Source organism: Excalfactoria chinensis, chromosome 3, assembly GCF_039878825.1.
Source record: "Excalfactoria chinensis isolate bCotChi1 chromosome 3, bCotChi1.hap2, whole genome shotgun sequence".
Classification (NCBI taxonomy): Eukaryota; Metazoa; Chordata; class Aves; order Galliformes; family Phasianidae; genus Excalfactoria; species Excalfactoria chinensis.
The window spans coordinates 18,120,788-19,274,220 of NC_092827.1; the positions used below are offsets into that span (position 1 = coordinate 18,120,788).

The 1,153,433-nt window shown below is 39.2% G+C and overlaps 10 protein-coding genes and 1 long non-coding RNA gene across 49 annotated transcripts; 8 read left to right on the top strand and 3 right to left on the bottom strand.

Annotated features, from left to right (window-relative positions):
• Positions 1 to 1,615: 1,615 nt before the first annotated feature.
• Positions 1,616 to 7,222, top strand: FAM110C (family with sequence similarity 110 member C). Its single transcript, XM_072332380.1, has 2 exons — positions 1,616 to 2,920; positions 6,200 to 7,222. The coding sequence occupies exon 1, from the start codon at positions 1,780 to 1,782 to the stop codon at positions 2,878 to 2,880; it is 1,101 nt and encodes a 366-aa protein (XP_072188481.1). The 5' UTR covers positions 1,616 to 1,779; the 3' UTR covers positions 2,881 to 2,920; positions 6,200 to 7,222.
• An 86,528-nt stretch (positions 7,223 to 93,750) lies between these two features.
• FBXO25 (F-box protein 25) lies at positions 93,751 to 120,662 on the top strand. 2 transcript variants are annotated; one of them, XM_072333031.1, is made up of 11 exons: positions 93,751 to 93,860; positions 97,953 to 98,096; positions 103,577 to 103,683; positions 104,934 to 104,983; positions 105,807 to 105,899; positions 109,440 to 109,533; positions 110,146 to 110,330; positions 112,067 to 112,249; positions 113,546 to 113,689; positions 116,892 to 116,918; positions 119,516 to 120,662. In XM_072333031.1, exons 2-11 carry the CDS (start codon positions 97,960 to 97,962, stop codon positions 119,603 to 119,605), a joined length of 1,110 nt encoding a protein of 369 aa, XP_072189132.1. In that variant the 5' UTR covers positions 93,751 to 93,860; positions 97,953 to 97,959; the 3' UTR covers positions 119,606 to 120,662. The 2 variants fall into 2 exon arrangements, with proteins under 2 accessions (XP_072189132.1, XP_072189133.1); XM_072333032.1 differs by lacking the exon at positions 116,892 to 116,918.
• Positions 120,663 to 129,152: 8,490 nt separating this feature from the next.
• TDRP (testis development related protein) lies at positions 129,153 to 151,676 on the bottom strand. Of its 2 annotated transcripts, XM_072333451.1 has the most exons (4): positions 151,426 to 151,676; positions 140,408 to 140,467; positions 132,074 to 132,177; positions 129,153 to 129,552 (listed from the first exon to the last, which is right to left on the bottom strand). In XM_072333451.1, exons 1-4 carry the CDS (start codon positions 151,534 to 151,536, stop codon positions 129,207 to 129,209), a joined length of 621 nt encoding a protein of 206 aa, XP_072189552.1. In that variant the 5' UTR covers positions 151,537 to 151,676; the 3' UTR covers positions 129,153 to 129,206. The 2 variants fall into 2 exon arrangements, with proteins under 2 accessions (XP_072189552.1, XP_072189553.1); XM_072333452.1 differs by lacking the exon at positions 140,408 to 140,467.
• Positions 151,677 to 198,293: 46,617 nt separating this feature from the next.
• ERICH1 (glutamate rich 1) lies at positions 198,294 to 289,574 on the bottom strand. 3 transcript variants are annotated; one of them, XR_011903102.1, is made up of 8 exons: positions 289,467 to 289,574; positions 272,891 to 273,082; positions 254,402 to 254,536; positions 231,659 to 232,036; positions 229,703 to 229,894; positions 225,671 to 225,852; positions 201,040 to 201,120; positions 199,201 to 199,233 (listed from the first exon to the last, which is right to left on the bottom strand). XR_011903102.1 is itself a non-coding variant. In XM_072332424.1 (7 exons), exons 1-7 carry the CDS (start codon positions 289,486 to 289,488, stop codon positions 199,070 to 199,072), a joined length of 1,164 nt encoding a protein of 387 aa, XP_072188525.1. In that variant the 5' UTR covers positions 289,489 to 289,574; the 3' UTR covers positions 198,294 to 199,069. The 3 variants fall into 3 exon arrangements, 2 of the variants coding, with proteins under 2 accessions (XP_072188525.1, XP_072188524.1); XM_072332424.1 differs by lacking the exon at positions 225,671 to 225,852 and having other exon boundaries at positions 198,294 to 199,233; XM_072332423.1 differs by lacking the exons at positions 199,201 to 199,233; positions 201,040 to 201,120 and having other exon boundaries at positions 225,329 to 225,852.
• A 105-nt stretch (positions 289,575 to 289,679) lies between these two features.
• DLGAP2 (DLG associated protein 2) lies at positions 289,680 to 738,488 on the top strand. Of its 27 annotated transcripts, none has more exons than XM_072333744.1 (17): positions 289,693 to 289,817; positions 325,594 to 325,703; positions 366,561 to 366,615; positions 506,710 to 506,742; positions 581,785 to 581,817; positions 637,352 to 637,417; positions 652,736 to 653,805; positions 670,494 to 670,705; positions 685,178 to 685,325; positions 689,166 to 689,385; positions 707,882 to 708,225; positions 717,480 to 717,565; positions 718,813 to 719,228; positions 728,424 to 728,515; positions 733,751 to 733,903; positions 734,761 to 734,778; positions 736,263 to 737,457. In XM_072333744.1, the coding sequence occupies exons 2-17, from the start codon at positions 325,689 to 325,691 to the stop codon at positions 736,479 to 736,481; spliced, it is 3,180 nt and encodes a 1,059-aa protein (XP_072189845.1). In that variant the 5' UTR covers positions 289,693 to 289,817; positions 325,594 to 325,688; the 3' UTR covers positions 736,482 to 737,457. The 27 variants fall into 27 exon arrangements, with proteins under 27 accessions (XP_072189844.1, XP_072189846.1, XP_072189850.1 ...); XM_072333747.1 differs by lacking the exon at positions 289,693 to 289,817 and adding an exon at positions 292,275 to 292,390; XM_072333743.1 differs by lacking the exon at positions 325,594 to 325,703 and having other exon boundaries at positions 289,680 to 289,817.
• A 34,896-nt stretch (positions 738,489 to 773,384) lies between these two features.
• CLN8 (CLN8 transmembrane ER and ERGIC protein) lies at positions 773,385 to 780,127 on the top strand. The gene is made up of 3 exons (XM_072333441.1): positions 773,385 to 773,600; positions 775,059 to 775,751; positions 776,153 to 780,127. Exons 2-3 carry the CDS (start codon positions 775,209 to 775,211, stop codon positions 776,465 to 776,467), a joined length of 858 nt encoding a protein of 285 aa, XP_072189542.1. The 5' UTR covers positions 773,385 to 773,600; positions 775,059 to 775,208; the 3' UTR covers positions 776,468 to 780,127.
• Positions 780,128 to 783,935: 3,808 nt separating this feature from the next.
• LOC140250760 (uncharacterized) lies at positions 783,936 to 787,448 on the top strand. The gene is made up of 2 exons (XM_072333719.1): positions 783,936 to 786,889; positions 786,951 to 787,448. The coding sequence occupies exon 1, from the start codon at positions 784,516 to 784,518 to the stop codon at positions 786,394 to 786,396; it is 1,881 nt and encodes a 626-aa protein (XP_072189820.1). The 5' UTR covers positions 783,936 to 784,515; the 3' UTR covers positions 786,397 to 786,889; positions 786,951 to 787,448.
• Positions 787,449 to 788,426: 978 nt separating this feature from the next.
• On the top strand, positions 788,427 to 898,049 carry ARHGEF10 (Rho guanine nucleotide exchange factor 10). 9 transcript variants are annotated; one of them, XM_072333184.1, is made up of 29 exons: positions 788,427 to 788,560; positions 799,424 to 799,499; positions 816,417 to 816,587; positions 818,963 to 819,259; positions 820,517 to 820,583; positions 821,512 to 821,591; positions 822,785 to 822,841; positions 824,214 to 824,377; positions 827,516 to 827,632; positions 828,784 to 828,898; positions 830,735 to 830,847; positions 834,307 to 834,384; positions 834,605 to 834,784; positions 836,074 to 836,190; positions 837,891 to 837,983; positions 839,264 to 839,434; positions 840,408 to 840,553; positions 843,002 to 843,177; positions 859,174 to 859,289; positions 860,937 to 861,064; positions 861,578 to 861,678; positions 862,900 to 863,021; positions 865,840 to 865,926; positions 867,183 to 867,406; positions 868,538 to 868,695; positions 877,861 to 878,003; positions 884,757 to 884,931; positions 892,077 to 892,199; positions 893,936 to 898,049. In XM_072333184.1, exons 2-29 carry the CDS (start codon positions 799,463 to 799,465, stop codon positions 894,436 to 894,438), a joined length of 4,059 nt encoding a protein of 1,352 aa, XP_072189285.1. In that variant the 5' UTR covers positions 788,427 to 788,560; positions 799,424 to 799,462; the 3' UTR covers positions 894,439 to 898,049. The 9 variants fall into 9 exon arrangements, with proteins under 9 accessions (XP_072189285.1, XP_072189289.1, XP_072189290.1 ...); XM_072333188.1 differs by having other exon boundaries at positions 862,903 to 863,021; XM_072333189.1 differs by having other exon boundaries at positions 837,894 to 837,983.
• LOC140250464 (uncharacterized) lies at positions 893,156 to 903,651 on the bottom strand. The gene is made up of 4 exons (XR_011903178.1): positions 903,409 to 903,651; positions 899,039 to 899,208; positions 896,402 to 896,455; positions 893,156 to 894,213 (listed from the first exon to the last, which is right to left on the bottom strand). It is a non-coding gene; the product is annotated as an uncharacterized lncRNA (long non-coding RNA).
• On the top strand, positions 902,950 to 924,771 carry KBTBD11 (kelch repeat and BTB domain containing 11). Its single transcript, XM_072333194.1, has 2 exons — positions 902,950 to 903,088; positions 917,101 to 924,771. Exon 2 carries the CDS (start codon positions 917,603 to 917,605, stop codon positions 919,385 to 919,387), a length of 1,785 nt encoding a protein of 594 aa, XP_072189295.1. The 5' UTR covers positions 902,950 to 903,088; positions 917,101 to 917,602; the 3' UTR covers positions 919,388 to 924,771.
• Positions 924,772 to 963,559: 38,788 nt separating this feature from the next.
• MYOM2 (myomesin 2) lies at positions 963,560 to 1,031,041 on the top strand. Its single transcript, XM_072332528.1, has 37 exons — positions 963,560 to 963,666; positions 964,761 to 964,880; positions 967,332 to 967,470; positions 967,668 to 967,825; positions 968,679 to 968,771; positions 978,960 to 979,048; positions 979,126 to 979,176; positions 979,450 to 979,614; positions 982,532 to 982,693; positions 984,776 to 984,917; positions 986,502 to 986,701; positions 987,913 to 987,966; positions 990,589 to 990,716; positions 994,274 to 994,457; positions 996,000 to 996,174; positions 998,477 to 998,598; positions 999,377 to 999,397; positions 1,000,042 to 1,000,229; positions 1,003,139 to 1,003,265; positions 1,006,015 to 1,006,193; positions 1,006,369 to 1,006,483; positions 1,007,079 to 1,007,235; positions 1,007,345 to 1,007,451; positions 1,009,222 to 1,009,266; positions 1,009,655 to 1,009,791; positions 1,013,577 to 1,013,721; positions 1,013,833 to 1,013,892; positions 1,015,555 to 1,015,622; positions 1,020,038 to 1,020,151; positions 1,021,552 to 1,021,639; positions 1,022,728 to 1,022,766; positions 1,023,466 to 1,023,571; positions 1,026,095 to 1,026,258; positions 1,026,561 to 1,026,597; positions 1,026,727 to 1,026,749; positions 1,027,610 to 1,027,665; positions 1,030,619 to 1,031,041. Exons 1-37 carry the CDS (start codon positions 963,560 to 963,562, stop codon positions 1,030,916 to 1,030,918), a joined length of 4,365 nt encoding a protein of 1,454 aa, XP_072188629.1. The 3' UTR covers positions 1,030,919 to 1,031,041.
• Positions 1,031,042 to 1,153,433: the final 122,392 nt, after the last annotated feature.

Below are 1,153,433 nucleotides of genomic sequence, written 5' to 3' on the forward strand. Positions count from 1 at the left end.
TGATCTGCCTTAAAAGTGAGGGACTCCTTAGGCATCAACTGCACTTACGCCTTTATAACTATCTCTTACTTCCCTGAGAACATTAATTTTTAGGTAAGCTGGTATGTTTGCCAGCTTTACCTTTTTGTGCCCATTCTATATGTACACAAGAACTGCAGTCAAAGGGAAGTCAAAGTATGACATGGGTTTCAGTCATGATTAAGGAAAGCATGTCCTCTGGTATTGCTGCTAGGAATAGGCAGAAGTACATGAAGGGCTTCTTGAGTTCAGACCTACAAGTCGAGGGGCAAAAAGGATGTAAAATTAAGGACCAAGCTAGATGGTGAACCGTGTTGGAAAGTGAATTTTCTGCCTATGGGTATCAGGTGGGTCTTCACTGAAGGGTTCACTTCTTAACCCTTCCCTTGACACAGTGAGAATGTCTCACCCAAGTCTTCTGGGCTCATCTAGGACAGTGAGCTAAAATATGGTCCATACCTTCAGAACACTGGGAGACCCCTGGCTTTGCACAGAGGGCGCTGGTGAAACCACCCCACTCATAACAGCCAAATATAACCACATATTTCCTGCAACATACTTCCCACCCTATGCTTAAGTGGTGCCCAGACTGCCGCCATCCGCTCACATATGATGCGGGGTAGGATCCATACCCAGCACTTGACCTATGCTTTCTTGGCACAAATGATGCCTGGTATATGTTTTTGTGTGTGTTCCATCTTTCTCTTTGTAAACATGTTTGCTACAATCCAGTGACTGTAAATACTGAGTGAGTCGATCATCACAAAAGCATTCTGTTATTATAAACCCCACTGAAATTGCAGACATGTTGGAAAACAAACAGAATGAAAGAGCTAAGAGGGGAAAAACCTCACAGATGTAAGCTGGCTTTTGTTTTCTCTGTTCGGAATATAAAGCTCTCCACTTTGCTCTTAGTGACCACAAGGCAGACGCATCTCCCATAGATGATGTGAGTAAATGCTCAGTGCAACACTGCGTGCCCGGACCTTCCCAGGTGACGGCTGTGACTCAGGTGTTTAATGTCGGGCATTTGAAGCACGGGAAGTGGCTGTGTGCAGGGCTGCTCACAACTCCAGCCCCACAGGAGCCCTGCCCCTTTGGAAGCGTGCCCTACGACTCTGCAGGGCAAAGATTTACCCAGTGCAGTTCGATTTGAAGCCATTCCGTGACGTTTTGCAAGCGCGCATCCACTGCACAGCTGTTGGCAATGAGCAGACACCTTGCTAGCGTTGCTGGTGCCTCAAGGAGGGCATGAGGGTCTCTCATGCTCTTTTTAAGCGAGACGATTGTGGGGCCCGGGCACAGGCTCCCCAGGACAGTGACACGGCCCCAAGCTGCCGGAGTTCAAGCAGCGTTTGGACAACGCGTTCAGACATAGGGTCTGAATTCGGGGTGGTCCCGCGCGGAGCCGGGTGATCCCTGCGGCGAGGCCCTCCCGCGGCTGGGCTCAGGGCACGGGACCGCCCGGGGCCTCGTCAGCGACGCTCCCTCCGTGACGGGCGCGGGGCGGGGCAGGCCGGGCCGCGGGGCCGGGCGCAGCGCGAGTGGGTGCGCGGCGGCGTGGGGCGGCGCGGGGCGGGCGCGCAAGACACGGGCACAGACACGGGCACGGCACGCAGCGCGGCTCCCCGCCGCCTTAGGAGTGCGGGCTGCGTTTGGGGCTGTTTATTCGCTTTTTTTGTTGTTTTTTTCTTTTTTTCTTTTTTTCTTTTTTTTTAATCTCCCAGGACTGGAAGCGGGAGCCGCGGAGCTGAAGCTGCTATGCCCACTGAAATCAGCCGGGCCGTGAAAATGCACGCGATTTCCGACCTGCACTCGTCCCTCAGCGTGCGGCTGCTCAACAAGGGGCCGGAGTACCTCCGCCGGCAGCTGGGGGCCGGCACCCCCGGCCGGAGGAGCGCGGCGGAGAGGCTGGCAGCCGATAAGGCCAAGTATGTGAAAAGTCAGCAGGTAATCAGCACCAAGCAGGAGCCCGTCATCGTGCTCAGCTCGGCCTCGGAGTGCAGCAGCGAGAGCTGCTCTGTGGAGAGCACCAAAACCAGCAGGGACTTGGGCAGAGGGAAGGGCGCGAAGCCGCTGGAGCGGGCGAAGGCGGGCTGCGCCTGGCGGGGCCCCCTGCAGCACGGCCCCCCCATCGCCCGGCGCAGCACCCCCAGGAGGCAGGGCCGGCCCGACTCCCTGGTGATCTACCGCCAGAAGTGCGAGCTGGGTAGAGGGCAGAGCCAGGACGGCTCGCGAGGCAGCTTGGTGAGGAGGTTCTTTCAAGGGCCTGGTAAGGAGAAGCAGTTGGCTTCCCCTGGGGTGCCCGGAGTCATTATGGAGGACAGCACGGCCGCCGAGAGCAAAGAGCCTCACCCGGATGAACTCCCTGTCCGTGAGCCCGGCAGCTGTGAAGCTGAGCAAGCCATCACAGTGAGCACCAAAGAACCGGGCGTTTGTACAACAGAGCTTGAGAAGCCCTCTACATTGCCTGCACCTCCTGAAGAGGTCAAGGAGGTAAAGAGGAGAGGACTCCATCGCTCTCAGTCAGACATCAGCTCTCGCTACTCCAAGTCTTTCTCTGAGTTTGACACGTTCTTCAAGTTCTGTGGCCTGGAACAGGACGTCATCGAGGACTTGGGGAGAGAGAACTTCTCGGTGGTATCCGACAACGTCTCCTTCAAGATCCGCAGCATCAGTGTGGCCACGTCCGAGAGCGATTTCACGCGGCACAGTGGGGACGAGGGGCTGCTGGAGGATGAGCTCACAGAGCAGGTCCCTAGCAGCACCTCGGTGATCGAGCGTAACGCCCGCATCATCAAGTGGCTGTACACCTGTAAGAAAGCCAAGGAGAGCAGCAAGGCGATCCAGGAACTGGCTTGAAGGCTTCCTGCAGCGTGTGCTGCAGCCTGGCAAATGCAAGGTGCGTGCAGAGACTCGCCCTGCTGATTTATGTATTTCTCTTTCCTCTTTAGCAAGCAGTAGACTTTGCGTAGTTTCTTTAAGTCTTTTAATGAAAGGTGACAGGAGCGTTTATTTTATTTGGTGGTTGTCATAGTACTGCATTTTTCAAAGCAGAAGTCTGGGCACTGCAAAGAACAAAGTGCAAACAAACAAATGAGTGCAGCTTGCCAGAGTGCAATCAGACCCCCTACAAGAAATCAAAGTGTCGGTGTCTACAAGGGATGTCTGCTCACTGCCCGCTTTGTAAATAGCCTGGTTTCTGCAGCTTCTGCTATACTAAGTGCTGAGAAAAAGCTTAGAAAAGTATTCAGTCCATAATTACAGTGGCTTCAATGACAGACTGAACTGAAACTATTAATAATTAGGAGTACATGGCATTTGTACAATACTTCTGCAGCGTTCTCCTTCCTTTCTCTCATTCTCTCCCTGTTCCTCTCTGTTACTTAAATATGGGCACCCCCAGTTATCAAGTATCAAAGCTGAGCTATTAGCACTGCTACCAGCCTTATTGCCCCCACCAGCTTGCTGTTGTAGGGACCATAAAAGTTTGCTCCATGTGATCCCCTAGCATGTGTTATCTGTTCCTTTTTTCTGAAGTGGGTTTTACCGTGCAGCGTGGTCCCGGTGGCTAGAAATTACTTGTGTGGTTTCCCTTGTGTAGAGAGATAACTCGCTGTGTTATACTGAGATAAATGGTACAAATGTGCAGCATCTAGTTACAAAACCAATCCGTTCACATGCAGAAGGAGAACAAATTCAGTGCTGGTGAAATCTGATATCCTGGCTTTAACAAAAGCTGCGCTTATTTTGTATCTGATCTCTTCAAAAGAACTATTCCTGAGGCCTTTGGTACTGATGGTTTCATAGATACAGTATTTTGTTGAAGAGCTTAGTGTGTAAGCACCGCAGCTCACAGTGAGGTCTTTAAAAATTGCATGAACGGTTACGGTTCTTGATATGAAGGATTAGGTATATGTGTTCTGACAGCTCGGAATTGGTGCGTGAGAAGAACACCATTTGGTGTAGGTACAGCGGTCGATAGTGGGCCCTGTGAATGTGGAGAAATGTAAGACCCGAGCCTCCTTTTTATCTGGGTGCGGGGCTGTCGCTCCCGATACCTTTTATCTCTGTCATGCAAAAATCAATTCACTTGCTTAAAATTGTTTTAATTATGTGAAATGTGGATAATTTTTAAAATGACTCTCCACAAGACATTTGTGTCTTACAGGTAGAGGGAGGAGGAAGGGAGAGAGAAACGTTTTCACACAAATATTTCAAGCCATTGTAGATGAGAGTGCTGTTATGTGACAGATCCGTTCCCAAATTATGCCAGAGAGAAAAGACTCAGCTGACCATTTCTCCATATCCCTCTATAATAAAGGGCAAGGGAGATACACACCGAAAAAATGGTGCAGGTGGCCAGATGAGAACCTTGTTGAGGATGGAAGGCAGAGCTTGTTCCCTTCCACCGCAAGCAGGAACTTCATAAAAAACAAACAAACCAAAAACAAACAAAAACAATAAATAAATAAATAAATAAATAAAATACCAACCCAACCACAGTTCCATGAAGTGAAGCAAAATAGAAGCCAGTCAGTTCCCATGTCAGTTGGCCAGGGATAGGTTGCAGGGCCGAGGCGGCATTTGTCATGGCAGGACATGAGAGCCTGCTGAGGAAGGTGTAGTTGGACCTTCTGCCATCCACGTGCATATGGTGCTGAGCATGTCCAGTGCTGATGAGATGGTGATGCTGGGGACTGCTCCAAAGAACACACAGACTGTGGAGGCTAAGGGCTTCAGTGACAGGTGCTTCATGGGGGCAAAGGCAGGGCAAGGAGGGAAGAGCTCTTCTGCAGGAGTTCACACGGGCTCAGTCAGTGTGTTTTTGAACATCAAGGACAAAATGTCTGTTCAGAAAGGATGCTACCTGTAGCCCATAGCCTAGCAATATGGTGAAAAGACTCCATGAAATTCATGTGGCATATGTGGTCATTCTACAGTAACTTTATTATCTAAAAACGACACGTGTTAGGATTGTTTTTCCTTTAGCTCTTCTGTACCCATAGAAATAGCGCAGTCTCCCACTTAAATTGAAATCAGAGTAGAGCACAAGAGAACGCTTTGCACTGGCAGCAATTTTCTTTGGCATCAGAATTTGGCAGTCTAGGAAACACTTATTCACAATGTTCATATTATAAACTTGATTTCAAACATACTCAGTGTCAGCTGATACACCTCAGTAGTGGGGCTATGATTGTTTCCAGGCTAATTTCTAAAAACAAAGAAAGTGCTTCAATTTAGGTCACAGCGCAGAAGTTCAGAGAAGTCAGCTGAAAGTGCCAGTGCACAACACCCAGAATAAGGACAGGAGCCATCAAGTAAGTTAAATAAATGGTCACCAGGCAGAATTTAAGCTGAGAGTGGTTATCATCACATGCTCTTGTGTTCAGTTCTGTAGTTATGGTATTTATGTTAATGTATACCCAAGTGTTCATCTTTTCCATCAACTCTACACTTTCTCTGGCAAAACAGCATCAAGTTAGATAACTTAAATCTTTTCTTTATGTTTATAATATTTGACTTTGTAGGACTGAGGCACATTCTTGAAGACACCTTGTTTTACACAGAGGCTTGAAAATTGTTTCACCTTCTTTGGAAACAGAAGCAAAAGCCTCTTTTTATTACGTGTAAAATACCTTCTGAGAAGAACATAGCTTTTATGGGCTGCTGATCATCTCTTTCATATTTTACGTTCTTTTTAATTTTTCATGAGCTCTCTGGGCCCTGCTGGGTATGCTGTGTAAATAAAACAGGTACTCGGATCAGATTACCTGACACATCTCATCAGAGTGATGAGTGTGGAAACTAAGTGTGGGCTTCAAAACACAGAAGTCCTCTGTGAGATGGGCATTGCTATTTCATGGTAGAATGTCACCTGAATTCACCTCTGCAGTTCAGTACTGCTGGCTCCTCTTGCTGTCAGTCCTGCCCAACTCCAAGAAGGGGATTCACTCGGCACTCTCCTTCCTGGCTTCCTGGCTTCAAGCAGGGTTATTTGTCCATGAGTTTCAGCAGTATTCTTACAAGAATGTTTGTTGTTCAAGTGGAGATCTCATGGAAGCAGAACTTACTGCATTGGCAATAGCTACAAGCAGCTGAGTAAAAGCCTTAAAATATCACCTAATGCTTGTTTGATACGATAAATAATAAATTACACTTTTTTTTCCTCTTTCATCAGAATCCTTCACTTGGAAATTGAACAAGACCAGACACAGAAAGAAACTCTTCCCTCATCTGGCTCGTGACTACTTTGTCCAAGTTCAGTATTCTTGCCTCTTTCCCTTGTCCTCGTCCCCTGGCAGCCTCACACATGTCACAAGTACAGAGATATCCAAGAGAGTGATGACAACTGGAGATCGTGAACTGTACTGCAGCAAGGCAGCGGGAAATGAAAAGTCCTGGGCATGCAAAGCGTGCCATTAACGGGGATATCCAGCATCAGGTCACTGCCCCAGGATGTCACTCCAGGCTGTGGCAGAAGGTCCATGTCATGCGCCCATCTCTTTCCAGTAATGTTTGTGAGTAAGGATGGGAGGAGAAGGTAGGAATGAAGTGGCAATGGCCCCTGGACAAGGCATCACCCTGCAGGCAAGCTGGCTCCACCCAGCTTTTTAAAGGCCCAGTCCCATGAGAGCTGTTTGACAGAGGCTCATCGTGGCACCACTAAATGTTTGCCAGGCTGGTGAGGACTGCCTGGTGAGAACCATCTGTGGAGGCTTTACCCGGGACATTCTGCAAACACATTGTAAGCTAAATCTCTTGTCAAGCCTCTCCTTCTCTTATGGTGTTCAAGCCACATTGTACTGCCTTGTGTCTGTCTAGCTTGCTCTGTCTTACGCTGTGCTCAAACAGTGGGGAGGGATAGTTCTAAAAACACTGTCCAAAATCTTTTCAACAGCACAATTCCAAGGAACAGGTAATAAAAAATTAGGGTCACCTTGTTGCATGGTGGTCTAATTCACATTTATGCAGTCTCCTCCACTGTGCTTGCAACATCTCTGACTACCGGAGTGGATTTCATTACAGTGTTTTGCACTTCATGGCTCCACACCTTGCATTTTATGCACCATGAGTGAGCAGTTGGTATTGGGAAACTGTATACCAGGCTATGCAAGATCAAACTTCCCTAGTGTGGGCCTGGAGTAATGTTGTGCTTTGGATGGACAGGCTGGCATCCCTGCACCATGGGCCAGAGAACCTGTTAGGGTAGATGTCTTAGTGGGATGAGATCCAGTGTATGCAGCACCTTGCTCAATATTACCAGTAGAATGCTTCATTTAAAGTGGCCAAACAAAACATGCTTCAGAAGTACTTTGGATAACTAGTGTAGTGAGTGGGGCCTCTACAATAACTTATGGGCCTAGCTGGCCATACCCCAGGTACCTCAGTCTGTCATTACTTACTAGAAAGTGTCTGAGACCAAAAGATCTTTTTGGATGTTAAAAGATACACACAAAGATGTGAAATAAAAAACAATCAAAGACATTCCCCTTTTGGCCATATCAAGGCCAATCAGCAACAGCTGTGCATCTAGGATTCCAGCTGGGCCTCCTGCAGAGGTTAGGCATGAGCTCTGTGTTGCCATGGGCTTGGCTTCATTTTCAGGGCTGGCCTTCTGCTGTCCCTCAGGCCTGGGATGTGGGAAGTCCAGAAAAAGGAGCTTTCATTCTCCACATTCCTGCTTGGTAGCGCAGACCTCTTTGGGCCTCTTCTGTTCAAAACAGCCACCAGAGCAACCAGGTGGAAGTAGAGCTCAAATGAGCACTTGGGCTGCATTTTTAAAGTGTTTGTTGCTCTTGATAAATAAACCTGTTGGTGTGGGAAGGGCAAAAGAGAGTAGTGGCACTCCTAGAAAACACCTATCGTGGGAGGCCCAGTTTCCCATTTGAACTTACACAAATAATGGGGCATGCTGAGAGAGTTGAGCTTGAAGAACTATTGAGTGCTGCAATTGGCAGCGGTTAAATTCATGGCAAAATGGCCAGTTTGCATTTCCATGTGTCTAAAATATGCTTGTCGGTCACTTGGAGGGTAGTTTGCAATTACATCAACTGTTTGAGAATGCCGGGCATTTGCCTTCATTTTCTAGTGTCACATACTAAGGTCTACGTGTCTGAAATTGTCTAGGTAGATAACACTTCCTGATAAAGTAATTGTTGAACCTGTTTCAAAGTTAAGAGAAAACCAAATAGTTTGCGTGAGTGAACCTCTGCCAACTTACAGGGAAGCTTGTATGTGGAGATATCTTTGTTCAATAAATTCCATGTGCATTTGTTACATTATTTCCATAGGATGGTTCTTAGAAAACTACAACTCAAGATGCTGCTAATATGATTTATGCAATTAAGGTGCAGTTTTTAAAGGTACAAAGACTTGATTTATTAGTCAGGAACACAACCTACTGTATCTGTTGTTTTCATGCTCACTGTGTGAGGTAGTGTACTATACAAGTATTTAAGAGCTTTTGTCAGAGGCTGGTGACTACTTTTCTTTGCAAATATGAATTGCCTGCAGACAGTTCAGAGTCCAGGTAAAGTCGTTTGTGTTAGCAGTCAGTGCCCCGCTATGATACCAGAGAGCTGCTTTGCATCTGGGGAAGATTATTTGTTTTGTTTTCAAACTTTCCATTTGTTTTGGCTTTTTAAGTTGAGCAGCTCTCAACTTTCAAGTTGAGATGATAATGCTAAGGGGGGAAAAAGCAAGATGCATTGGTAGTGTGTTTTCAGTGGTTGGAAGGAATATGTTTAATTGACTTGAAGGTAATGAATGCCAGCCTTTGATAAAAACAATGAAGATTTTATGAAAGAGATCGGGGAAACCAGAACTGGAATATTTTTAATTCCCTCTTAATATCTTTTTCAACAGTTTAACACGATGGTGGTGACATTCTGCACTGATGTACAGCAAATTTTCCTTGGCTTTGTTCAAGTTTTGATAGGAGCCGTGAGTGCTCAAGGTATCATCAAAGTGTGGACCTAACATCATCCCCTGATAAGCTTTAAATTCATTTGTTCAAAAATACCTTCTGGGTAAGCTGATATATAATTATATAAGAATACTACTACTACTACTAATACTTTTCCCAGCATGCCTGGAAAGGCAATAGATGGACAATCCTTTTTCTGTACCTCTAGAGGATGGATGATTTGGTGCTTAATCCAAAGCTCAGTGCTTCACTCAGCTCCTGTTATTGTTACACGCTGTGGCTTTTCCTTTCTTCTGATGGGTGCTTCAGTCATATCTCAAAATAAGAAGAGTTTGCTAGTTGTTAGTCACTGCCTGTCTTTCCCCAAAAGGTGTTCTCAAGGTGCTTTTACTACTTCATTATAAAAGACTTGGAAAGGTTGGTTTTATTCAGCTTTAGTGCTAAACTGAGGTAGAGCAGGCTGTAGAGGTAAAGCAGACACTTCAGCAATGGAAATGGATTGCCATTCTTTTGGGAAACCTCAGACTGAGGCAGAGGGCAAAGACAAGTCATAAATCGAATGATTTTGTTGAACTGTGTAAACTAAAGATAGTCGAACGGAGTTTTACACCAGGTGTTTCAAAGTGCTCCAACCCTGTGACAGGGGGCAATGTCTGTGGCTGTAACATAACATGTAAAAGGTACAAAGTCCAATTTTTATTGCCTAGAAGCTATTATTTGCAATAAAGACAAAGAGACTGTAACCCTTGCAACATATTGTAAATATTACTGTACAGAAATCTCCTAAGTTACAAATAAAGATTGTTCTATGATACACGTATTACTTTTCTAAAGGAGGTAAATCGTCGTGTTTGGTGAAATGGGACATACATCAATGGGCATTAAGCAGGAACTTTCTCTTAGGAGAAGGCTGTCCTGTCGTTGCCTCCTGTGAAGTTTCTTACATCTTCTTTTGAAGCCTGTAAAATGGAGTACTGGTTAGATCTGCTATGCAGCTTTCTAAGTTGTTGTGTATCTATATCCATATAAAAAGAAGCGTTTACTATTGAGTGCACACAAATAAAAATAAGACACTGAGAATTCATGCTTTTTTTTCTTGAAAAAGTAACCTTTTATTTTTCTGTTTCCATTATTGTCATTTAAAGCTTGAACCCCACTGCCCAATTACTTCCTCTCGGTAAAGCTGCAATACACTGGCCTTACCCAGCCCCCTGGATGAGAGGTTTTTAGTAAATCTGAAATATATGAGGCCAGGGTTGTTTCACAGTATTTTAATATTTTCATTCCAGAACATGGCTGAAAAGATGCTCAGTTCATTTTTTATACCAGAATTTGATATAGTCGATTTTACTCACTGTCAAAGGCTACTGTGTGCTGCAAGCAGTATTACATAAATCGCCAGCAAAAGGCAGAGTCCAAAGACTCAGTGAACCTGGAGCTCTGCTTAGAAAAACCCAGACTCCAGAATCTTATGAACAAGATGTCATCTGACTGGATTCCATCGGAAGAATTCAGTGTATGTGATGTTAATTCATTGTGTAAGCATTTTGTGAAGGAGGCTTCAGAAATCATGATTGCATACAGTGAGATCTATACACTCCGGATGCATAATTACCATTTTGGCATGGTCTAACCTGCTCATAGGAAGTGTTACATTGACAAGCATTGAATGCAACTGGAGGGCTAACTGATGCTCACTGTACAGGTAAAGCACTTCTACCAAAATAATATTAATAAAAATAATAAAAGTGAAAGCAACTTTCTCATCCTTGACACGTGGCCTGCCCTGGCTGACCTGCGTCAATGCAGGCTATAAAACAAGTCTGGAAAGGGGAAACAGGTTGGGCCTACCTCTTGCTATGCACATAAATCTTTATAGCAAGCCTTAGCCAGTATTGTCGCCTGTGAGAGAAAGGTGCAGTTGTAGCCCATGAATATCATAGAAATCATAGAATAGCTTGGGTTGGGAGGGACCACCAGATTGATCAGTTAGCCTTGCTGACTGTCTCAGATCACCTGCTCATCCCTCATGTGCCTTAACACGTATTCTAGGAGGATCTGTTCCATTATTTTTCCAGGCATAAAGGTGAGGCTCACTTGCCTGTAGTTCTATAGATCTCTTTTTTTCCCTTTCTTATAAATGGGAGAGACGTTTCCCCTTTTCCGGTCACCTGAAACTGAAGTTCACATGACAGCCACAACTTTTCAAATACAATGGAGGGTGGCTGAGCAACCACCTTAGGACCCTGAGATACATGTTGTATAGCCCCATAGAATCATAGAACCAGGATTGGATAAGACCTCCAGGATCATCCAGTCCAACTGTCCACCTATCACCAATATTTCCCACTAAACCATGTCCCTCATTACAACATCTAAAAGTTTTTTTAACACCTCCAGGGACAATGACTCCACCACCTCCCTAGGCAGCCTGTTCTAGCACCTACCCACTCTTTCAGAATAAGTCTTTCCTAACATCCATGAACCTCCACCTGGCCCAACTTGAGGCCATTCCCTCTACTTCTATTCCTAGTTACAGGGCAGAAGAGACCAACCCCCACTTTGCCACAACCTCCCTTCAGGTATTTGTAGAGAACAATGAGGTCTCCCCTGAGCTTCCTCCAGACTAAACCAGCTCCCTCAGCTGCTTCTCACAAGACTTGTGCTCCGAATCCCTCATGACCTTTGTTGTCCTTCTCTGAATACGTTCCGGGGCCTCAATGTCTTTCTTGAACACAGTACTCTAAGTGTGGCCTCACCAGTACTGAGTACAGAAGGAATTTCTGGACATTTGGTCTCATGAGGTGATTTCAGACTTGTTCTTCCCTCACAGTGTGGGGGAAGTTTGCTCCCCTAGTTGCCACCTAGAGGTTTAGGAATGTGAGGTTTAGCGATGTGATGTTTAGGGATATGAGAAATATGAGAATCCTGGCTTCCAGTGAAGACTAAGACAAAGAACTCACTGGGTACCTCAACCTTCACCACACCTATTTTAGCCAGTTCTTCTTTCTCATCTATCAGAGGAGGTACACTCTCTTTGGCATGTCTTTTCTGACCAATGTACCTCTAGAACCCCTTCTTGTTGTATTTAACATCCCTTGCCAAGGGGGATGCAACACTTCTTGCAGGTGAATCAAGAAAGCCTCCTCAGCAGGATCCCCTTGATCAATAGGCCTGTATTAGATTCCAACCACCAGCTGTCCTTCATTGGTCTCATCTCTAATTTTAACTCACAGGCTCTCAAACTGTTCCTGATCAATTCTTAGAGGGAGCTTCTTGTAGTCTATTTGCTTTTAACATAAAGGGCAGCATCCCCATTCCTCCTACCTTGCTCATCCTTTCTAAAAACTGATAGCTCTCAATGGTGATGTTCCAGTTATGCAAATCATCCTACTGTGTTTATTTGATGGCAATAAGATCATAGTTTTCCAAATGCACCATGGTTTCTTAGTCTCCTTGCTTATTCCCCATGCTGCATGCATTGGTGTGGAGACACTTCAGCTGGGCTTTCAGACAAATCACCTTCCTAGAGGAGCCCTCCCATAAACCTCCAGGACAAATCTGAAGTTTTCTCCTGCTCCTTCCTAAAGTGGCAGTGTTCCCTGGCTCTCTGTCACTCAGCAGTACACCCGATTCCACAGCAGCTTTAATTTAAAGCCCAGCTTGCTGCCTCTCCTGGTCAGTTACATCTCATCCTACATCAGCATTCTTGGTTTGTCCCAGTCTCCAACCAAGATGACTGAGAAGAACGCTGCTTTCACTCCTGATCCCTTCAACATTTTCCCAAGGGATATTAAGTCTTCTTTGGTATTTTTTTAAACTTCCTGATTGCAGCCACATGCAACCCAGCTTGAAAGACCAGAAGGGGATAGCAGTCATCTGACTATATCACATCTGATATCCTCTTCTTGATGTCCTGAATGCAGGCCCCAGTGCAGGCCCTGGTCAGCCTGATCTAGTAGAAGGTGTCCCTCCTCAAGGTGTGGGGGTTGAAACTAGATTGTCTTGAAGATCCCTTCCAACCCAATTTATTCTATGATTTCTGTGCTATTCATGGGCTATGACATCTCCTTTCTCTCAAGGGCAGCAATACTGTTGAAAACTTGATAATCACCTCCCTTGCCAGACTGGCTTCCCCTCTCCTGATGCAGCTCAGGATATGTTTGGCTGCTGGCTCATGTATCCTCTTTTTTATCTATGAGTACTGGTATCCTTGTGATACAGATCAGATTAGCATTTATGATCATTCCTACATTGAGACCCCTCCTACAGTCTGTTCTTTACATTTTATGAAGCCCAGCGGATTTCTTCCAGAAACAAGGACATTCAAACTCTTCTTCTTGGACTGGTTGGGATAAGCAGCTTTTTAAACTCCACAGTTTGCTGACTCACTGCATCTCATCTCTCAGTAGTAAGCAAGTGTTAGAAAGTCTCTAAAAACAGACACATAGTGATTGGGAAAAGGCCTTTCTATGTGGTTTGTAGATTTTGCTGCATTCAGAACAAAGAATTGTAGAAGTATCAAAAAGCTTTTGGCAAAGACCTGTCATTGTCAGTGACAGCCAAGCAAGTAAATACAGTGCACACCATTACTCTTAAAGAGACACCTCTAAATACTAGAGATTTTTGGTGACTGGGTCATATTTATTGTAGATTTTTCCTGATGGACTAAAAGGGAATAGACCAACCGACCTAAGTAGAACATTGTAAAAAGGAATTAGGGCCATCCTGCTTGTTCACAGGCAACAGTATAACAGCGTAGTCTAGGGAGGTCTCTATGAAAAAGGATATTGTTGCCAGTAAAACTGGCGATATACCACAATAACAGCGTCAGAAACAAAATAGCCTCTGGATGAAAGTGACTCATAAATACCCATATCCAGAAATCAGTTCCTCAAGGAACATAAATTCCTGTGAAATTAGTTTGCACAATTGTGGAGGAGTTTGATTGCCTAAACACTTCATTTGGTTTGAAAACTAAGAGCTTTGATTGTTTGGATTTCACAGCTTGATCCCCAGTCAACAGCCCCACAGGAGTACTAGTTTCATATTCTTTTTCATTGGCTGCAGTAAGAAGAGGAAGGCAGTAATCACTGACAGTTACCTATGAAAACATGGGGTTATGCATTAGATGAACTGACCAGAGGCAAGATGTAGTCTCACATGTGAAGAAGCAGGCACAACTGAGCAAGCTGATGGGAATGTTTGCCTTGCTCCTTTCTGTTAGCCCAACCTCTTCTTGCATCACTATTTTTCTCACTGATGAGAAGGAGTCTGAGCCACTTCCACTGTTACTCATCAGTTTGAATTGCTCATCGTGTGTCCTCCATGACAGTACTCTTCTGTGTTTACCTCTGTAGTGAGCTCATCTATGTGCTGATTAGGTTACACAAGGCACTGCTCATTCCTGTAGTCATTTTTTCCCCCTGAATAATGTTTCCAAATACATCTTCCTGTTTAGTCTTTACCTGCCTCCACCCCAAGGAGACTAAAAATTAAACATGCAAACAGACAAAAATGAAAGAGGTGCACAGTTAAGCAGAAGCTTACTATATATCTTAGAGATTGACTGTGCAGTTCATGTTCATGTACAGCTGTTTCTGCATAACTTAGCATGTCCTTTTCCATTATTTGGTCTCTCACCATCTTTGATATCTATAACATCATCCTTGGTTTGTCTTCAGCTCACTTAAATTACAAGTTTCTTAGAGCTATTGTTCAGCATTTTACTGCAAAGAGCTCGGAGTGTAACCTGTGGAAAAGCAAATGGCAAATTACAGATCTTAAAATACAATCTGAACCTTCAAGGAACTTCAGGGTGGCCAAATAAAAAGAACTTTAGTTCAGTTCTGGCAGACTGGGCAGGCATTGCAGGATCAGGACTGAAAAAAGAAACACACTTGGAGTGGGTTCAATGTGGGACTCAGCTGCAAGATACCTCCTGAGCTTGCTGGAAAGATGCAGCTTGCTGCTCATCTCTATGGGACAAGTCCCCAATCACTATATAGTTTTTGCATGAAAGCAATTTTAAGAATTGGAAATTTTATCACACACATATTCAGTAAACATTAAACAGTAATGTTAGTCTATTAGGTTCATCTGCAAACACAGACTGAAATGGCTCTCCAGGTGCACACAGGTTTTCAGAGAGGGGATCTCACATGCAAGGAGCCTCATTTACCTGACTTTATTCCATTCTAGCTTTGTCTGTTTACCTATTAGAAATACTTGTTTTTTCTTACTTTCACATTTTGATGTATAACTCCTAAATTCCTACTTCCAGATCAAAAATATTTAGAATTGTTCAGATAGAACCAAATATTTAGGATTGTTCAGATACTGAATTTTGGTGTGAAACAGAAGGACCCTATAAAGTCCTGCACTTTATATTTTCCTTCATGCATGTCCTTCATCCAAGCTCATGTTTCAGTAGAGGAGGCAGGAGTACTTGAAGGGACTTGGGGTACACAGTGTGCCTGGCCATGGGCAAGTGCTGTATTTTGTTGTAGGTGTATACAGTATGTAGTATGATAAGGTCCTGGGTATGACTGCAAGACATAAACATTGCCCAGTACAAGTATTTCTTATTACCAAGAATCCATGATGTTTATTTCCTGAAGCTGTCATGGCTTTCCCTTGTGCTTCTTCTTGTTGTGACTGAACTCAAAGATACAGCTGGTGACAAACTGATGGTGGATGAGCAATCAGGGTTACAACTTTGCTTGTATGATCAAGAATGAAACATAAAGTGAAGAAATATTCAATCGCCAGAACAGGAAGTAAACACAGACAATTCTGAGTGAAATCAATTGGAGAGAAAGAAGACAAACAGGAAGCAAAATATTTAATCAAATGGCTGCAGTCCACTGGGAGAAGTGTTCTGCGTAGGAACAAATCTGTCAGAAGCAAGAGATAAGCCATTGTAGCTGCACAAGGAAGTGAAAAAGAAAACTGTTCAAAAACATTGTCAAACAATTAAAAACACAAAGAATGAGATGAACTAGAAAGCTCCCAGACTGTGGAAAGAATAAGGCGTAGCTGTGGTGATGGGATTTTCACTTGTGTGGTGATACGAGAAAAATGCATCAGGGATAAAGTGAAAGATCACCAGGACTCCTTGAATTCAGTATAGATAGTCAGAATGGGTCCAGTATTGTGTGTGCTGGGAAGATATTGCCTTTATATGTTTGGCCTTTTAGGCCACATGATACTGTGGCCAAGAGGAGGGCTGCTAAGATATTTGGTAATAACTCTAGCTATTTGAAATGGTGTAACATTTCAAAATCATCCGCAACCTTGAAGAGCCATAACTCTCTTTATCAGAAGTTTCTCAAAGACAGTTTTACAAACAGATGCTGGTTCTATGGGTTCAGCCACATAATAAGGCTGTAGCAGTGCAACGTGCCAGCTCTTGTCCTTGAGCTGCTTTGTGACTATCCAGGTGCGTGCTCTCACCCTGCTACCATTAAGAAGTGATGCAGCCCAGCCTTTAGGCAGTTTACAGCCAAGGCGTGTTGCTTTATTACCAGGACAGGTCATATCCATATCCATACCATACACATACAGCACAACACATCTCACCTGACTTTAACCCCCATCCCAGGCTCGATGTCCCTGTCAATGACCTATGCCATCTTTAGACAGATTTGGTTAAGAGGTATGAATTACTGCTGGGTCTAGATATCTAGATTAAGCTGGACTACTAACCTCTGGCAAGTTAAAGGTAGACAAGAGGAATCCTACCCTCCAGTGACATTCATAACACAATAAGTCATCATGAATTCAGTGTTTGAAGCCATAACACCATGAGTATTTTTAGGAAGGGACTGTGATTTTTTTCAGTCTTTAATTGAGACTACTGTTTCAAAAAATCCCCATTAATGCATTACTAGAAGGAACTTTGGTTTGTTGAGACCAAAATATTTAAAATTCAGAGATCCCCCAAGGAAACACCAACAGAACGAATATAGTCATTGGTGGAATATTCCTGTGTGGAGAAGAGGTTGAGTATCCCCAGGCTAGATGAAGCTAAGGAAATGTGGTGTAACAGTGGTATGCTGGCATGGAGACGAGGTGTGAAACATATACATTACACTTCTTTAGGAACAGACAGGTTAGTTAAAGTTAAACTGAACATTTGGCGTGTTAATTAACTTAAAGAGAGAGTGGCTGTCTAGAACAAGTTCTTCATTGTCTGCTGTTTTCATTCATCTTTCTTAAGGTTGTTTTAAAATCCCAACCTGCAGTCTGAAGCAGCACTAACTGAGCCGTGGTGACATGTGGTATATATCCCTTTGATAGGGCGCAACATAGGAGACAAATCTGAAAGATCAAAGAGTTTGCTACTATCTCAGAAAAGACCTGGGCCTTAAGCCAAAAAAAGAATAAAAAAATAAAAAATGAAGCAATTGTTGGAAAGGCGAGGATTGATTACAACCACCTTTGTAGTTTTGAGACCGAAAAGGAAAGAGGTGTTTCTAAAAACAATAGTGAATGTGTTGAACGGGGGAAGGACGTGTGAGTCATTAGTGTACATAAACCCAGATAGCTAAACTGTAGAACTGGTCAAAAAAAATTCCAACAAATGTATCTCACAGGAAAACATGGATTTCATTGACTTTGTGTTTTTACAAAAGTTCCAAATAAATTTTCTCACTAAAGCTTTTGTCTCTGCACCCAATTCACAGATTATTTATGCAAATCAATGGGTCTTTACTCCAGCGAAGGAACCACATGTCAAAGCAAAACATCACAGCACATGGCAGAGGAAGCTGTACACCCAGAACATGAGGCCCACAGACAAATAGGCTCAGTTTCAGTTTAAAGCAAACATAGAAAAATTCCACAAAAAAGCTGAATAAAATTATTACTTGTTGAAGTGAACAGTAAAGATGGAGAAATATTTTGAAAAGACATCCAGTGCATAGCAATTTTTTTCTTATGTGTACAGGCCGGAAGTGCTGTGAGAAGGGTTTTGGAGAGCTCTCGTTTTACCATTAGAGCACAACATTCTGTACTACTGAGTGAAGGCACTGTGTCCCCTTACTCTTAAAGCCTCAGCATATGAATATGCTTTCTGTAGTCTAATCATATTAAAATTTAATATCTGTTAGCGTTCCAGTCAGAGAAATACTTTATAAGCTATTACAGTGCTATAAAAAGATTCATTGATTTTTCTCCTGAAAAGTTGTGTAGTGGTAATTTCAGTGGAAATGCTCTGATAAAGAAGCTTTCATACTAAGTGTAAGATTGGATAATATCTTACTATGTGAATGTACAACTAGGCAGCTGTTAATGTGTGACTCAGTGAAAGACACTTTGGAACAACCATTTGTTTACAGTTTTCAAAATCATACTATGGTCAAAAAAAGGGGGTGGAGGGGGAAGAACAGGCCTTAGAATTTACACGTACCATGATAGAACACGTTTAAAACAGTTTGCATCGTACAAGGAAGTAAAGACAATTACATCTATAAATATACTTTTTTAAAAAGAAACAGGTATAAGTTCTCTCCCCAGATACTGCTTTATTCCTGCTTTCCAATATACAAGTCTGTCTTGAAACACTATGAAGTAACCCAGGAACTTTTCACACACACCCCCAAATTGCTAAGAAATACTATCTTTATTTCCAAATGGAAAAGTGAGACAAAAAGAATCTGAAACTACATCAAAATGGAGAGATCACATACTGATGTTAAAGGGCAAGCCTTTGTCTCTTTAAGCAAACTGTAAGAAAAAACAGGAAGAAAGAAACAAACAAACAAAAAAAGGGGGGTGGGGGGAAAGTGGAGCAATATAGAAATTCTGTTCAATATCAGTCTGAAATAAAATTGTATGGGAAATAAAAATCTGCAACGTACTTTTGGATCCTGAAGGAGTAATTTGATGTGGTTTCCAAGCGCTTTCCATTGTATTTGAAAAGTCATGGCCATCAGACACATTCTATGGTGACTGGAAAAAGGAAACATCATTCCCATTTTTAGGAATGGGAGAAAAAATGTCCGGAGAACTACAGTCTGGTGAGCCTCACCTCTGTGCCTGGCAAGATCATGGAATGGATCCTCCTGGAAGATATATTAAGTCACATGTGCAATGAGGAGGTGATCTGAGAAAACCAGCATGGCTCCACCAACTGCAGATCATGCCTGACCAATCTGGTGGCCTTCTATGATGGAGTGATGGCATCAGTGGACAAAGGGAAAGCAGATAATACCCCTCTGTTAAGATTTCTTAGAGTCTTACGTACATAATTTTCATAAACTGTTCATGAATAAGTAACTTTATATTCTGCTCCTGAATTTGTCCTTCCCCAGCAATCTTCCCCCTTGGAGTTTTCACTAGGCTTATGAAAATAAAGCTGTTTGCATTATTATGCAATGCTCCCCATGGCATATGCTGGGCGCACCTGAAAGTCACGCACTGTATTTGCCTGAGGTATTAGCTGCTCCTCCCATAAAGGAAAAGAGATTGTATCTGTTTGCAGATGAAATCTGTATTATTGATTTCTAGCCATCAAGGTTTATGGAGAAGCTGTTTGTTGAAACCTCAAGGTAAAGTATAAACTGCAGCACCAGAGAGTCACCAAACAATTTTCCTTGCTTCTGCCACTTCCTTGCACTAGCATATATATCATTTTATTTGACTTTCTGCTTTGGAGATACATCTACGTTGTATTTCATATAAATATGTTTTGTATCCTGAGATTTCTCTTGCTCTTCTCCATGCGCTAGCCCTCCTTACTGTAGCATTCTGTCAAAGATGATCAAAGACGGAGCTGAGAGGAGATATTTTAAAAGGGAATTGCTGATCAAAGGAGTAGAAAAAACATTTTGACTGAAGATATGTGATGTTGTCATGTAAGAAATTATAGGGACAGAATAACAGTTTATTTTTTTTATAGAAACAAAGGTTTATAATAATAATAGGTTATTTAAAAAGACTCTTATTAATGTCTAATAAAAATAAAGCAGTGTCCTTCTGAGAGTTGTTCAGCTCCTTTCTTCAGCTCTTTGACCCAAGAGCTCTTCTCTTTTTAGTATGAATTTAATTCTTTTCCAGAAGCCTCATGAAGTGGTTACTTTTGAAGATAAGATGCTGGGCTAAATGGATCAGTAGTTTTATTTTATCGGCTTTAGAAAATCCACACGCTTTCTGAGGAAGAAAAATCAGCAATTATTTAGTTGATTTTCTTTTCTCTAGGCAAAGACCTGAAGCTGTGAAGGGCATAACTTGTAACTGGGACAAATTTTAATACTTGTGGGAATCAAGCAGGCAGCTGTTATGTTGTGCAGTAAACACATCCAGAAAGTTCAGATTGCACCCAAGGCTGTAGGACGGTGCTTTCCACACCGTGGGCATCATGTCCCAAAGTGCACATGCTGTCTGGCACCACATGAACATGAACCAAAAATACTTCTACAGTGAAAGCAGTTTGCATTCTGCAAGATATAAAGAAATGACAGATAGCTGTGGAAAAGCCAAAAAGTACAAACATTTAGAGGAAGCCAGCATTCTCAAAATACTGCTAGATAACTTAATCTCTAATTGGGCAACATTATTACTCAACCACAGTCCTCATTAAAGACACGAGCAGTTGTGAAAGTTCTTCCAGTTCTGCAGAGAAGAGGAGCCACATTTCAGTGCCAACGTGAGTAGGACCAACATTTGCAAAAGTAAGGAAGTATTTAAATAGATACAATGGGGAAAGGCCAGTTTGAGAGGCAGTTTTGCAGAAATGCAGGATAAGATCTTCTCTTCTGGTACTCTGTCTCCTGAAGGCGATGATTCAAAAATCTGAGGTTTTGGGTTTGGATTTCTGATTTTAAATACCATATTTGAAAATATAAGCTCAACATTCCTTCAGTATTTTATATTCTGAGCAGGCTTTCCCTATTCTTTTAATGCTTCTGTATGAGCAGTGCTGGAGGGAAAGTACATTAGATCACCAAATGATCGTCTGGATTTGAAGCTAGCTTTAAAAAAAAAAAATCAATAGGAGCAAAGTTCACAAAGAGAAATATTTCCATTCTCCTTTTGGTAAAAGTCATTCTCTCCAAACATGCAGCAGGATTACAAAGTGCCGTGCATCAACACTGCTCCTTTTTTATTACCTTTTGTTTATTTTTGTTATTTATGTATTATTATTTTTTTTTTGCAGGCTCATATGAAAACACATGTCCCTCATCCAGTTTGTGATCTAAGAACCAATAGAAAGTTCATGCAATCTAAAAATACCATTCATTAAGAGCCCTGAACACAAAGCAAAGCCACATGCAAACTCCCTTCCTTTCTACAGACTTAGAAAACCCTGGCACTTTTCTGCAAAGCAATACAGGCCTGTTAAAGACTGTGTGGGTTCACAAATAGAGACGAAGGCAGGTATTACTAAAACTTGACACATCTTCTAAATCATTAAATGATGATTTTATCATGACTTTACCATATCTCTATCCACTCTGTTGTATGTTTAGCCCATCGGGAGCAATTTATCTTCAGAATCCCGCAGTCACTTTCCTAGGAGATTTTCACCACCATGGGAGAAAAGTAGACAGAGAATTGCTGTATTGTGGATTTCCCTTCATTAACACTGCTAAGTTGGCAATTCAAATGAATATTGTGAACACAAATAGTTGTGGCGTTTGCAGAAATGAATGATTTAATAATCACTGTGATATGTATATCTGCTTCCACGTGTTTATATAACAGAAGCACCAAAGCCTGTTGATGTAGAAACAGATCAGAAGCATGTTCCTAATTAGGCAGTGAGCCAAAGAGAAAGGTCACACTGATAAACTCTTCACAGTATTTGGATTCCTCTTAAATAGTAAATAATCACAGAAGTGCTAACTATTGACATGGAATACATCACACTGGCAAGACAGTCAAAACATATTTTAGAACTATCAGAAAATGACACATTCATCTCAGGAAAACTTCCAGCACGGAAATTCAGGCAGTCCTGAATATAAACGGACTTCATTTTATTTATGTACAAAGTCAAAACTAGAAATGCTGAAATGCTCTGTCTCAGTGAGTTTGGAAAATCTGACCACTATCTGCAGCCACTGAGGCATCTGACTGCACATCATTTCAGTGACAGGAGAAGTAAAACTGCACCTTGATTTTTTTCCAAGAGGAATAAAAACAAACATGAAAACCATTCTTTGTAAGGGACAAGAACAACCACAGTTAGGAAACAGAATATCGGGTCTGACATTGCAGGGACCCCTCATTGTTCCATGAATCCAAATGAACGTTACACATTCATAGAACATTTTCTGTGTCCTGATCTGGGCTCCCCAGTTCAAAAAAGACAGGGATCTCATAGAAGAAATCCAGTGGAGGGCCACAAACATGATAAAGGGCCTGCAGCATCTCTTGTATGAGGAAAGGATGAGAAATTGGGGTGGTCTGTTCAGCCTGAGGAAAAGAAGACTGAGAGGGGTTCTGATCAAGGTTTATAAATATCTGAAGGGATGTGGGAGGCAAATAAATGAGGCCAGGCTCTTCTCAGTGGTGCACAGAGATAGGACAAGGAGTAATGGCCTAAAACGTGAATGTAGGAAGTTCCATACTAACATGCAGAAGAACTTCTTTTTGGTGAAGGTGATGGAACACTGGAACAGATTGCTCAGAGAGGTAATGGAATCTCCTTCTATGAAGATATTCAAGACCCACATGAATGCCTACCTGTGATACCTACTATAGGGTACCTTCTTTAGCGGGGGGCTGGACTCAATGATCTCTTGAGGTCCCCTCCAACTCCTGCAACCCTGTGAGTCTGTGATAAGGCAAGGTGTAGGAAAAAAATGTTTGTAGTTCTTCTCTAGAGTCACACACATAATTGGCCTGAATGGACTGCTCTTCTGAGGACAACTGGTTTTGCTACAGTTGAACTTAGTTAGCAATACAAATGGATGCTGTCTCAAAAATAAATACATAAATAAATTAATTAAATTTGGTAAGAAATGAACCTTTTATTTCACCACTCCATTAGCTTCATGATTCCCAAAATGAAGAGTTTATCCAGCCCTTAATCTTTGCTTGAGGCAGGAAATGTGAAATGGGGATACAGCCTATTAACTCCATGGTTATTCGGTTGACAACTTCCCTGATCACTGGAAGATGATGGGCTCTGAGATTTGACATACCCTTATCATAGTAAAAAATGGTAACTCCCCAGCATAATAGGAAAAATGACTAAATATATCTGAGAATTTTGGTTTGACTTTCTCTGGTACATTCTAAAATCTCTTCCTCTCCCCCTTCAGTATCTCAAAATGATGATTTGAAAGTTCCCTTTTACTCCCTGGTACTTTGCTTAACCAATTAAAGTCCTCGTATGTGCATTACTGTGAAAAAGAAAAACAAGTGCTGAAAAAACCTAGGTGCAAAGCCATGCAGAACTTGCTTAGTATGTTAGATGCAATCTTCTTTTCTTTTTATTTCTGAGGTATTATTATAAGATCCACTGATCTTATTGGAAGTCACTAATTGGCATCCCTTGGGCACAGAAAATACTTCTGAAAATCTGAAATATGCTGATCCATCATATTATCAGTAAAAGTTCAGGATGCCCAGAGCTTTTCTGGCTGTTCTTTCAGTGCAGCTGCTCTGCTCACAGTGGAACATCTGTGGCTGGTGTACCTGGACTAGGTGACAACAGTTATTGCAAGTCCTTCAGTATGAAACCATTGAGAAAATATCCATTGGCAGAGGGGAAACAAGACAAGGAAACATTTCCTTCAGCAAGATGATGAAGTTCTTGCCCAATACCAGTCCTCTTAATATTCAGTGAAGTAGCCATTCAGAGAAAGAAATCTTTTTCCACTGCACAAATATGTAACTCACCACACCCCAGGTCAAACCTAGAGTCTGAATTGTTTGGCTAGAGCCATTTTTAGCTACCATAAGGGAAAGCATGGTTGCATAATACCATCACTTATTCACACTCTCTTAGCAGCCAAAGCTCATAGGATGATTTAGGTCACCTGGATAACTACACTCAAATCTCTCTACCAGCAGCAGCAGGGCTGGCTTTTGAGAACTGCTTGCTGTTAATCATGCTATGATACAGGTATCTGTGTGTTACAGTGCAGTCAGTGCAGTAAACAAACATGTTTAAACTAACCATGGCAAAATAATCAGAGACGAGTGATGTAGTTAAGCAATAAAATGCAAGGTATTCAAGGGAGATCAGTGATATTTTGGGGTGTTTTGTAGTATTTGGAAAACGAGCCTTGAATAAAACGTAGAGTGCAAAACTATGCACAGATTGCATAGATAAGTCATCTTCCATATCTTTGACAGAAAGGGTTAGATATGTGTAAAACTTGCTGCCATGGTTATACAGCTGTAGTGATCTTAGCGGAGCCCCCACAGATCAACTGAGACCCATAGGGACCCTGTGCTACAAGAAGCACAACCCACCCAGCTCAGTAAGGATCCAAAGCTTTGTTCTCCACACAATCCAAAGCCTGAGAATGGGGCAGAACACCTCATATTACCACCCCTGTGCCACACCAGTCTGCATAAAGCACGTCACTTGGTGTGGTGGCACACACACACTGATGAGGATAAATCACTTCATCCAGGGCACAAAGGACATACCCAAGACATGTATGACTCAGAAGGGCATGCAGGCCTGTGAGTAGAAGGGCAAACTTGTGAGAACCAGTACCCCTGTAAAAGCCACACTGCAGCAGCATTGGTTCACCAAGGACCTGGCACTTGTGCTCAGTTCTGGAATCCAGGCAAGGCAATCTACACAATCAGAAACTTGTTTCCACATGAGAAATATGTCCAGTCAATGTTATGCATTAAGTGAGGAAATCAACTGATTTCAGATATGAAGAGAGGACGGAGAAGCTGAAAACTTCTGGACAGCTAAGAAAAGTGATTTGAAAGAAGTTGGAAAAGAAAGGTAAGAAGAGACTACTGAGTCTCAAGACCATTCAACAATACTGGTGTTAACAGGTTGAACACAGTGTCTTTTGTCTTGGATGTGAAGGAAGCAAGGTGACTTCTGTGATATGTATAGCACTGGTTGTAACTCATAGTAGACCATTTTATGTCCATCTCTTGCAGCAGTCAGTTTGGAAAACCTCCCCAGCATCCTGAGAGGGATTTCAATTGCAGAGCATGATTTATACGCCCTATGCTAGGCAGAGAACCAGCTGTACATCTGCATCCGCTTCCACAGACAATCCCAGCATCCAATATGAGTTTATATTTGGAAATTTGCCTTTTTTAGGTTCTCATGCAGATCGCACACAGGGCTGCATAGAATGATTAAATTGATCCCACAAGGAAGAGCCTCCAGAATTTCCAATGTGCTTTCAGTGTATCGGTGTTTTTCTCTGACATAAGGACTGTAATATTCCTGAGATAAGAGATTTGTCTGTTCCCTACCTAAGGGTCTTCAGGACACCTGTGCCATGTCTCACCCTTTCCCAGCATTGTCAAGTTCCTACCACGTAGGGCACTTTGTGAAGCAAACAGCTGGGGCATAAGGCCAGTGCCAGAACTATCTGCTGGAAGTGCCACAGTGGCTTTGGGAGAAAGGTGGGGGAAAGTCCTGCCAGTCCTCAATAAACTCAAGTGTAACAAGAAAGCGAATAGGTAGAAGAAGGGGCAGGTAGCTTAAAGATGCTTCTGGAGCACGCAGAGGTGGTGTTAGGAAAGCCAAAGCCCACTGAGATATGATCTTTTGGGTGGTATACAAGGCAACAAAGTATTCTACAGGCTGCAACAGTATGAAAAATTTGGGCTGCCTGCTGAATGGGGCAGAGAATCAAGTGAAAGGGCAAGATAGTAAGACGAGGTACTGAATTCAGTCTTTGAATTCTCTTTGGTCTTTACTGGTATCACCTTTCAGCAGTCCCGGGGCCAGAGACTGGAGGGAAAGACTAGGACAAGAATGACTTTTCCTTGCAGAGAGAGGATCATTTAGGAAACATGTATACACACTAAATAGATACAGTTCCATGGGCTCTGATAGGACGCACACATGACGCCAGTGTCTATTTTCAATTATCTTTCAAATATCATATCAGGATTGCAAAAAGGGCAATTGTCACTGCCTTTAAGAGGAATGATCTGGCGAACTACAGCCAATAAAGTCTTGATGGTGATGGGGAAAATAATCAAGGAAAACATTTCCAAATACATGAAGAGCATGAAAGTGACTGGGATAATCCACATGGATTTGCAAAGGGTTTGAGGGTTTGTCATCAGATTCAGGCATAAAGATCAGAAAAATGTGTTTGGATCACAGTTCTCAGCGAAGTAATGCCTATCACTTCATCTTTCTCAGGTCTTCCATCCGCTGTAATGGGAATGACACCGTGAAGTGGGTGTGGCTATAAAACGCGGTGTTGTGGTGCTCTGCATGGAAGAAAACAGAATTTTGAAATATAATCTTGCTGAGAAGGTGTTATAATAATTTTGAAGATCCTTTAATGGGAAAGACATTTGTAGAGAATGACAAAGAGTAGCTAAAAATGCTCAAGTAGAGACATGTTGTCCCACTCTGGTAGTTATCACCTTTGTCATCAGGTACATTATTTTACACTCTGAAGGTCAGACTTCAAAGTCTTGCTCTAAGTTCTTTCATTGGCTCAAAAGTGCCTGGTCTCTGTGCCCACTGCAGACGTTTCATTAAGCATTCATGAAACGTATATTTGGACTGTGATGTTTCTTTTCTAAAGCTGGAGGAGATGTGAAACTTATCCAGTTTTAATTAGTACTTTAAAAATGGGTCATATCTGAAATATCTGAATGAGGTTCTTGCAGCTGGCACATCTCAGAGGGTGGTGTACTCAGCCTTACATAACGTGGTTACAATGGTTGCAAGAGGTGTAGCACGGAATGCTGCATTAGATGAGAACTCCCTGGGAAGACCATACAGAGAAAGTGCCCGTCACATCCACACAATACAAAATGCTTACGTTTCTTTGCTAAGTATACAGGGTGTCAATGAATGGTAAATAAATATGTGGGCAGAGACTTGGACTGGTGCCTCACAACAGAGGCTGGAACGGAGCTTCATTGCCCTCCTCTGCAGCCACTGGGCAAGGAAAAGTGGAGTCTTTCCAGCCTGATGGTGACACACACCCAAACCCCAGCCACCTCCTTGTAACTCACTGGCAAGCAGTAGCAGTCAGCTGTGTGGAAAGCCTAAAGCAAGCAGCCCTAACAGCCTTTTCATGTTCTTCCTGCACATCTACATGTGGTTTTCCTCTACTCCTTTTGGCCTTTTCATGGTGTTTGGTCTTTCTCTCCTTCCTGTTCTGTATAGAGGAGTAATGTTTGATGTCAGCCTTTCCTGAGAATTGGACTCTTTAATAACTTTAATAACACCAAGGATTAAACAAACAGCATTAAGTCAGATGATTATGCTTTCCTGTCATATCCTGCAGTGTCTGTTTAGAGAGCTAGATCCAGGCACTTTTCTTTTTTCACCAACACGGGATCCCATCTCTGCAGTCAAGAAAGGTTAAAAAGGAAGTGGAGTACTCAGAAATGGTGCTGCTTGACTTCTGCCAGGCCAATTGACTAAATGAACTGCATATGATCCCCTAATAGTCTTACAATATTCTTCAAAGAACAAATAATTTTTACCCATGAGAACTTATCTCATGTTTAGTTACTGGGTGGCCACCTCCAATATAATAAGTAAGTTGCCCCTGATAACACAGGCCAGCAAGGCTGCATACAGACAAGAGTAAATAGCCTGCTTAGAACAGTCCCCTGCAGCTCTTTGATAAAAGGAAATGTGAGCAGAGCTGCACCTTGACCAGCTGGAAGCTCACAATGTGTTTACAGGAGCTCAGGTTGCAGCCAGTATAAAAGCTTTTCTTGTGTGGTAGTTAGATCAAGCGCCACTGGCTGCTGTTCACTGGTGCATGGGAAATTAGAGCTAGTGACAGGTTAAAAAAAAAGAGAGAGAGAATGGGAAGAAGAGAAAACACATGGGACAGAACAAGGAACAAGGGGTCTGTTGATGTTATCACTCAGCTGGCAAATAGCAGGACTGGGAGGGGAGGTGCTTGTCCTGGTTGATTCAAAGAGTCTGCTGTCATTTTAACTCCAGTTCCCAGAACAGAGAAACAAGGAAGAAAAACAAATGGAAGAAAATTAGAGGTGAGCAAGACAAATAAAACACAGCAATGGCAGAGCGTCCTAAGTGAGCAAGGGGAACCAGAAAAGCTGTTTTTACTCAAAACAGATGGTTCGTTTTCTGTCCTGAACACCAATTACCTGTTTCTTTCAAAGCAAGTTTAGTAGCATTCATGTTAGGCGTGGTATCACCTTTAGCTTTTGCTATATTTACCTGCTTTAGAACATAAAAGACTAAATAGTAATTAAGATTTCAGTCCTGAATACAGCAAAAAACTGAAACACAGTCTGAAGCTGAGGTGTATGTTAGTCCCATGGCAATATACAAGCCATTGATTTGATTAAAATTTAACAGGTATGTGAATGCACTGAACTGAGACCTCCCAGACACTTTTATTTACTAATTCCCCAAAGTGCTTAACAACTCCTGCACCATGTCCTCCTCCCAGGCAATGTCTGCCTGCTGATCCATGTCCAGGCTCACATAACCTGCACACGTCATCACTGAAACACGTCTTCACCTGTGGGCTATTGCCCTCTCACATCATGCTCATGAGAGCTCTTCTCTACCTATCACAGCTAAAATGAGCCAGGGTTGAGCCAAGTGGCTTAAACACAGCACAGACTTTGCTAAACCAGCTCACTTTGGCTGATGGAGGTCAAGGAGTCTGCACTACTGGGGAGGATGGCAGCTTCTGTCTTGGCAAAGGTGCTGGAAGTGGCAGCATCCTCATATCATGGGGCTGAGCCAGCAGAGAGGAGCCCCAGGGAGGGGCATGTGAGCTGCCAAACTGAAACATCTCCAGAAAGCTTTAACGCATGTTTGATCTGAAGTTCATGGGAATAAAACACAGATCATTCTTTCTCTAGGGCTGAGAGTGCTTTCACTCCACTCTATAATTTGCTTTGTGTCAAAAATTGGCAGTAGCTCCTAAAAGGCAGAGAGAGGATGTGGGCACCCGCATCTGCAGGTATAAATGCAGGGAAAGATCTTCCTTGTCAGAAGCCTCCTGTTTGGAACTGAGCCATGAAACTGAACCATTCTTCCTCTCTTTCTGAGGTATTTCAATGCTCACATGTACTGCAAAACAGGAACATTTCTCAACCACAAGAAAACTGTTGTAGGTGTGGACAGAGCCCGTAAGCCCCAATAATTCCCAAGACTGCCTATATAAAACTAATAAAGTTGTACAATCCCCTTAAGCTATGGGTGTCCTGAGCTTCAAAGCACATACAAGATGCGCACCTACAAAAAAAAAAAAAAAACACATGGATTTCTGAAGCCTCAGGTTAAATATGTATTACATGGCTTATTGACTTGGCTTATTATGCTCAGTCTAGTAATTCTGTACCATGATGTGCAATTAAAAATGTCAAGCTGATGGGGGAAGTTTCAACTATCCTCAAAGAAGTACTCATACTGTGACTCAGAATTGGCTTTGGGCACTGGTAAAGTAGGAGAGAGAATTGCTGGGGAGGCAGATTAGTCGTAGTTTAGCTGTGTCTATACCATAGCCTTGAAAAATCCTTAAACAAGGGCTGACTTTAAATTGTTTGGCTAGAATGGATGAATCCCATTTCACAGCAGATGCTGTAATTACACATCTCCAGGGACTGTAATGGAGCTGGAGTCTGGCACTCCGGGCAAATCTCTCAGTCTCTGCAGAACTCAGGCACTACAAATTGCACTGCCCATGCCTGTCTTGTAGACTGTGAAAATGGCTGTTGTGAGTGTGAGGCTGCGGTAAGTCATTTTAGTAACTCTTTTTACAAGCTAGCAATCAAACAGGGAAAAAAAATCTGTGGTTTGCTAGGGAACTGTTGAGAAAAGCTGAATTGTTTCTTTCTTTAGCCATTAAACTTGATTAGTATGGTTAAGCAGAAGCAAATACAGCAGTGAAGTGTTTAAAAAGTACCATTCTTCTCTGTAATTTTCCAAATTGCTTTCTTCCTTTCTGACTGTACCACTCTTTAGACTGTATTTCAGAGACCACCAATCAGTCTAAGTGCCTGCGGTTTGCCAGGAGGGGAGAGGTTCAGGGAGCACACATTGCACAGTCCCATGTTAACAATGAGATGAGGGATGTTCCAGGTGGGAGCACCTCCAGAGCTCCTTGATGGAAAAGTGCACACATTTCTTGACGCACTTATTTCAGTGCGCTCACACCAGGCTCTCTGGTAGGCAGGAAAGGCAGCCCTGGAGCTGCATTTCATCTCTCATGGCTGTTACATCATAAGCCAGGCATGGCTAGGATTAGAGGTAGAACTGAGGAAAGAAAAAAAGGGAAGCATCTTTGCCCACCAACCCCCTGTCTTCTAACCTCCCTGTTGCTGTCATACCATAGTAGAGATGGGTCAAGGCTGTACAGAAGTGCAAATAATGACAGCTTCTTTAGTTTTTTCTTGCAAGTCACATCATGATCCAAGTTATTTCAAAGCAAACGTACATAGAAAGAAGGGTGACCTTCAGCCAGATGCTGCTCAGCCCTGTGTTTGCAGAAACAAATGCAATGAGGGCTGGCTCGATGCTAGTTGTTTGCTTATACAGGAGCTGTCAAGAACTGTTTGGACTGCCCTGTCCTATTGAAGTAGCCGTGTGCCCTGCGGGGTGAAATAATATTAATCTTCAGCACTTCTTGGGTGTTTAACGTTTTACTGGGGCTTCACAAATTTGAACTGAGCTGCCGTCATAACACTGAGATGTGAAGTAGCGAGGTAAGATAGCCAACGCTGCCTCCCCCTTTATACAGATTGATAGCACACACTCCCTCAGAAACGACGGTGTCAGAACGAGTCTCCCTGATCGTAAATCTTCACAGTGGTCTGAATGGAGTGCAACGGTGCTTTTCCACTGGTAAAAGTCCCTTGGGAAGAACAACAGAAACATGATTTTCTGTGGGTAAAATGACCTTGAAAAACAGAAGACCAATGGATGCAGAGGAATATATCTCTCAAAGTGCTTGCAGGAACAAATCAGCCACAGAGCGGCAACAAATGAAAGAGAATGGAACGGCAGAGAGGGTCGTAATGGTAGAGTTACACTGAGAGGTTCAGTTCTGCAAAGATATACAGCTGCAGAACTCTGCAGAGGGGACTACAGATGGCATTAACCAGACCCTGTAGGTCCTGCATGGCAGTCCGCCGATTGGGTACAGTTGTCAAAGCAGGCACAGAGGTGGACCTGAAGTCCAGGACGGGTGTAGGAAGCTGAATATGTACATGGCAAAGGCTGAAAGATTAGGTGAAAGAAACACCCTTCTGGAGGGGTTAATTGGGACAGACAGTGTAAGCTGCGTCTTTCAGCCCTCTCTCTGTACTTTCACACCTACAGAAAAAGCATATCCCAAAATTCACACTGGTGATAATTGTCAGTTAAGTGTATTGGTAAAATGTCTCAAAGCCTGTAGAAAACAGCGATAGCTCTCTGGGGTGAGAGAGTTTCTGCTTTTCTGATCTAGTCCATAGTAGTTATGCCCAGGATCAACCTATCGGATGTAAAGGCACAAATGAAGTTTGATTACAAATATAGCTATTCAATCATTGTCTTAGAATTGAATTCTTGTCCTTACAATTCTTGTCCTAATTTTAAGTGTCTACAATCTTCAAAGCATTGCTGTGAGATCATCTGAATAAGGTATTTCCAGCAGTTCTGAAGAACCCACAGTAGATGTGTGAATGTTACTGAAGTGCATCGTTAACATTCTTTCATTAACTGTGATAGTGAAAACTGCTGCAAGAACAGAGTATTTAACTGTTGCTGGGTGTAAGAAAAGTGATGCTGATCAGTAACACAGGCTGCCTATCCATCAGTGACTGGAAAGGGAGCATCTACATTTTGCTAGAATGGAAGTTTGATCTCGCTTCTCTCAGAACATCCAAGTCAGCTCCTTTTAAATTGTTTGCAGTGAAAATGGAATATTCTTACTCAATTAATCCTTCTATAAGTAAATTTAGGATTCATCAAGGATTCAACAGGATCTGGAAGCCATCAGGTCCCATATCAGGATCCTTAGGAAATTAATCCCTGGTTCCTGAGGAGTTTCCAGTCAGGAGTTTGCTTCTGTTTTCTTTCACAGCAAAGTTGGGCTGATACGGAGAAGACAGACACGAGTTCTTTATCTAAATCACATTACTGCTGCACCAGCATGCAAGGGACCACCATTTGCTCCCATCAGACAAGTGGACCAATTAAACTGGCAGATTTTCCTGTTTGGAAAAAGCTGTTACCAAAATTGTTTCTCTAAGGCTGTGTGCTAAATGAGATAAGTCCATTGAGGCAGTGGGACTGGTGCCTTGTTGAGATATCGATATGTTGCTGCTGTGAGACCATGGGACCCTTTTCAGCTCATTTGTCCCCTTGCCAGTTCCCTTACACATAAGGCCACTTCACTTTGCTTGCTGGAGCATGCACTAGCTCTCTTGTGAAGGAGACAGCATTATCAGATAGCAAAAGCTGTACCATTATATTTAATGCCGTGCTTAAAAACCTGATTCTCAAGTTAAGTGACTGTGTGGAAATCTCAGCCCACTTATAACTATTAGCTTTATCAGCCTCCACTCCAAAAAAGAAAGTCTCTAAAAAAGCCCCAAAACTCACAAACCAAGAAAGAAGCCAAAATAACTCCATCTGCTCCTGCTTGTGTTTTCTGAAAGAATATGAAACAAAATCCAAATGTCCATAATGAGGTTGCACACTCTAATTTCATTTGTGCTTTCTTTCATTTTTGAACAAACCTCTTGAAATGCAGAGGTGACTGTGCTTGAAAAGTGGCAGCACTCTTTTAATTGCAAACTAGTAAGACTGTCAAGTTTTCTTACACTAATAATGCTACTTTTTATGAAGGGGTGAAGTGTTGCACCCAGCAAAAACAAATATCCATCAACACTTTTAACATTTTATTTTTCATTTTAAGACTTAAAAAAAAAAAAAAAAAAAAAAAAAAAAAAAATTAAAAAAAAATTAAAAATAAAAAAAATCAGTTTTGTTTCTGCATATCTATAGATTTTGTTTTTACAATATTCAGTAAATTATCTCTCTTTATTCTGTAAAGGCCTTTCGCTATTTAGGACTATTTTAAGATAATCAGAGGACTGAAGCACCTCCCCTAGGAAGACAGGATGAGAGAGCTGGGGCTCTTCAGCCTAGGGAAGAGAAGCCTCTGGGAAACCTTATAGCAGCAATCCAGTACCTGAAGGCAGGGAGGGATTTTTTGCAAGGACATGTAGCAACAGCATAAGAGGAAATGGTTTTAAACTGGTAGAGGGTAGATTTAGACTAGATAATAAGAAGAAATTCTTCATTGGGAGGGCGTGAGACACTGGAACAGGTTGCCCAATGAGGTTGTGGATGGGCCGACATTGCAGGCCTTCAACGCCAGGCAGATTGGGGCTTTGAGTAACCTGGTCTAGAGGGAGGTGTCCCTGCCTATAGCAGGGGGTTGGATCTAGGTGACCTTCACTGTTCCTTCCAACCCAAACCATTCTATGAATCTATGATTCTTCTTGACGTGCTACATTTTTCTCCAGTCTCTGCCTGACTTAACTCTGTAAACCTTCACATTTGTTTCCCTTTGTTTCTTCCAGTTCAATCACCAAGTACTTTTCAGGTTTGCATCTCCCAGCCACAGCTATCATCTCAGTTCATTGGGCCCATTATGAGACTTTAATTTACCATGGCCAAACTAGCTTCTTTGTAGCCTGAGGAGCTCTCATGGACATGTGGAGAGGGAAGCAGCAATCTTCTACTTGTGTTAAACCCTTGATTAGCTATTTAGCCAGTTATTTGTGTGTAAGGAGCCAGGGATGTATATTGCCATCAGTCTTCCACAGCAAGTATCTTGAGAAAAATATACTTTGGAGCTTCTTTCAAAACTGCCTACATTTTGAAGAATACTAAAGGTAATTTAAATTATTACATTTGTTCTATGTGGACATTGTACCAAGGAGTTTTTTTTTTCCTTACAACCACAGGCAACAAGTCAGCTCCAGAACTTGGTGACAACAGAACATCATCTGTAAATGAAAGCTGAATCACTGGGCTGAAAAGACAACAACAAAAAGACAGATGAAAAAATGGCATATGGTCGTCTGGGACGATCTCCTGTTACTTCCTGCTTAGTCGCTCATATGCTTGTCCCTGCAGCAGGCTAATATCTCTACATACCTCAACCAAAGCAAAATATGGGACATCTCGCTGGGCACCTCATCCTGAAAAAGGTAGACTGTCTTCAGGTAAGTTTCTCAAAGCAAATATCGGGACTGGCTTTAAATAAAACTTCAGTGAAAAAGAACTCTTTCACTGAGTTTCTCCCTCTGAAAATGTGCAGACAGTCTCTCATGGCTTCACTTTGGTCCCACCTCTTGCCACTCTTCCACATTTATTCTTCCCATGAGTTTCTTTTGCTTTCTCACTTTTCCAATTCAGAAATGTCACCTGGGAAGAACATGAGCATTCTCTGCTTTTATCCATGACTTCTGTCTTTCCAGCATCCAGAAATCATGAAGAGAGAGGAAGATTGCTGTGCAGCATACATTCAAAAGTCTGTTTCTTTGGGTTGATACATTTGATACTTCTCAGATGTATTAAGCCCATTAGGTACACACTGTACTGAAGCCTGCAGATATTTCTGTCAAGAAATCCATATGTCACAGCAGGCCCTAAAATGACCTTTCCCAAAAGTCAGTGTCCAAAAACTGACTAATTTTTTGCTACCTTCCTAAGAGTATGTATGAAGAGATATGAGGTGTGAATCATAGAATCACAGAATGGCCTGGGTTGAAAAGGACCACAGTGACCATCTAGTTTCAAACCCGCTGCTGTGTGCAGGATCACCAACCACTAGACCAGGCTGCCCAGAGCCACATCCAGCCTGGCCTTGAATGCCTCCAGGGATGGGGCATCCACAACCTCCTTGGGCAACCAGATCCAGTGCATCACCACCTTCTGTGTGAAAAACTTCCTCCTGATATCTAACCTAGACCTCCCCTGTCTCAGTTTAAAACCATTCCCCCTTGTCCTATCACTATCCACCTTTGTAAAAAGCTGTTCTCCCTCCTGTTTATATTCTCCCTTCAAGTACTGGAAGGCCACAATGAGAGCTTTAAATGAAGCTCAGTTGAATCCCAAATGCATCATCACATCTCAGGTCTGGTTAGAGAAATTAACTGCTGGAGCATTAAGCTTGGTCACTTTCTCTTCTCTCCCCTGTGCTCCCTATTTGCCCTGCCATACAGTGAGCATATTGCCACAGCAGAACAGTGTGTGAAAGTGGCTCCTTTCTTTTTCAAGAACAGCCCTGCTTGACATGAAATAGTATTTCTTGCCTTTGTCATTAGAAATGACACAGTCCACATTATCACCAATCACATTTTTGCTAGCAGGCGGCCAACCGTTTCTAATTTGCAAAGTATCCAAGAATTTTTCTACCACTAGATCTATTTCAAATTTTCATACTCAAACTCCATCACTTCTAGAGATTTTAAGGGCAGAGAAAACATCTGACAGTCTCAGGGCTGAATAAAAGACTTTGCCACATCCTGATTCAATCCTGTGTGCTTTCCCCAAGGGTGGGAAGGACTATTACGATAGAGTTGTCTGTTTTCACTCCATTTGACTCCCAGTGGCCCCAATAAATCTCATAAGCTGGGCTCATTTCCTTGTCACCATTTCACAGAGACAAGGCTAAAGTTCTGCAACATGGCCCTTCTCCCTCTCCTGGTCCATGTGCTCAGTAGTGGTGGACATTGGTGAGCAAACAGAGTCATGGGGTTACACAGGGTAGGTGCCACATTCAAGATACCCCAGCCAGAAGACATGTTTCCCAGCCTTGCATCACAACACTTTCCCTGGCACAGCACACTTTCTCACCTGAGGTCTCACCTGAAGTCAGAAGAAAAGTCACCTGAGAAAGCTGCCTCTGTGGGAAGAGATGCTCCAGGATTCATCATGAAGCTTAATACCAGTACACAGTGGGAGGTGAGAAGTTCTCCAAAGGCCACATTGTCCCAGCAGCATTCAGCAAACAGGCACAGGTGGACAAAGGAAAAAAAGCAGTTTTATTCAGATACTCTCCTGAACAGCTTCATGAGATGCTGTGTCATTTTTTCATCCAAGGGCTGGAACACCTCTCCATGAGGACAGGCTGAGAGAGCTGGGGCCATTCAGCCTGGAGAAGAGAAGGCTTCAGGGAGACCTGAGAGTGGACTTTCAATGTCTAAAGGGGAGCTGTAAGAAAGAAGAAGACAGACTCTTTAGCAGGATGTGTTGTGGTAGAGCAAGGGGAAATGGTTTCAAACTAAAATAAGGGTGGTTTAAACTGGATGTAAGGAAGAAGTTTTTTACAATAAGGATAGTGAAACACTGTCACAGGTCACCCAGGGAGGTGGTGGATGCCCCATCCCTGGAGACATTCAAAAACAGGCTGGATGGGGTCTCTGAGCACCTGATCTGGCTGTAGGTGTCCCTGTTCGTTGCAGGGAGGCTGGATTGGATGGTCTTTGAGAGTCCCTTCTGAACTATATGATTCTATGATTCTGTGATTTTTAGCTACCAAAACAAACCCAGCTGACCACAGTGAGGTCTCTGTAAAGATAAAAAAAAAAGAAGAGCAGACAAAAGCCCTTGGTTCTGGAGAGGTGATTAAATTGCATGCACTGTAAGCTCATATTGTTATAAGCACTTTTGATGTTCCGTGAAGCACTCATATGCCTTTCATCCCTACCTCTGTCTGTTATTTGTAGTTGAAGAGCAAGTGGCATTTACTGTGGGCTAAAAGACAGCTTTGTTCCAGACCAGATGTCTCATTCACTGTCCACATGTCATCCTCCAGGTGCTATAGTAGACTCAAGAAACATCAAGTTCTGTGGCAGTTTTCAAATAACAAGGTAATGCCAAGACATTACTTAGACAAAACACTTTCTGTGCTTCAATCATAGCTTTTTTTTTTCCCACGCAGACACTGGAGATTGTATTTTCTCTTATGTTATTATAACAGAACAACTCCCCTGACTTCCAAAGAAACTTTCCTATCCATGGTAGTAAGAGCGAAAGTTCAAAGCAGTACGTATATATGCTGTGTATCTGCAGGGCTTGGCTTGTTTAACACTCTGATTCCACAGCGACTTGGCTTCAGACTTGCCTGTCTCTGCTATAGTGAAAGCAAATCCAGGCTTTCAGTGAATAATTTATTGATTTCAGCATCTAGGGGACAAAGTTTACCCCAAGGCTTCATGTCAACATTATATTAGCTAGATGTAAGCAGCAGAAAGTGTTTTTCCATGGTTAATCCAGCTATTAAACCTCATACAGAATTATTCTCCTCCATAACCTACAAGGTAAATATTGTTCCAAGAGTCTGTTCTTAATTCTCCTAATGAGAAATTCTTAGAAGGCATTTTCTCAGACAAAATGTTTGTGGTTATTTTGAGGGAGAGAAAGGAAAGAAAGAAAGAAAAAAGAAAAAAGAAAGAAAGAAAAACAAACAAACAAAAAAAAAAAAAACAGGTATTACATTTTCTGAAAATTTTGCTTGTTTTGAGGACAAAATGGGACCCAGAGGGATGAAGACTGTCTCACTACAGTTGTCCCTTAATCTGTCCATTGTCACTAGGAAAAGCAGTAGGGTGCTGGACCTGTATGTTCAAACAGCTCAGGAATGCCTACAATAACAACTACACTGGCTTCTGATCTACTGCAACACATGAATTAAATGAAAAAGGAGAGCCTGTGGGACCAGATCTTTGAGTGTGAGTCAACCTAGGAGATGCAAGTGCTAGAGGCAGAGAAGTAATCACAAAAGTTTGCCATAGAATGTTGGTATAAGAATATATCTAACAAAATTTGGTGGAGATTTCTCCTGCAAATGTTATGATGTTCGTTCATTACCCTTGGCTCAGAGTTTGGGCAAGATACACGTTTTCCTTAACAAAGATTAAGTTGTTCAGCCAATACATGCCTGTGTTTTGCCTTGGTTATATGTGTAATTTTTAGACACCCATAATTAAAAAATATGGAAAACTCAACATCAGTGAACTGATGGTCACAAACAGGGTCCTATGTTCAAAATGCTATTTTCAAATCCCTGACTGAGATGACAAATTTTAAGCAAGCTTGGACATACAGTAAATCTTACAGAGAATTATTTAGCTCTATTCTATACTTCAGTAAATGTCAGCTTCTCATTGGCACAAGTGATTAGAGAGTACCCAATGACCTACATATATAACTGTCAATCAGGTCACCTCATATTACCAAGTGACCAGGACTTGAAGACCTGCTGAGCTTGAAAGGCTGTAAGGATCTGCTTTGTATATTTTCCCGTTCACCTATCACAAAGGCACAGTAACATCTTCCTCCTTGCTGTTTTGCATTCATGATGGTATTTTTTTAGCAGCGACAGGTTGCCATCATTGCAAAAATGGGTCTTAAATGTAAACCACGAGTAAGTCACTTGAGTTTCTTCAGAAGTGGACACTGTAAAAGCCATTGGTTGAGTATCTGAGGTGCAATTTTGGAGCTGTGCTTCTGGCCCTGTGTTAGATGGAAATAAGGATTTCTCATTAAAAAGTTGCATCTCCTCAATATCTGTATCAGAATCAAAAGGTAAAAGAAATTCTTAGACAACACCACTCACCCTCAAAACTATAAAAGCTCAAAAACAAGACAAAACTAAAAAAAACAACCCTGAAGAAGATATATATATAGTACTACATATATATATAAAATATATATATAGTACTATCTTCTCTAAAAGGTCCTGCTCTTGGTACAGAAGAGTAAACTTCTAGTACTGGGTAATAAATCCCACTCACAAACAGCTTTTATGAGTTTTTCTTTGGTTTCTAATGTTTCCACAGTACATATGTGAAAGAAGCAGATAAAACATTTTTAAGAAAGCTCAAAAAAATATTGCCTTTGTTCTTTAAGCCTTTAAGAAACAAATGGACCTCGTGTTTTGCTTCTGTGTGTGCTTGTTTTATTTTTTTTATTTCACTCTATTTTATCTTTGCCTACAGTTTCAGTGAGCACACTGTGTTTGAAAATTTAAGCCAAAAGAAATTCACGATGTGATGCCCAGCACACAAAATCTTGAGCCCAAGAAGAGTCTACAGGCCAAGCTGAAGGAGAGTTTATTTTTGATGTTGTACAAATAGTTTTACTTCATACATTAAAATGAGCAGAAACATTGAAGTTTGAGTGCAAGCATGTAATTTATAAGTGGTTTGCTTTCCCAAAGTACATGTGTGGAGCTGGGGTCTGCTGCCAGAGTGGGGCAGATCTTTCTGCCTCTGGTTCCCTTCACTGGAAAGCAAGAACATGCTCAACTATACAACTTTGTCCATAACTTTGAGCTTTGACACATGAAAGAGAAGCTATTTGTCACAGTGCAGGGTAGATATACTTGTGTTTCCTTTTTGCTAGATATCAGAGGAAGGCAGCAATACAGCCATCAAAAGAATTAAGGATCAAAGTATGTCATTTTCAGTGCCCATGGATGGCTTACAGTTTGTTTGCTAACCTGTATCACGTTTTTACAGGTATCTTTTTTTTCTGCTAGTGAGATAACTTCAGTGTGGATTCTTGTAATCTAGACTGTCACCTCTATGTGCTATCTGATAGCCATAGCACATAATGGCACGTGCAGAATTAAGTCTTTGCTGAATTAACACATCTTGCATGCATCCACTGGTCTACCTAACTGAGTGTCTGTTCTTGCTGTATACTACATGTTGGAATTTTTGTTTTAAAACTGTGACTTTATAAGGTTTTGTTGTTTTGTTTTGTTTTGTTTTGTTTTTTAAGATGGGAACAATTTCAGAAGCTCATGACTGCTATTTAGAGAAAAGCAACAAAGGCTTTGAGTTACCTCTAGGTAGTGTAAAGGAGACTTTCTATTCACCACTGTGGGTTAATAGAATACATAATTCAAGAAATAAATACACACAGTTTAGGGCATTCTAATCATTCCCCATATTGTCAGTATTATGCACAGTCTGATAATCAGACTATTTCTTATTTCCAGGATTCTGTTTACAGTGGTACTTGCTCAAAAATGGATGTAAGATTGTTCATAAAGGGTAACTGCTTTATATTTTGGAGACCAAATGCTTTTCAGTAAATTTCTTCCTGCTTTTAAGTACTTTATTTTCCTTTTCTCAGGAAACCGATTGAAAATTGCAAAGATGCAGAATGGATGGGTAAGCATTCAAAATGATGCAGGAATGTTAAGAGTGTTTCTTAGAAAACATGACCTTCTATTAACAATCCAGGATATCCACCTCTCTGTTGTCCATGCACTGGTATAGATGAGCATCAGTTGGACTACTGGTCTCATCCCCAACCTTGGCATGCTATCCTTCGGTTCATCTCTAGAGAGCCTGGTTTTTAACCCTAACTCCTTTAAACCTAGTTTAAAGCCCTCTCAATGCACCCTGCCAATTACTGGACTAGAATCATTTTCCTCCAGATAGGTGAACCTTATCTGTCACCAGCAAGCCTGGCGCTGTACAAACTGCTCCATGACTTAAAAAAAATGAGTTCCACTGATGGTTCCAGTCTCTTAGCCATGTGTTGATCAGGTGAGGTTTCCTGTTCCTTTCAGTATTTTTACCTGCTACTCAGGGGACTGAGGAGCTCTTTGCTCCTTCAACAAATATCTCCAAATAATCAGTGGGACATTACTAAGAGAGAAAGTGAGCGTTGGAGTACACTGATGAAAACTGACACACAGTTTTTTATCTTTTCAACTTGGAAATGCACATAGTGGGTTTATGCCCACCGAGTATCAGCAATGATACTGTAAGTAAATAGAACACAACTGAGACTGTGTCAGCATCACATCTGGAGCAGCCTGCACTTTGAATTTCACTACTGAATTCCCTCATTCACCTGTGCCTGAGTCTACTGCTGTCTTCTGTACTCTCTGGTTTCTGGACCACAAATCATGAAACCAGGGATGAAAATGAACTCAGGTTTCTTCACATATAACCAAAGAATCCCTTCAGGATCATTTAACATTTAACGGAATGCATTTTACAGAAACTTAATTAACTTCTGTGAGGACTGCTTTCATCAGCTGTGTTACTAATAATCACCTGGAGTACTGAGATGCAAAGAAGTTATTTTGATTTCTCCTTTATGAAGAAGATACCTCAGGGGTTGTTTCACCATGCTTTGCTTTTGTCTCCTCTGGATCTTTTCAGAAGTTGCAACCATAGCCGATTTGAAAATGCTTAAGTGTAAAGACTTCTAATTGCTATTCTGACCACAGAATAATTTCATCCATCCTGAGTTACAGACACTAACTTATTACTGGTTATTACTCATCGTCATGAAACAATTATTAACATTTCAAAACCAGGGCTCAATATAACGTTGGTTAGGTGGCAGTTACACTACATGTTCTTGTGAGAATAATTCTGGAGAGATGAAGAAAAAAGATTAGAACATAGGAGAAACTACTTCATCTTTGGAGAGCAAGCTGGAAAAACGGGTGCAGGAAGGCTTTGAAAGCATTTCAAGTGCTGGAGAACTCTAATGATGCCGGTATTTCTAAAACCATGGTATGGCATGGCACCCTTTCATTTGAATGCAGCATAAATATTTGAAAGTGCTTATGTTCTTGGAAAGGGAATAAGATGTACTGCACCCATTTTATTAACACAGTCCCACCAGTGTTTGAATATGGTTTTCTAGACATCTAACCAGGCAACTGTCTTGGTCAGCTGAGGTACCTCTTGACTCTTAGAGAAATAAAGTCTTGCAATAGTGGAAGGAGACAAGTACTTATCCACCACCAACGCTAGGTAAGATGAGATCATCATTGTCTGAATATCCTTATTTTTCCTTGTTGACTTAAGGAGAGCTTGATTTTCCAGAGTACATAGTTCTCTCCAATGACTATAAATGAAGCCTAGCTGGCCAGCTGAGGTAGAGATGGTTGCATGGTGTGAAGTTTCATCTTTTCGTGCAAATCCTGGCTTCTGTGCCCCATATCAGACCTACACAACTGAGCTATCTGAGCATGACCTGATGATATTCTTCATCTATTGCCCAATCCATTTCCTGATAAGTGTTGCAGTGCCATAGAAATTCTTACCAGTATTGGCCCAAATCATTCTTTCTACTGTAATTTTCAGTGCTGTTTCCCAGATATTATTTCTGCTGCAATATCTAACCCTAGGGAAAATTTTCCTGTGACTGTCTCATCTGTACCACCAGGCTTGCAGCCATTATAGAGCAACTGTCCTACTCTTGCCAGAATTGTTCAAGGAGAGTGAGAGCTTGTGAAAAATTTCAGAGGTCATCAAACAGTTTACAGTCAAATATTCGATTGTGTTTAAATGCTTAAGCTTTAAAACAACCAGCTTTGTATTTTTTCTTCTGCGTTTCCAGATCCAAAGTATTTTCTCAATGCACTCTTTCCAGAGGTCTCTCGTTAGATCATTTGGACAAGTTTCATTCTGTATGTTCAACTTTGAGCAGGCAACAGCTGTTCTTTTGTTTAATTTTCATCAAACCTGGCTTTATATCTGTAAGAGAAAGACAGATTGACTGTATCATAAAATATTATTGCGACCACAAATTTCATTATTTCAATCTGTGCGTATATCGCCAAATTTATAGTTAAATGTCCTTGACAAACAATTAATTACCATATAGCCAACCACAAAAATCAAGCCATCGACGTAAAACAATCTGTACTATTACAGTTAAACTGTGCAGCAGCTGGAAATGAAGGCAATTTAGGTTGCTTAACAAATGGGCAAATGTAATTAGTGCAATCGCAGTAGAGTAAGTCTTCAAAAAACAAAACAAAACAAAGGCAACAACTGCAACAACAAAGCAGTTGTAACTCTTTCCATAAACAATTCACATTAAAGACAGTCTACTCAGAAGTTTAGCTTTTCTTTATGTAGAGCTCTTTTATAGCCTTTTGTTCATTGCAGGTAGGCAGTGCCAGCTATAAGGCTTAGATTTGTGAAGCGCCAAGCATCCCCAGATTTCAGTGAAACCTGTACAGGGCTCATGAAGTAGTGCAGCTTAAATTTCCCCTTAACTGCAACACACACAGGCACTTGGTCTGCTGTGGAGAAGAGACAGAACATATTTCACTCTCCAGTAACCAAGAAGAACAGAATAATATCTGCTGGGTTGTGCATTCACAGTCGGGGAGAGAAACCACAGCAGGACAAATTGCAAAACATTTCAGTGCACAGACAGGACGTAGCAATGGCAGCATGAAATGCAGCATGTGGAGACGTAGCTGAAAGCCATCCAGGCTGATTTATAAAGCGATGGAACGACAAATCAGCACCATTCGAATCTACAAGTGAAGGGACAGGGGGCAAAAGAAAGTCTAAAACCAGTTTACCCTTTTGTTTAAAAGATCAAACACAGGAATCAGTTCTCTAATTTGTACACAGAGCAAAGTCAGGCTGTGGGCTTTTGGGTTTGTTTTTTTTTGACCTTGTTCTGCTGATGTCGGTGGTTACTGAAGGGATTGATTCATGAAGAGGCTTTAGCTAAGTTTGGACCCCTTGAAAGCAGCTCATTAGCTGTGCTCATCCCTCACTGTGAATTCCCAAGGCACAAAGAAAACCATTCTGCTAAATTTCAAAGGAGTTAAGGATAATCCAGCCAGCCTAAGAGGTATTTTCTTTCCAAAGGATAAAACAGTGCCATATAGCTTTTGTTGCTGTGCAATTTATGGTAAAGCTACAGACTGACTCTGACTGCAAGGGACGCCCTTTTGTAGCCATTATTGCTTTACCCAGGAAGTGCTGTACCTGCAGCACTCAAAGCAAGGTAGCAGTTCCTTAGAAAGGGTGTTGGCTTTCCACAGAGCTTCTGGAAGAAGAGGCATCACCCAGTTCCAGAGTAAAACAGCACATAAGCCTAAGGACTTGTTACAAGAGAGACCTCTAAAATCTGAAGCTACAAAATCTCTTGGGCAGCTATGTTGTTAGAGTACCAAGGCTAAGGAATCCTACCAATGCTCTTGTTTCTCGGGTTGTACGAGGAGAAGGAATCATACGTTCAGCTTATCCAGCGTCAGAGAGTGAGTTAGATGGGCCCTGAGGCTAACTGGCAGGGCACACCCTGCATCCTTCACTCATACTGTTCTTAGGAGCAGTCCCTGGCAGATGCTGTCCTTCAGACTGTGCCTTGGCATTCCCTGGGGGAGTGCTAGTTGTTACATGCCAAAGCCATGCCATGAATTATGCAAACAGCAAGTTTGGGCAGCCTTATGCCACTGCTGGAACCTATGCCCTGGCCCTGTTTAATTTACTGTTAAAACCTTAGTCTCTGTTTCTCCCTGCCAACTCTGTAACTGTCAGTGCACTTCCCCCCTCTAAAAGGGATGAACACTTTAGCAGATGGAAGAGAGTGGTTGCAGGGTACCATGCCAGTCTTGTGACTAAACAAAGTAATAGCAGATCTCACATAAGTGCCAGGGAAGAGAGGGCATGATCTCCAAATGCAGAAGGAGGCCTCTGCGTCCTCGGCTAGAACACAACCATAGAAGGGCCAAACTTAGCTGACTACTTCCAAGTCTGCTCTTCAGAAAGGGCCAGTCATAACTTTCTGGAAGCAATTGCAAAGCTCTCTCCCTATCAGAGGTTTAATTTCTGCAGGCACTTAGGCAGAGGAGTGACAGCGAAGGAGTCAGTGCAGTGGGACTCTCTGGGGCTGGTAGCTGCCAGGGCAATGCAAACACAAGGCAACTGTTGTACCACTGAGTTGTCACTTCTCCAAATCAGATCTTTCAGTGGAAAAAAAAAACTTTCTTTGAAATCAGAATAGCACCTCTCAAACAAGTCCCTAGCTACCGACACTTGAATACTCTTTTGTGAATAAGAAATCTCTTTATTGTCCAAATAAAACCACGGCTCAGTTGTTCCTTTTTGAACATCCAAGAACATGAGCTGAAGCAAGTTAGAACAGCTCACTGACTGAGGTTTAATCACTTCAGTCTGCAATTACTTAAATGAGGGGATCACACCACTCTCCTCCTCACAGCAGCATGTCACAGCAATTAGTTCAGAGCTCAGAAAGGCTGGGACTGCTGTTACTGTTACCCCAGGGTTCTCAGCATTTTACAGTGCTGCCATCTGAGGGACAGATCCCATGTAGAACCCCAAGTCTAGTTTGTTGCAGGTCCTAACAGATTCAGCCATACCCTACTTGGCAGATTTTGCCCCATTCACTGACAAAAAGGATAATTCTGAGGTCTTCAGGTCTAATGATGTTTAATCCTGAAGGCTGCCTTGTGCTGCTAAACAGAGGACCAAGCCTGAGGGCAGCAACCATGCAGATGTTAGGAGCAGAGCTCAGATACTCCATCCCCAGCAGCAGAGCATTGAGGACCCACAGAGAGACATTGTTTGCCATGTGAACAACATCTTGGAGCATATTATCCTTCAGTAGGAAACTTCACTGCTGTGTCATTCAAAGGCTGACAGCAATGCACACGGGGTCGCTTGCCCTGCTCTCAGCCATGTATACTCATCATCATCCAGCTGCCCAAGTCTGCTTCCCAAACTTGACCTTCAGGGCTGTGAAGTGGCCACATGTGCTATCCAAATCCAGAGTTCATCTTCCCAGCTGAAAATCTCCCATTGCAACATCTTGAACCTCTGATTTTTTTAGCATCTACCTGTATGTTACTGCTGTGTCAGCCCTGTCCTGCAGCTGAGCCATTTCATAATCATAGAATCATAAAATCATGCAGGTTGGAAAAGACTCTAAGACCATCTAGTCCAACCACTGACCCATCACTACCATGTCTCTAAGTACCACATCTCCTCTTTGCTTGACAACCTCCAGAAATGGTGACTCCTACAGCTCTCTGGGCAGCCTGCTCCAATGCTTCACCACAAAGGCAGTTCTGTCCATTTGGCTTATGAATTATTACCTTTGCATCCTTTCTGGCACAATACAAGCATTTGGAGCATGCTCTAGTAACAAAGCAGCAATCAATCCTCAGAAAATCCCACCACTAATATTTCTGTATGCCTGATTTAAGTTGCTGCAAACATATATAGCCATTAAAAAGAAACGGCCTGCTTTTCAGTGTTGCTCAGTTCAATTATGGAAGTGCCTTTGCAAGATATGATTTACAAGGCTGTGCTGTAAAGCTTGTTTGCTGTTAGAAGAATGATCTAACCTTACAGGAAAAGAGTTTTGCAGAAAGACCACCTCAGAGGAGAAATATTTTATATGAGCATACACTGAAATTATATGGAGAAATGTAATTGGACTATGAGCCATGGTTTGGAGTCCTATATAATGTTTCTACTGACCAGACAGATTGATAAAGATGTCAGACACTTGTATGTGGTCCCATTTGTTCTCAACAACAACAAAAATGCAGGCAGCCTTCACAACCCTGGAACTAGAAGAGAAACTAACAGACATGCAGTTCTGTTTCCAGCAGCCCCTCATAGTAAAACATGACCTCTCCCCCTGAGCTTTTCATCTACCTTGGAGCCCCATGTGTGAGGAGAGCAAAGATTCCTTCTCCTGGGCACCAACCCCTTTTCCTGCCCTCTTCATACACCTCCTTATTTCTTAGCACCCTGCAACATATGCCTATTTCTTGTCTGTTTTTGCTGGATCTCCTGCTTTTGTCTCATGCAAGTATGCCCTGGCATGTACCCTTCTTTTTTTCTTCTTTTTCTGGAGACCAGTTGTTTCCACTCACTCTGCCCTCAGTGCAGAATTATTTGCTGTCTGAAATGAGTGGTGCCTGTGCTGTCTTCAATTGTTCATGCAGAAGTCAGTAGAAAGGTTCTCATAGGCTTCACTGTGACCTCTACCCAGACTCTTCTTTTTTGAAATGCTCTTCTCCTATAGAACTGGGAAAAATAGAGAAATCATTCATAACTTCCACTTTGGGCCAACTCTCTAAAACGGTAGGGAAGGTTACAAAAATTATGTCTTGAGTTGGACATTTATTTCTTCTTAATAACAAGGTGCAGAGACTGATGCTGGTTTTGTGATAAGGGAAGCTCAACAAAATAACAAAGTGATGAGTTACTGTTCATTACTGTACTTGCACGCATTTCAAATTTTTGTTTATTCCAGTGAGTAGATAGAATATAATTTATTCTTCCCATGAGATGGAAAATGAGCAAAGACAGCCAGCAAGCTCTGTTCTTTTAATTCATTAATCTAGTAATCTATATTCCACATTTTTGCAAATCAAATTTATCCTGCATAGTAAATACATCCTGGCAAGACTTCACTTGAGTGTATGTGCTTTTACTAATCTCCTTTCAGAAATCCTTGACCACTGTGCTTTTTTGCAGACATCAAAGCAGAGATCATGGAAATTGTCTTTTTTCTTTTATTAGGCTGGAACCGAAACCTCTCATGAGTATAAACTCTGAAATAGAGATACCGATTTTACAGATTCTGAGATCTTGTAGCCAATGGAAATCTGGCGGCTCATGCTGGACCGGTACTTCAGATCTCTCTCAAAGCCTACTTTTGGGTGTAAAATGAGCAAATGCTCCGTACATATCCTGTATTAATTTTGCCTTTTTAAAATTATTTTTACTTCCTTCAAGTCCCCTCTACAGTCATGCCTCATAAAAGTGCTTCTATTTCAGGTGAAAGCTCCACTTGTCTGGGTGCACACTGAAAGTGCTGCATGTTTTCATATGTAGTCAACTAGGGAATATCTTCATGTAGATTGGTAGCTGATTATAATTAACCAGCTATTTCTAATATATTGCACTCAGTTCTTTAATCTTGCTATTGCACCTATGTTTAGATTAGTAGCAAACACAGAGAATAAAGAACTTATTTTGTAAGCCAAGATGACTTCTCAGTCAATTAAGGCATTTCAAAGAGCTCACTCATATAGTCAGAGGAAGCTGTTTGCAGTGTCAAAAGCTGAAATCAATGTGGGCTGCTACTCTTGTCTACAGTCAATAATTAATTCAAACTTCAGGGAGAAGAACCACTTGAGAGTAGCCCTGCTAAGGACTGAGGGGTTCTCGATGATGAAAAACTGAACACGAGCCAGCAATGTGCCCTTGCAGCGCTTCAGGGCCAATGGTATCCTGGGTTTCATCAGAAAAGGGGTGGTCAGCAGGGACAGGGAGGTGATTGTCCCCATCTGTTCTGCCCTCATGAGACACTAGTTGGAGTTCTGTGTCCAAGTCTGGGGCCCCCATCACAGGAAAGATGAGAAGATTTTGAAGAGGACCAAGAGGATGGCTACTCATCCAGATGCCTCTTGAACACTGCCAGGGATGGTGACTCCACCACCTCTCTGGGCAGCCATTCCAGTGCCTGACTACTCTCTGAGAGTGCTTATCAGTGGAAAGGTAAGCCTCACAAAACTATTAAAACAAGTCAACTCAACTAGGTTCTGTATTAGGAAAGTGTAGGAAATTACAATTTCTGGATGTATCTTCAGAACCAGGCAAAGGCAAAAAACAAATTATGCTTCAGCCAGTGTTTAACTTCCGCACATTTATCATCTCTAGAGCCCTCCATACCTAAACTGAATTTGGATTCTTATGTGAATGTGAGTAGTTCTATGCTTAGCACATCTGAGATTTGTGGAAATTATTTATAGTGGTGTGATAAAGTTATATCAATGCAATAAGTAAAAAAAAAATCTGCAAAATTCAAGACTTCCTTCTCACTTTGTACTAGGAAATCTATTAATTTTCTCATTTGTGAAATTTCTTGATGACTTTTCTTTATCATTGGATATATGCATAAGTGCAAATGTCGTGTCTTTATTTCAGATCCTGATCTGCATTCAGCTTATTCCTAATCATATGTATAGAAATGAAAAGGCTCACAAGGACTGGTCTTTTTCAGACCTTACAGCAGATCAATGAAGGCAGCGCATGCATGTAAATAGATAAAGAGTAACTCAAAAAGCAGCATACCTGGGCTGGAACATGTTGGCATTACTGTGTCCCACACTGAGGCATCACAGCAGCAGACTCTTCCTGAAGGTCAAACTGGACAACAAACTGGGATAGAATACATTCAGAATATTAAGCAAGAACTGGATGAAAGGAAGGAAAAATTAAAGAGCCTAAAAAAGAAACCATGGTAACTTGGGCAAGGCAGGTACCTGAGATATTTCTGGCTTTTTTCATATGGATGTGGAGATCAAAATAAGTCTCAGTTGATAGATTATTCCAAATAATGTCATGAAGTAGTCAGAACACTTCAAAACTTGCAGAGAAGCTGTACTTCTTAAAGGTCCTCCTGTCTTTCCAGCTCTCTTATCTATTATTCCTTTCCTTTCACTGCCATTCTTCTCCTTCCACATCATATTCAGCTTGGGGCACAGATTAAGGCCCCAGTTAACTTCTGCTCATCAAATACAGAAAATGAGCAAATCTGTGCCCTTTATTAGTCCCCATTTGTATGAAGATACCTTCCTGATTTAGGAGTGCAAATCCCTTGTGGAAATAGCTATGCTCATGTGAAGCTACTTCAGGAAGAATTAGCATTAGCTACATTGGTATAAGCAGTTTTAAATGAGATCAGTCCTTATTTGGACAAAATTACTGCAGTGGTACAGAACTAAGGTGAGGAAACTTATTTATTTCAGTGGTATCATTTACATGAATAAGCTGCTAAATGTGAAAACAGTTGAGCTATCTGTTGTTCAAAGTTGAACTTCTTCCTTTTGCATAAGAAGAGATGGCTGTGAGTAACAGAGTAATCGCATTCTCAAGCTGTCCTAATTTTTAAGATCTCGTCAAAGAGTCCTTAAAAATCATATATCATCATAGTATCATAGTATCGTGCGAGTTGGAAGGGACCTTAGAGATCATCGAGTCCAACTCCCGGGATTCAAGCCCTTCTGTGTAGCAGAGCAGCATTTCTGCCACTTGCGCCACAGGGGGGATTCGAACCCCGGGCCTCTGGTGTTGCAAGCAGCAATTCTACCACTGCCAGTGCTCCTTCTTCACAACTGGACAAACACCTGGTTCTCTGTCGTGCTCTAACCACTTGTAGTTCTAAATTAATACAGTAATAATAGCCTACACAACAGCTATGTTTTCTCATGTTCCTAGAAGTCAGCACAGTTCGCTCTGAAAATGTGTGACTGAAGAGAATAAAAATATTTATGGAGGAGGGGATCGAATTTAACTGGATTTCCACTGTTTTAAGAAATAGTTGTATTTCCAGAAGTATTGTAAGTGGTAGCTTATAACAAAAAAATCACAATAGCTGTATGATGGACAATGCCACTGTGTATAAAACAGGCCAAAGAGGAAGTACTGACAAATTTCATGCCACTAATGAAAGAAATTTCTAGTTTATCTTCTGCTAATTTGGGATGTAAGACTTTTTGATTAATGAATACAAAGCTCTATAATGTTACACACAAGCAGATACAGTGTTATATATTAAGTTTCAGTATGCAAAGCTTGTTAGAATCATGGAACAATTTGGGCTGGAAAAGACCTTGAACATCATCTAGCTCCAACACATGTTCCGTAAGGACATTTATCTTATAGAGTGCTCATCCTGTTTAGGTTAGGAATCTGGTGTTTGATTTTTGAAAGATCATTTCAACAGAGTTGTAAAAGCTCCCTACCATTTGTTCTCATAACATTGTGCTTCTTGCCCGCAAATCCTGGGATCATTCTTTATAGATAAGAGGACTCTGGATTATTGCACAGGAAAGAGAGTTCTTCATCTGTTCATAATTTATTCTAGTCCCACTGCTGGCTTTGGCAGTTCAGCTGTTAGACACAGTCAGACAATAAAAGCTCACAGCACGGTGCGTATCTGTAGAGTTTTGCTCTGTTTTTGCAATCTAGCCAACAATATTTTTTGTTAAGTAGGGGCAAAATTCTGCTCACTGTGAAACATCGATTTAAATCAGCTATGTGTATCACTCACTGTGGAGACAAATGTAAGCCATATATAAGCAATGACAATCTGTTTTACCTCCAAAGATTTTTATTCTTACTTGTCTTCAGAACGCTGTTCAGATAATAAGCAAAGCAAAAAGCAAATTTTAGAGGATGAAAGATCTTCTCCTGTATTTTATCCCTTTATCCTTGTAATTGTAGCTACAAGCCCAGAAGAAAATAACTTTGTTAACAGGCACACTGACTAGAAGCTGACAGAGACTGCTGGTTAACAGACATTAGCACATCCGCACAGTGGTTAATATCACGCTGTGGTTGTGTATTCTCTGCTTCTCCGGTTCCTTTTCAAGCAGATAATTTACTGGGAAGTTATAACAGTTTGGCCACATATTCTCCTCTGTGTAGGTAGCTTTCCCTGTTCCTTCACTGGCGAACACTGTATGTGACTCCTGGAACCACCCAGCCTGACATACACCATGAGACTTTGGAGACCTTGATCCATCTATCTCGTTGATTTGAGGGACAATATTGGTTCTGGGGACTACCCGTTATCCTTGAAAGATACAAAGCACTTTAAACAATAAATGGGAAACACAACTTCTCTTCAGTTTTTGGACATAATTTAAAGTGCTCTAGAAATGCAGAATGCACAGGAAGGCTTGCAAAATGCACTGGACACTCATATGTAACTTTTCCCAAAGGGAAAGAGTTATCATTATTGTTGGGATTTCTGTTAAGCAAGGTTAATCCCAATGTGATGAACTGAAATATCAGGGAGAAAAAATCAATTTAGGCATTAGAGAAAACTCATTAATGACAGGTGTATTGAAGCTCTGGTTGGATTGTCCAGAAACATTGCCTATCAATGCTTGTGAACCTCTGATAAACAAAGCTATTTCTAAGGCTAATGACGCCTTGGGGCAGGCAACCATAATAGGCAATCTTTTGAGGTTACCTTTAAGATCTTCTGTCTCTCAGCTTACTATGAGGACTATCAGCAGAACAGGTTCTCTCAGCCTGGCTTAAGCACATCAATTACATCTGACACTGTGCAGTGGGCAGCAGCACAAAACAGACTGCAGTGGCAATTGAGGTGACCCATAGGATCCTGAATTAGTCATGCAGAAGGAGCTGCACCCAAATAAGCATGAGGCACAAAGTAGAGGGACACACACAGTTAAAAGTAGAATAATAATGGGACAGTCTTTCTCCTTTCTCAATATCAAAAGAGGAATGATAGACTGCAGGTTTTTTAAGAAAGCCACTTACATATAGTTATTAAACACACTTTCATTCTACATTTTCTGCAGAGTTGCTGTGGATGACAACTTTAGGCTTTGGGTCTTTATGCCACCAAATCCTTGCTGGCTTTATTCCAAAAGGATTGTAGCATTAAAAGGGTGAGAAACATCTATTAAGACTAAAGAGCTGAGCTGACAAGTGAGAAAAGCTTCACAGGATGCCATTAATGAGTGGGAAATCTGCATGTCCTGCATGTTCTTCAAAACAGTGTTCAGAAAGTGCTTATTACATTCAAATATAAGAGTGAGGTTCTTAATTCAACACCTTTAGATAAACTACAGGTAACAAGTGGCCATTCTCAACTAGTTGGGAATATTTGGTCCTCTTTATGAATTGAAAAACTGTGCACAGTTCTTGCTATCTATGTATTCACGGCCTGAATAGATACATTCCTTACCAGTCTAATTCATAATCTCAGCCAGAAGGGAAAGATATGAAGGAACTGAGAAAAATGAAATACTAGGCCAAGTGAGTACTACTGGAGGTTTTTGTCATTTCTACTCAAAGTATAATAATAGGGGATGAAAAAGCTGGAGTATATATCAAAGGGAATGAAAAAGAGAGAAGAAGAAATAATGCCTTTTCCACTTACTGCTGCAAAAGAGAGACAGACAGGGAGAAATAGCAAATTTACATCAGAATCATAGAATTATAGAATCATAGAATTTCTCTTGTTGGACAAGGCCTTTATCAACCTAATCATACCACCCTAACTCTAAAAACCCACTGCTAAACCATGTCTCTGAGCAACACATCCATCATTACCTAGACAAATAAATACTTCAGCAAACCATTTGATGCAGAACTCAAAATGTTCTAATCCCATTTAGGCATCTAGTGTCTAAAGGAATTACATATAAACACATTCAGTTTTGAATAGTGTTTGGTTCAGAGTATGGCAGGCACAGAAGGGATTTTACAGTTTCTTTTCCAAGACAGGATTTCTGACCTGTCCAAAGGCTGATCCCAGGATAAAGGACTGGTGGAGGGACCAGAGTTACATTCCATGAAAAGTGACGGAATTCTCAACACCAACATCTTCAGTGACCAGGGCAGCAATACAGATGCCCATTGAACGGCTCGGTAGTGTATAAATAGCCAAGGAATGTGTCTTTTCCTTTTGCTACTTGTACCAGTAAATGAGCTTTAAAAATGCAGAAAATAAACAGCTTTCAGTGTACTATATTCACCTTGGGAGGCCGGTAACCTTCCTATCTTCAAGGTCAGCAGTCTCATTAGCTTTGCAGTATCTGAGCTGTAGTGAATAGTCAATTTTACAAAGCCCTCTGAAACAGGAGCTGGTTGCAGTACTTCAACACCCCCCCAAAAAAAAGAAAGAAGAAAAAAACCCACGTTGATAGAAGTTGATCAATAATGACTTCTCCCACAGCAAGAGTGCCGTGAGTTATTTTAGACTGGAGTACACTCAAAAGAAACACTTAGTTTTCCTGTGCCCCTTTTGAAGTTCCTAGATCTTGGGTACCTCTTCTGCTATAATTTGTTCTTGCAATCTATACAGGTGCAAACTTCATGACTTCACGTCTATGAAGTTCTTACTAGAATACTTTTTTTTTACATCACAATTTTTTGTCATCATTTTCGTCGTGTTTTGTTTTTTTGATTTGTTTTGTATTTTTAATGTTCAGTATTAATAACCATAGTCAGATAGCTTTCTGAACTTACACTCCAAACTTATTATTCATGTAAATTGTTATGTCCCTCTACTAATAATCAAGCAAATGAAAGTCAACTTTAGCTTCCTTATCTTATGCTTTCTCCTTTTTCTCCCATCCTGGTTAGGTCTGCCTCCAAGATTTCTCTTTGCCTGGGTAAGGGCTGAGTCTGACCTCCAGCTCCATGGCAGAGTGAGCTGGAAGAGCAGTTGTTTTTCTCTGCAGACCCTCTGCACTGCACTTGCACTTATGCTGATTCAGCAGATATTTCTGCATGCTTAGGCTACAAAAATTAAAATTCAAAAGAATATATTAATTCACAACAACATTTTAATGAGTTTTAGAGCTAGGCTAATAAACCAAGCTCCTAATAAAATGGCTAGAGATGAAAGGACAAAACTACAATATTCAGAAGTTATATTTAAATTCACCATTTAAACTTGTGATCATTTATCTGCTGTGATAATATATTAGATCTTTCCTGTTCTTATTTCATGTACTTTCTCGATGGCAGTGATTATTGTCTGTCATTATATGTGTACATAGAAATGAACAGAGAAGGCATTTTCTCCTTTTTTCAGTTTGAGTCTTAAAGCTTGCAGAGCCCAAAGTATTCCCAAGACAATTTTTGCCACCTCTAGCAGTAAGCATTCCTATCAGAAAAAGCTCAGAAATTGGGGGATGGAGTTACCTCTTAAAGTCAGACCAACTTTTACAGGTAGAACCCATTAGTCTGGGACATAAGAAAGAATTGCTATTTAACACTCACAGACAGGAATGTGGGTCAAACTTTTAAACACAGTTCCATCATGAAGTGGAGGAGGAGAAGAATGACCTAGAAGACAAGGAGCAGTTCTATGGGAGACACCTGACTGTGCTTCCCAGAATCTAGCTGCATATTGTCAGACTGTATCTCCACGTCAGCCATGAAGAGCTGCAATATCCTGCTAGAACTGAAGAGAGATTCTCTGAGAGTCAGGAATTTCCTCCTTGCTGAGCCCCACGGGTTTAGTGGAAAGGACAGCTGTGGACACTAGAAGTGGTGCAAGAGCATTGCATTCTTAAAGTACTGTAGAGAATTTGTATGAGCTTCTACCAAGAAAAAATTTCCCTTCTTTCCATTCTCCACCCTCAGCATGAGATCACTGGATACATGGCACAGAATCCTGATAAAATCTCATTGATTTGTTGTGTGCTAAGTTTTGCCAAGCACTAACCTGCAAATGTGGGACAGATTTCATTACTTCTGCCAAAACATCTAGTCTAAATGCTGCTATAATTCAAAGAAGAAAATGTGAATTTGAAGGTTGCCTAGAAAAAGGATACCTATAAATATTTATTCCATTAATCAGAGAGATAACAATATGACAAAGTTATTCCAATAAAAACCTGCCAGTTGTGCAACCGTATTTTCTCGTCATGGAATAAGAAGAAAAATCCTCCCAGCTGAAATTGGAACATTGTGTTAGAAAATATGAAATGCTTAATTATAAAATTCCTCCTCTAGTGGTTGGTTGAAATTATTCAGGGACTTTTTTGAACTTCAGTTGTTTTCTTTGGCATGTAACCTGGATCTGGAGGTATTATACTCCCTGATAAAAGTCGTTGAAATCAGGGCAGAAGTAAATGAGGACTCAAGCACACGAGCTGTGGCAGGTTTTTTATTATTCCAGTGAAAACTGAAAGGGAGAGGAAGGGAATATTTTATGAGTAATCTGCTTCTCATGTTTTGGAATTAAAAAAATACTAGAAATGTGGTAGAAAACACTATGAAGGATCACATCAGAACTGTGAAAGCTACACAGTGTTCTGTTCTGCAACGTAAGTGAAAAGGTTCAGCTGGAAAAAAAGGAAACACTGAGAAAATTGGGTCCAGTGTCCCAGTGTCTAAAAACACAACACAGAATGTCTGCTTGTAGTAGCAGACAATACTTGGTTTCTGAAGCCTGAGGGGCGCATGCAGCTCCCCAGGGCTATGCACACTTTTTCAGTGCCACTCAGTGTTCCATGAGCATTCACAGAAGCTGTGAGACAAATACATCTCTACTCCTGCAAGGACTCTGGATGTGCCCTGGTCACAAAGTTTCTGATTCCTGTTTTATCTTTGATGTCCTGATTGTGATCCTGCCCATACGCTGCCTCTGTCACAAGGATGGAAGATACTCACTCTCTCCTTTTGCTTGTCTCTACTTCCCAGCATCATCTCTCCCAAATGGAAATTTGAGCACTGTTCTGAGAAGAGGAGCCATAGCTCAGAAATACCTCAGAAGTATTTCTCATCTGGCTGGGGCACAGAACCCACCACATCTCTCAACAGCTACCTTTCAACAGGAGGAAACCTCAAACCTATGGTCATTCACCCTGTTTGAGAGGCCTTCAGTACATAACTTGTGCCTGGGCAGCAGCCAGAGATGCACCTTCTGAGCAATGGCTGCTCTTAGATCAACCTGTTTCCTGAAGTCAGAAGCTCCTGGAGCCATGTTAGCAGATCCATTTCTTAGGAATAATGTTTTGGGTTTTTCTCCTGCAGACAGATGGCTTTGTTGGAAGCACACCCTTTGCTGAATGCAAGGTGACAAAATCCAAAGGCCAAGTTCACATGCCCCTGTTTGAGAATAAGGAAATCATTAACTGGGTGCACATCCTGACAGTGCTTGTGAGGAACAGAAATATCACCCAGAGATGGATGGGGAGTCCAGCCCACACACCCAACTATAGCCAGGGAAGGAGACGTTTAGTGGTCTGTGCCTTCTGCAAAGCATCTCTTCACAGTCATGGAGATGAGCACATGAAAAGAGAATAAGGAATAGGAGGAGAATGGAGCACTATCAGGTCCTGGTACCCTGTAAGGACATCCAGCGTTATCTTCACATTGTCTATACTGGCTGCCACCAGAATCCCTCAGAAACACGAGTTTAGCAATCTCCACCAAGACTAAGTACAATAAAGAGACTTTCTGCTGTTTTCCACTCTGTTAACCAATCCTGTACAAAATAAAGCTGTAAACAAGTAGCTGTGTATTCTCCTCCTTGAACATCAGCTTCTACCATAATTGCTCTTGCTACAAAGTCTGCAGTTTTAAGAGGCTCTATTCACTGTGCATTGTAGAGGTCAAACCTGACCCCAAATGATTTTCTTACCACTTTGTCAAAACCACTACTCTTCAATTCCCTTTACAGACTTGTGCTTTTATTGAAGACAAAGAAAACTTTCATTTTCAGAGTGACAACAGAACAATTTTCCACCCATTTTTGTAGTACTAACCTGGAGAAACTATTGACATCAATAATACTGAACATCAAAATAGAAGAAAATCAAGCCCCAGTGGTTCACAAAGGGTTTAAAAGGATCATTGGTTCAGAAAATGAACAACGCAGCTTTCTGTGTCACCAACATTTTTACCTTCATGCCAGCAAAGCAAGATTCTTTTTCAAGTCTGTTTTTCAAAACGTCTATAAAAGGTCGGCATGCTCTATGCTCAGCCGTCTCCTAGTGAGGGTAAGTTAGTACGTACTGTGGGTCAAGCAAAAGATGTAAGAGGAATTATTTTGTCTTCTTATCTTCAACATGAAGAAAGGTCATCCAATTAAAATCCAACTCATGAGGTTCTGAGCAATCTGTAGACCACCAAACATGCAATTCTTTAGTCTCATTTTTTGTGAGAAATCCTAACAATGGATTTCTCGTACTTAAGCCAAACCAGTTTGCTGGAACATTGTTTTAACTACTGTTCATACATAGAGGTATTTTATGAGGAATAAAAGTGAGTTTTCTGGTTCACAGAGTGCGTTTGAACTCTGTACTGAACTGCAGACTTCTCAGTAAATACTGCCCTGAAACAGAAAAAAACCCCAACAGGTCCAGCGTGAGCAACAGGATGAAACAAACCCAGAATTTCAAGAGCTAACTTTACTTGTGTGTACTGTGAAGAGCTGTCAGATAAATCATTCCAAATCTTTGGTCTTTAATCCCACATTTTTTTCCTTTGCAGTTAATACTTCTGACCTTTGTTTAAATTCCCTATAATTAAATCATACAAACACGTCTTCTGTCTTCTCAAAGCCCGTAAATTTCATGGCCTCTTGTTTCACATCTCAGCTGCCATGCCATCACTTCATTTAACTTAATTCAGCCAATACCACACCGCATAAGAAATTTATGACCGCTAAAGCTGTCTTAAGTTTTCTGTTGGAAGTGATATGTTAACTATGCGCCAAAAAAATCTGATCACAATTTTTTATCAATTAAAAAACCACACATTTATTTTTTGGAAGAACTTACCTTTAAAAAACCTATTAAAAGAACTTCTAATCTACTGGTCATTCACTGACAATTTATTTTGAATATTTGATAAATATTATTCATATTAAAATATCATGTCCATGACTTCCATTGTGATTAATGGTTTTGTGTCAGGGTGGAGGCCAGTCACAAGCAGTGTCCCTCAGGGGTCGGTCTTGTGACTGGTGCTCTTCAGCATCTTCATCAATGACACAGACGATGGCATCGAGTGCACCCTCTGCAAGTTTGCAGATGACACCAAGCTGAGCAGTGCAGTCAATGCACTGGAAGGAAGGGAAGCCATCCAGAGTGACCTGGACAGGCTGGAGAAGTGAGCCAATGAAAACCTAATGAGGTTCAATAAGGCCAAGTGCAGGGTGCTGCACCTGGGTCAGGGCAATGCCAGGTATTTGTACAAACTGGGGGAAGATCTGCTTGAGGGCAGCCCTGTGGAGAAGGACTTGGGGGTCCTTGTGGACAAGAAGCTGGACATGAGCCAGCTGTGTGCACTTGAAGCCTGGAAGGCCAACTGTGCTCTGGGCTGCATTAAAAAAGGGGTGGCCAGCAGAGAGAGAGAGATGACTGTCCCCCTCTATTCAGCTCTTGTGAAGCCCCATCTGCAGTACTGTGTCCAAGTCTGGGGTCACCAGTACAGGAAGGACGTGCAGCTCTTGGAGCAGGTCCAGAGGAGGGCCAGTAAGATGATCAGAGAGCTGGAACATCTCTTCTATGAGGAAAGGTTGAGGGAACCAGGCATGTTTAGCTTGGAAAAGAAAAGGCTCCAGGGAGACCTCACTGTGGCCTTCCAGTACTTGAAGGAAACAGCGGGGGTGGGGGACAGCTGTTTACAAAGGTGGATAGTGATAAGAGAAGAGGGAATGGTTTTAAACTGTGACAAGGGAGGTTTAGGTTAGATACTAAGAGGACATTTTTCACACAGAGGGTGGTGACGCACTGGAACAGGTTGCCCAAGGAGGTTGTGGATGCCCCATCCCTGGAGGTGTTCAGCCTGGCCTGGTGGTTGGTGATCCTGCACACAGCAGAGGGATTGAATCTAGGTGATCAGTGTGGTCCTTTTCAATGCAGGCCATTCTATGATTCTATGAAACCTTCAGCTCAGAGTATTGATACTAAAGCTATCAGCTTCATTGTGTCTTTATAACTAAACTGGCCAAATATACCTAGAGTATGAGACCTACGCTCTCTTGACATACATTTTGGGGAATGTCTTTAATCTCAATTGTAATCAACAATGTTGGTAGCATAGACCTGCAAACCAAAGTAGAAATTTGCAGACCTCTCTCTCTAACAGGCCAGTTCACATCAGACATTACATAAAAAAGGACATTCTAGCAGAGTTTCAGTTTTATTTTTGGCACCATGCTCAACTCAGAGAAGTCAGGTCCCTTTGGTTTCTGTATATTTAACATCAGAATTTAGCTACTAATGCACAGAGAAAACAAAACAAAACAAAACAAAACAAAACAAAACAAAACAAAACAAAACCAATTTTATCTTCCATGACTGTAACTATCCTGAATTGTACAAAAAATACTCAGGCTACCTCAAGGCTATGCCAAAAAATTAAGTACTTTAGCTCTACAAAGAGCACAGAACTAATTACATGGGTATTTTCATTCTGTGGGGGATTTCAGTAGTCACTGTGTTAGGACAAAAAGTATCTATATCTATTCACATACAAACTTGCTTGATTCTGCCAAAGTTGTGCAGAAATAGCCAGTTGCTTAAGAATGAAAACAAGTAATAGTAATAATAAAAAGAAAAACCTGCCTTAACAACAGAGGGGAATGAGCCTAACACATTGTTTTCCTTGACAGCTTTGAGCAGAAGTCATAAAACACAGACATGTAGGTGTTCAGTCTGCAGTAAGGCTTCCACGACAGTCACTAAGGCCAGTGGACTCCAGCAAGCACTTGAAACTGAGCAGCCCCTAAGACTGTATTTGTAATACTCTACAGCATCCCAGATCCCCGCATAGGACTGGTGGACATGACACAGGTTTTGCATATGATCTGTGCATCTCTGGGGCAATAACAAGTGCTCAGCCAGGACACAATTTGACTTTTAAGATAACGCTAATTGCACTTTCACAAAATTCATACAAAACTCTACACAAACTGTTTTGAGGTTAGACAAGCCATCCATTGGGCTCTGCTGGCTGCATTGACTTGATCTATGCCGACTATACTGTAAATGATAGAGACTTTGTGATTTTGTGTATATCTACAGATAGATAGATTCTTGTATGCATATGCCGTACAATCTGAACCAAATCCCAGTGTGAAATCCTAGGTATAAAGTTTTGAGGCAAAGTAATCCCGTTATTAATTCAATTTTTACCACCAAGGCCACTGGCAGAAGTAGAACTTACCTTAAATTACTTTATTTTTGAAAAGTGTTTTGGGAAGTTTTGAAAGTGTATAAAGAAATGCAGAACACTTCTTGCTTTAATTGCTGGAGAAAAAAAGATACAAACCTAAGGAAATAAATGAATATCCACGCCAAAAGTAAAGAATTCACCCTACCTTTCTAAGACATCCATGTTAAGATAATAAACCAAGATATGTTCTTTGTTCAAAAACAGTTATTAGAAAATGGACAGACTTCCTATCTTCTGTGTCTGAGCCACAAGAAGTTACCTGTGTACATTGAGCTCATTCCCTGAAACAGAGGGGTTGTTGTTTGTCATTGCTCCACCTGCTTGAGGACGGCAACCTCCCTTGTCCCTCCCTTCCAAATGGTGCCTGAGATGGTGATGACAAGTCAGGCTGCATCTTGCATACTCTCTGCCTTACATCTTTCCTGACAAATCCAATTAAAGACCAAGCCCCAGCTTGTCTGTGAAACTCAAAATGAAAAGCTTCACTCCATTTGGGCAGGAACTGCAGCTGCTCTTTATTAGGGAGCAAATCAGCCAAGAGAGATAGCTTTTAGACCTGTGTTTACATGTGAATTCTAGTGGGTGACACCAGAGAAGCCAGTCCTTACCTACTGCATATATATGCCTAGTGAGAGCCCCGGCATTCAGATCTGATCCATCTGGCAGAAAGCATCCCATAAGAGGATCATTTTCTTCTGGGAATTTGCATCTTCTTTCCTTACACAAGTTGATCAAAGGAACCATGATCCGCATAAGATTTGTTCCACTGTAAATAGAACCAAAGCCACAAACACAAACACATTTGCTGTTTAGCAGAATGTAACTTATATCCCTGCTTTTCCTGCTTAGTGCATCATTGGAGTCATGTATATTTGCACTGCCACAAGGTTTATGAAAATACAGGTGTTGGAACGTGACCTGCATGGTACACAAGGTTTTCTGGTAGCTTTACAAGATGTCAAAGTATCGGCTCACATTTGTAGAAGATATAGGCCTAATAAGCAGAAATACAATTGTATAAGTGTTGGTGGCTGGTGTAGGCATGCTCTCATTTCACTACAAGCACTTCTTGTACTGTCATCTCATGAAAGTAAACATTTCCCCTCTTTTATTTGAAGGACAGCTTCAAGCAGCCAAGTATCTAAGCAAAAAAGAAACAAAGAAAGTTGTTACCACATCAGCATTCCATAAATAGGACTGATCTGTTAGCAGGCCTTACATTTCAATCACAGAATCCAAGGTGTGAAGTAGAAAATACTGCCAGGCAGAAGCTTCAGTTCTATGCCTACAGTCATGGCACTACTGCTGCCACTTTCTTATGTAATATAGGAACAGCAGGGCAGCACTTGTTGAACATACGGAGAAAATAATGTCCATGGCCCTGCAGAAATCCATTGGTTGAAGTGGTAATTAAGTTGTAGGGAGGACCTCTTGATTTTGGAAGTTACTCCAACCAGGCATTAAGTAATACAACTTCCATCCTCTTTTTTTACTTAGATCTAATCATTATTAATTCTTTAGAAAAAATGGAATGCCACAATTAATCAGTATGCTAATTAACTGAAAAGACACAATTAAGCAAAGCCTTTAGAGTGTCAACAAGAAATGCAGGAAAGTATCACAATGAGTTTTAGACGAAATAAAGGCTATGGTAAAGTCTTCAAAAGTGTGCAAGCCTAACAGATATGTACAGGAGACTTTATAGGGACAATCAGCAATTGTAAGTGCAGTTCCTAAAGTTATAAATGGCATCTTCCCATCCTCAAAGAGATATGATGCAACATCAAGTCACTATGCTGGTCTTTAGCAAAGGGCAAATGAAAATAGGTTAGAATTCAGCACTTCAGGGATCATTTCAATGAGTACTATAATTTATTGCTTCACTGTAGAAAACAGCAATTTATGAAATTATGATCTATAAAAAACTAAGAATTGATTCAAAAAGAATGTCTTAAAATAAAATCAAGTTATTTCAAAAGCCATCTGAATGGATGCAGTTGGAAAGAGGCAGAATGGTGTACATGTGAAGAACCAGAGTACTTTCTCCACTTTTAGTTACCAGGAGTGCCCATAAGGGACAAACACTAAAATCATCAGACTTCATCAGTCCTACCTAACAACCTGGAAAAATTGTCTAAAAAAGCTCTAGTCTTTCTGATATTATTTTTCAATGAATCTTAGAACTCTGGACAAATTTCTGACAACTGAATGCCAACAGGAGTCAGGTACAAAAAAGGATTGATGAGGAAAGACAGTTTGTAGACTGCTGCTCCAGACTAACAGATCATTGGCATGGTGATTTTTAATCAACACTTTTAAGCATATAGTCGAGCTTTTCCGGTAAGTTTTAATATTTCTAGAATTTGTTGATCCCCCTTTTCCATTCCATTTAGAATATCAACATCTTCATATCTGCAATGATTAAAAAGAAAGTCAACAAAACAAACTTTGCAAACATAGGTTTGGCGTTGACAGTGATGAAGATAAATCAATTTAGGCAGCTACCTGGGGCAGCATTTAATTAATTCACTCTGGCAAAGGGAAAAATGATCTGTCTGAATCTCATCACACATATGTAAGTTTATCATGGTGCTTCTACTCTCTGAAAACCAAATCTGGGAGAGGGATCTCATCACAAACATACTCTCAGTCCTAACCTGCTTGGTTGTCATCACTTTCAGACTCTGTCAATAGCTAGTAATAAGGAGATTTCGTAATTCTCCTTTCCATGTTTATACAAAACATATTTCTGATGTACACTGTATAAAGGTTTATGCACTGAGGTTTATACCACTCCTTGACAGTCTGCGAAGAACATTTAATTATCAACAGGTAAATGGTGTGTTTATTGTCAATTATCAAGCTACTGATTAGATGTTGTCTCTAACAAATGTTTTGTCTGGCCAAATGCTTCCTCTGTTTGATATGCCCTTGGGACATCAACATTTTTAACTTGCCCTGAAATCTACAGCTTTTTGGAAGGTGCCTTAGAACTGTTGGTCTGCTTGTTAGAAGACAATGGTGGGAATACATTCAGTTTTGAATGGATTCCCCAGAGAAAAGGGTGAAAACAAAAAGAAATGATATCAGACAGCATTCTGATACGGCAGATGTGATCACAATGCTACATGACGAAAAATGTCTGTGTCCTGATGGCAGAGCTGTGTGACCATCAATTGCTTTCTGGCTAATGGACCAGAGAATACCTTCAAGTTGCTAATCAATGCATCAGTAATTGGAAACACACCAGGTGGTCTTCTGTACTCCTAATTCAAATACAGTAGGCACTTTAATAAATGATATATTTTAGCATGACAATCAGTGCATTTTGCTCTTACTTAAGTTTCAAAACATTATCTACAGGGCACCTGATAGGTCACAGAGATTGTACTTGTGGTAGAGACTGAGAAATGGGAATGGCCTTTCCCATGTAGCATTTCTTACTTGTACTCTCTTCATGTTGGTAACAACTTAATGACAGAAAAAAAGAGATGTTGATATCCTTTAATTTCCAACAGACAAAAAGATTTTGATGTTTGGATGTTTATCCCCAGCTACTTAAAGTCACAAGAACTATGATGAAGTATTTGGGTGAGGAGCTTTAATGTGACATTTTCTAAATAGTGATTTGTTTCTCATTTTGTTGCATTTGCTGTCTGAGTTTTGAAACTTGAGACAAGTAATTCAAGTATTTGGAACATTTTCCCTGCAAAACCTAGAGACATGCTCCCTTCAGTGTCACGCAATCATGTAAATACAAGTTCTGAGCTGGTGTTTTAAAGGACAAACATTAAAACAGAAATAGCGAGGTTTGAGGTTTCTTTATTTGTTTGTTTTGTTTGTTTTCTGGTTGATTTTTGGTTCTGTTTTTGAAAGCTTCAAGCAGATTCTCTGTGAAAAACTTTCTCCCTGTTCCAAATCTTCTCACTGAATGGATGTCTACCTAAAATTAATATTGTTCAGTGGTGCCATTAAATATTTGGAGTGTTCTGAGAACTTTCAACCCTTCCTTTTTTCAAAGTTCTTATGTATAGCATAAATATAAGAAAAGCCTAACACATCTTTTCCACCTACAAAGTGCTGTTTCTTCCTTTGTACCAAGCTTTGTTTTCTTCTGCATGTAATAAAAGAGATGTTCTTGCTACAGTCTCTGGTAGAGCTTTTATTTTCTTTCTTGTTTCTTTTCTTAATTGAAATTAAAGAAGACATGGCCTGCAAGAGGATGATTTCTTCCTGGTGCAACAAAACATTATGCCCTTCTAGATTATCTCAGTGGGGAACGCTATAACTGCAATGCACCAAAAACATTCTGAAAGTAAAAGTAAATAAACCAGCTGGTTTCATGTTAAACAAAACAATGGAAAAATTCCCATTAATGTAAAATAGAGAGCTTGTAGGAAATGTATGTTCTTTGTTCTTTGCCAAACTCCCCACTTGGTTTCCCACTGTTCAGCAGGTAAAGTAGCGCTGTGCTACTTTTTCCTAATCAGTTACCATCTTATCAAAATGATTCTTTCCTACCATCAAAAAAATGTTACAAACTTAGAAAATTGGTAATATTACAGCTGCTCCTTGCCATTGCCTTCATATCAGAGCACAACTCTATTAACCACATAAAAGCCTCAGTGCTGCAGAATGCATTGCACTAGCCTGAAATCATTACAATTAGTTCCCTGCTAAAAGAGGTAATTTCATCTCCCACATCTGAACTCATTGTGATCACTGACTGTGGCCATTGAAATGATCATCGATCACCTCAAATTCAGCTATAAACCTTTGGTAACAGAAATAAGCTAGTATATTCTATTTGCCTTCCAAGTGCCCATATGGACATCACAAACATAATTCAGGATATTTTTTACAGAAATGATTATCTCTATCTCTTCTTCTAAATTCCTCTTTTGAGTATAGATAATACTTAGTCACAACAAATTACTGGATGGCTATCTGTGCACTGCATTTGACTCTCTCTAAATTGTCTAATTATACAATTGTGACAGAAAACTACACCTGTTCGGAAGAGAAAGCACCTAAGGTAGAAGTTTAATGCTTAAAGATTTTATTTGAATTCCTACCATTCGACTGGTGATTGCTTAGTATCATAGAGCCATAAAATCATAGAATATCCCATGTTGGAAGAGACCCATAAGGACAATCAAGTCCAACTCTACACACAGCTACCTATAAATCAGAACATATGTCCGAGAGTGTTGTCCAGATGCTTCTTTAACTCTGTAAGCTTGGGGCCATGACCATTGGGGAACCTGTTCCATTGACTGACAATGCTCTGGTGGAGAACATTTTCCTGATATCCAACCTGAACCTGCCCTATCACAGTTTCATGTCACTTCCACAGATTCTATCACTGGTCATCAGAGAGAGCACTTCCTTTTGTTAGTGCAAGAAATAGTGCAAACATGCACCCTTCCTGGAAGCATTAGTGGTCAGCTTGGACTAAGCCCTGGGTTGGAAATGTGTGAGAGCTTTGAGGTTCTTTGCAGTTCAAACCATTCTACATGATTCTTGTTCACTAAGAACCTGGTCTTGAATTGTACTGTGTACTGACTTCAACAGGATAAGACTAGAGATTACAGTAAAACAGACTGCAAAATTGTTTTCTTTAACTCAGAAATCTCAAATTCTCAAGAAATGCCCATTAGAGCAATCAATATTAACTCATTTTACATCGCACATACTTCTCCTCAGCTGAACTGAGTGTCCACCTTAATTTTTTATGTTCCACCTCTAGTCATATTAAAAATAGCAATAAATAAATAAATAATGCAGTTCCTTTGAATTCTATTTCTGACACAAAGCAGCTTTCTTTATCATTCTGCTTCCTGAATGAGCAGACTTCTGATGGCTTTTCTTTGTCCTGGACTTTGAAGCACCCTTGATACCTGAGACAGGGATAAGAGGCTCCACATTATTACCTTTTGTTGTGTGGACCTTTGGCAGCTTACAGAGAGAATTAGCAACAAAGAAGTGTCAGAGCACTGATTGTCTCTCTCCACTGTACCGTCTTGAGCAAGCCCATTCACTACTCCATGCTGCAGTGTACAGATTCAAACAAAGAAGAGAACCATACCATGTTGTTACATGAGTGCACATATTGCTGGCTTCAAATCTTCAGTAATGTCGTAAATTTCATTCAGCCGCAGCCAACTAGTTCAATAAAGGACAACTCAGCTACTGAAAAGGAAACATATCTACAGTGTGTTTGAGATGGAAATAGAGAGGAGTATCAAGCTCTTTTCATGTGAAGAGGAATTGCCTGAGCTGTTCTCTCTTTGTTGGGAGTTTATGGATGCTCAGCATTTTCCATTTTTTTGTTCATCAATATCATGAAGCGTATAAGTACAGTTCAGCATCATGCACATATCTTCTCTTCTTTGTGGCTGAACATCTCATGCAGTGGAACCAGTGAACTCTCTGAATAAGCATGGTGCCATATATACTCATTTTTCTTTTTCCTCTTTCTTAATATTTAAATTGGCATAATAAAAGGGCAGGCTCTCCCTGCACACTGTTACTTTTGCTAAACCATTAGTAGTTACAGACTCAGAATAGTAATTCTTTTATCTCCATACATTTCTACAGAAAAATTATTATTATTATTATTATTATTATTATTATTTTAATAAACAATTTCTGCCTTAAAATTCTCCAAAGCTACTCTGTTCCTATCTGTCTTTTTAAAAAGATGCACTTGGCACTATGCTCTAGAGGCCAAAACTCTTGGGTACTTTGGACCAAGAAGCTTTTCTGCTCACAAAATCCTGATCCAGTAGTGCAATAATGACATGAATGCTCCTACTGATGTTGGCCAGACCCTCACCATTGTCTTATGTAAACTGTGCCCACCTGAGTTAGAGGAATCAGTTACTAAACAGTAGCTATTTTAAACCCCCAGCAAAGAAGGGTATTTAACAGAAAGACAACAATCCTTTAAGCTAGCAAGTACATGATGGCCATCATTTGTTCGTTCTTTGGAATGATGAATGTGAAGGGAACGACTTCAAAGTAGTAAGCAGAAAGGCTCATACCCTCCCTATTTCTTAATGTATCTGTATACGTGTATTGGCAGATGAATGGATATGAGGAAAAGCTGCAACCTTGCCCACACACAAATTAGATACCTTATTGCCTGCTCAGTGAATCCCCATGCTCAGTCACACAGGGGAATTACTAGAATGCCTTTCAGAATGCCTGAGCTTAATTGTGTCCACATTCAGCCTTGAATTATTTCCACTCCTGCATACATAAATCAAATTCAGCCACATACTGGACTATATTAGCAGGAGTATGGTCAGCAGGTCAAGGGAAGCAGTTATTCTCTTGCACTCAGCATGTGTGCAGCTGCCTCCAGAGTACTGTGTTTTTTGTCCCCAGAACAATAAGGACAACTTGAAGTTCACTAGCAGTCTACCAAAAGGCTAAAGCTCTGGAACATGTGATGTACAGAGGGATGCTGAAGGAATGACATTTATTTGCTTGGAGAGAAGGCTGCAGGGTGACAGGTAGTAACAGTTCTCTATTTCTTCCACGTCTAAAAGGGAGTTTTCAGAGAAGATGGAACTAGACTCTTCTCAGAGATGCAGAGAGGAAGGACAAGAAGCGATGTAAACTGAAGTAAAGGAAATTCATATTAGATATGGAACAAAGAATGCATGCAGTGTAACTGGAGCAGGTACCAGGGAAAGAGTGAAATCTCCGTCCCTGGAGATTCTCAGACTTCAGAGTCCTGAACAAACCTGATCTACCTTCAGACATAGCTGTGCTTTGTACAGAAGTCTGAACCAGGTAACCTGCCAGTCTCCCTTGCAAAATGTGTCTTTCCATGAGTCTCTGATTCTAAGCATTTCCCATGGAAGCAGGTACATGTGAGCTTATTTACCCATTCAGTTTCAAAGCAGCCACTATGGCAGAGCATGGATATTGATGCGTAGAGACAGAATAGAACTTCAGGGGTGAGATCCCTCATGTGACTCAGAAACCAGTACTGTCTGTTTTAGATATTAAAACTTTGTGAGTCAGTCATAACTACTAATAACAGTCTAATTTTGCTGAGTTACTATGCAAAATACCTGCAGTAGCAGCAGAAGTCCTTAAAGTTAATGAGGACAGAAGATTTAAAAATAATAATAATAAAATAAAATAAAATAAAATAAAATAAAATAAAATAAAAACTGAGACAATAAGGGCAGAGAAATTCAGTTGGGGAGCAGTAAGACATGAGGCTGGTCTCCAAAGAAAGCAAAGCCAAGAGCCAAACATAACTGCACATCAAGCAGTGCCCTTGCTGACCAGCACATATCATCAGACAGTCATGGACAGTCCTGGGCAAGGCGAGGAGACCAGTCAGATCTAGGTCCATCCAGGGACCACTGGGAGATGTCAGCAGAGATGGTACTGAAAATAAGACCATAGCAGAAGTCCAAGATTCACCTAGGATCAGGGCCACCAAAGCCTATTAGTGCATTCAGATCACTGGCAAATTCATGCAGTAAAGATACAGCTTGCCTAAACCTACATGGCACATGCCTGAAGTTATCAAATCAAGGTAAGAAAAAACATGCTTTCTGACTTGACCATTTTCCATTCTCAACAGGAAAAAGACTAAATGTGATTCAATTAAACAAACTTTCCTACTGGTTAATAATGCATCAAACCCTCACGTCTAGGTTTGCCAAGATTCCTAAATTCCTCAGAATTAAAGATTCATAGAAAAATCGAATCAGTAAGTTTGGAAGAGACCTGTAAGATCATCCAGTCCAACCAACCACCAGTATTGCCCACTAAATCATGTTGTTAAGTACTACCTCCATCCTTTCCTTAAACACCTCCAGGGACAGTGACTTCACCTCATTCCTGGGCAGTCTGTTCCAATCTGTTAGTATCTCTGTTAGCATCATGTCTTCTGCGTCAGTAGAGATATCTCACAAGTCAAACATTCTCACTACAATATTAGAAACTGTTTGACATCCTGACTTAATTTTTTTCCATTCCAGTTTGTACATTGCAGTCACATCTCGAGAGAAGCTGTAAATGCTGTCTGAGCAAGATGCATTTCAGGGAAGTACAGATAGCATAAATCTGACCAGCTGTCACAGAATTTTCAACTTATTTTAGAATAACATCAATAATGTTAAATAAGCTCCCTCAGAAATCGGAAGCCAATTTTTTATACTTAATACCAATAGATTAAATGCTGAGCACCAGCTTTGGAACTGTTTGGAAATGTGACTCTTAGTGTATTCCCTACACACGTCAGGAGATATGTTACCTATATTAAAGGCATCATTCCTAGTTGTGCAAATTTCCTCCTGCCCCTCCATACAATACATAGATTTTCATAATAACTGGGTACTTGAATCCAATCTTCCAACGTGCAAAGCACTCCTCACTTTTCATTCACACCCCTGAAATTCATGCATGCTATGAATTTCCATGAAGCAGGCCTAAACCTCTATCTTTATGGATGGTTCCTTGGTATGAAATCCACGATGGCATCTTCGCATGACGTCCTGAAGAAATGAAAATGCGTTTGAGACTACGCAGAACCCTTGCCATGAAAATAAAGCAATGCTCCCCATCATAAGATGAAGTTATTGCCAATACGGATGAACATATGGGTAACAAGCTCAGAGCTGCTTGAAGTCTCTGCTTGCATTTTAGCAACAGCTTTTGTATCATTTTCTTTCAGCAAAGCTCACAAGGTGAGCCGAGTCTTCCACGATCTCAGCAAATAGGAAAACCAGTTTGTCTCTTCCGACCTCCCCAGAGCTCCACTCCGCTGACTGCCGTTATTGTTGTTATTAGCGCCCCGCGGAGCCGCATGACACACCGCTGTTTTCCATCTCAAAGGCGGTTATAGTACTGCTCTAGGGAGAGGAGAAGCCTACATTCACAGTGCGAGCCGGTGTTCCTGCTGGGATTCCTCAGGTACTGCAGAGTGCACCGGTTCCAGAGCCCGCGTGTCACCACTGCATGAGATCATCCATCATCTGTCTGAAGCGCTGTGCCTCCATGCCGGGAAGGACATTGCTGATGGCGAGGCAGGGCTTCCAGCCCCGTGGATCTCAGCATCTGGCTGAAGCTGTGGCAGAAGCTCTGCCTCCATACAGAGTACTGTGTGCTGGTGCCCCTGCTGCTTTTCCTTCTGGGCTCCCAGTACATCGATGTGTTATTCGCTCACTAAAACACAGACGGCTGGCAGAAGTGCTGCACAAGTCAAGCTGGCCTTTAATCTTTACATTTCTTGTGGAGTGAGATCACCATCTTTTATCACTCATGCTCCCTTCAGGGCATATACTACCATTTGGCTGTTGTAAGGTACTGATATCCTCAATTATTGGTATGCATACCTACTTGCAAGAACCCTCACATTTTCCTAAGATCAGAATCCAAAGATAAATGACCAGTGAATGAATCACTGTCCTCTGTAACCTGGTTTAAACAACACAGCTCTTTCCAAAGGGAGATTTGTCCCTCTATGGAGGTGCTATATGCCTGTGTTCAGGCCTTTTACCCTACATACAAAGGCGGGAGCTACTATTTGATTTAATTCCATACAAAATACATAATTATCTCAGTGTTATACAGTCTTCTGAGTTTCCGTCCTGGTTCCTTAGAAAAAGCTTTGTGAAATTTAAGTATTTTTGCCATTACCTTAAAAATTTTGGCATATCCCTTAGAGAATTTTCTGCTGTTAGTATCAGGAACTGCCTGAAAAACACAGTTAAAATCCACAAAAATCAAACTAAAGCATTATTATTTTTACTGTTCTCATAGTTTCATAGAAACTACAAAAGATCCTAAGTTCCTTTCTTCCACCATCCCAAACCATAGCACATCTACTTGTACTGTTCATGATAGGCAACTCTTTAACCTGTTCTTGAAGTTCTTTCATAGCTTCATATCATATCATAGTATCATAGTATCATAGTATCATAGTATCATATAGATAATCATAGGATCATAGAATCCTTACAGTTGGAAGGGACCTCTAAAGGTCATCTAGTCCAGCTTCCTTGTAATAATAAGGATACCTACAGCCAGATCAGGGTACTCAGAACCCCACTCAGTCTGACCCATCCAGGGATGGGGCTTTCACTACATCTCTGGGCAACATGTTCTAGTACCTCACCACTTTTACTCTAAAAACTTATTCCTTATATCCAACCTAAATTTCCCCACTTCAAATTTGAAACAATTTACCTTTGTTTCTTGAAAAAACTTCACTGAGAAAAGAATAAGAGTTACTTCCTACATCTTGCAAGTTGTATTTCATCTTCATCTGAATGATACATATGATATACTTAGGTACTATCTGTGCATGCAAGCAAATAATAAGATATCAGGACACCCCACTGATTTTCTTTAATTAATTCTTTCTTAGTCAGAGGTTTTTCCAACATTCCTGCATCTGAATTATGACAGAAAAACAGAGTGATGCCTTGGACAAATTCCAATAAATATAACACAAATTGTAGCACTTGATCTTAATATGGTTGTTAATAATCATTCTAAAGCCAATGTTAAGGAGATATGAAGATGTCTGAGTTACAAAGATACATCCATAACTACAGTTTTTGGCTTGAAAATGTATGAAATTTAAGTTTTAAAGGTCCCTGTTTTCTTTGGTGCCTCTTCTCTTCTGGCTCTGTGAGAGCTGCATGCATGCAGATCTGTTGGGGAGGTACTGAATCATTGCGGCTCCAAACAAAATTTAGTGGACTCTGTACCTGGCCTTGGTCCTTCATTGCAGTTCATAAGAAGAAGAGTTACCTGAACACATCACTCTCACGTGTCTAGAAGAATAACACTTGGGACCAGAAGAAATATTACTAATGGGACTAAATAACCAACAGTAATGACAAGAATTTTGGCAGTAGTTGAATGCAATTTGCAAAATGAATGTTACAGAAAGACATGTCCTCTGCTACTTTTGCCAACTTTTTAATTAAAAATATGAGTAATACTTCATGTAAACGTACTTTCTAGTTTTACTGATTCATTGGATTCAGTGTGAAAGAAAAGAAACCCATTATCTTAAAGGTTCACAGACTTTCACGCACTGAACTAAGGCCTGTGGGCAAGACTTGACAATGGATGCTCCAGCCTAAACATCTGATGACAGGTTCTAGAAATGGGAACTCATATTTTAAATTAAAGTTCTTTATGAAAAGGGCTAAATGTTTATAAAGAGGATTTAAAACCAAATGTCATTGCCCATAGACAGACAGATTTTTACAATTTTTTCCCCTCTTCTGCAATTGAATCCTTAACTGAGAACTGCACGGCTGGCATGGCAGTGATCCGTGGCTCATTACCATCTCCTAAGCATAAGTATCATTGTTTTTCAACTACAGGGGCAATATTTACCAGGCAGTATTCTTTCAAATGAAAATCAAAGGAGGGGGAAATCTCCACAGAGTCCAACTATCAAGAGAGCAAGTAGAGCTCGCACAGTGATAGTCCTACACGCACCAGTGTTAGCAGCAAGGACTCATTCTCTCTTTTTCCAAGTGCCTTTAATCACTGATTGAAGAAAATGTCTTTCTTTAGTCTGAGAAAGCTATTCCCAATTCTGGGGTGCAAGCTATTCTCCACAGAAAAGAATATAAAAATGTGTATTGTTTGTCAGTGTCAACTTACAATCATTAATTTAATGTAGCTTGGGCCCTGTTTGTCTGAACACAACAGGTCCAACAATTAATCTAAGAGATTAAGATTAATATAAGAGATTTGATTAATCTAGGAGATTGTTGTGACTTAGATTGTAAATTGCTTTGACTTTTCATCATAGGTGAAGGACATGTATTTTGTGTGCTGGAATCAGAGATTTACCATGACATAGGCAGCTACATGATATCTTTCTACTGCTCTGAAAAACTTCCAGCTAATTGTCATCCATCTTTCAAGTTATTTGTTAGAGGATTTTAAATGCCAAACCTAAAACAGAATTCATGGAACTTTGATTTAGACTTAAATCTGAGTACTGGGGGTAGTCCTAAATTATCCTATGCAGGAAAAGGGAACTGGTGCTTTTCTCAGAGTACAGAATCAAAAGTGGCCCTGAGAGATGCCTTTCACAGAGACCTTTCAATGAAAAGGTAAAGATTTTTTCCTGGGATATTGAAGCATGATAATCATCCGATGATATTGCATCTGTCTTCTCCCTAAGTGTAAAAATGTCAGTAGAGGTTATAATTTTTTAAAAATAAGAATCTAAAATATTACATTCATACCGGAATGCAAAATGGGTTCTGGTAAATGTGTGTTTGTCCCCACATATTTTCAAGAAAAGAAAATAATCTCAAGTAAAAATAACAAATATATCTATTACAGTATTACTTCTGATTTTAACTGTGATCTCCTTTTATGAAGATGACCGTCTTTTTTACGGTGGAAAAATAGATTATAAACCAATATGCAATCACCAGAAATACCAGATACAGCTTAAATAATTGGCTAAAATACTGAAATTGTGAGAAAATGTTATAGTACAGAGGAAGCAAAATTGGCTACGGGATAGTAAATGTGGTGATAAGGAACTGTATAAAGACTCTAGAAATTAATATTTTGAAGTTAGCTTTGTTATTGCCTTGGTGTAACTTTCAGCAAGTCATTTAATCTTTTCTGTTTACATTTCATTGGTAAAAAAAAAAGATAATAAAGTTTCCTTACTTCATAGGCGTATTAGTGAGGATCACATGCTGGTGAATAAGGCTATTATATTAAAAAAAGACATGGAAAATTCTTGAGGTAATTAAAAGAATTTACATTTATTTTCTTCCTTTCAGCTAATACTTAATAGTTCAGTTGTCAGCAACTGAATATTTATCAAAACAGGAGATAAGGACCTAGGAACCAGATGAGAGAAATAGCTTAGAATCCATACTCTGTCCCTGCTTTTTCATACTTTAAACTCTATAGTGTCTTGGCCAAGTAAACATGGCCAAGTAAATTTATGATTGGCAATTGATACATTATGTAGCCAGTGATATTTTATTGAATGTCTAAATTAAAAGCTGACAGATATTCACTGTGACTCCTATGAATGAACTCACCAGAAACTTGGCTGCTGGACCACCACATTCTCTAAGATGTACCACTTGGTTTTTGCTTTCCCCATCTTTATTAGTAATGGCAGGAAGCCCTCAGCGAACGGGTAGATCTTTCAGCCTGCTTCAGAGGCATTCACACAGCCTAATCTCTTTTTGCTTCCTTGTCTGATAGAATCAAAGTGCAAGGAGATTTATAAAAATACACAGAAAACATTCTACCACATGTTGACAGTTACAGCAAGAAAATGCTCAGCAGTGCAAACAGCCCAGAGAAAACAAGTTGACCCCAACCCAATGCTTTTGTGATGCATCTGGTTTTGTAAGAGCAAGGAAGGGAGTAAAGCCTCTTTTGAAGTTGTAGGATTTTTCCACAATGGAACAGCTTGTGTGCACCAAGATGAAACTGCTCTGAACATCAGAGTAAGTCTGCTCATCAGAATTAAAAACCTTGCAGTAATCCAACTGTTTCAGCACTAGGACTTGATTTCATAGAATACAGTACTGGTCATAGCAAATTTTACCAGGGGTAACAAAACCAGTACTAACAGACTGAGATATCTGCTTCCATACCAGGTGGATAAGGTTATCAAGCTCCATTTCACCATATGCAGCTCTTTCCAAGCTGTGCTGGGGACCAAAATGAGGGCAGAATGCTGGAGTAGACTCTTATCTGAAGCAGCCTCATTTCCTGAGGGATCAGGTCTCCAGTGAATGAGGCAGGGTACTGGAACAGAAATCTGGTCTTTTGTTTTCTCTTTTTGCTTCCAGCCTCCCCTCAATTGTTTTCCCTCTCTGTTTTTTTCTGCAGAGCTCCAGTGTGATGCCAGACTCCTTTCAGGTAAGTATTTTTCAGATGATCACTATGTTCTTGTTTTCTGACTATTTTTTTTGAGTGCTGGAGGCCTGACAAAAGTGCTAAGTGCTCCTTTCTAATGTCCCTGCCAACCAATTCAGAAGATCTGCCTCGAAGACATGATAACTTTATACTTTTCAGACAAAGGAAAATGGTTGTCAGTGTCATTTACCCGGGGTAAAGTATGGTACTTCTCTTTTATCACATTCTTTGTAAAAGGTCTCTTTGTTTCCAATGAAAATTTCCAAACAAACATAAAACAGCAGGAAGCCAAACACCTTACACTTAGGCTATGACCATCTCTGGAAATGAAAAACTGATGGAGCATTGATTATCCTGATCTAACTTCCTTATTTCTTGGGGGACTTTTTCAGATGGCATTTTGATGAAGGAGTTTTGTATCTTTTTGATCAAAGCACTCTGGCATCAGGTCACTCTTTTCTATTTCCTTTGCATATTTAAGAAGTGAAACATATAAATTTGTGTAAGTAGAGTAGTTTGAAGTCTGCCTTCTAACAAACATATCATCTGAAGTGCTGTGGATGATTTACATTGATTCCAAATATATAGTTCTATACTAGTGTTATTAGAAGGATTTAATCCACCAAATGACAGTAAAGCCATATATATTTGTATTAAGAACTTTCTTAAGCCCCTTTCTGAAACATCTGCCATTTAGACATGGTAATAACAGGACAGCAGATCTAACAGTGTTTAAGCATTGTAATTCCTGTGTTGCTGTTCTTAATACATGAACTCTATTGACCTATCACAATAAAAATACCACACACCTAAACAGCACATATCTCTGTGGAGGGCGGCTGAACATTTTCGAACTATCGATCATTATTCACTATAGACAAAAAGGTTTTCTGGAATTGCCTCCAGCATTTGCTCAATGGCAACAGCTCATGTCAGTCTGAGTCAGAAAATAAAGAGTATCGTACTATTCAAAACAGGCAACGTATTCGGGATGAAGTCAATGGAATCAAGACCCCAAACCAGTCCTTGCAACTACTATGTCAGTATTTTCAGAAAAGGACTATTTCACTTGTGAAATTATTTAGGATCACACTTTTTATCTGCTGTTCACTTTCACTGGCACAACAGCCTTCCTCTCATTTTGGAGTTCTCATCCCTTGCTAATTCCTGGGCTATATTATCACTCCTGGGTTGGAGAATACTCAAAACTAATACCTGTATAAATGGCTGGTGGAGTTGCACTATTGCCTATTTCATGGGGTGAACAGCAGGATCAGACTTACTCAATTATCAGTACAATATACAAGACTGGTTTCTTCTCAATGTTTTGGATGGATGTAAACAAACCACTTGCTTGTTGGGATATGTTAAGAACACAGAAGGAAGTGACTTGTAGGAGCAACAAAGTTACTGATAATGATAGCTTACGTTATTTTTAAATTAAAGTTTAAGCCTCTTAATGAAAACTCCTGAAGAGTCTAAAATACTAGGCAGATTCCATTACTTTAATATGTTTATGGGCAGATTTTATTATGTGTGCAAGAAGTGACATTGCTAAGAATGCAGATATGTGAGTTATTCCAGAGAAAAGGTAGCATTAAAGCTGAATGTCTGTGCTAGACCAACCCATGCGGAACCTCAACTAATTTAACCAAGGAAAATCAGAGAAATAATGGCAAAATGAAGAAGAAATCATGGCGTTCTATGCTTTGTATATACGATGAATTTGAACAGTGATACTTTTAAGGAAGTTAGTTAAGGAGTTAACTAAACACAAGCACTTGATTAAGGAAAATTGGTGCATTAGTGAAAGTGGACCTGGGATATGGCAGACAGTTTTATTGAAAGGTCTATGAATTAATTTATGATTTTTTTTTTAATAAATGCATTTCATTAAAAATGGTTTTCTGAGGACACTAAGCTAAAGAGCCGTGGCATTTATTTGCACACAAACAAGCCTCTTGGATTTTTTTGTTAAATACCTGCATGAGCTCATGTCTGAAAGTCAAATGAAAAGCCACTAGCAACACCAAAATACCTTTTTATTTTCCAGCTGAGAGAACATGATGGGATTTTTGTCTGAGACATCAGTCACCACATCAAATAATGGCGTCATTTCAAAGCTTCCCGAATCTGGATGACATTTTATTAGATTTCTTTCATGTTTGGTGCTTGTTTGTGAATGAGGATCTGTGCAACTTTTTATACTGTTTCTTTCTTAAAGTAAATTTAGTTTATTTCCCATTCAAGTAAGTGGATGTCCTCCATAACCTATAAAACTTCAGCCCTGATTCTACAAGACCTGAATCTTTATAGCAACAATCCACATTGTGGCTGATGGAAAGCAAAAGACAACATCACAGTCTTGTAAACTTTCCAGTTCCAGATCAGACTTTGATATGTCTCTGAGCCAATTCGTGCTATCTGATTTTGACTACTGGGGACTATTTTTGACTTGAGAGTTACCAGAATGCAAACGGCCCCCATCACATCTCATAAACATTGGAAACTTGTGCTTTAATTTAGCACTGCCAAGAAGTTTATGGTATTCAGAGGGAGTGGGAGGCCCCAGTTATTTAGCAGACTACAAGAATACTTTCTGAAACTCAACTGAAATCATCAGCTCAGCCAGGTAAGTGAGCTCAATTGCCAAGCTTGAGAGCAGATGTTGCATTTTGTTCCCCCTGCACAGGCTGGCCCTCTCAACAGCAAACCCTCTACTCTGGGACAGTTGAATCTGTGCATGGAAGCAGTCTTTGAAGGACATCAGTAGTATTTTCACAACAGAAATGCTCTTTATCTCAGACCTTCTCAGTTTGGAATTTAACACCCATTATTGGTTTCTTGGCGTGATGTGATGTATTTGATTCCATTATATATTTAATTAGATAATTTGACATTAAGATGGTACTTCATCTTCTTGCTTCTCAACATAGCTCATTAGGTAAAGTATGATGTGTTTGCTTCTGCCTCTATTTTACTTCCAAATCATCCTATTTTAAGCTTTAATCAGATGTGTTAAAAAATACTTGTTACAGTGCCAAAATATTTTCCTCTTGTTTCACCATAAATACTATAGTCCAAGTCCTCAGGTCCCAGTACACAGCCTTGGGAAGCCAGTTATATCCTGCAGGTTCTGGGAACTGGAATATTCTCTGCAAGTTGCAGAGCAGCCTTAAAATAATCATACTACTACTTAACTGAAGGCTTCAAATACAGCAGCTATATAAGTTAGCATTTGCTAAAAGCCCACTGGCATCTGAGGTATTTGCATGTGTTTTATGCTTTGCATGTGTTCTGTTGAGTCATTGACCTCTGAGATACACTAGCCTAAGAGTTAATGTGCCGCCTACAACAAAGAAGAGAGTAGCTCATGTAGACATGCATTCAACATGTCTGCCCTTGCTCAACCTGAAAATCCCTTCTGTAGAGACACAGAAAGAGGTCCTGGAAAATAACTTCACAGTGCTCAGGAGAGTCTTTCTACTCTTCCCAAGCATCCTAGATTTTCTACCTTTCCTAGGGAAGGGATCATTTGAGCTTTACTACAAGCCTTCTGATCTAACTGACTGTTTCAGGAGAGGTGACTGGGTAGAATCTCTCTCACATACAAATTATTCTACAAGAAAATTGCTCATATCTGAAAGAAGACAGAAAATAAGCAGATGTTATCATTCAGAATGAAACGGAGATATATCCTGAAATACACAGGATTGAGTTAGGATGTTTTCTCTCTTTTTGTGCTCTGTTACTATCAAAAAACTTACCGTGTCTTATAAATACCTCTTAAGGATAGAAAAAAAGGGTCAGTCTAAGGAACCTGATATGACTGCAAGATAATTTTCACAAGCTTTGGAAAGTACATTTTACAAAATAATGATAATAATAGGATTTTTTTATTTTATTTTATTTTTTAGATAAGAGCACATCCAAGGACACTCCTGGGAAGGCAGGGTCAGCACAATACAGTTTTACTGGATTTAGACTTTAAGTGGTTTGAACATGAATAAATGCTTATATGAGTTAAGGATGATTATTTCTGCACATTCATAAAAAAAAGTCCCTTCTTTCTCAACAATACTAATAGCATCTGCAGTGCTGAGACTCATAAAGCATTACTGTTGGCTTTTAGGATGATTTATAGGACTATTGTAACAGAGAGAGGTATCTTAGCATAGCTCTGGGAGTCAGCAATTCCTCTCTTCTGATCTAGGCTCTGATACAAAATTTTCTTTATAGCCTTGAGCTGTTCACTTAATCTTTCTGCCTTGTATCCCACATCCATGAATTATGAAGTTACCATATTCACCTAACAGTAAGGAAAGGTCATTGTTTCTCTCCTCCAAAAATATTTCCCTTAGGACAAACCTCACCTCACAGTCACACAAGAACTGGAATTTGTTCTGTGGACTTCAAGCCTTTGGCTTAGAAGTTTGCCTGTTCTCGGTGATAAAGAGTTTCTCTCCCCAGAATTATCCACTGACAAGCCCAAAAACCTGAATCCTGGGTACACGTACTATCTGATCATAGCATAGACCTGAACAGAGATAAAGTGGATTCTTAGTGAGCTCTTGCTTGAGAGTAGATGAAAGAGAACACTTAAAAGACAATACAGATGTGGCTCTTGCTGTTTCAGAGACACCCTCACTGCCTAAATTCTAGATCTCTACTCTGCTGCATAGTTTTATAAGAAAATATGTAAGTAGCTCACACACACATAAGAAGGATAGATATGTACACATATTTAAGGATCTTTTTACATTCTTTTACTGTAAATTCTTTTACTCATGATTATTGTTCTGGTTTTAGGACTGCAGAAAACTGCAGCATGCTGGTGTAGTCAGTGCCCACTTTGTTTAGCAGGAAAATCATCTACAGCTCAAAAGGACATTCTACAAAAGAAATAGGATGTTTTTTTCTTTCCTTTCAAAACAGTAGCAGTATTAAAAGGGTATATTTGTGTGTAGACTAGATGTACTCCATCCACATTTTGGTAATCCTTACACAGTTGTTTATTCTAATCCATACTATTCCTAAATTCCCACTTACTGTAAGGATGGGACTGCGGTATCACAAAACTATCACTCTCAGCACTCATGTAATATTGACAGTTATGGGATGCTCTGCAAACATCACAGCTGGGAGACTCCAATGGCAGTGTAGCTGAGAAGGAGAACTTCATCATAGAAGTCATCACAATGAGAATGACAGATAAATTATCCTTAAACCAATGAGAAGTGAGTAACAGGGAAGTTTCCCTGAGTAGCTGTGAATTCCCATACAGACACAGCTATGCTACCTGCTTTATGTACAAGCCATGCTACCCACCCTCAAGTGCATCAGGACAGAAAAAGATGCTGCCAGTACCAAAAAATCATGCATTCACTTAATTAATCAGGCATAAAAGGAGTAGATATACTAATACAACAGAGACTTTAGCATTCAGACCCTCTTTACTTACCCAGTCAGGAAAAGTTACCCGTAACTTTTGAGTAGACTGGTGAATCTCTGAAAAATGTTTCTTTATGGGAGGGCACATTCTAACTGAATGTAACAATAAGCTCTTCAAAAATAGATTCAGATGAGAGTTTCTTAAGGTTCTGTATCTCGCTAGAGGAAATGTAGGTTATTCTACATATGGTTTGACTTTTTTTTTTCAATTTCATGTGAAAATATTCTCTATTATTCTCTTTAGTGTACTCATTTTGATCATTCCTTAAGTTATGTTTATTTTTGCAATTGGAGAAATATTTATTTCTAATGTGTAGTGTTGCCATCTAGTGTCAAAAAACAGCAGTGTATTTAAAGTTCCACTTTCCTTTTACATGTGGTTAGGTAGGGCATATATCTTCAAATGCTTCTACTAATATTGTTTTTTTCAAGGTCAGCTAGGAAACAATATTTGTGATTGGCCACTTAGTCATGGTACACCATTTGGGAGCTATGCTGAGGACAGAAATTGTTCCTCAGGAGCTGGGGTGAATAAAGGATCTCCTGCAGATGATCACAGAGGGATTAAACACCACCTAATTATGTATATTTACCACACAGACATTTACCTCTTAGGTTCCTTTCCTACCTATTGGAAAGATGTTGAGTACTTTCAGTTGATCTCATCCTGAAGTAAAGACGTAAAACAGGTCAAATATTGATATGCCTTTAAATTACCTATTTCGCCCTAACTGAGTACATAAACAGCAATAGGCAGTAATCTCATACAAGCACAAACATCACCCATAAGCATGCCTGAGTCCAACCCCTGGCTCCACACAGGACTACCCAAGATTCAAATCCTATGTCTGAGAGCATTGTCCAATGGTTTGTTGAACTCCAGCAGCTTGAGGCCTATTCTAGCACCTAGGACTGAGTGAAGATATTTACAGTGGAAATGGCTAAATGAAATGAGACAAATGCTACCTTAACTCACTCTCATGGTGTCCGGAAAAAAAATTACTAACAGCCTAAACTGGGACTTGGGCCTCTCGTTAAAGTAGTCTTGTCCTGAATATTCCTTATAAATGGTAATGAGATTTGGAGTTATATGCTCACTGAGGGCACGTAGTATCTTCTAAATCTTTTCTAATCACTCCAAGAGAGATCTGCAGAACACTGGAGGAGCAAGGACAATTTGATTACATAATTGATTAAAGTGAAGATACAGCAAAGCTGCCAAGACAATCCCATTAGGTCTGGAACCCTGGAGCACAATCTAACCCAACAATTAATTATAACAGCAAATGGCTAGAGAAAAGGGATACAGTTGTGGCATTTTCCTGTATTAAGAAAAAGAGCAGGCAGTTTTTTGTGTGTGCGTGTGTTGTTTTTTTTTTAAGCCAGCATTTTCATAGAACCGAATCCACATTAAAAGAAATTTTTTTGGCATGCCATATTCCACTGGCATCTTGCCATTGATTTCAGTGAGTTCAGAATTAACATGCATTACCCACGTTACTGCTTCTTACTCTATCAAGTAGTTAAATCTTATAGAACACAGTGATACATGAAGGAGCATATGAGGTGAAAGCTTAAGCCAAAAAAGAAAGTGCCTTGGAAAAAGTAAGATTCAAGGAATGTGCAACTTTTTCCTCTTTTCGTGCGGTGTTCCTCTCTGGATATTAACTCTACACTCCCAGGTCTCACGATTCCTCTGACTCTATTGTATGCGTGTAAACTTCTGTACCACTGTTATTGTGCTTACATATGGAACAGCACGGCACTTAGTTGCTATGATTAACTATAAGGATTTGCTGAGAAGATAAATGGAAAGGCATGCTTTCCGCTGAAGCAATTTGTTTGTGAAATAGTGCAAGCCATATGTATCTCTGTCCTCTTCCAAATATTTGTGCTGATGTTGCTAAAAGGCAATTTCATCCAAGGAAAAGAAGATGCATGATAGATTATGCTGTGAAAGTATATAGCACTTGAATAATGTGTTTCCATCCTCTGAACTCCGTGCTTTAGTCACTGAAGTACTGCTGCCACTAGAATTCATCAGTCTAACCTTTCCTTCCACTTCCAGCACTGCCAGTACTTGCCTCTTTCTTGCTTTGCTGGAAGCTGTGCAGGTTGTGTTATCATCTCTCGTGATGCTCAAAGTACATGTGTGTTAAAGATAAATAAATAAAACACTGAAAATCAAATCAAATCAAAACAAAACAAACCAAACAAACAAACAAACAAGCAATTCAGTACCGCTACTACAGTAAGTTACACTGATAGAATCAAGTAAGGTTCAAACCGAATTTGGTTCATTAACTTTTCTGATGCAAAAATAAAACAAGTTCTCCAGCCTGGTACAGACACAGTTGAAAAACCCTGTCTTTATCTCTTTTTAATGAACCTGCTTTCTCACCTACTACTACAGCTAAATTGGCTACGATACAATGAAAAGGAGGTAAGCATTTAGAGGTTTTAAGTGGTGAGAATAAGAACAGTAGAGTGTGCTTTACCCTGCCTCATTCCTTCTTCACCCAGAGAAAAATTCCACTAACTTCTAGATCTGTGCCATAAGCAAATATGCAAGTAGTTCAACTCTTTCACCATTCAAGAAAGCTGTTAGACCAGAACATGATAAGCACCTGGTTTTGCACCATGATGATCATACCATTTTGCTAGTCATGTTGATTACACAGGGTAAAACTACAGATGGAAACATTCTCATAGGAGAGGCAGTGAACTTCAGGCAGTTTTGTCAATGATAATTTACCTTCTATGATCCTATAAACAGCACTTAGCAACAGCTGTTGTAGGAGTGTGAGTGACTGTGCATTGGCTTGGGTTGTCCATAAAGTCGTAGTCACCTTCCTTGGAGATCTTCAAAAGCCACCGGAGTGTGACCTGGAGACTTTGCTCTGGGTGTCCCTGTTTTAGCAGGGATTGCATCAGGAGGACCCAGAGGTCCTTCCCAACTTTGGCCAGTCTGTGACTTTGTGGAACTCTGACATGCAGCTACTGTAGGAAGCATGGGATGTGACTGATGATGATTTCACAAGCCAATGGGAGCTGCTTAAAAATACACTGGCTAAATCCCGTTGTCCCCATATCAATAAATACTGGGATTAATAACTTGGGATTTTTACTGATACTGGGTGCAGATATTTTGGCAAACACCTTTTCCGATGTGATAGAACCAGTGTTATGGAATAACAGCCTGTATCCAAGAGATGATGCAGATCCTACTTATTATATTGCAGAATAAAGCACCTCGGAGCCAGTCTTTACCCTGCCAAATTCTGATCAAAGTTACTGAGGCCAGTTCACCTCAGCAATATCACTTTTTTCCAGTTAGGACTTCACACTCTCTGACATAGGTAGTGCAAATGTTCTTTTGCATTTTTTTTTTCTTTTTTTATTTAATAAAATACATAAAATATAAATCTGTGCTGAAAAATAATCACACAAAATAGTAAATGGCATTAATTTGCATTTTAGAACTGTCAGTAAGTTTAATCAGGAAACGATCTCTTTAATATAGATGAATGCAGGAAAGTGATTAACTTTTTTAATTTAGCAACAACAAATTTTAATATCTTCCAGACATGTAAATCAGAATGATGTGATAACTCCATTGATCAATAGGTAACCTCTGCCTCCTCACAAAGCTGAAGAAATAATGTAAGCGTAGAGGTTAACAGCAGTAATTAATTACCAGTGCAATCACAATGCATAGCACAAATGCATGTATGCCCATGTGATGAAGATCACCTGAAAAAGAATCCTAAAATGTGCCATCCTTTTGCATGTAGTGTAAGATCCACACAACAGGTGATGGGCTCCACAGGATGCTTTAAGTGTTGTATCTACCAAAGCTTCTGCTACTACTGAGCAGATACTAAGCAGATACTATTGACACACACTGGAGAAAACCTGAGATACTTGTTACATTACTCTGATTTAAAATTATGCCACTTTGTCCTGATTTTCCATGATGCTGCAGATAAAAATGTGAATGAAGCCAATCTGTACAATTTTATTATTGTTGTTGATAATAATAATAATGTGAGGGAGGTTGTGGAGTCACTGTAGGTAGAGGTTTTCAAGAAAAGGGTAAATGTGAAACTGAGAAACAGGGTTAGGTGGGCATGGTGCAGATGGGCTGACAGTTGGACTAGATGATCTGAGTCTTTTTCAACCTTAATGATTCTATGATTCCATTCGTATTTTCAAAGGATCCATGGGATGATTCAGATTCTATGATTCTATGATTCTATTCATATTTTCAAAGGATCCATGGGATGATTCAGATGCTAAATACCTTATTTTCAAAAAGAAAAGCAAGAAAACAAACAAACAAACAAAAACAACTGGAGAATGACCACATTCCAGGGGCACAATATTGGTCTGGGAAAGTATTTTCTCAGGTCAAAATTGGGAAGAGTAAAAGTCTTCACAGAACCCCAAAGCTCACTGAAAGAAGTTAGGCTACCAGCCCACAGTTGTCTACTGCGTGGTGTATGGAAGCCCTTTGTTTTTTATTAAGAAGTAGTGTGGGAGGTACAGTGTCTGAAACCCAGAAACTCAGGATAGGAAGAAAGAAGCAGAAGAAGCAAAGAAAAAAAAAAAAAGAGAATCAAGGGACCGTGGCTTCTGCTCCTTTCTTGGAACTTTACATTCATTAATTTATCCTTTGTGTACAAACAGCTGATCAGTAAATGTTACACTCATATAACTTGGGTGCTTGCATGGGAAAAATACATAAGCAATTCTTGGCTTTAGATGATAGGATAAGTATACACCTAACTATGCAAAGTTAGTCTAAATAGCATGTCTGATGCTATCAGCAGGATTATTCACTTTGTTTATTGGTACTTGCTAGTATAAATTTCCAACCTGAAAGGTACATTGCTCACTTCCTGCTGCTTCTCTAGTCTAATATGGGTTTTCATGAATCAATTTATCTTAATAGGCTTGTGAAAAGATTTAATTATTTCAATATTGCTTATGTTTCAAATAACAAATGAAATCTACGTGTCTTCCAGCTCTATCTTCTCTAAAAAGATTTTTGCTGTGCACAAGACCTTTGACATCCTTATGCCTTCCCATAGATTCTACATCTAATATGCCATAATAACATAATCAAAATCTCCAACAAGCAAATGAAGAAATGTATACTCAGAATCGATAGCTCTAAACCTTGCTGACAACTGGATAAAATGACAGCCAAGGAGTCCTGCACCGTGTAGTAGAATAGTTCCAAGGGCTATGCAGAAATCTATTTGTGACTCCAAACAGAATGTTGGTTTTACTTCTTCATTCTTGCAAGGCAAAAGAAGACGTAAACTAACCTAAGATTTGTCTAGATCTTTCACAACTGTTTCTAGTGCTAGACTGGCTCTGAATTCAGCTATAAATTTACAGCTGCTCTGGCATACATCTCATTCCTTTTCTCCTGCATAAACAAGCCTGATTCGTTTTCTGTGAAATAAAGATCAGAATCCTCCTTGACTCCCCTGAGGTTTGGATGGTACTTAAGAAAGGTTGTCATACAAAGTGGTGTTCACATGAATATAGTAAACAAAGAACAAATAACCAAATGCAGTAAGTTCAACCCATAAAGCCTTACTGGGCAAACTCACAATAACACTAAAAAGCTAGCATTTCAGATTCTTCAGTGGGCAATTTGAATTTAGGGACTATAATTAACTGGTGAACAAGGCTGTGAATAAGGACCATAAATGTATATTGTGCTCCATTTTCACAAGATATATTACTTTATAAGGCTTTTGCTGTTTAGCGCTGCCAAAGGAATCTCTTTACAACCACAGATTATTAGGACTACTAGTCCTGAGGACTGCTAGTGATGAGGTTTAAAATTACTGGTCATATACTAATCTCTGCTAGACTAAAGAATAGTTAAATTACCTGCATTTGCAGCAAACTATAGCAATCAACCTTCAGGTTTTACTTTTATTCACTAGAATCATTCATCTTCACATCTTTCCAGGAAGGGCTAAAATTACTCTGAAATCCATCACTGTAATATGCTACCAGCTATGGATTTTGTCAGCTTGTTTGCTGCTTCATCTCTGGCTTGGGCTGGTAGTCCTTTGGTGCCACCCTCTTTTAGAAAAACTGCAAATCACTCTTAACAGAAACAAGTGACAATATGTAAATCATAACCATCATTTATTTCTCATAAAACTCTAACAGGAGGGCTTACATGTGCACAAGGACTAAGAAAAAAAAGAACCTCAAAACCAACTAATTGACAGCTGCTGTGAGGAGGTGATGAACTTTAAACATGACAGCGACTCCCTCTAGCTACATCCAGAAATGGCCTTGAGCTCAAGAATGAACAGTGTTTTTGAAGATAAAGCCATCATAACTCAAAGGAGAGAATGAATAATGGGAGGTTTCAGAGGCATAACAGGACACCTGAAAGGGATGAAAGCATAAACTGTATCCATCTATCTGTCACCATTAATGGCAGCAATAACACATCTGAAAGAAAGAAGCCATTAAAAACCAATTTGATACACAAAGAGTCTCTGATGACTCAGTGCCCCAAAGCCACCAAAACATCATTTCTTGTCAAAAAAGTCACATAATTTTGTTCTTGTTTTAAATCCTAGAATGAGGTAATAAACATAACTCAGGGCACTAACTACCTTTGTAGTAAAAAATGAGCATCAGGACAAAGCATGCATTCCACAGAAGCAGACATACTCACCAGGAGAATTTACAGTGCTCCAATGTTCAACACCTGATTATCCCCAAACCCTAATTCTCTTGTTTACCTCTATAGAAATAACTGTTTTTATCTTGGAAACTCTGTTTTTCCTTTTGTACCCATCTTTTTCTAGGCTCCTCCCCTCATTTACCTTGTCAAAATTACAAGAACAACATACACAAAGGGCTTGGAAAATGTTCCCTTTAAGGATCGACTGAGGGAACTGGGGCTATTTAGTCTGGAGAGAAGGAGGCTGAGGGGTGACCTTATTGCTCTCTTCCAATATCTGAAAGGTGAAGTGAGAGCGGGGCAGGTCTCTTCTCACTGGTGACAAGTGACAGGACAAGGAGAAATGGCCTAAAGTTGCCCCAAGGTAAGCTTAGGCTGGATATTAGGAAACACTTCTTTACAGAAAGGGTAGTTAAACACTGGAATAGGCTCCCCAGGGAGGTGGTTGAGTCACCATCCCTGGATGTGTTTAAAAACTGTTTGGATGTGGTGCTCAGAGACATGATTTAGTGAAGTGGAGTAGTTGTTAGAGTTAGGGTAGTATGATTAGGTTGTAGTTAGATTCAATGATTTTTAAGGTCTTTTCCAACCTGAGTGATTCTATGATTCCATGATAGAAATGGAAAACTACTAAGAAGTCAAGAAATTAAGCCACGTTCAACATGCAAAATTTCCCAGAGAAAATCTCCATTAAGGGTGGAATAATCTCCAGTTCTGAAAAATGACATAGGTATAGAATCAAAGTAATTGCAGTAAGAAATTGTTTAGCTCATTTCAGAAGTAAATCTGGAGTCTATTTGTGTCCATGGAAAGACACAATTGTACAAGATTTCAAACACAGTTTTTATTGTACAATACATTTTCTCTTTCTTTACCATGCACGTGCAGTTCAGTAAACTTGAAGCAGGACATTTATGAAACTAGAACCTCATTTCATTGATACTTGTAAGCTAAAGCACAATAAGTGAGTGGATGTGTAAATGAAGAATATATTTAGTTTTACCTTTGCTTGCTCAAAGTTTGAATTCTGCATCTCATGTAGATGAAATACTTAGTTTAAATGTTTGTGGGCTTTCATTACATTTTTTGATAAACCAGTCAGCCTGATTCTGTTCTCATGCTACCATGATTAAGGCAATGTAAGTTGACTACCACAATTATTACACCTGTTGTGTGGCCAGGCCAATTGGTTTTATAAGTTTAGCATTTCCCCTTTTCCTATATTTCCCCAATCCTCCTCATTTTCTGCTTAGTTGCTAGTGTGAGCAATGTTATGATTCTGTTTGAGACTGCTTACTGTGTGTGAACCTATTTGTCAGGTTCAGTCAAACTGATAAGAATCTAATTTCTTTACAAACTCTCCAGTTACCTTTTTCCCTTTCCTTTTTTTCTCTCTTCCTCAGCAAATATACCCTTAGCAGTTAGCAGTTCTGTTAGCCATCTCCTTTAATTGAACACTGAAACACCAGAACGTATCACATTGTAGAACCATAAAGCACAATTTTTCTTAGCCTGTCTCTTATCTCTACTAGTTTTCGCTCACTTCCCTGCAGTCAGACTCAACTATATCACAAAGCCTCTCCAATACACCGATTAAGCTTCTCTTTGAAATTAATTAGATATCAGATCGTTTCAATCCCTCCTATGGGAAAACCTGAAAGAGAGAGGAAAAAAAGGGAGAACATCTCCTCTATACAGATTAGATATCTCCACATTTCTAGATTAATTTTATGTCTATTTCAATTATTCGAGCATTGGCTTTAGTTCTGATTTGCATCCTCTGTCAGCTGTATATACCCCTAGTTTTTGCAGTAGTAGTCACTTTCACTTATGAACACGTTCAAAACCACTAATATAAAAGAAACCACTGGTTCTGTGGATGCATACAAATACAGAAAAAACAGCTGGTAACATACCAGTGCAGTAAGTCTCCTAAAAATTCATTTAGCTCTGTTTGATTTGGATTTCTGAATAAAGGCTTCATGTAGAAGGTTAGAAAATCCCTCACCAATCTTCTTGAGCACAAAAGCAACGATCTTCAATTTAGAAGTCATTTCTTACCGACCCCTATAGTCTGAACAACTACAAAAATCTATCCCATGCAGCAATTTCCTTAACTACTTTATTTCTGCTCTTACTTATCTCACTTATATAAACAAAGCTCATATCTGAAAAATGAAAATTTCCTCTCTGAATCTCAGTCTTGATCTCAGATTTCACCCACCACGAATGACTTAGCTGCAGTATCCAACCTATCATTGATCAAACGGTGTAATTTCTGTTGGTGTCCCAGTGCTTTCAATTAAAGATTTGTTTTGAGATACGGTACATGCTGTTTTTCAGATTGTTTCTCTGCAGTTTAACTAAAATCTTGTTCTTCATTGTGACACTGAAACTTTTATTTTTCCCTGAGTGTTATTTCCTAGTAAACTGCTACCATTTTTTTCCCTTGGAATAATTGTTAGTTTTCAAAATACTTTGCCCTATATCGAATACTGTTCCTTCCAATCAGAATATTTTTACAATTAGCCGTGAATTACTATACAATAAACATCCTTTATGCTACTATTTGACATTCAACATTGATTGGTGAATGTCTGATAAAAAAATAATCAACATTTGAATGCAATTATTAACCTACAGAAAAAAGAATAAAAAATCCATATATGTGAATTCAGTTGCTCACCAAGCTTGCATGAGACATTTCTTACTTCCATTCCCTGCAGCCTGGGCAGGCAGAAACTTAGGGGGAGGCCAGAGACAAGATGGCAGGCTCACAAGCAGTGTGGCCAAGTCCAACCAGACCATCAGGTCCATGGTCAGGCCAGGCAGCCTGCAGGCTGATGTCAGGTCCTGGCCTCAGCAAGGTACGTGGACAGGCCAAACTGCTTCCCACAGCACTGACCCCTGCTTCCAGAGGCTACATCACCCAGAGCTGGATCTGAGACCCCGCAGACAAACATATGGAGGAGGATGCTCTCTTACACACCTACACTCATCCTTATATATTCATTTTCTTGTAGTCTAGGGTGAATAATGAAGACAATTACCTCTTCTTTTGGCAATACTGGTGACAAATATTTGGAAAAAACTGATGCCAGCCACAAAAGAAGCTCAGGAGAACTATGTAATACCCTGGAAATCACACATTAAATAACAGTCAGGACAAAAAGGTTTTTATCCAAGCTTTGCTATTTTTTCACTAGTTGGAAGCCTTCCTGAAAAATGAAATTATAAGCAACTGACTCCTTGGAAAAAATGTAACTGCTTGGATTATGTGTTCTTTTCCAGTTTGGGTTTACCTATAAAATGCTCTGACTTCTGCCTTCCTTACCATTTTAAGCTCCCTTCTGCTGTCTGATGACATTATGGCATTCACAACACTTTCCCCTTTCTTTTCTTTTTAGCATGAAATGCTCCTAAGTAACTGAATCAGGCTCTGGTATTATTTGCCACAACTATTCTGTTCTTTGAAATATGTACAGTGATTACTCAGCAAATTGAAAATGCTTCTCCCAAAGGCAGAAAAGCCATTTGCATCCACGACAACCCTCATCCTCAGATGATTTCTCAGAAATATCGGAATCCATTAGACGTGATGCATATTTGCAAACCGTGTGTTTCAAGTAACAAGAACACAGATGAAAAACTGCTTCACCTTCTCCAGGAGGTTATTCTAAGCCACTCTACATAACACGGTTTCTTTTACTTTTAATCGTATCTCAGTTCTTACAAGTGAAACAACTTAGTATCAAATGCCTTGGCTTTCTATCGGTACAAGCTATTAGAGAATTAGCTTATTTAGAGAATTCACCTTCACTGTGGCTTATTAGATAGAAATCATAACTTAAGTAGCTTAGCAGGAAATGATGGAATTTGCCATTTTATTTAGTTCTCCTAAATTTACGTTAACATGAAGACGATCCAGAGGGCATCATCTATACCATTCATACGGACCTGCTACCATTACCATGGTAATTACCCAAACTGTAAAACCAGAGACCATCTGGAATTAATGCAATCTTCGTTTTTACTCTTCTGAAATAATCAAAATTACAGTCAAACTGCAGACCAGTTTGTCCAATTTCCAGAACAAAAGTTTCAAACTGCTTTACAATTAGTAAATCACAATAGAGAAGGCCCAGATGAGGGCTGTGACACTAGGAAGGAAAAATTCACATGGAATTCTACGAAGAATGTCTGAGGCACATATGTGTGAGTGTCAAATATTACTGAGTTACTCAAGAATCAATTGCTCATCACTGAGTGGATTTGTCTTCAGTGTCTCCAAGTTTCATTGTTATTTAAATGTTTGAAATCCCCCTAAAACAATATTTTCTTTTCTCCTATGTTGAGGAGTAAGGAGAGCTAAAATTACATTTCCATTAGAGAGGACGATTCAGCACTACAGGCAATAAACACTGCATATTCTTGTCAAATTAGCACAAGATCTTGATAAGAGTTGGAGTAGATCCAGATATAAATAAAATCGATAAGTTATTGCAAGTGATTTTGTGCCAAATTAATTTTTTAAAGCATCACTTTGTTGCAGCTCTCTCTAATGTACAGTTTATATAAATACACCGAAACCATCAGGAAAAATACAACAACAACTGGAGAATATTCAGGAAACAGAGCAATTGTCATGGCAAACCCAATTACTTATATGTCCCAGCTATTACAGTAAATTTGCAGCTACCCAAGCTGGGAGGACACGTTTGTCCTTACTCTGCTTGTACCCATAAAATAGAAAACAAACAAACAAAAAAGGTACAAAAAACCCCATGTCACTGCAGCCTCTGCTCCCTCCTTTCACACTGTGTGCTTTCTAAGACATGAGACATTGGGTGGGCTGGATGATAAAGGCTGTGAGTACCAGCTCTGTGCATGCCACATGAAAAATATGGCTTACAAACTGCTTGCATGTCCACCTGTCTGTAAGTTTCTTTAGCCCCCAAAGGCTCTGTAAAGTAACACAGTTCACTGTTTGGGCAATATTTAAGGAAATCCTTCTCCATGTTGAAGTGTCGTGCAAGGGTATTGGAAGGAGACAGGCTTCTATACAGCAAAGTTTGCTTCTGTTTCCTGTTCCTATAGTGACCATTGTGACATCAATCTACTAGCTCTGAGATGAGGGCAGGACAAACGCCTGAGGGTGTCCCTTACCATCTTGCTTACTTTCTTTAATGGACAATAGTATCTGAGTGCTCTCTGCCCTGAAAGCTTACTCTCTTTCAGAGCTTTAACACTGCCTCATCCTCAGCTGAATACAAGCGTACCACACCACGTTTTTGAACCCTGTTACCCTGGGATTAGATGGCCAGCTCATGATGTTCCACTAGTCAAAACCCACCTGTCCTAAAAGATTGGAGCCGTAAGGTAACTGTGCTCTTGTTTTACCTTCACATTTCATATGACTCCTGAACAGGCATAGAGAAAGCAGGGAAGAAACCTGCAGGCAAAATGATTTCTTTCCTTAATAGGAAGGAGTTTGTTAGACCAATATCCAAAGGTGCAAGAAAAGGTCTTTAATGCAATACAGTAGGTTACTGGCAGTTAGGATATAGTGTGGCCTACAGTCTTCTTCCATGAGGATCTGCTGCCTTTGCCATGGCTGTATTTGCATTTAGAACTGGACATGTGGTTGCCTTATGGTCTTGAGCGGGCTTCCACACTGCTTAGCTGTGCTTTAGCGTTCAGCTCAGGGAGATAAAAGCCTTTCGTTGTCTCTGCTGAGTGCTTTGCTTCTTGGGCTCTGTACTCCCAGAGCTTATTAGAAGCTAAGGGTTGTCATGAAGTCGCTATGTTGTCATTTGTGACATACAGCCCCACCCCCGCAGACACCCAAGCTCACGGCTGTGCCTACCTATGGGCTTCCACCTACAACACCGGGTCGCCGGCAGGAAGCGGCTCTTGCCGGCAGCCCCGCCCCCCGCCCGTGTCCCCATCACAACACTGACACGTGCGCCCCGCTTCCCGCTCCCGCCCGGCCCCCGCCCGCCTCTGACGTCACCTCCCCGCGCTACCAATAGAAGAGGGCGCTGCCGGGTAGCAACAAGCGCCGCAGCCGGCGGCCAATCAGCGCGGCGCGGGGGTGGGGTCAGCGCGGCCCCATGTTACTTCCGTCAATAGTGCCGCGGCCTGCGTTCAGCGCGCTGCCGAGAGCCGTGCTGCCGCCGGCAGGTATGGGGGTAGGGGAAGGGATCGTGTGCGGAGTAGGAGGCAGCTGGGGCTGCTTGTGAGGGTCTCGCCAACTCGGTGGTTGCTGGGTGTGGGCAGACGTGGCGGGAGGGGGTTGAGAGAGGAGCTGCGGTGGCATGAAGTGGGGGGAATGGGCCGGTGTTGGGCATGAGGGGACGGAGTGCGGGAGGGTGGATGGGAGCCTGTGTGGGGGACTGGAGTGAGGGTGTATCGGGGGCTGCAGGAGGGTGAGAGAGCTGAGGTGAGCAAAGGATGGCAGCAAGGAAGAGGGGAGAAGCTTCAGGTAGGGAGTCTAATGAAAGGGAGGAGCATTTATCTGTGCTTCTTGGAAAATGGGTCTTGTACAGGCTGGGTGTCTTTAAATGGTTTTGGATAAGTAAGAGGTGCAGTTGGGGTGGGCGAGAGGAGAAGCTGAGTGGCTGAGTCAGTATTTTGCACTATAAGGTTTGATTTGAGGCAACCACTTGACGTGAAGAAATGTGGGCTGGGGATGAAGGCAAATCAGACTCTGACCTCTGAGTCATAGAGGCTGATAGGGCTGGAAGAACATCACCTGTCTGTAGCGTGAGTGTGAAGGTCCAGTTCCTACTGAAGATTGAGCTCCTGAAAAGGTAATGTTAGTGTTACAAGGAAGGGTGTGCTGTTGCACTGCTGGGAAACATGAGAGCATTGACTTGGTCCATCTGAGAATGACTTGGGTAGAAAGACTTTAAGATCCTATGGTCTTACTGTGAAATAACAAGAATGGTTTGACTCGTAATTATATGTTCTGGAGTATAGGGATATATACACAGAAGAGCCTTTCTCTAGTAGAGTGGCATAGTAATAGGATGTATTGCCACAATCATAAATGTCTTTGTAGTAGTGTTTACTTTTGTGATAAGTTGCCAATCTCATATTAAACAGAGCTCCTTTACAAGTGGATGGGTGTCTAGGGCAGTTAATCTCATGCTATACACAGGCTTCTGTGCTTTTCTTTCCATGCTTCTTTAGTGCGGCTCTTGTCTCCACTGTCCTTTTTGCCACCCACATGGGGGGAGGCTGTGTGTTGCAAAATGAAGGATTCTTGCTCCTCTTTGGCTTTAGGTGCAAGTTAAATGCAAGTAGTGTCTTCTGTTAAGCCCTTGTTGTTGAATGATGACAGTAGAATCATCTAGGTTGGAAAAGATCTTCAGGGTCATCAAGTCCAGTCATCAACCTGACCTACAGAGTTCTGTCACTAAACCATGTTTAGGTCAATAAGACCAGGTTATGCTCCATTAACTCCTTATGCAGTCTCAGATTATTTTTTTTTCTCCACACTAGTTGCTGTGGGAAGTTGAACAAATAGCTCAGTATCAGAACAGAAGTCCTTTTGAGTGTTAAAGAACCCCAAACCCTTATCCATACGAGCACCGTTTGAGAACTGCTCCTCAAGGGATACACTCTTGGTTTGTGTGATAGTGAGGCTGTGTCTTGGGCTAAGAATATCTGTGTTTTGGGGGGACACATCAATAGGTCAGTGTGTATGAGCCTCACAGAGACTGTCATCTTCCACAAAGTTCTTAAGTATAATCTGATCTTTTTAATAGCTTTTACTTTTGACTCTTAAAAAGATAATGTACTCAACATACTAGACGGTACTAGATAACAACCTTGACTTGTGTTGGGGAGGTTCAAGGTGGATACTGGGGAAAACAGTGGTAGTGCATTGGAACAGGCTGGGAATGGAAGTGGTGGAGCCACCATCACTAGAGGTTTTTGAGAGGTGTTTGTTGGTGTTGCACTGAATGGTGTGATTTAGCGGCATCATCATGGTGGGTGGATGGTTGGACTAGATGATCTTAGCGGTTTTTTTTCATCTGTTAATGTTTTTTGTGTGGAAAAATTACACGTATCTCCTTGAATCTATCTTAAGTACAGCTTTCCAAGACTTCTGGAGCAGGCGTTGGTGGTCTTTGTGGGTGTTCTTGTGGCTGCCACTCCTTTGAAAGCGCTTAATATCATTATTTGAAACACAGATGATAAAGAGATTTTACTCTGTGTTGAAACCTTCCGAAAGAAGACCATCCGTTTTCCAAATCATTCTAAAGGTCTGGAAAGTAGCACGTGTGCTGAAGCTTGTTATTTTAAATGCCTGTATGGCTCCACAGGAGGGAGTTTTATGTAGCACTCCTAAAACTACCTTTTACCAAGATTCAAGACTTTTTAAAGCCTACTAACAAGTCTGTTCTGGAAATCATGATTAGCTTTGGATTCCTGCTGCTGCCATCCTTTAGAACCAAGCTTTCTGTGTCTTCTTGTGGTGTTTTCAGGAAGCTTTTCCTTTTTATTTCTCTTACCCCATGAGCTAGTAAGAATATGCATTCTACCTTGCTGCAAGCATATCTTCTAAGTGTTTATTTCATTTTCCCAACAATTATTTCTTAGCTATTCTTAAAAAGATGTAGTTTTTTTTTCCTTCAACCTGTGTATATATATATACTATAGTTCTGAGTTCATTCTAGTTTTTAACTTGTTGGGGGTGATGAGGTATACCTATACCTGCTGACTAGAAATAGTTCATGTATCTCTAGACATAGTTCAAAATACTGTTTCTTCTGCTGCTGTTTTCTTAGTATCTTTCTGTTAGTTTTCTCTATTTCCATTTAAAAAAAAACAACAGTTGCTAATGTTGCTGGGTGTTGAAGTGCCTTAAGCGTCTTATTTTGCAATGTACTCATGAACACCCGCTATTCAAACAGTCATTGTAGAGACAAAAAGGTCTTAATTTCAGCCTAAAAGCGAGGTGTTCTAAACTAGTGGAAGAAAAACAAGTTTTTTTGAAGCCTATTGTGATTCCTAAATCACCAACAAGGTAGGGAAACAAATGCAGGTATGAATAGAGTTTGTGGTGGTTGGAGGGAAGGATCTGGTAAGCTTTGGAAACGATTCCTGTCAGGTTCAGAGGAAGGCTGGGATACAGATAGCAGGAAGACTTCTGTCAGTGTCAGCGGTGACAGCACACTTCATTTTCTGTATTATGTTGTGGGATGTTTCTTTTAATTAAAGAAAAAGGTCTCTCAGCTTGTATTTCATGAGGTTTTTTTCATCCTTCTGTTTCTTCTCCTACTCTAATTAATGTGTTGGATAGATGCTGGTCAAGAGTGTGAATGGATATGTAAGTACACAGTGATGTTTGACCAATCTGCCCTAATGTATTTCAAGTTGAGGTGCTAGAAAATGCATTATTATTATGAATGAAGCTGTTGGTGTTATATTTGAAACATGTTAACAGACAATGCTTGTTGCTCTGTGCGGTCTGCACATGAAATCTCTACCCAAACCAAGGATGGGATGTGTGCAGTGAATGGGAAGGAGATGGCAAAAAGCTGTAAGTTCAGGTTCTTTAAAGTGTTGAAGAATGCTTTCTTCAAATTCTTAGCATTTACATGTTAAAAGTGACCCTCTTTTTGGGGAAGAGCACTGCACTATGGCAGACCTGTGCTGACTTGCATCTGTTTCTAGGAAATTCAGTCATTAACAACTGATGTTATTCTGCAGTCTCCATTTGTCCTGTGTATGCAGGTAATAGCCTAGCTAGGGAGATGACCCTCAAAATATCCATTTGCCAAAATATATATATATAATATATATTTATGTACTGAAACATCATAGTATACAGTGTAGTGCATCTTGGTATTTAGAAGGCTTACCAGAGAAAAAAAGAATAAGTGGAGAAACATTGGTTTGAGCTCATTAGACATGAACAACCATTTAATTCAGACCTCAAAAATCAGTGGAGCCCCCTGCAATCTGCTCTGCCATGGTTAATTTTGCTTGGTTATCACCTCTTTTCGTGGACTACAGAAACTATTTCCCTTAAAGAGACTATGCAGCCTACTTCAGTCTGAGAAAAGCTGAAGTATAAGAGGAATGAGGTTAGGGAATCCAAAATGTACTTGAAATGTTGAATATGTTTAACAGCATGTTCTATAGAGAACTTTATTTCCACAATGTGACCGCTGCAGGTTTTTCAAAGTTAGAGAGCTGACATAACAAACTTTGCAGGTTTTATTAATGTTAAATACTACACCATCTTCTTGCTCCTTATAGAGAAACCATGCCATTTTTGGGCCAGGACTGGAGATCCCCTGGATGGAGGTGGGTTAAAACAGAAGATGGATGGAAGCGATTTGAACCTTTTGGAGCTGCACTTCAGGGTGGAAACAGTCAGCTTAATGACATCAGTCACGCTGTGTAAGTTATTGACTAATAATTCATGCAGAACGTTATTTTTACTTAATAGCAGGTGGGAAGGCAGCAATTGACTGAACTTGTGGTAGGTGATTTCTTTATGTGCGTGAAGCTTACAGATGCAGCTGTTTGCTTTGTTCATTTCTCCTATGGAGACTGTCCATCTTTCTGCTGTTACTTCAAGAGTTGCTTACTTTAGGCAGCTGAATCTTAATCTTAAGGAAAAAAAGAGCTACATAACATAAAGTGGTATCTGTAAGCTGAAGATGCAGCAAATGTGTTGAAACGTTACCTTGAAATGAACAAAGCATTTCTGTTGATTGTGTACTGGATCGGACCCATTTATGGTAGTCATATACTGCCTTTGTTCTAAAAGCATGACTCATTGTATTTTTATGACAGTTACCTAGTGCTCTATTTGTCCATATATGCCTCTGCAGAATGAGTGGTAACCATATTAGGTTGATTTAGAGGGAAATAAAGTAATATTGGTGGCAGGTGCCCACACACTGGTGTGATACAAATGGCTTTATCCAAACAGATTCCTGCTTTGTGTCTTTGCCAAGAAGTATTTTTTAGGGATAACGTTCTTGGTTATAAATTCCAGCTTAATGTGATCATAATGAGAAAAGCGAACATTCTGTGTTTTACTGTTAGTCCAGTAAATGATAGAGAAAGTAATCTGATCTAGTGGGAATTTACTGGCAAGCCAGAACTTGCTCTACTCATACTCCTGTGTTTTCTAAATTTGTGAAATGAACCTCAAGTGTAATCAAGCAGTGAAGAATTGCTATTGAGTTTGTCTCACAGAATCACAGAGAGATGAGATTGAGGAGACCACCTGGTATCAACTAATCCAACCCTGCGTGCTTCAGGCAAGGTCACTGAGAGCACGTTGCCCAGGATCACATCCAGGTGGCTTTTGGATTTATCTCCAGAGCAGGAGATGAGACCACAGCCTCTCTGGGCAGTCTCTCAAGATTTCTTTATGCCTTTACTTCCTGTGTTCATCTGTTACTGATGCCATTTGGGCTTTTTTCCCCCACACAGTCTGGCTGCCGTGGATATGAAAAACATTGGAAGAACTTTCAGTGTATATCTGAAGAAAAAGTTGCCTTAAATACTCTAGGAATAATTTTTCTTCTTTTGTAAATCTTTTATTGGCAGATGGAGTCTAGTTTTGATGTTTACTCGCACAGCTAATAAAGCTTTGTATTTAGTAGATTGCTTTAAAGAATATTTGGCAAGTATGACAGCAGTGATAATCATTTCTGTGAATATCACTGTAAACGAAGACTTTTTGCTTTTCTGATCCTAATAGTATGTTGATTTTTATTTTTTGGTCAATGTGTGCCAGTATATTTAGTGTCTACTGGTCTGTTTTCAGTAGTGCGTGGGGACAGGACTAGGGGCAATGGGCTGAAACTTCAGCATAGGAAGTTCCGCACGAATGTGCACAAGAACTTCTTTACGGTGAGGGTGACGGAGCACTGGAACAGGCTGCACAGGGAGGTGGTGGAGTCTCCTTCTCTGGAGATATTCAAGACCCGCCTGGACGCCTACCTGTGCGACGTGGTGTAGGGAGCCTGCTTTGGCAGGGGGGTTGGACTCGATGATCTCTAGAGGTCCCTTCCAACCCCTATAATTCTGTGATTCTGTGTGTATATATACATACATATGTGGAATCTTTTCTCTGAAGAACAAAATTAGACTGCTTTCACTGTTTCTTCAAGCAGAAGTATTCCATTTTTTCCTTAGTTTTGAGGGATCTTACTGTTGAACTCTCTGGGAATTGTATTGCTAGGAATGGATTTAAATAAAGTGCTTGAGAAGAGACCTGGTTAAGAATTAGGAAAAGAACATACATTTGGAAGGACCGGTCATGAAATGCTCTGGATAAAAAAAGTGTGGTATTGGGGATGTTGTGTAATTGGAATTTCTTAGGCTTGCTTGCCATCTTGTCAGAATCCTGAACTTGAGAATCACCCTGTTCTGCAACAGATGGCCTCATCTGTAGTAATTCCTCAGTTTTTCCATCTTATGTCTTCTACTTAGCAAAGAAAACCACACCATATCCCCTAGTCTTGTTTCTTTGTTGCTTCAGTATGTGCAGCTTTAAATGTATATTGTGTAAAACTAAACCGTGGTGTTCAAGTTGGTGGTACTTGGCATAATAGCATGACTTTGGAGTAATTTCACTACAGCTTGAGAACTCTGGATCTGTGAGTTAACTTTTGTTGCGAAACAATGATTGATGTCTATGCAAAATACTGGATAATTTAGGTAGGAAAGGACTTCTGGAAGCCATCTGGTCCAAAGACCCAACCCAAAGCAGGGGCAGCTGAGATTGGATTGGGCTGGCAGGGTAGTCATTTGTGCCTGTGGTGTCTTTCATCTGATTATCTAAGCAAACTGTGGTGTTAACAGAAGTTCTGTGAGCATTCGATAGGAGTCGTCAGATCTCAGCCAGCCTCAGGTAATTTTAGCATTTGACAAAGATATTGTAACTTTGTTTGGTACAGGCACTAAACTCAGGAGTTTTCTATATCTAGGTAGAGTACGTCTCCATAGGTAAAAACACCCATCCTTTGTCCGTGAGGAAGGAAGCAAGGGGCTGAAGAAGAATAGCTGCAGTTAAGATAGCCCTGCAAAGGCTTCTGGCCCAGAAGGCTGTTAAAATAATGTCATGAAACTACATTTTTGATAGAGTTGAAATTCTGGCATATTTTTTTTATTTAATGTGGAATATTGTAGTTTAAGCTGCATGTAGGACACGAGATCTTCTGTTTTTTAGAAGCTACAGAGCAATTTCTATGAAAAAGCTCTTCAAGACTTGAACGTAAGAACAGCTGCACACTGGCAGTATTAAGTATGTGTTAGAACCTTTCAGGTGCAGTTAGATGTTAGGTGTGGTGCTATGGTAACAACTGAAGTTATCATACGTGTAATGGCATAGGTAGCACTTAGCGTCCTTGACTTTGTTTAGCTGTATCTTGGCGGTTGGAGAGGTAGGAGTTGGTACTGGGAGTGGTGGCTTTGTTGCTGAACAGCCAGCCCTTCAAAGCAAGGAATAAAGAAAGGCAAATATTTGCTGGAGACCCGCCTGTAGTTCTGTCCTGTTCTTTCTGATAGCTGTGGGACCCTTACTTCCTTTCCAGTACGAGTCTGGAAACATGTGAACCCCTCACATTTTGCCTAGAATAGTGATAATTACTGATGCATAGGGAAGGACTCCACACAGAGTGAACAGTGAATTCCTCCTTCACAAGGAGATGAAGCCTCACGTGAGAAAATCCTCAAAGACAGTCAAAGTTTTGTCTCTGAAATGACACGAATTCCTGGGATGTCATGGCTGAACTTGGATATCAGACAAACCTACTTGAAATAGCCCTCTTTGCACTTCTTTATGTTAATTGACTGTTCTTATTAGGCTGCCTTGCTTGTTTGTCTGATACTAGAGGAAATGTCTGGGAAGGAGAGAGGCTTTAAATAACTTCAGATAGGTTACTGCTCTAAATTGCTTTCCAGGGGCTCTTTCTCTCCAGGAACTAAAGTAGGAATTGTGCCAGATAAACCTTCCTGTTCTAAAGATGGCCTTTCTCAATGCTTCCTGCCCTGCCTGGCTCATTGCTCTGGGTTTGTGTGTGTATTTCTGTTCTGCCTGAACTGTAGGCAGAACATCAGCCTGGATCTCAGTGACTTGTATCTGACGTTAGGGTGATAAAGCTGGAGGCTTTACCAGAGAGTGCTGGGCTCTATTTCCAATTTTGCAACAACTTTTCATGGGATGTGGTGATATAGTTAATGTTAAAATGTAATTGTTTGAGTGAACTTAAAGATTTCTGTTAGGAAGGCTTCTTTGGGCAGGGGGGGTAACCTACCACAGAGCACCAAAACTAAAAACAAATAAACTGGAAGGTTAGAACACAACATAATCCAAATAAGTTGTCAGTGTTCTACTTTCATTGGTTGCCAGTGTCTTTTCTCTGGACTCTTTTGCAGTCTGACTAGATGTGATATGTGACAGTGTTGCATAAAATATGGAAGTACTGGTGTCTATGCTTTAAATACGTTCAGTCATAATTTCATGCTGAGGGCTTAGTTTAAGCTTTACCTTAATTAGAGGTGTGTTGCTTTCTTGTTTTTTGTTTTGTTTTTTTATTTTTCAGGGTTTAAACTTCAGGGGAAAATTCCTATTTCTGAGTCTTCTAAACTCATCAGTATCATTAAGCTGAGCTCATTAGAGCAATTAAACTTTTTGTGCAGTGTTTAATCATTCTTCTTAAAAGATGGCTCAGATATGAGAACTGCAACTTTGTAAGCTAGTAGCAGTAGACTAACATGGTTTTTGCCATTTAATCCCTTACTACAGGTTACTTTTGCATAAACCACTGACCTTCAGTTTTAGCATTAGGGTTTTGCTGGTACAATTTGAACCTCAAACTGATGTTGCTAAATAGATTCAACAGGCAAATCCAGATCTTAAGAAAAGTGATGAATGGAAAAAGTGTTGTATGCTGCTTTCTTGTTAAAAATGATGATGTAGAAATAAGTCTTATAGTTAAATTTCACTATGCTATACCCTGAGTTATTCTAGTTATCAGCATTTAGTTATCATAGTTATCTAGTTATCAGCTATTGCCTCTATGTAAAATATGCGCTCATTATCTGGATTGCTGTGTGTTCATTATCTGAATTGCTGTTCCTTACAGTTTTCTCTGAAAATGGAAAGTGAAACCTTATCTGTATGTAGCACAAGTAGAGTTTTTACATTCTAATGTTCATCTACATTAAACTTATATGAAAAATATCATTGGTACAGTCAATTTTCACTGTCAGGTTATGTAATTCTCTCTCAGAAGTGACAAAGCTATAGCTGGTTGTCCCCTGGAAGAGCTAGGGGTCACTGCATGGTTCTGGATGCCCTGTGATATCTGCTAACACAGTATGATAACGCCTAGGTCGTGGGCAATGATGTGATTTATGCATTTAAGAGATTTTCCTTATTTTTTTCTCACTAAAATTGTTAGTGGTTAGAAGAAAGAGGCCTTTTTGCTGTTTCTTTTTTTTCCCCACCCTTGTGTGGTTGTCCAGTAATTTTGTGCTGATTTTCACCTGTGTGCTGCAGTTTTGTGTCCATTTTAAATTGTGACTTTTGTATCGTGGGACTTAGCAGATAGCCAATCATTCAGCTACTACTGTCTCCGTAATAGTCTGTCTTAAATATCACTAATGACTTAGGTCATTAGCTACTGAGAAAATACATGTATCAAAGTGATTAAATGCATATGAAATTCAGCACTCTGTGGAGAAAAGAACATAGCAGCATTTATTGTGAGAGAGGCTGCTTTCTACCTTCAGGTAGACAGCCAACATTTTAAAAACACTTTTTTCTTCTACCAGGCTTTTTAATGTGGAGAATTATAAGCTCTATGCGGCTAAGGTGCTTAATTACTGCTGTTCTAATTATGTCTTTATTTTAGTATCTTAACTGGTGATGGTGATGATGAAATGTACGCTTCTGAGGATTGTGAATCTGCAGCCAAGAAAAGGAAGAAAGATCATTGTAGGAACAACACGGATTCACAGTGTAAGTCTGAGTTATTTCCCTTTAGACTGTTGTAGGTTCAAAGAAAAATAGCCATTCATATATAGGATAGTCTTCTAAATTATGTCCATCTCTGTACTGGCATCAAGTCCTAATGTCAGGAGTGATGTATATTATTTGAACTGTAGCATTGGTCATCTACTGTGAGATTTACAAAGGTTCAAAGGTAATTCAATTAAGAACAGCAATTCCCAATTAATAAGTATTGAATGCAAACTGCTGTTCTGCTTTGTGGTCTATTTTTAGATGAAATTCTTCTGGCTGCTTAGGAAAAGTCATTGCTTACTGAAGCAGCAGTTTTATTTTCAATTGTTTCTATGTCTGCTTACAGAAATACCCCTGGAATTAGTTCAGGAGTAAAAATATTTTGTCATAATGCTTTTAGTGAAGGCTTTGTATTGAATTTCCTGAAAAATATCTTTATTGGAATATCAAATCTATTCCTGTTGATTGCTGTTTATAAAAGAGGACCTGTGTTTTAGGTTGCAACTGTGTGTCAGCAAGTAAAGTACTTGAAATAGAGAGGTTGGTAGAGTGAGTAGAAGGAAAAAAAAGTTGATAGCAAACCATGGAGGCTCCTGGTGCATTGATCTCAAAATGATTTTTGTCATTTGTACCTTCTGAAATTAACAGATTGTCATAAAGGAAGCTTAAAGCATCCTCCAGCTTGCCTGGGTTTAGAAAGTATTTCAATATACTGAAGCAGTTGTATGTAAGAGAATGTTCACTTGACAATGTATTTAGACTGTTGAAAGGTCGATGTAGAAATTGCCATTATGGATCTTGCATAGTTGGCTTTCCTGCAGGAATCTTAAAAAACAATAGGTTAGAGAATTAGAACCTTCAATGATAAAAGGCTGTGCATTTCTATTCCCTCCTGTGCTAAGAAGCCTCATGGACTGAAAAGTATCGGGGCTTGTAAGAGAAACTGACTGGTTTTTTTTGGTACACAGTTAAAAATAAATAAATAAAAGAAAAAAAGCTGTGCTACATCTGCTGGTGGTCCCAGTTCCTGTTTGATGTGTAATGTTGTTTAACTTGAGTGTTTTAAAGTATGTCACTTCTGAACATTTGAAGCTGTTCTTTTCAGCTCTGAAAAGCTTGCCTCACCAAAATTGTTCCATCTCCTCTCTTATTAAGCATTTTATTGAGGATGGTCTGTTTTCTTCCAAGTCTTCCTGGAATGTACTATCTCAAACAGAAGTCTAAAAGTACTTTTGTTTCTATTTCAGGTTTTTATCGTGAAAATTGGATCTATGTTCATAAGGAAAGCACCAGAGAAGTAAGTCCTGCATACTCTGGGTCATCAGTTTGTATAGTCTTTGTGTTTTAATGGCAACTCTCATATTAAAAAATATATATGTATGTATGTGCATTTTCAGTTGTACTTAATGCTTTCTTCATTGGTAGCTGAAGTGAGACAAGGAAGCAGGTAGCAAAGTCACTTTTGTGTATGCAGGTTCTTCTGCTAAAGAAGTGGGAACTTGGGTGTAGGTTTAGGGTCACTTATGCCAAAACACACTGCCTAAAACCACTCATTGCTATCCCTCATAAGGTGTATGTTGGGACAATTTTTCCTCCCCTCCCCACTTGTACAGAAGTTAGTTGTACTTTTGATATTTGACTATTTGCTTGTATTTCTTGCCAGTTCCCGGAGTGGACAAAATATTTTGTTGTTTGAATTAACTTGTTCTTGTCTTCTGATAATTGACTCTCCTCTTTACCTGTTTTCCTTTGGTTCTTTTAAAAGGGATGATTTCTTATAGTCATTCTTGAGTCCTATGCACAAAAAATTAGTGGCATAGTAGCCCTAGACTTTATCAGCTTTGTGACCATATAGGGACATAATAGATTCTCAAAACACTTTGTACCAGCGTGGGCAATGATTATGAATTTCTGGTCTTGCTATCAAGCAATATTACCAAGGTACTTGATAGATCCAAATAACCCATCTGTTTTCATATACCATGTGGTATAGGTACACTTATGTTGTGTGGCAGTGTTTTTTTTCATAGACCATGTTGTTTGATGGGGGGGGGGGGGGGGGAGAGGTTGTTCTGTTCTGTTTGCTTTTTTCTACTTCCAGCGTTTATTCCTTTTCTCAGAGACATGGCTATTGCACCTTGGGAGAAGCTTTTAATCGCCTAGATTTTTCAAGTGCAATTCAGGATATCAGAAGGTTCAATTACGTGGTGAAAGTAAGCTCCTTTATTTTTTATACTTTTGTTGACAGATGTGTTTGTTGATATGCCCATGTGTAAAAAAAACTTGCACTGACAGGCATGTGTAAAATATCCTGTGTATATATGTTTTTTGAGTGTTAGACAATTCACCTATGTTAAAATCCCGTGTGACCAAAATGTATTCCAGCAGTTTTATTGGAAGTTGCCTTTTACAAATAATTTAGTGGGTTGAAGTCTATAGGAACACTTACTTACATTGTGTTAATGCCATGATTCTTTCCCCTTGCACAGGCCTTTTCTCTGTTTTAACTGTTTTTTGTGGGGACAGATCTAGTCTTGAGAGCAGGGGGTCTGCAACTATGAGTGTAGACAAGTCCTATCATCACTGAACTTCCTAGATGCCTGCCTACTTGAAAATGTTTATTCTGTGAGATTTTGATCTGTCCTAAGCCTCAATTTCTTTCATTTGACTTGAGATAATGAAGCATCTCACATTTTGAGTTTCCTTAAGAGCTGGGTCAGACATCAGAACAGAATTCAGCTCAGAGGTGAGGCTTGCAAAAAAAAAAAGGTAGTATTCAGAACTTGAAAACACATAAACCACCATTAAATGAGCCTATCAGGAGGACACCTTAACTACTGGATCATAGAGTATTTTGAGAGAAAGCACATTTTCCACCTAACTTTGTAAAAATGATTGTATTACGCCTCCAGAAAAACATAAGGTGTGGAACCAGAGGAAATAATGCAAAAACAATCTCCTTCTAGGCTAGTGGTTAGGATACTTGCCTGTTTTATTCCCCTCCAGTTTAAGGCCACTGTACTTTAATGTTGCTCTGCGAGTAAAGACAAGAACCTTTCTTTCCCAGCATTTTCAGTAGCACAGATAGGAAGAAAGGAGGTGGGGAAACTAGACATGAACCATGTTATAAATGGTGTCTACCTTGAGTGTCGCATGTGAATGATAAGGTTCATAGAGTCTCAGAATTGAAGAGGCTGGAAGGGACCCCCAGAGATAGAGTCCAACCCCCCTGCAGAGCAGGCCCCCTGCAGCAGGCTGCACAGGTAGGTATCCAGGTGGGTTTTGAATATCTCCAGAGAAAGAGACTCCACAAACCCCCTGGGCAGCCCATTTCAGTGCTCAGTCACCCTCACTATGAAGAAATTCCTTCACATATTGGTGTAGAACTTCCTACACTCCAGTTTATGGCTGCTTCCCCTTGTCCTGTCCCCACAGACTGCTGAAAAGAGCTTGGCCATGTCCCTTTGACTCCTACACTTAAGATATTTACAAACATGAATAAGATTGCCTCTGAGTCATCTTCTTTCAAGGCTGAGCAGACACAGGTGTCTCAGCCTTTCCTCATAGGGGAGATGCTTCAGGCCCTTTATCATCTCTGTGGCCTTCTGCTAGACTCCCTCCAGTAGATCCCTCTCTTTTTTGTACTGGGGAGCCCAGGACTAAATGTAGTACTCTAGGTGAGGCCTGTCCAGGGCAGAATAGAGTGGGAGGAACACCTCCTTTGTCCTGCTGGTTATGTTCCTTTTAATGCACCCCAGGATCCCATTGACCTTCTTGGCCACCAGGACTCACAGCTTGATTAACATGCTGGCTATGCATGAACACAGTGACGACCAGATTTCTGTGTGGTGGTCTGCTTTTTGCATTCAAGACAGAAAGATAAAGTTGTATTTTTGTTTTAATTTGTTACATACCAGCTCATACTGAGTATCTCTGCTTGGATCCCAGATTGTCAAGGTCATCCATTTTGAAGCTCCAGCAAGTAACCACCTTCAACCATTGTCTAAAGTTAATACAGGTGTTTGTTCAAGACCCTGTTAGTCTCGGTGGAGAGAGGAGTTTTTCCTGTACTTGTTATGCTGTAATAGTTTTTTAGCTTTCAAATGATTGATGTGGATGGCCTTATCAGAAAATGTTTCTATTTGGATAAACAGCTAATCCATTTGACATTATGATCTTGAGACAATGTAAGACGCAGCTATGCACGTATCACAAGAGTTAACTTGTTAGTTCCTTGTCCTCATGCACCTGCTAAAATCACCTGAATCCTTGTATATTAACTTTCACTGAAAATATCTTCATTGATATCAGCTGGGTGGAATTTTTCTTGGATTTGATCTGCAAATGTGACTTCTTTTAAATAAGAGAAATGTGCATACTTGCTTGCATGGGTAAACTGCCAGAGACATCTAGGTGTTCTCTAACCTGTTAATCGAATTTAAAGGCCCTGAAAATACCGTGAGAGAGGTCCTGACATCTAGTCTCAAAAACTATAAAAATAGATTAATTGTATTTAAATAAATCAGGAGTTGCTTTTTCCTTCCGCAGCACATAATGCTTTGTCAGGGAGCATGTGGAGAAGCCAGAAGGAGCGTTATTAAATCAGGGAGATAGCAGGTGTATTCTCTCCCCCTCCAAAGGAAGAATTAATGTTGAGTGTAGAGTCAAATCAGTGTTTTGAAAATTTAGATACAACATATTCTTTGGCAGGTTTAGTCTTTGTTCACCCTCTGTGCCAGTAGTTGATGCTCTCCTACAAAGCATAGCTGTGCAAGCTCGTGTTTAGAGTACTCGGTGGGGAATTGCAGTTTCTACTCCCTGCTTTCCATTCCTGATGTATTGAGAACTTTGAGCAATGTTATGAATTGCAGTTGCAGAACTTAGTGGTAAACTTTTAAACATTGCAATACTATTCTAATATTGAGACCTTTTGATCCTTAGATGTTGTTGTTGTTGAAGGGGCAATCCTTATCAGTTTCTAAACCAAATCAGCAGAGATGTAAGGATGGAAAAGGGCCTGCTTCTAGGAGTTAGAGCTTGATATTCGTGTGTGGCAAGAACTTCATCCACTCTGGTTTCTTTCCTGTAGACTATTCCCACTGTTCTTAATATTCTTCTGACTGCAGCATTTCCAGAAAGAAACTGTTTATGTTAAGGAAAGTTACCAATGCAATATATGAATATTGTTCATTCTTAAATTACTGTGGTTTCCTTTACTAGGAACTTGAATGTAGGAGGGATACAGCAGCTTCACCTTTCCCTTTAGGTGAGATAGCACGTTTACCTCTGCGAGCAGGAAGTAGCATATTAGGATATCATGCCTGAGTTTAGCCAGTGTGATGGTTGACTCAAACTGGAAGTCTGGTATCTGAAATCAGTTCAGAGGAATGTTCCTGACCACTGAATCTGTCAGGAGAATCAGTACTCAACTGCATTGTTTTGCAAGTTCACAAGTACAAATTTTCTCCATTGTTTCATTACAGTTTACAAAGATCAGATCTCATGTGCTCTATGGTAGAGACGTATGCTTGTATTTGTATAATGTTTTGAAAATACACCTCTCAGTGAGCTGGTCACAGAATGCAAGTACTAATGCCTAAAGCTTCCTGCATTTATCCTACTTTTGTTTTCTCAATTTCATAGTTCCATTTTTGTGAAATACAATTGCTCAAGGTTGTTAGGAGTGAATGCATGTTCTGAATGTGCCTGATCTTTTATTCTAAAGTCTGCTGTCTTTTAATTCTCTGTCACAGCTTTTGCAGCTAATTGCGAAATCCCAGCTAACATCACTGAGCGGTGCAGCACAGAAGAACTACTTCAGCATTTTAGACAAAATTGTGCGGAAAGGTAAACTGATATTCTGGTTGTTCAGATGCCGTAGAAGTACCTACCATCCAGTTTGAATGACGTGGTTTCTCTGTTATTGAATTATGTGTTGAAACAGATGAGTGAAGTCAAAGGCCAGCTAAATTCTGCACAGAAACAAACTATTGTCTGCTATTAAATTATAGTCTTTATGAAATGTGTCATTTGTTAGATGAAACAGCTGTCATAAGCTTGAAAAACAATCATATTACTAATGTGCCTGATGTACTGAGGTCTGAAGTACATAGCTGACTATGTATAGTTTATTTTAAAAAGTTATCCCATAATACTTAGCAGGTTTTTGTGGTAACCACACAAAGTGGCAATATCGTACTGTCAGCTATGAACAGAAGGAGTTTGAATCTATAAGTTATGTGGTGTTGAATTTGCTGAATGCATAGTATGTAGTTTTAATCAAGTTTTCTTGTGATTTTTTTTTCATTATTTACGTTGCTTTTATGGAACAGCATTAATGAATGTCAGAGAGAGGATGAGGGCAGCTATTTTCACACAAGCAGTTATCTTGAGTTAGCTTAAGCTAATTCTATTGGCTTGGTAACTGAGATAACAAAAAATTGTACTTTGTTTTTCTAGTCATGGAAGACCATCATAATCCACGATTAATCAAAGATCTTCTACAAGATTTGAGTTCCACTCTCTGTATACTGATCAGGGGAGTAGGAAAGTCTGTGCTGGTAGGGAACATTAATATTTGGATGTGCCGATTGGAAACTATCCGCTTGTGGCAACAGCAGCTAAAAAACCTTCAGATGAACAAGGTATGTTGTTAAGTGATGCCTGTAGAGGAGAGAGGAGATGAGGGGAGAAAGTACATTAAACATGGATGTATGAATTTAAGTGAACAATACTTCAAATACATCATAAAAAGATGAGCTCAGCAGAAAGCAGAAATTTCTCTAGCAAGTAGCTTGAAGTGATGAGGTAAAATGAGTCACTAACGCTTTGAGAGACAGAAGGCCCACTTCACATCATTGTTGTTTTTTCCTTAGTTTTGGAGAAGTAATGATTACTAAAATGGAAAGAGTTCCTAGTATTTTAATAGGTTTTTCTCTGATGAGGGCTGGTATAATGGCTATACTACTGTTTTCTGGCTACTGTATAGCTGTAATTCTTTTCCTCATCCAGAGAATGTTAAAGATGTTTCTTTAGATATTCAGGTAGAGCTGACAAAATCTAAGTTTTTGATTCCTAAGTAAATGTTCTAGCACTAAAAATGCAAACCTAAAGTGAGTTTTTGATATGGACCAGGAAGAGACAAAGCAGAACATAGAAGTAACAGTTCTATGGCTTTATTTGTTAGCACAGTTGCTTTTTGTGAGGAAAGGATAATGATTTTAGCATCTGGACTGTGATCATGCAGCTTTGAATCAAGTATGTGGTATAAACTCTTCCAAGTTTTTGTTGGGTTTTTTTGTGTGTTGTTTGTGGGAACTTCTGAAGATAAGCAGGAGACTTGTGTTTTCAGGCTTGACCTTCACTTCCATGAGAAATGCTCCAAGATGTTGCATGTAACAGCTTTCATCTTTGAAGCTGCTGCATGTGCTGGGCATCTGAATAAGTCAGCAACTTTAGAGCAGGAAGAAAAGAAATGAGGAGCCTGATCTCAGCAGTTCTCTTGTGCCAAGCAACCAAATCAGAGTTTGAGATGCTACAGTACTGTTACTACTTTCCAGCGTGCCACTTCCATCTGAGCTGTTCTACAGCGGTTGAAATAACTGTTAAGAGATCTTGCATTTGCAGTGCTCACATACTCCTGAGCACAATGGTAGCCCCAGGGATGTTTATAATAGATGACAGTGTGGAAAGCTCCATCTGTAAGTGAGATGAATGGTTGTGAAGTAAACAGATGTAAACTAGAGGTTGCTGGAGTTCAGTTGCAGTGGGGCCAGCACTCCCTGGTAGGGCAGCTCCACCAGGTGGGGCCAGCAGCCTCCATCCTTCGCAGGGCCTCCAGTGCTCTCTAGTAATATCGGTTCCAGGGAAAACAGTGTTCTGTCATTTTTTGTCAAGAAGCTCATCCCTTAGATTCAGTCATGCATGAATTATGCTTACCCTGTAGAAGAGAACTTTTAGCAGAGGTGTAGGCTATTATGGAGAACCTTCTCAGTGCTCTGATCTGTCTCTTCTTACAGAACTGCTTGTTTGTGTTATCAAGAGAGCTATCTCCAGACTTGAGAAATGAACTTAGATTATGAAGATAGATGCAGAAGAAAGCTTTCTTCTGTTTTTCTACTCTTCAGTCCTATATTTTGTACAGTGTTCTGTATTCCTCTTAAGAGAAACTGACATGCTGTTTCCTAATAAAAATGGCAAAACTTATTATCCTATAATTACTTCAAACCTTTTAAATCTAGTAACCAAGTTATCACATGACTAATCTTAGATGCTGCTCAATGGTATTGTACAAGTAAGAGCTGAGGTATCTCTAAGGATTTTATTTGTACCTTTTATTGTCAAGTTTGTTTTTTGCTAAGTTTTCAACTCTTAATTCTAGCAAGTCAACGATGGTCTTACACTCAGTGATCTTCCTCTACATATGCTGAGTAACATCTTACACAGATTTTCTGATGGCTGGGACATTATTACATTGGGTCAAGTGACACCAACTTTGTACATGCTCAGCGAAGACAGGCAGTTGTGGAAAAAACTGTGCCAGTACCATTTTGCAGAAAAGCAGGTAATAATCATCTGCACCTTTGCTGTGTGATATACATGCGAAGTGTGACTGAAGTATGAGAGCATGTGGAAATACTGCTTGTTTTCTGTTTGTTTCTTTAATGTGATTGGTCTGAAAATTTGTTCTCAACATGTCTGAATTTAGGGTAGCTATTCACTCTATCCCAAGTCTTTTTTTCTATCCAGTCCCAATAAATGTGGTAGAGGTGTTGCCCTGCTATTTTCAGTACTTAGAGTAGAATTTGTTTTACTTAATCAAGGTAGGCAGACAGAACTGATTGCTTGGATGTGAAAATATTGTCTCTTATAGATTGTATATCGTCTCTTATAGTGTAATAGATTGAATTGTTACCATGTGGTCAGTGACTGGCAAATTAATTACAAGTATAGTAGAAAAGGTACTGATACAAACTCTTACAGTTCACCCTAGTAAGAGTTTTAGGAAGAAGAGAAACTTTAGGGTGAGCATAATGGAAAATGTGGTCAAAGGCCAACTGAGGGGGTGGGGGGTGAATTCAGGCTGAATGTAACAGTTTGATGTATTTTGAGGTTAGGTGAAGTAAGGTGTTTTGAACAGTGACTATAGTAGTTGGGAGAGGAACCTGTCACACTAAGGTAACACTGGGGAAAAAAAAATCATATAAGCATGTCAGCATAATGAACACTTCTGCACAGCGTTGTCAGTGCATTCCTAAATATTTTATGTTACTAATACAATAGGGGAGGGGAAAAAAACAACTTTGAATCAAATGCTGCTTTCTCTGAGGATTGTGGTACCTTAATAGCTACAGGGTAGTGTTAGTGGAACAGACTGCTCAGGGAGGTGGTATTGTTGTTGCTGACCCTGAGGATGTTTAGGTACATCTACCCTTTCCTTGAGGACAGTTGGTGTGGTGGCCTTTATTGGCGTGAGTGGACAGTTGAATTAGATGATCTTAGGTGTCTCTTTTAACCTTCATGCTCCTTTGATTCTCATTCCTGAAGTGTTTTTAAAGAAAGTATGAGATGAATTTATGCCTCTAAATACTGTTTTTATTATGCACTTATTGACAATTAGAACCATTACTGAGTTAAATCAGCTGTGTGTGACCTACTTTTTCTTTGCAAATGTCTATTCCTATTTTTAGCTTCAACTTCTTTGTGACTCGGTATCTTGCTACTTTTCAGAGACATATGATGTCAGATCATTGACTTCAAAGAATTCCAATTATAACACTTCAGCTTCTTTTCTTAGTCCTTTACCTGATGTGACTGTTCTTTTAACTATTTTAAAGGAGTGTATTAATTTCATGTTCAGTTTTGTAGGCATTTGATTCTGTCAGAGAAGGGTCACATTGACTGGAAGCTGATGTACTTTGCACTACAGAAATACTACCCAAAAAAGGAACAGTATGGAGACACCTTGCATTTCTGTCGACACTGTAGTATTCTGTTTTGGAAGGTAAGATCTTTGAAATACATAAGCAAAAATAGATTCAAACAGTTCCTGATGATTGCCTGAAAAGGAAAATAAGATCACCTTATCAAGTTCCTCATATGAAATGTGATCAGCCAATTCATGTGTAACTTCAAGTAACACATAAAGCTTTGATATGAAACTGGTATTGAATTCCAGACTTGTTCTTTATTTAGCATTTTTTTTATGATATCTGATAGCCTTAATGATCAAAAATTACAAGGGAGACCATCATGTGGAAAGAGCTGCGGTCTGTATTGCCCTGTATGTAATATTATGCAAAGCTGCTGAAAACTTGTATGGTGTGACATTCTGTTTCCTAGTGATGCCGTGGTAGTCAATGGAAGTGTGCAATAACTTAATCCTGTAGCATTCTTGACACACTGGTATAAAACCGAGTATCTTTGTAGTCTTGCTTCTGTCCCATATGTAACCCTGAGGAATGTTTGAAATCTGAAGTGCATTTTAAGTTGATCTTGGTGATGACTGTGAAGCATGTTCTGTCTTGCAGGATAATTTTTGTGTTGTAGGGCACTTTCCTATTTTGCTCTTGTGTGAACTGATAGTTCTGCTTTTACTTCCTGTATATGTACCATTATTGAGCCTTAGGCAGGTGTCTTTAATTTTGCAGCTCAGAGGCCACATACAGGTAGTGCAAGTGAGTGGGGGAAAATAAGAGTAAGAAACAGTTCAGTCTTGAAATATTCATCTTCTGATTCACAGGAATTAGTTACTTTTGTCCCCTTTCTGTAATTTTGTTGCATGTCGGTGTTAAGCTTTATTTTCTGTATAAATAATGAGGCTGCTGAACAGGATAAGCTACATAGTAATAGCATGGTACTATGTTATTTTATATTTGAGTACTCTTGATACCATGGGAGCCCTCCCAGTAGGTCTTAACGTTGCTCAATATTGTAGGGCATGGGTGCCCAATCTTTTGTCTTGCCTAGGCTGTGCTAACATCAGAGACCTCATAATAGTAAGAAGCAGTGAATCTCTGCAGACAGATCTGTTTTCCTTGACTGTTCCAGTTCATTGCTGGCACAGTAGCATTTTCTCTGTGGGTTTATATTTTTAATGAAACAACAGAATGAGCTGTTAAAGGTACTTTGGTTTGAGAAGTACCTGATTATTGACTGCCTTTGCAGTACTGACTGAGAGATCTGGAGACAAGTCCTGGAGGTCTGGATAAGTCTTAGGTACTGTGTGGCTACAGATTGATTTTTTGGATGGTTCTGGAACAGGTGGTTTGGGACTGAATTATTACACTAAATATGGAAAGCAAATAGCTTTCTTTGTGAGATTCATTGATCTGATTCATCAGCCTCTTAGAGGAGGCATTGAAGAGGGCTGGGACAAATGGTTTGGGTGGCTTAAGGATGTGCCATGTGAGGAGAGGGTGGAGAACACCACTTCAGAAGAACATGAGAGCCTGCCACAAGGACAGCCAAGCAAGGGAGTGATTTGTCCAAAGAAGTTGTGCAGTTTCCATCCTGGAACATTCTGAAGACTTGACTGGATAAAAGAACAAGCTGGTCAGATAGCAGAGCTGACCCTGCTTTGAGAAGACTGAACTGGAAACCTCCAGGCCCAATTATTCTCTGAGCATGCATTTGGTTTTTGCTTCCCTACGTCTCAGGTTCTAAGCCTTGTCTTGAAAGCAATACTTGAACAGGCTGAAAGATGGTTGAAAGAACTGATTTCTGCACAGTTGGTACATTTATTGGCAGAGATGATGAAAGGTTAAACCACTGGTCTGAAAAGCCATTCTTTGAACATGAATGGAAAGCCAAGTGCAGAGGCACGATGATGACATGAATGGACTTCTATCAGTTCTAGCCAAATTCTGTGCTAGGTGACATTATTTCTGGCTTTACCAAATCATTTAAGCTTTAGTATCATGCTTTATTAAGCAGACTATAAAATGAACTACATCAGCTGCTCATATGCACTGCTGTAATGTACACACTTGTTTTCAGCTGAAGCTTTTATTCTTAAATACTACTGGATGTATAACGAAAGAAAAACCTTAAAAGAACAAGCCCTTTTGAAAGAGGGGAAAGTAGCAAGCTTTGAATCTTGAATCAAGTGAAAACTACATTATTCAGGTAACTTATAATGTAAAATCTTAGGTTTTTTTTCTTTGTTTCACTTGAAATCAGACAGCTTTTGCTTTCAAGGGCATTCAGAGGAACGTCAGGCAATCCTTCTCAGGACTGCAATTGCTTTCCCTCTCCCCCACCCCCCTCAGTCAAGAACAAAGCAAAACACTGGAGTTGTTGCAGAGGAAAATCCTGCAGGATGAAGATGATTAGAATTTCTTTCCACTTGAACGTATTAAAGCTAAGCAGGAATATGACTGCTCTCCATGAAGTCCTAGAGACAGAAGGGGTGAATAAATATTGCTCCACCGGGAGGTTATTTAAGCTAAGGGGCAGCATTGATATAAAGTTGAAGAAACCAGCCACAGGTGAGCTTATTCTTGAGGGCTAAGTTTCTAAGATCCAAAGCAGCAAGGTTGTAAGATAGCCGTAGGTAGGCTTGTGCTTTGTTGCTGAGAAGAATTATTCATCAGTTTATGACATTGATAATATAATACAGATTCTGACAACAAGAGAAGGCTAATTAAGTTCAACCCAGGATATTCTTCTTGTCTTTCATTTTGTGTCCTTTGAAAGAAAGCCTTGTGGGGGAAAAGGGGACTGAAGACTAGTGAACTGAATTGGCAAGCAGTTGGAGTAGGGAAGCTGCAGAACTATGAACAAACTAATTAAGACTGATACTGTGCTTTTTATGTATAGTATTTATATGGATGCTATTATATATACTATTGTGCTATTTCTTCTTCAGTTTCACCAGGTAACTTTGCCATTGTGAGTAATGTTATCTTCTTAGCCAACCCAGTTTATTGTAGCCATCTCTGGGGTAGCTGTAGAAGTTGGAATACCTTTTGTTTTTTAAATACTTCCAGCTTTGTGTAACAGTGTAATTGTTTTCTGTAAGTGATGTTTCATGCTTGGTTTCAGTCTTCCTTAGGGTTTGTGCTGATTTTTAGCTTCCTTAACTGCTTGTGATTTGCCACAAGACAAGTTTTAAGTGGTACATAAACCTTAGCCTTGGTAAACCTTAACTCTGCTTCTTTTACTTTATGGCTCTCCTTCCTGCTTCCTTGTTCACGATCTCAAAGGACTACCATCTTGCTTTGTTACTCAAGGTATTTCTTTCATGTCCCATCTGTTTTCAGTGCTCACTGGTCTGTAATGCAAATACCATGTTCATTTCTATTTGTTTTGTATTTATTTCTGTTTACCGGGAATGCTTTCTTCATGTCCCTATTAGATAAGGCAGTGCTGACTTTCATTCTGTTTCTTTGTAATCTTTATTTTTTATCACTGCTGTATTTACTGCTATTGCCATTAAAACTGAGGACTGTTACTCAACATCTAACGGAAGTGCCATGTGTTACTGAGATTCACTAAGAAACAGTCTCTCACCGTTGATTTTTGTTTGTGTTCCCTTATGCATTTAATTCAGTATTGAAATCTGAAAGCAGTAACACAAACCTCAGAAGGTTCCTTTAAACAAAGGTACTAACATAGAATAGAATCCACGTGGAATGCTGTAGTTACACATACTCTTATGAAAGAGTCTCTCTGAAAAGAAATTCCCAAGACAGGACACACAGGACTGGAGAAGGTGAGGGAAGCAATTAATAATGTTTTCTCATTGAAGAGATGGTGGAAATAATTACTCAGAAAAGGAGTAGCTTTGAAGTTGTCATGGGAGCTTCATGATTTGCAGTTGTGATTAAAATCAGAGGAAGAAAACAATTACACTCCTCAGTAAACGTTCTTCCTGGTGAATACTTCTGTTACAGCTAGAACTGAATTCTAAACTAAGCAGATATATTGAAAGTCAATCTGACTTCAACACTGATAACAATAATTAGTAAACATAATTTCAAAGGAAAGAGCTTTTTGGAGAGAGAAATGCACGTGAAGACGAGATGCTTATGATCCTTCTTTTCCATCCACATCGCTTTGCTTCTGTAGAGTTGCGGTTTCCATTTTTAATAACCTACTTTGGTTCTTTGTGTTTGTTTTTTTTAATGGATATTACTATCGGATCTAGATAGATAGATCTTATGGTAGAAACCAGGGGATTCTAGTCCTACCCATGACAAGATACCAGATCTCATTGTTAGAGCAGGAGACATTGGCAACTACCATTGGGAATCTTTCTGCCACAGCATCTCCCTTCTGTGCAGATCTTATCTCAAGATGAGCAGAATTAGTGCTACCTTTCTCATCAGTATCTTCCCTACATGGGCAGACCCAGCTGGAGTCTGGAGATCTATTGTTGGAGATCTACTGGAGATCTATTTGTTTTCTTTTTCTTCTTTCCTCCATTAATCAAGTGAGCAGCTGGCTCTTAAATGATACCAAAGCAAGTATTAAGAGAAGTGGAAGGATGAGGAGATATTGCATGGTATTTTCACATAGTCAGCTATGTTTTAATGAAAAAGCACAGATAATAAATGGATGTATGGAGTAACCATCTCCATTGGAAAAGCGGAGGGCTTTTTTGAATGTATACTTGGCCTACTGCACTGCAGTGTTGCAAAGCCTGTGGAAGGGAGCATGGCATCTTTAACAGAAACTTACGTGAGGAAAATACTACACAAATGTTCAATTTCCAGGTTCTTTCCTTCTGTTAGCAAAATTGTATGTAATTTCGTTTCCCATGGAAATAGAAGAAACGAAGATTTCAGAGGTCTTTGATCTCCTTACTGTAGCTTTCTGGCCCTATGTGGTAAATTTATCAACACTGGAAAAGGGGGAAAAGCCTCTAAAAACCTGGAATGGCAATTTCTGAGCCTTACAATGTCAAGATATTTGTTTAATCTCTATCTAACTTTGAACTGTGTGGGAACATCTCATTACAACTCAATTTCATTTCTGTAGAGGGTTCCATCTAAGGTGCAAAACTGAATATTCCATTATGAATTATGATGGAAAAATAGACAATTGTGTTGGGTTTAAGTTTCCAAAGTATCAAAGGAAACACAAGGTTTGGTGAACTTGTATTGAGAAAGCCTTCCCATTTGACACTGCCATTTGAAAAACCAGTGAAGAGGAAAACTGCCCTTTCACTGTGCTACAGAACACAATCTCTAGCCTTAAACTAATGGCTGTACCTTTCCCAGGCTGTATAAGAAAGCTGTAGTTTAAGTCATCATACCTCAGGTTGAAGCTGACCCAACTGCTTGTGAACTCAGCCTTCCATAGGGCAGCTCTCTTCTTTTTTTATTGTATGAGATTCCACGTCTTTCCTTTACCCTTCTTTAAGGGGGCTGTTGCCCTTCACTTAGAAATCAAGGAGTGATTTCCCTTGAAGTAGTGGCTGATTTCAGATTAGAGTCAGATTAGGTTCACAGAAGCGACTAGGTCTCTAAATAGCATTTAATAAAGTGTATTCTTTTTCCTACTCCAAGAGCTCTGACTCAAGCTCTGTTTTTGAAGGGAGGAGAGTGGGGGTTTTTTCTTCCTGAAACCTGAAGTTGTCTCATAATACCACAGTCAAATGGGAAAGGCCTGTTTTCATAAGAGTTGAGTGTAAAAGTTGTGTGCATGCGTGTATATATCTTTTCAAAGAGCGAGTTACTGAGAAAGCAAGCCCCTGTCGCTTTGTGTACGGTGTGAATAGCTGCACGTTGCTAAATGTGACTTTTTGCTTTCCTTTTTATAATATAAAAGAACGGAGGGATCGTGGGTATGAAGAGAGCTCATGTGTTCTCCTTCATTTTTGCAGGATTCGGGACACCCCTGCACAGCCAGTGACCCAAACACCTGCCTCACGCCGGTGTCTCCTCAGCATTTCATTGACCTCTTCAAGTTTTGAGATGCTCAGTAACTGCTCTCCTGCGTTGTGGTCTTTCTTTTGGGTTATGTTTCCTTTCTGTGAGGAGCTGGGCAGGATGTGTTGCGCTCTTTATGCAGTGTGTTTGTTTTGTTGTGGCTCTGATAAAGGTGGGGAGCTTATCAGGCAGGTGTGCTTGGAGTGTTGTTCTGCAGCAGAAAAGAGCTGAGGAGACGACATGGGGGGAAAAAAATCTTTGAGAAAATCTATTGGTGGTTCTAATCTTGATTTTTAAATCCATTTTGATGCCTTAATAATTGGTTAATACGATGTGAGGGAATTGTGAAGATATCATGGAGTTAAACTATACTTACAGGACCAAATGACTTCTGTTGTTGCTAATTCTTCTTCCTTTAAGCCACCGTTTTCAAAACTCCTCCATATAATTTGCGCCATTATAAAAAGTAGGCTAATAATTCTCTTGGACTCGAACCAGTTACCAACAAGGCATTAATCATTGTGAGCTAGTGAATAAAATGTAGCTGTTGTTGGACATATAAATAGAGGGAATTGACCAATTTTTATATCTGCGTTATGCAAAAAAATATTTATTTTTCTTAAGAGGACTTTATTAAATATGTAACCTATCTCAGCATACTCCATAACTGAAAACAGATGGGGCTACTGGAAAACGACTTCTGTGCTTGTTGCTACAGCCTTCCTTTATACTGCTCAGTACGTCTACAAACGCAACTGCATCGATTCATCTTCTAAGAAGAAGACGGCATTACTGGAACCTAATGAGAATGGGGTTGTCCATTCCTAGGCTGCGGCAGGACACGGTGTGACAAACTGAGGCTTTAACCTGACTTTGCAAGCTGTGGGAAGTCCTGGAAGCCAGTTGGAGCAGGAGCACCTTCTGCTGGGTTAATCAGGGAAGAAATTCCCCAGGAAGCATCTTGTTCTAGTCTGTAGTGCAAAAGGAATTGCTGAGCTCAGAGAGGGACAGGAAAAAGAATTGCAGGAGTTTTGGTTTTCTTGATGAAATTTAACCAATAAAAGGAAACGTACGGAAAAATAAAATGTATTCTATTCTGCAGTTGCTTGTTCTGAATCCAGTTTTGCACGGTGTAATAAATCGTGGCTTTTTATTACTTCAAATCTGTCTTGCATAGAGATGAACCCATTTGAATTTAATAGTAAGACTTTCCTATATTCTGCTCCTGGTAGTAATTGGTAATGGAATGAGAATGAAATGCAAGTAGTTCAAGTACTGCTGCTTTCCAGTGACGATTGTATCAGCATTTGTTCAGCTAATGGGATGGACAGATTGTTATTAGGCTGAGCAAGGAGAAGAGAATATTTATATTCTTGGGAGATAGTTTTATTCACTGAAATTTCAGGTGTAGATCACTCCTAGCTACTGAGTTTGCTGATATGGGAGATATGTAGTTTATTTTCTTCCTGTTGAGCTGTTTGCTGTGGTTACTGTAACTTTAAATTGTGCCATCCATTCATAAGAGTGCTGCAGGCCTTGCAGCTGTTCAACCTGCTAAGAGGAAGCTGCAGCTCCTATTTGCTCTTACAAACAGCTTTCCTGCCAATGGACGGATATGTGCACCCTTGCAGTGGTTGGTGACTGCTATTCATTGATTATTTCTTTAAGATGGGTAAGGTCCATACAACCGCTATGTGCTCACAAGAAAGGTCCTCTGTTACTGCATGGAAATGGTCCTGGTGTTTAGAGGGAACCTTCTGTGCTCCAGTTTGTGCTTCTGACATCTTGGCCTGGCACTGGGCACCACTGGAAAGAGCCTGGCTCCATCTTTTACATCCTTTTTTCTTCTGGTTTTTACGTGCATTGAAAGATTCCAGTCTTTCAGAAGTCTTCTTTTTCCCATTGTTGGGCTCTTTCCATTATGTCCATGCTTCTCTTATATGGAGGAGCCCAGAACAGGACCCAGCAGTTCAGTGTGGTCTCACCAGTGCTGAATGAGGGCAGGGTCAACCTGCTGGTTGGCTTAATGCAGCCTGGGTCACGTTAGCATGCTGCTGTCCATGGGGTGCCTCAGATCCAGAAGCCAGTAAGATGGCTTTTCAAACCTTCTCTTTTGTAAATGAATACATTCTTACATGTTAAACTCAGAAAATGGAGATGTGCAGACATCCCAGGATGGGTGTTTAAAGATAGGGCATTAAAAGCTTTTAACACAGCAAAAGTGAGCTCTGGAAGTAGTTCCACAATCTAATTAAATACCTCATGAATTGTTTCTTAGACTGGGTGAGTTATCATGGAGCCTGGTTAAAAGTACACGGTGTGAATTCATTAGCTGTAGGAGAAGATACATTTTCATGGTGCCACTTAAGTAAAAGGCTATGGCAGTGGTTTTGATCAATAAAGTGCTTTACAAGGAGCTTTATCTAAAGCTCTTCATGAGATGGTAGGACTTCACCTTCAGGATAATGATCTTGTTAATCCCTCACCTGTAGTAAAGAATGTATTTTGACAACCTGAGTTCATCTCATTGTCCTTCCCACCGCCACTTAATCACGTAACCTTAAGCACTGTAGCCCAGGAGAAGCATTATGCTTTAAAATAAAACCTTGACTACTCTTGGTCCTCCTTACCTGCTGCAGCTGAGCTCAGCAGCGAAGGGTCTGGGTGTTCTGGTGGGCAGCAGGTTGGCCATGAGCAAGCAGTGTGTCCTTGTGGCCAAGAAGGCCAATAATATCTTGGGCTGCATTAAAAAGAGCATGGCCAACTCCTTCTGGGAGCTTGCCTCCTGCATGCTTACGTGAATTAGTTGAAGAGCTCACGTCTCACTAAGTAAATGAGAGTTCCTATTCTACCCCAACTCTTCATGGCTAAAACATCACTTTTTTTCCAGTTGCTTTAGTCTGGAAGTTGCATTTGAGACGTGCCAGCAGAACAAATCAATGCCATGTTCCACGTCACCCCATTCTCAGGGATCACTCCCCACCTTCCCTGAGCCTGGGCCTGAGCTGCCCCACTCACCCTCCCTGGCCTCGTCCCATGGTGGCACCCACACAGCTGCAGAGCCAGGCAGTTCAGGGCGCTGAGCCAGTGAGAAATCACTGCTATATGGGATAGTGTTGATGGAACCATCTTTCCTCAGCTTTTCTGAGTCTACTCCACTTGCAGAGAGTAATTCATTTTCTCCAGCCCGCACTCAGTTATTGGAAGGGTCACAGCACCGTGACTAACACAGCAGCAGGATCCAGTGCACACCCAGTGCGACCAAGAGTGCACACCCCAGTGTGTCACTAAGGGAAGGGGCTGGGCTTCATATCCACTTAAGGCAGGCAATTTAATATAAAGAAAGGTATCAGCATTAAATAAAGAAATCCATACCTGATGCTTGGAACTAGTTGCTAAATTGCAGCTCGGAATATTCAGGTATTAGCCAACTATGCTATTTGCTTTTGCCCACTGTGCTTTCAGCTGCAATGTCCAGGTCCTGCTCCTCAGAAGATGGGAAAGTAAATCCCACCCTTCTGCAGATTTCAGCAGGAGAAAGGTGACGTTCACAGCTTTTAGCACTGTACCTGAGGACAGGAAGGGTTCAGAACGTGGCAGAGGTCAGCACCATTGAGCCGGGGCTGCCTTTGATTCTCGTGGCCCTTTGCCTCCCTGGCACTAAGCTGACAATGCTTGCTTCCTGCAGGTTTATGTGCCCATTCCTCTGCATATATGAATAAAACATGTTCAGCTTTTCACTTGTTGTACTTGATGGGTCGTCATTGTGCCTTCAGCTCAAAGCCTTCCTTACAATTTCCAGGGCATACAGAAAGAGCTGCTACTTAATTCTAAGTTCACTTCTTAAATACTTCAGCTTCAATTTTCAGATGTGCTTTCCACCTGAAGGCTGTTTTTCTATAGTTTATAACAAAGTAATAAAGGAAGAATAATTCACTCGCTAAAGCTTGAGGCACTTCCCTCCCTCCAGTGTCAGACTCCATTTGTTCTCAGACAAGGCGCAGTTCTCCTTGGACCATTTACAACCAGAGACTTTTCAAGCTGTAACCTGTAGTCCATTTCTTAACTTGACAGTATTCCTTTAAAACTTGCCTAATTTATCAAAGTAATCTTTTGGCAAAGGTCCCTAAAAATAGATATGCTTCAATATAACAACAAGGCTCCAAAGCTGTGTGTAGCTGCTTATCAATACTTATGAAATAGCTGAAGAGTAAGAGCCAAATGTATGAGGCCAGACCCATACAGATAGTGCCCACTGCCTCTCATCCTTGACACTGGGCATAAGTAAAAAGAGCCTGGTTCCATCCTCTTTGCACTCTCCCCTATGGGCACTGATGGGATCCCTGGAGCTTCCTCTCCTCCAGGTTGGACAGTCCCAGCTCTCCCAGCCTCTCCCCATAGCACTCCAGCTCCCTGATCACCTTGTTAGTACTCTGTTGGACAAAGTAAGTCTCATTTATAGACATGGTAACGCAGATTGAACCTGGACAAGTTCTTGCCATGTGTTATGCAGCACTAATCTTCAAGGCCTCTCCACCCCTCTACCTCAGTAAAGGCCTGTGACCACACAAAGGACATTATATATATATGTGTGTGTGTGTGTCAGACAGTAGAATTAGTTGCACCTTAGTCAAGCAGTGGTAAGTTTAGAAACTGAATAAAAACTAAAATAAATCTAATCTTCAAACGAATCCTACGTAAAGCATAACTAAGTGCATCTGCACTGTGACTTCTGGCAGGTTTGGGGATCTTGTGCTTCATCCTATCAAACAATAGTTTGCTTCCTAATGGGAAGTGATGCTTGATTTGTTTTCCTTTGTTTGTCCTGTCAAACGTTGGCTGCCAAGTTTCTGCCCAAATGTTCAGAAGATAAACTGTGTGCAGGCATCCAGCTTGAGTGCAAGTCTGCTACAAATGGGTGCCCATCAGGAGAGAAGCAGCAGTGATCAGCTCTGCACAATCACAGCGCTCTTGGCATGTGTGACAAAGAAAGCCTTAGTGGCCAGTGAAGGACAAGCACAAAAACAAAGCAAGGAATGGTTAATATTATCATATGCATCTATTTGAACTCAGCATAAACAAGACTACCTTCCCATCTCCAGAAAAGACATTTTCCTGTCTTTCCAATACCAGGAGCATTTGGCACTGTGAGGTACCAGAAAGCAAAATACCACCATCATTTTCAGCAGTGGACAAACGAGCCTTGCAGAACACACTCATTTCTCTCTGCAAAGAGTAATGCTTTTCTTTTTTCCTTCCCCTCCAATTGCAAGCTCACATTTCAAAATGCATTATTAAGCTTTCGTTAGTGTTATTTAGTTCTCTGGAGCACAAAAATGTCAGGTGCTAGCCAAACTTTCACTAGATGTTAATGTAAAGAATACAGTAGCTTTCTAGTAGCTTTCTAGTAAGCACTGCAAACAGAAGAGGATTTTCTTCCCACATACAGCACAAGTATCCCTTTACCAGTCAGAAGCTGAGAAAGCTGCCAGGCAGAATTCACCGGGGCTGTGCTAACAATTTGGGAGCTTCCTTGTCCCACCACAGCCTGGAAACGTACATCCTCTTCTGAGCCCCCACAACAAGTTGGCTGCAGGTACTGATGGGTACTGGTGGTGACGCACTGGAACAGGTTGCCCAAGGAGGCTGTGGATGCCCCATCCCTGGAGGCATTCAAGGCTCTGGGCAGCCTGGTCTGCTGGTTGGTGACCCTGCACACAGCAGGAAGGTTGAAACCAGATGATCAGTGTGGTCTTTTTCAACCCAGGCCATTCTATGATCCTTCTCTTCCCTCTCCCTGCCCAAATGTGCAGTTGACCTACCTGCATACTGAGGTATCCCTATGGAAGGATTTTATTCTCCAAGAATGCAATCTGAATGAATAAAATCTTCTCTTTCAGCTACTTCACCCACCTTGGTAAGAAGTGACAGGACAAGAGGTAATGGCCTTAAGTTACGCCAGGGCAGGTTCAGGTTGGATATTAGGAAAGATTTCTCCTCAGAAAGAGCAGTGAGGCAGTGGCACAGGCTGCCCAGGGAGGTGATGGACTCACCGTCCCTGGAGGTGTTCAAGAAATGTGTAGATGTGGCACTGAGGGCCACAGTTAGTGGGCATGGTGGGGATGGGCTGGTGGTTGGACTAGATGGACTTAGAGGTCTTTTCCACCCTTAGTGATTCTATGACTCTATAAGCACTTTGCCTCAACAATCCCTGCTAGGTCTGATTAGATGACGCTAACTTTGTAAACTGGACTGGAAGAATGAGGAGTTGATAATAGGCTTTCAGTACCTACCAACTGGTATCAGCAGCTGTACTTAACTCTTGTCACAGTGTAGGATGTCTGGGTCTCACCTCGTTACAGAGCCAGCATACGCACAAGCACTTCGGGTCCTCCAGTTTACAAGTGGATAGTGAAATATTTAGGGAAAATCCTGCTCTGCCCAAGCTTTGATAGCAGCCAATAAACTAAAAAGAAATAAATAAACAAACGACTCTTTTAAACCAATAAACACAGTTAAGCAAAATATTTTCTTTTTGTCAAAACTACCGAATTCTTCCCGTTGTGAAACCAACGGGTGATGCTTTAAATGCGGGATGCTGTCTCTTTTTCAATGGTATGACTCACTGCTTTACACAAAGGTAGCTGTTCCTTCCTTGGCCACATCCTACAGCAACGTAACTCACAGCCGCGCAGATGGCAACAAGTCCGTTTGACAGAATGGAACAGAAGATAAAAGCGTAAGGCATTTCAGTTCAAACTAAATCTTTATTCATATGGAAAATACTATTTTTCTTTCTGCAAATGATGCTAATAAATAAAAATACTCCGAAAACTTTGCTTAGAGTTAAGTGACTACTTACAGCCACACAAAGCTTTTAATTCCCGTTAAAACCACGCCAACGATCATGCAGATTGGCTACGAGAAAGCAATATAAACTATATTTTGTGCAATCTTATTATACAATCTCAATGCTATCTTCTTCTAAACCATTTCACATAGACTGAAACGCCATTTCAAAACAAGTGTGAAGGGACGTATCCCACACTTATTCCACATATGGAGCCGCGTATTGTTTAAGCCCATAAATGTAAATGTAGTTAAGCATCTAAAGAAGGTAAAAGAAAAGACGATCCCATTCTGAGACAAGTTTAAAAACACAAGAAAAGAAAAGCTCACATCAGTGAGTTCTCAAGACAAATAACATTATCAAATCATAACAATAAATTATATTAAATTTAATAACGTTCATCCTTAAGACGCTTTTTTGTTTGTTGTTGTTTTTTTTTTTCTGAGGAAACATCCGTTAGAAAGCACACCAAACCTTCCATCAATAAGTCATACCTGAAGTTTACATATCTCGATTTCCCCACTCAGATACAGTTTTGTTTTCTACCAGACCTCAGCTTCACGCACACAGTCTTTATCATAAATTGAAAAACAAATCAAAATATTCTGCAGTTAAGCTGTGCATCAAACACATCATCGAGGTGAGAAACAGGCACTTGACAGTATAATGTGCAAGGCAAAATCTTGACTGGTCACAGTATAAATAGTTTCTTCAGGAGAGAAATTAAAAGCTCTCAGCCCACCTTGGAGCGTAAAATACCAAGGGCTGCCAGCGGATCTCCTTCTGGTCTTTTAAGTCAGCACCAACAACCAAACTAAACACCAGCTCATGCCTTTGGCTTAGAGGGTATTCCATTAACTATAAAATGCAGCATACTTTACCCCAGAACCCTAATGCTTTCCTATAATTAACCTCAGCATATGCACTTGCCGAAGGCAAACACTGAGTTTATTCACAGACTAAATAACTCAATATAAATGCTAACTCTTTCTCCTCTGTATTTTTTTAACATATAATGCCAATTGATAATACATTTGCCAATTGCAAGATCCTGTTTTGTAGCACAAAACACTGATGTTCTTCTATACAAAATGAAGAACAAAATCTTTTAACACCCTATTAAACTCAACCAAAAAAGAAAAAAAGACAAAAATCCATTTTGCAACATCTCCCAAGTTGCACCTCAACAGGAAACTCCAAAGAATACCTATGCAGGAGCCATAAGACAGAAAACTGTTACATGAATTGGAAGAGAGAGGAGAAAGAGAGCACTAAGAAAGGAATAATGTGGCAGCAAGAGAAATGAGGTACAAGCTTAGAAGAAAATTGCATGCATCCCTTTTCATAAGCATAAGCTTCTTGCAAAAATATGTTTACAGGATATCTATTAAATATAAAGGTATACATTTCCTTGTAAAAATGCTGATTTTCTCTCCAATACCAATCTGATCTTCCTATTATACCGGCCACATTGCTAGGCAGTTGACACAGGTTTTCAGTTCAGTTATACCAGTTTTACAGACAGGAGAGAAAAGGCTTCTGTTCATGTCTGCCACGAAACTTTTGGTTTGATCTGTTTTCCATGGATGTTAAAAGTAGCATTTACATAGGTCATAGAAATGAAATGGAAACCAACTTTGGATCTGACATTGGCCGCACTGCTGATGAGAGACAATATGCTAGAAAGAGGCACTTTAAGTATTCTATGTACATTTCAAATCTCCAGTTTAACACTTCGCCCTCTTTTACCAAAACTGAAAGTATCAGTAGCAAGTAAGACAGAGCTTTGTAACAAACGTGCTTCAGAAACTGTGTGTGAACAACCTTGTAATGGCTCAGTTATCTTGAAAATGCCAGTCTACTTCAATCACTGCTTATGGAGAGAAGGGTGAGGGGCGATCAACAAATTGTACAAAACAAAAGTTGCCTGTTCAACAGGGACCAGCTATTGTAAAAAGTTGATCCTTCCATAAGAAGAGACTTCTCCATAGGTTGAGGACTACACATACTGAATACTGAGTTCTTACACTCTACCCAATGCCACATTCCAAATTTACAATCATTTCTACCTTTGGCACGACCAGCATCTTAAAAACTGACAAGTTCAGCTTTGTCCAACAACATTCAGTATGAAAAGCTCTGGATGACCCATTTGACCTGACTACTGGTGAAGTTCCCGTGACGGAAGGAATTACACTGGAGTCGTATTTTCCCATTTCACACACAGTACGTTGTGACAGTTGAGCATCTTGTGTGCACAAGCTGAAGCATATGCTGAGGCTGAAGATTTGGAAAACAGTCTACTAAGTATAAGCATTCTTCCTGCAAGCTACACGTCAGTATTCTTATTTTAACAGAGACAGCATCAAAACTAAACTCTTGAGTGACCCTCAAATACCAGGAAAAAAAACAGGACCTCAAGCTAATGGAAGTTCCTACGTAAGGCAGTCAAATGTACAACCAGTGCATACATTCACTGAGGAATTACTCTCTTGTTGTGTCTTTTTTTTTTTGTAAAACCAACAATCAAACAAACCTCAAGAGTCTGAATGTGAAATATAGGCACAAAATAGATTCTCTACTTCTTTTTCTTTTTTCATAGTGTGGAAAATGTAGCTATTTAACAATGCTATAAGAAAATTTACTATCAGGTGAGCAAAAATTTGTAACAATCGGAATAAAACAAAGTACTGTATAAAGGTGCAATATTGAGCAGATTTGATTTTGGTTTAAACATACAAGTAAATCATGGAACCTTTCTCTTCTTACCTACAAAGCATTTCACATCACCAGCATCATTCCAGTTCTTCCCAGTTGTCAGTAAGGTTACCTTTGCTCTGACGTCTAATACTAACCAGCTTTCCAGCTGATTTGATACTCCACCTGGAACTGTTTCCTGAGCTGGTCAGGTTTGTGTATTTTGTGGAGCCTTTGGTTTCATCTTCCCAGCCTGACCAGGCTGAATAGTCACTTAAAGCAGTTGCTGCATCACTGGCAGAGTCAGCAGCAGTAATCTGTGGTGGTTCCCAGCCCTCAATCTCATCTGGTTTCCTAGACTGGACGTTCTGCTTTATCACCAAACTGTCCCAAAAACCTGGCTTCTTTTCTGACTTCATCTCTTCCTTTAATTTCAGGTTTGTTCTAGAAAATAACAATGATTAGGTGATTAATTTCTTCATTTAACAATGCGCATAACAGTTATTAATAACATTCAATTAAATAATTATGTTTTATAGGACTTAATGCTTTTATTCAACGGGAGCGAAGCATCTTGAATTTTACCCAAAGCCAGCTCTGCATCTTCACTATGAAGTCAGTTGTTCTATGACAGCACATCCATAATTGTTATCTTCAGGAAGAACACCCTCCTATAGGTATAAGGCTAAGCACAGTAGACTCTTGCAGTGGGAAAACAGAACTGGATTGAGTATCACAATTTATTATAATAGAACTCCCCACCCCTAACACAGGAGCACGGGCCTTATGGGTGCATGAGCACAGAGAACTGGGCTTGTTCAGTGTGGAGAAGAGAAGGCTCATGGGAGACCTCATCACTCTCCAGAACTACCTGAAAGGAGGTTGTGGTGAAGTAGGGATCGGCCTCTTCTCCCATGTAACTACCAAAAGGACTCGAGGGAATGGCCTGAAGTTGTGCCAGGGGAGATTCAGATTGGATATCAGGAAAAGAGCGGTCAGGTGCTGGAATGGGCTGCCCATGGTGGTTGAGTCACCATCCCATGAGGTATTCAAGAAACATTTAGATGTTGTACTGTGGGACATGGGTCAGTGGGGAAATACTGGTGGTTGGTGGATGGCTGGACTCGATGATCTTGGAGGTCTTTTCTAACCTTGGTGATTCCACAGTTCTATGAGTTACACATAAGTGCCTCTGGAAATGTATGGAGCATTTAGAATAATTTAGGACATCAATCAAAACAAATCCCAAACCCAGCACTAGGACAGCAGAAGTATTACGAAGGTATTTTGTCTACCTCTAGCTTTAAACACCCACTCAGTACTTTCCTGTTTCATATTCCTGTTACCACCTTTGCAGTTATACATTATATCCTAAAATATTTTATGTACAGTATTAGGACTTCATTATTAGAGACCAGTACTCTTTTTTCCCCTCAAAGACATGCACAGTGCTTTGAAAACAGTTGTTTCATTTTTCTGAGAAGAAATTCCAAAGTTCCCCTCACAAAAAATGAGAAAAAACAACCTTAGTGTGTAACACATAATCTCTCTTTCAGAGACATTTTAAAGGCTACTTACACTAATAAATTTCTTATCTCGTATTAAGAAGAATTATTTTGTATATGCAGTGAGTCATATGTTCATGAGTAAGTTTATGTACAGGGTTATAGGTGTAACCAAAAAACAGAACAAAAAGGGCTGAATACCGGTGGTGAAACACACAATCTTCATGGTTCAACGAGCTAAGCAGAAAACTGAAAGCATTATCTACTACTAGCATACGAATTAGCCACAAATAAAACACCCACTGAAATACTATGAATATTTCTATTAAAAGAATTCTTCCCCATGAACAAAAGCTTAGCATCAGGAGCTTGATGCTATCGTATTTTAGAGGAAGTAACAGAACCGATACCTCTAAACGGGCTTTTCCTTCAGTAATCTTAGCACTTGCAGAAATGCCATCTTGTTAAGGCCAGGCTCAGACTCCAACCACTATTCTTATATTTTGTGCCTATAGCACTTGAATATTTACTGTAACTCAGTCTTCATACTGTCCCCACTCTCTTCTCTGGTTTATTTCATTCCTACTTTTCGCATACCTTGCACAGGATCCTTGAAGCAACCTTAGCATCTTAATACCAAGAAAACTGTACAGAAAGTACAGCTAGGAACTTTTATCAAACAGGCTCAAAATGACATGAAAATATATATATTTTAAGTATGCGTATATATATATACACATGTATGCATTTAGATGCACATAAATACACAAACATACTGAAATGCATCTATTTAAATGTCAACTGGAAACAAAACGTACAATGACAAGTCTTAGCAAAACTTTTACATGGCTGGAGCCGAAGAGTGGCACACTTCTTCCTGTTTGTGACCAACATAAGTAGGCAATAAGTAGGTAAACCCTACGTGTGCTGTAAGAGCGAAACAGTCAGCCCTGGAAAGAGGTCTGTCTGTTCAGACAAGGGCCGCAGCCACAACACAGTACAGAACTGCCCTGTGAGCATTTCAGCTCCAAAAGGGAAGATCTGCAAAACCTGACACAGCTAAATCGCTTGGCCTTTTCAGGTGTAGGCAAGACTTCAAAAAAGGAAGTAAAGCAAGTTAAAGAAGGCATTGCTGAGCTCAACTGCAAATTAATCAGTAAGAGGAAAGAGGGTCACGATGACTCTTCTACTCAGAAACCTTTACACAGCTGAATTCCCTCTTCTTCCTGACATGTCTAAATAGGTTATCAACAATACCATCCTTTCCTAGCACAGCATGTTTTACGAGTGTTTAACTTACAATGAATAGTTCTGAAATGCACATAAACCTTTCTCTGTGATTTAACTTCCAGGAGCTGAACACTACTGCTTTTCAGCCTCTTCCTCCAGTGTTTTGCAGAGCTATTTTCTGTTCCAGTTTGTGTATTTTTACAGCAGATAGAACAATCAGATTAACTCACCCTTTGGATTTTGGAGACTTGCATCCGGCCAGCAATTGCTGCTCATCATCTTTATTGAACATAGATGTCACTTCCTTCCAACCCCGGAAACTTGCGCCTTGAACCTATGCAGAGAAGTAAACATACTCATAAACATGCATGACAGAATTTAAGCAGAGAGTGCGTGCCAGCACTGACTGCCTGGGTGGCTGATGGGCAGCCACAGTCCCACTTCTCTCATGCCGTGCAGCTGGGAGCACAGAGGCTCTCTCCTTTTGAAAAGACTAGATTGGGTGACTGCAGAAAGAGCTTTTTCCTGCTGAGTAAAGAATACAAAACCTCGCTGGTCTGCAGGAGCTGACAACTGATGTTGCAGAGTGCAGCTGGGCTCCTGGATGCTATCCTGCAGCCAAGAGCTGCTGGCTGCATGTTCATCTATTACACATAAAAAGGGTGACATAGGGAATCCAGGCAGGGAGACGCAGGGAATCTAGGCAGCTGAGCAAACACTTCAAGGAGTTTCAGTAGACAGAACTGAAATGAACAGTCATTTCTAAGAGGCCACAACAGGCAGGACAGCAAGCTGAATCATGAAACTCTTTAGATTTTACCTGCTTTGCACAATCGTTCCTGTTTTTAGACTCACCCAGACTATGTCTTACAGAAGGGGTATGTGCATTGGTTCGGCAGTGAGATGTGTCACAGGCACCACTGGGTGCATTACGGTGCTCTCACTACATTTATGCCGTAAATTTGACCATCCCAGCAAAAAGATTTCCAATACTATTAAAGGTTTAAATCACTCTCCCTCAAATGAAAAGTTGCTGCTTGTTTTTCTTTAGATAATACATTTAGAGACTATAAAATGCAAGCACATGAGCCTAACAGAACATAGAAGTTGCTTGCCATTTTTTGCAGTCTATTAAGAATGGCACAGTCTATTATTGATAACCTGATTACATTAAAAAATACAACAATACATCATGAAATACATAAACAATCAAAAGAAAATTGTAGTTGTCAACACAAGTGAAGGCTAATTCATCACCTATTATTAAGCTTCATTCTTTCTGAAGAACTCACTGGTACAAACCAGAATAAGTTTGACATTTTAAGCAATTACAGATGATAGCTGGTATGCCCACATAGGTGTTAAAAGATGCATGAGAATATCACCTATGAATTGAGTGCAAACCAGGTAGGAAAACACAGATACTGACAATTCCTCTGCCTGCAGAAACTTCCACAGTTCAGGAGAGTAAATCAGTGTCCTCCCTGCTGTATGGCAGCCAAAGAGCATTTCCAGCTTTTGATCTCCTGTCCATCTGTGCTTCTTACACACCTCCATACTCACTCCTGAACAATCTCAGATAGTAAGGGCCAGCAGACAGAGCAGGCCCACTTGAGGTTTAGCACGAAGGTTTCATCTAGACCTTCCCACCACTCCATTTCATTTTGCTGGGATCCAAACAAGGATCCAGATTTAAGTACAGCTCAGGGGACCTCTGAAAACACAAGACTGAGCAAGAAGGGGACAGACTCTTTATCAGGGTCTGTGGAGACAGAATAAGGGGAAATAGCTTCAAGCTTAAAGGAGGGTAGATTTAGGTTACGTATGGAGGAAAAATTCTTTTACAATGAGGGTGGTGAGGCACTGAAACACGTTGCCAAGAGATGTGGTTGTTGCCCAATCCATGAAGACTTTCAAGGCGAGGCTGGATCAGGCCCTGAGCAACCTGATCTACTTGTGGTGTCCCCATTCACTGCAGAGCAGTCAGACTTGTTGGTCTTTCAGAGGTCCCTTCCAACTCTAAGGATTCTATGGCTCTATGAATTCCTAGCTCTCACTCATGGGATATGGACACAGCAGGCACAGGAACATTGTGTTCACCATAATCCAGTGCTCTGCTACTACTCTGCCCACCTCTTCCCAAACCCACACATGATCTTACAGAAAACCACAGCCTTCCTCACAGCTCCATAAGGAAAGCAACTGCTTCTATATACGTATTTTTTTCCACTATTAGAGCAAAGTGAGTACAGGTTATAAGAAAACTCTCATACACAAACACGTGCTATTTTTAATTATGTTAAAAATACAGACAGCTAACTTCAGCTTTCTATCCCTGTGATACATTAGCTCTACATATGCTGCCAACAACTGGCACTGGCAATAGCTTCAGGCAAAACCAGGCAAGCTGTGGATGGTGCCTTCAGATACCGTACCTCCATGCCAAGTCCTTGCACTGAAGCTAGGAGCCTCTCCAAGCAATATTTAATGCTTGGAAATGCCATGGTATAAATAGAGGTCTAATATTCAGTCCTAGCCTTTAAAGGCCCAGCCCTGTCGATTTCTGTTGTTCTGTTAAATGCATTAACAAGTTTTAAATGAGGATTTTGTTACTGTGTTTTGGATTCCTGTCACTGCAACACTGCTCATCTACAATAAATACACAGAAAATGGGAATCTCCAAGATGTTAGACCTTGAAGTAGCCTTCATCTTCTGCTACCTTACTCAGGCTCTCCCATTTCAAGCCTCAGCAGGCAGGAGCCTTTGCTAACAACTCTTACTGCCTTAATCCTTTAGGCATGATAAAAGGCCCAATAGCCCTCAGTGGTCTAACTTAGACATAAGCTTACCTATCTTAAAAATAACGGTTCATCTAACATAATAAACCTGCAGATGAAACAATGAAAATCAAAGAACCATCTCATTACAGTTTTCAGATAGAAATCTAATACAGAGACAGGCAACTGGACTAACAAATTGTATGTGCCTTTAAAGAATGGCGTTACAAAAGGCCATCTGGAGGGAAACATCTATGCATGCCTACGTTTAATGTAGAAAGGGTATACCTTTATACACACCCCTCTTCTTTTAATCTACAAAATTATGCCATATCGGTATATTCCATATATATTCGTTCTTCCTGCATATATCAATATGGTCTTTGAGCATCAAGCCACTTGCAGAAGTACTGTATTTCATTTTTATGGTGTAACAGTCTACACAAAGCTCAAAAGTACTACTCCTAAAGTCTCTGAATAAGTCCACGTTGATAACTGACTAGTTCATATTCACAAACTTTTAAAGTACTTTTTTTCCATGCACCAATGGAAAAAGAAATAATTCAGCATCCAAAGTTCAAAGAATCATAGAGTCCATGTGGCTGGAAGAGACCTTTGGAGACATCAACCCACCCGCACTGCTCAAAGCCGGCACACTCAGTTGCCCAGGACCATGTCCAGCTGGAACCACGACGTCTCCACAGGTGGTGACTCTGCAGTCTCTCTGGACATCCTGCTCCAGGACATCACCACACTCATGGTGAAAAGATATTCTGTTCTCTTTAAATGGAATTTCATCCAGCTTGCTTTGAGCCCATTGCCTCCTGCTCATTCACTGGTTACCACTGATAAGACTCAAGTTCATCTTTGCAATATCCTCTATGCCTCTGAGGTACCTGCAGAAGCCTTTCACTGTTGCTCTCTATTTCCCCCACCAGATTTAACTCTAAGTGGGTTCTGTCTTTCCTAACTCCATCCCTGCACGCTCAGAGTGTCTTTATGTTGGACTGGATGATCTTTCAGGTCTTTTCCAACCTTGGTGATTCTATGATTTTATGTTCCCCTTCCATCACTTGGCCCTGCTTTCCCCTCCCATATGTTTCTATTGCATGCTTTTTTTCTTTTTGCTTTTCAGAAGTACCATGCTCATCCACACAGGCCTCCCGCCACCTCTGCCTGCTTCTCTGGTTGGCAGGACAGACTATTCTTGAGCTCAGAAGAGATCACTGAAAATCAAAGCTGACAATGCTAGAAAAGAACTGGGTATACCATCAAAACTCCAGGTTTAAAACCAAATAAGAACTTAAAAACAAAAGTCAAGTGAAGTGCCCAAGAGGGGACTGGTAAGAAAACAGATTACAACTAAGGACTAGTATTGTAACTTCTGATGTTAGAAAGGCTAAGCCTTTAGAAGACCAAGTTGGATGTCGCAGTTCACTGTTTGTCAAAAATGCCCACAAGAAGCAAAGTAGAAACCACTCAGAAGGTCATTTCAGCACTGTGTGAAAAAGGATCATGGGCTGCTCTCATCCTATCTTGACTGTTGAGTATGGAGCACTCCTATCTTAACAGCCATAACAAACTTTCCCCCTAGCATCCATTTTAGGTCTTGAAAATCTGCATCACAATGTTCTGTGCAGTCACCTAAAAGGATCAGTAGAAGTGAAATGTAGATGTGATTTAATCTATCAACAGGCAGACTACAGGAAAGCCATCATTTTTTTCCCCTGCATTCAACAGTGTTAATTCCACCTTATGAAGGACTCTCTCTACGCTGAGAAAGCTGCCATTTAATGAGTGTATCTTCTGATGCTGGGAGTGCAAGCAGCCACTTCCAGAACATCATGTAAAGGATGCAGTCTGTCCATCCCTAGTCCAACTGCCTGCAATGTTCTCCCTCTCACTGCTATTCCTTCCGCTTTGCCAAACCTTTAGTATTGGTGCCCATCTGTCAGACAGATTCCTGGAGAGAACTTTCACAAGATGGCAGATCTGGTTTATCAGACACTGCTGCTGAAAAGGGCAGACCCAATTCATTACCTACTGGCATTTACACCACCTTCCTTATGCCATGGTCTTGTACCTCTGTCTTATTGTGGAAGATCAGATGAAATTACTAAGCAGAACTCTAAGCCATTTGTTTTTTGCATTCTTTTGGTTAACCATAAGAATCAGCTCAGCAAAAGATGTCAGAGTCAGATAGTCACTAAACAACATGGAGGTTAGGGGTAACAGAACATTTTTTGCAGCAGAAGTTACTATATGAATTCTAGCAATAAAAATTGCATCCATCTTTCTTCCATAGAGCCTTGTAGGTACAGCGTGGTTTCCCAGAACTCACCCCCCTAATCTCAACCCTTATAGGAAGGTTTGTCTGTTTTGCTGCCCATATTGATCCAAGCAAGTTAGCTATATATAAACTACATATGCTGACCAGATTTTTTTTCCATCTTTAGACAAAAAAAAGAAGCAAAACAAAAAAACACAAAAAACCAGGGAACAAATATCTATCAACAGCTAACTTGATAGTAAAGTATACCAGAAAGGGTCAGGTCCTCTTAGTCTCCTATAAACTTGAGAAGTATCACTACGAATAAAACACTTTAAACATACCAGTTTTCACCACACCAACAAATTCAGATGATTGACGTGACCCTTGGCTTCCCATACTAAGTAGAAGGGCAATGAGTAATAAATGAGCCATCAGAGTCTACTGGGAAACAGTAAAGCATCACTAAGATGACTTTTCAGTTAATTTTACTGTCACAGGTACATAATTCATAATTAGAACTCCACATAATGTTAAAAAGGTACATGAAAAATTAGGGTAAAAGGTGACAAATGAGGAACACTAGCAGTTTTATACTAAAGAAGTAGAACACTCCTAAAAGTAAACAGTAGGTTGCAGAAATATATAGATGCACATCTAGATGAACACATACTAAAAAGGATGACTACACTTAACTGAAAATAGTTAATTGTACATGAATGCTGCATTACGGTGGGGAGGGGATAAGCGTAGTCTCAATCAAGTCTTAGAACAATAGTAAGGATTTGGGACATACGATAGAGGAGTATTATAAATAGTTAATATTTCAACGTGAATGATTCAAGTATGTTTGAACAACACTCTGACTAAAACAGTACTGCTTCATGAATGGGTAGTAGTACTTGCAATATATTCTCGTTAGACTTTTCTACTTCTTGACTGCTAACCAGCAGGGCTCCGGGGAACAGAAGTCACTCTCTGTGGGCTACAAGAAACCACATAGCAAGAGTCTTAGCAACCAAAAAGAGCAATTTTGTGCTCAGTATACCTGCAGTGAGAATCAGCATGTTCAGTGCTGTTGTGTAGTTAAGCAGCTAATCCCTAAAAAGCCTCAACTCAGCATGTCTGAAATGAGATTTCTAGAAATGTACGTTTTGGCCAAGTTTGAGCAGACCATCACAAGTGTTTTCATACTGGATTGACAACTGGTGAATCAAAATCCTCCCGCAACGTAGAAGCACTCCATGAAAAGCGTGCACAATTTTCTTTCTTAAACGGGAAAAAAAAAAGGATTTTCCTCTCAAACCTGACTGAGAAGAAACAACTGTTTGTTCCGCAGCTTTCCTCCCTCCACTGCCACCCTGGCAAAATGAGGCTAAAATAAAAAGCCAGGGAAGAATTTTTCCATATATAAGTACTTTGCAGGTCAATAAAGTTACAACTAAGTGTTTTATAATCAAAAACGTCAATCAGTTTTAACTAAAGAAGTGCTGTTCCCACATTATAGGAAGCCTATTCATAGCATGCAAGAAGCCAAACAACAAAGAATTGTAAACAAAAAAAAACAATCCCCCTCCAAATTTATTTCCCAGATATCAAAGCATTTCTATGGAGAAATTGCTCAACTTTCTTGGTGTGCAGACCAACAATTACTCCGTCCATGAGTGAAAGTCCAGCATTTGGCCCTACTGGATTTCCCAGCATCACTAGTACCATTATTCACATAATGTATCTTGTTTCTCCAAACTATATGTCTCTTTTCAAAAGCTGGCCTGGTAACAATTGCAGGTGATGCCTCTGCTGTGCTTCTAACACTGCAGTTCAGCGCTGGGGTCAGTCCACTGAGATGAGCTGAGCTGAGGCCAAAGAGGGATGTGCAATGGGCTCCAGCTTCTGCCTTTTCCAGTGTACCACTGGGAATTTCACATGGCTTTCTGACCAGCTGTACCTGCCTTCCAGGTGAAACAGGAAGAGGGAACCAGAAAACTCTAGCACTGAAGTCAGCATGCCCTCACTGCAGGGTGGACAACTTGTTGCATGAGCACAATGTAAGCTCATTTTGCAGCCTATGGCTCCAGCCACTGGGACCAGCTCCTGCTTGGGCACCTTCAAATCCAGGTCAAAGGCTTTTCTGTCAGACTGGGAATAAGGACTGGCCTAAAACCTGGGCTTTAAGGGCTACCTATAAAGGCTATCTCCCTAAAGGGCATGCATACCAAATTTGGATCCATTTTCTTCAAGAACTTCATTGTTCTTCATTATACTGTTTCTACATGGAGACTCATTCATGAAATGCACCCACTGAAAAGGCCACACGTATAAAAAGCCTTCTATATTAAGGACTTTGGAACTCATGGGATACCACTTTACTGACAGCTTCTAAGACAGAAGAACCAAATAAAACTCAGAAGTGCTTTCAGAAACAGCAGTAAAGAAAAATAAGATGAGAAGGATAAGGAGTGGTTTTAGTGAATACATTTTTAAGACAAGGGGATTTTACTTTACAACAGAAAAATACCACATCTCTGTGGTTTGCCCTGGGGCCTTTTTTTCCCCTGAAACCAAAACACACACTTAGCAAGTCTTCCTGAATGACTAAGAAATGGATAAAAAAGCTCCAGTATAAAAGAAATTGATGTCAAGGTTCTTTTCCTAAACATTTATCATCTGACGTAAAAAAAAACATAGCAGTTTACATCTCCAGAAGGAGGAATATGTTTTTTTCTTCCAAAAAGCAGAGAGATATAGCACAATTGCACTTCTATTTTCAGTGAAAATCGTGCTGCATCTCAAGTAGAACAAAAAAGAGTAACAGAGGCAGATGTTCAGTTTATACATGTTAATGTGAAGTATTCTATTACGCTAATGACACCGTTTTAAAATGCTTTTCTCTGTACCTATGGAATTTCAAAACAAGCTCTAGCATATCATAGCCACTTCCAGTTCTTTCATCTTCTATCAGTGTAGTTTAAGAACGTTAACAAAAAAATTCTTGGACACATATCAAGGTAAAAAAATATATAACTCAAATGCCGACTTTCCTGAAAGAGATGTAAGATAAAGTCCTTGAGGTCACAGAGCCGGCTGAGTTACATATATATATACATAATGTATATACATAACACAAAAACATCTCCTACTGATCGTATTTTCAGTACAGGTAATATTTAGTTCTTCTGTACTTTAGGTTTCACTTCAGTTAATTCCTGTGGATTCTTATTTTCATCTTAACATATACATGTTTTCATGAAAGAATAAAAATAAAGGACCTTTTCTTTCAAAAACTAATTTGCATGCTGCCTACTTCCTTGCAACTACTACACTGCTTATATCACTTCAATGAAAAATCCATGACAGTATGAGGATGGGCCATAACTATAAGATCAACAATAAACTACATAAATATCCTCCTTAACTCAGGCCGCACACGATAAACAGCAGAGTTCCTAACACACACTGAGTGAAGTGTATATATATGATATAAAACATGCTACACTTCCAAAGAGCAGGTATTTACCTTTGTTGCAAGTTGAGACACTGAAGATGGAACTTCATCATGAAGAGACTGGTCTTTATTCTCCAAAAAGAAAAGAATAAAGATAAAAAAAAAAGGCTCATGGTCAGTTCAGTTTGACAATCAGCAGCAACATTTTAGAATGCTCAGAAATGCTTTTATTCTACTCGAAACATCACGACAGACAACTGACAAAACGTGGTCACACTGCAGAACTGAGCAAACATCACAGCTAATGCTGCACCAGAAGCAAAAACACAAAATCAAATCCCTACAAAACCAAAAGCCCCACACTGACCAAAAAGAGCCCAAGAACTCCTGTGCCAGAAGGGTTTTCACACAACTATAATCTATAATTCTAACTTTAATCTTAAATTAACAGTTATGTCTGCAGTTGTTTTCTGTAGATGTTGCTCTATGCAGTGTCCATAGCCTGGAGTAGGCAATGTCCAAAGATTCCCTCTTCTTCCACATCAAAAAGTACTACACTTCCCCTCCATTACAGACTTTTGCCTGCATTCCTTTCTCTTCTATTTTCAAGATCTCTGATGAAAACCAGAGTACTGAGGATGCTAGCAAAGGTAATTTAATAGGGCAGCATTTCTGTCCATCTCTGAATCAAGTTGGTATCCCTGTGCACTCAAGCAAGCTACCAGCAGGCCCCCCCAAGACAGAACAAGATCAGTACCAGGAATAGTTTACAGGCCAAAGAAAGATAACAGGGAGAGGTGAGAAAGCTTATGAGAGAAGTATTAGGTATATCTAGTCATGGGGGACCCAGGAAATATCAGTCTCCTCTTGGAGAGGCCACCTTCTCATCCCATGCATCCTTTCTTAATTATATTTATTGTAACTTCCTAGTAATGTTTCCATGTATAGGCAATCCTTCATATTGTACAAGGGATGAGGAGCATTTCTAGAACCAGTACGAAGAACATCCCACTGTACTTCAGCAACAACTGTATGTTGGAACCGGGAATTTGCAGATAGAGAGGAGTACTTGCTGGGGCAGAATACAAAGCCAGGAACTCCTATCATCACCACAAATGAGACTATTGCTTCCTGAGGATCTCAATGAGTTACTGAACTTCTGCTTTGGGTCAACTGCCTTAACACAGGGTATCATTGCAGATGGGATACTAAAAATTACAAAGTTAACATTTGTGCAATACTCCAGACTGAAATTTAGTTACTTTTTTTCACCCCCAGTAACAACTGCAAAATCACTGGCAATATCTTAAGCAGAAAAGCCATAGAGAATTCCAGCTGGAGAAATCCTACCCATTTGTCCAAATTTTTTACCCAAATGAAAAAAATATATATATCCAAATACTACAAAAGCTGCCAGGAACAACATGGTAAGAGGAAAAGTAATTTCAGCCATCCAAAGCTGTCAGAGCCACCAGGTACAACAAGCACAATGCTACCTCCAGAACAAACAAGGCACCACTGGTACCTCCCAGAGGAACAACACCTCTCGCTTTCATTCTTTCAGCTTTCCAAACACATTAGGAGGGACTATAAAAATATGACAATGAATAAAGAAAAGATGGAAGGAAGAAGGCATACAGCCTCCATCAAGCCAGAGCATACAGAAACAAAAGTGCAAAACAACTTTCACAGTGCAAGGTTTTAGGGAAAAGCTGAGAGCTGCAGGGTTGGGAAGCCAGATTACAGGCAGAGGAAAACTGGAACACCATCTTTGATAAAAGATGTCACTCACAATGAACATTTAAAAAGTAATAATAAAGCCCAACCTTTTTGACCAACCGTGATAAGCAGGGTTGTGTTGTTGTTAACATATCCACATGTTACTACTTGCAGACACAAAGTGATCCTTATAACAAATGGGCAGTAGCTCCCAGGAACATGATCACACAGAGCAGGACTGGCAGTTCAAAGGCAACACAAAGTGAAAAGATACAAAGTACAACCACAAAGAGACATTAATCCCTCAGAAAAGCAACTGGGGAGAATCCATTGCTCCAAACACATTCTACAGGAGTCGAAGACCTATCAAGAAGTCAAAAGCCCCTGTGCAGGATAGGGCTCTCTGGAGAACTCATAGTGATAGGACAAGGGGGAACAGTTTTAAACTAGCAGAGGGGACATTTAGGTTAGATGTTAGAGAGATATTATTTACTCAGAGGGTGGTGAGGCACTGGCACAGCTGCCCAGAGAAGCTGTGGATGTCCCACCCCTGGAGGTGCTCAAGGCCAGATGGGGTCTTGAGCAGCCTGAGCTGGTGGATGGGAACCCAGCCCATAGCAGGGGGATTGGAACTGTGTGGTCTTTAAGGCCTCTTCCAACCCAAAACATTCTAAGAGATCTAAGAGAAGAAGAGTTGGTTAACTGTGATGTGTGTCTGACATGCATCCGTACATCCTACGTGCTTTCAGTAACAGGTGACTGACACCAAGGAGTTTTCAACCAACCAACACCAGCAGGTTTAAACCTATCAGTTTCAGGCAGACATGATTTCTACATATTTGCTGGAAAACCTATGGCTAGGGAGAGCAGAGGAAAGCAAGAAAAGCAAGTAGAGGAAAGCAAGGCAGGAAAAAACATGCTCCACAGCATGCACTGACTCACATGGCCCAGGGAGGGACCTGCCCACTGGGTGACAAGGAAAGCGACAGGGGCTGGAGCACGATGAGGAAAGTCCAGAAAGAGACAGGAAGGCACATTCAACCCATCTTCACCTGTTACCTGGGGAATCACTTTTTTCCTTTCTTCTCATAGATACAGTCTACTTTCATCATTGATCAGAGAGCAAAGAACCTACAACTTCATTTTTCTTCTTTTATTCTCCTCTAAGGGGGCAAACTACCACACAGCTATTTGTGAAGATACGCTTGCTTTATCACACTGCACAAGAGACACCAACATTTACACATTATCTCAGTTTACTTTAGTCTAAGTGGTTTACGGTTACTTTAACTTAAAAGAAAAATGTGGAGTACGTTATAGCATTTAGTAATGAAACAGGCAAATAAATGCTAAGGCAAGTGGGAAATGCTGATCAACATGAATAGCCTTTCAGTTCTGGCATGGGAATGCTGGTATGCACAGTGTGTTTTCGTAAGGAAACAAGTGCCCTTTTGTTGGACACACTGCAAACCATAGGGTACTCAAGGGATTAATTCAACTAGCACATAAAACTTTTTGTACAGAGATCAAAACTGTAATCTACTTCCCTCAGCTTCCTTTGTGGTAAAGTAATTAATTAGTCCCTTTAGATCATTCAGTCCGTGATGAGAAACACCGGACACCAAAGAGTTAAGACAAATACTAGCATCATCTCGCCCTGCATGTCTTTCTCCTGCTCTAGTACATTAAATGGTATGTTATTGATTTCCTCTACTCGGTTATGGAGCCTTCCCATCACACACACACTGGTTGTCAAAGTAGAGCACATGTAAGAAAAACTGGTTATTTTAGGAATAGGTCTTCTTGGTACAAATTACTGCCCTTCCACTGACCTGTTACATCTCCTCTGCCTACTGCCATGCCTCATCAAGGACTAAGTGGAATTTAACGTCTAGGTCATCATGCCTGGAAGTGCAAATTAGTTTATGAACCACGAACGAATAACTCAAGTGGAACAAAAAACAACCACCACCACCTGAGGAGACATTTGCTGTGCAGAACTTGAAGACAACTCCCAGTCCTCCACAAAGCCCCGAAGTAAGGCAGAGATAGGAGATGGAGAAGAAAAAAAGTAAAAATCACTCAGAAGATTGTAGACCTGAAAGTTAACCTCTGAAGCTGGAAAGATTCCCAAAGCACTGATTACAAACCAAACAGGAGAACGACTCTATATACACAGCCTGACCGGAGACAGCCAGCTCATGCTCAGACGAGATCCCGCTGTCAGATCATTATCTTCAACCTGCACTAACAAAAGAACCTGCTTCCTTCGGTTTGAGCAGGACTTTGCTATAACATCAAATGAAAGAAATAAAGACTACAACAGATTAATAAAGCAAAAGTCACTCTGCTTATCTGGTTTTTGATCTGAAACAAGACCAGAGCGAAACACACTCCTCACTGGAGTAAGGAGAAAGTTAGCAGCAGGTAGCTTTGGTCTTAGGCCTTGCATTCTTGATCACACACACATACAGTTGGAAAATTCCATGTGTGGATAGAAATATGCTTTCCAAATCATCAGCCTGAAGCAACTGTGATCAAATGTAGATGGGCACAGCTGGAAATAAAACAGAACTGTACCTAATGCTGATGCAAAATTGAACGTGCCCTTCGAGGACACAAGGCCTGCAGGCTGAACAGACAAGGAGTGCATTGCTTGCTCACACAGCTTGCTTTCATGCAAGGCCAGGTGTCCAACAGATGCAACTCCATGTTGAACTGCACATTTCCCTTCTCCTTGATGGCAGAGAAGGTCTAGATTAAGTCCAAGACCATTTCTAGTCTTGTCCATACTTCATCTACTGCTAGATCTCAGTCTTTCAGTGCTGTCTCCATGCCCCTAAAACAACTGAAAAAAAACAAACTAACCATCAGAACAGCTGATGTACACTGAAAACTTATTAATATCACCAGTGAAAAATATCAAACTAGGTACTTCCAAAGTCTTTTCACGCTCAAGAGTTGTTTGGCATTTTAAACTGGTTTGTCAAAAACTATATAAAGAACATTCTAGTACTCTAAATTGCTCACTAACGTTACAAAAGCATTTCCATTATAACAATAACCCAGTTCAGATGCCACTGTGACTGAACAGTGACAGTGACTGCCACCCTGGCAGCCTCCTCTGCCACTCTGCGGCAAAATGGAAAATACTCTGTTCACAAAGAAAAGCTTAAATATGAATTATGTTAAAGAATGTACTTTCCTCTTTTAACCTTATTCTTTCATCTTACAATTCACCAGACCATGTGCAGAAGAGCTTGCTGTACCCTGCTGCCTTTGAGAAGCCCAGGTGACTATCTGAGATACAGCCGACAACCCACCCAATGCATTCAAAACTGCTTTCATCTTCTAGGCCCCCACATTCTGCAATTAACCATTATTCTCCAGACTGACCGGATGATGAAAAACAGTTTTCCTATCTTTTCACCCTTTAAAATATTACTAAGGCTGAATAAATCAAAACAAAGATGATGTTCTTTTTTTTTCCCCATCAGCATTCACAGCTGTCAAAAAACTTGTTTAGCATTTTGACAAACTGTTTCATTCAACCGCTTCTCCTTCAGTTATTGCTTTGCGTTCTTTTACACTTTAAAACAGAATATCTAAATTATTTCCCTATTTTTACTGTCAATCGATACAAATGGCAAGAGTTACCGGAGAAGATTAATTTCCAAATGTAAGCATTTACACAAGAATACTTTTGTAGTTCCGCATTTTATTGGCACCACAAGAAGAACTATCAGAGCAGCAGATCCCGATGCTGTGTTCCCTCGTCACTAGAGCAGGTTGTTTTATTAATATGCCTGCCTGTAATAAGTCATTATAATATATCTTACTCAGATTTTGCCTCACATAATATGTTTGGAAGAATGTTACTTAACACCTTAAAAATAACTTTTAAAACTGAGCTCATGAAGAATATGCTTTTTGCCTGATTTTTACTATCTAAAGTATACTCCAACAACTGGAAACAACTACATGGAGAGGGAAATAATATCAACGTCCACGCTGGCAATATGATCAGGTAACCAATTTGACTTGTATTGCCACAATAATGTAAATACTCCAATGAAGTTTTTTTTATTCTGATGATGTTCCTGATTGAAAATGTCTCCGATGTAATGACTTACCCCCACCAGAAAAATGATGATAGTTCAAAAGACAGTATCTGACTTAGGATTGTTTTTATTCAGTCACGCACGGCATTTCAAATTAAATTCCACATCCCCCAGAAAAAAAACCTCTTGCATGAGTAATGGTAATATTTTCGTAGAATAGCTTCTGCAAAACAGGTTGAACACTTTATTTTTGGTTACGGCGTTCAACAGCAAACACACCACTTCCTTTTGAGGTGCTGCTTTCATCTCCACGTGCAGTGCTACATTCACAGCCCAGCCTGGCCCCTTGCAATGAGCTGGAAGAATCAGAGCATTGCTCAGGTTGGAAAAGATCTTCAAGATCATCAACCTCATCACAATACCCTTACTAACAACCCTCCACTAAATCATGTCCCTGATGATGTCAGGACTGAAAACTGCTCTACCTGGCAAGGGATCCATCTAACTGCTAATAACTCTACACCTGTTATGGCTGCATTTATGCAATCGAACAAAAAGTTTCAGTAGTAAAGAATTAAGCACATAAAAAACATTAATTCTTTCTCAAAAGGTACTATGTACTAGTTTGTTCATATATTAATGGTATGCAATCTCCACGTTGCTAGGAAAGTATGCTTCTATTAACTTGACAAAAGCACATCACAGAAAGGTAGAATGGCTTAGACTAGAAGACCAACCTGTTCCAACCCTTGTACCGTGGGCAGGGCTGCCACCCACAAGACCAGCCTGTCCAGGGCTCCATCTAAGCAAGCCCTGAGCACCTCCAGGGATGGAGCACCCACAGCTTATCTGGGCAGCTTGTGCCAGTGCCCCACCACCCTCTGAGTAAGAACTTCCTTCCGCTTAAAATTTAACCTCAGTCATCTCCCCCCTTTTAGTTTAAAACCATTCCTTCTTATCTTATCACCATATGCCTGTGTAAATAGTCAGTCTACCCCTACAAAGATACAGCAAAGAGATTAGGGATGATGGATCTCCAGAAACGATTTGGAGAAGAATGGGATTTAGAATAGGATCCTGGATCAGCCAAAGGGAATAATTCTGTATGGCGCTTTCAGGGATGCAGACAGACAGGGCAGAGGACAGAGGCTGTCACAGCTAGCAAAGCAGAACTGGCACCAGAAAAGATGCAACAAGTGTTAGAAGTGACAAATGGGCAAGAGGAAGGGGATGTACTGAGAAAAACCTTGAAAGCAAGGCTAGAAATCTGAATGTAAATGTCCTGAAACAAAGGGAAGCCAGCTGAAGAAACTGAACCGGGAAGATAAGGACAACTTAAGCTTTATGCCATAAACAATAACAGTAATATCAGCGAAAAGACACCTCAAGACACCATCAATCAGCTCTCTGCAGGGCTCCATGAAGGCTGAGAAAGAAAAAGGATCCACTCATGAAGCTGCTGCAGGATGCATGTGATGAAAAAGAAAAAACAGGAAAGGCAAGTCAGTGGAAGCTTCAGGAGAGTTTTGCTGTCAGTCCTCCCAGTCTGATGTTGAGGAACGACGGCAGAATACAGGTGATGGATGTTAGCCAGGAAAATGTCACAAAATGTCACAAGAACTACTTTGATGAAAAACCAGGCTAGAACAGAGGGGTATGTATAAAGGAATGATAAAAGTACCGCATGCAAAGCCTGAGACACATTTAAATGGTTAGAAAGTGAAGGAAAGACGTTACCCGGATTAACATTTACTACTTTTTTTTTAATTAAAAAATAATCTCATTCAGTGCACTAGCAGAGCGTACAAAATGCTGCACGGCTCCCACCCATTCCTTCAGGGCCCGTCTGAGTTCAGCTCAGCTGAAGATGAAAGCTAGTCCCAAAATTGTACCGGAGATTTAAACATCTTAATTAAAACAGATAACTAAAAATCTGTATGCCCAACTTGAAATACATTCAGTGTGCGAGTCTAAACAAAACTCAGCATTAAACATGTTTTTGCACATAGTCCCCATGAATATAACAAAAAATACCATCAGAGGGGAACAGGTCAAACAACAGGAGGGATCTGGAGCTTTTCACATGAAAGACAAAGTTGCAAAATATAATACAATTTAGCTGGATACTCATCAGCTGCCCTGATATATAGGCGGATTCCAAAGCTGAGCACCATTTTACGTAAGAGTTGCATGAAATATTGACACATCATTGACATCTCCGAGGCCTGATTAGATTACAGCAGACTTTAATCAAGGAGAATACCGAGTGACTGCCAAAACACTGCCCTGCCGAAGTCAAAACCAAACATTTTTCCCATTCCAAAAATACAACTCCGGTTTGAAACATAATGAGTATATTACAGACTGAATGCAGGTTTGGCAAGCATCACTGTATGTTTCAAGCATATTTTGAGAGAGAAACACAAGAAGACATTAATTTCATGTTACACACTTGCACTGTTCACATGTATTAAGTTGCCTTCACGCATTAATTGCAGCTCCAGCCAATAAGGAACCTTCACTGCATAAACGTAAAATATTTATGCTTTGAAGAGTAAACTAAAACTAACCTTTATAATTCGGCCTGAAACTGTCTGATCTAAAAAAATAACAACATACAACAATTGTACACACGTACACAAATTGTTTCAGCATTTACTTGTCCGTCTTATCTCAGGAAACAGCTTACTATTTGAAATAAGTGTTAACAATTCAATACGCTTCAACGTATGCAGAAACTTTTGCTAAAGAGTGGCTAAGTGCTGTCAGTTCCCTCCCACTGCCATTCTCATGCTTTGAAATGTGGCTTTTTTCTGCCTGGGAAAAAAACAACAACGACAACAAACCACTCTCCACAAAAAACAGAACCATCACAATTCTGGGTTTAGATAAAACTAAGCTTTTCTATTTAAGCAAGTGAGACCATGAACCTCTGCAAACCCAAACGTCGGCTTGTGCAAACCCAGATCAGCCTTCTGTATCTAAATAGGATGATTAAAATTTCTGTAGAGCCACAAAGGTTTTTTTCTTCTTTAATTCCAGCAGCCTAATTCTTTGTTGCTGTCTGCTCCTGAATGTCCTAATTACCAGGTTCTACAGCGAGAACTCCTTCACTCTTTCCCAGCTTTGAAGAAACCACATACAGTGGCATAAATCAAAGGCGATGATGACAGTGAATCTTCCATTTTAGCAACTGGTGCATCAGGAAAGAACCTAGAGGAAATGAAATCTAACAGCGAACTTCTGCCCCAAATCCAATGATGGGCTTTTTTAATCTACTAAAGATCATTACCATCAATTATTTAGAGCTTAGTCCTCAAGACAGAAAATGAGGGGAGCTCTGGATTCTTTTCTTCTTGATAAGAACATTCTTCATCCACAGTTCAGACATTCTGCCCATGACAACTCCAACACAGCAGAGGCAAAATGAGCTTCTCCTGCTCAGCTACCACACAGGAACCACATCTCCTCCAATCCATGGCCCTCCCGCAGCTTAGGACTCAGCTACATAGCACAGCTCCCTGCTGAACCCCCCCTGCACACTGCTGCACTCCACTACCTCGTGACCCTACTATTAGGAGCAAATGCGGGTTCTGACGAAATGTCATAAATCACAAAGGCCCTTGAGCCTTATCAGATCTAACAAGCTGAACAAGTGCATTACGTTACCTCCCACTTTCTCCTTGAGGGCCACGTCTCAGAAACACTTGTACCTATGGCTGACCTGGGTACATCTTTGAGACATTTGATTAATGTTTGTGCAAGAAAACGATCACGGTTCTCCAGTAGTCCGTCATTCCTTAAAGCTTAAATAGAATCTAAAGTAACCACTTTAAAAACAGTTTGTCTCAGATTTAAAGACCAAGAAGACTCGACACAGACCAAACAACTGTAACTGCCTCCACACCAGTTTCTGGGCTAACCTACACTAGAGCCCTGTTAACTTCCCTAAGCCACTTGTCTTCAAGAATATTTTGTCTAGGGTTTTGGAATGATTTATTCTTCCTCTGCCATCTCCTACACCAAAACGTGTATTTTATCCCAGTTGACGTGTGGAGAGAAGAAGAGCAGGGAATGGTCCCTGCAAAGCATGTGGTGACTCTGGATGTTCGTGGTGGGTTTCAGGAGGTAAGTAAACCTACGAGGGCTGTGGGCAGCTTAGTGAAAACAAAAGTTTCCAAGCATCTGAGGGCAGAAACCATGGAAGTAGATGCTACGTGTGGTATAAGAAGCTGCAGGAGACATCTGGGGCTTCCTCCAACTCCACAATCCCCTTCATCCCTTGAAAGACTCTTCAAAATAAGTATCCGTTCCTCCTCTTAAAGAAGATGCCATTTATCCACAGGCATTTTCACACCTGGGGACAGGGCTCTTGTGGTCACAGGGCAGAAGAAAAGCCAAGGCAAGGCTGTTCTGGAGCCCAGAGCAGTGATTTTGGCTACTGGGAGAGGGAGGGAATATCTGCTGTGACTAGGGAGGTTGTTCGTCAGCAGCAGCCACATGTTGACAATCCATCGCAGCTACCAACCAGAAACTCAAGCAGAGGTAGGCTGTCCAGATTCATGCCAGCTCTTCCAGTAAGGCAGGTAGGAGGCACAGGGCAAGCAGTGGGGTGGGTGTTCATACCTGACCTCAAATACAAATCCCACCAGTCCACAGTTCTGGACAGCCACCTGCTTGGGCTATGCCTAATCCCAGCTCGATGGCAATGGAAGATCAGATATGCAAGAAAGCTGAACAGGCTGCTGAGCTGGGCTGATGCCGAATCCCTATCAAGTTCTTGAAAGCAGTCAGCAAACATTCTTGTAGTTGTTTTGCCTGGAGCTCAACCGATGCCCTTCCTTTCCAATCGTGTTTGTTTGACGACAGTTCATTGGGAAGGTCGCTGCTGGCACGCAACTTACTATTTAATAGCGAGAGCCTTCAATAAGATCGCAGCTATTTACAGATAACCAACCACTACGACCAGAAACTCCAGCAGAAGCCACCCTGACAGAACTTAGCACCGCGCACAAACGCACAGCCATCGGCAGACGCAGGCTGCTCGCCTAAGGATGGCCGCGTAATTCATCGCGCCGGGCGCCGCGCTGCCCAGGGCCGGGGCTGAGGCACGGGAAGGAAGGCAGAGCCGGGCAGGAAGGAGAGGAGAAGAGAGACGGCGAACGAGGACCCCAACCCGCTGACAGCCGCACGCGCGGCACCGACACCTTCGCCCATCGCGGCGCGCATCCCGGCGTGGAAAACTGATTACTCATGTCGCCGGCAGGAGAGGAGGGGAGCGAGCCCCGCGGCCCCCGGCCCCGCTCTTACCTGGGGGGCCGCGAAGGCGGCGGCGGGCGGCAGCGGGCCGCGGGGCCGCGTCTCCTCCTCCTCGGGGGAGTCGTCCAGGAGAACTTTGCTGCTCTTGTTGAGCTTCCACATGGCGGGCGCGGGAAAGCGGCTGTCGCCTCGCTGGCGGCGAGCGGGCCGAGGCCGGGCAGGGCGGCTGGGCTGGGCTCGGCTGGGCTGTCACCCCGCCGGGGGCTCCCGGGGCGGGAGGGAGGAGCGCTGCCTGCCGGGGCCGGGAGCCCGCCCCCCGCGCCCGCCTCGCCTCGCCTCTCCCGCCGGCCTGCGGCGGCCCCAGCCCGCGGGGCCCGAGCTGAGCCGCCGCCCCGGCCCCTCCGCCGCCACGCCTGAGCGGAGCCGGGTGCCGAGCGCGGCGCGCCGCCCGCCCGGCACGGCTGGCTGCGTCCGGGACCGGGGCGACACCTCCCCGCCGCCCCTCCTCACCTGCCGCCGCTCCCCGCCGGAGCCGACCGCGGCCGCCGCGCCGCCGCTGCCATGTTTGCGGGGGCGGGGGCGCGGGCTTTCCCGTCACCGCGGCAACCGGCGCGGCGCCGGCCGGGCCCTGACAGCGCCCGCAGCGCGCGGCTCTCGGCCCGGGGGAGCGTGCGGACCCGGCCGGGCCCACTGCCGCAGCGGCCGTCTCGCTGCTCCGCGGCCGTGTCCCCGCCACACGAGAGCCTCGTCTGCCCGGGGAATGCCGCTGCCCTCAGAGCACGAGGCCGGTGTGTCCGGCTGAGCAGCCCCAGCCCCAGCAGCTTTGCTTGGTGCCCGCGTGGCCCTCTGCGTGTAACGCTGTCTGTGTTACCTACAGTCCTCGTTTTATTTTCACACGGACATGCCTGTCTGTAAAAATCCCTGCCCAAGCACTCATTTTTCCATCATTCTGATCTATGAGCTGTGGTCAGGTGTCCAAAGAACCATGAATGTGGTTGAAGAAGCCTTTTTTTTTTTTTTCTTTGCTGCTGCTCCTCCAGCAGAAGTCTGTAATGCTGATGGATTCCTCATGTATCACTGAAAGACCTGTAAGTCTGCCTGTGGCTGCCTGAGCTTTTCATAGTACCATATAATTAATCATCGGAGTCACAAAGATCACTAAGATGACCTAGCCCAACCATCAGCCCATGCCTGTGAGCACCCTAGAACATGTCCCACAGTGGGGCAAAGTGGCAGTAACTGAGCAATAGCAGTGTGTTTTGGGCTGCAATGCACTCATACCTGCTGGGCTGGAACAGGGCTGGCCCCGGGGTGCACTGGCTGTTCGGGACTGGTTGCTCCACATGCTCTGCATGCTAAGGGAACGCACCTCTACTTCATCCAGGTGCTGTGCCCGCACCTGTAGAGCCAAAGTTCATATAGCATTGAAATAGCGTTGCTTCTTCCACCACAGGCATCCTTACCAGTGCTGTAACTTCAGAAGCGTCATCTTTGATCAGTGCACAAGTGAGCTTACAGTGCTGACAAAGGATTCCTGTAATGACTTAGGAATGCTGTAATGCTAACTCAGATTTATTACTTAACCACACAAAAGACACATTCGCTTCCCTTGAACCTGAAGCCGTAGAACTTACACCAGTGCTGCTCTAGCCCTCTCTACTGAAAATGAATTTAGTAAAGCAGTATTTGCATTTGTAAAGCAAGTGCACAAATGTTGGAAGGGCTGGGAAAACTGGGAAGTTTTACAGTGCATTTCCAAACAAAATCTTTATCTCATTTCATTCCCTAATTTTGCAAGATGAACAGTTTTTAAAAGCAAAGCCCTAAAATTCCATTGCCCATCTTGCGTTAATATTAACCAAATCTCAAGGGAATAGGAGACAAAACACGTTCCCAGTTATTAAAGACAGATCAGGCTTAGCATGAGTTTCCTCTAGAAGGCCAGTTCTTTATCTGCTTACTCCTTGTTCAAATTCATAAACAAAAATACCGAGAAGGCAAAGTGCAGTATTTCTAATTTACATTGACTCATATTTGGGCAAGCTTAAGTAGTAAAAAAGCTATTCCTTTTATTTGAGTTCTGCGTTTAGACTCTTAAAAAGATCACATAAGTTATCAGTCACCACATGACCCTAATATTTTAATCCATTGCCTTCCGTATGCTGTTTTTCTTATCCTTATCTGAAACATCAGCTCTACCATTAAGCTTAATCCTCCAATTACTTATGACCGTGCTCAGTTTTGGGCTCATGAAGAAATACATGGACAGCCTGGTTTAGTATTAGATATGGAGGTTGGCAGCCCTGCCTGTGGAAGGGGTCTTGGAGTTTGATGATCCTTGAGATCCCTTCCAACCCAAGCCATTCATCTGTTTCTACGATTCTTTTAAGCTCTCAGACATTGGTGTGGAATTGTGGCTTTAATTGGGTCACTGAAAATAGGCCCAGTTGACTTTGAGGGAGCACTAGTCCAGATTTTTCTGTTTGTCTTTGAGATACCAAGGCAGAGTTGAGCACTAAAACGATCTTCGATCTTTTTTCTGCTGATCTGTTCTACAGACGTCATGCTCACAAATTTATTATTTCCTTCTAAAGCAATTATGTACATCTGATCAAATTTTCCAGAGTAAAAAGTTGACATCCACAAAACTGCCCAGGACAAAAAAAACACCCTCAAAAAACAACAAAACAAACAAAAAAAAAAAACCAAACCAAGCCACACAAATAGGAAGTTTCTTCCTCTATGCAGCTGCTTTGCCATGTTTTCTCAAGCTGTATGGAGGGGAGGGCTGTGAAATCCTGTTTGAGAATCTTCTTGGATGGTATTTGACATGCTACAAACATCTTTATTGATGTAATTATGAGGAAGATTTGATTATTTTGCTTCTGAGCTCTTCCCGTCTTCCTTGAGGGAAACAAATAGGAAAGAAAACTACAACAAAAAAAACCCAACGCGAGAGAAGTAATAGAAAATGCAACCTTTGACTCTTGTAGAAGCCAGAGCTGTTTTGAAAGCAAAAGCTAGACAACATGGCTTTAGCAGCTATTTCATCAGCTGGAAAAATATTATGCCACTGGAAATGTCATTTCTCCTGTGCTCTTTTCATCCAGGCTCGCACCCTGTGAAGGACTGGGTGGAGCTGCCGACTGAACCAGGCTCTCAGGAGACAGAAAGCAAAAATGAGAAAGGCAAGAAATAGGGAGGTGACCTGCCATGTCATACCATGGTAACCACTGGAGACTATTGCCACCAAAGTAAGTTTCATGAGTCTCAGAAACTTCCTCCTGTCATACTTGGCCATTTCATGGCGAAAGCTGTGTTCGCAGCTCTCTGCCAGTGCATAGCACAGGCTCTAGACTATCCATATAACCATTCCTGGGTTCTTGTTCCACTTTAGCAGCAAGTGTTTTTTTGCTTTCTGGAAGGTGGTTTTGCCAGAGTCCTAGGCTGGAGATCATCTCATGAAATTTTGAATATCCAGATGTGTAATCTGATATTCTCCATTTCTAATCAGTGTGGAGAAATCCTGCTTATTTTTGCCATTCTTACCTTACTTTTCTTAGCTGTTTACTGTAGGTATCTAGCTATAAGCACAGCAAAGCTCATAAAAGTGAGCCTTGCCAGTGTTACGTGCTCAGAACAGTAGGGGAGGTAAGTTCAGCAACTAGTGGGAACAGCTTGGGGATGGCAAGACTTACTTCATGTTTTCCCCCATACACTTACGAGTGGTTCCCTAGCAATATTTTAAGCTAAAACATATGTAATATGTATGAGAGAATACATATTGTGGTACAATACAGTTTTCTGGATGATTACAGTACTTGAGTTCTGCAAGTCATCACAGTGTCCAATCTTATTGAAATAAAATATTTATGTTGCACTCTCCTGTACACACATATTAGTCACATCTATCATGCATAAACTGTTCCAAAACAGATTGCCAATGACTGCATCTTTAATTTTTTGGAACTGAAGTGTAATTCCTAATTAAAGCAACTTGTAAAATACGTGCCAGAAAACCACCTAAAATGGTCTAGCTTTATTTTTTACACTCTTACATGTCTATTTTAAGCCTTTTCATTTTGCAAGTGAGGTCCAGCCCTACAAGGGACAAGAAGAAATCTTCAGTTTTATCCAGACTCAGTTCTTATTGATAGAAACAACACTTGGGAAGAAAACCAATTCAATTTAAAATACCGACATGTAAAGGAAAGCTGTTTGTGGCTTGGCACATTACTTATTCAGTCTGGCCCTTTGTCCAAAGAAGAAAATGTGTGAGGGGAAAAAAGCAAATGCTTCTGAAATATCCACTTATTAAAAACAAAAAAACAAAAAACAACAAAACATTGACAGCTAGTTGAAGTACCAAAAGTTTTACAGGAAGCAGATTCAGCACATGGAAATGCACACTAAATTAATTTATGCTCTTTCATTGCAATTTATTATTGAGATGTTGTGTCCCCAGGGGTGGCAAAGCAAAACCAGAAGACTAGAATTGATGACAAAAACTGTTTGGCATGGAAATGCACTCTTATGAAGATAGATCAATACTATACTTTAAAATGGAAATAAATAAGAGGAAATTAAATAAATACATGCAGAAAAATACTGAAAAGGTACTGAAATAGAATTGCCTTTTCTCACCAGAAATAAACAAGTAAACATCCATCTAATCAAAAGATAACGCATTTATAACTCACAAAAGGAAACAGGTATTTTTCAGCTGTGTAAATGCACACTGTGTGAACTCACTTCCAAAGAACGTCATTCCTTCCAGAAACAGGAAGTTTGTGAGGGTAACAGGAACATCAGGTAACACAAGTAGAAACAAAAAGATCTAACATGATGCATAAACTTTGTATGTCGGGGAATATGCCGCTTTTAAAAAGCTATATGGCAATAAGAGTGTTTTCGTATGAAAGTATACTCCATTATTTTCTACTGCAGAATTTCCTGCTGCAATGTAAATCAAGTTGACACTAACCTCTATTGGAAATAAGATATTAGGGTATAGACTAATTAAGTATATGACTGCCTGACCTCACTGTTACTCTTTCCGAAAGGTTTTCCTAAGCACAAAAGAGATAGCATATAATAACCTGAAATAGTTCTCTGCGGTATGTGCAGAGGATAGAAAGTACACTCAGAGGACTGCAAATGCTAAAATTTCATTGTCTACAGGAAACAAACGTCATAACCTTAAAAGGACACACTTAATCATTTGTGAGAATCATAGAATCATAGAATTACCCAGGTCGGAAAAGACCCTGAAGATCATCAAGTCCAACCTCAGCCTAACCAGTACCCTAACTCTAAAAACCCTCCACTCGATCATATCCCTGAGCACCACATCCAAACGGCTCTTAAACACATCCAGGGATGGTGATTCAACCACCTCCCTGGGGTATTGTGAGGCATTGTATTCTTGTGTTGTTTCATTCAGAAAGAGCTTTCCATAAAATCTAGTTCGTTTGCAATTTTGAATTATTGAAAGCTGTTGAGGAGGGAAAATTGTAAGACTAACTCTCAAATAATGAAGCCATGGAGTACAGTACTTTTAAGAGGTAATATTCAGACTCACACCACAATAGCAAAAATAATCAGACATGCATCATCCTCTGAATGTCTCAGATAAGTCTGCAACAGAATTAGTAGATTTAAAGAAACTTCCCCAGCCCATTATTTAGTTGACAGTAAAACTTTGGTTATAGAGCTAGGCCTGTTGATTTTCACTGATATCACAGAATCATAGATATACCAGCAGTCCAAACAGGCAAGGTACTCTCTGACTAAGAGCTTCCCACCATTATGTGACAAAACAAGGCACACTATGGTAAAAAGGGGCTCCGATTTCCCTACACACAGCTGTTTACCAACACAGCTGCTTTGTCCAGAATTGACATCTCCACATTATGGGGCTACGCTAAGATACAGAGTCATGGAATTATAGCACCATTTAGGTTGGAATGATTACCTTAAGGTCATGGCATTGAACCATTGACCTGACACTACCATTACTGAACCATGTCACTTAGCATCATATCCACATGTTTCTTAAATATTTCCATGCATAATGATTCTACCACCTCCCTGGGCAACACTTTGAGTGCCACATACAAAGGGATGATCCCTTCACTCATTCTGCTGGCCACACCACTTCAGATGCAGGCCAGTATTCCATTGGCCTCCTCAGCCACCACTTGCTCGCTGGCTCATGTTCAGCCGGCTGTCAGCTGACACCCCCCAGGTCCTTTTCTACTAGGCATCTTTCCATCACTCTTCTCCAAGCCTATAGGGCTGCTTATGATCCATATGGCAGAGGTGACCTCTGCTTTCTTTGGAGAACAAAATTTTTGCTACACAGTTGGTCCAAATCAGAGGCATAAGGCCTCCGACGAATGTAGAGTTCACCTCCACTTTCTCTCCTTGTTTGTGAATATTATGAGGCCAGTTCTCAAAAAATATCTGAAAAAACAGACAGAACAAAAGCGATTGGCAAAGAATAGTACTCCAGAAATATTGCAGTTCAACATTTCTTGTGCCAATTGACATCAGCAAGGATAACAAAGAAAGCTACTCTTTGTAGAGGGAGAATCTCAAGGCACCTCTATATGACTCTCCTGGGGCCAATTATTCTGCAAGTATTTCTCAGTGATGCAGTGAGCATAAAAGTTCTCACTAGGCCATGCAGGAAGGAGCTAGATTTTTTTTAATTAAGTCCTGCTTAAACTCTGGTAGCTGTCATTCTGCCTTTTAGAGCCAGGGGCTAACCCAACTGTAACCAAACCTTCAAGCCATCTAAGCAGAGAAAGGGCTAAGGGAAACAAACAAACAAGCAGACAAAAGTGTGAGAATAAAAAGCTAATGCAGGGGACAAGAAAGGTTACAGACTCAAAAAGAAACAGGGCAGCAGAGCAGAGCACCTCTCATCATCCATCATTCCTGGAATGTGCTTGGGCAAGCAATGGGTGCTGCTCACAAGATCTTTCCCTGTTGACGTAAGAAGATGGGGGACTGGAAGCAGATGATAGAGTTGTCAGGGTTCCCTCCACTGTGCTTGTTTTTCCTGGTGTCTTGAATGGCCACTTTGCAGAGGAGACTGGTGAATAGTCCTGTGCTTGCTGTCCCTTGTATTACAAACATCTCAGGTAATCATTAATGAAAATATGGTTGAAGAGTACATATTCTTTTAGCTAGGAGGGACTGAAATGCTGTTGTGCATCAAGAAGGCCTGCTTTTTTTTCTATCAAATGTGATTTAATGCAGAATTTTGTTTACTTTTAACTTCTGTTTTTTTCCTGGCATTTCAAATGTTCCTTATTCACTGTAGTAATAATGGGTTTCTGATGTGAGAAAACAAATTACATGCTTCCTTTGTAGAGCAACTTCAGTGAGATGATCTGAAAGTACTCATGTATATTAGTGAATTAATCCCGACAATGTATTTCTCAAATGACATCTTCATAACTGGAAAGTGCATCTTATCTCTTTTACTTCTTTTGCAAACTTTACTATTACTGGAGTCAAACAACAAATCATGATTAGTAATAGAATTCTATATATGTTGGAAGCCAAAATACACAGATTTTTTTTTCCCAGCAAGCTTTGTCAAATCATTTACAAAACAAACAGAAATTTCCTGACTTTGCATTCTTGCTGTTTATTTACTAACCTACTTTCTTTTTCAATACTGCATCTACACTTGCAAGTATTGTTTCCAAACTGTCAATAAGTAGTCATGGATTGTATATCCAATCTGGAAATACATTTACTTCAGTGACTGAAAACACAAGTTATTCCCACAACGCAACTTCCCTCAGTCATTGAAGCTTTTATGCAGCCTACAGCAGAGGAGGAGCATGACATTGTCTCATTTATGTTTACCCTAACAGCCTCCCTGTTCCACAATGTCCTGTTCCTTTGAAGCAATTGTCCCCTTGGATCAGTGTGATACAAAACCTTCATATTTGAGAAATCCTTACTTTCTCCAGTCCTAGTCCAGACTGCAGGCAGGCAGACATTATGGGCATTGCCTCTCATAAATTGAGAAGACACTTAAATACTGTGCTTCTGTCTGGAAGGAAAGATAGAGCATGAATCTCCTCACCCTGGAGAGTAGGGAATGTGTAAGGCTGTTTATGGTGCATCTGTAGGAATAACCACATTTATGAGCAAAATAGAATAGATGCAGACCTAGGGAATTAGAAGCAATATTGCTGAAAGACAAACATCTTTCTTGAACTGTTTAGGGATACTTACATTATGAGGACTGAGTCAGGACAAAAGTCCATTTGTCCCAGCATCCTGTCTCTGACAAATGTGTTTACGAAAAGAAACAAGGCACAGAACAAGTTCAAGGTGATACTTCCCCTGGCATATCCTGCCAGCATCAACTTCCTATGCTGGTGGCCATACCAGCATCTTTAGTTCTAGTAAAATCTGGTGGTTTTTTTTCTTTTATTGTTGTATTTAACTTCATACAGCAACGTATAAGAAATTGTTTTGTTTTGGTTTTTTAGTTATTTATTTACTTTTTAACTAATGGGGGAAAAATAACAACGCAAAAGATTGAGCAACAGAACAAATAAAATGATGGGAAAGATAATATGGGACAGTAATACCTAACGAATATCTAGTCACATCCTATCGGTGGTGTAATGCCATCTGCTGCCAACAAGTCCCACTGTGTTGCTGCAGACAACCTTCCAGATTCCTCTGAGCTGTGCACGTATCTGGAGTGCTCAGCACTCAGGTGTGCCTTTGCTCTGTCTTCATAACAAGGCTTTCAGAGGAGGAGATTTAACTTCCTATTATTATCAAAGGATGAAAGTCTAGCCCAAACTCTATTAAGCATTTTACATTTTATTATCATTGTAAAATAGGGGTAGGTAATCCCTTTTCCTTTAAACACTCAGTAGTCTGTGAGTATGAGAATGCCAGAGGAATATCAAGTCCAGAATCAGAGATAAATACTCAGTTTCTAATTTATGGCAGTATAGAATTATGCACAGTATTGCAGCATATATGGAGGTATAGAAGTTTTGTTAAATAAAACAATGTAATGAAAAATGATTGAGAAAAAAGAATACATTGGAAAATGGTACAAAATACTAGCTAAGCAACAACACTCAGGCAGTTGCATGACAGATGGAGTTACAGATATGGCTTATAAAACTATACCCATAAAATTTTCATTTCATTCTGTAACATAAGACTTGTCACTCATCACAGTTCAAAATTCAGAATCATTTTAAAGCAAGTTATCATAACCTCAGTAAAACCACACGTGAATCTCCTATTCTGAATCAAGCATTAAAATTAGTTTTGCTTACTATACTTCAAAAGTCTTTGAAAAGTAGATTAAATTATACTTGCCCGCAGATGGATAGGCTTACTATTAATTTGACTTTATTTACTTCTCTCTATTTCCAAAGAAAACTATGAAAAATTAAATTAAAGAGTACTTGAAAGGAAGTAAGAGCACAGGAGTAAAGGGAGTTTTATTAATGCACTTCGAAGACACACCTGTAGTTAATTCAGATCACTTTCCTCAGTACTCCTACATAATCAAGGCTGGAGTGACACCCAAATGTGGGAAACTACTATAGCCTTAGATAACTATAGAGTAAGGAAGAGTTATAAATATTTCCATAGAAGTTATTATTCCATTGTATTACTACTTATTAATTAGTTTTCTAATAAAGTATGTAGGAACTGATGGTGTTTTCCTGTATTTTCCTAGAGTAAATGCCATTCCTATTTTCTTCTCTTCCTAGTGGACTAGCATGAAATTGTATGTTACCATGCACAGATAGGGACTATTTTGATTTCTGTGCTTAGACCAATCTATTGAAATCTTGGCCTCATTGAAATGGTTGATAAAAGTTTTCACTGACTGTAGCAGAGGTTTGTTTCATTTCACAATAACATGATACAGAAGGGAGACTTAAAAAGCCCTACACTTCTACAGCCTGGGAACGTCAACTTAATCTAAACAGATATTTCAGCAGATCAGCTCTTGGTAAAATTTTCCTTGCGGATAGATCAAGTTGTGTTTAATTTGAGGTTTCCTAATCTGTTAATAAAAATACTGATGATGGATCCAAGTATTTTTATTGTCCTTTATATTTTTGAGATCAACATTAAAAGTGAGTTCTTGTTATTCAGAGTTCACAATGGGAAGATTCACTTCATCTGCTTCAAAAACTACTTAAAAGGAGTAGATACATAATATGAAAGATAAAAAAAGATAATATGAAAGAAGACCTGGCTTTTGTCCCGTTTCTTCTGGCAGTCATACCTAAAGTGGTTTTGAATGAATAATTGAAATGAAGGACATTGAATTCAACAGGTGTCAGGCCAGGTGACTACATTCTGATTCTAAAATCCAGGTTATTTGGGTTTATGTCCACTTGAACAACTGAAAAGACTCTCCAATGGGAGAGGAGGGGTAATGAAAAAAAGCCTGTCCAAGCTCTGAGGCGCCTTTACTTGATCACAAATTGAGTCCCAAAGCTGGAGCTCCAGTCCTCTGAAAAGTCCTGGTCCAGTCTGCCTGGTGGATTTGGGTTTTCTGCATGGTGCCATGGATGTGAAAAGCAGTCAGGCATAGAGTTTGAAGCAGAACATTCTAGCCACAACATTTTCATTACAGTTAGTCCTTGGAGACCAGTTTATACAAGGAATTCAATCAATTTTCTGCATACTTAATCCAACTGTGCAGATAATCTACACTTAGGAAATTAGATGGCAGTTTACGTGGCTTAATCCTGGCAGATTTGTCGGCCTCTAAGTTGATCTTCATTGAAAATAGTTTTCTTATGGTTTAATTTTTCCAAAGCCAGGACTCAAATTCAAGGTGCTTCCAAAAGTTTGTTTTTCAGCAGTTGCTATCCGTCACTGTTCTCAGTGCACCAGCATGTAAATCAAGCGCAGATCACCAAGGAAACTGGAAGGCTGATTCCTTACACCTTTCTTAGTATATCTCCAGCGAGACGTAAATCTACAAAAATCCTGATCTTCTGCTTTTTTATGTCACCTAAAATATTAGCTCCAAATAAATTTTCCCCCAAGTGCTGCCACAGTTAAAATAAAGGTCTGCTCTAAGGTTGGTGCATACAGGTGAGCTGTAGTTATGTTCTAAAGGATTACAGTGGTTTGTGTGACTGTCTTACTCTGAATGTAGGTCAGGCAAAACAGACAGCTTTCCTTATGTTTAGAGGTAAGGGAATATAAAGCTTGCTTCATACGCAAAGGTTTATTCCAGTCAATGAATTCAGTTTAGGCTAAAGCTGGAGAGATCCATGCCAGCTGAGAATTTGCTTATGCATAAGAATCACAGAATCACAGAATTGTAGGGGTTGGAAGGGACCTCTAGAGATCATTGAGTCCAACCCCCCTGCCAAAGCAGGTTCCCTACACCACGTCTCACAGGCGGGTCTTGAATATCTCCAGAGAAGGAGACTCCACCACCTCCCTGGGCAGCCTATTTTGATTTTGAGAGCTCAGAGACTTTAGTGAATGCTTCAATTAGAAATGTTTATCTTCTGTGGAGAAATTTACATACTGGTACTTCCTTCTCATAAGGATTTTGAAACATAAATTTGCATACTTTTCATTAAACTTCAAATCATGTAACTCTTTAGTGGATTTCCCATTCCTTCCAATGTTGATGAATCTATGTATTCACGTTACACTTTAACGTAAAATCGCTTGATTCTGTGAAATCCTTCTGTATTCTTCTCCTGGCTTTAGTAGTCCCAGTGCATACTTGGCATATCACAGAATCACAGAATCACAGAATTATAGGGGTTGGAAGGGACCTCTAGAGATCATCGAGTCCAACCCCCCTGCCAAAGCAGGTTCCCTACACCACGTCGCACAGGTAGGCGTCCAGGCGGGTCTTGAATATCTCCAGAGAAGGAGACTCCACCACCTCCCTGGGCAGCCTGTTCCAGTGCTCCGTCACCCTCACCGTAAAGAAGTTCTTGCGCACATTCGTGCGGAACTTCCTATGCTGAAGTTTCAGCCCATTGCCCCTAGTCCTGTCCCCACGCACTACTGAAAAGAGACCATATGACCCTTTGCTTTTAAAGTCATGATAATTTACCACAATTTTCAATTGGTCAATAACTTTCATCTACTCTTAGCGAAAAAAGAAAAGCAAAAGACCTGTCAGTTACTTGGGACCGAGACATTCAAATACTTCAGAGAATTGTAGATCGATATAAAAACTAGTAAGCTTACATTTCCTATGTTTCGATGTACAAATGTCATTGTAAATAATTCCCCATTGTCTGTGGTGCTACTGCATAGTGCTGATCTCATAATCCTGCTTCTGCAAGCATGTTTTTAAATCTTCATGCTAGATTTGGTGGTTGGTCTGTTGGTCTTGAGGGTAAGCAACATGGTCAGTCATACTGCATTTTACTCTTAAGAAAAACGCACTAAGTAAAGTTTCCTTTGAATTTCAAACCAAATAACATCTGGTTTAGTCATCCTGTGTAAGGATGAGTTCAGCAGCACAGGAGCCTGCACTTGATCAATTCTGCCACTGGCTTTAAAGGCAAATATTGAACTGTTTCAGATGGTGTAGGATAACTCAGCTATCGAGTCACCAAATTAATCAATTTATACATAATAGATCATAACACTCTTCTTTTGCTTTATTCTTAAAGAAGGGCTTGGCACTTTAATGTAATACTGCACCACATCCTTCTTGTGTAAGCTGATGAAGCCCAGCAGTGAGGTCATTTCAACGAGATCGAGCACATCTCAGTGTCTTACATTGCAAGCTGCATACCTGTTGCACAGCTGAAACGTAGTGTACGATCCAGAAGATCATATACTTTAAGCACTGAACTCCATATGCACAGGACCTGGAAGTTCCCTGTGCTGCAGGCATCCCACTTCCCTGGATCTGACAGCTGCTGGATGAGGGGAGGTGCAGCAGCCAGGCGCTGTGAAGGAAATAATCTTATTTATTTCTGTTAAGCTTCCTCAAAAAAGCTTTGGCTGTCTGGCCCACAGAGAGGTTTCTGTGTCTGAGATCCTGGGCCTGGAGCAGGCTGCAGATAGCCTTGGGCTTCTTGCTGAAGCAGGACATAAATGAGCTGGAAGGAGGGCAGCTGGAGGACAAACAGGAAGGGCCTGGCTCAGCAAGAGGCTTCCTAAAGAATTATTCTGGAGGGATGCTCCTTCAGGACCATTGCAGCTATTCATTCATGTAAAGAGCAACTATATTCCAGAAAGCTGGGTCTGGAGACCAAATTCTCTCCCTTTCCATTATCAGTGAGGCATTTTTTTCCTGTGGAAGTGCATAAAAGGACCTGTCTGAAAAAAGCTCTGTCTGATGCTCAGCAGAAGTCATGCAGCCTCTGTTTTAGCCACAGCTGCAGGAAAGAAGAAAGAAGGATTAAGGGGCACGTACCCAGACATATACTGCTGCATATTTGTCTTTAATTACTTGAGTCTTGTGTTCTGCAGAGAGATGCATAACTTTACTGTGAAATGTTTGAAAACTTCCCCATCACACTAACTAAGGCAATCAGTAGAACAGTAACTAGGCAAACAAAACTGATATTTTTAACCTAATTACAAAGAAGTGCAAAGAAACTCAGCTAGTCATACGTATATGCAGACATTTTCTCCATTAAGCAAGCCCATGGGGGAATGCCTGAGTAAACAACTGAAGTATGCTAGCATGTAAATCAATAGACCTAGTCAATAAAAACAGCCATCCCAGCGCTGACCCCCCTCTATGAAAAAAGTCACTGGTGTTTCTCCTGCGGGTCTGTGGAAAAATTAATATAACATCAGTAAAACACAGGTTTTGTCTTTCATAGACCCAGCCCAAGCAGGGTCTATGAAGCATGATGGCGTGAGACAGGGAATAGGTCACAGAAACCTCATGCTTAAAATTTATTCTTTTTTGGTTGATTGGTTTTATTTTTTATTCCAATTTTATTTATATATTTATTTATTTATTTACTTTCAGAAGGCAGGATCTGTTCATAGTGTTCCGCAGCCTTCGCATCGTGTCTAAATTGTGCTAATGCAGCTGGAGGGTGACTCACTACCACTCCTTACCCACCCATGTTGGCAGGGTAGTGACATTTCTAATGGGTTATTGCTGAACATGCCTACTAGGGATGTAAATTATGTGCTGAAGTACGTTCTAGAAAGACAGTATGGTCTAAATGAATATTAGCTCCTCATGGTCCCAGGGCCTGTGTGATGTCTGTATGGAGCTGTTTCTTGCTCTTCCAGTGGAATTATATCACAGCAAGCACAACAAGTTTCTTGGCTTGAAGTCATTTGCTCTTGAAGCAACACTAGTGCAATCAGCAATGAAAAGATCTTTATTGTAGGATAAGTGCAATAGGAAAAGAACAGCAGTCGCTTTGCCACTGAATGTGCTTACATTGTTAAAGCAGCACATGGCAGCTTTGCCTTGTGCAAAGATGAGACACTCCAGTTTTGTTTGCTAGTCCATTTCTGCAACTGCAGGATAGTGAAGGAGAGCCATTGTGGCAACCATCTATAATTTCAGTCTCAGAATGAACAAAACTACTCTCCACAGCAAAAAGAATGCACATTTTATGTGTAATGGAACATTTATTTCCTTTCTACGCGTATGTCAAAACCACAGAATAGCTTAGGTTAGGACCTTAAAGAACTCAAACCCTCTGCCATGGGAGGGGGAGTGATTGTTTGAGTGCTGTTGTACAATAAATTTGTAGATTGTCGAAATTTGACTGTACAAAATCTGTCCTGTTTCATAGTATCGATCACACTTTCTGTTATCTGCTCTCTTATAATTCCCATCTGTGAGTGATTAGACATCTCTGAGTAGGTAATGTTACAAGATGCAGAAATATTCCAAGAAAATGTGGATTATTTGTATTGTGTCATACTGTCATATTTGTCTCCTATAAAATCAAAGTGAGTGTTTTAACTGTGGCCTGGAAGAATGGACTGCAGCACTGCAAAAAATGTAGATAATGGAGATGCTCTTTACCAGAGACAAGCACTGGCATTCAAAACGTTGTTGCTCATGTTTTGATTTTTATGAGGTCGGTAATGCCTCTGTATTGGTTCAAATGTAAAAAAGAACACTGTAATGTTACACTGCACTTACCTCTCAACAAAGAGACAGAGAGCGCAGTGCATATGCTTTGCCATCAGAAACAGCAGAACCCCTTAGAATCTAGCACAAGCAGAAAGCAAGCTCTTCAGTACCATTTGCTCTTCAGTACCATTTGCTCTTCAGTTAATCCATATCTTGTGTGGTTGGAGGTGCCCCATGACCCTACAGTAAAATTTATTTCTCTTGCTTGTTACAGTGGTCAGTAGCTATTTCATTTTAAGCTATTGTATAGAAATCTAAAGCATGCGACTTAGCACTACCAGTGCCTGTGGGGATGTTATGAGGCTGCTGCAAACATAACATTTGAGTCCTTTAGGGACGAGATGTGTCTTGAAGCTATTAAGCTGTGAATGAAAACTGCAGTGAAGCTTTGTGTGTTCTGATTGAACTGGCATTGCTGAAAAGCTGTTGGATGATAATAATTTAACCTGTAGTATATTAACACAAAAAATAGGTGCATGTTTTATTCAGGTTACAGCATAAGTTGAAGAAAGCAAGAAAAAAGAAGTGGAAAGGTACATTTTATACTCAGTCCAAAACTGCTGTGTGTGATGTACAGTGTGACATCCGAAGTTGCTTAACATAACTCAGTATTTGCCATATCCCAGTTTAATGCAGCAGAGCAAAGCAGAAATGTCCAATGTGTAGACTCTACAGATTTGTGTGGCCCTGTATTTAGTGGAGTGTGGATCTGGGTATGGACTAGATGCAGTTATAGGGACACAAAGAAACATTAAAAAAAAACACCACCCAAACAAGCCAATCTTCTATGTATTTTTAAAAGGATTACTCTATTAGTAAAAATACATTTTCCAGTGGTAAATACTGCTTCATTGGTCTGATTGTTGCCTTCCTTTTAATAAATACTAGGAGAACAGAAAATGTGGCTTCTCCAAAAGTCCGCTAGGCTACATCTGTGTAGCAGAGCTGCCACCTACAACTTTGTAGAGGTCCTGAGCCAAGCCCCAAGCTTTAAGCCAGTAAACCCTTGACACAGGGGGAATCCGCTCCCTGGGATGTGCACTGAGGGCACTGCCAGCGCATGGCGGCTTGGCCTTCCAGGGAAGCAGGAGTGCAACACAAGTGGGGGGTGAAAGAAGGAGAAAAACAAAGGTGCTGAAAAGACCGAGTAATTAATATCAAAGGCAGGGAAAAGCAGCATGAGAAAAAAGCTGGGTATTACACAGCACCTCCTTCTGGTCTCTACAAATCTACCTGGAAAAGCCAGTACAACCAGTTTTCTCAGTCTGTGAGAATCCTTGCCTTAGGCAGACAGAAGAAAGCAGATCAAATAAACACGTGAGAGAATGAAGAGTTCAGATGACAAAGACACGATGGAAAACATCTACTTGTTCGTTGTCACTGCAGCCAGTTTATCTCCAGTTTAAATTCTGTTTCTGTTCTGTGCCTCTTGGCTCATTCACTTGACACACCGGTTTCCCATTTACCTGGCAGGAGCTCCATGACTATCACTAACCGGGTTCTCCTGTCACCTCTGACCATCACCTCTGGTTCTGCTGGGCTCAGTGTTTCGGAAGGGTTTGCTGAGATTCCTGAGGAAGAGACACAGGAGAACTATGAAATGTTGTTATTACTCTGGGCTTTAGTGAGGTCACGTATTAAGGACCTGACATAATGGAAATAATGACAGTGACCCACTCCTATCACATTCAGTTTTTCTGACGTGGGAAGAGTTTTGACTGAAACCTTGCAGTGCTCTACCATAAATGTAAGCATAAGGGAGGAATGTGTTAGCACATTTGAGGAGGGAAAGAAAGCATTAAAAGTATCTTAAAATCTGAATGCTTGGATATTTCTTTTAAATCTATGTTTAGGCACTTAGGGATGGAATTTAAAGCTGGTGAGCAATTCCAGATGTAACCACCTTCAAAAAGCACTGGAAATACTGCAGCCCCCTCAAGCCCCAGTGGAGAACCGGTCTGATATTTAGCTATGCATTCAAGTAACCTCAGACATCCAGCTCAGAAGATGCTGTCTGAAAACTGAATATTTGAAAAATCAACTAAAAAAAAATTCCAGATCCTCTGTTAACAGCAGTTAGCCTTCTCCAAACATCGGGAGATCTATGGGACAGCTTGCCATAAATACTAGCAAAAACATGAGGAAACCGGTTTCTTCTTTCTGATGAAATAACTTTCTAAATCTTATTCCTTAGACCAATAGTTGGCAATGCTCTCTCAGAGTTACTGCTCACTGCCAGCATAAAAATGCTGGGGCTGATTCAGCAGCCATAGCACACTGTAAATATTGAAGCTCGTGGAAAGGAGTGCAGCGTGGGAGTAACCTTTTCCTCCCTTCTGCATACTTCCAGCCGCTTTATGCCCTTTTGCACAGTTGTGAGCTCTCAAACTTGAAGCAGAGAGCTGCTGGAGGCTCTGGAGGAGTGCTGGAGGGGGAGCTGGGCAGGTGCTGTTGTTTGCTGTGCTGCCAAGAGGTTCAAAGGTGCTTTCCTTCAGCTGCAGTGTGTGGAGTGGCGCCTGGTGAGACCCTTGCTTGTGCTGCCCAGGGCTGAGCTTTAGGTGATGGGAGGCGGAGATTTTTCCACTCTGAAGAAATCCTACAGCCCAGGGACAGTGAAGGCTCAGGGATGCATCCCTTCTGGGACAGGCAGAGGCATTCGAGCTACTTGGCAGCGAATCTTTTGTGCAGGTGCAGAGAGCAAAACAGACTTTCCTTGAGATTTATACATCAATGAGCATAAAATATCTTCCTGCCTTGCATGAGTGTCTGAGCTTTGGGCCTTCCTTTCAAGGCTTAATATTCACTGGAGAACAAGGGAGGTAGTGAAATGTTTCCTCTGTAGTGCCTGCTGGCTGGTGTCTGAAGTAGAAAATACCACCCAAATGAGTGTGTTGTATCCCTGCTCACAGACCACTGAATTAACAGCGGTGATGATACATTACAGGCACTCATTTCCTGTCTGCTCGATGAGGAAATTACATGCATTCGATGTAGATTGAAATACCACAGCAAGAAGTAAGCCAAGCCAAACGCATCACTAAATTCACTAGAACACCTCCAAAATGTACTCGTGTGACATCAGGTCCCCCTGGTTTTAGCCTGGCCCCGGTCTTGTGGGTTTTGTTGATAGAACTTGTGCCATTTTCCACAGCTGTGAAATGGTGAAAACAGACAGAAGTGTCATGTTTTGTGTCAGTATAATTCGGTGCTATAGCTGTGCAGATCTTAAAAATGGCGCTCTTGGCCAACACTTCTACAGTACCGCATTTTCCAGGCCCAGGTTTAGCATTTTGGAATGTTAAACTGATAAATGACAATGGCTTTAAGCACACTGGCATTTCAGCTGCTCCGCCTGAGGTTTTCCCACAGGAAAGAGGCGCCTTTCCCATCACAGGACCAAGCACCAGAACAGCTCTAGTGAATTTCAAGATGTATGGACAGGGGATACGAATTCCAAAGTGAACATGTTTGGTGACATGAACCGATCGGGTACAGCCACTGCTGCAGGACAGGAACTGACTGGCAAAAAGGAGAGGAATGTTAGCAATTTGTATCTGAATTGCATTAAAGCCTGAAAGAGCACCCTGCTTCAGCATGAAGGGTTTGGTTACATCCAGGAATAAAGAAAGTACTTCTACTTTATTTACAAGTTAGAGTGTTTTTTCTTGTGTTTTGTTGTTGTTATTTGTTTGGCTTTGTTTTTGGGTGGTTTTTTGTTGGTTTTGGTTTTTTTTTGGTAAAGGTCCACCTGATATTCTCCAGAGAAAATAAAAGCCAGAGTGTGCAGAGCCTGCCTGTGGTTTTAGAACTGGAAACGTTCAGAGCATGCTAATCATTAGTGCTCAACAGGAGAGAGCAGAAGTAGATTTATTTATGCAGTATAAAATGCAATCTGTGTTTGTGTTGTTGTAGCAGAGCTCGCTCAGACTCCCTCCATCACCAGAGCCTGACCCTGTCCCAAAGGAACAGGCACCTCGGCCCATGGAGAGGGGCTTACAGCACAGAGCGCCCACTGTGCCAACGCAGACGCAGGACTCTGCAGTCACAGCTCTGAGCAGACAAGACCAAGGACCAAAGGCACAACTGCCCCATGTCCAAGGGAAGCCCCAACTAGGAACGCGTGTCTGTTCATGGGGCGGCTGCATGTAGTTTGAGTAACCAAGGTCACTGAGTTGGACCCAAGCCCCAGTGATTGCAGTCCTTGCCCTTCTCTGAAAGGAAGTAGCAGCCATCCCAGGCACTTACAGGACTCTTTCCTCTCTCAGTTCCCCACCATATATAAAAAACATGCTTTTGTGGCTAGGAAGACACCTTCTGTTCTTCTGGAAAAACAAATAATAATAATAATAATAATAAAAGATTAAAAAAACCAAACATGCATACAACCTTTCATATCCATTATCTCCAAGGCAGACTGCGTGAAGCACCATGCTGGCTCTCATCGCAATTTCAAGCAGTAACTGAGTCATATTTCATCACGTAAATGCACATTTAAAGGCACTTTATCAAAGCTCTTATTGTTTCTGCACAGTTTTATCTCTATGCTATCACTGTATTGCTTTGGTGGGTGCATTTAATGCGAGGGAATCCCCACCTCTATGACTGTGCTATCATCTTGTGTTTTCAAAATAGCGCTTAGTTATGCCTCACATGAAGCATAGTGTGAAATCCCCGTGAAAAGATAGCTATTTGCAAGAGCAACAGAATGCGGAGGAGAAAACAAAAAGGGGAGGAGAGCCATGGTTTGCTGATGTGAGACTGCTGGGTGCTTTGGGGCTTACATCTTTTTGCTAGCCAGTGTATCCTTCCTTCCTGCTGTATCCACTGTCTGCAGCCCTCAGGATCAGGTGGAGGCCTGGAAAACTTGGCCTTGTAAGCATAAACTCCGAAGAAGAATTCTAATACTTTTTGTATTAAACATTTCTTTATTAAACTTGAAATGTATGAAACTTGTAACAAAACTTGGATGATTGTACCATATGCTCCGAGATTCTCTTTTTTCAGACATTATAATTTGTACAATATCAGCAGCAGGGCAAATTGTACTCCACAGTGTCACCCGGAGCCCCTCTGGCTAAAGGATAAAGAATGTATTTCTTCTCACTGTAGTTAGTATGCTTTAACTTTTGGTTAGCCCTGAAGAGCTCAGGCAGTTGGACTAGATATCGACTGGTCCCTTCCAATCGAGCCATTCCATTCCATTCTGTGCCATTCTATCATTTGATTAGACTCTACTGTTCGAACTTTCAATGCATTCCTCAAGTTATTATTTACAGTTATTCTGAGTGTATTTCTCTTTAGTGATCCTGGGTTACAGAATACGACAAAAAAATCTTTAAAATGTTTCTCTGGGAGATTTACACGGATGCCATCGAAAAGCAGGTTGTTGGGTTTTTCTTGTCTATAGTGGTAGCTGTGGTGATTCAGACAGGAGGTCTGACCTTGTGCTGTCTCAAAGCAGACGTTAGCTGCTCCTCAAGGGAAAAGGGTTACAGGAGAGAGTGGTATTTCTCTAAATGCACTTTCCTTTAGGTTTCTGCAATCTCTGACATAGGGAAAATAATAACCCTTGAAAAAATATCTTCCTGCAAACGTGTCCAGTAACTCCTTGAAGTTATGTGGACAACACCACAACCACCTGTTTTAATGTCCCATTTTCCAATGGTAAATGGTTTATGACAGGTACCTGCAGGTGCTGTAAGAGTTACTGAGTATTGGGAAATACTTGAAGTAGCTACAAGTTGACCAGAACCACACTGTTAATTTATACATCTTTATACACTGTTAATAGATATATCATACGTTGTATAATTGTGTTAGCTAATCAAAAAGACTTCTACACATCCTTAGGAAATATGTACACTTTTATTTTGGACTATGACAAATACAGTTTATACTGCATTTATAGTTATGAGGCATGTGAAGTTACATACACACTGTACTTGAACATATATATCCACAATAGGAAATAATGGAAGCAATATAAACAATGCATGGCTATTATTGACTCACTGGCAAAAGTCATGATTGCGTATGTAAATAGACAGCACTTCAATTGAGGAAGAAAAGTGTATTTCTATAAAAGAAACCAGGAAAATGAATACGCAAACGTTTTGCATCTTCATTTATAAATTTATTACGCAGTTCAAATGTTTCACTGCTCCATCTTAGCAAATTGTTTCACAGGGAAGTTTTGTTTCAATTTTTCTTCAGATCTCGGGGGCAGGTGAGGAAAGATAATGGGAAAAGATAAACACGCTTCCTCTGAGGTCTGACTTCATGTTACGGGTCTGTGTGGGACATCCCCCTTACTGACATTTCAGAAGAATAAAACACAAGAAGACTCTGGAGTGGATAGCACTGATATGAGGACCTTCCCCACCCTTCCTGCTGCCACCTCCATGAGATCACACAGCCAAGAGTGCCTTCAGGGTTCCTCTTCTCCTCCCTGGGCTGTCAGCACCATGATGCAAACCTGGCCACCCCAGTGCTGCTGGAAGACCTCAGACTGCCTGCCCCAAGGCACTTGGAGAGCCTCTGAAATAGCTATTGCAGAGCGCTCTTTGGGCACGCATCCTCTCTGGATGCTGCTGTTTCAGAACAGGAGGGCTGTAATCCATCTTCAGAGGTAATTCAGTAACGGAGCGGCTGCACGGAGACTTAAACCAAAATAGCGATTCAAAAATAATTGCTCTGGAATAATAATTAGAACGCTCATTTCTGCAACAGACATCCAGGAATACCTCTTCCATTGTATTTCCACATGGAGACAGGCCCTGAGCATTCTGCCATCTGTGTTTTCCTCAGTCGAGTGAGGAAAAATTCTTTAGCCAAAGCCTTGGGAAATAAACTGAAAACCACTGAAAAATAAAAAGCTGCTCTTGACTGCAGCTGTTTTGACAACAAATCAGTCAAAGGTATCACACTTTATTTTTGGTGCCCGAAGAGATGAATTCAGAAGCTGTAGCTCCTGTTGCGTCACTGAGTTACTCATTGCTTTGAGATTAAATAAAGATGATTCATGGGCAAATTAATTGCAAGGAAGAGAAATGTCATTTAGGATTCTGAAGTAATAGAATTGTTTATTTATTCGGCATTGTATTTCAGTCTGGGCTTTACAGATATTGATTTGTCCTAGTGGGGCCAAACCAAAAAGTCCTGGCTGTTCAGACTCTGGTCAGCCGGCACCTTACTGCAAGCTGAGTGGAGAGACAGGCAGCAGGCAAGGCCTGGCTCAAACCTGGATTCCCCAGAAGGCAGGATGGGCACAACCAGCTTAAAGCACATGGCTCATGCTGAAGCAGAGCTTGCTGAGCATCTACAAGGGGTGGGCAGGGTGGGCAGAGTAAGTCCTGTACCCTTGGGCGGGGGGCTGCCCAGGTGGTACACATGGCTGGCATTCTGCACTGGTGAAGTTCAGGGAGGTGCCAGCTGGAGCAGAAATGGCACAGGGCTGAAGGAGCCAGTGAGTTGTAGTTACATAGCAGCTAGGAGCACTGTCAATTGAGTACTACTTCTAGTAATAAAATGTACTGATGGGTGTCAGAAACCATGAGGGGAATGGTATCTGTGCTTTGAGCAGCGATAATGCTGCTTCTGCAACAAGGATCCTTTAGGGAGAGGGAAGACTGCCTTGCTCTCAGGTGGGCTCACAGTCTGTGGTGCTGAAGGCTCTCCTGACTTCACAGAATCATTGAAACACAGTATGGCTTGGGCTAGAAGGGACCTTAAAGATCATCCAGTTTCAACATTCCTGCCATGAGCAGAGTTCTCATCCACAGTCTACCCAAGGCCCCATCCAACCTGGCCTTGAGAACCTCTAAGGACGGGGCACCCACAGCCTCTCTGGGCAGTCTATGCCAGTGCCTCACCATCCTCTGAGTACTGAATCCTAACATCCAACCTACATTTCCCCTCTTCTAGTTTAAAGCCATTCCCTGTTGTTCTATCACTATCAGACTGTGTACAAAGTCAGTCACACTCCTGCTTATAAGCTCCCTTCAATACCTGAAGGCCACAATGTGGTCTCTCCAGAGCCTTCTCCAATCTAAACAAGACTTCCCTGACTGTGATCAAGAACAGTATACAGCAAAGCCAAGGAGACCTTTGTGTCTGGACTGAAAGAGAAGGGGTTGTGACCATCAGAAGGCTGATGCCAGGCTGTTGTGTCCAGTAGTCACTGCTACAAGACCAAAGCATAGCAAACAAACACTGAAGCATTCTGCTAATTCCTTACTAGTGCTGGCTAAAAATAGGCCTCTGCTATTTTGCAGCAAAGAGATAAATACGGGATGAGTACCAATGCATAAATTACTGTTATGAATTATAAGTTAATGGGTGTTGAAAATGAATAAATTATAGATATTAAATAATTATGCAAATTATATTCTTTCATCTGATCATTCATTTTGTGGAAACACACACAGTGTCTTTGCAGACAGACACGGTGGCAGGAACTGTCCTGTTGATGTACAACCTGTAAGCACTAGAAGTAAACAAACTTCTGTTATAAATGACACAGCCTTCCTTCTTGCAGGAACCTCAGAGCTTTTCCTACTGTTAAAATAACTTCTTAAGGTTGCCCCACAGGAATATCAGAGCCATAGAAAGATTGAAGTTGGAAGGAATCTCTGGAGGACACCTCCATCCATATATGAAGGCAGCTCCAAAAGTATAGAATTGTAGAATCATAGAATGGCCTGGGTTGAAAAGGACCACAATAATCATCTAGTTTCAACCCCCCTACTTTGTGCACGATTGCCAACCAGCAGACTAGGCTGTCCAGAGCCACATCCAGCCTGGCTTTGAATGCCTCCAGGGATGGGGCATCCACAACCTCCTTGGGCAACATGTTACAGTGCGTCACCACTCTCTGCATGAGTAATGCCTTCTGTATTATTATGTTGGCCCATGATGTCAGAGGTGAATGTTGGAATGGAAGTAGGAGTTGAACCTTCCTGACAATATTCCATTACATTTTGTTGCCATGCAACAGATGGTAGAAGAGGAGCAGTCCGACAAAATGGCATCTGTTGTGGAAGTGCATATGAAGCAAAGGTATGGCACTGAAATTCTCCATGTGGAAAAAATTGCACCTGTTGACATTCATTGAAGCTTGCTGAACATTTATGGAGACCAAACAGTGGATGTGAGCACACTGAAGTGGTGCATTTCAGCATTGGTGATGCTAAGAAAGACAAGCCATGTTCTGGACAGCCGTGCAGAATTTTACAAGCACAGCATGCAAGCTCTTGCTCATCACCAGCAAAAATTTGTAGCTAATGGTGGTGATTATGTTGAAAAATAGCATTTTATAACTGAGAATTTACTCTATCAAATAGTGTCATTAAGCTCTTTATACCTGTTGTTGCATCCGTGGAATTAAATAGGAGGCATTACTTTCAAAGCAAACTACAGATATAGACACACAGTATGAGGCAAAGAACTGGCAATGCAAATACGAGATTCAAAACCTCCCTTAAGTTTCATGCGCCAGTTTTGCTGGTGGTAGCAATGCATGGCTTCATGCATTCTCATGCTCGGCTGAAAAAATAGCTTACTTTTTTTGTTATTACACAATTAGGGGCATCTTGTTCCTTCCAGCTGCTGTAGGCTCTGTGGTGCAGAGGACTTTTGGTCTCTGCATGGGAGACTCCTTGTGTCTTGCTGTGGTACAGGGAGACAGTGGTCCTGTTCCCAATACTCTGCTGAAGCACTTCTTTGCAGGAGACTGGGTGCAATCCAGCACATCTATCTTTGTTTTTCAAGCTGGTCACATACAATCGTCCCTGGGTTTTATGGTTGTTCTGGCTGCTTTTTATTCAGATTAAATGAGCAAACAATTAAATATCCTGCTGTTCAGTCAGACCTAAAACAATGGTGGTGGCTGCCAAAGGCTAGACTGAATGTAAACACTAACACTGGGAATTAATTAGTTCAGGGGTTGTGTATGTGTGTGTCTGCATTATAGGAAGCAAGAGCAGGCGGAATTTCAGCACAAAAATGCACAAACAGGATAAGTTGCATTTGTTAAGTCAGGAAGAAAAAGAGGATACCACTTTTTGAACAGAATGCCAGTTGGAGGACAGATTTGGAAGTATGGAAAGGAAAATGGTAACTGTGATCTTTGTGCTCATGAGGGTATTATTTACCAATAAACATGATTGCACCCATGGAGGAGGAGACTATTATAATTTTCTCCTATTGACAAGAAAGAACAAGTCATAGAATCACAGAATTATTTATGTTGGGAGGGACCTTAAGATCATCCCATTCCAACCCTCTGCTATGGACAGGGTTGCCACCCCCCAGTCAGGCTGCCCAGGGCCCCATGGAACCTGGCCTTGAGCACCTCTAGTGACGGGGCATTCACAGCTTCTCCAGAAAGCTTGTGCCAGTGCCTCACTGCTCTCTGAGGAAAGAATTTCTTCATAGCACCTAACTTAAATCTCTCCTCATTTAGTTTAAAGCCATTCCTCATTCTATCACTTTTAGATTGTGTAAAAAGACAGTCATCCTCCTGTTCACAAGCTCCCTTCAAGTAATGTACGAGCATCTTCCATTCTCCAAGCTAAACAAGCCCGGTTCCTTCAATTGATCTTCATAATAGATGTGCTCCAGCCCTCTAGTCACCTTTGCGGCCCTTCTCTGGATCCACTTCAACAGGTTTGCATTCTTCTTGTGCTGGGAGCTCCTGACCTGGACACAGCACTCCAGGTGGAGCCTCACAAGGGCAAAGCAGAGGGGGACAATCACCTTCCTCTCCCTGATGGCCACCCATCTTCTGATGCAGCCCAGAATAGAGTTGGCCTCCCAGGCTGCACACTGCTGGCTCACGTCCAGCTTTTTGTCCATCAGGACTCCTACTCCTCAGGGCTGCTCTTATTGAGTTCTTCTCTCAATCTGTACAAGTACCTGGGATTGTCCTGATTCAAGAGCAATACCTTGCACTTGGTCTCGTTGAATCTCATTATGTTCATGGTTCTATGGCCACTGTTTAACCCTCCCCAGGTCCCTTTGGATGGCATTTTTTCCTTCTGTTGTACCAGCTGCACCACTCATCTTGTTGTCATCAGCAACCTTGCTAAGGGTGCACTCGATCCCACTGCATCACTGAAAAAGATGTTGAAGAGGACTGGCCCCAAGGTGGACCCCTGTGTCCAGCACATGTGACTGGCCTCCACCTGGGCATAGATCCATTGACCACAAGCTGCTATAAATTAATCTGATGCTCTTGATAAAAATAATTATGTTGTCTCTTAATTAGAAATAAGAAACGTATTGATATCTCTTCTATGAGGACTGCTGAAGACATCTCTTGCACTGCTGGAGCCTTGCTGCACAGACACAGCACTGACTGTAGCACAGCTCAGTGCACCAATTTATTAATCACTCAGCTGTGCACAGCAGAAACTTTTAAACTCCTCTTTTGCTGATAGCGGCGATGGTGAAGAATCTTCTGCTGATATCTGAGATTTTTAGCAGTATTGCTTGCTTGTTGAAATGAAACTGCTGCTGATACAAAAACCTTTCAGATGAGGCAACTCGAAAGTAAGATTTCTTCATCTTACCAGGTGTCCCACCTATACCTGTAACACACTAGTCATGTGCAGCTAATGGGACTTAAAACGTAGACAGCAGGAGCCAACCCCACCTCCTGAAGGAAAGCTGAAGGAACCATCCATCCAGACCCTCTCTCCTCACCAAGAAGAGCAATGACCAGCCCATGATTGTTTGATTCAGGAGCAGATGTGTGAATCATCACTGTGAGATTGTCAAATCACCAGTTAGTATATTTTGGTTACTATATTTTGTTATGCTAGTGTGCAAATCATGCTCATTATGAGAGACTTTGAGTATCCTGGCCTCTGTCATCCACAGCCATCTTTACTTCATAAAATGGCAGCCCTCCTGGCAGCAACTTCTTCCCTGCAGGGCCAAGCTGAGGTTAATTACTAGTTGTAAGCTTATTGAGTTTCAGTGGGTTAAATAGCTTCTGGTAGTTACTGTTTTTCAGCTTCAAAATGGATCAGCTGTTTGAGTGTACTCCAAAACAAGGGACCGCTCACTATTATGAATACATAACTGTAACTTCAAGTAGTAATGATGGCTGGATTGTTATTACTGAAATGTAATGAAAAACAGAGGATGAGTTTCAAGAGGAGACAATACACAATAAATCCTAAAGTAATCACTGGAACAAGAATTACCGTATAGAACCTTTCATTTTCTCTTCCATATTCCCAAATCTAATTACACTTTGCTAATTCCTCTCATTTTCCACATTCCTGCTCTGTTTTCTTTCCTTCTTGTTTCTGCTCGAAACTTTCTGCATCCGTGCACATCTCTTTGTAATAAACAGGAAGGAAATACCGTGGTCCTTCATTTTACTGCATTTAGTTATTTACTGCATTTTACTTCATGGTGAAATTGGGAGAAAATACAGAAGAGAGGAAATAAGGAGACCCGCTTCAATTTTTGCTAACTTACTGCATGTCTTAGGTTCTCTTTTGGCTGATGTTCAGAATTACTCTGTGTTCATGCTACTGAATGTCTGACTTTTATGTTTCTGTTTGATTCACGCGCATTCCAATTAATATAAATAATAAAGGAGTGAACTCAGGCATGAAGCTACAGGAGTTTACAAGTTGCTTTCAAATGTTTATTACTTTACTAAAGCCTGGATGCTGTAATCAGCTTCACAGATCATTCCTTGCATTCATAATGCTCCACTGACAATAAAATGTGAAAGAACTGCCAGAATGGAAGAGGTATTGTCTATGGAGAAGATCCCAATGTTAACATATGCCTGTATTCCTGTTGTTGGTGAAGATAAAGAAGCAATACTGCAAGCCTCAAATGAGCAGTTTTTCTGCAAGTTGAAAACATCTTGCTGATCAAAAATTGTATGGGGCTGTATCTAAGGAGCACATCGTCCCACAGTAACTAATTGTTGCATGCAGTACCCAGAATTATCAACCACTGAAGTGATTTAATCTAGCAATCACTCAACTTCAAAAAAACAAAAAATAAAGTGTATAGTTAGTCATAAAAAGAACTAGCAGCTTTATATGAGGAAAAACAAACAAACACTGTATGTAGTATTACAGTATGAAACGACAGTGAAGAAGAGCTTTCCTGCTGCCCACAACATGGTACGGGATCTGTAAGGAGGATCCACTTGAAACGTAAGGAAGAGGAAACTTCGCTGCCTGATATTTCCCTCCTTCAATTGAACAAATTATTTTGTCTCTTACTCTTGCATAAATTGGATTCAGAAGGCCTGTTTATTAGTCTGTAGCTTTTGATCCATAAGATTGTTTTTTCTCTCACTTCCATATTACCCAGCAGATGGCCAAGGGAAGTCTCTACTGGTTGTAGCAAGCTCACAGTACTTTCATGTCTCTTCTCAACACACTGGATCTCCAGAGACTGACAAGCAGGCATCCCCATAAGGACAAGAACTCTACTTTTCCTAGCTAACTTGCAGATTAAGGATAGATCTTGCCCCTGAGTGTACCCTACATGCCCTTCCTGAGCCGGCCCTCAATTAAACACATATAAAAAACACGTGTCTTGTATCAGTTCCATGCAGGTCATCAAACTTTTTTCTGTCTTTACCAGTTCATACCACAATCAGAATTTCTGGAATAAGTAAACACTCCTCAATCATTTCCAGCTGTAAAAAAATTGGTCTCAGAAGGATATGATCATTTATTCCAAGTTCTTGAGCCCTGAGCAACAAGTTTAATTTGTTTCATGTTACACTAGATTGCAAAGCAACCTAAGCTTTCATACAGAATTCCATAGTAAGAAGAAGTTATATGTATTCAGATCAAAACATCTTCAGCCTGCCATTCAGTCAGGGAAGGCAATACCTATTTTTCATATTCTGATATCAGTTCAGAAGGCCATTGCATAATGGACAGAAATACAGGTAGAATCTGCTTTCCTATCACCACAAGTCATCAGCAATGACAAGTCCAGTGACAGACAATTCAAGTATTCTCTTAAGTCTTCCATCCTCAGGCCAATAATTCACTGCTTCAGTGTACCTACTTCATTGGTAGTATGAAATATCCAGGGACACTTTACAATTTTGTTCAAAAAGTGGTCCCAGCATAGACTTAAAGCAACTTTCCCATACAGTTGGAGCAGTATCTCAAGACTATGTCTTTTCACTGACCTTCGTTCTTCCCAAAGCCAATCTTATCCTAACAGCTCCTTATTGGTAAGGGTGACACCAGGTAACGTAGCTTCTCTAATCCAACTTGCATGTTGCTTCAGCACTGCAGAACTGTGCTTCAAATGGAGTGCCAGGTCTTCTTGCAGAGCTGGTGGTCTTCTCATGGTCAGCCCAGTGCTGGTTCAGGGGAAAGCTCCATCAGAAATCATCCCCCAAAAATTCTATTGCAAGGTGAAACTTCTGACTTCTTCCTCTAACTGGAAGAGGATTTCAGCCTTGGCCTTTCAGAACAGATTTCACCTGGGTAATTTTCATGTCAAATGTGCCATGTTGTGTTCCAGTCTTAGAATTTTCTTGGGTTTTATGCAGTTCTGTGGTTGCAGGTATTTTAACAAATTACCCTCCAGGGGAGACTTCCTTTTGGAGTGCCACAATCAAAACATCAGAGTGTAGGCCAAAGGAAGACTTAAGCAGGAATTAATTTAGGTAGAACAGTATTTGGAGCTAATCCCAAATACAGGAACTTGGTTATTTAATTGTAGCACAGCTGTTCACATCAACGCGCCAGAAAGAAAAAAACATCAAGGAGTCTGGAAGAGCAAGAGAGTGTGGTCTCAAGGGGTAGCATAAGGAAAAGATGTACTTGGAAATAGCCTATAGGAGTTTGTAATGGTCACAGCATTTAATCAATCCAAAATATACTCAGTTTTTAAGGAGAAGTCTCCAAAAGTCACATGGGTGGTATGCATCCCTCATTCTATATGTTCTCATTGGAAACCCTCCTCAAAATTTTCAGCTTCCAGTTCACACCCCAACAATAAGGCCTGTCCTGGAGCAACAACAGTTTTCTTTAAGACAATAAGATACAAGTGCCTCACTTCTAGTCAAAGCACACCATCAAAAGACAGATATCACCTGTTACCCTCAAGGGAGCTAGCCCTTATAAACACTAACTAAATGAGGGCATCAACACATCAGTGATTAACATGCTACTTTCATTCAGCTGCTTAACAGTAATTGCCCAATGACATTTCTCAAACCCAAAGGGAAATACAGGATAATTCTAGGTAGCTTGCTTGCTTTCCCCTTAAAACTTGAACAACATCGTATTTGTCATGGAGTAAAACTGTCCAGATTAGCAGCTGCTCTGCCATAACTAACACATGGTAAGTTTACAGGACATTGTACTTCCAGTTCCATAATCCTGAGAGCATCATCATCATCATGATGAAACAATAGGAACAGGTTATTCAACAGCTGAATTTAATTAAGATTCCAATCAGAGTGGAACAAGGGAAATAAGCAACTAATAATCTTATGCTAAGTAATCAGGATAATTAAGTTAACATTTGTATTTATATTTAGAAACTATGTGCAGCTGTGTCAGATGACGAGGTTATTTTCTTTCCTGCTAGCTACCCTCTCCATTCTGCTTTTTGAACTTATTTTGTGGTCCAAGAGCTGTTGGATGGCCTCCTCCTGGGACTGGTATCTTCATTAGAGTGAATAGGAGTCAGCCAGGACACTTGGAATAACATCCTTGCTAACATGCTCCCCGACTGAGAGGAGCTGGGGGCAGGGAGCTAGCAGAGTGGACTTGTCTAGGGAGTGGTAGATGGGAAGTCTTTCACCTTCTAGCTAACTACAAGAATAGTGTACTTCTCCTCAAATATCCTGGAATAGAAATCTCAAGAAGAAAGGGGATGTTCTTTAGGGCCATTTTAGGAAGGTCATGTGTCTGGATAGGGAATATTGGACGTAGCTCTTGGTTTTCCTTGTTCCCCTTTTTTCTTGCTCCCTTGTTCCTCTTTTTCTGCTTGGTAGTGGAAAATCTCCTGTATTTGGTAGAAATCAAGATGTGAGGTGATAATGAGTGCTTGCAGCTCAGAAAGCCAGCTGTATCCCAAGATACATTAAAAGAAATATGGCCAGCAGGTTGAGGAAGCAACTGTTTCCCTGTACTCTGCTCTTATGAGACACCACCTGGAGTACTGCATTCTGCTCTTGGGGCCCCAGCAAAATAAGGTGGTTTAGATTAGGCAGAGGGAACAAATGCTTCACAGTGTAGTGGTGAGGCACTGGAATGGATTGCTCAGAAAGAGTAAGGATTCTCCATCCCAGGGGGGTGTTCAAAGCAAAGTTGGGTGGGGCTTTGGTGGACCTCATCTAGTGGAATGAGTCCATTATTTGTTTTGTCACTTTTTCCTCATGCTGGCACGTTACTGTATTTCTTCTCCTGCTCTGAAGCCAGACCCTGTGGTCTTTGGGCCATTACACAGGTGGTGGATGGAGGCTGGGCTGACACGAAGAGGTGTGTGCTGGAGCAGCAGGAAGTTTCCTTGTCTTTAGTTTCAGGCTTCAAGTGCTGTGATCAGAATCAGTAGTAAAGCATGTATACTTCTTGGTTTTATCTTTCTTCTCCTTCCTCTTGAATCTTCTAACATCTAAGCTGAAAACACATTATTGCTCTCTTTCAAGTTTTCCCTTGTTTTTCATCTTCTTGGTGTTGTAGTGTTTGTTTTTTTCCTCTTTCCTCCACATTGCCTTCTTCCAGACCTATTGAAAATGCATTTCATCCAGGGGCTGAGTGCCACAGTACAACCGATCATACTCTACATGGGGTCCTCCCAATGGTGTCCTCTCTTTCCTGAACTAGTTAATCCAAGAAAATTCATATTTTAGAAGATTTTTATTTATTTTTTCCTGCATAGGTAGATCAATTTACGGTTCAATCAGGTGACTTTTTTCCTGCTGATAGGAAGAATTATGGAGCAAACACCCGTGCACAGGGCTCCCTGCTTCTTTCCCTGCCAGGGTGCCAATGAAAAGCTTTATTTCCCCTTCTCAGGGTCATGTTCTAGTTCCTGCTTTGGCCTCAGTTTCTCTAGGCTTTCTGCTCCGCTGTTTTTTTCCTGTTTCCCCTCATAAAGTAGCAGCTCAGACTTCATCTGAGCATGCCTTCCCCAGACGTTTGTCATGGGTCTGCACTCAGGGTGCTTTTTTTTCTGCTGCACCATCCCACAAAATGCCTTTGCCATTTCTTGTTACTACTTTAAACACAAAAGAGCTGTGGCTTTGGCACATTATAATGAAGCAGGATCTCAATATGCCTTTGGGAGACTGGATTTTTGTTGGCACTCTTTGGTAGGTCCAAGTCTTCATCACGTGGCAGTTGGAATGCCTTTTTGGTGACGGTGTTAGCAAGAAAACTCTTCCATTTTGAGTTCATGTGTGATCATAAAAATATCTGAATGTATATAAAACAGAGGGATGTGATCTGAGAAGTTTTCTTTGTGTACATAAGACCCGCTGGTTTGACAGCAAAGACATGGATGGTGACTGGGAGGAGAATTAAAATACCGGTGATCTTGGAGCACGCGGGCTTGCTGACCTGTAACCCTTCTGTCTTGGTGCACAGTGGCTCTGTTGTAGCAGTGCCTTAAGGAAGGATGCACTGTTCATGATTAAAAGGAAGGTGCAAGTTGCTATCTTCACTTTGGTTACTTTTGACAGGAGTGCTATTTACGGTAGATGAAACAGCTGGAGAGGAGGTTACACATGAAAGAACCTTTTCTTATTGTTAGTTGGATTTGAAGATAGTGACAGGCCTCCTTTCATTGGCTTATGCCAACTGTATGTCTAGAGGCAGGTACTGAATATCCAGATTAACCTGAGACAAAAAAGTGGATAACAACAAATATCACTGACTAGTGAAAGACAATTTCCAAAACTTTAAATAGCAACTTATAAAGTCTTGATTCTTCTAGCACTGTGATGGGAGCTCAAAGACTCTAATTTTAATGCAGAGGTTCCCCAGTGTCCCCTTATAAAGCTCTTAGAAAACTTCAAATTGGGAAATGAGATTGTGGTATCCAGCCCCTGCTTTTCTTCATCGTAATACTGTTTTTCACTGATAACATCTACTTTGGTGGTGATTAGAGCTCCATGTAGGACTTATTTTAATGTTACCCTACCAGAGAGGGATATCCCTGCCTCAACGCTTTTGTCCAGACACTTATCATTTTGTTTTTAGGGATCACATTTGATTCCCAGGAAATAACTTGGACAAAAGTATTGTATGAAGATGGGCTCCTTCAGTGGGAACAATGACTGGATGGAAGTTTCCATGGGAGTGATGAGATTTATGTCCTGGGGAGGTTATCATGCACGCCTTGCAACAGCACTATGAAGCTGCCTCAGAAAAAACATTTGGAGAGCTATTTACCTAAAGAGCTTGCGAAGTATTTCCTGAGCAGAAAGTGCTTTTTCTGCACCTTCAAAGCAATGCTTATCACTGCATTTGCTTCTTACTGAAGCAAAATACTCAGAGTTCTCTAGAAAAAAAAAGCAGCTAATAATTATTACACAAAAAATCTTGCAGTGGTTGCGGAGACTTGAGATTGGAATTTTGAGAAATAGCTTTGGGTGACTCAGCTCAGGCAAAAATGTGTTCAGACAGCCAGCAGCAGTGATTGATTTCCCATTTTCCAGCCACGCTGACACTTATCTGATCAGACCAGTCATACGTAAATATATATTTTTAAGTTTTCCTCTCTGGCCTTCCACAGAGCTGCTTTCAGTTAACTTTTATGGCGGAATTTGTAGTTCATTCATTTAAGTTGACAGGCATCCTTACATTTTTGTTTTTTCTTCAGGAATTACTTTGAAAATTTGTAATCTGACAAGGTAAAAGGCATTAACTACGTACAAAATGTTACTACACACTGTATCTAATTCTTATTCTTTATTGGTCTTCCAGAAACAATCATAGTAATAATAAAGTCAGTCTGGAGAATTCAAGGGTTAAGCACCATTTTTTGGGTGATATTTATTGGATAGCAGTTTTGCATGAATTTAGATCTGAATCCATACCCAACAAAGTTAACACAAGTACCATCTGCAGCAGCAGGCCTTCCCTGCTCTCTGTGGAGTGTTGTCTCAGTGGCCAGTGTGTTACAACTAGTGGGAAATGGTTGCCTTTTCTTATCATATCTAAGTGCAGCCATAACACTTAGTAGTCAGAAGCCATTCTGTTGGTAGACCAAGTCAGATAGTAACAGAAAACAGGAAAACAGCTTTTTCCCACTCAGTTCAGCTCTCACAAAGTCAGGTGAGTGGAAACCGTTGTTCTCTGCCTGAGCCCAAGGTGAAATTCAAAGAGTAAAATGATTTATAATTAAGAATACATCTCATAACACCAACCCCTCTTGCTATTAGGAATCAAATGCAGTGCTGTGAACTGTTGCACCAGCGTGACTGAGGAGGCAGGCAAATGAAGTGCAAAGGCAAGGCTGAGCAGATAGGACGGAGTGCAAGCAAAGGGAAAAAATTAAATCAATTTTGGTTTTAAAGGATTGCCTTGTCACATCATTTCCTCTGGTAACGGTGCTGAGTGCTACTGAATGCAGTGGAGTTGAATCCATGTGAGCAAACTCTGAATTTCTGCAGAGTGGAGGAGCATTGCTGGAGCTATTTAAGACCAGGATGTTTTGAGATACCTGGTAGCATTTGTTCTGTGAGCTGAGCTGCCTCCCACTTCAGACTTTGCAATGTCAGTCAGCTCTGTCTCCATCAGAGAGATGTGTTTTAGCACCCTCAAAACTTACCACATTTCATGGAGCCACGATTCACTTGAGTAGCACTTTGCCAGAACCATATCCTAAAGAGCAATTTCTCTTCTGCTTGTAGATTAATTACAGAGAGCTCCCCATTCCCCAAGGTATACCGTTAAGTAGTGGATGATATACATAACTATAGACTCAGTATATTGCTACGTAGTCTACATACTGAGGAGTGTGCAGCTGGCCCAGTAGCAGGATCTGCTGAGCAGCTCAGTGGGTTGCACCAGTGTGCGTGCGGGGCCAGTGGCAGCCAGTCTACTGCTGGTGTAAGTGTATGTGCACCCATCTCAATCAGGGCTGAGATATATATACCCAATGCACATGTCCAGAACTGGACTGAGGGCTCAGAATTAAGAAAAAAGGAAAACCAACCCACCCCTCTTTGTACACTGAAGAGCTTCAGGTGAAAATCTACTCCAGAAATCCCCTCTCACAATCATTATGTGAAGTACAGTGGTTGGACTTGATGATCCTCAGGGTGTTTTCCAGCCTAAATAATTCTATGATTGTAAATAGTCTTTCAACTACAGCATTTGTGTATGGGTGGTATTTTAAACGTTGCCTGCCACACCTCTAGCCTTGTCATTTCTGTTTCAAGATATTGCAGTACAAACAGCCTACCCCCTGCATTTAGTCCCAGGGCATTTCCTACTGCAGCGATAACCCTGTGTATTTCATTGCATGCTCTTTGCAAATGTACAACAGGCAGGAGGAACCGCCGTGAATTAAACCAGAGTGGGTGACCACAGCACAACAGAAAGAACCTCACCCAGCTGCTTTTGCATCCAGATGACATCTTCTGGCTCCTTTGCAGATAGGTGGAGCTCTTTTGAAGTGACATTTGTTCCCAGCACAGTGTTCCATGGGGTTAGGTGGTCTTTTGGCAGTGACAGCAAGGATGATTTAGTTGTTTAAACCACTCAGCCTGGTTATACACTCAGCTGGTTAACAGAATCACACCCAGGTCTATGCTCACAGACTCCCAAAGAAGAAAATATCACTTGCGAGAAGGAGGAAAAATTAAACTTGCTAACATTACAATTTTCATGGTACTTAAAATAATCAGCAGCCGGGGTTAGGGATTGATTTGTTTTCCTTCTCAAAACTCTGGTCCCTTCTGCTTCTTTCTTTATCTTTTAAGCACAGATGCAGGGGGTTGGCTGAATCTTTACTTGTTCCTGCTTTGTGAAAGTTTCCTGCTTTGGCAAAAAATGATTGGGCATCCAAAACAAAAACAAAAGCAAAAAACAAAAGAAAAGAAAATTCTATTTTCTTACATTTGCAAATGCAAGAGTTTGCGTGGTTTGGTTTATGGACATGCCCATGTTACAGGCATGCTTCAAGGATCTCATCTGGATATTTGCCCAGATACCTTGCAGTAATGGATATTCAGACAGTTATTTCAAAGAGCAAGTCTACGAGGCATCGGAGATTACTTAAAATGAAACATGTACATCATTTTTATGGAGCAGCCTCAGCAGGCACAGAAAAATGATGTACAGTGAATCAAATCAGATCCGTTTGCTGTGAGTCCTAAAGGTGTGCAAGCCCTGGACACACTACATGCCTGACATGCCGCCAGCTGTGGGGCTGCTGCAGGGTGGGAAAATCCCACTTTGACCTACAGCTCAGAGGGGGCTTACATGGGCATCTCCATCTCCAGCAGGGAAAGGCTGTTGATTTATACAGCTACAATGAAATTATGCCCGTTTTGAGACTGAATGTTTACATTCAAACTCTTCCACCTGCAAAAGGTGGCCAACATTTCAGGCCATTGCTAAAAGCGGTTTGAGCCTGGTGTTGGCCCAAGTTCACAGCATCTCAGAATTGTAGAGGGTGGGACTTTTGGAGACCATCAAGTCCAATGGCCTGCTAAAGAAGGTGCTCTACAGTAGGTCACACAGGTAGGCGTCCAGGTGGGTCTTGAGTTTCTCCAGAGAAGGAGACTCCACAACCTCTCTGGGCAGTTTGTTGCAGTGCTCCATCATCCTCACAGTAAAGTTCTTCCTTTCTATTCTTTGAGTTGTCCTTGAGCTGGTTGAACGAAGAGATAGATTTTAACAAGAGGTTACCAGGGAGGTGTAATTTTTCACTGAGTATTTTCATACTACATTTCTTAAAGAAATATCTTTCCTCTTCTCTCTTGGTCTTCATGCTTCACCCACAGTAGTGCTATGTGAGCAGATCAGAGCTAGAAAGGAAGCCCACGGTGACATTTTGTGTCTCAATCAGTAGCATGTGAAATAAAAGCTGTTATTAAAAATTAACATAAATGCCTGCAGCCACATTAACTTGACTTTACCTTAGGCATCTAAGCTACTATTTGGGTGACATGATATTGATATTAAAAAACCACCAGCAAAATAGCAGTGGAGTAATGAATTGGGCCATGTGCAGCAATGACAGTAACAAGAACAGTTGTGTGTATTGAAAAAGTCAAAAGTTAGAAACAGGGCATAAGGTGGATAAAATGCTAAATCTGCACAAAGACTCCAAACTGAAACTGGGCTCCTGCACTAAGGCTGGTCCCAAAATATGTCTCATGGTCATGAGTGCGAAAGTGGAGGCTCACAGAGAGCCTCAGGAGGGCTTTGCACTGTGGATATGCAGCTGTGGCTGGTGAGGTCAGATGTCCAACCTGAGATGTCTAACCATTGTGATCCAGTGGCCCCATACTGGAAAGGGAAGGTGAGGATAGAGATGATTAATTCACCTCTATTTGCCTTTGAGCAAAGGGGCCACCTGACCTATTGTATTCTTTATGGGATTCACTTGAGGCTGTTCTTTGTTTCTCTGGAGATGACTATGGTTGTTTACTATTTGCAAACAGAGCACAGACAGAACCGTGGTTCTGTCTCAGTTTATAATGTAAGTAAGAGCTAGTGAAACAGACTGGGTTACTTATATGGAAGTTCAGCCAGTCCGGTTTTGTGTCTAATCACATTTGTTTTGGGAGCAAGCAGAGCACCAGGAGAGCTGTGGCATGAAGGTTTCATACTGTGGCTGTTGGACTACTGTTCTGATGCTACTCACCTCTACCCCTCTCTCCTGCAGCGGACACTGGTCTCCTCCCCATGCCTACTTAAGAGGGCATGTCATGAGGCTGCCAGCAGAGCTCCTGGTACCACTTTGAACACCCACCCTGGAACAGGAGCTTTGACCGCTGGCCTGCCAGGTCTTATAGCACTGAAGAGGGCTCTGATTTCAGACTGGTATTTTGGAATAGCTGCCCTTTGATGCCATGTGCATCAAACTGCTGCAAGAAAAGCTCTGAGATTACTCAGACCCTGCTTGGATGTTAGGTGGCACCTTCTCTTTGGTGACACTCCAGAATGAAGTGTTGGTTGTTGTGTTGGCCACTTCCAGGTTTGTTGAACCCCGTATCCAAACCAGATTTATACAGATGTAGCACAGCATATGGAACTCTTTTATGTGTCCAATAAAACATCACCAAGAAGGGCAGCATTAGCTTTGCCAGGGTGCTGTAACACATTGTATAGGGCAGGTGAATGAACAAGACACAACTTGGTGTGAGCCCTGCTTGGGATGTCCTCCGGATGCCTCCCACCCCCACCACACGGCAGGGTGAGTGTTGTGATTCACCCCATGGATCTTGTGTTCCTCCTCATCCTGTGTTTGTACAGCTGATGCTTTTACCCAGGCCTCAGGCTTTTTGCACTTCTTCTTGAACCGCGCTTCCAATTTGAGATCACTTTCCAGATTTTAGATCATTGTGAATTCTGCTTCAGCCTTTAGGCACTTGCAGTCCTTCCTGGGTTGATGTTTTATGCATACCCACTTTCGTAATATGAGTCATTAGTAAAAATATCAGTCAGCCCCCGTTCATAGCAGCGTGCAGCAACCCATTCTGTACTTTTCTTCCCAGACACTCAAAGCAAACCGTTCATTCCTTGTACTTCTTAGACAAGATCTCATTACAGAAGCTCATTTAAGAGTGCTTTTCCCCAGCTTGCTTATGAGAATCTTTTGTGACCATCTTACTGATACTAATATGCCATATAGCACAGTGTTTGCCCACTTGCTTGTTAGCTTGTCTAAGGAAATGGGGTTGGTTCCACATGACTTATTCCTGGTAAACATGTTAGCTGCTTTTGATCATCTTAATTTTCTGTAGGTTTGCAGATAGCTCTGATTATTTGTTGAGCGCTGCTGAGTGTTTGTTGAGTGCTGTGGAGTTGCAGACTGACCCTGGGCTTTTTGGGATATTTACCCTATTTCAGTCTTCTGGGAGCTCACCCATCCTTCATGCACTTCAGATGCAATCACTAATCACTAACGGCTCCGAGTGCTTCAGCCAGATCCCAAAGTACTTCAGTCTGAATTTTCTCAGGTCCACCTGGCAATAGTATAATTATTATTAAGTGAATAATAATAATAATAATAATAATGCTCTCTGGTAGCAGCACCTCTCGGGTAATAAAAGCAAATGGATCCTCTGTCTAAAATATTACTCACACACATACTGATCATAATAATCAGGTATCACAATTAAGAGTACAGTTTCAGATTTGGCATGTACAGAGCATCTGAGACATTGGCATAAATCCCTTCTGGCATTACCTGGTATGGCACAGACGTTTTCAGCAAGGTTGATGGTCTGAGTGATTCAGTTATTGCCTTGTTCTCACTGTGCAAGGAAACTGATGTTCTTCCCACACCTTGTTAGGAGCTTGTGGCAAATAACAGAGGAAAAACTCCATTGCTCCCCTTTGCGTTTTTACAACCAGTAACAGGTTGTCAGGGCGACCTGTCAAACTTTGCATCCTGCTCATTTGCATGGAAAGCCATTGAGGATAATACGTTTAGCTCATTTGCACATGCCTAACACAACAGGGACATCCTGGGGGCCTCCAGGAGCAATTGAAACAGCAGTAGTAAACATCCATTCATTAAGGACTGATATCATCCCTGGCTTTAAGATACTTAACAAGCTACTTATGCAGCTGGAGGAATGGAAGACTGCTGAGTCAGTTGCAGATGGATGCGGAGCCAGATGACTTAAGATCTTGGCAGGCTTGGAACTTCTCTCAGGAGGACCCCAAGCACCAGGAGGCCATTGTTTCTATCCATGATTTTTAAATTTATTTTATTTTTATGTTTTTTTTTTTTTTTTATGACAGAGACCATTAATTTCACTGCTTTCACCTATGGCAGCAGCTCATATCTCCCCCAGCAAATCACAGAGTCATTGAATAGCTTAGGTTGAAAGGGATCTTAAACACCATCCAATTCCAATCCCTCTGCCACGGGCAGTGTTTCCACCCACCCAATCAGGCTGCCCAGGGCCCCATCTAACCTGGCCTTGAATGCTTCTAGGGATGGAGCACCTACAGCTTCCCTGGGCAGCTTGTGCCAGTGCCTCACTGCCCTCTGAGGAAAGAATTTCTTCCTAGCATCTAACGTAAATTTCTCCTCTTACAGTTGAAAACCACTCCCCCTTATCCCATCATTATCAGACTGTGTAAAAAGTCAGACCCCGTCCTGCTTATAAGCTCCCTTCAAGTACCAGAAGGCTGAAATGGAGTCTCCCCGAAGCCTTCTTTGCTCCAGACCGAACAAGCCCAACTCCCTCAGCCAGTCTCTGTAGGATAGGTGTCCCAAAGACAGAGGCTCTCTGGTGCTCTGCCTGGAGGTGCTGGGAAGCAGCTGCCATTGGTGGGGCAGAGGCGTGAGGGCAGAGCAGGACAGGGCAGCTGCTGCCCCACACAGACGTGCAGAGCTCCACAGCTCTCTCTGCTCTCTCCTGCAGCAAAGCCGATGATTTCAGGTTCTTGGCACCACCTCTGCTCATGCAGCACGGAGCACACACAGCACTTTATTTACAGTGCAGTGTGGGTCTGCAGATAATTCACCCTCAGCAGTATTACACAATTACTTATGGGTGTCTGTGTTGAAAGTAAATGAAAATTATTATTTATTGAGAACTTCTCAGTAGTCCCTGGGAGTAAAGAATATAATAACCGGTAACATTTTATACCAAACATTGTGTTAACAGAAAGAATACTATTGTATAGGTATCGACATAATAATATTTCTTTTCTGCTGGACTACAGAGGTATACGCAGCCCTGCTTTCAACCCTGCTTTGTGTGCATTGTGTGGTGCATCAGGATGATGATCATCATAAAGCATCTCTGACTCGGGCAAAAGCTGTGCCCAGAGCCTCACCTGGCCCTCCTGGTGGTGCAGGACAGGTGGCACAGCACAAAGCATCTGTGTGCTGCTGCAGCACAGGGCCTGGCTCTGCTGCAGCCTGTGCCTCACACCCCAGGCCTGGCCTGGGCTGCAGTAGCACTGGGCTGCACCCAGAACTTCAGGTACCTGCAGCCTCACAACTCTCAGCAGCAGCAGTGCCATAACCCCACTGCGATGGGGGCTCTTTCCCTGCAGTTCACACTCACCGACTTGTTATTCTGTGCTCCTTCCAGTTTCTGCGGGAGACAGGAGGGAAAACAGCATGAGGGCACTGCGTTCACATCATTGCTTCCACTTTGCTGCACTCTGCTGCAGCCAGGTGCTGGCTTTGGATAGAAAGAGCTTGCTCAGTATCCATTGGTATCTCCAGTGTAAACTTACTCTTATTCAGCACTGCTCCAGGTGCGTCTGGTCTGCACCCAGCCTCTGCTTTCTGCAGCTGAGCTGCTGTCTCTTTGAAAGTCCTACCCAGGTCCTGGCAACCATGTCTTCTGATTTGCTGATTGTCTCCATATCTCTGAGTCTTGGATGTGAAATGGCTCTTATTGGCAGCTATTTTATAGAGATAGGGACAATTCATCTCAGCTCCCGTGGGCTTTCTAAAAGCGAGGTGCCAGGTCCGAGTGAAATCTCCATGTCAGCAAGGAGTGAGGCATGTGCCTGGCGGGGAGGACATGGCCCTCCTCTTCTGGGCACCCAAAGGGGATGAGCTGCTCTGCAGAGTGCTGAGTTTTTGTGCTGGCTATGTAGAAAACCTATGGAAATGCTTAGGAATCCTACTTCAGGGTCAATATCCTTAAGAATACGCTGGGTTTTTTAATGTGCTACGCAGTGAAGAAATAAGTTTTGCTTTAGTGTGGGAGGGCAGTTATAAAGCATAAGTCAGCCTGTATGATTTAAAAGAAAGAAAAAAGGCAAAAAAAACCCAGCAACTTGTTTATGACCCAGTATGAGTTGGTCGGTTTACATTCATCCCCCTTGTCCTTTTGATGCAAACTTGTACTGAGATGCTAGTTGCAGAGTTAAACCACAGCTAATGGTACACAGAGCTTAAATGAGCCCCAGCTTTGCTAAATGGCTGCAGAGCACTGGCTCACTGAAGCTGCCCCAGGCGCTAATGGATTCTGGGCTCACTGAATAGCCTGGGGGATCAGATTTTCACCTCCTCTCCTCTGGCTGGAGGGTGTTCTGCTCCTCTTGCTCTTGTGCAATTATGCCCATCCTTCCATTGCACACTGTTCTGCAGGATGAGGTCATCTGAGGCCACACTGCCTTTCTGCCTGGCAAAGAAAAGACAAGAGAGATGCGGGGACATGAATACAAAGAGTAGAGCTGTTTTTTTTTACTGAAGAAAAAAAATGACCACAGAGAGTAAAAAAACACTGCAGGTATCTTTTGACAGCCAACACCACCAGCGTTTTTATAGTTCCTCCACTTAGTACAAACATTACGGTATTCACAGTCTAATTCCAGCAGGGGATGAAACATTACAAATAGCCTCTTAGGTGAACTCCAGGGCTAATGCACAGGGTATAACCCAGCAAGTGGATGAGAGAGGGACTCTTGAGTTACCCAGTAAAAGAAACCTTAGCAGAGCTGTGTGGCAAAGACCAAGACTCAGAGGGACACTGCACTGTACTCAGTGATGAGGCAGGACTAGGGCAGTGGCATCCCTTCTTGCACCTCATCACTCACCTCACTCTGTAGCCTGAGGGTAAACCAAGGCTTCTGCACTGTCCCTACACCCTTTCTTTCCCCATCTACAGTGAGGATCTACCACAGTGCTGTTGAGCACAGAGCACAGTCCTACACACACACACACACACACACACACACATATATATATATTCTTTTTTCCTTGGGACAAAGCTTGCTTTTTTAAAAGAAATATGGCTCAGTTATGACAGGAGAGCCACACATTGCTTGAGTTATTCCCAGGCAGTGATGATTCTGTTCAAGCTTTTATGCATTCTGACTTCATGTGCCACCATCCCTTTTGGGCTGAGAGTTTCAAGTTCCTGCAATTCATTACTGAAGAACACACAGTGAAGGACAAACCAGTTTGTTATCTGCAATGTTTTTTAAAGATTCGAGATATTTATCAGCAGCAGGGTCACTTTCCATTGGTATTTCTTCCCTACTGTGGTTTAAATCACAGCAACGAGATACACCCCTTTTCCCCAGTCAGGAAAATCACAGAAAACAGCCCCCTAACAGAAAGTACCTGCATGAGTAAAGAAACCATCCACATACCTTCATCTCCCTTCATGTCCTCCTGAAGTCCCTCCAGGCAGCTGCCATGTCACAGGCTGGAGGTCACTCCCAGACCTGTCTTCACTGTCTGCAGAGGGAGCTGATTGGATTCCACTTGTAAATGGAGATAAATCCCACACGCAGTTTCTGAATGGAAGCCTAACAAAGCAACTATTGGGAATTAATTCGCCCCCCCTCTCAGTTTGCCATCCTTTAACCAACCTGCTGCAAACTTTTCACTTGCATTTTATCAATGGGGTGCTGTGGGTTATATGAAATTCCTACAAGCTTTGGAAAAGGTGTGGAGCACTTGAAATGGTCGTTCACAGAAATGTTACTACGGAGGTGGAGAAGCATCTATTTCTGGGCCTTTTTGGATGACATTTATATGTACAAACGCTTGCTGCAAAGACAGAGGAACTCTGATTAAAAGTCAGTGCCATGCCGTAGCTCATGATTACATGCTCAGTTAAAACCTGAAGTGAACATAGCTCCAGGAGTCATATTAATCTACCGTTTGATTAAACTACATAAGCTACCTTATTAAATTGCTATCTTTGTAGAACAGTAACAAGAAAGTCAAATGAAAGGCAAGACAGATCTATTTTATGTACGTTGTCACTGGCTACTCGTAACTAAGGGGGAAAGGCAAAGATAAGCGTTAGTATCCTTCTTGTTTGGTTGATTTATCATTGGTGGGAAGTATAATTAGTAATTGAAAAGGTGATGTGGGCACAGAACATACTTAAAATGACCCCATTTAAAAGGATTACCATCACAGTTGTGCCAAAAATCCATATGTCTGGCATGAGCAGGGTACAAAATGAAGCATTTATCAGTAAGGTGCCACTCCCCAGCCTGTGCCATATCCCTGCTGGGGGGATGCTGCCAAAACAGCAGTGAGCTGCCAGCAGCTACAACCAGGGCTGGGGTTGAGGCTCTTCATCTGGGAGCCCATTCTGCCCTATAGGAATCTTCAGGGTGGCTGTAGGGTAGGAAACAGCCCATTACCAGAGACCGGCTGCTACAGACCGCGGCGCAGCTACTGTATAAACAGATGTGTTCATAATTCAGGGATAGAAGAACTCTGGGTTTGGTTCCATTCTGTCTTTGATATGTGGATTAAAGGCTCAGAGTCACAATCACATAATCACAGTGGAATAAGTGACCAAGTGACTGCTGGTTGGTAAATACTCAATTTCTTGGTCTGTGGCGTCTCTGGAAATGCAGAGCCTGCAGCTCCACAAAGCCAGAGATCAGCTTTATAGATAGAAATGCTTTAGAGTGGGAACTTTGATGCAGAAACACAATTTCCAGAAGATCTGTGAAAAGACATCAGAGACGTTGCATGCATTTTATACTCTTCTCAGTAGAGCGTAACCTTGAATAGCTGTCCTGGGCTGTGGGTCCCGGTGTGAAGAAGACAGAAATTCTGCTTTGGACAACTGAGTATCCATGTGTGAAAGTTTTTCATAAAACATGCCATTTCAAGTGACTGTAATGGACTTTATTAGCACAGAAGGTCAAGCTTGAATGATCTGCATCAGCAATGCCATTTCTCTCAAAAACCTTTCCAGTCTGTGCTACGTCTGCTTGCAAAGAATAACAAAGATGTTTGATTTTCTGATTACTTGATACTTTCATTTCACCTGACTTCGGGAGGTGGACACACAAACCCAGCAGTTACAAAATCCCCTAGGACTCCTTCTCAAGGAACAAAGTAATTAGCTCGATGCACCAAGACATAATTCAAAGTAGAGAGACTACTGCTGAGAGAAATGGATTTGTTTAGTTAAAACTTTTGGCATCAGGAGATATTAACAGACATCCGTCCAATTTTTGAGGTAAAACTAGTAAAGTACCTTTTATGAAACTACTTATAAAGAGCATTTGTGAAGAAGGTCTGATATTTACTTGCTTAAACAGTACTTCTGTTACAATATTTTTACAAGCTAGCAAAAGTGAAAACTATTTCCTGAAGCATAATCTCACAAACATAACAACTTATGTGCCAAAGGAAATCCATTGCTGGTGTTTCTTAAAAGCTTCACAAAACTGAGTGAGCAGCATCATCCTCCCCAAGCTCACCAGGCTCCCAACCTTCATCAGCCTCCAGTCGCTAAGGACTTGCCAACGGTTTTTGAGGTAAAATGCATATAAACAAAAGTACAAATGTGTTTAAAATGTAAATGCTTTTTGGGGTAGATAAAGGAAGAGATTAAATACCACAGTTTGGCAAAGGATAGAAGGATGCCCCTTGAACGCCCCATTGACTTCAACAGAATGTAAACATATGTGTGAAGTTTGGTACGCTCAGATCTGGAAGGACTAAGTTTGCTGCCAGGTTTGGGAGCTGCAATATGGAGCAGTGTCCTGCCCAGCTTTTAGGAGCCGTGCCTCATATGGGAATCCACAGGCTGTAATCAGGTGCCTGTAACAGTGGCAAACTAAGGTAGGGTCCAAGAACAGAAGGTGGTGCACTGGGAAAGGAGGAGTTCTTAGTGAATATGCAACTAGAAGGAAAGCAGCTTTAGTTTGTCAAAGTTCTGAGTTAAGACCCCTTCCTGTAGTGGATGCACAGCTCTGACATTCATATGAACCTCGTGTAGGACCAGGAATCCACAGGACCGTGCCAGTTCTGCCAAGAAAAACATCTCAAGAAGAAAGTACCGCTGGATGGAGTCTGAGTTTTTCACCTAAAGATGATTTTTAGTCCAGATCTAAATCACCATCATCAAGCATAAATGTATTCATTGTATAACTAATTCCTATTACAGCCTCCTGCCTGTTCCTGAGGCTCCTGAGTCCCACACCTCTTCTGACTTCTCTATGGTCCAATTCACCTGTTGCCAGGGATGTTCTTCTGTCTGTCATTTTCATCGCTCTCAAGTAAAATCTCCAAAACTATTCAAAGCAGTTCTCGTGGTAAAAGAAATACGTGGTCCTCATGAGCTCCGTTTTCATGATGCGGTAAAATGAGAATGCGTCTCTGGTCAAGTTATCAACTCTTTTATTTTGGTCTAGTATAATTACAGTAGAATTTTCAGAAGATATATTTAAAGACTGCATCATGGTATTTTATACTTAGCTTTTATCTAACAGAACAGTTCATAATGCTCAGCAATACGATTCAGCAGAGGGTTGTTAGAGTACTATGGTTAGGCTGTAGTTGTACTTGATGATCTTTGAGGTCTTTTCCAATCTGAGTAATTCTATGATTCTATATTAGCATAGTAATGGAACTGATTAAATATAAACAGAAGGGTATAGAAGATGGAGATATTTTGTGTCTCATTAAACTGTAGAAAAATATCCTTTTCTAATCTTCTTCACTGTAACCACAGTGGTAGGAGAAAGACAGACAGACAGACAGACATCTCTTGGAGGGGGTGACAATAGGAAACAGGAGCCAGAACAATTCTGAAGTGGACAGGTAAGAACTTCAACCTGATTCCATTTGTGGTTTAATGTTGCGCTGAACAATCTGAAGACTTCAGAACATTCAGCTGTGAAGGATGCCCCTTAGTGGTTGAATACAAATACTGTTGACAGAAGAAACAAATTTAATCACTGAAAAAAATACATTCGCATTTATTAAGTGAGAACAAAGGATTTCAAACAGTAACATATGCATGGAAGAGTCTACAAAGCCACGTTTACACGGAGCATTGGAAACAGTTGGAAAAATGCTAACTGACAGTAACAGAACATTCCTGAATAAGCTATTATATTGAGTAATAAGAACAAGAAAATGGGAAAAGGAAGGAAGGCTGATCTCTATTTTAACCAGCATGTATATTTTGAGATGAGGGGGTTCTGCAGAGGAATACAATCAGATGGTTAACTCTACAACAAAACTCAACCCAAACTTTTTACTGATCCTTTCTAGAGTAGAGGGTTTCTGTACAGGATTACAAAGTCATTCGGACTGCTGTCATGGCTCCTTTCCTGCAGTGTACTGATGGTGGAGCCTTCAGCTGTCTCTGCTGTCGCACAAAGAAATCAGCATGTGCTACAACACACACACATTTCTATATAAAAGGCTTTAAAAAAGTTGATTTCGAAGGGACCTCATGAGACCACCGAGATCCACTGTATTTACAAGTTCTTGGAAATCTGATTCCCATTAATCATGATCCTTTTTTCTTCCCTGAAGAAGTCTGCAGCCTTTCATCTTTTTAACTCTGCATGTAGAAGTTGAGGCTGTAACGTGTCTCATTACCTCCACACCAGCAATGGAGACAGAGAAGCTACTCGTCAGCATTACTGACACAAGCATTTACTTCTCAGGTCACATCCCAGCACAGCTTAAAGGGTCATGGAAAGTCTCTTCTGTTGAGCCAGCTGGTGCGTGCTGTAGCTGGAGAGACTGATCCCAAACACGCCCAGGAGCAAGGCTGCCCGTTGCAGCACTACGTCCGATGAGTTGATAACTATTTTTCCTGCAGCTTGAGTCTATAGGGAGAACAGGGCAAGTTATTGTGCTGATTTCAACAGAAAAGCTCCTAATTCAATCATGCTCCCTAAAACGATCATTATAAATCCAAGAAAGTAAAGCTAAAAGGGATCAGTAACGTCTTTCATTAGCTCCATAGGTAGCACTGGACCAAACAGACAAGCTTTAACACAAACTCTTCTTCAAGTCTGACAAAGCATCAGGAAATGCCAATCTTACTTTGATTTTGACAAAAAACTTCATTATTTACCAATTCTCGGAATAACAATAAGAAATTAATTGCCCAGTGGAAGTATAGGATACACCAATCAAGAAGATTAAATATAATTGCATGGATTCTCTATGAAGCAAAACAATTTCTTACACATATTGACACTGTGAATTAAAACATTCTGTGCATCTTTCTATTGTGGCATTTCTTACACAAAGCCTTCATTCTTTAAGCTTTCCTTTGCACTCAGCAGATGGAAACCACTGACGGCACCACTGAAATGATTCACATTTCAAGGAACCTAAGATTCACTTCCAGATTCTGTGATGTTTTCTGTCTGAGATTAAATAACCAGAGCTCAGTGCTCAACTGTGCTTAACAGTGTGGCTACTTTAGCAAGGGCATAAGTACAAACAAAAGGAATTCCAGATAACACCATTGTGTAAGTTGGTATCAAAAGATACACAGAGAGGAGTGAAAGTTGATTGCTAGGACTGAAACACAGTATCTTCACCTCAGCTATATCATCTCCCAACCACTACAGACATGATTTTGAATACAGATAACATTGCTCAACAGCTGTGAGACTACCCAACAAAAGAATACAAGCACTGTAAATATAAGAATGTGGCGTACAATAAGGAATACACCCTACTTTATAATATCTTTTCTATGAGTGTTTTAATTATTTAGTTGATTTCAAGTGTTCTCTGTCTTATTTTTTCTTCATTTAGTAATGAATACTCATGTCCCTCAGCATTTCAAAGGTCATAGAATCAACAGTGTTGGAAAAGACCTCCAAGATTATCCAGCACAACCATTCACATACCACCAATATTTCCCAACTAGGCCATGTCCCTTACTACAACATCTAAACATTGCTTGAACATTTCCACATATGGAGAGCCCACCACCGCCCTGGGCAGATCAATACCATCGGAGATTTCTTTATCATCCTTATGTCCTTATACATAAGGAAGGAATTCCTCACTCTGAGTAGTGAAGCACTGGCTGCTCAGAGAAGGTGTGCATACTCTATTATTGGAGGTGTTCAGGGCTAGGTTGGATGGGGTTTTGGGCAATCTGATCTAATGAAAGGTGTCCCTGCCCATGGGAGGGAGGGGCTGGAACTAGATGGTCTTAAAAATCTGTTCCAAGCCAAACCATTTTATGATTCTTTGACCACAATCATAGGAGTTTGTTGAACTGTTTTACTGAGAACTTACTGCAAGTTCTTCAGAACCCCACCATTCTCATTCCTAATAACGTTTCCCTGCTGCCCCAAACACACAATCTAAAATGATAGAGAAGTAGTTTTAGTTTAAGCACTGCAGAAACACAAACTCCTTCCAAGTACCCTGCACTTGGTCTTCCAGCATGATACCAATTATCAAGAATTACCATAATTCATTTACTTTCCATCAGAGGCTTAATTAAGACCTCTTTGAGTTTTTATGAATGTTAACCCAATAGAAGCCAAGGTTCCCTCAGGCTGGTCAGGCAATAATTTGAAACAAAATCCACCTGAGCAAGAAACATAATGGTGTTCCAAAAATCTAATTAAAAGCAGAAAAAAAGGTTGGAATTTTCATACCTGCAGCAACCTTATATACCCAGGTGTCATTCTCCGCAGAGGGATAACCATTATTTCTAAGTCTTTGTTGAATTTCAGTCCCTGCAATTTTAGAACACAGAAAACATTACTAATTCACAAGGATTTTTTTACATTGATCTCCAAATGAAACAGAAGACTAAATTGAATATGCTTTACTTAGAGTGCCAGAGTTCTCCAAGAAGCAACATATGCAAACATCTTCCCCTTACCTGGAGCTCTTTTCTCTGTAAGTTCCTTAAGTGCCAACATCAAACTCGTATATAAAGCCCAGCTGAGTTGCATAACCTGTCACATGTGATCCGTCTACAAAGCTTAGGTGCTGGCAGAGGCTGCAAGTGTCTTGCCTGGGGCTAGGTATGTCTGCAGTATTAGAAAGCTCTCTGGGAATGTCTGAAGCTCATTAAGGAAGCAAAGCAATGGCTGACCTCTTTAAGAACAAAAAGGCCTAAGCCTGTCTTATAGATAGCATTGGACTTAAAAAAAGAGGTCATTACAGCATTTTGTATCATAGACTGACAATGCAAATAGGATTGGATTGCTTTTATGTGACTTAGGGTATACGTTTATAGCTATAGGACAACCTGTGTAGGAAGCTTAATTCAGCCACGACCCAAGTTAAAAGGATGTGTTAATAATATAACGGGGCTATTTGGAGGCACATTTAAAAATAAGCTCCTTCTTTTCTGGGCAGTGATCTCCTTTACCTGGTATTATGCATGTTCTTGCCTCCCTTTTCAACTGCTGAAGCTTTACCTCTAGAAAATATCTAATCTAATATTTATTTTTACTATCAGTACTACTTTCCCTTAACTGTGATTCCTCTGCAGTGAGCCTGGACTCGGTTCAGCTCCTGGGGTGGTAAAATCTGATCTACAAAATCAATTTCTCTTTAGTTAAGAAGCTTCCATGGATAGACTGTAATGAGAAAACTCTTCTTACTCGCCATCAATATATGCAACCTTGAGTAAGGATAGAAAGGCACAATTCAGCTCCAGTTATAGTCACACTTCTAAATATGGGGGGTAAATCTTCAGCAGATGTCAACCAGCACAGAACCAGTGTGCTCTGTGAGTCCACATCAGCACTCATCATAAGTGCCTGGCAGAACAGCGCTGATTTACACCCCTCCAGGCTCTTTACTATGACATTCCAAAGCTCTAGGAGTAATGTTCCTGCTGTAAACCAGCAGAAAAATGGAAGGTTTCCACTTGGAGAAATATTCTACATTAGGCATTCCGCAATGATACCAGTTATTAAGAATTATCCTAACTCATTTACTTTTCAGCAGGTGCTTAATTAACGTTACAGAAAGGAGTGATGCTACTATATTCTGAGGCTCTGGCTTGTGGGTAGATTTCACCTTTCTCTTGCCACGCCACATTTATACCATATGAACTCTGTTAGAATCAGTGAAGTTATATCTTATCTCTGAAAAGCTAAGGTAAGCTGCTCTAGTTCTATGGCATAAATCTAAATATTAAGCAGGAGACTGGGAAATTGCTAATCCGGGCCTTTTAAAATATGCACTTGAACAGTGGCCCCGTGCTAAATGTTAACTGTTGCATATGTCAGTTGTAGGAAATATTGCATTAATGAAAAATGGTCAGCATAAAATGGGGAGCTCACTGAAGTTCATGGAAAGACTTCTTTCCGATTTGGTTTCATACTATCATAACAGGAGACCCCACTGAAGCACCCTGCATTAGTGAGTGTAAGTCACTGTGTCTGTATAAACAAGTTTGAGATTAAAATCTACACTGGAAAAAGGCAAAGCCTTTTCTTCTTGTTTCTGTTTCTTGCAGTATGCCAAATGTTATCCTTTCTGTACAAGAAAAGCACCCAGGATTGCTGCCCAGAGCAGGTTTCTAAAGCCTCAGGGTCTACATTTGCATGGAAATGCGAGGAACGCAGATTTTTTCCTTTAAATTTCCCATCTTGCTCATATTAAAGCAGTATCACAATTTCAGTAGAGTTCCGAATGCATTATTAATCATGTTTGTGCCTGTGTGTGTGATTTGTTTTCAGTTCAGAGAATGGCAGTGGAGAGGAGGGCTTCCTGGGGCGCAGTGTTCAGACAGGGAGAACCTCCCATCCAGCATCTCTCTGCTAAAAACAAAAGGGAAGCAGGATGCCTTGAATGCCACGGATCTTTTAAAAGTTATTTCTTGGCTGTGCTCAATGTAATTAAACAGAAGAATGTTTTCTGTAATTGAAGGTGTTACCAAAATCTGTATGACTTTCCCAAGGCCTCTAAAAGAACCACATGCCTGGCTTCTCTGTTGTTTCGGTTCTTTGAACAAACAGAAGTCTGCTTCAGTTCCTTTGGAAGTTTACATCCCAGAAGGGAACCACAATTGCCACATCAGCCAGAAGTTCTGCAGAGCTGCACATCCCCTCCACAGTCACTTCTGGGTTGGGCTGAGGGAGCAAGACAACCACATGCAGCTCTCCTGTTACAAGAGAGATTTGCTCCCTTGGCAAATACATGAGGATCCTGCCAGCAGAGCAGACTGCTCACCTCATTCATCTACTGGCACCTTTGCTGCTTGACAGACAGTTTTCTAATAGGCAACAAGCAGGCACAAATGCAAATTAAATGCTGACATCCTTCCTTCCCTCTCCATCCCAGAGTTCAAGGTGAAGAATTCTTTGATCCAACCCACCTGTATCTACAATCTTGTGTTCTATTTCCATTAACAGGAGAAATCAATGATGAAATTAAATGTTTCTTGCTGTAAACCCACACCTCCAGGGTGAGCATGTGCTGCTTTCCCAAATGCTATAGAAATCAACCAAGAAGAACAACTTATTTGAACATAATTGGAGACTGGAAGGAACCTCAAAGGCCAACTAGTTCCAACCCCCCTAGTGTGGGTAGAGACTTCTTCCACTAGACCAGGTTGCCCAGGGCCCCATCCAGCCTGTGCCAGTGCCTCACCACATCTTTAGCCATCCTGAAGCAGAGGGAGAGAAGAGCAATGCAAGCTGGTAGTGTGCAAGAGACAGAGCACAGGGAACAGCAGCTGGTAAGAGCAGCTTCTTTCACCCACAGAGCTGCAGCCGCACACAGCTGCACTGCAAAGGATGCTAAGTTGGGTTCACGTACATAAAGATTCATCAGTTCAGTCTGCAGCTGCCAGCAAACCCCAAGTCTAATGCGGAGGGTAAAAATGCAAACCAGATAGGAAGGGGAAGAAGTGAAAAGAAAAATAAAATAGGGAAAAGTGAAATCTGCTCGTTAGCCTTTGGGAAGAGAAGTGATGGGACCCAAGCAAGCAGCTTTCCCAGGGCCTCTCTCCAGTGCCACAGATCCCCCCATACCGCTCTCCTAAAGAAATGACACAGGTTTAACTGGGACCTGCTCAAACTCCTGATGGTGGTTTTCGCTCATGCTGCTGCTGCTGCTGAGTGCTATGTGCTGTTGAGTCTGGTGCTGCGTCCTCACCTGTCGCTAAACCCTCTGAAGGCAAACTATTAGGGTCCCAGACAATGGCAATAAAAGGGGGCAAAGACGTGATGGCAGCAGTCACCTCCCACAAGAACCCACCACTGCCATTTTGAAAGTAACTTTTCAAAATTCATCATCCTTACATAGGCCCAGATGGAGGAATATGGCTAGGATTCTGAACTCACAGATGGCTTCCACTTCACTTCTATGTATAGGATGGGAGTAAATACAAAATACTGTCTCTGTGCACAAATGAATTACATGAAGAAAACAACTCAATGAAGTTGCCCCTATATGCAACCATATGACTATCTGGGGGCCTTTTTTTCTTATTTAACCAGGAATTAGATCTGAGAGTACTTCCTCACAAATCATTCTATGTGTTGTTTAAAACTTAAAGGAATTTTGCCTTAAACAGATGTAACTAAAAACACCAGCTCTTCAGTGGCAATGGGATTAGGCCCCACTAGCTCATTGAAGAAGGCCGTGGTCCTGCTCCAAAGAGCTTATAATCCATTCAGAAACAGGTGGGTGCCAACAGATGGAGGAGCTCTGGGAAACAAAGAGAATACAGTGCTTGGCATGCGAGAAAATGTTCTCAGCTCACTCACAGTCAGACTGTTTCCAAATTTTTGTGGGTGTTGCAGCAAAGCACAGCGGTAAGGAGGGATCTGAAGGTGGTTAATGAATTTTAAGATGATGAGATAGGAAAGGAACAGGAACAACGTTAGTCATAGTGTTGTATCACACAGTAATATCTTTGTGGAGCACAAAATGAGGGAGCTGCAGTGGAATATGTTGCTGGTGGAAATAGGAAATGCTGTCAATAAAAGAAGAGTGGAATATTATGTGGATGAACTGAGGCTTACATCGGCAACTGTAAACAGTTCGGTCCTCAAAGTCATCTAAGGTTATGGATAGACAGTAGCAAGAGACTGTTGCTGAGGCTTAAGGAGTTACCAATGAAACAGCATAAACTACTCATTTATTTCATGCTGTGAATTGACTAGTTCACTTCCCACAGCTCCAGTGCCAAGTGGTTACTTCTGTATTTGCAGCCTGCCTACCCACACTGCTTTGATGACATCAAAGGACAGAATAATAGAAACAGACAGAAATTTACCAGCAAAAACCCCCCACATAATAGCAGAAAATCACACTAATTTCTGCTATGGAGAAAGGAGAACTTCTGCTGTGAAAGAAAATTGTATGTTAGAAATTACTGCAGACTGTACCTGATAGAAATTGCATTAAAAAAAAACCAAAAACCAACAAACAACAAAAAAAGGTGAAGAATTGTCTCAAAGGACTTCTAAGAGACCTTACTAAGATGCCATTATGGAAACGTGGCTGTCGCTGGCAGTAGCATAGATATAGCACAAACACATAAACCCTCTGCCATGTGTTTCTGGGCTGGATTCCTTTCTGCTAACTTAGACCTGTATAGCACAGATGCCTGTCTCTGAACTAGCTGCTCTAAACAGCCACTGCAATTTACCTATTTTACATATTAGTGTCATAAACAAAAAGAAGTGATGATGGATAATACAGTGAGATGATGCAGCAAGCTCCAATGTAGACATTTACAGTGTAAAAGCAGTCACATAGATTGTTCTCCATTGATTAAAATAAGAGAGTTCAAAGTAAACCTGATATGAAGGGTGGCGTATTACCTGAAGAAATTATACAAGATCACCTTGTTCAGCCTTGCAAAAGGAAGACTGGGAGGCATTCGATGACTTCCTATAAATACAAAGGAAACAAGCACCAGAGAAAGCGGAATGCTGCTTAGGCCAAAGGGTAATACAGCACTAACGAACAAATACAGCCATGAGGAGATTCAGTATAGAAAGAAGGCAGATAAAATATTTTTAACACGTAATTTGGCTTTTCTTCTGTACCCCAAGAGCTTATGGTACAAATTGGAAAGCTGGTGTACTGTAACAAAGCAGGTGCATAAATCTGTAGTAGATACCTGATTCATTATTAGCTGTGTTAAATCACAGACACTGGGGACCATATGACAAAAGCAGATTCTTTGGAACGCTGCTACTCCTACTGCAGTGCCTAGCAGCAAAAAGCCAACAGTTTTATGGCAGTGTAAAAGCATTCAGAAAAATTACTCTTAGATTCATAATAATACAAGACGTAGTAACAAAATGACTCATCCTCATTCTTCTTTATATCATGCTGAACTTCTACAGCATGGCATTCAACTGAGATAGTTCACGAAGGGTTACATGCACACTGTAGTTAGCTGCCTTCCTACGAAGTTTTTCTTAGGGCACAGGAACTCTCCAACCCCAGGTAAAGGAAGTAAGGAAAGGAAGGCAAGAGACAGGCATGGCTGAATGGGGAGCTGCTGGTCAAACTGGAGAGTAAGAAGAAAATGCACAGGCAATGTAATCAGGGACAGGTAAGCTGGGAGGAGTATAGGGATGCTGCTAGGCTGTGTAAAGGTGGAGTCAGGAAGGTCAAGGCCCAACTGGAACTGAGCTTGACAAGAGGTGCAAATAAAGGCTTCTATGGGTGTGACCCTCCCTAGTGAGCAACAGCTAAGACTAGTAACAGCAAGCAAGGAAGAGGCTGATGTATTCAACATGTTTTTTTTGCCTAAGCCTTCACTAGTGACTGCTCTACACACAGACCTTGAGTGTATGGTTCAGAAGCTGGGAGTTGGGGGAGTGAAGCCCCTACCACTGTAAGCAAATATCACGTTTTCAACTGTCCGAGGAACCGGAACATCCACACATTACAATAAGTTACAATGAGATGCATCCCAGAGTCCTGAAGAAATTGGCTGATATAGTCACCAAGCAACTCTTGATGAAATTTGGTAAGCCACAGTGGTCAGGTGAAGTCCCAGATGACTGAACAAAAGGCAACACAGCACCTATATTTTAAAGAAGGATATAAGGGATGACCCAGGGAACTACCAACCTTTTCAACCTCATCTCCTTGCCAGGGAAGATCATGGAGCAGATCCTCCTGGAAGCTGTGCATATTGTGTACCTTGGGGTACCGCTGGATGGCAAACTGGACACGAACCAGAAATGTGCCCTTGCAGCCCAGAAAGCCAACTCTGTCTGCATCAAAAGAAGTGTGGCCAGAAGGTCCAGGGAAGTGATCCTGCTCCTCTGCTCTGTGCTGGTGATACCTCACCTGGAGCGTATACCTCACCACCAGATGTGGAGTCCTCTGTATGGGAGATATGCGATTATGTTGGAGTGTGTCCATAGGAGGGTCAGAAAAATGATCCAAGAGCTGGAACACCTCTCCTATGAAGACAGGCTGAGAGATCTGGGGCTGTTTAGCCTGGAGAAGAGAAGGCTGTGGGGAGATCTGATAGTGGCCTTTCAATATCTAAAGAGGGGACTATGAGAAAGAAGGGGACAAACTCTTTAGTGGAACTCTTCAAAGAGGGAGAGCAACACTGAGGTTCATGGAATGTCCCTCTACACATAGAAAAGTCAATTAATGAGGACTGAATGTAAAGGCTTGCAGGAAGAGGTATACAATGTGACACAAAGCGCAAGCAAAGCATCTTTGGGGCTCCCATCTCCCAAGCTCCATTAGACAGCCACTGCCCTACAGAATGTGGTTGGTTCTGTATAATGTTTGAGTGAATAAACTTATTGCCTGTTTTTCTGTAGCTAACATGTACAGTAGTACAGAAATATTTACTCATTTTACAACTGAAGATCAAAAGCACTTAGCCAAAATGAAGGGGAAAAAAAAAAAAGTACCAGAAAACCCAAAACCAATAAAATAAGCAAAAGGCAGAGAGAAGACTTGGAATCTTGAAGCTCTGAAGTCCTTAACGAAAATTAACACATATCAAAAAGGTGCTGCAGTGCTCACAGCACTGGTAACTCTGATATTTGGCTCTACTGTAGCCATTCATACAACTCTGCAGAAACTGGGGGTTGGTCTGCAACTGGAAACTGAACTAGCAGATAGAGACATGGTGACAAAAGAGGGTAGAAGCTTGTCCACCTCTTCTGTGCAAGTGATACTGCAGCACAAGCACTTCCCTGTTGTGTTTTCTGCTTTAAATCCACTCCTTAAAACCCGTGGTGGAATAATGGCTATCTTTTTTAACAAGAGCTTTATGGCTTGCTGCCTTTTAAATTACCAGAGATGCTGGACTGGGAACTACATGAGTGTTAACATTTATCTACATCCATTATTTTGGGAAGGTTCTTATCTGGAATAAGTCAACAAACTTCCAAGGGAGTTCCTGGAGGTCCCAGATAACCCTGGAACGAGCCCTGTAATGCACTGTCTTGCAGCAGTCCCACTATTTAGAGCATGTGCAAAATCTTCAGCAGGGCAGTGTAATGGAAGCACATATAATGCAAAGCTGACAGTTAGTGAACAAGGTGGGTACATTCATATGCTGTAATGCCATTCTTCAACTTCCGTCTCACTGCTGATCTGGCTAGGGAAACTTAAGGCAGACCTACGGATCTATCTGGCAGCACTCACAAGACACTTCATTACTCAAGAACACAGCGAGGAACAAGGCATTAGGATCTTTCCCGTGAAGTGCTTGAAACATCCACTTAGAAAAGGTGGTGCAAAGAGGGGGGAGCTTGTTAAGGAACAAGGCATGTCCCCTCACTCTGCTCTCCTTCCCAAAGTCCACTAGACTCCATCTACCTCAAGCCACCCACCACATACTGGCTCATGTACCAGGCTGAACAGGTGCTCCTGGCTAGTCAGTGCTCAGTGGGTGTTTGTCACTGTGAGAAACAATATGAGAAAATTTATTACAATCTGTGATAAGAACTCTTCATGTTGCTTTGTTCTCTCTGTGGCTGATGCGATAGAAAGCTTGACTGACAGATTCCATGGTCTCACAGACCTCCCTCGCTCCATCTGCAGAGGGTCTCAGATTATGAGTGGCTCCATCACATAGTTTTCCAGCTCTCTTATGCAGCTTGATACACAGCAAACAGCTATACAGACCTGCTGGGTTGTTACTTATCCAACGCATGTATACATACAGCCTAGAGCCAGTGGAATTCGAAACATTTGTAAGAAGCTGGACAGATAATTCCTACCAGTTCTATACTGCTGCTGAGACCTTTTCTCACAGTAAATCTGCATATATGAGCAGATGCAATTGCAGCTACTGAGCAGGGCTCTTTTTCCTCCTCCTCTACATCCCACACTGACATCCTATTACACATATGTCGAGTTTTAAAGTGAACCACACAAATGAGAAATCTTAAGAAATAGCCTTCTGGCATGTAATTCCAGAAGTGCGGGTATTTGGGTGTGTTAGCTGAGGTTTAGAAGGCCATGAGATCTTCTGTGATGCCTGCAAATGGAGGCTTGTGAAGAACTGTTATATTTTACATATGAGAAAGACCCCTCATAGACACTAAGTCCTTTACTTAGTCCATACCCTGCCATCTGTAACTTGCTTTTCTGTTGCTAGGGACAGTATCTACAGTAAGGATGTTTGGGGTACTAGGACTCTTGAGTGGAAAAGGTTTTGTTCCAGGATAATATGGATACATTCAAATCATGACCATAATTTTAGTTCTGCTTCTAAAGCACCGATTTACAACAGAAGTACACAACTCCAGCTAACCATTACACTGGTACATCTCTGTTCTTTTCAAACACTATTCTCAGATACCCTAAATGTGTGGGGTTGTTGTATTCCATATGGTTTTATAAATTGAGTCATAAATCCGAAAAAGACAGTTCGTGCTTTTTCTTCATTGTTCTTTGTTTTTCTTCAAACTCAAACTCCAAAGCACCTGACCTACCTGCTAAAACCTGAAGAATATCCTTCTGAAAGGGGCATTCTATCACAGTAACACTGAATCTTGAGCTATTCTAAAATGCAGAACTTTACCATTACTGTGTAAAGAAATGCATGAGAACATCAGTAAGTTCTAAATCATACATGCCCATCCCATCTTGCCCTCTTTTTAGAATGTTTTAATAACAAAATAATTTTAAAAGGACATTTTGTTACTTACATAAGCTGCACTATATTTCATACACAGCGTAAGACAATTCCTTACTCAGCGTGGCCCAGACAAGCAAAAAGGTTGGACGCACATTGACCCACGTATCTAAACTATTTGTCTAACATTTTCCTTAGTGGCCTGTTAGGAATGTCCTTTACATTTGGTAATAATGGATATCTAGATCTGTATCACTCATATAGTTTCTAATTTGGAAAATGTAAATACTTTGATTCATTCTGGTAGATATGAAAGCCTGGATGCTGTATATTTCCATGCTGCATATTTCCAATGCAACAGGCTAATGAATTAGTCTACATAAAATATAAAAAGGCTGTAAATTGTCCTGTAAAACTTAAAACTGCATTATAGTAAGATAAAAATTACTGTAGCCTTCCAAGAGTGACAGGAAATGCTTCAAAGTTGTAATTACATGGATTTAGTGGAAACTTTTTGAGTTGAATTTATGTTCCCATGCACTTTCCCTTGTTTTGTTTCCTTGTAATTGTTTTCACATTGCCAATACATACAGTTTCCATCCATGGCTATCTGTATTCCTATTTAAATGCTCTAATCCCTTAATAGGACTTCTATTATTTCTGGAATGGCATTATGCCAGCACAGTCGTGGCTACTTAGCATGATCAGTAATCTATTTGCAGGCATAATCCTGAGTAAAGGTGCACTCCTTTTGTTATGAACTCTCTAGATGAACACTGGAAGATTCTTTCATCAGCATCAGTAGAGTGTAAAACAATCTATGCAGGAGGCAAAGCATGAAAAAATCATTAATCAAAGGAGTAGCATTTCTATAATGTTTATTTCTTCACTATGCAGGCTTTATTCTGATTAAGTGTTGTGGCTGTCTGTCTGTGAGGCCAAACAGAAATGATTAAAACAGAATCTAAATTACCTAGAGGTGGAAAGCAAAACAAGAGGGGAACAGCAGCGAACGCCTGCATTTAAACATGACACAATGGACTTAGGACTGACTGCTCTCTTCAGAGACTGTATCTCCCACGACACGATGCTAAGGATCACTAGGACCAGAAAGCATTCACCTAACAGCTCTAAGCTAACTGAAGGATGAAATAACACAACTGCTAGCTGCACTGTGCAACCTCTGGGAACTGTCAGTATCAGAGGCCTTCATGGTGGTAAAATGGACCATTTTAACAAAGGGATCCAGAGGTGGTCTGAGGAACTATGGGCACAGAATGCCAATGGGTCCAAGGAAGGGTCTTTCTCTTTGTGGTCCTATAGGGAACCAGGTATTGGGCATGATGACCTTTGTGGGTCCCTTCCAACTCATGATTCCATGGTTCTATGAGACCAGCACACCTGATGTCTTTGTTCAGCAAATCAGTAGTAACCAATGCAAGGAAAAGAATGAGCAGACACATGCAAAAATATATTGGGCAACAGTCCATAAAACTTCTGCAAAGGGAAGATATATTTCACAAGCCTTTATAATAAGGGGTTAAGCTGTGTACTAAGCTGGACTTTTAAAAATTGAAACAAACAGAGAAACAAAAAAAACAACTTGTAAAAGGAGGTCACATGGGCTAAGAAGATCCTCATTTGTATGAATAAGCAACTAAAAGCAAAAGCAGGAATGCAAGAGTCCCACTGGAAGGAAATCACCAATGCAATCCTATGGGACTTCGTGCCAAGATCTGTGCAGCTCAGCAAAGTCCCAAATGACCTGAAAAAGGTGATGAATAATGGGAGAACGAAGACTGCTGATTCCACTATGTATATTAGAGTGACTACAACTGAAAGCTGACTGTGCAGAGCTGCAGAAGCACAGCTTGATCATGAACAACTTGTGACAAAATGGCAGACGAAATTGTATGTAAGGCATAGCAAAGCTGTGCACACAGCTACATAGGCTAATTAAGAACATTAGGAAATGAAAGAGAGTTCCTATGAAAATGCCAGCTCAGTAAGGGGTCAAGAAAACAACCAAATCATTTGAAAAGGACTGCAGAACAAATACAGAACCAGTTCAAACATAAATGGTGAATCTGTGTTTTTAATAACAAGCACCAACCACTAGTTGGTGCAACCAACCTCCACACTCATGAGCACTAGGTCCAGTAAGACTTCACCTCTGCTTGGTCTGACCAATACCAGGACCAGTAAGTTATCCGCAACTTTTATACAAAAGTCCTTTGATAGAAGAGACTGCTTTTTAAACTGCCCTATAAGAAGTGTTCAATTTATACTGCTTTGCAGAATCCTCCTGTGCTTGATTTCCTTCATTTTGAAGCATGGATCTTGGATCTTAGTGTCCTGTGTTTTTGTGAGCATCAAAAGCTCAGTGAAGCTTACTTACTCACAGTGCAGTATTTGGGGGAAAAAGTATCACAATAAAAAAGCAAAGCAAGCAAGAAAGGATGCATTAATTTCAGATAGACAGCTGTAAAATTGCTTAGTAGAGACAGTTAGAACTTTTTGTTTGTATTTCTTTCCAATTGCAATACAGAGTTGAATGACTATGGACTGACAGCCATCTGTCTTGTGGGTGCCTGGAGGAAGCTTCTACACCAAAGCAACACTGACAGTTATACAGTAATATTCTGCTGCACGATGCTCTTGAACTGAGCTGGCATGCTGTTATTTCCACCGTGTGAGGGCACTGCACAGAACAGAATGCTCAGCTACAATGACTCTTGCTTACTCACAAGTACACACTGCCAGACTGGGAATGAAAGGAAATAATCCTGCAGGGCATAACGGACGGCAATGCAAGCACATGATTCCATGCACTGAGATAACATCCAGGTCCACAGATTTAGATTTAATATCAGAGAAGGAACAGAAACTGTATGTAAAATGCCTTTATTGGGTAGGTTTTCAGATGACTTATCCTGTATACTCACAACAACAAACAGAGGGACTCAGAAAAAAAGAAGGTAACAAGGACTTCTTGACTTCAAACAGAAAAATTCCTATTCAAAAGCCTGAAGTACAAAGCATCAATAATTTGTGGATAACTAAATCCATGATGATTTGGATCAGCCTTGGACAACTGGCTCTGCATTAAGGTTGAGGAAGGACTCTTAGTTGTTATCCAGAAGACTGTCCTCCTAGAGACACTTGCTCAACGCCATCTCAACTTTGTGACTTTCACCTTCCATGTTTCTTGCCACTCTCATCTGAAAGTACAAGTCTTAGGTAGCATTGCTAAACAGAACAAAACAGATCTGGGAATCACTGCCTACAGGGGAAATACCAGATTCAAACATGCATAGCTCCATTTCTGCTTCTATCCCATCTACCTCACCTTGGTAAGTCATTGTTTCCAGCTGCTGCCCAGGACCTGGCCACACTCAGACTTCCATCATACAGTACATGCCAAGTAGTTTGAGACTGCTTTTCATTCTGCAGAACAGGGCTGAGCTACCTTACACATCCAGTAGAGGAGAAGCCTCGCAAATTATTGAGAAAGTGGACTGGACACATAGAAACACAGTAGTCAGCTAAGCGTTTGTATCCCAGGTGCCCTGGGGATGGGCACTTGAAGTGATGGGGACACTTGAAATATTCTTGGCTTGGCATTTAACTTCAATAGCTTTTGCTTATGCATGAGGGAACCGGACTGAAAGAATGGATGTTTCCAGGGCAGGTTTTTTTTTTTTTTTTTTTTTTTTTCTTCTTTTATTTTATTCTCCCTAAAAAGTATAGGGGAGAATTAAAGAATTAAAGGACCTTTTGGATCTCTAAAAGCCAGGTTTGTGTTAGCACAGAGTCAGAATTTGGGAGCAGAAGGCTACACTCCACCTGCTTGTTCTTGAGGGGTTTCTACAGCCATAGGTCAGATTCTGTTTGGGGCAACTAGCTGCTGTAGCAGCTTGATTCACATAATTAAAATAAGCCAATGGATTGCTCTGAATGTCTCTTTTCTTTGGCTGCTTTTCGTTGTTGTTTTTCCTTTTTCCAGTTTCAGTTACAAAACATTTCAGTTCTCTCTTCCGTGTTCTAACTGCAGGCTCCTGCAGCTGGTGTAGGAGTGGTACTTCTAGTTACAAGTTGTTTTAAAATCCTTTTCCTTTCACGCTTAGTTCCTACGCTAATTGGATGTACTGTGACTTTGCTGGTTGCTGCACTGTTATCCTGTTATTACTCCTTTGTGTTTCCATTGTGCAGCTTTGGGGACAGGTTGTGATACAGCCTTGACTAAAGAGAGCTGTGAGAGCATAGAACCACTGCATACAAGTGGGAATCCCACAGGCAGCTTGGTCTCATATAAAGATCCTCCTGAGAATCTGCTCCTGCTTACTTCTGGATTGTGATAGCTCTGGGCAGAGTAAATGGGGCTTCTCTATAACATTTCTAGCTCCAGCAGAAAACGTTAGCACAGTTTGCTTTTTGGTTCCTCATACCACCTGCCTCTTCTCTGTAGCTTGGCACTCCATGAGCAGCAGTTGAAGTTAGATGAATATCTCTGACAAATCCTCACACTTGTATCCAACAATGAATCAGGGTGTAGATGTTTAGGTAGTTAACACTCATACTGAGAGTTAATAGATTAGTGCTATATCCCTGGAAATCTGCTTACAGAACTGCTTCTGTAAAAAATCTGCACACCCCTCCAGAAAACTGTGAGCGCGACTTCCTACACAAATTTCTAAGTCTCAAAACTGTATTTTTCATCAGTAGTTAATGCACTTATTGCAGGGATCTTTCTTTAATAACCAGCTGGAAGAAATGCAGCATGACTGATAACGCACACATTAGGCAGCACCACAGGATTGTCTTGTTGAACACAGAGAATACTGGAAACGTGGTGACAGAACTCAAGCTACAGATCACATTTTGCAGGAAAAGAAACAACTCTGAATTTCCCTTTGATGTTTTTTTTATAAAAGGGAATCTTTCAGAATAAACATTCTTAACCAACACAAACGATTCCCTGCAGAGCAACCAATTCAAAATAAATATACAAGACAAAGCTGAAAGGGTATTTACTGTGACTGCTTTTCAGCTTCTCTGCTTCCCCTTAAACATACTTTAATAACAGTTTTACATTTTTGTTGTTTTTTTGTTTTTTTGTTTTGCTTTGTTTTATCTTTTTGTGTGCCTTTTGTTTGGCCTCCTATCCTCATCTAAGACAAATAATGCTTGTTCTTGCAGAAAGAGGAAGAAATGCAGTCATTATTACACTTTGCGCTATTTAGGTTCCTGGGAAGTTACCCAGTGCCATGTGACTTTCTGATCAAAGGGAGAAAAAGCATAAAAAGACAATAAAGTGCAGAATAAATACATCTGAAATCATCTAGATGATCTCAGCACTCCATCTTCAAAAAGGAGGTAGAAACAGGGAGTCATTATATTGTTTCTCTTTGGATCCATGAAGACTAGATTCAATAGCGTTCAGCATTTTTATTAATGAACTATAGGAAAATGTACAATCATTGCTGTTAAGATTTGCAGATGACAGCAGGGTTAGCAGATAGCAGATAGCAAGCAGTTATTAATGAAAGCAGCATAGGCATGTGAAACAATCCATCATTTCCTGACCCCAACACAGTAAAAGAACATCAGTATTAATACTGTCAAACAAAAGCTCAGACACTTAAGAACAAGAAGGACAGAACCAGGGACTATACGCTGGAAAGCTATAAATGTCAAGATTAATTACAGGTAATTGTATCACATATAATTCAACATGGCGTCTCTACACAATCCTATGGCAAAAAGTAAATATGAACAATGGTGTGAGAATGAAAGTGCTGAGATTTTAAAATGAAGTTTGTGTGCAGATTGTGGGCTCTTGTTCTCCAAAGGTGTAAAAAAAAACCTAAAAAATAAAAGACAGAAAATAGAAGAGAGTCATAAAAACAGTTTGAAGACTGTAGAAAACGCCTTAAAGCAAATAATTTAGAGAGAATTCTTAGGATACCAAGAAGGAGGGTGCACTGCAGCTTAATTATGGTGTTCAAATGCTTTCACAGACAGAAAATACTGGCCAGTGAGGGACTTGTTTAATCTGGTGAAGAGAAGCAAACTGAAAACGAATGGTTTTAAGTTAAACCTAGTCAAACCAAAATTAAAAATAATGCAAGTTTCTAACAGTGAAAGTGACTGAGTACTGCAATAAATGAGCAGTGAAGGGGCTAAGTCCTCATTTCTTGATGTCTTTAAATCAAGCTTGCCTGTCTCCAAAGAAGACTTCAGCAAAAACCCCAAACCAACAAATTGTGCTTTTGTCAGTTTCAAGTTACTGATCCTCACCCTGAAGTACAAGGGAAATTTATGACCTGATATTTAGATGGGGTTATAGAAGATAATCCTGTGTCCTTTCCAGCCTTAACCTCCATGAATCTATCAATTTACAGGGAAAAAAAAAAAGCTTGAGTGACTTTTGCCATCTGTAGAACAATGTGATTCACAGCAGATTGCAAATCACCCAGTAATAAGTATATGTCAGAAACTATCAAGATGAATATATCCTTGCATTGCCTTCTAATTTAAAAGTTCAGAGTTATTTAATATTTTACAGATTAATTTTATACTGGGTAATTGAATTAATGTGAAAGGGTTAAGAAGACAGGCTAATGAAACACAGTGCCATGTACTTAGCTTAATGCGGCTGGAAAAATCAATGCACTTTGGTCTGTCAGTTAGCAGTGAGAGATTTAATTGAATAACATGTCAAGTATTTTAACTGTTTATCAATGTAAATAGAATCCAGCACTATAGTAATGGTAATAGGCAAAGATGCTTTCCATGAATTCAAATCAGATTTGAACATGACCTTCATTTTAAGCCCCTAACATGCCAGATTTAGATCAAACCTGCTTTCGTTACATCTACAGAGCTTGGTGACCACTGCTGTGAATCAACTCTATATTCAACACTGGTTCACTCTCTAAAACATAGGCAATGGGTAATCAGTTTGCTATAATTAGCAATGGTTATTTTGTTGTGCTTTTATATTCACTTCCACTTTACTGTTGTTACTGGGAGGAGAACTAAATTACACACCCATCTTTTACTGAGTCTACATGGTAGGTAGAAGACCACCTTGTGCATGAGTACATAAAGAGAAAAAGGGAATGAGAGGAAAAGCAAAAGCCTCTCCACAGCACGTTCCAAGAACAGCTGTATATAACTATTTACTCTTCTCCCTTTTAACATTCCTGGGCACTGGTTTCCCTGTAGAAGAAGCAAGAAAGGGAGATATGGCTCTGTCCAAGTTGAAGGAGTTTGTTGCTACCAGACTAGCACCTTGAATGGTGATGCTTTGGTAATGCAATGTGTACCTTCCTGTTTTTTTTTTTTTCACCTGCAACAAATTGCATTTGTTTTCAGTAAGATCCAGATGTCTGCAATGCAGATGTTTCCTGCCTGTCTATGCTCTCATAGCAGCCAATCTGAAGACATAAATTAATTCTCTTTGTGCCCCTGCTATCATCCTAAAAGTGATATCTAGAAACAATCAGATATACAGGGTTGTACAGGGATTTATTTCATCTGAGCAATTATAAAGGTTCTCAGATGGTAATACTGACACAACTGACATCAGAAGTTAGGAAAAATGAATCCCACCTCCAAACTTTCCTCAGCAAGCTACAGATGGATACTGCCCTAAAGGTAGAGGGTACTTCGTACTTTTAGCAGACAGATCATGTGTGTAATTGACAATTATTATACCATTTTTAACCTTGCTTACAAAATCTTCTAGCACTTTCTTGATAACGCTTTAGCCTGTTACACTACTAACACACTGTTACCTCAGATATAACAGAAATTCACTGCGCTGATGCTTTACAAACCCACAGTCATAGAACCACAGAATCATAGAATGGCTTGTGTTGAGAAGGATTACAGTGACAATCTAGTTTCACCCCCCCTGCTGTTTGCAGGGTCGCCAACTACCAGACCAGGCTGCCCAGAGACACATCCAGCCTGGCCTTGAATGCCTCCAGGGATGGGGCATCCACGACCTCCCTGGGCAACCTGTTCCAGTGTGTGACCACCCTGTGTGTGAAAAACTTCCTCCTAATATCTAACCTAAACCTCCCCTGTCTCAGTTCAAGAACATTCCCCCTTGTTCTTATCACTATCCACCCTCATAAACAACTGTTCCCCCTCCTGTTAATACACTCCCTTCAAGTACTGGAAGGCCACAAGAAGGTCTCCCCAGAACCTTCTCTTCTCCGAGCTAAACAAGACCAGTTCCCTTGACCTTTCCTCACAGGAGACGTGTTCCAGCCCTCTGCTTATCTTAGTGGTCCTCCTCTGGACCCACTCCAAGAGCTCTGCATCCTTCTTGTGCTGGGGGCTCCATGCCTGGATGCCGTACTGCAGATGAGGCCTGAATCTCTGTATCAAACTGCTGCTCTTTTAAGAAAGAGAAAACAGATGACAATATAGGCAGGTTGATGTGAAAGTACACAGACACATTAGTCAGCACAATAGGCAGTTGTCTTAGCATACTACTGACCTATCTGTTGCTGAGCTTTTGGGCCACATTATGGCAAAGGAGAAGGAAGGGAAGATAGAAAAACTACTTCAAAGAGATCTGTGGAGGGCACTGTGGGAAAAAGCACAAACATGCTGATCTGAAAATGTAGCAAATGGGTGATGGAAGCTAAGTACCAGAGGCTGAGAGGATGGAGGTACCATCTGTGCACTGAGGACTGAGAAGACTGGCAAGATCTTGAAAAAGAAAAGCAGTCTTTAGTTGAGGCAACCTAAAGCAGCCTACAGTTGATGCAATGGAAAAAGAATTGAAGCACAGATTCATTCCTTCTCTATTTCTGTGTGGTTCTTTTCAACTTCAGATTTTTTTTTTTTTTTTTCATTATATATCCTAAATTGAGATATAATAATGTAAAAGGGAACTGCAGCTTGCTTATCTATTTTACAAATACATACGGTTCATTAAAATGAACACAGACTATTAATTCTACAAACCTAAGCTCTCAACTTGGAGCATCTCCTTATTAAAGCTCTACGTTTGGCCTTGGCTGACTGTGGAGCATTTATATTGTTTTCAAATAATACATATAATATACAGCTTTTCCTATCATCTTTAAATGTAGGAAACACACATAATACTTTTCAATCTCCGCTTTTTCTTGATATTTATGTAGTATGTTTTCTCCCACGGCTTAGTCCATTAGATTTGGCAGTTTAAAAGGAGAAATCTTTTTCATCTAAGGAAAACATGTTTTAAAAACTGTGAAATACCCAGACATTGCAATTACCCCATTAAAAAAATTACTTAGATACAATGCACAAGATCAAGTAGTTAACAGTGAAGATGAATGAGCTGCACAAACCCATTCAATGCAGCCCTCTTTAGGTGCAGTCTAAGGCTGATGCAATTAGCCACAAAATCTACTTGTGCTGAGGTTGGCCTAAATATCAGCATTTTTTTTTCCAGTTTGCTGTTTTTTCATACTATTTTTTGTTGTTACGCTTCATGCGTAGCATGCTGTACAAATGTAACACACCACTCTACTTCTGAAGGCTGCTTTTATGATATACCAGATATTTTATGATACACCGAAGTGAAAGATGTTTCCTTTGGTCAAAGACAGCTTAACAATTCTCTGCTTTCATGCAGCCTCTCACAATTTTTTCCCCATCCTTCTCTTTTTTGAAAGCCTTTCTTTTCAACACATCATTTCAGAGTTTCTGCCCACAGAGCAGAACCCCCCTGTACTGGTGCAGAGGAGAAAATCCAGCTGCCATAGAAAACACATGAGGGAATTTATAATCCTGCAGTTTTGCAAAGTGTTATAAAAATACTGCACTGCTTATGAAGCAGTAACAATCTACAGCATTAGAGACTGCTCCCCATATTACATATCCACTGAATAAAAGAATTAAGGCTATACAGGCAATTTTGAGAATAGAACAGGTACTTATATGCAGCAATAATGGCTTTAGACTCATACCCTTGCAGACAAGCACAGTCTCTGCTGCAGAGGCTCAAAACTACTTCAGCCACTCTTGTCTCCCTTGTACGTGGAGCTTAGGGATGGGATTAGCAGCTACTTAAAGACCATCTTCTCTTCCATCATGTTTCCATCCTCCCTTCCTAAGTACTGATTAATTAGGTGAACAAGAAATTTAACTGTTGAATCCACAAGCAGACTGCTTTCTAGTTGATCTCTAAACTTCTCATATTCCTGGAGTCTACATTAGTTCTACAAACAGCATGTAAAATTTCTGTCTTCCCAGAAGTTTGAAATATGTTTATAATACTGTATGTACAGTTCAGTCAGAAATCCTCTGATGCAAAATTTGTTATAAAAATGCCTTGAAAAATCCCACCATATTGCACATTCAACAGACTGAACAACATTCAGGAGGTAAAACTTAAGTCTGTCTCCTGTGTCATTGATAGGTTTAGAATGAGAACACAAAGCAATAAATGCTTCATTACTATGCTGAAGGAGCCATGAAATGTAAAACACACAGTGCTCACTGATGGATATTCATTTAATTTTTTCAGTTTTCGTGTTCCAGACAAATAGGTAATAACCTTGTTCAATTAAACAATAAAACACACAGGGAGAATCAATATCACTTCTCGAGAAGAAACAAAGAAAAGTGAGCAGGCATTAAAACTGTGGTGTGTGAAAATAGGGTGGTAAACATGGAAGCAGAATTCCTCTGCATTTTTTAGCATATTGCCTAACTGATATTATTATAGGATAAGTAATGTTTCTTTCACTTTTAAACTACATATTTCTGCTGGATACTTTCACAAACTGCTCCAAAGTCCTTCTGCATCTTATGGTTTATCATAGCATTGTTTGGTGTGCTTGTTCCAGAAACAAGTACATTCCTGTGTGATAGGGCTTATCTACAATGACAATCTACAACCCATCTACTCAAATTTGGTCCAATTTTCCAAACCTTCACACATCTCAGATTTTACTTTACCCTCCACTCTTTCTAATCTCTTCTGGCATAACAGTGGTAGGCTTGATAGATATAAGATTCAGCTCATATTTCAGGTCATTTACAAAGACATCAGATATCACCGTCTCTAACCTGCTATGATCTGAAGCATTTTCCAGGCTTGCTTTGTTAGAACCAGTTGAAGTCTGCACAAAATGTAATGATATATTTAATATATAATTATTATAATTATAATTATATAAGAAAATATAATGATATATATAATGATACAGTAATAAACATATATAATATGTTCTTCCTCATTACCAATAACCTGTTTTTTTGTTTTTTAAATCTTAGCTTCTCCCAGTCCATGACTAACCAATAACCCATAGCACTGTGTGTAATTAATTCCATAAAGGCCATAAATACATAGGAAGCAAATGAAGCATAGGCCCATCTAAAATCAGTGTGCGCAGGAGCTTGTATGCATTGACTAGTTCTTTCAGTATTCTCTGCTGTAAGGAAGAACCAGGGAACTTTCTGCAGTCTCTGTTCTGGTTGGCTAGGGCAGTAGCAGCCCTTTTCTTGACATACATGTGTTAAAATGAAGATAATAAAACAACAGATCCATGACCATACGTTAATGTCATTACTAAGGTTACATGGCCAATCTGTAGGGGTATGTGGAATATGAGAGAAATCGCTTCATTCACATTATCAGATCAAGGACCTTTTCACTTCAAAGAGAATCACAAGTAAAGAAGAAAGCAATAAACAAAACCCACAGCAAGCAATAACAGAGATTATAGTAAGGACTAAAGCTCCCCAGTCACTAATTGATGGTCCACTAAGAAACTTCAGGCATAGCTTTGGACATCACCAATCTGGACTTTGTAACTAATAAGAAGAGAGAAACAAGTTCAACTGGATTATGGATACTTTAAGGGACCTGCGGGACTGTGCATAATTTATTAAGGAATACTTATGAGAAAGGCTGAAAGACAGAAAAAGGGTGAAGTGGGGATGAACAAGGGGCACAAGGAGGAAGAACAAAGGGGATTAGCCACATGTAAGCAGGCACAAGTCAGTTCAGTTACCTAACTTACACTGAGCCTGATCATCACAGTCAATCCCATTTTATAATTAAATCCTTTTTTAACTATCTTTCCATGTAGATCTCATTCTTGATGCCCTGCTAGTCCTGCAAATTCTACACAACCTCCACTGCATAGAGTAGAGCAAGTGAATTAAGAACCATCAGCTGTTGACAGACTTGGGGTGACATCAGTCTTCATGTCTGTGCTGAGAGCAAGTGGACTGAGAGTTTCAGCATCAGCAACATTGGGAGCAGTACATTTTTATTTCCTCTTAGTCTGATTTTTGTGCCTATGTGTAGTTGATTAGCAAACATCAGCCTGGACTTCACAGTGAGCTAGAGGCTCAGGGTCTCTCAGCGAGGCTGAGTCCAGCCTGATTCTCAGAGGCTCTGTGAGTGCTCAGTGCCTAAGAGATGGGAAAATGCACCTGTTTGGATTTTGTCAGGCAGGGCTAGCTGGGGGAGTAGAAGACCCACAAAGCAGGTAAGAAGGCCCAGTATCCAAGCAGGGGTATCAGACAGACTGAGTGACTGGTCTGATATTCAAGGCAGCTGACAATGTGTGCAAGCTTTTGTGCCTAGGAAGTAAAGGCACGCGTGTTTTCACTAGTGAGCTGCAGTCACATCAAGACAGAGGAGATGACTGACTGTACTGAGGTTTTATGTGAGTCCTGGTTGGGTTAGTCATCAGTGTTGTTAAAGACAGTGTCCGGTCTGTGGCAGTCCACATAGACAGCCAAGTCACAGAATCACAGAACTGTAAGGGTTGGAATGGACCTCTGGAGACCATCTAGTCCACCTCCCCACAGCTAAAGCAGGTTCCCTACAGCAGGCTGCACAGATAAGCACCCAGGCAGGTTATAACTATCTATCTCCAGAGATGGACACACCACAATCTCTCTCTGTTCCAGTGCTCTATCACACTCAAAGTAAAGAATTTCTGTCACATGTTCAGATGGAACCTCCTGTATTCCAGCTTGTTCCTGATGCTGGGCACCACGGAAAAGAGCCTTCACACCTACATGCCCACTTGATATCTATAAACATTCTTTTTTTCCAGGCTGAAAAAGCTAAGGTCTCTCACTCAGTCTTTTCTCATAAGAAACATGCCGCAGACCCCTCATCATCTTTGTGGCCCTCTGCAGGACTCTCTTAAGAAGTCTGTTATCTTACTTGAACTGAGAAGCCTAGAAATGGACACAGTGCTCCAGATGTGTCCTCATCAGGGCAGAGTAGAGGGGAAGAATCACTTCCCTCAACCTCCTAGCCATGCCCTTCTCAATGCATCCCAGAATACAATTAGACTCCTTTGCACACAGGCACACTGCTGGCTCGTGCTACTGTTGTGTGCATGCGCATGGATTGGGATGGCTCTCTGGGATATGTGCCATGCCTTACCAGTGGCTGAACCTTGAAACATGTGAGCTGCAGCTGCATCCAATGGTGGTGACGGAGACATCCAGGTCTCCAGAGGGAACCAAGCCGGACTCCAGTGGACAGGCAGCAGTAACAGAGTCCCTTTGTTCTGGAGCCTCTCAATGGCTCTGAAGCTACTTCTCTAAAAGAGTGGTCAGGCTGTGGAATGGGCTGCCCAGGAAGGTGGTGAAGCCACCAACCCTGGAGGTGTTCAAGGAATGTTTGGATGCTGTATCGTAGGACATGGTTTAAGTGAGAGCTATTGGTGATTGGTGGATGGTTGGACTGGATGATCTTGAGGCCTTTTCCAACCTTGGTGATTCTCTGATTCTGTGAAAGGCAGTAACCTTAAAACATCCCTTAACACTGCCCCTCTATTATCAGTAAATACAAGAACTACAGTTTTTGCATGGTCCTCATTCGACCAGTCTGGACCTGTGTTTTACAACACTGTCTTTAATTACATGGTCTCTATTATTTTTCTGTTTCCACTATACAGGATAGATGATGCTTGCCTAGTGAGATGCTACATATCTTTTTTGTGTTGTTACTAGGCTCCATTTACTGCACAACATTCACATCTCAATCTGAGAATGAAGTGATGAATTTCCTGTGGGATCCTTCAATGTAGTAGCTAGGTTCATCACATTCAAGTAGTATGTTCTTCATCCTTCAGTTGTGGGACTGAGGCACACATGACATCAGTGAAAAATGACCACTACAATTCAGTGCTTATGTGTTAGCAAGTCAGGAACTTTAAAACAGGAAATATGCTGAATGAGATCTGGTTTACGTATCCTTCCTAGCAGACAGACCAAACTCACATTCTCCATGCCTGTGTACAACTGCCTTAGCCATAACACCACTTTTTTTCTGCTGTTCTTTAGCATGATAGCACTTCTATGTTTTTTCTTTTCAGTTAATGAGAAAGAGGTATGAAAGAAATAAGTACTTGCCTATCACTAAAACAGCGCCTCGTAGTAGGGCATACCCAACAAAATAATAAAAACACAAAGTAAGAACAGATGTAATATGTACACCTGCCAGCAATGTATCTTCAAGAATATGTTGGAAGAGATAAACATGTTGTCCCCATCTTACTGATGGGGAAACTAAAATAGTAAGATATGAAATAGCTTCATTTGTATTATCTATCAGGCGGATCGCTCAGCTGAGAGATGAGTCCCTCACTTACAAAGCACTGTTTTCTTCAGGATTTGAAAATATTTTACAACTATGCCATGGATATTGTTTATTGTACATCTAGACAAAGATAAATGCAGTTGCAGAAGGACTGCACAGTAACTACATAGGGAACCCTGTCCCATAGTTCTGTGGTCAGTGAAGCCCACCAAACTAACACATTGGGCAACAGAGTCATTCTGAAACTGCAGTCAAAATTCCTGTATACTTCCAAAGAGCACCAACATGATGTAGATGTACAAATTTATCTGTTTCCATAATGTATCAGTTTATTCAGCAAAAATACAGTCCTCAGGTGCATTTTTCCTTAAATTTATATACAAAAATACATTTTTGTTCTTCAAGTACTTCCAGAAAGAAACTATCAAATTATAAACATAAGAATTACTATATTTGTTGAATACTGTTAATGTTGTTGAACTGTTTTAGATAAGGCCCTTATACCAAAATGAAATACATGTACTCATCCAGCTGAAGATTCAGGCCACACAGCTTATGCATTGCCTTGATCAACAACACAGATCATATCTAGCTGTACCCTGCTTATTAGTCTTTTGGAGTTTGTAAAAATAAGAAATAATTCATTTACCTGAAGATGCAGAATGTATATTGACACTGCTCTTTCAGAATAATTGCTACTTGACTAAGTGCTCGTATATTAAATTTTAACCCTGCACATATGGACATGAGCAAGGCTTTACTTCCTGTTCCCTGCAGGAAGGATATCTGTAATCCAGTAGTGAAACAGAGTAACGATGAGCTTGGTATGACCTGAAACAAAGAAAAAATATTTCTCTTGAAACATCTTTATGAGATTTCTGAACATTAAAGAGTTGTGTGAACATCTATTTTCATCTCTTACTATCATTTCTGCAAATCCATAGGCATTTGAGAATGAAGGCTAATACATATGAATTCCTAGACAAACATCTTATAGGATGTAAGTTATTTGTATGAGATACAATTTTGGGTTATATATTTGAAAGCCTTTTTATTATGGTTCATTATTCCAGAAGAAATGAGATTTAAATGACATGATCATCTGGGTAAGGCTAAAGGAGTGCAATTGTTTCCATTTCTTTCTGCAGAGTAACTTCACAAAGTTGGAGCTGAAAATGAGAATTCTTGTATTAAATCACGTAAATACTGCTGTATTAAAGCCCTAAATTTTCTGTCTTAAGGATCTTCTATTTAACTTTATTTCTTTTTTTATGATAGGGATGTCTATGTTGCTTATCACATAACATCACACTTAAGATGATTTTATAATGTTATGTTAATACAGCTTTCACATTTAATTTCCTTCTCTTTGAATGCACATTCCAAAAAAAGAAGTTTAATTTAGACATTGCAGGGCCTCTGTGTATCCAGCCTGCTTACTGTTGGCACACAGTAACTCCACTACTTCTGATGTGCAAAATGTACCTCTCACACAAAGGAGACGTACATATAAAGGACAACTCTCCAAAGAACGACAGTTAAAAGAAGCTCATCTCTGAGTGATAATTTCCCAGGCAACGAGGGAAGAATAATTTGAAACTTGATACTAACCAGCAAAGGGAAAATGTTAATAGATAATGGAATGAAGTTGATGAGTAAAAGCTGAATAAGTTTGTAAATTAGGAGATAATTACATTTTTTTTTTAATTAGGTGATCACCTACACTTTAATAATTGATGTGAAATGAGAATCAAGTAGCTCTCATTTCAACCAGCCAGCAAATGAAGCATCACTTCCAGTTGCATCTCATTGCTTTTGCTCACTGTATTGTGAAGGATCCTGAAGACAACTGGCTGCCTTCTACAAGTGGCTACCAGCTTTCTGATGTAGACATGCAAAGCTCTCACTGGTAGAACTGTGTGCCTATTTGAATTCTAAACATTCTCTTCCCTATGTTTATAGAAGACTGCAGACTACAAAATGGAAATACCAGTAGGACTTTTTTGGTTTAAACCTGAACAGTGACACTTCAGACAACCATTTAAAAAAAAAAACCTGCTGACCAGCCTCAATTTTACACGATCACTGATTGACGGGGCAATAATTCAGATGCAATGCAGTCTCCCATTTATGAGACGAAGACAACCAGACAGATCAACCAGTACCTCTTAATCACGGAGGATCCTGGTCTTCTCAAGCATTTTTTTCCCTCTTGAATGAAGGACTAAATATAATACATTATTGCTGATAATTTTTCTTATTCATTCTTCTTAGCAATTTACTCTTCCTGCCAAAATTTTCTGACTCTATCAAAAACACTCAATTGACACGGCTGCAAAAACTGAGATTCGAGAGCTTAGCCAGTGGAACCAGAGGAAGAATAATTAAAAAAAATAAAATAAAATTACATAATAATACGTTTACTTTGTAAAATTTAGAAAAGGAGAATGTGCATGTGTATGAAAGAGATGGAATTAAAGGCAAAACTGAACCAAACATAGCACCCGCTACTACTGCTTCAGTGCTAGCACACTAAGTAGAATTGTAGTCAAAGGAAAAAGGGTTACCATATTGTTTTGTGAACTACAGGAAATAAAATGGATTAATTTTGTAAAAATAAGTCGCTCTACTAAAATTAAGAAAAAACGCTTTATTTTCACCATGTTAAGAAGGAATAACCTTTCATTCTAGAATATCACATCCCAGCAATGTTTAAACAAAATCAGAAAAAAAAAAAGGCAAAAAAAAAAATTGAGACTTCTAATATGTAGATATTCATCATAAAAAGTCCTATGCTGCATTTCCATAACAAATACTTGAATCTACTGAGACAACAAATCTTTGTAACTGTGACTTTTATCACTTGCTCATTGGGAAAGAAATCTAAAACATTAAAAACTGCACAAAACAGCCTATTACTGAGTCAAAGATAGGGAAAATAAATGTGTTGTTAAACGTCTAATTCAAGGAAAAATTTCAGAGCATTATATTCTCATTCACTGAAATTCCTCAATTACTAATTGAATGTACTACTAAACTTGGCTGAGCCAAATTAATACTTAGCAGGTGTTTAATTATCCTTTAATAATTCATAACAATATCACAGAATTGTGGAATCATGGAATGGTTTGGGTTGGAAGGGACCTTTAAGATCATCCAGTTCCAGCCCCATGCTATAGGCATGAACACTTCTCTCTAGACTAGGTTGCTCAAAGCCCATGGCCTTGAATGCTTCCAGCCACTCTGGGCAACTTGTTCCAGTGTCTCACCACCCTCAAAGTAAAGAATTTCTTCCTAATATCTAGTCTAAATCTACCCTCTTTCAGTATAAAGTCATGTCCCTGTCATCCTGTCCTCATAAAAACTCCCTCCCCAGCTTTCCTGTAGGCCCCTTTCTGGTACTGGAAGGCTGCTATAAGGTTCCCCTGGAGCCTTCTCTTCTCCAGGCTGAAGGGCACCAGCTCTCTTAGCCTGTCCCCTCAGGGGAGATGCTCCAGTGTTCTAATGATCTTTGTGGCCCTCCTCTGGACCTGTTCCAACAACTCCATGTCCTTCTTGTGTTGGGGGCCCAGAACTGGATGCATTATTCCAGGTGGTATCTCATGAGAGCAGAGGGGCAGAATCATCTCCCTTGACTCCGCTGGTCATGCTTCTCTTGATGCAACCCAGGATACAGTTGGCTTTCTGGGCTGCAAGTGTGCATCGCCACCTCATGTTGAGTCTTTCATCAACCAGCACCCCCAAATCCTTCCTCTCATGGCTACTCTTCAGCCATCCTCTGCCCAGCCAGTATTTGTGCTTGGAACTGCCCTATATATCTTTTCCTTACGCTGCTTTCCTTACATTGTATCTCATGAATATCAAATCTACTAAGTTGCACCACTGGGGACTTCAGCAAATTGTTTTCTGTTTTTTTAAGTGACAAATGCACACACCAGAGAACTACCGTAATTGTATAGATTTGATTCTTATTTGCTTATATTTTCTCTTTTCAATTTGACATTTTTGCTATAGAAAAGGAAACAAGGGCAGATTGCCTAGAGACTGCAAAACTAGCAGAATTCCTGCTATCTTCTGCAGAATTTGGGCAAGGCCCATAAGGAATATCCTGAATGTGGTCACTTCAACAGTTCCACTTGGATTTAATCAATAGAAGCTGATTTAGGTCATTTAATAAGAGGAGAATTACCATTACCACTACTGCTGTTGAGTCTTGCTAAGTTTGCAAATGTGTATTACATCTGTCAAGACTATCTGACAAGAATTAAGATCATAAAATCTAGACTTGTGATTAATTCTGAACTCAATCCTTGAATGCAGGAAAGATTTTGTTCCATGCATACCTGGACATTTTGTATCTATTAGAACCTTCAGGGCTGCTATAATTCATTTTCTGTACCTTAAAAAATCTGTATTTGATGTAAAGACAGTGTTTTAAGAACTGTAATCATCTTGCACTCTGCAAATACTGCAGAATATGGAATGTTTTATAACCAAATAAGAAATAGGGGGAATTGTTCCATTTTCTGTGGGAATGATGCTTTCAAATCTCATCTAAGCGTAGGTTTACTAGTATACAATTATTTACAGCTTCCCAACACAAAAAATCTGTGACAAATCTGGATTTTAGTCCACACAAAAAAAGACCATCAGTGAACGATCATGAGTCAATTGTACATACCAGGAGGCATCACGGAATGTTCCTGGAATTGTTTCAATGCATCCTTCAGTCTGTCAACATCCCGTAGCAATACAAGGGATTTCATCTGATGTAAAAGAGTTACATCTGAAGAAGACACGTTGCGAGATTCAAGACACTGTAAAAGCTCCTGAGCAGCTGAATTCACAGTAGAATCGGTGCATTTTGATTTATCTGGAAAAACATTGGGAAAAACAATAAGAATATTCTACAAGCACAGAGAATTTTCACTGATGGCAAATTCCTTTTTATGACAGCTTACAAGCAAATATCACGTACTGAACAGCTCTATTTTTAATTAATTATTTGACCTATTATAAAAAGGGAAACTGTAAAAAGGACAACAGAATTCATTGTAACACAAAAACTAGATAAGGCAAAGTGCATACGGACAGAACAACATGTATACTAAGACTCACTTAGCAAGACAGTTAGCCACACTGGCTCATGGATGTGACGTCTTACCTGCACATGTTTTGTCAAAAATTCTGCAGTGACACGACTGTGCAGAACTGACCAGTTTTCTGTTCTTGGACATGTGTTAACGACAGAATGGTTAATCGAGTTTGCAGTTTTATTCAGTCAGCCTGGAATTACGCTACTACACATGCAAACCGTGTAGGCTATATTCACTTAGACATACAATGAAGTAGTAAAATTCTTATATCTGATAATGGAGGTACATTAGCCAGAAAGTAGGATGGCTTTCAAATACTAGACAGCACAGGAAGACTTGACACAGCAGAAATATTTTAACAGTAAGCAACAAAAATTCTATGCATAAATCTTGAGAAAAAAAAAATTAGCAAGAAATCCCTCGTGTCATCCTAACAGGGCCTTCAAAGTAATTCCATAGTCAGAAGATGAATTCTATGGGAGTGGGGCTGACAGCTCTAACTTAAGGTGGGTCATACAGGTGGGTAAGCTGTTTAATATTCTTCATGTAGCTCCACAAAGAAAGCCAAGGCCACACACTTGGAAAATATTTCCACTGTTTTTGTTGTTGATTTTCTTTTACAGTTTTACAAGACAATTATCATTTTAAAGCTATGTTCTGAGCCGAGCAGCTAAAGAACACAATATCTCACCCCTGAGAAAACACATTTACTCTAGAAGATACTAACAGAATCTGGTGTAAGTACATATAATTATGATACTTATTATTAAAACATCATTATTTCTGGAAGGAGTTTATGACATCATAAAAAGCATCATACACAAAGCTCTTTTGGGAGGGCAAGGGAAGAAACACATTTATCTACAACAGTAAGAACTTCCCTGACTTTAGTGGCCAAAGAGGACATACAATAGGCTATTAGGGATCATAACTATGTAATCCTATCTAAAGTGCTGCAGAAAGTGCATTAAACACCAGTTGACATTCATCTTTTTCACAACTACTTTATGAAAATACACTTTCCCGATGCTCACGGTATCTTCCTCTTTCCTCTTGAATGCAATCTGTCTAGATTTCATTACACATTACAAATAATGTATAAAAAGCTTTTTGAGAAGTAGGTTGGATTGGAGACAGTAAGCATGAAAGCAGTTTAGAACAGTAATTATTGCCTCCATCTGAGCGTTTCCAAAAGCAAGTAATACTTCTGGATGTTTGTTTTCAGAGAAAAGAATTTAGTCCACGTTAACCACTACATTTACTCTGAGCACAGTGGAATATTTTAAAAATGAGAAAGAAATATTACGTGTATTTTCAAAGACAGAAACAAAGCAATTAGGACTACAGGTTTTCATGTTGATATGGATGTTTTCTTGTACACACCAGAAAATGGGACAAATGCTCATTATCTGCACGACTTATGAGTTCAAAAGATACACTTCTCTAGTAGACTTAGCCCATTCTACGGAAATAAAAAGTGCACATCTATTTTCCTCAGCGTGGCAATATTCACAGAAGAAAAAGGAGAAAGTAATACATACTGTCAGCAAAATAAATTTGCTGTGTTGTCTGCAAGAAATCCAGAATGCTATCTGCCTTATCATCTGTGTCTTTTAGGTCTGATGCTCCTTCTCTGTTGTTTTTGTCAGGCTGATATGTAAAATCCACACTGGTAGTTTTTGTTAGCAAGCCAGCTGCTCTCATTTTTTCTTTCTGTCGCTTCTTTTTCATTTTTCTCCTTTTGTTTTTGCTGATTTTGGAGCTGTCTATCTGCTGCAGCTGTAAATTATCTTCAACAAGAGTCTCCTGCATTCCAGATTCTACTTGTTCTCCATGTAAAATATTAGAGTCTTGTAAACTGTTCTTCAGTTTCTTTCTTCGAATGCGTTTTCTCTTGGTTTGTACTTCATGTTCCTCCTCTGCAGATTCAAAAACGAAATGATAGTTGTAAATAAGATCTGTAATAAGCACTTTAGAGCTGTATAAAAAGATACATTACTCCTTTCAAGTTCTGGGACATCTGAGTTGCTCTAACTTTATTTTTATGATTAGAATGACTTTGAGTTCTACAATGTCAAAGACAACTTCTGTGAATGCATTAAGAAAAGCTCTTCTCCATTTCACTTTCAATAAAGACTGTATTCTCCTTCGTGCTACATGCTTTATATTATATTACACATAATATGGTTCTATGCAGAGAGTGAAGCCAAAAGAACCATCAGGGCCAAAACCAATATGTGTGCGGGCTGGGGAGTATGAGATGAGAAGCTCTTGTAAGAGGTCCACACTTCCAGCTGGTAGACTTGACCAAGAATGCAAGAAGGGACATAATTCACAACAAAGGACTGATGCATCCCTCTATGACAGTACTGTGTTTTAAATCAGACACCTGTTCCTGATTCTTCTACTTTCTTCACCTCAAACATCATTTTTGTTTGTGGTATCATACTGCTAAGCTCAGCTTTGGACATCATCTTTCTAGGGAAAGCATGCAGGGCATCAGTGACCTTGGCAAGCAATCTGTGTTCCTTTAACAGCCTGCCTTGGTTCTGCCATTCCCTTGCTACACTGTAATTTTCTTACAAGCTAATACTTCAAAAGGTTCAGAAGTCCAGGGAAAGAAGTCCCTCCTGCTCTGCAAGAAAGCTTTCATATTTCTTTATTCATATCTTATCACTGCTCACAAAGCTAGACCTTCCAAAGTCATTTCTGACCCTGAACTGACTTGCTCCCACACACTCACTCGCTCCTGAATGCAAGCCTTCCTGGCACTAGCAAGGGAAGACTGCCAGAATCCATCCTCCTTTTGACTGCACTGCTGCTGAAATCTGTATTCATGCCTATAATAATTTCCCATCTAATTAACTAAAATTCCCTCTTCCATAGTCTAACAAAATGCTCACACATTTAATCACGGAGCCCTGAATACCAGTGTTCCTCTAATGCTCTGCCATTATAAGTTAAGCCATTTATCCTTCCTTCAACCTCTACCCGCACGTTTCTAAATTCCTCCCATTACACTGAGCTCAATTACCTGATTTTATGCAATTCTCTCTAGATTCTTTGCTTGTCTAATGCCAGAGTGATCCAGCAGAGACATCTGGAGCCCAAACTATGTTTCCAACTGATCTGCGTGGTATCCTGAGCTGCCTCTGACATCCCCAGTGCATTTGGCTTTCTCATCACTCCTCCCCCTCCAGTCTTTGCCTCTATTTTCTCCACAGATAGAGGCCTTCTCTTCATTCCTGTTTCTTTTTCTGTCTTGAACTCTGTCAGCTCTGAGCCACTTTCTCTCTTTAAATATCACCACAAGACTTTTAGTTCTTTAGCTGACAGATGACTCACCACAAAGCAATTTTCTATACTTTCTATGAAGAAGGCTGTGTAAAAATAAATTTGCTGTATTGTAATTGAACGGCACAGCATGTTAAAGACACACCAAACGTCACCTCATACCCACAGCGTGGAATGTTTTGCATGCATGGTATTTGAGTTAAATATCTTTGTACACGATTTGAGCATATGGGATGTGGGAAAAATAATGTCTGTGTGGTCCTGTAGGAACAAAATAGCAGAACTGAAGGCAGATATGAATGGTGAAAGATAATATAAACAAAACATCAGTGTTTCATCTCAAGATCTTAATTTGGAATTTCATGGGAGTATTTGTGCTATAATAGGTGAATTCCACTATAAACACAGATATATTGTTCCTTAAAAATTCTCAACCCTCTGTTAACCTGAACACACTGTTTGCTAATACAGCTACTCTAATGTGAGCTCTCAGCAAAGTGGTACAACATGTTTTTAAGCATCCAAGAATCCCTAAATCACAGCAAAACTATGGCATGTTGTGTAGTTAAGCACCCTCAATTGATTTTAAGCCACCTGAAAGAAAAGTGGTGCACAAGGGAAAACAGCGCTTAAGATAATTAAGTTTTGAGCCAAATCCAGAAGTTTCCTTATCTGTGGTACATCAGAACAGCACAAGGTCTGAAGAGAGCGCACGAAACTGTCAAAATGCAGATTTACTGTAGCATTCCTATACAGCAGTGTTATTAAGATTACCTGATTAAATGGAAATTAGAACTGTACTGAGCTTCCTCCAACACAAGAAACAGACAAAATGCAGGACATTACCGAGTTCTCTTAGCCTTTATATCATTCTTTCTCACATATTATAACAACTTACCATTAAGACTGAAATTTTGCTCTTATTATTCCAGTTTTCCCCCCTCGACAACTACTGCTCGATGTATGGAACTAGTCATGATTTGACACCAGGAAGAGATGAAATTAGATGTTGAGAAATGCAAAACGATGTACACAAACTGATAAATCTGGACAACTCACTCCTATGGTCAGAGTGAACTGTTCTCAATCTGGGAAAAGCAAAACAAAAGCCAGACCTATGGGAAGCTCAAAGAGAACATACGTTCAGTGGGTATCGGTGATCAAATCAGCAAACATCTTGTATGCGTACCAAAGAAACAGGATGGAAAATAACAGCAACAACATTACAAAGCTATTACATAAACCTGCTGTACTCCTCAAGCTTGACAAGTTTTATTTCTTAGCACAGTCCCAGCACAAGATGTTGTCAGAAAAGAACACGACTCTCATAGAAGTTATCAGAGACATGCCAAAAAGATAGGTATTACTTGACTGAAACAAAGATTAATAAAATGGGCTCCATTTCTGCCTCCTCATGCAAGAACAAGGTGACATCTAATTAATCTGAGCAGTTTCACAAGCAAATGGAAAAAAGTAAACACCTATTTTCTGAACAATACAGTTAACTTATTAAATTGACGAGTGTGCAGTAAGCACAGAAGCCAAGAGATTAAAGGCATTCAAGAAGTGGTTGTTTATACAGGCAGCAAGGCTACCTGATTACAACAGTTATGCTAATACATAAATAGGAGTTGTAGAAGAAATATAAACCATAATGCTTAAGTCACAGCCCACAGTGATATTAAATAAAATGTTCTGTGGGAGTCATCTCCTATAACTTGAGCTGTCTAAAACAGTATGTACTTAGTGCATACTTAGATCTGTGCTCCTTCTAATAAATCCAGAGGCCAAAATTATCATAAAGCAATTTGCCTCATCCTAAACCACCTGCAATGAAAAAGCACCCCGGTGGTCTTCACCATCTTTCTCTCTCCCCCTCTCTTAACTACAGAGGAAACGCAGACAATGAATTTGTATGAGATACCTCCAGCAATTGAGAAGAATTAAGTCTGTTTTACAAAAATTGGCAATATGGAAAAAGATGCTTCTTTATGAGAGCTTCAAAGTCTGGCTCTGATTTATTAACAGAATCCACTGTCCTGTGCACACAAACCTTTGACTGATTCTCAACGTTTCAAACCAGTAGGAATTTCAAAAATTTCAGTAGATATCAACTTGGTTGCAATAATTTTTCACAGGGGCTGAAGAGGCTTATTATGTCACAGCGACACTGTAATAAAAACGTGTCATGTATACTACATAATGACTTAATTACATGTTAGATTACAGAATCATAGAATGATAGAGTGGCTTGGGTTGGGAGGGACCTTGAGGATCATGAATCTCCACCACAGGCAGGGCCACCAACCTCCACATTTAATACTAGACTAGGCTGCCCAGGGCCCCATCCAACCTGGCCCTGAACACCTCCAGATAAATAAACACTTAACTAACACAGAAAGAATCATCAGCTTTTGATCATACAAACTATACTCACAACTGGACCTCTGGCTTGTCCCAGATCTACAAGATTCTTTCTTCTCTCTCTGTCCCTAACAGCTGTCACCTCTCTCCCCCCTGTGACCCTTCTTGCTCCACATGCAGCTTAGTTTATCACATAATCTAATTATTCAGAAGCAATTGTCTTCAACCTGTTTAGACTGGACTTGGTGCCCTCTGTCAGACTAAGCAAAGTAGCTTCCAGATAGAACGTTCATGAGCATTTTTCAGCCATGGTAATTTCTTTTAGCCTTAAATAAGCCTTAATAAGAACACTCTTCAGGACCTGCTAGGAATGTAATTTCTTTTTCCCCTGACTGGATTATTTTTAGCCTTTCTTGATGTAGTTTACCATGCAGATGCAGTCACACTAATCTGACTGACAGAGTGATGTAAAAGTGGTAATGAATAGCCTGAAAAAAAGGCAAAAGTTAAATAATTTATTAACAACTTGTTCTGTCTGGTCTGAAATGTTAAAAAAAAAAAAAGCTTCTCCATGCAAATCTCGTGTCTCCTTAACAGAACAGGGGCACAGCTCCACCAATGAAGACCTGAAGATGGTTTATAAAAACAGCTTACTGAATTTTGATAACGAAAAGTTCACATTCAGTTTGTATCTTTGAGTAAAAAAAAACAACCACATAACATAAATAACAGTTTACACTAGAACTCTGAATTTGCTGACTTTATTTATTAACCTCTATTATAGTAGGGAGTTATTTTATGTAATTCATCAGCAGCTGGAGACACTAAGTGATTAAATTCCATAAGGTAAAAGCAAACTACTTCTGCTGACTGTGTCTCCCGCTAACATTAACCAAGAGTATGAACACATTTCTGGCAACTACGTGATTGGAAAGAGCTTCCTCAAGTTCAGTTGTATCCTTCAAGTGCCTTCATACAACAACAGAGGAAAACATCCAGGGAAAGCATCATGTAAGACAATGAAAGCAAGGAGACTATTTATTCAAGAGTCCACAAGTCTAAGAATGGTATGCAAAGTTTCATAGCATGCCATACTGATATGTTAGGCTCCAAGCATCCAAAACCAAACTGATGATGGTAAGGATTTCTAATGATCCCTAAAGATTCCTTTAGAACAGCACAGCCCAAAAGAGTAAACAAAACAAAACAGAAGACAGTCAAAGAACATCCTCTGAGCTCCTCTATCATCATAACTCAAGCACAGCAGCTGGCTCTCCTGCTCAAGGACTCACTCCCACAGTACATTTTCCAGACCTCGTTCATGTTAATCCTGTTCTGCTGAGATGAAACACTCAGGCTCTAAACACAGACAACTTATTCATAAACAGTAGCAAACTCCAGCTTCTTACACTAATAATTCCCATCATTTTGGGTGATTTTTTTTGACTGCAAACAAGTACTGATATGTTTTCAGTTATTCTTCACACTGCAAAATCTGACTCCTGCTTGGTACAGCCAACTCAGTGACAGGTGAACTCGATTGTTTTTTGACAACTGCCTGGGTTTCACCTGCTATTTTTGACAAGCCACTATTTGGGATGACACTGTAACCAGCTCTTGTCATTATTACAGTTAACATCTGTGTATCAACAACAAGTCTAACCTCCCTACTCACTCTTTTTACCTGACCAGCTATTGAACATAAGCCTGACCTCCCTCTATTTTGACAAGTGCTGCTTTCTATTTGTCCAGTTACCAATTCTGTGACTTTTCCTTTTACACTGTCTCAAAAACCTTTGGTAAATCCTTTTATCAAAAAACCTGTGGAAATTTAAGGAAAGCACATCAGCTGTACCACCCATAAACACATATTTATTTCCTGGCTCTTCAAAGGATTCCAGGACGTTTGCAATTTCCTTTTTGCAAAATTCATGTTACGTTTCCCACATAGATCACAGCTCTTCAAGTCACCATGAATCTTATACTGCATTATAATTTGTGCTAAGCTGCCTAAGGCCAACACCAGAATAACAAGCTTGCAGTTCCCCGGATGGTTTAAGAACTGTTCTTAAAAACTGGCATCACAGTATCCATCCTCAAAGTCTTTGATAACAAGGCAATTTTGAGTAAGTGGTTATGCATCAGTGCCTGCTATCTGGTCTTTCATTTTCTTGAATTCTTTTAGATTTTTTAGGTGAATCAAGTCTGATACTGGTGATCTCATATACCATTACTTTTGTTCCACAATTACCAAATCACTTTCACATATGCTTTGAGAAATCCCAGTACAGAATCTCCCTTTGCCTGCCTTGCTGAGTTTTGACATTTAAATATCTAAAACATCATCTGAGCATGAATTCAGCTTTTTCAACAGATACCCAATTGTTTCTATCAACTTCCTTCGTTCTGTTTAGCTGTGTTGCCTTCCTTTCACTTGTTCTCAAGGCTTTCAAGACAGGTGGTGGGTGCTGGACTTGTATTTCACATATGGTGTCCTTAAGGAGCTCCCACGCCACCTGGTGTAGCTTTTTTTCTCATAGCTGTTGTCTTCTTTGTTCTTCCTGGTAAGAATCTTTACTTTTGTGCAATGTCTTTTTCTAAGTGGATCAAAACTGTTGTGAATTTTGTTGTTGTTTTGGTAGGTTGCTGAGCCTAACTGCAACACAGTCACTGTTGCAATGTGCGTCTTCTGAGACACAGAACACAACTTTACTCAGGACAAGGTCCAGGGTCACATTTCCTCCTTCAGTTCTTAGTTCTAGACCAGTGTCTTAGATATTGACTGTGTCTAAAATCAGGCTTTGCACAACACTCTCATTTGCGACAGTCACATAATCTGTAGAGGGAGAAACTGAAGACCCCATTACTACTCTGTTTCTGCTGCTTCTCTGATCTTACAGTACACAGCAGCAACGCGTATTCATGATCCCAGCTGGATACATGATGAAACAGAATCTGAGCTTGCTTTGCTCTCTGATATGTACAGTCAGTACACAAACACATTGATCTAAGGCATCCACGAGACATTTGAAATCATTCCAATGAATAAATTAATACCAACAATATGTTTTGGGCTTCTGCCCCTTCATGCAAAATGCCCTTTATGAAGCCCCTTTTGTAAATAACAACTTTGCAGTTACAAGTTTAGTACAGTTCAGTAACTTTATTCTTAAACAGAAGGGAATATTTTGACCTTTTAATGATCTTTCTCATTAATGTTTTTAATTTCAAGCTCCTTGTCTTTATTTTTGCTTTCCTGGGGTGATGAGCAAACAACCTTCGTATGGAGGCATCACAGAGCATTTCCAAACTGGGCTCAATGGTGAGCCCAAAAGCCACTGAAAATGACTGCATTGATTCAATGAGAAAAACAGGGAGCTGAGTACATTTTACAGCCATGAAAACAGAACAGAGATTCAATGACAACCATTAACTCTTCTGAAGGCTCCCAAATCAGAAATGTTCAAGGATCCTAAAACTGCCTATGGAGTTTTTATAGTTTAGCAGCTGCAAAGACTAATTGCTTCTAAATACAGAACCCTTCTTAGTGTCTGGCTAATAAGATCACAGTCTTGTATTTGAACAGACAGTATCACCATGAATTGGAGGGGGAGACTTGGAACATTTATTTAAAATCAATAGGAGACATTTTAAACATTTGATGACATATGTACAATTAGAAAACTTATTCTTTCCTCTACCTTTGTATGAAATGACTTTATATTCAGAGTTTGCTTTAAAATCTTTTTTTTTCGGATCTAGATTTCATTTAATGCTTATAGAATCCAAACTTCTCCCTTTGCTCAGAAATAATGAGAAAAAACGCAAGCTTAAAATCCTTACCAGCTTTTAAAATGTTATTTCTGAATACACCAGCTGAAACACGTAAGAAGGTATTGAGACTAAAAGACCACAGAATATTAAATGATAAGCTATCTAATGGAAAAACAGTATTTAGTTTTCCCTTGTGATAAGCAATACCAAAGAGCAGACCTAAGCTGCAATCTAACAGTACACAGATGCAGAAATAGCAAAGTTAAGATACTTAACAATAAAATCCAACCTCAATTTATCAACATTATAATCAAAATAATAGAATAGTTAAGTGGTAACTACTCAATTCAATTACGGTAATGTTTTGCAACATTTCTTAATTCTTTACATCATTTGCAATAACCAATCACACTCAATATCACATGTGACAGAGTTGCCACAACTACAACTTATTACATGGTTCTCTCAGTGAATATATATATATATACATATATATACTCAGAATATATTGAAAATAGAAAGCCTGGAAGAGTGGAAATCTTCCAAGTGTTTTATTTTGCACGATTTCTTTACTCCATTTGTCATGGGATATTAATGATTTTAATTATATCTAATTGATAGTTGAACTAGATGGTCCTGGAGGCCTTTTCCAACCTTGGTAATGGGACTCTATCCCGACTTCTTTACTGGACAACTGAAGTGTTTCAAAGAATTAAACAAGATCTTAAACTGCGATTATCCCCAACAAATGGCAAAGAAAAACAACAGCAAGAAAAACAACAAACAACAGTGTCATCCTCTACACAAATAAACATTTGGGGAAGGACTGGAATAATTCAGATACATTTTCTCAACAAGACATCACACGCCACGCATACTGCTGTTTCCTAGGAACTGATCCCTTTGTACTTCTGCTCTATGCTTCCAGACTGCTGTGCAAAATGTTGCTGGGATAACATGGATCACTCAGTCTATCACTTCTAGAATTCCTTACCTGGAAGTGAAGCACGCAAAATGGCAATGTGAGTGCAGTAATCTAGCTGTTCAGCTTAGTAACCTGTCATGCTCTTTCTACATCCCAATCAGTTTGGTGAAAAACAAGAACCTTTGTTTGAAAATGAGAGACTTTGTGACTGCTTCAGTTCCATGACATGATCTGTGAAACAACCCTGTTCATTTGTCTAAATATGACACTACGCTTCATACAAATCTTTAAATGTCATCTACCTGCAGAACAGTTTTTTCCATCATACACTGCACCCTCAATCCAGACTAGTGACTGCTGCTGTTTTTGCTTTATTTTACACTACCTGGCACCTTTACAAACTGAAAAGTATTTTTTTCTTTTCCATTTCATAGAACTTCAGGTATTAAACAGTGATAAGTCACAGACTACATAACACTGACATGCATAATTTTTCTTTCCCTTCGATATACCTGCACATACACTTAAATGTGTATTACTGGGTATCTCATATGCTTTAGAGAACTGGCTGATGTGCGGTACTAATAAAGCCATAGGGAGGAAGGCAAATTCTCTCATTGGCATAAAAAGACACTGGCTCACAGAATTAAAGCATTTTAAAGAAAATTCATTCTAACACAAGCACTTAACTTTAGCGTACACTGACTTTCAGGAAGGAGGTTCTCCCTAAACAGAATTCCCAGCAGCAGGTTAAGAAATCTGTGATAGAAGGAGAGGGGAATAAATCCCGTCCTAGCCCTTCATGATTCTTCCTTTTTACATTTCTCCATTAAGCAATTTGCATCACAGTCTTTTTGGACTTAGGGAGGACAAAGCTTCAAAAGAAAACACATCTCCCTGGCTTAATTTTAAACCAGTCGCCTTCCATCTGAGACAGGGAAACTGAGGTGTAACCGAATGATGCTTTGACCCTGATGAAACTGCACAGTACAGCAGATGTTTCTGCTAAAGAAGGCAGTAATGGCTTCATCCAATACTTAGGGTAGCCAGGTCATAATTGATTCTTCTCAAGTACTACATTATAGAAAGCTTTCTGACACTAAGGAACTGTACAAGGGCTGCTCCCAAAGTAATATCTCTTATTTTATTGTTGGCCTATGACACCAGAGACAAATATTGGTGATATGGCAACAACAGTTGAATCTTCTCACCAATATTCTGTTAAATTTTGTTGCCACGTGACAGAGGGCAGCAGAGGGGCAGTCTGACACAATGGCTTGTGAAGCATCTTTCTGGGCTCAGAGTACAGAGTACAGAGTACAGCTTCATTTGGCCTTTTCCTTCAAACCTGCAGAACACACATATTTTTTACAGCTGATTAGACAATCCAGATGACTAAATTCACAGAATCACAGAATCACAGAAATTTTCAGGTTGGAAAAGACCTAGAAGATCATCTAGTCCAACCATTACCAATACTTCCCAACTAAACCATATTCCTCAATGCAACATCCAAACGTTTCTTGAACACCCCCATGGTCGGTGACTCTACCACCTCCCTGGGCAGTGCATTCCAATGCCTGACTACCCTTTCCGAGAAGAAATACTTCCTAATGTCCAGCCTGAACCTCCCCTGTCGCAGCTTGAAACCATTCCCTCTAGTTCTATCACTGTCTACACGAGAGAAGAGGCCAACCCCAGCTCACCACAACCTCCCTTCAGGAAGTTATAGAGAGCTATAAGGTCTCCCCTGAGCCTCCTCTTCTCCAGGCTGAACAATCCCAGTTCCCTCAGCCGCTCCTCATAAGGCCTGTGCTCCAGACCCCTCACCAGCTTCGTAGCCCTCCTCTGAACACGCTCCAGGGCCTCAATGTCTTTCTTGCAGTGAGGGGCCCAAAACTGAACACAGTACTCAAGGTGCGGCCGCACCAATGCCGAGTACAGGGGGACAATTACCTCCCTGTTCCTGCTAGTAACACTGTTTTTGATGCAAGCCAGGATGCCATTGGCCTTCTTGGCCACCCGGGCACACTGTCGGCTCATGTTCAGCCGTGCATCAATCAGTACTCCCAGGTCCGTTTCCTCAACACAGTCCTCCAGCCACTCTGTCCCAAGCCTATAGCTCTGCCTGGGGTTGTTGTGGCCAAAGTGCAGAACCCGGCATTTGGTCTTGTTAAACCTCATCCCGTTGGCTTCGGCCCAGCTCTCCAGCCTATCCAGATCTCTCTGTAGGGCCTCGCTACCCTCAGGCAGATCGACACTCCTAGCCAATTTGGTGTCATCTGCGAACTTGCTGAGGGAGCACTCAATGCCCTCATCCAAGTCATCAATAAAGATGTTGAAGAGGACAGGCCCTAGCACCGACCCCTGGGGGACACCGCACAATTGGTATCATGAATTTAAAATGAATTCTGTGTACCAAGTAAAGAAGTACCTGAAAGCAGAATCAATCTATTTATTCTCTTCTCTTGCAGAAGAAGAGGAAGGATGGACATTAGGTTCTTCTCAGTAGAAATGCTTCTTATTTTGCATTTGAGTCCATTTTATGAAGAAGAAAACTGGTCCTAAAATGGAGCTCTGTGGAATCCCACTAGTGAGTGTGTGGCCCCAGCAGGATGAAAAATACCACGTGACATAAAAATCATCACTGCTACCAACAAATTCTGCCCATTCAATTTTCTTCAGTACAGAAGTCTTAGCGGATGTTGTGGCAGTACGATTTGCAATCAGAACCAAAGTGTGAGTGGAACACTGTGCTGAGTATCCGTACCCTGGAAATGAAATTAGTGGTACGTAGATGTAACAAAGGAGTACACAATTTTGGTAGCAGTAAGAAAAACTGCAGTAGCATTGGTCAGCTAGTTCATACTGCTCAAATCAACTGAGCATCTCAAAAATGCACTCAATTGCTTGCAATGCGTTTTGGCTAGATTACAGCAATAAATTTTGTGTGCTGGTATTCCTGTCTTTTGCTGTATCAACATTACTTCTATTTTTTCAGCTCTCCACAGATCCCCAGGAAGTAAGAGGGTGAGAGAGACTGATACATGCCACACATAATGCATATCCTACAATACCGGGCAATTGAGATTCTGCAGTGTAGCAAGGGACCTTCTTTCCATTAGTCTACTACATTTCCACAGAAGGCTGTTACAGAGCATACTCCAATTATGATCCTATTTCCATTTGTAGAGCTAAAATAGAAGGAAGATAGCATGACACTAGCAAACAAAATTATTTAACAAAAGTACCAGGAAAGGGAGATGGATGAAGGGCAATTTTCAAAGGTTCCTTGGCACAAGATATTATTGTATGAGGGGCTGTTCAGTACTCTGAGAAGACTGAAACATGTACCTTTTGTAGAAAGAAACAACCAAAGGCAAAGGATATCAGATCAGGAAATTTCCCAAGTGGAAGCTGAATGGAGACATGATGCTGAAAGCTCTATCAATGCAAGGCTGTAAGCCTACAAACCGTCATAAATTACAACAGCTGCTATAACAGAACAGTGATAAAATGAAACCGTTGGGTAGGCTTGATTCTGGCTTCCAACATGAGGTAGCAGCACTTCCACAAGGACTGGATCAGCAGCATGTTCTGCATGTTATGCAAAACACTTACAAAAACTGCTATATATTAGAAGAGACATGGTTACAACTATGCACGCGTTCTTTTTCCTGCTGTCTTCATTTTCCTTATCCACTCAGCCATACTGATTGTAAATCTATTCATGTTAAAAACTGAGCTTTCTACTCTGTTTTTACAGTGTCTAGAGTATTTAAACAGCATGGCAATACAGAATAATCAAAAATCTGCATCCAAACTGCTTTCCTTTTGCACCTGTTCTTAAAATATAAGAACTGAAAATGCTGCATTGAAACAAGTCAGGTTAGACAGAAAAAGCAACACGAGCACTAACGATGAGAGGATAAGCCAGGGTCACACCTTTGCCTTGGTATTCACGAACCTGTCAGGGCACAGTTTTGACATGTATGATACCAACGTTCTGTTTTTGTTCAGTACAAACAGATACACGTGCTATAGCAGAGCATGAAACAAGTATTTGGCAGTCAATATGAAAATGCCATGTATATTAACAATGACAGAAACCTCTCCAGGATCCGCTAAACATTTTTATCTCCTGCTTTTGCAGATGATGAACTGAGATACAGAACGATGAAGCACTTAAACAGCCAGAGATGCAGAGACAAAGCAGTAAATTTAATGAGTAGCCCTTCCACTCAATTCAGTACTCTACTGACTTTATTCAGCTGCACCACAACAATTTAAGTACAAAAGCTTAGGTCTTGATCATATTCATTATGATATCAGGAGTTGAAAACAGTCAAGCAGCATCGGGTTTCCAAACTGTTGGGAGTCTGCTTGAGTGAGGCAGCAATTACACCAGCACCGATTTTTTGCTTGAATCTAAGAAGGCTGGTGGCACTGGCTGCCTGTTCACACTAGTTCTTCTTTCTTATCAGTTGCCTACTGTCACTATGACAACAGGAAGCCTGCAACACAGCTGCAAGGAAGGAAAAAGGGGAGTGCACTCCAGCTGAGAGGGGAAAAGGGACTGAGTGGGTGGGGGTAAGAAGTGGTACTGCAAGTTAAAGGAATGCACTCAGGAAAGAAAATTAAAGGCCACAGTACTTCTTGATTCTGTGATGCTGACCTATCAGAGGAGGGGATGCTTATCAAACATGTTTAAAATCACTATAATCGTGCCCTATCACACCAAAAAAGAAAAGCAAGAATAAACTGCCACAAAGATAAGAGCCCTCATTTTCCCTTCTGCTTCATTCATTCATCACCACCTGATTAGTTGAACCTACTCTAATCAAATTACAGATGCTTAAAGATTCAGTTTATGATGCTGATTGTATCATGGCGGGTCGAATGAGAAACAAAGGAATGAAGGGCAAGTATACCACAGAAAGAAAAGGTAACAAGCAGAGTAAAAATGTCTCAGTAAAAATGTACTTGGTTATCAGTTCTTTTCCTGTTTGTGCACACATCTGCCTTATGAGTTCCATCGAGTGTTTTCTTTGTTGAAACGTAAAGGCATACACTAAGAATAGGGGAACACAGCATTCTGCACTACAGAAACACACAGGACGAAGGTCTCATTTCAAAGGTTCACTTTCGTCATTCAGGTACGTAACACTTTTGTAAAAGTATGCATTAAATGAATTAATGATTACAGCTGTTATATATCTGTATGTATTTTCTTACAGTTACAGAAATATAAATCAAAGATTGTTCCTAAATAATTAACATGCAGCCTTTACCTGTAGGTTACTTTAGTACAGTATCTCTTATTTCTCAACACATTTTCAGCATTTACTGCCTTTCCTAACATCACATACAAATATGGACTAAAACTCTGGGACAGAATTCTTTGCTATTACACTCCTAAAGATGCTTTCCAGAGTGGATTTATTTTTCATGGGGTGTCTAATAGTATCTTGATGTTGCAAACTATCACACAGGAAAAACTAGAAGATGCTGGATGTGGCTGTAGGCAGCCTGGCCTAGTGGTGGGCGACCCTGCCCATGGCAGGGGGGTTGAAACTAGATGATCACTGGGGTCCTTTTCAACCCAGGCCATTCTGTGATTCAATGGACTACTGAAAACTTCAGAGGCATTAAATAACTTGTATCCATGCCATAATACGTGAGTTCTGTAATAAACCCATATGTTTGTGGATATATTGGCATTTAGAAGATGTAAATAGTTATAGGCAGTGAAAGTTAGAAGTGAGTGGTTTGTGCGTTATACATAAACCTTAATTTCATGATTCATACTTAAGAGTTTAGAATGATAGCCCAATCCTGTTTTTAAAGATTGTAGGCAGAAGTGAATGTCTTGATGAATTTAATGCTCACCTTCAGGACACAGCTGGTTTGTTGCTTGTAATACTACTACAAGGTACTGGTAGCCTGGGGATCCTTTATAAAGGAAACTGCCCAAGGGAACATCTACTTCAAACACATAAATAATCTGCATCACATGTAGTACACTATGAGAATTACATCCCCCCGCCCTGTCACACAAGTCAGCTAGCTTTGGCACCATGGTACAAAAACAAGCATCTACAAGGGCTGCTCTGAAAGTAACACCTCTTATTTTATTGTCCTGGCCCATGATGTCAGATGGAGATATAGACGGTATGGCAGTAGAGGCCGAACCTTTCCACCTACTGATGGGAACAATTATGAGTTCTTGTCATGTGACAGATGGCAGAAGAGGCATAGGCTGATTAAATGGTGTCTGGCATGGAACAATGTACAATAGAAAGGTTTATCAATGAATTCCTCAGTGTAGAAAAAACTGCACCCAATGACATTCATTGACACTCACTGAGCATTTCTGGAGACCAAACAGTGGAGTAAGAGCACAGTGAGGCAGTGGGTGGTGTGTTTTAGATGTGACAACAGCTACTGGTGATCACAGCGGATCACCTTTGCTGGTGTAGATTTTCACAAGCACAGTATGCAGGCTCTTGTTCATCCCTGGTGAAAAGGCACAGCAAATGGTGGTGACTGTTGAAAAACAGTACACTGTAGCTGAGAATTTGCTCAGTTCTACTGGTAACAGTGAAAGACTGTAAATACGAGCACCACTGGATCTAGATTTTCATTTTTATTGTTTTAAATAAGCCAAAGAGAACAACTGATTAAATAATGCATCTGAATTCTAATCTGAGGTAATTTTACCTATTAGAAATGTCACTGCATCTATCAACAAATGTAAGAACAGAAAAGAGGACGTCTTTTAAGGGGGAAAACATCTAAAGCACAGAATTGTTCAGATATGCCTATGCAACATCTTTACCTGTTTGTCGCTGTAACTAGCTCCAAAAAGTCAATAGCAGTTAAGCTGCAGACAAAACTGGCTGCAGTGAAAGAAGTTGCTTAACCTCATAGACAACTCCCCTATCAAGTTATTGATTTATCTACGAACATCAAGAACATTATGGAAAGGCTCATATTAACAGCCCTAACAGAGGTGTCAAAGTTGCAACGAGCTTGCTTTCCAAGGCTGACAACTGCTTGGAGCAGTGGACAGCTCAGGAAAAGGCAGCATTCGCAGACAGGAGCCATGCATTCATTTCCTCAGGGGCAGTGTGAACTTAAAGAACTCTTATCACGAATAATAGCACCATGCATTAACATAGTGCAACAGTGTAAACAGTGACAACCAAAGTGATAGCAAATCAAAACTAGAACACTGAAAATAAATTAGGGGAATTAGAACATCAAACATCAATACGGTTTTGTGGCTTTTTTTTTTAAAGTTACCTGCTTACTAGGAGTACAGAAACAAAATCATTGCTTCTTCTTGATTTATTGAAAAGCAAAATTTCAAAGTAACAAAAATTCAACAGTACGTTTTCAACCTGCAAGCCCTTTATCTTTCCTTTCTAGAAGGAGAAAGACTTGTTTCAACTAGGAAGAAAGAATAACAGACATTACAGCAAAACAGTTTTAGAAGAAGCAGAATGGGGGGACAGGAAACTTCTTCCAGCAAACTGTAGAAAAATAGGGATATATGTTTATAAATCACATTAATGCTATCATTTGATATATGATTTGATCGATGCGTTGCAAAACACTGATTATAACACTAAATTAAGAGTAGCACTTCAGCATTTCAGTTACTAATGCTATTTGGACATAATGAGGTTCTAAATTAGAATATATGTATATTTTATCTGTAAGCGACCCTTAATAGGTTTGTTGCTCGATTTATTAACCAATGGAATAAATCTGGATGGAAAGAACTTAATTAATTTTTGTTTGTAAGTGCAATACACTCATATCCAAATCCCCACAGCTTCCTCAAATTGTTTTCTTAAACAGTCTGAATACTCAGAACACAGAGAGTTGCCACAAGAAGCAGGAGAGTCAACCTAGATGTTGAACACTGAGCCAGACAATCTAGTTACAGATACTCATATACTAGATGCAGAAAAGCAGCTGTTAATACGCTTAAATTCCTTAAACTTCAACATAATTGACGTTATTTCTAGTTAAGTTCTTTCCTGAACTGAAATCTCTCATTAAAGATCAGTTACAGTCACAGGTGAGTACTGTTATTTGAGACCTACAGGAAGGACAATATATATTCTAACACCACTGAGATAAGTGTAAGCATGAATTGATTGATCAGCAATTAGAATTGCAGGGATCTTTAATATAAATCTCTTATGTTTTTTACTGTTACTTCTTTAAATGAAATAAAAACAAATAACCAAACAAAAACTTTGATCCGGTATCAATTTCTGCAATGACATAACTTTGGGAAATCTGCCATAATTGGGATATTGAAACTGGGATGCTGGGACAAGCTAAAATGGTAAGACTCCTAGAATGACAACTTTAAGATATATTATTAATATATATGGAAAATACAAATATTTTCAGTTTCGGATCCTTTTTCCTTGCCTGCAATTTCATAGCATTGAAATATAGTTTGAGACTGCTTATAAAAAACAACTGTCAATGTAAAATTGTAATCTAAGCAGAGTGCTACAGGGACTGGTAGGAAACCTGGCATTTCCATCAGTGAAAAACACTAAAATTAGTGTAGAAGCAAGCAAGCAAACAAACAAAATAAGAATAGGCAAATCATACAAAAACCCTACTTGGTACTGCAGTTCTTAAAAAACAAATGCTGGAATTGGCTCCCCAGGGAGGTGGTTGAGTCACCATCCCTGGATGTGTTTAAAAACCGTTTGATGTGGTGCTCAGGGACATGATTTAGTGGAGGGTTGTTGGTTATGGTAGTTTGGTTAGGTTGTGGTTGGACTCAAAGGTCTTTTCCAACCTGAGCAATTCTATGATTCTATGTACAGTCTATTTACCAAAGTCCCTGGGTCAAGTATTTGCTGTGCTATGAATCTCAGAAACATCAAATACCACTTTGGGAATTTGAACAGAAGTACATATGTAATATTAAAGCATTTCATGAAGAAATCATATTCCAGTTCAGCTTGTGCATAAATCATTATTTTGTATGTTATGCTACATCTTATTATCTTTGTGTGTACTACTAAACATGAAATGTTGCTGGAGAAACCAATTGTCTTTCAGATAGAATACGGCTACATGTTTAGCATTTAAATGTAATTGAAAATATAGCATTTTACCTGTCTTCAAATAAGCAGCAAGAGCTCCATAGGTTAGCTTTATCTTATAAACTAAACTAAACAAAACAAATAAAAACTAAGCTATTTTTTATAGTAAGTTAATGAACATGCAATTAAACTTTCCTAAGTTCTCCTTTAATTGAGAACATCTTTTGATAAGTGATAGTGGATGTGTTAAGGGACTACTCCTAAAGAAATATTTCTCAACAAACAAATAATAAAAATAAATGAATTGAATCAGAGATCAAAATAGAATTTTAATCTAGGAAGGTACTGAATCTGATACTCATCTATAGTTTGACATCGCACATTTTTATGCCTCCATCTAAAGTATAAAATCTATAGCTAGAAGAGAGTTAGCAATATATTAATATTTACCACAGCAATTATATTAAAAAAATCTCTTTTTTATATCTTCTCTTCAATATCTCATTCAATTCCATCAATAAAACATTGATCTGAGCACACCACTATAGTGACTCAATTCCTACAAAACATTCAAATCAAGGAAGATCTTAAAAAAGACACAAGTCTAATTTATTTTTCTAAGAACAAACTTTCATTATTTTCATGAAAGACAAAGATCTCATTACTAAAGATTCATTAACCACCTGCTTACATAAAACAAACCTGAAAGAGAAACTTTATTTAGCTCCGCTTCCATTCATGCATACTCCACCAGTTAAACACTCCCTTGACCTTATGCAATTCACTTCTTTGACACAAGAGGGAAAAATATTTGGAAAAGCATTTGAAATGTTAAAAAGCAGCATACAGTGATAGATGGAGAAAAAGCCATCCTGAAATCCCGCAAATCTATTTTCTCTGTACTTTTGGCAAGATTCATTTAATTATGACAAGACCATCCATTAGCTACAGGTTCAGAGAAAAATCAAATGTTTCATATATCAGTGTTTGCTAACAAGAAATTAATGCATGACTGTAATTAACTTCGACTTAAATAACTTCATAAAAAGGGTCATCTATAAACTCATATTCTACTGACTGAATATTTCCTCTTTTCACAGATGAATATAATGCAGTGAAGTATCTGCCATGATGCATTTCTCCTCCTGATAATCTTGTTATATTTATTTAGATAGACACAGACTTGGTTTTCTTAATTTATGGTATATGAAAGAAATCTGTGCTGATTTGTAATTAAGTTCACAGAATGGCTGAGGTAAGGACCTCTGAGTCCATCTGGTCCAAGCCCTGCTCCAGCAGGGACACCCAGAGCAGGGTGCCCAGGGCCACATCCAGGCAGCTTCTGGAAATCTCCAAACTATGCAGTCTGTGCCAGGGTTCCATCACTCACAGCATACGTAAATGCTTCCTCATGTTCGGACAGATCCTTGTGTGTTATAGTTTGTACCCATTGCGCCTTGCCCTCTAAAATCTGCAAGTGAAGAATTTTAATCTCAAAATAGAGTTGGATTATTTTAATCATAGAATCATAGAATTACCCAGGTTGGAAAAGACCTTGAAGATCATCAAGTCCAACCGCAGCCTAACCATAGTACCCTAACTCTAAAAACCCTCTGCTAAATCATATCCCTGAGCAAGAGATTAATGAGGTAAGCTCATTAAACAACGAAGTTATTTTCTGTTTATTAGAATTTGAGCAGAATTTATTTTCCTTTCTTCTGGGTGTGAAAGCTGAAAACGGCTATCAAGGTGATGGATACAGAATGAAATCTGTAGTAAACAGATGTGGACTTGAACAAATCAAAATGAAAAAAAAGCAGAGCCTCTCAGAGGTTTTACCTCATCTGATTAAATGGACATAAACTGGAGATGTATTCCTGCCATTTATCACTGTCAGATTTTCACTAATTCACTTAGGTGTCTGAGGGGTTTGGTTGTATTTTTGAAAGCCACACAGATTCTGACCTCAGAGTTCATCCCCAGACATTTGCTCAGCTACACATCTAGTCTCAATAAATGCACGTCTGATTAATTTTTTTTGCTTTACTTAACTTCTCTAAAATTATTCCACAGGAAATCCAGGAATTCAATGGGACACTTAATGACACAACATCTTTGAGAAAGGAGACATTGCTTAAGTGGTAAGATCTCTGAGCTTTCATCCTTACAAACACACGAAAGAGGTTAAACAACATACGTTGTTGTTTTCTTTTTGCTTTCCTATGTGCATCTCATCACACAGATGATGTTTTTTGTCTGTCTTGTTACACACCCAACTCTAGACCAGAAAACGAAATAATCCACGGTGTGACTACTGAAATTTTCATGTTTTATGAGCATTGCCTGAAATTACAGTCTTCACCCCAATTTTGTATATATACTTATATAAGCATAATAAGTAAAAATAACCACTCCCCCACAGCCTTGCAAAATTAGCATTGATACCTAGTTCCAAAACTCATGTTTAGATGAAACCAACAAGAGCCTTCAGCTGCAGCAAGATCTAGTATACATAAAAGGACAGTGAAACACAAGCGCAAATGTAAAAAGGGTTGTAAGAAAATCTCTTTACACGGAGATTTTCTTTCCTGGCAAGAATACAGACAATTTTACCTTGCAAAGAGCAAAGAGCCCTAAACATTACTTCCAGCATTATTTATTTATTTATTTGATTCTGTGATAACGTGTTAAGTCACATAGCAAACCAGTCAAAAAATAAAAGTCTCTCAAAACTCCAGATGCATTTGTTAACTCTAAGACTGTGGTTAAAGCTGAAAATCTACTCTTACTGAGCACTGAGACTTGGATCAGATGGAAGAGATCACCATCAAACAGTCGATACTGTCACTAAGCAACCCCAGAACACTACTTACTGCTATCTATCATGGTTGGAAAGTGTTGTTGTTTGTTTCCCCCCTCCCCCCCCCCAGAAATAAGGGAGAGGAAAAAAAGACAAAATGTAAAACAAATGAGCAAGTGACATCACTGCTCAATAATCTTGTAATAAATAATAAAATAAAATATAAAATTGTAAATCTAGACAAATACTTATGCGACCCTAAGAAGGCATGATATTATGCAATCCGAAATTCTAGTGTGTTCTACTGCTATGGAGTATAGCAATGTGTAGTATGCACCACCATGTATTCATTTATGTGTAGATTTTAAACTGTAGCTGAGTAACTAGCACAAAGTTCTGTATCAATATCAATATCTTAACAAGGATGCACAGTCACCAATGCACTGAGAGAGCTGTGCTTTCAGCTTTTATTTAGAAACAGCCTAAGTCCCTGCCTAAAAGTTAATGTTATAGGATTATTTACCTGCAAGGTACCGTGAGACTTAATTTATCATCTGCAAAATAAAGAAGGGGAATGTCCTTCTGATGACTGAAAGGAGATCACATCAAAGAGTAAGAAAAGATAATAAAGTACTTCTATAAAGTGCTTCTATATCAGAATAAACAACAGTTTAAATCTGAAGTGCTGTAGGACAGAAACCCAAAGTACTGTCCAAAGAGAACAATGTAATTTAAATGTGAGGAAAGTTTAGGAACAGACTCAGGACTGAATGTGAATCCCATCTAACAAAGGGAAATGCACAAAATACAAGTTGGACATTAGAATACCTTAATTCCAATAGCAATATGATGTACTACTATTTTGTGTTGATGAAAGCATTTCTTCCCCAATCCAATACCAAGATTAATTTCACAGCGAGAAAGAACATTACTGAAGTGCCATCACAGTATTTTGGCAGTTTTACTCATATTCTGATTCAAATATGTATCATAGCTTCTTCATGGCATGTTTCCTCACACAAAGGTGAGATACATGTTAGAACCAGGATACTAGCCACAGGTTATGTCATGAATGGAGCTCAGAAAAGGGTACAGACCCAGGTTTTAAGCTGAAAATTCACCCCTGTAAGTACTGGTTTGAAAAGGCAAGGCACAGTTGCCTTTTCACAGGTTTTCCTTAAATTTAGACAGTTTCTAGGCTGAAACAGTAGTTTAATAAATACCATTTATTAAATGTTTTACTTCAGGAGGCTCACCTGGATATTTCCCTTGCTGTAGACTGCTGTTAATAATATAGTAACAAATGACAGCAATAGACAATTTAGAAAAAACATATCCACAGGAACACAGAAATTGAAAAAAAGAAACAAAAAACAACAAAAAACCCTAAATTAATTTGCTTTATTGAATATTAGCATTTATTTCTAAGACAGATGGAATCAAATTGATTCTAGCAACTTCATTCAGATTGCCGCCTTTCTTAAAGTTCACTCAGAAGCCACTCAAGAGATCATGCCCCACTTCTCTTGTAGCAGACAAGTTCTAATGTGACCTGGTCACAGTTTCTCATCAGAAAGCCTCTCAAAATTTATGGAATCGTATCTACTTCCATCACAATCCATCAGGTGAATTTCTGCTGTAATTGAGAGAGGTCACTTTGAAAGACTGTTAAGCCTCTGCCCAACTCCATTCAACTTCACCAGTAAGAGTTACCAGTAGAGCTGTATCTAACATTACTTTTAAAAACATGATTGTAAGTGGGCATAACACACGTGATATTCCAGTGGGAGGAGCTGAAGACTTCCCAGTTTCAATAAGGTCTACGGTGCTGTACAGCTATAACCAAATGCTGAATCTGGTCTGCAAGCTAACAAAGGAAATGAATCTAGAAGAATGAACCCATCTCATTTTGCTTATACTGCAAAACAGTGACACCCACTGGCAGCAACAGTTTAAATACTTAATTGTTGCAATTTAAATCTACTTGGTAAGGCTCGCTAGAATGTTTCTCTCAGAAAAATTCATCACTGTAACATAAACTTACCTGCAGAGTCAGCACTACCCTCAGAGTTTTCAGAAACTGTAATGTTATCAGTATCTGCAACAGCTGCAACGTAGCCCTCAGGAGGAGGACTCACAGTGTACACTCTCCTGGGAGGTGGAATCGTGGAGTCACTACCTACAAAACAGAAAAACAAGGTGTCCAGCTATTGATCTCAGTAAAGATTTTCTCAAACACTTTCGCAATTATAGCAATGATAACAAGTGGTTCCTTAAGGATAAAATATATGTGTGTGAGAACTGGTCTGTAGAAGATGGAGGGATTACAAAGTGACACAAGTAATAGAAAAACAATCACAGAACTGTGGTTTGTCCACCTGCAGACTAATTAGATGAAGTCTAGCTGGTGTTACAAAAGGCAGGTAGGTAAAGTGGGCTTGAAAACCACACAGGACTAAGCGTGCAGTTCCCACCCAAATGAGTTCATCTCCCCACCTCTTTTTGGTTTAAGTCTGGGGGAAACGTGCCAAGTGCCAGCCTTCCTACTACTTCATTGCATGGGAAACATCATTGGTGATGATAGCAGTAAATTGTTTCCATAAGACCTCTTTCCCCATTTAAAAGTTACTCAGAAATACCTGCAAGAGTAACAGTGTACACTTTGTATGAATGAAATGTGTCACAGTTTAATGAAACCAGTCCAAATACCACTTTTTGTTTTGTTTTGTTTTTTCATAGTAGTGACAACAGGAGAGCTCAGCCACATGGAGACACAAGATTTTCCAGAAGGACGAGATGATCAGGCTCTCTCCTGCTGCTTATTTTAGATAATTTTACATGGTTTGGCACGTCCTTCCTACATTAGCCAGCACTGACACACCACAAAGCTCCTTTCCTTGAAGGTAATTTGGAAATTTTACTCCTTTAAAGCATATTGATGACACTTGTAGCATTAGTTGGTAAAACCTTCATTGGCAGGCACACATGTTTGGCCTCCTCATTTCATGAAGACCTGAGATGGTTCAAGCCATCACCAAGCTGTAGCAATAGTTACATTACTACCTCAATATTCAAAATGCAGCTGTGGTCTGGTAGAAATTCTTGTTGGGAATCAATCATTCTATAATCAAATAGCTTTGTTTCACCAAGTCCTCTCTCTATCCAAGTATGTAACTTAATCACAGTGTTGAAATTTCTCAGATAAAACACTGTACAAATTTTTGGCTTGACTGATTATCTCAAGATTTCTGTGCTGATTACACTCAGAACACTTCTGAAAAGTTCCATCATGGTTATTTTTATCATCAGGATGCAACCTTTTTATTTTGAGAATGCATTAGAAAATGATTGTTTTTCTTGAACAAGAAAGAAAATTTCAAACCGATGTTGATGACGCTTATCTTACAGAATAATAAAGGACACTAAATAATTAATACAATATTATGAAGAGCAATTATGTGATTTTGACAAAGACCCACTAAAACTAATGTTGACTAATTCTCTTACAAGTCCCTTTAGCTAAGCTGATGCGACATGATGGAACTGGTAGCACTTGCACTGATTTTTTTCCCTACCTTCCCATGTTGATGAATGATGAAGTGCTAATTGTGATGATTTTAAATTACAAGTATGCATAAATATATCTTTCATTATCCTCTTCTAAATAATTTCAATATTTTTTCCCCGTTTCACCTTTTTTCATCTTATATTCGAATTCTTTAAGAACAAAGACAACCATAAAGACCATTAAACTCAATTTGCAGTAGACTAATTTAAACCTTTTAATCACCCAAGAACTGGCTTTACTGGGACATACTAACTTGCTAAGACAAAATAGTTTACACAAGAGAATTTGGGGAAAAATCTGTAACATCTAATGTTAAGAAGAACAGTAACAATTTTTATTATGTAAAAGAGTGAGGACACAAGCAAATCTGTTTAAACGGGAGTCTCTAAATGTCTTTTATTTACCCTATGTACATCTTGAATTAGCTCACAAGCCATAAAGCATTAGTCCTTGCTAATCCAGTGAAAGTATGCAAAGCCAAACTGCTAACATATCATATAAACTGTATGCGCTCAACTGAATAACATCAGCATGTCAACCATCTCCCACTCGCAAGCCATTAAGTCTGAATTTCTTCCAGACAATGGCCTATCTCCCTGGGCTAAGAAGAGATGGATTGGTTATAAAATCCTAAACATTGTTGTAAAGCATAAATACATGGCGCTGTTCCAACATATATACATTTTTTTCCTCACTAATAAAAGTAGTCAAATATTGGAAGTACTCTAGAATACCCTCCTTTCTAACAGTTATGGCATAAATTCACCAAATCACTGAATAAAGAGACAAGACCAAACTGGCCAAACTGGTTCCCAGTCAACCCTTAAATGATTTGTTGCAGCATTAAAAAACAAACAAACAAACAACAACACAATGTAGAGTGTGCCACTTTTTTGTAACCTTATCATATGAAATTGAACAAATGCACTCATGTAAGAGGTGGAGTGGATGTCTTTTCCTTACCTAATGTGTGGTAAAAAGAAAACTCAAACGTCTTACTGTATCTGCATACACTAAACGACAGATGCTCATCCACAGGTTGCCCACAGGAAAATGGTTAACAGTTCATGATGTCTTACTTTGATCAGAAAAAAACCATATATTAAAGAATGCATGCAAAAAACAAAGAAATTAAAAAAAAAAAACAAACAAGTATAGTTCTTAAAGGTAAACCAAGAACACAGAACAAACAATCAGTTGCCTCCCATGCATACAGTTTTCTACAGTGTTCCCCACACAAAGATCCTTTGCATGTAAATCAACATTTTGCACAGAGTAGGGATATGTAACTGAATACCCTGTTATCAAAGTTATACCCACGAGGACACAAGCAGCATGGCTCACTGTGTTATCACTGCCTCGTTAAAAGGTCTGACTGGACCTTTTAAGGAGCTGAGAGTAAAGCTTCTTTACTACGTTAGCCAGGTGAAATTTTTAACTGCTTGGTCTGTCATCATTTTAGGTAAAGAAAGTAAGTTTTGTTTCAGGCTAATTTCAGATTCTTACAACTTTTCCCCACCTGTAGCTCCAAATGCAGGTTCCATATCATTGCCTGGATACAAAACATGCACGGCAACACTTACAATGCAGATGTGGCTAGCATGTATTCATACAATCATGGCCCTATACTTGCTAATAAGTAAATTTAAACTATGGGTAGTGTTTAAGCTTCTGGTATTTGTGGTTTGTTGGCCACAGACAGCAACCAAACTCCCAACAAGCAGCTTCCTCCTCTCCCAGAATGAGAGCAGGGTGGAGCAAGAAAAGAGATAGAGCAGGAGCAAGAAAGTTCCTGGGTCCAGATAAAAACAAGGACATCACTTGCCAATTACTGCTATGGGCAAACCCAGACTTGGCTAGAATAAATTAATTTCCTGCCAGTTCATTTAAACATTTAGTTACAGGTTCAGGTATTTGGAAACAAACTGTCTTGCTATGAGATTATTTTGGAACCAACTAGAGCTAGCTATTTCCAGAATGGGGTAGCCACCTTTCACAGAGGTTGCCCCTGTAGATGCCCTGCTACCAAAAACTTGCATCTTAATCTTGCACTCTCCAGTAGAGAGCTTTGCTGGAATTGAGAAAGCCTCAGAATGAAGCGCTTTGTTACCACATGGTGAAAGTAGTAGAACAAACAGCAGGCAGATGATTAGTGGTCTGCTAGAACCCCTCTCCATCTTTCCAAACAGTAGTCAAGAGGCATGTTAGCTGCACTCGACTACAGAAAATAACTCCTTGAAAACCCCCAACTATCACTACTCCAAGTGGAGAGAAGAGTTTGTTTTTTAAAGAGACCTTTACAGAAAACCACAAGAAGACAGGAATGGATGCTGGATCAAATCCAAGGTCATTATTATCATTAGCCCAATGTTATGACTTCTATAGAAGTAGTAACCTTCAGATGAGCATTTACCATTTTACACCATCACAGTAGATACAATCTTGACAAAGATAAGGCCTGAAGGTCTCCTATATCCTTTAAAATATTTGCATGAATGCATTTCCAAAGTGTAATTAAGGTGACTTGGTGATCCCAAATACTCTCCTGTAAAGCATACACAGGTTCAGGTGATAACCATGTTCCCAAAGATCAGCCTATAGTTCTTAGTTTAGTATGAATGGCATCAGGGACACAAAATATTGCATATCAACTGCTGTTCATGTGGCTGACTGTCACAGGATTATTTTTCAGTCTTACATCAAAAACATTACAGCACTGTCTGCTAAGGCAGAACCTTTCACTTCAAGTTGCCTATAAAACCAGAAAGTACAATTCTTTTCTGCAGAGTACTGCACAATTCCTGCAGCTTGACCTAGGTCTTCAGTAGGATTCCCTCTCTCAATACTAGATGTCATAGCAGGGAGACAGAAAAGCGATGATGATAATAAGCAGCCTTGTAAAGTATAGATGTTCACTTACCATTTTACTCAAGTGCCAACTGTCACACACTAATGGAAGCTTCGTACTATTTTGCTAGGTATGAAGTCTCTGCTTCAGATAGGAACTTGGCTTTCACAGTTATGGAACTCTTCTATGGAGAGCTAATTAACATCATTTACTATCACAATCTAATTGCTTTAGCCTGCTTAACATTTCTTAAGTGCCCAATCTTTCTAACTTAACTAATCCCATAATAATTTTTCTCATCTGAGAATACTGGTATCCACTCCACTCCCCTCACTACCTCTATTTTAGTGAATTGCAAGAGAGTGACCCAAGCCAATTTTTGGGTTACACTCCTTCCAGAGATCCTCTATTTCCTACATAAAACGTAGCTGAATGGTTTTTAAATATCTCATTAGTTCGTTATGCTATTTGCTATTGTAACATATTTTATAAGCACCAATACCTGGAAGACAATACTGAAAAATGATTTTCTTCCATACTTTGCTTCAGCTTTACAGTTTTGAAAATGTCTACTATTGTTTTGAATGATGTTCCCTTGCTTAACAAGTAAGATTTCATCCAAAATATCACAATTTACATAGATGTAAATAAAACAATGAAAGAAAAGAAGTAATTAAAGATGATGCCCTCCAGCTCAGAAAATCCCCAGGTTGTAAATCATTAAAGAATATTGTCGCAGCTGTACAGTATGCTTCCTTTATGCAGTACTGTTTTTGACAGTATCAGTTTAGATGGTAGTCACAGAATCGCAGCGGTTGGAAGTGATCTAAAGAGATCATTGAGTCCGACTCTCCTGCTAAAGCAGGTATCCTATAGTAGATCACACAGATAGGTGTCCAGACAGGTCTTGAGTGTCTTCATACAAGGAGACTCCACAACCAATTTGGGCAAAATCCTTAGCCCTTAATTTCTAGATTAACCTTACTTTTCGTTACTGGGTACCCAGTTGTCTTTAAACAGAAAAGGTTCACTATCCTCCAATGCTCAAAAAACAATGTCTTTCACTATGATCCCAGGTTTTTGGTAGAAGTCACGTGATACAGGACTGCTCCCTATTCTTAGGTTGCATACCATTTGCTTCTGGCAGCACATTGTCAATCAAGTCAGTTCTTTCCAACCTCTATTCTGACACTTCATGTCACCAGACATGTCATCATGTTGTCTTCATTAAATAGAGAAGAAGAAGAATCTAAGGCTAGGAGGCAGCTTTCTCTTCTTGAGTAATGGAAGTGCCTATAAAGTAAACTGAGTAATTACTTACTGAAGTCTTTCCCAAGCATTCATTTTTCTATCTTTATGATTTAATACTTTAAATAAACAAAATTAATCTTCCAGATTTGTTTTTGAATGAAAACTCATTTTTCCACCTACATCTATGCCCACAGCAGGTTGCACAAGTTAGCATACTACCAGAAAACTAACAAGATGAACAGTCAGAAGCAGTTTTCTCTTTCATCCTGCCTCAGTTCCTTTGAGGAGTTAAGACTAATATATGACAACCTGAACCTGGCTCTCATGACCACCAGCTTATCAGGAGACTGGATGAGCACAAGGTTTCCCTAGGCAGTTCACTACTGAGATGGCACTTGCCTACAGCTTAGCACAGATGGAAGGTATGGAACCAATTCCAATCCATACATGGATCCATCACAACTCAATGTGAGGATCAAACAAGCTGAACAGACTGGAAAAGGAAGGCAAATGCTGGCCAGCATTATAATTTGTCCTTCCTAGTGTACTACGATAACTACTACAGGCATACTTATTCAGTGGCAAACATGAGTTTGGTGGGACAGACTCTCGAGCCTTTTCAGCTGGTAATATTTTTTTGAAAAATATCTGTCTATCTGAAGAATTCCGTCATCCTCAAAATAAAGTTGTTCTTTCTCATGCTTAGATAGAACTTCTTGTGGTACTCCTGTTTGTGTCCATTGCCCCTTGTCCTGCTGCTGGACACTACCGATAAAAGCTTGTCCTCATCCACTTGACACCTGCCCTTCAGAGAGTTACAAGTATTGATAAAATCTCCTTCCAGTCTTCTAACACTTCTACAGCATTCAGATTCATCAACCAAGAAGCATGTAACTGTAACGTTATTTTTCCTCTGCACTAACATCTCCAACTCCTAAAATCACGAAGTACACCTTCTAGGGGGCTTTAGAATAGGGCAGAGTAGCAGCAATTCATCACCTGTAATTATTTCTCAAAGACATCTCTTTATTCACCCTGCAGGCCTTCGCTTATTACCATTTGCCTTGTAATTTCTCTCATTCTAAATGCTGGTCTCTTATTTCTACTAACATATTTGCATTTCCTACACTTCTTAGGGCTATGTATTTATATCACTGTAGATTGCAGCTTCTTTAGTATAAAATTAACATTTGCTTCCACTGAATACTAGGCCTTATTATATTCTCATTTGTATTAAAAGCAGGAATCCAATTTCCTTCTTAAAAGCTGACACAGGTGAAGGATGACAAAAACTTCATTAGAGTTTCCCCCCCGCAGCAGGTCATTATATAGCTATATAAAGGGAGAAAAAAGAACAACAAAAAATACCAAGTAAGTGGTCTTGTTTTTCTTTTGTGGTTAGCATAAATGACACCACCATTTGTAAATTTGGTTTAAAACCCATTTCTCAATTATTTTGTTTCCTGTTAGTATCTCCAGTGGAATAACTGCAATAGTTATCGAAGAAAATGACATGGACAAACTTTGACTTCACATACTTTACTGAAGTCTGCAGGTTGAAAAAGTTTGAAACAAGTTTGCTCAGAGGACTAGGACATTAAAAGAAGAAAAGTACTTGGAAATGAAAAAGTAAGCACTTCCTCATCACAGTTTTTTTCCTTCATCTTGATGGAAACTAAGATCTTCAGGAAGAACTTTAGGTCAACAGAGATATAGCCATTCTACATGGCCTAAAGCTGGGGTGGAAAACTCCTAAAAAGCAAGGCACGAGAGAGCTCCAATTTATTTGTCTCAACACCTCCCACATGTGCTTTTCTTTCATTTTTCTTATTTTCTTTTTCTTAAACAAACAAACAAAACAAACAAAAAAACCCACATGTAGAAAGGCTAAAAAGACATCTGGAAAGGCTATATAGTAGCTCATTTTATTGAAGACAGGACTTACTGTTATGACTCAGTCTCAGTTTCATTACAATGTAAGTAGTAGGCAATCTTTGTCATATAAAAGTAGGAATGCTTCCTTTCTCTTGGAACCGCTGTACAATCTATATTCTTTTGGGAGAAAAAGCAGTGAAAACAAAGCACAATAGAAAGTGAGAAGGAAGTAGGGAAAAACCTTGATCTAGGAAACCAAGAAAAAGAATACTTTCCAAACTAGAATCTGATGGGTAAATGGCAGTTTTAGAACTGAGTGAAAAGAACAATCACTGTGTATCAGTGAAATATATATTTTAAAAAGTTTGTATCGCTTAGAGTTTTCTGAAAGCTGAAGATTTGAGGTAACAATGAAGCACTACACACCGAATATGTTAAGCTTCACTGTCTTGTATACATCTTCGTTCATGACAAGAGATAACATTTTGGAAAGATGTCTAAGAGTTCATGTTGTATAAACAGGAGAATAAAGCTATCCAAAATGTTAAGCTAGTACTTGATCCATTATTTCTCCTAGTGCTGCAAATGTCATGTGAACACACCTTTCAAACGCAAATTCATTCCTGTCAATCAATATAATTAAAAAAAAATGGAGCAGTGCTAAATCAAAAAGGCCATGTCTATGATGCAATTAGTTAATTACACTCACTGATTAAGCGATTATGTTATTATTGGGACTTATCTGAAACTAGTCCAGGAAACAAACGTATATTCTCCCATCAGAATAAAAGTAAACAAAATTTAAGGTTTTAACAAGGCCTTCTTAATTCAGCTACAAGAGGTGTTAAGCTTGTGGGTTCTCATACTGGTAAGTCATTTCATCATTTCAGATGAGGTTCCCAAACCACTCTCCATCATATCTGAAAAGTCATGGCTATCAGGCAAAGTCTCCACTGACTGCAAAAAGGAAAATGTCAATTCCATTTCCTTGAAAAGGAGAAAGGAAGACCTGGGAACCATAAGCCAGTGAGCCTCATGTCTGTGCCTGGAAAGATCGTGGTGCAGATCCTCCTGGAAGATAAGTTAAGGTACACAATAAGATGATACTGTTGAAAACAGTCGACACAGCTTCATGAAGGGCAAATAGTGCCTGACTAACCCAATGGCTTTCTACAGTAGAGGGACAGCACTGGTGGGCAAAGGAAGGAGAAATGACCTCATCTATCTGGATTTGTGCAAGGCTTTTAACAAGATCCTGCACTGCATACTTCTCTCCAAATCACAGGGACATGGATTTAAAGGTAAGAATATTTGGTGAATAAATAATTGGCTGGATGATCACAGCCAGAGGGTTGTGGTCAGTGGTTCTGATTCCAGGCAGAATTCAGTCACAGGCCCCCAGTGGTCTGTCTTGGGACTGGTACTCTTCAACATCTTAATCAGTGACATAGACAGGGGGATTGAGGGCATGCTCATCAACTTTGCTAATGATAACAAGCTCAGAGGTACAGTTTACCAAATAGATGGAAGGAATTGCAGAAGGACCTGGATAGGCTTGAAAATCCTAATAAGGTTCAATAAGGTCTACTGCAAAACACTGCACTTGGGTCAGGGCAATTCCAGGTACGTGCACAGACTCTGAGAAGAACTCAATAAAGAGCAGCCTTGTGGAGAAGGACTTGAGGATTCTGACAGACAGAAGGCTGGTATTTTGGTTGTGAAGAAGCAAAACTGCTTCTGAGAGGTTCTCGACAATACCAGATAAAGTATTCATAGACAGGCCAACAGTCGTACACAGAAAGAGGAGTTAAACTCACCTGACTGGTAAAGGAGATCTCTGGCTATGCAGCACTCCTCAGGAAGCAGTGCCGGTCCCAGAGACATTCTCCCTTCAGTGGCTGGACCTTATATAAGCCCAGGGTGGCTCCAACCTGGATCCAGCCCTTCTGGTCATGTGGAGAGCACAGGTACAGTTTGCCTGTGGCCAGTCATGCTCCTTCACCAGGTGCTTAATTGCCAGTTCAAGCCATGACCATGAAGGTAATGAAGCTGGACATGTGCCAGCAGTGTGCTTTCACAGCAGAGAAGGCCAACTGTATCCTGGGTTATATCAAAATAAGGTGGCCAGCAGAACAAGGGAGGAGACTGTCCCCTTTGCTCCACCCTCATGAGGCCCCACCTGGAATACTGCATCCAGGCAGGAGGCTCCCAGAACAAGAAAAATACAGAACTGTTGGAGTAGGTCCAAAAGGGGACCACAAAGATAACTGAAGGGTTGGAATGTGTCTTTTACAGAAAGAGCTGGACTTGTTCAGCTTGGAGAAGAGAATGCTCAAGGGAGACCACGCAGCAGCATTATAAGCATGAGGCAGACCAATTATTTTTACACAAGCAGGGAGTAATAGGGCAAGGGAAAATGGCTTTAAACTGAAAGAGGGGAGAAGCAAGTTAGGTGCTAGGAAGAAATTCTTTATTCAGAGGGTTGTGAGGCACTGGCACAGACTGCACAGAAAAGCTGTGGTTCCCCATCCCTGGAGGTGCTCATGGTCAGATTGGATGGGGCTCTAGGCAGCCTGAACTGGTGGCTGGAAACCCTGCTCATAGCAGGGAGGTTGGAACTAATGATCTTTAAAGTTTCTTCCAGCATAAGTCATTCTGCGATTCTAACCCACAAGTTTTATTTCAGTTACCAGCAAGAGTCCACTTCTCTTTACAGTCAAAAATAATGAGCAGCATAGAAAAAAAAAAAGCTGAGGAAAATTCTTTACCCCGAACTTAATCAGTAACAAGTTTGTATTATAAGCACGTCCACTCATTTCAAGTTATGGTTAGAAGTTATAGTTGGTAGTAAGGAGATAACATGCAAGAATGCACAAAATCAGAAAACAAAGTTTGACTCAATCCAATCATTTTGACAGTGGCAGCTTAAGTGCTACACTCCTCATTGTACATGGGAGCATGACACAACCTGTACTGTCATCAATGCATTAAAATTAATTTCCAGTGGCTGGACAGTGCAAATGCTAACAGACAATTGTTATGCTACAATCTCAACTTACCTCAGGATTGTCTCTCAGCTCCCTTCTAGAGGAAAAGTTCATTTCATGGAGCTGTTCTTCCAGAAGGCATTTTTCTGTTTCCCTTTTCAAGATAATTAGTTTCCCTGTAGCTGACTACATTCAGGTTTAGAGCATGTTTACACATATAGCTAAAGCTGGCATTTCCCACTCCAATTAGACCACTAGTACATACAATTAAATAAGCTATTTGTTAAATTGTTTTCAGTTGTCACAGAAGCAGCAGATTTCTTTATGACAGCTAAACTGTATGGAGTGAAGATATAGAAGAGTAAGTAAATGTACATATGCAAGAACACTGGAAAAAGAAGGAATTGGTCAATCAGCAGCAAAAAAAACCAACACACACTGCTAGGGGAACTGGAGACTAAACTGCAAGTCTGCTTCCATCACAACTGAAATTACAGATATTAGGTAGCCCACTCAATCTGAACATAGATGGGGTATATTCACATTCTTTCCTCCCTCAAGCCCCACATCTTTACATTCTCCCTCAAACTACCAGCTTGGAAATCTGGTTGAGCACTATTTCTACCATGGATATGAGGGGTCGGTGCCTTCTGTCAACCATTCACCTCTGGATGCATTTGTCACACTTGCACAGCACAGTAATACCGCTGGAATAAAACAGGTAATGAGAGGAATTCTGAACTCTTGAGATAAAACTGTGTGACAACACTTCATTTTATAATGACTGTAATTCCATTGCTCTACATCTTATTCACAACAGACAGCCTTTCATAATAGTTAACAGCTGAAGAGATACTGAATTGCAGAACCAGTTTCTAACGCTGCTTACTTCACTGTGTACTACTAGAGTTTGATCTCATAAGTAGATGCACTTTATCAGATCAATCAACCAAAGTTCAATACTGATTGCACATCTTTTTTCCAAAAAGCTCTATCTTCCAGGTGCTTCTGTCACAAGTCTAGACTTTCCAGAACATAATGGCTCTGGGAAGAGAGGATTAGGAATAGTCGAGACGCAGTCCAAGCATCCAAACTCTGATGATTTCTGAAACAGTGGTTGGAATTAACAACTTCAATGGGAAAAGTAAGATGAATAACAACAAAAAGCCTACACAGCTGTACTGAATTTAACAGAAAATTCACACGTAGGTTATCAGTACTGGGATATTTCATAGGTACATTCCACACTCACATTTTTATTCCAACCATACAGACTAAACTGCATTTTTGCCTACTCTGGTACTGGTAGAATGATATAAAATGCCTTTCTGCCCCTAATTAAAACCTAGGAGCAATCATTTTTCTTTGTTAACATTTGAAGAGAAGGAAACAAACATCAAGTAGGATGTCCCCACAAGATTTTACACTGTCTAGACTCAGCATTTTTCATTTGAAGGAGGAAAAAATGGAAACAACATGCTTTGTAGGAAAAAAATAAAATTATATATATATATATACATATATATATATGTATATATATATATATAACAGATGCATACAATTATTCTTCAGCAACTTTTAAAATTCAGTTTTTATAAAGATACTAAAGCAGTAAATCCCGAGTCCTTTAAAAGGTAGCTATAATTCTGACCAAGAAAAAGAGCAAAGACATAAGAGGCTATTAAAAATCCAAATTGGCAGGTAACAAGACTCTAGCCAGAAGCGTGTGTATTGATTTTGAATATACACTATAAAAGGTATTGCAAGTAATTACCATGATTCTAAAGTATAAAGATAAGTAAAGAAAGCAAAGAACCATATAACTCAAGAGAAACATCCTCTATGAAGTGAATCATCGTTGCAGGTAGACAGTGCCCTAACAAGGGTCAGAAATGGACAAAACCCATTAAAGTACCACATTTAGATAAAGGCCATATTTAAATAACTCATTCTCAGAGACGCTCTCTCAGTCATTTGAGAGACACTTCTTTCCAGTAAAGCAAGTTTTTAAGCATTTTAAAATATTTATTACATTACCTGGAAACATATTCACAAGGTCAAGGAACGGAAAATTAAGTCCTCTTATTTGCATGAACTTTCCTTTTTCCATTTGCTTTCTCTAATACTCTGTCACTTAAAAAGGCTCAGGTTAATTACATGCATGCCTTGATTTTAAAGGGTTTAACGTAACAAAGCTGGCTCTATAAAGCTTCCTTAACAACATACTGAAGCAGGACAAAACTTATTTTCTTGAATCTTCTAAAACTGAGGTATAGCTCTAGAAATAAAAGAATCAGGTTCCTCCAAGGACAAAATGTTTAGGAAGTCTTAATTATTAGTCCTACGGCTAAATAAACTCCTATTTAGTTAAATCTACTCAGTGAGTACTATAACAGAACTGAGGGGATAAAAAAAAATCTGAGTTAGGAAAACAGAAATCCAAAGGAAAAATACTGGACACTTGTGGTTTTTTGTTTGCTTGTTTTTGAGATGAGAGAAAAGTAATTATCCTCCCTCCCTGCAGTTGAGAAGAATAGGAGTCCTCACGTTTTGTCCACACGACAGAGCTACCACTTTCCACAAGATGTGAAACTTGTTGAGAAGATCAACATGTATTCACAAAGGACAGCGTCCCTCAGAATCTTCATTTCACCTCCAACTACGCCACGTCTCACTGTAAGCTTCAGTTCCTGAACTGTGCCTGAAAATTTATGGTATAATCATTTCTGATACTAAACTTAATTATTAGAGCCTCCTTCAAGATTAAATGAGAACGAGTCATAAACACAGCTCCCAATGTTCTGAATACTTGAGCATCTTTAACTTGAGCTCAAAAGAGGCAAATAAATGCAAGTATTTGCAGGATCAAGATCCCAAAGTATAATCTTAAAGCTTTATGGGCTAATAAATCCAAGAATCTGGGGAGAAGGTTTAGCTTGTGCATATTAGTAATAGTATTTTCACAATTTGAAAATAGCTGTTCGAAACAAATTGATTCACAGGAAAAGCTGTTACTTACTGCTAGAAAATCCTGGATCTTAAGTCAAGTTTGTTCTATGAAAATCAGTTTTTTATTGATGCCATATTTAATTTTTGAGTACATTTTTGTAGGTATGACAATAACTTTCAAAGCTAGGAAGAAGACCATAGCTACACAGAAAAATACTCTCATTTTCCATTAGCCATCTTAGACTTGCTACTTAAATTGATCAGCTTTTTCATAGGTAGCCTATAACCTTTGGGCTACAAGAAATTACTTACAATAGAATCACAGAATTGCTCAGGTTGGAAAAGACCTTAATGATCATCAAGTCCAACCACAACCTAACCATACTACCCATACTAACAGCCCTCTGCTAAATCATGTCCCTGAGCACCTCATCATGTTTTTAAACACATCCAGTGACCCAACCACCTATTCCAGTGCTGAACAACCCTTTCTGTAAAGAAGAGTTTCCTAATATCCAACCTAAACTTACCCTGGCACAATTTAAGGCCACTTCCTCTTGTCCCGTCACCTGTCACCAGTGAGAAGAGACCAACCCTGCTCTCCCTGTAAGCACCTTTCAGATACTGGAAGAGAGCAATAAGGTCTCCCCTTAGCCTCTTCTTCCCCAGACTAAAGAGCCCCAGCTCCCTCAGCCTCTCCTCATAGGGCATAGTAGTATTAACACCCCAAAATTTGATCAACATATTTTTTTTTCCAAGGCTACACAGTCCATGGCTCCAAATCCTACAGCCCATCACTAAACATACACTTTCAGCGTTCAATGCCATAAAAGTAAATAAATAAATAATCACAACGTGTAGATGATTATTTATGCAAGATTTTTTGTTAAATTTGAATTGCACCACAGCCAGAAAAGTCTGGCTAACAGCATTTGCTTGCCTCCAACAGAAAATAAGCCCTGTTAATTTGCTGTTAATTTAAGGGACAGCCTTGTTGCTTTGCTGTGAAAATCCTAAATAAGGAAGTGTTTTTTCTGCTCTATGTTATCTTCCCCACAGGTTGTACTGTACCTGTACTGAGATTCTGGATCAAGAGCCTGTGTTTATATCTAGTGCCTAGAACTGTTTGCTTACAGTTAATGAAACAGAGAATCATAGATTCATAGAATCATAGAATTACTCAGGTTGGAAAAGACCCTGAAGATCATCAAGTCCAACCGCAGCCTAACCAGTAGCCTATCTCTTAAAAAACAACCACGAAACAACACCACAACAACAAACCTCTGCTAAATCATATCCCTGAGTACCACATCCAAGCGGCTCTTAAACACATCCAGGGATGGCGATTCAACCACCTCCTTGGGGAGCCCATTCCAGTACCTAACCACCCTTTCTGTAAAGAAGTTCTTTCTAATATCCAACCTAAACTTGTCCTGGCGCAACTTGAGGCCATTTCCCCTCGTCCTGTCACTTGTCACTAGTGAGAAGAGACCTGCCCCACTCTCACTGTAAGAACCTTTCAGGTACTGGAAGACGGCAATAAGGTCTCCCCTCAGCCTCCTCTTCCTCAGACTAAACAGCCCCAGCTTCCTTAGTCTCTCCTCATAGGGCTGATTCTCTAAGCCCTTAACGAGCCTCGTTGCCCTTAATTATACATCACAAGGTCACCTAAGGGGTTATACATCATAAGGTCACCTAAGTTCTCCTTCTCACCTCCCACTTCAGCTGGTGTCTGGGCAGAACATGATTTATAAGAACATACTTTACACAAATGGAAGCACTTTTGGCATAAGAAATTACACCACAGTTACATTTATTCAGTGTTTTCATCATGGATAACAACCTATTTATTACCTGCATCTAAAGTACAATTATTTCCAAATGCTATTAAATATCATTTTACAGCATAAACTTAATGCTTTGTCAGTCTCTGAAATAGTGCCTCTCATTATTGACTACAGAAAAGAAGTACTTAAAGTACTGATTTAAAAACAAACAAAATGGGAATCCAATAATGTGTGATTCTAAGGCAATCTTCTGTCACCTTAACTAGATGCAATATGGGACAACAGTCACACAACCCTTCAAAGACAAATTCCACCATAGACAGATGTAAGAAAGTCCTATAGCCAAGCTATTACTAGCCATCATCATTACAGATCAGGTGGGTGTCAAACAAAAACAAACAAGAAAAGGCAACAGACGCACAGAATATCTGCTGTCAGAAAGAACAGCTTAAGAAGGTCATCAGCCCAATTTCCCATTAAAAACTGTTCCAATTAGATTAGTTTTTCCAGTACATTATTCAGTTTTTAGCACCTCCAAGGATGAGGATATCACAACCCTCTCCATGCAGCCCATTCCGATGCTTCATCAGTCTCAAGACAGAATTACATTCCCTGCTTGACCACAGTATCTAGCTGGAATTACACTTGCCACAACATGTTTGTTCTGTTGCTAGACATTTGAAAGAAATGTTCCTTATATTAACTACGAAACAGGCAGAGGGAAAGTAATGAGATTTCCTCTTAATGATTTTAAAACTAAACAAGCTCAATTTTTTGTCTCCCTATATTTGTGATTCAGCACTCTGTGTCATGGTGTTCTCCACTGGATTCACTCTAGTTTGTAACTACCTTTCTTTTAAAAAGGAGTCCGCAGGTCACAGTACTTTCAGTATGGTCTCACTCCAATACGGTCTCACCAAAGTGAGGTGCTATCCAGTATGGTCTCACAAAAAGAATGACTGCTTCCTACAACCTGCAGGCTATACTACTAATACAGCACAACACGTAGTCAGTCCCCTTTTGCTGGGATGCACTGCTGATGTTCATCAGTGACATAGGTCCTCTTCTGTAGAGCTGCTTCAAGACATCTGACCCCTCACCTGTATCAAAAGTTGTTCCATGCCTCACATACGGCTTTACAGGCCAGTGTTAATCCCCAAGGTACACCACTAGCACGTGGCCACCTACTGAACTTCATATGGCTCATCACTATCCTTTAAACCTGTCAGCCTATCCATCTATCTGATCATTTACTTGCCTAGCTGGCATCTTCCCATTTTGGCAGTAAAAATACTACAGTCGATTGAGTTGAACATCCTGCTAAAATTAAACAACATGCACTGTGTTCTCCTTATCTTCAAAGCAATCACACCATCACAGAAGGCAACTGAGTCAATCAGGCACAATCTGCTTTTGTTAAAAGCTTACTGCTTCCAATCACCTTTTAGCTCTTCCTATGCTTGGAAATAGCTTCCAGAAGGACTTAGTTCATAATATATTTGCAGTCTCCCAGATAATACTACTTGACTTTCTTGAAAAGTACGTATAATATTTACCTTTTCTAACCTCTGTGAGCTTTCAATGACTGAAAGCAGCCACAGCATCAGCCAGTTCTGGATGCGTACTGTCTCATTCCACTGACATACAATTGTGCAACTCCCTAGCCATTATCTACCATAAGGATTCACTTCCGAAGACTTCAACATTAGCCTTCAGGTCCTGGTAGGCCAGAGGACAAATTTTGCCAGTAAAAACAGAGGCAAAAAAGGCACTATGCACCTCAGCCTTTTCTCTGTCCTCTATTACTAAGTCCCTTGCCTGTTAAGCAGTAGACCCACACTTTCTTTAACCTTCATATTGTTGCCCCCATTCTTCTTGTCAACTTTAGCTGAACTTTGGGTGGACTTTTCTCAACTCCATCCCAAAATACTCAGGCAACACCTCTACGTTTCTTCTGAGAAGTTGATGTCAGCTTTCATCTTTTCTATATTTTACGTTTGTATCATATGAGCTTCCCTTCATGAGGTTAGCAGTCTGTAAGTGCAAGCAGCTGATATCTCACAGATCTCACAGTTGTTTATCCTGATTGTAATGAACAAAGAGCTGGCTACGAAGACCTGTGAAGGTGAGCCTTGCTTCATCTTCCCCTTGCTGTTTCTTGATGCTTTTGAACTCAGTCAGGTATCCTGCCAAAACTGCTCAGCTTTCTACATGTCCAAATAGGCCATTCCTGTGCTTCGGAAAAGTTATTCTTGAAGATTAAGCAGCTCCCCTGAGCTCCTCTGCATATCCAGATCACTCTTCCACTGGATCCTAACAATCAGATCTGTGAACAACAGAGAAGTCTGTTCTCATGAAGTCCAGGTTTCTAATTCTACTGGCCAATTCAGTCACGTCTTTCAAGACTTCGATCTCCAGTCTCTGACTGCATCTGTGATCATCACTTCCTGATTTGCAAGTAACAGGTCTAAGCACCATCCCTAAAGATACTCTCTGGAAACACGCCTTCTGATTTCAAGTCAAAAACTGCCTCCTTCAGTTATAGGAAAACTTTATTTTAGATGAACTACAACACAAAGCAATTCACACTTTTTCTACACTTAAGCACAGAGCCTTTCACCTGCAAGTAACATTACAGCTACTTTACTTCACAACTCCATCATCTTTTGGCATTGCATCCACATTTTACAACCCATTTGCAAGAGGCCTCTTCCCTACCTGTCAAAATATCTGCATCACTTCTACTGCGCGCACACACAGACACACTGAAAATAATACTCTTTAGTGGGATATGAAAACATTGCCTGAATTGGCATTTGCCTTCCATTGTGCTTACAGGCACCTGGGGTTTCTGCTGCAACATAAGGTAGGAATTAATGCTGGATCATTTCACACTCACAATCTTTGGGTGTATCTCTAATAGTTGAGAGAAGTCGTAACAATCAGAAAATTATATTGATAAACAGATTACAGAAACAATCATAGAATATCCTGAGAGGAAAGGGACCCACAAGGTTCATCAAGCCCAACTCTTGAATCCACAAGTTTCATATTAGTTACTGCTAATGTTACATACACACATATACAGGAGGATAATTTCAGAAGGCTTATGCACTGACAGCAGGCACTCTAAGTACCAATAGCCTTTTTATTCAGATTTGCCAGCATCAATTGGATGAAATGAAGTAGATACTACACTGTTTTAAAATAACTTAAACTTAAAATAATTTAAGAGCGTATTATCAGAAAAAGGAGCGTGCAGCCTCACCTCGAGATGATTTGCTGAGTGTCCCACTTGATGTACCAGCATCTGCTGACAAAGCCTGAACATTTTCCAAATCATTCTCTTTGGATTTTGAGCCCAGATTTACGAGAACCGCCTCCTCTTTTCCACTCGAAACAGGCACAGGAGAAGATGAAGTCTCAGCATAGAGGCGTTTCAGTACATTCTTGATGAACACTGTGGAGTAATAGAACATTTTTAAATAGGGAAAAATATAATCAGTGATTTAAAAGGTAGCTTAAGACATTAAAAATATACAAAACCAAACTCTAATTGACACAAGAGTTTCCTTTATATCCAGTGCAAATCTATCTTCAGTAGTCCCTACCTCTCACATGTAATAAAGTTGAAGATTTAATATATTAAAATCCTAAACTGCGTCAGAATAGACCAGCTTTTAAATCCCAGAGGCCACTAGCAAGGTGACTTACAAAGTGCTCTATTTGACTAGATTTTGGTAATAAATTAACGCAGTACATTTCCAGACTAAACACACATTTGTTTTTAATTTTCTTTTAAAACAGATACTTTTAAAGATTTCTTACAGAAGTGTTACAAAGCTGCACGAAGTACAGGTCTCTCCTGGCACAGCAGCACTGCAGTTGACTTGCTCATTAAAAATCAGTAAGCTAAAACTGCTTAATCATATAGAAAAACTAGTATAGCAGCAGAAGACACACATGGTAACCCAACTACTTCTACTCTTCTGCTGAAGTAGAACTATCTTTACATGCCTCTACCTCTTATGTTCCAGCTTCTCATTTCACCTGAAATCACCTGGAGCAAGAAGCAGGGAAAAGAAATTCAGAGGAAAATATGTGACCTTAATTCCAATTTTAACAGAATTTATATGGATGCTATACAAGTGACTTGGTGCAGATTCTTAAAGTAATTCTGCCCAAAGAAGTTTATAGAAACACACAGCAGCAGTTCAAAGATCTCTTCAATAAATGGCTTTACTTTACAGCTAAGGAATCAGATTCACTGAGTTGGGAAACCCTTGAATTCCCAGTCCCAGAGAGACAAGCTCCATCTTCCCATCATTTCCTCACACTGCCTTGGTGATGGGTTTTGACTGTCATGTCATAGCTGCAGGGAAGAATGTCCTGGACTTTATTTGAGCTCCTATTAGTTTATGCAAAATCACTTTTTGCTTAGATCAAATTTCTTGAATAATCATTGACCTTATTAAAAAAAACAAGAAAAGCTAAGCCTGAAGAGTCAGTTGAGCAGAAATCTTTGTCTGTGGAGCCTGAATTGAGTTTTTCTACATGTATTCATCATAAAATGATATCAAATATCCCGAGACAAGCTACAAGAGATACCCACTTCAAGAAAACACAACCCATTTTGCTGGTTAAATATTGTAGGTTAACTTGTTCCCAGAGAGACACCAACAAATCAATATGTACCAAATGCACCTTTTTCTTTTACTGAAGTTTCCTTGCCCAGATAGTCTACCACTAGAAAGACAAAACCCAGTTACTGATCTCAGAGGAAAGTAGAGAAATAACCAGCACAGTAAGACAAATGTAATTGCTTTGTGAAGATCTCTGACTCTAAAGTAAGCTGTCTAAGAGGTTAACCCTGGATCCTCTCTCCCTGCACACAGCTACTGCAACACTTCAACCAGCTCCAGGCTTGGGCACTTGTACTGTACCCAAAGCAAGTATTTCTTTGAGATAACAGTAAAGCTTAACAAAGAGGTGAGTGTACCCTCCTTGATAACTACAGCAGATGTTCCTCTCCTCACCTGAAGCTTGACTCCCCAAGTCATCTCTTCAGATACATCCCACATTGCTTTTCTCCTCCCCAAAAATGACTCCTTTCTTTCATTTAAAAAATACCTGAACCATACTGATACAAGCATTGGCACTGCTTCAGAAAGCAATATGAGATCAGTTTTAATACATGCTTATTCTTATGGATTCTTTTCATTGGTAGCACCTGTGTCTGAGAAAGCAACCTGAAACACTTGCCTTTGAAGGTACAAGTATTTAGGAAGGCATACTTTCAACAAAAATCTCTCCTGCTTAGAAATAAGTATCTAGATCAGTAGCAGCAATGTATTTACTTCAGGAAAGATGGAGTTCAGCTGCCAACACAAAAGCCTACTTGTTTTCAGCATGAACAAGGGGAGAAGAAGTTGGGTGCTCTTTACTGCCTACAGCATTTCTGCGTCTGACAGAGCTTCTCAGTACAAGACATCTGCTCAGGGAAACAGTAAGCCCAAGAGCCACAACAGAATGGAAACAGGCTGCAGTGACATCTAGGGCATAACAATTTACCTGTTCGGAACCAGGTGTACTTCAAGCCTTCTGAGTACAGCAGGAATTAATGAACCCCAGCAGTAAACCTTCCTTGGGAAGATTTTAAAAGGCGACATTCCTAAATAGTTAGGGAAAAAAACGAAACCAAAATTGACTAATTTAGCCTGAGATACTTAGAATTCTAAGTATGTTGCAGCCCGCAATAAATAAATAAATGAAATCTGCCCATGGTCCAACACTGTTCCAACAAGTTTTCCTGCATATCAACAAACAAGGAAATTGGACTAGATGAAAAATATTTATCCTGCTACCCACAAGAGCTCTACAAGCACTCTGCTTTGCATTTAAGAGTCTCTCATAGCCAAGCTACCAAAGCCTTTTTCAAATGATAGAAGACACTGTTTCCTCAGGGTTCTATTACTGCAATTACTTAAAATAAATAAATAAATAAAATACTACTAATAAAAAAAATCCTGTTATGTCAACAAGTGTTGGCTTAACCACAGGAGGCTGGTCACGTGCGACACTATACAATAGCCATTCTTCCCCATTTAGAACTCTCCCAACTTGAGGTACTATGCAGCACCAGAGAGCTATATGTGTATCTGGTAAAAACCCCTCAGAACTAACTACACCTTAGGAGGAATCTGAAGAAAATGGATGGAACAAAGTATCTACTGGAGAAATAACTTCCTTATCTTATCTTACTTATCTTATTCCAAAATGGAGTAAGACTCACTCTCACCATTCCAGTATCACAGCTATGTAAACATTTATTGCTGTTGTTTTCCAGTAGAAATTACTGAAGGAGGATCTGCACTAATTTGTACTCTATTTCAAGAGGCCAATCCAGGAACACTGCACTCTTGATAGTAGATGGATGTTTCTGAACAACCATAAGCAATTCTGAGATATGCTTCTGAATGATCTAATGAATTCTTTATAAAGCACAAGAAAACTAAGGATATGGTATTTAGAATCAGAACCAAAAAAAGTCACAGCATTTATGTACAATGTTCACATGTAAGACATAAAGGATTTAATATTTCCCACTGACTAAGTTTTGGAAGACACATCTGAAAACTGTATTCACAAAATGCAGTGTTTCAGTCTAGCAGAGAGGAGGAATTCAGAGGAATTAGCTCTAGAACTGAGCTAATTGAACTTGAACAAGAAAGAAATATGAACAGCGATAAGAAGCCAATTACAAGGAAAAAGGAGAGCCCTGCTGCAAGAAATACAGCAAACATATCACTACTCTTAGTTCTGGAGTTTGCTTTGTTCTAACAGATGAGACTCCAAGTGTCAGAAGGAAGCAAAGAATTTTAGGGGCAAAGAAAGGCAGTGGTGTGGGTGCTGCCAAAAGGAACAATGGACATAAGCAACAGCACTGCACTGCTTTCAACTATCCTAACTTCCCAGAAAGCAAAAGGACATCCATATGTTTTATAGGCTATAGACCAAGCAAGAATTAATAAAAGCACACTTAAGTATCCAAAGGTGGGCTATAAGAAAGAAGGGGACAGTCTCTTTAGGAAGGTCTTTTTGATAGGACAAGTGGAAGTGGTTTCAAATTGAAAGAAGAGAGATCTAGACTGGATGTAAAGAAAAAGTGTGTTTTGCCGTTGTTTGTTCTTCAAATAAATGATGAGGGCAATGAAGCACTAAATCAGGTTGTCCAGAGAGGCAGTGGATGTCCCACCCCTGGAGACACTCCAGGTCAGGCTCAACAGGGCTCTGAGCAACTTGTCCCTGTTCACTGCAGTGGGGTTGGACCAGAGGACCTTCAGATGTCCCTTCCAACTCAAGAGACTTTATAATTCTAAGTTTGCCTGATGCATGATAGGTCTTGAAAAGCTACCACAGTAGTTTATCGTGGCTCTGATCCTCTGAGGTATAACTGACGACCCATTGTTTGCAATGTGACAAAAATTAAAGATGTTTTCTGAGTTCTACTGAGAATGCATACTGCAATGCATAGAAGAATGTCTCCATAGCTACGTGTTACTGAAGAAAGATGACTCTGAACACTTGGCCACACTATGACAAGATCTAAGCCTCTAGCCATGATGAACACAGCTCAAAAGCCTCCACATCTTGGGGCTCTGTGTTATCACACTGGAATTTGACACTGTATCCCACAGCATTCTCCTTGAGAAGTTGGCAACTCGTGGCTTAGACAGGCATACAATTCGCTGGGTAAAAAATCGGCAGGATGGCCAAGCCCAAAGAGTGGTGGTGAATGGAGTTAAATCTAGAAAGCAAACAGGGGTATGTCCCAGGAGTGAGTGCTGGGACCAGCCCTGTTTAATACCTTTGTTGGTTATTTTGACAAGGGGACAGAGTGCACCCTCAGCAAGTTCATAGATGACATCAAGCTGGGAGGAAGTGCTGATCTGCCTTTTGGTAGGAAAGGCCTACAAAGGGATCTGACAGACTGGACCAAAGGACTGAGGCCACCAGAATGAGCTTCAAAAAGACCAACTGCCAAGTTGTGTGATAGAAAAGTACCAAGAGGTGCTAGCTGAACAGCCAGCTAAATATGAGCCAGCAGTGTGCACAGGTGGGCATCAGGTTCACTTGGGCCCACTTCTCCAGCCTGTCCAGGTCCCTCTGGATGGCTTCCCTTTCTTCCAAAGTATGGACTGCACCGCACAGCTTGGTGTCATCTGCAAACTTGCAGGCAGTGCACCTGATGCCATTGTCTGTGTCACTGATAAAGATGCTGAAGAGCACTGGTCCAAAGACTGACCCCTGAGGTACACCACTTGTGACTGGCCTCCACCCTGACACAGAACCATTAATCACAACCCTTTGGCTGCATCCAGCCAAGCAGTTTTTAATCCATCAAACAGTCCACCTTTCAAATCCATATATGTCCATCATCTCAGAGATCTTTTCTAACCTTAATGATTCTATGATTTTAATTACTTGTCATTTTAGTTCAGTGCCACATGTGGGAAGATTTATTCATTGCCAGTGTCTCCAGAACCCAAACACGAGTGCACACAACTGTGGAGAAATGCTTGCCACATTTTTTGTCCTCTTGTTTTAGGAAGCTGACAGGACTTTAATACAGCGAATAAGTTTCATTTGTAACACTGATGTATGCTGTTGAAATCAAGATACCGAAGGGGATAAAAGCATTACTCTTTTTGTAATCATCAACTACAAATGACTCTGCATTCTGACTGTACTTGAATTTGCCAGACCTCAGACCAGACATGCTTGAGGTCCATGTGGTAGTGAAGTAGCAGAGGGTCACAGCTGTGCATGATGCACTAATACAGTTTAAAATTGCACAAGGGAAATTTTATTACAGATATGGCAGGAAAAAAAAAAAGAAAAAAAAGAAAAAGAAAAAAAAAGAAGCGGTGCACAGTAGTATTATTAACAGGAACACCTGGCACAGCTTCTAAGAGAATCTTTGCTCCTCTGCTGTAGGGAAAGACCAAGCCAAACTGACACCGCCTCTGTTAACGAGGTTATAAAGATTAAAGAGAAAAATGGAGCCTTAGGAACTACATTTTTCTTGGGGTAGCCTCTATGCTTATGAGGACAAGCAAAAATTCCTAAGTGGAGATTAATAAACCAAGGGTGACTACAGAAGAAACCCTGTGTGTATTGTGTGTATTATCAATCATGACAGACTGAGCCACCAGTGTGATTAAAGTCATGTACAATGACAGTGTGATCCAGATCCTTCTGAGCCAAACATTTTTTAATCTGAGACAGGAAAATGTACTGCATTAAAATACAACTCTAGAAAGACCTCACTGGAATCCCTGTGCAAATTTAAGTCTGCTGTACATAAACCAGCTGAACTCAACTCAGAGCAGAGAAGTTTCTACAATACCAGCAAGACATAGAAGAACACAGATCCAGAGCTGTTCAGCACAAGTAAAGAAATGTCAGAAGAATTTTAAGTATGAAACAGTAGGAAGTGTCATGTAGCTCAAGACTAAGGCTGCATAAGACCAGGTCACAAAAATACTAATGATGAATTAGAATTGCCAAGCTAAATGCGTTGGTAAACATCTAGAAGATTCTCAGCATTCATCTCATAAACAAAACAAAACAAGGCAGCTAGGAAAGCCTCTTTCATTGAACTCAAAACCTCTATAAAAGCTACAGGGCTGTTTCCAACAAAAAGGACTAGAAACAACTCCAAAGGTTGCTTTCAATCTTGTGTTCTTCACCAAATACTCCAGAGAGCCTCACAACTAGTTACTGACATGCTAAAAAACGAAGCCCAAATATTAGGTGTATACGATCCCTCCAGGTCCCATATGTGTTAAAAACAACTCGGAAAAAAATTTTCTTAGTTATCACAAAGCTCACCAAGGGAAACAAAGTTTTCCAAGCACCACAGGAGACTTATTATATAGAACAGAATTTGGATTCATTACATACATATAGGTCAAGAATCTGAGGCGAGCCTCTGAAGCTAAAGCCAGCAGAAAGGAGACACGACACAAATAATACTGGTTAAATTTGACTTTCATATTTATTGGTGGTTCACAAGACAGGCATCCTCTACCAAAAAAAAATAATAAGCTGAGTTACACTGAATGCTAATGAAATAACCAAGACAAGACTCTGAACTTTGCTTACATGCTACCTCCACTCCCAACCCCCAGCTCCAGCAGTACCTAAGCCACAGTCATATTTATAAGCAGTAAATAAAAGTGCGTATGTACAGCAGTTAGAACATCAGAGTGAGACTTGGCTCTACTTCCTCACAGAAATCCTGTGGACTTCAAGTTTTTTACTTAGAGGAAACGCAGCCCAGTTTGTCCTATAGTAGTGATAAGTACCAATTTAAACAGTTAATAATGGAAAACAGTATTCACTGCTTTCATTCAAAAGAATAACTTTGTTTAAAGTGTGGATCTTCCTTACGATTTTATTATATGCTGAAGTCATTTCACAGCGAAGTACATGGTTTCTTCTATGGCTTCAAACAAAAGCACTGCAGTCTTGCAGCCAGTGTAGAAAACCATAAACACACTGTACAAAGAGAAGAGCTGATGCATTCTTTGAGAAAATGTCCATTCTGATATACCTACAAATGTAAAACCCCAAACTCACACATTCTCTAGTCTTCTGAATTTGTTTTTCTTTTTAGATTTCAGAAGTGAAACAAGTTTATTTGCTTTCCAGATGATGATACGCAATTCTACCGAAGCAAACAGCCTGTAGCTGATACACACTGGATTTTCCTACTTCATGACTAAGCTGAAGCAACTCTCAAAGCTTCATATTTCCAGGAACTATCCAGGAACAAAAAGAAGCCAATGTGTTGAGGAAGGAAAACAACTTGTTACAGGTACTAAGCTGCTAAGTGGCTAATACTTGACAACTCGCCTGTATAAACAGTGAAGTACAAATACAACAGAAATCTGAAAAAGCACTTCACGTCTGCAGTTTGACATAACAGAAGGAAAACAAACTCCAGGAGAAAGTACAGAGCATACACCAGGTAGAGATACCAATGAATATCCAGGATCTTTCTACCACAGATTTCCAAGAATAAAAAGCCATTTAACACTCAGTTAAATGTACTGTTTGGTATCTAAGTGTTAAGCTGACACCATAAAGTTTCTTGTCATATATACATATGCAACCTACCCACAGTTTCACATGTGCCAACATAGGAATAGCACTGCAGATTTACAGAGATTCTCCTGGGGTTGAGAGCACAACTGAAAACTCAGTTAGCACTACAGATAATAGCAAAATGACATTCAGTAATTGAAGAAGTAACACTCTGATCAGCATCAGAAGCCTTCCTGTCCAGCTGAGTGTAGGAGGAGGCTGTGCCCTCAAGAAACATCTCTGTGGAGAATGCTTGCCATGTACTTTTGGCTACGTGCCACATATACTGTAAGCACCCCCGTGGAGTTTCTCAATTGGTTGCCTGCTGCCTACTCAAATGTAAGTTGGGCAGCAAGAATAAAACAAATGGCACCAGGAGCAACTTACACAGAGCTCTGAGAGGCTTGTGACTTGCCCTACTTGATCTCTCTTCTACTAAGAGTAGTGCTGTGCAACCTGGGAAGTCAGGGATTTCTTCAGAAACCACCTCATGTGTAACATATTTTAACAGGTTATTTTGGCTAATGCAGAGAAGAAAGGAGTACAGCAGAACAGAAGACAATGGAAAGAACAGAATGTTTGGACAAGGCTTCATTAAAATGTTCAGTTTCTCTCTGTTAGCACAGTATTATTCTCCAATACTCAACAGAATATAATCCTTGAAGGATGTGTTGTTCTGCAAGTATCATACCACCTACAAAGGCTATTTTGGGATGGTTATTTTACAGAACTGTCTCAAAATCACAGACTGGTTAAGGCAAAAAAGGACCCCCAGACATTGTTTAGTGCTCAAATAAAGGTCAGCTAGAGCAGCTTGCTTAGGGCCATGGTATAAGAATCACAGAATGGCTTGGGCTGAAAGGGACCTCAGGGATCATGAATCTCCAGCCCCCCCCACAGGCAGGGCCACCAACCTCCACATTTAATACTAGACCAGGCTGCCCAGGGCCCCATCCAACCTGGCCTTGAACACCTCCAAGGATGGGGCATCCACAGCCTCCCTGGGCAGCCTGTTCCAGCACCTCACCACACTCTTGGTAAAGAACTTCCCCTTGATACCTCAAATCCCAACACCTAAATCACCATTGCTTCTCTAATCATAGCTACACAGTCAACTCTCATCCAGGACACTCAATGGGACTACCTGCAGAAGAAAAAACAAAAGCCAAGATACATGGATTTCACTAAGACCTGCATAGACAGGATATAAAAGTATCTTAAGAGATCACTACATACAGAAGGCATCAGCCAGATTGCCTTTTCTACCAGCTAGCAGGTGGAAAACTGATAAGGATTTCTGGCTAGGAGGTGTCTTCCATTCTCTTAAACCATTTTCTACAATGCTTACCTCCTCTTTTATCCTACACGGACATTCATGTTTTAGGTCTTCCGCACTTCTGAAGGAGTTGCTCAACTGGCCAAGCTGATCAACCTTTTATTTATTTGGCCTCGCATGCTGAGCTCTGGCTAAGAATCAGAGCAAGTTTCAAAAAGACAAAAGACATCTCTCTTATACTGCACAGTACAAACAACATCCAGTTTGCAGTTACAACACCTCAGGACAGACATGTGTAAGACATCACACTGTTAACACATTGGCTGCCAATCCAAGAAGGCTGGAGAGTATTCAGCAGGCCAGCCACTCAACATCTAAAATGCTTTCACTAGAGATGAAACAGTACTGAGTCCAAGGCCCCATTATAGTCAATGGAAATCAATACACAGCACATCTGATAAGAAATAAATTAATCTTGATCCCAGTCTCATAATACAAGAAGAGCCACATATACATTGCTTCCAGACAAAAGCAAAGCCACAAATCATCAGTTCAAAAACAATCTTCCAGTCAAGTTCACTTACATGTAACTACCAACAGATAAGGATTTTTGCAATTTGCCCATTTCTGAAAGCATTCAAGCCGCTTGGACATATGAGGGAGAGAGGAAGAAGTACACAATGAATACAATTCCACACCACATAGCCTAAGCGTTCACACCGTAAGGATGTATGTCATATTTATAAAAGAGTTACTCTTGTCCAAGTCAGAAGAAAAAAAGGTTATCATTTTCTTGCTACCAATGACTTCAACTTTGCTAAGACTGACATACTTCCATTCCACCACAAATGGTATGGGTGTAAACCAAAGCAAAACACTAACATGGGGGGAAACCAAATTGATCTTCCCAAAAGAAAAAAAACAACCAGCAAACAACCTGATACAAAACACACAAAATCTGAGATGTATTCCAAGTACAGTTTTACGCACATGAGAATGGGAAGTCTCCAATTTCACAGTATTTTGCTTTCTGTTCACAGTCTATAAACAGCCCTCATCCTGCAGGTGAAGCTATGGCAACATGTTCTTATGGGGACATCTGAACAGCAATACATGACAAAAGCAGGAACTGAAGGAGCTGTTGCAGAAAATGCAGGCTAAAGCAGACCATCCATCTCTTGAAAGATGCCACTGCGGATAAACACAAAGGTCTTGTCCAAAGAGCATGCCCTTCTGCAGATCAGCCACAATATCTTGTTTCCACCGAGCAGTGTTCATCTATAGAATATCTGTACATACTACGACTCTCTCTTCTTTAATTCCAGAAAGCCCTTGTTTTTCAAAGGCACTATTATTCTCCAAAACTACTTCTTGAGGAATTTCCCAAGTAATTGTTCAGCTTATCATTTCAGGGTGGAATTCACTTGCATCTTAGAGCCAGAAAAATCACTAAGGCAAATCCATCTGAATGATCGAAGTCCACCCATTCTGAAGCCAACTTGCATCTGAATACATACCATATATTCCATGAGACTCTGGAGGCCCTTCAAGAAGTGGAAACACTAAAAATTGTTTACTTTCATTTTTTTCTACTGTTTAATCAGCTTCCCTTATACCACTTTTACACTCTACTACTTTGATCAACTGGGAATGACAGCTTTAAGGAAGAAAGTACATCTCTGACTGTATGTCAAAACACAGGAACAATTCTCTCCCACTTTTACAGTTTATTTCATAGGCATTCCATACAACAGAAAGCATTACTCTCAATAAAGCGAAGATGATCAGGGGGCTGGAGCACCTCCCCTATGAGGACAGGCTGAAAGAGTTAGGCTTGTTTAGCCTGGAGAAGAGAAGGCTGCGGGGTGACCTCATTGCAGCCTTTCAATACCTACACCCAGGAGGGGAGTAAACTCTTTGAAAGGACTGACAATAGCAGGACTAGGGGAAATGGATCCATGTTGAAGGAGGGAAGATTTAGATTGGATGTTAGGGAGAAGTTCTTTACTAGGAGAGTGGTTAGGCCCTGGAACAGGCTGCCCAGGGAGGCTGTGGATGCCCCGTCCTTGGAGGTGTTCAAGGCCAGGTTGGATGGGGCCCTGGGCAACCTGATCTAGTAAAGGCGTATGTTTGGTGGCCCTGCTAGGCAGGGGGGTTGGAACTACATGATCCTTGAGGTCCCTTCCAACCCGGGTCATTCTGTGATTCTGTGTAAAGCTACCATTGCATATTTAGGTGGAAAAGGATAAAACATCCCATTTGGAAATCAAACAGAAGGATATACTTGTACTCGAGGTCACATGAATTCTGTGTTTGAGCTGCCTGCATGTGAGCACAGCTGTTAACCTTTATATCATAGGGAGCTGGCACAAGAAGCTGAGATGCTGTCATTTTCAACCTGTGTAACACTAACTTCACTGTCTTAAGGCTTGTGTCAAGACCTCATACATCATTTTCTCCAAAACTTACATTAGCATTCCATGTCCCGTTAGACATTAAAATCGGACACTAATTGCCTAGATTTCACTCATCTTATGCTTAACGTATTTACTGAATTGCAATAAAGAACTTCCAGCCATGCGCTGTAATAACAGTCCATATTAACGCACTTCCATTTATCTTTTCACCTAGAACTATGCTTTATAGTATATGGAGAACCACTTTGCTACCCCAAACTTCAGGAATACATCATTCTCCCTTCTTTGAGACGGCTTTTGAACAAGAGCAACTTATTTAAGTATACAGCTTAAGACATCAGTAGAGAGGAAAGGAAACAGTGACTGCATAACCCACAGCCGTGCATTCACCCAAATTAACTAGTAAGTCACAACAGGCATCGCTGTACCACTCAGACTGACCTGTGGGCCCCAGGCCAACGTGACTCATGGCAACCAGAGATACAAAACTAAGATACGCACGATAGACAGAAGACATTTGTTTTCTCTTCTTAGTTAAGATGAAACTGATTTAGCTTCAGTAAGCATGATCTCTGTGTCACCCTGCAGCTTCAAATCAGTACGAGTGGTGTTACATCTGTCAGCAAGTTCTGCATGACTGTGTAGTTCAATAAGAATCTGACTAATAGATCGTGCCATCCTGTCTCAACAGAGGCTTTAGAGATCTCTCAGTAGGCTGCTTTAATTGTGACTGCAAGCTCCTAGACATCTAATAAACTTGACATGACACAGATAACAAGAAGTTACGCAGCCAATACAATGAGAACAGCAGGATTTTGTTCCAGCTGCTCATGAGAACCCTGCCTGCCTCACAGCAAAACCTCGTTAACTGCGTGCTCTCGCTATTGCCCTGGGAAAATAAAGCATCTTCACTATCACATCAATTTGTGCACACTACCCACGTTCCTAGGTGTGTCAGAACACATTTCTCACACTGTGAGATCAAACAGATCTCACTCAAAACATCTAAAGATCTCATACCTGTCCTTAATAAAGGAGAACAAGTTTGCTAGCTAAAATTAATAAAATTAACCATACTTGCTACTTTAAGTTGGTCCAAGTGTAATTATTTATTTGTCGAGATGAGAATTGAAGAGGTTGTGAAGAAGGTAAAAAAAGTGACCAACCTCAGCAAAGCTCCATAAGCTGTGCACTTAAAGCATCACCAGCCACCAAACCCATACTCTGCAAACATGGCGTGTAAACTGCCCAAACTTCAGACAGTTTAAACCTTACTTTAACCTAAAAACTTCTTCCTGCTTCAGGGAATGCAAACAGTAAATGGCCTGAGAGGAGCAAACTCAAGCGTATACACGCAAGCTAAAGTAGTAGCCTTTTTCCTTTGAGCAGCTACAGAACGGTTTTTACTACATCTTGGAGGCCTTTTTCCATTCTAACTTAAAACACTGCTAGCATTGGGTAATCCTCTGCTACGTGCTGCAGGTAACATAGAAAACAATCTGTAACTCAGCTGCTCGAAGCACTGCTCTAAGAACAGTTAAACAAGCAATTCAGAGTTCAGGTTACTGAAGGAAAAACCTGATAATTTTAAAGAGAACTTGCTCTCTCAACTTGAAATGAATTTCAAAATACAAGAATTCACAAATCAAGCCTTGACACTGCAAGAAGTAGTATCACCAAGCACATATAATATAGAGAATGTAAACAACTGCACGCCCATCTAGCCTTCCTCGGGGAGTAAACACATCACACTCAGCTGTGACTTGAGGATTTGATTGCTGCATAATATCCAGCAATTGCTACAAATGTTCCCATGTGCATCTAACGAAATCAATATTATGTCAAAGAGCCCATCATTATGAAGCATGGAAGCTTCAATGACAGTGATTTTCCTTTCTTTCAAGTAGTTATAAGGGCATTTTATTATAAATTATTAGACAAGCCCTAGAAGCACAAGTTTCTAAACACCTGTTTGCTGTTTTCTCTTAAAGCCTTTTGAACTAGAAACAACCAAAAACATAATGGAGCTGGATGGGGCTGTGAGCAACCTGGTCTAGAGGGAGGTGTCCCTGCCTGCAGCAGGGGCTTGAAACTAGATGATCTTAAAGGTCCCTTTCAACCCAAACCATTCTATGATTCTCTAAGAAACCAAATACTGCCTACTGGAAACGACAGCCTGGTAGGTCTTCAAGGATTGCTCCATGAAAGAAAACCCAACAACCCTAATCTCACTAAACCCAACAACACCCCTTCCATTCTTAAGAACCCTAAAGGCTGCATTATGTCTAAATATGCAGATAACTAAATATGCTCATGTGTTACCTTCACAGACTTCCCAAATAGAAAGCTGGTGGATCTACCACATCTGCTTGTTTGTTCCTACCACATCAGCCTCTCTCTCTGGCTACATTACCCACTCAGGCTCAAAGCTGAGCTCAGCAACAGCAGCCTACAATTTATTTCCTCCATCCACTAATAAGTCTTAATGGCAGATTCAGCTGTGCTTATTCTAGTACAACTTCTACACTTAATCACAAAAACATTAGTATCACTGATTAATTTAGCTGCAACCCAAATAAATAAACCCCCTTTCTCAAATAAAGTTTAGATCATCATCATCCACAATAAATCTTTGGTCACTGATTGCAAGATGCACTGTTGATTGCTGCCCAAGATAAAACAAAAAGACAACTTTCCCACCCCCACAAAAAAAGAACAACCAACAAACCACCAAAGCAAAAAAAACAACAAAAAAGTCCACCAACAAATAAACAAAACACCACAGAAACCAAATTCCATAAACCTACCAAAACACAAAACCACACAGTCAATATACCTTCTGCAGAGCACAAACAGACCGTGCCTGACATCAGAATCCCCCTCTAGATCACACTTCCCTTATTTGTAAAAATCTATTAAAAGACATTTACCCTAAAGAGACTCTCTGAGAGAAGAGATTTTTCCTTATGTCTAATCTAACCCCCCTCTGACACACCTTGTGGCCATTTCCTTGGGAACTTAGGAACTACAGACTCCTTCCAACCCTCCTACAAGTAAGAGCTTCCTGCCCCAAACCTAAGTTTCATCACAAAAAACACTGAAATGACACTCTGCAGTGCAATACTCACTGTTCAAAATGGTTTTGTTAATGGAGGCGTTGACTACCAGTCACCATATTTACAGTATAAACTCCCAGACAGGAAGCACGTAGTATCACTGGGTCATCCTTCACGTGGCATATTTGGTAGCACTTACTAGCAGAGAAGGTCAGTGATGTGCAGAGCACCAATATCAGCACCTCAGTGCTACCCCTTGGCAGCCAGGCCTGCTGCCTGTCAGCCTGTATGGCAGTTTTATCCTAGAAGCACACAAGCCTTTGAGAATGATTAATATGGCTTTGAAGAAGCAACCAATGTTAAGAATATTATATACTGTCCACTGTGGATAATCATCCTGTCAATAATACATTGAATGAGAACTGCTCAGTCAGTCTAGCTCTGCTATGTACTGATATATCATGTGACTGAAAACAAAACTACACTTGGAAACACTGCAATACTCAGAACTGTACCTTCCCAACCCACTCCTGAGTAGATCTGCATTACCTGTACTAGTGGTTTACTACCTTTAAGTTACTTTGATCCATTCCAGTGGCAATTCATCCCAACCAGCTGTTGACCACCCCTTTTATTCTACCTTATGGCCCAATGCAAAGTAAAATTAAAACTTCCAGTGTTCATTTCCAACCCAGACAAAAACAACAATCTTCAGTATCTTCTACTTATTGCCACTGGTGGCATTACCAGCTTGGATGAAGCTACAAACTCTTCCAACTCCATTATTTCAACCCAGGTGCCCACATGGCATGCTGTCAGCCTTCTATTCCTTGCTGGATTTTCTGTCCAATTTCAAACCACCACTGCTTAGAGAGGAACATAAATGGCTGCTATTGTTAAACAGTATAAGCTATCACTCAAGCAAGACCACTACAGCTTCTTCTTCCACCTCAGAGAAACAAGTGTTTTTATATTTGATCGCTGGTTTAAAGTCGTTTGGAATTTTACACGGAAGGGACCCTTATAGGCCATCCAGTCCAACCTGAGGTGAATAGGGACACTACAGCCAGATCAGGTGCTCACAGCCCCATCCAGCCTGACTGCGGGTATCTGCACAGATGAGGCACCCACCACCCCCCTGGACAAAATCTGCCCTCCTTCCTCTCAGCCCCAGAGTCCCATGTTTATTTACAAGTAAATAAACTCTCTCCACCCCACTCGTTAACTTTCTCTCACAAAACATCCGTTTGTATTTCTGCCTTTCCCCATAGGAAGGCATGCTGCATACACAGCAATTACTGTGTGCTACCGGATGGATCCGTATCTTGGACAGACAGCTCTGCTCTCTTTCATACCTCCTCCGGAGCTGCCACTGGCCACGTTCAGCCAGCAAGCACATCAACAGCGACCTCCCCGTCCTGGTGTCGCACTGTATCAATCACGGAATGAAGTCTGGGACTGCGTGAAAACTTACAAGTCGGTCACACAGTCACTACAGACGGTACAATTCAGACGGCCCAGCGCTCATCCCTGCTGAGCCCCTTTCGTAGAGCAACACAGCGCTTTACCGAACACCGACGCAGCTACAACAGCGCTCTTCCCGCGCGAGGTGTGCTCTCACACAACTCAAACGCCGAACAAGCTTCGATACCGAGCGCTGTCGCTCCCCCCAGCCCGACGCTCCGGGGAACCGCGGCGCACCCAGCTCGGCGAGCGTAGCGCGGGACTCCAGGGCGGGCACGGACACCCACCCGCTCCCCATGAGCGCACGGCCGGCCCAGCCGCACAGCCCCGGGACGAGTCAAAGCACGAGGACGGCCGAGCCCCGCCGCCAGGAGGGAGGCGGCGAGAGACCGCCCGGAGCGCGGTTCGGCGTGTGGGGGTGACCGCACCCGAGGCCGTGAACACCGCCCCGCGCGCTGCCCTCGCCTGCCGCGGCCTCACCTTCCTTCCTGCTGAGCGCCATGGCCCAGCACGGCCCGACCTCGCCGCGCAGCCAGTCGGCCCGCGCCCGGCCTCCTTCCCGTTCCCCGCCGCAGCTGTCCGTCAAGAGCTCGGAGTCCCTCCATTGGCTGACACGGCGGCGGGGGCGTGTCCTCCGGGAGCGGTCCCTCCCTCCCTCCTCCCTGTGCCGTCTGCCGGCTCCAGTAGGGGGCGCGCGGCGGCGGGATGCTGGGCGTAGGGCGCTGCTGCCGCTGCCGGCCGCGCTCTGCCCGACCCTGAGCCGGCGGCGCCGCCGCGCCCAGCCCGCACCTGCCCGGTGAATAATGCACTAGAATGTCAGCGCTGAGAAAGGTAGGCGGGCGGCGGGGGGGGCTGCCGTCGGGGCGCCGCTGACTGAAGGAAGGGGGCGGCTGCACCGCGGGGTCCGGGTGCTACGCGCGGGGCCGGGGGGTGTCGGGCGGGAGAGGGAGCGCGGGGTCGGGCGTTCGGCAGCCGTCGGCGGGACCGGGCTGAGGGCAGCGCGCAACCCGTCGGGTCGTGTCGGCGGGCTCCGTCCCGCCCGCAGCCCGGTTCGGGCGGCCGTGCCCCACTTCTGGCAGAGGTACCGAAGTGCCGCGGCCTCAACTTGCCGAACTTCCAGCGGCTCGGTGTCCTCGGCGGCGAGACCGACCTGCCCCGTTTGTGCCGCGTACGCGGCGCCGCCAGAGCTGCGGGCAGCGGCGGTGTCGGGCGGCGGAGCTGCGCCGTGTGCTCGGCTGGGGGCTGAGTGCCGCGCGCTGCGGCTCGGGGTACGGGAGGGAACGGCTGGAGCGGGGCTGCGTGAAAAAGTGGCTCTCGTGCCGAGCAGGTGACGGTGCCGTTCTGTAACGAGAACGGACCCGGCGTGCTGCCTTCTACACCTGCGCTCGGCTTCGGTTCTGTCTCCGTGCCGTGTCGGAAGAAATACGTAAAGGAGGAAGAGTGAAACTTTTGTACCGCTGTGCTTTCAGCTCTGCAGCAATCCCATTTCCTAAAGCCGTTTCTAAACGAACCTCACAAAGCGTTTTCTTTCAACGCTACAAGCTTTAATACCGCCGCGTGCAGCTTTTCTTCCAAGGCTGGCCAGGTGTTAGCATTTGTATTTAACAGGCTGCCGTCGTGCCCTCCCCTCCCCGACCTCCCCCCCCGACTCATTTCATGTCTTTTCAAGACGTCCGCTGTGTGGTTAAAATGAATTCCGAGCGTGTTCGGTAGTTTTATGAATTACAGTGTTTTATTGAGCATTGGAGATTTAATTCTGAGTGCTGCAGTCAGACCCTGTGTGATCCAACATAATATTCCCAAGTTAAATAATGCGCTTATTATGTTGCCGTTCACTTAAACGTGAAGCAAAAACTGGGGCTGTCAAATAAATTCGTTGGTTCTGCTTTAGATTATTTTTAGCTTTTCATTTTAGTGCTATTAATGGTATTAGTACCTGGCTATACACTTAGCGACGTGCCCTGAAAGCGGTGCTGGGCATAGATAGCTCTTTGTTAACTTCTTACAATTTAAAGTTCCTGTGCAATTTTTAAATATCCCTGGTACAAACTGAAGATAGGCTTAAGGCAAAGCCCCCAAGGGCCGCAGATGAGCCCTCAGTAGGCAGCCTGCCCAGCAGAGGTGCTGAGAGAATGTGGTGCAATCTGTGCAACAGACCGAGCTGCACAGTTGAGCCCAAGGCTCCCACGTCGGTGCTGGTGTTCCCCATTGGAGCAGGAGTTTGTGTTGGTGTGGGGGAAAGGCTCATCAGTATCAGCTGTGGGCTATGCTGGGCTGTTAGCAACTGCCAAGTCAAGACAAAAATCATGCGTGTGGAAGTCTGTTGTGGCCAGCTAGTAATTATTTCTAGTCAGTAAGTACATGAAGTAAGTTATCACTGACCAGGTGTGCTGGCTCTAAGGAGTGCATTCCTGCATGGGGCAGGTGGTCACACCTGAGCCTGAGAGCAGCAGGAGGCTTCCATCCCCTCTGGGTGCAGTCCCTGCTCAAGGGTACAGCTGTGCTCTGACAGTGAGTGTCCTGGTAGGGAATATTCTTGGACTAATGACTGCTTTCAGTCTGATATGGTCTGGCTAAATTATGAACATAGGAGTAGTCACTGGCATAGTTTCTGTGGGCTTTGACTAAGGTGGTAAAGAGATATTTTACACCTGCCTCTAATAGGCAGGAACTTTTTTCCCTGTTTGCTATTACATGTAGTCAAAGCAATTTTCCTGCATGGCTGTGATAGTCCTATGAGTAGTTTTGATAATAAAAAGAACATTGAAATAAAGCGTTGTTTTTTCTGAAGTGCACCATCAGGGGGCTCTTTCAAACTGTATCAGTTAAACAAAAACAGCTGTTTCAGTTCTACTGTGAGAAGAAGACAATTGTTATTAGCTGCTCCAGCTTATCACCAAGCGAACCAGTTGATCTAAGCAAGCATTGGAAACAGGGCGGCCAATAGTGTTGCAAGTTCGTGTTATCTCATCGGTGATGGTGGAATTGGAGAGAGACCTGTGCTTCTTAGAAATCTGTTGTATGGGCCAGAATGTCCCACCTGAGGCCGAACTATTCTGTTTGTTAAATGGGTACTTTTGTTTGGATAACTAGGGAAAGAAATTAAATGTAGTTTAGTTTGCCTTATGAAAATTCATAGTCATCCACGAACCATATGGCTGTCCTACCCCTAGTAGGGAAATGTATCTATGCATGGCAGAAAGAGTGTGTCAACAGCTATGATCAAATATAAGTAGAAGTGGGCAGGAATGATTCAGAATCTCTTTTAAAGCAGACCTGAGACTACAACTTCTCATATTTCAGCCCATATATATCTCCATTATAGAATTATACTTCCCGAAACAGATTATAGTTCATCACAGCTACTTTCTGCTGCAGAGGCCAAAATGATTCATTAGAGTAAAGTAAGTACTGTTCCTTTTACTTTTTTTTTTTTTTTTTTTTTAATTAAAGAAAAAAAAAAAGGAAATGTCAAGTGGCAGTTTATTCATTTGGTGCACGCTCAGTTGTGATGAGAGGAAGGGAATCACTGCAGTCGGATTTCTCAGTCAGTGCTTCTACATATTTGGTCTCACATTTAGTTCTTTCCTGTTCATCATTTTGATGCGCTCAAAGCAAGGGCGTTTATCTGCTATACGATTTCCTTGCATGCTTTCCTTATTTCTCCGTCCTTGCCAGTTTGAAAATTGAGCAGATAGCCTCCAGTATGGCATTGACCCACAGCACTCGGATTTGTTTATTTATTGGTTTTATAACCGTATATTCTTATAATCTTGAAAAGTTTCCTTTCCTTACAGCATATGTATGTTTGAGGTATAACATAGAAGAGGGCTTTTTTTTTATATCACAAGTGCCTGTTGTCTTCAGCAGGTGTTCTTAGTGCTGTGTATAGACGAATTGATGGTAATATAACAGGACGAAAATACAGTCAAAGACGCACATAAATCCAAGAAGGCAATATCAGTAATTTAGAGACCCAGATTTAATATGATGCACAAATAGCACAAGGAGTGATATGCAGCAGAGCTTTTTATCTTTACCTCCCCGTTATCCTTCATAGCTGCTCCTTTTCCACCCAAAGTCCTTCCTCTGCTCTTAATCTTGTATCCCCCATCTTGAACGTTCTCTTGAAAATTCGATTTGCTTTGTCAAAGAAAAGCATCCTAGGTTTGTCACATCCACTGAGCTCTGTCTTGTAACGACAAGTTGTATTCTAGCAAATGGAAAGGTTAAGTCTTGATAATACAATCACAAACTGAGATAGAAAAGGAAAGCGGAAGATTGAGGAGCAGAGAGTTAGGATTGGACACCAGCTGCTGGTGTGGTTGTCATTGAAGGTGTCTGTGATCCATAGCTCATCCTGGAGGCGAGAAGCTGGTCCAGCTGCTTTTCTGAGGGAATAACTGTGCTGCATTGCCCTGGAGAGGAAATGGGTCAGTACCGAGAGCAGCAACTCAAAGCATTTTTTTTTGGGCTGCCTCCTAATTTTCCTTTTTCCGAATTTTTAATTTAGGCAACATTGTGTTTTAATTTAGGCAACATTGTGTTTTTTTAATAATCTCTAAGGTGTGGGTGAGAATACAAAGTAATTGTTTAAGCTAGCCTGGAATCTAATTGCCCTTAGCATTCATGGGGTTTTTTAATATGTCGACTTCTGATCAGCCTTATTTTTTTTTTTCTGGCAGAGGTCACCTGAATTAGTTTTCTCTGATTCTTTACTTCTCAACAGCATGGCATATAATGCCTTCAGGATAATATAAAAATGGTGTCTAATAAAATAACAGTAAAGTCTCCGGTAGATCTGATAGTCTTGCAGTTGGACAGGGGGGTGACTTTCCATGGAGACTATATGCAGCCTTATTAATGGTGCAGTGAATCAATGTAGCCTTTAAGGAAAATACCCAAATATTTCCCCGTTGCAGTGCCGTTTTGGGAGCTCATGCAGCTGTGGGGTGCAGGGGAGCGTTACGGTGCTGCTGGGTGTTTTGCTGGCAGCGAGGAGTAGGAAGAACTTCCCCGCTTTCACACCTTCCTTCTAGTTTCACATGTAGCCCATAAAAATAACACAGAGCAAATGGCTTCAATAGCCACAAGTGGGAGGTTATTCTTGAGCTTTTTTTCCTCCCGCATGGCAAACAGTAGGGAGGGAGTCTCATGATATTACTATTCATTTTATTTTTCTAGTGTAATCTTTAAAAGTGGGGGGAAGGACAAAAAACCCAGAGGATCTTTTATGCTCACATTCCTATTGATTTATGGCTTCATAATACATTGGAATATAAAGCTACAGAGAATAAACACTCTTACTCAATTGAATTTGTCTAAACTGAGCCCAGCTAAGATAAAGATGGCACTTTGGCTTCATTTGTGCCGAGTGAGATTCTCTCCAAAGAGAACCAGCACCAAGCCCACCTTGCATCTTCTGCACCACGGCACATTTCACTCCAAATGAACACAGAAATTCTTGAATTTCAGTGATGGGTAGCAGTCATCCTCCCTGATGAGAAGAAAGGAGGATGTATCTTGCCTTTCTTCCTTTGATTTTCCTTCCTTGAGCTTGCAGCCTTTCAAATCCTGTATGGTTGAAGCTACAGGAAGAACCTTTGCCTTTTTTTTTACATTGGAAAAGCACAACTGAGGTTATTGAAAAGTCTGCACATCTGTTTGAATTCTTCAGGATTCCTTCAAGCAGGCTTCCTGTGGCCTGATGTAGATAAGCGGACTCTAGAATGCTTATTTATCTTCTGAAATTGGGGTGTGAAGGTATCACGTGGCACAAAGAGGTTGCGTAAGGAAGAAGTGTGGATGTCCTCTGGCTGGGAGGGCTTTGGGCTCCAGTTGGCAAGGATGACCTGGGTTCACTTTTCCTCTGATACCATATTCAGCCTCTCTGATGTCCCCAGCTCTGTCTTGCTGTGGGACGTGAAACAGCCTTTCTCTGTGCATGGATAGCGACTTGTGGCTTTATTATCCAGCACTGGACTGGTTTTGTGTCTGTTTCAGGGTTATCTTATCCACAGCGTTTTGCTGGAAGTTAAGTCATTTTTAACATGTAAGCATGCTGAGTGCTTCTGTTAATGGATGCATCATATCCATTAGATTATTTCAATCCAAGATTTTGGTCTTGCACTTTTAAGAGTCTGCTGACAAAATGTGTTACCTAGAAATAGTTAAAGTCATCTGCATTCATACCTCAAATGTTCAAAATTAGTTTTCAAATACAGAAAATTGCTGAATTTGAGAGAAAATCTGATATTTAGGGTTTCATTGATGGATGCTTTCTCAGTGCCATAATGGAAACTTAAGCTGGCTGTTCTCTTTGAGCATTCAGATAGGTAAATGGGACTGATGCTTTTGGCCTGTTAGTTTTAGTTGGCCAGGAAATGGAAATATTTCACGCAGACTAGGCATGGCTCCTTCATAGCATACGGCTTAAAAAACCCACTATGACACACTGTGATTTGTGGACTGGTGTGTTTTATCACAAGTATTTGCAGAGAGCAGGCTAGAACATTATATGCAGATAATGCAGCAGCGCCTCTGAAAATGCACCATTACTTTTCTGTCAGTCCTGAAATGCATTGCCCTCTGTAGCATATCCCATCTTCATGCACATCAGTCCTCATTCAGTATGCAAGAGATGAGCACAAAACGTGAGCTGTTTCAAAATAAACTGTTTTGATAAAGTTGAAGAGGGATGCCATTAGTTATGATATCCTGCTCTTTTATAATAATGTGAATTACGAATACTTTGATAGCAGTTTTCTTAAATGGCGAATTAGAATTTACTACTCCAAAACACATGCCATGCTTCCAAAAGCTTGTATTGACAGTATTTTTCAGCCTCATTTCTCCTTTCAGAAAGTAATATAACCTTATATAACACCAACTTTCTTAGGAGAACTTGAACTATCTACGCTTCAAGATGTCAACTGCAAGAAGATTTAGGAAGTTATATGTTGCTTCGGGAATTCAAAGGCACGTACGCTGCCCTTTTAATAATAATGAAATGGATGACTAAAGCACTATCATAGATCTAAATAGTTAATAGTTCAATAGTTTGAAGGTCTGTTACATTTCTTATTCAAATTAAGAAGTGCTATAGTGGTTTTGGATGCTTCCCAAAGTTTTTCTCTTTTTCCTGCCTAAAAAATATTTCTCTACATCTAAAATAAATTGTTACAGGTTACATAAATCAGTGGAAATGCTCTTAGGCCCACCAGTAAAAGGTCTTCTGCAGTGATGTGTGCTCATTCTTGAGGTCATTTATAGAGCAGTTAATGCTATTTGCTATTACTTGGTTTTCAGTTTTCTTTTTGACATTCATTTCATTCTTCTCTATGTCTTAACTATTGCATTTCCAAATAGCATTTTCATTTTATGGTGCTTTGGGAGACTGTAAATTCCTTAGTAGATGTCTAATCTGATACATTAATATTGCTAACTTGAAATGTGCTTATGATTTAGAGCAGGCAGATCCTTTCAGGGTGGAAGTCACTCTCAAATACTTCTTGTCATGTATGAATTGTGAAATGCACTTTCTTTGCTAACTGGTGTCAGGTCTTCCATCAATTCTCGATGAATTTCTATTTCTTTTTACTTTCTGAAGTTGTCGTGAATTGCTGTCCTAAAAATGATGCAGGAGGGGGAAAAATATAAAGCTGAGAGCTGCAGTGTGTGCCAGGCTGTGGAGTGCTGCTTTGATCAGTAAAAAAGAAAAGTTTCCCCCATATAAATATATCACATTCAGGCTGTGATCTTTTTTGGGAGCTTTCTTAGGCTCTGCTTGTAGATAACTGCCAGTTTAGTTGCATACCCAAGTCATGTAAAACATTTGATTTCTCTTCTTTGACAGATAACAAATGCCTTCTTTTAATGGAACCTTTTGTGTGTGTGTGTGTGTGTGTGTGTGTGTGTGTGTTTATTGTTTAAGTTACATGTTGCTATTAAAATAAAACACAACTATTTGGTGGTATGCTTCCTAGTTTGATAGAATTTCATTTAAGATGTTCTGACAAATTTCCATCTGTTACTTCCCAGCTCATACATGGACACTGAAACACAGTGCACTAAATGTGATGCCCAAGAACCAGAAGGATGTGTGAAGATTTATATTCTGATTATAGTGTCAAAATGAAGGATAAAAATTTACTGGACTGCTTGTAAGATCATGTGCTATAAGCAAAGCATATCATGGTAACATTTGTGCTTTCCTGCACTTCTCAATATTGCAGTGTATCAGCTGCAAAGGTCAGATGTTAGAGCAAGCCAGATTAATGTTGTTAAGAGCCAAAAGGGAAGGTGTCGTGGAGGGGCTTAGGGAAACGTGATATGAATTATGACCAGAAGAAAAGGAGACGTGATAAAAAATGTTGGAGTAACAGAAAAACTAGCAGAGACACCCTCATAGAGCAGTACAGAGGAGGATTACCTTAGTTGTTTATTTTCTGGTTAAATGTAGTGGGCTAAGAATAGGGGAAGAAAGGAGCTACATAACACCTCTTGTTTTTTGAGCTATCATACACTTTTCACAAACCTCATCGTGAAAGACTTAAATGTTGCCATGTTGTACACAAAGCTGCAGGGATTATAGAAACCTTCATCAGCATCGTATAATGCATCTTGATATGGAAGGAGCTGAGCTGATTGCTCCTTAGCTGGCACTTTTTCTACTTTTGATTTTCATGGAAAACCTGACCTGTACAATAGAGTAATTGGTTTAAAAACAAAAAGAAAACAACCCAGGAAGTAAGTTAATGCAAGAATATCACAAAATCACAGAATTATCAAGGTTGGAAAAGACCTAAAAGATCATCCAGTCCAACCATCACCAATACTTCTCAGCTAAATCATATCCCTCAACACAACATCCAAACGTTTCTTGTACACAATATGTTATAGCACTCTTAATTTCAGTTGCATAAGTTCATGTAACGTTGAATAAAATTTGCCTGTTTTTTTCAACACCTGTCACAAAACTGGCTCAGGTTGTCCTGGAGAAACATCTTACCCATCTTTATCATGATGTACCACACGAACTTCATTCCTCTTGACCAATGGAACAAAATTTTCCTGTGTTTCTGATTTTGCAGCACAAGGAACAAAGTATTCTTGGCAGCCAGGCTGTTCCCGTGTGAATTCCCTTCCGAAAAGTATCAATGTGATCATTAGTTTTCTTTCTCTTTTTCCTAATTTTTTTTCCTTCTTTTTTTAAGCACAAAACATAAAAATGTCTTCTACGCCTTCCCCCCTCCCCCCCCCTTTGTAAATAAGTCCAGCTCTTGTAATTGCTGCCACTAGTGAGATTTGCAAGAAGTACAAATAAAGAAAACCCCAGCAATGTACATGCATGCAAGGTGTTCTGGTTTTGCAAGAAGGATGAATACACTGAAATATTACCTAGTAAGAGCTTTTTGATGCGTTTCCTTAGAATTTGTATCTACAAAAATTTACACTGTCATAACATTGGCCGTACTGTGCGGTTTGATCTAGAGGATTTTATGGTATTCTTATAAATTTCATGATTTTTCATATGCTGTTGTAACACAAATCTGCATGAGCCTATATGCCATAAACCTACTAGAAAAATAGACTGTTTATGTAAGCAACAGATTGTGGCTATACTTAAGCATTTATATACTTTCCACATGGAAGAGCAGGGAAAGAATTAAGACAGCAGCTCTAACAGTAACTTTTCTTACATCTTTAGTGTGCTTAGACCTTAAAGAAATTTTAACTATTCACTTCCCTCCTGAAAAAAAAGATAAATAAGAAAAATGACTGAAGTATAATAATAATAAAAACAATTTTACTTTTTTTTTTTTCTTTTTCTTATGAAGGCATTTTAATTGCTTCTGAGTATGCGGAAAAAAAACAAAGACTAAAAGTGACTAAAATTGATTCCTGTAAAATTTGAAGTATGATGCAATATCATTTAATGGCTACCTGTAGATTTTTTTGTTTATGTCTCATATGTAACTTAAAACTTCAGTTTTTATTCAGGGGATCAATCAAAAAGAATTTCCTGAACCACTGCCTGTGTCAGCAGCAAATAGCTCCATCTCTGTGAATTTTCTTCCTAAATTCATTTATTTTATTTTTTCTTTTTTTCTTTTTTCTTCTTCACCACAGTCATTTTCAATGGACTTCTTGTAAATTCCGCTGGTACTGAAATGCTGTATTTATGATATCATGTAGAAATACCCTATGTCTGGAGGCATAGACCTGGGCCTTCACTTAGACCCCGTCACTGCAACAAGAAACTGACTGAAATCTCCCTTTGCGTTTGTGGCTTGGCCTCCATGAAGTCTGTAGGCTTCCTGTTGCACACCAGCCATTTATTTGCTTTGCCAGTGTTTGTGTTTGTATGATTTGGGGGTGAAGGAGAAAGCATAATCATCTTTATTTTTGACAGGAGGCAGTGTTTTGTTAGTGCCAGCTTGTGCTAGCAACTGGATAGAGTTGAGCTCCCATTGAGGCGTAGCATCTAGCTTGGCCTACTTCAAGCTGCCTTAGCATCCCCAAGGTGCCCGTGCAGGTGTGGCTAGTATAGCAGAGTCTGGGCCTGGACCACCTTCATGTCCCTCTAGAGAAGCAACAGCTGCACAGGACTAGTAAGAACAGGGTGGGCTTCACCATGGAGGCAGGAGGACTTCTGGGCTGTGTTAGGTGCTCCTGGGTCACCCTCCTGCCCTTTGGCCATCACCTCACAAGGATTCCATGTAACCTGTGTGCCATATCTACCAGCTTGAAATGTACATGCTGGCATCGGGTACCTCGAGGCTTTCCAGATAATGCCAGGTGCTGATTTGCCAGCAACCAAATTCAGTTCTAGGCACATATTTCTGTCACAACTCAGGGAGCTGTTTAAGAGTCTGTGCCTAACAGTAAACATTGAGTTCAATGAAAAACAAATGGATTCTAGAGATTTATATGTGTTTGTATTTGTTATTTGATATAATAAATGAGCCCACATAAAAGTGTTTTCCCGATGTGCCTGGAGAACGTTCTTCTATGTCTGTGCAAATTTAAGCTGTCAGTTGTTCAGATTTCAATTTATTTGTATTTGGTTTCCACAAATGAGCCTGGTTCCCTGTGAAATCCAGCCATGCCAAATATTTGAAATATTTCAACTCAGCCATTTGAAGTACATGTGCACAAGGAAATTTTTGTGTACACCTTACTGTGAACAGGCTTTTGGTTTTAGCATCATATTTGGGCTGTGTCGTACGTCAGTAATATTCATTGCAGCCTTATCTGGAAACAGTGGTTGAATATATCAGCTTGAATATATTTTGATCTAAATGTGCTTCCTCTGTCCAAATTTGATGACTGTTTTGTAACTCATAAGAGTGCTTACAAGAAAAGCTGCATTTTTCAGCTCAGCTATGCCATATACCAACAAATGATCCATTTATTTTGTAATGGAAACAAGATCCAGCTATTTTCCTGGGAAACAGTATATTCTTTATGATTTCTGTGTGTGTCAGAAAAACAGCATGACACCCTGAAACTACAGGCTGGGATAACAACTTTGTGGTAACTGAAGACAGGATGTCATCAAGTTATTCTCCTTCAGCTTTGTAGTGTCCTTTGTCTTATAGCCTCGCCAGCTGTCAGTAACCACTGGAGGTGTACCAGGTGTCCAAGATCAAGACTTCACTGCATTTGGTGCCCAGCCTCTGTACTGACAATGGATCTACCACACTGGCTTGGTAGTAAACTGGAAATTGTCTGCCAAGTGGGTGAGCCCACATTTCCGTGATATCATTGAGTTTTCCATCTCACTGAATTTGCTGCGAGCTGCTTTACTCACCAGCGTGATGGGAGTCATTGACGTATTTTGGGCCATATTTCTGGAGTCAGAGAAACCTAAAGAAGGAGACTTTGGTTTTGGAAGTGCCTGGGAGGTAGCACCCCTAAGATGTTGTCTTCAGACCGTGCCAACACTGTCATATTTCACTCCAAACCACAATTAAAAGCTCTGCAGCTTGTCCCATCACATGGACACTGACCTTCCTTTAGGCTAGTGTGTTTAGGGAACACCACAGTCAGCACTCTTCACTGCTGATCTCAAGTAATGACTGAAAATAAAAAGGGGACAGGTTTAGTGCTTACCCTGAACAGAGCTGTGTGTGCTTTTCCATCATTTTTAGAAATTTCCTTTGAAATAGCTGAGAATGCGTGATCTATTTTAAATACTGCTTCAGAAGATGAAATTATTTTTAGTCTAAATGAAATCAATAAGCAGTATTAAATCTAGAATAAGGTTTAAGTGAGCAAAAAAATAAATTCAGTGACCCTGTCATGCCATATGTATCAGGACTGATATGACACCCCTTATTTCCTAGTTAATATCCGCTTTCCATAAAGCAAACAGCTTAGTAAAGCCAACAAAACCTCAATCTGAAGGCCTTCAAAGGCATGAGTAATAACAAGTACACATTTAGCATCTCCTTTTTTATTCCATTTTTTTGGTGTCCTGATCCTCAAAAACCTTATCATCGTTTTTGGCTTCCACCTGTGTATCAGAAGATCTTCCCATGCTTTATCTGTGTATCCTGTGGCAAAATCAGGTAGTTGGTAGCATCCTGCTTTGTGTCTTCATCCCGTTCTGCTCTTCTACAAACTGGTATGGCATGGCCAAGCTCTCCAGGCTCAATGTGTTACAGCAGCGCAATCACCTGGCAAGACATCGCCTTTCTGCTGCCCCTGCTCTCATAGTCAAACACTGCGTATTTGATTGGGTTTTTCCAACAGACAAGTGTCTTCAAATTCTCTATAAAATATAAGGTGACTATCCCTTGATAGCTTTTTTCCCCTCACACTCATCTCCTTGCTGTTTTCTTGCCTCACAATTGGAATTTGGATGTTGTTGGTTCCTTCATTTGCTGTATTGAAAATGGTCTGAAATAAATAAGAACATTGCTTACATCTGTGAAAGTGTCGCCTAGCAAAGTCTGAATCTTGATGAAATGTTAGTTCATTTTCATAACGTACATCTGTTATTTCTCACAGTATTTGATATATTTTACATGCTTTTGTGATCCTAATTTTAAAGGAAAGAGAAACTGTGTTTGAAAGGAAACATGGATTCTATCTTTTTTTTTGAGACTCCTTTTGCAAGATGTGAGATTCATCTGATTAAATATGTGCTATAGCTCCCTCCACCTGAGTTATAGTTGCAGTTACTGGTCGTTCTTAATATGTGTGAGGTGAAATAGGTAGTCCAAAGGCATTCAGCGTCACCCTCAAGCAGTTGAGCTGCATCACCCCTATCTACCTCAACACTGGATCCTGGGATGACTCATTCAGAGGAGGTTTCTGTCATATGGGATGTCCATGTTGGTATTGTGAATTCCAGGTGAGGAATATACAGATCATCTCTTCTTGAATATATACCAGTAGAACTTTGGTCGTAGAGTTACACAGCTCTTGAAGTAAAAATCTTTTCATGTTAGCTTCTTACTGTTGTTGAAGATGTCTTTAAAGTCAACACCTATGCATCAAGGCATCATAAGTATCTACTTCATCAGTATAAGACTGCAGCTGAACCCACTGAAAACTGTGTCACAGCACTGTATTCCCTTTGAGTTAAGTGTCCTGCATGTGCACCCACTTTTCATTGCAAGGCAGGTCTGACCTAGAATAGTTTTTTAAAATAAAAAAAATAAAAATAAAAGAGTGAATACACTTCTGCTTCATCTCCTGAGATGCTTAGTAACTCTCTTCCTTGCAGAGCAACAGGAGGTTAAGATGAAAAAAGCCTGTTTGGAGCTTATTTGGAACATGCCAATAATAGCAGTTGTTGGTAATGGTTCTGTTCCGTATGAGTACACGACATGCTCCTTCTCTCTTGTGATAAAAGCTTTAAATGTGAGTACCCAGGAAGTGCCAGCATTCTAATTGCTCCCTGTAGTTAAGTACATAAAAATATAGAATACATAAAATATTTTGGCATAAAAAGGAGTAGATGCGTAAAGAAATAGGGTACACTTAAAAATCCAGGAATATGCGTGGAGGCAAAAGTATCTTATAATGCCTGACATTGGCTTTTCTTCAAGCTTCAAATGCTGGTAAGGGAATTTAGCTGTCACATAATAAATGTGTTTGGGTCTCTCATCAACCACATTTGGATTGGAAGCCTTTGATCTCCGAGCTGATTCTTCTAACTTGACAATTTTTCATTTCTTGTTTGTTGTACTCATTTAGGAATGCTAAAAAGTGGCAAGATCTGCAGTGAGCTGGGAGCGTTAACTCCGTCCACACTGCTCATGAGATGTGTGCCTCTTGTACTTGACTGATGTGCTATCAGTGCAAAGAGAACTTTACCCACAATTAAAATAATGAAACACAAGGTGAAAAAAGATAATAAAACCATAAGTGGTACTGAGAGACCTTTTAGAAAAAGAAGAATTCCTGTTCATTTTATTTCCAGATGAATGTACTGTGGCATTTTATGAATTAAAACTACTGCTAGCCATTGGAATGTTAAGACAAAATTGCCATGAAAACTGTATGTTAAGTCAAAAAAATCTTACTTATGTGATCCAGCAAATGTAAAAGTGCCAAATTGCTGGTATGCATTATACACTTCATTATCCATCTACCCATTATAGCAGCAGGTATATCTGGCGATTTTCAAGGTGTATTAAAATATTTTACTTAAATGAGATCCTTATTGTTGGGATTTAAAAGCATGTAATGTTCTATTTTACAAATCTACAAATGCAACTATTTTTAGAATTGACAGAAAGTTCCTCTGCGACTGAGTCATGTTAGAAGGCTTAATCTGCGAACGCATGGGATGATTCAGTAAGGCTGAATGGCTGGAATGATTGAGTAAGACAACATTTTTTTTAATAAGCAAAAGTGGGGGGAAAAAAGGCTCTAAACACTTGCTGTGTTTGGATGCTTGAAATGCCTAAAGAAGTCCTGATAGCTACTGGTGCTACTCCATAGGGAGTATCTGTAAGTCATCCCTTTCCTACTGAGTTTTGCATTCTCAATAGGAACACGTTCATTCATAAATATAGACCTTTCTCAGTTATCCTGTAAGTGTGGTATCAAATCGCTTTTTGTGGTTGTGAATTAAAAAAGGTTTTATAACAGAACTCTAAATATTTTCATTACTGGAAGTTCAGCAGTTTTGTTCCTCCCATGGGCTTGTTTGCTTTGTGTTTCAGCTGCATGAATGGCTTACATTTTGTGTCTAGCTGATTTCTAAGCTGTTTTCTGTTGCTTTTGATTATTGAATGTTTGGTTTAGTCTAGTTCTGTAGGAAAAAGAAGATAACTATGTAATACAAATATGACTGATCTCCCTGCAACCTTTAAGAACACAGTCTGTATCAGTTGTATAGAAGTACTGTAGAATATTTAAGTAAAATGTTATAAGATCTGGAATAAGTGGTTTGTCAATATACATATCCTTACTATATATCCTTACTATATACATAGATGTGGTGCAATCAAGACTTACATGTAATTTATAGATTAATTATACTTTATAGGGAGAATGGCCATAAGCTGCTTCTTCTGCCTACCTACAGCAGTATAGGCAGTATATCCTTCAGTTACAGTATTTTTGTTTTCCTGATGAAGGAACTTCCATTCTGCAGAATTTTATGGGAGGAAAGTGATTAAAATGTTTTAAAATGAGGGAGAGGCTAAAATGTTTTAATAGAATAATAGAATGGTTTGGGTTGGAAGGGACCTTAAAGGCCATCTAGTTCCAGCCCCACTGCCATAGGCAGGATACTTTCAGTGTGATCAGGATGCTCAAAGCCACGCTTAAACCAGCTTTGAACACCTGTAGTGATGGGACATACACAGCTCTCCAAGCAGCCTGTTTTAAATTATCTGTGACATCTCTGTGTGCTAGATACTATGTTGTGGGACCTTAATTGACCTTTTGCTACTGGGAGATTGCTTCAGTTTTATGAGGTACAACTGTGTGAAGTGTGGGAATCTGAGGTTTGTGGTAACCTTCTCATTAGAATACAGCTAGGACTAAAATCAGGGCTAACGTCAAACTGCATAACAACAGCAGTAACAGTACCTCATATTTCTGGATTATTTAAGGATTTCAAAGTGTCTTTGCAAATGTTGATTAACACCACAACAGAGTGAAGTGTGTATTGTTAGCTTGCGCTCATGTCTTAGGGAATGAGTGGTGAATGAATAAGAAGCTCATTCTGAGAGTTTGGGAAAATCATTCATACTGTTACCTTGCGCTTCATCTGGCTAGTAGTGCTTTTTCCATATTCAGCGAAGAACTGGGAGTGTATGCCAGTCCATATAAATGGCAAGTGCAGGGGTGTTGTTACAGCCAAAAATATTAGAAGCAGGGACTCAACACACACTTCTTATTTGCATTTATCACAATGTGTGGAATTCGTGTAGTGTGGATGTCTCCATCTGAGCTTGCTACCCTTGGATTTCTTTACATTCAAGATATAGTCAATGTAAAGTGCAATTAATGTCATTCCAAAGTAGGTGTCTGAATAAATCAGTCTGACTCTAAATGATGCCCAGGCTGAGTAGTTCAGATGTAGAACTGAACCTAATGTTATCTGTTCTGTGGGCAAAACTGCTATGATTTTGTCTTTGCAAATACAAATTTAATTTTACCAAGCCACAGTTAGCACACCAGATGTAAAAGTGTCTCAGAATAATTCTAAGTGTTTGCAACAGATTGTTGTATCAAAATTTTCATTTAAGTAAAAATACAAAATAATTGCTTCATAATTTTATACAGACGCGAGGCCTATATCTGTTATGTCTTTTTGGGTCTTCTAGGGCAGTGAGAAAGGGACAAGGTTTTCCCATGTGGGAATGAAGAATATTTCTAGGACTTTTGTTCTCTTTCTTAATGTGGTCTTTGAGCTTTGCTCAGTTTCCTTACACATCTTACAGAATGCTGGATAACCTCAGGTGTCCAAGCGGGCACTTTAAGAAGGCATATTCTTCTATGGGGTCTATATCATATCTATGACTATGCAGGCAACTTAAGTTCTGGTATCTGAGTGTCTGAGTTGCACTGAACATCCACAGATGGAGACCTGATGAGATTTTCATCATGATCAAGGTCCACAAATTTTCCTACAAGTGAGTGAGTTTCCAGTATGCTAAGGGTTCAGGTCTTCATGTCGATTGATTGATTGGACTCTTCACTGAATGTAGTGAACCACACATACACAGGAGGTAGGGGAGAGGGTCATTTGCATTGCATCTGCCATACTGTTGAGGCATCTAAACTCTGGGTGTCTGTCCACAAAGCAAGAAGTTAGCTTTGTCTCCATAAATATTTCAAACAATGCTGGAGAGCTGCGTTTAAACATCTGTATTGGTTCCTGGATCTTGCCTTCTATCTAGCATGTCTGTAGGCACATTTGTGTAAACACCCATGTTTAGATCTCTTTAACAATGAAGTATTCTCGTTTGAAGGAAAAAAAAAAAGAGGCCCTGTTCTTTATAGTTTGCAGCAGAGCAAGCACAGGTCATCCGCATTGGAACTGCAGAAGTTTACTAATCTGTTCTCTCATTCTTATTCTGATATCTGTTTTTTCCATCAGCCATTCCTTCACAATCACACCTGATGTTCCTTTTATGGAAAACAGGCAGTATATGAGTAGGATTGACAGCGTATTTGTTGTTATTCTCCATCACCTAATGTTTCTACTACCTCCATATCTGGATATTAACATTGTACTTCCCATAAGCACCCAAGAATCACATTAATGGATTTGGATGACTTTTGATACACTCAGAGATTGCTTCATATTTGAAGAAAGCGTATCTCTATGGGATCTTAGGAATGATAACATTTTTCTGCCAGCTTTTACTGAGAACAGATGTCCAAGTGATCAGAAATACAGCAGCCCCCCGTCACTCATGAACAAACAAAAATACCTTATTTTCCACAAAAATCACGAAGCGACATGAAACGCTAAGAAAGCCTCTGTAAGACTGTTGTAAATTTGTATATACAGGACCTGCATCAGTGTGTTACTGAAACCAATAAATAGGTTGATGCTGAATATCTTAGGGTTTTGTTTTTTGGATAATGTTATTCACACGCTGATCACTTAATTGCCTAGGCAATTCTTTGAAATTCCTTTCTGTATTCAAAGGCTAAAAAAATGATTTAAATATGAAGAAGACACAGCATGATGCTAATTCACATTAAAGTGGATGAATATTTAAGCTTTACATTTGCTATGAAAACACATGTGATGCATTGTGGGATATCTATAGCACTTGCAAAAGTATGTTCAGTGATTCACACAGTGTTTTTCCAAAGGAATAAATAACCTAAGTAAGGTCAGTGTAGCTGGAGAAGATGGATCTTCTGAAACCTACTCATTTTCTGTAGCTGCAGACATGTATTAAATAGCTTTAAGTTGATTTATTTATTTATTTTTTTAATATATTTAAACTCAGAAAAGTTCAAATGTATGCTACTTAAATTGGGAAGGGCAGGTCCATGTGTTCCAATCTGGATGTAGTGCCAAATCCAAAGCCTTTTCCTAGTGAAAATGTGAGGTAAGAAGAAAGGCCAGCAGTCTTAGCAGTCTGCAAGTGAGGGACTTCAGATGAAAGAGAAATGATAAACTGTGGGCGTTACAGGGAGAACATGAGTCATGCTACAAACCCAAGTGTATCTCAGTATTTGCTTTATCTGCGCCTACTACATGAAGTGAAGCGGTGGTAAGGCAAACAGCACAAGAATTTCTCCTGTAGTTCAAATGCTGTGTGGCTGTATGAGGGCAGTGCTCTGCACAGTGTAATAAACCCTGCTGTATCTGTGAATGAATGTGTTAATTCTTTTGTTTAACGATTTTTCTTGTCACTTTGGCTGATGAGCATAACGGTTTGTCCCTGATGTATCTTGGGAAAATAACAAGTCATCATACTTATTTGGAAATGAAATGATTGGTATTTAAGTTGAGAGATAAATATTACAAATTAACAAATATTTCAAATTGACCATATGGAAAGGAAGCTGCGTATTACATTTAGCACCACTCCAAAGTTTGTTTTAAAACTTAATTGTCCATAAACTCATCAAGGTTTATAGGATGTCATATACAACTATGATTTTGGATTTACCTGTCTTCTTGAATTGGGCGCTATGATTGTCCTACAGGAGGAGTACTTTTTTGTCTTGTGTTTGTGGAGACGTTTCTTTTTGTCAGAAAGTAAAAAGGTTGAGATAATAGTAAATGCTGTAGTCACCTTGTCCTTGCTTAGGAAAGGTGTAAGTAAATAACTAACAAGGACGTGCCAAGCTGCCTGCTTGCTGTAGCAGGTTGGTAGTTCCTTGTGCCATTGGTGTGGTGTCAGAAAGACAACGTTGTGATAACTGTGCTGGTAAATGTGAAGCAGAGATGTTATCTGGAGGCTCTGAATTGGGAACTGACACATTAGTAAAGCTGCAGTCCTGAGAGTAATTTTGGTGGGAGCCTTATTAGTGTACACAAGAACGTGCATTATTTCATCTCTTAAAACTTCTGTCTAGCACTGTCATCTTTCTCTAAGAAAAGTTTTAGATCACTCCTATGTAATGTTGTGGTGTGTCTTTACATGACTTCATTTCAATCAAGGTGTTCCTGTCCTAAATGAGGAATGAAAAGCAGACTAGCAGCACAACCTTTTCACTTTCTATTCAGATTTTCTCTCTAAATTTACCTTCGGATAATAAGAACATAATATGCAGCTTTCAAAATCCAGAATGAATATGAATGTAGTAAAAAAAAAATTACTCTGGAAGTGTTGATAGCTATTGTAAAAACTGCGAGTTGACAAAAGAAGCCTGCATTGTATGAAATAGGGAAGCAGCTCAGAATATGATTGGGTTAATAAAAGAGCTTAATGCAACACTAAGCTTCATCAAATGAGAGCTTACGTTGTCTACAAAACCTTTTATTGTATGGCTTTTGGCACTGTGCATCCCTCCCCTGTTTTCCATCTTTGTTTTATTTTCTCATATTCCAGTCACACTCTCAATCATCCAGTTGCATTCCACTCACCGAATAGAATAGAATAAAATGAACTCAGTACAGTAGTTCAACTGGAAGGGACCTACAACGACCATCAAGTTCAAATGCCTGACCATTTCAGAGCTTACCAAAAGTTACAGCACATTACTGAGGGCCTTGTCCAAATGTCTCTTGAGCACTGACAGGTTTAGGGCATCGACTCCCCCTCTAGGAATCCTGTTCTAGTGTTTGAACACCCTCGTGCTAAAGAAATTTTCCCCAATGCTCAGTCTGTACTTTCCCTGGTGCAGCTTTGTGCAGTTCCCATCCTGTCATCAGTTCCCAGGAATCGAGCTCTCTGTTCCTCCCTCAGCTTCCCCTCCTCAGGGAGCTGCAGAGAGCCCTAAAGTCACCTCTGGGCCTCCTCTTCTCCAGACTGAACAATTTGAGTTCTCAGCCTCTCCTCATAGGACCTACCTTCCCCTGCTCTTACCTCCAAGCCCTTCCTTCCCAGCCCTCATCACTTAGCCATGCTTTTGCATCTGGAAATTTCTCTGTGTAGAATGTGCATGTATTCTCCCAGTGGACATGTGACTGGAAACTAAGTTTTCCCCGCATCAAAAGGAGTTATATTTTGGTCATTATTGACCAACTGCCGTTGTAGCTGAGGTCCAAAAGACAGCAAGCGAGAAGCTGACTTGAGAGGAAGCTGAAGATTCAGAATAGTAGATAATATGGCAAAATTCAGAAAGCTTTTTGTGCTGGCCTAGGCTTTTACACGTATGAGTAGCCTCATCCATATAGTTCTATAGATTTCTGTGTCTTTGCTGATAAAAAGAAATACTATCATGAACATAAATTCAATAAAAAAAAGGTATTCAATTTTAGCAGCAGTTTTAAAGACTGATCAGAATATAACTGCTGGTCAGGAGAATCTGACACCTACCATCACTGACTGTTGAATGGCGGGAGTATGTATCCAGAGAAGGATAATCTTTGCTTTCCTTAAGAGGCTCTTGCTAACCACTGGTGTATGTGGACTACTGGCCTGAGCTGGTGAATTCTCCTAAGGATGTGGACGTTGGCCAGATCCTGAGTTAGTAAAAATTTTTATATTGGTATTAAAGAAATTAAAGCGCTTTACATAAATTGAGTTTCTGCCTTAGCATCTTGTATTTCTTTGAAAGTATCAAGCGTGTATAAACTTATGGCATTTAGTTCTAGTCTTTAGGAATGACTTGCATAAAAGAGTATTGGCTTCCCAGTCAATAGCTTTGAAAACTACTCATCAGCGAGGAAAGTGAATTATCAAAACTGTTTCAATTACTGTATCTAATATAAGCCTGTGGCTTTCTAAATCTGTAATTACGTGTTTTTACCCCTTTACCGATGTAAAACTTTTCTCTTGGAGCTTTTCTGTTTGTTTTATTGGAGCATAGATTTCAGTTGATTTCCCTGCTGAACTTCAGAGATTTTGCAGTTGGGTTCTTGGTGAATCGCTTTCTGAGCAATTCTGTATCTGGTCTAGGTGTTGGATGTGCTTCTATTGTCTCATTTGTCTCATTCTTTGGAGTAATGTACTCTCCCCTTACATTTATTCTTAGTGAAGTGTGGATGTTACTATCCTTAGCAACATCAGTTTCCTTAATCATTAGCATGCCTTTCTGTAGAGTGACATTTAATTTGTGCATTGAATAAATGAAATGGGAATCCAACTGGTCATCAGACAAGACACTAAGTAAAATTTGTAACCTAACACGTATTCAGAAGAGCCTAAATAAAGTCATTTCATGTTCCCTGACTTTCAAGTTCCTTTAACTCCAGATATTTTATTTTACTTTTCTAGATCCTTCTGGCTTCTAAATACGTTTTTGATGAATTTTGCATCGTTAGCACATATATTCGCTACCACACACCTTTGTCATTCATGCTTAAGAACTAAGTTCATCCAACAGGAGAAGAAGGCATTTGTTCCAGTTAGCCCAGTAAGGGGGAGAAGATGGCTGATAATGGAAAACATGGGAAATGCATTCCACAGTAGCCACAGACAAGTACTTGATGATGCTGGGGGTCACTAGCTACATGATGCAGTTATGCTGCATTTCTTTATCCTATTTGCTTTGCAGTAGTGCACACGCCTAAAGGTCCTGGCTGCATTTATTTCTTTCAATATGCATGAGTAACACTGTCTAAAAGACAAGCAGTGAGAAGGCAAACCTTGTCAGAGAGAAGTGTGTTTTCTTGTCAAAGGCTTCAAAACAAGTGCCTTTTCCTCAAGACTGTGCCATGTCAGACAAGGCTGGAGATGTGTCATCAGGCTGTGCAGCCCTGCTCCACAGGACAGCAGAGGTGATGCTGGGACTGATGGGGCTCTGCTTCCCAGAGCCATGCATCTGCTGTGCTGTCAGAGGAGCAGCCAATTAGCAACTAAACAGGAATAAAAGATGCAGGAGAAGCATTTGATGATTTATAATATTTTTCTTTCCTTTCTTCTTTTCTTTCCTTTTCTTTTATGCCTGACATGTCTACCTCAATTTGTCATAGTGAGATGTTGCGATCAGCCCTCACTGAAACCAAGAATTTTATTAGAAGTGACTCTTTTAGGGATGCAGTATCTATGATTGAAAACAATCACTTGGATCACTGAGATAGCATCATCATTTACCACAACAAGGCTGATGTAAGCCCCATTATTTTATTTTATTTTATTTTATTTTATTTTATTTTATTTTATTTTATTTTATTTTATTTTATTTTATTTTATTTTATTTTATTTTATTTTATTTTATTTTATTGTTGGTATTCTTCTTGGTTCTTGTTTCATATTTCAGAAATCTGTTCTACATCCTTGCTGCTTTAAGTGTTTAGAACAAACTAAACTCATAGCCATGTCAGACTTCATTCCCCTTCCCTTTTACTGCCAGTTCAGTGCTGGCAGGATGCTTCAGGTGTTTCTGTAGGAAGAGAAAGGGCAGTATTCAGTTCTTGCTGTGCACAGATTTAATGACTTGACTTAATTTACCTTTTCCATGTCACAGGTCAGTGCCGAAGATACGAGACTATTAGTTATTTTTCCCAGTTTCACTAACATATCTCTCTTAAGAATTGCTTTCAGGAACTGAATGTTGCTCTGAGTAAAGCATCTGTGTTATCTAATTGTTCTTAACCAACATTGATTCTAAAGCAATGTATGCATAATAGAAGTAAAATATTGAGAATTTGTACCACTTAGACATCAGTTCCCATTACTGTCTGAAATGTGGATGAGAAATCCTGTGCTAGGTGATCTACTCCAAATAAAAATGGATTTTTTTTCCAGGCCAGGGCATGAAGCACCTCCTTGATTTATGTGCCTGCAAAATTTTGAAGTCTGCTGAAAATTGCAAAGAGAACATTTCAAAGAAAAGGGCTAATATAAGGCAGTGGAAATTAATATGTAATTGAATTGCAAGTGTTACTGCTTCTTCCCGTCTTCCCTGTATCTGAGTCTGCAGGAAGTTAGCAGCCAATACTGTCAATACTTGTCTTTGTGGAATTATGTTTGGAACCACTCTCTCTAAACACTGTTTCTCTATCCTCAATTTAACAGTCTTTTTTTCGTAGTTCCCAGAAGGCTTTTCTTGCATCAGAATTCCTCTCCTGGACCTCATGGCTTCTACCTTAGAGTTCTCTGTTGCTTTCCATCTTTTCAAGCAGTTTTGCTGATATCTTGACAAGTCTAATTGACATCCTCAGTTCCCTTGGGCGGGATGCATCTCTGAGAGGAAATTCAGTCCTCGTACTCAGAGTAGTGCCATGGGAACTTCGTGTTTTCATTGCTTCTCTTTCCCTCTATTCCCTTAGTAGGAGTTAACCGACCTTGTCTATAAACGGCCTGTATCAAATGGTGCTTCTGCTGCATAACACGTTGCAAGCACCACCTGGAGAAAGTGCGGGGATAGCTTAGACACCTACTGCTGCCACTCTGCTTGGGGAATTGCTGTGGGGCAGCTGTAGTGCCAATTCTGCTTGTGGGGCGTAGCCTGGAAAGCAGATGACATAGTAGTGTAGGGAGTAGAGCTCTACTGAATCAGAGATTTATGGGCTAGTAAAAGTACTTCTGTGAATATGTAAACTTGCCTCCTGGCTGTTGCTGGTGAGGTACCAGTGGTCCTCAGTCTCTGCTCCTCCCAAGGCTGCCTCTTGTTGCTCATGGAAACTTCTATTTATAAAGATTAAAACTGCGGTTGCCAGAGCGTATCATGGCCTTTCTGGAACTGGTTACCAATTATCCATCAGGCAGCAAAGAACAGGAGGTTCTTCCCCTAAAACTTAATCCAGGAATTCATGCCTGAAGTGATCAACTTCTTGGAAAGAAAAAAAGAACAAAACAGCCAGAGATAAAATGAGAGAAAATAGAGAAGGGGGATGAAGTAGGCGATTTCCTTTTCCAAACAGAAGAAATTAAAGCAGAGAGTAGTAATGAAGCAGTAACAGAGCGAAGACAGTCCTGTTCTGAGCAGAATACTCAAATGGGCTTCTGATTCTAAGTTAACCCCACATGGCCGCTACTGGTGATACGGTTCTCACAACTCACTGGTTGGTGCTTTTCCTTCCCGTGTCCTACATGTCCCTCTTCTTTTGGTATGTAAGCTATAATTACAGGAAGTACAATGCAACAAGTACAGTTGTGTTCTGTGTACTGTTGTTGTACTTCATGCAGTAACATACCTTAAGTAGTACAAGAGAACTGCTCATAATCATGACCAGTTCTGCTCGTTTTAGCATGTCCTTGTGCCATAGCACAAGAAAAGAGAGGAGTTTTATAACACACGTTGGAGATTAATAGACCCGAGCTTTTACAAACTTTGGGGTAAATGAATCCCAAATTGAGACCCCATCACCAAAATAAAGTCCTTTTCACTTGTATCATACACACACAGTTGAGCATCGCTGTGGGTCTTGGTTGTGTTAGATTTCATAGGGACAGAAACAATTTCTTAAGTAATTTGATTCCAAATCACACAAGGCATTGGTTGCAGCCAGCATTTGGTTCCCATCTTGAGATGTACTATGCTTTCATTACAATATAGAAAATATTCAGGGGCTTCCTTTCTCTTTATGAGTTTCAAATTTAGGCCATAGGACTTTTACTTTAAGCTCTTAAATGTGCCTGTTCACTTGTGACAGAAGGTATTTGTATGAATTTCTTCTGCTGGGGTAGCAGGAAAGCAGGGTATTGAGATGGCATAAAACACTGCCAGGTGTTCATCAGCCTTTTTATTGTGTGCTGCCATTTCATGTTATGATTTATAGCCCCCCCTTCGAAATTCCCTCCTCTGCTTTCCTCTTTTATCACATTGATTTGGCTGTGGCTGTTGGAGGGGTCAGCTGTTGAACCTCTCCTGCTATGTGGCTGTTTGGTTAGGCAAAGGGCATCTCAATTTAATTCAATACCTGCAGCTCTGTGACCAAGATACTGAACAGAGCATTTTCTGTTGAATTTGAAGTTGAATGTAGCATATCTTGAGCACAAGGTAAGGCACTCTGATGTCATTGAGACGTCTACCACTGATTAGGATGGCCTTTGGATGTGGCCCAGAGCCATCAACTAAAGTGGATGTAGCTGTGTTTTAATAAGCAGATGATTACAGGTAAATACCCGCAATTAAATGATAACTAAATAGACTAAATTATTCTCAGAGGTAATTCTGTTGTTTTCAATGAAGTTATACCAATGACTGATTTCACCCAATATTTTATTTATAGCAGAGCTCATGAAATGCTAAATATATTGGTCACATTAGTGAAAAACAAACAGGCTTCAGATTTGTTTGTATGGTCAAACAGTGTAATTATGAATGCTGGAACTGACAGCTAAGCTTAATGTGGAATACTGAGCACTAACTAAAAATGCATAAGTGAAACACTTTGTTGAGAGTACATACTGTACGGAAACTGGAACATATTTTTGGACAGCATCCCTGGCTTTGCAAATCAGATGCTAAGATTCAGCAAAGATGAGCCTTGAAGGTAAGGAACACTCCAGCAGAAAAAAATTGTAATAGGAGCATTAGTCATGGATTACATTGCGCTGTGAATGAAGAGTCAGCTGAAATAATTTGAGATTAACAAGGGTATTTAAATAATCTCTAACTCAGGATATTAAAGCAATTTACCAGCCATTTAATTTACTGTATGAGTGACATTAATCTGAATAAAAGTGCCCATAGGAATTGTGGAGCTGTGGCTGTAATTGTATTGAGCAACCTGGCCAAAACCAAATCCTGACAGTGTCCTAACAGGAATCTATAGAAGAGGAGATTTCACACAGAAACAGATTTAAGTGTCTTACATAACCAGAGCTTATTGTTGAAGGTTCTATCTCCTTTAGATCTGTTTTGTCAGGACTCAGTAGAGAGTTTGGTAAATGACGCGCACACATGTGCTAGCCTTATACAGTAAATTAACAAAATATTTAAAAATAAATTGCTATGTGCATTTGAAAAGGTTTCTCTTAATAGAGCAAAGCGTATTTTTCAAACAGTCAGTGCTTGATTGCAGGTTTAGATGATCAGGAAGTTGTTGGAAAATACTGAGAAGATAGTAATGTTTAGCTGCATAAAGATCTAGATGAGAAATGTGAAGTGGAACAGACACACAAAAAGAACATTTTACTCTTTCATTTCTTCTGTTCTTATGAAAATTTGAACAATAGGATTTACAGGGAGCAGAGGTGCTGCACCAGCTTTTGCCATCCAACTGAATAATTGTATTGAATGCTGATGTATGGCTTTGCTTTAAAGAAAAACCACCAAGCTCACCAGAATTGCTATCAAAGATGAATTATGTGACTGATATTCTGGCTAATGTCCATTAAATGGGGGCAGCCACACATTTCTCTTTATAGATTCTAATACATCCCTCCTAGGTAAGCAGCTATTATATTCACCCACCAAGCCTCCTACTCTCTTATAACACACCTTTAGCTCAATGTCAAAAATATCTCTGGAGTTCAAGTGATTTATTTTTGCACAGAAGGCATTCAGAAACAATTGGGACTTCTTTGTTGTTTTTTGTTTTTTGGTTTTTTTTTGTTTGTTTGTTTTTTCACGCCACTTTTTTCTCATTAACCATTATGGGAAGGATTAAAATATTAAGCCTTAGTGTCTTATATGAATGATCTATGGGTTTTAGAACCTCTCTTTCCATTAAGGACCATTATTATTATTGTTGTTGCTGTTATACCAATTATCGTTGTTATTATACCATTCCAAAGACTGTGTTAGAAAAGAAAAAAAAAATTGGCCAGGTCTTTAAATAAGTAGACAATCATATATGTCATGTAGACAGAGGACTACAAGAAACAGATGGGTCTGTACATTTCTATGAAGCTTCTGGCCATGAGTCCTTGCTTAAGACCGATGACACAGTTATGGAATTAATAGTATCTCTGTCCCATTTCTAGTCCCTCTGGAGCCAGTCCTCCAAATGTCAGGTCGTATGCCTGTTCTGTGTCAGGATGTAAACTCAGCCTTTAACCTACATTACTACCAAAATCTAGGTGCTATTCCAGCTCTTTTGCTTTTATTCAAGTCTGTTTGAGTGCTTCTGCATCTTCATTTTGCCACTCTGCAGCTACCACTTAGGAAGCATTCAGCCAGTGAGATGGAGCATTAGAAAAAAGTTCTTTCAAGATGTAGCAATTTTGCTTGCTCATCTCAGCGTATGTTATCGTATCTTGGGTGGCACAGACACGTTAGAATGACTTCTTTTTTCAATGGAGAAATTTAACTCATTATTTTAAGGTTAGATATTTTAGTGTTGTATTTCCTAGCATTTCTAGGCTCTTCTCAATGATTTTACTTCCTCTTCTCCCCTTAAAACCCTGTCTGCACCTTCTTGCCCATTATGGGTTTATTTCCTTGGAGCAGTCAGACCACAAACATCATTTGGATTAGCACAATTCCCAGTCCTGTGCCTTCTCCTGCACTTTTTGTCGCCTTTCCAGACCTCTGCAGAGGAACACAGACTGGGAAGCTCAGCACTGATCTGATTTTTGCTTCCTCAGAGTGGCTTTTCACAGAGTCTCACCTTCCCTTTGTGTCTGAGCTCAGTTTGAAAAAGAAAACAAACAACATATTCAAGTAAAATCTCTTATCTTCACAGAATGACAGAATAGCTGAGTTGGGCAGGGACCTCTGGGTCCATCTGGCCCAAGCCCTGCTCCAGCAGGGTCACCCAGAACAGGGTGTCCAGGACCACATCCAGATGGCTTTTGAAGATCTCCAAGGAGACTCCTGCGAGGACACAATCTGTGTCAGTGCTCCATTATCATGCTATACAGAAATACTTATCCCAGCACTGGACACTGCCAAAAAGAACCCAACTCCATCCGCTTTGAACCCTTGCTTCAAGTATTTATACACATCGATGAATCTCCCAAATCTCCTCCAGTCTGAACAGCCCCAGCTCTCCCGCCTTTCCTCAGAGGAGAGCTACTACAGTCTTTTCACCTTCTTCATGTTGCACTCTTTCCATGTCTCTCTTGTTCTGGGAGGCCCAGAACTGGACTCAGCACTTCATCTCCATATGTCACCTTACCACTCCTTAGTAAAATGGAAATTTGGCATTGAACTTTTTTGCTTCTTGGCTGACAACTTAATCTAAGAGTGACAGCTTGCCTGTTAAGCCCATTTAACCTTAAAGACCTTTGTTTGTTACTTGTGCCTATGGGAAAATGAATTGGAAGCGCTTACTACTCCCTGATGTTCCAACTCTTCAATTTATAGCTACATTTTGAACTGGGGTCCACATCCACTGTGAAATGTGGTCACACTGCTAAAACAGCATAGGTTAGGAAGTTTCAATGTTATTTCTTTTCTGTGGGCCAAGTGCTTACAATAAGGTGACAACTAGTAGTACTTCTGAAAGAATCCCTTTCCAATTATTCTGACTCATAAATTCATTGATTTTTAAAATGCCACTAGAACTGCTGTATCATTCCTCCTGGAATAGGGAGCCTTGATACAGTATTTTAGTATTTTTTATTGTTTTTTTTCTTAAACTGTATCTTTAAGAGAATGGGAATCGAAGCTTGGCTGATGCAAATGGCAGCTCTTCAGTGAGATAAAGGAGTACAAGCTTCAACCAAGATAGGCAATAGTGCAGTTTCCATGTGATCTCACTCAGCTGTACATTGCTTAAAATCCTTTTCAGCAATTATATTAAGGTTTCTGAGTGCCACCTCGGCGCAAAAATACTGGTAGGAGAATAACATTACTTGGTATTTTTTCCTCTGTCTGTTCCCCAAGGCTCCTGTTAGTTTGTGGAAATTAATAGGCTGGAATGGAAAATGTTGCTCTTTATTCTCCCTGTTCAGAGAGATTCGTGTTCTCTCTTTTCCATGCAGAAAAAGGAAAGGAAGAAAAATACCCCACACTTCAGTGGGCTGGCTGGATTCAAATACCAGCCACTGTTGCCCTTTCACTGGTGTTCAGCAGTCTTTGTGAGATTGTTTTGGGAGCCTCTCCAGCACATGAATTTGCAATCTGCTGGTACATATGCCACAGAGTTGAAAGTGTTTTTCATTTGTGAGGAACCTCTCAGAGCATCTTCCTGTGCTGATTCAGGACTCTACCAGTGTTGCCCCTTACATTTCATCCATCTTCAGTAGCTGAGGTGGGGCATTATTGCTGCTAGGTAACAAACTCATCCAGCAGATGAAATTGCTGTGTCTGTAACGTAAAACATTTTACTACTTTCATAATTACAGCATCAAACAGTTAAAACATAAAAGCTTGTTTCTGCATCCAAACCAGTTACAAAGGTCCTACCCATATACTCACTCTTCAGCGCTGATAAAACATTCTCTTAAATGAAGCATTTCCAAATCAAACCAAGGTTTCCTTGGGGTCCTGAAGATAAATATTCTAAACTGTTCATAAAAAAAACACAACAGTTTCATTAAGGATTTTGTGACTCCTAAAAGTTGGTTTCTCTTAAGATGAAGATAAGTTGATGAAAATGAGTTTATATTTCAAAGTCAGTATTTTGAAAACACCTCCCTCGATCTCTCTTTATGACAAATGGAGAGCATCTTGGTATTTTTTTATATAGCATTTAAGAAAAATAATGAATGTGGAGATCATAGCCACCGCAGCCTGAAATCTGCATGAGAAAAGCACTCTCTTTTAGCCTCTCTTTTTCTGTTTTTTAAGAAAACTTATTTAATTCACTTTCCTGAATAAGTTGTCCCGTGATATGACTTAACAGTTGTACTGTACTTAACAGCTGTACTGGGTAATAGATAATTAAAGGTTTTTATGAAATGTTTTACATATGCCCTAACAGCGCTGAGCAGTTCTTACAAACTGCTGTTAAGTTAATATTGAGCACTAAGCTAAAATTTACAGTTTTGTTCCAGACCTTGGACACACGTGCAGAGACAATACAGGTTTTACAGATTTATAATTACAAAGGTGAGCACCTTCCTTGATGTGTGGGGATCTCCCTTTATGAAAGAAACATAGTTGCCATGATTATCTCAAATATTTGACAATATTTGACAAGGAAAACATAAGCTTGTAAGTTCTTATATTCTTCAAGCATCTCTTCTATGGAAATAATTTCAAGGATATTTGGATAGGGAGCTAGTAGATATGGTTTAGGGGTTTTCTGTAGGTATGGTAAAGGGAGGACAGTTGGACTAGATGATCTTATAGGTCCTTTCCAACCTTGTGATTCTATGATTCTATGATTCTACGAGTGAAAAGATTAGTTTTATTAATGGAGAGATAAGAGTGTAATAGCCCAATGTTGAAGAATGACATAGAGCCACACTGTATTTATTTTTTTAGTGTTCATCTTTATGTTGTGAATGAAATTCCATTCTACATAAATAGGCTTGATGTTGAGAAAAAAATTGTACACACACACACACACAAAAGAAGTTTGTCACTCAGCTTATTAGTCTGCAGCAGTGTTGCAAACTCAAGGGACTTCACAATAAAAGGGTGCCTCAAAGTTGCCAAGATACTTACTAGCTCTTTTTCTAAGTTCTTCATCAATAAATCCATTGAAGTGCAACATGGTTACTTGAGCAAATGAGAAGTTAATAACACAGTTCCACTGTGTTCCAAAGAAAATGATTCCTCCTCCCTTTCCCCAACAATTAGCAGTTAATAGCTGATTTGTTTCTCACTCCTTCTGTTCAGTATGGGTAACATTTAATACCCTGTACTTCCTTAACCTGCAGTAGATTTGCGTGGCTAAAAGAACAGCTGAACTGCTCTTTGGATAGAGTTGAAAAAACCTTCTGTCTTCCCTATTAGCAGTGAAGGCATGCATTTCTTTGTCTACATTCTCACAAGTTATAAAGTGGAAGACAAATCCTTGACGCACAAGTTAAACATTACTGTTGCCTATTGGCGCTTGTCCTTTCTGATGCATGTTACAAAGTCATAGAATCGTTAAAGTTGGAAAAGACATTTGAAATCATCTAGTCCAACCGTCGACCCATCCACTCCATGCCCACTAATCTGTGTCCCTCAGTGCCACATCTACTCTTTTCTTGAGCACCTCCAGGGACTGTCAGTCCACCACCTCCTTGTGCAGCCTGTGCCTATGTTTCACCACTCCTTCTGAGGAGAATTTTTTTCTAACATTCAACCTGAACCTGCCCTGGTGCAACTGAAGGCCGTAACCTCTGTAGTAATGTGTACCTCACTAGTAACCAGGTACATAGGAGAAGCACCCAACCTATACCTGACTACAGTCTTCTTTCAGGGAGTTGTAAAAAGTGATAAGGTCTCTCCCGAGTCTCCTCCAGATTAAACAATTTCAGCCCTCAGCCGCTCCTCATAAGACTTATGTTCCAGACCCTTCCTTAGCTTCATTGCCCTTCTTTGGACATGCTCCAGGGCCTCAATGTCTTTCTTGTAGTGAGAGGCCAAAAACTAAACATAGTTCTCAAGATACAGCCTCACAAATGCTGAGTACAGGGGGCCAATTACCTCCCTGCTCCTGCTGACTGCGTTGTTTCTAATAGAAGCCAGGATGCTGTTGACCTTCTTGGCCACCTGGGCACACTGCTGGCTCACATCAGACAACTGTTGACTAAAACACAGAAATAGTCTTTGATTTGTAATTGCACTTATGCTTAGACCAAAGCCCGAAATAATGCCGAAATGCACTGTCTGCTTTGGAAATAAAGCTGAAGATTGCAGTGTTGAAAAATGAGGCTATTAAAGTCAGTTTTTGCTCTACATGCTGTAGTTGTACAACCCCATCTGATGATGCATACTTTCCTTTTCGTTTCATCTTTTGCATTTCCTACTTCATAATTCCCTGCTTTGCGTTAGTTCAAAGAATAATAAACAATTAGATGATGTATTTGCTTAGAATAACAGGAAAATGTTGACACATTTCAGTGTTCAATTCTTAGATGCACTGGTTGTCTTAGTCTCAGTTATTATGTCCTTTAGTCTTCATATTTCAAAGGAAATTTTAACCTAATGACCCCCCAAAATTGCATCAGTGTTCTCCTGAACCATCAGGGGGTATAAGATCAAACAAAGAACATATACTGGACTGAAAGAGTACTTTGATTCTTATGCTGGTGCAAAAGCTTTGATATAAGGACTTTGGAGGAATTCAGTCTTGGCAGTTTGGAAGCATACTAATTAAAGAAGATTCGGGATTAAGAACTGGCTGTGCATATGCCTATGAGAAATTGTTCCTATCATTCTGAATAACTCTGGTTTTCCTAATTCATGACCCAAATATTAGTAAGTTAATGGTTAAGATACGATACATTGTATTCTTCTTGACACAAAGGCATAGTATGCAATTCAGATGAACTTAAAGTAGCACACTCGCTTTTAGGCACCTTTGCTATTGAAGTACTTTGAGAGATCTCAGTGATGTCACTGTAAAAGACTTCCATCCTCAACACCGCAGTTCCTTATTTCTAGTCCCATCTCCTGAGAGCAAAGGCCTCAGTCCTGAGATAAAACCCATGGAAACTTTATACAGCACCTGGAGAGAGAAGAGCATTTCAGAACTAGATGTGAAAGGCTAGCATGTTGAGCAAGACAGCTCAAGTAGCTCAGCATGAAGCCATGTTGAACTTGCCAAAAGGGATGCTCAGTGTCCTAAATAGATGTGACCTAAATTTTAGACTTTTGCAAGATTTAGATGCATATGGCAGAGACCTCCCTCTGCTCAGGATTTGAAAATATTAACTTCTTATAAGCACGTATGGTTACAGCCTTTCTATCGTTATTTCATTTTTTTTCTTCTTTTATTTATTGTTTCAATATGAATTTTATTTTGAGGTTTTGTTTTGAAACAAAGCCAGTGCCCTGCTGTATTTTTGGTCCTGTTTTGAATTCTGGAGCATTCTCAAGAGGTATCTTCTTGTCTATTATTTCTCCTTTTTCATGAGAGAATTGGCCTCACCTCCAAGAAGGATGCTTGAGGCTAAAGAAACATTTTCTGGGCCTCTTGCAGGTGTTGCATCTGTTTGCTTGGGAGTCTGCATCCCCATATTGATGTAGCAGAGGTGAGAGTAAAAGCCTATAATGGTCAGAGTTCTCTTTCTTAAATAGTTCTGTAATTCTGGAAGGTCCTTATTGCAAAAAGAGCCTTTTGAAATATTTTGATGAATATACTGTAGTTTGTATAGGGTATAATTGATCACAGAAGTGGTCCAGGTAAAACCTTAGTCTTAGGAAACATGGATTGGGGTTTCAGTGGTATTCTCAGCAAGAAGAATGTAAACTATGATTTATGATACTTTTAATCTATTTATGTACATCATATAATGACATGTAAAATAGCCATGGTAACAGGCAGCTTCACTGTGCTTCAGAGGCAGCTGAGTTCCAAGATGATCCAGATTTTCTTGTGGGTTTGCTCCCCTGCTTTTTGTAGGTCTGAGTCTGTGGGCAGCACAAAATTTTGAGTCTGGGATAAAATACTGAGAATGCCACATTGTCACTTTATCCCGTTATGCTGAAATCTGTTTCCCATATAAACCAGCCTGACTTTTCTCTGTGAACCAACGCGCAACAAAGCAGTGGGGAAGTAAGCATTAGGCAGGATCGCACACCACACTGTATAGACTAAAACTAGTGGGATGCGTGGATGAATTCTCCATCATCGTACGGACCAACTTGATATGTACAAATAGTACATGTTAGACTGAGAGAAGATGAGCTGTAATACAGCGTTCAGTGCTGACAGGCAAGTCAAACTAACATTTCATTTCTAAAGACTATGGGAAAAATATTTTACTGGTTTCTGAGTAGGAATTAACTTGATTTGATTTGATTGTGCTAAGATTAAAAAAATGCCCAATTTCTGCTGTAAATCAAACCAAAGAGCTTAGCTCAGATTTAAATTGTAATGTACATAACATAACTGTTTTTTGCTGTGTCTGTCTGTACTGTTGCATGCAGCTTCAGGATGAGGTCAGGACTATTGCTACAAACCCACGCTGCTTGACTATAGGAGCAGCCCCTGAAATCAGCCCTGTGCAGCCCTGCATTTTGGGAGGAGGAAAACCAGGTGATACTGTTATTAAAAAGCCAAGTCCCTAAGGGTGCCTTTACCTCAGGAATGAGTGGCTCCAGGTCTTTAGCTTTTGTATTTGTCTTTGAGGTGGTGTAGCTGAGAAAGTGGCTTGGTGTACTTTCTTGCAAGGGTTTCTGGTGATATCTGAGCATCATCCAGATTCCATGGTATTTGTACTCACGGCAGCACAGTGAGCTGGGGGAAATCTATCACATGGAAATTGAGGCACAGAAGTATGGGAAGGGCTTTGAGTTTACTGGAGGCAATTAAATATTGGTCCATGCTATGTTAGCTCTGCAGTGTGTTTGTAGTATTCTAAGGCAGATTATGGATTTATTAGGCAGATTTAGAGATTTATAAGGCAGCTCCTCCTTTAGTTTAGCCCTGTCTATAAAGAATACCCATGAGGAGCTGAATCTTCAAAGAAGTCTAGGCAGGATACATATCTGAAGAAGCCCAAAAAGATAAACAGAAGAATTTCTATTGGTAAGGTTCTACCTATTCTTATGCTACCATAATCTGCAGTAGGTTGTTTTAGTGTGCTCTAGCACATTAGTGTTTATTTTGCATTTGTGAGATCCATTCTAAGGTATCTCTTGCTTATTTACATATGGTATAGGAAGCCTAAACTTTGAGAGGGATAAAATGGGACATTGAGTTTTGGATGCTGTTGATTCTAGATGTCTGGACAGTCAGTAGAGGCACTGCATTACTCATTATTAAGGAGGAAAGACAAAACTTTCATTCCTTGAATGCTTTGCAAATAATGGTAGCTTATTTCTCAGCTAACTTTCTGTGCTTTGTAGGGATTTGATTGGGTCCTTTTGGGTCCAAGCTGTTAGCATTTTCTTCCTGTCTCCTTACTTTTTAGCTCCTTTAAACAGAAACTTGGACAAATAGCTGCCAATATGTCAATATTCTATTCATTGCACCTGCCATCAGTTTCCAGGGAACCCCCTCAGGCCAGCTCTGTCAAGCTTCTGCTGGGGATAATCAAATCTTCCCATGAAATTCAGCTTCTGTTGTTTCATCAGTTAGTAAACCAAGGACAGGGTGTGAGCATATAATGCAATGAGCCTGAATTATGGCACATTAATAAGCTTCTGCTTGTCAGTTAAGTTGCTGTGGTGTTCAGAGTGTTCCTTAGGTACCGCTAGAGCTTTGACACATATTGATTTAACAACAGCATTATTGTCCAGGCGTGATCCCACCTCATGTAAAAGTCAGCAGTATGGGGCACACGTAATAGGTCTGTTGAATTTCAGGTACATTGGGCTCACAGTCAATGTATTGCAGTTCTTTCATGTGTTTCCATTTGCAAATTTCTAGTCAAAAGAACCTTCCCAAAAACACACCCTCATTTATTTGCTTGCTTTTCTACCCATTTATTTATTCATTTATATATCAATGCAAAACTTATCTCTCTTTGCCACTGATTTTGTCAATGTGATCCAGGAGGTACTGGTTATTAGTTAGAATCATTATCTTAACTAATTTTTGTTAATGGCACGATGTTCCCTTTTTCCATTGTGGTACCACATTTCCTGGCTTGTGTATAGGAGTGTTAAGTAAAGTAATAGCTGCATTTTCCATTCATTGTGTTTTTATCACCTGTACTGTAGTGCTGATTGTCCTAAATAAGCTCATTTCTTTCTTTAGGTCTAATCTTTTGCATGGGTTTCTAGCAGGTAATGTCCATTGTAGTTGCTGAATGAATAACTAGATGATAATTTCAGTTTTTTTTTTCTTTATTCCTGTACCTTCCATGTTAAGAGCAAAAGATCATTACAAACCTTCACAAAATAGGATAACCAAAGAGAATGTATCAGAAAGCTTTCATCACTGTATGACTGTTAGGTATTTCTGTGCTTCTTTCATTCTGCATTTCTGTTCTTAACTAAGTTAAAAGGGATCGTGTTTTTGTTTTTGCTGTACATGCATGCCACATGACTTTAAACCCTTCCTTTTTCCTTCTTTTTTAAAATCCTTCCCTTTTCTTTCTTTTTTATGGGGTGGGGTGTTCTGCATTTTTATTGCATTTTCCCCATTCCTATTCATTCCTTATCTTAGGATTTCTCATCTTCTGAAGCGCGAGAGTAGCTACCACGAGCTCACCTACTGCTACTACATGGGACTGTCTGCAGCGGGCACGAGGCTTAGACATTATGGGGACAATTCAGGTACTGCTTAAGGGCAAAAGCCTTTATTTCTGACAAAGACAGAGGCCCTGGAATACAGTGTGAGCTTTGCGCTGTGGCATGATGGTGGGATGCAGAACTGCCTCTAGGGTAGTGAGACCTAGAAGTCATTGCTCCAGAGCAGTGCTTGTCACTCCCCTTGTGGCATTCACAGACCTCCCCCAAAACCTCCTTTCTCTGCCATGGAGGAGCACACCAAGCACTCCATTAAAACATCCCAAATTAAATATATTGTGGCTATCCAAGGAGCGTGGCAGGGCTTCTGATGGGGCTGTAAGCCCTGGTGACCACTGGGCACCCGTGGTGGCAACTTACACCCCTACCCCACGATGTGCCTCTGAGCCAATGCCACCCTTGGATTACTTCCAGCACGGGTCCAGCTTTGCAGAAGAGGCAGACTGTGGCCTAAACAGGCCTTGTGTGTGGCTGATAGTGTGCCTTGACTGCCAGCAGCCAGCCCTGCGCATTACAGTGTTTTCCAGAAAGCTCCTTGGCTGCTTCACTGCAATGAAGTTTTTATGGCTAACACTTCAGTATGGCAACAAGCTAACAAACAGAACAATTCTGTTAAAAGTGGAGGCAATTAACATTCATGGAAAGAAATGCATTGAAGTTGTCAGCTTTCAGGCAAAGAGTATTACAGCAATGCCCTCTAGTGTTGCTTTCCTTAAAGTGTGAATGAATGCTCGCTGGGAAAGATGACGCCGTACAGAAGGCTGCATCCTTCCTTCTCAGCTTGCAAGAGTAAGACTTTGACAGAGAATGCACGAGAGAAAGGTCGAATTCGTGGTACTTGACCTTTTCCAAGCTGGATATTTTTTGCCTGAAAATAAAAAAGAAGTATGAGTTGATGATGTGTGTGTTACTTATCTGTACTACATTTTCTTTAAAGTTGACTGAATACTTGTATGAAATACTAATAGTTTTCTAGTGCAAGATTATGTGGTTGTTTTGTTTTTTTTTTTCCTTCTGCTTACAGCTAAAGAAATAACAAGGAGCTTTAAGCCTTAAGTCCATTTTAAATGTTCATGTGCTTCTGGGATTTGGTTTAGCTCTATTAAATTGAATGAATCAATATGTTCCTGTAATTCTGAAAATGCTCAGACTAAGTGTAGGCTATTTTTTTATTTTATTTTATTTTATTTGTTAATACTTAATTAAGCAGCAGTGCTGTAAGTAGGAGAGCAGGACCTGAAATTGAATTTGGGGTTATGATATCTGATGGAGTGGATTGTAAACTATATGAACTATAAATAACATCACGTATTGCACAGCATACACACAGTAGATTTTATACAGCTGCATAGGTTCCATTTTCTTGGCGTGGTCATGTTTTGTTGGCTAATATTTCCGCAGTCTCCATGTACTATCAAAAGCATATCTAAAAATACGGATGAAGGCTTCATCCCCAAACTCCAATCACAGAACAGTTGTTATGCGACATTTACAAAGCCTGTTTAAGCCGTCTGTTTTCTAGGCTTTGACTTCATTTTCTAATTAAACATTGTGAAAATACAACACTGAGAAATGAATAGCAAAAGTGAAGAGGTGAAAGATACAGCACAAAATGCAGTTTAAGCTCTTTACCTCCTATACATTAAGAACATATTTCAGCACCAGAAGTGTTTCTGGGGGAATTAAACTGGCAATGCAGGAATTCCGTATAAAAAAACCTGAGTATGCAAAAGGAAATAGATTCAAACCCATCTTTTCTGATTTCACTTTATAGTATGCATTTAGTAACTTGAACATACTGAAGGGTATTAGTTTTAACAGCTCTCAATCAGTTTTGCAAGTAAACTGTTCGTACTATGAAGAGGCTCCTTGAAATGTAAACACGTGTCCCTATAAGTAGGTAGTTATATGCCACCGTATATAAAGTAACCAGAGATATATTGAATCATAAAGACCATGACCTTTTCCAAATCTAGCAATTTCAAAACACTTGTTTGACTATAAGGTAGTTATAATTTTGAAAGCAATCTTCTTTATTCCAGTGCCTTCTTTTCTCTTATTTCCCTTATAGCCATTCTTGCTGACCTAAATGAAAATCTTAATATCTTCAATTTTTTGTGTTTTTTGTTGTTGTTGTTTTTTTAAGATGCTCTTCTACTTAACTACCAAATGTAATGGGTTCTTGGGAATAGACAAGCTACAATATATGATGATCTCTAAAATCATGCTTTCATTGTACAGCTGCAGTGCTTTGGAACTGCATTTTGCTTAGTTTTGTTTTTCAGTGTAATACTGTTCAACACCAAATGTTTGGTAAGTACAGCTCTAGCAACTTATTTGACAAAATATCCAGCATCTACTGTATTTGTAGGTGCTTATCCTGACAGAGCCATAATGCCCAGCACCCATTGCTAACCACAGCAGTAGGAAACCTGTGCCTTCTTGAAAAGACTGGGGATCAGACCTGTGTTCTCTGTTTGTTTAAGCCGAGTGTAAATAACTCACAGATCTACCCTTGTTTGTAAGCCATTTTGTACCAAAGCCACTGAGTCTGAATCTGAGTCACTGCACTTGACTGTATATAATAACAGAACAAACTTTAGGGAATCTCCCCATAAATATTCTCTTTGCTAGGCTTTTCCAAAGGAAAAAGGAACCATTACTCCCATCTGAATTCTATTTTATGTTTTCTTGTGGTGGAAGGACATGGAGGAAGAGAGGTATAAATTTCTGCAGGAATAATTCCATCCTCAGAGTTATCAAAAAATAGTGATGAAAAACAGGACAATGGTATAACACTGTGTTCTTTAAAAAGAAAAGCACCAGCTACAATTAGGGACAGGAAAAATGTATTATATTTGCTTTTGGCGAGTATAGTACTGAACCTTAATCTTGCGAGCAAATGAATTTATTTTGTAATTTTTATTTTATTTTTCAGTGAAAGTGTATGCAGATAAAAGATTTAATGGACTCTCTATTTAAATCTATGAATTAAGACTGTGTGCAAAGTGCTGTTTGCACATCAGTAATTGCCTTGTGTCCAACTGCCAGCCAGGCCAAACAGCTTAACAAACATCGAAAAGGGGCTTAGTTGCTTTCTTCACCTCTGCTCTTACTCTTTGACTACAGCATGTAGCTTTTGCTTTAAAATGTATTTTTGCTTCAGGGTAACTAATTGATACAAGCCAACCTGAGATAAAGCCACTGTAGGAAAACCCAGGGGGGGTTTCTCAAAGGGTAAAACATCATGAAGATTGGCTGATGACTGTGCCTGTGGCTGACCTGGCCCAGTTTACCTTACAGTGCAGCTGAAGAGCTTTTTCTTCAGAGTAGCTTTATGGTTCATTTTATAGTTACAATCCAAAGCTGAATTATACCTTTTTGGACTAAGGAAGTAAATGTCTATAGAAACTTTTCTATAAGAGCTGATGACACTATTGCCATTGAAAGTGGAGCATTAAGACATGCCTCCTTTAGGTTAGGCTGTTGAACTATAATGTTTTAACTTTCTGCAGAAGTAACTGATTTCTAGGATGAGGGATGTGGGTGTTACTTATCCCCCAGGGTTGGTAGAAAGCACTTTTCCCCTCAGGTGTGCATATTGCAAATTTCAGTGACAGATTTGTTTATTTACTTCTGTTGCGTTCAAATCTGGTCCCACAAATGAACCACAAATCCAAATTACAGAGAGAACTGAGCCCGTTAGTCACCAGTTCCTTTTAAAAATGAAAATAAATAGTAAAGAAACAAGGCTACAGCTCATACAGCACTGATAAACAGCAAGCAGTCAATTCACTTTTACCCAAGATAGCTGGTTATCTGATTTTATAGAAGAACACACAAGAGAGTAAAAGGGGAAAGAAAGATATGGAAAAAGCTCTGGAGTAACCACCAATTATGTAGTCAAACAGACTGGAATCCTTCAGGCTAGGAAAGAGGCACCTGAAAAAGGTCTGAAAGTTGCAAGTGGTAGGAAGAAAGTGAACAAGGAGAGCCTCTCTTCCTTCCCACTTGGGAAAAGTGGACATCAGCTACAACTTGCAGGTGGTAGGTTCACAACATATGAAAGCAGAAGGGTATGCATGTAGCATGTTCTTGAAACTGCTTGTGTTGGGATCTTTTGGGTGTCAACAATTTCAGATCTTTCAAATCAGACTAATTCAGGGAAAGGTCATATTTGAAGGGCTGTTAAACACAATGGGGTCAATTCAGGTGTCAGCACCTGTGTCTTGATGTCTTTTGAAATAGTTGAGGGTGTCCATGATGTCTTGCAGAGCTAGCACTGTGGCTTCTGCAGAGGGATCTGGAAGTCAGCTCTGCTATCTGGGTATTGGGCCACCTTACAGCTTTCAGTGCTTGTGAGGTACTACTCAAATGGTTCTGTAGTGCTTCCTCTGGCTGAGCCTGCGGTTGCTGGAGGTGAGGAAAGTGTCCCTGAATTTTCATTCTCTTTTGGCTGTGGCCTCATTAGACAGTAGGAAAGGTGACTCCAGTCTTCTGAGTAGACATGTCATGCAGTGACAAACACACTGTCAGTGACCTCCTGTAGCAATGCAGCATTGCTGACTCTTGGTGCACTGCAGATCTGCATTGGGCTGGTAAGCCAGTGTTACTTTGTGTCCAGGCAACACAGACACCCTCATGGCAAAAGGAGAGCCGTATGCCCAGCTTTGAGTGGTTCTGATGAGATTTGGCAGGTCAGTTTAGCTGACACCTTGTTCTCTGTGAAGTGATACGACTGTTTTGCTGGTGAACCGATAGCAAGTAAAGAAGGACAATTTAGCCTTAAAATGAAGCAAGTGCTGTCTTGTGACACGTACAGAAGAAAAGCTATTGAGTTTTGTGTCTGAGTAATGAAATAAGGAGAAACACAGAAACCATAGATTTTCATCTCCCAAATATCTGTTGGGTTGTCAGGAGATGTCAAAGCTCTGAAATGTTTTCCATAGGATTAGTTAGTTTTGTTGATTTGGATCAGATTTTTTCTATTTTATTTTTTTTTTTATTCATAAAAATTTCAGTATAGAAGAACAGATCAATTGTTCTGCAACATATTGAACAGTCAAACAGAAGCCTTGATTGCATTTTCTGTTAGTGCAGACGTTAGCATAGTTGAACCATCTGGTCACTCCATCAGTCACTAAGTCACAGAATCTTAGAAAGTGAATTTGGAAGGGACCACTGCATCCATCTAGTCCAAATCCTGCTCAAGGAGGGACACTCAGAGCAGGATGCCCAGGACCTTCAGAGGGAACCTCCTGTGTTCCTCAGCTTGTATCTATACCTCTTGTCCTGACATTGGGCACTACTGAAAAGAGCATGGCTCTGTCCTCTTTGCAGACTCCCTTCAGGTATTTGTGGACATTGATGAGTTCCATCCTGATCCTCTTCTTTTCCATGATGAACAGTACTACTTCTCTCAGTCTTTCCTCATAAGAAAGATGTACCAGACTCAGCATTCCAGCAGTGTCTTCACTGGTGCCGAGTGGAGAGGAAGTATCACCTTCCTCAGCCTGCTGGCAATACTTTGCTTAACACAGCTAACAACACTGTTACAGTCTCCATAGCAGCAAGGGTGAATTGCTGGCTCTTGCTGAATGTTGTGTTCACCAAGACCCCCCAGTCCTTTTCTACAGAGCAGCTTTCCAGCTGGCTGCTCTCAGCACGTCCTGGAGCTGTTCCTCCTCAGGTGCTGAACTCTGCTCTTCTGGTTGAACTCCATGAGAATCCCATTAGTCCATTTCTGTCGTCTGCCGAGGTCGATCTGGGTGACAGCATGGCCCCATTTCTCAGTTCTGTGTCATCTGCAAACTTTATGATGGTTCACAGAAGCCAAACCTGCTCTTTAAGCACCATCTCTTCCCCACAACCAGTGGAGCTCAGATGCAGAGAATCAGGCCCTAATTTCCTTCTTAGATCTTAATACACGGTGGTATTTGGCTTTCACAAATATTCCTGAGGCTATTTTAGGGTTTTCCTGTTTTCCTTGCTATTTATTCACCTGAATTTGCCATTCAGCTGTAAGTGCAGAGGAGGGTTGATAGCTTGTAAATGATCACTCTGCATCAGTCTTAGCCATGCTGCTCTGAAAGAATAAAATGTATGTATTGTTGTCACCTAAAAGCAAACACAAACAGCACTTTGTTTTGCATTTCTGTTACTTCCTTGTTTCAGATAGTTTGCTTTCTGTTTCTGGTGGCTGAACTGGAACTTGCCATCACAATGCAAGCAAACACATCTATCATTAATGGTTGACTATAGCCAGTCTCAGTTCTTCTAGTCCCAAATCCTCTATCACTGCTATTGTTTTTGCATTCACTGTGGAATTCATAAAGTGCTTTCTGAGAGCTGTACACACTGTGAGTTACCTTTGAAAGATGCGAGGTTTGACTCCTGCAACATTTTCTGAAATAAAGCTCAGCATAGTCTGTAACCAGTGCACATTCTTTTAATGCAGTTAAACTAGATTGAAATTAACGAGTCCAGCTATGTGGGAGTTTTGCCGACTCTCTGTTAATTCTGTCTGATGTTTTACAAAACATATTTCATAACAAATACACAGTGACCCAGCTTTGCAGTCTGAGTCGTACTCCTAGATTTTGATAAAATTTCTTGTTAGTATCTTACATTTTCTCTCACAACTAACTAGTTCCATGACTAGTACTGGCATGCTACAAACGTTTTTTATAAACTGCTATGCTATAAGCATTATATTCTAAATGGATATGAAAAATAAGGTCCTAAGCAAATATTGAAGACAAAAACTTCACGAAAAGCAATAGTTTTCTGAAATTGGAAGTTCATCTTTAAACATGTGAGTGAAGTGTGGCTTTTTTTCCTTATGTTTTTGGTAAATGTTATGCAAATTTATTAGAAAAGTGACTTGCTGAGTTTGTTGCATACAGTCATGCTGCATCGTTCATGTAAATAATGTAAGCTAATAAATATTGTGTTCTTTGGTTGTTTAGCTGACAGAATTTGATTATATATTTGCAAAGCTAGAGGTTAGTTTTGCCCAGTTACACTTCAGATAGGTGGCCAAGAGCTGTTTGCGAGATAACTTAGCTCAGCCAGCTACATCTGCTAGACTGTGTAAGTATGCATGTATGTGTGTAAATATACATGGAGCATGCAAAGGCATCTGTCACAGAATTTTTTACTCCTAGTTCTCATCTATTTCTCTATGAGCTGTCTTCCTTCCAAGTATTATCTAGTCAACGAATGTAATATGTGATGTGGATTGCATGATATTTTCTTAAGCTTCAAATAAGGAAATTAGTTCCGAGTGGGATTTACCATTGTGGATCAGCAGATTTAGCCTAGAGTATGCGTAAATAAATTTCATAGTCTTTTTTTTTTTTTTCTTTTTTTTTTTTTTTTTTCCTGAGATATGTGCAGTATATATGCTGGAAGATTTGTAAAGTACTGTTCAATTGCCATCTGTAAAAAGTGCTACCTTTTCTTATCTTATAGAGTGCTGCATTATGCCATGCTAGAAATGCTAGCTAGTTCTTCTGTGGACAAACACACAAACATAATGAGACCAGGTTATTTCAAGACAGTCTTGATGAAATTAAGTTAAAAGTGTACAAATCTCAACTACTTGTTAAACAAAAAAACTGTTAGGGATATTGTAAAAAACAAACGAAAACAACACAAGCAACAAACAAAGGAAAAGAATCCCCCCAAAATCCCACTGAGCCAGTCTAATGGGAATCAGAAAGTCTGGTCTCCTTTCAGTCATTTGCTGAATGGACTATCAGTCCTGCTGCTTGAGGAAGGCTCTCAGGAGAACAGAGAACAACTGCTGCATCATTTGTAGGCTGCTGTGCTTGATTTCTGCGCAGCCATCTTCCTTCCCATGTTCATATTGTGAGCAGCCGTCCCCACTCAACTGCACTCCAGCTGTGCTCTTCAAACACATTTCCTTTCCATCAGAGCCCAAATTGCTTTGTATATCAAGGAGATGTGGTGGAAATGGGGAATTATTTTGCGGCAGCTGAGGTCTCCTGCCTAAATCCTAGAATTTGTAAAACACTCATTCATTTGCCTGTGGGATTCATTCTGAGAAACTGCCTTCTTGTTAGCACACTGCACAAAAACAACCTGCCAGAGAGCAGGCCCCTTCTCTAGCAGTAAAACTACTACAGTGTTGCTAGCTAGATGGTGCGATGCTCAGTTCCATCAGGCTCCATCCCTCTGTCAACAGGCAATAGGTCTGACTTTTTTAGTTCTTTCTCTTGGAGGAAGTCATTTGGAATTTCTTCTTTTGTGATAGTAATGAAATCTTAATGGACAAAAGAAAAAAACAGATGCGTAGCTTGTAGTTGAGGGTACTTGTGTAGGCAAAGGAAAGCCTTTGCTAACTCTGTGAATGCTTGCTTCTTTGTACCCAATTGGCTCTGCTCATTAGAGGAACAATTCATTTGCAGCTCTTCCATTCTGCATATTTATTCTTCTCAAGTCCAAAAAATAAAGATGTTTTGATGCACCTCTCATTGCTGACTGAGATTTGAAATTTCTTCTCCATGCTCACAGTGTTCTTTGATGAGACTGGGGGATTCTGGTTTTGTTGTGATAGCCCCTATTAAAATTGTATCCAGATTAGGAACTTTGCACTTTGAAAATTTCTTTTGCCTTGGTTCACTGAGTCTCACTTTCCCAGCATCTTGCAGCCTTCTTCCCATTCCTTCCATCCACAAATTGTGTAAGAGATGGCGAAAGAGTGACTTGGACAGAATAGTTCTGCTCAGCCTCAGTGCGTATGTTTCTTAGTCTGCCCGTTGTCCTACTGGTGAGAACGCATTTGAAATACAGCATGATCACAACTAGGATATTCAAGGAAAGGCTCGAATACGACTGTCCAAAATGCTTCATGATAGAAAAAAAGCTGTGTTTCTTAAAGAGTGTTCTTGGAAATGGAAACAAACTGAGTAAGGATCATATTTTCCTATGAAAATGAGCTAATCATTATAAACGGTGTAAATTTTCCAGCAAATTCTGCCATATCTTTGTGAGCTGTTCCAAAACTTGGCAAATATTATTTAAACTGTAATGTTATTTTTAGCTTTTACAAAAATAAGTTGCTTAAAACTTGATAACAAAATAGTCTAACTTACACACTGTCATTCTAATGGGATACAGAATAAAGAATTATTTCCCTATTTCATTTCATAATGGAAATAAATTAAGAAACTAATTAAAGTGCAGCTAAATTGGCCACAGTTCAGGCGTTTTTGAGGAACAAAAGCTTTTTTCACTCATTTAAAGAACTGACATAAAATATGGGAGGGTATTTTAAGCAAAAGTTCTCTGAGGTAATGAATTGAATCCAATGAGTCTCTTAATTTGCTACTTAATTTTTGTTATATTTCAAAATCCGTATCCTGGTTCAAGCAGAAATGGCCTTTGCAATCTCATGCTTTAAGAGCATATTGGAAAAAAACTGTCTGACTGTAAATTGGAATTTGTACAATGAATTGTCAGTGAAATTTAGCTTTGTTCAGAGATCTGGAATAAGAATTACGCTACATGTAAGTCGTATTAAGGCCTCTGTGAGAATCACATTGTACCACTCTAAGATAATGCATAATTGATTTTATCTTGGAAATGTATACTATTACTCTTCTTCATACGAGATGAATGAGTCTGACAGACAAAATACTGCATTTAAAAGACAAAAGATAAATCATTGTCCTTTGATTTCCTTCCTGTCCTTATGATAAAATCTGAATTATTTCTCTGTATTTTTTTCTTCCGGAACCTCGGTTAGATTTGCTCATTTCCTTCCACTGAACTTATGCTTGTTTAGTAGAGAAGTATAAGTTGTGTAGGACTTCACCTTGAGAAATCAGTTGGAAATTGTGCACAATTTGCTGGAACTGCTTGGAGAGTTATGAATGAAATAGTGGCAAGTTCTCGATCTCCTTGATTTGTAACTACACTAATGACAATTTTATTTAGAATAAAATGCCAAAATGGTAACAAATGGATGCAACAACTTAAACTGTTATGGTATATACATTGCTATACCTGAGAAAACTGGTTATTGCAAGTATAATTTACAAACTGTGGAGGAAGAATAAAGGTGATTGAAAATGCCAGTGAATTTCAGTAACCAATTCGCTAATAAGAGCACTTTTTGATTTTATATAGGGAGCATAAAGATCATTGGGTCATACATGTTCATAGTGGAAAAAAGCAAGACTCAACTTGGGTCAACTCTAGATAGAGGCAGTGCAGATGGTTTAAGGCAGAAGGCTGTGTAGTGCCACCAAAGAGTCATGGCCTTTAAGCTCTAGGCATAGAAAAGCCCAGGAAAGGCAGACAGGCTGCTGGTGGCACTGTGAAGTGAATGGGTGCTCTCCAAGGCAGTGATGGCTGTATGTGCACTCATCCTGTTGATGATAGGTGCATAAGAACCTAAGCAATGAGACCATGACTCTTTAGGGTGTTCCCTGTTTCTGTCCTCAGTTCTGCCTCTTTCCCTTTGGTTACGATTTCAGAAGAGGCCAAGCTCTCTTGTTGTCTCAGCAGAATGCAGACAGTTCTCTGTGAGAGCTGTGAGCCTGCCTTGGATGATGGAAAGCTTCCAAGCTTTTCCAGGTTGGCAGTTCTTGCTAATTTGCTCCTGAGAGTTATGGAGGAAGAAGCTAAGGCAACTTTTGAACCAACAGTGTGAATCCTAGAGAGCTAAGAAAATTTCAGGGAATTAGAACAGTGCTAATGCAGTTCAAATCTTTAAAAAAGAGTATAAAATGGGACCTATAGATGCACCCTTTGAATGACTTCAGAATCCAGTAAAATACTGGAATGGTTAGCTTGGAGCAGTCAGCAGAAAGGTTAGGTTAAAAAATACAAATAATTCCAGTCAATAGGGTTTGATGGACAGGGGCCTTGTCCAATAAATCTCTTCTCTTTCTTTGACTGGATTTTAGATTGGCTGATGGAAACATCAGCGTGGATACAGAAACAATTCCACTTCTCCATAATATTTGGCTCAGTATTACAGGGTATTTTGATTAAAACCTGGAGGTATGTAAGAGGAATAAACTACTTTCTCGTTTATAGTTTTAACTGTGACCTTTCCTGGACAGAACATACAGAGATTGGTTAATGACTGAAAGCTATTCTGCACTTTTGGCAATGGTCTGTGCGAAAACATAGTTGTTAATGTTTGAGGAAGGCACATAGATATTAGGAATGCTAGGAAATAATGTGGATTCTTCTCTAAATAGTTTTTATTCATAAACTAATTTAAAGGAATTGAGGAGTGAAGGCTTTTGTTACCAGGGGAAGGGAAATTCTATCTTGGAAGGCAGTACCTCCAAGGGGTGGTGTGGTCAGCATGGACAGCTTCTGGACACGAGCTCAAATGGATGGTCTATCTTCAGAACTAATGCTTAGTTAAACATATAAAGTAAGCTGATCAAGAACAAGCTGAAACAAAATTTTGTCCTAAACTGGTCGGGCTGCCATCAGAGCACTGTAGTCTGTGGATGGCATTTTATATCAGGCCTGGAGGTCCTCAAGAGATGCCCCAGCAGGACTCAAAGTGCTTTATGAGGGCAGGGCCAGGAGCTCCAGCCATTCAGTTTGAAGGGAATGGAGGGTCATCCAGTGACTGAATGAGTCCTCAAACAGCACAAAGGTGTCTGACAGGAACATGCTTTTCTGCCTTGCATTGAAAGGCACAAGAACCTGTGACTGGAAATTAATGGAGCTGTGGTTAGGGACTTGGGGATTTGCCCAGAACTTTATGTGGAGCTTGCAATGTGCGTATCAGCCTGAGCATGCAGGATGAAGCAGATGAAGTAGCTGAAATGAGCAGCTACACTGAGTACTCCAGCCTCTTAGTAGAGGCTACAACAACTCTACAACAGTCTTCCTTCCAAATATACCTGTTAGTTTCTAACCATGACTGTCCAAGAAATGTAACTTGCCTCGCCGGTGAAGTGTATGACTTTTCTCAGAGTGACAGTATAGCTGCGGTAGCTCTCAATACAGGTTAAATTAGAAAACAGAAGTGAGCCTGCCTACCTGTGTTAATAGAAAAAGTCCAAGTCTAATCCAAAGCCCATTGAACTCACTGCAACTTAATTGCTGTGTCAAAGGCTACGGAAGAGTCCATACAATTATATGAATTCGAGATGCAGTGCATTTAAAAGCATGCTGTAAATCTCTGGCAACACTCTTTCAAATGTAAATATTCATGTAAGCTTTTTTGACAAAAACATTCTTGATAGTGAAGACTTGCAATGGAATTAAAAAAAGCACAACTATTTGCATATATATGTAGGCTAAACATATATATCCACAAATATATTTATAATTACAAATATTATAATAAAAAACCTTGCATACCTTTCATCATATAATATAAAAGAGGCAAAATGAAACTGACTGGCAAGTGACTGCGCTATTTAAACTAGTGGGGAGAAGCAATTTGTTTTCAAAATTCAGGAGCTGTAAAAATTCAGCATGATGTGTGGAGTGATTTAAAAATATATATATATAGCTAATCTACTTTTAAGGAAATCATTTCACTTTATTTTGAGCAGCAGAGTATGCTGCTGCAGATTCTGTGTAGTCAGCAGTCAATGGAGGGAACAGACTTTTCAAGACGGCTCATCTCTCTGCTATAGAAACCCATCTGGATCACTCTCTTAAGGTGTCTGCTTCTTTCTGTTGCCTGTGGAGAGTATCCAGGGTGACAAACCAAGAATTAGCCACACTACTTTCTGTCAGCTGAGTAGAATATTAATTCTAACCAAGCAGTTATGAATTCCATCCAGTATTTCTACAGCAACTATGCAGATGTGGTTGGTTGTTTTTTTACTACTCCCAGTCTCTTTGTCAGCTCTTTGTACCTGTCTGTGGCCTGTTTGCCTGGTGGGCTCTCAATCATAGTCTCCCACCTCACCCCCAAACTTATCATGGCTAGATGAGCTTCCCTGACACACTCTGGCCTAAAGCTTTTGCACTGTGGAAGTGCTGGTTGTCTGCTTCTATGTTTCCTTTTAGGTCATGGTCATTTAATTTTAACAGTAAAATGTGCACTAGTGTTACTGTGTGATGACTGTAATTTAAGAGGCCCCACAGCATGCAGTCCCATGAGATATGGGGAATAAACCAAAGAGGAGGTCATGGTGGATACCAGGTGTTGTGGAGGCTGAGGTACAAGAATTCATGTTCAAGCTGTGCCAATTGCTTTTATTTTCATTTGAAGTCTGTGTTTTCTAGAAGAAAGAAATTAGTCAGGTAAAGGTACAATGAGCTTATTAATCATAGGAGCAGAGCATTTCCTGCAATAGAGGAGGTTTGGTTAGGTTCAGATCGCTGGTGGGAGCTTCTCCTCTGCAGGATGACACGAGAGCTGGATGATGGAGCACTGGAACAGGTTGCCTGGAAAAGCTGTGGAGTGTCCTATAGAGATATTCAACACTTGTCTGGACACCTACCTGTGAGACCTATTGTAGAGTACCTGCTTTAGCAGGGCAATTGGGCTCAATGATTTCCTGAGATTCCTTCCAATCAATGCATTTTGGTGATTCTATGAGAGCTGACGACACCAAGTTGGGCTGCTTCTTCTGTATTGGTAGCATCCACTGCTATTCTGATCTCTCTATTGCTTTTAGAATCACAGAATATCCTGGGTAGGAAAGGATCATTGAGTCCAACTCCTGGCTCTATGCAGGACCACCCCAAAAACAAACCCTATGTCTGAGAGTGTTGTCCAGGTGCTTCTTGAAATCCAGCAGCTTGGGGCCATGACCACTGCCCTGGGGAGCCTGTCTCAGTGAACACACACTCTCTGGTGAAGAGCCTTTCCCTAATCCCCAACCTAACCCTGCCCTGATGCAGCTCCTTGTTATCTCCCCAGCTCTGGTTGCTGTTACCACAGAGCAGAGCTCAGCATGCCCCTCTGTTCCCCTCATGAGGAATCTGTAGGCCAAAATGAGGCCTCCCCTCATTGTCCTCTGCTGTGAGCTGAACAAACCAAGGGACCTCAGCCACTGCTTGTACACCTTACCCGCTAGACCCTTCTTCTTCTTTGTATCCCTACTTTGGATGCTTTCTAATAGTTTTGCCTTTACTGATAATAAACCTGATCTTCATGGATTCCTCAAGCTCTGTCCAAACCCTTGGGTGCCCTTACCTGTCCCTTGGCAGCATTCTAAATCTCCTGGTATACAAACATCAAGGCTGATGTCTCCCCTGGACAGCTGAGCCCAGTGGTGCAGTTCCTCTTGCTCTCCAGAGCCATGCTTCAGACTTTTCTCCCAACAGCTAGTGCACAATTTCTTCTTTTTCCTCCATGTCCATATTCTGGACTGCTATTGCATTCATTAGGGACAGTGAAAGTTTAGGGACAAGCAAGCTCCTGGCAAAGTTACTGTTACTTTATTCTTTACTTCTTAGGCAAAGCATAAGAAGGAAGAACATGTTAACCATCCCTTGTATATCAATATCTCCTTTCCTTAAAATAAAACAAACGGTGCAATAAAAAATACAAACAAGTCTACAAGCTGGCAAAATGTTCATGAAATAAAATAGAAATGTATGAGTTCTCCTAGGCAGATCCCCAGGCAATCATATTTAATTCCTGCCATTAGATCAGTACATTTGCTTACAGGCACCTAGGGACAAGTGAGCTGGGTGGGAACAGTGTTAAGCAGTATCATGTGAACACATATTAACCAGTTCTGAATAGTAAAAGGAGGTAGGGTATGCAGTGTGTGCAGTTCAAAGTCTTTTGCTAAGACAGAAGAGTAAAGACTGATTTCACTTTAATTTTTATATGTTTTTGTATCAGTATAATAAAATGTTTCAGTAAAATGAATGCATCGGAGTGTTCTGGATGATAAAAGCACTCTTGAAAACACACAGGGCTGTTTTGTCAGTGTGCTGGCAGTATATTGCAGGGTTGCTCTCTCCTCGTGTTTACAGCAAGTCTTGTCCACTTATGTGCACTCTGTTTTTTCTGCCTGACACATTGTTAGACCTCCCAGTAATTGTCTCTTCTGTTCCCTTCAAACATATTCATTTAAATGTTTTTTTGTTGTTTTTTCCTTTGTGTGCCTTCATTCCTTTCTAAACTAATATTTATATTTGTGAGTAAACCTCCCACTTGCAGGTAATTAAGAGATGTCAGCAGAAGTAGAAGGCTGTCACCAGAGGATGGTCTCCTTCAGCTGGAGTGCCATATTTAGTGTTCAGGTATTTATTGTAAAGAAATGTCAAAACAAAATTCTCTGGCTCTGAGAAGCATTGTGTGAAAGTACTCAGTTTCAGTGACCGTATTCCTCCTACACCAAAGGGTTAAAGCTGCTGAAACCTCTGTCCCCTTCTACTTATGCTGCTACAGCATTTTCAGAAAGCTGCGTTGTGAGAGCAGTTCATGAATGAATCTTGGCATCTCAGTCACCCCCAAACTGCTTGAAAATGTGAGCTGATCTCCATCTGGAGTAAGAAATGGAACATCTTTCCTGTACGGCTGACAGCTGTGCAATACATCCCTCTGTCTTTCCCACTTAAGCTGTAATTTCTCCTCACATTTCAGTATCTGCTTCAGTTACGCAGCACCTTACACCTTATGGTAATGGCTGATGTGTGACAGCCTTCATAGAAAGCCCTTACATGTAGCGATCTTTCAGCCTCCACTTTCTTGCTTTTGCTTGCTTTGATTTGACCTGTATTTTCAAATGGTGTGGTGTTTTCCCTTTTTGTTTTGTTTTTTTTTCTTCCTTTTTCTAGGAATATAGAAGCTTCCATACAGGACAGGACTAAAGATCCTGCTGGTCTAAGTCCTGTCTGTGCCTGGTTCTTCAAAAGAAAATAGAACTCCCATTTGGTAGACTTGTAATTAAATATGCTTTTGCAGGAGAATTTTCTGAAGCGAACAGTTCTATTTAGTTTTAGATAAAGAGAGTATAAATTTTAGACAAAGTAGTTATAAACTTGTAGGCTAATGCTGTAATAAAGTAGCTACAAAAATACTTTAACCGAAGAAATGCACAGTGCTTCTTCTCAAAATTCTTCTGTTTTCTGCCTTCCTTAGTCACCAAACTTTTCAAGTACTGCCACATTCACTGCATTTCTTTTAGTTTTGAAAATCAGACGCTGTTCTTCATTGTTGTTTTGAGGGACTTCGGCTGTTTGAGCATCACCAGTACCTGCAGGCAGTTTAACTTCTATGACAATCATTCTGCTATGAGGAATGTTTTAGAAAAGACACTGACACTAAGTTGATATGGAGCATGCACTAAATACACTTCCTTCTGCTTCTTAATACCAGATAAGAAACCATCTGAGAATTGCTGCATGCTAACAAGCAATCTAATCAGAAAACCCCCAGAGAAGCCAGGATTCAGCCCTGTTGCTTTCACCTGCCTTCAAATGACATTTACTCTGTTATTTTAATTATTTCTCTTTGTTTCATGCCACAGTCATCCTTTATGGTCTTCATGCTGTGCAGAGGGTTAGCCCTTTGCAGCCAGCTGACCACTTGTCTCCTGAACTCTTTTCATAGAATCATAGAATGGCCTGGTTTGGAAAGGACCACAATGACCATCTAGTTTCAAACCCCTGCTATGTGCGCAGTTGCCAACCACCAGACCAGGCTGCCCAGAGCCACATCCTGCCTGGCTTTGAATGCCTCCATGATCCACAACCTCCTTGGGCAACCTGTTCCAGTGCATCACCACCTTCTGAGTGAAAAACTTCCTCCTAATATCTAAGCTAAACCTCCCCTGTCTCAGTTTAAAACTATTCCCCCTTGTCCTATCACTACCCAACCTCATAAGCAGCCATTCCCCTTCCTGTCTATACTCTCCTTTCAAATATAGGAAGTCCACATTGAGGTCTCTCTGGAGGCTCGTATTCTCCAAGCTAAACAAGCCCAGTTTCCTCAATCTTTCTTCATAGGAGAGGTGCTCCAGCCCTCTGATCATCTTAGTGGTCCTCCACTTTGTTTGTACCTCCTTCCGTCCTTCCCCCTGGTATTTTCCTCCCTGATGTATATATATCACTGTAGCCTTCATTCAGTCAGTTTTTACTCTTGAATTTTGCTTACTGAACTCTGCACATCCTTCCCTGTTCCGCATCAATGCATCACTTGAGTGCTACCCTCTTATTTGCTCTATTCCGTATTCTTTCCTGTTCACACTCACTGCTGCAGCTGGTAGCATTATGTGATACAAATAAAATAACTGATTAACTGATTAGCTCTTTTCTTTCTTTGTGAAGCAGTTATATAAACTGATTCTATTTGTTGTCAATTTATGCATAAGCCTTTGCTGAGTAGTTGAGATACATATTTTCTAGTCTGTGGGTACTTCACAAACTGCTTACTTTGATTATTAGCTTTTCACTGTGTGATTAGTCATCTAAATCACAGGGTATCAGTATTGCCAACTTTAAACATCACAAAATCATGAGTCAGTCTCCAAAAATCATGGGATTGCTTAAAAACGATGCCTTTTTTTTTTTTTTTTCTTTTAAAAATAATTCTGCAGTTTTTGTTCTTTGTTTTATTTTGTTTACTTGGCTTCTGAGCCGTTAGGTTTCATTTGCTTTATGTTTTCAAGCTTTCCTGTGCAAGTGCAGATGAGAAAACATTTGAGTTAAGACAGTTATGCGCTGTGCAATCCAGTTTGACGGTGTGGTTTTTCAAGAAAAAACATTGGGAAAGTAAAATCAGTCAGCATTGCTGTGCTATATTTCATTAACTTACTGAATGACTGAAAATTTCAGCACAAGAAATAAGGGGGAAAAAGATGAATAGAGATTGCAGTTTTCTACATTTATTTGAATTCAAATACTTTAAAGCCTTCACATTAAAATGTGTCAGCCTCCAGTTTCATAAATGCAGTCCCTGCAGCTCTTAGAGAAAAAAAACAACAGGTGAAAAGATGTGCTTGCACGAGGCTAACTCATATGGGCAATGAATCAAGCCATAGAAAAATGCGTGCCACTCTTAAAGATGTTGCCATCATCCTTTTATATCAATGAAGCGCATATGTGCACAAATATAACCTTTGTAGTGATACGTTGCCATCCTTCAAGAGTGAATTCACTCAAGCATATCTCTGTTCTAATGTACACAAAGAAGTCTCCCGGATTAGACATGACTGACCCATGAGCTGTGCATTACCTGCAAGGGCAGCCACTTTGCATGGCCTTTCTTTGATGGCAGTGGGATTCATCGTCATACCAGAAATTCATCTTGTTCCTGACCACTTTTGTATCATCTGTAACCCTTCACTAAGTCCAGAAGGAGCTATTGGGGTTGTGCCCCCCCTTGGTTTGAAGGCACCAGACACTGGGGTTTTGAGTTTCTGGTTCTGAAGATACCAGACTAAGGGTTTGGGGATCTGTAGCCTTTGTTTGCCTTCCTTGGATTCCCCACTATGTTTTCAAGCTGCTGATGCTGCTTCTGTTACCACCACCACAGCTGGGCAACTGTGGAAGAGCACAAAAGGCAAATTTCACCTTGAGCAAACCTTTCAAAATTATCAGTGAGGCAGCTATCTGTTCTGATAGCTTTAACCTTTTGGCATTGCTCATTACAAATCTTAACACTCTCTTTTCTAGAAGAAAGCACATCTACACAAAGCCACCCTTACAGCAAATAATCTAAATAAAAATGATAGAAATTTGCATGAAAGCAAAGTAAATGTCACGATTAGCTTACATTCCTCAAAGGTAATACCAGGTGCAGCTCAGCTAAAGGCACAAAACACAGAAGGAAGGGATGAAATCCTGTAGAAGGTTCCATGTCCCTTAATACTGGCCACCTGGCACCAAGTCATTTGGCCTATGCAGGCAGCTCCCTTTTCAAATTGCCTTAATTCTGAGCCAGTGTTTATTTTCCAACCAGTTTTCTAACTATCTATGCTACACGATTTACATGTGCACCATTCTCTAGAAGTCAGATCACTGAAAATAAATAGGTAAAAAATTAGAGAATGCTTAATAGTCACCTTTCAGATATTTTGTATACCTTGTACTTGAAGTATTGTTTACGTAGACTCAAGCTCAGAGATGAACTGAACCACCAGAAAGGCCTGTAGTACATTGCATCACAGTATATCCAGCCAGGAAACAGGCTCAAAGCCGTATATCCTAGTAATGGACAAACCTTCATGATACCTATATTGGAAAGTATTCCAATACAGTCTGGCCAACTTAAGTCAAACTGAGATAGATATAAGAAAGCATGTCAGTATATTTTAAACCACTTGGCTTACTTGTGCTGTAGATATTTATTTTATTGTCAATCTAAAAATTCTGAATATTTGTTCCTGGCAGGAATTGGAACCAATGGTGTCTTCTGGAGTCTTTGTGTTATCTCTGCTCCCCAGAACCCTTTTCTCTCCACTCCATTAACTCCCTTAGCAGAAATGTAAAATTATAGAATCCTCAGAGTTTGAAGGGTCCTTTAAAGGCCATCTAGTCCAACAGCCTCAGCTCTGTCAGTGTATCCTTTTAGGAGATACATTCCTTGGATTCCATTCCTTGGACCATTTCTGTGGCCCTCCTCTGGACACACTCCAACAGGTCCACGTCTCTCCTGTACTGAGAACTCCAAATCTGGATGCAGTACTCCGGGTGTAGCCTCGCCAGCACAGAGCAGAGGGACAGGATCACCTCCCTTGCATGCTGGCCATGCTTTTTTTGATGCAGCCCAGGATGTTTGGTTCTCTGTCCCGTGAGCACACATTGCTGGCTCATGTCCAGCTGGTCATCCACCGGTATCACCAGGTCATTTTTGGAAGGGCTGCGCTCAATGGTTTTATCCCTCAGATTCTATTGGTAGCGGATGTTGCTTTGACCCAGGTGGAAGACTTTGCACTCAGATTTATTGAACCTCATGTGGTTCATGTGGGCCCACTGCTCATGCCTGTCTAGGTCCCTCTGGATGGCATCCCATCCCTTGTGCGTGTCGACTGCACTCCACAGCTTATTGTCATTCACAAACTTGCTGAAGGTGCACTCAACCTCACTGTCAACGTCACTGATGCAGATATTAAAGAGTATTTGTCCCAGTGACCCCTGGTAGACGCCTATCATCAATGACCTCCATTCAGACATGGAGCTGTTGACCACCACTCTCTGGATTTGATCCTACAGCCAGTTCTTCTTCCTTCAGTCTACCCATCAAATACATACCTTTCTAATTTGAAGAGAAAGATGTTATGAGGTACTGTGTCAAAAGCCTTACTGAAGTGCAGATAGATGACATCAGTGTCTCTTCCCTTGTTCATTGATGCACTGACACCATCACAGAAGGCCACCAGATTGGTCAAGCAGGATTTGCCCTTGTTGGATCCATGCTGATTCTCCCATATCCTCTCCCTGTCTTTCATGTACCTTAGCATAGCTTCCAGGAGGATCTGCTCCATGGTCTTTACCAGCACAGAGGTGAACTGACCTGTTGGTAGTTCCCATGGTAGTTCCTTTTCACCTTCTTAAAAATGGGTGTGAGGTTGCTTTTTTTCCAGTCAGCAAGTACTTTGCCTGACTGCCATGACTTTCAAATATCATCAGGAGTGGTTTGGCGACTACATCAGCCAATTCCCTCAGGACTATGGGATGCATCTCATCAGGACCCATAGACTTGCAGATGTTCAGGTTCCTCAGGTGACCACAAGCCCGATCTTTTCAAACTAGGAGAAGAACACCTTGAGAGTGGCCCTGCTGAGAAGGACTGTGGGATTCTGAGTGATGAAAAACTCAATTTAAGCCAGCAGTGTGTGCTTGCACCTCAGAAGGCCAATGGTATTCGGCATTCCATCAGGTAGCCAGTAGAGTTAGGGAGGTGACTGTCCCCCTCTATTCTGATCTAATGAGTTCCCATCTGGAGTACTGTGTCCAAGTCTGGGGTACCCAACACGGGAATGATGTGGAGCTTTTGGAGAGGGTTCTGAGGATGGCCTTGAAGATGATCCAAGGGCTGGATCACCTCTCCTGTCGGGATAGGCTGACGGAACGGGGCTTGTTCAGTCTGGAAAGGGGAAGGCTGCGAGGAGACCTCATGTTGCCTTCCCGTATTTAGAGGGAGTTTATAAACATGAGGGAAATAAACTTTTTACACAGATAAATAGTGAGAGGACAAGGGGGAATGGTTTTAAACTGGAGGAAGGGAGATTTAGATTGGATGTCCATGGGGAGTTTTTTACTGAGAGAGTGGTGAGGCATTGGAACAGGTTGCAGGGGAATGGGGCCATAGGGAATGTAATGAATATGTAATCAAACTGGGGAGGAGACTATTGATTATGTATTAGCTTGACCTATATCTGTAACACACTTTTCTCCTTACGGTGTGCAAGTTTGGAGGAGTTATCCCCCTTGTACCCGGCGCTGCGCAACGCTGGAATAAACATACCTGCTTTATAACCAGTCTCTGGATTATAGAGTTTGATTCCGCAAGTCAGGAGCCTCCTGAATTGCCTACAGCTTGTCATGCTACTTTTCCATCAACCAGCCCAGTGGAAACATCCATGCTACAACTGCATCAACCTGATGCACTCCTGCTAACCCTGATGGAGCGCAGTGCCTCCTGGCACAGCTTCCCTTCTTGTTGCCTGATGTGTAAGTCATGGGATTCCCCATGCTGCAACTTTCACCATTTCACAGGTAGTGCATTACAAGGAAATGAGGCTATCACTGTACTCCCCAAAGCTACACCTGGAGTAGCATTTATATCCCAGTGTTGATGGAGCTCTGTATACTGCCTGCCACTAGCACCTGAGCAAGCTCCAAGTGAGCAACACGTACCATAGGTACCAGTGAGGTTGTTTCTCTCTTGATCCCTCTTGTCAGCTTTGTTATCTACTCTGCCTCACAGTGTTTTGCCCTGTTACTCTGCACAGACCAAATAGATTGTCTGGGCTCCATGCTGCTGGTTGCAAATGCTGTTACAGCCTCCTATCCACACCACTCATTTATTCTCAGTGTTTTATCTCAGCAGCATTTCTATATAGCTTCCCCGAGCAGTTCATTTAGTAGAGCTCATGCTAATTTTGTAGTGTTAAAGCAGCAGCCACCACCACAGAGTAGCTGAAGTACCTGTTTCTAGCTCTTCTGGCAGGGCTAAGCACACAGATTTATAAAAGCATAAGGTCAGCATGATGCAATTGTCAGTTTTGTTCTGTCAGTTCATACAATTTCCCCTTGAATTCATCGTGCAGTGTGCTTCAGTAGGGACTGCAGGAAATGCTACAAGTTACAAATATAGCTAGAAGAGCTTCTTTAGGCACATCTGAGCTGGGGGATTTTGGAGTATTTCCCAGCCCCTTTAACTGAGTACTCAGGCCAGACCATCACTGCTTGCTGGAGAGAAAGCCAAACACATAAGTAGAGAGTGAGTCATCGTGCATTCCTCTGTGCTTTCCCATCTGGAGTGCAGCTTCAGGATTTCTGTAATAGCTCCAGAGCATCTCTGAGAAGGAATTAAAAGAAGAGTAGTAAAGGATAAGTCTGCTAAATTATTTTCTCAAGATAGTATGCATTAACAGTTCAGCTGCCAGCGGTGCTTTGGACATGAACTACAAAAGACTATTAAACATGCTTTAAGGAACTGTTTTTTATTTCCTCTTCCAGACAACTATCTGACTAATAAAAGAAGAACATTTTAAAAGTCAGTCTGTGTATCTCTGATTTTAATGATGTGTTACTGCTGTCCTTTACATGGAATGTTGTAGAGAAATAGGCACCCATTTACATTACGTTTTTGTAACTCTTTTGTTTTTGGAAAACAAAAAAGCCTCAGGAAAGAACAGAGAATGTAGCATTACAAGATTAGACTGAGAATGGAGAGATATAATACTTTTGTTGCATATTTTAAGGCTTGTTTCAAGGCGTGAGGGTGCCTTGTAAATCACTGGACGTGTGGAAGATGGTACATTAGTGTGAGGTCATAATGATCATCTATAATGACAGAATGGAAGAACAAGCATATTCATTTTAATATTGTAGTACTTATGCTTAGAGAACAAGATTTCTTGAGGCCAAAGCACAGGAAGCAGAATGTTATTCCATTGCCAGAATTTTGTAAGATATTGTGAATTTATCTGCAGTGTATCCATATGCTACAACATCTAACATCAAATTCAAGAGCAATCTGCCTAAAGAAAAATGATCATTGTGTGCAGTATGAGAACAAGACCTGCTTTGGAGCAGCTGACTAATGACAAATGTTAGATAAGTACAGTCAGGGAAATGCAGTTAAGTCTCTTGGATCCAGATCTGAAAAGATCTTAAGTCAGGTGCCTGTCTCCGGGAGCTGAATTCACAGGGTATATGTAAGCCCTCGATTATTACAGAGTAGTTTCCTTTCCTGGCAGCTGAGGAAGTCTTATTTTCAGCCCTCGGAGGTTTAAACCTAAGTCATAATATGTCATGTAACTGCTGTGGGTCATTTTAGAGAAGAAAAGTTCCACGCTGCTTTCCTTTTGAAATGTATCTGCTCTCCAGGAGGAGATAAGGAAGCTGCAGCTGCCTGCTCTGGGCTCTCCTCCGGCAATCGATGGCATGTGGTTCTGATCCCTGCATCCTGGGCTCTGGTGTGTTTGTATTTAGATAGTCACTGAACAACAACCAGAAGCCATCCAGGGAAATTGCCCTGCCTCACATGTTCTCTCTGAAGTAAAACAGTGAACTGTTCAGTGCAGCCATGCCTTGTTCTTTACCTGCATTTTGCTTTATCATTATTTTACCCATATGTGTACCTTCTGGGTGCAATAGTCTTTCACAGACCTGGGAGATGCATAAGAGAAATTTAGTCAGAAGTAGCAGATTTCACATACATAAATGTTTTCACTGACAGGGCAATTTTATAACCTCACCTACATTTCATAAACTGGCAATCTCAAAAGAGATACCTACATATTTTTTGAGCTCGTTTTAAGCTTAGAGGGCATAGGATAGTTTTTCACAAACAGGAATCATGCATATGTAGCATTTTCACCGTCCCGGTAGACTGAAAAAAATCAGCTACGTTTAAGAGAAAAAAATGGCAAAAGTGACAACCTCAGTGTTGGGTAAAGAGAATTCAATGGAAAGTAGATTTTTAGTCCTTTAATGATTTTGTGTTTTTAAAAATATATTGTTATTTTCTGTATCAGCACTGAGAAATGATCTCTTTTCTCACTACAGTGCAGCTGGAGCTGTGAGGGCCCCAGCATGGGTTTCTCCCAGCAGGACTGCATACAACCAGGCCCAGTTCCTGCTTGCCATGGTGATGAGCAGATTTCAGCTGAAAACTCTTCCATCTCCAATTCTTGCAAAGTAGCTATTTTCCTTTTCTGTGAAGTTTTGACTTTTTCAGTTTAAGCTCTGAGGTTTCTGTGGAAAGAAGAAAGGTTGTGACCCGCCTCAGCTAAGCGGGGTGGGCGAGGGCCCTGGGCTGCTTCCATGTTCTTGTTGCCATCCCTCCTCCTGCCGAGGTCATTGCCCCTTAGATCTAGGGCTACCTCATGTAAAGGACATGGCTTTACTTTTCAACACCTAACAAAAGGATTTGCTGTGGAAATCAGCGCTCAAAGTGAGGTCAAAGAATAAACATGGAGCTTATCTCTCTCATGCTGCTGCCCTGCTGACATCAAACAAGGTGGTTCTGCTCCACCTCATCTTCCCTCAGCTATGGCTCCTGCCCTCTCCCTGAAGCTCACTGAGAGAGCAGAAATTAGCTTACTTGTCTGTTCATTAAATTCTGGATCTGTTTTCTGCCAGTCCAGAGAAACGAGTGGGCTCAGCACAGGGCTGACAAGCAGCCAGAGGAGTGCAAGAGAAGGTGTCTGGGCAGTGGATGGGAAGAGCAGGACAGTATTGGCATTATTGGCTCCTATCATTCTTTGTAATCACCTTCAAGTACTCTGGGCAGCAAAGAGGGACAGCTCAGCAATACTGCTTGATAGTGTGATGGTTGAGCTCCCTCCTGTGTGGATGTAGATCTATGCCAAGGATGGTAACAAGGGGCACAGACCTCAGCAGCTCTCTTGAGACAGACCATCCCCAATTCTCCCTGTGAGCCCATCTTCTGTTTTCTTTTACCCCATACAGCTAGCTCTCAGGGATGAACAGATTTTTTATGGACTTTCCAAAAACAGCAGTCACGATAAAGCCAGCACTGTAATCATGCATCCCAGATGCTACTTCAGACAAAACCAGATATAGAAAGATAATTTTGGAGAAAATAAAATAAAAAAAAAAAAAAGATGGGCAGGGGACAATAGTGAAAATGTAATGCAATTGATAGACTTAATTATAGTATTTGCTGCTGTGAAATCTGTAATGCTATCTAATAATTTAAAAGGTAGGAAGACTATGGGATTACTGTTTTGTCTATTTACTCTGCTATTTTTGGGATTTATTGAATAACATACCTAGGATACCATGTAGGATGTGAAGGTGTGTGTGCTGATATATAAACTAATTGCATATTTGGCTAAACCAGAAAATGAATAATGCTTATCTGAAGAAAATAGCAACAAAATTTCTGATATTTACAATTGCATTCACATTTCCTGGGTTCTCGTTTCCCTGATCATCCCTCCTGAAGAAAACACTGCAAGTTTGTTCTAGTATCCTTTACTGTAGTATATCAGGATTTTTCTGTGTAAACTAGAAGAACTAAAGGTTATTATTCCTAGCTTTTACTACAACATACACCATTAGTAATGTATTGATACTGTGAAAGACTACTGAGTTAGTTTGAAACACAGCCAGATTCGTTTTTATGGTTATATAAGACTTTGGTTATGATTGTTTTGCATCACTTGGTAGAGCTGAGTTTGACCACTGAGCTATTTGAACCTCATGGGTTTTGCTTCTTTGCACTTGTGCCAGGTGAAGAAGCATTGAGCAAAGCAATATGTCCCAAATCCCATGCAGAGTTCTGCACGCTTTCTCTTTCTGCATTTCCTATGTTGTTGTAACTCTTCCGGGAGTAGGGTTTATTTCATTTCTATTAGTGGGCATGAAAAAAACAGTAAATACAGCCAGCATTAGTTTAAAAATGATAAGCAGGCTACTTCCAAAACATAACAAAACAAAAACCAAACAAAAATAAACAGAGAACCACAAATGCATTCAATGAAAATGCAAATGCCTTCACTTTACTAACCTTTTATGGAATAAAAATTTCAAGCTTGTGAGCATAGGAATGTAAGCTATATGCTCCAGTTTTCCTTATACCTATGGTAATGCCTATCCTTTTGTTCCAAGCCCACCTGCTCCAGTATGACTGAATCAGCAGAAGTGTAGGCTCAGATGAGACCTCACTGCAGTCTTGCAGTACTTGAAGGCAGTTTACAAGCAAGAGAGGGGACAGACTTTTACATGGTCTGATAGTGAGAGGACAAGGGAAAATGGCTTCAAACTAAAAGAGGGGAGACTTAGGTTAGATATGGGGAAGAAATTTTTTGCTCGGGTTGTTTAGGCATTGGAACAAGTTGACCAGAAAAGCTGTGAATGCCCCATCCCTGGCAGGGCTCAAGACCAGGTTGGACAGGGCCCTGGGCAGCCTGATCTGGTGGGTGACAGCCCTGCCCATGGTAGAGGAGTTGGAACTAGATGGTCTTTTAGGTCTCTTCCATGGAAACTATTCCATGATACAGTTCTATGTTCCTCCTCATTTGCTTCTGCAAAGAAATAGTATCTTAGGTATATTAGCTAAGAAATTGCGACAAATGAGGACAGTTGTTTACTTTTGTCATTATATTCTTGTGTGTTATATTTCTCAGTTGAATACTCATCCATATTTGCTTTAAAGGTATAACTCAAATGTGTATGTGGTGAATGTTACTAGATTCACTACTTTATTTCTTAATTTGTTAATAGATCTGTTACTAATAACATCTATGCTGTGACTCAACAAAACACTAAAGCACATACTTACATGTTATGCATGTGATTAAATGTGGTGAGGTTGCTGAATTGTGTCTCTACTCAGTGATTCATGAGTGCGTATTAATCACTAAAATATAATAAACTTCATTGAGTGCCCATGCTCCCACAGGACATCCCTGCACCGAGTCAGAGAGCAAATAACACACTCCTCCTGTTACACATCAATTTTTGTGAGTCTTATTCTATGTTGACATTATTGTGCAAACACCTTAAAGAAAGGTGTTCACCTCTGATGCCAGTCATTAAACCTGTAACTGCAGTCTGGTTTTGATTTTCCATACTTTTAAGGGTCAGATTTCCTGCCAAGGCTGCCAAGTGTTTGTTTCTCAGTACAAACTGTTCTTCATCTATGTTACGCAGGATGAAAAGTGCACAATACACGTGACTGAAAATTCCAGCACTGACAAGTTCACCATCATTCACGCTATTTTCTTTTGTCTTCATCACATCTATGAACTTCAATAAGCAGCAATAGGATTTTTTTTCTTTTGTTTTGTTTAGGTGGATAGGAGGGAGCTCTGCAAACTTTTTTCATCAGCAACTCAGTGTAGGGAAAAAAACACCCTACATTTCCTCCTATGATCACAGACATAATTTTGCTGCTTCTGCTTTTATTTCATTTCATTACAATGCAGCAAGGATTTCTTAGAATCACAGAATCACAAAGGTTGGAAGAGACCTAAAAGATCATCCAATCCAACAGTTCACCTATCACCAATAGCTCTCACTAAACCATTTAATGCTAGTTATGCGTTTAGAAGCCACACAAATACTTCAGTTGTACACTATGATTTACTGAAATGTCTTTCAGAATTACTTGTGCAAGTAAACAGATCGTTTATACTTAGAAATGTTGGCTGGTATTGATACAGTATTTGGGGTAACTCATTGACATTTTGGCTAGAGTAAACAATAAGAGGAGTGGCAGAGCTCCGTTTTCTTTTTGTCAGGACGGTTGTTGGAACAGGCTCAAGCAACTTCATTGCTAATTCTAGATTCTGATTTGATGAAGCAGAATTCAGTTCTTGAAAATAACGAATTGCTGGTGTTTACCAGGGATGTGGTAATGTCAGTGCTAAAGTATCTGAAGGCTGGATGACCCACGAGAATAATTAAAATGCTAAAACAGGAGCATATGCCAGTGGAGATGGCTCTCCTGGTAATCAGTTGCTCATTCTTTAATGTTTTTAGCAGACCAGGCTTGTCAAGCAGGCTGATTATATAGTTCAGCATTACTTGTCTTAACCTTTTGTTCCTGTGAGATGATATTTCCTTGAAAGCAACATGAAAGGAAGAATTAAACAGGCTGAAAACAACCTATTTTCCACTGGATAGCCAAGTCAGCAGGAAAAATAACTCCTTTAAAACTATGTTTATTTTAGCTTACACTTCATAAAGCATACATATAAAAGCTCTGTTCTTTCACTTATCTACTGAAAAAGTGTTGCCTTATCATTCCACCACTTCTTCTCCTTATTTCTCATGGAAAATAAGGCTCTTGAGGCATAAAAAAGTAGCATTTAAAAAAAATAAAATTATTTAACTGTCAAAACTCAGTAAACTCTGTGCAGTGCCAGTACCCACTGCAAGCCTTATAAAACCCACAAAGCATGCAGAGTTGAAGGAATGAGTAATGGCTTATTTTTATGGAAGTACTTGACATGCTCTTCTGGTACGTAGCTGAGAGAGGTCCAAATTCTCCCCTGCTCAGTTCAGAGCCAGGTGTCCTTGTACTGGGAGAGTGCTCTCTGCCACTCCAGTACTGGATCACTGGGGACATTTCACTGGGATCTGTGAACGTAATTCTGCATTGTACAAAACACTTAATTGACTCATAGCAAAGAGGCAGGAAATTACTTTTTTTAGCAAGTCCTCTGACTGCTAAATTGCAGAGCTCTTTGTGATCTGAGTAGCATTTTGTTAATTGTGCAAAATGGAGAAAATGTTCATCACAGAAGCTGAATCTGTGAAGAAATAACTCACCGTGACAGCCTTTTAAAACGTAGGGGCCTAGCATCTCTGTGTGGCAGCTGTTCAACTTGCAGCTCTGTCTCTGAGACTTTAGATACGTTGTGCCTCCATCTCTGTTCCTCCAAGTGAGGCAGGTTGGGGCTGTCTCTAAGATTGTGTTAGATCTTTGATGACTGCCAGCTCTGTTGATGCTCTTAGGGTTTCCCTAGGTTCCTTCAGCTCATTCCAGTGGTGGAGAAGCATTGCCTGCTGAGGACCAAATATCATTAGGACCAGGTGAGACTGTTGTGTGGGTTTTTGTTCTCACTTTTTACCTTTATAAACATCAAAAATACCCTTTCTGTGGAGACGTCTTTTTGTCATGTAGCAGTACATAGACCCTCAACTGATAAAAGGATAGAACAACCTATGGAAGAGACATAGTTTTAACACCAAGGTAAACATCAGCTTGCAGATCAAAACTGCCCTGCTGCTCTTTGCATTTGTATTTTTAAAACCTGGCTGAAGATATCATGCATTGTTTCATGACAGAAGCTAATCTGTTCAAGTGGAATTGAAAAAATGATAACCTGCTAACTGAGACTATCCCTGCTTTTCCCACCGTCAGCAACATCTTCCCAAATGATTGGACTTGCAGCAACCTGTCGTATTAATCAGTATTCAATGAAACGCTGGCATTAAGATAAATTTTGATTTTAAGACAAAACTATTTTTTCCATAAGAATTCCTGCTTGTTAGGAAGGAGATGTGGGCAGTCACACTGTGTGTACTGAAATCTGTACTGCCTGTCCTATCAAATACGGCTAAGGACACGAATGAGGCTCAGGCATCCTTCTCTGTTGACTCTCTTTGTGTGAAAAACTCGTGTAACACAAATCTATGAAATAAATAACCCTCCATTCTCTCTTTTTTTTCTGCCATCACTTGCAGTTGTCCATCAGGAGTGAACTGTCCCATTTCTGTGTCTGCCCGAATCCTGTAGTGTGCTGCTACCTCAGTGTGTTGGGCTAAAACATGATGAAATTGACTTGACTTGGAAAAAACACGCTTTCTCTGCAGTTTTAGGCACTCTTCCACTTGACCAGGGAATACAAATAGAAATTGCAGAAACCTGATTCGTCTTGGTAATTGTCCCACTGAGAGTAGAGAGTGCTCCGGGGTGAAAAAAGCTTAAAAGACACCTTTGAGATATAATACCAGATAATTTTAATAGGTATACTCTATTCCTAATACAGTGGGGACTTCAGTTTCCTGTTGCATGTGTATAGGTGACTTCTTAGCAATAAATAAGTTTTAAATTAGATATAGCAAACACCTTCTGAAAGCAAATCTATGTCATAGTTAAATGAGTAATTGATTATAAAATACTAGGGAACTTCCTTGCTAGTTCATGATCTGCCAGGGTATTTAATTCACACTGAAAGGTCTTTGGTATGAGAGTCATAAATGCAGATAAACACTTAAAATGTTTCTTTTTTTTTTTTTTTTTTTTTTTTTTTTTTGAGAGGTAACTTTAATACTTCAAACATCCTCTCATTTCGCTCATAATTTTTGAACTGAATTTCTTTGTATGTGTGACTCCTACACAGTAGGACAAAGCAGGCCACTGGGAGTTCTGTTGCTCAGTCCTAGTACAAAGCCATAAACTTTCATTTTTAATGAAGTTATTTTTCTTCTAGCGAAGATGCAGGGAAGTGTGTGTTTAATGGATGGGCTTCTCCAATGGAAATACAAGATATCAAAATCTTCAGGATCTCAGAGCTTCACACGTGAACTTTAAATACAGTTCAAGTGTGGCAAAGAGAAATAACACTCAGGATTCACTGGCATTTGTCTTGTATGGATTATTATTACTACATGAATAATATTAATTAAAATGTGTTTATGTGGGAAGCCACAGTATAAACATATTCCTTTTGTCCCAGACAAAAACCTGAGGGACCAGGTTATGGCTGGCTTCACGGTGTGTGGTTGAAGTGAAAACCAGGAGAGCATCTCATCTTTCCTCTCACAAAATCTGAGGGGCCCAAGACATGGCTGGCTTTGTTCAGGAGCATGTGGGTAAGATGAAAGTGTGGAGAGCATCCCACCTCTCTTCTGACAGAACTTTTCAGGGCTTCACCACTGCCCAGTCACAGAATCACAGAATCACAGAATTGTAGGGGTTGGAAGGGACCTCTAGAGATCATCGAGTCCAAACCCCCTGCCAAACAGGCTCCCTACACCATATCGCACACGTAGGTGTCCAGGCGGGTCTTGAATATCTCCAGTGAAGGAGACTCCACCACCTCCCTGGGCAGTCAGACAAAACAAGCACCATCCACATTGGTACTACCAGGTCCAGCCCTCTTCTCAATTGCCAGTCACTTCTACATTCTCCAGCAGTACTTTCAGGGTGTTCTTGAATCAGGAAGTTTTTTTCCCTTCCTACTTCTGTAGCAGACTGTTGCAACATGGCACTGTCTTGTCAGATGGGGATTCTGCTCCAACTCCTGTGAACAGGGCAGGTTGGTGTTTAGGGTCCAGGGTGACCTGTGATGAGGGCTACGGACTTCTGCTCAGGAAAAATAACTGGGGAGACCAGAAATCTCTGTGGCAGGGACTTCAGCAGCTCTCTCTGTAGTACATGTGCATGCTGTGTGCATGCTGGCAGCCCGTCAGCTGAATTCAGTATGAGAGGAGCGCGGGCAGGTATCCAGGGCCTCTCTGTAAAGTGTTTAAAATTCTCCAGGCAGACATCATTTTTTGTGTAGCCTTGTTCTGTGCTCACTTTTATCTGCACAAGTTATTCTGCCTTTTCAGTCTGGGGAGCCTCATGACACCACCACAACAAGAATAATGCTGGGGAAGGCTTTTCCCTCAGAGCATCACTTCTTCACACACTGTGTTATTGCTTATCTGTGCCCCTGCACCACAGTCTCTTAACTAGGAGACCACACAGTCTAGGCATTGCAAAGTACTTGCATCCCTTGTATCTAAATTGATTAAAACAGGGAAAAAGGTGATTATTATCACTATTTTTGCATTTTGGAGAATGAAAATGTAGATATTTTCCTGGTCAAATAAACATACATTGAAAGCACCAGAATGTTTTATTTGCTCAAAACACGGTAGAATGCTTAAAGATGAATAAATCATAATAACTGAATCAATATTTCTTTTGAAATGTGGCTTCTTGTGCCAAATCAGCTTACTCTTAAATAAATTAAGCAATTGCAGCCACGAGTGACTACTTTGTAACTTCTGAGAGAATAACCTTTTGCTGATTCCTGGAACTGCTCTGCTTCCATAGAGCTTTTGGGTTTTGTTTTTTGCGTGTAGACGTGAATGTGATCATTATTCAAATGTAAGATTCATTAGTAGAAATAGAGGCTGCATTTGTCTATTTAAAATAAATTTGAGGGAGGATGGTGGAACTGTTGCATTTCTCAGAGTGTAACATTTGACTCCATAAGTACAGTAAGTGTAATATATTTAAACACTGGATTAATTTATGTTGGGAGAGACATCGAGAGGCCATCTACTCCAACCCTCTGCTCTATGCAGGGCTACTTTGAAAGTTAGGGCAGGTTTCTCAACCCCATCTCAGATATGAAAATCTTCAAGTATGAATATTCCACGGCCTCTCTGCGATTTTTTTTCTCTCAATATCTGGACAGTTTTCTTGCAAGCATTGCTTTGTATCCCTTTGTTGTGTGCCTGTGAGGACTGTCTGGTTCTGACCTCACATATTTTCACTGCAATTAGATCCCTCTTTGTCTTTCTCTTGTCTTCCTGTGGATGTTACCACGAGAATACTGCCACCTTCCAGAGATAGTAGGAGGACTCACAGTCACTGTCCTTGAATTTAACCCACCCATCTCTACAAGCCTACCATATTCAGGTGGTTTAAGTGATGCCTTCCTCATTCTACCTGGATGCGCAGCTTAAAGGTGCAGCTGAGGGACTTGGGTAAAACTCTACAGTTGCTGTAGGGCACCCAGGATCTGGGCTCCAGGCAAGCAGCAAACTTCTGAGACAGCAGAGAAGTGTCTTTGTCTCCACAGAAGGGAATACCCAACTGTTACTACCCATTCTTTCCCTTCTGTGACCTGTGAATCCAGCTCAGGCACCTTACAGCCCTTGTGAGTGACCAGCTGCTGCCCTCCATCCCTGTGGGGGCTTCTGTCTGTCTCTTAACAGGGGTGGTCTCTGTCCCTCTCTCCTTCAGCACAGGATGAGGCTTGCAGAGTCTCTGTGGAGAACCATGACCAGCCTTTGGTGCATTACTGGTCTGCTACAGTTATTTCTGACCTGCAAACTGCATGAGACACCAGAGAGTAAGGTTTTTCACACGTAGGTATTGCCATTAGGTAGGAGGAGCTCCTGCTGCTTACGTGGCAACAGACAGAAGAAATATTTGTGATCTAGTTTACACCCAGATCCATTTCTCATGTCCAGTGGCAAGTGAACTTGTTTGTGTAGTGCAATGACTGTACATTTGATACATTGATGTGTTCCTTAGAAATACATCATTTGAAAGGAAGGTTGAAATATCATTGGTTCTGTCCTGGTCTTATGCTCCCAGCAGTTTTGAAGTGTTTATTTGGAGACATCATCATATCGCTGATTCAGAACACTTTGACATCATTTCTTTTAGGTTTTTGATGATGTAAATACGTGGTCAACAGTGCTATTATTTCAAAACTAAACTGATGTGTTTCCAATGAACCTGTGTTTATCATGCTGAATTTAGTTTGAGGCATCTTAAGTATCTGTTATTTTTTATTAAGTATAATCAGTTACAATAATTGGACCTAGATGTCACAAATGCATGGGTCACCACAGCAGAGTCTTGTTCAGTCAATAAACAGTATACTCTTCTGACAAGTCAAAGGTGTAGGGGAGGTTTTGTTGTTGCTGATGTAATGTTATCAAAGAGTCTAGATACCAAAGACGAAGTCAGAAAGAAAAGGGATTTGTGACTGTTATTTTCCTATGGCATCTCATAGGGAAAAAGGCATTCTTAAAGTACTACATTGGACCACTTCAGAGCAAGATGATCAGACCGGTGTTTCTGTTCACTTCCCATGGTGACTTCAGTAAAAGGGATAAAAAAGGGAAAAAGGAGTTGAACTGTTCTGTCTGAAGTCCTCATAAAAGTATAACTTTTCTTGTAGGGTTGCCCTCCCTTATTCATTTTTGACTCAGAAGTACAAAACAGATTATGCATTCAGTGGGTTCCACATTGCTTAAATGCCTGTCGCTTTTAGTTGCAAATTTTGCTTCAGTAACATTGCTTCGTTTGTTGATGCCTATACTTCCTTTAACTATGGAAATTCTTCTTTGTTTTGGAGATGCAATGCAGTCTGAAAGAAAACTCATTAGTATGGCTATTGCAGTGTTTTCAGAATCATTCTGAGATGTATCTTCTTTTATTTAATGTTTTCTGGTATTCAGAATCGAAGGGAGGCAATATTCATTTGATATGGTATGATAAATACGTTGATACAATATGAAAGTATTTGATATGTGGTGAACACAATTTATCTTCATTTCATTGAAGCTCATCCTTTCAACAAACATGTTTTATTTATGTTCATGTTATCTCAATGGGAATGGTGACTTAAGGTACAGGGTGGTAAGAGAATACTCGTGCTGAAAAACCCCACAAAGCAGATGAATCATTAGCAATGCATGTTTTGACATTAAATTAGTGTGAAAGTTCAGCTGTGAATATGTGAAATTGGATATCGGACAATAGCAGTCTAATGAAGTCTTGAAGAAACGTAATTGGACAAGCCTGGGACAGCTCATCAGAATCCAATGAAATGAACTGACAAGTCAGCCTTCCTGCTGGGTGCTGCTCATTGGAAGCCATGGCAAAAGGTTGTTCAGGGGGGGCTGGGGGTGGCAGAGGGGCTGACAGCCTTCAAGCAATGATTGAAAGGCATTACGAAGCTCCTCTGCTTTCAGCAGTGCTGGAGACAGTAAGAACTGATAAGTATTGATATTTGTTATGTGAACAGTGAGCTCTTGAATGGACTTTGCCATTATGAATGAGTTCGGTGTTGCTCTGGCACAGCACATGTGTAGGGTTGGATAGGAGCTGGAAGGGCTGGTGGTCCCTCTGGTCCTGCTGCTCTCTTCAAAGTTCAGATGTTTCAGGGCTGGTTTGATGAGTAACTTCCTACTGTTGATGTCATTGAGCCTCATGTGAGACTCAGAAAGTAGCCAGAGGTAATCTTGCTTCTGAGTACTTCCAGGAGCTGAAAGTATATCAGATATTTGTCAATACAATCACTAGATATCCTTTAAAAAGTAAAACAAAATACAGTGATGCTGGTGAGAATGATGCGCAGATTTAGCTTCTTGTGGGCTGAAATGATTGCAAACTGTACCTGACTGCTGTGAATGAAGAAACAGGGTAATGCTGTAGTGATAAAACTTTTGCTTATGATGATCTGTACCACACAACAGCCTAAAACAAAAACGCTGAGACAAATATAAGGGAAAGTAAATACAGATATACAATGAATAGGATCCTTAAAGTGAAAACCATCAAAATTCCTTCTGCACAATTTGTGTGGTCTGTGGGAAAGCAGCAATGCTTAGCATGGAGCAGTGCAGACAGCAGTGCCTAGGAGGTGCCTGCCTTTGGAACAGAAGTGACAGAGCATTCAGAAGACAAAAAGCCAGGAACTCACCTACTGATTCACATCAAGATATCTAACCTCTTTACAGTATTTCTTTCACAGCAGATGCTAGGTATACTTTATGGGTTGACTCTGCCTAAGGACGATTTCTTTTCATCAGTGGATGAGTAAAGGTCAAGGAAAAAAGGCTTTCTTAATGATTCTGTAACCTTGTATGTATCTGCCCCAGACATATTTGACACATATTGTTTTGAATATTGCAAAATTCTTGCAACCAAAAATGTTTCATTTCTTAGTTGTAATAGCTTTCTGGGGTAGGAAGGCTTTGGAAGACAGGCATTTATCTCAGAGACAATCATTGGCAGGGGTTGCACGTGAACACCAGGGTTTGTGGTTGGCACAGCCAAAAGGTGATATTCTGCGCATGCAGTCTTTAGGATCACTGGATTTCTAGGAGGTAGAAAGCAGATGAAAAGCAGAGACAAAATCTCAACACAATCTGGAACTGTAAAATCAAGTTGAAATTCTTCCTTACTGACAACTTCAAAGCACAGTAGAAATCCTTGTTAAATTCTGCCTTGAATTTTACACTGACTCCTGATTTGGGTATTCTGTAATTCTGGAGCTGGGAATTATTTGACTTCAATTGCCTTACTTTTCAGCAGTGGCCTAACGTTTGGTAAACAAACGTGAATAGACAGGAGAAAATAGTATCCAGCTCATTTTCCTATCACTATTTTAACAGTATAATTGTGAGTAGAGTAGAAAGCAGTCAGAGCATCAGTATCATTCAGTACCACAGAGAGGTCTGAACACAGTCATTCAGCAGATCCTTTTTAAGTCAGTAGGTATCAATTTCACACGTGCATTTTTTTTCCATAATAGAATTATTTTACTTCACTTCTTTTGGCTTCTCTGTAAGTTTTTGAGATTGTGTTCGAGGTTAGCACTTTCTAAACTTGAAAAGATTTTATGAGAATTAATTCTAGTCCTCATTAAACCACTCTAACAGATATTACATGCTGAACATGCAGAGAATTCAAATGTCTTTTCTTTTTTTGTGTGTGAAATGGAATAGGCATTTATATAAAAATGTGGTGTAAAGATATGTTATTACCCTCTGCTGCTCTGAGCTTTCTGCATATCTGTAGTATATATTTAGAGCAACTAAAAATTTAAACATTAATTATGACAAAAATCATAAAATGGCCTGGATTGAAAAGGACCACAGTGACCATCTAGTTTCAAGCCCCCTGCTATGTGCAGGTCACCAGCCACCAGACCAGGCTGCCCAGAGCCACATCCAGCCTGGCCTTAATGCCTCCAGGGATGGGGCATCCACACCCTCCTTGGGCAACCTGTTCCAGTGTGTCACCACCCTGTGTGTGAAAAACTTCTTCCAAATATCTAAACTAAACCTCCCCTGTCTCATTTTAAAACCATTCCCCATTGTCCTATCACTGTCCACCCTTGTAAACAGCTGTTCTCCCTCCTGTTTATATGCTCCAGGATCTGGAAGGCCTCAGTGAGGTCTCTCCGGAGTCTTCTTTTCTCCAAGCTAAACAAACCCAGTTCTCTCAACCTTTTTTCATAGGAGAGGTGCTCCAGCCCTGTGATCTCCTCTGGACCCACTCAAAGTTCACATATGTTCACATGTATACGTGTATATGTGTTTATAAATACATACGAGCACAGCAAGCTGTAGTGAAACAAATGTGAAACAACTGTGTCCTGATTGATATCAGCTGACATCAGTTAGAAGTTTTCTTTGAATTCTGAGGAAGCTTTGCATTGACACTGTGTTCTGAGTTTGTGCTCCGGCCACATGTGGTCACGTAACAGTACTCCATGGACTGGATCAGAGCTAATTTGGCTAATGCTAGGGAAGTGCCTTGACTATAAGGACCTACTTCCTGCTGTGTTATTTATTCTATTTCTGTGCCAGCTTTAATTTAGTGTTTCAGTGCCTTAGCGCCCAGCTGGGAGCTTAAAAAACAACCGAAGGTTAAATCTTTGGCTTAATGTAATGGATACCTCTCACTTCCTCAAGAGAAAACAAAAACAAAACGTTCAAGTCTTTTATTCCTTATGTTGTTTTGGTTTGGTTTGGTGTTTTTTTTGCATGTGAGGATCTCCTGTTGCTCTCATATTCTTTAGCAGAAATCACTCCACATCTTGACTATGGTTAATATTCTCAGTCAGATACCCCTATCTAGGTATGATTGCAAACCACTAGATCAGTCAATCAATAAATATAGTGTTTTACTGTGAAATTAAAAGAGAAAAGGAAAAAAAAGGAAAGAAAGTCTGAGACATAAAGATATTTTAAGGCATAAGAAAGGGATCATAGCTTTCCAATGAATGGGAGGCACGCAGCAGGGGAAAGGAAAGATGTGAAGAGGGAAAGGTGACAATTTTGCTGAGGAATGCTTGTGTCATTTTCCTTAGGGAGGAGAGGAACAGAGTGGGGAGATGTGGGAGGAGAGCGGTGTGAAGAGGCTCTTTGGGTACCATGGAGATGGGTACAGTGTAAAAATCTGTATACTGTAGATAAGTACGTGGGAGGTTGATATCAAACTCCTACCAGCCAGAAACTGTCTTTGTACAGGGTAAACATGCTAAGGGCTGGAGAGAAAGAAGGCAGCACTTGTTTTAGCCTCTTCCATGCCAGCTGCCTACTTCACATTTAAGAGAGTAGAGGAAAGGGACAAGCAAATATTTTTCCAGCTTGTGCCTTTCAGTGTGACTGTTCTCTTATCTGTATCAGGTCTACCAGGAATGTAAAAATTGTGTTCCAGGGTGTTTCTTTTCCCAAGGAAACTGCCTTGCTGCTCCAGACTTTTCTTTTTCTTTTCTGTCTCTTCTGTACAGTTCCAGCCTTAATTTGATTAACTGGGTGCTCATAATAAATTCATAATGATTCTCCATGGTTCATGAATGTGGGGAAGAAAATGTGACAAATTCACTAGTAACTAAGTGTTATTTTATGTCTGAGTAAGACAGGGTGTTTTCAAGATTCAGTCTTTGTGTTACACTGCTTTGAAAGACTGTCTCTGCTCATTTTCAGATTTCTTTGTTCTCTGCTTCTAATTTTTATGCTTTCAGTGCCTGTAAGGCCGTGCTGTTATTTATATCCATGGCCAAAATGAAAATGCTATAGTTTGGAAGTATTACGATACACTCCTAAGGACCACTGGAGTTTTTCTTTTTAAAATTCAAGAAACACCAGAAAATGATGAATGTAGTTTTCAGGATGTTGTTTTTCATGCCACTCTTTCTTCTTAAAATACGTGTTCCCTGCTGTCTAAATGTGAGTATGAGAAGCTAATACTTCAGTTCAAGTCATACTCTATTCCCATAAGTAGAATTGCTCAGGTTGGAAAAGACCTTAAAGATCATTGAGTCCAACCACAACCTAATCATACTACCCTACCTCTAACAGCCCTTCTGCTAAATCGTGTTCCTGAGCACCTCATCCAGACGGTTTTTAAACACATCCAGGGATGGTGACTCAAACATCTCCCTGGGGAACCTATTCCAGTGCGTAAGCACCCATTCAGTAAAGAAGTGTTTCCTGATATCCAACCTAAACTTACCCTGACACAACTTGAGCTCCTTGTCCTGTCACCTGTTACGAGTGAGAAGAGACCAACCCTGCTCTTGCTGTAAGAGAGAGCATCTTTCAGATGTGCTTGTTTCAGTAGAGTGCTGCATCCTTGTGTTCCCAGGTGAGAAGTAAGTGTTCTGCCTTGTGCCCTCCCTGCATGCACCGCCACAATAAAGTGGGGACTGGTGGCTCCAGGCAGTGCTCTTGCTCTGGCTTCTCCTGGGTGTTTGAACTGCCTCTCACAGAGCAATCTCCTGCACCACTGCAGAACATGGCTTCAGTGGTGCTGTTCGCTTCAGAAAATGACCAGAATTATTAATGCAAGACTTATGTTTAAATGTTTTGTCTGCAGTAGAGTTTCAAGAAGCTGCAGGGAGAAACTCTGCTCCCTGTGGCTTTGTGTCCTGCACAGCTTTCTGTGCGCAGACTGGCTCTTCAACTTAAAATGGCAATAAAAGCTCAGCTTCGCAATGGCACCGTGTCTGCATGTGTGCTTTCTGGAGTAAGCACAGTGCAGCATATTTCTTAAGACTTTAATTTGCTGTGCTGGAGGATGGCTGAGCAGAGGTTCTGGTCCCATGAGGGTTACCACGATGTGCATTGGGTGAAGCCCACAGGGTGGGCTTAGGTCTGTGGTGCTGCTGCAGGGCACCATGTCTGTGACTCTCATCCCTAAGTGCTAAACTTGGCCAAACAGCAACAGCAGTCTTCATGATGAATAAAAATATCGCTAGGTCATAAAGTGCTCTCCTTTCGGAAACTTAACATGAGCTGTGATGGTGCCTAAGGTGTTTGCACTGCTTAGAGGGCTGGCATTTTGACACTGAGGTTATTTGGTCTCCTCTTTGTAGAAACTAATTTTTCTTTTGAGATTTTCAGACTTGAAAGGGCACGTGTTGACCCCCAGGGGAAAATTTATAGAGGACATCTTAGAGCATAGCTTTTAATTGGATTTGTCTCTGAAACAGCAAAGGAAAATGCATTAAGCTTTAAGCTACAGTTTTACAGATGCTGTTAACATTGTAGAAGGTGTTAATTACAGATTTAAAAGTCAGATTGCGTGCTTCAAGCTCAGGTTGCTGCTGGCAGGAGCACCAAAGCTGCATCACAACAGGTGACTTCAGTGTGTAAATCTGTGAAGAAGGATAGAGCTGCCCCAGCCCGAAGAAAGGGCCTGTGGTGGTGGGAAGCTCCTGTAGCCTTTCTCATAGGCATCTCAGCATGGTGATCATGATGAACGACAAGCATAGGCCTTGTCTGTCTCCATTCCATTGAGTTTCCTGTTCAAGCTTTGAGAGCTTGCTGTTACTTGCTGGAAATAGGCATCTGAGAAGTGAAGCACTGTGCTCTGGAGTTTGGTGTTCAGTGATTTATAACAAACTGGACCTCCCAGCCCCAGGGGCTAAAATCAGTATAAAGTCAATTATAGGAGTGGCACTGGCTGATAACATGTTGTCTTTCTAAGTTGAGCACATTTACTTATGTGTTTGTATTATTTTACTCAATTTTTCAATACTGCAGTCTCTGGGAGAGGGTAACACTACCTTTATGGGCAGTAGTAAGCAGCTTATCATATAAGATTCTTCTCAATGTGTGACTCCTAATGAGAGGGGCTCAGGTTTGCACTGTGCAATGTTAATCTACATCCAGAGTGAAAGCACAGAGCTCGATTACATATGCACTCCAACAATCACTAGCTCTTCTTCATGCGATGTTAAAAATATACATATATTAATGTCTGTTTCTTTTTTGCCACAGGTTCTGCCTGGCATACTGCAGAAGCATTGCTGTATTTTACCTGACCGGAACACAGGTAAACTTTTTTCATGGTGACTTAATATTGGATTGTGGTTTGGAGAAATAGAAACACGCACTGGATAAGTCTCGTTTGCTACATACAATCACCAAAGTCTACTCTAGAGGGTGATGGCTTGGATTCTTTGTTTAAATGATCTGGCTTCATTTGAAGATTTTGTTTTCTGTTAGCTTTCTGGAGCTATTGCTTTTTTGGAGATCGCTATCAGGTCTCGCTTATAAAGGTACTTGTGTGGATTTCTGAAATTACCATTCTGTTGAGATAAGGGGTTTAATACTGGAATCTGAAATCTGGTCCTCTTGATTCACAAAGGCGTTAAGCTGTAAGTTGTATGTATGTGTAGCAGGGTTAGAATATAAGATAACTCAAACACACTTGGGTATGAAAACAGATGTCACTTCTATTGCTTCTTTGTGACTGCTGAAGTATTTTTGTGCTTACCTACTGTATAGTTGGGAGTTGCCAGCAGGTGCAAAGTAAAGTTTCTGTGTTCCACTTTTGCTGTTTCCTCCATTAATGGCAGGAAGCAGGAGAAGAAAAGTTCAGAATAGATGTGGGGATATTTCAATTCGTTCCTAGACAAGAGGAATGACTGAATTTCTAGCAGGTTTCGGATGCGGTTTCTGGATCCCAGCAAAAATAGATAATAGTTAAGCAGAGGTGAAGAGATGCCCATTGTGTCATCTGCAAGCTCGCTCCCCAGGATTTTGTGGTAGTAGGCTTTGTCAGTCTGTGTTCAGCGAGAAGAGCTGTGCTCCCAGGGTGGATGGAGCTGTGGCTTTCCACTCTGCAGGGGCACTCGTTCTCTGCAGCTCTGAAAGGAAATGCACAGTTAGAATCCCACACCGTTCAATTTTTCTTGTGCAGACCACAGTAAATAGTAGAGTTGTCTGTCCTTTCTTTGCTTCTTCCTATCTTCATCTTCTACTTGTCTATACTCAATGGAGGCAGGAGTAGCTTGCAGCCACTTCATAGGACTGCATTTACATTGCAGGGAAGCTGAATTTGGTTGATGGAGTTGATTAAACATAGATAAACCATTTTCTTGTTTGATTATGTTGGAATCCATAAATGCACATTAAGAAGGCAATCATTGAATTTGTGTAAATTTGGAGTGTACTATTTGAATTCAGACATTTACATTGTATATAATCCTACACAACTCTGATCTCATTAATTGAGGCAGGAGAAATGGCCTGATTGCAAGCTTTGGATCTCTGTCTGTGTTCAGGTGCTACTGAACATGGTAGGAGCATGCAGACTTGGGTGTTGTACCTAATGAAATGGAGACAGGGCAAAAGATGTGAAGTGGAAGATGATTGTAGGAGAGGAACTAAAACCTCTGGGGGCTACTCAAATGTTGAGAAATGGGATGGGTAAAAGACAGAAGCATTAGTAGTTTTTCCACTTGTTCATATCCGCTCAACAGTTAGGAGGCCAGCTTAGGAGTCTTAGGCTAGGACTTGAAGACTCCCACTACAACCAAGCTCTTTCCCAGTCTTAACACAGAAGCTACTGGGGAGCTACACTACAGAGAAGGAAGAAAGCCCTTGGGAACGATGGGGCGTGTGATACAGCCTTGCTCACCTAGCTGCTGTTCCCAGCTTACCCAGCCTTGAGTCTTGGGAATACCTTTAAACCCATCTTTGAAGTAGAGGCCTTGGATAATCCATGCCTTGGAAAATTTCATACTGTGGTGACTCTTCCTGCATTGTTGAAGTGCCAGCACTTATTCTCTCAGTGTCAGTACTCTGTATTTGTAAACTGGAGAACAGAGCTGTACACATAAAGAAAGTACATGGGAACATGCATCACATTCTGCTTGTGTGTTGATACATCTGCTGCAGACTTTTATTTTCGGTTCTTACAACTTGGCTATGTGTCATGGTTTTGCACTATGAAAACATTTCTTGCAGAACCTTTCAAAAAGGAAGATATGGAACTAATTCAGCTGCTATGAAGCAATGCCATTTTGGAAAAAGACATGATATTTAACAGGTTTAGGTGTTTCAAGAATGGAAGAAGGTTTAGGTTTTCAAACAGGTAAAGTAGCTACAAAATCTCAGACCCTGAGTTAGGTGCTTGCATTAAGGTTTTCTAATAGATAATGATGTTTAATTTCTGAAGTGTTAATTTATATGTGGCTTTCTCTTAGTCATATTTTCATTACGAAGCTAAACATTTATATAGCATGCATTGGCATAATGTATGTTTATTATCATGTTAGCTGGAATCCAGAACCTGTATTTGCCACATACTCCATGCCCCAAGAGGCAAAAGATCCCAGATCAGACACCTTCATTCTGGACATCTTTCTTGATTGCCATAAACATCCTGAAGACTGTACTGATGTCCCTTCTTGGTTTCTTTCCATCTCCCATAAGTTAATGAGCCAGCAACAACTGGGGTACATTAGCAGGTATAAAGTTAATTGAAAAAAAGCAGTTACATGCTCTGTACAGGTGTTACTAACAAGATCATAAGGAGAAATAGTGTGAAGATACTAATGACTGGGCAGGGAGCAGCTTCCTCATTTTCTTGAATTATTTCCCCCTCTATTTCAAGCTCCAGATGGGAAAAATAAGCCACCCTTTTTGATGTATGCCCACCAGCCTTTGTGCATGTATGCAGGCAGATATAATTCCCTTTATACATATTTCCATCCCCAGCCTACTGGAACTCCTCAGCTAAGTCGGAGATCTCTCTTGTAACTGCATGGTCACTTCTGTAAATCTCAAACAGATGCTAAGGATGCTCTTCCCCTCCTCCCTTCCCCCTTAGTGAGGTTTGCAGTTATAATGATGGCTTAGAGAGCTGTTCACACCATGTGAATGTTACACATTATAACCCTGAAATAACAATAGAGAGGTAGCTTTTAAGTACAAAATACCTTGGCATTCCAAAACAAGCAAATAAACAGAATCAAACAAACAAAAGATGAGGGATGGAACTTTCTATGAAATAGAGAATTTAGTCAGTGTTTGCTGATGGCGATTTATAGATAAAATTTATGCTTTTTAGTTTTGTTTTTTGTTTCTAGTCCTTCTTGAAGTACAGATCTTTGGACAGTACATGTGGGCTGTTTAGCTATAGATGCTTTCACACAAAGAAAAAGTGGAAATGAATGTGAAAGCTTTTGCTTTTGTGTATGCTGTGTTTATGCAGTCTCAGACTCGATCACTGAGTTTGGAGTTCAATTTCTCCTTGTGCCAGGGCTACCAGCATTGTGATCTAGTACTGTAAATGATCCTTGAGATGGGTACAAGTATTCTTGGTGCGGAACATCAGGTGAGTTAACAGTGGGAATCATTAACAGAATTGTTCTGCGCAATTTTTACCATTGCTGTAGCTGCTAAATGGACGTTCTCATTCTGCAGAGATGCTGATGGGTGTTTGCATTGTCTGCCACAGTTTTGCTCTTGATACACAATCATTAGTTTCCTATGATGAAAGAAAATTGCACAAGAAGCTTCTGTACTATTCTTTTTCATCAGAGCTGTGAGTTTAATATATTGTGGACTCTAAGTTTGGGCTCAGTTTTGCAGTGAAGATCCCAGAGAAAGCAACGAATCAATAGTCACTAACAGCTTCTGGTGTTGATTTGTTCTCTGATGCTTTAAGCTTGCATTTCCTCTCTGATGGTGAAGGAGAACATAGGCACAATAAAGCAGATTCACACACCTATCAGGATGACTTGATTCTGATAAATAGCTCTGTTAGACTTTAAATAACACTCTTAAATAAAATAATAATAAATAAATAAATAAGGAGAGAGAGATTTATACTGTCTCAAGTTTCTTCATCATCCATTTTCAGGTCAGCTCTTGTGTGCTGATATTGAACTTGCGCAAGACATTACATCCTTTATTATAATCATTTTGTTTTGTCCATTGCATTGGCCAAAATTACATTGACACAAAGTGGGACCAGTGTTCTGTTCTCTGCAAAGAATGAATAATATCTGCTTGAGAAACTGGTAATTGCTTTAGATACAAAGGCAGGAGTTTAATAATAACCAATCTGTTGTTTGGGTAAAGTATAGCGCAAGGCAGTAATGTTTCATCCTTCCTTTGTTTGCTTTTCTTTCTGTTGCTTGAAAAACAAATATTGAACAGGAGAAAAATCTAAGATGGTATTAAAAAGAATTATTACATGAAACTTTACTAAATTGCATGAGGAAGTTAACATTGTTTTTTTAATTTTCCTTAATGATGTCTACACCTGGGTTGCCTTAGTAGATTTTAAAAGGCAAGTTTTGGTGATTTATATGACTTACAGCTAGCAAATGTATTGCTAACTTCTAGTGTTGGTGAGGTTTTATTTGTTGGTTTCTTTGCTTTTAATATATAAAATGCATCTATATGGACCGGCATCGGTCGGTTTGATTTCATGGGAGGAATTACAGAACAGTGTCTGACAGTCCGGCAGTTCTGTTACAAAAATAAGTTATCGTTTTTTATGTCATCTTCCACCTGAACAGTTTAAAATACATTTAATCGTGATGGATTTTTGTCTGGTGTGGTTGAGATGAAGAAGTCTTATCCCTGCCTTTTTCAGAAGATGAAATGATATTATCAGCTGTTGCAATGCAAGAATATTTGCTAGGGTTATATGTAATCCTTCTTAGAAGTCCTTTGCCTAACTTGAGGTCATCCTTTTACTTTGAAAACGTGGCTATAGATTTTTAGGCAGCTCCTGCAGGTTTCACCTGCTGGCTGCTTGCTGAGTTCAACACAAGCACTCTCATTCAGATGTTCAGCTGCAGGCTGCCTGCTGGTACTTTCCAGCCCTGTTTCCATGGAAATAGGAATTAGAGGGGTGAAAATAAAGCAAGAGTAAGTATTTTCCTAATCTTTTACTTAATCCGGAATATCTCATACCTTGCCATCAAGGTTGTTTTGCCTTTAGTTGGACAGTCATGTGATGGTAACTTTTGCAAAAGAATAAATAAATGAATCGTTGTCACTTAGAGCTGTGGCGAGCAATACCTATTGCCATAACTCTGTAGAGGTATATGGGATCACCAGCAAAGGATGAAGAAGGGAGAATTGAATTGGACCGTGAGGATAAATGGATGAAAGGATGTGAAGTGATATCCAGTGGCAGGGGTGATAAACTGTGACAGAAGTTCTTGTCAATTGTGGCTCATGTGATGACAATGCTGACAGTAATTAATTAGAAAATGAACCTAAGGGAAGAAAACATCCTAGCCAGAGAAGATCTAATTTAAATGCTCCACTCCGAGTGTGAAACGAGGATATCCTCAGAACATAATTTGGAGTTCTCAAATCTCCTGAGAGATGCCTGCTCTCCAGTCTCTGTCCCCCTAGGCTACTTACTACTCAACAGAGTCAGGGCTACAGAACTGAAGCTGTGTAGGTGTCTGTGTGGTGAGGTGAGCATCCCAGTTATTGTGTGCAGTCCTTATATCCACTCTTCTGCTCTTTCCCTCTGGGCTGAACTACTGTCCCTGTTCTGTGTTGGCCATTCCTTGGGAAGAATAGGTCTGGGGTCCTTGGGCTGTGTTTCTTACTCTGCCATCAGCGATCTGTCGTGCAAGCAGAGAAGCAGGAACGGGAGGTACCTAGCCTCTGCTGTGCTGAGGGAGGATCTGCTTTATGCACATCTGATCTGCTTTATGCACATCAGTCTGTGTAGCCTGACCAGACTCTTTATTCAGCTTCCCTGGTCCTACAAGTGAAAACTTTTCCCTATTCACATTTGATTCGCCTGAATCTTCCTTGCTGCAGCTTGAGTTTATTAACTTGTTTGTATGATGGGTGCCTTCAGTTTCTCAGCTCCTTCCAGATACCCTTTCTATATCTGAAGACTGTTTATCCTGTCTTATCTCCCTTTAGATTCGATTGTCTAAGCTAACAAATTCCACTCTTCTCCTCTTCCATATGTATTACATTACCATACATCTGAAACTGACATGTTTTGAATGTAACTTTTATTTCAGTGAGTGCTTTCATCCCCACCTGGATTTGTTTAGGAAAGCTAACAGAGTGTAGCAGCTCTCTAAATGTGACGTGATCACTGATTAGCTAATGTCTAATATTCTATTTTTACACTGAATAAACTTCCATGTTTCATTCTGTCTGTGCCTTTTCTTCTTCCAGAAGACCTGATTGACTTGTCTGAGCATGTTATCAGGAGGTTTGAGTACAGATACTAAACATTTTTGTTGTAATATTCCTGAGTGGGCTGGGTTTCACCTGTGTCTTTCCTGATTCTTTCTTTTAAGTTCTTTACTATGAGAGTTGTGAGGTGCTGGAACAGGCTGTCTGGAGAGGTTGTGGATGCCCCATCCCTGGAATTGTTGAAGACCAGGTTGGATGGGGCCCTGGGCAGCCTGGTCTAGGATTAAATGTGGAGGCTGGTGGCCCTGCCTGTGCTGGGAGAGTCAGAGATTCATGATCCTTGAGATCCCTTTCAAGCTGAGCCATTCTGTGCTTCTCTTCCTGTCACCCACCCAGCAAGATCAATATGAGTCTATTACCTGGACTTTGGTCCCGAGTCAGTGTTTTCTTCTAGCTTTTCTGATATGTACAGATCAGCAGCACATGTAGCGTGGTCATAAGGGGCCACTGTGTTTTTTTTGCATTTCTCTCAGCGATTCAGAATCCAGATGACAAGCAACTGACCAAAGCTATCAGCTTTTCAATAGAGATAATTTGCAGTGAAGTCAAGATGGAACCAGAGAGCTGTGTAAGAAATCATCTTTTATTTTTAGTTTCTATCCTGTGGGTTGATTTGGATTTCTTAGTATTGTTAGATGTCTAGCCAGAATACAGAATGACATGCTTGTAGTCTCAAGCCAGCCAGGAGACTGCCTTGTCTTATGTGATTTGGCTCTGCTTAGGACTATCTAGTTTAATCCACTAAAATCTGGTCTCTCTGCAGTTGCAAAATTACAGGCAGTTTGGGGTAGATGCAAATTTCAAAGGTGGATAGAACTATTATCTCAAGGTCAGTAGGACCTCCACCTTCAATAACTTCAGTACTTTGAATTCTTTATTACCGTCAGTAATTCGGTATTTTCGGTACCTCTTGGTATAGAGTTAATTAGGATTTGTTGTTCCACAAACAATAATTGATTAGGTCAGGATGTTCTGGATATATGTGAGGGTGAAACTGTTTGAAGACTCCAGCTGGTGCAGATCTCTATACCATTTTGCTAATGAAACCGATTGCATGGCTTTAGCACATGGCTCCCGTTCTTCAGTCTTTGCTCTGTATCCTAGTTGGCTGGGAGTCATTTTTGGATTTCAGCATTCTCCACTATGCCCAGTTTCTCCTTCCATCCCTTTCCTGACGGGAAGTCATGGTTGTGTTTCACCCAGAACTGTGCCATCTCCAAACCAAAACCAAGCAAGAAAGTTCACTGATGTTTGGCTACTGTATGAAATGTTCCAAGATCAGTAAAATGTGCTTCCTCAACAGGCGAGACTGACGAACCCTTCTGCTCTGGGGACTAAATTTAAACCATGTGCTCTTGAATACCACTTTGACAACGATCTCAGCCTCATGTGCCTTGACAGGGATATGTGTGGGTGAGCAGGGGCTGAAGAAGGGACTCTAAGTCAGTAAAGCATACTTCTAGAGACAGAAATGTGAGTGGGCATATGTGTTTGCAATGTCTTTGTCTAGCATCAGAAGAGCTCTGGTTGGCTGAAGGTGTGTAGGAAGGAAGTTCTCTCCAGAAAACAGCATCTCTTACAAGAAAGCTTACTTGACCTTTATTTCTGAGTTGTTTTGTAAAGCGTTCTCAATGTGTACAGCTCAGTTACCGAAGGAATTGATAATAAACATATATCATCAGCAGCAGAATCTGCATGCAGCCCTGATAACCAGTCATGTTAGTAATGCGGCTGAGCATTGCTAAAAAGGAGGTATGTGGAATGACTGATATCTGTAAGCCAGGAGTTGAGATTTTTATTTTTAAGTGCTTCCATCTATTTGTGAAATGGTTGCCCAGGCAGTATATAAATCACGTGGATTGAGGGGGTGTGTATGTGAGTGTACAATGCATGGGCATTCTCCTGCAGAGGAATAAAGTTTTGAAGTCCACTGCCAAAATGTATGACTTTGCCAACACAGTGCGCAGTGTGTGGGTAGAGGTAAAGAGCACGTAATTCAGCAGAGAAATCAAAAGAGAAATTTTTACTCATTCTGTAAGGCAAAATGTGTCTCCGAAGAAGCTAAAATGTTAGTACTGTTTTGTAGAACAACTACCAATTAATGGTGAGGAGCACAGGGAATTCATTAAGGTCTCAGAAGAATCTGGCTGTAATACTGGAGGAGTCTTGGATTCATTGCTTTCATATATATGCAGTAGACCACACTGGGATTTCATTCCCATTAGAGGATCTGGCTTCGATTGCAGGCCATAAGAAACCACCCCCTCACCTTTGAAGGGCCTCATTGCCTACACAGGGTTATCTCTGCTACCCATTTCAGTACTGTCTTGTCTCACTCCAGCCATGATGAGACAGCTCTGCAAGAAGAGATCTCATGGCTGGTACATGTAAATCATTCAGTTGTGCAAAACATAGGAGTAATAAACATGTTTTTATTTGCTGACAGCTCCTTAACATGTTGATTATATTCCTTTTTTCTCCCTTTGATTTACAATTCAATCATACAAGTAGATTTAGGAGTTAAAATGCATCCTTTTGTAACCTCAGAAGTGTCCTGGTTCTGAGTGGAGGAAATGTAATGGAAGCAGCACTGCAAGTGACCGTCACAGTCTTTGCCCGCAGTCACTTCATTTCTATTGTAATCTCCATTTTTTGTGGAATATCTTCATGATTCTGAAGTTAAAAGTGTTGTTTTTTGTTTGTTTGTTTCTTTTTCCAGAAGACATGAGAATAATAGATATTAACATAGAATTTTACTTGCAAAAAAACCCCCAAAAAAGTTAGACAAAATGAGAGATAGAGCTCAGAACTACCCCCAAAAATCACCAAGAAACTCATGTTTGCTTTTTTGTCCTCCGTCTTCTACCCCCACTTTTACTAGAAGATGGGGAGGATATGGGGAATTGAGTTCTCTGAGATGCTCAATGTTAGGTAACTTTTATTTTCACAAGACGCCTGAGTGATCCTTGTGTTCTCTAAGGCATGCTGCTCGATTTGGAGCAGTCTGCCACACATTTAGGACTTGTATTTAACTCCCCAGGATTAAATAACAGGCTTAAAAAGCTGTAGCATATAAGCCTCTCCATGACAAAAACATGAGAACTGACTTATCTTCCAGTTATGTGCTTTCCAGAAAAAGACGCCCTGCATGCACTGATGCACTTCCTCCAGATCTCTGACTTTATTAATGCACAATTTTTCCCATCCTCCTTACTTCTTCTTGTATTATCCGATGGGGTGGGAGTACTAAAACATACATTTTGTTTTGAAAACATCTGAGCCGTTCATGCTTTCCATTTAAAGATAAACTACATTGATATTCTCTGTGCTTAAAAAGGTTATTCTAAGCTAGAATGGTTTTATTTGTAGTAATGCTGCATGACGTGGTTCTCCTGTCTTTTGAGATAGTATAACATAATAGGCACTATAAATAACAGCTGCTAATGTCTACAATTGTGTACAACAGGCAGTAATTTAACCACTTGTCTCCTTTCTGTCATGATGGGAAATATCAAATGTTTCTGCACCAGTAATGCCTATGATCCCTAAAGCTGTTAGAGGTGGTTATTGTAGAAGTATATCACCAGTGGCAGCACTGCAGCCTCTGCCCTTGAGATTAAAACATGGAGAATGTTTCAACGTGCATATTTCAGGCATCTTGATGTGACTCTGCATTGGATCAGACACTGGCCATACCTCCTGAGGATCTCTCCCAAACTGCCAGCCAAGGGGAGGAATGCTGCTGAGCTAAAGGCAAAAGCAGGTGAAGCACTCAGGAACAGGCAAAAGCATTCTGTTAAGCTTATCTTTCATGTGGCAAGGGTCACTGGGGCAGAGAAGTGGCAGAGGAGGAGAAGATGAGGGCATTTCACCATAGAGGAAAGTGGCATTTCAGTATACCTCTGTGAAAGTAATTCTTCAAGTCTGGGTACACACTGACACTTGTAGGTGATGTTGTTTATATATATTAGTTTGCTAGACTTCAGCAGATAACTGCTTAAGTGAGGACATGTGAATTTGTAGTTGATGAAGCTGCTGTGAACAAGCAAAGAACAGGAGTCTCCCAGGTGTTACTTGTATGTGGTTTAAAATCAAGGAAGAAGCAATAGGGAAGAGGGCAGCAGGGAGAAACCATGAGAAGCGTGGCTCATAATTGTTCGCATCTGACAGCAAACCCTGGGGATGAATCATTGAAGATTTTCAGTGGTATATTTAGGAAACCTAAACTTACCAAGGAGTAATGATGGCATGACAAAAAGCCATGGGGGCATTGCAGGCTGTGTTACATTATACAATGGCTTTTCGAGTGTCCTTTGTAAACTGAGGACTGATCCTCTGTACTGTGCTATTAAAACTTCTTGGGAGCCAGGAGCCTCCATACTGAACATGGGCAGAACAATGCTGGAGGCTTCAGCTGACAGAACTTCAATTCATGAACCACCTTCACAAATATATTTGGAAATTGTGAGTCACAGGAATCAGCCCACAAGGCATAAGAAATTACATCATGGTTAAACTGTAGGTGATTATAAATGTAAGGGGTAAGATATCATATAAGCTGAAGGGAAAGGAAAGCATATTTGAAAATCCTTCAGTACTGATTGCTCCTGCACTTGTTTGTAGGGCAATTGGAGACCGCAATAGGAAACGAAAAAACCTAAAGAGGTAGAACAAGTGTGATGTGGACTGTTATTAATGTATGTTAAATGATCTTTCTCTTATTGCTATAAAGATTTAGAAATCCTGTACAGTCATGAGCTCCTCTGCATTAGGACTACTGATCCATGTTTAGTATACCTGAATATAAATCTTACTGATGCCTTCTGTGTACACAAAATATATGTTATAACGATTCTTTTAAAAAGATCGTTAGAATTCATTGCCCAGTGCTGAAATTTCCTAACTCTTTCCAGTTTCTATGGAAACTGGAATAATAAGAAGACACAATAAACAGATGCACTGTATTATAAGCCTCCACTTCTGTAGGACATCCATTTTATTAATATGTGTCCAAATTATTCTGGTGACAGGTATTATGCATTTGATCATGCATACAGTAATGTATCTATTTCCTTTTGACTGAAGACTCATCTTCTAGCTTTGAGGGCTTTTACTTTGGTCTTCAGTCATTTTCCTGAACCATGGGTGGGGTGGTATGTGCCAGCACTTAGTGCACTACTGCTCATAACACTTAGCTCATAAGGGAGTAGTAGGTGCTTAATAATGTTTAAAATGCTTCAGAGGTGGGAAAATCTTAAAATGCAGAAGTAGACTCGTTACTAGCTAATACAGAAAATCAAAATTTCCTTTGGATGAGATTCTTTTGAACTTGCTTGCGCGGCATGGTTTTCTATGGGCCTAGCTGGCAAAGTATAGCCTGCTGCTTGTAAGGGTAACCAACATGCCTTTTGTGGAATAAATTACATCTCACAAAGTGTAGTGTCATCATATGGAACCATGCTCAGTTTCAGTCCTTGACACAGTTTTTCTGTGCAGCGCTGAGAGCTCTCCTTAGCAGAACCAGCAGGCTGCAGGAAGGAACACAGAGCATATCCCTGCCACACTGGGGACTGTGCTTCTTGCAAACACAGCTTCTGAACCAGGGAGTTCAGGCTGAGGAGGTGAATTTTTGTACTCACTGTTGATGCCGTGAACTTCCCACAAGATCACTGATCTCAACTTGTGTTTTAGAAATGAACCTTTCTACTGCAAAACAAGATTTACTACTGCTGAAATAGGTAGTCAGATTTAAAAAAACGATGGTAAAAGAATTCAATTGGCTTAGTGAAATATAGTAAGAGACGGGGTTAGACTTGATGGATGGTACTGTGTAAAAAGGAATGAAGTTGCAATATGCTATGGGCAGTGGATAGTGCTTAATTCATTGAAGATCTGCTGTACTAAATGTTTGCCAAAGTCAATTGCTAATTTTATTTAGCGATAGTTGCTTTTAAAAATCTAAGAGTAAAATTGACAGGGATGTTGGGATTAAGGAAGGAAAAATATTCAAAGAATCCTTTCCTGAGGATCATCAGGTCACATCTTGAAATCCTTGCAGTTCTCCAGATGGTGGTGGGAAAACACCAAAAGCCCAGTTTGTAAGTTTCTCTTTTTAGATGCTTTAGCACTGTTCTGCTTATCACTGTTGGTGCAAGGCATGAGATAACCTGATTTAGCAACCTTTTGGGTTTTGGATACAGTGGTGTCAAATGGTGATCCTCAAAGGCACAGAATGTTTTGATATCCAAAAAAAGGCTAAGCTGTTGGATGGGATTATAAACAGGTATTTGTATCAACCCTTGCAAACACATCTGTCTTGATGAGTAAGTGAGTAAGTGCTGACATATTCTACCAGCATCAGTTCAAGGAGAGTAGTGCTGTGAGGGAGTCCCCGTGCTTAGACAAACTTCTTCATAACTGCTGGACTCAAGGTGCTAATAAAGGCACATCAGTCAGTAGAGGCAGAGAAGATGGCTTAGAAGGAGGTAATATTATTTTTATTGTTATTTTCCATGCAATGTAGACTGTAAGCCTTTGATATGATTGTCTTTCCATTTTTTGTATTAACTTGAAACAAAATAGATTGCATCATCCTTTTTTTTTTTTTTTTTTTTTTTTGTTTTGATTGAACTTCTTGTCTTTGGAATTCAAGTTCAAGAAAAGATAAAACTTAAATAGATTGGGTTGCCAGTCCTTTGCATAAGATTTGCCTTCATTGTAGAAGGCAGATTTTGTCCTTAATGTGGACTTCCTCAAAACCTCAACTTTATAACCATGAAGGCAGAGTTCTGTTGAGAACTATTAGAAGTAATCTTTGCTGGGCTGTATTCATTGTTTTCTGCTAGAGTTAGTCTCTGACTTGCTTGCTCATGTTATTCATGTATGTCTTCTTTTGCAACTCTTATCATATAAGTTCTTGTGGAAGACATCCTCTGTCACTAAATTATTTTTATTTTGTTGAGTTGTAACTCAAGAACATCGTAGATCACAGATGTATTCTCTGATGTTTTCATCTTTTTTTTTTTTTTTTTTTTTTTTTTTTTTTTTTTCCTTAGGGCGTTTCACAGCTCAGCATAGTCAATAACCTCAGTCTTCTCCCTTGTTGGTAGTTCTTCTAATCTTTATTTATTTATTTATCTATTTATTTATTATTATCTTTTTCCGTCAGCTTTATCACTTCATTGGATATTTTTCTGATTTCTATGTCTAATGTTTTGTGGCTCCCTGCGGAACTTCTTCTCTCTGGTTTAGTGCCCTTCCTTTCTATGTTCTGATTTTATTCTTTGTAACTTACCTGATTATTTATTTATTTGTTTATTTATTTATGTAATATAATGTAAGACACACATCCTATGTTGACATTCAGTATATTTAAAAGTAAGTAATTTACTGTTTGAGCTAGTGTATCCATAACTATTCAACATCTGATTTAACTGAAAATGCCTTTCAGCATATAGTAACACAAGTTATTGACAGATTATTCTCAACTGTAAACAACAGAGCATCTTTAACTCGCACTGGAATCTCTGCTTGGCATTTTATAAGACTTATGGCTTCCTGAACCTTGACTTTGTTTATCTTCAATATTATTTCTTTGCTATTGGATCTTTTGAATAAGGCACAAAAGTTTCACCATAAATAATTCTTTTTCCCATTTAAAGTGTTTGATGGTAGCCAAGTCTTGCTAGAGCTTGGGAGGTTTAACTTGCAGTACACATCTTCTGGTGTTTCGTTGTTACCCACTTCCTTCTGTCAGTCATGCCACAATGTTCTTGCTCCTTAAATTGCTTCCGAACTCCCACAAGCAGCCCCTTTTCACTAGCATAATCAGTTCCTATTGCATTTGGTTTATTTTTTTCAGAAATATTCTTCCTTTCCAAGTCTCCTGCGCTGCATTTTGTAAGTTCTTAGATTATAAATCTTTTCCACAGTTCAGGTTTTCTGGTATGGTTTATAGTATCTGTCTCTTTAGGAACATGTTCTCTACTCACATTTGATATTTTCCTTATGAGTGGGAACTCTGAATTTACAGCACAGTCTACCTATAAGCATAACATAATGTGGAACTGTTGGCTAATGCTGTAGGGAAACATAAAGTGATAGAATGATTTGGGTTGGAAAGGACCTTAAAGATAATCTTCTCCAAACTCATCTACCATGGACAGAGACACCTTCCACTAGAACAGGTTGCTCAGGGTCCAACCAACCTGGGCCCTGAAAGGATGGTAGTTTAATTGCAAATATATAGGTATAATTGATACTTATGAAATTTAATAGAATAATCTGAAAGACAATTTCACCTCATGGAATTTCTGAAGAATATGAAATGTGAATGTGCCCAATATCATGTTTAATCCTGTATAAGACTGCCTATAGTAGAGTAAACCAGCTGTCTTCTCATTTTTCATTGTAATTGATTTGGTTCTTTTCATGCACTTTCCATTTTAATTGATTCATATAACAGATATTATATCTTTATCTTCTCTTTGGCTCCTGCAAACTTTGTTCATGCCCACCAGGAGGTCACTAGATGGCTGTGTAGCCTGTAATAGTCTCCACAATGTTCTAAAGCAGTATATGTCCATGTTTGATTAGCCTTACTGCTAGATGTTGTGCAAAATACTTCAAATTGAATGTATACTGTTGCAGCTTTAAATCTACTGCTATTTATTTAGTCCATCAGGGACAGAGAATAGATGATTGTTATCTCTTTTTTTTTTTTTTTTTGCTATGGCATTTTATATGCCTGGAAACTTTTGTCCTTGATTTCAGATTTCTCTTTTCTAGTACAAAAAAATACTGAAACAGTTTCTTGGCACTTGACTGTGTTTTCTAAACCTCCTGGGGAAAGGTAAATCTTTCCTTCATAAAATCTTTCTCTCAACTGTGATATGAGTGCACTGAAATGTGCTCTTTCAGTGGGAAGAAAATGTGACCAGAGTTCATCGAATGCAAGACTGTCCTGTGGTTAAATGTGGTTGGTCGGTTGATTTTTGTTGTTTTGTTCTTTTGCCCAAATGCAAGCTCTGCAAACATGCATTAAACATTTGCCTCTGTTTGGGTACTAATTGAAAAGCAAATGATATAGGAAACACAGCAGCCCAGCTGAATTAATGTTTCTTAAATTATGTGAACTGGAATCATTAAAAAAAAAAAAAAAAAAAAAAAAAAAAAAAAAAAAAGTGCTTGCTTAAAAGCTCAGTTTTAGAAAGGCATTTATATATTTGATTACAGATTGCTTCTTAATTATTGAATATATTTTTTCTCTCTTCTTTTCTTCCTGAAATCCTCCATCTGTGGTAGAACTTGCATTTCTTAAAGAAATCTTGTTTTTGTATATCTCTTTATCCACAGTATTGCATTCACTCCATTTAGTTAATGTAGAAGGGTTCTTTGCAAAAAGCCAACAAAACATTCAGTACATTCTCATTAATGTCAACCTTGGAATTTTTAACACAAAAGTTTAATTTGTGCGATAGCTACTGAACTGACATAGGAATGCACAAATAATATTGCATGTTTACCAGTCAGTGAGTAAATGATGGCCAAATACCAGCAGGCTGACTACAGTGACATATTTTTGCATTCCATCTTGGCATACTTTTTGTAATAACAACTACTATCCTCGAGGTATTCTGTATTTTCTTCACTTAAGTGTTTTTAATTAAATATGTTTCCATTCAAACAACACAATAATAAGTAAATCTGTAGAAGTTTAATGACTTTTTTTTTTCAAGTTACAGAAAATAGGCATATTGCTGCAATGATGATTTTGAACGCTAAGTATTTTATGGAAGTGTATTAAAGGTCATATGTATGTGTAGTAAAAGCTGCATAGTTGTCTTCCATTTTTTTTTTTTTTTTTTTTTTTTTTCTTCTGCAGATTTCTTAACACTAAAACCTGATCAGCACTAAAACTTGAGTTTACCAATTATATTTATCAGATGGAGAAATATGAAGAAGCTATAGCTCAGTTGTAGCTTCTTTGAGGTTTCTGAAAGCATTTACTTCAAATTTCTTAAAGTTCTTTTATTTATTTCACAGTAAATTTTAGTTCCAACTCTCGATGTGTGAGTCAGAAAGTTGTAATATATTCTGTCTGGAATGCTCACTGACCATAGAATTACAGCATCATTAAGGTTGGAGAAGGCCTCTAAGAACATCTGGTTCAACCATCAGCATACCACGAATGCTTCTGGAAAAGTAATGCTTTGGAGTCTGATGAGTTTGTAAAGACAAGAATCACATCAGCTTGGTTTACAAATGCAAAGGTTATTTCTAAATATGTCTGTGCAGTTAAAGGTATGCAGAACTGGCTTCTGAGCTTTTTGTCATCACAAGGAGGAATGTTTCCATAGGTCTGATTCCTTCCTTGATTAGGACCTGATACAGCAAAGCACTTGAAAGCGTTCAACATTCTCAGTGACCTCAAGGGCGTCATTGAAAAATACATTCTCAGTAGAGAAAAGTCTAATGAAAGATTTCATTTAAAAAAAAGAAAGAAAAAAAAAAAAAAAAAAAAAAGTTTTAGCAGAGAAATAAGTCCATTGTAGTTTTGTTATAGTTTTTGTAGCAAAGATGAAGTTAGAATGTTCCAGAAAGTATTTCTGTTTTGCTTATGACTTTACAAGTTGTAGACCTTGTATTTTGCATGCCATTCAGACATTTTGCATGCCAGAGGTATTTAAGAAAAAAGCATCTGTAAAATCAGCTCATTTACAGCCAAGTAAATCAGAATAGATTCATTTGAGAAAGTTTTCTGGTTTATTAATCCAAGGCTGGATGTGGCTCTGGGAAACCTGGTCTGGTGGTTGGCAACCCTGTCCATGGCACTGGGGCTAAGACTGGATGATCATTGTGGCTCTTTTCAACCCAGGCCATTCTATGATTCTGTGATAATATTGGAATAATTCAGAGAGAGCCAATCTCTATAAACACATTGATATTAAACCAGTATTCACAGTAGCAATTGAAATATCACCAGAATCGATTTAGTTTTGTTTGATACAAAACCTGAATCCTATTTCACCTGTTTTTTTTAATGTTGTTTTGTTAGTAAACAGAAATGCTTTTAGACTCTGTAACAGTTTTTCACATTTCTTTTACAGTAGAACCTGTCAACAGATATTTTTTTCAAGGTCTTGGCTCATTTCAGCCAAGTGTGTATAGAGTGCTGTAAGCACTTTGACTCTGTGCGGATGATTTAAAAACCATTGTTTTATTTTGACAGAATACAGACCGAATGGGCTGGATGCCGGTTAAAGGACAGATCTCAAAAGGTTGTCCTGACTGCAGTGAAAGAGGATTGTTTTTAGAGTAGCTGTACAACAAATGGCATCAGGTTTAACTCTATTAACACTAACCTGAGGGTAAAGATGAAAAAAGTCTTTTGGATGGTGTATCTGAAATGAACAATTGCAACGCCATGAATAGCTATTAAAGTGACCAGGGATATAAATCAATCTTATTTGTGCCTTGGTAAGCTGGGCACTTAAAAAAAAAAATTGCTTTGCTTTAGAGGAACATGAAATGGTCTATTAGAACCAAGCCAGGAAGGTCACACATTCTAGTATTGACTACAGTAGTATCATTAAATATTCTTGGAAATTTCAACTTCTTCTGTTCTGTGATAACAGACTCAATATGTTGTTTTAAGACCATGTTGGGAGTAAAAGGGTTGGTTAGTGATACAGTATTTAAATAGAGGACAAATGAATAGGATGGGAGGAATGATTTCACAATCACAAATGGTGACCTTGAAATTGACTTTGAATCATTGAACATAACATTTATTACATTCCAATTTATGGACCTGCAGAAAAGAAAATAAAGGCACCAAAAACAAACAACCAAAAATTCTGGCACCTTAAGATCTGGGTAAAAGGCCTCATGGTCTGACTTAGAGTTGATCTTTAGGTTTTCAGAGATTAAGGTGTATTTAGGTTGAACTAGATAGGCATCATTCCAGAGTGATAGCATTATGTAATATAAAGTTCTTCAAATTATCTGGGAAAAGTAAAATAAGAATATGCAGACAGACTGCATATAATGTCAACTTTTTGTAGTGATGAGAACAGTTAGCCAATGGAATGGCCATTTCCACAGCAAATTCTTCATTTCTCCTATTCAGGTCTGATTTCTATCACATCTATCATAGCAAAGGAACTTGGGTTTGACCCTTCCAGCTCAGGGAGAACAGGTCTGTCAGTCAGAGATATATTTATGGAATATGCATGAGGCTTACACTATGACTCCTACCAAACAACACCCTCTGAACACCACACTCCTTAGCCTTTCTCACCTTGGAGCACTGAAAATTATAGGGTTCCTATTGTTCAAATACCTTGCTGGTGCACTTCAGGTAAATCTAAAGATCTTAAATCTGTTCTACTTATTTACTTGCGTAGCTGTGTGCGTGCACTGATTGCCTTTAAGAATGTAATTGCTGTTTACCAATTCGTCTAAATATAAAATTTGATATTAGCTGCAGTGAACTAAACATTTTATATATATATATACATATACATATATATATATATATATTTAGAAAAAATTGTCTCTCTGAGTTATTCTATGTAGATTTTTTTTTTTCCTCGTTTTTATTGCATGTCATTTTTCTGAAAATGCTTTAAGTATTGGAAGTTAAGTGACCATGATACAGCTGCTGTTGCTACTAAGACCACAGCATGGGCCCACTGAGCACTAAGAGGTTACATCTTACACAACCAAGCTGACCAGAGTTTTTGAGTAAAAGGTGGATATCTTTGGAGCAATGGAGGCTAAGCATGATGATTTAGTGATCCTTTCATTTGTGAATAATGGACTGTGTGCAGCTTTTCTGGTAAATAAGGACTTCAGGAGCAGGCTCAAGTTTTAGTTCCATCAGAGCCCGCTACTTGTACAACACATCCTGTATATTCTGCAACTTGCACTTAAGTTACTATCTTGTTCCCAGCTATCTGTAACTTCACAATTTTTAACTTTCATCTTTATGTTATCATGGATGGAGCTTTCTGTCTTTAAAGTGATCATTAGTTATGTAGATGAACAACTTGAAGAACGGTTTTCTCTCAGTGCTTTTGAGTGTATCTGCATGGTGTAATATGGAATAGCAGGATGTCAGTCTGTGATTTGCTGGATCCAGCGAGTCTGCATCATTAAATACGTTAAAACTTTTCTGATCTAGTTTTGTACACAAATAAGCATATGTGCTCTATTCAGCATCCAGTTGGTGAATTTGACAGTAGCCCTGCTGAGAAGGACTTGGGGTCCTGGTGAATGAAAAGCTGGATGTGAGCCAGCAGTGTGCTTTTGCAGCCTGGAAGGCCAATAATATCCTAGGCTACATTAGAAGAGGGGAGATTCAGGGAGATGGATGGGGTTGTCCCCCTCTACTCTTCCATCATGAGGCCATGTCCAGGTCAAGGGCTTTCAAGACTGGAAAGATTCAGGGGTGTTGGAGTGGGTCCTCAGGGCCACAAAGATGATCAGAGGGCTGGAGCACATTTCCTATGAAGACAGGCTGAGGGCGTTGGGCTTGTTTAGCTTGGAGAAGAGAAGGCTGTGGGGACACCTCATTGCCACCCTTCCAGTACTTGAAGAGAGCTTGTCATTAGGACAGAGGCTGACTTTTTACATGGGCAGACAGTGATTAGGGGGAAAGGCTATAAACTAAATGAGGGGAGATTTAGGTTAGATTTTAGGAAGAAATTCTTTACTTAGGGTGTGGTGAGGCACTGGCACAGGATGCCCAGAGAAGCTGTGGGTGCCCCATCCCTGGAGGTGCTCAAGGCCAGGTTGGATGGGGCCCTGAGCATCCTGGTCTGTTAGTTGGTAACTCTGCCCATGGCACAGGGTTTCAAACTAGATGTTCTTTAAACTCCCTTCCAACCTAAGCCATTTTATGAGTTCAAAGTCAATTTTTAGAAGTATAAAAATACAAATATTTAAAAGCAAATATTTCACACTTCTGATGTGTGTGATCAAGATGGCATCTATAAGACATGTTTCTCTAAACATTGGAAAGTATTGAAGAGATTAGCACAATATTTTTCTTGTTGCATGTGAGAATTGTGTGTTTGCTGCAGAGGAACTTGTCTTTAGATAATTCTGCTTGATAAGGGAGGGCTTGAGCTGTTGCTGAGATGTTGATGAATGCAGGTCCAAAATTATTTTCAGAAAGAAAAGCCCAAATTTTTAGTAGTATTTTATTAAGTGCCAAGAGAGTAATTAAGGAATGTAATGTTGAAAAAATCCCATACAACACAGCCAAACAACTATGTCTAAATATGAATGTATCTTTGTTGCATTTACTTATATTTCTAGGAAAAGATCCATCCTGGTATACCAGAAGCATGTAAATGAATTCAATCATATGTGATAGCAGAGGTGCTGATATTAAATAAGGACATCACTGGATTTTAAAACAGTTGTTCTGCGAACATTTATCAAGGACAAGCCATGGGTTCCTGATTATTTACACGTCTTCTACCATGCAGGAAAACATTTCAGAATTAATTTTTGGATCTTATTTACTACATCTTGTTTTTTTGGGGGGTATAAGCTTAATCTCACATTTGAGAAAAATAATGGGGAAATGAGAAAGTTACCTTATTTTTCTGACTGAGGGGAGTTACGTTAGTACACTTTATTGATATGATTATGTTTTGTAAACTTGATGGCTTCTGAGTCATGAAAGTTCAGTCTTGTCTTAAAATTACAGTATTGCTGAGCAAACCCAGAGTAGAAAATTAGTAATTCCCACAATTGGACGAATATATAATGGCCTTGGGTTTTAAGCATTTCATAACGTATTCGTCTTTCCTGCAAATATGAAGATAAGTTTCGTTATGAGTTCCTGTAAGTTGATGAGCCTGTTGTTTAATAGTGAATCTACTTTTGTAGGCTGGAGCCACTGGCAAGGCAGGCTCCATGTATCATGCATTGCAAAAAGATCAATCCAAGAGTAGTTCAATCCAAGACTGTTGACAACCTCTTAACTGAATTTTATAATGGGAATGATAATGCTTGCTTCAGAGAGTGGAAATTTTAAACATTATTAAAAACTAAAAGCAATTACAGTGACTCAGAAAAAAAAAATACAATAATTGAAACTTGAGAAGACTGTAATGAGTTTATAATGGTACAATAATAATAAAAACAAATAATAAGCAAAGGAAGATTACACTCTCAAATATGTAAAGCTCCTGACAATTGCTAGTGAGCAGAATGGGTAAGATGGATGGGGAACATTTTGGAAAGTTGATGAGGTGGTAATTATCTGTGAGATCTGCTACAACAGTGCAGGAGGTGGCAAGAGATTGTCCTCTTGGAGGACATGTGGGCTTGCCAGACCTGAGCAGTCTCTGGATTGATGCCAGGAGCATGACAAGGGTCAGGCAACAGAGACATGCAATCCACATCTTCCTTTGAAGTTGAATGCAGGACATGTTTTGAATTTTCACTCATAAATTAATTTCCCATAGTACCAATTCTGTTCTGAGATACTATCCTATTTCAGCATGCTATTAAAATTCAACAGTGAGAAATTAGGTAAGAGAGAGATCTGAATGTTGTTTCTCTCTGTACTACGGTAGCTCCCACAGGTCTTCCGGAACCTCTGATTACCCTTATTAATATTTCTACAGACTTAGTGGTGATGATATTGTCAACTGGAACACATGTTACTGGAGTTGTATGTGCACTGGCTTACAGCAGGGCACTGCAGTGGGTCTGGGTGCCCTGTGTTGCAATCCCAAGAACAATTTAGGCTGGTGCTGACATGAGAAAAGCCAGTTCTGAGCTTGTCTGGCCAACCCTGTACCCCCCTTGGTGTTAAGATGGTGGAAACGTCCATGAGAACATGAACATGTTGATCATTTGAACTCTATTTTCTTCTTATTTTAGATTTAAAATGATAGCTATGACTTCATCTGGATTGTCAATAAAGACCAATGTTACATCTGTATTAATAAACAAAACCGTGCAGATCTTATTGTTCCGTGCAAAACCTTGTTAGTTTTTTTTGGCAGATGTTTGGGTTTTTTTTTCCCCCAACTATCCCTCTTTAAGACAGTGCCTAGATATGTATGAGCGGTGGCTGAGACTAAGAACAAAACCCAATGGGCAGCTACTTGGATGTAGCCATTCTGCTTTGGGGCATAAAACAATATGAAGAGGTTATACATGTTGACTTTATAGTAAGAGTGTTTCCCAGTGAACGCTATTTCCTCATGTTGATTGGCAAAAGCCTATGTGAGATTGTGGGGGTAGATTCTAGTCTGTGTCCCAGGAATGCATGGAATGAGTCTGACTGCAAGTGGGATTCACAGTTTTTTGCTGTGATCCTAAGAACAGTTTTGAGTATCCCAGATTTCTGACTGATGAGGATTATTCCTTGTGTTCTTATTTTGCTCTTAGAGGCAAACACTCAGCAGTGGCATCTGTAGTGCTTCTGCTAGAAGTGAAGGAGATTCTTACCTGAAATCTGAAAGGGGCATAGGTGCTGAATGACCAGCTTGCAATGTGGCAAAAAATAGTTACAATGGTGTACAGCTTGCTCTCACCTAGAAAATGTGCTTAAATGTTTGAATAACAGCAGTAACACACTAGCAGCTCATGTGAGAGCATCCAGGACTGTTCTATGCCCCAGTGGTATATGTCCTCCAGAGGCTCCCAATTCTGTCAGCTTGTTCTTCAGCCTCTGCACATTAAGCTTGATTAAACAGAAATACACATTGTGCAGTGGGGCTGCACATAGCTAGCTCTGTTGTTCTAAGGAAAATTGTAAAATTAGACAAACTGTTGGAAGGAACAGGGGAGGTAGTAGTGTTTCCACTAGATTGGTTACTGCAAGGGGGAAGATGATTAGCACCAAAAGTGGGGTGGCTAGCCAAGTGATGGACAGGATTGTCTCCCTCTACTCTTCCATCTTGAGGTCCCACCTGGAGTACTGCATCCAGGTCTGGGGCCTTCAGTGCAGGAAAGATTCAGAGCTGTTGGAGTGGGTCCTGAGGAAGGCCACAAAGGCAATCAGAGGGCTGGAGCACCTCTTCTGTGAAGACATGCTGAGGGAGTTGGGCTTGTTTAGCTTGGAAAAGAGAAGGCTGTGGGGAGACCTCATTGCCACCCTTCCAGTACTTGAAGAGAGCTTGTCATTAGGGCAGAGGCTGACTTTTTACACGGGCAGGTAGTGATAGGATAAGGAGAAAAGGCTATAAACTAAAAAGATTTAGGTTAGATGTTAAGAAGAAATTCTTTACTTAGGGTGTGTTGGGGCACTGGCACAGGATGCCCAGAGAGGTTTTGGTTGCACCATCTGTGGAAGTACTCAAGGGCAGCGTGATGGGTTCCTGGGTAGTCTGACCTAGTGGTTGGCAGCCCAGCCCATGGCAGGGGGCTTGGAATGAGGTGATTTTCCCATGTGACCTAATCCAGGTGTTCCTGCTCCTGCAGGGGGATTGGACTAGATGGTCTTACAAGGTACTTTGCAATCTCTGACGTTCTATGATTTTTGAGGTCTTTTCCAAAGTAAAACATTCTGTGATACTATGACCATGTCACCTGCGCTGTTGACACCCAAGCAAGTTCCAGTGTGATCACCGAGCAGCTCAGTGCCAAACTTCTTGGCATGGAGGAGGTTGTAGCACACTTCCAAGATCACCTATTACCAATAATTGTGATCTGAAATGCCAAACTATAATGGTATGATATTTTGTGTGCATAAAGGATTTACGTAGAGCATTGTAATGTTTTAGTGCATTATCTTTTTTTCTTTTGATTATAATTTGCAGTAACATGGGATACAATTTGCCGACGTTTAATTAGGTCATTAGCTTGGAATATGGTACAAAAAGGATAATTTATTTTTCGAAATTTGTTGAATGCACAAAAACTTTCAATGAAATGTTAACATACAAATATTGTTCCTCCTATCTCTTGTATGATTTCTTTGCTGCTTGGCAATTGAAAGAAAAGGAATTGTAGCTGTTATTCCTTGTTAGGTTAAGCACATTTTATTTTGAATATTACAAGGTGTATTGAATGGAAATAATTAGCTCTTAATTGGTCCTGTTGGGTCTGTACATGCAAAGTACATGCAAAGAAAATACCAATTATAGTTTTCTTTCAGTTAAATCTTCAGGTCTGAATAAGAAAGGATTTTTCTATTCCAGTTTTGTCAATTGGTATAAATATTTCTCATCATTGTAGCTGTTGAAGATGTCTCAATATTACTTCAGCATAATTCTAAGGAAAAATAAAAAAAAAAAAAGCACAGGAAGAAAGTATTAAGAATTCCACTGCTGATAACAATTAGAAAGTTAAAGTGGAATTAAAGTTAAATGGAGGCAGCCTGTGAGCAAGAGAGGCTGAAGTTTTATTTTCAGTCACATCAGGATTGCAGATACTGTACCACCTTGCACCCATTCGTTATATATGTAAACAGCTGGACCAGAGGAAGCCTCTGCAAGGAGTTCTACATGGGTATCATGGGCACAGAAGAAAACATTCTCTTTAATTAAAATGTGGCCCTTTGCAAAGTAGGAGCCCCACTGAGAGAATGGGTACAGTGAAGTTATAATTATAGAGATGTACTCTGTTAAAGTGAACATCAAGTGCAGGGAAATTACACATAACTGACTGAAATTGTCATCCTGAAAATAAGGTTTTTAAATCAACTTTAGTGTCTGGGAAGCTGATGTTAAGCTATAGTTAGTTTCTCCCCACCATCCCCACTAGAGGCCAATAGTTTATATTTCCTGCCTAAAATATCTGTTCTGTTTACTGTTCCTGAGAGAGAAAAAGTGTACTTTTATGATATTTGATGGTCATGTTTGCAAACTTAATACTGAAACATGGTGAAATTCTCATCTGTGTGCAATAGTTTAGTGTTTCGTTTATAGTATAGGGAGAGTCTGAGGTGAAAACCCCCAGGAGTAATTCTTGTGCCAAATTTCTTTTGCAAATTTCAAATGAATGAGTATGTCTAACAGGCTGATTCCTTTCTCTTCCTTGCATTCTGCAAAGTCCTTTATCTGTTTTCTCATTGACAATAGGAGCATCCTTTTGTTCATCTTAGAGTAGTATAGACAGAAAATTATCTTGGATCTAGGGCTACAGCACAATGCCATTTTGTTCAAGTTTTTTACTGCAGCTGCCTTGTCCTTCAGTAAGGATTTGGCTTCTTTGGGTATCTGCAGGAAGCTGGTATTAACACTAAATGGGTGGACAGTATGATTGCACTCAGGATATTGCACAACAAGCAGGCAAATTAGCTAAGATGAGGCCCAGTGTACAATTTAAATGTAGCTGTTAATCATAGAGAATACTGTATTAACAAAAATAGGCCAGGCTTGAGAGAATACCACCTGGTCACCATGCATGAGCTTCCTACACTATAAAAGAAAAAGAGTGTTCATTCTGCACACTTAGTCACTGCATGTCCTTCCAGCCTGGAAGCTATTCAGTACATCGCCGAACAGCTGCAGACTTTACTGGATGAGAATTCTATCCTGAAATAAATCTTCACAGAACAACCCATTGAGGCACTTAAACTATGCTGATTTGGCTAATGTCATTTTGCACAAACACAATGCAGGCTGAAATCACAGAATCACACAGAATCACAGAATTATAGGGGTTGGAAGGGACCTCTAGAGATCATCGAGTCCAACCCCCCTGCCAAAGCAGGCTGCCTACACCACGTCGCACAGGTAGGCGTCCAGGCGTGTCTTGAATATCTCCAGAGAAGGAGACTCCACCACCTCCCTGGGCAGCCTGTTCCAGTGCTCCGTCACCCTCACCGTAAAGAAGTTCTTGCGCACATTCGTGCGGAACTTCCTATGCTGGAGTTTCAGCCCGTTGCCCCTAGTCCTGTCCCCACGCACTACTGAAAAGAGACCAGCCTCGCCACTATAGCTCCCACACCCCAGGTATTTATAAACCTGGATCAAGTCCCCTCTCAGCCTTCTTTTCTCAAGGCTAAACAGACCCAGTTCCCTAAGTCTCTCCTCGTAGGGGAGATGGTCCAGGCCCTTCACCATCTTTGTGGCCCTCCGCTGGACTCTTTCCAAGAGATCCCTGTCTTTTTTGTACTGGGGAGCCCAGAACTGGACACAGTATTCCAGATGAGGCCTCACCAGGGCAGAGAAGAGGGGGAGGATCACCTCCCTTGACCTGCTGGCTACGCTCTTTTTAATGCACCCCAGAATGCCATTGGCCTTTTTGGCTACAAGGGCACACTGCTGGCTCATGGCCAACCTGTCGTCCACCAGGACGCCCAGGTCCCTCTCAGCAGAGCTCCTTTCCAGCAGGTCGAATCTAATGAATCTAGACATTAGCATGAGCTTGTGAAAGTAACACATCCACAGAACAGGTATTCATCATTCAAATTCTGCCAATAACAGAACCACCAGCTAAATAAAGCGTACTAATAAGCTTGAAGATAAATACTGTGAACTACTGTTTTTGATCTGTGTTCCTACCTTGAAGTTTGCTATTCCTGTTTTGGACCCAATGGCTGCTTCTCAACACATTTCTGCTTCCTCTGCATATTTGAATAGTTGATTAATGACAGATTCTTGTGTCTGTCCGTAGTGTTTAATTTCCTAGTAAGATCTCATTCATTGCCTCTTTTCAGTTCACCAATAGATGGTGTAGAAAGTCATGATAATTCTTTAAAGCTTCATTCAGATCATAGCTTTATTGTAGATTAATTCCAGCTTGAAACAAGTTATGCAACACACTAACAGCTTTAAAATGGGTAAACAAAACAAAAATACATTCAAGTGCCTTCACTAAACAAGGCATTTGACAAAAAAGACTTCCTTTTACATCAGACATTCTTCAGTATTCTAGCATTAAGTAATTTTTTTTGGAATATACTGTTTTACGCAGCTGTTTGGTAGGAGGAAGTGGGGGTGTCTTCAGTGAAACACAGAAGTTTTGCATGCAAAGACTACTATTTTTGTTGTGCATTAATATTCAGATTTGTTCAAGTTAAAGTGAATCAAGAAGAAACAAGTGTTGTGATGAACAAATTCTTGACAGTTACCAGTTCTCTGACAGTGATTTCATGACTAAGTGTCCTTATCTTAGTGTATAGCCTGCAAAATTAATGGCAATGTGTACCTCTCAGAGAATGAAGTGAAACCCATTATGATGTGGGGATTTATTGATTTTCCTTTTTTTTGCTATTATAACTTTATGCTTTATTATTCCTGAATCTCTTTGTCATGAAATGTAAATTAGATTTGTTTGACTTTATCTACTTGATATTGTTAAGCTTTGTGACATAGGACCTAAAATTTGAATATAAATGTTATTTCCATTCATTTAGTGCTTTAGTAAAGTAGACTTTGATATATAAAGAATCAAGTTTACCCCACAGATTTCAGATGGAATGAATAATAAAATGTGGTTCCTCTTCATTCTCTTTGATTCTGTGATTCTCTTAGAGGTGAAACAAATAACCAGTGAGTAGTTTAGTAATCCGAATTGTCTTGCTCTTATCTTGCTTTTCTCCTCTCCGTTCTCTTGTTCTGCCAAAGGTTGTCTTTCTCTAAGACAGTGGTTTGGACACTAGAGAACTGACCAGTTTTCCTAAAATTCTGCTAAAATCTGGGCATTTTGGAAACCATATGGCTTGAAATGTAAGCTAGTATTTATACTCTTTCTTATTTCTGTCCTTGTCTTCTTTGTTTTCCTTTTTTTCCTCTCACTGGTTGCAAACCATTTGGTAAACGTTGGCTTGAAAGTTCACTTACCTTAGAGTGCTGATGGACAGTCAGCAGAATATGAGCCAGCAGTGTGCCCAGGTGGCCAAGAAGGCCAATGGCATCCTGGCATGTTTCAAGAATGGTGTGGTGAGCAGGACTAGGGAAGTCATCCTGCCCCTGTACTCAGCATTGGTGAGGCCTCACCTCTGGTACTGTGTTCAGTTTTGGGCACCTCAGTGCAGGAAAGACATAGAAGTACTGGAGAAGATCCAGAGAAGGGCAATGAGGCTCGTGAAGGGCTTGGAAAATCAGCCCTGTGAAGAGAGGCTGAGGAAACTGGGGCTGATTAGTCTGGGGAAAAGGAGGCTGAGGGGAGACATTATTGCTCTCTTACAGTATCTGAAGCGTGCTTACAGTGAGAGTGGGGCAAGGCAGAGCGTTGTTAGAGTTAGGGTACTATGGTGTCATGGGTTACCTAGATTGACCTGTGCCCGTGACAGGGGCAGCCGCCCTGTAGGGCCCCCGGCCCAGAAAGGAAGGGAAAAGGGGAATGGGAAAAAGAACAGCGGCAGCAATCTAAGGAGGAAAACTTATTTTACTAAATATGATATCGGAATACAAGATAACACAATATACTACAATATGATTGAGGCTAATAAATCGAACAAAACAGAGAGAGAGAGTCCCCGAAAACCGAGTGGCCTACTGTGAACTCTAGGCGACACGGCTGGAACACCTCCCTGCTCTCCGAGAGTCCGAGAGAAAGAGAGAATTCCAGCCTGGGAGCGAGATTATATATGTCCTCCTCCCATGATTTATCTCTGGCTGCAATGTCCTCTGGAATATGTAGTTCTCCTCCGAGAGCTCAGTACTCGGGATGCTGCCATTCCATGGAACTGGAGCATGAACCTTCCAATGATCCATACTGCACATGATGTTATGATGTAGAATATTGACAACAACACCACAAAACCATGACATATGGTTAGGCTGCGGTTGGACTTGATGATCTTTGAGGTCTTTTCCAACCTGGGTAATTCTATGATTCTGTGATTCTATGATTCTTGAGCAGAAACGTTGTTAGATTTTGTTTCAAACATCAGAGTAAGTCCCAGATTTGTGTCTTCCGTTGTTGAACAGTCATGGGCTTGTGATGTTGACAAGGGAGCAAATGCTGCGTAACCCTTCCTGTAATCAGAAGAGCTGAAGGATTGATTTGTGCTGCTGATGGAATAAGGTTCCTGGGGAGTTTATGCCAGCAATATGAGGCTGTCACCTGTGCACACTTCTTGTTCTGCTATGTTCCTCTTACCTTTTGCAGGAAAGGAAGTTTTGGATTGTGACAACTGGTGCAAGGGTAACCTTCATGTGAGCAGAGGGTTCTGCAGAGTTCTTTCTTTCTCATTTGCAATTAAAAGTCTCACAGATTGTTCTGTCAGAGGGCATTACCAGGGACTGGAGCACCTACCTACTACTGCTTGCAGAGGTAGACCAGTACATAATTTGGCTAACAGAAAGTAATACTGGCTTATGGTATTAGCAAAAGTATTTCAGTCTTCTTAGGGAAAGTTAAGCAATAAGCTTTTTAAAAGAACATATTTCTTATTCTGAAGCCTTTTAGTAGGCAAGCTGAAAATATTACTGTCCCAGACATTTTTCTTTTTGATATTGTTCAGTTCTTTATGATAACTTACAATACGGTAGCATTGGTAAGTCATTATTAGCCATGTCCCTTTGTGTTGCACACAAGAACTCTGCTGGTAGTTGCTGTTCTCACCATCCCTCCATTCTTCTTGAACATCAGGCCAAGAATGATGTCTGTATCCACTGTAAATAGTAACAGACCTGGAGGGAATTCCCTGTACCTGAATTTGCTTTCTCTCAAAAAAAGAGAAACATAACATTTTACTGATGTCCATTTCTACTGCCTGCTTGGAATGCATGGCTCATGCCTGTGGCTTCTCATGCTTCAGTCTCTTCTGCTGCTTGCAGCTTGGTGTTGCTCTTTGTTTTGCACACTTTGCCACTCTCCTACTTGTTAAACATCTTATAACAGACCAATGAATAACTGTTGAGGTCTGTCCTTTTCACCCAGACAGATATGACTGTAAATAAAATAACTGCTCTGAAAGAAAAGAAAATTGGTAACTAGAAAATAAGTCACTCTTTAAATGAGCAATAAGCCATGGTCATATGCTTGAGGACAGATTTTAACCCCAGACTCGCACCACAATTCATCCTTATTTTGACATGCTCCTGGCACAGAATAGACAAGGGACATCAGATACTGTTTCTGAAAGAGCTTATTTACTGCTGGGACGCCTGCAGAGTTCTCGTAGCAATGACCTGAAGACCCCAACTCATTGCAGCTTCCAAGTGCTGGGCTAGTCATTTTAGAGAGCCAGGGCAGAGTTATAGATTTTCCATGTACTATTTTCCCTCTAATTTAGAACCATTGCTTTCTCAATGATATTTATAAAGGAGTCTTAACTGCTTGCAATTTCATTTAATAAACCAAAATTTTGCTTTTATGTTACACATTAACTTGCAAATTAGTCTGTCTAGATTTCTGATACACGTTTTGCAGTCAGGGTAAAATATGGATATCAAGATGGAGTTGCAGGCTTTAGGAAATCATAGTATCATTAATTCTGTAGATTATGAACCAAGAAGGTCTACTGCAATTGCTTTGCCTAATCTTCTATACAACTGAGTTCATAGGAGTTCCTTTAAATAATATTAACATAAAGTAGACTGTATCTTTCAGGGGATGAAATTCTGATTATGATCTAAAAAATGCAGACATTTTAATAAGAATTGCCCTTTTATTATTATCTTCATAATGTACATCTGAGCCACATACTTGACAGAGGTTTTCTTCAGTGCCATTTCAATCCCCATTAATACTTTTTCAATATATCTTATTGCAAGAGCATAAATAATACTTATTGCCTTTCCATGACTTCATATTAATTAAGCTGAAAATACTTTTTATTTCCTAATGTAGACATGGTGTAGTGTATAATTAGATAGTCATCGCTGTCTTTGTATCTCTGTGTGTGTTTGGATTTCCTGAGAAAGGCTTTGTTTTGAGTAATATACTTTTTATTTTAAAGGAATACACTGCAAGAAACAAAACAGTTAGAGAGCTGATAACAGTATTCACAAATGTTTTATTCTGAAAAATGTGAAACCGTTCAATTTACCATAGAAACTGAATGAAGGCAAGAACGAGGATGCTGGTTTGATAACTATCTCCAGGACTCCAGTGGAGTAGCACAAATAAAAAGGCAATGTTTTCCAAATAAAATAGTCTTTAATTGTTTTTCTCAGGAAGGGCTTCTTGCACATCCACGCTTATAAGCATTATTCTGTGCTTCAGCTAGCTGCCCACTCACTTTCTCTCTTTAAAGACATCGTCTGTTCCAATTACCATTGAGAATTTTCAGTCTCTCATTAAATTTGGAGCAGTAGGCAATTTAATCAGGTGGTGATCGCTGTAACGTTATGGAAAATGACCTTCAGAAATCATCTTAAAAATTTGGATACTCTTTTCTGAAACACATTCTTAGTGTTTTGTTAGTTTACTGTTCTCTTTGTGGAAAAAATGGTGACTTGTAGACTGAAACAGAGTATGTTATAAAGTAGGAATAACGTATTTCTCTATACATCACTGTCTTTAAGGCCAATATCCTGCATATCAAGCAGATATTAACTTTTGTCTTCCCTCCATAAGTCCTATTTGTATACATCCTAGGCGAATAGACAGAACAGAAAAGCTTCCAGCCCCAACTGAGTGTTTAGTTTGGCATGGCACAGTTCTGATGAAGCACACTAAGCCATTCCATGCAGTTGCTACCTATTTTCATTAGGAGCTGGCAAATTATAACTACCCTGATACAAATAAGCCTTCACAAATTTGATTTTTAAGCAAATTCAGTGTGTATTACAACCCAGATCCAAAGTGACCACATTTCTCTTATTGTATTCAGGTCACAAATTTATATTTTATTCTCCCAATTTATTAAGCACATGTAGTCCTTACAGAATATGGAATTTGAGATAAAGCCTGACCCTTAGTCTCAATTCTACACTTTTTATGTGTGATCCAAGTTAGTTAAAACTGGGCAGGCTCTCTCTGTAATGTTGGAATCACACAAGGTGAATAACAAGTTGAACATATAAGAATTGACTTTTGGCACTCTTTTAGCACTAATGGAAGTTGGGTGTTTGATTTGGGGTAGTACATCCAGTGTATTTTCTATTTCTTACCCACTAGCTTTGTCTGAAAATTTAAATGTCTTTTTCATATTATATTATATTAAATTAGGTTATATATCATTATGTAGCATGGCCAGTCATAAGGGAAGATACAACATCCTCTCACACATCTATATCGGAAATACGGAAGTATTTATGTCAAGGAACTCATTCTGCCACTGTTTCTTAACAGAAGTAATATAAAGATGTTGTTACAGTAGCAGTTCTGCTTCTGTTCTTTGAAATCTGAATCAGTTCTTGCAAGAAAATAATACCAGTTTCATGAGATCATAATTAACAAAGAGGCACCGAGGATTTCTACCCTTGGTGGATTAGAGAAATTAACAAAAAACCAGCTTGCCAAAACTGAGCATCCCAGTTCTACCTTTATATATTGCCTGAGTACACATCCAGGAAGAAAATTCATCAGTGAAGCAGTATTTAATACTCTTTCTTTCACAGTTGGTGAGTAACAAAAATATTCAGCAGAATGAACCTCAGGAGGGAGGCCAAACTCAAGAGCAACTAAGTGGAAATTAAAAACCAAAAGAGAACTTTCAGTGACTCCTTATCTAAGGAGAAATGGGTTCCCTCTGCTTTCTTCTCAATAAAAAATTGCTTTTACCAAATAGGAAAACACAGCATTAAAATACTGGCCAGTGATACTGTAATTCGCTGAATATTTTCAGATTCTGCTTTGAGCAGTTGTCTCTAAGCAACACATCGGGCAGTGTTGCAGTATTTCATACGGCTATAAAATGTATACATTTTTTTCATCTAAATAGCAAGATTGTTCAAACCTTTGAGGACAACTGTGTCAAAGAGTGGATTAGTTGATAAAAGCCAGAAGATCGATATTAAATTGCTTTGACTCCTCATTATGGGAATCAGCTGGGGAAGCTGCTCATCAAAAACACATTGAAATGGAGATGAAAAGGTAAGATTAAGAAACAGAATGCTATTAATATAATTTAGCACCTAAAATTATCAGTGAGCTAAAAAACATTTTGTTTGGTAGAGCATGGTCTTTAGGGCATATCTCTGTCCTTATTCAGAGATATGAATAACTGGGTGTGCAACCAGATTAATTGAAGAAAAGTCTGGGGGGGAATTTTACAGATGTCCAAATCATGAGAAACTTTGCTAAAAGCTTGTGAAGCTGCCCACAGATTTTGAAGCTGTGAGAAATCTGAAATGCCATGGATGACTACGGTGCTATTTAAAATTGCTGAGGTTAATGGACGGCATGGTAGGTATTATGAATGTCACTTCACTGCACTGCTTTTCGATAACAGAGTTTTGCTCTTCAAATACTATTATGAAGCACACACAACCTGAGACAACATAATGGATGCTGTTGTTCCTTGTGTGAAAACACTTGTTTATCAGTGCTGTACTTAATTTCATGTTGTACATAAGAAGATGCTACTGCAAATACACTTTTTTTATATGACAGTAGAACACAACAGTTTTCATCTTTGCCATACAGCATACAATACAAAGATGTTCCCACTTTCGCTGCAGTCAAGAATGCAAAGTGTACCTCATCCAGTACCTTCTTCATTTTAGAAAACGAATGAAGGCTTTCTTCAGCCCAGTGAGTCTTCAGTACCTGTAATTTTCTCATTAATATTTTCTTCCCCAACAGATCTCCTGTTATACCTACTGCTGAACTATTTTGGTCTGAATCAAGGCATAGGCAAAATTACCAAATCTCATTAAACTGGTGCCGTAGGCATAAAGGTTGGCAGATGGCAACAGCTACAGAAGGGAGTCCAGTCATACAGCTCAGCCTATTTTGAACTTCAGTTCCTTCCATTCCCTTTCCTTTGGGAAGTGTGGATAACAGCATTTCAGTTTTATCCTCGATATGCAAATATGTATGTCTTAATAACGTCCAATTAAAATTTATATGGGTATTGTACTGTTATTTTCTTGTTATGAACAAGTGAGTCCAGAGGACAAAGACCTCTTTCAACTCTTTCAAATGTCACAAAGCACTTTCTACAGTGATAGACTTCATCTAGTATTTATTGCCTCTATGAGGAGAGATATTACTCCTCAACTTGAAATATTTCTAGAATTCCAGTGGTGCCCCCTCACTTGCATTTGTTTGATGCTGTTTGTGTGAGATATGTCATGTCCCATCTCCCACCTGCACCGTGATCTACTTTCAACTAAAGGAAATGTCAGGGATTGAGAAGGGATTTTCATTTACTATTTTAATATCAACATTTAAAAAACAGTTGAGATAGACTGACTATGCTTCAGTATTCCAGGAGCTCAGGAGCTCATTTTCTTTTAGACTGTAGCAGGTCCAAAACTTCAGTATTTTACAAACTCTAAAATTATTGCTCACTGAGCTGCATTTAGCCATTGCTGAGATACTGTGAATAAAACATTCCCTGCCTCTGCATTAAAAGCAAAGAAGCACTGATTTGATGATTTGAGGAAAAGTTATTGAAGATACACACTACTGTTCATTGCACCGAGGTACTAAATTGCAGAAATTTCCATTATGCTCCACTCCCTCACACCCATTCCTAGGAAACTATTTCATTGAAAGCTTAAATTAATATTACAACAATAGAATTCACAGCTATTGTTCAGCCCTTGATTCAGTTGCTGACTGACCTGTGAGTACTTCCAGACTCAATAAAGGATAAAATTGTCTCCGCATACCAGTGTGGCAACAAAAGGGTACTGATCTCTTTGCTAACAGATTTTTGTGAGGTGTCTCTAAAGTAATAGTAGATATAGAAAAAGTGAAAATAATAGTTCAGTAAAAAAGAGCACCAAAAAGCTGGAAATTGTTGATATGAGGAAAGAAATAGAATGAGAAAGAATACCAGTGGGTGCTCCATATACTTGCTTTGAATTACCTGTCTATCAAGGAAAAAAACAACCAGATTACAAGTTTTATTTGATGAACTTAGAAATGTATTTTCAGCTCAATACTGGCTGAAAATTATCTTACTGCTAGTGATCTGTCAAATGAATCCAGTCCCTGAATAATGCCATTTAATGAGCAGAAATCTATTCAATTTTATTATATTTTCTCTGAAGGATCGTTTTCTGAGCCCAGTAAGTCCTTGTCCAGCCACCTCATTTAGAAAGGTGGCCCCATTAACACTCATGAGTGTTTGCTCATGTATGAGCAAAGCCTACTGCTGCTGCCAACACTCTGTCAGATAAAAGATGATTAACCACTGAGAGTCCCAGTCTGGAAAGTGCAGTCTTAACATCCATTTCCCTTTCATTATTATTTTAAGCAGGCACATTCTGTAATGATCCTCTATAGGGAATAAAAATGCCTTCCCAAATCCCATTAGCTCTGCTCAGAGCTCCTGGATTGCTGATACACATGCACAGCCCATGGGTTTGCACTGGGTCATCACCCTACAGTCTGTAACCAATTCTTAACCTCCATCCACAACCTCTCTGGGCAGCCTGTTCCAGCACCCTACCACTCTCACGGTAAAGAACTTCTCCTTGATATCCAGCTTCCCTCCTTCAACTTAAAGCCATTTTCCCTTGTCCTGCTGTTGTCTACCCTTTCAATTAGTTGACTCCCCTCTTGTTTATAGGCTCCCTTTAGGTACTGAAAGGCTGCAATTAGGTCACCCCGTAGCCTTCTTGATTCCAGGCTGAAGAAGCCCAGCTCCCTCAGCCTGTCTTCATGAGAGAGGTGCTCCAGCCCTCTGATAATCTTTGAGGTCCTCCTCTGGACCTTCTCCAACAGCTCTCTGTCTTTCTTGTACTGAGGGCTCCAGACCTGAACACAGTACTGCAGATGGGGCCTCACACGGGCAGAGTAGAGAGAGACAGTCGCCTCCCTGTCCCTGCTGGCCCCCTCTCTGGTCTTCATTGTTATCAGCACACAAAGTCTAGTATGCCATTAATTTAACAGGTTGAGAGATTTTTCAGAATTTCTATTGTAAAAGACAACTACAGTGTACTCCACCTGAGCATATACTAGACTTCTGTTGCCTTGTATATAGAAATCAACCAAAGTCACCCAGGAGGCAAGAACCATGTCTCTCACGTGGCATCTGGCTTGGGTCAAGAGGATATAGAATTTAACTCTGAGGGTCTTGGTAACAGATGGCCTCTCTGAGCATCCATCTCCACTCTTATGAAATAAGAATACAAAAAATTATCTTCACACATATGCTTCAGGGGCTAAATAATTAATGATTTGAGTAGCTTAATGCAACAACAACAACCAAACAAACAAACAAATCACTTCATATGATTAAGTACTGTTTTAATTTATTAGATTAGGAGCTTGATAATATGATAATATTCCTTGTATGCTCCTGCTGTTGTTCATTTAGGAGAATACTGTTCAGTCTTCCCATGGGAGTATGCTGGACAGTGCACTCAGAACACAACCACAACTCTAATCTCTGTCCTTCTAAATGAGACAGGACTCACTGTCAATTGGGAAAGTTCAGTTTCTTTCTATCTTCTCCTCCTTCGCATAACTCCTTATTCAGTTTGATTTACTATGCTGGGATGGCCAAAAATACTCATTTTTCTACAAAAGTATTAATTGGAGGAGCTTACCTAAAAATGTAGGAGCCCAAAGGAATTATTAGTGCTGTCTGACAGCACTGTGCACAGAATCATGGAATAGTTTGGGTTGGAAAGGACTTGAAAGATCATCCCATGAGCAGACCACGCTGTCCAAAGCCCCATCCAACCTAGCCTTGAGTGCTTACACAATTTCTGTTTAAAATTGTTATCCCTTGTTCTTTCACTGTCAGCAATGATAAAAGTATTTCTCCATCTTCCTTATAAGAGCTTTTTATATATTGAAAGGAAATGATTTGATATCACCGTCTATTTTCATAACACTGTTATTGATTCTTGGGATCTAATGTCTTAAACTACACCTGGTATATTACTTGATGTTTGGTATCCTGAAATAGAGACTGGGGGGACTCTACTATGTCTTCTCAACTGGTTCATTGTGGCCAATTTCATCTCTTTTATTCTATATGGGAGATACCAAAGGGATACAGTGCAAGTCAGGTCCAATGCCTAAACTCCTATCTCATTGCAGAAATAAAAATAGTTACATATGGTTGTGCAAGTTTGTACACCCAAACAGTAATGGCTTTGTTTTCCAAGCTGTCCTTCCCACTGAATATTGCAGATAAAGCACTCTTTATTTAGAAATGCAGTGTTGACTTTGATGGGTATAATGGCTGGTAATAATGCCAACAGCAAGTATGGATCGCTGTCCTTTTACATTTCAAGAGAAAACAGAATTCTTTTGTAAACATATCTGTTCTTCAATAAATGAGAGATAGATAGAATCGCAGTCTTCTTTTTATGATAAGCAGGTTCACACTATGCATAGATTTCTGAAACGGCATCCTTCAATTTTAGGCACAAATGTGTATTTGAATAGGAAAAATAGTCAGCGGAGTACAGTTTCTTTATGAGGAAAGAAATAGTGCCTGTTCTATTTTTCTTCTACATGTTGAAGTGAGAAGAGAGAAGAGATTATTTCATGATTCAGTGCAAATATGTGTCTTCTTCCAAACTGATAAGCTTTCACAACGTTATCGATTTGCACATTGAGAACACTGTGCTTACAAATGTTGCAAATATTTGAAGAATTTAACCAGAGGGATATTTCCCCTATGCTTGAAAATATCTGCTGTCTGGTGTAGGTGTGCAGTTGCCCCTGAGCCTTTTAGCCTATTTGTCTATGCTAATGCTGAAACTAAGCTCTACTTTTTACTTTCCTCCACTTCACACCCGTCCCTTTGCTCTTGTCTTTGGGTGCCAGCTCTCAGCCAAGAGGCTGAGCTCGTGGTGGATCCTGATTCCTGATTGTGGCTTCTAGATGCTATGGAAACAGAAATAAATATTTTTAACTGGCTTTTTTTTTTTTGGTATCTCATGTTATGTAAGGGCACCGGCGGGAACAATGCATGGCACAGGGAATGCAGTAATTGAATGTTCTGTGCAGAGCTTACTCTTTGTTGCTTAGCAATTAAATGTATGCACGTAGCACCAGCACTGACAAAAAATGCTAATAAAAGGTGACAAGTTATATCTCCAGAAAAAATTACACAATTAAGATAAAAAATCCCTGACAAGATACAGGAGCAGTAGCAAATGGTACATACTGATAGATCTTGTCCCTCCTGAAGGCAAGATCTGCAGGTACTGGCCACTAGAGGGGCTGAGATGATGGGAATAGAAGGTATCCACATTTATAGCATGGGCTACAGACACACAGTTGTGCAAACATCATGGTAAGGCTTTTTGTTGTTGTTGTGGTTGTCCCTTTATTATCTGTACATATTTTTTCTCTGTAAAATGTCTAGAAACATGTTCTGTTTTCTCTGTTCCATTTTTTTTTTCTCCTTAGTGTTCAGATTTGCAGCTTTCTCAGAGCATCTCTTTCTGACTCTCCTAGCAGATCCTTGTGTCACAGAATAAGATCTGATTTATATAACAACGTGCAACCTGTCATCTTAATGTAAAAAAAATTTGTCTATAAAATTGTTTCTTTGATAGTACCAAACTGCTTCATTTGTTCTCTCAATTCAGAGCAAACATGAAGCAGAGGAACTGCACTGTAGGCTGCATTTACCAAAAAATCCCAGCAGTTAAGGATGCCTTTGTTTCTGGGGTTTCTATGTTTAACCTTTCCCTCCTCTCTCATCTTTAGTCTTCTTCAAAAATCTCTGTTGCTTGGGCTGTGCTCAGGAAGTGCATTGATACCTGGACTGGTTAATGCTTACTAAAATGCTTGCTTTGCTGTGGGTATACATAGAGCTCAGGTTATTTTAGACCTTTATCCAAACCAGCTTGACAAGTGTTGTGTAGAATTCTTTTTAGTACATGTGTGAAAAAATTGTTTACAAGCCAGAAATAATTGCTCTTAAAGAGTTTGTCTGTATCCGTGGTATTTAGCAAATATTAGTTAGATGCAGGATTTCAGTAGTTTTACTTCTAGCAATTCTGATTTTTTTATTTTTATTTTTTTATTTTTAGAGCTGTCCCTCATTAGCTTTCAGCCCACCAAAGTGCTGATTCTGCCTTTGACAATCTGCCTGCATAGTGAATTGCAGGATCCGGGCCCAATTTTGATGTATTTATATTATAGTCCATTTCATTTCAACTGAATGCAAGTACTAATTTGGCCGTATTTGCTTTCAGTGTTATCTCAGTTTGTGCCAAATCATCAGACAGTCCATTTGGAGTTTGGCGGGCTTTGCTGAAACTCCTGCATTGTTGGTCAGATGCTATTGAAGATACTTTTAACTATGAAACAAAAGTAGCCTACCTCTTGGCTTGGTTCAGCAATCCCAATTTCCTATCTCATGCCTTAGAAAATAAGATAATACTGGACCTTGAACTTATATAGATCAGGTTGTATTCTGTGTAAATAAAATGAGTTAACCTAGTTTTAATTCATGTGCTATACCTTTTAAGAAACGAAAGGAAACACACAGTAAAACTAATGACATTAGTTGTCTTTTTTTCTCTGGCTTCTTTATGAGTATATTGGTAGAAGAATAATCGAGACAACTCTGCACATAGAACAGAACTGTCATATGATGCTAGCAGCGAAAAATGATTCAGAGAGATTTTTCTAGCTAGTTTAGTTTGTATGCAATTCACTTCTTACATTTTTCCAAATAGGAGTCATTGTACTTGTATTAAGCAGGTAGGAATCATCCCATACAGATGAAGCTGGACCTAGACCCCAAGCCATCAAGGTGAATGAAATCAGAGTGCAGGGTAGAAAGACAATAGAGGAATAGCAGATCATTGTGCTAAAATATTTTGAGTGCATTTGGTTGATGAGATGGTTTACAACTTGTTCAGGACATTGAATCAACCATTCAGAAAAGGAAAGATATGACTCCACTGGGTTGATATAAAACCAAATTTCTCTCATTTCTTTCTTCCCCTTACTCCAGTAAATGTCATCCTGACAAAATAAGCTCTGAGTGAATCAGTTGGATTTGTGAAATACTCTCTTCTGAAGGCTGCATTTTGAAAACCACTTTCAAATAAACATATGCTATCCAAAAGTAGCAGAAATATTTCATGTCTTAGAAATACTTTTAAAAGCATTTTAACATATTTCTTTCTTTCTATATTACCTGCAATAACACGTAAATCTGGTTTGTACATGTGTGTATATGCATATATGTGTATATTTATATGATGGAATATGAAAAAAAGAAATACTTCGTAGAAGCATCTATTTAAATGTCTGCCTGGAAATGCATGCAGTATGTTCTTTTTAAAGTAGCCTCCTCCTGGTGGTACCTTCAGTAAGATTCTCACCAGCTCCCATGGAGTGTTCTGTAAATACCCTGTGAGAATGACTAGCAGGGAGGATGATCTTGCATAACAGGCAGCTGACTAATTTAGACCAGGAACATTGATCTACAATGACTGAAATAGCCTTAGTCTTGTTCTGTTTTTGACATTTGAAGTTTGGGGATTACACTTTTTACCTCTGTGATTCAGTCTCCGGAAGTCACTGCTCATGTAGTCTACCATTTTCAGGTGGAACAAGGATGGGATAAAATGGTCCAAGTACCAAAGGAAAGGGAGGATTCTGTGCATCGTGCAAGTTCCTAACATGTAGAGTGGGCAAAATTATGTTTATGTAAATTACCTCTACCCCATACCACTTCTTCAGGTAAATACCATAGTAGGGCAACTTATCTTTCTGAGCTGGAGAGCTGGATGTCTGTATTTCAGTCACCTCTCACTGCACTTTCTCCTAATCTGTTCTTAATCTGACTAGATTTAATTTGGGCTTTAACAAAGAAACAGACTCCAAAAACTTAGTGATATAATGCAAGTCTGTGGTCCACCTCTCACCCACAGAATCTTCAGGTTTGGACCATCCACATAAAGATGGACAGTGTGATGTGTTTCTGAGGTGCAGTGGTGTGTCTGCCACCTCTATGGCCCCTAGTTACTGAGATACTGATCTCAGTGCAGCACTAATGGAGGCTGCAATGAATCAAGACTTGCCCAGGGATTGCTTTGGTTGCTTGGCTGAAGCCAAGGGATGAAGCTGAGCTCTCAGGGTGTGCATGTCTTTGAGCATTAATGACTGCTGAACAGTAGAGCTGCTTGGAGGTCTTCTCTGGGTTTTCATTTGATTGATGCTCAGCTCTTGCCACAGGTGTTTATACAGATTCAGAGCCACAGAATAATAAGTGGTATTTACATAAACACCTGAGAGACCACTGGGTGCCTGCAGTTTCTTTGCCATCACTGAGTTTACTTTTTCTATGACCTTGCACTTTAGTTAGAAGAAACCTTAAAAAACTTTAATGCTCTGTTCTACATTTGATGCACAAAGAGCCATACATCTTGTATTCCTTGCTACCATAAAAGTGTGACTCATACTGCAACTAATTTTGTTTTGAATAACAGCAAATTGCATCTGAATTCCTGAGGTAGGAAGAAGTCAGGGAAGAAATTATGTTGTAGTTTGCTAGTTTTGTTTTAATCTGAATCCCTTAGGAAGACCAATGCTTTATGGAATGTATGCCCATTTAAAACAAACAAATAAACAAATAACAACAACAATAACAAACCCCCAAAACCCTAGAGCTTAGTTTATGAGGGTAGATAGTAGTAGGAAAAGGGGGAATGGTTTTAAACTGAGACAGGGGAGGTTTAGCTTAGATATTAGGAGGAAGTTTTTCACACAGAGGGTGGTGGCACACTGGAACAGGTTACCCAAGGAGGTTGTGTATGCCCCATCCCTGGAGGCATTCAAGGCCAGGCTGGATGTGGCTCTGGGTAGCCTGGTCTGATGGTTGGCGGCCCTGCACATAGCAGGGATTGAAACTAGATGATCAGTGTGGTCCTTTCCAACCCAGGCCATTCTATGAAGCTGTGTTTTTTTGCTTCTGCCTGCTTATTTAGCTTTGTATTCTTATTATAAAAAAATACATACTAAATGAGAAAAATGAAGAATAATAGATTAAAAAAAGAGTAGCCAGTTGTGTAAATAAGCTTTATGGCAAAAGGAACATTCTTCTGTTCTTTTTGTTTTCCCCAAGCATGTCTTGCTTACAGTCATGAACTCAGCAGTTTTTAAATTGGTTTGCATTAACTGCTTGTACCTAACTTGCAGAATATGTCATCATGAAAAAGCAAAACTTGTTTGAGTTGAAAATTTCCTCCTCAATAACAAACACAAGAAGGAAGCGATGGGTAAAATTTAGAACACTATTGTATAATAAATGAGTAATCAGAGGAAATATAATGCATGGACAACAATCACTGCTTGCTGTTGCTCAGATACACAGCTTGCCTAAATCTAAATATATTGATTTATAAAGGGTGCATTTTTGGTGATACATATCCTGTAAGCCTGGAAAACAGTTAAGAAAAAAATATTGATGTAACTGGTTACGTATTTGAATAAGCCCATATAGGAGTACAGTACGCTTACAGGGAAGTGAAGCTTTTAAACTTTCATTGTGACACAGGTTTTGGACTGTGGCAGTAAGAAAGGGGAGCTCAGAGCCATCTTCTCAAAGGCTTTTTTGTTCCTGGTAGGTACAGAAGAGAAGTTCCACTGTGAGAATAGCCTGGCACACATCCCACCTCATAGCAATGGGATAGATGACATCAAACTTGTGTATCAGCATTTTTAAAGTGTGGGACTTGATGCTGTTAGGATTGTCAGACTCCTTGACAGTCTTAGCATGGTGCTGCAGATGTTTGTTAATTCACTGATAGAAAGAAGAGCTTGTTCGTTGTTAGAAAGTCTTTGCAACAGAAAGGACTATAGCCACCCTCTCTTATAATCTCTGCATTTTAAACATTTCTTCATATTAAACACTGATGCTCTATTTGCTACTGACTGTAGATGCCTTCGTGAAGATATGAGTGGAAAACACACTGGCTGCCTATTTGCTAAGGACACAGGTGGTGAGGAGTTTGTGGGCTGTCTGCCCGTGGGCTCCATTCCCTTCCCCAGGACAAGAGTAGGCTTCACTCTGCGGCACTGTAGAGATGCTGCATAAACTGCTGTAATGGGCTCGGTGTTGGAGACCATTCAGATGAAGAGGTAGGTTTTGGGAAAGGCTGGGGTTTGTTTTGGGTTGCATAGGCTTTCCAGAAGTTGGGTGGCTGAGACGTGAGATTGGCCTGGGTGTTCCCGCTGGAAATCACTGCCAGGGGGCAGCTTGGATGCTGTTGGGAGTGTGTGTTGACCGGTGAATGAACAAAAGGCATCAGAGATGCAATTATACCATCGTAACAGCTAAAGGATTTGTTGCCCTCTAGATGGAGCTGTGCACTTGTGTTATAATGGATTGACTCCAAGCTTGAGGATTAAAGAAGAAATCTCTTGTAAAGGATTGGGTGGCAGAGCCCTGCTGCGGCAGACCCTCTGCTCAGGCACAGCAGGGGACAACAGGATTTCCACTGCTGCTCCTACATGTGTGGGTACGGCAGAGCAGGCTGTAGGGAAGATTTCTGTTTACAGCAAAGACTTTTATCCCTGCTCCCATCCCTGGTTATTTTCTCTCAGGCTTCCGGTCCTCTCTCTCCCTGTTCACTTCTTGCAGCTCAGTTTGTTTCCTAGCATCTTCCAGGTCCACAAAAGCTGCCATTTCCCCAGCATCCTCTTTGTCTCCTTAAATCTACCCGCCTGCTGTTGTATATGATAATGACTTTGTAATTGATGTATTTTCTTCATGCTCAATTGCTATGATTGTGGATCAGTGCTATGTTTACCTGTGCTTTAGCTGAAGTGTGGGCATATCTTTGGTGTACTTGTAACTTCACTTAGAATGCTTTCTAAAGCTTTGTTCGTAGCTTTATGGGAGATTTTGTTGCTAAATTTGGTTGAATTAATGTAAACAGCATTTCTTCTTGTCTTAAATTTTGTGCCAATATAGATTAGCTTGTTTATGGAGTGGGATATTCTGTCATTTCTGATCTCTTTTCTTGTCATGTTGCAGCTGAACCCCTGTATTAAGCCATTTAGTGCTGAGCACTCAGGTTCCCCAACAGCTGGATCTGTGTGTTCTCATTGTGCCTTCTGTGTGTATTCCTGAGCAGAAAAAAAAATGTGCTAATGTGCCAGCCAGGCTCTAACATATTTTAAGTAGCATGATGTGGCATACTTAATAGTCAGAATACAGAGGTCACTTTATTTTTTTGGCGTTTTTCCCAGGAAATAAGACAGAAGCACAAGTAAGCAAGCAAGAGTAACAGAAAACAGCTTAAAAGACCAATAAATATCAGCTTTTGGTGTACTCTGCTTCCACAATTACCCAGCTTTTGTAAACTCCCACTAAACTGCTATTTTTGCTGAAGCATGGAAACAAATGCATTTGTTAAGGCTTCAAGAAGAAGGAAAACCCTTTTCGCTTTCTCATTTATATTGAAAAATATGAAGTATTGTTCAGTAGTGTTGAAACCAGTTTCTATTACTTGCGTAGCTACTGAAGTCATAAAGTCGTTGCCTTGTGACGTTTTTGTCCTTGAAGACTGGAGATTTCAGACAGTGGATTAAACTACTTTAAATGAGCAGCCAAGCCCACTGGCTTTCTAGGAAGTACCTTTCTAGAAGTACCATGTATGCCATACATGGAAGTTGTGAAAGAAAACATGACCACTGCTGGTTTGTTGTTTCATGTGACTCCTCACACGTTGCATAAAGATCTGGATTTTTTGACAGTGAAGGATAATGGGAAAACTCTTCTTTGTCCATTGGGAAAAGAAAGTAATAGTGTGACAGACGGTGTTCTTAATTCTTAGAGATTGTAAATCTGATTGAAATATATCCTAACTACTCAAAACTCTTCACCAAGGGAGATTTGCTTGTGACTTTTGGAAAGCTCCATTTGTGGCTTTTTGGATGATATTGTCTCAGTATTTGGGGCTGGCAGTGCTAGAAGAGATTATGTGTAATTGAGTGTCGAGAGGTTTACAGTTCCTGTACAAACTGTAGCTCTATTCCAGAGCAATTGCTGCTGATGCTTTCAAGTATTCTGCCTGTATTTTCCATAGACACTGAGCACTCTGCTCCTCCTGAAAAAGAGGGAAAAGGTTCTTGATGATACCTTTACAAAGGGCCTCTCTGAGGATACAAGGAGTAATATTAAGATCTTTCACCTACAATCATCATCAGCAAAATCAGATAGGGGGAAAACGAAGGGAAAGGGCTGAGCTGATAATGAGTGCATTGATTGGCTCTGTGAGATGGGGTCACCTGGCTGCTAAAGGCAGTGAGCTGTGAGGAGGTGGTGAGTGAGAGAGGAGAGGAATGGGCTGCTTGGGTGTAGCAGGGGTGGTGGTGGTGGGTTTGCAGAATACCAGGCAAAGCTGTGAGCAGACTCACCCGGCGCACTGCTATAAAACTTAGCAGAGAGACACCTGCGGTAATAGAAGTAAGAAACAGGTTTTAGTGGCTTAATGGTATATCAAATGACAGTGAATCTGGGAAATGGAAGGTTCAGCCAGTTTGATATTTATGTAAGAGTACCAGTAGGAAGAATCACGCCGATTACTGTAAAACAAAGGAACTCCCGCAAACATTAGTTTTACATATAGCTATTTCTTACTCCAACGGACAGGAAATCTAATCAGGGAAGCCCAACTTTTAATTTTCTTAGAAACAGAAAGATTTACAGTGATGCTAAATGTATTCCTCTGAATTTGGCTGGCTCAGTCCCCAGCTGATGCTTCTCATCTGGCACCCGCTATAGCGTTTGCTGGTTTTCAGTTCTGTGCTGGCCAAGAGCAGAGTGCTGCTCCTCACATGCTGCTGAAGCTGCTGCCTAATGAGGCATTCCCACCGCAAGGCTTCTGCTGCAATAGTCGTCCCCATGCCCAGATGGGTGATAACACGCCTCAGCTAACGGTCAAAACTTGAAAAGGTAAAAGCAACACAGATAAAAGGCTGATAAACCAAAGAGATTCCCCCCCCCTCCTTTTTTTCCCCCCCGTCTGAATAATTTTGGTGCATTTGGTGAATTTTAATGCTTATGAAAACGAAAGATTGTATTGGAGGCAAAGCAAGTGTAGGCAGTAACCATAGTGACTTCTACACATATAAGCTTTGCCAGTGTGCTTCAGTTCCAGTCTGCAGAATTCTAGTGATAGACATTTGTAGGGTCTTGGGCAGTTACAGTGAAGGGTTGATGCAGGGGGGTCCCTGTCCTTTGCATATGGTCCTGTGGTTATAGAAACACAGCACTCATCTGCTAAGTTTCTCACAGAGGTCAAATTTGAGTTACAAATGCATCAGAGGTTGCCACTGTGAGTATCAGTATGTCAGTGCTGATGCTTTTCCATTGAATGCTGCTGGGGGTAAATAATCTCTTGGTGATACCTGCATTTTTGGCGCACTGTTCTCTGGCCCTCAGCCACAGTCAAAGAAGAGCTGGTGGGCAGTTTGGCAGGACTGTGTATTTCTGAGCTACTGCTGGAGGATTTTAGTTCCTGTTCCTTACCACTGTTATTAAGCGGTCCTGGATCCATTGTCTTCCTGCAAGAAACGTGAAACTTAATTGAAATAATCTACCAAAAGCCTAATTCTTCTGTTTCATTTGCTATGTAAGAAATAACTTTACTATTTTTAGTAGCCCTGCTAAACAGCCCTTTCATTGCACCTTTTAACAGCCACAGCTTATGCTAGAAGCCTCTGCGTTTATTCAAGATCAAAAACTGCTAAAGGATGTAGTTTGGGTCATCTTGAGAACTTTGTTTTGGGCTGGAAGCAAGGCTCCCTGAAATGAAAGGGTGGGCTGGCTGATGAGGTGAATGACCTGTCTGCTGTTACATGAAGTTATTGTGTATTTCAGTACTGAACACTGGATGGTATATAATTTCATGAAAGTCTTCTGGGGTTTCCATCATTACAAAAATACAGTTTTCCTACCCCACGTTGTGCATGTATGTCTTTCATCCCATAGTCCCAAAGAAACATTAAATATAATTTAGTTTAGTTTCTGAAACAAAAGCCAGGGTCGTTGATTAAATAGGCCTCTTAAATATTGTAGGAAATTAACATACACTGTTGATAATTTTTATCTTTGTATTACACAGCTGTTTGCCTTTATTCTTTAAATGAATGCCTAAGATTGAAGAGAGTTTGTATCAGAATGCATTTTTAATGCATATTGTGGGACCCACTGCACTACGTTTCCTCTTATAACCACTGTACCTTGTTTTTAAATCTGCTCAGGTTTGCCAATGGGGAAAGCTATTTTGAGCGCTGTAGGTTTTTCTGCTTTTGAAATGTTTGTGGGTGATATGCGGGTACTTCAGTTTGACTTCCCAAATTTACTGGGGATGGAAACAGCACATTAAGCTGGTGCGTACATATGAAGTAGTGCCTCAGAAGAGCAGCCATTCACTAGGCCTTTGTAAAACAGTCAGAAGCAGCCCTTGCTTTGAGGACCTCTCGATTTATTTAAACAAAAACAAAAAGTCTTTCTTTCCCTCATTTGATTTCAAGTGGATGTGCCCAGGCATTGTTGTGTAAACTGTTTTCTTGAGGTTTAAATGCCCATCTGAGATGCTCAGAAACAGCAACAAAAATACTAAGCCCTATATCTTTTTCCCTAAGAGCTAAATCATTCCATCTCACTTAACTAATGTATTGATTGCCTTTATTGAGTGCATAATAGTTCTGAGTTTATGAGCTGTGATGCCTGGAAATGGATTAGTGCCAGTGGCTGGGATAAGATATGGCCAGGAGACAACTATTTTGTCAAATGGCAACTTTTGCGGTTACAGAACTTGACTTTACTTCACCTTCAGAACAAAGTTTGTCATCTTGGATCACTGTGTATCAGTCTGAGCAAGGACTACAATGAGCTTCCACTTGCAAAGCCCTGAACTCTGGTGCTCCAGCACCCATCACTATTGGGCTTACTTAGCAACCGTATGTGCATCCTGGAGGGTACAGGTCATGTGAAGAAGAGCCTTGTTTACATATCAAGATTATGTTGTTACCCCCATGATGTTATTACTAGCGAGTAGCCATGAAATATTAATGGGATCCTGTGAGCTTTGTAACTGCCCCGACCATGCCTGAAGCAGTGATTCCACACAGGAGCACAGGTGTGAGGTTTCTCCATTGGACACAGGGCCCTTGCAGAAGCCTTTCAGTACTCTGCAGCTGTTGAAATATGTCCCTCTCCCCTTCCCTCAACATGTTGCTCATCTGCTTTTGCTTCTCACTTCTGATTCTTTCTGCTTGGTTTCCATACAAAGCCTAGCCTCAAAGTTATGCTCTTCTTATTTCTTGGGCTAAAACCCTACTTTTACAACAAGTTTGGCTTGTAATACAAGTGTTTCTTTCCAATTTCTTTTGTTTGTCTGTTTGTTTTTAAGACATAAAATGGACAAATAGGTAGCAGAAATCATATTGACCATTATTTCCAGGAATTCAGACTTAACAATGCATGTGGGGACTTTATGGCTTTAAACTGTGTGACTGGGTGGAATCACAAGCAGAAGTTTGGTCCTGGTGGCATTACTGCATTACTGCTTACCAGTATCTTTATTGATTCTAGTGCCTGGCCAGAGCCTCTGTGGCTGAGCTGCAATATAGCAAGCTTTTTTTCAGTACAGGTCTCTCACATGTCTAAAATAAGTCTTGCCTTCGTTTGAAATGCCTAAAGCCTTAAAGCAAGCTGTTCTTGGATATTTACAGTGCTTTTTTGCTCAGCATTGCAAACTTGCAAGCTTTTAAATCATACATTTAAGACCTAACTCTAGTCTTTGCCTTTGCTATCATCACACTATTGTCATTCTTGGTAACTGAAATTAAATGCGAAGATGGAAGTTCCAGCATCAGAGAAAATATCTGTTTTCCTGCTTGCATACAGCTTACACGAGTGTGCCTTAATCTAGGAGTCCCATTCCAATGTTTTTCTACTGATCACATTTGCAAACTGTCCACACTGCTGTACTACTTCAAGATAATAGCAAGTTCTGCTTCTAGTCAGTGGAGAACGTAAACTTTGATGTGATCTTTGCCCAGAATCTGTTCATCCTTCAGCCATCTTTCAGCCCTTCTTCTTGGCAATATTTTTCCATAGTTTTCAGAATAGTTTCTTAGGGTGCCAGCTTTAATCCTGTCATCAAGTCTATTGCTCACCTTTCAAAGAAACTAGGAATGTGTAAAATGCAAAAACTGATATGAAATTATTGTGCCACTCTGTAGCCTATTTCAGCTAGAAATTCTGAAAGGAGTAAGGGGAAGGATATGGGGGAGGGTGGCAAAAGGAGAAGAAGAGAAAGGAGAAAGAAAGAAAGAAGACAAGGAAAGAAAGTCAAGGAACACAGGAGCATGAGGGAAAGAAGTGTGTTTGTAAAGTGACACAGGTAAGGAAGAAAAAAGGTTAAAAAGATAAAAGCCTGTCATTTGCCACAAATCATCTGGAGCTATTTTCACTCAAAACCAGAAGGGCTCAGAACGTTCAGTGATGACACTGACAGGCTCAGACCAGTGGGTTTGGAAGCTGTGTTAGCTGAGAAAAACATTTGTAGATTTTGGTAAAAATCACACCTTGGTTAGAAGGTTTGTTAAGAGTTAGCAGTGCAAAGTTGAGACAGTTCTCAGCTGCTGTGAGCTTACGTTTCTCCATAGGTAGAGCAAGTGTTTACTGTTCATTTCTCTTTTCCAAGGATTACGATGAGATACTGAGTTCTTGGGTACATTCTGAAAACGCTGCTGCAATGCAAAGGGCTGGAAATTCTCGGAAAAAAAAGCAAATTCTAAATGATGTTTTGTTCTCCAAATTAAGATCTCTAGAGATGTTAAGAAGAAATAAGTGGACTTTTAGAAGCAGCTAAAAGGTATTAGAGGTACATTTCTTGTGTTGTATTTTTATAGGTTTTTTTTTTTTTTTTTTTTTTTTTTTTTTTTTTAAGATTGTCTTTCTCTTTGTTTCTCAACACTTGCATTGCAGGGTAGGTAGATAGAAGTTTTGACTGGATGACCTCTGCATCTTCCTAATAGGCTTCCTATGGAATTGAGGTCTATGGTAGAATCAGGTACAGCATTTTGCACCCCTAATTATGCTATAAATGTTTCAACATAGCTCCTGTCAAGAGTAGGGAGTTCCACTGAGGGGAGAGTAACTTAGAAAGGTGCATGGTTTTAAAAGGAAAATGACATCAGACAGAACTTTTTATCTTTATATTTTTTCTCCCTGTCTTCCAAATGATGGTGATTTATTTAAGAGGGTCACTAGATGCAGTGTATAGTAGTTACCCAAAAATAGGCTAACCGGGCTTTGAAAAATGAAGCTCCTCTCTTAAGCATTTTAAATGTTTCTGTTCTCAATTATTTTATTATTGATATAGAAATGAAAATTACCTGTTGTCCCATCAGAACAAATCTCTTTTTACTTGCTCAATATTTTTTACACCTGTATTTCTAGTGCAGTTTGAAATTAAAACTACCATTCATGTTTTCTTTGGTAAATCAGCATTTAAGCTGGTGAGCTTATGGTGGTATAGAAATGAGCATATGAACAGAACATTTACTGATTATTTTGTCCATTAAGTAAAAATATATTAGGATTTTTATTCCAGAGAATATTTTTAGGTCTGATATTAGCAATAGGTATTTCTTGTTGGTTTTTTATTTGTTGTTGTTGTTTGTTGTGTGTTAGGATTTTGACAAGTAATTAGAAGCCATAGAATGTTCTTTGGCATCATTATTGTATTCTGACAAATTGCATAAGGCCTTAACAGGTCAGAATCCCCCTTCATAGTTTTCTGTGGTCTTGGTGAAAAGCAATAGTGATGTATCCCAGGAGGATTTAAGGAAGGATCTTTGCTTAAGTACAGAAACACAATGAGTCTGGTACTAATGTTTGTCCAGTGAGCCTTGTAAGTTAGTCTTAAGTCCTCCAGAGCTTTCAGACACAACTAGACCTGGCTAAAAGAAATAGATGCGTACATTTCTTGGATGAATATTTTAATTCTAACAGTAATTATTCTCCTGTTCTGTGTCTGGAAATGGGTGACAAAATCCACTTTTCATTGGTACTGAACGTTGACTGTTAGCAGTTTAAAGAGGTAAGCATTGCAGTTCCTTTATAATATAACTTTTGGTTGGTTTTATTTTTTTCCACTGGTTAATATAAGTTACGGTGACACTTACTGGACAAGGCAGGCTTTCGTTCAACTCAAATCAGCAAGCAAAGTTTATTAACTGAGAAAGTTTCTTCTATCTCCGAAGATGCAATCCACTCAAACATCAGTGGGTGTATTAGAAGCACTGTGCTGGTAGAGATAATGCTGGAAGGTAACATTTTTCTGCCTCCTCCCTTTCAGAATGGAGTTTCCAAACCCCAATGGCGATTCCAGCTCTGTTTTATGAGTTGGGTCTCAACTCTAATTAGTGGAAGGTCTACATGTTTTGCAGAAGATCCTATCTGCGTATTCTCTGCCCAAGAATGTTCAGATTTATAGACTGGACAGAATATCTGGAGAGATTTAGTTTCCAAGTGTGCTGGAAAAGAATAATTATGCCCCGTAAAAGGAAATCAGTAGAATTGAGAAGGTAGTCTGAGGATATTATAACTTCTTTTTTAGGATATTGGTGCTTTTATTACAATCTCAAGTATAAAGCAAAGACATTAAGAGGGGTAGAATATTGTCTTGTGTGGTTTGCAGTTTTCTCACAGGTCCATTGGTTTCTTGCTTAATGTTGGTTGTTGTGGCTTAGGACAGTCTCCCCTGCACCCAGTACAGCAGTTTTTCTTCATTAGTCACTAGATAGAAGCAGTCACTAGTCACAGCATAATCCTTCAGCCCACTTCTGAGACAGGAATGTCTTTGGGGTATTTTCTCACAGTATCTCCCAGCACAAGTGGAAACTGCTTGGAAACGACTTCCGCTCCATCTCTTATGAAGTCCAGGCATCTTTAACCAAAGATCAGAACCATCAAGGCATCTTCCACTGGGCCATGTTTAACATCCTCCTCTGCATAGGAAAGCTCTGCTTGCCCATTATTGCATGCCTGGTAGGATCAAAACTAGGTTAAGGAAGAGTGGTGTCGTCCCTTGGCTCAGATGCCGGAAGAGATACTGTTGTAAGAAAATGCATACCTTCCTGCCATGGCCTGAAAGAGCCTTAGAAGTCTTTGTACATTATACCAAGACAATCTGACATTTGGCTTTTCCCAAGGCAGGACTGAGTTTGATGGAACAATGATGAATATTCTTTTAAGCTATTTTCTGCCTTTTTTTCTCCCTCACTCCCATTTCATCATTTTTTATCTAGACAAGAGAGACACTTCTGGACCATCAATCTCTGTTACACTCACACATGCTTCCACTTTCCAACCATTTCTTGTGTTACAGAAACACATGCAGAATATTTATGCCATCTGGACATGTAGAATATATGTTGTTCTACTTCCATTCAGTACCAAAATGAAAGGGTTATGATCCCCAGACTCAAAGTAGCATTTATGTCCTAGCCTAGATGGCATATCTAGGAGATTGGCTATCTTGACAATGAATATGTTCAGGTCAGAGGGAGAAAGAAAGCACCTGTTCATGTCTCAGCTGCTATTCAGTGCTCTGAAATGGTTTTCTCCATTGATTTCTATCTCTGAGAAAGAGTTCATCTCTTTAGGGTGTTTTCAGAAAATCCATTGGCTTTTCTGCTTTGACAGCACAGCTTTGTCTTGGAGACATGGGTGCTATGCTCAGACTTTGCTTCTACCCCACCTAGACGTGATGTAAGTCACTTTAGTAGTACTGCTTTTATTGTTAACATTTACATCACTTGCATTTGGGTTCTTCTCTGTTTGTAGTTTAGAAATTTAGCAGAGGATGGCTTCTGCCTCAAAGGTGTTACGAAGTAAATGAAAGGTACTGCAAGCATCACTTGCAATGGAGGAGGTGCATTTTGGAAAGTGGATTCTGTTGCAGTGGGACTACGCTAGTGGAAACACACAGGCAGGAACTACAGTTGTTGTGCTTTTAATCTTTCAAGTTTTCTACCCCAAACCTCCAGCATGTTATGAGTTCTAGTGAGTATTACCTGAGTAGCAACGCAGATGGATCCTAATGCAGTGCCTTCCTGTCTGCAAGTCAAAAAAGAGCTGGTGAGATGCAGTTATGTCTGCTCAGAATGGGATTTTGTAAACGAAGATCTTTGGAGATAACACTGAATAATGGTCTCAGATTGTGGGGTTATTTATTATTATTATTTTTTTAAAACTGAGGTCCTTCTTTTGAAGGTTTTTCTGAACATCGTCCAGAAAAAGAAATACTAAATACAAAGCTCTTCAGCGCTTTGCTCCCACCACTGGGAGCAGCCAAGTCCCTTGGGGAAGGGATGGGGAAGCAAGTGAGCCTTGTCTCACCTTTAATGCTCCTCAAATCATCATATGCTAAGGCAGGCAGATGGAAACTCAGTTTTGTTAACTGTGAGCATCATCACATTTCCCAAATATGTATATCTAATTCCTACGAAAAACACTGACCTGACAAATTAAGTCCCTGCACGGTGCACCAGCCAGTGCATGAACGAACTGGTGTAGCTGACTGGATTTCAAACAGTCAAAGGATATTTTGTTACAGAGCTCATATTCTAAGCTACTGGGACAGCAGTTGAAGCAGTTGCTAATTCTAAAAATACTCTCTAAGAGTGGGTTAATTTGTGTATCACCGAAGCATCAGCCCTTTTTGCTGTCAAGGTATATTTTGCAATTGCGAGGAAAGTATATGTACAGTCTTCAGTGTTTGCTAAAAGCAAATTGGCAGCTACACTTCTTAACTGAGAGTGATATCACTCGTATCTATTGGTATCCTCGTGAGTGCATGAGGCATTTGAAAAGGTGCTACCTCTGTCTGGTTATGCTTTATTTGCCTTTACTACTTTTCTAGCTTTTTTAAAAAATTACCATTTATTTAAATGAGCTGCACCAAACAGGTTTAATTCTCCTTTTCGTTTTCAGCTTTTCAGATGATTCTGCAGGTTTCATGATATCACATCAGCAGAAGCTGCTGTAGATTGATGGGACCCCATCAACCACCCTGCCCACTCAATATTATAAAGATTTGTGTCGTCAGTGGTTGTGACGTTTGGTAGGAAGTTGCCCATTTATGGATACTAGAGCAAATGATATCATCACAATAGGTGGCTCCTGTCTAAATAGGATCATTTGTGAAATGAGATTACAGGCATTTATCTGGGAAACAGGAGACAGAGGCACCTGCTTTATGTAATTGATATCCTGGGGACTCACAGTGTACAATAATCAAGAAAAATCTTCCTTTCTAATTCTATTATGTGGGAAAAAAACCCTCTTTTTTTCTGCCTGCATAAAACAAACCCCACTTCCACATGGAATAAGCTCCAGACCATGTTTTCTATTATGCTTGAATATATGGGACATGCATTGCAATCCTATGCTTGCCACACTGCTGCAGTATACTTGTTTTGCAGAGCTCTGTAGCAGGCTAGTCAAAGCTGTGACTAACCAGACTCTTGGATACATACTCTAATCTCTGGCCTTTATTTTTACAATGAATTTGATTCATTCTTTGATTGCATATTTTTTCTGATTTGCGAGAAGCCTCATGCTCTGTGTTTGGATGCTGACTGCAATACAGCAATAGTCTTTGATACGGTAAGTCAAAGATGACTCATTTCTTACTCTCGTGCCTTCAATTTATACTTTCTACAACACTATCTCATCAGGTAGAAAATGATGCGTTAATTAATGTTGAAGGAGTTAATTTTCAACAGATGCTTTTCCCTTCCCTCCCCCCAGTTCTTTGCACCATGGTTTTTTTTTTTTCCTTCTCGTGAAAGCAGTAGGTTTGAACTGACTTTAAGTAAAATGCTTTTGCTCTATTATTTTTAATAATATTGCCAATATTTTGTCCTATTCTGTAATTTCAACAATGAAGTAGAGAATATATCACACACACAGATCTGGGACTTAACATGTGATGCTAGAATACGATAAGTTCAGTCCAATACTAACCTTTATTACAGCGAGCATGATTTGAAAAGCAAGAATCTTTGGGGAATTTATACTTCAGATAAAGTAGGAAGGTTTCAGTTTTCACTTGAGAATTCATGTAGCCACGTCCATACAGTTATAAGAGCCCTTATTTTACGTGCAGGCAGCAGAGAGAAAATGCCTTACAAAAAGACAGTTCCCTTTGTATGCAGCGTGCAGAAGATTCAGTAGTACCCCTTATCAAGTGCACTGTGTGAGATAAGAGCAAAAAAACCCACATATTTGCTGCACAGTGATAGGAGCCTCTACAATGCAGAAACGGGGCTGAGAAAAATGCTACCTGGCAGAAATATTCCTTGAAGAGCTTTAAAACAGTGCTGTGATCACACGCGCAACATGCCCTCTTTCAGACAGCTAAGATTAAGTGTACAGGAAAGGTAAAATTTGACATAGGAATGTTTTGTAGAGAAGCAGCAGTCTGCAGCGGAGGTCTGGAAGCACACTGGGTTACTGGGTCTCCTCTGGTGAGATTTGTTCAGTCCTGGTTTTAGAGCTGGGCAACTTTGCTGCAAGTGAGCAGTGCTCAGATGGCTTGAAATGAGTGCCTTTGGGAAGTATTCTCTCTCTCTTTTTCTTTCCCCCCTCTCCTCCCCTTTTTTTTCTTCTTTTCATGTGTTATACTTTTCAAGAGCAAAGGGATTTCTCATCACCCCTCTGGGTTTGGATCTGCCTATTAAAAATAATAATTAGCAAAATATCAATGCATTTGTATTTGTCAGCATAGGCTTCCGTGGTGCAAGTGAAATAGCTCGCTTTTCCAAAGTTCATTCACAAACAGAGCCAACAGAAGGAAAAAGAAGCAAGGTCTGTGTGAAATCAGAACAAAGCTGTAGGCTGGCTGTCATCAGGCTGTAATTACTGTGGCTTTTCCACTTCTGCTGAGAAGTTTTCAGGTTTGATTTCTGCATTGCCAATGTGATAATTTTACAGGCATGCGTTAGCGTCAGCTCTCGCACTTGCTGATAATTAGTTCATGGATCCATATCTGTCATGTTTTCCTGTCATTTGAGACAGCCTACATCCTTTGAATTTAGCAACAAGTGATCAACGTGATCGTGTACTGCCCAGCATCGTGCACTCTGAAATGGATCTTTGGAAATGTAAAGGTGGTTGAATAATATGTACTAGGTGCATAAAATATGTATCTTTAGTGCAATTTGTGACCACTGGCATTGCTTTTTGAATGAAACATGCTCTTGTAAAATGCTTGAAGCCAAGAGGAGGTACGTCAGCATAGGAGCCTGTTTAACACTAGCACTCTGCCTGACAGCATCCTTTGCTTTTGCAAAGGAAAAAAAAAAGCACAAAACCAAATAAAAAACTAACAAAGCGAACACAGGATAGAGGCTATCTCCTCCTCAGAAATGTGTAATTAGATCTGCTTAATGTGCTCCGCAGGCGTTATTTCACTGTAAATGTCTCGTACAGCGATTTAGAAAAGTGAAGACATTTCCACAGATTTCATTTCTGCATGTTAAGCAGAAGCTGCAGGAAAGTGGCATGTTCTGCATGTAGAGGCCACATTACATGCTCTGTAATTCAGGCATTCAACCGCTCGTAGCTCCGCTGATCCAATTCCAAATACCAAGCCTTGCGCAGGGTGCATTGCTTAGAGAGCAGACGCAAAGCAGTGACTGCGCTGTCCGTGCTTTTTGTACGACACCTGTAATTATATATATTTTTTAATTGCATTAGTAATTTTCTGCCGGTTCTGCCTCAGCCGTATAATTTCCCACTAAAGGAAAGCATATTTGGCAGCAGCTTTTCGAAAATAACAAAATAACTTAAAAACAACAGGGCAGATAATCAGTCAGAATCACAAGCGTACCGGAGGATATCTAAATAAAAGCATTCCACCCGTTATGCTTAAAACAGCCTATACAGCTCTTAGCTGAATTTAGCAAATGTAGAGGAGGAATGACTGTAGCATAGGGCACACAGTGTTCCACTTTTGCTTTATCTGGTAACTTTGTGACTGATATATCCAAAAGTGCTACGACTGTGTGTTTTATTGTACATTATTAATGATGTTCCTTATTATTATTTATTGCCTTCTTTTATTACCAATATGTCAGAAATCTCAGATACAGTTTTCTGGAAACTTTACCTTTCTGCTTTCATTTCTGTTCTTACATACAGGGTGTCGTGCTCTTTGCTTTATCATTGCAATAAGTTCACATAGTTAACAATTTTATTTATTTATTTATCTATTAAGGAGAAAGGCTTGAATTTGAGCTGGAGAATGCCAAGAAAAAAAATCAAGAATAATGGCACTAATGTACCTCTGTTTCTGTGAGCATAGTATAAATGAGATCAAATGAATGTCTCTGAGGTGAACTTAAAGGGTGTTGAGTGTGCACACAAAGTACAGCATATGTGGCCTACATCCCTGCCTGTCCTAGCTGCTATCAAATATAAAAGCCTAGGAAAGCCTTCTAAAGTAGGAAGGAAAAGCAGCTGGCTTTTTATACTCACTTTAAAAGGAAGTTGTGCTCACTGATAGGAGATGAGAATGGCACAAGGTCTGTCAGTGCCAGCTTCACTTTCTCTGAATACCACAGGCATATTTTTTTTCTAATAGATATATGCTTCAGAAATCCAGCCCAAGGTCAGTGCGGAGGGCTGGATTATGTGTGAAACCACACATCCTCGACTGGAGACCCCGCGGCTAAATCAAATTGAAATGCTTTTAGTTCCTTATTGTGTAATATAAAATATTCATACCTGCAACAACAAAAGATTTGCATGGATTGTTCCAATACAAATTATGGCTGTCATCTAATTTAATTGTCTTTGACAGATACACTTGAAAAAATGATATTAAAGCCTGATCATACAGGACAGCATGAATTCCAGCAAAGTATGCAGAAAGCAGCAAAGAAGTTCTGCTTAGCAAGCTATTAATTCCTCTTAGCAGCACGCTACCAAGGTACAAATAGGGTAACAAGTCTGTTACTGTCAAACAGCCTGCACAGGATAGCAGTCAGATAGATCAAACCACACAGTAATTCAGAGATCTCTTTCCTTTTTGTGAAGGAAAATGTAGTTGCCTCAATCACTATTAACATCTTAAGAGATACTTTTTGCAATTAATAAACCCTATCACGACATTTGTGGTAGAAATAGTTATTTGTTGTATTGAAGACTTAAAGGTGACCATTGCCCATTAAAAGAAAGAGATTCAAAGCAGAAAATCATGCACGGATTTTGCATTTCCACGCAATTTCTGAGAAAGTTTCAAGTTTTAGCTGATCTCTACAGTAATACGTTGTGAAAACAGTCATATTTTCCTTGTAGTTCCTAATACCCTGTGTCTCTCTTGATACAAGAGCAACAACACCCTTTATGAATACCAGTTCCTTTTCTAGGTGACCTGCCATCATCAAATCCTTGTGCCTGGTGCTTGAACACATTTCTGCTGCAGTTGCTGGCAAAACACTTACTGGCTTAACTGGGATCATGATAAGGGCAAGTCACCATTTAATAATCCAGGCCTGAAGATATCAGGCTGCTTTTTCACTTGTTAGATACAGGCTCTTTTCCTGCAAGCAGCAACCTCACACCAGCTTATCAGGAGGACAAAGACCTTCAGACCTCATGTGCTTTATCCAGAGGAAGCAAGGACAAGCCTGGCACAGTGAGATCATAGAGTCACAGAATATCCCAAGTCAGAAAGCACCAGTAAGAATCATCAAGCACAACTCCTGATCAACTTTCCTGTAAGGCAGGGCAGAGCATGTGACAGCCCTTGGTGTTCCCAGAGATGCAACTGGGGAGCAATATGCATCTCCCCAACAACCAAGACCCAGCTGAGGGTCTTGACCCAGCTACTTAGAAAGCAAAAAGTAGAAAACCACATGGGTGGTTGTGATCAGATGTTAATTCAGCATAAAGCCACAGTAACTGCTTTGCTGGGGCTTCTCCTGTAAGCAATAAGCAAATCTGTGTAGAGGGAGTTCACTTGTTGGTGGACTGGAAGAAGTAGTGAGCTCTGTATTGCTTTGAAGAGTGGGCCTTGTTGAGATCTTGGTTTTGAGGGATTTGGATATTTTCTGGGTGGAGCTTTTTCTTAGAAAGTCCTTCAATACCAAAACAAGGTGGGGGATGAAAGGATTGAATGCAGCCTTGCCAAAAAAAACAAACCCTGGGGGTTCTGGTGGACATGAGCCAGCTGTGTGCTATCACAGCCCAGCTCTGGTGAGACCTCATGTGGAGTACTGCGTCCAGATGTAGGGTCTTCAGTACAGGGGAGACATGGACCTGTTGGAGTGTGTCCAGAGGAGGGCCACAAAAATGATCCAAGGGATGGAACGCCTCTCCTATGAGGACAGGCTGAGAGAGCTGGGACTGTTCAGTCTGGAGAAGGCTGTGGGGAGATCTGATAGCGGCCTTTCAGTATCTAAAGGGGAGCTAAAGGGAAGAAGGGGAACAGAGTCTTTAGCAGGGTCTGTGGTGATAGAACAAGGAGGAATGGTTTCAAGCTTACAGAGAGTTTATTAGGTTAGATATAAGGAAAAAGTCCTTACCAGTAAGTATGGTAAGGGATTGGAACAGGTTGCCCAGAGATGTGGTTGATGCCCCGTCCATGAGACTTTCAAGGTGAGGCTGGATCAGGCCCTGGGCAACCTGATTGAACTGTGCATGTCCTTGTTTATTGCAGGGGAGCTGGGTTAGATGACCTTTGGAGGTCCCTTCCAGTTCTAAGGATCCTATGATATGCTGCGCTGGCTCTCTGCTGCTAGATGCAAGGACTGTGTTAAACTCCTGGAGGCCCCACATCCCTCCCTGCTCACATCAGCTGGGAGAGTGCATGGACATGAGGGCTGCCTTGCTTTTCTCTGGTTTTAGTTCTAGTTTTCCTCATGCATTTTTAATTTTTAAATGTTATCAATATCTCTTTAAGTATGTATAGCTTTGTCCTCTTAAACATTGTTCTCACATCTGATTTATTTTCCTCCTCCCCCTGCCCAACCGCTGATAGAAGTAATAGGCAAGAACTAGAAGAAATTAAAGGTGTATTTTTTCTGTTCATTCAGTGTATTTGACAGCGTTTTGTATCTATTCAGCCTGCTTCTTCAGTGGAATTATTTGGCTTCTAGTGCAGGCTTAGTAGCAGCTGTAAGGAGAAAGCATCTTAAACCAAGAGGAATAATACTGTAACATCAAAAAGACTGGCAGGCAAAATAGCTAAATCTCATAGGGACTCTCCATTTTATTGATTATATGGAGTCGATAATATTTTTCTCATAAATACGTAATCTGTATACATCTCAATAGATGTCGTAAAAGCTTAAATTAGGTCTTCCAATTAGACAATTAATTTGTACTATAGCTCTGAACTGGCCTTACAGCATTTATCTCCCCCTTTGCAGCTTAAGTGATGGTGATGTTTTGTTATTCCTCTAGCACAGCCATCTGAAGGGGCTTGCATCCTGCCCACAGACACTTGTTCTTTCCCAGCCCCTGCCTGAAGTGCCCCAGATGTGCTGACTCTGTTCTTTCTGTGGCTATGCTCTGAGTGCAGCAGATAACTTGTTGATCAGAGTGATTTGGGGCCTTTTGAGGCTGATGCAGGAAAAGATCTGGAATGAGCTCTGAGGCCAACTTCCCGTGTAAGCCTCTTCAGTCAGATGTAGTAAAAAGCTTGTTAAGTTTACCTGAACTTGATGATCTTCAAGGTCTTATCCAACCTGGGTGATTCTATGATTCTATGATAACTGAATGTTGGATTCCTAAAACAAACGGAATGAGTAACCAATTAATACTAACCTCTTGTGAGGCTATCTTGGGAGATAGTTGCAAGTAGTTTTGATAAAGTGTTTTTCTTTCATATTCCTACAAAACAATGTTTCTCTGTTACAATTCCCATTCTTACATCACCTATAATTCACATGAGTGACAAAGGCTTCCTGGAATAGAACACTATATACGTACAACCTTGTTTTTGTATGAGGAAACCAAAACAAGCACAGTTCCTTAACACTGGCACTGCAGCTGTCAAAATGGTTTCATTAGGATGATGGAATAGACAAAACCAAGCTTGGGATGTTGAGCTAATAACACCAGCAAACCCAATTCTATGTAAAGACATATTGAGTGAGAGAAATTGGATGGTACAAGGCACTTCTCAGGAGTTGTCTGCAGTAGCATCGTCCCATCTTCTGGGAGCTCTTCTGGCTTGCTATATGGGTTCATGGCCGTGCTCTGGTAAGAGGTTCTGGCTTACATCCCACAGTGCTGGCTGCAGTGAGGAATTGCTTGTAGCTTTACTGCTGTCAGTTTGCGTGGCTCTTACACTATTCAAGTCAGTATTTGCACTGCATCCTGCAATGAAGCACTCACTGCCTTACAAAAGAAAACAGTAGTACTAACAGTGTGAGTGCACTGAAGGTGAAAATGAGTAGGACCTTCCCCTTGGTTTTGGCAGGATAAGGTGATATGGAAAAGGAGAAATTCTTCTGACACAGGAAAGCCCTGTTCCTGGGACTGTGCACATCACATCAGCCTTTGCAATCGTTCTCCCTTGAAGCTAGTTGCAGTACTGCTTTGGATTTCTCCCGTGCCAGTTGTGCAGGGACTTCTTGTCATGCTCTTGATTCCCAGATAGGACAAAGCTGTCTAGACAAAAACTGCTATGTATTAAACCCCTCAGTGTACAATTTAAGCTTGAGGATTTATGGATACATCCATGCAAGAGCAGACATTATTTTAAAATATTTATTATAATGCAATATTGAGATTCACTTCTGATTTCTCTGGTTCTCCTAGGATCTCATGTTCATATGTACACACATGCGTTTTCAGTTAGTGGAGCAGGCACAGTATTCTGTATAACCTCCAAGGTGCTGACAGGTACTGTGGACCACAGCAGCCAGAGTGGGGGCCGGGCACCTCCTGGTGCCTCCTCTTGTCAGCCCCTGCCCCGCTCCATGGCTGCACATGCCATACGCTTTCCCTGGCCCTGCAGCTCCAGCCCTGGGCTCAGTGTCTGCCCCTCACTGCTTTAAACACTGGTGTGTGTTTCTCAGATAAAACCCTTTCAGCAACTGCTTACGTTTTCAATAACCAAATGAGTAGAAGATAGGTTTTGAACTAAAAGCCATTGTATAGTGATAGGATTCTGAGGTGAATGCAACTGTTGATAAATAAATTTAAGATTTTTGCTCCTAATTTCAATATGAATAATTAATGGCCTCCCTCAGACTCGGGGCTGCAAATTAACCAGTTCATAAATACTTCAGTTGTCGCTGTTTCATACAGTGACACTGCTTATTCTGATCTTTGCCGGCTGTGCCCCTGGGGGACCAGTACATGATGGTTGTTTTTTCTTTTCTTAATTCTTTATTCAGCAATGTAACAAGTAGTCATACTGGCTTTTTACGAGATTAATCCCTCTCAGGTATTTTTCATTCACTTCCACGCTCATGTGATTAATAGAGATAATACGGGAAATTAATACTTGAATATCTGGGGAAGAAACCTGTGGGATATAGACATTTTTCCTGGTATAAAAAATAAAATAAAAGCAGGAGGAGCCTGCCAGGCACTGTGGTAGAGGGTGGAGATGTGACTGGGCTAAAACCATTTTTGGTTGCGAACAAGCTATGCACTTGCATTGCAAGCTATTCCTCTGTAAAGCAGAGATGATAATTCTTCAGTGGGCAGCACAAAGCTGTCTTCTTTGAGATAAATGTGCGGGAGTTGGCCACTTGATATATTTGGGAAGTGCTACCAATATAAATTGATGGAAATTACCTCTGATGGTGACCATAAATGTTGCTGCCTATACTGAAGAAGGGGGAATTATCCTTACAAAAGGGCATGCGTTTCCGTTGATTCTCTTCTGTCAGTTTGCTGGGAGGTTGGCTGAAGACATCCAGGAAAAGAGACTCAGATTGTGAAAATCAGTGAAGTCACCTGGAGAATCTGGTCACTACTGCACTCACTTTCCAATCTCTTCTTCAACCTTAGGAACAGTCAAGCAAGGACAGTCTTACAGAGCTAAAAATAATATAGTTTTGCTATATCTTTAAAGAATCATGGCTTGGAAACTGAAAATCATTGAAATCATATGACAGATGCTGCCAGTGGTCTGACTTGTTTGAAGGCTACTGTAAGGAAGTTCTCCAAAGTGCAACTTTTCAACTCTTTCTTTGCTTTTGTATTTGAGTGTTTATGCACAGAGACGAACAATGACTCAAAAGACACTGTGTGTGCCTTCCTGTACTAGGCATGAGAATGAAAGAGGAGAGTGGATATCCATTAGCAACATACAGCTCTGGAAACCACGTCAGATATTTAACATTATGTTTCAAGAGTACTGCTATAATGTTAATTTAATGGCACAATTCCTCTTCTGCTGATTTCAGTTCCCAATGCTGTTAACAGTTAGTTACTGCAAGATCAATTATTATCTTTTTCCTTTTTTTTTCCCCTTTTTGCACTGCACATTTTCAGAACATGGTAAGAACTTTTCCCCCCTACTCCTCAAGGGTGAAACAATACTTTTTTTTTCTGCTTTCTAGAATTTTTACTCATCTGAAATGACCATTAAGTTTAACCGCCTGCTTTCAAATGGATTACTTTCAAAATAAAAGAAGCTGCACTTGAGTTTCCAGGTAGTTTGCCACCAAAATAGGACTGAATACTGGGTAATAGAGATTCCTCCAAACAAAATATTTTACATTAATGGTTTCGGGCTTAGATTAAAGTGGCCTTTTTCACACAGCTGAGTTGTGCCATGAGCAGAAAAATAATTTAGATTAGGATTCCTAGACACTGTTTCAGGCACAGATTACCTTGCTAGCAGCTGTTTCTCTTCAAATGAAGGACACTTGTGGAGAATTTGTATAGCATATGAGAAGACTCAAGTATGTGCCTATGTAAAGGGAAATAGGAATCTACTGAAGCTTCCCTAACCCTGCAAAATCAGTAGGTTCGGGCATGTGACTGAGTATTGTATAGGCTGGTTTCAAAATTCTTTGTAATTTTTTCATTTACTTTTTAGCCAAATGTTACAGATCCTCTCAGTCAAATCACTGGGGTATTTACTAGTAGGCAAAATTGGATGTAATAATACCCTGTTATCTACCCAGAATGTATAAATTCGCTTCTTTCTGCTCAACACATTCCCATTATAAACTGCAACCCTGACTGCTGTATGAAAAACATCTTTTAACAGTCATATTCATGACGTTAGGAAGTAAACTAAGAAGCTGTGGGAATCCGTTAGCTACTTCTCATATATTCAATACTATTCAGACATAGTATTTGTGAGTATGCTCATGAGAAGTGTTAAAACTCAGTTTTTCTCATGTACCTTATTAATGTATGCATCTAAGGGGGCCTGGTGAATCAGAATTACAGCAATCTTGCATCTGCTGGAGAGGTTTTCTACAGATTTTTGTATACATTTCTTTCTACTAAAACAGGAGTAAAACAAAACTGGTGATGCACTGCCCATCAGAGTGGCAACACTAAATGGAAAGAAAGAACTCAGCTAGGTATAGTGCAAAGATAAAGTGTTGGGCAGCGGTATTGCGGTAATATATAAGCGAAAGTCATGCTGTTGAGAGAAGAAGAAGAGTAAGCTTTTTGCTCAAGAAGTAAGTGAAAATCTGAACTGGGCATAGAAAGATTCTTATTTTCAGCAAGACGATGTTTACTTATGAAGATCAATAAGAACACGTTTAAAATTCATCTTCTTGTAAAACCTGAGATCCGTTTTGGTGGAGGGGTTAGTGATTTAGTGCTTTATGAAGCAGATTATCTTTTGAATCATTATTGCATTAGTTTAAATTATTCCAGCTTTGCATCATTTTAATAAGGTTTAGTTTGGGGAGTTGATTTGCTTTTCCTGTGCCCTGGCTTGGACTAGATCCCCTGATAATGGCCCACTTCCTCCTCACCTCCTCTGCTTGTGGATCTTTCACATACCTGTGAGGTTCTACAGGGGTTAAATGTGCTGCTTCCAATACCAGGATTGGCAGTCTAGGAAGAACATTGGAATTGCATTCCCTGTGCTATCAGTACTCGCCAAATGATAACCTCAGGCAGAGGAAGGCTTCCTCAGTCTTCAGTATGCAAAAGTCAGCAAGGAGCAGTGCATTGTCCACCAACTTGTTAAACAGCTTTATGAAATTTTCTTGTAAAAAGACAAACATCAGTTAACCTGATCTGTGGTTCTTTGCTATAGTAGCAAAAGTCAACAGATCAACACAAAAATACTTCAGAAAACTTAGTGTCCCGTGTGATTAACAGATTTGCTGTGATGAAGTACTGAATTGCTAGAACAGTGAATATTCCTGATCTCAATGCTTGTGTAGGGCTGACCTGGACTAGCTGCCAAGCACTCACCCAGCCACTCTCCTGCTCCCCCTCCTCAGGAGATATGGGGTGAAAAATGAAGTGAAAAATCTCATGGGCAGATGTAAAGAGGAGATCACTTACCAATTGCCATCATGGGTAAAACAGGCTTGACTTGGGGAAAATTAATGAATTGCAAAATAAGAGTAGGTCTGGAAAGCAAGGAAAAAAGACAAGTTAATCTTTTCCCAGACTCAAATTCACAACTTTGTTCTTCTCCCAGGCAGCACAGGGGGAACGGGTGTGCAGGTCCATGTTAGCTCCCATCAGCTACTCCTTTCTCCTCCAGCATGGGTCTTTTCCACAGGCTGTAGATGTACTCCGCTGTGGACTCCTCTCCATGAGCCGCACTTCCAGCACAGGGCCTACTCCTGTGAGTGCTCTCTGTGGGCTGTAGGTATCTACTTTACTATGGCCTCCCCACTGGCTGCAGTATTTTTGTTCCTTTCTTAGTACCCTTCCACTGATGTAGCACCAGCATGGCTGACAGGCCCAGCTGTGTCCTCCAGTAGATCTGTTCTGCAGTTCTTCTCACAGAGGCCCCTGCAGCCTCCCTGCTGCCAACACCTTCCCACCTACACCCACACAGTACAGTGCTTTTTTGGGAATGTTTAAAATGTATTGTTCTTAATATATGTGGTTATCACTCCATAGGGCTGCAATTTAAAGAGTCTTAGGTAATACAACTGATGTGTAGGTAATGATGTGTAGGCAAACCAAATAATAGAAAATTCAGTATTATAACCTTTCTCCGCTGTTGCATCCTGTCTTTTTCTCATGAGGGAAAAGCAGGGTAGGAGAGACATGGATGAAAAAAATGAAACCCTGATCTGAAATTTCAAAGTTGTCCCAAATTTCCTCTGTTTAAAAGTTAATCTTCTTTATTCTGATGTCTTTGGAGATTTTGTTGCACTGGTTTTAAAAAGTGTCATAGAACATTTTCAGGTGAGGAAACCCAGTTTTTAGTGAAGTGAAATATTGCATAACTACTTGGGTAAATTTTGTGGTGTTTCTGCTCGTAAAAATAATCTCAGGTACTTTTTATGGAAAAGAAAGCACTTGAGCTACTAAGCATGAATCAACTATTCACAAAGGTTTTCAATATGAGGAAGAATATATTTGTAGAAGCAATAAGATTCACATTGGTTTGGGTTTTTTTGTCCAACTTTAATGTGATCCAGACCCTGAGAGATAATATTATATCCAACACTGTGCAAGACAGAGCAATGTGCGTGGCTCTGTGTCCTAACCTCAGCCCACAAAGAAGGCGTGAGCATCTAAGTGCTAGAGAAGGCCCAGCCCTGGTTACTCACAGGGCATGTCCTCCAGATAGAGAAGAAATGTTTCACCAGCAGGCAGCCAGTCCAAATGCTTTCAGTGCATTTCACAGCAGCTTGACCTCAAAGTAGCTTCCTGCTGAAGCGAGCAGCAGGTAGCATATCTCCTCCATCATAAGGGGTGGCTTGACATTGTCCCTGGATGTGAGTTGCTCCCTGCATTGCGGTGGTAAATTATCTTCTGGATCACTTGACTGAAACTTCGTAGTGAAACTAAGGTTCTTGCTGTACAGAAGAAGTTCTTCATATGTTCAAGGAGGTCCCACAGTAATGGCAGAAACCCACATCTGAGTGATTTTTAGATATCTGCTGACAGTGACTCCTGTATAAGTCCACAGGAGCCTACTTGAGCCTCATGTAACCTCCAGATACATGAGTGAACACTGGGCCCATTTAAACTGATTTCTATGAAACCAAGTCCAAAGCAATTATCAAGAAAACTATGCTATTCCAAAAGGAAAATTAGCAACAGGTTGATTGACTTTGACCATAAGGTATTGATGTGCAAATGATATGGATAGTCTATATGATTATCTTTAAATAATACTGTTAATCTGGATAGATTCACACTGAAGGGATATGAGAATGAGGTCTGCACTGTGTGCACTGATATCAGAAGATGAACACCTCAGCTTTAGAAAGCTGTGGTCCACACTAGAAGTGATTAAGAACTTGAGCTTTCAAAAATTCAGTACTGGTTTGGAGCCTTTTTTTTTTGGTATATTTTTCAGTCTTACTCATCATCTCTGGCTTCAGGCTTGCTTACAGATCTCAACTTACTATGAATTGGCTTTAATTTTCTGAATCGTTGTATTCATTTAGCCACAACACTGCACAATAAGGAGGAGAATGTCAAGAAAAGTAATTCCTGAAGGTAAACTAATGGCTTGTGTGCAGACAATTAAACTTACAAGGAGATGCACATGGTGCAGGCTTACTCTTGCCAAAGTTTCACAAGCAGGCTCTTGCAGATTCTGGACAAGAAGAGTTGCACCGTGCTGTGTCAATCTGTCTGTGTCTGAGACTAACTGTCTCTTGGATGTATGGTTATTCTTCAATATCAGGAGCTTTACTCAGGCAGAAGTACTATGCAACATATTGTGCTTTGCTGTGCCTTGCTTAGGGTCCTTTAGGCTAAACGCAGCTCTGGCAGGAAAATTAATGTGTCCCTTTTCTGCTTTATTTTATTTTAATTAAGAGAAGTAGTAAAGTTGTTCGGAGAGACTTGCATTAAAAATAGAAAATGCAAAAATCCAAATGAACCCACTTCTATATGCTCACAGTCACTTTGTTATATGCTAAAGTGATAAAATACCTAAAGGAAAAATGTTGCACTGTGCTGTCCTGGGTGCACTGGAGAAGGATGTTGTGAAGATATTTGTATTTACAAAATCATCTCTCCTTCCAAATAAGATTTGCTGCCTTCAGATTTTAGGAAAGCACATGAACTTGGGGTTTTTATCTAGGAGCACTTTGTGAGATCTTTCACATTGGTCCATTACTGAGAATATACAGACCTATGTATATGTGGATCCCGTGATTTAGTGGTTGGAAACCCTACCCACAGCAGGGGGGTTGAAAATAGATGATCTTTAAGTCCCCTTTCAACCCAGGCCATTCTATAATTCAGTGCATGTATGTGTGTTTGTGTGTGTGTGTATGCTTATGAACAAAGTAATGTAAACCAGTTTCATGCTGCCACAACCTGCCTCGGGCTTCATCTGAGTACACATCTGAAGTGGGGAAAGAACATTATCCCATCTTTACATATTAAATAGAGGATCAGTAATTTCTCTCACATCTCTTAAAAAAAACCTTTGGCAAAGGAATTAGACCTGTTTTCCACCAGTCTCAGGCTACAGCTGTAGCTGTAACTGCTGACCTGAATGATGGACACGGTGCAGCAGTCTTCAATTTTTCTTAAATGTATCCATCATTTTCTTCCCATCTCTATTGCTGTATGTGACGAAACTCCATGATAGCCAACAGGGTTGATGTTTTTTCTCCAGCAACTGCTACAGTTTCACATATTCTGACTCAGACAGCCTTAGTTACTCAAGCAGTTGAGATCTCTGGAAAATTTACACTCATGTGCATGTGGGATCTGACCACAGTAGGGTCAGAAGCTCTGGTACGAATCTTTTATCTTGTTGTTCCTAGAACAGAGAGTAGTAAAATTCAGCTCTGTTCCCTCAGCAGTATGTCTAAAACAGTCTTGGGACCAAACACCTCATTAGGATCACTGATGTCTGCTACTTAGACTTGAACTGTTTAGGGATAGGTTTGCCTCTTAGCTGATCTAGTGGGAGTGTAACGGATGGTCTTTTCTAGCTTGTCCAGTGTGCAAGTCATCTTCACACATGCATGTCAACCCGACAAGACTAAACAAATCAAGTCATTACTTGGAATGCAATGTGTATTCCTAATGACAGAATCGCGCTTAAATTCCATTAATGCAATAAATCTAATACCAAGTGAAGTAGCTACGAATGGTGATAGATAAAGCATTTAGTCAGATTGTTTGGATAGGCTACTAGGAAGTATCATGCATAGTAAAAATAAATGTCAAGTATGCTTCACAGATAATAAAGACTTTATTGGATAAGCTATAGCTAATTTTCTCATGAGATATGTCATCGCCATTCTATCTAATTTAATCTAGAGTTGCTGTAATGCATGATCACACTGTAGACATCAGAAACTCTGTATCAGGTGTTATGGCACTGTAAGTCTTCCTTTCTGTGTGCCATTTCTTAGTCTTACTTCAACCTGAATTTAAAGCACGACTTAAGAAAATATGGTTTCCCTTTTTAACTGCCTTGTTTGGAGAGGGAGTAGGGGGTAACGATAAGGGAAAGCAAACTTCATATTACTGTAAGCTTTCCTCATTTTATATCATTGTCTATGGGGAGGCATAAAGCTGTGACCACTGTGATGGGCATGAATCTAGAATATTTGAGATCACACAGCTCTGTTTTCTGTTCATCTAGATACAAAAAAGAAGAGTTGAAGATATTCCTTAAAGATGCAGCCTAGCACTGAGTCCTTCAGAACTACATGCTTTTGTCAATATTTCTTTTTCTTTCTGTACATTCTACTTGTATGAGAAATAGCCCAAACATCAGTAAGACTGATTATGCAGGGAAGAACAGCACTTATAAGCAAAGGTGTAGGATGATATCAGTGATGATCAGTCATTATCCAAAGCCCAGAAAGGTGATGTGCATTGGTCCTCGTAAGAGCAAAAATAACTCCCAGTAATTTGTATCCTTAGAAAACAATAGGGAATGTTAACTATTCCTTGTCATATTCCATGTCTTTTAAAGTATTTTTCTCTTGCATGTGTACCTATCAACTTTAACTTTTTCAGAGGTATGTAGCTGGAAGTAGATCCTGTGCAGGCAGCAGTGTATTTGTGATCCTGCTTGTGACAGATAAATGACTGTAACCAAGTGAAGTACTTTCATCTCTGGTGCATAGATTACATACAGAATATGTGCGCATCCTGGAAGTGTAAATGAGTGTCTTTCCCCTCACTTTTGTGTCATGTAACAGCAAGACTTTGTCATTGCACGAATACTGAAAAGCACAGCTGAACACAAACAGGCCACAGTCAGTTCCTCATCCCATTTTTGTTTTGAATCAAGTCTGGCAATTGTCTGGCATATGCCACATTTTATTAATTACAGGCATGTGTCTGTTCTTTGGTGCATCCTGATGCAAGTCATTAGAGGGCTGGAAAATCACTGCATCATCTGACAGAACTTTAATGTCTGGATATTTATGATGGAAACCAGAACTGATAAAAAAAAAAAAGGTGTTATGTTTAGTCTTCCGTTTGTCCTTCAAATATTCTTACTAATATGGGTACTCTGTATAGAACACCAACGAACATCCAAAAACCCCTTTTCTTTTCAGATTAAACCTTCTCTTTACATTCCACTGACTGATAAATCTTTTTAGAACCCTTAATTCTTGTTTGCAGATGAGTTGTCTCATACTTTCATGTTTCCTTACTCATTCTGTTTGTGACCAAAGTGCCATAAAGCAGGTAGTTGTCAGGGGTATGGCATGGAGGCACACAATATTACCAGGACAAAGCCTGGTTATTCAGAAGAACCTTTTTTCTTCTGCTGTCTGACATGCCTTCTTTTAATGCTGTCGTCAGCAAGGCTCCTAAGCCTGCAATCACATCCAGCCAAAAGTGAATGGCTGTAGTCAGCTTCATTTGGGTTACACGGCATGAGCAGGAGTGCTGCTACCTTATCTGTGGCCCAGGGCAATGGAATCTCCTGTCTTGCTTTTATGGGAATGGGGTAGGAACCACTCAAGGGGTTAACTGCTGCCTGATTTTTCTGGCATTTCTTTCAGTAGAGTTATCTCCAGCACTGGGTTACTCTGTGGGTAGGAAGTGTCTTTAAGAGAGAAGGCCAAGGGTGTTGAGGCTGGTTCATCTGGCAGACTGTCCCTGAGGCTGCCACAGCCAGCTCTGGGCAGAAAATCAGGGAAGAGAACGCAACTTGTGAAGCTACCAGCTGGCTCAGGTCTCTTGGTCACATATGAAAAAAAAACAACAACCCATAGCTTCAGTTCTGGCATAAGGAGATGTGCCTTTTTTAACCTATTCTGTGTGGGGGTTTAGCATCTTAAAAGTAGTCCCTGCAGCTGCATGCCACAAACCTGGAAGCACGATTAATGCAGAGCATATTGGGAATGCTATCTTACTGAGGCAGTATCTCTCTTTATGCCTTTCACCATCCTGGGGATGCCTTCTGCAGAGGCCATGACAGGGCCCTGAAGGTGGGCTGAGGTTCAGGGGAGTGCAGGAGCAACGTGAGGCAAGTGTGAAAATGGTACTGAGAATTAACAGCATATGGAATGCAGCTTTCAATTATTTATTGGGAGATTTCTATTCCTTTTTGGCTTTGTACTTAGAAGTGTAACCATGCGTTTGCTACAGATTTTATGGATTAGAAAATCATAGGATTAGCCAGTCCATAAGTTTATCCAGTTGTATATTAACTCATCGGAAAAAAAAAAAAAAAAAAGAAAAAAAAAGAAAAAAGAAAAAAAAGAAAAAGGATGCTTCATATATAGGAAATGAATAATTAATTTTGTTTTCCTGCTTAAAAAAAAATATAATCCCTTAGGTGCTTTTCTGTTTTCTGCTGAAGCTGAATTTTTTTAGTCCTCTGACAATGTCTTACACCCTCCAATATGTCTTGTTTCTATGGAGACACCAATGAACTGCTGCTCGCTTTCTTTTGCATATCACAATAAGAGATTGCTTCCGAATTTTCCCAACGCTTCACTCACTTCCCTTTTAATTAGAAATTAATCAATAGGTTCAGTGCTCCTGTGTCATGCACTCACATATACATGCATAGACACATATGAAGCCTGCGAGCCTGCCTGCAAAGGCAGTGTGTGCTTTCAAAGTTTTATTTTACGGAGCAGCATGTTTTGTCTTGGGGCTCATAAGGCTGTTATATGAGCTGTGCTGGATAGCAAGGGTGAGAAGATGGATATCTTGTATGCGGTGGACTAGATGGGAGGAGGCTGGGACACTCCGTGCTTTTTAAGACCAGGAAGGAAGTGTGGAATTCTGGCATGGCCTTAAAGGATATTACTGGGATCTTTGACTTTTATTCTCTTAATATTATGTAAGCTGTTGTTTAGCCCCATTGAACTCTTGATTTTTATGTGAAATTTGCCCCCATGCCTCACTTTCCAAATGGAGAATTATTGCATGCTGGTCCTTTACATTTACTTCTCCAAGCCCTGTTCTTCCTCCCCAGCATGCACATTGCTCCTCTTCAGGAGAGCAGCCAGTAAGCACATGTGGGGCAGAACACAGTGCAGGGTTTAAGAAAAGAAACAACCAACAACAAACCAAATTCAGAATAGCACTAGCAGAGGCCTCATAACTGATAAACACACCACCTCATGGTGTCAACAGTTGATGCCTCATGCTCAGCTTATATACGCTTGTGCCGAGATGTAGGTTGAGAATCTTTTTTCATGTTTTCTTTGTGCTACGCAGTTGTCCGTCTCCTCCTGCTGTCTTGGATTTCATGATCTCTTCTAGACAAAGAAGATAATTGTTTTCTATTTTTTTGCAGCTTCTTAGGATGACTGATGTTGAAGGGTAGTTCTTAAGTTCTACACCAGTCAGTAACCCAGTGAAAAAGAGAGTTTTGATGGTAAACTGCTGGCTGGTGTTTCCAGCCAATCTGTTCACATATGTATTTATACACATACACATATATATGTATGTGTGTATACATATGTGTGTAGTTGTTTGCCTTTTGTTACACTTTTTGCTGTCAAACTGAGAAGCAAAAAACAACAACAACAAAAAACCACAACCTTTTTTAAAATGAGATTTCATAAAGAATGCTTGAACTCCATGAACATGTATTGTATTCTTGATTTATTTTAACTATTCAGCATTTTTGTTAAATATACAGAGAGCAAGGTTTAACCTCCAAATGGACCAAAGAGCAGTCCTGCTTTCTCAAGAATAATTATTGTAGCTATGCAAGCTAGCACATAACAGTTAAATATATCCTTGCTTTTGACAGAAGCTAGTGGAGCTGGAACAGAGATGAACACAGCTTATTAAATATAGCTCTTATGAAGACTGCTCTATAATTACTGTGATTTTTCTTTGTATCATTATGATCATAGGCTGATCGAAAACAATGAATCCTGTGCTTTCAAGAGGCTAAGAACTATTCAACCATATACAGAGATCATACCTAGAGTAACAACCCTGTTGGTTTGCTTTGAGTAGTCTATGTAAATAATGCACTATAAAGGTTAAACGGGTCCTTCCCCCGATGGCCCCTCTCCCCCAGTCGAGAGTTTCAAACTGAGAGGAGAATGATCTGAGCAGCACCAGGAACACTTTGTTCCAAAAATCTCATACATATCCATGAGGAAATATTTTGTTACTCTCTTTAACTGAGACCGGTATTCAATGTATAAAAAGGGATCTGCTGATTTTTTTGCATGTCTGGAAGTGGTTTTTGAGCTGAAATCTTCTGAATGTAGTGACCTATATACCCAAAATGTTATGAGAATAAAAATGCCCAGTTGTCCTTTGCTATCATCTCCGACACTCCAACACATCCAAAATAGATCCAGGGACCTGGATTCAAATATTTTCCATCTTTTCTAACCCTTGAAAGACTTCCATTGCTTTCTGGGTTTGAATGGAGAGCAAATAGCAAGGACATGTTCCTGTGGTCTAGATCATTTCTTGTTTCCTCAGGTCTCTGTTGATGGGACTGGGGAGGCAGCAGACCCCAGTTCTGCTGTGGGCAGGAGAGGGAAATGTGAGCTTTCCAGCCAAGACGTTGCCCAGTGCAAGGGTCCATTGTGAAGCTTTTCCCTTTGTGCATTTAATGATAATTAACATTTTAGGTGCCAGAATTATGACACTTAAAATTTCAGCCTCTAGCTTCTACATAGTAATAAAAAATAATGATTTTATTTTCCTGTTTTAGATTTAAGGCAATTTAGGTGCATCAATATTAATTTCTGACATTCAGTGTGAAAAGAAAAAAAAAAAAGAAAAAAAAGGCTTGAGAACAATCAGTAATTCCAAAGACTTTGCCTTTGAGGTTAAGATGTGCTGTTATTTACTGCTGTGCTCTTAGAGCTGACATGAAGACAAGGATGGGCATATGTGAGATCAAGGCTGGGTATGCTGCCTTTTCGTGCAACCACTCGACAATTCCTTCCCTGAACCAATCCAGCTTTGTATTAAAGACATTAGTTCCGTTGCCTTGGCTACATGTACTGGAAGGCTTATCTGGAGCCTCATGTTCCTGATGGTTGTTATATACCTTCTCATTTCTAGCCTAATTTATTCTCAGTTAGTCTGTTTGCAGACCACCAGTGTTAGGTAAAGTCAGTCTTTCCTTCTCTGTGTTTATCTGTTTTTAATGTTTAACAGAGAGACACTGCTCATGCTTCCCTTAATTACACTGCAAATGTACTTGGAAATGTTTGTCTGCTGTACATTCATATATATTCACACTATCTGTGTCTATTAAGAAACGTAATAATATCTTCTATTTAATATTGTTTGTTAGCACGTGTCTTTCTGCACAGTTTTTGAGCAAGTTAAATTGTTTTATCAATCGCGTGGAGTTAATTCAAATACTTCAAATGTGTTAGGGTAACTGTGGTAAGAAGCAGTGAGCGTGACGAGATTAAATAGAAAGGAGAACTGAAGTAAGCAGCCTAAATCCCATTCTGAACCCAATCCAAACATTCCTGTAGGTTTGGTTTAAACAAGAGCACTTACATAAACAGTCAGCTTTTCCATGCCAAGGTTTTCCAAACAGCTTCTTGGTAAGGCCGCAATTAAATAACAGTCAATTTTACAAGTAATACCTTATTGAAAGTAATTAAAAGGAATGATTTTGAGAAACAGCCTTGCTGCAGAAAACCTGGCTGATGGCACATCCCAATTGTCCGATGCAGTACCATAACAATTGGCCTCTGTCTCAATCTTATTTAACAAATTCATTAATAGTATTAAAGAAAGCAAGTGAACAGCATGTTAATGAAGTCAGCAGATGATGTAAACAGCAGGAAACAGAAATTAGAAGATACTTAGAGATTAGAAACATGAGCGAGAGGCGTTATCGATGCATCATAATCAGATTGAGAAGGAGTAGTAGCTAATGCGTCTGGGATAAATTAATTCAGAACTGATTTTACATAACCAGTACACATTCAGTGTACAGAAATATGCATGCTAGATTATGCTAAAGCTAAAGAAAGCACCAGTTTCTGATCAGTGTAAAACCTGAAAAGTCAATGCTGTCTTTGGAAGAATGTGTAGTGTCAAAGAGCAGACAAGTGATTGCTGAATTACAGACAACAGCAAATAAGAATGGGTGGTTAAAGAGACTGATTTAAGAGGAAGAAGTGAAATGTAATGACCTTGACTAAGCCAGGTATGGAGATGAAGGCTAAAATAATCTACAGCCCCGAAATATGAGTAACATTTAAGCAAAACATGATTTATTTATTATTTTTATAGCATTGCCAATAATTTGATATCATTTCAATAAAATATTTTTTATTAGGTGAAAGCAACCTGTTACCATATTAGGGCAAGAATTAAAAAATAAACACATTGAGGTTGCAAAGGCGATGTAATGCCACTAAATGAAAACCTAAAGTAGGCTGCAGGCTGCTTCTCCCTTCAGCATGCCTGTGTGAACGTGCATTGCAGAGGCCATAGACAGTTATACCTAACCTGTTATTTTCTTTTTTTTTTCTTCTTCCCCAACAATACCCAGTTCATAGGAGAGGAGACTTCCCAAGTGCTCCGTTCAGCAAGCCCAATCCCACACAAGCTCTAAAATACTTCCCCTTCCCCATAGTGGTGACGCGCACGCTGCAGGCAGGCTGACAGCCACCTCCTCCAGTTAGGACATGCAACCATCAGTACCCTTTTGAGCTCATTGAAAATATGACTAACCCAATTCTCATCTCGTATGCTGTCAAATGCCACTTGGTGAGTCTTGCTCCTGTTCCAGCTGGAGATGGGCCCACACTGGAATTTGGGAATCTGATTTTCATGTTTCAAACCTGAACAAAGAATCTCATTTCTAGCCTCAGTCTCCTAAACTGCAGTCATGTCTGTGAGTAAAATGCTGAAACACTACTTGTCTGGGAAAAATAAATGAGTGATGATTTTAAGAGAGATGCTGTGGCTACTCAGTGCAGTAGCTGCAAGTTTTTTGGTGCTGTTCCCAGAAATGCTTCAACCACGGTGAGGAGCTCAATTCTCTAATTAAAAAAAAAAATTGTATCAAATATTTTTCAGCTTTACACTCTCAAATTAAAGCTTAAAAACCTCCAAGGAAGGAAAGGAGGCCAGATTGGAGGGGGAGGAGGTGAGAGGAAGGAAGCGGGTGGAGAAAACCACTATATTCCCAAGATGCAAGGAAAGTTGAAAAGTAGAAGAAAAAATATATTAAATCAGTGTAAACTAAGAGGTAAGTTTAAGGCATTTATTTTATTTTATTTTGTTTTTTACATCAAATGTATGTTTTGTTGGGGTATTTTTAGCAGTAAAATGCTGTGTACTTTAAAAACATTTTAAATACACTAAAGTGAGGTAATTGCTTTTTCTTCATCCTGTGTGCTATAAAATTGATCTGTATTTTTATTAAAACCCATCAAAGAATGTGTTGTGCTGGGAGTTTGGTACATTTTTGCTGTTGCTGGTTAGAACTGTCGATTACCTCACCAATGACCTACATGAAGTGAAGCAACATCCCATGGCAGCAGGCATGGTGTTTTGTTGTAGAGCTCAGCTGCAAAAGTTAATTGTTTATGGAGATTTAATGGGCATCATGCTCCTACTTACCTACATCCCTGTAATTCAGTGGTGTATCGGTATAGCTTAGCAAAAGAGGCTCTAAAGTAATAGATTTTGGTATAGTTAGGAAGAGAGTTGACCTGCATTCTTTGAACTGAGATCAGATCAGTGCCCTACATTGCCTATTAGTGCTGTTGCTATTACTGCTACTTGGTGTGCTGCCTATACAGGGGTTGTATAAGTTAAGTTTTGATCAGAGACCACATGCCAGCAGCTGAATAGTAAAGTCTGGTGCACTTAAAAGCTCATTTATTACTAGAATGTTTGTTGCTGTGCTGCCAGGAGCCTGCCAGAGAAGCAGCGGAATAAAAATATTGCTGATTAATACGACTGTGCTTGTGTTGTAACACCATGTGATACTAAACGCTTTGTCACGGATGAGTTTAGAGAGGAAAGGAATAGAAGTCTGTGAGGAGTGGATGCAGATGTAATGAGGTTTCTCGCGGTTGTGTCAAACAGCTGGGCCGAGTGGGAAGGCGGGAATGTTCCTGCAGCCTTCAGTACTTACTTATCACATATCTAGACCAAGCTATGTGCGTTATTTTTATCTTTGCTGCTTGGAAACTGGGTGGAGCAAGTGTGTGACATAAGAGGCCCACAATCTTGGGAGCTGATGGTTATGGTGAACACAGGAGAGGGAATGCAGAGAAATTGCTGCCACCTTCCTCTCTGGTCTTCATGAAGCTTCTCCTGGGTCTGATCATCCTGGGCTGGAGGTTGTTCTGTGTTTCAAAGCTTACAGTGTCTGTTGTTCTCAAATTTACCCAATCTTGTTTTTCAACCTGTTTGCGTTATTGGTCTCAGTGACATGTTCTGGAAATGGGTTCTGTAAATTAAGTGCGTTGTCTTTGTTTTGAGCCTGCTGTTTGAGAGTTGTATTGATTGCTTCAAGTATATTTAACGTGAAAAGTGAATAATATTTCTTACAGAGATGCTTATCGTTGCCACCTTAAGCCGTCTAATTATAGGCTGAAAAGCTGCAGTCTGCTTATATTACCCTCCTGTTCCATATGTCTGATTATCCTTGTCCTTCTTTTTACATTTTCTATCCCTGCTATATTTCTTCAGTGATTTAGATGAAAATGTTAGAGGTTTACTGCTTTCTGAAGACATGTTTGTCTAATGGCCATCTCCTCTTCCTTTCTGTCACCATTTAGCCTTCCTTAACTTTTCTAAATATTTTTTTTCAGAGTTGAACTGAATGCTTAAATATTTCTACAGATAGCTGTTACATAAATATATGCATGGCAGCTGTGCACTTCAAGATGAATATATTATGGATGAAGAGCTTGAATTCCACAGTATTTGTACTATTTTTATTCAGGCACATCCTGAGAATTTAGTATCAAATGGCCTAATTCTGCTCTAACTGACACTAAAGGCAGTGAATTAAACCAGAAACTCCTACACGATTCAGTAGGATCAGGACTTGTCCTGCCTGCTGGAGAACAAAGCTCAACACCACTTTTAGAGCTGATCTGAATTGTGTATAAATCTGGAAGTTCAGAGAAGGAAGCTTGGGAGAGAAGTAGCGATTCTTGAGCAGATGTGAAATTAGGATTGGGGAGAGTTGGAAGATAGCAATGGATGAGCAACAGGAGCTGTGAGGAGTGAGCAGCAGAGGCAACTGCAGGCTCCTGAGAGTGGCAAGCTGTCATGATGTGATCAGGTACACTGACACGCATCCTGAAGGCCATCAGCACCTAAATTCTACAAAGGTGAATGGGAATGTGGCATCCTGATTCAGGTCTGTGAATTCCAGCCTTAAAATCAACAAAATGGGGGGAGGGTATGAGCAGACTAGATATCTGATAGCTGTAGTGGTCTCTATTTTGTTCTGTATAGATTAATGGAGAGTGTTTTCCTCTGACATTTAGAAATCATGTTCTGTATTTTAAACAGTCTTAAATAATTAATATGGCAATTTTACCACAACTCCATCATTACACAGAACTATCAGACCAAAGAATGAATCATATTCTTCTCAGTACCTGGCATCTTTTCTCCCTTCTGTGAAATTTTTGAAGACTAAAGGTCCCTTTTACATTTATACAGCTTACTGGACAAGAAGAAAACAGAAATGTTTAAAAGAGGTTCTGTGTAGAAGAGATCTTTTGTTTAGTCAGACACTTTTGCTCATTGCTAATAGGAGTAGCAGAAAGACAGCCTGAAAGAGGCAGCCCAGGTTGTTAAAAATTCCATAAATAAAAATGAACCCTTTCCTTGGAATCTAATAGCAGCCTCTACACTTCATTGCATTGGTATTAATGTATCATTCACCAGTTGTGTTACTTCAGCTTTACTTCACCGTGAACATTAAGGTATAGATTACTTTGAAAAAATCTGGGCTAGCATTAATAAAGCTATGCATGGCAGCATCCAGGAAGAAAACATGCCTTTTATGCAGCTTATTTGAGAGTTTATTCAAATGCGTAGAGTGAATCTAGCCAACTAATAGCAAACTGGAATAACAAACAGCAAATGTTTTCTTCTACCACTTGTCTTTATGTGCCTTGGTTTATCTTCTGAGTGCCCACTTTGGACAGGTGGTACCTCTCTGACTTTACGTGGGAGCAAGTTTTAGTAATGTTTCAGCCCTTTATTCACTGCAGTGTTCAGCCATCTGCATTTGGATCGGGCCCTGGAAATGAAATGCATATATTAACTTAAGGACTCTTTAACATGAGTTCTGCCAACAGTTCTGCTGGTAACTGGAAATACTGGAAGCTTTGTTACTGTACACTGTCTCTCTTTGCCAAATTCTGTCCTTTTTCTCCCCTCCAAGTCTAACAGTGCACCTTCTCCCTCTTGCCATGTGTGACTTTTCCATTCCATTCCTGGAAACCTAATGTTCTCCGTTTCCTCCCCAAATCTGTGTTCCTCCATCATCACTGGGGTTAAATAATAAATATGCGTGATGGTAGAGGAAGGGACTGAGGCAAAGCCTTTTCTTTTTACAAAGTGATGCAGACTGTCAGTTTGACTTTAATGTATGTGTCCTTCCCTGTGCTACACATAAAGTGTAGCAGATAAAACTTCATCCATAGTAGAAAGGGAGAAAGCTGAGTAGATTGAAGAAAGCAAGCTATCATCTTCTTTATGAAGTGTTCCAGACATAAGTCAAGATTCTCTATCCTCCTTTATATCTAATCACAGAATATCCTAAGTTTATGCAAAAGGTGTTAAATGTTTAGATTGCAGTGACTTCCAGATTTTGGGGGATTGTACTGTTTTTTTTAATGTTTCAGGCACTAGAAGTGTGTATCAGCACTAACTGACTAATGACAAGCATCTTTTCTAAATTTTATGGCCTTTCAGGAGGTAAGGAAATGGAATCTTCCTCATGCTCAGCATTCTCACGAGTTGTTGTGTGCTATACATGACCAGAAGGCTGACTGGTGCTGTAAACTGAAAGGCAAGTAAGGGATGGATCTGAAAGGCATTCTGTGTCTTGGTTCTCTTGACAACAGTGCCAAGATATAGACAGAAGAAGGAATTCGGTCTTGTTTTGAAGCATGGAAGAAGTGTTGGTTCTCTAGAATACAGGCAGAATTGAATTTTGGAATAGTTCCTGTCCCCGGCAACATGACTAACCGTGTTCCCTACAGGTAGACCTGAGGAAACAACAGATTGCTTCTGAAGGAAAAACAGCTTAGGTACTACTATTTCATACTTTCACAAATAGAATAATAAAGCAATTCTGAAATGACTTTCTGACCACGCAGTGACCTCTAAATTATATGTACAAAACTGAGTAATTTCAAACACTGTCCAATTATCTCATTCCAATTTGGCTTTCAGTAAGAGAAGGATTAGCCAAGAAAGCAAGGTGGACTGAATCTTCAATTAAGAACAGCGAAGAGAAGCTTACTATATTATTACAATTGTTATTTAAAGAAATTGCTTATACTGGCAAAGTTTTGTTTCATGTGCACATTTGCCTCACAAAGCTCCCATGCAAAAACGAGAATGCTAACAATTTTTTCTTAGAGAAAACTTTAGATTTTCATGCAAGAAATGATACATTCACCTCCATTGTCAAAGGTGCCTTAAAGTTCACAGCTGTACAGTTCTCTTCTGGGAATGCAATTATGATTACAGCTTTCATGTTGGTAGTGCATTTTCAGCAGGTGGTTACAGCTGAGTTATTTCATAGAATCACAGAAAATTCTGAGGTTGGAAGGGATCCCTGGAGACTGTCTAGTCAAACCCCACCTGCTCTAAGCAGGATCCTGACTGAGCTGGCCATGACACTCCTCATTTCAGTCAGGCTTCAGATGTCTCCAAGGATGGAGACTCCACAGCTTCTCTGGGCAACCTGTGCCAGTGAATTCCCTTGTGGGAAATGAGAGTTGCAATCAGCTTGTAATGCTTCGTCTTTGCCATTCCTTCGCGGCTACTCTCTGCCCCTGCTTCATATGGGATCCCTCCCACAGGATGCCGTCTGTCCCCATCTTCTTGCACACGGGCTTCCCACAGGCTGCAGCTCCCTCAGACCTCTTGTACCACTGCTGCTCACTCTTCTTGGGCTGCAGCTCCAGTCCAGGCTGCTCCTGCATGCGAATCCATGGGCTGTGGCCTTCAGGCCTCACACACTGCTGGACTGCAGGCTCCTCTGTGGCTGCACATGGAGATCTGCTCTGCATGGTGCCCATGGGCTGCAGGGGACAGCCTGCTCCTCCATGGGCCTCTGCTGGGATGTTGTTCTCTTTGCTGAGGCTGCTCCTGCAGCCCCCTCCCTGCTTGGTGGTTTTGTAAAGAGAGGTTTAATCAATCCTTCACTTTCAACAAACTCTCTGAACATGTTCAGTGGATCCCAGTCCCTCAGTTGAATCCCAGGCTGCTCTAGACCAGCTAACTCCCAAGACTGAAAATCAGATACTCTGTAATTTTAGACTGTTGCAATATATTTCCCTCTTTTCAGAATAATTTAGGACCTGGATTATCCTAGTAGTTGTGTTACAGAAGTAGCAATTCCCTACATCACTATGCTCTGGTCAGTAATATGTTCAGTGCAAGAGGGTTGCGTGCTTTTTTTCTCTTTAAAGTAAGCATGGAAGAATAAGATTGAGGGGAAAAGCCGTCAGCTGTGGTTCATGACCCAGAAAGCCACCCCCAGCGTGATCCAGGCAGATATGTACAGCAAAACATGGAGGCTACCACAGTGCATTATTTTATTTACAGAATATTAATGCCTATATTTAAGTGAAGATTTTTCATTATCCCCTGTTAACTCATAATAAATGTTCTACTGAGGAAATTATTTAGAATCAAATTTATTCTTCTCCATGATAACCTCTTTCTCCACCTTCTATTACAAAAAGCAGCAAACAGTTTTTGATACTGTAATTTGCAAGCTTAGGTCATTCTACAAGGCTACATGTGGTGCAAAGGATAAATATCCAGCATGGTTTCTGTGAGCATTTTAGCAGCTGCCTGTTTTCATCAGAGTAGAGCTGAATAATACATATTTCCGTTACATGGATGGCCTAAAGACATTACACCATAGTCCTGTTATGTGTGAGTATGAAACTGCTTATATCAGTGGGTGTGACTGCTGTCTTTCATGTACCAGATTAATAATTTCTTACTCTTTGAAGAAGAATTTGAAATTAGTCCATGCTCACACAATGGGATAAAGGTAAAGAAAAGACAGTATTTATTCCAGGTAACTTTTTCTGCTCTGCTTATTGTGGCAGAAATAATGGCTAGTTACTTGTCTACTGTGGATGTATTGGCACAGAATATCTCTACCCTCCACATCACAGAAATGCTCAGTTAGATGGCAAGAAAGGTTGGATGGAAACTGTATAAAAAACAATATCACTTCTGCAGCCGTTATCAAGAATACTTATACCACTCTATGAAACTTTCTAAATAGGAAGACAAGGTTGAGTTGTACAGTTTTAACAACAAAAACTGTGTTCACATGTTTACAATTCCCAGTCTTAGGTATAAGGAAAGGTAGCATTCTGTTCTGTTTGATAGCAATGGTTTTATTTTGAACTTGAATTTGTATGTTTCACTATGCTGCACAAGGTATATTTCACAATTGTGTTCATCCTGTTTCCCACAACAATTTTTTGTCACTGTGCTACTGCAGTGTATACAATAGAATTCCTTTTCCTGTAGTCTTCATTTGACTGATAAATTAATGAGAAAATATAACTGAGATCAAAGGGAAATTTTTTATATTTTTGTTTTCTTATCTGTGCAGGTGTGCATGTATTAGTGACAGATGCATTGTGAGTCATTCACATCCATACTTGGCACTGGTGAAGCCTACTCAGCATTGGTGAGGCCTCACCTCAAGTACTGTGCTCAGTTTTGGGCACCTCAGTACAAAAAGGACATGGAGGTACTGGAGCAGGTCTAGAGAAGGGCAACAAGGCTTGTGAAGGGCTTGGAAAATCAGCCCTATGAGGAGAGGCTGAGGGAGCTGGGGCTGTTTAGTCTTGGGGAAAGCAGGCTGAGGGGAGACCTTATTGCCCTCTTCCAGTATCTGAAAGGTGCTTACAGTGAGAGCGGGGCAAGTCTTTTCTCACTGGTGACAAGTGACAGGACGAGGGGAAATGGCCTCAAGTTGTGCCAAGGTAAGTTTAGGTTGAACATCAGGAAACACTTCTTTACAGAAAGGGTAGTTAAACACTGGCATAGGCTCCCCAGGGAGGTGGTTGAGTCGCTGTCCCTGGATGTGTTTAAGAGCCGTTTGGATGTGGTGCTCAGGGATATGATTTATCAGAGGGTTTTTAGAGTTAGGGTACTATGGTTAGGCTGCGGTTGGACTTGATGAGCTTTGAGGTCTCTTCCAACCTGGCTAATTCTATGTTTCTATGATTCTACGATCCTAGAAGGCTTTCTTCCTGATTCAAATCTGTATTGGTATATATCAGTGCTGCAAAATGATGGCAGAATTTATTTACATCTGTTTTACAAAGCCAAAAGACTAAAATTATTGAATTAGATTGAATTATTGGAAGTCCATTCCATGAATATATTCACAAAAATATAAATACTAACTATGTCTTTGTATGGGAATATATTTTTTGTGAGTTTGTCCATCATATGGAGTCACTGAGCAACAAGTTTTTGGTAACTGTATTCTATAAGCTACTACATACTCATATGGAAGCACCAATTCTGGCTCTGGATGCGAAGAAATACAGAAGGCCTAGGAGTTAAATGTTCTTTTATCAAAATAAATTCTATAATATATACTTCTGGCCCAAGGGTGTGATGGACTGACATATCACACTAAGGCTCATATCTGCGGCCTATAATTCATCTGATTAATTCTGGTGTAACTTGCATCTAACTGAAACTATTGAACCTTGATTAAATTAGGTGGATCAAAAGGATTAACTGAAAAAGAAGAGCCAATTCATTTCCTTATTTTGTGAGCAGTATCCTTACATGATTTCTTAGTTAAAATTGTCACAAGACAGTTTTTTGGTATAGTTTCTCAAACAGAACACTTTAAGACTGCAATAGTAATCAACATTTTGCTGTTTTTCCGTTAATACCTTCCAATTATTTTCCCAAACTGCAAAGCTAATTTTCTCCCAGGTGTATAGTTACCACCAAGTCCCTTACAGGTGAACTTTTGCTGGGTAAAAGTGTTAGCGAAATCAAAAGCAGGGCTTGTTCTAACTGTAAAGGAAAGGAATTATCTGTGAGTATGGAAATTGTTGTTTTTTGTCCAGTGCTTTTTAGCATGTTTTACCAAAAAAACACAACAACACAGATGTTTCAGATGTGTGAGGCTGAAAACACTGTTGTGTGACATAAACTTGAAAGAACGCTAAAAGCTGCCAAAGGCTGCAAAAGTGGCTGAAGTACAGTTTTAAGCATAAGATGAGGAGTTCATTCTTTTAATGATCTCTCTGTAGTTTAGATAATTCCCTAATGGTCTACCCTTTATAATTTTTATTCTCTCTTGGTGCAACAGTGACAGCAAAAGACCACTGGGAAATAATGGTTAGTAAACAGCTTTTAATCCTGACTGACGTTCATCATCTTTCCAATCTTATCAGTTTTTGTCTGAAACAATTGGCACAACCAGGATAAAGCTTTAAAATAGCAATGCTATGAAATATTCTTTAAAACAACTCAAAATAAAGAAAGATGTTTATCCTAGAAGTAAAACAACCGTATGCAAGAGGGATTGCAGGAACGTAGTAGAAGGCTGATTAATAGGAGCACTAAATAAAATAAGCACTTATGTTCAATGCTGCTGTATTTCTTATATTATAGACAAATGGAATGTAGGCTGAAGAGTTCAGTATAAGATTGAAAATAAAATCAAGCCAATGATGAATTACTTCATATGCTGTATAAGCACAGATGCTCTTGGGAAAACAATTGCTTCAGCATCATGGGTTCGGTCAGTCCCTGGATAGACAGTAATTCAATGGAATCTGTCATTACTGAGAGTTCATTATGAAACAGTTTCAGAGGTTAGATGTAAAAACTTTTTATGAGTTTAAGTATCTATTAACTCTTCAGTATTCATCAAAAGCACAAAGACTGTTTTAATTAGTTATCATACCTAAGCAGCAAAGTAAATATTCTAGTAATAATTACCAGTTGTTGACACTTCGTCAGTACTGATCTGATGCTGCACGATTGCATTGGCTCGGGAAGAACAGTAGATTCACACATTTCAAAGGAATATGATGGGAATGTGAAAATATGAGCTGACCAGTGGTTGACCTTCAGAGACTTTGGGGACTTCATTTCAAAGGAGACAGACTAGTTGAGAACCTGGTCATTCACTGTTCAGAGAACACTTAAACCATCTAATCTTTCCTACTGCAGTTCTAGAATTTTCAGCCTGGTCTGCTTTCCTAATGCTTTATCTAGTTCATGCTTTTAAAGACTTCTGTACTTTTGCATAGAGATTATTTTGTAGTCCATTAAATTACAGTGCTGGGTGGTTAATTTAATTTTAGCACAGCTTCCTGAGAAGGGAGCAAATAGCAAGAATGGGGTCTTCAAATAAAAATAGCAGTTTTGACTTCTTGCCTCCAGTAAAAAAAATGGAGGCCAACTTCCATGCTACACCTCCATGTACATTATTTTCTGTAGAAGCACTGGCACAAAATTGAAAAGGTCAATGATCTGTGATCCAGTCACCCCAATGGTCCAGAATGAGGATGCCTGTCTTAATAAATGAAATGTTGGGAAGTATGTACCTGTAACTCTGTGCAGCAGAATGTCTGCTGTACTACCTTCCAGATGTTTATGTTTCTCATGAATCTAGTGTTGTCTGTGCCACTTATGTGTCTTTAAGTTTGTGTATCTTAAGTTTGTCTTATAATTTATGGTTACTAAGGGGAATATTTTTGTATATTTAGGACATTATGCACTTTCCAGTTCTCTAATATTTGTTACACTGCCAGCCAGGTTTCCTTATGATAACCAGTCATCTCTCTGACATGTCACCTTATCAAATGCTTCTTGAAAAATGCATGCTGTCTGCATCACTTTCTTATCTATCATAGCAGTATTATCTTCAAAGAGTTCTATCAGCTTAGTTATACAACACACTGCTATTATATGTTCATATTGGCTGACTCTAATGGAATTAAGCTTTTCTCAGTACTCCCTTGCCAGTTGCAACAAAATTGTTTTCAATGTGTATAAAAAATACCCTGTCTCGTGACTTCTTTGAATAGTGGGCTCTGGTCTCAATTTTTAAGTCCTTCAGGAGCTTGCTTTACTATCACAGAATATTGACTGTGAAAGCTCAGTAAATGCTTTGCTAATTGGAAATCGTTATTAGGCAAATCACACTCATATACTTCAATGAAAGAAATAAATTTCTACAGAAAAGTGCAAATTTCAGATTGAAAATAAACAAACAAACAAAAAAAAAAAAACAAACCAAACAGCAAATTTCAGACAGTGAAAGAGTCTAAAATTGTGAAGAAAATTTCCATTGTTAATAACCAGAAAACTAGAAGAATGTTAAGAAAATTAAGATCACCTTTAAAAATAAGGTCCTCGAGGCTCGGAGGACTTAAAAGACAAAAACATAACCCTCCCACTTGGGGAAAAAAAGTTTTTTTTTATTATATTCTTCATTGTTGTGCCATAGACATAATTGCAGTTTAATTCTTGAATTGCAGTTTTTAATAGATTATCAACTTATTTATTTTTGAAAGTCATGCAATATCTAGATATAAACTCAGATGTATTAGCTGTTTGTTAATTGAATGTAATCAAGACAATTATAATACTAAATAATAGAGTAGAAGGAAAAGATAATATAAAATAATGGAGTACTGTGTCCAGTTCTGTGAACCTTAGCACAAGAAGTGCATGGAGATGTTGGAGTGGATCCAGGGGAGGGCCATGAAGATGATCAGAGGGCTGGAGCACCTCTCCTATGAGAACAGGCTGAGAGCTGGATCTCTTCAGCCTGGAGAAGACTCCAGTGGGACCTTATAATGGCCTTCCAGTACCTGAAGGGGCCTACAGTGAAGCTGGGGAGGGACTTTTTATAAGAACATGCAGTGACAGGATGAGGAGAAATGGCTTTAAACTGGAAGAGGGTAGATTTAGACTAGATATTAGGAAGAAATTCTTTACTGTGAGGGTGGTGAGACGCTGGAACAGGTTGCCCAGTGGATGTGGATGTCCCCTCCCTGGAAGCATTTAAGGACAGGCTGGATGGGGCTTTGAGTAACCTGGTCTAGAGGGAGGTGTCCCTGCCTATAGCAGGGGATGGAAAGTAGAGGGTCTTAAAGGTCCCTTCCAACTCAAATTGTTCATTGATTCTATGACTATGTGAGAAGAGACTTAGGGATACAGTAAAATAGTAACATTTTTTCATACATATCAGGAGACAGGTTACAGCCAATACAGGCATTATATGGCAGCATGAAAATAAATGGTAGGGGTACGGTGTACAGTTTAGAAGTGATACTTTACTTTTTCCACTTATTTTCGTCTTGGAAGGAAGGAATAGGTCCTAATGGAATATTGTTCTATCTTCTCCCCAATAATCTGAACAGTCTGAAAAAAAAAGCACAAAACCAAAACATTTATTTGGAGAGCTTGAAATACTTGATTTTTAAATATTGGAGATAAGCTTTGTTTCCTAATGGTAAGTGAATTGGTCATTATATGTGTGAATTTAATCTTAAAGTAAAGTAAGCAAGCTTACTGTAAATCACTCACACTATGAAACACTGGGAAATAATCCATTGATTTTGTAGTAGGTGTGTGATTATGTACTATAAACTTAAGTGATATTTTGGTGAAAAGTGGACACTTGTTTTGCAAGTTGTCTCCTAACTGAGAACAAAACCATTATCAGTGAGTTGAGTGCTGGAACTTGAGCAAACTGTGGATCATTTCTTCCTTCTTTCTACTTAAATCCATGAGAATTCTGTTCTGCTAAAGTACAGTTACTGTAGTGTATGGAAACAAGTTGTACTTGGTAAGGCAGGAACCACATCTAAGACAAACCTACATTGCCTACACATTCCATTTTCTTACTGCTTTAGAAAAACAGACATACTCTGACTTATTTAAAACATAAATAAATAGTTTCCAGTTGAAGAGCTAACTAACATAATGGAACTTGACTCTTCGTTAGCTATTTTTCCTTTGTGAAAGAAGGTATATTTCAACCCATTTAGGAGATAAATGATTTTAGTAGAAATCTCATTAGTTACTTAGAAGTGGCAAGCCATCTGAAGGTTTTTTTCTCACCTCTTTTCTTCTTCCTTGCATTGAGTTGGCCTCGTCCCGTCTTTAAGAAAGAGACTGGGAAAGAAAGTACAAAGAAAGATGTAATAAAAAATGCTTTATTGAATATTGAACAAATTTTATAATAGTACAATGTGAACATGTACAAGTAGGAATTCTAAGTGAGTCAGGGATATGCTTTCAGGTCCATGTCATGAATCACCCAGGCAGTGGAAAACTGTTAAAACTTTGTAGATCTGATTTTTTTTGAGAGATATTGAGAAGCAACTTCAGAGCACTGCAGCATCTGTTAGAGGTGCTCAGATGGTCTCTTTTTATTTAAATTTAATATATTTTTTTAATTAAATAGATGCATTCCACGTGAACACCCACACCATTATGTTGATGATGACTTAAAAGTCCAGATGATGTGAGGAACATTGAAGCAGCTTTCCTCCTTTTATTCCAACAGGTTTGGCTTAAGCAAGATATATATATTCATGCATGCCTAACGTTGCCAGAATACTTTTCAGTGAGATATTTCATTTACTGTAAAAATCTATGTTTTGCCTCTTGTTACAACCTGTAAGAAGAATGGAGAAGATCCGTTGATAATGGTACTGTTAGATCTTACACTGGAAGGAAAAAATTGATTGTTGCTGGCACATTATTTATTCTTAGGAGTCATCATCTGTGTAAATGAATGTATGGCCCCTGAAGGAAGCTAGACTGACAGAGCTCTTTACTCAAGTCTCTTACTTGGGCTATGTAAAGCATAGTGAGCACCCTTGCATCTGCCCTTCCCTTGTCCTGCCCTGAAGCAATGACAGGCAAATCTCCATGCCTGCGTTGCCTTTCTTCTCCCTCGATTTTTTTTCCAGGGAAATTTATGATTAGAGGCCATTTGTTAAATTACAGCTCTTTGAAACAGGAGGGAAGCGAACCCATTCTTTTTCTTCTGAGAGCTTATTCCTTCCAGCCTCTTTTTCTACTGGTTTATTCTGTTAAGGTTAAGGTGTAACGTAGCAGGAAATTTCATCTTTCAAAACAGACAAAGAAAAACACTAGTGATTTTGACCAGCTATTAGGGAAATTCATACTTCACAGATTTGCTTTGTTCTGGGCATTGATTTTCCAAAGCCTGAACATTTTGAAGAAAGAGATCTTGATTTTGATTTATGTGCACACCATACATTGAGGAAAACCAAACTTGAGCTTCACGGTAGAATTATTGGTGAAAGTTTAACAACTTGTTATCAAATGTTCTTTTCCTAATAACTTTAGAGTTCCCTTCTGTACTGTTATTCTTATTACATCCACACTTAGGCAGACAGAATGATTTTGCCTACCTACTGAGTTAATTTTGGAATCTGAATGGGCCTCCAGCACCTACCTGGATAGGAACAATAATTATACTGTTTTAATGCTATGAAAAGCATGTATTTCTACAGTCTGATAAAACATCAGTATAAACCACCTAAAAACTGGAGTGGTGATGCAGCCTTCAGCCATATTTTAATTCAGTAATTTGTTATTACAGTAATAGTTATTAAAGAAGCTTTTGTTTACATTATTGTAATTTATTTGTACATTAAGATTCAAATCATTGTTCTCCTTAGCAAGTAAAAGCAAAAGTTTACTTATTTACCACTCTTTCATTATTTACTTTTGAGAGAGGCAGAAGAACTATGAAAGCATTTGTATCAATACTTCATTCATTCATTTCTCTCTCTTTTTATGAACAGAGAGCAACACCTCCAGCTGTTGACAAGCTCTTTAGATACCTATTTCTTAGTGTTTGGAGAAAATTACTTAGTATCTCAGCAGCTACTTAGCTATTAATATAAGGGAAGCCTTTCAGTTAAAACCTTCATCTTAGCAGTGGTTCAGATTGTTTTATCTTTCCTTATGAAACATAAAAGAATGGGTTAAAAGGCAGTCTGCACCCTCATGTACTCAGAATGTGCCCTCTGCTCCTTTATTTGACTTTGTAGCAAGTGTACAATAAAAAAATCCAAGCTCCTCGGAAAACTTACACTTTTTATTATTTTCTTTTTTATTTACACTTTGTTAATCTATTTCAGCTCTTTGATCTCTTTGAACCTTATTTTAGAGGAATGACAGTTACTTCTAAGAAGAGTTACATCCTCTTCTAGCTGTGGTTTTCACCTCGGTCATCAAGAGCACTGTACTGGCCAATGTCATAGACATGAATGATGACAAAAACTCAGAGGTTCCAAGGAAGAGATATTAAGTCAGTGGGGAAGAATAACAAGTGAAAACTGTAAAACTGAAGATCTGATTAATTTGAGTTTTGCATGCCTGGAGTCTTAGAGACCTTTTGGCAGTGCTTACTTTCCTTCAGAACTGTCACATGTATAAATAACATAGTTGTTTTTTGTTGTTTTTTTTGTGCTGGGCAATGCCACTGTATGGATGGCATCATAACAAACAAGAAGCTGACTGTGGAAATTAGTAGTTACAGCCTTGGTGTCATTGGAGCATTGCATTAGAAGCTAAGAGGTTTTCATTTTTAGGATTAAGTTGATTTTGGAAGTAAGAAAAGCATATAATGTTGAGAAACGATGGGATAACCATGATATATAACATGAACTATACAGAAAGGATATTTTTGCCAACAAGACTTCTATCAAAATAGATGTGTTAACATTGCCTGCATAGCATTTTACATATGAAAATCACAGCATATAGCTAGAATGCTGCTTCAAAAATAATGCATAGTTTAGGATATGTGAAATTTCCCCATGCTTTTGAAGCAAAAGCCCTTCAGTATTAATCTGTTGATGTATTATTCCTACTTGTCTTCAAAGGTATTGAAGGATCTCTGTTTCCACAGGATTTCTGTTGCTAACACCCATCTCTATTACTCTTTTAAACTGTCCACATCCTTGAGGTATATAATGTTATCAGTAGGAGATAACACACAGCACTGTCCATTTAAATAGCTTTATGTTTGTGCCCTCTCCATGATTCTCCCAAAAACTTCTTCCAGCCTGTAGAGCTCTGTGCAGAAGTACTGGCTGATCATCAGACAGCCATTTGCAGGATTAAGACCAGAAAATGAAGGTGATTTCATCTCAATGGAAGGACCCTTGTGAGGTTCAGTACCTTATGGTCAGGATGCTGGTCTCAGAAATGATCCTAAGTAGGTCCATGTGACAATAAGCTCAATCCCTGTACTTTTCTCTGTAAGCCCTCCATAAATGGGGCTGAAAAGAGCCCAAATAAAATAATTGCAGGTGCTAAGTAAGTATTTGAGTATTTGAAATGAAAGAGCAAGTACCATCTGTAATCTAAAGACACTTGCTGATGTTGAGAAGTGTATTATTTTTGAACCTGCCATTCTGCATCACAGATTTTCAATGAAGAGCTAAGGAATTCAATACCCATCTGAAAATAATCTCCCTTCAGTACAACACCATTTAATTTTGTCTTGCTTGTTATGCTGGAAGGATTTGTAATTGTTTTAAATTACATTGTACATTATTCTGACATATTTACCTTTTAATAGAGCTTTGTAGAAACTGTATGGTATTACAGCACATTAGCAATCAATAACCACACTGCTGCTTCAGGACATTGCATTTCTCAAAAAGACACTCCTGAAATATTCATAATTACCTCAGTTTTTCCATTCAGAATTTTATTAAGCAAGTGCATCCGTATCTTTGGAACGATACATCCACAATTCTGTACGTGATGCACATCAGTGGTATCAAAACATTTCGAAAGTTTGTAATGAAAAATCAGTGCGCTTTCTGTTTATAAGGGTTTGGACAGACAAGCAAAATCTTAATGTCTTACACCCTGGATTTCCAAACTTTTGGCTTCCCCGTGCTTTGTTGTGTAAAGAGGTGTTTTCTTGGGCCCTGTATACATAGATCATGCTGAATGTAATGCCTTTTATTTATTTACATTGAAACTACAACAGACAGATACAAAGAGCACAGTAAACACTACTTGGTAGAGCAAAATCCTACCTGCAAAACACTGTATTTCAACATCATCTCCAGTATTAGCTATGCATTTTTGCCAGCAAAGAACACGAGTCTGCATGCCACACTCATAAAAATCTGCTCCAGCGGAGGTGGCCCACTGTCACCACTGCTGAAATGCACAACCCACTGCCTCACTGTGCTCACATCCACTATTTGTTGCCCATAAACCTTCAACAAGTGTAGATTAATGCCAGTGGGTGCCATTTTCTTCTAGATACAGGAATTCAGTTTCACATCTTAGCTTTGTATGCACTTCCATGTCAGAGGCATTGTGTCAGACTGCCTGTCTGCTGCCATATGTTGCACAGCAACAACACTTAATGAAATATAGGTGGGAAGGTTCAACCTGTACTGCCGTGTTACCAATATTCTCTTCTGATGTTGTGGACGAATAGCATAAAATAGAAGGCATTACTTTTCAGAGCAGCCCTTCTATAAATAAGAACTGTGTATGAGACAGATTTTGTGTATGTTCATCAGTCTCTCAGTAAAGTAACCATTTTCCTGAATGTTGTTCATGAAATTTATTTGTGATATATGTTTCGTCATTTGGGAATAGAAGGATGTGGTGTAGGGGCAAAGCATTATTAATGTGGTGTGCATAGGTTGGTATGAGGCAATCTAGATGGATTATTATAAAAAAGTGGAAATAAAAATCAACTAAGAATTAAACCTGAACATTTTGTGAAGCAAATTCTCCTTAGCTTTGAACTTATATGAGAAGTTTCTGATTGGTAACATCAGGATATTGATTAATCCAGCCTGATACTTCATTTGTTCGACTAAAACGTTGGTAGCCAATTCATAGTATGTTATACAGTTTGAACACTTTATAAAGTTTGTTAATTTGAATATCCTATTTAGTTTTCATGGAGAATCTTAATCGTCTGTTTAGGTTTTTGCTTGTTTGTTTGCGGAGGGACTTATCTGTACATCTTCCTTTACAACACAGGTATAACTATATCAAGTTTCCCATGCCAATGTTAGGAAATTGCTTTATTTCCTTTAAAAATAATAATAATCTTTAAAACATCAGGCCAAAATTTCTGTTTTCCACAGCACTAATCTGACAAGCAGCTTACATGACTGGGATTTGTCTCTGTGGTGATATTTTCCCTGTTTTATTTGCTGTTACCTCTGCTAGTATGTTACTGTTGGACTGACAGCTTCCTATATTATACAATTGGACATATGTAGCATTCTTCTTAAGTTCTGTTTTATATTTGCATGACATTTTACACTGGCACAGAGTAAGAAGGCATGTAAAGTCAGCATCACAGTAATTTGGTTCTCTGAGACTTACTGCAGCATTCTGGAGTTGGTGAGGAATCTGAACTCTTTGATCACAGCAGTGTTCTTTAGACAATTTTATTTTATTTTTAATTATTTTTAAGTAGGTCCTTGGAAATTAATGCTTATTATGACAGCTTTTATCGAGTACACTTCAAATATTTTCAGATTGACATGCCTCCAAATGCGATGTGTACGTGTTGTGGACCAAACACTGTAATTGATAGCTCATACCAGAAAGCCACATCTAAGCACTACAGCTCTGTTCTAGCCATGCATGGATTGGTGGCACAATTACAGCTGTCTGCATTTAAAGGTACTGTTAACCCAGTTTGGACTCCAGCTTCAATGCCGTGCAGTCACTTCACTGCTGACACTAGTGCTGTGCTTTCACCGCCTGGACATTCAGTATCAGAGATACTACTCTATCTATAGTTTCCTTTTTGAGAGCAGCAGAATGAATGATGAGCCACATGGCTGAATAAATCGAATCTGTAGGAGGTACGGGACATACTCAAGTGAGCCCTTTATGTTGTCAATGGTTCAGTTCTATAGTTCGTAATAGACATTATGTTCCTTATGGTAAAGTGTACTTTCTGTTAAGCTTTCACTGAGGACTGAGAACCGTGAGAGCCTAAAACTGCCAGAGCTTTGTGGTAGCACAACCTGAACTTTTTCCTCATAAAGAGCTTTACTAAGAGGATCCAAATGACTTTGAAATTAAAAAAAAAGGCAGATTCTCTTAGGCTATGAACTGGAATAGTTAATAAAAGCTGAAGAGATTTCAAAGTACCTGATAAAACAGAGTGGAGAGACGAGGTTTATAATCCAGTGACTCTCTTCTCCCTGTGACCTCACAGGACAATCTTTGCTTTCATTCGTCTATTCACTTCTGAGCTCTCACAAACTATGAATGCGCTTCCTGGTCCTTGGTAATATCTCCACTCAGTCTCCTTGTAGCCCTTTGCTGCTCTTAGTAATCATTTGGTCTCTCTTTCATCTGCAGGATCTGGGCATGCTTTTCTCTCACTCTGTTTTTTCAGCCTCTGTCCTGCAGTAACTGAGGCTGCTGCATTTCCCCCCAAAAATGTGCCACCTTCTAGGGGCTGCCACCAGCTCGTCACTCCTTCTGAAGGAATAAGAACAGAAAAATGGAAGGAAAGAAACACATCTGTGTATCAAACGCTATACGTGTACTTTGTCAGAGTAATGATTCTGATTCCCTTTGTGTGATCATTCAATATAGCAAATGTGTTACGTGTATGTATGCAGAAGGAGTGCACTAGGTTTACCATATATGATTATGAGTATACAAAAGTGATGGTAGTCTATGAGCATATGTATTTTATACTGACATGGCATAGTTTATTCTGTTAAGAGTTACTGTGAATCACTTCATATGCATAGGTTGCTCCCAAGTATTACTTCCTCCTTATTTCCATGGAAACACTAGATACAAATACAAAGAGCACAATGAACACTATTTGATAGAGAGAATTCTCACTTACAAAATGCTGCTTCTAAAAGTAGTCACCACCATTAGCTATGCATATTTGTCAGTGATGAACAAATCTCGCGTGCCATGCTCATAAATGTCTGTACCACTGGAGGTGACTCGCTGTTTCACGGATTCTTTGACAGAATCATTGCTAGGAAAACGTTGCCCACAGAGTCCATCTATCATTGGCCCAAGCAGCTTGATTGGCATTGTACTCCATGGTCTTCAAACTGGTATGGGGTCTGGCATTATCGTGTTACAAGAGAAAGGTTGTCTTGTTCTCTGGCCTGACTCTGGAAGTTCAAGCCCTCAACTTAGTCAGTACTGCAGCATCTCAGAGTTGATGCTTTGCCTGGGTTTGAGGAGATCCAGGAGGATCACCCTTTTCCTATCCCTAAAGACAGTGCACATCATTTAACCCACTGAAGGCTGCATCTTGAACATTTTCTTCCATGGGTAAATCATGTCTTGCCATTCCACGGTCTGCCACTTTGACTCTGGCTCATAGTGGTGACACTTCATATCATCACTGAAATGATATCATCTTCAGGCTCATATTGGTTCAGTAGGACCTGACAAGCTTGCTTTGTTTCTGTGTGAGTATTCATAGGACCCACCTGATACAAACTTAGTGATATTCCAATGTTGACACCATCATTTCCAGTGCATTGAAGCCAATATTCAGCTCTACATACAGTTCATCTGTACTGATCATAATCTGCTGATTCACATGGATGAGCTGATCAAGACTCTCTTCATTTTGCATGTGACAGCTGTGGATGGCTGTCAGGAATGTGGCTTGTCTTTCACATCACTGTTGCCACTGCTGAAATGCACCCTCCACTGTCTCACTGTTCTCACATCCACTGTTTGCTCTCCTTAAACATTCATCAAGTGTTGATGAATGTCAATGGTTACCACTTTTTCCACGTGGAGGGATTCATTTACACTCCTTTGCTTCATCCATACTTCCAAGTAGGATGCCATTTTGTCAGACTGCCCCTCTGCTGCCATCTGTCACAGAGCTACAAAATGTGATGGAATACTGGTGGGAAGGTTCAACCTCCACTGCCAGGCCACCAATATCTGCCTATGACATTGTAGGCCAACATACTAAAATAGGAGACATCACTTTCAGAGCAGCCTTCATACATAAAAAGGTGGTTTTTTTTTTTTTTTTTTTTTTTTTTTTTTGTTGTTGTTGTTGTTGTTGTTGTTGTTTTTGTTTTGTTTTTTTTTTTTTTAAGGATATCAGCATTTCAGAAGATACACCACATCCTAACACGTAAAACATTAGTCCTTCAGAATGATGGTGTGTCCTAACAAAACATTCCTAGCTCAAGAAATTCTCCTTAATGCCAGTTAATGTAGTTATTGATTTGGGCACCAAGAAATGAAGACAATTAAACATTCAAGGAAGACACCCCTCTTGTCTTTCTTCAGGCCCAGCCATAGGTCCAATACCTTTTCTTAATTCCTGGTCTCCACTGCTCTTCTTATTGCCATAGACCTTCTAAGCAGTGCAGGAGGGTGAACTTAAGATGGTTTCTTTCACCAACGTCTTTCTCCTTGCTTGTTTCTTCTGCAGCCAGACTTTACCAATTATGCCCTATGAAGTTGTTGGGGTTTTTAATATTAATTGCTTTAGCAACCATTTAGTGGCAGCTTGTCAGCTCATAATTGGTCACCTCAAAAACAAAGCCCATGTCTAAATTGAGGTGGGGTCGATAGAGTTGAAAATGAAACCCCAAGTGTAGGAAACTTTCAAGGACTGAAGGCTTTTAAAGATATTTTCCTTTTTTTATCCTAACAAATTGCTCTGTCTTGCTCACCCAAGGACTTTATTAAAAAAATACTGAAGGCAACATGACCTGTAAAATATTCTCAGAAATAATTACAAGCAAGCTGGCAATGAGCCACCAGTTACAGCACAGGAAATTCATGTCTTCTTGTTTTTCACTGGAACTAAAATACAAGATTGCTTTTAGAGTAAGGGCTCATTCCGATAACATAAATGCACAATGCAAATGGCTCTCATCAGTGACTATTCGTTTCTATGTTGTTGTTCTCCCAGAATGCCCCTAGGACAGTAGTTTTGAAAGTAAAAAGTGTAGTAAAAATAGAATAGGTATAAAATGATTTGAAATGTTTTCTTTTAGACGGTTCCAGGTGGCATTAGTGCTTTGTTCTGTAGATGGAGTTAGAAGGTTTTCCCTGCACATGGTCATCCAGGACAGTTGTTGCTTTCTGCTTCTTCCGCTGTGTTGCTGTCTTCATTTTTCCTACTGGAGAGACACTTGAAGGGTTAAGCAAATAGGCTTTTCATACTCAGTACCTTCTATCCCAAAAGGGTGAAGAGCACTGTTCAGCCATATAAAGGAAACACTTTTTGGCTTCAGGCTGCTAGGATGGCTAAGAAGTGACTCATGAGATGTCACATAGCATTTTCAAGTCTTGAAACTGGGGGACTTTTGAAGAAGATGTGTAAAAACCAATCTGGAATATTTTTTTCTTCTTTTATGGCTACAAGTTCAACTGTGTGTATGAATGAGGGAAGTTGCTTGATGAATTTTAATTACAATTCTTTGAATATCTGAATTCCACAATCCATATAATCAATCAATAAGTTATGATGCAGAAGCATAACAGGGTATTTGGTCTCACTATAGTAATCAAGTCAGATATCCACCCAGTTGGCCAGGTTTGCCATTTGTGTGGCTCAGCAGAAGTCTACTGAAATTTACAAATGAAATGAATAATAATATCTCAGAATTGCCACAATTTTTGAATCAATATAGAACATCTTTAAATCCTCAGTGCTGTTTTTTGTTTTGTCAGTTAAACACATCAGTTAAAAAACACATATAGCAGGTATTGCTTTATTTGAAGTATAGCTCTGCTTTCCTGGTTCAGTGTAAGGTCTAATTGTCCAAGTGCTTTATAGTCAAATACTGTTGTTTTTTTTTTTGGTAGGCCTCGTATATTGGTTTATGTAAACATGTTCTGTGGCAAATTTCTTACTTTTAGCATCATAATTTCTCTTAGGAATCCCTGTTTACTGCATCAGATTTGAATTCTCAGGTGCATGAGAGTTGTCCCATTAAATCCAATTGAACCACTTAAGGCAGATCCTAATGCTTTTTGTTCATTGATATGCACAAGCTTGTTCATGGTGATGGAGTGCAGTTGCTCTGTGTTTAGAGCCTTCTGTTCACATGAAAATGGATATAAGTGTGAAAGGACACATTCAATTGTAAGGCTACAGACTTGAGCCACATGCACACAAACAGATTTCCTGTTTCTTGTCCAGTATTAACTGAGAGAGTAATTTCAGCATTTTCCTGACTATTCTTCCAACAGTAATGCACACACAAAGAGTTCTCTCCTGTGTTCTCTGCCCTTTGGTAATACCATGGCAACGTTAGTAGCTACTGCAAATTTTGTCACTTCATTGCATTATATTTATACTGTGCAAAACACTGCAAATATGTTAGCATTATAAGATTCTAAAAAATATTTGTATGTTGCCTATAGTTATCAGTACTAGTAGGCTGGCTGTTCACACATCAAATCTTGCAGCTGTTTGTAGTTTAGTCATTATTTTATGCTAGCTCTGTGCTTAATCCTTTTGTACAGCAAGTACATTTTGCTTCTTCTAGGAACAAGTCTCAAGATCAGACCTAGAAGGTTTTCATCCATAGTTCTATTTTGCAATATCTGTACAAAGATTTCATAAATCTCTTCATGAATTTAAATTAGAAAAAATAACCAAACAAAGGAAAAGCAAGATAACTTTCCAATGTGTGTTCCAACCTTGAGTGGTTACTTCTGCACTCTTACTACCATATGCGTTAGCTACTGCCAATCTGCTATGCTCGGTAGAAATTGTTCTGGGAATCTCTGTGTAGGGCCTGACTTTTCCCAGCCTTTTGCAGAACACCAAGTGCACATTTCTTAGCACCATATGTATATAAGATGTATATATTGCAGAATCACAGAATCGCAGGGGTTGGAGGGGACCTCAAGAGATCATCAAGTCAAACCTCCCTGCTAAAGCAGGTATGCTGCAATATGTAGCACAAATTTGCATCTAGATGGGCATTAAATACCTCCTGTGGAACAAGACTTCACAGCTTCTCTGGGAAGCCTGTTCCAGTGCTGTTTAACCTTACTGTAAAGAAGTTCTGCATGTTTGTACAAAACTTCCTGTGTTTGTGTTTTAGGCCATTACTCCTTGTCCTATCACTACACACCAACAAGAAGAGCCTGGTCTCATCCATTTGCCTCCCAACTCCCACTAGATATTTATAAACATTAATCAGATTCCCTCTCAGTCTTCTTTTCTCCAGGCTAAACAAACCCAGGTTACGGAGCCTTTCCTCATATAGGAGGTGCTACAGGCACATATGATGATGAATTGCTCATTGTTTCAAAGAGCACCAAAATAGTGTTCTTAGGCTGTAAAGATACCATTTAGATTGATTAATTCAGGAAATGTGAGTATTCTCTGTAAGCCAGAAAACTATTTATTAAATGATAAGGATTCAATAATTAGCTAGTTGGAAGCAGAGATGAGAAACAATGTAGAAGAGATAAAACTCAATAAAAAAGTGGTTAGTATGACTGGATGCACCAGCAGAGAGGAAGCACACAGACAAAATCCAGATTGAATAATATTTGTTAAATAATCAGTTGTGGCTGACTGTACTTGGCTTTGGGCATGATGCACTCTTACCAAGTGCAACTCATGTGAAAGATTTAGCAATAGCTTTGAAACATTCTGGCATACAGCTTGTTAGGCTATACATGGGTGAAGAGCATAGGACTTGTCACTGGAGGTCAAAGTTCAGCTTCTTAGTTCCACTCCTAAACAATATAAAATAATTTCATTTAAGTTATATTTATTCTTCTTTTAAAGCTTCAGTGCTGCCAGAGGGGTACAGTGTACACCAGTGAATTTGGAAGTTAAGGAGTAAGCTTATGAGCACTGTGAACTTAGACATTCTGAGCTGGAAACTGAACCTGGAAGCATACAGACTAAAAGAAAAGTCTTGTTATCTTGTTGTCAAGAAAATAAAATCCTTTGTCTGCTTTCTAGGCCACCATATGTTAGTCATCTATTGTACAAAGGTGCAGTATAAGTTCAGGAGTACCCGCTTTCATCAAAAGTATAAATCAGATTTTAGAGTAAGGTTTCTCCCAAGAAAGACAGTGTGCCTGCCACCACTTTTTCTGTTCTTTGAAGAATTAATTTGTATGACTTAAAAAGAAAAAGATTTAGCGTAAACTCAATATTTTGAACCAGAGAAAACAGACATTAAGAGAGGACACATTTGAGAGAAGTGTCCTCGGGAGAAAACATACTAATAGATGTTCCAATAAGAAAGGAAAGTTGGCCATCCATGAAAGGACCATAAATAACACAATATTTCTTTTTGGTCTTCCACACAACCTTCTGCTATATTACTTCAATATCTATATTGCAAATCCAAAACGTATTTTCTCTGTTGGTTGTTCATGATCAGCAAAAAGAAGTTTATGTTATGAGAGAACATAAATATCACAAGATCATCAGGGCTAAAAGTGTACAAAAGTGTTTCATGAATTCAGCTAACCCCATGAGGGTGAGATTGCGTTTTTGCAAATATCTTTGATACAATAGAGACTAGTAATTTTGCTCTGTGTTTAACTATCAGTTCCCTGTGGTTTTTAAAGCTTATATTTCATGTTGCAAGTATGAAAAAGGCAATGAATTAACAGTGTAAGATGCTTTAAAATATAAAGTGCCTGCCAGGCACATAGCACAGGTTCTTTGGGCGTCTCTTAAAACCTTGGTTCTAATTAACACGAGGAAAAAATTTGTTTCCAGATGTGTACGGAGCATTGTCTCTTTCATAATGGCTTGTTTGGATGAAAGAGCAGTGGGAGCATTATCTGAATACATTTACTAGCAATCTTACCTAGTAAATTTTTAGCTATTACTAAAAGTTTTAGTTATATTAAAGTTTTTAGCTTTTAGCAATTGAGCTGTATTTCTTTCTCTGACATCTCTCCTGTTTCTAATTACAAACGGAGTCAGAAAGATGTTTTAAAGTTACTTTTGAATAGCTTGTAAAATAATGCGCTTTTGCCAGTGTGAGTATCTTCAACCATTTTAGAAGTTTCTGCTGTGAACTGATATCCCAAAATGCTAGGAAGAGACCCTAAGTTATGGCATTCTGACAGATCTCCTTAGGATGAGCTCGTGGCACTGAATCATGTTGATCTCAGAGGGGACTCAAAATCTAATTGTTACTTTTTAGCTAAAACAACTCACAAGTAATGTACAATTTCCCACATATACGCTTCTACAGTCCTCAGGCAGGGCTGTGTAATTTGCTGTACAGCTGTGCTGAAAGGATAGTATCCTTAAATTCTTTCTGTGCTATGTTCTGTTGAAGGAAATTAGTCTTAGCATAATATTGAGAACATTACATTCAAATCTCTTGATTTGAACTCAGTTCTATTAATGAGGAGGTGATAAAATATGAGAATATAAAGGTTTCTGCCTTTTCTTTGAAGTGCTCTTATTATTCTGGTCACTTGTTCCCTAGTATAACTGTATGAAAAAAGCTTCTTTGATAACAGACCAAAGTTTATGTCTTTAAGAGGCATGCACTGCTATGAATATATAGAAATTAACTGAACAGTTCATAGTGTATACATGACAGAATCACAGAAGTGCAGGGATTAGAAGGGACCTCAGGAGATCAATGAGTTCAACCTTCCTACTAAAGCAGGTACCCTGCAGTAGGTCTCACAGGTAGGTGTCCAGAGATGTCTTGAATATCACCATAGAAGGAGATTCCACAGCCTCCATGGGCAATCTGTTCCAGTGCACTGTCACCCTTACTGTAAAGAAGGTCTTCTGCATGTTAGTCCAGAACTTCCCATATTCAAGTTTTTGGCCATAACTCCTTGTCCTATCACTATACATCGCTGAGAAGAGCCTGGCCTCATCTATTTGCTTCCCATCTCCCATTAGATATTTATAAATATTTATCAGATCCCATCTCAGTCTTCAGAAAGAAAGAATAAAATATCTACAGTAATAGCAACAAAAATGGTAATTTTCACTTCAAAGCATAATGATAGTTTTTAGACATTTTGGTAATTTTGGGACTAAAGGTGATCTCCAAAGACAAGTAGTATGTGTGAGTTGGTCTTATCTAGGTGAGAGCATAGATACAAGCAGAGCATTTCTCATTTACTTTGTCCACGTGAGGAATTATCTAGATAAATGAGATGGTTCTGATCTTGTTTTAGTGGATGTGTGCAGCCTGATAATCCATGGTGCACAGAAGGATGTGTACATTGGGTTACAGCTCTGTTTCTTGCCCCTGTAAACATGTCTGCCTGTGTCAGTTACTCCAGCACTCTAACTGCCTGTATCAGATTGCAGAGATTAATATAAGTGGCTTATTTCAACTCAAGATGTAGAACAGATGGGACAGTGGAAACAGAAAAAAAGCTACGCCATGGAAAATACAAAATAGAAACATGAGTATGAATGCTAGCTGGTCTGATCCAGTCAGGAACATGGCAATTTAGTAATGTTCTCCAATCCATCATAAAATAACTATGCAAAGAAGCAAGAACATGCATGAGATGAAGCCTGCCTCTCCTTGAAGTAGCAGCCTAAGTGAGTCACAAGCACAGCTGAGCTAGATCAGGTGGGAGGAATCACTGCAAACTGCTAAATGCTCTGAACCAGCTTGCAAATGGGACTGCATGGACTCCTGACTCACAGTGTATGCTGAAACACTTGGAGCAGAAAGGTAGTGCAGGTCCTGCAACTGCTTGGAGGTAAGAAGTCTGGGACTGATCTTGTCTGCTGAGGGTTCTGGACAGTCTGCCATCCTCCATTAACACCTCCCATTAACATATTTCAAGTCATCTTTGTCCTGACCAGTTGCCTACTAAAGGGTTTTTATGCTGTGAGCAGTTTCAGCTCTTACATTCCTACTCCTGGGTGATACGAGTCATGGTTCTGTTGAGCTGTGTTCTACCTGTCCTTGGCAGGCACTGATAATGAGGGTGGCTTAATGACATTGCCCTCTGATACAGTCACAGCGTGCTCCGTGTAATAGAAGCTAGCTGTGAATCTGTCTTCAGAGTAAATTTATATTGATGATGCAAATGCCTTAAATTATGTTCCTTAGCTTTATGTGTTCTGTTTGTCCTCACCTTTTTATTTTGTAGCCTTGTTTTTGTGCCCTTGTTTTGTTAGCAGGCCAGGTTTATGTGACTACACTGTCTAGTGATCCCTTCCCTAATTGTTATGAACCTATGGCTAAAATTGACAGAGTGCCTCACTCATCAAGGCAGGAAGAAGTGAAGGGAATGGAAAAAGTGTGGCAGGGGTGGCTCAGGTAGAATCATTTCTACACGATAAGCTCAGCTGAGTAACCAACACGTGTATTAGCTGGTAGAGTGTGCAGACTATCCTGACTCAATACCAGCACTGCAAATATTGATGGGAAGGCTTGAGAGCATTGTGTGAGCTCTGTTTCAGAGGGGCATACAGGCTGCAGGAATCAAGTGGAGAGCATGCCCAGTGAAATTTGAAACTGGAGCGGTTGTAAGGAGTATGTTGTAACAAGTGCTGAAAGATGGAGGTACAAGAAGGGAAGCACAGAAGCATGATGTGCATCCTGAGAGATCTGTGGGGAAAAGCAGGCTGTGAGGATGATGGTGCGTCAGACCTCAGAACAACACTAGGGAATTGTTTGGGCTTTGGATTAGAAAACAATAACAACAACAAAACGCTTGATTTTCGTTTTTGATCTTGTAGCAAGATCTTTCATCATGTATCTGCAACTGAAAGGCAGAAACAAATTCAAGAGATGAGTAAATAAAGTACACAGAATGCTTGAATTTTGTGACCAAGTGAAATCTTGTTTTGTGTCCCTTGGTCTTAACTTCTCAGCATTAAACACAGAACTGCCACTGATAAACAAATACTGAATTTAATAAGGTTAATGCTATGCTGTGTGTCATCTTGTAAAATAAATAGGATTAGGATTACTACTACTTCTAGGAAATCTTAGTTTTAATTTGTAATCAGAGATGCGTTGTTCCACACCTTTTGAATGCGCAGATACGCATTTGTTCTGGTTGCTGTGTTGATGGTGTCAATTAAATTTTAAAGCTCTTTTAAGCTTTTTATGCAGATCGTGATCAGAGTTTACAGTATTCCCTTTACTCTTCCCTGTAGTCATTTTTGAAAATCAGCTCATGATTTATTTTATGATGACAGCACGCGTGGCCATCTGCATTATCTCCTGATCCTTGCTGCCATCGGTAGCAGTCCAGTTCAGTGATGTGGAAATCTTCGGTCAGAGTTTTCATTGACCAAGGCCTCTTTCCCTTTTCTTCTCCCTGAGAAGGAGGATGTGTATCTCAGATAATCTTTGAAATTCCTGTATTCTTTCCTGGTCCCGCCATCCCACACCAGCAGCTCATGTGGAAAAGGGTGGAATCAATACCTATTGAACCTGACTGACATAAGTGCTGAAAAATCAGAATTTGAGTTCATTTCTGTCAATTCAGTTTGCCTTGAGAGAGAAGTTAAAGTGAAAAGTAACTAAGAAAGTGCACCAAAGTGATTGGATTAACTGCAAAGAATAGCTGAGTCAGGTTGGATGATTGTTTTTCTGGGAACAGTCTCTTTGTGGAAAAAAAGCCATTTCACAGAGTTTAAAACAAGCCACTCATCTGAGTAGGATGTATTTGGTGGTAGATCTCTTTGCTTTGCCTGGTCACTAAGACCACTGGTGCAGCTACCGAGCTGTGAAGATTCTCCAGCCCTGCTGTGCTAAATGCAGTGATTTTCTTGAGGACAGGGAAATTTGACTTCATTTAACCTCAGCATCTCCTCTTCAGGCCAGCAAAAAGGCATCCTTCAGCTTTCTGTAGCTCAGAGCCTTGAGGAGCAACAGGAGAAGTTTACTCATTTCTTCTTGTGATTGCTCATTTATTTAGCAGCTGGCGTGCCACTAGCATTTGAGCTTCAGCCTTCACCTCCAGATCAGACAGCTAGCTGGAGTTTAAAGCATTGTTTTGTTGTGAGATGTGTGTGTCTGTGTGGAGAATGGCATCAAGGAGTTATTCCTCCAGCTAGTGCTGTACATTATTGATTGAGAACGTGAAAGAGGAAAATCACACCTTTTCATTTGTTTTTTTTTTTCCTCTTATTTTTCATCTGAGCTAAAAGGAAGGTTAAAAGGATTTGCCTTGCACTCACTAAAGTCAGGGTTAATGAGTAAATACTTTTTTTGAGCTCTATTAAAATCCTTCGATTAAAGGCTCCAAATACTGTTAGTATAAGGCATTCTTATTTATTATTCATTTGTTTTCATCTACTTGAAGACATGTAAAACTCATTTCTAATTTAAAAACAGATGTAATTTGGGACTTCTTTTTTTCAGTGGGGAGTGGGAGTCATCTTTGGATTAATAACAATCCACAAAAATTGCAGTGGGAAGGATTGAGTTTTGTTTTATTCATGTTCACATATTCTACAGGACAAAGCAAAATATAAGCATTAAAAGCTGTCTTACAAATTCTAAAAATAAGTGCATCCTCCAATTATATTCTGTTTTTAATTCATCTTCTTTGTCTTGCACCTGTAGCCTTTGCTCTGGTTGAGCAGATCTTTGCCAGAGGCTAAGCAGAAAAGGGGTGGCAATGCACTGAGTTTGCTTCATTGGGAACTATGAAGAGCAGAGAGAATATTTCCAGTGGTGGTGTGGTCTGAACTGTGCAGAGGCCTGGCTCAGTGATGAACTGCCCTGTTGTCCTTTTTTGTGTAGGGTATCTCCTCTGTGATTTGGAGAAGCCCAGAGCTGAATCCTTCGTCTTGAGTGGCTGCTTTGTGTTGAGAAATAGCTGCAGGGGACAAGTTCTGGACCATGCTATTATGAGTTAGGGAAGTTTTGTAATGAGGTTTATGGCCCTAATATTTATTTTATTAAAATTTTACAGCTCATTCTTAAGCATCATTATAGAATGTCAGTGTTTATTAGAGATCTGTGTGTGTTTCCAGAGTGCTGATGGCTGTGCTTTCCGAGTACTTGAGGTGTCGAAGTTATCAATTTGACTGTGAAGCTAAATTAGGCTGTAATGCCCTTGAGTATGTTTCCTCCAGATCAGGCAATAATCTCCATGATTATGGGCTCTGTTGTGTATTAATTGACCATGACTTGTTATGCATCCTAAACTGAAGATGCATAACCTATTTCAAGGTCGGTTATCTTCTAGGCAAATGTCTCAAAAGGGTGAATATTGATGAATTTTGGTGTTAGTCATCTTTCCCTTTAAAAATGTAACGCAGATCATTTGGTGCGTGCTTTTATGTAACACATCCAAAGCTTGTCTTCCTTAGATCTTAACACAGACACTTGTAGCAAAATTTTCAGCTTTTTATAATTAATGAAGAGAGACAATAAATTATTAACTTTAGAAGTATGACTAAATGCTTTTGCAAATGGTTGTTTGCTGGAAATGTGCAATTTTAATTGTGGTGAAGTTACCAGGGAGGCTGTGGAATGCTACAGTTGCGGTGCTTGTGTGGAGTGAAAGTAATTGTACAGGGACAGCAAGAAGGAAATCTTGTGTCTATCAGAGCATTTGAATTAGTGTGTATGGGAAATTGAGCAAGCCTGGACCATAGTCTGTTTTTTTTTTTTAAGCTATGTTAAGGACTTGAATGTTGTAGGTAGGCTTCCCTATGCTATGACTTGCATGGGAAAACTCTGTAACAGAAGGAGAGAGGGCTGGACTCAACTTCATATGTGTTGTGTATCTCGAAAGGAGAAGAAAAAAAGTAGAGTGTGTGTGGAAGATGTGCAGACTGAAAGAATAGGGAGAGTTTGCTTTATTGAATGTCACTGCAGTAGATGTAGCATTTGAAGGCACTTTCAAAATGTTCCTGAGGCTGGGCTTTATAGGAGCAAATATCTTTTCCTGTTCTACTGAAATATGTTATAGAAATTTAATTTTTCTACCATCATATTACTTAGGAGATTCAGATATGAAGCTTATGCTATTCTATTTCTATACATCTGATTTATGTTATAAGATGACCTGCATTTCCCTAAAGCTTGCAGTCTGCGTATCTTGGTGGTCATTGAGGTGACTTAATGGCCAAATCTATATTCTCTCAAAGCCTTCAGAACAGAAAACTCGAGGTAGAAATATCAGCTTGAAAGCGACTGAAGTGGAAAATGGTGCTATTGGTGGAGTGAGAATCCAGCAGTCCTGCCTCACCCTGCTTTCTCTTCCTTACAGCCATGTCTTGGCCATAACTGGAAGCATGTGCAGTGCTTTATCACCAGCTCTCAGCACTGACTCAGACATTTCATAGCCCTTTACTGCTGGTGTAACTATTAGCAAGAGAATAATCACTGAAACTTAGCTTACTACCCCTAAAAATCTCACTGAATAAAAATACATGTTTCTTGGATGGGACAAGCTTAATAAAGTAATTATGAATAGAACATAAGGTAGTACGCCAAAATATTCCCATTTTTCATTTACAGAACGTTACTTTTCAATCATAAATAATCAAAGCTTTTTTTGCCTTTGTAGCTGAACTGAAACCAATATACTGGAGTATACCTTGTGGGGTAGCATAGTGCTTCTGTCCAGGAAGAAAAGGACACATAATGGTTGAGTTTTTTTTAATGATTTTGGCAGATGAATAATGTCTTACATTCTGAAAGCTTCATTTTTCAGTTTCATTATTCATTTGGTATTTTCTCTTGGAAAAATGACCCTTGTCTTTTTAAGTCAGTATGTAGTAAGAACACACACACAAAAAATCCCCACAGCATCACAGCTGGATACCTGTGTTTACTGACTGTATTCAGCTGTGCCAAATCTCACTGCTGTCTACAGCACAGAACTCAGTGAGAATTGCTAGAAAATGTTGGGTCTGTTTAGAGATGAGCCACCCACTTCCCAAGTCATACAGACCTGATGCCAGGACTGTGCTTGCTCCCCTAGGCACACCTTTGTTGCCAGCACAAGTAAATTTAGCTGGATGCCAAATGAGACTGCAGCTGATAATAAGGCTCTAAGACAGGAGGTGGGAAATGAAGTGATCTCTATTATTATTATAATATTTTCTTGAAAGGAAAATTTGTTAGGTTATATAGCTTCATATATTAGTTATTCTTCAATTCTAATTAAGGCTACCTTCTAAGACGAATAAAAATGCTTTCTGTAATTAATAAATAAATAAATAATCCAAAAATGAAGAGGTACCTAAGAGGAACTGCTTCCCTTGCATGATTCAGTAGTCTTCTCGTTTTGAGGTGTATTGCAACGGGAAGACAAACTGTATTTTTAGAGAAGGAGGTAGGAGGTAAGCCCCATTATTATATCTGGTATGTTCCTCACCCCCAGTTCTAAAATTAAATCCCTTGTTGGTGTTTAAGCTGGATGCCTGAAGCTGGCCATAAAGACCCAAACTTCTTAGTCTGTCTGGATGGATTTTATTTCATCTAATACTGGTATAATAGAGATGTCTGTGTATTGAACTGATCGCCTCTCCCTTCTCCTGTAATGGCTGTTGAGTAATAGGTGTCTTTAACTCTGCCTTCTTTCAGGTCTTTTAGATGAGATGAATTGTGTCCTTAAAGTGACCATTTCTCTCTGTTCAGGAGAGGCAGCTGCTTTATAAGCGACTCAGTGGAGTCATCTACATTTGATTATATGAATTCCATTCTATCGTGTTTGTTGCATAATCAAAATGGACACTCTCCCCAAAAAAATAAATAAAAAAAAAAATTAAATCAGGTAGACTAGCTTGGAAAAGCTGTTCAGTCCAAGGTCATTGCTGCCTGAATTAACTTCTCCTCCTATGCATTGCTTGTCTGATCTAATGTATTAGGTTTAGCTGTCCATTAGTCTTGCAGAATACATTGTTCCTCTCCCCCCCCCCCCCTTTTTCTCCATACTAAACATCACAATTAAAATATCCACAAAACTATAAAGCCATAGAAAAATGTTTTATCCTTAATGTGGTCAGATATTTTGAAGCTAAATTTTCACAGCAGGATTTCAAGATGGATGTGATTTCTTTTCATCAAGTAGTCAGATAAATGCAGTCATTTGTGGAAGGGGAACTTTTATCTCTCATCTCGCTGTGTCGTTTATATAGAAACATGAGGAAGACTGTGCATATAAGGATGTGTCTCATCCTGGTATATCTTACATGTGATTGTTTAAAGAGGGTAGAGAAGCAATTTTATTTTGCACTGTAAATGAAGAATTTTAAATGAATTCTGTGATAATTGTAATGCTTTTAAGGCCTTCAACTCTATGATGGGATGCTGCTAGTTTTGTGGAGAATTGAGTGATTGGGTTCATTTTTCTGTGGGATGTGAGCTAACCAGCAGGCTGGATTTCGTAGGGGCAAGAAAGCAAGAAGCACATTTCTTCTTTGTTCTGCAGTTTCTCAACAAGCAACTTAAGAGCTTTTGGGCAAGGGCCTTGCATCCAGTGCCTTGTTCCATTTTCTGAGTGAATTATTTTTTCAGGTTGAGGGATGGACTGTTGTCTTCTCACGTCATTGCTGTAATGTAAAATTATTCTGGTAAGGATAAAATGAAAGAGGCCTCAAGACTAAGTGAATCCATGAGAAAACTGAAGTAAGGTCTATCAATAAGAAGGACACTGGACACCAGGCCTACTGACAGAATTAAACTCATGGATGGCCAGATTAGAAAGTCAAAATGTTCATGGTCTTAGTTTTTCATGGAACAAGATTAAAGTGGACATTTCCTGTTGTGACTGTGGGCATACACTGGGATATTCCATGAAGCAGATATTAAGGCAGCAAGTGCCACGTTTCTATAGCAACTGAACTGTGTAACAAAAGCTAGGGTTTTTGTTTTTGTCTGCATTCTGGAGAGGAGAGTCCTATGATATCCTCACTACTTCTGTTTGTTTGTTTTAATGTACTGTAGTAGGATGAATTCTCCAAAGTCGCACAGCATTCTCATTTGTCAGAAGATAGTGAGTGTTTTTATATATATATATATATATATATATATATATAAAAATGTGTGCGTGTATAAATGTATATAAGGTTGACTGCAGAGACAGGGAAGTACATATTTTTATTCCTTAGTGGATGTCCTTCTAGCAGGTACAGAATCACACTTTTGTCCTGTTTTAGCTATTCATCCTCATTAATTTTCTGCTATTTACTGTCCAGTACAACAACTGCAATGGGAACGTTACTCCCACTTCAGCGTTGCCTCCAGCCTGATAATTGGGTCACTTTCCTGGGAGAAAGGAAAGAGTTGTGATAGTAAAGTCCTTCCTACTGAAAAAGTCTTTGGAAAAGACCCATTTTCCTGCTTCTTAGATAAGGCCAGATCTCACCATTCTTGTACTTTTCCAATGTCAGTTGTGACTGATGCTGAGATCTTACTGCTGAATTATGAGCTGTTAGTGTCTCAGATGGGCTTGTGGTCTGTCAACCCAAGAATACCTACCTCTGAGCTTTTGATGGAAATGTAGTTGAAGAGGTACCATTGCAGGAGCTCAAAGATGACAACGGTTTTAAGAATGTGCACATCTTATTTAGTTTGCCAACTCTTGGTAGTTTTACAACATTGCTAATAGAATGGTGAGCTGTGTGCATTGCAAGATATTTTTCTTTTCATCTGCTGGTTGTGTTTCCTGTGCTAATTCCATTTTCATAATAGAAAATCTGATGAAGTAGCACCACTCCTGTTTTCTCAGCTTTGGCAAGAGAATTTGTCTCCTTACAAATCATAATAAACTTCTCTTTGTGTGTAATGTTTATCATGAAAAGCTAAACAGATGTTGTTCACAAACTAGTTAATACTTTCTTCCTTTTGTTTCTCATAAATAAAGAACTTGAATACCTGAATGAAGTAAGTCATGTATATATGGTGGATATTAATATTTCAGTCACATGTAGGCTAAATTGTCCCTGTTTTCATCCAGTGGTTGGACCACGTGACACCAGAGATTCATGCAGCGTAAATGATGATAGCTTGTTACCATTATAGAGTATTTTGACAAAATTTCTAAATCATTTCTCTTTTCTGGAATGTTGTGTCTCTTTCTCATTGAATACATGTATTCCATCTCTTTCCTATAAAGCAGCTCTTTAAACTTGGTGGATGATTACTTTATTTCCAAGGCAAATCGCTGGCAGCTGTTCCAGAGTGATTCATGGAGTCTACATTTAAATAGTGATGCCTAATCATTATAAAATGATCCATCTGGGTTTTTATTCTACAGAGGGGACTTTCTGTGCTATGAAAAGACACAAAGCATGTGACACAGGGATATTTTAGTATGAGAACATAACAAATGCTCTGTCTTATAGCATCCTAAATTCTTGATCTTCCCTGAAACCTTAAACACAGCAGCATATAAAGCTTACTTTTGGAAACTGTAAGTTGCTGACACAACTGTCCTGTTCTTTATTTAGGGTAAGACTGTGCCTATTGGCATGGCCCTGAGCAAGAGGCGATGTGTGAACTGCATCAGTGTAATGCTAGCCTGGGGAAGTGTGGTGACTCAGATATTCCTCTGAATCACATTTTCTCTTCAGCTTCTTCCTTGCTCAGAGGGAATAGTAATTTACTTCTGGAAATTAGTATCTCTCTGCAGTGGTGCAGCTGTTCTGGCCAAGTCTGGAAAAAAGACTTTAAACTCCACCCAGTCCCCATCCGTCCCTATCTTCTTTCTGCCCATTTGTTTCAAAGGAGACATAACTAGGTAAATATTCTGGGTTACTCCTACACACCAACGCCTTAAAATTTGGGTAGTTTGCATTGGGTTCTGATTGCAGGGTTCTTGTTCTTCCATTCTCTCTTGCAGACTAAATCTTTACAGAGATGACTCCAGATGTGATACAGCAGCCTAAACAAAATAAGTAGCATTTTATTTTGACTCTGTCACTTATGTAAATCACAACTGATAATTTGGAGTTGTTGCATCGATACATGAATTCTTCTTTATCAAGTAGCTTATGGTTTTGAGCAGTAAATAGGTTCAGTTCTAATGCAGTCTGAAACGCAGCCTGCCAGTGTCTAGAGCTGCATCCGCTCCCTGACACTTTCCAGGGTGAGTGGAAGTTTCTTTACATTTTACTCAATGACAGCAACCCACAGAGGTTTATTCTACCATTTCCGAATGCAGCTAGCACATCAACATGTGGAACTGAATGGGCATTTAGAACTGACAGAAATGTAGGAGGGATGATTGGATGCCAGTTATCAGTGCTGATGAGGTTTAGCTGAACTGAGTAGGGGCAGGGAATGACCATGAAGAAGCAGCAAAGATGAAGTGTTATGCACTGACCACAGTTTCTGTTTTTCATTCCCTTGCACTGCTCAGAGAAGGGGATGTAGGACGGTGATGGGGAAAAGGCAGTGTTTGCTTTTGGTTCTTCTTTCCATTAATAATTATAGGCAATTAATTATATTAATGTCCCTACATTGACTGCTCTTTCCCTGACAGTGGCTGGTGAGTGATTTCCCTGTCCTTATTTCAACCCTTTAACTCTTTTCTATCATATTTTCTCCCCTTGTCCTTCTGAAGAGAGGGAGTGAGAGAGAAGTAGTGGTGGAGTTTAGCTGCCCATTGGTGTAATACCACCACAAGTTAACACAATTATACTGCAACCAATAACACTTGAAATGCAATTACTGAACTGGAAAAGCAAAATTTGAAGAGGAGCGAACAAGAAGGTGCTTCTTTTCTGCCTTTGGGGGCTGCACAGGTCATTGATTGCATGCAGCATTCTTAACCAGGTAAGACAGTGCTGCAGCAATGCTCTGTTCTTCCTCTGTTCTCATTCTTGTACGATCTATGATCTTCCATCTCTTCCTGTTTTCTCTTTTCACTATAAATAGCAACTTCTGTGTGTTTGACGTATGGCTTTTTATTTTCTCTATTATGCTCTAAAAGCAATTCTGCTGAGCTCTCCAAGATGCATTCTTTTAGCAGCTAGGAACTGACCATTGGCACTATGTACTCACTCCCCTGGGGCTCCTTGTGTTATCATGAGCCTCTTCTCTCAAGACCTCTGTTATCATCCTGTGCTTTCACACTCAAGGACCCCTACTGTCATGCTGACATTATTATAACTCTACTGAGCAGTTACTCTAACAAAACACTGCAAGGTTGTCGTTGACCACAGCTGGTGTTGTCATTGCCAAGATTGAGCTTGTACCCTTAACAAAGTAGGGCAGTCTACTGCATTTGTACCTATGTTGGTCTAGACCTCAATGATGTCCTACCATGAATAATGATTTAAATGTTTGCATTTTGCATGGATGAACAAAGATAATATTTGTTTTACACAATAAGAGGAAGAAGCCTTTTGTTAAGAGCTATTGAAGGCCTGGAGGGATTAAAAGTGCCACAGTACAAATGCTTAGTGTCTCCAGTAAATCTAAACCTTGATAGCCATTTGAAGGATAAACTGAATGCTACAATAAATTCTAATGCACTTTCTACTTCACCAACTTCACCAAGAAGATCTGATTTAATCTTTATTTCAGCAGTGCTATGTTTTTCTTTTTAACTATGTTATGTATCTTTTTTCAGTTTGAGGTCACTACCCTATGGGAATCAGAAGGAATAGAGAATGTTCTGTATCGTATTGAGAGAGCTGTTAAGAAAAAGTGTGTGCTGATGACAGGTGTTGTTGATCATGGAGTATGCTGTGTTTCAGTTACCCACAAGAGGTTTACATGTAACACTATGCCATATAATACAAGTTCAGTAATACCAGGGTGGCTCCTTCAATCTTGCATCCTGGTTGTGACACCTCAAGTGCACTGGTCTTGTTTTCATCTTAACTGGCCCTAGAATATAGCTGTCCTAAAAGGAACTGCCTTTTAAAGTATAGTAAGCATTGGAGGGGTTTACCTGCTCAGAAAGTCAAATGATCAGCACCCTGTCTTAAGGCATCACTTATTATGAACCTAGAAAGAAGCATGTCCTTTTTGTGAAATGGCATTGGTACTTCTATTTGGTGTTCATTGGTAACACCTAGACTTCTATCAGCCAATTATTACCCAGACAGATATTCTCATTCCTCACAGTACTATGCATGATTACTCTGCTCTAATATCAGTACTTTTCCTCTGTTTAATTATGTCTTATGAATGTTGCGCTCACTCCACTTCATCAAGATCATTTTGGATTCTGATCTTGTTCAGCAAAAATATTTTTGGTCCTAGAGTGGTATGAATGCATTTCTTCCGCAATTATGTAAATCATGAAAAATATATGTTAGGCCCAGGTTTGGGTCCGCACTGAAGATGTCTTCCCAGTTTGGCAACTCCAGGTTTGATCTCCAGCAACTGATAATAGCAGGAATGCTTTGTGTTGATTTTTTTTTTTTTTTTCCTCCTACAGTTGTAATTCTTTATGGTAGTGATTATATTCAAATTAAAATTATGAAGATCTTTTTTATACATATGCAGTAGTGTTACAACCATGTCAGAGCCATTGTTATATCAGATCTGCTGATCAGTGGGCAATTTCATTGGCTGAGCTGTGATTGGTACATTCTTTCTGAATGAAGACTGTTTTCTGTTCTTATAACTTGTTTATCTGCTAGCTTCTTTTGCAGTAGCTTGACTTTCAAATGTAGGTCAACACGAGTCTAATTTCCTCAGTGTTTCTTTATCCCAGTAGGGACAGGTTACTTTTCTGCTGCTTTCTCCACGCATTCTTCAAGGTGAAGTTTCTGTTGAGAGACTACTTTGTCTAGTTGGAAGAGCTCCCTGCAGTAATTCAGTCTCTAAAACACAACAGGTCTGCCTTTTCTCCATGTTCATCAGCCTATTTGTTTTGTTCGGTTTGCCTGGTCTGCTATTTGATAGATGATTATAATTTTCTATATATGAAAACCAAACCTAAGTGTTGAATGTGTTAGTTTTCTCTGTGTATCATCCATATTTTCTCCAATTAAATAAGTCTCTTTCTTTCGTCTTCCTGTTACTGCTTAGTGTAATTATAGACCTTTTCCTCATAGCTTTTTATGTCTCTAGATAATTGAAACACATTTTGCACCCCACCCTTTTGATTATTATTTTTTTTATCCATAAGGAGCATGTGAGCTACCCATTATGCTTACCATTAATCATGTGCTCTTGTTTCCACCTTTACAATGGTTTGGGGTTTTTTTTGTATTTTTTTTTTTTTTTTTATAATTAGAAACTAATGCAGTTAGAATAATCTCTGCATATTTTTTTTTCCTTTTTACACTTCAAAAGAAGTTTACTTTTGTGTGTTCAGTTTAGTTCCTCTCAGTAGGTAGTGGCTTCCATGTACTCATTTATCCATTAGATCATCTGCTTGAGATATCATACTGTGGCTTTTTTCTTTTTTAATATAGTTTTGTTTGTTTGTTTTGGAAACTTGGAGCATGAACTTAATCTTTTTTTGGTATAGTAAACTTCATTATTATATAATGACCTCATTTTTAGCTCTGGTTATACAGATATCGCACATTTGCAGGAATAGTCAGATAATATTCAACTGTTCTCACTCTTGTTTCTATTTCAGCCTTATTGCACTCATTTCTAGATTTATATTTTTTTGAGTAAATCTCTATTCTTGCAAAAGTTTCCTCTCTCACTCTGACCGCACAGTCTCAGTGCACCCCAACTCAAAACTCATTTTGCTTTCCATTAGGGACAGACTATCAGTTACTCACGTATTCTTCATGGAGATATTCAATTTCCCATGGGACTCAGATGAGGTTTTTGTTTGGCTGTTGGATTTTACCAGGGGATCGTGGCTTTGTTCTGAAGTCTTAGGTTAAATAGTACACTGTTTGTGAATCTTCCACTCAAAATGTTGAGGTATGCATGCAGAGGGCAGAGCTGCTCTGCTTCTGACAAGATAATGGCAGGAGGAACTGCAGGATGCTATAGGTGGAATCATTGAACAGCCCAAGGCGGAAGGGATTAACAAACAACATTGAGTCCACCTTACGGCTCCACACAGGATCACTCAGAATTCAAACCCTAAGTCTGAGAGCTCCTCTCCTTGAACTTTAGCACTTTGGTGCAGTGATCACTGCCCAGTCCCCCTCTGGTGAAGAATTTAACACCCCCCAGACCCTGCACTGCTGCAGATCCTTGCCATTCCCTCAGGTCCTGTCTCGATTGCCAGAGAGCAGAGCTCTGGCCTCCCTTCAGCTTCCTTTGCTCTGGGTGGAGCAAACCAAAGGACCTCAGCTGCTTATCATATGTTTTCCCCTCCAGACCCTCATCTTTGTAGTACTCCTTTATGTGCTCTCTAGTAGTTTTCTGTCCTTACACTGCAGCACCCAAAACTGCACACAGTACAGGAGGTGAGGCCATGCAGCACACAGCAGAGGAGACAACTCCTTCCCTTACCCAGCAGCAGTGCTGGGCCTGGGGCACCCCAGGGTGCAGTTGGCCCTTGGGGCTGCCAGGGCTCACTGCTGTCTCGGATCAAACATGCGGGTGGCCCAGCCTATCCTTTGGTGATGTTCATGAGACAGCCACACAAGGAGCAATGGGGCACAGTAGATAGAGAACTGGTGGTTGAACACAGCTGTTGACCAAGACGGGAAGTACCTGGGCAACCACATCCTAATCACCAAATAATTGCATAACGATGGCAAATTGTTAGTCCAAAAAAGGAAAAATAAAGTAGACTGTTCATTTGGAAATGGATAAGGGTGGTGAAACAGAAGAGCTTGTGAGGAGGAAAGAGGGAGTAGAAGGTGAAGCAATCCATCTTCCTGGGGCTATCTGTGGGTACCCACTGAGCAGCCTGTATCTGATCGGAGCAGCCTGTGGCAGGACAGACCACCTGTTGTGTCTGTGAACCAGCTGTTGTCTGACTTGCTTAGTGAGAGGCAGAGCCAGGATGCTCTCCCTAATTGCAGGGAAGAACATCTCAGCAGGATGTACAGGGCTTCCTAACAAAATACTAGCGAGCTTTCGAGAGCTGTGAAAGTTTGCAGGTTTTGTGACAACTGCTAGGTGAGAATGGCAGGGAGGGAGAGAGACCCAAATTGTATCAGATTGCCAGACAGGCTTTGGTCTGAGTTCAGAGGTCTTCAGCCACAGCAATGGGTCTCTACCTACAGGCCTAGAGCTGGCATGGAGCTGGGCAACAGCTGTTGAGAAGATTGGATCTGGGTTAAGGAAAACAAAGTGGAAGGGAATACAATTACTACATGAAAGCTGGAAGCACATGAAGAATCTAGAATAAAGAGTTTGGTGGGTAAGGAGTCAGGACAAAGAAACAGACCAAAGCAAAATGCTTTTTAGCCCCTTCTTGTAGAACAGCGTATTTCAAATCTGCATGGATTTCCTCTAACATGTTTTTAGGTGAAGGGGAATTATTTATTTAGCTTCCTTTTTCCACAGTGAATCATCCTAATCTTTCAGGAAAGCAATCATCACAAACTTTAGACTTTAACTGTGATAGAAATACCATTTTTTCCCTTGCTTTTCTTTCAAACTTTATCTGCAAATTGTTTCTATTGTTCTGACTCGGCACTGATAAAATATCACTCTTCTTCTCACAGAACTAACATCATCTGCAAATTATCTCTTTTGTTCTGATGTCTTTTACATATAATGTTCACTGACTTCACTTATGACAAGCAATCTTTGTGTCATTCATTTGGGTGAAGAATGCAGTATGTGTATATCACAGCTCCAGAGCTGCTGTTGTGCGGGTCCAAATGAAATTTTCTACTGTCCTCTAGTGTGCTGTGTTCGCAGAAAAATAAAAACAAATAGCTAAATAAAAGTTTCTTGTCTAATTAAGAGTATTTTGACTTAAAATTCAGCTTATCTAATAAACGTTGATAATTTTGGCAAAATTCAGGCTTTCCAATTCACAAGAAACCTGGTTTTAGTCTTCATCTTATGTCGCTGAAAGGTACTCATGATCCTATATAAAATATACACAAAGGCAGGTGGGAGTGAATGGCTTTGATTTATAAAGCTTTGGCGCTGCCATGGTCATCTGCACCTCTGCTCTGTAGTGGCCTGCAAAGCCTCTGTGTTTTTGGCTTATGCATCTGGTTCAGAAGAATGAAGACCTAGAGGTACCATCCAAGCTGCTTGCCACACAGTTGGGGACATCAGTCTGACTTCAAAATCATTCTTTCTGTTAGCTCTCAGAATAAGGAATAATACATTCAGCATCTTTAAACATAAACCACTACAGTTGCTTTTCTCTGAACTCTTTATAGATTGCTTTATCTCTTTGTCTCTAAACAAGAGCCAGAATGGTGAAATACCTGAGATGCTGTAGGTGTTCAGGTAATTCTCCCTGATTTGTTTGCAGAATGGTAGGACAAATTCCTCTGTTACATGTAAAAACTGCTTAAAATGTAACAATTGCTTAAATTTATTATTTAAGTAGAAAAAGCATTAAGGGCAGGGCATGTATTTATTTCCTAAATAATTTTGTTTTATAACATTTAAGTCTGTACAATAGTCACGTTTTCCTTTTTCTTTGCTATCTCAGAGTGTTTCAGTTGAGCACTACAGCTCCACATGCTATTGATTTTTCAACAAACGGAAATGGTTTTGATATCTGTACAAATGCAGTTTCTCCCATTCATATTATCACCACATTTTTTGCCCGATATCTTCCAATGATATATAGTAAAAGCTATAGGAAAAACATGGATGATATATTGTGAATAAAATACCTGAATGTTTTTGTCAGCTTTTGTGTTGAAGATTTAATATGTATTTACACTGAATGCTTGTACCACCAGCTTCATGTTACGTCCCCCTGGAGATTCTATATTAGAAAAACTCCATGCAGCTTCAAAACCTCTGTAATATATTGATTATCTTTACAACTGAAATTGCTGAGACCTGACTGGAAATAACCCAAGCTAGCTTTCCGTGCAGCAGCAATGAAAAAGACTCAGTTTTTAGGGGTGGTTTGTGATACATATGTTGGGATCTTCTGAGGAATGTTCACTTCCCAGTAACATGAAGTGCCATTTGCTATCTTGATGGGGACTGCCAGATACTAAATGTCAAACCTGTCACCAGTTCATTTGTACATTTTGGGCCTAAGGATCATGTCATGTGGAGGAGGAAGGAAAGTGAGAGAATGGCAGGAAAAATGCAACCTCAGGAGGGAGAACGCATTTCTCTTGAAATACTGCTGTTTAGTTAATTGCCACTGGTATAAAAGCCCTTGTGGGTTGGTGTGCTGCTGTACACTGAAGAAGGCTGATTCTCCTTTCCAGCTCAGGTGCTGACAGTGGCTGCTGTCACCATCTGCATGCCTGGTGTCCTTCCAGCTGGTGACTCAGTGGTGCTGCTCCAATGCCACCTCTTGCGTGTGGGCATTGTAACTATGCCTGGGGGATGCTGTTACCCATGCGCTCTGGTAGCAGCTTTCCCTCTCTGAACAGCAAGTGAAGTGAGGAGCCAGTTGTACATATGTGTACTGTTTCTGATAAAGGGGAAGAGAGGCGGCAGCACTTTAAGGACACCCTTTTGAGAACGCAACAGCTCTCCATCCCCCCAGCAGAAGCCAAGCGGGGGAAGCAGGTGCCCATCATGGATGTGCAAGGACGTGCAGCTTAAACAGAGGGGAATGTATGGGAAGTGGAAGCAGAGTTGCGTAGCCTGGGAGGAATACAGGGCTGTTGTCTGTGTTTGTGTAGAGATAGGATTAGCCAAGGCGCAGATGGAACTAAACTTGGTGAGGGATGTGAAAAAAGAAGGGGTTCTACAAAGGCAAGAGGAGGAAGGCCAAGGAGAGGAGAGTGTTTCCCCTCTGATAAAAGGTGATGGAGAGCTGGCTTCCTCAGACATAGGAAAAGCTGAGGTACTCAGTGAGTGCTTTGCCTCAGTTGGGTAATGAAGATGTCTGCCAGGACTGTGAGCCTCTAGGTGAGGGTGTGAGGGATGGTTTCTGTCCCACTGTAGCAGTAGAAGTCCGAGTCCTCCTCATGAAATTGAATGTGTGTAAGTCCATGGGGCTGGATGATATCCATCCTAGGGTTCTGAAAGAGATGGCTGATGTGGTTGCTGAGCTGTTTTCCATCATATTTGAAAAATCATGGCTGTCTGGTGAAGTCCCCAGGGACTGGAAAAAGGGAAACGTTGTTTGGCTTGGAAAAGAGAAGGCTCTGGAGAGACCTCACTGTGGCCTTCCAGTACTTGAAGGGCACATGTATATAGGAGGGGGAGTGGCTGTTTACTGGGGTGGATAGTGATAAGACAAAGGGGAATGGTTTTAAACTGAGATAGGGTAGGTTTAGGTTAAGTATTAGGAGGAAATTTTTCACTCAGAGGGTGGTGACGCACTGGAACAGGTTGCCCAAGGAGGTTGTGGATGCCCATCCCTGGAGGCATTCAAGGCCAGGCTGGATATGTATAGCAGGGGGCTTGAAACTGGATGATCAGTGTGGTCCTTTTCAACCCAGGCCATTCTATGATGTTGGAGTGGAAATATTTTAAATGGATGTAATTGTTTATCCAACATGTTAACTAGAGGAGCACTGAGCCAGGTGTTATGAAATTTAAGCAAGAGTGCCTATCAATTTTCTTATGAGCCTAATACAATTTAATGACCTATGTCTATGCTATTTCAACAAAACCTGAGTATCAGAATTCCTATTTTATAATCGCCTACTGTATTCTTCAGCTACCACAACCTAATATATTAATATGTTCTCAGTTACTTTGTAACTGTATTGTTTTAGCTTTGTAATGACAGATTAAACAAATACATTTAATAAGATTACTCTTTTGGTGCAATTTTCCAGCAAATAGGATTGTGAAGCTAATATTCTAAAAATGCATGTGCAGCTAACCAGCACATCACTTTTCTTCATGCCCCTTCATAAAAGGAAAAATGACACTAAAGGGACAGGCAAGGCAGCTAGGGAAAGATCTAATCTGTACTCAAGGAGCAAGAAGTCCTTGTGCAAATTTATTAATTATAATTAAAATAATTATTAATCATTATTATTTTCCTTCCCTGGGCAAAAATAAGTACAGGAGGTGTTTATTTCTTACACCCATGGCTGTGCTTTTGAAATCAGAAACGACTGAGTACCAGTGATTTGAAGAGGAACTGTGCTTTCTGGTATTCCCCTTTAGATGCCTTAGGTCCTGTACAGGGTCAGGCTTTTTTAGTTCCCTATAAGAATGTCAGTCAGAGCATTCTGATCCATACACGTGTGCTCATCACACTTGTATCCCCCAATGGCCACCTGTTCACATTCAGAAAATTCACAGTGCTCTTCCTAACTACTTGTTGAACAGTAAAATGCCAACATAAAGAAAGCAAAATCACTTGATAGTACCCACTGGGGACAAAGCAATGGAAACACTTTCAAGAACCCTTGAGCACAAGGCATTAATGCATTACTAGATTTTAAATTAAGCTGTATTTTGTAAAACGCACCTGACTTTTTCAGGCATAGTTTTCTTTTCTCTTTTCTTTTTCTCTTTGAGCACTGGAACAGGCTGCCCAGGAGGGTTGTGGAGTCTCCTTCTCTGGAGATCTTCAAGTCCCGCTTGGACACCTACCTGTACGACCTGGTGTAGGGAACCTGCTTTGGCAGGGGGGTTGGACTCAATAATCTCTGGATGTCCCTTTCAACTCCTACAATTCTGTGATTCTGTGATTCTCAAACTTCACCCAGAAAGGAAAATGCACTTTGGGGGAACCAGCTCTATTAGGCTGCTCTGACTGGCTGCTGTGTTGGCACCAGAATGGCAGCTTCGATGGACCAGAAGAAGCACAGACTAAAGGCCAAGGTGAGAGACGTTATAGATTGCAGTAGCTTTTTGTGGTTCAGTTTGTTGTTGTTAAAATGACATGCCTATTTCATTCTCATTTTCAACCTGGAGAAAATAAAATAAAATAGAACAGGGATGCAAAAGAACAGTAATAAAAATATCGATACCATTTCAGAATCTTGTTTGGAATGTAAAAACATGAACTTGCCTTAATACTATTTAAAAATAGTGCAGGTTTTGGCATGCCTTTATGGCCTCCTTTATTTAAAGTTAATATCTGTTAAGACCTGCAATGTTTATTACATATTCCGTGATAGAGGCAAATACAAGATTGCCAAATTTTGGATCTGTTGAGTGCTACATAGTGGACAGGAATAATTTCCATATCAAAGTGAGCTGGCCACATTACAGGGCTGTGCTGTGTTGAAATGCTTCTCTCTGTGATATATAAGGAACTACATCAACGTGTGCAAGTTTAACTTCATTGAGGAAGTTCTTCCTTGTGTCTGTGCTCTTCTAATGGATCACATTTCCAGGACTAAGCTTTTTCCCATGTTCTACATCATTGTGTGTTTTCACAGGAGCTAGAGGACATCACAGAGTTGCCCAGTTGCTATTAAGCTGCTTGTTGCGGTACTGGGAGGCCTAAGAAAAAAGAGCAACACAATAGACTTTGACCAAACTAAAACGAACAGTAACAATGAATGTTTCCTTTCTCTTTGATTACCCAAAGTTAAACATTTCAGCTTAGTCAGGAGAAAACTGACCTAGAAAATGTTGATGTTTTGGTTTTACTCTGGTTGTGGACAAAAGCAATTGCTGAAATGCTGAACTTTATCATCAGGGAGTAATTCTGAGCTGTTAACTAAACTATAAGCTACCTCATAAGTGAAGCTATGTATACCAGGTCCTAGTGAGTTGGAGTACCATCTTAAAATTAGTCTAAATTTATACAATAAATATGCTGTTTCCAAATACAAATGACAATATATTTCTATTCAAGTAAATGACCGTAGAAGAATCCTGGGGATAAGGTCTCTCAGGCAGTTTCATTCCTGTTGCTCCTGTGAAGTACTAATCAGCTGACTGTCAGTAACAGGAGCAAAGTACCACTTTACTCAGTACAAGTAAATTTGTGGTTGCATTGTAATATGAGGACTGAATGTTTCCCACCTACCAGGTAGGAGAGAGAAAGAAAGTTAAAGAGCAAGAAAGATCTAGTTGGCATACAGAAGTATATAGCAAAGGTCTGGTTTTCTCCTGTAAATGTGGGCTGAAAGTACTCCAAAGGACAGCAATGTTCTAGGGGAATATTCTGAAGAACAGCAACTTCCAGATTCTCTGATTTTATTTATTTATTTATTTATTTATTTACAAAAGAAAGAAAGCTTACTGGATTTTTCACTACTGATTAAAAAGTACTTTGAGATCAGTAACATTCCGCAAGATAAGGGATGCAGTTAAGGGAACCCTTATAGACATGTTAGGTTCTGTGACCAGACTGTAATTAACTGCAGTACTTCAGCCACAATATTAATTTTCTTCTGCTAAATACAGTGGACCTGACATCTAATAATTCACTAGTTCAAAATGAGGTTTATGCTGAACACTCCAGTTCCACATCGAATAATGTTACTGTATTTGGAAAGCAAGCAAGTTGTTTGATTAATGCTGGAACTAATGAAAGTATCTATGGATTGGTGATCTATGTTCCTGCATGATGGTATCCCACTCCTTTCTCCTCCCATTCCTTATAAATAACTTTCCCCTCATCCCAAGTAATATCTTCACTTCCTCTGAAACATCTGCTAAGCCTCCCTGCTCTTGATACACTTGGCTCTCTCTCATGTCCCCTAAATCATCCCAGCTGCTGGGGAAGAAGCAGCTTGTATAATAGTTGATTTCAACACAATACTTGTGCTGATTGGGGGCCAGAACAAAGCTGATTGTTGCTGAGCTTGTGTGACTGCTTTTACAATGGGGGTTGGGGGTGGGGGATGAACTGTATTGGGTCACCATTTCCTCTGCTCAGATGCCAGTATTCTGAGATCTTTTAGAAACTTGTTTTCAGGGCATCGGGCTCCCTGTAGAAATGCAGGGCAGTGGGCAAAGGTGAGGGAAACATTGTAGGTGAGCCAGAGAGCTGCCAGATGGTGAGGTGCTTGGGTCAAATTTAATCTCCTTATCAAAGGAAAATTAAAAGTAGAATGAAGTGGGAGAAAGGGAGTAGTTTGTGTGTGTGTGTGTGTGTATGTCCCTGTTCACAAAAGAACTCTAGATTAGTGGCACCCACCCATGCAACTCCAAGCCTCTCAGCTCACCTCTCTCTGACCCTGCAAATGGTTCCACTGCTCACGCCCACAGCCCCATCTTCTGTCCCACAGTATCCTCTCCCTGAAACCCAGCTGCAAGCTCCAGACTCCCCATCCAACCCACAGCCTCCCACTCCTGTGGTCTCTATCTTTCACTTTGACTACTTCCACATGATGCTCCCAAGCCCAGTTCTCCATGCCCATCTGCTTCTTACCCCAGCGAAGTCCGTTCACTGGGGCTGCCTCCAGTGTTTCTAAGCTAACCCATTGCCACTAGTTTGTCACTTCGCAACAGTTACCCTCATGGACTCGTTGGCTGCCCTGACACCTGAGTGCATCCCCTTCCTGTGGCTCCTTTCTTGCTACAGCTATCAACGTTGTAAGGTGTTCTTGCATGCATAAGACCTATTCACCAAGCAGGAATCCGCACTGGAGTGGAAGTGTGCACTTGAACTTACGCAGTTACTGTGTGATCAAGAAAGCGGAGAGCTTACTTTACAAGAACAAATATAATGTGTTAAGTTTTGCACAGAGAGAGGAAGGCCAAGAAGGGATACAATTACTCTTCACAAGTACTTCAATGAGGTAAACCGCAGAAGAAAGAAGAGTGATACAGTCTAAATAACATAGAGTAAACAGGCCATGAATTAATATAGTTCGGTGGCTTTAGTTACCCAAGACTGAAGTTGTATTCTATGAGCAGTGGGAACAAAAATATCCTAAGATGGAGTTTGTCAAGTCCCAAGTGAGGCTGGGTGAGGCTGACCATCCCTAGCCCTGAGAGCACTCCTTCCACTTGCATCTCACTGCTGCACCATGCCTGTTGGTATCAGGTGGAGCATTTTCCATGCTTCTTAATAGGTTCCTTGAACACTAATAATATTGCTTTGCTTTCTGGTATAGCTGTGTATTAATGTAACCTGCTATCATCTTTGCCTTCTTTTTTTTTTTCCAGCAGCTCTGAAATGATTTGATGGTTTTAATTATTTCTCATAATAACCCCCAAATTCCTCTCTTGATTAGCTTGCTAGATGAGATTTCCATTCAGTACGTATCCTCTAACTTGGTGTTTGGTTTCCCTGCTAATTATCTCACATTTTCCTCTGTGTTAAGCTGCATTTGCCATCTGCTCATCCAGTGACAAAAAAATAATGGAGAACCTTTTGAATCCAATTGCAGTCTCCTAATTACTGGCTCTGTCTCCAGTTGCGTTATTACCCACAGCTTGGCAGATCTTGGGCCAAATAATTGATAAAAAACAGTGAGATTCCTTTGATTTTTGGCTGAGCCATGGTGACACATACCGAGATCCTGATCTTTCACTTCCTACTGTGGTATATTTTAAGTTCCCTGTCTTTCATAAAAAAATAAAAATAAAAATAAAAAATCTGAGTCATGCTTCTCTCAATTTTCGTGTATGGTATTGGTCTTGTTTCCTACGCTTAGACCAAGCTCCTACTGTGAATGAGTATTTCATTTATCTATGCTCTGAGTGTACTATCTCCAGGGAATTCATAGGAAGTTAGTAGCACTTCCAAAGAGCCTCATTGTGTCAGTAAGCATGAACACTTTAATGCAAAGCATTCATTTGTGGTTACGCATGTATGAACTTTTGCAGATGATTTACAATGGCAGTGCTTGCAGCATTAAAAAAAAAAAGAAAAAAAAAGAAAGAAAAAAGAAAAAAAAAAAAAAAAGGCAATATAGCAAAGAAACCACCTTTATAATTTTCATATATATCTGTTCCTCTCTCTCTACATCTGTTGGTTTTGGTTTTTTCAGCTTCTCACTGTATATGATCTTGTGTAATTATTTTAAGCCTTCCCTTTGGTTCTGTAGTGCTTGTTACCACTTGATACTGCCTATCTTACTCGGTAATAATTATGTTCATCCATCAAGTTGGCTTCTTCCATTCTAGATTGTTGTTACCAAGCTTTTCATCACTAAGCTCATTCTTCTTGTCTGTATATCTGCTGATCTAGATTTTGAAGGGGAGAATCTGTTTTTTTCATAGCAGACTCTCTTATTTCCAAATCAGCTGATCTAGATTTGGAGTTATTACAGTAAGGAGACATACTATGCAAACTATAATATGATAATTTGGGAACTGACCTGAAGCTTCGTGTGAGAGATGATTTCCTCACTCCTTTCAAATGCAATTTAACTTTTTCACACACATATTTCTCTGGTCCAATTATTGATATATTTATACCATAATTTACTGTTTGATTTGCATAATCAGATTATGTTTTCTTAATTGATAAAGTAATGTAAGGAAAAGTGAATGGATATTCTTTAATTTCCTTTATAATATTGTACATTTATATACTGAGTGGGCATTTAAGCATCTCGTATTCTGGGTCCATTTCAAAGTAGACACATTTTAAAAAGTGTATTATAGAGTACTTTGTTCTGATGAAAACAGTGTTAACAATCACTTGTTTAATATCTAATGCATTTAGCTGTTGTTTTTTTGTTTAGATTTGATATCCCCTGTGCTTGTGTGAAAGCATTCAGCGTCACATCCAGAACTGTACTTTGTTGTTACAAAAAAATGATGCTTAATTAATTAATTTCTTGTCCTAATACAACATGGGACCAAGTAGAACCAAACCCGCAAACCTAGTGAAAATCTTGTGAGCATTCAGAGCATGGAGAGATCAAAAATGTGTGTGAAGATATGTTCTATGAATGCTCTCACAGGACACATTCAGATTCCTCCAGGTGGTTTTGATGCTAAGTGAATTTTTGTTAGATTGTTATTTATGTCATTAAACTGGGTTAAAGGATTTATACCACAGTACTTCACTTAGGCCAGAGCATTTCTCAGTCTAATGGATAGATTCATGTTGTCACTGGTGCATCGTACCATTAGATTATGCAGACTGTACATTTATTAAGGGGGCTTGAGTTATGAAGAATTATATATATTGGGAAACTTGTTTACATTGGGACTCCATCTTAAGTAATGTTATGCTTTACTGTTTTTCAATCAAATTTGAGGCTCAGCTGTTTCTTGAGGGCAAATGGTACTTGTCTGACTGCACCACTCAATGACTGGATTATTTTAAATAAGAATACTTAAATAAATAGTGCTGAAAAATAGATGTGGTTAGTCATACTTCTATTTTTTCAAGGATGAAGTATTAAATCTGGCAGATAGCTGATTTCACAGCTGTGTGTGCCTGTTTTCTGTCTTTTAGTAGTTCAGTGGTGTTTCTGTGATTAAGAGAACGTTACCAAGTAGCAGTTTGTGACATTTATTTATGAGTAACTTTTGTATAACTGTTTTTCATTTTACTGTGGAAAGGTGGATCTTTACTTCTTCACTGTCTCTTGCAAGTAATTCAGTATGATACCCGCGGTGATAAGAATGCCCTTAGTTTCAAATTTTCAGTCATTTGCCCCTTAGTTCCATTTTGTATATAACTTAATGGAGGCCACTAACACTGTGGAAGTCACAAAATTTGTGTGATTATCATCTCCATATTCATCCCAGTCCTGCAGGTAAGCCTCACTAAAAGGCTGTTTGAGGGGTCAGTGCATGGAGTACAGTGCAGTTATGGAAAAGAAAACTGCAATGAGCTTTTTGTGACTGAAGCAGATTTTCTCCCACTTAAATATTTGGGCAGAAAAGCAAATAGGATGGCAGTTTCTTGGCATTGTCTCTGAACACAGGATTATATATCTTAAAAGAGAAACTGCTCAGTTAACCTGTGATTTTTCTTCTGTGCCTTTGATTCCACTATCTTGTTAGGGAGTAAAGAAAACGTTTTGTTATTCTGAGATTGAAAGAGATGTTCTCAGTTACAACAGAAATTTTACTTAATGATTTTGGAAAACAAAACAACACGAAACTGATAGTGACAAACTGATTTTGCTGTGAACTCGGTTGACTAATCTGAAAATTTTCAGGCACTTAATAGGGGACTAGTGTCTTTTAATAGTCCCAAAAGTGATGCGTAATTATCTTGAACTTGTGTTTGACACAACAAAGCATTTTATTTCCAAAATGCAATAACATTCAGATGGAGCTAGCAGCAGTATCCTGCCCTTAGGCTGGGCTTGTCCATGAATGTTTGTTCCAATTATGATAATATCAATGATTTTTACTTAATTAGTAGGGTACATTATGCATTAATTCCAGCCTGAGAGTTTTATGAGTATATTAATAACAATGTCTTAAGTACTTATGTGGTTATTACGTGGTTTATATCATTATTTCAATGATTTTTATGAATTGGACAAAAACATCTTGTAGGAATTTTGAGTGTTTACACTTCATGCTCCCCAAAGATTCTAAATAGTGTATCTTGATGTATGGTGCTTAACAGTTACAACCATGACATAGTGCAGGTGGACAATTCACACACTTTTTACTTAAACCTTGGTGTTCCTTTTGATAGTTTTGCTGTGTATATAGACTCCCTATAGTGCAGAGCTGGACTTTCTTGTAGCTGACTATTGAAGAAATCACCAGACCATGGCAAAAGGGTTAAGGAAGAGAAGGTCAGATCACTGAGAGGAAATATTGGCTGTAATATAAAAGGTGGTCAGCTGCAAACAAGTATTCATAGCTGTGTACATGACAGATTCAAATAAATAAAAAGACAACTACTCATATAGTTAAAGAGAAATAACTTGAAATCTTTTGTTTCAGCTTTGCTTTTCTCTACTTAAAGCTAAATTTTTGAGTGTTTCTGAAAAAAATGCAGGGTGTTTTAGTTGCTGATTTCTGTAGCGTTTCAGTTTCAGCTTCATGCAATAGTTTTGGACTCTCAGCTCCTCGATTTTACATCCTTGTCAAAAGATCTCCAGTTCTTGTTAATGTTCGTTTTGTTGCAACTGGAATTTGGGATCGTTTCTGCTTTTGAATATTTGCCATTCAATAAAAAATTTCCAGATGTGCCCAATTTTAGTTGTTCCAGTATAGGGAACCTGGACAGGTGTGAAGTCTCACTGCACCAGCACACGTGATGGGCTTGGAGCTGAAGTTAGCAGCTGTTTTACAGAAAATTCTGTTAAACCAACTGGAGAGTTTCTGTTACCCCAAATAAATCTTTATTTTCTATTGGAAAATCTAAAATTAAGTACCGTTCTCATTTTGAGTTCAGGTCTGAGTCCCACAGTGAGCCTTTGGAATGGTCACAGCAGTGGTCATGTTTATGAATCCAGTAAGATGGAAATGTTTCAACTCATCCAGAGAGTCCTGAGAGTGTTCAAGCACATTTAAGTCTATTCACTCTCAAAGAGTTTTCATACCTTATTTATTAGCACTTGTTTGGTGACAAAGGCTATACAGATTATTTTTTTTAATTGCCTGGTGTTTCACATGATATTTCTATGTCTTGCGTATTTGCTCACTCACTGGAAGATCACATCCTTTAATGGAGAGCAGAGGTTACATGGTAGCTGTTTTCATAAGGCATGCAGATATACTTAGCAGTGCCATTAGGTCTCAAAAGTCATCGTAGACTGGTCAGTACAGAAAGGATAACTCAGGGCTCATATAAGCAAGTTTGTTCCCTCCAGCATATACTGACAAAGGAATCCATAGCAGCTTCCTTCTCTGCACAATAGAAATGGCTTGTGTGGCATGTCAGGCCTTGAACTATGGTCTATACCTGTTGGGAGACATTACATATTAGAGTTTAGTGCTATAACCTCCTCAAGTAATCACTTAGCATGTGAGATCACTGCACATTTGGGACTGGACCAGTTCAGAGCTTTAGGTTATATATCAGTCCTTTCATGTTTGAGGGCCCTTGTATTGGGATTTCTGCAGTGAGTCTTTGCAGCAATGAATACTAGCTGTGTACTGAACTGCATTAGTACAACCAGCAGGCTTTGAAGGAGGTAATTATTCCCCTTTTTTTCAGCACTTGAGAAGTTGTGGTTGTGTCTAGTTCTAGACCCTGCTCCACCGTAAGACACAGACAAATTGGAGTGTGTCACCAGTACAGCCACGATAAGGTTGTGGTACTGGAGCACATAGTGCACAAGGAGACGCTGAGAAGACCTGGGTTTGTTCAGCTTGAAAAAGAGAAAGCTAAGAGAAGAGCAGTCCTGAATGCTGTCCTCAGCTGCTTAATGGTCATAGCAGAGCCAGATATAGAGCCAGATATCTGATGAAGCCAGACAACATGCAGAGTGAAAGGACAAGAGGAAGTTTAGGGATGTTGCAGCAAGGAAAACTGCAATTAGACAAAGGGTAAAACTTATTCATGTTGAAGGTGATCAAATACCACAACGGCTGGCCAGATTGATTCTTGGTTCTCCTTCCTGGTTGGTTTTCCAAACTGGAGTGGACAAAGCCTTAAGCAACCAAATGCCACTTTGCAATTGACAGTACTCTGTCTTCAGGGCTAGAATCAAGACTTCTATTCCAGCGTGTATTGTTCTAAGTCAATATGTGTTACTGAGTTTACGTAAAAGACATCATTCAGCGGTCTTGGCCAGCAAGCTGTCTCTTAACCTGACATGATGACTTCTTGATGACTTTATCTCTTTTCTTATTAAACTCAGTTTTACCCCTTCTGATGGTTGCATCATGGTCTTTCACACCTTCTGTACACCCTTGGTATTTCAAATGACCTCCTTAAATCGGTTTGCCAGCTACTCACCCCCTTCAAATCTTTTCGAAATCTGATTTCAATATGAGAGATAAGAATGAGAAAGGTGAGAAAAAATCAATTTAACCTTCACAGTATTAGACTATGTGATCTAGTCTATAACTGTGCTGTCCCATCCTATATTTTTTGCTATCTTTCTGTCAGATTCTTTGTTATATCACATTCAGCTTGGATTTGTACCATTTTTACTTATTCTTAGGAGACACTGAAATTTTTGGCAAGATCTCATAAAGTGAGAAAAGTAAAAGAAGAGGGGAGGAAAAGACAGAAAAGGAAGAATGGTGATATATAGCGTGGTAATTTTTTACATTTAGTATGCTGTTGAGGTTTGACCTCGTGTCCACCATAATCTGCTGAGACTTGCATTTGATTCCAGAGGGGTTATGAAGCAAACCTGAGGTGCAGAATGTCTTCAGCTTGGTGTTTTGCAGAACTCTCATGGGTCCACACTCAGTTTTTTGGTTTCCTCTTTTTGGTGCTTTTCGTAAAGATGCAACAATGTGATCAGCAAGTTGGTGAGTGATTTTTCCCCTCAGTTTTGAGAAATATGACTGACTTTAAACACAGAATGTCAAATACTGGAAAATGAGTATAAAAATGAGAAAACCATGTAAATTTGCCTTTTTTTAAGCACATCTCAGGGTTTTTTGTTGGTTTTTTGTTTTTGTTTATTTATTTATTTATTTATTCAGAATATCAGAACTCTTCAATACTGTGCATTTGAAAAGTGTCAGCAGTGTGCTAAAGCGCGTACATTTTATTACTGTGTTTATAGCAGCTGCTCTAAAAACAAAGTATTTGTGTTCAGTTCACCAAGAGAAACACTAGCATGTGTATTTATTTATTTTTTTCCTTGAGTGGTTTATATTTTATTTGCTTTTTTGTGAAAATATGTGCGTGCCTGTTCTCATCCTTCTTTTCTGAAATCTCTTCTGGCTGACTTAATGCACACTCAATGTACAAATTCCATATGGAGGAGGATCTGATATGCAAGTACTGTGAATAGGTTCTGGCATTGCTTTGAGCATAAACTTTATATTTTTCATCCGGGGAAAATAATGGGCTTTTGGTGCTTGCTTTATACGTTTGGTTGCATGTCAGTTTGTTTGCTCAAAATGATACAAAATCAGCTGCCAGGTTGGTTGATTCTTCTTCTGCTTTCAGCTCATTCTATTTTAATAATGGCTATTCTATAGTCTATTTTTATAATTTAAACTTCTTTCAGACTCCTCTTTTCCCAGGGCAACTCATTTCCCTTGCTCTATCTTTCCCAATATAGCCCAGCTGCTATTCTCTCATAGGCAGCTATTTTTCTGTTCCTCCAAAACTAGAGTGCATATTTGTTTCCCTCTCCTCGCCTCCAAGACCTGATCATGAGCAGTAAAAGGCCCTTTTTTTCTTGTGAATGCTCCAGTAAAAAGAAAAGATTCAAGAAAGCTGTTCCCTATGGCAGAAGTTACAAACTTGGGGAAATCTCCTCTGGGGAGTAGTCTGCAGTGAGAAGCAGGCAGGTGCTCAGGAAAGCAGGCTTTTACACTCAACAAGAACTGCTTGTAGAAATGGTTCCAGAGGGATTAAATGAATTTCTTGGCCACAGCTGTTATGAACTGTTGCTGTTATGGCCTTTTTCAAAATGTTCTACATGATGAATTGACTCCTGGCAGTTATTGTTACATTTAAACACAAGGGTTTTCTTTGCAAATAAAAAAAGAGATCGAGAGATATGTATGCATATGCATGTAAATATGTTTAATTCCATACATTTCTTTTGGTTACATAACTCACTTGAAACTTTTTAATTCTTCTGTAACCGCTGAGGGACAAAGGGCCGTAATAGTATTTGAGTCCAAATATATGTAGATTCTGTTCTTTTGGCACTATTTACCAGCACTCCAAATACTGTAAGAAATAAATTGGTTATAGCATTGTTTTGATTCTTTTTGCCCCTCCGTAGTTTCAGACAAAGAGTTTGAAGGAGTCTGGATCACTTTGTGGATTTCAGTTGGTTTACATGGATTACATGGATGGTATGAGCAGGGCCCTTACTGCAAAGGTAGACCAATAAAGTATCCTTTTGTGTTATTGAAAGTGCCTCTATCGCATCCATGACTGTAAGGATAAAGTGAGATCTCTTTTCATGCTGGAAAATAGCGATGCCCGAAATCAGGCCAGTGGCACTCTTACAAGTATAACAGTTTGCAGGAGTGTAATAGTGGAAGGGTTCCGGTGATTTACTGTGTTCATTGTGGAGCACTTTAAGACAAGGCTAAGTTGCAAAGAGTACAGAGGAGGACAGCAAGCATGAGATGGCCATTAGAAACCACAGCTGGAAAAAGTGAATGAACAAGGCTTAAAATAGTAAAACTAGACTGGAAGAAAACAATGAACATCTGAAATAGAATCTTTTTTTTTTTTTTTTTTTTTTCTAAGTACATTAGAGATTTTATTTTCCATGTACATAGTGAATACCAATGCCTGTTGGTACTATTCAAGAAGAAATCTATCCTACTGCAAAGATAATTTAGCAACAGAGATAATTTATCTGAAGGCAGTTGCATTCCCTGTCATCAGAAGTTTGGAGGGAGCATTTTAGAATAAATAAAGGGAAAAAATATAGGGAATGTCCGGTGTACTTTGCAGAAGGTTGGACTAGATGGGTTTTGTAGGTGTCTCTCAATCACTTACCTACATGCATGACAGAACACAGAGTGGGCGATGTCAAGAGGATTTGCTCTGGCTTCATTGTGAAACAAGAAATGATTGCAAAGGTGAGATTCCTGGCAGACATGAGAAAAAACTGCAGTGTATCCTATAGATTTATTGCATCAATGTTTCACCTGATGGTATTGTGCAACAGTGAGATATTAACAGGAGGAAGAGACATAAATAAGGGCAAAATGTGTAGGAGAAAAAAAATAGGCATGAAAATAGAGAATAAAAAACAGTTATAGTACAGTTGGCTTGTATTGCCATTATTATAGCCATGTTTAGATACAAATATTAGTCTAAAATCCTGGAAATGATGAGAAGTCTTACAGCTGGCCTTAAATTAGGTCTTGCTTTTCAGCTGCCCGAATTCTCAATATCCTGCATATCTACTCTGTGTTTCCTTAATTGTGGCAGAGTTCCATTTCACCATCAGCAGTAAAAAGACAGTGAGGAAACAGTGTGAAAAACTGTTGTATTTCTTGCCACTGGAACTGCATTTTGAATATATTTATTTCTTATTGTTATTATTATTATTATTATTATTATTATTATTATTATGTTGCTAAAATGAAAGGGGTAAAAAAGAAATATGAGAATTGTTTTCAATGAGGTCAACAATACTGTGCTTGTAGTTAAATTTAAAATCCTATAGAGAAGGGTTGCAGATGGCCTCTGGTACTATCGGGCAGAAAGAGAGCCAGAAAAGGCATACAGATCTGAATCAGGGATATAACACTGGATGTAAGCTGTTATTCAAGGGGCAATCATAAGGGCTGAGAGCTTCTATTTTCTGAACATGATGCTGAGGGGACAGATTATCCCCAGTACTGCTTCTGACCTTTGCGTGAGTTCTTGTCATACTTTCACTTGTATATATCTAGGTCAAAACTCATCCAGGTCAGACTCCATAATCTAGGTAAGCCCCATTGAGAGTATAGTGTACTTCAAAGCGTAGTTAACTGGGAACCATATTTCCTTTAAACAGATTTCAAACACTACTGATACTGTTTTGGTTTAGTTCTGATATGTTACATAATTTGCACGAGCACTTTAAATAGTAATTTAGTCATAATATCTATTCTATGACTTTCTTTTGGCTCATATATTGTTGTCTTTTTCATAGCCCCTTATAGTGGATTTTATTGTATTTACACCAACTGTACCTAAAAAGAGATTCACAAAGCAGGGAAAGATGAAAATGTTTAGTGGAATAATTTATCTTCACTTTAATTTAAAACTCAATCTTGAACTCAGCTGTTTTGGAAACTAATGTTGTCTTTTGCATGGCTGTGTTTATTAATTTTAGCTTTACTTATTACTTATGTTAGACATAAAAAATGTTCAAATAAAATAAAATTCATATTATTTGGGGAAAAGAAAGAGCCCATGCCTCTATGATAAATTTGTTCCTTCTTTGTTTCTTCAAACGATCTTCCTTGTGACCCATTTTGTCAGCAAGTTCTTGTATCTGGGAAGATTGTTTCTGTTGGCTAGACTATTTCAAAATGATAGAGTGAGATTAATAATATGAATATATTTCCTTGTTCTATTGATTTATGGGCTCCCGAATCTCCAAACACTCACCTGTCTTAGTCATTTTACTTCCAAGAACAGTGACAAAAGCTTCTCATATGTATGAGTGTTTGCAAGAATTAGCATCATCAAGTGAAGCTGATTAGCAGTGTGTTAAAAAGAAAGAATATCTCATGTGAACGCATCATCGGAGTACTTTAGATGAATCAGAAATCTGGAGGCATGATCCAGTAATAGGGAATAGTAGAAAGAGTGCTTGGGCAATATTCTTTTCTGAAATGTAGTAATGGATAGCTCTGATCTATTACAATGTGCAGTGGCTTAAGCATTTTCACTCTAGACTTTGTTTCACCCACTGTGGGCATACAGAAGTTGCCTGAGGCTGAGATTTCATGACTCCCTTGAGCTGATCCATGGTCTGATGGCGCCTGGAAACAATAGCCTCGGTCTGCCTCATTGTGCCAAGATTCCTCCCTTGTGCCATACATTAGCAGCAGGATAATTGCCAGGTGACTTGAGGCAGGGGACCAGTCTTATTAATACTTCATTTTATTCTTTTGCTTCTTTATGAAGTACGTAGGTTATGTACAGGCCAACAGCATTCTCCCACTGCAAATGCTAACGCTACATGGTGGGCTACTGTACAAGGTGGTCTGGTCAGCAGACAGAGGCATTGTTCTTTCCCTCTGGTGAGAGTACACCTGAATATACTGCATTTAATGTCTGGAGGTCCCTGCTTAAGGAAACACAGTGATACATTGGAGTGTCCTATAAGAGGGCTCTCAGGTCAGATGGACTTGACCTACAAAGAAAATACTTGAAGAAGCTGGGCTGATTTATTTCAGTAAAGTGGAGATTCAGTAGCAGCCTACATATGTCTGTTGCCTGCTTCATCCTCTGTGATTTCTAGGAGGTGGCTCTCAAAGCCCCATCTGAGCTGAATGTGGGTGGGAGCAGCCTTATTTCAGCAGAAGGCTGAGCTAGGAGATCTCAAGAGCTTACTTCAGTGACCACTTCTACCTTGACATTAATGTTACTGTGAAGACAGAGCCTGCGCCTAAGTTCTGTCACAATGCACACAAAGAAAAGTGTGCACTTATAAAAGGTGATTTACCTTATTCTAATGTAGATTTCCACCAATTAATAAATCTTTAGATATTAATTTATATTTGAAACATGAATGAGGGCATGACGGGTGATCTACCCAATCTTAGGTGACACGCATCTCAGCCTCAATACTGGCATTTCACCCGATGGAGTAGTAACTTTTTATACTGTTGTTATTGTCCTTGGTTGTTGCCATCTCAGAGCTGAAATTTGAATTAGATTGAAAGGAAAAATTCCAAATTAGTTCAGGCATTGAGTACTTTGCTATCTTTCTGAGAGAGATCTTCTACCAAGATGCAGCAATTTCCTTCCAAAAGAAAAAAAAAAAAAAAAAAAAAAAAAAAAAAAAAAAAAAAAAAAAAAGTTGAAATAAGCTTCAATACCCAGCTTTTTTTTTTTTTCTTTTACAAGATTTTAAGATGTCTGTATGCTTGAGAAATGTAAATGTAGAAATATCTAAGTGTGATATTCAGATAGGCTTGCAAATATATGGCATGCAATCTTTCAACAATTACCAGAGGATCTGTGGATCTAAATAGACTTAATCATTTCCCACATCATATGGAAAGGGACAAGACACATAGCCTTCCCATAAGCTCAGTACCTTAAGCAAACACCTGGAAGAAAGCCAGAATGAGTGGCTGTCCATCAGCAGTTGTGTAGAGAGCTGGCAATCTTCTGGGCGACTTCCTGGCACCAGTCTCATCAGTAAGCCTTATTTTGAGTTAGGCTATTTTGCTGCAGATTTACAACAGTGCTATGGTATATTAAGGTCCTTGAAAGCCTCTAGAGGAGGGCACCAAAGCTGATAGAAGGGCTGGGGCAAGCTGAGGATGGGTGGGCTCTCTAAGAGAAGGGCAGGCCAAGGGGTGACCTCATTGCTCTCTGCAGCTCCTAAGGAAGGGAAGCAGAGGGACGTGCAGAGGTTTCTGGTCCTGGAAACTGATGGCAGGGTGGGAATGGCATAAGGGAGTGTCAGAGTGGGCACTGGGAAACCTTTCTGTATTGTCAGACATTGGAACAGGCTTCCTAGAGAGGTATTTGATGCTCCATGCCTGTCGGTATGCAAGAGGCATATGCATGATGCTGTTAATGCACTTCAACTTTTGCTTAACCCTGAACAGGTCAGACAGTTGGAATAGATGATATATGATAGCTGAAACAGATGACCTTTCCAACTGAACTGTTCTGTTTGGGTACTGGCACTGAGGTACAGTGATGGGGAGAAGAGGGAAGCTATTAATTTGTGCTGTTGAGTGGGGACCTTTGGAAAATGGTGTTGAGGGCTGCAAAAAATGTCAAGCAGTCTCCTTGGGCTGTAGCAAACCAGTGAAGCAGTTGTTAGCAGGACGTAGAAGATCAGCAAAAAGCCACGAGTTCAGAAACTGAGTTCCTGCTTATTCTTCCTTATCAATCAGGACAAGAAAGTGCAGACAGACAGGCAGCCCCTCTCAGTCCAACCTTAGAAAGTCTTTGAATTAAAAGTGAAAAAAATCTCTGCGCTGTTTCCTCTGCATCACTCCAGATTGCGACAAGTGCATTTTTCATCCAGCATTGGAAGAAAGAGCCCTGTGCTATCTGCCACTAAACTTTTTATGCTTTTTGCCGGTGGGTTTTCCCAAGACAGCCACTGGGGTGCTGTTTGCAGTTTGTCACTACTGCTGGATCTGTCAGAAGCCCAGTCAACAGCGTGTTTCACAGTGCCAGCCTGAATCAAAATTAATTCTTCTTTTCTTTCATGCAACTTTATGGTGTTTTAAAAACTGTGCTCTGTCTGTAGTAGAATGGCCTGAATAAACATTACTTTTCTCATACCTTTCCATCATGTACACTACAACCTCTGACAGTATTAAAAAGCAACAGCTATAATTTTTTTAAAACATGTGAAAGATGTAGGGTCGAGTACCTTTACAACACTGCAGGTTTTTTTGTTATAGGCTCTTATCTGTACGGAGAAAGTACTTCTAAATAACAGGCAGCATCACAGGGGCACTTTAAAGGTCAAATCATCTCAGTGCATGCATTTCATATTCTATGTTTCTGTTTTTGTTATTTATTTATTTATTTATTTATTTTCCTTAAAATCAAAATCACAGTTAATGTATGGTCTCTCATTTGGCATTCAAGAACAAAAAGCATCAGCAGGCTTTTGAGTTAAGGGATTTGCATATAACCAGGAGCACTGAACTGTTGGGGCTTTTTTTTGTTCTTAGCCTATATTAAAGTGTGCACGTGCTTGAGTGTGTGCCTGTGTGTATGTACATTTGCTTCAGAATACTTTTTGGTGCTGGAATTACCACTTTCCATCTGAGTGTTTAGAAGGAGATTCCAGGTAGCTGTGACTGTGAAATATACTGCACTACTGCTTTGAAGTAAGACTTTTTCCAGCTTTATCAGAATTGTCTACCAACTTGATTGTAGTCCCTTTGATTTCATTTGACTCTGTTGCTTGGGTTCTAAATAACAGCTTTGTTCTGCATCTTGATGCCAACACCTGACAAAACTCAGTCTTAAGCAAAGAATGCCTAAAGTGTTTCCTTTGTGTGTGCACATAGTTGTACATTATGCAATGTAATTTTTATGACAGACAGCTTCCAAATAGTTATGTGTAAAGAAAATAATAACTACACATTTAGAGACTCAGTGTTTATTATAATAAAGCTGCACTTCCCTCTTCTCTATACCTGAACATTTTGTGTAATATCACAGCACTTTTACGTTGACTATTTGACTTATTCATTTGCCTGCAAGGACTTGGAAGTCTTTTATGAGATAAGAATATAATAATTCCATTGCTTTTGCTGTTTACTTCCTCCAGTGCTAAAATATTGAGAGGCTTACACTCTATTTGAGTGGCTGCTGTCACTGATCTACAGCTACAAATACAAAAATGTTTCTCTAAACCCAAAAGTCCCGCTACCTGCGTTTGAGTGGAATATGTGGAGGTGCTGGTTACATAAATAGCGCTGGAGACTTACAGTTCTGCTTAGAAAATGTTTCTTGCAAAAACTCTCTTTTAAAAGTTATGTTGCAACTGTTAAAGAAATAGATGCTGAAAATGAAATTGTGATTTCCAAGCTAAATCTGAGTTCCTTAAGGTTTGTTTTGTTTGGACATAGTTACGACTTCATAACTCTACACCACACAGATCTTACAAGCAAGAAATCATAATTTTTCTCTTCTTCTTTACAGAGTCACAGTGTACACTCTGTGGGGAGCCTGAAGGTGAGCATATTTTCCTCTTCATTTTTCAAAGCAGCTAGTGGCGAACGCTAGACTCAAATGACATAATTCTAGAGGTTGGAAATGGTATCTGAGTGATGAGAATGAATGAAAGACATTCTTCCCTATAAGAGATGGCAAAAATGAGGTGAATTAAGCTGAGTAAAGCATGGTAGGTGCTTCAGGCAGGAAATATCTTAAAGGAGAAATATTCCATTAGAGCAAAAATGGTAATATTTATATCTTATTTTTTTGTGTGTTTGTCTAACTGATTTGGGGTAAGAGACACTGTGAAGAGACATCTAAGGACATCATTTTGCAGATGGAAAACAAAAGTATTGGACATAAAAGGGAAATGAGAAATTTTTTTTATATTTGGTATGATTTACAGAGAACAGAGGCTAACACATTTTAGCAGGTGAAGCGAATAAATATTGCTTTTGAAATAAGGGTAATTAAGCAATAACTGTTATGCAGTGCAAATATATGCCCAAGTGAGTATGTTTGGTGGTTGTTGTTTTGTTTTGTTTTTTTCCCCAAGTGATTAACTAAATGCTATGGTGAGACCCACAATTTACCTAAATATACACTGCAGTAGTGAGACCGTGATTTTTGAGGTGGGTCATTACTTTAGAAAATCCTTCTCTCCCTTTCTCTTTCTTCTCTTTTTCTCCTTTACACACACGATTGGGGCTGTTTTAAGAAAATGTCAAAAAAGTTAACCTTCGTTTCAGATCAGCCATCTGGAATCTTTCTAAGAAAAGCAGTCCAAAATAGCAAATGTAACAGCTGAGGCGAAGTACGTTCTTCCAAAAAAAAAAAAAAAAAATTATAGATGATGTGTGCTTCTCAAAGAGGTTCAGCTTTATATCTTCAAAAGTTTCTGAAAAACAATTCAAGCTTTTAACTTTCATAAATTTAGGAGGGAGAAGTTAATGAGACGAAGTCTGAAAGTGAGTGACACCTTGCAGCCAGTGACATAACTCAGTAAATTTATCATAAATTATCTGCTGGGGAAAATATAAACTAAAAGTTACATTTTCTTGGGACTTTGCATTCCTTTTATAAGTAGCCATTTCTTGTTTAGTTTGTTTTCTTTGTGTTGTGTTTGATAAATTCATAATGCCACAGCTACATACGTGGGAAGGAAAAATAAGGCAGATGTTTATTTGCCTTTTATGAGATATACCTTTCATAATAGGGTTGTCCAACTCAGAAGTTATACAGTAGATTAGTTCTCTTTTATTGCATACTATGTCTGCTGTTTCATTCTCCTTTCTGTTACTGTTCTCTCATACTACTTCCACATTTCAAACTTTATGCATAAGGATGGTTTAGAAAGGGAATTAAAATAAAATAAAATAAAGCAGTAGTAAAAATATTTATTGTGTATGCCGCTAAGACCATATAATCAAAAGATAATGATATGAATTGCTGTAGGAATGGTCCTCAGGAACATAATACTGTTTTCAGTTGTGTAGAAATTAACTTTCCCAAGAATTATGTGTCTTGGATCACCAAATTCCCCACTCAAATACAGCATTACTGTAATGCTACTTATTAATTCTATTAATTCTCCCCTCTTCATGGGGAGCCCTTCACAAAGATTTAGCAGTTCTGTAGTTCAGGAAGCAAGTTTGCCACACAACTACGGGGCAATTTAGATGCATTTCTTACAGAATTAAAAAGATTTGCTGTGGGAAGGAGATGTTTATTATTGATAATTTACGCTCCACATTGGCTGTGGAACTTGTAGATCCTTAAATACACACGTATGCTGTGTCCGCCCATGCAACCAGTCAAAAGAGAAAGAGCTGGTCAACACTGAAGTCTCTGTTTGAATGGTTGCCTTTTGTAAAAACTGAAAAGGCTTACATTTTCTGCTTCAGAAATCATGGGTTTGATCTGTGCTTTTTGACAAGGATGTCAGATGCCACACCTGTCAGTGTGAGTTGTTTGAAAACCAAAGAGACTGTCTTGTGCTGGGAGGAAACAAAATTTGCGGAAGGTAGAGGTGGTGCTCTTAATAAATCCTGTGAGTGCAGCTACTTTGGGTTGTTCCATCTCCCAGAAGCTCATAGCCAGGATGTGTTTTCAGGCAGATGACAGCTGGCAGGTTACACTGTCATGGTAAACACTACATTTTTCTCCTGCTCAACTTTGAAGTGAGAATAGCATGTTGTAGACACCTGTATGACTTGAGTCTTTGTGACCAGCACACCCTGTTAGAGGGGTGGTGTAGTCATGAGATGTTTCAACACAGTGACTTCCACGAAGCAGACATTCTCTTCTAACTTATGTCAGTTACCTATAGAAGTTCATGAAAGGGTGGTATTAATAAACATAATTTGCTATATTACCAAAATAACAGAGAAGTTAATTTTGTGGCTGTTAAGATATCAGTAGATCACTCTTATCTACTCAAAGACTGTGAAAGTGACAGTTTCTCTTCCAGACCTATTTTATATCCTATGCAGCTCCACTAGTGACTTACCGGTTTTCTTCATGACTTGAGTTGGATGGGTTTTGTTGTTGTTGGGTTTGTTTTTTTGTTTGGTTGGTTTGTTTTGTTTGTTGTTGTTGTTGCTGTTTTCCAGTATTTTCTCATTATTCTACTTCTTTCCTTCTGAAAGATGAATAGGCAGTCCTGTACAATACCAGCCCTTTTCAGCTTCTTAATAAAAAGTCACTTCTCTGGATCATTTGTAAAATAAACTTTATCTGAATACTAAAATCTGGAAAACATGCTAAATTGGCCTACCGCTGCGCAGAGCTTGTTCTAGTTGACTGTGAGAATTAACACAAGTTCTGGTTCTGTCCAGCATTTCTTTCTCAGAAAAAAATATTGATGATTCAACTTGCCTTAGGAAATCCTTTAGCCATCAAAAGCTAGAACCTATAGCTTTTTGGATACAGGTAAAACATCATAGTGTGCTCTGCTTCTAACTTAGACAATGACGTCCTATAGGTTAGATATTAGGAGGAAGTTTTTCACACAGAGGGTGACGCACTGGAACAGGTTGCCCAAGGAGGCTGTGGATGCCCCATCCCTGGAGGCATTCAAGGCCAGGCTGGATGTGGCTCTGGGCAGCCTGGTCTGGTGGTTGGTGATCCTGCACATGGCAGGGGGCTTGAAACTGGATAATCAGTGTGGTTCTTTTCAACCCAGGCCATTCTATGATTGTATGATTCTAAGACTAAGGGGAAATGGAAACATGGTTTTCTCCAAGTAGCTGCTGCTGGCAGTCATGGGAGATGGAGCACTGAGAACACTAGCCTTTGATCTGACCCTCTGTTGATGTTCTTATGGGCTTGTGTTCTTCTCAGTTTGAGATTAAATTATAGTGGCTCTGTGTGGATTTTTTCTTTATATCCACTGAAGAAAGAGAGCCTGTGTTAACTTTGCTGTAAGTATTAAGCTTTCTCTACTGCAAGTGTGATGCTGATAACAATTTCCAATTTATTTAGAAATATTCTATGATGTAAATGAACATTTCCATGTAGAAGTCCTGATGCATTATGAGAGTAATAGAATGCTCACAGCAATTAGGCAAAGACCATGGAGTAGATAGCAGACCTATTGTTCACCCTGTTATCTGGTACCTCTTGATCTTTCAGTGTATATACAGACTGTAATATGCACTTTTCATTCTACTGCAGATATGATGTGGCAAATGTCTTTTCAATTACATAGCATTTAGTAGTCAAGTCTGGCACTCCAGAAAGATACTGCTGTTCAGAAAGGCTATGAGAAACAGTACTTATGTACTTTACTGTGATCTGTGCATTAACAGTGTGAAAGAAGTCTCAACTTTCATTATGAACAGTATAGTCAAGACCTCTAATTAAGATGACAGTAAAAACGAAATATGAATATTTGCAAGGAATGAGATGGAGGTTACAGTGCAGTACATTAGAACACCACCTTTGCATATTAAAAGTACCCCAGTATGAAATAGCAAGTTGAATCTTTACCACCCCCACCACTGGGAAAGAACATAGCAAAGAGAATAGTTGTGTAGACCTGTCGTAAGCTTGATGAAAACATGTGAGGAGAGGTCCTGTGTGAATGAATGTCAAGATGGTTTGCCTGGCCTGTTTCGGGAATCCTCATGTCCCTTCTATTTAGGCCTAGTTTACTTTTTCAAGCTAAGATGCCAACATTATTTTGTCTATCTCTGAGGAGAAATGAGTTTGTGCAAAATTTGTACCAACGTTACAAGAATGCCAGAGAGTATGTCACTCATTTACCCATGCACAATTTTATGTCAATTAAATATGGAAGGCTTTTTAATATAATTAAATGTTAAGGGTGCAATTAAGTAATTTTTTTGAAGTAAAAGAATTTTTGGATGTTTCATAATCAAAACAAATGGCACTGTTGAATTGTGTGCATTCACTCAGAAGATGCATGAAATATTCAGTAAAATTTGGGAAATACAAGTACTTTAACTTTTGAATGTAAATAATTGACAGGAACAACAAAAACCTTTTTCTGGAGGAAAATATGACTTTTTAGGATATGAGAATGTAAATGTCAGTATCAGAGTGGTTCATTTGCTGCAGGTACTGCCAGCTTTGGTGCCACCTGTACTGTTGGTGATTCTTGTATGTTGGAATTTGGATGGAAATAAGTCTTTTTTCTTCCTTTTATGAAAACAAAGAATTCTGGACATTAGTAGTTCAGAAAAGTATCTTAAAATTTGTGATATATTTTTATGTTGACAGTGCCACATCTGTGCGTTTCTGGCTCCAATAGAAACGTCTCACTTGGTATCTAGTGGAAAACTATTACAGGCATGTTAATAACCCCAGAGAATTTTGCTAATCTTCATTTCACTAATCTCAGCATTCAGTAATCGGCACTAAAAACTGGCAGTTTAACGACTGTTACCCATGACTTTCAAGAGTCCTTAACTCTTTACTTTTTTATACCTATTCTGTATTTACTACAACAACAATTATCAGTAAGAAAACCTGAATTTTTCTATGAAAGGAAAGTGCATTTCACAACACATAATCCTGACATTTTCAGGGAAACAATAGCACATAATAAAACCTACTTTGCCTAATTTTAATATTGCTTATTTTCCTATGAGATATAAAAATAATTCGTATTACTTTATTGAATGAGAAAGATTTCTTGTTCTGCACATGTGCCACTAAAATAGTTATATAGATTACTGTTCCTTCTATTGCCTTCAGTGACAACTCGTAATTATTACTTGAGGTGGTTGACATATTTCCACCTTTATTCTGTCCATTGTGAAAGATTTTTTGGAAATACAGAGCCAAGGACTCAAAGTAAATTTTGCTTTGGTCTATTTGCATGCCAGCTCCTTGGTCTGCAGGAGCAGTCATGTTTATATGCCAGTGTGAACTTCTTTGCTAACATTTTAATAACAGGTTCTAACAAAATCCCTGATGGTACAAAACTTCCTCCTGATGAGAGTATGGCTAGAATGTCTGCCCTCTCTTTTTGCTTTCTGGCACTACTCTCAAAGCAAAGTGCTTTGATTTTTCCACTTCATGGAAACCTTTTCAAATGGCATAAGAATATATTTTTCTCTCAGAGACTGGTTAGGCACTGGAATGGCTTCCCAGGGAGGTGGTGGAGTCACTGTCCCTGGCAGTGTTCAACAGGTGTCTGGATGAGGAGCTACGAGATCTGGTTTAGTGGTTTGTGGTTGCAGCGTTAATGGGAGGACAGTAGGACTGGATGGTCTTGTATGTCCTTTCCAACCTTGTGATTCTATGATTCTATGATATTGCTACCATTCTCTGCAAATATATTGAATATTTTTTTACATTTAGATCATAAAGAAATACACGAGTTAGACATTTCTTACAATAAAATAATCTGCAAAATTTGGAGAATGCATTAACCTAAATATTTTTAAGACTCTCAGTTGAGTAATGTGTCAGATTTTAGTGATTAGTTTGCTTAGGATAACAAGGTGTAATATATTCACAGCATTATTCTGGTGTGTCATGATTTCTAGGAAGTAGGTACGGTATGGTTTTATTCAAACACTATTGAATAACACTATTGAGAAACACAATGCTATTGTATTTTCATATCTGCACTTGAGCAGACAGCAAAAGTTGTTTATAGTGCATCTGCTACAGAGTTAGTTGCAAAGAAAGCACACGGTGATTGATTACATTTGAAGTATTTGAAGATTTCAGTGTGAGCACTTCTAAATTGTATAGTTTAAATTCATATAGTTTGCAAACTTGTAAGGTTATATATGGCACTAGTAATACAAATACTTGTCAGCAACAAGGAATAAATTTGCACATCTTATTTGTCTGCTCAGAAGTCAGGAATAAGATATTTAAAGGAATAGAGCCTACATAAGTCAGGTGTGAGATAGGTCTCTCTTCTTATCTGTTTACTCTATGGAACATCTTGTGGTAACTGAAGAGCAAAGTCTTAAAAGAAAAAGGGTTGTTAAAAAAGGAAAAAACAAACAAACAAACAAACAAACAAACAAACAAAAAAACAACACCAAAATAAGTTTTCTGGGCCTTTATTTGTCATTTATATTTAGGATAAATTAAACTAATTTCTCAGTTTCTCCTTCTCATATGTATGTGAAACAGCTGCACTCTCAACACCATTGTTGTCCTTGTTTTTTTCATGTGGTTTTTCACTTTCTTGGGTTGTGCAAACTAAAAAAAGCTGATTTAATTTGGACAAGTACGATGTAATCCCAAATGCAGACGGTTTTATTTCTACATTCATTTTACACTGTTGTGATTAAGAACCTCAACAAAAACAAACACGAGAATCATCTCATCTTTCCTGCTTCAGTGTGAATGAGTAAATGGAAAGCTCATTTCATGTATGTGTGGGAAGAGCTGGTCTCGAAGCTCATAGTAACTGCACACTTTAGGTTGCATGCAGCTTTAGTAATGTGAATATTTGCTCTGACAGCAGCTGTGCGTTATTCAGTTCTCTAGAGGACAGGATTTAGGCATTTGCTGGAGTAGGAACCAATATAAGCAAGGCTAGTGCAGCCTTAAAGATGATGGTGTTTTAAATTAACTTTGGAATGAATTCTATATATTTATGAATACATATTTCTTTTCATTGCTCTTATTTTGCTAGCTGTTCATTCTGTTTTCGTATTGAATGGCATGACTTGTTTTGAGTGGTCATTGGTATTTGTCAGATGTGCTTGCTATATGTTAATTTCTGCAGTAGCATGTTTCTCTAAAGACACTGTTTGTAGTGATGATGTATCATAAATAAGAATTTTTATCATTGGTCTCAAACTCAGAGAGTGCTCAGATGGGTTATTTTCAGATAGCTGTTTGGTAAGAAAAGCTAGTCCTGCCTTAGCCTGCAGCTCAGTATGTAGGAGCTTGTGTTGCAGAGGTATTGTCAATATATGTGCTGTCTTCTAGTAAAAGGTGAAGCAGCTGAACACCAGAGAGGTGCAGAAAGTGCTGTATAGAATCATGGGATCTTCTGTATGCAATAGAAGTTACGGTTAGGAGTAAAAATATTAAAAAATCAGTTGCCACATAACTTGAAGAATGTGACAGTAACAGAAAATAAGGAAATATTTTCTTCCTACCACCAGGCACTGTGACCTTCAAGACAATATTTTCAGTCCATCTTCTGAACCCATATCCAAATAAATTATATGATTTTTATTGCACCCATGTATGCATTTCATTCTGACAGAGCGGATCATGAATGATTTTTTACTTTGATTCTGGGTCATCAATCTGCAAAGTTAAGAAACAGTGTGCTAGAAGGAATTCTTTCCCTTAGCCAAAAACTGCATTAATTTAAATTAGACTTCCATGCAGAAGGAATGCTGACTTGTAGAGTGTGTTTGCATAAATCTTAGATAACTTCTGGCAATGTTCACCTCAATGATGTATGAAAATCCTGAGCTCTTATCCTGTGCAGAGCTACTACTGATATTAGTGGAAGTATTATGTAGAAAAAGAGCAAGGGCTTTCACAGCAAAGAGCTTTAAGCAGGCTGGCTTCCGTACTTGCTGATTATTTTCCATCAGCTTTCATCATATGTTTCAGTCACTGGAATGGTCACACACCCTATAAAATATTAAAGCCAACATTTGTCTGTAATAATATGTGACAAAAAATAGCATTGGTTGTGTAGTTGGAAATCCTTTTTTGTATCTGCTGACGGAATCTCCATGAAAATGATGAATCGTGTGGTGGAAGCAGCTGTGTTAATAACAATTAGCTTGTGCAGTTGAATGTTAGGCAGTCTCTTTAGTATTTGTTTCCAAGGCTGGATGTGGCTTGGGGCAGCCTGGTCTGGTGGCTGTCGATACTACCCATGGCAGGGGAGCTGAAACTAGATGATCATTGTGATCCTTTTCAAACCAGGCCATTCTGTGATTCTATGATTCTGTGAAATATATATATATATTTCTGTAAAGTCTAGATATGGTATTGTTCCAGATTCTTAAAAACTAGATTTCGAGTCACATCAAGAGGCATTTCCTCAAGTTCCTACCCTCATGCTGTTTTTTCAGCTGTAACTTCATACAACAAGCTGAAACTTGTGTGGATTCTTTTCTCTCAGTGGTAAAACTTAAGAATCATTTCTTTCACTTCTTAGAATGGACTCATTTTTTAATTAGAAACTTTGAGTACTGCACTCAGTTTCACTAATGTCCATTGTCAGCTTCCTTTATGAGATAGGCTAATTATTAAAACTTGGAAATCATTTCTCCTTCAGAATATGTAGCAACATTAAGCTCTTGAGGTGCTTTTTTCAAGTGCTACATTTTTATTATGCCATTGCATTTTTTTTACCTGTCAAGCATAACATGTCATTTTCCTTTCCAAGAACAGAACACGTCTGTTTGCAAATCAGACTTCATTCTGCAAAGAAACTTCTTAAAGTGCTTCTCAACTACATAAGAGTTAGTGTTGAGGTAGTTCCATCTCTGCAGTCTTTGATGTGCTTTAACAAAGAAATACGGAAATCGCAACAGAACCACGTTCTTGAAGTAGATTATTGCAAATCACGTATTTCATGAGCTGAAATAAGGCTCTAAATTGTTGTCTTCAGATTTGCTGTGTGGTCATGAACTGCAATGTAGAGATTTTAGTTTTACCTTTTCCTCAGTAATCTTCAGCTCATCATGTTGATATAGAAGAAAGTGAATTTCTCCTAACACACACACAAACAAAACAACAGACAAGGGTTTTCTTTTTCCTTTTGATTTCCTTTGTCTTTATTGCTTTTAAAAACAGCTTTGTGCTAGAGATGCAGATTTTCACTTTCCTGGCTTGTTGAAGCAGCTGATTAAGTAATTGTTTAAGCACTTCAGTATTTGCCTTGTATCACACAAGCAGCATGGAGAAGCTGGGGGATATTCCTGAAGCTAAGCCAAAATATTCTGCTTTTTTGGCCTATGCTAACATGCTAGGCACTTTAAGATCAAGGAAAGCCCGTGCAGTTCAAATTCTGCCCTTTTCTTCTGTTTACCTAAATCTTATTCTTGCTACCATAAGGTTTATGTGTCTGTTATGTTTCCTAGCTAGCCAGCTGCTGAGAGTTTAAATCCAGCCTGGGAGAGGATTTCTTGGAATGATTTATTTCATGTTGTAAAAACACTCATAGAAAGAACATGTTATGACTATTCCTTCCATCAGAATATCTTTAAGGGAACCTATTTGTAACTTCAGAATTCTGTTTCTGTTTGATACCAGTAGTACTCTGATCTGAAAGCAAAGTCTGCTTTAAACATGGGACTTGCTTATACTTGGTATTTCTGAGCATCTCCATATTGATCTAAAACCTAAAAAACATAATGAAAAAAAATATTTCTTTATACACTAACAAACTAAAAATGGAGGGCTGCTTAGCTTCAGCAGTCTTTACTGTAACAGCTGCAGACCAGGAGACACTGCCCAGGGTAAACTCAGTTTTCAAGTCTGCATTGCTAAATAAGCAACAGCAAAACTGACTGAAGGAGGACTTCAGGTAGTGAAGGGGTAAAATTCAGTTTAACAAAGGAGATGCCACTGCTGTGGAATAGAAGTAAGGTTTCAGATGATAAGACTTACAGCAGAGTAGTATCATGGAAAACATAAAGTTCCTCTGAAGTGTCCCCAAAGAATATTCAGGAGCAGGAAAGAATTGAAAAAAGGGAAAAGTCTACCAGTGTTTTATTTAATACAACACAATGTAAGATGTTTTCCTTGCACTGGATTGTGACTTAAGTCACCGTAAGCTAAAATTGATTTATATGCAGCCTGTGAATCTTCGTAGCCCTTATATATCTGCTAGCATTCAATGCCTTTGACCTGAAAAGGTGAACAGTAAACTCAGATTTCCCATAATCTGAGGGGAAAAGAGCATGATCTTCAGAAACAGCACAGCTGAGATTCAACTTCTCATTTTGTGAGGTAGTAATTAAATAAAACACACACCTTGGGCAGAGATTAAGCACACCCTTACTGCAGAAGCCAGATACAGGAGCAGTACCTATCAGAAAAACTCAGCTGTCGATTTGGTGAAAGAGGTAACAGAAAAGAGGCCAAGGCTGATTTCATCATTAGAATTCTTGCTCTATTCTGTTGAATTTTTTTCCAGCCCTCCAATGGGTGGCACATTAAACACCCACAGTGAACTTGCCCCATGTTAGCTTTTTAATATGTCCATAGAAAATCACATGCAATCTGCTCAGCTACAGAAATGCCTTTCTGCCACAATTGCTTCACAGTAGCAAGCTTGGGATTTGACGTGGGGTGAATGACAAGGCATCCCAAACTAACATGATGGATGTGCATGAAACAGGAACTTTGCACTGAGTTTATTCTCCAAGACAAGTGAGGCTGTAAGCTTTGTGTCTGCATCTGTGCTGTATTCCCAACACTATCCTTCAGAAAGATCAGGCTTTGAAGACATATTATGACTTTTCAAGATCTTGGTTTCTTTGTAGTAGGCTTTAACTAGACATCGACAAATTAATCATTCTGACTCCCAGGGGAAGGAGGAAGGCAATTTGTTACTGCCTCCAAGAATGATAGAGATTACAGGCAGAACTGGAGGACGATATGACATGGGACACTAACAAAAGCTGAAACAAAATGCTAACTGTTAATTAGCTGCTATCCCAGCTGGCAGATCACAAAGTCTTGTGATCAAAGTACACTCACCATTTGGGTAGTAGTAACTAGAATTTTGTAGAAAACATAAACTATATCTGTAACAAAAAATGAGATTATCCATTAACACATGAAGAGTTGTATCTTCTATTTAGTATTCAAAAAATGCAAACTCTGGATATATATATAGATTATTTACAATTAAAAAGAGATAGATATAAAGTTTCATTTTGTGTTTTTGGACACCACTGATGCATTATTAACATGATATAATATTGTATCTGAAGAAAATAAAACATTACATGTTTTGTCAGTCCAAAATAAGTCTTTTTCTAGAGAATTAAGTAGTTTCAACAGAGAACTAAAAATATCTCATAGAAATCAGCACTTGGAAGACTTAAAATTTAAAAGCTATGTTAGTAAACAGTGCAATGAAACATTGCAACTTATTACTGAAAAACATGTAGCAGTCCCCAAAACAGGATAGGTTGTGTTTCCATAGCCTGGTTTATTAGCAAGGGATCTTTCAGAAAATGTTTGGGTTTCTTGCTTGTTTGTTTGATTGGTTGGTTTTTGATGTTCCTGGGTTGTTTTGTTTTGTTTTGTTTTAACAAATTTAGTAAAAAGTCAGTGTCCCATTTAAAGCTCTTATTAATTGACAGTGGGAGCTTCACAGGGCCGTGCCAGTCAGTAGGCTAAGAACGTGGCAGTACAAGACTGAGAGTGAACACAGATAGCTACTTTAAAATACCTTACAAATATGCTCTGGTCAGAATGCTTCATCTGGTTCTGCAGTGGTTGGTTGGTTGGTTACTAAACTATAAATTTCAAATAATATCTGGAATGTTTTGGTTGAGTTCGCAGAGATCTGCTTAATCAACTGTATGATCTAAAAATTGATCAAATGTACAGAGAAGTGAAAGTGACACTATTTAGTAGAAGCAACACTTCAACATAATTTGAAGAAATGAATGATAATTGTTTTCTCACCAAAATGTGAAACGCAGCAGGGCAGTTCCAAGAAGTGCCAGGATCTTCCACTATTGCTGGCTTAGAAACAGATAAATGCATTGTAATATTCACAGCTCTGATGTTCTCTTCAACTCACCGTCTCCTCATGGAACATTTTTCACTCTGTGGTAAACATCTCTCCTGTTTCACTGCGAATGTAGAGCCCTAAATTGCCACACCATTCTTCTTTCTGTTTCTCTGCAGCATAATGTATCGTGGTCTATCTACTGTTAATATATGCACAATAGATGATTTTGTTTCTTGTTTGAGCAGGCAATACATTCATTAATAAATGCAGCATAAATACACAGAGATAAGCTAAGCTTCCTAGCAGTACTGAGCTTTTGCCAAGCTTCATCTACCGGATAATGTTAGAAATTGCTAACAGCATCCCTCCCCACTCACAGAAAGTAACTATAAATAATCCTAATTTAAAATTGGTGAACCAACATTTTAGGTTGAAGTTCATTTTGAAAGAAAAGGTCAGTCTTGTGGAAAAGAAAACTTCTCATGGAAATGTAAGAATGCAGGTGACTGCGTGCTTACCAGTGTGTGGTGAAATAAGCATTCTCAATAGCTGACTGACAGACTTACTCTCAGAACCTAGAGACCCTGCAGGCCCTATTCTGCTTAGTTCAGAAGAGGGACTCTGAAGCTGAGAGTCCGTCTTCCAGATGAATACCCTGCTCTGGATTATTGCCTCCTGTAGAAGAGGTCTCTTCTGTGACTGCCCTAACCAGTGTAGTGTATAATAATTCTTTCTTTGGGACAGAAGATGGTTCTTTATCCACAGCCATTCAAGAAAAATAGGTAAACGCGTTAACTCAAAATGATAAAAAAAAAGAAAAGAAAAGAAAAGAAAAGAAAAGAAAAGAAAAGAAAAGAAAAGAAAAGAAAAGAAAAGAAAAGAAAAGAAAAGAAAAGAAAAGAAAAGACACCAACAACTCAGTGAACATCTGGTGATTCAAAGGAATTGTGTGGAGACAAGTACTCTGTTTCAGTGAATAATGATTTGAAGCTATTATTTACATATTTTTTCCAATTAAAAAAAAATGTTAACATGGGTGAACAGATCTAAAGTGTGACATCTTGGTGTTTATCCCCGCACATTTAGGAGGCATTTGGAGAAAGATCGCATTTTGGAGATACCATGGAATGGATTACTAAAGATAGTGCCCTAGTATTTATAAAGGCAGTTCTACTGTGCAGTATTTGAAATGTATAAAGGAAAAGCTTATTATAGGAGGTATTGGTAGGTTTCTGAAGTCTTTAATACTGAATTCTGCCTGTATGTTTTGGCTTCTCCTTATTGACAGACAGCTTCCTTTTCTGTGTGATGCTGAAGCCACTGTGCATACTGAGGGCTTGAATCTGCAGCCCTGGATAAGAGAATGGCTTCTGAATGCTCAACACACCAGCCTTGCCCTTTCCTGCCTTCCTCAGTTCCAGGGGGTAGCTTCAGACTGAGGCTAGAACAAGCAGCACCCTACAGTGACTGACTAATCACAGTTCTCACTGCTTAACATGTGATTCTGTGTTTTCAGTGTGTGTGAGAAAATGAAAGAGAAAATAACAGTCTGTTCTTCAGCATGTTTTCTTTACTCTTAAGTCACTTTATGCCTCTTGCCATTTTATTGCACTGAATGGGGAAACAACCTTGATCCTCAGAACACGCCTGGATGTTTACATCAAGTAACAAAGGTAAGCTCAAGGGCTGCTGTCTGAGTGCAGATCAAAGCTTCAGAGAGTAGGGTGCTCTTCAGTTTTGTTTTCTATCAGTTAAAAAAAAAAATAAAGTGCTAATGCAAAGAAGTCAATTTCATAATTAAACACATGGAAGGATTTAAACATATCCTGGAACAAAACAACTCCGTTTCTAGGTAAGCTCAATACCCAAATCAGTTTCTGTATTTTATCCCTTCTTTCAAACTAATGTACAAAAGAAGGCTGACAAACCTGAAGCCTCTACAGATGGTTTCTTCTCTTCCCTCAGTGCTTTCTGTTTATCTTATTTCTACCAAGTGATCGTCGTAAAAATTTAAATCAAATGATAGAATGTTAACTCTTACTGATTTGATTACTTTGTTTAAATTATTTTTAGCAAAGATAGCTGGTTAGGTGTACAGGGAGAAAGCTTACCACAGAAGAAACTGTAAATTAAGACCAATATATGGTTCCTATCTCTTGTGCAGAAAACAGTTAAATACTTTGAAAAGTAATTCAAAAATCACTCTCTCCTCCTGCTGACTCCTCTCCCTAAATGTCCACGAACTGCAGTCATAACAACACCACCAGTGTCATATGCTTGTAAGTGTGACGCTTGACAGAATTGCCCTGGAGGTTCAATTACTTGGGTGTGTGATGATGAATGAAAACTGCTGCTGTTCTCAAAAGATCTGCAACAGCCTGGAAATTGTTTGATCAACTGTGGCATCCCTATCCAAGCTCTGGTGGGACTGGAGTGTTTCAGTAGTTACAGAATATAGGCATGTCAGAGTTTTTGCTGTTCCCAAAGCACAGCACTGCTGTGAAGGAGGCAAAAAAAAAAAGCTCGCTTGAAGAATTACAGCTGATGAGGACTGTGTCTAGAATGCATATATAACCCTAAGATAAATATTTCAGTAGCTGAGGATGAGCAGACTGCCTACTGACACCTCTGCTAGAAGAAGGTGAAGTTATCTATTCTTGGAGAAAATCCAGAAGTAAAAATAACAACAACAACAACAACAAAAAAAAAAAAACAAAAACAAACAAACAAAAAAAAAAAAAAAACCCAAAAGCAAGACAGAGGAAAAAAGTGTCATGGGATCAGGAAAGATATTGCTGATGTAGCATTATGCAGCAGCTGAGCTTGGAAGTTAGTGAAAAGATTATTATAACCAGGCACCTGTGCATTCTTGCTGTTGACCTACTGACCACTGAGAACTGAAAGCAATCTGCAGCAGGGTCTCAGGAGATGCTTCCCAGCACATGGTTGTCAGGCCTTGGACCAAAAACAGTATATGCAATTTTAGATTTAAGATTCAACTATGAAATTGCTGGTTAGTGTCACAGAGGAAAGATTAGTACCTTCTTTATTTAGGCATCTACCCAGTAATGCAATTGAGCACGTGCTGTTTATCCAGCGGTCAAGTTTAAACATTTCATTATACTTCAGTAATAAGCAATTTAAGCCTATGCTGACAAGTTTTTTGTTGAATTAGGGTTATTTGTTTGAAAGCTGTGATAAAAGAAAGGTTATTTGTTTTGCAGATCAATATGACTGCTTCACCTGCCATTGGATTCCCACTGAAAAGTCAGCATTGTCTGGGCTCATAATCGTTAAGTCAGCCTTAATGGTCAAGAACTTAAGACTGATGGCTGCATTAAGCAAAGAGAAATGGAATGGAAAAGTGGGGGTTCCGGGCTACAAGTTGTGAATTTCAAGGGTGTGTGTATGCGTCACATCTGTGCTATATTTGCATAGTCATGTTAATTTTAAAAAATAGAGCCAACATGAAATAAATGAATAAATAAATAAATAAATAATACCTTGAAAATATATACATATGAATCAGAGCCTGCTTTCCATGAGAACATTGCTGCTGTTACTGATGGCGAAGATCCTTACTTCTATGTCATCAAAGAAGTGCATTCTCTACAAATAGATATCCCATGATACCTCCAGCAGTTAACTCTGACATTGTAAACACAGACAATTAAGTTTAATTTTTAATTGAACAAGGTCTTCTTTCAGGTGTCTTTGTTATTACAAAAAAACAGCCAAAGCCTGTTTTTTCACACGAAAGCAGTACAGACAAAACATATGTATTCAAAATGAGCACTTTCATCATTATAACCAATATGTTTCATATAATTTATTTATTATTTAGCATAAGGCCTCCATAGTGAGAAGCATGAACAGGTAATGACTTGCCAATCCCTTTCATTTAACTTCAAATGGTACAGCATTTTACAGTTAGTTTTATTTGATATGTCTTGAAACATGGCATTTGGAGAATAGCCTAGTGTTTGATAATGTCTGCTTTCCATAAGTGTATGAAATTCTTTTGTTCAATTGGCTGAGTCCATGTGAATCAGTGAAATGAACATCTAAATGGCTCAAGATATGTGGCCACAGACTTAATTGTTTTAGTGTATGTCAGCGGTTTATGGGCAGGGTCGTCAGGAATGAAAGTGGGGCTATGTAACATTTCCAGCACAGCCTATTCTCTCAAATATCAGTCCATTTCTTTTTCTCAGGCATCAGGTCATCTTTGAAGGGGTATCTTTCTTTCACGCCTAACAGCATCTGTTTACAGAGGGTGAAAGCCTGGTTCTGACATATACTAATACCTCTGTCGATGTGTCCCTTGCAATGCCACCCAGTTGGCGAGCTGCTTTACTATCTAGCCACACACTGTTGGCCCCATTGTCCCAACATCAAAGTAACCAGGTGACAAACAGGCTCTTTTGGGCAGCATGAGAAGTCTTTTCTCAGCCCTGTAATTTCACTGATTTTCAGAGATCAATCGACAATAGTAACAATGTCTTGCTCACCTCCTACTCTTTCAGGACTTCTTGTTACCCTCCTGACAGTTGGTGACTGCAGTCTTATTGAGGGCCCCTCCCTTGGATTTAGGGGCATTTCCCCTGGATCTTGGAGCCACTCCTTTGGGCCTCTTTCCTTCTCTTCTCTTACAGTGACTGCTTCCTCTACTGTCCCCTCCTTCTCTTTCTTCTGTTATTACTAAGTCGAGCTTTGTTTCATTGTCTGTCTTCTTACAGGGGCAACTGACATCGATTCTGGTGCCTCCTGTGGTTGATCAGAGTGGTCAGTTCCAATGCTCTCACTTTCCAGCTTGGCTCAGAGTGTGTTTCGTTTAATTTTGAGGATATTTAGTTCAGATTGGAGGGTGTTTCACTCTGTTTGAAGGCTGTTGAGTTTGGATTGAAGGGAGTCCCTCTCAGATTCAGAGGTGTCTAGTTGAGATTGGAGATTCTTTCTCTCAGCTCAGAGATCTTCCCCTTCAGCTTGGAGACTTTCTTTCTCAGCTTGGAGACACTCTTGCCAGGTTTTGAGATTCTCTTTCCTGACTAGGGGACTCTCTTTCTCAACCCAGAGATTCTCCTCCTCAGCTTGGAGACTCTCTCTTTGGATTTGAAGACTGTGTTTCTTGACTAGGAGACTCTCCTGGATCTGGAGATTGTTCCTCTCGGCTTGGACACTCTCCTGGAAACTCTCCTTTTCTGCTTGGAGACTCTATCTTTCAATTTCAGAAACTCCCTTTCTGGGATAGTATTGAATAAGGCCTGATAAGCATTAGCCAGGATCCATATCATTTGTGTCTCCTCAGATCTGCCTGAGCTGCAACCTTCCTGTCTCAAATAAGTGTTTAATCTCTCAGGGTCTTTCGGGTGTTCAGGAGTAAAGCTCCATGACACCAAGGATGTCCATCTTTCTAAAGCCTCTCCACATTCCCTGCCACTCAGTATTCTATGGTTTGGGGGAAGAGTTCTTCAAAAGATGACAAATACAAATACTGAGTGAAATGATGAGTAGTGCATTCAGGGAAATTAACAACCTGATCAGATAAGCATTCAAAAAAATGCATAAAGGATTAAAGGGAGAACCTGCTTAAAAATCCCAAGTTCTTTAAAATTAGCAGCTCCCTCTGCAAACAGGTGTAGAAGAGAAAATGGAATCATTCCTTTCTCTTTACAGAAGCAAGATAGCAGTGCTCAAAGCTTACAAATATCACAGATTATTGGCAGTCCGCCTGGACTTTCAAGGTCAAGTTTTCCGTAAGCACCCGTGAAAGAGATAAACTTTCCCAATGAAGCTAATGAAGCTCTATGAGAGCAGGGAGAGAGATTCGCTCTAAAAAGCAGCTTTTTTGCCTGTATTCTCCACCAAGAATGTCAGTGGTTTACGGGCTGGTTCAGCCCGGTTCTGTGACCAGTGGGGCAGAGGGATTTTGCACCTCTGGAAAAGGGAAACAGGGGACCCCAAAATAATTAAAAACAGTGGCAACAATCTGAGGAGAAACAAACTAATTTACTATATATGGTATCAGAATGCAAGATAACACACTATAATAGAATATAATTCGAATTGAAGCTAATAAGTCAAATATTATGAGAGTAACTGAAAGCTGTAGGCCTTTATTACTGTAGCCACAGTAATACTGAAGTGAAGTGCACAGTCGGGACAGGCATCAGCGAGGAGAGGCGAAGGAGAAGAGCAATGAAGAGAATAGCCCAATCAGGTGGCCGTGCCGGGAGTTCTATCTCCTTTCTGACTACAAGGCGCCCTGGGGAATGTAGTTCTTCTTCTCTTCCATCTAGATAGGTACCTGGAACTGGAGCATTAACACTTTAACTCCCAGTGCACTACATGATGTGATGACATGGAATACCAGTAACCAAAAATCATCAGACCATGACAGTGCAAAAAGTGATATTCTAATTTTAGATAAAACCATGTAACAGATTCAGCTATTAGTTTACATGAGCATTGCTGTTACACAAATATTTACTTTTTCTTGTAATATGATGGTAAAAATCTGTCAGGTCTGTTGGACTTGATTTTTGAGGTCTTTTCCAACCTGAGTAATTCTATGATTCTATGATTCTGTGATTGTTTTGTCTTTGGCCTGTCTTCAGTCACATCAGACAGCTCCTAAAGAAGGGATTGCCTCTAATGGATGAAATAAATGCTTCCTTTTTTAAAAAAAAAACTATATCCCAAATCTCAACCTATAGATTTCCTGGGTAGTAGAATGGAGAAACTTCTTTTATTTCACCTCTACAGACATTCCTAAACTTGTTTCCCAAAAGTAGAGTATCTGTTCATTACTCAGCTGTTGTATGGGTCCCCACTGAGAGAATGAAGAAATGGACCAGCTTGATTTAAAATGCCAAGAATGGCCAGTGACCCATATATAAGCTTTAATATATAATTCCAAATAATATTTTGTTGATGTCTGGAGTAAAGACTGGATAAACATGCAAACCATGAACACCTCTGATAATGAGTCCTGGGTGGGCTATATATATCAGCCACACACTGACAGGTAATACTACCTCTGCTCCTGCCTTTGCACCCATCCTCTCTCACTGCTGTGGGCTATTCATCATTTGGCAGATACATTTACAGTCCTTCTATCTCCCCCAGGCACTTACCCAGATCTTCTCTCACTCTCCGTTAATCCTCAGCAACTTCTGATTTCCTCAGACTCACCTTCAAACCTCTTCTGTCAAGCTTGCCTACAGCTTGGCTCATGCTTGGCCCCGCTGTGACTTGTTTACTTTGATTTAATTAAAATGCACCCATCCAGAACCCTGGGCACATTACTGACTGCCCGCCTCGAAGAGACTTTAATTTCTGCAGTATTTTCACACTCCCTGGAACAGCCTCAGCCTCCTTCTTCAATTACAACAAGGGACCAAATATTTCTCCTTCAGAACCACCTTTTGAGTCTTTGTTAGGGCTTAAGTACCAAACCCTTATTTTTACCTTCTTCATCTGGGCAGGATTTTGTTTATTTCAATCGATAAAGGAAGTGCTGCAGTTAGGAAGGTGTAATCCCAGCTCAGCTTTTCAGTCACTGTTTATCTGTGGATTCCTTTTTCTTCCTGGTGATGTTAAGACTTTTATGTAGCAGGAGAGCAGCCCCTTCCTATGAACACTAATTCCCGTGCTGTGGCTGAACAAAAGCAGGGTGCCGTCCCCTATTATCTAAGCACTTCCCTGACTGACAGATTTTGCAAGGTGGAAAGCTGCATCATCCCTTCATAAGTGAGCCAGTGGCTGATTGTGTTCACCCATGAAAAAACAACCAAAAATGCTGTGACTTTCACATACACAGAGGTTCAGCTTTATTCTTAAGTGCCAAAAACATCAATAGCACACTGTAAAAAATGAATAATTCAAGCAATTAGCAAGCAGAATAAAAAGAATTTATTAACCTTTCTCATGTGTTTGTTTTTTTAAGTAAAGGAGCTGCGCCTTTTTTTCTTTGTTTCTTTCCTTATTCCTCTCTCTGTTTCCAGATCTGCCTACTTCTGTCCTCTTTCGCATTCCCTCTTTCCCCTCTATTCCTGCACTACTGCTTCTTTCTGCATATTGCTAATGAATTCTGGGGTTCATTCAGTTTTACTTTCTTTCATACCCCCCTTAGCCTTAATATTCTTCCCCTTCTCCCTTCTTCCCCCCACATACTTTGTCCGGCAGCAAAGGTCTGCTCTTCTGATCTTTTGATTTAGGACATCTAGAAGGTGGGATGAATCTTTATCATTATAAAAGCAATGACAGAAGCAGGTGTCACAGAACACTGCAGACCAATGTCAGCTCTTGGTCAGAAAGCATTCAGAAAAGTTACAAGAATCTTGAGACAACTGAATTCCTGATCTGGATTTTCAAATCATAAGTGTATTTTGGTTGAATATCTTCATAGCTGTCATTAATCTAACTGATTTAAGGCTTCCATTTTGTATTTTTTCAAATGATGTCTGCAAAAGTCAACTCTAAAATACTTCATTTTCTTCTGCATTCATGGTTTGAATTCAGTGTTTTGCTGCTAATATACAAAGTATTGCTCTGTCAATTTAACATTACAATTCTATGTTTTTCCCTCTGCTTTGATGGTAATTTCAACCCCAGAAAATGAAGCCTAACAACGTAATTCCAACTCTACAGGTGGCTATAAATGCTACAGTACCCAGAGGAGGAAAGAAAGATACTGCTAAACAAATACACATTTTTACTAACGTTTCTTCTGTCATGAAAGACTTTGTAGCATTCTTTTGGGCTTTGCAGGCAGGAATGCTAAAATGTATTTAGTTGTTTTCATTTTCCTTTCTAAATTTAGAAAGACTTTCATGACCAAAATATTTTGTTATCTCCAGCACACAATGTTCAATATTTTTTTTCCAGTGGGAGTCACGTTTCTTCTGTTGAGTCAATGATGGCTTTATGTTTTGTTTTTGAATATTTTTATTATTATTATTTGTATAAACACTTTTATGGTGTTTCAAGCTGATGTCACTGAAAAAAAGTTGTTTTATTTTCTAATAGGGTGGAGTGTACTATATCTCATTCTTGGGAAAAAAAAAACTAATGTGAAACATTAGTTTTCCTAAAACAGATAACTGATGTGATCTTAATCTACAGATTAAGATCAAAAGAAAACATACTTCTAGCTGTAGAGGTTGTGCTCTTACAAAAGGTCTGTTTTTCAGTGCATCCGTTCTAATATACTTATATCAGTCTTTTTCTTGTTTCACTCAAAACGTATCTGTCTATTTTAGTACAAATGTTTTCTTTTTGAAAGGGAGAGAATCTAAAACTTTCAATTGATTTTTTTCTTAACCTCCAAGAAATTAACATTTTTTCTTATGCATTTTCCAATTATTTTGGCACATGCATGGAAAAGCTAATTTAATCAATTCCAAAGAATCTGAAAGAGTTTATTTCAGAAGCAAAGGATACTTGTTGTAAAAACTGTCCTGCCCATTTCAGTCTTTGACTTGAGCTGGCTGTTCCCTAATATGCAACCCTCGCTGCTTCAGCCTCTGCTGCAGCAGCAGATTCTGACATTCAAAAATGCAGGAGCAAATTCAGTGTTTGATTGAAATTGCACAGTATTTCAGATTCTTCTATACATGCTGCCTAATCTTAGATTATATTTATCTTTATCACGTGAATACACTATTTCATCCCATTCTTACTCTTCTCCATTATCTTTTTATTTACAAAGTCAGCTAAAAGTTTAACTGAAGTAACAGAGTGAAAATTTGCCATTTGGGTATATTAAGATTTTAAAATGTGGAACGGTTTCATTGTGTATTTAGTTGCTTTTAGCTCTGTGAGATTAGCTGAAGTTATTTCATTTTAATGGCTTCTTCCTGGTTGATATAAAGCTCAGTGCTAGCATATACAGTGATGTACATGAGTAATATTCAGAATCTTCTGCACTTATCAATACTTTTTCCTTGACACTGTACAAGAGTGCTAACTTAGTGTTGTGGAAAAATAGAACGTGTGTTGGAGCGTAGTCATTTAATTGTGAAAATTAGCTATGATTTACAACCTTGGCATCCAGGATTATCTTTAATTTTATGTTCAATTTTGTTGTTATTTTTTATTTACCTATTACTTGTGATCAGGTACAGTGGGAACTGGAGTAAATCTACATGAACGTTCATTTCAAAAAGGGCCAAAGTCTTGTTTGAATTTTATCAGACAGTGGCATAATGACAAATGTGACTTCCTTGTCTCATGTTAATAGCTGTCTTATTTACTTGTTTGTTTGTTTGTTTATTAAAAAGGTTGATTAGCCTTTTGCAAAATTTATACTTGAAATCCACAGGGGGACTGGGAAGCAGTGTTTTAAAGGAAGAGGCTAGACAGAGACTTCTTATGTGTTTATAAGCAAGAGCCTTATAAACAGTAAGAATATTAGGTCAGTCAGAAATGAACAATATTGTATTTATTGCCTAGAAGAATTTGCCATTTCAAGAGAAACAATCATGTCTCCAAGTAAAATAAATTATTTATTTTATATGGCATTTAGACATTTCATTACACATTCATATGAGAAATTATTGTTGTCCCTCTAAGAAATGTTCTGGTGGTGTAGCTGTACTCAGATGAATGTCTCCACTTGGGATTTTGGTTATCAGTTGGGTTGCCGAAGAGTCAGTTCCCAAAGGCTGTCTAATAATATCTGTTCCCAAATCCCAAGTAAGCTCACTGAGGATGCATATAATAGCATATGAAGAAGAGAAATAGTTTTTTTTCAACTAAAAAACATTAGTTCACACTAAGAGAACAATAAAGACAGATGATGAATCCTAATTTTCATTTTGTCTGCTTGAGAAAGCCCTGTTAGAAATCACAAAGCTGCTTTATATTTTTCTCACCTGAGCACAGTAACAGTTTAACTCATTTCTGCCTCTGAAAACTCAAGATGTTCTTCAGGACTTCGAGGTGCACAAGTTGTTTATCTCTTCAAATGCAGAGCTGTGACTGTGGTAATGATGCAGATTCTGAACCGAGGTAATACTCTTTAAGTAGCACTCCCCTAAGAGTAGCAATATATCTTCAGAAGGATGTAATTTAAAAATGAAATCCCACTTTATTTATATTAGAAGAAATGTCTCTGGTGATTTCCCTGCGAGCAGTGATGACCTTTTGGTTGTAGCTGCACTAAATCTACTTTACATAAATTGAAGTGCTTTGAGGATTTTTAAGATTTTATAACTTTTGATTATTTTTGAGAGTTTTTTTTTCTTTTCACATTGCTTTATATTGTTTAGCTACCAGCATGCCTGATTTTGCCTAAAAATCATTACTTTCTGGTGAATTAAACTGTATGTATTCTTATCGTAGAATCATAGAGTATCCCAACTTGGAAGGGATCCATAAGGATCATAATGTCCAACTCCTGGCTTAAGACAAGACTACCCAAAAATCAGACCATATGCCTGAGAACTTTGTCCAGACACTTCTAGAACTCTACCAAGCTCAGTGCCATGGCCACTTCCCTAGGGAGGCTGTTCCATGGCCCAACCACCTTCCTGGTGTAGAATCTTTTCCTGATACTCAACCTGACTCTCCCCTCTTGCAGCTTCATGCCATTCCCCCAGGTTCTGTCACTGGTCACCAGACAGAGGAGGTCAGACCTGCAGAAATGTTGCAGAAAAGGACTGGGTATCCACATAACATCTTTTGGTAATTAATATCATTAAAAAAGTCCAAGCCTGTCCCACCTGCCTGGACCTCAGAGCCAAACTGTTGTTATTCTGAAGGGATGTAGAAGCATATGGCCATTTGAAACGTACTTTTTTTTGTAAGAAAATTGTCCCAGTAATTGTCTCAAGAACTTAGGCAGCATCAAAGAATGAATCCACAACCTTTTCATAGTTTAAAGTGATGGATTTCACAGCCCATTCAATATTGTGGAGGTTCCTCTAATACTGGTAGTCTTCCCAGCAGAGGTTTTCAAATACACAGTTAATGTTAAACTCCTCCCAGCAATTAATTGTGCATTCGTTTAAATGCTTACTTTTTGTTGAAGCAGTTGAAAGTCTGGAGCTATGGTTGACATTTCCAACATAATGCGTGCATCCCAATTATTCAAATAAATTAAAAGTTCAAGGAGACTTCATCAGGAGTTATTATTTTAGAAATCCTTTATATTGCTAGTGGCATATATTACTTCCATATACTTGGTTGACCTCTACTGGTCACTATCAAATGACAGATTCAAATAGATGAGATCAAGAGAAATATTTGAGGAGTAATTTAGTCCAGTCTCTGAGTTCTGGAAGAATCAACCACACCTAAACAAGCTGGCATGGGAATATATTTTGTTGTGAAAACTACCTAAGAAATAATTACATGATATTCCTTGCTTCTTCTGTCCTTATGAATGAAATGCTTCTGACCATGTAGCTTAGAGAGTGGTTTGTTGTTTGTTTTTTTTTTGTTTGTTTGTTTGTTTGCAAATTGTCATCTTTGTCCTATACGGCTTCTGTGTAAAATGGATTGCCATTTTGTTCATAACACACTACTCAAACTAAGCCTTTATAAACCAATCAAATGCTATGGCTTGAGCCTTTTCTCACAGGTTATACTTTCTTACTCTTTTTCTAATCACTTTTATTGTTCCCTGCAATTTTATCTCCATCTTTCTTAAACTGTGGTTGTGAAAAGAGGACACTGCATTACTTGGATCTCTCTGGTGCTTCGCTGAGCACAATTACTGCATCTTTATCTGCTGGTCTGCTGCTAACCCTGTTATTTTGTGTGTTATGGCTGTACGTTTGATTACTGTTTCCCAGGTGTGACAATTTGTTCTCCCCTCTACTGAATTTCAACTAGCTGCTGAAATTTTCACCCTTAGTCCAAAAATAATTTTTATACCAGCCTCCCGTGTGCTGAGAACCTCTCCCCACTTCATCTAATGATCAAATTTGCTCTTGTCTATGCTGGTACTCATGAAACCAATGAAGATGCTTGGTAGATCTCAGCCCCCACTGTCCCTGCTCTTGTCCCACTTGAACCTCTCTTCCAGTTTGACAGCAGATCATTGATAATTGTTCATTGAGAGCAATTTCTAGACTGGTTGTCCACCCACCCAGTGGTGATTACATCTCCTGCCTTATCTTATTTGTGAGAATATTATATGGAATAGTGTCAGAAGACTTAATTAAAAGTCTGGGTATATCATATATGCAACTTCTACTTTGTCTCATCAGCTTGTCAGAGACGGAAAATAGACTGGCTTGACATGATTTTTTTTTTTTTTCTCCATGTGTATATGTTGTTTTACTCTCTTATCATCCAGAAGCTCACATGTATGATTTTTAAAATTTATACGCTGAATTTATTAAGTTGGTGATTTTCTGTTAGCCCTGAAAAGTTGTAGGGGTTTTTGGTGGTGGTGGTTGGTTGTGCTTCTCCTACAGGTCTGCAATATTTACTTACTAATAGTCAGGATTCCAATGGCTGATCTACTAAAAATTCTGAAGTAAATATTTTCAGTCTCTGCTCCAGTGCTCACATCTGACTGTTCTGTCTTCTCTCACCATGTGTCCTCCATCACTGCTTTTCTTTTTTCTTTTTTTTTTTTTTGTTTTTTTTTTTTGTTTGTTTTTTGTTTTTGTTTTTAATGTTTCTTTTAATTCTAATAAGCGGTTTTTCACAACTTGTCTTTCCTATCAAGATTTAGGAAAAGGATAGTTAATAGATTATCCTATTTATAACCTGTAATTCAGTCGCCATTGTCTTTTATATTCTTTTGTTTTCATCATTCAAGTAGTGTTATGATCCTTTATATTGACTTCTTCTAATGAGGACTTTTTATTACCCTTTTGCACATCAGCTTTTTTGATCTCTTTTCGTATGAACATAAACTACTCCATTATCCTTAGTTATGAATGGTCATTATTGTACATTTCTATGAATTCTCTTCTGCTTTTAGATCATCAAAGAGATCCTGGCTTAGCCAGAAATATCTCTTAACTTTTCTTTCTCCCTTCCCTTCAGATACACACGATTTGCCTTTGTGCATTTATTTGATAACAAAAGGAAAAACTTACTAATTTTGGAACTATATGGCTCTCAGATTAGTGAAAAAAAAGTCTCACATTTTCTGTTCTTACCAGGAGATATCTTTGAATAAGTATACTAAGTATATTGCTAGGTGTTTTCAGAGTAAAATGAATAAGACAGAGCCTTTGAAGTGCACATACAAAAATGTACAATCTCTATGTCTAATCTCAGTGATGGTAGCAGAAGCAGCAAAGGATCCAGCTTTCAGAAAACCAAGTCTATTAGCAGTTGCTGTTCACAAGGACATCTCTTCTGTACTCGATGGTTTCTTCAAGACTTTCAGGAGCAACACAGCCAATTAGAAGCATGTTTTTCCAAAAATGTTAGGGATAGGTCTCAGCAGGAACTCGAAGATACTACTTCTCAAAAAACAAACAGATATTGTCAATCATGTTATCACTTGCAACCTTCTTTGTGCAAGATAGCAGCTTTTGGCAGTTGCAGTGCCTTGGATTCAGCAGGAACCAGCAGCTAGATTGCCTTCCCCAAAGCCTCTGCTTGTGCTGTCACTCCTAGTTCTTGGTGTTGTGTCAACCCTGTTTCACAGCACTACCTATCTATGTCTGCTGCCTTCAGCATCTCTGTCTTAGCTTGCTTATGCTAACTTCGATTTTCTTTTCAAGAGACAGTCAAGGTTTTTGAAGTCCATTATCCCTATTTATTTTATTGAGGCTTCCAATTAATTCAAGTAGTAACTGTAATAGCTGTTTTTCCAATTAATTTTCTCCCTCTGGATTCTCAATCAATTCCTCGCTATTAATCAAACTTAAATCTAACATAGCTGGAACGAGCATCACAGGATCAATGAAAGAAAAGGCTTGTCTGTCTTAATTTCTTTCTTAGACCTCCTATTATGGCACTAAATAAACTGGCTTCTTCCCTCCTTCTGACTTCAGAGGAAGCATACTTGTTATGTGGCATAACTCTTCTGCCTGCCCTTACAAAACTAATCATAACTTTCAGGTCAATATTTCCATTCTGTGATTTGCCTCAACAAGAAATTATGACAACAATTTTTCTGCAACTTTGGCTGTGTAGTAGGAAAGATGGAATGTTCTGTCTTAAGAGAAAATGATTTCACAAATAATTCCAGAGTGCAAGTATGTAGTCGGCTGCAGTAAAACTGTAAAATACAAGCAGCAACTTGCTTGAGTCAGGAAATAATTTGAAAGCTACAGAGTGTGAGCACCAGTTATTTTTTGAGCAGCTGAAGCAGCTGAAGCAGTTTCTTCTCCATAGGAAAAATGTTATCATACAGCAGCAGACACCCATACACTTTACTTGAGAATTTTTGTCAGGCAGTGTTATGTGGATTTCCAGTGCTTTATACAATATCTCAGTGTTTGTTGTGGAGCTGTATGCAAATACACTGAAGTCAGAAAGCAACAACAGAGTCTTTTGTGAGAACTTTTTTTTTTTTTTTTTTTTTTTTTTTGCAACGTTGTTTGCAATGAATGTGGGAGACAACACAGATATCACGGAATCACAGAATTGCAGAATCATAGGGGTTGGAAGAGACCTCCAGAAATCATAGAGTCCAAGCCCCCTGCCAAAGCAGGTTCCCTACACCAGATCACACAGGTAGGTGTCCAGGTGGGTCTTGAATATCTACAGAGAAGGAGACTCCACAATCCGCCTGGGCAGCCTGTTCCAGTGCTCCGTCACCCTCACTGTAAGAACTTATGCACATTCATGTGGAACTTCCTGTGCTCCAGTTTCTGTCCATTTCCCCTTGTCCTGTCTCTTCATATGTTTCTTTTTAAGAAGGTCTCAATTTGTTGTGATTCCAATAACTTTTAACCTTTATGTACATATTTGCTTGTAGAAGGCTCTTGGAATCTTCTCATGTGAATGACGGAAGTATACACTAGATTATTACATGTAATCTTACAAGTTGCTGGGCAATGCTTAATCCAAATAATTTTCAAAGATGAGAGAGTAATAATAGTGGTTGGCAACACTGCTTGTGGCAAGGGGGTTGGAACTAGATGATCTTTAAGATTCCTTCCAACCTAGGCCATTCTATGATTCTGTGATCTCAGTGCCTGAAGAAAAGGTGTTTTAACCATTAGAGATCTGTTAAACTACTCTGAGGAACAAACATCAGGATAACCTCAAACTCTGGGCAAATTTCCTGCACCTTACAGACTGTAGAAGATGCTTTTACCATGCTTTCTACAATGCATCACAAATGCTGTTTCTTTTTTTCTGATATCTACTATGAGGTGATGGGGCTACTGAAACACTCAGCCCCTTCAGCCAGGGCAGAGGCAACTGGGGAGGCTGCTGTGAGTATCAGACAAGCTATATAAAAGTAAATTTTCTGAAAGATCAACACTTAGGCCATGTAGAATAGATATTCAATACTAGTTGAAGCTTCTGACTTTTTTTCTCAGTTCTTTGTACATCAAATGTGACATGTAAGAAAAATCCATTGGTGAAGTACTTTTGAACTCTGAAGTTGAATACTCTCTAATAATAACTACAGATATTATTTGATTGCAAGACAATGTTAAGTGAGCACCCAGCATCAGGAGTTCTGAGTGAAGCCAGAATCCTGTGGGAAATAGAATCTGATCTCGAAATTAAGGCCAGTAAAGTTAGGGTAGCAAATAGAAGTACCCTGGGAGACTTGTTCTTCTACTTCTTAACCATTGAAAGGCTCATTTTGAAAATGATGCACTTTAATGCATTGTGTGTGTGTATCTGTGTGTAATGAATGTTTGCTGTTGGTTGGTTATTATTTGTGATTGGAAGTCTAATTAACTGCTATGTTGCCCACCACTTTTCAATGGAAATAGTTCTTTTACTTGTATTTGTTATGTGATATGGTATCTTTTAACACCTTTCCAGAATATCAACAACAGATATTACAGTAAGAGATGCAAGCAATAGGTGTAGGCTACGGACATATATTGAACCTAAATTCTTCAATTTATGAATCTAGGAATACACATAAACTTTCCTCCAAAGAAAATGTTGGGTACAGAAATGCAATTCTTTCTTCACTGTCCTCTCCAAAAGGAGCTGCTGCCAGTACTTTTCCCAGATTAGGAACTTTGTTGGTTGTGTGACAGCATACAGTTGCCTGGACCACAGGGCTGTGTAGGAGATGAGATTCTCTCTGCTGCTTCTGTTAGGAACATAGGCTGTTTCCTTGGCATCTATTTACTCTGTGGGAGAACTGTACACACTATAATCAGAAAGAGAGAAAGCTGTGAGAGCTGTGGCTATGGAAAACATGCCAAGATTAAATGGTAGGACCAAGAAATAGCAACCTCGGTGTGATATGCAGTAAAAAACCTAAACTCAGGTATGTAGCTGTGTATAAAACAGCAAAAAAAGCTCAAAACAGAGAATGTGGGAAAGGATCGAGGGTATGCTTCAGAGAGCACAGATCATTGTATCTTCTGCCTCTGACAGACATTCCTCTTTTTAATAGCCATGTCTGAAATACTCTGCAGGGCTGAAACAGAACAAAAGTTAGGCCTAGTGAAACTATCATCTGCTGCTGCAACAAAGCAGTGCCGTGTAACCAACAAGTTCTTATGAAACTTGCTAGAATCATTGCTCAGACTCCTCTGGAAATGAAAGCATCCAAAGAAATTCCTACTGGACGGCGTGGGAAGGATGTATGATAGGATCTCATTGCATTTCCCTTGTATATTGCTTTTCCCCAGAATGGATATATGGTAATTCTCTGGAAGCTCAGCGTTAGTTCACTTTCCTTGTACTTCATCAATATTTGTGTTTCATTTAGATAAGTGTTAGCTTTTTTTTTTTTTTTTTTTTTTTATGGTACTTCAGATTTGAAATGTGGCCACATCTGTGCTTAAATATTCACTAGAATTTTCATATATGTTTAAAAATGTTTAAGATCTATTAGTTGTGGAGAGCTGTAAGTGCTAACTCCAAGATAGTGTGTACTAAGTTGGAAAATTGTAATTTACCAAGACCTTTGGTGCAAAGAAGGTAAAGTGCTGAGATTAACCGTCATTGTTATTTTACCTCTGATCATTTGAAACACAATGTGAAGAAATGCTGAAAAAAGGACCCATGTAGTTATAATCTCTCTGAAAAGAATTATCTATGAAGGTCACGTTCCCTGAGGGAGTCCCATTTCATTCTCGTGACTGATGGTTTCCCCTTTCAGATATTTTTTGCCTTCTCCTATCTCATCATAAAAGAGAATTTCACACTGTCCTCACCATGCCTAATTATTTCCACCTTTCTTGTTGACTTTTCTAGGCATGTAGATATTCTCTCTCACACATACTGTCTTTTTACCTTTCTTTACTCACAGATCTGTCACAGAAACCTTCATTTATTAGATGCTTCTCATTCTTTTTCTCCTTCATTCCTTTCCAATTTCTGCTTCTATCTCTTTCACTTTTTTTCTTTGCCACATTTTCCTTCAGTAAACCTAACCACTGTCTAGCTTGCTCCTTTTATTATTTTCTTTTTGAGTTTTCTCAGTATAGCTTTGTGACCTCTACAGTTATTAGAATGGTTCCTTTGACAAAGTCATCCACATTTGATTATCTTTCCTTTTTTTCCAGCTAGGTAACTGAACATGCATATGCTGATGTCTGTGACTGTAAACATTCTTAGATTCAGAACCTTTTGTTATTTCTTTTTGATGCTGTGTGAAGTTGTGTAATCTGGTATAACAAAGGAGTTTATTTCAGTGTGTCACACTAAGAGGGTTCAGCTTTGGAACCATGACCTGACTGGCTGTAGTGGATGAACCCAGCAGATAGCTAAGCACCACACAGTTTGCTCACTTCCCCCACTTCCCAGTAAGACTGGGGAGAGAATAGTAAAAAACAAAGTAGAACTCATGGATTGAGATAGAATTGCAGAATCATTAAGATTGGAAAAGAATTCTATGATCATCTAGTCCAGCCATCCACCTCCCACCAATATTGCCCACGAAACCATATTCCTTGGTACCACAGATAAAACTAGTTGCTAAGATAGAGGAAAGGAAAAGGATAATAGTCATGACAATTTATATGTATATCACAAAAGATGCATAAGCAGTTTCTCACTACCCACTGACTGATGCCCAGCTAGTCCCCTGAGCAGCGGACGAGAAAGAGAGAGAGAGATTAACCCACCACCCCATCATTCAGTTTTCTCGGAGACTGGTGTTTGATAAGGGATGTGCCTCCAGTGCCGCAGTGGTATAAGGTGCTGCTTGCAACACCAGAGGCCCTGGGTTCAAATCCCCCCTGTGGCGCAAGTGGTAGAACTGCCGCTCTGCTACACTAGAGGGCTCGAATCCCGGGAGTCAGACTCGATGATCTCTAAGGTCCCTTCCGATTCGCACAATACTGTGATACTGTGATATACCTGCTCAGTGCTGTACTCACTGGCCCAAGTGCTAATGAGATTGTTGCTGATCTGACTCCATTCTTCCTGGGGTGCCATGTCACCACAAGACTTGATTTTCAGGCCTCAGGACAGTATTGCAGGTGGTGGCTTACACCATTGTAAGCCCATGGCATTTAGCATGGCAAATTTGTGGGAGTGGGAGGTAATCCCAATGCCAGGCCTCTCCGTATTTATATTTCAGCCACATTCCTCCATATGAAGAGGTTTTGTCCACTTGGCTTGCTTAATTACCAAATATATATCACATTCATGGATAACCTGTGCAATAGCACCCAAAGTCAAGTCCACTCCTCGATCCCAATTCTATCTACAGATTGCATCTCTTCATTGTTGGCCCAAAGTGTAGTGGACCCAGCAAGTTAGATACAATTCATCCTTATGTTGCCAGTCCAAATCTACCTAAACCAGTTTAATCTTAGTGGCCTAATCCACCTGCTGATTTTTTTAATGTTCTTTAGTGTCTTGGATCATGAGCATCTATGTGATATACCTTTACAACCATCTTCTCTACCTGGGCAGCAATATCTTTCCACAACACAGTGGCCTAGATGGGCTTGGTTCTGAGCTGCCAGTTGTTTTGCTCCCATTGCTATAACCATTCCCATAGGGCATTTGCCACCATCCGAGAGTCAGTGCAGAGGTAGAGCACTAGCCACTTTTCTTGTTTATCAGTGCCTAAAACCAGCTGGTTGTCCTTCACTTCTGCAAATTGTTTTGATTCAACTTTCTTTTAAGTAGCTTCTACAACGCACCATATAGGTCTTCATAGAGCAGCCTTCCACATTTGATGCTTTCCTACACTGCAGCAGGACCCATCAGTAAACAGGACATCTTTCTTCTCATTTTTCTGTCAGTTTGTTATATAGTAGAGCCTCTTCAGCATGTGTCACCTTTGTCAACAATATTAGAAATCTTTGCCTTCAGGGCAGTCTATAATCATTTCTAATATTCCTGGGCAACTGGGATTTCCTATTGGAAATTCCCATTGTGCAGCCCTCTTAGTCTATATAGCATCAGTTGCATGATGTGTGGAGAGGACCCTTCCTTTGAGCATCCAGCTCAGCACAGATTGTTTGGGGTGCCAAAAGGAGTTATGCTCCAGTACTGACCACTTCCTATTCTCCCACATATCTTCATTTGGAGTATTGCAGGCCTCAGATCCTCTGTATCCTCAACTTCAAAACCCTGAGACCTTCAGTCTCTCCTGTGGCTTTCTGCCACAGGCTCCAAGTGTGACCATTCTACTCAGCTGCAGTGTAGAGCACATTTTTTACATCTTGTCCTATGTGGGCTGGCCCAAAGGCTACTGCATGAACTATCTCCTGTTTGATTTGTTCAAAAGCTTGCTGTTGCTCAAGACCCCTTGTTAAATTGTTCTTCTGGGTCACTTGATAGAAAGAGTTTACAATCAGACTGTAATCCAGAATATGCCTTCTCCACAAACATAATACCTAAGAAAGCCTGTGTTTCCTTTTTGTTAGTTGTTGGAGACATAGCCACTATTTTATTGAACACATCCATGGGGTTCTGATGATATTCATCTTGCCATTTTATTCCTATGAACTGGATTTCTTGTGCAGGTCCTATGATCATGATTTTGCTTTATGGCAAAACAATGGCATCTGTGGGTACCATTGTTTCCACATGAAGGAATTCAATTCCATACCTATGCTTCATACACACTTGCGTGTCAGACTCCATTTTTTTAGGCTGCCCCTCTGCTGCCATCTGTCACACAGCAACAAAATATAAGGGAATATTGGTGTGAAGGTTCAACCTCTACTGCCAAACCACCATCTGCCTCTGACCTGATGGCCTAACATAATAAAATAGGAAGCATTACTTTCAGAGCAGCCCTCCTATTTTTGCATCCTTTGAAAAATGTAATTATGCTTCTGTGTTGGGTTTGTTACTAAATCTCATACTGAAGACTAGCCTCCTAGTACAGAGAGCATTGATCAGAAGTGTTTTAGCAACCTGGAGATGATCAGAAGGATTGACACTTGCTATCTAAGTTGTATCCAAGTTACACAACTTGTAGCCAGGGAAATGGCATAAATCGTGAGAGGGAAAAAAATGGGAGAGGAGAAACAAAATAGCTTTGAACTATGTGCTATATCACCTTATCACACAATGACATTTCAAGGCTCTTTCACAAGGTGTTCGTTCATTTAGTAGTGTGGTCTCCAGTGCCGATCAAAGTGACTGAAAGCACAAAGGGGAAATAAGTGAGCTTTCAGTTCTGATTTAGGGCAAAGCAGAGTTAACGTTCCAGGATGGTATCTCACATCCATGTGGAAATTAATTATCTGTGTCTGCTGTGATCAAATTCTAAACCTAATGTCTCTATTAGAAACGAGAGGTAATTTGAGTTTTGGTGGGTTTGGAGCTGCTTTTTGGGGAGGAGGCATGGGTGTTTTTTAGTTCTTTGATTGTTTGGTTGGCTTTTTATTTTGTCAGTCTGCAGATTAATGTCAGTCAAATGTGATAGTGCTTACTGCATTTTTGCACTTATTCCTACATATTCAGCACTCCTGCTTGACTTATGAAATAATACAGAAAAAATAATTTCAAACATCCCTTTAGTTTATAAGAGAGAAATATCTACTCTAGGAAATGTCACTTACTTTACAAACTAGCTTTCACAGGATACTCAACACAGAGGCTCATAAACTGAGGCACATGAAGGCAAATTTTACTCTGATTTATAGATATATGTGAAAGTATATATTTTTATTATATTATTATATTTAACATTATATTATTATATTTACAGGATGAGGCAAACATAAATTTACAATGGAGAAAAAAGAATGGGAAAGAGACAAAGCATAGGAAAGAGACAGGATGAAATTATGAGTTAGACTTCAAGTCAGTAAAGTTGAGGAGATCAGCTTCAGGTTTTAGGAATAGGCAGTTTCTCTGTATTCAAGAACTTGGGAAGGGTGGGGGAATTCTGGAAAACTGGTATAGATGTTGAGTTACAGAGATAGACAAATGAAGTTAAAGATGAGTTCTGTGATGCTTTAAGCTATTTAGTAGGTTTGCAAGACACTTGAAAGGAAAAAATTCAAAATCTAAGTATCTAAAAAGTTTCTGGTATGAAACAATGTGTCTGTATGTGTACTCATGTTCGGTGGGGAAGCAGATGGATAATATTTGTCTCATGTAGCGTGAGGTATTGCAGTTTGGATTTCTGTATGAGGATCAGTTGCACGAGGCAATCTTCATAACCAAAAGGAAGCAAGCAATTGCACTGTAGCTCATCTGACCTCAGCTTCAAGATAAGCTACAGTTGTGTCATAGAATGGACAGTCTGTCATCTCTGACTTCAGAGGGAACCTAGATGACCAGAGTAAGATATCAGTATTGAATATGTATATTTGATCAGTGAAACACTTTACTCGTCCCCACACTGTCCTTCTGTCCTTCCTACGCTAATTTGAGTTTGTTGTGCATTGTTTTGCATCCTAAGGATAAAAAGCACATGAGGCTAAAGTTTTGGATGCTGAAATCTTTGTCATTTCAGTACTTTAGTGAAAATATCTCTATCAAATCCAAATCATACATGGCAGTGTTCAAAATTCATATATTTTGACAAAAAATAATATAGAACAACCTCCTAAAACAAACAAAACAACCCCACAAGCAAGAACATAATCTACTCTTACATCTGTCACCCAGATCCCATATGAGAAGGGAGCCCCTGCACTAAACCAGCATTGCAGCCATCTCCCATTTGCCTCCAGAGAGCCATTTACGAGAATACCTTGAGATCCTGCTGTCTATGTCAGTTGATTCTGGGGAGGCTAGGGCTAGGACTAAGCCAAAGAAATCAAGAAACTAGATATGGATTGTTCTTCCATCAACAAAAAATCTGTCTTTGCTAAACTAGAGTGGTGTGCAATGTATTTGGATGAATACATGTACATGTGCAATCGCATGCCAAGTAGCCTTTATGTGTAGTGTTCAGATGCAGTTTTCTATGCAATTGCAAAACATAAGTGTTGTGACAGACTGACATTTGGAATGGGCTGTTAAGAAGTTGATAGTAGTTATGATATATAGTAGTTTAACTTATCTTGCATTCTGGAATGGATGTCAGGGCCCTCAAGCAGAAGACTCCCAGCACCTTCCTTTCCCAAATGTTCTGCTTTCCCTGTCTGTCATGTCTGCCTCTTGCTGTTCTTTCCTATCATTTCTTTTCTCGCACATTAACTTAAGAGTATGACACCACTGTCAGCGAAACGTGTGGAGAATTAGGAGTGGCTGTGCTTGATAAGCCCAGTTGCTAAAAATATTACCCACTTATGCACTCACACTGCTGCTTTTTCTTATTAGTTTAAGGATATGTGTCTCTGCTGTCACTGTGGTGTAGTGTAATGGAGACAAAAGCTGGTCCTCCTGCCTCAGTGACATTAAAAAAAGTTGCTGATGGTCACTTTTTGCATGTTGTTACTGGGATGGCCAGTCTGGGATTCTGCAGTGATGGTGGGGACACTGTGGGAGGAAATGTCAAGGCAGGACCTTGGGACAGGCATGGATGTCTCCAGCTGCCAACCTTCTGCTCTCCAACACACAGTGTAGGGCCAGACTGGATGTAACCTCCTGATCATGGAGCCCAGAAGCTATATAAAGAAGAGGGAATGAGGAGCTCTGTAACAGCCTGGTGCATGGTCTGTTCAGTGCCACCTTTGGTGTGCTCAGGTGTTGACCAGAAGGATCATGCATAAAGGGCCAGAAAGGTGGTATATTTGTTCCTAGAGTAAGAAGGAGTGGAAAAGTAGAAGGCTGAGGTGGAGGGAATCTGTTGTTTATGGACAGCGAGGAAAGCACCAGAGCACTGATCATTGAGCCTTGGTGGAGAGCCAGCAGGCTGAACGTGTGCATAAACCTTAAGATACGTGAGAAGATTCGCCTTCGGTCACACTTGCAAACTGAATGTTTGTAAATATTTAAAATCACTGACTGTTTATATATGCTTATTCACCACTTGGAGTGGTTTTGGAAATGGCAGCAAATTTACCAAATCCTTTTTACCCTGGAGTCACGATGATATATTAGTTCTATATTAGTAGGAAGATTTTAGCAACATGATGTTTGAAGATGGCATTTAGGGACAAATTTGTTCCTTTTCATCATTTTTCATCATTAAGCTCAGTTTATCAAAATCCCCACAAAATCTAGAGCTCAACAGAACAGACAGAAACAAAATTTCTTCTATTCCAGCATCTTACCTAGAGTATTATCTTCACTGAGGTGCTTCACAGAGAGATAAACTTTCCATATATCATGTCCATAAACAATAATGTTGACTAATTAACTGAAAGGTTATTAACTAATTAGGTCATTAACTAATGACCTAATTCTAGCTGTATCATGTCAAGAGTAGTAATACTGATTTCTCAGACATTTTTAAAAGACATTTAGTTAGCTATTACATTTTTTCAGTGTCTTAAACTCTTAACTGTTCACAAATTCCAGGTAAGAAGAGAGCTTGCAACTTTATCATATGAACGTTTTTAAGATGTAATCAGTGAAAATATGCTTTTATTCACAGTCACTGACTACATTTTTGGAGAGTTGGGGAGTTAATGCAAAAAAGAAATGAAAAAAAAAAAAAGAAAAGAAAAACAAAAAAAGGAAGTTTCTCGGTACAACATTGATTTTTTATCTTGAATGACCTTTCTTAGTTAGTAATGTATTTTTGCTATTGGACTTGCACAATTTGATTCCCATTGATCATAAACCTAGGAAGTGCTTAAATGCATGCTATGGGAAAATAGCCAAAACTGGGCTTCTGCATGGTTCATTGTAATCGTACAGCCCTGTGCCCATGTTCTGCCTAGTTCACAAATGTTAAGCTCACTTGAAACCATCCTTGAACCATCTGTTCAATCTTTCAGCTGTAAAACCAATGCACAGTTGAATTTTATCATTCTCTGGAGGAATTCTCTTAAAATTGATACCACCTGTGTCTTCCTTAAAAAAAAAAAAAAAAAAGACTTTCCATGTAAATAAATATATATATATATATATATATTTTCCCTATTTCTTTCTCCTGTTTTGCAAAGAGGATTGAAATGTAGCAGTGCTTCTGCAGCAGCATTTTTAAAAATGCCAGCATGAGCCTGTTGGGAATAACTAGGTATAAATATCACTAATGAGTAATCAAATGTTTAATCCTGTTTGGGACACATCAGTGTAGGAAACGTCTAAATCCTTTAAAAAAAAATCCAACAAACCAAATATGAAATGTGATACTACAAATATGTTATTTTTCTTATGCGAGCTATTTATTTCCAAATTGTTTGTCACTAATCTCATTACGGATTTGTCTTTTTCAAAATGTCAGAGTGTTGAAAGAGTACCGAAGGTGAAAATGTGGGAGAAAACACTTGAGATCAAGGGGGCCACAGTATTCCTAACAGCTCTCCTTTGTTTACAGTGTAAGCATACGAGTTTAGACTTAGTTTTTCTATTTGTACAACTGCTGCTTAAATCACAGGAGAAGATCAATACCATTCAGAGGCATAACAAGATTGTCAAATAGAAAATACGGTGTGAGGTACAGATCTGGGCTGCGTTCCTGCTTGTGGGTGATCTTATCCAAATTTTTTTGCTGTGTGCATTTCTTAGTCTCTCTGTCTTCACAATAACAGCAGTTGTGCACAGCCACGTACACCATGAGGCATTGATCTGCATTCCCTGTGGCCTGCAAGCCACAGAAGCTGAGCTGCAGTTGCTGTTGTAGGCTTGAGTGGTCTCTTCCTGTCCCCTCACACCTCAGCCTCCTCTTCAGTGCTTCAGATCATTGTGGGGTTTCAAAAAAGGCAAAAGCTTGAAACAATCTCATGGTTCTGGGGTCTTGACTTCTAATTATTCCATACCCTAGTCATTTGTTGTTTTTTTTTCCCCAGTGATGTGCGCTGGTTCCTAGAAGGCCCTGTAACTTGCACAAAGAGCACAGCAGTCAGCTGCTAGGCTACATGCTGTAGTCACAGGGAAAATGCAGACTTCCACTTCAGTTTTAAACTTTCACAAACATTTCGACAGGAGAATTGCACTTTTTCACGTACTTTTCCAAAAAGCCATGTTTAGAAAAAAAAAAAAAAAAAAAAAAAAGTAATCTTGGCAAATAATCGAGGCATGGAAATAATCTGTGCAAATGAGCCTGTGGGCTATAAACCACGGATGCATTTCTGAGCTACTGCAACCATTTACCTGGCTGATGGAAACGACCTCAATTTGACCTACTGTCATAGATACACATAGCATCCTCAAGGGAATTTTTCCTCAGTTTCCAAAGGGAAAATCTAAGCACAGTAAGAGCAGTTCTCCCATAGCTCCCTCTGAAGTGCTATCAAGTCCTGAAAAATGTTTTCATCACATTCATGCTCTTTTCTCCCTTTTTTTCCTAGACCTTTGTTTTCAGGACATGTCTCTGTACTGGATGACTTTAGAAACTGGGAGCTTAGAGGATATTATATACTGTGGTCTTGATTAAGTTTACATGCACTCAAAGACACTTTCTCATATATTTATTAATTAATCTGTATAATAATTTCTTAAATCTTATTAAGATTTGAAATCTCTGAAGAGTCTGGATTTCAGTCTAGGCTCCCATTTCCTGCTCTATGAATGTAAATACAGGATATTGATCATGCTGTCTCTTGGCTATAAAGTCATCAAATTTCTGTTGCTTTTATTTATTTATTTGTAAGCTAATGTAAGCAAACACTTCAGATAATGTGAAATGTATGAGACTTCAGAGAAGTTAAGTTTTTAAGCAGCTTTTATGGGATTAGATCATTTTAATGCTGCCTCATTTAAAGGAAGAAATTCTGGAAACAGCCTGAACCATACCCAAGAGACTGAAGGTGACATCATAGCAGATGAATGTTATGGGGACTAGGGCCTGTTATAGTTCGTGTGCTCTGCCCGAGCCTTTCTTACCTTTTCTTTGGCATACACCTCGTGTGTGCTCAACACAGCACTACCAGTATTTGTTAAAATACTTCTGCTCCAGGCATAATGGAGGATTTACTCTAAAGATCACCCACTTACCACTCTTTAAGTTTCTGAAGTTTGAGTGAAGTTCTGGCCCTTTTGAAGGCAGTGGTTCAAATGCCTATTTGGAAAAATTCTTACTTTTTCACATAGGTGATCAAAGTCAGGTCTTAAGCAGCAGTGAGACCGAGGTGGTAGTATTGCCAAGCACTTGAACTGTAGCCTTTTTGAAGAACAAAGACTTTAAATTGTTTATTTTAGAATTCAAAACAGAAGAAAGTGTATTTGCAATTATATAATATCAACAAATGTGTTTTTCACTGAAGAAGCCTGGAAAATGTCAAGCCCGGAGGGTGAATATTTTAAAATGAGTATATGAGGATGGGAACTAGATTGGAAAGTATTTTGCAACCTCAATTACATCAGGCTCTGCCACTGCACTACAATAACATGCATGTACCTCATTCTATTATTTCCTGTTCTGAAGGGATTTCAACAACATCTGGTGAGGTTTTTTTCTCCTGCAGCACAGGAGTGCTTCACTAAATGAGTCCCTAATCACTGAATTGGCCGTTCCTCGAGAGCTTGGCTAAGTCATGTGGCAATTCAGGTGTCTCTGTAGTTTATGGTGCAGCAGAAATTGCTCTTGCAATTGACAGCTCCTACTTGCCAAGATGGACTGGAGAGGTCATGAGATAAAGTACAAAAAGGAAATAAGATAAAGAATACATAATCATTTATTTAACTAATGACCCACTAGCAACTTGTTAAAATATTCTGCATGCAAAAGGATTGTAGCAGTTGTGAAAATTTTTTCACATATCTTACTTAACACAATCTCTGCAAGATCAAAATTGGAAGAAGTGCTGCCTATATTCTTCGATGATACTTGTGATCACCTTTCTCATATCTTTGCTTATTGTTTAACAATCACAATTGCAAGCCAGCCATCAGGGGGTTATTAATTCCCCAAGGATAAGTTGTCTATTTCTGCAGCCCCCAACATCAAATAAAGAAAAATGAATAATTGATGTTAATAAAGACTGGTAAGACGTCCCAGTGTAACACCTGCAACATCCTGCACTGGCAGATATTTTCAAACTTTTCTTTTGTGTTCCTTTTTTTCACTTATAAAGAAAAAGATAAAAGGCGTGTTAGTGGAATATGGCAGGCCCTTGGAAGTTGCTGGAAAAAAATATTGCTTATTTCTAAAATGAAATGTGAAAGCTATAATAAACAGGAAATGGTATGGCGGGGTGCATTCCAAGAAATGGAGAATTGCTGACAAACTGAGTATTTGAGAGAGAGACTGAAAGGAAAACGAATGCCTTTGAATCATTTCACAATAGGTTTGTGAGGCACTATGTGTATGCTGATCAGCTGAGAACTATTATTTGTTGACTAAGGTCACCTTGCTGTTCTTTGCATTGCATTCTGATGTGTTTGGGGAATATACTGTATTATATTAACTGAAGCATAAACTTTTGCTTTCTCTATCATTTATCATTCTGCTTGTGATATCACCATAGTAAAACTCTGATTTAACTGCCAATGTAAGGAAGTTTAAAGTTAAGGATGGAATTCTATTCTGATGTACAGATGGTGAGAATTAAGGTGTAAAGTTTTGGCTGCACTGCTATCCTTACGCATTTTGTCATGGGCTTAAGTGGATGCAGATTTGTTACCAAGTTTCACCTGTCATTCTAAATGCTTTTAGTTTGGGGGCAGAGATAGGTGGGGGTTTTTCAGATGTATCCTAAGTGCCACTAGTTGCTTTTGTTTCCTACATAAAGGCTGTTCCAAAGGTAATGCTTCCTATTTTATTATGTTGGCCCTTGACATCATAGGAAGATGTTGTGTTGATTCAGTAGAGGCTAAACTTTCCCACCAGCATTCCTTTACATTTTGTTGCTGTGTGACAGACGGCAGCAGAAAGGCAATCTGACAGAATGACGTCTGACATGGAAGTGCTTATGAAGCAAAGGTGTGTCAGTGCATTCCTCCATGCAGAAAAAATGTCACCTGTTGACATCCATCAGCTCTTGCTGAACGTTTATGGAGACCAAACAGTGGATGTGAGCAAAGCAAGGCAGTGAGAGGTGCATTTTATCAGTGGAGACAACAATGTGAAAGACAAGCCATGTTCAGGACAGATATAGGCAGCTGTTACACTGAAAAATGAAGAACATCTCAATAAGCTCATCTGTGTAAGTTGGCTAATGATGGTGAATTTGATGAAAAATAGTGCTTTGTAGGTGAGAATTCTGAACAGGCTGCCCAGGGAGGCTATGGATTCTCCTTCATTGAAGATATTCAAGACCAGTGTGAATGCCTACCTGTGCAGCCTGCATTAGGGAGTCTGTTTTGCAGGGGTGTGGACTGGAAGTCCTTACCAACCCTACAGTTCGGTGATTCTATGATACCTGTTGTAGTTTTTACAGAAATAAATAGGAAGCATTACTTTTGGAGCAACATATGTAGGTTTGAGGTGTATCTAGTATGATAAATAGATTTTTTTTTGTTTGCTTGCTTTTAAAGACTCAAGCAAAATTCTGCACATCAGATCAAATCTAGATTATATCTTTGAATATTCAAAACCTTTTTTCTTTCCCAGGTTGCAGGAAATAATCCCCACTACTTGCTGCTTAAATTTGATATAATTAAATATGATTAAAAATTCGGTAATATTATTAAATTAAATGTATATATATATTCATTAAATACTACTTTTCAGCAGCCATTTTGCAAAGTATTCTACATAGCTCAGAAGCATAAATCACAGCTCGCCTACCAGCTCTTTCTAGTTTACTGGAAGAAGAAGTAGCAGGTTACCATCAGGATTTAAGCCTGGTTCTGAAGTGTATTGATTTGTGAATCTTGTGAGGAGACACAAACACTAATGCTGCTGTTAGCACTGACATCTAGATGTGGAGGAATTCCCTGGGTCGTTGTTCTGACAGCATTTCTTTGTACACCTGTGCTCACTCCCCAGTGAGTTTCTAAACTGCGCAGCTGCTCCTGTGTGCTATTAACAAGTCTCTCACGGCTTTCTGTTGTGCAGAGGACTCCTGGACTCCATCAGTGATTTTCTCTCATCTCACTGTCATGTACTAATTGGCTATTATGTTGTTAGATATGTGCGGCCCTATGTCCAAAATACAGTGTTTTTTGCTTGAGCTTGGGTTTTTCTGTGTTTGTTGTTTGTTTTTTTTTTTTAGGCTTTTATTTGCTTGTTTTTCTTTGTTTAGTAATTTATAAGAGATCATCATTATTATTGTTCCAGTAGTAACTTTTGTTAAGTGAATAATAGCCTCATGCTTACAAATAAGTTTCTTCATTGCTGTTGCTCAGTCCTTGTTCTGTGGCAGATGATGTTCCAGACCCAGCATGTGCCCTGTGTCCTGTGTGACTGTCAGCTGCAGCACAGTTTTATCCTATATTATTTAAACAATTTTGATCTTCCCCAGTGATTAATTTTGCAACAAATACATGGCATTATGCCAGGTTGTTGTAGCCCAGCATATTTCATGATTTGTGGCTAGAGCAGAGAACTCCATGGCTATCTGCTGTTAGCACAGCCACCCTTTTGTGCGGTTGTATGCCATGAACTCTTCATAGTAACGTATGAGATCTTGAAGAAGGAGGCACAATATCAAGAGAACTGGAAATGGAAAAGAAGAAAAAAAAAAAAAAAAGGCAATCACAGTGCTTGACTGTAAGCAGAACAAAGAGAACAATCTGGCGTTTTTTAGCAGTTAACATCAACCGCCAGAAAAAATTCTAGAGCAAGAAGTCAAGTAGCGTAGAGGAGGGGAGGACTAACTGTCATGTGTCCTATATTTGTTGCAATACGTTGTCTCCTTTCATTAGCAACCTCAATGATAGAGTAGAGAGTGAGTTTATTGTATCTTCCTGTGATCCAAAACCAGAAGAGACTGCTTGTATACTGGAGGGTAGGATTAGAATTCAAAGAAGTGATTTTGACAAAGTGACAAAGTATGTGAAGTTATAAAGGAGACATTATTTACTGCAGTGATAAAAAACGAAGACAGCTGCTCCGGTAGCAGTTTTTTCAGAAAAAGCTGGGTTTGAGCCCACAGTGCTTTGAAAAAGTAAGCACAAAAATCCTGTACTCAGGAATATTTGAGGCCTCTAGTAAACTAGCCAGTTACACAACTGCAGTTTGGGGCACTGTTCTACTAGAAGTCCATCATTCAGTGGAGACATTCCAGAAGAAATGAATGGGATAGGTTGTGGTTCCGGCAAATTTGATCAGTTTCATGATTCACATTCTTTTAAATGGCTACATCAATGAAACACTGCCATAAATTTCTTGGTAAGTGATGGAACCTCAACCACTAAACATTTTTAAGAACTGCTCAGATAAGCATCTCTTGGAAATGGTGTAGACATAATTCATCCTACCTGGGATCTAAGTAAATAAAAGTAGATGATACCTATAGTTCCTCAAAAACTCATTTTTCTGTTATTCTGTGATAAGTAATGCCTAATTTCAGTTTTGAACATAGCTGAATTAGACACCAAATAAGAGGTTAACACATTTTTATGGATTATTGCATTTGTAGAAGTTTATACAGATGTGACAGCGAGAAGGGGCAGGCTACTTCCTCTGGGACAGGGAGATGCAATATAGGCTGTCCCTTTATCTGAGGGATAAGATGGCCCTAGACTGAACAGGGTCAGAGGTGGAGTGAGGACACAGGGGATGTTGACAGCTCATAAACAGCTACAAGTGCCCCCAGGAGTCTGACAAAATGGTCTTAGAGGAATGCATATGACTTCATTCTCATTGACAAATCCAGGCTTGGTAGACATGGAGGTGCATTATATTTATCCACTCTTGTCTTCAGTAGTTGGGGGTTTGCCTTCCAACCACACAGTTGTACACTGTGCTCCTAAGAAACTTTAATTCTGTAAATTAAATTATGATGTTAGGAAAATTTTACTAAAAATAAATAAGAAATTTTGTTTTACTTAATTTTGGCAAGCCCAATGTAGTTTTCTAGATGGAGTTTTGTTGCTGATATTGGAAAATTAGCAATTATCTGTGATAGACACTTGTGGATAAATTATGATTCTTCTGTTGTCTTCTAAGCAATTCACTCCTATAGCCTCCTTCTATCACCTGTCCTTGCTTATGCTCAGATCTCTATCAAGGAAAATTCTCCCATCTCCTGCTGTTGTTGTACCATTTTCCCTGTAGTAACATATAAGTCTGATGAATAAAGGAAAGACTAATATATTAGTAGCAGAGGACCTTGGAATCACCTGAGTGACAGAAAATCACCTCACTTTGAATGGAATCTATTCTTGAATATACTCATGTTTTTGAACTCTTAAAAACAAGATACTGTTATTTTTCTTGCTCCTGAACCCATGCCTCCCATGCATGACAGTGGTGTAAATTCCCATGTAGTTTTTGCATTTTCTTCCACAAAATCTTGTCTACATATTTAAGTAGACTATACAAGTTTTCTATTACATGATTAGTATTCAGCTTGAACTGCTTGCTAAGTGTCACCTTAACAATAAAGCTGGGGTAGAGTAACAGGTGCTTATTGTCTTGTTCCTCATTGTTTTTCAGATGTTATGTTTTGGCATATGTTAGTGACTGTCAAGGGGACGTTACTGATCTACTGAGACATCTGTTCTACTCACATTAATTTGGCTATTCTTTAGTGAAAGATGAGTTCCTCATGACTTCCCATTCCTAGCACTGTAAAACTGACCATGTCTTTGCAGCTGGAATGCAACATTATTTTAAAATCCCCCTCTAAATTGCATACTTTTTGCTTTTTGTTTACTTCTTTTGCTTTTTGGTTACTTCCAAATGAGTGCCGTTGTTTTTATTGTTTTGTTTTGTTTTGTTTTGTTTCTTTGTGTTATATCATATTGTGTTATTAAATCATATTAGCTACCTAACAAATGAAAACCTAAAGACAAAAACAGTTAATGCCATGAGCCAGCAGTGTGCTCTTGTGGCCAAGAAGGCCAATGGTGTCCTGAGGTGCGTTAAAGAGTGTGGCCAGCAGGTGGAGGGAGGTGATCCTCCCCCTCTACTCTGTATTGATAAGACCACATTTAGGATACTGTGTCCAGTTCTGGGCTTCACATTTCAAAAAAGAGATCTAGAAGGAGTCCAGTGGAGGGCCACAAAGATTATGAGAGGCTTGAAGCCTCTCCCATATGAGGAAAGGCTAAGTGACCTGGGTCTGTTCAGCCTGGGAAAAAGAAGACTTAAGAGAGGATCTTATCAATGTCTATAAATATCTAATCAGAATTTGGAGGCAAATGGATGAGGTGAGGCTCTTCTTAGTGGTGCACAGTGAAAGAACAAGGAGAAATGGCCTAAAACGTGAATGTAGGAAGTTCCATATTAACAAGCAGAAGAACTTTTTCTTAAGGTAAAGGTGATGGAGCACTGGAACAGATTGCCCAGAGAGGTTATGCAGTCCCCTTCTAAGGAGGTATTCAAGACCTGCCTGGATACCTACCTGTATGACCTACTGCAGGGTACCTGCTTTAACAGAGGGATTGGACTCATTGATCTCTTGAGGTCCCTTCCAACACCAGCACTTCTGTGATTCTGTAATTTTCCTTTTAAAATGTGTAGGAGAAAAAATAAGTAAAACTTTTTTCTGCCTTTAGAATATTTTAGGGAATAACCATAAACCAGAATTGAACCAACTGAAAAACTGAAAAAATAAAAGAGAAAATGAATGAGTAAATACAGGCAATTATATATGTACAGATATAATACTAGAACAAAAATCATAGATTTTCATTAAGTTAAGGAGGAGAGGGAGCAAACCTTGATAGAGAAGTGACATGCCATAAGTTAGAACAGAAAAACTGGCAGCCATCAGTTAAACCGGTATCCAGAAGAGTGCTTCCAGATTCCTTCCTTTAATTGAATTTGTAATTCAAAAAAGCCTTTCATTTCATCAAACTTGAAAAATGCACTTTTATCTTGAATTAATTTAATTGAAATAGCACAGATTTTAAAACTCCTGAATACACAAGTAACCTAACTTCCCTCTTGCTCAAGCTAGCAACTGCTATGGTTGATTTAATTGAAGTATTATTTCTCTAAAGTCTTTTCATTTGCGTCTACAAATACATTTTACTTTAAGAAATGAATGAAGCTCTGCTTTGAATATCAGTTCTGCATCTCTCTGTAGTTATACTTATTCATACTCCTGTGTATCTTTGAAGTAGTAAGTAGATCAGCGAATAATCTGGCTTGCTAGCTGTGTTCTCATCTATGTGGGACTTGGTGCAACTTTCCACTCATTCAGTTTATCTCACCTACCTCATGAGGTGGCTTGTGACAGTCTTATTGCTCACCTGTTGTGGAGAAAGACTTTTCTCCTAGAACCTAGCTCCACTCTCTGGTGATTACCTAGCAGCAATTAGACATTTTATTGTCCCACACAAAGGGCTTAAAGCATATCCAAAAACTTTTGATGCCCTCTGGATTCAAAGGAATAACTGGGTATGAGACAGGAATGAAAAACGATCAGGGTGCAAATGGAGGAATGAGGCAAAAGAGATTGTTAGATTAGCTATGGTAGCATTTGGATGGTATTAAAAATAACAAATGAAAAAGAGACTGATGAATGAGAAAGATCCACGCAAAAGCAGAGAAGCAGTGGCTGTAGGTGCACAACTGAGTGAGCATTGTAATTGTTTGTCTAAGTTGTAGTAACGTACATCTACATCTTTGTGACCATTAGAAATTCCTGTGCTTATTGCATACAATATAATTTTTTTAAGTTTTTATACAGACAATAGTGTACCTTGGAAAGCCAGCCAGCCAATTCTAAACTTTGCTTTTAAGCCTTAAGAGGAAGCAAAGTCAGGTCTTTTATGGACAGAGAACTGAATTCTGGAAGGGAAAAAAAGGTATTATATGATAAGTTAAAATTTCAAATGTTCATGAGTACAATTTAGTGTTACATCTCAGATTGTAACATTCTGGAAGAAGAAAATGGAAATCTCTGTCACGGAATAAATAAATAAATTCTATTAAGAATACATATTTTTACATATGTATTTAGTTATGTAGGTACAGATATATTTCATTAGAAGTTCTAGGAGCTCAGGAGAAGGGATATCATTTTCCTATCAATTCTAAACCAATTTAACTGTGCTATTTGATATCACTGAAATTTCAAATTATATTAGCATAATTACGAAGGCAGTGTATAGGATCTGGTCTTGCTTTTATTGAACTCAATGGCAAAATTCCCATTAATTCAAATGGCAGCAAGAATGATACCCAAATGTTCCTATTGAGCTGCTCACAAGCTGTGCCTTCTTCATGTTAACCAGCAATGAATTTTGTTTGTCAGTGCAGCTGATCGTTTCACATTAAAATAATAATAAACAGATGTGATAACAGCCTGCCATTTTTCATTCCTTCAGTCAAATGCTTGATGTGATGGACTGTGTGATTTCCTCACTTAATGAACTGCCAGCTGAGGATGCAAAAGCTGTAACTGACACAAATCAAGAATATTGTTGAGAAAATCTTTAATATAATTTCAGAAATGGTTTTAATGGAAGGTTATTTAATCATTACCTTTCTTGTTCAGGCAAATAGCTTCTTGAATTCTGTATGTTTAAATTTAACCCTTTGTCTTTGGGAGAAAGGAATGGAAGTAGGAGGGACAACACATTGGGTGGTTTTGTTGGGCAGTGCAACCACACAGGCTAAATAAGCAATTCAGTACAAGAATTCAAATTAATAGAGCAGTAGGTTTCCTTTCAAATCAGTTAAACACAAAATCATGGGTATCATTCTGCTCTCCTCTCTAATTTTCATGTATACAATAGGCAGTTTTGCATCTGTAGAATATGATTTTCATTATGTCCAAATAATTTTCTTCTCACCTGTGTAATTGTAACCTGTGGAACCTGATTCTTATTTGGACAAGGAAAAAAGCAGATCTTCCTTTTTCTCCTCAGTGAATGCTCCCTTAGGCTTATTTCCTCCTTGTCTTTTGACCTCTTTTTTTCACCTTGTTGCTCCTGAAGTTGCTTAGCAAGCGTTATTCATTTTCATTAACCAGCTGTTCAGAAGCAAATGACAAGGAAAAAGGCAGTATTAATGTGACATGACAGAAATTTGATTTTTTATTTTTTTTTCAGTGGTTTTACTGTCAACTGGCACATTTTTTCAGATGTACAACATTGTACACTGTCATTTTATTTTACTGTTTTTCAACGTTAAATTCTGTCGATTCAGTGTATAACTACATAATGTTTTGCATGGATTCTTCCTTGTAATGCTGTTTCTTGGAGTAAAGCTATTCCCATTAGTGCAGAATACACTGAGAAGTGTAACATGGGAGACTAGCTTGAAAACAGCCAATTTATTGAAAAAAGCAGTCCCTGGAAGCAGCCACTTCTGTGCCCTTTGCCAGTAGAGCCAACACAGTTTTGAACACCATGGAATTTGATGCATCAATGTGACAGAAAAACAGATGAACAACATGATGTCTTTCCCAAAGACAGACACACTGTGCAGATCTCTAAATCCTACCAGTTTAATCTAAGGCCCTCAAGTCTTGAGGAAAATTCCTACATGCAAGAATTGGGAGAAGAGTCTGTTCTGCACCAGCACCCTGGATGAGGACGGATGGAACTCGAATACAAATGCTAAATACCATTTACTTTCCTTTCCAACATAGTTGTTTCATAGAGAAACATAAGTGTAAAAGGAGGCATGCCACTGTTAACTGATACAGTATCTCAGAGGAGCTGTACTGAATTGCTTTTAAAGGGAAACGTGATAAAATTTGTTTTTGTACAGATATGAGACCAGGTTCAATGATAGTGCACTGCTGTACAAACTAAATATCCTCACTAAAAAGCTGAAAACTAAAAGCTTACAATCATAACTAAAAATCTGGAGTCAGTAACAGAGTCTGGCCCACTTATTTTTCACTGTTGCATCTCATAAATGCAGCATTTTTTCTGAGATTAGGTGTTGTTAGGAAAGCTCTTAATTATTATAAATATATACCAAGGCCACTTTTTGCACTGCAAAAGTCTTTTTGCCTGTAGTTTTTGCAGGAACTCATGTAGCTGAGCTGTGACTTCCAGCAATGTACTTTTGAGGATAATTTTTAGCACCACTTTTCAATGCAGTGTGCTTCATTGTTTAGACACCCATTTTTTTAACAAAAGAGATTTCAATGCAAGTGTTTTGGGTTTTTTTGTTTGTTTGTTTTTTGTTTTTTTTCTAGTAAGTAGCAATTATTTTCTTATTAATTCCTTAAAAGTCCTCTGTATAAATTAGAACAAAAAACTCCCCAAGGAAGGCCCATTAAACTTTGATCCTTAAAAACCTTCCTTAGTTGAAACCCCAGTATATTGCTGTTCAACACTCAGCAAGATGAGCCAGAAAACTCATTTGCTCAGGTAACAAAAAGTGACCCTGGAACAGTGTGTTATAATTGAAGTGTAGAATGTCACGCTCTCTTTTGCTGGCATATTACGGATATATTTATTTTTTCAGGAATAAATACATACTAAGATGCCAACTTTGGTGTTGTGACTTGACCTGCTTATTTTTCTGAAGAAGGCAGGAGAAATCTGCTCATTAAAATTGCTTTTCATTTTCTAGTCACGTTTTCCCTCAGTGTGTTTTCAGAAAAGCCAGAAACATTGATCCGCAGCTGTTTGACAACACGGATCGACACCAGAGAATACTGCAGATATACTACAGCAGATACTACGATACTGTATACATTGAAATAATAATAACTGTAGCCTGAAAACATACAGCAGCATTCCCAGGATCTAACATTAGTGCCTAGGTTAACTCTTTTCGATGTGCTTCAACATCATCAAGAAATCACAGTAACAGGATCGTGGGGGTTGGAGGGGATCTCAAGAGATCATCGAGTCCAACCCCCTGCTGAAGCAGGCTCCCCACAGTAGGTGCTACAGGTCTCAGCTGCTCTCAAGGAGGCAAGCTGGAGAACCCTAATTTAGGAACTTTTTTTTTTCCTGTTGAATAATTTAAGAAGGCTGGGTACATGAAGACACACCCTGTGAATACTCCACAAAAGCCCAGTTGGAAACTTGACTTTTGACATAAACAAGTGAATTCATCGTCCTGCTTGAAGAGTAAAATGTTCTCCTTCTAGCTATTGATGTGGTTTCTGAGGAGCTTCAAAAAAGGAGCACTTTGGCTTAGGTATGGTGCTATCTCACAGTAATGCCTCTGTACTTTTTGACTGAGCAGCTAGGCACTACACTGAATGGTTGGACTAGATGATCTTCTAGGTCTTTTCCAACCTGAAAATTTCTGTGATTCTGTGATTCTGTGATTCTATTCAGGCACGTTTTAACAGTCATGCTGCAGACATCATGATTCAGAGCAGTGTGAAGTCCATGGATACATTCTGCAAAGAACACGATAAGGTTGTTCACCTGCTGCAGGTGAACCAGGGCTGGCACTGTTGGAGCCGTTTCTCCTTCTTCCTCTCCTGTACCCAGTTTTGCATGGGTTGTTGTTCCCAAGCATCCTTGTTATCTCCTTGTATTTTCTCAAAGCTTGTGTTGGTTGTGTACTGGATGTCTATTCCCTGTCTTCTGCCATGACCTAAAACTGGTTCATCCCAGTTCACAGAGCTGAATTCCTTCAGTGATTCCTAGTTGATTATTTATGCTCAATGTTCATACCTTCGGCTTTATAATCCCACACTCTTCTTGTCTTCTAAGGCTTTGCTTTCATCCTGTGCTGTAACCCTGACAAGCACTTGCTATAGTCACACAATTACCCAGTCAGGAAGAGACCCCCAGTAGGTATAACTGTACTGGAAAAAATTCATTGTCATACTTTTCTCTCTCTCTGGCATAACTCAGCAATTTTATAATACAGCTAACATAAACATGATGCAGAGTGATTTCTAAAGACAAACTCTAAATACCAATTGATACTATTTTTCCTGACAGTTTCCTAATCTCCTTCAGTTACTCATGAGAATCTATATACCCACACTAACATCGATCTTAAGAAACACCACAAACAGGGCATTGCCTTTGGCTGTCACATTCAATCATCCTAATTTTCTGCATTTAAAATTTAATAGACCTCAATAATTCTGTCAGTGATCCAGGGGATCATTTTTTGGAAGTGGATATATAAGATACCACAGAGACCTTCAAATCCTTTGAAAACTCCACATTCTCACTTTTTTTTTTTTTTTTTTTTTTTTTTTAAGATATTCTTGCTTTGATTGTTGTTCAGCTAATCTCTTTCTAGGCATCTTTCATTTTTCACTCAGAGGGTGGTGACACACTGGAACAGGCTGCCTAAGGAGGTTGTGAATGCCCCATCCCTGGAGGCATTCAAGGTCAGGCTGGATGTGGCTCTGGGCAGCCTGGTCTGGTGGTTGGTGACCCTGCACATAGCAGGAGGGTTGAAACTGGATGATCATTGTGGTCCTTTCCAACCCAGGCCATTCTATGATTCTATGACTCAGAAAGAATCTTAGGAATCTGCCTTCACAGGTTATGGCAGACTAGTGTCACACACAGCTCTAGTTACACTTTCCTCTGGTACAGTATATGCTGGATTAAAAGTATTCAGATTTGAAATGCGTCTATTATTTATGTTCTCAGTGTCCATAAAAATATTTGAAGAGTTCCATTATCTGAAACATTACTGTTTTGAAACATAAAATGCTCATACATATTGGGTTTTCTTCCTTCAACATTTCTTCTTTCATCTTCACACACACAAAAAAAAATAAAAAATAGTGGAATACATTGGGAAGACAGAAATTAGCGAGATTAGTCTGACATTATTCTCAAATTACTGATAAGAGCCCAGTATTCTGTTTTGTAATTTTTAGTGTTCTTTCGTCCAGCCAATTGTGAAAGACAATTATATTCTGGGAGCTTGTCTTTACTGTCTTATCCTGTGGCCTTATTTTCATGATTTCATACTCCTCGAACAGTGATTCTTGGGTTCGGTTGCTTTTCAGTGTTCTGAAGGCTGTGAGACCATTCAAAATATTTTATCTTGGTGGACTGATTGTTACATGATAAGCATCCTCATCTCACCCCAGGGAAAGTGAACATTATCATCAACTGAGATCCAGCTCACAGTATTTAAATATGGAAGATTTTTTGCCCACTTGTAAATTTTATGGGCCATGTGAAACAGTGGATTTATAACTGTATAGCAGCTTGGTATAAAACACATTGGACTTCAGAAATTTTGATGGGAGAAGGAATTTATTTTGCCACAAATTAAAAAATATTCTGTGAAACACTAGAGAAAAACCCTAAGAACAATTAAGTGTATTAGTTAGTAAATCAACACTGCCAAAGCTGAAATATCGTGGTTTTGTTTTCTACTTCAGTTTTTAATGAGAGTTGAAATTTTCACAATAATACAGTTTACTATATATATGGTAAATAGATACACAGTGCCAAAGCTAAAATGCTTTAGCTTTTGTTTTCCACTTCATTTTCAGGAGAGCAGATTTGTTTGCAATAATAAACCTCTGATTAATAGCATAGTGTGAAACAGCAAGCTAGTAGGTATTATTGCTCCTCACTGTTCAGCCTCACACAAAAACTAAATTCTTCTGAGCCCAAAAAATACTTACTCGTGTAAGACTGAAATATTCTTTCATACCCAGGAACAGAGTGAATTAAAACAAGCAAGCTGCACTGATTATTTTAAGGTTTTATCTTTTGCTGGTATCCATGAAGAGTTCCTGAGAACCGAACTGTCACTGGTAGTAGCTCTCCCAGCATAGTTACTCAGCTGTTTCATTCTCCCAATTCTTCTTTCCATAAAGTATATTTGCGAACATGTGGGGGAGTTGAAAGGACCACCGCATGTGGAGCTTGTTTACAAGATGTGAAACTCCCACATCAGTTTCATTTGGGGCTTCTTCAGGCTTTCAGGCTGAGGGAGGAAAAATAAAAAAAGCACTAAGAAGATTTTTTCTAAGATATATAAAGCAAAAGGGCACAAACCAAAAAAGTGTGCCTTACACAAATCCATTTCTAGGTATGATAAAAGAGAAGGATGCAGCAAGAGAAAGGTTATATTACTTTGTGACTTTTATGATCAAATGCATGTGAATGCAGGGGCTATACATCTTCGGCACAAATGAATGCCATGACCACAGTTCCAGCAACCTTTATGCTTCTGAATTGCTCCTCAAAGCTTCCATCTTTCTCTTTTCATGAAGTCTTGCTGATTTGTTGTTTGTTTGTTTGTTTGTTTTTCTAAGAGAAAATAAACAGCAGATGACATAATCTTTCTTTCTTTGGCTGCCACATCCTTCTCTCCACCTTTCCATCATGTTCAGAGATGCTTCTCCTTTTCTTCTCACCTGTCCACTGCCTGAACTCCTTTCTCATTCATGTCTCCCCTGAAAGCTGGTACCATGTTGCACCTAAGTTTAATTTACCTTATCAAAGGTCATAAGAGACCAGGTTTAGTTCAGATAATAGAGACCTTAGCTAAGGTCTAAGGTCTAAGACCCTAGCTTGTTGCTAATGTTTCTTGATTCAGCCAATCTAAGGCGTATGTACACCTCAGAATCTGCTGTTTCGTCTTAGCTATAGTTCCTCCACTAGGAAGCTATTTATTTAGAGGCAGTTAATAGGAAAGAGAAACATCAGAGCATTGATTGACTTCAGGCTGTGTGGAGCAATGAGTGTAAATAGGACGTATTTATTATTGTCCTCTGCTGATATTTTAAGACTAATGCGTCTTTACTTCTACAAAGATACAGTCCCTTTTAGAAATCTGATGAGCTTTTTCTACTGCAGCGTGTGATTCACATACAAACTGTGTCTTTCATGTGGGCGTTTAAACCAGGCAGTCTGCATGCAAAACATCTCTGAGCCACCAGACATCTCTAAAAGCATATAAAAGACACTGCTGTAGTCTGAGCATTTCATTTCTTCTGATGAGTTACTACTGCAGCTGTTGGTAAAGAAAATACATGTGCACTCTATCTTTAAGATGTAAAGAGAGCGCTGCCGTAGGAGACTGTTGTGCCATTTCTTGAATGAAGAGTAGAGAACATTCTAGGTGACTGTAGTCTCTGGGTTATCCAGCTCAACTAAGGGAAATGTAGCTGTGGTAGCCAGGTTTGCACTCTCATAACCCACGTAAAGCACTCCTGCTGCCACAGGAGCTGTGAGACTGGTATTATTAGATTTGTTCTGAGCTAAACCAGAAAATAACAGAGCTCCTCTTGTTCCCTGCTTGAAGATCAGCCTGTGACAAACAGGGTGAGAAATGAATGCTCTCCTTTCCGTTGCATCAGGTTTCAGCGCTGTAGATACATAAATATGTGCTGAAGACTGACTGCAGTCCAATCCTGCAGTTTCATTTATCAGTATCATTTATTTATCATTTATTTTTCACACAGTTTTGCAAAGAAAATTAAAGTGCTTTCCTTCAATTCTATGAGTTATTATTGACATTAAGAAGGCTACGTAGGAAGTAAAATAGAATGAGCAGATGTATTACTGGAACTAAAAGTGAATATTTAGGATTCCACTGGAAGGAATGATACCTGGCTTAAAAGTGAATGTAATGGGGAAAAAAAAAGAATCTGAAAGAAATAAATCACTCATTGCTTTGGTAAGATTCCTTCCTCTTTCTCTCCCTTCCTTCCTGCTACAAAAACTATGTGGTAGCCCTGCTATTGCACTCGGTTTAGGTTCTGACTGCCTCCTTGTTCTTGCCCCTCAACATTTGATCTCTGCTATCAAAAGCTTTTCCAGTTGTTCTGGTCTTTGCCATTAATATGCTGTGGGGAATAAATTATCATAGGTGAACTTGTAGCACTGATTTCATGATTAATTTCTGAGGATATTTGAGTAGAGAGTGAGTTGTACCTCATCCTGACTGCTCATTTCCCCTTTATGTCAGTTTTACCAGTAGTTCTTACCTAAGTGGGTAGTAAAAATTCACAGACTGGTGGCTTGGAAAGATTCATGAAGTAGCTGCAGGCAAACGTGTACCAGATGTGAAATCAAGATAGGCTCATACACACAACACAGTTAACATAAGGATGATAACCTATACGTTCTAGATGCAAGTGAAATCCAAAGTGTGATTTGAGAAGAAAATTGTGCTCTGATATGTTGTTTAAAGAAATAAAAATAAAAAAATAATCATAAAAAAAATCAGAATACTTTTGCTAAAAATATTTTTCTAGCAGCAGAGGAAGGGAGCTTGTTTTTGTTTTCTTGCTCATCATGCATCTAATTAGGGAATTTGTGTACTCATAACAAGGTTTGTACAGATTTCAAGGTTTCAGTTTTTTCCCCCAGTTCTTATCTCTAGCTGTAACAGCTAATCCTTCCCTTTGACATCAGTGCTTCAGTTGTAAGTAGCTCACATGTGGTGGTACAGGATGCAAACTAGGTCACAATGAGAAGATAACGTTTTATTCCAGGGTTCACGAGTCTGTCTTACCCCCTCTGGGTACAGATTATGTTTCGGGACATTTGAATAACAGCATAGAAAAAAAAAAAAATCAGCTCCCTTTATAGCTAAATGAACTATGAATTAAATTTGTTATCAGATGACCAGTAGCTACTAAGCATTTTCCAGCTGAGTAAGCTAATAAACCTATTTACTCTTGCTGCACGAGCAAGCACAGGCCCATTAGCTGCAGATGCCGTTAGCAATATTCTGTGACATATAGAAGGTCATTCTCCTTGCATTGTCTTCATATCTTTATAGTTTAATGGTTAGCAAAAAGAACAGCTGCAATAGTTCTATTGAGTAGCTAATTAGTAATTTAAAACTGCAGTTGTAGGATTTTTATCCCCTTTAACCTCATTCTGATGGATTAATGCTTTATATGCATTTACTTTGAAAACTCTAGATTTAAACTGCAATCACCTGTAGTAATTTAAATTGTCAGAGGCTTTATTAAAATGTGGTGGCAAAATACCTTGCATATCAAAAAGCCTCATCTTGCTCTTGCTTGTTATTCAACAATGGAGTATTTTCTGGCAAGAAATCTCAAGCGATGGATGGGCCAGAAGCTCTTCTGGGTGATTTAGTTTGCCAGGGGCTCTGACAGGTGCTGCGTGCTTTCCCCTTTTGTGACATGACTGCAGGACAGGATCATTTTTCTAATAGACTTTTCAGGAACTGTTGCACCTTTTCAAGCTTCTGCAGTAGGATTACCAAAATGAAAAGCATGATTACCTTTATTATCAGTATGGCCATGTTTTCTTTAGTGATTATAGTGATGACTGCTATGCTCGCTTTCTGCACTCACTCTCAGATATTTCCCATGAGGACCTGGACTGTTCACAGTATGAATTCACATCACAGGAAGCATGAATGGCAGACAAAAGAACCAATTTCATTTTTGTTTTTCAGGAGATAGAACCTTTTTAATATTTCTCGTTGAAGCTACAGAGCATTGCTTCTGGTCCATAAGCTTCTCTGCTTGATCAGAGCAACAGCCCTTTTAAATTTATCACACACAGAATCACACAGAATGACCCAGGTTGGAAGGGACCTCAAGGATCATGAAGATCCAACCTCCCTGCCTGGCAGGGCCAACTGCAGGGAGTGAGAGGAACCTGAAAGAAAACAATACATCCCAACCCATTCCATCCAGAAAAAGCCTATTGTGTGTTCTTTTCTCTTCTAGAGAACTGACATCCGATCCTGTAATATTCAATTGCTCCTATCACTGCGTCATTTTTTTTTTTTTTTTAATTATTATTATTGCACTATGTAAACTCCTCAAACTTACAAGAGGTATTTAAATGCCTGCTTACATTTACCTGAGATACTAGGTTTTCATTTCATGTTTCAATTTGCTTGGAATTATTTCCAAGTTCCTACAGTTCTGCTACAACCTTGTAGAATCCTTCTGTAATTGCTTGCACCAGGGACATAAATATTAATAATTTTGTTTTTCTTCTATTAACAGGATAGGAATATTAATTTTATTAGAAAATACTCTTATTTTTAGCTTCTTTTTGATAAGAGATCCTAGAAACACCCATAAGCAATATATCCCTACTTAAAATTATTTTTCAGTTTTCTTAAGAGATTCCCAACTGTTCAGAGTTTAGCTGGGAAAAAAAAAAACAAACAACAAGACAATAATGTGAAGTTACTGAAGTATTAAATGAAAATTAGTATCAGCAGGAACCTTTGGCACTGACTGTGGGAAGCTTTATGTCATCACGTGAAGCTGTCTGCCTTAGGGTGACCTATTCTTGGAGAAATACAGCTGGTTATATTCTTCTTACTGGATCAGTTCTGGGCCTTGCTGTACATCAGGAACTCTTCACCTTGCTTAGCCTCTGTGTATGTGTGCTCATTGGGCTCTGTTTGTGTTGACTTTTTACAGTGGAAGGGCTCTCCTAGCTTAGCTTCTCTCATAGCTTTTGACATGTTTGCTCTACTTGTGGGTAGGATGTAATTTGGCGTTGTTTTCTGTCTATTGTAGGCCTCTTGCTAGTATTAGTAGGACTCAAATGGATGGGCTTGGTTAGGGCCTTGAGCTAGCCTTTCTCAATTCTGTGGTGAATGCATGTTCAGGGAAGTTACAAGCTCTTGTGTGGCACAGTAAAGTGTTTTTCAGTGCCTTTGAAATTCTTATATTAAAACTTCTGAAGAACCATTTCATTTCCACAAACATTTGAGAGTTTGAGGAGCTCTTATATAAGAAAAGATTTTTATATAAATGCAGGACAAAACTGTGGTAACAGCTCTGCAAACTTCCACACTCCATCAATTTACATTCTCTGTAAACCTAACCTCTATATGCAGTGTTTGAGAGCACATAGTGTTACTGTTGCTCTTCCAAACCGTACCTCATTCGGTACAATCTCAGAACCACCAAATGACATAACAAAATCTTTGTTCACACCAAGGCATTATTATTATAGAAGCAGCAAACCATTCAAAATGAAGAATATATATATATATATATATATATAAAATATATATATATATATATCACAAAACCTAAACCCTCAACTGTTTAAGAACAGAGCTTCAAATACATACACACTGGCTACAATATTTTTTGTCAATATTCTGAATGAATGTGTCTTTCTTTTCTTGTAGACTTTCACGTAGTGAAATGTATTGGTTCCTTAAGCAATTTGTCATTAAAAAAAACCCTGTGCCAAAATCAGTTGGAAAAGAGGGTGGAGAAATTCTGAGCCTTGAATCAGTCAAACCTTTTGCTGTATTCCAGGAACTCTTCAGTCAACTAGGGCACTGCAGCAGTTGGGTGCAGCTCCTTCTTGATCATTGGGAAAAAGCTTTTCTCCTGGGGTCTACAAAGGTGTCTGTGCTTTTACAGCCATATCTGCATGGGCGGTTTGCTGACTGACTTTGCCTCCTCTGTCTGCCTGTCCTCCTTCTTGCCCCATGGAGAAGGTCAGTGCTGCCCTCCCTCCATGCTCTTAATCAGTATAGTGCAGCACCTGAAGACAAACAGGAGCTTTCTCCCATCATCCCACCTGCCCAATTGCGGCCTTTTAAATGTAACCTTGTATATATCGAACCAAAATACATATCATATATATTTTGGACAGAAAAGTTGTGGTTACCCCATCCCTGGAGGAGCTCAGGGCCAGGTTGGATGCAGCCCTGGGCAGTCTGATCGAGTGGGTGGCAACCCTGCCCATGGCAGGGGACTGGACCTGGATGGGCTTCAAAAACCTTTCCAGACCAACCCATTCTGTGATTATATGATATTTAATAGAAAAATATTGTCAGTCACAATCAGATTTCTACTTTTAGTCAAGCTCCTAAATGGTTTGAGGTCCCACTTCTGAAACTGGAAATCATGTTGTACTTTTCTGCAATTCGTACTTTGTCATTTCTAGGACAACCAGAACATAATATTGTCCTAGGGAGCAAGTTATCCTCTGACTTATTTTCTGACTTATTTTCATAATACTTAACATAATTTTAATTAAAAAAAAAAAAAAAAAAAAAAAAAAAAAAAAAAAAAAAAAGCTTGTTAGCATCCCCGAATGAAAGAGGTCATATTGTGGGCAGCATTAGAGGTAGCTGAGTTGGATGGTTGCACTAAATGATCTTAGAGATCTTTCACAACTTTAATTATTTAATGTATAAGGGCATGTCCCTCCTCTGCCCCACCCCCTGTGTTTCAGATACCCAATAGTTTGGATGTTTTTTTAGTTGTTCACCTTAGATGAAGACCATATGTGGCCATTCCTAAGCCTTGCTAAGACATGAGATTTCTAATGCATCAGATATGTTCCTTGGGAACAATAAACCTTTCTCAGTAAAAATAACAGTAGTGGTGTGCTTAGAAATAACAGCAGTGGTGTGCTTAGAAACAAAATGATTGGTTTAGGAGATTCTTATCAGTTAAGGCCATTGATAGAGCAAACCAGGGCTTTTTTTCTACAGCCTGTCTGTAAGCAAAGGATAAACTGTTGTGTTTTTTTTTTTTATATCATCATCTTATAACATAGGTATAAACTTATAAACTAAAATACAGAATTGCACTTTCAAAAATCCCTTTTTATAACCATTGCTTTTGCTGTCATGTTATTTTCTGTCCAACATTGCTCTTCTTGGACTCAAATTGCTTTGACTTTACTAGGGATTTTCAAATCAGCATCACATTAGTCTGTAAAAGAATTTATTTTTTTTTTAAAGTTAAATATTTTATTTGTATTTTAGTGTTTTCCAGTGCTCACCGAAATTCTTTATTCCTTTTTATGTGATTATGTTGTTCCATTTTCCTTTTTTACTCACTTGACACAATCTGAATCTGCCCGGGAACTGCATGAATATGTAATGCAGAAAGCATCCTGAAAAATTCTACTGAGTGCTTTTGCAGACCTTTTGAACTTATATTTCTTTTTAATATATTTGTGTTGCATTGAGATTTCTCTTATGCTGGTAGATTAGAAAATACATAGAACTGACTGGTTAACAAGGACCGATCTAATATTCGTTCACCATATGACTAGTCAATCTGTATAATAAGAGTAAAATGCACTTTCAGAAAACTAGGCAAGAAAAGAACTGCACAGAACCCCTGTCCCTATAGGGTCAGCGATCCTTAGCGGATGTTTGGACTAACCTGATTTTCAGTTCTTGAACAGGAAAGATCACAATATCCTCTGCAAATCTGTACCTCTGTTTCATGATCCTTGCTGTTAGAAAGTTCAGTTAATGTTTGACCTGAGTCTTCTCTGTTTCAGAATAAGTTCTTTTTTTTTTTTATTTTATTTTTTTATTTTTTTTTGCATATGAAAGTTTAAATAGATTTTTCTTTCCCTTTAGCATCAACCTTTCATGTACTCTGTTAGTTTTATCTCTTTTAGACCTAAAGGAAAATACTGTTTCAGTCTTTTCTAAAAAGTCATGTTTGGAAAAGCAATTCACTCTTCTTCTCCCCTATCAGATCTCCATGTAGCTACAGCCCTAACCTACACTGGATGTAAGGAGAGGACTTTCCATGTGTTATACCTCATGCTCGTGTTTATGCTCCCACTACAGTACTTATTTTTTTCCGTAGATAGCATGATATTGTCTACTCACATTTAACTTTAAGTTGACTATAGTAACAGACCACTTTTCTATTCAACAGTCTCATGAACACTTCTCACCTCTTGCAATTAATTAGTCTCTGACCAGGCCAGTAACTGACATGGAAGTAGGCCAACACTTGTGAATTCCTTGATTTGGCCATTCTGTATCATATATTGCCCTTCTACATTGTACGATAAAGGAGAAATTTAACCTGCTGCTGAAATCTTGAAAGACTGACCTTTGCTATATCTTTACATAGAAAATGCTTATTTCTCTCTTTTCCCTCAAGTCTAAGAACTCTCAGAAAATGAAGGTATTGTTGAATGTAAAGGAATACACCAATTTTATTTTAAGGCTATTTTTAATTAGGTCATTAAGTAAAGTACCATGTATCAAGTTACCAGATATTTTGAAAATTGTTCTCACGGTAAGACTTTAAGACAGTGTGTATTAATTATACTAATTGACATAGATGTGATTCCAGCTTTTGGAAGTATTTTATATGTTAGTGATTATGCAGTTTTTTCCTTTGGCCAATGTGGAACAAGGCTATTGGAGAGGAAATTTAAAGATGGAGTATATCATTCTCATTCTTTTTTTGTTTGTTTGTTTGTTTCATTTTTTCTTTTTTTCTTTTTTTTTGTTTAATTTTGGGGTTTTTTTGGAGTAGAATATTTGCACAACCTGTCAGCATTCCCAAGTTTTTGATGTGAATTTTTTAGATCTTGTGTCTAAAGCAAACTATCAGCAAACTGCTTAAATGAGGTGAATCTCCTAAAATAATACTAAAGATACAGTGAAAAATTAGAAATCCTTATGAAGAAAATAATCAGGGCAAGTACATGTCCTATAATTGTACCTAGTGACAGAAGGGAACTGAGTTACAACTGGAACCCCAAAATGGCTGAGCTTGGCTGGGACCTCTGGGTCCATCTGGCCCAGCCCTGTTCCAGTAGGGACACTGAGAGCAGGGTGCCCAGTACTGCATGCTTGCAGCTTTTGGAGATCTCCAAGCAGGAGATTCCACTGCCCCTGGGCAACCTATACCAGCACTCTAATACGTTCTAGGCTTATTTTATTCTGGGTAAACAGTCTAAGCTGTCCATCAGAAGCTGTTTCTCCAACAGTTTAGCTCTGCTGCTGCTCACATTATCATAACATTGTTCTCCTTCCAGCTCCCTTATGACCTGGGTGGGCTGTCCACAGCAGAGAATTGAAGAGAGAACTGATGAGTTGACAATGTCTTAAATATCTGATGAGAAGTGTATTTTGGAAGTATAATATGTGAGAAGAAGAGGCAAGGGACTAGGTATGACCGTACAGGGAAGAACTTCACTTTGAGAACTGACTGACAGATGCCCAGAGCTGAAAACCTCTGAAGACAGGAAAGAATAAACAGTTCTTTACTGTTTGGCTTAATGCCCATTTTGGTTGTTTCCATATAGAGCTGAATCTAGAGAAGAAACTTAAGATATTCTAGGGTTATCTTCAATCACAGTTTGCAAAAAAAGAACAACTAATCAGTCTTAGAAAATTTTTGACATGATCTACTATAGTTGGATGAAATGCTGCTTCAATTTATTTAAAGTCTGTTCAAACATTGGAAAGCTGGAAGCTTTCTTCGTTGTATAGAAGGGTTTGTAAAACAGGTCTTGTAGTGCTGCTTCAGAAAAGAAAAGAAAAGAAGGAAAGGCTTTAAAAAAATCGAAATCATTTAAGGTTAATCATGTCTCTGAGATTATAAAGCCAGTTTTCAGAAACCATCTTGCCTGAGGCTGCTGACTTTAGATTTCTCTCATCATTAATCTTTCTTACATTGCGCGTCATATTCAGCTGCAGTAAGACAATTAAACTAAGAAATGTTAAAGATGGATATTATCCTCTCCACTTTACATCAGTGCAATAGTTTATCTAGCAACTAAATCACTGCAAAATCAAAATTTTGGGGACACATAAAACATAACTTCTCTTCCTCAAAATAATTACACTGATAATAAGTGCCTAAAAACAGCTGAGTCCTTCTGAGCAAGGGTAGGTAAAACTGTTCTGCTGTACCAACAATTGACCTTCTCACAAAGCTTCATTGTGTCATATTAAATACAAAGTTTAACACGAAGACAAGAATAAGTTGTTTTGACTGTCTTTTTCCATCCTTTTATTACTTTTATTTGTTTTTACATCTCTGACAATGCATTTTTTTACAATTTTTACATTTCCTGATATGCAAGAAGATGAAATTACAAAGCCAGGCTGCTGAAGTCAATCAGCAGTGCCAACAGAAGCAGTTGTTGACATCCTTATCAATGGACTGTCACAGACTTGTGAGTTTTGGAAATTGCAAAATTTTATTTATTTTGTTTATGGCAGATTTCCAGACTTGTGGATATTTGTATATAGTATATACAAAGTATATAGTATAGTGCAGACTGTAAGTGTAGCTATGATGAACTTAAGTGTAACTATTGTTGATCATTTAGAAAAGGTGAGTTACACATTTAGCTTCAAATGCATTTATTTAATAGCATAGCATTCTGATAAGTCTGTTGCTTCCATTTGAAACTTCTGATTTTCTGAGGCTGCCCAGAGAACCAAGCAGTTTCTGTGTCATTTTCCTTGGAAAAGCTTTTCAAGTCCAAAGTGGAATTAATCAGAATGGCTGGAACCCATGAGAATTTGGCTGCTTGCATATTTGCATGTTGTTGCCCACAATTACCTTGCAGCTTGCAGATATATATCAGATACATATCCTGGGTATAGATGTGTAAACCTCTGCGCTGTTTTACCTATGAGTGCATGCATTGTGTAACAACATCCAGAACAGGCATATTCAGCATTAAATGGTAGATATTTCATTTAATATTTGAATATTTAAAGCCAGTCAAATCAAACACATTTGATGGTGAACCATATTCTGTACTGGAACAATTCCACTGGCTTCACTGTGTTATACATCCAGAAATAATTTTTCTCCTCTGGTTATATTCCATGTGAAAACACACTTGCACAAAACTCAGCTGAAAAAATGTTAAATCAACCGACTGAAGCAATCAAAAGTGGAACTGCCTATGGGCAAAAGCCAATTCAGCTTTAACTACATTCCCTTGTGCACAGAGATTTTAATTACATTATTGCAAACTTTTTCCCATGAAATCTAATTTCCTATTTCATGTGTTGTCCTCCCCTCCCCTCTCCTCCCCTGCCCTACCCTTCCTCTCTTCTTTCTCTTTTTCTCTTCTTTTTTTTTTTCCTCCCACCCTCCCTCCCTCCCTCCCCCCCACCCCACTTCTTTTCCTCCCCCTCCTTTCCCCTTCCCCTTCCCTCCCTCCCCCCCACCCCGCTTCTTTTCCTCCCCCTCCCTTCCCCTTCCCTTCCCTACCATTCCCTTCCCTCCCTTCCCACTCCCTTTCCTTTCTTTTCCTTCCATCCTTCCTTCCCATCACAATTCAATGCAATTCTTGCCCCTATGAAATCCAAGAAAATCTTGCAGTCATCCAATCCACCTCTGGCATCTATCACTGAAAGCACTGACAGCTTTCTTAACTCAGCACTTCAGAAGCAGAGAATTGTTCAGGAGACATGAACACCACATTGTCAAGGACATGGTTATTGCATGCTGCTTTATGTTACAGGTTGTTGACCCATTCCGGTGGTCTTTTAAAAAATGGTCACAGTCCTTTCCTCCCTCCATTCTGGCCATAGAAAGAGGCCAGTTAGTTAGGAAAGCAAGTTCTCTGAATTTTAATTTTTTAGTTCTTTATTTCAATAAAGACTTCCTTTCAGGTAAAGATGTGCAATGAAGGCAACAGCTTGGCATCTTGGGCCCTGAAGCATTGTAGATATGTTCAGATGAAACTGAACTACAGCTGAGTTTATTAGCTCAGATACAGCATGGCATAAGCATACTACTTCATGACCATGGTCACTATGCGTGGAACCAGCATGGACCTCTGCAGTATGCTCACCTTTGCTTCTGTTTCCAACATTAATAAGCCAACACATTTGTACTTCTTGTTCAATGCCCCATAAGTTGCTTGGAATTCAGAAATTCTCCTAATTTCCACTGCATCCTTTGGAAAATTGGCTAGTTTCTACATTTCTTTGTTGTGGGGAGCGTGTGAAATTAAGAAGCTCATTTCAGGCTCTGAACTTCAATGGTGTGTTGATCTGGCATGGCTCTTATTTCCTTCTAGGTCATAGAATCATAGAATCATAGAATTACTCAGGTTGGAAAAGACCTTGAAGATCATCAAGTCCAACCGCAGCCTAACCAGTAGCCTATCTCTTAAAAAACAACCACAAAACAATACCACAACAACAAACCTCTGCTAAATCATATCCCTGAGTACCACATCCAAGCGACTCTTAAACACATCCAGGGATGGCGATTCAACCACCTCCTTGGGGAGCCCATTCCAGTACCTAACCACCCTTTCTGTAAAGAAGTTCTTTCTAATATCCAACCTAAACTTGCCTTGGCGCAACTTGAGGCCATTTCCCCTCGTCCTGTCACAAGTCAGTAGTGAGAAGAGACCTGCCCCACTCTTACTGTAAGAACCTTTCAGGTACTGGAAGACAGCAATAAGGTCTCCCCTCAGCCTCCTCTTCCTCAGACTAAACAGCCCCAGCTTCCTTAGTCTCTCCTCATAGGGCTGATTCTCCAAGCCCTTAACAAGGTCCTTAATGCTCACAAAAACAAATTGTGACTTTCTGTCTTTTTTTACTTCTGCTAATGAAATCATATCAGTTTTACCATTAAAAGTCGCTGTAACATTTTAACCCAAGAAGTTGTCTTTCACAAGAGTACCCCAGAATCCATCTATATCTTGAATACTGTGATGTGACAGGGCAGAAGGAAAGCTTGCACCTGGTGCTCTTCTCATTGACGTCACTCTTGAGAAAACTTGTTAAAAGCAGGCCTGTGCCGAAACGTTTTCAAAGATCTAATTAATTTTAACACCATCTCCTCAGACATTGCCACAGGCTTGGAAAGGTTTAACTGAACATAAAGTTTGAAGAAGCAGTGAGACTTAGGAGGAAATAAAAACAAAGCAGCAGTTACATTTTGCTGCAAAATAATTTTTTAACATCTGTTTCAAACTGATTACCTTCAAAATATTAGGGAAAATTTTTCTTCATTTCCAGAGTCCAAAGAGCACTTCTCAGATCACTTTAGTTTTCTAAACTGAGACCCAGGTGAAAACTAAGGAAACACTTTGCAAGGAGAGCTGATTTCATCCATGTGCACATCATACAGCTGAACACCATAAGGATATTTTTCTCAAAGAAGTCCAAGTATTTCTTGACCTGATGTAAACTTTAAATGTCCTTTGGTGTACTCATGTTCCATGACAAAACGATCTGTTTTAGCTTCAATGATTTACAAGCCCTGAGAGCTCTGTCCAATTATTCTTTGAAATAATGTGAAGAAGCATTCATACCAGACAGCATTACTTACATGTGTAGTTTCACTAGTTTTTGAATTATCAGTTTCAAGTCCAGTACCATTTACAATAGATTTCTCTTGCTTTCAGTTTCAGCCATGCAGTCTTCTAGTCCTTATGCTGGTGATATGCTTTTCACCTAGAAAATCAGGTTTTAGGTTTTGTTTGGTTTGGTTTAAAATTAACATTTAAAAACCTTTTTCTTTCCTCTTTTCCTCCCCCCTTCTCCCCTTCCTCCCTCCTTTTTTCTTTGCCTATCTTCTTGTATGTAGAAGTATTTCTCCATCACTAAGCAGTCTCTCTCCTATACTGGTTTTGGAGATTTCAAAACATATGCAGATCCTGTGCCAAATTGCTAACTTTTCCTTCTGAAAAGGCATTATCTGTTGGCAAATGCCTGAGCGTGCCTTGTGGAAATGCTTCACTGCCTGCACTTTTAATGATTATTTTTTTATTAAAGTACTTAAGTAGCTACAGGGTTTTGCAATTCTAAAGTACTTTGAAGGCTCAGCTTGATTAGTGCAGCAGGAATTGTCCTAATATTTAGTAAGTCACTGAGTCAGCTGTGTAATATAAGACTCAACACTGTGCTCTAGATGTCGATTTATAAAGATAGTTATTTGATATCCCTGAAACCAAACAAGGCATCTAAGTCTTGAAAGACTGCTTAATAACCACTGCCCAATTTTATTTGACAAAAGGAAAAAGACAGGAGAATGAATACAAAAAGATACTCTTGGCTTGGCCAGTAGAAAATAATGAATGATATATGAAAGAGCAGGGCAAGCTGAGCACAAACTTGAAAGCAATTTGAGATGAGTTAGGGTAAGGGAAGTAGATGCTGAGGTGAAAATGAGAGAGAATTGCTTTTTTGTTTTTTTTTTTTAGAAGCAGTTGCCAATTGGAGAGCTTACATTTATATAAATTTCAGTGCAAAAAAACCAGTCACAAAAACTGGGAAAGTGTAAGAAAAGAGGCAATTCCAAGACAAAAAAGAGAGAGAGAGAGAGAATGAGATAAACTGAAAGAAGCTGACAACACGAGGAAGCACCTTCCCAAAGACATGTCACAGTGTTTGACATGAATAGCAGCGTGAAGTGGAACAGTTGCATTTCACAGGATTTCTTGCCTTTCTCATGCAGAAAGCAGATTTAGAAAGGGTCTGAAATAAAACTGAGCAGATTTATTATTTTCCAGTTTAGTCCTCAGAAACCCCAATTTTTTATTTTTTTTTTTTTTATTGTAGTCTAAAAGCTCTGTCTGAGACTCCTGGATCTCCCAATGCCTGCTTCCAGGACATTAGGAAGTGTTACTTCTCAGAAAGGGTGGTCAGGTACTGGGATGGACTGCCCAGGGAGGTGGTGGAGTCACTGACCCTGGGGGTGTTCAAGGAAAGACTGGATGTTGTGTTGAGGAGCGTGGTTTAGTGGGAGCTATTGGTGATAGGTGAATGGTCGGAATGGTGCTTTGTCGGACACACACATATATACAATATACAAAATATACAATAAATATAATATATAAATAATGTATTATTTACAAATATATGCATAATTATATATTATTATTGTTGTTGTTATTATTATTATTATTATTTACATGTATGAATGGTGTGTTTGAATGTGTAGGTCAAATTCAACTGGACCCAGCCTCTACCAGCTTTTTGGTGTCCCCCAGCAAATAACAAAATCTCAGAGTTTATACAAGTATAAGCCTGTGGCTGTCTGTGTTAGCAGCCTTCTTAACTGGGAAGTTGTGTTGTGGGATATGTCTGAGTCATCTTCTCTAGACAGATAGGAAAGAGTTATACTTGTCAGCAAGAGTTCTTATACACCAAGATAGCTTTGGGTCTGAGCTGACTTCTGAGGTTTCCATCATTAGCTCAGGAATAGTGCTGTACTGAGAGCAGTGACACAGATTCCGGATTTGCACAGATTTTAGACCTGGCACCACTATGCCAAGTTTACAGATGTATTTAAGAGAAATCAGTTAGAATTAAGCCTTTCTTGTGGGTCAGATGTTAATTTTTCAACCAGCTGTACATCATTTTATAAATCTTTCTCAGAAAATGTTTGTCGACACAGTAAGAAGTTAATATAGCTCAATAAAATAATTATTATCTCTCTTCCATGCCTAAACCAGCTGGAGAAGTGGAAGGAAAAAGTGTGAATATTGTTTTGGTTTATGTTTCATAAGAAAATATCTTTGAGCTTTGTGGTTGTTTCATGGATGTACACGGTAGACTGGAGCCAGATTTAGGAGCTGTAGCGCTGCCCGTGGTAGCATACCTTCCTCAAGGCATTGTAATAGGCTGCTCAGAGAGGTTGTGGATGTCCCATCCCTGGAGGCATTCAAAGCCAGGCTGGATGTGGCTCTGGTGGTTGGTGACTCTGCATATGGCAGGGGAGTTGAGACTAGATGATCAGTGTGGTCCTTTTCAAACCAGGCCATTCTGTGATTCTGTGATTCTGTGATTCTGTGATTGGGTTCACTACAAGCAGTGAGAACAGCATGCTTGTAGTAGTCCTCAATACATTGAGGACATGGCATTGAGGTCACTGAGGCTGTGGTGAACTGCAGGGAGGTTCACACCTACAGGGCTGACAGTATCCTGTATCACCGGTATCCAAGCGCTGCTGAAATAAATCTGTGCAGTGGAATGGAGTGGGTGCAGCTCCTCAGCTCAGCAGAGAACCGGGGCTGGGATTTCTGCCTGAGTGTGCCGTGAGGTTCCTGGTGAAAGCTGCTTTGGAAAGCATTAGTGTTCTGATCTGGAGATGGCTGTCTGCAGCTATACGATCTACAATGTATTTTAAGATGTTATTTTAAAACCCTGTATTGAGTTTGGATAAAGCAGTCCCGAGGCCATGATTATACTTGGAAGCATGAAGCAGGCAGCTTGTTTAAGATGAGGAGAAAATGCATTAACGATGGCTTTCAGAATGCAAGGAAGCTGGCTTTGATATTGATGGTTGTTTTTCTTTACTTTTTGAAAGTGAGAAAAGAAATGAGGAATAGCAAAGTTTTGTGAGGAGCAGACCATGATTTAGTTCAGCTGGCTCAAGCCAGGTATTTACTTTATTGTGCTCTGGATCATGTTACCCACTATCGTGCTACTAAAGGAGCATCAAATTAGACTGGAGGATATGTCTACAAACAACTCTTGCCAGTATCCCAAATATTTTTGGATACTTATATATATATATTTTTCCTGAATGTAATGTGAACTTTTGTTCCTTACACAGAGTGGTGGTATTTTAACACAAAATAGTAAATACAGTCCCAACAGCACAGAAATGAAATTTCTCTAAGGAAACATGGGACAACATTTGTAATTAACACTTGTGATGCAAAGGGAGAGGATGCAAAATAATTTAAAAAGAAAAACACCTATATTTTAAGAGGTTTTTTTTGTTTTAGTAAGATGCTTTAGGAAATTTGGATGTGTATTCTCCATTTTTATCGTATTATTTTGAACAGAACATTTTAAGGGCATTTTGCTATTGGTAGTATTGCCAGCTCCTATCCATGGATATCTGGAATGATAGGATTTTTGCTCTGCCACTAGCTGCTTCTGCTAAACCATACTGCACAGGGAGGCAGAGGCTGCACTGCCATACAAGTGCCTTCTGAGTGAGCTCATGTGAGTGATTTCTGTAGTTGCAGAGGACACAAGCTGTGCCAGTCACCTGCACAGTGGAAGTTTCCTTGTATTTAGACAGAACCCTCCTGTGTTTCAGTTTGTACCCATTAGATCAGAAGGCACATTAAACCAGACATTCTGGTACATTAAACCAGAAGGCAAAGCTTAAGCCTGCAAGCATCATCCTATATAACTATCATGTGACTTTAAGAACCTGGAGAAAATGACTTCTGCTCTGGAGGCTGACAGCACAAAGTTTGGTTTACCAACATCAAGAAAGCTAAAAATTAGATTAGAAAAAAATCAGTAAAAATGTAGTATACAATGATGTAAAAATCAGTAAAAAAATGTAAGTAAAAATCAGATTAGAAATCCATCCCTGAAGATATTCTCAGGGTTAGATTCAGCTCCAAATGCTTACAGTATAGGTTGCGTGAGCATCTGTCTAAGCTCCCACTACTTACAGATCTTGTCAATAGATAGAGCTGTTCTAATGCAACTGACTTAAGTATGATCTCTAGTTTTCAGTGTGATGGTTTGGTTGCATTTCAGCTACTTCTTCACCAGAGATGATGGAATTTCATGTACTGAACTGACATGTAGACAACTCTACTGAGGAAATGCAAATTTGAACCTTAGTCTTAATAATATCAAAGAAAAGAAATGAAGCCAAATTAAACCCTGGTTATCACTGTAGATGAAGTTGACCTGTCTCAGTATGGCACATTGTTGTCAATACATCAATAGTCTCAAGATGAATCAGACTAATAAATAGGTTTTGTAATGCCATATTGTTAGTTTTTCGTAACTATCTGTTCATCTATTTGTTTTTTGTCTTTGAGTTATCTCCAAGAGTGAAAAATCTGTTCCAACAACCAGTACAACAAGTAGGCAGTGGGATTATAAGGTGGTGACTCTACAGTTATGAATTCCTAAGTGTAATATTTAAGGTCATTCCTTCTCTTCTTTATTTTCAGGGGAATAAACTCATAAAGGATTTACATTCACATTAAAAATGATACTTTGGCTGTTAACAGGATTAGTGGCAAATTAATGCAATATCATGAATCAGTGAAAATAAGCAATAGCCTAAAAATGGTTTTATTGCAGTTGGATGGGGGCACAGTGGCCCTAAAATGGTAGGCAGTGGAGTGGGACTGCATAAGAATTCCCTTAATTGCAAGAACTTTTTAGTGAGGAGCACACGTAATTTCTGAAGCTGAAGGAAAATTTCCCCCTCTAGAGGCTAATGCAAAGAACTGCTTGTCTACTTGTAGTTAGGTATTGGCTCTAGCCTAGGGTAGTGACTAACTGAACCTGGATGCTTCCAAACACATGGTCCAGTTCAATACCAGGAATTATATGCCAGTGTTTTTCAATGAGCTTATTGTCAAATCTTTCTCCCATCTTTACCCACTGCAGCTGTGTGTTAACTTCACTTTCTCCTTCATGAGCAGCCTTTTTACTTCTTTCGCATTTCCCTTTTACGAGGGGCCAGACTTCACCTTGCTTTTGATTCAAAGAAAATGTATGGTTTGCTGAATTCATGGTCCGGTCCATGTGCTCTGCACCTCCACAATGGCTCCAGAGCTCTGCAGTCCAGTTATGGGATTCTAGTGAAACACGATTGAGTCCAACTGGGGAAGCTTAGCAAAGACGCATTCAGCTTCCATTGGCAATATATCTGAATCACTTAGAAGCAGGAAGAAAACTTTCATTTTTTGAAAGAGCATAATTTAGAACCCATTTAACTTCTCCTAACCTTTATGAGCAGGTACCAGTTCTCAGAGGTGGTTTCATCATCTCACTGACAGTCGCATGGAGAGCCTTTAATGCTAAATGACTTAAACGTGTTCCTCACCTTAAATGTTTTCTCTTGTACCTAAAAATTGTCCCTTCCACTTCTCTGGTGCTGGCACTCTGCCGATGCCTGTCAGCGGTGTCACTGCAGAAAGCAGCTGAGCTGTGCTTTGGCATTTTGCTGTAAGCACAGTGCTAAGGGTACTGTGCGGGTGGAAGTCAAAGGTTGTGTGCTGGATTATTGTGCAGTGTACTTTCTTTTTTTTTTTTTTTTTAAATAGGAAGAACAGGGCCCTGGAGGCAAGGCATAGACAGGACTTCATCTTTGCTAATCAGCTCTAAGAAAAAACAATTAGCTTATTGGCATAAAAAGCTTGTGCCATCTCCAATGTCTGTTGCCCTAAGCTAATGAAATCACTGCGGCATACCAGAGATGCAGCTTGCTGAGAAGTACATCCTCTTTCCTTTTTAAAAATCATACCATATAGTAGAAATGGAAGTCAACCTTGTCTTTAATTCACTGCTAATTTCTACTTAGGTAAATTAATTATAGTATGGATCAGGTATAGACTGCATGAATGTAATTCATTGCTGATTGCTACTGTGGACATAGCAGCTATTTTTCCCTAAAAAGGGGCTAGGAATGTGTTTCGTTTGCATGTACTTCATCTCATATTCCTGCTCTTTGCTTGGAAAGACTCATTTATGAAAAATTAAAGTGAATTCTACAGTATCAGGGCAATTCATGGGATAAATAGAATGGAGGAAAATTGGATTCCACCTGACCAAACTTACTTAATTGAAAATCAGTTTAAAAACCTGAGAACAGTAACAGAAAATGTTGAGTTTTCTCCTGCTTTTTGAATCTAAAGAAAAGTAGAAGCAGTCCTATGGCAGAGCCTGAATAGCCCAGTTGTTTGAGCCATACAAAAGGTTTCATTCCAGTGTAACTGCAGTAACTGCACATATTGAAGTCTAGCAGGGAAGTGCTGCACACTGTTTATCTTTCTGTGGGAAATTCTGCATGGCCTGTGATGCAGTGATGGAGTTGGGCCATGAGGATCATGATTTGTGAGTCCAAAACCCTGTAAACTTCCTTGGTTTCAGCTAGTAGAGTAGGTCTGATTTTATTTAAAAGTTCACACAGGACATGTTTTTGGGTGACAAACTGCCTTGTTTTCGCCTAGTGTAGGCTGGCCTGTAAGAAAACAATCACATCCACCACTCATATCTTCAGTTTAACGTGTAGTGTTACACTACACTAACCAATTTATCTGCATTGTTTTCAGAACAGCACTTTTACAGTCATTTCAGCTGCAAATCTCAAGCTATGCATGCACGCTTGAGAAATAAATCCCACTTTTTTGTTGTTTTTCTTTTAAATCTAAAGCCTTCTAAAGAAGATCTTTTTTTCTTCTCATGTTCTTTTTCTTGAATTTGCATAAGGACACTTGCATCGGTAAAATGACACAGAGCAGATGTTCTCAGACACATTAGTGCAGTGGCAGGATGTGCAGCCACAGCATGTGCACAGTGACAGCAGTTTGGGCAATTCAAGTATTACGAGGTTGTTTGGGATGATTCAGATTTGCGTGGTGGTTGCATCCAGTCTCAGTGCTTGCAGAGAGCAGTCCCTGCACAGCCAGATATTGCCTTTATGCATAATGCGCTTTTTGGGGGGGGGGTTATGAGGCCACAGCATGATTTTATCTCAGGCTCTAGAAGTAAAAGTGCTGAGATTTGCTTTTCTTTCTGCTGTCGCTTGGGATAAAGTTTGATGTGATAAAGCTCTTGACCCCACATATTGAGTGTTAAATAATGTGACGTGTTATAGAATCACAGAATCTCAAGCTTCACACAGGACCAACCCAAAATCAGATCCTACAACTGAGAGCATTATCCAAATGCTTTTTGAACTCTGGCAGCTCAATGACCACTGCCCTGGACAGCTTGTGCCAGTGCCCAAACACCCTGCCAGTGAAGAGCCTTTTCCTGCTATCCCACCTGTATTCACTATCTTGGATTTTGGAAAGCCATTCTCTCTATCACACTTGACACATCTTAGGTTGTTCTTCCCAATGTTCACTTATAATATTGAGCATATTCTTAGTCATTAGGAAATTTTTTCTCCTTTGAACAGATATAAATTATTAGAGGCAAGAGCACTTTCCTCCTGCCTTCCAGTATGAGAAGCATTTGTTGGTAGACTCTTCCACACTGATACTGACAGTCAGTAATTGTAATACAGTAAATTTAGAATTTCTGTGGCATCAGTCAATAACTAAGAACTTGTATCTGTTGATGGTTGCAGTCAGGAAACAGCTTTTTTTTTATGACAAATGAATTTCACAGTGCTTCTGTAAGATGCCTAGATCTCAAGCTACTTTTTTTTCTAGGTAGTGTTAACATATATTTATGGTACACAGTGTCAGCAGGAGTACCCTCAGTTCCCTTTTCCTTTGCACTCATATTTTTAAAACAGATAATTTTTTAAAAGTCTATAAGAATGAGCACTGGAATAGACAAAGGGAGGTCTTATTTTTGACAGTCAAGATAGAAAGTCTTCCATTTAAATTGCTATGATTTAAAAAGCATTCTGCAGATTTCTTCTTATTGATCATATATCCGAACTGAGAACAAGTACTTAAAGTATAAGCTTCTGAAAGATGGCAATTTTAAAAAGTGTAAAAATATAAAAAATGGCTGTTTTTCTTATAATAATAAAAGAAACTTCTCGTAATATTCATGACTATCATCTTTAGCTCTGAACAAAACGATGGAGTAGGAAAACTATATAATGCAATGCTGAGTGTAATATCTTTGTTCATCTTATCTTTGATTCAAATTTGCTATTAGTAATAATGTCATATTTGGTGCCAGGTTTGTTTTTGGTTTGTTTTTTAATATCAAATTAAAGATGATTTTTTCACTGTTTTAATTTCAGATTTGGATTCTCTAACAGGGCATGCATTTCCAGGTAAAGTGGACAGTTAGATTAGATTTCATTTGTGTGTCTTAAGTCGCTTTTTTTTTTTTTTTCAGTTTATTGGGAGGGAGGGGTGGGATTAAAATTTAATCTGTGTGGTTCTTACAGCATTTTGTTACCTGTCAAAATTGTGTTGTTATTTTAAGCTATAGATAATTGAAGAAGAAAGAGCTATTACGTGCACTAGTTGAGAAAAAATAGAATTAAAAGCCTGCTTTAAATATTAACTACAGTATCTTTGATATTAAACCAACCAAGGGAGTAAAAGCATTGATCCAAAATATCAAATCCTAATGAAAATATTATTTTATTCAAACTGACACATGATTCTGAGAAGCAAAGTAAAAGCACCCTACATTGGATAAGGAAAGCTAAGATTCAAGAATTATGGTAGTTATCTGTTCTCTTATTACAAATGTATGGGAAATGGGTTTTGAACAATAAGAGAATCATTTTCAGAGGAGAATTAAGAATGAGAGAGAACACAATTATGTTAATTATGTCATTTTTTATGCTGAGTGAAAATTAACTTTAAAAGCAGGCCACTTGATTAATTAAAACCTGTCAATTCTTGCAGCCATAGTAATGTAACAATTCAAAACTTTTGAGTTGGGGAGTTACTCAGAAGAAATATAAGAGAGGAGAATTTGATGCTCAGTAACTGCATGAATTTCTGTGTCTCCCAAGTCAATGTTTTGGCTCAGTAAGAACATAAATGAGCACTCAGTGATAAGGCAAATCTCTTACATTTTGCAAACGTGCAGATGCTCCCTCTGATCAAAATCCTCTCTTTAATTTCTTCCAGTTAACAGGTTGTATAAACTAAGGCAAATTTTCTTTTCCCAAAGATGCTTTTAAACACAATTTGTGATGGTATTTTTTATTATAAATGTACTGATCTTTGTTATATAATTGGCTTTAATTTTTCTACTGCATAATATGATAACCCCCCTTCAATTGTCTTTTAAAGCAGTATTCTTTAAAATTCTTGTGACAGTAGCTTCATTTCAGGTTTTCCAAGTGTTTCTGCATTGCCAGCTTTGGGTATGCTGTAGGAATCCGAGTAGAAGAAATACTATTAATGAATAAATAAATAAATAAAGGTTATAAGTTCATCATGGAATTTGTTTGTAGTGCAGAGCAGATCTGAGTACAGTCTGTCAGGGCTATTTATACTCAAGTACAACAGTTCAAGTGATGCCTGTTCAAAAAGTCAAACACTCCAGGTGCAGATTTTTCCATGTTTATCCTAGATGAGGAGACTTACTCTGGGTAGTCTGGTTTGATGTGAGTCAGAATTTTCTTGGGATAATGTACTGCTTAAGACAGGCATTGTGTGTATCTGATTTTCATGACTGCTATCAGATATATGCATGCATCACTGAGAGGAGCATGGAGAGGAGCAGCAGTGATGTATCTTTTTTTCCCTTTTTTTTTTTTTTTTTAAATTGATTCTGCTTTATTTTTTCTTTTTTCTTTTTTCTTTTTTTTTTTCTTTTTATTTTCTTTCTTTCCTTTTTTTTCTTTCTTTTTTTTTTTTTCTTTCCTTTTCTTCTTTAAACATAAGTATTTTATGGTACCAGATAGTGCTATCATGGTATGTCTGATTCTTAGTTTGAAATATGGCGATCCTAACATAGCAATCATGACCGATTCTGACAACAGAGCCTTACACTAATGTGAATGCTATAGAATTATGGGAAAGAGAAATCATCTTTATTCTATGTAGAAGATCTCCTGAATTATAGGACAGGTGAATTATATTGCTGTATTGTATTCCAGGCTTAGCTGTGCATAGCTCCATCAAATGGCCCATTGGTTAGCACAGACAGAAAAATCTTTGAATCATACTCATTGTCAAAAGGATGTAGAAAAATAGTACAGGTAGCTGTGAAGAACAAAAGCCTGGAAACATGGGGTTTGGCTTAAATAGATTCTCATTTGGAGACTCACAGAGCGAAGATGCTGCTGTGCAACTCACGGAAATCACTAGAAGAATCATTTCTCATTTTTTGCTTTTTTTTTTTTACAGACTTACTCTTTTCACACAGAGCTGTGATGACAGCAGAATGTCCTGTCTTGTCTTCAACTTTACTAGCATTTAATAATTAAGTCAGTATTCTGCTATATCCCAAGTCATGACAGTATTCTGCTATTATATTGAAGGTTTTATAGTTACAGATGTAACTAAATTAAATGCTGAAAGGTATGCTTAGGTGTCTAGTTGTAATGGAAATCAGACAACTAAATCCATCCTGGCACTTGTGCATAGATATTATAACTAGTTAGACATGTTAGTTTTCAGGAGACAGAAAGAATGAAGGTGCTACTTACACTTCTTTGATATCAATGAGTTAATTAGATGAGATGCGCCCAGATGATCCTAGTGTATTAATGTATGATTTGAATCTCAACCTGAACAAGCAAAACAAATCCAGTGAGTTTTCTGTTTATCTCATCTTTACTCCCTTTGAGCCCATCCAGCAAGACTGATTAACAAAACCCAATAGTTTTCCATCTGACCCTCTGCCAGTGCTCTGCAGAGGCCAAGCATGTGAAGACTCCTTTCCAGAAATCACTTAGCTGCAGTAGTGCAGTGCTGAGGGAAATGAGTGCCAGTCCCTTTTCTGGGCATGCAAATCAAACCTGGTTCATCAGTGACCTGATCACATAGTTTGCACTTCAGAAGGGGTTTGCATCCAGGTGGCTTCAAACTGAAAGACAGCAAGCTCACATTAGGATATGACTGCTTGGACTAAGGAAAGGTACTTTCCCTATCACCTCTGTCCTCAGTATCAACTTTCTCTGTGTTTTCTGTAGACGTGGGAAATCTCTGCTGCTTCAGGGACAGATCAGAACATAATTCAAACCAAAATGTATGTTTTTATGTCAAAGGAAAAATAAATTCTTTATAACCCTTGCAGTTGATCAGCTGAAACCCTAAAGTACGAGATTTGATTATAGTCATTGTCTTAATGCAGAGCTGCAAGTGTTATGGGCATGTTGAGAACTTCCAGAAGCTGGATTAAAGCATCTCTTTTACAATGATATCTATTCTCGTCCTAAAGCTCCAAGCAATGGCGAGTCCACCAGCTCCCCTGGTAAGCCATTCCAATCTTTAATTACCCTTAGTGCTAGGAGATTGAAATGTTGTGGAAAGGTTGCGTTTGTCTAATTTCAGTTGCCAGTCTTCCTACTGCTATGCTTTTTGTCCATAAGACCGAAAAGTCTACTTTTCCCAGATATGTTTTCTGTCTATGAAAAACTGATTATTTGCAGTGACCTGTCGAAAAGCCTCTGTGCACAGAAGCTTGTGCACCTTTTATGGCTGTGCCACCTGGCCCGATGAAGTTTCTGACCTGCAGTACTTTCTTCATCCATATCTTTAACCCAGCACAATTTCAACACCCCTACTACAACTAAAAATTTATACGTAGCAATCAAGGCACCTTTCAACTCTTGTTTTGGTAAGTCGGATATGTTGTCCTCTTCAACTCTCACACTGTAAGACTGTTTTTCTGATAGCACTCATAGGAACTTCGTATTTTTTTAAACCTATGAAAACTATAGAGAGTCTGTTCACGTAAAAATTTTGGAAATGCTGTGTATAGAAGCAAAGCCATTTATTTTTTAATATAACACCTCCTTCCTCTCTCCCCTTTGTAAGCACTTATGTACAGTTTTGAGCTGCCAGATCTGATTGCAATGGTTGTCTGTGTCAAGCAATCCAAGCAGTGATCCCCAAATGTTGCTGATTGACTAGGAATGAGTGATTTTCCCATGTTAGATGGAGGAATGTGTCTGACAGCTGAGCTCCAAAGTGCATGGGATTGTTATTGTTGCAGTACATGAAATCAAACTTTTTCCAGTCTGCCAATACCTGTGGGACCACCATGTTGATCATTGTCCCATCGAGAAAGGAGGAAATGCCAGCATGTATATCTTGGGAGCAGGATGAAAAAAATGTCTGAGACTTCATAGCATGTCATACAAAATCTTACCCTAATTTTCATGGTCCTACTAAACAGAAAATGCGGTGCTGCTTACTGTGACCAAAGGCACAGTAGTGCCTTTCCTGATTGTTCTTACCAAACTACTCAGGTAATTACATTCTTTCTTAATCACATCAATGCTCTCATGGCAGAACCATGAGACATATGACCTTCGCAGTTATGTATCTGGATGATAAATGTGCCACAAAAACAGCCAATTGAAGCAGAATCTCCCATGCTGTGGGTCTAACCAAAGTCCTTTGTCACCACATTTTCCATGTCTTTTGTTTTCCTGCTCTAAAACACGTTTTGGTGGTGACAGCTTGTCCACACTGTGTCAGTAGTGTGTCCAAAGCAATCATTTGCTTTCTTTAAAACATTTTTTTCATGAGTATTGAGGAAGAGAAGAGACAAAGTTTAGGGATCAAGTTCTTACTTGAAGAATAACTTAATGTAGTTTGTATTAAAGTCTTTGGATAAGGGCAGAAAGTGCAGTGAATATCAAGGTCAAACTGAGGGAACCTTGACTTGCAGAATATCCTTGGAAGAGGGCTGCTCACTCAGGGTATGTTTGTGGAAGTACAGTTTTTGTGCTCTTTTTCTAGGCAATAGGGTAGTTCCTTAGGTGAGATGGGGAGTTGATCTATCCCCTTGTAAACAGAGGCAGCAAAAGCTATTATTAAATGAATAAAGTTTGGGTTTCAGTTCTGTTGTTTTTTGACTCACACTCAGATGTGAACTCAGGCCCTTGGAACTGCAAGTGCTCTGAGGTACTAATTGCTTCGCTGAGTTATGCTCCAGTTCATAAATATCCTGATACCTACCATCTTGTATTAACTCAGTAGGTTAAGAATATGCCTCTTAATAGATTAAGAACAAGCACTCTGTGGAAAGCAACGTTAATAGTGTTTGTCTGAATTGCTTTACATTGGTTTTGAATTAAGCCCATGGATTCATATTCTGAATCACCTATGTATTAATTGGTGTCAGCTGAGTTAGGAATCTGCAGTAAGTAGTCAAAACATGCCTTCTACCTCTGTTTTATTTTATTCTAATTCTGCTTTAACATGTCTGGAGTGTTTTCTCCTTTTCTTACTATCATTCCTAACTGAAGTATCCAAATTCTTCAGTACAATGCATAGACTTTTGTTTCCATTGTGTGTATTAATGATGAATATTGTTTTGTTGCAATTCACCTGAATAGGCTTCAAGTTTTGTGATATACCTCAGGATCAAAACCATGGCTGATTATTCTACCAGTTCTTTGTTGCAAGCAATGTAATGCAAGTTCTCAACTTCAAAATGTTTTTATTGGCCAGTTGGTAGTTTTTTGTTGATTTTTAATTTCTGAAAGTAATTTAGTATTCTGGGGAAAAGAATGTTGTCTCCAACAATGTTGGTAAACGTAGGGTAGCGCCAAACAGAATTAGCATTCTCAGGTCTTTGCATAGTAGATGGAGCTATGGTAGGAATTTGGCATGTGTAGTCATGTAGAAAGTGTTTACAGAAAGAGGGTCTCAAATGCTAATCGAGTGTGAACCATTCTAAACCCTGAGTGTATCTGATCAAGAAAGTTGGTTGGCAACCTGCTCATTTTCCACAGGTAACACTTTGACCACATAATGAGCATCATTTCACAGGTTAGTTAATTGCCTACTGAACTGTGCACTTTCCTATTCACAGATTTGCCAGGTCTAAAAGTTAAATGGACATCTCATTCATTATACCAGTCCTAGGGCTTTGTAGTTGAAATCAAAGTTAATCTGAAAGTGTCTGCTTAGCCATATTATTTACAGTTACTGTAGCATTCAGTTAGAAGTGAAGAATGTCCTCTGCTTGTTTATCCTTTTTTTCGCCTTTGCTCAAAGCATGTTTAAGGTTGGGCAGAATATTAATGAAGAATGGGTGTTTTAGAACAAATAACACTGAACAGAATTTAGTCCAAGAGTATCAACAACAGAATATCAAGGTTCAATGTTATCTGATTAGAGGTGGCAGATCTTTAAAGAACAAATTTGGAGAAATCATTTGAGAGATGCTTTAGGCCAGTTGTCTTCTTGTTTTTGCCCAGAGAGTTGTCTGCCCATGGAACTGAAGGCTGGCTGAATGATTTTTTTTTTTCCTAGCCTCTCCACTGAACTTTGTTGCCGCTAGTTTTGATTTGCATCAAGTTCAAAAAGAGCAAAATCTTTCAGGTTGAATACATACATACATACATATACATATATATATATATATTAATGATGAATACAATCTTGATTAAAAAGAAACAGAATGAAAGCTAGTAAGCCTTAGGGGGATGGAGTATGATGAGTTAGTAAATAAGAAGAAAGTCATCCACATTTGAGTTCCCTCTGATCTTCCTGTTTTGTCAGAATCAGGAGATGGTTTCACAAACAAGAAATAAGCCTCTTTTCATCTGTTACATTACATCTCCTAGAGCTCTTATTTGGCTTCATTAACAGAACTAAAGAACAGAACTAAACACTTCTGCCCTTTGACTTTCTATTCTCAAGTGAAAAAGGTGAGGAGAAGGCTCATGTGTGCCCTGTCCTTCAGTTGCCTTCAGCCTGGAGTAGGATTTAGCAGTGCATGGTCCAGCAGACTGACAGATGAACCTTCTGTAGGAAATCAGGCATTCCCTAACAGAAAGAAAAATGAATTTGTGCAGGGGAGGAAAAGATAAAAGTATATTTCAAATTGATTTAAATTTACTTGGAGATTGTTCTCTATTTCCAAGCCCCCTCATTCTCCTAGTCCAGACAAGCTGATGAGTGCCAGCTGGGTAGCTCTGGAGTTGGTCCCTTAATGGTTGGTGGGCAGAGGTCACGGAGCAAACCTTTCCTGGGATTGGTGTGGCTGGGCTGTGCACAGCACCATGTCATGTTCTGCTCCAGATTGCAGGCTCCTATCCAGAGATTAAAAAACAAAAACGAAACAAAAATGGTAAATTGAGCAGGAATTTGAGAGTTGTATATATTTCATTTCATTACTTAAAGATTGACTTCTGTGTTCTCAGTTTCCCTCTTCAATATATATAAAAAGGCATGTGAAAAGCACACTAACTTTTCTTAAATACAAGTTAGTTTCAGAATTAGTAGGAGTTATATACACAGCCTTGAAAATTGGGAGTTTCACAGAGATGTACGTCACAGGTGCTTTGCCACATGCACTTATTTTACTCTGTAGGTTTACTTGAACTCATTTCTTTGATTCTTCACTGTTATATTTTTTACAAGAACTGTATGAGTAACCATACGTGTAGATGTTCAGGTAACTACATACATTTCATTAGTTAGCCATTTCTATAACATTCTCCATTATGAGATCTATACAGTTCTTGATTATGTTTAATATCAAGTTACGAGTTTGATTTTTAGTTGTGTTTTTAATTTATTCTTTTTTAAAAATATTAACAATTGCTTGAAGCGCTCTGGGGTGCTTCGTGTTAAGGGTAAAAGACGAATCAGAGTAATTATATACCTCACTCACTACCACCAAACAGAATTAGAAGGAAATAAAATAAAGGAAAAAAGGAAGAAAAAATAAATGTGAACTCTGGTTACCAGTTATTGCAGAGCTACATGATGCATCTCTGGTTTACAAATACATGAATTCATGACTTGATTCTTTTTTAATTAAACATTTCTTTTTAGACAAAATAAATAAATAAATTAACTGAAACATAATTACTTGAGAGCTGCGAGGGCAACAGAAATTATGATATTGGGCTTGTCACATTGTCTGAAGAGTCCATTAAGGCAGTGATTTTTCTAATCTGTCATTCAAGTATTCTTGCTATGTGTTTAGCCTGTGATGCTGTGGGAAATTGTTGTGAACCTATTATGCTGCAGAACATATTAAATAGCTCCAGCACTCCATAATGTTAAGAGAAACAGGTCAAATGAAGGCTGAAATGTTCAAGTCACCAAAAAGAAATATATTCGGCGTTTAAAACTAATTCTATCGTCTACGAGAAATCGCATGAAGAAAGTTATTAAATTGGAATTATAGCCATAGGCAAATCCTTAAGGAGGATAATTTAGATTGTGAATTGAAAAGAGGACAACCATGTTGGCTCAAGGCATAAATTTGACATTAATCTGCCAAAATGTGGAGTTTTTATAGATTTTGACAGATCTATGAAGTACTGTGCCTAGCTATTGAGCTTTCCATTGTAGTTACTATTAAAAGACATCTTGTTCCAATTTTGCACTGGGCTCTGCATTCCCGAGAAAAGCAGGTGGCTGTTTTCTCCATCATGCCCAGGAAGTAAAAAGAATTGTCTTAAGGCTGAAACAATCACAAGTTAAAGCTCGACTTCTTGTGATCCTCTCTTAAAACCTTTCTCCTTTAATGTTCTTATTTTCATTCAGTGGACAAAACATAGCCTTTTTTCACAGCTAAACCAAAAGTAGTTTGGCTTGTAGTTTCTAAACAGCTTGGAAAGTTTCAGGTGGTAGCTGCTGAAAATAGTCAAGTACGAAAAACCGCAATGATGATGGTTCTAATTAACTTCAATTGCAAACTTCCCAGTCCTGCTCCCTAGTTCCATGTTCAGGGCATCCTGAAGCAGCTGAAGGTTATATTTCTTTACCAGCTAAGCAGTTTGTGTCAGTATATATTTTTCTATGATGTGCATCTGTTTTCTTGGGATACTGTATGAATCATGGCCATTATGGTCCTCAGTTACCAATTAGTTCTGAAGCAAAAGCATCTTTATGAATTTTAGTTGTTAGTATACTCAAAAAGGTAGATTTTAAAATGGTGGTTCTGTATTGTAGTTCTAAAATGATTGTATAAATTGAAATGGCTTTACTCAGATAAATATTAATTCTGTATATATTTTTAAATTGTTAATTACATTTTTGACATTTATTTAAGACTGTGAGTTTTTAAATTCTTTTGTAATTAAAACTCAGCTGTGAACTACCAGAGCTTTGCCAAGGAAAATAAACAATGATTCACAGCATACCAACAAAATCGAAATACATTTAATATATTGCATAGATTCCCAATCAGGTATTTCACTGCTGATGCAAGATTTTTAGCAAGAATAAGCCATAATAATATATAAACATCTTCTGAAGTGACTAAATGGTGCTCAAATGTCATCTACTGTCACAAATAAACATGATGTTGAATTTAAATTTTACTTTTGACATTTTTTTCTGTTTCAGTTATTCTTTTTCCATATATTTCTCAACCTAACATGGTTACGATTCTTATAACCAGAAATGTTAAATGTGATAGTGTGAGTCTTATCTATCAAGATCCAGGACTTATATGTGCCTGATTTAAATGCAAAACTAAGTGCTGACAGTTAATATGGAAATGGTGTTTTTACAGTCCTGGTCATTACCACTTGATCAATTTTTTCAGAAGTGGGATATTTACTGTTCTTTTCTAGCTTGACAGGCACAGTCAACCTGCCTGGCAGCTTAAGAACATGAAATTGCTGGCATGAAATCTGTGACAGGAGATTGCAGAACCTATGTGTAGGACACTAAATGCTGATGCGCTATTCAAGTAGCATAACCCAGTGCTTACTTATTTTATATGTTCAGCTGCAGGATAGGAATACTACTGTAATAATTACTATGGTAAGAGTAGTGCTTTTTAATTCTTTTATATCAATCAAACACGGCATCATCAGAGTGCTGGATCATACACACTTGGTATTAAAGAATTAATAAGCAGGTTCTGTACATTTGTTTGGATGGCTGTGGAAGTAAGCAGAGGATTATTCCTGTGTCATAAAATCTTTGGAACTGTGGTAATTGTAGTGCATTTTATTTCTTTTATATCAGTCAAACGCAGCAAAACAAACAATATGAAAGAAAAACAGACAGACAGGAAAAAAAACACCTGGCTGCCATGGCTACTTTGTAAATTTTTTTTTTTTTTTAAGGTGAAGTTCGTGTGTAGTGTTCATTGCATCTCCCACACAGGAAAGACATTGAGGCCCTGGAACACATGCAGAGAAGGGCAACAAAACTGGTGAGGGGTCTGGAGCACAGTTCTTATGAGGAGCAGCTGAGGGAGCTGGGATTGTTCAGCCTGGAGAAGAGGAGGCTCAGGGGAGACCTCATTGCACTCTACAACTTCCTGAACGGAGGCTGTGATGAGGAGGAGTTTGGCCTCTTCTCCCAGGAAACAACCAGGACCCAAGAAAATGGCCACAAGTTGTACCAAAAGAGGTTTAGACTAGACATAAGGTAAATTTTTTTCTCTCAGAGAGTGGTCAGGCACTGGAATGGCTGCCCAGGGAGGTGGTGGAGTTGCCGTCCCTGGCAGTGTTCAAGGGGCATCTGGATGAGGAACTACAAGATCTGGTTTAGTGGCTTGTGGTAGCAATGGTAAGGGGTGGACAGTTGGACTAGATGATCCTGTAGGTCCTTTCCAACCATGTGATTCTATGATTCTATATAAGAATGAGAAAATACCTTCAATCACATAAATGATCTGCATTCTTGTATCATACATAATTCTCACTTGTGAAGTTAGCCACTTAGCACTTTTACCTTCCATATATTTGTTCAAGAAGAAAGATATTTGAAGAGGTAAGTGCCTTAGGGCCCCTGTAAGGGGCTCAGAACTGGAGAACTTCATTACAAAGTCTATCAAATGCAGTGGCCAGTATAACTTGATTTTGAAAGCATCAGTTACATGTGGACAGGTGGTGATCCACTTGCTGACATCAATTAGATCTCTATTCCAGAAGGAATTCTTTCAGCTTTGGTGAGAAAATAACGTGAGACATTATTATTTGCAGTATAAGGATTGCAGGCTGGAAATGCTGACCTTCCAATAGATACAAATTGATGGTCCCTAATCTTTCCATTTAAACTGAAGCTACTCAAGTGTGAAATTTCAGGACACCTTCAATGAAAACATAAGTTCTGGTGTCTCTTTTAAGTTATTTAATTGAAAACTGTAGAGTTAGATGTTCTAGAAAACACTTTGAAAAAAACACTTTATTCAGATTATTAGTGAGATTCACAGAACCATCGGGGAAGCAAAAGACTTACGGCTATGTCAGCAGCATATTAAATTAGTAACTGTGTGTAGGCTCAATGCAAGGCTTAACAGGTGCCCCAGATATGTTGTGCTGACTCCATGCATTGAAGTGAGTCTTTTTCTGGTACATAAGAGGAGGAAGGAGAGAAAGAGGGAATCTGCCACTGAAAAAGCTTCAGCTCATTCTAGAAAGAAGCAGTCTAACCTAGAGGAAGGCCAGTGTCTGATTTCTTTCACTGGATATCCTGTACCATAAAGAGAACTTGGTTAATCGATGGTGGCTTGAAGGTGGTAGAGAATGCTGTGAAATTCAGGTGAGAATAGAAGAAAGCATTTTATTAGAGTGCATGTGAAATGAAAGCTATACCTTCCTCAACAGGTTTCCAATGTTTTTTCTGTATACCATGTCAGAGTCTTAGAAGAATTACTTTTGTATTTTGTAAACAGAAATGACAATGAAGTCCCTAAAATGGGAAGCAGCTATGTTAGCTAAAATATGTTGCCTGTTGCTATGGGAACAGTAGCTCACAATTTTTTTATATAACCACTTCAGCTACAGTTTTTGTGACATCTTATTCTAACAGAGAAACGTTTATATTACATCCCACATCAGTTTTTGTTGTTGTTGTTTTAAAAACAGTATTGGACAGTAATCCCCAGAATCAAATCCTGAAATAATATGCCATCCATAGAAATGTATTTAATAATCATTAACTGATCAATTTTTCAATTACAACATAATTAGGAAGATACCAACCTTGAAACTGGTTTGTCATTCTGTTACTGATAGCTTAAGCACATGGAGCTGCTGAAAAACAGTTTATTCTGAATGTTGTAATTAATACTCTGCTCATCTTCTATCCCCTTTCCATCATTTTTGTTGCAAATAAAGATGTACTAAGCAATAATCAATATTAAAACAGGCTTCAGATGTGTAGCTCATTCCCTTCTGAGTTTTAACCAAAATGTAATTTCATATTACTTTGCAGAACATTCTCACTGGATCCAGCCAAACATTATTTTTCCCTGCAGAGAATTACCTACATTCTTGTAACACACTTTCCACACTATGCAAGATACACGGTCGCTGTTCATTTCTTATTCAATAAAAAAAAAAAAAAAAAAAAAAAAAAAAAAAAAAAAAAAAAAGTGTTATATTTGTCTTGATATCAAAAAATGGAATTTGGAGCTCATATTTTCCCCATGACATTATTTTATTAAATTACGTAGTTGCTAAATAAACAGAGGATTATCTATCTGCAAGAGACAAGAAACAAGCCAAGCAAAACATATTTTGCCTGTATTTGTTAAGCACTGTGATCCAAGTAAAATAGATCAATATTATGAGAAGAAGGCAATTTTTTATGAATATGGAGATGCATTCACTACTGCATTTAAGATAAAAATCCAGGAAGCATTTTCTGCTTAAAAAGTATGCTATATTTCTATCATTTTATTACGTGGAATAACCCCATTAAATAAAGCTTTTATCTTTTTTAAACTATTCATCTTCCACTTGCCTTGATCTGAACCCCACATATACTCATTGAGGGGCTGTGCCATTCAGTTCCTGTAATTGCCTCTGCAGTGGACCATGGTCCTGGTGCCACATGGCCATCCACACAGTTATATTACAGATGTCTCGGCATATTTCAGTAATAAAAGTACAGCAGGCAATTTTATTGCAAGCATGTTACGTGTGGAAGATGAAGACAAAGGTGAGGTGATTTCAACAGCACAACACAAGCAAGAGCAGTGTTGTGTCAGCCTTTCTCAAGGCCAGCATGATATCCCTGGCCCATTTCATTTACAAACATGAATAGAGCCTGTATTGATATTCCCGAGCAACAACATGTACTTGGATGGACATCTTCTCTCATTCTGACAAATACAGTCATTTCTCATGTGGCCACCAGATAGCTGGGATTTTCTTCTTTGGGACTGCACAAAACTGAGGGGCAGTTCTTCCTTCAGTATATGATATTGAATTTAATCGAGCTTTGACACTTGACGGCAACTCAGAAACTCTCAGCTATTTCTCTCCCACACGCACCATGATGATATACCTATCCATCCCGCTGCAAAGCTTTCTGAAGAAGGAAAAGGATCTAGCTCAAAATTGGACTGAGGATAGCTGAGAATAACCTGATTTTTTTTAACATTAGTTTTAAAAGTTTTCCTGTACTGTCTTGTAAACAACTTTTCTTGCATATTCCATCTGATTTTTCTCAATTATCCACTGTTATCATTCAAGATGAGGAATAACTTTAATTCTTTTAAATGAAACTGGGTTATTGTTCCATTTAAGAAATTGGCAGTCCTGGGTCAGGATCTGCACTTCTGCCAAGGTGAATCATGACTGTGTTTGTTGATTGTCACAACTTTTTAATGATAGTATAGAACGTTGTGATTTGAATAGGTGCTATTTTATTCGCTCCTTATAAACTCTGAAAAGTTACAGAACGCGTGTTCTTATTTTAGTGCTTAAGGTCATAGCTTGTCTGTGCTTTCTTGACCTCTTATTCTGTATTTTAGTCTTTAAAATATTGCACAGTGCTTGCATAACCTTTTGCAATCCTTTCCAACAGTATGAGATAGGAAGTAGTTCTGCAAAACCGTTATGGAGATGATAAAGTGTATATTTTAATCTTGTTTATGTCTTTAAAGGCATTTTTGTTTTTTATTTATTGAGAAGAAAGTTCATTTTATAAACAGGAACTTTCTCAAATGGATAACAAAATCTTACTTTATTTCCATAATATAGCAAATCATTTTTTCTTGAAAGAGAGATGTGGTAAAAGCTTGTAGGTATTTTTATAGCTTTGTGGCTGATGTTAAATCTATTTTTTCATCAGTGCTGGATATGCAGAGTGCTAGATAAGGTTTTGTGTATGCTTGGACAAGATATAAATATAAGCTATTACTATTTGAAACTGTTCTCATGGTAACACATATATTCAAAACCTTACTTTCAAATATGAAAAATAGAAGTTTTACGAATCTGCAAAGGTTTCTGACCAGCTTTGGTACAACTTCCTTCCAGACTGCTAAGGCAACTGCTATTATTCTCAAGCCCTGATATAAAGTTTGCAAGTTTGTGAATTTTAGTCTCCAGGCCTTGGCATGGAAGTGAGTATGAGCATAGGTGGGGCAATCCACAGATCTACCTTGAGGCAAGTTGTTCAGCTCTGATGATTTTCTTATATTAGACAGTGGATAATTATGGCCTGCAGCAGTGCTATGGTTGCCAGAACCTCTCACTTCTGAGTTTGCGGATCTGAATGTGAGCCCCACTACAACCTACTCAAGTGTAGGTGTGAAGGTGGGCAGTGGCCTTCCCTCTTTTCACATGCTACCCTCCAAGCTTTGAGTCATGTGGTAATGTGGGATGCTTGGTTTGCTCTGAGCACCTACCATCCTTGATGATCTGTGGGTGAGTCACATCCCAGAGGAGCTTGGGGTGAGGAATGTTCATCTTCTTAGCTTAGGGCAGAATGTATTAGGCTAACTCAGTTGGGCTAAAACCTATAAGGTTAAGGTGCAGGAAGTAAAAAGGACAGGTCATGGCCTGGGCAATGGTTTCTTCTTGCTGCTGTGCCATGACCAGTGTAGAAATTTGCATTGTGAACTGCCAAATCTGTAGCTCAATGAAGAACTCAGTTTAGAAGAGTAGGCAGCAGAGAATGCTTCTGGTTCCAAGCAGTGGTGACAAGTGTATCTGCTGCATGCAAGCATTAGCCTAGTTGTTCAAGGGTTGTTCTTCTATATTGCACATGCAGTATAAAATGTATTGGAAATCTGTTTTGCAATCGTTTCTAGGGAAAAAGTAATAATAATAATAATAATAATAAACTTTCGGGATTTAATGAAGTGTGCCTTTTTTTTTTCAAGTCAAATAATTATTTACTGGGACCTTGATGATTGTGTGTTAAGTATCTGGTTCTATGTTTGAAGTTTAGAGGTGACATTCATTTCACCTAAGTATTTACACTGGAGGTGCCTATGTTAAAGGTAGTTACTCCAGCCTTACTTTACATTGAATGGAGAAAAGCACTTTCAGGATATGATTCACCTGACCTATCTAAGATTTCTGTTTTAGGTTTAGATGAATAGTGCACTAAAAGTACTTTATCTCCATATTGACTATATATGGACTCAAGACTCTACAGAAATTCATTTAGGCAGTTGGGTCTTGTTCCTGTTGACTCAAATACGTATGCAAGAAAAGTTCAGGAAGTAAGGCTTCAAAAGAACTTTAGATTGTGTTGGTGTTTCGGTAGAATTCATGTCAAGGAATATGCATCTACTGTGGGGGGTTTTTTGGATGGTAAGTAAAATGATTTTTCCACTGATCATTCTTTGTGAGAATTATTATTGTATTAGGTGTATAGGCAAGTCTAAATTAATTAGAATAATTGATTAACAAAAGAAGCTGCATTACATGAGTTCTTATTTGAAAGAATGGAAATCTTGAAGTCTTAATTTCCTATGAATTTGTGTTCTTTATCTGAATTTCCATCTCTTCCTTCCCTTTATTGCCCCATATATCATCCCATATGGAAGCAATGTTAAAGCTAACTCAGAGCTGACTGAGCATTAACTAATAGCCATATGCCAGCTGGACACCAGGCTTCAGTCAGCTCTGGTATCATGGTTTACTTCCACCTCAGTGGTGATATTAACTTGCACTTCTCTCCTTTGCTCATTTTATGACATTCTCAAATTATCTGTGAACTCTGTTTCTCTTCTCACTGAGTCTCTGAATTCCTTGAGTTAGTGGAAGACTGCAGGCTACCAGACAAATGGACCACCTGTCTACACAAGCCAGATCCTCTTATTATTCAATGCTAGAAGTACAAATAAGACACATAAATAATACTACAAGAATAGGGCAGTTGAAGGCTGCAAACATCAAGAATACTATGGAATATGAAGTACAAATACCCCTAAATTATTATTTACTTGAGTCACAACTCTTTATAACACAGCACCATAGGTGTACATCTATGCTGTTAACAGATTGGGACCAGTCAGCAGTCTTTTGTTCAGCAATCACTCCACCTGGCCTTACTCTGCTATTTTATGCTTTTTCTGATCTTTGTGCATAGCAAATTTTAGCTGGCCAGATGCACGGTCTTTTCCCACATGACACATTTGGCAGATCCATAGATGGATTAGTAGGCTTGACAGTATGGAAATGAAGTACTTTAGGTCTACTTAAAGTGACTGAGGCTGGCTCTTGCACCATGTTTCATATTTCTTCTGTATGTCTGTAATTTTATTTATGCATGAATTCAAATCCGTTCTGCTCATGCTCAGAGTTGATCACTCATGAACAAATTGCAGGCCGTGTAGCTGTAATTACTGCACTACAGTATGGATTTAATAAAACTCTGCTGAGAACTGAGCTGTAGCCCAGTGCTGTGCTAATGACAGCTTGCATGGCTCTTCCACAGAAGTTGGCTTACGCGAAATCATCAGAGCCTGTCTTTTTGCAGAAGGCTTTTAGAGACCCATGATGCTGGTAATCTCCTGTTGTATTTTACCTGCAGCTTGTGTGAAGGAAGAGCTGAGTGAGACATTAGTCTAACTAAGAAGCCTTGCAGAAGCACAGGGTTCAGAAAACACTGTTAAAGCTGATGATAATTGTGAACAGCTCCTCTCAAATATGATCTTTAGGACTGACTAGAGTGCCACTTAAAATGCACTTTTAAAAAGAGGGTTCTGTATTCAGCTGCCTGAGAGAAGTCTCACAAACACTTCTATAGCTCTAATCATGATGCTGTGCTTTTCATGCCTCTTTTTTTCTGCTGATTCTGGCTTAAAAGGTCAGATAGTTCATGTATCATTCATTACTTTGACCTAGCAGCATCAAGCATCTGTAGCAGTTAACTCTGCAGCTATTATTCTCTAACCCCTTGGAGTGAAGGCTAGAAGCCTCGAAGTCCTGAGCTTTGAATTCTCTCATGTTTCAACAAAAGGATTTTGCTATTGAAAATGACACAAACCATACCTCAAGTATATCAATAAGGCTGTAATGTGGGGTGGGAATAGCAGAACAGGAACTGACTGCCAGCAGTAATTCTCACATAACTGTAACACACTGTGAATATTAGAAACACAAATATGGGATTTGGGGTGGTTCTTCTGTTTGTTTGCTTTTTATTTATTTATGGAATAATGTCTTTGCCTAAGACTTAGTGAAGTATTTCGATTCTGTAAGGTATCAGGCTGAATAAGAACTCACATTGGACATTTTACTTCTATTTGTCTCCATAGAAACTGAATGTTCAAATGTGTTAAGTTATTTTTGTCTGGAGTTTTTACGTGCCTCAGAATTTGGACATGTGCTCAGAGGGAAAAGCTGTGAGATCTCAATTAAATTGTGTTGCTTTACGTACCATCAGCAGGTGAATGAAATGTTTTTGAATGACTAGTGTCACAAAAATAAAGTCTGGAAATGGAAAAAATCAGAACTCTGTATTGCAAATAAATAACATTTCATTAATTGGCAAAGTCTGTGCAGTAAATTATATCCTGCTTAAAATATCTGGAGCCAGCAATCTTTTGCTGTTGCCCCTTTGAAATCCAATTGGAATAGGTGAGACTGCTGAAGGATGGTTAGCAATGTGGCTGTGTGAAATTTAATCTCTGCTGGAACTTTGTTTCTCAGTAGAGACATAGTAATTCTTCAGAAGAGCAGGGAAACTGCACTGCAGCTGAATTAAATCTCAATTTATCTGGCTTCTTAACAGAGTTTTATCGAAGAAAAACTGGTCCAAAACCTAGAGTTCAGTGTAGGAAGAGCTTCATGGAGAATGACTTCTTTCAATCCCATTACGGACAGAAAAAGTGGTAGTTATTTTCAGTGATTTTATTTCAAACGTATTGATGTCTGAAATAAAATTTCTAGGTGGTGGGAAACTTGACTTTTGTCAGGGCTGGACTGGTAGATATCAGTATTAAAGGATCAGCTCTTCCTAGAAAGATTCAAGAGTCATCATTTTTTGAGTTAAATGCATTATTCTTGTGCAAAGCAGAATTAGAATGACTGAAGATTAAGAATAATAACAGCAAATGTAAAAAAAATAAATATAATATGAAGTCATATTTGTGGTCATATATAATATTTAACATTCATTTGCTGCTTTGTGTTACAATACAGAAAGACTAAAGGAGACATAAGTAAAGAGAAACCATAGGAAGTGCAAGAAAGATGTTACCTAGAACATAGTGTCTGACAGGAGGAATACTATGCAGAGCCAGAAAGTTGTCAACACACAGCAGAGAACAAGCTTGATATTCATACAGATGCTGTGACAAGAACACAAGTACACATTATATCTCCTTAGCAAAGAACTTTGCTGCCTCCAAGCTACCACACAGCAGCGTCGTTAATTTGTCTTCAAAACTTTATGTTAACTAAAGGACAGACACAGATTTAGTCTGCAAGTCCATGGGATGCCAAAAAGCGATTCTAAGAAAAACAAGGTAAGTAGAGTTGAAAATATTTCAGATAGCAGAGGAAGCAAGTACGTTAAAAGTTTGTCTTTTGGTAACTGGCTGTACACTCAAAGATGTGCTACAATTGTATGATGCTCTCAAAAAATCTTATTTTTTGTAGACTAAATCCAATCCCTCAAGAGAATTTTTTTAATACAATATCATTTCTAAAATTTGTGTTAATAAATGAACAGAAGACAATCTACGTACTAAACATACTGGGCAAAGAGCATATGCTATGAATGGTGTGCCATCTCTATGTAGTGGGTAGTCACTAGATCATACATAAAAGGCACTAGCACATATCTTGTTAGCTAGAAAATATCTGTACGTATGCTGTGCTTTCATTGTGATAGTGTAAAATTATTTCTTGCTTTAAGAATGACAGATACAGCAAATGACAAATGCCTTGTTTTTAAAGCATTGTTTAAAAGTGAATATTGAGGTGGACATCAAGCTACCCAAGAATACTCAAGCACAACTCTATTCTATCATAAATGACGGAAAGAGGGAGATGCACTACACAGCAGATTACTTTTGTAATCTTCAGTATTCATATTTCTTATGACTAGGTGGATAAAATGAAGAATCATAAAATTGCCAGGGATCTGCCTAAATCATCCAGTCAGGCTCCCACTCAAAGCAGGGACAACCTTCATTGGTTACTCAAGGTCTTTCAGAGGCAAATTCTGAATTTCTCCAGGGTTTGAGACTTCTCTAGCCTTTCTGGACAACCTGCTGCAGTGTTTGATGTCACTCAAAGGTGAATTGTTGAATCTCATTCAACTGATTGTCCACCAGGAACTCCAATTCCTTTTATGTGAAGACTTGTAACCAGCTGAACATTAACTTCAGCTGTGGCAGGAGGTTACTACAAGGAGCAGGACTTGGCTCTGGTCTTGAACGTCATGAGTTTTGTATCATAGTACTTCCGTAGCCTGCGTGGGTTCTTCTGATTAGCTGTGATATTCTCCAGCATATTGACCTTTCTCCTTAAACTGATACTATTGCTGATAGTGGACCACCAGCAGTGGAGAAGAGAAAGCTCCAAGGAGACCTTTTTGTGGCTTATCAGTACTTGAAGGGGGCAGGTAGTGACAGGACAAGGGGAAATGGCTTTAAACTGGAAAAGGGTAGATTTAGACTAGATATTAGGAATAAATTCTTTACAGTGAGGGTGGTGAGACTCTGGAACAGGTTGCCCAGTGAGGTTAAGAAAGTCCCCTGCCTGCAAGCATTCAAGGCCAGGCTGGATGGGGCTTTGAGCAACCTGGTCTAGAGAGAGGTTTCTATCCACGCCTATAGCAGAGGGTTGGAATGGGATGGTCTTAATGGTCCCTTACAACCCAGACTATTCTGTGATTCTGTGACCCTGTTCCCTTATCCAGGCATTGGTGAAGATGTTGAAAAACACCCATCCTTGTTTTAACCCTTGGAGATGTCACTAGTAGTCAATTATCAGGGATTTTTTATTACTCATTACAGTGCTGCAAACTCCTGCTGGCTTTCCATCCACCACAAAGACAGGTAGTCCACCTGTCTGTAGCCATGGTTTTTCGTATTTTTATAGGTTACTGACACTCATAATACATGCAATCGTCATAAATATAAATACATTGCATTTGTATTGTTCTCACTGAAAACATGACTAATATTTAGTCAGTATATTAAGATGTTTCTAGATATGCAGCTGTTTCCACTTCAGCTCAAAGTGTCTTTGGAATTGGATATTTCGGATGCAGATATTATCTTACTCTGTGTTTGAGTACTGTTCCAGATGGACTGACAAGAAATGATTTCTAAAGGCAGTTTTATGTGGCTAAATCTCTACAGATCTGATCCCAAGAATGCTGAAATCACTGAAAAAAACACTGTGGGTTTAAATGAGATTCACTGAATTCCCAAGTTCATTTGTTCAACAAACGCATTTAAATTATGGAAGAACTAGCAAGAAGAGCAGCAAAGAATGGTAAAACTAAGCATCTTGAGTATGAATACTTGTAGATTAAAACTTAATCTATAAGATTCTGTTAAATGTACAAGATTTCACTACAGTTGTTCTCCTCATGTACAGAATTTGATAGGAGGAGACAAAGTAATGCTTTGGCCAGGATTCCATCAGGATATTTGAAAGAATTTTGGAAACACTTGAGATCTTTAAAATATACATTATTTAAAGTATGAAGTTAGATTTGATCCTTGTCTTGAAATGTCTACGCATTTCTAAGTACAGAGTAAATGGTGTGTTAGCATTGAGATATTACAAGGAAAGGTACCAAGGAAATATAAATACATGCACATAAAGATAAGCTCTGGTGCTTTGAGGAGTGTTCAAGAGCAACAGCTTTGTCCTGTGGTTGCTTTTGCTTATTTTGAGTAATGTTTTTTCTGTTTCTCATCAAATTGGAAACTTGCTCACAGCAAATTTCACTCCTGTAGGATATTCCAGAAAGAATCCATAAAACCATCTGCATTTAAAACAAAACAAAACAAAAACCCTAAAAAAAAAAAAAAAAGTTCTGATTTGCATTCACCTGGAAATGTGAAGCTTTTCAAGTGATACGGGGTTAGAGTAGGTCACATACAAACACTTACCATGATGTGTTCAAACCAAAGTAATCCCATTCCTAAAGCTCTCCTGTGATTTGGAGAAGGCTTTGCATTCTTTCATACACTCAAATGTTCTATCTGGCTCCATAAAATGAGAAGATGAAGAGATAAAGATTTTAAAGGTACTAACAGGATTCTGCTACCTTTCTGTAAAAGAGGTGGACATTATTTATGGTAAGTGTGGCTCAGAGTTTCTCATCAGGTCTAGTATTTACCTAGGCCTTATTTTACATATTGTTATTTTTAATTGACTTTGATGAAGCCTTTAGTTAACAGCACAACTCTCAGTGCATTATGTGAAGGAAAGTTAAACACAAAACGAAAAGCCGAAAGACTTATTTCTCTGAAAGAGCTTTTTTAATAATTTCAGCCAAATCCACATATTCTCTTGATCAGTTCCATCCAGCTCCCTGGACCAGAAAGCAAACTGAACAACACAGATCTGTTTCACGTTATATGTATGCCTTCAGTTTTTGTACAAGTTACTTGTTTGTACACTTTGACATTCTTATCTTAAAATATCACATACACTCCCAGAAAGACCAACCTGACAACCCACTTCCTACTTTGTTTCTGGTGTTTCAGTATAATCTGGATTTTTCAAATATTAGAGTTGTTCTTTCTTCACTGTTGAAATTGTTCCTACTGAGAAACACTGCCTCAGCTGAAGGATGACGGAAGGTGCTGTTTTCCAGAAGTTCTGAATGTAGGTCAGTGTGACTACACTGAATGGAGGGAATTTATGGCAACATGTGTGCACATCTTGGCACACAGTCAGCACTGTCACCAACTGGTGCTGAGGGTACTGTGTGGTCATGGGAATTCCTGGAATGTTCCTTCTCGCTGCTGGTCAGGAAAGGCAAGCTCAGTAATGGTGGTAGAGGAATACATCTGGGACTGCTACGTAGAACACACTGCCAGTTTTACTGTGAAAGAGTCCTCACAACTGTGCCAAATGTGCTATAGGAGATTTATCACTATTATGGTTCTGATTTTAGAGAAGAGTAGCCTTTGTGTTGTTGCTGGTAATGTTTGCTTAGATTGCAGGAGTTCCACATGGCCCTGATAGAGAATTCCTTCTGTTCGGTGCGAAAAAAGTAAGGGAGGAAAAGCAATTGTGCTTGCAGTCTAATAACATTTGTCTACTGAGCTGCACCAAGTTAAGAATGTTCTGTGTCATCAACATGAAATACATCTTTCACATCTACCATCTTTTCAGTTGTACAGAAGATACACTGACAGATTACACTGTACATGGGTTTTTTAGGATATTGATCAGATTTTTATGTTCAAGTAATACCTCTGTAACTGTGTCATCCTGAGGTGAGATTAAAGCTCTTATTATTGCTGAGATAGTGAGAAGGGTATCCTCACGCAGCTTTTGAAGCTGTTATTCATGAGCAATCAGCTACATCAAACACTGCAATAGGGAAAGAAGTGAGACATGTTGGTATTTTGTAGTTTTTAATATGCTTTATACATGTATTATTAATAATAAGATAGGAAAAAGTGGAGATATTTGTTCTGAGCAAGTGAACTTCTTTGCTTTAGACTGTCACAATTGCTTTAATCTTTTTAGATTTCTGATTTTCTTGAAGTCTTGAATGTAAACTGCAGATGTTATTAAAAAACTGGCAGGTCATACAAGCCCAGATTCTGGTTTATAAATATCTCTTAAAAACTGAAATGCTTCAATTGCACAGCATTACATAGGGACTCGTACAAAAAGAGAAGGAAGTAAAAGAGGTCTGATAGAAGCAGGTCCTTTAATTGGAATCCGAGCAGATTCTCATGCTTCTTCATTTAAAATCTTTCTGTTTCAAGTTGGAACAAATCCAGAGTTTGTCCTGACTTTTTTCTGGCCTCAAACTGCACTTCAGATTTCACCTTGCTCTCCAGATGTGTTAGAGGTCCCCCACTGTTAGGACTTTAGCTTAGGAAGTCTTTGAGAGGGAAGCAGGAGTAAAATGTTTTTGTGTGTGTTTTCTTAAAATGAGTGTGTGAGGTTTCCATTTATTTCAGTAAAATGGCTTGTTTGTCCTCCTGCTTTATGCAACATATACTGCACGGTCCTGATCCTAAATAATAAAACTAATTGTCTAGAACCTGCTTTTTGATTTCTGCTGAATTCAAAAGATAGATTTTTCACTTCTCTAGTGTCTTTAAATAGTCTTTAAAAAGACATTATTCCTGCAGTGTGAGAAAGAATAAGGCTATCAAATAGAAATATGAGGAGAAAAATACATGGGTGGAATCTAAACACTGGTCTTAATTTAGTAGAACTCAGTGGAGCCACAGTTCTTCTTTCTAAGGTTTCACTTCAGCTGTTTTTATATTCGCTGTTTTTATATTTGCTTGAAATAATTCCTATGAAATCACATGTGAAATATAAAAGAAACTCAGGATGAACCCAGATACTGGGGCATGCTGACGTCTCCATCTCATAACTAGTTACCTTAAGCATTTAGCACTGCCTGCTTCGAGCTGACTGCCAGTTGTTAATCAGTGATGTCAATACAGTACTTGCTCCTGTCTTCTCATTTCCCCACCAATTTCTGATGTGACAGCTTATCAAATGCCTGGGTGAAATACAGACAGATTGCTTTCATCACCTTTCTATCATCAATTTCCTTGGTCACCCTGTCACAGAACTCACTTGGATTTGTTTGGCAAATAAATAGAAGTTGGAGTTTGGGAAATTTTTTTCTGTCTGTCATCCTCAAAGAAGTAAACCCTCTTTTCCCTAATGACTGATATGAGCATTCTGCCTGGGGGATAGGTTGGAGTGAAATGCATTTTTCAGTCTTATGCCTTTCCTGAATTCAGCATCTAACATATTTAACCCTTTTCAAGTTGCTAGTCTGCACAGCCTTCAGCAAGACAGCTCACCTCCAAGGGCCTGTGTGGATATCACTGTTATACTGAGGGAAAGAAAAATGATGTGTTTTTTTTTTTTTTTAATTCTGCTCAAGTCTACTGATGTTCTTTAAAGCTGACATATCACCTGCTGTAGCAACTTGTCCAGCAAGAGCCTAGAGACCTCCTGTTTGCAATTTCAACCAGTTAACTGTGTTTTGCAGCTGGCTGCACACTGCTGGGCTTTGTAAGCATAGCCCAGAGAAATCAAATGTTAGGCTCTATTTCTGAAAGGTTAAAGCAAATAATGAAAACTGAAGGTAGGGCTGTTTCATGGAGTGATGATTTTTACTGTCGATATCCTCTGCGTCGCTAAGTGTAGGGACAGATTCCCAAATGGCAGGTCCCAGCAGGAGGCTGGCCAGCTCAGCTCCACAGGTTGTGGGTGCCACCTTCCCTTCCTCTGTGCGAGCCTCCAGCAGTGGGTCGGAGGTGTGGGAGGGGTGCAGGATGCTGCCAGACCCTCCTTTCATAGGCAGTAGCCACTTTTCTCTCCATTCACTGTCTCCAGTGTCATTACAACTGAAAGCTTTTAGGGACTTTTCTCTGATAAACACTTGCTTCAGTACAGTAAGACTGCAATGGAAATTTCTGGAAAGTTCAGTGCTAACTTTGTGCAGAATAGGGCAGAAATCTCTAGTGCTGAAATATTGGCTGGCTCTCTCATGCAAGGACAACAGGCCGTCTGGCTTCCTTTCGTATGGATCTCATAACAATGAAGGCCTGATTGTACTTCTTTGACGTTATGCTAATGAAATGCATTACTTTAAAATTAATTCTATAATACAGTGCAAGAGTGTGGATCATTGAATAATTCCAACAGGACAAAATCACCTATCAGAGCCAATCTATTAATTTCCATCTCTTTATAACTAAGAATAAGATCTTTTTCTATTATTTTATTCTTTGATTACACCTCCATTTCATCTTGTAGGGAAGGACAAAATTTTATATTGCTCCTTAGATTTGAATTTAAATACAGATATGAGCTGGCTTAATTATTCATCAGTGCATATGACTAAACCCTATAATACCTACCGAACCAATTAAAAGATAGCTAGCACTGTCAAAGCAACTTGGCAAAGTATAAAGGGTGGAAAATTAAAATAAAGACGTTGTGGTTGGCCCATAGAGCTTCTCTTGCTCTTTTGCGTGCCCATTTTCACAGGCAGCAGGGAACGCAGAAAATACCAGATGATGCAATGTATGCAGGAAAGATACTGTCCCATCCAGGGATTGTGTTGAGAGTGGCTGAGTTTTCTGCACTGAGTCTGCACTGACATTACAGCATTACAGTCGTAAATTTTTTAATTCCTCTTTGTTTTTGTTGGTGGTGGTGGTTTTTGTTTTGTTTTGTTCTTGTTAATAAAGGAATAAGAATAGAAAAGCTAAGTATGTTTTTTTCGGGGAAGGATAAAAGCTGTAATATTGAGACAGATCAAAGTTTGCCTTCTGTGTCCACAACATCAGCTGGCTCACAATCTATATAATCCCCCCCAAATTACTTTGTCTATCTACCCTGCTTGACAGTGACACAGATAAACACTCACTGTTTGGTTTTAAACAATGACCATTCTAAAAGCTGCAAAAAAAGTAGTGGGGAGGGAGTAAAAAAAAGATAAAGAGATTCATTATCTCATATCCTAGCAATTGCACAATGCTTTGATGTCAGTGGATTCAGCAAGTCTAAGGAGAAAGTGACCTTCATGTATTTGCACGTTTCTCTGGTGTCTCTTCAGCATGACAAGATTTACTGTAATGCTGAAGGATGAAATTCAGCAGAATCTTTTGTTGCTAATTAATTGCAAATATTTCTCTGCAAATTCTGTCTTTTCTTTGGGTGCAGGAAGGATTCTGCCTGATTCTTGTTGCTATGCAAACAAATAAAACAAGATTGAAAAGGCCTTGAAAGCCCCATAGAAATTGCATGGTTAAAGCACTGACACAAGGTGTCTTTGTACCAGGTAAAAAAATGTGATTTAATTGAGGTAACAGTTAATTCTGCTTCAGTGGACATTTCAGCCATGAATCTCCAGGGAAATTCAGTCCACAAAAGAGGCAGAATCAGCTGCAAATGAGGTTTGGCTTTTTACTGTGCTTTTCAAAAGACTGAAACGCAGCCCCAGGTTGGGGGCAGCCGGTGTGCTCTCCAGTCACATGGGTTTCACATACTGCAGCACACTGCCATTCAGAAACAAATTAAATAAATAAAGTGAGAACCCCAGCTTCTCTCCATGGCAACTGCTGCATCGCTCGAGCCTCGTGCCACCTCCTCAACAACAGCACATGGGGAAATAAGCCAGCGCCATCACAGAGGAAAAATAATAAGGGGAGGTTTACAGAACCTGCCCAGGCTGTCTGTCATGGGCTTTCTGTAGACTTCTAGGGCTGTATTTTTAAAGTCTTCTTCAGTATGTTTTCTAGGGTTGTTCTAGCTCATCCTCACTGCTGAGTGGGAGCTGAGTGAGTGGCCAGTGAGAGGAGAGGAGCTGTGTGCCACAGCCTCACCCCATCTCATGGGCAGGGAGGAAGGACTGACTGCTCTGGGTCTTCCTGGCACACAAGCACCAGGTGGCTCCAACTGTTCTTCCCAAGAGCAGATTTGCACACTGCTTTTCAGACCAAGCTACAGACACCAAATGATAAAGGAGGCTGTTGGCAGCAGGTAACACAAATCCTTGAGCTGTATTCAGTTGTCATCTGGGCCTATTTGTCTTTCACTCAGTCCATTTTAGCATGTAAAATGAGCCAGAGTAAGTGGCTGAACTCCCCCTGCTCCAGGCAGGGTCACATCCAAGCTGCCCCAAAGGAGGGGACACAGAATAAGGCCAGGTTCTGCCTGGTGAGGTGCTGGTAGGGAATGATTCAGCCCATTCTGGAAACAAGTATATACCCTAATGTCCACGCAGCATATATATGGGCTATGATTTTTCTTTAAACAGCACTACACTTTCAGCAGAGACACTGAAGAGATGATGTTGCCAAAGTGGGGCATTTGGCGCACTGATTTGGGTAGGAACATGCTGTGGCCATGTGACAGTTCTCTATCAAACTTTTGGTCTTACCTCAGGAAGTGAGTCTTAGAGTGTTTCTGATATTTTCATGTTTTAATCAGAAAGGGATTAAATATCATGGTACCTCCTGAACAAGCAGAGACCCATTTTCATGACCTGCAACTCTACTGCCCTTCAGATCTAATGGGTTACTCTGTGGAAACATTCTAAATATTCCTCATGGTTGGTCTGTAGAGTCCCGGTACTGTGTCAGAGATGGGAACTCTGTATTGTAGACATGGTACGATATTAATATACAGACGCTGTAAGTGTCTACTGAATAAGCATGCATATGTGTATGAAGTACACAAATCTATTTACTTTTCTATAGCCCATAACAAGAATTTCCATATCCGTTTTGTATTTTCAGAAGTATTATTCTGTTAACTTCTACTTTCTTTCCAGGCACACATTTTGTTTCACTTTGCGAATGTGCTGCTTAGAGACTTGCTGACTTGCCAGCATTGTGGCAGGCAGCAATAGGTTATTAAGAGAACTAATGGAAGGGCATGGAAAAAGCACAACTTTCTCCTTTTTGTTATAAGTGAGTTGGTTGTAGATGTCTTTGTGGAATGCTTTCTTATCATATCAACAGGTCAATTTGCCAGGAGAATGCCCTAGTCACTGGATTAGAGAGACATACTTCATGGGTCAGTGCATTCTTAATTATTTAAACAAGATGGAACATCTCCAGCTGGAGAGAAAATAACATTAGCCTGGTGGTTTGGGTACTCAGCTGTCACTGAGAGATGCATAGTCAAGTCCCCACATCAGGGCAAGCGGAATATAGGCACTACGCTGGGCATCTGAGCATTTGCCTTTCGGCTGTTCTCTAATCACAGTGTTTACATCTCATGTTCCTCATGACAAATTCTGAAATGTTTTGATTTTTCTCCGATGAAGATTAAAATTAAGACCCAAACCTCATTTCAAAAACATTGTTTATGGGGAAGAAGAGGCTGCCTGGCTAGACTTCCTGACCGGCTGTTCAGAAACAGTTTTGGGTGATTTTTTTTTATAATTTTTTTTTTTTACTGACCACAGAAATCTGGTGGATTTAGTCGGTTGAACTTATTAAAGGAGTACAAGTGTGTGCATGCATGGCTGAAGAAAAAGAAAACATAGAGGAGAATGGGCAGAAATACCACTTTATTGATGTTGTTGTCTAACAGCTTTTTTGGAATCTGTCTCAATTTAGAGGAATGCCCTCAGAGCTGAAAGTTCTCTCAAGAACAGGTTGGACAGGGCCTTTTCTTCTTTTCTGGGACACCTGAAGACTCATGTAAAGTGGCAGCTTACTTGGGAAACAGAAGCAGCAGCTGGAGGCAGTATTGAAATGCCTTTCAGTTATTATCACGAGCTATTCAATGGTTTCTGGTCGTAGCTGTACAGTATTTTTCTACATGTAATTAAGTACATGAAGTAATCTTAATAGAGCCATTTTAGAAAGCTGTGCTATTTCAGACTTCTTTTAGGCTGTGTATTTTTCAGACTGGCTGTGACAGCACTGTGCTACAGCAGAACTCTTGGAAGTTTTCCTAAAAGAATTTCTTGTGGAATCAGAAAATATCAAAATAACACATAATCAGGAAGGTGCTTTAGAGATGTGTGTAATACCAAACTCGAGGTGTGAACTTTTTTTCCTTTGATTAGAGTGAGGACCATATATACAAGACTCATAGACTTCAGCAAGAGTTGTATTTTCATGCCGAAAGGTGGATTTGAGCCTTCAAAACGTAGTTCATATGCATATCCTCAGATGTTTCCTGGAAATGGCTGTAATGGGTGTATTACAGAGATGTGTGCAAAAGCACCAAACCACTTCAAAGGGTAGTACTCTTTGAAGTAGTCAGCCGGGGCTAATCACCTTATCAAAATTTGAGGTGACATATTAAAGTAGTCATTTGGATGCTACATCCAGATAATAAATGTTCAGAATAAGACTTACTCCGTGTGTCTATCCTACTCTGATATTTCTGCCAATCATGTACACCTCCTGAGCCCCTGGTACTGTGAAACTGGTTATATTGTAAGTGCTGGATGCAGAGCAGCCATTCCAAGCTACAACCTTATGTGGTCTACTTGGTACACCTGCAGCAATACAGAAATGTTGTGTGAAGCTGACAGAGTCAGTTGTTGGCTCTGGGTCTAAAAGTCTGTTTTCCAGATAGGCACAATCTTTCTGTGTTCTGCTCCAGGACAGAAAGCTGCCTGATGTTGACTAGTGGTCACCATGCTGATTGCAACCACATTATCAGTTCAGACTCATCACCACGCTAATTTCTTTTTGTATCCTAAAAGTCATAAGGTATGCAGGATGGACAATTGGACACATCTGCTTGTAAATAACTATTCAGACACTGAACTTTTCTGAAGGTAATGTGACTGAGACACAACTGCTTTGGAAGCCCAATTGTCTTCTTTCATTTTTCTATTAAAGTCTGAACACTGTGCATCTCAGATGGGATGTAGAAGGGATACAGAATTATCTTGAGTTTCCCTCTGCCACTTTTAAATCTCAGTGGAAAATATTCCAACTTTCAGTTTTCCATTTGGCATTAAATCATTTTGTGTATTTTGTCTATTGAAAATAAGTATGGACTGCCCATTAGTCTATGAAGATCAACTGGCTCATTGCTTTAATAGTTCTTTTGAGTTCGCAGCTTGTCTGAATAGTGTCCTCACCGGCAACTTAGGAGACTGGATTCTGAAAGCATGTTGCTGACTTAAGCAAAAAACAACTTTCTACTGTTTCCCAGATCAAGAAGTATAAATAATGACCCCAACTACCCCATAAAGCATTCTGACAAGTACTGATGCTCTGATGAAGAGGGGTATATACCGAGAGAAGTGTTATTATTACCATTATTATCACTATTTCTTGATACACTGAACAATAATTGTTGGGTAATATTTAGTGCATCCTAAGTGTTAAGATAGGAAACTTTATAGATGTGTTGAGCATCCTCACAGTGCATTGGGAATAAAATTTGAGGAAGTAGATTGAATAGGTGAACAAATGTGTTTCTTTGCATCTCCTGACGGGGTCTGACTACATCCCACTCACTGCTTTGTACAGTATGTTCAAGATGAACAAAAGTAATGAAAAGATCTTTGGTTCTGAGGGCATGTTAGAGATAGCAACATAGATGATAGATGAGAGAGAAATACGATACTTAAATCTTTGGACTCTTGCCTAGATAGGCTTTCCTTAGACATATAGGCAGGATTTATATTTTATATGCAGGTAATCAGACAAAATTTGAGATGCTCTTGTAAATCTAGCCCTGAAAGTGACATCTCTGAGTATGAAATAGAACTTTGTCAAAATGATTACATGAATTCTCACATCTGTATGAGTGCCATAACAAGGATCTGAACCAAATTTCTTTTCAGAAATGGCTAAGTATGAGCAAACACATGAACTTCATGTGCGTAATACAAATACATAGAGTTGTGCACGGAGAAGAAGCAGGCAGTAATGCCTGTAGAAATTGATACTGTCGCACAGAAAGTTTCTGAGGCTCTTTTCTCATCTTTCATTTTCAGTTTTGTATTTTTGTTAGAGAAGGAAAGCCAAGAAGGAAAAACAGGGCATCGGAGGATGCATTTTGGAACAGCGTGTAATTTAGCACAGCTTAGCTTTATCTCCATGTTTATAATGTTTTTCATGTGCTAAAACGTTATTTTTCGGTGAAATGTGAGAAAGAAAATCTAATAAATGAAGGCCGTGAGGAGAAGTGGAAAGTGAGAACTGCCTGATTTCTTCAGCAATAGTTTGGTAACAGCTGTAGCACAGCTGAGTTCTCGTAAGTGTAGTGGGGAAAAGCTACACTATTAATGTAGAGTATTTATCTTATGTTGTTCTGCAGGCTCTGAATATTATCTAAGTGCTTTGTGCCAAATGTAATAAAATGACCAGAATTCTCATTATAGAAAGCATGAATTGCTGAAGGCAAATATATTATGAGGGAAACTGTCAATATGATAATCGTGCACTACTGTCACTAAATAGCATAAAATATATGTATTTATGAGTATGATAACTCTGTAGACCATTTGCTGATAGAATAACTGGGAGACTGTCCATTGGGAATATTTTATTCTTTTTGTCATTTTTTTTTTTTTATTGCTACATAGCCTATGGAGATCAGATATTACACTGTATTTGAAAAGTATTATAAATAGGTCAGGATGCCACTATTTGCCCAGTCACAGTCAGACACTTGTAATAATATAATCTTAGGAATTACAAAGTCATTTAAGCAATAAATTAACTTGCGGTTCAAGGGAAATGAAAATCAGTCAGTGTAAGCCAGGCTTTTGTTAAAAATATTAAGTCATCTGGTTTTACTAATGAAATGCATGCTTCTCATATATAAATCTTTTAAATGAGTTGGGTGATAGTCATCAAAGAAATACTGGCAAAAATCATTTTAGCAGTTTAATAGTAACAAGTAGTTAGCTTGCACACATCTGCATTTCAGAAGTAATTTATTATGAAAATCATTACAGTAAGATATTTAAAAACAGCACTTGTGTGCTATGAATAACTTGGGCCTCGGTATCTCCAGCAGAAATACTTAGTAGCAAAAAGGAACAAGACACAGTTAAGCAATCTGCCATTTTTTAATTTGAGTATTGCTTGCAAAGAATATGGTGCAATTATCATGTATCAAATAAAATAATGCATCAGAAATAAATTTCCCCATATAGAAAGTCTGGGGAAGAAGTATGGGAGTGGAAGGTGAAAGAAAGAAACAGAGAACAGGAAAGGTAAGAACTCCAAGTTCTTCTTGGCTATTGTAAATGAGTGAGTTCTGTTATTCAAGTTAAATTTCTAGCAACCAGGAAGGAATCTGCAATAAAAATATTGAAGAAAGAATATATATATATATTTTTTTTTCTTTCTTCAATATTATATATATATATATCAGACTTTCTGTTCTGACCAAAAGAGAAAGAGGAAAGAGGAGAGGGAGTTACATTAAGAATCTTGCTTCCTCCATACCATTGTTCCTAGGCATTGATAGGAGCTGGAATATGATTCAGGCCAAGTTTTAAACAAGATACACACCTTGGTTGATCTACGCTTGCTAAGCCGCCTGTCTTTAACATTAGCCAAGATGTTGAAGCAGTGGAGAAGGAAAGAGATTTCAGGTATAAATTTAAATAATGCTTTGCTAACCTGTCTTTCTGGTTTTCAACTTCATTTATGATATTGAAATCAAGAACATTATTCTGCTTTTCTAGTGCCTATATGTTTAGAATGACCTTAGGTAATGATGGCAGACAGGGAAGTCTTGAGCAGAACTCATTTCAGAACTAAAATGTCAACGCTAGATGTCCATGTTCCCATTATAATCTGTGAAGGTCACGCTAATAGAGCTTCAGCTCACAATGAAGGTTCTGTTGACCATATTGAATAAATCTCTTGTGTATATGGCAGCTCAGATGCCGAGCACACATGTAGACACCTGCATCAAATACTCAGTTAGAAACTAGGTTACACCCATAATATCTTCCAAAAAAAAAATGAAACATGACAGCCAGGTGTTTAGAAGTTGAATGCCTTGATAGAACAGGGTCATAGGGTTGTCACAGCCATTTATTGCCCTTTAATATTCAGGCAAGTAGTGGATACTGTGGCTACATCCATACAAGGAGACTGTATTTCCTCAGGAATAGTTCTGAGCAGGGCTAAGTAGCAAAAGCAATAAGCATGTGGTAGATCAGTGTGAAAATGTGTCCCTATAACTACCTAGACACAAGCGCCTAGGAATGTTCCTTATAATTGTTTAATTTATTACTGCAGTTACAGCTTGATAGCACTTCTTAGCTGCATAACTGGCAGGCTATTCCCCTCCATCCACTGTGATACAGTCCGGCCTGGAAGAGTGTTGCAGTTCTGTGAATGAAACATAGTGATTTGGTTATTGTTGAAGGTAAATAAATAAACAACCAGACACAGATCCAAGAAAACAGGGAATAAGGTTCATCTTCCCACAGCTTGTGATGGTGACTCAGTATTGGTACAATGACGCAACGCTTCTCAGGATTTTCTAGTAATGCACACAGAACAAGTAGTATGGGAAGATGAATGGTGCCATGGAAACAGAATTTAGATATTGCCTTGAGCAGGATGGTAGGGTACTGTGGGACTAACAAAAGCATGTATAATAATTATGTTTAAATGTAATCTGAATGTGAATGATTCTTACATGAAAACTGAAGTTAATACCTTACTGCTAGTTCATTTTCTAAATAAAAACAACAAAAATCAACCCCCAGAAAGATGTAGCACACAGAATGCTGAAATATGAGCTTGTTACTTCACAGTGATACATATCCTGGCTTTCAGAGGTAACTCGTGTTTTTTTAACTGTATTTGATTATGTGCTCCAGTCTGCCTTCTTCCCATTACTTTCACTGTAGGAATAAAACAGTCAGTTTTGAGGATCCTGCAAAATTTCTCTCATTGCTGACTTCAGCACAAACTGAAATTTTGACAGCAGATTAAATAAACAAATACAAATGATTCCATGTCAGCTAGTCAAAGGTGAACAGCTAGCTTTTATAGTAGCAAATGGATTTGGTGAATAGCAACTCTTCTTTTAGGACACAAATGGAAATGCAGTGCATCATTTGCTTTGGATTATATTTTATAAATACTACATTTGCAACCATTATATTTATGAGTTTGTGAACTGGAGAGGGGCAGGCAGAGCTGAGCAGTGTGCAAGGGCAGGAGCTGTCTGAGGCTGTACAAGGACGGGTGGACATATCACCTTTCCATGACTGTCACTTGACTTCATATCCTCAGTGTTGCTTTTGTTGGGCACATTGAAGCCACTTGGGTGAGGAAGGCCTGAATACAGTAAAAAGTAGAAACTCAGGAGCCATCTTTGAGGACTACAGCTGTATTTAATGTTTCAGAGATTGAGTAGCTGAGGCAGAAAGACTTGCCCAAGGTTTAAAATCAAACCAGCAGCAAAAGCAGTAATTAGGATCCACAAAATCCTGAATCACAGTTTTCACTTATTCTCCCAAGTGCTGCCTCTTCTCCATTCCTTTTTTTTTTCTTTTTTCTTTTTTCTTTTTCTCCTTTTCAAGTAAGATAACTGCAATTATGAATTTTAATTCATCTCCCTTTGACTGACTAAGGTACAAGAGCCTCAAAATGCACTGGAAAGCATGGCCAGTGGTACTAGCCTGTCTCTTGAAAACTGAGAACAGGATAGTGAGAATAGGATACATACAGTTTTACATATTAAAATGTTGATCATGGGAAATCTGGGGAAAAAGGAGTCAGAAAGGTCAGTTTTTCCATTATGGTCTAGCAGCAGAAAAGACAGCACGGATCTTCAGAGGACAGCTGAGGCAAAAATACTGCTGCATTCCTGACAGTCATGCAGGCTCTTCATTTATTCCATCAAAGGGTGTCCTATTGCTATTCAGCCCCTTTGCTCCACTGACATTCTACTCCAAGCGCCATGCTTCACATTTTCTACTTACTGTTTTTCCATTCATTAATTCTTCATGCTTGCAGGTGTGCCATTCTTTTTTCCATGCCCAACAGGGTACTCTGGAAGTAAACTCTTTGCATGGTGAATTCTGATGTAGCTTTTTCAGCTCTCCAATTCACTATCCATGGGTGATCCCTTTTTAAGAAAATGTTGTGGGAATATTCTACCCATTCCTCTCTGATAGAAGTTAAAACTTTTTGCCAATTTCTAGCACCCATTTTGCGGCCAGCGGTCTGCATAAAATCCTGCATAATGCTTTTTTTTTTTTTTTTTTTTTTTTTTTTTGCAGTTCTGTGGTTGCTTGGCCATAAATAACTCTTCATATTTTTAATCATTTGAGAATTGTGGTCGTGTTGTGTTTGACTTCTTTCTATCCTTAACTCCCAAGACATGCATCTTACTCCTTCTGCGCCGAGCACTTTGCACTTGTAGAAAATTAATCTCCTGTTACAAACACATCACTCTCCAATGACCAGCAGTGTGCCCAGGTGGCCAAGAAAGCCAGTAGCATCCTGGCTTGCATCAGAAACAGTGTTTCCAGCAGGAACAGGGAAGTGATTGTCCCCCAGTACTCAGCACTGGTGAGGCCGCATCTCAAGTACTGGGTCCAGTTTTGGGCCTCTCACTGAAAGAAAGACATTGAGGCCCTGGAATATGTTCAAAGGAGGCCAACAAAGCTGGTGAGGGGTCTGGAGCACAGGCCATATAAGAAGAGGATGAAGGAGCTGGGAATGTTCAGCCTGGAGAAGAGGAGATTCAGGGGAGACTTTATTGCTCTCTATAACTTCCTGAAGGGAGATTGTAGTGAGCTGGGGGTCGGCCTCTTCTCTCGTGTCGTTAGTGATAGGACCAGAGGGAATGGTTTCAAGCTGCGGCAGGGGAGATTCAGGCTGGGTGTTAGGAAATACTACCTCTCTGAAAGAGTGGTCAGGCAGTGGAATGGGCTGCCAAGGGAGGTGGTGGAGTCACCGACCCTGGAGGCATTCAGGGAATGTTTGGATGTTGTGCTGAAGGACATGGTATAGTGCGAACTACTGGTGATTGGTAGGTGGCTGGACTGGGGGATCTTGTAGGTCTTTTCCAACACTGGCAGTTCTGTGACTCTGTAGTGGAAAAGAAACATTGTTCGTGTGGTATTATTTCTAACGCAGAGTATTGTCCCTGAAGTTTATTTTCCCATTCATGTAGTTACTCAGAAAACAATTTAAGCAAAGTTTTTAAGTTTTGAAAAGTTGTTTCCTGTTTTTGCTTTCTTTTGCTTTGTTTTTCTTACAAGGTTGGCATTTCCTAGAGAAATAAGCAAGCTGGCATATCTGCTCAGAAGTTTCGGGACTCCAGACATCTAGTAACTAAGTTCTATTTTTATTGCCAAGAAGAAAATCAAAAAGCAGATGATAACAACACCTACTACAACTTTGTAACCCACACAGAGCCACCAAAATGCAAACCAATTCACATTAATTCAGCAAACAGAAGTCACTGCCAGCTGAAAACAATCACAGGTTCTGTTTGGCCAAAAACATTATTTTGTTTACTTGGTAAAATATTGAAACTAAAACAGACTTGAAACTTTAAAAACAAATTTAAAAGCTTTTTGATTAGTTTTTTTAAAAGTTACTTTTTTTACTTTGAAGTGTTCAACTAGTAATTGAGTTGAGGAGTCTTTGCTACTTTCTTCAGTTAGGCTTTTAATAATTTTAAGGGGGAATTTAGTCATCAGAAGACGTGAAGTGAGGTGTAAATAAGATACTGTGCTCCTGGCACTGGGGTGGATTAGTTACCTATGTGTCCTAGCAGCTGACTGCTCCATGCATTTACTTCTTGACTTTGTGAAAAGAGATAGAGAACACTGCATTATGCTGTAGTACAGGGTTATTATTATATGGATTGAAGAGGTAAATTGATGTCTCAATCAAGCACTAAGTTACCAGTCTTATTCTTCTCTTAGAACAATTGTTTCAAAGTTCTTTGATTAGACTCATACCAGCTCCTTTTAGAAGACATCTTTATTTGAATTCTCCATTACTCAGCCTCCTTTTTCTAGGTGTATTTTTTGGCAAAAACATGGCAAAAAATTGTCATTTTTCAGATGCCAATTTTACCATTTTACCAGCAAGCCTGTGGTGAGCCTGTCTTAGAGCTGCAAATGCCACCGGTGGCTCTCTGGGCAGCAGAGGGAGGGATCCAGGAGTAAACTTCTTTCCTCTGTTGAGTTCTGTTGGGATCAGTGTATCTCCCCAGAATATATGGATTCCATTGAACAGGATATGGGAAGTACCAGTGTTAGCCAGCTTTCATTTTTCACTTTGCCACAACAGCTTGGCCTTATCCAAGTTCTTGATCTGTATGAACCTTTTAATTTTTTTCATCTGTTCATGAACTACATTTCAACATGTATTCTATACTTTTATAATACTCCCCATACAAATGATGGCCTTTCGCCCATTCCAACTTAACCAGACAAAAATAATACTCCATTTATTTCACAGGTATTAATATTTTCTCACCAGTAGTGGGTGCATAGACAACGGTTGTAATAAACATACCGACTTTTGGGGTAAATTGATACTTCATTTCACAGGAGACTCAGAATGATGAAATGCTTGTGAGATTAATGGGGAGAAACAAACTACAGTGTTGATAGCTTATGAGAAAATCTTGAGCATCTTTGGATAAATAAACACTGATATAAAAAATTAAAAAAAAAAAAAAAAAAGCATTTTAAATGCCAGAGAATGTTAATTACTTACAGTTTAATGAGGAAATTAATTAAGGCACAGCATAAGTACAAAGTAAGAATGACTGTTGTTTTTCTCAGCAGATAATTGATAGCTTTGAAATACTGAGAAAAGCCTAGCTAGCAACACAAGGTCTATGATTTCATATAGAGGTGAGTTGCGGGCATGTATTGAGGAGAAAGTTAACTTCAGAAAGAAATCATCAAGAAGAATTCGGAGCCAAGAGAAATGATACATTTTTAAACATATCTAAGAAGGAAGTCAGTGAATTATGTGGTACATTAAGTGAAATCCCAGCAATTACAGTAGGCTGAGAGATCCAGGTGGTGAAAGACCTTTCCATAATCTTCCCAGAGTTTGGCTTCCTATTTTTTGACCTTGTTGCCAAGGAAAGTAGAAAAGTGGAAAAGTTTGAGCACAATATATGACATATATGACATGAATTATCACTAACAGGAAAAATTCATTCTTGGCTAATATAAAAAATAAAAAAGGGATAGTTGTGGGGAAAGCTTATGATCAGGGAATCTGTAGAAGTATTATGCATATTCTAAAGAGTGAGATGTCTTAAATATTTCAGATGGAAAGGGATTTCAGTGTGGTGATCCTGCTCAGTATGATGCATAGAGATTTTTACTCTTTGCATTTGGCAAGCATTGTGGTTGGAGCTTCATGATCCTTGGAGGTCCCTTCCAACCTGGGTCATTCTGCAATTCTGTGATTCAGTAGATTTCTTCTGCTGCATGTGGAAAGTGTATGTCTCATAAACTTTGGATTGTGATGTAAGAAAGGTTTGTTTTCAGTCAGATGTTTTCCTTTCCGTAGATGTATGTTATTTCACATGATTATGGTCAAACAGATAGAAGAAAAGGAAAGGGAAACATCTAAGGAGAGCATCAGAGACTACTTGTGAAAGAGTCTCAGAGATAGTTTATAACAAAATGATAAAAGCAATAATACAGAAAGTACAATATTTTTCATGAATTACAGACTGAGATGTGGGGAATATATATATATATATTATTCATACTTTTACATATTCTGTAAATGTATTCTGGTGCATCTCTAGGGGAGTCCAAATTCATGTAAATGTAATCACATGTAACAATTAATCATGGCCATTGGATTCAATACAAATTGACAGTGCAGCCCTACTTTGCTGTTCCATTTACATGTGCATTTATTTATTATAAATGGCATGTCAGTGAGTTAGTTTCCACAGGTCTTATGTGGAGATCATCACAATGTCCACTTGCCAGTCACACAAATCATTATCTATGCAACAGTTTCTGTGTCTTCCTCCTTATTGCACACAAATGTTTGCTTCTTTGTTGTATGCATTGATTTCTCCAATGTTACTGCTCACCTCTGAAATTACTAGATTTCACTGAAAACCATCTAGGTGAAAATTTCAGTGGCTGTAGTATTTCCATGCTATCAGGCTGTTCTAACTTTTGTCTGAGGCCATACTGTCCCAAATCATGCACTTACTTTCTTCATTCACTATTTTCAGTACTCTTAGTGTACTACTAAGAGGTACTAGCAGAATGTCTAGTGCTAAGTACTCCTTTAGTTACTTATGTATTGCTGTAACATCAGGAGACTGAGGCACAGATACAGAAATGCTGCAGATTTGGAAGACCAGTAATTCATAAACCGAAGATAAGCAAGTAACAGAAGAAATGTAGACAGGGCTCCAACTTGAAGACACTGTGTCAGTTCTATGCTTGCGAGTTCTTTTACTGGAGTTTTGCATGCTATTTATACATTCTAGTTGGCATTTGGGGAACGAGAGACGTGTTGATAAGTGAGAAAACAAACAAATGAAAACTGTTGGCAAAGTTTGACAAGCCTCTGGGTCTGCTCCACGTGTTCAGAACATCAGTACCATAACTTAGCAAATGGCAAAGCAAGTTCTGTCGACCTGTTTACAAAGCAACTACTTTCCCAGATATTATTATCCCTGGGAATATTTATACTGCAATCAGATGTGATTTATATTGATTAGTTCTGCAGATTAGTTGATGTAGTGAGCTCCAGTACTGATGGCAACACAGCTGTAATTATTTAGGGTTCACTTAAGGTTTTGCCAGGGACTCTGTGTATGTTCTTGGTCACTAAAGCCAGAGTTATTAATGATTAGCAACTGTTGACTTCTAACCCCATTAAAGTTACATGTGCTGTAGTTATTCTTAGTGGAAAGATGTATGATATTGGGCAAGTGTGTGCACGTGTGTCAGGGCAGAGGGCTGAAGAAGGTGGATGTAAGCAGTATGGAGATAGATAGAAAACAACAGAAATGAGTTTGTGAGCTGGGGAGGCCTTGCCTTCACTGTTTGAGAGTAACATTTAGTGTACTTTTATACCAGTGTAAGTATTTCATCAAGGTATGTTCACTGTTTTTCCATAAATGAGAAACCTCTTGTATTCTCCATGTCCTTGGATAGAAGGCCCTTTCTCCCTACGTTTTCTAGAGTGAACTATAAAATAATATCCTTGTATCTACACGTTTTGGTGATGCGAATAGTGCAGAGGATATGCAAACAGCTGCTGGTCTTATTTAGAGAACTGAACATTTGCTTTGCTCAGTATTGAACAGAAAGCAGTTTTCCACTGTAACGGAACTTGTCATGATTGCATGATTTGCGGCATTGCAACAACACTGTGGTGGGCTGATCCCAGCCAGCAGCCAAACACCCACACAGCTGCTTGCTCATCCCCTTCCCCACAGGACTGTGAGAAAATGGAAGGATGGTAGGGTTCAAGATAACAACAGTTTGATAGATAAAGCAAAAGCTGCATCTTCAGACAAAGCAGGAACAGAAATTCATCCATTTCCCATTGGCAAGCTGGTGTCCAGCCACAACCTGGAAAGCAGGGTCTTAACCCCCCTAGTGGTTGCTTAGGAAGAGAAACACCATAACCATGATTCTTCCCCTTCCTTTAATTTCTGAGTGCGATGTCATATTGTGTGGAAGATATCCTTGGTGAGTTTGGGTCCTGGCTGTGTCCCTTTCCATAAGAGGGAAAAGAGAAAGCCTTGACAGAGTTCAAGCACCATTTAGCAACAGGCAAAACACTGGTGAGATATCAACCCTCCCTTGCCCATAAATGCAAAACTATAACACCATGTGGGCTGGCATCAAGAAAGTTACCTTCTGCCCAGGGGGGTGGTGGAGTCTCCTTCTCTGGACGCCTACCTGTGCGACGTGGTGTAGGGAGCCTGCTTTGGCAGGGGGGTTGGACTTGATGATCTCTAGAGGTCCCTTCCAACCCCTATAATTCTGTGATTCTGTGATTCTGTGATTCTGTGATCCTAGCCAGACTCATCCAGTGCAAACTGAAGCTTCTTATCATTGTTTTTTTTTTAAATCTCTATTTTGTTTTGCTTTGTTGTATTATAATTTTTATAACAAATAGAAAAGGGACACGGACAATGTTGGCAGTATGGAAAGCCCAAATACATTCTTCTGCTTTGTATACTTTTTATATAGCCAGACTATGCACCTGGGATGGGGCAACCCTGCATATATGTACAGGCTGGGGGACAAGAGCTGAGAGCAGCCCTGTCAAAAAGGATCTGAGGGTTCTGGTTGGGCAGCAAGTTGAATCTGAGCCAGCAGTGTGCCCTCACAGCCTAAAGGGCCAACTGTACCCTGGGGTGCCCCAGGCCTAGTACTGCCAGCCAGGTGAGGGGAAAGGCTGTTCTGGTCTGCTCTGTGCTGTGTGGCCTTACCTGGAGCACTGGCTACAGGTTTTTGAGCTACTTTATAAGAAACTGTCAGAGAGCATCCAAAGGAGGACTTCAAGATACGTCTGATGTCAATGGGCTTTTTCAGCTCAGGACAGAAGATGATGAGAGGAGACCTCATGGCAGCCTGTAGTTCCTCACAAGGAGAGTGGATGAGCAGTACTGATCTCTGTTTTCTGGTGACAGTGACAGGACCAGAGGGACCAGCATGGAGCTACATCAGAGTAGGGTCAGGTTGGGTGTTAGAAAGGGTTCTACACCAGGGGGTGGTTGGACACTGGAACAGACTCCCCAGGGCAATATGGGAAGTGTTCTGTTGATACAATAGAAGGAAAGGAAGTCATCCAAAGGGACCTGAATAGGCCTGAAAAGTGGGTCCATACAAACTTAATGAGGTTCAGCAAGGCCAAGAGCAAAGTGTTGCACTTGGGTCAAGGTAATTCCAGATATCTGTACAGACTGGGAGAACTCATTTAGAACAGCTCTGCAGAGAGGACTTGAGTGTGCTGGTGGATAAAAATTGGGCATGAGGGGGGCTGGAATTAGATGATCTCTTTAAGTTCCCTTCCAACCTAAACCATTCTATGATTCTGTAATTCCCCAGGGAAATGGTCATGGCACCAAGCCTTCCAGAATTCAAAATGCATTTGGACAATGCTCAGACGTAAGGTTTAAATTTTGGGTAGTCCTATGTGGAGCCAGGACTTGGAGCCAGGGGTCCTTATGAGTCCCTTCAAACTCATAATATTCTGTTATTCTGTGACTCTGGTCTATGGTTTTATTTTCTTGACTTTCTTTCTGTTTTAATAAATATTTACACATTTAACCTAGTTGGAATAGCACCAACCGAAGAAACTAAGGAAAGATCAAGGCCGGAGCATCAGGATACTTTAAACACTTGATCGGAGTGTGAGGATCTTGCTGTCTCACAGCAGACCTGACCCAGATAAAGTAACAGCTGACGCTCCTTTTGTGAGACTGAGCCAATGTCAAAATTAGCAAGTTCTTCTAAGGCAGATTTCCTTCTGTCTTTGGCTGGAGAGGAAGCATTCATCAGAGCTGATACATTCCCACAAAAAATGTAGGCTTCAAAGAGTTGTTATTTTCTAATAGCAAGAAGAGAATTATTCCCTTGAGGAAGAAGTCTTCTAAAATTTCCTCAGGAAATCCAAGAAGATGGGATGTATACAATAAGGCATATTCAGAAGTTAAGTTTTGAATAAGAAACTGCAACTGTGAATTGTACAGCACAGGGAATAGCTCTGATCACATGCACTCATGCCCTGTGGGAGGTGATTTCATATTTAAGAACAGTGAATTCAAGTTTACTTGCTAATTCGAGTTTAACTTGCTAAGCACTTTCAGTATTAGAAACTGATGGCTGGCAAGTCATTGATACATGCTGTTCATCAGGGTGATTTAGGATTAACTAAACACAGTCATGTCCTTCCTGTTATATGTAAATACATAGTGGGTTTTCAGCAGCTTTGGCATTTTGCTTTGGTCTGACTCAAAATAAAGTTTAACCAACTGAAGATCTTGTATGAAAAGACTGCATAATTCAACTCAAATTAGCTTTTTTGCTTAGAGTCCAGAGAATGAATGCAAAAAGTTATATAACTTTCAAAATAAAGTCATTAGTAGTCATTAAAGCAGCAGTCAAATTCAGATGGCATTACAGCTGCATAAAAAAATAATAATAGTAAAAAAAAAAAAAAAAGGAACTGGAAATCAAACATTACTACTAATCACTGCCATTGTCCTGAAAGAGCAGAAAAAGAGCACAAATTAAGCATAGATTTAAACCCATTTGAAATCCCATTACTGGGAGACCACGTTGCTAGAAATCTGAAGGTCTTATTCATGGAATTCTATAGAACAAAAACAGCTTTGCATTCTGAGACACTGACAAATGTCCTTAAGAGATACCAGAATGACAGCCTAGGAACCACATCCAATTACACAAGTGAATAATGGATATGTGGAGGCAAAATTCCCAGTACCGTCTTGCTGATGTGACTTGACTCTGATGGAGTGTCACATGGAGAGCTGACAGGTTATTTTATTCCCCTTACCCTTTCATTGTGAGACAACAAAGAATAGGTGAATTTTTTTTTTAGTGATGGACACTTCTCCTGTGGGAATTGACAGAGTTCTCTAATTCATTTTCAACCAATGAGTTTGCCACTACCAGCCTGAGCTTGATTTGAGCAGTGCACCAGAAATGAAAATCTCAATTTTCAATTTGCAGCTCCCCGACCTTTTTGGTGGCCCTATTTATGGCTTTGAATAAACAAAGATAGGGAGAACTAAAATGGGCCCAAAAGCAATCACTTGTTTTCCTTTTGTAATGTGAGTTTGAAGACTCTCCCACAAGCCTTTATTCTTCCTCCCCTAAAAGGAGTCTCTATAATGCAGCCATGGCTCAAATGCTGCTCGTATATTGTTACTGTATGTAACATAACAGCAAAAAGAAATGAAATTATTTATGGATTTCCCAAACAGTTATTAAAGATTGCAATGCAGATACTATGTTAAGGTAACAATACTGTCCAAAATGCAGCCATAAATTCAATGATGGTGTAATTTCCTGCATATTTTGTCTGTGACTACCAGATTGAAGTGATGGCTCTGCAACCCCATTGGGTTACTGTAGCTTAGTGAGGGTTCGTGTGTCTGCTGAGCCTTGGTAGCTGAACTTCTTTGCACTGTTATATTTGCAATGTTATATAAAAATTAGCAAATTCCAGGTACTTTTACCTACACATTACAGCTTAACTAACTTGGCTTTACAGGCAGATGGATAGGTTTACCAGCAAAGCTGAAATGCTCAGGTGTATTAAACCACCAGAATTTGATCAGATGTTTAAGCCTATATGTTCAAACAGTTTATCTTGAGTTTGAAAGCTGTGTGAGCTTCTCCAAAGAGCATGATGAGTATATTCCTGACCATGCATTGTTCCCGGGTCTGGAAAGGGCAATACTGACATCTGGCAAAAGTACTTTTGGTCTATTACATTATAGGAAGTAAAAATTAGTCCAGAAAATGTGCATAACATCAATGACTTTGAATCCATGGGGGTTCCCTGATATTGATCAGAAATTCTAGTGAGCAAGGTTTGGAACCTATTTGGCATGTTTAACTCAGGTAGAACTAACAGTATCTAAATGCAGAAGGAATTTTGGTCTTCCTTTTCAGTGCAGCAGCTACAAACAGAAATGCAGATAGGGAAGAGACCTGGATAAGTAACGTCTTCACTGAGAGAGAAAATGTTTGCATACAGATTCTCAGTTCTTTTTCAACTAATCATGATAGTCTGGCTTCACGTCACTTTGAATCATAAAATCATAGAATCACAAGGTTGGAAAGGACTATCCATTCTAACTGTCCTCCCATTACTATTGCTAACACAAACCACTAAACCAGATCTCGTAACTCCTCATCCAGAAGCCTCTTGAATGCTGCCAGGGACAGCAACTCCACCACCTCTCTGGGCAGCCATTCCAGTGCCTGACCACTATGAGAGAAAAAGTTTTTCCTTATATTTATTCCAAACCTGCTCTGGTACAACTTGTAGCCATTTCCTCGGGTCCTGTTTGTTGCTTGGGAGAACCTTCAGGAGGTTGAAGAGTGCAATGAGGTCTCCCCTGAGCCTCCTCTTCTCCAGGATAAACAATCCACGCTCACTGAGCTGCTCCTCATGAGACTTGTGCTCCAGACACCTCACCAATTTTGTTGCCCTTCTCTGTACACATTCCAGGGCCTCAATGTCTTTCTTGTTGTGAGGAGCCTAAAACTGAACACAATACTCGAGATGCAGCTACACCAGTGTACAGGGTGAAGTACAGTGAGCACAGGGTGCTTTCAGCTCTCAGATGAGGAAGGAAGGTGAAGAGCCCAGACACCCAACGTGCCTGTTAGTTCTGACCATGACTTGATTCTCCCTCATCTTCATTTCTGTTTCCATAATTGAAAAAGTCCAAATAACCCAGGAGCAGCAGAGGTTGTGGCCAGATGTCACCAGAAAGGTGACAGAAAGGCCAGAAACGTCCACCTAGGCCCTAGTATAATTGGTTGTAAAATGCAGTGTGTCAGCATGTCTGTGTATGCTAAGTGATCACAGAAATACTTTCTATATATTGCACGGTTTCTAGAGCAACCAGAGAGGACCTGAGGAGGCATGCACCCACTGTGTGGAGTGCTAAACAAATGCGTTAGTGAGAAAGCTCACCCTGTGGAAGCTGACAGAAGCCTATTCTTTGTAAAGCGCAACCTTCCTGAAGCTGGAACATTTAGGATCAGTTTCAAACAAATCCCATCTATAAGAAAAAATGAGGGGGGAAAGTATATACATATATTTAATTGTTGAACATTGTTAATGGTGTTTTTAAAGTTTCATTTTTTCAGCTTGAATGTGTGTTCCTTCTGGTTTCCTTCAACTTGTGAAAAATGTTTAGACTGTAAGGGAATATTTTAAAAATACTGAAGTTTCTTTTGTATGAGACTTTAACTTGAAAATTTTATTAATTTTGAATCGATTCTAAGCCGAGATTTTTTAATTTGCATTTGAAAATTGCTGTGGGAAGGAGAAACAGTTTCTTTTTAATTACTTGCAGTTCTTCATTAAAGACTTTGCAATATAAACAACCAGAACAGAGCCTGTAGTTGAGAGCACACACACATGCACAAGGTATTCAGGTGAGCCTTAAACAGTGATGTGTTACTTGTCCTTAAGTAGTATTGCAGCTGAAGTGACAATTAAATAGATCAGGAGAGAGTTAATAGTAAGTGAGCTGGTTAATGATGAGAAAGATGAAAGAAAGCAGATAAGAAAGCAACGCTTCCATCACATGACCACTGCAGGAATGAAGGGTAAAAATAATGACCAAACACTAGGAAAAGACTGTAAGTTTCAGGGATGTACTTGAGCTGCTTTAGCAATATCCATGGGACAGTGAAAACACAGGACAAAGAAATGAGGCATCCTGATCCTTCAGTCTTTGCCTGCTAGTTGCTCCAGACCTGTTATTCTTTCTAGGAAGAAATCTTGTTTTTGTTACAGCTATTTTTAAGATGAAAAAAATCCTCATTTAAAAGATGCTGGTATTCTGTATCTGCTTAAATTGCCAAAAAAAAAAAAAAAGCTGCGTATTACAGTTTATGTAATCATATTTACTAAATAAAAAGCCACAAGCTGTCAATCATACCACCCCAGCACTTATGCGTTCACAGAAGTCCTCACCAAAATTGGCTTGTGTAGGAATGAATACATTTCAGCCCTCCCTCTGCTCTCCTTTCAACCCTTCGCATAGAGGAAAACCCGTACTCCCGTCTATGGTAATACAGAGCTTCATCATCTAATGTCAAAAGGCCTTATTGAGGGTTTTCACAGCTGAAGATATTGATAGCTAATTTCTGTTTTCAGTGGAAGTGCTGAATTTGCCCTCACATCCCACCAGTCAAAGGTTTTTCTTGCTAAATGTCTCCCACATTGGTAAACTGCAATGGTTCCACCCTGATGGGCAGCTGAACTCCATCACACTGTGCTAGCACTGCCTCTCCTCAAAGGAAGAGTGGGAAAAAATATGATGAAGAGCTGAAGGGTTGAGATAAGGACCATATCTGCATTGGAAAAACAGTCAACATAGGGAGATTAGTGTTATTTATTACCTTTTACTGACAGACTGGAGAACTGAATGCAAACCTAAATCACCTTCTCACCATCAGCTCTCTTCAACCTCCTCTCACAGTGGTGCAGGGAACAGAGAGTTAGGGCTGCAGACAGCCCATAATCCTTCATCTCTGCTGCTCCTTCATGGCCATTCTCTGCCCCTACTCCATGTGGCATTCCTCCCACTGGATGCCATCATTCCCCAGCTGATTGCGCCTGGGCTTCCCACAGGCTGCAGCTTTCCCAGCCCTCCTGCCCTACTACAGGCCACTCTCCCCTGGTTGCAGCTCCTGGGGGGTATCCATGGGCTGTGGCCTTAAGGCCTCATCCACTGATGCACTGCAGGCTCCTGCAGGCTGCACAGGAAGATCTGCTCTGCATGGTGTTCATGGGTTGCAGGGGACAGCCTGCTCCTCCATGGGCTTCTGCTGTACTGCATGAAAATTCTCCTCTTCCTGGAGTTCTTCCTGCCCCTTAGCACTGACCTTGGTGCCAGCACAACTCTCTCCCACAACTGCTGTTGCACAGCGGTTTTACCTTCCTTAAATCTGCTCTCTCAGAGCACACAGCATCACTCATGGCTCAGCAAGAGTAGCTCTTATATCTGCAGTGATTTCTCTCTAAATGTCCATTGTATCTTCTTACGCATATGCAGAAGATAAAACAAGTTCATTAAATACCGACATCGATCCATTGCAACAAAGATGTAGTATTTTCATACCACAAACCAGGAAAATGCAGGGACATGTTTTTTTGCTAAGAGAGATATAGGACAAATTTTGTGACTTGTACATTCCTCTCTCACTTCTGGACCTTGTCCTACACTTTGTCCTAGCACTCTTCTGCACTTTGGTCTCTTTAAAGTATGTTTTCTTTTCAATTTATGTTCAGTTTCTTGAGGCTTTTTAATAAACTCAATAAGCCCTTCACCTGTCTGACACAGCAGTGAAGCCTTAACAGCTGTGCCAAATCATCCAAACAGTGGTCCTGACCTCCATCTTCTATTTACTCTCTGCAAATGCTCAAGAAATGCTTCTTGGACTTGCTCAGGTGCCCACAGTGGAGGCAGCTGCAAGTCTTTCCAAGAGTTCTCATAAGAGGTGTAAGACAATTGTGTGCAAAAGGCAGTGTTTGCATTTAACTAGGGGTAAGAAAAAAAAAGGGATGGATTTTCAAGAACCATATCAGGAAGAGCTGTAGATTTTATGGAGGTATTCAGAAGACTTGGGCTCAGAGAATAAGGGTCTTTATTGACAGCTACTAACTGGTATGTTGTTGAAGTTTCTTACTTTTTTATATATATATAAGATTTGGCATTTCTCTCACAGTTCCTGAAAAGTAGTAAAGGGAAATGGCTCATTCAGGAGCTTGACACAGCCTTCAAGCTGTGAAAAATCAGATAAGAAAGGGCTTTTAGGAATTTTCTAGGCTGTTTGAAGTGTATGATCACACAGAGCTGTGTCTGAACAAAGGATGTTTGCCCTGGCTCCCTCTCTTTGCTTGCAGACATTCGTTAATTTTGATAAAGAGAGATACAGTTATTTAACTGAGTTAGTCATTTAAACTCCAAAATGACTGAATAATGAACCTGCTGTAATGCTCCACAGCATCATCCCATACCTTTTTGCATTTATTGGTTGAAGCTGGGCAGAGGACACAGAAGGGAATTTGCAGATCTGTGGGGTAAAAGGGATAGGGCAGCTCAGAAGGCACTTTGCAAGGAGCAAAATGAATCTGTCTGACTCGGAAAAGGCTGCAGTGGGGAACCAAAGACTTTCAGGGTGACCACCATGATATTGCTAAGACAACCCAGGTTTTGTGGATGATTTTCAGCTGCCAAAAGCCAGGAGGAGGGAATTGGTGCTGCCAAGACTAAGATGACCCCTGACAGTTTTTGTGATCCCCTGCAATATATTTCATTTTACGCTTTTTCAGAGATAAGACCGCAGGGATGCTGCCAGCTTCCTCTCCTTGATTTAATAGGCTGTGTGCCTGGCTAGTATCTCTGACAGCTGAAGTCTAGTTTCAAAGTCCTGCTCTCTGGCACTGTGTTACATAAAAGAAGGTACATTCGATGAAAGCAACAAACAGGGAATTCCTCAGTCCTGTTCTTCTGGGGGCTGTGGGGGAAGACGGGTTGTTTGGTTTGAGCAGTCTTGTTAGTAGCCTGAGCTAACTAAAATGCCAGGGTTCTTCAATATTTATTGGAGTAATATGTAAGAGAAATGTGTTTGTGTTTCTGAAGTCAAACAAGTTGGGTCTCTTGGGCACAACTTAATATGAATAATGAATTCTCCAAGTTTTGAAATGGGCAGATGAAAATATTAGGGAAAAATAGAAATAAAAAGAATCCAAAGCAAAGAAGTACATCATGCCTCTAGAAAAACCCATCCCATAAAGCCATTTACATTTCTGGCATCTGTGTCTGAAAATGACATAGCTGAGCAACAAAAATATGCAGGGAATAGTGAAAAGGATGATGAAAGATTTAGAATGGATTCACAATGATAAAATACTAAACAGATTGATCCCTCAGTTTGAAAAAGAGATGGCTGAAGCAGGGATATGACAGATGTCTACACAATTATAAATGATATAGACAAAGTGAATAGGGATCAACGATGCATTATTCTCCACCACAGAAGAACTAGGGGCACATAATTAAGTTATTGGGCATCCTGATAAACAAACAAAAAGGAAATTCTTTTTCAAATAGCGCATAATTAAATTGTGAGGTGCATTGGCACAGGATGCAGTGCAGGCTATCAGTATAAATGGGCTCAGAGAAGATTAGATGAATCCCATAGAGGATAAATCCACTGGTGGCTATTAAGAACGCTAGTCTAGAATGTACTTCCATCTCAGGATGTCCCCTAAGTGCTGATTGCAGGAAGTTGGAAGGGGTTTCTAGGCAATCTGCGTGCCCTGTTCTTATGCTGTTTTCTGTAGCATCCACTTTGGGCTATTGCTGGAGCCAGCTGCTGGGATCAATGGGTTTTTGCTGGATCCATCAGGGACACTTTTGTGTGTAAGAAAAAAATAGGAACAAATAAATAAATAAATAAATAAATATGAGGCAGTGATGAGAAAAATGGAAGAATTTAAAGAATGAATTCTTCTTACTGTTCCTCTTCACACAGGTCTCTTCCAAAGGAAACCTCAATAACTTTAAATAGCCTGAGACCATCTTTATTTTTTACTTCAATCAGAAGTACTCCTGTGTATTTCCTGCTTACCAGCATGCTATCAAATTAATGCACAAGAGTATTCTACTATTTGACAGCACTGCCACATGGATGGCATCTGTAGCAGTGAATAAAATGGCTGCAAGATGGAGGCCCAGGAAATAGGAGGTTGACTATTTATAATGTTTATTAGAACCTGTCTTAGTTTTGACCTTGGACAATTAATTTACAATCTCCCAAATAATTCCCATGCTTGATTGGGGAGTTAGCATTTGAAGAGACCATATGTGACAAGACCATGCCGGCTGGCCTTGTGGCCAGAGAATGGGCCTTTCCCATGCCTAATTTACTACATAGATGTTATAGTATTGATTAGATGTGAACTCTTAGAGACTGGCCAGGAACAGGTTTGCCACGAGTGAGTATGGCCACCCAGAGATGGTCCAAGCTAGTCTGATTAGTCATCTTCCAGCAGATAACATAACAAAGGATAAATCCATGGATGCATTTCCCCTAGTTTATTAGCATAATGACAGTTCTTAGTGATGCATGCCCTCCAGCTGAGTGGGAATGTCGTTGGTTAGGATCAAAGGACACCTGTAAGAAATGCTTTAATTGGATAGCAGATGAGTGGATTTTGAGTTACAGCAGGTATCTTTTGTAGGTATCTCTAGTCTCGCAGAGGTGATTTGTTTTTCTGTGATTGTGGAGTGTTGTGGTGCAAGTCCTCTATTCGTACTCTAGATGCATTTTATGCCTGGTTATTATGTGATCATATGAAGTTGCACCTGCTGTTTAATCCAGACATTTTAGTGCCTCTGTTTTCTGTCATGCATTGTCACAGTTAATATGCCAGGTGCTGCTTTAAAACAGAAATAAAAGAGCAGTTACAATAGGGAGCTTACTGGATGAAAGAAAAGCACACAGAAAAAAAAGATCAGTGGGAGGTCCAGGGAAGGCCAATAACAAATTAAAATCCAATAAATTGAGAAGTTCAGTATGGGTTGTAGTTGTAGTTCTGCCTTACTCTCATATAGAGATGGAGAAGGCAGTTAATTGACTATAAGTCTTGCTGATATGATCCTTTTAAAATAGGTGAGCAGCCAACTCATTGAGACTGATGCCTCTTCTGGGAATGGAAGGGTTATGGAAGAAGAATATTTTGGAATATTTTGAAAACAGCATGCCGGTTTGTTGAGGGCAGAATGAATGTATAAGAAGTGAGGGCCAGCATAGAGACGTGTCTTGGTGCAAGACTTGGGAGTTGAAGAAAAATAATTTAAACTAATACTAAACTGCTTAGAGAGCAGACTGAAAGGTTAAAACTGAGATGATAAAATTTGATGGATGGATAAGGCTGAAGAAAAGAAGTGATAGCAGATGGCTTATGTGCAATGCCTGTCAAAATACTCACTTAGAACACAGGAAAATGGAAGGGAGCAGGATAGAAGAGGCAATACCTTTATTAGCTTGTACAGAAATTTCACTTTCCTGACCCAAAACTCCAAGTAATATCCTACTGACCTACTGTCATGTAACAAGCGCAGCTCAGGCACAATGAAAAATTGACCCCAAGAGATCAGCTGCATCTCCTTTAACCACATCTAACATGAATGTAATTCTATGGCCTTCAGCAATTTTATTTTGGTCTTACGTTGTACTTCAACCTATTCTCCAGACCCCAAAAAACCCCAACAAACAATAGAAGAACCTAAAGCTAACTCTGTGCTTGATAACTCCTCAGAAATACACTGCATTGCGATGGAACCCAATCATCCCCACCACACTCCCTTGCTCCTTCAGTCTATGCCAGCAAGCACTTCCCCAGGCCATGTATCTTCAGCAGGGTGAGGAAAAGCTGGAGCCACTGCACATTCCTAACAGAGAAACAGCCTGTTCCAAGGACAAAAGCTGATCTCAGGCACTGACCCATTTCATTTCTCACTGTAGTTGTAGCAGCCTCAGGGTTGAATAAGCAGTCTGGATCTGTCAGGCTTCCAGCTCTGTCATGTCTCCCAATATTCTGAAGCTTAAGTCAAGAGCTGCAGCTGTGAAAGCTTCCTATCACAGTCTGGAGTGTTGTCTGCAGTGTTGCACTGGAATGCAAGACAAATCCATCAGGATTTTCAGAAAGAAAAGGAGATATTAGATGCAAATGACAGTTTGTGCTCTCTTCTTTATGCAGATCACAGCATCATTTGACTATACATTCAGCTTTCACAGAAGCAAATGTCTCTGCATTTTTAAAGCCTATCATTTTTTGTCACTCTTGTGAGCTCTATTCAGAGTGAAGACATTTCCTACTATTTTTTCAGTTTCAGTTTCAGAGAGCTTTTTGATGCAGATGGTGTACATTTAGAAGGGTTTTTAGCTAGTGATTGTGTTCCTGGTCTAGCCTGTGTGCTCTTTACATTGCCTGAAGCTGTAAATTGTAAATCAGACTAATTTTGCAATATCATTGTTCTTTGCAATATATTGTCAGTCAAAACACTCCATAATATGACTACTATTTTCTTATACGTCCAGTGGAGTTAAGCTTTCTATCAGCAGGGCCACCTTGAGCAATAGGCAAGCTAAAATACTACTGATCTATGAAATAGAAGGGGTGAATGAAATAAAATGAATGCATACATTTTATGATACATGAATTCTAGCATGCAGGAGAATTTTGTAATAACCTGCCTGGATTCACTGCTATGAGATGTGAAGGTTACTGTGATGCTGTTACGCTTTTCATTTCCATGGTCTACAACAAAAACTGTATTTCCTAGGGAAAACAGTAAGCTGAACAAACAAAGACCATGTATGTCTATTGCAGAAGGACTAAAATGACTTTGAAGTACAGTTCAGCTTCACACAAAGATTGTCTTTGAAATAGTGAAAAAGCCACTGAGAATTTAGATTAATTTAAGCTTCATAAGAGCAGAATGTAAAAATTCAGTCTCTTTGTGGGCTAAAGGTACTGACAGTAGCCTTTCGAGTGGATAATCTAAACATTAAATTAGTGATGTGAATAGATATAGTCATAAAGAAAAAGAAGTCTTCAGTTTAAAACTTACTTCCAGTTTAGGAAGCAACTTAATCACTGAGAGCTACTCAAATCCATCATGCAGATTCATAAATCTTAGTGTATGGCAAGGAAATTGTAAGTTCCTTCGAGTCATTCAAGACTGACCTTCTTCAAAAAAGAGTACAACTTTTTTGCTGGATGGAAATTCTAACTTTTTGTGTTCTCTACAGGTTTTATTAGAGAACAAGCTCACCAACATTAACAAATATGCTCAGAGAGGATAGCTATGAAAAGAGACAAATTAGGATTATAATTCTACTGGATAATTGAGGTGGAAAGAGAATAATTTATTTGTCCAAATTTACATAGAAATGTTATTGCTAAGACATAATCTGAGTTATAGATATAGTTGCATGGCCTTTCTCTTTCATTTTGCAAAGGAAATTTCCTCTTTTTTTTTTTTTTTTTTTTTTTTTTTTTTTTTTTTTTCTCAAACACATAAAACCCGTAGATGTCTATTCTACTTTATCCTATCCCCAAATTTTTAGTCTAGACTTCTTAGAATCATGGAATGGCCTAAATTGGAAGAGAACTTAAAATAATCTAGTTCCAGACTCCTGCCATGGGCAGGGTTGCCACCCACCAGCTCAGGCTGCAGCGCCCCATCCAATCTGGTCTTGAGCACCTCCAGGGATGGGGCATCCATAATTTCTCTGCACAATCTGTTCCACTGCCTCAACACCCTCTGAGTAAAGAATTTCTCCCTGACATCCCACCTTGACCTATCCCTATATGCCCAGTTAAAATGTTGGTCTGCTTACTGTAGACTTCAAACATATTTCTGAGATTAATGCTGACATCTTACATGGGAGAAATAACGTTACGTATTTTATTTTCTTCAGATCATTCTATAGGTGTTTCTCAATGCATGTACCTGATGAAACTTGGGAATGAATCCACAACTATTCTTTTTCAAGAAATATGAAACTACTCTTTCAACACGGAGCTTCTTTATTGTGAAGCTATAAGTGAAATCAAGTTATTTACATGAATTTAAAGAATCCTTCAGAATATTTTTTGTTTTAACTTTCATTTCCCTTGTTAACCCTGTGCAGCCAAATTAGAGGATACGCAAATGAGTTATACAATGTAGCCAGATCATGTGAGCAAAGTCTCCATGGAAACTGCCTAATTTGTGCTTTTATTTAATTAGCGTTGTCCATTACCTCTCCAAATGAAGTTTAATTTGAATTCATATGCCAGTCATTTTAAAATTAGGTATGACTTTTTATCCATCACTTAACAAGATCTCTAGCAGGCTGCATTTAGCCGAGTGAGTTTATTTAACAAGTAAGTCTATAAACAAGATGTTTGTTTGACAGATCAGCTTCTCCAGCTTTCTTAACATCATCAGGACTTCTTTTCAATGCAATATCTATACATCCCATTGGTATCTATTGTATATTCTTAACCTTGGGAATTGTCTAAAGCAGGAACAATATTTTTAGTATCTGCATGAACGTATTTAGTCATTTTGCTTGCTGTGACATAATTGATTAGAAAACTTAGTACAAATAAAAGTGCACAACCAAGAAAGAGACAAAATGCATTCATTTTTTAAATGGAGCAATAAAACAAGCAAAATGCCTTATCTTAAAAGCTGAACCACAAAAACTAATGTGCCTGATATGGGGACTGAGGAACATTTTAGTAAAGTTAGAGTTGGTTCCAGCTTGCTAGGTTGTTTGCCTGAAAGTTAGGAATCATCAGTCCTCAGTCATGCGCAACCAAAACAAGATCTGTAATACCTGATTTTGCATTTTTTCTGTGAAGAACTGCTGTTGAACACATAGCGATGTACTATGAAGGGCTCCATTCTCTCAGTCTTTTGAAGTTTCTGTGCTTGTAACACAGGCAGTTACAGTACAGTGGAAGGCTGCTTGTATCACTGAGGTACCAGGAAATATGAATAGTGAGGCAAAAGCAATAAAAGCAGACTCCAAATTGCAGAACTGAACTGGCGGTGAATGAAAGTAGAAAAAGTGACCAGAGAATCATGAGTGGCATTAATTACTGTCATCACAGCTGGGAGGTACAAATGGTTTAGCTGGAGGACTGACAACAGTAATCCCTCCTGAAATAAATATTTGAAAGACCAGTAATAATAATAATAATAATAATCAAATCAAACACCAAAAACCACCAACAAAAGCAACAAAACAGAAACAGAAAGGCGAAAGAATTCAGTGTGACTTTGTAAAGATGAAAGGAACAATGGAAGAGATGTTGAAAAGGTACTTATGAATATTATGACCACAGTGATGTGAAAAAGTCTGGCAATCATCTTTTATTTTCCTCTTAAAGTTTAAAAAACAATAGAACCAATGGCAAAACAAACAAAAAAGAGTAAATACTGCAGGTAACAGCACATGAGGAGATACTGCATGGTAAGAGGTATCACTGGGATCTGAAAACCAGCAGAGAGTGTATGTCGGGGTATGTAGAAATATCATCACTGTTAAATAGCTACTTTGTTTCTGTCTTTTCAGAAGACGAGGGTGGCGATCTGCTCAAGTCGAGCTTCAGTTTTCCAGGGACGCCAGAGGAGGAGATAGGTACAGATGTCATCTCTCAGATAACTTGCTCTGCTTGCGCACCCTGAGGCTGGGTGCAGCCATGGGGGGAGGCAGGAGGCTGCTCTGCGGCACAGCCTTCCCCTGCCACAAAGCCCACAGTGAGCACGGCACCATTCGTGTTCATGAGAGTGGCATCAGACCTCTCAGCCCAGTCCTTCCAGGGATTTCTCACCTGCTACATCAGGTTAGAGAATCTAAAGCAGAAAAACGTCAGATCTGGGTAGCATCTGGCAGCCAGCAATTCAAAAGATGGCGTTCAAGGAAATTATCAGCTTTCCTTCTTTTGTCATTTTCTTTTTATCTCTACCCTCCAGACAACAGAATAATTACAGAAAGAGTTTTTAATGTCACCTCTTCAATTTAAAAAAAAAAACAACAAAACAAGAACAAAAACAGCAGCAGAAAGAAATCAGAAGCCCATAGAGCTCATGAATGAAATCATGATGCATCCCAAAGCTATTAGTAAGACACCCCACTGGCTTCAGTGCGTCCAGATAAATACTTCATATGTTGTGAAAAACTGAGGTTTTTGTTCCCAGAATTTCATTCATATTGTTGCTGTTTTATGTGAAATCCATCAAGATTTTATGTGCAGCTACTCTGTGTGGTTATTTTTGGAATAGAAATATGGAAAGTGTTTTTTGTGTGTTTTCTTGTTAGAGCTCCCTTTATTCAAAGTGAGCACACATTTTAAAACATAGTAGTTTTTCTCGTGTTATGCATATGTTTGTATTGATACATGACAACAGCTTATTTTATGTATTTTGATATTTTTGTATTTGAAAGCAGTTGTATAAGCCTTAATGCTGCATGTTGATAGGAAGATAAGTCGTAGTTGCTATGTTAAGGGGGAAAAAAACTGTTTGCACAAAGAGCAGGAAGTCAGTAGGGGAAACCATTATGTTTAAATAAACTCTTTGAAGAGGATTTTCTGAAACACTATGACTCAGTTACACTCAAGTCAGGGTCTTCTATAAACCTTCAGCGTAAAGATGTTCCTATTGGTCTTGTTTATTCACTTAATACTGAAAACTCAGAGACAAAAAATGTTTGGATTATGTTCCAAAGATTGGACTGGCAGATACTTTAAGTCACTGGGGATTGTTTAGTTTAGTTTCTCAGTTTCTCCCTAAATTATAATTGTGTAAGAGGGGAGATATAATTAAATGTGAGGCTCTATAGGAATCTCGCAGGTGAATCCTATCGATAAATCATGGAAAGGACATCTCTTGGTGTTTATTTATTTTTGCCCTGCTACCCCATTTCACAGCACATAGGAAGGAGTTCAGATACCTTAGGTCAGAATTCATTGCATCTAGCAGCTGGAAAGTAAGCTCAGATGTAGATGTCTAAATTAGATATCTGGATTTGATCTATTTTAGAAGTTTACCTTAGGATGAGATGAATCGTGCCCTAGAAGTATGTCAAAACTGTTCTCCTTTCCATTTGGTTGAGAAAGAAATAAATAATTTCTTTAAAGTCAGAGCAAATGACATATAAGTTAGTAATATTAAATGTCAGGTGTCTACAGGAGTAAGGAGCTTCATATGAAATAGATTATCAAAATTAACACAAAGAGGTATACTAAACTGATCAATCAACTAGCACCCTTGTAGCAGAAATGCTAAATCATAGCCTGAACCAGTGATGGAAGGCAAGGCTAACCCAGAGGAGCTCAGGTGCATGTAGTGCACCTGAATGAGTGGATGGGGCAGAGTCATGATCCAACCTTTCCCAGACCTCATTAGAGGGTTGGCAATAGATGTAAGGAGGTTTCTTGTTGGAGCTCTCTGTCTACCTGAGGCCTTCTGAAGGTAAGCAGCTTTTTTCCTTCATTTTTGTGTCTGCATCTGCTGTGTTTGGGCTTATTCTCATTTGCTGCAGCCAAAGACTTATGTCTGTACTGTCCATCCCATTATGGCATTACGTTCCCCAATTATGAAGAATGTGGGGGTGAATCAATACAAACGAGGAAAAGGAAAGTAAAAAATAAGAATAAATTCTCAACTGTTCTACCAAAAGAAACTAAAGTGCTGTAGGAAACTTCAGCTATTTTTGTCTGGAGGACAGAAAAACAGTACTAAAATCAAGGGAAGATTTATTTTTGCTCCTAAATTTTGAGCCCCTTTTGGAGCCCTCTGTTAAGTACCAGAATTTCCTAGATAATAGATGGAAGGAGCTGCATGCCCATAGTATTTCTAGAAGGAAATCCTGCTCTCCTCACTCAACTGTGTAACTGTAGATGTCTAAAGCAGGTAGACCAGATTGAAATTCAGATGTCCAGTTCTCCCTTACAGAGAACCTCTGTAGGGAAAGAAAAAAAAAAAAAAAAAAAAAAAAAAAAAAAGTATACTATGGATGGTAGAAATTGTGAGGACTTTTATGAAAGCTTTAGAATGTTAGCAAAGTTCTGTATAAATAAAACTAGCCTAGCTGCTGATGTACACTTTTGCAGGCAGCTGGGCTGTAGTTGTCTGTCTCTTGGTGTCATTACCTGAACGTTTGAATTCAAACCCATGATGTGAACGTAAGTTACAGCCCAACCTACAAACTATTATGGCTTTCTCAGCCTCCACTTTTTCTTGCTGTTGCACATGTATAAAGATAAGCATTCGTCAGAGAGAAATTTGAGTGCAGGTGGTTGCTCTAGTCACTGTGCTACGGGTCTGGTCCTTCTCTCTTTATTCCATTGGCTATTTAACCTTTTTGTATGAACATCCTCTATCTAAAGGACTACTTGAGGCACCCATTCCTCAAAAAACAAAACACAAAAAGGGCTTCCCTCAAGAAGTACAGTAATTGTCCCGAGTCAAGGCAGAAGAGAGGCAATGTTAGTTTAGTTACGGTAGACCTCACTGCAGGAGCATTCATTATTTTAGTCTCTCATACCTTCTCACTGTCCTAAGGAGCTTCAAGTTACTATCTCACTGGTATTGAAAGATCTTTGGCTTCAGGCCCTTATTTGTAAAATGGATTTAATGTTTCCTACTGAGGTTTCTGGGCTTTGGTGGGAATTAATACGTGTTTGCACAGTAATTCACAAGAGTGAAAGTGCTGAATAATCACTAAATAATATTAATACAATGATCCCCTGCCTTAATTGGGAAAAGGTATCAAGGGATAGGGCTGATCTCAACTGTTACATTATTGATTCTGTAAAAGAGCTCATTAGTTAATGCAGGCAGAAGTGTGATGGATTCTTTTAAAAGGGCTTGCCCAGGCATTCATAGTCTTTTCTCTAGCAACATTTCAGAGCTTTTGCATTACCATTTCTTTAACAGAAAGCAGGGTAAGTATGTGCATGGCTGCAAGTTCACACACACACCAAAAATTATGAGAGAAGCAATCTGATAAAGGTAGCAGGTCATAATAAAAGGAGCAAAAGATCTGGCATGCATGATCTCAAGCTGATTACTCTGAGTTACTGAGCATACAAACTGGATTTCTTCCAGTTCCAAGCTTTATTCTATCCAGCCATTATGCGATCTGAACAACATTATGTACAGAATTACTCTTCTGTACAAACTCAAGGCATTCACAATCATTCCCTTCAGGCACGTGCAGAGTAAAGCAACAGTTCACTTTGGGTGTGTAAAAAAACAAATAGCACAGTTTTAGCAAGAAGCATATGGAAAATGAGCCGTGTTTAAATGGCATTCAGATGAGAGTAGGGGGAGGGGGGGAGGGGGAAACACTTGAAAGTAGAAGATAGGATGATTTTTTCTTCTAATACAGATATTAATAGATGCATGCAGCAAAGGGGGAAAAGAGATTACTGAAAAAAAAAAAAAAATGTTTTGTCTCCTTTTTATGGGCAAGAAAAGCATTTATTTTACCATAGCTAAACACTTAGCAGCTCCCAATGTTTTACACAGTAAGAAAACTGACATTTAAAACTTTCCGTTTCAATGAATTTCTGTTATGTTTTCAAGTACGGATAGGGTATCAAGTTGATGTTAAGGAAAAGGTTAAAACTTGTATCAGTGGTTTGCAATTGCTAATAATGCTCTTAATCTACCCCAAATGCAAAGTGAAATGCAAGGGAGTTTAAGGGCAGGTTAGAAGACTATATTTTTATTCCACAATAGTTGCAGTCATGCTTTTGATTAATTTGTGTGGTTCAAGTGCGAGACAGTAACTCATAGTTATTCAATCACTTTTGATTGCATGATCATGCCTTCATGACCTTATATGTTGAAAAAAGATAAGGATATAGCTGTTTATGAAGCAAACAAAAAAAAAAAAAAAAAAAAAAAAAAAAAGCCTGACTTTCCAGTATGTCTGGTTTTCCACCTAATTATCTAACCCTTCCTCAGTACTGTCAGTGTCTCAGTGTCTGTTGTGCTTAAGTCTCCATCATACTTTTAAATAATCCCATTTCAGATCCTTGCTTTTCCTGCACCTGGAAGTTGTAGTGCACTGCAGAGTTTTGTAGACATGATGAAATTTGTCAGAAAACAAATTTTGAACTTTAAATACCTTATAGTTATGTTTGAGGGCTGATTTCTGTGAATCACTTCAATTCATAGAACAAAATTGTATCCTATTTTCTGAGCATCCTATAAAATCATACTAAGTATTCTGCATTTTAACTGAAGGCTGTTAGTAACAAATGCTCGCAAACAACTGACAGAGCAGAGGCTGTCTGTAAAAGCTAAACACCTCATAATGTTAGCTAACTCTGCAAAAATCCCATTAGGCCCAAGGTCGATTCACAAACACGAAAAGAACTTTGTAAGGATGTAAGATTAATCAAATGGGTTATTTGCTATGAATTATTCATCTATTTCTACTACTGAATACAAAGGGGGTTTCACATTTGTTACTTTGTCAAAAAGGACAATATTTTTTGTCTAAATGAGTCATGTATTCAGACAGGGCTGGCCGGATGAGAAGGCTGTAAAGTTCAGTAGCCAAGTAAATATATTTTTCCATACAGAAACTTCGTGCCGTTGTTAGGCCACATCTGAAATACTAATTCCAGTGTCTGCTCTAGAACAAGGAAAAGAGAGAATGCAGAAAGAATGTGAAACAGCTTCAGTTATGCTTCACACTCGGGCTGTGGGATGTTAGAAGAAGGTTCCTACTTTGCTCTTCTGCGTGCATACCCTGGTCACTTCTGTAACACCTGGATAAGTAGCTGATCCTTAGTTCACACCTTCACATGGGCGGTGGAATGGCTCCAATGGAGTTGACAGACTGACTCACTTCAATGTCTTGCTATGCTTGCCTTCTCCACTACAGGTCTTCATCGTATCATCTCCTCTTAACAGGATCAAACTCACAACCTTTGAAATATATTCCCATGATAGGCAGCTTCAACTATGTAAAAGTCATCATGCTTTGCCTCCATGCTTGTTATAGGCTGCTCAGACTGTCTGGAGGACAATTCAGACTGGCAAAGCATGGATGTTCATGGCCATGGCAGTCTCACTGTTCCAGCCACCAATTCAGTCTATCTCCATTCATAATGAGCGTGACTGTAGCAGGATCGACACCTCCAGATGTTGTTGAGGCAGCCCAGACTTTCAGTAGCAAGTTCAGTTTTCACTTCTTAGCACAACTTTCTTCCAAAATTCTACCTCATTGTTGCACGCTTCTACAGCATCATTTTTCTTGTTGTAAGAGAATGTGTCAGACTTGTCTGGGGTGTGTGGTATTTACACCACTACCTGGTCCCAGGAGCAGGGTTCACCTTTTTTCCCATCATCTGGTGGCAGGAAAAGACCATGAACGTTTTCATTGCTTCTCACAGACCCCAGGTAGAGCTCAGCCAGATAGAAAAAGAGGCTGCACCCTGATTTGAAAAATTCTCAGTCTGAAGGTTATGGAAAGAGGAAGATTGTCTGCCTGTTACTATGGCAACACGTTTAAAAGGGAACATGTCACCAGGCTGCTGTTTCTTCCTGTACCCCATAGGTAAATCAGGATGAGACCTCCTCCGCCTCAGCTGGTTGAGCGGAGCGGAAAAGTTCACAATGGAATGGCAAAACAGCAAGAGGCAGCACCAAGGGGGTGCAGCAAGGAAGATAATGATGAACTCCTGAAAATAAAAGAAATAATAGTTTGGGGTCAGAACAAGGATGAAATGTTGAATTTTTTTTGGTGAATCAAAAGGCTTCAAAGAACTGATGCTGAAACAAACAACAAAAACAAATCATTTTCTTCAGTACTGACAATTTTAAGATTTTATTGAATGCTTTAAAAAAAAAAAAATTAAAAGGTATTTTGAAGTAGAAGTGCATTTTAAATTGAATAGTCATATGTTCTGTGGCAATAATCGACGCTTCTGAGAATTAATGCTTAGGTTATTTCTTTCTCAAAAGCACACTCAACAAAGCAAGCCTTGAATACATACCCATTCTTATAGAGTAAGAAATATTTCTACATGGATATAGAAACGTAAGTTCATGCAGTTTGCTTGGTATTTCAGAGACTGGTAAATGTCCTCTGTCATGAATAGTCAGAAATAAAGTGCAAATTAAGAGGAATCTCAAAAACAAAAAGCCAAAAAAGAAAAAAGAAAAAAAAAAAAAAAAAAAAAAAAAAAAAAAAAAAAGGCAGTAGCTCATAAATGCCAACATTCTTTCTGATGTTTTTCATCTATTAATCAATGAAAAATATGTCTTACTAGAAAAGAAACCTCAGAAATTTGGTAGTTCAGTTCAGCTGAATAGTTGGTTCAACTTGTTTGGATCCTTGGGATTAAATCTTGCTCCCACAGACATCCATGGCAAGATTCCAGCAGAGCACATTTCACTCCTCCATTGCATTCTCTTCCCAAATGGGGACATTTCTGGGCTTCTTGTACAATTATTTCATTCCAGACTGAGGTGGTACTTCTATGATACGCAGTCTAAATTAGAGGTGATTCTCTTCAAGTGATAAGGTTCATAGGTAAATTAAGAAGAACTTCCTAGCAAACGTTTGGGATTAATTCCAGCCCTTGTGGAGTTAATGGGAGATCTATTGTTGCTATCAATGGGACAAGGATTTCTCAATTTTGTGCCTAGGTTCTTCTATAAATCTTTGAACTCTACTACCCAATTACTTTAGTTGTCTTTAATTGCTGACATGCAGCAAAACAATTGTTAGAGTCTGATGAGAAAAATGGCTGCACTTTTAGTGATAGCAAGGGAATCTGATTGTTTCCTGTATTTGACCTGCTAGCTACTAGCAGCAACACTTTCTCCTTTGGGGAAAAAAAAAAAAACAACCCTATGAAGCCAGGTAGAAGAAGGATCAAAAGAAGTTTAGTAATGTTAGGCTGGCTTTTCTGATCTGTATTTGAAATCATTAATAACAGTTTTCTTAGAGATTATTTTAAAATAATACTCATAATGAAGCCAGACTGACTACATACTGCTGCGTTTTTCCACACTACGAGATAATACACACATATTGGGTTAGTTTAGGTTAATTAGGTTCTGATATTTTATATTTTTGTCAACAGCTTCACTAATCAGACAGAGTCTGTGAGAAAATGTCAGCAATAAATCATTTTGTGGACTTAATTCTGTCACAGTGCTGTTGTCAATGTGGATAGCAGTGCTGTACTTTGAACCTTAAAAACCCTATGCAGATCTGTATGTTATATATGATGTCGTAGCGCAAATATATACACTTCAAAGCAATGGAAATTAATTTTTCATCGCCCCGAGGGCTCCTTGCTTCTGTCCACTTTAACCCTTGGAGCTTCTTGCAATTCCTGCATTGTCTCTCTGGGATTTCTGTCCTGTCCCTTGTTGTGGTCTGGGAGAAAAACTTTGCCTCATTTCCACCATACAAGTGAAGGTGCCCATTCTTCCACCTATAAGATGTGGGGATGGTGTCACCCTGTGCTTGCTTTCTTTCCACATTTTTGCTTTTTCACAGATGTTCTCTGTGTTAAGAAGTTTGTTTTAACCCTGTTTCAGCATGTCTCTGATCATGGCCTTCCCCAGTGATTGGTATGTTTTCTCCATGTCTAATATTAGACCAGGCTGCCAGGACCCCATTCAACCTGGCCTTGAGTATTGAGTATCTCCCCCTCAATTCTTCCACCTCCATCATATTTATGATCTCATTTTCACTCACGGGCAGATAACTGCATGCCTTTCCTATACACCCTTATTTATCTCAGAAATAAATCTTTTGTGATGTTAAACTGCCAAACTACTAATATCTGTTTAAAAGATGGATGGAGCCGAAGTTAGAGAATTGTTCTACTTAAAGATATAATTGGATACCATCAAATATTTGTTCCACCTGCAGATATCTGCACTAAATAAATGGCATCACTCCATATGCTCATTACTTCTCCCATTGGGTTTTCTGACTTTGCTCCAAATTAGTATGTTCTGGTCACTGATGCTGTTTTAGGAATAGAATTTGCATGTCCATTTTTATCTAACACAGGAGTTATAAAAAACATCTTATCCTTGGACGTTATTCATCGTGTGGTTACACTGAATTAGCTTGGGCCGTCAAATCATTTTCCATTTTTTATCGTTAAACATGCGCTTCAGATCACCTACCTTTAGATATTTATGATGTAGTTTTCTGAATCAGAATCTGTCACCTACAGCTTTCCCTGTAGTCGGCAGAGATAAATATGTATTTGAAGGGTGGCATTCATCCGACATTTTTGAGACATATACTTCATACTGAATTTAATCGTGCTGGTTTCTCACATTCCAAAATAAAACTACATCCAGATGGCCTATTTGCTGTAACCTTTGGCCCCTGTTATTTCTGAGATCATATCTGTTTCTTGGTTGGAATAGTCTGATTTACATTGTCCGAAACTACAACAGCGACAGTTTTACTGTGGACTGATAACCTCCTTGACTTCTTTTTAGTTTACTGGTATAAGCACTTCCATGTGTGCCTATCATAAAGAGTGCCCAGGATACTGAATACACAGGCATTTATTTTTCAGGCTTGTGTCAGGTGCTTAAGTGTCAGAACAAGACAGGAATTCAAATGGAGCCCATGATTGTATTTGTTTGATAGCCTTAGGCATTTCAGTGCTTGGCTTTATGTCCTTAGAACTGCCTGATTTTCTCCTTTGAGTGTACGGAGAGATTGGCTGCATAGACGACGTTGTTGTGGTAGGCTTGATAGAGCTGATTATCTGTTTTTGAGGAAATGCTACCCCTCAAACTTCAGTATTTCAAGTAAGAAGCCTGAGGTGTTAGATGGGAATTTGTAGATAGGTAGCGCTGCGTGTGATGCAAATGCATCAAGTCAGTGTAACAAAAAATACAAGCCTTCTTCAAAAGCTGGAGGTTAAAGTCAGGTAATCACCCAATTTTTCCATTTGAATGTAAATTTTGTATAAGGTATTGTGTTACATAGGTTAGAAATCTCTTGAGATCAGAATAGCAGTTTAAGATGCTTCGGAATTTCTTCCTTGCACTTGACAGGTTAGTCAGTCTTCTCAATCTCTGAAGATGTTCCTTTTCAAGGTTAGAATAAAGCCAATAGAAATGTCACAAGTTAATGAGGATACAGTCCTGGTTAATGCAGCCCTTGGACAGACAAACCTCCAGCAAAAACATTTCATGTATGCATTTATAATATCTAAGATATACTTAATTGATTAATTTACTTGCAGTCGTTACTTTCAATATTTCTGTTAGCTATAGGCTAGGCTGTGAAGGTTTTGTTTTTTTTTTCTTAATACACTGAAGTACTAATTAAACTGCACAGTGCAGCAGTCTGGTTTTCCATACCACATCTTTTCCAGAGCTGGATTAGGTATTCCTTTTCACACTGCATTTTATTGGATACACCATCCAAATGAGCTGCTTCCACTCCAATGAAAATGGCAAAAATGTTTCAGATGGGTAAGCAGCTTACCAAGAGGCTTAGAAGCTTAAAGCAATTTAAACTAATTTTGGAATAAAAATAAGTATTTTGCAGAAAAATGAATCAAAAAGAGCAAAAATCAGGCACCAGTTAGTATTTCCAGGTATTAACATCCTGCTCCTGAAACTTTCTTTCAATGCGTAACAGATAAAAAGATTTATACCAAAAATAATTTGTGCAAAAATGCACTTGTTTTGATTGCCAGAGATTTCCAGTGCTTTTCCATTGATTCCCTTTTTCAAAGAGTAATGTTCCAGGAACTCAGAGTTGCACAACCTAGATTTTTCATTGTTTAAAGGTTTTTGACCCTTTTATCACAGCACATTCATATTCAGTCTAATTCATCATTTCAAACAATATTCTTGGTCATTGTACCACGCTTTTCCCCCTTGATGCTGACTGACACAAGGAAGAAGCTTGAATGCCTTAAAAACTGTGACCAGTCCCTGAAGACAGGGAAACTAACATCTGCTTAGAATGTGAGAGCAGCTGTTTTAGCATCAGAAAGTACAGAAGAATAACCAGGAAAAAGGGTGGAAAAAGGCAGAAAAGTACAGAGTGTACCAGAGCAAGAATTACAGTAGATGAGAAAGGATGCAGGGATCCTTGCATCTGTCAGGGTTAAATATTGACTTACACCTATGCAGTACTTTATGGAAATAAGAGCTTTAAGAGACTTTCAGGATTTTGGAATTACCAGATTCTTCCTGATTTACCAGCCTGTGCCTTGGTCTAGGTCCCACATAGTCTTTATGTGTTGCCCAAATATCCATTGAAGACAATAAAAGAACCTAAAAAGGAAAGGCATTACTGTACCCACCTAAATTTTCTTTCTGATTCCATTCATCTGACCACATGGGGTTATATTTGCTTGTTCTTCTGTCTCTCTCTTCAGTAACTTGGTTCTGACAGTGGCACATTCTCTAAGGGACTAGACATTAGTATTCTCAATTACTTTGATATTTTTAGAGTATTAGTCATTTTTTATATGAAATTTTATTATCTTTCTCTTTAAACACTTTAGGAGTTAAAAAAACAGCACACATGAATGTCATGGTGTTGTAAGTTTTTGTGAATCAGCTGAGCTGTGGGCATTGACCATAGGCACATTTCTAGCCCCTTCCAAATGCTTGAAAAGCATGTTAGCTTAATCGAATTTCAAGCTAGCATATTTTTCTTTGTATTTCTGGCAGGCTAAGAGCTAGCGCATGGCAATTACACTGATATGCTATCATACAGTAATTCAATCAGCCATAGCTTAACTGTTTCATTGAGCTCTGGGACAGACATCCCAAAGAGTCTTGAATGAGTGGTGCAAAGCACAGGTGACTTGACAAATATGTCTGTAAGGAGCCAAAATGCTGAAAATTTTATGACAGCTTGTAAGAAAAAGAAGTCGTGCCTTTGACATTGAACTGGTTTGATATCCTGAGCAGAGCCCAAACTTAGAAGATGCACATGTAAAGTAATTTGGAACTTTATTCAATATCAGTTATTTCATCACCGACATCGATGACTCATTGATGATGTTAATGCTCAAGTGAACCCTCAGCAAGTTTGCTGATGACAGCAAGATGAGTGGTGCAGTTGATACATTAGAAGGAAGGGATGCCATCCAGAGGGACCTCAACAAACTCAAAAGGTGGGCCCACGTCAACTGAATGAAGTTCAACACAGCAAAGTGTTGGGCTGGAGAAATCCCTGATGTGTATGCAGTCTGGGAGAAGAACTCCTTGAAAGTATCCCAGTGGGCTCCTGATGAATGAAGAACTTAACATGAGCCAGCATTGTGCTCTTGCAGTGTGGGAGGCCAGTGGTATCCTGGGCTCCATCAGAACAGGGGTGGACAGCAGAGGCTGTAAGATGATTGTCCCTCTCTGTTCTGCCCTTGTGAGGCCCCATCTGGAGTACTGTATCCAGGTCTGGAGCTCCCAATACAAGAAAGACGGGGAGCTGTTGGAGAGGGTCCAGATGAGGGCCACTAAGATGATCAGGGGACAGGAACACCTCTCCTATGAAGACAGGCTGAGGGAGCTGGGCTTGTTCAGCCTGGAGAAAAGAAGGTTGCAAGGAGACCTCATTGCAGCCTTACAGTATTTAAAATGGGATTATAAACAGAAGGGGAATCAACTTTTTACAAGGGTTGACAGTGACAGGACAAAAGGTAATGGTTTTAAGCTCGAGGAGAGAAGGTTTAGATGATTGGAAGCCAGGGGGAAGTACATTACAGAGAAAGCGGTGAGGTGCTGGAACAGGCTGTCCAGAGAGGCTGTGGATGCTCTATCACTGGAGGTGTTCAAGGCCTGGTTGGATGGAGCCTTGGGCAATGTGGTTTAGCAACAAGTCTGGAGGTTGGTGGCCCTGCCTGTGGCAGGGGGTTGGAATTTATAATCCTTGGGGACCCTTCTAACTCAGGCCATTCTATGATACTCTCCCTGGCAGATTAAAATGGGAAAATTACTTTTAGAAAATGCCCCTTTTTTATTTCAGTTTTTAATTACTTTGATTATGCTTACTAAATGCCTACAGCAGTTTCTAGCTGCTGTATTTAAAAACAAACAAACAAACAAACAAAAAACAACAACCAAGTTGCATGAGGCATATACAATGACATGTCTGTAGAAGCAACATACAGAAAACATATTTTTTCATTAGTTATACTGAGCTATACTGAGTTGTATTTTTTCTATAGTTATCTTTGAATCATAGGGAACCGTGAAGGATGGAAAAGCTGTATATAAAATGTAAATTACCCACTGCAGGCCAGCAAATCAGTCTATCTCATGTTCCTAGGGATGTGTCAGGGTGAAAATTTTTGAAGCTTTCTGAGCTGTGTCAGATGGTGTATGAGGCCAAAAGAAGTCACCAAGAACTGTCAGTTCTGTTCTATGGAACACGTTTAAATGAGATCCTTTTTGGCTCTTTCTTTTGCATGTCTTTCTTTTTTTGTTGTTGTTTTTCTTTGTTGTTGTTTTTTTTTTTTTTTGGTGTTTGTTTGGTTTTGGTTTTGGTTGGTTGTTTTTTTTTTTGTTTGTTTGTTTGTTTTGTATTTGTTTTGTTTTGAAATTCATTGGCAATTCATAGTTCAGGAGTTACCTTCTTTCACAGATGTTCAAGGTATTAATGAAATGGCTTGGGGAGGGCTCTTGCTGTTGTGTCTCAGTTTTCTGAAGGAGTTTCCTTCCACCTCCCTTTGACGCATAGAACTATGAAATGAAAACTAGCAGATCCATGGCCATTTTGGAAAACACTGCTGCTGTTCCAGTTCCCCTTCCTGCAAAAGAAAACAGTGAGAACAGTGCCTCATGAGATTGTACAAGCTAATGCAGTAATTTCTGTCTGGTGCTTTGGAACCCTTTTACGAGAAGCACCGTCTAAGTTCAACATGTGAACTGTTATTACTCCCTTGATAATGTTTGGTAATATGCTGGGTTAAGTGCCATTAATTACAATGCTACTTATGTGGCTTAATCTCAATACGCTGTTATAATTTACTGCTTTGTCTATGTATGGTTTAACTTTTAATTGGATAATCAAAAATTATGTTATTTCCTTTTTGTAACTTCATTTATGAGGGACATTATAAGCTAAATAGTACAACAGATTGAGTAATGAACAGTAACAAATTTTTATTTTAAAGTGAAAAGCCAAAAAACTAAATTAAAAATAAAAGGTTATAAACACAAGATAGAAGCAGAAATTGATATATACACACAGGAATCAGTTTCATGCCATGATAAAATCTAGAGGTAACTTTTGGACGCGAGACCTGCTCTGATTTTAGTGCAGCAGCATTGCACCCAGGATGAATACTTTATTGTATATTAGTTTAATTCTACATTAATTTTAAAACATTATGTGGAGCTCTATTAAAGTTAAGATGTAATAAAGTTAACTAAGCATCTACTGCTATAAGAAATTTGGAGCACTGGGTCATAAGATCGCTGCTGCTAAAGACTTACAACAACTTGCTTTCTATATTGAAGGTACTATAACATTTATTAATTGGAAAAAGGTACATATTAATTGGTTTCAGGACACTGTGCAGGTACTGATTTTTCACCAGTGGTGGGAATATGGTTTTGACATAGACACCTCTTGAATGCTCTTGCTTACTGTGTTACCTCTAGAGACTGATGTTCAGCGTCAGGTTATGTTGCTATATGTTAATAAGTGTTAGAGTTAGGGTAGTATGGTTAGGTCATGATTGGACTCAACCTTTAAGGTCTTCTCCAACCTGAGCAATTCTATATTCTAAGTGCATACTCTCTGGCTTCCATTTTGGAACAGGCTTTCAGTTGCTTTGTATCAGGCACTTGTGAAAGTTGAATTAGAAGTTTTAGAACGTTTGCAGAAAGACTGCGCTAAATGGTTTGTAACCATAAACACATATGTATCTGTCTGATCCTGTAGAGAGCTGTCATGCATCCTATATCTTTGTCTGATCTTGAATTATTGTTAAAATAAGATGAAATTGAAGAAAACTGTTTGATTTTTTTGTTTGTAGCATTTGACAGCTGCTTGAAATTGCATGAAAGAAAAGAAATATCAAAGGCTTGAGTATCAAAATCTTTACTTACAAGCTGCATTTATTGAGCAATCATGTTTGTTTAATAACCACAGCTGAAAGTACATGACCCATAGGAACAAATAATTGTATATAATAACCGGTAGCTTCTACCTAACAATATTTTTTCTATCTGGAATAAGGTAGAGTTTTAAAATAAATATTTTGTAATTTGGACACCAGAAGCAAAAAACAAGATGGCCTAATAGAGAGGATAGTATGTATGTATGCGGAAATAATGATAACAGATCTGGACCAGAGATAACAGATGTTTGAATAGTATGAAATGCTTATTCGTAAAACATTTAATGATACAAAAATTAAGCTTGATTTCAGCATGTTCATATTCTGTTTCTTTGTTCCTCTTCTTTGTGTTTACGAAGAGTGAAATTGAGATCCTGAAGATGAGATTCATTTAAGAAAATGAAGTTGAGTGTAATAAGAGAATGACTTTATCTTTAGATTGAGCTATCCAACTGAGAAACCCCAGAAACAGAAACGGGACCCATGTAGTTTAAATGACTAGCCACAAAGCGTGACATATGAATTCCAAATATCAAATAATAAACTCAATACTTGAGTGTATCTGTTAAATGTATTTGAGGAAATTTGCATAATGAATAACTTCATAAAATTGTAGAGCTGCTGGCAGACAATTTTGCAAACAGGAAGGAAGCTGCATTCACCTCATAAATTGCTGGTAGTGAATAATGTTAATGTTTTAAAATGTTTTAAAATGGTGAATGAAATCCCATGAACAATGAGACTTTCCATCTAGTTTATAGAGAAAAATAGTTTAGTTTTTCAGTATGCTTGGATTTTTCAATTTAAACCTTTAATCAAACAGATAACATGGGTTCTGTGTGTTTTCCTGACAGACCAGCAGTACTCATGGTCGCCTTCTCACCACTTCAATGAAGAAAGATATTCTCCTGCTTCGAGGAATATGAAAGGATTATCTGGCAGTCGCAACCAACCACAGTTATGTTCAGCTCATACTTGTGGCTTAGCATCCCCTGAAGATTGTGAACATACCCACGACCATATCCACCATGGGCAGGAACCGAGGCAATCGTATCTTCTCAGCCCCACGGAGAGTTGCCCGATGGACCACCATCGTTGCTCACCGCGCAGCTCCATTCATTCTGAATGCATGATGATGCCCATGGTAATGGGCGATCACATGTCAAGTAGCACTTTCCCCAGAATGCACTACAGCTCACATTACGACACAAGAGACGACTGCGCCATGTCTCACGGTAACCCTAAGATTAACCGCATTCCTGCAAACCTTTTGGACCAGTTTGAAAAACAACTTCCTCTTCACCGGGATGGGTTTCACACTTTACAGTACCAGAGGACCTCAACAGCTGCAGAACAACGCAGTGAGAGCCCGGGAAGAATACGCCATCTTGTTCATTCAGTCCAGAAACTTTTTACTAAATCTCATTCTCTGGAAGGATCATCCAAGGGCAATGTCAATGGAACAAAGGGAGACAGTCGAGGGGACGACCATCATCATGGACACCATTCCAAGCATAGCAAAAGGAGTAAAAGTAAGGAGCGAAAACCGGAAACCAAGCATAAATCTGGAATGAGCAGTTGGTGGAGCTCTGATGACAATTTGGACAGTGATAGCACTTATCGAACCCCTAGTGTGGTAAATAGGCATCATGCAGATCATATATCCCATTGCTACCCTGAGGCACTCCAGGGACATTTTGGGGATCTGTCATTGAAGACTTCCAAAAGTAACAATGACGTGAAATGTTCAGCTTGTGAAGGGCTAGCAATGACCCCTGATAGTAAATATATGAAAAGGAGTTCTTGGTCCACACTTACAGTAAGTCAGGCTAAAGAAGCTTATCGCAAATCATCACTGAACTTAGATAAGCCTCTGGTTCATCAGGAAATCAAACCTCCCTTGAGGCCATGCCATTACCTTCAGGTAAGAAGATTTTCTTAACATTTGTAATGGGAAAAGCAACGCATTTGATGCATAGTCATTTTGAAAATGCGGAAGTCATGTGCATATCTCTCTGGAGACCATCCGTGTCTCACCTAATGCAAATGTTTCATTACACTGAGCAAACTCCTGCTTTAGTCTTTGTTTATAGGGCATAGACTAAAAAATAAATACAGGAAATGTGATATAAATTAGTTCAGGATCAGGGAATTTGTTGTCATCTCCAGAGTTCACACTGCACGTCCCAGTTAAAATCCAGACTGAAAAAGAGGCTGTTCTCCCAGCAGTCTGGGGCTAGAAATAATGTGTCAAGTACAACTGTAAATTAGTGATTTTAAAGGCAGGTGGTGTGGAATCCTATTTTTGTGTTAATTTATTCCTTTCTCCAGGTTGTTTAAGTAACAAGAGAATACATTTACTGGCATACTCAATTGCTTTTTCTTGATGATGATTACTCACAAAGTTCCTTTTAGTGACTGGGTCAATCAAAATCATACTGAGCTGAGCTTCATTTGAAATCATACTATAAGCTATCCTTGTTAAAAATTACAGGAATACTTTGAGAAGATAGGTATTTCGTTCCTAGTACTCAGACTATTTGTCATGCTCTCCACTATTGTTTTCTCTAGCAGCTCTCACTTTCTCCTAAATTTAAACTCTTAGCACGCTGCTTGCTGCATAGCTACACCATGCAGGTGTAGCTGTTTATGATGCTGCACAATGATCTGGATCCTGAAGAGATAAGAGTTTAAAATATAGTTCCAAAATACTTCTTCTTGGACACTTACACCACTCACATGGTGTAGGTACAGCACAGTGCCATGAAAGTATGATTATCACCTCAGGGCATACAAAGAACTGCATTGGGAGCAGTGTAGAAAGAAGGAGCAGCTGGGAGGGGAACTTCTTTAGCTGGAAAAGGCATATGATACAAATATTCCCTTTGGTAATTTTACCAAGTACAGCCTGCAAAGCCAAAGTTGTTCTGAATACCTTCTTTTTAATTTCTTTTTAATGAACTTTCTCCAGAATTTAGCTGGTTTTCACATTAACACGGGCGAATCTCTACTCCAGATTTATGTATTTAGAGATCTCCAGTTCCTATGGGCTCTGCAGAAGCCAACAGACACAGACTGCTGCCTACTTCTGTGTGGAACTCTCTTCCCTCTGAGCAATAGGGGACCAATAGTAATGAGTCACACTTGAAGGGACAGATCTTTTCAAATATGTATGCAGTCATCCAGGATCAATCTTCCTACTAAAAGAGGGAAAGTTCCTCACTGAAGTGAAAGGAAAATAAATAAGTTGTAACCCTCATAGCATTTTGATGCAAATTGGTTCCCATTAAGGCTGATGGCTGTAATATTGTTTCATATCCAAGTACAGTTCTCATGCATGTAAAGTGACCTGCCCTTCCCTGGAAGTTTTAATCTAGTTCAATGAGCCAGAACTGGAAGTGTATCTTGTTCAGAGACCTCCTTTTCTGTCTGTGTTATAAAATCAAGTATGTGGATCTTACATTAAGAACAGGTTTTCCTGGCTTTTTCCTTAGCATGATATCCTTATACTTCCACTCAGAGAACTTTACGTCTTCTCTATCTTTGGGTTTCTTGATTTTCATCTCATCATGTTTCAACTCAAAGGATTATCTGATTCTGTTTCCTTGTTTGTTTGTTTGTTTCATTATTATTTCACTCTTACAATACACTTCCTTTTTGCAGAAGCACTGTTTCTTACTTTCCACGAACCCTGCCCTTATTTCCATTCTCTATCAGAATCCTCAAGTGAATGTGAAACATGGAGTTTACACATTAACTTCATTACTGCTAAGTTTTGGGTCATGCCCAGTGGCAGGCCTAGGGAAGGGGAAAACATTTATTTATTGATTTCCCAGAAGTCTTTGTTTTATGCATTTGGTGAATCAGGGATAACTGCTGGGAAAAAAAAGTTTCATCCAGCAATTAGAAAGGTTCATCAACTGGTAGGTCCATCCAGTTTAAAATCTGGGAGATATGAATTTAGATACCAGAGACTTCCTCTGTGATCTTTGGCTTTAAGCTCCTTTTAAAATGGGGTAGTAACCATTCTCTAATTCACAGAGATGCTATAATGGCAATCTGTCTAGACTTAAGTGCTCAGTTACTACAATAAAAAATTTATAGCTGTGTCCAAAGCAATAATACAGGGAATTATATATCGTGAATATTTTCACTGCAGAAATTTCAAATAAAATATATGTTTTGTAGAATCTGCATTCAGAGCTTGGATATCTTTCAGATTGATTGGCTTGCTTATTCACTAGCCCAAGGTCAGCAAACAAATGAATGGACCCCATTCTGTCAATGCTGTAGCTAAATGCAAGGGTTTGAAACTTCTCCTTTGAGGGATGCTGCACTGTCACAATGTAATCATTAAGACCAGGGATATAAATCCCATTATTAGCTCTGCCGTGAACTTTCTCTCTGACCCAGGAAATGTAATTTGTTAATCAGCACAGATTTCAATGAATCTGTCTGCAAAACCAGGGAAGGATATTTAACTTTTCTCACAGCAGCGAAGGAAGCATCAGTAAATAATGACTGGATGAAAATAATCACCATGTTGAGAAACTGAGGAAGGTAAAGAAATGTCTCAGGATCCCTAGCCAGGAGAGTTCACTGCATTACTCCACAGTATCTGGAAATGAAAATGTTCAAGGGATTATGAAGTTTATTGTGCAGCAGTGGTTTCCCTGAGGTTCGTTAAGTGAGCAGATAAGCATGAAACCCCCAGGTCTTTGTTGGGGGTTTACTTGTGTTTATAGAATTACAGCACATGTCATTAAAAGACATTTCTCCTTAGTGATGTAAGCTGGATCTTTTCTACCCAGTGGTCTTAGTTTTTCTTTCAACGCCCCTGTGAAATATTACTACTTGTGTTTTCAACTGGGGAGAGTTTTGGCAAACACTGTCTCTAGCTGGAAGTGCGTGGCATTGTCTTAGACCTGTGCTTGAATCCACCTTCTGTCTGTCCTGCTCTCAGCTTCCATTTTCTCTTCCAAAGTAATTACGGAGCTGTAATTTCCTTAAAACCAAACTTTTAAAGGATTAACAAAGGAAATTGCTTTCTAAGAAGTGAGCTTGTCGGATTCACAGATGATTGAAAACAGGAGAAAGGAGGTGATAAAAGCATCTGTGTATTATATGCTTGAGTCATGTCCTAGACTAGAAAGCAGGCATTTCTTTAACCTGTTAAAGCTCCAAGCCTAGCCTCTGGCTCTCTCTTAGGGTTTCTCACATTCCTGCTCCCCGACAGATCTTTGTAGCTGGAGGGCTTCTGCTCAGGCAGTGTGCCGGTCCAAGTCAGAGGTGGTTCATATTGTCATATATATGATCATACTGCTCTCCATGCCACCTTGACCATTTGCCTTATTTCAGCATGGCTGGAATAGTCCTAAGGTGGCCAGTATAAGAGAATGAAATTAGCAGGCATGAAGCTGTATTGTTGTGATCTAAAAGCACTCTACCAGACCAGATTTGTATCACTCCTGCTGGAGTCTGGAGAAGGGAGCAGGGATGAGTGGGAGTACCTTTGAGCTGTTAAACCACATTAGCTGTAATGTGAATCCAGGACCAGCTGGCTAGCACAGCAGTCAGTTCAAGAGCAGAGAGCAGTCATTTTGTAACTGAATACCAATAGCATTTATTAAATTCTTGTGAATGATTAGCAAGTTTTACCCATGGGCATTCAGTTTCAATTTTGAATGCAAACTAAGCTACAAATGTATTTTTGGGCACCAAATGTTTCTGTCATCTCTCTCTATTGGCAGAATAATCTATGGAGATCACACATATTTTAAGTCTAATTTTGTGTAGCTTTAACTGTAGTGGCTGTTACTGCTGTCCATGTCATTTTAATTTCAATGTAAAATATGTAAGGAAAAAAGATAAATGAGTTTTGAGAGCTCTTTTATCTTCATTGGTTGTTTTGGCTAATTAGGCTCAACACATACATAGTGCAATGATGGATTAATTTTAACTTGACATGAGTGAGGAGCAAAGATTTTCAACAGGGAAAAAATAAGTTTATGAACTAGATAGTTGTTCCAAACTTATGAATACAGAAGTGTGCTGTATAGTTTCCAGGGCTGAAATACCTGTGAGTGTTAGTTAAAGAAAACTAATTCCTACAGTAAAGCCAAAACACAGCCAGGAGCATAGCAGTTACCATCTCTGAAGTTCTGGAGCACAGGGCTGCATGTCCCTGATTAATATTCCTCCCTCAGCCATTCAACAGCCTGTGAAGCAGCAAGCAATCAAGGTAAACATACCACAAGGTACAGTGAGTGAGTCAGCAGTGAAAAAGAAAATAGCATGTTGTTCTAAAAATGGCTTCAGCCCACTCCTGTCTTCCTACTGCATTTAAGTACAAGCGTCATCCATTACAGCACTGGCACTGCTAAGCATGTGGTTAATAATGTCAGCTGTGTACTCCACAGAATGAGAGAGAAGCTCAAGAGTTGGTCTCTTAGATAAGAAAAAGAAAAAAGAAAAAACGAAAACAGCAGTTTCAACAAGGCTCTTTGCTGGTTTAAGCTATACCTGTATGGAGAACAGTTTTGAGGACAAGCTAATGGAGTAATAGGCATTAAGATCTCAGTTGTATTTTTCCAGGAACTCATCTGAGGGAAAAGGCATAGTCCCACGAATTTGATTGCTGCCCTGGAGAGGTACTTGCTGCTCTGCACTTCTCTGGTGTGTGAGGATGGGTTTGAACCCAAAGCACCTTTCTCAGCACTTCATCTTTGGGAAACGAGATTGTCTGTTGGTCCAATATAGCACCCATATATGAGCTACAAAAATGACATCCAGTACTTCACCAGCCAAAGCTAACAGAGTTTTGGTACTAATGTCTGAGCCAGCATCACCCACACTGCCTTCACTACGATTTATGACAAAATTATCTGGGCTGTTTCCACAGCAGAAAAGGCTTGTTTGGATTGCAGGGCAGTCTGCATCCTCAGCCAGCATGGACATGTGCTCAGCTGTTTGCTTCTCTACAGCCCAGTACAGTCCCACAGGGACATCTCATCTAGCCCAGTGCCTTCCCAAAGCAGAAATGGAGTGAACTGCATTACCCTCTCCCTAAGCAGGCAAAAAAATCAGCCAACAATGCTCTGACTAAGCCGTTGTCTTAGTCTATTGGTGTCTTAAATTACCATAGCAATCAGTGATACAACAGTGTACTTGCCTTCATGGCTGCATACTAGGAAGCTCATATTGACTTCAGTGGACTGCTGCAGCTTCTTTTTCTGAACAGGAATAGATCTCAGAGTTAGTATTTGTTAGCAGCCAAAACAAAGCCCTGCTACTGCAGAAGCATCAAGGCTGGGAGCAGAAAAGGGAGGCCGTGATCCCACTGCCCTTTAATCAGGCAGAATTGTCCTCCTTTAAAATGTTAGTACCGTGTGCTGCCAAATTGTTTTTTGACATTAACCTTAGCAAAGCTGAAGGCTGACCTTTGCAGTTGTTACCCAAAGGTGTCGCTGGAGAAATTTCCAGCCAGCAGTTAATATTTTATACACCTGGGCCAGTCACATCTGTCAAATGAGAGTGCAGGCTCGGGCCAATGCTGACTGCACACCCTCCTATGCTACTGTCTGCTGCCTTGTGCACACCTGGCTCCTCCCCTGAGCAGCCAGGATGAGTTTTCTTGCAAGAAGATAAATGCACAAACACAGTGAAGCATTCATAAATATTGCTTTTATTTTATTTTATTTTATTTTATTTTATTTTATTTTATTTTATTTTATTTTATTTTATTTTATTTTATTTTATTTTATTTCCCACCTGGTGCTGTACTTATAGGTTGTTTGTTGTGCTTTTTCTCTTCAAGTAGAATTGCATGTGTTTAAATGGCTGAAAGTGCATGTGGACAACATCCCTGCTAGGAGAAGTGATCTTTTTGGAAGTATGCAGATAACTAAGCAACACCTAGTAGCTAGACAGGATGAAGCCACTCATTTCACTCCGTACTCTAAATAATTGCAGTCACTTGGAGTTAACTGTACAAAACACTTACTAGTTTAATGAGAAAAATAGATGAAAGGCTTGTTTTATATAGTCTTTAAAATTATTTATGTTTTAAAGACATTAAAGATGCTTTTTTCCACCAGCACCATAGTAACAAATAGGAAAAAAAAAGAAAAACTATCCTTTTCTGCTTAGACTAAAAAAATGCATTGTTTAATTCAGATCTTTTAGGTCAGGCCTGAGAATGCTGCCTTTTAGGTTCTTCTTGCATGTCTAGCTCTGCAGTTACCCTGCAATATCTGCAATCTGTGATTTTGGAGATGCCAAGTGTTTTGAGTATGTGGGGAGCCCCTCTTTTCCTTTACGGGCCTTTTTTTTCTCACTTTGTACTTCAGTGACAGCAAGTGGTGTATGAGTTTTGCTTACAGGTAACAATAAAGTAACAACTCAACTCTGAATTTCCCTTTGAATCTGCAGTGGTAAAGGCAAAGACATTTGCAGAGGGATCTGTAGGTGATTTTTACTGATTGATCGGTCCTGTAGTGTAGAGATGCTGCACTGAATGGACTGATGATACTTTGTACTTCTCACTGTGGCTGGAAAAGGACATAGTAGTAGGAGCATGGACATCACACTGTGGTAGTCTTGTCTCCCACACCTTCACTGGTCATAAAAACACAGGCTGTATGCTGCAAATATCACTATTTGTGTCACTAAATCTAATACATAGGTTTCCAAGGTAGCAGAAAATCAGGCCTCTTTTCCCAGAGCCCTGTAGGTGCAGTGGATGTACTTCATGGCCCGACCTGAGGGCCCTTCCAGGCCTCTTCTGTTTTAAGTAGTAGCTAAGAGGTAGCTTCCCAACAGGGGACTTCTGTTTGTCTCACTTCTGCCTCACTTTAATAGGGATGATGCAGCAGGAATCCCACATATGAGGCATTACCGTATATGTAAGTTTTGCACCTGCATGCAGGTTTTCAACATGCAAATCCATGTTGATTGGACTTCTTGGTCTAGATAAAAGGAGAAGGAAGAATTTACCCAGGACAGAAGAAATGTCCACATGCAGTCCTCCCAGTCAGTTTTTTCTCAGCTCTGCTTAATGTCTGACAAAATTGAAACAACAAAATAGAAGACCTTTAATTTTTCTTCCTGGCACCTCTGATCTTTGAAGCACACAGAGAAGAAATAATATGTAACCAGCCCATAATTCTACAGTGCTGTAGTTTTGTATATTACTCATCTGAAATTCTCTATCATTCCTTTACCTCCCAAATACTCTCAACTGTTATTTACAGTTTTCTGTATTAATTGTCATAAATTCAACTCAGAGTTTTTTTCCTTTTTTCTATAATTTTTCTTCACTGTACTGTGCAGATATCTAGGCTCCATCCACTCTGCAGATATATTTCAGTTTACTCAGTCTACTTTTCCCAAACGCATCTATCTGTAAAATTTGTAGTTAGCTTCAGTTGCTGTGGTTCTCTGGACCTCCTCTGCTGCCCTGTTTGTAGGTGTATTCCTGACTCCCTTTCATCTGCAGTGAATGATGAGCTGCAGTTCAGTGTTGGTCTTTCAGCAATGTGATGCTTAGTTTTATTGGTTTGAGCAGAATTTGCATTGTAGATCAATTAATTCAGTTCAAGGAGAAAGATGTAAAGGAAAAGGCAGCAATGAGCAACAAGGCAAGGAGAAAAAAAAAAAAAAAAAAGCACACTTGGGGTTGAGACTACAGTAAATTAACTGGCAGAAATGCTGCATTTTTTTTTCAGAAGCATGAGAAGTTCCAAGTTTCTGTCTTCGGTGCTTCTGTGGCTTGTGCATTATTGAAACGCTTGTTCCCTAAGACTGCATCCGTACTAACAAAATCACCATCAGATTTGGCTGGTGATATCAAGCTGTGTAGTGCAGTCGACACCCGAGAGGGACAGGATGCCATCTAGAGGTGGTGAGGCACTGAAGCAGGTTGCCCAGAGAGGTGGTGGATGCCCCTTCCCTGGAGACACTCGAGGCCAGTGTAGATGGAGTTCTGAGCTCCCTTATCTGGCAGTAGGTGTCCCTGTAGCGTTGACCAGATGACCTTTAAAGCTTCCAACTCAGACAGTCTATGATTCTAAACTGAGTAGTGTTAGGACTGCACCCTGATTCTCTATATGGTTGTGTTATTCAGCCTCTCAGGCAGTTTTGATCCCAGCCAGCTAGAATTTCCCTATAGAGCTCCTGGATACAGATCAGGACATACTGCAGATCAGAGACTATTCTCAGAAGACACGCTGCTTTGGAGGCAAAGACTGCAAAGCAGTATGGATGTGGGGTGCTGCAGGATAGTTTGGCCTCCAGACAAGACAGTGGGTCTTTACCCTAAAGCAGTCATCATACAGTTTTATCTTCACTTTAGTACTGATGACTGTGCAGCAGCACAGCAAGTTTGTAGCACCTCACCAGTTCAGATAAAAAAAATACTATTCTTGTCAGGGTTATTTTCCATCCAGTGCTCTAAGTCGCTTTACCATTAATTGGTTTGCTGGAAAAGCTGAATACTGGTTAAGGAAAACCTGTCCAGTTTACACTGATGGTAGTATATTTTTTTATCAGCTTAGACTGATCATGAGGCAGCATCCCAAGTCACATACAAAAGGAAATACATAGTTCAGCAGAACCTAAACTTCTTGGCTGAATTCATACTGTTTTTATGTCTTGGATTAACAGGTTGTATCTATGTTCTCATTTAAGCATAAGCCAAGCCCTGCCTTTGGTTCAAGCTTATCTCATATTTATGATATCAGTGAGCTCCAGGTTTAGCAAGGAAAAATCACTTATAGTGAGGATGAACTCACTGCTGACATCTGACTGCACCTTGGTTTATTGTGCCAACGTGGTGCAAGTCCAGAAGATCCCAGAGGGAATCAGCAATGTATCATAGGATTTGTGAAGCCTAATATTTGTAGCCAGCTGAATGGCAGATCTCTTTGAGGTCTGTATGACCGCAGTATATCATGAGCTGAGCATTTGCCCCATGTTCCTCCAAACAATATAAACAGAGCCAGACAGTCCTCATAAACATGAGGTGGACCTTATGAGGTTCAACAAATCCAAGTGCAAGGTCTTGCACCTTGGTTGAGGCAACAGTATGCATAGAAGCTGGGGGATAAATGGATTGAGTGCAGCCCTGCCAAAAAAGACCTGGGGGTTCTGGTGGATTACATGATGGACATGAGTCAGCACTGTGCCCTTACAGCCCAGAAAGCCAACCGTATCCTGGTTTGCATCTGAAGAAGTGTGGTCAACAGGGCAAGGGAGGTGATTCTGCCCCTCTACTCTGCACTGATGAGGCTTCATATGGTATACCGCGTCCAGATGTGGAGTCCTCAGTACAGGAGAGACATAGGCCTGTTGGAATGCTTCCAGAGGAAGACCACAGAAATGATCCAAGGGATGGAATGCCTCTCCTATGAGGACAGGCTGAAAGAACTGGGGCTGTTCAACCTGAAGAAGACTCCCAGGTGACATGGTAGTGGCCTTTCGGTATCTAAAGGGGAGCTACAGGAAATAAGGCTCTTTATGAGGGTCTATTGTGATAGAACAAGGAAAAATGGTTTCAAGCTTAAGGACAGTAGATTTAGGTTGGACATAAAGAAAAAATCTTTCACGGAGAGGGTGGTGAGGCACTGGAACAGGTTGCCCAAAGATGTGGTTGATGCTCTGTCCCTAGAGACTTTCAAATTGAGGCTGGATCAGGCTCTGGGCAACGTGATCTCACTGTGGTGTCCCTGTTACTGCAGGGGAGTTGGACTTGGTGACCTCTGAAGGTCCCTTCCAACACTAAGAATTCTATGATTTAACCATCCTTGGGTTACAAATTACATAGTTGTTAGAAAACCAGTCAGGAAAACTATTGCTGGTTCTCTTGTTTGTTTGTTTGTTTGTTTGCTTGTTATAAGTATTTTAATGAAAGGAACACTTTTCTCTAGAAAGTAAAAAAAGTGGTGAACAAACAATCCTGATTACACTGGATGTAAATCTTCTCATCAAGGAGAGGAACTTTGAGTGGGACTGCCCATGAAAAACTAAAATCAGACAGTAAAGAGCACTGGCACCGTTGTTTCTATTTGAACACTTTCCAGCTAGATTATATTTATGTTTTGCAGTGTGTGTGAGTGTCGAGAGTCCGTTGGTTCCCAGATTCCTGATTTCAGGTTTTGTTGTTTTCAAGCCGTTATAATGCCTGCATTGCTTAGTGTCTATGTGATATCCTTTATCTTCCTGTCATACTATGGTTATTCATATCAAAGCCTAGAGAAGACTGCAGGCAAGACAAAGACATCTTGCACTCTCAGATTAGGCCCTGCCTTGATCCTGATGTTGACTGACTTGTGGAGAATGCTGAAAGAACTCTCTGTACTTCTGAGTTGTCAAGACGTTCAGGGAGTAGGGGGTGGCATGTGAAAATTAAAGCTAATTAAGAGGATTGGCATTGTTAGTGGTGAGGAGGAGCCCCTGACATATTTTGTAGAGATTTTTGAATGGCTTTATTGTACAGTTCATATTCTTTGAAAAATGAATCAGCACATTAAAAAAAAAAATAATAATAAAAAAATACAGGAAATGTAGGCTAAAATGTGTACTGAGAATGGCGTTGAGACGCAAGCACAAGGTTAGCTACTGAGAAAACAAAGCTTTATTTTTAGATAATGTGCTCTTACATCCTGTAAAAACCAGCAGGGTTTAGCATCCACAGCCAGTAGAATGTCATTAATTTCAGAAGGAAATTCTAGTAATTAGTCAGACATCTTTCTACTGTTAAGTTTTTGAAAATATAGATCCAACTCCCAAGTCGCATTATAATATCAAGAAAATTCTTACCATGCTAAGAACATTTCAGTCTGCCTTGCAAGATTTCCATCTGTTTTCACCTATTTACAGCTGTGCACGGAGATTGTTCTTCTAAGGTTCCTCAAAGAAGGTTTCACTTGAGAGAAAATCTCCTACCTACATTTCAGATTTTGTCCTTTTTTTTTTTCTTTTTTTTTTTGTTGGATCATCTTGACCAGACTTAGAAAGTATAAAATCACAATTACGTCTCAATTATGTAGTCTTTCCTATCTATCCTTCTTTCTATCATCTCTAGTCTAATTTCATGCACAGACAGCTTCTAGTAAAATGTGAAATGTATATTACTAAAATAAGATTTAGGTCAAAATGAATATTTCAGTGCATTTTACATCTGCATGCTAATTAAATTTCACAGGACTCCTCTGAGGTAGGTAATTCTCATTTTAACCTTTCAGTATGAGAAATAAGAAGAAGTGATAGTCAGCTCCCTCAGCTGAAGCCATATATTTAGAAGTGTTTCATTTTAGATAATAAAACGGTATGCCAGGTTTTAAACAGATCAGCAGTTCAGTGGTGGAACACCTTTAAAACTCTTGGCACTGGGAGCAAATGCCACAGAAGTGGGTGTAACAACAGGGGCAGATCTATTTTGACAGGCAAGTGGCAGTTGCTGTTTGACTTCTTTAGCTAAATCCTAAACTGAGATCACGACACTTGAATTAACAGTAGTCAGATTCCAGAAGAATGAATAATTCATTGATTCTTCCAGTTTTGACATAAGTATTTTTTAAATTCAAGGTTGAGTATTCTGACTGCCAACACTAGTACCTGAATGGGAGCCTAGATTTCCCATCTCTGTTTAGAGATAAGGAAACATTTCTCTACCGTAAGCATGGTTATATATGGGAACAAGTTGCCTGGAGAGGTTTTGGAGTCTTCATTCTTAGCAAAACCCATTTGGATTATCTGCTCTACTTTACACTGCCTTGACAAGGAGGCTGTATTGGAGACCTCTAAGGACCCTTCCAACCTCATCAGTTCCACGATTCCAGAAGTTTGGTGAATTCATTCTTGTTTACTGCATAAATGTACTTCTTTTTACATATGGAGAATGTGTGCAGCTTGAGAATTAGGGCAAACCTACTGCAGAAGCCCAATCAGGGGACTGAAGGCAAGCCTTCTTCAGCCCTGTTCTTCTGATAGATATAATTTAAGCAAAAGTAAGATGCACCAACACAAAGGACTTCAGTCATAATGTAATGGCTTTTCTTCTAGAATAGGGAAATGTGAAGAACTGTTGTCTAGAATACTCAAATTCAGACTGTTAAGATCTGAGTTCCCTTTCTATTTGAGCGTGCCTTGCAACAAGAACTCCCAGTTCCCCAGTGAGTTATAAGGCAGCTTTAAATTAGGGCATTTCTTTTTTTTCCTCAAATTCTCCACAATGTTAATGCAAAAACTCTTGTTCATAAAGTTCATGTGAGTGTTCGGCTTGGGACTGAGGTCCCTTTTTACAAGGTAATTGCCCGGGTCATCATTGCTGCAGCACATTCTTGTACATGAAGTCCTCTTCTACCCAGCCCTTCCTAGGAATTCTAAGCATTTCATGGGGAAAATAAAAAAGAAGTCTGAATTTGATTTTCAGAAGGTGGGTTCTAAATGGGAAATAACAAAAGGACCTTTATGCTGCCTGTAGAATAAACACTATAAATAAGAAAGAGTTTAGATTTTTCTTCATAGTTGGAATTGTGATTGACTAACTAAAGGGACCTTTTGATTCCTTTTGGATGCTATTATAAAGGAGATAATTCTCAAAGATACTTCTGGCAAATTCAGGCTCCTACGTAAGGTTCTGGAGTCCATTTCTAGGATCTGCTGCATAAAATGTAATAAGGTAAGTTTTTGGTACCAGGTGCTGGACCTCAATAACAAACCTAACGCAGTGAATCAGAATCAGAACAATTAAATCCATTTCCTTTACATCCTTTTGCTCCTTGTATCAACAATGCATTAGATTTGTGAAAGAAACTCATGATTTTCTGCGGTATTTATAATGAAATCAGCAGCCAGTGACAAAAACAAAGGAAAAAATCTGGACCTTGTCAGCTTACTGTTCTTACAAAAGGAAATTCACATGGTAATATGCACTCTAACTCCTCTGTGGATAAAAATTGCATACACAAGAATTCATGCTAACGTCTAGAACAGGATGAAGACTTTTTTTTTCAACATTATAAATATCAGCACTTATCACTATATGGAAGTAGATAATTAGGATAATTATTCCCAATTAGCAGCTGCAAACCCTGCAGATGGGAATTTCAGGGGCTGGTAACCATTGTAAGAAAGTATTTCTGCATGCTGTAAAGCACTTTCATATTTCGGGAAATACACATACGGTGACCCTCACACTTGCTGCAAAACATTGTTGTTGATGCTTCAGTATAATGAAAACTCTTTCCTGTACTATTGTAGTACTACTTTTCTTTGAAGCTACCATGCAGAATGAGACTTCCTGGATTTTTCTGAATGTTTAGCCCACCAGTTAAAGTCATCAGTGAGCCACTGCTGGCCAAACTGGGACTCATTTTGCTTCTTTTCTTGCACAGTGAGGACAAACAATGTCAGTGGCCCCTAATTGTTTCTGAAGGCAGCAGATGGACTCCAGCTGTTTTCATAGGCTGTGTATGAAATCTGAGAGAACATGCAGTGAAACTTCCTTGCCAGGTTTCAGAACCATCTCCCCTGTGCTTGTTGGGTTCTGTTCCTTTGTATGGCACAACAGTAAAAAAACAAACAAATAAATAAACAAACATACAAACAAAAAAACATACCTATTTTAATTGTATATAATGCTTCTATTTCAATAACAGGTTCCTATGATAGTCAGCTGGTTATTATGGTTTTAACAGGATTCTTGGTATGCAGTATGTCACAAGCACAAATGGAGTGAGGATTCTTCAGTTCTTATCTTTCTTCGGAATTCATTTAAGTTACAAACTCAGAAAGTATAAGAAATGTAATTAGCAAAAGCAGCAAGGCACAGAACTCTAAGATTTTGGTTTTTTATTGAAGCTTTTTAATGTGAAAAATCAGTCATTCCTCTCTTTTAAAATAAGCACAACTAAGCCTGTGTTTATTTCTTTATCCTTATCCTATCCTTATCTACTCATTATCAAGTTATTTGAACATGGAATTTCAGTCAAAAGTGTCATCAAACTAATCATTTTTGTATGAGTAACTAAAAAATTCTTCCTAAACATTCTTCCTAAAAATGTCTTCCTAAACATTCAATTTAGTTGTATTTGAGCTAAAATAGAGAAAAAAAAAAAAAAAAAAAAAAAAAAAAAAAAAAAAAAAAGACCAAGCCAAAATAATTGTTCCATTAAAAAGTTGTTTTTTTTTTGAATAAGATTATTAAGACAAAATGTATTAATTCAGCTTCAGTGCAGAAAATTGCCCAGTGTACCTTGTTCGTCTGGATGTCCATTAAAACTACACCTAAATACCTCTTAATTTTCACAGAATGCCAGAAGTCTTTCCACTAACATACTTTTTGTACATTAGGTTTTAGAAAGGAAATGAGGAGGATGTATCACATGTAGAGGTTTCAAGTTTGGACAAAAATGTTCGTGCTTTCCCCAACCACCATCCAATGCTGAGTAACAGTTAAGGTTTCATAGAATCTTGGAATTAAGGCTTGTTTCTTTGCATGATCTAAGCCATGATTCATTTAGATTCATGCTCCATCTTGTTACTTTGTATAGGAATACAGCTTATAATTTATTTCTCTGATATTTCCCTCTAACATTCTCTGCTCTTTGTGATCTGATTCATCGCTCTCACTGACAACATTTCCAGTATCTTTTTTTTTTTTTCTGCTGAACTTGTTTCTTTAATATCTCTGTCTTTACTTGTTCACCCTCTTTTAAAATTTTATTTCCTCCCTAATCCCTTTTTGGGACTCAAAGCACCACTCCAGCTCACCTGTTGTGTGGCTAATTCATGTGTCTTGAAAGGCAGCAATGATGACAGGGGGATCAAGTTAGTTCTTTAAATCAGAACTCCAATCCTGCTGAAATTAATGGGAGCATTTACTGCAGCTCCACAGTAAACTCTGTCTTTAGGTCTGAAAAATATTTGACTTGAAAGTCTTTATTTGGCATCTTTCTTTGTAGAAACTCCTCAATATATGTTTAACTTGAAGTTCTGATTTATAGTGTATTGGTCAATAATGCCATTGTACTGTAATATATAGGAAGTCATTATGCTCGTGAAGGATTTGATGCTGCCAAGTGCATCAGCCCTGGTCTACCAAAGTGTTCTGTCACATCTTTCTTTTTAACTATAAATCATCATAATGGATTTCAGTGTGTTGCTTTTATCATTTAAGTAAAACACAGACATCTTGAGATCATTGAGTCCAACCCCCCAACTAAAACATGTTCCCCATAGTAGGTTGCACAGGAAGGTGCCCAGGTGGGTTTTGAACATCTCCAAAGAAGGAGCCTCCAAGGAGCTTGTTCCAGTGCTCTGTGACCTTCAAAGTAAAGAAGTTATTTCTCATGTACTTATAGACCTTACTCAGTTCCAAACTGTGCCTATTGCTCCTGGTCACTGTTCTGGGCACTGCTGACAAGAGCCTGGTCCCATTCACTTACCTTTAGGTATTTATAAGCATTGATAAGATCCTCTCTCAGCCTTCTCATCTCCAGGCTGAACAGTTCCAGATCTCTCAGCCTTTTCTCATATGAAAGATGCTCCAGGCCCTTCATTATCTTTCTGGCCCTCCACTGGACTCTCTCTATAAGTTCCCTGTATTTCTTGAACTCAGGAGCCCAGAACTGTTCACAGTTTTCTAAATGTGGCCTCACCAGAGCAGAGTAGAGGGGGAGGATCACCTCCCTAGACCTGCTGGCCACACTCTTTTCAATGCATCCTAGGATCCCATTGGCCTTCTTGGCCTCAAGGGCACACTGCTGGCTCATGGCCAACCTGTTGTCCATCAGGACACCCAGGTCCTTCTCTGCAAGTGTCCCTTCCAGCAGCTCAGCCCCTAACCTGTACAGAAGCATGCTTGCTTAGTTTATATGTAAGTCTTTAAATAAGGCTGGTTTCACTGGAAATTGAAAATACTACTCCTGTTCAGTTCTCTGACAGTCTGTAGTATAGACACATATCTACATTCTACATATGTATCATCTGACCACTAGATTTACTTTTTGGAAACCCACCCCAACTGTATGAAAGCAGCATCCAGCTTTGAAGTATTATTAGTAACTGGCTGCATTCATGGTATGTTACAGTCTCTATGAAGTGTTAGCAGTTGCAACATTAAAATAATAATAATAATAATAAATCCTTTGATACATTTGCTTTTTTCTTCTTTTTTAGAAGTATGTCCTTAATCAGAATAGTATCCATTTATACATAAATCATGGCTTAGCTTAATTTAAAGACTCAGTGAGTTTTCTGTCTAAGACATGGTCAGCCTACTGTTTATCAGCTGAAAATCTGCATGCAAGCTTTTAAGAGGTTAAGATTTCCTGTAATTTAGAGCATATGTGCACATAGACCTTGCAGCAAAGCTCACATGCAGTGACTTGATTGTTTCTGAAGTTCTAACATTTATACAATTAAAATTTCCCATTCTGGTATTGAAAGTAGGTTCCCAAATCATTCGTGGCCCTTAGAAATTTCTTTTTAAGTGATTTTTTTCTGAAGAAAAAAAAAAAGTTCATAACTTCTCTGTATAAAATGGAAAGAAGTATTTAAATATATGAAAACAATGCATATTTTGCATTTGTGTTTGATGGTCTCTATTAGGTACCTCAGGATGAATGGGGAGGATACCCCGCCGGTGGGAAAGATGAAGAGATTCCCTGCAGAAGAATGAGAAGTGGGAGCTATATTAAGGCTATGGGAGACGAAGAGAGTGGAGACTCTGATACAAGCCCCAAGACATCACCAAAATTAGCAGTTCGACCCGAGTCATTATTAAAATCCATTGGACAAAGACCACTGGGAGATCATCAAAAGTAAGTTTTACTACACCATGTTATAACCCTTCCTGAAAATTTTCATCAGTAGATCATTTTTCTTTGTGTCTTACTGGCAGTGATCAGTCTTCATAAGAAAAGATTATACTGTAGGTAAAGCTAACTTTGTCTTACTTAGTTTTAAATTAGCTACAGTTTCTCTTGATTAGTGAATGAAAAACTGCTGTCTTCCTCCATTTGTATAACGAAGATTTTACTATATTTACTGAAAGAAATATATCCATCTTCATATGAGATCTTTAAAAATCTGAATCCTTCTTTTTAGGAGGATAATTTTATAATTCTTTGGTATTTTCTGTTGTGTTTTTTTTTTTTTTTGTGTGTGTGTGTGTGTTGTTTTTTTTTTCTTCAGAAATGGAAAATACACTATTCCGTAGAAGCTATAATAACAAGCAAAGGATTGTGCATAAATTCAGCACTTTACATCTTATCAGTACAGTGCTTTCTTTATATATCAGATCTATTGTGTCATTGTCACACATTTAACACTGTGTGGATGCTTTGGTTTGACTGGTTTTTGTTATTAATTGTTTTATTGTTGGTATTCTGTTTTGCATTGTTTTGTGCTTTTTTCTTCATTCATTGTATCTTTAATACAACCTATTAAATAACTAACGCAATCTTAAAAACTATAGGAAAATATGCAGTTGTATGTTTATGTTTATATTCTCTTCAACATTTCAATTTATTATTTTAAGTAAACTGTGATTCTTCTTTAAAAGACAACTATAAAGTGGTAGCCACGTTTGCAATGTTCTTCTATTAATGTGGTTGGGTGTTTCTCACAACTCAGAAAGTTGATCTTTTTGCCTGGAAGAAATAAATAGAAGAAATGAGGAATGAAACCTTTGATTGTTGTTTATTGTTCTCTTGATAATACCATGTAAAGTATAGCATAATGACTCATCCTTTCATAAAATAAAATGAAACAAAACAGAAACCTTAGGCAAAAAAAAAAAAAAAAAAATAAACCAAACTTCTGGCTTAATTTGATTGAATTATTTAGCTTGCAATCTAGAAGAAAAGCACCAGCCTCCTCTGCTACTGAAAAGAACAGTGGTTTTGTACAGTTTCTTATGCCATTCTTTAGCTTCTTTTCAAATGCATACAGAACGGTGTTTGTACTGTATGCTGTAAGATTTCTGAGATACTGCGAAGCAAGACTGCTCTGATAAAATTCATTCAGAACACCTTATGGCATGACAAAGAATGCAAAAGGCCTGTTTAGGCAACTGAGCCAAATTCTGAATATGAATGTGAAAGATTTGCTAACATAGTAGCTCCAATGCTGAGACCATGGCCTATTATCTAAATACTGCTGTCAGACACGTACCTGGTTGATTTCCAAAGAACAAAACATAAGAGCTTCAAGGTGGTAGTGGTTGGAATCGACATTCCAATCTGTTATACCCTTAGTCGTTGTATCTGGTATGCATTTTGAGATTGAAGCACACTGGCTATAGCAACTAGTTTAGTCAGGCTTTCTCTAGATCTCTGGAAAACAAAGAGAGTGGTCAGTGAGTCAGAGGGTGAGTAGAGGTTGTTCAGGGTAAGGAGCCCATAATTTCTCAGCAATGTCAGAGGCTTATTTTGTGAATTCCTATCTTGGATTTTCTTGTAAATGACTGTGAAAGCTGTTGGTCCTGCAAAGGGTCAGATACCCTAGATGGATAAACTATACTAAGGGAGATCTAAAGTCCAGGGCTTGCCAGAAGTGAGCCTTCTGAAGGCAATGGGCAAAGGGGAAATAGTCAGCTTTCACACACGGACAAGCTGTATTTCTGCATGTAAATTAAACAGTGCCAGAGCAGAGGCCTGAGCACTGAAACCTGACCACATGGGCTGACCAGGTTTTAGAGTGGTCTCCCTCAGATTTGTCATTTGGACCTGTGTATTCTTCCCCAACCACTGCTGGGACTTAGTCTGGGTGGTAGTGTAGGCCCAGGATCATTCCCAGAAGATGATTTGGATGCAGCCATCATATTTTGAAGGGTAAAAGAGGGTAACAAAGTGGTTACGGGTAGACAGTGCCAGTTGGCTTCAAGGCCAGAAAGCAAGCACAGGCAATTGTTATGTGTTAGTACAGACATAGCAACTGAGTCTGAGGAGGGCAGCAAGGACTATACCAGTTAGATCCCAAAGTGTCAGGGAACACCAGTGTTATCCAGTGACTAAAGGGGAAAGCCAAGTATCTATCAGAGCTTAACTCTGCTTTCTTGACTCTGCCTTATCACATACTTGCCAGCTATTGACAAAATAATCCCCATGCTGCTTTAAAGTTGGCCCTCTTATAAGAGAGATACTGCATTGTTATACAGGCTGTCCTGTCAGATTTAACTTTCTGAGGTGACAGGGACAAAGGATCTGCTAGGTCAGTGGGTAATTTGTCAGTGAGTAGGTGGATTATGGGATCCAGCTCCAGAAGAACTGGAAATGTAGGCATGCTGTCATGGATGGAGGTACCTAGAAAACTGCTGAAAACATTGTTGATTAAAACCCCAGTGCAATGCAGATGCAGTGTAGTGGGGTTGACAGCAGTGCATGTTCCTGGCCCGAAAAGATTTATTATCAAAAAACCACTGACTGCAGTAGGAAAAGGATAGTTTTTATGATACTGTGAAATACTACTCAGGATCTGTTGACAATTTGTCATAAATGCTGCACTAGAAATAACTGAGAATCCAACCTGTTGCTGATGTATCTTTAAATCCATTTTTGCTTCAAACTGAGGGACAGTACCTTGAATCTGCCAGCCTGCCATGTACAGTTTTTCCTGTGACCTTCAGACAGAAATGTCACAACTATCCTTATCCTTGAATGTCTGTCTTGCAAAAACCTGCAAATTCCAGCAGCCCTTGACATTATGCAGTACTTTGAGCAAGCAGGCAGACAGAAAATTTCTTGCTTCACAGAAATACCAATGAAATAATGATCCAAAACGGGATTTCACCAAAAGCCATCTCCTTCCCAAACCTTGCCTGTCACTCAGTCAGTGTGGATCCCTGTAAAGTCAGTCAGATCACTATGAAGGGTATAGCAAGTGGTGGTGGTCATGGAGCCTTCCTCCTTCCTCCCACATGGTTCAGTAATCCCCCTTGCATGCTGAGTGCCCTTTGTACTGCTGATCTCACTGCTGAACCAGAAGTGAAGGTTTTGAACAGCATTCTTGCATGTATAGCTGGACTGAATAACGTTTCTGGCATGTCTTACAAGAAGTTACATAATTTGAGATGTCAGCTGTGTTAGCTTGCTTTTTAGCTTGTTTATAGGGTGGAGGGAGCTAATGCATGGAAATATATTGGGGCTTTTAGTCTCTTAGTCCTTTGCTTGAATGGATAGGATAGCTCAGAAATGAAATCTGGAAGAGCACCAGTAAGCCTGAAATATGAATACTGATATTTTCAGTGGTATAAAAACATGCATTTGCTTCAGTAGGTGGGTTCCATAAAAATGCACCTAGTTTTTTATCACTATCCTGAACAGGTTAAAATGGAAACCAGACAAGTTTTCACTTAACCTTAAATATCATGTTGATGTGCACATGTTTCTCCTCTGAGTTTTATCAGGCATCTTTGAAAGGAATTCTTTCCTACTTAAATTCCATAAGCCCCTGTTTTGTTGGTTCATGTTGCTCAAAGATTCAGGAGATAAAACATTAAAAATGCATGAATGATAAAAATGCATGTTTGTGTTTGAGTAAATCATTTTATGTAGCAATGTAAAAAGTAGGTAAACTCAACGGATTTAACAGGGCCATTAACATTCTGAGATCGTTTCTTTTAAGTAGCTCTTGGAAAGAAGCATATTTCAGTCCAAGTGGAAATGAAAAAGAAGTTGAGGGTCTGCCCTCCGCTGTTCCACACAGATGGTAGTCGCAGGGCTTGCACCCAAACACTGCCATCTGATCATCACCGCTATCAAACCATTGGCACAGCCAGTGTGATCCCGGCCTGCCTGCAGCCCAGCACCTGGCTGGCTGCTAGGCAGCACTCAGGCATGTTGCATGGACTCACCCTGCTGGATGCAGTCACCCTCAGTACAGAATAAGAAAGTTTAATCATGTGGATCAGTTGGTTGAAGGGTCAGATAACAGACCTGACTTATTTCTGATGTAGTCCAAGTGATTCAAATTTTGCTGGATTTTTCAAAAATTAAATGCATCCAGATATCTATAGACTACCCACTGAGGATAAATGCAGTTCAACTCTTTCTTCCTGAATGCTGTTTCAAAAGAATAAGTAGCATGTCATGCTATTCGCTTCTATAATATAAAGTCGAAGGCCGATGTAATTTATTGTTATTATTTTGAAATTGCATTTGAGTGAAATATAATACAATAAAGCTTGCTGTGCTGGAGACAGGACACATATTTGAATCTGCTTTCTTTGAACTTTTTGCTTTCTTGAAATTGTGCCAGAAGTGCCATTTATTGTGGAAATTACTGAGAGTCACAGGGGAAACATTCTTAATTTTGTTATTGTTGTTGCTCTTTTTTAGTATTTTGTTACCTTGCTTTATGATTAGGAGTAGAAAATCTTCTAGATGTCAGATTCAGTATCCTTTGAGCATATATGTGTGTGCTGGAGGTGAAGCAAGCCTTTTCAATTCAGTCCATTGTTTTTTGCTGTGCTTTGAAGCTATTGGGGTGTGAGTTCAACTCTGATGGAAGGCAGTTTGCAGAATATAGAATGTAGAAGGTGTGTACTGTGCTGACAGGTATTTTCATTTACAGTAACAGTGCAGGGGGCTGAAAAAGTAATAGAATTGTTAGTTGAAACAAAGGGAACATCAATCCTGAACAAGATTCATGGAACCTTGTAGGAGAGATTGCCCCACACAATTTGTAACCTAGTCAATGGCATTTTTCTGTGTGTGTGACAAAAGCAAAGTTGAGTATCAGAAGTATCAGAAACGCTGCGATCTGGAAAGGAGAGCTGAAAACAAAAGTTTTGGGCTATGTGATGGAAAATTCTGTGACTGAAGACAACATTTTAGTCATTTGATGCTTCTCATATACAGGAAAAGATGACTTAATATACCGATTATGTAAACGAACAGGGTAACCCTCTAGAAGTAGTTGGTTCTGTTTTCAGTATCTCCTTTTCGAAGTGCTGTGAAGGACTGAAAGCTGCCTATCCATTTAGTCAAATAATGATAGCACTCAGCCCAAAGTTAACATGCTCCATTTGAAGATCATACTGGTATCACTTACACAAATGAATAATCGTGCTGTGCTGAAGCTTTCCATTATGCTCTGACTCATGGGAAACTAGAAACCACATGCATAAAGATAAAATAGATTAAGCAACGATGAAATAAAAACAATGACAGCAATGTGTACTTTTGTTTCTTGATCCTCTATTGGCATACTTTACCATGGTAGCTGGTAGTCCAGATAGATTAAGTCAATGGGTGAGCAGACAGAGAGGTATGTAAATAAGTGCTACAAGTATCCACGTGGATAGCTACTGCACAATTGTAGTGTTTTGGTGAGGAAGGAAATCTGCCATGGCAATAATTATTTGGTAGATTGACACGGTAGATTAGCAATGCTCCTTTTTTTTTTTTTTCTCTTGGCTATGTTCTCCCTCTATTCTCTGCAATGTTGTGGCCCCTTATTGAAGTGCTTCATGAAGTACTTGTTTATTGTGAAATCTTGTTTATGGAGAAAAGCAGCATTGTTGGGTCTTATTAAATCCACAGCACACTTGAGGAACACTGTGCATGTCTACATTTCAGCCGCTTTCTTTCCAGTCTGATTTCTCAATATACAACTATTTTATTTAGCAGTTTCAGCTGATGTGCCTGAATTAGACCTGCAACTGTTTTCCCACAAATGTTTTCTAGACTTAAGGTTACACTAAATTAAAGCAATGATTTGTGTTAACAATATTTTTTCACTGCCCTTACACTTTTTTGGATGGACAGATTTCATCTCTTCGTGCTCATACTGATTTTTGTTGACTCAAATACCTGAACTGTGACTCAAGGCATGTGCCCATGTTCTGTTCTACAGACTCCATTTTGGCACCATTTTTCTTGCTCAAGTACACATAAAGGGGGGTTGAACCAGAACGAGATGTGATAAGACTAATCTGCCGGAGCACTTGGCTCAGCAGGAAGCATGGAATACCAAAAGATCCTGTAAGAGAATGGGCAATCTCCATTTAAAAATATAGTCTTTCCACCTCTAATCATTTATGGTAACCATAGCATGCTTATAACATGAGGAACTGAAAACAAAAGAAGAGGAATGGGGATGCTGCAAAGAACTTCACATTTGAGAATTTAAACACAGCTTCCTTGCTAGAGAAATGTGTCGTATTTCTATGCTATTTACAATGGCAAACTACTGAGGCAAGCCTTTCTTGTTCTAATTTTTAAGAGTAAACTTCAATTTGCTTTTAAATCTTACGTGTTTTAAAGTAGGAATGGTTTAGAAACTGTTCCTGATAAATGTTTTGAATAGAAGAGGTGGGAAAAGTCACAGAACAAGTAATCCTCACCTTTTATATGTTTTTTATTTATCTTTTTTTTTCCTCAATCATCTGCTTTCCCTCAGTCTTCTTGTGTTTTTCTTCTTGTGTTTTTCCTCAATCTTCTGACTCCAAAAAGCCTCATTACACACTTCATTAGCAGCTTTCTGAGGCCCTGTAGTGTGCTAGCATCTACTCAGAGTCTCTGAGGGGTGAAATTGGAGATTTACTGAGGAGGGTTTGAGGCCTAATTACAAAGCCTTATCAACTAATAATGCAATCAGTGGGCCACTGGCACAGTGATAGTGTTCTCTGCTACAGTCAATAAGATCTGGGTTAGATTGGTCCACAGGGTTAAGAAGGAATGCTGATGAAGGGCAACTAGTCATCTGTCTTCCTAGGAGGCAACTTTTATGGGGTCAGAAGAAGGTCCCTATCCTTTCTTCCTCAGCAGAATAATAGGAAATTCTGTTAAGCAGTGTAAGACTCCTTGCTCTCTTAGAAGTAGCAAAGCTGCCTTTCAGAAGTGTCTTTCTGAAATCCTGGGAGTAATTGAACCAGATCACTTGCCTTATTGTATTATATACAAGCTTATATGTTGTAGGGCTGAAACCTATTACCCTGGGTTACGGACAGAAAGGGAATTCTGAAGGTCTGAACAAAGTGCAGAGTCTTCACAGGAATAAATGAGGCTTTTGTCATAAAGATGCAATTATGTGATAGATTGTGGTGAAACTATGGTGAGGTTTAGGGCACTCAGTCTTACAAGCAAATACTTAGACCCAAGAGAAAATTTATTTCAGTCTTGTTTTTGTTTGTTTGTGTGTTTTGGTTTTTGTGTTTTTGTTTTTTGTTTTTAATAATTCCTGATTTCAGTGAATATGTTGCTTCTATATTTCATTTGAAAAACTGAATCAAGAGCAGCTTTTCTCATTTGTTTAGCTTAAAAAAGAATGAAACTCTGAAGTATGTGTATAGAAACACTCCTATACCTCAGGCAAGGACCTGAAAAATAAAGTGTTTTTGGTTAGCACAGATTGCATGTATTTTTATTTCTTCCAGTTCTACTGCATGTTTTGCATAGATTTTTTTTTCCCATAGTCTCGCGATGTCAACAAATTCAGTATGAGTAAGTCACTTCGTTGCTTAATACCTGTTGGCTTCAGTGGACTTAAGTGCATGTTTAAATTAAGCTGCTGATAGTGGTACTGTAAATGCTGTAATATCTGTCTGAGTTTATTTGTTTTTGACCAGTTTGCTGTGTAATCTCTGGGGTAAGCTCAGCGTAGGATGCTGGGACAAGACTTTTATGATTAAGTATATGTGCACATCTGTCACCTCTTACAAACAATAGCTTTCAGTTCAGATTTCCCATGTGAGACCCTTTTTATTATATCCACATTCTGCAAGTTTTAGAGAACAGGCTTGTTTGAGCCAGCACATTCTGTACTTTTGCGGAGACTGATCAAACTGTTAGACTGTTTAACTGTTCTAGATTGTTTTCTCTTATGTTCCAGTTTGTATGGTATTAAATCTGTAACTCCTTACTGGCAGGAAAGGTTTTCTCCTTCCAGTGATTCATCAGGGCAATCCCCAACTCTTTCCTAACATATTCTTGTAATAAATTAAATCATAGAATCATAGAATGGCCTGGGTTGAAAAGGATCACACTGATCATCCAGTTTCAACCCCCCTTGCTATGTGCAGGATCACCAGCCACCAGACCAGGCTGCCCAGAGCCACATCCAACCTGGCCTTTAGTGCCTCCAGGGATGGGGCATCCGCAACCTCCTTGGGCAACCTGTTCCAGTGCGTCACCACCCTCTGAGTGAAAAACTTCCATCTAATATCTAACCTAAACTCTTTGATATCTTTCAGACACCTTTTTTAAGAAAGGCTATATGTCAATGACGAAATGAGTAGGCCTCTTAAAAATTTATTTTGGCCCAAATACTAGTGTCTATCACTGGTCAAAGAGAAAATCCAATCTGACAAATATTAGAAAAGAAATTCTTCACTGCAAATAAATTCTCCAAATTTATGTGTACTTTCAGTTTTTCAAAGAACTGGAATAAGTGCATTATTCCAAAGGGAGAATCAGACTTAATGCCTGTGCTCAGAGTTCTCCGTTGCACTGCAGGCAGGCACATCTGTGCCCCTATGCAGAGCTCTATTGATTTCAGCAGGGATCCACAGAGACGCAGTGTGACTCGCAGCTGCTGTACAATGGTGCTGCTAGCTAAGCTTAATCATTAGATTCTGTTCGATGAGTTATTTCACATACCTACTGAGACATAGTTAAGATAGATACAGATAGAGGAATGAATATCCATTGAAATGCAAATCACTCAATAAAATAGCTTTTGATAACTTACGCTACTTTGCTAACCCTAATGTACCTGCCTTTTAGGTGCCCGAGCTGAATTCTACAAATTCTTTTTGTCCCAGAATGATACTTCTGAATTGCATGTGCTGATTTAAACAGAGGTGATTGTACCTTTTTTAATGTTCCCATTCATTCTTAGATTTTCTGACAAATGCAGGCATGATCATGCAAATAAAAACGTGAGTGTTTAGAATATTACAATTCCAAAAGTTAATTTGATGGAAAATGGACTTTCTTTATATCTGATGCTGTCTTAATAAACTTGATAGGCCCTTTCAGAATCAGAAGGTGACTTTGTTACTGCAACTTTTAAGGGCCAGTGTAGACATTAATTCACTTTTGATATCTCCTTGACCCTGGGTGCACTGGAAGGTGAACATTCTGGGGGATGGTCATTATCTGGACAGTATGTGAGTAGGTAGGAATAAACTTGACAGATTTATCACATTTGCTGTGTTGTTGGCATCATATTCATGTTTTTTAAACTAAGATAGTGGTTTTGAGACAAAGTACATGATATAAATCATCCATTACTAAATAATATTCAGGTAAATAAGCACAAGAAAAAAATATGACCAAGAACCCTTTCCCAGGTTGCATATATCGTGTTATTTTTCATGTCAGATACTGCTGCCATCAATATGATTTTGCTGGGAGACATTACAGGACTTGTTTGTTTTATTTGGACTATGGCATAGCCATAAATTATAAGACCAAGTCAGTTACTCAATCTGGACTTTCAGGGTGACCTAAAAGTAAAACGATGCTGTTTTATTATCATGCTTATTAGACATCTTTTAATTGAATGGCCAAAAGACATCCCATCAGCAGAACATCCAGTTGTTATATAAGTCACTGTAGGGTACTGCATGCTATAAGTCCGGTTTGCAGAAGTGCTAGTTGTAGAGCAGTGACACAGGCTATGGGAAAAAAAGAGTCACATCAGCATCTGAGCTCGGTGATGACAAAGCATTAACGCAGTGCTGCACAAGTGACAAACCAAGTGAGTGGTGCAAAGGGCTGTAGTAAAGACCACAGCAAGAACACCACGAATCAGCCAGCACATCATGCTGAAGTTTTTGGCTGCTTCAGGCACTGTGCAGTCAATTGACTTCTTTAAAAAATCTAGGCAAAACAGTGGAATTCAGGAAAAAGAACAAAGGAAGTTATTTAGTGTTAAAATAACTTGAACATTTTACTCCTCTTAAAAATGCTGTTAACAGAGGAAATAAATGGCTAAATAATAGATGGCTAAGGATGAGGAAATAAGATTCCTCCCCTTACCGTTAGTTAATGCTTTACTGCAGTTACTGCATTAGCTTATATGACTGTTCCGTTTATTAAAGCATGTTCTGAATAGCTCTTTAGTTTTTCAAGTCTTAGTTACAATAGGATAAGTGGGTAAAAATAGATAAGGGGATGTAGATGTGCTCTTCCATCTAATCTGAATATCATCTAGTGCTTTTTGATAACAATAAGTAAACTTAAATATCTTCCTACATCTTTACTTTTCATAGTCATTTTAAAGATGGCTACAAGAGTTGGGAAAACAGAAGAAAATGTGTTTTCTGAAAGTCAAAAAATCTTTCTTTTTTCTTTTTCATTGTACCTTGTTGCTTTTAGATCTGAACTAACAGATATTACTGGCTTCTGTGATGATGATGTTTTGAAAGCTCTTCAACAAAACTGTGGGCTGGGAATTAAGAGGGGTCTAGGGAGCAGGGAGGAGTAGGATTTGGGTTGGCCAAGAAGAAAGGAAAGCTGGATGTGTAGTTTTTCGTATATGTGAACTCAGGGGTTGGAGGAAAATGCAGCTTTTGGATAGGAGCTGCAGGACATATGAGGTCTGGATGTGGAGGCCTGAGGCTTTGCAAGCTAGAGAAAAGCAAGAAGAGGGAGGCTGTAATGCAAGACTTCTAAAAACTTCTAAGTACTCTTTTTTGGACTGTTGTCTCTTCCCTTATTCTTCATCCACTTTTTTTTTTTTTTATATATATATATTTTTTTTTTTCTGTTGGAATGTGCAATCTAACTTCTTCCTCATTCACTCTATGTCAGGGTGATATATGTGAGATGTATTATCAGATAGACTATCAGGTATACTATTTAGGATAAGCATGCCATGCTATAGTTGACTTTATGTGTTTACAATACAGTACTTTCTCTTCCCTGAAAACACTCATACAATCTGCCTAGTACTGAAAGACTTGTTGCAGATTTGGCTGTCTTCATTGGGACTCCTAAAGCTTTCCTTTTGTCAGGAGCTGCAGCATCAGCACATGGGACTGCCTTATACCCAAAAGTTTGTAGAGGCTTTAAACCTCGCTTTCAGCTAAGAGATGTCTCAAAAAAGATTTCCTCCTTGCTTCTGAGGACTTTCTCTGAAGCCAATGGAAGAGGGAAGGCAACCCTTGAGGGCAAAGAAAAGAAAAAGCAAGCTTTTAAAGGGAAATCCATTCCTAAGACTTGTCTGTTCCAAAAAGCAAGTGGGACTGACATACCAATTTAATTTTTGCTTTTAGTCCCTTCCTCTTCCTCTTGTTCCATAGCACCAAACTTTGCAGTCACCTGTTTGATGTTATTGTGCGCATTTGATTTGTGGTCCTGGAGATGAACTGTCAAACCATTTCATGTGTCTGTGCTTGTCTTCATCAGCAAGTAGCTGATAACACCATCTACTGCAGAGCATAAAAGAAAATCATTTTCTTTTATCGAAGTTGATTGAGCTGTGGTATTTTGGAAATGAAGGTCAAGACATATGTTGCTGAGTTTATAAACAGAGTGGCTGCCATTAAAAAGCCAGCTTTTACCAGTGTCACATGCGGCATGCTTTTATAGCATTATTGGCAAGCATAAAAGTTTCTTGAGCAATGAATAATGATATTTGAAAGAAATATATCTATGTAACTTTTGAGTTTAAAGCATTTTGGTTCTGTGTCATGTTTGTAACACAACTGTCATTTTTACTATGCATTGAGACATTTATCCTAGAGGATTAATTTGAATGTATATCTTAAAAATGAAAATTAATCATTTCTTTTTATCAGAAAGGAGTTCAAAGTATTAACTGAAGGAATGTGAAATTGCTTTTACAGCCTAATGTATGTAACACTTCTTTTATTTTTGTTACAGCCCTATGAATAAATTGCTCTCCTCTGATAAATGAAAATTATTTAACTACCATGTAATGTCCAAACTCATAAATCAAAACTCAGCTGCTTAGCAGTACCATGGCATATGGGGCTTATTCTTCTCACAAATTATTGTTGTAAACATTGTCAATTGTATTTAATGATAGTAATACTTCACGAGGAACCTGTATCTCCACAATGAAATAATGTGTTTCATCTACATTACTTAGCAAAGGAGACAGTTATTAGGAGCCAGTTTAATTCATGTTTTTAAAATAATTATTCATTCACACTTTAATTATTTTGCCTCTTTCTTTTGTTTATTTTGCCCTTGTTTTAACAAAAAAACCTCAAATACCCCTTTCGTTCACAAACTGCTTCTGAACACGGAATCCAAGATTTTACCACCTGATGACAAGCAGATGGTCCAGAAGTGACTTATCAAACTGTTCTGAGAAATACTAAATTAAAAGGTTTTGTTACATCCAGCAATTCAATATAGATAGGTAGGCTCTATATCACTTTGCCTAATCTGTTACAGCCTTCTGTTACAGTCTTCACACCTATGGGAACAAAAAAAAGTGATTACAGTTCCTGTTTTCATAATCTAAAACCAAATCAGAACCGCTATCAGTGACCTATGTTAATCTGCACATCATTTTGACAGCAATGATTTAATTAGCTGATGTTCAGGTGCCTGCATCAGTCTCATACATTCTCATTTTGATTCAACAGATATAGCGTAGTTTCTACATGGTTTACCTCTGTCTTGTGGTTAAGGAGATATTCTATGAAAGGCAGCACGCAGAAGCAGGAAGTAAAAAACTGCATAGCTTCCAGGGAAATGTTTTAAGAGTTCAGAAAATAAAGCCTGCCTCGCCTGAAGATTTAAGTAAATAAATAAAATGACATTTTCTCTTTCTTTGTAGAAGAAATAGGCAGCCCATCTTAGAGAAGCAGATAGCTGCACTGAGGAACTGCACTGAGGAACTGCACTGAGCAAAGCTGTCTGTGCTAAGCCTGAGATGAACAAGGCAGGAATAACGCATGGAAGTGCTTGAGAATAGATCTCCCAAGAGTAAGGTCAGGAGGTCTGTAAATCCCATCTGCTCTTGCAGCTGGTGATGTGAGAGACATTGAGTCATCTCACATCTGACATCAAAGGAAATGGCCACACAGGGAGCTAGGGCTCAGCACTACTTGCTGCTTTAGTCAAAGTCATGACTAAGGGCCCGAGTTTCCCCCCTGACTGTTCTTCATGGATTACTCAAGTCTGGGCCCACTTCTCAAGGAAGTCTGATGAGTCCTTCCTCAAGCACTGGCCTATGGTCATGCTTGAAGTTTCATAAGCATAAGAAGTCATGTCATGGTTTATACCTTAGTTTGCACCTGGAGTGGAACCTGTGACTTTCTCATTTTTCCTTCCAGAGCAGAATCTTCCCCTTCCATGAGGAAATTCCCAATAACCCTGACACATATCACAGCCACTGCTACACTGAGTGACTCAAAGTGCATTGCCAGTACTGGTAGATGTTTCACTGGCACAGATCCATTATTTTTCACAGAAACTGTGTTTTTGTTAAAACTACCTTTAAGGAATAGCTATACGCGCTGCCTATTTACTACATGAAAACCCAGATTTTCTGAAATATTCTTTAATTTGTGCACTGCTGTTTAGAGAGAAGTGACATATGACTCTTAAAATATGGGCTTTTTAGGGGTCCTGATAACTCTGGTAAACATTGATCTTAACATTCAGGGTTTTTTTTTTTTAATTCTATGTTCAAAGCAAAGTACATTTCTTCTCTTCTGCTTCTTTTACATTCATGGAATGATAGCTAATCAATATATATGATGTATAACATAAAGACTGGCATAGCCTTGTAGTGAAAGCATATTGAAAGTGCTCAGTATGGTGTTAGGGTCCCGGTCCTCTAAACGGGGAGATGTGTTGCAAAAACAGCATTTCAAGAGCTTTATGCGAGTGCTCCATGTACTTTACTAATCTTTTACTGAACACAAGATATCTTGATCTTCAGTAAAAAGATTAAAGGTCTCTTGATGCCCAACACTTGAGAAGAACAGACTACAAATAACAGATTTGTTATCTATGAGGAGATGGTTTTTTGTTACTTTGGATTATGCTTTAGCTTTGTTTCTTGCTTTGATGACCTGCACGTTCTCTTTGAATAAAGTTCAGTGTTAATAGTCAGGAGGATTGATGATGTTTAAATACAGCAAAGGTACTTAAAATTTCAGGTAGCAGAACTGCAGACAGATTCTCTGCTTCTATTAAAGCGTTTCACTACAGCAGATCTATGGTGCTTTACAGAAAGAGATTTTTGACCCTGGGGAATGGATTTGTGAGTCACATACAAAATACTGTCTTTAGTGTCCTAATTGATTCCATCTGTAGTTTTACATCCTTTCCTTTCTTTTCTTCCTCTTTCCTTTGTAGTCAGAGCTACCTTCAAACTGCAAGTGACGTGCCTGGGGGTCACAACCTGGATCCCTCTGCAAACTACAATTCCCCAAAGTTTCGCTCAAGGAATCAGAGCTATATGAGAGCAGTGAGCACGCTCAGTCAGGCCAGCTGTGTTAGTCAGGTGGGAAATTCTTGTTGTAACTTTTCTTGTAGGTTAATCACGGATGTAAGAGTTGTTACTAGTGGATGGTTGTAGTTGTCTTTTGTTTGTTTGTTTGTTTGTTCGTTTGACCTAATATCAAATTGAGGATATGGACTGTCAAAGTAATTTGATTCTGAAGAATGTTACCCTTGTTCATCATTTCAACAAAAATATTCAGTACTAGAAGCAAAGGGGACACCATAACACACAACAATGTTTTCCATTTATTTTTTCAGAAGAAAAACCCAAGTACTGATATTTTCAGTTTCAGTGTCTATTAAATACTTAAGAAGATGCAGACAACATAAAAAGCACAATCTTACAAAACTCATCCTCTGAAAATACCACCCTGATTTCAGTAAATGTAGGTTGCCAGATTAAAATATTGATTAAAATAATTATGCTCCAAAGGAGCAGTGATTCATCTTTTAATTCAATCCCTTCATTCTTCTTGGGTCAAAGAATAAGTCCCATCAATTATTCTACGTACAGGAACTTCTGAAAGGTGACATTTTTCCATCCTGCTGGTTTTAGATTTGTTATTTAGTACTAACTCATGATGAAGTGAGATCTGAATCAGGCCTGAAGTACAAACAGCCTCATAAAGTATGTGCGTATTCTGTTTAACAGAGTACTTTACATACAATTTCCAATGTTCCTCATGTTCTTTGGCTGTGAAATTTCCCTGTGCTGCTTCGTGAGAGTAGGACCCTGCCCTCCTCTTAAATACATACTTTTCTTTGAGCATTTCATGGTGCACCTAAGGGTATAGTAGCTAATTATGTATAATGCTTGTGTTAAGAAAATATATATCTTTTAAAGCAATTTTTGAACTCATTCACATTCAATTTGTATTGCATGACTATTCAGGCCTGGATTCAGCTCATCTTACTTGAGGCTTTTTACTGAGGCAACAACTAGATCTTCCTCTGAAGTTAATGGAGTGAAAGAGTTTCTTCCAGGACAGTGCACATCCTAAGTGGGCTGAGAGCCCCCTGGAAGTGCTTGTCAGTCTCTGATGACTGTAGGGCGCTGGGAGGTAGCTGCCTGACTAATGCCCTTCAGTCATGTTCCTTAATTTATGTGAGATAAATCTAGCTATAATCTTGTATAGCACACATCAGCATTAGAAACTGACAGTCAGTCATTCTCCAAACCCTTTTTTTCATAGCTCCCTTGTGGAACCTGTCCCCATCATTATCATACCCTGTTTTTCATTACCCTGGTTTGGTTGTTTTCTATGTTTTTTAAACCTTTTTTTTTTTTTTTTTTTTTTTTTGGGGGGGGGGGTGCAGAATACAAGAAAGAAAAAGAAAAAAGAAATTGCATTCAAAACAAAGTGCTATTGTCTGTCATGAAGATAATGCTATAATATAGAACTACGTTAACGTCTTCTGCCTTTTTGACCATTTCTGTGTATAGGGATGTTCACTGAGCTGTCTGTAACAACTAGCTGGTTTCAGTAGAGGTTGAAATCCTTTGTTCCAATCCAATACACATCACCTGGCAAGATGTCCACAACAGATTTAATTTGCAGTTAGACTGCTCAGTTGGACAAATTAACCAAGTCCTGCTGGATATGATTCTTTCTTTTTCAGTTTCAATAACCCACATATTTTTGTGCCAAAAACATACTCTCTGTTTCCAGATTAGTAATAAGAGCATTTAGTAAGTACTACATGAAGTAAATGTGTTAAAATAACAAGTTTTGAACCTTTGCCTCCTTCTGTTCCTTTTCTATGACACCACCTTGATGTCCCATCTACATAATAGCAGTTTGTGTGATTTGTGATATTTCTAATGTCCTTTTTCATGAGATCTTTTTTTCTTTTTTGTTCTTTTTTTTGGTCACTCTTTACCAAGAATACAGTCAAATAAGATGTCAGATTCCATAGCTTACATTTGTAATATAAATTTTAAAACTTAATTTTTCCACTGTCAGTGACCTTAGAGTGAAGGAAGTGGTTAGGACTTACTGCCTTTATGGGCCACATTACCATAAATATCCTGATCAGTGATGTATGCAAAATGTTTCAGTGTAAGATTTTTTTTTCAATCTTTTTGAGATTGCATTAGACTACTTAACTTTATTAGAAACAAATCTTACAAAGGGTAATGTAATTCCTTTCAGAAAAGATTTAGTAGCCGAAATGTCTTACATGAAATTAAAATATCAGCGATTCATTATCATCAGAAGTTCTGTATGAAATTTCCATTTACTTAATCAAAATCCTAAAGCATTTGAAACATTTGCACTGACTCTGTTTCCATAATGAATAATGTGCTGGGAACAGTAATAATGAAAAATGCACTTGTCACCCATATAGAAAAAGTAATATGAACTAGATGTGCTGTTTAGTGACGCCACTAATTTTACCTTATATTCATACTGATTCTGATTTCTGGCACTCCCTTTTAAAAAATTTATTTTCAGGAAGACACATCGGGAGGCATGTCTGTTTGGGGTGTAGCTTCTCCTCTGGTTTTGGAACAAATGTGGAATTATTCACAAACAGTTAGAGGTGGTCTGGACTGACTTTACATAACTTGTTTAAAATTATCTGTAATATCCACGACTCAATACACAGTTTCCTACACAGAGCTTCCCACATCAAGGGCAGCCTTCATAAACCCTGCTAATCGTGAAAGCTACCTAAATGTGTTTAATTTTGTGTCATGCCCAACCTGCTGGGTCATGCTGGATCCTATCCAAGCCCTGTGAGGATCTGGAGGGTGAGGTGAAAACCTTCCCAAGAGCCAGGTTGATAGGTGGTGTCCATGGCACTTCTGGTGTGCTCTGATATACAGGGCTCCTCCACAGTCATTCTGATGGAAGTGTCAGAATTAAAATAATGATTCTGAAGGAAAGATATCATTCATGGCTGCATCTCATTTTTACACAGTGGTCAAATGGCTAGCAAGTAACTAAGAAATGAGTTTATTTTAGGGCCCTTCTCACATGAGGCTGGTCCAAGCATTACTTTCTTATCAGGCCACTTTTCGTCCTGTTTTGAAGAACAGATTTTATTTAACGTGCTTTGGGCACAAGTAGATGCAATATTTCTCTGAACTTGAACTTCAAGTATGAGATATGTCCATTCATAATGAGAGGAAGAAAACCTGTGCAGCAGGTTCACATGATGTGTAACTTTGCTGATAAGGCAATCCACCCTCACTTTTTGAGAACTAATATTACTGTAGCTAAGTTCTGTTCCCCATTGCTGACAGAATCACAGAACTGTAAAGGTTGGATGGGACCTGTGTGCCCCCAGTGGCGCAGTGGTATAAGCTGCTGCTTGCGGCACTGGAGGGCCCGGGTTTGAATCCCCCCTGTGGCGCAGGGGTAGAAGTGCCGCTTCACTACACAGGGGGCTCGAAACCCAGGAGTTGGACTCGATGATCTCTAAGGTCCCTTCCAACTCGCACGATACTATGATACTATGATACTATGATGATGATGATACTATGACCTCTAGAGATCATCTAGTCCAACACCCACAAACATGAATTTCTGTCAGCCCATTGTGATCTTAGATTTGTTGGTTTCCATTAAAACATGTATTATAATTTTCTGAATAGCCAAAAGATACTAAATGTAAAATTAATTGTATGGCATGTGTGATGTGCTTACTATATACATATATAAGCAGCTGGTATAAGTTATAAAAAATGTAAATGTGATCAGAAGGGATTACTAAATTTTAACTATTTGCTAAAACAGTTCTTCATCAATGTACAGGTGTCCATTTGAGATGTTGAGGCCGTGATGATCACAAAAAAGCAAGTCAAAAATCAAATGCATTGTTGTTGTTTATTCAGATGAGTGAAGCAGAGGTTAATGGGCAATTTGAATCGGTGTGTGAATCAGTGTTTAGTGAAGTTGAAGCTCAGGCAATGGATGCCCTTGACCTCCCTGGATGTTTCCGAACAAGAAGCCACAGTTACTTGCGTGCAATTCAGGCAGGCTATTCCCAAGATGATGAGTGTATACCTGCGATGGCATCTTCCAACATCACCTCAACTATCAGGTCAACCACAGGTAAGCAAATCTACGCTGACCCTTCCACTCTCCTGCATGTAAAAATATGTAATCTTGTTCTGTAAGAGGATATTTGACACTGGAAATAACTTACGTGTGTAGTGATGTTGTCTGATACCTGTATTCTTAGTTTTTTAACACTGTGCTATTGTGACTGCAGCTTGGAATAAGCTCCCTCTGTGCAGGTTCCCATGTGCATTATTCAATGGAGGTGAATTTCAGCACAGACATAATTTGACCTATATTTCATTTATTTTCCAAGTACAGACATAGAATTGTACGTACAAAAACATCATTTGTTTATTGTTATATATCAACAAATATAAGTGAGATAAATAATTGGGTCCTTATAATACCGAAAGAAAAGTAGTACCAAAGAAAATAGATACAAGATTTTAAATATTTGGTCAAACCGACGTAGAGGGAATTACCATACTTTACAGAAGGCATAACTAGTTGTATGAATACACTGAAACATAAACACGATGTCTTCATGAACGATAAAACAACAAATGCTAAAGTTAAATTTAGAAACATTGATATTTTTGTAGCAACTTTATTTCGTCTTATTTGTTACTTAGTAAAAACGGATAGCTGTATTCATTTTGGAATAGCAGCATTTAGTACTAGTAGGTGAATTTTTGCACAGAAAGAAGAAAAATGACCAAAATATTTGTAACAAATACTAGAATATTCTTTGCTAAGGGATTCAAATTCACTTTTGTGTTTCCAAATATGTTAGTGGCAGTTCCTAAACATGATATTGGTCTTGCAACATGCTCTTAAATTGCAGTGCAGTCTGCTTATCTGTGGTAGGTGAGAACATAGCTCAAAATGTATCATGGAGAAATACTTGGGAAAATATTTGTTTGACACACGTTGCATAACAGATCATTTAGGAGGAAGTAAATTAAGGTTGAATAACAGAAATTTGTATTCCAGAAGTAGTATAAGATGTTATTTTATCTTCAGCATAGCATTTTTGTTTCTTTATATAACTATGCATAAAATCAGGAGCTGTGGCTTACAGTGATACCTCTAGGGATGTTTCTGTCCCTTGTTTAATAGAGATGCTATCATGATATAAAAGGAGACTTTACTGCTACCCCAGAGACTAATGTTTCATCTCTGTCTTATAGTAATGTGTGATGATTTTATGAAGAAACCTTCTATGGCAAAGGATAGTACTAAATACTTATTTTGGTATCTGACTGCAGTTACTGAGTCAGAATATGTTTAGAATTGTTTTGGTTACCAAGATAATTGGTTTTCACCTGAGCTGTCTTGAATATATATCCAGATAAGCCTAAAATTCTCAGCTGAAAAGAAATTATTCTCTCAGGAGTAACAAAGCTGAATAATAGAATATGTTTGGGAAAATAACTAGATTAGGCAATAAACATGTTTTCATCCTGAAGTTTTCGTACTTATGAAAAATGTTTAGCATTGATTAGCAGTCTACTGGCTAAATAATGAGGTACTGAAATCTATAACCTTCATTTCACTCATAGCTTTGTCTCATTTTGGGAATGTCTTATCAGATGGATTTTCTTGCTCAAATATTTAATCTTTCTTCTTTGTTGTGGTGAAGTGATATTGACACAAAAAAAGAAAAAAAAGATCTCAAAACTAAAGATGATTTGAGATGCATTCCCATGCCAAAATTCTTTTGAAGCCTATGAACTGTATACAGTTCTGAGTGTCGTTCTGTATTCAAATTGTTATTTCTGCACCACTGTCCTCAGCTTCTATGGTGAATAAATATTTAAATTAGAAATATTTATCTGATCTAAAAGAAGAGTAAGAATTATGTGACTCACTATTAATTGAAATTTTTCAGTTGCTAAATGTGTTCTTGTTTATAAAACCCTAGGGGTAAACTCTTCCATATTTCTTTCTTCAGTCCTCTCCACATCAGAGGAAGGTGCTTCATTTCCTACTATTACTATAGTTCAAAAAATCTCTTACTTCTCCACCCCTCTCTGAAAACTGTAAAAGAAGCAGTTGCCTGAAATGGCATATGAAAATGGCATTGGCAGATATTTAATGTTTATACGAGCTTCATTCAAATAAATGTCAAAAGGGTCAAAGTTTCGCATCGGCTTTCAATTCCAATTCAGCTTTTGAATTCTTAGGAAAATTACATTGCATTAATTCCCTTTTAGCTTCTGATGTTACAGACTCATCTTGGCGAAGAATCTAAAGCAATTTCTTAGCAAATTGTCAGGCAGTGCAATTTAATTATTCCTTGAAATTTTAGTGATATAGGTCATGGCTGCCTCTTATCGATGTTGTAAAGCAATCAAATCATAACGCCCAGGCATAGCGAAAAATTAATTCACGTAACTAAAAACATAAATCTAAAATAAAAATAATAACATTTGATCTATGAGTTCAGTTATAAACTTATGGAATCTATATTTACAGCATGCATTTTCTTAAAATTGTCCTAGATGCTTGAACAGCTTCCAGAAGGCAAAAGGGTTGCAAGCACAATGAATATTATGTGGGATGTTATTAGGGGGCTCTGTTAAGAAAGGTTGCTAATAGGTAGAAAAAGAATTACCAGTAGCTCTTCTGAAGTGCGTACAACTTTCCAGAGAAAACCAGATGGTTCGTTGGTAGTATCAAGTGATGAGTATGTAACCCTTGTGCAGACCCACATAGTTTAGCTGTGTATGGAACTCCAAAGGAGAGTGTGTGATAAGGCATAGGGCTCTCACTACCTGCTGCACCCAGGGTAAATGAACCAGACAAGTGACAGTGCAGTGGGGCAGACAGTGCTGGAAGCATGCTGGAAGCTTGAACTGAGCACCACATGATCCCTGCAGAGGCTCATCAAATCTCTCTGTGATTAGAGCATTTCTGTCCATCCTGTCTCATTTTGTAAAGAGATAATGAACTCGGTAAAAAATACTTCATGTTAAAAGCCCTGAATGACAGAGTATCTTTTCAGTCTCTGAACTGAATCCAGTCGCAGCTGTCAGATGTACAGCTGAGAAAATACAGCTCCAGCTGCTGCTGCCTGCTGCCTCATTCCTCCATTGCAGACAACATCTAATTTCCTGAATGGGAGGCCACAGAGTGCAGGAGCCATCCTAACTACTACTGCCTTACATAGTGCTCTTGCAAGACATGCTTCACTTTTCAGGAGTGCAGAAAATCTGAATCGCTTTTCCAGGCAGTACCAGCTCACTTCCCTGCTGCGTGGGTATATTTGGATGGACATGTATATACACTGTGCTCTCATCTTTAAGGCTTCTTACTGGCAATGCGTGGCTGGTGCAGTAGGGTGCTGTGGGGAGGTACACAAATGACCTGTAGGACCAAGGGACATGGTGTAGTGGGGAAATACTGGTGTTGGGTGGACAGCTGGATGGTTGTGGAAGTCTTTTCCAGTCTTGGCAATTCTATGACCAGAGCCGTATTGCCAGCTTGGTGCATAACTGCGTGCTAGCCATGTAGTCCTGTTGAGAATCAGAGCCTGCTAGCTGGGAGCAGTGCCACAAGGCACTTTTATCCCACTTAGCAGTACCCATTGTACTGAAAAGTAATTATCATACCCTTGTAGAACACTGGATTGTTGTAGGAAATCATGACTAACAAGGAGATGTGGAAAATCCTAACTACTCTGTTTCCACTTCATCTGAGAAAGTCACTGTATTTTTGTTACATGTCCTAAATGTGGAAATAGTCCTGTGTATATAACATACTCTGTATGTTATAGAATATTTCTGAATGTTTGCTCCAATCTTCCAGTTGATATTGTTTGTTTTTGCTGTGAATGCTGAAATGCTGAGTTGGAATAACACTGGAGCTACCAATTTGGATCTTCTGTAGTGAAACAGCACATGTTGCAATTCCAGTCAGAGGAGCAGTTTCAGAGAGTAAGCTGGAATACACTCCTCTGGCCATTCAGATGGACATCCTCAGCACCAGGTTACTGGATATCCAAACGTGGAGGATATACTAAGTTTCTCCTGATGGTGGTATTGTATATAGCATAAAGCACTTTCACCTTAATTGAGAGAGACACTGCATCCCTAGCTCACTTCTCAGGAAAGCCCATCTCCCAGGTGGGACATCTGTTCAGTGAATATTGCTTTTATAGACAACAGGAAGCAGCTTCAAAAGAAGACTCTATACATAGTGTATATGCAGGAATTGAAGTAGTAGAGTCAGTTGGGAAGTCTCACCCTAAGTGACCAGCACACTCAATTTCAATGACTTATTTCATTTTTCTCAAAAATGTAGCATTATAAAAATCTTTCTGACCGGTTGTATATGCACCCCCTCTCAGCTAATTCATGCTATTAAGCCAGGGCTTACTGAAGAGATGGCACTTTTGTGAATTTCACTGTTCTCAGCCAGTAGGACTCTGCCTGGCAATGAGTAAATGTAAGAGAATTCCACGTTTACTGAACTATTGAGCAGTAATTCCAAAACCCAATTAATTCAAACAAGGTCACATTTCATGAGGGAGTTTTCAATTACAACTCATACCATTGCTCAGAATGCCTGAGGAATTGCAGGTTTCTTTTCTCCTGGCTTTAAGCTATTTTTGGCTTCCCATTTTTGTAATAAGAGACTTCGCGGGGTGAATTTTTATAGTGGCTGTTTGATATTGAGCCACAAAATGCTCATTGTTGCTGAAGTGATTGCATAGTCACGTACCTACAAGCGTACAGGCACGAGAATGTGATAATTCATTTAGAGGTTATATTATTTCATAGCACTGTTGCTCCTACAGACCCCAGAAGGATGATTCTCTGGTTTCTAATGTCAGTGCTTACAGTCGTTTGGTTTTATTTCTCAAAAAGTGAGGAAACTGAGCGCAGGCAAAAGCTCAAGTTATGGAGCTACTATATATGGAGCTACTGCAGAGAGTCTAGCAACGGGCTGGATTCTCTCTCCTGTGAGCAAAAACTGAAAAAGCTGGGACTGTTCAGCCTGGAGGAGAAGAGGTTCAGAGGGGATTTTAAATACATTGAAAATTGTCTGAAGGTAGAGTGTAAAGAGGATGCAGCCAGTCTCATTTCAGTGGTGCCCAGTGATGGGGTAAGAAACAATGGACATACAAAGTGAAACACAGGAAGCTCCATTTGACAGTCAGAAAAGACTTTTCTCTGAGAATGACCAACCGCTGGAACAGGTTGCCCCATAGATTGTGATGTCTCCCTTCCTAGAGATCTTCAAAAGCTGTCTGGATGTGGTTCTGGGCATCCTTCTCTGGGAGTCTCTGCTTGAGCAGACATTGGGCCAGATGGCCCCAAAGATCTCTGCCAACCTCAGCCAGTCTGTGATTCTATGGCACGCTGCTTTTGACAAGGCAGTGATAAATTAATGCAGTGTTGCTGCAGACATCATACTCTACCCTCAAGTAGTATCCACATGTATTCAATTGCACTCTTCTGTTCCTACAAGAAAAGTTTGTTAAAGTTTGTTAAAATCAATATATTCATGTTGGTTTTTTTTTTTTTTTAATTTTCTCAAGAATTAGATACTTAAATCAAGTGACTGCTTAAGAAGATCTAACCTAATGCACTGTCTAGGAAAAACTAGCCAATTGGGGAAAAACGTGCACAAGTTATCATCCACAATTTCTGTTTTCTCTATGTTAAGAATAGAAATAAATGCTGAGAGTTAGGGATTGCAAAGGCATCCTTTGCTAAGTGATAGCTTGCATTGTTGTCCACAAAAGGTATATCTTACATATACACAAAACTGTAATTCCAAAAAAGATATAGAAGGCTGTTTTCTCAATTATAATTTGCCTGTTGACTTTGTTTAATTACTGCTGGGGCCCGATGGAATTATCTGGCACTCAAATTCTCTGCAGGAAATATACCATGTATCTGTGGGAGCACTTGAGGATCCTGAGTTAATGCTTTGAAGCTGTGCCAACTTGTGTGCCTATACTGTGAGAATAAATCTTATACTAACAAAGAATGAGCCCAGTTGTACACTTGCATATGCACACATCATTTTCATTGCTCTGGGTGTATCTAGGAGAATCATTAGTCTTTAATTCTTTTAAATATATTGGAGTTCTGATGCTGTGCTGGCACTGCTGTTTAATAGCAGCACTACATCGTGAACGTGGCCTAGGGAGTCACTAAGATGAAGGTGATACAAGGTCTTCAGTTTGAAAAGTTCAACAGTAGATGGCCAAGAGGCCACTGCAACTCTTCATAGCTGTGGGATTTCCTGAGACTGGAGAAAGGCTGTGCTAGTCAGGGCTGCCTGGCCTCTTCAGGCTGGTGGGGCATGAAAACAGATGGAGAAGTAGCCAGCAGCTTTTTATAACCCTTGTTCTCCTCAGTACAGATGATTTGCAGAGGCAAAGGTAAAAAATAAGGTCCCGGTCTTGCATTTATGGTTAGTTTAAAAAATGTGTAATGACAGCCTTTCCCTTGCTCCTGCTCTTCCGTGCTTGACATAATTCCTCCATAACCTATTAGATTTGCCAGACAGCTGGTTCTTCTTTTATTAAAAAGGAAACCCATGTCCCCTTTCTTGGCAGAATTTGGCTTCAAAGCTGTTCTATGGGATGAGTTTTAAAAGAGTTTTTTTAGCCTGGTTTTCTGAATGAGATTACAAGATGAGAAAAAAAAACCAACAACACAGAGGAGTGGAAAAGAAACAAAAATATATAATGCAAGGAAGGTGATTCACCACGCAGGTTTTTGAAGCCTTTCTGACGTGATAGAAGCTAACAGTGGCAGAGGTAAATCTCGACCCATCTATTTAGCTTGATGCTGGCAGGAGGTTTGGTCCTGCGTGCTTGTGCTGCTGGGGGGAGCCTGCAGGATGGGTGAGCCTTCATCAGCTGAAATATTCATAGTGCTTCCTTTGACTTGCATTAAAATGGAAGGCAGGACCCTCCTCCTGGCAGCAATTTTCCTGCATGCCTCAGTGAATGAAAAAAGACACCTCTAAGGAGTCTTCTCAGAAGCTTGACATATGTTCAGTCCTGGGATTTATTAGAGGCCTGTATGTCAGGAGCCATAATTTTGATGTGCACTGGAAATACACACTGTTTTCTGTGCTGGCTATACAGAGGTCATTTTCAGTTCTGACATCTGAATTTTTACTAGCTGCATGTAATATTTTATCCATCAGAGGTTTCGGTCCATTAGTTAATTTAATTAAGCATAACTGTCTGGAATTTGACCAGACTGCTTGCTGACAAAATGGCGCTCAGTTTTGTTATGTTTTCAGTACAGCAGGGATGCGAGCTGTGTTCTAGTTTCCTCACAGTACATACAGTCTTTCAGCACTGTGCAGCCACCAAAGAATTCCTCTCCTGTTGGTCCTAGTGAAGATACAAGGACCTTTAAAAGCTGCGTTGAAAGTGAAAGAAGAATCTCTTTATGGCAGAGCAGGTCTTGTTCCCACAGGGTCTCGCTTCCAGAATGTCCACTCACTAGTAAAGCTATTTCCAAAAATGCAATTTCAGACCTTTTAGGGAAGCAAGTTTGGTTACTTTCACTACTCTTCTGTCTCATGGTGAGGGTGTTCTGACTAATTCTCACTGTTTACGAATGTTCTTCTCCTGACGGATATTAATACCTAACTTGCAAAATTGCATTTTCCAGGAAAATAGAATCCTAACAAGCAGGTGCCACACAGATTCTTCTTAGTAAAAGACAGTCATGATGATAGAAGCCAAGCAAGTTATTTGCTATTTGAATAATGTTTTATCTATATTTGAGAGGAGTGACACAGAGTTAGAAGAGGAAAATTCTATGGTACTCACTGGTTTTACTTCCAACAGAATCTCTATTTTGTTCCTATGAAAAACCTCTCCAGATGCTTGTGTGCCTCTGTTAGCCCTTCAGAAACTCCCATCCTCTATTTTCATCTCCCTGAAATGGAGTTTGACAATAGCTCATATAGAGTTCTCCATTTCTGTGCACAGAACTTTGTTCAGGCTTGGATCTACCCTGGAAGAGTGATTTGTAAACTTGATATTTGATAACATTACTTAAGGATCACTGAAAATAAAGTTGCTAAAACTGCTGATGTTCCTTTTGCATAAACGCAGGAACTTGCCTTTGACCAGACAATTTAGCTGAATGATGGAGAATTTGGCTTGAGATCAAGTAATTTAAATATAGATGCTTTAATGCAAATTTGTTGTCTGAGTCCTCATGACAATAAATTCAGTTATATTTCAAAGATAAATGAGTGGTACCATTTGAGATACCCATATAGGACCTACGAGAGAATTGCTTCCTCCTGGACGAGCAGCTGCTTGCTAGGCAGTAAGGCCTAGGACATCTAAAAAAAGTATCAGATGCCTATGTTTAGGTGAATTTGACTGAGAAGGAATACAGTCAAAGTACCCCTACCTACACAGAGGTGTCTTACACTTACCTAATACCACAGTGATACTTACCAAAAAGCTCTGTACTTCTGTACACTGTAAACGAAGCATGTGGAAGAGTCAAAGTTTAGTGTCACTATGTAGCCCATTAAAATACATGCACTGGAAGGTAGAGGTTAGACAAACTCCAGAGTACTCTGAGAAGCTCACTGCAGATTCTTAAAGGCAACGAGAACCAAGAAGGTCTGGGGAAGAGATTGAGTTTGAAGTGAGTAACCTATCACTTGGCTTTTTAAGTCTATGAATGCAATATCAAGGTCATGTCAATGAGTCATCACTTTTTATATGCATTTCTTTTTTCTTATATTAAATACAAATGAACCTTTTGGGATTGTTCTGTGTCCAGAAAAACTCATATATTTCCACTCTTAGTCTCTTTCCCTCAATAGAAAAACATAAAATTTCAGTTATAAAAATTCATCCCACCTAATACATATATCTAAAATGTAGCTGTCAAAGGCAGTCACATTAATGTCCTATTATAGTCAATGAAATGTGATTTATCCCCTTGAAGATTGGTATCTCTTATGAGATAAGTTGTCCTCTGGATGTTCCTATTTCTCCCTGTCGCCTATAAAAATAGTCTGCAATGATGGCATAGTATGGCTAGCTAACTTTCAGACACCTGAAGTAAAATTAAGACATATTTACATTGCTGCATTGGGTAAAACTAAAGATCAAATCCTGATCCCACTGAAAACAGGAATAACTGACTTATGGAGATCTACGCTCTGACTTTGCAGAGTTGAGAGCTCAAAATTCAACAACATCATTTACTGCACCTAAATACAGAACCAGGAGCCTGCAAGTAGCTTTATGAGTATTTTTTTCCATACTGGTACCAACACCATCTGTAAATCGGGTAAAATTATCTCTTGATTTGACAGTTGCCTGTATTGCTGCCAGTCTCAAAAGTGAGCTGTGGGACTGTGTCCAGACTTGCAGATCTCTGTGGATTAAAATAATCATTTAAAGTCATTCATTTATCCTTAATTAAAATATGATGTAATCATTTAAATTCTTTAACACGGAACCATTATCATAACACACAGTTATAATTATTCTACAGTGCAACACTTCCTTAAGGTTAACTGAGCAAATGGTTTTTCTCATATTACTCAGTTTGGAATTCCTTACTGAAAGCTAATGAAAATCACAAGCACAGAGCTACTGTAAGAATGGGAATAGGAATATACAAAGAATATACAAGCAAAACCAATGATAAGCCTGCCTAATACATCTCTGAGTGCGTTTCAAGAGGTTGCTGGAAATTATTTTACTTGAGTGATAAGGGTCCAAGGGAGGTCAAGTAAAGAGACTTATTTAAAGTATAGAATGGCAGAAATATTGGTTTGATTCTGCTCTACTTTAAAAAAAAATTACATAATGTTTATTGCCTTCAATGTGAAAACGGTAACCCAGTAACAGCAGCTTTTCATTTTTGGAGCTCTTTTCTCTCTTTGCTTCTCACTGTTTTCATGAAGTGACGTGCAGCCGGTATTTCTGAAAAGCCTTACATGCATTCTGTAAAGTAAATAGATTATAGTTCAAGTGCATTTTTCCTTCCTGCAACTGAAAATCTGAGATTATGCTTTTTAGTGCAACTTCAGTATTCCAGAGGCATGTAAGAACTGTTTAGAAGAGCAAAACAGCTGTCAGCACTTTGCTTTGCCATCTACAGGATGCTGGTTAGGCTATAATTCCTCACTAATTAGCTGATCTAAAATAGAACCCTTTTTAACTAGTCCATCAGCAATCCATGAGGTTTGTGTTGCCCACATCTTTTTTAATGCTGGCAAAGTCTTACAGTTTCTGACCTTGATGTCTTGTTTGATTTGCGTTTCTGTTTTGAAACTAACATTAATTACACTGTCAAAACAGATTTTATCGTTTATGTAACATGGGCTTCCTACAGACTTAAGTTTCCTCAATATGGAGATAATGACTTATGCACTGAATGGCTTGATTACAGTAATTCCTTTTATATTGTTCTCTGCCAAGTTCTAACTGGGAGATTGGAGATTGTTTTCAGACTCCAGCTTTTTTCCAAATTTAGTGGTCACATTTCCACTTAATTGTTGCTTTCCTGTGCAAAATCAAATAGATATACAGAAGTTAAGCTTAAAAGGGTCTACTATGATTACTGAGCCTAACCTAATGTACATAGAGATTTATAAAGATTTCTCATCCAGAAATTTTGCCTTACCCTCATAAACTCTGATTGGGGTTTTGTGTCAGGCATCATGGTCTAGCTCAGTTCTAAAACTGCAATCAATTTTAAAACTATGGAAATACAGAGGGTTTGTTTTTAATATTTTCTTGGAGCTTCAAAGGGACCTTTGGCCAAACTACTACTAGATGCTGTGCAGCAGCAAGGAGCAAGGAAGTCAGACTTGACCAAGACCCTTGGTATAGGCAAATTCCACACAATCTTGCTTCAGCAGCTCATAGGGGAGCAGTTGAGATGAAGTTCCCACCTTTCCAAAGAATGCAGGTACCACAAGAGAAGAGATATTATGTCCCAGTGAGTAGCAGAGTTCTGCCAGCACTTTGATGGGTACAGAACAGTTGGCTGGAGTTTGTCTCACCCAGTTAGGCATTTCAGAATTAGAGTCCTGATCTGAGCTGGTTCCTTGATTCCTTTATGACGGATGGGGAAAAAAATAAAGGAAAAATAAATAAATAAGAAAGAAAGTGGGCATAGGATGATTCATTTCCAGGTTAAAAATAATAGTAAAACATCAGGGATGCAAGTAGAATTGTCCCCAGAACAGAGATCAGACAACTTGCTCTGTCTTTTAAATGGATAATGTGAGCTGAGATGGATTCCACTCAGTAGTTTTCAAATACTGACTGTGTCTTGAAGGTATATGATAAAAGCAATTGCTACTATAAAATCCTGCTGAAATAATTGACACAGGATAAATGCAGTGCTTTGCTCCCATGGACTGTGGCAACATGAAACCATCATACTGAGACATGGTAGTAAGAGACCATGATCTCTTAACATCTGAATTTAGTGTCTGAAAAATATCCAGATTTACCTAAACATAATACCTATAAAATGACCCATCAGAGATAAGAAGTTAAGTCGTTAGCACCTAGACATTGCTTTGGGTTATGTATCTTAAATTAAATTCAGCCTATCATATAAAATGTGATGATAAAATTCACCTGGGTGGAAGCAGACTGTCCAAGAAAATATCTCATCAAAATAACACTGTAGATACTTCAGCTGTTTCTCACTGTTTAATCTGAAAATCAAGAAACAGAATTCTTTACAGGTATCCAGGTATACAGATATTCTCTCTGTGTTTTGAAGTGGAGATACTTGGCTCCTATATTGACTAGGATTTACTGTGGAGGGCAGAACGGGAAAAGAGGTGAAGTGGGAAGATACAGTAACAACTAAATTATCCATCTGATTTTGTTTGAGAGGCATTAACCACAGACTAGACTGAAATTATCAGTTTATTTTAAAACAAAGTTCTCTCTTGAATTTCAATCACAGTGAGACATTGGTAAGTTTTAATGACTATTTTCACAAAGCTTGAATCTCCTTACAGTTTAAAAAACTACTCTGGTAACCTTGCAAATGGAGAGACACTTGAGCATGAAAAGCCCTCAAAAGTGCCACGATCATTCACCAGCAAAGAAACAAGCAGAAGTGTGTGTCTTCCCAGGGAGCAGCAAAGAGAGGAGCTGGAGGATTGTACAAGAATGGGATGTGTCTTCCTTAATGGCCCTATGCTCACATGCAGCCATTGTTTCATTTAAGTTTTAAGTGGTTGTTTGATTACTGTTTTGGAGGACTGGCATTTATGTTCAGATATCACTGCATTGTGTCAGGTAATGGAGCAAAACATTTCTTTATGTGTAGAGCCTGAGCACATCTTGCTCTGGTACTGAAAAAACAAAGCAGGTCCAAATCGAAGATATATGTCTTTTAAGTGACCAACGAATTTAAAATAGCTGACTGAATCCAAACAGACTAATTTACTTTAGCCTTTGCCCTTTATTCCAGCTGGACACTTAAAATTAAGGAGCCAGAAGCCACACATGACAAAACTAAGCATTTCTACATCATCTCATTTTGAGTGAACTTTAAAGGTACAACTAACCAAGGAGGAAAACTCTTTCTAGCACTTCAGAATTTTATTTTAGGAAAAGCCAGATTTGCTTTGTAAAAATTATACTGAACTGCTTGTCACCACATTCTTTTAATTATGTTTCTCATTGGAGACCAGTGTATAATGGGAGTTAACCATAGTCACACATAAAGGTGTAACACAACAACCTCTCTTTTCAGTTTGGACTCGTTTTCTTAATCTTGGCCTGCATAGTTCAGTAGTAAAAGCATCAAAGAGTTCATTCTCTTAGAGGGAAATAAATTTGTTGTCCCTGTGGATAAGGAGACACCTTCACTCAAGAGTCCTTTTTTATTTCGGAGTGGTCTTGAAACATCCATCATTCTTGGAGAAGTAACTGTTACACAACCACAAGTATCTTTATATTTTAGAAGTGTATCAGAGGTCTTGTTGGCCATGAGGGCACATAATGAACAGACTTCAGAGCAGCTCAAGAAAAGCCATGATAGCTGGGGCTGTAAAAAGCTTTTGCTAGAACCAGTGTTCAGAGTAGTCAAAAGGCTATCTGACAGCTGAGTAATCTTTTCGTACATGGTCACATTTAGTTGCAGGCTTTCATTACAAGAAGGACTCTTTTCTTTTTTTTTTTTTTCTCTCTTCTGAAATGATTTCAGGGCTTGCATTCACCTTCTCAGTGCGAAGAAGGAGACCTAGAATCAGCTTGGGATCCCCCGTGGTGTTCCCCTCAAAGAGACCCAGGCTGCCTGCAGCAGTGTGCCCTGGGGAGCTCTGCCTCCAAGGCAGCTCCGTGCTCCCTGCAGAGCAATTATCCTCCTTCTGAATAAACCTCCTTACAAAACAGAAAATCCAGTTTACTCCTGCCCTGTGTCTTAAGGGACAACTGTTCCCTTTAATTGATGGCGCTTTCATGTAAATTCATCATCCAGTTAACTTTGTGATCTCAGCCTAAATAATGTTATTTTGACTAAGTGCTTAGTGGTTATATTGATTTGTGAAAACCCCTCAGGTGATTGTATTTGGTAAATGGACCGACAGTGGTGATTTATTAAAAGACTGCCTTTCAAAAGGTGTTCTGAATGTCACCTACAGCCACTGATATTTCATCAGACATGTCAAGTCTCTCCTTCTGCCTTTTGTCTCAGAATCGCTACGGATAACCTGAAGTTATATTTGAACTGAATGATTTTATTCATTTTATTTCTAATACAAGCTGTGTTTGCACTAAAACATGGACTGAGAAACTGGCTTATTTCTATGGCTGTAGCAACAGCAACCTAACACAGGTTTAGTCAAATGCAGTGCAGATTCAGAAGGATGTTCCACTTCCAGGTGTATCAGCTAAGTGAAAACTTCAAATTAGATAAGGATGATCAGGAAATTGGTTTTCATCTTCATTTTTTCTGGCCCGCTATGCAACAGCACAGAAGCATTTTGTTTTCTCTCCGCTTGTCTAGCAGTGTACACAAAGGAATATCCAGTGGAGCTGATTGCACGTGTTTATAGTGAGGTCAAGCAAGTGCCTGAACAGTTACTGCTTTGGCTCAAATGGAAATCTGAAATATCCTTACAGTTAGAAGAATATTTTTGGCCATTTTTGTCATTTTTGTTGACAATTATTAGCTAACAGATGGAGACAGACTGTATCCTCCGATCTCCAAAAATAATTTTTCCTGCTTTATTAAACAAGGCAAAAAAATAAAAAATAAAATAAAAAATAAAATAAAATCTGCTCTCTATATTAAGACAGCCTTTGGATACAACAGGAAGGAAAATTCAATTTCTTTCTCACAACTCCCCTTGTGTTTAGTTTAAATGTTCAAAAGATGTGTTTTGTGCTGCCTACTCTTTTTATCTTTGCATTTCAGAGCAGCTGCAGATTTTCAAATTGATCAACAGTGTGGCAGAATGGTGCTGCTTTCCTTAGCTTGAGCCTCATTCCCCCAGCAGCAGGATTGGTGAAATTTCAGCAAGGCCCACAAAGCCTACTCAGAAAATTGTGATGAAAAGTAATAAAATCAGCAATCTCAGGTCACATTCTGTGAGACACAGAAACAACAGATTATCCAAGATTTGTGTTTTCCAGGACTGATATATGTCAAAATATAAAACCTTGCTTATGCTGTTGTCCACAACTGAAATAAGTCTGGAGTCATACAGAGGTGGTTCTGCCCTCCTGTTTCCACATCTTCATGATGTATTTCCCCCCAAGCTGTTGTGCTGGCCCTGACTCCCAGTTTGTCCCTCTGTGTCTGACAACAAGCATCCTTAACTTCATCCCCATCTGCATTATTCCACTTTGGTTTTCTGTCTCAGTTTCCCAGGAAGACTTAGGTACTACTCTCGGTGCTGTGATGGATGCTGTGGTGTTTGTAGGCTGGCGGACCAAAGCATCAAGCAAGCTTCATGCGCTTACTTCCAACAAATAAGCACTAAGGCCAGTAAAATTTGCATAGTAGCAAATCATGCAAAGCTGACAGGAACTCCTCTCCCTCAGCATAAGAAAAGAATGAGGAACAAAAAGGAATTTCATTTCCTATTAGGAAAAATAATTTTTTTTTCATGTATAGTATGTGGTGCTTATGACTGCTAGAAGCAGATCCAAAAAGACACTACAGGATAACAGGAACACTCACTGGCATAGTAATTAATTGTAAATTAACAATAATAGTAATAATAAAATTGAAAGTGACATAAAATTTCATGTTTCCAACCATTAGACAACAATTATTTATTAGAGACATAAGAACAAACATGACCAGTAACCTGGTCGAGTAGCAGGCTAGTTACTCCTGTAGCACTCTCCAAATGTATTAGTTATCCCTTAAGCCAGTAACATACACCCCCAGTTTATCTAAGACCAGTCTTGGTCACATTATCTCATTTACTTCTCTGGGATCTCTTGAGTGATTGAAACAGATAGAATTTGGTGTTAAGATTTGCCTTGCAAATTCATGCCTCCATCCCATTGCCTGTTTTTGTTAGTCTCCAATTAGTCCCAGATTTCTGTGACTCTGAAACTGTTGTTCCAGGTATGAACTCGTTAACTGTGCTGAGATGGATTTTTTTATTCCCTCCTCAATATTTGATCCCAATGAAGAAATTAAAATTAGAAATTAATCAGATTTCTCTCTGCCATATTTAACAGCTAATATGTACGCAGTTTCTTCAAAGACCTTCAGACTTCCACAGTTTTCTTCTCTGTGTTGAATATCTGGGTTTACACGTGTGACACTTTTTTGCTGGTGTTTTTTTGTTGTTTTTTTTTTTTTTTTCCTAATTCATCCTTAACGTTCATGATCAAATCCTTACCAGAATGCCAGGGTGGCTGTGAGACTTGGTGGAACTGAGATGTATCGCTCCACTGAAAGAATGGGAAGCTTCCAAAATTAAAGACTCGATTCTTAGAGGGGGGGCGAGGGGGGACAGGAGTAGAAACAAAAAAGAAAGAAAAGAGACAGAAGCTGAGCATGTGACTCTTTTGACTTTGCCACAAGGAAAATCTTTCTTTTTTAAAAAATGTAAATAGAAATTAAGTAGCTATGAAGGGTTGCTGTGCAATTTGAACATTTTTCACGTTGATGCTAATTAGACAGAAGAGTGATATGCAGCCGGGATGCATTTCCTTGTGATGTTTCAGTATCACATTCACCATATGTTTCATTATTCTGCTATTCTTTTGGATGAAGACAGTTGGTAAAAAACAGTAAACTGGTTATAACACCGACAATTTGTCTTATGCTATAGATAAAATTAGATTCCATATCTGGATTTCCCTGAACCCATTTCATCCCATTTTCTCTATTCCTAACAGTTCACAACATTCTGAATAGTTGCATCTACATTTGCAGGGGGAAGTGAGGGAACAGCATTATGGCAACTCGCTTAGTGAAAGCATTACTTAGAGGCATTGCTTATGCTCATAAGACACTGTTTTAATTTCTCAGCTTTACAGACTCTCCCTTCTTTCATGAGCTTTCCGTATTCCCTGAAGTGGCTGAAAAATATTGGTTTTTTCTTACTTCTTAACTGCTGGTTACAAAACTGACAGGAGATAAGATTTGCGATAGGACAATAAAACTGCACTTCAAAAACACACACCATCCCTGAAACTGAAGAGCTTTGTCTCACTGGTAGAGCAATTTAGCTCAGAGCAAGACTCTTTAAATCTCTACCAGAATTGAGCTGCATCAGTAGTAATTCAATCCGTGCTTCAAATGAAGGTTTTCACTTCTTAGTTCTGCCTCACTCTCTTTTATTTACGATCACTATTCATTATTATCGAGAATCAAAATTTCAGAATGGCTTTCTCTAGGCTCAGTTTTCCATGTGCTTGTCTTGTGATCCAGGCTCAGCAATCCCAGATACTAGCAAATTCCTAAAGCTTCCTCTTCCCCCTAGAGAACTGCAGTGTAGCCTCCTGTTCTAGCACAACTGGAAAGGTGCTGCTCCTGACTTCACTGCTCATCAGCTCATGTCTGTATAGCAGGAACATTTTTAGGATCCCTGTTGGACTCAACTAACCCCGATTCCAAGGTTAACCAAGTAACCCTTGCAATGTCCAATGCTTTTAATGACACCTGAAAAAGGCAAACCTTTTTGTTAAATCATTCTTTATCTTGATCTCTGTGTGTGCTACTTCAGGGTTTTTTTTGTTTGTTTGTTTGTTTTTGATTTTTGTTTTTTTGTTTTATATAAGGAAAGGTAATAATTTTCTTTATGTTCCTGTAATTATATAGGATGTGAATTAGGCTTGATTTTTCTGCACAGAAATGTGTGTGTGTGTTGGGGGGGAAGCATATCACAATGCAATTTTGTATCAGGCATTAATTTTATGAATTTTATGACTGTATGTGCTTTGGGATAAAAATGCTTTCGTACCAGAAATGCTTACGGTAGTACAAAAACAGTACAGTGGGCTTAGGCAATAAGACACCATAGGGCTTCAAGCAGCCTGTTCTAGTGGGAGGTGTCCCAGCCTATATCAGGGGGGTTGGAACTAGATGGTCTTAAAGGACCTGTCCAACCCAAACCATTCTATGAATCTATGATAAAATAACTGTGATATTAATCACTAAACATCTATCTATGAAATTTCAAAGATTTTGAAAGAAGGCAATGTAGGCTGAATTTTGTATAGCTCCGTTGGATACCTTAGGGGCCCTTCTACTTCCAGACAGGATCTACACCAAAACAGTATCAGACCTCTTGTGCTTATTATGCTAAAATTCTTAGTTCTGCTCATCTGCATCCAGTTCTCTCCACGTTTCAGGCCAATTTTTATATCTGCATTTCCATATTCTCTGCATTTAAATCTATCTTTCTTCAGTGTACATTCTAAGGATTTAAGGCTTGCTGCAGGATAACAAATAGAATGGCACTGCCCTGGGTATCATTTATATTTCTTTGTTGTTGTAGAAGTATCTAGTAGATATTATGAAAATGTTTGCATGCCTAAATTTTCTTCAAATCATGAATATTTTTAAAACACAGGCTTTTTGTCCAACTAGCTAGTCCTACTGGAAGTACTTATAGATGATTAAGTATGGCATGAGGTAGAAGCTTCTGTTCTGTTCCACTATCTTGACATTACTTTCTCAATGCATCATATCAATAACAGGGACACAGTTCAGATTGAAAGTAGGAAAAAACCTCTCCCTTTATTTCTTTCATCAGTTTTGTCCGATGGGGGAGCCACCTCGGCAGCACCACACATCCCTTCCCAACCCAACCTTGAGGCTCAGACACATACACACATCCTCACTAACTCTCTTTCATCTTCGCTGTAATGGGAGTCTCATTGCCACCTGGTTGAAATGAAATGTTGCTATGGATACGTGTCTGACTAACAGTGAGGTTCACAAGGAGCACTGTGTTGCACTGTCTTCAATAGCATAACCTTAGTGTTATGGGGAAAATGCTGTGAATTTTCCATCTGGTTAATAATGAATTCCCCTTTTCCCTCTTCCCCCTTTTTTTTCTCCTTTTGTTCTATCCATAGCTGTAACTTACACAAGTTACAAAAAAACCCCACCACCGGTACCCCCACGTACCACATCCAAGCCACTGATCTCAGTGACAGCACAGAGCAGCACAGAGTCCACCCAGGATGCATACCACGACAGCCGGGCCCAGCGGATGTCCCCGTGGCCCCAGGATGGGCGAGGGATGTACAACTCCACAGACAGCTTGGACAGCAACAAGGCCATGAACTTAGCCTTGGAGACTGCAGCTGCCCAGCGCCACGTGTCGGAGAGTGCCTCCATCCGAACCAGCGACAAGGCCATCCTGGTGACTAAAGCAGAGGAGTTCCTTAAGAGCCGGCGTTCCTCCATAGGGATCCAGGTAGCCTATCATTAATATCTGTTCAGTGATGAATTACTTGCTTTCTTCCTCTAAGTAGCATAGAATGAGTCATTCAGCTTCACCGGCTCTAATAATCTAACAAACAACCCCTGGCTGCTCAGCATTAATTGTAATTCACATCATGGCGAAGTGGCTGTGCAGGGAAGTCTTCAGCTGATATGCTGTACCTGGAAGAAAATGAATGAATAAATCTCTAGGGAGGTTACCTGTCATTAGCACTTGATATGAAAATTATACTGCAGAGCTACAGGTGAACAGTATGTTCATCTCCTTCCCTCTATGAATTCAGTCCTTTTTATAGAATTATGCCCGCTTTAAAATGCTTCACTGTATTTTTTCCATTATCTTTCACTCTTGACCTTGGAAAATGTGTGATGCCGCTGGATCCTAATTCTACCTAAAAAGAACACCACCACCCTCCTTTTAGTAACAGGTGCTCTTCTGGGGAGAAGGTACCAAGTAAAAACAGGAAACTTGTTGATGTAGTCACAGCATAGGCCTGGGTGCCCTGTGAAGAAATCACGTCAGTAAGGACAGCCCCTGAGTATTCCTCCATTTGTCCATCACATAACCACACCTTGCAAAAATATCTGTCAGGCTACGGAAAGGTCAGCCATGCAGTGCTGTGTCCAGTGAATGAAATGGTTTCCAGTACAGATGTTGCGTGGTCTTCCTTCTGTTAAACAGAGAACACTGGGTAGATTGTAGTGGTAATTTATTAAAGCATCTAGGAATTATTAAGTAGCAGTAAAAACCAGAAAGTTGAACTTGGCAAAAAAAATCACTTGAGACACAGGAGTGGATGGAAATTTGGGCTTCTACTCTGCTCTTAATTTTAAGTATGTGAACATCCCCTTTTAAATCATTGGGTTCACTTTTGCCTTAAGATTTTCTACTTTAGTGAGATGAACTGCAGCAGAAATGCCATGTGTTATGGCATAGTTACAGACATTGCCTACATCTGGAGAGGGTGATAGTCCATGTAATTAAGCCCAGTGAGCGACTGTTTCTCTACAAAGAAGTAAGTGTATAAGAAATAATTATTATTTTCTTAAAAAGTAGGGGTTCCATTTCCATTAATTTCAAGATGAAATCAGAGAAAAATATTTGGCTTAAGCAGTCCACAGCTACTGACTGAACTTTAATATCACAATGCAGTTTAATTTCACTGCCCCAGAACATATTAGACAGGCAGGAATACCTAGGCTTTGTCAGCAAGCTGCTTGCCCGTTTCTCAGCATAAAAGTGTTGGCTTTCATGCAGAATTCAATTTAAAAGCAATGGTAAAATATGCAGATGACTACTTTTTAAAGGTTTTACAAAGTAATTAGTGTATACTAAATTGTTTGGAGAAGGGGCTTAGAAGATAATGGCAAAAAGATGAAAAGAGCAGCAAGTCCTTTTTAGTAACTTTTACCCCCTGACCTGAAGCTTACTCTTCAGAAGGGAGCTGTATCTACTGTTCTTCTTATCTCTTCTTTACAGCAGCTGTGTGCAGCAGCGATACTTAACAATACTGTGCCTTGCTTCAGTCAGTCCTGGTATTTCAACAATTAATTCTAAAACTTTGATCAAATCCCTTTGTCCTGTTTCTTACTGCAGGCAGTGTCCAATAATTTTCACCTGGCTCCAGCTCTCCTTGTTTTTTGGTGTGTTTAATAAGTGCATGTTGTCTGGAAAAATATCTGTGCAATTATCTACATGGAGGCAGCGGATCTTCTGTATGGATGGTCATCTGGGACCTGGCCCATAATGCTGTCCCTCAGATGTGCACACCAAAACAGTCAAGCGTCTTAGAAGGATGAGTTGTTATCTTGTGAGAAGTACAGATTGCTTGGCTGCTGCATGAGATAAGGTTAAAACTGTGAAGTTAGTCTTTACAGAGCATCCCGGTAGAGTGTTTTAATTTAGGGTTGCTTGGTTTTTGTTGTTTTTTTGGTTGGTTGGTTGGTTGGTTGGTTTTTTCAGGGGGCAGTAAGTTTCAAACTTCACATTAGTGTGAAAAATACCTTTCTGCAGCATTTCTAAGCAGAAAATATGTCTTGTCATATTATTGTTGCTTAGTGTTAACAAAATAAAACACAAGGTAACGTACCTGAATCACAAACTACATAAATAGTAATTTATGTCCCCAAAATACAGCCAAGCTGTTTCTTCTAGATTTCTGCATCAAAGAACCTCAGAAAAGGATGTCTTTTATTTGCATATTTCCTTGATTGACTAAATGACTTGTTTTCTCATTAGCATGCCATGCCAGGGTAATGCATTTGATTTGCATTTATTTGCATTAATTATTTTGCTATCAGGATGGTTAATTTGTGAATTTTTTTTTTTTTTTTTTGATGTTTTATTCCTTTAACGCATTAATGTTAGAATGCTTGCCAACAGAACTTCACACAGCAAAAGCAAGGCACAAAGAATGACCAGCGCTACACATGACATTGCTGCAGACCCAGCCTAGGGCTGCTGTGTCCTTGGGATATGCGGTCTGTGTAGCGTGCATGTCACTAACAGAAGTCCTTTTATAAAGTCCCAGTGTATTACACGGGTGCCATAGGACTGGTATGTACATGCACAGGGAGCCCAACTCACTAGGAAAGCATTGGACTTACTTTAAGTTGACAGTCACATCCAATTTACAAGGACAAAGGACAACAGAGCCATGGTAACCCATCTCATGGAATGTTAGCCCTATCCCAGATGAGAATTTTGCACAGAAAAAAAGCTGTTCCAAAAAAAAAAAAAAAAAAAAAAAAGCTGTTTGTTTGGATTTTTGTATTGTTTTCTTAACTATCATGTTTAAACAAAGAGGAATATTCTCAGATATGTCAGAGAAAAAACTGCTGATTCTCAAAATCAAGCAAATTGCAAATTACTGGTGCTGGGATTAAAATTATAGTCGACATTCTGAAGAATATGTGTGTGAACAGTAAAGAATTAAACTCCAGTAATGCTAGTAACTGTAATCTTCATATCTGTCTTCTGTCATGAAAGATGAAGACTTATTTGACTTTGAAGACGTATTTGAATTAAAACGCAGGGTAGAGATTGCCCAGAGTAACCAGTAAGTGAAGAGCGAGGTTATTATTAATACATACTTGTAGGATTATTCTTTGCTCTTTAGCTAACGATTCATATTCAAAAAATGCTCTGGTTATAGACCATTTCAAATTAAAAGCATTAAGGTTGTACAAGGGCTGCTGCAAAAGTAATGTCAGCAGTTTTATTATGTTGGCCCATGGCATTAGAGGTGGATGCTGTGTTGTGGAAGTAGGGGATGAACCTTCCCACCAGTATTCCATTGCATTTTGTTGCCATGTGACAGATGGCAACAGAGGAGCAGTCTGGCAAAATGGCATCTAAAGAGAGAGTGCATAAGAAAGTACATACAAAACAAAAGTGTGAGATTCAGTTCAGATGGACATGCAGATTTTAATGAGAATGACATACAAGCTCTTGTTCAGTTATGAAGATAAAGCATAAAATGCATAGCCAGTGGTGGTGACAATGTTGAAGAATAGTGTTTTGTAGCTGAGAATTTGCTCTATCAAATAGTGTTATTCATTTCTTGGTATCTCTTGTAGTTTCAGTGGAAATAAACAGAAGGCATTGCTTTCAGAGCCACCGAAGTGAAATAAATGAGAAAACACCAGGAAATTAATTTCCATTTCAAATATTTCAAAATATGCCTACCTTTGTTTCTTCTCTATTTAAAAGATGTCAGGACTTCTCCAAATATAATCAGAAACCATGCAAGTAGACAATATGGGAATAAATCTTGTAAGTGTGGAGACAAGTTCGTGATGATATTTGTGGAGATGAGCTCTAATTGTAGAGAATGGACTCCGTTATCTTCATTTATTAGAAATCACTCTTCAAAGTGTCTACAGTTGAGTTTTGGGTTTTCTTCCCTCAGTTTTCTTTAATAACAAGTTCTTATAAATCAAAAGCTTAGCAGTTCAAGTTGCAGTTAAAAAACAGCTACAGTTATTTTAAAGGCATCTTTATGTTTACTCTTTTCACAATTACTGTAGCTCGTTTTTTTAACTGCCACTTAACACAATGAGACATTCTAATTGGGGAAGGATCAGATTGCCTCCTTCCAGAACATTTGTTGGTTCAGAACAATTTGCCAGAAAGTATGGAATGCGCCAAGAAAGTCCTAAGAAAGTTATGAGTAATCACTGTTGTGTGCATTACTCTGTTGTTACTACCTCATCTTGGCTTGACATGAATCCCATTTCTAAACTCTGGCATGCGTTTTTACCATGAAGTGCTTTCTTAAAAGAGCTGTGGAAGTTTTCAGTTCAATATTATTGTGTAGTTAGTGCTTACGTATTTTGGGCAAGGTATTTGACTTGCCCAGGTGTTCTTCTGGGAAATGCTGGACTAGCAGAATGGGTATTTGTAGTAAGACAAAAAATCACACAAGTGTGTAAACATAGGTATGTTTTGGTGTATTTCTGAAAATATATTTTTAAAAGTATGTACTTTTTTTTTTTCTGATGAAAGTATTCCCTCTGTTAATGGAAGCAGTAGTTGTTTGTACTGCAGTTTATTTTAAGCATTTTTCTGGCTTTGAAGTCACTACATACAAATGAGATCTTTCTACCGAAGTGGTTTTCTACATTCACAACTGGGTTTACTTGATCTATTATCAAATGTAATATTTTCTTCCTCTTTTCACTCATTATCACTGAGAAGCCTATACAAGACTGAGAAGAATTATTATTGTTATTCCTGTGCATCATCAGAGAGATTGTTTATTAAATTCTAATTATAGAACGTGTAGACTACAGCAGTGAAAACCCATTGTTTTCCCAATGCAACCCAAATTGCATGGGGAGAGATAATGTGGCCTGAAGGACTCTTATAACTGATGCTTATGAGAGAGTAGCAAAAAATCCCAGGTTAAAATCTCTTTTCTTAAGTATTGAATACATTAACTTTGAACTTCCCTCACAGACAGTATGTATTGAAGCTTAGGCTGTAATTTTTAGGACACCACAATGTTATTTTGAAGTCCTTATGTTTAAGAGCAGAATAATACTTTAACAAAAAAGTAAGAATTGCTCTTAAGATTAAGCTAGGAAAGTTTACCAAATGCTTGCAGGAATACTTTAGTCAGTGCAGACATCCTTTCATAGAATGAGTACCTATAAACAAACCAAGATTGATGGTAACAAACAAGTTATTTGCAACACTAATTTGCGTTTATTTGAGTAATTTTGTGTAACTATAGTTTGCTTGTGGATCATTTGTTACAAAGTCAGTGCCAGTATCCAATACTTAACTTTCACATTTTGAGTTGGATTAGTCAGTAGTGACTGATCACAGAGGTTTCATGTCATTGTCTATTCCCTGTGTTGGCAGCAAAAACAGTGGAGAGTTTTGTTACCTTTGGGAAAGATAATTAATACCAAAGTTACCCTAAATGCACCAATATACCTACTGTAAATGTCATAGTATTAGCCCATAAAACATTTTTCAGATAATAAAGAGCCATATTTTTGAGGAGATAATAATTCCTTGTTTGCAAGGAGAGGAAGAATAACCTGATAGATTAGAGCTACTCTCATTCTTCTGCTTTTGGTCATTTTCTGGTAATTTCTTTTCTTTCCCTTTCTTTGTGAGATTCCCTCATGACCAGATAGACAAACCATTTGTCACATTTTGCTGAGATTGTAGCTCCGTTTTCAAATATTAAGGCTTTTAGAGTCAATGTGAGTACTAAGATTATAATGAATTGCAGATAATAACAGATCTAGTTCAACATTTTTATGTTTCTGGATCCATACAATAAAACCAAACACAAGACTTTTCCTCCTCTGCTCACTTGAATCTAGCCTGGTTGTTACAATATTTGCAGTCCTAGATTGCACAAAAAGGTAATATTTGGCATTCTCTTGCTGTTACAAAGTGCAGTAAGGACATGAAAGCATTAAAATATGAAAGCAATCGTGAGGTCGTTTAGTCAGTGTCACTTTTGGCAAGCTGTAGGTAAGGATAATTTGGAACAAGTTTATATTTAGAAGTACCTAATAATGTCCTTTCTATTTTGATACCCGGGACATCATTTTCCTGATAATTTTGTTTTGAATTAATTTTTAGGGTAGATTACTTCCTTTGTGTTTCTAATTCTAAGTGTCAATTACATTTTTAGCAGATTATTCAGGATATACTTCTAAGTGAAAGAAAGCACTTGAAAACATGCAAATGAAAAGAACTGCTCTTGGACATGTTACATCAATAGAAAGACAGTACCCCATCCAAAATATGAAAGTGAAATTAGCCTCCACACCGCAGAAGCAGAGCTCAAAGGAAGACGCTCTGTCTGTTATTAAACCAAACAACATAGCTGGCAAAAGCAGATACGCTTTTGATATGCAAAACAGAGGAAAAGTGTGTATTGCCGGTTTTCCTGCTTCATTCCAACAATATCAAGTGACCAAATTGATCTTCTCCATATGGATCTTTTCTTGTTTATGGAATCCAACATAGTCATAGGTGCGGCTCAAAGCAGTCCAGGTGCAGTGACGGTATTGGATCTGGCTCAGACAGAAGTACCTTTCCCTATAGTAGCCCATATACTTCCATGCAGTGCACTTGTAGTTAGGAGAGCATTGATATGGCATTTTGGTTTTGCTTATTTCTGGGCAGTGCTGGCACAGCATCTTGAAAGCCAGAAGGCTGGGGATGGGCGAGATGGGGAGGGGACTTTGCCAGGGCAGCTGACTTAAACCAACCATAGGGATATTCCATACTGTATGATGTTACATTTAGCAATAATATCTGGGAAAGCGAAAGGAGAGCTTTCATTATGAAAATAACTTTCCTCCCTTACATGCTATGAGATTTGCCAATCGTGATCAATTCTGCTATGACTCTCCTGAAGACTGCCTTGTTGGAAGTATATATTAGACCTTGTTGGAAGTATTGCCATTTGAGGCTGTGCAAAAAGACCCAGTCTCTTCTCCAGTCTTTGCCTAACTGTTCATGTCTGACGTCTAGTTTCACCTTCCAAACTGCCAGGTTCTTTCTGTGTTTAATAATAGAAATTACAGATTCTTTTGTCTGACTTTTCTCTTTGAGGGATGAGGGGATGCCTGGGTGTTCCTCATTCTTTTCCTCATTCAGTTCCACCTCATTTTCTGATTAGCATTCTCTATGAAGAAGATAATTTATACCCAGCTTAACTCAAAACCCTGAAAGAGCTAGGTGAGTTCTTAGCCTTCTTCTTGAATATGAGACTCTCTTGGGGCTTTTTACACTTTAAATAAGGATGTATTTTCTGATAGCTATCCGTTGATCAAAGAAAATGGACTGTATGTCTGTTCTGCCTGTAGCAATGTTCTTTCAGGAGCTGGTAACCCTCCAAGCACAGCTCAAACTTCTCACCCACATGGTGGCCAAACCCACCTTGACTAGTAAACTAACTTGCCTGTTTGACATCATGTTTCTTGGTTTTTTTCCTAAATCACCTACCTCTATAGTAGAGGTTCTTTTTCACTGCTGATGATGGGAAGGATCTTTCTTATAATGCAAACAACACCAAATCTTGGAGACTGCTACCAAATCTCTGATATCTTAAAAAAAAAAATAGTTGTCTCAGTGTGCTGCCTGTCCAAGTGAATGTAGCTATCTTCCATGAAGTTCCTGTGGTGGGTGGGACAGTGTGAATTCATGCTGAATAGATGGAACTGCTGGGAGATGTTTTTTTCCCCTAACAGCTACTCCACTGGTAACCAGAGCTTTCTGCAAGCCTATGTGTGGCACTACACTGAATAGTTCTAGCCTTGCTAAAGAGTTTCTGTGTTTCATAAAAATTACCAATACCCATACCCAGGTAAATACCCATATACACTGATTACTGGCTGGAATTGCCTTCAGCATAAATATACATGGAACTGCTGCTTCAAAATTGAATGAGACATTACCAGCAGCTGGCTTCTTCCAGATATAGAGTCCGTAAGCACATTCACATCTCACCCACCATCCACATTTTCTCTGCATCCTTCCAAAATGCTGCTGAGATGGGGACCATGCAGCTGAGAGGCAGCTGGGCCGGCGGGCTCCTCATTTTCATCATCAGATATACTCTTTGACTGCACCTGTGGATTGTGTGTGTAGAAAAACTGCTTGCTGATAATTTCTTTTTAATTTAACAGTGAACATTTAATTCAAAAAAGAATTCATTCTACACTTGCTGCTTCCTAGCTCTCCTCTCTTCCAAGAATACAATCTGCATAGTGTGGCACGCACTGTGTGTGTGTCAGAGACCTGGGGGTGGTGTGGTGGAGACTCTTATATAAAATCCCACTGAAACTTACAGTAGCAATGTGGTCTCACTTATGAAGAAAACTGCACTGTGAATGTATTTTGGAGAGTGTATTTCAGATGGGAATAGTATGAAAATGCATAATTTACTTGCTCGATGTAGGATTTTTGGAAGTGTGTCATTAAAAGAGGTTACATAGGGCATTCTGCTGTATCCTTCATGTCATTTAAATGGCTTTGTATTTGTCAACGCAGCTGTCGATAAAATTTCATTGCAGCATTTCTTTTTATCACTTGCAGGTTTATGGGGATACTTGAGATTTTATTTTATTTTGTAAATCATTAACTATAATGAGAGACTGTTTTACTCTAATATAAAAAGGTACTGTCCTGTGAATTCTTCATTCTAAGAACAGCTTTGCCAGGCTAAACCTACTCCCTGCTTCCACTGAACTGAATAATTGCATCTACTTAGGTTTGAAATAAAGAATTGCTCGGCAAAACAGAAGTAATTGTGCAGAGATTTATAAAACACGACACCAAAGCAATGGTACCAGGCTGAACACTTATTTCATAGAATCACAGAATCAAAAGTGACCTTTTAAAGCCATCCAGTACAACCCCCTGCAATGAAAAGAGACACCGACAGCCAGGTCAGGTGCTCACAGCCCCATCCAGCCTGACCTTGGGTGTCTCCAGAGATGGGGCATCCACCACCTCTCTGGGCAGTCTTCTCTGCCTCACCACCTTTATTATTAAGAACCTTTTCCTTATATCCAATCTTATGTTCCCTCCTTTAGTTTGAAATCATTTCCCCTTGTCCCATCAATTTTTACCTCATTTATTTATTATATTTCACAGCAGTAAGAGGGGGAGCTTAATTTATTTTGAATAAGTGCAGGTATTGTTGCCTTTTTGATGTTCATTCTGCAGATGTATCTTTTCTCTTGAATTAGGTGGAAACAGCAACTGATTCAGATACTGAGAGCAGAGGCCTGAGGGAATACCACTCTGTTGGAATACAAGTGGAAGATGAAAAACGGTAATTCAAGTGCCTACAAAAATCTGTAATCTTTCATAAAAGTACATTTGTAAACAGTGTTAATAACAAACATCTGGCAAACGCTGCCTATAAATAATTCAGAAAGCCAAATTTCTTATTTGCATGCAAATTTCTTATTGTTTGGCAAAATTTGTAGAGAATACGTAACAGTTGTTTAATATTGCATTAATTTTACTGTTTTTAATTGTAGTGAAGGAAGTGAAAGTTTTAAATTAAAGTGGTGGATTAATAAATACCCTTTCGTATTTTCAAAAAAGTAAAAATAAAAATAAAAATAAAAATACAGAGATGTATATTGGGATCCTGTGCTGATTTAGGCTTTCCCAGTCTTTCTAACAATGGTTAGGGATGTATCGCTAACTGGAATCAGCTTTCCACTGGTTCAGACCTGATCTGGCTCTGTAGCACAGTCAGCCAACATACCAGCCCACCAGTTATCCCTAGCAGGCACTGCCTGTTAAGCACCAGCCTGGGACCATTATCTCATTTCACGGCAGCTGTCAGATAGTATTTGACTGCTAATTGCCTTTTACCATCATTGACTAGAAGTAATTTGAAACAATAGGTCTAGATGTGAAAAGATTTCACAAATAATCTTTCTTTGTCTATCTAACTTTTTAAAACAAATCTTCTCTCAAATGATTTTTGTGGCATACTGCAATAAAAAATTTAACATTTAATGGTCGTCTTAGGAGGTAAGTAAAAAGAAAACAAAACAGAGCAACTCTTAAACCTGCCGTTAATATTTTTCTTTTCTTTTTAAAGAATTCTCAGAAGTTCTAATTTAGCAGATTTTCAGATTTTATCGAATTATGGTCATTAATATTTGAGGGTTTTTATGCATTTATTTAACAGACTTCTACCAGGAGATGCAGCCCTGCAGTTCTGCTGGTTATTTCCAGTTCATTTAGTAATGATGCGTGGTATTTTGTAGTATGAGAATAATGTGGGATGAGAATAAATCAATATTTGCTTCCAGAGATAATTTGAATGATTTTCTTTTGTATCTTTGCTGAGATCAATGATGGCACAATGCATTTTGTTTTTCCTCTTTGTTGTTAACCTTTGTCTTATTTTAGTGAGATGAGCACAAAGAAAAAAATAATTAGCATAGGACAGAAGGATAGAACTAGGACCCATTCTCTGAAGCATTATTCTGCACCCCTGTATCGTCATATATTCATTTGTATTATTTGATCTCTTTTCTTTCTTCCCTCTTCGTCAAGACATGGACGATTTAAGCGCTCAAACAGTGTGACAGCAGCTGTCCAGGCTGACCTGGAGCTGGAGGGCTTCCCAGGGCACATCACCATGGAGGACAAGGGACTTCAGTTTGGCTCATCCTTCCAGCAGCACTCAGAGCCCAGCACCCCCACCCAATACAGCGCAGTGAGAACTGTACGGACGCAGGGACTGTTCAGTTACAGAGAAGATTACAGGACCCCAGTTGACACCTCAAACCTTCCACCACCAGAGCCCTGGCTGGAGCCAGCCATTGAGACAGTAGAGACTGGTCGGATGTCTCCTTGTCGACGGGACGGTTCTTGGTTTATGAAGTTGCTACATACTGAAACAAAGAGAATGGAGGGATGGTGCAAGGAAATGGAAAGAGAGGCAGAAGAAAATGATCTTTCTGAGGAAAGTAAGAACATTTTGCTAGCTTTTCTTACTGATGCTTGCTAATACCTGCTTCCTAGCAGGTTGATGATGTGTGGTTTTCCCTTACTCTTTTTGCAGTACCAAAACATTCTGTAGAACCGTTAGATGTAGACACCCTTACTGCTGATTGTGCAAGCTGGCCTTTGACAGGCTTTAGGGTTGTAGCTGAGGGGCCAACTGCATCAAGTACAGGATCAAAGCCTGATATGGCTCAAGTGGGACAAGGTCTCCTTCCATAGCTCCGACTCTGGCTCATTCTAACCACTTACTTCTGTGTTTCCAGTGCTCGAACCTTTGCCATAAAACTGAAGTTTCTCTTGTGTTAACCTTTTGTTGCTGTTGTTGTTATCATTCAGTTTTCCTGAATCCTGAGAATCTGCCTCTTCTTTTGAAACCATTTTAAATACATTTTAATTCCTTTATGGGCACCTTAGCAGAGCGAATCATAAAGGGACAATTAGAAGAAGAGAGAGGAGGAGGCAAGAGCAATAGTTAAAGCACTTCTACAATCTCAATTCAATAGCATTTTCTTATTATAATTTTGTCAAGAATCATTATTATTCTCTCATTTCTTGTGGACACCTTGAAAGAAGTGATGGGAAAAAATGAAAAATAATGTAGACTATTTTGGAACAAGATCCAAGCCAGCACTAATGATGGTAATATATCAAAGTGGTCCTAGCACTCAGTAGCCAGCTCCCCATGATTCCCTCTGAGGTCAATTATCCTTGTTCTCCAGTCTTAGTTTTATAAATATTTCAATCCCTGCCAATCTGAATTATTGTCTCAGCTCTGCTTTTCTCAAATCGCAAATTAGCTCACATACAATTTTCTTACCAGCATCTTTTCCTACACTCACAAATCTCGCACGTAATCTCTGAATATACTTTCCTGATTGTCTTTTTTCCCCTTCAGTGAGCTCTTGCTTGTGATCTGCCCTCAAGTCTTGGGCCAGACCTGCATGGTCACTAAAAGGCCAGTTGCTGTTTCTTTCACTGACCTTTTAAGAGGAGAGAACAGCTGCATTTTTATGTCATCATTTTCATTTGCAGTCATATTTCTGCACTGCTTTTTGTGCAAGTGTGCCGTGTAACAACTTAGCTTTTTGTGTGGCAGAGATCATAAGGCTGTTTTCTTCTTTAAGCCTCCAGTGTTTTCTTGAGTTTAGGTTTTTGTCATTATTTTCACTAAGGCAGGCATGAGCTGAGAATTTTCTCTTTGCATTGATAACATGAAGACTTTAATACCCTCTTAGGTGCTGTTTAAGTACTAACAATAAAATATTTTGCTTTGCTTAGCATATTTTAGGGTTTCCAAAACTACTTTCATTGCAGCTATTTTTTAATGCTTAGTTTTACCATATACATCTTATTTTTCTACCGCCTAAATCTTTGCGCTGCTAAATGCTCTGCCATCAGTTAGTGTCCCAGAGCACCAGCTTTCAGTGTTGGGAACATCAGTGCTGGTTAATGGAAGCAGAAGTTTGAAGAGCAAGACTTTAATTTCCTCTGGAAAAGTAAGATTATTAGGGAGCAAAGGGGAGAATCGCAGTTAACCTATCTCTTTCCCTAGGAGGCCAGCCAGCTGCCTTCAGGTAAGGCTGGATTTTTGCTACCTCCTTTCTTTCAAGCTCTTCATCATGCACAGCCACAGTTAAATCTGCAGTCACATGAAGCAAGCAGTGGAAATATTCTCATGTCAGTATTTCTTTCTCATACAGACAGAGGCAGGGAGCTGTCTGTGTATTATGTCAGGAAAAGCAGAAGGAGCTGATTTTAGCTGAGTACCAATTCCCAGGTCCAGACCCACGCTCCCTTACACCATGTGAAGCTATTGATGCTCTTGCACTCCAGAAACACCCTAAAATACCTTGCAACATTTAGGAAGATATCTTTTGTTTTCAGGAAATGGTTCAGAAGGACACAAAGGGTGGGACACGAAGACAAATTGAGCCTCAGTAATTTTTTATTAATATTTGCAGCTATTGAGACCCTATCCTTTTAATCTAGAGAAATTTCAGAGAAAACAAAACAGAGTATTAGGATTTTATGTTTCCTTGCTTGCAGAGTGACTCTGTAAGAGAAAAAGAAAGGGCAAATCCTTGATATAGAGATACTGAAATGGATTCTTGCAAATCCCATTTTAAACTAACCAAGACAAGTTAATTATCCATGTTTAGGGGAACACTCTGACCTCCCTTATAAGTTAAAGAAATTACTACAGAAGAGGTCTGTATAGCATAAGTGAGGCCAGATGCTTATCTTTGGCCAGATGTCAAACGTGACAGACTCCTGCTTTTCCATCAGATGTACTCATTTCAAGATCTTTCTAAAATCAATTCCAGTTCTTTGGAACAGTATCCCCTCATTTCATCTAACTAACATAAACTAAGTGGAAATTATCAAAGAATTATTTTCACCGAGGGAATGAGCTTCACAGCATTTTAAAGGTTTTGCATGAATAACTGTTTTCCTGTTGAGCCTCTGACACATTTTGTATACCCAGTTTGAGCTATGGAAGTTGGGAGGTATGTATCTACAAGAACTAAAGTTTAATGATATCCCAGCATGAAATGTATCTTGACATATTTAAGCATTTCACAGTTCTCTGAAGAAAATGCTCACAAATGCAGGAGCCAGAAGCAACTAAATATGTTTTTCCATCTTCCAGCAGCAGCTACTATTCCCATAACACTTGACAGCAAAGTTTGCACATTCGAACTCTCGCTGTTAATGCTGAATTGTTCTTTTTGTTGGCTAGGGTATACTAATTGTACCTGAAGAAGAAAGGTGGCCTTGCATCTCCTATGAGAAAGCTGTCTTTATGCTACTGCTTCCATTTTGTTTTAATCAAGGGAAGAGTTAAGATCGAACTGTATTTTAGAAAACAATTTCATTTTCTGTGTTAGCACAATAGCCCTGAGATCACAGAAAGCTGTCTGATTGCTCTATTGATTTTTTTTCTTTCACTGTAGCTTTTCTCCCATAATGTTGTTCTAAGATCTTCACTCATCAGGTCTAGGAAAGGGAGAAGATAATCACTGCAACAAAAAATAATCCAACCTCTCAAGCTTTCTTTTTGCAGACATTATATTTTTTTGTCTGGTCAGTTGCCATGAATCATATTTCAGAGTTTCTGTGAAGTTCATTTATTGTCTGTGTGAGCAGTTATTTGTGTTCTCAGCCTTTATGAGAATACATATATATATATAATATATACATGGCTGGAAGTGTTCCCAGGGTGAGCATGTGATCATTTGCACCAGCAGGGTGCCTTGCAGCAAAAATATGTGTTTCTCTGGGGTGCTGACTGGAGTTGCAGTTTTACACCCTGAAAATTGTATTTGGCTACTGCTGGTGTGTAGGTGATGACAAGAAAAACACTCCCAGTTATCACGGAGCTGTTGAAGACACAGAGGGCCAGGATTGTGCAGCCTGAGCCCAGCTTTTCTGAGTGCATGGTGGGAACAGAGCACTTTGCACAGGAAGGCAGAGAGCCCATGAGCCCATAGGGGGACCGTGGGGTCAGGTGTGATGTGGCACAGGGATGCAAAGGGCATCCCAGGCTCCCAAATGCCAAATATTTGTCTACTAAAATATTACAGTACTGTGTCAAATGGAGAACCCCCCAGACTTTATTCCTATGTCAAAATCCTAAGATAACACAGTGTAAAAATTTCTCCTTTGTTAGAACAGAGCCTTTAAGCCTGGTGTTAATCGCGACAGCAGACAGAGTCTTTTTCTAACATCTTCTGCATCACTGTTAGGAGCTTTGCTGACACAGCCATGCCCTACTGAAGTAAAGAGATCTCTGGTGTATCAGGCATTAGAGAGAGCTCAAAATGCCTCTTTTCTCTCCCCTTAACCCTTCATTCCAGGGATGCTGGAATGAATGATTCTAATCCTCCAGCCAATATTTCCAAAGTTCTGCAGGAGACTTGTAACAGAAACAGTGAACAGTGAAGTTCAATCTCCCATATTTTGGAGAAAAGAAATCTCATAACCAATTTACTTTAGTGCATTCTTCCCTGGGCAACCTGATCTAGTAAGTGTGGAAGTTTGGTGGCCCTGCCAGGCAGGCGGGTTGGAGCTTCATGATCCTTGAGGTCCCTTCCAACCTGGGTCATTCTGTGATTCTTCAGTTAATCATCCAAAAAGCTTTTTTAGGTGTTTGACCAAATGTAGGTTATCTACCCTTCAGGAACTACTGAAACTGACATCTGGAGTGTTGGAAATGACTACAGAATGTCTTGATTTCCCTGAAATGGTAGTTAAAGTCAATAAAGGAGAGTCCCATAGTGAGGAATCCAAGAATTCCTCCTAGCATGTATATTATGCTCCATTTTTCCCCGTGCTGAACTCCATTTTGGTTAAAAAGTGAACATGCAGAGTCTCACGATTCACAGGGATCCCATTGCCCTTCCTCCTCTCTGTAACAATACTGATTGATAGCTGTGCTGTCCTAAAATGTCATCTCACTCTAAACATAGCCTATCTGTTATGTTGATAGAGGAAAAGACATATGTTTAGGACAGATTTAGATTTAGGTTTAGACAAATATAGATTTACGGATTGAACAAACATTCTGGTTTGCATGTTTTGCTTTGAATGATGGTGATGACCTAAATGACAGTTTAACAGACAGATTGTGTATGGGACACACACAAGCATAGGAAATAAATAAATAAATAAAAGCAATGAAATGAAATGAAAATGTAAAGCTAATTACATCATTTAAATAACACTAATGAATGCCAGGAGCAGATTGATTGTCAGTAGTTTCCCCATTGCCTGCACAAGTAAGCAAAGCTTTTAACCCATCAAAAATAGAGTTATAGCATCACACTGTGATATTGGTTTCATCAGCATAGGTCTAACTTTTCTCCCCCTGCATTTGTGATGTGAAACAGTATTCAGTTTTAAGCTCTTGATGTATTCCTTAAACAATGCAATGTGTATAAAACGATAATACTTGTAACACTTCTTGTAAAATACATATTGCTGGAGACGATATGCCATTGTGTGAATCATCCATGCTGTTTACAGGGAACTTCCACAATCTTTATCAAGAGTATAAATACCTTTGTCTGTATCTCCTGCAGCCACAGTCAGAGCTTTGTATGTCTTTGGAATAAAAGCCATACATATAGGACCACACAACAAAAATGGAATGTTTCGTATGCATTAGGGAGCAGAATTAAGGTTATGTTACTCTTTCCTGAATTTGAAGTAAATATACCAGTGTCTTAATGGTGGGGAGGTATATGAAGTATATTGAAATTATGTATATTTATGTTTAGTGATTGATTTTATCATCATTTATTTACAAGCAGAATCTTCTAAGCATCACCAAACATCTCAGTCTCTCCAGTCTGTAACATTCATCATTCTTTCATGGAGATAATCAATCTGCACTCATCAGAATAATTCCCCAATGCATGAAATTAATGACAAGGCTTTGGCTGTCTATTAATATTGTGCTAAAGATTATGAATTGAAGTGTTTTAATACTTTAATTTAATTACAGCAAAGCAGAGTAGCATGAATATGAGAGATTCTAACTTCTATGTTTTATTAAGTCTGATTTACTTATTGAAATGGAAATAGAGTTAGATCTTTAGTAAATGGCAGGCCTGTAATACATGTGTATTCACTGCTATTAGAGCCTTGTTGAAAGGCTGCTCACCAGTGCTGTAGGCTCCTTCATAGCAAACCTTATTCCTGGCAGCAGGGCCCTGGTTCTGCAAGTTAGTTAAACTCATTGTCTGCAGAGTAGCTCTGGCAGTCCTCTCCTCAATCATGGTGGGGAACCTCTGTGCTTCTGGAGAGACAGGCATCACACAGACTAAGGTTGCTTCCTAGGAGTCTTCAGAATCATAGAATGGCTTGGGTTGGAAGGGACCCCAAGAATCATCAAGCTGCAGGGCCACCAGCCTCCACATTTAATATTAGAATCATAGAATCATCATAGAATTACCCAGGTTGGAAAAGAGCTTGAAGATCATCAAGTCCAACTGCAGCCTAACCAGTACCCTAACTCTAAAAACCCTCCATTAAATCATATCCCTGAGTACCACATCCAAACAGCTCTTAAACACATCCAGGAATGGCAATTCAACCACCTCCCTGGGGAGCCTATTCCAGTACCTAACTACCCTTTCTGTAAAGAAGTTAAGACCAGGCTGGTATTAGACCAGGCTGCCTGGGGCCCCATCCAACCAGGCCTTGAACACCTCCAGGGGTGGGGCACCCACAGTCTCTCTGGGCAAGTTTCTGTGGTAGGGTCAAAGCCAATGCCTTTTTTGTCATGCTTTGTACTTGAGCTGTGAGCTACAAATTCAATGGAGGAAGCTAAAACTGAGCTATATTCCCTGTGAGATAAGTACTACAACTCCCAGCCTACAGAATTGTTCTGTGGGCAGTTGAATAGAGTGTGGAGTGTTCAGCAAGGCAGTGGTAGGGAACTGCTATGACAAAATTCCTCACCTCAGGAAAGAAAGGATCCTGACCCCCACCCTGATAGCTTGTCCTACATCCTTCATTACAGAGCATCCAGGTACAAGGAAAATACTAGCCTGGGTGACACATCTTTGCCTTTGTTAAAAGTTCTGACGTACTATGAAAGCAGTTTGTTTCAGATCAAATGAAACAGTTCTTCTTCAGATTTCTGTGTGGTTGCTTAGGTTTTAAACACCCAGAACATTGCTTTTCTTAAGCCAGTGACTCCATAGAGGAAAGTGAGGGGTTTGGTGATCAAAAAACCCAAACCAATGAAAATGTTTTATTTCATTTGGCCAACTGAACATAAATAAAGCCCCAGAGCATTATTCATGCAGCCCTGAAACACTTAACCCCTTCAGAAATGGGTAGCACAAGGGACAGATGAATTATGCATATTGCTGTTTAGTTTAGTATTGTGGCACAGCTGTAAACTGTTTGTCTAACAGAAAGCAAAATAGACTTTGAGAGCCAAAGCTCTACAAATTTATCTATGCTTTTAAAGTTATGAAATATGTATGCATTTACAGAAACCGAGCCTTAAACTTTCAGATTCTCTCAGCAAGCATTGAACAGTTTCTGTACTAAATGTTGCAGTTCAGTCCTGCTGAGCTATTGTAGTTTCATTCAACCCTAGGCATCTCATTTTAGTTATCAAGTTGGTTCCACAAAATTGTTTTAAATTGAGACAGAGGAGGTTTAGGTTAGGTATCAGGAGGAAGTTTTTTCACAGAGGGTGGTGATGCACAAGAACAGGTTGCCCGAGGAGGCTGTGGATGCCCCGTCCATGGAGGCATTCAAGGCCAGGCTGGATGTGGCTCTGGGCAGCCTGGTCTGGTGGTTGATGATCCTGTACATAGCAAGGGGCTTGAAACTAGATGATCAGTGTGGTCCTTTTCAACCCGGGCCATTCTATGATTCTATCATTCTGTGCTAAAAGATGTATGAGCATTTACTAGGTCAAGGCTATACCTACCTTTCTCTACCTTTCCCCTAAATATTATATAAAGATCTGGACATTTTATGAAAATCTTAATCTTCCACTGAGACCTCAGTTTATCGTGCTTCTTAAAAATGTTGCTTTTGCAGCATAGAGAAGGAAGTGCTATTTGGTGAGGAAAGCATACTGCTACCAATTGAAGTATGGTGTTTATCCCATAAAAATGTGGGAGTCCAAGAGGAGCTGGTATTCTCAGGATAAACCAGTCCCCTCAGGCACTCCAGTCAGTAGAAACAGGCATCTTTAGAAGAGATCGGTCTAGTCTAAAAATAAATGCCTAACATGAGCAAGCCGATGAGCTGACTCTTTCCTTTCATAGAGCATAGAGAAATTTTTATTTAGACAGCTGATTCTTGGAAGCAAAGTCAAGTAAAATCTCAATGCTTCTGTACATTGTAAATGGCCAGTACACTGGCAGCAGGGAAAGTCCAACAAACAATGAGGGTTTCAACAGTTTAACAAAGTCCTAGAGCACGTGCTTGTGTCCTCCTCTTGTCTGAAGCTCCCATGCTTCAGTCTTAATGTATTTTCCAGGGTATGCAACCTGCAACTTGTAATGCCTCCTACCACAGAATGTCTTAGAGACATGATTCCTCTTAAGATCTCATCCTTATGGTAGGAGCATTACATTATATTTTAACATGTTAAACTTGCTCCACAGTACAGGCAGATTAAAGAGGCTTCATCTAAGAGGGATCATCCACAGTGATAGAAGCCATTTGAGATTGTAGAATCAGAAGATGTAACCTAAGGTACATTTAAAACTCCTTTTGACATCAGAGGAAACAAGCACCCACCTGCTTCTTGAGGAGAGATTATTTCAACAGCTCTCACTTTCCAAAAGCAAGTCTAGTTCCAGCTTCCATTAGGGTTTTATTCTGTATCCATAATGCATGCAGAAAATGTCTTCACGGGTTCAAATAAATAAGGCATTATTTGTGTTCCTAACAGAATATTATGCAATGACAGTAAGGTTAGTTTCAGCATCTAAGTAAGGAAAATTTCTACATTAATTCATTAATCATACTGTCTGAAAAATAAAATGACAGTATTGAAGGAACAAAATAAGTGATGTTCCTGGATCAAGTCTGTAATGTTACTTTCGTTAGTTGTGCCCAGTGGTACATAAAAGATAAATCTAGAAAAGCTGATAGACTGTTAAGTTTGGTGTTAACTTGCTAGGCTCAGCATCAGTAGTCCTACTATATTACTTGCAGTTAAGTGCTTTGTCAGGTCAGAATTAATGCATTTTCTAATAAATAAATAAACAGCTGAAAATCAGGGTGATAATGCTCATCGCTGAGCTTTTTTTTTTTTTCCAAAAAAATATATAAATTATTGACATTGGAATTCAAGATTATTCTCAAAACCTTATGATGTCCATGTGTCTACATTAGGAAGCTGTCTGCGTTCCTTTGATTTTTCTTCTCTACTTTCTTAAGCAAACACAGTCTTGGTAGTTCTATGTTAGTGTTGTATCATTTTATGTTTATTAAAGGTAAGATGTCATGGAGCTTTCCTGTATCTCTATCTCTTAAAAAATATTTTGTGTATAATCAGAAGCAGCAAAATATTTACTTCCGTTACAAACTAAGCTGTAATTTCAGCTACATATTCTTTGGGATGGCATTTCTGTTCGCTACTAAAACACCTATTGGTAATAACCTCTCTGTATTCTTAGTCCTAGGCAAGATCCGAAGTGCTGTTGGAAGTGCTCAACTCCTCATGTCTCAGAAATTCCAGCAGTTCTATTGGCTCTGTCAGCAAAATCTGGTAAGTCGCCATATTGCACAGAATTTAACTGTAAACTGTAGAACTTAATGTTCATAATTCAGCGGCAACAACAACAAAAAATGTAGTGTTCCCACATGGTAGCGTTCTCATTTTCCTGTTTAACATAACCTCTAAGCACAGTGTTTTTAGCAAAGTGAATGTAGTTCCAGCAATTTTAGACTGTCTGGGTTTTGTCTTTTCTTTTTTTGCTGTCCTTATTAAAGAGAAAAAAAAATAAAAATAAAAATGAGAAGGGAACAAATGCAAGTTTACTTAGGCATAATATTGTGGCTTATTTTTGTAGTACCCTAGAATAGTAACTGTATTTCTGGTAAGAAAAGAGACATTTTCCAAATTACAGTAAGCAGACAATAGTAGGAGACGTGATGCAGCTCTCTACCTACCTGAAAATGGGACTGATCTTGGAAATGGGAACATACATAGTGTTCATAAAATTGGGTTTCATAATTTGCATTGCCAATTATATATAAGATGTCCTAGGGCAAAAGGAACAGATGCAGTATATTACATGTAGGAGTTACTGCTATTGTTCTGGAAGTTCATTAGACACTAATTTGATTCGAAATGTTATCTTCGTTAATATGACAGCAGCCATCAGTGATATAAACATTGTGGCAAGATGATACTAAGCAGTAGAAGAACATAATGCTTCTAGCTAAGTCTAATGGTAGAACACCTACAATCTCTGGCTTACTTGAAAATCAAGTGTAACTTTTGACTGTCCCTACCTCACGTATTAAAAGTGCTGGATTTTGCTGCATACATTACAGCAGATGTAAGCTATTTGTCTGGTTAGACACGTTTCCTTATTTGCTAGTATTTACTGCACAGGTTTTTAAGGCAAAAGTCATTCTGCAGAGACCTACGTGCTGCTTTCCAGTCATAACATTACATATTTGGAATTCCTGAAATGGTAATCAAGTACTGAGAAAGTCATGCCAAGCATGTCCTATCTTCTGATAGAAAAGGATAAGATATATGGTCCTCATTAGGAAAGAATCCAATTATCCACTTCAAAGAGTCTGTCAAAACAAGAATTTTAATAGCTCTTACAGAGTGACAGAGGAAATATGCAAAGTCAGGCAAGCAGGAGATGACCAAGTTTGTATATCAAATGCATCATTTGTGCCACTGTTTGTTCATTTGCTTGATAGTGGAAGAAGGAAATCTTCATCAAAATCTTAACATTTCACACTGTAAATTTCAGGCTGCTCTCTATTACCTGATTGATTCAGCTGTGCTAAATAAGATTTGGAGAGCTCAACCTCCCCTCCACTTCACTTTTTCCTCAAGTGGGTCCAGGAATTGTGCTTGAGAGCATTACTGTAATAACAAGAGCAGCTCCTGCTCTGCACAGCCATTGACTGTTTGGAAGTGCTAGCATGTCATTACTGCAAAAGCAATAGGAGAAATATATAGCTTTGCAAACAGCATTATTAAAAAAAAGAAAAAATAGGCAAGATTTTGTTTCTTTCCTTCCTATATGAATAATAAACCTTTGAACTTCATTCCAGAATCTTTATTCAGTTCTGGAGATTTCAGCATGAATATTCTTTAGCTTCATTGAATCGCCAATGGGCTCTGCAGAAAGAAACAAGTGCAGAACTCGACTTTTAGGTCATTCATGTTTTAAACTTCTCTTCTTATGCTTAGTAGTGGTGTTTGTTCTTAAATAGTCACTTAGCCCGCGTCTACAGCAGGCATTCCATATTCTTTGGCAGCAGCATCTTGGTCCTCCATGGGAATGCTGACAAATAGCAGCTACTGGAGTACATCTGGCACTTACAAGGCTCCAACACGTTGGTTTCTCTAACAGTATCCAACAATGATAACCGTAAATGTAGGACAGAGAACAGCAGCAGCTACTTTTGCCAATTCAAAAATGCAGCAAGGTTTTAGAAAGAGGAACACACTCACTCAAACTGAAATTTCTCCTTGGCTTGTGGATTTTTCTAAAGAACCTTAACAGTTTCAAGGATCACATTTGATGATGCAGTTGGTTAAGATGTCTCATTCAGGATAAGTTCATGAAACCAACAGCTTCAGTGAAATTATTTCATAAGGATTGAGCTGACTGTCTCTTACAGTATACAGTTCTCACTAACTACTCAGGGAAAAAAGGCATCCCTGATTAATGACTGCTTCCTGGTGAATTATTCACATTATCTTTTATAATACCCTGCTTCTTCTTTGAAGTGTCCTCCTCCATACTCCAGTCAGCAGACATTCTGCTCAGCTCTTGAGATCATCGCTAAATATGTCATGGTTGCAGGCAAAACCAGAGCAACACCAGCATTAGCTGGGTACTTTTTGTTTGCTTCAGGCTTCCTTTTGAAAGAGAACTGCAAAGCTGAGTTCCAAACACAATAAAAACAAAGAAGCCACTGCTGAAAAAAAATAAAAATAAAAAAGAAAAGAAAAAAAGAAAAGAAGAAGAAAAGAAAGAAAAAGAAAGCAGCTTTAAGCCAATCTTCTCTAAACTCAGTTAACTGTATTGGCAATCATTTTTACTAGCGCTCATCCATGAGCTGCGTATCCGTAAGCTATAGCAGCAGGAGGCAGCCCTCTTGTGTCCGTACAATGCACCGCATGCTCCTCTTCCAGCCGCGCTGGAAGCTGTGCTCTTCTGCAGCAGGGATGAGTGGAGCGCAAAGGTACAGAAGAGCAATTACCCTCAATTCAGAAGTCAATGGCATTTCCACGAGTGGCATCACTTTCTGGCTGTTCAGAGGAAACCGGGGAGAGAGACCGAGGAGACCAGAATGGAGAGAACAGATTGCAATGGAATATATGTTGTTGACAGATTTCATGCTGGGAGTCAGTTCTTGAAGCCTGTAATATTGACCTCTCTAGAGTAATTAACATCAGTGACACATGTTGTTAGTGCTTTTGAAGTAAATAGGGATCGGTATAATTATTTTCAGCGAGTACTAATATAGATTTGTATCATGTTTTCCAGAAATCTGTTATAACCTGTGTAGTAACTTCTAGTCCTCAAATTCCCCATAAAACAGAAAATTTCTTCTAGCAAAGATTTCCGCATGGCCCCATTTTCAGACCAGTTCTCTCTAATGTTTTTATCAATGATTTGGATACAGGACTTGAAGTTATACTATGTTTGCAGACAATACTAAATTGTCAGGAACTGATGATTCCTTTAAGGGTAGAGGGGCCTTGTAGAGAGAGAGAGATCTTGACAATCTTGACAAAATGAAGGGATGGACAATCACCAGCTGCTTCAAGCTTTACAATATTAAGTGCCAGATTCTGCACCTGGGATGGGGCAAGTCTGGCTGTATGTATGGACTAGAGGATGAGAGGCTGGAGAGCAGCCCCATAAAAAGGGATCTGGGGATTCTGGATGACAGCAAGTTGAATCTCAGCCAGCAGTGTGCCCTGGCAGCCCCAAAGGGCCAACTGTACCCTGGGGTGCCCCAGGCCCAGCACTGCATTTAGGTGAGGGGTTGTCACCCTCTGTTCTGCACTGCGTGGCCCCACCTTGAGCACTGAGTGCAGGTCTGGGCACCATAATAAAAGGAGGACATAAAACTATTAGAGAGCATCCAAAGGAGGGCTATGAAAATGAGGAAGGGTCAGGAGAGAAATGTGTGTGAGGTGTAACTGAGTTCAGCTCCAGCCACTCAGCTCCCACAGTGAGGAAATCCAAATTTAATAGCAGTTCCTGCTGTAAGACCTCTAGGAACATGCAGATCAAGGGAGGAGTGGAAAATAAATGCTGATTTATCTCTTTCCCAGGTATTAGGTAACTATGTGAGGCTGTGCTCTCTACCTAGAATCCTTTAGATTCTAAGTACGTGGGGCACAGAGCCTTGCTTAATGGATAACACCGCTGTTTATTTATTACTCATTAAACTGTTCATTCCAGCTTTGGCCTGGGAAGGGGGGAGATCATGAGCATCTCTGAGTTGGTTTCAACTACTTTATTCCCAGTTCCGTTCTGTATACCTTCTTTACTACAAGGGCTATTCCAAATATAACACCTACTGATTTATTATATCGGCACGTGATGTCAGCGGCATCCATTCCACCAATATTCCATTACATTTTGTTGTCATGTGACAGATGGCAGCAGAGGGGCAGTCTGACAACATGGTGTCTGGTGGAAGTGCATAGAAAGCAAAGCTGTGTTACTGAATTTCCCCGCGCAGAAAGGATTGAACTCCCTGACATTCATCGATGCTTTCTGAACATTTATGGAGACCAAACAGTACATGTGAACACAGTGAAGTAGTGGGTGGTGTATTTCAGCAGTGGACAGTAGATAACCTCCACTGTTGCAAATTGTTATGAGTGTGCAGCATGCAGGCTCTTGTTCATCACTGGTGAAAGTGGTGGCTATGCTGAAAAATACTGTTTTGTAGGTGAGAATTTGCTCTGTCTAATAGTATTGTTGTGTTTTTTTAACTGTTGTAGTTTCCATGGAAATACATATGAGGTATTACTTTCAGAGTGACCTACATACTTCCCCAATATACATTTGTCCATCATCTTCACAGAGGTGTTTGGCAATTAACCCCTACTTCACTGAAGTGACAAACTTGTCTTCTTGAATGAGCACCAGGGCTCAGGATAAGGGATACAGGGTCTGTATACTATTTTTTAGGTAGTTTTTATCCAACACTGACATTCAGTTAATAACCACCTACCTTCGATAAATAGGAATAGTATCTGCCCAGTTCCTGAGCATGATTCTACCCCGTGGGAAACAAACCGCTTAACAAACATCCCCATCCAGATTTTTTACCATACATTTCCATTTGAAAACCCAAGACAATGTATTCAAATCCAGCATAAGCTGTCAATTTCCTTGCGGTGTTGTTTTGTCTGTCTTCTGCTCACCCACTGTGTCTGTAATTTTTAACAATAAAGACTTCAGGATACCTAGAATATAAGCCACATCCTTATTCCCTTTAATAATTAGCAGACAGAGTCTGTCAGCATGCTACATTTTAGAAATGCAGGTCAACACTGCCGATGGTCAGATCCAGAAAGGCCAGCATAGGATATCTCATTTATTCCTATCTGAGTTGTATCGGAGGCACAGCTTTTCTGTCACAGCTCCCAGCTGCAGAGCACGCGTAGCCTCTGCCCTGAGCTTCACTGTAGCAAAATGATCTGGGGTGGTTCCCTTCCTACCTCAAATCACTTTGAAGCCTCCTGCTCTATTCATGTTTTCTCCTTTGTGCTTGACAGGACCCGAGTGCCATGCCAAGACCAACTTCCCAGGACCTGGCAGGTTTCTGGGACTTATTGCAGCTCTCAATTGAAGATGTCAGCATGAAGTTTGATGAACTGCACCAGTTGAAACTCAATGAATGGAAAATAATAGAATCACCTGAAAGGAAGGTAAGCAGACCATGGGCAATACCATTTCCTTCCCATTTTTAGTACCGTAGTTTCCATGTTTTATATTCAGTAGGGAAGCGTGGTAGGTTTATAACCCAAAGATGGAAAACATCTAATTGTCATGGCCCAACTTGTACATGGAAACCTCCATCACACAGAAAATTGTGGTTGGTTTGTTTTTCTTTTTTCCTTTTAACAATGTTGAGTTGAATTCTGTTACAAACAAAATGGATTTTGCAAAATCTTGTCCCCCTGCTACATAAAACTGCTTTTGAATTTATCTGGCTTCATAGTAGAAAAAAAAAAAAAAAAACAGACCTAGAACTGAAACATGTTCTGACCAATACAGGCTGAGAACAGTAGCCCAAGAATTCAGTCAAGGTAGACTGCAGCATGTCGTTCCTTTTGGGCCAGCTCAAACCTGAGCTGCAGTGGTCGGTGCTGCTCACATAAATGATTGATGCTGGCACAAGTGACAAAATATTGTGTTGATCAAGCTGAAGATTGGCCTATGTAAATTTTGGGGGGAAAAGAGTACTTTTGGCAGACTGCCTGCACTTCTCTGTTGCAGCCCCACTTCCTGGGAGATACCCTTGGCCACTAGGCTTCCAAAGCAGGTGGCACCATTCCTACAAGCATTTGATTCCCAAATTGCCTTTCCCCTTCCCAGAGCTCACTCCCACACCCGAATTATCCCACAACCCTTGCTGATTATTTTATCAGTCGGATGATGGTAGCATTTGGTTTGAGTCAGTACTGTTGGCCTCAGGTGAATACTTGCTTGGTTCGGGAGGAATTAGGAGGCATTTTGACAACTCTTTCATTTCTTCATGCTCCTCTTGGATTTTAATTTTCAGCCAACTGGTTGGTGGATGGTGAGTTTGCAACTCTTGCTTACTAGTGACAACTGGAAGTAAGACATTATTATAGTGACAGCAACAGTGATGTTCCTAAGAAGAAAATAAGTAAAAGTGAAAAAATAATAAGACGGGACAGCAGGAATGGAGCCCTTAAGTTCCTGTCTAAAAACAGGAAAAAGAGAAAATAAAGACAGAGAGAACTGTCTATCATGGAGGATAGCATCTTAGGCTGCTGCACTGTTTTGCTGAGTTGAGAATGTTGAAGTCAATAAATTTAACTCTAGTCTTGGCTAATGCATTTTGGTAGTAAATTCAGAACTTTCAGAATGAAAAAATAATAATAATAATTAAAAAAAAGATGATTCTGCAAATCATAGGTCTGTCAGTTCACTTTTTTTATAGTTACTTGAATCCTGCTGTGCCTCAAATTAACTGTGTTCTCCGTAAGGAACAGCCCATACTTTGGACTATTACTATTACTGTAAGAAGGGATCCAGCAGAAAGATCTATCATAATAACCACACCATACATATTAAATTGTGGACTCTCCATCTGTGGAGATATTTGGCCAATATTAAACATGATGTTGAAAAACCTGTTATAACTTCAACCTTGGATCTAATTTCAAGTGGCTTTTGAAGGAATGTTATACTCAATTGCCTCCAGAGGTCCCTTCCAACCTAAACTATTATATGATTCTGCAATTCTACAATATCTTTTTAAGGCCCTTACATTATAGTCCACAATCTATAAATGGAGTACAATATCAATTTCATATCTCAAAATAGTTCTTGATATAAAACCCGTATAAGCTACCGACAGCTACTTTGATAGCACATCTATTGACTTGTGCTTTATAATTTGCCAATTCTTCAATATAATTTTCTTTAAAATGGTCCAGGCTGGCAAAGAGAACAATTAGCTTATGTTCTCTCTCTGGCTGGTATTTGCATGTTTCCATTTAGCAATTCATAGAGGAGACTAAACTAATAGATATGTATACACAGCTGCTATTTCATATCCAGCTGAGGCTAAACTCAGTATGATTAATTTAATTAAAAATTCTGTCCTGCTAATCTTAGACAGTCTTTTCACTTGATCAGACCACACAGATGCGCTGAATTCTTATCGGAGAGCCAGTGTGTGTTTCTGTTTATAATGAGTGTAATACTGTGTAAGATAGAACTGAGCAAATTCATGTGAAAGTGAGGTATGTAGACTGCATGTGCAGCATATGTGCAAGGACAGTGAAAGGAAGTGCAGACTTTTTTAAGGCACAGGACTACAGAATTTGTGCTGAAATAAATAACAGGTTTTTGTCAGTGTTTCTGGAATGGATAGCCAATCATGCAATCCATTAATCAGCTGATTTTAGAGCAGAAACCGAGCATGCTTGATGTATGTAATGAGTATTTGGCACTGTATGTCTTCATTTTGCATGATCTGCTGAGGGTATCTTCCGCACACCATTTACCTTCAATTTTAATACCCTATTTCAGGAAGAAAGAAAGGTTCCTCCTCCTGTACCAAAGAAGCCCCCAAAAGGAAAATTCCCCATCACAAGAGAAAAATCTCTGGACCTACCCGACAGGCAGCGACAAGAAGCCAGAAGGCGGCTCATGGCTGCCAAGAGAGCGGCCTCTTTCCGGCAGAATTCAGCCACAGAGCGTGCAGACAGCATCGAGATATACATCCCAGAGGCTCAAACCCGGCTTTAAAGACAGAATGCTGCAGAGTACCTTTTTTAGACAAAATGCTTGTACAGTTTGTCACTTACCTGGTAATTTTTGTCTCATTCTCTCCATAAATATGCCCTTGCTGTTGTGTTCTTTGTGCCATAAGCACAGTGGAATGCTTTTGATTTCCTCAGAATTTGCTGAGCTCACCGCGAGAACGACTTCTTTTGTATTTATTGTCTGACTTACAATCAGCTACAATGGATAGGGCTTGTTGAGACCTGACTTATCCAGTATATTCTCAGAGGACAACAAGAAACACCTCTTGAGATGGAACCCAGCTTACTTTTTTGTTATTTATATTTTTATAAAATGTGTGATAATTAGGGATAAGAATTACAAACTATCAATGGGTGCATCTCACCATTCACTAGAGGCATTAGCTAATCCAAGTAGAAGGTGCTACAAACGTAAAGAGCAGGAAGGAAAGAACCCATTTATCTCTGTGACCTCCAGTTTCTTTTCCCAGAACCCAGCTAAAATATTTACCCATGTGCTCTGCCACTCTTCTCATCTTTGTTACCGCAGAATAATATTAGGCCTCTCATGTCATGTCACGTTTCTGGAGATGAACAGGGATATCCAGCCACTAAAACTCCAAAGTTCATCAGAAACCAAGAAGCGTACAAGTCTGGTGGTGTTGGGAATGCCCACTGAGAAACGTTTGCTGTTAGCAGTATAACGACACTCTGAAACCTAAGCAAATTTATAATGCAAGAGGACTTGAGTGATGGGTGAAAGGAAAACGGAAGCCTTAAAAAGTTAGATCTTCTGTAGCAAGATGTGTAAAGAAAAAGTTATACTTACTCCTTTGGAACACTCATCGCATTTTTAACAGTTCTTTTGTGTGTTAACGTTTATTTTACGATCCTCTCCTTTATTTCAAGAGCTGTGCTACATGTAATACTTCAAACTCTCAGAATGTTTGATCAATTGAGTTTCCAGGGTATCCTTGAGGAAAAAAAACAAAAAACAAAAAAAAAATCTTGCTTGTTTAAAATGCCAATTGTGATGTTGTAAACAGTTTAAGAAATATGAATGTGAGTGGTGAGTAAATCTAAGTTTAAATGGTTATGTTAAGGTAAAGGTGAACTGTGGTTTACAGTTGTATTTCTTTTTAGAACTATTTTTCTATGCAGTATCAGTTACAGCAAGAAAAAAGCTTCTTGCTTGCTTCACATGTAACAAACACGACTCAAGAGGTAATTGATTTCCAGCCATGGCATATAAGGAAAATAATATATTTTTGAGCCTCTCGCTATTATTAGAGAAGTAGTGACTATCACAACCCAGAGGCTCTGGTTCAAAATAAACTAAGAGAGAAATATTCCACTTCACCTACCTTCCAGAGCCACCCGAGCAACCCAGCACTTAGAAGTCTTCAGGTGAAGACGCAATAAGATAAGTAACCCTCAGACTATGACTCCAAGGTTTGAAAGCTCCTCTGTACTACTTTAGGTCAAAACATTGTTAACACACCAAGACAGACAACCGCATCCACCACATTTCCTGTTTACCTGCTTTAATGAATGCAATGTATTTAATGTATTTAGCCATAGGCAGAACAGCTATTAAATTATACTCTAGCACTTTGGTTCTTCACCTGATGAGCACTTTAAATCCGCATCCCACACACCCTGCAGCCTGACAGATGACTGAAAGCGTGAATTATCATAGGTTATGCAGATCTGACATTGCTTCTAATCTGTCTTGCTTTGGTTCTATTTATTTCTTTTCCTTTTCCTTCTTATTTTTTTTTTTTTTTTTTTTTTTTTTCCTACAGCGTGTAGTGCAAAGCATGAGTTCTGTCTTTGGAGCACAGCTGATTCAGCGTGTTTAGCTTCAAGATGGGAATCTTTAGAGATGAGGTTTTGAGATGTTTCTGTGAGGAGAAAGCCCTGTAAATTGAGCCTGATATCTGGTATATACCTTACCAAATAGCCTTAAACTACGTGTGGAAGCAAAAACCAAGACGAATGTATATCCCTCAAAAAAAGAAAAAAGAAAAAAGAAAAAAAAAAAGAAAAAAAAGAAAAAAAAAAAAAAAAGAAAAAATCCCTGAAATATTCTTCTATAGATAAAAGCATTATCTTTCCCATCCGTCATGTTTTCAAGGCATTTTCTATTAAGGAAAGAGCTGACTTCTGGGTAGGGTACAATATCGATGCTAATTCCTGTATTTGTATTACTATTTTAAATACAAATGTACATGCAGACATTGGCATCTTTAGTGTTGAAAACTAATGTATTATTTAATGTGGAGCTGCTAATTAGAAATATCCACATAAAACTAGAGCCTTTCCTAGATTAAGGAAATTTAAAATAGGCACACACTCCTATATATATATGTACATATATAGCTGCTGTATGCATATATGGCAGCTGATACATTTTCTCTGATTTCCCTTACGCTTCACACATGACTTATTTGCTTGAAAACTCCTGCCTGCAGGGGCAGCTCATGCTATTAAGAAAAGTTAAAGCTGACCCTGCTGGTAACTAGACCGATTGGAGACAAATGGTGATGAAAAACACAACCCACAAAGTTTATAGATTTATTTAGATCCCAGTTGACTTAATAATGCTGACTTGGAGTTGTCCATATAAGTTTTTAATTGAGAATCATATTTTGATAAATTTTTATATGTTATCATGATATTAGATGTTCTCAGGCAAAAATAGGCCTGCAGAAATGATGCCAACCCTGTATTTTACCATATTTCCCATGCCATTATAAGAAAATGTTCAATATAAGTTTTGGATACGTGTGATTTCTTTTTGTTCCACCTTTGTTCTAAAAAAAAAAAAAGGAAGATAGGGGAAAAAAAAAAAAAAAAAAAAAAAAAAAAAAAAGGAATCAAAATTAAATTCGATGCTTACTGAAAGATTTGATAATATGTTATCTGTGCATGTTATATTTCAAAGTGCAATATATTAAATTCTTGTACAGGTAACATTCTATCAGTACAGGCAGATACGCCAGTTCTATCTACATACTGTACATCTGGTTAATTTAGGAAATAACATTATGCTTATCATACTTGTGTTGCAGATGAATCAAATTGCTTCAGTCCCCAGTGTGAGAAACACAGCACATGGTACCTTAACATGATCTTAACGGATCAATCATAATCTGACTCCCCAGCATCAAAATAAGATTTAGTTAAAAAACCAGCGTAGGAGGAACGTAACTAAAAACAAAGGGAGAAAGTAGAATGCTTTCTGTCAATGGACATAGGATGGCCTGGGTTGAAAAGGATCACAGTGGCCATCTAGTTTCAAACGCCCTGCTATGTGCAGGGTCACCAAACACCAGACCAGGCTGCCCAGAGCCACAACCAGCCTGACCTTGAATGCCTCCATGGGCATGGCCACAACAGCCTACTTGGGCAACCTGTTCCAGTGCATCACCACCCTCTGAGTGAAAAATTTCCTCCTGATACCTAACCTAAACTTCCCCATCTCATTTTGAAATCATTCCCCCCTTGTCCTATCACTGTCCACTCTCATAAACAACCGTTCTCCCTCCTGTTTATATGCTCCCTTCTAGTATTGGAAGGCCACAATGAGGTCTCCCTGGAGGCTTCTCTTCTCCAAACTAAACAAGCCCAGTTCCCTCAACCTTTCCTCATAGAAGATGTGCTCCAACCCTCTAATCATCTTAGTGGCCCTCCAATGGACCCACTCTAAGAGCTCCACATCCTTCCTGGGGTACTTTTATGGAGTCCTTCATGGAGTACACAGAACAGCTGAAAATAACAAAATAGCATTTAATTTAACACTGATTGGACTAATATTTATTTTCACTGATTAAAATTATAGAAAGTCTCCATTCATTTCTTTGTTGCCTGTAAAACACAAGTATAATAAACAGAATTGTGAAGATTTAAATAAAGAAAAACCTGACTGGTGAAATTGTTGATATCTGCCATACTTATTTTTGCTTTGTATATTTTTTTCAGATTTGAAATTCTTTGTAAATTGGTGAAGTCTATTATGGAGTGTTTCATTATTTCTTGTCAACCTGATCGGAATGGCCTTTGGCAGCGTGCAAAGATTAATCATCTTGTATAGTTTAATACCAAAAAATTACATTTTAATTCATGCTTATACCTTGTCATTATGTTAGACTTGAGATAACCAGGAAGGAATTAAAGCGTGCATAGGAAGTTGTGTGGATTTCCTGTCTATATAGTACATTTCATACAATAGAAATTATTTGTTTTAAAATAAGCCCGTGTTTCCTGCTGTATCAGTAAATTAATAACCTAGTTTCTACTCCTTTGGCACTGAGTCTAGAATAAAGCAAGGGAATTTTGGGTCATTTGATGGTTTTGCAAGGAGAATGCTTTCTCCCTGAGTAAGTGTTCACATGCCATAAGTGTCCTGCAGTCTCTCCAGGCCCTGCTGCGATCCATCTATCCATGGGGTGCATCCCCCCAGATCACAGAATCACAGAATTGTAGGGGTTGGAAGGGACCTCTAGAGATCGATACACTTGTCTCAGCCATTGCGTCCAATCCCTGGAGCTTGCCCAGGCCAGTCGGTGGGTTTGGTGTCCTCACTGGCATTATGGAACCAGTGCTGGGGACGCATCAGATGTTGACCCAACAGGAGATGGTTCATGCATGGTCACGCGAGGTCTGAGTTTGGACTGGTCGCTCCAGGTACCCTGGAGTGTGTGTTGAAAAGCGGTGATATGCTGTGGAGCAGGAGCCTTTGTATGAGGCAGTGTTGTAATGAGGTGTGAAGCAGTGTAACTCCCGCTGCTGTTCCCAGAGCAATTACCTTGAGGTGATAGTGCTGGTGAGCTACTTTCCAGGTGAGAAGTATCAGTAAACCCTTCAGTGTCTAGAGAGGTGCTTCCTGGTGGCCAGCAGGTTGATGCTTACATTTACACAGTGCCTTTCATCCAGAAGGATCTCCAAGCACTTTATTAGAGGACATGCACACTTCAGGCTGATCTCCAGCAGGCAGTTCCCCTGCCCACAGCTGGATGCTGGCCTGGAAAGCTGCGGGGATGAGGGCCCTCCTGCCTGTCCCCACACTGCCGGGGAGTTTCCTTCCACACCTCCCTTCTAGCACCTAGGGGAGATTCTCCTGGTCCACACCTGTGCCAAATGGGTACTGGAGACTCAATGAACCAGGAGGATAGACTGAGCAGAGCAGAGGAAGGAGAGAACAATGCTGATCTTGTAGGCAGGGACAGTATTTAATCAAATTACGTTTCCGGAAACAACCTTTGCCTTTTCTATTTGTGATGGCAAGAGGTCATGGTGATGAAAGAGCTCCACTGGGAGGGTGCCATCTATCTGCAGGTGCAGGAGCTGAGGTCTTGATCTGAGATCTTAGTAAGCCTCTTCTTCACAAATGCATCCCCCCAGCACCTTTTTTGTCCAGAGAGATGGACCTGGGGCATGCGATGCAAAAGCAGCCTTCATGTATTTCACAACTTCCAAGTGCCCAGTTCTCTCCCCTTCTTTCCTCTAGCCAAGCTAGCACAAGGGATAACATGGAGCACAAGGAGGAATTAGGCATAAGGATTATGCTTTGGTTCAGGCAGTCGCTCTGAAGCAATGCTCAGCTCTAACTCTAAGGGTTCTTTCTGCGACACTGCAATGGTGACATCTCTTAGCACTGTGAGGAGGGGCAGATTAGAGGCAGCTTTTTCACACTGCAGAGAACTGAAGGATATATACATATATATAAACATATTATATAATTTTTCAGTGTTCCAGTTCCCATATATTTGGACCCACGAACCAAGGTCAATAATCACATTCTTGCAGACCATGTCTCCTCCTTGCAGCTTGGCTACAGCACTGCCAGTGTGCCACATCCCATGGCCCATCTGCACCACATTCACCTTCAGGGAGCATCTTTTGGGAACAGCTGTTTTATGGCATACTCATATGCATACACAGGCTCCTGGCAAGAATTCAGCCCTCTGTACACACAGAAATTGCTTAATTTTTCTTTGTAATGCAGCTACCTCTGTGGTGTAATGCTGCAGCTGTTTAACTACATAATAGGCTGTTCAGGACAGCAACTATAAAACTGAAATTGAAATGGAAACTTGCCCAAAAGAGAATTTGGACAGAATATTAAGGTTGATTCAACTCCCCTTAACAAATAAAATTCTAATAGCTGCAAGAGGCCGTGACATTCATTATATCTAAAACCATATTCCAGACTCCTTCTTATTAGGTGTGTATTGCATTTCATAAATGATTATCACAAAGATTGCTTGTTCACGGCCCCACCTTTCCACACGTGGATGTTCCTACCATTACCATTCACTGATGAAACAGAACTTCTGAAGTCAGATCATAGATAACATTAATTGGTGTGTCTACAGAGTTTGTACCTGAACTGAGCAAACCCAGAACAGTTTTCATCAGCTGGCAATTTAATTCTCTATTCCATTAAGGCCAAACTGTTATTTTTCTAAATTGGTGTTGTTGGAAAGGATTTTTTATGTCTCTAATACAAAATACAAATATAATACAAATACTAATATGAAAACATGAATATTTTCACCGACATTAAATGAGGGGGAAGTTAGTTTGAATGTATGGTCATTATTCACCAATACAGCCTGTTAGTGAGGATTTTACTTCTCCTTTCCTTATTCTTCTCTCATTCAGCACAGCGTTCTCCATTATTAAAGCTAAACTATTGAAGTTGTTTATTTGCGAGACAAATTATTGCAGAGCTCTGTCCTACATTCTGATCTCGGTTCCATTAGAACATTAAAAAATCTAACACAGTAAAATTGGAGGGAAATGTCAGATGGGTCCACTGTAATTCAGGTCATCATGTGGCTTGGCAAGACCTACTGAGGTAGGACGGACTTGCTGTGAGAGTTGGCTACTGCATCATTGTTCTGTAGGATGTTGTGTTTCCCTTCACGTCGGTCACAGTAAAGCAGAGGGCTTGGCAATAGGTTCAGGTCTCTGACTGTAGGATTCATAAGGAAATATCAGCATTATTTATGATTACCAGTGGAATCCACATGTTCATATCCATGCTTTGATTTACCCTTTGGAGGTTTAAGAGTATGGTCAACTCACTTTAAAAGGGCTCCACAAGTATGTATTCTTCAGACCACTCTAGAAGTTAATTTACTGAATTAACAAAGTTTCCCTCTGAAGAAGCCTGGCTTACACTGCTCTAGAACTGTTCTTTCCCGAAGAAAAGCCACTACAAGCGTGCAGGATTTTCTGCACAGAGTCAAATCTCATTCGTTCATTCACCATTGACATGCCAAAATAAACAAATGTGTGGCCTAAGGACTAAATTAAATGCCTCCTATAGAATTTCAAGGAATGTTAGAACCAGGAAACTAGCTGTTTAGTTATCATTAAAAGTATATATAAATATATATAAATAATTATATACATAAGAAATCATATCAACAACGAGGATGAACTGAGTGCCAAATATTCACCATCTGTAAAAAGCTACACTTCACTAGAATTAAACTATTTTATGTAATTCTCTTTCTCATGCTTTTATGGTTCTTTTGATAAATTCTATTTAGTAGCATGCAGGATACCTAAATTGAATGTACAGTATGTTGTTTCATTGCTACAATAATTTCTCGCTTCTCAGTAATATCTTCTTTATCAGGATGTTATTTGTTATTTTGGAGACATATTTGAGAATTGTTTTATTATTGAGTTATTCTTTTTTCATGGTTCTTTACTCACCTCCAGCTGATTGTAAGAAAATGTGCTTCACTGTTTTGCCCCATGGCTCTTTTATGAAGCTGCCTCTTTCAATTGGTTTATGTATTCTTTCTGTTCATCTCCTGTAAATAATTCTGCAATTAAATTTTTTGAGAAAAATAGAGTATACTCTTTATTATGTTTAAAATTTTGCATTAGTTAAAGTATACAGTTTCCAGTCAGACAATCCACAGACCGTACTAAGTTATTACTTCAGCCATGTAGATTTTTGAGTGTATGCAGATTCATTTTTAGTAAGATATTTTTGATTGGGCTTCATCTGAATTAGAAGGAAGGTGCTTAAAGTATGAAAGAATTTGGCAAAGAATGGAGTCAGCAATGCAACAGAATTTCCATGTTTTGATTAATATTTATTATCACTGTAGGTGGAGAATATCATAGACTTGTTTTCAATCAGACCATCACATGTCATTAACAGAAAGAATAATAGGTTCTTTCATGTCTAGAAAGCATTTGTTCTTAGGCAGAAGTAACTAGAAGACTTTGCTTTGGAAAGATGAATCCTGGAGGGTCTGTGAATGTGTTTTGTTGTTGAACAGCCAAAAGGAGTTTTTAGTCTACTTTATGCTTTTTGGCTCCCTCAAGGGCAGACAGGAGACCTTTGGGGCACGGCTTGAGCACCTCAGCAGAAAATCTGACAAATACTTTGCCTTGGCTATACTTCTTGATATGACTGATGACAATAAGTAGGCAATAAGTGATAATGTGTGGAGTCTCTGGGTCTAAATAAAGGAGGCACAGGAAATACCATGTCAAAGTGCTTACTTCCTTGAATCATCGGATTTTTAGTGCTCATTTATTTTACATATTATGATAAGACTTAGAATCCTTAGCTATGGACAATTACAACACTATACACTTGAAAAATAATAAGATTTCGCTTGGCTCAAAGAGTTTAAAACCTAGCCATTGGGCGAGCAACAGCAGATGGAGAAACATAGGAGAGAAATTGAGAGGAACAGTGAGATGCTATTCATTAAAATGAGGAGCGGTGGTTGCAGCACTCCATCAGCCTATCAGTTGTCAATTGTTTCATAGCTTTCAGGAAAAAAAAAGAAAAAAAGAGGAGAATAATGAAGTGGGTTGGAAGATACCCTCAGGGATGAATTCCCCAGATGGAAGCAAGTCCAAGAAAGATGTTTGTTTTAAAATTTAACATGTAGATGATGAATGTGGGCATGAGTCAACTGGAGGTAGGAGCTGACATCTCAGTAGTTAATAAGCGATGCTGGGTACACCATGGATGAACAGCATGTGAGGAAACTGTGAACATTTTTGGCAGGAAGGACCAATAAAATTAAAAGTTCTGTACTCTGCTGGCTCATTACTTGTATAAAAGAAATTTCATCATTAATACCTGTCGTGGAAGGCTCAAGATTTTCCTGCTGTATGTCAGCAATTCTAATGAAAATGACATGTAAAGAGAGAGGTCATTAGATCAGCTTAGCTCTTCTTGTTGTTTGTCTCTTAGCAGTGCATATTGTGACCTGGAACATCATTCACTGCAGTCCTGTAGTGACATTTCACAGCTAAGAAAGTCTTTGATCACTTCTAGCTGAAATTCCAACTATGGTTTAGCTTGTCCTAGCCTTAACGAGTTCCCTAAAATAGGACGATCCTTTCTGCAAACTGGAGAGGATCTCATGACTAACAAGCAAACTATTTCTTGTACAATGGTTACAATGGTATTAAGATGGTTCTGTGTCAGCCTTAGTATCACAAGTATTCCCATCTAAAAGAGAACGATTATTGCTGATGAACTAGCAAGGTCAGTAAAGCTGGAGCGTAGATGTGGCATATTTTATTTCAGTTGCTGAACCAAATAATCAGGTGCAGAATACATGCTCTGGAATTAGCATATTTATTCCAGCTGAACTGCATTGACAGTGGCAGTGGGTTTGTGAAAGGCTGTTATTGTTTTAATCGTAGCAGAACAGCTGAAGTGTGAAAATTCTGAAATGTAGACAAGTGCCTTACATAACCTATTGCAGCTCTAACATAATCCCTAGACAAATTCTGCAGTGAATTTTTAAACAAACAGCTTACAAGTAGCTAAAGGATAATGCAATGATAAAAAATAGGCAACGCTGATTTGCCAACATCCAGTCACAACAGCCAATTAATTTTTTTAATTCATGAGGATGAATGGCCGAATGGATTAGGAAAAAAGTAGGCTGTGATAGAGCTTCATTAAGATTTTTGATATGGGTCCAGTGCAATATTTTAATACAAAGCCAGAAAAAAATATATATAAATAAGCTGGTAAAGTAAAATCTGATGCAGCTGATACATATATACACACATATATGTGTGTATATATATATATATTCATCCTTGATGCATTTTAAAATCTGACAAGCTTTGTAAGTGGTACCAAAATCCAGAATCCTACATAAATCCAATCCAGTCTCAGTGCTAGTCAGTAATTTCATTGACTAATTTAGTAAGTGACTTAAGCATACAATATTCTTTGATCAAGATACTGACCTGGGAGAGTTTGCAGCTGATGTAGAGGATATGATCAGTATTCAAGGTGATCTCCAAAAAATGGATGCCTTTTCTAAATCTCTGTACTGAGGAAGCTGTGATCAAGCTCAGAGGTGACAACATCTGGTTTAGAAAAAGCACAAAGAAGAGGTGCCATGGTGGATCACAAGCAAAATAAGAGTTATCATGATGCTAAATCTATGCGAGCTGCATCTTATGCTCTTAAGGAAAAGGGGAATCTAATACTGAATGTATTTGCATATCATTAAATTAGTGTGGCTTAACAAATTACTGAACTGTGTAATCATCCTTGTACACACAATCATAAATTGTGCCACACACGTTATTGGACTTGACACTGCAGACTAAGCAAAAACAAACTACCCAGAGAAGGAATAATTCTTCATTCATAAAAGTCAAAGCTGGGTCACTGAGGCCTGGCTCTTCTTCCTCCATTTGGGCTGCTCAGTTATAAACTCCCTGGCCACTGTGTTTTGTTGAATATCAGGTGTTTGAGGACTTCTAACAGGCTTATCCCTTTAGGACTCAGGCAAACACTCCACATGTCTCTGTCCCAAGCTTGGAGCACAGTAGGGCTGGGCAGAGGGCAGGATGCGTTCTGTGTGCCCACATGTAGGAACCAGGCTGCATGTGTGGGCAGTGGCATGATGCAGGCTCTCAGCCTCAATGCCTTCAGCTTAGCCACTTCCACCCAACTGCCCTCTGAGGACTGAAATACCAGAAATTATCAACAGAATCTCTGGTAAATGCTCACATGCAAAATGTGAACTACAGAGATAGGCAGAAGCACATCAGAACATCTAAAAGTGACACTAAGCAGTTGAGCCATCGGTCCTGCCACTGAGAAAGGGCCAAGTTGGGCTCTGGGGATGGGGTGCACATCCTCTGTGTGCTACAGAGACAGAAGTGGGGTGAGCAGCTGGGCTGATGTGACTGCCAGAACTGGGAACTCATTGCTGCCAGGTGCCGGGGCTGCCCCAGCACAGAGGGTCACACTGCTTCTCTCACCAGGCACTGTGAGACTGGAAATGAGCAGGAAAGGAATGAGCACAGCAGCTCTCAAATAAAAGATCTTCATGCAAAGTAAAGGAATTATCGGAAAATGGTGATGGTGGCTGACTCAACAATGTTCTTTCCTCAATGCTAAGTTCTTATTCCTTTTCTGTTGTTGTTTTATTAGCTGGCACTGGGCCACATGAGATGTTTTAATTATGGGGAATATCAAAAGGAGGTTTCTGCTTCCCATGGGGATTAACATCACCATTCACTGCTGAAGGGAAGCTCAGATCCTGATGGAGCTAGGTACTAATGAACACGCTCAGCCAGTCCTTCTGGCTGCTCTGTGGTTGCTGCATTCTCCCCAGCTCACAGTAACTCCTCTGCATAGGCCTGAGCTATTCAAACAACATAGGAAAATTCAGGAGTCTCATTTTTCTCTGTCAACTGGAAGAAGGACTTGTTGCAATGAAATCTCACCATGCTCCCTGCAGAACTTGGCAATGAAATGTTTGATGAGGATGGGACTCATGTCAGTGGCATGGAAAATAATGACATATTAATTTAAATGCAGATCCTGGAGGAGTATGTGATAATAGACTGCTTCAAACACATATAAAAAGGAAATTGGCTTTGGTAAAAAAAACAGGGATTCTAAATATTAAGAAGTGTCATAAAACCAGTCATAATAGAAATGATAAATCAGTTTTGCCAGATAGGAAATAAATCACGAGTGAGTAGTGAGGGATGCAGATGAGTGTTATGCTTCAGCATTTGAATACGTCAAAGTAAGTTTGGTAAAAAAAAATATATGAAACACTGACAACATCTTAGGAAAAAATGGCATTTTGAATTTTATGGATGTTTATATTTATATATTTTTATGAGGCTATGTGGCTTTCTCTGTGTGTATGTATATATATATATATACTTTTGTGTATATATATAACATATATACTTATCCATACAGAAATAAAACTAGATAAACTGTAAATCTTATATATATTTACTTTCTTAAAATGACAAAACTGTACATTTGGTGTGGTCTGTGTGTCAGCTATTTCTATATGGGAAACAAGCCATTGGTTGTCTAACTTATAGGTAGAGGAAGATGAAGAGAAGGCTGAGGAGAATGAGGCTGAAAAAAGGGAAAACCTATAAAACGAAACAAATTTGATGTATTCTTTATTCTTTGTTTTATGGGGACACAAACTTAATTTCACTGTCATGAAACAAGATCTTCCCATAATTCTGCTTTTCAGGGTTAATTCACGTGAATTCACATATCTCTACAGACAGATCTCAAGTCAAATATACATGCACATATTGGACCAGAGGTTTGTGTATGAGATGAGCTAATATGTGCCCACTGCCATCTTCCAGCCTGAGTTAGAGCAGGTATATGTATCATTTTGAGACTAACTGCTGTGTAATCAATGCACAATCTTGTATTCCTGCTCCAGGCTCTCTCTCCTGTCCCAAGAGAATCTTTCCAAAATACATTTGATCAGTTAACTTATTTAACGTGACATGGAATAAGATTTTGCAAGATCCTCCTTATTGGTAGCAATGAGGAAAGCTGCAATTGTTCATTGGATTTTACTCTCCAAATGTACTAAGCCAAAGAAGAAAAAAATCAAACATTTATTTTGAATAAACAAATTTGGAAGGGCTGATATGAAAAGACGTAGCATGAGCAAGGGAAAGGTAGTGCCTGACAGCAGTGATTCATGGGAACCTATCAGCCCCTTGAAAGACAAGAGACAAAACTTCCTGCAACAAGTAAGAAGATTCTGGGGCAGACTTACCTTATGTGACATGAGTTTCACTTCCTGGGGTGCATTAAAAAAGGGGTGGACAGCAGGGAGAGAGAGGTGATTGTCCCCCTCTACTTAGCTTTTGTGAGGCCTCATCCACAGTACGGTGTCCAGACCTGGGGACCCCAGTACAGGAAGGACATGGAGCTCTTGGAAAGGGTCCATTGGAGGGCCACTAAGATGATCAGACAACTGGAGCACCTCTCCTGTGAGGAAAGGTTGAGGAGGAGGCTCTGAGGAGATTGTGGCCTTTCAGTACTGAAAGAGAGCATATAAACAGGAGGGAGAATGGTTGTTTACAGGGGTGGACAGTGATAGTACAAGGGGGGAATAGTTTTAAAATGAGACAGGGTAGGCTTAGGTTAGGTATCAGGAGGAAATTTTTCACTCAGAGGGTGGTGATGCACTGGAACAGGTTACCCAAGGAGGTTGTGGATGCCCCATCCCTGGAGGCATTCAAGGCCAGGCTGGATGTGGCTCTGGGCAGCCTGGTCTGGCGGCTGGTGATCCTGCACACATCAAGGGGGTTAAAACTAGATGATCAGTGTGGTCCTTTTCAACTCAGGCCATTCTACAATTCTATGATGATTCAATGACATTTCCATTGTGAAATCCAATTGACTTTGGCCCTTCCTTTATTTCTGAGACCAAGATTGTATCTTCTGGAAATCAAGTGGAGTTGCTGACCTATGAACTGCTTAATAGTTGTCTTTGTTATCACAGATGAAGTTTCTGTAAACATCTTCTGCAATGATGCGTTTTGCAGCATTACGACAGATGGCACACAGGGACCTGACTTTTTTAAGGGAAGATTTGGTGCTTCTGTTACAGTTTTTCAGCTGTCAGGAAAGGCCAGGTAAGGTTGGGGACAGGATGAGTGATTACTCTGAGTCAACTTATGCAAGGGTGTCATTTGCGGGGTAAAATATATGGGGGAAATAACTTCTGGAGAAGTAGGTGGGACATGACACAAATGGATGACAGGGAACAATAGCTGCTTTTCAGTCACAAGTTGATTTCCAAAAGCTAAAAATGAACAACTGTAATAACCAAAATAGGATATAATTTGCAGTAGTTCTTTTCCTTGCATTAACTGGCACTTCTCCAGGGAGATCTAGATTTCAGAAAGCACTGGAGGAGCTGACAGCTTTTTCCACCCATCACACCATAGAATCGTAGAATCATAGAATGGCTTGGGTTGAAAGTGTCCCCAAGGATCATCAAGTTCTAACCCCCCTGCCACAGGCAGGGTTGCCAGCCACTAAATCAGGTGCTAGATCAGATTGCCCAGGGTCCCATCCAATCTGGCCTTTAACACCTCTAGGGACAGGGCAGCTACAGCCTTTCTGGGCAATCTATTCCAGCATCTCACCTCTCTCCATAAAAAACTTCCCCCTGACATCTAACCTAAATATCCCTTCCTTTAGCTTAAAACTATTCCCCATTGTCCTATCACTATCTACCTCTGAAAAAGTTGATTTTTCTCATGTTTACAAAGTCCCTTTAAATACTGGAAGGCCACAATGAGGTCACCCTGCTGCCTTCTCCTTTTTGGGCTGAAGCAGCCCAGCTCCCTCAGCCTGTCCCCATAGGATAGGTGCTCCAGCCCTTGGATCATCACCATGGCCCTTCTCTGTACCCTCTCCTACAGCTCCACATCTTCCCTATGTCACAGGTCACAGACTGGATGCAGTACTCCAGCTGGGGCTTCACTCCTTTTGCCCCAAGCAAACAGATGCTACCAGGGTCTTGGGGACTTCCTTCATGTATAGCTGCAGTTAAAAGAAAAGCCTAATTCTAATCCTTGTCTTGTTGCAGCTTACCTTAGCTGAGAAGGAGCCTCACTGTTTCTTACATTTAGCTGAATGAAAGGCAACTTTAATATAAACCAGTAGTTCTCCCGGACACCATATAACAAACGCATGGTCAAGAAAGAAAAACAAAAACAGGCAGATTTGAAGGTTGCTTTTGAGTACTGTATGGAGGTACAGCCTGGGGGGGGGCACTTGAAGTTCTTATAGGCAATGTTAAATAGGAAAGGAGAAAGGGCAGTTTCATTTTACTCCTCTGGAAAATGTGAGGAATGAGGTGAATACGTCACACCTTGTCCTAGTGCCTACCAGAATGCTGCAGCCCCCTGTGCTGCTGGGTGCTGCTGCTGGCAGTGCCACTGGGCACAGCGGGCAGTGCTGCCCAGACACACTCCAGGATAGCAGAAGTTTATACTGCCACCCACCCATTGCTGCTGCCAAGCACTTTCCCCCTCAATTGCTGAGCAGAGCTCATTCTCAGCATCATGTTTCCCTTCCTGAAGCCACCCTTCCTTCACACTGATCTCTCCAGGAATTGCAGGGACCCTGAAGTGTGCTGGTGTGAGCTCAGGTAGAAACAGTTTTCATAGGCAAAGGAGCCATTCTCTGGAGCCATCATATCTATTTTCTGCACTCTTTCTTCTCAGCCAAGAATACTTTGGCCCCAGCTCTGTCCTTTTGCCACAGGCTTTTTGTTCCAGATGTTGTCAGCATGTTGCAGTAGTTCTGAAAAGAAAAATCCAGGACTGTGTAATATCTGAGGCTGAGCATCCATTGCCTGACAACAAAATACATTTCACTGCATGATTGGAAGCAACAGCACCTGCAGGGCCAGTGCACAGGGAGCCTTGAAAAACAAGGCTAGAAGCAAAAAACTGGCACTGTGTTGGTGCATCTGGACCATTATTGCATGGTGCTGTGATAAAGTAATCCATGATTCTCTGCAGACAGAACTTGCAAAAAGGGCATCAAAACAACCCAGCAGCAGTTGGTGCAATACAGAGCATTTTCTTGAATGACGCTGATTTGACTGTTTTCCAGAGATTCTGAGGGATTTCAGGATGTCTTATAGTTTTGTAAATACTTCCTTGCACCAGGCCTTGCCATTGAAAGAGCTTCAGTTTTGGTTCAATTCCCATCCTTCAGCTTCACCTGCTGTCATAACTATGCACAACAGGCATGCATCTGGGTGCACAGGCACAGACCAAGCTCCCTTTATGCAAGTGCTTCTCGTCAAGCCACTTCAGTCTTAAGTTCTCCATGTCTATTGTCAGCAACTCGCAAATTTATCTGGCAGGATGGTTTTAGGCATAAGAGTTTCTACAAGTGACACTAGGAAAAAAAGTGATAGTCATTTTACCAGTGCTATAGTGATGAGGAACCCCCCAGCTTATCTGTCTCAACTTAATGCCATTACCTCTTTTTCTATTTATCTCTGGTTATTTGGGAGAAGAGACTAATCTCTGTCTGGCTACAACTTCTGTCATCCAATGACAATTTAGTACAGCTCCTCCTTAGACTAAAAGGAAGGCAGGACAAGTAAGCTTAGCACATTTTCCCTACACTTTCCCACTGCCAGTGCAAAGAGAGTGTGAGAAACTACAAGTAATCACAGGAATTTATAATGCAGCATGAAATGAAATTAAATGAGACTCCTATCTGAGAATGGAGGAGCATCAGCAATTTTAATTAATGGCCAACAGACACATTGCAAATTACCAGACAAGCGCAAAGACACAAGCAAATAAATAAAAACATTAAGAATGCTGAATCATAGAACATCTTTTCTCATTTCATTTATTTGCTGGGTTGAGGGTTTTTGGTGTTGTTTTTTTCCATTCACATTACAAAGAAATACCCCCCTGAGAGTTCTAAGTTATGTGCAGCTCTTGCCACTGCTTGTTAAAATAAATAAATAAATAAAATTAACAGATCAAAACCACCACAAAATATCACAGAAGTAATTTAATCTTGGTAATGCATAATAAGTCACAGTACGACAGCGAGCGTCAGCAGTATATGCTTCGAACGCAGTAGGGTCTCAGGTACACTAGATCTTATGAAAGTATATGGTCATGCAGACTGCCATAGAGAACAAACTGCCATTTGTTTGACTGCAAGAGGATTTGTGGCTTAAGCATCCTTTCTGAATAACGGGAAAAGAAACGATAGCTTAGTGTGGGAAGAAAATAGTGAACTTTGACAATGAAAATTTGTGGTAAAAGCAAGATAAACCATTACAAGATAAAGACTGGCATGGGAACGTATCTTGCCCAGAGAGGTGGTGGATGGGCCATCCCTGCAGACAACCAAGGTCAGTCTGGGTAGGGTTGTGAGCACCTGATCTAGCTGTAGATGTCCCTATTCATTGCAGGGGGTTGGACTGGATGGCCTTTAAGGGTCCCTCAAATGATACTATAATTCTGTGACCTAGTAAATTCAGGGTTGGAAAATTTTCTGTCCCTTTTTCTGAAATATTATCTGCTGTGTCTATCCACCTAGAGAAAAGACATGGAGCACTTCCAGTTTTACTGTAATGGACTATAATTGAATGTTCAGAGCACTAATAAAGGATGATTTGGTAGAGTCTAATGCTACCTGGCAGAGGACACCTGGAGTTGGAAAGTCAAAATGGAGCAAGTAAGGTATTAGGGGACACCTAGCTGTGAGCAGATAGTACAGGGCGTAGACTTTGTCTTCCATGCAATTTTGACAGCATTTTCCTTCCAGAAATAGGTTTCTCATGCCCTGCCTTGGATTAAGGTATGTAAGTATGGATATTACTACTGCTTTCTTTGAATAAACACCGTCTGCAAAACAAATCATTGAAAAACCAAAAACAAAATTGTCATTTCATGGTGAAATGTCCAATTCATTACTAACTTCTTCCTAAAACTGCCCAGTTTTGTAAATCATCTCAGCATGAACGCATCAGAATACTCTGAAGGAATGAAAAGAGTGATGAAAAAGCATTTTAAAATAAGTATCTACATATAAAATAGCTAGGAAACTAGCTGCAACTAGACATAATAAAAAACCTTGTCTGATGTATTTGATAAATTATTTACAGCTCATCTATAGTTTTTAAAAGACACTGGAAAATTTAGAAGTCATGCATTTAAGGCTGAGATTGGTCGCCAGAACAAGCTGCTAAGAAAAGCAGCACATCATTCTTTTTATCTTTTTTGGTCTTCAAAAGCACAACAAATGACTTTCTGAAATAAGCATTAGTCAAACTCTAGTGACGAAGCCTGATAAAGGAACAGCTGTGAGAATGTGAACGGCCTGTGATGTGCAGGAGGTTGGATTACATGTTCTAGTGCTATTACCTGTCCTTCAGTGCTCTGAGTAAGCACAGCGTTGTACTGGTTTCCAGCATCATGATCAGAATTCAACAAATCCATTTCTTTCTTCTTCTCCATTTTATGTGTTTTCCTTCAGAAAATAGGGAGATAATTACCATGTGTGCCTCCATGATTACTCTGCAATTTTATATGCTCCTAAGCCTTGATAAGAAACAGAAATTATTTCATGACCCCTTGACACTGTCATTATATTTATCACAGGGTCATTATATTTATCACAGCAAAAAACAAAACAATATCCACGGCACATACTGCATCTTCAGGTATGTGGGATAAATGGCAGTATTTGGGGGTGTAACATAAATGCTAAGTCACAGCTTGAATAAGCGACTGAGCACCTGGTGGGAAGGCAGGGCTAACCCAAGGGTGCTCAGGTGCATGCAATGCAGCTGAGTGACTGGAAGGGGTGGAGTTGGGATCCAACCCATCCCAGACCTCATTTAAGGGTTGGTAGTGGGGGCAAGGGTATCTTGTTGGAGAATTCTGTCTATCTGAGGCATATTTACTATGACCTAGGATTCTGCTACTCTACTATTATTGCTGTACTTTCTATTGTATTATAGTGTTACAGGGGGACTCCTTGGGAGTGTTGGCTCTCATTTGATTTCTACCAACAGATGAAATACTACTGATGTTGAAGTAACTCTTGGCTTAAATTCATACATTTTTAATTGCATTAGTAAGGGAATTTAAATTCAATGAATGGTTGCCATGCATGTTCCCAAGCCAGTTTTCTGTCTGCTACATCTGTCCAAGTGGTACTGCCAGACCTGTTAGATAATACTACCCACACACAACTTCCAGACCTGCTACAACGTGGAGTTGAGTTTATATTGGAAAACAGATTTATTAGCAGAGGTGTGCCAGAAGTGTTGAAGTGATGAAAGGAACAAAATGATCAAAAAGTGCCCCTGCTGTCACTTAATGCAGGGATCCTTCCTCAATGGGTGTACCTTTCAGACAGGCTGTCAGTTCAAACACAGAGTTGTTTGATCTGGGAGGAACCCTTAAAGGCTTTCTAGTCCAGCTCCCCTGCAATGAACAGGAGGAAAACCTACAGCTAGATTAGGTGCTAGATTAGGGGCTCAGTGCCTCATCCAGCCTGACCCTGCTCCAGTGCTTCACTGTCCTTATTGTAACAAATATCTATCTTATATCCAATCTGCATGCACATGTTCAGCACACTACTTGGTAGTCCAGATCTTAGCCTAGCAGCATTGTTGTTCAATCACCAGAAAAGCCCTCTTTGTATCCCTGGTACTGTAGTTTGGCTGCCATGGGGGCACTGGGTCTGCCCTATCGTACCGGAGTACCAGCAGAGAGCGGGGCTCTGGGCAGCAGCAGCCACAGCTGGGCTTGAAGGAAGGGTTGTGCAGGAGAGGGAGGGTGGAGAGACACAGCGAAGAGGATGGTGAGAAGCTTTGACTGGCACCGAAAGGCGGCCCTGCTGAGCTGTGGAAGGCAGCAGAGAAGCGGCTTCCACACATGCCGGAGCCCGGGGCTCCTGCGCCAGGGGGCAGCAGAGGAGCGGCGGCGGCACTGCGAGCTCTAGCAGCACCGTCCCAAAACTAACCCAGTCCGGGGAAGGCTGCGGCTTTGGCCTTTCTTCACGGACTCATTGTCCTGTGTCCTTAGACCTAGCCTGGCAGGACCTTCCCTGGAGACCGTGGTCCCATTAGTTCTCCAGCAGCACTGCCTCCAGGAGTGGTTGCTACTCACACAATGATCTGTTAAAGCTTTTTGAGGAATACCAGGATACATTCAGGGATGAATTCGGTTTAGGAATGTAAGATGAACTGGACCTATTTTGCTGTAAGTAGTTTTTGTGAGTAATCTATTTTAATCAAAGAAAGCAAACAAAAATGTGGAAAACAAGTGTTAACTGGAGTTGTTTCCTTTCCAGTGGAGCCTGAATTCCAAAGCAAAATCTGTTTCCATATGGTGCCTCAGGGTGTACAAGCACATCAATATGGGAAGTTAAAACCTCCTGAGATTACGAAGTGTAATCAGGTTATCTAGATTTACCTGTGATAGAGGCTGCTGCCCCTGGAAGGAGGGTAATGGACAAAAACAGTGGCAGCAATCTAAGGATCTAACCATGATACAAAGCCAGTTGATCAGAAGACATGCTGACTGATTGCTGATGCTGGGCCATGTGTTCTGTTGGGCACAACTGCTTGGACTGCAGAGGCACCTGTGTGCACTGGTGCCCTGTCTGTGTCAGAATTGCTTCCAAGCATGGTCATTCAGGGAGATGGACCGACAAAGCCCGATGGCAGATGTAGTAAGCCCTTGTCTAGTGAGGATTTCAGGGCTGGTGAAAACACATGAGAGGAAAGCAGATCACGTTAACCATGATTTCTCTGGGTTTGATCAACCATGATTTCTCTGGGTTTGCAGCACTGAAAGGATATGTGGGGTTTAGTAGGTTGTCTCTACAGATGCTACTGCATTTCTCAAGTAATGGCCTGGTTTCCTATGCAAACTGATGTGCCTGCTATTTGGTGACTTGTTGATACCATGTTTATTTTGTGTCAGCAGAGTAAACTTCTTGGACTGCTTTCTGAGGGACATGGGAAACTATCTGTCTGAAAACCCAGGAAGAAATAACACAGAGTACTCAGCTGCCATAACAGCAAGACGCCAAGGAAGACCTGGGTCCCTGGCCTGTCTTCAGAGCCCATTGGCACCACCTTGCCTTCAGTCTTTTGTTGCTGAGTGTACAATTGCCAAGAACCCCAATTGCTCCCAGAAGCATACTTAATTTTTATAGAGCTGCATGTACCCTTGACCTCCAGTTAGCACTTCTTGCTACCCTGTATGATGTTGGTTTATGCTGATTGCAGAAGTACCCTCATATTGAGTCTCCATGTTTCCAGCAGCCAAGCCATCAGGAGAAGTATGATCCTAGATAACAGTGATCAAGGTTTTGATGGCTTTGCGGTCCCAGATCACACTGAGAAACATTCAGCTGCTGAGAAACATTCCCTGGAGAAGACTATTTCTCTGTATTAACTAAAGAGGGAAGACTGATCAGACAGACACCTTGAATGCCTCTTACTCCTAAGAACCAGCTCCTTTCTGCAGACCACTGAAATTACACTTTTTTTCTTTCACTAACTGACTTCATAAAGATAAAGGCGAATTGTGAGCATTTGTGACCCTTTTTCCTCTAATTTTTCTTTCCTAAATAAAGCAAATATCCAAACTGCATTTTGTTCTATTTTATTCATAAAATGCCTAAGGCATGCACTCGAGAGATAGATCCCAAACATACCAACTTGTTTTTCCTATGAGCTGAGTGTACACCTGCAGCCTACCTTTAGCAAAATTTCATAATGTCAATTGATAAATGCATGTACATGAGATAAACTGCAACAGAGTTCAAAGGAACCGAAATATTTTTTTCAATTACCTTGTGTAAGCTGTGCCTTTTTATCTAAGCAACCCTCTCAAGCATCATCAGTGCTTAGTTCAGAATATATTTATCTACATATAATAAAAGAAACAGCTGAGAGATACTAGGAAAACCTATGGTAGAAAAACAAGTGGGTGGCAATGCTGTCATAGAATTTAAGAAGACTTAAATCCTTCAGAAATAAGTGCTTTGTACTATTGTTTTATTTTGCATGTTTACTAAATCACAACAGAGAAACTTAAAAGCAAAACTTCTTTAGACACATCAATAAATGTAATCTAAATTGTAACTATAGTATGAAAATTTGATTGAGTAATAAGGCATCAAAATGCAATACTGACAAGGGTGTGAAAATCATTTTGCACTTGATTTCTACCAGCTGCCAGATTTAGTGTAGACAAGATTCATGCAGAAAGTCCTCCCGTGTTCAGAAATAAAACTCCTACTTGTTTTTTCCAGTGTTTTCTAGAATGGATCCTCACCACCAGAAACAGAAAAATTAAACACCACAAATTCATGCAATGAGACAGTCCACTATAAAGAGTTCACATATTTTAAGTTGATAACTGATTTTTTTTTTTTATATCCCAAATGAATTTCTTGTTCTTTTTTTTCTCCAGAATCAGCTTTGTCCCATGTCAGTGTTCCCCCTTTTCTCCTCTGTGGAGGTTTTCAATGTACTGAAAAGAGATGTTCAACATTACATGTTAAACATTTGCCTGACGGTCTGATGACTCTGCCACATTATCTGGGCTCTTTGTCCTCTTAGCTGTAGTCTCTTCAAACATTGACACTACACTTCATACACAGAAATATTCACATTTAAAATATTCTCCATGCAAAATGTCCCTGCTTTTTACAGAGCTTATTTTCTGACCTCTTCTTCAGGCAGTCATGAAAAGCATGACATAAATCTTCACTGCCTTCACAGTCCTCAGAGGGCGCTTAATGATTGTATCGCACGGCAGCTCATAAACTGGGCATATATGTTTTTATGGACTTGTATGGGCTCACTTTCATATTTCTTCCCAGATTATAGAACATTTCTGCTGAATTAGCTCCTGTTCTCTTTTGACATCTTACTGAACATCTTGAAAGAGGTCTGGGCTAAAAGCAGACAAGGTGCCAAGCCATTTTTTCCCTCAGGGTTGTCAGCCCCAGAAGAAACATCACTCAGCTGTTGACATATGTGAGGCCTCATTTTTAGCCTATCTTAAATTTGGTTTGTGTGAAGAATGATCTCTTTAAAGTATTAATTGTAGGATACTGAAGATCCAGTTTCAAAGGTTCCCTTCAGACCACCACAAGTTGTTATCCTGTAAGCACAAAAGCAAACATTTTACCATCAGAGCAGACACAGCCTTGCTCTAAGAAGCAAATCTCTAAGCCACGCTTTCTCATTCTTTCAAAGCAGTCTTTAACAACCTGGCCTGCCAAGTGTAAGCAGGCCAAAACACAGGAAAATAATACGGAAGGTGGGTCTAAAGAAGGACTCTGGCATGGAGATGCTGGGAGAGAACTGAGGAGCATTCATAGGGCTTTGGATAAAGAGAAAGGTTTGGCAGTTTGGCAGGTAGGACAGGATACAATGAAGGGAAGCGGTACAGGCCAGGGGAATGTTTTGGCAGCAAAAGAGAAAGATGACAAGTACTTGTTCCTTTGCAGTAGCAGAAAAGAGCAGAGGTGGACAGTAAAATGAGGTGAGAGGGATTTGAGAAAGGGGCCTGAGGGTACTGCAAAATGAAAGAAGAGATTGGACATGACAGGAATATTTGCTAGACAAGCCTGATGACAATGATCATTGTCAGTGCCCTTCCTATGAAGACATAGGAACAACCCTAATGCTTTCTGGGCAGGCAGTTACCAACAGGGAGGTGGTGCACATTAATACCTGTTTGCAGGAGGAGGTTAGCTGTCCTTCTTGTTGAGTAGTCACTGCTTAGCAACAGCTAAAACTGTTTTATTGCAGGATTAATGTTTTCTGTTGACTGGCTGCTGCACTGTAGATAGCTAAGTGTCTGCAAGAGTCCAATGGTAGCATAAGACCCCAATGATCACCTGTTTTCACCTGTTTTTAAAATAATCTTACTGAATGTTTAGTTGTGATTCCTACTGTCTGTAGTCATCTGGGTGAGATTCATACCAAACTTGGAACATCATTCTGTTTCCCATTATTTCTGCCCTCCGCAGGTGATCATGTATCATATCCCAGCTTTTTTTATATAAATCTGGAACATTACATCATACTTGTTTATTTGCTTCCTTTGGCTTCATTTGTCTAATGTCTGTCTTTGAGCTGCTTTCCTGAAAACAAAGGGGTTTTAGTTAATATTACCTTAAGAGAAAAAGCTTTATAAACATAAAGTCTTCTTCTTAATAAAATAGGCATGCTACATTTTCTTGTCTAAAGGAGAGTTGATGGTACTTGTAATTTAGTTTAGTGACTTAAGAATTAGTGATTTAAGAATGTGTCCACAAATAAAGACACTTCTGTCTAAAAATATTTTCAAGTGCCTATTTGGGTGTAGATGAGTAAGAACATATGTATATTCTGTCAGACCAAAGGTCCCTTAATAACAGTTTAAGTTCACTATCCTGTCTTCAGAAAATAGACTGACAGAACTCACTCAGCTACATCTTCTCCATTAAAAAAATGCACTCAGGTGAAGAGGCTTAACACCTATTAATGTGTCCAACAGGAATGTAAATTTGACACGTGAGCAGGTATGCAGTGAATTAATGGGAGATCAGCATCTTGACCACATAGGGAATGTCTGCACAGCTGTCTTAGTCAAGCTGTCCCAGAAGCAAGATCGTGTAGCCATACACACCATTATGGTAGTGTTCAGAAAATAGAAACGTGGAAAGAAATTTGGAGGTCATTCTGATAATCCTTATGGGCAAAGAGGGGAACAGCAAAGAGAAATAACGCTTTCTCATTATATGCCTACACGCTGCTGGTGAAACAATTCTAGAGTACTGTGTTCAAAGGAATATTAAAAAAAAAATTTAGAGGAAAACTACAAAACTTAATACAGGTTGCTTAATCATCCTAAGAGCTTGATCTATGTAAATGTTCAATGATTAAAAGCCCCTTGATCACAATTTATAAATGCTAAATCTAGCTGTTGAAGCTATAATGAAATACAGTGCCTGAGAGATGAAGCTAAACTAATTCAGACCATAAATAATGCTCTCATTAGTTATCTGTGTGCATATTAACTGCTGAAAAAAATCTATCAGAGATTGCCCATCACTAAAAAGAATTCAATTAATATTGGATTTTTATTTGATAGACATGCTTTAATTCAACAACATCTACTGGGCTTGAAGCAAAGTAATTCATGGATGTCCAGTGACCTATGTTACAGAAAAGGATGGAGTGAATAATTGTAAAGCCAATATTAATCAGTGAGTTCTGTAATTTATCCACCGCAAATAACAACCTCGTAGCTCGGTTATGTGCTGTAGGGTTTATGTCTTGATTTGTTTAGCCTAATCACAATATTAAGATATCCTTTGCAGAAGATATCTCCTTTCTCCTGCAGCCAGGAGCAGTCATAAAACTGACCAATAGAACATATCCTGCCCACTAAATCAAATTGCCACCTCATCAACAAGTCTTTGCAGAGGTCACTCCAGGATCAGGTAAGGACATTTTCAACAGCACTTTTGTCCAAAATTATTTTGGAGAGGTGACCTTATTTGGAACTGTACACATATCCTACCAAGAGACGTCCTGCGACATTTTGATTAGTTTTGAATCTTTTAAAATGCATTGCAGCGCAGCTAAGAACAACAGGCTCATTTGTCAAGATAATATATATCTAAGCATGCCTCGGTTAAGCTCACAGTCAGCCATTTCTGAAGCCTAATCGTTACTCCACCATTTTTTGGTTGGATGTGATTGACTTAACCTCACTGTGACTGTGTCAAATGACAATAATAATCTGCTTTTCAGGGGACGTGGGAGCTTTAGGTATCACTTTGCAGTGCTCTGTAATCTGAAGTTATGTGACTGGTTCCCCATCTCAGCATTTCACATAGAACAGCTCAGTGAATTGTCTTTCACTTGTATCATTGATGACTGACCTAGATGATGTGTGTCAAGAACCACCTAAGGTAACTATGTCTTAATCTGAGAAAGAAATTTCTTAGCAGTAAAGATACGTCCTGTTCCTATACACCAAATGAAAAAATGAAGCTCTGGGAACTGGACACAAGTATTGGCATGGCTCACCACTTATATCATCATTTCACAGTGTTTTTATGAACTACTCTCAGCAGTAAAATTCACACATCTTTATTATAGTTTGCCATATCTCTGTCATTACTTGTTTGCTAGCAGTTACTGTCTTCACATTGGGCACATAGAAGTAAAAATAACTGCATTTTTAAGGAGAAGATTGCCTCAAATATTGTTAGTTTTAACCAAATACTCCAAATGCAGTGCTTTTGGTGCAATTTGTCCTTTCTTCCTATCATTTATAGGCACATCACAAAATGAGCTTTACTTATGGTCCACAGCATACAGGTTAGCTCAAGGATTTCTGTGTCATAAAGCACACTCATTTTTTCTACAATTAAGAGCTGCTGTTTTATGATTTTTTTACAGATGAAGTTGTCCCAGTTTTTTAATGCTGATTTTTTATTTGCCCGTAGTGCACTCTAAAAGCTCCTTATTCAGTTCTAACACTCTTCTAAAGACACCGGTCTTGATCTTTTTGTAACTTCTATTACGCAGAAGTACCACTCCAATTAGTACTTGGACTTATTACTGACTGTTACTCTTGATGACATTAGAGGAATTTACTCATTTCTGTTGCTCATGTTTGTAAAAGAAAAATTTGCCTTCTATGATAGACTATGAGATAACAGGTCATAGTAAGTCAAGTCACAAAAAAATATATATATTTAATAGATTGCACTTAATAAGTGATGTGTTGCTTATGGACAAAGTACTCACTCCTTTTCTAATTTTTCCAGCTACCATTCCCATCTCTGTAGTAAATACTGTGTGGAGATCTGGATCCTTATGGTTGGGCTGCAGGCAAAGTTGTTATTTTATTTCTTACTGCTTTTGCAAAAGTTGCTGAGGATCAGATTTCCTTAGAAATCTGTCATTCTTACATACTCACAGTATCATTTTTTCTTTGAGTTTATCCTCTTCCGCAGTAGTAATGATTAATCTGATTCTCTTGGCACACAGTTTTAAATCCAGTGACTTCAGCAGAATGAAACTATAACCCTAGCAAATGGGAATCTATTGCCTTGTCAGTGCAGAGTCTCTTTATATGTGCTGAGGGCTTGAATGCTCAGCAAACTCTCCTAAAACGATTTCATGAGCACACCTGCTACTTACTTGGCAGTCAGTTTGATTTCTGGTGGCAAAGGTAAAAGTGGAAATTTAGGTTTCAGTTTATAGTGGAAAGTGGGTTCACTCCTGCTGAAAGACCTTAAGGGAGCTTTCATTTCCCACAGTCATTTCAACTGTTTCTGTTCCTGAACTGGAAGTACACTTCTTGAGGGATCTTTTATTTGTTCCATAAGAGAAATGGAATTGCCTCGGATCAAAAAAATGAGAATTAGTTGCTACCTAAAAATCTAGTTTCTGCCAGTAGCCTATCAGCTGGAACAGCAGAGATCTTGTACCTTGCCACTACAAAAGCTGTCTTTCTAATACATAGATTTTAGCTCATTAATTGTCTTCTGATGACAGTGTGTTCTTTTTTTTCAAATATGTTTCCTTGGGATTCCTTGATATGTATGATAAGCTTGATGCATGTGAGTTTAGTGTTTCTTTCTCAAACAACCCATGTATAATTACATAGAACCGCAGAATGGCTGAGGTGGGAAAGGTCCTCTGGAGGTCAACTCGTTCATCTCTCCTGCTCAGGTGGGTTGCCAACTGGAGCAGGTTGCTGTTGATTAGGACTACTGATTTCTGTAGAAATCTTCATACATAGTAAAGCTGTGCAAAAGAAAAGACAGTGTCCCATAAGAAGTTAATCATTACCTTAGGGCCTGTTTTATCTCTCTTTTTGTCTCCATCAGTTTAGAATTGCAAAATGACACAAAATATATTTTAATTCTCCTTGTGCTCTATTTGCAAATGCCTTAGTCTTCCAAAATAAAAGGATGCAACAAGGAGTAATGAACACCCATCTCAGGTGCTGTAACATCATCATTTTCCAAGAAAGGAGAGTAGGCATGTAATTGCAGCACCACTTAGCCTGACCAAGGACTGGGTCCTTCCATAGCCTGCCAGTCACCAGTGGAGCTGTGTATGCTGCAGCCTGTTCTTTTGAGTAGAAGGAAACATGCATGGTTACAGCCTCGGTTCACCAAAGAATTACTCATGCTTTTCACTGTGAGGAATCCCACTGAAATCTTTAAAGAGTTGGTTGTGATTTTTTTTTTTTTTTAAATAAAAGCCTGTTGGTGTTTCTGATTTTCTGAACAAAATCAAATTGTTCTGAGAAGCAAAGCAAAGGAAACCTGTTTGTTTTTCTTTATTATTCTGCCTTGTACTTCCTTAATATTTTATCCCCTTCTGTCTTCCATGCTGTATTAACAATTAAAAGACAGCATTATTGCTGTTTGGGTTTGGATTTGTAGAGTTTATTTTTAGGAAACAGTTAAAATATTCTAACTAGTAGTTAAAATATTCTAAAAAAAATTAAATATACTACATATAAGAGGATCTCCACCTTTTGCTACTCTAGAATAACCTGCCATGAAAGTCATACTCACATTCTCATACCTCTCACATTTCTCTCAACCATTTCTAGCATGATCTTTTACAACAGTTTTTTTAATAAATTTCCTTTTTTCTTTGAATTTGTTCTCCATTTTTAATTAATTATTGCTCTACTAAATTTGCGTATCTGCTGTATTGTCAATGATAGAGACTTGATACTGTTGTCATCATTGCACAGTGCTGCAAATTGTGAAATACCTGAGTGTCTCTCTCCTTTGATGAAGCTGAAAATAAGAAAACAGCTTGTCATCTTACATCCTCCTTATATCTTACAGACTGTTTATTCAAAGAAGTCACCTAAACTGTTGATAACCTTGTCAATGTGATGGATTTGGTGTCATTTTACTGAGAATCGCAAGAGTAAATTTATTAGGTTACTGACTGAGGCTACAGAAATGTTTGTGGTTTCCACCCATCACTGACAAGCAGTGATTGTAAGGTCCTTGACTTCATCTCAGATAGTTTCCATAGGAACTCTCTGAAGCTGTCCTACACACACAACCAAAAGATGGTCCAAGTTTAATCTTGGATCAAACCCTTGGCAGGGACCCACATCTAAGCCAGCCACCCTCTGCTTTGTTCTTAACCTGACAAAGATCATTTTGCCTCCTAGTGAAGCACCTCATTTCTGTCAAGTGAAACTATTTGGAACTAAACAAAACTCCAGAATAAGTGTTTAGACCATAAGGCAGACATAGGATTTCACTTTCCATCCTGAAGAGGCACTGGGAGGAGGGGGGGATATCTGCATGAGAAATGGGAAAGAAGACCTAGAGATTCTGGATAAACCTGAAACACCAGTTATACCAGACTTGATGACTACAGCTGTGAAGCAAGAACCTAAATACTAATGCAGAATAACTTGTTCCAGTTAACATTGTTAAGACATGTGGATTAGAGAGAGAGAGGAATGAAAAGGTTCAGCTGGGAGCTCAGACTTGTACTATCACACTTGTTACCTGAAGCCAACCAGAAGCAACCAAGGAACTGGACACAGACGGTATTATTCTTGTCTATTATTTCAGTGGGGAAAATAAGCTGTTGTAGTGCTTCCAGTAATGCTGGAAACTAACAGGTGAAAATCCTCAGAGTGGAGCATAAACAGTTACTGGTTCTAACAGGGCTGAGAGAAGAGGGAAGAGGGAAGAAAAAAAAAAAGTGTATGATGAAATATATTTAAGACGTGTTTATAGTCATCACAGTGTGAAGAGAAGCTTGTTAAACAGAAATAGATAAGAATGCTTGGGAGTGATGTGTGAACTTAAGCAGATAAAGAACAAATGAAGCAGGAATGCATCTTATATATTGCAGGTTAACCACAGGACTAAAGGGGGGAGAGAAGTTGAGATTCAGAGAAACACTCGAGAGAAAAGTTTGAACTAAACAGGAGAGAGCTTGAGAGCATCTTTTATCAAAATTGGACTAAATGAGGATTAGAACAAAAACAACAACAAGTTAGGCCATATTCCCTTGCATGGAAGTAAAAGAATGAGAAGGGAGGAAAGGCTGAAGGACCAACTGCCCAAAGGCTGGACATGGTGAGGTTCAATTAAGTAGTAGACAAGGAACTGCCAGATGTCATAGGGTCAGTATAAGTAAGATCCTGAACCCTGTTGACACACAGTTGAACCTTTCAGTGAGACAGGGATATGTGCAACTGTTCCACAGACACTGTATACCTTCAGCAATTTCATAGAATATTTATAAGTAACAAACACAAGGAGTAACTCTCAAGAAGGATTCGAGAAAAGGGTAGGTGACAAACTGAATAACATCTTTAATGGACATGGTGGTGAAGGACTGATGGTTAGACTCGATGATCTTAAGGCCTTCTCCATTCCTAAATATTTCTATGATTCTACGATGGTGAAAAAAATCTCCAGTATCTTCTGTACTATCTGAATTATCTGGAAAAACCTAGGCAACCAGAAGCAGCCTTCTCATTGCTACTATTTTTCCCATAACTGATAGTTCAAAATCTGGATGCTCAGCAAATCTGATTTTTTAACATTTCTAAACTATCAAGTGCTTCAAAAAGACAACTGCTATTATTATTATCTATTCTGGATCATGTGGAGATAAAGTTGATTAACTCGTATAAAAATGACCATAAGCAAAATAGAAAAAGAGTTTGCAGAAATGCCTGCTGATCTACATGTACTGATGAAAGCAGATCAGCGTGGGCAGACAAATATGTTATGCAACGTAAAGCCTTTCTGAATCCTTTTCACACATGAAAGCCTTGTAGCACAGGTTTCTTGAAAGAAGCTGTATGGTTCCTGTTAGCCAAGAGGCAAAATGCCTTAAACAAGCATACTCAAAGTGGTCCTTGGAATAATTGTAGTTTGCATGTAGGAATACTGCAAAAGTACTTGTTGTACAATAATCAGGAGAACTTCGAGGGTATGTGTAAAATATTAACAAAGTGAGATAACACATTTGGTATTGCCACAGAGTTCCTTTAGACAGGGTGTATGCAGTACAGCTCCCACAGATTTGAATGCAGACTGCAGATCACTATGTGGTAAAACAACAACTTTTGATTTTAAAAAAGAATTCAAGATGCATGATACTGAAAATATACAATTATGTGACAGATCAGCACAAGCTGTTTGTGCATGCACAGATCTGTGTCTGCTAACATGCAGGCTTTTTGAGGGAGTGGGAGAGAGGGCTAAAACTTGTCAGTGGGGTCTTGACTTTTCAAGTATTATAGACTTCCCATCCTTCGTTGAGAAGTTTGTCAGCTGATGTTCTATTTATACTGACACATTGTAGCACTGGCTGTAGGTTTTTGGCATTCTGGAACTAAAACAGAAGAGGATTCAAGGCATAACTTCAGTTCCTTGAAATGCTACTCAGAGAGACTGTCTTTTTCTCTCTGTTCAATTATTAATTTCTCTCTCAAAGAGCCAGGCTTGAGATTCTGAGGCACCACTAACAACAGTATAGAAAGAAAAAAGAGACTTTGTCTAGGACTCATCTATACTGATCGACAGTACAGCTCTTGAGTGCTGTGCCAGATAGACCAGCATATTTTCTAACATTTCCTTCATATTCATGCTGCAGACTTAAATGTGACTGCCAGAGGAGGGCACAAGTCATGATGAGAGTGCAACAGACATAGTACTCTCTCCCCCACAGATCTAAGAACAAATTTTTGCATCCTCATCAGACAGGTTTTTGTGGATCCTCAAAGAATGGTCTCATTTGTACAATGTGTGAAGGAGTCAATTCTGCTTCTTAGACTTGCCATACTGATGATATTTCTGTGCTATTTTTAATGGGTCACCATCTAAAATATCCTGCACAACATTCTTGCAGTAAGGGATAACTTACCATGAGCAAAGCAAACTTGTTCCCTAATGCTCTCTTAATATGGCTATTAAAAAGATTTTATTTTCTCCACATTTCAAGGCCTCACTGTTCACAGTGCACACTAACAGTAGCCACACAGTTGTGTGCAAAAAACCCAGCCTTTTGGACTCCAGAACTGTTGCAGTGGTCTGGGACAACCTTCTTGTCACATGAAAAAACTGAGGCTTCTGGTGCAGGAACAATCTTGTCTTCTCTGGTGTTGTTCCAGCAGAACTGAAGGTAGGGATGCAAGATGTTGATGTGGTTTACCTGGACCTCGGTAAATCCTTTGACACTGTCCCCCAAAACAGTGGAGAAGCTGTCTGTCCACAGTTTGGATGGGCGTACACTCTGCTGACTGCAACATTGGCTGGATGGCCAGGCCCAAAGACTTGTGGTCAATGGAATTAAATCCAGTTGGTAACAGGTCACAAGTGGTGCCTTTCAGTGCTTGGTACTGGGGCTGCTCCTATTCAACATACTATTTAATGATCTTGATGAGGGGGGATTGGGTGCACCCTCAGTAAGTTTGCAGATGACACCAAGTTGGGAGGGAGTGTTGACCTGCCTGAAGGGAGAAAAGCACTACAGAGGGACCTGGATAGACTGGATCAATGGGCCAAGGCAAACTGTATGAGTTTCATTACGGACAAGTGTCAGGTCCTGCATTTTGGTCACAACAACCCCAGACAACCCTATAGGCTTGGGGAGGAGTGGCTGGAAAGTTGCCAGATGGAAAGGGACCTTGGTGTGCTCATGGACAGTTGGCTGAATATGAGCCAGCAGTGTGCTCAGGTGACCAAGAAGGCCAATGGCATCCTGGCTTGTATCAGGAACGGTGTGGTGGGCAGGTCTAGGGAAGTCATCCTGCCCCTGTACTTGGCACTGGTGAGGCTCCATCTCAAGTACTGTGTTCAGTTTTGAGTACTTCAGTACAAAAAGGATATTGAGGTGCTGGAGCAGGTCTAATGAAGGGCAACGAGGCTGGTAGAGGGCTTGGAGAATATCCCCTATGAGGAACGACTGAAGGAACTGGGGCTGTTTAGTCTGGGGTTGAGGAGGCTGAGGGGAGACATTATTGCTCTCTTCAAATACCTGAAAGGTGACTGCAGTGAGTGGTGTCACCGGTGACAGGTGACAGGATGAGGAGAAATGGCCTCAAGTTGTATCAGGGGAGATTCAGGTGGGATATCAGGAAAAACTTCTTTACAGAAAGGGTGGTAAAGCACTGGAGTCCCCAGGGAGGCAGTTGAGTCGCCATCCCTGGATGTGTTTAAAAACCATTTGGATGTGGTGCTCATGGACATGATTTAGCAGAGAGTTGTTAGAGTTAGGGTAGTATGGCGAGGTTGTGGTTGGACTCGATGATCTATAAGACCTTTTCCAACCTGAGCAATTCTATGATTTTATGATTCCTACATACATTCCTACATTCCCCTACAACTGGACCTATAGGGAGCTCATACTCTCAGATTCACCTCCTGCTTAATGTTATATCCTCAATGTGTGTCTTCTAAGCTTCTGAATTTAAAGCATTCTAATAACAGTGAGAGGGCTCCATCTGCCTCTGAAAGTACAGGGATTAGGAAAAAGACATGGAATGGTAGGGAATGAAGAAGAAAAACTGATAAAACTAAAGACATTGTTAACTACTGCTGCCTATCTGTATATAAATAGATACAACAAAGAAGCTATAAATGCATTACTGAACACAGTATTTAATTATTAGCATGTTTCCTGGAAGAAGTTTGGCCTGTACTGATACTTCTCTAGACAGTTCCTGGGTTGGGAAATTGGTCCCATTTTCAGCAGGACCTAAAAATGACCTTCAGAAGGCAGCATTTCTGTGGATGTTTTGGGGGGATAGCCAATGCAAAAAGTCTATTTCATGGGCAGTTTGGATGCAGCTACCCCCTTCCTGAGCAACTGGCTAACCTCTCCATGGACCTTGGCCTACTTTATCTGGTTGTACAGATGTAGCTGTTCAGGAAACAAAACGCAAATATTGAGAAATGCAAAAAAAAAATACTGCTCAGTTCTTGACAACAGGCAAGTACTACTCAATTAGTATAAAGAAGCTCTTAAATACAAGGAGCAGTTCACCCAAAGTGTAGGCGCAGGGCCCCATAGCTGGATGTGCTCTTTGCTCTTCCAGTGGTGGGATTCAGCAGATCTCTAAAGTTGCTGAAAACCAAGATAGCCTAGTTGGGAAATTGAGCTTTGAACAGAGCATGATGTAGAATACAACTCACTTGGCTGTGACAGAAAAAAAATGAACATGATGTACAATGGAAGATGAGCCTCACTGCAGGAAGAACTATTTTGAAATGCTTGACGTTATTGCAATTACCATAATTAGACAGCTATTAAAAAGTTGTCATTAAGTATGGTTGTAGCATCAGTAGATTCAGAAAGGAACACTAAACTATTACATCACGCCTATGGCCGATTGATAGTAATTAAAAAGTTAGATTATGCTTGAGAAGGCAAGAAAGGCAGATGAGAAGAAGAAAACCTAGAAAGGCAACATAGTTTCTGTGATCTTGTTTTTATAGTATGACGACGGTGCCTTCTATGTAAGTAAAAATCAGATTTCCTGCCTCAAGCTGCTACAAATTAAAGGAATTCTATGATTCTGTGAATTCCTTAAGGAGAGCTCTGGGAAAAATAAAATCTGGGGAAGCTAGAACACCTACCCTGAGTGCATCAGCTCCAGCAACACATCTAGTTGACCAAGGGGAAATGGTTAATGTAGTCTTTTCGGATTTCAGCAAAGCTTTCAGTACTATTTCTTAGTATTCTTGATAAAATATCCAGCATAAAGCTAGACAAGAACAGGCTGCAATCCACAAGTCTCCAGTAGGGTCCCCAAGGGCTCAATTTTAGCACCAATTGTCCACAATGTTTTTATAAATGACTGGGAGCCAGGAGTCAGGTGCACACTAAGTTTGCAGACATGCTAGACTGGTTGGAGCTTTTGACTCCTTTGAGGGTAGAGTAGCCTTACAGAAAACTTGACAATTTAGAGGTCTGGGCAATCACCAACTGCATGAAGTTTAATAAGAGCAAGTGCCAGATTCTGCACCTGAGATGATACAATCCTGGCTACATGTACAGAATGAGGAATGAAAGGCTGGAGAGCAGCCCCATTGAAACGGATCTGGGTATTCTGGATGACAGCCAGTTAAATCTCAGTCAGCAGTGTGCCCTGGCAGCCCCAAAGGGCCAACTGTATCCTGGGGAGCTCCAGGCCCAGCACTGCAGCCAGATGAGTCAGAAGGATCATGAGGCCCCACTTTCATGGTCTACATTCGTACTGAAGATCAAGATCAAGCAAGCTTTTGCCCTTCTGCTCCACTGAAGGTTTCTGGCCTCCCTGAGCTCGCCTTAGAACATCTGTGTTATGCTTTGACAGGTGTAGTGCCCCAATCTAGAGGGCAAGATATATCAGGAGTGGTCAAGGTACTTGGTTTGTTCTGCCCAGAGTAGAGGAGGCTGAGGGGAGGCTTCATGGCAGCTACAGATCTTCACTGGAGCTGAGCTCTGCTCTCTGGTGACAGCAGCAGGACCAAGGGAACCGCGTGGAGCTGCTTTAGATGAGGGCTGAGTGGGAGTTAGGGATAAGTTCTATATCAGAGGGTGGTCAGGGTTAGTAAGTAGCTCTGACTGTATCCCAAAGTTTTACAACAAATCTGCTCTTCTTGCTGCGCAGAACAGGATGGTTCTGTGCACATCAGCACATCTCTGTCACCTGATCATGAGCATCTGTATGAAAGAATAGTTTTGGCCAAAATCCCTTGCCCTTCACTTACTGCTGAGTCTGTGCCTCTTGGACAGAGACTAGGTTACTTTGAGAAATGTGACAGGTATGCCCCAACATGTGACTCACCCTAATGAGGTAGTGTCTGGGTGGGTGGACAAAGCTTCCTGACACTTCAGTCATACTGTGGAATCCCTTGGGGCTGTCTATAGAGGAACTCAGAGAAGCCCCACTGACAGCCTGCAGTGCCTGACACTGAGCACTAAAATCACTTAGGATGGCTGACCGTGTCTAAAATCTTTATGTAATTTCACTTTTCTTGTTGTTCAAGGAGTCCAATGGCAAGAGTTATCATTTACCAATTAAAAGAGAATACGTGAACAACAAAAAAAAGCCCCTCTTCCCTTGATCTCCCTCTGCTGTGGCAGTGCCCAGGTTTCTACCCACAAGGTCAGCACTCACCTCTCAGGCTGGAAGCTGAACATCGGTTACACCTTGAGGATGTTCATGTCTCAAGCCTGGTCTTTCAGCACAAGCAGACCTGAGTTTGGGTTTCAGCTGTTCTATACCCAATGCTCTGTGTAAGGGAAGTTGTGGCTTGTTTTTTTTACTTTCCATTAATTTTCGGTGGAATCACGTGGCCAGCTGTGGGATTGAGCTTTTCCTGAGCAAAACCATCCGCCAGCTCACTCACCTGCATAGGCACCAAACTAAAACCCGGCCATGAGTTTGGAGCACTGCTGAGGAAACCTCCCAGCGTGGTTTCCCTGAGCCCTGCCCAGTGCCCAGCCAGCCTGAATCACTGGGGTGACACAACTGCTCTTCATGACCACGGAGAGAATCATGTAGCAGCACTCCGTGACATGCATTTTGTAATCTGCTGTCTTTATTAAACACTGTGTAATTACAGGTAAGCGCAGTTGCTGTGACATCACTGCTACCTTTTTTCTTTCTTTTTTTTTTTCTAACAGGCACCTATTAAAAGTCAGTAACTTTTCAGTGGAGCTGATGAATCTGTTAGGGTGAAAAAAAAAAAACACCAATCTCGTAAACAAGGCTCGTTTTCAACTTAAATCAGAAATATATATACAACAGATCCTCCTGGATTTCTGCTATGGAAAATCCTGTGAGGATGCTGCTGTCCTAGAGACCTTTCCGCATTCCAACCCGATCAGCCTAACACCCCTTCCAGACGCACTCACTCCTGCCCGCTCCCCTCAGGAGCCCCCTTCCTCCCGCCGCGGTGGGCACGGCCGTTCCCCCCTCTGCGCTGCAGTGGTATGGCCGCGCCCTATTCCAGCTGCGCAATGGAAGGCGGCTCGTACCATTGGGTTAGCACGCGGAGGGGGAGAGGGTGTGCCGTGCGCATGCGCGCTGGGTGCATGGCGCCGGCGGAGCTGAGGGTGGTTGTTGCGAGAGTCGCGGCGGGCCAGGCCGGGCTGGGCGCTCCCGGGAGGCCTGTGGGGGCGGCTCGCCGCCCGAGCAGCCCCGGAGCCGGGGAGGGCCGGGCTGCCATCGCAGGCAGCGCTGCCAGCAAGGAGCGGCGGGGCTGAGCCAGGTCTGTGCGCCGGGGCTGCGTTAGGGGCTCGGTGGGGGGCGGGCGGCTGTCGGTACCGGTTCTTGCGTGGGGCCGGGGCTCTCGGGGCCTGCCCTGACTTGGCCTTGCCCTTCCCGTGCCCTCGGGTCGGTGCCCTTTTTATCGCATGGGGGGAGGGCCTGCGGCTCTGCTTTTGGGTCCGTTGTGTCAGGTGTAGGACTGTCAGGTGTTGTCGGCAGCGCTGCTCCAGGGTCTTAGAGGGCACTGAGGAGCGAGGGCCAGGGCGAGCAGGGGACGGGACAGAATGGCTGAGGTTGGAAGGGACCTCTGGACTCTGGTCTGACTGCCCTGTTCAACAGTGTCACCCAGAGTGCATTGCCTAGGGTTGTGTCCAGGCAGCTTCTGAAGATCTCCAAGAAAAGATGCTCGTCTGCCTCTCTGAGTAGCCTGTAACCAGTGCTCAGTCACCCTCACAGTAAATAAGTTTTTCCTCACGTTCAGATGGAACAGATCCCTATGGCGTCAAAGGTCTGGGTCTGTTGTGTCAAGGTGGCATTTGTTGCATGGTGAAGGCAAGCAGGAAGGTCACTGGGTTTCTGTACTCCCTTGCTACTGTGGCTTTATTACCCAGCTCCTGCTTGTGGTTCGTGTCTTTTACAGATAGTAGTGGGTCTGGTGGCTGATAAAGCCTAAATCGTGTATAAAATGAACTGGTATGCAAATATTTAAATATTATCCAGCTCTTTCCACCCCACAAATTCATGATCTTTAGCTGTTGTGTGTTCAGGAAGTTTCAGCTAACTTGGGGCACTGACTGCCGGACTGTTCAGTTAATTATGCTGATGTTGTTAATCATACATATTAATGCTGCTTGTCTGCATTCCATACTCCTGTTGCATTTTTGGAATTGGTTTTCTGTTGGAAAGTCGTGTAATGTTTGGAAACTGATTGCTGTCTTGTTTTGTTGTATGATCCTGAAAACACATTTCTGTGTTAGTGGTCTCACATGCAAGGATAAGCTTTTCTATTTTCATGTTCCAAGTGTGTATGTGAGATTCCAATTTGAACCCAGAGACATAAGTAGTGGTGGAAAAATCAGTGAGTGAAAAGCAGAAGAGTAAAAGAATAATGGTTAATGACAGCACACTGCTACTGAAATGTGAGCTTTGTAACAAAACAGGGTTTGCTTCTTGTGTTTTCCCTTCCTCTTTCTTGCTTTTCCTCTTTGCTCTCTTCCACTTTTGCTTTAGTAGGTTGCGTTGTGCTAGTAAAGAATACACAGACTGATTGCTAATCCTAAACACGTTGCTTAAATCGGGCTTTTTTTGTTCATCTATACCTGTCTTTGGGATGACTGTGCCCAATGGCAGCAGAGCTGAAGTTGTGACTGCGACAAAAGTGAGTTCTGTATAGTTTCGGAGGCATGTATACACATGACTTTTTAATAAGACCCACTTTATTTTTTTCTTTTTGTTCCAGATGGAAAGAAAAGAATTCATGGTTGCTGGTCCACATAATAGCGGAGGCTGAGTAGGTGTGAAGGAGACTGTACAGTGTGAGTGAGAAGTACCAAACCCCCTGCAAGGCCTTGTTCTATTAAAAGGGGAAGACAATATAAAGGAAGAAGACATGAATCCTGCAAACAGTGATCAGGTGTTTGGGACCATTTTTGACTGGGACTATCTCTTATGGGAAGTTCGTTTGACATTTTTAGCTGCTGGTTTTTTAGTCTACCTGGGAGTATTTCTTATGTCTCACTGGTTATCTTCCCGGATGAGTACCACCTATCGTGCCTTGTATGCAAAGGAGAAGGTGTTTTGGAATATGGCAGTCACACGTGGTGCATTTGGACTTCAGAGCTGTGTTGCTGGGTTGTGGGCTTTGCTCATAGATCCCGTTTTTCACGCTGACAAGGTGTATTCACAGCAAAAGTGGAGCTGGTTTAACTGTTTAATAGCTGCTGGATTTTTCTTGCTTGAAAATGTAGCTGTTCATATGTCCAACATCATTTTTAGAACTTTTGATGTGTTCCTGGTGGTTCATCACTTACTTGCTTTTGGTGGCTTGGCTGGTCTAGTAATCAATGTAAAATCTGGACATTACCTACCTTTGATGGGAATGTTGCTGGAGATGAGTACTCCCTCAACCTGCATTTCCTGGATGCTTCTAAAGGTAAGAAGTTGAGACTTTACAAATGTAATCTGTAACAGTTTTCATACATCTCACTTCTCTGTAAATAACGTGTACAGTTTGCCTAGATAGTTTTGGAGCAAGGCTGTGCTTGTCTAGCTGACATCCATGTTACTGTGTTACCTACTAGTACGGAAACACGACCCGGACAGTTCTGCACATAGGCTTCTGTGTGGTGCTGTGTGCATATGACTTGAGACAGCCTATAGCTAGCCTGAGTTTGGAATGATGTATGCATGTGCTATATCATAGCTCTACATGGAAAAAAATGCCTGAGGGGATGTGTATGCAAAGGCTGGGGATTTGCTGTGGTTCTGGGAATTCTTTACTTATCTTGAATTAATAATCACACTTCTGCATACTTTCTGTTCTTGTTTTTCTAGGCTGGCTGTGCAAATACCTTTTTCTGGAAGGCAAATCAGTGGGTAATGATCCACCTGTTCCACTGCCGCATGATTCTCACTTACCACATGTGGTGGGTGTGTATTTTCAACTGGAATTCTGTGGTAGAAAATCTGGGACTTCTCCATTTTATTGTTTTATTCTCTGGATTATTTGCCGTCACATTAATACTTAATCCATACTGGACATACAAAAAAACTCAGCAGCTCCTCAGCCCAACTGACTGGAACTTTGAAAGTAAAGCGACAGAAAATGGAAAGTTGAATGGTGAAACATCTCAAAAGAAGAGGATGTAACACCAGAACATCTGTTTCCAAGTAGGATATTGGACTACAGCAGAAGAAAACACTGCAAACTAATTGGCCCGTGAAATTGAAGCTTTTGCAAGAAGCTCATTAATACAGACATTCCTTGCTGTTAGTATTCACTATGCATCAGAAGTATTTAAAAATGTTGTCTGTATTTCATATGTACATATACATAAATCTTCAGCATCTTAACAAAGAATTATGGCAATGGTTTTGTCTGTACTTAAAACAGTATTTCGTAGTTTAGCAATGACATGCTCTAATGGTATCCTTTGTCCTAATGCTTCAAAGTGGCTTTATAGCTAATTTGTCCACTAATCTTAGCTTCAATTGAATTTAGCTTTATTCTCATTTCACATATGTTGGAGATATTGCTACTGAAGATTTTGTTTAGAAGATTAAGATCTATTCTGACCCCAAATAGGGTGTGTTGTGGATACCTGTATGCCATTAAATATTTCCCACTGGATCAATTGGTCAAGTGGCAGAATGCAGTCGTGGACGAGTTTGTGGGTCTTTCTTTAAGTGCACTTAATGAAAAGAAGGAGGCAGTTAAGTGTTTGTTGTCAAAAGGAATTGTAATTCCCAGGAGACCAACATGCATGTGGTGAGGGGTGGAAACACCTGTTCATTGTGCTGGTGGTCATGCTAGGTAATTCTGGTGGTCCTTTCTGGACAAGGACAAGGGTCAATGGCTGCTTAATCCTTGAGAAGTTTGGCTGATTGGTAAGATTATCTTTGTAGGTCACAGATGAATAAACGTGCACTTAATTCCACTAGTGCTCCTGTTATACTTCCTCTTATTTTTGGAAAACATCTTAGTTACAGAGAGTTTTTTGAATCTGAGGTGACTCAGAGTCATAAAATCATAGAATGGCCTGGATTGAAAATGGCCATAATTATCATCTAGATTCAACCCCCTGCTATATGCAGGGTCGCCAACCATTGGACCAGGCTGCCCAGAGCCACATCCAGCCTGGCCTTGAATGCCTCCAGGGATGGGGCACTCATCTTTGTAGAAAAGCTTGTGTCACCTCTTTCAGAAGTTCTTTTATTCTTGTAGTGTTTTATTCTACTTTTAAGAGCACAGAAGGTAAGGTTAGCAATTCTTTGCATTTTATCTGCCATATTTTTAAGTTTTCAATTGACCTTGGGAACCAGAAGAGTGTTTTTGGGTAGTGGTTTGGCAAGTTATGGAGGTTGTTCTCTCACTTGTAATCATAGTTATTCCTGGGTGCAGTTTTGGACAGCAGAGTATAAAGATCGTGATAGAAGAGAGTGACATCTATTGGCAGGAGAGTGACAAGGATACATAATTAATGTACTGTTGAGATTAAAAAAAAAAGCACATCGCTTGAAACTTCTTCATATGCTGTGATATGACAGAGGTTTATTTACTGAAGTAATAAGATCAGACAAGCCGATGCTGTGAAGAGCTTTAGGTTGAGGCATAAGTATGAAGCTTTGTGTCTTGCTCTGTGTGGGAGCATAGTGTTTAAAATGGCAGAGGAGAGTACTGACAGTACTACCTTGGTGCAAACAAGCCTATTTCATTACCTTTGGTGGGAACATCTTTTATTTTGTGTGGGTGAGGGTGAGGAAGTTACTGTGTTCCCTGATTCCCTAATAAGATCTTTTGCATGTCTTGCTATATATATGTATATATATATATAAAATGTATAATACCTAAGAGCATATGTTAGCCTCAATGCTGCTAGACCTGCTAGAGCAGGAGATCTATGCAATAATACAAATAATAGCATTCACTTTATATTCCTTTTGGTTTGAAGGGTGAGAGAGGGTTTTACCATCCATGTAGAAATACAACAGAACATGAAAATAGACGACGTTACTTGAGTTCTGTTACACAGAGTGTCTGTTTTCTTCACTGTGGGTTCTAGTGTCTAATTACTCTTACAGTGCTGCATGTCCCCCCACATAAAGACTAGCTACAGTTAGCTTGGAAATTTTGTTATTGTGAAACTAATCCCAGGCTTTTGGGGCTTCTTCTGTAAGGCCTCATCTGCAATCTGATATAGAAATTTGCCATCAACATCAGTGGGGGTCGGATCAGGTTACAGGTTGTGCTGCTGCCATGATTTGGAAAACTTCTGCATAGCATTTTAGGGTGATTTTTGCTAGCCTAGGTGACTGTGCAATACTTTGTCCTGCTTTCTAGTTGGGCAGGTGTTTTTGAGGAGTGCTGCTTGTGTCTTCTCATGGGTTGGAGGAGTTTTGTGCTAAAGATAACTGGTTTGGGGTATGGTTTTTGTGTGTGCATGTGTGTTTCTGCTGTTGTTCTTTTAAGAAACAACAAAATGTCTGCTCTAAGGGTTGGACCCTATCCAAGCATCCAGTTCTGTCTTCATACATTCCTAAATCAGAGCTTATTTTCCTCTGTTTATGTCGTGTTTTTTTTCTAAAACCTGTTTGTGGTATTTATTCCTGTTTGCAGTACTGGTCACAGTCCAGCAGCAGTCACAGTGCTCCAGTGATGACTTTGGCTAACACTTTCTAGCGTGTACTTTTGAGCTCTTCTTTTGTTAAATGCCCATGTCCAGTTTTTTTTTTCCCCAATAGCACTGGTCAGCTGTTGATGTTGTACAGTTACAAAAGATGCTTTTCTTAACCTCAGGGAGATTCCACTTAAAGTGAGTTTAGAAGTATTAATGAATCAATGAATTTAAGTCTTTTCCTCATATGACATAGTATTTGTTGAATGCATCTTTACATTGAGTACGTGAATAAAAGTATTTCACTGAGCAGTTGTATACTATGAGTTGCATTTGCTGATTAAAATAATGCCTCTGATTTTCTGTTGTTGTTGTTTTTACTTGCTGTTTGTAGCTGATTGTTTTTGTAACACACGTATTAAAAGATGATTTATTTTGAAATCATCTCCCAGACTGAGCAGGGATGATGTTGTATCCATGGAAGTAGCTCTAAAACCTTGTAAATTACTATACCTTCATCATCATTTAACATCAGCGAGTTCAGTTATGTGGTTAAACAGTAGAAGCTGCACTACATTTGTGAGTATGTACTAAAAAGTATCACTTGAAATGACGCATCTGGCTTGTGCATTTGAAGTGTGATCTCTTCATTAGGCTGTAACTATGAAGACACTTCACTTGGTGTCAAGAGATGCTTCATGGTTTAGTATGAGCCACTGTCTTTTTTTCTTTAAAGAAGCTGTTCAGTTGCTAAACAGCAAAACAAACACTGAATGTGCCCATCTTCAGTCGTGCTCCGCAGGACTTATTTCCTGATCCTTTCAGCATTAGTGAGTTAAAGGAAAACAGCGTCACTGCTGGCATTTCAACTATTCTGATAAGAATGCACTGTGCAAGCAACCGGCTGGCATGATTTTTGGTAGCTGCCTCTGGAGTCAAGTCCATAAGATTAATTGAAGCAGAAATAGAGATGTTCATGTGTAAAGCTCCGCTGGCTGTGGAATGTGTGTGGGTACAGACTGGGAGCAGAACAATACATAACAGTACTTGTGTGAATAAAGTCCTTTTTGTATATAATCTGTGAAAGGAACTTTTTGCTAATGTGTTTGCCATTCAGATGTTTTCAATTAATAGATAAATATGTTTTACTTTATAGTTCTTGCCATAAACCCAGAAATAAATTACCATGTGCTGACTTTGATGGTGTTATTCAGCAATTACAATCTTTTGATCCTGTGTCAGGGCACTGGTTGATAAGTGCAAGTCTTTAATTAAGCAAATTATGCCTGTTGCTCTAGTTAGCAGCCCCCAGATGGGTTTCCAGTGTTGGAAGAGACATTGCAGACTTTGATGGACTAATTAGTGTGTTCTGCTAGTGGTGGTGTCACAGAAGGAAGTGTTCTCGCAGTATGTCGTGCCTTTTTGTCCTCCCTAAGCAAAACAGTACTGAGTGAGGAGGAATGGCAAAGATAATGACACAGTGAGCATAGCAACATTCGAGGTGATGGAGACAAACTTAACATGAAATGAGTGGGACCTGCTCACAGGTGCACAAAGAAGCAAGCAAGCAAACAGAGTGCAGTACCTGCTGCTGTTATTGTGCATGTTCTGAGTCCATACAGGTATGTCTTGAGCAGAGACGGCTGAGTTTAATGCGAGGTTCATCTGCTACTGTACACATTGCCTCTGAGCTGAAATGTTTGTTTCTTAATATAATTCTCTTTTTAGCTGCTTCTGCTGCTTTGGATATTTAGTTCATGTTAAATTGATAGCGCTTTCACCAGAAAAGTGACATTTACAGACTTATGAGTATGTGTGTGATTTTAACACTGGTAATTGATTGTAGCTGCTCCAGGCGCTCATCGGGGCCTGTGTTGTGCTTGTTTTTAATAGTCTTAATGCAGACCCACAAAGTTCTGACAAAAACACTTTGCTTTGTGAACACCCTGTCACCAAAACTGTGTTCACTGAAGTTGAAGCATGAGGGGGAAAAAAAGCCGGATAAAGCCCTTGTAATTGCATATTAATTCTTGTTTCTTATGTATAAGGTAGAGGGTTGGCTTTCCTGCATTTCTGGACTGTGCAGTCCTGCTGGCAGTATCTTTTAAGAGTAAATCGAGGTGATAACTGCAATGTTATGAAGAGTGAAGCCATAAAGGCAGTCTGTAGAAGTGGTTTGTGGAGTAGACAAGGAACATCTAATGAGCTCGGTCAGCTTGTGTAAAAGTTGCATTTACAGGGCAAAAGGGTATATTTGAAAGCAGCAGCTTTGCCTAGGAGTCATAAGAAATGTGAAAAAAATGAAGATGTTCTAGGATGAGATTGCTGCTGGGCACTGAATGGGTAAATTGTTCTCTTTGCTTCAGCAGCATATTGTGTTAAGTATTGTTGTTAAGTATGGTTGAGACGAAGTCTGAGATCCCTTTTTAGGACACCAAACCTCCTAAGGCCAAAAGCATCTGTAGTGTGTTCTAATTCGTAATGATTTATTCTTGTACTGTTGGTTGCTTTTTTCTCTTTTTCCTTTCTGCACCCCTGGAGGCCATTTCTTTCCTTCCTTGCTACTTTATCTACAAAGGATATTCCCACTAATAGAACCTTTGTTTGTTTGTTTGTAAGTGCCTAGATATGAGATTATTCTGTATTTCTGAAAATTCTATCAGATGGGTGATATCACATTACCCAAATGACCCATCCTTGATATATCCAGGGAGGGTTTTGTTGTTCTTTTTCTCATAGTAGGACTTCAGGAAAGACATCATAGAGAAAATTGTTCATAATCTTAACTTCCTATTGAGAGGATCCCTTTTCAGACTGCAATTTGGGAAACACTGTGCTGGCAAACTATACTTTTATTGTTTGCTAAGGTTTATGTATGTAGACAGTGCTTCAACCTAGATCAAAAAGAATCAGATTTAGAATCGAGAGTCCTTGAAAGCCTTCATAGAGGAAGTGCTATTGCTGGTAGAACATGGCAGTATTATAGCTCTTAGCTGTCCGGGTGAGTAATGATGTGCTCCAAACTACCTGTTCTTGCAGTCCTAGTGCTGGCACTTCAGGGAGATGTGGAAGACTGAGGAGCAGTGGGCATTGTGTCAGAAAATGAATGAGCCATGCTGTTGTCAAACCAAATGCTTTTTTGATGTAATACTTTGCATTTAAGAAATATATATATATATTTCTTATATATGTATATTTCTAATATATATTATAGAATATCCCAAGTAGGGAAAAACCAGTGAGGATCATCAAGTCTGACTTCTGGATCCACACAGCACCACCCAAGTGTTTGTTACCTTCTATATAACACCTTTACATATTTAAAGAGTATTATCATGCATCTCTTTCACTCTATCTATGCTAAACCAAGCCATTTTTTTCCCTCTGTTCTTCCTATCAGGATTCATTTGCTGTACCTCTCTTTGTTCTTGCTATACTCCTCAGGACTTCCAGTCCCACAGCCAGCAGTTCTGGCAAACAAAAGGATTGAAGGAGGAAAAAGGGTTCTGCAGATACGTTAGGTTCTCAAAGCAATTGTGTATACTGGAATGCATAACAGGGAACTGCTCTTTTCCAAACACAGTGACTGCAGGAGCCTTTATTTTGCTGACAGCTGAGCTGTTCCCATATTCTGACTCATCTACGTGGGCGAAAGCAGCTGAACTCTGCAGCACCACTGTAACCCTCATAGGTGAAAACAACCATGAGACAAGTGTCAACCTACAAGTTGCATCAGTCCTGTGAAGTTCTGTCCCTTGTGAGCGTTGCCTATGTGTATCGTGAGTCATCGTTATGTTTGATAAGGGAGATGGAGAAGACCTATCATTCCACAAGGCTCTAGCATCAGTTCTGCAGGAGCTCAAAATGAGCAGGACTGCTGTGTGTCCTGGGTCTGAGGTGTTTCTGGAGGATTACAACATGTGTTCTTTGTGGAGGCCTCGTGAGCAACGGGAGAAACAACTGGACATAAACTCCCCCAGAGAAATCGCCTACTTGCAGATAAACAGAAGAAAGAAACTGAGGAAACCAGGCATCACTTGAGGATCTGGTAACTTATCTTGATCAGGTTTCATGCAAGTTTTTGGAAAGCAAACCATATGAATAATATTGTATGTCCTTAGGAGTCACGCTATTTGAGCCTGTACTCAAGCACCTCAATTTCCTGCTATAGTGAAAGACACTTTGTGTTCACACTGTAACCAATTGCATTGAAAAGAAATAACTGTAAAAATAAGCAACACAAAAAACCTGCAATATTTTTGAAAGTAATAACTTTAAATGTTTCATTTGGAATTCCAATCATACGAACTCACACAAAGACATGAGGTAGCTTTGGCTGTACCTACTATTTGGCTATAGAGGAATGAAAAATGTAGAGAAAAAGGTGGAATAATCCAATTTCTTTTGAAATACCATCATTTTCTGTCAAAAAAATGGTAGAAAGACCTTACAAGTTTCACCTAATGATAATACACTTACTGTGCTTGGGTATATTTCATTATTGGCTGTAGCATGAATACGCTTGAATAGGTTCATATAATCAATGCCTGATACGTGGATCTTTGAATAACATTTAAGTTTACATTTTCATATGTAAAAGCACTCTACAGATTTTAAATTGTATCTACCGCTATGAATCAGTTGTACCACTATTAAGTAGTTTTCGGGCTGCTGAAAAGGACTGTTTGGTGGCAAGCTGACATGAGTCAGCAGTGTGCCCTCGCAGTCCAGAAAGCCAACTCTTGCCTGGGCTGCACCAAAAGGAACACGGCCAGCAGGTCGAGTGTTGTAGATGCTAACGAGGCTGAACCTTGTAGTACAAGCATATAGGCGGTAGCGGGGCTTTTTCGGGATGTGACGGTGATAGTAATCCAGCCTCTTCCGTCTCAAGCCCTGTGAATTACATTGGCGCGCATTTCAAACGTGTGCCCTAAGGGGCGTAGACGAAGTAGTAAGGTATATAAGGTATTGATTACTCCTAATAAACGCCATTTTGCCACGTTTCTTGATGAGTCACGGTGGTCTTTTGGCTCTGGCAAAGGTTTCGCAAGAAGCTGGGAAATTGGGGGTTTCCGAGTCACGGCAACATATGGTGCCTCGTGCGAGGAACCCCTAAATTCCTAGGCATTTTTCTATTTTTACTTCTATTCTTACTTCTTCTTCATTACTTTATAGGGTGTGCAGAGGGGACGGCTGTGCACCCCTAAAAGCAGCTCGGGGGGACGACGAGGTGCTTTTAGCTTATCAGGTTCACCGGGGGGACGACGGGGGACCTGTTTCCTTTTTCTTCTTTCTTTTTCAGAGCAAGAATCCGCTGCGTGGCGAGCGGGGGCGTGGCGAGCGGCGGCGATATTCCGCGGTAGGAAACCTGAGTGAGCAACGGGAGCGGGAATCGTGGAGCAGAGTATTAAGGCAGTGAGTCAGGCAGCTGCCGAGTTTGTGACCTGGGTGCTCTTGGAGCACTTGTTGAATCGTGTTTGTTAGTTGGGCTTGTGTTTGACCCGGAGCAGCCGGGAGGGCGGCCGGGAAAAGCGGCTGAGGACGGTAGGACCCAGGAGAGCCGTCTGGGGAGGCGGCGGAGAGATGAGACGGGGTCCGGGAGAAGCGGAGAAGAAAAAGTTAAAGACGGCGAAGATGGGACGGGGTCCGGGAGAAGCGGAGAAGAAAAAGTTAAAAGATGGCGAATTCCAATCGACCACACCCCCTCTCAACCGCCAAGTGGACACTGCAGCCCCATATCCTTTGTCATTAGGGGGGGGGGAGTGCGGGCGCGCGGCTAATTCGAGCGGTTGGGGAAGTAGGCGTGTTCCAGACCCGGGGGGGACGCAAACATGGCGCCGTCCGGGGGGGGGAATGGAAGTAGATGGAAGTATGGTGCCGTTTTCAGTGTGCCGCCCAGTGTGCCGCCCGCAGAGTAGCCCGGTCCAGCAAGTTTCGGCCGGTGGGCTGGCCCCTCTGTGTTGGCTTGCAGAGCTGCCCGCTGGTGCCGGCGGGGGAGGAGGAGCTGCCGCCGGGGCGGGCGGGGCTGCGCTGCTGCTGCTGCGGGGGGGCGGCGGTACGGCTGTTGGTGGCGGCGAGGGAGCCCGCCCGCCGCTGTGGTCGGACCTGGGGCCGCCCCGGATCTGTGCAGGGGAGCTGCGGGCGCGCGGTGCGGCGCCCCGCTGCCCGCGCCCGCCCTCCGCCGGCGCTTCCGCATTTACTCCGTCCCAGGGGGCAGCCCGCCTGGCGCGCGGGGGGCCGGGGCTCGATTCCCCGGCGCGGAGTCGCTCCACCTTCCGGCACCGGGCTGCCGGCTGCTGCCGCGAGTTCCGTTTGCCCCTGGCTTTGAACACGTGCGTGATTCTCAAGCTGGTGCAATATACACTCTGGAAAGAGGGGTGGATGACTGAGCTTGGGTGGGATGTGGCAGTTGAACAAGATGATCCCTTTTACCCTGTGCATGGTATAGACATGCAAGAGGGAATTAGAGCAGAGTGCTTGGAATATAAGTTTAGTACTGAGATGATGCAGCTGGTGGGTCTTGATATTCAACCATGTGTTAAGAAACTATGGAAAATGCAGAAACCGGTAGGAGCCTTCCAGTGGGTTCGGGGTGCTTTGGGGATACCTTCTCGATTGATGAAGCCCTTGTATGGTCAGCTAAAGGGATCCGACCCAAAAGAACCCCAAAATCCGTCTAGCAAAATGATTGCAGCTTGGCAAAAGATCTTACAGAGCTGCATGGACACTGCTCAAGGCCTTGAAATGGCCCAGCTAGCTCAGTTGGTAGAGCATGAGACTCTTGATCTCAGGATGGTGGTTTGGCAGGATTCCAACCGTAGTTCACAGGCTGCTGTCTTCATAAACCGAATGGTCAGCGTGCAGATGCTTGAGGTGATGGCTGTAACGGTCGCAGTGCACCTCTGGCGAATGATACCCTCTAACATTGTTGCTGACTCCATCTTTGCAGCCAAGCAGTTGGCCCGGATGGACTGGGAGGACTTCCCAAGTTCAGAGGCTGCTGGAATTTTAGATGAGACCTTGGCCTCTCACACAGCTCCTGTCGCATCCTTATATGTGTGTGGTCACTCTGAGGTGCCAAGCCTTTTTACCAGAGGTAATGCAATAGCAGATACAGTTGCCAGCACTCCTGTCTTTGGCCTAGGGTCACTGCAGATCTGGCAAACTGGTGTCATCTGGGAGTCTTGCTTGTCTCCCCGTCAAGGGCTGGCTGTTGCTATGAGTGCCTCCTCTGTTGTCATCATGGCCACTGAGCATGTCGGGTCTGGCTTGACTGCAGTCCGATACCATTTGGCAACCGCTGTTGCTATGGTCGGTTTGCCCAGTCACGTTGAGACTGACAATGGGTCCTGCTTCACTTCTCATTTTACTCAAGAATGGTTGGTGAAGACTGACTATGGGAAGTGGGATAAGAGTTCTTTTCTTACAGGAGCAGTTGGTGGGGAGTCCAAATCTGGTACCTGAGACTGTTCTGCTGCTGTTGGTCTCAGTGATTAGTACCGCTCGAACAACAAGCGCGGGGACCTTCTGGATTCAGTCTAGAATTGTCGGGTCTCAGCCAACAGTAGATTCACACTTATCTGTATTTGCAACTTCACTTATCTTTTAGGATGTGTTCTTCTTTTCCTATAGAGTGTGATTCTAGTTACCTAGTCACTACATATCGATTACACGTTAATGTAATGATGGTGCATGTTGCCGTGTGCTGATGAGCTGATGGACGCTATCGAGGCTACGGATGGAAGACTTTTGACTACTGTTCATCATACAGAGAAGATGCATCATGCAAGAATGACGAAGAATGAAGAATAGAAAACATCACGGATGAGAACTGTTTCTCGGATGGCTCCAGACATCAAAAGGACTATCCTAATACAAACTTCATTTAATTGTGGTGCTGTTTTCTTTTGCACAGATGTAACTTGCACTACTCATTATATCGGATAGAGCTTTTAAGGTTTATATAAAGTTTATAGAGAGTAAGTTATATTAAGAGTAATATATTAATAGATATTAAGGTTTATATAAATTTATAGAGTAAGTTATATTAAGAGTAAAATATTAATAGAGTAATAGAGTTATGATAAGAGTAATATATTAATATCGTTAGAGTTGCATTAAGATTAGTATTAGTCTTATTAAGGTTAGATTTGACTAAGTAGATAAGTAATTCAGTTAATCTGAGTACAATAGTATAAGTATATTGCATAGAACATATAGAATAATATCAAATTTATAGTAGATTATACTTGGGATTTTAGTGTTCACATTAAAAAGGGATAAATTGTTGTCTTGGGGGGCGGGGAGATGTTGTAGATGCTAACGAGGCTGAACCTTGTAGTACAAGCATATAGGCGGTAGCGGGGCTTTTTCGGGATGTGACGGTGATAGTAATCCAGCCTCTTCCGTCTCAAGCCCTGTGAATTACATTGGCGCGCATTTCAAACGTGTGCCCTAAGGGGCGTAGACGAAGTAGTAAGGTATATAAGGTATTGATTACTCCTAATAAACGCCATTTTGCCACGTTTCTTGATGAGTCACGGTGGTCTTTTGGCTCTGGCAAAGGTTTCGCAAGAAGCTGGGAAATTGGGGGTTTCCGAGTCACGGCAACAGTCGAGGGAGGTGATCCTGTCCATCTGCTCTGTGCTGGTGAGGCCTCACCTGGAATACTGCATCCAGATGTGGATCCTCAATACAGGAGAGATGTGGACCTGTTGGAGTGTGTCCAGAGGAGGGCTCCAAAAATGCTCTAAAGGATGGAGCGCCTCTCCTATGGCCTGGGTGGCCTTTAAAGGTCCTTTCCAACTCAAACGATTCTATGATTCTATATCAGGAGATGAAGAATTACAATGTATTTAAGAACATTTTTCATCAAGGTTTATTTTTTAAATTTTTATAAAAGGGGGCTGTGACTTGTTTCACTATGGGCATACAGATAGTTCTTAGTATATGGGTAGGCATTACATCCAGTAGCAGACAGCATTGATGGGCTGGGGGTTGGATAGGTCGGCACTGCCACACAGGGACTCTTGCTGCGAGGAACCAAGGAGAACAGTCGGCAGCAATGACCTGTGTCAGGGATGAGGCCTGCGTGTTCGGGATGAGGTGCCGGCATCTTTGAGAAACCTTTATTTCGCTATGTCAAAACAAGTTCGATTTTTTGCAAACTACCGGAGGGCTTCATTTGCAGTCATAAATGAGATTAAGTTCTAAAACAGCCACCGTGGCTCAGCTAGTGGACTGGCCCTAAGGATGGGGCAGGGATAAAATAAAATCAAAAACTTAACGTATATTCCTCACGTGCCCAACTTTTCCGTCCCGGCAGCGAGAGCCGCACATCGCCCTGCCCGTCCTGCGCCGGCTCTCACCGCCAACCCCGCAGCAGGTGCCCTCGCCCCGCTCGCAGGGCCCCGCTCAGTGCCGCGGGGGGCGGAGGGTCCGGGCCCGCCCCGCCGCGAGCGGCGTGCCGCTGCGCCAACCGCGCGTCCGCGGAGCTACGTGCTGCCCCAATGGCGGCGGGCCCTGCCGCAAGGCCCGGCAGCGGGCGGGGCGCGGCGGGCTGGATCTGGGGCTGGGGGTGAGGCGAGCGGCGCCCCGCCGGGACTCAGCGGCTCGGCCCGGCCTGGCGGTGAGTACGCGGCCGGGGCAGCGCGCAGCGGCGGGAGCTCCGGTACAGCGCGGCGGGAGGAGCGGAGCGGGGAGGGCCCGCCGGCCTCGGGGCTCTGGGCGCGGCCACCGCCCTCGGCTGAGGACGTGGATGGTTTGGCCGGGGCCGCGCGGGGAAGCGGGCGGCTGCCGTGTAGCCGGTGAGTCCCGAGGGTAACGGGACAGCTCCGCCCGGCTCGGGGGAGCGCGTTCGGCCCGCGGGACGCGGATGCTGGGCGCAGGGCTCGCTGCCGAGCGCCGCGTGCCCGTTCCTGAAGTTTCTGATGCGAGCTTTTCCAGCGGGCTCTGCTCGTGCGGGCGGCATCCAGCCGCGGTGGGCGCCCGGTGCGGGGCTGAGGCGGCGCTCGGCCCTTCGGCCCGGGGCGGGGCGGTTCGGCTGGGCTCGGCGGTACCCGGCTGTTTTACCACCCGGAACGCTGTTTAATAAACTAAACCCGTGTATGCAGCAACGACTTTGTAATTAGGTTTTGCAGCTGCGTTGCCTTTCTCGGGACAAGGGAAAACACTTTGGTGCTGTAGTAACAACTTGTTCGTTTGTTTTCCGAAGGAAGTATTAGAACTGTCTCCTGTTTGTTAATAATTTGGTGTCGGAACAGCTACACAGTCGTTGGTGGAGACCACAGAGCATGTAGTTACTTGGGAAGCGTGCAGGAGCTGCTCTGAGGGCGCTCATTGGCCTGGTGGGCTTTACCAGCAGACAGGAGCGGGTGCTTGGGGGGACAGGTATTAAGAATCTGCCCGTTGCAGAGGTGTCATTTTGACCAGGAAGATTTTATCTATATTAAGTTCTAAACTTTAATTGTGATGTTTGTTCAACCCAGACCTACTGAGCGTGCTTCCAACCCTCTGCAGGAGGTCAGGCTGCAGGCTCTCCTCCGCTCCTGTCACCTGGGTGCTCTGATCTTGATAATCTGTCTGACTTGCTTTGTTTAATCCATCTTGTCTTTTTCCTTCCGTGGGCTCAGCAGCCCATGAACCAGTTACATGTGTTTATCTGGCTACAAACAGTAGCTTTTTAAGCACTGTCTTGAAATTGGATATTTCTGAAGGCTCTGAGGTGAGATTCGAGGGTAATCTGTGGACAGCTCAATTTACTTGTGCACAAAACAGTGGATGTTATGTGGGCATGGCCGGGACTTTCAGCCCATGGGGCTTCTGTGGCTCAGGTGGATGCGGGGGAGAAGGGGCTAGTGCTGGGAAAAATGTGTTTATATTGGATATAAGAAAAAAGGTTTTTTTATGATAAGGGTAGTGAAGAGCAAATGAGTTGCCCAGGGAGGCTGTGGATATCCTATCCCTGGAGACACCCAAGGCCAGGCTGGATGGGGCTGTAAGCAACCTGCTCTAACTGTAGGTGTCCCTGTCCATTGCAGGGGGGTTGGACTGGATGGCCCTTAAGGTTCCCTTCTGACTCACGTGATTCTATGACTCTGTGAACATGCTGTCCAGCAGTTCCTGCTAAGCACTTGCCAAAACAGGATTGCCTAGGTCTTACAGTCTGTTTGCAGCAGGACATGGAGAGGAGCCATAGCACTGTACAGTGGTCATCATTGTGACACCGACATCAGCTGTGTGGGTTGTGGGCAGCTGGATTTGACAGGTCAGTGGTTAGAGTACCACAGCATGGGAAGCTCTCTGCCCTGTGAATAGATGCCTGTCTCCATGCCCCCTTCTGGCTGGGAACTGCTGTTCCTCTCTGCAGAGAGGGCACAGATCTGCCCGCAGCAGCTGTGATGATCCTTTCTCAGAGCAGTGTGCTATGAAACAGACTTGATGCTTCTTGAAATTGCAGTAATACATCAAATATTGCCCTACGTTTAGTAGCTCTGTAGCATATCTTAACTAAAGATTTCCAAGATCTGAACTCTATGAGGCACGTAGCCTTAGTTTTTAGTAGGCTGAATTTTTAATGTCAGGTCAGAACTTTTAAAGAATGCTTCAGGTGACTCTTAGCATCTATATCTCAGCTGTTGATGATTCTTAGCATCCCTATGTTGGTATATATACATAAATCACTCCTCTCAACATTTTTATGTATTTGCTTAATGGTTGTTTTTTTACGATTATAAAAGCTTGTACTGGTTTTATTATTGTTTTCTTTGCTAGAATACACTGATACTTGCTCCTTACTGTGGAACGGTTTTATTCTCCTTCTCTCCCTTCTCTCCCTTCCCTCCCTCCTCCATCATTTGATTCTGAGCTGTTCAGGGTTCCTTGTGTAGTTTATAGACATATGAAGGGAGACAACGAAGTTCTCTAAACCTTAAAAAACTATTGTCAGACTTCAGAATTGTTGATGGAATTTATTTCAACTGGGAATAGTACGTTACCCGTTCGTGTAACAGGAAGTATTTTAATTGCTTCTATAAAAATAGAAATTATTTTTAGTCTCTGTTGTAGAAAAAAATCATCAACTTCAGTCTGGTTCTGAACAAGCTGGGAAACAAATTCTGCAGTCTGTGGGGAAGAGGTATTTTTGACTGAGTATTTTGGATTAAAATGTATACATTGTACAGAGCTATGGCTGTTACATTCTTCATGCATTTTTAATACCACGCTGCCCTCAGTTTTGTGGGTCATGGAGAAAATAGCAGTCTGCAATACTCAGTTTTCCTTCTGCATGTGGGACGGTTTTCATTCCAGTTCTGTCAGGTGACTTCTTTCTTTCACCAGGTTTGTCCATTTTACAGTTCTACTTTAGAACTGTATAAGGGATATTGTGGGAAATCGTCTTATGGCCTCTAATTTGGAAGGCACTTTTGAAACTGTATTGATAAGTTCAACTGCTTTGCAGCATTTTAATCTGCAACTGCATTTCCATACTGTGCTTGGATGCTTCTTGTAGGATATATATTGCAGCAATTGTCCCTTATGGAAAGTTAATTTGGAATGTTTCCTATGTTCCAGCGGGGCAAGACATGAGGCTTTGCTGATAGTTTCATAAATTACTCTTTCATTTTGTGTGCATTCTACAGAGTGGAAGCGAGGCATCTTTCTCACATCCAAGACCTCCTTTTGTTATAATAGCTACTCACTATGGATGTTTTTTCACCCTTGTTCATGCTTGTATGAAATCTCCTTGTTACCTTGCTGGTGGGAAATTCATACTAAAAAGTTGTCTTCTGGCTCCAACAGTAAACAGTGGAAAAGTGCAGGAGAGCCATAGTAAGTTGGGGAACTTACTGATCTACTGGGGGCTCATAACCAAGCCTGGGAATTAGGGAGAGAGGCCACAGGAGTGCTCTGAGGGGAGAGGTGCTCTTGGTGATGGGAGAGGATATGGTGATGGGAAAATAGAAATTATTTCTCTGGTCTGTTGTGGAATTATAATTTAATCTTCTGTTTCCATATCCTTCTTAGTAAGGTCACTGTGTGTGTATGTAGTTGGAAGAGAAGAGAACCCGGGGAGTCATGATCTGTTGCACCCATGGAAGGAAATTTCTGCATTATGAGCTTCTTTTGAGATTTAAATCACTTGGATGTTTTCTTATAATCAGAAATCTGACTTTTACTCTCATCAAAATACTGAAGTTGATTTTGAGGCCAGGGACATGTGAAAGTACAAGTTGCTTTCAAGGGGAACAGTAATAAGTCGTGCTAAGCAAAATCTGAAAAATGTTTTTTGCAAACCTGCGTCTTTCGATCAAAAACTGGATTCATGTTTTTATTCTGAACCACCCGAATCAGCAAGACTGTGGGAAGCGATGCATAACTGGACAACATTGATTCTTGTCCTACACGTTAGCTGCTCAGGAAGCCTGAAGCTTAATGTCAAATGTGTGGGTGAAGCAGTTAACCAGAGCAAAATAAATTGTTCTACTTAAACAGTGGTGAATAGGGGCATTATCTTGGGGAATGTCTGCTTTGGTGACTTACTGTTCTATACAGCACTTGTTACTTGGGACTGAACCATGAATCCAAGCTATTAGGATCTTAGATCAAGGTCAAACGTTCGCTCTCATTTCTGTTCTCTAGTGTGTTTCTTAGAAATACTTTCATATTATTTTTGCAGTCATTTTGAATGTTTCCAGTCACAAAGTTGGGAAAATATGAGCATCTTACAAGATTGCAGAGCTGTTTCTTGTGATCATCTCATTAAATACACATAATGAGTATACAGTTCCAAGGGAATAAATGTTATTTCCTTATCTGTGAGATGAGATCCGTAAGTTATGAAAAAGTAAAGAGCAAACGTGTAAATCACCTGCTAGGACCAAAGTGAGTCTTGGGCCTAAAGCTTTGTATTTTACACCATTTTAAAGCATTCTGTGTGTCTGATGTTCAGAATTCCCTTAGAATTTTACATACGATATTTTGTGTTGTTGCAAGCCATGGATCGTCTGTTTTGAGTCTCAAAAGCTCTTTTAAAAGAGAACTAGTTAATCATTTTCTCATCAGGGAAATTGTGGAGACCTATGATTTTAGAGCCTGGTACAGAACTTACTTGGAAGATTGCCTTCAGATTTATTTATTTTTATATTTTTGAAGATGAGAGCTATTCTGTACATGTGCAGTTTTCACTTTCCTTCCTTACTCTAATTAGCCTTTAATGGCTGCATTTCCTAATTTCTTACCTATTTAAGTAATGTTTTGCTATTGTAAGATCGAAAGAAATGAAAGCTGTGCTAATTTTCCTAAGGCATGCATTATGGCTTTAATTTATGAATTTATGGTTAAAAATGTACTTTCATATTTTAGCCCAAGTAGTTGCTTTAGAAACACAGGAATAAGAGTCTGTATTTATATTCTTAATAACTTGAGTCATCAGGTGGAAAAAAAAAAAAAATGTATGGTTAAGTTGAACACTTTTAAGTGGTCAGATTAATTATCTGCAATGGTTTGTTGTTTTTTCCCAGGTATAAGTAGTAACAACAAAAGTAATGGTTGCTGCTTTTCCAAGGACAGCAGGAACCAAAGAACTGGAAATTGTTAGGGAAAGTGGCTCTGTCAGAACTGGGTTTGCAGTAAAGCAGTGGAAACTGAATCTTAAGCGCAGTGTATCATTTCACTTGAGTCATTGGAAAGAGCTTCTGATACATCTCCTGATACAGTTGTCATCAGCACCTTGCATGACAACCTGTGATTGTAAAACCAGCACGCTTGCATTTAATGCAGGTTTGACCTTTGTTTTTGAGTGGAAGGATGCTCTATCTATAGAAGATATCCTCTGTAGTCCCCTCTGTTTTTTTCCCCTGACAAGAAGTCAGGATCCTTGGGTAGTGAGAACCAGATTTGCTGGGAAATCAAAAGAGTTTTTAGGAGGTTGAAACTTTTCCTGTGACAGAAATACAGTAATTTGAATGAAGTTTGAAAGAGAAAATTTAGGAAACAAGATTGCTTTTCCAGATGATGTTAGTTACAATTTGGAGCATTTTTTTTTTAAGTGCTCCTAGTATTCACGTTCCTATTTGGGTGTGTGATGCAGAAGGTCACGGTTGTGAGTTGGCAACACGATCCTCTAGTTTGTGTCATAGAACAAAGGTGTCACTCCTTACTAAAAGGTATGTGACCCTGGCATTACTTGTAGTTGCTCCAGTGCCTGTGCTTGTTTTGGTGCAGTTGGTCCTTAGGATGGAAACCAGAACCCAGGGTGAGGTTCCTGTTTTACCTGTGTGTATTCAAGCTGTTCCCATCACAAAAGACAGAAGAGGCAAAGGCTGTTTCAGCAAAAGTCATTTCCCCAAGGGCACACTGAGGAACCTGTTCCATTCCCTGGTTTCAATTACTTCTAATCCATATTTCCCCTCATTTTATAAATATTTGCAGGTTTCAGCTTCCCCATCTGCAAACAGCTTAGTGCTACAGAGCTTAACGTTTGTTAATGTCTGAATTAATGTTTGGTTTGGATTCAGCAAGGTCGTTCGCAGAATGCCATTATCTTCTATATGGATGTACTACCAGAGGGGTGAAAAACGGAGTAGCTAAGTGGGCTAAGTGTGTCTGGATAAAATGGAGCGAGCCATTGGAACACAAGGCTGCAGCATTGGTGGGCTGCGATGCTGCAATATGAGGAGTATCAGAGGGAGCTGTTCTTGTTCAGCCTGGGGAAGAGAGACACTGGGGGGTCTTCATGGCAGCTCACCCCCACCTGCAGCTTTAAAGCAGGATTACAGACAGTGATCATAAATCTGAAATTATCAGGCTTCTAGCTAGGTACAATGTTTTGCTCTAGGAGAAAGGAGGAGTTTTCAGACAAATCTGCAAATGGAATCCTTGCAGTCTTCTCTTTCTTTCTTCAGTTGATGTACTGAGCAGAAATTCAGTCTAGGTTAAGAAATGTTGTGATGTTCTCTAAGAAAAGGAGGAAGAGAATACATTCAGCCCTGTTCTCAGAGCCTCCCTGTGGTTTGGTTCTTGTTCAGTGCTTGCTGCTGTGTTGTTCTCTAGCATCGAGCAGGATGCTGCCTGGTGTGAGAAAGAGTGGTAGGAGAAACCATCAGACAAGTGGATTCTGTATGTGCTCTGAAAAAATGTGCATCTGCAAATCTGACCATGTTTGCATTGTAGCTGGTAAGAAAATTTACCTTGACTGTTTCTGAGCCACAAATTAGGCTTTGTGCTTATGCATATGGAAAAGTATACACACAAAAACTAACCTTCCTTTTCCTGTATTATGTTCTTGCTGCTCTGTGCCTTTGAAACAGGCTGTCCATCAAATTTCAGTAGGAATTTCTCAGCAGAAGCTCTGTAGTTAGAGGCTGAGAAAGACTCAGTTGAGCATTACATAGCTATATTGAATATTGACAAGGGCACAGAAGTATTTCAGACATTGAGAAACTTTGTCTTCACGGTTCTGTTGTTGTTTTGTTTTAATTATTAGGCTTGCAGGCTTTCTCAGAGAAGTTACTTTGCAGTCTTTACTGTTCTTAGGTTCTAGAGTTGGAATCTTGGCAGTGTGCATCTCTGTCAAGTTCAGTGGATAGATCCGTGCCTTTAGCTCTGACCACTGAGCTGCCTCATAGTTTTGGAGATGTTTGCTTTGGTCCTTCTGACTATTGCATAAGTAATGACTTCAGAAAGTAGTTTTTATGAAGCAGAAATGCAGATGTCAATCGTTATTTGTGTCCTGGTAGCTGAAAACTGGTGGTCTATTGTTTGTTGCACAATTAGAGGAAATTATCAGTGTGCAGCCTCATCTGAGAGACCTTCTAGTCCTGGAGTTAGGAGAACTTATCAGGAATAATCTTAGCAATGTCATGGGGGGGAAACTGAGTCACAGAGAGGAGTACTGCCTTCTGTAAACTTTGGTCTCTCTTTGCTAAAACTGCTGTTGTCTGTGGAATCAGAATTTCAGTCTTACATGCCAGGCCACTGGTCTTCACTGGACAAGTGCTAGGGCTCCTACAGTAGTTTCAGTGGCTAACCCATTCTGGGTGGAGAATTAAACTGAGAACTTGCTAAGAGTGACAGTTCCCTTTCTACTTTCAGTGTGTAAATATGAACATCACCTATTGCTCTTAATAGCTTGAGAGGAGAGAGCCAGGTGGGAGTATGGGGAGGCAGACAGTGGAAGCGACAGTCAGTCTTTTGGCCAAAAAGTGTTGCCTCCCTTTGTGAAAGAATTTGGGAGTACCTTGGTCTTATTCCTAGTATCTGCTGTATGTTGGGTCACAAAGGGGATGAAAAGGGGATGGTCAGTAAGCCACAACTATGGTCCACAGCACACACTGCAACCTCTTTACTGGAGCCTGAAGGAAAGAAAGTAAGGAGTACTGAGTCAGGTGGGAAGCTGGAAGTCAGTAGGTAATCTTAACCGTTGGGTTAGTGAACTCAGTAGGTTCTTTCTGCTCCTGTGTTTTTGTAACTGCTGTGAAGCCTGGAAGTTGTTTATGTTGTTAACTAATGGTAATTGTGTGCTTGAGGAATCAATTTTAAATGAGCAAGAAAACTTTGTGTATTGTTGAAAGGTTTATTTTTTTGTCATTTGCAGTATTTCAAGCCTGTTCTTAAACTGTTCATGTTTTATATATATATATATATTTTTTTTTTCCTATTTGCTATCTTTGAAACAGGTTTTGGTATTCTCATAGTTCAGTTTCTTAAGTGATCTTGCGTTAAACTGAGTGAAGTCTGCTCAGCACTTGTGGTATTCTATCTGGTATATACTGTGCAGTTTGGGGCCCAGTATGAGTGAGAGACTGGCAAACAAGCTAGGCCAGTGAGGGCTGCCATGGCTGGGGCACTAGAAAAGATCAGGAGATGCAGCAGAGTTTGGTTAGTTGTAAGAAGAAAGGACTAAGGTAGTTGACTTGCAGTCCTCTGCTCGCTCAGGAGGTACTGTAAAGAGGACGGAGCCAGACTTTGTTCAGGGGTGCACAGCAAAAGAATGAGAGGCAATGGTCACAGGCTGCTTCAAGGATAATTCCAGCTGGATGTGATGGAAGAGTTCTTCCTGTTATGTTTGGTGAGGCACAAGGGCAAGCTGTGAAATCTCCACCTTTTGGGGGTTTTCAGAATTTGTGTGGAGATGAAAGCAACCTGATCTAATGTTATAATTACACCTGTCTTGAGTATAGGGGAGAAGTTTCAGTGGTCCCTTCCAAGTTAATGTGATACTTGATTTCTGTGATTTTCACTTGTATAAACTTCTATATCTGCACAGTTTGAGACTTCTGTTAGTGGTCATGACCTCTGGGATCAAGATGGTAAAAGTACTGCAGCTATACATGCCACATCAGTTGTGTACTCCTGGCTGAATTGAATTGCCTGGCCTTAAATCCCTTTGATTTCGGTTAGCTCCCCGATTTCCCAACAGAAGATTTAAATGTTTTTTTGTATGGTGCTGTTGGAAAATGCTCCATGAACACTGGCGTGGCTATATCTGGTACATAAAATGGGGTTTGTTTTATCTTTATGAAGAGTATTACCAAAATGCACAGTACACAAGCTCTCTTTGCACAGGAACATTTATCTCAGTAGCTGAAATGCAGAGAAAAATCTGGGGAACTTGAATTAGTGCAATGTATAAGTCAACTCATAAGGCATTCTTAAGTAAGAAAGTATATCTTTCTTCTTGTGAATAACCACACTGTTCCTATCAGAGAAAGCAGGTCAGTGGTTAGGGCTCTTAACACTGGGGCTGTGTCCTTCCTCTGCACAATTCCTGTGTAATTTGAAGCATGTCACTGAGCTAGATCAAAACAGAAAACAAGTTGAAAGCTTCCACAGCACAGTTCTGTATATGCTTATTGTAAGGATGGCTTGTCAGGAAGAGGAGTATTTTTAAAATTACTGTTGAAGCAAGTTCCACATGTGTTTAAAAACTGACATCCTGTTTAAAAATAAAATAAAGAAAAGCAGGGGGCCTTTATGCTGCCTTCCTAAAGATGCATTTGGCAGAGGTGCTGAGATGAACTTCCAGAGCTTTGCCAGCTACTGCATGTTTCAGATTGGAAAGTGATGGTTGTAAAGAACTATCTATTCTTTAAAAGAATAAAGAAATAAAAAGAATTAAGAAATTCTCTTCAAACCATATTTTTTCCATATTTTGCCTGACAGTTTCGGTTTGTTAAAATGTGTTCTGGACCTTTGTAAGCAGGAACAACCTTTGCAGATAAGAGCTGTAATGAAAGAGGCTTTTGGAGGGACACTGTGTAGTAAGAGCATTCAGTGGAATGTTTTATATGTGGCTGATAGATGCTGTATATGTGCAGGAATCCCTTCCTGGCTCCAAATTTACTTGTTTTCATAGAATCAAAGAATGGCCTGGGTTGAAAAGGACCACACTGATCATCTAGTTTCAACCCCCTTGCTATGTGCAGGGTTACCAACCACCAGACTAGGCTGCCCAGTCCTTTCATCAAGAACTCAATTACAGTCTAAGGCTGGGTTGCATTTTGAGACACTTCTTTCAGAAACCGCCACCTTTTCTGTACATGGCAATTCATTTGGCCCCATACTCTAATTCATTTAGTTTATTATTTCTCTACCGTTCCTGAATTTCACTGTCTCCTTCAGCTTAACCTTTCCATACTTTGGCTACAGAAACTTTCCAAGCACTTGAGCTATTCTGTGTGCAGAAACGCTGACTCCTTGAGATAAACATCAATTGATGACTCGGGAGTAGGACAAAAACTTAGGCTACCCTTATATGCTACCTTTCGACTTAGAGCAAAAATGGTTTTTGGGCAGCATGTGCCAGTTTGTCCTTCTGGATGACATTGGAGTATTGCTTTTAAATACCATTGGGAGGAAGGAGAATGTGTACTCCCTCTCAGTGTGTATTCAGGAGCAAAATATGGGGGTGTTTTGTAGGTTTAAGAGCCATACTCCACAGGAGAAAAGAGAAAGTGTGCATGGGGGGTGCTCACCAGTGTTTCAGCTTTCTTCAGGAGAGGTGGGATTACGATGGCTCAAGCAGAAGTTTTAAGATTAAAGCCCCTTCTCCCAACCCAAACTTAACAGTTGTAATTTCTGATTCCCAAATGGAGAAAAGCATCATCAAAACTTATGATCTTCCTAGGATTTTTTCTCCCATTATCCATCAGGTTGATTTTTGAAGCAGGACATGTTCACCAAACAGACATCAACATAGCATGTTTTAATAATCTGCTTGTAATTGTCACAGTGGGAGCTGCAGAGTACCAAATAGTTTGAAGATTTCAACGTTATTCATCTGTCTTATTGAGGTCACTGCACTTACTGGCTCAAGTACTGAGAACTGTGTACGTAAAAATTTGGACTAGATTAGTCGTGAAGCAAGAAGCCAGGCACATCTCCTCTCTTCCATCGTGTTATTAGCTATGAGCCTGGCCAAATTGAAAAGGAGTGTCTGTATAGTTGGAAATGATATTCATGTAAAAAAATGTTCCCTTCATTTTTGCAGGGTTTTTCAGTCAGCTGAAGGCGTGGTGGATACACTAGGATGGACACAGAGGAATTCCCTCCCCCACCCCCAGAAGGTAACTCAGTTTTTGTTTTGTGAATAATTTCTATTGTAACAGTGCAGCTTTACTTTCAAATATATTTTGAAAGGGTTTTTTTGCTCTTTTTCCCCTATATGAATTTTCAGCTTTCTTCTGGAACTACTGAACTGTGCCCCACTGAAACATGAACTTCCACAATCTGCCCTGTTTTGTTCTTGAATATTGCTTGCTGGTGTTGTGACAGCATGGCAGGAAGTAGCCAGGGGACTGATTGGTCTTTACAGTCCTTGTCTGCAAATAAACGTTTTTCAAAGACAACTTAGTGTGGATCATATCATTGCACCTTTGTCCTGTACTTCCTTGACCCCAAGCCCTCCTGAATGTGGTGCCCTGTAGAGAACAAATGAACAAAGCTTGTGGCATGGACAGGGTATCCAGGCTAGTGTCTCAAATATCTGGACAAGACTGAAGTCTGAGCTGAGAGAGGTGTGAGCTGTTAGTGCATGTGCTGCTTCCACAGCGATATCTCCTGAGGTCTGTAGCTGAAGGACCACTGGATGCTGCAGTTCTCTAGCTCCAGCTCCTCAGCGTGGTGTTCAGCCAGTATGTGTCCTCATGAGAAGCAGAGGGGAAACATACATGGCTAAACTTCTCTGTGGTCAGAGCCTAGAAATTTATGGAAGATTATTGTGTATTCTGGGCAATGGAGCCAGTTCAATAAAGTGTTCCTCTTAGTGCCCTCTGGCAGCTGTATGCCAGCATCTGTGTGGCTGCTGGTACGTACAGCTCAGGTTTTAAGTGGCACAAAGGCAGAATTTATGAAGACACTTTATCACTGTCTTCACCATTCTTGCTTGCTGAAAGAGAATATTGCCTATAGCTATTTCTTCTCATTTGACTTCTTGTAAATGCATCTTTGAATAGTGTTTGATATTTGTGCATTTCAGATCTTGAAAAGATTAGGCTTTTGATAGTTGGGTGCTAAGAGACTTCTTAGGAGTAGTATCATATATGTTTGTCCTGATCTTGCTCTTCCCAATGCGTTTATTTGTTGAGACATGATTATGTAGACCTGTCATTGAACTCACTGTAGCTGTTCTTACTTTGGTGAAGTTGCTAGTACAGACTGCATAGAAAATGACTTTTGTAGTCTTCTCATCATTTCTGATCTGTTTCTCATGTATGTATTTATGTACATATAAATATATGTATATATATATATATGCATCCACATATATTAAAAAGCATATATTAGCATGTGTGTATTAGTAATAAATGTTATTAATTAGAGGACATTTTACTCCTTGTTCACATAACTGTATGAAAACTTTCAACTGTGAAGGAGAGTTTGTCTTATTGTTGTTCAATCGTAAATCTTCAGGAATTTAGAAACTGTAATCCTAGATCAAAATTGCTTTCTCTCTAGCTTAGGCACTGCCACAGAGGTCTATTACTAGATACTACCTAGGAAATAGGGAGTGTGAGAGAAGCAGAGAGTTGTGAAATCAGCTTTTAATGGGTTAGTTTTTAGACAACATTGTTAACAGTTTTATTTATGCTCGAGATGTTGCTGAGGTTATTGCTGGCATAATGCTTTTCCTGTGCTTGTCCTAATCCCTGTGGCCAGAACTCTGAGTTTAACTCTGTTTTGTTTAGTGACGGTTACTGTGAAACTGTCTTTATCAGTTAATCCATCTCCAAAGAAACGTGGTGTTGCGGAGGAAGAGTCATCCATAAGGAATCGATATTTCCACTTGAGCAGGAGCTGCCAGTGTTTAAAGCAGTAATTGTGGCAGTGGCTGTAACTTCATGTAGTGTATCAGCAAGTGGGGCACTCTTGACAAAAATTCAGGGTTACATAGTTCAGTATGATTCCAGAATTCAAAGCTCTTAATGACATGTAGAACTACGTGTATCACATGCTTATGTTGCTCCTTAATATGCTGGCACAAGACCTATTAACTTAAGTTGATTCTCTGCTCAAGTTGCTGCTCTGAGTGATCTTATGTCACTATATGCTTTCCTTATCATTGTAAAAGCTATGTCAGAAATGATCAGAATTACACTATTATCTCTACATTGTTTGAGAAATGTGAAGTGCTGTTAGGATCAATAATACAACTTCCACTGCCACTTTTTGATTAAAGAAAATCTACATCTGATAGAAAAAAGAAAAAAGGGATTTAACCTTCATTTATTTCATTTATTATGCTTATGTAACTAACACCTTTCCTTATAGCTGTTTGGGCATTCCACTCGTGCACTGTTAATGAGGCAGTGACAGGTTTGTACTAGTTAATCCCCTTACCTCAGAGCAAACTCAAGTACTAAGGAACTATTTTAAATAGTCAAAAACACACCACATGTTCTTTCTTTCAGAATATGTTACTTTCAAAAGATTTTTTTTTTTTCCTAAGCTTGATTTAAAAGCTCCCTAATATTTTTCTTTGAGTATATTTTTATTGAATATATATGTTAGCAGATATCAGGGGGAGGGGGATAGCTGCAAAGGCTTCCTTGGTTGCAAGAGTTATCTGAGGAGTGCTTCAAAACTGATGCTTCACATAAAGAAATTTGGTTATGACTGGAAGTTACAATTATGTTTTTAATTGACTGCTGTAATGGAGTATAGTTATCCAAACCTATCTAGACAGAAAGGATATGATGTGGACTGCGACTCTGCATCTAGGAATATAAATCTTGTAATTCCCAGAATCAGGAATTGCATTGCGCTGTAGGCAAGTGGTCTTCATGCTGACCAATGACTTGAATTGTGTATTTAATGCTTGAGTGATGTTTGCTTATCTCAGACCATTGAGTCCAACCCCCCTGCTACAGCAGGTACCCTACAATAGGTCACACAGATAGGAGTCCAGATAGGTCCTGAATATCTCCATAGCAGACTCACAGTCTCTCTGGGCAACCTGCTCTAGGGCTCCGTTATTGTACTCAGTGCTTATGCTATTACCTTATTAGGAGATAATGCCCCTGGCTGTTCATTTATTTACTTGAAAAACATATTGTGATCTTGCAAATAAAACCTTACTCTTTAGTAAAGACTTGATAGGTTTTGATCAGGGCTGTTCCACAAAAGGAGGCATCTGTGTGTGCTGCAGGGGCTGGGTACCTGAGCAGCCTCTTGCCTAAGGGAGGTGGGGTGGGGTGCTAGGTGTCCAACAGGCTTCTGAGTCTGCTCTTTCTTGTCTGAACATGCTGCTTCTTTGCTCTTCTGATACGTGGCAGTATCCCTCAAACGATTTCTATTTGGAAGCTATTTGAAAACATAGGGTGTATCTCCTCATGCTGAGCATGCTTGTCAGTGATTCATTCCACTCATCCTAAGTAGCCTTTTACAACAGCTCTGAGACCTAAGCTCTGTTCTGTAATGAACTGAGTCTGCCAAGGTAGGTTTACGTATAGTGATAAGACTTGGAGCATGGCTCTATTGCTGTACAGTTTTGGAGTCAGAAAGAGACTTCCCATTTTGCTTCCTATTTATAGGAAATTAAAACTATTTTTATTAGAATGAAATAGTGAAAATTCAATAAGAGGACATAATGAGAATGAGTTTGACTGCACTGTCTCCATATTAATGCCAAATACTCTTTACCCGAGTGACAGTCATCCATAACTGTACGTCATCTGGGAAGGATGAGTTGATGCTAAGGCTGGGTGTGGTGAAGGGCTGTTCTCACCTCTTGCTGACTTATGCCACTGTTCCCAATACTGTGAGTGAAACCAGGTGGGAAGCTTTTGTTCTCTTCAGCTGAAGGTTGGAAACTCAAGATGTTCTTCAGCGGGATGAAATAAAGACATTTCCTGATGTTCTTTAAGCTGAAAACAGACTGATGGTATCTACTAGATTCCAGATGTAAAAGTATTTTATACAGCTTTTTATGTAAATGGTCAGCTCTGTAGAACTGCAAGTGGGATATTTCTTTATTCCCATTATGTCCAGACATAAAGCAGGGAGGCCAAGGACTTAAATCTGGATATCCTGTATATGACTGAGTGCTGTGATTGTGTCTTCCTGCTTTTTTTTGTGTGTGTTTGTTTGTCTGCCAGTGCCGGAACACTAAAATAGTCATAGTTCCTCTGTGTCTAACTAGGAAGTCTGTCTTGAATCTGAGAGCACTCCCCAGTAAGACAGGCGTAGAAACCTCTATACTTTCATAAAAGTTCCCATTGGGGTGACTGCATTTTCCAGTAAAAAGAAAAAAAAGAGGAAAAAACCTTTATTAGCTGTAGCAGGGAGCTGCTGAGTGGCTGCCATGTTTTGCTGTGGAAATGACTGTATTTCTCTGCTAGAGGAACTACTTTTTCTTCCCCTGTATACTTTTATACATACATACATACACACACACACATACGCACATATATGTGTGTATATATGTGAGATTATTCAGTTAACTTTTTTTCCTGTTAATGATGTTGTAATTTATTTGGATTTTAGCTGTTTTAACCAGCTGATTTTGTGACTGAGACAGAAATCATGCAGTTAAATTAGAGCTTTTGTCAAGAAAATCACTTGTATATTTTACAGTGTAGCTTGTGGAAGCAAAGAACAGGGTGGGAAATGTGCTTGTTTTCAGGCTAGAGTAGGATAAAAGATGTTAGTTTGCATGATAGGGGGATTGAAATAAGGACACTGTTTAAATTAAATAGAATCTACACAGGGAGTTGGTCTTAGGCTAAATGGCATTGTTTGTTAGATATCTATTTTCAACATGCAGACAGTTACAAATGATGGTAAAAGGGGAGCCAAGATTTCAGAAGAATGAGAACAGAATATGAATTGTAGTTATGAATGGTCCCTTGTTTTTGAAGCTGGCAGTAGCTTGCTGGTGTGTGACATCTCATTTGTAATAGAACAATTTATTTATTACTGAAGATCACGTTGCTCTCAGTAAATAAAGGAAAATGCACTGGTTAAGGTAAGCATCAATTATTTCGTGTGACAATTAAGACAAGCTGTGCAACAAAGAGTAACAAGAGCGTTCCCATTGCAAAAATGCAGTTACAGTGTCACACGTCACTCTTGTGATTTTCTTCAAGCCAAGCATATTTGAGAGTTGAAGGGAAAACAGAAAGAGATTAAACTTGTTACTGTTTTTAGCATCTACGAAGAAGACATAATTCATTGGGATGCAATTCTGCTTTTTAGTCATGTTGTAAGATATTTGCTAGATATCTGTGCTTTGTTGTTCTTCACTGTGATAGAATTGAGTGGTTAACTTTGACATTTTGATAACATCTGTTGTTTTTTCTGAATAATAATTTACAGGGATTGCTGTTGTTTTTTTTCCATTCTCTCAGCTAGCTTGCAATGTGACTTTACTGCTTGACTTAACTTGCTCCGCCATGTGTAGGACAAGGCCCAGATAGACTGACTGGAAAGAGAAACTGAGGAAGAGATAAAGAGATTCAAAGGGCTGCCAACGAAACTTAATCTTTGTTCTGGGGTAATTGATATTTTTCCTGAAGAGAAAAATGAACAAAATGTAAAGGAATTGGCACTGATATTTTGAGTATTCCTGCAAGGAATATTTATGTAACTTATACATTTTTAAAAATTTCAAATGGTGAGCCAACGTGCAAGTAGTGGGTTATTATTATTATTGCCTCTTTCGCCTGTTTGTGGTTTGCATCTCGCACTAACTGGCCTAGATAAATTGCTGCCAAATAACTGAGGGATTTTTGTTTATTCCCATGTCACCAATCCTTGTAGATATTCACTAACCGTGCCTAAAACCTCTCTGTACTGACTCAATTTGTAGAGTTTACATAGACAGAGTAACTTTTTAATACATCGTTGAAATTCTTTTATCTTGTGTGTAAGAGACAGTAAAAGCTTGTTTGCATTACAATTTCTTAGATAAAGCATCTGATTTACTGAATGGAACATTTGTTAGGTGCTGCTTACTTTCTCTATAGAGAGCAACTGAACAATCAATTCATAGCCATCTGAGGAAGACATGCTTAACAAATACTTGAGGAAAGATGCCATACAGCCCTCTGTGTAGAGTTTCTTTATCCCATCTCATTCAAATAAGCTTTACAGTAAAAGGCAACCTTGTCATAGTTTCATGGAAACCTTTAGGAGCTTACAGTCCATTAGCATGAGATCCTTTCTCATAGCCTCCTTCTGCTGGTCATGGAGCAGAAAGGAAATACTTGCAAAGTACTTTTCAGGTCACTAAAGTCACTGAGCTGAAACCCAGACTGTTTAACAACACAACACAAGGGCCTTCCTTTGGCAAACTAAATCATCTTGACCTGTGGTAAGTACTCAGACTCACAAGAGTCAGAATATTATATTATATTATATTATATTATATTATATTATATTATATTATATTATATTATATTATATTATATTATATTATATTATATTATATTATATTATATTATATTATATTATATTATATTATATTATATTATATTATATTATATTATATTATATTATATTATATTATATTATATTATATATATTTTCAAAGGAATACCTTCACAGTATGAGTAAAGGTAGAAACCCTAGGATGATCCCTGTACTAGGGGCCATGTACATGTACGAGGGGGGTCCCTTGCTTGAATTCCATAGAAATTAAAGAAATTACTTCAGAGGTGGAGTTTGGGGAGTGGCTTATTAGGAATAGGCAAGACTTGGGAGGAGTTTGGTAGAATGGGAGCAAGGCTTTAACTTATCAATAGCACATTGCAAAGGAAGCAGCTCCTGGAATTCCAGACCTGAAACCTTCAGATAAGAAACTGGACCAATCACCACAAAAGAAAACTTATTCAAACAGACTTCACTATACACTGTGCATGTCCAAAATGGAGTGAAAAACAAGAAAACATTCAATGAAATAGTTAGCATAGGACAACCAACTGTCTAGAGTGAGTTAGCAATACCTGCTTTGCAGAATCATGAGTGATAGTGAGTGTGCATTTTGTGTGGTACAAATATGACTGTTTGAGAGACACTAGTTGCGCAACTGGGGCAGTGCAAACTCCCCAGTGCACAGGTGTATACACCTTAAATAAACTACCTTATATTCTGACTCTTGTGAGTCTGAGTGCTTACCACAGGTCAAGATGATTTAGTTTGCCAAAGGAAGGCCCTTGTGTTGTGTTGTTAAATAGTCTGGGTTTCAGCTCAGTGACTTTAGTGGCCTGAAAAGTACTTTGCAAGTACTTCCTTCCCGCTCCATGACCAACAGAAGGAGGCTATGAGAAAGGATCTCATGCTAATGGACTGTAAGCTCCTAAAGAAACATTATCATTGTTTGAATTCCGTGCATGTACCTTTTTGACCTGTAGCTGAACCTCAGTGTGTTTGTGCAAGGAAGACCTCCAAAGATGCATTAAAACAATAATTAAAACAACTGCTAAGAAAGGGAATATTATACAACTTGAACTTGACAGACTGTACTGGTGACCTATGCCCTTCAATGAGCTGCATTAGCCAAAATTTGGGAATAGCTGGGCTCCTGCTGTCCTGTGTCTGGGGAGTTGCCCTGCTGCACCTGTAAACCAAAGCCAGATGATTCATACCAGCTTCAAGCTGCCCATAGATGTAGGCAGACAATGATACTGCTCTTTATTGTTAAAATAACAAGGTAGAAATGGAGTTTGTAAACAGGGGATTAATGTCTACATTAATGTTGACTTCTTCCGCCCCATTATTTTTCTATGATAATGGATTTGACAGACTTGGTGTGTATGTTAAACTTTGCTTACATGTCAGCCTGTTTAACATTCTGTAGGCTGGAGAAAGAGAATGAGTAGGTGAGGAGCCAGCTGAAACCCAAAATATTTGCAATGTTTTTCCTTAATTTACAGGATATAACCATTCTGTTCAAGGTTGTATATTTTTCTGTTGTATCAAGTGATAGTTTCTGTAAAAGGTAGGTTTGTAGATTGTTTCTTCAGAACACTTTGAGGAGAAAATGCAAATAGCAGTTAAATCTCAGTTTAATTTTAAACATCTGAACATGTTGCCAGCACTACTTTGAGACCATTATTAGATGGAATTGTACTTGGGAAGGAGTAGCCTATCTCAGTGCGTCCAAAAGGACAAATCACTCCTCAGAGCAGCATGCGGCTTCTGGGCCACACCTTGGCCATTATCACTGAAGGAATGAAGATGAGCATGTGAATACTTTCAAGGAAGTGGAGACCTTTAGGTGCACAGAGCTCTGCTTTTAGGAGATTGCAGGTGCTTCAGTTTTGAGATTGCTGGTTAAAGGGTTATTCAGCCCTGGCCTAATCATTCCGAAAACAGGCATTGTGGTGGAAGGATGTTGCTAAGTCCAAGGCATAGCATATTTCAGATTTTACTTTGGGTGAACTCCGGCTGTTCTTAGTAGGATATACATTTTTAATATTTGAACTGTATGTATTTTTTCTGTGGAAGTGGGATTTCATGGTTCGCCTGTTTCAGCCCCCTATAATAAAATGACACTTTTTGCCTCACTAGGCAACAAAGTCATTTCAGTCTAAGGTATTATCAGATGATGCAGCAGTTTCGTGTTGCTAATTAAACAGGCTGTATTAGAGAAATGCATATTCCTCAAGTAATTAAACAAGAATTGCTTTGATGTGAAAAGTAATCATTTGGAAAAAAAGATGTAATAGATTAAAAAAGCTGAGAAATAAAGGCCAAGCTGGATTATGCTCTCTTGTGGAGATTTCTTTAACAAATGGTTATTTTCCCACAAATACATCCACTATGTGGTCAAAAACAATTTTCCTAGAAAATCCTTATTTTTGTATTTGGTTTTCTTTTTTTCACATGGCACGTGTATCCTGTGCTTAGCCAATATGCTTCTTCCTTCATCTTCCAAAGATGAATGCTTCATTTTTTCCAATGACTTGTTTTTCTGCTGTTTGATTTCCATTTTATTTAAGCTCACTTCTTTTTTTTTTCCATATGTGTACAGTCATTTTGGCAGCATATTGCAGGACGAGTTCAGCAATTCATACACACGGCAGCCCTGGCTGAGCTCTGCTACACATATTGCTGTCAGCTGTCATATCATGTCACCTTATTTTGAGGACGTAGCTTGCAGTGCATTCATGGTGTTTCCTGGTGAAATTTTAGTGGCAGAATCGACAAATACAGTTTTGAGGTGGAAAAAGTCAGGTCATCCAGGGACTAGGCTGGGCTATTTATGGTCATAGCACGCAGTGCCAGCAGTCACCAGAGCACTGAGTGTGAATCATAGAATCAAAGAATTACCCAGGTTGGAAAAGACCTTGAAGATCATCAAGTCCAACCGCAGCCTAACCATAGTACCCTATCTCTAACAACCCTCTGCTAAATCATATCCCTGAGCACCACACTCAGATGACTCTTAAACACATCCAGGGATGGCGATTCAACCACCTCCCTGGGAAGCCTATTCCATTACCTAACTACCCTTTCTGTAAAGAAGTATTTCCTAATATCTAACCTAAACTTGCCCTGGTGCAACTTGAGGCCATTTCCCCTCGTCCTGTCACCAGTGAGAGGAGACTTGCCCCACTCTCACTGTAAGCACTTTTCAGATACTGGAAGAGGGTGATATTTGACTTCAGTTTGGAGTTAGTTTTCTGTCCAGAAGAGTAATGTCTGTTACATGTGATTGACAACAGTATCAGTATGTAATACATACATTCATGACATATGAGAGAGGAGGCTTTGCTTAATTCTTTGTTGTTTCTTTGGAGAGAGGGCCTGTTAATTAGTGTGGTTTTGCTTTTGTTTCCATCACTGGAAATACTCCTTGTATGCATATGTACTATTTTGTTTGTTGTTGCTGTTTTTTTGTGTGAATACTCTCCGTAGAGACCTTTATTGCTCACATTGTGGTCATACTTTGGACATGTGTATGAGCTTTGAGTAATTAGCAACGTGCTCATGCCCCTGGGACCTCTGTTTCCTGTAATGCCAGCTTAGCACAACTGCACGTGACTGGGGAATGATAGCCTCTGGCTCCCATCTGCTTTCCAGGGAAGGAAATGGAAGAGAGCCCACACGTGGTTTTGAATGCACTGTTTTGGTTTAGACATTTTTTTTCCAGCAAAGCAGACGCTTTCCCTCTGTGAGACTGTACAAGGAGCTAATCTGTGGGTATTGGTGGTGTGATGGAAAAGTGTGAGGAGCACTGCAGAGGCACTTGCTCCTGCTGTGGAGGAATGCTCTCCATAGGCACTATTATGCCTCGCTTTCCAGGGGTGCACTGTTGGGTCCGTGTAACTGAGGGTGTGGATCTGCACTTATGTTTGCTGAGTCATAGAATCATAGAAGGGCTTGGGTTGGAAGGGATCTCAGGGATCATCAAGCTCCAACCCACCTGCAGCTGTCAGCCTCCACATTTAATACTGCCCAGGGCCTCATCCAGCCTGGGTTTGAGTGTCTCCAGGGGCAGGGTATCCACAGCCTCTCTGGGCAGCGTGTTCCAGCTCTGCACCACTCACTGTGTAAAGAATGTGTAAAAGTGTTTCGTGAGTGTTTCTGCAGTCTGGCTTTGTCCTTAGCAGTTGGAAGTGACTGCGTGGGCCTTGAGGAATGTGGAGATCTGTGCTTAAGAATGTGCTGGAAAAAACTACACGTGCATGCTTTGAAGGACGTGAAAGTATTTATTAGTGGAAAACAGAAGTTAGAAAATTCTAGTGTGAAAGTTCCTTGGATGATATAATCCTGTGGAAATATGCAGTCAAGCAGTTAAATTCTATTACTTTAAAGCAGTGGTGTTTCTGGTCGAGTCCTCTCTCCCTCTACTGGGCCTGGCTTTGCACTCCAGGCTCCTCCTTTCCAGCCCTGGGGTTCCCTGTCACTTGCCCTCCTCAGTCACACAATAAATGATCCTTACATCATCTTCCTTCTCTGTCTTTCCCTGTCAATCTGTTCTGCACGTTGCACGTGAACTAGCTGGCTTACTTCTGCTCCTTTCTCCCTGTGTGGGTGCTAAGTGGACTAACACAGAGAAGAGAGATGCGAACTAAAAGCCAGAGCAAAAGAATACTTGAGTTCGGTTTTCTTTTCTGATACTGAAGAAATCACAGTCTCAAGTGCAAGATATGATTAGGTCAAAAATACTTTGTTGCTTGGTGGATGTAGGAATGGCATCTAATTCATGCTGAATAGCTGTCAGATTATCCAATGATAACCTGTTAGCACGCTTTAAAACTTTCAGCTGAATATGAATCATCTGCAGCTTTTGAAAGATTTACAGGTTGGCCAAATTAGAAAATTTTTACAGGAGCAATCAAGGCTGTTCCTAGTATTTCTGAGAACAGACAAACATCAAGCTTCTGTTACAAAACTCCACCTGAAATAAAAGCAGAACAGCTCCGCAGTCCACTCAGCTTTGGGAGTTGTCTGCATGGTGTATCTGGGCCCAAATAATTAGTTTTGCTGAAGGGTAATTTTAAAAGGTGTTGTAATGGTTTTCTGTCATGAGACTCTGAAAAGGAATGGAGTTCACAGCTCTACCTTTGATAAGATGAGGATATTTGTATGATTATGTGCATTTTCCTCTCTTCCTGCGGCTTTAATAGCTGTTGTGGCTTGAGGCTGGCTTTGAAAGAGCTGCTTACATACTTTACTCATGTGAAGGCTACAGTTTCTGGAAAGGTTTTCAGGTGGGACGGAGTAATTCTTTTTCCTTCAGGAATCAAGGTTTTTCAATATATATAATTAGGAATCAAGTTTTCCTTTCTTTGATATTCCTACTGAAGGATAATTTTTGAAACTTTTCATTACTTTGATGAGGATATTTTTACTTCTGTTTTTTTTCTAATGAAGAACAGTCTGTCAGTTTGAAAATAGCAAAATGCTAAGATCTGTGCAGTTCTATTTCTTGTTGCTATATGGTGTCTTATGCTTATATAAGGAGCTGGGCAGACTGACTGTTGAGAAATAAGAGTCTGAAAAGATGAATGTATCGTTAGTTTTATGTGAGGGTTAAAGAGGATATCTCTGGAATGCGTCAAGGTGAAATAGTATGTACTGGAGTTGTTATGCCTGTTTGTTTTGCTTTGTAAGTTATCACTTTTTTAAAATATACAGATACATGTTACTATGACTGCACTCTTAATTATATAGGAGTCATCTTTCAGTCTCTCAAGGCACTTTTAAAACCTTATAACAAGTGTTTTCATGAACAACTCAGTATTTGATAGTAGCATGTCTGTTTCCCAGGGTTCCAAGTTTATTGCTACAGTGTCCCACACTGCCATATCTTTCCTGCTTATGATTCTTGTATCCTGGTTTTCCATGGAAAAAGCTCAATTAATTTCTTAAGGACCATCTCCAATCTACATGGTTTCAAGGCAGGATAGAATTCTGCTTCTTTTTCTTCCATTTGCACTGTATTCAAAGTGTATGCGCTTGATGGCAAGTGCTATACTATTTTGTCATAAATCTATTATAAATGAAAATTGTTGGTGAAGCTTCACTAGCCTCATCTCAGCTTTAAAATTAAGGTCACTCTCAAACTTGTAACTATTAAGCTTTATTACATTGGACTGTAAATAGTTTAGGGAAAATGAGTGGAAAAGCAGGTGGTGCCAAGAACGTTTTGGAGTTGGCTGAACAACCAAACATTGTTTAAATTTGCTTATGCCTCCACAGGTCTCTGTAAACACAGCTTGTTTTTAAAGTAAGCTTAAGAAAAAGTAGCTTCGCTGAGTAAGAAAAGTTGAAGAAGTCATAATTCTGTTTGCTTTTTTTAAAAAACAATTATAATAGCATTTATTCCTTTCTCTAATTCAAAATTCACATTTTTCACACTTAAATTGAAAGAAATTTTTCCATGTCAGATTTCTACCTTTTCTCCCCCCATGTTTTAAAACTCCAAGTGTAGGTTTTTAAGAAGGAGAAGATTTCTCTGAAGCATTAGCAAAGCAATTGCCGGAGAATGAAATTGGCATATACTAGAGAAGTTTAATCAATTACTGTATTCTCATTGCTCTGACTGGAGTTTATAAAGTTAAGAATGTGAGCAGCAGTGAAAGGGCAAATTGAATTCCTGCTAAATAATTAAATTATTCAAAGTAATTTCAGATGGATTTTATGATGTTGACATATCACCCTCTCCTTCTTTCTCTCCCCACCCCATCCCCACCCTCCCATGTTTTTCTGCAGTCACAGTTGCCTGGAAATCCCTTTTTAAAATTATTTATTTTATTTTATTTTACTTTCTGATCATGTTGATTAACAACTGAATGACTGGAAGAAGTGGAACATTCTTCACAAGCATTAAGTGATATATATATTTTTTTTGATAGTCAGATTCAGCTCAAGTTTAAGTGTTCCTTGTGTCGTCCTAATTTATTGTAGAACTCCCCAAGAGCTGAAGTGTGTTTCTCTGTGTGTACTTTTTTATTTAAGACAAACAACTGTAGAAAAAGCACATATTTTCATAACATAGTACATATTTTCATAACTGTAGTTATACAAAATATTCTCTTTTTTTTCTATGACATAATCTGTATTTATCTGCAGCGCTGAACGGTTCTTCACTTGAAGCGCAAAGGGCAGTCACAGAATCACAGAATGACTCAGGTTGGAAAGGAGTTCAAGGATCATGAATCTCCAACCGCCCTGCCACAGGCAAGGCCACCAACCACCATATTTAATACTAGACCAGGCTGCCCAGGGCATCCACAACCTCTCTGGGCAGCCTGTTCCAGCACCTTACCACCTCACCACTCCCCCTGACATCCAACCGAAATCTTCCTTCCTTCAACTTAAAACTATTTCTCCCTGTCCTGCTGTTATCTACGCATTCGAAGAGTTGACTCTCTCCTGTTTATACCCTTTAGGTACTGAAAGGCTGCTATGAGGTCACCCCGCAGCCTTCTTTTCTCCAGGCTGAACAAGCCCAGCTCCCTCATCCTGTCGTCATAGGAGAGGTGCTCCAGCCCCCTGATCATCTTAGTGGCCCTCCTCTGGACCCTCTCCAACAGCTCTTTGTCTTTCTTGTACTGGGGGCACCAGACCTGAATGTAGTACTCCAGATGGGGCCTCACAAGAGCTGAGTAGAGGGGGACAATCACCTCCCTGTCTTTACTTGCCACCCCTCTTCTGATGGAGCCCAGGATCCCATTTGCTTTCCAAGCTGTAAGAGCATACTGCTGGCTCATGTTAAGTTTTTCATCCACCAGGACCTGGGGGTCCTTCTCTGCAGGGCTACTCTCAAGGATTGTTCCTCACAGTCTGTATGTATGTCTGGAATTCCTCCAGCCCAAGTGCGAAACCTTGCACTTTGCTGTGTTGAACCATATTAGGTTCACCCAGGCCCACCTTTCAAGTCTACACCTTTTTTATTTCCTGTGCAAAGTGTTTGTATACAAGTAGGTTCAGCATTAGCAACCATAACAGAAAAAAATAGGTAAGACCTTTTGAAAATATTTTTTATCTGAGATACTTGATTCTTATGTTAGATTTTCTTTCTTCCGCGTAAAATATGAGTTAGTTGGTTTTTGTGGGAAATGGATAGAAAGGTTGAAGGGAAGCTGCACATTCGTTGATCAGTATTTGCTCCTGGGTCCTGAGTCATTCCTTTTGCTTTTAGTGTCTCAGATTACCTTTTTTGCTGGTAGCAGTTCTTGTCTCTCTCTGACAAATGACACTGTGCTGGACTTGTGCGCCTGGGGAATTGCATCGGCGTGAAAGTGCTGGAGCAGAGAATTTGCCTGGCATCTGATACCTATGTTACCTTCACCTGCCCTAAGGAAAAGAATGGGTTCAGAAGGTTCTGTAACCAGCAGCCATAAAACTTCATGTTGCCTCCTAGATGTTTGCTTGTATGACATGGATATTTCTTATATCTATGCTCTTTTGCTGATTTCTAGAACTGACCTCCAGTGAGCAGGTAGATTCAGTGTCCTTACTCGAGCCCTCCTCAAGCAATGCCCAAGTTTCCACAGTGGCCAAATCCCATAGAAATGATCAGAGCACATCCAGCTAATTCCAGTAACCCTGTCTTCCTCTTCCCAGTATACAAAATAAAGAAGGTCTCTCTTTCGTGCTTGTAGCACTTGCTGCTGATCTTCTGTAGTTCAGCAAGAGGGGTGGCAGGTTGCAGTGTATGCAGCTAAGAGTTGTTGTGTTCTGTGCTTTTCTTGTATCTGCTTACTTATCTGGCTAGTCTGGATGACTAACGAATACTTCACATGCTGATCATTAAAAAGAAAAGAAAAAAAACCCAAAACATTCCACTTGGAAACCCCTACCTTACTAAGTTTGAACTATAGAGATATACTGAAACCAAGACAACAGCAACAAAACCTGTTCCCTTCATTTTTCCTCGGACCATTGAGCAGCAAGCAGAACAAAGTCAGGTCAGGTGGGTGCTGAATCAGGAGGAGTTCTGTGGTTGTCTCAAGTCACTTGAAAGAGATCTATAGAGTTTTTTCATCTTTAAGGAAAATGGACAAAGGCAAATATGAAAAGCCTTAATCTAAAGGCTGACTGTGTACAAAAGAATTTTAAAAAGCATCAGAATTAAATTAAATGTCCTGCTGCCTCAGCCATAAACTATGACAATAAATGCAGGATAACCCCTTTCTTGTTCCTTAATATTTTTGCAATTAGTTCACTTTCTGTCCTACAGAGAGACTGCGTGAAAGATCTTGTTATTTGTTGCTGTGATAAAATATGCTGGCTCAGCCTGACCAAAGAAACTGAAGCCTTGGCAAGAATGCTGATTACCATGACAATCTAAGCAGTCTAGAGTTGCGGATTGTGTGGATTTTATTGTAAAGATATAAAACAAGTCCTGGATGCTAGAAGAGCTGATAATATCATCCTGATTCAGGAGATCCAAACACCCTTGCGAGACTTTGTTTTTAACAGTGTGTTACCTGAAAGGAGGGAGAGAAACCTACAAACTTCATTTATATGTTTATAAAGTATTTGTGTATTTACGTAGTCAAATATTTATTTTTGTTTTGTAGTTATGTGCTGTTATAACATTTTTAATACAGGGCTGAACTCCTGTATAATAGTGGTTTTGAGGAGGAGCTTCTGGGAAAGGCTGTCTGGGCCAAAGACTTTCTACAGATGCTGTTTCTGTATGGAGACTTCCAATTAAGAGTTTTCCCTCCAAGTGATAGAAAAGCAGCTATGGTAGGTTTAGGCAGGGGATGAGGACCTTATGCTGGAACAGAGAGAGGCCTGGAAAGTTTTGTCTTTCCTACCTGCAGCATGGGATCTCCAGCATGAGATTTGGGCGTATGTACAGGTTTCCTGTGATACAAACACACAGTAAAAATAGCAGTAGATAATGCAGGGGAAAGGTTTTAAATCCTCGTGGTTTTTCCATGCTTATATGGATAAGAACAATAGCACCAAGCTGTTGTTCAGCTTTTCTTCCCACTCTCCACGCTTGAATGGAGTGGCAAGTCTCCTGTGCAAGGTTTTCATAAGAAAAGACAAAAATACTCCCAACACTGCCACGTTAGGATGTGATGGTTTCAGCCATTGCCATTTTCAAACATGAAAGATGAAATGTCAACCCTCCCTTTACCAAAATGCACCTTGGTGACTGAAATGAGTGGTAATGGGGTTAACAGGTTTAAACCAAGACTTTATTTAATACGTTGTTCCAGACTGGGGTAGGAACAGCATTCTGCTGTTCTTCATTGATGTGCATGAAGAAACACTGGCATTCTGATTTAGAAATTTGAATCAGAAAAGAGAAATGGCTTGGTGTCCAAATGTCCTGGCACAACTGTGTTTATTTTCTATTGCTTTCCTAATAATTTTATTGTTTATATTAGCAAATTTGTTGAATAGTGATGAGGTTATCAGTTTGTCAAGAGCTTTGTTTTGTTCCAGCATTGCAACAGTCAAAGGCATTGCTGTATGAATTCCATTCGTAGCATACAGCACCTGCTGGTCATGTAAAGTCATTATTAAGAGTGAAAACAGTTTAAACTAAAGATTGTCTTTTTGCACAGCTCTAGAACATGAGCCCAAAGCTGCGGGTACAAATGATGAAGAGGAAGATGAGGGAGAACAATTTGACTTTGACAGTGGGGATGAGATACCGGAAGCAGACAGGCAAGCCCTCATACCACCTCCTCCTGATCCTGGAAGTAGCACAGAGCACCAAGAGGCTAATGTCACAGGTGAGTCAGCCTGATGGGTTCTGCCTCCATTAGGCTAAGAGTCAGGATTAATCATAGAATTAAAGAAAAACATGTAAAAAGTCTACCTGAACTTGTGGAAGGCCTTTGATATGGTCCTACACCACATCCGTATCTCTCAATTGAGTTTAAATGTGGTGGTGAGTAAAGGGTTGGGTGCTCACCGACAGAAGGTTGTTGTAAACAACTCTATGACCAGATGGAGTCTGGTGATGAGTGGTGTCCACCAGGGGCCCATCTTGGAACTGGTGCTCTTCAGCATCTCTATCTCTAGTGTAGACAATGAGATTGAGTGTACCCTCAGCAAGTTTACAGATGACACCAAGATTAGTGGTGCAGCTGGCACGGTAGAAGGGCTGCTATCCAGAGGGTCCTGGAGAGGATTGAGAGGTGGGTCCACGTGAACCTAATGAAATTCAGCAAGGCCAAAGGCATTGTGTTGCACTTGGGCAACAGGGCAGTCCCAAGTTATGTGTACAGACTGGGAGAAGAGCTCATTGGGAGCAGCCCTGCGGAGAAGGACTTGGGAATTCTAATGGATGAATAGCCAGACACGAGCCATCAGGCCTTTTGCAGTCTGGAACACCAGTGGTATCTTTAACTGCATCAAAAGGGACGTGGCAAGCAGAGCAAGGGAAGTGATTGTTTCTCTCTGCTCTGCCCTTGTGAGGACCCGCCTGGAGTACTGTGTCCAGGCCTGGGGCCCGCAGCACAAGAACGATGGGGAACTGTTGTAGTGGGTCCAGAGGAGGGCCATGGAGGTGATCAAAGGCTTCTCCTTTGAAGAAAGGTTGAGGGAGCTGGGCTTGTTTAACTTAGAGAGAAGAGAAGGCTTCGGAGAGACTTCATTGTGGCCATCCATTACTTGAGGGGAGCTTGTGAGCTGGGGGGAGACTGACTTTTTACACAGACAGATAGTGATAAGACAAGGGGGAATGGTTTTAAGCTAAAAAGGGAGAGATTTAGGTTAGGTGTTTACTAAGGGGGTGGTGAGGCACTAGAACAGGTTGCCCATAAAAGTTGTGGTTGCACCATTCCTGGAGGCACCCAAAACCAGTTTGGATGGGCAACCTGATCTTGTGACTGTCATCTCTGCCCGTGACAGTGGAGTTGGAACAAAATGGTTTTTACTGTCCTTTCCAACCCAACCTGTGATATAATTCTATGATATGAAGAGAGATCTGTGGAACAGCCATGCGTGTGTTTTGCTTATTTGTGCTAGCTATACTTGTGGTGGTTTTGATAAGGCAAACAATGAACACGTGCAGTCTGTGTGGGGTTTCCCACCCATGTCCAGTACAAAGCAATGTATTGGTCTCAGTCATAGTGCCATGCTACAATAAAACTTTGCCCTTGCAACTGCAATAGGTGCAGATGAATCCAGATGTGCTGCTTTTGCAGCTAAGCTTTCTGGTTGCTGATCTTAAGCTGATATGCATTGAAACGGAGTCAGTGTCAGAATTTTGTTCATAACAGGAACCTTATTTTATTGAAGATTAAAACATGTTTTTACAACACTTGCAGATGTTTTTAATCTGAGGTATGTTCTGGAAATTACTGTATTCTGCTCAAATTGACAACAGCTGATTCTGCTGACTTTGATCCAGTTTTCTTTTGTCAACAGACACTGTGGTCATGGCAATGAGAGATAAATAACTGATCAGTTGACTGTGCAGTTTGACAATCTGGAACTTAAATACAACCTTTCTCTGAAAAATTGTTGCTTGCTTGCAAAGTCATGTTTCCAGCTCAAAAACTTCTGATTACTTGGGATCCATTTCTGTAGCTTGCTTTGAAATGGCCTTCAGTTCCACTGCATTTTAGTTCTCTAGAGATACCAGAAAGAAGAGAGTTTATTTTCAAGGAGGAAAAAAGTCTTTTTTTTTTTTTTTTTTTTTTCTGTTTCCGTAGAAGAGCATTTTCAGCTCCCTGAAGAGTGTCCCTCCAGTGAGCATTTTCTTTGCTCATGGCTATTTCTGAAATGTTTGTTATGATTGTATATGTAAGATACAAATTCCACTAGAGACTGGCTTCAAACTTCAGGGTTTAAGGCTATTTGCAGGTGTGTTTGTATGGTAAGCAAGAAGCTATCCGGGTAACCTGTTGGAAATCTCCTTATCTAGTATTTAGGATCAAGTTATTGTTTTTCCATAGGCATCTTTGTAACTTAGTTGTTTTGCTGCTGTTGCATTCCTCATCTGTAAAATGGGGAGGAGAGCACCACAGTGTGGGAATTTTGAGCCACAGATTTTAAGTAAGACGTATGTCAAGTCATATAAATGTTTGGGATATTTGTAAATACTAATGTTAAGCAGCTTGGACAGGTATAAAAAATAAAACTTTGTTTAATTTTTCAGCTAAAGGAGCTGATAACTTAGAAAAAAGTGAGAAGCTACAAGCATCAGAACCTACTGCAGAAGATACTCCAAGGAAAGTAAATCCCTACTCAGTCATAAACATTTCCCCAATGCAAGAAAAGGATCCATCTTCCTCACCAGATCCAAGTCCTCAAGATGAACCTGCCAGTCCAAACATGTCCAGTGGATATTCTGTCCCTGTGCCCTGTGGCTATGCAGTGCCATCCAATTTACCTTTGATACTGCCAGCATACTCCAGTCCTGTCATAATACGTAGTGTTTCTGTAGATGAGGAAGGTATGGTATTTTTGCAACTTACTTTATTTGAAGGGGGAATCCTTGTTTAACTTGAGACCCTTGTGCTGTTTTGTAAATGCTTACGTAGCATTCGGACTTGATGTCTGGGAGATTGTGTGTCAAAATAGAAGAATATTTTCATCATGGAGTAGGAGCTAAATTTTAGCGGGACTTAGTCAATCAGTGTCAGCTTATTTGAAAAGCACACACAAATTTTGAGTAACAGCAATAATGGGAAAAAAAATTAATAAGACTCTGCTTTCCTCATTAGGGTTGAGACAGTTAAGATGCATAAGAAGAAAATGTATAAACACTAAGGGATAAGTTATATCCCAACATTTTACATCTGCGATATTTGGCCTTTGTTTTTGCTTGCACATAAAGCAAAAGTTAGGACTCCCATCTTCTCTTACCATTGAAAATGATTAATGCTAATTCCCTTCTAATGTCACGAAATAATTTCCAGTGTCATGATTACGTATTCAAGCCAGATGATTTCTTTTCAAGTCCTCAGAATACTTGAATTATGTTCTAGCAGAATTCCTGTCTCTTTTACCTTTTCTGTATCCAGTTCTGTTTACTTGTTTTTCTAGATCTTGTGGATATAGATTTGCTGTGAAGTTTTTTTTTCCAGATGATTTGGTGAATTCTGCTTGTCCTTTTGCATGATATTAAGACAAAAGAGGAAATAACTAGGGATTATTACAAAAGTGGGAACAATCCCCCTATTTTGTAACCAGAATTGGCAAAGTTGACAGCTTAATGCCAAGACAGCAGGAGGAACAGAAAGCTTTCCATATCCTGTTTATTTTCATTTTGAATATATTATTGTTTATCTAGGTTGCAATTCTACTGTAATTCTGTGTATTATAACACTTTTTTTTGTAGCCTTTGGTATCTACTGCCACTAGGCATATCAGAGAATATACGTGAATATGTTTGTGGTGGTTATTGCCTGTAAAGGAATATGTGTTTGAGAGAGAAGAATTAAATGTGCCAGCCACTGTAATTTTCTCTGGCTAACTCTTATAACAAATTGCTCTGTCCCTCTGAATGATCTGAGTTGCAAAAATAGGTATGGTAGTGTGAAGAAGCACTTTTTTTAGATATGTTCAAGAATAAAAATGTTGCGTAGATTATTTATTGGCAGTGCTTAAAAAAGAAACAAAGTTTCTGATACTAATTTGTGCCATTTGAACCACAGTAATATTTCATTCTAAGCATTTTGGTGATTGTATGTGTTTTTTTTCTATTTAGCAGGTATGCAGTCAGCAACTGAAGAATGTCATTGTAATTCTTTAAACTCAGAGGAGCCCCACAATAGGTGACTGACAATTCAGCATGTTTTAATGATCTGTGAAACTTTAATTCCCGAGAAACTGCGGATTCAACAAATCAAATACTTCATTTTTCATTTTTCATGTCTGATTCTTTCAAGTTTTGTTATTTTTTTGACTCCTTAAATTTGCTTCTGTACCAAAATCTGGACAGATTAAGGACCAGTATATGTAACTGTCCATGACATTTTGAGGAAAATAAATATACAATTTTTATAGAGTCATCAGCTACAGCACGACTGCTGCCAACATGCGGTCGGACCAGCCATGGCTGATGGAATTCCATCACTTTTGTAGCTCTCTTTCAGATAGTTATAGCTGTTACTGGATCACCCTTCTTATCAGGCTAACTTAAGTTCCCTGTGTTCAACCCTTTTCTTGTAGGCTGTGTCTGTACCATGTCAATCTCAGTAGCCCTTGGCTAAACTCCCATCAATTTCTGCATGTCTCTGTAGAAAAGCAGTGTTGGGGAGCCAAAACTGGATGGGCTACTGAAGGTTGAGTCCCACCGATGGCAGCTAGAGAAGGAAAATAGCCTTGTCCAGGCCATTAAGAAACTGTGCACCTGTTGCTGTAACCTTGAATGTCTTTATTTTTATTTATAGTGAAAACACTTTCAAAGAGAGAGTTTTGTGCTCTGGTAAAAAATAATTTAGAAATTAATATTTCTTGAGGTTGGAAGGGAAGTGTTTTCAATTTATTGACTGAAGTCATCAGACTATTAAATGGATTAGGTTATTAAAATCCTAATTACATGCTGAAGCAGGGTTTTTAAGTAATCATCAGCCTCAGAGTGAGAACTGGAAATCAGCGAGATGTTTTTATTTATTGACTTGTTTTCTTGGATGTTTAAATGTATTGTTGTGTAGGTTTTAATACTTTTATGCCTTTTTTTTTTTCTTTCTTCCCTTCAAGTGAAGATAACCAGGTCAAGAGAGAGGATGATGCTCTGGCCAAGTGGGTTGCAGACCCTGCAAATACAGAGTGGATGGAAAGTAAGTATCAGTGAGCTCAGAATCTAGCCATAGAAGAAGGTCAGTTTTAAGTCGTGATAAACAGTACGTGTAATGTACATTGTTCTATAGCACAGATTTTACAGAGGTGTCCATGTTCATTTGTATTTTTTTTTAGGGTTATTCTGGAGTCCAACTGTGCCCAGTTAGAAATATCCAGTGGTGTAATAAAGTTATGTGTTTTAAAACAAAGTTAACATTCACTTTTCCATTCCGCTTTTTGGAATCTACAGAGTAATTAATCACTGTCTAAAGGACATGTGGCTCTATCGTGTGTATTGTGGAAATTTGCTTAAGACTGTGTGTGAAATTGTTCTCCTACAGTAACTGGCTAACAAGTTTTTAGAGAAGGTGGAAGGGAGGGAACTGGCATAATTTTTTAATGGCATCATAGAATTGCTCAGGTTGGAAAAGACCTTAAAGATCATGAAGTCCAAATACATCCATTTGAAAGCTGAACATAGATAGTGTGATTTGCTGATGGGTTATTCTGGCTGTTCTCAGATATGGCAATATGAAGGATCCCACTGGGCTGGAGGTTTATCTTAATGTCACTTGAAACAGCTGAAGAATTTACATTCCTGGCTTACCTCTTGACTTCCTAAGTTGCTCATTATGTTACTTATGGTTTTGATTCTTTTTCTGAAAACGTCAATTGCAGCTTTTTAAAGCTAACTGGTAAAGGTGTTGAGCAGCACTTTATAAGTGCTGTGATGTGAAAAGGAGTGAGCTGTCTGTGGAAGCAGATTCTGTTTTCGAGCTACTGAAGGTCATAATAAACAATGTAGATAAAAGCGCTTGGAATGTCACACATACTGTGTAATTACAGTTCCTGTGCATTATTGTGTTGTTCGAATAACCATGATTAGATGTACTAGTAAAATGCTGAGGGAAAATGAATTGTATCTCCACTATATTATGGGATTATATAATGGCTTGTGTTGGAAGGGACCTTTAAAGATCATCTAGTTCCAACCCTCCTACTGTGGGCAATTAAACCTTCCATCACATTACTCAAGGCCCATCTTTGAGCACTTTCAGGGAGGGACAGTCCACAACTTCTCTAGACAACCTTTTCCAGTACCTACCAGTACTGCCAAAATTCTTTCTTGGTCTCATTTAGTACATTTTAAGGGTTTTCTCATTCCTTTTTGTTTGCTTTGTTTTGCTTTTAGACCCAGATGAAGTAATTTATGATGACGTGCCAAGAGAAAATTCAGACTCTGAACCAGGTTTGAAGGCTTTGTAATATGGACTGTATAGATGTTACTTTAAGTTAAAATCAGTGTAACGCAACCTACGTGCATGTATACTGAACAGATGCATTAATTAAGTTCTATATAAACAGAATTAGCCCTGACAATCATCATTACATCTTACAGTGTTGAAAATTAAAGGTGACATTTGACAACATCTATCTCAGCCTGTCTCCTACACCTCTATGTCCAGACGCTGAATTCTGCTTTATTTTATAGATACACCTTGAAATTCCTGAGTGACTGTATTCTGTATGTTAGAGGGTGGCAGCATTGAGTGTTGTAGCTGTGGTAACCTAAACAAGGTAGAGTGGGTAGGGAAACAATGTTTTAAGTTGTCTACTAATATGTAATAATGCAGCATTATCACAGCTGTACAGAGAATTGCTCTATTCTTGGAAGCTTCCTTCCACATAAAGGTTGCTGTTTGATGGAAAATTGTATTCAGCTTACCAAATACTTACAGGGGAGATGTGGGGCAGCTGTTTACCATCTTAACTGAGTCTACAAAAAGGGTTTACTTCAGCTTTGCAGTGCTCTACCTCCTTGCTGTAGGGACTAGCAAAGATCTTAAAGTAGTTGGTGGAGCCTAGATCTTTCCTTAATTGGGAATGGTGGAGTTAGGGATAGAGAAGCCTCTTTAAACTTTTGCTCAGGTTTGTTGTGTTGTTTTTCTTCACCGTGAAGACTATGCTCAAAGCTTGTTTGCCACTAACAAATTATGTTTGAATTATTCTGCTTGTTTAGAAATTTGACATCTGCTTTTCATAGCTCTTCATTTGTTACTGAAATTGATTATAACCATGTTAATGATTCAACAGAACAGTTTCTTGTGTAGAGCACACATTTATCTTTAAAGCCTTAACATTTTCATTTCTTGTCCTTAGCGCAATCTAGGCAAGATGTTTATTATTAAAATTTGTTTCATTTAGAATTTGAATTTATTAAGTTGCATTTATGGGTAATGCCTTTATTAGTGGGAAGTCCCTTAGTGAACTAGGTGGAGACGTCTTTGCACTGTGGTTTCTCAGCCAGGATATAATTGTAGTTTGAGTAGCAGCTGTGAATTCTTTCTAATATGTTGTGGGATTTGGACATAGCAATACTGTTTGAGTAGGGCATGTTTCCAATGGTATTGTGGTGTGTAACAGGAGCACTGGCCGTATGTTCTGGTACTGTTTCAACACACACTCACTTTTTAAAATATTGGAATTAATTAATATTATGCAGAAGTACACATATGAAAATCTGCATTGTTCTTTATGGTGAATCCTGAACAAGGTTTTTATTGTTTAAATAAACAGGTATTTCGGTGTAGCTTTCTTTTATTTTGGTTTAATTCTTGCAGAAGAAATGATTTATGATGATGTTGAAAATGGTGATGATGGTGGAAACAGCTCACTGGAGTATGGATGGAGTTCAAGTGAGTTTGAAAGCTACGAAGAACAAAGTGATTCTGAGTGTAAAAATGGAATTCCCAGCTCCTTTTTGCGAGGCAACCACAAGAGACACGTATGTATCCTGCAGTGCTGCTCAGTCATTGAGGTTATTCTGATTTTCAACACTTGCCTTTCTCTCCTGTATTTCCTGTCTCCTTAATCCAGCTTCAAATGCCATCATTTTTATAAGGAGGTGTTAATCTGTGGGAGTAGCAGTCCAGAACAAAACACAAGAGGGTAAAGATGAAAGTATTAAACAGGAACTCCTTAAAAGAGAAAAGCTCAAACTGGTTAAAAATGGAAGTAAAAATGGGATCATTTTTCCATGTGGGCAATTCCTCACGTTTTGTTTCTTGCAGCTGCTGGATTAGTGTAAGTGATAAATGAGTATGGAAAATATGAAGAACAATTGGGGTAAGCCTGATGAAGCTTGAAGTTTTGGGATCCTTCAGGCACCCAAAAGTCACAAAACTGACAGTGTTCCATACCTGCTTGCCTTAGATCTGTATCACTTTGGTCATTTGATGGTGACTGAGCTTAAAGAAATAAAATATTAGTTTTTATGTTGTCAAAGAGAAATCTGTACCATTTATTGCGGACAGAAGAAAGGTGGTGTGATTGAAATGCTATATTGGTGACATCTATTCTCTGCCAGGAAGCCATTAGCAACATGGGTATGTGCCCTTCCTGTATCTTTTTGACTGCATTTCAGGAGGAGGTCTGCACTCCCATGCTCTCTATACTTCATTTCCTCTCTTTTTACTCTTATTGTGAGGGGGAAAAATAAATAGTCCTGCGTGTGATCTGGGGAAGCAGTCAGTTCCCTGCTCTGAGTGCAGGGAGGATGCCCGTACCCAGGTGCAGTGCAGAGCCTGGCCGGAGCACAGCTCCTTTGAGAGGAGGAGGTTTTGGTGCTTGAAGATCCTGCAAAAAAACTTGAGTTTCTCTGATGTGTGCCAACCAGTTATAGATGCCTATGAACTGCTTTGTAGTTGAGTATAGTCATTGAGCAAAATGCTCCAGCACTGAGAAATCTATAGGGGCAATACAGTGGCAGGAAGGGGAAATACCAAAACTGAGGACCAAACTTGTGCATTCTGCTTATTTTTTCATTAACCCGAGTATGTTTGCTTTAGCTGCTTTCTGATTCTCCAGCTCTAGATACTTTTTATCCTGTTTGAAATACTGCTGCTCTTGCTGCCACATTTATCGTGCCTTTATTCCAGGAAATACAGTCCCTGTACATGTGCACTTTCAAACAGAGAATGTGAGAATGTTAGATGGGAACGCTGAAGCACTTGCTCTTCTATAGCGCCTTTATTTTGCATTTTACAGGCTTCTTATCTTAATGAAAACAAGAGCCTCGTTTCTTTGTTTCCCTCCAGTATCCATTATCTGCTTTCCCTTGACCTCCATCCTTGCTGCCTGTGCTTTGGAAATCAGGGAGTGAGCAATTAGCTGGAAAAGTTGATTCCACTCAAATCAGCACTTTGTAAGCTGGGTGCTGATGTTGTGGTTTTGTTGTTGTTACTGGTTTGTTGTTGTTGTTTGTTTGTTTTTTGACCTGACTAGAACAAGTTTAAGCTGTTGCAGCAGTTTCTTTCTGGGGAGGAAGTTTTTCAACTAACCTGAAGAAAACTGAGTGTGGTTGTTGAATATCTTTGGAAGAGACTGGAAAGTACTTTGCACTTCAGCATGTAAGTCTTAATGTGGCTGCTTGTTTGTTCTTCTGAGGATAGAGGTGAGGAGGTTAGGAGTTTGTTAGCTGGTGGATGGAGAAGTCTGAGAGACTGCTGCCCCTGTATGGGTCACTGGGAGCTGGAGAAGTTGAGAAACTAGAGAGGAGATTTGGAGGAGGATGAAGAAAGATCAAAACTTTAGAATTTAGAAGATAAAACAAACAAGCTGTTGCTTCAGCATTTCAGTATAGACAGAAGCAACTCCCCTTTTTACCTACTCCTTGTATCCATTCCTTTGACTAACTCTTACTTCTCTTCAGGTCTTACGATGGATGTTAACAATATTTTCCCAGCGTGTTTCCTTTATAGTCTTTCAGAGCCTATGAGGGACTTACCTATTATTTTTTCAGTTGGTTGAAAAGTATGGGAAGGTTGGAGGCGTGATTTTAATTGTAAGTGGTAGTATGACTTCCCTCAAAGTCACTTTTTAATTATTACTTTTGAAATGATATTTTAAATTTTATTTTTAAGAATTGAAAGTGTTTATACTATCAAATATCCCTAGGCTGTGAACCAGATGCTGTTCTTAATTATACTGCTGTAATACCAGAGTCATCATGTTGGAGGTAATTGCATCCTAACCTATCCTAGTAGAGCTCAGTGCGGGACCTGCCCCTTTGTTTTCAGCTCAGTAAGCCTTCTCTTTCCTGATGCTTTGATCATTTGCCAAATAACTCTGTTGGCATCAAGCAGAGGGTTTTTCCATTGGGCTTCTTTTCTATTATAAGGCATGCCAAATATCTATTTTTTTTTCCTATTGAAATGTTGACTGCTTTCATTTGGCTTCCTCAAAATGTTTAGCGATGATTAATTAGTACTCCATTAATTATTTCTCCATGATAACTTACCTTGCAAATGAATATACTCATGCATGAGGTTGTTATGCGATCATGCAATGAGGCTGTGATAGAGCAGAGGAAAGACGCATACTTCCCAATTCCCACACAGTGGGAACAAGTCTCTGTGCCCTTCGCTATTAGATTCTCCTTTCCCAACACATTAGTACTGTAGATCTCCATTTTCTCAGGTGTCAGCAACTTCTGCAGCTTCATCAGCCTTTGAGAATTCATCTGATTCACCATTTTGAAGGAGAGTCAGAAATGCACTGGGTAGGGTTTGCGCTCCACTGAATGATGCTCGTGTTAAAACTGATGTGTTTCCGAATGGTTTGTAAGAGATGTGCATAATATAATTAATATGCAGTTAGCTTAGACTAAGTGACTTTATCTCTCTCTTTACATAGTTGCCAGCATAGTGCAAAGGTGCCTGCCTGACTTTCGGCAAGTCCAGTGAACTGCAGGGGTAACGGTCCATTCGCCGGGCTGGAGCTTCCCTGCGTGAATATTCTCTCCTTCAGTTGTCTGTGTTTCAGTAGGCAGACTGGGCAACGTGCATGATATACTTCGAGTACTTTAGCATGAAGTTTGCACTGCGGGCTGTTTGAAAAGATTGTGTCTTTTTGTACACTGTAGCTTTCTCATGACCTTACGCGTTTAAAGGAGCATTATGAAAAAAAGATGAAAGATTTGATGGCAAACACTGTGGGAGCAGTAGAGATTCAGCAACTAAAGCAAAAACATGAGCTGAAGGTAGCGTAGTTAATTTCTGTAATTAGCTATGTTTAAATTATTGCTTTTCCAACACGGGCCATGTTGTCTTTTTCTTTTAATAAGAGCTTGAAAAAATGGACAATAGTTCGTTTAAAATGAGTTCTAAATATACTGAGTTGTTCAGCAATTTGTCTTAAAAATATTCTGTCAGTAACTTTTTCTCATGCTTATTTATCAATCGTAACAGTTTCAGAAGATCAGATTGGACGCTGTCCTGCCCTTAGCGCAGAGTCTGAGCTAGGAGTACAACCCTGCTCCACAGGGCATGTCTGACCCTGGCTCTTTGTTGAATAAAAATTGTAGGACTGAGAATCTTGCTGCTATCCGTTCTGAATGGAGCTAACATACAAAGGCTGATTTTGTGGAGTTTTTATTAAGCTAAAAACTTTATCTCAGACAGAAAAAAACCTGTCTGATTGCAGCAAGACAGTTTTATTTGTATTCTAGGGAAGCTGATGATGTTAGCATAGTTCTAGCGGTGCTGGTTTTGGTGGCCGCTGGGAAAGGAAGAGTGCAAACCAGTTTAGTTTCCTAGTGAAACATCTCTTTTGTTTGTTTTGCTCCAAGAAACTTCCATTTGTGTTGTTGTGTCCTATAAAATTATACTTAATTAAATCAACATACCAGTGTCTTCAATTAATGAAATTATTACCATTTTCTGCAAAACACAGTGGTTATTTAAGAATGTAGTGAATACAAAACTGCATCTTTAAGTTGGAAATATTCTGGTAGAACTAGTAGCAGACAAATGAGAAGCCTTGCCGTGTATGACCTTTCTTAGTATTTTTTTGCTGTATAATATACAGCTGAGCTTTTGAGATTATTGTGATTTCAGATATTTCGAAGCAGAAAGGTTCTTAAACCATTTCTACTGTTTTGAACATACATGCAAAGTTGTCATAAAGTGAGACCCTTTCTTGAGGTTTGATTTTATTAGGAAGAAGTACTGATGTTCACATCTGCAGCTTGATGGTTGTGTGTATTTCCAGTAAATTTATTTGACTTTAGGCTATATTTATAGTCTCCACTTGATAGTATTTTTAATAAGATGTTAGAAGTACTCTGCATGGTATGCTGAAGTGGATTCCCATTATTCACTGAACATGTAGACTATATTTTTTATCTTACAGATGCAAAAGCTCATGAGAGCTGCTAGAGAAGGTACCAAAGATGGACTTGAAAAGACAAAAGCAGCCGTGAAGAAGGGTCGTTCTTTCATTAGAACTAAGTCTTTTATTTCTCAAGGTATGCATCTGTTATTTTACTCTGTTAATGTTGTTTCTTCTAGTTATTTCTGAGAAAGTGTGTTAATAGCTTAGTAGGATTTTTATTTGCACTAGGAACCAAGTACTGGATGAACAGAATTATAGAATCATAGAATGGTTTGAGTTGGATGGACCTTAAAGTTCACCTAATTCCATCTCCTTGTCATTGGCAGGAACACCACTCACTAGATCAGAATGTCAGATCAGCTCTGTGTCAGGTAATAATAGTTTAACATTCAGTTCAGATCACTGTACAGTCACTGCATCTTGAGCAGTGTTAGATTTAGGGTGCAGTGACCTCAGAATCTGAAAGCAAGACAGAAGAGTCCACTTAAAAAATATGAGTGTAATAGATGCTAGCTAGAAATTGGTATGTGGGGATTATAGAAGTTTGATTAGGGTACTCAGTCTGTCTTCTTCCCTGCCTTGAATAACTCTGCCTGATAGTGGAAGCTTTATCATGCTTTAGTGATTCTGGGCTTAAAAAAACAAAAGTGTGTGAGGAGGATCTTGAATTAGGAGCTGTCACAACAGAAAGAGTTCAAAATTGAAACAAGCATCAGTCCTCAGAAATGATCCTCAGAGACCACAGTCCACAGGATTTTGGTGGTTTTTTTTTCATGGGACATGGAGTACTAAGAAAACTGAAACTTCTTTCTTCTCCTTGGTAAGTCTGAGGGGCAGTCTATTTTTCTGCTCAGGTTTCTGCTCAGTTAACTAAATGGTTGTAACCTGAGAGCTTTTAGAGCTATGGTTTCAAGAAGGCAAAACCACAAGACTGGCATAAGATGATTTTTAGCAAGTAAGCTAACTTAAAGCTGTGTTGTATCTATAAGGCCTATTGCACATATCACATCCCTGTCATTGCTTAAATTTAGGAGATTCACAACCATAGAAAAGAAAGTAAATTGCAGATTTAGTGGTAAAAAATGTATTTTCACTTTCTTGCTGTTGCACAGGAGGAAATGACCTTCATCAGCACAGCAATGTTACAGTGGACCCAGCTTTCTGCTTTATTTATCTTGAGGTTAGGTAGCAGATGTAGGATATCTGTTGATGGTTTGATACTTTAGCCACTTACCAAATCAACAGGGAGCGTGTGATAAATTTGTTGACTAAGCTCATAAATTCCTCTAGCCAACAGAACTGCTTCCGTTAATTCCCTTTCTGTTATCGGCTGTAGTTTCTCACACAGTCCCTTCTTTCTCCTCTGCTGGTGTCTGGCTGTTTGACTGGCTGTGTGCTGCCACCTATCACTGCACTTCAGTCATGCTTCTTGTGTAAAATTAGTGGCACTAAGAAATGCATAGGGAGCAACGTGGAATCCCTTCTTCTTGCTTCTTGCAAGTGCCAGCATTTTGGTGTCTTTGGTTACTGATTTTGGTTCAGTTTATGGACAGTTATAATGTAATTTCTTGCGCTGAATTACATTAATAATGTGTTTAATTTCTTCCCAAAAATCATTTATTTCAAAACTGCAAGCCCTTGAGACACAGAGCTTTAATCTTAGTTGTCACACTGGACAGCCCTGTGCTTGAATCTGTGAAGAGGAAGGAAAGGTCAAGCAGAAGATGCATAGGTTATCTGCTTTTGTGCAGATTTTAGGACTTTGAACTATCTTTTGAAAGCTGCTCTTTGTTAGAGTGCTTCACAGATGCTATAGAAATGCTGAGAAATTTCATTTGCATGGTAAGTTAAGATAAGGCTGCTCTGTAAATGCTGTTCTTGGACAGTTGGATCTTTGACTTGCTTCTTTTTTTTCTTTTTAATGTATACATTCTGAAAGTTGATGTTTTGGTTAATCAATTATTTTCAGACCATAGATCAACATGCCTGGAAGAAGAGGAGCTAAATTTATTTATTGATGTGGACTGTGTGCATACAGAAGCCATTATGACCCCTATGCCCGAAGGATTATCACAACAGCAGGTAGCAGGCTTTTGGAAATCTTTTTGCCATCTGCCCTCATGCTCCACCACTCACTTTCATTCTGCTCCACATCAGTGGCTTCGGGGTTTCTTGCTTTCCAAACATGTTTGCATTAAAATGAAACAAGTAGAAATCTAATTCAGATCTGAATAAGTAGGTTTTAAAAAGTGGTATATGTGTGTAGAATTGCCTCAGTCCTGCAGTCAACCAGAAATGTGAAATGTTTAGCATTATGAAATTAAGATCTACAATAATTATATTATTTACTACCTAAACACTTAAATGTAAACGTGATGGCTTGGAGTGAAAAACAAGAGTTTAAGCATTTTTGTTGAGTCAGAAGACAATTCTATATTTCTGGAGCTCCAAGATTTCTGTTTTAAATATAGGGAATATTCTGCATACTCTCAGAGTCTTAAGTTTTCTTTTTACTTAAAAAAAGATAAAGTCAGGTCTACAGAAGAGTCACCCCCTCACCGTCTGTATTAATGCTGGAAACCATCAGCATCAGTTTGAATTTTTGGCTGAAAATAAATCCTGTGGGTTTGTGTTACTGTATTGTTACCGTAAGTAATAATAGCTGGATGTGGGCTTTTAGTATTTTGTGGTGTTAAGTCCTGAGTTGGTCAGTACCTCCAGAAAATGCACAGCAAATCTAACAGTATTCCTTAAAAAACAAATTAAGGGGTGATTGAGTAGAGTTGTATGGGCTTTTTTTTTTTTCTTTACCTGCCAAGTTTCATAAAATGTTAAAATAAATCTTTAAATAAAATGTTAAAACTTGGCAAATTTTAAATGAATATATCCTCTTCAGGAAAGTGAGAGAGCACTCTTAATTTGGTATAAACTACTATTCTTGGTTATCTACCCAGGAGGAGCTGCCCAGCTTAACAGGGATGGAGTTAGGAAAGCCAGAGCTCAGCTGAAGTTAGTGAAGTGTGATGAACAAAAAGAAAGGTTCCTTATATATACATATATGAATATATACGTATATATATATATTGATGTACATGTAAGAAAAAGGAAAGTTAAGAAAAATATGGTCTGACAAAGGACACAGAGGAGAATGAGAAAGTCAGCTTTTACTAATTGTCCTTAGACCTTCAGAGTCTCCAACCCTAAAAGGCAGGTCCTGTGAATTATTACCTGCAGTGGAAGAGGATACAGCTAAGGGATACCGATGCTGTAGCCAGTTGGAATTACACATGTGTGACACAGTCTGGAGGACAGCAGAGTACATGGCAACTCCGGGTGTCCCAGTTGTATTGGGACTGGTGAACTTGCTTTGGTGTACTCCAGAAGCCCCTTGCAACCTGAATTACTCTGGGATGAATAAGTTGAGTTCATGAACGTGCTTGCTTTAAACAGTAGGTGGCGGGATAGCTTTTGTTTAAAATCAGGCTCCTGTTGGTCTATTATGTCTGCTTTCTGTACCTATCATGTTAGCTTTTGCATCATTTTAAGACTGTGACATGAAATCTTGTTATACGTTGTTTATGTTTGTATGTTACTTCTACTAGCAAAAGTGCTAAGACTTGCATGTAGGCCTTATGTAAGCTATGAATATCATGACAAACTTGTAGCACTTGAAAGTATTTAATCAGTGTATTGTAGAGCCTGAAAAAAATATTCTGCAAATGTATTTATTCTTTTCAGAAGAACGAAGTGTGACAAATAGCGGAGATACTATCTCCTACTGGAGCTGCCAATATATTATACCCAGTAAAAAGCTGTTAAATCCAGGCTAAATTAAACACAATGAATTTTACCATATATATATTTAAGCAAGGGCTCACATAATTTTTAAATCTTCTTTTGAAATGCCAGCGCTTGAAAGAAAATCCTTACATGACCTGCATATAACTTAGTAATATGAAATACAAGTGTGGAGAATTAAAGGCAGCTGCAGAGAATAAAGCAGGAGGCCACAGGGAAGAGAAGCAAATCTGAGATTTGAGTTTCATGGTAATTTATGATAGCTTAAAATAGGAAAAGAAGCATTTTTTCCTTGTCTTGTGCTTGTGGGGAATGCTGTATTTCTGCCCTTGTATTGCTTTCTCCCTCAGACAGGACACTGCTTTTGATGAGCTGGATTTGAAAGTTGTTTTGTGTGAAAACAAATCCCTAAAAATCAAGAAATCTAATGCTTATCAGTTAAAAGTTTTCCTTTTGAAACATATCAATTTCTGCATCCTTTTGCACATGCAATATGCATTTCAGCTGAGGGAACGAAGGAGGATATGTGATGAATAGCCTACAGTCTGTAAACAAAAGATATGATAGTATTTCCTGAAACTTTTCTAATTGTTTCAATTGGTATGAGTATAGATAAGGTTTTCGCTTAGGTGTGTGTCATGGAGTTATCTCTGTATATATCTGTGTCTGTGACAGTGGGACAGCAGGCCCACAGGTACAGTGGCCCAAAAAGCTGGGGGGGTGAGGGAGAACAAACAGGGAAATGAATAATAATATTAAATAGGGAAAAAAAAAAAAACAGCAGCAACGATATGAGGAGGAGTTAATTTACTAATTCTAATAACAGAAATACAAGTTAATTGGGATTGAAGCTAATAAACCAAATAAATGAGAGAGTGTCCCAAACCAAAGGCCTTACTCTAAAGCTGAAGGTCAGATGGCTAGGAAGCAAACACCTCTGAGATGAGCAACAAAAAAGAGAGCAGTCTTATGACTTGCGAGCAGTTTTATCTTTCCCTCATAATGGCAAACAGAAACAAAATGTCCTCTTGGGTATGAAGTACTTCAATTCTAAGAACCAGAAACCCAGAAAATTGGCAGTTCACAGAACTGGAACATTAACTCTTTAACTCCCAGTGCTCTACATGATGTTATGATGTGGGATACTGATAACAAAAGTCGTAAAACCATGACAGCATGGTAATATTGCCACCCTGATCCCCTTAAGCCCAAATCCTGACTTAGATACTTTATTTTACTTTACTTTGGTCTTGCCTTAAAAGGGCAATTAATTTTTGCTTGTTTGTCCTACAAATCAGTTCTATAAAGTTTATGTAATATTTAAAAAAATGAAAGTAGAAAGAAGGAAGTCTGCTTGAAGTCTGATTGTCAGACACCATTACCTTGTTTTATTGTGGCTATTTACTGAAATGGCCAATACCATTTGTACCTATTGTTATCAATATCAATGTCTAAATTTATATATCTAGAATTAGATCATATTGGAATTGAAGTTTGGAATTGGAACAGTCAGCAAAGACTACATAGGCTTACAGTAACTGTTGTTGTCCCAATAATAGTTTTAGAGTAATGATGAATTTAATTACTCCTGAAGAGGCAGAGTATTCATTTTATGGCTCTCCCAGTACTGCTTTGTGGATTTTTGCTTGTTATTAATGTGGAAATTTGATCATGAGTATTCCTTGTTAAGATGAACATGTTTATCTGATTGGAGTCTCTGAGAAAACTGTTTTTCCTCAACAGGTTGTGAGAAGATATATTTTGGGCTCTGTAGTTGATAGTGAAAAGAATTATGTAGATGCTCTGAAAAGAATATTGGAGGTATGGTATTAACTTTGGCATTTTATGATTTGGAAATTTGAAATTAGTCCTTAAAGAAACTGTAGCGTGACTCACAGACTTTCCTACAGATACTCTGTGCCAAAAATTAAGTGAGATTTTATATGTATATACTGTTACATAAATTGTTATTGTTTCTTCTGTGTATATGAGATCCCATTTTTCAAGTGGTTTTAATTTATTTATATCTTTTCTTCCACAGCAATATGAGAAGCCCCTTTCAGAAATGGAACCAAAGTTACTGAGCGAAAGAAAACTCAAAATGGTCTTCTATAGAATTAAAGAAATTCTTCAGTGCCATTCATTGTTTCAAATAGCACTGGCCAGTCGTGTGTCTGAGTGGGATTCTGTTGAAATGATTGGCGATGTCTTTGTTGCTTCAGTAAGCAAATACATCTGAACAGATAATCTGTTTTTATTGTAGAATTCAATATTCAATGGTGTCTTTCTGTCTAGTTTGACCATTTTATTCCCATGATCTTCAGTGCCTGTGGCAACTGTCAGAATGTGTGTGTACCATTCTGCTAAAGAACATGTATCTTCAGCTAGCTTAGTAGATGTCAAGATTGTGGCTAAAATTTTCAGGCTTTGCTGAAGCTCTGAGATGCTTAACTAGTTTCTTTTTCAGAGGAGAGTGATTCAAAAACCCACCAAAATTAGGGTGAGATTGAAGCTCCATATCTCTTAAAAAGCAGGTAGTTTTACATACATGACACTTAGAATATTGCTGAGAATAGGAAAAAAAAATCATGGTAGGTAATGTCCTGAATTCTTCAGTCTGAATTAAGCCTGGAGCACAGGTATGAAGTATTAATAAAACTTAAGTTTTAACTCCATCCAGTGGAGGACCGAACTGGCCACTGGTTTGAATTAGAGGAAACAAAATGTTACCTCGATTGGTAGAAAAAAATTATTCCCATAAGTATATGGATGGAAAAGGCTACTTAACTTGCTGATTTGAGTACTTTGCTTCGTTGCCTCCCAGATGCTGGGTGTTACAGCCTTTTCCTTTCATCCAAAAGAGAGCTGGGATCTGTGTGTTTTAGTGCTTTGACTCCACTTTAATGAAAAAGAAATGTTTACTAATGGTATTCTTTTTAAACCTGATCTATTTTGTTTTGTCTGGAACAAGTTGGGGTGTATTAATTAGACCAGCTCTGCAGAAGAGAGGGGTAATCTTTACTAAGAAAGCAGTGGGCAGTGATCTTTCCCTTTGTGTGGCAGTTTGCAAGCCGCAATGTCTGCTTTCTTGATAAATGCCCACTGAAGATGGGGCATGAGTAGGATTGGGACTTCACTTGTTCATCAAATCTGGAAGGTAGGCAGCAGTGTGTTATTGCTGTTGATCATGGGATCTCACCAGCTGCTTTGACTCTCACTTGGAGGCCTCTTGATTACTCAGTCCTCATGCTCTAGTATCACAGCCAAGATGATGCTACTTCTGTAAATTTACGTTTCTGTAATTCGCAGCTGCTGCATCTTTAGATCTCCAGCCCGTGTTTTGCAGAAAAGTTATTTCAGGCATCATGAGTATTTCTGTAGATCCAGCACTAAGCTAAGCAAAAGCCTTTAGCACCTAACAAAATGAGTCCTTAATCTGTCAGGGCTCTGAATAATGCTTTCATATGTCTTTTGGACTTATGCATAAGGTTTACCTGTTTATGTCTTTAGTTTTCGAAGTCAATGGTATTGGATGCATACAGTGAATATGTAAACAACTTCAGTACAGCAGTGGGGATTCTTAAGAAAACGTGTGCCACCAAACCTGCCTTTTTGGATTTCTTAAAGGTGAGTTATTGTTTCACTGCTGTATTTTCAGAATAACATAATTTTAGATCTTGCATGTATTTTGGAGTGCAGAGTATTTTTGTTTTTGTTCAGATCAGTTTACTGACTGGTGTTTGCATGGCTGTACTTGACAAAAGATTGGAGTTCTTTCTTGCCAGGTGACCTTCAAAGAAATAGTTTGCCATTTGAATCTTCTTATTTGGGATTAGTTTCATGTCTGACCTCCTCATTATGTTGTGCAGAGTCATACAGCCATAATTCTGGTCCACATTAAATTCCTATTATTTTGAAAGTATTTTTTTTTTTTTTTGCAATCTGGTGTTGGGGGGGGGGAAATTGAAAATATTTGTACAGAATGCTTATTACCCTGATGAATGTGAAGCTTCCAGTAGCATTTATTGAAAGCCTGGCACATGCAACAGAACTGCTGGGAAGTCTTAAGGATGATACCCTACAGAGGGTAGGCAAAATCCACTGCAAGGCACTTAGGCTGTCAGATACTCTGCTGAGAGCCTAGAAGCTGTGTTTGTTCTATTTCCCTGAGTGTTCTGGATTGAGCTGTGCCTTTCAGAGTTGTTACCCTGCCTGTTCTGTGGAGGTGGTCAGTCAAACACTAAAGTTGGGTGCCCTGGGAAAACTAAGAAGTAAGCTTGTAGGTTGCATAGAAGTTTTGGGTGGTGGGGTTGGGAGAGCTAATTCCTAATCTGTCTTGAGATTTTAAGATTAATTAAAGGCATTTGGGGAATATGGCAGCAGCAGCACACGGGATTATATTTTGAAAGCTTTTAGCACTGTCAAACTCTCTACTGAGTTATATATATAAAAAATATATCTATATCTATCTATATGTATATATGTGCCTTGGAGATAAATAGGGAAACAAATTGCTGTGAGGCTGATAATAAAAATAGAATATAAATAGGAATTGGAGTGTTATACACATTCAGCGTTGTTTGTTTTTTGTACTGTAATATTTCTTCTACTCATCTTGGGTTGGGTCATCTGATTCTGATCAGCATATTTACAGATGTTGGAGTGAGTTATATACAGGTCTTCTGCACGTGTCAGTGATATTCTTTTCTGTTCTTATCTGCTAGTCCTGATAACCTAAATGGCAAATTCTGATAAATTTCTTTCCAAACAGAAATCAGTGCTTTTTTCCTTTGTTTCTTTTAATAAAGAAATTGGAAGTCTCTTTTTGTTTCTGTAGTACTGAGGTGATTGTGTTTTCCATAGATTTTCTCTTAAAAACACATTGGCTATTACACCTCTCTGGTCTCAGTCCCAAGAAACAGTGCAACAGCAGTAAATTAGACTATAAATCAACAAATCACTTAGGAATTTTAAATTTAAGACCCTGAGCAAGTACATTTGCTTTGTTGTCATTGATGTTTAGCAGACATTTCATGGCTGGTTATATGCAAAGCATGAAGGTGCTGTAACAGTGCATACATACATGCTGCCTTGCTGATGAGGCTCCTTCCCAGTTGTACTTTTTTAGGGAGGAGATTTTAGTTGAGTGGCCATTCCATTATCTTAATAATGATTTATTATTATTATTTTTAATGAAAATGAGAATCTTTGCAGTACTGCTGTAATGAATGGTTATGATGTTGAAGAACTTTCATAAAATATTTTCCTTTCATTCTGTTCCTGATATACTTACGGAAGTAAAACGGTGTGACATTCTTGCATTGCAGCAGTGCCAGGAGTCGAGCCCTGATCGGATTACGCTGTATGGTTTAATGATGAAACCTATCCAGCGCTTCCCACAGTTCATTCTGCTGTTGCAGGTAAAGAATATTTACCAAATAGACTTACCCAAGTATGTTCTCATTGCGTTCGCATGTGGCTTGTCTGTGAGCTTTCTGGGTAGCTATCTTTTGCTGGAGAGGAGCATGCTGCAGTGAGAATGACCACTGGATCATGAGGAAATAACAGGGAAGAGAACTTCAGCGCACCATTATGTGCTGATCTCTTAGTCTGATTGCACAGACAGGCTGTAAGCATACTGCAGGAAAATCTCAGTAAATGTGATATACTCCAGGCTGCTAGGCTTACTAAGTTGGTGTAGCTTGTAGGTCTCTTCACATGAAAGCTGTAATTGGAAAGGACTACTTGTTCATAGTAGTTGGTTAGGTAGTAACACTTTAAAATACTAGTAGAAATGCTGTGGTATTACTTTCTGCTTAAGCAAAATGCCAGACAGAAGTCATAGTTCCCTAGGTCCAGACCAGCTTAGTGGTCTTCCAGGCCATGACAGGTCTATGCAGTGAGTGCTAAAAGTTTGTGGCGTTATGTAGGACAGGCTTTGGTGTGAAGGTCTGGGAATTACTGGTGAAATTCAAAGGTAGTTGTGAGAGCATGAAGCTGGTAGCTGTGGCAAGTGTTTTTAAGGTAGCAGAAGAGATGGAGTTTACTGTGGGAAGTTGTACTGAATATGTGGTGGCTTTTAAGTGCTGCGTGAAAGGAGCATTGTTGCAATGCATGCCTACAGAAGGGAAGGATTCTTTGGATGCTGTTGTGACCTCCATGAAGTAAGTATGGTCTGCTACTTTGGGATGTGCAAGCTGTCAGTGTACTAGTGAGGAATAATGTCAGCAGTAAAGGGAATATAGTAGACATAGTGTATATATATACTATAAAATCTATAATATCTATTACTATGAATATCTATAAAGGTTTTATAGTAGAAAGTATCAGAAAGGTTTAATTTTAAATAATTGCTTGTACACCACCTACATATTATAATAGCAGTATTCAAATTATTAAATATTATATGCAGCTTGTGCTGTTGATTTACTCACTTTTGCATTTGAGGCTTTTACATTTATTTTTCAGGTTACTTCTCTGTACTTTCTATATTCAGTTCCATTCAGTATCTTTTAAAAGCTACTGAGATATTCCGGAAAATAACTAGAGCACTGTCTGGATATTCATTAGATGTTTATTGGTTTTATTCTTTAAAGAATGTGGCATTAACGTATAATTCCATTGGAAATCCTCTAGCCTTTCAGGCTTGAGTTTGAAGTTGAACCTGATTTTTTTTGTTTGTTTTGTCATTACTCCTCAGGACATGTTGAAGAACACGAGCAAAGGACATCCTGACAGATTACCCCTGCAGATGGCTCTTACAGAACTAGAAACTCTAGCAGAGAAGCTGAATGAAAGAAAAAGGGACGCAGATCAGCGCTGTGAAATAAAACAAATTGCAAAAGCAATGAACGAACGTTACCTGAACAAGGTTAGGAAATGTATTTGAAATGTGTGGTGAAGGACTTATTGCTGTTATTAGTTTCTGGCCTTGAACAGTCTTTAGAATGGACACTGAAGGGACACCTATAGGCTTTTCTGTGGTGCTTAATACCGTGGAATTCTAATGGTAGATGTGAGATGTGGGTCATTTCCAGGACTGAATGGCTTTGGTGGTTCTAACCAGCTGGAGGGGATAGACGCTGAAATAACAGCAGTGTAGGTGTTTCGTGGCAGTGTAGTACATAATGCTGTTTCCTGTAAGTTTTCGTGCATATCTCCTGCATGAGAAAATTCAACTTTGAGTTTATCTTAAAACCAAGGAGTTAACACCTGTATGAAGGAAGGATCCAGTTCCTCGTACAGCAGTGTGAGCAGTTCAGTTCCTAATACAATTGAGAGCAGTTCAGGATGTGCAATGGAATGTGTTCAGTACCTTCCTTGTTTTAAGGAATATCACTGTCTGTTTCATTCACACACCTGGATCATACAATAGAGAAGTCTTTAAAGCTGACTTTGAGAGCCAGTGGAGACAGAGAAGGCAAAGCACTCTTTCTCCACCCACTCCTATGGGACACGTCCCTTTGGGATGCCGGGAACTGTGCACAGCATTTAAATGCACTGTGAAAGAAGAAATGAGGGATGGAAACAACAGAAACTGTGGAAGCTATAATTTTTTCTCACTAGGAATCATTTAGTGGTATGGAAGTTATTCAGAGGGAACTGCATGTTCCTTGTTAAGACTGCAGACCCCTGCAAGCCATACTTCTGGGGCATATGTTACTGCTGCTGTAAACTTTTCGGCAAAAGAAAATAAGTAAAAATGCTTAATTTATTTGGCAAACGTACCCGTGAGCATTTATATTATTATGGAAAATGATTGTATTTTGTCTTTTTTTGCACTGGATGTTAGGTATACTGTATAACATGTATAATATGGAACATTGATTGTTTTTAAAACCTAGCTACTCAGCAGTGGAAACAGGTACCTCATACGGACTGATGATATGGTTGAAACAGTTTACAATGACAAAGGAGAAATTATCAAAACCAAAGAGCGACGGCTTTTCATGTTAAACGATGTGCTGATGTGCGCAACAGTAAACGTGCGGTAAGACTTCATTCGTGTGTTTTAAATCAAAGCTTAAGCTGGAAAAAATGGCAGTGAAAAAAACGTGTTTTTGCTGTGGCTAATGATTTTTCTTAGTTGTCACAATGAATAGGCAGCTACATTTCATTTTCATTTTACATTGTGTGCCCCCAGTGGCACAGTGGTATAAGCTGCTGCTTGTGGCACCGGAGGGCCTGGGTTCGAATCCCCCCTGTGGCGCAGGGGTAGAAGTGCCGCTTCGCTACACAGGGGGCTCGAAACCTGGGAGTTGGACTCGATGATCTCTAAGGTCCCTTCCAACTCGCACGATACTATGATACTGTGATTTCATACCTAGCTCAATAATAAATTCATGCTTATATGTATATAAAATAAGTTGGAAATTACAGGTAAAAATGTCCTATGCTGTTTAATCACTCATGTGCATTAGCGTTGAGTGGAGTGGAGGCATGCTGCAGTAGGCTTTTTTTTTTCTCTCTTCTTCCTTAAATTCACACTGTCACACATCTGTAACTTGACAGAGTTTCCAAATTAAAACAAAACAAGAACCAAAGCTAATGCATGTAGCCAAAAAAAAAAGCTGGAACTTACTAAAGAAATTCCAGCTGGGGAAAGGTTTTTATCTGTGAGACCAAACACTGAAAGTTGAAAGCTGAAGTACTTTGAAGAAGGCATTTTTCCATCATGCTTTCTGTTTTAGTTGGCAGTAGCTATTACTGTTCATATAATACCATGGATGTCAAGGTCATACTCACATTCCAGTCTTGCTTGTATCATAAAAACCTTTACGTGTTGGTACATTCTGACAGAGAAGTTGTAGACTGAATCTTATAGCTTTTCTTAAGGATATTATGAGTTGATATGTTAGTTCATTAGTGAAGTGTGAATACAGTACAGGTTATTTTTCATTTCTGCGTATGCTTGGTCTCATGTCAGTGAGTAAAAAGTACCATGTAATGACTGTACTTCAGAAAACACACAAGCATTTTAGGGACTGAAAGAGATCATCTACCAAATTTCATGTGTTACACCAGTATCCAGTCCAGAATTTTTGGTCCAAAGGAATGAACATTATTGAATGCACCTCTTGATTTGTGAAACATCTGCCATTTTCAAACTCCCTGATATATGCATGCCTACAAGGCGATCTTTGGAGATTGTGGCTTCCTCAGAAACTTTACACGTGCAGGTGGAATCAGCTCAGCTTTCTTAACCACTTTTTGTCAGTCTTCACAGAAATAGTCAGGTATCTCAGGACCCTGGGGACCATTGGTTCCAAACTAGTTGTCTATAGCTGGCAAGAGACGTACTTCTACAGAGTTCACCACCCTCTGTAGGTCCTTCTTCATATGTAGTTTGGATGACTGGCTTGAACTGGAGACCTAACTTTTAAGAAGCACGAGTTGGATGAGGTGGATACTATTCCTAGCAGCTAAACAGCTGTGTCCTGCTGTTGTTTTCTTTCTTTTGAACTAGATCTGGAGTTCGTAAATATTGATTTAATTCCTGGCACTTGTGTTTTTTCTGTTCATATGAGCCTCTTCATTGAAACAAAAGCGTGACTGTGTTGTGAATAGGTAGCTGACTAGCTGAACCTTAGGATTCACATACTGTTCCAAGTAAATACACTAGGCTGATTTCTCCCAAGCTTTTAACTTGTAGATTTTAGCTATCTCATCCAACATTTTTTCTTCCTTTAGCCTCTTTTGTACTTAGTATTAGATGTTTGCTACACATGATTCAATGTGTGAATAAAGGAATGAAAGGAATAAAAGAAACAAATGAAAAGTAGCGTTAATACCATTTCTATTTCAAGTGAACTTCTGAAGCATGCTGTTTCTTCTGAGATGCCTGTTGTGATATACATTTCTGTTGGCAGCAGTTTCCATATAAATGACTCTGAGAAATGACAGCAATTGCAAAAGGTCTGCTACAAAGAACAACTTGGGCTGTAAGGCACAGCTGAAATGTTAGCTAGGCAGCCTTTGGGAGGTTGCCTTGAACTCCCTCCTCCTGGTGGTCACTTGAAGGTCCCACCATCCAGACTTTTCTATATGTAGCAGTTACTACTTTTTGACACTGTTGCAGGTATTGTCCTAAAAGACAATAGAATCAGGAAAAGGTGGAGTGGCAGTATTGCCTCAGCACTTAGGTGTTCAAATGCATGTTGATCTTAATAGATGGTAACTGAAGCTTTGTTATAGAAGTAACAATATAGAGGATGTGATGTTGGTAGTCCTGTGCTGTATGTAAATAAGTTTATCTGCACCTGCACAGCTAATCTTTGCGCTCACAGCATAAGTTAGTCACAAAAGTCATCCTGATGCATGTATTTGTTTAAAGTTGCACATAGTACTCATGCTGACAGACAGCGGATTTTAAAGGTTAATAAATAGGATGCCTTAAAACACAGTGACCTGTCGCTGCAATGATTTGTGTGTCTTTCAGCACTTCCTATGAAAGCAGTGGCACTATGACAACTGGCCAGAGGTATTTATTAAAATGGAGCGTACCACTGGGACAAGTGGAAGTCATAGAGTATGGGAGCAGTGAAGGCCAAGGAGAAAACTGCAGGTTTCCACCCCAGCACTCTGCTGAAAATGTTGTTGTTAACTCTAAGCCAAGTAAGTGACAGCTGTTCTACGCTTATAAATTTATAAATCTTATAAATCAGTTGCAATGAACTACAATGTGGAATACAAAACATGTGGTGCATGAAGAGTTATGTAACATGACAATAATACAACCACTTTCTTTGTAAACCAGGAGTCCACAAAGTGATAGACAATCTCTCACTTTGCGAAATGAATTTCTTGTATTTGTCCTATTTCAGGGTTTTATGCATGAATGCATAAACAGTTTTAGAGTTTTAAGCCATGGATGTGTATGTACATGCAAAAAGGTTTGCTTTGGTGTGGTATGCCGTCCTGTGGTTGTGCAAATGTTCTCATTCCATAGTTAAAGCAAAGAGTTTTTCTTCTGTTAAGGTGGCAAGCCATCCTGCTGCTGTGGAAAAAGACCTTGGATACAATTGTTACTGGAGGGCAGAAGTTATTTCTGTGAAGTGGGTAGTATCCTCCAAACACAATATCAAGTTTGGGAAAAAATTAAAAAAGGAACACTTAACATTAACCTTAATGAATGTTTTTGAAACTATATGCCAGTAGGTAACTTTCTCCCAGCCTCTCTCCAAAATTGACTTCAGGCTCTGAAGTTTGCAAACTCTTTCTGCTCATTAATCCCTTCTATAAGCTTGCCAACTACCCTCAAGAGATATATGAGTTTCAGAAGTTTACGCAGTAGCATGCCTCTTACGTGTAAAGAATTATTTTTATATACTTTGTCTAAATATTGTATTTGTAAGCATATCTAATGTATCTAGATTGTGATCCCTGTTAATGGATTGTAATTTAGATTGCTTTCAGTGCGGGCTTGGGCAATTTTCACACTGCATTTATTTATATTGCTCTCTTTGCCTCATGAATTTTCTGTTACGTTTTAGAAGTGTCTTAGGTACAGCTGCAGCATTTAATACCCTCCTTGTTTTTAGTGACAGTTAGTGTTGAGCCTTCTTCCTCCTCCCTTTGCAAATAGCCTCACACTTTTATGGGTACTTGTGTCTCATTTTCAAGGATGTCTTTACTCTTGTAACTTCTTTAAAGCGTTAAGGGGCTGCTTAAATAATGATATGAGAACTCTTTTTTATCTCCTGCTGCAAGCATGACACCAAGAATAAAGTTCATAAGGGGAGCGTATTAATTAGAATCCGAGTTTCTCTTGTAGGAGCATGTGGGTGCAAATTTGTGCAACAGCTTCATGGCTGAATATACCAAATTTTTCCCTGTCAGCAATATCAGACGGGGAAGTGGGAGATGAGGGGGGAAAAAGGAAAACCTTTATCCAAATCATCCTGTAGAACTTGCTTGAATTTCACGGTATGTGTTGACATCACAGATAAATGACTTAGCACATCATTTGTTGTCTCAAACATTAGCTTAAATGGTGCTCAATAGATAAAAAGCAACAGAACTGACTGTTCTCTTACTAAGCTCTGATTACGGAATTAATTCAGTTTTCTAATGGAAAGGATCTAAAGGTAATAATTAAAAAAGCATATGAAGGATACTAATTATAGGAATGAATAAATCTTCCCTCAGTTTTAATCAAGCATTTATCCCAGATGGTCCAACTAAATAAAAGGTAATCGTTCGTGAAAGGGGAAGAGTGTAGTTTTGCTGTTCACCTGTGGTGCTGTCAGGACAGGCTGTTACAGCAAATGTGGATTTGCTTGAACTGACCTCTGTAGGCAAGTTTGAAAAGACACTTAATTGCATTAGTTTTTCTGTAGCGGTGTCCCCTTAGTTCTGGTTTTCTTGGCTGCTAAAGATTAAAGAAGCTGAGAAAACAGTCTTCTTGTAGAGAGAAAGGACTGCTAAGACTGTGTAATTGTTCTCTGTTGCTTATTTTTGGCAAGATAACCAAAAATTTCACTGACCGTGCAGCACTATGGTGATAAAGATTATGTCATCATCAAATTAATAAAATAATTGTATTTACCACAGATGATAAAGCATTAAATATGACCTAATCACCGTAAAATTGTGTTCCCTTCTGATTTTGAAGTATACCAACGTACTTGTGTGGCCTCATAGAATGTGGTTGTAATCTATCCAGGATCAAGACAGCTTAATTATCTAATGTTCAGTAGCATTTTGGGATGCTACAGGCAAAATCCTGAATTCCCATAAGGTAGAATCTTGTAGAGCTTTGATTTCAGCTCTTGTTTCCAGTTTATGTGAACTGGAGGGATGCGGAGCAGTGATGATTCTGTGTAAAAGCATTAAGTAGTGGGGAGTCACCTCTTCTACTTCTGCAGAACTGAGAAAGGAACATTTTTATCTGCAGCATTCTAGGTTAAATACCATGAAGGCTGAGACTCTCATGTTACTGATGTGATCAGCAAGGATTCCTTGGAGGTGTTCAAGGCCAGGTTGGACGGGGCCCTGGGCAACCTGATCTAGTAAAGGTGTATGTTTGGTGGCCCTGCTAGGCAGGGGGGTTGGAACTACATGATCCTTGAGGTCCCTTCCAACCCGGGTCATTCTGTGATTCTGTGTGATTCCTGATAGCTTCTGTTTATGTGCTTGTGAGGATTACTGGTTGTTAATTAATTTTCTCTTATTGTGGCATGTTTGTCTCCACCAAAATCCTTGGCCTGAGAAAGCAACTGCCATATGATTATCTCACTCTTCTTGGTTAAATGTAATTGGCACCTTAAATTATTTACCATGCTGCAAGAAAGGATGGGATAGTTTAAAGATACAGACTATACTATGGGTGCTATAGGGGAAGTAATAGCTGAATTGTAATTTATTTTGTGTAGGTTGTAGTATGCAACTGGTGAAAGGTTGAAAAGTTTTTTAGTACCTATAAATCAAGGCATGCTTCAGTACTGTTATAAGCAGAAAAAAGGGGTTGTGTGATCATCTTTTTTAGTGTATATGTTTCCAGCTTTCTACTCAGTTCTGCTTTGTGCAACAGTCTTTTTTGTCTCAGGATTCTGGAGGAGAACCCATTTAGATTGTTCAGTTCATCTCTTTTTAAGCTTTCTTGTCATTTTTCAGGAGATACTGTGTGGCCTAGGGGTGTGTGATGGGAAAGCAAAGAATTTTTCTTAGCTTGATCTGTTATGCTCTTTCGGTCTTTGATGTGCTTTTGCCTTATTCCTGTTATTCTCCACTAGCACCAAAACCAAACTCTTTTAGATACGAACACAGAGAAAGACTGAAGTCTCAGCTGTTTGGCTGAGTTCTTGTATTTGTATGGAACTTAATATGCTTTGTAGTGGAGTAAAATTATAACTTGTCTTTGCTCCCTGTAACAATATTTAAAGCATAAAACATTTCACTTTTTTTTTTTTTTTTTTTTTTTTTTTTTTCTTTTTTGTTCAAACAGAAAAAACAGCGAGTTTATGGAATCTCTTTTCTTTGAGCAGATCAGACCAAGTCTTGCTCCCTGTATTGGAGTTAGTCTAATCTGAAAGTCTGTGAGGATGAGCCTCTGGTCTCCCAAGCAGAACTGTTGACTTAACCCTGTGTGCCTCAGAGGTCTGTGGTGTTAATTTTCATTAGCTGAATCATTTGCAGAAGGTTGCAAGATGAAGTTCTTCCCTGGTAAATCCGCATACTATTTCAGCGAGGCTATTGCTTACTCTAGTTTCCAATCCCTATAATAGTGTTGGATCATGTAAAGAAGCTCAGATCCATTTATAGTGCTGAGAAACTGAATTAATATAGGAAAAAAATAATATTGTCATCATGGTCAAGAAGTTATATAATCTTGATTTTTATTTACTCTGATTTACTTTACTGGAAGAATTGTGTTGTGTGATGTATTTCAGTAATTGGTATTTGAAGTGTATTTTAGGTGGTTTTGAGAACATTTGATTTGCTTTTGTGGCAAGATATAATAAATACTGTAATGCTAGGTGAAGTTGCTTGGTGTGAAAAATCAGAACTGTGATTCAGGACTCAGAAGGAACTTGGCAAAGGGATAGTGTTTCATGGGGATAAACTGAGGCAATAAATGTTAGAAAAGCTCAAAAGAAGACATAACTAAACATCTTCAGTACTTAATGTCAATTAGTGAATTCCATTCTTCCAGACAATTTTGTTGATACACACGTTGTTTTTGCCTCCTCAGTCTAAACTACTGAAAGTGGAGGATTCAACATTCACATCTGGGCTATTGGTTTGATTTGCTTTGGTTTCCCTTTCATCTTTTTTCTTTTTCCCATGATGGTTACAGGTAACCTGCTTATTATGGTCCTAGAGGAATGGACAGTTTAAAGGCATCCTGAATTTTATTGTTTGCTCTGTCGTGGATTTAGCTTTTTGTTCGTGGTTGAGTCTTGGTGTTCTATACCGTGGTTTCCTCACCAACAAAGTGTGCTGGGAGCACAAAACAGTAAAGAACTTCAGACATGTGATCTGTCTGGAAGGAATCTATTGAAGTTCATGTAAAAACCACCCACATGTGAGTCAGTACCATGGATAATCGTGCATTCTCATAGAAGAATTGGAAGGTAATCCATGATTGTTCAAGCACTAGCTATTGCTAACATGAATGTTCTGGTTTTGTTACTTTAGATTATCTAAGCATCCTAAGCGTTTAGGTTAGATATTGGGAAAAAATCTCTTCTCATAAAAAGTGGTGAGGCTTCCCAGGGAAGTGATGGAGTCACCGTCCTTTAGAGGTGCTCAAGAAAAGGGTACATGTGGCACTGAGGGACGTGGCTTAGTGGACATGGGTCAGCAGTTGAACTAGATGATCACAGCAGTCTTTTCCAACCTTAATGATTCTATGATGCCAAAGTAATTGCTGTGTTTGTTCCAGTGTCTTTTTTTGCCTCCTGAATGATCTGTAGTAGTTGAAGGATCTCACCTTTTGACCATTTCCTTGTTTTATTGCTTATTAGAGATTTTCTATTCTCTGTTGGCTTTTGAGAAAGCTTACTGCAGAGCTGTATCCTACTGAGCAGTATTTGTTCAAAGAGGACAAGCTGATGGAATTTGTGGAAAGAGTGCAATGTTAAATTAAATGCTACCAATGTTCTTGTGATGAAAAAGAGGTGCTGTCTTTACCATATTCAGCTCTAGAAGAATCAGCAGGTGACCTGCACTTGTAGATCATCCTTCGACAAACACAGTCACTGAAAATATGTCTGTTTCACTACTCTTTGAAGAGGAATATAGGAACAACTGTCCAGAGTTTGTTTCTTAGACCCCAGAGGGTATTGTTTTGAGTTCACAAGTTCTGCAAACTGTTGACAGGCATTCAGCTGTGGAGTCTGTGCTGAGATGAATTCCTGCTTGGTGCTGCAGTGGAAGTGACCGCACTGAGTTTTCTGTTTTCTCATCCTCGACGCAGCTCAAAAACAAAAAGTGAGCTGTGGAAGTTTTTCACACTGTTACACTTTAGGCCAGGCAGGAGAGACTCCAAAGAAACAGAGAGGTTTAAACATATTGCAGTGTGTGAGAAGACAGTTCATGTCAGCAGCATCTTGGCTTTCTGTTGCTAATCATTTTTATTAGGAGTGATATGCAGCATAGGCTATTGCATAAGGAAAAAAGTATTTTAATTAAAAAGATGAAAGAGAAAATGAGCAAGATCCATCTGTACAGCGTATACCGTGCAATGATGAGTGCAGGAGGTGGCAGTAAAATGATAAAAATAATTAGCACATTTTCATTCGTGACAGAATTTTGTTTTTTGTTTCACAGACTTGCAGTTCATAAAGAAAATTGAACCTCAGCTCTGCTAAATTATGACTTCTATACTTTCCTGATCAGACTTGAAAGGATAAATCTGTACTCTGTTCCCACTTGCTTGCGGTTTTGATCTCTGCTGTTTCTGTTTGTTGTCAAACATAGTTGTAACACAACACTGACGACACAATGCTTCTGAGTTTCCTTCTGCTTACCAGTTCTTGTAGATCTCAGAGTGTTACCAGAGAAACAGGTGGGGTGTCTGATGGGCCACAGTGTGCACTTATGCTGTTGTCATTCACTCACTCAATGGAAGGGCAGTATTGCTGCAGTCAGCTGTTGCCTTTGAAGCTGACTTTTGCTGGTTTGTCTAATAAGAACTGTAGGGTTAAGGAAGGAAAATAATAGGAAGGAAATAGTAAGTTCTGTCATCACTTTAAGGATGGATGATTGTAATTGAATGTCCAGAGTAAGCAAGACTTAAGTATTAAGTGACATATCAACTCCAGCATTGGTGATAAGGATTTAAATTGATGATAAAGGCATGAATTGCTAGTCGAACCAGCTTTCATCTCTGTGACATATATTTGTAGACTAATAATGTAAATCTTTGTTTCAAAGCTAGTCTGCATGCTAAAGCAGATGTAACACATTCATAAATGTAAACTGTAGTTGATATATGTGAACATAAGGCCAGAGATTTTAAATAAATCTCACTTCAAACACAGCAAACTGGTGACATGAAATAGTTCACTGGTTCAGAAGATAAGTTTTCAGCTGGTGGATTATGCATAGAATAAATCTGATCCTACATTTTTGTCTCACCTACTTAGGAACAGACTCTTCTCTTTGCTGTTCAAATGACTTTTAGCAAGCTTCACATTCATGTTCACTTCTTAACATCCTTTTCCTGGCTTGCCAGGGGTCTCATTCACATCTTGACACAGATTAGTGAAATGAGCCGAAATCTAGCTATGCTCAAGGGAACATGGAAGAGGGAAGTAAAGCTCCTCACAGTGTGATTTCCACATGAGTTACGGATAATCTAGTCTGAACTCCAGTGGAAACCTCTGGCAGCTTGGCAACTTGCAGGCCTGCCTGAGGACTACTGCAGTACTTTCTTTGTGTAAGCATGTTCACACACACACTTTCTCTGCCTGTTTATGTTGTTCATCTTCTCACATCCCGTTTCTTTCTCACCCTTCACACCCATGCAGTTGCACCATATAGGCTGCATGTAGCTTCTCTCTCTTTTCATGGGGCAGAGGTTTCCAGTTCCTTTCCGCCCTCCACTGGCAGCCCCTCTGGGACCCTGAAAGAGGAAGAGGTGTGAAAGAGCTGTGGTACCTCTTTACTTTCATTCCACAGTCCCTTTGTTTCCAGGATGTTCCATCCTTGTGATGGAACAGAGCCAGGAACGGGAAGAGCTTTGACCTGTAACTACAATCAGGATGTAGCCCAGGAAAACACAGCCATCCTGCTGGTGTACTGCAGAACAAATGCCTGCATGCTCTGTGCCTGTCGCTGCATTGGACCTCCTGTTTTCCTCCCTTCTGACATAACTGTTCCTGTCACCAGGAAAAAGTATTTACTGTGCTTTACCTCTACAATTTCTTATACTGTCAGTATTATCTGGAGTTTAATATAATCCCTAAGCCATGCTCACAATGTGTGAGCTAGTTCTCATCCTCTTAAAAAGTTTTGCTTGGTGTTCTTGCATAATTTTACTTGTGAGTTGTATAGCACTATAAATTGCTTGCATTTGATACCTTGCACAGTCTTTGTAGTTGCAAGCTGTTGATATCTGTGCTGATATTATACTCAAGCTGTGTGAATTAGCAGTTTTGTGGCTGGACAGTAATTTTTGTGTTTAGTGCTCGGATCTGACACAATGTTGAGGTAGGTCTCAGCATTCATGTAATTACCCCTTAAGAGCTGCCATGAAGGCAAAGCGTGTTAAAAAGACTTGCCAGAGTTAAGATTGAGGAGATATGTTTCCCATCTGTTTTATGTATGATTGGTGGCTTCTGAGACTCGGTTCTTTGTGATCAGTGACCTGAAAAACTCCTATCTTGCATGGCTGTGAGAATAAATATATTAAAGAATTTTATAAGCTCAGATTATCAGATTCAATAATAAAGTTCCTAGAAATTACTTGTAAATGTTTACATGGCTGAAGTGTGATTAGAATTTATTCCCTTGCAAGGGTTAGGCTCAATATTATCTCCTTGTGTTTACGATAATGCTTCTCATGTTGGATAATGATGATGGTGTGTCCAGACTGTATTGGTAATTAGGCCTGCTTATCCCAAGTCTGAATTCATTAGTTTGTGATCCTGCTGATCTCAGGATTTTGTTGTTGTCACTTCATAGTGTGTATGTGCTGCTTCTTCCTGTACTGTGTTGTTCATAACATTGATAAACCTAATTTAGGTCATGCTGTAAGGTTACTTGTGAGTACAGCTACTCATCTTTTCACTGATGGCTGCCAACTAAGCTTTTGTTTTCTGTTATTATTCCTGGTTTCCCATTTGCTTCAGTCTCCAAACCTAGAGACCAATACAACCCTGTAAATATTTATGGAGTTTGGATCTGATAGTTTTATGAAACCAGAAGTGAACTAGATTTGAACTACAGCTCATACTTTTCAGGGCATGTAACCATTGAGATCAGGAGTTTGATCGGGCATAAAAGAACAAAATGGGGTTAAGGCAAGAAGTCTGCTTTTCTTTTTTCATTCATCTATGGGCTTGTTTGCCTTCAGATTCCCTCCCCGAAGGTGGGATTTTGGGTTCCCAAGACTACTTTATTGGTACCTTCTTGGAATTTCAGTTGGCTATTGAAACAGTGTTGTAAAAGAAAAACAGAAAACAAAAGCTGCATGCATGCTTTCCTGAGGTGCCTATGGAAACAGTTCCAGCGTGTGTAAGCAAGGCGAAAGGCACAAATAGGAGTGATGTCGTGGGAGGAGCTGTCAAGTGCTTGGCTTACATAACTGTGTGTGCAGGAAGCTCATTCAGCATCTAAAAATAAAATCATATTTTCTTTGTCACTGGCTGCAAGATTTGTAAAGAATTTTCAGAGAGAAGGTCTTGGAAGGTATAAGGAGAGCCTTCCACTGCATACTGCTGCTGTTGGGTACAGCAGGGCAGTTTTCACCACCCACTTTCCAGTGAAAGTGGAATGTTTTGTTACTAAGGTTTTTTGTTGTTTCTTTTTTCAAAGGGAAATGATGTAGTATTTAGCAACCAGCATCAGTATTGATTGTTAAATAACAATATCCCCAATGTTCCCAATAGTCATAATCTTTTTCCCCACTGTTGCCAAGATAGATGGCTTGAGTTTCATAATATCATGTAACTGATCTTTTCTATTTGCATCAATAAAACTAATTCCACTAGACCATCTGAAGGAGAATATTTTTCTTAATCTGTTGTTACCCCTAGCAGCTAGAAGGAGTTTGTCCTCTCTGTTTTGCATTCCAGTGTATTCAAAGGTGCAGAATCCCATACCAAGTTGTATAGGAAGAATTCCTAAATCGCAGTAATTGAATCTTGGACCTTATTAGGGCTTTCTGTTTTTCTCTTCTGTGAATTAATACTCAGGTTCTTTGGAGAATTAGAAACTATTTTCCTTGGGGCGTAAGTCTGCCTCTGGCTCTAACCTCATCCTTCCTGAAGAACGAACATTATAAACTGAACAGTGAGATGCTCTCTGTCTGCTGTTCCTTTAAGGAAAATCACTGAAAAACTCCCAGGAAAATCCCACATCTAAAACAAAGCAATGGAGCGGCTCTGATTGCACGGAAATATTTTTAAATATATTACTGCCACATCATCATTTTTAATACGTTTAGGCTGTCTCACGACATCTTTCCTGTTTATTGTGGAGTGATCAAGAACTCATCTGCTATCATGATGATTTCCTTTCCAGCACACCACACAAATGTATTAGGTTAAGACATGGACTTAAGCTTTGTGGAAGGGACTTGTTTTTTAATTATTTGTTCTGATTGCACGATTCTGTTGAAGTAGCAATACATTATGCCTTTCTCAACAGCAGCTTTTCAAGTTCCCTCCTACATACATGACTTCTGAGATCCCGGATGATTTTTATGCTCAAAATGAGGGTTGAGCCTTTTCCAAATTTCCTTCCTTCGTAACTCTTGATGTTTCACTATGTTGCCTGGCTACGCACAGATGGCTCGGTGGGAGGAAGCAAAGTATGTATGCTCAGCTTCAAAGATCACATCACAAATGGCAAATCAAATTTGGGATCTATCAGCCTTTCAGCATAGTCTCCAAATCTGGCATGTTCTTCAAGCAGGCCATTAACTTTGTGTTGCCTTTCAGTGATTCTGCAGCTTTAGTCAGGAACGTCGCTTTTCTCAGTTTGGTTAAAGCTTTTACATGTGAATCGTCGAATCATAGAATCTTTATAGTTGGAAGGAACCTCTGAGGGTCATCTAGTTCAATTCCCCTGCAATGAACAGGGACACCACAGGTTGATCGGGTTGCCCAGGGCCTGATCCAGTTTTGCCTTGAAAGTCTCCAGGGATGAGGCATCAACCGCATCTCAGGGCATCCTGTTCCAACCCCTCACCACCCACACTGTAAAAGACTTTTTCCTTATATCTAATTTAAATCTACCCTCTTTAAGCCTGAAACCATTTTCCCCTTGTTCTATCACTGTATTCATGAACTTCCATTTGGTATTATGCATTGCCTGACTTCAGGGCTCTGCATCTCTCAGTCAAAGTAATGTCTGAGGACTTTGAATTTATCTGATGCACTGGTTCTCAGGTCACATCAATAAGTTGTTTTCAAAGCAATTTGTATTGATGATTTTGAACCATGTGGGGAAAAGGTCATTACTATACCTATGCTCAAAGCAGATCTTGTCAAGGTTAGTTACTTCGCAGTGTATGAGATACCCAGGAGGGTATTTGTTAACCATCTTAACTGTCTTCTGCTTTAATATGACACGTAATACAGAAATACTTGCAAGAGCACTTGCACTATTCAGACTAATACTGACTTCTGTTTTAGATTCTTGCCATTTGGATTTATGTAATATTACTTCAAAAAATCCTCCTGATCAGGAATTAAATAGAAGTTTTGAATTGGAAGTGACCATCTGAGCCATTATTTCTGCTTATCTAGTAACAGACCTTTAGTTCATAGGTGTCTGCATCTACTCTAGGCATGGCAACCCTATTTTTTTCCCCCTTTAGCTGCATAAATTTGTCATAAATTAGTAACTCACAGTTGAGAAACAGAACACAGCAGAAGCTTGTAGAAAATGTGTACAAGTAACAAAACATCATGGTAAATAAATCAGTTCCATGGGAATTCTTTGAGATCAAGAACAGGGCACGTTCAGTTCAGGAGTGCAATACTCAATCTGCCTGTAGTACCCATGAGAATTTAAAACTGTGAGGAGCCAGATAGATGGCAACCCAAAGGGAGTGGTGATCTGCCAGCACCCATTAAAGTAGCTGCTGCTGTGCTGGCTGTGCAGTGAGAGCTGCAGCTGCTGGCCTCGTTCCATGGCAAAACGAGGGTCTGCCAGTGTGGAGCAGAGTGGGTCAGTTAGGGGTGCTCACAGGAAGGCCAGCTGCTAGGAAAACACCAGTGTAGTGAGTCTTCAATTCAGGTCCTGGTTCGTGTTGGTCCCAGAGCATGACGGAGCTCCTCTAGGTAAAGATGGTAAGGAGTCATTTTCCCTTCTGACCACATCCAAGTCATTTTTTCTATATGTATATTTATGCACAAATACTAATTTTGCCTGAACCAAGTTAAGCAGACTTTAACCACACCCAGGGAGTTTCCTGCAGGCTTTATGAGTGGATTGATGTTAATGGGCTGAAATTGCTTCTGCTTCAATTATAATTACTTTAAATTGGGTAAAGCTGGTAAATTTAACTTGATGGTCCAGAGCTGGGAAATGAGCAGGTAGAAGTTTTAGTCTTATACTCACATAAATTCAACCATGGATCAGTTTAACTTAGCAGCAAAAATTAAACTTTTCTTTCTTCCCTTTAAAGTAATTGGTAGATTTTTTTATTTTTTTCATGGATCTGTCTTGAATACTTCTGAAAATAATGCTGAGTAAGAGGTTAGGCATTTTGCATGAATTTTTGGTTGCAGGCACTAAACTTGCCTGTTACAAGGAGGCATAAATTCTTCTGGTGATATCTTAGCAACAAAGAGTTTGATGAAAAGATTCCTCTACTAACTTGGATGTGGCCAAGATTTTACCCTTGATCTGTAGGCGGAATGCAAAACTTTGCATCATAAGTGGGGTCCGTGGTTATTGCTTACAGCATTTTCCTTCTGCCCCAGCACACCGTTCTTTGCAGCATGTAGGATGTGTGGAGATGGGAAGAACTGTCCCTAAATTCCTGTGTTGCTTTCCCCCCCCCCCCCACACACACACACATTGGAAAATAAAATTGTTTTGGAGCTTGGTAGCAGGAGTGAATTGGAAATGGGAAGGAAATGACTTTGTCATTTCTATAACTTTTCAGAGTACAAAAGAGAATCTACCATATCATCTGCATTGGAATGAAGTCAAGAGTTTATCAGTGCTTTCTGTGGTGAAAAAGAGAGCACACCCATCCAAGCTAACCAACATTATACTGGTCAGGGAACATTTTAAGTGGGCAGAACTTTGGCTCTGCAATGAGAGACACATCTGATGAACAGACTGCATTACCTGCTTCACCCAGGAAAAATCATCCATCAGGCAATTCTGAGCTGAGTCAACTGGTACTTAACACATTATTAGCCACCAAGGATCCTACAAGCTAATCCCATTTTAAAAGATGTTATGAGTAACCCTTTCAGAAACCAATTCAGTGGTGAAGTTGCTGTTACTTTTAATCCATTATCTTGACAGAAATCAAGTGGTGAAATCTGAGAGGATTCTCCTCTGATGAGGACATTGTTATGATCTCAGTTATTTTTCTGCTTCATTTTCTGCCTGCTTAAGACCTCCAGGATAGGAGGGTGATAGCCATGGCTGTTGATATCTGCTGTGGCTGACCATTACAATTTCACTTTAATTTGTCATCTTGGGACATCAAAGAATGGAAACAGGCTCTCTTTATTTACTGCTTTGTTTTTGTCTTTCTTTTCTGTACTAAGAACTTACCCTTTAATGAATGAGCTTAAAGTGACCTCAGTTTGTTTTCTCTAAATGACAGAATTTCATTTGCCAGGCTATTTGCTTTCATGCTCTGCTTCCTTTTTTATCTTGATTTATTAAAACATTATAGAACATGCATGATGCAGACAAAATAGACTTAGGTGACAATTAGTGAATGAAATTCAAGATTTATCCCTTATTCTCAAGGCTGAAACTAGAATATTTTTAAAAGCATTTGGAGCTGCAGGAACAGGGTTGTAGAGATCTGTTTTCTGGTGTGATAACAGCACAAGGAAAATCCATTGATATAAGTAGTTAAGGTTTGCTGTATGGACTCAGTTGAAGACTACGGCACTGAATGCCTGCTATTGTCTGTTGCTGAATAGTGTCCTATCTCTGACCTGCTTTTAACTCTGTCTTTATGAAGCTGCAAGAGGTGATCCTGGCTTTTAAACTTCAGAAATAATCATAGAATCATAGAATGGTTTGGGTTGGAAGGGACCTTTAAGATTATCCAGATCAACCCCCCCCGCTATGGGCAGGAACACCTCCTGCTAAACCAGGTTTCTTGAAGCCCCATCCAGCGTGGCTTTCGAATGCCAGGGATGGGGCATCTACAACCATTCTGGGCAACCCATTCCAGCATCTCACCACCCTCACAATAAAAATCTGTTCCTGCTATCTAGTCTAAATCTACTCTTTTCCACTTTAGAGCCACTTCCCCTCGTCCTGTTGCTACATAAAAAGTTCCTCTCTAGCTTTCCTGTAGGTCCCCTTCAAGTACAGGAAGGCTGCTGTAAGGTCCCCCCTGAGCCTTCTCTTCCCCATACTGAAGGGCTCTAGCTTGTCAGAAATATAGCTGAAATTCACTCAAGTGAAAGTAACCATCCTGTACAAGGGGATTATCACAATTTTTCAGCTGTTCATGACATTGAGGCTTTAAGTTTTCTGTTGGTCAGACCCATGAGTATAAACTTTGGAAATATCTGCGATGTGTTTCTCAGTGCAGCAGTTTGGTTTGTTTTTTAGCTGTGGAACTTATAAATGACAGGTAGGTGAACAGGCTTCTGCCAGAAACTCAACTAACTGCTAATTACTTAGAATTTTGTTTTGTTAATTTCCAGTACAGAAATTTGTGGCAAAAATTATTTCATGTGTGTTCTTTACAGTGCTGAATGTATTATAGCTTTCAAGCTGATTTTACCAGTCTTGTAACAGTGAGTGATCTTTTTCTTTAAAAGTTGCCCAAATGAAACCAGCAATTTATTGTGTCCAAGGACAAGGAATTCTTATGCTTGATAATTATTGTAGAGAGATTAGTTAGTAAAAAGGTTTAAACTATCAGAAGAAGAGAGATCCAAGATGAGATTTTCAGATGTTTTTTCAAGTATTTGGATTGCAGAAAGTGAAAATGCAGCTTAATGAAAGTTCATGGTCTGCAATTGCAGAAGTGTGAAAATTTTGTATAGGAAAAGAAATTCTGAACAGCACCTAAAGGCTCTTCCTTCTAGGTCTGTCTACTCTGGATTTATTTCCTTTCATTGTACATAGTAAATATAACGATCTTTTCCTAAAGACTGATTTGTTTGTGAGGATAAGAAAGGCTCCATTGTGCTTTTAATTAACATTCAGAACAGGCAAAGGAGGGTGGATGAAAGTTGCATCTTTTTTCTGCTTGGGTAAATGGTGTAAGTGCAGTTGTTCCTGCTCAGTGCTCAAAGGCAATACTCAGAAATCCTTTCATTCCATTTACCAGAGCATCTAAAAGCATGAGAATAATTTTCAGTTTTCTGGGCAAGTGCAATGGCTCCAGTTTACGTGGTGTTTTCCTGCAGTGATGTGGAGAATTTGTAAATAAAGTAACCCATAGCATTTCCCTTAGGGCTTGTGATTTTTCAGCCTTCCAGGTTTTGGACAGATCCCTGCCTTAATGTAGTGTAGATTATGATTATGTAGATTATGAAAACATCCAGTGATGGCCTTGATCAGTATGATAGATAGATTTGTGTTTCGTTTGTTGCATTTGATGGGCTTCTGGTCAGGGTGATTTGCTGCCCACAGACTATCTTCCAAAACTGTGGCTTGGAGCTGCAGCTTGAACACTGCACTGCATGAGATTAATAATCTACAGGGATTTCCTGGAAAAGTAATACAGCCTGGATCCTGTCATTCCAAAGGGAAACATGCTGACTCTGTGTGAGTCAGTGTGGGGCTTAGGGGGGAAGGGTGCTGTTTCCACAAGAGTTTTGTAGCCATCTCTCTGTTAGCATCATGTCTGGGAACCGAGGTGCTAGCAGGGCTTTGAAAACTTTGCACATTAAATTGCCTATTTTATCCTATTACTCAGAATATTTTCCTGAGTTAGTATTTCTTTGTAAACGTATATACTTGTTAATGGATCAGGCTAGATATTTCTGCTGCTGCTAAGACTTGGTTCTGTCCTCAGTGCAGATCCTTTTTCACTTGTCTAAATGCAGGAAAATTTCATGTGGTTCAGTGAAGCTATAGGTATGTGAGTTAAGATAGAGTTAGAATGTGTCTCTATTGTCCTGAATTGTTTTGCTAAAACAAATTTGGAGTTTTAAACCACCATAATATAGGCTGCAGATAAGATTTTAGGCTCTGTCACGTAATGAGAAGCAGCCTTCTTGAAGGATGTTCGCATTGCTGTGTAACAGCAAGCCTGCTGGTTGGCGTTAAGCAAAAATTCATTATCTACTGATTTGAGGCCCAATGAATCTTTGCTGTCTGACATAGTTCCAGTGCATTCATATTAAAGCCACAGATGATGCTGTCCTTCATAATAGATGAACAAACTGAAAAAGGCAATATAAAGTATGGTAGCACCTATATATGCAAAGCTACTATAAAATAATATATACTGCTACTGCTTCCCATGATGCATTTCATAAGTATCTGTCTGTAGGAGCACTGAAAACACCTGGAGCAGCGAAGTGAAATGGATATGGTGTATATATAAATAAAACACTGGTTTTTGGATGTAAAGAAGACCCTATCTGCATATTGATGTGTTGGTTGTTTTTGTGATCTAGAAAGAGCAAAGCCTATTTTTTTAAACCTAATTTTCATAGTGTTAAGAAGTAGCGATATTTGTTAATAATATTGTCTTTGTCATGCTTTCCTCCTTTAACTGAGAATTACGTATTTTTATTATATATAACATTATGTTCTTGTTCATTTTAGACAAGCTGTATATGGGACCAGGGCAACTATACCATGATCTGCAGAACCTTTTACATGATTTGAATGTAGTTGGTCAAATTAGTCAATTAATAGGCAGCCTTAAAGGAAATTATCAGGTAATAAACAAAGCTGGATTTGTTTTTAAAATGTATTCTTGTTGTAAAATATCCCAGTTGTTTTTCCCTAGGATCTATGGAAGATGTTCTCCCTGTAAAGAAATCATTTTTATCTGTGGTAATTCAATTGCTTTTAAATGTTTACTGCTGTAAGTAGATTATGGCTGTCTTTTAATCTTGTTTTGCTTCATTGTTTTTAAGTGTAGGCGGAAACTATAAGAGTCTTCGTTTCCTCAGCAGCTGATAAGCTTATATGGAAACAGAATTATGTTTTGATCTTATGAAACTAGATTCTTACAGTTGGACAAGGTAGTAGGAGGGTGGTTGTTTGGAGGAAGTTCTTGATGCTTGTATGAGCTTATAATTCTAGCTTTCAGGGAGAAATTGTACTTAAGTGCAAATCACAAAAATGTTAATGGATGTTGTGATGAATTTTGAAGCAATTTGCTTTGATTTTGTTCACGCCCCTCTCATTTAGCCTTTGTTCTAGCAAATAGATATAGAACACTGGCACAGAATTTTGGAATGAATTATCCGTTCTCCTCATTCAGAAGACTTAAAAATAAATCACTAGTATATTTTTAGGTGCTTTCTCCTTTGCCTTTTTTTTTTTTTTTTAAACATGTTTTATGTATGCTTGAGTACATTTTAAAGTTCCTACCTGCCACCATAGACTGTAAGTTAATGTTTGTGTATATGAAAGCTGAGTTTCTCTTGGAATATCCTGCCTTCAGAGTCAAGGGCATTAAATAGAATGTAAAACTTGATGAAAATGTGTACTGTGAAGGACATTTATGGGAGCAGTGAGTTTGGACAACATTTCAGCAGGATATGAAGGCGAATTTCAGCTGCATTATTGGAATTAGGTGTACAATAGATACCATAGGACTTTCATCCACTAAAATCATAGAATCAAAATATAGAAAACCTTTCCACTTTTGCTGCCAACTACATTTGAAAACCACAATGTTTACTCAAGTTTTCCAGACAGAGACGTTTAAAATAATTAGAGTAATTTAGATGTAGAATGAGGACAGTTTGTTTGATTTTGAGAAATACTTTAATTTTCATAACATTTTATCAATTGGTAATTCATGTGCTCTTGTTGCATGTGAATAACTTTATGTTTAGGTTACAGAGCATGAATGTTTCCACATCCCGCTTAAACAGGTTGCAACTACACAGAGCTTCCACGATTGCTACATAAACATTTTGGCCTCAAAGATTTGAACAGACAAATTGGCAGTGGGATTTATAGAGGCTTCCTTGAGATTTCCTTTAGAAATAGAATTTGTAGATTCTTGGTGGCTGTTCATTGTAACGAAGAAAAAGGATTGTAAGAGCAATTGATGCAAATTTGCATTTCTTAGTTTGACAAATCCTTGGGAGTGTTAATCATGCGTCATCAAAATCTTGGCAGTGCACAAGTAAATCATCAGCTAAGATACATCAACAATCTTTACAGACATTTTTCAAGTGTGTTTACAAATGTGACTAAATTATCCATGATTAAAATGAGAACTAAATGATAGCCAGGTACTGGGGACTCTTTGTACGTAAAGATGACGTTAATTAGCTCACTGGAAATAGGTCGGTAGATGGATGTTGATCCTTAGCTTTTTTATTTTTTTTTTTAAATTTTTTCAGAACTTAAACCAATCGGTAGCACATGACTGGACCTCAGGTTTACAAAAATTGATCTTGAAAAAAGAAGATGAAATCAGAGCAGCAGATCGCTGTAGAATTCAGCTGCAGCTTCCAGGAAAACAGGACAAGTCAGTAGTAATTCTTGATCGTGAAACTTTCTGAACGGGTTTGTGTGTTAGGTAGAGATGTACCAGGGAGGATTTGGAAGTCTTCAGGTCTTCCTGTTCTCCTGTCTCTACACTTAGCCTCTGAATTGTGCTCTCATGCTGAAGCATTTGCAACTTCCGTGTTTCAGAACAGCCATGTAGTTTTTCTCCTATTCCTCAACCTTAAGTTCCTGATACAAGATTAGAGAGGAACTGTGGCAATGGCACTTGACAAGGAATAGCCACTATGATATTAATTTGCCAAGGAGGATTATTCTTCTCATACCTTTTCATGTAAAGCATGAGAAGAGGGACGGATGTGTAGCTTATCATAGCCTGCAAGTTTCTATCTGAGCTTCCCTTTATCTTTGTGTTGGAAGATGGTGGAATTTTGTCTTGCTCGACTTTTCTAGCCCTGTCTGAATCTCACACTTCGTACATTTAGCATGGCTGCTTTTTGTGTATTGGTTTTTCATTTATTTCTTTGTCTTGCAGGTCTGGGCGGCCTACTTTCTTTACAGCTGTATTCAATACATTTACTCCTGCCATCAAACAGTCTTGGATCAACAATTTGCAGATGGCTAAACTAGCCCTTGGTAATTCTCGGTTTCTTATACCTTACGTTTCTTATCAAGTTACAATACAATGTATAAGATGTACAGTGTAATGGCTTTTGCACAGAAAGTGATTTATTTATTTTTGACAAAGTTCTATCTACAGGTCTTGAAATTGCAATGCAATAGATAATCGTGATTGTGTGTCGTTACAAATGGCAATCTGTATGATTTATGATAATAATTTATATTTGATATATCTAAATCAAAAAGAATGAAGTTACCCTACATACATGTCAGCCTGGTGAGGAAGTTACTCCGTTGTATACTTATATTTCCAGATATTACAAACTCTTCAGCCATATGCCTTCGGGGTTCAAATTTCTCAGTTTTTAGCTCAAGAAATTTTAGCTAGGAAGTGATAGTAAAGCTATTGGTTCATTTGTTTTTAGCTTTCTGAGCATGAAATAAACATTCACGACATTTTGACGAAATAGTTCTTTAGTTGGATACATGAAAGTAGTTTTTGTCTTTGGGTCCAGAGTCAGTTTTTTTAATATAACTTTTTAGTTTTCTCTAGAGAAATTATCACTAACAAGTCTGATCTAATTGGGACCAATAAAGAACATGCTGTCCTGTGATGTTGTTAGTTTCCTGTGTTTCCTCAGAGTGCCTAAGTTTCAGAAGTTACCTGGGATGCTCAGTGCTTAAGTTGAAACATCGAGGATTTGCAAAATAGAAAGCAACATTGCCAGCACTTTCTCAAAATATGGCATTTTAATGGCATCTCAGAGAAGACAGATAAAACAAAAAAGGAAAGAAAACTGGACATCTTCATCATTGCAGGAGATGGATCCTTGTGATGATGATGAATAGCAGATGGTAGTGATGCTACTTGGCTGGCAGAGAAATGGTCATATTTGCAGATGGTAGATTTGATAGGTCTGAGGAAAGGCTTGGTATCATTTAAGGAGTTAAAAGAGGAAGAGAAAGGTGTACCTTTACCTCTTTTAAGCAACTACTGACAAGATCATTAACATTTAGCTAGTATTAAGTGTTGTGTTAACAGCGGTTACATAATCTGCCATATTGAATTTCTGCTCATGCTTTTGTTGTTTATTCCAACGAATGTGTATATGACATGAGAGGAGCCTGATCGTTACTAACCAATTGTAAGATAATTATTTCCTATTTCTGTAGAGAGATGTAATCAGTTATTCAATGAAAGTGTTGTGGGATGTTTGTTTGTTCTTTCCGTTACAGCAGAGGATAACCTGTTAGGTTGGTTCTGTGTAGAAGATGATGGGAATCAAATCAAAAAGGAGAAACATCCTCTGCTTGTTAGACACATGCCAGTGATGATGGCCAAGCAGCAGGAGTTTAAGGTGAATAGAGCTGATTGTGCAAAATTACAATTTGTTTTCTTTAGTGATGTCACTTCTAAGGAAAACTGTATTGTAAATACATCTATTAGTTCTCATGTGTTAGTTCTCTTAAGTTACTGCTAATGCGTACTTTGGTATAAGACCAGCAGCAATAGACAGTCCAATAGGGTTGCAGGAACACAGTATTTGAGTCCTCAGAGAACAACGTATGTAGTTTTATATGATACAGCATTTATTTTTGGGTGTAAGCTCATCACTCAAGGAAAACAATGCATTGGAAATGTGTAACAGTTTTAAATGGAGTCAGAGTAGAGCTGCAGCTTACAGCAGCTGAAATCTGCTGAGAGTTTCCAGTCTCTTTTATACATTTAGTCATTCATATCTTACTAGACACTTGGGTTTATGTTTATTGAATACTTTCTGTGTCACCACTGGATAAATAGCCAAACTGATTATTCTAAAGGGAATTTTAAATACTCACATTTCCATAGAGCCTATGTATTTGTAAGTTCTATAGGTCTATGCAAAGTGCCTTAAAGGCTCAGGTTCATCCCTTGTAATCAAGTTTCAAAGGGATCTGTCTGTTTTGAAAGGAAAGGGAGGTCACATGCCCGTACAGTTATGTAATGGTCTTTGCTGTGATCACCTCAACAGAAGACATGGCAGAGTCTGCCTGAGCTCCAAGACAGCTCTGCTAGTTTTACAGATCCAGAGGAGAACATAGAAGCCCAGCTGTCACTCCTGATGTTCTTGAGGCAGAGATATTCCCGGATGAAATCACCTACATATTTCTTCTGCTTTTCTGCAGCTTCAGCTGCGGTTTCAATGTAGAGGTACAGGTTGGGGTGGGAAGAGCTCTTTGCTTGGCTGATCCTGCTATCTCTTAGCACACTGCTCAGACTGCCTGATAGTACAGGAAGTCAGTAACAGCCATCAGAACAAATTTACATCATTATGTAAAAGGCTTATTGAGATGGAGAGCTAAACTGCCAGGATTTGACTGTGAAAAATGACATCAGTTTTGAGTAAGACACAAAGTGACACGGAGATGTAAGAAACAGCCTGAGAAATACCTAGCCAGCCGGTTAACTTTTTCTTTCTTTAGTGATGTACTTAGCTGTCGCAGCTACTGTAAATCACCACTATGAGTAGATAGTGTCAGCATTTGTTAAATGAGACACGCTAAGACTGGCAAAGATAGCTCTTTTATTTTTCTGATGTGTCTTCTATCCTTGTTGTGTATTGCTTTGGTGAATACATACCATTGTTGCTACTTCTAGTCTACTACTTCTAGGTGACGCCTGCTGACTTCAGGGGGAATTTTGAAATTCCTTGTGCTTCTGAAAAACAAACTGAAAGTTTAGTTATAACCACTGATTTACATTCAAAAAATTAAAACAATACAGCACCTCACTGCAGTGAGATGATGATGCAAGACTCTGTTGAAGTGTGCAAGTTAATGCTAACCAACTTGTCTCCAGAATCACAAGCAGTATTATGTCATTGATGTCTGAGGCAAGCACGTGAGTGCGAATTGTAGAGGATGTTGTCTAAAAGCACAATGTCGCATCTCATCAAGAAGCTTTTACTCTGCTGAAGATATATTCAAGAAGTTCATAATAGTGAAGAGCTTATGTAGACTTCTTATTTGGAAAAATCAGGGAAAATAGAAATAAACCATAAAAAGGTGTTTTTTAGAGCTTGTGTACTCGCATTTCATTTTCTGAGCAAGGATAGACTTGCACTTACCTTGAGTCTGGTATAACTTTTCAGGAGGTGGTTGGGTTGATTGTTTTTATTTGTTTTTCCTTTTTCCTTAAATGGCCTGGATGATGAAATCATAAGTTTAGTTTTTAGTTTACTGACAGAGACGCAATAACAAGAAGTGAGAGGGGACTGAAAGTATTTTGAAGCATGGCGCTGACATTCAAAATGAGTAGAACACCTGAAGAAGTAATCTGAAGAAATAAAGAGGGTGATAATAATTAGGACAGGCACACATTATTCTCTGGCAGAATTTAGTACCTTCACAAGTACAGACTGAGGAGGTGATTGCTCAGGAAGTCCATAAAAGCAATTTTTAAGATACTAACAAGGTAAGAACTGGTTAAAAATGCGATATTGTTACAAAGAGCAAATAACCAATGGAATGCATACTAACAAGGCTCAGAGGAGGTAATCATGTAGTGTTTTACATAGTGAGTATTTTACAGATCAGCTAGAACAGGGTGTTCAGTTTACAAAGTTCTGCACTTTCAAATATATGGAGTGCATAGAGAGATGCCAGTTGTAAAACAGCGGTCATAAGCAAAGATTCGAAAAACTAACTTTAAAAGTTTAAAACAAGATTTAGCAAAATAGTTAAATGAATTAGTAATTGTGCTCACTGAGCCTAACGAAGAGGAGACTAAAAGAGGTTTGTGACGTATAGTAGCCTTATATGTGAAAGGACACTATAGAAGGGAAGGTAATTTCTGATTGCTAGGATGAGGAGATTATTATTTACATCAGGGGGACTTTAGGTTGGATGTCTGGAAAAAAAGTAATACAGTTCGAAGATCTATGAAGCCTTTGAACAGATCAGGTGGATAATTTGTAGTCTATCTTTTAATGTCTGTAAGAGTAGACAAAGAATGCGCTAGGAATGATACGTGTGCAGTTGACCCTGCCCGCTGGATGATGGATGGGCTAGATTGACTTCTTGACTTCTTTTCTGACATCCTTAAATGATTTCTTTAGTTAATTACAGATTAAATAAGACTGAATCAGGCATGTCTTTTTAATCTTAACTGTCCGCTTCTTTTTTGTTTGTTTGAAGATCGAATGCGCCACTTACAATCCTGAGCTATACCTCCCTGGAGAAACAGAGTCAGATTCCTGTTCCATGGAACATGGCTTTCTTTGGGTAAGTTTAGTCTTTGAGAGAGGTTTGTCTGCTCTTTCTGGAGATGTTTTTTTGTCACAGTAGCATATGGGTCTGACATTATTTTATTATTATTATTATTATTATTATTATTATTATTATTATTATTATTAAAGATGGACTTCTATAGGTGATAACTTGTAAGCTTGTTTGATCTCACTGTACTCTATTTATGTGTGATTGTTATTCTTCCACAGAATAAAAGCAGGTGAGCACTGTTGGACGTGAGTTATGCACTATTTAAAACCATTTGAGCCCACACTGTTTTTTTGTCTGTGTCCATATTTGAAAAATGTTTTAACTATAAGCAGTCTGTTTAAATGTGTACACAGGAAGATAATACACCAGCACATAATAATGACCTAGCTGTGCAAAGACTAGCAAACAAAGTGACATCGCCTATTTTTATTTTGTTTTTTAAATGCTAAAAATTTCAGCAGGTTTTCTCATTACTGCAAAACTGAGATTTTAAGGGGCAGCGTTTTGGAACCCTTGAGAGTTAAAAGTAAAAGTTAAAAATAGTTTTTGTCAGTGGTCTTTTTTCAGGATGACTTGTGTAATTTATTTTTGTCTTTGTTGTTTGAGAGCAGTCATCGCAAATACACGCCAATGAAGTCTTTCTACTACTGCATAATTTTCTTTCTTCTTCTTTGCCATTTTTTTTCATTTCATACACGCATAGGGGAGTCGCTGTATAAACACGCATTGGTGCTCAGGTGCACAATTTATTATTCTACTCTTCCCAGCTTCCTAAAATATTTGTGAATATATTGACGATAATTAGATTTGGATCAAGGAGAAATTGAAGGGTATATATCTGCAAGTTTACAAATGGCTGATATTGAAAATCCCGCGTTCTGTTGCAGTAGATCATTTATGTGTAGACCTGTTACTCTTCAAAGGACAAACTTCAACTATATTATCAATTTCAAGAGTAGCTGAGATAACTAAGAATGCTGTTTTTTAAAATAATATATTGCACCGCTGCTTACTCTAATTGAAATACATTCTGTATGTACAATTCAGAATAAGCCAAAAGTTTCTGTGAGCATACAGGGGAATTCTGTGTTCTTATGTAATTTCTTAAAGCATATTATGAGCTGAATTATTTTTTTGTTCAACTTGAGATGCACTCTTTAACTTTCCAATATTCCTCCTTGTCAATGTCGCTCCTGCTGAAGGCAGTTATCAGTCTTTGTCTATTTTTATTACTATTAATTTTTCTCTTTTCAATTCAGATTGGCAGTTGTACTAATCAGATGGGCCAGATTGCAATAGTCTCATTTCAAAGCTCTGGCCCTAAGGTTATTGAATGCTTCAATGTGGAATCACGGATACTCTGCATGGTCTACATACCAGAAGAAGAGAAAATAAAAGAGATAAATACGTCTCTCAACTCTGAAAATGTTCCTACAAAGGCTTCTAATGTGCCCACTATTTGCCTTGGCATGGAAGAAGGAAGGTGATTCTCATTTTTAGCATACTGTGTATGATTTATTCATTAGCTTTATGACTCTGTTGCAAAAATTTGAGTTACTTCCTAGAAATTTTTTTTTTCTTTACAATGACCTCAACTTTTCATTGTCATCTAAATCCACCCAAAGAAAAAATATGCTCTGCGTGGTTTTAAAATATACTGTGTATTATTTAAAATAAAAATAAAACCTTTGCTTAATGAAAGAGGCTTAATTAATCATACGTAGTGTCTGAGCAGTATAAATATTATTTTTGCAATGTTACAGCATTATTTTTAAGTGTCGGAAAGTGTTTTAAATGGGAGAAGTGTTAAATGAGGAACCCATTAGCCTCCTAGAGTGTGATATGGTGCAGGGTTTGCCATGCAAATAAATAGTATTGCTGTTTACTGTTGACATGAATTATTTTGCTTTGGTTGAACTGATGACCTCAGCGAGTCATGACTCAATTGAAAAAAGCTGTATTTTCTAAAATTGTTACTCAGTAAGTGAACAAATCTTGCTTTGACTCGTGAGGACATAAGTGTGCAACTATATGCAATTTCTTTATGGCTTTCTAACTGGTATAAATGAAGGAGAAAAAAAAATCTGTGTAAGGAAAATGACGTATTTATAACAACTGCAAAATCTGATTGTACTAATTGCCTTTATGTGTGAGGTGCAATTCATTCTAGATTTGATTATTCAATATTACTAATGTACCCACGGTGACAGTGTGTAAGAACTATTAGAATTTTAAGTGCAATTGATGTCTGATAGTGACTGTTTCTTCTCTTTTCCCTAATTATACAAATAATACTTAATCCTTTTTTTTTCTTTCTAACAAATGGGAAGTTTTGGACAGACTTGTAAAAGGAATTTACAGCATGATTCTTCCTATATTTCATTGTTGAAGAAATATTTCTCTGTTTTTTCCCTTGTATTTCCAGTGTCTTTGTTAAGCAACTGCAAATTATCTACATAGATATTTTGAAGGGTCAAGATAGTTCTTTCCATATTTGTCTTCCTATGTATGGAAGGAGAAGATATTTTTTCCCCAGTATTTTATCACAGATCTCTTTAGTGAATATTCTATTGAGAATTTTGCCGACTTATCTTTTTCTTGTTTCTTTTTGTAGCATTTCTGTTTATAAAAGTTGCCAGGGCTCAAAGAAAATTCGACTTCAGCACTTCTTCACTCCTGAAAAATCAACTGTCATGAGCTTGACATATATGTCACAATACTTGTTTGCTGGCTTGGTAAATGGAAACATTGCAATCTACACAAAAGCAGAAGGTAACGTAGTGATATGATTTGATAACATCCTGAGGAACTTGCATGTCAGTGTATTTTGGCTGAAATATTTTCCATGATGATGTTTTCCCCCTCAGTTCAAGTTCTGTAGTAAGGTTAATTACAATTACAGGGGGAAAAATGAATGCCGAGTTATTTTAGTTTCACACTTTCATTTCTCATTTTGAATGATACTAAATAATTTGATAGTGTTCTATCTTGTTTTATTTCCTACTGCAAGATACATTATATGAGAACTGATCTGTGGTCCCAGTTTAAACCCCTCTCTTTATTATCACAGAAGTCCACAGAAGTGTATGTGATAACACATAGTTTACTGTATTTTACATAAAGCTATGCTAATTCCACTCACTTCCTAATCGCCGTGTTTCTGAAATGTAAATTCCCTATGGGTAGATTTCTGTATATCTCATTTGAAACGATGCCTCAATTTTTGTTTAACAGATATAAATGTTTCCTGTGAGTGTATCTCATGTCCTTCATAGTAGGACTCCTTTTTTATAGCTAGACAGAAAATTACTGGCAGAATAATTGGCTAAAATAATCTAAGTAAAGGAAGATCCCAGATAATGCTTCTAAACCAGACCCAGCTTCTTCAAAGCTGGTGTGTGTGTTTGTCTGTGCCTTTCCTGATGCCTCATGAACTTTTGCACAATACTGCATACATCTACAGATCAGCTCAAAAGCAGTGGGGTTTTGCTCAGTCTGAAACACAAGTTTCTAGGTAGCTCTAAGTGAAGTGTTTGCAGAGAGGCACCTCACACAGTACAAAGCTGGCACTGCTGTCCGGTGAGTCTGTGCCGGCCTTCAACTGGAGAGACAGGTTTGGTGTTTGGAATTTGTGGAAGAAGCGATATGTCACTTGTATTATCTACTGTCATGAAGGCTCGGTTTGGGAAAGGGTATGGTTTGTGGGGTTTTTTTCTGTTTTTGTTTTTTTCCCAAGCTACAGAGAATCTGAAAGATGTGTTGAGAAGGAGATTTTCCTTCACCAGTTGCCATCTTCAATACAGTGGGTTTCCTCTTGAGCTGTCCGAAATCAGACATTACATTTTAGACTGTTAATTTTTTTTTCTCACTAAATAGCAAATCTCTCCTTGTTTTGGAGGTACAGAAAAAGACCTTGATCCCACAATCACAGCATCATTTTTGTTGTTTCTTTTTCTGGGTGTAGCTATCTGGGGTGGAAACTTGAACTGCCATCTTCTCTGAAAGGGATAAGTGCAATTGCTGTCACTCAACTTTGTCTGAAAAGGACCACCTGAAAAACATGAGTGGCATCCTTAGTAGTGTAGGTAAGAAAGGATGCATGGGCTTGTGTTTCTGCAGAGGCAGTTAAGAATGGAGCAGAGCTGTTAATCAGACATGATTACATTATGAACTGCGGGTTGTGTTGTATTCACAAGGGTCAGTGTCCTCCTCCTCTAAGGCACTGTTCTGTGCAGCTGAATATTGTAGGAGCTCATTGTGTTCTGTTTCAGGATAGCCAAAGCTCTGAGACAGGAAATGTGTATTCTTTTTTTTTTCCTTCTTTTTTTCTGATTCATCATGTAATGTTTCCCTTTGCCATTTGGACTGTGTTTGTTGTATTTCAGTCTTCCATGCCTCATGAAAGTAGTGCAAATCAACCGCTCCCATATTAGAATTCGTATTCCTTATGGCTTGCTGTGGTCATGTGGTTCTTCTGCCCCGAAGGGGTGTTTTTATAAGCACTGACCTATTTTACCAAACAAAGGAATCTGAGCAGTGAAATAGGATGGGCAGAGAATGCTGCCTAATAGGAGCTCTGTGTAATTCATCAGTGTTGTCTTCTTTTCTACAGAGAGGGTTACATTGCAACCATATATGAACCAACTTGTTTCTTGGCCTGTCAGTGTAAGGGAGATTAAGGAAAGATTTCAAAGTGAAAGTGAAATATAGCCAAATGCATTACAAGACATCCTGATATGAAGCCTACATTCAGAGAAGGACAAACGCTAACACTGTGTGATGCACAGGTAAATTAGTTGTGCAGCCCATTGTGGTACTCTGTAAATAAAAGGGAGTAAGTAATCTTCCAGGGTGAAAATCCACCTGCCAGTTTCTGTTAGAACTGTAATCCACGTTTTTTCCTATATAGATAAAATGTGTAGGGATCTGTTCATCTGCTGAAATTCAGTGCTCATATGTGCAAAGATCCACAACATCTGTTATACAGTGCTCAATAAACAAATTACTTGCTCATGGCTTTTTTAGATGGCTTATTACATGTAAGCTTCCAGCTTATTTAGAAATAGCAAGTGTTCTCTTCTGACTTTCTTCACAAGAGAGCTTTTTCCAGTTGATGTCACCCACAGTGCTCTCTGGCTATAGAGAAACATTGTCTTGAAGTAATTTAAAGCAAGTACTAAAAAACATGTATGGTAAACTGAGGAGTACCTGCTGTGTTAGGGGGAGAGATGAAGGGTCACACTGTGACTTCTTCCGTTATGGAGGGTAGTCATGTTTACTCAGACTACTCTGTATTGCTGTGCTTGTACTTATGAGTTAAAAAGGAACTGAACCTGAATGTACTCAAACAAATTAGGAGGCAAAGTTAATGAGCACTGATATCTTAAAATCTACTCAGTTCCTAAATATGAGCTAACATTGATGATCTGTGAAAATATCATGGGAAATTGAATGTAGGGATCAACTCGTATGTTGATGCTAGAAATAGGAGCCTTAATAATTATCCCAGTAATCCTTAATCTTTTATCAGTGAGAAACCTAATGAGGGGAACCAGAAAATTGCTAGTGCATTAGATGTTTATATAATAGTGGTGATGTGGGCTGTAAAGTTTATCCGACACTTCACAATTGAGAGCCTGTTTACAGGGCTAGTAACTGTGTGGCCGTCATTCTGAAATACTGTGTATCCAGTATTTGCTTCAGGCCAAATTATTAGGAATGTGTCCAGGAAAAACAATTCTGAATGAGGTTAAGGAGAAAGTGTGCTGTATTGTCTCTGTTTGGGGAAAAAGAAAAAGTAACAAAAAGCCCTTTGTGATGATTGCAGACAGCCCAGCAGATGTGTTTTCTGAGTGACATAATAGCAAAAAAGGTCAGCACATGTTTGACTTCCATTCACCAAGAGGGTTTTAGGAAAAGGAAATCACAATCTTTATGAAATGTGCATATATTGTTCCTGGTATACTGTTGTCAGTTCCAGGTACTTCCTTTCTTTGTGACAGTGATACACATTTCCTTCCCATAAAGTTCCCATAACGAATATGAAGAGAAACAGGAAGAAGAAATAAAAACCCAGAATGATTACGACAAAGACTATAACGTATTACTCATAACAGTACTGGTAACATATCAGTCATTTCAGAAGGATTTGGTTAAGATGACTCTCATCCTTAACTCTTCCTATTGCAGACGCAATAGGAAGGCTTGCTGCTTTAATTACAGTGCCTAATTTCTAGGCACATAATTGCTGTCATAGCATCTCACTTGCATATGCTATGCTTGCAGCAAGCCGTTGTGCGCTCGACCCCAAAAACGTGATTCACAACACTTGGCATGCTCAGGGATACTTATTCTCTGCTCAGCACTGATGAAATCATAATTGGAATACTGAGGCTTGTTCTGGAACTTCAGTGAAAGACAGATATGGAACTGCAGGAAAGAGTCCAGTAAAGGGTAGGGAGATGATGAGAGATGAGAATCTTCAGCCTGGAAAACAGAAGGTTCAGAGGGGATGTTAGTGATTTATATAAATACCTGAAGGAACTGTGCAAAGGGGATGCAGCCAGGCTCCTTTCAGTGATGCCCAGAGACAGGACGAGAGGCAAGAGGCAATTGAATGCCTGAAGATCAGTAAATTCCTTTTTTGTGTGTGTGGAGGACTAACCTGGGTTGTCCAGGGAGGCTGTGGAGTCTCTTCCCTGGAGATCTTCTGAAGCCACCTGGACATGGTTCTGGGCACCCTCTTGGACTTCAGCCTCATTCTCTGAGTAATGTCCACATGAGCCAACGAGGAATTGAAATTCTTAATGTCATCCTTCTTCTGGGTGCTGCTGAGATAGAGAAGTGCCAATCTCCACTTGTGATTCACAGTGCAGAGCTTGCATCTATAATCAGTTTCTTAACCTGAGGATGAATCAAAAAGGATAGGGGAATGAAGATGTGTAGTCTCTCGTGTCATATCCTAGTGGCTAAGGCACTGGACCCCCAGCTGAAGAAATCTCTACTTTATCAAATGATTATTTAATACATAAACTTTTGTCCTGTTGCCCTGTCACCTGGTCTTTAAATATGTTCTTTGAAAAGCTGCTCAGCTTTGACATGAAGAAGTAACTAGGGGCACTGCCAATTCCATTTTGAGTAGCCCTCACCCAGGTAACTAGAGGTCTCTACTGGAAGTCAGAAGGTGCTTGATTTCAGTCATCTTTTGCCATAGAGAGAACTGAGTTCACACATCCATAAGAGGAAGCATCTTATGCATTTTAATGAAAGCAGTGTTTTGCCAGTAGATTTTTCAGACCTTGTTCCTATATGTATGTGCTGCTAGGCTCTGGTCCTGAGGTTTAAGAAGTGAATGAAAGCAAGCTTTGAGAATTATGATTGAATTTAAATGCACTATGAGAACAAAAACTGAGGTAGTTCTGGCTGTGCGTAGGTCAGAATTTTACATTCTTTAGGTAGAATTTACTGGCAACAAGCAAAGGCAGCTCTGAAATTATTTGAGAGTTTTGGTAACTTATCTGTCTATGGAAGCCTCAGGACCCTCATCAGTGATGCAAGGAAAAGGAACAAAATTAAAAGGAAGCATCAGGCTTTTAAGAGGGATCAGATCATTTCATTAGCAAGATGGATGTCTTCCCAAACTGAAAAATGTACGTGTACTTTGACAGATGCAAGAGAGGGTGAATATGTGGAAAGATATCAGACTTCAAGGCTTGGGTGGGTCTGTGCGCTGTTGTGACGTGTCTGGAGAGTGCAGTTCTGGCATGTGATGATCAACACCTGATGTAGAACTGATGTTCTGGTATTGCTATGAAAAGTAAGAAGTTGTGCTAAGCTGTTAGAGGGAAGCAGTGATACCAAGAAAGAAACTAATACTGTTGTCTTGAGTATGTTACTGCTGTTCACTGCGTTATTGCTGTTAGCATTGGTAATATTTGGTAGCAGAAATATGCTGACATTGTCTCGTTTGCATTTCTCATGCTGGGGCTTCCAGTGACACTCCTATCTGTATTTTTAGGTAGGGTGCTGTTAGCTATATAGCACGAAGAGTTTGTTACGTGTCTAGATAAATCAACTGCTTCATGTGTAGCACAGGACATTCCTATTTACACCTTGTTTAGAAGAGCAGACCTGGATCCTTCAGCTTATTTCCATGCAATAAGAAATGCACTAAACTTCTCATAGTTCTGTAGCTACTGTGGTACTCCTCAGTAGTGCTGGTTTATGTACCATGTGATGGAAAAAATGTTTGTGCTCCACTGCACAAATTAACCAACAACCGCTGTTCCCAGGGCTGTGTTGGCAGCTCTGTCGAAATCATCAATAGTGCTGCTAAACAAGAGAGGAAGTTACCAACAAAAATGTGTATACAGTTCAGTTCTACTGAAAGCATGGAAGAAGGGAAAGCTATCACAAACTTTGAAAAGGCTTTCTGAGGACTAAATTGTATTTTGTCAGGTAATCTTGTGTAGACTTGAGAGCACCAAGAAATTACAGACATACTACATAATTTTAGAGATATGTGGTGAGCATAAGATATCTTAAATTGATGCAGCTGAGCAGCCTGATATGGGCGCTGCAGGGACGTAAACTATAAACAGCGACATAACATTTATTGGTGTGTAGATACAAAGGTGCTTAAAACTGTCCTCATTTATATCTTGTATGAATATGTAATACGTATCAGAAATTATAATGCTATCTATAGAGGCCCCTATATTTACTTTCTTTTTTTTTTTTTTCTTTCTTAATTTTCCTTGCAGTGTAATCAATATATGAATTGAGTGATTAGCCAAATATTTATAACTTCAAATGAAGCCTTTTCATATCTTTTGCAAAGGCTGCGCCCAGTATTAAGTAGATAAGTAGTGCCACTTAAGTTGATGCCCTGCGTATTGAACCTGCAGCTACTTACACAAATAGAGATAATATTTATTTTTTTTTCACTTAGATTTTTGAAGCACTGAAATTGGATCAAAAGATAACATTAAAAAGTCATCATTAAACGTGAAATCTGTGCAGGCAGGTATTGAGTACGGTCTGGTGAGATCTGGAGGCAGTGTGTGATTCTGACAGTCTTGAAACAATTTGTGAACTAGATTCAGACTTGTGAAGTAATTTTGGCTATGGAGGGGAAAAAAAAACATATTGGTCAGTAAAATAAAGGCCTGACCTTGCTTTTAGCTGAGAGCTTGTGGTTACAGCATTCACCGAAGCATGTTGGATTACCGGACTTAATCCCTTGCCTTGCTTGAGAGGATTAGTACCCATGCTTCCAATTCTCAAGAGATTTCCTTTTCCCTGACCACCACGAAATAAGGACAGAGAAGCGCTGCTTGATTTCTCCTTCTGGTGTCATCCCTGCTTTGTATGATTAATTAAGCATTAATTGTGGCAGAGACACAGCTCATTTAAATACTGCCCTCATTACCAGACTAAAGAGTCTTCCCTGTGCCCTCTTTTTTCCCTTGTCTGTCTCAGATGCTGTCTGATCAGGAGGACAGCAATGGCTGCCGGAAGAAATAAAAGTAAACAGAATGTCCTTATCACATGGTGAGGGTTTGTGGGTAAAGTGATACTGAGCTCCAGATTTTTCCTAGCGTGATGTCAAGTGGGATTACTTTTCCTTTGCATAAAGTCATGGTAACACAAAAGACTTATGGTCTCTGTCATCCCACCTTTTTCCTTTCTTTTTCCATTCTGAAATCTTAATACTGGGTTGGCAACTGTTGTACTGAAATTATGTTTGTTAGAAGTGAGTTTTGATGCTCATTCATCAAATAAAAATTCTACACGTTGGTATTTGTCAGCGACGTCGAACTCCATTTCCTTACCTTGTAGGAAATTGTTTTAGGAATTTAATTTCAAAATTGACATCCACCCAACACCGGCACTGATTATCCTTTCCACTCAGACCGCTGTGAATGCTAGGTAATGGTTTTTAAAAAGACTACATCAAAATTAATAAAGTGGCTTAACGTTCAGCTGAGGAGTCGCACAGAATTTGAGGGTGTTAAGATGCACCATCAAAAAATGCCTTAGGTGAATGAAATGAGATTTCAAGTTGAAGTCTCAGAGTCAGGTTGAGAACCTTGAGAATCCTGGATCACTTGTTCCTTGAGAATCAACTCTGCATTAGGTGTAGATTAATGACTGGATGTGTTTAAGAGCTGTTGAGTTCAATCAACAGTTCTGTCTGTACAGTGATGTGGTGTTGAGCGTGTAAAGTGTAACTACAGAAGAAAAAGATAACTTCTTGCTTAGCATATTTGCTCTCTGTCCAAATTCACAGTCTTTATCCTTCAGAAGAGACAGTGTGAGTATATGGGAATTATGCTGGTTTCATCCCTAAAAAAGGAAATCTGGGGGTGCTGTGTACTAGATGTTGCTGCGAGTTCTTTACTCATTATAACTTAGGCAATGTGAACCAGGATAAACACGTGTGTGCAGCTTTATTCTTAGAAGGCTTTGCACTTAAACAGCATTCACAGGGTGTGGGCAGCCTGCAGTTAACAATTCAATTTGAGACTAATGTGGTTGCTATCAAATGCAAACTTTTCCAAAAGTTACTTTATTACTAATAGTACACATGAGTCATGAACACTGAGCGACTGACATTGCTGGGAGAGCCCATATGGGTAATGATTGGAAACACGCTTCTCTCTTGCAAACTGAAATCGTGAGAATGATTTTGACAGTCTGAAACTGAATGCAGTTTTTCACTGAGATGCTTTGAGAACACAGCCACACCCTGAGAATGACTCTGCAAAGACTGTATAACACAGAATCACAGAATTGTAGGGGTTAGAAGGGACATCCAGAGATCATTGAGACCAACTCCCCTGCCAAAGCAGGTTCCCTACACCAGGTTGTACAGGTAGGCATCCAGCTGGGTCTTGAATATCTCCAGAGAAGGAGACTCCGCCACCTCCCTGGGCAGCCTGTTCTAGTGCTCCGTCACCCTCACTGTAAAGAAGTTCTTGCGCACATTCGTGCAGAACTTCCTATGCTCATAACACAGATGGCAGAAGCAATCACAAGTACTCCAAAGCAGAGACATCATTATTGGTGTTACCGCTGTTATTGTGAAGCAGTAATGTAAGTGATGTAATGTAAACAACATTTCTTTAGTTTATGTAGAAAAAGGGCTTTCAAGTGAGGAGTTGGGACCCTTTAGTCTCAACATAAAAACAGATGCGTCATCAGATTTTGATCCTAAATGAAGGACAAGAAGGTAGGATTTGAGATTGCTCAGTGATTTTGTGCTACAGAAATAAACTCATAGAAAAGCAACTAACAAAACAAATAAACAAGCCCCCTCCCCGCTCCTTGTTTTATGAAACATCTACTAGCAGAAAGCCCTTCCATCAGTGTGCAGAGTTAGAAAGCTATTGGAGCTCATTAAAACCTACCATAAAAAAATGGTTGACTACTTTTCACATGAAATGTGATTGCGGTTGGAAGTTGATTTATCATGAAATAGTTTGCTTGTGAGCTCCTCCTGAGCTGGAGAATACTGCTGTCTGACAGCACTGCTTTCTGGAGAATAGTGGCTTTCTGACTGCATTTTCTCTGGGAAGAAAGGCAGTTATATGAGAACAGCAATGTGGGTTTATTTGTTTATTGATTAATCCTGATAAAAATGGTTTGGATAACAAATACATAAGCATCTTTTTTTCCCCTTTAGTGTTGTATTATCTTTACAAGCTATCTGTAAAAGCTAAAATTAAACAGATGTAAATCAGAGTGCAGCTAGAAGTGGCCATTCATGAAGATCTGAATGGTAGGCTCTGTGATATCACTACTGCCATTCTTTGTAGAATTCTTTGTGCAGCTTCTTTTCTAGGTGCTCCTTGATCAGCGCTTTCAGGAGTATTTTAAACACGGATTGCAATTTTATTTATTGTGTACAATCTTTCTCACTCTTTTTTCTTAAAGATGGAACATGGAACACGGAACCTCAAAAGACAGTTAAGCTGGGGGTTCTTCCTGTTAGAAGTCTGCTTGTGATGGAAGACACCATTTGGGCTGCATGTGGTGGACAAATTTTTATCATCAGCACAGCGACTCATTTTATAGAGGTAATGTGTTTAAAATTAATTATTATTCACATGCTACGCTATGCTGCAGTGTAAAAGTGGTAAAATCCAAACTTTAAAATCTCTTCTAAGAGGCTTCAAGATTTAGGAAGCTTTTCATGAACTATGGTTTCAGTTCTGTTAAATCCCACTCTCTGTACTCTGAAATTCTACTGTGATGGTCTTTGCTGTTGCCTGATTACGTGTAGATTTGCTTCTGTATCCACACCATGTTTCCACAAAGTACTTATAGAGTATTTAGAAGCTTTGCTTAAAAACGAGGTTGAAGGGAAGGGCAGCAAAGAAGCAGCCTATAGGAATTTCCTATTAATTACAGAAAACTTTAATTAAAAGAAACTGCCTCTGCACAGTTAGATGTGACTTCTACTTTCTTAATATAATTTGGATCAGTTTTAGTTTAGTTTAGTTTCTGGTCTGTTTTCAGTAGTGTGTGGGGACAGGACTAGGGGTAATGGGCTGAAACTTTAGCATAGGAAGTTCCGCACGAATGTGCGCAAGAACTTCTTTACAGTGAGGGTGACGGAGCACTGGAACAGGCTGCACAGGGAGGTGGTGGAGTCTCCTACTTAGGAGATATTCAAGACCCGCCTGGACGTCAACCTGTGCAACGTGTTGTAGGGAGCCTGCTTTGGCAGGGGGGTTGGACTTGATGATCTCTAGAGGTCCCTTCCAACCCCTACAATTCTGTGATTCTGGTCCGGTCTACTTCTCACTGGCCCACAGAAATGTTCTTCATGTAGAAGAACAGAAAAATGTTAAGGATTCAAACTCTTGTTTACAAATGTATTTTCCAAGAAGTGTAAGACCTCAGTTTCCATTAAAACTGTAGAACAGCATCAACAGAACATAGTAGTGGCCTAGAGTTAATTTTAGGAAATACGAGGAATTAAAACCACTCATTCAATCTGAGTAGAATTATAGTGAGTGCCGCGATGTTTACAGCCACAGAATTCTTTCAAACAGGAATCTGTGTGAGATCACGGCCTCCTTCATTGTGTGCTTTGTTTTGTTTCATTGATGATCGTGTTTTCTCCCACCAGTTGTCTGTTTAGTACAATTGATTCTGTGAGTCATTGTCATGGGTTTGCAGGGAAATAGTGAATGTTCTAATTTCTTCTTGTTTTTTTATCTTGGCTTTCTGGGTTACTCGTTTCATCTAAGTAAAAGTTTGAATCTCATGCTTTCTTCCTTTGTATTTTCTGTATTTCCTTGTATTGTTTCTAGTCTGCATATTATGATGAGGGAAAGGTTTTGAAAGAGTGATTTGGATGGGTACTTGTGATGGACTTCCAGCTACCTTAACTGTGGGAGTGGATTAGCCTCTTGGACTTACTGAACTACTTACTAGAATTACTGCTCTAAATGTTTCTGTAATGACTCTTTTAACCAGGCTGGATGTATCTCTGGGCAGCCTGGTCTGGTGGTTGGAAACCCTGCACGTATCAGGGGGCTGAAACACGAGGATCATTGTGGTCCTTTTCAACCCAGGCCATTCTGTGATTCTATGACTCTTGCTGGTTCTCACTGAAGAATACATAGCAACAGTAGTAGAGTGCAATCAGATTGTTCCTGAATTTGGTTATATAAGACCAAATCACTGTAAATAAATTTGGTAGTTCTCACCTAATTCAATAATAAAATTCTTCATAGATGTTTTTGGATAAAGTTTGGATTATGCTGTGCAGTTTTGGCACAGCAGAACAAAAGCAATATTAGGCAAACTTTGAGGACTAAAGAATATATAAAGCTTAATGAAATAGAGCATGGCATAGTGAATTATAGTAAAGAAAGCAGAAGTTCAGAAAGGTAAAATAAATATTCTGTCACTTTCTCTCAGACCTGGTAATTTCATTATTCAAATCGTGGGAGGTTTCTTTCCATTTCCGAAGCTCTTTTTAAACTAATCCACCCATTGTTTATAGAGCTCAGATGCACTCACTTTTATAGCTATATAGTTATATGTAAAATAGTGCAACTGAAAGTGGTGTGTCTGTGTTGAATAATGCTTTTCATAACATAATTTTAATTAAAAATGTGATTAATTTTTCCATGATGGGCTGGCAGTCATGCTTACTTCAGACAAATAGGCATGCTATGACATATGGTCTTCCTCGTAGATCTGTAAATAAGTGATCATTTTCTGATGCCTCTTTACTGATTCTAAGATGCAGGTACCAGTCTTGTTTTCGTCATCTCACCAGTCTAAATAGCTCACTAATCTAAGGGTCTGGAGCACAAATCTTCTGAGGACCAGCTGAGGGAACTGGGATTGTTTAGTCTGGAGAAAACTCAGGGGAGACCTTATCAATCTCAACAACTCTCTGAAAGAAGATTGTGGCAAGGTGGGAGTCAGCCTCTTCTCCCACATAACCAGTGAGAGGGCTAGAAGAAATGGCCTCAAGTTGTGCCAGTGGAGGTTCAGGTTGGATATTAGGAAGAATTTCGTCCCAAGAAGAGCGGTCAGGTACTGGGACAGGCTGCTCAAGGAGATGGTTGAGTCACTGTCCCTAGAGCAGTTCAAGAAATGCATGGATGTTGTATTAGGGGACATGGTTTAGTGAGAAAATACTGGTGGTAAGTAGACAGTTGGACTGGAAGTTCTGGGAGGTCTTTTATAACCACAGTGATTCTGTGATTCACTGAAATTTAGACTCTGCTTCAATGGTGCATTTTTTAACATCATGAGAACCAAAATATATTTGAGATGTGTCTTTCTTACCATGCAGAGTGTAAGCTTTCCTGTTGGCAGCTAAATAGAAGCAAAGAAATGTTTATTCTCTCTCTCACCTCTCCTATTAACAGTTCAGTTAGTAGTAAAGATTTGGTTTCAGAATTTTTGCATATTAATCATCTCTGCTTTGTCAACAAGAATCCAGATGTTGCACTGTGTTCAACTGTTAGTCTTCCCTTTATGCAACTCTTTCTGCATATTCAAGTTACAGCTGCTTGTTTCTTATTTTCTATTATCGTGCATGTATTTTATAAGTTCCGTCTCATATAAACAATTTTTAAAGGTACCAGACTAGTTCTGAAGATCTTATTTATGCAGTCCCTTTAGTATATTCAAGACCATTTCATAAACACCACCTTGCAAAGAATTCCCTACTGCATTTAACTGCTCATGCATTTGCTAAGTGCAGAGTATGTTATCTTCTGAAAACAATCTCGTTCCACACCTCCTTGTTTTTCCGAGTCTCTGGTTTAAAGTTAAAAAAAAAGAGAAAAGAAAATCTGTTGTCTAATGAGCAGATTTGACATCTGATTGGTATTGGTTTTGAGGCACAGTGCCTCAAGCCCTTTGGGATGGGACGTGTGCTAAAAGCAACAACTGTTGTTAAATATTAATGATATTTTCTGATACTCTTTTTAAGAAGAAGAAACTTGTTAATCTTGATCCCAGATCTGTGAGTTGTATTGCTATTGAGTATTAACCTTTATCCTGGAGTGTTATCTGTGCTTGTAGACCTTTTGGCTCTGCAAAGGCAGGCTGTGCTTGTTTAAAAACAACAGTAAAAAGAGCCAGAGAATTTTATTTCCCACTGAATAAACTAAAGAAATGAAAATCCTGTGCGTGAGTGTATTTTGCCCAAGTATTGTACTTCTTTAAAGTAGTCGGTCATTTGTTTTACCTTGTGAGTGCTGGCATCCATGATGCATCTCTTATTAAGCTTGAAAAACTGCAGTTCAGTTCTTGGCACAGCTGTTTGGTGCGAGTGGGCAACCCCTCAAAAGAAAGATTTCAGCAATGCCACGCACTGTTGAAACAATAGTTAGTTATGTGTAACTCTACTGCAAGACAGGCTCGCTGTGGCATCCAGAAAGTGTTCTGCCGCTGTGATGTTGCCATAGAATTAGAACAAGACCGTCTGAGAAAAACAAAAACAAACAGCAACAAAAAAAAGGATCTGAATAGAAGGCAGAAAGGAATGAAGTTATAAAAAGTGAAATGGAATGAAGCTCAGTTCTTTTATTAAAAAAGAGAATAAGCCATTTTTGTCCTTACTAATTGTATTTCACGTGAAGAAAAAATCTTGGAAGAAAAACTGTGTTTCAGATAAATGTGTAGTTGAAACAGATGTCAAAGCCTCTATACAAAAACATAAGCAATTGCAAAAGAATGCTCAGGTTTGGGTATGTTCCTGTTCGGTCTTAGAAGTCCCTTTGAAAGAGAAGAATAGTTCTTTTTATATTCTTTTTGTGGTGTTGACAGTATTACAGCTTTTCTTCAAATGCTTCAACAGCTGGACCAACTGCAGGGTAGACAAAGTGGGAGTATGAGTTAGCTGGTAAAAATGGAATGTGACAAAAATGCCTGTGGAAGTTGTTTACAGTTGCGCTCACAGAATTGTTGTCCGTGGTCAGAAAACCAGAGAAAATTAATGTTTTATGATCGGCTTCATTTTTCTTCTTGCCCCAAACAGTGTGGATTGCTGGCAGGATTCACTTCAGTGGCCTGCGAAGTTTGTATAACTGAACATTAGAAGGAAAATGTAAACAATTCTTTTTTTTTTTTTTTAGTAGTTTCCTTTATTTTTAAGAAGCCAATTTTGTGATGGAAAGTAGTAGTTTATGGACTATCTGTTGTGAATTTTCTTTTCATACTTTGTTAATTAAGGACGTCTAAGTGAGATATCAGAAGTTCTACTTTGTGAAAGCTTTGAGTTCTATTCTTACTTATGATCTTCATCTGTTCGTTGAATTTTGTAGAAGGAATTGAACTGTGTGACCCAAATATGTTCAAAACATACTTGTCTTAGGCTGAGAGCTTATCCTGAGAATTGTGTTATTGAAATTGGGATGCAAAGTAACTAAAATGTAGCTGTTAATTCTAATGCATAGAAAATTTAAGTGTGCTTTGTAGAGTGAGAAATGAGATACTCTTGCGCTTTGTCTACAAATATAGTTGAGTATGTAATAAGAACTGTGAATATTAGTGCAGATATTTACTTCTGTATCCCTCTGGGAGGGTTTTGTATCCAAGGAACAGTTTGCCTTTTATTTAGCTAGGGAAATGTTATGTTTATCAGATTAGCCCTCTGTATTCGATAATAGCTGGCACAACATTAAAAGGCTGTGTTTAACTTCATAGACTGCTTACTTACAAGACAAAAATGAAACCAGAATATCACTACTTCTTGTTAATGATTAAAGACCTTTACTGCAGTTTTATTTCACATGTTGACACAAACATGTGGAGAGGTTTCAGCCCCTTTAGAGCCACTTAGAAGTTGTAACTGTGAAGCCATTAGATCAAGGAAGAAAATTCAGCCACTAGATCCTGAAAGTCTGGCATTATTATTTGTTTTCAGAAGGAGCGTTTTGATCTTTTGTTTTAGCTTCAGCTAGGTTGGAATTGCTTTCTTCACAGTGTCTGGTATGATGCAGAAAAGAGCCCAAGGAGCTGGGAGGGAACAGGATTAAGACAGTTGGCTTAAGCTGACCAGAAGGATATTTCATACCATGTGACATGATGCAGAAAGGGTTTTGAAGGGAGTGGGAGTTCATCTCACTCCTGCACTGCTTGGGGTTCTAGCTGGACATCAGTCAGGGGTGATGAGCAATTGCTTGTGCATCATTAATATACATTCATATATATGTATATGGTCGTAGCTATTCTCCCTTTCCTTTTCTCTATTTTAGTAACTAGTTTTATCTCAACCCATAAGTTCTGCTATTTTTCCATGGTTCTCTTCCCCATCCCACTGGGAGTGTTGGAAGTGAGTGAATGGCTGCGTGGTGCTGAGCCACCTGCTGGGTTAAACTGCAACACCTTTAGGAATGCACAATAGCTAGTTCTTAAGAAATCCAGACATGTCTGAGTAAAAAAGGTGCTGTCTTTGACACAGTAATCATAAGATGATAGTTGTCAATCCTTGGGAAAGCAAGGAAGGTGGTCAGGAAGGTTGGAATTGCTACTTTGGTTTTAGAAGGTGTGATTTTGGTCTATTTAGGGACCTAATTGACTGTGTTTGTTGGGAGGCAGTTCTAAAAGGACAAAGGAGTCTAGGAAGGTTGAATGTTCTGCAAGAATGAAGCCTTGAGGGCAAAAGAGTAGGCCATCTCCATATGCTGAAAGACAAGCTGGATGACAGACAGGGAACAGAATGATATCATTGTAATCCAAGGGAAAATGCTTTGTAATCTACTATACTCCACTTGAACACCCTCAGATCTATGGAACTGGATAGAATCTACCTGAGGGTGCTGAAGGAGCTGGTAGGTCCAAGTTGGCTGGAGTTTGGTGAATGTGATGCCCATCTACAGAAGAGTGGACTGGAAGATTTAAGGAACTCCAGTCCTGTCAGTCAGGGGATTTCTGCTGTAGGTATAAGTAACCTATTAGAAAAAAAAAATGTCTACTCCCAGGAACATCATTAGTGTTACTTTTCCCAAAGGAGTATCAATAAAGAAGTATAAAGTATTTTAAGTCTCAGCTATTACAGGGTTGCTGATTCCCATCATGCAAAATTTGTAATAAATACATTATTTAAGTTACTGTTTGGTTTACAAGCTGAAAATTTTTGCATACCAATAATATGATGTTTCAAAAAAAAAGAAGGGTAGCATAAATAATAACAAATCTCATGCAGCAGTCAGGACATATCCTGAGCAAAGCAAAGAGAACGAGCTTTGTTCTTGGCATGGAGGATGTAGTCACGGGGCCTGTATTGAGAAGCTGATAATGAAGGTTGAATGATGTAACATTTCCTCAGAGATTATTTGTTTTTCTTACAGAGCCATTTTGAAGCTCATCAAGAGGAAGGTATGGTAATCTCTCACATGGCTGTTGCTGGAGTGGGAGTCTGGATTGCCTTCACATCTGGATCTACACTTCGCCTATTCCACACTGAGACACTGAAACACCTCCAGGATATTAACATTGCCACTCCTGTACACAATATGTTGCCAGGTAGCTGAATCACACCATATGACAGAAAAAACAGCTCTTTTTGTTTTCTCTCTATCACTGTTATTTTCCAGACTGTTGTAGATAAGGCCAGATTCAGAACATGTGTGTCAGCCTTTGATAGCTATCTCGTGACTGTTTACTTTAGTAAATCACAGTTCCTTGTCTGCCCAAAAGAACGATGTGTGCAGAGAGCTTGTTGAGTAGCAGTTCTCCTCAGTGGTTTTAAATGTATACTATATGGATAAGCAGGTGGATTCTTTATTTTTTTTTGTGTGTGTGACTATAAAACAGGAGGGTGATGCAGTCTACCATGAAAACGTGTTTTCTTTGCAAAGTTTAGTATTTTCTTCTGGCAGTTGGTGTTAAAGTATGTGATGGAGTCAGTCAGCCTAGGATCTGAACCAACCAACAAGGCACTTAGTGTCAGTTACATCACTGTTCACAGTGAAGCCAGCAGAACTACTCACGTCTCTATTTAGAAGTGTGTTCAGCATTTTCTTGTTTCGAGCTTTAGTTTGCTGAATTAAAAATGTTATAAGCAAAGATGAAACCTCTTGTTGTTAGGGTGATGTTTAACAAGTCTTTAAGTGTTTTAAGACAACCATTCTAAAATCATCAGTGTCACAGACAGCTGTACTGGTCTGTATCAGATTTGTGAGTGACTCTTTGGCAGTCAGACACGTGCCTAATTGAGATAAACTTATTTCTGGCACTTGTTTTCAAATGCCATGCACAGATGTTATTACAGACTGATGTAGGCCAGTATGATTCTTAGACCTACACAGGACTAATGGGCACAGGTTTGAGGATGTCTTTGCCATGTGCTGTAATGAGCACGTGCATCAGGTAGGAGAAATGAGAGTGACCATGTTAGACTTGCAGTTAAAATCTGTTTTAGGTCATGTCCATCTATGCTGTTGTAGACAGGATGCTCTTAACACATTGTTCGATTGTAGCACCGTTACTAACCAGCAGCAAATGCCCTGTCTTTAAATAGATTGTATGGTTTAATTAATCGTGGTTATGAAAAGAAATCAAGAACAGTTTTTAAAAAGATTAACTTTCAAGATGTTCTACTGCCAGTGGGGGGAAGCAGGGCCTCCCTTATGCATATTTGATGCTCAATTTCAAACAAATTTAGCTTTAGTATTCATAGCCATGATAATAAAACTGATGATGTAACATACGAATTTTTTTAGAAGACTTTTAGCTACCGATATCTCCTTGGTGTCATTATTACCCATTTTAGTTTCTTTTTTTTTTCCCCTCTGTCTCATCCCAAAATGTACTTCAGTGAATGAAAATGGGAATGTATTTTAGGAGTAGAACAGCACTTTTTATTACAGCGAATGTTCCAAGGGAGAGGAATCCATTCTAAAAATGAAATGAATTTCAATTATTTAGCAGCAGCTCTTGGGCATGCTTATGTTATCCCAGTAATGCTACACCAGCAAAGGCTAAAAGACAGAGTAGGAGGCTTACATAATAAGCAGCACTAAGAGCTTTTGGAACACAGAATAAATAAAACTCTGTGTAGTGTACACTCACATTAAAAAGGAAGAAAAATCTGACACAGGAGGAAGAATGAAGTGGCTTTATAGTTACAAAATGCACATTTTTTAATATTTTCTGTGGATTTTAATAGGCTGATTGCTGTTCAGGAGTGTGATGTGCAACAGGGCATCTTTTAGTTTTTAAACGAAACAACTCTTTAGTTTTCTGAAATCCAATGGGAGCTCTTTGAAATGCAAAAAAAAAAAAAAAAAAAAAAGCATAAGTAAAAATTCAGCGTGTACTGAAATGAGTCAGAAGAAATTGATGTAAAAATATTGCTGAGGATTTTAGGAAGAGAGATTAGAAAGAAGAGTGCGTTGATTATCATGATATAATTTATGAAGCTGGACTCCTTTTGCCAAACTCTAAGTTGGAACGGCAATGTGTGATAATGGCCTCATAGGCTGCCTGGAGAGGTCATCTGCATCTTCACTTAAAGCAGTGGACATAACTTGTCTGTTGTCATTATTTTGTTGATGTGTAGTAGAACTAAAAGACAAATTTACTGTCACTGTGTCAGAAAGGCTACTTGAATTACAAAGCTATATTTAGAGGGTACTTGTAGTAATCAGTTAAGACAGAGCAGGCGGTTTTCAAACCCATGGTAATCAGTTCTCATGACGTTAGATTTTTCCTATTTGGGGGAGAGAACAGCTTTAAATATTACTGCCTACTTTCTTTGTACTAAAGGATGTGCTTCCATTACTTTGAGATAATTCAGCAGCCCACTGAGTAAGAGGGAATCAAAGAATAATGAAATATAAAGGAAGTGACACAGGAAATTACTGTCATTATGATTCAGTGGGATTTAATAATGTAAGAAAGGAGACAGAAGCACAGACCACAAGCCAAAAGTAATTTTTGGTTTTTTGTTTTTGTTTTTTTTTTTTTCTTTTAAATCAAGATTGATTTGTGGAAATGTTTTATATGTTGGATTCACAGAGGTCTGGCTAAAGAGAGAGTTTGACTGGAAGAGTACCATTGAGATGTAGGTTAGATTTTGGTTATTTTCATGTCAAGTATGTCAGCTAAATGGCTTAAGAAGACTGGTGAGTCTACTGAGACATCTGGGTGGGTTCTAACAACCACTGTGTCCCAAAACATCTTCTATCAGCTGTGTCCCTGCAAGCTGTTGTTCTGTTGTGCTCAGTCACTGGGTAGTCCACATACAACAAGGGATGTAACTGATGCTCCTGGTGACTCAGTTCTGTGCTCAAGCTGATGATTTTCTGGAGCTGTGAGAAGTTTGTACACAGGGACACAGGTCTGAAAAGTGAACCTGAACTTACTTTCCATGGGATTTCTGTGTAGTACAGGGTGCTCCACAGAAGCACAGAAGTTTGATATATCATCAAACCCACAAGACATAAAGTATTTCCTAATGTCATGTAACATACTTAGGTTCTCTTTAAAAATAACTAACTAACTAAATATCTCCAGAAAGCACAAAGACAGTATGAAAAGAGAAGATGGAGCTGAAGAGCATTATCATCACTAGAACCGCCGCTTGCAGCACCGGAGGCCCGGATTCGAATCCCCCTTGTGGCGCAAGTGGTAGAAGTGCCACTCTGCTACACTAGAGGGCTCGAATCCCAGGAGTTGGACTCGATGATCTCTAAGGTCCCTTCCAACTCACACAATACTATGATACCATGATATGATACTATAACCCGTACAGCTTTACAGTACAGTGAGACTGATTTTAAGTGGCCTAAGCTCAGCTGTCTGCTAACTGACGTACTGAGCAGGAGAAAAAAATTAATATTTGAAGACAAATGTAAGCAACTGACTAATGTGCTTCACCTATTAGCTTAGTACTTATGACCAGTGGTTGAGTGTCAGTGATTAAATAGTAACCTTTCATCCATCTTTGTCGCATCACACTCAGCTTGGCTAGTGACAATAAATTAAAACCTTACAGAATATGAGTACACAGTTCTTGGTTTTATTAATAATCTTGTTTTCAATTTCATTTGAATTTCATTTGACACACTTGAATAATTTCATTGTACAAGTGTTCCTCAGGCATGCTTTTTAAAGAGATTTTTATGGCATTGGTTCACTGTATCTCTTTGCTCATGTGAATTATGAAAGGTTACCTGCTGAACAGAGAGGTGATTTCTGTTGATGTTACCGTACTCTGATTGTATCTGTGTATCCTCTAATGGCGCATGTGTACTTCCTGGACACAGATGGGAAAGGCAAAGAAAAATGGTATCATTTCCTCTCTGCAGAAAACAAACTATACATTGAGACTTAGAGCTTCCTTTTGTCCCCACCCCACCACGTGCCACAGCATCAAATGTAGCTGTTTTATGATTTTACTGCTGAGAAATGATTAAAAGATACATGAAAATATGAGGTCAGCCCATTTGATTTGCTTTTTTAGACAGTTCTTTTATTTAGCAGGAAGAGCAAGGTCATATAAGAGGATATGCACCAGTTTCTCCTTGCACATACCTAGAGAGCACATGGTTGTTGAGCCTGAGTCAGAATTTGAGACCTGAGAAAGGCTGAACACAGAGCAGAAACATATTAAAACTATTCGTCCTCGTATAAACCTAATTGGTGGCTTCAGTTCTTGGTAAATTCAAGATGTTGGTAAGATTATTTCATGACGTGAACAATTCCATCCTTGCACTGGATGGAACAGTGTGCTCTAGCAATTTTCCTATTTAAAGTAATTTTTGTTTGGTTTTAGCATTTGTTTTTCTCACTTACCCTTGTTAGCTGGTTGATTTCTGTGCTTACTGCTCAACAAGAGCAGTTCTAGAGAACAGGTTTTACATTTATTTTTCTCTCTTGGTTTGAAATCTGTACAAATAAAAAGTCACAGAATAACAAAGAAAAGCATGATTTCAAGCCTTGGGTAGCAGGTAAATAAGTTTTTAAAATCACTATCTATTTGAATAGTATTTTCTCTCTCATTTTTGTTGGTTTTTTTTAGTTATTATATGCCATTTCAAAGTATCTTTTCAGATGCAGATGTTTCCTGCTTTTCAAAGATTTCAAAGCAAACGTTGTTCCTTTTGACCTCACTGTAGATGTTTCATGCTTAAGGCTGTGTTCCGTGTTTAAGATTCTAAGTTGCTGGTTGGTAATTTGCTGTTTTCGCCTACAGAAGCAGCGAGGAGCGTTACTGGTTTTCACTGGTAACAATTAGTAGTTGTACATTGTTTCAGGGTTGGTGTACAGAATCATGCATATTATTTTCACATTTTAAACAGTTGAAAAGGCATTAAAGATCTGTTGTTAAAAATGTGAGCATCTTCAAAGGCTTTGACAGGCAGAAGTAAAACTGGTGTGTTTTACAATTAAAAAACAAACTTGAGAATTGCACTGTAATATTTTTGTTTGCAGTTTGTACTTCAAGTGAACTGGAGCGAGATTAGGCCGATCTGCAGTTACCGTGTGTTTGCTGTGACACAGTTTGTGGGAGATCTTAAGTATCCTATGCAGCCTGAGCAACTCTGAACTCTAAATCGCAAAGTTCGAATCTTGATTTTTGACAACTTAAAATCAGTCTCACTGTACTGTAAAACCTCCGCAGAGGACTGTCCATCTAACCGGTGTTGAAGGAGTGTTTCTGTGTGCTTTGCTTTGGAGACTAAATTCATCTCATAAAATAAATAAAGCCTTCAGAAGGCTTCTAATTTGTCTAGGGACATAAACCATCTATGCTTATCCACCTGAAGAGGGATAATGCCAACATACCAACATAAATAATGACAGTTTATGGAAAAAAAACATAGGTGTCTCTCTTCTAGTCTGTTATCAGCAGGCAAAAATTAAATGAATTTCTCTTATGCTGATTATTCCTTATGTGGCCATGACAGTAATTGGTGAGTGATCTCCCTATCCTTACCTCAGCCCACAAGCATTTTTCATCACATTTTCTCTCTGTTCTTTTGAGGAGTTGGAGTGGTGTGGTAATGTGAAGCTACTGCCAGTGTGAAACCACTGTGCTCTCTGAAGGCCTCCATGAGTAGATGGAGCCTCTTCAGCTTATTCATGCTAATTGCAACTGTTGAGAGTGACCTCATTGCCTTTAAGGAATTTTAGAATGTGTTTTAGGGCAGTCAAACCTGAGATTCCATATCTGGTCCTGCAGGTGATGTGTGCCTTTTACAACACACCATTACTGGATAAATGTTTTGGTTTTGTAAAGTTCTGTGAGGAAGGACTTGGGCTGCGGTCCTCCTGCTGCTTTCCAGTGCAGCGCTTTAACCTTCAGGCTTCAGCCAGATTGCTCCTTCCCTGCTTTCCTGCTGAGTCTGTGATTCATGCATTCTTAGCTGCAAATTGGCCCAGCTTCAAAGGAAGAGATGGAAAATCCATTTACTTGTGATGTACCGTAATTAAGGTATTTTTCCAAGGTGTGGAACATGTATGTTCATCTAAGTTATATCAGAAGTGGAATCCAAATTCCCTACTTACTATTGAGGTGATTAACAACTTGAGAGCTATGATAAAGGTGGGAATGACTGCTCTCTTAGCATGTAAAGTTAATTGTAAATCCAAGAACAGGTAAGCCATGAACCTGGGTGACTTCAACACAGTTTAAATTCTTCTCCGTGTAAATGTGGGTCATGGTAGAAGTTTGGGCAGGAATTCTTTTCATCATTTTCCATTTCTGCAACCTGTCAAGGGCATTTTGAAAGTCAGTCCAGCTACCCAGAATTAAATCTTTAGCAAGTATTGTAAGCAGAAATGACTGTTCTAGTGAGAAAAACAAAAAGCTCGTCAGTAGAAGAGGTTCGTATAAGGTCATAGAATTGACTTCTGAGTTCATTTTGTCTTCTTGAAACAAGCCAATTACATCTGGTTGCTTAAGAACTTGTCCAGCCAAATGTGAGTATGATCAGATATGGAGATATTCCGCTACCTCTCTGAGCAACTGGAGTTTGGCTGTCCTTGTGGTGGAGGTTTTTCCTACATTTAAAGCAAAGTTATTACGTTCCAAATTTGTCCCGTGGTGTCTTACCCTGTCTCTGAGCACGTCTGAGTAAAGTCTGACTATCTTCTATGTACGCTCCCATTAGATAAGTTCAGACAACTGGTATTTTTCCATCTCTGTTTGTACATTGTTTACTCCAGTGTGTTGATCATCTTAATAGGCTTTCTCAGGGATTTATACCCGGTATGCCAATGTCATACAGGGGAACCCCAGTGTGAATATGGTGCTTCTGATGCTATTTCAAAAAAATAAAACTGTGAGGGAAAAAAAAAACAGGAACAAGTTTGAGTCTCAAGTATGGCATATTGTAATACGTTATTGAGCGCTGGGAAGTGGAACGCCTTTCAGTTTTATTGTAGAGAGCGTACACAGTCAAATTTGCAAAAGCATGTTTGTAAAGGTAATGTGTGTCTATTCTTAGATGCCGTGGTTTAGAGATGTAGGGCAGATGAATACAAGTTCAGCTGTATTTAAATGATGACGTATGTAAAGTTTAATTCAATCCCGCGATGTATTTGCCTTTCTGATGAGCGCTTTGCTGAATGCAACAGTGCAGCTGATTGTGTGTTGGAGGTTACTCTGACCTTGGCAAAGATCATAACTTAAATAATACAGCACTTCCTGCACTTCACAGGGCAGCAACGTGTTTCTGTGACCAGTCTGCTGGTGTGCCACGGCTTATTACTGGTTGGAACAAATCTGGGGATAATAGTAGCATTGCCAGTGCCGCGCTTGCAGGGAATTCCCAAAGTAACTGGTGAGTGATGTTTCTCAAATGGATTTGGTACAATTTTGTTTACTGAAGATTTTTTTTTCTGTCAGTAGTTCAAATGACTGTCAAACTACGTGTGTTGCGGAAGTACTCATCAGAGCCTTGTGATTAAATTCTATCTGTTCTTCTTCCTGATCATTAAGGTATTTCCACATGCCTGCCTGGATTTGCCTCAGTTGTTTGAGTCGGGATGGCATTTTTTCTTTATGGAATAAGAATATGATAGGCATTAATCCTGTCAGAGCACAGTAAAAAATACACACATGAGAAGAGAGGGCACTGCAAAGAATCCTTCTCCTGTACTTGGGAAAGATAGCATTAAGTCCAGAGACATGGGTACTGCCAGTGCAGTACATTCTCTGACTGGTTACTTGGTATGTTGTTTCTGTGACCTTACTTACCAGACTAGAGATTGGGTCATATAGTTCATTTTTTTGACAACAACCAGTATGTTTTCATTTTGGTGCATTGGTAAGTTAGTTTCATATTGCCTTGTTTGAAATGTATGAATGCTGCTGAATCATTTTATAAGTGTTTAAGCTGCTAGCAGAAGTGAGATTTTTTCTTTAAGGTACGTGTAATTCCAATTATGTATCTCTTTGCTCTTCCAAGTGTTTGCTTGCAACACTGGAGGCCCAGGTTCGAATCCCCCCTGTAGCACAAGTGGTAGAAGTGCTGCTCTGCTACACAGAAGGCTCGAATCCCAGGAGTTGGACTCGATGATCTCTAAGGTCCCTTCCAACTCGCACGATACCGTGATACTGTGTGATACATTATCTGTATATTGCATTTATTTAGGGTCAGATCTTCACAGGTTTGGCAGCATTGCATTGAGATTTATAGTCTTCAGACACAGTATTTGGAATTTGAGCAACAACAAAAAAAAAATTGCACTTTTCCCAGTTGTGCTTCCAGTACTGATAGTTCATCTTCACATCATTGCACTATTTGCAAAAGCAAGTTTATTTGTTGTTTTATCATAACATGGAATGTATTAGGGAGTTAGGGATGGATGGGGTGATTTGTAGGGTGGTGGTTTCTTTTCCTTGATAACCTAACTTCTTTTCATCTTGTAGGTGATTTTGTATAATGCTATGCTTTTTGTTCTTGCTGTAAGAGCCCCATACACTGATGTAGTTAGAGCTTCCGAATTTGGCATTACGCAATGTATTTTTCATGTATTCTTATGATTTTCCTGTGTGAATTTTCATTGTACTGCTAGCAGCGACTGCAGTGAAGATGTTCATATGCTTTTCTAGGAAGGTGCCGGGGTACAGTAAGATTAACTGAAAACCACGTATTTTCTTTGTGGATTACTGTGGAAAACTCAGAATGTTATTTTTGTGTCAATGCCAAAAGAAGTTAGTAGAAAATGCCTGTATTCATGGTGCCGTGAACACAGCACAAGTCAACTTGGGTTCATTCTGTCGTGTTCCAACTGGTTTATTAACACAGTCTGTTACGGGCTGGCTCAGCCTGATTCCGTGACTACAGGGGCGGATGGATTAAAACATCCTTATGGCACAATAGATTTCTCTTTCTACACTTCTCTTTAAGTTGTTCACGTACAAGGAAGCAGACGTTCTGTAGATGGACTGAATGCATATAGCAGGATTTTAAGAGTTGTGTATTCCTAAACAAATTTAACAAAGTAAGTATTGTGGAATTTTATAGTTAAAAGAAAAGTCATTAATTGTCTTTTTTTTTTCTTTTGGCTGCAGGAAGAGGAATGGTGTCATATCACGCACACAATGGGCCAGTCAAGTTTCTTGTAATGGCTACATCTATAAACAAGAAAAACAAAAACAAGCTAAGGAACAGCCTGCCTCGTGGCTCAGAATCTAAAGACAAAGACCAGAGGAATGCTCTGCACAATGACAGACCGGGCTCTTCCAATGGCAGCAACCCTGATACTTCAGTTTGGCTGGGAGGTTCGGCGGGATCCATTGCACAAAAAAGTGACTTGTCTTCATCTTCTGGATCCCTTACATCAAGTTCCCTAGAACACAGGCCAGAGGACAGCAACATTTATGAGCTTTTGAAGGATCAGAATATCACTTTTAAAAATAAAAGACAGAGATCCAAGAAAATGAAAGCAAGTTCAGTATTAGTCATTTCTGGTGGCCAAGGACACAGAAGAGTGAACAAGAAGACCAAGCAGCAACGACAAGATGAATTGGTGTCTTCGGTGATGGTCTGGCAAATCCCACTATTAAATATATGAGCAAACTGTATTCAAGATACTTTTCTGCCATTAAAAAGTGTGACATCTTTATACAGCAAATGCCAGCTTAGGATCCAGACCAGTAGACTTTATACCATGCGAGCAATTTCAGTAGGATTTGATCACAGAATTAAAGGATACAAAGCAGAGTCTTCATGTATTTAGAACATTCTGTGGTGTCAGGGTATTGGGAGATGCCTGTTGATGCTATCTTTGACACTTAGAACAGAAAGGATTTGTCGGACATTTAAAAAGATTTTAGAAGTTTTGTCTTATTTATATTCACATTTATAAATATCGTCATCATGTTCTGTAGCACTTAGGGAAGGCAAGGAACACGTACTATGTCACATGCTGGTTTTTGCTCATGTGAATCAGCTGTTTTTTCCTTTTCCAAAATGACCTATTGCATGGGCTGTAGGTTTTAACAAATTAGCACAGACAGTTTTTAAATGAGAAAAATTCTAATGTGAAAGCTAAAATTTATAATTACTATAGCGGTTAGTAACATCACTCCATATGCCAGAGTTTGGTCTGAACAAACACAGTTATATTAGTCGATATTTGTTTGTTTGTTTTTTTTCAACATAGAAAATAGATGTATATTTTTAATTTTTAATACTCAGTATTATGAAACAAGTTGCAGTATAAAAAGTCCATTATTTTTTTTCGGTAGGTATAGTGTGTCTGTTATTCATCTTTGTCGCACAGGGAAAGTTGTAGGGATCTTGTATTAGAAAATACAGATAAAGAACAGCTGTGCATTGTAGTGCTGGTAATGCATTCCCCTCCTGGCAATTTTGTGTCAAAGCTAGATATGCGCCATGCCATCATTAATGAGGTTTGCATGTCCCGTATGTAAATAACAAGCTCAGAAATGTACTGAAATAATCTGTGGGAAGCTCAAGTAATCGTTGTGGATATTCGTCCTACATCAGTAGATCTGTGCTGTGTCCTCAGGCAAATACCTATCAGATAATGTCAGTCCACAAGTGCAGACAGCAGAGTTATGGTCCGATCTGCTCACCCAGAGATTCAGCCAAGTGTTGTCTGATAAACAGATATTGTAGAAGTAGGGTGCACAATTTCTTTGCATTTAATCACTCAGTGGGACAAGGTGTTGCTTTGGTGAATTCTAAACAGGGAGCTGGTTAATCATTTTTTTTCCTTAATGAATGGATGTATTTCCAAAAGGAATTTTAAACTTGGGGATCCTATTGACATTGCTTTTTGCACTATAGTCTCTGCATGTGAAATACAAGACAAAGCCTTCAGCTCAGAAAGACATTACAAAAGATAGTGACGAGGCACCTTGTTCAGTCACAACAGACTTAATGTGTGTGTAATGAGGGCACTGAAAATATCTTCTTCACTTGTCGATGAACTGAGAGATTAAGACTCTTAGGTTTAATTTGGATGTATTAAAAGCTCTAATACTGTTCATCAGTTCAGTAAAATATAAATTAAATACATCCAAAGCAAAAGTCTACCAGATGGTTGTGTTGACTGACTAAAATCAACTGCAAGTTTTGGCTTCTTTGGTGCTCATCTTGTCCCAGTCAGTTATAAATGTACTCTAAATTTTCAGTCTGCTCTGAAAAGCAAACCTGTATCAAGCCAACACCAAAGTCGGTGGATGGGCTGACTCACCAAGGTTGATGGAGCGCTGCAGTAAGATGGTATCTTGCCTTGCCTGCCACATGGCACACAAGCCAGGACAGAGGGAATGCTACTGCAGCAAATCTTTTCCTGCTGTCACCAAAAAGACAATTCAACAGTCAGATACACACCTAAATTTCTTTCCAGGGGCTCGGCTCACATCCTACATCCCAATGGGAACTTGAGCCATAATAGCACAAACTTCAGTAAGTCACAAAGAACTCTTGTTAGAGGTTGGATCGTAGGTCTGGAGTTTTCCTTACTGCTTTGTGATTTAGTTTGAGTCTTTCACCGTGATTCTTACCGTGTCAGCTGGGTGCTCCCGGCATTGGTGTGGGCTTAGTGTCGGCATCAGCCCCTGTGAAATAAAAAGCAGTGTCTGTAAGGCAGGCTGCCAGCAACATTTACCCCAGATCTTCCTCTTCTTGTCCTTGTGCCTGGTTTACTTTGCCTGAGGGCTCAAGGCCAGCTGCGTTTTCTACATTCTTCCATAGGCCCTGGGAGTTTCTCTTTGCCCACTGTGTGGAAGTACTGAATTGTACAGTGTAATGTGTGTATACTGAAAAACACTTTATAAGATTCTCCTGTGTATAAAGGCTATATAACCTGTTGTCTCTTTGCTGCACTAGAGCAGAAAGGCCACAGGTGTGATTCTGCATGCTCCTCGAGTGTGGGCTTCCATGTCCATGCTTTTGGGACTGGAAGATTAGGCTCACTTTTTCACGGGTCTTTATCATTAAGAACAGTAAGCCAAGGCCCCATGTATTAAGCTGGAAACCGGTGTGTGGAGTTATTACAGGAGATGCTAGCAATGAGGCATAAGAGTTTTAAAATTCTAAGTGATATTCATCCTACCTTCCAGCTGAAATGTAGCTTTCTTCAGTTTACTCAAGGAAACAGGAGTAACAAAATACAGATCTGCTCTTTGGGAAGCCCATTGAGGTTTTACCACGGGCTTCAGTAAGAACAGAAATAGGTCCCTCATTTACACTATACTGCTTTGAAAATAAGCATATATATTTGTCTTACCAAGTGGAAAAGACAAAGATAAGCTGTACGCCTTTGGAAATGCAAATTGAAGTTGATCTTCAGTGATGGAGCATGACTTGCAGTGCTCATTTTCTGATACACAGCTTACATAATAAGGTATTGCCTTGCAATGAAAGCAGACAGGAAACAAAGTTACTCTTACAGGAAGCAAGTAAACTTTATAGCTGTTTCCGGCTGCTGCTGGGTGGGTTGGATTTTGCTTTCTGGTACTGCTTTGCTAGATTTATAGAATTTATGGAAGATTTTAGGGAAAAGGGGGAGAAAGCATAACCACTATGATATATTCTGTATATGTTTTCTAACACATAGTAGGGTCTTTTGTAACATGAGCCATAAAAGTATGTATTTATGTTCAAAGTATAAGCTAAGAAAATGTTTAATAAAAAAACGTGCTACAACTTAATTTCGGAAGTACATTTATTGGGTCGCTGTATTAACAAGAGAGCTAGAATTTGGGGCTTGCATTACTGAATAATGAAATAATATCTGATTAGGACAGCAAACGTTCTTATGCTTTCTAGGATTTAATTGCATGTGCAGTTTCTACAAATGATGCAGACTCACAGTAAGTTTGACCTCTCTGTCAATGGACACGAATGGTATCTGAGCAGGAACGTTTTCTCTGTGCTGTCTGCAGGGAACACACATCGTCTGAGTAGCACATAAAAATGACACCTGATGTTCCAAGTGAGTGTTGCAGAACACAGCGTGAACAGCGGAAATTAATTTTCATTTGCTAACTGGCAATTCATGCTAATTAATGTGCCCTAAAGGATGTAGAGAGAATCCCATGATTGTGCTTAAATTCTGAGACTTGTATTCATCAGGCTCAGGAATGGCCTTCCGTGTGTACCTGCACTATGACAAATAAAGAGCTATTGAAAAGAGGTAAAATGAACAACTATTAAAGCCTGCCCTTTGTTCTTGTTTTTAACACCGTGTCTGTTTTATGTATTGTTTTGGAAAACACTGACCTTTTACTCCCTCTCCCGAAGTGCACTGATATTTCGTTTCCCTGCCATCCTTATTGCTGAAGTAGCAGGCACAAAACAAAGTCACATTCCGTGACTGCAGGATGTTGTGAACTCACACACCTCAAGATGGGTTCAGTCCCAGTGGGAATTCACAACTGCTGTATGGGTGGGATGCTGAGTGTTACGGGTTGAGCACTGCCCCTTTGAGATGTGACAATGCTGGGAAAGATCTGAGTTGTGGTTTAGTGCTTAAACTTCATGGTTCCTCTCTCTAAGTCCAATCTGATTCTTAAAGTGCATAAAGAAGGGTGGGAAAAACATGCAGTTTGAAAGATGTGATTAATGGAGGGCTCTGTAAGAGTTAATCTGTATTTTAAGGTCAGTTCAGTAGTTTTGACTGCTTTATTACATCTTCGTAGTGATAATACTTCCTGCACTAACAGTCCTATTAAGAAGGCAGATTAATATTATCCGTAGCTCAGAAGAAACTGAGTTGTAAAGTGACTTGAAGCCACATGATGACTTTGTAAAAGAAAACAGATTAAAGACATTACAGCTTGCTAAGCCCATGATGAGCCGCTTAAGCCATGCTTCTCATGGCAAGCATTCCATGTGTGTGGCTATTGCACTGCCCGCACTGCATGCTGGGCAGGAGCTGGGTGGTCTCTTACAGTGAGAGAATAGAAACAGGTGCAAACAGAGGCAGATTCTTAAACATTTTATACTATTATTGAAAGCAGAGCCACCAGCACAGATTTTACCTCTACCATGGAGATACCAGTGACTGGTGCAAGGAGAGCCAGCCTGTGGTGGACAGTAGGCTGCCTGCATTGTGCCAGAGCTCAGCATTCTACTTGACTTCCATCACTGTTCAGTCTTGCCATCTTTATAGCTGTGTGTGGGGTATACAGTCTTACCTTTCTCACAACTGCTGTATGTGCTTTTGCTGGATCCGTCTGCTATCTGGTTTGAGAAATCTGGCTCAAGGTCTGCAGAATCAGTTGGTTTGCTGCTGCCTTGTGCTTACTTGATCCCGACGCTATCCTTAAAGGTGTGCTGTTACCAAACTGCCAGGAACACTCTTCACCTTTAGGGTAAGACATGAAAATAGCAACACTGAAATAGCACAGAAAGGATCTCAACGTTTCCCAGGCAAATGAAGGTCTCCTGTGAGTCTATTTAAAATGCAACAGTGTGGACGTATGACCAAAAGCACCTGAAGTGCTTTGGCCAAGCTCCATTAACTGCACAATAAAAGGCAGTTAGTCATTCACAGCACGACCTTCAAAGGTGTTCAAAGGGATTTTTTTTCCTGCAGCAAAACATGCCTTGACAGCAGAACTGCACGCTCTGCTGATGTGCGTATTGTTACACTCCAGGGATAATCGCAGGTATCACTTATGTGTGTCTCAGCCCAGGAGATGAGCCAGAGCACCTAGGAGGAAGGCAACACGCCTTGGGGGAGATCAAATCATTGTAAGCATTCGCTGGAAACAGGGATGCTTTGACATCGGAAAGTGAAGGTGAGCTGCTTGCAGTTTTTGCAGGCATAGAGGTACCAAATTACAATTAAAATCTGTGTATTTGCATTCCTGAATACCACCAACAAGAAAGGTTTTAAGAGCTCAGATACAGCTTGATTATGGCTGGGAAGGAACACTGATGGGCACATCTCATATTCCTGTAAAGAGCAAGGATAATGTTTCAGCTCTCTGTTTCAAATCCTTTGGTTTTTGTGATCTTTTTTTAGTGAGTTCGGGAGATAATGTGCTTGTTTTCCCAATGGTCCATCCAAGTAAACGCTGCAAGTTCCCCATCACTTAACCTGACCAAATACTTTTAACCAAATCAACAGCTTTCCTACCTGTTCTGAGCACTATTTTGGGTTATAAAACTCTGAGTAATCCAGTCTCTTCTGCTGTGCTCCTTGTTCTTCTCTCTTAAAAATAACACTGATGTCTCTGGTGCATAAAAGCATGCAACCCAGCCCTGAAGAAACCTTCATGATCTATTTTTCCTTATGGCCATTACCACTCCTACAAGCTGATCACTCTTCTGGTGATCTTCAAATTCTACTATTTGAGTGCATTGCACAAAAGATGTAATACACAAAGGTAGATCAGCTCGACTCCTCAGAACTCCTGTTATCTGAGTACAATACATGCTGTGCAACGTGCCTACAGCATGTATGCTTTTTGTATTCCAGACATACAGGGTTTATTTTGGTTGTCTTGGGCTACTCAGCAGAAATATAATGAGCTGTTGTTGTGTGCCAGCGATAGCAATCACACCAACCCTTGAGGCTGTTATGTTGTAGAAAAAGAAGCATTTCACACACAAGTCGTAAGCTGTCAAACACAGGATGAGCAAAAGAAGCCAGTATTTTTCCCCTGTTTTGTTTTGCTTACATTATTTTGGCTTCTGGCCGTGAACCAGATCTCTGAATGCTGCAGGAACCACTGCTATCAGCTACTGCTGCTATGTACCTGATACTTACCCCACCGTGCACAGGTGAAATACTACTGGGCCCACAACGTGACAGACTCAGCAAGAGCAGGCTGCACAATGCACCCAATTAGCAGGGTAAATGATGGAGCACAGACCTGTGCCCAGCTCCGTACCCTTGCCATCATGGCTGTGCTATGCCCTGATAAGATCTGGGCAGCTGTACATGCATCTGGATCTGGATGCTTCTGGGTGTTCCTGTCACGAGAATGGCATTCAGCTCTGCTGCCCTTCTCCACTGGAGCCATCAGTCTGAAGTCTTCAAAGAAGAAGAAACTGGGAATCTTTTGTTTATCCTGATGTGGATTCAAAAGTGAGAAGGCTGCCTATTTTGTCTCCAAGTTTAGGCGCAATCTTCCTATTCCTATTTCCAACATAGTGCCTACTCTGCACTGGGACATAAATATGCTACCTCATAGCCACTGGTTGTCTACAAACCATTCTCAATCCCCCCGAGCTCAAACACCTCTGTGTAAACACAGACTAGAGTGCAATGTGATGCTACACTTGATGAAGAGCAAGTTCTATAGTGCTTACAGTCATCATATAGTCAGAAAGCACGATCTGAAATGATCCCAGGTATGATGTTGGCACAGTCTTGCTAATGAAAACAGAAGTGAGGCTTTTGAAAATCGTTTCCCAGACCTCTATCTGTTGTCTAATTTCGGTGTCGTTTTGAAACACATAGCATGTAAAGTCACACCAAATAGCAGGAAGATTGGTTCCTGATGTCAGAAGAGTCATTCCTGGCAGGCTGCAATGGATCTGCTAGTATCACACGGAAACTCCTTCCAGCGAGCCAGGAATGAAACCTTGCACAGTAATAGATCCAAATAAGAGAAGAGCAGGAAATTCACTATTATGCTGAAGAAGACTTATGTTGTAGCCACCAAATATTCTAAAACCCCCGCAACATTGTATTATTACTTATTCACCTCATGGCCACGGAGAGAGCTCAGAGAGGAGGCATGACCTCAGCTTGATAACTAGCATTAAGTATGTGCATAAGATGAGCAGAGCCAATGGCTTCAAGAGGTTACACTTATCCAGCACTGCAGGCAGGAGCTGCGGGGTCCTAGGGACAGAATCATAGAATGGTTTGGGTTGGAAGGGCTGTAACAGAGGCAAAAAGGAGGAGCAAAGGGACACGGTGACTGAGGAGACACCCAGCTTTGCTCACCCACCATCATCACAGAGCAGAAAGATCCCTGGGGGCGTTCAAGAAAAGGGTTGGTGTGGCACTGAGGGACATGAGCCAGTGAGCATGGTGAGGATGGAGCATGGTTGGCGGTTGGAGCTGGTGATCTTAGAGGTGTTTTCCATCCTTAATGACTCTAGGAGTGTGTAGTTACAATGGTGGCATGGCCTGCACAAGGGGAAATGGAGGGACGGGTTCCTCGGGAGTACAGAAGGGAGCAGCTCTGCTCACGAAAGGGCTGGGAGCTACAGGGGAGTCCAGCAGGACACTGGGGAGAAAAGCTGTAGAGAAGAAACAAGGCTTTAGAAAAGCATCATGGGAAAATGATACGTTGTGAAAGCGATGTGAAATATCCATGTGGTGTTAGTGGTCGATAAAGGCTTGGAAATGTCGTGTCGGTCACAGCAGAAGTCTGAGAGCAGACTCAAAGCACACACAGTGTGACCAAAGGGCTCCATTTCATTTTCAAGAAACTGGGAAACCTCTCTAATTCTGAGAACCTTCATTAGAACCTCAGCCTTGAAAAGCTGGATAAAACTGCAACCCAGACCCAAAGTGCAGTCAGACGGAAACCACCTGGCCCTTGTCCAGCCGTTTCAGCCGACCGAAACGCAGGGGCAGGGAAGCTCCCGCTGCCCTATCCGCCCAGAAGCCGAGGGGAGGGCTCCCGAGGCGGCTCGTACACGGGGCCCGGCCCGGCCCCGCCACGGGAGAGGCGTTAGAGCCCAGCGAGCCGCCCGCCGGCCCCAGCCCCTCCTGAGGGCGCCTTCACAGGGGAGTTCCCCTCAGCGCGGCCAGGTGGGGCCGTCCCCGCCCCTCGGGCAGCGCGCTCCCCGGCCGGCAGCGGCGGCGGTGCGGTTCCCGCCTCGGCAGCGGCTGCTCCCAGCACTGCCCGCCACACGCAACAGGTCAGCGCCGGGAGAGCCGCTTCCTCCCGCTCCGTACGTGTGTGCGCGCCGCTGTGCCGGGAAACAAAGGGAGCCGAGCGCGGTGCGGCACCCGAGGCGAGCGCAGCTTCTGCGCGGCGCGGGCTCTCGCGTTCAGCCATTTGCAGCGCCCGGCAGCGCCCCTCCGCCTCTCCCTCCCTCCTCCCACCGCGTTCCACCCCCCCCACCGCTGCCGCAAGCTTCGCCGTTCCGCGGAGCTGCTCTGCAACGCCGGGCCCGAGGGGTGGGCAGGCGGCGGGCATCGCGCCCGGGCCGAGGCTGCCCGCGGGTGGGCGGGCGAAAGGCGGGCTGCCTTGCCGGAGCTGCGCTGCCCAAAGGTAAGCGGAGCGGTGCGCGGTGGCGGCGGTTGCCGGGCCGTTCGGTGTCCCCGGGTGAGGGGAGGGGGCCGGGCGGTACGAGGGTTGCGGCCCCGAGGAGCCGCGGATGGGGCCGCGGTAACCGCGTTCGTAGTGGGGATTTGGCGCACGGTGGGGTTTTAATCGTGCTGAGCTTTGCCATCCGTCCCCATTAATCCGCCTCGCTGCCCGGCCCTGTGTGCGGCTCTCCCCGCCTGTCACAGAGCTGCGCGTTCCTCTCCGTGCTCACTCGGGCTGACCTGCCGGCGGCGCGCCCCGCAGCCGTGTGCGGAGATGCGTACCGGCGGAACGGCGGCTGCTTCCCCCTGTTAGTGCTGTACGGCGTGCTCCCCCGGCTCGCTGAGAGCTCGTGAGTGGCACTCGATGCGTGCGTCCACACGGCTCTGCAGCACGCAGGCTCCTCCGGCAGCGACAGAAGTGATGTCCCACCGAATGTCGTTGGTGCGCGGTCGGCAGGGTGGTGGTAGGTTTGCGCTTTCAACGCCGCAAGAAGCGGCTCCCCAGCCTTAGCTTACACGTAGTGCGGAAAATGACAGTCGGTGTTACGTTACGCAGCCAACTTCTCCAGCTCAGCAAGGAGGAAAGCTCGCTAGAAATACCGTTCTGTGAATCTTTTGGCACGGCAATTAAAGTGAGGAAGAGAAACTAGAACGGAAAGCTAGAAAATGTAGGGCAATAAAAAAAACAGAAGAGTAATAAGGAATAGAAAAGCAGTAAAATAGAGCAATCCTTTTAATATGATCTGGGACGCTAAAGAATGGCCTCCAATTTTTGTTTTTTTAAAACATATTTAACTGTCTGTCTCCCAGAAATGAATTAAATGCTTATACAAAACTACAGTGTTGCAGTACTCCCTGGTTTACAGCTGTGGCCACCCTCCCTGCCTGTGCTGTATTCCCGGAGCCCATCCCACACTGTATATTCTCTCTGTAATTAGGATGTCTGCTTCATGCCAGTAGGTCTTCTAGCCATCCAGCACTGATGGCATTGTCTGGTCAGGACCAGTGGAAGTGCTAAAGCCCAGCCCCATGCTGCCCCAGCACCCCTCGGCCTGCAGGTCCTGTTCCTGGCAGCAGTGGCACCGAGCTCAGGATGACGCTTGGAGCTGGGGTTTGCAGCTCTGGGCCTTTGACAATTATTAGAAAGTCTGAAATCCTTAATAGCTTCCTTCCTTCTTTGCTTACATCACCTTTTTTTGTGTGTAGCAAATAGTCCAAATAGGAGGGCAGAATGATTGTTTGAAACATCAATCAATATTAGATTGCTGTTGTTTGGCAAGTGCATTCAATGAAAGCCATTAACTGGCTTTACTATAGTAAAGCAGGATTATAGTATTTAGGGCTAGCCCGGGTTACCTTAGAGACGGCTGTGGTTAGATGACTGGATCCAGATCTTGCCTACTGGGGGCTCTGCATCCTGCAGTATCCTGTTGCAAGAGGATGTTAAGGGCAGCTGGCTGCTAAAGATGGCTGTAATAAAACTTGAAAGGAAGCAGTGCAATTTCTTTTAGAGCAGAATAAAACGTGGTGGTGGTGGTGGTGGTGTTCATTCTGATCCTATGTTCATTTTGATCCTATGAAGGTCCTGCATGGATTTTGCTGTTGATACTTACTGAAGCTTTGCAGCACTGCAGTTAGGAGGCTGTTTCTTTCCCAAGAGCAGAAGCTGAAGAGTTATTTCCTACTACTTTAGGTGCTTGGAAGCACACGTTTTAGATGTTTTCATTGTGTTTGATCTCATTGGCCTTCTTGGGACGTGGTGGTAGTTAAGCCTGCTGCTTTGCTTTTTGTTGGAATGGTCTCTGCCAGTGTTTCTGTTTTACTTGTGTCCTGAGTGTTGTTTTGTAAGAGAACAGGTGTGATTTATTTATTTTTATTGAAGAGGAATTACTTTACAGCAGTTCAGGGTTTGACAACCAGCTTAACCTGATGTGTGGCTGAGCCATCATAAAATGAGAGAAGACCTTGTTCCTTCCCCAGCCTGGGCCGAGAGAGATCCTGCCTTGTGCCAGCGAATGGATGGAGATTTCACCCTCCTCCTGCAGTGACCTGACCAGTTTCCTGTCTTAGATTTTTCTTTAGTGTTGTGTTTGGGGCTAGTCCTGTGTTTAGCATTTAAATCTGCAGGACTGGGACTATAAACACTGTTGTGTTTTTTTATTAGATGGTAGTGGCAATCCTGTAGTCTTTCTCTGTCCTCCTTGGTTCCTGACCAGCAGTTTTGGCTTTGAAGTATTTGGTCGCTAATCTACCTGTTCATACAACTGTGTGATAATACAAAAAAGTGTCGGCTGCTTCCTTTGTTCTGCAGTGCACATTTCCATCCTTACGCCGCATCAGTGAGGAGAGCAGGAATTCATCATCAGTTAAGTCAGTTTATTTTATGCAAAACAAGCTGAAAAAAATCCAGTGGTTTCTCAGCTTGTGCACAGTGCATCGGAAGGGGAAGAGAGACATGTCACAGAAGTGCTTTTCAGGTGCACTGTTTCACAAGCTGCCATTGATGTGCCTCTGGCTCACGCAGCCCGGCTGAAAGCCTTTGTAAATCCACGTGGAAACACGCCAGAAACTGCAACCTTTCCTTATAGATCCACATGAGTTGGCCAAGCAGCCTCCATGCTGTGGTCTATCACAGCGGGGTTGGCATTAATTAATAACACTGAAATAATTTTGCACGTACACATGCACACAGTGCGTACATGCAACAACAAAAGCTGTTTGTTGTTTCTCTGGATGCTGGAATATTTTGGGAGCAGAGTGAGGCTCCCGAATGGGTCCCTGCTGCTGGAAGGCCCCCAGACTTGTGGCTCATTTTGGACTATCAACCTGTCAGAGATTGGCAGTGTTGTGGGTTTTTTTCTCTTTTCTCCCCCTTGGAAACAGTTCTGCTTTTCTCTCTTGTAAGTAAATGGGAAGAACAGGCCCTGAGAGTTGAAGATAAACTCTGCTTTTTGCGACCTATTTTTTAGTGTTGGATGCTAAGAAGCTAACACCAGCCCTTTGCTATGGGAATGGCATGCTAACAATAAATGCTCTGATTCACTCAAAGACAAATCTCGTCGTGGGAGAGCTTTCCTCTTAGCCTGTAGTTTTCTTTCATCTCTTCTTCGCTGCACTCCTTCAGTTCCTCAGTTCAATACAAGCTACTGTACACATTTGTATTTACAGTGTGGGAAATCCTGATGCTCTTGAAGTTAATAGGAATTTTCCCTTGGCTACAACAGGGGTGGGATTTAATGTGATGAGAGACTCTGTCCTTATCAGAAAGCACTTTGAAACTGATATGAAGTGGTCAGCGCAGAGACAGTGTTTCTTGTTTAATGATGGCTGATATTAGGGTCTCGAAGGACTTTGGTTTTCACAGCAAAGCTTTAGAGTAAACACTTGGAGTGTATTGCTGGGTGAACTTTGGAATTTGGCACATGGTGCAAGATGGCTGCACTGTGGTACTGGAAAAGGAAGGCACAGACTGCTTGTGTCTGTTCAGACAGTGGTGTTCACAGGTGCTCTTGGTTGGTCAGGATGAGGTCTGTACCACTCTGATCTTCTGCTTTCGGGAGGTAAGATCAGAAGTTCTTTGTTATGGGCAACAGAGTTGCAAGTGTCTTTCAGACTGTTCTTCTACTCACACCTTCAGAATCCTGACTGTGAAACCAAGCATCTGTCTGCCTCACGTTCTGGCCTAATGGCCTTGGTTCTTACTACAGGTCTGGTCGTCTTCAGCTCTGTCCAGGTTGCTACTTAACAAATGGCAAGAGTAAGACCACGGCTGCTGTATCTGGTGCAGATTTAACCATGTATGTTAACAAGGCTTTATCATATTGCATGCAAAGGAGATGTTTGAGTGGTAAGCTAGGCAGCCACGCTGCAACTTTCTCCTCTGTGTAAGGAAGACAGAGAGCAGACGCGACAGTCCCGAGATAGCTGTGATCATCATCATCCTTCATGATTATGCTGCCAGTCGGTATGTCTGTTCAGAAGGAGCACGAATCATTTGGTGAAAACAGAGTGCTAGCATGTCAGCATGTATGAGAGTGCAGAAGATGAAAAAGTAAACTACAAAGTAAAGCATAGCATGTGTATTCCTTAAAGGTACCCACAGCGATCCACTCAACACCTGATTTTCCAGCAAGGTCATTAGCTGAAACAAAGAAGTTCTATGGCTGTGGGATGGATTATTTGAACAGAAGACTGCTTTGACCTAATTCATCTAGAAATTGTTGGCTTGGTACAGGAATAAAATTCTTTGGCTTGTACACGCAGGAATAAATTAGATAACCAGACAGTGCTTTCTGTGCTTAAATTTAAGCTTATTGTTACCAAATATGCTGTGTTAAATGAAATATATGTATACATTTATTGCAAGAAATAGTGAATTACACTAAGTTGTAAATGTCAAAGTTGAGAGATCAGTGCAGCCAGAAAGCCTTTGCCTCAACACTCACTTCAGCGTATGAAGTTCACAGTATGGTAAAAAAGAATATCATGCATCAAATGCAGAAAGTGTCAGGCTGTGAAAACAAAAGTGTTTTAATAGGAACCTGTTGTATTTCTGTGTCAGACTGGCCAGAAATGGTTCCCTTCAAGTAATGAGAACAGCATGCATCTCACTTAGTATTCTCTTCTTCCTTTGTTTAGTTCCAGCAATGACATGGCATAGCCTCGTATTTTGTTGAGCCCTCAGTTTTACTGTTGCTGCAAACACATTCCCATTGCTTGGTGGAGTCAGTGCTGATACTGTATGGGTATTTCTAGCCACAAGAAGTAGCTAGTGACTCCAACATGTGCTTCTGCTTTGACATCAGGAGTAGTACTTTTAAAACCTAACACAAGCCAGGATGGACTGTGTCCCCAGAGAGCTTAACTAAGTCCTGCCCCACAGAGAATGATAGGAAGAAAAATGGGAGGTTCCCTGTCATCAAGGAACACAACCCTATATTCTTCTCTCTCTCCATAACATTTTGATTGTTTCTCTGAAAAGCCGTAGTTTGAAGGAGGGTAGCTTTCCTCTCGTAGTACATAGCTTGATGATTTGTGTGCTCATTTGAGGGGTTTTTAAGCTTGTCAGTTAAAGGAAGGAGAAGCAGCGTCATTATTGGTATCCTTTAAAATAACTTAGATTTATTTTGGACACAGTTCTGGGCTTAGACACCCAAACCAAGAGTTAATGCCTCTTAGTCACTTGTGTTAAGTACTTAATCACTGTAATCTTTGGTATTTCTCCACTGGCTAGTCCTCTGTGGCTCTCGTGTGCTGGTTCTTAAGGATCCCATTGCATTGTATTGGCACACTTCTGTGCCTTCATGCTGTGTGTCTGTATGCCACAGACACATTGCAGGAGCTGGATGTGGATGGATCAGCAGTACAGCTCAGACACGCTAAATCCATTTCTCTCTTTCTCTGTGGGAGAATTAGGAGATGCATCCCACCCACAGATCAGTTCTGTGTAGGAATCTGGCCCCAGGCCTGCACCATCTCCCTCTACCTTAGCCTGGTTTCCATGAAATAATAAATTAAAAATGTCAGACTCATGAATCACCTAATAATTCACAGTTATAGGTCCAACAGTGTATTATACCAACAGTACTTCAATGGCAGATGGAAGTCTGTGCAAGCTAAATCTTTGCTTCCTTTCTGATTAGAGAATATGGGCTGTCACGTTGTACTATATTTTCCTGTCTCATCTGGCTCTTAGGTCTATCTCTGTTGTATTGCCATCTGTTGTATAGAACTGCCCTCAAAGTCAGCCTTTGCCACGCTTCGAAGCTATGGTGCATCTCTACATCTTTGAATCCAGTCGACAGGCTGTGTTGTGATAATGTCTACAGAAATTGAAAACTATTTTGTGAATCTAACTAGATGTACAGTGACTTTTAGCTGTGGCTAGAGTGGTTCTAAACCTTCAGTTGGAAATACCATCTGGGTGGAAATAGCAAGAAACTACATATGTTGTCAAAAAATGAGAAGGATGTCACGTCATTCGCTGCGTATCTGAAGGATCTCTGCACTTCTAAGCATCACTTACCTAATTGGCCAAGAAATCAATGAGCCTGTTCAGTCTAAAGGGGAATTTCTTTTCCATAAGAACCTTACTTAGAGTTAGTCTGGAAGAAGTGTTTTTATTATAACATTCTCTTGAAGTTTTCCTTTTACTTTCTTTTCATAGGCATAAGTCTGAGAAGAATGGGATATTGTTGGCTGTCCTTTGAAGTGTATCATTACTTCTCAAGTTCTTTCTCTATCACAGTGGTGATAGACTTTGATAGATTGCTGGTGCTTTCAGCTCTGTAATGCGTGTCCTTTCTGTAAAGATATTAAAAGCAAAATCCAGTTTTATCTTAAGCAAGGAATTTCATTTCATCTGAATTTATTGGCCCATCTTCTGTGCAATTCATAGCAAGTGTGTTGTAAAAATTCAGTACGTTCACTGACATCAAATGCTTTTCTGTAACACACAGCAAAACCTGAATCTTCTCATATTTCCCAAAATCTGTTTCTAAAAACCTGCTGGTTTGCTTGACTTGGCTTTTTGGTGCATATTCTCTCTCCTTCTTTTATTAGGTTCATCATTACCAAAGTGTTTTCAGAGACTTTGAATGTGTTTTGATTATTTATTTGTTGACAGCACTGTTTAATGCTGAAAAGCATTTCTGCAGTCAGCATTAATCAGACTAATTCAATAGCTAGGCTTTTAGTCATCACAAGGTGATGCCTTTGTTGATGTCTTTACGGCTGGTGCATGGCAATTTCCAGAAGTTAAAAGTTAAAAAGGATCACTAGATCAGCTAGTCTGGTCATGGAATCACCGAGGCTGGAAAAGGCTTCCAAGATTGTCTAGTCCAAACATCTACCTTCCACCAATATCTCCACACTAAATCATGCCCTTTAGTACAACCTAATATCAAATCTTGAACACCTTGGGGTTGGTGACTTCACTACCTCCCTGGGCAGTCCATTCTAGTGTCTGACCACTCTTGTGAAGGAATTGTTCTTAATATCCAACTTGTACTTTTCCTGGCACAACCTGAGGCTGCTCCATCTAGTTCTATCACTGGTTATGCAGGAGAAGAGGCCAACCCCCGCATTGCCACAACCTCCTTTCAGGTAGTTGTAGAGTGATAAGGTCTGCCCTGAGCTTCCTCCACATGGAAGAATCCCAGTTCCCTCAGCTGCTCCTCATAAAGCCTGTGCTCCAGACCCTTCACCAGCTTCATTGCCTTTCTCTGGACACACTCCAGGGCCTCCATGTCTTTCTTGTAATGAGGGGCCCAAAACTGAACACAGTACTTGAGGTGCGGTCTCACCAGAGCTGAGTACAGGGGAGCAGTCACCTCTCTGCTCCTGTGGCAGTGCTATTTCTTATACAAGCCAGGATGCCTTTGGCCTTCTTGGCCGCCTAGGCACACTACTGGCTTGTGTTCAGCTGAGCATCAACCAACAGCCCCAGATTCTTTCTTCCACACAATCTTCCATACACTCTACCCCAAGCCTGTAGTGTTGCCTGTGGTTGTTGTGATCAGAGTGCAGGACCTGGCACTTGGCTTTGTTGAACTTCATCCCATTGGCCTCAGCTTATCAGTTCAGCCTGTCCAGATCCCCCTATAGAGCCTTCCTATCCTCAGGCAGATCCACAGTTCCTCCCAGCTTGGTGTCATCTGCAGACTTGCTGAAGGTGTCCTCAATCCCCTCATCCAGGTCATCAGTGAGGATACTAAACAGGGCAGGCCCCAAATGCCAGCCCCTGAGGAACACCACTTGTGACTGGTTGCCATCTGAATTTAACTCTATTCACCACCACTCTGTGAGCCTTGCCATCCATCCAGTATTTTACTCAGTGGAGAGTATACCTGTCCAAGCCACAGGCTGCCAGCTTCTACAGGACAATACTGTGGGAGACAGTGTCAAAGGCTTTGCTGAAGTCTAGGTAGGCTTTGTCAGCAGCCCTTCCCTCATCTAGCAGGAGGGTCTCTCAATCATAGAAGGAGATCAGGTTGGTCAAGTGGGACTTGCCTTCCATGAACCTGTGCTGTCTGGACCTGATCCCTTGGTTGTCCCGCACATGTTGCGTGGTCTTTCTCAAGGTGGTCCTATCAAACTTAATCCCCCCTGTGCCCCAGAGTACCTTCCAGCAAGGTTCTTGACTGTAGAACACCTAAAGAACCTACCAGTTCTCGTCTTTTGTTTCAGGGATTGATAGTGTTGGAATGAGGGTCTACATGTATCAGATCAAATGTCCAGCATCCAGCCTCTCACATGGACCACAATCTAGCATTAAAAGAAATGTGCAACAAGGTAAAAATGTGTATTTCCTCACAGAATAGTAATTTATCTTTGAATACTCTGATCACTTTTTGGCTCAGCATATTCCTAAGCTTGTTATAGTTTTAGTGTTTAGCTTATGTGTTCATTAATCTCTTCAGTTAATATCTTCCCTTTCATGAGCCTCTTCTTCATTCTCCCCATTGATTCATGCAGATTTTCAGTGTTCACAATATGCTGTGGCAGTCTGTTTTTGTAATATTCCTTAGTGGTGGAAATACTTTGTTTTGTTTAAGCTTCCACCCATTGGTTTGTTTAGGCCATTCTCCATGAGTGCCATCCACATGCAGACTTTTCATGCATCCATACTTGTGAACAGTCATTGAGTCACAAAACAAACATACCAAGCCCTGAAGAAGTGTGCGCACTTCATTTCTCAGGCTTGCATTACCTGTTCTCCTAGCTGCCAGCACAAACTTCCTTCTCTCTGTGGCATGGAAGTGTAGATGTGTGGTGCCAAAGGAGGGCACACACAGTGAGGACCTGGAGTAACTGAGTGTCTGGCTGCAGAGTGCTGCTCTGCCTCTCTCTGAAGCGTTTTCTATAGTTTTTATGTTACTCGGTACTGTCTATACAGTCTATACTCCTTCCAAGATGTAGGGCCTGGAATATCCATCCATCCATCCATCCATCCATCCATCCATCCATCCATCCATCCATCCATCCATCCATCCATCCATCCATCCATCCATCCATCTTCACTGTAAACCGACTAATGCTGGAGATGTAGAAATATCTTTCTCCCTTCTGTTGCTCCTTGTTACCCAGTATACCCAGTTCATGGACTGCACTTATCCTTTTAGCTGTAGCGCGACACTGGTGTGTTGTGTACAGCTTTTCATTTAATGTGGTGTTAGCCTCTGTCCTGATACAATTGGGTATATGATTGTATCAGGATATCTTATGCAAAGGTAACTAAACTTTAGCTTGTCATAGACATGACTACAGGCTTTCACCTTGTATCTCAACAGTAATTACAAGGCTATTTCTAGAACTAGAGGCGATTCTCTGTTGCCATACCATTACCTTTATAGTACATTAGTGACAAAGACATCATCCCCAGAGGTTTCCCCCGAGGTACTGTAGCCCTGCAAAACCCTGCTTCTGACCCTCTTTTTTTGTTAGACTTTTCTTCTCTGACAGATGGTGGCTTGCAGTTAGGGATGACTTGCACTTAACCTTTCCTAGCTTTGGATTTTGTGGGCGTGTTATTTCCTTTTTGGTGTGAGAACTCCAGAGAGACACCACTCCTCCTTAACTACTTCTGAAGAGGTTAAACTGGAAGGAACTAGAGAATGTTGCTCTCTACAGATATTGCTATTAAGAAAGCTTTTCTGTGGTCATGATGACTCTTCAAAACTTGTGTATTTTTAGTTTGATTTGCCAGCTAGAATATCTGATTCATCAAAATTTTGATAACATTTTTATTATGACTGATTTCCTCTCCCCTGACCCTGCCAGATGCACTCATACCCTTTTTTATCCTCTGAGTTCCTGATGAGGAACTGCTACCCACATGTTTCTTGTGTGGTCTGTAGTTGTAAGCTGCATTTCTTAGATGTTTATTTTTCATCTTGGTTGTATGAAAATGTTGCAGTGAAGAGATAAAAGGGTGCATACCTCCAGTGCATTCTTGGGAGAAAATAATTAAAGCACCTTGAGAGGTTACAAGGAAGATGCATATGCAACTGGAGTGTGCATACACTGAAGGCATTCATTGAGTAGACAGGCTAAGGCACTGGGAATGCATTGCTGCATTCTGAGCACTATGAATTTTAAAAATGGGGGAAAAAAACACCCAACAACACACCTGTTCTGCAGTTTTGTTGGTGAGCCTTTGAAAGACAACCTTTTATTTTCTTAACTGGTGGGAAATTAAGCAAGTAGTTGAGGTCTAGAGCTTACATTTCTAATAGGATTCAGGATTTCAGGTGCCACAAGCAGCCACTTTCAGAGAAGCAGCATCTCTACTTTCCAGATGTTTTCTCCAGTTGGGAAAAATCTTTAATTTTATTGAGATTTCACAGACCTGCTCAGTGAGCAGGAGTGTAACAGACTGTTTTTATAAAGGAGAAAAACCTCTTCACAATCAACTCCAGAAGATTTTGCCTTCTCCCCGACTGAGCTGGTTGTTCTCAGTCTGCACTATAGTACTGGCCAGTTCTACTTTTAACAGCCTTCTTTCCGTTTTTAAAATAAACACAAGGCATGTTTTCTCTCTTTTGATGATCGTGCCTCTTTGGTCTCCTTAATCGTCTCAATCAGATGACTCCTCTATCCTGAGGGAATTCTCCACTGGGGTAAGATTTGGCAGAACAAGTTTTTACAAAAGCATTTCCTGGACTAAGGTGGAGTAGAATGGCATTCTGTCAGATCTGAACTGGTCTGTGGTCTCTCGGGGAGGATAGCCTGTTAATGTAAATTAGAGTTGTTTATGATAGGGAAAGCTCTACTTTAATTTACCCTGGGACTGAGTCAGAGTAGTTTCCATTTGTAAACCAGTAAGCAATAACCCAATTCCTCCCATGTGCACATAGTCCCCAGAGAAAGTGGGTCTTCCTAGGGAACAGGGTTTATGTCAAAGGTTATTGGCACTGGTCAAAAAAAAAAGAGCAATAAATAGAGAGAGAACAAGGCAAAACAGGCATTTAATTTGATTTTATCAGAAGACCTGCCAAATGAATGCTGTGCCAGGAAACTTTACCTGCAGCTCTTCATTACATTTCCTCTGTCAGGAAAAAAACTGTGCCTTCTTATCAAGTTCTGTTAACTTGAGTAAAGTCTCTCAGCATCTGAGGTTGGGGGCGTGCATCCAGGATATTGCAAGCGTGTCACTGCCAAGTCTGTAAATACAGTTTGTGTTTGTTGGCAGTTCCTCTGTCCATTAACATTACATCATCTGTAGGCCAAGCCCATGATAATGAAAACAGTTTCAGTCCGTGTAATTTAGCTTCTGACTAAAAAGACCCCAGTATAAAAGATGACATCAGTCTGTGGATGCTATGTACTCTAGACAGCTTGCATCCTTTCCAGTACGTACCCTGCTTGCCAGTTTTGAGTAAAAATATTAGAAGCTATGTTGGTTTTAAGCCAAACTGTATCATCAGGAGCTCCAATCTTTTAAGAATCAGCAAAGTTATCATATATCTTCCGTAGCTGTAATTTTTGAATGCTCTGTCAGCAAAAGAGCAATACAACTTTTTGATCGTTGTAGATAAGTTTGTTTGTTTCTTTTTAAGAGAAAAAAAATCACAAATCAGGAATTCAATATTGTGTTTCCACATCAGGCTCTTCCAGATTCCTCCTGTTTTACAATAAATTTGTGACCTTTTAACTGAGGATCAGTTGTGTTGCTCAGTAGCGGAAAGGTTCTGCAGCTTCTGTGAATTGTTTTTTCAGCTTTATCTTTGTGTAATCCCTGCACTTTGTTGGCAGCTAGATAAAGGTGCTAAGGTTTCTAGAGCAGTCTTCAGTTTGTGAGTTACAAAGTCCTCCAAACCCTCTTTTAGCTTTTCTAGGTCTTCAGCTTCCCTACGGAGTTCTTTGTTGCCTAAATTGCATGTGATTCTTTGATTCGAATCCTCATTATGCTCAGCATGATTTTCTGCATATTTCTGGTAGTTAGCTATAAATATACCAGAAGACAATTTTGTACAGAATTTCTCTGCTTGCTATTAGCAAGCTGTACCAGCAGCCCTTCTTCCTCAAAGTGATTGCTCAAGAGGATGTTAGCGCGGGTGTTTGGTAGGACTGTGGTGGGTGGCAGCTCTTTCTCAATAATGTTGTAGTTACAAGGCAAGTTTCTAATCAGGTGGATATCTGTGTAGGGGAAAAGTTATGATTATTGTGCCTGCAGAGGGTCTCACCCCTTTTGTTTTCATTCCCTGAGAACGTTGAGAAGATCACATTTTCTATATGCCATTTTTGACAACTTCAGATGTTCTAATTGGTGACTTTCCTTTGAGATACGATGCAGGTAATACATGTCATCATACGTAAATAACCCTGGTATGGCAGTTTCCTGCTTTTTACCTCTCTCATTTGCTCACTCCCATTTTGATTTTGGTGGTATTCTCTTTTATTGTTTCACTTGCAAAATCAAGAAGTAGACTGAGAGGTTGAAGCTACATGCAGAAGGAGAATGGAAACCCTGAGGAGAAGGTAGGAGAGGTAGAAGATAGCTCAAAGAAGTGAGCTATCTAGATCTACATGATGTCGATGGCAATGGGGAAAAGCATATTAGTACCCTTCAAATGTTAATGACAAGGATGTCAGGCTGCCTAAGAACTTTAATGAGATACAAGTCAGCCCCAGGAAGAGGAGGCAGGCGCAATATGTTTCAATTACTTACTTACATTGATATTATACTGGTAGCAATTTTCTTTAAATAACAGTGCGTTACAGCTTGGCATCCTAGATGTTTTTCAAACCATCTCCATTTGACATTTGTCATTTTGCAAGTGTCACTTGCAGAAGCTATTCTTGATCAAAGCTGATTATCGACACTTTGGAGGTAACTCTACAGCAGATAAGTCAGTAAAACCTAACCTACTGAGTTAAGTTCTGGTCCTTGGGGAGCTTTCTACTAAATCCATTCAGAGTTCATAAAACTTCATATAAAGATCTTAAGTGCTAGGTTTTAAAACGCCTAAATGAGAAAATGGTTGTGAAATCTGTCCCCTGTAGTAAGGAGTTTTCAAGTGCTATTTAATCCATGTAATGGTCTGAAAGGCTCAAAAAGCCAGAAGTCAAACCACAGTATTGATTTGTCCTTTAATTGAATGTTCTCAAATGCAATAGAAAGCCCTTTTCAGGGCAAATGCACAAGGCAAATATGTAGGAGAAATCTGATCTAAGTGTGGGTGTTTGGATCTCATGTCTGTGTCAGAGGTTTCCAGACAATGTCATCCACCAATTATGTTTCTGAAAAGTCTCCAAAAGTTAGATTCATCCAACAGTAGTTTAATGAGATAAATAAGTAATCTATACTGAAAGGGAATAACAAACTATAATTTGCACAGAAAGGACTTAATCTTCTTCCAAACAGAACCTGGTCTGCAGGTCCTTGTTGCATAAAATCAAGTACTATTGTACAATTTTTGTGTATTGTTTATCAAAACTTAAACCAAACCCAGGGAATTCGTAAACAAAGGGGTGTTTTTTTTGTGGAATTCTGAAAACTGCATTTCTGAAATGAAGATAGACCTCATTAGTGATTAGGCTGGCAGGGATTAACCTACTCAGAGCTTTGCTTTACAGCCTGACATTTTATCATTAAGAAAAGTCATGTTCTAATTATCTATTGTGATTTTTACTCTTTTCTGCTTTTCGTTAGCAGAAGTCTTAAAACTCAAACCAGGCCTATGAAGTTTGATTACATCTTCCTAAGGCATTGTTGCTGTGTCTGCTGTTATATATATGCCAGATTGCTTTTGGCACAAGAAAATAAACCCTTTGTTGTGTTTTATAAATAACAAAAGTTGTTGAATTCTGTTAGCATAATTCTGTAGGGTAACTGTAACTGTAGGGTACCACTGATGTGCTTTAAAAGGAAATATAAACTTAGTAGTCTTGAACTTACGGGAGGGCTGAGACTAAATCTATTTTAAAGCTGATCAATTTTTCATGGTATCTTTTGTTTGTTTGTTTTAACAGGGGGAATGCATATGAGGAACAGTGATACGAAGAAACCTTCTTGAAGTTCATGTAGAAGAAACCTTGGCTTCTAGGATATCTTCCAGGACAGATTGCAAGCACTGTCTTCCCCTGAAGTAGCTGTACAAGATGAACAGGCTGTGATAATACTCCTAACTATCTGACTTGAAAGGACACGTTTCCAGATTGCTCAGCATGGTGTGGGGTCCAGTTGCCATGAAAGGATGCTGCACATGAAAACTGTTCAAAATTTTCATATAAGAACAGAAAAAGCAGAACTGCTTTGCAGGCTATTTGAAGTGTGATATTCATAAAAGGAAGACATTTGGGTTTTCATGGGCAGTGTCTGACTGAAGAGAAGCCATTGCTGGCTATTCCACAGAAGCTTAAGGCTCCCCGATGTCTCCCAGCAGGTGATGGGCATTTCTGTGCAACTAAGGCCTGTCCAGAGTGGCACTGTGCAGCGTCAGAGCAGCTAGCGTGGCTGTGGCAGTGTGGCTTGATGGAGGGCAGCGGCACAGTGGAGGAGGAGGAGAGTGGGGCTGGGTCTGGAGCCCCACCACTCACCCTGTCCTCCCCCTGCAGCTTCAGCTCTTCTCTGTGCTTCAGCTCTGCCACCTCTGAGCAGGGAGCCCCGTCGCCATCCTCTACTGGTAGCCATGTGGTGGAGAGCCAGTGGGAGCTCAACAGCATGGCCTCTGAGTCAGAGGAGGAGGAGACGAGTGCGCGGGAACCACCAGCTGACGCACAGCCTGCAGGGCGGCCAGCTGAGGAGCCCGACCTTGTGATTGAGGTGTCAGGGCAGCGCATCCGGGCACACAAGTCGGTGCTGGCAGCCAAAAGCGACTACTTCCGTGCCCGTGCCTCAAGAGACATCCTGCGGGTGAAGGGGGTGAGCTACGGAGCGCTGAGGCTCCTCATTGACTATGTCTACACAGCCCGCATGGGTGAGGTGCGGCACGACAACCTGGCCGAGGTGGTGAGCGGTGCCCGTGTCCTCCAGATGCCCTGCGCCTTGCACTGTGCTGCCGAGGCCATGCGTGCCCAGCTGCGTCTTGACAACTGCTACCAGCTTCTCTGCCTGGCCAAGAAGCAACGACTGGCAGAGCTGCGGGAGGCTGCCTACCGCTTCATGAGTGACCACTACCTGGAGGTGCTGCGTGAACCAGGCGTCTATGGCCGACTCAGTGGGGCAGAGAGGGACCTTATTCTGCAGCGGCGCCTGGAGGCTGGCCGGCGCTGCCTGTTGGTGGCTGAGGTCAGTGATGCTTTCGAGCGGCCTGGTGGTGGCAGCCGACCACAGAGCCGTGAGAGCAGCCGCCCACAGAGCCCCTCTTCTGTGATGTCTTTGGAGGAGAGTGGCTCCCTCATCCATTGCTACCATGAGGCCAGCCATGAGTGGAGGGTGCTGACGCGTCTGCCTGAGGAGGCCAATGCCAAGGGCTGCGCCATGTGTGTCCTCCACAACTACCTCTTCCTGGCAGGAGGCATTGCTGCAGGGCCAGCAGGTAGCGAGCCGCGAGCCCGCCTCTCTGACAAAGTCTTCTGCTACAACCCTCTCACTGACACCTGGAGCCAGGTACGCCCGCTGGCTCAGCCTCGCTCACAGCTCAAGCTGTTGGCTCTGGACGGCTACCTCTATGCTGTGGGGGGCGAGTGCCTCTTCACTGTGGAAAAGTATGACCCACGGGCTGATCGCTGGAGCCCTGTTGCACCCCTGCCCAAGGGAGCCTTTGCTGTTGCTCATGAGGCCACCACTTGCAATGGGGAGATCTACGTTTCAGGAGGATCCCTCTTCTACAGACTGCTCAAGTATGACCCTAAGCGTGATGAGTGGCAGGAATGTCCTTACAACAGCAGCCGTCGGCGCTCTGCTGACATGGTGGCCTTCAAGAACTTTATCTATCGCTTTGACGTGAGCAGCGGCCGTGGTGGAGAGCAGGGCCCAGGTGGTGGGACTGGTGGCGGTGTTGAAGTTTTCCGGTACAACACAGTGGCCAAGCGCTGGAGCCAGTGTGCCAGCCTGCGGCCCAGCAGTGGCCCCATCCAACCCTTCCGCTGTGCTGCCTTGGGTAACACCATCTACTGTGTCAACCGGACCGGCACTCTCCGCTTCAACTTAGCCCAGGATGGCGAGGTGGAAGCAGATGGTGGGCTCAAGGGTACCTTTGATGGGGAGCTTCTCAAAGCTCCATTTGATGCTAAGGGTCTCCTCCTACCCTTTGTGCTTACCCTTCCAGAGAAGCTGGAGAAAGCAGGGGACCAAGAGGGTTCCCTCTCTCTATGAATAGGCAGCCTCGCTCTGGCCTGCCAGAGGGCTGGTTTGCGGGTTTTGGGGAACACACAAATTCACTCCCACAGAAGGGACTCCATCCAACACGTCTGCAGAGAGAAGGGGCTTCCCCCACTCCCTCACAAGGTTTTTGTCTGGAAGTGCTTGGTTGTCACTTGGAGGTAACTCCTACTGTGTTTGCTGTGCTTTGTGTGAAAAGCTGAGCAAACCAGAGGAGAAGCTGCTATAAAAAGATAATCTCTGGATTATGTTTGCGTCAGTTCCTGATACTTTTTGTGCACCCAGAGTTCTAAAAATTCCTGACAACAGTGTCGTAATGAAATGTTCTGGTTAGTATTGGTTGTGTGTATGCATGTAGTTGTGATCTGGGCAGGAGCCTCTTCTGCCACCTGTTTTCTTTGCTCTCTTGGATGATTCCAGGGGATAAGCACTGCTGGCAACATCTCTCAACTGTATTTGTTTTTATGTCAAATCAACTATTTCCTCTGTGAGAAAAGTACAGGAAGATCTTCTCAATTGCAGCGTTTTGGTGCAATAGATTGTCTGGGGAAGACATGGCGCTGTGTGGTCCCAGGAATTTCAACCACGATGATGTAACAGATGCCAGACTTAAAGCTTTAAGCATCACAAATGTGTGCCGCATGTTCATATTTGGAATATACAAAAAAAGGAAGTTTCTTGTTTAAAATGAGGCCTATTGTGGCACATATGAAACGTTGATAAGTTCTTTATTTGAAAAAGGCAATGGTTTCTGTATAAAAAGACAGTGTTTTGTAACTTTTTTATCAAAGATTTTAAATTATAACAAAAAATGGACTGAGGCTGTTTGGACTATGGTAGATTTACATGACCATGTAGACCACTAGAGCTGTGGGAAATGTTTTGTACTTCAACTACTCTTTAATTAACTGCAGGTCGAGGAAAATTAATCTAAACCAAATGTAAATTCTTTGAAACTGTCTGCAGACAGCTTAAATGTTTCACTGTATGTTCAGTACCCCGTGGCAAGAGGCTTTTCCAACTTAATGCAAGACCATCAAAGGAGGACATGGAAAACAGGAATGTGCTACACATGTTGATTTTATTGTGCACTAGCGTGATGTTGTTTCCCTATCTTTGGATTGAGAGACTGCTTTATTTATTTTGATTGATTGCTGTAATCAATAAGCCCTTGTCAACTGCAGTACGTTCTGATGGCCCATTCTGTCACTGGGATTCCGAACCACTCGGGTGCTGATTGTGGAGCAGAGTTCAAACAAGACACAATCCCAGAGAAATTCTTCTTGCCTGTGCAAAGTCGGAGCGTATGTTTTTTGTCGTGTTACTTGCAACTGGAAAAGCATAAACTGTCTACATGGACAAACTATACTGAAAAGGGCACTTGCATTTATTTTAAAAACTTTATATATATATATAAAGTCAATAGACAGACAAGGCAAATGTTTTAGCTTTATTGTAAACCACTGAAACCTTTTCTGAAAAATAGAATCAGTGTTTTTACTATTAGTGATTCAGCCTGGAATTGGCATGGACTATGGAAGGGAGTTGTTTATATTCAAAGTTCTAGTATAGATTCATATTTTAGAAGTAAATAGGGACCTTACATCAAAGGGCAGCAGATCTTTTTATGTTTTATTAAGATGTTTCCATTAGCAGAACATTAGCATTCTTATGTTATGGCTAGTTCCAAAGGGAGACAGCAGGCTCTGTCCTAAGAGATGCCGTCTTCGCAGAAGACGGTAGTGAAGTTTATAGAGACTTCTTTCCTTCCCAGTTTTTTCTTCCTGTTATTTTTTTTTTTTTCTCCTTATCTGTCTGTCCTGCATTTTAATACAGCTGATCTGATTTGCCATCGTTAGAAAACAGTGGTTTGGCTCTGACAGTTCTTAGCCAAGTGAGCCCATTCCCAGTGAGCTCATTAAAGCATCTCCCAGGTGGGAGCTGCACTTCGATGCTTATCTTAGCCTCACTGCAGGACAGTGCAGTGAAATTTAGTGCCACAGATGATGCATTTGTTAGTGATTCGCAAAAAAATCTGTTTTGTTGTTGTTTTGTTTTGTTTTTTGCTTAATGATGGTCTTAATTCTTCGATGAGAATGCTTGGAAATATTGACTCAATTAAATTACAGTGTTGTAGCTTGAGCAGGAAAGAAAATGACGTATTTGCCTTCAGTATCATTTTTTACTTTAATTGTAGAAGGTATTTCAAGCAGTGTAGTGAAATACTTAGGTGGATATTTAAACTGAAGATGTGAGAGCTAGGTCAGGTTTTCAATTAGCAGACACCACCACAAAAACATCTTACAGTACAATGCAGTTTCGTAGTTCAAAATATTTAGTAGTACAGTTGTTATGTTACAGCAAAGCAGGGAATCAAGCCAGCTTTGTCACTCCTATTAATTGGTCATTAATTAAGCATTCTCATTCCTGTTAATGCATGAAAATGCTGCTAAACAAGTTTTGAGAAATCTCCCTGACTTGAGATGCAAAAAGATGTCGCAGACTTTGAGGAAGAAATGAAACACATCCTTTCTTCCAGAACTTGTTGCTATATACCACAAATAAATAGATTTGGAAATAATCTTTACAGCACTATGTGTTTGCCAAACGTGCGGTGGTTTGTGTTTTTGCTAGCTTACATCATTAGCAGAGGTTGTTTCAAGTGCCTTCCCACTCCGCTGTCACATAGTGAGAGCAGAGTCTGGTCTCCATTAGCAGCTGTCCATCACGCCTGTTTCCTTCCTACACTCTGCATAATCACAGCCCGATGACTGACTGCAGTGCTGTGTTTCAGCCCACATTTCCTACTCTGTGGCCTCTCTTTTCTCCCTGCTAAGCCTGAGGCAGATTTGCTGGGAGCTGTTTTTCTTTTTTTTTCTTTTTTTTCCTGCTGCTTGCGTCTTTAGTGTATTGAAAAAAATTAATGCTTGGGTACTAAAAGCAGAATTTAAGTAGACTTCAGGAGTGAAAGACCAGATGATGTGATACCCAGGAGCCACTGTTGTAATGTGTCTGTATGGTCCAAACCAAAGTGCCATGCTACCCTCACACTGTGTCTATGTTTGGCTTTTAAAGCAGTTATTTATATAATTGCCCAAAGGCTTCTGCATTTGCATGGAACATGGAGATGGTGTTTGCTTTCTTAGCCTGCAATGATTTAACCCAAATCCCTGGAGGACTGGAGGACTTGGAGCTAATCCCTGCTCTCTAAATATTTGCATTACAATATAATACAGTGTTTTGTACTATGCACTAGTTGGCTAAAAAACTCAGAATTGGTCCAGATAGGTGAATTCAAACCACCATCCTCACTGAGTGGTCTAGGACAAGCTGGAGAGCCATTTTCCTTTCTGTTGTTTTTACTTCATGAATTTCACAGTCTCCTCTCCCTCCTTTACCCAAGTGTGCAGGAAATATTTTTTCTGCATCCTCTTTCCTATGGTACTCCTGTTTTCCAGGCCATCTTCCATAAGACATAGACTTGAATTCTCCTGAGCAGAAGAAGGATTGAGCTCAGGCCTCCCATATCACGTGTGTGTGTTCTGAAATCTGGATATCTGTAGAAGAGTATTGGTACCGCATCCTAGAGCTTCTTTAAGGGATGACTCTCATGCCAAACTTTCAAAAGCACATACAGGCTCCAGCTCCTGGATGGGTAAGTCAGGATATGTTTAATACCAGGAGACTGCAGAGGTAGTTCAGATCCCACTCAGGGGCAACGCCTTGGTTAAGAGGCGTGCATGGCATGGAAATGCTGGGAGCCTTCACTGCATCTAAATGAAATCCCTACATGTATAAAGACACAGGCCACCTCATCAAATGCTGATTACAGACAGAAATTTGCTATTTCCATTAACTGCATCTGTAAAAAGAATTTAATTATAGCAAAGCCATTGGTACAAATTCTGTTTACTCTTGGAAAATAAGTCAAAGGAATAATTGGCAAAAGAATAATCCTATTTGGTGAAAACAGGCACTGTTAAGCAACATGGGAAGGATGCTAATCGTACCCTACTAATGAATAAATTTATGCAGCAGCTGATGTGAATTCTGTCCACAAAAGCAATTTCTTTGTAAACAAGTACATGGTAAAATGTAAAGAATGAATTATTCGCATGAAATCTGTAACTCTCCTGTGCTGTTTGATTGGCTCGCCAAGTACTGTATCCCAACGTTCACTATTCATGAGCGGCCTGTTGCTTTTCTTGCTTTATGGTATCCGTTCCATTGACTGCTCTACAGATGGGTCGCCCTTCATTACCACAAAGCTTAACATTAGCACTGGAGTGATTTGCTTTGTGTCTGAACTGACGTGTAGTGCTTTCTCCTTGAATGAATCCAAAGGATTTAGAATTATCTTTCTTTGGGCTTTTTACTTTTTAGTGGCATTGCTCTTGTGAAACTTAAGAGAGCACAGGAAGGGAAATGGTAGTGCAGTGGAGGAGCAGTGGTAACAAGCATTTAATGATTTTCTGTCTGCCATTATTCTACACATCAGATGCACACTGGACTGAAAAAGGTTGTCTCTGTGTGACTATTAACAGTGTGATCCCAAGCGCTGCTGTAGCAAAGTATGTTTTTATTTAAGTATATTTACTGGTTCAACTCCTACTCTGAGATCATTTAATGAAGGTTAGTAGTAATTCCATAATAAAGTAGATTACTGGAACTATTCTGAATTGACATTATAGCTACTAAAAGCAGATTGACAACCAAATTCAGTAAAACTGTGCACTCAGAATATGTAATAACGCACTTTTCATTTGCTTTGGCTTAATGAATGCTGTTGTAAGAGCTGCTGGAATGAGCCCATCCAAATTAGGAAGCAGCAGGCTATTTTAGAGGCTCTCTAAGCTTCATAAATTACTCAGTGAGAGGAAATAGGAGAATGAGGAAGAGGGAGAGGAGGGAGAACTGGGAAAGAAAAATACCTACCACGTATTCAGTAGAAATGAGTAGCAGAGAAGGGAAACCAGAGTTAGTGTTGAGACTGTGATGACTACATGACCATTTTTTTTTCAAGTATTTTTTAAGTAGTTTGAGTTTTTTGTCCATTATGTTGTTGGCCTTGTTCTGCAATTCATCTCAAACAACCACAGTGTTCAGTAATCTGCTTTTTACAGGAGCTTTGTGCTTTGCTTTTAAGTTTTGGTGGATAAACCTTGAATAAGTCTGTGAAACCATAAAGTAACCATGTTGATGCTGCCACTTAAAACAGGTTAAGTCATGCAAATGCTTTAGACACTGTTCACAATTCAGGTGAATTACATGTGTAACCGATATATTAACAGTTCGTTTTCAAAGTGTATATAGGTAAGGTCACTGTAAAGCTTTTTATGTACTCCAACTTATGCTGTAATGAAATAAATACATATGAAAAGCTTACGCTCCCCTTAGAGGTTTCTGAGTAACTGTTGGTTTTTCCTTTGGCATCTGTCTGATCAGTAAACAGTATTATGTGTGTTCTTATTATAAAACAAGGGCAAAATTAGGTGGAGGATCACAAAGGCAAAATCTGCAGGAGATGTTTCTGAGGCTGAGCTAAAGGGAATACTTTCATTTCACCATGCCCTGAATAATGGGACCATGAAGTACTCGATGGTGAAAGCACTGTGTTTCAAGTACATATTTGCATAAACTCCAGTTCTGTTGGTTTTTGTTTCCTGTTCTGTTTTTTTGTTGTTTCTTTTTTTTTTCCTGAAAAAATGTTTAAATATATCCTTGTCAGTGTTACGTGTGGGTTTTCCAGCATGCCCTCCTTTGCTATGTCAGACATAGGATTTTTGACAGCAGAAGATTTACAGTAGTGTAAGTAAGAGCAGAATCAAGCATAACCTGAGCTTAGTCTCCTACTTATTTTCTCATCTATTAGTTTGCTGAAATGAAGTCATGGAACCCTTTTGAGACCTCCAGGATTCACAGTGAGACTGAGTGGAGTTTGACATGCTATCATTCATGTTGCCATTATTTTTCCTTTGCCAATCCAACATACAAGCTCTCTTTTGGCTTTCTTACATTTTCTTCATAGCACCCAAATTACGCCGCTGGATAAAGCAGGGTAAATCAGGAACGACTTAGCCATATGTCTGAGATTGACAGAGGAGTTGTTTCATTAAGCCCCAGAGTTTCGATATGACTTATTAGGGATCTATTTAGGAAAAGAAAAGAAACAGCTTATGGATTAAGGTTTAGGTAATCACTAATTTAAAGTGTATTCTTTTGTGTGTGTGTTTGCTTGGATGTATAAAAGCCCATTTCATTACAACATATGTTTTTTAAACTATGTCACTTTCTGTTTTTCTCTGTGCAGTTAACTAGATACCAGGAAGTATAGGGCCAGCGTCATTTCATGTTAAGCATATATTCCCTTTGGGTTCATTGACCACTGTCATAGAGTCATATAATAATTTGAGTTGGAACTTTAAAGGCCATCCAGTCCAACTTCTCTGCAATGAAAAGGGACCCCTACAGCAGATCAGGTGCTCACAGCCCCATCCAGGCTGACCTTGGCTGTCTCCAGGGATGGGGCATCCGCCACCTCTCTGGGCAATCTGTATCAGTGCCTTACCAGCCTTATTGTAAAAAACATCTTCCTTACATCCAATCTAAATTTCCCCTCTTTTAGTTTGAAGCTATTTCCCTTGTCCTATCACAGGAGACCCTACTGAAGATCATTATTTTCCCCATGTTCCTCAGATTAACTAGTCCATAGGTTCTAGCTTCAAGACTGGTAGGAAATGTGAGTAGGCCCAATAATTTAAGTCACATCATGGCATTAATTTTCCAGTTCTGAAACACTGATTGCACCAACTGTGGTACAAAGGATTTGGGTTTCAAAGTCATCCTGATTTAAGAGCAGAGCATACCCCCATATCATCTGTGTCCAAGTATGAAGCACATTTTTAATACGACATTTAGCATGTGTTTGCATGCATCCACACACTCAGGCTTCAAAAATCACAAAGGTTTCTGTATGAAAGCATCTGGAAACATGCAGTGTTGTCTTTATTTAGTTGGAGGCAGAGAAGTCTTGCTGGTAGACAAATTCATAGACCTTGGACTGTGCAAACAGCAGGGGCATGTATACCTGGGAAGTGCCATAGCATACACAGTAATTAGCAAATAGGCAAAAGAACAAGCTCATCAAACATGAGCTTACAACCTATGGACAGATGTATGTTGCAGGTGGAGACAAAAGCAATTGATTATTAGTAATTGTTTCTGCTGTGACCATGCCTATGAACAACCCCTGGTCTTGTTTCAAAGCCATATTGTCCTGGCTCCTGCAAGTCAAAGCCTAAGTATAATTGGGTGGCTAAAAGTAGATCAGAGAAGCAGGAAAGCAAGTGGTGTTTATTACTCAGCTATGACAGCACCTTCAGGCTTTTGTTTGAAAAGAGTATGGAGAGCATCTGCACCTCCAACAGCACCTGGAGCAATTGCAAGCAAGCAGGTTCATCTGTGAAGGAAGGGAGCAGGCACGACACAACAGTGACACTGCTTGGCAGCAAGGAAAGAGAGGAGCTGAATTAGAACCCTCCGAATGACAGCTGTGCTGACAAGCAGTCCTTGGAAGGGTGTGAGGAAGTGATATGTGCCTGGCACTCCTGCTGCTGTGCCCTCTGTGCTGAAGGTGTCACACAGACCTTTCTTCCCACCCGTTCTCATTTTCTCCTTTATAATGTGTTTGTATTTCTGTCTTGGCTGGTGTGCACTAACAGGGGGCTGTGAATTTGAAAAAATTACCAACTGGAAACCAATGAAATTCCTTTTTATTTGACTTCCCTCAAGAAATCCTTAGCTCATTAGCTTTCCCCCCAGATCAGGTGGGGCAGGCTTAATAAACCTGCTCTTGGGCAGAATGGTGCAATTAACTCAAGCTGCTTGCTTTCCAAGGAAAGACAGTTGTGAGCAGTTAAATGAGTCATAAGACTTGAGGTAAGAGCTCTGCTCCCTTTGTTAAGGTACCGGTGCTTTCAGTCACTGCAGTTTGAGGCTCAGCAGAAAGTAACTGTAGGAGTACTGAGCAGGTAGGAGATCTCTGAGGAATGGAGTGTAGACTGAACTGCAGCAAAATTAGATTAGTTCCTACAACATTTAGCAACCATTATCTCAGTGCTCAGGGCGTAATTTATTGACTGCTTGCTAGTGCACAGCAGATTCAGTTGTGCATTGTTGTGTTTGAGTTGTTAGTTTGTTGTGGGTTTTTTTTTCCCCTCTATTGCTTTGCAGTTCTTTGTGGAAAAACGCTGCAGAACTTGCAAGCAGAAAACATGTAGCATTTTTTACTGTTTTTCATGGGTAACTGAATCTGTCATCTGCGGTGATGGATTATACTTCTCTCTCATCCTTTTTTAATTAAATAAAATGCTGAATCTTGGTTAGGAACAGAGAAGAAGGTGGTGAGATTAATAGTTTCTGAACTTTAGGGAAAACAAAGAAGACAATCAACTTCTGCTAGTGCTATCTGTCTCTTTTTAGTTCATAATGAACTCCTAAGCAGGCAGAGAACCTTCTAAATATGTGAGTTGTGCCATTACAGAAAATTCTCAGAATCTCTTTTGAAAGCAAATACTGGCTCCAACTTCGTAAGTAAATCAAATATGCTTTATGATTTGTTAACGCACCTTGCACAGCACACTGTTATTCCCTACTATAGTAAAAACAAAGTGCAAAATTCTTAGAGTAAAAATAGAATTACCTTCATTCATTCGTACATAGTTCTTTGTTAAGCATTGCTTCATTTAACTAAGTGTTGTTTCAATGCAGATTTCTGCTGTCTTGCTCTGGTTTGCTCTTGGCAGAGTTGCAGTATAAAGGTGTGATGACAGCATGTGTTAATTATCACATGTAATGTTGGGTTGAAATCCTAATGCAGGTGAATTGGTGCTGCCTGTAACTCAGCTGACTGTAGCTGAGGAGCTCAGCGTGGCATTAAGCTTGACTCATTGCTGTCACTGATGCCAGACTTTTCCAGCAGGCTTCTGGTGTGTAAGCATCTGTCAATATACCTTATAGGTGCCTGGAATGCTCTTTTATCCCAACCTAGAGAGACATTGATCCTCCAGCCAAGAAGAGGACAGGGCAGACGCTGCTCACCTGATACTCCTTATTGTAAGCAATGGCTGCAAGGATGTTGGGCAAAAAGCTGGTCTGATTCTGGCTGCTTTCCTGACCAGACTGCCTGTCTCGTTGCTGGTCATGAGGTGGGAAGCTATATTTCCCTCCCAAGAACAAGAGAGGAACAGCAGATTGGTTGTTACCCATTTGTAGGGCTTCGGGTTTTCTCTACCTCAAATTACGAAGTAGCCTCTGATTCCTGAGAGCCGAAGAATAGCTCAGATTACGTGTGTTAAAGGAGAACTTGTAAAAGAAGTTATTTTTGAAGGGCAGTGAAAATCAGTGTTTTCACTGGCTGCTTGTGGTATTGCTGCTGTCTTTGAAGCAGTTGGAACATGCTGTGTGCTTCTTCATCAGTCTTAGGGCATCTCATGAAGTTTTAATGTGGAGGTGTCTAGGCAATATTAATTTAAGTTGCCCAGCTCTCGGAAGCCATTAAAAGGGTAAATGATTGTCATGGAATCATAACACCACGGAACAGTTTTGGTTGGAAGGGACCTTAAGGATCATCTAATTCCAACCCCCAGATTACCTGAGAAACAAAAAGCTCCCAATGAATGCTTTTCTTCTCTTCCACAAGCAGAATGTGCTCAGCTGAAAAGGAAACAAGCATGAAACATACAAGCAATGACTGCACAAAGAAGTTATGGTTAGTTTCTAATGCAATGGGCAATAGGAGGACTGGTTCTGTATCTGGTTCTGCTACAGACTTCCAACTGTTACTGAGTTTGACTGCATAAGCTTCAGTTTTCTCTGAGAAGTGTGTCAGGGAGGAGGAAGATGATTCATTCCATCAGGTGCTGGAAATAATTTTGTTTTTTATTAGCTATGAGAATGTCAGGTAACGCTGTAGAGGACACTATTTGTTTCACATTTTACATATAAAAAGAGTATTTCCTTCATGTGAAAGAGAACAGAATCAAAATGGTAGAGTCAAACTCTTTCTGCTTTGTTCCCTGTTTGTGTCCTTTGGAAGCATCGGTTGCCCCCAAGGCCCTGAGCTCTGACAGGCAGCAGATTGCCTTTCAGCTGGTGCTCAGATGCCTGCAGTGCAGGAACCAGGTGAGTCAAATAGTTTGATTGGTAATGGTAGTTCCTCACCTTCACCCCTTGTCTGTATGCGTGAAAGGTTACGTAGTCTGGAGAGAAGTGGAAAGAAAAAACCAGAGTTCTCCCTCTCAGTCTCTTCTCTGTTCCTCCAATCTGAAATTAAGCCCAGTATTCTAGTCTGAATATAACTACAGTTACAAGTATTCAAATTTTCTTGGTTTTTCACTTTGCCTTTTTAAGATTTTGGGGCTAGTCGTGTCTCTCTGTTAAATGTAACATTCAAAGCCACTGAGCAGTTCATTGGAATCCACTGTGTGCATTCAGATGGGGCACCCATTTTTATTCTCTTCTAGTTGAAGTCATGGCTGAAATCTTTGTAGTGTTCCTTTTAGTAGACTTCAGAAAGTTTAAATTTTTTGCCATTAAAATTAAATATCCTTATATTTTGGAGAAAGAAACAGTCAAACTCATATACTGGAAAGAGCTGTGATTTTAGGTTTAGATCCAAGTCTTGTCAAGGGCAGCAAATCTAAATACGTGAAGTCAAGAGGACTGTGCTGATCTGTGTTTCCTGAGAATGTGGTTACAGGGTGACTTTTGCCAGTGTCCTTCCTTGTGCAAGGATTTGATGGTTTAAGGACATCTAAAATGCACTAGCTATTCCCTTGCTAACCCAGTGCCAGGATTCTACATGCTTTTGGTGGTGTAGTTCTCTGAACATTCAGTTCCTGCTTCTGCCAGCTGATGATTGCCATAGCACCCCTGGTCTAAAGTTTCAAAACAAATATGGGGAAGCCCTGGCCAGTTCCCTGTCATGACACAGGCAGCTCTGTCCTCATTCAAACTGGTTGGCAAGGCACAACCAGTTGCTTTGAGGTCATATCTTGTCAACGCTATGAGCTTCTTCATGCAGTCCTGCTATATACAGCTTACCTTTCCTTTCTGGATTGGAAGATTTGTGATCTCTAAGCCAGAAATCCTCTACAGATATGAACTTATCCAACAGGGCCAGTTACTACTCCTGGCTGTTAAGAGCCCTGCATAGTCATCTGAGAGTTGGGGGGAGGGGAGGAACCCATGAAAAGCTCTCACATAAAGAATCCTTATTATCAGCCTTCATGTATGTCCACTTTCTAGCTTTGTGCCAGGCCACAGACTTGCATAAAAATTAAAGCTGAGTGTATCTAAGCTTGGCTGTGTTCTTTTAATAGTAAAGAAGGCATTCTTCTGCAGCCTGGGGCTACCAGAGATGGAGTACAGCCTGCTGATCCTAGCCTGTTACTCTGGATGTTACGCACTTCAGACTGATTATGGTTTCAGTAGGAACTCCACTTACAAAACCACACAGAGTGCAGGTAATTGGAAACAGCATCTGGCACAGAGATCTTCCAGAGCTTTGCACTGGGCTTTGACTTTGTAAATAGAAAAGGGTTGTGGTTCTCTCAGTAAATTTCATAAAGGAAACAGAGACCTTATTGTTTCCTCTCTCCCCATGTAGTTTGTCTTTGTTTTTGTTTTGTTTTGTTGTTTTTGTTTTCCTTTCTCTTTGATCTGGGAAAACTACAGGACAGCTTCTTTAATTAAGGGGCAGTAGGCAAAAGTTTGTCTGCAATTTGTCTGCAAAGCGGTGTTTATGATGACAAACAGAGCTAAGCTTGAAGGTTCTGTCTTTCTCTACATCTGTATTTGGAAAAGCATGACACTTTTGACCTTTTTAAGGTTATAATATTCCTTGTTGAAAGCATATCTTTTTCTTTCTTTATTTCCTTCAAGTGTACATGCCTAGGCAGACTATATATAAAAGGTGCTTTTCTTTCTCTTGTGTTCACTAGTATTTTTATTGGCACGGCACCAATGGTAATTACACCATTATATGCAAGAGCCATAGGCTTTCCTTCTATGTCTGTTGTTAGGTAACTGGGGTATCAGTCATTTCCTCAAACTGTTTCTTCTCCCTCTTGCACAGTTCTTCCCCTTTCTGCCTCTACCCATCTCCTTGTACTGCTTATAAAGCACCAGATGTGAGTATCGTTGTAAGCAGCCATGTCTTCAGAAGACATGACTTCTGGTGTTTTATTTTACAATGTTCGCGTGGCCAACTTCCCAGCTTAAAAAAGGGATTGTTAGATTCACTCTGCACGACTGGTCAAAATTATCTGTGGCTGCACTCCTCCTCACTCAGCATCTCCTAGGTGACGGTGACTGCACATACTCCAAGGTATTTTAAAATAAAATATCCCATGGTTACAATTACCAGTTGAATTATGAGGATAATAGCGGTGTTCGGTATCTCACATAAAGAACTCCAGGAGACCATTGGGACTATAAATACCGTGCTTGTTAATCCAAATAAAAAAGACCCACATGGGACAGAATTTGAAGTGCTGGATGCAGTATTTTATTTATCTTGTCAGTCTGAACAGTGTGAACATCAATGGAGCTGGTTTGGAGCTGAGGAAAAAAGGGAAGAAACTTATTTTAAAATACCATTTTGAGTCTTTTGATGGATTTTTCCCGAGGCTGCTGAAAGATCATGGTCTTCTAGAAGTAAATTACTCATTACAGGAAGAACAGAACTATTGCCTTGCTGTTAGTAGTGGGCATATAAATCTAATTGAAGCAAGTACTCATAAAGCAAAAGGCAGCTGGGATGTGCATAAACGTGAGCCTGTGGGTTTGGTGACACGTAGAGAAGTGGTGCTGACAGTACAGGAGTGCTGGGACAAGTGGGAGGAATAATGATCTCTTGCTGCTGCTAAGGCATAGTTGGAGCATAAGCCCTGAGGAGGGATAAGAGACATGTTCAGACAGAAGTCCTGTTCTTACAGCCAGCACTTGCCTTCCTTTACCAGCTCTGCAAACTGGTATTGTGCTAACTAAATGACATGTAAACAAAGAAGAGGCTTGCATGTGGCAGTTGAAATGTTTGCAGTGCGCTTGGGAGCTGTGCTCTGCTCCTGCCCAGGCTCCTCCTCTCGGTCACGTATTTGTGGTTGCTTATTGCACTTCCCTAAAATCATGTTCTACATCACTAGAACATGCACCATTTGTATTTTGTGCTTTTCGATCAGGGTAAGGAGGAATGACAAAAACGCCTGCAAAAACAATTGGTTCATTTTTAAAAGTGTTGAAGGTTTGTAAGAGTTGTTTCTATTTGGGTGCCCTGGAAAAGTAGGACTAGTGTGTTACCTGTTGCAATCTCAGTTTTAACTTAAAAGCACTAATGACATGAAGTACAGCCACTGATCCTCGTTAAGAAAAAAATTAGTTGGTGCTGTCCAGCGTGGCAGAGCTCTGATGCTAACCACCCCCTGGCTGAGGCATGCAGGCTGGGAGTAGATCAGCTGAACTCCAGAAAAGTAGAGTACTCAGCACTTGTGATGCTGCACCTCGAGTACTATGTTCTGTTTTGGGCACCTCACAGCAGGGAAGACATTGGGGCCCTGGAGTGTGTCCAGAGATGGACAGTGAAGTTGATGAGGAGTCTGGAGCACAAGTCTTGTGAGGAACAGCTGAGGGAACTGGGATTATCTGGTCTGAAAGAGGTTCAGGAAAGACCTTATTGCTCTCTACAGCTACCTGAAGGGAGGTGGTGGAGAGGTGGGAGTTGGCTGCTTCTCCCATGTAACCAGCTGGCCTCAGGTTGCACTAGGAGAGAATGGATGTTAAGGAAAAATAATTTCTTCAAAAGAGCAGTCATGTGCCCAGGGAGGTGGTGAAGTCACCATCCCTGAAGTAATTCAAGAAATGTTTAGATGTTGTACTGAGGGACAGGGTTTAGTGGGAAATATTGGTGGTAGAAGGATGGTTGGACTGAATGATCTTAGATGTCTTCCAACCTTGGTGAGTCTATGGTTGTAGGATTCCAGAGGAGGGCCACAAAAATGGTCCAAAGGATGGAACACTTCCCTACATGGACAGGCTGAGAGAGCTGGGGCTGCTCAGCCTGAAGAAGAGAAGGCTTTGGGAAGTCCTGAGAGTGGCCTTTCAATATCTGAAGGGAAGGCTGTAAGAAAGAAAGTGACAGACTCTTCGGCAGGGGCTATTGTGATAGGATGAGGGGAAATGGTTTCAAACTAAAATAGTGGTGATTTAAACTGGATATAAGGAATAGGTGTGATGTGGTTTTTGTTTTTTTATTTATTATTATTATTATTTATTTATTATGATAAAGGTGGTGGGATAATGTGACTGGTTGCCTAGAGAGGTGGAGGAAGCCTCATCACTGAAGTTGCTCAAGGTTGGGCTGGACAGGGCTCTAAGCAACCTGCTTTAGCTGTAGGTGTCCCTATTCATTGTAGGGAAGTTGGACTGTATCAACTTTAGGGTTCCCTTCCAACTCAAATGATTTTGTGACTCATGCTTTTCGGGGAGGGAAGGTGGAAGAGCTGTGGTAGGTCTCTGAAGCATGGTGGTCTTCAAACAGGCAGCAGCTGGCTGTAGGTATGGCCTGGTGCAGATGGAGTGAATTAAACTGGCAGAAGGTTGCTGTGCTTGCGTTATCAATTCCTGTCAGGGGAAAAGTTCAGTGCTACGATTAAGAAGATAAGGTTTTCTGCCAGGATAAGCTGCATTTCACTTAGGGAAGCTTCCTTTCACTTAGGAAAGTGGACAAAACATTTAAGTAATCAGAAGGCTTAGATTTGCCAGTGCTTCAGATTGTTTTTAAAAGAACCTGAAGGAGTCACTGAGAATCTGTCAGGAATGCGTGCCCCTTTTCTCCTGGTATCTACTCTCCAAAATGGACTATAGTGTCATTCCCTTTACATCCAATCAGACGTTTCATCATTCCACACCATATGTAGCAGTCGGCACAGAAAAGACTGAGAAAGGCATCTGGAAAGCCCTTCAAACCCCTGGTTTATCAAGGGGCTGCAGTGATAAAAATTCACATTTCTGTGGGTAGAGGAAAAAGGCTGAAATTCCTTTTCCCTCACTTATATTAAAGCTTTGACAAGTTGCCTCTGAAACAGAAGATTAATTTCCCTCCCTGTATTTTGTGCAAAATGTTACCTGAAAAGTATGTTTCGAGAGATCTGGGTAAAGGAAACCTTACAAATGTGGCTTTGGATGGCACGCAGCAATAATGAGGAAGTGTTCATCCACCTGAGGATAGGGAAACCCTACAGAGGAATGTGAAATGGATGAATTGATAAGCTGAGGCCAGGGGGATGAAGTACAAGACCAAGTGCTGGGTCCTGCACTTTGATCTCAACAACCTCTGGCAATGCTACAGGCTTGGGGTGGAATGACTGGAAAGCTGTGTGGAGTAAAAAGATATGGGAGTGCTTGGCTTGGCTGAACACAAGCCAGCAATGTGCTCAGGTGGCCAAGATGGCCAATGACATCCTGGCTTGTGTCAGAAATAGAGTTCAGCAGTATCAGCAAGAGTAGGGAAGTGATCACCTCCATGTACTTGGCTCTGGTGAGGCTGCATCTCAAGTACTGTGTTTGGTTTTGGGCCCCTTGCTACAAGAAAGACATCAAGGCCCTGGAGTGTGTCCAGAGAAGGGCAATGAAGCTGTGGAACACAGTCTTATGAGGAACAGCTGAGGGAGCTGGGATTGTTTAATGTAGCAGACACTCAGGACAGACCTTATTGCACTCCACAACTATGTAAAGGGATGCTGTGGAACGCTGGGTGTTGGCCTTGTCTCCTGCATAGCCAGTGACAGGACTAGAGGAAATAGCCCCAAGTTGTATTCCTGGGAGGATTCAATTTGGATCTTAGGAAAAACTTACCTGAAAGATTGATTGGGCACTGTAATGGACTGCCCAGGGCTGTGGTGGAGTTCCCATCCCTGGAGGTGCTCAGGAAACATGCAGATATGGCTCTGAGGGACATGGTTAGTGGGCATGGTGACCCTCCAGGTTGAAGGCAGTCCCATCTACATCCAAACATCACTGTGATGTTGAGAGATACAGGGCAAGAAAGAAGGGCACAAGGGCATGCTTGATACAGTGCTGCAGATGGGCATGGATGTGGTTCCCTGCTCCCATTTTTGTTTATGCAATGCGGATTTACTGCAAAAGGATGAGGGCCCAGGGCTGAGAGCCATCTTCCCTGCTTGGCTGCGGGCCCGGTGCTGTGGGCAGTGATATCTCCTGCTGTCTCTTCCATCTCCCGGCACTTGTATTCCTCTCAGCAGAGGCCGGGTGGCTGCTGTGCATCTGTCTTACTTAACAAGTGAAGCTAAAAGGAACCAACACAGCATGTTGTGCAAGCAGGAGTGCAGGACTGGGCTTGAATTTAACTTTGCTCTGCTAGCTTTGCTTCAGCTTTAACTCTCCCCATCTTCCATTGCCTACCACAGAGTTCCTCTGGCATCTCACACTGATTTAGTAGTGTGGAGAATTGAGCCCAGCGTTGGAAGCTCAGTACCATCATTGGAGCAGCAGCTGGAATTACTGCTCACACAGTTCTCAGGCCTCTCCTTGGCTGCTTCTTTTCACGGCAGTTTTTCTTGCTGTGTCAGTTCTGTGGTAAATTATATTGCTAATCTCTCAGGCTGTGCCCCTGTGTACAAAATGCTTCCTCTCTGCTGACAACTTGCCTGCGAGGGATTTGTGCTGCAGAGCTTGGAGGAAAAAAAAATAAATTAAAAAAAAAATAGAAAAAAAAGAAGAGAGAACTGTTCCTGTTCCCCTTTGTCCGTGTGCGAATTGAGCATGAGGCACTCTGCTGGCCTGGCTGCACAAAAGGGCCTTTCTCCTTGCTCAGCCCTGAAGCTGTTCCTGCGCTGTTCCCACTGCTCTGCTCACTGGATGCCATTCAATGAACAAATTGGGGTAAAGAAATGGCCTCTGCTGTTCAGAGGGTCACTGCAGCTTACGTAAAACATACCAGCTCCTTAAAACCATATCCAATTCCTCAACCTGATTACTATTCTGCGTCATTTTTTGCCTCTTTTATTTTAGTATCTGTAATAACTTGAAAGAGGATTGTATCATCCCACGCACGTGCATTACTGCTCTTCCCTAGTCGGTATAAGATATCATCAAGCCTTAATTAGAATAACCTCCATACTGACAAAACATTGTGCTTATGCTTGGCAGTACTAAAGTAGTAATGAAATGTTGTACCCAGGTGAAAATATGGATACATGTATTTTAAAGTAATGGGATTTCACCTGGGGCTCTGTTGAGATTATTGTAAGTGGAATTGTAGTGTATGCTATGGAGTCCCTGCTTGAGCCACGGTGCTGGACCCAGTGACCTCTGGAAGCTTCCTGCAACCTCATCTGCGCTGTGATTCAGTGGCTCTGTTAGCAACACATTGTCTCTGCTTTTGCAAATGAGCACAGAAAGAGAAATACCTTGGGGGGAAGTCTCGTTTAATGATTACTAAAGACATTAAAAATAGTTTTATTCTGGGTAACTTTGCTTTAACAGACAAGGACTGAATAAAATGCTTTGGCTTTACTTTTCTACTCTTCAGAATGGCTTTGAAAATAGGTAGGAAACTGCAGGATAGGTGTGAACAAGCTAGCTGCAGTTCCATACAGAGGAGAGAGCAAAAGAAAGTGAATGAAATAAGTAAATATAGAAGAACTAGAAGGTACGCTAAAGAGAAGGAATGAAATCTCCCGACCAGTGAGTCTAATATATTAAAAGAACAAAATGATGTGGATATTTGGCAGATGCAGGTCTTGCTTTTGCTGCCCCAGGTAATGACTGGAGTCATGTGGTTTTCGGGCAGACACCTCCAAGACTGCCTCATCTTGCAAATGAAGCTCCAGGTGGGTGGCAAACAGCTCATATTCTCTGTGGCATACCTTGTTCTGTAGGTGCCCAGTGTGACCTGGTTGAGTTTTCACTCTTGAGTTCACCAGAACAACATTCATCACCTGGATGTAATACAGGGCCAGCTTTCTTCCATCTAATTCCCACACTGTTTAGGCAATGAAAGCTTTATATTTAAAAAGTTTTAGTGTAATATGATTTACTCCATGTCAGCTTACCAGACAAGATCCTGGGAACCCTGTCTATGCCTGCTTTAACCATTTGGTCTGTCCTCATCTTGTAGTGATAAGAAACAGTTTCCTTTTGTTTTCTCTTTGGATTTTACCCCTTGAACCATCCACACAAAGGTGTCTGTGGCTTTTTCCATGTGAAGTTGCTGGCAACAAAAATGAGCTTCATGATAGCAAGAAGGAGTTCGCTTGAGCAAAAGCAATGAATGGCACAAAACACTATGTGCCTCTGTGGGAAGGGAACAGTCAGCCAGGTGGCAGAATCCTACCACATCCCTCAGGATGCTGCTGGAATGCAAAAGAAATTGGATTGCCAACAGCATGATGCAAACAGCATACCAAAGAGAAATTAGCCCTCAGAAAATTCTGAACATCAGTGCTATTTGTGAAATGGAGATTAATTTCATTTCTCTTCTTGGCAGGGGTGAGACCAGCTGAAAAACTTCAGCAACTTTCAGGCACTGACTTTGGCTGGAAACGTGGACCCACTGGAGAGAATTTAGAGAGCAGGAAAATGAACATGAGGATCAGGAAATGAGGGAAGGTTCAGGGCAGTGGGTATGCTTAATCTAGAAAATGAAACATTTAGTAAGGAACATGAGAAGTTGTCCATGATATAAAAGGTTTCTATTTGAGAGGATAAAGATCAGTTGTTTTTTTAGATCCTTTAGGAAGAGCAGAATGAAATCAGAATTATTTTTGCTTACTCTGCAATTAAAATGTCTCAGACTGGATACTGTGTAAAGTATATCCTATGTAGAAGTAATATTCCCACCATGCTGCTTGCAGGTGTACAACATTCTCATTTCTTATTACTTTGTTACCAGAAATCTCAATGGCTAAAATGTATTCATGAAGCGTTAACTTGCTTTCCAAAGTTCTTGAAGTGCCTTCAGGCCGCACAGGGCTCCTGAGTAATTTATAGATAAAATGAACAAAGATGTTTCGTTCCTAACAATATGTGCTTCTAATTATCTCTGGAGCACTGTTGGAGTGGCTCATCCTTTCAGAACTAATTTTGATACTGAGCTTTAGAGAGAATTAGACGTGCTACAATCCAGTCAACATGAGGAAAGTAAGTTGGAAAATTAAAAACTCCTAAGGAAGTTAAACATGGGAAAAAAATATTATGTCATTAGTGAAAAGAATGTCTGAAGATGCTGTGAGAAGAAGAAACATTTACAGGCACATGACAAAGTGACCTCGGCAAAGCTATGGGTGCAGGTGATGAAGGAAAATCTTCCTAACAGAGAGCTGTAAAAGAGCTGGGTGGAAACAGGAGAGTGGGCAGACTAAAGCAGTGGCAGATGAAGTGTAGGAGGCAGCAAAGAAAAGCTGCAAAATACACGAGGATGAAGTAAAGGTTTTCCTTCCCACTTCCTTACGTTAAAGGATAGGCCTGCTTGAAAGAGCTGAAAAAGGAAAACAAAATATTCTTCAGCCTTGAGGTGCCTTGCACAGTTCCTGAGGAAGACACAGTGTCACCAGAAACCACTACCTAACCCCACACGTGCCTGATCAGACATACTTTGCTACTCTTGATACCACAAATGGTATCTGGAGCTCACATTCCTAACCCTGTATCTACCTGTGTGTACATAGAAAAGTCTTGCTTGTAATTTCTGTGCCACTGTTGAATCCTGAATTTGCACTTTAATGACTCCATTCCTTCGTTTTTAATTTTGTTAGCTTTATTACTGCAAGTGTTTCTCCCTTGGTAAAGTTACAAGATTACTGGTGACCTTAAATTGCGTGACATAACCACTGTACTACTTCTTGGGTAAGTATCTCTTATCCTAGAATCAGAGCAAGTGCTTCATTTTTTAAATCTACCAGCTACATATATATAAACACTAGCTATATACATATGTGTGTGTATGTACGGTAAATAGGGTTATGGCTGTTGGCATGGTCACATGTGCACTATAAGGCTCTCATAGCTACCACACAAGTGTGCCACTCTAACACTGTGACAGCATCAACATCTGAATCCCTAGGAATCTCCTGTTTGATTAATGACTAGCCACTGTGTTCTACCTTCAGCAACTGGTCTTGGAGAAGACAGACTCCCCAGGGTCTGAACCAGACAGGGATAAATGAGACAGCAGTTTGGCCTGGTTGTAGTCCATTTTGATATGAACAAGAAGTATAAGATATCCAGCTTGCCTATTTTGTCTTTGTCCCACATGGCCGGTGACCCTCACCACAAATGCTGTTGTGCAGATCTGATAGGAAACTTAATTGTAGTGTTATCTAACCATAACATCACTAACATTTACTTGAATGATTAACTTCAAGGCTCAAGGTTCTCCTCTCCTGCATGTGATTTACCATGCTAACAACCTCCCACCCCATATTTTCCTTACTTTCAAACAAACCTTTGAAGCTTTTATAGTTAACACTCTCTAACTCTGTAGCCCTAGGCACAGAAGTTTAAGCTAGAAGCTGAAGTTCTACCACTTCCGAGAGGTTCTAAAAATTAAGTGATTTTGGATAGACTTTCATAAGGTCATCTTACAAAACTGATGAACATGGGGAGAGAAAAAATCTCATCTTAGAAAAAAGGTGCTACTGCTTGTGCTGTTAAACATACATGTAATAAAATGTGTAACCTTCCCTGTTGCCCACACCTAAGATTTCTGCAGCTCTTACAGCTGTATCTGAACTAATGCATGATGGTGACCACTTTTAAATGTTTATCTCAGAATGGGATGAATTGCATTTGAGTATTTGGGGGGGTTGGACTCGATGATCTCTAGAGGTCCCTTCCAACCCCTACAATTCTGTGATTCTGTGAGTAATGCCTTTCTCCTCTGGCAGCCCATGGTGATGAGTTCAGGTATATCTTCAGGGATAACATTCATAGTAATAGTAGGCCACATCACATTGTGGGACAATCACGCTGCAAGATGGTAGATCATCAACTAGGGGCTGGCTGTGAGCTGTGAAGGAACAACAGTTGAAAGCCAAAATGAATATGAATCAGAATGTTGCTGTGGATCAGTGGTTATGGCACTGGCTGTGTAACACACACATTTTTGTTTCTCAATCCCTTCTCTCCCTTTGTAATGTGGATACAGAAGTTCTCTGCAGGGGCTGATCTATGAGGCAGAAGACAGGAAGGGGAGCTGGTGTGTTTCTGCAAGAGGATGGATGCCCAGCAGGCAGCCATAGCTGAAAGGCCTCCAACTACTATTGCTTGTGGGAAACATAATTTCCTAAGGGATGCTGGCATTGCTGTTGTTTGGATTGACAGGGAGGTACTACATGATGCTGCATGTGTCATATTATTTTACTAATGTCCCCCGTTATAGGTGGGGGAAGCTTCAGTCCTGTTGGTCAGAAACAGATTTGCAAACTTTTCTGAATGTCGTCAGTAAAATATAGGATTTATTATTATTATTATTATTATTATTAAATTTAATTTATTTTTTTTTCCCTCAAGAACAACATTTTTAAAGATTAGGTAGTCAGGAACCTGTTCCAGTGTGTCACCACTCAGAGGGCAATGGTATATTGGAACAGGTTGCCCAAGGAGGCTCCATCCCTGGAGGCATTCTAGGCCAGGCTGGATGTGGCTCTGGGCAGCCTGGTCTGGTGGTTGGCAATCCTGCACATAGCAAGTGGGTTGAAACTAGATGGTCATTGTGGTCCTTTTCAATCCAGGCCATTCTATGAGTCTATGAATGTGGGGTTTAGAGGGCCGGGGTCTGTGTTTCACTTATGGGGTAGATGTTAGTTCCTTTATCACTTAAGTTCCAAATTCAGCTCGAGCTCAGCTCTCAGTTCTTCAGTCTCAGATTCCTTTCTGCCCTTATTTCTCCTTTGGAAACGCAGCTTCTCGTGGTGGACGCGGTAGTGTGTGCTCAGAACTTCTTGCCTTGGAGCCCCATCTAGTGGGCAGCAGGTAGCACTGAGCAGCATCAAAAGAAACTTGGTGGTGCTTTGAGAAATAGAAAGCACTAAAAGGAGCTGATAGGAGATCCCTACGGTACATAATAACTGCAAACAAAATCACTGTGTTCATTCATCTCCTGCTGACATTCTGCCATTTTGTTTCTGTTTCTCGTTATATGCATAAAGTTATTTTGCACTGGTGTACTGACGAGTTTTCAGAACACAGTGAGTGTATCTCAGTCCTACGTGAACAAGCAAGCAAAAGGAAAAGCTGTAAGCCAAACAAACAAACAAACAAAAATTATCCATTCCTTCTGTACCCCTGCAAACCCTGCATTTCTTGTACTGTTTTGGAGGAACGGCTGCATTATTTCACTGACTACTCTATAATCAATGGTGAATGATTCTAGGATGTCAGAATTACTCTGCAAGGTAATCCATAAATTAAGAGGTTCCTTGGGTAACCTTGGAAATAGGAAGCATTCCAGCACTATTAAGCAGTCTATCAGAGCCAAATGTTTTAAATCTGCAATTTATCTTGAAAGAGCTGCTTATGTAGCTGATTGCTAAGACAGTTCATTCCAACATGAACTGTTGTGAACCATTAGCGGTATATACGTATGAGGAACAGAAAAGAAAATTGCTCAAGAAATGGAAAAATGTTTCAAGGCTCTTTCTACTTTTACGAATGACAGTTTTTTTTTTTTCTCCTAGTCCATATGTCAAATGAATTTAGAGAACCAAATTTGGGTTTCAATTGCACTTAAGTAGTTCAGTATAACCCGAGGGAGTAAGGTAGATAGCCAGACAGAACATATGGCCCTGGCTGTCTAAAAATCTGCTTTTTTAAAGTTAAAGGAAAAAAAAAAAAAAAAAAAGAGAAAAGAAGGAAATAGATGAGCTATCTATCTCATAACAATAAAGGTGTTCTCCCTTTCAAATGTGTTTTACAGAACTATTTTCAAGGGACTTTCTGTAAACTCTTTGTGGCTCACTGTCTCAATTTGAAATGAACCCCGACGAAAGCACTTTCTGAAGAATTTCTGTGCTATCTGTACCTTCAGAGAGGATCACAAGGGGTGGAGGCTGAGTACTCCAAAACTTATTTAATGGAGTGATTTGACAAAAAGTTATTTCACAAAGGATGGTCTGATTATTTTCATTAATCTGCATTGCGGGGTTATTTAAACAGTGCATTAAATCCCCCAGGAAGAGAGATTGAATGACAAATGAGTGTCTGACTAAAATAAAAAGAGTATTGTCAGGAAATAAACCTGTTTTTAACTTTGACTATTGAACCATGACCTCAAAGTCCTCTTCACTTATTTATTTTTTTTTCCTTATGTAATTTTTTTTTTTTTAAACCTAGTGAGTAAAAAGTACAAGTTATTCAGTGTCTGGGAGGCTTTCCATGCCTTGAAAATCTGACTTCAGTTTACTGCCTATAAAAGAAGAGTAGTCTGCAAGGGAGAAACTTCTTTCACTGGAACAGGCTGCCCAGGGGGGTTGTGGAGTCTCCTTCTCTGGAGATATTCAAGTCCTGCTTGAATGTCTACCTGTGCGACCTGGTGTAGGGAACATGCTTTGGCAGGGGGGTTGGACTCGATAATCTCTGGATGTCCCTTTCAACCCCTACAGTTCTGTGATTCTGTGACTCTGTGTATGAAGAAAGCATTTGGCAGATGTTTTATCTTTTTTTTTTTCTCATTGATGCCATATACATTTTCTGTTTTCAGCTTTTCTCAATTTTTTATTTTTATTTATTTATTTATTTATTTGACTTCCACATCAGATGTCACTTTGGTAGCATAGTTACAGTTCTCTCTTTTGACTAGTTTGGTCTTACACTGCCTCAGGAGTCATGTATAGAGGGGGTCAGAACTTTAGCTGTGCAAATGCTGTGCTCATAGGCATGGAGAACCTTTTCCCTCCCCAGCCCCCACCTCTCCTTCTCTTTTGTACCTTGTGTCTCTCAGTCTGTAAGAGCTAAAAAAGTTTCTGAAATAAATGATCCTGGAAAAAATGACTTTGAGAATAAATGATCTGAAGCACAGTGCTGGAATTACAGCAGCTGGAATGGTCCCATAAGAGCTATTACACTGACCAACAGTTGTCCTAGTTCAGCTCCTGACGAAAGGCGTGAAGGGCTGACAGAGGAGAATAATGATAATGTTTTCAGAGAATAGATTTTATTTGTCCTGCAGCTGTATTCTACTCTATACTAGAAAGAAAATGTATTTTTCCCCATAAGAAAAACTAAGTTTTAGAAAAAGTTCTCAAACTGAGACAGTACTGAAATTTTTGATAAATGGAAGTCCTTCCATTACCCACACTGAGGAACAAGTCCTGGCCTTGGTCTCCTCTGTGTTCTCATATTTAATTACTCTTTCATTATTCAAATTTTAGAGAGGCTGGGCATAATGTCAGAAATGTCTGTTTGGAGAGGGAAGATATAAATCCTTATAAATCCATACAGCAGTTAATGCCAAAGAGAAGGAATGGCAGTGGAGAGGATAGAAGTGCTCCCAGACAGCGTGGAACTGAGGACTAGGCATGGGAGAACATAGGTGTTGAGATAAAAGATGTGTGATATGTGATGGTCAAGATACATGACCAAGTGCCTTGGGCACTGAGACTCTCACAGCTCAGTGGGCAGTCTGTCTCTTAAGGTACCTCTGAATAAATTCTGTATCTAAAGATATACTTATCTGGAGGTAGAGGTAAGTCATTTTGGTACGGATGTTTTGGATAGAAATCACATTTTATCTTGAAACTCCCGAAAAAATCTAATCATTTCCCCAGAATATCAACTCCCATTCAGATATTTTCACATCAAGCTTAACCGATGAGTCATACTTCAGACGAACATAACCTAGTGCTGAGCTGAGCTTTGGTATCCACATGAGGCAGTGGAGCTCTTTGAGTGAATGTGGCTGTTAACCTGTGTGTATGAGTAAACAAATAGATCTTCATGGCTAATTAACTTGGGTTTAATTTTGTGGTGATGTAGCTACAGACAGCACAGATTGGAAAAATGCTGGATGCTTTTATGTAGAGTGCAAGTAGTACTTCATATGCGATAAATATAATATTTATTATGTGTTTGGATATTTAATATTTGGTAGTATGAAGTTTAAACCATTAGCAGGACCAAAATAGTTACTGAAACTTACTTGTTTGAAACTAGATCTTGAGAGCCATCATTTATTGCAAAAGTTAAATGAGGCCTTAAAAGAAATTTGAGCAGGTTAAAGTGCTCATTATTTAAGGGTGAATACCACAGAAACTCTGCCCTCCTAGTTTGAATTCCTTATAAAATTCTACATTCTGTGCTGTGAATAAGACAGTAGACAATTTGTGATCAATGCTTTTTCACTGATGGCCTGCATTAGGCAGTGTGTTTGGAGAGAAGTCCTTGGAGTAGGCTTTCACCATTTATTTCAGTTTGTGTTTATTACCTCTTGTCCTGACACTGGACACCACTAAGGGATCCTGTCTCCATTTTCTTTACACCTTCCCTAAAGGTATTTATACACATTCACATGATCCCCCTGAGATATCTCTTCTCCAGGCTGAACAGGCTCAGGTCTTTCAGCCTCTCCTCTTGCGTCAGATGCTCCAATCGCTTAATCATCTTCATGGCAGTTGACTGGAAATATTTATTTAATAATGCATAGAGCAATTAATCCAAAGATGGCAAATGAAATATTAGTGGTGCAAGATTATCAAGTTATGATACCATCTTGAATGTTTGTTAGAAATTATTCTGAATGTTAGGAAATTTAAACACATTATATAAGACATATTTGGACAGCTACTACTTAAATTCTTTCCTGGAGGGAACTGTTGATATTTGGTGTTGATCTTTAACTGTAATCCATCTACCTAGAAAGACGTCATTGTACTTGGCTCCTCTTCTGATATCTTTTATACGCACTATGATTTATCTTACCTCCTTGATTGGTTGCCGTTTCCTAGTTGTTTCTTTCAATAGACTACATTTATCAAACAAGTTTATTAGCTTTTCCTCTTTTTGACTCCTTGGCGCTAATTTTATGGATGCTACATTAAGATAAGAATGACTAAAATTAGACAAGGCCTACAGTTAGATCTTAGTGTCCTCTCCCTGCCTGTGGCAAACAGTAGGTACTCTGAATTTGAAGACCAAGGCAAACAGATATGTTCTGCTACTCCAAAGAGTAGTTTCTTTCCTCTTAATCTATTCCAGATCAAGGGATTCTTGAGAGCACTATGGTAGCTCTCCAGTTGTGAATTCGGAATGGCTGGATGTAGAGGGCTTATTTCAGGATCAGCATCAGCTCACCATGTTCCAGATGCCCATGTGGTCCATCAACAAGAAGTGTGACTGCCTACAGAGAACCCCAACAGAAGACTGAGGGATGTCAGGATTTCTTATGCTGGTAAACTTATACGTAACCTTGATAATGTCTTGGTAATTGGTGAGAGATGATGGCATTGTTTTTCCGTGTCCTCCTCTTATCTCCATGGATAGCACCAATAAAAGGACACTTCCTTTCTTCTAGCTTCCTGAAGATTATTAATGAGAGGGTGAGAAAAGGAGAGAAGTAACAAAAAGTGATAAAGATCAGTACAATAATGAGGCAGAAATCCAATATTTATATTACTCTATATTACTTGAGGCTGTGCCTTTAGTGGACTATCTCCGTGTGTTTCTCTTGAGGCACTGTTATTTCCCAGCTCATGTAACATGCAGAGAAATTTCTGCCATACTGCCATTGGAAAGGATGTGACACTGTACACGTGTGTCATTTCTGCCAGTAGGGAAGTGCATGGGTAGCAATGTGTGTTCTCTTTTCAGTGCCATACTTATTAAAAACTGGGAACAGAGGCATTATTTCTATAAAAGATATATCTCTCATGACCTTAAAACACATGATACATCAGAGATTCATGGAAAAGCAGGCCTCATTTGTTGCTGTTTCCATTTAAACTCAGTGAGTCCAGAGGAAAGCTCTTACTTTCCCTTCCAGATAATTCTGTTTGCTGGCTCCTTTCATGATTCCTGTGCAGACATGACCTTCCAGCCAGCCATTCAACCACGAGCTGTCGCAAACACTACTACACTCTTTACACATCTGTACTTAAACTGTCTTTTTGTACACACAGCTAGAGTTCAGGCTGAGGCTTTTGTATCACAGTGCAGTAATGGAATGCAGTCTTGCACAGCTAATATTACCTGGAACACTTCTGAAAATAACCCTAAATTGTCCTTTTTGACATTATTCCTCTTTCTAAAGTCTTCTTTCTTCAAGATTCTTATTTATTTATTTATTTATTTATTTTAACATACCACTGCAAACTCTTACCTCCACTGCTCAAAGTTTACTACCATCAATGTCTGCTCCACATCTCTGATTATTCAATGATCAACACATAATGGGAACTTTCTTATTACTTCATTGTCTACTTCTGACGCTGTCCAGGCAGCCACTTTCATTTCCCTTTACCTTGAAAAAATGACAATTATAAACATCCCAATGCAAAACATTTTCATGATGAAAATTTATCTTTCCGTTCAAGACTTTTCATGCAGTGGAAACTCTGAACTGCTGGTTTGGGTCCCTTTGCCAGGGAGAGGGCAAGGATCGGTCACTCTCTGAGGTACCCTAAGCAATCCCAATGGCTTCGATCATGTTACGATGTTGTTGCTGCTGTTGTCCTGTTGTAAATGCCCAGACATCTTGACGACTGCAGTCAGCTCAGAATTTTTTCCTCTCCTGCTCTGCTCTGAAGTATTTGTGTCACTTGGGGAATACTGCCAGTGGATTGGATCAGGTACAATCATAACCAGACAGGCCACCGAGGGAGGGAGAACAGCTGCCCTAAGCATTCAAAGCTTCACATTCTCTGCAGCTCTGAAGTGATCTGGGCCTTCAGATATTTATTAAGCTGGAATAAAACCTTTTTCGGTCTTGCAGTTCCCTGGATATGCTCACCTATTATTTAGATATTTTACCATAAATCCAGAATGGTACACAACGCTGCCCTATTGCAATATACATTCAAGAAAGAAAAAACAAAACAAAACAAAACAGGTTTAATGCTCCCTGTGGAAAAAAAACATGTACTGTCACCTCTGCAAAACTATTAAGCTATTTGAATATCTGGAGTCCACAACTTCATCCAACTATAATGAAGGATAAAGAACAAAGGCTTTGATTCAAATATCAGTGAAGCAGGAGTCCAAGTTTACATACTTCTGTCTATAAAAGCTTGATATTCAGCAACTTAAATATTGCCTTGTGATAAAAATACAGTTACAGAATACTCAGTAAGCCTAGGACATAAAACAATACACAGGTTAGATGACTTACAGAGAAAAATTAGAAAAGATAACAAGAATGTCTTGCATAAGTTTGTAAAGTATAAGTAAGTGTGGGAAACAGTCTTTATTTAGTTAAAAACACCCTCTGAGATCAAGTAAGTCTTTATCTTGAGGATGAAGGATGCTGGTGTCGACTACCCCATGAACACATTTAATGACAACTGAATGTCATTAAATTAAAAGCCAGCAGTGCGCTCTGGCAGCTCGGAAAGCAAATGGGATCCTGGGCTCCATCAGGAGAGGGGTGGTCAGCAGGGATAGGGAGGTGATTGTCCCTCTCTACTTGGCTCTTGTGAGGCCCCATCTGGAGTACTGTGTCCAGGTGTGGAGCCCTCAGTACAAGAAGGACATAGAGATTTTGGAAAGGGTCCAGAGGAGGGCCACAAAGATGATCGGGGGGCTGGAGCACCTCCCCTATGAGGACAGGCTGATGGAGTTAGGCTTGTTCAGCCTGGAGAAGAGAAGGCTGTGGGGTGACCTCATTGCAGCCTTTCAATACCTGAAGGGAACCTACACCCAGGAGGGGAGTAAACTCTTTGAAAGAGCAGACAGTAGCAGAACTAGGGGAAATGGATCCAAGTTGAAGGAGGGAAGATTTAGGTTGGATGTTAGGGAGAAGTTCTTTACTAGGAGAGTGGTTAGGCCCTGGAACAGGCTGCCCAGGGAGGTTGTGGATGCCCCGTCCTTGGAGGTGTTCAAGGCCAGGTTGGACAGGGCCCTGGGCAACCTGATCTAGTAAAGGTGTATGTTTGGTGGCCCTGCTAGGCAGGGGGGTTGGAACTACATGATCCTTGAGGTCTCTTCCAACCTGGGTCATTCTGTGATTCTGTGTGTGTGTGAATGTCAAAGAGGGAGAAGAATAAATTAACAACAGTTAAATGGCACAGCAAAAGAATTCAGTGAATCCTCCAGTCAGGAACACTTGTTGCTGTACAATGCTGAGGAGTGGTAGTAACTGTGAGAACTGGTGATTACCAAATGTATCTTGGCTTGAAGCACTAACAGGGCTTGCAGCGTTGCTGTTGAAGACCTAGAGAAGTGACTCACTGGCATTTCTGTAAAACAGTAGTCAGTTTCCTTGTCACTAAAAATACCAAATTCTGTCTCATAGGACTGTGCAAACTCTGGACCTGACTGGGACTGTCAAGGTTAGCATACTTCTTGTTGGATATCTTTGTACTGAATTCAGTCCTTTTGTTTGTAACTTCTGAAATGTATATAACTAGCGAATTCTTTCAAAGAACTCCAGCAGTAGAACGAGACATTACAGGGCCCAGCTACTATCACTCCTAAAGAAAATTATGCCTGGGTTGTGTTTCCAATGTTTCTTGCCTTTTCACAGTGAAATCCTGGTCTGGCCTCTATTTTATCATTCCATTAAATTACTGTCCTTGTGGGTAATTTAATCCTTGAACTAAATAATATTATATATATATATTTAATGAGAGTTACCTGCTGCCAGGAATATAGAAAAGACTTAGTACTCTAGAGCACGTTTACAATTATACATAAGTCAGAGAGTGGATCTTGTGTGGCACGGGTCAAACACTGCATAACAAAGTACTTTTGGTGACATGAACTGATGAACATGTCACTCAAAGTTCAATAATCCTAAATAGTAGGATATGCCTGAACTTGATACCATTTGATGATCTCACATGTTCTCACACTGAACTCATGCAGGTGATCTGCTGTGTGATCTGTTACATACTTGTTACCTTATCTTTTTTTTTCTCCTGTGAAACAGGAGAAGTTAATTCCCATATTGGCTGTGTGAGGATAAGTGGAATGCGAAAATGATTTTTCTCCATAAGATGATGTGACCTTGTTGTATAAGGAGGGAGAGAGGAGAGCCAAAAATACAGACAAAAAAGGTCAGACTAACAACGACAAAGTCAGTAACAAAAATGTGTTTTGTTGCGCTATTTGGAGAAGCTGGTAGAATTTAGAACGTTTCTTCCAGCGACGTGATCTGATTGAGGTGCTCCTAGAATCAGGGTGACGAGAAAAGGTGAAGGCAATAAACAGAGACACAGACCTGACAACCAGTGATAGACAATGTGAGGAGAAACTAAACTAACCGGTCATGCTGACTGATGGGCTATCCCAGGAAGACTAACCTGACCTTGCAAATGGTAAGAATATAAACTAAGGTGTGGAGAACCTGAATGCTGGTCTGGGAGGTGGGAGCTGGTAGAACGGTGCAATTTTATGAAGGAGCGTTTAGGAGAAAGGAATGGGAGAGGAAGAAAGGAGGACAGGACAAGAGGCAATATGCATAAGTTAGAACAGAGGAGGTTCCATCTGAACATCAGGAGGCATTTCTGTGCTGTGCAGGTGTCAGAGCACTGGTGCAGGCTGCCCAGAGTCTGCAAAGTCTCCTCTTCAGATGTGGTGCTGGGCACTCTGCTCTGGGGGTCCTCCTCGCTTGAGATGGTCCCAGGGGTCCCTGCCAACCTCAGTCTGTCTGCAATTCTGTGATGTGGCTATCTGTAAATGTGTTTGATGTGAGTCTTATGTTTAGGAGCTGTTGATGAAGTGTCTTATATTTGGTAGACTTGGAGACCAGTCGTTTTAATGTCTTCTGTATGTCTGCAATACATGTTCAGCTCCAATACTGATTGAATTTGCAAATGGAAAGCAGAAGCTGGCAAGAGATCCTGGGTCGCAGAATGGGGTCCAGTACCTGAGAAGGAGGGAGGTTGCTCCTAACATTCTTTACCAACATGATTTAGCAAACTCTACTGCCCCCTGCTTGCATAGTGATGTCCTGACCTCTGACTTCCAAAGAATCCACAAAATCTGACCATCTAACTCCTCATCAGCAATGAGAAAATGGTCAGTTCCCACTCACTCTGCTGGAATGACATTTTGGATGTCATCTGATTAGGAAAATGGTGGGAAATAGGACTAATGCTCTCTACCACAGTAATCATAGCAACTGGCTTCTACCAAAGCTTGATAGCTCACCAGACTTTGCATGGTGTTACTCAGTGGTGGATTCAGGGACAGTAACTGTGCAGCACAGTACAGTACACAGTGTCAGTGCAGTGGTGATGTCTCATGCCACTTGTCTGCAATGTAATTGGTCCTGGTCTCTGCCCTCTTACCAACTGAATGTGTCTAGATCTCATCTCTCCTAGCTGACACTGAGATCAGTTGATGGAGTAAGTGCTGCTACTGTGAATGCCTGCAGAACATTTCACCACACACTGTGTGACACTTGAATAAATATATCACAGTTAGACAAAATCATTATGGTCCTTATCATTGTAGCTGGCTGAAAAATAGAACGCAATGGTAAATGAAGAAAGAGGGGCTGATATATATTGGGGATCACCAATGGTATGACTTGTATAACTAACTGCAGTTAGTAAGCTTCAGTAAGTGCTACTGTTGTCATTAAGTTGTCCCAGAAACATTTTCCAGAAAATGTTTGGAAACTTCCCAAAACATTTGATTAAGTAAATAAATAAATAAATTAGAAATCTAATCAGTAACTTCATGCCTCAGGTGGGAAACCAATTTGTCTGGCTCACCCTAAAACTTAGCAAAGCATGCTTAGCTAAGTAATCCCACTGTATGAAACCCGGATTTTGATTAAAATATCACTGTCAGCCCATTACCAGCTTTACAGTATTTCATGCTGTCCAAAGCAATGGTAAATATATTCTTCTTGTCACTCTCAATAACTCACAAAAGAAGAATTTGGAACGCTTTACTGCATGAAGCAACCCTATATTTTCTGTTTGTGTTTGAGCTAACCCACTGTCAACTCCTTAAACAGGCATTAAATCAAGAAGGATATGATTCAGAGCCTTCCTGAGTCAGTAAAACCTTACTGCTGACTCTGGTGTGCTCCAGAGTAGGTCCTTGCACAGCAGAGTGACACATTACAGTTTAAATATCTTTTAAAATGTTGACTCAGTGAATCATGGGCATGTTTGCCTTCTTAGATATAAATAAGGATACTTACTAAGAGATCAACTTTATCTTATGTTGCAGGGAAAAAGTTCTCAACATGTTGTGTATACAGGTATTTTAGCATTTGCTCAAAGTTTGATGCTGTCTGATGTTCTGGATGCAGTTCAGTCTACCTCTGTAGAACTGCCTGTAGAAAATCTTGGTCTGGATATTTAAAACTGCCTCTATCAATGCTTTTTGCAGCTGTTGCTGTCCTGTCTCCCAGGAGCTCCACAGCCTTCTCTTGGTTGTGTCTTCTACTTCTGCAAACATCCTGGCTCTGGCATGTGCTCATCTTCACACAGCCTATCCTCATTTCTAGGAGGGGTAGCTGGAGCTTTCAGTGCTGTGCCACTGCATGTGCTCTAATATACCAGTGAGTTGGGTGCTGAAAAATTAAAAAAAGCTCTAGTAGAAAAATGAAAATAAGTAGAAGGTAGAGAAAGAAGTATGCAAGCTTCTTAGGAGCTGGGATGGGGCTGTCCTTTTCCCACCTGAAGAAGGCAGTCAGGTATGTTTAATGATTAAACAGGCAAGAAAATTTTAGAGTACTTCATATATTCTTCTGTTTTGAATAAGAGATATTTTATTTGTCATATATCTGGACACCATAACTCATAATCTTGAGCTTCTGACCAAAGGCAGTAGTTGAGTAAAGAGCCTGATTTCTTTATGTGGTTAGACTTGCATCCATCGTTTTACCTTTCATTTGTAGTGCCAAGAGAGATGCTAGGACCTGGGTAGTTATGAAGGAAATCATAGAATGGCTTATGTTGGAGGAACTCAAGAATCATCCAGTTCCAGCCTCCAGCCATGGGCAGAGTTGCCACCCACCAGATTGGTCTGCCCAGGGCCCCATCCAACCTGGCCTTGAGCATCTCCACGGATGGGGCATCCACAACCTCTTTGGGCAGCTTGTGCCTGGGCCTCACCTACCTCTGACTGAAAAATATATTTCTAATGTCTAACCTAAACTCTTTTAAAGTCATTCCCACTTATCCAATCATTATCAGATTGCACAAAAAGTCACTATTCCTCCTTCTTGTAAGCTTCCATAAAGTACTGGAAGGCTGCTGGGAGACAGGAACATCTCCCTGGGTTGCTTTATGATTCCCAGTGTACAGTATCCTTTGTCATGATGTGGCATCAGAAATATTACCACAGGGCTTTATAAACAATTAGGACTACTGCTGAAATGAGGAACTTCATTTCTAGTTACCAAACTCCCAAATCATGTGAGACTGTAAATACACTAAAAGCATCTGAAGAAATCAAGAGCTAAAACATTAAAGCCAGGCTTCAGAAGATGTCTTTCATAGATGCAATATGTTTTCCTGGAAATGGAGAGAGAAAAAGGCACAAGGCTGAGGCACTCTTGAAGGCAAAAAGCGCTGTTATATTTCCTTTCATTACTGTTTTGATATGTCCTTCAGTAGCTAACAAAGCTAATGCATCTGTTTGTTTTTTTTTTTCTGAGCTCCACTGCAGGTCTTGGTCTATCCCTTAATGGGAATAGCTGAGCCATTACTTAAGCCTGTATACATGTAAACATCCCACATCAAGGGACTGGTATAAGATACAGAGATAATTCCAAAAGACCACATACGCTAAAGGATTTTAGCACAAGCTCAATTGTCAGTGCTTGAATAATCCTTTTGATACCCTGCTAAATCTCGGGTTTAAAAAAGTACCTCTCAGAAAAGAATTTCTGTTTGGGAATTAGAGGGATCAGAGGGAGATGCCTTTAAAGAGGAAGTTTGTGCCTGGCCATAATCTAAATTTTTTTAATAATTAAAATGTTGGATCATTTCTGGATTGTTAAGTGCCCTGTTGCCTATATTTCAATACCACCGAGTGACACAATATTGCTGTTCTCCTTTCTATTCTCTATTGTGAATAACTACAATGAGAAGGAGAATTTTTATCTTTTAATTACCTGGAAACAGTTTGGAGTCAGCCCCACTGCATGACTCTTCCTTGCCCTGGTCTCCTCCCCAGAGCCCTCAGGATACACTCTCACATTTTTGACATCCAGCCACACCCTGAGGAAATGACTTAAAATAGAAGAGAGCTCAAGTGTTAGGACAGACAGACAGACCAGGCTGTACGTTCCTCCATTTCTTTATAGAAAATAAATATAGCACATGAAATTTAAAACAGATTATAACGAGAAATCTAAAGTTTTCCTGCAAACCTACCTTTTACCTCCTAAAAGATAATGAAATAGGAGAGCAGGAGCAACATAAGTAAAGTCGTTTTGCTCTGTTCTATTACATGCTAATTACTTTGACAGCTGCTTCTGAAGAAACATCTATGCTCAGTGCATATGCACTCATTCCACAGTGTCTGTCTGTGTAGATCTAATTCTGTCAGACTGAGTTATAGTTTAAGATCGAAGGGAGGAAGGCAGAAGTCTGCATCAAGGACAGGGCAGAATATGAGAAAGTGAGAAAGATCCTTAAATGGAGGTATTTAGTAACTTTGGGTGAGTACTGCAGATGCAATTAGAATCAGCTGATTAAAGGCTTTTCCACATCCTCTTTTGTTCTACATTATACATGTACATAAGAAGAAAGCATGACTTAAAAGCATGTTGCTCACATATCAAAATTTCTTATACCATGCGCTGAAAAATCTTAGTTGCTATTCAGTGAATTTGGCCTTGATCCCATTCTAGCACAAGTGAATTGAAAATAGAATTTGTTGTTTTAAAATACTTTCAACATCCATTAATTATCGTTATTATATGCTGCAATTTCACTGACTAGGCTTACTGTTTGTGCGGTTATCAGCCATGTGCCTTTAGGAGTGCCATATATTGGCAGAAACATTGTCCTTATTTCCAGGCAGAATAACAGGAATGTGATTGTTTCTTTACACTTGTCACAAAGACTTGTTAGGGACCTGTTCCCTTCCTTTCCCATCACTCATGCCACATGACAAATCTCTACAGAGTTGCTCACTACCAGAGTAGGGTACCACCACTGAGCCCATGCTCACCAACTCAAGCAAGCACTGTTGTCCCATCACATCTGGATGTGTCTGAGCCACTGAAGCAGTGATGTGTGCTGCCAGCATACATGCTTCTGCCCTGGATCTACCAGATGAAAATCTGGGAGCCTTACATGCTCTGAATGACCATTTTAGTTGGTGGTAATCAGGGATCCTCAGAGTCTCACAGAACTGTGTGCTTTGGGTTGTTTGTTGTGTTTTTTTTTCTCCTTTTTTCTTTCTTTCTTTCCCTCCTCTTTCCCCCACTCCACCCTTCCAACACACACTTATATATACCTCTATGCATAGTAATTCCTCTTACATTACCTACATGTGGCAGAGAAATCTCTCTTAGGTTGACCAGTGTCATTATGGAGATGGAAACAGTGAGTAAGAACTGGACTCTCTTTAAACCCATGTCAATAGGCTTTTTATATAGTTGCTGTGTCTTAATATATTGCAGTCATGTTCTCCAAAATCCAAGGAGCTCTTAAGGAGGCAAGGGGGAGTCTCATTTTACAGCCTGAGGCACCAAGGGGATCTCATGTCTCTACTAATAAGATTCTGGGGTTTATGGTTCCTCACTGATCTTCTAAGTTACTGATTATTTTAAATCTACAATCACTTCTAAATAAAATGTTAGAGCTGTTTTCTCACAATAAACTGTTTCCCATGTGCTTGGTGTTGTGCTTTTAACAGAAACTGCTTTATTTAGAAGTGAGGTCTGTCTTTCATGAGAATACAGTTTGAACTGCATATGGGTTAGGACTTTTCTCTCATCCTTATATCACACCCTTACTGCCTATTAGGCTGACCTCAGTTTTGGGAGAATTACTTGGTTAGTTCTAAATATAGCATTGTATCTGCCCTTAAATGGGAGTGAAGGGGCAGTAGCCTTTAGAGAGGGGAATTATTTTTGTTTTCCTCAGCCAGAGTCTACTAAGCTGGGAAAGGCTGGTCTTCTTCTCTGCTCTGCAATATTTCTGTATCCCTTGGTAAGTCCATTCTTCATCTAACTTGCTCTTGTTCAGAAGAAAGGGGAGTGATTATGGGGAACATGTGCCTTTCTGTACATCATAAATGATTATTCCTTCCTTGGGCAAAAGCAGCAATAAACAGGACATTGATGAAATTATGACAAAACAAGCAAAAAAGGAAAGCAGGACTGTTTCATTCTGTTTCCCTTCCCAACCAGTTTGGTTTTATTGTGTATTATGTACATTGTTTTACCTTTTTCTTTTCTTTCTTCCTTTTTTTATTTTTCTTTTTTCCTTTTTTTTTTATTCTGAATATAAAGTACTACGTTGTATCAATACATAGTTCTATTGGTATATATGCATTCACAGTAGCACATATATTGATGGTGCACTGTCATTTTGTTTGTTTTTTGTGGTTTTATGCTTTATGAAGAGATAAAGCATGAGTTTTATGATGGACATACTCAAAAAATAAGTGTGAAATTCATCCTGTAGTAGCTGGCAAAACTGCCATGCTGAGTAATGAAATGTAGCTGAGACAGAAAGTTTTATTTTTTGTCTGCCGTACTTTTAAATACATCTTCAGAAAATGCATTCCTAGTGCCTGTATTGCTTTAGGCTACGTGATGTGTTCTGTGCCATATGAAAATTCCAGCCAAATTCCATTGATAGCGTCTGGGGAAATCACATTCATGCTCTTGAAACTTTGCCTGTGGGTTGATAATACCTGTGAGCCAATGAAAGTATCATAATTAAAGACAATAAAGCTTGGGATGATGGGAAATGACAGACTTTCATCATGTCACTGTCTCACATTCCTTATTGTCCAGCTGAAGGGATTTACTACACCTGCCAAGCAAAGGGAAATCTTAAAACTGTATTGGAACTTGTTGCAACTGCTTGTGTATTTGGAGTGTTGGGATGGCAAAGTTTCAGGTCAACATGGCCAAATGCAGCCTCATTTAATTTCCAGTGAAATAATATTGCAGACTCACAAATAGAAGAGCATGTATGTTGCTTGGCTTATATGTGCAGGGTCGCCAATCACCAGACCAGGCTGCCCAGAGCCACCTCCAGCCTGGCCTTGAACGCCTCCAGGGATGATGTCCTCTGCCTCTCCTCACAAGGCATGTCTTCAGCTCTGGTACCAGCTTTGTTGCCCTCCTCTGGATGCATTCAGATATCTTATAATCAGTGATAAGGCAAAAGATGTCAGACTGTGATGATGGGTTGTTGTGTGTGTGCACTCCCTTCCATCACAAGACTTGTGGAAAAGCCAAAATTACAGATTAGACTTTCAAGAATGCAGAAACTGATGCACTCCAGATGGCAGTGACCTCACTAGAGGGAAGAGTACCTGGGGGAGGCAGAGCTTTGGCACTGCCTCCTGTCTACACACTGCAGAACATAGCTGGTGGTGGACTCTACCAAGGGTTATAGCTGTGACCATTATATATGTTAAATTGAATTCACACTAACTGTGATGGCTGAAGGTAAAGAAGACTGATATGTCTTTGCAAACAAGACCACTTGGTATAGTGAGATGCTAAATGTCTGCTCATTCAAACTTACTTAATTAACAAAAACCACATACATCTATGATGGCCAGTATCATTGTATACTTGAAAATGCTGCTTTGTTGGATGTTCAGATGTGTAGAAACTGGTCAGAGAGTCCTTTTTTTTTTTTTTTTTTTTTTAAGTTTAAAGAGGAAAGTGATGCATGTATTTCTCAAAATGATTTGAACCAGATCAAACATCTTGTCCACAAGATTTCTGTTTAAAACCAATTTGCAAAACTAGGCAAACTCTATTTCCAGACAGTTTAGACATGATCAGTAAAATATGAGACCAGCTGTGTAGCTAAAGACAAGACAAGGAAGCAAAAAAAGACAAAGAATCTTGGAGCTTGATGACTAATGTCTGGAGTTCCACATGGTTTAAACATTGTGAATTCCATATGCTTCTTTAATTTCAGAAACATTTATATTCTGTTGCCAAAAAAGGTGAAGCTGATTTCTTATTGTGCAGATGGGAAAAAAAATTCAATGGGAAAGACAAGTGTCTTAAACTAACAGTAGATTGTGTGGGGTTGTTCTTTTTTTCCAATTTCTCCTCTTGCACACACAAAACATAATTCTTTGTATAAGATCTAAATACAGACATACACACAGAGATAAAACACTGAAGAAAAATATTAACATTCTAGAAGTTCATTATCAAAATGGAGATGTTATCAGACCCTCTACATGCCGTTCTGACTGCAGTATCTATGCGTGGCATAATGACTCATGCTAACTTAACCGGATTTCCACCAAAGTGAAGTTTCCTGAGGGAAAATGTTCTTATGTGTCTGTTGTAATTCCTACAGAATTGATTAAGCCATCTGGAAAAGACTACATGTTTTCTGAGGCAATATGGTAATTCTGTAAGACAGATATTAGAAGCAAATGATGTCTACAAGAATTATTTTTTCTTTCCCTTTTTTCCTTCTTTCCTTCCCTCCCGTCCTTCCTTCTCTTTCTTCCTCCCCTCCCCTCTCATCCCCTCACCCTCTCCTCCTCTCCCCTGCCCTCCTGTTCCCTTCCTTTCCTTTCCTTTCCTCTTTTTCTTTCTCTCTCTCTCTCTCTCTTACAGGCAAACAACATGGAATTAATTGTATTTTATCAGCTAAATATCACAAATTTTAATGTACTAGAGAAGTATGAGTTGGAAAACTAGGGCTTCTGAAAAACTTACACTGAGTAAGCAGAGCTACAGATTTTCAGAGGGAGGATTTCCATGGGGAAAATCAGGACAAACCTTTGATTCAGTTTAAAAGTTCAAAGTTATTTAAGAAAGATGAGATGCCAAGGAGGCTCACAGATTTATGCACGTAAGAGCAGGATGTACTGATCTTGCAGCCAGACTGAGAAAGATAGGCTACGTGAGGGCAGACAAGAACCTGAGAATCATATTTGGCACTTCTGCAGATGGACAAGGACAGAGATGAGCAAAGGAAGTGCAAGTTGCATGGTATAGCATTGACAGGTCAGGCAGAGAGAGTACATGCTGTATAGTGCATCTCTCATGACATGATCCTCCTGAGTCTGAGAATGCAAGTTGTCTATCTGTGGTGAGCACAACCATGTTCTCCTTCCCATGACATCTGTCAATCCCATCCATCAATTTATTTGGTTGTGTGCCTGCTCTCTGGGGTTGGGTGTATGATCATGCTGGAATTTACTGCCTGTCCTTTAAATCTTAAATTAACTCACTTATCAAACAATGTCTCCATATTAGACGTTTGGCTTCCTGCTCCCAAACGTGGCCCCTTGTCACACGGTCCTAGATTATTGCATTCCATTCAGATCAGTATTACTATTGCATGAAACTATGCTATTCCTGGCCTGGGAATTCTGCTATCTACTCCTGAGTTTTCTCTTTTATTCACATACATAAATTGTTATACAGATGCACCAAATGTGAGGAAATGTGTATTCATGTAAACTGATTTGAACAATCTAACTCACTCACATTTTATATCATTAATTCTCATGGACATTTTGATTAATGTAATATTTTTGTTTGTATTCAATAGCCCTCTGAGTGCTTTATATAGCACACAGTTAGATCTTGTTGTTATCATCGTTCAGAGTCAGAGAAATAAATAGGTATAAAAAATAAAAATGTAAGGGTACAAAGGTACTATGCTTTGCCAAAAGAGTGAGAGTCAGATAAAAAACTAAACACCTTGACCTGTAACTCTGGATCTTTTTCTTGAAATCCAGAGAAGTTAACTGGATCTCCACGGATGAATTTCAAGAATTTTTCTGTGACCAGTTCCCTCTAACTCTTGCACTCACATATCAGCCGAACTCCATGAATCAGATTAACATTATTAATTTTTTACAGTTGTTCATACAGTTGATTTGTCTTTCTCGTGGCCTATTTATGTAATCCTTTTGTTGATTTCTCAATTTCCCACTGGGTAATGTACTTTTTTTCTTTGATGTCTCTAACAGATCATTGCCTGCATCTTGCTATTGGGTCAGTTCCATCAATTGGCATGCCAGTATAGTCAGGGCTCCATTCGTAATAAAATCCTGATTTACCTGAGTAAAAAAATTCAATGTGGCTAGGTTGTTATTTATGTCTCGAGTTAACTAACTCTGTTTTTGGCATGTTGACTAAATATTTATATACATTTAAAATACCTCGTATAAATGTGTACCAGCAATAAACTGGAAAAACAGCCAATATCTTATTCCTAGGAAGACAATAGAACCCCCCCCCCCCCCCATCCTAAACTCAAGATACCCTATGGGCTCTGTAGACGCTGCTAAAACTGTTTTTACAGTGGGGCTGTGATTTTGTTCTTCAGATCATCATCTTTGCAGGACCACTAAGTATTAAATACATACTCTGCAAGCATCATTGTAATTAACTGATGATGATTATTGCATTTGGAACTGTTGCCAGGCAGCTCCCCTCTGTGTTAACAGAAGGCACAATGAGTCTGGCTGCTAACAAGCTCTGCTAATTGCTTGCACGTAGGCTGGGAGCAAAGGGCTATGCCTGTTTCTGTCCTGTAGATGCTTGGGTGAATGTGAAGAATATCTAATCTGAAATTTTGAGATTTGTGTGCTGATTAACAGAAGCAGACATGCTAGTTAAAATGTAAGTTATACATTTAGTGAAAAAGGCAGAACTGTAAATGGCAAAGATGTTTCCTCCTATTTCAGAAATGAAAATAACCTGGACTGTGATCCGTCCAGGCACATGGGAACTACTGTGCAACCCTTGTACACAAATCAGATCTCAGGGGTAGTTATACACATAGCATACACATAGCAACGCATAAGTTGCATGTTGATAAATTCATAGAATTGTTTAATGGGGCCACATGTAAACATGAGTAGCTCTTCACAGCTGAGTCAGCTGAATCCATGGGTTTGCCATTTGCACCTTCATTTAAGTGAAAGGGCTAATTAAAAATAGAACAGATGGAACACTATACTATTAACTGTTCGGTTAACATAAAAACTTAGGAGAAAGACAGATGTCATATACACAATAGTCACACGGTTAGACAGCAGGAAGAAAATCAGTATTTGCCCCCTGCAGGCGTCATGTCATGTATAGATATGAAAAGCAGGAGAAGACAAAGCTGCAAATCTGTCTGTGTAACTGTGTTTATGTAGCTAAGACAATGTTACTCCTATAATGAGTTAATAGATTCAAGTCAGCTCAGCACTGTGTGAGGGCACAGAACCAAATCTGCATTTCTGCAAGCAGTTACACCGCAGTGTACTAACTTGAATGATGTGAGCTTATTTATTTCTCTAGAAATATTATATTTCTGTAATATATCTTATTAATGCTGTAAACCTGCTTTGTTTTGTCGCATATGGTATTTTGCCTAAAGCCATCATTCCTGCATATGTGACTAGTAGCTTTCATATCATATCTCTTTAAAATAGGAATGAAAAGGTAACTAGAGACTATGCAGAAGGTGCAGCTGTCAGGTGTTAAATTATAAAACATTGCATGATTATATCTTATGGCTTTTTTTATTTTTTTTTTATTTTTTATTTTTTATTTTTTACTACGATCTTTCTACTATTAAATGTATCTACTAAATACACCTAAATATACCTGCAGATATTTTACTTGGAAAAGTAAGACTAGCTGATGAGCTGATGTGAGAATGTCATGACTTGGGGGAATCTGATTCAGCTTCTGAATACCTGAAACTAACACTCAGATGCAGCTAAAATTTATAGTACCATATGCTAGAAATGGATTATTTGTAGGTACATTACCAGAGTTCAAGGTTCAGTTTCTTAACTTTTAAACATGTCTGTTTGCATGTTTGCTTTCAGTTAATTTGGATTTAATTTTGTAGGGTTCAGGCAAATTGCTAAACAGACACACAGAGTGAAGGGACTTTTTAAACTGCATTGCAGTTTTCAGTGAATCATCTCTTCTTCCTAAAAGTCTGATATGTTTTATAAGAAACCCAGCTTTGATTTTTTTTCTCAAGAAAAACATCCAGCAGTAAGATGTACAAAATTATTCCCTCTGCATAAGTAATCTGGCTAATAATACAATTAGGAAAATCTTTAATAGGTCACACTTAAAATTCATGCAAAATTGTTAATTATATTGTGATTTTCAACAATTTTATAATTGCTTACCTGTTCTTACTGAGGAATTTTGCAACTGTTCTTCTTTTTCTTTTTTAAACATGAGATGATATAAAAATTCTGATACATGACAGAAAAAAAATCTGCTTTCAGAATAAATATTTAAAAACCTATTTTCAGTAAGTGGATTGCATGTGCTTCTCCCACAATGCAAAGATTAATAAAGCAAAAAAAAGTTATTGAAAATTGGAAGTTGACAACGATGTGGTGACTGAGATTATTTAATTTTGAATGAGATTTCATTTTGCCAGAAACATCTGTTTTCCTGAAATAGTTATTCCTCTACTTTTGACGTGTGTGTTAATTTTTCTCCCCAAAGCACAGGTGTGTGGTAATAAACAGAAAATAAATTAAAATTGGTCGTTACTGGTGCCTTTGAATTTATTTACTGGGAGTTCCCATTGTTTCTAAACAAGCAGGGCCTGAGGGCCCCAGGGACAGACATGGGCTCCTTGGTCACAGGGTAGGCCCAAGGAGTGCTTGGTAGGGACAGGCAGGTCCATCACTACCCCGGGGCCTTGAAACCCTCTCAGTGTGGTCCCTGGGTGAATTAGTGGTGTTTCATGTCCTAGCGGAGTCTACTTTATAGACTTTATACAGGGAAATTGCTTATATTGTCACTGAAGAGCAGCCATCTCTTGGAGAAAGTGTTGTCTGATTTGTTTGCTTGCTGGAGTGTTGGAGACCCTCACAGCCATTTAGTAGCCCAGGAGCACAAGAGCCCACATCCAACTGAGAATACAAACAAACAGGACTTAGAGTTGCATTGGCTGGCATACTCAGCATATGGCCAGTAGCATTCCACAGAAGAAGTTTGCAAAAAGTTTTCATTGTGTTCCTAACGAGCATAAAGAGATGCTGATACCTCTGCCTGCTTGACACAGTGGGAAATATGCCTGCTACCCACGTGTTTCAGGGAGCTCCCTGAACCTTCTATCCCGAGGAGCTGGTTTAGTGGCTTGTGGTAGCAATGGTAATGGGAGGACAGTTGAACTGGATGTTCTTGTAGGTCCTGTACAACTTTGTGTTTCTATGATCCTGACCAAACTGCAAATGTTTTTGAGGCATTATGCAGGACCACCAGAATGACTGGTCTAGAAAAAAAAAAAGAGACACATGAGAAAAAATTGCATGAGCCAGCTTTTTTTGGTGTATATAGGAGAGCTGAAAGGAGATGTGAATGCAGCTTTGGAATCCTCAACATGCTGCTGCAAAGTGGGTTAATACAATCTGTTTTGTGTTGTGGTGAACTGGGCTAGAAATGGTCAGTGTAAATTGCAGGAAGGGATGAAGCAAAAGATTTGAAGAGTGGAGAGATGAAATACCTAGAAAATGTCCAAAAAGCTGTCAGATTTCTGTCCCTGGAAACTTCTAAGGAAGTATCGAATCACATCTGGAAAGAAGAGAAAAATAATCCATCGAGATCTTCTTGCTCTATGATTGTGCGGCTCATTTTGTAGCTAACAGTCTGGCGTGCCCATGCATATAATTGATGGCTCTGTTTGTGACAGAGTGATGGAATTTTGTAAGTTTGTGCTTGTACACATGTATACATATGTAAAAATATCAAACTTAAGTATCTGAAGCATATGGCTAAATCTGATTTCATTGCAGGAATTGCTGATTGTAACAAACTGAAGTATGTCATCAGTAGCAGTGCCATTTTACCAGAGAAGACACAAACACTTTGATCAGTCCTATCGCAACATTCAGACAAGATATGTACTTGAGGAATATGCAGCAAGAAAGTAGGTACCATGTATTTCTCATGTATTGCACAGAGATGTTTCTATACTGGATAATCAGCCAGTTCTTAGAATCAAGATATCTACATTCTCCTCTCCCTCACTGGTGATTTATTCGGAATGGTACTTTTTTCAGTTCTGTCCATAGAGGTGCTTCTTGTCTGTCACCCCCCGCCAGCATAGATAGACTATCTAGTTTGGTAGCAACTCATCTGCACAGGCCTTTTGTCTGAGTTTTCATCCTGTTTACTACCTCCAAGTTGGAAATCCCATTTTTTAAGCTCTGATTGAAACTTCTGTAAAATTGCAGTGGAATAAATTGAAAATAATAGAAGTAGGTTTTTACCCATTCTTCCAAACAACACGAGAAGGATATTAATTCTCCTGAAATTGTGAAATTGACTATTCCTAATTATGGTTTTTTTTTTTTTTTTTTTTTTTTTTTTTTTTTTTTTTTGTCAGTTAAAAAGCAACTAGGCAACAAAACAGTTTCAATTCCTCTCATGAAGTCTCAGAGTCTAGTCTTAAAGCCTGGAACTTTGAATCTGGGTTGCTTAAGAATTACTGTCCACTCTCTTCAGTAATTAATATCCCTAGATAACTTCCCAGCTTCCTCATATTCTCTTATGAAAGAGGGATTTTATGAGGAAGATTATGTGAAGTGTAGAAAGGCAAGAATATTTAGAAATATGCAATATTATAGGGATTCTATGTGCTTTGATTCTTAGACAAGCTGGTACCCTTGGGATTTATTTAACAGTGCTACCACAGCACTTAAAGGATTGAAGACAGGCTATAGAGCATATATTTAGTAGAATCAAATGAAATAAAGTGTCTAATGAGCTCAAGGGATGAATGATGGGCATTAAGCCTCTGAAGGTCAAGTGGGAATCAGAGCATCCTAGTAGCATCGCAGTTAGCGATGAATGCAAAGTAGCATCCTTACTGAACTATGCTCATTTATAGAATTCAGCTTGTTTAAAGTAATTTATTTTACTTTTGTGAATGCATTTTTTTTTCTCCTAGAATTTCTGTGTTCTAGCAATTTTTTTCTTTTTTAATTTTATTATTATTATTATTTTTTTTAATATTTGAAGGGCCGCTTCTAGACAGGCTGCTCACTATGAATCAACTGGCCTGGGAAAAACAACATGCAGACTCTGTGCCCGGAGGGCACGCAGCTTGGCTCATGAAGCAATGCAAGAATCCAGGAAAAGGTAAAGCTCTGTCCCATCTGACCTGTGTGGTGGCTCTCATCCCATTCAGTATCTCCCTTTTGCCAGGGCTCTCTTCAAAGTCAGCAAGAATGGAGTCTTCTCTGTCACTGTTCAACACTAATCTATTTTGGCTTGAATACTAAATCACCAAGTATCACTTTCAGTCTCATATTTCAACCAGAAAGAGTTGCTCCCCTTAATCCCAAGACTGGTCCTTGAAAATAGCTTTAAACTCAATAAAAATAAGAATCTGCTCAGGATCCAAAACATTTTCAAACATATCTACTGCACTATTACTGCATTTCTGGTTTGGATCAGTTTAAAAATTTTGAATGATTGCCTTAATACCAAGATGGCTTATTGTCGTGTCTCAATTACAGCCTTGGTATGAAGGCTTAGAATAAATGTGCTGGCAGCAATGCTCCAGTTAGAGAACTTGACTGTTTCTGCTCCTACATGCTTTACAATGACTGTAACAAAGATACAGACAGTATATGATACAATAATGTATTCTACCTTTTCTGTAGAAAATTTGTTGAGGATATCATACACATATTTAGGGTTCTAGAACTTCATTTTGAAAGATATATCCTAGGATCAGAACGTTCCAGGAGAGTAAATTGTATTAGCATAATATAACTTATCTTTTTAAAAAAGTCTCAAATTTTATCAATATTAAATTATACATGGCAAAAACAAATCTGGTGTTCAAAATACATTCAGTAGCAAAACCAAATATTAAAAAAATATCAGTGAAAATAATAGCTTGATCTACTTGTTCACCGAAGACTGTCCAAGTCATCTCATTTGCTTCACTGCATCTTGGGTTGTACTTTAAGAGTCTTTTAGCTCCTTGCTTTTATGTTGTTGGCAAGGCCAAATAATGTAGGCTGCTTACAGACTCATCATGAATGAAGAGGCATGAGTTAGCTCCTCTTGACAGTGTTGAAAATGTTGCTTTTTATAAGAATTCTGACAAATCTATGGAGTCAGTTCTTCCTCACAATTTCCCCTGGTGGCTCACTAACCCTTTCAAAACCCACAAATTTCTCAAGAGAGTCTTTTACTAGCAGTTTCTGTAGCACATCCTGCTTGCCCCTGTCCAAGGGTAGCTTTGGCGTATGCAGTAGTTTATCAAATCTTTGTGAACTCCTTGTTCTCTATCTGTCAGGTGAGGTCATTTGATGCAGCCCTTGGATCTAGCAGTGCTTCTCAGGTGCTAGAGCCAAGGGCACACCAGAAATGTGGCATAACTTTTATCACAGTATGACATAGACATAGAACCAGCCTTTGCTACTCTGTCTTATTGTATCCATGTGAAGTACAGTCAAAGCCAGAGGGAAGCCAACCAGATTACTGATCTTGAATAAGGCTGTGGAGTGTCAGGTCAGTATGACCATATCAGATTCCAAGAAATATGAAACTATGGCACAACATGTATGGGGGAAAGATTGTGTAAGAATCACAGAATTGTGAGGTTTGGAAGGAACCTCAAGAGATCATCAAGTCCAACACCCTGCTAAAGCAGATTTCCTTCAGTAGGTAGCACAGATAGGCATCCTGATGAGTCTTGAATATCTCCATGCAAAAAGACCCCACAACCTCTCTGGGCAGTCTGTTCCAGTGCACCAACACCCTTACTGTAAAAAAGTTATTCTCCATGTTAGTATGAATCTTGTTCAGGTTTTAGACCCTTACTCCTTGTCCTATCACTGTGCGTCTCCACAAAGAGCCTGGCCTCATCCATATGTCTTCTACCTCTCTTTAGATATTTATAAACATTAATTAGATCCCCCTCTCAGTCTTCCCCAGTCTGAACAGACCCAGGTTACTCAGCCTTTCCTTATACAGGAAATTATCTACTGTTCTTTTATCATCATCATTTAGTATCTTTGTGGCCTTTCACAGGACTCCATCTAGGAGAACTCAGCCTTTTTGGATCTGGGGAGCCATGAGCTGGACTCAGTAGTCTATATGTGGCCTCACCAGGGCAGAGTAGAGGGGGGGAATCACCCCCCTTGGCCTGCTGGCCATGCTCTTTTTAATGCACCCCAGGACACCATTCACCTTCTTGGCCACAAGGACACACTTCTGGCTCATGGCCAACCTGTTATCCACTAGAACACCCAGGTTCTTTGCAGAACTCCTCTCCAGCAGGTCAGCCTCTAATCTGTTCTGGTGCATGTGGTTATTTCTCCACAGGCTCAAGACTGTACTTGCTCGCATTAAGCCTCATCAATTTCCTCTCTGCCCAACTCTTCAGTCCATGCCATATTCATATCACCTCTCAGGCTCGCTAGGATATGCTGGTAGACTGTTCAGAATAATTTCTTAACTAAGTTTTCCACCCTGATATCGTTTTAAAAACCCTTAGCTGCCTAATGTGTGGAAGTAATAATCTTAAAACTTCATATTAATTGTTCATATCTAACATTTTTTCTTATTCTACAGGACTCAAGAGCAAAAGTCTCATGCTAGTGATGAAAAAAGGATCAAATTTGCAAGTGAGCTGTCATCTTTGGAAAGAGAGATTCACATGGCCAGGCACCATGCTAGGGAACAACTGGATAGACTTGCTATACAAAGAATGGTACGGTACTGACTGTTTTTTTGTCCCTATCCAAGTACAGTTATAAGATATACTATGATTTAGGTCTATGTTTAAAATATTAGTAGTGTCTTAACATCTTTTGATGTTGTAGATTTAAGATTAAATCTTCTAGCCTATTTGAGTCTAGTGCTAAATGCCTCCTTTTCCCACTTTTATTGTTTTTGTTTGTTTAACAGGTAGAAGAAAATATGTCTCTGGAAAGACATGCTTTTGAGGAAAAAATAAGTCGAGCTCCTGAAATTCTAGTGCGCCTGAGATCTCACACTGTCTGGGAAAAGATGTCTGTGCGTCTTTGCTTCACTGTACAGGGATTTCCCTCCCCTGTTGTACAGTGGTAAGAAACTGGCCTTATCCAAGCCTCTAAAAACATTAAACTTTTCCAACTGGGAATTCATGGCATTAGCGATAATTGTCACATAATTAATGTTAAAAACACTTTGTAATCCTTATGTATGGGCTTTATCCTAGTACTTGATGCTGTACTGGGAAGAGTGAGAGGAAAGCTTGCTGAATGGCCATGCTCAGTGTGAGAAGCAAACTTGGGAATTTCAAAAGGCAGACTGTGGAAAGCACTCCAGTCTTTTTGGCCATTCATTTCCTTGAAGATGAAGTAGAAAATGACACAATACGCAAAGTTCACAGACTGCTTCCTAGGACTGGGTTAACTTGCACAGTACTATTGTTGTCATGGACAATTGCCACAGACTGCATGTCTGCTTTGTGTCAGCCCCTGTTGAGGTGGACTTTAATGTAAAGACCCTGAAGCTGCTCTTCTGTCTAGATAAGTGCTGTCTGGTATATATCAAATCTACAGATTGACCTGTGAAAATCTAACCCTATTGCTGTTTCCCTTTTGTGAGCTGAAGTGCTCTGCTGTGATCAAAGTTTGCTTCCCATTCTGAATCAAGGCTAGTGGACTGGAAAGTTCAAGTAGCATTCAGTCTTTCTCCACTGCTATCTCTTGTCTGGGTGCATTCCTTTCTATTATCTACTGCAGTGATGGTCCTCCTTCACCTCTGTGGCCTGAATATGTACTTATTCACATAATATTGGAAAATATACAGGTAGAGAAAATGTATAGAGTTCTCAGATTACAAAATATGATTCCTGAATGTAAAAAAACAATGGAATTATTGAAATGAATAGAAACTGCCATTAATTAATTCATTTTTTTTCTTGATTGTCAGGTACAAAAATGAGGAATTGATTACCCCTGCAAGTGATCCAACAAAGTACACTGTTGAAAACAAATATGGAGTGCATGTGCTGCATATAAACAGGTATACAGTAGATTTTTATACTCTATGCAAATTCAACGTATTTCTCTCACATCTAGGATAGAGGTGGTTCACTAAATACCTGGATATTATGTCATGAAAATGAATTGAAAATGAAAAAGTAGATATTTCTATTATTTAGATTTGGCAGCCTATAAAAAGCAAAGTAGATATCAGTGGCTGAAAGAAATAGTTCCTTTTTTTTTCAAGAAAAAATGTGTATTTTATGTTATTTTTCATGATGAAGCTCTTTATCTAGAAATTCTGCAGGCCATGGCAAAGATACTCAGCTATTGGTTTTTGTTTTGTTATATGGCAGGTTCTATTTCCTTTTGATCTCCATTTGTTCTCTGAGAACTAAGGAAATGTTAACTTAGAGAGAAAGAAAAATCTGATTTAATGTACTGTTTTTCAAAATGGTGTTAATATTGCAGTATAGAAAGTGCCTGTATAGAACATCTTCCTAAAACTAACACTCGTACCAGGCTGTCCTAAACAACTGAAATGTTGCCTGTTGCTTATGTCTCAGTAACAATTCTTTTTATGAAATATAAAATGCCAGAGTAAAATGAAGGCATAACAGCAGTATTCAACAAAGAAAATTAATATCTAGAGAAGAGACATAAAAAATACCTGTCCTTTTAAACTTCTCCAGAACATGAGTATCTGTGGTCAAACAGCTGGAATATTTGTAGCTAGTCCTTGTCAAGTCAAACTTTTCATCTTCTACTTTGTCTACCTGTCAGTAGTGGAAGAAACCCTGAACTTGTGGTTTTAGCAAAGAAAATAACTGCATAATTCCTTCTAATCTGGGGAAGGAATGCTTGTCTTTGTTTCTGAAACAAAGTCCAACTTGACTTTTCAACTTTCCGTATCTCAGGACAGGAGAAGCATATCCCTGTATGGAAGTCCTTAGCCAGAACTGCTCTGTTGTTGCTTCTTAAGGGATATATCTCAAGGAGTAGTAGTACTTACATGTACCTATAAGATACTCACAGTCTTCAATCCCAAGACATCAATAATTTCCTGGCTGCTCTCTGTACAATGTCTCAACACATGTACATGTCTCTGTACATGTCTCAACACAGCTAGTTCTCTCCCACCAGCATCAGTTTCGGAGGTGACGTTAAAAGAAAAAAACAGGTTGCTCTACTGCAACCCTCTTACTTGCAGCAGATGAAAATGGAAAATACTCTCCTCTGTCTGGGTGTGTGTGGCACTGAGTGATAGATAAAACATAGGTGACAGTGCAACTAAATGATTGTACTTGTGTTTATCTTGCTTAGTGTTAATAAGCTGCTGCTTGGTGAGTCCTGACACTCACTATATAGCACAGTTTCCTTTTGTGACTTTTAGAGTGTAAATTGCTTTTTGAGAAAGCGTGAATCAGTGAGGATAGTGCTTTTAGAGCATCTGTAGCCATCACATCAGAAGTATCTTATAATTCCCTGGTGCTTTTTTGTCTTTCTGTTACTGGTTATCGGTCATGTAGACAACATCCATAGCCACCTTTGGGATTGTTCAGATAGAGTTGTACTTACTCAGACATACCTTAGAGTCATTCACTGGCAACCACATAAGAGTCCACCCCCACTCATCATTGTCCGCTGTTTACTAGGCACAGATCTGTATGTATTCATATGTGGTTACTCATGTTCAGTCAAGCTGCCGTTGCTCTGTTCCTTTTCTGGTAGTGTGGTCTTTTTGCTAGCTAACGTCACCTAGGTGATCTCTGATAAGTCTCCCTTCTCCACTCAAAAGAGCATTGAGGGACTGTAGACCCAGAGCTATGATTTATTTACCATAGACTTATACAGTTCATTAACTTAAAAAGAAGTCTAAGTTTAAATAGAATTACTAGTTTATTTTATTTCAAAACTTGACCATCAATTGCTTAGTGCTTCCCAATAGTTGAAAGATCAATCTTTGGGAAATAGAAGAATGTTTTCATCATATCATAGTATCATAGTATTGTGCGAGTTGGAAGGGACCTTAGAGATCATCGAGTCCAACTCCCGGGATTCGAGCCCTCTGTGTAGCAGAGCGGCACTTCTACCCCCTGCTCCACAGGGGGGGATTCGAACCCGGGCCCCCTGGTGTTGCAAACGGGAATTCTACCGCTGCGCCACCGGAGGTACTTTTGATAGTTTTTCTATTGCTGTTATTAGATGTACCAGTATTAGACAATGAAATGATACGTGTTTGGTTAACATATGTATTACTAAAGCTTTAAGTAAAAACATAGATCTGTTCACTTCAGATCTTCCATAAATATCTCTATACGTGCATTTTTATAGCACTATTTTTTTCCTAGAAGTAGAACAGTTTGGATTTTCTACCTATCCGCTGCTGTGCTCTTCTCAGCTGTTCATACCAAAGTGCTGAGCTGCATATCATCTGATCCACAGCCACTCAGAACTGCCTTGGAATTTCTTGGCTACCTTTTTAGTGCCTCAGGGAAGCTCAGGGAGTGAACTTTTCCTTCTGATGCAAGTGTGATATTTATTCCTATGAGTATTCCTTGATCCCAGTGGAAAAATTCTTGAGGTGCCAGAACCAGGACGTCAGCTTGTCAACTTAAAACAGTAACTGGACACAGTTTCATCCCTCCCATTTTCTGTCTTCCAGGGCCCATGTCTATAGCAGATCATTTTCATTTCTCAGTCTCATATTTTCACGGTGCATTGTGCTCAGTTTACCACATTTTCTACATTCATTAAGCACTATCATTGCCATATAGTTCCACTCTCTTGCTCATTTTAAGCTTTCTCATTTCAGAGCCTGAGCTCAAGATCTCTCTTACGCAGTAAAGAAGGATATGGAGCTTTCATGATAAGTTTGGAATATCTCACAGTTATAGGGCTTGTTCTACATTTACTTCTTTATCCCATCTAATTAAACTACAAATTGATAATTCAAGAAAATATTTCTCTATTGGAGGTAGTCAGGATTAGTACGCTTTGTTACTCTATAGCACAGCTATTGTGTATATCTCAGTACTTTAAATTCAAACATTTTGGATTGCCTAGTTGATGATATTTGTTTAGCCACAGGCCTTTGTTCTATTCCCTAGTCCTTTTCTTTTTCCATTTTTTTTTTAAATTTTTTTTATTTTTTTTCTTATGATGCATGGACTAGTTCTTTTACTGATATGAAAGTCAAGTTGCTCCTGCAATGAATCACTTGGCTTTACACAACCATGAAGGGCTATACTATGTATTCTGATATGGTGACTGGGGTATAGAGAGGACGGCAGCATGCTCCCAGTATTCCAAAAGCTCTGCAATGAGCAGGCAGATGAACAGATGAGAAATGATAAGCAGAAAAGGAAGTCTGATTTTCCAGAGCTCTGTCAGTGTGGTGCATTTGCACACTGCCACTTGTACAGTGCTCAATTTTGGCATATTTTGTTAGGGCTATGTTCCTTTCCCGTTTCAGGAAGTCACTGCTTAAAAATGCTTCTAATTACAGCAAGAAAGGGTTTGTGGTTTTATCAGAGAAAATGTGTGGCAAAGCCAGCAGAGTGCAGTGTAATACCTACTGCCAGAAGGCAGAGCTAGCCCCTAATCAAGCACTCAGCTCCTAAGCGTCATCAGCATTGCTTTAAAAAAGAAAAACAAAAAAAGCTTAAAAATTGAACCAACCTTCTTTTCTAACTATTCTCATTTAACAAATGACACTGTGCAGTCAGTACAGTGCTATTTTAGTTTGATTAGGAACAAAAGGCTTGAAATGATTTAAGCTGGAATGAGGCTTGCCTTTCCTCCTGCTGTGGGCGGAAGCGGGACAGAGTACAGGCACTGCACCAGTTCAGGAGGCAGAGCCTTGGGGCTGCATATGGTTGGTTGTGTGGTGATAGGCTGCAGGTCCTGGCGTTTTGCAGGTATGCACTGCCACTGTTTGTGTATAGGCAGCAGGTATGGTGTGCTTCTGTTCTTTTTTCTTTGAAGAAATGCAAACAACATCCCCCAAATGCAATTATCTGCAATTTTCTGACCTGCCAGTCACTGTCCCCTATAAACTGCAAAATCTGGAAGCCAATGAAATGGGCATGAGGCAACGTCAGACTCAAAACAGAGGTCCACTATTCAGTAAGAACAAAAACCAACTAATTAAAAAGAATCTATCAGGTTCAGTCCATCTAGAGAATCAGACTATAAGATGGTGATCCTGGAAAGTGTTTCCACATTTTGGTGTCACATGGTCGTAACACTGAACATTTTGTCATTTGAATTCAAGGAGGCAATTTTAACTCTTGAAATTTACTGTGTTATGCTTCCTGCTCTTGACATGCACTGAGTTGTGTTCTAATTCAGGCAAAAATATTATCTTAGTCTCAACCCCTGTATTTAAATCTACACGAGGCAGGTGGATGAATATATGCATTTTAAACAGAAGTGTCTGCCTGGGAAATATTCCCCACACAAGCATAGGAGCTGCAGAACCTCATGTGGATTGAGGGCAATCTAATTTTCACAAAAATTATTAGTACCTTGGAACATGCGTGAGGTGCCCTCACACCTCACACCTTCTAAATGTACTCTATGCATATTTTATCTGACCTTTGTAAAGGTTGGAAAATACGTTCTCCATTGTGAGGCGAGGAAAACTGGTGGACAGACTACACCTCCTCTCCTGGGTACTTCTAATATCATTTGTAAATGGTCTTGACTCAGTACACTTTACAGTGCATCTAGGAAATCTATTTTTTATATTCACAGAAAAGGAAGTAATTTCCAAGGTAATCCTCAGTCTGAATATTATCTGGCACCAAAGGAGAATTAGAACTTGATGTACCTTTGCCCCCGGTGGCGCACGGTGTTAGAACCGCCACTTGCAACACCAGAGGGCCCAGGTTCGAATCCCCCTTGTGGCGTAAGGGGTAAAACTGCTGCTCTGCTACACTAGAGGGCTCGAATCCCGGGAGTTGGACTCGATGATCTCTAAGGTCCCTTCCAACTCGCACGATACTATGATACTATGATACTATGATACTATGATACTATGATACCTTGCCATCCTGTTCAAATTTTTAGTGTGTATTAAGCCAATGCACTGTGTAGTGCTAACACACTAATCCCATACAGAATCATAGAACCATAGGGGTTGAAAGGGACATCCAGAGATCTTTGAGTCCAACCCCCGTGCCAAAGCAGGTTCCCTACACCAGGTCGCACAGGTAGGTCCAAGTGGGTCTTGAATATCTCCAGAGAAGGAGACTCCACAACCCCCCTGGGCAGCCTGTTCCAGTGCTCTGTCACCCTCAACGTAAAAAAGTTCTTGCGCACATCCATGAAGAACTTCCTATGCTCCAGTGTTTGTCCATTTCCCCTTATCCTGTCTCCACACACTGCTGAAAAGAGTCTGGCCTCGCCACTTTTCCACCCACACCTCAGATATTTATAGACCTGGATCTGGTCCCCTCTCAGTCTTCTTAAGGCTAAACAGACCCATTTCACTCAGCCTTTCTTCACAGGGAAAATGCTTCAGGCCCTTCACCATCTTTGTGGCCCTCTGCTGGACTCTTTCCAAGAGATCCCTGTCTTTTTTGTACTGGGGAGCCCGGAACTGGACACAGTAGCACAGAACTGGACACAGTACACCTCCAACATCAAGCTTAAATGCAGGCCATTGAGTGTTAGGCTATCTAAGATGGTTTGATTTATCCCCTGCTGAGTTAAGGTAGAGTTTATGGCATAGAACTATAAAATGGTTTCACAGCAGTGACCTCCAGAAAATGGACAGAATTGGTAGGATCTCTTAAAATGTCTGGACTGGGGACTTATTATCTGTATGTTCATAGTAACAGCAAGGATCTTGTTCCTCATCATAAGAGAAAAGACACTGTAAAAAAGAAGCATGCTTGGTCTTTTTATAAAATTAGTTCTCACATCATCGCTAATCCAGACTATTCTGTCAGATAGGTCCTTTAATACATTGAGCTGGTTGGGCTAAAGAAACAATCCTTCTGTGACTCTTCTGCCTGTTCTGTAGACTTTTATGATTATATTTTCTTTCCTCTACCTTGGAGACCCAAAATACATAGAGGCATTTTTCTGTTCGTTATGAGAACACAAAGTTATGGGGACTGAGAGTAGCACAGCTATATGCCCATCTGAAAAGTTAATCAGATATCTGATTCATGCTGTTTCCTGATTTTCTGATTTTCTGATGTTTTGAGTGGTCAAGCAGAATGTGGCCTCACTTTTGTTCAGACTACATCTCCAGTTTCTTAGTTTAATGCCACTTTGTGGTTAACAAATTATGTTGCAGTTCCTGAATCCTGAGTGATTCTTATAGAAATTAATTACAATTGATTGTTTTATCTGCTGGAAAATGAAGCCAACAGTGAAAGCTGACTGTTTTAAAGTCGAATTAACCTCACTGTATGTATGCTCTTATTTTATCCTTGTGTCAGTACCTCTGTAAGAACAAAAATGTTGAAGAGCAGCTAAGCAGTATTTGAGAGAGGCCTGAAGTAGACCTTGTTTATGAAAGGGAGCATCCCGGTACAGCAGTGGTGAGGCAGCCATTCATCACTCCATTATGGTTTGGGTGCTGTAAGCTGTCCAAACTGTCCAGCTGGGGGTGGATCAGCGCTGACCCTGCAGCATGGCTCCTGGAGAAGCCTGGTGGCGTAGGCTGGAAAAAGATGTGGTACACCTCCATAGGTCTCCAGACAGGGTGGGGAGTGGCCTGGACAGTGGCCTGGCGAACAGGAAGTCCTTATGGGGCATGTATCTAGGGATGAGGTCTACAGGGTGTGATATGGCATTACCTGCCATCGGTGACAAGGAATTGCTGTCCTTCTATAATTAAATACATCCTCTGCTACAGTGCTCCCCTGGCATGCAGTGGATGACACTCATGCTGCTAATCCTCTTATCCTTCAGGATGGAGCAGCTATAACCAGGATACTTCCTGGGAGAAGTCCCTTGCTATCATCTCCTGAGCTATGCCTAGCAATCCTTTGGAAAGAGCTGTTACATGCTATTTCATGCCAAGGGCTGTTCTAGCAGGTCATCACTGTATATTACATATCTTATTGTATATACTGCATACTATGTACTATATGTATTTCCTTTAAATAGATGTAGTGCAAAGGGACTTGTACACCTTAGAGTTCTCTGATGCCCCTTGTAAAAAACTTTTTTAGATGCTCGTGAAGGCTCGTGAAGGGCTTGGAGAATCAGCCCTACGAGGAGAGGCTAAGGAAGCTGGGGCTGTTTAGTCTGGGGAAAAGGAGGCTGAGGGGAGACCTTATCGCGCTCTTCCAGTACCTGAAAGGTTCTTACAGTGAGAGTGGGGCAGGTCTCTTCTCACTAGTGACAAGTGACAGGACAAGGGGAAATGGCCTTAAGTTGCACCAGGGCAGGTTTAGGTTGGATATTAGGAAGAACTTCTTTACAGAAAGGGTAGTTAGGTACTGGAATAGGCTCCCCAGGGAGGTGGTTGAATTGCCATCCCTGGATGTGTTTAAGAGCCATTTGGATGTGGTACTCAGGGATATGATTTAGCAGAGGTTTTTTTAGAGATGGGGTACTGGTTAGGCTGCGGTTGGACTTGATGATCTTCAAGGTCTTTCCCAACCTGGGTAATTCTATGATTCTATGATTCTATGCCTTGTTTGTTGTTGGCTTGTTTCATTATGGCAATGCACCGTACAGAGCTGAGAATGTGTGTAAGTTACGTACATTTCAGTACAGAGACATTGGAGCATGATTTAGGGAAAAAAAACAAACAAACCTGTACTGAATTTTGACTTACTTTTGACATAACACAAATGTTAGTACAGTGAAACTGGGATGCTAAAGAAAAAGCATTTGTGTTATTTAGAAGTTAATGTCACCAACTCCAACAGCTTTCAAGTAAGTTCAGAGTCAGTTAAAATTTATGTAGATTGGTGAACAGGCATTGACATTTTAAAAATAATTCCAGAAAATTCTGAAATATTAAATAACATTTAACCTAGTATTTAAGTTCTTCTCTAGTGCTTTTCAGGCTTACTTTTCCTGTCCAGACTGTAGTAGAGCAATTATGGGCTTCATACTTTCTGGATAAGTGGGTTAGTCTTAAGAGAAAGTCCTCTGACTTTGATAATTAAATGTATGATCGACTTGGTAGCATGCCGTGTTGTTTTGTGGATTGTGTGCTGAACATTTGCCTCTAGGAGGAGCTGTTACTCCTGTTCGTTTGAAGAGTTAGATCACAATTTAATAGAGCTTACATCAAGTTGTATTTTAGGCATCACAGTACAGATAGTATCATTTTTTACTGACGCTACCCAGAATATGTGTAAGAGCTGAAAAAAAGGAGTCTGATATGTCTGTCTCAAGTACTACATAGCCCCAGATTGACATTCTCTTATACAATTTACTTCAAACATTTTACGTCTTTTTTCTTCTTTCACACCTGGGATATAAGAATTCTTAGAAGACAATCACAGCCATAATTTCATCCCTTTAATCTGGCAGTTACCAGGAATATACAAATTCATTCTTAGAGGAAACTAATTACACACATGTAGAACATTAAATATAATCACTGGAAATTCCTGAAGGATCTCCATTAAATGCATTGGAATACACAGAAACAGAATTCAATTATATGTGTTTCAGACAGTGCTCTGATTAACCAATGGCTAAACATAATAGAAATTCCAAGAAATAGGAAAAATTGTCAATTTTCTTTGACATAAATGTATTTTTAAATAAAAAACCTCAAGGAAAGATATCAACTTGGGCCAAATTAAAATCTTTATTTATTCAAAACCAATATATGAGAATATTTCATGTTAAAGTATTTTGTATGTTTCTGAAAATAAAGCAGGTCTAAATTCTGAAATATCTTTTTGAAATGAAATGTTCATTCTGAAATGATTATGACTGTTTACAAGAGTGGATGGTAATAAGACAGCAAGAATGGTTTTAAACTGAGACAGAGGAGGTTTAGGTTAGATATCACGAGGAAGTTTTTCACACAGAGGCTGGTGACACACTGGAACAGGTTGCCCAAGGAGGTTGTGGATGCTCCATTCCTGGAGGCATTCAAGGCCAGGCTGGATGTGGCACTGGGAAGCCTGGTCTGGGGTTTGGCTACCCTGCACATAGCAGGGGGTTGAAACTGGATAGTCAGTGTGGTCCTTTTTAACCCAGGCCATTCTATAATTCTATGAAATATTAAAATGAAATATTCCAACTTTTTCAAAATTGTTTCTTCCTCCAGACTAAATATTCTTTTTTTTGAGGAAATTTCATTCTATCTAAATCTGCATTTTAACAAAAAAGAGTCCAAAATATTTTTAATGCTTCTAGTCAGTTTTCTTTATGTTTATTAGACACAGATAAGTTTACTTCAACTGTAAATTAAAGTAATTGCACAAAAAATGTGCATGCAAATAAAGAATTATTTTTCTTTCCTTTATTTCAATTTTATGTCATGCCCACTGAAGTAATATTTCTTGTGGTTGAGCACATCTTTAATAGAAAAAGGTTTGGACTTGTATCATAATTAGCCATATATCTGCTAGTGTAAATTCTCCTTCAAGGATGTGGTAGGTGAGGCATTCCATCACTGGGCACTATTTGCCACAAAGTAATTATTTTTTTAATTTGCTTTCCCTTATATTCTCCTTACATAATAGATAAATTTTGTAACTAACAAAATAAATAAAACCAAAATCTTTATGCCACCATTTAAGTCAGATTCCTTGTTCTATTTTTGTTTGTTTTGTTTTGTTTGTTTGCATTTCCTGTGAGCTATGAGAGAGGCACAAACCCAGTACATACTTGCTGGGAATCGTTGTAGGACAGCGTACTTCTGCAAGCATCGCATCCTTTTCTTCCATGTATCTTTCTAAAAATATGTGGCAGAAGGGCAAGACAGATTAAGGAGCAAAGTTACATAGCGAAAAAGAATAGCCAGACTCCCATATTCTAGCTCTCTTCTTTAGATAATTCTCTAAAGGTCATCTCCAGTTTGCTCAAGTCCATGAAACCTGCACATTAATCCATGATAAAACTGTAGCAAAAATAGTACCAGCTTTTTTTATTGTCTTTCATCAACTTCTTATACTGTTTAGTGTGAGTGAAGAGCTTTGCTTAGTGTTGGCACAGCTTGGTTTGTAATACTGATTGTTCAGAGCATTTGTATTTGCACCGAGTTATTTATTTCCCTTTTTTCCATTATCAGAGCTGATTTTGATGATTCTGCTACCTACTCAGCTGTCGCAACAAATATCCATGGGCAAGCATCAACTAATTGTGCTGTGGTTGTGAGAAGTAAGTCCTAATTTATGATTAAAATAGGAAATAATTATCATGTTCATGCTGTTGAGTCTTTATTGTGTGTTTTACAGGGTTCAGAGAGAGTGAGGAGCCTCACCCAGCTGGGATAATGCCCTTCCACTGTAAGCAATTTATAAAATCTTTGCTTAAGTAGTTTATATCCCCTTATAGCTATTAAGAGCCATGATAATGTTTTACATATGAGGAAATTAAATGTAACTTGTTTCTTCAGGTAGCAATATGAGCAATATGAGTCCAGACACTTTTCTTTCTCATTTGCATCTCTTAATCAGAATATAGTATACCAGAGAGTTCCATTTTCTATTTAGATTAGACAGTAACCTGCTTGTGCCAACTACAATTTAATAAGAATGTTTTCATTTTCTCATGCACAGTGCCACTGTCATATGATGTTTGCTTCACACACTTTGATGTCCAATTTCTGGAGAAATTTGGAGTCACCTTTGCAACCGAAGGTGAAACACTGACCCTTAAGTGTTCCGTGTTGGTCACCCCAGAGCTGAAAAGACTACGGCCTCGTGTCGAGTGGTATAGAGATGGTAAGTATATATATTGAATAGAAGCCACCTGGAAAATGCTGAAGAAAACACTGATCAGTTTAGAATGTGAAATTCAGAAGTTTAATTTCAGAATAAAGCAAGTAAGCATCCCTAGTATGAATTTATGGACTTAATCTCTCTTTAAACAGTGACATGGTGCACCTTTTCTTGAGCACACATTTACAGCAAAGGAGGTAATCTCATATTATCTAATAAGATAATGGTTAAAATATTTACTGACTAGGTGGAAATCTAAAGTCACTTCCTCACACGAGTGCTTCATATTGTTCTAGTTTTCACCCACCATGCATTATTCTTGCTCTGTGGAGCAACAGGTTGCGGACCTGTCAGATTAATACTAAATGATGCCAACATAATTCGCTCTTGATATGTAATGGATATGTAGATGGATCACATTATTTCCAAGAGGTGTAAAGCTGTATCAACTGGCAGAACTTGTTCCCAAATACAGCAGAAATTCATGAGCTAAGAACCTTTGCTGTGTGCTATAATTCCCCATGTTGAATCTCTTGAGATCTGGAGGCAAGGCATAAATATAAATGATGAGAAGGTTAATAATTTGTAGAACATTATGTGCTTTCAATGTTGTGGTTTTTTTTAAGATAATATTTAATTCTACAATTTTATTAAGACAAATTTCATTTTTTCCTATGATTTTTCAGTTTATATTAATCAAATAATAACAATGGAATCACTGAGAAGGATGTGTATGATTTATTTCTAATAATTATACACAAGAGAAATATGTGTTTATTCAGTATTAATAAGCTTCACATGAGTGAAGCTTATTGAGGTTGTCTACTAGAATCCTAGGGGCATATAAGTCAACTGAATCAAATCCTCTAATGTGGTTTGGGATTCAGCAAACATGAATATGACATCTACAATTCATGGTCCACTTAGAACAATTTAAGATGCTGAAAGAACTAAATCAAGATAATACTTCTGAAATGTATATCCAATCTTAATAAGAGATCAGCTGGTAACTAGAGCTTTCTGATATTGATCTCTGGTGTAACATAGACATTATGAAGTGATATGCACCAGCATTCTGCAGTTATTTATACTGTAATAGAGAATATAAAGCTTAATTCAAAGGAAAAAATCACAGAGTGCGCAACTGAGCTGTTACAGGAGATCAAAATGCCTGATGAAGATAAACTTCAATCTATATGATTTTCCCTCTGTATAATGTTTTAGGAAAAATGTCTCTTATACTGACAACAGCAATTGAAGGTTGACTCACACTGACTCTGAGGGTTACTCTTGATAAGTCTTGGTAGAAGTCATGGAGTGTAACATGTCAGTGTACTGGAGATTTGATCACAACTGGGAAGATTTAGTATTGTAATATTATTGTGATCACGGGTGCATAAATACCTTCCCCACTAAAACTAGAGAATACGTTTGTGGCCTCTGAAATTTATTTTCTCTTGGCTTCTCGTGTCAACCATCCAGGCTGCATTAAAAAGAGACCTCTTGATTTCTTAAAGGATTTGATGTGTTTTTGGCCTTTTGTGAAGGAAAGTTTTTCTGCTCTTACCAAATACAACTACTTCCATAATTTCTGGTGTAAGGTACCTATGAGCAGTGGGAATGGATGATTCTGGCCTTAACAGGGAGCACAGGCTTGCTTGCAGTTTGTGTATATTAATTCTGGAGTGCCTGCCATTCCTCTCAGCCTGGAATATATATAAGTGACCTTTTATTCAGAGGTGTTGGTGGCTCAACTTCACTTCTTTCTTAAGGATTTTCACACAGAACCCAGGCATTGGTTAAAGATTCTAGGTGGAGATGCTTTCTGGCTTCATTTAAAGTACATCATGTCTCTCTGCAGAAAGTGTCAGTTCCATTGTGACATGACAGAAAGGGGACAGGCAGATTGTCTAGGCAAGGATCTCATGATTAAGGATTTAATGGGAATAAATGTGACTGCATTTACTTTATACTCTCCTCTCTAAGAAGCTGTTTGCTTAGATGATCACGTAATTTACTGTAAGTTTTAGTAGCATGTTTTATTATCTGCATGTGTTATTTTTTATGCTTTTCCATGTAGTTCAACTGGTAGCTGGAAAAATGAATTCCTTTGCAATCATCTGAGTGTCTGTACCAACGTGTATTTAAGCAATAGAATAATAAACATTTATAGATATTCATTTCCTTTAAATATAAATCTACTGAATTGATTAGAATAAATTAATATGCAATAGGTCTTAGGGAGTTAGAAATAAAAAAATAATCCAATCAATTATTTAAAAAGTTGAGGTGAAGAAAGTCCCTTGGCTAGCATAAAATATCCTGCTCATTCTTTTGCTCAGGTTTCACTAGGCAATCAGATTAATTTGCATTAATCATGGGTCACCACCTCTCACCTGCGAGAAATTCAAATTTAATTTCATTCACTGCTGAACAGACATGCCTTGAGGATTTAAATTCAGTGTGTGCTTACAGCAGCCCAGATTAAACAGAAATCTCATTTTTAAACTTGGAGAAAGAAATTGAGTAATCTGACATTTGACCTGAACAGGTTACAAAACTTATTAATAATGAAACAAAGTTCCACCCTACATTTATTACAGAAAATGGCAAGTTTACATATTTTTTTTCCCCAAAATGTAGTATTTTGTAATATTTTTCTCTGTCAACACATTCAAAATAACAGTGATGAAAGTTGAGAAGTTTGCACTGCATAGGATAGTCCTTACATATGCAAATTCATTAAAGAATTATGCTTAGGGAGTAACAGCTTACTTTCTGTAGAGTTTTCATGGCATCAAAACATCATCCCTCTGAATGAAGTTAGTATAAAGCTGGTGTAGTTCATGCCTTTGATTAGCACAGAGTTACACTAGGACATTGTTCTGTTTTATGTGCTAACATGGATCTCCTTTTCCAGATGTTCTGATAAAGGACTCCCAGTGGACAAAGCTGTATTTTGGAGAAGGCCAGGCAGCTCTGTCCTTCACTCATCTGAACAAAGATGATGAAGGTTTATACACCCTGCGGATGGTTACGAAAGGTGGAGTGAATGAATGTAGTGCATTCCTGTTTGTCAGAGGTAAGGTTTTCACCCCTTTCTTGGAGAAATTAAAAATAGCAGTAGAAAGAGCAGTTTCATTAAAAAACCCTATGCAATAAATGAAGTAGAAAGAAAGGTGGCATGGTGGTATTTAACAGTAATTTGATTTATATACTAGTCTGTGCTAGAGAAACTACAGTTGCTCTACGTGAGTGAGAGCTTCAAGAAGAAGGAGAACAAGGTACACAATTCTTATAAAGAAACAGCTTATATCTTTCTTTACTTTCTCTTTTCCCAATAGGAAAGAAATGTCTTTGCTTGCTAACAGTCTGCACTGTAATTGTTTTATCTACATTACCAAATGGGAAAAAGCCTTGTTGGGCATACTCAAATTCTGTGCCTGGCCTTAGGTGGAGACACAGGAGAAAGAAATATTCTCACTGACATACCAGGCACACAGCTTAATAAGCAGAAAAAGAAGCAAAGTAAGAAATTAGCTCATTGAAGAAATACAGTTTTCACAAGAGACATAGCTAAAAGGAAGATAAATGTGTTAAAATAGAATAAAAGGTTAGAATTTGCCCTTGCATTTGCATACAAAACTCTCAATGAAGGGAGAATGAGCTCCCACATGTACATCTGTGCAAAACTAAGTTTTTCCTTTTAATTTTTTTTTTTTTTTTAAATTATTATTACTTTTAAATTGAATGATGAATATAACTGGCTGAGCAGTGCTTTTATTCTCTCAGGTGTGGCGAACTGGTGCAGCCATGCCGAAGCTGTTGGAGCTGCAGTAATTTTAAATCCATGGAGATCTGGGCTGGTCTTGGAAATATACTTGCAGAATAGTCTTCCAGCCAATTTGTGCAGAGTGGAGAAGCATGAGTGCTTTTATGAGTGGCTGAGATCCATCTTCCTCACAGGACTAGCCCATGGGTTTCATCAGCTTTGTGATATGTCTTTAATAAGCCACCCTGATCTCTCTGGAAACAATATGCAAAAGATTTCTAGTTGCATTTAACTTCTAAAAAAGAAACTACCCAAGTGAAAAAAACCTTCACTAATTCATAATAATTTTTCCTAGAGTTTATTCTCATTCTGGTGAGTTAATTTCAGGTACTGCAATGGTCCATTTTGTACTTAGTCTGATGCATTCACACACACAGAATCTTGGCCTGGACCTCAGTACTCCGGAGTCTGTAGTGCCCTTTGTTGGCCTTTGTCTTGCCTATTTTTTCCCCCTTTCATGTGTACAGGGACTGCAGCTTGACTGAATTTCAGCCACCTCAAAACTAACATGGGAAAACTGTGTTCTCAGTAGCTAAGGTTCCTCTTTTGAAATACTTCAGATTCAACTGCAAGAAACATGCATAAGGGACAGCAAATCTGTGGCCATTTTTACTGCATGTAGATTGTTATCATGTGACAGTACTTTGAACATATTTTGGGAAAATTTGGGAAAACACCAGGATTTACATTCAAATTAACTTGGTTATTTCAGGAAAAAGAAAAAAAAAAAAAAAATCCATGAAAGAATACATTTGGACTCCCCACAGCAAGTTTTCATGTTATGGAAACTTATCTCTGAAAGGAAAGAAATCTGTTAGTAGACTCCATTAGAAGCTTTGGGTCTATAAGAGTCAATACCTCAAAAATGAAGGCACACAAGGATATCTTAATGAAAAGTGCATTCATTACTTTGACCTGTTGGTATTGTAAAATTTTATATAAAAAGCAGCCTTAGAAATGAATCAAGAGTTTGAAAAATTTTAATTCCCTGAGAGATTTATTTTCCTCAGCTGTACATTTGTTACCTTGGTCTTATTAGTAACCCATTTAGCTACAGCTCTCAGTGGGAAAGATCAAAACACACATGGGATAGTAGGGCTTTTCATTCCTGTGAAATGTAATGCAGGTTTGATTCTTAAACTCTTTCCAGAACATTTTTAGCCATGTGGAGAGAGAGATACAAGTCTGATTCATTAGTGCAGTGAATTAGAGTATGACAAAACTTTTGGCTTCCATTCATATAAAAGGCTAGCAGAACAACTGAAAATTTTCCCTTTTGCCTTTGTTGTAGATTTCACAATCAAAACTGTTTTACTTTTATTTGTGATCCAGATGCTGATGCATTGATTGCGGGAGCACCAGGGGCTCCAATGGATGTTAAATGCCATGATGCTAACAGAGACTATGTTATCGTTACCTGGAAACCACCAAATACAACCTCTCAGAACCCAGTCATTGGATATTTTGTTGACAAGTATGTAAGCACTGGGATTTATTTGGTTCTGTTTATTGTCAAAACAATGTACATTCTGAAGAATAAAAATGCCATTCTATTCCCATGTACTTATAATCTTTAGCTGTATTTCTTTGCAGACCCCAGGCATTGTAAGTTGCCTCCATTGCTGAATTACTAGAATGTTTTCTGGCACTCTTTTAGCTCCGATTTTCTAGTACTTTCATGGGTGATCCTGGGCACTGTCTTGGAGCTAGCAAGGACCAGGAGCCCTTCCCAGTAATTGTTTGCAAGCACTCTTTATCAGACAATGAAAATGCTCAATAGCCTGGATGTGGCCGAATCAGAGAATAAGCCCTGGCACTATTTGATTTATAGGAGTCAGAATCTATGCGTATCTTGAATTAGATTTAGTCTTTATAATCTGTATGCTGCAAAAGCTGGAATATAAGAATTATTACATTATCTTTTTATTTTAGCCATAACTGTGTTATAAGTGGGGCTTGAGGCACAGGCTCTTGGGAGCCAATAGTTTAAATCAGAATGGCACTTCTTTCTTTCCTCCAGTGTCCTCTGTATTTTGCTCACTTTCAGCTCAGTGCAGGCAACCCAGAATCGGGGAGTCCAATTGTTATTTTGCATCTTTCTTTCACTGAAGTGCATAGTTGCCCATTGAAGCTGAGGTAGAATATCTGACCTTTAATGGTGGAAGCTGACAGTCAGCTAAAAACATTAGTGAAATGATTTCACAGTGTACAACATTCTGCACTTAAAAGCAACATTTATAGTTCATGGCTATTTGCTACCCTGTAATTTAGAGTAGCTCAGAGACAACTGTCTGGGAATTGCTGGAAAATATTGGTTTATGAATAGCAGTCAGCATGAAGAAATTAATGTAAAAACTTAGGACTCTACCAGCTATATTGAATTTGTGCAGTGTGTACATCATAGGAACATTTCATCTGTTTTGTATGTAATCTACCCAGCTGTTCTTTTTGACATTTTTCCTGGAATACTGCAGCATGAGGTAGCCTTTGATCATGACCCTGTTTTTCACGGTACTGTCATAGCAAAAGGTGGTCTTCTCCATTAAAGTTTATGGTAGTAGGAGAAAAAATGTCTGGGCACACAGCGGGGCCAGTATGTAGACATCACTGTGCTTCTTGATGACTCCTGCATTAAGTAACTGAACCATTGTCAGAGAGAAAAGCCTGTTTGATTAAAAATATGACAAGGATGAGACAGAAAAGATTATGTGAAAGTTGCTATTTCAGCATGTTCTGTAGAGATACATATAAAAAATAAAAGTGGAATAACTTGTGCTTTATACGGCAAGGTAGAGAACTAAATTGAAACAGAGTGAGTTGACAAGGACAAAAACAACCCATAACCATGCAAGAAAAACGACCTTCACAATTGCATAATGAATAAATATGAACAAGGTGAGCACTGGTTGTCTGATCAGAAGAAATCATATGAAGTGTGCAGCTTTCATTAATAAGTTATACAGTTCAGTGGCTTTTGTGATTCTGATTTCGTGTGTGTGGGATGGTGTATTTTGATTGTGGAACAACACTGATAAATGCTGTCTTCTGCTACTCCAAGATGTGAAGTAGGTTTGGAGAACTGGGTCCAGTGCAATGATGCACCTGTAAAAATCTGCAAGTATCCCGTGACTGGGCTTTATGAAGGACGGTCTTACATCTTCCGTGTGAGAGCAGTGAACAGCGCTGGCATTAGCAGGCCTTCTCGTGTCTCTGAACCAGTTGCAGCTCTTGACCCCGTTGACCTGGAAAGAACACAAAGTAGGTTGTACAGGACTGGAAAACATATTGAATATTTGATGATATGTTTGGTGGCCCTGCTAGGCAGGGGGGTTGGAACTACATGATCCTTGAGGTCCCTTCCAACCCGGGTGATTCTGTGATCTGTGATTCTATGTCACTTTTTTTTATTGGTTTCTGCTTGCTTAAATAAACTCAGGAGCAGCATTTGCTTCTTCCTTTGAATGACTGCCTCACAAGTTTCAAGGTTGGGGGGATATAAATAGAATGCCAAGATCTGCACAGACAATTTATCAGGACCTGGGGATTCTATCTTAGTTATTGTTGATAAGCATTAAGTATAAACAATATAAATTACTACAAAGAACAGTGTTTTCAGAAGAGCCAGTATGCCCTGGCAGCTTCTATAATTTGCAATGTGAAATGGGCCCAGAGGTCCCATTATCTTCTGCATTTGATGGCAGCAACATTGTGGAAAAGTAGTTGAATATGCCTGATTTAGAAAAAAAATACAAATGGAATTATGATATAAATTCATCAACCCATGGACTGATGTTCTTATCCATGACTCTTTTTTTTCCACCTCAGAAAAGTGCCAGTACTGACACAAAGCTCCCCTACAGGTTGAGGTATCTGATATTGTCACTGACAGAAAAAGTCAATCTAATAAACAAACAGATGAACAAAAAAACTTTCTGAAAGCTGGTCTTGTGCTAAAGGGCACTAAAGTCTGCAGAGAAGCCTTATGAGAGTTTCTCTGTGATAAGAGTAAGCTGTCTTGTTCTGGGGACTACCTTCATTCCGTATATCATATGTTTGTGCACCTTCAGTTTTGTGTGCTTCCTTTATGTAGAAAGGAATTAAACTCATTATGAACATGGCAGAGTGCTGTCCCAATACAGTATGTAAAACCTGAAGATACTCTTTCTATTGGCGTTATAACTAATTCCTATAGCAAAATTCCAAATCACAATACAACTGTTTACGAATCTGTGACAGAATAGAATAGAACTGCTGTGACTATGGTTCTTACAGTTTATCACATCATAAATAGTAGTATCTCACTTGGCTTACCTATGAAAGTGAATGAAGCAATGTATGACTTTTAGTTAATAACAAAGTTATGGAAATAGAAGTAAAGAGTGTTTTTAATTGATAATATACAGTAATTTGCAACATTTACAAATGTGTTAAATGGATTCAAGAAACTAACTGAATATTTTGCTTAACAGCTGTTCATGTGGATGAAGGGAGAAAGATTGTGATCAGTAAAGATGACCTCGAAGGTATGTTACATTTCTGTGATTTCAGTCCATCTGTTTTAATCCCAGGAGTTCAGCATTGCAATTTGAAACAGCTTGAAAAGAAATCCTCCTAGTTAATAAATGCTTTATAATAATAAATATAGTCAGTTATTTTGGCTTGCAAGCCTGAGAGAGCACAAGTGAAAGGTAAAGGTCTTAAAGGACAGACAGCACTACACTCTTGACTTCACTAATTGCATTAAGTGCTGACAGTATCTCCTCACCTTTTTGCTTTGGCTAGTGCTAAGCTGCATTTAAACAACATTGCATTTAATCACTTACATTTCTCTGCCATTCATGCTTCTAGGAGCTATGGGTTTTTTGACTGCATTTGGTAACCTGAGCAAGTTGTTTCTGCTTTCATTAAAAAAAAAATAAAAGAAAAAAGAAAATAAAATTAAAACCAACCACATATGTCATCCATCCTGTTTATATAATTAACATATCTTTCTCTGAATGGAGATGTTGTTATTAAGGTTAAGTTTATGGACTAGACATTGTTTTTCTTAAGAGAACTGCCAGTTTTTGAGATAAAGCCCAAATTTCTTCCATCTTTGGTTGTTTCTATATGCCATGGCTTTTTTTTATTTATTTATTATTATTATTATTGGCTTGGATAATGATCTTCTTTTTACTTAAACTGTCAAAAATGTTAACTTTAATGGCTCAATAGATAAAAAAAAAATCTATCTACTGTCTTTAGCAAAGTAAGCTTATAAAGCTGTAACTCCGATAATGAATTAATAAAAGAAAATCCACCTGAGAATAAGTATAATTGAATGGAGAATTAGAAGTTATAGTGTTTCTCCAGTGCACAGGTAGGACAGACGAAATTACTCTATTTTGGCCATGGTATCCTAAATGAATTTTTATGGATATTATAGAATCAAAATCACACTATAGAATCAGAATGTGTTTGTCTGAATTTATTCATTTATTTATTTATTTTTGGTTCAAAATACATATTCCTTCTTTCAGAATTACCTGAGAATGATCATGGGGGTTAAACAGCCAATCTGGTTTAGGTATGAATAGCGATTCCTCTTTCATTATTTTTTCATATTTAGTAAAAAGAATACGACTCGTATACATCACTAGTTTCATTTGTGAAATTGAAGAACACTGTTGAAGAAGTGATCTCAGAGACCACAAACAGATTTCTTTTTTAGAATCTGGTACTCCTTGCTCTAAGAAAGAGGGCCATATTATCATGATATATCATTAGAAACTGTCAGCTTTGTTTTTACAAGAGTGTAAAAAAATATGTTGAGTTATGTAAAACCAATTGGAAGCCTTTTGGCTACACTTAGTGTCCAGCAAACTATTGTTTGTAATGTTTAAAATAGTTTTCTTGACTGAAAGTCATCAGTTAGACTCATCTGATTTGTGTGCCTTTCTTGAGGAAAAAGTAACCATAGGAAATCAAATATTAGAAAATACTAAGAAAAAAATGTATTCTCTTCGAGTAGGTCAGTTCAATTTTAAATGCTTTTGATGAGAAAAGTTTTTGACTGGAAAATATATGTGATGAAATAAAATTCTGTGATGAAATAAACTTTTTTTTTTTTTTTTTTTTTTTTTTTTTAAATTTTTTTGCATTGTGAGCCCTATAGATTCTGGAAATGTTTATAAACACAGCATTGTTTCCCTAATTTAAAGATTACTATTAAAACATGTTTCTTTTTTTTATTGTCAAAATTTAGGGTACCTATGTTCCCTGTTAGTATGGGAAATGAGTAAACTGACCTTAAAACAACAAAACTTTTCTTTTCCTCAATGGTAAGCCATAAAAGAGTAAAAGATTTGCAGGTATTTGCTGAATTGTTATTTGTGATCTGCTATCAAGAGGAAGCTTCATTTAGAACTGTGCAGCTATGTCTGAAGCGTTCCTTCGTAGGTCTGGGCTTTACAGCTTTGTAATCCCACTGGCATAGAAACTGACTTCTTCTCATGCTGTGGAGGGTGATAGTGGACAGGAAGAGCCATGCTGAATTCCTTCGGCCTGGAACTGGACATGCGAGTCCTGCCTTGTGTTCCTGGTAGTCCTGCAGAGCAAGAAGGGAGATTGTTTTGGTTAGGCCTCTCCAACTGGTAGAGACACCAAAGGGCTCTACAGTTTTTAGAAATGCTTTAGACTGGCTGGTAATACCACCAAATTATATTGCAATGAGATCTCTTTCCTTTCCTGTTTTCCACTTTATGTTAAGCTGCGTCTCTCCTTCTTGTTCTTCTTTTGCAGATAGATGAAGTTCTTATATTAACACATTGGGCTTCTGTCTTTGATCACACAATATATCTTATTTGCATATATGAGATTTTTCCAAGGCATTCTGCCCAGCAGATAAAAGTAATTCAGATGTGATCAAAGAGAAAAAATGTGTGACAAATGCACAGCTTGTCAGGGACATATTTAACTTTTACTGAAAAAGTAAATAACCAACTCAATTCCTCAAAATGGAATTGAAGTGAGCAAGTGGACTGCAAGTATGATATCATAGCTGAGATTGTGCTGCAGGGTGGGAGGTCAGAAAGATGAGCTGTAGCATGAGCCGACTCTGAGGTTAATCCACTGTTTTACACTTGCTATGCTTATTACTCTTCCAGGCGATATTCAGATTCCAGGCCCTCCCACCAATGTACATGCTTCAGAAATCAGCAAAACATATGTTGTGCTCAGCTGGGATCCACCTGTTCCTCGTGGCAGGGAGCCACTGACGTATTTCATTGAGAAGGTACTGTACTGTACAGAGGCATTTGACTATGAAGGGTTTCATTGCCACATGCGGTTATATTCAACTCATTTTTAGAGCTGCAGAATGAACAGAACAGAGCAGAAACTAGGACCTTCTGAAGTCTTGCAGAATTTGGTGATAGGATGTTAGAGAGGCCTGGACAATGAAATGATTTAATGAATATTGAAATTCAAGGTTTGGGGAAAAGATTACTGCTTTGCAATTTGAGTACTGCTGTCTAAAATGAGAACAAACAACATGTGTAAGACAGGAGTTTAGTGGAAAAAAAAGCCATCTTCTTAGGTTTCGTATCCCTATAGACAAGACTGCAAGTTTGCAATTTGCCTATATTAAAGGGGTTGTTATGCTGGTCCTGCAAAAAAGCAAGGAATAAACCGTGACTCATAACTTCATGCTCTTTTTGAAGGAGCACTGACCCCTCTGCTATAACCAAATATTTCCAGTTTATTCCCTTTAAGGCCAGTAGCTGTTTCTCTCAGATTCACTGATGCCCAGCATTCTTCTTTGTTGCCTTCCTCTTCCCTTGGACTTGATAGGGAACTTTGTTGGTCACAGCAGGAGATGTTTGTTCTCCCCCCATAGGCTACAAAGATTTAGGTACAGCTGTCCCCAAGTCAGGTATCTAAATCATGTTGAAATACAGCCAGAGGTTGTAGTCTTTCTTCCTTGCAATGCTTTGCCATCACTTCAGCAAGTAAATTGGGCCTCATACCTGACCTCTAAAACTCCTACATGCCAAGCTATATTTAGTTTTTATGAATGATGTCTCTAGCATATGCCTCCTCTTAATGACCCACAAACAGAGAAACCATCCATAAAACTGCCACACATTCAGTTTCCATCTCAAATATCGTGACAGCATTTTCTTAGGACCTTTCTGTGCAAGTTTTTTCTTTTCAAAGCTGTTCAGCACATTCCTTTGAAGTTCATTTCTTAGCCAAACATTTTGTGGGTATTTTCCCACTTTTTGCAGCCTATCATCTTGCCTTCCCCTTGAAAGTCACTTTGAAATCTCTACATCCAGTGCCCTTCATCTCTACTTTATCAGCATATATTGCCAGCAGGGTGCTGTAACATGAAGGTCACTAACAAGATTTACCAGAAAGTATGATTTCTCCCCCTTCTGTTTTTCACTTTCAGGAAAACTAATGACAAATTCCATCAAAATAAGTATTTTTTTTCTCTTTATGCAACAAAATAATATCATGCAATTTCTTATTTATACTTATGCCTGCATGTAAATATCTGCTCTTATGTATAAATATAATGCAAAATAAACTAAGAATTTTGAATTAGGTCTTTGTTCTGTATTGATACCTCCACTGAAAGTAACTTTTGGTATCCGACTATGGTTTCCAGGAAAAAAACAATCAACCAAACCAACCAACCAGCCAAACACAAAAACCCCAACACCGACCCATATCAGGAGCATGCTTTCAGTCACAGTTTGACCGGAAGTATGGGATTCATCTTAATTTTAGCTGCCTAAAATCTCTGCTATTTACTCACATTTTTCTGTAGCAGTGAAAAAGAAACCAGAACTTTGTGTTAGATAATTACTTGGATGAAGTGAGGCCCCAAAATACCTACTTGTCTCCAGAATATACAGAACTCATTAAGATGAAAAGCTCAGATGAAAGTTTCTATTGAGTGGACATTAAAATTTAGTTGAATTTCCGTATAATTGTGAATTTGAAAATACAGATATCTGCATATTTTAAAGGAAATGCTTTATATAGCTTCAGAAAAACTGTACAGCAATGGCAGAGAGGAACAAATGAGTCTTAATTAAGTGCCAAACTTACTGAGAGAAACTGAGAATGAAAACTAAAAGGATATTATTATTAGGGAAAAAAAAGTTCATCACACTAATTAATACCTGACTGTAAAATTATTTGGTGTATAAATAACTTGTATATATGAATAGCCCAGTCAGTACATAAGTGTACGTTTGGTTTTTGCTTTGCACAGTCATTTGTTAATTTAGGAAAGCACATTTTCTAATTAATTTCAAATAAAGAAATCTCAGTCCTGCATAACAAAGGGAGTGTTTAAAGGCCTCAGGAAACACAGATTGAAAGTGAATTTTCCATACAGCGTAGCAATATTCCCTTAAAGCATTTTTACCACATAAATTGAATCAAACTGTGGGGTAAAATATGATATTGATTCTTGTCCCTGTGAAACTGAAATGCAACAATTTATATTTTTCATTCCAAAAAGTCAAATAATTAAAAAAAAAAATCAGATTTTCCATCTTATTAAAGAAGAAAATGTTACATTTTCATTTTGCTATAGACAACAATAGATGAATTCAGCTATAAAATAAGATTTTGATACATGGGCTCCAGATGTTTAGTTTTTTTATGCATCTATAGTAAGCCTTATAATATACAGGGCAGTTTCCAAGGACCCATGAAACAGTATCTCTTCTGTGAGAAATCTGCAATCTATTAGATTTTGTTCTTGGGCTCTTTTCCTGATAATTTATGAAAATATAATTTTTATGCATATTTCTGTGTTGGAAGTCAATTTATTTAAGCTACTTACTGGGCACTTGAGTTTTATTAAGCATATTGAACTACAATATGAGTAATCTTTGTTTTAGGTCAACAAATTACCTGGGGAATCTAATGGACAGCAGAACTTTCTGAGACTGCTGGTTTGCTGGCTCTCTTCTACATGCAGTTATAATACTAACTAGCCCAACAACTATATCAAAAGCAGTATAACAGAGACTATTCAAAAGTAGTTGTTTCATTTGATGAATGATTTTAGGGATGTGACCTTTCTAAAAAGAATCTGTAAATATGTGGCAGAGAGTAAAGTAACCTCACACTACAACATACCTTTCTGCTTAATCTGTATTATACTGAACCTTTGAGTGTTCAAGTAAATTTTACAGAGTATGAGACCTTTGGGACCAGTCTTTTGGGACCAATCATAGCTACAGTCATGACCCTAAATGCAGGTAAGCTATATGTACAAGAGTACATATATTCAAGTCTAGACAGATAGGGAGACAATTAAGTATTCAGACCTTTCCTGTAGAGTAATTAAATGCACAAGTTATAAGAATCTGCATATGCTAAAGCAGGGCATTTGAGAATAATGATCCTCTATTAGTTCATGAAGAAATTCATGGCAGGATGCAGTATAGCAATATGTTTATTTTTGACAGTTCTCAGAAGTGATTTGCAACTTTTTTATTTTTTTCTTTCTTTTCTTTTCTTTTCTTTTCTTTTCTTTTCTTTTCTTTTCTTTTCTTTTCTTTTCTTTTCTTTTCTTTTCTTTTCTTTTCTTTTCTTTTCTTTTCTTTTCTTTTCTTTTCTTTTCTTTTCTTTTCTTTTCTTTTCTTTTCTTTTCTTTTCTTTTCTTTTCTTTGCTTTTCTTTGCTTTGCTTTGCTTTGCTTTGCTTTGCTTTTCTTTGCTTTGCTTTGCTTTGCTTTGCTTTGCTTTGCTTTGCTTTGCTTTGCTTTTCTTCTTTTCTTTTCTTTTTTCTTTTCTTCTTATTATTATTTTTTCCTTTCTTCCAGTCTATGGTTGGCAGTGGAAGCTGGCAAAGAGTCAATGCACAGGTTGCTGTAAAATCTCCTCGCTATGCAGTGTTTGACCTTGCAGAAGGAAAACCATATGTCTTCCGAGTCTTGTCAGCAAACAAGCATGGCATCAGTGATCCATCTGAAATCACAGAACCTATTCAACCACAAGATACTGTTGGTAAGGAATTAATTGTAGGCATTAAAATTGAATACAGTTGATATTGTACAAAATATAAAGAGACAGCTAACATTGTAATTAAATTAGTCTGATTACAACAATAGTAATCAAATTCATTTGTATTCAATACTGCAGAATTTTAAAAAGATCAAGTTGTTAAATTTTGAAAACATTCCAAAACTTTTCATAATGATTACAAGTCTCCCTGCTGAGAACAATAGTTGCTAAAAAGTTAAATGAATTTTAGTTAGTCATTCCTCATAGTGCTCTACACATGACTTTTCAAAAGAGAACACGGGTTATCACTGACTTAGACAATTACATTGTCTGGCTCAGGAAATTATATACTACTTAATTTCCTACATTTTCAGCTTGCTAAGTTCATCTTTCCTTTCTTTCCTAGTATTCTAAGTTGCAAATTACATCTGGTGCAGAATTCCTGTGGCACGCAGATGATTAGATTTCAGTGATGGGGGAAGATACATCTTCATGGTTAATGGTTACATTCCAGATGAAAACGAAGTGTGTGTTTTGGGGCCACATTCAACCACACAAGTGAAAATTTAGGGAGTGGTTATTCCTCTTGTTGCTTAAATATTTGGTCTACTTGTGAGGTTTAGCAAAGTATAAATATGCCAGCCTCATGTATTGACAACTGTCACCTTCGGAGAACATAACTTGTTAGTACGCTTGCTAGAAGTTGAGAAAGTTAATTCAATATCTGATATACCACAGTGCAATAAATGTTGATAGATGTATAGCCTTCTTAACATTTACTATAACTTTTTAAAAAAGCAGCCCACTGCCTTTTAGCTTGATCTCTTACTATACAAAATGAAATTAAATCATTTTTTACTTTTATGTATTCTTGATTTGATATTTCACTAATGAATAAAAAGTATTTAAACTGTTAAATATACCTCAAAGTAGGAAATAATAACACTGTGTTTTTTAACTTAGTCCAGAAAATAGGCTGCCCCTTAGCGATTAAGACAAGAAGTTCTGAATAAAACATCATTACAATTGAAAGCAGAAAGCAGATGATTTTATTTTAAAGAGAAACTGAAGGAGTACTTTCAGAGGTGGAGTTAACCACCTGAGCTAAAATGCATCAGATAAACATGACCACTTCATTTCTGGCACACATCACTACTCAGCATTCCTAAGGGTAGCTGGGACAACTTTGTGGGACTGCTAAACATTATGTACAGACTATGGGGTGGCTGTTTCTCTTCAGTGAAAACTAGGGTGAATAAGGACTATGCTAGGCCATTGAAAATGACACAATTGAATTGAGCGGTAGAAGGGGGTTGAATTTGAGGCTTACATCTAAATTCAAGTATGTTTATGTAGGCATCCATATAGGTGCTCTGTGTTTCTCTCCTCTCACACTAGATTATAAATTATATAACAACAATAACTGCAAGAAAAATCATAGCCAGAGTAATGAAATATTGTATAAGTGTACAGCATTGAGTCTACTTTCACTTATTTTTATTTTAATGTTTTTCATAACAATACATATTTTTCTCTTTTTCTTAGTTGTCCCATCAGCACCTGGTCGGGTAGTGGCCACAAGGAATACAAAAACATCAGTTGTAGTCCAATGGGACAAACCAAAACATGAAGAGAATTTGTACGGCTACTACATAGATTATTCTGTGGTGGGATCAAATCAGTGGGAACCTGCTAACCACAAACCTATTAACTACAGCAGGTATTGGCAATACTTATGTATTTTGTGGGGATTTAGAATCTGTAGTAAGTTTTAATTCAGTTTAACTGCTAAGCAATAGTGTTCTCATAGGTTGTGAATGCTGAATGGGTGTGAGGAAAAGTAGTCTGCAGATTATTCTGAGCTAAAGTTTGCTGGGCAAATTCTTCCTGCCCTTGCCCACCTTTCTATTCTATCTAAATGGAAGGCATTTTTGTTTATTAGATTAATCATAAAATAAGGCTCTAGATGCATGATTCTGAATGTCTTGGACATGAGAGAGCATAGAAGTGTTAAAGTCTTGGTTATTTTATAAAATGAACAGACCTGATGCTCCTGAGAAAAAGTATGAGAAAGAGAAGGGACTCATAAGTGTTCCAGATTGTTTCTCTTAGGAGCTCAGAGTACATGGACATCAGGGCAAAAGGGCAAGCTGTGTCTGCTATAAATTTGATGTGGAAAGTGCATCTTTTGCTGAGATTGCACTGTGTGAAATCCAACTGTCCAGATGCAGAAATATCTAGGTTTTCTGACTTGCTACATCTATGGGTAAAGGACATTATCTTCTTTTTCTATCTCTCCTGTCAAAATGCTAGACCTGTCTATACTTTTGATGATTTTTTATTCCCTTGTGGAAATATCACATTTAACATGTCATTCTGCAGGCAATTTTATTTGTGACAGTCATGATTATTTTTGTTGGAAGCACTCACCAAATGGAAAGTTTACAGAATCACACAAAATCTGAGGTTGGAAGAGACCTCTGGAGGTCTTTTAGTCCAGTCCCCTGCTCCGGCAGGCACCCAGAGCAGATTGTCCAGGACCATGTACAAGCGGCTTTTGAACATCAGATTGGAAAGTCATTAAAGCTGGAAATGACCTCTAAGACCATCTAGTCCAACTCTCAACCTATCACTATCATGTCCACTAATCCACACCCCTAAGTACCACATCCACGTGTTTCTTGAACACTTCCAAGGACAATGACTCCATCACTCCCTGGGCATCCTGTGCCAATGCCTCATCACTCTTTCAAAGAATAAACTTTTCCCAATTATCCAACCTGAACCTCCTCTGGTGCAACTTGAGGCTATTCCTTTTCATCCTATCATTAGTCATCTGGAACAAGAGATTGGCCCCTACTTTGCCACAACCTCTTCCGAGGTAGTTGTAGAGTGTGATAAGGATTCCCCTGTGTTCCCCCTTCTTCAGACTAGACAATCACAGTTCCCTAAGCTGATCCTCATAAGGCTTGTGCTCCAGACCTTTCATCTTTCTTTGGACACAAATCTCCAAGATCTCCAAGGACACTCTGCAACTCCTCCAGAGAAACCTGTGCCAGTGCTCTATCACCTCACCTGCACAGCACAGAATTGCATCATTGTGTTCAGTGGGAGTCTCCTATGTTCCAGTTTGTGCTGGTTGCCTTTTGTTCTGTCACTGGGAACCACTGAAAAAAGGCTCTGTCCTCTCTGCACCTCCCTTTCAGAAATTTGCAAATATTGATGAGATCTCCTGAATCTCTTCTTCTCCAGCCTGAGCAGTCCCAAATCTCTCAGCCTCTTCTCATGGGAGAGATGCTCTAGTCCCTTGATAATCTTGGTAGTTCTACTCTGGACTCTTTCCATTATGTCTATGTCTTTCTTCAGTTTAAATTTGTAAGGCATATTTTCTTATGGGTGTATAACAAGCACGTCATACTGCTTAGTATATTTTGTCAGTTACTAATTAATTTTGAGTGACTTTGTGTTCTGCTGAATCCTTTGATGAAGCAGTTTGATCAAAGCAATTTGATCAGACAAAAAGTAGAGGACTAACAGTTGACCAAAAGGGTAGGGGTAGCACAAAAGTTAAAAAAAAAAAAAAAAAAGCGAATCTATCCTGTACTGGGATATTTCTGACTATTCTAATGCTACAGTAATTGCCCAGAACCTCAAAACATAACTGAAAGCTTCTTTGGATAGTTACTATGAAAATGAAGTGAAAACTATAGTGTCTTCCAAGACTAGATTAGAATTTGGCAAGCCAGTACTCACATGAAAGATACTAGAGTTGGCATGATTCTACCCAGTAGATTAGCACTAGCAATTCAATATGAATCCTCTGACTTTTTCCAGTGTTACATCCAAATACATTGCATTAAATCATAAAATTATATTTCAGTTTCGCTCCTGGGAATATTTTCCTTTGTGAAGCATTCATGAAGTTGAATTTATGGTTGTCAAGATTTCATGTTACAGCAAAGAATGGTTTTATTGGATATATTAAAAAAAAATGTGTTTCTATTTTTGTTTTTTAAACACAGATTTGTTGTTCATGGTTTGGAAACTGGTGAACAGTACATCTTCCGTGTGAAAGCTGTGAATGCTGTAGGATTCAGTGAAAACTCGCAGGAGTCAGAGGCTATAAAAGTGCAAGCAGCCCTTAGTAAGTACAATTCTGTGCAACTAAACTTCTTGTTTCTTTCATGAGTTACATTCAACAACCAGGTCATTTACTATAACAGTATATTTTCTAGCCATTGAACACATTTCCTCACTGAAGTTTACGTTCTGGGATGTGGCTGCTGCACAAAGAAAAGATGATTTTAAAAATGAAAGTTATTTGTACAGTCTTAGAAATATTGGGTTAGATTCCTTGTAATGCCCTGGATTCCTGCAGTTCCTCATCTACAAGAAATAAACAGCAAATTTTGATGATGTTAGGCAATATCTTCTGGGTGACTTGGAGTGGTGTAAATCACTTTAGGATGGAATCTGCTCAATTTAGGAGAGTTTTGGAAAACTTTATTACTATGGGGCTGGACTTAACAGAAAATTGCCTTTGGCTGTTCAAGGTCAGAAAACAGCCTGCCTCCTCTTGTACTCAACAAGCAAAATTCCTGTGTGAGGACAATCCATGGTTTCACTTCCAGTAGGAACAATACATGGCGAATAGAGGGGTGAAAAATTATTTAGAGCATAAAGTGTACAGATCTGGGCAATTTTCATTTCTGCACTGTTTCAGATTCTTACTGAAATACTTAAAATGGAACAACTTCTCCCCAGCCAAATGGTCTGTATTTCTTAGAGAAGACCCACAATTATCTTTGTCAAAAATAACACTCTAAAAGTTCTACAATGCAGAACAAATATTAAAGGATGCCTTCCTAACTTTGCATGAGATGTTACTGAGAAATCTACTCCTGAATTTTTCTTTTTTTTAGGACGAAGTGTGTCTCATATGGGTAGGTGGGACACAAACTCATTTATATCTGTCACTCATTTTTCATAAATGCACTCACACCTTTTATTTTGTCATCGTATGTTTTGAAAGTGAGAGGTGCATGGAGTATGTCATCAAGCACAGAGCAAATGGACCTTATAGAAACTTACAGGATGTGGATGCCTTTAATCCACTTCAGCTGTCTTAAAAGAAATTTTGCTCAACTATTTGTAAGGCTCACTACTAAAGTAATACCTCATATTTATTTCCATGGAAAATCCAATAAATACAAAGAGCACAATAACAATATTTGATAGATTAAATTCTCAACTACAAAACACTAATTTTTAGCATGTTCACCACCATTAGCTATGCATTTTCACCAGTACTGAAGCAGAGCCTGTATGTCACGCTTCTAAAAGTTTAGAACAGCAGAGGTGACTCTCTGTAGCTCTCACCACTGCTCAAACACACCACCCACTGCTGCACTGTGCTCACATCCACTGTTATCTCTCCAGAAATGTTCAGCAAGTGTAAATGAATGTCAGTCTTCATCTATTTCTTCAAATCACCTCCTGAGAGGGCAGGACAATAGGCAGATATTCCATACAGGAGCTTCCATATTTATTTTTGGAGACAAAATTAATTTTGATTATTTTCTTATAGCTTGCCCATCATATCCTCATGGCATCACTCTTCTGAACTGTGATGGTCATTCAATGACCCTTGGCTGGAAAGCACCAAAGTACAGTGGAGGTTCCCCAATCCTTGGTTATTATATAGATAAACGGGAAGCTAACCATAAAAACTGGCATGAAGTCAATTCTTCCCTTATTACCCGGACAATTTATACGGTTGGTACTTTTTTAATCCTTAACTTTCTGGAGTTGGTTTGTACTAATTCTTTGCTCTTGGCTGAGTTCTACTTTTATGTAGATAAATTTTTTAAATTTACTTACTACAATACTAACAGGCCATCCTGCTGTGTATTTTGGAGTATAACAGGTGTGAAAGCTGGCGTAGAGACACAGTAGAGAATCAGCATCATCATTACTATGAAATTGAAAGACCGATATGGCCATTAGATGAGGAAATTTTGAAGAAAAATTTGTGGAGTTCATTTCTCACAAAGGACAAGATAAGCTACAGAATGCTTCATAAAACTGAATACAGTTTTTAGTCTGAGGAAGAGGAGGCTGAGGGGAGACCTTATTGCCGTCTTCCAGTACCTGAAAGGTTCTTACAGTGAGAGTGGGGCAGGTCTCTTCTCACTAGTGACAAGTGACAGGACGAGGGGAAATGGCCTCAAGTTGCGCCAGGGCAAGTTCAGGTTGGATATTAGGAAGAACTTCTTTACAGAAAGGGTGGTTAGGTACTGGAATAGGCTCCCCAGGGAGGTGGTTGAATCGCCATCCCTGGATGTGTTTAAGAGCCGTTTGGATGTGGTAGTCAGGGATATGATTTAGCAGAGGTTTTTTAGAGATGGGGTACTGGTTAGGCTGTGGTTGGACTTGATGATCTTCAAGGTCTTTCCCAACCTGGGTAATTCTATGATTCTATGATTCTATGATTCTACAGTTTTCACTAATGAGTAGCATGTGTATCACCACTGTAGTAACATGCAGAGAAAGGATAGCAGCATTTAGTAGGACAGATGATCATGCTGTCTGTAGAACTGGGGACTTGAAAATGAAATGCAGATGGGCTGAAAACAAATGTAATGAGCCCTGTTCTTTCTCTCAACTTTTGCCTGCACCTGGAAATAGGAGTCTATTAATAAACCTACCGTTATGTCTAATATCCTCCTTTCCAGTGTACCGGATCAGTAATTTTAGTTTTGAGATAAATTACATCTGGTAGCTCCTATAATTTATTTAGTTGGTTAACAGAAGAAATTCCTAGTTAACTTGCATGAGAGAAGATTAGGAAGATAGGCTACAGCAAGTAATTAATCAATATGATGCTTATTAAACAATCAGTTTTCTTTCTCAAAAAAAAAAAAAAAAAATATTGAAATTATCTTTGCAAGCCAGCAAATTGCCAAGGAATAAATAAGTCTTTAGGAAAAAATTTCCAAAGTGAAAAACACTGCAGATGAACTCAGAAAGAATGTTTCATGAATAGGAGGCAGTCAGTAATACTCAAGTATACATATGATTGTGATTGAGTTTATAACTGGCATCTCTGACATAGCAAACAGAGAATGGATAGTGAGAAATAAAAAAGGGTAGATAGGATAGACTAGAAATGGCAGTGCTAAGCAATGGTTTTCTGATATTTTCAATTTTAAACTCATTTGTAAACATATGAGTAATTAAGGGAAACCCTTCAGAGTTTAATTTGATATTTAATTCTTCATCCTGCTAGTAGCTGGATTTGTACCTGAAGGTGCATCTTCATACATTATTTTTGTGGACTGGAATCTGAAATACTTAAGGGAAATAAAAGTAAGACAGCTTTTAGTAGCCCAGAATATTTTATGACACTGCAATCAGACAGAGCCCTCAGATACACAGTACAGCACCAGGAAATCACTGAAGTGTAACCATCTCTGATTAAATAATTCAATGGGAACTCAGAAATATTCTTTCCTTAATAACCTGGGATTTCAAAGTCATATTTACTGGCTGAATTATTGTTGCTTCTTGTAAACTACACTATATTGCTCTTTACTGTCAGGAAATTCTGTCTAAACAGTCTTGATGCACGGCTTTTCTTAGCTTACTCTGTTTACTTTGGTATTGCATCTAATACTGCCTCAGATCATCATCCCATCATATCTTTGTTCTCATAAAGAATATCACACTAATATATATATATATATATATATATATTAATCTCATGTTTTTCCAGAGAATACAGATATAATTTGTTTATTCATGAAAATTTAAAACCATTCAGTATCTGTACCAGAATTACTGCTGCACTTTCCACTTGAGGTATATGAGTGAGTAAGCACAACTTTGATAAATTAATCAAGAGAACTGAAATGTTGAAGACTTGTTTATTGTATTGAGGTGGTCTGGTAAAGGAAAGTGCTCAGAGTGCTCCCAGGTGTTGAGAGGCACTTGCCTTACAGATTGCACACCTTGATCTCAAAATCTGAGATGATGGTGTGAAGACACACTCATTGAATATGTCTGGTTTCACTTACCAGACAGAGAGGTAGCATAGATTCTCCTCATCCCATTTCTAGTTCTTACTTCCTCACTATGTAATGATAAGTAATATTGAGAAAAACACACATACAAGCAAGAAAAAAACTGTTTAGAGAGACTCTTTCCCAAAGTAATACACACACACTACAGGTATTAATTTTTCAATGTTTTCCTCTCTTCTCTGGTCAGTCCAATATGATCTTTCTGGACTAAATAAACATCTGAACTCTTGCAAAAGTGAACGATGTATAAATAATACAGGAAACTATTTTATCTTTGAAAACTCCTCCCTAAGTATCTGTTGGTGGCCATTCATTAATTAGGTTCTCTGGATCTATGTTGCTCAATCTTTTACAGCCTGTCATGCCAAAATGTTGATACTTCTAGGATGGTGTGTTTGAAATCATGGAAGTACAGCCTATATTACTGTAGCAAGTTTGGTTTAAGAGTAAAATCCATAGTTTAGAGCCTGCCAGTAGTCTAGGCATGGCAGTAAATCCTGATAATGAATTAACCAATGGCAGAATGCTTATTTTTAACTATTTCACATATTTAAACACTATAAAACACAACTTTTGATATATTGTTTTGTTTCCTCCATAAAGGTGGAGAATTTGATAGAAGATGCCTTCTATGAGTTCAAAATTGCTGCTGCAAATGTGGTTGGAATAGGTCATCCTTCAGATCCCAGTGAGCACTTTAAGTGTAAAGCCTGGACTATGCCAGAACCTGGTAAGTCTATTAGTTTCTCATGAATTAAGCTTACAATAAACTCCTTATACAACCCATGTAATGCTCTAGTAATGTCTCTGGATCTCCACTGATGACAGCAGATGCTCTAAGAAGTGAATGTTCTTTACTTAGCTTGTTAAACATCACTTTCATTTACTGTCCGTATCAGAACAAAAAACCCCTCAGCCTTTATTGTATGTTTTTATTACCATCATCTTTTTAGCTCTGGGCTATCAGCTCTATTTCACTCTCTCAGTTAGGGCAACATACAGTCATCCTAGCACAATAATTGGAGTCTATTATAACTATTTCTGGAGTTTCAGACTCTGATACTGGGATGGTGGTCATAAATAAAATTCAGCAGGGACCTGTTTCTTGGCCTAAACGAAAGTAGCACAGCATACCTCACAACTTATAGCTAAAGTCTCACAGTCTCAATTACTGTGCCTGCCTCTCCTCCCTCCCTGCTATGTGATTACTGCAGATTTTACCCAGATGTTACCTGACAGATCGTTATTAGCCAGGTGTTAGAACAAATGTGCTAACAACCACACAGTAGGAATGATTGTGTTTGAGAACTTAAATTGGTGTTTAGGTTGTCTTTAGTTTAGCAGTGTAGGCATAGCTGAAGACTGTTAATTACAATGCTAACTCTTTAAAAATGTTAAGGAAGCACTGTGAATTTAGGGCAGGCAGTAGAAGGAAATTAACTTTTAGCTACCCTGTGAGCATGTAAATTTGTGCCTGAATGTTAGATACCAAAGGAATCAATTTCTGTCAGTAATGCTTGAATTCTGTAATCAGTGAAATTCTGTATCAGTGAAACTGCCCAGTGCGTAAACCAGTCAAGATTATCCTTCACCCTTCATTTAAAATTATATATAAAGAAATTAAATAAAAGGCACTTTCAGGAAGTGAAGAGAGTGAAATTTTCATTTTCATAATGAGTAATCTGACCTTTCCATTCCTTGGCTGATTACATTGTTCTCATTATGAGTACAGCTGAATGGAGCATTACATTCTTGCTTAAACAATAGCATGAACAAACAACCTTCTTGTGCCCCCAGATCTTCAATCTTGTTAAAACATTTCCCAAGTCTTTACTAAAATAAATTTTTAAATAATAGCTTAGCAATAGCAAAGATAAAAACTTGAGAATTAAGAGAAAAAAGGCCGATCCTTTTCCCTGACTAACTGAAGGTATGACTGACTAATGTGATGTGACTGCAATGTACTCCCAGTGTCACCAAAATATTCTCCCATGTTTTGATATAGAATTGCAAGATTTCCAGTGTGAGTGATGGATTCCGTGCCCAGAGTCCATTATTATTTCATTGTTCTGCAGAACTCCAGTCCTAGGTATATCTGTGAGCCTCTGTGAGTTAGTGATGAAAGCTCATGAATTATTTTACATGACTTAAAAAAAGAAACATCTGTGATCTCAGACTCCTCAGAATAGAATATACGTCATTACACATTTTGTCCTGTTGTCTAGATTTCTAGTAGATGCATCTGCCAGTGGAAATTCAATTATCTCAGTATATATGGACTTTTAGGTTGGAGTCTTAATCGAGCCCTAAGAGAACGCTTTACCTTCCTTGAAAATTGTAGATTTTCCATGAAAAGTCTAGTATTCAACCTCGTAAGATCTGCAACATATAATCAAATGTTTCTTTTCTGAAATGTACTTATGTACTACTGAGAAAAACTCTGTTATGCACTGAATCTCAGCACTGAGAAATTCCTCACAGGTTGACATCAAGTAAGCTGGAATGGCAATCAGATTCATTTTCACGGTTTTCCTGCTTTTTGTTGTTTTACATGATGAAACACGTAGTAGGAAAAAATAATATTTTTATGTGGGCCAGACTAACAGAACTGGAAAATCCCTGTCTCAGGTTTCCTTATTTTAAATTTAAAATGCAAGAAGCAAGCTTCCAGCTACATTATTTGTCTAAGAGGCAGTATTCTGTTATAGATGTATTCACTTTTCTTGTAAATGGATATGATTATGCCTTGATAGTCTATGGATAAAAATAAATACCAAGAATGTAGTAAAAACTAAATGCTATAAATTCAACTGAATGGTGCTGGAACAGTTAAGTGAAGGTAAATAGCAGTGAGAGCATTCCGTGATAGTTGCAAAGGTAAGAATTTATTCCTAGAATAAATCAGGATGTTTTTGGTATAAATAGTTATCTTAGCAGACATCCTATGTAAAAGTTATTCTTGGCTTCATTATCCACTTCACATCGAAGAATGCTCTTTTGCCAAAGAAAGTGAAGCCTGATCCACTGATACCAGTTGGTTTTGATCCAGGCTGGAGGATGTACACCAAGAAAAAATACAAATCTTGATGCTAAGTTGTGAACCTGAATCTAAGTTCAGTGAAGCAACTTCGTTTTGGGGCTGGAGAATACACAAAAAAGCTCCATTCCTTGTTGTAAAATTTTGAACAGCATAGATTGTCAAACTGAATAACTTTCTCCTATAATGGAAATATTGGCATCCAGATAAGAATGCGTGTTTTGGAATGTTAATGTCACTCACCACATAAAGCATATCTTGCCATTTACTTGAATATAACGAATAACAAATTTATTACATAGGAGGAGATATTTGGAAAGAAATACAGTCAAAACAAAATTAAAATTATATATTTCCATGTCTTCAGGGACAGTTTTAAAAACTTTATTATTTCACAGATGTGAACTTCCACATATGTTATCAAATGTTTGAATTGTTTTAGGTCCTGCATATGATCTCACAGTTTGTGAAGTTAGAAATACGTCACTTGTTCTTCTATGGAAAGCTCCTGTGTATGAAGGAAAAAGCCCCATTACTGGGTACCTAGTGGACTATAAGGAAGTAGATGCAGAGGACTGGATCACTGCTAATGAAAAACCTACTTCACACCATTATTTTAAGGTAACATATAAACATTTGAGTTTGTGTTAATTCAAAACTGAATTTTAAGAACATCTGATTGAGTTCAGCAAAGATACAGATTTGAACTTAGTCTTCTGCCAACATTATATAGCTAAATGAAAGAACTTAGACTGTTGTTTTTATTTAATTGACTTTGCTCTTCATCTTTTTCAAGGTTACTGATTTACATCAGGGTCATACCTATGTTTTCAAAGTTCGTGCAGTGAATGATGCTGGAGTTGGCAAGTCATCTGAGATATCTGAACCAGTGTTCGTTGAAGCAAGCCCTGGTAATGAACTGTTTTACCTCCTCTGGTTCGGAAATACCTGAAAAGAGATTTAATCACTCTGAACAGATATTGTAGAACAAATAAGTATTTCACAACTTCAAAAGCTCTTAGCCTTAAAACTGAAAGAAAAACATGGTGTGAATTCAGAGGCACTGCCAAGCCTTGTTGCCTTACTTACTGCAGGAAATATTTTGATAATTCGTTGCTTTAGTTTTTTTTTTTTTGTTTTTGTTTTTTTTTCTCATAATCAGAGGTGCTGCTGTGATGGGTGAAAAGTATAACACAAAAAATTTATTTAAGCTTCAGTTCTGAATATAATTTACTTCAATTGTTTGTATCTTATTCAGTTTAATTTTATAGCTTTGTTTCTCAATAAGCACATAGTATTTTTAGTATTCCTTATTTGTTTAGAGCAAGAAAGTGGCTAGAATGTGATGCTGAATCAAAATATGACACAAACATACTTCAAAACATACAGGTAAACTGATATCTATTAGTGGTAATGGTTAGCATCTGCATAGGTTTTATCATTTCTGTATAGCAATGCTAAAGAGAAATGCAGCTTTTGACATTTGTTTTAATTCTCATTTTACAGGAACAAAGGAAATCTTTTCAGGGGTGGATGAGGAAGGTAATATTTACCTGGGTTTTGAATGCAAAGAAGCTACGGATGCATCTCATTTTCTATGGGGAAAATCATATGAGGAGATTAAGGATTCTGATAAATTTAAGATTGAGACAGAAGGAGATCAGTAAGTCATGCAATCATCTGTATCAGAGTCCTAGGAGTTTATACTATTAATAAATCCCAATAGCATGGTAAAACCCACTAATTATATTCTTCATTACTGATTATTTTAGTTCTAAGCTGTACTTCAAGAATCCTGATAAATCGGACATGGGAACTTACTGTATTTCAGTTAGTGACACAGATGGTGTTTCATCTAGCTTCATTTTGGATGAGGAAGGTAAGGTTCTTACCAGCTCAAGTCTGTGTTTTGTCACCCCAACTGCAATAAACATTTTCAAAGAAAAAGAAACAAACAAACCTCCCATTCTTTCCTTTGCATAAAGAGCAAACAAAGAATGATATCACAGCAGGTTTCATGTTGTTATTTTTTTTTATTATTATCACAATAATGAAATTTAGTATAAATATAATTTAATACCAGTGAGGTGCATAGAATTAGGGAGAAGAATCTGAAAAAAAGAATGTTCCTATAACAAAATGTAAATATATTGGGTTCAGTCATTTTTTGGCATAAATTTATATTAATTTTGTTTTACTTTATTGTGGCTGATTTATTTCGTTGGAGTTGCAGTGGATTTGCTTCAGTCTGACTTTGGTATACCATATAGGGTTATGGAGGTGAAATGCAAAGAGAAAACTTGGCTATTCTTTCACAAAAAATATTTTTGGAGCTTTTGCAGTCCACACTCTGCAATTGTTGAGTTCCTAAATTAAGCATGATTGTCCCTCCAGCTACTTTCTTTTTAAGATATTTAAGAAGAAGCAATGAGGCCGAGTGAGAGTCCAGTTGTAGGCAGGATTTCTGTCACAGTACAATCAGCATCAGTCCTATCATTCACCTTCCATTCAAAGCAGGTGTCAAGAAGAAGTTTTTAAAGTTTTTTGTACATAAAACCAAAACAAACCAACCAACCAAACAAAAAATCCAGGGCACGGACCATTTATGTAGATTCTTAGTTGTTATCAATATCATCTTCTTCTAAGGAAGATAAATTTGCAATATTTTGGAATTTCTGTTGAATACTGTTGGAAAAGGCAGGCCTGTATTAGATAATGGTAACTTCCCTTTTGTTTAGTTTTGAAACATGTCTCTGAAAATGCTTTATAGGTCTTGTTACCTTAAGTCCTACCTTCTAAGTTTTTCTATACAAGACAAAGCAATTCCTAACACACATTTACCTTATGTCTTCCCTCATCGTATCCATCACTCAAAATTAAACCTGTATTTGTTCTGGATCTCTGCAAAAGTGTCTGTTTTCGTATCTCAGCATCAAAAACCATTATTTCACAGCCCACTTTAGAAATACTGGAATTGGCAACAATGTTCATATTCCAAATCTTTATTAGTAATGAATATGGGGTTAGTCTGAAAACCTAATAATGTGATTTCTGGACACACAGCCTTTATGAGAATGTAGTGCATTAGACAGAATTTTCTTCACCTTTTTCAGACTAAGTTGCAGTCATTGTTTCCTGCCATAGTAAGGAAGATTGTCAGGTACTATATCAGAAAGGATGTCAGTAGATAAAAAAGCCTTATGCACTGTTTCAGCTGTTGTCTTCCATCCTTAGTTTAAATCCCATAGGAAGTTTAATACAGAGAGTATGCATGAAATCATAGAATCATAAAATGACGTAGGTTGGAAGGGACGTTAAAGATCATTCAGTTCCAACTCCTCTGCTGTGGACATGATTGCCACCCACTTGATCACACTGCTCAGGGTCCCATCCAATGTGGCCTTGAATACCTCCAGTGATGGGGCATAGGAAATAACTTAAGCTTATAAAAAATGAACTCATAATAAATCCATGCATCATACTTTTAAATTTCTTAAAGCTTATATTTAGGGCATAATTTTCTAAAGAAAATTGGGTATTTCACATGTAAAACTTAAGGAGATTATTTGCTGATGCTCATATATAACTTCGTTGACAATCATGACCATATTTTTCAGAATAAATTAAAATGTGCTTTTCTGAATTTCAGAGTTTGAAAGTTTGATGACAATAAGCAATGAAATAAAGAATCCAAGTAAGTTCAAGACCGTAATCTATTTTTTACTTCTAAAATAAATATAATTACATACTAGTGACTGGAATTTTCAAAAGGATCTTTCTGATAAAATGGCAGCTTCACTGATCAACTTGATAATAGACTATAAGTTGTTTCTAGATTATTCCTTAAATACTCTACAAACTGTAAGTTGTAGACTGTTTTTTCTTTGAGAAAGTAATTTAAAAATGAGCCAAAGACTACATTAGATGTATTTTCAATGCATAAAATTAATTCTATATTCAGCATTCCATAAATAATGGGAAGATATAATGTTTGACTACAAAAGTCCCTTAAAAGAATTTGTGTATTGATGACTTATGATTGCTTTTGTTTTTGTTTTTGTTTTTTATTTTCCTCCATGCAGCAATACCTCTGAAATCGGAATTAGCTTATGAGGTTCTCGATAAAGGAGAAGTCCGTTTCTGGATCCAAGCTGAAAGCTTGTCACCAAATTCTACCTATAGATTTGTTATTAATGATAAAGAAGTTGAAAATGGAGATGTAAGTGCATTTGAGTATTACTATATATTTGTGAATCTGGTTAATGCATCTTCAGACATTAATAATATATTTATATTAATAGTTTAAAGCCAATTTATTAATATCAATGCGCTAATATTTGAAAAAAAACAAACACCAAAACAACACAACAAAACCATAACCCTCAGAAGTCCATGCTCATTTTTTGGAGCCAGATGAGTAACAGGAAAAGTGAAGGAGAAATTAGGCTCTTAGTTAAACATATCTGTCTAAAAGTAGCAAACAAATATTTTAGGAAAATTGCTCAAGACATACAAAGCTGCTTCAAAGTACAGCTTTTGACTGAAAACCATCAAGAAATACTGCTCCCTCTGAAGCCAACGCTGGCAGTTTTATATATGGGAGTTACTTGACCATGCAAGAATAGTTATAGACATAAAAGCATCACTTTCATTTTCTTTAATTATTATTACTATTTTTAATTTTGGCCTAGACATTGAATTGTTACTGACTGGCTACATAGAGATGAAAGAGTAGACCACAAGCTTGTTAGCTCTAGGAAGTCCTTTCATGCTAAGGGACACTAAAAAGATTGGGCTGTGAAGAAAGCAAGGTTATGTCCTTGTGGGCCTGTAATATGATTAATTTATTGGTCATAATGTTCAGCACTGGGAATATCTTTTCCTGTGAGGAATACACGTACAGTGCAGCTATTTGAAAAGTTCAGTTTATTCTCGGGGTTGCAAAGCCTGACTTTGGCCAGAGGAACTTATCAGCATTTTTATAACATAGAAAAACAAGAAGCATTTCCTTTCATGATATACTTGCTTTCTAAGCAGAATACTCCTCTGCAGTTCTTACTTCAAGAAATAATAAACTATAGCACTGAAAACCTGAATTTGGTGATTAGAATACATTGAAATGGCAATATTCAGGCTTGGCAGTCTCAGTGGAACAGAATAAGCTATTTTTAGATCACATATGTTTTGAAAGTGTTGACATCAGAAGGAGAGTCTAGAAGTGCAGCTTCATTATTTCACCTTTTTAATTAGTAACCCATAGGTGACATTTACTTTTGGAGATTGATGATATTTTTGTGGAAAGTCACATAAAAACCCGGTATTTATGGTGCCCATAAAATCATTGAACTTCATCTTGCTGCATAATGGCAATAGTTAGAAGCCTAATTACACTTTAAAACCTGCCTGGAGACTGGGCTAAAGTCACTGAACATGTTCAATAGACCGTTGTGCTGGTGAATTGTAGTCTGATTCTTGACACTGAATAAAATGATTTTTTTTCCTTTAGGCCCTACCCAGAGAACAGTGTCCATAAGATTTTGAAATAATATGAAAATGGAACAAACTCGGTCCCTGTTAATCAACTGCCATTTAAATCTTTTAAAATCTTTTTCAGAGAAAGTCCATATTTTTTGGAGATGTGATTTTTTTTTTTTTTTTTTTTTTTTTTTTTTCCTGCTTCTGGAAAGCTTCAACTTAACATTCTCCCTGGAAACTCATTAAATGAATGCAAGTGTTGTCCTTGACTTCTGTGGGCAAGAGAGTATAAGAGAATTTGAATTTGCATTTCTTGATAGGTTGCTGCTGTTATTAGCTCTCTTTTTTCAGCTCTCTCTACTGGCCTATCTTGTCCAGTCTTATATATCAATACTTACATAAGTAATTTTTCTACTTACTTTCCCTATTAAGTCTTATCTTTTCATATGATATCTTTTACTTTATGTTGGAAAATCCATGCCCAAATTATAAAAGCCTTTGCCCTTGTTATTTTAGGCAAATGATGTACCTGAGTCTCTTCCCTCTAAGGCATTTATCTGATCATTAGTTATCCAAATTGATCTGTTGGCTACTGCTTTGTTTAATTCCAGTATTTTTTTCTTTTTCTTCATTCTTCAGTAACCTAACAAAGATTGAAACTAGATTAGTCTAATTGCATTTCCATCAATGATAATACATTTTTAAAGAATGTTTCCTGGCACCATCCTGTTAAATATTTTATCATGCAAACAGTCCTAGTTCTAATTTTTGGTTATGTTGCATCATAATTGTTTTGGAATGATTCACTTTTCACGGAGTGCTATGTAAGAGAAATAAATCTCTAATGTTTACACATTCACTTCTTTTCTAATTGATTACAATTTTTTCTTAATGCTTTTCAGATTTGCAGGAGCCCATAATTTCCTTATGAACTGTGCTCATTTCTTTTCATTCCCAAATCTCAGTGTTCCTTATTGAGAACTTTTTAGAAGAGGGCAGGCATCACCACTGTTCAGTACAAACCAAGGTCATCTGGTCCTACTTTCTTAATGTATTTTAAGATTATTTTGTTTATGATCACATAATCATAGAATGTGTTCTTTCCCTGATCTTCCAGTTATAAGAATGAGTGGAGTAAAAAGACATTCATGGATTTATGTGATGTTTTTAGTGTCCATGTATTTTTTCTATTACATTGAACAATATCTTTTATTTTGTTTCACTTACTGTGTTTACAGTATTTGTCTTGTTTTCATTTCAGACTTCTTCTATGTAGTTTTGACTCACCATTTTTCATGTGTTCTGTAATACCCAACCATTTTTAATATACTATTTAATATATTTCCTTTTATTTTTTTGAGTTAAAAACTTGACAGCATTTTACAATTTTAAATTGATATAACTTATTTTTATACTGCTGGTATGTTTGAAAGTACCAGTAATAAATGGTAGCCATCTTACTATGTCCAAGCTATCCTTTGATAGGTATCTCAGGTAGCTGCAACTGTGGCAAATTTGCTCACCCTTACAGCTGTTCAGATGAAGTAGGATGCATAGTCCTCATATTTATTACTCACCGAGTGAAAGAGGATATTACTTAGGAAATCATGTTTATATTTAAAATAGTACCTGTAAATTCAATAAATGTTTTTCAATTATTGCCCAATATTTGCTTGTAGTTTCCTGTTTTCTTGAAGATTCCTACTAAGAAGTTATCTTTATAGAATGTGTAATAGAAAGCACACATTAAAAGAATATTAACAGTGAAATCATTTGAAATTGAAGTTGTTATTTGATTTATTCAGTGTTCTCCAATGACTGTAGTGGGTTGCTAGATGTTTTGACATAATTCTAATTTTCCTTTGCTGGACTTTTCTGATCTTTTTAGTTCCTGTCAGTTCAGTTGGCTCTGAACAAGGAAGACACAAGTTAGACGTTTTCACTCATGGTCTTAGTCTTCGGGCATCTCTGGAAAGAATCCATAGCATAAGATGAGCAAATTATTTTACCCTCCCTAAATATACATTTTTAAGTAAGAAAAGATCCAGTATCAAGCTTCCACATACACCTCAGAAAATGTTTAGTAGTCATAATGGCTTGAATTTGATCTGAAGATTCATTTACGAGGTACATACCTGGAGTACCACATCTGTATCTATAAAGACAATATTCCAGCTACCTGCGGAATTTTCTAGGAATGTTGCTTCAAACTAACTTTGTTGAACTGGAAGCTGTAATGCAACTGGCTGTGGGGACATACCTCCAAACATGTATAGCGCAATAAACTATTATTTTTAAATGTAAAACATCCCTATTATTATGATTTGAGGGTTCCAAATGCAGCAGCACACAGAGGTTTCTACCACCACTGGGACCGTGTGAACTCAATCAGGACCCTGATCTCATACTACACAACTCAGAATAAATGAAAATGATTAAGTGTGGAAGTGGTGTTACAAAACATGTCTTGTTTGGTAGGGAATCATAAGTACTTAACAAAATAGTAAATTTATTACTTGTTTATTTCAGAGGCACAAGATAAGATGTGACCATGCAAATGGCATTATAGAAATGGTGATGGACAAATTTACAATTGATAATGAAGGTACCTACACAGTACAAATTCAAGATGGAAAGGCCAAAAATCAGTCTTCATTAGTTCTCATTGGAGATGGTAAGTTCGATGAAAAATTAAAACTCTGACTCATGTGAAGAATTAAACTTCAGTTATTCCTTGAGTACTTTATGACTAACTGATTATTCATTCACCTCTTCTAAAATTCAGCATTTAAGACGATATTGGCTGAGTCTGAGCTCCAGCGAAAGGAATTCCTCAGGAAGCAAGGTAAGAGAGTAAACTGGTGACTTAAGGGCCATTTTGCAGCTAATGATGCATTCCTGGTGAGTAGTAGGTGTTTCTAGCTTCCATACAACTTCATTAGAAGATGAGTATACTGCACAGTTGGAGAGGATATTGAAGCCTTGCTGGATATGGATCTTATTTTCCAACATTGTCATTTAAAACTTGCAAACTGTGACATTATTTTCATTAACTAGAGAAAAAGTGGAAATCTGTATAAGAGGTTATATTCGCTGAATATTCATAAGAAGAGTGCTTACTGTTGGCTCTGATCTAGCAAAACACTTCAGCATGTTTAGTTTTAAGCATACAAGTTGTACCTTTGTTATAACTGACAGAAGAGCTGCCAGTTCAGAGTCAGACCAGGAAGATTAAAAGTCTAATCCTGTGGATTCTATCCAGGCAAATCTCAGGAACCAAATATATGTATATTCATATCATAGTATCATAGTATTGTGCGAGTTGGAAGGGACCTTAGAGATCATCGAGTCCAACTCCCAGGATTCGAGCCCTCTGTGTAGCAGAGCGGCACTTCTACCCCCTGCTCCACAGGGGGGATTCGAACCCGGGCCCCCTGGTGTTGCAAACGGGAATTCTACCGCTGCACCACCGGGGCATATTTGTTATATAGCTGCTAGATGGTTACACTTTGTTAGATACATTTTATATATATATATATATATATTTTTTTTTTTTTTTTTTGAGCTAAAAGTGAGAATTACTACTAGATAGCTAATTCAGAATTCTATCACTGTGAAATACTGAAAGAATTGAGTTTGAGCTCTAGTTTGTAATTTTTACTTGGCAAGGAGTTGACTTTTAGGATGAACGTAATGACAATAATAACAAATTGTTCTAAATAGTTATGAAGTTATGATGAAGTTATCTGAATAAGCACTGTAATTGTTATATTCTATCTTTAAAGAAAAAGAATTATTCTGTTTACTGCATAAACTCACAAGAGATTCAGTTCTCAGTGATCTAAGCAAAAGTCTAGAAATTTGCCATATCTCAGATCTGAGTATCGCAATTACAGGCTATATCCTACAGACAAGAAAACATACTTATAAATTTACTGATATGAGTAACCACAACTTGAAAAGGATTAAACATATCAGTAAATTTTCTTACTGACATATATATTTGGATTTGGAACCACAGTAGGGAACAGGAATATTTTTAAACTACAAATAATTTGGACAAAAGTTGTCTGGCATGGTATTTTGGCTTCAAATATTCAATTGGTTGAGAGCACATTTGTCCATTATCAAGTTCCACTTGCATTCAATACAGCATCTTAATTGCAACTATTTTGTTTCTTTCCCACCCTTACTTGGAAATTGGGCATGAACATACTTAGCAAGCTTGTTTATGTCACTCACCTTTTTACGTTCTGGAATGGTACATGACATCCTAGAAAAAGACATGTGCCTTAGGTTTCTAATTGGTAGGTTAGACACGTGGGTTAATACAGTGAATAATTCCTGCAGGATTTTTCCTCTTGTGCATTAAGGAGTGCCCTCTGATCATTCTGATATAGGGATGTTAGAATGTAATTATCATTCTTTTTGTTTCTTTTGCTAGAACTGTCAGATATCCTTTCCTTCCTTCTACCAACATATGCTTTAAGAATGTTTTGTTTCTTAGGTCCCCACTTCTCAAAGTTTCTATATTGGGAAGTTACAGAAGAATGTGAAGTTCTGCTGGCTTGTAAGGTGAGGAAATACACTTGAAGTATTTTTTAGAACGTGTTGCTTAATAGTTGAGGAGAAAAATGCAATAAAAGATTTTGATCTTTTTATAATTAGATCCTTTTAGACATGCTTTAAACTAAACTTTCTGATATTTTCAGCAGTAAAACTAGACAAAATCTACCCTCTTCCAGTTGGCCTTCTGGACCGCAAGCACACACTGCTGGCTCATGTTGAGTCTTTCATCTTCTGACATCCCTAAATCTTTCTCCTCAGGGCTGCTCTCAAGCCATTCTCCACCCAGCCTGTATTTGTTCATGGATAATCTAATCTTTTACAATAACCGTGAGCCATAAAGTTATTTCAGTGCAATAACCAGCCCTAACAGGTTCTCCTCTATCCACAAAAAGTATCTCAGTTTGAAATCTTCCCTCATTGTTTTCTGATTTGGAGGTTCCTCTACTAATATATATATATAAAATTTAATCAAATGTAGCCAAACATGTAACGAAAGTTTTAGAATGAGTGCTATAAAACAGGATTTTTATTATATTTGGCTAATGACATTCAATTCTTTTGAAAGCTAATTTGTACAGAATTCATAGTAACTTCTGCTATTAAGGTCTTATATGCCATTCTAAACTGATGTATTTTCACTTTTGTTGCTCTTCTCTAGAAAGACTAATTACAGGCCTCAATTAAGGACTCAATCTAAGTTAATTGAATTCAGTTAGCATCAAACTGTTCTTCACTGCCTTTTCCTGTAGCACATACTCTACTGTATTCATTTTCTCCGTTTCTTTGGAATACTTTTTGACTTTTAATTAGATCAACTTGAATCACTCATTATAAGCAATTCACATGCATCTTTTTTATTTCTTCTCTCTGCTCACTAATTAGGAGTCCTTTAACCTCAACTTATTCCCAGCAGAACTGACCTGGGTGGTGAAGCTGCCACTCAGTGAGCCCCGATTTTACCAAGGCTCATTAACTAATGTGGTACCTTTGCTAGTATTGAGATGTATATTTCCAGCACTTTGTAATCTCAACATGCATTTGCCTCAGGCATGAACTCTGCTTATCCTTTTGTTCACACATGAACCAGTTATACTAGTCTTAACTCTCTACAAATTAATCTGAAATTATCCTTCATTTCTTTGACTTTAGAGCCTGTTTATACCACCGTGAATGGCTGATACACTTTTTATTGGTGTATCTTTTGTTCATAGGCTCAGAAAATTTTATGTAAATGCAGTCTAGGATGTAGGCTGTCTGCAGACTCATCATTTTAACTATGCTGTTGACCTTAAAATATTACTGTTAGTGGGTGACTGGACATTAGGTTCAGGCCATTGTTGATTGTGACTCTAACTAATTTTTATACATAGGAAGAAGTTGAAAATTGAAAGGATTTATCTTACTAATTTCAGGTACCAGACATTTAAGTTAGAAGAAGTGCTGCTGCCTCAACCTATATTTGCAGTAATAAAATGTCCAATTAGCAATCTCTGCCTCCCCAGGCCATATCCTTATATTCACACTGCTCAGTTGGCTCCCTGTCGATAAGACAGGGCATGCACAGGATGCTTAGCACTTGGCACAGGCCTCTTCTAGACTCTGCCTTGTGCCTGTGCTCAAAAATAGTTTTCATGGGTGTTTTCACCTCTTGAAAGAGCCTGGGATAATGTGAACAAGGTGCTGTGATCTTCAGGAGAGAGCTTTTGGCCAGGACCTTATCAAAGGCTGTGGTATGGAATGATGTCTTTGGGAACTGGATTTTTGGGTATGGCAGAGGACTGATGGTAAGATCCAGGTTCACAACATAAAAAACATATGTGTATTGTGTTATATTATAACACATCCAAAGAAGTATACATTCCCTTCGGCATCACTTCCTTTCTATGAGATTGGACCTGATTTAATTTTTTCTTAAAATTTAATTCTAATGATCTTATTATTGGTATTGCAAATGCACCAATTTGTATTTGAATGACAGAGGGATACGTTTGTCTACCTGAATGATAGTTTGAAGGTGTTTTCTCTTTTTTTGCATGCTTGTTCTTCTATACATGCCAGCATCTACTACCATTTTTTCTTCCATAAGTTCTAAATTTCAGAATGTTAGGAAGCTATCCACTTTTGCTTATCTTTGACTTATTTATACTCTATCTGTTAAAAGCAAAATTTTTGGTGTGTGACTAAACAGTAAAAAGGGTAACTTTTCATAGTAAATGTCAACATCAAATAACTTTGGCACTGCAAACTACTTGTGTCTGAATCTCAGTGTATTTATTGTCAGATTGAGAACTAACAGACTTTCATGAAAAACTGTTGAAAAGTGTTAAAGGTTTCTTCCTTCAGGCTTTGTTCAAATTAAATTGCCAGTCATCATATGGCTACAGGAAAATCCACCTTATAGTTACTGGCAAATGTAAAATGCTTCTCATTTTTTCAGGCAAGACATTGCTTTGGGCCAGATTGTGAACCCATATGCTTTCAGAGGCATATAGCAACCACACTGATTATTACACAGCAGTATATGTGGTTCTATTATCAATAGTAAGATTATGTAAAGTTAAAAAATTGGTGAATGTATTTTCCTCCAAGAAAGCCACTTGATATATAGAAATAAATTAACTCCTAGGCTGCCCAGTATCCATTTGTTTAGTTATTTTCAAGATTTTCTCCACTGACTGCCTGGGGACTCAGAAATATCTTACCAGCTATGTACTTCTACCAAAGCCTTGTTAACTTGGGGTACCCTACCCCATGACCTGGAAGTCTCAGATGGAGAGCAGAATAAACCCTCCCATGATTTAGGTGGAAACTATTAGAGTCCTACTGCTCCACCTGGACTGCCACAAGTCCATGGGGTCAGATGGGATCCACCTGTGAGTGCTGAGGGGGCTGGTGGAAGTGATAGTCAAGCCACTTTGCATCATCTATCATCTTGGTCAAACCAGAGAGGTTTCAGAGGTTTGGAGGCTTGCCAATGTGATTCCCATCTACAAGAAGGGTCATAAATGAAATCCAGGGAACTATAAGCCTTTCAGCCTGACCTTGGTTCCAGGAAAGGTTATGGAGCAGATCACACAGCATGTGCAGAACAGCTAGGGGATCAGGCCCAGACAGAGTGGATTCATAAAAGGTAGGTTTTCCTTGACCGAACTTATTTCCTTCTATAATCCTATGTGGGACTGTTCTGTACAGAGAAGAGGAGGCTGAGGGAGATGTTGTTGCTCTCTACAACTACCTGAAGGGAGGTTGTTGTGAGGTAGGGGTTGGCCTCTTCTCCCACGTAACTAGCAATAGGACTAGAAGGAATGTCCTCAGGTTGTGCCAGGGGATATCCAAGTTGGCCGCTGGGAAATACTTCCTCTCTGAGAGATGGACTTGTAGGTCTTTTTCAACTTTGGTGATTCTATGATTCTATGATTCAGTGACTGGGGACTCAGGCTAGGTACACAAATAACATTGCATTTATGCAATTTTTGGAATGAAATGAGGATAGCAACATCAAATAAACTCTAGTACTTCTGAAGAGAAAAAAAGTAAAATATATTGCCAAGGTTTGTAATTACAGCTGAGCTTTTGGCTTCTTTGAATTCACACTTCTATGTCATTCATCCAGCAACATTTTAAGTGTTTCTAATGCACAATTTATATTTCAAAATTAGAACAGTACATGAGATATACATGTACTCTATGTATTGCTCAGATCAGATGCTATTATTACAGCAAAATTTTGGTTTTCAAGAACCTTTTCTGCATTTATACCACTTTGTTAAATTCTGTTGTATCAAGAGACAGTCCTAATTTGTAGGATTCCTCAAGTCTTTGTATTCCCCTTAGGACACGTAGTGGAAAAAAGGATTTCTAGTGCAGCTTACAATTTTGAAGTCCAAAATGTTCATGGAATAGTAATTTCAATGGCTCTTTGTGGTGTTGCCCTGAATGGCATTTCTTAGGTAGCCAGGATAAATGTACAAACTGAATGAGTGTTCTCCAAGATAGGGTCTAGATTTTATGTTACAGGTCTCTGGAGACATGGCAAACACAGAGGACAGAGGAAATTGCAGAGGCTCTAATTTCAAATATATTTTTTACAGATAGCTCTAGACAAACTGCAACCAGATAACAAGTGAGTGAAACTCCTTAAGGGAAGAATCTGACAGAATTGTCTTTAAGGATTTGACAATGCTCTGAAGCTCTAAGCTGCCTACTTCCAACCAGTTCGTTGCTGCAAATAAATGCTATAGAAGTAACATTCCACTGAATAGGACTTGGTTTGGATTTATTTTTTTTTCCCCACTTAACTTGATTTGACATGTGTTATAAAAAAATGGCTTCTTATGCTGCAAGTATTTTTGTGACCATGTATAGTACAGTATCTTTCATCAGGATATAGCCATGATTATGTGCCTTTTTCTGCTGTACAGATTGCAAACACAAAGAAGGAGACTGTTTTCAAGTGGTATAGGGATGGTTCTGGGATTGATGTTGATGAGGTGCCTGATCTGCAGAGGGGAGAATGTCACCTCACTATTCCAAAGGTACAGTATCACCTACTGATTAGAAATGACAGCTTCTGCTTGATGTGCTATGGATTTTCCAGGCAGATCACTCAACCAGCTATCATGATTTCTATGAACAGTTTTAACAAAAGGCATATTTTCTACCCTTCAATTAGCTAGTGAGTAGTTACTGTGAGTAAAAGTGTATACATTTTTGCTATAAATTCAGACATGTCTTGCATAAATTGCTTCAAAATCCTTAGGTGACCTCTGTGTTTTGTTTGTTTGTTTGTTTTGTTTTGTTTTTTCTTATTCCTTAATTTTTCAGTTTGTTCCATCACTTTGTATTTTACGGTTGTCTTAGTTTTATTTCCTGAGGTATATGACTTTTTAAGATTTATCTTCTTGCAAGCAAAATAATTTGTGACTGAAGCCTTATCTTGAATAGTTGCTTTCTTTCTCAACTGTTGAAACATCCCCTAGATCAAGTCTTTGTGTTTTCAGCATAATGTGCATTCAGTTTAATTTTTTTTACTTATTATGATTATTTTTTAAAATTATCTTCATGTTTTTATAATTTATTCCCTTCATTTCACTTGCAACAGGATACTGGCTTTCCAGTGGCTTTATTTTTCATGTGTAGACTTTTTGGAGGGAGGGTGGTTTCAGCTTGTCTTGAATTGCTCTCTTGACTTGTCATTTAACTACATGACACTTTTTCTATTATTACTTGCTTGCAGGCTTGTTTAAATCTAAGATTCATTTAAGCAGCCTCCAACCCGAATATAAGTATTTACATATTTTCCTTTAAGGTTTCAAATAAAATAAAAACGTTCAAACAAAAAACTACTGCCTTTAAGGCAGTATCACTGTGTTAGTTTATAGAATGTTCATTTTCTAGGGATAATGAATGCACTATTGTAACACACATGTAATTTGACTATAGCTGTTGCTTGAAGAAATCCACTTAGTTGATTCTTGAAAAGTTGAAGGGTATAGATATATTCTCTTGCTCTGCACATAATGACTCCAAAAAAATAATAGTTTCAAGTGAATAAAAATTGCATTCCTAAAATTTATGTGAGTTGCAGTTACCCTCTATTACATCTTACTAAGCTACTTCTAGTTTCTGGTGATAAGGATCAATCTCTATGTTTCTATGAAACAAGAGAAAGAAAGGAAGAAAACTCACAGCTCATTTGAATAGAACTTGAATTACATTCTATGCTTAGAAACTAGATATAGCTACTTTAAAAAAAAAACAAACACAAAAACATTTACAAGCCATTTATAGTTTCCCATGGTATCTCTGGCAAGATTATTCAATAGTAAGTTAATTGCAGTACAATGTCTGCTGTTTGATTTAGAGAAGCATGCAGAGGTTAAGCAAATATATTCATATCAAGTTGGTCAGTAAACATCCTGTGCTTTTCTTGTAGTTGTCTCGCAAGGATGAAGGAGTTTATAAGGCAACACTGTCAGATGATAGAGGTCATGATGTCTCTACTCTTGAATTATCAGGAAAAGGTAATATTTGGTTTACTGTGTCAAAGTAATGATCTCTACATTCACTCAAAAGATGTTCAACAGCTACCTTTGCAAACTGCAAGCTAGCCAGCATATTTGTGGTTCTTCATATTTCAGTGCCTTCCTTATGGCATTGAAGCCTCAACTGTTGTTGAACAGTTTAGAAGGGGTGACACTGTGTCTCATAATGATTACTTTCTAGAACCCTCACAGGCAAGACGTGAGATAAATTTTAATCAAGCAGGCACCACCTTTTATGTGGGATCTTTTGTAAAGAGCTCTTTGTCAAGTTCAGTAAGTTTTAATGTCTACAGAAGACCCTCAGCATCAGGTCTTTTAAAGTGCCAAATACATTAAGGTGGGAGTCTCAGTGGGGAATGACTGTTACTCTAATTGTAAAATTGTAGAGCTGTAATTCAGAAACTGTGAAAATTTTCAAGTAAAGGATTTTCAGGTAAAGTTTATGCTGACCACTGGAATGAACAGAAGATACTGTGGTTCTCCATCTTATTGTCAGCTGTCCTTCCCAAGCAGGAAAGAACCCCTGCTACAAGAAAGTGCTCCAGTCTTCTATTATTTTGTATAATATTCTCCCCTTCCAGCATCCCATCAATACTGTGATTTTTTTTTTTTTTAAATTTGGTATGATACCTGGTTTTTATTTGCTGTTGAGAAGTTTATATTTGCCAAGTGCTCCGCTACTGGAAGCAGATGGGTATTGTTTTCTCCAAAAATTTGATAATTTTTTATTTCCCTTTCACTCTCCTCTGAATATGAACCATCAAATTAATGACCTCTTACTGTTTCTGGCATGAAGGATACAGTACCAAAGATCTGACAGTACATGGCAGACGCTGCATGCAGTGGGTACATTCATTGACACAGCACAGAATTTATGCATTGTTCACAGGTAGTCTCCAATTTGTCTTGTACACCTGTTAAAATTTTAATGGTTTTCTTTGCCTGAGGATAGGAAGATTTCCCATATCACTTTAATTAAACTAAGCATAACAAAGCTATATTTTGATTAAATTTTGATGGCACATTTTCTTTCTTTCTTTCTTTTTTTTTTTTTTTCCTTGCTGCAGTATATGATGATATAATGTTGGCACTGAGCAGAGTCAGTGGTAAGTCAATGTTGTCTTGAATTTTCATGTAGGGTAAGTAAATGTTGTCTTGAATTTTCATGTGGCTTTCTTATAATAAAGTCATCTGAACCTGAGGCAGACAATTTTTATTGTAAGTGGGAAATCTATGACAGTCACAATAAACATTTTTATGGGCATGCTATTAAGATTTTGAGTAGGCATTTGACCTTTCTAATTGACATTATTAAGAAGGAAAAAAGTATTATTTCACCTGGCTTGTTTGGTTTAGATACTGTGACAATGTTATAGCAATCATTTTCTTTATAGTTCCCATTAGTGATTGAGACTTATGATGCAGATAGAACTTGATTCTGATCCTAATGCCAATAAGAAATTCAGAGCCATACCAGTGAAAGAATAGGAATTGCACTCAAATAAATTTTGCATGCTATTAAAATCATAGCACCATTGTTTTATGGCAATTCTATGACTAGCTGGTTACTTCGCATAGGATCGTGCTAGTCATAATGTTTGTATATGATCATAAAACCACGAACTCCCACTAAACTTTCATCTGACACAAATCAGCAGATCTCCTTTGAGAAGCATGAATCATTGTCTCTTTACGGTACTTGAGAACAATGGTTCAGATCTTGAAAATTTTTTGGTCTTCCATTTGACAGTTTTCTGTTCATTTCATTGTATGGTTTGATTTAAATACATACCATTTCACCATAGGCAAGACTGCTTCTCCACTGAAGATACTCTGCACTGAAGAAGGAATAAGGCTCCAGTGTTTCTTGAAGTACTACAATGAAGAAATGAAGGTCACCTGGTCTCACAGGTAGATGAGAATATATTTTCAAGTTCATGACTATATTCAAATTTATTTGAGAAAAATGTAGCCTTGAAGATTTATTATTTTGTATTCTGTGACATTCCTGTAGAAAGTGGAGCGCATGAGTAAATTTTTCTTAACAGCATTTTATATTCTCAGTTCACATAGGTGGTAGATACAATAAAAGAAATATTCACAGACTTGTTCAGTACTTAGAAGTAACAGTGCAAAAAAAGTACCTACAGTGGTTCAGTCTCTTACTCAATGCCAGATTTTTTGTCTTCCACTATGTTATTCTAGTTGGTTCAAAGACAGTTAAGAATTGGAGCACAGTTTTCTGTTCAAGGTTGCTCTTTTCTATGAATGGAAGAAATCCTCCTCCAGAAGTAGGTGAATACCAAAGATCTGTTCTCACCATTTAATATAAGCAATAAACCACAACATTCAGACTTTTTCACACCAAATATTTTAATTCCACTCCTCTTCCTCGAAATGACAGTACTTTTTTTCATCCTCACGTTACTTTAATTTTAGACTTCAGCTGTACTTTTTATTCATCTGTGTATTTAGATTTAAATGTGTGTCCAAGTGTTTTGGTATGTTAGGCCTAAATTATTTTGGAAACTTCATGGAGGACTTTGAAGGATTTTAAACCTCTTCAGATATTTTCAACTTTTGTAGTCCTTGATGACCTCCAAAGATGACATAGTGAAGTGTCTGACCTGGACAGAAAGAGGATGATGTTGCTGTACATTGTCCTAGTCAGTTGGAAATGTGAGATAAGTGTCAGTGATCATTAGGTTCAGGGAGTGCAAGCAGACTTCTATGAGGGTGCTCAGCTTTACTTATAATTCAAGCTTTGTATTCAGTAAGTTCTGCTCCTTCTTTCAGTAAATTTGATATTTGTGTGATGAAAAGGAGAAGAAACTTTTTTTTGTTTGTTTGTTTTTTTGTCTCAGTCAGCTTGAGTTTTAAAGGTGACTTGTTCCATTCCACTGTATAATTCATAGAAACATAAAACCAGAGAATATGGAAATATCAGCATGCAAATTTATATCTGATAGCTGGTATCCCCCACATACCGATATTCCAGATTTTATGGTAGGTCTTCCATGTTATGTTATTAAAAACATTTTGAACAAATAACATTTCAGTCATTTCATAAATATTATGATTAGGAGCTGGAGTTGTTATGAAGAGCTAAAACAAATACTAAAACCAACCAACCATAAATAACCAGCATCCTCTACACTCCCCCATACTTGTTCCTTTTTCAAATGGAGTTCTAGCACATTGTTCCTGGACAAGAAAAAAGACTGAACATTTCTTGTTTTTTAAACAGCTGCTCTCACATCATGAACTATAGTAAAAAAATTTCCAGCTAGCTTTGAATTATCCATTATAACGAATAGCAGGAAATATAATAATATAAGACCTGAGACCAGAATGCATTATCCACTCATGGCACAGTAGGGAATAAAGTATTTTGTAATAAATAGTTATTTCTATCCAGGTATGTATTTCAATATACTGAACTCAATGTAATCCTTTTACAGAGTGAGAGAAATAATAAAAATTCCTTTTCCTCATCAAACTGGTTATGAAGCCAAATCAACCATGTCTGTGCAAATACATTAACTGATCAAAGAAAAGCCTATGATGACTTAATCTATGAAACAAACAAACAAACAATACCTTCAGTTAAGCATGCTTTGGAAGAGGGAAAATAAAAAATCTTTAGTTAATGAGAGAAAGAAAACTTCTTTGCAAGCCATTGGAAATAGTTTGGTTTCCATACTCTTCCTAGATAGTTTCTTCTATTTCCACTCTTCAGAATAGATTATGGAGCAGAAGAATAACTGATCTAAATTAACAGAGCATTTCTTATATTGAGAAGTGATGATCAGTGATGATTATTGGAATGCTACTCTTTTTTTTTTTTTTTTTTTTTAAGTACATATTTACTAATTATCAGCATTTAGAAAATTTGCTTCTTGTCTTGATCTTAAAAACAAATGAACAAGCAAAGGTGTATTTTATCTTGATGTGAGAATAATGCCTTCTATGTAAGTCTTTCATTATTTTATTAATATTTTTGGAAGTTAATAAAAGGTAAATATTTTCTTCCTCTCAGAAAAAAAATATATTTTTTTTCTTAAGCTGACTATTCTAATGTATACAAGAACATTGTGCATGAAGAGTTTAGAACTCTGAAGTCACAGCATATTCACATTCATATATATATGGGCAAATAGACACAAGTACAGATGTCTTTGTATGTGGGGAGAAAAAAAAAAAAGAGAGAATGAAGGTATAAATCTTCAGAAGGAAAGATGAAGTTAATGATTCCAAAGAGTTTCATACTCACACTAGAAAGAAAAGAATCTCCTGTGAAATTGCATTCCCTAGTTGCAATTTATTTCTAATTTGGAAACTGTATGTTGTCCTCTGTAACTTTTTATAGATGATCTCCTATGGAGAGTATATATGAAAAGAATGTTTGATCACATTTCTATTCATTTTTTCAAGGGAATCTAAGATTTCTTCTGGTGAAAAGATGAAGATTGGAGGTGCAGAGGATGTTGCCTGGCTGCAGATAACTGAACCCACTGAAAAGGATAAGGGGAACTACACCTTTGAAATCTTTGGCGAAAAGGAATCCTTCAAACGTACACTTGATCTGTCTGGGCAAGGTAGATTTTTAAGATCATACTTACGTGGTGACTTTTCACAGATTAAACAGAATTAATCAGGAATAAGAAGAGGAATGCAGTAAAAATAGACAGCCTGTGGTCAAAATTATTTGCAATTTGGTTGCGTAACTGTTTTTACCACTAGTGACACTGTATTCAGGATTTGGTTTTCCCTTCTGCTACTGCTTAACACTGTTGTTTTTAAAAAGGATTCAGTAAGGATATGTTTGTAAATGCTTATACTGAGCCCAAAATGCAAATAATGTTCATGGACAACAACTCTCTCAACTGTTATGTTACAGCTTTTGATGATGCCATTACGGAATTCCAGCGACTGAAGTAAGTGCTTCATCTTTTTCATCTTAATGCTATAACAATAATGTTATCACAGGAACATTATTTCATTAATAATCTTATTAATAATATAATATTTTTTTGTATTTTTTTTCCTCTCCTCAACAATTTTAGGGCAGCCGCTTTCGCTGAGAAGAGTAAGTTTATTTTACACTTTATTTTGCATGTTCTATATTCTAGTTTAGTGATTTCCTTAAGACATCTATCATGATAAGCTGCCATACCTGTCAAAGTTCTGTAATGGCAGAAATCACATATTACTGCAGAATATTGCAATAATAGTAGTAATTTGAGGGTTATTTCTCTTTAATTCCAATGGAAAGCTTCTGAATGTGCATTTTACACATTTTGCAGTGATTCACTATGTCTTATAGGATCTGCAGAGTTTTTGTGAGATGTGAGTGTCTGAGTGTCACACAAGGAGGTGTTGACAGAAAGCTAAGAATGATACTTAATATTGGGATCTGCATATTAAGTAGAAAAAAACTGCTAATGACTGCTGGATACAGAGCATGTTGAAAGAGAGATAGTAGGGAAACTTGTTACTGCAGGAACTCTGGTACAAAGATGCAGTGTATCTTGAAAGATGCTTCTGCCCATGAAAATGATGGCAGGATAGATTTTCCTCTCATCTTAGATATCACTGCATTGCTGAAAGTATCTACTTTGCTTTGCTCTTTATCCAAAGCTCAAGATGTAAAGCTTGGTAACAGCTTCAAGGCTGTTGTGTCTATCAGCTTACAACTCCATAGCACAATCTCTGCTAAAAAATGTGAGGGAACCATAAAATATGTTAATAAGAAATAACACAAAATATTGTAAAAAGTACATTATTTAATATTAAATTGACCAAGAATTCCAGTGCATGCCTATTCCAAGACAAGCCCAAACAGAAATCATGACTAGTGTGACACCATGTTAATAAAATCACTAAGAAATGAATAACTTTGAACACTAAACTTCACTCTTTTATTTATTTATTTATTTTAACTTCTAGATCGTGGTAAAGTCGTTGGTGGTTTACCTGATGTTGTTACTATAATGGATGGGAAGGTAAGGACAGTTTTTATCACTCTGCTGAAATTTCACACTAGTGAAATGTTTTTTTCAGTGGGGAGAGGGAAGTAATACAGACGATTCTGCAGAGTTGAGAGAAAAAGAAGTAGTCATTTAATTGTGTTGTGAAGCCTAAGTACCATAAACTGGTTACACAGGGGAAGCACAGCCTAATTCCTATCTCAGGCAGGCAAGGTCAGACTCGAGAGGTGCTGGTCTTTTGTTCTGATTACGTGGAGACCGAATTAACTGCAAACTCAAATCTGGGCTAGGTCTCAGCTCTGAGTACTGAGCAGAGCAGTTCAAGGAGAGAAACCACTCTTGTCCTCTAGGAGAATCTGAAGAGGCAGGAGAAGACAGCCACTCTCTGACACCCAATATAATACAAGAGGAGGTACTTGGAAATGGTTGTTCATTCAGTATAAGAACTAAGGAGTGCATAATTAAACATAATTTCAAGAGGTTCATAATATATTTGTGCTTTAATAACTTAGATCAAAATAGATTTGAGTCCCTCAAAAAAGGAAATGGTAATGTTATGAAAAAAAATCCAGCAATGGCTATTAAACAGTCATCTTAATACAGCTTGTACTTATAAACAGTATATAATCCAACAAATTATGGAAGGAAGGAAGGAAAGTGCACTTGAAGCAGGATCACAGCATTCATTCTCATCTTTGTACACTTATTTATGCAGTTGTTTTTGACCACTAAGAGAGCTAGGACTTTGTTCCAATGTACTATAGCAGATCAACTTATGAGCCAGTGTGACTCTTACTATCCGTAGTTTCTTAAGAGCGTGTTGAACAGGGTGTTTAAATGTACTATGTGATGTACATCTTCAGAGGCTACAGCTGTATTACCCTGTGTGAAAACTGTCCTTCTCATGGCCAGAGAAAGGGTAACACACAGCTCTTCCAGATTTTATTGTACATGGCCATTTCTAGATATCCAGATACAGCCTCTTTAGAAGTGGTGAATCAAGGAGGCCTTACAGTGGATGCTGAAAGCTGCTCAACTTTGGACCAAATCGAGATGAGATTATTTTATTCTTGTCCCATTCCTCCATCTTTGGTGCCTTCCCATTGTAGTAGACAAAAGCACTTCATGGCAAGAAAGCCAGTCTCTTGGGAAGTTAGGTATAATTCATTTGATGACCAACATCTTAGTTTTTGTTAGGAAACAGCCAGGAGAAGTCAGTCTGACTGCATGCATATGATAGCTGCAGTTTCCTCATAAAAACTTATGCCCTATGGCCCGTGACCTTAAATTAAGGAAATGCTACATAAAAAGTTTCCAGAAGTTAGAAGGGTTCAAAGAGGCTTAACTATATGAGGATTAAATAACTGAATATCCAAAGGAAATATCTCTGATTCCTTAAATCAAGTAAAGCAAAACATACCAGAAATAACTGAAATTTTAAATTTACATGTAAATTATATATGAATAGGTACTATGCAAAATTCATGTAACTATGAATGAGAAGTAGCTATACAAAAAGAAGAAAAAGGAAAGAGAGGTTTCCTCACACGATGGAATGGTATATCTATGCAAATATATGAACACAAGACAAAGCTTTACTAACTCTTGTTAAGAGGGTATAAATGATTTTAGTCCACATCTATAATTTAACAAATTAGAACAGACCCAAATGATCTAAAATGATTGTGGAATATATCTGCTCTCTGGCAAGCTTTTAATATTAACATATTAAGGCTTGATTAATTATTATGAATGAATTATTAATTGCTCTTAAATGAGGTCATTTTTGAGGGCAATAGTCATGAAACATTGCTCAAGTTACAGAAAGGACAATGAGACTTAAACTTGCTATCTTCTATCAGAATTTGTTTGATTTCCCAACGTTTGATTTTCATGTTTACATTACTCCTTTAAATATTTTATAGTAATGTTAGTTCCTATAGGTCATTAGTTAACTTCGCATCCTACATGATATCACTTCTTTAAGTGTACTTGCACTTAGGTAGTCATCAGGTTGTACCCAGTGTATGTAAATCTTCCTTCAACAGTCCCCTCTGATTTTGGAGACACACATATGCAAAACTGCTTCTCCTTGTGTATGTATGGTGCTTCCAATCACTTAAATGTCAGATTTTTCTTTTTTTTCCTCACTGTGTTATATCATTCCTATTTGTTCACTGGAATTCAAGAAAAATAGTGCAAAAAACATGCACATGTACACAAGGATTGTGTACACATACAGTGGTGAAAACGGGGTTCAGAAAGTGATCCATATAGATTTGGAAGAATAACCACCAAAATTCTCTGAGCTTCTTCAGTCCAAGTTCAGTTCTGAGAAAATACCTGAACTGTCAGGATCACCTACGAAGTCATTTCTGCTGTTCTCTTAACACACTGAGCATGCATGTAACACTTTCACAGCCTTTATGAATTATTTAGTCCTCATAAAATATTTCCATTTTACCAGTCAGCAGCATTTGTAATCGACGTCTGATGATTCATGTCATATACTATGTTTTAATTTTTTTTTTATTTTTATATATTTTTTTTAATGTCATCTCAAGGAGTAAACTCAAGAGGCCTAGGTTGGAAAAGATTTTCTCAGTTCTCTTCCCTGCTGTGTACAGGGAATCTACAAGGTTGTTTTTAAACCTATCATTGCTTGAATATCATGTCAGACTAATGGGTTGCCAGGAGTCTCCTGCAGGCAGGACTGCATTGGCAGTCCTACTTAGCGTATTTAGAAACTTACCCCGGGGCTATTGCTGCATCACAGTCACTGGAAAGATGGTGGAAAGTCTCAGTGGAAGAGAAAAATATAGAAACTCTACTTTTCAGTCCTCAAGAACATGCTACCTGTCTTACTTTAATTTACTAGGAATAAGAAATGCCTGAAAGTAATACTGAGAAATTCTGTTTAAACAAACCTGACTAATCCTTAAAAATATTTCTTTTTTAACTCCCCTAGACTCTGAATCTGACCTGTACTGTGTTTGGAAACCCTGACCCAGAAGTGGTTTGGTTCAAGAATGACAAGCCCCTTGAGCTTAATGAGCACTATTTGGTTTCACTGGAACACGGAAAATATGCCAGTTTGACAATCAAAGGAGTGACCTCAGAAGATTCGGGCAAATATAGCATTCATGTCAAGAACAAATATGGTGGGGAAACAGTAGATGTCACTGTAAGCGTATACAGACATGGTGAAAAAATACCTGAAGTCAACCAAGGCCAGCTTGCAAAACCTAGACTAATACCACCATCATAATCTAGTTCTATCTAGAACACAGGAGCATGATAAAATCCAATAAGTAAAGCTTGTAACTATGTTTGATGAACAAAGTAGTATATGTGAGCTGTAGATGAGGTATTCCCATACATAACTGATAGGTGCTCTCCAAACGGAAACTGAGCTTTTCGAAGTTTGCTTTAGGCTGGTAGCTGTGCTACAGCGCTGTACACATGTGCACTGAAACCATTATGACTACATGTAGTAGGGTAGTACTTCTAAATAGCAAAAAGCCAAATGCCTGCCAAAAGTTCTTATGGGCAATGGTAGATTGCATAAACCTACAGTAAACCTCTGTTTCTACACATCCAAAAAAACCCATTGAGCACTCTCTCGAGAAAACTGAGAACAAATGTTTCATCATAGAAGGTAGTGAACTGTAGTTACATGCTCAGAAATGATTCCTGCTCTGTTACACACACAGTCCCTTTGGCTTTGAAGCCTCTGATCTCATAACTTTAGTGGATAGTCTCTATTTAGTAATTATATTGTTATTTTATAGTGTGAATTTTTCCTTAGTAGTGCTCAGTAGTTTTACAGATGTTTACTGTTTGCTCATTGAAGCGTAGGTTACATGGTTGTATTTTGTTTTTCTTGCATTGTGCTAATAAAACTTTGAAAGTCACCTTTGCTACTCAATGCTCCAAATCACACCTAACTAGTTTTGTTTACTCTCTTTCATTGTTTAATTATTGCTTATTGCACAATTTCACAGCTGGTAGCATGCAGACAATCAACTTTCAATAAATGCAAATTATGGTTAATCACAGTCACTGGGTGGCACTTATGATATTAATTTCACTCTTTGCTATACAGACCAAGATGCAAGATCAAACTCATATCAAAAGACATGTATATAAACTCAGTCATTTAGGATAATTACCCCTTTGATTCTCCTCTATCCAAAATGAACAAAAAAACTCTCCCATAGATGACATAATGTTCTGCTAAGCTAAGATTTAAATATGTTTAATATATTTATATTTATGAATGTCTTCAACAATACTGTTCATATCTTTCATGCAATATGACTGCAACACTGTTTTTTTGTTTTGGTGGTTGTTTTTTTTTGTTAGATCAGGTTCTCTATTTCATTAAAAGTTCTTTTACTTATTTAGATGAGCTTTTGCTATTTGCTAAGCACCTTCCAGCCAAGAGGTTAGTTGTGAGTAATAGTGGTGATGGTGACACGAACATCCCATATACAGCGCTCCTCTCTTTTAACTTCTCCCAGTCTCTAGGATAAAGGAACCTTGTGGGAGGCAAGGGTGATTGAATGACTTATGGTCTACAGAAAAAGTACTGCAGAATCTTCACTAAGGAAGCTGGATATGAAGGTATTTGGTACAAGGAACAAGTAAGCCATGTTTGGGGGTCATGGCTGTGAGCCATAGTTCAGGTCTGAAAATATGGAAATGATATTTAGTGTTGTTTTGTTTGTTTTACCCAGTAGACAAACTGAAAAACAAACAAACAAACAAAACACAACACAAAACAAATGAACACAAAAGTAAAAAAATATATAATTTTTTTTTTTCTCATCTAAATGACAGAACTCTTTTTTTTTTTTTTTTTTTTTAATCTGGAAAAAAATACTTGATTTAGAACTATTTTATTTTTGAGATAGTTAGAAAAGCAGAGGATGTGCGAAGACAATTTACAAACTGTCAAATATCGTAGGTAAGAACACTTATCCAGGAGATGGGAGAACATCACAACATTTAGTTTTTCCCCTTCTGCCTCTTCTCAGTCCATGGGGACTCTGAACCTAAATCTCTTACCATCAAAGGTAGTGCACTAATCCCCCATCTTCTCTGTATTTTGAATTTGTATTTGAAGTGCTGCTTCTCCCAGTTATTTGTGTTTTTTTCCTTTGTGTGACTAGGTAAATAGATACTGAAAAAGAGAAAAGACCTACCTCTCATGTGAGCATTTTGAATTGCTTAAGTGCAAGCCTGTTTTGCAGTTCACCATCATCTGTGAGAATTCCTGAAGAAAACAGCAGGCTATCTCTGTAAAGGAAATAGTCAAACTTTATTAAAGATTAATCTGTTTTTAAACAAAAAGTTTTTGGAAGACCCTATGAAAGGTGAACTTATGTATAAATACAAAACAGAGTCAAGTGTCACATTGATCAAAAGCGCTTTTTTGAGGGGTGAAAACTTCACATGATTATGGAACCAACATGTCTAGTTATTGAATGAAAGTAACTGACAAGGTTCAACACTCAACGTAACATTGCCATTAAATAGTTTAAATAGGAGGTTTTAGCACAAAGCAAAGTAATGCTCCAACTACATAACAAGGTCAGAAAGTATTATTTCTATGGATCTACTATCAGAAGAATTTCATCAAATCCTTCAATTACATAACTCAATTTTTCTTCTTTTCTATTCTAATTTAGTCTTTAAGGCCTTTAAGGTTTTCAAAATCTTGCTAAGGCAGGCTCACAAAGCAGCAGAGCCAGTCTCTGTAACACACAAAGTGAGTATCAGCAAGAATTTAATATTTTTCTTATCTTCTTCTACAGTACACAGGTTAATTTTAGCTGAGGCTATCAAATTATTGCATGTTATGGCAGCTTTTCAGAGGTATCCTTGGGCACAGGAGACAAGGTTAGCCTCATCTCAGTTATACCTTTAGCTGGCCTTCTTAGTTAAGCAAGCTTCACTTATTTCCTTTCAGGCAAAAAGAAATAATTTATTATGACAGTTAATCCTCCACTGAAGTACAGAAATTATCATTCACAGGAACATGGCATTCAGAAGGCTAAGGACTTGCAATAAACTGTTTCACATTTTTCAGTGTTCGGTGCAGCTTTGATTTTCCTGTACACATTTAAAAATCTCATTACCTGTGCTAGGAAATGAATCAGGTTAACTCTGTTAAAAAAGGGGACTATCTTTTCAGAGGGAATGTGCATCTAGTTGCCCAGAGGGGCTATACAAGCCTGTGGCTATTAGAGGGACAAATAAGATGCTCTGGTGATTATCAGACGGAATTCATGATGAGGCACATTAGCATTTGCACACACTATTCACAGGCTTAATTAAGTTAATAAAGATTTTGAAGGAGGAAAGGGGGTAAGTAAAAATTGTTTGAAAAGGTCTGATGTCAATGAGCCTACCCCCATGGAGGTTAACAGAGATCTCATTCATAGTGCACATGAATCTCATCTATGGCTTCCTCACGGGGGGGCAAAAGGGAGGTAGCACTGATATCTATTTGATGATCAGAGATAGATAGAACCCAAGGGAATAGCATGAAGCTGTGATAGGGAAGGGTTAGGTGGCCTATAAGCAGAAGATTCTTTACCAGAGGATGGTTGGGCACTGGTACAGGCTCCCCAGGGCAGTGATCATGGCCCTAGGCTGCCCAAGTTCAAGGATCGTCTGGACAAATCTGTCAGACAGATGGTCTGTTTTTTGGTGGTACTGTGTGGAGCAAGGAGTTAGACTTGATGATCCTCTTAAGCTCCTTCTAACTTGGACTATTCTATGATTCTCACAATTTCAGGGCCTCATTACAGTGAATTAGCTATTTCTCTTACTGTAAAGAAAAAATTCTTTGAGAATGATTTTCTGTCACATAGATGAATTTTGTGTTGCCTGAGTTTCGTGTTGTGCTTTTCTAGGCAGTGCTAGCATAGAACAAAGCTGCTTTGTCACAGGAGGCAGAAAAAACATCACCCAGCTGTGCTGACAGGCCCAATGTCATGGCTGTGTCTGTCATGTTGGCAGTCTGCTACAAGGCTGGAAAGGCTGCATTCCTTCTCAGCACCCACTTCTTTTGAAACAGCTTTGATAAGCTACTCTTTATTTGATGAAAACAAGTTCTATGAAATTTTTTCCTAGGGCCAATTTACAGGTGCTTTTTATGAGAAAAAGTTGTTCTTTATGTGGCAGTATTTGCCTCCAGTGTATACTTTTTTTAGTCCAGCCCATGAGCCTCACTTGCATCCCACAGCTTGAAAAGTTCTGTATACTACATTAATTTACTCTTGTATGGAAACGGGTGTTCAGTGATGGTAGTACCCTAAGTGGTGTTAATGCATAGGCAGTTTTTAAAGGAAACTTTTGAAATATAATGGAGCACTTTATATTGTTTAGTAGAACTAGAAATGAAACCTCTAGATGGCACCAGAAGAACAAGATACAGAAATGAACAGTCCTTAAAAATTTCTGCCAGCTATAGCATATCCATCTTTTTGATGCAAACACATCACTTAGGGAATGGGAGATTATTAAAAGCATTACACTTATGCTAGTGACAAGGACAGGTCCAGCAAATGACTGTTTCCCGGAAATAGCAGGTGATTTTGCAAGCAATAATGCTGCCTCTTAATCTTTGCGTGATGCACATTAAGAGGTTAAGTATGCCTCTGTAAAATATTGCAAGACTCACATTACAGCAAGCTTCTCCTTAGGATGTGATAATTCTAACCACGGCACATAGACTACATTTACAAGGGGAGATTCAGGCTCTAGAGGTAAAACTCTCAGACTTAGCAGCTTCCACTGTTCCTAATATTGTTATATCCTTGCCCTACAATTTTTGTTCAGCCCTTGTGGAGGGCTGATTCCATTTGAAATTAACAGGTCTAGGAGAAAAAGAGTACAGAATCTGGCTCTCAGCACCACCACTGCAAGACCCAGTGATGTCAAGGCCTGTAAGAAGCTATCAGTAGCCTTCTATATTAATATTTCATTCCTCATTGGAATGTGCAGTAACTCAGTACTAGCTTTGTCCTTGGATATTAGCTCAAGGTTTATCAGACTGTTATATTTTAAAAATAGCTCACTTGACCTCACATCATTTCCATTATGAACATTTGAACTTTGTGTGGTAGCAATAAAGAACTGTTAAATTATAATAAACTTGTCTAATTTTTTAAGTTAGTGTAACTTCATTTGCTGTTATTGTTACTGTCTTACATACATACTGTACAGCTGAGAGCCTGATCGCAAAAATACAACCCAATGCAGTTAGTTGTGTTATGGTTAATGGCTGCAGTGGAGGCCTTTCCCAAAGCATCCTGAACTATCTAACAGGATTATCTCATGACTTCACCCGGCACCAGATTCTCCAAGAGGGAATTTGCCCTCCTCTCTACAAAGAGCTTCTGTTGGAAGCCATTATCCATCTGATGATGGTGGTGCATGCAGCATGTAGAAGAGAGGCAGATGGAAAGAGTTACAACTAGTGTTAAACACAGAGTTAATGCAGATTTTTTTTACATTTTAGGTCATGGAAAAATGATGATCAAAGTTTTACTCTGATGACTTAGTGACCTCCAGTGGGACCATTTTGAATGAAGTGCACAAAAAAACAATCTGACAATTGTAAATCAGCCCAAAGCCAGTTCTCCTGATTGCAAGATAATGTGTGGAAAAGAACCCCACGTAGTCGTGTGCCACTTTTACTGTCTGGGAAAAAAAAATATCTTCCATATATGAAAATGGCAATCAGCCTCCTGCATGGTACTTAATGGGAGGTAAAACACAGTATGACTCCCTGGCTGGCAGTTACGAGGCCACATGCAGATGTCTCCATATGAGCTAATCACTGAAACCCCCTTAGAAAATGGAGAGAAACAAGTACTGGTAGGGCACAAGTCATGTCATTCTAAAGTAGGTGTCTCAAATAATTGAGATGAATCATGTCTATTATTTCCACTAACTGCAAATGGAGAATAGTGTAACCAGCTTTGATGGGAGACATCTACATGTTTGATGTTTGAATTTAGGTGTGATAAATTCTGCACCACGTTTCTCTGATTTAATTGGCTCTTTAGTTGAAAAATCTATTTAAAGAGATGCTTCATAGCAGTTGCACTTACTGGCTGGCTTCCTCCACCAGATTGCCGTGTCTTGTAGTCTTTACTTCTTTATCTGATACTGATGTTATTTTGAAATCTCTGTGCAAGTATTTACCAACATCCAGCTGCCACTTCAACCCAATTCATCGCCAACTCTCATGATTTGATCTTTATCACAATAAAGTGCTAGGCTTTCTATTCTTTTTAATATGTAGCTTTTGAGTGGCTGTACTATCACTGTTAGAGTGGGACTTGTTTCTGCCTTTGCTCCTCTCAGTGCCATTGATCTGTGGTAACATATCAACCAGAAGAGGATGTAAGACTTCCATAGTCAATCTGTGCCCTTCTGCTAAGCTCGTAAGACTTGCCTTGTGCAGTTTCTCTGTCATTCTGACCAGACACATCCTCTGGCGGGAGAAGCACCATTTTGTGGGATTCATAAGCCGAACTTCTGCCACTGCACATAAAGCAGCTAAGCAAATGGCCAAAGCTTTGAATCCTCCAGGACCTAGCTTTGACCTGGTCTTCTCTTGTCTTCTAGTTGTCTCTAATTTGTTCCCAGTTATTTTTCTCTTCAACTCTGTTACTCTCTGGACTTCCTGTTTACTTGATATGATTTGCATTTCTCTGTAATTCAGTCTCTGGTTTTTGATACTGCTTTAATGTCAGCATTTTTATCAGTAAATGAACAAGTGCCAAGTTTGATTATCTAGTCCTTAGGTCAACCTTCCGTAGCCATTATAATCTTCTTGTATCCCCGAACGTATGTAAGAAATCACAGATACCCTCTACTGCTCCAGTCTGGCTGGCAATTATGGCTGCCCAATAGTCTCCCACGTTACCTCAGGCATGTCTCCATTCTCCAAGTGTGACACATAGAACTGTTTATGTTGTCATCAGTCTTTAAATCCACTTTTGCACTTACTTGAAACAACCTTGTTTTAAATGCATGGCTCCCCTTCAACTTGTTTCAGGCTTACTCATCTGCAGTGTGTGTTCCATCCTGTCATGACTATTTAAAGCATCCCACTGCACATCAGAGAGTATGTCTTGCAGACCTCTGTCCTGTATCATCAAGTCACCTACACTGTTGTCTATTTAATTAGCCATGATTTCTACTGTCAGTACCATCATCTCCTTACCTCCCAGGACCAAAGACTCTGAAACACAATTTGGATCACATTCAGAGCTCAGCATTGTCTCCTCCATGTTACTTCCTGGTGGGATGTTGTTGGAACTCATGTCCATTCTGTGCCAAAAGGTGAACTGATATGGCGGTTCCATTTGGAAGAGCACGTCTAGTAATTCCTCTTCCATCTGAGCACAGTCCCTTTGGGCCTGGCAGGCTTTAATTGAAAATGCCATAGGCCAGTGACTTTGCAGCAACTGTGCTCCCAGATCTCCTCCTGAGGCCTCAGGCTGTAATTACAGATGCTTCACAGGCATTATGGGATTGGCAGCTTACTTGTATTCACCTCTGTTGTTTCAGATGATCTTGTAGCCTAATGTTCTGCTTATTGTCTAATTTCTTACCTAGTCCCAAGCTTTGCAAATGGCTGATATGCATGTGCAAAATGTGGAAAAACTGCTGTCCACACATGCTAGACATTTCCTTGAAGGCTCTCAGTTCTTCAGGGTCTATTCAGAGATACAGAGGAGCTGTAAGTGTATACATCTTTTGGGTAATTATTATAAATTTATACAATTATTATTTTTTTTTCCACTGCATAGTACATAAAAGTTATTGCAGATAGTAAAAAGTCCAGCACGTGGGTATTTCTTTCTGTTTATTTCCATTGTGTAGCAGGTAACTGGGGCTTCATTGCCAATTAAAAATAAATTAATACATATAAAAATAAGGGGTACAGGCAATAGGAGGGATCTGACTCTTATTGCGTGTTTAACTTGAATTTGCTTACACTGTGCTAGCAACATCTAAGCTTTGAAATATTTGCAATACATTCCCAAGACTTCCTATTCAATTTACTTACTGCAGCCTAGGAAAACAAAATCATTGATCTACTGTGGACAGAGGACTAACTTTTTATTATATTTCTTTTCCCCAATGAAATATGGCCCAATTCTTCCCCTATCTGCAATTTAGATTTAATGCACAAGATTCTTGGTCTTCTCCATGATCATTTAAGGAGATGGAAAGAAGAGGTAGCAGAGGAAGTGGTAACATTCATGTCCGAAACATCTCTGTGTCATTAACATTCAAGGCATACTATTGTGTATAAACAGCTGTCAAATAGGAAATTCAAATACAGAATATTATTATTTCAAATTCCTAATCAAAGAAATGCTCAAAATGAAAACTAAGTCTAAAACAACACTGAAGAAATTCTGATTCTGTTCATATCAACTTTGCTTGAAATATGACTGCTATAATACTATATTTTTTACTAAATATGCAAAACCTAAGACTACTGGTAGAATTCTCATTATCTGAATGTTTCCAGTTCATTCAGGTATTTTGGATTAACAGATAAACATATCTCTGCAGTCTTTTCAACTGAAATAGTGCAAAACTGGGTTTGTGCCAAAGCAACTAGAATCGACTAAAACCACAGACAATCAGAATACCAATAGACTGGTCTATATTCATTGCCTGAATGAAGAGAAAGGAAAAGAAAGAAGTACAAATAATGACAAAATTGCTTTTTAAATTCTTCATGAACAATAATCAATTTGTTACAACAATAGCACCATAAAAAAAAAAAATCCACAAATCACTGATAGTTTTACTGCCATTAGTTCTTCAACTGTATTAATTTAAAATGTATTCCTTCTTATAACACTTTCAGATGACTTATAGTTTTTATTTTCACTAAATGATGTGGTTTTAGTAAGCAGAGTTAGATTAAAATAAAAAACAAAACCCAGAACAAAACACATAGAAAGACACAAAAAGACTAGCATACAGTTTGTGTAGACTTTGTGCTAGCTGATAATAGCTTTGTTGCCCATTGTTTCAATATTGCCAGCAAAAGCACACTAAAGGCCAACATTAACAATTCTAATACTCTCTGAAGTGGCTGTAGGTAGCAACACTATGCATGAGAACATTTCTTTTTTCCTGGTCTACTTACACGAATAAACTGAAGCGTATGAAATTTCTCTTTGAAATCAGCATTCCCACTGACTAAAGATGGCACACATGAAACCTCACCAGCAATTCCTTTTTAAAAATCCTGTTTGCTGTTGCTTTTATGTTTGACTCACTATACATACATACATACATACATACATATATATATATATATATATATATATTTAACTGAAGTCTCTGCCTCGGGTTGTTTTTCTTTTACAATTATTTTATTTGGGAAGAAAAATGGGATTTTTTTGGTAAACATAGCTCTGTTGAATGCAAGAAAAATTACGTTTAAATTTATTTCATATACACATACACGCATATACATTACATGTTACATAAAGTGCATCTGCAAAATAAGCTTATTACCCATGTTATGAAAATTAAAGCCCTTTCAAACCTTCTTCTTTTCTACCTCCCAGTCTTTTGGGACATGGCCTTGAGGCCACTAAATGGAGAGGAGTGGGAAAAGGGGTTTGTAAAAGAAATTTGCCTCTTGCTGTCCTCCTGTAAACCTGTCTAAACATGGTCAAGTTAGTAAACTGCTGTTTACACTTGAGTAGAGATTTTCCAGAGGTAAAAGTCTGCAATGGTTCTTGTGTACAGAGGTCAAGCTCCAGCTGACAGGAAGCTTGCCCTTATCCTGAGATGACTCCATGGAATGCTGGAGGCAATTACTGCTTCCTCCTAACTGGATGCTACAGCAAAGATAATCTCTTCTTGTCCTCCTGCTGTCCCTGGGATTCAGGCAGGGTTACTGTGGGGAGCCTGAGGCTGCAGTGAGACCAGAGAGGAGAAGGAAAGAGGCCATTGGGAGGCAGAGTGGGGAACAGGGCTGCTCTGGAGACCCTGACTGCAAAAACAAGTAAGAGCAGGGAAGGAGGAGGGCTTTGAAGTAGTAATGTGGGGAGTTGGCTAGAGGAGATGTAGGCTTTGGTGAGGGAAAGTGAGACTGAGATGAGGAGTTTGATATGTGTGTGGAAGAGGCAACAGTGAAACAGAAGGCATTTGGACAGAGAAGTACAAAAGCAGTAGGACTGGAGTTCATCCAGCACAGAAGTATGGGCTGGATGATATTTTCGCAGAGCCTGAGATCATGGAGATCTTCAGGTATCTGAAATTTATGCATTTAATGAAACCTGCTGTTGATTCGTCAATATTATCACTTGTAGCAGATTCTAGGGAGCAAAGCATGGTAGGAGACTAGAAAGATATGATCAGTAAGACAGCCTCACAGGAAGAAAGAGGCTATTGAGAACCTGAGGGAAAAACGCTGCCATAACTGGATAAGACTACATCTGAGCAGAAGCCAGATGACAAGGAACAGAAGCAACTGAGGTACTAAAGCAAGACTTGCAGTAATGCCAACCATCTTGCAGTGAAGAGGGAAGTGAAACATTCAAAAAACTTGCAAGCTGAGGAAACTCACAGTAGGTGTATTCATGTCTATCTGAGGGCATTTTCAGTGGGAATGTAAGATATTTTCAGTTTTCTTTGCTGAAAAGTTAGCTGCAGGAGATACTGGCATCAGAAACAGAGATGTGTGATTGAGCTGTGCAAGGTTCTGACTAGACAGATGAATGTATAAGTTGTTATTTTAGTTATGGCATGTACATCCCTACAAAGCTCTGACCCTCTACATTTGAAGACTGCCAAAGCTCACTAAGGACTCAGCTACCCAACTCTAAATAAATCACCAAAAATCTGTTACCAGATTTTTAAGATGAATTTTCAAAATCTCAAGCTAAATCTTTCTATCACAACCTTCTCAGGATCTCTGTACAGCACAGGACTCTGTAAAGTTTACATACAGTGTTCTGAATGCATTATTCATCATGAGAAGTGGGATTCTCTCTTCTTCCCCAGGGGATGCTGATAGGGATTTCTTTATTTTGGGGAATTTCTTGATCTTACCCTCTGTCTGACCACAAACAGCAGAACTACCAACCAAAAATAAATAAATAAATAAATAAATAAATAAATAAAATAAAATAAAATAAATAGTCCATCTCTGAACTAAACAACTTGATTAAATGTTCTTTTCTGGTTGGCTGGCAGTAGGATGGATCTCAAATAGGGCCAAGGAGGAATTGCACAGCTATCAGTATTCTCTGTGCAGTGATTTCATCTGTCAAGCTGCATGCAGCTTTTGCTTTAGTTTTATAAAGCCATTATCTTTAATAGAAAAAATAATAAGTGATACTGTGGCTGCTATTTTCACTGATGTGTTCCAGGTTCTCTGTACTGAGCTCCACTGCTGCAACAGTCCATAGCCTTAATGTTATGACTCTCTTGTAGCGATGTTTCTCTTGCTCTTCTGGCATGGTACAAAACAACAGCCAAGAATATAGCATATATTTTTCTCATCAGTAGAAGCACTTTGTTTTCAGGGTATAGGTTCAGCATTGCACTTGCATGAAGCAGATTTTGTATATTTTAGCCACCACTTTCTGATTTTTAAGTTTTGCATTGTTAGATTCTTTTTCTGAACAATGATAAACTGCCTCAAAAATGATCCTAAACCTAATTTGGAAGAGAAATGGGAAGGTGATCCAGAAACTTACTTTATTTTATTTTTGTGGCTAATCCCAGGTAAGACATTTACATCTTTTTTAAAAAACAAACAAACAGAAAACAAACAGAAAGGACCATATTTGGTAAAAACTGCCACAATATTCCTATTCAAGCCAGAATGGCAACTTTTTGCTATCATTAACTAGCACAATATTTTAAAGTGAAAAGCTTTGGTGGAGATTCTTCAGCAAAAATCAGAATTACCAGGACAGAATAGCAGAGAAAAAGTAATTAATGAAATTCAAGCATAAAAAAGTCATCAATGTGGTCAAGTCAGACTTCCTTGAAAAGTTGTGAGCTACAGTAAGATTAATAAGTGGGAATGTAGAACAGTCTGTCAACCAAAGTGTAAACATCTGATATAAATAGATATTTTATAAATTGTCCTACCTGTTACAAAATAAAAAAGAAATTAAAAGAAAAATATACTTCCTCTTCCAGTGTCTTAACATAGGAAACTACATTCATTATGGTTCTTTTTGGATTCCTCTGGAGTGAACGGGCAGAGCTGAATACTTCTCCATGGTGACTGATCCTCTGTTAGCTCTCAATTTCTCTCCAAGGATATCAAAGCCTAGAGGCGATAGAACATGCTTCTAGAAACAAAGACACAGAATGTTTCATGAAAGCAGGCTAAAGAAAAGAAAACTCTGAAAATATCAGTAGTATTGCGGTCTGGCTCTTGTTCTGTTGCTTCAGACACGAACAAGCATTCAAAACCACATATTAGGAGGAAATAAGCCTCCTTCAGGATATGAGAATTCAAATTGGAAGCAGGTTGCTCATTTTCAACACTGAAAATCAGTTAACATATGGGGCTTACCTTTCAACAGTAATTAAGACAGAAGGTCTTTCTGAATAGTTACAAATTCGTTAACTTACAAGTTATTTAAGAATTGCTCAACAGCTTAGCGTGTTGTTTTCTTTTTTTCTTCTTCAGGGTAGTTACCATCTTCCTGTCTTAAAAATCTACAGAGCAATTGCAATTGTCCTGATGATCTTAAGATATTAAGTAAAGCCCTTATTCTTTCTTCAGCTCACAGATTTGGGGACAAAGTCCTGAACAAAACAATAAGTGACTCTGTCATCATGAAGGACATTCACTTCAACAGTAACTGAGGGGAAATTTGACAAAAGAGGTTCCTGAGAGGGTATGCCTTACAAGGGAGGAGAAGGGAAGCATAATGAGATACAACTGCATTTGCATCAAGAGATGGGATTCATTAACAATCATGAGTTGTGTGCAACTCCTCATATATCTTCAGCCTGAAATCCTGAGTCATGGGCTTGCCATGTTATTAAAATGGATGGGGTTGTACTAAGTGACATGTTTTTTAGCATAGGGAAGATTTGGCCCCCACGGATTTTACTTACCATGCTAATTATGCTAATCATTCAACTGGTCATTCACATTTAATCCTGGCGATAAAACACTGTTGCAGTAGAATCTTAGTTTGTGAGCTCCTTGTGCTCTCTTGTGAGTCAAGTTAAACTAATTTGACATTGCACTCCCCTCATAACGCTAAAAGCTCATGAGAGTAAGAGGGAGTTTACAGTAGCCTGTCCCACTGTGTTGCAGTAGCTGGTTTACCTTTCAAGTGGTATTTGTGGTACAGGACAGATAAAAAACTGTTCAAAACTCATACTAAAAATATAAGTTTACTTCTTTTATCGTGATAACATTCAAATTTGTGGTAGAGATCACACCTGAATGGTGCCAGAATTTGTACAAACATAAACCAGATCTATCGATGAGATATAGTGTTCCCAATGGCTCCATTTTCTACTGTAATGCCTCATAATGACTCCAATTACTAGGCTGCAGTGATAACCTGAATTTAACTTAACATAGAAGAATGTATTTCTAACCTTGTGGTGGTGCATAAAAGCTTGAGAACACAAACTAGAAAAGGTCAGAAAAATGAGAAAGTAGCAAACAGAATAGTACCTACCCTGCTTGGAGGTTGCTTGGAGTGGGGACAGCTCTCCTCAGGCTGCAAGACTTGTCTTTGTTACAACTGCAAAGTGCTCCTGCTCATTGTTTTTACTTGTGATCCTTCCCTCCTGACATGCCAGCAAGATAATCAATTTATTAACTGAACTCCCTCTCCCAGGCTGTTATTGAACTGCCTGCAGAGAGATGGATGCTGAAAGCAGCTGTACGCTGAATTATTTGTTCTGGCTGGCCACAAGTAACTCCATGGGCTGTGGAGTGAGCATTCCAGAGCTATAACATCATCATAACTTTGAAGGCATTTGGCTGATAGCTAATGATATATGCACTCAGAGATTAATTTTACCTTCACCTGTAATTAAAGTTGTGTGAGGATCAAGACTTATCAAAAAAGAACCTGCTTAAAACTCAGAGACAGGGTTGATTTCCAGGGAACACAGTGCGCTTATCTATTCAAGAAGGCTTCTTGATCATTTTCACATTGCAGTCTACTTACTGCAACATGCAATAATATGATGTACAGATTTAATGACATTCTGTTATCTTTAGCTGTGAGCTTGTAAATAAGCCTTCTTTACCCAAGGAAATTAGCTGTCCTTTTCATTGTTACAGCATTTTATTCTGCTACTCTAAAGCAAAATTTTCTATTCTTATTAACTGTACGTAACATCTCTCATTATAAAAACAAAAGCCTTTTTTTTTTTTACACTTTTTCAATTAAAATATAAAAATAAAAATCTATGACTCCTTTAGTAAGAAAGTTAATCTGAACCCAACTCACATTAAAGCAGGAGTTATTGACTTGAGTATTTAGTTTAAAGGGGAAAACTGAGGTTTGGAGTTACCTGATACCCCCTGGGCTCATAAAGATGAACCATATTCCAACAAGTTAAACTCTCATTCACTGGTAAAATAAATAGCTTGCTAGTATTTAAAATGAAGAGAGGTTGAGGGAGTTGGGATTATTTAGCTTGGAGAAGAGAAGGCTTCAGGAAAACCTCATTGTGTCCTTCCAATACTTGGAGGGACCTTATAAGTAGGAAGTAAGTGGAGCAACATTTTACACAGTGTGATAGTGATAGGACAAGGGGGAATGGCTTTAATCTCAAAGAGGGGAAAGCTAGTCTAGATGTTAGGAATAAATTATTTACTCAGAGGATGGTGAGGCACTGGCACAGGTTGCTCAGAGAACCTCTGGAGGTGCTCTTCCAACCTAAACTATTTATTGATTCTATGAAGATTACCTACATGTAATGAAACAAATGTCCATTTAGATTAAGGGTGAAGACAAAGATGAAGAACAGGAGCCGATTTCTTTTTAGAATATGGGTGGATGCCCTAAGACACATGCTAAAGGTCCCTGATAATGTTGAAAAGCAGGCCACGTGCATGGTTGCCTAAGCACAGGTTAATGAATATGTGGCAGTGTGTAGCCTCTGTGCACTGCTGCAGTGTTCATGAATCAGAGAATGGCAGCAACTTTGCAGACTGCTGAATCCTGCAAATGTTAATGAGGCAGTATGCAGAAGTCATAACTGCTGCCACTGCCAAGTGGCCATGAAAATGATTATCTGGTAAGATCCTGGAGGCAGAGCTCCTATCACCTAAATTCTCAAGGAACACATCTGAATTACTAACTTCTCATTGCGTCAAGATTTTTAGTTTGTCATGGCAACCTAGAAGCAGATTGAGAAACAGGATGCGATCAGGCAGCACTCATAATGCAAGCAGAAGTTAAATGCCTCTAAAGTTAATGATCCAAATTCTTCACTGCAGCCGTGGGGCACACAATGTAACTTGGAGGAGGCACACAGATGCTGTAAATTATTTTGGACACCATTACCATGACCCAAGCCAGATGCATATGAGAACAGATCGGTGGCATAAGTTACAATATTCCAACTGCTGCTGTGGGTGCTCCTGAATGGCTGTTATGGCACCTCTGCAGTGCCAGGGCAATGCTGAGTCCCTGCCAGGCTTCTCTTCCCTTCCCTTCTGAACTCTGACTGTCAGACTGAAGACAGTCCAGAAATTGCCGTATTTTTTTCTGCCCCACTAGAAGATTGCCCCACTCTGAATAATCTTTCCATTGCTGCCGGCCCTTTTAATTCAGTACAATACTGTAAGTCATCTTGGATGCAGAGTGTAAGCTAAGGCAATATACTTTCCCTGATTTGCACTTGTTTCTCCTTTACCTTCTGTTTTATCAAAATAGCATGGACATTAATTTTGCTTTAATTATAAAGCCTAGATTCAAGGAAATGCTATTAATAGTATAAAAAAACCTACTAATCTGAGTGAGAAATGGAGGAAGTGGTAACTGAAAAGTGATGTTATTGACAGCATTCTCTGTCAGTGCAACAGCATCCTCTCTACAGTTGCCACAGTGTGATCATATTAGTGCATGTTAGAGCTGCCAGCCTGCTATGCTGCCTGCTTTTTGATGATAAGTATTATCTATTATATTGCAGGGGCTTTTGGTCAGAGACTGGTATATTTTGCAGTTTTCTGAATTTACTTCAAGATCTTAACTTCAGGTTTTATCACCTGCTGATGACTTCTGCAGACAAACTAACAGAAATTAATCTGCTGGAAGAACAGGGAGCAATGTCTGCAGCCAGGGACAGCAGCAAACTGAAGTTTGAAGACAGCAGCTGAACCAAGTGAAAGTAGGACAGCCCTAGCAGGGAACAGTCACTGTTCTGTGCAATAAAATCCATGCAGTTTAAGTCACAGCAGTAAAATTAATGGGGTTTTGGTGATCTGCCACTCCCTGGAGATAATTCTCAGCCTACAAAAAAAAAGCTGGTCTGGATTTCTTGCCTCCTTCTTTCCTTATCACAGTCACCAAGGCTGCTGAACCCCGTTTTACATATCTTGCCCCTCTTTTTATTTTCCCCATGGAATATACCAGAATGGGGCCATATGTCATAAAGCAGTAGCAGTATTAGGAGACAGAAAACTCCCAAAGCCTGTGTAAATGTCAGTGCCATGGAGCAACTTTACCCCTGAAAGGTCACACACTGCAGTTCCAACGCATTCTGGGCCAGGTGGCAAGCAACAAGTCAAGTGTATCTGTTCAGCATAATACCGCATTATTACATTTATCTGGCCAGCATTAAGTGAGCTTCACTCTCATGCTTTGTTTTCTGTGACTTTGAATGCGTAAGAAAGGTCCTGCAGGCCATTCTAAAGCTGTTCACTCAACGATTAGTAAAAGGCCATGGTGTCTGATCTGGGATTTAGACTAAATGGAAACACCAAACACCAAAACTGTGATCCTCAGATTCAGCTTCTGTCTAATCCTCACCATTTACATTTGCTAAATACCAAGTACAGAGCATTAAAGGTGTTTGGTAGCACTGTAGTTTTGATGCAGCCATGGAGCCCCTGAGAACAGTTCTCTTTGTTGTCTGAATCTCCCATGTCCTAAGCCAGGGATGCAGAGAGGTGAGCCTTGATCTTGGAAACTAACAGAGACTGTGCAGTCCTCTCCTACAAAAAAGAGTAGCCTGAAAGAAAGCAGTGATTTCTCCTTTCTTTTTTGTGGGCTGTGGAAGAAAGGGTCTCAGAAGTTTCCAGGTTCAAATATCCATCCACCCTGCTCTCTGTGTGGAAAGCTGTTCTTTGTGCGTCCAGCTGTGCTGCATCAGGGTACCTAGACGTTAGGCACTACACCAACTAGAAGATTCTAGGACTTCTGAATTCACCCGGTTTCTTATTTTATTTTTTTGTTCTGACTGGTTGTTGTGCATGGGGGACATGTTTTGGGCGCTAGATTTTTAAATTTATTTAATTAATTTGTCACATTGTCTGTCTGCTGAATTTGAAAAGTATGCCAGGAGCAGGTGCTTAATTTTCTTGAATTTATTTAAACAACAGCACAAAGAAGACAGCAGAAGTGGATGCTGATAGACCCTTCATACTCCTACTGATCATGTATTGTCATGGAGTACAGATTATATATTGATTCCATACCATTTTTTAAAAATATTAGCTCAAGTTTTCACAGTCACTGTGACTGATTGTTCAGACGAGTGATAAATCATTCATCTGATGACTACTTACTGGTAATGACTTACTTCTTTTCCTTGGATGATTATTCTTTTGGAGATTATTGTACACAAACTATAAAAGTTTCCAAAGCTGTGCTCTGTGTGGGTGAGCCAGCAGTTTTTAAGAGGGCTCTGCATATTGTAACGTTGCCATTTGCTAGGGCAGACTGCTGATCACTACCTCCAGTTTTCTGAACATTATCAGAACATCTAATTTCTATTCCGCTTCAGGGTCACGCTAAATTACCAATTTAAAACAGTTGCTGTGATGTTGACAGTTTTAATTTGTTCCACTTTATATGCTAGTAGGCCTATTGTCTGTTCAAAGTAGATATTGTGGTTCTGAAAGAGAGAGTTTCAGTATTTTCTTAACACGATGCAATTTGTACTCATATTGCAGCTTCAGACATCTCCTTGGGGGCAAGTCTAATTGAAGTTGCTTGATTTCTGTTACGAATCACAGTCTTCTCAAACTGCATTCCTTTTCATCTCTAATACCTTAAGTTTCTGCTGTATTAGCTGGCCCACTCAGGTGTAATCTTTTCTCTGACTCCGTCTGCTTGACCACAGACTTCTGGTTGGCTCCAGTCTCCCAGCTAACATTTAAAAAGCACCCAATGCAATCTGAGACTGTCTGAGACTTAGAAGAACTTGTTTATCCCTTTGTAAAATGGTTGCACATAAATTAAGCCATAAATCTGGGTCTGACTCACCTTTTACATGTGCTGCACCTTAAATGGCAGTAGTTGGCTTCAGTTCAGTGCCCAGCAGTCTGGACAGGAGTCAGTATGAATCAGAGAATGAACATCATCTGGAACTTTGTCATTTAGTAGACATTTAAAGGGCTAATATTTCAACAGTACTTAAGCAAGTTACTTAATTGGATTACTACACAGAACTGTATATGAATTACCTTCTTGAAAAAGAAAAAAAGGTTTTGTTGTCAGTTTCAACAGTACATGATGAGTTACGAGAAGATAAACATAAGCTTACGTGCACTTGCATTGTAATTAATAGAACTAGTGAACATGATATTGAAGGTGGAAATATTCATGGGAATACATTCTTCATGGTTAAAAAAACCCACAGATGTAACAAGCACTCCTTTTGGTTTTAGGAAAAGCGTGGGATGCATTCCTTGATGGTTTTACTTACTTCTTTGATTTTATCAAGATGGCAAGTGCTTGACATTTGTAGATCTATTCTATCCCATTAATTATCCATTAATTATCCTGGTGGATCTTTTTCGTATGTTTGCTTCTTCGTTTGTTTACTTTTTCTTCTTTTTCTTAGAGCTTTGTGTAACTTGTATTTTAAATACGTTGGTTTGTGTTGAGTTTCATTCCTTGTGTTAGACTCTGGTTGTGAGAATATGTCAAAGTGCCTTTTATTTTCTTTTTTTCTTTCCAGGGAAATAGATAATCATGAAAAGATTTCTTCTCAGCAGTTCACGAATTGGCTTTTTCCATTTGGTTTTCCTTCCTCACACAAGGTTTGTTCTCCAAACATTTCTGCTTTGGAAAGATGGAGTGTGTTGTGTTGTGTACTTGTTGTACACAAGTGTCTTCAACTCTGATAACAAAAGCAGTATTTTCTGCCCAGCCTTCTCTTTCCCTCTCTTTAATGCCTGCATTTTCCTCCCACTAGTAAAAGCATTTAATAAAGAATGGAGACAGGCGATTTGTACCATGGGACCAAGAGGGGTGGATGGAGATTACTGCAGGAGATGGTAAGAGTGGTTAGCAGGAGAGTTATTTCTCTCAGCATTAGTAGATGGAAGATTCACAGAACCTCTTAAGTTAGTTTTGTGATCTCCAAATGATGCAATATTGGCCTGCCTGTAGAGTATATAAGTAGTCAATTGTAAGTTTCTTGCAAAGTATATGTGATTTATTTTATCATCTTTAATTTGGAGATGGGGAAATCAGACACAGAAAATTAAGTGATTTACTAGTGGGAATAAAGACAACTGACGCTAGGAACTGCAGCAGAATTAATGCACTCCCACTGTCCGGTTTTATGTCTTTTACATTTTGTCATGAGGCTGCACACAGAGACTTAACAATTATTCACTTTTAAAATAACTAAAGAACCCAGACCCTTATTAGTTTTGTGTATTGTTGAACTTTCCTAAATATTTTAAGATGGTGCAGCTAGATAATTGATCATGAATTTATTAATATTCTGACACTCCTTTGAAAACACTCTAGAGCCAGATACAGAACTAACACAGACCAATATACTCCCACTGAAATCACACTCACTGAGGAAGTTCAGCACTGAACTACTATTTCCCTTAGTAATAATATATACAAAGTGAAGTATTTCAGAAATTACAGAATGGATATTAAGGAAAAAACTACCATACTTACTTACTGCAAACCATTAATAACTTATTATATCCACAAAAGTCCCATTGTAAATCATAAAAAAATATTTTTATTTCAGGTCTTTTTTTAACATGCAGCACTTTCGTTTGATATGTAACATCATAAAAGTTTCCAATGAAATAAAATTGGATGGAAAATCTTGTTTGTATACAAAATTCAGACATATTGAACCAAAAAGACACAGATGATTGCTAAAGGCTCAGGTTTTTGTTGCATGTAAATATGAATGTAAAAAAGAAAACCTTTCCCCTTCAGGGCTGATGACCTCTGAATGAATTACTGTGGGAAAATGAATTTCTCAATACAACATCAACGTTCAGTCTATGGTCCTGAGGATGAAGCTGGATCCTTGTAAATCTTTGCTGATAAAGTACTACCTGTCATATTGTTGTCTAAAATAATGATGCTCCATTTCTAAGCTAAATCATAGTGCAATAAAAATGCATGGAACTAGTAGTCTAGTGAACCATGCCATGAAAAATTGTAATTGTTCTGCATAAGTCTCTGGAGGTTTGAGGTCCAAGAAGCTTTTGTTAAACTTCTCTTGAACTTACCACGCTATTAACTGATAAAATGGGTGTGACAACAGAATTTTAACTATGTTAAAACTGTTTCTAGAAATATTATTTGCCATTTATATATATATATGTTTTCATACACTATAGCTGTTTCAATCCATTGAATCTATTCATTATGTATATATTCATTACTGTGTGATAATCAACATGTTTTCCTTGTGTCAGCATGCTAAATCATGAGGTATATTAGTTTGTTTGCTTTTAAGAGAGATTAGAATGGAGATGTTATAGTAAGAAATACCAATTATAATATAATTTATTGGAGTTTACATCAGCTGTTGACATTTTAGTCCAAATTTTTTAATTGATCTCAAGAGCAGAACATCATATTCAGCTTGCTGTTGACTCCTACATTTAATTGAAAAATGATATTGCTTCACCTTATGTATCCGAATCTTTTCACAAAGAGCTTTTCTGCTGCAGTGATATCTACACTAAATTATTACCACAGATTAAAAGAGGAGGAAATGTTTAAAATGACATTAAAGCTGAGCAGTAAATCTTTCACTTTTTAAAAGAAGAGAAGCAAATATTTCATTTCTCATTTCTCATCAAAGGTAGGCAACTAATTAGTCTCACTCCAATTAAGACTTGTGTTATATAGAAGATGATTGATTCTGTCTAGATTTTTGTCCTTTGATTATATAGCAGCAAGGAACGTGAAAAGTATTCATCACTCATTTTTGCGCTTGTACATTCAAGTGTGAATGCATGCATTAGGCACGGGCAGTGGTGGATTATTTTGTCTGAATGGGTTGCCCAGCGAGTGTGTGGATGTTCCCTCCCTGGAGGCATCAAGACCAGGTTGGCTGGGGCTGTGAGCAACCTGGTTGAGAGGAAGGTGTCCCTTCCTGAAGCAGAGGGTTGGAACTAGATGATCTTAGAGATCCCTTCCAACTGAAACCATTCTATGATTTAATAACTTTATTTCTGTGATTTTCAGCTGATAAAGAACAGGTCTTGGCCATGCAGGAAGAATATTAACCACATATAGAGTCTACAGATGGCTTTTGAAAGCATATCCAGGCTGATGATTCCAGCATGAAGAAGAGGACATAGCAATAATGGGCACTTATATAATAGTTCAAGGTATGATACAGAGTCAGGATCTTTTGCAAGATAGATTTGCAAAAAAAAAAAACAACCATCTAGCCTGTCTTAATTCCCTACAGCCCATTTCATGTGGCTGCCTACTCTCCCAGCTCTTGCTCTCTTCTTACCTTTTAAAGAAAGATGTAGAGGGGACTGTTTTCTTTGTAAGTGCAGAAATCAATTGCAAATTAATTCTTATACAAAGATATCCTAAAAGGTGAGGAGAGACAGGCAAACACAGATTTCCCATTGTCAGAGAGCACTGGCCAGTTGCAGACTGCTACAGACACTGGGTCTTCAGCTGCAATACTTTCTTCATTTCTGTGTTTCAGATATGGTCCTTGGCATACATCACAGCAGTGCTTGCTGCATCTCCCCACTGATGATTGGCATGCTACAAAGGGAGATGAGAAGTGGACTTACTACAGCCAGAGTTCTTTCCCATTCTACATACTTTCCTGTTCCATGTGTACACAAAGGGTAGATGTAGCACAGAGGCAGGCTGCTACTGAACTCCTGCCTCCCAAGTCTCCTCTGTAGCATGAATTAGGTTTAAAGATCTTCAGAAAATAAGGCTAAAGAAATCCATTCATTGTGAAAAATAATAAACAACAATTTGAACAGTATGTATTTGAACAATGTTGCTTCCACAAACATTTTCTGGCCTTACTTTGTAAATTAAATTAATTCCTGATAAATACATGAAAATCCAGTATAATTAATTTTTCTTGTTCATATATCTTGCTCGAGAAACATTTATCTGTAACAAAGCATATTTTCTGCACTGTTGAACTACATTCACTTGAACAGGATGTGCCTCCTTTGGATTTATATGTTTGCCTGAGTAGGTGTCTTTCTTGCTTGCTTGCTTGAAAAAGGGAATTTTGTGAGTCATGAAAATAGGTAAATCTCATATCCACAGACCACTGTCTAGGACTTTTATGTCACAATTTATACATTAACAGAAGAATTGTTAATTTTCAAACATAATCATCAGTAATTATTCAGAGTTTTGCATCATGAAATGTGAAAATGAACAGTTTGTTGCTCTGTGATAAAACACTGCCTCCCTGGAATGAAAGGAAGCTTCAGTAGCCAGATCTTCAGATGGTACAAACATATAAATGTTGTTGAAGTAAATATACAGCCATTCAGGCTGCCCCATGATGTTCCATTTCATTCTTTGAGTGGTGTATGTCATTCATGCAAACCTAGCATAGCTAACATAATCCAAGATGCTATTTGCAAAGCAGGGGAGCCTGGCTCTCTGTATGGTGAAAGGAGCAGTTATTCTCTACCCAGTTCATTCTTTCCTCTGTCAAAAAACTGTTCCCAAGCTATTGACTCAAGCAAATAACTGGAACATATTTTTACTTCCAAAACAGAAAACAATAAGCAGTTACTCAGAGGTATATCAGCAAATTGAACAGAATAGAACTATAATCATTTACTCTCGTAAATTTTAACCCTAGCTTTTACGTATATATATATTTTTATATCTGAATAACTCTTCATTTTCCACTCACTAGCTTCTATTACAAATCACTTACTTTCCTGGTGACCATCAAGGCCATCAAGTAAATTCAGTCATCGTGTACTGCACATAAAAAACACTGTGCAATTATTCTGTTATGTTGACTCTAGAGACTGGAACAAAGACGGCATTGCATCAGAAGGTGGAAGGAGGGAAAAAGAGAAGGAGCCATTGAATAACATGCAGCAGAAAGATACTGAAGGAAATTCCAGAGGAGATCTTCAAGAAAAAACAAAGTAGACTAAAAAGATAATGAGCCATGAAATGGTGAGAGATGAGGAACACAACAGAAAAAAGATATTACACTTTTATTTGGCAATAAGTGCAGGAAAGCATGCTGTAATTTTTGTTGTTTCTTGCTTTTTTTTTTTTTTTTTTTTTTTTTTTTCACTAGGCAGTACTAATATTTCATTAACAGATGTTTTAAGTGAAGAAGAGAGAACATTCAGCAAAGTTTAGTGAAAATAAATTACTGCCAAGATTCAATTTAATTCAAGAAAACTTCTATAGTTTAAAACAACTCTTGTAAATCTTCTGTATGTTCTCCTTTTAATTAACAGTGATACTTTATATTTGATAAGTAGTCATTCTACAAGTATTATTTTACTGTGATTTGCTAATCAATAATTCTTTGCATCACTTTCAAAGGAGTCAAATAAGATTCACATAAAACAAAAAACAAAACAAAGACCCAGAAAAAAACATTGCCTTCTTTAGTTTGACCTCAATAAATACTTCAAGGGTCTGTCTCTTGTGTAGATGTCTAACCTACAGTCTTCAGATGAAATGAGGTGATGATCACTTCTCTGGAGAAGGAAGATGGTATGTCCTGAACAGTATAGTTGTCAGTGTCTGGGGCTGAGATAAGAGGAACCACATGAGGTGCGCCACTACCTTGGAGAATTTGGGATCTCTTGACTAATATCTCTCATCTCCTTGTAGACTATGTAGACCTAGTAGAGCATGGATTAGTTATATTATAAGACATGAGTATGTATAACAGTTATTGAAAAAGCCTGATTGTAAGCTTGAACTAGGCACAGGTTGTCCAGGAAGGTTATGGAGTTCGTGCTTCTCCAGGATACTGAAAAACCATCATGAAATGATCTAGAGTGACCAGCTTGCTGATGACCTTGCATGTACATGAGACCCCCAGAGATCCCTTCCAGTCTCAGCCATGCTTTGTAATTATCTGTGTGTGGATAATATATTCAGTGACTGGAAATGTGCAAGTGACAATACTATGAACAAAACATCAGCACGTTTGTAGCTTGTTGTTGCTAGGGATTCAGAAATGTTCAAAAGGCTAAAGTCATGACATGCATTTCTATCACAGCTGTAAATTCCATAGATGCAGAAATAAGTACATACAATTAATTACATTTTGCAGGTTGAAGGACCAATTAAAAGAGTACTCTATATTACAAAATCTTTGGGTGACAACTGATCATACATAAAAGTGGTAAAAATAAAACTGGATTTTCCACTTTATTTTCCTTTCCAATCTTGGAATCATGCAGTTAATAACACATTCAAAAGATATTAAAAGTTTAATGGAGTTTACTATAACTTACATTCAAACTTCTTTATTCCTACAGGATAAATATAATTATTTGAATTCTTAACTTTATTACAGATGCTTAAAGTGAAGAAAAAAACAGTATATCAGCATTCTTCAATGTCCCTATTCAGATATGAATACAAAGTTGCTCTTTAAAAAAAAAAATAATAATAAAAAAAAAAAAAAAATTAGTGAAGCGGAACATTTGTCTTTAAAAGAGAGATAATTTCTATCTTCTTTACTGGATTGTGTAATTTTGTTGTCTGAATTGATATGCCCTGAGCAATTAATTGCTGGAGTTCATTTTTTTCAAGCTGATTAGGTAGGTTTTCTGCATCTTTATTGCTCAGAGGAAACTGCCCTCTAGTTAGAAGAAAAGGAAGTCTACAAGTATCCAGGTTCCATCTCAGTGTTAAAATATGGGTTGGATTCTGATACAAAGAATGATAAACCTAGTTCCATGATAAAAGTAGGCAGTAGTAAACCAGAGTTTAATTACGACACCAAGTGGCAGTTTGTTGATTTCTAGGTATATAGGAAATACAGGCATATGTTGACAATAAAGCATAGCAATGTATAACATTTTTTAATCTTTCTTATGTAAGATCTTTGCAATGTTATGTATAACAATAATAATAATAAAACTAAGAGTTTTGTACTGTGTTATATTTATTTTGTAACATAAAGGAATGAAATGCATGAAACAGGAGCTTTGTGCAAATATGGCACAGTATAATTGTACTTACCCTGTAGAACTGGCAGTTCAGAGTCAGCAGAGGAATAAGCTGTGGAGAAGACAATGAGAAAATGTGTTTACTCTGTGTGCCAGCAGCTGACATATGATCTACATTCCTGTAGCTATTGTGGCAAGGGAAAATTTTAAAGGGTTTTTGAAAGAAGATATGAATGAGGAGGATTGCAGTTTCATTTTCAGTACTGATTCTAGCCCGTCATGATAAACTAAACTCCTGCATTTTCCTTTCTCCTAAAGCTGTGATCTTTCACTGTAGCTGAATACCTCCTGTGTTCCACAAGATTTTATGCCATGATACAAAAATCACATGATTTTCAGGTGTATCCACAGAGTACTCATTTACTTGGAGTATTAATTTATGAAATAGGAACATTTCCTGCATATCTGTATGCGTATGTATATATGCATCCTGCATATTCTTACACCTTTAGCCTACCCTTCACAGAATCAGACAGATTTGCAGAAAAGTTCCACTCCCCAAACACAAATCTGCTGTTCTTGAGCCTTTCTGTGGAGGACTGTTGAGTTTCCTGTGGTCCAAATGTGTTCCATAACTTTCCCTTTCTCCAATCTCATTGTTGTGCTCTACAGGTTCTGATTTAATCTTCACAGCACTTCGTTTTATGATCCAGTTACCCTACAGCCTGAGGCCAATACTCACTGTGTTTTCTGTGTGGGAGTCTGTCATCAAACAAATCGGTTCATGATCAATCTGTAGTACAACCACAAAACAGGAGGGCTGCCATAAGGATTATATGACAACTACTCTTTAATTTTGATCTCAGAAATGATGTACTGGTCCAGACACAAAAATAAACTACCTGTACAGTTTGCTTATTATATCTAGCACCTAGAAATAACCTCTGACATATGGTTTGAGCCTTCCAGAATGCCCTTTCCTATATTTGTCTTCTCTTGCAGTCATAAACTGATGAGTGCCATTTCCTCTCCACTTTTTTTTTTTTTTTTTTTTTTTTTCCTGATTCTTCAGTTATGCTTGTTCATTCATTGCTGAACAAATAGTGGAAACAGATTGCTTCTACCACAAGAGCATGTTCATGCAATTTCTTTCCTAAATATGTGCCTTTAAAGACTTCATTCATAGTTAGCTTCTATGGAACAGCTAAATTGCAGGATTAAGTAGAGATAAAACAAACTGCTTGGAATCAACTTGGCAGCATAACACATAGCTAAATGAAGGCTAATTTACTCAAATGAGAGATGGAGTATGTTAGTACACAGATGCTGCATGTGCTATGAATGATATCTAAGTTTCATTCTACCACATCTCATCTGATCTTAATCCCTTGATCAAGATTAGACAGGATCAGCAGAAATTGTTTTAACTTATCTTGTATGTCCTTATTTTATACTGATCGGCTAGTTCAAAATTTTATAAGTTCTCAATATTTGTTTAGTCTAAACAGCTATAATGATGTACACAGTAGCTATTTGCCACTTTTAGAGAATGTCTGTTGAAACAAATATATATATTTTTTTACATTAGGACTTAACATACACCTCCTACCCTCAGCAGAAGGGAAGCAGGAAAACCAAGTCACCGTACCTCTCAGAAACAACAGAACTGCATAGTACTGTAACATGCTTTCTAACATAGAATCATAGAATCACCAAGGTTGGAAAACCCCTCTAAAATCACCTATCAAAAAATTCATCTATCACCAATGTTTCCCACTAAGCCACGTCTCTCAGTACAACAGCTAAATATTTCTTGAATACTTCCAGTGATGGTGACTCCATCACCTCCCTGGGCAGCCTGTTCCATTGTCTGACCACTCTTTAGAGAACTCTTTCCTAACGTCCAAACTGAATCTCCCCTGGAGCAATATGTGGCCATTCCTTCTAGTTCTATCACTAGTTAGATGGGAGAAGAGGCTGATTCCCACCTCACCACAAGCTTCCTTCAAATAGTTATAGAGATAGATAAGGTATTCCCTGAGCCTCCTCTTCTCCAGACTAAATAAGCCCAGTTCCCTCAGCTGCTTTTCGCAAGACTTGTATGAAATATGACATGTATAACTCATAAGAATCATGTGAAGATGTTTCACATTTTGGTTTGTCTGCTTTTAACTATGTCATGCAGTGTTATTTTTATGGTAGAATGTACTGTTTTTATAAGAGCCTTTCAGGTAAAGAACGTACTTCTGTCTTTTTAAGATTCCTTAGAGTGTTGGATGTCTTTGACTATAAAAAAAATTCCTCAGTTGAACTTGTGGCACTTTTAGTTTACACTTCAGTTATATATTACACTCTTAATGCACTATCTTGCTATTATATTTTTGCCTTGTGATAAAGGCCTGTGAAATACTGTCTTTGACATTAATTACACAAAGAGCTGAGTAAGTTTGTATGTTTACGATTAAATATTCAGAAGACAATGGGAACTAGGCTTTAAGTACTATAGATTTTACTCCATGTCTTGAGATGACCAGATGTTCTCATTTCTAATGGGGTGTTTGTTATTGTTATTGTCACTTTCTTGAGTTGCCTATCTGTTTTACTGAATGTGCTTCTGAATCAGCAGCTGTCCACAAGGCTTGAAATAGATGCTTTATTAGGAGGAGTCTTTACATTCATGAATACAGTATATCTGAGGATGTATGAGACCTCTCTGGTTTTGCAGTAAAATGAACGTCCCTTAGGATCATTGTGTAAAATTGAGGACTATGACTATTATGTTTCAGGAAACCAAAGAAACACAAATAAAGAATGGCAGCAACAGCTTCCTTGTAAATGCACTGCAAAACAATGAAAGGTAATTTTTCCATTCACATAGGCTGTACTTCAAATAATCTCTTCAGAAGGTTCTTGAGAAGTAGTGAATCTTCAATGTACACTCAATTTTGAACTCAACATTACTTTTAAGCCCCACTGGCAATCCCTTGTAAGAATTTCTGAATTTCATCCATGCCTGCAGCTAATGGAGCTGGAAGGAAGGTCATGATTGGAAACAAAGCTTTGTCTCCATGTCCTTTAGTCCTAATCCTTAAACTCTAAATACTTGAGCATTAAGTGATGAATAGCTGACTTCTTGTTTAGGGTTTTCTTCCTTTTATAGCCCAGGACTATCTACTTAGCTGAAATTACAACAAAACTGTCTCTTGAAATGGTATTTTTTGAAGAAAAGGAGCCAGTGCTCAAAACAACCAACCAAACAAACAAAGTCAGTATAATCAACAACAAAAATAAAAATAAACAAACAGCCACAAATTAAGGTATAACTTGAAGAGGCTGGTTCAGATTGTAGGCATATTGAGTGCTCCACTACTGTTTTTACTTTTTCAGATAAAAAATGTAAAAACCTACACCTCTCTCTTACTGAATCTTTTCTAATCACATCTTTTCCTCCAGCCTTTTCTCTGGCCCAGTTATTATCACTGGAAACCTTAAAAATAATTAGAATCATAGAATAATAGAATCACCAAGGTTGGAAAAGACCTAAAAGATCATCCAGTCCAACCATTCACCTATTACCAATAGCTCCCACTAAACCATGTCCCTCAACACAACATCCAGTCTTTCCTTGAACACCCTCAGGGTCAGTGAGCATTACAATCAGCATCCTCTAGTTTTAAAGAAAATATTCTTTTCATCACTTCAGTCTTGTATGTTGCAGCCTTCTACCATCAGGCCCCTCCTCCTGTTATGATATACAGTATGTACAAATGTATCAGCTTCTAAAAAAATTAGAGCAGTTAGCAACATGAATTATGTTCTTATTGTCAATGGCTGAAAAGAAAAGCTGAAATTTTCAATGGAGGAATAACATCGAACAGAATAAAAATGATAGTTTGACATGTTTATAGAATCACAGAATCACAGAACAGTTGAGATTGGAAGGCAGTTCTCAAGATCATCTGGTCCAACCCCCCTGCTCAAGCACACTCATCCAGAGCAGGTTATCATTGTAGAATCATGGCTTGGGTTGGAAGGGATATCAAGGATCATTAAGTTCATCCCTCCTGCCACAGGCAGAGCTGTCAGACGCTAAATCTAGTACTACATTGGATTGCCCAGGGTCCCATACAAGCTGGCCTTAAGCACCTCCAGGGATGGGACACCCACAACCTCTCAGGGCTCTCTTCCAGTCTTTGGGAATCTCTCCTGTTGTTGTAAATTTTCAAAGGTAATTCAGTATGGCCTTGCAGTAACATTAGCCTTGATCGTCAGAACAAGTGGATGCAATCTGTCAGGTCCCATGCACATATATTTTTTGCATTTTATTTGTTCAGGTGAGCCTTCTTTGTTCTAACCGAGCCTGCAGAATCATACAGCATCTCTATAATCTCCCTTGGTTCATTTCCCTTCTTTGCCATCCTGGATGCTTCCTTTTTACATCAGCAAGGTGTTCCTTGAGTATTAATTATAGATACATTTTAGGAATAAACGTTTAAAAAACATATTTTCTGTTGGTGGCAATATATATATATATATGTATAAGTAGCAATGCAGAAATATTTGTCCATTTAACAATTTAGAATGTTCTGTATTAAAATGAATTAAAAAGAAGCATCTCATAAATGTTTTCAGTAGATGTTAAAATTTTATAAAAACTAAAAGATAGCATCAGTTCAATTTCAAGATATAAACAGGAATATATGTTATAAGTGAGAACATTAGGGGCTCTATTTAAGGAGATTTCTTTAGGTAATTAATTAAAATATTGATTTGAGTAATATTGGAACTTTAGAAGAAATGGATAGCTGTGACTGTCATTTCTGGAGTTTAAAAGAATTTAAGCTGAGGACCAGTTTCTGGACATTAATCTTCAGTAAAATGATTGGGATTTAGAGCTTACTGAAGAATTTTAGTGTCTAAAAATATAATTATAGCCACACAGTAAGCACTGAGTTTGGATGGATTATGCATATTTGTACTGAAAACTTTGTGGTGTGATATGATACCCAATGACGTATTAATTAAAAATTTGACCTAGAGAATTAACAAGAAATGTATCGGACTACTTAACGGCAAGTCTACCACAAATGTCAAAATTTACTTGCTATTTGTTCCAAATTATAGAACTGTCTTTGGACTACTTGTTTAGTATTTATTTATATAGCAATTTTCTAGATGATGGTGAGAACAAAGCAACTGAAAAATTAGCCATAACATGACGATTGACAGGAGAACAAATAATGAGGACTGCATATTCTCATACAGGTATATATATTGTAATGAGGACTGCATATTCTCATACAGGTATATATATTACTAAGTCGAGTGATCAGCTGCCAACAAAAGATACTTTGAAAAAATGCCATCTATAACAGGAGAACACAAATCATGGAAAATAGGGCTTCAGGATTCCAGAAACAGCCAGCTCCTCATGTCCTCCACAGTGTAATGATGGGGGCAAGAAGAGCTAATGTGATTCTTATATAGGTAAAGAGTAGAAATAGGGTCATGAGCTTGCCTCTGGCTGCATCACTGAGAAAGCTGAAATGAAAAACAACTGCATCTGACTCTGTAATATGAAGGGATGTACAAAGACAGTTTGAAGGAGGACACTCAAAATGATCTATGAATTGGAAAACAATGTGGGACTTAAGGTGCTCAAACTACTGAACTTAAAAGCAGGCTGAAAGAAAATTTCACACATAAATGACTCTGCTGGGTGGAACCTTTCTAACTTTCCTAAAAAATATATATATAAAAAAAATAAAATAAAAACAGGAGTAAATAACTGGATGTTAAATTTATAGAAAATCAGCCTCCAGGTAAAATGAATTTAACCTGTAGTGAGGGTAATTAAAGATCAAGGGAATGATGGACTCACCATTGTACAAGGAAAAATAAATAAGCTTGGATAGCTCTAAGACAAAAAATAATTCATTTTCTTAGAGCATTCATATTGCCCAAATAAGTTCAATTCAACACTAGGACAAAATGGATAGGAAAACCCCAATGCCAATATTTTCTTCAGGGCTTGGAAGGAATATTTTCCTCTAGGCACAACTATTCAAGTGTTTTGTTTATATTTTTGATTTTATTTTCCTCCTTCACACCTCAGAAGTATCAAAGACACTGCTGTGCAGTACCCTTAGGTGGACTGGGTCTTCTGTCTGGAGAATAAACCAATCATTCATCTTTAGAAAAATGCAGCATGACCAACTGTAAATATTAGAGCCAGTAAAAAATATATCCTCAAATTCACAGGGCTCTAGAGTTCCTCCTTTTTTTTTTTTTTCTCCTTGGCAACACAAAGTAGAAAGCACCTTTAGCATTATCAACGCACATACTGTTTAGTTCTCTGTTATTTTGGGGCCCTAAAACTGAGGATTAAAGTTTTTTTTTTTTTTTTTTTTTTTTTTTTCCCCACAAAGAAGATGGTTGTGTTTTTTTTGTTTTTTTGTTTGTTTGCTTTTCTTTACTAATAAAAGTTGCTTGAAGAAAATAAATGGCCTGAGATAAAAATCCTGAGATATCCAGGAAATAAACCTAGATGATTTGATGATCCCTGAAGCCTCAGATTCAATGGAGCGATGGAAGTAGTACATAAAAACACAATAAGGCACATTCCTTTAAAGCACAAACCACAGGCAATACTAAATATAAACTCTGAGAATCTCTTCCTCCACCTTCACCTTCCCCTCTCCTCCCCAGCAATTAGAAGGAAATATTTATGTAAAAGAAATCTTCCATTCAACTCATAATTAACCATTTGTATATGCATTCATAGTATTAGAATGCTAGTGGCTAGCTTATTAGGTTAAAACTTCAACCCATGTTTGATCAATGGCTCTTCAAATAGAATAAAGGCATTGAAATAAAAGAGTTTACATAAGAAAAAGCAATCAGTGATCTCATTAGCATTTTTCCTACATCAGTAGGATACAAGTGTTTAGAAAATTTTCCTGTTTGAGTTTTTTTCAATGAGCAGGGAGATCACTGCGAGGCAACAATATCAATAAGTTTAGAAGCTGAGGTTTCTAATTAAATGTTAACTTTGCCTTGGGCTTGGAAAAGAGATAAGAAGCTGCTTCATACTGATAAACAAATATGCTTTCAACACAGTGGGACAATGAGATCACTAACTTTGCTTTGCCATATGTGGAATTATCATTTTTCACTTTATTTAAATAAGAATTACAATACCTAGCACAATGTCTGTTTACACAGATCAAAGACATTCTTGAGATTAAAGTGATGAAAGTGAAAATCAGACTTTGTAAGGTTCATCGCTTAAGGAGTGGTGACAGATAATCACTACCATACTTTCAGTGGGTGACCTGTAAATTATCTGTAAATCCCTATCTTTCATAAGCACTAGAGATGATGTATGTTTATAGGTAATGTAAAGACCTTAGCTGGGAAGTGTCTCCTTTAAAAATCATGCTCCCTCCTCACCAGTACTGCCCTTGCATCTGGATCTCCTTGTGTTACTACTCTCCTATTACTGCAGTCTTGAGCAGGTTTTCTGAGGATGTGGTTGTCTTGAAGACTTATTTAAATAGGTACTGACTTGAGCTCTATGCATTGAAATCTGTATTTTCTTTACAGCAAAATTCAAATTGGAAATTTATTAGTGCTTGTAAGTAGTTGATCTTTTAGTTTGTGTTTTCTACTGGGGTTTAAGTACATTTTGTAGAACTAATGCTTACAGTCCACAGGTGAAATTATTCAAGTGACCGGAAAACTCAGTGTCTTCTTCATTGAGAAGGTTGGTTCTGCAGTGGAAAAGAAAACAAGAACAAAAGTCAAAGAGTGAATAAAAACCACATCATTTTATTCTTTTATTTATGTTGCTTTAGGCCATCGCTAATGTTTTTTCAGCTCAGTTTGATCCAAGAAACTATTTCACTTGAATAGTCTGCAAATTGTAAAATCTGCACAATAAAAAAAAAAAAAAAAAAAAAAATTGGAGTGGAGAAAAAGTGGAGAAAATTATTTTGTATCCTGTCCTCTGTGCTTATATATGACCTGTTTTGGGAAAGCAGAGGAGGTTTAAAACATAGGAACCTAAAAAGGGAATCTGTATGTGAGACTAGTAACTGAACTTAAGAAAAAGAATTACTTCTTTTCATTTGTTTTCTTTCTTTCTCCAGTCAAAGGTTATGGTGTCAAACTGTGATGAAAGAATGTATAAAAGAAAGGGCCAAAGAAATGGAATTTGATGCTACATGATATCCCAGAGAGATCTAGGCTGACAGATCAGCCTATTCCATCTGTCAACGAAGACACAGAAATAAGTGATTTTTCCAAGCTAGAGTCTATAGAAACATGGCTCAAGCTGAATTTTCAAAGCATGTCTTTTGTCTTTACTTAAAGATCACAAAATGCAGATAGAATTACCATTTCCTTTTGACACTGATTCATAGTAATGTAATTCTCTTCTTAGCTTATGTGTTCCTGCTATGTTTCCCAGATAGTGTTTGAACCATTAAGAAATGGCCTTTTTATGGGTAAAGCTACATGGCACTCTTTCTGTGGAATTGCATATTCTGCACTGTTTTCCAAAGCTGATGAAAAAATTTGTTGGGTATTAGGAATATGCAGTAATTTGTAAGACAGGAAAGTTGTATGAGATGAGGTATTGTGGCTTGCCTTCTCTGCTTGTATGATTCCTGATTTTTAATCGAATAATAGTTAACAGCAAACATGACTTCAGAATTAAGATAGAGAGGGAGAAGAGGACCTACCTGAGCTTCAGACCTATGCTAGTGAAATTGTAAATAAACATTCGCTTTTTTTTTTCTGGAACATACTGAAGTACGCTATATTCTGCATGTATCTCACTGCACTGGATATTAAACATGAGGCCTTACAGTTAGATCTTTTCTGAGGCAGTTAGTTCTCATTTTATAATATGTAGAAAATAATAGATGTTTAACAAAAGTTGAATTGTGCAGAAAGGTCTACAGGTCAGACACCATCACAGTATCTTTTATCTACATTGATTAATAAATGAGATAAAAGGAAATGCATGCCAAGAGTTCACCAGCTGTTTACCAAAGTAGTCTGTGGTGTGGGTTTGACTTGAACCAGCTATCTCAAATGATGGTGTGGTTCAGGTGTTCATGAGGGCATGGACTACTCTCAGTAGGAACATGCAGTCTTATATCTTGTACTGGAGGATGGAATGATTTGGTAGAAGGAATGAAAGCTTTATTTTCCTGAGACTGGTCTTTATTAAGAGTTGTTCCTTGGAACAATTTGTTTGTTGATAAAATCAGAGTGTAAGTGTGGTCTATGTGTTGAGCCCTGTTGTCTACAAAGACTATTCATAATAAGGAAAATTTCTGAGGTCCCATATTTACCTTAGAATTTTAGAATCATGGAATGATTTGGGTGTGAGGTATCTTATAATTCTCATCTTTATACATTATATTATTTTATTACATTATATTACGTTATATATCTAGTCTTCTGACTCTGTGAAAAAGGAGACAAATAAATATGCAATTAATATCTGTTTGGAAGCTCCAATGAGTACAAACACAACAGCAGACTCCTAAGAGTACATGAAATCTTACTACTGTTCTTTATACTGCTTTCCTCTACAATAGTCTCAAGGCACTTCATAGCCTCTCTGCCAGTCTTTCAGTTGTTCAGTTCAGCTGAATGAGGTGAAGTTCCTTTTTTATCCTGTAATCATAGTCAAATAATTTTTTTTAATGGATTCCTCCACTCTTCAGTAATTTTTTTTGAAGACACACATCTTGTACCAAGAAAATTTTAGAATATCTGGATCTAAAAAAAGAAATAAAGAATATTGCATAGTTTACACATATGTACACCAGGAGTGTTTTTTGTTGTTGTTGTTGTTGTTTTTTTCTTTTGTCAAATATCAAGAGTTTATTGCAAGCTACAGATAATAAATTTATTCTAATGCATATAAATAACGCGAACATAGTATTCATTTTCCTTACCATACTAAAAAATTGCTGAACTGTTTTCACTCAAGTAACACAAAAATGCCTCAGGCAAAAAGCAGAGGTAGCAAATGTCATTTTGAATGTTAGAAATTTGGTAAATTTGAGTGCAAGTGTAAACTTGAAGTCATGCAATCTTAGCTCCTGGGGTTGCTATGTAATGCTGTTTCAGATAAGCTTATCAAAGTGATTTTTCTCATACTGCAATTTCAGCTCAGATGAGACCTAAACTATAGGAGCTTTTATCTGTTTCGGACTACTGAAAACAGAGTGAGAGAAAGGTGTATTCATCAGTATTAGGATAACTGGAAGCAATCACTGTGTTGTAGATCTGAAAAACATAAATGTGATCATGGTCACTTTTCAGGAAAGGTAAAGAAGTATTACTAGCATAAGGCACTGGTAAAATCTGACAGTTCTGATTATGTGTATTCTGCAAGGATGGTTCAAGGATTCTGGAATGGTAAAAGAAGAAAAAGATTTTGTAATAGGAAGGTAAAAGAGCAAAAGTACTTTTGTTTAGATGATACTGGAAAGAGATTCTAAATGTTATGAATAAATTTAGACAAGGTGAAGAACGTCAAAGGAATTCAAAGGAAATTTGTCACCACAGGACAGATTCTAGAAACATATACTGTAGATGGTGAAGGAAGTCTGAATTAACTCAAAAGTTGATCTTGTTTAGTATGTAAACATAATTGCCTGTGGTAACGGGAGACTAGATTTTATCCAGAAACTCTTTTCCTGTCCTGTGAACTTTTAACCTGCTGCAACTTCAGTTTTCAGAGCAAATATCTCTTGCAGACTCTCAGTTTCAAAACAATATCAAGCTGTATTGTGTTCTCACTTCTTTAATGTATTTTCCTACAGCCAGTATGTTTACTTCTGAATGAAAGAGCAAAAGCATCAATTAATAGAATGTGTTTTTAAATAACTGTTGTTTTTTTTGGTGTTCTTTTTTTCAGCCTCCTAAAGGAAATCCAGATCACTCAGTATCATCAGAGGTCCATCATCTTTGAAGAAAGTTAGGACCTGTGTGGAGGAGACACTTCCCAGACCACTCTCCTTACATGTACCATTTTTAAGTACAGGCTTTCTAACATAATAAAGACTACTGGGTGGTAGCAGCAAACGTTAAAATAGAAATCACAAGTCATAAGTAGTATCTATAGATATAAATGAAACTGATAGCTACAGGAGCTGTGCTATTTTCAGTTGTGCCCGGTGCCAGGACAAGAGGCAGCAGACACAAACTGAAACACAGGATGATCCTTTTGAACACCAGGAAGAACTTATGAGCTGTACAGGCATCAGAGCACTGTCACAGGTTGCCCAGAGAATGTAGAAAAAGAGCACAGTTGCAAGGAGAGCAGGGTTAATCAGCTGCATAAGGATTTATATGGCTTTTATATGCTTTTCTCCCCATGTCTCCACTTGCTGCAGCCTTCAGGTGCATATTCTGGTGTGTTAATTGTGAGTGTAGATGAGGAAGAACCTGTTTTGCTGCATGATTCAAGGGGATGTTGGGTGCCTTTTCAATGAGAAGTGATCCTCTTCAGTACAGCTAAACACTGGTTATCCAGGAACACTTCCCCAAAAATTTGCAGTAAAATCCCATCACCTAGAATTGTTGTCTGTGTCTATTACACTAAAAAGTGCCAGGCACATTAATTGAATTGCTTTTACTGAATTGTTGCAGTGCTCACTGGAACACTTTTGACCTGGCCCAGCTAGCACTATCTCAATCAACTGGGTGTGTCACGAGGATAGCATAGGCAAGAGGCTATCCCCAGTAGGTAACCTGGGTATGGCCGTTTTGTTTCAAGCAGATTTGAGAACATAAAAATTGCCTGGCAGTGTGGTCCTGACAACACTTACTTTACAAGCACAGCCCTAATCTCAAAGGTTCTGGCCAGGCTGGTGGAGTTGCTAGTAGGGTGGCTAGTTTATCTCCTTGTACAGAAATGACAGAACAGCAAGCTTCCAATTCTTTCAGAAGCTCCAGCCTTCTTAGTCTTCTCCATGGGTCCTTGCTGGCTCACTGTCAGGTTCATGCTGCTCATTGCAAAAGACATGCACGGCACAGAGCCAGTGGTGAACTCATCTTCTACCTGGTGGTATCCGTGTTTGGGATTTAGGAAGAGAGAGCCCATCTAGCTGATTTCCACACCTGTTCAATGCAGAGCCAGTGAGTGATTTGAAAACAGAAGGGAGATGATTAAAATTGTTGTCCTCTCTTCCCCAAAGCCATGAGCATCCACTCCTAAGGCAAGGAAAAATGTGACCTTGAGAAAGAACGGAGACTCTGCTTTTAGTATTATATGGGTTTGTGTTCCTCTCTGTGTAGCACCAGCATTGGGCTGGGGATGGGCTGAAAATGATACTGTAACCTGTGAGTTCTGTGAATGTACAGTGCAGAGAACAGAAAAAGACAAAGAATCTGACAACTCCTCTGTTGTTCCCAGGAAAAAGAAACGTGCCATTAGATGAGTTCAGCAGCAGTAGATGCTTTAAGTCAGAATGGAGTCTAGCATGCATATGGTGTCATATGGTGTTTGTTAGCAGCACAAATTGTCTTCCACATGTGGATTTTCATTGCTAGAGAGATTTATTTTGCCCAGTAAACTCAGAGTTAACACTAAATCCGCCACATTTTGGGCTCGTCGCTACAAGAAAGCCATTGAGTCCCTGGAATGTATCCAGAGAAGGGCAATGAAAGGGGTGAGGTGTCTGGAGCACAAATTTTATGAGGAGTGGCTGAGGGAGCTGGGATTAATTAGTCTGGAGAAGAGGAGGCTCAGGGAAGACCTCATTGCACTTTACAACTTCCTGAAGGGAGGCTGTGATGAGGAGGGTTTTGGCCTCTTCTCCCAGGCAACAAGCATTACCCAAGGAAATGGCTGCAAATTGTACCAGAGGAGGTTTAGATAAGACATAAGGAAAAACTTTCTCTCTCAGAGAGTGGTCAAGCACTGGAATGGCTGCCCAGGGAGGTGGTGGAGTTGCCATCCCTGGCAGTGTTTAAGAGGCGTCTGGATGAGGATCTACGAGATCTGGTTTAGTGGCTTGTGGTAGCAATGGTAATGGGAGGACTGTTGGACTGGATGATCTTGTAGTTCCTTTCCAACCAGATTTCCATCACATAGAAGTTCTGTATGCTGGCATGGAGCATTACACAGCCTGGAGTCCTTTCTCTTTGTAACTGTGAGGATGAAGTGGGTGCCAGAATAGGAGATAGGAGATTTTCTGCAGTGAAAAGAAATTGTTGGGCATTCTGTGAAGTTTAATACATTGGGGTTTTTTTGTTTGTTGTTGTTGTTTTGTTTTGTTTTAACTTTGTGTCTTCCTTTCTGGCAATAAATCAGGTGTTGTTTGTAATGGTCAGATGAGAGGATTGGGCATGTTAAACAGAAAGGCAAGTAAGCACTGATGTGTGATTTTCAGACATTCAAAGGAGTATGTTTATTTCCTTGAAGACTCATTAAAATTGCCTAGTTCATGCTTAAGAAGCTACCAGCATAACAGTGAGCATTGCTGTTTCACTCTCCTGCAGTATAGGCTTCATTTTGTGGGTTGGTCTAGAGAGCAGGCAAGTACTGTGGCAGTCAGGGAATTAGAGTCCTGGAGCATACAAGGTTGCCCTTACGGGGGAGTCCAGCTGCAGCCTGCAAGATTGATGAACACTTTTGCAAAGCTGCAGCAAATGCTGGCATGAATCTACATCTCAATGCTTTGCAGCTCTCCTTCAGCCAAGGTCTTGTGCTAGAGCATAAAGTATGCAAGCTTTAAAAAAACACCACCACCACCAACAAAAAAAACAACAAATCAAACAACTGCTCTTTTCCATCCTCCAACATAATGCTGAAAAAAAAAACAACATCTAAAACTGAGTATAGATAATCCAAAGAATTTAGTCTGAACTGAAATAAAAATAGTGCTTGACACTAATTGGAATGATTATCTAAAACTTAATTAAATGTAAGAGAATTTTGTGGCTAAAATCTTTTTAAACTCAAAAAAATTATAGCATAACATTTCAACAAAATAAAAAAGATAACTTGTTGAATTTCTCAAAGTTCCATGCATTATTAAAAGTTTTATTTCCTAAACATGGCATAAATTTATAACCAGTAGAAAACAAATTCAGAATTTTGTTTCATCCTTTAGTAAAGATCAACCAAAATAACACAAATCCCTGTAGAAACTGAGAATATAAACAATCCGATTTCATCTGAGAGTATCCTGTCTCCGAAAGCTTTCTTCTCTCTTCATTAAATTCAATGGTGTATTCAGTACCATTCTCAAACTGTAAGAACAGCTGATGTTTGTTGTCTCAATGTTTGCTACACCAAAAACTAGCTGTTCAATTTCTATGTAATGTTTACAGTTAGGTTCACACATATTGAACTAGAAATAGCAGTAATAGCTCAAGGTACAACTCCAGAGGAACTGCAGATACATATTTACTTTAATTGTAATTACTAAAAGATTGCTGTAATGACAGAAAATTAACATGTGTTTACACCATATAGAAATTAAAATTGATCACAAGATGCTGAATGTTGATGCTTGTCACTTTCAGAAAATAGTTTTTGGTTGTTTTATTTTTGAGAAAAAGCATACATTAAAGACTGATCTGATATATTCAATATGCTATAGTAGCATATGAGTCAACAATTTCTATATTACTTAATAAGGGGGAAAGAGAAATAAATTAATCATTGATTGATTAGGACTTCATTCATTTAGCAGTACTTCAATTCAAATCTTGTTATCAAAGTTATCTGAGAGAGAAGTGGAGATCTCCTCCAGTAAATGTACAGCCCATAGATACCAGAGAATCCTACTGCAGGATCCTTATCTGATACACACTGAAGAAGAATAGGGACTGAATAAATCTCATGTCAGATTTGTGAATGAGTAGGTTTTTTTTGTTTGTTTGTTTTTTTTTTTTTTTTTAATTTTGAAAAGAATCTCTCATCTGGCCTAATTTCTTCCTACTCACTGTAATTAGAAAAAAAAAAAACAAAAACAAAAACAACAAAATAACAAATCTCCAATGAAACAACCATGTGAACAACGTAACCCAGTCTACTACAAAAGGTTAAAACTAAAAGTTGCTTGCTAGGTAATTCAGTTAATGTAGTGGCACATTATTGTGCACTTGGGAGAAATTTTTATTAGCTTATATAGGCAGAGACAATGGTGACTACTGATTATCATCTAATTAGAACATATGATTTGAATGTTGATTAGGTTACACTTTTTTAATATATTCAATGAACTGTAAGACTATTTTCAAGTTTTGATATTCTTTTGAAATCAGATTCCATTATACCTTGAATGCTTCTATCAGGTGATAGAAAAAAACAGATTGGTGTGTGCAAGAAAATATATATATATTTGTGTACACACACACACATACACATATATACTTGCATACATTTTTCTGTGAAGTGGTTTCTATTAAAGAATCAAGAATCACAGAACCTTAGTGGTTGAAAGGAAACTCTGGGGATTATCAAGTCCAGCCCCCCGGCTAAAGCAGTTTTCCTAGAGTAGATTACACAGGAAAGTGTCCAAGTGGGTCTTGGCTGGCTCTATAGGAGGAAGGAGACTCCACAGCCACTCTGGGCAGCTTGTTCCAGTTCTCTGGTAACCCTCAGAGTAAAGAAGTAAATGTTGATTACCTTATTAAAAACACCAAGCACTATGTATATCAAAATAATGGTGAGTGTTTTAACTTTGAGATTATTGTATGATGTGCACACTATGTAATTTTCCAAGAATCTAAGGATGCATAGAAGGACAAAAGCCTTTTTATACTGTACCCGGTATTACTGCCATATTGATTTACCCATAGGTTTTGCTTCTCCTTGTTTTCCTTCCTCTCCCCCCCCCCCCCCCCCCCCCCCCCATGTGATATGACTCTTTGGAAGAGACTGCATACATTACAGCAGTAAGTGTTGATCTGCTGCTGCTGAATTTGTTTGTATCAATCGTGTCTATGATTAGACTTTCTTATTCCCTTAACAAGAAGTTCTTTTGTTGTAGCATACTATGAGCTGATAAAAAGAACATTTTAAAGACGTGTTATTTCATGGGTTAGATTTTCCTTGTTAGTGTCAAGAACCTCAGAAAAGTGTCTAACGGTTTAGCAAACACTTCTATCAAAGGATAAAAAAATAGTTTTATTAGAAGATCTTTTTGTTTGACCATAGTAATTGCTCGTGGTGAGCCAGCATATCAAAATCAACATCCTAAGGTGTCTGGGACGGGCACTCTTTGTACTGTCTGTAAAGTACCTTGGCCTATTGTGAGGGTATCCTACAGCCTGGCACAGCATGTGCAGCATGTCCCCATGAGCTGGAGACCTGTTGATCACCAAAACAGAGACCAGTTTGGATTGGAACACCCCAACGATGATCACAAATTGAGTCGTGTATTTGATTAAGGTTAAAAGATTAAATAATACGTGAAACGTAATGAAACTGTAGTGCAGTTCTTGTTTTTAACAAAAGCCTAAATGACATAAATACCTGTTTTATTCAAAGTGGGCAGGGAAGAAAAGTGAAATATTTTCTACAGGAGATATTTCGCAATGAATTCTTCTTTAGCAGATAGCTGGCATGCTGTTATTTATGGTCTGATACATAAGATGCTATAAACTACATTCTTCAGTTTTAAAATTGAAGCTCTTTTTCCTTTCAGCTTCAGGTGTTCAACAAAAGAACATGTTTTCAGTAAATTCTGAATCACATTCTCAATTTCTTGTAGTTGAGAGCTTTCATTCTAGATCAGATACTTTGTCATGTGAGTCAGTTTTTCATTAAAGTTCTCCTAACTTTGAGTTCTGCCCTCAACTTTTTATCAGGGAATTGGTTTCCTTTGCATTACTTTAATGTCTTCTCCTATATTGTGGCATCTAAGTCTTCTTTCATATTAGCAATAAAACACGTAGTTGTTGCTTGTTGGTATTTTTTTATCAGGCATTTTACAATGTTTTCATTTGCATAAGTACTTCTTTACTAAATGTAGGAAGGTTATGTTTATATAATGTAATTTTAAAGGTTATTAAAATATGCCTTTCAATGTTTTTTTCATCCAGGGTATCACATAGGATATAAAACAATGGGAAGTTTCAGTCTGCCCTGATAATGGGGAGAATAAAAATATAGTAGCAATTAAGATGTAAAAAAACCTGTATAAATTAAAAATAATAACAAATGGCTTAGTTTAAAAGACAAAATAAAACTTTAATAATAAACTTGCTTAAGATTATGTATAGCAACTTGTATCATTTCTTGTTATAGGATCTGAAAGATAATCCTGTACAGCAGACAGAAAAAACAAAGCTTCACAATGTTGCAGTGTATTTTCATCAAGATGATTTGTAAAAGAAAATGGCCCTGAATCTTCTGTTACACAACTCTTCAGGTCTTGGTTTGTATTAATGCTGTTTTAACTGCTGGTAATGATTTTTGTTGTGTTAAATACAAAGGTAAAGACTATTCATAAAAACTGGCTGCAAACTATACTGACTTAATTTTACTGTTCAGATAAAATGATATGCTGTTATGTCTAATATTTTATAATGCAGTCTTAGAGCTTGTTGTTGCACTGAAATCATATGCAAGCATAAAGTGGATATATTTCCTTTAACCTTTAACTGAAAATGGGTAAATGTACTGGTCAGTGATGTGATTTAAAAGTAATGGGACTGAAATAAAAAATAGATCTAAATCAAACAGCATATCCAAGTTTTGAGTAACAGAGTACTCTCATTTGGTGGAAATTAATAGACCAAGCTTTTACTTACAAGGATTACATTTTCTTTTTTGTCAGTTAATATTTGACAAAGAATCTAAGACCAAAGAAATTCCAAGACAGAAACATAACAAAACACTGTACTTTTTCCGATGAAGCTGTTTTTAATATTATGTGATAAAATGTTTGTTTTATCATGTATTTCTTGCATCAAAGTTCATGAAGGCAGCTTAAGTCCAGCTGTCTACATGGGATGTTTTAGTGTTTAATTTGGATAGCTTTGTGGTTTAGCATTTATTTTAGATATCTTTTCTGAATTTTTTGCCTTTAGACAATATTAAATTTGCTTTTAAGAATATGTTATTTACTTGTGAAATAGGATGTGTTTAGGTTTTACTTAGTGGGTTGGTTTTGTTTGTTTTTTTGTTTGTTTGTTTGTTTCCAATTCTCTTTTATTGCTATTAATTTATATTTCTAACATTTATTTTGGTTTGCCTTCAGTGCAGTATTGAAGGCCTTTATTGTCTTTCGTTGAAGTTCAATTTTCTGTACTTGGGTTGGTAGAATGTTTTCTCTTGTGGAATGCTGAATCCTTAGTTTTTTCACGGAAATTTATTTCCCAGTTACTGCAAGAATTTGGTCTGAATGCAAGTACACCATGTGAGTAAATTTACTAGTTACAAGATTAAGTGATTCCTTTGATGGTAAATTTAAATTTTTATTTATTTATTTTTTCCTAATAACTTTCATTATTTCATAAGTATCTGTTTTTGTTTGTTTGTTTTGTTTCATTTGTTTGTTTACTTAAGTCCTTTCTATTTCACTCATTTTATTTGAAGCTGAATCTTTGATTTATGCCATACTGATAAAAATAACCAATGAATCAGCCAAGTTCCCACTGGAATGCACCAACTGACAGCATAATTTTACTGAAAAGTGTAAATCTTCAGAATCAGATAATATACTGAAAGTATTTTGTCAAGATGATGTCAGCCATTTTGTAACTTTCTATCAAATTTCTATCTTCCACCAGAAGCATACTATGGTAGGAGAGTATATATTATTTCTTGGCAAAAAAAACCCAACAACTTGAGTGAAGATATGTTTCCATCATAGAAAAAGCAGTGCAACCATAACAAAATATTCTTTCTTATCTGATACTCTGTCCCAACAGATTATATGTTTTCCTTCTTTTTACTTAAATCATCACAGAGAATATGTTCTCTTCCATTACAGTTCCCAAAAGAAGACATAAATTTCTCCTTAAAATGTTAGCTATTTCATTCACAAGTGATAAGGTGATCACAATTTTGGAACTCTACTGTTTGTGTTTTCTTGTAAGCCATGCTCATGGGCATTGACATTTGTTTGATTCTGTTCCCTTGACTTAACTTTAAATAATATATTAATATTTAAGAACATCTACTTATGTAAATTAATGTACTCTAGTATTTAATATTGAGAATATGGTTTTATAGAGGCATGTTAAACTGCAGGTAAAAATTGAGTTGGAATAGCATTCTCCCATAACCTACATACACACTAGAATATGTAAAAGAAGGTATCACGTTGTCTACCAGTTAGGATAAAAACATGCGAAAATTTTACTGTATCGTAGGATCCCCCTAAATCTGAAACACAGGTAGGCTTGTAGTTGCCTAAACGGCCCATTTTTTTACTCTCTGAATACAGCCTATGTGCACACAAGAGAAAGATATATCAGCAAATTCATTTACCTGCCTACATATCAGTTACAATGTTCATTCCCTGTCTTAAATGTCTCAGTATCAATTTATATCCCATAACATTAATATGAATTTATCATTCTATTTTAGTAAATTTCTTTTAGTCTCTTAACATCACAAATTTATCTATGTGAAGATAGATGTTTTTTTTCTGTTTCTTGCATTTGAGTACATGGATTTTAATAATCCTTAACCAATGAGCGCATGTCCATGTTTATTGTTCTCTATAAATCTGAATTTACTCTGTTATTAATCTCATTTCTATCTGGAACACATATTTCAGTATTCTTTGTGTCTTCTTTCCTCTGCTTTACACTCTTTCTCAATCTGTTCTACTTTAAGAAAGATTTTTTTATTTTATTTTATCTTTTTCAAATAACCTCCCAACAAAGAATCATCTTCTGTTCAAATTATTGCAATATATGACTTATTCAGTTTTAAGTCTTACCTTGTGGTTCATATAAGACTTGTCACTCTAATCTTTGTATATCGATGTATAAATCAAATGCATCCCAAATTAATTTTTCCCCATCTGTTTCTGTCTTCCATTTATTTGGCACTGGCACTTTCTGCTTTCTACTTCAGTGAGGATGGAGAGGAGAGGGAAGGAGAGGAAAAGAGAGCAGAGGAGAGCTGGAAGAGAACTACAAAAAACACATCCAACTGCCTGACCACTTCAGGGATAACCAAAAGATAAAGCATGATACTGAGGGTATTACCCAAATTCTTCTTTAATGCTGATATGCATGGGACATTAACTACCTCTCTAGGAAAACTATTCCACTGTTTGATAACTCTCACAGTAAATAATTCTTTTTTTTCTAATATCTATTCTGAACCTCCCCTGGTGCAGCTCTCTGCTATTCTTGTGCTCCCTGTCAGTGGCTACCAGAGAGAAGAGAATGGCACCTCCCCCTCCATTTCTTCTCTTCAGGAATTTGTGGAGAGCAACAAGGGTACCTCTTAGCTCTCTAGTGCTTGGAGTGTGCTGGAACACTGAAGTATTCCTCTGAATATCATTACTATTTTTTTAGGGTGACCAAGCACTGGAACATATTGCAAATAGAGATTTTGGAGCCTTCATTCCCTGAAATATTCAAAATGTGGTAGGACATAGCAAGGAGCAATCTGTTCTGGCTGACTTTATTTTGAGAAGAAAAGTTGGCCTATGTGATCTGCAGGCAGCTTTTCCAAAGTCAGACAGTCTGTGATTTCTTTGATGGTTCTGGACCAGTGATCAAGAACATGCCCATGTGTAATTCGTTTACTAACACAGAAGTAAGAACAGGATCACAGTGAGTTGTCTGAAAGCATTTATTCAGATTGCCTTGCTTTAGGTGATGTTTCCTTCCCTGTTTCTACTATATAAAAAGGGATACTATAGTGTAATGAAAGTCAGGGAAGAAAATAAGGCTAGATCGTACTTAGCATATTCTAAAAATTGCTATTAGATTTTGAATATTTAGCCCTGTTCCTTTTGACTTTCCTTTTAGGCTTTTGATTACTTTTGGGTATGTATTTCTCTAATTGGCTCCTTCTCCAGTGACCAGATATTATTACTAATTAACTCTCCAGGCCCAAAATCTAATTTCAGTTACTCAAGCTGTATTACAATTCATGAAGACATGTACCTCAGCCATATCGTTACTGTCAACCAAGATCCATATGTTAGAAACAACAGCTGGCTGTTCTTCTGGTTAACCATTTTAATTAAATAGAAATGATGTTTTATGTATCAGTAGCTTAGTAACAAACGCTGCAGAGATTTCCTAATATAAACAATATCTTGTTCCTTATGCCATGGAGATAAAGCTCTCTAACTTGTATTTTGCCTGTCCACAGGAGTAAAGGGAATATATTTTTTAATCAAAGCCTATGGTATGAAATACAATCTTCATCAAGTGCAACAGCAGACTTCATAGCTCCTCAAGCTCTTTATATTACTTATGCAGTAAAATTAGGACAAGAACAAAGCAAACAAAACTAGTCCTCTCAAACAAAACAATTTCCATATCTTAAATCTGATAGAAAAACAGACTTTTAAATAAATGCATATTAGCTAAAATATGAAAAATTGAGTTAGAACCAATTCCTGTCATTGTGAAAAGAATCCTGATGCCCACTTCTCCCACTTTTCACAAAAACAAAAAAATCGCTCTAGTAGTCTCTATTCTAAAAGAAAAAAAAAAAAAAAAAAAAAAAAAAAAAAAAAAAAAAAAAAAGTTAAAAGAGACCCTAATATTACATGAATGTCACTTCATACAAGAAAATTGTTTAAATAGTAAATGGGCCCTCTGGCCTGTCCTCCTGTCCTCCTGAATAGTTACTTCCACCATGATATAATCTACTTCTTTATCTTTCAAACAAAAAAGCACAGGACTATGCCAGAGTAGCACAGATCAAATAAGTCTTCACCTGGTCCTTTACTGGCATAGAAGGCAGTTTTAAAATTATTTCTTTGGTTTTGATCTAGGCTTTATTTTATCAGTGTCTTTCCCCTACTCCTCCCCACCTCTAGCCCTCCACCAAAAACAAACAAACAAACATTTAGAGCACTCAGTTGTCTTGAGGCTGATCATGGAATCCTAGAATCCTAGAATCACTCAGGTTGGAAAAGACCTTAAAGATCATTGAGTCCAACCGCAACCTAACCATGCTACCCTAGCTAACAACCTTCCACTAAATCATGTCCCTGAGCACCACATCCAAATACTTTTTAAACACATCCAGGGATGGTGACTCAACCACCTCTCTGGGGAGCCTATTGCAGTGCTTAACAACCCTTTCTGTAAAGAAGTTCTGATGCTGATACTGTGGTAAACCAGTTTGTATTCTTGGGGAGAAAGGTTTTAGGCATATTTCCTGTGCTAAATCACCCTGACTTTCATACTTTCTTATTACATAAGTAGTTTTTCGTATTACTTGCATTGTATTACTTCATGTTTTGAAATACTGAAGGTAAACTCATTGGCACTGCAGTCTTCTGCTACATGCCACATCTCTGAGGTGGCGTTTTGCTGGCTGATTTTGAGGAGACAAAATGGCCTTGGCACTGGCTGAGGCAGAGACAGCTGGTGTCTTTGCTGCTCACGGACCCGGTTAAGATGTGTGAAGCTGGTGTCTGTTAACCTTCAGACAGCACTGTGACTTCCCAGCAAAGATATAGTGTAGTCATACACACAGCATATGGAGAATAGGATGTTTTACCTACCTGTTTCCCTGAGGTCAATGTGATATTGCCTTGTCTCCACTGGAAACTAAGTTCAGTGATTTAAACAAGAATCAGAGTGGTGAAATCCCAGATCTTACACCTGGGAATTCAGATGTTGTGCATTAATACAGCTCTGATTTATATAACTAAGTAAGCAATCAAACCTTTTTTAAGTTGTGAATATTTTAAATAGTGAATGCTTACATTTACGTCTTATGATTTCTAGCTGGCTTTGATGCTAATTTTAAGTGTAATGTACCTAAAATGGAGCACATAAAAACAAGGAACATGCTGAACTTCTTTAGTCTTCTAATGGCAGATACAACAATACTGTTAATATATTGAAATGGATCCCTTATTCATATCAACACTTTTCAGGATTGGAATTTAAGTATTTTTAATAAGAATCTTCTTATAACACTCTTAGCTCCTCCTCCAATGGCAAAAAAAAAATAATGTAATTTTAGCTAGTGATTATTTTAGGAAGACTTTTATAACTGCATCCTAAACTGTTTGCAATTGAAATGTATATGTGCTGTGATTAATAGTTTTGCATGGTAATTTGGTCACATTTTGCTGCTTGATGAAAATGATGATTTAATTATGATAACTTGATGAGGCATACATTTAAAAACCTCTCCAGAGGTAGTTTTTATTTTTTCTTAAATTCTTGATTAGGACCAAGGTCACTGTTGAAATGCAAGGGTATGTGGGAGTTATTCTGGGTTGAATATTCAGATCTTCCATTTCAGGAGTTCAGATCTTCGATTTATAGTGATTTTGTGCTGCTCAATTTTACAGGTTGCAGAATCTGTCATTTAGAAGTCACTGCTTTTTTTTTTTTTTTTTTTTTTTTTCTTTTCCCTTAAGAAGTTATATCAGAACAATGGAAATACTTTGTCATTCTCTTAAAAAGGTTAAGATTCTAGTAAGTCAGCGTGAGGTTAGGGTGAAACATAAGGTAAAAAGGCACTACTTCTTGTTTTTTCAGCTTTGTATTTTCTCTGTGGAAGAATGGCTTCACAGCTGGTGACAGTGGGTATTCTAAATATCTGGCTTGAAGTCAAAGAATAAGCAAGTCTTGTCATTTCTATTTCAAAAGGTGAGAGGGAGAAAGCTATCAGTGCTTTTCGGAGGTAAGCTAAATAAAGCGCATTATAGCACTATGACATGACCTTTCTTAGGAATAGATAATATATTGTCTTAGGAATTTAAATAGATGAGAGGAAAGCTCAACATGGCAAGACAACTTGGAGGGATTTAGTTACACTTGTATGCACAGAGAAAACAATGACATAGAGGAATGGAAGAGTTTACAGCAATGAGGAGCTGAGAGAAAGTGTGTAGACAGTCATCTTCCTCATATGTTGAACTTTTATAAGCTTGGAGAATTAATTAAAAAAAAAAATCAACAGAACAAAACCCACTTTTGAAGAAAATCAGAGATTTTCACCTTTTTTGTTTGTTTTTGTTTTTTGAGAACCATTCAAGTCCTGTGGATTATTTGAAATGAATAAAAGAACTCTGAGTTTCACTTAGAAGATGAAGAAGTTTCTGCATAAGGATCAGTGTACCAGGGAGATAAAAAATCCAGATGTGATGCGTTAATAACAGTCCTGTTCTCAAATGTCACCAATACCCAGTCTTACCACACTGCCCTCCCATTGTCTTCAGGCTGTCACTGAGAACTGTGTTTCCTTATCCAAAAAATGCCTTTTTTTTTTTTTTTTTTTTTCAATCACTATCATTTACTCATTTTGAATCTACATCTTTTGCTCTTTTCCTCCACACAGTAGAATATTTTCTGAAGTACTTTTGAAGTTAGTCTTTATTCACTAGAAACCTACTCTTTCCATTCAGTTTGGCCATCTGTCTAGCTAAATAACTATCTTCTTACCTAGTTTAAATCTCTGTAGACCCATCCAATTTTCTGGTCATTGCCTCAGACTTCAAACTCAGCTCCCTATAGGGAGCAACTGAAGGAATTGGGGCTGTTTAGTCTGGAGAAAAGGGGACTGAAGGGAAACATTATTGCCCTCATCTAGTACCTGAAAGGTGATTGCAGTGAGAGCGGGGTTGGCCGCTTCTCACTGGTGACAGGTGACAGGACGAGGGGAAATGGCCTCAAGTTGTGCCAGGGTAAGTTTAGGCTGGATATCAGGAAAAACTTCTTTACAGAAAGAACTGGAATAGGCTCCACAGGGAGGTGTTTGAGTCACCATCCCTGGATGTGTTTAAAAAGTGTTTGGATGTAGTGCTCAGGGACATGATTTAGTGGAGGGTTGTTAGGGTAGTATGGTTAGGTTGTGGTGGGACTCGATGATCTTTAAGATCTTTTCCAACCTGAGCAATTCTATGAACTCTTCTGCCTTGCCTACTCTGTCTGATCTTTCCTCCCTTTCTCTATTCTTCCCTCTCCCTCTCTTTCCTGCTTCCCCTTATGGGACTCTTTAAGATTACATTGTTGAAAAGCAGCATTTTTTTTTTTTCCTTCCCTGTTTTCCTCCTGAAATAAAATTATCCCCCTTTCTTACTGCTGTTCTGATTATTTTCTGTAAGTTTTTTCCAATGTTTCCTCTTGTATTTTTGACCTTAATCTCCAATCTTTTCTATATAATTCTTCCCCTCACCTTTCTCTCAGTTTCTCATTGCTGTAAATTCTTTCATTCTCTATAAAACTTCTCACTACTTTCTGGATCTATTACTTCACAGTAATAGCATGGCAGTTCTTGTACTTTTAAAAATGTCTCACCTCATTTATTGCCCAATCCTGTCCCTCCCTTTTACTTCAAGCTCATTAAACACAGGATTTATCACCGCAGTCTGGATTTCCCACCTATTTATACTTTACTTCTCCTTTGCATTACAAGGGAACAGCTTTTTCCACAATCTTTAGTGACTTTTTAGCAAAATCTGAAACTTCTCAAATACATCTTCATCTTCTGTGACCTCTACACTGCCTTTTATTTTGTTTGAAACGTTTCCTGTCTTAGCTTTGGTGACTGATCTCACCCGTGTCTTTCTTCCTACCTGTCTAATCATTCATTTGACTTATATTTTACAAGCCGTTCTGTATCTCTGCTTCCTGTGTGTGCCCGTAAGGTCATGTCCTCCATTCTTTTATTTAAACTTTATCTCTAAATAACCTTATTTGTGTATCTGACATCTTTGTTCATCTCTCATCTTTGTGCCTACCTTTACATTTAGGTTTCTGTGCCAGTAGAGCGCTTACCTTCTGTGCAAACTAAAACTTAATAAAATGATAGCCTCAGTCAAAAGGCTAAGAATGCTCCAATGAGTTTTTGGTGTACAGATGCACTTAGTCTGGAAGAAAAAAAAACACGAACATGCAAACTTGTTTTCACTTGAGTATAAACAATAGCAAATAATAAAGCATTTAATACATAAGTTTCTTAGTTTATGTAGATCTTTAAATACTGATAATCTGGTAAGGAGCTTAATTTAAAACTAGTACTGCACTCTATTTTATCAAAAGAATCAAAAGAAGGACCAAGTTTACCACAGCAGTTGTTAGTTGTTATGATGTGATACTCTTGATGGACTGTTTTCAAAAACCGATTAAATTCTCACATGAATATATGAGGAGGTAAGCTCTCCTCAGCATGTATTCAGAGATATTCATATAATTCAGTGAGTAGGATTAGTCAGTTGTGAGACCACATCCAGAAGCCTGGCTGTTCAACCTTTACAGATATTCTGTTAGCTTCTTCAAGAGTATAACTGTATGAAATAAATGGGGGTTTAGCCTGATAACCAATTTTATCTTCTGAAGAAAACTGTTTTTTATTTAGAACAGTGGATATGGAAATCAGAGACTGCATATGAACATTCCATACAAATGGAGTGTTTCTATGGTTTATCAAATTAAGAACCATGAATCGTGGAGTTTCAATAAATAGCTCACAAGACAGGAAGTGTAAACATCACAGCCCTGTCATATATTTTATTTAGTAATGAAAGTAGATAGCACTTTTAAGTTACACAGTCATGATTTTTGTCAGAGATAGAAAAGTTTTAGTAGTCTCTATTTTATTTATTTATTTAATTATTTATTAGGTTATAAACTATTAATTTCTTAGTATTCCCAGCCACACTAATTATCTGAGCTATTTTGCTCAATTTAAATGTGATACCTGGTATTTCAGCATTCAAATATAAGCTGGGTGCTTCAGAGAAGGCACTGAAACATATGGCTCATCTACAGAAAATTGACAGATATCACAGAGCAGATGGAAGGCAAATATATACTGTAACAGAGTGACACAGCAAGTTAGCTTTGGCATGTGAATATGTTTGCTGGTTCATGATTTTTTTCCCTCTTTTTCTCCTCTGATAAAAAAGATGGAACTGTGGTAGTAATGGAAAAAGAAACTCATTTTCATAGCAAGTCCTTGCCACAGTGTTTAGAGGTAATCTCTGATGATTTTGAAACAATGTTCATTTTCTGAAAACGATACACTAAATCCTACTTTTAATGTCCATTTTTTCTCCCTTTAAATCACAATGATTACTGATGACAGTTTAGGTGAGGGTGACAAGACTGCTGAGAGAAATTACCAAGCTTTTACTAGGCATTGTCTTGTGTAAATTCATTTAGTCATTACTAACTATGGAAGGTTGTGACTAAAATACTTAAATCACACGCCACAAGGTTTAATCAGTAAGGAGAGAAAACCCAAACCACTCGGCTTAAGAACTTCTAGCTCAAAAATTAAAACAATACCTGTAAATTTTTTTAAAGCGTGTGACCATGTAGTGCAATTAATAGTGTTAGCTTCACATTTAATAGTAGTAAGGTCAGAGGAAAACAATACCCAGAAACCTAAGGGTTAAAAACAGACGAGAATATAATCTAAACCACACAGAATGACAAACATAATAGAGGCAAACCTTAAAAGAGGTTCCATAAAAAGATTGGGCTCAACAAACACCAGCTGTTCAGAATAAAATGCTAATATTAGCTTAACTACTTTAACATCAGGTCCCTGCTAATGATGTCCTCAGCTTGTACTGAAATCATGACGAATCAGAGACTATTCAAAATGAGTTCTAATATGGAGACATTTATTTCTTAGTGCTTTTTGTCCATCCAGAGAGGAAAGAAATGGTATGGATATAAACTCTCAACTACAAGTGCATGTCATCTGTATTAGTAAATTGCAGCTTCACTGTGGCGTTATTTTTGGTCTCAAACATTTATTCTGTGGCCACCAAATTGCAGGTGTTGAATTGTCTTCTGAAAAAATGTAAGTCAGATTGGCTATCAAGTAGTACTGCTAACTTGTTCCTACAGAAAGTATTTAAATATTTATGATTGTCTTTATTGGAAACTCACGCTTAAAACCTAGATATGTCTTATTATATTTCTACTGAAACTCTGCTTTTGAGAATTGCCCCCATGTGGTGGCTTTAGAACATGGATTACAAGCTTGTAATGGAGGTTTACTATGTGTTTGCCTGTAGTGAAAGCTGGTCAAGGGAACTTAAAAGTAGAATATTTGTTTCTTTTTTTCCATCAGTGTGTATACAATATGTACTTATGAATGTATTTCTGAACATCTATGTGACTATCTCAAACAAGCAGATGGTGAAGCAGGGTCAGATGGTGCCAAATCCCTTCCTTTATACTGTTTTTTATCTCAGTGATCTTTGAAAGCTACCTGGAAAAGGTACTTGAAGAATTATGGAATCATAGAATCATAGAATTACTCAGGTTGGAAAAGACCTCAAAGATCATCAAGTCCAACCACAGCCTAACCATAGTACCCTAACTCTAACAACCCTCTCTGAGCACCACATTGCTCTTAAACACATCCAGGGACGTTGACTCAACCACCTCCCTGGGGAACATATTCCAGTGTTTAACAACCCTTTCTGTAAAGAAGTTTTTCCTAATATCCAACTTTAACCAGTGAAGCAGAAGCAGTTCAATGATCAAATTTGTGCTAAAAAAAAAAAAAAAAAAAAAAAAAAAAAAAAAAAAAAGAGGCAGATAGCTGTTTTGTGAATTCAGGATTCTATTTATTTATTTATTTATTTATTTATTTTTTTATTTTTTCCATTGAGAACATCCTGAAAATCAGTAATTAATCAAAACGTGCTTCTCAACTTAAAAAAAAAAATATTAAAATATTCATTATATAACTATCACATAATATTGCTTGTATTACAATATAATAGAAAAAGTGGAATTTTTTTTAAGTCTCTGTCTCTTTTATATTCCAGTACTTATGCTTGGGCACTTTACATAAAATGAACCCTAAATCAGTGAATTAATGTTGCAGTTCCTGTTGTTATTCCCATTATTTGCCTTCTATTGAGCTTGGTGTCCCACCTCAGTGCACAGAGAAACAAAACAAGTGTCCAGGGAGGAGAGTAGTGAGGAGGGTCATGCACCCACTTTATTGTAGGGCTGCAGTCTGTGTACAGGACAAACCTTCTGAAAGGAGATCAGGAAATCCCTGGGGCATTTCCAGTGGCAAAATACAAGCTGTGTTTTAAGAAAAATCCTTATTCAGAAAACAATCTATACTTCAGTGAAGCGGAGATTAGGTAAGATTCCCTTTCCCGATTCAGTGTTTTGATCTAAATTATGTACTGATTCTGATCAGATTACTGGTCATTCAGTAACTGTTTAGACTTAGAACTCTAAATAAAATGTTTTCTGTCTGATTTTTTTTTTTACCTTATCATTCTTTACTCACCAAAATTCATGTGAAGAAGTTGGCTTTAGCCAGTTTTTATTCCTATTATATCAGTTCAAACTAAATCTGTTCAGATAGATATTTATGCATGCCTGACGCCTTTGGTGGGCATAGATGGAGTGCTCCGTAACACTGGCTGTCTGAGATCCTTACTATTCCTGCAGGAGGAAGGGAGAGCTGCAGCCTGGGGAAGCCTATGTGTGATCACCTGTGGAAGGACAGCATCCCATGGGAGGGAGCCCATGCAGTGCAGGGGCAGAGAGTGGCCATGGAGGAATGGCAGAGTTTAAGCTTTATGGGCTGACTGCAGCCCCCTATTCTCCATTTACCTACACCAAAAGGTGTTTTTAGATTGCTTTTCCTTCTTACTCTTCTAGTTCGTTAGCAATAGCTAATAAATTAAGTTAATCTCTCTGTGGTGATTCTGTTTCAGCCATGGTAGTAACTGGTGAATGACCTCCCTGTACTTATCCCAACTCATGACCCATTTTTTCATCAAATTTTCTTCCACTGCTCTTTTGAGGAGTGAGAATGATAGTGATATGATGGAGCTTACTTGCCCATCAGGGTAAAACCATTGCTGCTAATACACTTTGGTGCATCTGAGTACTGAGCAAGATCCTTAGGAGACCCAATCAAAAGGACAGAAATGTAACAAACAGGGACAGCTTCCCAGTTACTGATGGGAAACATTGAAAATTGTCACAAACTCAAGTCATTGTGTCTGGTCAGACAAGGGATAGTGACCAAACTAAAAAGAATGTAAATTTTATAGTAAATTGTTTACTGTAGAGGTGATGAGGCGCTAGAATGTTACCCAGAGAAGATGTCAATGCCCCACCCGTGGAAGAGTTCAAGGCCATGCTGGATGTGGCTTTGTGCAGCCTGGTCTGGTTGGAGTTGGGTTCTTAAGGTCCTTTCAAGCCTAAACCAATGTATGTTTCTACAATCCTGTGATTCCAGGTGAATTGGGAACAAGAATAATTTTCCTCTGGACTTCTAAGGAAGAACTAGATATGTTTTCCTGCTCAACAGTTTATGTTATTGTTATGTTTTTTACTTTTTCAGCAGTTATGGATTTTATTTGTTAGGAGTTCTCTTTAGGATTAACATATTTTTTTCCCTTGGGTAAAAATATTTCCATATTGTGTCAGTCTTACCAATATTTATGCAATTTCTTTGCTGCCACAAGAGAAGCTATTTGACTAGGAGTCATTGTGAAGATGGAATTGAAGACAGGCTAATTATAATTCCAGGAGCAAAGCCCTCGATCCAGACAATTCGCTGTGTATGCTACCTGGCTATAGAGCCTAAATATGTGGCATTATAGTGATCTATTAATTTAAAGTCAGCCATCTATCTTACCATGTATTTTATATTAAATACCATGACAACCATGGTGGCTTTTTTTTTTTTTTTTTTTTTTTTTTTTCGTTCTGTTGATAGATTTTATTAAAAAATGATTCCTTAATTCTTCTGATGAATGAATTGTGGAGGTCTAAGGTATTTACTTTGCTTTTATCATCTGTTATACCCTGTGATCCACACACTCATCTAGATGAAATTGAATTTGACAAATGTGAGCTATGATTTAATGCTTATGCTACTTAGCAGTCTAACTTTTCACAATGCAAAACACTCTGGGATTCTAGAAAGACTTCACAGAATAAGAAAGAAGTCAGAACTCACTCAATTTCTGAGCACGTTCTACTCTGCCTAGACAGCTGTCCTGACTTGCCTTGCAACTGTATGTCTCTGCTAGCTCAAGAGAACTTATCCCATCTATTTAGTTTGCTTTCCTACTTACTCTACTTACTTAACTGTGGAAAAAACCTGCCAAAAAGAATTGGGCTAAACTCAGATACACCTTTTTGATAGAGTATTAAGCATTATGGTTAGCTTTCCACTTTGCTTTTGTACTGGAAGCAGCAAGGGCTGCCGTCTGGTGGTACATACGAAGAAATTTGGAAAAGCTGAGTCAGAGGGAACTTAAACTGTTGAAACATACAACCATGCATAATTCACGTTGATCGGAGCCATGCAAGCAGTATTGAAATTAGTACATTTTGGAAACAGGGAAGAGTGCAACAGGAATAGCAGAAACTGCTTTTTGGTAGAAAGGGCTGTGAGCTCTAAAATTTACCTCTCAGAAATTTGAGTATTAGTCGCTGTCACACACTGAACAGATCAGCAAAATGCTACAGATACATTATTTTTAAAGATCTCTCAAAAGTCTTTCAAAGAAGATTTTTGTACTAGGAGTTTGATGACTTTGATCATATGATTGAGATTTTTTATCTTATTAAATAGGTAATACTAGTCACTAACCATGGTGTATTTAGTGAGCTGGAAATATTTTTCCTTTTTGTATGAAAAAGTTATTATTTTTATTGTCTAATCATATTCTATGAATGAAATACCACAAAGGAATAGAAACTTTACACTACATTGACCTGACCTTAAAAAGTACAGTTAAAATAAAATGTCATTAGCAGTGTTAAATCAAGCAGATCAACCTTATGAAAGCATCACCAGGCTCTGAGTCTGACTACAAAAGTCATCTTGCTTTTCTTTCTTTTTCTTTCTTTCCTTTCTTTTTCCCCCTCATTCTCAGTGGGAGAATGAGTAAAACTCAGTGAACTATGAACGTAGAATTTGTATGGTGAAAGACACAGTTCAGTACATCTTTCCAGGAGAAAGAAGACCTGGTCAGAAGATTTGTTATCGACTTGTTCTGTGATCACAGTTCCATGGTCATTTTCAGGCAAACATGTAAAACAAGTATCTTAGTAGGTTAGGGTTAAAACTAAATCTATAGCAAATCTACAAATGTACTTCCATAGTAAACCTGCAGAATTTATTTAACACAGCTCACAGGAGAGGAACAGGCTGAATTCACAGTGTCTCAAAAGCTTAGCTTAGGGAGATGAATAGACAGTGCTAAGACTCAAAGAAGGTATTTTATCATACACTTCAAAGCCTCACGTCTGAGGCAGCTTCACTCTCAAATCACTCTCAGCTCTTGCTGTCATGTCAGAATAGGATGACTGGAGTATACTGTGAAAAATGTTCCCCTTCACTGCCATTTTCATTACACTGAACTGAGAAATACTGTGATTTTAGCTCTGTTAATAGAAAATTCTCTTATACAGAATTTCACTTCAAAAATTCCTTCAATAGAAAAATAAATGATTGCCACTTACTCAGTGACCTAATATTTAGAGAAAAGGCTACTCTATAACACATCACAGCCATCTAAAAAATAAATACATAGATCCTGGATTTCAGCAGACCACCATTTCCTGCAGTTATTTATCAATATTAATTTTGAACTGAAGTGAGTTTTGTAAAACCCTCTTTCCAAGGAAACAGCAGTTGACTGTAGAGGAAGTATAACTTTGCTGATATGCATAAACCAGACAGACTGATAGCCTATGTTATTGATGAAAGTAAAGCTGTTGGCTGACTGTACAGGATTTCCATTTCATTCCTTCCCCCAAGTTCATGTCAGCTCTTGGCAGGAGACTAGGACAGTGTGGAACAGTTCTTCGAAACCTAGCTGCTTGTTTTCTTCTTTTATCCTGAGCCTCTGAGAAATAAAAACTGTATGAAAAATTGTTTCTGAGATCTCCTTTATAATTGACTGAATCCCAGCTGACATGCTCAAGGAAGTTCTGAAAGTCTGATATATTTTAATTTAAGAATATGGTTAATCTGTAACTAAGGAGAATTTTGTGAATTGCTTGATCACTGTTATCTGGTGATGTGTTTTATTTCAGCACAAATGAATAATGACAGTGAGGTTCTTTGATAACAACAGGAACTTAGTCATTTGTGAGATAAGGACTCAGAAAAAACAAAATTACCTTTAGCACCACACTAACTGTCCTTGAAAAAATCCATTTAGAAATTTAGGAATACTGGAATATTTACATACCTGATCAGAGAGTAGGAAAAGAGAAAAATGAGACTCCTTGGGTTGTATCCCTTCCCTCCAGCAATGTACTGTTAGTAATCTCTAGAAATCACGACCCTCACTAGCAGGATGAAGGTTTTTCTGTACTCCTAGTATTTCTTAAGTTCTCTTCCTTCTTTTAAGTGAAAAAACAAAACAAACAAACAAACAAACAAAAAAACAAAAAAAACCAAAAATCTGCTGTGGTGGTCATCAGGAATTAAGAGCAAATGCATTAAATTAAAGGAAAAATACATTATTACAAGTCTACTGCAGAAAAGTCTGTTAAAATCCAGACAAGTGTGGCTATGATAAATGTAATGGTAATTCCTATGACAGAAATTCCAGAAATATTTTATGTACAGTATCATGTAGAAAACTGCTGTGATAATTAACAATCAAATTCTCAGAAATTAGTATATAGTATATGTTATCCTTAAATAACCATGGAGTGGTACAAAAACTTTTCTTTCAAGTATTTCCTGTACAACTACACCAAAAACTTGTCTTTTCCTTTCCATCTCAAATAATTAAAGAAAATTTTGCAGTTTTGAATTTGTGATGTAGTCAGTGTGCAATGGAAGAAATGATCACGTGACAACAGTATATGTCTCTGCAGTGAACTGTGGTAGCACATACTTTAAGGGAATTTGAAGCTTGCCACTCTGAATAAAATATGGGAAAATGTGGGATGAACCAGGCAGAAGATGAATATTGGGACTGATATGATTACATACTTGTGTCATGGTTTAGACAGGTGATTTTAAAATAAGTTTTGCTTAGTTTTAGCATAGTTATTTGCACTGCAATTTAACAGCCAGTAAACACACATTTTTCTTCCTTCAGTAGTGACAAGAAGTGTTTCTTGCATAGTTCCCAGCATTCCAATAGATGGTTGGAATGTAATTTCTATTAAAAAAATAATACATTATAAATTTCAGAATTCTACTCTCATGCACGTACTCAGGTTTTGCGAACATTTGGACTCCTGATTCTGTGCAATTAAATAGGTCTACTGCCTCTGCATCTGAATTAACAGTATCCTGTTACTGAATTTTTTATATTTGTACTTTCATTATTTTTGTGGTGGATAAAATATTTCCTAGTATGAGGGTGAGGAGACACTAGAGATACCTAGGTAAATTTTTGATGCCCCATTCCTGGAGATGTTCAAGGTCAAATTGGATGGAATCTTGGGCAATTTGGTCTAGTAGAAGATGCTCCTGCCCTGTTTCTAGATCTTAGCAATATTTTAAACACTGTACCCTGTCCTTTTCACTAGTTATTGCTCCACTCTGAAGACAATACTCAGGCTCACATCACTTCCTACAACTGCCTAATTCTGCCTTGCAATGGTCCAAAAGGGTCATGGCTGGGTTAGGCTGAGATATCACTTAGAGAGCAGTAAATCAATCAGCTCAGCAGTTATATTAGATTCTAAGATTTCTGCTGATGAGTATAGAGAATCATTTCAACATTTGTATTTCTTAATCATTTCCAAGTTATCAGTATGTCTAGTTATTTGTTAGCATATTTTGAGAACAACATGAATTCTGCTTAATTCGTCCATAGAAAAATTACTAAATTATTTGACATTACAGACAATTACATTTTTAATGGAATTCAGAGATTCATTAAGAGCATTCAGTTTTCAGGGATTGGCTAGGAAAGTGATCTGAAGTTCAAAGATCCATTGTACGGAATGTGGTAACACATAGTAATGAGATAATTCTCTTTCAAAAGAATACATAATTTGAATTTAAATTGGTGAATGAAGCAGCACAGGAAACAGCTAGCATCATGGCTGAAAACCAAAGAATTCCTGCATGGAAGACATGCAGAATAATAATATTTAGATATGTCTATTATGTAGATATGTACATACACAATTTGAATAGGAATACCTTGAGTCCAAGGACTCTATGCATCCTCATCTTGATTTTTCTTATCAAATTTTCTTTTAATTTTCTTGTCTTTTGTCCTGAAACAACTAGCTAGAAGAGAGTAGGCACTAAACTGCCTCCTTTATAACTTGGTACTGGCAATCAAATGTGGTGAAAATGTCTTACATTCCATTAGTATAAACCACAACAGTAAGCATTTTGTGGAAAGCCAACAATAAGATAATCAGTAAGAGGGCAGTAAAGTTATTTCACATTTTCTGAGCTTAATGTCATATGTCTCCACTCACATGGCATGCCTTCATGAAAATTAATTAATCATAATAATAAGCATTAGTAAAAGTTTGTTGATTATATATGCCTACCCACAATTCTAGCACTGCCTCTTGAACCATGACATCATGGATTTCAAGGTTTGTCAGGTACATGCTGGGAAAAAGCAATGATGTTAGCAGTTTTTCAAATTCACATCAAAATAAAATGCCTTCTGGAGTTCGGGTCCATTACTGAGACATTCGTTTGAGAAGAACGTGTAGAAAATGTGCCCAGCTCTATCACTGGTGTTTACCTCAGAAGTCAGTAGATGCATAAACATAACCACTGGTGTCTGTGGGAGCAAGAAGCATTTTGAAAAAGAAGTTAATCTCATTTTAAGATAGATTTCTAATTAAATGATGGAATGAGTCACCCCTTTAAATCTCTTTATCAATGAATAAAAGGATAAGGGAGATGACTAGTTTAAGACTATGAGCATTATCTGGAAAAAAAACAACAGTAGTATTTCACAATTAACATGAAAAAGCAGAAGTAATGGATTGTTTGCAGTTAAGTAAGGCTTTAAATAAACCTATATGTTGAGTTTTTGTCAGCTAGCATCATATGTTTTTTCCTTTTCAAGTTCTTTTTCATTTATTCTACTTAGTTTTAATATGAAAAAAAAAAAAACAAACCAACACTAAAGTAGAAAATTATTGTGCTTATTTTATACTTAGAGGAGCCCGGCATGGACTAATAAAGTTGAACAGCTCATGAAACTGATGTCAGACATCAGTGGGACCAAATCTATTACTAAATGTTGATTGTTGGATTTGGCTTTAATTTCTAATTTAATTTATATATGTGTGTGTGTGTGTGTGTGTGTGTGTGTGTATACGTTATATATATATATATACATATATATACACCCCACCACACATTCTGGCCTCTAAAAAATTATCTAAGGAAAAACAAAATGAAAGAATACTTATAGTTGTTTCCTCTATGATAAATCTTTTGTTTCAGTAATAGCCTGTTCAGTGTTGAAGGATATGATGTAGCAAAGGGGAGCAGCTTATTCATCTCACTAGTTGTGAATTGTATTATTGGCTGCTTAATTAGGAAGGCCTTTTCAACCCTGCTGTACCACCAGGATTTATACCAAACAGCGATACTGGTATGTCTATTTATTTATTTAAACTTAGAATGAATCTTGCATTTGAATTGTCAGCTTCACTGAATGCTAATAAAAAAAAACATTCAATTTTCTAATCAACTTTCTAGTTTTAATTAAATCTTCCTTGTTCTTCATAAGTATGTTTATATTGTTTGTCCTGAAAATAGAGATCATCTTTCTTATTTTAATAACTCATCTTTCCAGTTTTACTTTTCATATGCTGTTTGGATAAGCACTTCCAACTTGAATAGGACGATAAATGTTGCTAAAATGGAAAAAAGGGAAATAAATTGCATCTCCATATACGATAATATAGTGCTAATAATTTCTTCAACTATTCATATGATTTAAGGGTCCAGCAAGCCAATAAAAGCCACATTCTTATTTACAACAAGAATATGTTAAATCAGGATTTACCCTTACCATTTATCATTAAAGAAATCACATGAGAGGATCTAATTAATTGCAAGACTTGACATAGAAATTCAGCTTCTTGGCTGGCATGCAGCTAGTAAATGTCCTTGACAATTGGTGGTCTGTAACGTAACTACCCTGTGCAATAGCTGATGAGACAAGATATGCACAGTAACCAGGGATAATCACTGAATCAATAATAATGCTCGAATCTGAACAGGCAAAGCTGAATTTTACCTGTGTTGTTTCAGTGTTATGTTCCTTGTGGGCTATGGACAGGCTCCAGTTTTTTCACTGAGATCAAATGATGTACTGTGGCTCCTTGAGCTCTTATTCAGAGGAGTATATATGCTGGATCACCCATGAAGGAGAGGTACACGTATAAACCAGGGAAGCAAAGAGAAAACAATATAGTTAGTCATTTTTGCTAACACTTTTTTCTAAAGATTGAAGTCATCTAGCCTCCAGAATAATCAAGGCTTTCAGAATATTTTTTGAAAATGTTTCCCTGTGTATATCATCATGGCTTTACAGGTAAGCAAATATATTACCTTAGGAAGCCAGATGATGAAAGAGGAAACTTAGGAGCCTCTAGAACTATTTGATTTTATCATAGCCCATCCAGATGAAATTTAAATTTCTCTGGAGTTATGACTAAAGAAAAAAGAAATAGTAAGGCCAACTTTCACAATGACAAATACTGGAAATTAATCCGTGTATTATATATCTCAGAAACACTTTACACCTAAAATGAGTTGAGTTTACTTTACTGTTATAGAAATAATTATGTCAACTTTAAAATATCTTCTATTCATTCTTAATGAATGAAAAGTGTTATTAATTCACTTATGCAGAATCCCACTCAAATATATTCTGTAAAATAGTGAATTGTGATATCTAGTTGGCCTTCTTGGTCTGAAACTTGTTCCAGTGTATCTGTTTTGTTATTAATGCATGAGGTTTCACATCCTATAAAGAACCACTAATCCTTTTCTGTAGTTTATTTTAGTAATCTTCTGTCTAAAAAAAATATCATTTGAGTCTTATTTGTGTAATTGATGTTATTGCTCTTAATGAAAATTTTCAGTATAAAATCATCTTCAGATAGTAATACTGGTTAAAGTTATATTCTATAAATCAGTCAGAAATAAAAATTTCACTTTAAATCATAAAAAAGTTCTTGTTCCTGTTGTTACTGTTTTTTAATATCGAGTTTTAAAATTACATTGTCTATGCTCCTTTAAGAATTTCTCTGTATATCAAGGATTCTTCAATATTGTTATTCTATGCTACAAATATAGAAAGGAATGAGGACTACTTTGTTGGAAAGAATAGGAGCAAAATTATCATTCCAAAGCTATCTTGTTGGAAACTTTCTGTTTTCCAAAGGAGAACACCAACACAATTTTATATTTAAGCAATAAAATTAAAAATAAAAATAAAAAATAAAGATTTTGTTTGAGGAATAAAAAAAACCAAAACATCTTTATGTTGCCATGGTGTAATGTGATGTGGAGTACCTACAATTAACGACCGAGCCATTATTCACAACTGCTGAAGTAGGAACTCTGTCCCAATGGAAGTGAACTGTGAAGTGGAACTGTTTTATATTTCTCTAGCACTCAGGTCTTGGTGTGCATTTGAAAAGAATAACAATATTTAAATACACATCTTTATTTTGAGTAATTCTGCAAATGAAATAACATGAAATGAAAAAAAAAAAATTCCCTTTGAGATAAAATTACATCAATTCAATAGCTTAACTGTTCATAGGCACAATTATCCTTCATGTTATTATAGGTGTGAAATGCAGAAAGAAGAAAAACAAAAGTTAAGCAATCTTTAAATTTAGAGTGAGTCCTACAATCTCCAGTAGAGCTGAAGATTAAATTTTTATTAAAGTCACCGAGTCTTCAAACCCACTAAAGTGAACAGAGGGAAAGTTTACATCTGTACCAAAGAATACTCATTCTTGCATGTGAGAAGTGACCAAGCCTTCATACTTTTTTGTTAGGAGTGGATAATAAAAACGCTATTGCCCAAATAGTCTACATTGTAAATGTACGTGAATTAAAACTGTGGGATAGATGACCTCCTAGAATCTTTTAAAGAAAGCATTACTTTAGCTTGATGAAACTTAAAGCATCCTTTTAGCAAGTGAACTGGTCAAGTTTATATCAACTGATGTGTTGACCTCTAAGAGTCTATTACTTTTGCCCAACTTGCAAATCTAGCTAGAAAAAATTGATAAAATAATTTATTTTGGGAATATCTGTGAAGCAAATAGTTTATATTAGTACCTCTCCATTACAAAGTCTGTTCTATTGACTTAAATAGAACATGCTACATATGTTATATATCCACTTTTTACTGTTGAATTTTATGAACCAAAATGTATATATGCAGAATAAAATGTACTTGCTATGCAGTGAGATAAACTAAAGGCTGGTCTCATTTCATTTTTTTCTTTTTATGCCCCATTTGTTGCTCACTTATCAATAGCTCATTTTACTGATCTACAAAAATAGTCCAAGAATTGCAACATATTTCTGTGCCTAGATTAAGCCTTTGAATTTTTCATGGCATTTCTCCTTGAATACAATACATAAGGACAGAGTTTTCAAAAATCCTATTACTTAGTACAGAAATAGGCTACTGCTAGCAGAGTGTCTGATGTTTTCAGCTTCCAATTAGTGACTGCGGTTCCTGCATATAAATTTTCAGACTAATTTAACTGCTGTAACATTTATCAAACAAGAAGCAGAATCATTTCATACCTTCCAAGAAACCAGATTTTAAACTTATTATCACTTATAAATGATCTTATTTACTGAAATCTGCTTCTCCCATTACATACTGCAAATTTAGAATACCCTGTGCTTCCTAAAGATAAATTCTTCACTAAAATGGCTATGAATACCTTTGATGATAGCTTAAACTGTTATTCATTTTTCTATTTGAATTTACGTGGCTGCATATCAACACAAGTTTGATGGTGCTAATATTTTTTCTTCTGATAGAATGAGTTATTTCTGAAATTACAGAGTTTAATTTATGCCTAGGACTTGGAAAGCATCAAGTACTTTAAAACTCTCTTGTCCTTTCTCTCAGACACTCACAGACCTGATTTCTTAGCAAGAAGACATGAAGGAAGAGATCTTGAGTATAGCTAAGGGTGAGTCAGGGATGAGAATACTGAATCTATAGAAACAGAACTCTCCTACTTTTACAATTAAATATACAAGCATGGAACACCTTCTTCTCTTGAAGCTAGTCCTGTGAATTTGGGAGGCAGCAGTGTAACTTGTGTAAAATCTCTTAGGATGATTTTTTATCAGTCCACTAAGATAGACACAAAACCTACAGGAAAACAAACAAATGAAAAAACTCAAAAAACAAATAACCCTTCTTATAAAGACAAAATGTTAGGAAAAAAAACCCTGACACAATGAACATCTTGCATTCATATTATATAAATGTTTCATTAAAGCAAGAAACCCCTGGTGCACTCAGGCACCTCCTCCCCAATACCCCACAGTATCTATATCTTTAACTAAGTTAGAAGTGAATTTCCTTTAAGTTTAGCAGTAATGTCAACTCTAAAAGATATTTCATCTATTTCAGCTGTTGAGTAATATTGCTCTAATGCTTTCAAGCAATTATGTTTTGCTGAGTTATTGTTGCTCTTCACTGATGGCTGAATAACGTTGTCATAGTTTTGTGGTGCTGCTGTCAGTATTCCACATCATAACATCCTACAATTTCCTGAAGTCTTAAAAAAACAAGTGAAGTGTTTTTTTTATTTCAGCTTGGCTCACTGAAATTCTACCTTCCTGCTGATATTTTATTCTCTGAGTAGCTCCACAGTTTTGACTTTTGCTTCTGACAGGTAGTGACACCTGGAATCTCAGCTTATTCCTGCTCACAGGGCTTTGGAGTAAGTTATTGCATATTTACTGTAGAAGCAGAACATTCTCATGGACAACACAGAATAGATGGTAACTACAACTGCTTTTCTGGTTTTATGCAGTGATAATTGTTCATCTGCTCATACTACTTGTAAACTTACATTATGCCCTAACTGCAGAGCTTAAGAAATACTGAGTTGGAACCTTTGTCTAGAAAGCCAAGGGAAAGAAGGAGGTAGTAGCCCTGTATCACTCATTTCTTTCCTACACAAGAAAATCTTAGGTGTCTTGTCAAGACTGTTTGTTTTAGACATGCAGAAGTGTTTCTTCCATCTGTCCAGAATCTCTTGCATCAGTATCTGTTCACACTTGTTCTCTACCATTTGCGAACTACTTTTTGCCTTATTCTGAAATACAACAAGAAGAACTGATTTTATGAAATTGCTTAACCTTTATCTTTTCATCAGTCTGATGAGTTCTTAAGTGTGATTCTATTACTCTTTGAATTAATTGCTAAATCTAAGTTTGGATTCTGCAAGAATTTGGACAACCTTCTTTATGGATACATTTTTGCACACATAAAAATCATCCAGTTAGTAGACAGTGGCTACTGTACCATCTTCTCTGATCTCCAAAACTGAACTCTGAAAGCTCCTATCCTTGTACCAGTCAAGTGGACAGATCCAATAGATTCAAAGCAGGTTAATTAACATACCAGACTTAATAGGTTTCTGCAATAAAAACAAAGTCCCAACTTGCCTTATTAAAATTGGGAAGCCATACATCTAAGAAACTCTTTATTAGTCAAAAACTGTCTCAGACTGATTGTCAGCCTCAAAAAGTATCATTCTAACTAGCAGAATAAAACAAAAGCTTTCTATTAGGATTGACCTTCATATGCTACTGGCAAATGACACTAGCTTCAGGACTGAGAAATCCTTGGTGAATAAGTCTCTAGGGAAAATTTATTTTGAAGCTAACTAGCCATGAGAATTTTTCTCACTAAATCATTGGTAAATTGTCTGCTTTGAAAAGATTATACTTAACATCAGCAGCATGGAAAGCTATTTGAGAATATTTTTTCAAACCCTGAATCAGTCACTATGAATTTTACAGATATATCAGTTCTCATTTTCAATGTGCAAATGTTTTGGAGAACATGGAGAACATCTTTGAGTGTTTTACATGAAAGAAAAAGCATTTCTTAATTCTGAGAAATTATGTTCATCAATCTTAACTGGAATTGTATCATTATAAATTAAGGACATCAAGGGAAGGGATCATCTATTAGAAGTGTCATCACAGTGGAGCTGAGGTAATCAAATGGATTGCTGGTTTAACATTGCCATCATTAACCATGTTTTTACATGGTACTGTGAAAGAATTTCCACTAGCTTTACTGAGAAATTTTTACTTTGCATTTTTTGGTAACTTTCTTCTCATTAATTAGAAATAGAAATTTAAAAATACCAAAACTGAAAAGAGACTAACACATGGCAAAAGGTATAGTGTCCAGGAAAAAGAAAAACTACTTTCATATCATTTATGAGATAAGAAAGTTACAGAGCAAAGAAAAGCAAAGATAGTGTGTTTTACTGAGATACAAGTTCTACAGAACAAAGGAAGATAACAAAGAAGTAGCTCACCCATTCCAGTAACCAGAGGCAGCCTGAAAATAGTGCAACATCTATCCACAGAAGCTACTCTTTTGCCTGCTAACCCTTAAATGATAGTGAGAAGGGTTCACCCCCCCCCTTCTCCCTCTCCCTCCCCTCCTTCTCCCCACCCCCCTGCATTCAGATGCATTGCTTGCACCTCAGCTCCTGGGTTAGCCATGCCTTATCAGCTGCTGCTCAGCCAGTGGTTCAGGTCACCACTTGGAAATATTCATACAAAAGTATACAGTATCGGATACTTACTGTTTCTTTGTATATCTGATTTGATGAGATCTAGTCACTGAAACCCTTGTCAGGGTTAATGATCTACGTATTTATGGAAACACTTATCCTTTAACTTTCTAGAATTGCTAGGACAGAGCTGTAAAGGATGGAGGCTGTTGAGGTACAGTATAGCAACGTCCTTAGTTCTAGAATAAATAGAGCTTACTTCAGCAGAGTGTAATCAATCACTGTGGCAGGTCGTAGAGAAATGCAGGTGTTACAAGGGGTCTGTTTGCTGAACAGCAAGATCTCTCTTATGTCACCATAAGATACAGGCACTTACACAAAAAGTAAAAGACTGCATTAGGAGATGAACTTTTTAAAGTCTTAGAATCATAGAGTTGTTGAAGTTGGATAAGGACCTCTTAAGGCCATCCAATCCATCTCCCCTGTGATGAACAGGGACACCTACATCTAGATCCAATTGCTCAGAGCTCTTTCAATCTGACCTCCAGGGATGAGGCACCCACAACCTCCATGGGAAGCCTGTTGCAGTGCTTCTCCACTCTTACTGCAAAAAACTTCCTCCTTATCTTCCCTCCTTTAGTTTGAAACCGTTTCCCCTTTTCCTATCCGAACAGATGCTGCTAAATAGTCTGTCCACTTCTTTCTTACAGCCTCCCTGTGACTGCAGAGAATGAGACAATGTAAGTGTGAAGTATACTTCTGTGACAGAGGAAGTTGTTTTTCAGCTCAAATTCAATCTAGCCTTGTTATTCACGACTTCTTTTACAAAAATGTTTTACCTGCAAGTAAGGGGGAGTATTTCAGTAGACTCACTCTTCCAAGAACAATATTCACTGTTGGTTTATTACAGATTACTTTCAGATTCCTTTGTGATTCCTTCCTCCAGATTATGGTACTCCAACCCTTTAAATGTGCCCATTCTGCCATTAGGGATATTTAACTCAAGGGCTCTATTCAGGCTCATGTGTACATGAAAAGGCAAAACCTTTGAAAATGAAACACACTGAAAGATATTTTAGCCTCTGATGTCCATGTAGAAAACTAAGTATATATTGCAGATTGTTATAACAGTTATTATTATTAACTATCATGGCAAGGATTAAAACAGAAATATATTTTTAATTAAAGGATCAGGGCAAGAAAGATATTTCTATCAAAGAAAATGTTGCTGAAAAAATACTTCTAAGCATTCCCAGGAAATTTTAGAAAGAAGTTAAATGCCAATGAAATTGGTAACCGATTTAGCTCTTGCTGAGAGCTCTGACCAGAACAGAGACAAAAACTTACATTTTTCAAGTCAGACTTTGCTTAGTCCTGTGTGAGCAAGGAATCAGAATTTCCTGTGTGATGACTCAGCCACAACCCCTGACTGAGCCTCTGGAGATTGAGCTGTTCCTCACACTTAACAGTGGCCACAAGAACAGGGAGAACACACTCTTTAAGAACAGCAAACTGAAGGTGAAGGCCAGGACTTCTTTTGGAAGCTTTTAAGGCACATCACTGACTATCATGCAACATTCACTAGGCTTAGTCTTGTCCTGGCATCTTCTACAAACACTGCTTGAGACTATCAGGAAATCTTATTGTTAGGAAAGTGTTTATTCTGGCAATAGAAATGATGTGAACTAGCTCATGTATGAGCAAGAAACAGAAACGTCTCACCTAAACACTTCTTTTTTGCCTTTAATACTGAAGTTTATTATCATACTGCATTGTGGGGGAAGTACCATCTCTCAGCTTTTCACAAGGATACTATCAGCCCAACGTATTTCCAGTAGTAGAAGCACTCTGACCAAAAAATAAGCAAGTTTGTGGCATGCAGTTATTCTAGCCTTTTGCTTGTACAGCACAATGGCTGCTTTATGCATTTAATCACATCCAACTTACCTTTTCCTCAAAACAAGCAACTAGTGCTAAAACCTGCCTGCTTCACTCACTAAGAAGGGAGCAGAGGAACAAAGATTACATCTCCTTTGATTTCTGAGCATCTGCCCCCTGATCACAAGGAAGAGGCACCTGCTCAGTTACTGTCTAACATATGAACATAATTTTCTTAAAAATATATATATTCTTGCAAAAGGGATGGTGTGTATGCAGAACTACGTTCTATGTAGAATCAGGATATGACTGTGTGATCTGTGTGTACACTCAAATATTGTGTTGCAGAAAATTCTCTCTTCTAGTTTAAAAATAATGAGAATGTTCCACTGTTTTCATCTCTTCTCTTCTGTTTTCTACTTAATACGCTCTCTAAGTCTTCCATATGATAGAAGTTTGCTTCCTTAGAAACTCTGTGTCCCACTACCATGCTACATTTATCTTTTAAGAATCCTTTAACTTCAGTAAATGTCATATCTCTAGAAAGGCGGTGATACTGATTTTTCTCTTTCTCTCTGTGTGGGAGGAATAATATAGCATCCATAAAGTATAGTGCTCTTGAAAAAAGAGGAACAATTGGAGCTGCAGCACTGACACTGACTTTTAGAGAGTATATATTTATTACCAGCATGTAACATCAGTATACAAGTTCTCAGACATGAACAGTAGTTTGAACCTTTGTTCTGAATGGATGTATTTAAATTCTCTGTGCAGAAAGTAATCCTTGGAACAAAAAATATGCTGGAGTTAATGAGAATTTTTGAGTGAATTTATACCATCATCTAGGAAGGGCATCCTCACCTATGTGTGCTATAATTTTCTGAACATATACTTGCCAAGAGGACAACATAATCTACCACCCTAGGGAGTTTGTGGAGTCAACATCCCTGGAGATTTTCAAGAAAAGGGTTGATGTAGCACTGAGAGAAATAGCTTAGTGGCCAAGGTAGTAGTGGATTGAAAGTTGGACTAGATGATCTTATGGTCTTTTCCAACCTTAATGATCCTATGATTCTATGTTTCTACTTGTGCACCAAGGATATACAGATTCTATTTGATGTCCTACCCCTTGCTGGTTGGAAAGCATTTCATTTTACCTTTGTGAACATCCTGATAGTTTATCTTGCCATCTTGATAATCTATATAGAAAAGGCAGCCACGCAGTGTGCTTTTAATTCCAAACATACATACATCTTTTGATAGAATCTAGAGCATACAGTAAAAGGGGAAGATATGAGTTTTATCTAAATCTTATACTATTCAGTGTGGTCATAATAGCCTCCTAAATATAAGAAATCAGAAACACTTCAATATCTAGTCATTCAGATGTTGTCATACAGTTTATGCTGTTAAATGAGGTAAGACATGAGGCTACATTTTTCAATGATATTGGCCCAGGACTGCTTCAGTGCTCAGAGATGTGGGGCTCAGAGAGTGGTAAGGTGCAGGAACAAATTGCACAGAGAAGTCAGTATTGACCCACACCTGGGAGTAGTCAGGGCTTTGAGAAACCTGATGAAAGGTGGCCCTGCTCATGACAGTGGGACTGGAACTATCTGATCTTTAGGATGCCTTCTAGCCCAAAGCTCTGTATTATTCTATGATTCTGTGATTATTCAAAAGAAAGAATTGATGCAGTGTACAAGGAAGAAAACTTCAATGACAGGAAGAAGAACAAAACAAGACACTGAACTTAGTAGTGATTAGAATTAAATTGATATAGCAAATGGAACAAGATATTGGAAGCAGTAGAGCAAAATCATGATAACAGAGAGACTTAAGCAGAGAAAGATGCCTTGTAGAGTGAAGATTCACAAAATACTATTACTTCAAACCCTAGACAGTCTACAGTCTTTCATTAAATTATGTGTCAACGTTGTGTTATTCTTTTAATGTGCCTGAAACAAGAAATGTAGTTATTTGCTGTGGGTGGAAGAAGTTGGGTGTGATCCAGAATGATGTACTTTCCAAAGTGACCTTGGCTAAGCATTTGGTCAAATACAGAACATTTCAAATCACAGTTGTTGAATATTTCTAGAAATTTAAATAAACTTCAAGAGGCAATAAAATTTCTTTGTTTGTATTGCAGCAAAAGGGAATAAGAATAGCAGAGATTAAAAAAAAAAAGTATCATTTTGGATTTCACTTTATTGGAAAAGTTGTGAACAGCTGTCATATTTTGAATAGAAAATATTACATTTTTAATGAAAATTAATCTTATCCCAGGCAAATATTGTACCTCTTGATAATCATTTTCTATTCTGATTAGCATTACACAAGGCATACTTTAATGTGAAGTCTAAAAAAAATAGATTAATTTAGTAATATTTTAAAAATGTATTTATTCATTTAAAATATTAAATGTGAATAAAAGAGTTTATACACTCACTTAACAGAAATTGAACATTTACACATTTTATATCTCTAGAGCCATAATTCAAACAAAAAAATTATGAAGCAGTATTTTTGGTCTTCAACAAATACAGTAAAAACAGAATTCTTTGATTATTAACTTACTGCCAGGCTAAATATAATTTGAATAAAATAATTAAAATTAAACAAACAAACAAACAAACAAAACAAAACACAAAAATATGAAAAATAAACAAATATTAGCTGAGACAGAATAAATGCCTTCAGAACAAGTCATACTTTACCTTGAACTCTGTTGCTTAGTGCAAGAAAACTCTGATCAAAAGCACTGAAATAATAAAAACAGTATCTAAAGGCAACTCATAAAAACTGTTAAATTCATAATAATGAACGTAAGGACAGATGAACTGGGTCAATACAAGGCCCACCTAGGCCAATATTTCTTCCACAGTGGCCAAAAATAACTGCCCAGAAAAAGATTAGAACAGAACAATGATACTACTTCACTTTTCACTCTGCTTGATGTTTTTCAACATGTATTCATTTTCAACATAGGGCTCATGTTCAGTTTTTTAGTATCCAAGAAAGATATTCGCAAATGCATTTACAAGGAAAAAAGAAGGGAGGAAAGGGAGGAAGGGAAGGGAGGGAAGGAAGGGAAGGAAGGGAAGGAAGGGAAGGAAGGAGAGGGTTGATGGAAACAGCAAACGGTATTGTGTAATCTGCAGTGTCTGCTTTAGATCACAAATAGTTTTGTCAGCAATTCTTTGTAAGGTTCTTAAGAATGGTGACAGCTTTCTATCACCACAACAGGTAGTACTGTGTAAGCTAAGTAAATAATGGGAATTAAAAAAACAGTTCTATTTTCCTTCCAAACCTGAAAGAACTAACAGTGAGTTAGGAGAAGGAAACTTGGTTCCTTTTAATGCTATGATCTGTATAACAAAAATAAATAAATAAATAAATAAATAAATAAAATTGCTGTCTTTCATAGGGGCTTTTTCACAGAATAAAGCTGTGTTTTCATAGAAGAACTGATTCAGCACTACCAATACAGAATCAGCATACCCAGCCTCTGTGCCTTGCCCAACAACAAACTCAAGGTAAGTCTAGTCAGACTGTATGGATTTTCTGCAGTAATAATTAACTAACCTTTCAATTTATTTCAGAAGGAAATTTTATTTTTATAGTTATATCTCATTCGGATGTACTATTTTCAGTCATATAAACTGACCACATTTTGGTTTATTTTCTTCCTTTACATACTGTTAAATCGGTGGTAGTTCATTCATTCAAATGAGCTTTTATTGGTCTGTTTCCTTTAAATTCTTTTATTTTTATTTATTTATTTTTTTTCTGAAAAGGATTTTTGCAATGTGGCTGCAAGTAATACAGCACTGCTATTATATTTCCACAATATATAGTTAATGTCTTACTGAATTTGCAAGGCTCATTTGTTCTTTCACCTCGCTTCTTTGAAAACAGTTCACATATTTATACAAATATACAGGTTTATATGTATATTCCTCTCTCACTGAGGGCATTTAAATAAAATGCATTCAATCAAGGACTCAGTCAGCCTAGACTCCTTCAATAGAAACAGGAAGCCCCACTTTCTTCACTCCAGAAGATGATGTAGTCTGTCTAAGGCTTGCAGTTTATTACAGAAACCACATGGAATAATAATAATAATAAAAAGCTGGAGTTTCCTTGCCTGCATTTTTCTCTTCTATGCAAGAACATGAACAACAACCACTAAGGCTGTGGGACTGAGTTCTCTATGAGATCCTTTACACAAAGTCGTTGAGGTATTAATATGAAGATAGCCAAGTATGAAATAAACTGCATTAATACAGAATTTTGAAATGTTTTGTATAACTTCTTTAGTCATAGTGGATAGATTTCATCCACCTACAACATTTATTCAGCTGTATCTGAGCCTGTCACCTTAGGCTACCTTTGTAATTAATGGAGAGAAACAGCAAATCTCATAATGTGATGTGCCATTAAGATGTTTTTCTTCTTAGTTCCTAATCTGCTAGATTGATGTTATTCTGTTAGCAGAGACTAGCCACAACTAGAGATATGTGGATTAAAATGGACCTATAAGGATCATCAAGTCCAATGCCTCAAATAACACTGATGCTGGACCATTGCTGACATGCAAATCTTTAACATCTGTCTGACAAGGTGGCTTCTTTGGGAGCAGTTCTGCACTACTACAGGTGGTGTAACAGAGCATGCTGGCCAGACCATTTGGTGTGAGGTCTTGTGCTGCTTTGCCAGGCCTGGCAGCTTCATGTACCCCTTGCAGGAGGCCCAGTGCCTTCCTTCCATACTTCTGACAGCACTAGCTGGGTCTTGGCCTTCCTGTCCCAATCCCTACATAGCCTAGCAATATCCCTGTAGATACTATTTAAAATAAAATTCTCAGCCTCTTTATAATAAGATGGCAGTATATATATATATTTTCCTGATAAATATAAAAAACCCTCAGTCACAAAAAAGACCTACTATTTTTGAGCTACTTAGCATAGAAATTAGCATTTTAGATCAGAGATTTGATTAGAAGACCTTGCTTGGATGTGCAATATTTGCAGTTCCATTGAGCTGTTGGTATCTTTATTGGTATCTTTAGACTAGAGCTGTAACAACAAAATAATTAAAATAAAATCCACCGCTATCTGTACATTTCTTCATAGGGGAACTTGTTAAAGATCTGACATTTTGAGGTGAAAAGGGTAGGAATATTTTGTTTTCAATGACTATGTTTTTCACCTTAAGCTGTGAAAGGTGCTTATGAAATGGTCAATGAGTAGAAGAATCACTGTCATTCCCATGAGAGTTAAGAGAAGAAGACTGGTAAATTCCTTTGAAATAGTGGCTCAAAATATTTGCTAATGCTCCCATAATGTCTAGGTTTGCCACCCTCACATTTAACAGCTACAAGCTTAACTGAAGTCTCAGCACAGCCTGATTATTTACTACCTTTGCTTTCATCTTACTTGCATAATATTAGGAGAACGATTTACCCACAGGGAGCTTAGGAGAATAACTAAAGCACATGTTGATAGAATGATCTGAGAAAGCAAAACTAGTCAAATTTCCATTTAAAATCAGCACTCTCACTCCATATATGCTTATTATCTATTGTTTTAAGACAAACCAAGGAGGTGATGTATTGGCTTCCTTGCTTTTGTAACAGTGTAGCTCTCCTGACTTCAGTGAGGTGAACTGCTTTGTATACAGTTACAGAAGAGATCTGAGACACAATAATAGCTTTCTGCGTTCTTTTTTAACTTGTACATGGCCATATTGCAGGAGCCATAAAACATTAATTACCAGCTTTCCTCAAAGGTAACTACTAATTTCAAGTCACTGTATATCACTGCAGGAAAACAGAAAAGTGAGTAGAAAAGAAGCATGATACACATCTGTTTTATGTTGTAAACAACGTAATTACTCTTCACTTTTCAGTGGCAGATTCAATAAATGCTGATTGAATTATCTAGTATTAGCTGAAGTGAACATGAAAAATAAGGAATAAATATCCACAATAATGGTCAAAAGAAATCATTTATTTCCTGGAGATCTAATAAAATAGCAGATAGGGCCAAATTAACTTGTGATCACATTAAGTGGAAATCATTGCACAGTTAAACTTCCCCTCTAAGCTGATTTCAATAGTTACATTAAAAGTACACATTGCCAAAAACCTTTTTCCTTTGCTTATTCCTAGTAAATCTGAGGAACCTGTTCCTAGCACTGTATAACTCTGAATATACTAACACAGCCATCAAAATATAAAATCACCAACTACTGATGTCCACTGAACTACACAAGTGGACCTCTATAACTGTTACAAAAACTTTCAACCTGCTATTCTCTACTTCATGCTTATGAATACAATCTTTCAAAATACCAAGATGAAACAGTGAGCATCACAGACTGCTCTGAAGTATAACAGCTTTGACAACTCTTTAGAGGTGTCCAAGTCCAAATACAAGAATGAAATGATTATGAAGACTGTAATTATACCACCATACTGAACTCATTTTATAGTCCCACAGATCTCAGTAATGGTATCCAGCCAAGCCTTGGTTCTCCTTATATAGTTAGAATTCTGCTTATAATTCAAAATCAGCTTATGGTTATGCTGACTTTAGAAGATATTCAGTTATATGAAGAGAAGTGCCAGGCTTAAAAATGTTGTCATTTTCGATACTTAAAATTTTAACTAATGAAACACAAACTAAAATCTTGGTATTACATTCATTCTTATACTGCCTCCTTTTATTTTTATTTATTTATTTATTTATTTATTTTCCTTTCATGGTTAGTTTTGAGCAAGTTCTGACTTACTTGTTCATTTGTTCTTGAAATCTAACACCTGGTTAGTTTACGATTATAGACACAAGTGAGATGAACCTGTAAAGTTCATTGCCCAAATAAGTTCCTATAGAACAAAGTACAAATATTGACAAGCATCCAGATACAGGTAGGTATTAACTCCACAGGCTGAACAAGACTGTCAATTTTTGTTCTCTGGAAGTTTTGTCTTCACAAGACATTAACATCTAGAAAACTATAGGCAATTTTCCACAACCTCAAAAACACTAGTTTTGGGTGTGGCCTCATCCCTGAATGTATTCATGGCCAAGTTGGATGAGGCCATTGGCCACTTGATCTAATGAGTGGCAACCCTGGCCTTGGCAGGGGTGTTGGAACTGGATGTTCTTAAAGGTCCCAGCCCAAGCCATTGTGTAATTCTGTGATTCTATGATGCTGTGATTCTATGAATTTTGGATTCAACAAATACTATGTCTGGCTGCTCTTTACCATCCTACACAGACTAATTATGAAGAAAATTCAGTTTTCTTAATAATTTGAGGTACCATGGGGAGTGCCAATGACTATTCATTTTCTTGTCAGTCCTTAAAAATAGTAATAATAAAAATAATAACAGTATTCCCAGGGTCATATACAATACTCATCCTTTATGAAGAAAGTGATGGAAGCTTTAGAACCAGCCTTAAAGCATCTTGATGTGGTAGGAAAACTCATTTCTTATTTTTCATATAAGAGACTGGAGCAGATAATTTGATTGCACTTGGTAAGGCCAAACAGAAAAGATGATGTGGAGAAAGTACAGACCTAATCTTTTAAGAAATTCATTCAGAAAAACTGTTTGAAAAGGACTGATCTCCTGAACTGTGATCTAACGTTATAGGTATAAATCCATGTGTTTTCCCTCTGTCAGTCTTCATTGCCACTGACAAGGAGAAGTAGAGTATCATTATGGTAAATACACAGTTGGAACACCTCTGTTCTTTCTAAACACTCAGAGTCAAACATACCGCTGTGTACACCATCAAAAGCTGATTTACACAACCAAGTTTCTGCCTCCTGAGGAGAAAAACAGTAGGAAAAATGCTCTAATTATCATTCAAAAGTTGATCAAAATAGCAACTATGTTACTGGAAAAGCTGATTTAAATAACTTGTAATTGAAGACACCCATTTCCAGAGCCTGAGGGTTGTAATAAAAGCAAACAAAACAACTCTTACCCAGGCAACAGGCAATTCAAGTTCAGAATATCAGTAATTCTTTTTTCCCTCTTCTAAATTGCCAGTTAGCATTATCTTCCTTGAAAAGTCACTTTTCAAGAGATTTTTTGCATAAGTCGTCTCTAAAGACTGAAAATAGTGAAATAAGAGCTTACATTGTGCTTCTACACTGACTTGATCTGCAAGGTTTCCTTCCCTTGTCTAATTTCTGTTCTTCCTTCTATTTCAATACTAACAACCTTTGCTGATTATTTAGTAGTCTGTAATCACAGGTCCTGAGGCCATAGTTTTCCAGGCAAGGTACAATGTAAGGAGAGCCAGAAAGCTTTAAGTTAGATGTAAGTGCCTGATTGATAGTCTTCTTTTGGTTTTACTGTTTAATTCATGTGTGAATACTTTCCTTACATTCCTGAGCAAGAAGGTTGTATAAGACTCACCTGGGTAGGTTAGGGACATTTGGGCTGCATGAGAAGAAAGGTGGCCAGCAAGGTGAGGTAGTACTCTGTCCAAGTCTGGGGCCTCAGTACAAAAAAGATGTGGAGCTTCTGGAGCAGATCCAGAGTAAGGCCATGAAGATGATGACGGTGTAGGGGATGCGCAGAAAAGCTGGGGATGGACATTTTATAGGGCCATATAGTGACAGGATGAAAAAAAGATGACTTCAACTGGAAGAGGGTGGATTTAGACTAGACATTAGGACAAAAATCTATACTGTGAGTGAGGTGGGACACTGGAAGAGGTTACAGAGAGAGGTTGTGGATATCCTCACCCTGAAGGCATTCAAGGCAAGGCTGGATGAGCCCTGAGCAACCTGATCTAGTGTGTGACACCTTGCCTGTAGCAGGGGGTTAGAACTAGGTGATCTTTAAGATCCCTTACAACCCAAGCCATTGTATGATTCTATTATTTCAAATTCTTAGCTTCTTCAAATACTAAAGTGGATTTTCTAAGCACACATTGTAACGGGAAATTGGATTTTTTCTTTATGGACAGAACAAGAACTGACCTGAACTTTCATTGCAGACTTGAAGATGGATTAGGTTAAATGCCACAAAAGCATTATTATGCATATTTGTTTAAACTTATTATGTGAATATTGTTATAATGACGTACTTCAAATGAACATTCAGGGTACAATTTCTGCTTTTCTGTCAGGAATACACAAGAGAGGCTATCTGAGATTTATCACAAAGAACAGAGAGGCAATAATCTCACATTTACATCAGTGAGGAGAATGTAGGAAACATGGGAGGTTTTATTATAGAAGAGGTCAGAGTCCACTTTCCCTTTTACACTCGGTATAAAGGAAATTAAATGAGCTAGACAAAGATCTTACATGTATGCTAGGACTTGCTGCTTGTATACATCAAATAAAACACTGCAGAACTACTGCAAGTAGATTATTGAAGTAATTTGCATGGCCTTACACTAAAGTCTTCAATTTTTACTCTGCAGCTGGCTGCTAAATACTGTGGTAGCAAATTTATTTTGGAGACGATAACTTAAACAATATTTACAAGACTCCAAAACAATATTTTAAACATATTTAAAATTCTGTTTTTATGCTGACTCCCCCAGAGACAGTCAAACTCCATGTCTTTTCTCTAACTAACCTTATAAGTTACACTGAGAAAATAAACATGGAGTATTTGTAACACAAATAATAATACAACACCAAAAAAAACTTCATTAATCAAATTATGTATTTGCTATGAATTTTTAATTTAGACACCATTTAAATTAATATTTTATAGATGAGAAAAATTAGACCAGTCTCTCTTTACATTCTTGCTTCTTTTAATTTCAACATACATCTCTAAATGCCTGCAAAAAACAAACAAACAAACAAAAAAACAGGAAGTATTTGTAAGAGCAGACTAAAAGAAATAACTCAGAAACTACCCAAATACATGCTTCAAATATTCATACAGATGTTTCAGTGTTGATGAGATGATTATTCTATTTTTGCTGCTGAAAATTCACTATGAAAATATATATCTTAAACACTGACCATATCACATACATTCTGCTGTTCTCTCTTTGATATCTCTCCACTGCCATTAAAGACTTAAGAAGTATATTGGCAATCTGAACCAGTACATGACAGAGCCCAATGTTTGGGAACTAGCTGTCATGGAGTTATCTAGATCAATTTATGTCCATGACAGAGCAACAGTTGGCCTGTGAGCCCCTTGATTTCCAAAAATAGGAAGGGAAAAGGGAAAGGAGTAGGGAGATGGGACCTGGGCTCAAGGAAACAAACAAAGCAGTGGCAACGATCTAAGGAAGAAAACTTGTTTTACTAACTATAATATCAGAATGCAAGATAACACACTATAATAGAATCTAATTGAAATTGAGGCTAATAAATCAAGTAAAATAAGAGAGATTCTTCTGAAGACCGAGAAGCCTACTTTGAAATAGAAGGCAACACAGCTTGGAAGCACACTCACACCCCCTGCCAGGCAGTGAGAGAGAGAGAGAGCCAGCTCACTTCTGTGATGTGTTTCCCTCTCTGACCGTGAGGTCCTCTGGGATGTGTAGTTCTTCTTCTCTGTGCTCCACATGATGTTATGATGTAGAATACCAATAGCAAAAATTACAAAACTATGACACTAGGTCTCTCCAATTCATTAACAAATAGAACTAAGGGAGGTTTTAGAAAAGCCTACCAGATCTGATGTCTTGCTTTGCAGCAGCTAAATTCATGTATGCAACAATTTCATCATATATGCGAATGAACCTCAAATATGCATTAGAAAATATACAAAATGGAAGACTGCAGAGAAAACAAGTCAGGCAGCAGTGACCTGAGATGTTAAGCACCCACTACATTTTTCTGATTATAATCAGACTTGTGATGCCCTGCGGAAAAACAGTAGTCTGCTGCTACTAAACTCCATACATTTGAAGAAATCAATACATGTTCTACCTGGAAGAACTTTCAAACTAATCAAATATATCTAAATAAAAGATAATGGAAATAAATTGCTCCCTTCCATTTTAATAAAATCTTAGAACAGTCCAGGTTAGAAGGGCCTTGAAACTTCTTCAGGTCCAACCTTTGGAGAACTTTAGTCCTGAACAACTTCTAATTTAGATTCAGTCCAAATAGAAATCAGAAACTGAATCTCCAAATCATGCATTCTACTCTAGGAACTAAATCAAAAGATTGCATTTTACTCAAAAAAGAAGAAAATCATACTACATACACCGAATAAATTCACTGATGTAAAATGAATTACAGCTATGACCTGGAAATAAAGTCACAAATCTTTTAACAAGACATGTATAAGTACCCGTTTCTGATGCATATCATAGAAACCCTGACATTTTGTCCATTAAGTTAGAATTATGTAGAAAATATCTTCCTGATCAAGAATACCAGCAGGCTTGAAGAGCATTTTGTAAGCATCACTCTGATTAAGCTACAGTTTTGTACCATAAAAAACAGTGTTTCCCAGTAACCTGCATGCATCCTCAGTGAAATGACCTGCATATTAACACACCTAGTAAATTCTTTGTCATCTTTAGTGTAGGATAGGTCATAGAGCTTCTCAAGCTTAGATCCAAGGATTAACTCATAAAGAGCAGCCTATATTTTATCTGCCTTGATTTAACCCAGATAGTATTTTAGGTCCTGCTACTGCAATGTAGCATGGCATGTAAATAAATATAGCCATCATTAGATGTGGAGTTTTAACACCACTTAGAAGTACAGTGTACAGTGAAGGAGTGAGTCAGATTAGCTTTTACTGTTCAGCTTGAGGTCAGTGACTGTGACTATGTTTAAATTCCATTGCACTGTTTTCTTTAGGGGGTTGTAATTAGACTTCTGAAAGCAGCACTGCCTTTGTATTACTACCATTCATATCATATCATAGTATCATAGTATCGTGCGAGTTGGAAGGGACCTTAGAGATCATCGAGTCCAACTCCCGGGATTCGAGCCCTCTGTGTAGCAGAGCGGCACTTCTACCCCCTGCTCCACAGGGGGGATTCGAACCCGAGCCCCCTGGTGTTGCAAACGGGAATTCTACCGCTGCGCCACCGGGGCACACAATTCCATTGTGGAAATGGATTCAGAAGCAGAAAAATGCACGGTAGAATGTCATTAAATCTTGATATAAATTAACATTAACATGGTTTTGAATCATATACATGCAGGCTTTTGGCAATCAACAATATCTGTATATTTGTGAGGGGAGCACAAGGGCATGATGTTTCAGGGACAGGTGAAAGCATTAGGATCATATTTTCTGGAGAGATTTATTTTCTCCTCCCTGAATTTTCATGGATGGACGTTATTATAAGAATCTGCATTATTACTTACATGTAAAAATTAAGAAAAAGAACATGGCAGTAATATTAATTTTTAAAGGAAACCTAATGTTAGAAAACTTGTCTGTAGGGAACAGCTTAAAAAGTGCAATTGCTAATTAATTCAAATTATGCCTGGTTGTTTTTTGTTTCTTTTTCCAATACTTTGATCTATGCACAGGTTCTCGTTCCATTTGGTATTTCTCCACAAATCCAATGCTCAGCCTTTTTCCAAGCTCTGATAATAATGGACCTCTTCCTTGTGGAATGCTTCAAAGACATAGGGCAGCTGATCAAGGCAAATCTGGAGGGTCAGAAGATTATAATTATAGCTATTTACCTTACCAAGTAAATTTTAAGCATGCATATGCAGGTGTGTTCTGCAGATGAATGTCAGAAATGAGGAACTGAAATTGAACAAGGTTAAGAAGATCTCTCCTTTACCTGGTGTCTATCCTATTGTCTTACACAGCAGACTGAGTCAGGGATTTCATGGGGATGGATGAACAACACTGATTTTAATAGCCTGAAAAGCAGTATTAAGGGCAAGACTGAGAAAATGCATATGCGAATATGTAGAGATACGTGACTGCGTGTTTGCAAATGAAACCTCCCTAATGGAAAGACTACAAGACCACTTGGTGTCACTCTTGTTCCAAGTTTCCTATAGGCCATGTTTCAAATAGCTAACCAACAGGGAGTTTCTGCAAAATTTAAGTTTTTATACCCCTAACGTTTTATGTCCAGTAGTTTTATTATGTGTGCTGCTGTCCACTTGGGATCATGCTGCTAAACTTATTTTCCTCTCAGCCCACAGGTTTTGACTCTGTGGAGTTCAGTGGTCAAAAGTTACCACCTTTCCTGGTGTTGCTGCTTTCATGAGTTCCTTAAAACAGAAAATGTGATCATAAAAAGTAGTTATGCCTTTTCAAAGACATTAGCGGTGTGATCTGTGCCTGAAGTGTTAAGTGCCCGTGGGTTTAAAACTTTATTTTAAAAAGAAAAAAGTAGTTATGATGTACTTCAAAATGATGTTTGGTTAAAAGAATCGGTATTTCAGAATGCTTCAAATGAACTTCCATGTGCTGCCTGCTAGGCAAATAGCTACACATCTTTTGGAAATTTTGGCACCTCATGTGATAACGTTTAAACCTTTAACAAGGTAGTAAAAAAACAAAACAAAACAAAAAACCCAATCCCTTCATTTTATGCTTGACCACTGATATTTTAAAACAATCTTTCAGCGTTGGTAGGTCCTATCATTTCTTGTATTTCCATTACTTTTTCTGTAAGCCTTACGTGGCTTATATATAATGTTAAGTGACACCCCCTCTTTAATGGCAAACAGGATTCCCAATGGCTGCAGTGCAGTTAGGCAAATACAAGTAATAGTAAAACGACCTTGCAAGTATGGCAGAGGTAGGACCAGATGGACCCGGTGATCCATACCAACCTCAGCCATTCTGTGATTCTGTAATAAGTGACTACAGATATTCAAACCCTAATGTCTTTATTTATGTACTCTGTGCTCTTCATTGCTCAAAAAAATAAGAACTATTAACTCTGGAATATCAAAGAATAGCTTTAGAAGGATGCAGAGAAAGGTAAGGGAGTAAACAAAGTTAAAAATCTGCTTATTATTACCATCATTTAGAGCTGCTGTCTATTTTTCAAAATTGATACAAAGCTAGCTGGAAAACAAAGCACTGTATAGTACAGGAAGGTGATAGTATTGGGTGCCTGAATTGTTATTCTAATGGTTCTATTGGAAATAAGTGGCATAGAGAAAGAAATTAAATTGTGTTTGTTATTATTAGAAAAATGAGTGATGTCACTAGAGTAAGCAAGAAATGAATGAAATATGTGCCATCCATGATTATTTATTTATTTATTTTTTAAATCAAGTCTAAAGAACACCATTAAACAAAGAAGGAAAGACTGTCGTGAGAGCTTTGTCTTTTCTGTCATATTTATGTTATTAATTTATTTCTATTGTAGTTCACACAGTGTCACAGGAACACAAAAACATTCTTTACGAACTTTGACCTGCTTTTTTTCCCCATACACAAACCAACACCATTTAGAGAACCTTTAGTTTAGGGGGATTCATTTTGAGAATGTACTTTTAAATACATAAAGATGTGATTTTCTTAGTTTCTCTGCTTTCTTAACAACACAGTTTCAGGAGAAGCAACAGCAAAATGAAACACATACTTCGCTGAACTCTGCCATGCACGTACACAAACTTGACTTACATCATACGCATCTGATGGTATCTTATTTGCACTACTTCTTACTTGAATCATGCTGTATTGTCATCAGCCTTCCTGACAGCCATATCAAATAAATGCTTTTCTCTAGAGGAGTATACTTTATAAGTATGTGTAAACTCCAGCTTGGTGTAAATGTGTGCAGGTTTCTATACTTTAAACTGCAGACCTGTCAGATGTTTTAACACAAGACACATCATCATTTCTATTCATCACTTAAAGATAAATCAAATTTAATTCACTCATGGCAATGTAATATACTTTCAAGAAACTAATGTGTGAAAAAGAGGGGGACATTTTTTTGACTCTATTTCTCATACTGCTTAGTTGCCCTATTTGCACCCTGTGAAATAATCTTAGTTTTTGTACCTATGAAATACATTCATGTTTTCCTAACGCAAGTGAAGAATCTTGCATCGCCTGCAATGCAGACCTCTAAGTATGTGCTAAAACCTGTACAAGCCCAAATATCATTTGCTTATTAATCTATAACATTGGATCACTGTAAAGTCTTACTTCAATTAATTCTGTGAAATATAAGAAAACAGTAATCCAAGTACTGTCTTATGTATGAGCTGGTAGAAGAAGTTGTCTCAAGAACTGAATTGTCTGAATCATTCTGGAATTCTTATATAAGTGCAATAGTAAGCTCATTGGTTTGTGATCTTTATATCTTTAAATGTATTCTGTCAGCTCACAGTTGCTCTTTTAAAGTCACAAATACGGGCATCTATCTATATAACCCACCTTCATCTCTGTGATATCTGAAATTTTCTCAGCATTAAATAATTAATACAAGTTTTGTGCTATATTTGTTCTGACCAAGCAGAGCATAATGTGGTGCAGCTGTTTAGCTGAAATGTTTGTTTCATATGGTCCAAAACTGTTACCAGAATAGTGGAAGGTTATGAACTATTTTCTGTAATGCATTTAATTTTGTCTCCAAAAATAATTAAGTTAGAATTAAACTTGAATAATCATAGCTGTCTTCAATTGACAATTGACTCAAGTCTTGACAGACTTGAACACTTGAACCTGGGTGTATGAACTGTTTGACACAAGCAAAAGTTAGTTATTTGTACTTTTTGGGAATGCTTTTGGGTGAGCCAGAATGTCTTGAGTATTTTTTGAAGAAATTTTGTGGTCACAGATGCAGAAAAGGAAACAGAAAATTTCAGAATTGTTGATGTGCCATGGGAAGAGACAATTACTTGTTTGTAAGGAATGAGTTTTACATAATTATATCTTTACATTATGTCCTAAAAATTGGCACATTGCTGGAAAACAAGCCACCCTGCATATGTGTCATAATACTGACTACATTTATTGTCATATAATGAGGAAACACTCAATATACTCCAAAATCCCTATACTCTGAACACTACACATTGTCATCAGCAGGAGAATTATACTGGGTCTGGCTGGGATGGAATCAACCTTCCCCACAACAGCCCGTACAGTATTTTCTCTGCACTTGTAGTTAGAACAGCACTGATACTTCAGAATTGCTTTTGTTTTTTTTTTTTCCTGTTGCTAAGCAGTGCTGACACAGTACCAAGACTCATTTCAGTCACCCCAAAGCAGTAGGCTGTGGATGGACAACAGCTGGGGATGGAATACTTCCAGGACAGGTGACCTAAACTGACCAAAGGATATTCCATAATGTATGATGCCATGGTCAGCAGTGAAAGCACAGAAAGCAGAAGGAAATGGTAAAATGCTCATTATGAAAACACTTGCCTTTACAAGAAACTGTTCCATGTACTGAGGCCCTGTTTCCTAAGATGTGGCCAAAAATATCTTGCTGATGAGTAGTAGAGTTTAACTGTTTCATTCTTTCCTTTCCAGGAAACCTTTACTTTTTTACTTTACCATTAATTGGACCAGTCTTTAACTCAACCCACAACCTTTTCTTTTTTTGCCTATTTTTTCTTCCTGTCTTTTTGTGTGCGTGGAGTTGAGCTGCCCATGTTAAATATTGTTAAATAGCCATAACAACATTAAAATTATGATTAAATGAAAGGAACTGACAATCTTTGTTTTCCTTTAATACCATTAAGTAATAGTTTAAAAGCATTTAGCAAGAATTCTATAAAACTGTCATACTTGAAGATGCAAAACTAGGAATGCTTTGTTACTGACATTTGAGATATGAAATGTAAACATATGCTCTTCTAAATTCTCTCTCTCTTTTCTTCTGTAGCTTTTATTTGAATTCAGGTTCTATCTCTTTGAATTCCTCTGTTGACTCCCTGCCTTCACTGTGTCTAGAATTTCATTGCAGTAGTCAGGTCTCCATTTCTCATTCAGAGTGAGACAGCAGTCTGCAAAGTTTCTCTACATCTACCCCTAGCTGCTCTTACTGTGTGGCTTTGCACTGAACTGCGGATAGTGGTTCTGCAACTGCCATATCAGAATAGCCCTGTTCAGTTCCCTGGACATCCAGCAAAGTAGAACTAGCTGTGGAAAAATATAGAATGCTGTTTATAGGATGTCTATCTAAATAAAAATGTATTCTAATCTTCATGTTACTTGCATGAAGCAGGAGGAGGAAAAGAAGAAATACGATATGACTTTTTTTCCCAAACATAAAAAAATGTAGATCTTTAGGACTAAATGAAAAAAATATAGCCAAAAATAAAGGCAAAACATTGAACATACAACTTTTACTAAGTAGATCTACATTAGTCCTGCAGCCTCCAGTTAACAAAGAATATAGTGACACACTGATCAATTAAAAGCACTTATCTGTTCAGCTACTTGCAATGAATTTTCATCTGCTAGAAGAACAGTCTCAAAAAGAAGTCATTACCTTGGATCTCTGTTGAAATTGGAGTGACAAAATATCATTAGCTCCTGTACTGAACCACATGTTAAATAAGCCAATAAGGAATATGTTACTGAACTAAGTGTTTTCTGCTGCAAACCCCTGTCAACATCATTAGTGCTGCCATCGATGTAGTAAGCTTATACAACACCTTCATAGTCACAACTGAATTTGAACACCTACATCTTTAGCATAGAGACAGATTTAGCCCAATCTCAGAACTACACCATTTCTCATCTGTGACACAGCTTGAGAGATCTGAAACAGCACAGCCTAAAGAAGAAAAGTTCAGAGGGCTCTTATTAATATATATACATATATCCAAAGGGAGCATGCAAGGAACACAGAGTCAGTCTCTTTTCAGTAGTGTCCAGCAACAGGGAAAGAAGAAGTGGGAACATAGTGAGATAAAGGAAGTCCAATTCAAACATAAGGAAAAACTTTTTTTTTTTTTTTTTTTTTTTTTTTCCCTTCCTGTGTAGGTGACTGACCACTGTAACGAGTTCTCCAGAGAGGTTATGGGATCTTCTTCATTGGAGATACTCAAAGGACACCTGGACATGTTCTTTGGCAAGCAGCTCTAGTATATCCTACTTGAACAGAACCTTGATTTGTACCAGGTGATCTGCAGAGGCCCTTTCTCAGCCTCCCCTGTTGTGTGATTTTGTAACTTACCTGTCAAATTGGATTTTAAAAGAAATTTCCCTTAGTGGTAGAAAAATAAATTGAAATTTTAAGAGGAAAGCTGGTTAAAATAATAATAATAAAAAAAATCCTCATTGATTATTATAATTCTTACAAGATTATTTTTTTCCAATTTCCACTTTTTTTTTTTTTTTTTCCTGCATCTATCATTTCCTTAATGATGCAAAAGGAAAATTATGGATACTCACAATACATGAATAATCAATTGCAGTTTGAATTCTGATGGGTGATCAGTCTGAGTAAGTGGTTAGGCTTCTTTTCATTTGAAGGTTTATTTCTTGCATCAAATATGTGCTTTAGCTAATTAAAAAGTGATCAGCTCAGTCCTGTCTCTATTCTGCTTCCATACTTTCTAAAACGCAGTTTCTCTGGTTAGTAAAAATTTTGTTCTTGGAACCTGAAGATGTGCTAGAAGTGATGTGGCCATGGAAACAATTTTTTCCTTTTATAAAATGTTGTTTTTTCATTTTTGGGGCAGACATATGATGGAGGCATGACCAGAATACTGGCCATGCTCTGCCTAGCCTGTAATAAATGGATCAGGAAGGGCAACCAACTGCATCCTGTGCATGAATTTGTACTTACCCAAAAACAAAACAACAAAAAAAAACAACTATACCTCTTATAGCCCAGCTGCTGCATTTAAAAAAAAAAAAAAAAAAAAAAAAAAGTCCAGAAAACATAGTGGTATGTAATTTAGAAAACATGTTAAGTTTCTGGTTTATTATGTCAGTAGTTAATGGACAGAGATTAAATGAGACAGAAATACTGCTTTCTTTTACCCTGCTGACAGAAATTACTGTACTACTACTGATTCATTCTAAGCTATGTAGGTAGCTTCAAATTAATTTTAGCATAATTTGCACCAGTGGCTATGTTGTAGTTAAAGATTTCAAGAAACAATTAAATCTACTAGAAAAAAGAGATCTTCCAGAATAACTGATGAATTTCTTCTGCAGCAGCTCAATGTGCTAGACCAGGTGGGTGCAACACGTGATGTAGCCTGGCACACCCCACAATGCAACCCACCCCCTGCTGCAATGTCATTGTGACAGAGGCTCTTTCCCATGGAGCAGCCTGACCTGACACAGAGAGGGTACAGTGTAGTGCTGAGTCTTCTTCTTGCACCTGTAACAGAAGCTCAGCCACATCAAACTCCACACATATAGAGTGTGGCATGTGCTTGTGTCACTTGCTGAGTAAAATGCAGTAACAGCTGATAATAGCTTTTCAGCCTGCCCAATGCTGACACAAAAGAAAACAGAACCCCAAGAAGAAAAGTTGTGGATAAAGGAAGATCATTAACAATAATAATAATAATAAAAAAATGGACAGATGAGCACTTTTTTTGCTAAGACAAATAATATTGCACTATGCTTAATTTGCAAGGACATCATGGAACGATAGAATCACCAATGTTACCATTTACTTAAGGCTTAAGCATTATATAGAAAGCATGTAGAATATAATGTACTCTGATTAAAAAAAAAAAAAAAAATGATTTTCTCTAAAATCAGTTTGTGTCACCAGACTACAGCCAGATGAATAGAAGAAATAACAAAATATTTTGAAAGAAATCTGAAGAGAAAATCAGTTGTTTTGTTTTTTTGTTTTTTTTTTTAATTTGCTTCACTGATAGATGAAAGTACTAATGCTACAGATAAAGCTCAATTTACCATCTTTATTAGAGAAAAGTGATTTTCATTAAACTTTGTCAACATATCTGGCATAGCTACTGATGGCACTCTCTAGTGATGGCTGGCAAAAAAAAAAAATAAAAAAAATTGGAAATTAAAAATGAATAGAAGATGATGCAATGGCCATCACTAACTCATTTGATGAAATGTCATTACATCATATGTCAAGAAAATTTATATGTGAAAGACAAAAAAATTGATAATGCAACATAAACCATCATTGAAACTGTAAATGTCATAAAGCCCAAGGGGGTTGTCAATTCCAGGAGTTTATTAAGAGTATGGATGCTGATTACTGGAAAATCATTTACTTCTTCTGATTGATAATGACCAAGTCAGGGTAAAACGTTAAAGATTTTATGATTTGTAAAATGAAATCAAGTTCTAGGAGGAAAAAGACGTGCCAAAATGTGAAGATTTAAAATGGTTAACAGAATTAACATTTCAGGTGGAGCTGATCGCTCCTTTAAATGAGATAAACACGCATCTTCAAAATCAACTTGTCTATACTAAGTCTTAAACAATAAAAGTGTTTCCCACAAAACTTAAATTTTGGAAATCTGAAGTTGTGGCAAATAATGTTTTGATACACTGGCTAAACACAGTCGTGCAAACAGACAAAGTTATGCAGCCTTATTTTCTATATTGATAACAGAATTTAAGAATATGTCTCAAGATTAAAAATAATAATAATAAACAGCTATATATATATATATATATATATATGCAATTCCATTCTCAGTAGATGTATATACATTATATGGAAATTTTCAAATGGAAGGTTGTATGGTTGAAATAATACAAGTATAGCGTACTGTTGGAATAATACAAATATAGTTGGAAATAGATATCCAGAGGTTATCTAAGGAAAAGGTCTCACCAACTCTGAAACCTGAAGCCTTCAGTCAAGTTGGGTGCTCACCAACGTCAAGGCTCACCACAAGAACTCCACAAAGGAGCAATCTCCAGAAAGAGATGCTACCTTAGTAGTGGTTAGCCCTTAAATGGGATCTGGGAGAGGTTGAGTCAAGCTCCTCTTCTTCCAGGAGCACAGCTGAATTACCTTTACCTGTGCTCCCACAGCTGACTCATTTCTTGACTCAGATGGTTAATCAGAATTTCAGGCTGTGATCAATAGTTTCCCTTACAAAGGTATAGAGTTGCAGTCAGACATCCCACTCAAAGAAATATTTGGTCATCTCTCCTTACCAGACTTTTATAAGACCTATCTTAACAGAGAAAAATATCCCTCCCTTCAATATCATGCCTTATTCGTGTCATTGCTTTTTCACAGGGTTTACATTTGTGAACAATTACATCAAAGCTGAAGCACAAGAAGAGTAAAATTTCATCAAAAATCTCTGACAAATACTTTGAGAACTCAGTGTGAATTGCAACCACTTCCATTGGACCAGACATTGGTGTGTTAGTTTCACAGGGTCAGATATCCCACTGGTTTTACGTTTTTGTTCACTGTTTGTTATGTTTTAATTAAAAATACATTAAAAAGGTATTGCAATGTATATTCATTAAATATATTTTATATCTTACATGTGGCCCAAGGTGATGCCTGTTTACTCAGTGAAGCCCTGGAAAACAAAAACGTTGACTTATTCCCTAGAAAACAAACTTATTCCCTAGACCTTAGACTTACAGCCTTTTTTAAACACATAAATCAATCACATTTGATATAGGGAAGTTTGGAAAAAAATGATGTTCTTCATATATTTTTATATTTTATACAAACTTTTCATTCCCTTGGAATTATTATTTGCTGTTCTATTAGAATTGACTAATGAAAAATGTTGAGTTCTGTCAGCAAGTTGCTGCTGCAGAAATTAATTGAATCTCTGACTGTTCTTCTATCTCTGCATTGCTAATTTTAGATTAGTAAAAAACATTTTGGAACTGAGACTCAAAGACATCTCTGGGCAACATTTTCCAGTGTTGAACCATTCAGGTTAAAAAGTTCTTTCTTACTGTCAAGTTGAATTTCCCCTCTTTCACCTTAAGCCTCTGGTCTCTTGTCCCTTCTGGGCACCACTAAGAAGAATCTGCCTCAATCTTCTTTACCATAACACTCCTGCCCCTCCATCAGGTATTTATACACATTGATTGATTGCTTTGAGCCTTCTCTTTTCTAGATTAAACACTTCCAGCTCTCTAAGCCTCTGCTTGAATGTTAGATATTCCAAAACCTTGATTATTCTACTGGTCCATCTCTGGACATTCCCCTGTATGCTCATGTCTCTCTTACAGTTGGGGACCCAGATACAGGCAAAGTACTCCAGATGTAAAATACAAGCCATACAACTCATTACTATGTACAGCTACCTTGTAACTGCAAAAGATCTTTTTAATCAGTTTCCCCATAAATAACCTTTTGTTGCTCTTTATAAGAGCAGTAGGAAACTGAATGCCAAAGAACACCTGAACTCATCAGACCAAAGTATCCTGAGGTTTTGTTTTAGTTATTTTCCCCCAAATTTTAGAGGAAACAAATGCATGAGCTAATCAGAACTTGAGATTTCCTAGCACATCATAAATCATATATGTGGAATGAATAGAGCAAGGAGACTCTTACTGGAAACTAGTTTCTTAACAAGGTTGCAGCTAAGCAAAATTTAACATCCAGCAGGAATTACTAAGGCTATGTCAACTTGACCGACAGTGATGGTCAGTCAGTGGAGATCTGCAGTGCAAAATAATTTCCTGGCCCAGCACTGCCTTTTCAGAAGTACTCTGAACAAGTTCTAGGCTGGTCCGCATTAAATGATGTTTTCTTCAGATTAGCACTAAGCATGGTACTGAAGTGCATATCATGTCTAGTTTCATCCTAAAAGAATTTAGTTCATGTGTCCCAAGACACCTGGCAATGTGAATCAAAGCAAAGTAAGTGAAGATGATTGGGATATTCACTTCAGAAGTGTATTCTGATACAATTTAAATACCTAATATGAACACACTACAAGGATCAGAGATAATTTGATTGTAAATGGCCTAGGAAAAGAAATCTAGTTCATGTAATGACCTTTCCTCCTTGAAAGTTATTTTCCAAAATAGTTGGAGATTAAATTGATTTCTGATGTGTGACCCAATAGCTGTTTTGACCAGTTATAATGTTAAGATTGCTTAATAGGAAATGGATAACTCCCATCTCAATGGCCTTCATTTTTTAAAAAATGTCCTTATTCAAGTGTCTTCTACGTTCAGTACAGTTTGCACCAGACCTAACATTCCAGAATCTCTCTGCAGATGTCTTATAAGGGAGCAGAAATATAACAAATATCAAGGAGTTACATGTGCAGAACTCCATGTAACTCAGTTAAATAGAGTAGACCTTTTGTTTTGTTTGCTTTGTTTTTATATTCATTAAAAGATTGCTACATAAGAGCAAATACTGAGATTAGTAATAAAGCCTGGACTGTACAAAGTAGAAATCATAATTATTTACTGCATTACCATGATATCATATATATGTGTCTAATTAAATACATTAGCTTTATTAGTTAAGAATTTAGATTAAAGATTTTCAGCAAATTATATTTCTTCAGTCTCTGTGTAACAATATTATCAACACAAGAGGTGGCTTTTTTCAGTGATAAACTGCCATTTAAACTGCAATTCATATTTCCATTTAATCAGGGAACTGTGAATTATAAAGTGAGTTGGAATACAACAGCTCCAGTACTTGGTATTTTCAACCTAAGATATACTCTCAATTTCTGTAATTGAATAGTATTTGCAACTTGATTACTTTCAGTAGCTGTTTCATAGTACCTGTGTTTAACATTATACTGGCATTCAAGGATGCTCAGAAGTTTCCTCACAGAGTAAAGTCTGGAAAGGATGAGCTCACAGTTAGAGATGAGAAAGGCAGGTCATTTTTCATACTTTTACGGTATTACTTGAAGACATGTAACTATATAGTACTGCAATATCTCATAAAAATGTACAACAGAAAGAACAAAATGGAGAGAAAGGAGAAAAGTAACAAACATCATATCTTTGATTAGCCATCTTGGTTTCCATATGAATGTGTGGTTTGAAATATCATCTGTCCTTCCCACAGAATAGTTGTTAGGGTCTGGCCAGGATGACACAGCTGTGAATGTAAACAATGCTGCAAATAAAATCTCTTCTGCTTATAGCTACTGCAGAAATGCAGTTTCTATCTTACAATGAAATTAAGGTTGTTCAGGATGATGATTTTATAGATGTATGTGCATTAACACATGTAGTATCTAGAGTTATATTACATTTTATTAAATTATTGACACATACATTGAAACTACCACAGTCTAAAATTCTTTTCCTTATCATTTCATAAAGCTAACAGAGCTACTGTACTCATCTACTATCTGAAAGAGATTTCTCCAAATTCCTTCTCCTGCAAAGTGTCATGACTCCTGACATCAATATCAGATATTAATTTTAACTATATCACATCTTTTTCATTTTTTTTTCTTTTCTTTCTTTTAAATAATTTCTTATTGTTTCTATCAGAAGCTGAACACCACAGAGGCAGCCACCTAATGACAGCAGTTCAGAAGCTAAGTAGCATACCTGTGGAATGCCTTATGGTTTCAAGTTGTTGGAGGGGGGCTGCTGAGCCTATAGACCCCTGACCTTGGAAGCAATAAACTGAAGGTTATTCTGCCTGCCTTCAAACATTTCTTCTTCCTATCCCAGCCCTTCAAGACATGCACCATTGGTTTTGTTGAGTTTTTTGTGTGTTACTGAGCTGACCATTAAACTCATTTCAGTTTCTGCATGTGGGAAAAGTTGCATATACCACAATCTTGTTGCATGGTAATACCATGAGAATTAAAGTACTCTAAACAATAAAAATTAAATCTCATTACCCACTACTGTCATTTCCACTAAAATATTGATTTAATTCTGCATATACCAGGATAAAAAAGAGAACTTAATGAACTTTTTTATTTATTTATTTTTTTCCACAGCACAACATTCACTGCAGTACCTGGATTTCAAAAGTACTTACCCTTGAAGCCAGTTATTTTATATGTTTACTCTTTTATTACAAGAGCTTAATTGCAAGTTTGCTCATCAGGCTATGGAGAGTGTAATTAAACCCAATGAAGAAAACACTGAAAGAAAAAAAAAAAACAACTTTTGAACATGCTATTTTTTTTCTAATTTTACAGTGACATTTTTCTCTCTGATTGTCCCAGAACGATAAAAAACCACCTCTGGAATCTACTAATTTAATTGGCAGCTTTCAGGCTTATTTTGCATTCTCAGCCCGGCTTGAATTTTTAGAATCTCTGAAGAGCCTGTAGGGGCTTTTTTCTTTGGCATTCTTATCTCAGGTACATGAAAAGAAATATTTATTTGCTGCTGTTATTCTGTGACTAGTGCGGGGGCCTACTTGCTCACTGCAGCAATTATATCTCCTTCACAAAACTTAATGAGAATATTTTTGAGCATGAACATGAAGAGAAGGGAACCTGCCCACCTTATTAAGATGAAACAAAAAGAGATTTTCTAAGATGATACACATATTAATCAGAGTGATGTATTACAAATAGGATCTAAACTTGAAGGAAATAAGCTATTGTTGCAAGTTGTAAGCATCTACAACTGGTAGTAGTCTGCTCTGCATAAGGCCTCTCTTCTTGATGAGTATTTCTCTGTACAGTGGGTTGATCTTCCACTCAGAAAGGGTACAATCAGAGCTTGAATGCTGAAATTTTTCTCAGTCAGAGTTTAACCCAAGCAGACAGATCAGTACCACACAGCTGCTGGCTCACTCTCCCCAGGTGGATGGGGGAGAGAATCAGAGAGGTAAAAAAAAAAAAAAAAAAAAGTGCAAGAACCTGTGGGTTGAGATAAAGGCATTTTGCTAGGGGAAGCAAATCTGCACATGCAAGCAAAGCAAACCAAGGAATTTATTCAGGCACTCCCAGGAAAGCAGAGCTCATCGAATGTAGCAGTTTCTTGGGAACAAAAGCACCATCACTCTGAACTTCCCCACCACCTACTCCCTTCTTCCTTTACCTCAATATTTGTTGCTGAGCTTGACACCAATGGATTCACCAAGGGGAAATCATGCTTGATCAGCCTGATAGCTTTCTGAATGATGTCATGACTGACTGTGTGGATGAGAGAACAGTAGTGGATGCTGTGGATCTTGACTTCAGTAAAACTTTTGACAGTGTCTCCCATATCATCCTTGTAGCTAAGCTCAGGAAGCATGGGATAGATGAGTGGATGCCAACTGGGCATCATTGCTCAGAGGGTTGTGATCAGCAGCATAGTTGGAGGCCTGTAGGTAGCAGTGTTCCCCATGGTACATGTTCCCTTATGGGTCCAGTCTTGTTCAAGATCTTCATGAATGATCTGGATGAAGGGATAGAATGCACCTTCAGCAAGTTTGCTGATGTTATGAAGCTGGGATAAGTGGCTGACACACTAGAGGACTGTTCTGCCGTTCAAAAAGACCTGGACAGTCAGGAATGTTAGACAGAGAGGAATCTGATGAAGTTCAGCAAAGGCAAGTGCACTGTCTATACCTGGGATGGAATAACTGTACACATCAATACAAGTTAGGGAACTACCTGCTGGAAAGGAACTCCACAGGGGCCTTGGGTGTCCTGGAGGACAACAGGCTGCCCGTGAGTCAGCATTTTGTGCTTGTGGCCAAGAAGATTAAAGCGATACTTTGGTCCATTAAAAAGAAGGCATTCAGTCAGTCAACAGAGGTTCTTGTCTCCTACTCTGCTCTGGTGAGACCATATCTGGAATGTTTTGTTATCTACATTATTCTCCTCCTAAATCCTAAACACATTACTGTGCCAGTTAACAGCCAAATCCAAGACAGTCACCAAGAGAGAACTATTTAAACTTTTCTAATCTTAATAAAGTTCCAGTACCCATGATTTTCTAACACGTGTAGCAACAGTTTAGATGCAAAATTTCCCATCATATAACTTGAGGTATACTGTGTCACTTCCATAATAGCCATGTATCTTCCTTGCAAAAACAAAACAAAACAAACAAACAAACAAACAAAAAAAACAGCAACAAAAAAAAACAAAAAAAAACAAAACAAAACACAAAACTTGGACTGTATTTAGGCATATCAAATAACTTTTGTATTTGGATTGTTTGTTTGTTTGTCTTTCCCAGGGACTCTTTTGGATTACAGAAACTTTATTAGATGCATGTTTAAATCCAGATAAAAATGTAAAGTGATTGCAGAATACTCACACTAAGAAGAAATAGTGTAAAAGATTCTGTTCTCATTTTAACTAGTAATAGAGTTGGATTTACACTGTTCTGAGAGTTTAACTTGAGTCATCATTTACAAAGAAAAGTATAATCCTGAATTATCTGTTAGCAGACTACAAATAACTCACAGATAGTTACAGCTGTCAGACTGTATGATCCCTCCTCCCCTTGTCTTGCAGCAGCACGTAAAAATCTGGAGAGAAGTCAAGCATTAATTTGAAAGCTTGGAGTGCAGGGAGAATGGTGTACACCATGGGATAGATAAACACAATAAATAACAATGTCACAATGATTCTTTAAGCCTGGTGATCTAGAAGGTAAAAAGCAAATCCTCCAGAGAAGTGAAGAAATCAAAAGGAGAACAAAGTGACAAACTGGAATAGAAATTGCTTCAGAACATGGCGATCCACTGGCAAAGGCCAAAATACCCAGGAGCAGAATGTCCAAAAAGCAGCACATTTGCATTAATTTCTACGGTCAGTTATGTTGAAGCAATAGAAGATACAGTAAATCATAGAGATTTTAGAAGTGAAATCTTATTTTATTTGTACAGGTGTAAATTGATTTCAGCGGAAATAACCTGAGTTTTATGAAGATGTAATAAAAGAACTGACAGTCATGTTTTTTTAAACTGTACATCTCTTATCAAACATTCTCAATTATTATTATTATTATTATTATTTGTACAATCAGGAAACAAGAAAACAGTGCTGTCACATCTAGTATGAGATATAGCAAACAGTTCCAACTTGTGCAAATTAATGCAGGAAAAAAATGACAAGTGAGAAACATGAGGGAGAAAAACAATGAGTGTCTAAAAATTACAAAAAGCTTCTTTTTGTTCATGTTATCATGGAACTGACTCTGAGTGTGAAAAAGGAGAAAAATCCTGGAAAAGTCATAGGAATGCGTGAGAGAGGAACTGGAATGCCTTATTTTTAAATGCAACATATAACACAGTGCAAAGGATGTGTTTATGTGTGCAAAAATCCCTAGATGATCAGCAAACAGAAATACAGTTCTCCAAAACTAGAAATAAAAACAGAGGGTGCCTCTTCAGCCAAGATAATTCTGTTTCAGTTTTCTACCCTGCTTCTGAATTTGTTCCTGGGAGCACAGGGTGGTATGCAGGAATGTGCAGAAGATTCAAAATTCATACATTCCGTGTATTGCAGTCAGGAAATAAAACATACAAAAACAAACATCAGAAGTAATTGCCCATGAGGGAGTTGAGTTCTGATTTAACTGACACCATCACTGACCAGAAGTGCTAGCAAATTAATGGAAGCAAATGGAGACACATCTCTTAACACAGTAGTTGGCAAGCAAGGCTTCTAGTGCAAGAAAACAGTGATGCAATAATGAATGTAGACCTCAGCAGTGAGCAGTGCCTGGTAGAATATGATGTTATCATGCTAGGAAGGAGGGCAAAGCTATCCATATTTTAGACTAAAGGAAGTGCTCAGTGTTCCTCCTAAATGCCTGGATGAGAAGGTTTGGGAAGATATGTTCTAGCTGAGCTACTGAAGGGTTAAAAGGAGAATGCAAGCAGGCTATATAGCCATATGGATGGTAAGTGAGAGCCTGACAACATTTTATGGACCTGTTTTTATACCTCAACTGTATCCTCGAGAAAGGAGCTGTGGAGGGGTGGGAATCAAATAGCCCCAGCACAGTTAGAACATATCTGCCAATAGACTTGCTAATACACTAATGAGGACCTTAAGCTATTGTTTTTGCGGGGACTGGAGATCAAAACAAAAGAAACGAAGGGACAGCTGGGAGGAAGCACACACTGAACAACTTCATGGGGAAATTCTTTCATTTTCTCTGAGAAAGCATGACTTGATTAAGCATCTCCGTGTTCTGAAGCAGACTCTGGGGAAAGGAGATAGGTTCATAATACAGGAAGATTGAGTCAGGGACAACTTAAACAAACTCAAAATACACTAATTCTGCCTGACAAGAGGGTTTGCATCTGAGGATACTGGCTGATGTTCTGAGACTGTTCTGGAAAACAGCACTTTCCACCACAAGAGTGATCAAACACTGGAACAGGTTGCCTGGGAAAGATACCAGATATCACTGATATTATCTCAAGTTTGAAAAGGTCCAGAGCAACCTGTTCTGAATTCAAAGTTACTTTATTTTTGAGCACAGATTCGAACTCCAGTGTTTATTCCAACAATTTATTTTGCATTAAATTGTAACTGAATTAAAAGCACAAAGTCTTAGGCTGTTGAAGAGAATCTTCATTTCTGCTTGTAGTACCTAACCTTACCATGAGGACTACTCCAAAAGTATTGCCTCCTATTTTGTTAGTTTGGTCCACAATGCCAGAGGCTGGTGTTGATGGTATGGCAGTAGAGGCTGAACTTTCCCTTCAATATTGTTATATTTCATTGCACTGTTATAGATGGCAGTAGAGGGGCAGTCTGACAAAATGTTGTCTGATGTAGAAGTGGTTATGAAGCAAAAACTGTCATTTAATTCAACCATGTAGAAAATATTGCATCCATTTTCATTCACAGACACATAGACTCAGAACATTTATGAAGATGAAACAGTGGATGTGAGTGAGCACAGTGAGGTGGTGGGTGCTGTATTTCAGCAGTGAACAGAAACACTGGGTCACCTACACTGGCACAGATTTTTATGAGTGCAGCACTCAGGCTCTTATTCACCACTGGTGAAAATACATAGCTAATGGTCTTCACAGTGTTGATAAAAAATTGTGTTTTGTAGCTGAGAATTTGCTCTATTGAATAGTGCTGTTGTGTTCTCTGTAGCTGCTGTATTTTTCATGGAAACAAATAGGAAGAATTAATTCCATAAAAAAACATGTATTTTCCATTGACTAGCATTTGAAATACAATACTTTGAAGAATGAACAATTTCATTCAGTCCTAACTAGAAAATGTTGTGGAAGTGATTGGAAACAGGAAAATTCTAGTAATTAAGTTACAATACTTAAACTCCTATACTAGCATACTATAACACAGGTAAAACTGTCATCAAAGTAGCTTTAATTCATTACGAATTTTGTGGTAGTCTTTCAAAATAACATTCAAACTGAACTTCTCATCTGCACCTATTTCCTTCCAAACTGCAGCAAGGAAGGAGATGATTTTGTAGCTGTCTTGGCCACACCTCATATCTAGTAGAGAGGACCATGATTGTTCTTCTCCCAGTGCTGCATCACTTCTTTTTTTCTTTTATTCTTCCCAGATTAGTTTTCTCATCCAGGGTTCTTTCTAAGTTCTTCTAAGGCCTTTGCTGGATATTTCATACTTCTGATAGAGCACTATCTTTTTCAATTATTTTTAGACTTTCTTGTAAACCCTTTCTGACCTTTTTTACTCTTTTGTTATTTATTCCCAGCTGACATGAATAACCTTTTGTTATACGTTAAATTTGCAATAAGCACTTATTTTTCCTTTCCCTGCCTTTCCACTGTGTTATTACTCCTTGCAGCATTCTGGGAATTCGTAGATTCAATATACTATATTATCAAATTCTGCTTCTTTCATCAACACTTAGAAACCTATGTATTTAAATGATCAGTCTTTCAACAAACAAACAAACAAAAAAAAAAGCAAAAAACAAACAAACAAACAAAAAAAAACCAAACAAACAAAGAAACACCACAACAAACAACAGCAACAATGTGTTTTTAAAAATCCTTCTATTTTCATAGATGCTAATCCACTTGAACCTGAAAAAAGCTTCCACTGTCTAAGGCATGAAGGATGATGTCCCTGTTCCAGCTGCAAACCCAACTTCTATCATAAGATAATTAAGTATATCAATAATATTTGCTACACTATTTGATTTGTAATCATGTAGGTCCCATCTCCCTACCCCTTCCCCCTTCCCATTTGTCAGGGGCCCCTCTGTCACAGGCATAGATTGATCTAGATAACTGTGACATGTGACACCCTGGAATACAGTATTATTACTGCTAGTAACACATCATGGTCTTTGTACTGAATTCCCAAGGTTTCAGGACTGAAGCTAGTCTGTCTCAGCTTTTCCTGACATGCATGCAGCTTTATTCCACTTAGATTAGCAGCGATAGAAACTGTACCAATTGTGGTGATCCTGACCAGAAAACTGTTGTATACTGAGGAGTTAATGTTCCACAGAACAGTTAACCTAAGTGGACACAATCAGTGCACATACATGATTTCCAGGTCCATCCTGATGCACATCTCTTCAGGCTGAAGGATGAACTTAGCAGGCTAATTGTAACAGATGAGCTCATAGAGAGCTGCCAACTGGCTATTACACATCCTGCATGTTATTGCCTTTGTCTTGAAATGGAGAAAGAAATTCTCATATGAACATCCTTTTTCATTTGACTGTAAAAAATATTTGAAAGAAATTGCATTCTTTTAACAAAGTACTGTAAGAGTTCAAATGATAGAGTATTCTGGTGTATAGGATCTGCATAGTATGCTGCACCCTGTTTGATGCCCCATTTAATACCAAAAAACTTGGATTTCCCAGCATCTGAAGGGTTGTAAAATTATCTATTCCACCCTCTTTTACTTTATAGTCTTGACTGCAGTAAAGAGCATTTTAAGAGATGCATTTCAGAATCCGAGTGTCTTTCTTACTCAGATCATAATGAACCAAATACCTTGGGGTAACACACTAGAGGCCAATGACTAATTTATTTTACTTCTGTTTATATTTGTGTGGCACAATCACAGTTTTATATAGATAGTGGTAATAAGCAGTTGTTTTATGTAGAATGAAATCTTTATGACTTTGCAATTATGATATAACACAGGTTTGGTACAACCGCAGAGACCTTGAGCAGTGAAAATGCGGAATGTGGCATAGAGAAGTTCAGACATGGAGTGACAGGACACAAGCTTGGGACTGGAATCTTCATGGCTACAAACAACTCACATAGTCAGTCAAAGAAATGCAGTCAGAGCTGGAAAAAATATGTTTATGGGCAGCAGTAAGAACCAAGCAACACAAGTAAAAGACATCATGTATAATCAGTTTGCATTTGGAGGGGAGCTGCAAAACAGTGACTTAAAAGAATAGAGAAAAATAGAATATTCAGATTAGAAGAGGTTTTCAAAGATCATATAGTATAGAGAGGAAGAAAGAAAGGTATAAAAGCAAGTTACAAAGCATAAAAACTGAGCCCACATGGATCTAGACTGAGGAAGAAGAAGCCATTGAATTGAACATCACACTCCTTCCAGCCATAACGCATGTGGCTGGATGACTCATAAATCTCTACTCAGGATACAAACACTGACCTTAGGACACCAAGGAGTATAGGACAGCATAGAAGCTGTTTATAGAATGATTTTACCTGAGCCATTTTTTAAAATTATTATTTTTTAATGTAAGAATTAATCTGGGATAATAACTAGATTCACAACATTCCACCAATAAATTCTTGGCTTTTCTTACATAAAAACTGTGCTTCGACTCTGTCTTTAAACAAGGTTTTGAATGTAACAGATATAAGTATCTTACCTGTCTTGGCTTTCAGTGCAACTTGTTTTACAGAACTAGCTACACACCTCTAAATGCTAAACAGCCTGCCTTGAGTTGCACTTGTAAAATGGGAGTAAATAATACATGAAATAAAGAAAATCTAATGAAATGTATTTACACATCAGAGGTACACAAACCCTTAAGAATTTCAAAAAATAAAAATAAAAAAAAATTCTCTAAATACTCCAGGTGAAATCCTGGACTGTCAGCTTTTTGCATTTCTAGAACTGCAAAACTTCCTATTAGCATAAGTAGCCACTGCATATAAAGCAGGGCTCTTAGCCCAACATATGAAAGTGGAGGTTGTCTCGCCCCAGTTTATAGGAGGGAGGCAAGGTTCTTTAATATATGTATACCCGGCGTGAGATTAAGAAACAACGGTTCAAATGTTGGTCCGACCAGTTTATTATAAATCTTAATCAGGGAGATGGGGAAGGAGAGGATGGACACTATTATGATATAGGGTGATGGGGAAGGGAAGGCAGGCGATAGTAAAGATAGGAAACAGAATCAAGGAGTCTTTGCAGGAAGCAAGAGGGAGATAGTCACCACCATGGATCCAGCGAGGTTTGTCATTGATCTTCATTAGTGGTGGGTTGTCAGGTGTTGTTGTTCCACTGATGATGACGGTGACCACGATGACGATGAATAATTTCCAATGGTATCACCAACTTATTTATAAGTCCAAAGTGGTTGAGTCAGCTTTCTCTTTGGAGTGACAGCTCAAATCCAAAGTAGTTGAGTTAACTCTCCTTGGAGTAGAAAATTCTGGCTTTGGGATCTCAGCAAAAACTCCTTTGTTCCCATCTTCTGGGCCTTGCCAGCAGATAAGAGGGAGCAGGGATGCCCATCTGCATCCTGTTTTTCACAGGACATGATGCCATCATTCCCCAATTTTCCCATACCAAGCATTTAAGTATTTCAAGAACAGGAGAAAAAAAATAACGTACACTCAAAGGTTAAATGTGTTCATACAGATAAATACATGGAAGCATCCATATATGAAAAAGCATTAATACCCAATCCTATAAAATAACATTTCTTTATTTTATGCGCAATACAAAAATGAAGAAAGCGTCTGATATTTGTGATGTGCCCTTAAAAGCAGACAACACTTAAAAGACCCATAAATACTCATCCAGTTATGCTGTGTCACCAAATGTCTCCCAGCCTCTTACAATCTTATGTGTTCCTTTTTATACCCTACCTATACAGCTACTAAGTCATTCAGCTTCAATTACATCAATTACAAATCCCCATGGTTCCGTAATTAGTGAAATATACTTAACATCTATCAATAATTATTTTGAATATCCCATAATGTTGTAGATAGAAAAACACTCAAGTGAAAACTAATTAATTGCTATCAGTGAAATGAAGAGATACTTAGATCTCAAATACCATCACACCCCCATGATTAGCTAATATGTTTTAAATGAATGCAAATTATACGGTAGGAAAAAAAACAAACAAAAGTGAACTGTTACCTGTGAAAATTCTTCTACTCTGATAACATGAGGGAAAAACTTATTGCCCCAGGTTGTTGTAATTATTGCAAATCTCAGACATAGCTTACTAAAGTGGAAAGAAAAATAGTTCTCTCACTTGAAGATCTACTGTGACAAAGCAGGTAGTAACACAGAAAAGTAATAAACCATGCAGTAGCTGCTACTGGTGCTATTGTGCAGACATTCTGTGAAAAGGCTTTGCAAGAAAGGATTTGGGCGTGTGGGCCAGAAGACCTGTATACCTGGCAAAGTGAGAAAGATTTGACCACCAGGAAGATTTTTCACTAGTGATACTTGTCACATATCATGTGAAAGCAACAGATTGTCTCCGCTGGGAGGAACTAAATACACTAAATATGCCCTGGTCTTACTTGGAGTGTTTTGTAACCATTACGATACAGACTCAGGTTGGTGAATTAAATTACATCACTATTAGAAGCACTGTAACAATAAGAATATGAACAGACACCAAAGTTTCTTTGTGGTTAGTCAAAGGCATTTTACTGAAGCTAATACAGTAATAACCTCATGTGAACACTATTATCATAGTATCATATCATCATAGTATCATAGTATCGTGCGAGTTGGAAGGGACCTTAGAGATCATCGAGTCCAACTCCCGGGATTCGAGCCCTCTGTGTAGCAGAGCGGCACTTCTACCCCCTGCTCCACAGGGGGGATTCGAACCCGGGCCCCCTGGTGTTGCAAACGGGAATTCTACCGCTGCGCCACGGAGGCACACAGAATGTTCCTGAAATTAATATTTGTGTTCACATTTCTTGAAGTTCTTTACCAGACTTCTTGGGTCTCCTATCACCTGGTGAGGGAGGAAACATCTTTTTCACAAAAATCAAGCACTGACCAGGGTGGAAAGGGGAGGAAAACATTTATTTCAGAAGTAGGAATCAACCTTTATTTAAAGAGGTATTTCCATCTCAAATCCCTGAAAATGATTGTGACCTCCTGCTGTTGTATTCTTCCTGGTCTACTGCCACAACTGGCTGAAATAAAAATCTTTTACTAGAAAAGATATTCCCACCAGGAGACAACAGGTTATATCTAGATTTGGTAATTCAGATTCATTGTGAGTTTGTGGAATATTAGATAAAAGAAAATAAAGACTGGTAATGAAATGTTCTATTTTAATTCAAAATTACTTCACTGCCTCCATCCTTATACTCTGTTTTTCAAATTTAATTTTGCTAACCACTATTCTTTTTCATTCTCAATTAAACTTGTAACCTTTACCCATTTGAATATACCAGATGATATATGTCATCAAAATCCAGCTTAGTTACTTACAAATTCTGTCACTAAGTTGTCCAAAAGAACCAAACAGTGAAATTTGTATGCAAATTTAATAAAAAACTGACCATAACTCAGCCAGGTGCAGAGTACTTGGACAGCGATAACTGCCTAATTAACAAGACTGGCAGAGGAAGATAGTAGTGTATATGAAAACAGACTAAGCTCAGACATATTTCAGATTTCTTTTAGTTTCTTGTTCATCAGTAGTATTTATCTGAAACAGCATTAACATTAGAGCTAAATTTATGAATTGTTATTGAGCACAAATTTGAGTCTGAATATGTTACTCAACTTTACACTCTTTGTTTGAAGTACGGTGTGATAATTTGATTTCATATTTGACAAACTGTACCAGTTGAGATGTTTGATTTTTTTTTTTTCATAATGAGAATACACAGGAGAGCTGTTTTGTTTTTGTTTGTTTGTTTTGCTTTGTTTTGTTTTTGTTTTTCCCACTTGCAGTAATTTGAGGCTGGAGCAAAACAGCAAATAGACATCGTGTAGAATGGCACTTCCTCTTCACAGTTTTAAACAGAGTCCTCATCCATTTTCAGATGAGTGAATTAATGCCATGTCATGGACTTAGTCTTATCAAAAATCAATGACAGCAAATTATGATAAGACATACATCCAATAGAGAAAACACCTTTTCCCAATAGAGAAAACACCTTTTCCAATTAACACAGTTAATTCTAGTTTCAGCAGAAACTGCAATTTTCCTTCTGAACTTCTTTCACCCACTGACAGGATGAGACAAAACTTGTGATGAAACATGAAACAGAAAAAACAGCTCACTTAAGGAAGTCCAATGAAACAACAAATGCATTTGGCAACTGTACAGTTATACAATTATACAGTCAATAGGTAAACAGAGGTTAAACAGATGTTTCATACAAAAGGTTATTGTGATAGAAAGCTAATCTATGAAAAACAGAAAATGCTCATTGATGTTGAAAGTTTGTAGTAAACTCCACAAAGGAGCAATCTTCAGTGGAAGAAATCCTGCCTTAGTGGTAGTCAAGGAGAAGTGGGATCAAGGAGAGGTGGAGTCAAGCTCCACCCTTTTCGGGAACACAACTGAATTACCTTCACCTGTGCTCCCACAGCTGACTTATTGCTTGCCTCAGAGTTTCAGGCTGTGATCAACAGTTTACCTTATAATATCTAACCTAAATCTTTCTTGCTGCAATATGCATCAATTCATTTTTGTCCTATTCATCATTGTCATAGAGAAGAGATTATTCTTTCATATTTTCAGAAATCTTTTTTCTTGTTTTTATATTTGAAATCTATTACCTTATTTCCTGTCGCATTCCCTTCTTTATGCTAAACAACACAAATTCATCCTGTTTTCTCTCATAGATCACATTTTCAAGACTTCACATATTTCTATTCTTCAAAATTGCAAGCAGTCTACATCTTTCCTGGAATACTGCATTTCCTTTGCCAAGCAATACATACTGCCTTGCATCATGTGTTTTGTAAGCCAAGCTTCTAGGCTGATAATGAGGAAATTGCCCATTTTTTGTACTTCTTTTTTCGTTGATGTTGTTGCAGTTCCATTACATATGTAATGCACAGATATCTTATTATCTGCTTACCCTAAAATTGTTCCTCCTCCTGAGTTTGTTTATCCTCTATTTCTGATGATGGTCATTGCATGTAACCCCACTGAATGACATCCAGTTCTTACACTGACCATCGTTCTAATTTAAGGTAATCATCCCCCTATACTTAGCACTGGTGAGGCTAACTTTGAGTACTTTGTTCAGTTTTGGTCCCCTCACTACAAGAAAGATGTTGAGACCCTGGAACATGCCCAGAGAAGGGCAACGAAACTGGTGAGGGGTCTGGAGCACAAGTCTTATGAGGAGCAGCTAAAGGAGATGGGATTGGCTAGTCTGGAGAAGAGGAGGCTCAGGGGAGACCTCATTGCACTCTACATCTTCCTAAAGGGAGGTTGCAATGAGAAAGGATTGAGTAGAGCTCTGCAGAACCTCATTCAGTTGATCCTACATGGAGCAGCTTTCTCCATAGAGTCTGTATTCATCTTCTAATATTTTCTCCTAGTAATCCATGAGAATGTCACCTGAAAAAGTATCTAATATCTTTATTATTTTCAAGACATGTCTACTTTTCTCTTTATCCATAAGACCTGCATACCTGTCATGGGAGGACATCTGACTGGATTGACATATTTTGTTCATAACAACTCCCCACTGGCCATTACTTACCTCATCACTTTGTCCTAAGTGTTTCCAAATAGTTTGATTGCTGTGCTCTCCAGCTGACATACAAAGAATCAAATTATTTAAGAGTACCAGGAAGCTGAAAGAAGCAGCTTTTTTACTTCAGCACTACCACTGCCTAAAAATGCCTCTTTCAAGAGAGTTAACCTAATCTGTGCAGCATATAAACCTACATTTTTGTTTGAAATATGAATAAAACATTTGGCTTGTTTTGTATTACTTAATAATAAGGAAATTGTTTGATATATATCATGGTTAAAAATTATTAAATCTCTTTTTTTAACATTCAATTTCTCAAGAACATGCAAAATTGTTTCATAATAAAATTAGTTAAATCATAGTTACACATTGTATATTAGCAGTCCTATTCCATTTTTTTCATGAATTAAGAAAATCTAGAATCTTATCAGACCTGTGTTAGATTTCAAGGTTACTTAATCAGCTTCAACCATGTTGAACAACAGGAGATGTATTCAGTACTGACATTTATGTTTATAAGAACTCAAGAAAGATGGTTAAGTGAAGGGCTCTTAAAAAATATGGAGAAGGTTGCCCATCTGTTTCATCTATTTCTTGTTTACTCTTTCTCATGAATCTGTGATGTCTTACAAGTGGATTCTGTGATTGCTTAGCCGTGGCTTGCTTCTATGTTGGGAGGTGTCTTCATTAGTGTGCCCAAACAAGGTCTTCAGTATGAGATCCGCGTATCTGTTGTCTTGAAATGACTTTGCTGAGGATAATCTGCCTCATACTTTTCCATAGATACTCATCCTTTTTGTATAACTCTCATAATCCAGTATAAGTATGTACCACACATTTCCTGATCTTGTTCTGATAATAGCCTAGAAATATTTATAAGCCTATATGATACTGAAGAGATAGCAAAGATAGCTTGAAGAATCTTTAAAAAATAATTTAATTTACTGAAATCCCATGTAAAAGGGCATTATCCCCTTAAGAAGTCAGTATTTGCATGTGTTTATTTCATTAATACACCCCTACAAATCCATTAGTCACAGAATATACTTCTGAAAATTTTCAGTACAACTAGAAAGATGCTATTAAAAAATAAATCACTTGTACATGGTACTAGTCATCCCAAGTAAGGGGTTCAGAATAATAGATGCAGTAAATAGCCTTTGGGTTGGCTGTATGGGAGCTCAGACTCAGACAAACTCATAATCCCCTATGATCAAGATTTTTCCATTTTGAACTCTGTAGCAAACAGACAGCAGACAGATTCTCTGCTTTGTGACAAGAAAAATAAATGTTTTTTGAAGCACAAAGAAGAAATAGTTGCCTAGTCTGGGTTAGGGAAGAGCTTTGCTTCATCAGCACTTCTTGGAGAGAAATGCTGCTCTTCCATGCTGAAAGTGAGAAAAGAGGGACAGTGAGAGGAAATGTTTTTATAAGCTGCAACATGCTAAGCTATCCTCTCCTTCACTGACAGTTCAATGAGTTCCCTCTCACATACAAATTGCTCCATTAAATGTTTAAGCCACCTTCATGCCATTCACAATTTGTTAAATTATTGTTCAGGCTCAAAAACAGCTGTAATTTTCCAATTATTCAAATGTAAATACATCCTTTTCTATTATACAGGCTAAATTTGCCTCATTACGCAAAGCAGCGGGGAAAAAATGTATTTTACTATGGCTAAGAAAAGTGTAAGATGCTCAATAGCACTCAAGAAGATGCTAATCAGGATCAGTTAGTAATTTGTAATTGATCACTAGAGCCAGAAGATCCAGTAATCAAATATTACAAGTTAAATAACCTTTCTTCTTTGCTTTTAGTTGATGCTGGCAACTTTCCTTAGAGTTAATTAGATTATACATGTGAAAACTTATTTTTGTTAATTTTAATAACATTACAATACTTAATATGTACTAATGAAGGGATTCTGATGTTCACAGTAAATGGTTTATGGCAAAGGCAACATAGTTTATGTTATACAATCTGCATATGTGATGAGGATATAAAAATTGGAATAGGAATTAAAGTTTTGCCAGGTGTCTCTCAGTTTTTCTCTCACCATCTGAAGTAAATTTTTAGTGAGAAAATTGTAAATTATGAGTCTGTGGTTAAGATGGAATACGTGAGCTACATATATGGTAGAAGCTAAGGCACCTTTATCATTTGGACTTGATACAAGACATCCAACAGCAATTAAGCACATGTGAGCAGGGATTTAGAGATCCAGGTATGACCAGCCTGAAGACAAAATGACCCTACTGTTGACTGAACTATCTAATGAGGGAAGGAATGTAGAAATGACAGAAGTCTTCTCAAGGTGTGCAGCAAGAGGCCACAAGAAAACCACTTAGACTGTCAGAGACTGAGAAACACTTCAGTGTGAGTTGGCTAAGTACCGTCACAGGTTACCTAGAACAGCTGTAGGTTCTCCATCCTAGTTGGTATTCAAATGAGGCTAGCTGTAGCCCTGAGCAATCTGAACTTTCCTGGTCATGCTTTGAGCAGGTGGTTGGGTACCTACCTCCATAAGTTCCTTCCAAGCTATCTGTTTATCTTGTTCAAGGAAAAATGTGACCCCAATGTGAAGCAGAATGTACCTTGACTTTACTCTGTGGCAGCTGAATCATCATGATGGCTATTACTGTACAAGAAAAGGGTAAATTTCATGTTCAAGCTTGAGATCCTATTGGGTGTTTCAGTAAAAGGTAGGAGTGCTGACACCCTGTGGAAAAGTTCAGGAGGACTGTGGAAAACATGACCTCTAGCAAATATTAAGTTGCCCTAGGACAGCATTTCTGCACTTCCACTGCCACTGAGCAGATGCTTTTCTGTGAGCACTGTACTGCAGAGATACCTGCTCAATTAATCTTGCAGAGGGGAGATTAGTTTTCTAATTCCTTTAATCTATAGCAGTAACTCTCATCCTAGGCAAGTATGCTGTTTATACTGCTTTCTCTTCTCTTTTCACTTCAAATTTAGGACTTAAAATAATGACATTATTGCAGAGTTTGTTTTTGTTGTTGTTGGATTTTTGTATTTTTTTTTAAGCCTGGACAGACAATAAACTAAGACTACTATTGGAAAAATAAAAATAAAAATGCACTCATACAGCTGAATGAGTTTAGTTTTTTTTTTCTGAACAGTAGAAAATAAGAATTCTTATAACAAAGAAATGCTAAATTCATTGTCAAATATGCACTTTGATGACAAATGTTAATTTGGAGTGTAAAATTAGGAAAGAATGGGACTGAAGTCATAGGAATTCATATATTTACCATGTTTATTTGTATGTATATATGGAAATCTATCATCTACAGAGACAAAAACCTGAAAAATTCTGTGAAAAACTAGAAGAAGGTGTATGTGGTGAGAGGAAAGGAGTAGTAGGTGAAGAAAAAAAAAAAAAAAGTAAGCTAAAAATATTGTAGCAAATGGTGACAAACATTAATTCCTTATTCAATGTAATTTCATTTATCCTAGTTTTTCTACTATATATATACTAAGCCTAAGTTACTGGCTAAAATTAATGAGATTATAATCAGATATTAAATTAGAAACTGCCTAACTCACAAGGAGAGAATTTTGTTTGCAACAAATTTATGTGGTAAGTGGGAAAAAAATTATCTTACAAGTGTTTGTGCCTCGACCTCAGAGGGCACAGCAGCCTCCATTTTAATTTGCTTTAATGGCAGTGGGAGATGTTAAGTGCTTTGCTGGATTGGATTCTTTCAGTTTGTTATGTACAAAACAGCATAGGTTTGATATAAAAAAATTAATGCTCAATTATCTAAATTATGAGGAAGTTCTAATATGCTTTAAGAAATTTGAAAACATTTTCAGGTTAACTGATAATATCTAGGGTTGCCCATAGCCCTGATCTATTATAATTTATTTAGGCTTTGAATAGACTATATATATGTATACATACATATATACATTTCAGGAAGAGTAGCTTGAAAAACTCTTTGAGTCTGTGGCTTTTGAGAACAATGTTTAGTTTGACCTAATTATGTACCCAGAGGGTCAAGTTTCATCAAGAAACTGTTTCTTACACGGTAGTAGTTATTTCCCATTTAGTAATATCATTTGTAATGCTAAGAATTTAAATCAGTAATAAAATATTTGGAACGTCATTGATATAAGTGCTTTAAAACTTGGAGGAATTTTTTTCTTTTTACAAATGGCAGTATTTTTTACTATGTACTTTTGATTAAAGATTCAAAATCTGACCTCATATTGTTGAGCGAATGTCTTTAAATTTGATTTCACTAGATTTGATCCAGGAAATGCTTCCTGTAACCCTTGAGAAGGAAAGGAAATGTAGAGAAATCCTTTGCAGTTGAGTTCTGGCCACCCTTTTACATCTGTACATTTAACAGCAGCATCAGTGAAAGGGAACAATGGAGTCCATTAACTTAATCCAGACTGCTTCACCTTCTCCCAGTTTATATAGGAGTAACTCTTAATTCTTCTAATGTTCATAAAGCAGTACTGTTCTCTGAGTCTGTCTTCAGTCCTTGAATTTTGCCTCAATACTTATAATTTCAAATTCTGTAGTTTGTTCTAAGTGTTTTTCTGTTACCCAGGAGACATCATGCTAACAACAAAAAATGATGTCAGACTTTCCTACATGATCTTTCTGTTTTTCTACCTATATGTCTTACAGCTAGCCAAGGGCTCATAGGGGATGCAGAATTAGGAATTCAGTCTCTCCTTTGCAAAGGTTTTCTGAGCCAGGAGATTACATCAGCTTTCGTAGCACTGCTGTTACGCAGGCAGTGGTGATAGTGGTATCCACACAACCAGTAACCATAGAGATGATATTCAGCAAGATCAAAAGCTTGGTGTTGAATTTCCACAGCAATGCTGATACAAAAGTTTTGCAGAAGAGGTGTTCTTTTTTCCTCTTAAACATGGCACAAGCAGAGGAACTATTATAAAAATTGACTGCATTGCAGTACCTAGTATCTCTAAGAAAGCCTGACATGAGATACTGTATTGTGGGGAAAGGACGATGTGTCATAAATCCAATGAGATGATGATCAACACATCACTGTATGTTCTTAAATTGTGCTATAGTGACGCTTCAGAAGAAACTTAAAGGAAACAATCTTTGAAAAAAAATGCATTAAGGAATACTATATATGTACAACACCAACATTAGAACACAACACAAGAACTGAATGTTTTTATAAGCATGGGGGAATGTGTTAGCTCTATTACTGCTGTTAGCTTCACTGGCAGTCCACTGCAAAGTTGAATCTTGTTCCAGACATAATAAAGTAAGAAACAAAGTACCAACAAAAGACCATCATAAGGAGGAAGAAATGTTGAATGTGCACTTCAGACAGGAGTCAAATGTGAATGATTACAAGTTGCTGTCATCATCTAAATATGAAACCTCAGGGTATTTTGCATTTGTCGGTGTTTTAGGAAAAAATGATTAGAATAAATGTGTTAACAGATACGCCATAGAATTCTATGTTAGTAAAGAAATAGAAGTATAAGATTTACCAATGAAAACAGTTTTATTCTGTCAAAAACCAGTAGTTCCTGTAGTAACATAGTAGTAAGTCACATCAGCTAAAGCAGTAACCATATAAGGGTATTCCAGTGCCATAAAAATATCAATTAATATGAATCAGGCAAGTTTTGACTCTCCTAAACAGCCTAAGCAACTAGAAGGTTATTCAGATGATTTTATTTGCATCCTTATTCAATCTAAACAGATATTCATGGAAAAGATTAAATTTAAAACTTGAAGATTGATGGCGATAATGCATTTTATTTAGTTATCCATAATACAGGGCCACATAGATTGGACTACTGCACTGGTATAAATTTATCCACATGGAATTTGTAAGTTTTATGACTAACATGTTTCTTCTAAGGAGGGTCACAGTGTTTCTCTGCTTTTCACTGTGTGATGTAAATATTGCACTCTCTTGTTACAAATCTTTTTTTCTCTTCTTTTCCCTGTGTAATATATGCGTTGTACTCTTTTACTTGTTTCTTTACATTTCACTGTATGGTATATTGAAAATACAGCATGAAATGATATCTTAAATATATCACAGATTAAAATGCAGACAAGCATAGAGTTTGTAGCGAAAGAGAACTGTGTTAAGAATCCAGTAGCTGTGGGAGTCAAGTACCACTTGAGAAACTGACTCCCCCAGTTTTACCTAATAGTAGGTTTGAAAGAGTTTCTTATTTTCTGTGTTGGCAAAAGTTAAAAATTCTTACATATGTGAGGCTTTGCCTGGAGCACTGTGTCCAGATGTGGAGTCCTCAGTACAAGAGAAATGGATCTGCTATAGTGTGTCCAGAGGAGGCCCACAGAAATGATCCAAGAGATGGAACACCTCTCCTATGAGGACAGGCTGAGAGAGCTGGGGCTGTTCAGCATGGTGAAAAGAAGGCTACAGGAAAGAAAGGGAAAAACTATTTAGCAGGGTCTGTGATGATGATAGAACAAAGGTAGAACAAAGAAGGTAGGTCTAGGTTAGATATAAGGAAAATAATCTTTTACAGGGAGGGGGGTGTGGCACTGGGACAGGTTTCCCAAAGATGTGGTTGATACCCTGTCTCTGGACACTTTCAAGGCAAGGCTGAATCAGGCCCTGAACAACCTGATCTACCTGTGGTGTCCCTGTTCACTGCAGGAGAGTTGGACTAGGTGGCCTTCAGAGGTCCCTTCCAGTTCTAAGGATTCTATATACAACTGCTCTGTCATTATCAGTAAACAAATCTTTAAGTTATTGCAACAATTATCAAAATAAGCTTTGAAGCACACATATTGTACCATAGGCATCACTGTCTACTACGGAAATCAGAATGCAGTGGAGTGCTGTGCAGATTTATCCACATGAAATTCATTACAGCCAAAGCTATTAAGTTTCAAATCACATTAAACATGATTTTGGCATGCTATTTATTATATCTATAAGCATAGTCCCTCCAGAGAGAAAACACTCACAGTATCTTCTCAGACTGAGTTTAATTCTTCTAAGCTGGAAACCACTTGTTAGCTGTAGTAGGAATAACTATAAAGAGACATCAATGAAAAACAAAAGTAACAGCAGCAACAACAACAAAATAAATAAATAAATAAACTCACTCTAAGCCTTTAGGAAAATATTACCTTTACCTGGAGAGATGCTGTTTATCTGAGTCATCACTTGCAGGAGTGGGCTTTTGGTACTTCTCTCTTGGATCCTGAGTCATGCCTTTAACTGACAGTTTAATTCTCAAAGGTATGAATGTTCCTTCAAGAGTTTGAGATTCTTGATGACTCTGTTCCTGTTTAGTAATACTGAGAATGAAAATCATTACTGCTTCAGTCCCTCTACCATCCAGCAGCCTCTGATGGGAGTTGAAACTGTACATGCTGTCTTTTATAGACCACTGTTTCTCAAAATAAGACTGACCTAGGAAACAAATGCTTTAAAAGTACCTTACACTAATTTCCATCACTTCTGTGTGTCGGTATGTGCAATCCTTCTGCTACTTGGGTCTGAACCAGGGTTTAGGCTTCTGCGGAGTAGCTCATGGGCATTGCTACTTATCAGGAGAGCAATGAAAAGAAACACTGTATCATGGCAACAAACCCTTAGAAGAGCCTGGAGGGCAGCAAGGAAAGTTTGAAGACTTCTGCAAGCATGTATGCGCTGTAAGAACACAGATTTTGCTGGGGTGTTTGAGCAAAAACTATGATGTGATGTGTAATCGAATCCCATATTGGGATCCAGAGAGAGCACTAAGGAGCAAGGAGGAAGCAGGTACAAGAAAAGAAGATAATATGGACCAGGGGTAATACAAAATGTATCCTTCTCTGTCCTTGGAGTTTCCATTTAAAAGAAAATAATGTCACTCATAGAATTAGAAGGTCTTTTCATATAGCTTCTACTTAATAGATTGTCTTCCTGTGCAATGTTATGTCTATTAGTTGCATTTACTTATTTTTTTTTAAAAAATATATATGTTTATTTTGTTAACTCTTTCTCCTTTTTCAATTTTGGAGAAGATTGCAAGGGGGAAAAAAAGAATAAAGACCTTTAGCTTAAGAATAAGTAACAAAGAACTGTTGAGAACAGAATAAATCACTAGCAGGTAAGTAGATGTTCTCTTACTTCTTGGCCATGTTCTTTTTTCTGCTTTACAGGTTGAGAGAAAAATAAATGTCATAAAAAGGCCATGCTCTGCTTTCATTCGCATACTGGAACAGGCTCCCCAGGGCAGTGGTCACTGCACCAAACCTGCAGGAGTTCAAACAATGTTTAGACAACAGTCTCAGAAACATTATTTGAATTTTGGGTAGTCTGTGATATAAATATCGTGAACTCCTGTCTGGAGACAGGATTTGGACTCAGTGATCCTTCAAATGCTGCATATTCTGTGATTCTACTTCAGCGGTGTGCCAGTTTGTTTTGAACTAAGTACTGTTCTTAGTATTCTATTGTTTTGTTCTTTGATTGCCTCAGCACCGTTGAAGTAGGTACTGTTTTTATTTATTTATTTACTTATTTTCCTGATTTGTTCTTATTCCCCCTTTTCTTGGATCATCCTTAATGAGTTTCTTAAATGCCTGGTATCCTCTAGGAGCTCATGTAATCTAAGCTCTGTCTTTTATTCCTTATTTAAATATATGTTTAGAAGTTGCACTCTTGTTTTTTATTCATCCCATTATTAAGGTTATTTAAATTCAAAGTTCTTCGGTACATTTCAGATTTCCTTTGTTATGGGTTATAAGCCATATTCCCTGCTTCATATCCCCTAAGAATTTTTTGACATTTGAAGCTGCAGTTCAGAATGAGATTATCAGCTTTCTCCTGCCTTGGGATGCAGAAGTTTTATTCCATCCATACTTATGACATCTAAGTAGTCTGCTGCTCCACATCCACTGAGTCAGGTGGTGCTGTCTCTGAATGCTAATAGTCTAATTTAATTATTTCAAGTTACTGGTGCTGGGCTCATTGTGCTGGATACAGCAAAAAGAATGAACTTTGTGAAGGTAATTAAGGTATGTGCACTGTCCAAATGACTCAAAGTCAGGTCAAAGCAGCATAAGAGCTGCCCCAATTTCTTTTAACTGATAATACTTTCTGAGGGACCATATCTGAATCCACTTAAAACTGTTCATCCTCTTATGTATCTCTCCCTACCTTCACAGCTACTTAGCAGAGAGGGCATGCTAGAAAACAGCTTTGCCAGAATTGCAGCTACTACAGGACTGCCTTCTGGGGGAACAGAGTCAAGGCAAAACAAAAAAGAGTGTAAAGATATTATTGACAATCACTGTTTGGGTAATTGGACAGTATCTGACATGTGTGCAAATGATTAGGAGAAAACTTTTTTTTTTTTTTTTTTAATTATTTGTTTTTATATATATATATATACTTATTATGAGATGACTCTACATTCTTTCTCTATGGTGCTGATTTCATATATCTGAAATAAAAGAACAAATAGCCCGGTTAAGATATGTAATTCTGCTTAGATAATGTGACTATTCAAAGAAGCAAAAATTAGAGATTTTATTTTTGCCTCTGCCAACATTTTTCCTTGTAATTAGTAAAAACTTAGCTAATTTTCTTTCATCTTTTTGGAAGTAGTACTGTAGAACAACATTAGCAAATCAAGTGCAGAGCACAAATCATTCTATCATCACCACTTATTTATTACTTGCATATGTGGAAACCCTGCTGTGAAAATCAGTCCAATAGTGACAGACTTTTAATCCACTTGTTTGTATACTGAGCACTAGGAGTCTTTGGTCAAGCTTTTAAAAGTGATTTTGTCACTCGAAAAAACAAATTGCCACCCAAGTGCACCAGGTAGGCAACAGTAACATATTCAGAGCTGACACTAATCTTCCTAGATTCCTAAGCTCCCTGAGGCATCTGTGTTTCTACAGCTGGCGTTTTCAAAGAAACCTGACTGTTGGTGCCAACAAATGAGTTGATGAGAGCACTAATAGAAGTAAAATCTCCGGGGGCCATGGAAACAAGATTTTGAATGTTGTCAGGAGAATTTCTATCTTGCCATTAATGTCTGATTTCCTAAATGTCCTCTGAGGGTGCTGAAGACGTGTTACTTGTCATGAGTGGGACACATAAATAAGGTAGACTGGCCAGAAACCTACTGACTTGGAGTATAAACCATGTGCCTGAGGTCTCACACCTCCTTGTGAGACACGTGATACACATACGTGAGGAAGAGAAAATTAAATGATGTCTCATAAACCGGTGTTAGGTGGCTACTGTGGAAAATGTTAGTGACACTATATACTCTTTCAGTGTCCTGCCAGATTCTCTCTTCCTCTTGGGCTCCTTCTTCATGTGGGTAAGCACAGATGCTTAATGCAGACTCCGTGTAAGATCTGGATATTCTGAGGGCCAGCCTGAAGCTGTATGAGCTTTGCTGGGCTTCTGATAGCCAGTGAAGTTTGTGATATTTGTAATAAGTAGCATAAATCTTACATTAACATTTCTATCTATTTGACAAATAATTTATTTGAACGGTGGGAAACAGCCCTGTGCTTAAAGTAGTGTTAGAAAGTAGGCCATCATTCCTGATTTATTTTTTGGTTTCAATTATACCACCATTTACATTGTTTCTGATGCAAATCACTATTTTGGATCAGTGTGAAAGTATTTATCTGGTAGCACCACAGAAACTGGTGGTGCTTTAAACTAAAGCTGCTGGGAGAAGGGGATGTACTCAGTTTTGGAGAAGAGCCAACAATGCTGTCACTTTAGGAAGCAGCTGGGGGAAACCTCTGATTGTGCCTGGGAGGGTTCCTCTAGGAAGGCCCAAACGAAGCACCTCTATATCAATTCAGGCAGCATGGAAAGTAAGCAAGGGGAGCTGAAAACCATGCTGCACTGGGAAAATTATGATCTTATTCCCATCACAGAAATGTGGTGGGATTATTCACATAACTGGAGTACCACCACTGAGGGCTGTAAGTTTTTTAGCAGGGGTGGCAAGATGAGGAGGGAGGGAAGGTTGCCTTCTGTGTTAAGGAGTGGATAGACTGGGAAGAACTCCCTCTGAGAGGGAGAGCTCCTGTGGATTGAGAGCCTGTGGGTTAAAATTAGAGATGGGACAAATAGAGGAGAGCTGACTGAAAGGATCCTGTAGATGAAGCCTTCCTGTGTCAGGTACAAGAAGTTTCACATTCACAGGCTTTCATCTTGATGTGGAATTTCAACCACTTTGATATCTGATGGCAAGACAATATGACCAGATGTAAGGGATCCTGGAGATTCCTAGAGTCCCTCAATGGTAACTTTCTCGTTCAAGTATTGGACAGACCAACCAGAAGTGAAGCACTGCTGAACATGTTGCTCACCTGTGTGGAGAAGATCGTTAAAGATATTTATATTGGAAGCAGCCTGGGCTGTAGCAATCATGCCCTGTCTGAGTTCACAGTCTTGAGGAATGTGAGCCGGGCAAAGAGTGGAGTCAGGACCTTGAACTTCAAGAGAGAGAACTTGAGGTTGTTTAAGGAATTGTTAGATGAGATTTCCTGAGAAGAAGTCCTTTGAGACAAAGGGGAAGAACAAAGCTGGCCTTTCCGAGAATACAAGAGCTCTCCATCTCTCAGTGAGCTCTTTGCCTCAGGCTGGTCAGCCTCACCTCTGACCCTGTAAAGGTGATGGAACAACTTGTTTGGATGCCATCTTCAAGCAACTGAAAGAGAAGAAGGTTATCATGAGTAGTCAGCATGGACTCACCAAGGGGAAATCATGCCTGATCAAAGTGGCAATATTCTGTGATGTCATCACTGGCTGGATAGATGAAGGGAGAGCAGTAGATGTTGTGTAATTGACTTTAGCAAGGCTTTTGACACTGTCTCCCATAATATTGTTGGTAGGAAACTTAGAACATTTGGGATAGATGAGTAGATGAGTAGATAGATTATGAGGTAGACTGAGAATTGTCTGTCTGGTAGTTTTGAGAGGGTTATCACCAGTGATACAGAGTCTGATTGGAGGCCTGTAACTAGCAGTGTTCCCCAAGGGTCACTGCTGGGTCTTCTTCAACATTATAATTGAGCTGGATGAAGGAATCATCAGCATGGTTGCAGATGATATAAAGCTAAGAGGATTTGTAGACATACCTGAAAGCTGTACTACCATTCAACAAGATCTGTACAGACTGGAGAGTTGAGCAGGGAGAACCTGATGAAGTTTAACAAGAGCAAGAGTAGAGTCTTGCACCTGGGGAGAAATAACTCTGTGCATTGGTATAGGTTAGAGGAAGACCTGCTGGAGAGGAGCTCTGTGGAGAAAGACCTGGGTGTTTTTATCGACAACAGATTGATTATGAATGAGCAGTGTGACTCTGTGTCCAAGAAGGCCAATGGTATCCTGGAGTGCATTAAAGAGAGAATGCACTTTAGGTCGAAAGAGTCTCCTCCCACTCTACTCTGCCCTAATGACGCCACACTCAGATCACTGAGTCCCCAGTTCAAAGAAGACTGGGGTCTCCTACAAGGAGTTTAGAGGAAGGCCACAAAGATGATAAGGGGCCTGGAACATATGCAGAAAGTCTGAGTAACCTGTGTCTGTTCAGCCTGGGGAAAAGAAGACTGAGAGGGGATCTGATTAATGTTTATAAAGATCTAAAGGCAGATGGAAAGCATAGATGAGGCCAGACCCTTGGTGGTACATAGTGATAGAACGAGGAACAATGGAGTAAAACTTGAACATAGGAAGTACTGTACAAACATGCAGAAGAACTTCTTTACAGTAAGGGTGACAGAACACAGGAAAAGATTGCCCAGAGAGGTTGTGGAGCCTTATTCTATTGAGGTATTCAGAACTTGTCTGGTTGCCTACCAGCTGAGGACTTAGGGATTCTGGTTGATGAAATACTTAACACGAGCAAGTAGTGTGCACTTGCATCCTGGAAGGCCAATGTTATACTGGGTTCTGTCAGAGAAGTGGCCAGCAGGGTGTAGTAGGTCATTGTTCTCCTCTGCTGTGCCCTTGTGTGGCTCCATCTGGGGTACTTCTTACAAGTCAGAGGCCCTCAACACAGGAAAGATGTCAAGATTTTGGAGAGAGTTCAAAGGAGGGCTACAAAGATCCAAGGGCTGGAGCATGTATTCTATGAAGATAGGATGAAAGAATTGGTCCTGTTCAGTCTGGAGAAGGCTACAGGGAGACCTCATTCCAGCCTTCCAATATTGAAAAGGCATTTATAAACAGGAGGGAAAACAACTTTTTCAATAATAGATAGTGATAGGACAAGGGGGAATGATTTTTAACTAAAGGGAGATTTACATTAGATATCAGGGGAAGAATTTTTTTACTGAAATAGTGGTGAGGTGCTGGCACAGGCTGCCTGGAGAGGTTGAGGATGCCCTGTCCCTGAGGGTGTTCAAGTTCAGGTTGAATGGGGCTCTGGGCAATCTGATCTAGTGCTCAGTCTAGCAGCTGGCAACACTGTATGTGCAATGGGAGTTGGAACTTGATGGCACTTGAAGTCCATTCCAACACAAACCACTCTATGGTTCTACAAATTCCTACAAAAGTGTACATTTTTATTCTTAAATTATTGACTTTCATTTTAAAAGATAATATAGAATTTTTTCTTTTCTTTTCTCTTTTCTCTTTTCTTTTCTCTTTTCTTTTCTTTTCTTTTCTTTTCTTTTCTTTTCTTTTCTTTTCTTTTCTTTTCTTTTCTTTTCTTTTCTTTTCTTTTCTTTTCTTTTCTTTTCTTTTCTTTTCTTTTCTTTTCTTTTCTTTTCTTTTCTTTTCTTTTCTTTTCTTTTCTTTTCTTTTCTTTTCTTTTCTTCAAGCCATTATGTTCACAATTACTCATCTGATCTAAAACTGAACAGTATTTTCTCGTATCTTTTTAAAAAAATGGAAAAAACAATCTCCCAATTAAAATCTAGTAGCTGGATTGCCAAGTTGTTGCCAGGAGCACATTTTTATAATTGATTTATGAACCTCTGAATTTTATCTGAAAAGGAGTTTCTAATCTGATATATTCTTCCTCTCTTATCCTTTTTACCTCCCATTTCCTCTGAATTATTCTATATCCAATTTATAATATTTTTCAGCAGGGGATTTTGCATACAAATTTTTCACTGCTCTAAAACCTTTTCTCCAATGCATATTTCATGATTTTCTTATTCTCAAAACATAAATATTTCTTCTTCACAGAAAGTCCTGAGCACAAGTTACAACCCTCAGTGGCATACCTATCAAACGTAAGATAGTGACACTCAAAAAAATGCCAATGTTTTTAATGACAAGGAAGAAGAATATTGAAAAAATTTCAGGACATGAAAAACGCATATGTCATAATTCTCAGAAAGTTACAAGCTATGGTCTTGTGATAACTACAGTTGGGGATATTTAAGACTTTCACAGCTTCTCAACAAGGTCATTTGTATTCTTAAACTGTCATCTAGAATCTATCTAATGAATTCAGCAACCCCTTACTCATATAACTAATGTGAATATTGATCATTTCTGGTGGCAGAAGCTTTTATGCTATGATACTGACCTTGGATTTGAAAAAAACAAGTTCAGTGCTGACTCCAAACCACTATTCCAATTGAATACAGACAATATGATATACAGATAGAAATATCTTAACCGAGATTTTGGTGCCTAACTTCTACTAAAGTTAGGTCTAGAATATCTGCATCAACAGGTAATCAGTAACTGGCAAAAACTATATATTTGTTCCTCAAAAAGTTTTAGAGGTTTAATGAATTAAAATTTTTATAATAGTGACCA

Bases quoted from the DNA above. Each gene is read 5' to 3' on its own strand.
- FBXO25 (XM_072333031.1), top strand. From the start codon at position 97,960: ATGCCATTTTTGGGCCAGGACTGGAGATCCCCTGGATGGAGGTGGGTT. The intron at 105,900-109,439 runs GTAAGCTCCTTT...TCTCTGTCACAG, and splicing joins GGTTCAATTACGTGGTGAAA to CTTTTGCAGCTAATTGCGAA. The intron at 116,919-119,515 runs GTATTTCTTTCA...TCATTTTTGCAG, and splicing joins ATCTTGCTTTGTTACTCAAG to GATTCGGGACACCCCTGCAC.
- DLGAP2 (XM_072333743.1), top strand. The intron at 581,818-637,351 runs GTAAAGTGGACA...CTGTCTTTTCAG, and splicing joins AACAGGGCATGCATTTCCAG to AAGACGAGGGTGGCGATCTG. The intron at 653,806-670,493 runs GTAAGAAGATTT...GGTCTCTATTAG, and splicing joins GGCCATGCCATTACCTTCAG to GTACCTCAGGATGAATGGGG.
- ERICH1 (XM_072332424.1), bottom strand. From the start codon at position 289,488: ATGGCGCTCAGCAGGAAGGAAG. The intron at 273,083-289,466 runs GTGAGGCCGCGG...ATTACTCCACAG, and splicing joins GGCGCTCAGCAGGAAGGAAG to TGTTCATCAAGAATGTACTG. The intron at 254,537-272,890 runs GTGAGGCTGCAC...TCTGTTTTGTAG, and splicing joins ACTCAGCAAATCATCTCGAG to GTAGTGACTCCACGATTCCA.
- FAM110C (XM_072332380.1), top strand. From the start codon at position 1,780: ATGCCCACTGAAATCAGCCGGGCCGTGAAAATGCACGCGATTTCCGAC.
- MYOM2 (XM_072332528.1), top strand. From the start codon at position 963,560: ATGTCATCAGTAGCAGTGCCATTTTACCAGAGAAGACACAAACACTTT. The intron at 996,175-998,476 runs GTATTGGCAATA...TTTTAAACACAG, and splicing joins AAACCTATTAACTACAGCAG to ATTTGTTGTTCATGGTTTGG. The intron at 1,023,572-1,026,094 runs GTAGATGAGAAT...CATTTTTTCAAG, and splicing joins AAGGTCACCTGGTCTCACAG to GGAATCTAAGATTTCTTCTG.
- ARHGEF10 (XM_072333184.1), top strand. From the start codon at position 799,463: ATGGACACAGAGGAATTCCCTCCCCCACCCCCAGAAG. The intron at 859,290-860,936 runs GTAATAAACAAA...AAATTTTTTCAG, and splicing joins GCCTTAAAGGAAATTATCAG to AACTTAAACCAATCGGTAGC. The intron at 878,004-884,756 runs GTAATGTGTTTA...TTTTTCTTACAG, and splicing joins CAGCGACTCATTTTATAGAG to AGCCATTTTGAAGCTCATCA.
- LOC140250760 (XM_072333719.1), top strand. From the start codon at position 784,516: ATGAGACGGGGTCCGGGAGAAGCGGAGAAGAAAAAGTTAAAGACGGCG.
- CLN8 (XM_072333441.1), top strand. From the start codon at position 775,209: ATGAATCCTGCAAACAGTGATCAGGTGTTTGGGACCATTTTTGACTGG. The intron at 775,752-776,152 runs GTAAGAAGTTGA...TTGTTTTTCTAG, and splicing joins TTTCCTGGATGCTTCTAAAG to GCTGGCTGTGCAAATACCTT.
- TDRP (XM_072333451.1), bottom strand. From the start codon at position 151,536: ATGTGGAAGCTCAACAAGAGCAGCAAAGTTCTCCTGGACGACTCCCCC. The intron at 140,468-151,425 runs GTAAGAGCGGGG...TTCTTTTTGGAG, and splicing joins CCGCCTTCGCGGCCCCCCAG to AATAAAGACCAGTCTCTTCA. The intron at 132,178-140,407 runs GTAAATACCTGC...TTCTCTGCATAG, and splicing joins TGTCTCAACTTGCAACAAAG to GTTCAAGGCGCAAGTTTCCG.
- KBTBD11 (XM_072333194.1), top strand. From the start codon at position 917,603: ATGGAGGGCAGCGGCACAGTGGAGGAGGAGGAGAGTGGGGCTGGGTCT.